This window comes from Typopeltis vanoorti, chromosome 21 (assembly GCF_054136105.1).
Source record: "Typopeltis vanoorti isolate ZY-2024b chromosome 21, IOZ_Tvanoo_1.0, whole genome shotgun sequence".
NCBI lineage: Eukaryota > Metazoa > Arthropoda > Arachnida > Uropygi > Thelyphonidae > Typopeltis > Typopeltis vanoorti.
Genome location: NC_143569.1, coordinates 12759363 through 13687556, shown reverse-complemented (window position 1 = coordinate 13687556; position 928194 = coordinate 12759363). Strand labels below are relative to the sequence as shown.

Below are 928194 nucleotides of genomic sequence, written 5' to 3'. Positions count from 1 at the left end.
TCAGAAAGTAATCAGTATCAGTGTTGCCAACTTAGTGACTTTGTTACTAGATCTAGCAACTTTTGAGCTCTCACGGCATACCTCCAAAATTTTTTACCATGTAGCCCCAAGGGGTATGCATACCACATGTTGAGAATCCCTACCATAGATTATAAAACAAAGACAATTGTGAATACTGCCAACGTGCTTCCTTTATGTTTGTTTAGTTTTTTGCTGTTGATTTTGAAATGTTCATTAATATGAATCTTCATAAATAGAGGAAAGGTAAAATGAAGCTTTCCTGTATTCTCTTACTCATTATTGTAATTCTGATAAGTACTTATCAGAATTACAAAGTACTTCTTTGAAAGTGCTTTCAAAGAATGTACAAGTTTAGTATGATGGCAATCCAAAATTAATTTTATATTATTATTCACTTCCTATAATTTTCTTCACACATTCTGTTGTTCATCAGGTTTCCCAAGTATTGCCAGATCATGTGTTTTGATTTCCTAGAGTATATCAATCCACCATCTCTCTCTAACATACCAGAAACCTAATTTGCTTTGACCATATTAGCATTGCTTATTCTGTTTATATATTTCGATGTTTAATATTTGTTACCATCCCTGAATATTGTTTGAAATAGCTGAAATAGTTTACTTCTGTAGGTTTTCTACTGAGAGTGCAGTTGGCATTTTCATTTTCCTGCCTTTCATTTTTGCATTTTATTTGTTGAATTTCATATCAAATTTATTTGGGCGTACATCATCAACTGCATAAAGTAAATTGACTGAATTAGATACCTCCAGTTTTGATATCAGGTTTACTGACACTTTCTTCATAATATCATCTCTATAGATGATGAATAAGAGTGGGGGCTAGTTGTAAATCTGGTATGTTTATAACGTACCATATATTAGTATGATGAATGAAAGCCACATAAAGCTGTTTTTTGAGGTGCTTTTCTCTTGGCACCTTATGACAATATACATAATTCCTCTTCATCATTCACAAAACCCTTGTGGTACTGTGGCCAAGTGGAGTAAAGATAATAAATATTAATGCTGCCAAAATAATTATGCCTCATTCCTCAGAAGAAATATCATGCTTAATTTTCTCTCAGTTTTGATAACATTCTACAAATTAACCAAGATCAGTTTCTTTCTTGGGCTAACATTAACCTTCCTGGCATAAGCATCATGTTCATATAGCCTCTTCAGTCTCTGAAAAAGCTTGGTATTTTTTGTTCTAAATATCACTTCATATCTGCTGTTAATACTTGATAAATCCAAGATCTATCAAGATTTAGAATAGTGTTCTCACTTCTGGAGATGGTACATTAAAAACTCATTCAGAATGATGGTATTTAAGGCTGTTTGCTTAATAGATGATTTCCCCCCCCCTTCCCTCACTCACTGACTCCATTTTTTTTTAATTATTTTTTTATAATGTAGTTACCACCCACAAAAGGTTATTACTAAAGGTTTAAGGCTAAGATTTTTTTTTTCCATTTTTGTCAATTTTATATATTTTTGGCAATTTTTTAAATTTATGTTTACATTGTAGGAAGTTTGAAGTCATTAGCCTCTCTATACAAGTAGCTCAGACGTGATATATTTCATATATATATTTCAGGCACTAAACTCTGTTTTGCTCACTTGGGAAAAGGATTAAAACGAAGTATAAAATTTCTCGGTGTCTTTAATGTATTATTTTTACATTGTCTGGAAACCCTGCATGATGTTACATCCTTAATCACAATCAGGCGGCTCGTTCTAATTTTGAATGATCAATTGTTTGTATTCTGCCTTGTAAAATACTTTTCTATCAAGCCACTGATGATAGTTTATTTTCAAACTGAAATATCTGGCAGTATAATTAGGAATAGTTGCATTAAATTTCATTTATTTAAGTTTAAAAGTTATGTTTAATGTTAATATGTACAAATACTTGTAATAAGCATAAAATAAAAAGATGACTGGAGTGAAAGAAAATGAGAAACGAAATTACAGAAGAAAATCACACATGTTTAAAAAATAAATAAAAGAATAAACAATAGCAACTTAAAGTAAGTGGGGAAAAAAATGGTAAACTTCAAAGAACTAACTCAGTTGAAATTCATAAATACAGGTTAATCCAAAAGTCGCACACATCAAAGTTAGAGCTGAACTGCATCGAAGTGTTTCAATTTTAATTCGTTTTGCCTATAGATGGCACCCTGGGACTATTGGCTAGTGTTGTGTAATCTATCCACCAGTTGGGTATTGAATGTCCATTGCATAATTTTGTTTATTAGGAAATTGAAATGGTACTTTGTTATTTTGCCAAGCAACTAGTTATTTTGCCTGTCATTCTTATGGAAATGTGGAGGTGTTTCATCAGAAGGGAAACAAGGTCAGTTGCAGATAAACAGCAGCTTGGAAGACCTTCCATTTTGACTGAGGCTAAAGTGACTGCAGTACACAACGTATTGCAGCTTTTACCTTCAAAGAGTTTTTAGAAACTGCACAGATAAGTATGTCATATGTCAGTACTTGGAGAGCCACCAAACAAAGCTTTATCCACTCTGTGTTCACTCATTTCAGGAATTGAAGCCTGGATAAGGAAAAACGTTGTGTACTGTAGGTAGTTTCAATCATTTGTCAAAGAAATTAGAGCTCATGAACTGGACAATGTTTTCTTCAATGATGAAGTGTGGTTCCACGTAAGTGGATATGATATGCTAATAGCCAAAATAACAAAATTTGGTCATTGGAAAATCGTAACGTTTTCAATGAAACTCTCTTGCATTCTCTGAAAATTGGAGTGTGATATCAGTCACGCTCTCGAATTGTCGGATTCATTTTCTATGAGATGACATTGAACAATGTGCACCGTACCAAGACATCATCACCCAGTTCAGTGTTTCTATGCATACTGCCAGGTATGGATAGAAATGTTGTTTCTACATGGCTATACAGGCCCCCATCTTGCTTTTATTTGTTTATGATACTTTCAATATTTAATTGCGCTAATATTTCGTTTTCTATAGAAATGGTCGTTTAGATTTGACTGTGTGTCTTGCTACCTTGTGTAGTGGAAGTAGTTTTTAAAAAATTTTAATTATGAGAAGCTACATTCTCCATTAGCTGTCAGCAGATATTGGAAAAATTAAATGTATTCTTCTACAGAAATATTCGGAAATATATCTATTATTGCTGCAAATATAATATATTGTTTTTTGTAAATTTTTACACTTCACGTTCACCTTCGTCTTAATTCTAAAAATGACATGCCATCTAGAATAGTGAAAAGGCCTTGAATTTCTTTCAGTATCGTAAATAGTTCTTTTAAAATTCATTCAGCTATTGCTCACGAAATACTTTACACTATCCACCATGTACTACACTATTTACCGCCCTACATACTCGTAGTTTTTTTTATTTATGTCAAAAGCACATCTTATTGGCCGATTTTGCTGTTATCTGATAACCAGATAAAGTACTCATAGACGTACATATGAAATTTTTACAATAGGTGCACTGCTAATTCAGAAATCTTGTCAGAAAGTTGAAATGAAATCAATAAAAGGAAATAAAACAATGTACAATTATTTAGAAGGATTTACCTAACAAATGTCCTTAGTAAGATTTATGAAAGCATAATTGAGAAATCACTAAGAAATCTCATTTTCAGAATAAAGGTGTGGCAGATAAACTGGATTCAGGTGAAATAAGGAGTGTAATAATCAGATTTCTCCTTTAAGACAAAAAAACTGAGTAATCAATTATATATATATATATACACGCACACACACACACACACACACACACACACACACACACAGGGCTCGCCAAATATCTTCGTCCAATTGCTCTTGGTGAATAGATTTTGTCAGCTGGCTAGTAGCTGCAGACTGGACAAAATAAAATACTTTTTTATTTCATAAAAAATAACTTTCTAAACAAAATCTTTCTTTACCTTTAAGAAAACAGAAGAATGTGTGTAATATAGAGGGCCATTCTAGTAACAAAAAAATAATGTAACAAATATTTCAAAACCAAAAATGTCAAAATGAGAAGTCATGTTCACTTCTCCTTCAGTGGTTCTCACACAAACGAAATGTTCTTCAAAACGACGATACCGCACCACTAATCACTTTATGGAATACTGCTATTGACTTATTGGAACATATCTTAAAAAACAAAGGCAATCACTTTTTTTTTTTCATGGTGAGTAGGATATAGAAAATTGCCAAGTCTCTTCAGAGCTTTTGGAGGTCTAAAGGGTCTCACACTGGGCAATAAAATTCATCTATTACCTAAAGACATTTACAAATATCCGTTCCTACTGACGGATTCCAAACAGAAGCCTGTCATTTGGTTACTATTTGTGTTAAGAGGAAGCTCTTCGAAATGCTGCAATTTATATAGTAAGTAGAATACTACATCAAGCAATGCATTGAGTATATTTGAGTTGGAAATCAATAGCTAGAAGGTCCATAAAATGTTTGATGTAAAATTATTTTGCAAACACCTCGTGGAGTCCAGACAGATGTTGGGTATAACGAGGTTCGACACTTTCTCCTCAGTCATAATTTTTATACAGATAACTGGCGATCATGAGAAGGAAAGTGGCATTAAAATAGCTGAGTTGACCAAGTGCCACTTGGTCAACTCAGCTATTTACTTTGTGCAGATGATGTTATACTCCTAACCAAATCCACTACAAGTCTTCGGGGCTCTTCAACTAAATTATTTTGTACAAGAGATGGTATAAAAGTCTGCATAAAAACAGACAGAAAAATGGAAATTATCAATTGCATTCTCGATTGAAAACGCATCGAACTAATAAAATGTTTCAGCTCTTAAGACGAAATTTTCAGTGAAACGGATTATAGAAACATAATTTGACCTTGATTGAGATATGGTGCAGGAAGAAGGGAGATTCAGGTGAGAGGGCATTATCAGTATGGACAGCGGGGTAGCGAAGAAGGAAGCTTTACTGATTCGCATAAAGCAGGAATGCGGAATATATAAAAAGCATGTACGAGGGAAACTCAATGAGTAAGCAGAACGGAAGTGAATGGTTTTTAGTATATGTCACTAGGTAGCAGTGCAGTCTATGCAGCCTAGAATGATGCCAGTACATGTAGTAGACGCACAGCTTTGTAACTCTTTTTGCGGTGCTCGAGGACCGCACAGCTGTCGAACTATTGTGTTTTTTGTGGGCATAAGGACTTCCTGAAAATGACATTCATGAAGAGATGTATCCTGCTTATGGCAAGAAATGTTTGTAGAATACAGCAGTTCCCAACTGGCTTGATACTTCGCTTTTTGATATTTTGCTGGCTTGATACTTCGTGATGAAGACCAATCTGGTCGCTCTGGTGAGATTACAACAGACTCCACTGTGAGACAGGTGGAATAGATGATCTGAGATATGACAAGTAGATAATGATAGACCGTAGCAAGTGCAATATAGGGTTGTTCTCATGATCTAGCCGTACCGACAAGAGGAGTATTGATTGCACCTTCATGACAATGCGAGACATTATACAACTATAGGAACCCTGGAGAGAAATTCAAGAACTTCACTGGGAACTGCTCCAACATCCACCCTATAGCCTAATCTTGTCCCAAGCGATATTCATCTTTTTGTTGCTGAAACAGCACCATGATGGCAAACATTTCGTTGAAAATTAGATGCAGAGTTGGCTGAGACAACAAACAAACAAAATTCTGTGCTGCTGGTTTTGCAGAACTGATAACGCGATGGGGCAAGTGTATAAATATAAATGTTGAAGGAGATTGCATAGAGAACTGTTTTTCCGAGGTTCGCATTTCGCTTGTTTTATTTTTTGTAACAATTTGTAAGCTTACTGACTTTCATTATCAAGTAAAACTGAAATGGTAAAGGAAGAAATGAGGAAAACTTAATTTGAGATTTTAGGAATTAGCGATCTTAAATGGACTGTGATGGATCGTTTGATACTGAAAATCTTAGCAATTATTACTCTGAACATGAAAGTTTTGGAAGAAACGGAGCGACATTCATAGTTAGAAGAGAGTATGAAAATATATTTTGGGATACAATCTGGTGTCAGACAGAATAATCAAATCAGAACACTGGGCAATCTAGCAAATCTAACAATTTTACAGTAGATTTCAACAACTAGTGTTGTAGTATTGACTGCTAGTTTTCAAATAAAAAAGTTTGCAAATAAAAAAAAGTATCTAAAAATCGCAAGGAAATTGACGGAAGCAACATAATAATAGGGAGATCTGTTTAAGAAGAGAAATAGGTTATACGGGAAAGTTTATCGCTATATTGTATTGGAATAGGAAACCGTAATTTATGAAAAACTGATGCAAAAAGGAAGTGAGAAAAAAACGAAAGGAGTATGTGGAGAAATTATACAGAAAAATACTGACATTGAAAGAGAATTTGTTCTGGAACCTGTGATAATGAAAATTAAGGTTATAGAAAATCAAATAGATGTCACGAAGAAAATTTTTGGTTCTTATGGAGTGACAGTAGAATTGTTGGGAGCAGCTGGAGACGAAGTAATGCATATTATAACTGAAATCTGTCAATGATGTAGAAGAAAATATACTGGCCTAGCAATTGGAGGACATCAGTATCGTTTCCAGTTTCGACAATTCTCAAGTTGTCAAATCCAAAACAATGTGAGAATTACAGAACTATTATTTTACATTCATATGAAAGTAAAGTTATGTCGTTGCTTTGAAAGTAATCCAAAGAAAAGGCTGAACCGATATGTGAATAGAGAAATGCCAGAAGAAGAATGCAAGTTTAAGAAGAAATAGAAGGGCTAAAGACCAAATAGCGAACATGAGATGAATTATGGTAGAGAACAAGACAATTTCAAAACGACCTATTCATCTCTTAATGTTTATAAGAAAGAGTTTGACTTTACTGATCACAATTATTTTTGGAATGTAATGAAAGCAATTGGAATATCTGAGCATCTAATTCTCTTAATCATATAAATGTAAAAAGACAGTGGCCTTGGCAAATTCGTAGCTAAGCGCCATTTACTGTGCGACAATTTCAAAATGGTCAGTTTCAAGAACATAAAAATGGTCAGATTGGTAAAATATCCTATTGTTGTGTCCTGAATAAACTAAGAAATGTTTTAACACGAATTATTCAGGACACAACTTTATTTAAACATGGGCAGAGAATGTGGCATGTTGGCAATAGATTAGAAAGATAACTTTATGTATATAAATCAAAATTAAGAGCGAGAAATTGTACAAAAATGTATAAAAATGTTTGTAAGACCTAACCTGTAATGCATGTGGGTCAGATATAGAAATTAATTAAAGCTGTTAATTCTATTTAAGAACCCCATTTCATGTATTATAAAGTAGCAAAGCCTGTGAGCCAGAGTTCAAGGGTCACCTTTAACCGTCCTGTGTTACGCATACCATATTTTATCTTCATAGCAGAAATAGCCGGAATTGATGCAGTGAGTTCGAAGAGCAAACATTTTTTTAGAAACCTTGTCCTTAAGCAGAGTCAGAACTTCATCTGTAGGTACATTTGTAAACAGAGACACGATGTCAAATTCACCAATCTGTCAGAGTCTATAAGATTCAAATTTTTTTATTTTTGAGATGAAATCTTCAGAGTTTTTGATGAAGGAGGAGGAATTGCCAACTAAATGTTTTAAAGAAGCTGCAAGATATTTAGACAGATTGTACGTGGTGAGTCAATACCTTTCACAATAAGTCTACTTTCCCAGGCAGGCTGAGCAGAAAGATCCCACGATAGTTACTGCAATCCTTCTGGTCTCCCTTCTTGAAGACTGGTATTATTATGTCTGTCTGCCATTGCTTTGGTGCTGGCCCAGATATCCAAGCAGCCTGACACACTCGATTCAGCCAGAGAACACCGTCTCGATTTAAGGCTTTTAGCATTTCGGGCCGAATTTCATCATCGCCAGCAGCCTTGCCCGATTTTAGCGATTTTATTGCTAAATGGACATCTTCTGCTGTGAGACTAGTCATTGCCCCGATCTGCACCTCTTGGATGTCCACAACTGCTGGGCCACCCAGGTTAAGAAGGCTCTCAAAGTATTCCCTCCATCTGTGGAAGATATCCTTCTCGGTTGTTAAAAGTGCACCATCAGAGGCCTTAATTGCCCTTGCTGTGCACGATTTCTTCCCTCGAAGGCGACGGATGCTCTGCCAGAATACTTTGTTTTCATTTGCATAGGATGAGTCTAATCTTTCTCCAAAGGATTCCCAAGCCTTCTGCTTTGCTGTCTTTACTGCCTTAGCAGCAGCTTTTCATGCCTCAGCATACCGCAAACGCATCTCAGGTGACCTGACCCTAAGCCATGTTAGGTAGGACTCCTTTTTTGCCTGGACAGTTTTTTGGACTTCTTGGTTCCACCAAGGTGTCCTTTTCTCATTGCCCGTTGCCACGCTGAGCCGCTTTCTGCCACAGCATGAGAGTGCTGTGGCAGAAAGCTCTTGACTACCTTTTCCACCACCTAATGCTATTTTTCCCCCATCCCAACAATTTCGGACATATGAGTAAGAGAACTAGTCACATGGTCTAACATCAAAAACACTTTTTAAGGCTAAAATACTTAACATAATAATGACAAATAATATAGAATACCCTTCAAGCCACAGAGAAAAGATTTGCCCTACGATGTCTCAAAGTAAGATAATCTCACATCAACATCATATCCAACAGCATGTAGAAACATGTCCGTGAATCATTTGCACGAAAGTTTCATTCTGGAAGGAACGGTCAGGGTTAAGGTCAGGTAAACAACACTATAAGGAAAAACAAACTGATTTAAAAACTCTTTTGCGTGACCAGCTATTTTGATGTAATGTAACCAAGAAACAGTGTGTAACAAAAATTTTATTCATTGAACTCTTTGGAAAACGTTAAGAGTGTAAACTAAATATTCTGAAATATTTTTAGGTAATTACATGTTTCGAATTTTTCTCTGTGAATATATTTGTAAATAGTATTTCAGAAAAATAAAATATGCATTTGTAAACTTAAATGAACAAAAATGTGTGCTTTTGTTGTTGTGTCTTTCCACAGTGAATTTTTTACTCAGTTATTCTGATTAGAAATTGATATTTAAATCCACAACTTTATACCTTAATGCAATTCTGTTTAATTATTGTAAAAAAATCACTACTGTGAAATTAATGCCAGGAACGGGGAAAAAAAAGTGTTAAAAACTGATATCCATGTAATTGATTATTTTAGAAATTGTCTAATGCTACCTATTTGAGTTATCTGACATTGTTTGAGTTTTCTGAAAACAATTCCTTCACATAATCGAAAATCCGAACTGTTAGAATTTGGTTGTTTTACAGAGAGATAGCAGATAATTAACCCAAAAACGTGACCTAAACTCTTAAAGTTTGGTATAGAAAAAATGTTTGTACTCTCCAGATTACACAAACACAAATTTTACCTTTCTCCACACAACGTAAGATAAAAACACACCAACAGTATATCCAACAGCATGCAAAAACATGTCGTTGAGTCATCTGTGCAAAAGGTTCATGTTTGAAGGAACGGTCAGGGTAGGGTATAGACAGGGTAAACAGTACTATAATAAAAAGCATAGAGTTAAGTGACTTTGGACTTAAGGTAATCTTTCATCCACTGCAGCTGCTGTATTGTGTTGTGGTGTTTTGTGTTCCGTAATGTAAAAATAATGGGTGAGACACAAAATTCTTTGAAAGTTTCTTTGTGAAAAGTTCTAATTGTTCAGAATTTTGTAACAGAAAGTTAACATAAAATATAAGATCAGAGCTAATAATCAGTGAAATAATAATAAATAACTATTTATTTGTGGTGCCAAATGAATTAATGTAAGAAGAAGAATGAAGGAAAACCAATATGCAAAATCTACAGTGGGTAAAAAATACGAATTTTCGGTTATCATTGGTGTAATTGTTGTACAATTTCTTTTGAACAGGACTTCAAATTTATTTCCTAAAGAAATTTGTATTTATGATTGAATTATTGTAAGATATGCATTGACAAAATCACCTTGTAGTTGGAAAGAATTACCTGAAAGAGTTAAAAAACAGAATTTTTGGTTAAAAAAATATAACCATCAGCTGAAGTGGGAAATTGGTTCACTATCTCTGGACAAACTAAGAAATTGGATGATAGAATCAGCATGCAAATATCAAATATTACTCGTCAAAGGAAAAGAGAAATCAAAAACATTAACGAGGTTAATAGAGAGGCCTGTTCTCGATTTAAATGAAATTGGATGCCCAAAACGTGAAAACATATCCGGTACTTAAAATTACTAATACTAAAGAAAAAATAAATAAAATAAATAAATTCCAGTTGCAAAAATGGGTTATGAGCCCAAGGAATCGAAGGTAAAATTAATAGTCATATTGGTTTAAAAAAAATAACTGTAAGCATTAATTTACTATAGTAATAATTTCCCACAGGAACCGAGTTCCAACCTAAACACACGATTTCTTACCTACATACAACAATTTGGTGACCGGATAAGAGTATCTTTAAGATAAGACTTAATGAGAAATCTACAGTGTTGGAAAATAAATTCACATACATTTTATTTATTAATTAAATTTGCTGAGTTATTCTATTACAATATGTAGTTAAACTGAATTTTAAAAGTAAAATAGAAAAAATAACCACTCAATTTGAAAAAAAAAAAAAAAATTTCACTTGTCAGAATTCCATACTCTAACAGCATACTGAATTCGAAAGAGGAAATAACACTCACCCTAAACAAAACGGCCATAGACCTTCCCACCAAGCTTGGGAAAACATAACATGAGCAACTGTGGGAAGGAATTAATACAGATAACCAATCAGATAGTGATCTAAATTATCAACTAGCTTTTCTGGTTATTTACAGAAATATCTTTCAACTCCTTTTGTGTGTTTTTGTGCTGTGAATATATGTTAGCCCCAGTAACCTATGATGAAAAAGTCAACTGCATTTTCAGACTTGTGTTTTGTTCTGTGCTGTGAATATATGTTAAAAATCAACAATTTGGAATATTCAGAAAACCTAGATAGTACCAAGACGTTCCCATTCTGGAAAGAAATGTAAGTTACTTTTTTTTTAACTTGAACATAACAATTGATAATTGTAATTTCAATAATCAATTGTTCACAATTAATCACTGCTCGTATGTTTTGGTAAGCGTAATTCTAATGCTGAATAGTTTTTTTTCCCATAAGAATAATCATAGGGTACATATTAGAGTATCAGCATGGATACATTAGCGACTTTTCATGTCTAATGTGTGTGTGTGTGTGTGGTTGAGGGACACCAGCATATAATTAAATTATTCAGAAAAGCCTAATCACTGCCGCCATCACGATCTACTCTAAGAATTCCACCCTTTAACAGGAAAGAAATACCCCAAAATGTATTGGAAAATTAGTACAGCCATCTATAGACAACCAAAGACAAAACATGACGATAATAACGGATGTGTGTCACCCTAGGAAAATTCCAAGCTATCTTATCTCAAAAACATCACCCACAATTCCATAGGCAAACCAAAACACCATGTGATATCACAGAGAGACATATGTTCCCCAGAAATTTCCAAACACATAACGTCACGATACCTTATCTCTAAATAACATCCACAATGCTACACAAGAACCCAACACACCACGTGATGTCCCTGACAGAAATTTGGAATTTCCTTGCCAGAATGTTTGGAATTTCTCTGGGGGCCAGCGAAATTCCAAACATTCCAAACTATAATAACACACATCCATGTTACGATTCCTTATCTTATCTTGATCTGGTTAAAAGTGTCCCACCAATCACGACACGATTCCTTATCCACTAATATATCTTCCTTTCCATTCAAAACAATAACGTCACTTATTTACAACTAACAAATGACGTCCGTTATCTTCATCTGATAACAACAAACATTCAAGTCACGATTCCTTATCTTATCTTGATCTGATTAAAAGTGTCCCACCAATCACGACACGATTCCTTATCTTTTCCTTATCTTTACCATCACCCATAATTCCATATGCGAACCAAAACACAAGAACTGAAACCACTGGATAAGGAAGGATATATATATTCATTTTTCTAAATTAACTGACTTAAACCCGAGAATTATAACACAATGACATTTATTTGAAAAAACGCAACATAATTCTCGGGTTTAAGTCAGTTAATTTAGAAAAATGAACATATCCCAACCCCGAGTTAATAGTACGTTTCATATATATATATATATCCTTCATTATATAAATAAATGAAAACAATACATGTATAATTTGTATATTATTATTATTATTACATGATACCTCCAGGGAGTCCAAAGACTCATCATGGGGGCACCTACTTCACAGCCCTCTGTCTCCACACTCAATCCACCAACTAACTGCAACTACACCAACGCCGTCTACCGCCAGCCGCCAGCACTAGTGTTTCCACAGACATCCATGCCCACGGCATGGATGATTTGAACCAGCAGCTTCTTGGCTGGAGAGCGAATACGCTAACCGCTTGACCAACCAGGCCGGCGTAATTGTACCTATACCTTATGTAAATATATGCATTTATAAATCACAGATTACTCATTTTCTTTTATTTAGCTTCTACCCAAATAGGTAGAAAAAATAGATAGAAAGGTGTTTTTAGGCTATAGTACATTCTCCAGGGACTAAGATTTCTTTTTAATTTTTTAATTAAATTTCTATTTTTTTCTATTTCTTATTTATTTGTTACATAGTCCAGAAACTAATCTCTAGAGACCAAACAGAACTTTTTTTAAAGTCACTTCAGGCCTCCAATAAGGAGGGCTGTGGTCTCATACCTAAATATGAAATTCATCTCCCATCTAATTTCAGAAAAATCCATGTCGGCGGCAGGATTCGAACCCGCTGCCTGTTGGCTGGAGAGCGGATATGCTAATCACCCAGTTAGGGGGGGGGGGAGTTAGCGATTATCCGGGGAAATTCATTTTTCACCCATTCCGAATGATGCTTCAATACATCGATATTTTCTAAATAATCGTATTAAAAACATTGCCAAAATGTATAAATAATTATTCTTATAGAATACCTATTATTGATTACTCCCAGTTGTTGCCCAATTACTGGTTTCGAGAAGTTAAATAATAATGATAATAATGTGAGCAATCAGCGCATGTCCGCAGTAGCTTGTCCCTCCTCCCTTTACTATCTTTTATCCTGTTTACGAAACTCAGTAATCACGATAACTGAGCTGCGTCAATAATAGAACTCAAACGACTGCTTCTCTGAGACAGAAACGAGACGTATGGAAATGTATGAGATCATAATTCAGGCAGTTCATTTCCTGGTGAAAGCAGTAATCGTATTGTTCTCTTTGCTTTTTGAAAGTGTGAAAACTGTGTTGCAAAACGTATTACTGGACCAAAAAAAATCAGTATTAGGAGAAGTCATCCTGATTACAGGTGGCGGGCACGGGCTCGGAAAACAAACTGCACTACTTTTCGCTGAACTTGGTGCCAAGGTTGTATTATGGGATATCAACCAGGTATGTAATTTAATTGTATCACGAAGTAGAATAGAATGTTAAAATGCGCCGTTTGTTTAAAAAGTGTATTTAATAGTCTTATGAGGCAGATGCGGTTGGCCGCTTTAACAAAGTTATAAATTTACTTCTGTATGTTTTAAATGCTTTAAGTAGGTAACGGTTGGACTAATTCATATGATTTAGATGAACGTTCGTAGAAATGGGTCATAGTAAGGCCAATGTACTACGATCGCGCTAATTACATAAAGCAGCAAGGCAATTTTCTTGCGAGGAACTTTGGCAAAAGCTTAATCTAAAATTATATGATTGAAAAAGTTACCCTTGCTGTAGTTTTTGGAAGGGGGGGGGGAAGACACGGAGAGTACTCTTAGTGTAACAAAGAGTTGCACTAAGAGTACTTAGACTTAGTACTGTGGGTTAAGAGGAAAGAAAATAAAAGTACGAGTAGAGGGGGGGGGGTAGGCAGGTTCTTAAAAGCGAATTTTACTTTTACTGTAATAACATTGTCTGACTGAGGATAACGAGAAAGGTCTATTTATTCATTACACGATCCTTTATATTCTTTCCTTTCTCTCCTTCCCTTCTTCCGTTAACATCTCCCATTGAAAATTGACTCCAGAACGAGGTCCAGAAGGACCTCGTTCTGGAGTCAAAAAATTTATTTGGTTATTTATATAAAAAAAATTTAAATGGTTTGTGTAAATTTAGAAATTTTTCTAAATGATATGAGAAATGACGCTGAGGGATACGATGCCCCTGTTACTTCGCATAGCGGAGATACTCGGCTTGATCATTTGCGATAAGCGTCAGTGTTCTTTACCGATCTTTACTTGACGAAGCAACTTTCAGTGATAGAATTCTTCACAGTGGAAGAAACGCAGCACATCTACATCATCATCATCATTATCTTCGGAAACTTTCTTTTCTTAGATTATCTTCTATTTCTTCTTAGGTCAATGAGGCATACTTCATCCTCATCAATTACAGACGAGGAAACTAATATCTCAGAATATCAGTTTGATCAAAATAAATGTGTCTGCCTTGTTTATAGTCTTAGTCTTTATGTTTAGATTATATAATTTTGTTTAAAGAAAGATAAAACTTAAAAAGAAATACTTAATGAATTCATGGATTCACGTGGCCTCGCTTGTTTTTATATATTTTTATTTTATTTTTCGAAATACTGCTCACGCAACTCTGAGTATGTGAAGCCATTGAATTATGACTGTTAATGTGAATGTTTTCTTCTGCAGTTTTGCCTGTTTTTAGGGTTGAAAAATCCTTTCACTATCATATGAGATCGGCTAACTCACCTTCGGCTGAAAATCCCTTATAAAAGTTCGTTTTCTTTCTGATTTTCTTTCGTTTTCTTTCGAAACTAGAACAGAATACTGAAAAATATTGTTTATATTAAAATTAAAATATTAAGCAGTGACAAAATTTCATGAATATTTTATGAATGTGATAAATGGTCTACGTTCAAGAACATGTAGAAAGAATATTTTCTTACAGGTCACTTTAGCATTTAAAGAAATTTTTCTTTTGGTTAATGGTTGTTTTTAATTTTCCTGTTAGTTGGGATCGGTTAGGCACTCAATGAAAAACATATTCTAAGTCAGTCAAACTGACAGCAAGAAAATGCTGGGTAAAGAAAAACAAAGAAAATAAGAATTAAAATATAGTTCTCGTTTTCTTTTGAAAACGAGAACTGTATTTTATGCCCTACCGGCCATAAAAATTTTGTGCCCTACTGGGCGGAGATGCCTGTTTAACGGGGAACCAAGTAGCGGGACTAGTCAAGCACAGTCCTTAGCGAACAAAACACATGAATATAGAATGCGATAATCATATTAGCATGACTGATATGTTGAGGAGCCAGCTGAATTAAATTTATATGAAACAAAAAGAAATCAGATTTAGAACAAACAAATAACAACAACAAAAAAAAAGGTGGGGGAAGGAAAGCAGTATACCTCACGTTTGTGAATAAATCTTAACACTTCAGTGTTAAGAGGTATTGAAGAATAAATTTTCTAAGTAGTATACTTAAGTTAAGAAAATTGATATCTCACTGTACTCGACCATGGCTTTAAGATAGCATAAGCGAGCGTCAAATTGTATTCATACAGGAAAATTTACATAAAATAAACGATGCACTGCTGAGAGTTTGTAGTTGTTTGGAATTATATAAACAAATTATCAATTAATAATTTCTTTAGAATCCTGATAGCAAACTCATCCAAGTATTGGCCGTCCCTCGTAAATCCATTTTTCTCTCGATCTTTTTCCACAAATCCAAAAATTCACATCCATTCATTCTACGCATTGAATCGTTTGTCATCGTAGCCTTGTCCTTAATTCACTGCTATCATTATCTCGGTAATACAGCAATCTCTCGATTAGTTAGCTTAATGCGTTCTTTAAAACAGGCCCATTAATCGAAAACGCACTAATCGAATATAATAACCTATGGGAAGAAGTATAATTCGTTCCTCAAATTTCTTTTTTGAACCTTAATTTTTTTATAAAAGAATTAAGGTATGTCTCAGGGCCTAGTTAAAGGAAAACCATGAAACTGAAAGACAATAAATTATATTCAGAATATAAATTCTATTATTCTACATCTTAACAAAGAATTGAGCTTACTTAGTTTGGCGAGCATTTTGTTTCTTTTTTTTTCATACAAACGACGGTATGTGCCCTATTGCCTCTTCTACTCTTCTGCAAATTTCACTGCTTCTCTATTCATCAGGGTCAGCCTCGAAGCATCGCTGCTTAAAAGCTTCGATTATACGAAAAATATTTTCAAATTGTTTCTCTTTTGATTGACTATCAATGGTTAAATTTTTTTCATATTCTTCGGGATCTTTCCGCTGTGCATCTAAATTTAGCAGGTCTGAATCACTCAATTCTTCAGAAGGAGATTTAATTAACACTTGGACGTTATCATTGACCAATTCGCACCTCCTTTAAATAATTTGAAGGAGGTACGAATTGGTCGCCAACACGCGAAAGCACGTAGATAAAATTTCCCAACTGTTATACAAGCAAAATAGTTACCACTTTAAAAACTATAATGATCATAAAAGAGAAGTTAATTTTCCGACGTGTAATAATAAACAACTCATCCCAGAAGACGGATTGATTACCCTATTATCGGAATGGATTCTCCTCTTTGTGACATGAAGTGTCGAAGGATCTCGAATCTCTGGGCGTGCTACAGCAGACATAAATTTTGGCGGTAAAAATTTGGAACATAGTGTAGATGGAAGTAGTGTAGTATGCCATTAAAACTAACTTTGTAAAATGTTTTAAATCGGTAACTAAATTATTTTGCTGATAAAAAATAACAAAAAAGAAATAATAAATAAAAATTAAATATGTTTCTTTTAAGAGAAAAAAACTACTTAGTTTCAAAAGATTTTAAATTTGTTTTCGTGATTTAACGCTCTTCCCCCCCCCCCCCACCACTCAACAAAACCTACGGCCTTTCCTTCAACATACTCCGTATGTTGAAGAGGATAACACAAGGTCAATAAAAAAATGACTTCGGCCGACCTTCAATTACAGCCCAAAGTCGTACACAGATGTAAGAGAAGATATGAAAAAATTGACTTCGGCAGACCTTGAATTACAGTCACGCTATTATGCCACTGTGATCCGTTAATAAGTCCCCCCCCCCCCTCCTCTAGTTAAAAAAAAATACATCGGAAATGGCCTCTAGGAATTGGTTCTACAGTTTGTCAAAGGTACACCGTGTCATATTTCCCTATTAATTAATCTATCTCCTCTGTAAATCAATCTATTTATGTTGTGCATCTAAGGATAAACATACAAAGTGCTTTGTATTGTGTACCTAATCGCATATTACTAAGAAAAATTGTCCCGCAGTATAATTAGCAAAGGGATGTGTTGCAATTTCGTAAAATCGACTCTTGAGAAGTGCTTTGACGTCGAACGATTGCTCATGTAGTTATTACTATTGTCTACATATATAGTGTTGTTTTTTATCACTCTCTCTATGAAACTTGTTATTCAAAAAATAACCCAACCCAAATTTCAACATCCTAATAACCAAGAGATGATCATAAAATGATATTACAAAATTATTTTTGTAATATCGCTTATTACACTGATGACGGGTGAAAACTGACGCAATCACACAGTGACCACACTCAACACACTTTGGTTAGGGGGAAAAATTAACTAGGTTCGTGTTCTTTTTAAAGCGCCTGGGAGGGGTGCAAGGTGGTCCTTATATTTAATTATCCTCAATTAAATTAAATTTCTTTATTTCAAAAGAAATTGCATACGAATTGTTTTGGAATTCTGATTTATACTGTTGGAATAAATCAATAGTATAATTCGTTTTTTTTTTTTTTTTTTTTTTAAATCTAAAAGAATTGATTTTTGGATATTTCTTTATTCTCAGTTTCGATCTTGAATCCAAGGTATGTCCAAATTGTATTTTTTTTTCTCGTATCATTTCCTAAAGGACATGTCAGTGTCATGATTGTAAACTTCTCGTGATTGGCGACAGTTACTCCAAAAAAAGTGGACTTCGATACTTTACAGCGATGATTTTCATTGCTTTAAAGTAGCAGTCGATTTTTATTAGATGGGAGAACCAAAGTGTAGCCCAGTGAAAGCTACGAGCAACAGTTCATCCGCTCAACTACAGAACATTGATGGCGGTGTTTTACTTATCATAGAATTGATGCACAGTTCTTGATTCTACCTTGAACTGTGACATACGAGTTGTGGCTATTAAATAACGCGATTGGTTGCAAAAATGTGATTTATTATTACAATTGTATAACTTAATTATTATCCCCTTCAACATACTCCCCTCCTCTATCTATACACCGTTGCATACGAGTTTTCCATCATGGAAGAAAGAGTGCTGCAAGTCATCAGGTGTGATCTGTAGCGCTGCCGTTTTTGCCTTTACCTCATCCACTGACTGAAAATGAGTGTCCTTCAATACGGATTTAAACTTTGCAAAAAGGTAAAAGTCGCATGGAGCTAAGTCCGGTGAGTAAGGTGAATGGTCCAACACTGGCATCTTCTTATCAGCCAGATATACTGCTTTACAGACAGTGCACTGTGGGATGGAGCGTTGTCCTAATGGAGAATCCAAGCGTTGTTCTACCACAGATCGTGTCTCTTCTTCCTCACTCGTTCTCTCAGCTTGGCCAGAACCTCAAGGTAATAATGGTTAACTGTCTGACCCTCTGGTACCCATTCAATCATTACCGCGCCATTGATATTAAAAAAAAAAAAAAAAAAAAAAAAAAACGATCAGCACAGCCTGATCGTTTTTTTTTTTTTTTTTTTTTTTTTTTTTGACCTGCTCATTCTTGCTTTTTTTTTTTTCATTCTCGGTGACGTGGAAGTTTTCCAGTGCATCGACTGTCTCTTTGTTTCTGGACTTAGCTCCATGCGATTTTTACCTGTTTCCACAGTTGAAATCCGCGTTGAAAGGCACCTATTTTCAGTCAATGGATGAGGTGAAGAAGAAAACGGCAGCGCTACAGAAGCAGATAACGCCTGATGACTTGCAGCACTGCTTCCAACAGCGGAAAATTCGAATGCAACGGTGTATGGATAGAGGGGGAGTATGTTGAAGGGGATAATAATTAAGTTCTACAATTGTAATAATAAACTGCATTTTTGCAACCAATCTCGTTATTTGATAGCCACACCTCGTATTATCTTCATTTGCATTTGTGGAACTGAAGCAATAATTGCTTCAGTTTCAGAAAACCAATTTCCCTCCCCATAGCGTACACGCGAGGACATCGGGACATTTGCCTTTGATTGGAAATATCTGGTTCGATCCCGTCCAGAACTTGAAGAACTTGTAAAATCTTTCTAAAGGAAGATTTTACAAGTGATTCGTTAGCCGATCTTTCATCCTGAAAAAAACGAAAGTTTTTTTTTTTTTTTGTGTGTGTGTTTTTGTAAACCGATAGTACATTCATACTTGGTGGGCTAAGGATTTTTTTTTCCATGTTTTAATTATTTGCATTTTTATTCATATTTTACTTGGTCCGAACACCCTGCCCTAGTGACCAAACATGAAACTTTTCCAAATCATTTCAGGCTCTATTAGGAGGGGCGGTGGTTTCACACTTTTCTGTGAAGTTCGTGTGTTTTGGTTGTACTCAATTCCAAATACATCACGTTTCTCTAGACAGTGCGTTCTGTAATATTTGTCATTCGAATTGTATTATAATTTTCAGTTTTCGCACTAAAACAGCACGTTCAATAGAGAGAGAGGGAGAGAGAGAGAGAGAGAGAGAGAGAGGGAGAGAGAGAGAGAGAGAAGGCTTCTTCATTTTACGTATAATAATTGTGATGACAATTAGTTGAAGTTTTTTAGTGCATGTATCTCGAAAATTTTGTTTAATCGAGAAGATAGTTGTTCCCCCGCCATGCAGTCTAGTTTAGGTGTAATATGAGATTTAGGATGTACACAGGATGCTATTGATGTGGTTCAAGTTTAGTTTCGATATGAGATCGTTTGTGATGTAAAAACAAGATTGTGTGTATAAGATACATAAGCAAAACTAGTCGATGGGAAGAAAAATTTCGCAATAACATTTTACAATCGCTGGATTTTTACAAAAAAATACTCCCACCATTTTGCAGAGTTCTTTGAATACTATAATTTTTTTCGGATATAATGTTAATTCTCGCAGAAACAACGAAAACGTAAATTGAACTTTGAACTATATATATATATATATATATATATATATATATATATATATATATATATATATATATATATAACTTAACACACACTAATTTTATGCTAGGTCATTGTTCTGATATAAATATCAGTGAACATCTACGAACCCTTTCATTAGGCAGTATGTCGTTACGTTCTACTTCCAGTTCAACAGTTAGTATTTTCATCCCCCCTCCCTCCGTCATTTAAGATAACACACAAAACTCCAGCTAAACAGTAAGGGATAATGACCTATAATAACTGCTTCCTGATGCTTCCTGTCAGAAAGAAGATAAGTAGATTATATAACGTTTTGTCAGTGGTGTAGCTAGAGCTTTTGCCGCCCCTCTCAATACACACCAAAAATACAAAAAGTCAAAACGACGTACAGGAAAACAAATTAAAACACTGTTTATTTTTGAAGTAAAACTTTAATTTCAACATTCTAAGATGTTATTTTTCTTGCTTTTCTGTTAGCAAAATCGATGACATTGGCGAAGTCTATTTCATAGTAATGTAGGTAATTCTTAATCTATTTTATTTGGAAAAACTCCTCTCACAACTAGCAACAGTTACAGCAATTGTGACGAAAATTCGCTGTAGTATAATAATAGTTGGAACTGAGTTCTCGAGACTGTATTTCAGAATTAACTGCAAAAGTTCAAAAAGGTTCAAAGTACCGCCCCCCTCTAGTTACGCCTCTGCGTTTTGTCATCCTTACAGACAAGCCACAGGTTCAGTTCGCAATTCCATCCTGGCTTGCATGGTTATAAGACTCTTTCAAAATAAGCTGATAACTTTGGAATTTTTTAAGATTATCGAAAAATAAAGGTAGAAGGATTGATATAAGTACAACCAACACGGCTGAGATGGCAGTTAAAACCTTGTTTAGGTCCTACACATCGGATTTCCAAGCTTGTCTAATCCTTGACCCAAATATGATATTGGCGTATCGTAACTTTTATTCTAAAACTTGTTTGGTGCTAATTTAGTCTTGAAAAAATTCCTAACAAAATTCATATATTTGTATTCTGACATGCTCTGGGTTTTTTTTTGGGGGGGGGGAGAACAGGGCGAACCAACTACTTAATTTGTAGACTTCCTTTGACACTTTGCTTACATACCTCAAGTTTATTATCTTAACTAAGCAGTTATAAATATAATGCGAACCAAAACATAATAAAAATCCGTCTGTCGATATCTGATATTTTCTGAAGTTCTGGATGTGATAACATCAGTAAGGTATTTAAGGACAAATCTTGTCGCATAGAAGAAAACTAAAAACATGACCGCGTTTTGGTTGCACAGAGCAACCAAAAGCGCTAAGACTTTATTTCTCACCATTGTAGGATGCTATGGAGAGCAGCATATTTGGCACTGCATGCAAATGTTCGTGAAAATTCGATTGGTTCATTAAATGTAAGTGAAAGTTGCAGTTTATTGTCACTTACAGAATTATGAATAGGATACGCAAAAAATGTATACACACTTTAACAGACGTCACTGTGTAGTATGATGTTCTCTCAAAAGATGTCGTTACTCACATGAATACTAGCATCAACATGTGACCTTACGCAGTAAAACAAAATGGCCGAGGCACGATTGTCGTTCGAGGAAAAGAAGGCCATTTTAAAAATAGTATTTCAAATTGAGAATGTTGTTGAAGTTCAACGACAATTTAAGCTTATGGAACAGTGAATCGGCATAATTGGGTTTACCGGGCTCCAGAAAATCCTGGCGTTCATGTGGACAATGCAGCCAATTTACCGGAGCGCGATGTCTGGTGTGGATTGTCATCTAGGGTTTAATAGGACCATTCTTCTTTGAAGGTACCGTTACTGGTCAAGTGTACACAGATATACGTATATCCATTTTACCTGCCATTCATGCACTTTATGGGAATGATCAATTTCTCTCTTAACAAGATGGCGCACTACCACATTGCCACCAAGACGTGAGAGCTTACCTCGATGAGAGTTTGCAGGAACAATGGATAGGACGAAGAGATGCAGTTGAGTTCCCCCCCCCACTTCTCTTGATTTAACACCCTTGGACTTCTGCCTATGGGGGCAGAGGCGTAGCTAGGGAGGAGCAGAGGGGCGATCCACCCCAGGCTGCACTTTGAACTCATTTCCAAATATTGTAATACTACTGCGAATTTTCTCACAGTTGTTGTAGGTGTTACTAGTTGTGAGAGGAGTTTTCTAAATAAAATAGATTAAGAATTACCTGTAGCTCAGTGTAAGTGGTGCTTCTGTCCTCTGCGCTTGGTCGCTTAAAGTCAGACTTAAGTTCAAGTCTAGTCGCAGACTAGAGGAACTTTTTCTAAGCCTTTTTTCGACCGATTCCCGAGTTAGTCGATCTCTGGCACAGGCAAGCGGGTTTTTCCTCCCAGAAACTCGGGTTTTTCATCCCGTAAACTCAAGAAAATCGACCGTAGTACCCACATTATTTCAGACAGTAACATATCTTGTTAGGGTTAGGTACCAAGAGATGGCAGCACTTGTTTGTCAGCCTCTTTATCGGCGGCTGCTAGAATTAGTGATAGACATGGGCCAGCAATCTCTGATTGGCTTGAAGATTTAACTGCCCACTCAGTCTCCAAAAGCTAAATAGGGTTAAAAGGCCTTGCCTACTCCCTGTAACGGAATAAAAGGTGTTAGCTGATTTATTTATTTTATTTATTTATTTACTATGAAATAGACTTCGCCAATATCATCGGCTATTTTGCTAACTTTGCAAGAAAAATAACATTTTAGAATGTTGAAATTAAAGTTTTACTTCAAAAATAAACATAGTGCTTTAATTTATTTTCCTATACGTCGTTTTGACTTTTTGTAGTATTTTTGGTGTGTGTGTGTGTGTTGAGAGGGGCGGCAAACTCAGGGACCTCTCCGGGCGGCAAAAGTTCTAGCTACACCATTGCTATTGGGGGAACTCTGAGAATATAGTGTATCCTAGAAAACCAGCTACACTGCTGGCCCTTCGGAAAGAAATTGAAACGCATGCGCAGCAATCCTACTGGACACTTTGTCCAGCGTTGCCCAAGTAGTAGTTCGCCGTACTAATAAGTGTCTGGACGCTAATGGTAACCACATTGAGCACCTTGTGTAATTGTAGAAGTCAAAGGTAACTTGTATTGATCCCTTGATGTCCGTATAAATTTAGTATTACAATTTTTATACAGGCTTTCTTTTGCTGAATTGCGTATACATTTTTTTTGACAGACTCTCTCTCTCTCTCTCTCTCTCTCTCTCTCTCTCTCTCTCTCTCTCTCTCTGTGTGTGTGTGGGAGAGGTAGGCACAAGAATAGCTTCATGGCATTCCTGAATTACTGGGGAGATCTGAAAAAATAACCATTTAATCTGGAGTGGAAGAGGAAGCCATTCATACTGGCAAATATGCCTCCATAGCTCACTAGAAAGAGAGAAATGTGCTCATTTGTTTGAAATACTTGAGTTTAAGTCGTGTCTTGGACAGTCTTTTCAGATAAAAACGTAACCTATTTGGTTTTAGATGATGCAGCAAGATTTTTGTCGAGGAAAATATAATTCGTCGATAAATACAAGAAATTTTAAAATTTAAAATGTTTTAAATATTTTAAAATATACTCGGCTCGTCTTACTGCCTCATCATAGCTAAGCAATTGCAAAGGATAGAAGAGATGTCTTAGGTACTACTATCGAGGTTGGGTGTTCAGTCAGCTACCTCACTAATTTTTCATTGTCAGAAAACCGTTATGAATTCCGATTCAGGGATACCGCTAGTAATAAGCACTGAATCTCTTTTAGGTAGTTAAAACAACGCAACTTGAACTTGTTTTCACCTTGGAATCAAAACAACAACAGCAACAAAAGTTCAAGGTTAAAAGACGTCACGGGAGAATGGTCATGGTGGAAAAACCAGCTCTTTTCTGTGAGCTGTTAGCTCACAAGCTCTCTTGAAACTACTTAGCACGTTTTCCTAGCGACACAAATTCCTTTTGAATGATCATCTTCACATCGAAAAATAAAATAACGAGATGTTTTTCACCCACTGTCATACTCGTCATTGAACCGTCTTCGGCCGTGCCGGAAATGGAAAATTTGGGCTGTACGGATTGTTGTTCAGCTTTAAAGCCGTAGCGATATATACATGAGTTTCTACCATACTTTGACCACCTTTTATGACCAAAAATGGAGTGAAGATATTTTAAAAGAACAAAAAATAAATCAGTGGAAGAAAAACTGAACAAAAGTAAACAAAATTAGGTAGAACGTGTAAGCTGAACAGCTAACACTCGATATTCTAAACAACCAATAAGTAAATCAAATGGGAAGAGAAAGCCACGTGAACCTCTTCAGAGGTCCGCCTGGCCTTCTCTTCGTATTTAGTATTAAATTTAGATTAAAAAAAGAGACTGAAAAGATCATAAAGTATATATCCGTATTTAGAGTCATGATGATAATGATCACCATATTTTAAATTTTATTTTATTGTTTTTTACCAGTTTTACTCAACATTTTGAGAACTATTCAGAACTTTTTTGTTCTGAATAGTTCTCAAACGCATACAGGTACAAATCTTAAACAGTTTGCACTTGTGGGCTGAATATAGTCTACTGTAATAGTCGAGGACATCTCATTCAAATATTAGCGATTCCCTCCACATTGTCAATAAATAATAATCGCTATTACTCCTCTAGAGGATAATTTCCCAAAACATTGTATTGTCTCTGGAAATTTGCTAAGAAAACCTCTATGCGAAACTTGAACTCTGCAGAGAGAGAAAGAGCGAGAGAGAGAGAGAGAGTTGTTGTTGCTTTGGAACTGTTGTAGAAGTAAGGCTATGAGACTCATGTATAACCGATGCATTGTCTTGTTTTAGTCGGTTATTCTCACAACGTTGTTTTTTTTTGGGGGGGGGGGAAACGGGAGTTTCCAGGGGGAAATATTTCGCTACCTCCTTACGACTAGAGACGAAATGGTAAATTTTCCAGCCCATTTATTTTAAACTCTTTATATCATTAAATTATATTATGTTCGCTTAGATGAACGAAAGTCTATGCCACTTCAATAGTTCAATACTTCTACATTCATTCAATTTAGAATTCAAAATTTTACACTTCCATTTCGGTTATTATTCTAAACAGCCCTATGACAATAATTATAATAAAATTATTGTCATAAAGCTGCATAAAACATGGCCATTACATGATTCATTTTGTATCATGTAATGGTCATATTTTGCTTGGGTCATCTCAAAACATTGACAGGATTTGAACTGCTTTATTTGACAAAAATATTGCTGGTCTTTTTCCTGTTATATTAAAAGTTCAAAACGTAGTAATCTCTGAAAATCTTCATGTCACTTAGAACCATATAAATCGAAAGTTTGCTAAGTATAACTTGAAGAAGGAATTTTTAAGAAATCTCAGTATAGCTTGGAGAACTGAAAAGAAAGACGATTTAAGATCTTTAAGGCTATTTTATCCAGAAGTTCAATTATGTGCATCCATAGCAGTGCAATTAGCACCAAGAGATTTGGTGGTTAGCAGTTAGCTCAAAATGGATGCTGAGCAGCTGCTACTCACGTTGCTGTAGGTTTAACTTAAATGGGGGGGGGGGGTGAAGGATGATATTTCTTTTAAAAGAAAATACAAAAGTAGCCCGTCTGTTTCCGTATTGCCTTTTCTTCAGATCCTGTAATTTTTGAAGTTTTTTGATAGCATTCATATCTTTTGCAAGGGGAAAGGCAGAATTGTGTTTTGGAAGCATTGAAGATGACTCATTGTTATTTTTCCATTGAATAACGATGTGCAGATCAGTGTTTAGAGCACTAATTATAAAAAGCCTTGAAGTTCGGAATGTTTGAGTACTTCAAGATTCTCAGAATAGAAAAAAATGAAGAATACTGTCACCAACAAGTCTATTAATAGTATGTGACTGAAGGTAATTTATGCATATTAGCAAGAGGATGAGTGATATAACAGAGCCCCGAGAAACACCCGCGTTAGTGGGGAAATTTGAAGAGAGAACACCGTCCACCATTTCGCTATCTAAAATGGTAATTTGCTAAGGCTTCTAAATTTCTAAGGAAGGCTTCTTCCTTGGAAATTTCAAGTGTTTTATAACAGGTTTGTCCAAAACTTTCCGTAGCTCGTGTCCATAGGTGAGCGATGTAGCAAAAAGATCTGCTGTTAATTCTGAGTAGAGGAATCTGTACTGGTGGGCACTAATTATTTGGCACCACTCCAGGTAATGAAGTAATTGATGCCTATTACTTTAGAAAGCACTTATCTGAGAGTAATAAGTCGATAGTTTGATGACAGACGTTCGTCTCTTTTGTTTTTTTGATTGCCTGAATATGGGCTTACTTTCATGCTATGAGGTGGATGACAGCTGATTATAATAGGGTGTCGAGGTGATAGGTATTAGTTCGGGGACAGGCGTAAGTTCGAGTGTTGATTGGTAGATATACAATCTGGAAGAGAAACTGGAGCATTTGCTGTAAACAAATACTCCAGCTTTTCTTCCATATTGGTTAGAATTGGAAAAAGGAAGCCAGATGATCACTGTTGGGGTAGGTGGGGATGTACGAAATTACTCTTTGAGGATAAGAAGTGTAAGTGGGTTCATTTATATTTCGAATTAGGGAGTAGAGACAGCAGATGAGCGAAACATAATCGGACAAGAAATCCTACGCTTGAGAAGATCACGGGAGATTCAAAATTGGTGCACTCTGGCAAGGAATATCAGACCGCAGACAAGTCTCGTCAAACCTTTCCAAGAGACAAAGAAGTTATCCGCTAAAAGGGAACCCAAATAGGAAGTAAGAACAAATTCTACACATCGTAGGTATATGCTTAATCACTTTCCACATTACTTCAGATCTCGACTATTCTTACAACTACAGTAGTGTAATCCGAGAACATGAAGAAAAGAAAACAAGGCAGCTGAAATATGCCTTTTTCTTTTTTTCTTCTTCTTGTTTTCGAAACCAGAAGTCGTTTCCTTATCAACTCAGTTGCGGATTTTTATGTTAATCTTTCTTGAATCTTATCTCCTTGAATCTTTTAAAATATTACCTAGAAGAAGTCGATACTTAATAGTAAAAGGTTTAGAGAACTCCGTTTAACATTAAATCTCATTAATATTACTTAGGCAACTCTTACTAAGAAACTTTCACAAGGTTATCTAAGATCCAGGCTCGATGGAGACGAAACAAATAGTTTCGAATATGTTTTGACAAAATAAGGTAATAACAAATGAGCTGTTTCAGTAAAATCTGAAAAGCATTGCATTTAATTAACTGCCTTGTCTTCATTGGCTAGGAAGCTTTCTCAAGGCAAGCGAGGAATTAGCATTGAAAAAACTACTCTGAAACATACGACAGCAAGCTTTTTTTTCTTGAGTGGTACCTGCTCTTGTCACGTATCTTTATGCAGAGTGGCATTTTGTAACATGATCATGGTGGATTCTGATGGGGGCAAAAAATTCCTAATAAAATATGATTTTTTTGTTTTAATAACAAAACTCATTTATATCAAACAGGTTCTTCTAATTTTTTAAATTATAATACACGTATATTTCTTTGAAACCCTAAATTGAAATGGTTAGGTTAGGTTATAATGATTTCCAACCGGTAGAGGAAAAAAGTCCTTTTTAGGACTTCCCGGGTAACAGATGGCAATGCTGTAGCCAATGAAGTTTTAACTGAGGCTCGGCTATTGCCGTTACCCAGCCATGACTAGAGCTTTTTAGCTCAACAACACTCCATCCACACAGATTTTCTTCATTCAGATGACGAGATAAAGAGTCAAGGACTCAGTCCATCGCCCAGTTCTTATAAGAATAAGGTTATTGATAACGATTTCTGATTTAATTGAGTGCAAAAGAAGTACTTTCCTTACTTTTTTCATTATAAACTAACCTAACCTAACCTAAGCTGTTATAATTTCTATTGAGAATGAAAACCTATATACAAAACCTATAAACATGTTTTTATTACATTTACCAGACTCCTCTAGGAATTATTCACTTTAACCGGTAATTATTAATAATAACCGGATTTATCACTTGAACCGTAACATATATATATAATTTTAGATTTTTATAATTTGATCTTGTCTCATAAACTTGTAATAATTAGCGCGTCCCTAGTTGTATAATGTCTTTGTTATTTGTTAGCCGAAATCAATTCTAAACAAATTTAACACTTTGGTTTATTATTTCTCTCGATCACAAAATATTCATTTGTCCACTTTTCTTGAAAGGCACGATGCTCCAAATCCACCTGTTTCTGTTTATATGGTGTAGCCATCCTAATAACAATTTTTTAGCAGTTTAGTAATTCTTTAATAATTGAACAGCGAATACAGAAAATTAACTAGCTTTCTCAATGCTGAGAATATTTACAGCTTACTGCAGATGAACAGTGCAACATATTACAAAAGTACCAAAATGCATTTGACGGCAATTTACTTCTTCAAACATGTAGTTTAAATTTTAAATTAGCTTATCCCTAACTCTGCAATGTTTACTTGTAGTAATAGAGTAAACTACATCTTTAGTTACACACACGCTGAACCACTGTTATGAGGGAGATTAGTTCCCAAGCGTCAACACGTGTAAATATGCAGAGAGTATCGGCTGAGTTGCACCATAGGACAGAATAAGTTAATTGCATGCCAGTCACCAGAGCCTCCGTAACTCAGTCGGTATAGAAGAAACACTTTGGTCAGAAAGACTGGGTTCGATTCCGGTTTATAACGTAAGGAACCTTTATCTGGTCTTTTTCGATAAAGGTGAGTTAGCTGGTCTGGGAGGGGTAGAAGGTTGTCCACCCCGAAACTCGGGTTTTTTGTCCCTCAGACCAGGCAAACCGGCCTCGTGAACACACACGGATCTAGTCATAAAAATACATACTTAATCCCTCATTAGGAGGGCTCAAACCTCCCACCACCACCACCACCCAGAGGGACAGGGAGAAAGGGAGTACCCCATACGAATATTATTATTATTCCAGTCACTCCAAGAATTAATTTTGGGATATTCTACGCAGGACACCCCTCTTTCTGCTGGCATTTTACATACGAGTTCTCCTGAGGATATTCTAAGAAAAACATTCCAATTAACTGTTGACCTAAATATCTAAGTGAAGTTTTCTGGGACATTTCTTAGAGACCTTCTGCCTTCTCTGAGATCAGTCTTATCATTCCGAGAGAACTCTCTTTTTCACCCTCTTGTCTTTCTCTTCTACTACATACTGCACTGTACTCTGGTTTTGTATCGACCACTTGATGTAATAATAATAGTAATAATATATCCTTTAATAAACGTATTCATAAACAAAAAAATAAATAAATTCAAAGAACTTGTGAAACTTTAATAATCTCATCAGGTGTATTTTTGGTTTAAACCAAAAGAGAGTACAGTTTGGTTGGCTAAGAACGGGACCAGGGCCTGATTTAAAGTAGTTGCAACTCTAAGCTTTCATTTTTAAGAAGCCTTCCAACCCCTCTACTGAGCAAATTTTATCTGAATAAAGTTATCTATATTGTGGCCGAGGCCCCTTGTAATGGGAGACCATAAGCCATAGCTTGTATTGCTTATGCGTAAATCCGATTCTAAACGGAGCGCCAGGTGAGGATGAGAATTGGGCGTTAGGTCAGAAACCTAATTGGGATCTTCACATCGCCATTCCTTAAAGGCGATATGGATATAATCTTAGATTTTAAATTATAGATTGCGATAGGTTTCAATAAATATCCTCATGAAAATAAAACGATAAATCCACTCCAAATTAATTACTTTTATCAGTCGATTATTCATTGACATTTGCCATTGAAATACACGATATACAGCAGTATATCGTGTATTTCACATTTTGCAGAGCTGGAGAATACGGGAATCACTTCACAGAAAAATGACAGTTCTATGCTAGCTTACCATGAAAGACGTTATTTTGGAGCATTGCTTACTCTAATCGTGACATAAGTACAAATTCAAGCGAATCATAGACAGCGCGCAATCGAAATGTTAAAAACAATTTAATAACAGCGAATATAATAAAAATCACAATAAATATAATTTCATGATATAAAATTTCTGACGCGCCGTTTATATGCATTTCGAAAACGACCGCTGTCCTGATTACACGCACGTTCGCGGCCATCAAGGTTACCTACTCTGCTATTCAGTATACACCTGAGTGCATTTTTATGATTGGAGCATGTGATTTGTAAGACGGTTCTTTAAGTATATAATAATAAGATATATATTAATTCGGAGTAGGAAAAAAAATAAAAAAAATATCATTTATAAAGATTTTTGAATGATGTTCATCAGTTGTTTACTACTGAGTTGCTACGTCCTCAATCCCCAAGTATCCTGGAGGGCATTTGGTAATTACATTTGACAAGAAATGATTCAATCAACTGTAATGATATGGTAAAAGTATACGTGTGGGTGTTTTTCTGAGAATGATGGATGCGAGTGGTGTAGTTTGTTAAAAAGAATTTCTCAGAAAATAATCAAATAGGAATTCAAGGTCAGTAAATAGAAAAACTTGAAAAAATTACAACTTTTAAAGACTCTGAATCATATTTAACTGTTGATATATTCAGACGGACATCGCATGGAGGTCTCCACGGACTACACGTTGGGAAACACTGTCTTAAATTTATGAAAATAGGATTGCGTTGAGTCGTTTCGTATTACGGCTATTAAGTGCGACAGTATTTCTAGCTGGCATTCCTGTTCTATGAAAATCCAAGCTTTCTGGAGAAGAAACGCTACGCAGCCGTATGAGACCGGCTAATTCACCCTCAAATGAAAATCCTTTATGGGATTTTTAATGCTCTGCACCAAAGCAGGATGTTGAGGGTTTAGAAGATTTATTTTATTTTTTCGTTCATACGTCAGGGAATGAGAAAATCCACGTGGATTATTATTATTATTATTATTATTTTTTGTATGAGTAGTTTTCTAGTTGGACTTTTCTTCTCAGTATTTTTTCTGTTTTGGATTTTTTTTTTGCATTGACGAAGTGGTTTGTAACATTTAACTAGAAGTTCACAGGTTTCGCACTGCTGTCTTTTCATATGTAAATATCTGTAAATATTACATAAATGGGTAAATGTCGCTTGAAATAGAGCTTATCAGTAGAAACTGTACGAAATTCCAAACTAGCGTATTGATAAGCTTCTTGAGAAAAGGCCAAGAAATCATAGTCACTCCACTATGTGGCGAAACACGTAGTTATAACTCAATAATGTTCATAATAATGTTGAATTACACAATGGGAAATGATACATTGTGACTGGACTTTGCTAAAGCTTTTGACAGGATATAGCATGGAATGCTGGTGCATGAGTTGAAGGATAGAGGACTGCATTATAAACTCTTAGCTTGGATTAGAGGATGACTTAATATCAAAAACTAGTGTATGGTTGGATGATAGTCTGCAAGATTTAAGATTACGTATGTACCTCATGGATCTGCCTTGGTCCATTGCTTTTCATTAATAACATAACGAAGGATTTGACAGGAAACATACAGCTGTTTGCTGATGATGCAAAGATAGTAATCAGGAATGTTGGCATGTAGCACTTGTAGATTGATTTGAATAGGCTGGAATTATGGGAAGGTGAACATGGATACTAGTTCCGTGTTAGTAAATGCCAAGTTATGTATTTGGTGCAATTTCCAATGGCGTATTGCCATTGTTGGGTTCATTGCAGAAGAAAAAACTAATCAGGATAGGGACTGGAGTTTTGATAGATAGGAAGTTCAAGTTCAGGTGCCATATAGTGAAGACTGAAGATACATCTTAGATAATTGCAAGGATGAAAATGTAAGGATAAGAAAGTCATTTTTCCACTTTGCTGGGCCTTGACAGGCTCTCACTTGGACTATTGGGCACAGATCTGGTTTCGAATGAGGATGAAGAAATTGTGGAGAGGGTGTAAAGAAGAGTTACAAAGATGATATTGGGATTCTGGAATGTAGGTTTTCAAGTCAGTTTGATTTAGACTCCAGACACTGGTGGATAGGAGGAGGGCTGATATGATAGTGACCTATTTTTTCTGCAAGGGTCATGTTGGATACCAGTAGATGTAACTTTTCAATTTTCACAGGGTGGGGAGAGGACGAGAGAGCATCTATGAAAGTTGAAAATAAAGTGACGAGAGCTGGATCTTCCTACTATGGAGTTATGCGTGTAAAAACCATCCAGTACATCAACAGTTTGTTAATTTTCATTAACAAAATGTTGATGTACCGTATGGTTTTTTAGTATATGAACAGACACTTTTTTTTTCTCTTTTACAGCAAAAAGCATACCAATTGTAGAAATGACATTAAAATGGCTGTCTAATTTAAGACAGTTGGTATTAGAATGTTATTTATTTGGCACTTTGCGCATTTTGCAAGCCAAAATAAGGTTGCGTACAAATTTTGTTGGACATAAAATGTTGTTCCCTCTTTTATGGAAATTTTATTATTTTAAAGGCAAGCAGTGAAAGTAGAGCTTAAAAAACTTCCACATTTTTTCTTGTAAAAACAAAGGATCTGAATAAAATTATCTTGTTCCATTGATGAAAAATATGTCAGCATGATGTCCATTGATGAAAATATTTTAGCAATTTGAAAAAATCAAATTCTGCGTTTGTTTTCAGTAATGAATAAATTTATTTCTAGGATTAATCCTAGATTTAGATCTAGGATTGATCCAATGTCACATTTCTGAAGTAGGCACAATTTAACACGTTCGATGCCAACAACTCGGAAATTCCAAGTAAAGTCCAAGTTAAATTTCATATTAAGTTATTAACAGTTAAGTCAGACGGTTTCAATGTCGAAACTTATTTACACTTATTCCGATAACAGCCCTACCATAAAAGGGATTAAAATCCGGGTATGCTAAATGAATAATAAAAGAGGGGAAACCACAATTGTGGTAATCCTTGGAAAATCGGGAGTTCGCTTCATATTAATGCCTGTGGGACATAACTTGGAATAAAGTCATATATACATCACGTATTAAATTGTGAATATTTATGATATTTAGACGATATATTATTACTGAAGTTTTTTTCGTGAAGTTCCACTATTTCCAATCAATATAAAATAGCACGCTTATTTTGTTTAGGAGACCTTAAGATTTAAGAACTTATAGCGTAGTCCTTAGGATCTTAAGATTTAAGAACTTGATGGTGTAGGGCTGTGACTTAATGATTAAAACTATTACGGAAATTAATTACGTTGTTATATTAAATCAACAATAGATAATGTATTTTGCAGAAAAAAAGAAAAAAGCTTGTAATTATATTGTGTAGTGGTTGAGACAGCTGTAAGTGTCCTCTCGCGATGAGTCTTCGGACTCCTTGGAGGTATCAATAATAATAATAATAATAATATTTGGGATGGAACTGCAATACTTCATTCGTTTAGCTGTTTTCATAAACCTGATAATTACATTATAAAATGAATTAAAAACGATAATCTGTAAAAGATTAAAATATAAAGGTTAATAATTAATTAAAACACCAGAAAATGATGAATAAATAAGAATGATATCTCATAATTACGAGGTGTATAAGCCATTTCGACGTGGCGTCGTCTTCGGAATTGTGGGTTTTCGATGAATTATCTTCGAAAACTGGACACCAAGTAACCTACAGTGATTCTTAGAAAAGAAGCAAAACAAGAATGTTTTTTATGTCGCGCTGAGTCCGGTTAGACAGTGAGACGGGAGAGGGAAATGGCGTAAGAGTTTTGCTATTATACACAGAACTTAGCTTTATTTCATTTTCCCCCTATGATTGTTGAGGGTTTCTGTTGATTTATTGCCTGGAGCTTTGGACTGCCTTTTTAATATCTTAAATCCGCCACAAGTAGAGATTTTTCTACTCTTCTAATAAAGAAAGGAAACGTGATGAAACTTATAAAATTAAAGCTATGACATCAATGGAAAAAAAAGTTCACACGTTTGAAAAAGACGTCATTGAACAAACTGAAAAAAGATGAACTATTTTGGAAGTGAATTTAGCATTTCTTCATTTGAATTCCGTTTTTATAATTTGAAGTTTAATTTTAATTCAATTGAAAATAGGTACATTTATCAGTGTTTATTAATTTATTTATTTATTGCGCAGGTTTCTCATTTAAGCTTTTGTTTAATTTTTTGTTTATAATAAAATTAACATTTTACATTATTAAAATGTATTTTACATACATATTTTCTCGAAGGAGCCTCCTTAGTTCAGTTGAAAAGATCTGGATTCAAATCCCGTTGAAGTAATCTTCATCAGGGCTTTTCAAAAAAAAAAAAAAAACAACAAAAAAAAACGCTATGACTCAACTAGCGATGATTTGTTACTGTTGTTCTTGTTGGAGCAAGTGGTCACTCATCGACCTCTTTCTCCTGATTCTCCGTTTACTGAAGTAGCATGCGAAAGCAATACAATGCTAACGCGACGTTTTCTTTTTTTCGTTCTCCCTTCTTCCGATACCATAGGTTGAAAATGTATTCTTTTTCTGGTAAAAAGTGTCACAAGGTGTCACAGCTGTTTCCAGCTCAATTAATGTCTCAAGGTCAAACCCCTCGACATATTGAGAATCTATCTGTGTTAATGTGTATCCACCAAAGAAGATTATATTATATGCTATCCTGCTCTCAGTATAGCGCCCTCATGAAGTTGTCAAAGTTCAATTGTTGCCACCAACTGGGCCTCTGTTAATTTCATATGTAGAAAGAACATTATACAAACACATGAAGCATACAAGGGAGATTGTGTTAAATGCTGTTGACAAGACTATTTCCTGGATAAAAACATTTAATTTTTTATTATGATCACCCTATCCACCAAAGATTGTAAAAAAATAACAACTATGGAACCAATTAGTGGTTGGCCCAAGGGTTCGACAAGACCAAACATGGCGCTTTTTTTCAAGCCACTTGAAGCGTCCAATAAGCATGACGAGGTCTTGCAACGAAACTCATCTGCACAGGTCGGAGCAATCTTGACTTTATTTTTTATTATCTCATTCTGTTTATTTTGTCAAAATAAAAATGATAATTCTTAATGTTCTTTAGAGCTAACCAAATCCGACAGTAGTGCCAAAGAAACAATTTCCTAGTTGGCTGGGGGATAATCAGACTTTTGCTACTGTACCGTACCGGTCTGTCTGCTAAGACACTTATGTTTCCATCATATAACTTAACAGAAGATTGTCCGGTTCACAAGTTTTTTAATCACGTGAAATTCAAAATGCCCTCCCCCGCCCCTCTCAGCAAAGAGCATTCACTGTCCTCTCAAAGCTGTAGGCCTCTCCCGATTTGTAAACGTCTTGTGGTTTTCGTTTAGTTAATATCAGGGTAACCACATGTCCAGTTTATTCTCCAGTTTTTCTCTAAAAAAAAAAATTGAGCGCCTACCGTCGTACTATGCGAACAAACTTACTGCAAAGAATGTCTGTGCAGGCATTTGCAAGCTGGTGGGAGATGAACGTTTCATCTCGCGCCTATTTGTATATTTTACTCACATTTTGAAACGGGATATTTATGGTATTAAGTTTTATGACTTAATTACAAAGTAAATTAAAAACGTCAAGAAATTATATTCTTGTTTAATCCTTTATCCAGCTGTAAGCACATCATGACTAGGTTGCTTGTATATAGAGGCTAATGACTTCACGTCAATTGTCATGGTATCCCATAATGCAAAGCACGCGTTCTTTCGGGTCTGTATAATGCTCTCTACAAGATGACGCTAAATCTCACTGAGTGACCATACAGGTTCACTGCTAAACTCATTACTCCAGATTCGAATCACTCCAGGACAGGAAACTAAGTGGTGGTTCTATCCAGTGAGAGGCAAAAACCGGTCATTGAATAGAACCTCTCTTCTTCCCAGGAGGTAAGCAAACCCAATGACGAGAATTAATAAAATGTCATCAGTGGCAGCCAGATCCAGAAGAGATACCGAAGTTCAATTAATGCAGAAGTTACATCTTTCTCATAAACAAGTATAAAAACGTGTATCACCTTGTTATTAAAATACTGTGGATTAGAACTACACCTTTTCATTTATGGGATATATAAAATTTCTGCATTACTTCAAAATATGCAAATATGCATATTCAAATAGAATATGCAAATCTTGATGGGGGAGATATCGCTTTCTTTAAGTGATTATTTTTTCACTTTTTAGTTTAATTAGTACAACATACTTCGGTTCAGGTGATGAGACGTATGTCAACATTAAGTTATGATATTCTTTAGAACTTAATGTTTATGTTAAGTTTACTTACTGCTTATGAGCCGAACTGTAAGACGTCAAAATTCACCAAGTGCACATTGAATCGATGACTGAAGTTATCGAAGAATTCTTCACAGTAAGAAATAAACGTCATATTTCATGGATATGTTTTGATTTAGTTCGAGTAGTGGCGGCTCGTGGCTTGAAATCGTGGGGATGCTGCGACTTTCGAAATATACATACACACTGCAAGTACAGTATATACGTGTTTGGATAAAATATCCAAATTATGGTAAAATTTAAAAAAAAAAATTAAACGTGAAAAAATATTGTTTATTATCGATAAAATTATACAATTTAGTATAATTCAAAATTACTTAAAAATAAAATCCATTATCATAACCCCAATAATGTTCTAAAATAAAAGCTATAACAAATGTTATGTCTTTAATTATAATGTCCAAATATTTAAAGAGACGGAGTAAACACGATAAGCACCACGAACACTCTACTACTGGCGCAAATTGCATATAAACAGGAACTGCGCGACGGACAGTACTAATAGCTCGCATCTCACTATGACGTGCATATGCTTGCGCGTGTAGCAATATGACACTGTGCTAAACACAGGGCTGCTAGCGTCGTTCGCCCTCCTAAGTGCTACAAGATGGATTTTTATTATTTTCTATACAAAATAAGAGAATTGTATAGGATTGTTGATGATAAAATTAAATATTACAAGCAAATATAAATAAATTAATAAATATATTTATATAGCGAGAAAAATTGGGGATGCTGCGGTTCCGCAGTGCCTATGCACGTTTGAGTGGCGTTTCTGATGTGTGAAATATCCATTGCTGTGTTTTTCAAAATGTTCTTAATATGCAGTATTAAAATAAACTTTCTTTAACAACATAAGTTTTGAAGAATTTATTTCTTAAACATTTTAACTCTCCGGTTGTTATATTCTCTATGGGATTACGAGCATACTTATGTTTGACATTTCCATTCTGTTATGACTTCAAAAAGATTATCAGGTGTGTGTGTGTGTGTGTGTGTGTATGTATGTATGTATGAGACTGAAGATTCGATGTAGAACAATATCTCTTTGTACTGAAGTGTAAGATTTCTTCAGGAAATTAAATAGCAAGTTATCGTCCACTGAAATCAAATTACATGCAGACATAAGTAAAAAGAAAATCCTTTGGCATTTTACATGAATAATATTACAGTAGTACAAAGGTATAATACCAACTAACCTGTTGATAAAACTAAGATGAACAAAATACATACGACAGTGTCTTGTTTTATGGTTTTTTTTATCACTTATTTTATTTTTTCTTCTTAGGTTAACGTTGAAGCTGTTGCTAATGAGATAAAGAAGAAAGGTGGTATAGCGCATTCTTATAAGTGTGATGTCAGGAACGAAGACGATGTGAAGTCAACAGCACAAGTGGTGAGAGAAGAAGTTGGCGATGTTACCATATTAATCAACAATGCCGGAGTTGCTAACGGGAAGTCCATGCTGGGATTAAAGAATGAACAAATAAAGAACATAGTGGGAGTAAACCTTCTTAGCCACTTCTGGGTATATTTGTTTTCTTTTTTCTTTTCTTTCTTTCTTTTTTGTTATCATAATCATGGAATTCTTATCTTCTATTTTTGTTTCATTTTAATCACCTTCTTTACTTTAGTGTAGAAATGGTTAAAGTATCGATAAGTGATGTTACCAACGCCTTAAGGATGCAGGATCACCTGACTTTATTTGCGCTGCAGACAATTTTAAAATGGATGTAGTCTGTGCTAAAACCGCATTGTTATTATTTGCTGCGAGAATCCCTCGCAGTGGAGTCTCGATACTAAACTGCAGTTGCATGAGACTTTCCAAAACCTATTAGTAACACCACCGACATTGTAAGTGGTCAGTTGCTGGCGGTTTGCAAAAAAACTCCAAGTTAGACACTTATTAGGACAATTCATGTTCATATTTTAGTTTACTTTCAATAATGAAAATAATTCGAAGTATTATAGTTCTATGTAGGCTTCTCGCTGGACAATTTTTTTATATATTTAGAAGAAATCGAATATAAGATTTGTCCTTTAGTAGCAAGCTAAACTGAAATGTTACCTAGTCACTCGATACAGAACAGGAAGATGAATTTTATCACAGATGCGAGACCTTCGTTCTGCTTATTACACGCATGAAGTGTAATAAGCAGAACGCTTAATAAACACACACACACACACACACACACACACACACACACACACACACACACACACACACACACACACACACACACACACACACACACACACACACACACACACACACACACACACACACACACACACACACCATCCGTTTCGTTTCATTAAGATCGGTAGTTTTCTTTAGTGTATTTTTTAACTATCTTTATACATCACGTATTTAAAAATAAGTTGGAATGAGTTCAGTTCGAATGCCATCTACGTCGGGAAAAATATCTATAAGAACTAGTGGATATTCAAGATGCAACATTATCTCAAAGCCGAATATATGTAGAAACTTTAGAAGTTTCGAAATTTTGCCAGGCGTCCTTATATTGACCTTTTATTAGTGCATTTGATAAAGATTATCACTGGCCTGATAGCTGTTTTGAACTGGCTGGTTCTCTTCAGAAAAACAGGTCGGAACTTGAAGAAGCTAAACTCTCATTCGATACTAAACAAATTCAATGTCAGAGGGTTGGATTTTTCATAAACTCTCGGTCGGTGAGTGACAGTAATTATCAAATAATAGTACTGGTAATCATACCCTATTTGAAGGTGAATATTCGGACGTCTTGGTAGCACTCGTGTCTTTTAATTAGTGCAAACTAAGCCAATTCCGATGTCCAGGATTCTATTCTCATAAGCTCTCTGGCCAAAATTTCGAAACTCCTGAAGTTCTACAAATATTCGGCTTTGAAATAATGTTGCAATTTAATATTCATTAGTTCTATAATTGATGTCTCCGAAATGAAGCTTATGGCTCTTTCTTTGATAATTACTTTATAAGAACTCTTCAGAGGAATTAACCAATCATGAAGATAACATACGGGTTTTCTTGTACAGTTGACAAATCGTTGACTCACGTAACTGACATAATACAGTAGCGACATAGCTACAGTTGCTTCGGCCACAATTTCAATCAAGCAAACCAAATCTATCTAACAGAATTATCTTTTAATTTTCTGAATTGCTATTACTCTTATGTGATCATCAGTATTTTCTTCTCCTGGAAAAAGAACTTCAAATTCTTGTTTAAAAATAACGAAACTCGTCGTATAATCTAGTCATTATACAAAGGTGAATGGTATTAACCAGGGGGTTCCCAAACCTATGCCCGCAGGCACCATGGCGCCCGTCGACCAATTTGTGTGTGCCCGCCGCTGTTCAACCGTGTGCCGTATAGTTTGAAATAATCACGCAACAAATCATGGCATGCTATATTACTCATGCGTTAATGACACATGACGAGTACTAAACGCATACAATGTAAAGTAGACGCGCATTCAAAGTTGTTCATTTCAGTTTAAGAACTGGAATATCATCATATTCTTCTAATTATGAAGCACTGGCCAATGAAATGCAATGCCAAAGATCACACTAACTTACATATATATATATATTTAAATTTTTATATAATGTAAACTTTTAAGTAATAAAACATTTGATTATAATGTAAACTTTGAATGTATTCATTTAACAAAAGAATTCAAAAAATTTGCTTGAAAAATAGATGGTGCCCGTCGTCCTACCCGTATTTTAGAATGTGCTCTAGGAAACAAATAGGTTGGGAACCCCTGGTATTAACGATCTCAGTATCCAAACTATCTCCCATCCTTTCTCTCTCTCTCTCTGTCTCACAGAAATTTTGTTTCCTAGTTTAAAAAAAAAAAAAATGCGCTTTTTTATATTAAAATTTGGTGCTCCTCTCATGTATATTTTTTTAAAAAAAACTTTAAAAAATCATCTTAATGTTCTTTATCAACTGTATTTTAGCTTGTTTGTGGATCTTAGCACACCTGAACAAAGTTCGGAGATTTGCTTCTGTTGTAGAGAAGATGGTCGTGAAGTTATGTTTCAAACCAGAGGTAGTATGACCATCATCGCTTGCATAAACTGTGTTCTTAAAGCGATGAAGAAACTCATATTTTGGGTATGTTTGACTTTAAAATGAAAAGAAAATAACATTTCTAAAGAGATTCCTTGATATCATTTAAAGAAGAAAAACCGCTATAAGTTAGATCCTCTACCGAGTACAAATTGTTTTCAGGCCTCATTCCAGTGGGTCTCTTAGTTAGTTGAGTTTCAATCTAGGCAAGTGGAGTTCTTTCTTTCTCCAGGAAATTCCAGTTTTTAACCTTGCAACTAGTGAAAATCGACTATAGCACTCACGCTATTTCAAACAACAATATATAGTGTTACTTAGGTACCCAGAGATAGCTCTGGTCGTCTGTCTGCTCTCCTTCCTGGATGCCCGTAAATCATTTGATATTCTTGGACCAGCTATCAGTGACGGCTAAGGACGAAGAATAGTTGCCCACCAATCTTCAAAAAAGTTAGTTTGGGCAAGAACAGCTTCTTCTACTCCCTTTTGGGGAAAAATAAAAAAGCGTTAGATGATTATAATTTTACATTTATAAACTGCACATTATAAAGGATGGCCACGTGATTGATTTCTCTTTTATCTTAAGCTAGCAGGCATAAAATGTTATCCACACTGTTCCTCCTGTCACTAAATTATAATCAAAAGGCAATGGTTTATTAGAATGTGTGGAAATCTTACAGTAGTTCACCAAACAAACATGATTAGAAACATGTTTAAAATTAATTTATGGCAAATTTTCTAATTTACCATTAAACAGTGAATATTATAACTTTATGAAGCTATATCACCGAAAAATTCAGGATTTAGTGATTTCTCTCTATATGTAAAAGAAATCGAAAACAACATTCATGCTTTAATAAAAGGCTAAGGTAAAAAAGACAAAAGGCTTGCTTGTCTCGATGTTGCTGCTGGTATACCAATACAAGGAATAATGAGTTGTCTTTAGTTGCAGTATCCTTCGACTTTTGCTGAGACATTGGCATCTACGTAACTGCGGATGAAGAGTACAAATTAGACCTAAAAAGACCGCTATTAAAGGGACCCCCTAATGTATCATATAATGAGATCCAATATACATGCGCTTTCTCAGGATTGCAACTTTTAATTCCTAAGTTGTAAATATATTTAATGAAGGCGTTTGCCGAAGATAAGAGAACTTCCAAAAACAGTTCACACGACTATTGATTAAGGAATCTCGATTCCGTATGCTGTTAGCCTGACTTTTTGCAAACGTATCTCTAATGATTGAAGACAATCCTTTAAATGATCTTATATTTGAATACAGCAATCTCTTCTGACAGTGGTTAAATACGTACAATTTCATGCAATTACGCAATGAAGAAGTCGCACGTTATTTAGTCTGGTAACTATGAGGAAGCAAATAAGTATGTGGCATTCTCTCCATCGAATTCCATCCATTGATCGAAAACCATTTAACTGAAAGATAAAGTTATAGGATGTTTTCGACATCGGCTACAGCCTACTAATAGCATTCATCTTCTCTTGTCAAAAGTATGTGGTGGATTCCTGAATTTACTGGTAAAATGTACAATAATAAGGTAAAACATTTTTCCTTTGTGCATCCTTCGATTATAGCAATACATATTGCTGACGGCTTGTGCTGAAAGCAAACAGTTTTCAAATCCATGTGCACCTTCACAACAAATTCACAACGGTGACGTTACATCTGCCTGGATGCCAGAAACCTTTATAAGGACTTTTCAACTGAAGGTAAGTTAGCCGGTTTCATATGGAGGTAGCAAGGATTTTTATCACTCCAAATAGACCAGCTGGCCGGAGAACACACAGTTAAGACGTAATCGTGTACTAGACTCAGCCTTCGTAGTTCAGTTGATGTCGACGATGCAATTTGATGTCGAAAAGTTGGATTCGAATCCAGTCTAGGACGAAGAATCTTTATAATTAGTTAGCTGATCTTATTCAGACGTCGAATGAATTTTCCTCCTGGAAACTTGGTTTTTTCCATCCAGCACAACAAGCAAACTGGGGAGAAGAAATTATCAAAACATAATACAGTGACTACGCAGTCTTTATTGCTTTTCCGGTAATCTAAAGCAGTTTGTGATTGACTTTAGACAATCACAAACATCCAGGCCCACAGGTTACGTATTCGAACCCGTAACCTGTGGTTGGAAAGCCGATTCGCTAACTACTCAACCAACTAAGCCGACAAATTACAAATCAAAAGAAATACAGAGAGAACCAAAACTAAGAATATAATTATAAATATAAAATTGTATGACCGATTACTGGACGTACAAATTTCATCTCTGCTTTTACAAAAACTTCGATAGCGTCAAAATAAAACAATCTTTTGTTGGTTGAACTGGGTTCTAAAATACCAATGTTTTAATCGCTTTCTTCTACACACGTTAATTTTAAGAAATGCTCATGCTGAAAAGTGCCATCTGTGGAATGGAGAGGAGAAGCAACCTTTATAACATTTTAGAAAGTACGAGCTCGTATTCTATTGACGTGTTTCTAAATGAGTATTCGTAACTGTGTATAAGACGCCGTATTTTTACAGCGTAATTTGTTTGCCTAAGATTAATGATTCTAAAAACAATTAACGCTTTTAACAAAAATTAATATCAGATATATATTTCACAATAACTTAATACAGTATAGCGATATGTTTCATTCCTTCAGACTATCAGAGAGTTCCTACCTCGTATGAAAGAAATGAAACACGGACACATTGTAGCAGTTTGTTCTCTAGCAGGTCTCTTCGGAACACCATTCTTGGCAGATTACTGGTAAGTTGATCCCAGATTAAACCTATAAGAATATAAAGAAGCATACAGGGCAACAAGAGATTTACAGAGTCACATAGATATGAATGTGTACAAATGCGAGATTATTTTCTTCGATTCTCGGGATCCAATTCTGTTATGTGTAAACAATCTAATAAGTAAGCCTTATTCACAAAGTTGAGAGCGGAGAAGCATCAGCTTTATTGATGTTCTCGTGAATTAGAACTTTTCTCAGTCGCTTTGAGCCGAGTTGAGGATGTGCTTCAAGTATTGATTAGTAGATATTATATTTCTCTGAATTTGAATAATCGCATCTTCTTTATAATATAGACTGGAACTAAAAACACACAGAAGAAAAATTAAACAAAAACTTGTATGTTAACAACCAATAGACGAAAACAACAAAACAATTTTGCATGCACGTACCCCTATGTTTCATTCGTTTTACCAGAAATTTTGAAACATAATGAGCCAAAATTTTGATTCGCTAATTATTATTTATTTTATGATCGTAAACATTTAAAGTGCCCATTCACAACAACTCTACACTAGTGGCCAACATTGTGGAAACCTTTTGGAAAAAGTAAATTTTTGATGTTTGATGGCGCATAACACCACTTTTCTTTGGTGCAATACCATGAAAGTAGATATCAATGGAAAGATAATCTAATAAAGAATGTAATGCAACAAAGTTTGTTCAATTATCTGTATTCTATGAAAAGTTATAGCCACATAAACAGAAAAAAGAAGCACAACTTGCTTAGGTTGATATGAAGTAGCTTTCCTTCGTTTGAATGTAGCCAACGAGCATGAGTGGTTAGAGAGCCAATCAGGTGTCATCTTATTTTGGCAATTTACCAATAAGGTCACAGTAGGATTCAGCTATTAATGTCATGTATTGGAGCTGAGAGGAGGACATTTGTCAGTGTGTTATGTGATTGCTATCAAGTTGGTTTTTTTTTGTGTGTTCTTTCATTTAGTGAGCTTGTAAAACGTAATAAAATTAAAAAAGAAGCGCAAAGAGTTGGCCGTCACCCAGAAAGTGATGTAAAATAGTACTATTAAGTAAACAAGGCTACAGTTATGAAGAAATTAATAGAAAAATTGGTGGAAACTTAACCAAAGGTGGCATTTCTAAATTCTTGAAGAGGTATAAGGAGACTCAGTCACTACAAAACCAGACTGGCAAAGGCAGGAAAAGGTGCACAACAGCAAATGATGACAGAAGAATTGAGAGACTGTTCCTACGTGACAGAATAAAATCATCTGGGTGTATACAAGATGAAATGGCACAATACAGTGTAAAGTTGAGTGCAAGGACTGCTCAGTGCAGACTGCAGGAATTTGGTCTAAATGCTAGAATTCCACTAAAAAAGCCATTTTTATCTCTCAAACAAAGGTTGAAAAGATTAAAGTGGGCTAAAAACCCATGTTAACTGGACAGCGGAACAATAGGACATTTTTTTTTGTAGTGATGAGACCAAAATCTCCCTGTTTGGTAGTGATGGCATAAAATACGTAAGGAGAAGAATCGGAGAAGATTTGCATCCTGATTGAATTACACCTACCATGAAACACCCACTTAGTGTTATGATCTGGGGTTGTATGACATCAAAAGGTGTGGGCAGAATTTGCGTGGTTAATGGGAATATAAATGCCCCAAAATACATAAATGAAATACTTGAGCCCAAACTGAAGCCTTCCACACGTGATCTTTTCCAAGATAACGAAGCATTTATATTTCAACAGGATTCAGCTTCATGTCATGTTGCTGCTGTGTGCAAAACGTGGTCTCAGGATAATCGTATTCTACTGCTGGAATGGCCTGGGAATAGCCCAGACCTTGACCCAATCGAAAATCTATGGATCCGACTAAAGAAACTTGTTAGTCAGAAGCAACCCACCAATAAAACCCAATTAATAGAAGCAATAATTCAATCTTGGTTTCACATTATAACAGTTGCAGAACTAAAAAACTTGGTTCACTCCATGGGAAGGAGTTATAAGGCCGTAAGTAACGCCAAAGGTTACCCAACTAAGTGTTAACTCACATTGTGAGAATTTTTGTATATCTCATTTTTTATATGTGTTTCACTTTTCTTTATAACTGCTGTTCTAATAAAAGAATCCTGCATGAAAGTTATTGCATTACATTATTGATTAAATTATATTTTTATTGATATATAATTTTATGGTATTTTGCTGAATTCCAAAATTGTGGAAGCCTTTCCCAAAAGGCTTCCACAATTTTGGCCACTAGTGTATGCAAAAGTAGGGCAATGAAAACCTATAATTGTAGTAAATGAGTTTCACTAATTATAATAGTAATAATAATTATAATAATCACTACTCTAGTCCTTCCCACGAAAGACTGAAATTCTACAACGCAGTACCTAGTGGATTAAGCAATCCGGGAATCCTACTCTACAAACCAAGCAGAAATCTTTTTATCGAGCCAATTTAGGACTCCAGTAAGCAGAACAGTGGTTTTCACACGGGAAATGAAAATAACCTTCCACAAAAAGACATTATATTCCCGAATATTTATCATGTTTGGGAATGGGATATCTTTATGAAACAAACACTGCCCCAAAACGGCAGCAGTAGGTATTTGAGCTAATTACCCGCTGAAACAGGGAAGAATTACGTGAATGTAATCAGGTAGCATCCGTCTTCATCAGCACAAAAGTCGTGTAGTCTTTTGTTGCACGCTGTAATAAAGAATTCAACAAGTCACTTAGGCAATTTAAGAAAGAAAACTATCCCCCACATTGTCTAAGTATAATGTGGTAGAATAAAAGTTCTTTGCATCGTACACAAGTCGAAGGCAAACCAAAAGTTAACTTTTTGAATAAGATTTTGTTATTTAGTTCTTCATACTATCTGATTCCACCCCCCACCCCCTGTCCCGTTCAAGTGCCATCTCCTATCTAGGAGGTGGTGCTTGGCCAGTAGCTAACCATTATACTCAGGGTTAACTACTGGCGTTACGACATGTGATGAGGACCCTTCTCTTCCACATATATCGTAAGTATTCATGGCTGTAAATCCATGTGTGTGTGTTCACGGGGAGGGTTTGTCTGTTCTGGGGAACGATAAACCCGAGTTGCCTGGTGAACTAACTTACCTTTAGTCGAAAGAGACCAGATAAAGGTTTCTCACGTCATAGATGGGAATCGAACCCAGGGCAATCCAAAGGGCCTCGTATATACTGACTGAGATACGGAGGTCTTGATCTTAAACCACTACATTGAATTATTTTGGTATCGTTATTGTTCTATGAATATCGACTCTTCAGATTTTTATTATTTATTATTTTTTTTTTTGCCTTTTCTCACACCGTAGAATTCAGCACAATTCCATATCTCATCAGAATTCACGAGACACCAGGGATGTAAACAAGATACATCTTTATTGACAGAAATTAGCGACTTTTTGTCCTGCGATTAGTCATAATAAAAACGGATTCAATGTCATGAAAGTTATAATAATAGTTTTTTTTTTAATTTTTTTTTTTTTACCACTTTCTGGTAGAACATTAGCGATTTTTGTCTCACTGCTCATTTAACGCCTTAAGTCTCATTAATGAAAAGAACCGTTTTGACCCTTGTCTCAATACTGCGTTCGGGTTCCCTTCTACAAATACTTTATCGGTTTCATGCCTAGGTGCTGTACACTTGTTCTGATTATTCTCTTCAAAGCAATATTTCCAGCCATTGCTTTTTAAATGAATTTTTCCGTGCTGAAGATGTGAAGATTATACCTTAAAATTTACACAATCTTAGTTTAGGAAAAATTTAGGAAAGCAGCAAATGCCGACTTTGTTGGCCGAACGGTTAGCGTATGTGCTCACCAACCAACAGATTATTTTTGAATGTCTTTAGATGGGAGTTGAATTTCATTATTCGTTGTAAATCTCTCATCCTGCTTATTACAGGTCTGAAGCGGTTTGGTTTTCAGGGTAGGCTTCTAATTAGCCAATTCCAGATTATTTAACTCTTAGGTTAGCCTACCTATGGTACTAATGTTGATGTAATGAGTTAACAACTTTCGTGGGTAGATCCCATTCGCTACCAGACGGTATCAGCCATCAGCCATACTATGAGAAAAAAAAAATCCATATTATTAGATTATCACCTCTACTCATGATTAAGCAATCAAGAATAGGTAAAATACATGACTGTTTGATAGAAAGTGCATGAGAGTGATTCTCCAATCCACAGGACTAATTTCCTGGAGTCTCGAGTCTATTAGTAGTTGACGCTGTGCATTTGTTGTTGTTAATAGAGGCTAGCAAGTTGTAATTCTTCCGTGAAATTGATGGCATGCACCTTTTTTGTGTGTCGTAGGACATGCGTGGGATTGCTTGTGTTGCTTACATCTCCAAACAAAATTTCTATGGTCAAGATGTGGTAACCAGTCTTCTCAAGAAGTGCTGGTGCCTGCCATTCAGCATTTTAGGCACAGCTGATTGTGTCTTGGACAGAGCGTACATGCAGGTTTCCATTTCCGGTTGCCAACTGTATATTTGATAATTCTTCTAGAGTGCTTTGCCGCGTATTTGCAAGGACTTTGCGACATTTATCCTGTGGTTGAAAAGATGCAGCTCGAATCTTATAAAGGACACTGGGAACGTTTATAAGGTCCCTTACAGTTTAAGATGAGTTACACAGTGTTACAGACTTGATGTGGCCCTTCCAACGAAAGGGCCACATCAAGTTGGAAAGAACATGGGTTCGAATCCAATCTTCATAATGATTTTCAAGTGAAAGTAAGTTGGTCGGTTTCATGTGGGGTGGCAAGGTTTTTTCTCCTGGGAACTAGGGTTTTTGTGCTGAGTTTGCTTTTTGAGTATTGTAAATGTTCAGTCCATTTATGAGCATTGGCAGCTGCCATGCAGTGGTATGTGTAACTACTACATATCATCATTGGTTTAGAGTGTAGACTCTTGGGTTCTTTATATTTAGCTTTGCGTTCCGGTGTTATTTACTATAATTGGGGAAGAAAAATCGTGGTGGAAGTAGGTAGTTATTTTGCTTAGTCATGTTGTGCTTTGGAGAGAGCAGTGTTATATCTATGCGGACTATTTTAGTAATGTGGTATCATCTGCATATCGATATGTTTGACTTTGTGTGGCCGAGTTCTGAAGGTTGTTTATATGTTAAACAGAGTGGACATGTGCCTATTTTTGTTACCTGTGTTCTGTCTCTGAGATAATTCTAAACCAGATATGTAGCATACTTCTTATTCCAAATGAGTGTAATTTGGTCAGCAGTATTTCAATGGTCAAGTGTGTCAAAAGCTTTGGTTAGGTCATATGCTTTTCGTTTTTTGGAAACCGTGCAACTTTTGTGAGATTATGGCATATTTATATAAGCAGATTACTAGTCCTGTGTGTAAATTTTTTCATAAAGTTAAGAGATCACTTGTAAGTTAGCTACAGGCCTGTAGTTCTGAATGTCATTTTTTTCACTGTTTGTAAATAGGTGTAATTATAGTGGTTTTTAGTTGTTTGGGAATAGTGCCGTGCCAACATGTTCACAAATTGAAATAATAATTATTATTATTAAATAATAATGATATTTTATAATAATAATAAATATAATACTGTTAACACTTTATTATCTCGCAAATAAATTGCATGCATATACAGTAAAATTTAGGTATTAGTGCTACAATTTCTTACTGTGGTTCAGTACAGAGTCAAATTAATATCATTATAATTTGCATAATGTGCAATTGATATAAATAATTCATCTATTATTATTATTAGCAATATCAAGATTAATAATTTTCCACTATAGCAAGGTAGAACCCCTGTTGCTCAGTTAGTTTAGACTGCTATTTGGTTGGAAAGATCCGGGTTCTCCCAAAAACTTGGGAGAACCCGGGACTTTCTAATCCAGGATCTCAAAACAGGCAAACGGCTAGAAGAACATACGCAATATACAGACTTAGAACACTTAGGAAATAAGGATTAACCAACATATTCTGTCAAATTTGGTTTCAAATGCCTGCATGGTGAAGTTCGGGTCTACGCGTAAGCGTATATCAGGAAGGAATCACAACGTGTGTTATATGATTGCATGCTACAGTTTGACAAAGCGTTTGTAATAAATGCTCTGTATTTAAATATAGGAAATTTAAATACGTTCAACTAAAATGTTATATTTTCTGTTTAGCATGAAAACACAGTACAAATTATATTCATTATTTAAGTAAATATACATAATACTACTACCAAAACAATAATAATAATTTATTATTATCAATAATGACAGTTTATTATCACTCAGATAAATTATGTACAATGTAATTTGCATACTTGATGCAACTGATATAAAATATTTGTGTTATTGTTATTTACAATAATCAAAGCATTAATTAACACTAATAATTTAGTTATCACATGTTTCAGTTTACCTTATGAAAATGCTATATCTTTTTAATGAATATACTTTTTTTTGACAAAGGTCATTACTATATAGATATAGTTAAAATTACAACCCTCTTCTGTTCACAAAGATCAGTATAAAGTGCCAAGGGATAACAGCAATGTTCATAACAATAACAACAATAATAGTCTTCGAACCTAAGGTTAGCTTCTGGGTGTTTGCTTTATGAAAGTAGTGGATGCTGTGTAGGGTGTTATAGTTTATCTTAAATTAAATTTTTTTTTTTTTTTGGTAGGTTAGCATGGAGTTGATATGATATTTTGCAACTGAACCCCATGAATTTTTGCAGCAGTGGCGCACCCAGAGGGAGAGGGGCCCGGCCACCCCGCAAAGAAAAAGGAAAAAAAAAACACTAGAAAATTCTCCAAAAATCTTTTCTTAATTAAAATTTATTTATTTTCGTGTCTTTTATTTCCATACTACTTATGAATTAGCAGTCGTATAAAGTGGGAATACCCTACAGCTGAGCGTAAGGAGTCGGATTGGATGTTCATAACAGCCCGTTTTATGTTCTCTTTCAAGACATGCCAGTTGGGAATGCCACCAACATACACAAACGGATTTCAAATACTCCCACAGCCAAAAGTCACATGGAGTGATGTCCGGGGATCGAGGCGGCCATGCCGTCAGAAAGTACTGACTGATAACCCTCTCATTACTGAAATGCTGGCGTAAAAGGCGCTGTACTGAACGTTCAATGTGTGGCCGTGCTCCCAATCCTGTTCCCAATCCCTTTAAGTGGAATTGGTGGCGCTGCTGACACGTGCGCACAGTAAAATTTGCATAATCTTTTTACCTGCGTTTACTGCAAATATTTGACTGCTTCTGCTTCGTCAAAATTTCCCCTATCGGCGACTTTTTGTACTAAATCTTTTTTTTTTTCTTTTTCTTTTTTTCCGTGGACTTCATCTCCCCATGCCTTCGAAAGTCTCGATATAAAATGTGGTCTCATTCCGTGTATTAGTTTTAGCTACAGATTCCTACAAAGAGGGAAAGTTAATTTATGGCCACTCTGTATATTAAAAAATAAAAAAGCGACTTTTTCTTATTGTTTATATATCAGCTTTCTAAATTAGTTTTTAATCTGCTCGTATAATCAGGTGAAATATTCCTGTTAACCTTCACCAAATACCAGAGGAATACAATAGAATCAAATGTCATCACACAGCATACAGCGTAACACGAATGAAACTTTGAAGTGGTTAGATAATCGAAGAAATTTTATTATGAAGTAATTCTCCATAATTTGAGCAGTTAAGTCTTATAATGAGAGTATAATGAAAAGTTTGTGTATAATTTGACGCAATCTCTGTTGGAAAGGATTTGAAATATCAACAGGTGGCACGATAAAAATAACATATTTACCTCCAGCGTCAGTAAAGCGTGCATTTTTCCTGGTATTGTTTCTTCATTTTTTATTCAAGTAGCCTTGAAGGATCTTAGCGTATTATTATTCGGTAATATAAAAATTAAAAATAAAATAAAACAAAAAAATCAAAGTAAAAAATATCACTTCTTGAGTGGATGAATTTCTCTGCACATTTCAATTCAGTATTCATTTCTTCTTATTATTATTTTCCATAAGCATGATATATATCTGTATATACTTGTGTATACTAAAGTCGAGGCACACGAACAGTCAAAAACATGGCCGATGCCTGGTTAGCACTAAACTGTAGCTATCGATTATCGTCCTCCGATAAGTCTTAAGCACACTTCTAGAATGATTACGTTAGACTAACCGAGAACGATATTATGTTATATCGTCCTCAGATAGCTCTAAAGTATCTGGGATAAGTCTTCAGTACACATTATCATGTACTGAATTTGACCCAGAGAAATATAATGTGAGACTACCGATCCATGCAGAGATGTGAAACTGCACAAAACGAAATTATTATCATTTATTATTATTATTGATTTTGTTTCCTTAATTTTTCTTAAATTATATTCATTTTTTCTTAATTATTAATATTACTAATTTAATTAAACAAAATAATAAATCTCACATCAAATCAATAAATGTCAATATTAAAATTTGGATAGTATGAAGGACTGGGATAAGAAGAATAGATATCAATTTAATGTGGCAAAAATGTAAAGTTATGTATTTTGGGGTGAAAAGATTAGCAGCAATATACCACATTGGTGGAACTGTACTCCAGGAGATTGACGAGGCCAGGGATTTGGGAATGTTAGTGGATACGGAGTTGAAGTTTAGGGTGCGCATTGCAAAAGTGGCTAAATCAGCTCATCAAATCACTTGGTTACTGAAGAATGCTTTGACCAGCAGAGACAAGCAAGTTATTGTTCCTCTGTATCGAGCCTTGATAAGACCCCCATCTTGACTACTGTGCCCAGATATGAGCTCCAGGGTTTCTTCTTGATGGGGAGGAGGGGGAGAGGATCCAGAGACGAGTGACCAAGATGATAGCATGTCTATGGAATGAACCCTATGAGAACAGATTGAAGATTTGTGGATTGCAGAAATTGGTTGATATGAAAAGGGGTGATATGATTGAGACATTCAAATTACTGAAGGGTTTCTATAAGATTAATTCAGAAGATATTTTTGAGAACAGGACTAGTGGTGGGAGGACTAGGGGCCATCCATGGAAACCGGGAAAGAATGTGGCTGGCAAGGGTGTTAGAGCTAGGTTTTTTACTTGGAGGGTGGTGAACAAGTGGAATAAGTATGTTAGCTGCCAGAGTCTGTTGTGGGTGCCATGACTGTGAATGAGTTCAAGGCGAAGTATGAGAGATACTGTGTGAACGTTGAATAGTTGTTCTTCACATGATGTTAGGGCCTCCCTCGATGAGTCTAAGGACTCCTTGGAGTTTCCCATAATAATAATAATAAATGAAAAAGAAACAATCATTATAGGAAATGAAATATGTATATATGCAACGCTTTGCTGTTGAATTTTGTAAAAGAATAGGTTGGAATGTCACCCAAAATGTTCATCGTATATATTATTTATAATTAAAACAGGATTAGCAATGCCAGAAAGTGTAAAATATTAGAGGTTGCTTTCCAAAAATTGCCTAATACAGTATGTAAAAGAATATTCCTTATATATAATTGGTTTCTTGAGACCAGTTTTCACTTTCGTAATCGCCAGAGGATTAATGCTATCTCTAGCTGACATGAAGAGAAACAAGGAACACGAGAATTTCGCAAGCAGCCTCCACAATCTGCTGTTCATGATCTTGACTAGTACATTATTGCGTGTATGGCTGGGGAATTTAAAACCAGTTTCCTCCTGCAGAAAAAAGAACTATTTGTGTATGTGTGTTTGAATGTTTTTTGCTTTATTTAAATTTAGCCTTTGATTTTTATTCCTGTTTTGATTATTTTCAGCGGAAAATGTTTCTCACTTATTCTCCTTCTCTCCAGCGCGTGAATGTGAGCAAAAGATGGAATAATATAGCCTTGTGATTCTTCTCTATTATCCATTTCACTTTTTTTTTTCTTACAATGTAGTCGGTACTTACTTGGTTTTGTTTTTATAGAAACTCCGACTTAAGATTAGTCTGATAAATCAGCTATTCCTATATCTACTTTGTTCTTCATATTGAATTCCTTTGTTTCGTTATTTAACTATAAATAACTTTGTAGTTAAATAAAAATTATATTATTTTGTCATGGATTATTCTCATTGAAGTAACAGCTCAAAGATTTTAAAAAATCTTATTTTTTGTACTTAACTGTATTTTTTGCGTGAATTACTCAAAGTTTTTATTTTCTTGAAAATGCGCAGTTTTTTTCAGTACCTCAAGTACGGATTTTTTACTTTAAGAAACAGGATTTATGAATTTACCGACATATTGCTTTCAAGCCGTCTCTCTCTCTCTCTCTCTCTCTCTCTCTCTCGGTTCTTCCCACTTCGTTTTAAACTTTATGATCCCAAGCTTCATTTCCCTTTGTCTTTTCTTCAAGCCCCATTTTTTTTTTTTTTTTGTATCAAACTTTTGGATTTTATAAGTAATTCCATTAATGATTAATGACAAAAGAATAAATAACTCTGTAGGTTCTATTTCATCAAGTGGAATACTTCTTATTGCTCTGCGTGTGTGGAATTAATTCTTCCCTAGTTGGGGTAAATGCCACCCTTAGGTTGAACTCGAGTTTCATATCTAAGTGGAAACACCGTAGCCCTGCTTATTGGAGGTCTAAGGTGATTGTTGACAAACTGTTTTCAGACTAGGGTCTCCAGTTTCTTTCCCCATGTCTTCACAGACGCAGTACTGGTGAGATCCTTCGTGGACATGCCTAACACATCTTAATTAACTAGAGAACCAGAATCCATTCCATTTGAGTGTACAGTATTAAAATAGCATTGCTTGATGTTGTTGTTTGAAATTATGGCCAAAGCAACTAAGGCTGTGGGTAATGTATTGTGTCTGTTAATTGTATGTGCTCTTCTTGACGGTTTTCCTGTTTTGTAGAACGAAATCCATGACATAGCCGTAGGAGATCCGTTAACTCGCTACCCCAGTAGAGAAGACCTTATATAGGTTCCTCCAGTTCCTAGAAACGATTCCAATGCATGTCTTTCTTCCTAAAGGGTATCGTCGGTAGCGACGATACCCTTTAGGAAGAAAGACATGCATTGGAATCGTTTCTAGGAACTGGAGGAACCTATATAAGGTCTTCTCTACTGGGTGGTTCCTTTGGCCGCTTAAGTTGCTGTCATTTAAGTTCACTCCCGTACAAGTTACCGAAACAGAAGTAACAAACCCAACTTGCCATGCCAAAGATCGACTGACTCGGGAACCAGTCGGAGAAGGTTTAGAAAAAGTCCCTTTAGTCGGCGACTAGAATTGAATCTATACCAGTTATTATGTGGACAGCTAACGCTATGGAGGCAAAAGCTATTTCGACAGTAGTACATTGCTGTCAATAGTTATTCCAATACAAAATCTTTATTAATGTTAAAAAAAAAATCGGGTCTTCTGTGGGGCTACTCAGTTGGGAGAATGATATAAATTTAATTCTAATAGCTTACTCTAGCAATTTCTTCTCTTCTTGTTTTTTAGCTAGTTGTATGGATTGGTCGATCTTGGTGCAGGTAAGATTTCAGTCCCAAACATTTTCCCCCACCACATTGCAAATATAAGGAGACTCAGAAAAAAAAAAACAATTCTAGAAATCTTACTATTTCAGACAACGATTCGAGTTAGGACTAAGGAATGCAAGATGGCGGCAGTCATCTGCTATACACCCTGCTGGAAGCATCAAAATCATCGGTAAGTTTACGCTCAACAATCGGTGACGACTAAAGGTGGATAGCGGCTCTCTGGTATTAAAGTATTATTATACATGTGCATGTAATGTGTGCGAGCTTCATAATTTGCAACTTATGGAAACATTGGAGAACTCATGAGAGTTTTTACGGATAAACAAACCTATGAAAAGACTTCTGTTAATTCCCTATCGATCTACGAGGCAACAAATGTAATGCTATTTTCAGCATAAGTAAAATACCTCATTAAATCTGTAAACATGTTGGTTTGGATGGGTGAATGGTCAATAAAAACAAACCTATATTTCTATTACAAGACAAGCAGCTCTCCTCTAAATAAGCTGCCGATTAAACAAACAAAAAAAAAAAAAATGCGGCTGCTTCAAATGAGAAGGGCAGCCGCAGATTATTGATCACCTTACAATAGGAAAGACAGCAAGAAATACTCCAATTCTCGTCAAGTGTATTTAAAAGCACAGTTGTCAGTACACCAAAGATTCTCTAAGCAGATAAGTGTGCAAAAATACAGGTACGAATTTCGAATTTGTCGTATGTGTTATAAGAATGAAATCTACGATCTCATAATGTGTAGAATATCTCCTTTTCCAAATTTTCGCAATTCTAAAAATCGCAAAACGTGTTTTGAATTGTAATGCACTTCACATTAAGAGTAATAATAATGGTGTTGTTCTATGGGAGACCGAACATGTCATTTGTGCAAGCTTCATACCCTGTAGTCCAAGAAAATAAGGAGAATTTATGTTCCATTCATTTCAGAACTACTCATTTTCTAGAATAACGCAACAATAATCCTTTGATGATAGATAAACGGATTTTTAAAGGAAAACGATCTTCACTTGATAGCAACTTTCCTGCAAGTTAATAATCAAAAGTCATGAGGAAGGTATCGTCATCAGTCACTCATGGACGAGTTTGATTATCTTTCAAAATTGATCTATTAAGTTCGAAGATGGCTGATTGTGCCAATTCGTGATCCAAGTGATTTTTATATTGGGGACATGTTTGTTTTTTCGAGGGTTAGTTGTTATTAGTAATTGTGGCCGAAACAAGTAAAGCCGTAGGACCAGTTCATTAAGTGTATTAACTGAGTTTATTATTCTAGCATACGCGATGGAACACTCTGCCGCTGTTAGTAGGAAATGATAATTATTCCTTGTTTAATTGATTAATCCTCGTGCAATCTGACAATCTTTTCTTGTTCTTCTCTTCTTTGCCGTTCGACAAATCAAGAACTACTAAAGCTTCTCAATAATTATGTTTTTGCTACATTTTTTCACATTTTGCCTTAAATTTATCCTTCAATTGCTTCTTTAATTTTGTTGTTGTTGTTGTTGTTGTTTTGCACTCCAGTTTCGAGAAGATAACCTGTTTTAGGAGATGCTTATCTAGTTGTAGCGTCAAAATGTTGAGATAATGCATGTTAAGGATACTTTGAAGAGAATGAATTAGTAGTTTCGTCACGTTTTTATATGCTTGCGAATTGCAGTTCAACTTTCTTAACCTTACAGCAACATTTCGACGACAATAGTTCCATAAATGAACAGTTAGGTTGCAACATAGGTAACCTGTTTATCAAATGATTGGATAGGTGATATTCCGCTTACAGATTTTCTCATAAATGCATGAATTTGCTAATAGATGGCTTCCAAAATAAGGAAAACCGTTGCTTCTTCAAGTGTTTCTCCATCAAAGTGCCATAAACTTCCTTTGAATCAACTTTTTTTTTATGCCAACAATGAAGTTCAGTTTTAGAATAAGAGTAAACGACATTTCAATATCGACAAATCGTGAACGTCGGCGACATGTTAGTTTCACGAGTACTATTTTAACTGTCTTTGTTTTTTGATGGGAGTTCTAATCATAATAATAAGCTAATGCCTTTTTATTCCCTTATAGGGACTAAGCGAGGCCTTTTAACCCTATCTAGTTTGGAGACTGAGTGGGCAGTTCAATCTCCATCAGTGCCCAATCAGAGATAGCTGGCCCATGGCTGTCACTAATTATAAGCCGCCACTGATGAAGAGACCGGCAAGCAAGTCCTCTCATCTCTTGTTACCTAACCCTAACAAAATATGTTACTGTCTGAATTAATGTTGGTTCTACGGTCAATTTTTTTGAGTTTACGGGATGAAAAACCAGAGTTTCCAGAGAAAAAACCAGCTTGCCCATGCCAAAGATCGACTAACTCGGGAACCGTCGAAGATAGGCTTAAAAAAAGTTCCTCCAGTCAGCGACTAGACTTGAACTTAAGGTCTATCTTCGGGCGGCCTAGCTCAGAAGATTCAAGCGCCACTTCCACTGAGCTACACAGGCCTAACTTGATAGGAGTTAATAAGGTTAAAACGATTTCAGTCTACTCCATTTGATTCTATCTTTTCAATCTTCAAGGCAGTTTTTCCATCAAGAAAGTGGAAAAAGACGGACACAGAGAACTTGCACAGTAATTGCAATTCCATGATCACAACGGGGATCCCATTCTGCCATCCAGGCAAGAGATATATCGATTATTTTCTACTACAATTCAGCCATTGATGTAATTTTTGCATTGCGCTTAATCTGGAATCTGCTCCTTGACTTCATTTCTCCTTTGAGATGTCCCTATCACTCCCTAAACTCGGGTTTTTCGTCCCGTAACTCAAGAAAAGTGACCGTCTACGGTCGATTTTCTTGAGTTGATCCGGTGTCATTATTATTTGAAGATATTAGAAGGGAAGTAGAGTTGGATGTCAGTGAATTTAGGAGGATGTTATCAGCACCATCTCATCCACAAACTCAGCGCTATGTGCCTCAATCAAGTGTTCGCTCCATGTATACAGAATACGGCGACAGCAGATGTGTGATGATCCGAAATTTAAGAGGGTGCAATCCGCAGTAACAGACATGGTTCCGATATCCATAAGGACTCATGCCGTGATCCTCCAGTCACCAGTTTATCCTTTTCTATTAATACTGGATTAATCAACATTTCGTCGTTTTTCGGAGTATCAGATTCTAGTGACGATGCACAAAGTTTGGTTTCTTGTTTTATGCCATCCAAGGCAAATTCGGTGTAACAAGCGCAATTTGTTTTTCGTAATACGAGCAATAGTAGCACCTAACTCTTTTATTGAATCAGAACTATTCGACCTAAATAAAAGTAGTTCTGCAGCTTTGTTCCTAATGAGACAAGACTTTCGGATTTGTCGGATAGTTGTCTGATCGATACCATCACTCGTTGACTTGAAATGAAGTCTTTACATGGAAGGGTTGGAAGTTTCCTTTTTAGTAAGGTTGGTATTCGTTTATTTTTAATCACTCATATTTTACTTAATTATTTATAATTAGTAAAGACAATTATTACTTTTATCGTACTGCGACTATATGAACATCCAATATGTCGAAAGATAGGCAACATAGCACTAAGCGTGCTATCCCATGAAAATGACTGAGAATCCCTGATTTACAATGAAAAAGAGAGAAATAAGTATTTGCTTTCTTCTTCATCTTATGAAGAATTAGGCAAAGGGCTTTATCCGCTAATTACCTACCACCAGAATTTTCTTATTTAACTAAGTTTTATTGGTGCAGGCTTCACAAACATCCATGCTTATGCGAGACACGAACCCGCAACTTGCGTGTTGTACTGGCAAGCTAGAAGGCCATTCCAACCTCAACCAACCCCCGGAATATTCTCCTAACCATTACACCACAACAGGCCAGCAGTTTTATTGGTGATTTTATGCTATTGTAAGATTATATTGTTTATTTTAAATTAGATTGTATTACTTATGGTAGATTACGTTATGTTGAATTTCGGTGAATTAGTTAGGATAAATTCATGTGTTTTTCGTTTCTTTTCTTTTCTTTTTTTTTTTTTTTTGGCGCAAAATTATTATTAGCATAATAGCAAAATTAATGTTAGGCCCACTAAATGTTATAAGTGCAAATTTATTAAAAAATTTAATGTAAACTGTTTTTCTTCCTTAACATGGCATTTTCTTTTCAAGCGCCACCAAATTTGCAGTTCTTGGATTGATGGAATCTCTTCAAGAAGAACTGAATATTCTCAAGCATGACAGCTATATTAAGTTAACGACCGTGTGTCCAACATTTTTTAAGTCGGGTCTGGAGCCATTCGTTCTTAACAGGTAAAAAAATTACATGTGGCCCAATTATTTATTTATAATATTTTAATTTTAAATAAAATATTTATGAGTTATAAATATATAATTTATTAAATATTTCTCAAATAATTTATAATATTTATAATATTTAATTATAAATAAAATGTTTCTACATTATAAATATGTTTATAAAATGTATAAATTTTAATTTTTTGCATGAATTTCGTGAACTAATATTAATTTGAATGATGAAAGAATTAACATTTTTCTAATATATAATTAACTAGACTAAGAAATCGGCTACAATGCTGGCAGAAAAATTCATTTTTGTTTAAGGCTTCACACTATTTCGATAATTCTTTCATTAATTATCTATTAAATATGCTTGCATTGGTTCAGTCAATCAGTTTGTAGTCCTGATTAATACGCACGTTCGAAAATGGCATTCGTGCTTCGTTTTTTTTTGTGTGTATATTCCAGCAGACAGTGGCGCACCGAGAGGGAGCCCTGGCCCCTCCCAAAGAAAAGGGAAAAAACACTAGAACATTTTCCAAAAATTTTTTCCTAATTAAAATTCTTTTTTTTTTATGTTTCATAGGTCGTATGCGATGCGTAGTGTGTATATTCTCAAATCGTCTACTCAACTTCCCCCCCCCCCCCCAAGATTAAATCCTGAGTGCGCTACTGACGGCAGATTACAGTATGTGGTGGCCATTGATGCAGCAGAAAATATGGTGGTCTTCTTGCAACTAATAACATGGTGCCTCTTATTTAAAAGGATCTCATAAATTATGAATAACATGCTCATTATGTACTTCTCGAGCTGAATTTATAACAATTTCAGGCATATGTATTTAATGGAGTGCTTAACCCTGAAAAAGCATCAAAAACAATTGAAAGTATGCAAAAAAACGAAATGTTTTTTAATGAGCTTTAATACTTCAGAAGAATGTATAAAATTTTATATCACGCATATCAAATATCTTAATGCCAAAAAAAAAAAAAGTCATCAAAGGTATTCATTGCTACAACTTGCCACGAGATGGGCAAAAATTGTCTGTGGTACTCTCTCTCTCTCTCTCTTTCTGAAGGAAACTTTTGTATCCTAAAAGTTTATTCATCTTTTTTTTCGAATCCATTCCACACTTTTTTTTGCTGAATATCGATTATTTTTAGCTTCAGCTGTTAATCTAAAGCCATTCGCTAATTTGAGGATACACAAAAACCTTTAATTTCTTTAATGTAAAATAATCTTCATTTTTATGTATTTTACGCACTGTCAAATTTTTTTTTTTTTTTTGCTCAGAAGAAGTGGCGTTTGCACTCTACATCACTTGGCCGCACTAAGAAAGACATGGGTTCAAATCTAGCCGCCGACTAAAGGAATATTTTCTAAGCCTTTTTTCAACCGTTCCCGAGTTAGTCAATCTCTGGCACGGGCAAGCGGGTTTTTTCTCCCGGGAATTCGGGTGTTTCGTCCTTTAAATTCAAGAAAATTGGCTGTCGAATCCACACTATTTTCAGGCATTAAAAATATTGTGTTAGGATTAGTTAGGATTAGGACCACGAGATGGCGGCACTTTTAACCTGCTTCTCTGGCATGAGATTGAACTGCCCACTCAGTCTCCAAAAAGTTAGACTGGATTAAAACGGCCTCGCATACTCCCTATGCTGGAACAAAAAAGCATTAGCTGATTTTTTTATTTTTATTATTTATTATTGTTTTGTTTTATTTTGTAGACAGCCAAGCTTCAACACTGCAGGTTGGCTATCTACAAAGTAACCAACCAAATATGAACACGATCTTGTTAAATACTAATTCCAAAAAAAAAAAAAAAAAAAAAATCAGCTAGCGCCGTTTTATTCCGGTATACGGGGAATAGGCGGGAAAAATCTTGTTATATTGCTGAAACAAGATTTCAGCAAATCTGATATGCGCCATGTTTGAATCAGACGCGATTTTAAGCAGTTTTACCCTTTTAAACTGAAACGGCTTATATATATTCTTAACAAACAGAATAAAGTGTAAAGCAGAAAGTAAACTATTCGAAAATATGATTTTATGATGCAGGAAATTCCAAGAAAAGCTATTTATCTTAAGTCATTTTCAAGGCCATAAAATTAGGATTAGTCTTTTAAGATTATTAACCAATAAAATTAACCAACATAATTAACCAATTAAAAGAGCATTACTATAAAAACAGTTTACTTTACGACAAGTAGTTTCAAGTCAACTATTTTACAGGTAATTCGTTTATAACCTTGACATAATTTATAAGTCTAATTTGCATGAAACAGGAAAATGTACATGAGGAAACAGGAAAACCGCCAGTGTCAATCTTTCAAAAATTGAAAACTATTATAGTCGGTATATGTCATCCTTTCAATCGGCTGGGAGACCCGATTAAGGCTGTTGTGAATCCTAAGCTATAACGTTTAATTCAGATTCCTCCGCTACTGAGTAATTTTTAGATAAGCTTTACTAAGACTGAGACCCCTCGAAGGTGAGATCCCGTGTGTTATAGCTTGGCTAGTTTATGCATAGGTTCGGCCTTGATAAAAGATTTGTACCTCTCGAAATGCCACCTGAAAGTAACACCTGTAGGCCCTTACTCAGAATAAAGTCCAGGGATTCTTGAAATGTTACTAAGAAAAGCCTCTTGGAAATAATTTTCGCAACCGGGGAAAATGTGTTCACAATTTAATTTTGTGGTTTAATCAGAGATTCTGATGTTTTTTTAATCCCAAGTAATTTTGAACTAATCACACACACACACACACACACACACACACACACACACACACACACACACACACACACACACACACACACACACACACACACACACACACACACACACACACACACACACACACACACACACACACACACACACACACACACACACACACACAATCTACAATAATTGTCCAGACACAAAGACACTTTGTCAATTTACAATTGACACCAGCAGGCGAATCCTAATATCGGGTATGTCCACCTTTGGCTTTGATCACCTCCTACTTTTACTGATTTTTCCCGTCGTCTGATTTTAGTTTAAATTAGACTAATATTAGTAATAAAACTTTTCGGAAAAAAAAAAGTGTTATACCAGCCACTGAATTAGAATCCTTTATGAAGATGTAGGTAAACGTCACTTACGCAGTGTATATGGAAAATACTTGGTACGTCATGAAAAAAATCAAAATACATGAAAAAAATCATGTACATCACCACGTGTTCCGGGCAACTATTTACGAATGCTCTTGGTCAGTAATCGTGAACAATGTTGATCACAATGGGAAAAACAAAGGATCTTTCGGAGGTTCGATAAAGGACTTGTTTTGGCTGCACGTCTGCCCGCGATTTTGGAAACAGCAAAAAGCCGACTGGTTTCTCTAAATGCGAGATATTACGGGTGTTTAATCAGTGGAAAAATAATTTACATTGCTTGTCTCAGAGGCGTAACTGTGGTCCTGAAACAGTCTGTAAAATATCTAGATCGCCGTCATCGTAAACGGCTTGTACGGACAAATACAACTTTATGTGTGCAGCAGATGACTGAAGCATTTAATAAAGGATGTTCCTGACCCATATCTCACCGAACTAAGAGACTTAGTATTGACAATCGCATGCCTATACGGAAACCACTGATTTCTGCGAAGAACCGGAAAGTTCGTCTACAGTGGTGTCAGGAACACAATGACTGGACACACTGCAAGACTGAAAAAGAGTCATCTGGTCCGACGAGTCACAGTATACCTTGTTCTTTAGCAATGGTAGGCAGAGGATTTGTTGGCAGCCAATGAAACAACGAACCCATCTTGCCTTGTAAACTCAACTCCAAGTTCTAGAGGTGGTTTCAGGGTGTGGGGATATTCTTTTGGTATGTAACGGGTCTATGGTATTGCTTGAAGGTCGGGTGCCCTCCAAGGAATATCTGAATATTGCTACAAATCAAGTTCCTCCTCTAATGTTGATTTTTAATCCAGCAGATAACGGTTGTTTCATGAACGACAATGCTACTCTCCATTCTTCTTCTTCTTCTTCTTTCACTCTGCCTTATCCCATGTTAAACGGGGTCGGCGCACCAATCTTTAACCTTCCCCTTACAAGTTCTCTGGTCCAGAGCAACCTTCGGACTCCATCCTTTCTCCCTAAGATCCTCTGTCATCTTATCCCTCCACCTGAGCTTGGGCCTGCCTCTTTTCCTCCTTCCCTCCAACTCCATATACTCCACTCGTTTACCAACATACTCCTCACCCTTCCTCTCAACATGTCCAAACCACCTCAGCCTACTTTCTTGTATCTTCTTGCCAATTGGTCCCACCTTAACTGTCCCTCTGATGTAGTCATTCCTTATCCTGTCCTTCTTTGTCACACCACTCATCCATATCAACATCCGCATCTCCGCTACCTCCATCTTCCTCTCCTGTGCCTTGGTTATAAGCCACGTCTCCGCATCATGGAGCATCACCGGCCTCACCACCATCTTATAGAGCTTTCCTTTCCTCTTACAACTCTCTCTTGTCGCACAGGACCCCGCTCATCTTCCTCCAATTCATCCAACCGCATGTTATTCGGTGCTGTATTTCCTCATCCAGGTCACCATTCCTCTCGACAACCGACCCAAGGTACTTGAATTTCTTCCCTGAAATTAGCCTTTCACCCTGGAGTCGTATGACGATATCCTCGTCACTCCCCGTTGACATATATTCAGTCTTCACCCGGTTAATTCTCATGCCGCTCTCCTCCAATGCCTTTCTCCACTCTTCCAGGGTATTTTCAAGCTTCTCTCGGGATGATTCGCATAGAACAATGTCATCGGCAAACAGCATGCTCCATGGTGCTTCCTTCTTGACATCCTCCACTAGTACATCCATGACCAGGTCAAAGAGGTAGGGGCTCAGAGCTGACCCTTTGTGTAGCCCTACGACAATAGGGAACCCTTCTATCATGCCGACACTAGACCTGACCTGAGTTTCTGTTCCCTCATACATCTCCTTCACCAACCTCACGTACTTCTCCGACACCCCCTTCTTCCTCATACACCTCCATACCTTCTGCCTGGCCACTCTGTCGTATGCCTTTTCTAGGTCTATAAACACCATGTGCAGATCCACTTGCATCTCTCTATATTTCTCCATCAATCGCCTTAGCGCAAATATTGTATCCATTGTCCCTCTTCCTGGCATAAATCCAAACTGCTCCTCACCAATTTTCGTTTCCTGCCGTAACCTTGCTTCAATTACTCTTTCCCATATTTTTAATGTGTGTGACATCAGCTTGATTCCTCTATAGTTGCCACAGTCTTGAACATCTCCTCTTCCTTTGTAGATTGGGACGAGAATACTTTTCCTCCATTCCTCTGGTATCTTTTCCTGTTGGGCTATTTTACACATCAGATCCCATAACATATCCACGCCCTCACTGCCCAAACTTTTCCACACTTCCCCAGGTATCTGGTCTGCTCCCACAGCCTTTCCATTCTTCATTTTTCTCAGTACCCAAACCACTTCCTCTCTACTTATGTCTTGCACCAGTCTCTCATTTACCTCTCCATCCTCGCACCTCTCTCTTGGATTCTCCTCATTTAGTAGTTTTCGGAAATATTCTTTCCATCTTCCTCTGATTTTGTCCTCGTCTTGTAATACTACTCCTGAGGCATCCTTTATCTGCTTGACTGATGTTATGTCTTTCGAGGCCTTATCTCTGGCTTTCGCTATTCTCAACAACTGAGCTTCGCCACCGTTTCTCTCCAGTTCTTCATATACCTCATCAACTGCCTTCGCTTTTGCCCTTGCTACAGCTCTCTTTGCATTTTTCTTTGCTAATCTATATGCCTCCTTGTCGGCTCTAGTTCCAGTCATGTCCCATTTTTTCTTTGCCTCTTTTTTTTCCTTGATCTCCAACTGCACCTCCTCAAATGCTACTCTCCATTGCGCAACAATTATTCAGCAAGCATGATAGCGACTTCAACCATCTTCCCTGAATGATGACATTACACAACAACCGAATATTTTATGTTGTCTCAGTTCTTCCCATACATGTTTTCTTTACAACATGTTCCTGTGTTATTTATATTTTACAAAATTTGTTATGCTGAGTAAGTTTCTAAATGAAGTCTTTAAGTGTCAATCCATCATCTATACACAGATTTCTAGCCAATCTAAGAAGACGAGTTGAGTCCCCTGATTTTTGGTTTTAAACAATTTAATGCAGTCTGATTTGCCACTCCTCTGTTGCATCTTTCTGAGGGTAAGCATACTGGATCTGTAGATAATAACTGGTAATTAATTTACGGAATTAACAACGCATATGAAGTATTTAATTAAAGATAACTTTAATGAATCACTTCTATATTTCGGCAATGTCACATTGCCATCTTCAGGAACATAAAGATATGGTACGTGCACTAAGGAACTAACAAAGCAAATGAGGAAGAATGTAAGAAACTAATTTTGTTCCTAAAGTCCTAATGGTGCCCTCTTGTGGGCTAATTTGGTAGTCTTGGCAGTTGGGCTGAAGTTCTCATAATGAAAGTCTCCCAAATTTGGGGCAGTTTCATGCACCCAAATTTGTTGAGGTTAGGAACGTTTTTTAGAGCTGCTGAAGATTCTTTGAATAATCTTTCGTATTTAAACTTGCTGCGATGGATTATTTTTGTTTTCTTCCAACGAATTTTATGGTGGGTATCTAAGGCATGGTCTGCTAACCCAGAGCGGCTGTACTGGTGAAACCGGATGTAGTCTTGGTGTTCTGAAATCCTGATATTTGTTGTTCTGCCTGTTTGGCCAAAGTAGGACAATTTGCAGCTGCAAGGGACCTGGTATACACCAGGTAGGTCTAGGGGAAGTGGTTGGTCTTTGGTAGCGCGGATAAGGGATGCCAACTTTTTATATGGTCTATAACAGGAAGTAAGGTCATATTTTTTGAGGATATTAGTTATTTTTTCAGAGGTGCCCTGGATGTAGGGGATAGTGATAGACTTGGTGTAGTCTTTATTGTGGAGGGGTGGAGGGGGTTGTGGTTTACAGGTTTTAGTATTTTTTGGATTTTTTTGGGGTTATAGCCATTGGCTAAGAAAGTGTTGAGGATGTGGTTTAGTTCCATAGTCAGGGCCTTGTCATCTGAGCAGATTAATTTTGCCCTGTTATATAGTGTTTTTATCACCCCATATTGTTGTGAGGGGGGGGGGAATTGCTGGTGAATGTATCTGCCAGTGTGGGTGGGTTTTCTGTAAACAGAGAAAACCAAAGATCCATCAAGCTGGCGGGTGATTAAAGTGTCTAGGAAGGGGAGGGTGTTGTTTTCCTCTTTTTCTAAGGTGAACTGAATTCTGGGATGTTGGTTGTTTAAGTGTGTTAGGAAGGAGTGGAGTGTGTCTGAGCCATGTGGCCAAATAGCAAACACATCATCCACATAACGAAGCCAAATAGTGGGTTTTTGTGGGGCGGAGTTTAAGGCTTTCTCTTCAAATGTCTCCATAAAGAAATTGGCCAAGGGTGGGGAAAGTAGTGAACACATGGCTGTCCCCTCTATCTGTTTGTAGAACTTTCCTTGCCAAACGAAATAGCCTGAGTTCATTGTGAACTGAAATAGGGCTGAGATATCGGGAGGAAACTTGGCTTGGATGAGCTCAAGGGTTTCTTTGAGTGGGACATTAGTGAATAGGGAGGAGACGTCAAAACTGACCATTATGTCAGTGTGTTGGAGTGTGAGGTTTTCTATACTGGCTTTAAAGTGGGCTGAGTTTTTTATGTGTGATGGTGTGTTGCCAGTGTAGTGTGTGAGCGTTTTGGCTAAATGTTTGGCTAATTTATATGTGGGGGTATTTAGAATATGTGGGGATATTTAGGTGTAGTCTTTATTGTGGAGGGGGGGAGGGGGTTGTGGTTTACAGGTTTTAGTATTTTTTGGATTTTTTTGGGGTTATAGCCATTGGCTAAGAAAGTGTTGAGGATGTGGTTTAGTTCCATAGTCAGGGCCTTGTCATCTGAGCAGATTAATTTTGCCCTGTTATATAGTGTTTTTATCACCCCATATTGTTGTGAGGGGGGGGGGAATTGCTGGTGAATGTATCTGCCAGTGTGGGTGGGTTTTCTGTAAACAGAGAAAACCAAAGATCCATCAAGCTGGCGGGTGATTAAAGTGTCTAGGAAGGGGAGGGTGTTGTTTTCCTCTTTTTCTAAGGTGAACTGAATTCTGGGATGTTGGTTGTTTAAGTGTGTTAGGAAGGAGTGGAGTGTGTCTGAGCCATGTGGCCAAATAGCAAACACATCATCCACATAACGAAGCCAAATAGTGGGTTTTTGTGGGGCGGAGTTTAAGGCTTTCTCTTCAAATGTCTCCATAAAGAAATTGGCCAAGGGTGGGGAAAGTAGTGAACACATGGCTGTCCCCTCTATCTGTTTGTAGAACTTTCCTTGCCAAACGAAATAGCCTGAGTTCATTGTGAACTGAAATAGGGCTGAGATATCGGGAGGAAACTTGGCTTGGATGAGCTCAAGGGTTTCTTTGAGTGGGACATTAGTGAATAGGGAGGAGACGTCAAAACTGACCATTATGTCAGTGTGTTGGAGTGTGAGGTTTTCTATACTGGCTTTAAAGTGGGCTGAGTTTTTTATGTGTGATGGTGTGTTGCCAGTGTAGTGTGTGAGCGTTTTGGCTAAATGTTTGGCTAATTTATATGTGGGGGAATCAATGCCATCCACTATGGGATGCAATGGCACATTTTGTTTATGTATTTTTGGGAGTCCATATAATCGGGGGGGGGGTCTAGAGTTATAAGGTTTAAGTTTGTTGGTGACTTCCACAGGCCAAGAAGTGACCCTCTTAAGGAGTCTGTGGATAGTACTAATCTGAGAGTTGGTCGGATTATATTCAATGGGGAGGTAAGTAGTACGGTCTAGTATTAAAGAATTTAGCTTACCTTTGTAGTCTTTTTGATTGAGTACCACTGTGGCGCTTCCCTTATCAGCTTTGATGATTACTATTTTTTTGTTGTTTTTTAATTCTTGTAGGGCTGTATATTCGTTTTTGGATAAGTTGGATTTCGGAGGTTTGGCTTTAGTGAGAACACCGACTACATCCAGTCTCACGTTGTTGGCGATATGGTTAGGCAGGTTGCGAATTCCACGCTCTATTTGGATCATGATTTCTTCAGCAGGTATCCTTTTTGGGGCTAGGGCGAAATTGTGACCACGTGAAAGTGCGGTGAGTGCTTCAGGCTTTAAAACTGCCGACGAGAGGTTGACTACTGTGATACCCACCATAAAATTCGTTGGAAGAAGACAAAAATAATCCATCGCAGCAAGTTTAAATACGAAAGATTATTCAAAGAATCTTCAGCAGCTCTAAAAAACGTTCCTAACCTCAACAAATTTGGGTGCATGAAACTGCCCCAAATTTGGGAGACTTTCATTATGAGAACTTCAGCCCAACTGCCAAGACTACCAAATTAGCCCGCAAGAGGGCACCATTAGGACTTTAGGAACAAAATTAGTTTCTTACATTCTTCCTCATTTGCTTTGTTAGTTCCTTAGTGCACGTACCATATCTTTATGTTCCTGAAGATGGCAATGTGACATTGCCGAAATATAGAAGTGATTCATTAAAGTTATCTTTAATTAAATACTTCATATGCGTTGTTAATTCCGTAAATTAATTACCAGTTATGTCTAACCAACGTATAAGTCTTACTACTAGAATCATGGATCTGTAGATATTTGTGTATGAGACCGGCTAACCTACTTTCAGTTGAAAAGCCGTGATAAAGGCTTTTCGCGTACTGAGAAGGGATTCGTACAAACAAAGAGCTTCGTCTATGTCTACTGATCTATAGAGACTCAAGTCTCAATACATTTCTTATCTTAATCGTCTTTCAACTTATTAAAGATTCAAATAATGTTGAAACCAGGATGTTGGTTGCTTGCTTGTCTTGTCTTTCCACTGGCAACGCACCCTGAGTTGGGCATTTATTATGTGCTGTTTCTGATTCATTCTCCGCAGAATGCATCCGAGACATATTCCAAAAGATTTTGTTATGCTAATCCATAATCTACGCTGTGTTGCACCTTCTGATAAGTTGAAAGCAATGAGCACAAATATATTAGCTTTAATAGTTTATGATGTAAGTTAATTAATAAGTTAATTAACGATGTTAAATTATCAAATGAACTGTTACTTGAAATGTTCAACGTAAACTACATTGGTAGCACGACATAATTATGACACACGACAGTTCACTGTTTGCTGTTTTAATAGCATCCAATCATTTTTGAATCGCTCTATTTTCTTGTTTTATTAACAAATGTGGTTCCAAGGAAGTTTAGAAAAGATATTCTTCTTTATGGATCTAATATTTTATTTTCCAGCAAGGGTTTAAACATAATACCTTATCTTGATATTGAAATCGTCGCTCGAGGATTAGTAGACGCCGTAAGAAAAGAACAGAATTTCGTTCTGATTCCTGGCTATTTCAGATTCATCCTTTTTGTAAAAAGGTAAGTTAAATTTCATATTACTTAGTTATATTTTAAAAAATTAAATTGCAGAATTGTTTCGTTGTTTAGAAGTCTTTTATTGCCACACGCGCGCACTCGCGCATATTCAGTTAATTTATTTAACACTCTCAGTTTTATGAGGAGTATCAGATGACTTCTACGGTGATTTCTGATTTTCATCAAGATTTATCAATGCCTTGCATACAATAAAACCTCACAAGAATAACAAGACAGAATTGTATCATTGCTTCTCATCCGGTCTTATTTGGAAACTTTTTTTATGATAAAAAGAAGTGAACTTGTTAAAATTTCTGTGTTGTGCTTCGTATGTAATTCATTCAATTTCAATTTAGTGCTCAAAAATATCAAAATATTAGTAATCTATAAAATAATCTACAGGAAGTTCAGTTTCTGTTGCCACCTGTCTTCTCCGTGAAGTGTGTGATACTCTTCAAAGCCATGACAGACATACTTAGAGACCCTTAACCTCCGTGCGATCAACTGGTGCATAATCCCGCTGCCACATACTCTGCCAGGTCGTGTCTAGAGAGGGAGTCCATGTAGTGATGTGTTGGGGACACTGTCATGGTACGGAGACTGGTTTTTCTCTGTATGGAGGATGTCATGGTTGAGAGTCTCAGTACACTTCCCCACTATATCCTTCCGTCTAATCAAACTTATGAAGACTCTCACAAACAGCATAATGACAGTGCAACAAATGCAAATCTCCCTCATAAGTAATCCATCCAAAAAACTCGCATCACAACCAGTCACATAACATACAAAACATGCGAGAATCTCTTCACTAAAATTCACTTGCTAAAATCTAAGTACAAATGGAAAAGGAAATGTTAAACTTACTGCACTAAGCATTGCAGAAAATATATCTTAATGAAATTATACACGGCAGCCTATTACTCATTACTGTTTGTACTAATATTACAAATATGACTCGTTATATTAATTATTTCATGGGGGATAGCAATATGAGCATTATGTAACATCGCCATTATGGTACCGTAAGAAAGTAAATCTTCCTACTTTTTTGCTAGGAAAATATAATTTATTTAACGACTTCTGCATAGATTAATCCCCCATCTTTCGAGCATCCTGTTATTTTTCAACTCTCTCCAACGTTCGCTGTACACTTTGACCATCGCTGGGAAAGACCCCTAAATGCTGACTTCTGAGTTTTCATGAAATGCTTGTTTCAGTTCCTCGTTGTTCTCAAAAGCGAAAGGAAGAATTGAATATGGACGAAAAAAAAATGGCGCCCTTGGAATGTATCCTTTAAAAAGACCAAACAGATGGTAATCAGAGGGTATCTGAGCTATTGGCAATATAAAGAAGATGAATACAACCAAATTTGCAGTTGCATATCTTGTATTCAAAATGATATGAGGTCACGGAGGAGAACCTCATTCATGTTTCTTGTGGGCCGAATTGATGGATGCCTTTTTTCAGTTTCTGCAACATCTCCATACTTTTCTGAATTGATCATGATGCCTCTCTCTAAAAGTCCACAAAGCTTATCTCTGACCTATTCTATTCAGTCAGACTCTTAAAGCGTCTGACTGAAAGCGTCTAACTGTGCTTATGCTAACGGTATCGTCTCCATACTCTTTCAAACAACCATTAATCCTTCTAACTCATATCTTCCACAGTAAGTAATTCTATCACTCCTCTCTGCTTCGTACTTGCATCTACCATCATTTTGAACTAATTGTGTGCTGAGCACAAGTGGCCAATCGCAGTGCCACTCACTGTGATTCAGTTATAGGCTAGTATTGTCTGCTCAGTAACTTGTAAAGCTTCCGATGGTGCTCGTAAAAAAAAAAAAAAAAAAAAAAAAAAAAAAAAAAAGAGGCATTACTTCCTTCTTTCCCCTCTAAATCACTATACAGTATTTGAATATATACCTAAAGTTGGAATGATAAATCAGATAAGAGTTAGATGGGTGAATAGATTCATTAAACAAGAGTTGCAAACTAAGTAAAAGTTGTGAAGGGATTATAAAGAAAAAAGGTGATCAGCATGCCCAATACAGCGAAATGCTGTATACAGCGAAATGAGAAAAGCTAGTTGATGAGGCCAAAATTCCATAAGGAGTTCTTTCGCTATGTGGCAAGTAAAAAAGAGGAATAACTATGGGAGGATGACTTAAAAAACGTGATGGTGAGGAGGTAACAAAACCAAGAAAAATAACTGAATTATGGAGGGAGCATTTTGCAGATGTGTACCATCTAGGTGGTGACATTGCAATTCCAAACGTGACATTGGATATTTGATAGAACAGAGATTGAAGAAATGGAGGTGCTTAAAATATTGCAAAATCTCGATAAAAACACACCCATGGGATAACATGCATATCAACCGGTGTAATACAAGAATTATCAGCTCCATTGACCAAGAAGTACAGTTTATGGTGCAGTAGTGGAAAGATGCCAATGGGGTGGAAAAAAGGCAAAATTGTCCCATAAAGGAAGCTCCAAGAAGGAAATAGCAAAGTATATACCAATCAGCATCTCAGGAATGGTGGTTAAGATATTGTAGAAATCGATGAAAAACACATTGCAGGACTAGATTGATAGGGATATGTCTCTATAAGAGAAACATAGTTTTGTGAATGGTAGGTCTTGCCTTAGTAATTTACTTGCATTTTATAATTAAGTCACAATGGAGTTAGATAAAAGAAATGGCTACTTAATGATATTTCTGGATTTTGCAAAAGTATTTAAAAATATTTCATATAGAACTCTATTGCATAAATTGGAGCAAATGGGGATGGATATGAATCTGAATATTTGGATTGGACGGTGTCTGTTGGACAGATAACAAAGAGTGATTTATGAAGGAGATGAATCCAGGAGAATGCATGTAACCAGCGGTGTACCACTTGGCTCAGTCCTCAATCCTCTGTTGTCTAATTTGTATATCATTGAAATAGGAAATGATTGACATAAATTTTTAATTGTTGGTTGACAATGCAAAACAGGGAAGGGCAATAATTAATGAAGGTGATGCACAGATCTGCAGGATGACTTAGAGTAGCAATATGAGCAAAGACAAATGACTATTGGTTTAATGTGGCCAAGCGTAAGGCGATGTACTTTAGAAAGAGAAGATCGATGGAACTGAACTGCAGGAAACTGATGTGGCCATGGACTTGGGTGTCTATTGTGTACAGGGAGTTGAAGTTTAGAGTACATGTTGTGAAGGTAAGCGAAACAGCACATCAGATTATGTAGTTGTTGGAGATTAAAAAAAAAAAAAAGTTCTGGAGAGGATCCAGAGGCAAGAGATAAAGATTGTGGCAGGTCAATGGAATGCCCCCTATGAGAATAGATTGAAGGAATGTGGGTTTCAATAATTAGCTAAGAGACTAAAAAGAGGAGACATGATAGAAGCATTAATTATTAACCTGATTTTATAGGATTGACACTGAAGACTTTATTCAGTACATGGCAAGAAAGGAGAGAACAAAGAGCCAGCCACCAGACGTCGTAGTAGGAAGTGTGTTATTATTATGTTTTTTGCTTGGATGGTGGTGAATGAGTGGAATAGGTTGCCAGAGGTGATTGTGGATGTTTCTTCAATGAATGAGTTTAAGGAGAGGTATGATAGGTATTGTGTGAATGATGGCTATTGTGGAAATTAAGGAATCTTCTGAGTGCATGGAGATACATACACACATTATATATATATATATATATTTGACAAAGTTTATTATCCTCTTCACATATACAGAATATTTACAAATATACAATTGCAGTAATACTATTACATTTTTGTTCACTACAATATTCAGTACATAATTAAGTGAATATCTTATGAATGTGTATAAATAATAACTAACAATGTATTTTACATTTTTCACGTATGTATTTACAATGATTCATTTAATGTGTTAAGAGAGAGATATTTTTCCTATTAACGATATCGGATGTTGAATAATTTTAGCATATCAGGAATCATTGTCAAGGTCTTGGAGAAATTAGTCAAGAAAAGAATACAGGATTGGATAGATGAAAATGGGATATTGTATGGGGGACAACATGGATTTGTGAAGGGTAGATCATGCCTCAGTAACTTGCTCACGTTTTATAACACAGTGACGGCTGAACTGGATAAGGGTAATGGGTTTACAGTGATACTACTGGACCTTGCCAAGGCCTTTGACAGGATACCACATGGAACCCTAATCAGTAAACTGGAGCAGATGGGGATAGATATAGGGTTGGTAAGATGGATAGGAGGGTGGTTGAAGGAGAGATACCAGAGAGTGGTTTATTCAGGAGTGGAGTCAAAAAGACGTCTTGTGACTAGTGGAGTGCCGCAGGGCTCTGTTCTTGGACCATTGCTTTTCAATTTGTTCATCAATGATATTGGAAAGGATTTGAGAGGAAGTGTTCACTTGTTTGCTGATGATGCAAAGTTGGGTAGACCAATTGTGAGTGCACAGGATGTCAAAATTTTATCAGGATGATTTGGATAGTTTGGAGGACTGGGCTAGGAAAAATAGATGTCAGTTTAATGTGGCAAAGTGTAAGGTTATGCACTTTGGGGTGAAAAGAATAGCAGCAGTATATCGCATAGGTGGAACCGTACTCCAGGAGATTGATGAGGCCAGGGATTTGGAGTGCTGGTGGATAGGGAGTTGAAGTTTAGGGGGCACATTGCAAAAGTAACTAAAACAGCTCACCAAATCACTTGGCTTATGAAAAATACTTTAACATGCAGAGAGAAGCAAGTTGTTGTTCCTCTGTATTGAGCCTTGATAAGACCCCATCTGGACTTCTGTGCCCAGTTATGGGCACCAGGGTTTCTTCGCGATGGGGAGGAAGTGGAGAGGATCCAGAGACGAGTGGCCAAGATGATAGCAGGTCTGTGGAATGAACCTTATGAGAATAGGTTGAGGATTTGTGGGTTGCAGAAATTGGACAATAGGCAAAGGAGGGGTGATATGATTGAGACATTCAAATTACTGAAGGGTTTTTATAAGATTGATCCAGAAGATATTTTTGAAAATATGACTGGTGGTGGGAGGACTAGGGGCCATGCACGGAAGCTGGGCAAGAGCGTGGTTGACAAGGGTGTTAGAGCTAGGTTTTTTACTTGGAGAGTGGTGAATGAGTGGAATAAGCTTCCAGAGTCTGTTGTGGGTGCTACGACCGTGAATGAGTTCAAGGCAAGATATGATAGATACTGCGTGAATGTTGAATAGTTGTTCCAGACATGATGTTAGTGATATTCCTGATATGCTAATCGGTCGGTAATTTACAACAGCAGTCTTGTAACCACCTTTATGCAGTGGAACTATTTTCCCCTGTTTCCACCCCCTCGAGAGTAACCCAGACCCGAGACTCAAATTAAACAATATGGTCAAGGGTACTGACAATTCTTTAGCTGCTTCTCGTACAACACGAGCTGGTATACCATCCAATCCCACAGATGTATTGACATTGAGGTTATGCAATAGACTAATCACCTCCACTTCATTCACCACAATTCCCGTATAATCTACTGGTTTATTCGTTTCTGCAATGTCACCACCTGGATGATATATTCTTGCAAAGTGCTCACTCAGTAACTCAACTATCTCAACTGATTCAGTTACCTCCCTACCAACGGCATTCTTTAAAATCAATCTACCATGTACATTTTCCCTTTTACTTGCTACATATCTAAAAAACTGTTTAGGATTCTCTTTAGCCTGCATGGCCAATGTTCTTTCATAATCCTTTTTTGCTTTTCTTACCACACTCGTCACCCTTCTGGCCTGCGCTTTATACCGTTCATGTGCCTGAAGGTCACCCTTCTCCTTAAATTCCCTCCATAGTTGTTTCTTTTTTGCAGCTCAAGCTTAATGGTGTTATTCATCCATTAACCCCTACTTGATTTATTATTCGGACACTCTAGGTATACGGTCAGCCATTGCTTCATTCAAGCACTTCTTAACTACCTCCAATGCACTATCAACTTCTATTCCTTGCAGTTGCACATGCCATGGCACTGAACCAATCAAACTCCTAAGCCTGTCATACTTTCCAGCCCGATAATTCCACATGTACCCTGTCTTAATTGAAAATTCCACCTTTAGCCACCTCCCAAGTCAAGACCCTATGATCACTCTCACCGATTGGTGGCAGTGTGGTCATATTTGTTACAGCCAAATCCTCAGATGTAATTACTAGGTCAAGCACTCTCTGACCCCTAGTATTTTCCATTACATGCTGTCGTAGATAGTTATCCCTTAATAACCGCATAAAATCCAATTCCTTCCTCTCGTGTGTCCTCTCCTCACTCCAATCAATCCGACCATAGTTGAAATCTCCCATAATAATCACTCTCCTTCCACTTATTTCTTCTATTTGCTTGTGCATACTGTCACCACCATCTTTTCCATCACCTGGTCTATAGCAGCACCCAATTGTATGTTTAGTTCTGCTAGCCACAATCTCACACCAAATGGCCTCAAATGTGCTCTTTTCTCTATCCTACAATTCAACTTCTATTCTCCTTGGCTGCAGCTCATCAGCTATCATCAACAATACTCCTCTCCCCATTTTATTCTCTCTGTCATTCCTGAACACACTATACCCATCACATTCAATCCCACTAGCTATATCATCTATAGTCAGCCATGTTTCACTAATACCAATAACCTGTGGTCTGGAAGTGCCAACCATGGCCAAAAACTCTTCCTTCTTGTTCCTAGTACTCCTAGCATTAGTGTACATGAATTTAAGACTCCCATTAGCCCAAACCCTCCCTTGATGCCTTATATTAACTATCCCACTCTGATTTGTTGTCCTTATTTGCTCTGGCATATTATATTCATTCTTATATTCAACTGCCTCCCTAAGGACTGTATGTCTACTCCCCCCCCCCTTAACAAATCTAGTTTCCCTGAATTTGCACATCCACTACATTCAGCAACACTTTCTCAAGTCTTCTTACACACCGTAACCATTCAAATGCAAGCCGTCCATCTTATATAGATCCTTTCGCCCATCAAACTCACTCCACACGTCCGCAAATTCCACACCACTTGTCATACATAACCCACGCATAAAGTTATTCGCAATTATGGCCCTCCTTTTAAACATTTCACTGTCATACCATGGCAAAAGACTAATCATTCTAACTCTCTCACTCTTTTCTTTTGCTACCTCAAACAATTCATTCAGGTCTTCTATCATTTCCATTTTATCTCCTTTCAAATCATTCGTACCTGCCACAACAATGATTTCTTTCACCCTTTCCTTTTGCTCTCTAATAGACTCAGTTACATCCTTTATGGTCGCACCAGGTTGGTACGATCTTATCAAATCCTCTACTAATACACCTCGTACTAACGAGTCTCCATACAGCACTCTATCCTTCATTTTGTTCATGTTCACATTCATACGTCTATTTTTCCTGTCATACCTTTTATTATTGGTTGGTTCATTCAGTCGACTTTTGTTCATGCACTCTAGCTGCTGTTTTGCCCTTTCTATCGCACCATTCAACAACGCGATCTCACTCAATGCATCTATCTCATCTTTTTTATTCTCTGAGAAACCATTAATACTATCATTCACACTCTCACAATTCTCATGTACAACCTTGCCATTTCTTGTCATATCCCTATTTTCTTCATTCTGAAGTTTGACAAAAATATCACACTCACGATCCGATATACACTTCAATTCCTCATTCTCCCTACATTTTCTTGGGTATTATACTCCTTGTTTTTCATTTCCTCTGCTTTTGAGTGCTGCATTAGCTGTTTCCCGCCTGCTGTTTTCTGTGTTGGCTGTTTCCCGCCTGCCTTTGAAGGCCATGTTCCTTTGTTTTCTCTAAAATGTGGACACTCATCCCGCTTCGCTTTCGATTTTCGCTGCCAAGTGGCCTCGGACAATCCCGATCATAGAAAATGCATATTTCTCTGGCAGTTCCTGCATGTTATGTAGTTTGCTTTCCCCCTTAGTCTTCCTGGCATTTATTGCACTTCATATTTCTGGTATTGGCGATCGTGCTGTGACTGCTAAAATGGCGACTTCCATTGTTCTCTGGTACACGGTGATCAACTCTCACGTAGTTGACCACCGTGTACTTCTAACTTTGAAAACTTATAACTTTCTTATTATTTAACAGATACAGTTTTTACATCAATATGTTCGACTTGAAGAACGGAATTCATTGGTAGATTTTGAATTTTAATCTACAAGAAAAACTCTACTTTGCAACTTAAAATATGGGAGCATCGAAATAGCGTTCTTGTTACCGCTTACTGCTAAATATAATAATAATAATATTTCTACAGAAACGTTTTCTAAGTCTGTCTGACTGGTTCCCAAGTTAGTCAACTTGGGAACCAGAAGGCAAGCGATTTTTTTTTTCCTCCCAGAAACTGTGGTTTTTCGTCCCTTAAATTCAAAAAAAAAAAAAAAAAGTCGACAGTATAACCCACACTATAACTGACATTAAAAATATTGTATTGTGGTTAGGGGGACACGACAGTACTGGTTAGCTGTCTCTTCACTGGATGCTGCTTAAAATTAGTGATAGTCTTGGGCCCTCTATCTCTGATTGGATACAACTGCCCAATCAGTCTTCAAAAGTTAGATAGGACATAAACGGCCTCACCTACTCCCTTAAGTGGAATAAAATGCATTAGCTGATTTATTATAATTATATTATATAATTATAATTATTATAATATAATATATATAACATACAACCTGCCTTACGATTAATCTAAGAAGCAAGTTGCCATAATGAATCGTAGAAATAATAATGTTAAACAAACTTGAAGAGACTTCTCTGTCAATGTAAAAGAGCGAGTACACATTTAATTTGTCTTGCATGCGAACACATTTGTCTTGGCATACAACCTCTGTGTAATCTGATTAAAACTTACTTCATTAATTACGTCTTTTTTTCTTTCAGAACACTGCCTGACTATATTGTTAGGAAATTTAGGAAGATTACAGAGTTCAAAAAGGTTGGTAGTCCTCAAAATAAAGGCGCTCCATGAATACTTCTACAGAAAAGATTGCAGAAATAAAAAATAAACCAACAGAGGAGAAGTGAACTATTCTTGTAGATAGAACTAATGTACTTTATGTATCTGGGATGGGAGGGAGGATGCAGAATTGTTTATTATTAATCAAGTTTATTCGTTACAAGTATTAAGCAGATGAATTTATTTTTATACGATGTATAGCATAACAAATGTTATAAACTTATTCGGTTAAAAGTCATTGACGTTAATATAACTAGATAAAAGGGAAAAGTCAATTGCTATAACATGAGACAATGTTTATTTCTTTTGTTTAAAATAAATCATGGAACAAGCACACAACACACAATTTGTGGAACAAGCACACAACATCAAGTTTTATTTTCGTTAGTGTAATCTGTAGTAAAAGTAAAGTGCAAACTGTAGACGTTTCTCTCTGAAAATCATGCATCAGCATTGCATCATCAAGTAATAGAACAATAAATGATGAAAAGGATCTATTGTGATGAGGAATTTGCATCCAATTGTGCAACTTTCAATAATTAACAGGTACATCCACATTATTTGCTAGAACTTGTCTTGCGAGATTTTCGTATGTTCTTTAAAACTAAAAAAAATCACTGAAAATGTTCCATTCTTCTGGATCTACAAGTAAATGTTCAGACTGATGGCTACACAACAGTTTATTAAAAGGAAGAAAATTTGTCCACAATTTGCCGAAAGGATAGGCCTGAAACATGACATATTATCACAACGCTTCTTTCAAACTTCGTCAGTTCCTTTCTCGCAGCCATTCCACACGGACACAGTTGCACTGACTTCAGAGCATCGTATTCCTCCGATTTAAACCTGGGTTACAATCCCGTCTAGGTGCGAAGAATCTTTATCGGGGTATTTCAGTGGGGGGTGCGTTAGCCGGTCTAATACGAGGGTGCAGGGTTTTTGTACCGCAATCAGACAACCCTGCCAGGAGAACACATGCAACTGACAGACAAAAATATGTTGTAACCAATAATTTTATATTGGTTACAACATATTATTGGTTACCTTTATTATACGCAAAGCCGCACTTGCACATTCGGAGTTCTGATAATGTAGCTTAACTAAAAGTGCTTTATCTCGTAACGATAACACGCCTCACCTTGGCAGAACGTTTAACTTCGATAATAAACGTTAAATGCTGAAAGTTTAGCTTCAGTATTCACTACATCTGAAATTTACGTACTTCACGGTTTAAATAGCGACAGGCAGCAGCTCCGGGATCGCTACAGCACCACCTATCGGTGACAAATGTAACTGTTCTGGCAATAAAAAATTTTTCGTTATTAAAAAAAATCCCATGTCTTTCTGTGCATTTCTGTGAAAACCGCATCGTGCAACTGTCTATACTTTTCGATTTATTGATTTATTACTTTTTCTGTTATTTTTGGATCACCCGGTATATGTAAACAATTCATTAAAATATAATGCTGAGGCTTTATTTCTTTTAAATCGTATTTCTTTACAAAATAAATCTTGTATAAAAGAACTCTTTTGTATGATAGAAACAAAAGCTTGCAAAGTGTTTAATTTTGATATTTATTGGTATCAAACTTGTAAAAAGGACTCGCCTCAAATTTAGTTTTATTATTTTTGTAACCTGTAAAACTTAACAAAAGAAGATATATATTGAACTTTACGACTAAGTTTTCACGCCATTAAAGAAGTCTGTTCTTGTAAACAAGAACAGACTTCTTATTGGTAATCACTTATTGCTATGTAAACATAGCAATATGTAAACATAGCAATAAGTGATTTTACTTTTGTTTCGTCCATGTTATTTGTATTTCTGGGCAGTAGTGTGCTTGCGAAAAGTTTGTCTTTTCGAATAGGAAATTGATATTGTGTGTGTGTGAAAGAGAGAGAGAGAGAGAGAGAAAGACAGACAACAACTTTGATTAAAACAGAATACGTTCTGAAAGTTGGAAGTTTGGAAGAGAAATATAGTTTAAAGGAAAGGACGTTTTGATCAAAAGAAGGAAAAGAGTATTTTGAGGAAAACAAATAGTTCCTCCAATTCTTTCAAAGAAAGGTACGATGAAGTGTAGATTAAATTGCTATGAAGAATTAAAATGGTTTATCTGGAACAAGGAGCACTTCCTTTTAAATCCACTGAGCAGCGTACTTGTTATAGTTAAATATTTTAAAAACGAAAAAATTAACGTTTTGTGCTTAAATATAAGGCAGAAGTTTCCAAAAAAAAAAAAAAAAAAAGGAGCTTAAAGTTAACTTTGTGTTTCAAGGAAACAGAAAATGAACTGATATGTTAAAGAGGACATGAAAGAAGAAATATATTCTTTGTTAAGAAATACTGTGCACAATTATGTTTTTATTGTTCTGTTTTGTTTTCAAGGAAAAAAAAAAGAAACATTTATGAATTATTTAATTAGATTTCAATGGGCGCTGTTGGAGAGGAAGAAATTGTGCTTGTTAAGTCTAAAGTTAACTGATTTTCATTATTTTTTCTCATAAAATCCTGTGATCTTGAATAGAAGAAATAGCAAGAAATCTTTGATGTTTATGTTCTTTATGTCAGATGCAAAGTGTGTTTCGCAAAAACTTGCGAAACACAAGTTTTGGCATATGCATTGCACATATCATTTTGTTCTAATTATTTTAATTTATCCATTAAAATTTTAGACATTTTGCAAAATGGATCTAAAACGTAGTACGCAAATATCGATGGTGTATGTATAATGTTGGTAAAGTCTTTAATAATGTTGACGATGTTGTTTTCGCAAAAAATCAACGTCTTTCGATGAAATGTGAAAAGGAGCTAATTGAAAATTATCATTAAATTGTTTTTTCGACGAACATGTTTATTTTAACTGCCTTTCTGTGATGGTCGGTGAATTTTCAGTAAGGATTTTCAGACTATGTAAAGCATCCATGAAAAGTAAAGCAACGTAGAATGTCGTTGGAATTAGATTTTTCGGCTTCGATGGATTTACGTCCGGAGCAATTAAAAGTATAAACTCACCACTATATTATGAATGGTAGTTGCATGTGTTCTTCGGTTGGGTTGTTTGCTTGTTTTCCGGAATGAGTTTGGGAGAAAGAAACCTCCATCACCTGCATGTGAGGCTGGCAAACTCAACTTCACCTGAAAAAAAATCCTTACAAAGAAAGATCTTCGCGTCGCTTCCTTCTTCTATTTGCACACCAGGTCTTTCCAACAAGGACATATTTTGTAAATTTTATCGTTATGTCCTCTCGACTGTGGTACAGAAGCTTTTTTTTTTTTTTTAAATGAGACTTCACAACAGTTTAGGGGGGGGGGGAATAATATAACGTTGGCTCGGAATGAACAATTAATGCAATCAGGTTTATTTCATATTTCCATTTAGACTGCTATCATTTTCATTCAATTAAATAGTATATTATTCCTACTGACAATTTTAAAATCGTTTCACACGATAACAAACACACAGACATTTCCCCTAGTTTAATAATTGCAAAACTCAAAGCGAACGTATCAAGGCTGATCTCAAAACAAACATGGCGTTTAAGCGGTGTTGACAAAAGTGACATGTAACTTTTGTGATTTTTCCTGGAATATTCTTATGTAGCCAGTGGAAACAGTAAACGGACAGAGCAATGCTTATTTGGCATTCGAGCTTCTCCTAGATTCCAATCTAAGGCTAAATTTCCGTCCAATTCATTCACCCAATTCTCGACCGTCCAAGACGAATTGAGTCTTCTGTTTATGGATTTTAGGCAATTTAATGTAGCTAACTTACCATTCTTCTTCTTCTTCTACCTCCCTCTAAGGGTGAATATTTTATGTCAGTAGATATGTGTTGTTCACGGGGCCTGTTTGCGGAATGGGAAAAAAAAAAAAAAAAAAAAAAAAAAAACTAATTTTCGCAAGGAAATCTTGTCCACTCGTTATGAGACCGGCTAACTCACCTTCAGATGAAAAGCACTGCTAAAGTTCTTTCCATCTTAGACGGGATTCAGATCCGGGCCTTTCAAACCAACGGGCTTAGCCTATTCCTAATGAGCTACCGATTACTTAAAGCTAAATTTAGTTCTAACTAAAATATTTTTTTTTTAACAAATTATATTAAAAGTATTGAAATTACGTATATGGATGTGTCCTTGGAGGTGGCGCGTAATAATTACAATAATAATAATAATAAAAATAATTACTTTTAAGAAGGTATGGATGACGTAATGTTCGGTGCCGAACTTGATTAAGCAGAAAAACGTACAGTATGTTAAGAAAAACTCAACAGTCGAAAAAGCATGAATAACTAATAGCGGAAAGATTATAAATAAAATTATAAAATTACAGGATTTTGAAGAATCAAAAGATCAAATAAAAAGGAACAAAATGGATAAAACATATACAAAACAGCACACCGTCATGTTGCTTCAATATTTCACAAACACAGACGCCATTTTTCAATATGATTTGTTCTTTTATACAAATTAAGTGGATATTGAATCCAACATTATATCAACATTATATCGAATATATAGAAACTAGAAGAATTTCCTGCCGAATATAGAAATAGAAACTGTAAAAGTATCGGCGGATCCAAGCGTAAGCAACCTTTCAGGACGGAGGCAACTCGTGGTAAAGGTGGAGTAAGTTCTGATCACTTTCCTTACTCCACCTTTGCAACGAGTTGCCTCTGTCCTGAAAGGTTGCTTACGCTTGGATCCGCCGATACTTTTATAGTTTCTATATTCGGCACGAAACTCTTGTAGTTTCTATATATTCGTCTTTGAAATAATGTTGGATTCAATATCCACTTAATTTGTATAATTTTGCATCGTCGAAGTGAAGTCTTTTGGCTCTTTATTTCAGTGATTTGTTCTTATTTACATACTAATTGTATCATTGTTTAGACTAATTTTCATTGCTATGTAATATGTTAAAAACCATAACTTGCATAATTTAATTTGAATAATCTTCTAGATACAATATACCAAACGAGTGCAAACTTTATTTATTTATTATATAAAAAAAATGTACCGTGTTCTGTAATAAAATGGCGTAAAAATAATATTGGAAAAAAAATCATTTCGAGAACATAAAATTTATTATTCCAACAATTGTGTTTTCTTGAACTTGTACCAAAAGCAATCAGTTGGGACTGAGTTCAGAATATAGACTTCAGCAAGTATGTAAGGCTACAAAGTAACGGAGCTGGCTCCACACATTAATCGTCTCAAATGACATCGAATTAAAATAAATTGCCGATAAATATTATAGGTATTTGTATTTTTATTACAAAATAAGGAAAAGTAAGATATATAAAGAATTTCGTACTGCAGAAAATTACATCAATTATCTAAGAATATATGCTGTATCAATGACATACGACAGATAATAAGGAAAATACTCTGAAATTTATTAGCCAATCAAATGCTTTCCCATCATTCAACCGCAGACGATAAATGTTTACGAGAGTCAGCTAGTCTAATTATCTGTTCAGTGTTATAGTCTTACCTTGTTGCATAGTAATATTTAAATTCACCTGAAGTAACACTTTTGAAACTACAACCGACTCTCCCTTTGTCGCTGTATTTTCGTCTTTTAAAACAGTAAGTTGCCAGTGTTGTTATTTTATACAAACTTTCGGGTATAGTTGAATGACCGTTTCGGTCGCTGTACCACGCGAACGTGTAACGTTGCTTTCTTTTTTGCCTGGAGGTTTGGTGTTGTTTGTGTATCACTATGGAACTCAGTGAGAATGTGAGATATGCAGCACTCGTAGAATATATTAAGACTACTATCGAGTTTGTTCAGCTGTGTTTAACTAGCTTTCTTGTTTTGATCAGCAGTGCGTTTCGTTTCATAAAATCTCCCAAAAAAGATGTAAAAAATGAAATCGTATTAATTACTGGAGCCGGACATGGGCTAGGAAAAGAAATAGCATTACTGTTTGCTGACTTGGGACCGAAGCTTGTATTGTTGGATATAAATAAGGTAAGGCGTTTTAATATATACGTATTGACTCGTAGGTCTATTCATTGTTTACTTAAAGCGATTTTCGGCAAGAAGAAATATTCTGAATAAGAAAAAAAAAAAAAGTAATTAATAGCCAAGTTATGTGGATTGGGTTATTTAGATATTGAAGCAGCTTAAGGTATGAAGAGGGTGTATTACGTCTTTCAGTTGCAAATCATCATCTGTTTTTTTATTATCATTATTATTATTTTATTTATTTTCAGTTCGTCTCTTAAGTTCTTCATTGGAATCAAGTCTAACCTTTTCGTCTAAACCTAAATGTGTTGTTCTTTCTCTTCGTGTCGGTACTAAAAGTTATTACCATTACTTTTATATTAGTACTTGAAGAATCCTTTTATTAAAAGTTGGCCGAAAGTGGACAACAACTTCGTATTAACTGCACGAAAACTCACACTTCATACCACTCATAATAGCCCTAACCTTTCCAATTTGGATACACCACTAACCTGGACTGATTTTAAAAGGACAGTTTGATTACGCTGGAATGGGGTAAAGCTATTCCTGAGACGTGACGATAGTAAGGTCCGAAATCTATTATTATGCATAAATTATCGCGGAAATTTTTTTTTTTTTTTGCTAGTATATTATACTTGACAAAAAATTGCAATCCTACTTAATTCTTTACCCAAGCGTAAGCAAACAAAGTTTCAACGTGAAGTAACTTCACTATAAGTCTTGTATGAAGGTTGTCTGAAAAGTTCTCGGCCTAGCAATGAAAAAACGAATTTATAATTTCAAAATTATTTTTATTTTTCAACATAATCTCCCTTAAGACTAATACATTTATTCCAGCTAAGCTCCAACCATTATCCCATCCCTGTAGTCAGTGGCGTAGCTAGAGCTGTTGCCGTTCGGGGCGATCCCTGAGTTTTCCGCCCCTCTCAATACACACCAAAAATATTACAAAAAGTCAAAACGACGTATAGGAAAACAAATTAAAACATTATGTTTATTTTTGAAGTAAAACTTTAATTTCAACATTTTAAAATGTTATTTTTCTTGCTTTTCTGTTAGCAAGATCGTCGATGACATTGGCGAAGTCTATTTCATAATGTAGGCAATTCTTAATCAAATTTTATTTAGAAAAACTCCTCTCACAACTAGCAAAACTTACAGCAATTGTGAGGAAAATTCGCAGTAGTATTACAATATTTGAAACTGAGTTATCGAGACTGTATTTTAGAATTAACTGCGAAAGTTCAAAAGGTTCAAAGTGTCGCCCAGAGCGGACAGCCCCCCCCCCCCCCCCCAGCTACGCCACTACCTGTAGTGGTTCTCAGTAAGATCTGCAAAATACTCCTCCTCTACGGCTACAATCACCTCTTGATTCGAAGAAAAACGCTTACAAGCGAGGAAGAGTTTTAGTTTTGGGAAGAGATAGAAGTCAGAGGAAGCTTAATCTGGTAAATGTGGTGGACGTTCCAACAATTCATACTGCAGATCCCTTAATATTCCCATTGCCAAAACACCTTTGTGGGCAGGTACGTTGTCCTGATGAAAGATGATTTTTCTTCTGCAAACCGGGTGTTTTCTTACGAATTTATTCGTCTAGTCTGGTTAAAAGATCGGAATAATATTCCCCGGTTATTGTTTTACCCTTTTCAAGAGAATTAATTTAAAAAAATGCCTTTAGCATCCTAAAACACCGATGCCATGACCTTTCCTGCTGATGGAACCGACTTTGTCTTCTCTGGCGCTCAACAAGCGGCTTCTGTCCACTGTTTTGACTGCTGTTTGGATTCTGGTGTGTAATGGTGAATCCAAGTCTCATCCATAGTAATAAATCGACGCACAAAATCAGTTTTATTGTTGTTAAAACGCTCCAGCACTGTTCAGAGATTTCCATGTGAGTGCGTTTTTGATCTGCTGTGAGCAAGCGCGGCACCCATCTTGCGCAAAACTTTTTAATTTGCAATTCTTCATGCAAAAATATCTCCTTCACGTTCCTTTGAAATGCCTATAGTTTCAGCAATTTCACGCACTTTGACTCGCCGGTCATCCAATACCATATCGTGCACTTGATCAATGATTTCTGGTGTTGTTACACTTTTTTGGACGTCCTTCACGTGGATCATCTTCAAGGCTGGTACAGCCACGTTTATACTCGGCAGCCTATTTTTTAATTGTCGAAAACAAAGGTGAAGAGTGCCCATAAACTTTTATGAACTTCGAATGAATTTCTTTTGGCGTTAAACCTTCTTTTACAAAGAATTTTACAACCCACGATACTCAATTTTATCCATTTCAAGGGATACAGACAACAATTTTGCTTCAGACGGCTGTATAAAACAATCTACTTGATAGAATGACTTGCAATTTCACCTGGATGCTTATGACAGATGTACCAACTTAGAAAAAAAAAATCTTCCCGATAGTGTTGCCATGTTTGGTCGATGCCGAGAACTTTTCAGCCCACCCTCGTATATAGAAGGTGATGACTTCACGTCAATCATCTCACATCCCATAATGCAAAAACATTATGGGAAGGGTTCCGGCCTCCACTGAGATTTTATCGGTCGAAGCCAGACCCAAGAAGGCACTAAGGCTATAAGACTAAAGAGTTTTGCGAATGCAAAAATCACGTATCAGCAGAATAAACCCCTGACACCACTATATAAGGTCGGCTAACTCAATTTACAAATCCTTATAAAAATTCTTCATCCGAGAAAGATAAATTTTCAACCAGAGGGTACATGTCGCAAGATTGAAAAAATGAACAGACCTGCATGATTTTCAGTAGCTGTATATTTTGCATTTATTCCAGTTTAAAAATGAATAAATAATATAACATTCGGCTGCCCGTGTAGCTTTATGGCCATGATTATATTACCATAATGCAAGACCGCCAGAAGAGAGACCAGTATAACAGTTTCATGTGGTCGACAAGAAAAATTTTCCAGGCCTTCTTTAGCCTGATCCTTTGTCAAGCGCTACTAAAGGGAAGCAGGGGGGGGGGTTCTCTGGTAATTAATAATGAAAAACAGCTTCTTTCCAATTTTCAAAGGTTATTTAGGACTAAAGAAGTTTCGCCTACTTCTTTTAGGTAATAAAAAAGCATTAGAAAAATATTATACTTCACAAGAAATTATATTCTTGTTTTAATCCTATACCCAAGCATGAGCAAACAAAGTGCATGCAAAGTATTTAAATTAATTTTATATATATATATATATATATATATATATATATTAAAATTAATTTAATGACAAAAACCGAGGTTTTGAGTAAAAAATTTATTAATACACACGACTAGTTTCGTCTGAGAACAGACTTCATCAGGTGTAAGCGAAAAGGACAAAAAATATCAGAGAAAATCATACGAGTACTTGATTTCTACACAGCAGAACGTATAAAACAACAGAGTTAACGTTTAAATGGAAAAAAGAACTCTGGGTGTAGCAACATGGCCATGCGTGCGTGGAAGGTCTCGTGCAGTGGCGAATTCTCAATGCTTGCTGCGCAAGCTCATTAATTGAGAAAGAAGTGATATTTATTTGTTAATAAATGCATGCATTTATAAGCATTCCATTTAGGCTTTTATTTTTGTAGACAGAAGACGTCTTAAGCTTGCGCGGCAATAATTGAGCTTTGCGTTGTGTATCGAAGGTCGATGCTTGCTCTAGTCCAAGCTACCTTGGCTTGCTCGGTTGTGGGAGCTTCAAGGTCCTCGCTGCGACACTGTTATTTCATGCGCGCGCATAGCCATTTCCGCTCCCTTCACGTCGTCTTAAACACAAGGCCATACGCAGTCAAAGTAGCTCTGCCAGTGAGCTTCAGCCAGCCTTTACAAGTGTGCGTGTTGCTTGGGAAAATTAAGTTACAACCAGCTTTTTATTGACCAGTTCAGAGAGAAGAACCGTAGGGTAGAATTTGTATTCAAGTAGCTAAATTGAAAAAGATAGAATATCATTTGTAAAATAAATGTTGTATTTGTATGATTAAATGTACATAAATTTCTAAATACAGGTAACCCTCGTATAACGTAGATGTTAGGTTCCACAAAAATGCCGCGTTATATAAATCGCGTTATGCGAGACTCAAATCACATAGAAAAAGTAGGGTTAGGTTCTGAAATCGTTTTTTGTTTTAAGATTATATAAACAATGACGTATTCAACAAAAAATATTTTTATTTAATTCAGGTAATTCATGTAAGTTAAGAAAACAAATAAACTATGAAACTATGTATAAATCGTACATAAACTTCATTGCACATAATACATAAATGTTTTAGGCAGAATAAAATAAAGTGTATATTTAAATGTCATCACTGTCTTCAAAACTAACATTTCGTAGACATTCTTTATTTACGAGTGACCGGACGTCGTCATCACTTGAAATCTCTTGGACATCATTGGTATAATTCTCATTGCATACTTCCGCTGGTTTAGTTATCAAGAAGTCAGTAATAAGACCTTGTTTACCACTATGCTGCAATTTTTTATTAAGTTCATAATATGGAGCTAAACGAATATCCAATTGTCTCGTGAATTTTCCGGAGCGCTCCATTGAGAGATCATTATCCATAAAATAACTTTCTTGCCAAGTCCAATCCTTCTGCTGATTTCTTGAAACTGAATTCTTTAACGGATTCATCACAATCAGAATCTTCGGCAGAACTTTCCCCTGCATTTGGTTCGACGTCATCTATTAATTGTACCAGTTCCTCCTCATTTAAATATATTTCTCCATCAATTAATTCACTAATTTCGTTTTCAACCATATCGCAAAAGCGTTTTAAATGGTCATTACTATAAATATATTTTTTTACATAAAAAAAAGCATTACCTATCGTATGTAACTCGCCAAAAAATAAAGTACTCAGCTTGAGATTAACATACTTATGATTTTTAATGCGTTTTCCTAGCAGAAAACGAAGACAATTTTCAGCAATAAATACTTTATACTGTAAACAATTGACGTACATGTGTGCTAAAGGCTATTTCCCCTAATATAAATTCGCTGCTTATAACTACATGCGCGATACGGGCAGACGCAAATTTAACGAAGATAAAATTTGATTTTTAAGTTGCGCGTTGAAAAATATTTGAAAAGATAAAGGGTACTACAGTTTGTAGACCGTCTTATATCGAAACCGCGTTGTACAAGTACCGCGTTATACGAGGGTTACCTGTACATAGTTTTAAATGGTCAGTAATTCATTATTCCGCTAATCAGACTTCAATCACACCTCTCACTCCCTGAATGATAACAAGAGCATGCGTGAATTTCATGACCAGCATTCGCCCCGTGATCTCCAGTATTGAATGGCAGAGCTGTGAGAGTCTGACAAACTATAGCTGAGGCTGCTATTGATATGGACGGGATTAAGAACGATTTCTTTAGATCTGTGAACGTTGTTAGTTAAATCCCGGCGTATTTGATGTTGTAGGCCTTCTTCAATAGAGTTTGCCGAAAATAATACGCGGCTGGACAAGGCACTGGCCCGAGTTCTGTTGTAGGAAATATTGTACTCTTTTGTGATATTCTAGCCGGAGTTCGATGGATTTTGCCCAGTACAGCTGATACACGATGCAGCGCTTCTCGGGAAACACTCTTCAAGTTCGATACAGAAAGCGCGCACGCGCGCGCGCACACACACACACACACACACACACACACACACACACACACACACGGAGAGAGAAAGAGAATAAAAACTACGGTATATTACGAAACCGCAGAGACGTACATATTTGATGGCAAGATGCCAATGATATCACCTGTAAAACGAAACATAATATTCTGTGTGCGGGGGGGGGGGTGCTAGATCACGTTCACTTGATGTAGTTACTATTCCAAGTGAACTGGTAAGATTCCACCGTGCAAAGATAAATCCACACTGTATACGTTATTTGCCGAGGCAAAGTGAAGTTATTTGCATTGACCAACTCAGTGAAATATTTTCTTCCTTATGTGTTAGTTCCTAGCGTCTGATTTTGAAAAATAAAATCGCGAGATAATTTGAATTGAAATTCTTAAATATTATGTTTCATCAAAATGAGATTCTCGAGTTGTTTCACGCGGACGGGCGGGTGCAGTTCCCTTGTGAACGCACTTAAAAATGCGCTTTCGAAAGAAAAAAATCTTGTAAAATGGAATTATTCATTATCAATTTGGAACTCTTTAGATAGGTTTCACTAAATGCACTATTCATTATCAAATTACAGCGCATAAACAACAAAATGCTTAATTAAACTTCTTAGATTCGTTTTGTTTGTTCGTATTTACGCAAGTTGTACCTTGATCAAGCTGAAAGAGTTTTAGTAAAATTCGGTATTTGGATTCTTTACAAAAATCAAATTAAAAAAAGAAACATTTCAATTTTTTTTTTCTTAATTATTTTTGTTTGGGGACAAAAAAAGGGTAACGTTTCGCAACTATAAATTGCAATATATTCGTGCCAGAAGGAATGTAATAAAATTTGGGATTTAAGATGTACACCAAAATATGTCCATGCAGTTAAATTTTAACTGTCAGTAGTATTTTTGTTTTCATGAGCAACGTGATCCGGAGTGCAGAAAAATAATGGCCCCCACTGGCTGATTATTTTGATATCATATCATAGACATGATATGATATCATTCTGCACTTTGGATCACTTTGCCCATGAAAACGAAAATATCCTACCAACATATGATATATCAATGTCTTTTATCAAGTGTCGCATGTCTCTATGGAATTAGCAAAGGGGAAAGTTGTAGCCAACCATTAAGATTATTTAATAAGAAAAAGTTCACACCCTCCTTGGTTCAACCACTGCTATCTCGGCGTATTTCAACACTCATTGGTGTTATTTAAACATTTCTATTTCACCTCACCAGAAGAATATTTCTCCTCCTCTGTCCCTCATTGCGCAATGAAAAAATAGTCTCTTCTTCTTCTGCAGCTTTTCCCACTTAAGTAGGGTCGCTGTTTGTGGTGAGTCTCCTCCACAACTTCCTGTCTTGTGCAGTAGCCACATCCAAGTTCTTCATCCTCAAGTCCTCCTCCACCATCTCCCTCATCTCTTCTTTGGCCGTCCGCGCTTCCTCTTCCCCTGCACATCCATCTACATGACCTTTCTTCCCACATACTCTTCCTCCCTCCTCATCACATGACCAAACCATCTCAACCTTGCCTCCTGTATCTTTGCTCCTAAGTTCGTAACTTTGAAAAAATAGTCTGAAATCTAGAAAAAAAACACAATTTAATAGCTACGATTAAAGTTGATACAGTATAATAAAAATACATCATGCTATAGAAAGTGTTATACAGAGAGAGGATAATTATGGTACTGTTCGTATTTATATTGTTGCTATTGTGTATGTGTGTGTGTGAAAGAGTAATTTTTTAAATGACACTCTTCAGTGAACTACGCCCAGGATGGTAAGGATTGAACCAAGGTGAGTGTAAGCTTTTTCCTTACTGAAGGAAAAATGAAGTGTTTGAGCACTCGCATTCTGTAATTTAAGAAATCTCTCTCCCTGTGTAGGTAAAATAAAATAATATTCGTAGAATTTTCGGTTAGGAATAAGAACAGCTTCTTCTTCTACTACGCGTTATTCCCGCTCCCCATGCAGGGTCCGCGTGTTACTTTTAGATGCGACTTCTTGTTAGTACTACTCCCAACCGACCCGTCGCCTGGTCTGCAGCTTGGGGGGGGGATATATTTTTGACTGTAGAGGCGTATGTTCATGGGGCCGGTTTGCCTGTTTTGGGGGATGAAAAACGCCAGATAAACTGGCGGAAAAAACCCTACTGACCGCGCCCAAGACCGGCTAACTTGGCTATGCCTGAGGAAGATCCTCAAATTCCTCACGTCTACAACGGGAATCGAACCTGGGACACTCTTTCCCCAGGCACATGGTTGTGAAGCGCAAAGCCACTAGGCTAACCACGCGGTCAGGAATAAGAACAGCAAATTAAGTATATAGCACACAGTTAACATATAGTTTATTAAACATCAGTATATTCTACAAATATATAAAAATAATTAAACGTACACGATCCGATCATTTTAATAAAATTTTATATACTAAATATGTTAAAAAGTAACAACAGGCGTAGAAAATGGAAATTTCGTTAAACAATTAAGTTTATTTGCATACTTAAGTAAACGTGTCAAAAATTATTTAATATTAGAAATTTATAAACGTATAGCATCCGTTATCATACATTAATAAAATGACAGTACCCCGCACCGTTGCTTAGTATCCCCCCAAAAGGCACTGTGTGTGTGTGGGTGTATATGCTAAAGATACCAAGATCTTCTATGCTTGGTTTTAATCCTTTTCCCAAGGAAGCAAAACAAAGTTTTGCGCGTGAAATATATTCATCTGAGCTACTTGTATATAGAGGCTAATGACTTCATATCATTTTCCTTAGTATGTATCCCATAATGCAAAGCACCCCCCTTTGGGGGCGTATAATGCAATGCATAATGGGAAGGGCCACTACCCTGACCGGTTTCGACCTTTACTGAGGTCTCATCAGTTGGAGCCAGACCAGGGAAAGATACCAAGGTGGAAGTAATGCAGAAGTCTTATATTTCTCATGTACAAGCAGACAAAAGGTGCTTGACCTTATTAATAAAAAAATCTCTGGATGAGAGAAAGATGTAGAAAGTTAATGTTCAAGAATGTTCTATCAGAATATAAGGCATTCTCTGTCAGTGTAATTTGCTTTGCAATACACGGAACTGCTAACATAAAAAAAATGAAATAAAAAAAAAACTTTTGTTTTATCTTTTTCGAATGTGAAGAAATTTTAAAAAAAGATACAGCAAAATTATGACTCGTACAGCATGCATGACACGCACTGAACCATGGAAATAAATCGCATCCATAGACGGAAATTTAAATATCGAAAAAAATTTCCTGGAAGTTGATGGAATATTACAAATACAACAGAGCAGTTGACCTTCGAAAAATATTTAACCTACCCGTCCTGTTAAACTACCATCCTTAGATAAACTGAGCACAAATTTGTGACTGCTATAAAGATAATTAGACATAAGCCACATGTAAGAGGATGCTGATTTTTCCTTGTGCATGGAATTTGCATTCATACAGCACTTCAAGTAGCTCCTTGAATATTTCAAGAAACATTTGAACTGAAAATATATATAGCGTTGTGAATATTATTTTGTCATTAAATTAACTTTATATAAACTTTATTGTAGAAAGATTTTCATTCTGGATTCCGAAGCAAACAGTTACTTATGACTAATTTATAGCAGTGTATTAACTCAACTGAGACAAAAAAGAAAGCAAAGTACTGAATATAAATTGTCATGTTTTATATAGCTCGTGACGACCATTCATACAAATTTTCTCCGTTTCTTCTTTCCAAATTTATTAAAACGAGTAGCGACAGGAAACAGTCGTATACAGTCTGCCACCAAATCCACAGACCTGGCGTCCTTTTTCCTCCTATCGCTGATGCTTTTACGGTTTTGTTAGTGCAGGGGTCGATATGACATTGTTAGGGGTCGATTCGGGCTCAGGGGTCGACAGAAATATATAAGACATCATTATATGGGTAATATTTATTTCGGTTAACTTGGATTACCTCCATGACAAAAGACATGGAGGTAATGACAATGCAATTAAGAGTGAATCATGGAATCAGTACCCCCATCTTACAGGTCCATGAATAGGACCTGTAAGATGGAGTAAGGTCATGAAAATAGCTACTGAGGCCAATCAAGTAGGCCAAAATGACGTATTTACTAATAAACGGATGTTGGTTGTTCCTGCCGGCCAGCGCAGTGGGAGCGAGATTGCAATACGTGCTTAGTTCTTATTTACTGATACAAGTATTCGATCCCAGTCTCATTTTTGCGCATCGGCATACAAGTGAGCGTTAATGTTCTAAAATTCATCAACATACATATTATAATTCAATCGTTATTCATTCACGAACTAAACTTCTCTATGTTGAAGAGTTGAGCAGGGCTGGTAGTAATACCAGTAGTTTATTAATATCACTAGTAATATCAGTGATAGTAATATAATAATATATACTATATTATACATATAATAAACACTAACTATAAAATAAACAATCTAAAAACTCACATAAGCGTCTTTTTTTGCTTGTCCTATTATAATTACGTAATAGTAAAATATAAGGGGTCGATAAAAAGTCAAGAAACACTTGAAGGGGTCGACGGGCAAAATGACTTTGCCGACCCCTGTGTTAGTGGGTTTACAATATCTCGTGTGTGTAATTTTTTTTTTTTTTTTTTTTTTTTTTTTGTTGCTTAACTGACTACATCTCTTTTTCTCTCTATTTAACTTTTTTTTCCAATGTCAAATAATAATTTATCTAAATTATTTAATAAATTATAAATCATAATTTATAAATTACGTACTTACTTATACATGCAACTTAATTATACATACAATTTATATAATACATATAATACATTTTAATATATTTATGTACAATTTAAAAGATAATACTACACTTTTTCACATATAATAATGATAATTTTATTATTATTATTATTAAAGTTATGATTGCATATTATGCTTTTACGAAACATGTTGTTCTAGTTTTTTTTTGTTTTGTTTTTTTACAGTGAATTTCATACAAATTTTTCCGTTTTTTGTATAATGTGTTATTAATAGTTACTATAGATGATAATTTATAGTTTGCAATTGGATAAGCTTACATTTTTTAACAGCATTTATAGTATAACAGGAAGTCATATATTTTATAATTTTTTTTGTTTTTAATGTATTTAACTGCTGTAACGACAGCACTTCAATGTACTAAAGAATTCTTTTTTTTTTTTTTCTTTTCTGTTGATCTCGGTTGAGATGTAATGTCTCCACTTGTATCCTCGAAGCTTTTTAATTAGCTTATCTGATCAATATATATATATATATATATATATATATATATTGTTGAAATTAGGATTTACTCGGGATGTATACATTTATAAAAATAAATTTAACTGACTAGAACCCGAGAAAGTATAACAAAAACCTTTAATACATCACAACTAGTTTCATCGGTGATCCGACTTCTTCAGGTGAGAAATAAAAACATAAGACATAAAATAACACGGTAAAAAATGAACTTTACAGCTTAATAAAAAGCAGAATAATAACAGTCATATTTGAATAGGTGACCGCGTGCTACCGTTGGCATGAGTAGAATGTGTGCGACAGCTAATTTTTGAGCGCCAGTACTGGATTACTGCGCTATGGGAATCGGGTAAATTGTAGCTAAGATTATTGTTTAAATGTGAAGGGTCCAGAACTATTTCTTTTGATTCGATGATTCTTCTTTCGAATTCATCCTTGCAAATATATAAATTAGTAGTGCGTTCCCAATCAACTTGATGTGGCTGTTCTTCAAGGTTAGAGTTTGCCGAGAAAAGGACATGACTGGAAAGGGCGCTCGCTCGTGCTCTACTGTAGGAGATGTCACGTCTATGTTCCTCAAGACGAAGTGAAACAGATTTGTCTGTCTGGCCAAAATAAGGTCGACCACAGTTGCACAAAACTTTATAAACACCAGGAAAATGCAGATGGTTGTGTTTTGGTTTTGGTCGACTCAGAAAAGAACGAAGTTTTGACTGTTATTATTCTGCTTTTTATTAAGCTGTAAAGTTCATTTTTTACCGTGTTATTTTATGTCTTATGTTTTTATTTCTCACCTGAAGAAGTCGGATCACCGATGAAACTAGTTGTGATGTATTAAAGGTTTTTGTTATACTTTCTCGGGTTCTAGTCAGTTAAATTTATTTTTATAAATATATATATATATATATATATATATATATATATGATACTTTTTTTTTTCACTGTGGCAGCCTTTCTATGTCTTCTGAGCTTTTAATTTGAATCGGCTTTGAAGTTTGTGACTTCCTCAAGAATATCTTGGCATCTCTGATCCACAAAAATTGGTAATTTTTTTCTATTTTTGCTTTCCTTGCTTGGTACAACAGATTCTGGTTGAATGGTGTTAAATATTCGGATAGGAAGATTGGTGTATTGTCTTGCAATGCGTTCAAGCCCTTGGCAACTGGTTTTTTCTGCCTGCTGGCTTTTATGAGATTGTCTCTTGTGGGCTTGCTTGCAAGACGAACCATGCAGGTCGTGGCCAGCCTTGTTTTTTGCTCTTCCTAGGAATCCGATTTACGGTCTGAATGTCGTTAAGCTGTAGGGGGATGTCAACTGCGTGGCCTAATTTTAAAACTACGTCTCTGAGGTTTTCTGTAGGTACACATCGCTTGAAATGGCTTAAACAATTTCCATATTGGATTTCTAGTGTAAGATTTCGTTTATCTAACCCAGTGGTTCTTAACCTAAAAAAAATTTGGGGAACCACCAAAACAGTAGGGTCATAAACCTAACAATAAAAGTATCCATTAACTTGCCTTTTATAAAAATTGAACTGATTTTAATGCCATACTTGAGCTTTTCGGCTTTTGCAGGTTTCAGCAACAGTATCAGGTCTACTATTTTCAGTGCTCTTGTTGAGAGAGCTGGGTATTCGGCTTGAACAAAATTTCAAAATTCCTCAAGAATTATTTCAGAGAATTTCATTTTCAGAGTACGATCCGTTGACAAGGTAGCTAATTGTTCTTCTTCTTGTAACGAAAATTCGCAACTCGTGTATTTACTGTGCCAAATGGATTTTGTATCCAATCATAATTGTGTGTATTTAAAGAAGGAAAATATCTCGAAATATTTTCTTCTAATATTGTTAAATGTTCTGTTATAACGAAATAATTCCCTCGGCATTTTTATTCAGAGTAGCCAATTACACTCAGAACGGTGAAAGGTGTCATGTGACATCTTTCACCGGCGGAAAACTTGTAATCAGTTCGCGGAACACAAGTGTTCTGGGGAACACCGGTTAAGAACTACTGATCTAATCAGTAGCCTACCAAAAACATTTTAAAATTTGCCATAGATTTGCAACATTATGTGGGTGGGATTGATATTGACAACAAAAACATAACAGTAGTTATTAACGTAATCTGTGAAATAACTAATGTGGAAAAGAGAAAAAAACATTAAAACAGTAACATCAGATCTGAATAACTAGGTGGCATTTCTTAAAAATATCTGCGAAAGAAATTTGTTACAAAGATCAGTAGTGCACAACAATGAAGCTCCGGCAGACTTACCGCTTTTTAAATCACGTATCGTTTAATTCGATTTTAATAAATCACTCGGTAAAGCTGAGTGGTCAAAAGTCCCTCAAATCAAGCTTGAACCAATCTTTCAACTATTCAAGCACTCACCTTATGCGAATATTACGCTTTTCAAGCCATTAAGCCTCCAGTAAGCAAGGTGGTAGCCTACTGGGGTAAGGGGGGGGGGGCAATAAAATTCATTTGCTTCCTGAAGACATTCACAAGCATCCATGTCATAACGGTACCCGAACTCACGGCCTGTTTGTTGGAGAGCGGCAGGATCGGCTTAACACGGTAAGCAGGCGATGCGTCGCATCGAGGCGCCTTCTTCAAAGGGGAATGAAGAGTAGCAAAAATAAAATAAAAACACGTTTTAATATTAAATAATAACACGACGCTCGCCTGGGGCGTCGTGTTACAGGATGCGCTTTACACTACCGACTTTCTTTTTCACATGCAGCGCGCATTCGCCAGTTAAGACGTGAGACACGCACGTTTATCCGGAGGTAGCAGATTTTTTCTCTCTCCGAAACTCTGGTTTTTCATCCCACATACAGATAAATCGGCCCTTCAGAACACAGCAATTTACAGAAAAATGCGTTGTGTTGGTGGTGATGGGCAGTGGATGGCGTTAATGTAGATGACTGGTAGTAGAGGTTCTGTGTAGTGGTGGTAACGGAGAGTTGTACAGTAGGTGTCCTCCCGCGATGAGTCTTCAGACTGCTTGGAAGTGTCACGAATAATAATAATAATAAAAATAATTGTTAATTTTAAGGAAAGACAACGTATACTATTATATTAATTAAATAACTTTAATTAATACTTCCAATAAATTCGATAATGTTATATTACCATCTTCAGGGAACATAAAAATTAATGAAATGTGCACGTAGGCACTAACACTCAACAAATATAGCTGAAGACAACAACTGAAGCCAGTCCTAAAGGGTGCCACCTAGTAGGCCAAACTGGGTATTAATCTTGGCTGTTGGGCTGATGTTCTAAGAATGCAAGCCTCCCATATTTGAGGCAGTTTCATGCATCCAAATTTATTGAGGTTTGGGGAGTTTCTTAAAGCTGAGGCTGATTCTAAGAATAATCTCTCATATTTAAACTTGCTGCGGTGTAGTAAGGAGGCTTTCTTCCAACGTATTTAATAGCGGATGTCCAAAGCATGGTCAGCAAGTCCCGAGTGGCTGTAATGGTGGAAATGGATATAATCCTTATGTTCAGATATCCTGATATTAGCTGTCCTGCCTGTTTGGCCGTAGTAAGACAGTTTGTAACTACAAGGGATCTGGTAAACTTCAGGTAGGTCTAGAGGAAGTGGCTAGTCCTTGGGAGAGTGGATAAGAGATGCCAAATTTTTATATGGTTTGTAACAAGTTGTCAGGTCATATTTTTTTAGGATTTTAGTTAACTTTTCAGAAGTAACCCGAATATAAGGAATAGTGATAGATTTAGAGTAGTCCCTGTTGTGGAAGGTAGGGGGGGGTTGAGGTTAACTGGTTTTAATATTTTGGGGATTTTATGGGGGGTTGTATCCATTAGCTACAAAGGTGTTGAGAATATGATTAAGTTCAGTAGTAAGGGCATTGTTATCTGAACTGATTACTTTTGCCCTGTTATATAGGGTTTTTACAATCCCATATTGTTGGGAGGGGGGGATTGCTGGTGAATGTATCTACCTGTATGTGTAGGTTTCTGTAAACTGAAAAAGCCAGGGATCCATCAGGCTGACGTGTAATCAGAGTATCTAGGAAAGGGAGATTGTTATTGTTTTCTTTTCCTAAGGTAAACTGGATCCTGGGGTGTTGATTGTTTAGGTGTGATAGGAAGTTCTGGAGCGTGTTCAGGCCATGCAGCCAAATAGCGAACACATCATCTACATAGCGTAGCCAAACAATGGGTTTAAGTGGGGAAGAGTTTAAGGTTTTTTTCTTCAAAGGTCTCCATAGAGAAGTTGGCCAGAGGTGGAGAGAGTGGAGAACCCATGGATGTCCCCTCAATTTGGTTATAGAATTTTCCTTGCCGAACGAAATAGCCTGAGTTTATGAACTGAAATAGGCCGAAGTATGAACTGAAATAGGCGGAAGCGGGCATGCGGGCGCCGCTACGATGGGGGCGCCGCCGCCAGGGAACGGTTCATAAGTTAATTTTTAAGAAACAAAATTTTTATCATAATAACAAAATAATTCTTAGAATGATCAATATTAAAATAAATGATGCGGATCATCTGATAAATTATATGAAAGAAATAACGCAATTTTTTTAAATTAGTCTAACTCTTTGGGAAGTTTGATCCCGTTATGGAAAATCATGTTGAAAGGGCCCGTGCGAAACAATAGAGTACACTGTTGAGTAAAGACAGTCAAAATGAAATATTGGAAACTTTAAGTAACGCAATCAGGGATAAAATTTTATTATCAATTCTAAAATCTAAATATTATTCCATAATTTTAGACTGCACACCTGATGCAAGTAAAACAGAACAAATGACCGTTGTTATTCGCTTTGTTTCCTGTGACAATGGAATTGTCAAGATCAGGGAAAACGCTTTATGTTTTGCAGATATATCAGATTCCACAGGACGTGGTTTATATGCAACAATAATGGAACAACTGGAAAAATGGAACATTCCCATTGAAGACATACGAGGTCAAGGGTATGACAATGGGGCAAATATGGGCTCCAAAATTTGCTTTTGAACAAAAATCCTCTAACTTTTTACGTGCCATGTGCTGCTTATACTCTAAATTTAATCATTAACGATGCAGCCAAAGTGAATGCAGATACAATTAGTTTCTTTGCAATTATTCGAGAAATATGCAATTCTTTTCATTCTCTTACAAACGTTGGGCAATCCATTTAAAGTTCGTAAAAAAAATTAACATTGAAACAGACATCAGAAACACGATGGGAAAGTAAAATTAATGCAATCCGCCCTCTACGATATCAGTTACGAGAAATTTATGATGCACTTTTTTGAAATTTTAAATAATGAAAATTTTAATAAAGAAACTCAGTGAAGCACAAACATTGTGCTAAAATAAAGGACTACAAAGTTATTTGCTCTCTTATAACTTGGTATGATTCACTTAACAGAATAAAGCCTGTGAGTAAAATGCTTCAAGACAAAAATATGAACATTACACTTGCTTTAGAATCTATCGAAATCTTAAAAATATTCTTAAAGAGTATCGATGAGGTACAGATTTTAAAGAAGTTCTAAAAACGGCAAAATAACTGAGTGAAGAGGTGGATGGAGAACAAGAATTTAAAACTGGTACGGAAGTTCGACGACGTCAGAAGACACGACAATTTGACTACGAACATCATGACGAAACGCCACAATCGCCAGAAGATAAATTTAGAGTGAACGTGTTTTATACACTTCTAGACATTGCAACGTGTTCGTTAATAGAACGTTTTGAACAACTAAGAGATATGATAATTTCAATTTCTTGTATAGATTACTACAAATTAATAACGAAGAGTTACGAAAAATTTGTGACGATTTAGAGGTTCTCTTGAAGGACGGCGACAATAAAAACGTAAATGCAATGGAACTATATGACGAGTTTTGTGCTTTCTGGGATATTTTTCGGGTGGATAATTTAAATATTCAAAAGCCCTTTCGATATTCTTAATTTTATTGTGTCAAATAAAATTGGACACAATAAAATTAAGAATTTCATTGTGTCCCAACTTTTCAATTGCTTTAAGAATACTATTAACCTTACCTGTTAGTGTAACGAGCAGTGAATGTTCCTTTTCCAAGTTGAAATTGATTAAAACCTACTTAAGAACAAGTGTGTCACAAAAAAGGCTTGTTAGTTTGGCGTTAATAGCTATTGAAAATGATATATGTGCGGAATTAGACGTTAAGACCATTATTTCTAATTTTGTGAATATAAAATCAAAAACCTTAAAATTTTAATTTAAAAAAATTCAAGTATATTTATGTAATTTAATTTATTTTCTGTTATTCTGTAAAGATATTATTTTTTGAATACTTATATTAAATGTTCTAATTATTTCGGAATTCTTTTATTATTTTCTCATCTATCTTGAGTTTCTTTTAATTTCCTAAAAGATAGTTCCACTTAAATTATTACAAGTTACTAAGAATTTAGTAACTTGTAAAATGCAAGAATTTTTTAAACTTTAGTTGAAATAAATTTTAACTTTAATTAAAATTCATTTTAATTTTGTTAGCGATTCGGATCGGTGAGAAGGCTATAATCCCTGTATCATTATATTCAACGATTAAAGTGAAGTGGATTTATCAAAATTTGCTTTAACTTTTGAGAATTTTTTGAATATTCGGTTTTTAACGATTATCCTGCCTAGTCAACACTCCCGGTTCGTTACATTTAGCGAACCAACGTGTGGCTGTTCTGTCAAAATTTATTTAAGAAATTTCAAATAATTTACATTTTTATTATCGTAAAAGAACCACACACTCCCGGATCGTTACAGGGGCGCTTAGATAGAAAATGCATGCGGGCGGCAAAGATCCCAGCGTCGGCTCTGGAAATAGTGCTGAGATATCGGGAGGAAATTTGTCTTGGATGAGGTCCAAAGTAAAAGAAAACAATACCAAAACAATTCAAAAGAAGAAGAAAAAAAAAAGAAAAGAATAACAATCTCCCTTTCCTAGATACTTGCGCAGGGGCACGAGGCGTTGTTTTTAGTATAGAATTCCTATACTGATTCATCCATTCAAACAAAGAATATTATCTCTTCATTCTAGATAACGCCACACTACTTGCAACTTAGCAGTTTAGCTCCGCAGTACTGCTCTTAGCGTTCGCTGGGGGGGGGGGGGGGGAACCAGATTCACCAGATCGAGTGGTGAATCTGAATTTTGTGACAACATTTTGAGTGTAAATCTTGCAACAGACTTCGGTAAGATTCATCGCTCCAACATACCTGTTTCAGTTGTCCAGATTCGAGTCTTTGTAGTGCATTTTAAGTACCACTTGGTACGATCACTGGGCATGAATCCTAGTCATTAGTTAGAAATCATTAGGATCTGCTCTTCGTGCCATTTCAGTTCAAATTCAATGCGGTACTTAACTACCATATTTTATATACATATTTTCATAGAAGGTCATCTACGTTGTTTGTATTGCCTCCATTTGTATACATTTTACGTCATTTGCAATACTAGGTTTCCAATATGTTTGGCAATATAATATATTTGTCCAGCATAAACATTTTTCGGACATCTTAGAGAATGATTTTCTCATCAGCATTCAAGGAGGTAGAAATAGCGTTCTTAAATAATTTATTTGTTGGATTCGGCCTTTAACAAATAAAAAATTAACAAACTACAGAGTGGTTTCGTAATCTGTCAGTTCCGTATATTTTTCTGGCCATTTTATCTGCTTTGGTCAGTCATTTGGAGTGTGGTCAATAATCTTTAAAAGAAATGGTATTAACTTTATCAACTGGAAATTAGTATTTGGTGGATGGAGCCTAACTATAAGTGTTTACGGAAAACAAAACGTACTTATGAGTATAATGCATGGCATATGGTTTCAGCTTCGTTTTCTCACAAGGAATTTTTAAATACGTAGGGAATCTGTTGGACGCCCAATCACTCTCGAGGTATGCAATAATAAAAACTTTTATAAGAGTATCAGCGTATTATGTCTGTCTGTATGTATGTTATATATGTATGTCAAGAAAATCAGCGTTATTGTGAGTCTGATAAATTATTAATGGAGTTTCCAGGTGAGTAATGCTGCGAGTGACCTCTTTTTCCTTCAAGCTCGGTAGGTTGTTACGATAGATTTAAAGGTATGCTTCACCGAATGGTAAATGTTTTATTTTGTAATTTGCGATTGAGGTGAAAGTAAACTGCGTGAGTTAAATAAAAATGTTGCCTAAACAAAAGATCGTTAAGATGGTCTCCATTTTAATGAAAGAGCTCAATGAGGTGTGAAATGACCTATAGGAAAGAAGTCATTGGCATTCTATAAATTCAACAGTTAGAGGTGCAAAAGATAGCAGAGTGATGAAAATCTCTTTACAGGTACGAAAATTAAAAATATAACTGAGTGTGAGAAAAGACTGGTGAAAGAAATAATTGTAGGTGTAGCTGTTTGAATACCGAGAGATTATTCATGCAGGAGAACATAACTATCAGCAATGCGTGAAAGAGTGAGAAAGAAACAATAGTACTCTCCGACCACGGAAGAGAGAGCCATTGCTGGCAGATTGCCGAGAAGAATCAATTCATAAGGGTAGAAAGGAATAAGACGATGTATACGAATTCGTTACCAACACGCGAAATCACGTGCTTTATCATAAAATTTTCCAACTATTGTACAAGCAAAATAGTTATCACTTTAAAAACTAGAATTTTCATAAAAGAAAAGCTAATTTTCGGACGTATAATAATAAACACTCATCCCACGAAAAGCATTGATTACCCTATTATCGGGATGGATTCGCCTTCTTCTGACATGCGCAGAAGTGTCGAGTGGTCTCTCATTTGTCTTCGCACAGTAGTTGAGTGAAAGAAGAGTGATTGCAGATTGTGCAGATAAGAGTGTATCTCAGAACAAAATATAAATGTGTAATTTTCAAATGTTTGGAACGAGTGTGAAGAAATTGAATGGTACAAGAAGGATGTTTAGCATTTGACCACTTGGAAGTCATTAAGGTTTGTTGTGAGAAAAAAAAAGTTACAAAGGAAAATGAAGTTGTCAAGGTGTTGCTGGTTGAAATACTAAATAAAAAAGAAGCCGAAATTTTAAGTTTGTTATTGTAAGTCTTCAAGCGATTTGTCCCTTCACAGGAAGAAAAATCCTGCCACCTTCATAAGAGTCAAATTATCTCATTGCCGACTAAAAAAAAAAATAATAAAGTTCCTCGTGTACTAGAAGGGATTCGAACCCGAGTATTTCCAACCGTGTTTGTTAGGGTGGAAGCATTAGGTTGAGGTCAAGGAATTGTCGTGGGGCAGACGTCTCTTGACCTCACCCGATGCTCAAGTTCATCTCCAAATGTTCAATACGGTTGAGATCAGGGCTCTGTGGAAGGTAGTCTCATGTGACGTTCATGTCCACCAACCACGCAGCAGCAGCTTTAGTGCTTTGTCTCTTTCAGCCTTGCTGAAAGAGACAGGGGCCAATTCCATAGAAATGCCATAAAGTAGGAAGCATTACATAGTCCAGAATGTTGAGATACCTCTCGAAGTTCAATGTTTATGGACCATAAAGGGAAACCCGGAAAAACAGGACCATACCATCACACCGCCACTTCGGAATTTCATAGTTGATTATGCAATCTGGTCAGAGATGTTCACCGGACATCTGCCACACCAATATGCGTCCATTTGCTTATTAGAGGGTGTAGCATGATTCTTTGCTCCATAACACAGCTTTCCAAGCTTCCAGGTCCCACTGTACACGCTCTTTGGACCACCCCACTTTGCACAGACGACGCTGCATGTTGGTTCGAGTAAAATTGTACTCTAAATGTTTTTGTGCAGATTCGTCTTCCATTCGATGTCCGGAACTCTGGATTCAACATGTCTGTCGACAAATGGTGGTTTTCACATATTATCGTTCGTAGCACTCTACAGTCATCACGTTCGGTGAGTGTGGTGGGTTGTTCACTGCGGTTAGCACTTGCAGTTGACTCCCTTCGCTTCCACTCAGTATAGTATTACTGATCATTTTACCTGGAATGGCCCAATTTCTGAACAATTTGCCGAACAGATAGGCCTGCAACTAGGCATCCTGTCACAAGGCCACTTTCAAACTCGGTCAGTTCCTTCTAGGCGTCATTTCACCCAGACACAGTTGCACCGACTTGGCAGCATCGCATTCCTTCAATTTATACCGCCCACAAACACTTGTCTCGTTGCCTGGCATGATGCGCCTTGCCCATACTGTGTGTGTGTGTTGGGGGGGGGGGTCTTCTTTCCAAGCAGTATATATTCATTGAAGAAGCAGTCGACAGTTAATCTCCGCTAACTGAGGGCCAATAGAGATTCCACAATTCTCTTCAATCTGCCTCCACATAATGTCTTCTAGCCAACATTACCAACTTCTGGACACATATATGAAGAGGTATGGAAAAGGTTACTTGAAAAAAAAAATGCAATGGGGTCTGTCATAGAGGTCTGCTTATCAGTCCACCATCTTCGTTGTTTGTTTACTGTTGATTATGGTGGATGACTTTTAAACTTCAGGTTTCCTCACCTATGCTAGAGCTTCCCAGGAGCCTGTGATATTTTCTCTATTCTTCCTAATCTATCTTGATCTTAACACTAACCCATAGTTTCGCTAATGAGAAAAACTTCATACCCTTTCTTAATTCCACAAACTTTGTAGTGCTTAAACGTTCCCAGCTTTCATAACCATTGTCTTAAATACAGATTTATTTGCCGTTTTCTAGTGAGGTGGTGAAGACATGAACTTCAATGATGCGAAAACATCCCTGTCTTATTTCTAGTAACGAGGAGCTCGCTTTATTTTTCTCCTCACTTTTGACGGTTTGGACAGATTTACACTTTTAACCCTTAGTAGAACAAACATGTCACTTTCTTCCCTTTAAACGCATTCCGCCCCCTCTTTTCTGTTCGATTCTATTCTCACCTGTACAACACGCCCCTAACACCCGAGAACCCACGGAAGATTTATAAATCTAAAGGATATATTATTCTTACGTGGCTAAGTTTATTATTTTTATTTTATTATTATTTTTTAGATTTCTTTCTTAGATATTCTGGAATCCTATGGGAAAAATAAAAATTTTCAGCTACTCCACATCTCCAAAAAAGTGGGGCTGTTGTTTCATCTACAACCCAATGATATTCATCTAAACCTAAAGACATGCCTACGCATTGATTCGAGCACACGGCCAATTGGTTGGAAAGCGGATACGCTAACAACTAATCCCACCAGCTAACTGTTTGAGTTAATGAAACTGCTGGCTGATGGAATTCCTTAAAATGGTTGATAGCATCAACCATTTTAAGGTAACAATCTAAGTGGTTCTTTCTCTAACATGATATCTCCTGAAGTGAATTTCTCATTCACTTGTAACTACCAAGATTATCTCAAATTCCAACTGCCAATGATAATTTAGTAGCTTAAATGCTTGCTTCCATAGCCGTTCTGAACTTTTTTCAGCGATAATTCTTGTCGACGTGTACAGAGCAAATCATAAGAGGATACATAACATAAACAAATACCATCATTTTGTGTCTCTAATTAATTACCATTACTCTCCAAAATCGAGTACTCGAGTTCTGTCGCCCTTTTTTTTATTCTTCTGCGTTTTAGGTTTTAACAACCAATTTTCTGGGAGGAAACAAAGGAAACAAATCTGGTAAAGCTCGGCTAACATGAAAATCAGCTACAAAGAAGAGAGAGAGAGAGAGAGAGAGAGAGAGAGAGAGCTGTAGGTTGCGTCTTCAGAGAACGAAACGAATGGCTTAATATATTCATTTTTGATTTTCAACCGTAATTTTAGTACATGTTATCTTAATTTTCAGTCATTATCTTAATATATAAAGTTTGTCACATAGTTATTTAGAAGAATCCCAAAATTCGTTTTAGATATTCGTTTTCTCTTGGAAAACGAATATCTAAAATTAGCAGAACACTTACTAATCACAGATCATTGTCTGTCGCCATCCGACAACGAGCACCTTGTCGGATGGCTGGAGCAGGTAATATTAATTACTGTACCTGTATTGAGACAACAAGATAACCACACAGTATAATCTAGTAACATCTGAAGTATGCGGACTTATGAGCAATAGCATCAATAGGAACTATAATAGTTATTTCACAGAAGAGAGTCTGCGGTTAATCGATATACCAGTATACGTCCTTGATTAATGTATGCGATAGATTACAATTGTAAACAAGTGATTTAAAGCTGAAAAATGTCTCTAGAATTAAAATTTTTAAGTTTCATCCATAGTTCGAGCTTTTTTTTTTTTTTAACGAAAAAAAAGTTGACTTTTCCTAACAATCTATTTTCATCCCACATAAAGGCAAATTGGCCTTATAATAGACAATTATCAGACAAAAATAAAATACTATTAGTGGCGGCAGATGGCTTTGTAAGTGGATAATGAATAGCGGCGCTATAATAGAGGATTAAGTGGTGCATATGGCGTATTGTGGTGGTGTTTCCTCTCACGATATATCCTTACTCTCCTTGACGGTTTCAGGTAATAATAATAATAATAATATCACGCTCTGTTCTGTGTGCAGTGTACCATCAAGCTATCGGCAATGGACCGATAGATAGCTTCACGACAAACACGAGTACTCTCAACTTCTTTATCACATGATGGAGATCCACCATTTAATCAGTGACAAGTAATATGGCTTCTACTGTTCAATATCCAATGCAAATATTCTAGCCTACACCTCACCTCTCGACATGTCCCACGGAAACACTTGAGAAACTTTAAAAATGACAGGAGCAAGATCACATGGAATTTTCAAGGCATTCAATCCGTCATCGATTATTGCTCAGCAAATGACTATTCACACTTAATAATGGGTTCTGCCTTGCATTTTCCGCAATTGGGTAGCCAGTTTCTCTCTAAACCTTCGTTTCATGTCATAGGACAGCTTACGGTTCCATGAAAATTCATCGAAAAAGAGTTAATCGAACGATAGTTTATCGAATGAAATTCATCGAAAAAGCAATTCGCCGAATAAACAATTCATCAAAACGACAATTTAACGAATCGCAATTCGTCGAAAAGGCAATTCTTCGAAAAAATAATTCTCCGAATATATTTCGACGAATTTTTTCATAATTCATCGAAATGTCATTTTTCTTGCAAACTTTTGTTTAAAAGTGTTCGGTAACAATACCTAACGTTACTCAAGATACAAACAACAAATGGAACTGGTCATTGAAACGTAATGATTATTATTATTTTTTTTTGCAATTTCTGCTTCATTGTGCGGATAGCAATTTATCTGTAGACAACAAATTTCGTTCTACCAAATTTTGTGGCACTAACACTAGTGAGACTGAAATTTAAAATTTAATACTATTATATATCTCAAAAATAAAAAATAAAAATAAAAATCAGCTAACGCCTTTTTATTCCCGTATATATAGGGAGCAGGCGAGGCCGTTTTTAGCCCAATCTAACTTTTGGAGGCTGAGTGGGCAGTTCAATCTCCGCTGGAACCCAATTAAAGATAGTTGGCCCAGGGCTATCACTAATTAAGCGGCACGCAGTGAAGAGTGACAGCTTAACAAGTGCCGCCATCTCGTGTTCCATAACCCTAACACCCGTATTTAATGTCTGAAATAATGTGGGTTCTACGGTCGATTTTCTTGAGTTCATGGGACGAAAAACTCGAGTTTCTGGGAGAAAAAACCCGCTTGTCCGTATCAGAGATCGACTAACTCGGGAACCGGTCGAAAAAAGGCTTAGAAAAATTTCCTCTAGTCGCCGACTAGATTCGAAACCATATTATATTATAATAATAATACCATATTATTATTATATGGTATCTCCATGGAGTCAGAAGACTCATTGCGGGAGACCCAAGCTATCAAAACAATATTTATCATACCTCTTCTTGAACTCATTTACAGATGAAGCACTCACAACTGAGTCAGGCAATGCATTCGAAACTAACTCTTCCTTCGTGCGGCCAAGCGCCGTGGTATGCAAACGCCATATCCACTGAGCTACACAGGCTTTACTATTATATATCTTAACTGTAAAATTTCATTAAATTTTATCCAGCCAGAGAGGAATTGCTAATATCATTTCAAAACTTCTTTACGGAAATGTTATAATAAAAGTGATCCATTTGGAACTAAAACTGAATCGTGCAGACAACTTCTTGTACAACGTCTGCGAATTCCGCTAAGTCAGAGAGTTATTGTAATACATAATTTCGACGCGTTGTTTCTTTGTAATATAGCTGAACTGAAAACTGGAATGGTCAGCATTTTTTTTTGTAAAAGTTTCAAATACCAAATCTGAGTAAAATTCATCCCATAATAATCTGTACTGACATCGCATTTTACTGTTAGTAATAATAATGATAATAATGGAGCCTGCATAGTTCAGTGGGTATAAACGAAACCCTTTAGTTAAATGACCTGGGTTGGAATCCCATGTACGACGCACATAATTTTTATCAGTCCTGTTCAACTGAAGGTAAGTTAGCAGACCTAATACGGAGTTGGCTGAGCTTTTCCTCTGGGAAACAGGCAAATCGGTCCCATGAACAGACATGAACAGTTATCGGGCAAGAAAGAAAATAAGAAACCATATTATTATTATTATTATATGGCATCTCCATGGAGTCAGAAGACTCATCGCCGGAGACCCAAGCTATCAAAACAATATCTATCATACCTCTTCTTGAATTCATTTACAGATGAAGCACTCACAACTGAGTCAGGCAATGCATTCCATTTATTCACCACTCTTCAAGCGAAAAATCTCGTTCTCACTCTCTTCCTTAATTTCCAGGGATGACCTCTTGTTCTTCCATCACTATCACACAGCTGAAATATTTCCCTTGCATCAATCTTATAAAAACCTTTAAGTCATTTAAATGTTTCTATCAGATCTCCTCTTCTCCGCCTATCAACCAACCTCTGTAATCCACAAGCTCTCAATCTATCAATCTATAAGGAGCATTTTTTACACCACTCACCGACTTAGTCACTCTCCTCTGAGCCCTCTCCACCAATTCCTCATCTCCAAAGAATTCAGGCGACCATACTTGAGTACAATAATCCAAATGTTGAAGTATCAACGCCTTATAAAGAGGAATAATAACATCTTTATCTCTGGATGTTAGTGTTCTTCAATAACCAAGTAATCCTACAATCTTGGACATCTTAGCAATGTGTCCTCTGAACTTCAATTCCCTATCCACTAATAGCCCCAAGTCCCTAGCCTCATCAATCTCTTGGAGTACCGTTCCATCAATGTGATACACAGCTGGAAATCTTTTGACCCCAAAATGCATAACTTTACACTTTTCCAGATTGAACTGACATCCATTACTCTTTGTCCATTTTACCTGCTTATTTAAATCATCCTGCAAACTCTCAACATCGGCTTGATTTTTATTGTGCTACCTAACTTTGCATCATCAGCAAACAACTGAATATATCATTTTAAGCCATTTTCTATATCATTCAAGTACAAATTAAACAACGATGGCCCAAGCACAGTCCTGTGGCACACCACTCGTCACCTGCTTTATTCTGGACTCTGCTCCTCCATACACTACTTTCTGCTATCTCTTCATAAGCCAATTTCTTATCCATAACACCAGTTAGTATCCATCCCAATTTGTTCTAATTTTCGCAACAGTATTCCATGGGGTATCCTGTCAAAAGCCTTTGCAAAATCCAGAAGTATCACTGTGTAGCAATTGCCCTTGTCCAACTCAGATGTCACTCTATTATAAAAAGTTAATAAATTGCTAAGCAGGACCGACCTTTAAAAAAATCATGTTGGCCCCTATAGAGTATCATATTCTGATCCACCCAATCCTGAATTCTGACCTTAACCAACTTTTCCAATACTTTTACCACCGAGATAGTAAGTGGTCTGTAATTTACAACCGCAGTCTTGGAGTCTCCTTTATGCAAAGGAACTATTTTGCCTTCCTTCCACTCCTTAGGGATCATACCAGAGTTCAAACTCAAGTTAAATAACCAAGTAAGAGGAGTTGACAATTCCCTTGCACATTCGCGTAAAACCCGAGTTGATATTCCATCTAAACCAAGAGCAGTGTTTGCGTTTAAATTCTGCAATATTCTAAGTACCTCTGTTTCATTAACTTGAATTCTCACATCAGTTATTGCTACAGGTACAGAGATATCCTCACTTGAGTGATAGACTTTTGAAAAGTGCTCACTCAGTAACTCTACTATTACATCTGATTTGGTCACCTCGATACCATTGGCACCCACTAAGGTTATCCTTCCAAAGTCATTCTTCCTTTTACTTGCTGCGTAGCGAAAGAACTCTTTGGAATTACCCCTGTTCCCCTTAGCTAAGGTCTTCTCATAATCGGATTTTGCTTTTCTTACTATGCTGGTAACCTTTCTAGCCTGAGCTTTGTACTGCCCATGAGTGTACTGATCTCCTTTCTCCTTGTAAATTCTCCATAACGTTTTCTTTTTTTGTAGATCAAGCCTGATACTATTACTCATCCATCTAACGCCTACCTTGTTAATCTTCCTAACTATGGGAATACATTCTGATATTGTCTCTCTCAGATACCCGCTAAATATATCCCATGCACTGCTAACATCTTTCCCCCGCAATATTTTCTTCCATGGTGGCTGTAAGCTCACTCCGAAGCTTGTTATAGTTACTAACCTGTAGTTCTGAATATACTCCTTCTTAAGAGAGAAATCCCCAAATTTTGAAACCTTCCAAGTCAATACTAAATGATCACTCTCAACAATTATATTACATCCCACTATTATATCACACCAATTATATTGTTCTATAATTATTCCCTATTAAAGTAGCATTGCTATCTCACCAATCATTAGGTTGAAGAGGATAAGGGCAAATAGCATTAATCATTATTATTATTACTACTACTGCTATTTTTTTAATTACATATGATACATACATTACATGCATTCGATTACATATGATACATACATTACATGCATTCGATTACATATGATACATACTTGATTACATATTTTTTCTTTAAAAAAAATTCAATCCTTTTTTTATTATTAAAATTATGATTAATATTTTAATCGCATATTTACAACAGGTTTAATTCTGTTATTTTTTTGTAACAATTAAATTCGTACAGATATTTTTTTCTTTCTTTCCCCTTTTTCCTGTGTAATGTATTAATAATAATAATAATAATAATACAGCATTTATTCATTTAACAATGAGTTATATATATTTACAATTTTGATTTTTTTTTTTTAGTATATTTAAGCGCTGTAACTACAGCACTGAAATGTGATATATGGGTTTGGATTTTTTTTTTTTTTTTTTTTTTTTTTAAATCTTGGATAAGATGAAATTTCTCAGCTTTCATCCTCGAAGCTTATTTGTAAGCTTAATTGAGGATGACACCAGTTAGTTATTATTTATTGGTTTGTTTGCTGTGTTGGGAAGTTACGAAATCAAACCTATGTTTAATAGGTTTGATTTCCACTTCAGCTGTTGATTAAGAAATTCGGCAAGCCACACACACACACACACACACACGCACGCACGCGCGCGCGCGCGCGCGATAATTTGGAAGGTCTTGATGCCTCGCTGAACTGGAAAGCTGAACGAATATATTGTGTTTCATTAAGTTTGTGTGGTATTTTGAGTGCGTGTTTCTTGTTCATAATATGTCCTTAGCCTGAAAAGAGCTCTATTGTAGTTTGTAAGGTTTCTATATTCAAAAGGTAATTTGTTTATCATGTCTGGAATGTAGGAGTTTCGTGTGGCCTTTCCGAAGTGATTATTGTATTTATATGTGATATGATTAGGTGTCTAAGGTCTTGTTATACGGTATGTATTTCTGACTGTCCTGTAGTTGGCATCGAAATAATGTTTTAGCAAAGCTGCATAGTGACATAAGTGTTTTGCTGTCAGTGTTTTGTGTTCTGACATTGCAGTGTATATAAAGTCGTTATTGTCTCTTTGTTCCCAAAATATCAGTTTTATCATTTTGTATTGTAACGACATTAATCTATTTAGTTTGTAGAGTGCACAGAAGCATATGTTGCTATAGCGTATCTTAGTATATTTTGGCATAGTGCTTTGTATATTAGTGTTTTTAGGTGTGTGGGAACTATGTCTTTTAACCTGTAGAGTTTGCCAGTTATTGTTCGGAGTTTGTTATGTAGTTGGTGTATGTGGCTGTTCCAGTTCATATCTTCATCGAAGTAAATTCCAAGGTATCGTATTGTTTCAACCTGGGTGAATGTAGTGGTTTTACTGTTCTGTGTATTTTTTATGTTGGAGAGTGGGTGTTGGATGGTTATATATTTGTTATCAACTGGTCGAGTCAGTGGATTTCTGAATATCATTAATTTTTGTCTTATCTGAGTTTAGGTGTATGGAGTTTTTGGTGAGCCAGTCTATGAGCAGATTTATGTCATGTTGCATATTTGCTTGGGCCATGCTTGCGTTATTATGGATGACATTATAGTGACTAATATCGTGCGTGTTGTAAATGTTGAATAGAGTTGGGGAGAGTACAGCTCCCTGTGGTACTCCACAGGTTACTGGTAGCTTTCTGCTTCGGTTTGATCCGATACGTGTGATATGCTTTCTATTTTCAAGGTAGTTTGTAAACCACCTCTGAAGAGGTCCATCTATTCCAACATACCTCAGCTTTTCTAACAAGGTTTGATGTGTGAGTGTATCGAATGCTTTAGTTAGATCAATAAAGACTACCATAGCAATTTCGTTTTTGTCTAAGGCGGTATTAATCACGTCTGTAAAGTCTTCCAAGAGAGATGTTGTTATCTTATTTTTCCGAAAACCATATTGTGTTTCGGGGATAACATGAAATTTCTCTGTATATATGCTGTGAGTTTCTTTAATACGATCCGCTCCATAATTTGATTGATATTTGGTAAGGTTGCTATGGGTCTGTAATTGCTGATTAAATTTCTTTTTTCGTGTTTATATATGGGTGTGATTATGGCGGTCTTTAGCGTACTTGGTATCTGTCCTGTTTTAAATATTTTATTTATTAATTTTAGTAGGAAAGGTCCTAAGCTAGTTGCATGTTGCTTGATATCCTTAGGTCTTATACCATCAATTCCTGGGCCTTTGTTTAGTTTGATTTGATGTATTACAGAGAAAAGTTCTGCTTCTTTTATGGTTGGGAACCATAATGTCTGTTTTGATTGTGGTCCAGTGGAGGGTCACATTTTGTGATTGGGGGAATATTTCTGTGCAGTTCTTGGATTGAGTCTGCAAAGTATTGGTTAAAGTCATTTGCTAGTTGTTGGATAGGTTTTGCGTCTTTCATGAAGCTGTTTTATGGTTTCAGAGGCGGTGGTGTTGGGAACACAATCTAGCATCTCGTTGATCAGATGCCAGGTTTGTTTCATGTTGTTTTGTGTAGAGGTTAATTTATCTCTGTAGTAGTTTCTTTTTGCATTTCTTATTTGTGTTGTAAGGCGATTCCTTGTTATCTTATGTTCAATTTTTAAAGCTGTGTTATTTGGATATCGCTTTAATTCTTTCCATAACGCATCATTTTCTGTGTATTTCTAGGTTTGAGTTTTGTGTTATCAAAGATTTTGGGTTGTTTTTGAGCGAATTCTGACTTTCTTTGCAGCTCTCTTATATATTTCCTTCAGTTTGAGTCTAATGTAGTTGTATAAGATATCTGCTGAAGCTTATGCCATGTGTTCCCAGTCGGTTTTTCTTATTTCGTGGTTGATTGTTTTCTGTCGCTTTTCTTCTGTGGGACATTGCATGGATATTGTCTTGGTGTGCAGGTTTAGAGCGGTGAAGTAATGGTCTGCTACTTTGCACTTTATGACTGATGTGGTGTAACTGTTTGGTGGTGCTCGGCAGGAAGGAAGCAGTGATAGTATGTCCGAATATTTCTTCTCTAGTACATGATGTTATTGTTGGTATTAGGTTATACATGGATAGCGTGTCTAGGTATTGTACAGCGTTGTTCTGGTTTTCGTTTGCAATATTTCTGTTTATGTCGCCGATTATCATTAGGTATTCGGTTGAGCATATTTCTTGGCATGAAAGTCAGCAATTGAGTTCGTGCAAGAATTTTATCATGTTTAAGTTTGGTGGCCTGTAAATATCATTTAGTATAATGGGATGCTGTCTATTGGCGGTATTAGTGTTTCAGCATGCTCAAACCTGAAGGGTTTCAGCATGCTCAAACTGATAGTTTCTTTTGCTATTAATTTTTGTTTGATAAATATTAATATTCCACCCCCTCTTTTTGTTTGGCTGCATGATCTGTGTTGTTGGAAGCCTGAAATTTGGAAAGCAGTCGCTTTGTCATTAGTTATGGATACTTCTGTTAGGACCAATATATCAATAACACCGGTGTAATTCCTCAGATAAGCCTGTAACAATAACCAATGTTTTCGGATGCTTCTGATGTTAATATGCAAGATGGAAAGACCTCTCGCTTGTACTGTGTGTTGTTTCCATGCATCAAGCTAGTCAAAAATACAATTGCTGATGTATTCTGGTGTAATTACATCTATCTGATGGTTCACATTCATTTTTGTTGTGTTGATGTCTTCTTTTTGAACTAATTTGGAGTCTTTTGTTTCACTCTGGCAGTCTACCTATATCTTCCGAGCTTTTTATTTGTATAGACTTGGAAGTTTATGACTTTCTCAAGAATATCTTGCCGTCTTTGATCCACAAAAATTGATAATTTTTTTTCTGTTTTTGCTCTTCTTGCTTGGTGCAACAGATTCTGATTGAACGGTGTTAAATACTCAGATTGGTCTATTTGATTGGTCTATTATCTTGCAATGCGTTTAAGTCCTTGACAGCTGATTTTTTCAGTCTGCTGGATTTTATGAGATTGTCTCTTGTGGACTTGCTTGTCAGACGAACTATGATCGTGCGGATCGTGGCAAGCCTTGTTTATTGTTCTTCCTGGGAATCCGATTTATGGTCTGAATATCATTATGCTGTAGGGGGGATGTCAATTGCATCACCTAACTTTAAAACTACGTCTCTGGGATATTCTGTGGATGCAGTTTCTGGAAGACCGTTTACGACAAGATCTTTATGTTGTTGTTGATTTAGAAGTTCGTATTGTAGTTATAGGGAATTACGTTCTTGACGGAGTTCGGATGTGTCTTTCATCAATTTGTGTTGCCTGTCACTTAGAATGTTAATGCTGATTTTAATGTATTTTACCGTTTGTAAGACTTCTTCGACTTTTTAATTATTATATTTAACAAACTCTTCATATTCGCTAATTTTTTTCGTATTTGTTTATTCTGTTTATCAAAAAGTTCTTGGACACGATCTACTAAGCTGGCTTTTATATTCTCTAAACCTTTTTCTAGTAATAAATTTACGAAATTCAAATTATAAGACTCACCGGTATTTTTTTGTCTGTTCAGTTCATCGTTCGATTGTGCCTCCGGTGTAATCAGTTGCGCCGTGGGTGTCAGCCTTTCTTTGTTCTCTCTAGAGTATGTGCTCTTCCATTCCTCTCGTTTGACATTGGATTTGTGTTGCCATGTTGTTTCTGAGGTTCCGGGACATGTAAAGTGAAGATTCCTAAGGCATTTCCTGCATGTTATATGACTTCCGTTCGACGATAAATACTTCAGGCACTTGTTGCACTTCATGACTCACCTTTCTTCTCTTGAGCAACTGTAAAGATGGCAACGTCCTTTGTTCTATGCTCATTAGTGACCACAGTGAACTCTGTTCAATTTTCAGCACACTCAATATTTGGATTCCACTTGGCCAATTTCGAATGGTTATCACTGTCTGCAGCGTGACAAGCAGAATTACTTTATGACTTTATGACACTTTTAAATTAAAAAAAGGAGTTAGAACCACTTTAAAACTATAAAACCGGGAGCCGCGATCCACCATGTAACCGTTCGTATGCCTACACAGTGCCCCAATAATAAAAAAATCAGCTAATGCCTTTTTGTTCCCATGTAGGGAGTAGGCGAGGCGTTTTTTTAGCCCTATCTAACTTTTGGAGACTGGGTGGACAGTTTAATCTCCACTGCTGGACAATCAGAGATAGCTCACCCAAGGCTATCATGAATTAATCAGCACCCAGTGAAGAAGGTGGCTAGTAAGTGCTGCCATATGGTGGTCTCTGACCCTAACACAATATATTTAATGTCTGAGAATAGTGTAAATTCGACGGCCGATTTTCTTGAGTGTCCAGGAGGAAATACCCGCTAGCCTGCACCAGAGATCGACTATCTCTGGAACCGGTCGAAAAAAAGCTTAGAAAAAGGTCCTCTGATCGGCGAATAGATTTGAACGCCTTTCGTCATGTGGTGAAGTGCTGTAGAGTGGAAACGCCACTTCTACTGAGCTACACAGGTTAATAATAATAATAACGATGGTGAGCATACTACTACTACTAATAATAATACACCTCCTGTTAAGAACAATAATAATGAAATAAATTTAAAAAATCAGCTAACGCTTTTTATTTCCTAATAGGGAATAGGCGAGGCCTTTATACCCTATCTAGCTTTTGGAGACCACACCTTCATACAACCTCCAAGAATGACCTTTTGTCTTTATTTCCTTCCTTCTTCAACCCTTTGGAAAATATCCTCACTATCTATTTGATAAGTGTCCCTTAGCAATTTATGTCTCAATCATATCTCCCCTCTTCCGCCTACTGACTAGCGTCTGTAATCTGCATTCAACCTGTCTTTATAGTAGGTATTTCACAATCCCGATATTGCTTTCTTTATTTGCTTCTGAACCTTTTCCACAGCTTGCTTCCTACCTAGGATCGCTGGTGACCAAATTGATTCGCAGCAGTCCAGATGTGCTCTAATCAAAACCTTGTACAGCAGAATGATCACATCCCTTATCTCTACTTGTCAGTGTTCTTTTTAGTATACTGGCATTTCTTTGCACTGTTTTTATTATTTTTGCAATATGTCCCTTGAAATTCAATTTTTTATCCACCAATATTCCAAGATCACACGCTTCCTTCACCTCCTGCAATTATATTTAACGTCTCCAATATGATACGCAGCTTTACTTTATTGAGATCCAAAATGCAAAATCTTACATTTACTGGTTTTAAATTGATATCCTCACTTGTCTGCCCACATAACCACTTTATTCAAATCGCTGTGAAGCACCTGTACATCTGCATCATTCCTAATGACTTTTCCCAGCTTAGCATCATCCGCAGCTGAATATCAGCTTGCATACTACTCGCAATATCATTAACAAACAAATTGAACAGCAGTGGTCCTAGAACAGAACCCTGTGGGACTCCACTGGTAACTGACACCTCTATCCACAACCGTTTGATATCGATTAGAAAGCCAGTCTGCTATCCAATCAACCAACTGATTTTCTAATCCCATTTGCCTTAACTTATATACCAGTTTATTATGTGGTAACTTGTCAAAAATACCTTTGAAAATCCAGAAGTATCACTGTATATGAATCATCTCTATCCAGAACGGTAGTCACCTTATAAAATGTAAGCAAATTTGTATAACAAGACCTCCCTTTAACGAACCCATGCTGACCTCTATAAAGAATTTTTTCCTTGTCCACCCAGTTAAAGGTGTTAAAGTGGTACTGATTACCATCGCGAGAAAGTTCTTGAAAGGGATAGCCACGGCGGTGCTGGGGTCATGGTGTGGGTAGGCATTATGTTTAATGGACGCACCGAGCTACAAGTGCAGGAAAACGGAACTATGATTTTTCAACGATATTGCAACGAAGTTCTTCAACCTTATGTTCGACTGTTTCATGGTGGTGCTGTAAAAAAAGAATTCATTTTTATGGATAACAATACCACACCACATCGTACATGAGTAGTGGCGATATTTCTGGAGACCAAAGATATCAATCGAATTGAGTGGCCAACATGCCGCTCATAGAACACGTTTGAGATGCAATAGAGAGACGAAATGCTGCTCAAAAATCTGCTCCAGAAAACAAACAAGGCCTTATTCTTGCTCTGAAGGAGGGGTGGGCCAGCTTGCCTCAAGAACTCTTGAATCACTTGGTGCTGAGCATCGTACGACGTTGTGAGAGCTGCATCGTAGTTCGGGGTAGATTCCATACTGAAATGTCTCTCCGCATAGTTTTCTGTAATGACTGTACATTAATTCCTTAACTACGTTCTTTGTGTAATATAATTTATTATTATTATGCTGGCAATAAGTTTATGTCCACATTTAGCTGTAGTCATGTTTCATATACAAGAGAAAATGTAGTTGGTCCTTAGTTTTGAACACCAGTGTACATGTTCAGAAAACAGAAGTAGCGTTCTAGAGCAAGCATTTCGTCCATCTCTCTCTCTCAATCGCAAGCATGCTGCATAAGTAGTCTCTATTTTTTGATAATCCCACTGATAAGTTGTTCATTCAATAGTAAGTGAGAAGAAAGGAAACATTAGATTTCAAGACCTACAGATTATATTCTTTAGGAAATATTTAAGGTGGCTATTGTTTCAAAAGGGATGCTTCAGGGTCAAAGCTGTATAACTAAGAGGAGACCTCTACATAGCCTTTAAAGGAATGCAGAGAACCGACCAGGACTTCTGACCTAATGCACAATCCACACCTTCTCGTGATACACCCTGTTGGGTATCTACTTGGATACTGAACGAACGAGGATGGGCTGGCAATTTTGGGATTTAGCCTACCAAATTGTATTCTTATTGATTAAATCAAAATAGAAAATGATGGTATAACATGACAAAATTTCATGCCAGCTGGGGCCTCTCTCGGTTAAACAAGGCCCCCGTTATTTTCGCCAGGGAAACCAGGGCGAACAGCAAAAAGTCAGCTACTGGAACAAATCTGAAAACACACCCCAATTCAACATCACCTGAGTTAAAGATCGGTACTATCAACATAAGATGCCTGAAGGGCAAAGAAATGGAGCTAGCTGAGGAATTAGATAAGTACCAAATAGACATAATAAGGGTGACTGAAACAAAAAAGACAAAAAATCGTGAGATCTTTTTGAGCAATAAATACAAAATGTTATATTCAGGCAATGACAATCAAGGAAAAGAAGGAGTAGCCATAGTATTTAACACAAAATACGAGGCTAATCTACTTGAATGGCAGGCAGTTTCAAGTGGAGTGATGTGGGCAAATATGAGAATGGGGAACTGGACAATGAGACTTATTTGTGCCTGTGGTCCCACAGAAGGTTCTACTAAGGTAAAAGTGGAGGAATTTTTTAATGCTTTAGAAAAAGCAACTGACACAATCAAACAGGAAAAGTTGGTCCTTGTTGAGGATCTGAATAGCAGAGTAGTAAATGATTGTCAGACACAAAAATATTTTGGGAAAATTTGGAGAAAAGGGCAAAGCTAATAATAATGGCAAATACCTGTTGGATTTCTGCTCAGGACATGGACTGGTTATTACTAACACCATGTTCCAACATAAATATGTATACAAATTCACATGGAGAGAAGAGCAAGGAATAAGAAAGTCTCATTGACTATGTTATTGTTGATAATGATGTTTTCTCCTTGGTGCAGGACACAAGAGTGTACAGAAGACTTGAAATTGGAAGCGATCACTATTTATTCTTGAGGAGGATAAAATTGAATTTCATATTGAAAAGAATAACATGTAAGAAAGTTTTAAAGCGAATGAAAGTTGAGCAGCTCTCAAATGTGAACTGTAGACTAACATACACAAAGATTATTGAAGAAAAAATGAAAGAGTTTGAGAACAGGAACCAAGCCTTGGAGATTCAGTGGCAATCCTTGAAGAAAACCCTGATTGATTCATCCACAGAGGCATGTGATGAAGTTGTCTGCAAGGATAGAAAAATCAGGACTCCATGGTGTACACAGGAAGTTAAAGAGGCAGTCAAGGAAAAGAAGAAATCATATAAAAAGTTCCTAGCAAATAAGTCAGCTTTTGCTCTTAGAGAATACAGAGACAAATGTAAGAAAGCGAAACACTGTGAAAAACTAGCTAAACAAAAGTAATCGGAGGACTTCCGCAAGAACATAGAAAATGAATATCAAGGAGGTGGTAAGATATTCTGAAGGTTGTTGAAGAAGCTTAGAAATGGAGGAAAGAGTGCTATAAAAGGAGTTAGAGATGATAAAGGTGACATGAAAATGGGGGGAAAAGATATTCTTAAAGTATGGAGTAATTGCTTCGAAAAATTGCTAAATGAAACAAGCAGTGATAGCACAGTGGTAAAAAACACTCAACAGGCATACAGTTAGGAATACATATCCATACTTGAAGTAGAAAAAGCCATCAAAGGCTTGAAATGTGGAAAGGTAGCAGGAGTAGATGATATTCGACCAGAAATGCTGAAGTATGGTGGTATAAAAGTCTTATAGTGGCTACACTGCATAGTTCAGAAAGCCTGGACAGAGGGAAGAATCCCGATGATTGGAGTAGAGCTCTCATAGTATCCATATATAAAAAGGGAAATAAAACTGAATGTGAGAATTACAGAGGTATTTCCCTAATTAGTGTTCCTGGCAAGATCTATGGAAGTGTACTTGAGAAACGGTTGAGAGGAATTGTGAAAGAAAAGCTTGGTGAAGAACAAGCTGGATTCAGGCCAAATAGAGGCTGTCAGGATTAGATCTTCATTTTACTACAAATAGTCGAGAAAGCATGGGAATAAAACAGAATTCTGTATTTAAGTTTTATCGATCTGGAAATGGCATATGACAAGGTGCCAAGAGAGAAGCTATTCAATACGCAACAATTATATGGCGTCAATGAGGCATTATATCAAGCAATACTTAGTCTGTATTTGAGTTATACGTCGGCAGTTAGAATTGTATGATGTAGAGGAAGATGGTTTTATGTTAAATCTGGTGTGAGACAAGGATGTACATTATCCCCTCTGTTATTCATTATCTATATGGATCACATTATGAACGAAAGTAATATTAAACATGATATCAGAATTGGAGATGTTAATGTCAGCCCTTCTTTGCTTTATGCGGATGATGTTATACTTTTGAATAAATCCGCTACAAGTCTGCAAGATTCTCTGACTAAATTGAATAGATGTTGTAATAGATATGGTATGAAGGTCAGCAATAAAAAGACAAAGTCAATGAAAATATGTAGAATTGTTTGAAAATGTCAACTGTGTTGTGAACGGAGAACCTGTGGAACAAATAAAATATTTCAGCTACTTAGACAAGATTTTTAGTGAAGATGGTAAATTAAATATGGAAATAGACAACATAATCAACAAAGCTGGTATGGTAGGAAGTCAATTGAATAAATTCGTATGGAATAAGAGAGAAATTAGTCGGAACACTAAATTAGCTGTATACAAGACAGTGTTCAAACCAATTTTAACTTATGGTTCTGAGAGCTGGGTCAGAAGTAAAACACTTCACCAAAGACTAGAGACCGCAGACATGAGAGTCCCGAGAAAGATTAGAGGCGTGAACAGATGGCATCAATGGCAATATCATATTAAAAACGAGGATATTAGGACAGAACTTGACAGTGTCGGCATCCAGGAATGCGTTAGCAGAGCTAACCTCAGGTGGTATGGTCACTTAAACGGAATGAGCGAGGAAAGATTAGCAAAACAAGTGTTCTCTGCCAGGTCGGCAGTAAAACGACCCAGAGGAAGACCAAGATATAGGTGGATTGATACGGTACAATGTGCCTTAGACGACAGAAATACAAGATCTAATAATGATAATATTAGCGTCTTGACAAGTAATAGACTGATTTGGAGGAAAATAATAAATAGGAAGTTAGTAATGATGTAAATTTTTATGTAGTACTATCGTATCCTGTACACCCCTTGAGGGTACATGTCAGGAATTTGATGATGATGATTGTTTCAAAATCTAACTGTAATAGGAATAAATAAAGAGGAAAGAAAATTTGTTCTCTCATTTTCGAATTAAAACTCTGAAGGGATGATGAATACCAGTGCCGAGTCTAGCAATCCTGGTGCCCCGAATCAATTTTAGGTTGAGCACCCTTACTTTTTCTTTTTTTAAATGTAGTTAAAATTTAAAGAGTTAAAATTTAAAATTCTGTAAAGGGTGAAGTTTATCCTTAGGCGAGCGGATCATAGTTTCCAGCTTGAAGGATAAACTTCACCCTTTAGCACACCCAGGAGTGTATGAAGTTCGTGTGACTGTGATTTGGCCTATTATGGGCAAACAGGAAGATCAGTGAACATCCGCCTGGAAGAACATGAAAGATACATTCGCTACTATTACTATGGCAAGTAGGGACTGGCAGACCACGCTTTGGACACTCTTCATACAGGATTAGATGGAGGAAAACGAATCTGCTATTTAGGAGTCGTTATAGATCTGAAAGATTATTTTTTGAGTCAGCAATGGCTTTGAAGAATTCTCCCAACCTTAACAAATATAGTTGCATTAATTTGCCAGAAATTTGGGAGACGGTTATCCTAAGAAAAACTCCTGGATAACTATTTTTTTTCTCGTTAGAGGGCGCCAAAAAATAGAACTTTAGATCTTTTGTCTTTTGCAATTATATTGTTTCACTCACTCACTGTCGCGTTTACATGTGCGTTGTGCTCTGATGATGCTGAGTTGAAAATCAGCGAAATATAAGCGTTAATGAAACATCTTTGTTGTTAAAACTGTTTGTGGTGTTGTTAATACCGTGAAAAATAAGTCATGAATAACCATCAACATCTAAGCTTATCTGTTAGATCATATATTTTTATGTAAAATTGTGTACTTTGAGAAATATATTAACATCACAGCATAAATTGTAAACATCCAAAAATGCACGTAGACTAGAATTATAGATAGGTAAATTGCCGATTACTGGCCCTGAGCTGTTATAACTAGATATGTACAAACTAGAAAAATTGTACAATGACAAGAATCATTACTTTTTAAATGAAAAAGAAACGTGATAAAAATGTAAATGATTTAAAATTTTACTTTTCTTGATTTTATAGAAGCAAATTCATACCAAATTTCACTTGTTTCAAGACAACCACCCATACCAATGGCGGGATTCAAACCCATAACCTGTGGTAGAAGGGGCGGATTTATCAACCATGGTAGCAAATGTCTGCAAATAGATATACAAATAATAAATATCTAGACATTTTTTATATATTATTATATAATATTTAAATTTAACATGTTATTTATTTATGAAAATAATAATAATAATTTTTTTTTCTATGGCAAAGTTTATTATTCTCATCACAAATTATTTACGAATATATAACTGAAGTATTACTATCACATTTTCTGTTTACTACAAGTATTCATTACAGAATGTTAAGTAAATAATGTTAGATAAATACTACTACTGGGTTTAATGTCTCTCTTTCTATGTCTTCAACTGCATCCTCGAAGTTTTGTAATTAGCTTATCTGAGGATGACACTGGTTTTATATATATATATATATATATTATTGATTTGGTTGCTGTGTTGGAAGGAGGCAGGCGTTTGGGAGGTCAAATGAATGATCTGAATGGTCTGATCAAAGTGAAATTGCCAATATATATCCTGTGTTGTTGCATCTCTCTTGATGGTTCACATTCTTTTTTATTGTGGGCCTCTTTTTGAGCTAATTAGGAGGCTTTTTTTTTCACTGTGGCAACCTTTCTATGTCTTCTGAGCTTTTAATTTGTATTGGCTTTGAAGTTTGTGACTTCCTTATGAATATCTTGTCATCTCTGGTCCACAAAAATTGGTAATTTTTTTCTATTTTTGCTTTCCTTGCTTGGTACAACAGATTCTGGTTGAATGGTGCTAAATATTCGGATAGGAAGATTGGTGTATTGTCTTGCTGTGCGTTCAAGTCCTTGGCAACGTTTTTTCTGCCTGCTGATTTTTATGAGATTGTCTCTTGTGGACTTGCTCGTAAGACGAATTATGAGTGGTACAGGTCTTGGCAAGCCTTGGTTTTTGCTCTTCCTAGGAATCCGATTTACGGTCTGAATGTCGTTAAGCTGTATTGGTATTGTATTTGTATTAGCTTTGTATTGGTATTAGCGTTAATTTGTATTGGCTTTGAAGTTTGTGACTTCCTTATGAATATCTTGTCATCTCTGGTCCACAAAAATTGGTAATTTTTTTCTATTTTTGCTTTCCTTGCTTGGTACAACAGATTCTGGTTGAATGGTGCTAAATGTTCGGATAGGAAGATTGGTGTATTGTCTTGCTGTGCGTTCAAGTCCTTGGCAACTGGTTTTTTCTGCCTGCTGATTTTTATGAGATTGTCTCTTGTGGACTTGCTCGTAAGACGAATTATGAGTGGTACAGGTCTTGGCAAGCCTTGGTTTTTGCTCTTCCTAGGAATCCGATTTACGGTCTGAATGTCGTTAAGCTGTAGGGGGATATCAATTGCATGGCCTAATTTTTAACCCACGTCTCTGAGGTTTTCTGTAGGTGCAGTTTCAGGGAGATCGTTTATGACAAGATCTTCTTTATGTTGTTGCTGATTTAAACTTTCAGATTGTAGTTTTAGAGAATGAAGTTCTTGATGGAGTTCGAATGTCTCTTACATCAAATTGTGTTGCCTGTCATTTAGTGCGTTAATGCTCATTTTAATGTCTTTTACCGTTTGCAACACTTTTATCACTGCTAAATTATTATGTTTGACCAAATCTTCATGTTCGCTAGATTTTTTTGTTATTTGTTCGTTCTGTTTATTAAAGTTTTTGCACAAGGTCTACTAAGCTGGCTTTTATGGTAGACCGTTTTCTATTAGTATATTTAAAGAGTTGAAATTATAGGACTCACCTGCATTCTTTTATCTGTTCATTTCGTCGTCTGATTTTGCCTGGTATAATCGGCTGCGTCTTAGGTGGCTGCTTTAGGTGCGTTTCTTTGTTCTTCCTACAGAGTATGCACTTCCATTACTTGCGTGATACATCGGATTTATATTTATGTTGCCCTGGTTGTTTCTGAAAAGCCGGCACATTTTAATTGTAGAATCCTACTGCATTTCGTACGAGTTATATTATTTCTGTCGGACGATAAATCCTCCAGGCATTTGATACACTTCATTACTCACCTTTCTCCACTCTGGCAGCTATGGTGTGATTGTAAAGATGGCGACGTCCTTTGTTCTTCGCTCGTTGTTGACCACGGTCCTCTGTTCACTTTTCAGTACTCCAAAATTTGGTTTCTTCTTAGCCGATCTCGTTGAATTTTTTATCACTGTCTTCGGCGTGATAACTAGGGTTACTTGTGAACACTTTCAACTTAAAACAGGAGTTGGAACCATTTTGTCAAAACTATTGTCAAACTATAAAAAACTGGAGCAGCGATATCACTGTGTGCCCGTTAGTATGCCTACATAATAATAATAATAATAAATAATAAATCAGCTAACGCCTTTTATTCCCTTATAGGGAGTAGGCGAGGCCTTTTAACCCTATCTAGCTTTTGGAGACTGAGTGGGAAGTTCAATCTCCACCGGTAGCCAATCAGAGATAGCTAGCCCATGTCTATCACTAATTATAGCAGCCACCGATGAAGAGGCTGGCAAACAAGTGCTGCCATCTCTTGGTACCTAACCCTAACAAGATATGTTACTGTCTGACATAATGTGGGTACTACGGTCAATTTTCTTGAGTTTACGGGATGAAAAACCCGAGTTTCCGGGAGGAATAATAATAATAAAGTTTTTGACGCATTTTCGTTTTAAGAAAATCTCTCTTTTTTCAACCGAATTCTCCCGCTTATTTTATACCTTAAATTTAAGCTCATTCGCACGAAGGTCCACTGGAAAATACCCAATGACTCAATGAAAATACCCAATACCCGATGAAAATTAAGATACCCAGTAATGAAGATATCGAATACTCAGTCACCCAATGAAAATATATACGTATATACATTACAATATTTTCGGTGTATCTAAACCTGTCACTATGTATGATGTCCTTTAGAATTTGTATTTCATTATATAATTCAGTGCAGCGGTACAAATATCCTTTTCTTTACCATCAGACAATTTGTAAATCATCACAGTGTATTCTTAAGGTATCCTCACCCACATTAGAAATTCCCTTAAAACGGAAAAAAACTGAAATATGTTAAAGTGACTTTTCAAGAGATCAAACCTTTCAGCCAAAGAATTAAAAATAGTGTAAACCAGGGCTGTCCAACCTTAGGTAATCCGAAGGCCGCATTAAAAAAAAAAAAAAATTATCCGAGGGCCACAATGCGCATCAAGTAATTTGGTGAGCAGCAGCGACACAACCTGGATAGCTGAACAAACGAATAAAACTAATCGGGCACTCGCGTTCCTCGTGAGCACGCGACTAGTGTTGAAGAACACGTGGGTATATAGTGATGTAAAAACACCAAATAAAATTACCAACATCGAGATTATCGATTAGTGATAGAATTAAAATACCTGATATGCACTCGATTCAAATTGTTATTTTGTTTTTTCGCTCGTGAAAATTAAAACCCACAGGCGGGCCGCACAAAATCGCATTGCGGGTCGCATGCGACCCGCGGGCAGTGCTTGGACAGCCCTGGTGTAAACAATTAGAAGAAAAAAATGTAACTTTAAAGTTAGATTGCGGATCAACTGGCGCTTCGTCCGAACATTCTTAACAGAACATACATTCTTTTCTTACTACGTCTGCGTAATTTACTGCTTTTGAACTCAGGAGAAATTTCTAAATCTAATGCTAACACTTTTGTCGATTCAAGTATAGCATTAAAATTTTCATCCCATCTAAATTCTTTAGTAAAGTCGATTACATTATTTAAGGCGTTTATAGATTCACTTAAATTTATGTTTGGATTCTGAAGCATTTTACTCACTATTGATCCTGCACAATATTCATACCAGATTATAAGTGAACACAAAAATCCATAATCTTTAATTTACAAAGCTAATGTTTTTGCTTCATATTTTGTACTATTGTCAATTTGAATATGATCATAAATTTCCACAAAAGAATATAAAACTTCTACAATATTATATCTAAGCGAACGAAGAGCGTCAATCCTTGCTTCCCATCTAGTAGCTGATAAAGTTTTTAATTGCAATTTTGGTGTACTTTTTCATTACATCCTATCGTTTTAGTGCTTTAACTAAAGAAATTATAAATTTCTTGTATAGTACTAAAATAAAACTTTCTGTTTCAGTATTAACTTGAGCAGCATCCACGATCACCAAATTTAATGTGTGTGCGCTGCGCACTGGACAAAGAATGCTCGAGGGTTAATATTCGATAGGTGTCTCTGAACGCCGCTATGTTTTCATCGTATGTTCGCCCGGTTGTCGTATCCTTGTCTCCGCAAATTTTTAATATCTAAATTTAAATATTTCAATTTATCTAAGACAGGGATGGCCAACCTATGGCAATTGCGACAACAGTGATGCAGTGGATGATTAGAAGTGGCGCATTAATCCCAATGATGATTTAATAAAAAAAGTAAGCCTATTTATGCAAAAAGTATTAACCCAAAACCTATTTGTAGGAAAAAGATAAAAGTTCGTAATTATTTTTAGCGATTTTACTGCTTCGTGCACATTCACTTGTTTGATCCTGAGACGGCAAGCATTAGCAACAGCAGTGCGTCGCAAGTTTTGTCAGTTAGTTTACAATTGATATTCGTGAGCTACGTAGTTGTGCTTTGTCATTTGTGCCACCTCTATACCACACATAGCGAAAAACAACTTGCAGTTTTTGCGAAATGTTTTTAAAAATGTCGCACTATTTATTACAACATATTTAATGAATATACACATTTAATAAACGCTAATATTAAAACGCGTTTGTATTTTATTTTTCTGCTCACGTCACGTCTCTTAAAGAAGGGGACCCCGATTCGACGCATCGTCTGAATGCCGTGTTAAGCCAGGTCTGTTGAATATCACTGCACATCTTTTGATAATTAAGAAGAGAGTGGAGGAATTACGGATGCTAATTCCAGTGAACAATTACCATGGAAATATTTGCAGAAAATGCAAGTAGCAAAACCGAATGACTGTGTCAAAAGAGCAGTGCAAATCGCTGCGAGACGGGTCATTAATTGCCCTCACTTTCTGTACTAAGTCAAGTTTTTAAAAAAGTGCTTATTGAATGATTGTCAACCAAGGGAAAATGTGTTCAGCCACTTGCGCTCCCTGCCGTTGCAAATGCGAAGCCAAATTGGTATTATTTTTGTGGAGTGCCTAATTTAAGATATTTAGGTATCGGGAATATACGCTATTAAACATTTAACTATATATTTAATGGTTATACATAAAAAAGTAAACCAATTATAAGGAAATTTTTTTTGGTTTTTGTTCAGGCAAAACCTTTCAATTTTTTTTCAGATTTTAAATTTCTTATTTTATCACATAGTTCGGGGTCCAATTGGATCATAGGATTAAATGCGCCTTAAATAGTTTAAAGCGCTCTGGTCACTTGTTCAGGCTGTTTGATATTCTACTTCTGTAACTTCTAAATAAGCAAAGTGGAGTCTATTTTGCGTATTTTCTAACCGAACAAGCAAATAATAATAATAATAATAATGACCGAGAGAAGACTTCCAACTTCGCTCGTATATTTGATCAAGAAAGGTATCTATAGACCTAACTAGTCTACATTGAATATTGAAAAGTTTAAAGTGAACATCCAGTGTGATCTATGAGCACACACGCACGCACACACTTATTCCTCTGGCAAATGACTATGAGTTTTCAAAATGAACATTAGAAAAAAACACCATTAGGTTTACGCTGTTGAAATTATAATTTTTTAATAACTCTACAATAGCAGATTTTTTTTCTCTTCGAAAAAAACACACACACTCTTATTCCTGTGGCAAATGACTATGAATTATATGGTCATTTGCCACAGGAATAAGATTAGGTTTACGCCGGCATACCATTAGGTTTACGCCGTTGAAATTATAATTTTTTAATAACTCTGCAATAGCAGATTTCAATTACGTAAACATTTCAATTACGATTAATTAAATTTCTAAACAGAATATGGGAAGAAGAAACATCCCACAAGGATAGAAGACAGCAATAGTCATAAACATATTAAAAAAAAGAAAACAGAAAGGATTGCGAAAACTACAGAAGCATATCCTTATTAAATACATGCTATAAAATATATCTAGATATAATTAAAAGTAAATTAACACCATGGGCCGAGGAAGTTATTGGAGAAGAACAATGCGGCTTTAAGAAAGGAAGATCCTGCACAGATCCCACATTTACATTCAGACAAATTATAGAAAAAAAGAATAGAATTTAACCTGCCAACATATAATACCTTCCTAGATTATAATAAAGCATATCATCAAATGAACAGAACAAAATAATCAGTATACTGTATGAATGAAAGCTCCATCTCAAACCACAAAAGCAATAGCAAATATAATGGAGGAAAGCTATATTAAAATTAATACTGAAACAACCGAAAAAAAATTAAAACTAATAGAGGTCTCATTCAAGGAAGTGGATTATCACCAATACTCTTCAATATACACATGAAAAAAATTTCAAGAGAATGGAGGAAAAACAAAATCATAGGAATTAAAATAGGAAATAAAGAATTAACCAGCCTTTTGTATGCTGATGATCAAGTTATTTTTGCTGAAAATGAAGACCAATTACAGAAAACTACACGTATCGAACAAAACAATAGAACAGTATGACATGAAGATCTCAATAAATAAAACGAAATCAATAGCATTTTAAGGTAAAGAAATTATAAGATGCAAACTAGACATCCATAATAAAGTAATAGAACAAGTGAACAAATTTAAATACCTAGGAAATTACATAAGACCCAATGGAGAAATCGATATTGCATATAAAAAGAAAAAATTCCTAGCAGTCACTGGAACTTTGAATAGACACTTGAACAACCCAAATAAAACTATATAAAATAATAGCCAAACCAATTATGAAATATGGCAGTGAAACATGGACTTGGGGAGAAAGAGATAAAAGACAAGTGGAAGCTGCAGGAAAGAAATAAGAAAACAGTTATCCATAATTAACATAACAGACGACATCACAAACTATAGAAAGAACTGGAAAAACCACATAGAAAGAATGAAGACAGATGGCCAAATATTGCCTGGAAATATAAACCAAAGGGACACCGATCAAGAGGAAGACCAAGGAGAAGATGGGTAGAAGACTTTTTAAGCCCTTGAAAACGTTACAGGCAAACAATTGCCTAATACGGGAAGCCAAGAAGAAGAAGAAGAAGAAAAACACACTGGCTACTGAACATACGTATTTATATCATGGCTTCAGCTGCCCTCTGAGTTAATTTCAAATAACACTGTTAATAATATTTTAATTAGTTCTGTTTGGTGAATATTGTATATAAAAATAGAGCTATAATATTAAATTCCTTGTCTTTCGTTTCGTAATGTATGACTCACGAGCGATTTGCCTACGTTTAGATACCTGACAAATAAAATCTGATATACAGCACTGCAAACTAGAAATCTGTATTTTTTTATTATTTTTTTTTTGAATGCGGAAAGTGAGCACAAAAAGGGTTTCAGAATCACCCACGGCCCCCCCCCCCCCGAAAAAAATCTAAACATGATTACTTCAGAAATTAGCTGAAGCTCTGATCACTTTTTAGACATTTTGATACGTTATCCATTTTACTACTGCATGTAAGTTAGTTTATAACTCCATTTATTGAAATAATTAGTTGTTTCACATGAATTTAAAAAAATAAAATAAGCATTGTTATAACTTTCAGAAAAATAATGAAAAAGTTTCAGAAGAAATACGTGAAAAAGGTTGTCAAGTTTATGCTTATCAGTGTGATATCAGTAGTGCAGCTCATGTTAAATCTGTTGGCGAAAAAATCCGAGAAGAAGTTGGAGATATCACAATCTTGATAAATAATGCTGGAATATTGGCAGGGAGATCTATATTAGAGCTCACAGATGATCAAATAAAAAGAACATTAGAAGTTAATACACTGGCTCACTTTTGGGTAAGTTTAAGCACATCATCTATGGAATTCAGTATTCATTCAGTGATTCGGTGCACTTCCTCTTTCGTATTTCATATTATAATTGATTCAACCTATATGTAGTTGCTTTCTTTACAAAACTGATAAAACTTGAATTGTGCGTGAATGAGCATGGGCAGGTCTATGAAATAATGATATCATTTAGTTATATCTAATATTAATTAATACGAGTATGTACGAATGTGCACTTCGTAATAAAGAAGTTTCGATCTCGACCAACAGATAAACATATTACAAAAAAGACGCCCATTTTTAATATTGTTCGATTCGTCGGAATCAACCTTATCACATAGAATGAGGATCATGTGGAGACAGTCAAGTATTAGTCTCTCGCTCTATACTTCTTGAGTTATCCACATCCAGCAAGTTGCTCAAAGTATATATTAAAGATAATGAACCTGACGCCTGTCTTAATGGAAGGAAATCCAGTTTCACCTTTTCCCCATTCCTTCACATCAAAAGAGTAGCGGTGCCACAATGATGTCTTCGAATACATCAGGAGTGCCTACTATATTACTCAAGTAATCATGTGTTAACAGCAGCCTCAACTACAAGGTAAGAATGTCGCTCAGGGTAGATGTATGTGCTTCATTTTTTCTTTGTTTGTTTTTTCGAAGTCTTTGCTACGACATCAATGTGAGATCTGCTACAGATACTACAAAACCAACTAGAATTATCATATAAATGTTTATGTTGTCAGACTTTGGATCAGGACATGAAAGCTGATTGGTGAAGATGAAACAAGAGAAAAAAGCTTACGTAGAGCGGAATGAAGAAATTGTTATAGACATGATAAGAGAAGAGGAATGGAAGGAAATATGTCAGTGTGAAAGAGCTAATGAATGATTCGAGAGTGGCAATGTATGAAGAATCTATTATTACAGATGTGAATGAGAAAGAAGCCCCCGTAACTCGGTCAGTATAGACGAAGCCCTTTGGTCGGAAAAAACCTGGATTCGATTCCCTTCCATGACGTGAGGAACCTTTATATGGTCTCTTTCGACTACAGGTGAGTTAGCCGGTCTCATAGAGATGTGGAGGACGTTTTCACCGGAAACGCGGGTTTTTCCTCCCCCCCCACACGGATCTGCATGCAGTCATGAATACTAGCCCTCAGGGGATGCAGCTAAGGAGTGAGTAGCCGGCCGCATTTCTTCGTCGTAAATCCCTCATTAACGGACTCTTCCCTTCTCTACCAGTCCTAAGGGTTGAATGAGAAGGGAAGGTAGAGAAGGAGAAAGTTTACAAGGTTTGTTTTCCTGGAGATAGAATGAGCAGAGTGACTGACACGTTAGACATGAGGAATAAACGAGCCGAACAGTTGGTTGTAATAATAGGGCCGAATGATTTGATTTGAACAAGGAAAAGGTTATATCAGATATCAGGAGGTTGTTGAGGAGAATAAAAGATAATGGTGCAGTAGGAAAGGTGATCCCTGTGTTGCCCAGGTACGACAATGATGAAGTAAGATGGTGAGTGAAGATAATGAATTCTATGCTAGCGGAGCTGTAAGAAGAGAAAGAAAAAAATTTTTTTTTTTGACTGTTCAATGAATATGAAGGAGAGATGGAACTGAGTACCAGATATGCACTGCATTTACATGATTTTGATGTGAGTTACCTTCAGAGATTGTTGCTGGTCGAAAGGGTAATGACTAGTGAACAGCAGATCTGAGAAGTTCAATGTGACACGAAAGAGCAGGAAAGCAGGGTAGGGGAGCTTTTGAATAAAGAGGTGGATGGCATGAGAGAAGGAAATGAGAGGGCAGGAACACAACAGATGGAGAAACGGTTTCATTAATAAGGCTAGATTATTAGCTTTATTAACATGAAGTTTACTTAATTCCTCATAAAGCGAATATAAACACATTTTTTATTGTAGCCACGTTAAGATTGTCTATTTGTGTTTTATTGATTTCTACAAATGTTCAAATGAATAAAACATAAACAGACACTCTTTTGTGTGGGAAAGGGTCAGGAGTAGTGATCTGTTGATATTCTTCTTGAACTGTTGGAGGTTGTAGTCCTTTGAAAATGCCACGCGGGAGTAGCAGGTTCAGTGAGTTGGATATGCAGTTCGACTGTAAAGGGATGTTTGAGCTAATGTTGCTCGACTTCCTGTAGATTTGGCAGAAATAGAAGACATAATGGTTGCTGGTTATGTTGAACAATAGCCATGGAAATATCTATAGAAAAGAGAACTGACCTTCCATGGGAAGTGGCTGAAGGGAGTCTGTAAGAGACGTGCCGTTAATCAACCGAACTGCCCTTTTCTGAACAGCATCAAGAATTTTTAGTGTTATCTTAGGATACCATGCCGAACATGACAGCAGTATTCGAAAGTTGGTCGGATTTGGGATTTATACAGAGTAACTGTTGAGTAAAGTAGTACTCTATTGAGAGGAGAATGATACCAATTTTTTTGGAAGCTGATGATGCTATAGAAGTGATATGATTATGCCAGGAATGGTTTAGAGCAGTGTTTCTCAACGTATGGCGTACGCCCTACAAAAGAGGCAATTTGAATATTTTGGGGGGCAATTAGAAAATGATGTTATATTCGTCACCTCATCACTGATATACTCAAAACACTCACCATTGTCGGTGAGTGTGGGGGGGGGGGACATCAAAATCTTTGAAGCGTTGAGGTGGGCATGATTCAAAAAACGTTGGGAAATACTGGTTTAGAGTAAGAGTCTGTCCAAGAAGAGAGATTTGATCTTGACTGTTGAGCAGAGTATTATGAAAAGTAAGCGGAGATGTGAGGCCTTTTCTGTGAGAAAACAAGCAATGCTTGTCTTCACTTTACCTAACTCTCGCGGTATCTGTTTTTCTAAGTGCAGTATTTAAAATATAATCTTGTGTAGCTGTCACACGATGTCAGTTACGAATTATAACTACTTTTGTGGAAAAGACATTAATTAGTGCAATATTTTTCAGCTTTGTGACATTTGTAACGTTTTAATGCGAGTCCTCAAATGTTACAGATTGGAATGAACTTATGAAAAGGCAAGCCCCGCCTGTTGTATTAAATAAAATATTTCCTAGTTTCTGTTTTTGTATTGGTTTATTTTTTTATATTTAGCTATATTTAAATGATAATAAGATATTATTTGATATGATATTAACTTTGTTATGCTTTTGTTTTTTCTTTATTATACATCATCATCATCATCATCATCATACGTATCAAGGATTTAGGCCTAGTATGGCCTGTTCCGGCCTTAGAAGTCATCGTTGAATCGTTTAAGAGGACGTCCTGGTTTTCTTTTTCCTAATGGCTTGTACTTTAAGGCTTGTTTTGGTAATCTTTCTGTTTTCATTCTTTGATCATGTTCCATCCATTTATGTTTATATTTTTTAATTTTTTCAATTACTGGTTCTTGGTTTCATTCTTTCATAATATCTTCGTTTCTTTTGTGATCAAATAGGGTATACTTTGCAGTTTTTCTCATAAACTTCATTTCTGCTGTTGTTAATCTTTGTTTGTCATTTTGTTTTATTGTCCAGATTTCGCTTCCATACATTAAGACCGGTAGGGCTAATGTATTGTATACTTTTAGCCTGGTTTGTTTTTGAACTAGGTTTGGTTTAAATATAGAGTTAATTACTCCTGTTATTTTTAAATATTTTGCAATTTTTATGTTTATATCTTTTTCATTTTCATAAGTGATCATACATCCTAGGTAGTTAAATGAATTCACCTGTTCTAAGATCTTGTTATCTATAATATTTTAGTTCTTGCCTGATCTTGTCCTTTAAAGGCCATAGTTTTTGATTTTTCCGTTGATATTATCATACTATAATCTTTGGATATCTCATTTAGATTTAAAATAGCTTTCTGTAAGTTATCTTCAGAATTTGTAATTATTATTTGGTTGTCTGCAAAGAGGAGAGTGTTTAAGTTAACTGTAGGTGAAAGTTTAATTCCTTGATGTAAATTTTTACTCCATTTTATTATTATTTCATTTAAGTAGATATTAAAAAGAGTTGCTGAGAGGGGACATCCCTGTCGAACCCCTTGGTTTATCTCTCTTTTATATGATAGCTCGTGATTTAATCTTATTTGTATTTGATTATTTTCATATATACTTGTGACAGCTTTTAGGATATTATTTGGTATTTGTCTTTCTTTTAATATGTTAAATAATATGTTTCTTTTAACTTTGTCAAATGCTTTTTCAAAGTCAATAAATGCAATATATGTTTCTAAATTATATTCTCTTCTTTTCTCTATTATTAATTTTAGGCAGAAGGCTGGGTCTATACATGATCGTCCTTTTCTAAATCCATTTTGTACCTCTAGAATAAAGTTTTCGGAATATTTCATTAGTTTGTTATTTAAGATTCTGCTATATATTTTGTAACATGAATTTAGTATACTGATACCTCTATAGTTTTTAGGGTCATCTCTATTACCTTTCTTAAAGATAGGAATCACAATTGCTTTTTTCCATTCTATTGGGGGGATACCAGTTGAGTAAATTTTATTTAAAAATAATAAGAGTCTTCCTTTGAATCTTGTTCCTGCGTATTTATATAGTTCTGAACCTAGCTTATCTTCTCCAGGTGATTTTCCGTTTCTTGTTTCTTTCAGGCTGATTTCTAATTCTTCTTCAGTTATTTCCTTTTCATTTTCGTTAATTGTTTGCCAGTTGTCTTTTTTAAAATATTTGTCTGTCCACAGTTCTGTGTAGTAATTTAGAAATTCTTCTAATTTCAATTCAGTGTTTAATTTTATGTTTTCTTTGGTATCTGCATTTAGGTGTTTCAAAATCTTATATACATTGGGTCTTATTTTATATAAATCATGTTCTAAATTAGAAACAAATTTATTCCATGATTCTCTATGTCTTTTTCTGACTTCTCTTTTAGCTATGGCTCTTATTCATTTATATTCTATTTCATCTTCTAATCTTTTACTGCTTAACCATTTGTGATAGGCTTCTTTTTTCTTTTTGATTATTTCTTTGATTGTATCATCCCAGATCTTCAGTTTTTTTCTTTTATTGAATTTTTTGGTCTTTCCTAAGCTTTCATTTGCTGCTGCATTTAGTATCGTTTTTATATTAAGCCATTCTATTTCTATTTCTTCATTTTGTTTTATTTTATCTAGATACTGGTTAATTCTTTGTTCATATAGCCATTGTACATATGTGTCATTCAATAGTCTACTTTTATAAACAAATGTTTCAATTTTTCTTTCTGTTCCTGTTCCTTGTAGCCATTTAGGTGGTAATCTTAATTTTATTTTAACAAGGAAGTGGTCACTGCTTATTTCATATCCTCTGTGAACTCTAACATCTAGTGAAAATTTTGATGTCTTTTCATTTAATATGAAGTAATCTAATATTGATTTCCATCCTCTTGCTGCCCAAGTATATTTATGTATGTTTTTATGTTTATAAAAGGAATTCATTATTTTTAGGTTATTATAAACTACAAAGTCAATCAATTTTTTACCATTTTTGTTTAGAGTGTGTTCTCCATGTATTCCTATATTATTATTAATTTTCATGTTTCCAATTCTTGCATTTAAGTCTCCTGCTAAAATTATGTAATCATTTTTATTTATTTTATTATATATGTTTTGTAGCTGATTATAAAAATCAATATTATCCTGTTCTCTTCCTTCTTCTGGGGCATATAAACCAATTATTGTTAAATAGCCTCTATCTATTTTTATTCCAGCTTCTATTATTCTTTCATTCCATAATTTATAATGTTTTAACTGTTTTGAAAGGGAGTTATGAATCCAAATCATGACTCCTGCTTGTGCTCTATGGTCTCTGTCGACTCCACTGTATATCACATTAAAATTTTCAGTTCTGATAGTTCCTTTTAATTTCTTTTTTGTTTCAGTGATTACTGCTATTTTAAAATTTCTTTCATTTAATAACTGGTCTATTTCTATTTCTTTATATGCTATTCCTCTTACATTCCAGTTTGCTATGTGTATTATATTTTGTCATTTCCATTTTCGTTTTCCCTTTTCCATTCCAGGGTCTTTTCCCATAGATTCAATCTGATTATGTTCTCCATGTCAGGGAACTAGCCTGACGATGGAATAGTTCAGTGGTAGGGCTGCTACCTTAAGGCTTCTGAACTCGCCTTCTTCCGAATTTAAACCCATAGGAGGAGTAGGGTATATTGAAGGGGAAAGGGTAGATTATAGAAGAAATATAGTAAGGTTTATAGAGAGGACATAGTTGTAAGGCCAGAAATGAAACGACCCCATGGCCCTCGAGTACTCTAATAGCACAAGGGTCATAAAGTAAGAAGAGTTGGCTGATAAGGCCTTATAGGAAAGATTAAAGTAAGTGGGTCTTCCTCAAAGTAGAAGAAGGAGAGGATAGATCCAGCTAGGGGTCCATGGGAGTGCTGCTTCCCTTACAATCAAGATGATTGCTCCTTATGGTCCTGTTGGTCCACGAGTCCTTATTCAGTATATTCGGACCACCCCACCATATATATATATATATATACACACACGCACGCGCATGTACACACACACACACACACACACACACACATGGTGGGCTCCCCTATCTGCCACCCAGGGGACGCGCTCTCTATACAGGGTCCCCTGGGAGTCTTTATTATACGTAATCGTAATAAGGACACATTGTGTGTGTGTGTGTGTGTGTGTGTGTGTGTGTGGCAATTTGTAGTATTAACTCAGTATTGAGATATGTTCATATTTATATATACTGACTATAACCGAGACTAGAATAACAATTAAATTTATTCAAAACACAACATGTTTCATCGGATTGTCCTACCTCTTCAGGCGTGGGAACACAGAAAGCAAATAAACATTATAAGAAACATCGTATCACTATACAAACGACTTATAAAATTCAATTAGTTTTGAACTGTAGCTACAGTGCGTGTTGAAGTTCTATTGTTAAGCAGCTGCGTGCGTCTGATTTCACGAGCACCGCATAGTCGAATCTAAGGAAATTGTTATGGACCCTCATCACATAAATAATAACCTTAGCTGTAATCTAATCTATATGTTACCGCTAAAGTGCAGAAATCAGTTATTCTGCAGATTATCTAGGTACTGTACAGATTAACTAGGGTGATCCGTTAACGTGCGGAAAATTGTTTCTTTTCTCAAATTACCTAGGTAATCTGCAAATTACCTAGATAATCTGCACATTACCTACTAGGCACTCATTAAAGTGAAAATAAGATCTTTGCTGGAACAACAGCAATGTTTCTGTACGTTTAAATTAACATAATGTTATTTATTTATTTTTCGATATCTAAAGAATCAAGTTAATACAATCAAACAATCAACAAATTAGTTGATAGAATCAATCATGAATCAATTAAAAAACTATAATACAAAGAATCAAACAGTTTAAAATATTATTACAATTAAGGAAATGAATTTGCAAAACATATGACACTGGCAAAACCAAACTAAAAGTGGAGGGTGTGTAGAGGCTTAAGTGCTGTGAGGACATCATGTTGGAGGCTTAATGGATTTTTTACAACACTCAAAAAGAATTAAAATAGACTTTAATACTTCCTATATTTCGTCCTAGTCACTAAGACATCTACGGGGATTACAAAAAAAAATTAATGTAACATATGCACAAATAACAAACAATACTAAGCCCAACCACGTGGGTGACACTAAAGTCCTATCTAGGTAGAGCGCCCTCTAAGGGCAGTAGTAGGTGGCCTGGAATGTAAGGTGGGAACTCTGGTGATGAATGTGTTTCCCAAATCTTCGGAAGCTTAATGCAACCATTTTATTGAGATTTGGTTGGTTTTTGAGAGCTGCTGCTGCTTCTAAGAAAAGTCTCTCTTTCTTGAATTTGCTGTGGTGGAGCATGGTGGTTTTCTTCCATGATACTCTGTGGGTGGTGTCCAAAACATGGTCAGCCAAGCCTGAATGGCCATAGTTGTGTTTGAAGATGTAAGACTTGTGTTCCTCTAGATGGATGGATGCTGATCTGCCTGTCTGTCCAAAGTACGCCAGCTTACAGGAACAGGGTACTTTGTAAACTCCAGGCAGAGAGAGAGGAGGGAGCTGATCTTTCGTAGAATGGAAAAGGTAGCCAGTTTGCGGTGGGGCTTATATGCTGTGTGTAGATTGTATTGTTTTAGTATCTTGGCTACTTTTTCAGATGTGCCACGGATGTAGGGTATGGTGATGGCATTTTTAACATTATCCTCCGCGATCGCACTACCTACATCCCGCTAGAACACGACCCCACAAAAACACAAGTTAAGAAACTTAAAATTTTACTCAAAAAAGTATCTTCCTGGCCCCCAGATGTCACGAAAAAACTTAAACCTTTCCGCTCCCGTCCCCCCCGAATATATGGTTTACCAAAAATCCACAAACCCAATTCCCCACTCAGGCCTATAGTAGATGCTACCAATGCACCTTGCTATAGACTATCTAAACAGCTGGCCAACTCTCTGATCCCCCTCACCGGAAGGTCCCCTTCCTATATAAAAAACTCGACCCACTTTAAAGCCCTCACAGAAAATTTAACCTTGAAGAAGACAGACATATTGGTAAGCTTTGATATCTCCTCTTTGTTTACCAATATTCCCTTAATTGACACCTTATCTCTCTTAGAAAACGTTTTTCCCTCTGACGTCTTAGATCTCTTTTCCTTTGCCATTAACTCTGGATATTTCTCGTGGAACAACAAAATCTACAAGCAGATAGAGGGAACTGCCATGGGTTCCCCCCTCTCACCCCCCCTTGCCAATTTCTATATGGAAGATTTCGAAAAACGAGCCATAGACTCAGCCCCACTCAAAACTTCTATCTGGCTAAGATATGTAGATGATGTGTTCTCTATTTGGCCTCATGGCCCAGACACGTTAGACTCCTTCCTCAGTCATCTCAATAGTCTACATCCAAGAATCCAGTTCACTATGGAAAAGGAAAAGAACAATTGTTTACCCTTCCTAGACACCTTAGTCACACGCCTGCCTAATGATACACTTACCTTCACCGTATACAGAAAACCCACACACACAGGCAGATACATTCACAAACTCTCCCACCACCACCCCTCTCAACAATATGGCATTATTAAAACTCTTACCAAGAGAGCCCACAATCTTTGTTCCAGTGGACCCGCCCTCACTAATGAGCTTAACCACATACACAGCACTTTCCTCTCCAATGGCTACAGCGATCACAGTATCAAAAAAATAATCAACTCCTCCCCCATTCCCCTTCCTTCTCATCAACAAGATTTTAAAAATGCCATCACCATACCCTACATCCGTGGCACATCTGAAAAAATAGCCAAGATACTAAAACAATACAATCTACACACAGCATATAAGCCCCACTGCAAACTGGCTACCCTTTTCCGTTCTACGAAAGATCAGCTCCCTCCTCTCTCTCTGCCTGGAGTTTACAAAGTACCCTGTTCCTGTAAGCTGGCGTACTTTGGACAGACAGGCAGATCAGCATCCATCCGTCTAGAGAAACACAAGTCTTACATCTTCAAACACAACTATGGCCATTCAGGCTTGGCTGACCATGTTTTGGACACCACCCACAGAGTATCATGGAAGAAAACCACCATGCTCCACCACAGCAAATTCAAGAAAGAGAGACTTTTCTTAGATGCAGCAGTAGCTCTCAAAAACCAACCAAATCTCAATAAATATGGTTGCATTAAGCTTCCAAAGATTTGGGAAACACTCATCACCAGAGTTCCCACCTTACATTCCAGGCCACCTACTACTGTCCTTAGAGGGCACTCTACCTAGATAGGACTTTAGTGTCACCCACGTCGTTGGACTTAGTATTGTTTGTTATTTGTGCATATGTTACATTAATTTTTTTTTTTTTTTTTTTGTAATCCCCGTAGATGTCCTAGTGACTAGGACGAAATATAGGAAGTATTAAAGTCTATTTTAATTCTTTTTGAGTGTTGTAAAAAATCCATTAAGCCTCCAACATGATAAAAGTGGAGGGAGAGGAGGGGAAGGAGTAGGGAAAGGAAATGACGAAACAAACTTTTGAACTTTAACGATACGGAAGCCGTTAATGTGTACATTACCTAGGTAAAATGCAGAAAACTCTTGATTCCGCACGTTAATGGAGCAAATCAGTTAATCTGCAGAGTAGCTAGGTAATGTGCACATTAGCGGCTTTCGAGCTTTAGCGGTAACATATATATAATCTATAACCCTAGCCGGACTCTTTCAGCTCTGCTATCCGATATTGGCACACTTGTGAAATCAGACGCACGCAGCTGCTTAACAATAGAAATTCAACACAGACTGTAGCTACAGTTCAAAACTAATTGAATTTTATAATAGTCGTTTGTATAGTGATACGATGCTTCTTATAGTGTTTATTTGCTTTCTATGTTCACACGCTTGAAGAAGTCGGACAATTCGATGAAACATGTTACGTTTTGAATACATTTAATTGTTATTCTAGTCTCGGTTATAGTCAGTATATATAAATATGAATGTATATATATATATATATATATATATATATATATATATATATATACGTATGTGTGTATGTGTATATATATATACGTATGTGTGTATGTGTATATATATGTGTGTGTGTGTGTGCAATTATGGACTTCTACTCGGTTGTCGTGATACATTTTTAAAAAATATAGATTTAATGACTTAAAAACCGAGGTAACTTATAAAGTTTTTTATGAGAATAATACAACTAGTTTCGGCTTATAACAGCCTTCATCAGGTATTCATTAAAGGAAGAGAAGAGTAATAAACATTGAAGCATCTAAAAAACTGAAAATTACAGGTAAAAATTGCAACACATAATTGAAACAAAAAAAAAAAAAACGATGTATTTTTTAAGTTGTTCTAACTGGCGCGCTATTGTTTATTGCGTGTGTGTGCGCCTGCAGACTCTCGTGAACACCAATATTGAATAACTGCAGTATGGCTTTCTGGGATGTTGTAACTCAAATTGCTGTTTAAGCGTTCAGGATTCAGAATGACTTTCCTGGATTCCACGATTTTTCTTTCGAACTCATCACCACACCGAAAAATGTTTTCTGATTTATCCCAGCAAAAGGAGTGACTTTGGAGATTATCATTAGGATTGTTTGAGAAAAGAACATGACTTGACAATGCAGTTGCACGTGATCTTTTATAGGAGATGTTTCTTATGCTCCTCGATACGTTGTTCAATAATTTGTTGGTTTGTCCAAAATAAGGGATATTGCAATCACACCATAATTTATATACACCTGGATATTTTAGGTTGTGATGAATAGGTTTTGGATGGCTGATAAGAGAACAGATTTTTATAAGTGTGGTGAAGAACGTCCTGATGTTTTATTTTTTAAGGACCTTAGCCAATTTGTTAGAGACTGTGCTAATGTATGGGATGGAGATGCTACCTTTAAAATGATTATTAGTTTCTGTGGTGCACTGTCTAGGAGGATCCAGAAGAAATTTTTTAATCGTTTTTTCGGAGTATCCATTTTGTGTAAAGATAAGAGATAGGTGATTTATTTCTTTTTGGAGTTCATCCGGTTCATTCAAAAGAGAGCGTGCTCTGTGTCCTAAGGTAGATATAGTTCCAAGTTTCTGTGGTGGGAAATGATGAGAATGGTTATGCAAACCTACTCATATCTATTGGTATGAGTAGGTTTCCTGTATATAGAGATTTTTAATCTTTCAGAGCATCGTGTAATCATTACATCCAGGAAAGGTAAGGAGTTATTTTGTTCTACATCAGCAGTAAATTTTATATTAGGATGTTGGTTGTTAAGATGATGAAGAAAATCTATGAGAGATGTGCATCCGTGACTCCATATAATGAAAATATCATCAACATAACGTTTCTAAAGTTTTGGTTTAATTGAGAAGGAAGATATAGCTTTCATTTCAAAATCTTCTAGGAAAATTATTATTATTATTATTATTCAGGCCTCCAAGGAGTCAAAAGACTCATCGAAGGATGTCCTTCCTAAGACATAAAGTCTGTCAAGACTCATCGAGGGGAGTCCCCCCCTGAGAAACACAAAGTTTATCATACCACTCCTTAAAGTCACTGACCGTTCTCGCTCCCACCACTCCATCAGGCAATGCATTCCACGGCTCAACCACCCTCCACACAAAGAAACCACTCCTTACCCTCTTGCTCACAGTTTCCTTTCGTAACTTCCAGGGATGGCCTCTTGTCATCACTCCTTCCCGCTGATCAACCAAGCAAAAGAACTCCCCAGTGTCAACCCTGTAACCACCTCTCAACAGTTTAAAAGTCTCAATCATATCACCTCTCCTTCTTCTATCCGCCAAACTCTGCAGTCCACATTCTCTCAGCCGATCCTCATAACTATCATTGTACAGTCCTGAAACCATCTTTGTCATCCGTCTTTGTATCCTTTCCACAGTTAATTTATCCCCTTCAAATCCTGGGGACCAAATCTGAGAACAATAGTCCAAGTGTGGTCTGATCAGAGACTTATACAACGGAATGATAACCCTCTTATCTCTGCAGGTCAGTGTCCTTCTCATAATAGCAGCAATCCTCTGTGTCACCTTCACCACCTTTGCAATATGTCCCCTAAACTTCAGGTTTCTATCAATCATCAACCCCAGATCTCTTGTCTCCCCTACTTCCTCCAGTATAACTCCTCCCATAGAGTATGCAGCATCCCATCGATGTTTCCCAAACCTCAAGACCTTACATTTTGCTGCATTAAACTGACACCCCCATTCATTTGCCCATCTATCTAGCTTATTTAAATCCTCTTGCAGGGCTACCACATCTGCGCTATTACTAATAATCCTTCCCAGCTTCGCATCATCCGCAAACAACTGAATATCCCCCTGCAATCCACTGGCTATGTCATTGATATAAAGGTTAAACAATATAGGTCCTAGTACTGAGCCCTGTGGGACCCCACTTGTAACCCTCTGCCTCCTGGAAACTGCTCCACCATACACAACTCTCTGATACCTATCAGACAGCCAATCCTGAATCCAGTTGACCAATCTGACATCCAGACCCATGTGCTGCAACTTAAATATCAGCTTATCATGTGGCACCCTGTCAAATGCCTTCGCCAAGTCTAAGAAAATTGCAGTATATGCCTTTCCCTCATCTAATGCTCTTGTAACTTTATTATAAAAGGCTAGCATATTGCTAAAACAAGAGCGTCCTTTCACAAATCCATGTTGATTCTCACAGATAACATTACCCTCATCTGCCCAATGCTGTACACGGTCCCTCACTACTTTCTCCAAGATCTTAACAACTACTGATGACACACAGACTGGCCTATAATTAGACACTTCCAGTCTGTTACCACCCTTATGCAATGGCACTATCTTACCTTCCTTCCATTCCCTGGGCACCTTTGCCAAAGCCAGACTTTCATTGTAAAGCCACGTTAAAGGTATTGTCAATTCGCTAGCACATTCTCTCAAAACTCGTGGCGAAATACCATCCAGTCCCACAGCTTTACTGACATCCAGAGTACTCAGTATCTGAAACACACTCTCCTCCTGTACCTCCAGACCTCGTACCAGTCCTATCCCTCTAGCATTAAAACTGACTCCTCTAGGATGAAATACTCCAATAAAGTGTTCATTGAACAATTCCACTATGTCCTCTGCATCAGTCACTCTATTCCCATTTTTATCCCACAATATCATTCTTCCACAGTCATTTCTCCTCCTACTGGCCACATAGCTAAAAAATTCCCTAGGATTTTCTTTGGATCTTAGGGCCAATCTCCTCTCATATTCCAGTTTCGCTTTCCTTACCACACGAGTCACTCTTCTGGCCTGTGTCTTATATTCTTCACCCATCCTCTCTTCACCTGTCTCCTTATATCTCTTCCATAGCCTCTTTTTCGCATGCAGTTCCTGTTTAATGTTGTTTGTCATCCACTTTAATCCAAATTGTGCCCTCTTCTTCACTCGTGGTATACAACTTACCATTGCTGATAACAAATATTCTTTCACAATTTCCCACACACTGGTGATATCCCGGCCGTCCAATTCCTCCCTCCATGAAACTTCCCGAAGTTGACGTCTAAGACTATTATAATCACCTGCCTTATAATTCCACATAAGTACCCGTCTCTTTGATACTCCTGCATGTCTATTCATTTTCCATGTCAACACCATATGGTCACTCTCTCCAACTGGTGGGAGAGACGTCAACTCAGTTATTATCAACTCTTCTGATGCTATAACCAAATCCGAAATTTTTGAACCTCTTGTTCCCTCTGTTACATGTTGCCTAAGACATTTGTCCCTCAAGAATTCTAGAAATTCCATTCCCCTATTGTTACATGCATGTTCCTCTCTCCAATTTATACTACTGAAGTTAAAATCTCCCATAACAATCATTCTTCTTGCACTTGCCAAACTTAGCTGTCTAAACATCTCCTGGTCCCCATCCTCTGTGCTCCTGGGTCTGTAGCAACACCCCACTAAATATCCTGTCTTGCCTACCTCTAGCTCACACCATACGCTCTTAAAATCATTTCTCTCACTTCCTTCCAAATTCTCCACTCTTAGAGGACATAGGTCATCACTTATCATAAGCAGCACCCCACCACCACGCTTTCCCCTCCTATCCTGACGAAAAATGCTATACCCAGCGACTTCTATTTCTGTTTTTATATCCTCTTCTGTCAACCACGTCTCAGTGATCGCAATAATTTTTGGCCAGGCTGATGCTATCTGCGCCACCAATTCCTCTCCCTTATTCCGGATACTCCTGGCATTAGTATACAGCATATAAATGCCATTGTTTCTATACCCAGCCTTATCCCTTCTAGACTCCACTGGGCTCAGTGTTACCTGACATTGTCTCCCTTCTCCCAAGTATCCATTCCCACAAGAGGCGACCCCTGCTATCATCCTCCCTGGGACACACTGACTCGTTCAGAACAGCAATCTCTCCAGATGCCTACGCCCTTCCTCATTCAAATGTAAACGGTCTCTCGCATACAACTCCTCTCTTTCCTCAAACGCACTCCAAGCATCCACATATACCAGTCCTCTCTTGTCACACATTCTCGCTATTATGCCATTCAATATCACCGCTCTTCTGCTCAGCTCATCATTATCATACCTAGGCAACACGCACACTATTTTTCCTCTCTCTGTCTTCTTCCGTACAGTCTTAAGCAAAAATCTCATATCTCTCGCTGCCCGACTTACATTACCACTCAAGTCATTTGTTCCTACCATCACAATCATCTCATCCACCCTTTCACCTCTCTTAATTGCCATAGCCACCCTTTCTATTGTTCCTCCTGGCAAACACTCCTCACGCATCCTATCTTGAACACCACGGATCATTGAGTCGCCATACATTATACCTCTTACCATTCCCTCGCTCCTATTGTTTCCATTCTCTCCTCTTCTTTCATTCCCATACCTCTCTCTTCTACTGTTTCCATTCTCTCCTCTTCTAGCACTCCCATACATCTCTCTCATTCCCTCTCTCCTACTGTTTCCATTTTCTCCACTTCTAACACTTCCATATCCCTCTCTCATTCTGTCTCTCCTACTACTGTTTCCATCCGCTCGTCTTCTAGCATTCCCATACCTCTCTCTCATTCCATCTCTCCTACCGTTTCCATTCTCTCCTCTTCTAGCACTTCCATATCTCTCTCTCATTCCGTCTCTCCTACTGTTTCCATCCTCTCATCTGCTAGCATTCCCATACCTCTCTCTCATTCCCTCTCTTCTACTGTTTCCATTCTCTCCTCTTCTAGCACCCCCATACCTCTCACTCATACTCCTTAAATTCTGTCTCTCTTCTACTCTGATTTGCCTTGCATTTATCTCTTCCATTCTCCTAATCTTATCTTTCATACTTCTGCTCTCATTCACTAGACATTCCACCTCCTCTTTCAACTCATCTATCTCCCTCTGCAGGTCAGTCACTCTTAATCTAAATTCACTCTCCCATACAAAACCATCTCCTAAACTTCCACAGTCACTCACACCTTCCACACTATCAACTATTATTTTCTCATTCGCTCCTATCATACTACTTGTCTTCCTATTCTCCGTTCCTGGAGCAACAAAGTCGGATATCGATATATCTAATGTATTTATTTCCTCCAACTGCCTGCATTTGGCGCACATACGCTCTCCACTCTCTTTAACAAGCCACATATGTAATTCCCGAGAAGCATACATGCCGCAAGTACTGCATGCCACAAAGTCCTTTATGGTATTGCTAATAATTGAGTTTTTAAATAGCGGAGGACTTGGCGTTACGCCACTTGCGACTGCTGCTGAATCCACCATCATTCCTTACTGCCGAGTAGCGTAATCTTTAATAATTATTCAATTAATAAATAAGAGGGGAAAAAAGTACAAACATCAGAACATTTAAAGTACTAAATATAATTAAATAAACGAAATATAACTAAATACAGTAACTTAGGTTCGTTTTGTCTTCCACCGTTACGCGTTCGATTCTGACGGTACCAACATATATTGTATCGCGACAGCAACTAACTTCCAAAAAAACAACCACTGAAGTACACTCGTATTCAGAGAAACAATTTAGCACTCAAAAACGTAGAAAAACGGGGGGAAAAGCGAAATGTTAGCTAGAACTGGGGACAATGGGTTGTCCATTGCCAGGCCTTGTTTTTGTTGGTAAATGGAGTCCCGATATCTAAAGTAGCCAGAATGAATTCGTTATTTTAATGAAGCAAACAATTTTTTGGATAACTTTTACTTTAGTAATGTAAGTACTTCATCTGTAGGAACGTTAGTAAATAAAGAGACAATGTCAAAACTTGCTATAATGTCATTTTCATTAATAGAAATATCTTTGATATGAGAAACAAAGTCTGTGGTGTTTTTGATGAATGATGATGATTTATTGGAGAAGCATTTCAGGTGCTTTGCTTTGCACCTATTTACAATATTTTGAAAGTTGGTGAATCAGTTCCTTCCACGATTTGGCAAAGAGGGGTGTTTTCCTTATGTATCTTAGGAACTCCATAGATACGTGGTATAAGAGGATGTAGTGAGCGTAAAGAAAGGCGAACATTATGAGGAAGTTCACTCGTAGTCTTTAACAAGTTGTTTGTATGGTTTTATAATTCTCTTGTAGGATCTTCCTGAAGAATTGAATAAGTAGTGTTGTCTTCAAGTAATTGAAGCATTTTTCTGTGATAATCTTTAGAGTTCAGGATGACCGTGGAATTGCCTTTATCTGCAGGTAAAGGCAATTCCACGGAAAAAGAAAAATAACAATGTTATTATTCTTTTTAAGTTTCTTAGGGCCTGTTTCTCAGCAGGAGAAATATTATCTGTTGGAGGTTTAGCATTATTGATAATGAAAATCGATTCAATATGGAGAAGTTTCGCTAAATGATTAGGAATAAGTGAACTTGCTTTTTCTATTTTTTGTAAGAAGAGACTCTTTACTGTTAAATTTTGGTGAGGGAATGAAATTGAGACCTTTGCTTAAAATATCTTTTTCCGCATCTGTTAAAACATGAGAATATTTGTTCACAACAACTTTGTCTGGATTAATACGGGGACTACAAGGCCTTGTTTTCTGGAGGGGAACTTCGAGCATCCCAGAAATGTTTTATGTGGAGTGTACTGGCTGCAGATTCTATTAATATCTTCAGTCTCCAGAAGAATCTCCTGTGTACAGTGTGATGTGGCATTGTCATCCATAAAAATGAATTTTTTGCCTACAGCACCATGGAACAGTTGAACGTGATGTTGAAGAACTTCATAGGAGTATCGTGCACCAGTCGTAGTTCCTTTTTCCTGCACTTGTAGCTTTTTGCATCCATTAACGCATTCGCTGCCAACTACGAGTTTACTCGTAGTTGGTAAACCAGCTACGAGTATACTCGTATGACGCTTACTGCTGGCAACGAGATTACTGTACTGGCCTTGAAGAAGTGAAAATGCTTGGCTTGTGGAGCTAGCATCTTCATAGTTCTCATAGCATCTATGAGAACTATGTATTCTCATAGATGGTATATGCTCTGCACAAGCCAACTACGAGTATACTCGTATGTGACGCTTACCGCCGTCAACGAGATTACCGTACTGACCTTGAAGAAGTGAAATTGCTCGGCATATGGAACAGACTATGCTGAAATAGCGTGGCAGCGAACGTGTTAAGCATAATGCCTCCCTGCACCATGATCCCAGCACTGCCATATCTATCCCTTTCAAGAACATTCTTGCACTGGTAATCAGTACCACTTTCACTCCAGATCAAGTGTCATTTAGAATCATATGACCTCTTGTATGTTTGTGTATGTGAGGAATTAAAGAAAACACTTCCACGTCTCTTTTGGTTGGTCATTGTTATAGGAATAGACAATCACTTAAGTTTGAAGCCTTTGAAGTCACACCTAAGAAGGTGACTTCACTGTTTGAGTAGTTTGATTTGTAGATAGTTAAGGTTCAGAGATAAATTCAAAGCAGTCGGAATGCTTATCACCATTTGGTGAACAATAAAGACAGCAGATGAAATTGAATTGGAGAGAGAAATGTTAATCTCAGGAAAGTAAAACATGGAGTCTAGATTTGGCATTCACAGAACATCAGATTGCACAAAGTCACAAGTGTTGCTCTTTGTAGCAGAAGATATCATGGTGAATGCAGTTTGGACAGTCATTTTACAGTGGTTGTTGATGATATTTGAGGTTCACTTAGAAATATTACGCCATATCTGGATGTTTTTAAGTGGTGATGTACATTATTTATATTTATGTCATGTTGGTTTGGTCACATGACCAGAATGGACACATAAAGGTTACCAACTAAGTCTTGTGTGCAATGATTGAAGGTAAAAGATCCAAAGGACAGCCCAGAATTAGACGGATAGACAAAATAAAAGAGGAAAACCAAATCACAACAAGCAACACCAAACTGGACAGAATTGTTCAGACTCCCCAGGGACAGACAGAAATGGAAAGAGTTCATTCGGCCTCATCATCATCTACATAGTAGATGATGGAAGAGAGAAGAAGAAGAAAAATGTCAAATATTAGTGGATGTTGAAATGATTTTGTATGTATTTGTTTTTAAGGGAGTTGTTTCAACTCCAATGATACTGTGATTGTTTACTACTTTCTTCATTGTTCATTTTGGTGAATAGTTGAAAGAAACTAATGCCATTTTATAGTTATTGTTTTTATGTCGTTTTGCCATAAGAATAAATAAATAGAGAGAAGAAATATACTCTTGGATAAGCTGCCCATAGAGAGAGCACCAAGTTTACCTTTGGAGAATACATGATTAACAAACATTATATACTGACCTAGTGATCATAATTTCCTCAGTATAATGCCAACCAGTCCATCCTAACTACACTACAGAGCTAGCCACCTTCTTTCCATACTGCATGACATGTTAACGTTGCTGTAATTCTTAACGAAGTTATGTGCTCTACATTTAACTGAGTCATGATGTCATCTAATCTTGTGGTCATTTGGAATATTTATTAAATTATGCAGTATAATTTTTTTTAAATAAATCATGTTTAAGTCAAGCTATGTTTCATGTACCCATAGTTGTGTTATTGTTGAGAACTAGAAAATGTCATTTTCACTAAAAATTCAGAAATAAGTTCTTGAAAAGATAATATAAAGTCACTGGACAATTTTGCATATTACTTTTTTTTGGAAACTTGTCTGCTGTATATTGATAATCTTGGAAATAATTTAATTGTTCTTTATTTAGATGATACGAGAGTTTTTACCTCAGATGCTAGAAAATTCTCATGGACATATTATTGCTATCTGTTCTATTGCTGGTCTCATAGGAAATGTTAACATGACTGATTACTGGTATGTATCTAAGCATCTTTATCTGCATTATGACATTTTGGTTAAGTGCAGTAATTTAGAATAGGTAACTATGCTCAGACAAAAATGTCAATGTGCTGTAATATTAAACATATCAACTTGTAAGTTTTCTCTTCAGCTAATATGCATTTCCCTCCTGAGATATGGCATCAGTGTCACAGGTCCTAATGTGTATTGAACTTATATCCCTGAACAGAACAGCTTTGTCTTCATTCATTAGATTCACCATAAAAATATACTTCTATTTCAAAATTGTGCTTCCTGTCCTAAAAAGCACAAAATTTTGATAGACTGACTACATGGCATTTCTAAAGATTTTGAATGGATTAATTTACAATACCCACTCCATAAACTTAAACATCATAGATTGCCTGTGCATGCTTTAAAATGTTTTGAATGGTATCTTTACATCAGAAAAGATACTGAAGATAAACAGTGATAAAGAGCCAAGAGGCTATTTTTTTTCCAGTGGAGCTTGCTTCACCTTTGCTCTGAGTTGCCCTAGTGTTGTACTACCCAGGTATTGACTTACGCTTGGACTCGCCGATAGTTCTTCGGCATGAAGCTCTTAGATTTCGATCTCCAAGTTTCATATCTGGCTTTAATATAATGAGGGATTTATTATTCCCTTAATTGAAGATCAACAATATTATTGTTATTATTATTATTATTCCTGATACCTCCAAGGAGTCCGAAGACTCATCGCGGGAGGACATCTTCAACTATCTCTACACCTTACCTCTACTACGAATCAACGCCATCTACCGCCCACCTCCAACACCACCACAACTAGTAATTTTTGTCTGTAAATTGCGTGTGTTCTGAAGGGCCGATTTGTATGTATGCGGGATGAAAAACCCGAGTTTCCGGGAGAAAAAACCCTGCTACCTCCGTATGAGATCGGCTAACTCACCATCGATTGAAATCAACCAGATAAAGATTCCTCCCGTCGCGACGAGAATCGAACTTAGGCCTATTCCAATCGAAGGGCGCAATGTACCGTCGTTCTTCCAATTGCGCTACGGAGGCGGTTATCATCTGGCCTGTATGGCTTGCTGCCCCCTGCTCAATTTTACACTAAGTTAATGACTCAATAAGATAATTATAATTAGGCAAACCTAAATTATCATCAACATATTTGAACTGATAGTTAATTAAAAATTAATGACTTTGATACAAATTCATTTTTACTCAAAAAAAATGTGTAAACTTACTGTATTTAAGCCAATCATTAATAGCTACCCTGAGCCTGATGTGATCATGCTAATTTTTCAATATCAGGTTCAATGTTCGACAAACGAAGTCTCAAGTCTCCTCTTTCACTTATTTGCAATCTATTTCACTGCTTAGCTAACAATTGCAACATGATGCTGAATCCTTTCTCGACCAAGCATGAAGAAGAAAAAGCAATGAGCAGTAATTTTAATTCTTGCCAAAGCTAAGGATATTTGAATTGCTCGTTTGGCCAGAATGTTTCATACCCATGCTCCTGAAATTGTACTTGAGCTTCAAAATCATTTTTAAGTCAATAAATTCTTTACACAAATTTGGATGAACAGAAATGGCATCAGAAAGAAATGGATTTATGACCCAATCGGGTATTTTAAGCCCATCGAAGTCTTTGACTCTGATCATCAAGTCTTCTTTCAGTATCAGAAGATGGAAACAATAACAATCCAAATCTGGAGCTAATATTAAATCGTCATCTATTATTTGCAGAGGGAACTCCAGAAAATCTCATCTTGCAATTTAGTTCAGACCAATTTTTAAATTTAGTCTTTAATTCGTGAAAGTACTCGACATTCTTTTTTGCTTATTTTGGATGCTTTGTTCTTAAATGCTCAATCATTCTTGAAGGCTTCGTTTGAGAAAGTTTTTTCACATATTAAGCACATTGGTAACTGTTCATTATTTATAGATGACGACACTTTCTTTTTTTCACTCATTTTAATGGACTTACAGCACTATAGAATATCAATGAATTGCACCACACGATACCATGGGCTAGATGTATACTCTAAACCAGGGTTGTCAGATGGGCGTTAGGAAAAGTAGCAGATAGAACTTATACAAGTAGTGGATTCTGCTAAAAATAGCCCAAATTAATTATTTTCAATGTAGAAAATTCAGACCAAAAAGCAGCCCAATTACTTAACTTTCAATATAAAAATTCTAAAAAATAAGTAGCGAATAAATTTGAACAGTATTGCTAGGCATACAATATTCTGATCAGTGTTGCCAAACATACAATATAAATAGGGATGCTAGATTAAACACGGAATTTTTTCCTTTTATTATATTAGTAGTATTATAATGATTACTGCTCACCTCAGCACCCTTAGCACTTACCCCTCACCTCGGTGTTCACAGCATCCCCCAATGGGGCACTACCATTCAGGTTAACCACTACCATAAACTAATTCAATGTGTCTGCATTCATGACACACTCAGGCAATGCACTCTACTCATCGACCACTTTCCATGCAAAGACCCTGCTCCTCTCCTCGAACTCTCCTTCTACAGTTTCCAGTGATGGCCTCTTGTTCTACCCACTCTTCCATTCTGTGAAAATTCTCTTCGATGTCAACCTGATAACAATCCTTGACTAGCTTACACTTCTCTATCATATCCCCCCCCCCCCTCTTCCTCCTATTCACAAGACTTTGCAATTTACATTCTCTCACTCTGTCCTTGTGCTCCACATTCCAAAGACCACCAACCACCTTTGTGAATCTTCTCTGGATCCTTTCCAACATATTCTTGTCACCATGAAAACCCGGCAACCAAATCTGTGCACAATAATTAATGTGAGGCCTGATCAAGCTCTTATACAATGGCATCATAACCTCTATTTCTGCATGTCAGGTACTCTGCATCATTTCTATTATTTGATATGATATCTTCACGACTTGTGCAATGTGGATCCTGAATTTCAGGTCCTTTTCCATCATCACTCCTAGATCTCTCATCTCCTCTACTTTCTTTAAAGTTTCCCCACCAAGTCTATTCTTGACATCCCATATTTGCTTACCAAATCTCAAATCCTTACAACATTGAACTGACAGTTCCACTTACTTACCCATTCATGCAGGGCCGTTTCTACATTTTGCAGGGGCTCTGTGCGAAATGGAAAAGCGGGGCCCCTGAAAGTTAGTAACATTTATGGAAATTTTAAATGGAAGAATATCTTGTTAATTAATTAAATCAAATATGAAAAATATTTATGCACATAAGTAAACAAGTATGCTCTTTAGTATCAATTTAAGTAAAAGGAAAAAATTAGTTAAAAAATAAATGTGTTTGTATGTACATGATATATTATTTTATTAGGTAAGTACACATTATCATATAAATACACCAGAACAATGATTTATTTAATAATATAAATAATAATATAAAAATATGAAAAAAATATCCATTTTTACTTATAAAGAATGAAATATATGTATAACAACTTATAAGATTTAAAAGAAATCTTAATATATTAAATTTTATTTAACCTAATGCGCTTATCAATAAAATCATTTATAACATTATCAAAATTCAAATTTTTTGCAATTTCTTGCTCTATAGATATTATTTCTAGGGACGACAAATGTTCTTGAGACATAGAAGTTCACAAATAGGTTTTTATTAATTTTAATTTGGAAAATGACCTTTCTGCTTTTGAGACCATAACTGGACTGATCAATAATATTTTAAATGTCATAGTAATATTTGGATAAATATCCGACAAATTATTTGCAATTATGAATTTTAAAATATTAATGGGTGCATCTTCTGGAACAATATTTCTAAAAATAATTAATTCATTGTAAAATTCAGATTCATCAATATCTATTTAATTTTTGATACAGCTATTTGCAGCAAAATTTTAATTCATTTTCTGTCTTTTTTCTTATTAATTTCATATCATAAAGAAATCCAAATGATTTTTGGTGAATTTCATACAATTCAAATCTTTTTTTGACAGATTGTAGAGCAGTATCTAAAATTACAAAAAAAGAAATTTATCCTAAAAATCTTTGTTATCACCTATGTGTGATTCATCAGGCGTTTCATAATCAAAAAATACTTTTCTTCGACGTATTTGACTTTCTTTAAATTTAATTTCTATTTCTAATAGATTTGACAGTTCTTTAGCAATCTCAAAACAGCTATCAAATCCTGATATTCACTGCTCTTCAAAGTGCTGCACTAACTCTTTAATGTGCTTAGTTGCTATGTCTATGGGAATTTTTGCATTTTGTAATACTTTACTTACTAAATTAACTTTTGACAAAAGCTCATTCCAAATTACAAGGCTTAGTATAAACTCAAATGAATCTATCTGTTCATATATTGAAACCACTTCTACTTTGATAGTATTATCTGATGCACTTTTAAATAATTCTTTTAGTGCATTTAAAAATTCTGGAATTTGAAAGCGTACAGCTCTAACTGATTCTATTCTACATTCCCATCTTGTATCACATAACAGTTTTGGAGTTAATTGTTTAACAAATTTCTTTAATATGTCCCAACATGAAGTTGACGTAGCAAATAATGTATATATTTTTTGTATAACATTAAAAAAATTTATTGCTATAATTGATGATTTTGCGACATCCCCTAAAATCAAATTTAAATTATGACAGGCACAAGGAGTATAAAATGCCTTTTCGTTTTCATTTAAAATGTAAGCACAGACTCCCTTATATACTCCTTTCATATTCGCTCCATTATCATACCCTTCCCCTCTACAATCTGACAATTTAAGATTTAATTTATTCAAAAGTGATTTTATATTTTCATATATATCTTTACCAGTAGTGTCATTAGTTGTTAAAAACGTCAAAAAGTGTTCACGAATTTCAATATCTGCTTCAAATATATGTAAAAATCTAAAAATTACTATAAATTTGCTCCTGACGACCAACATCAGGAGTATAATCGAGAATTACTGAATAGTACTTTGCCTGTCGTATCATATTTATAATATTTTGTTGAATTTTGGTTCCCATATCAACATTTAATTCATTTTGTACAATGGGTGATAGATACGAATTTTGTTTCTTACCTATAATTTTTTTTCCTAAACATCGCATTAAATGATCTTTTAAAAGTGGATCAAATTCTGCAATTAATTCTATGATTCCAAAAAAATTACCATTAATGGCTGTGTGCAAAGTATCAAAATTACCTCCAAAAGCTAAATTATGTTCAGATAAATAAAGAATTGCTGCAACTATTCGTCTTAAAACATTTCTTAACCATTCTGCTTCAAATTTTATGACATTTTGATTTGCCTGATCAATTGTATTGTAATTTTTTAAATTACATTCCATTTGTGTCCATGAATACATGCATTTCATGTGCACTGGATTTCGTTTGTGAGACTTTAATCTTTCACTTACATGTCACCAGTCAGAAAAGTGTTCCGTGCGGTTAGCCTAGTGGCTTTGCGCTTCGCAACCATATGCCTGGGAAAGGAGTATCCTGGTTCGGACTAAAATTCCCATCGCCAACGTGAGAAACTTAAGGATCTTCCTCAGCCATAGCCAAGTTAGCTGGTCTTGGGCGTGGACAGCAGGGTTTTTCCCACAGTTTATCTGGGGGGTTTTCATCCCGCAAGCAGGCAAACTGGCCCCGTGAACACACACGGATCTACAGCCATAAATACTTAACCCCCCCCCCCCCCATGAGGGGGCTCAACTCACTCCAATAGGGACAGGGAAGAAAAGGGAGGAAACTCCATATGAATAAATAAAAGTCAGAAAAGCCATTATTAGATAAAATATTATCATCAGAAGAAAATAATTTGCAACAAAAACAAAAAATAGAGTTAGAAGAGTTTGAATATACAAGCTATTTTCTGTTTTGCTTCTCTCCGTTTGCAATTGTCCTAACATAGCTGTGGAAAAACACCTCTTGTTGTCATCTTTTGGAAAATCATTTTCAGTCGGAGGAGACAATGGACCACTTTGTACAATTTGTGTTAGTGTTGTGTTGTTCAAAATTTTGGGCCATGTTGCTGGATCATCAATAGTAAATAGTTCACCTTCCTCTGGTGTCTCAGTTTTAGGATCTTCAATACTCATTGTTTGACCAAACGCGTCATGTTCTCCGCTTCCTTTGAGTATTTTAGAACTCTCACTATTAATTAATGTGTTGAAGCTGAAGAATTGCTTGTAATTATTTCAGAACTCCCATTATTAACTGATATATCTGAACAAATGTGTGAGTTCAACTTCATAAATTTAAACGGTGAATTTCTATGATGTTCCTCAGCTGCCTTCTTTTCTTGTTTTTGCTTTCGTTTTTCATGCCCACTTGGGTATTATCTTCCATAATAATCTCTCTCATGACTAGTAATACTCTAGAATTAAATACGATAGATTTAATTATAAAATAAGTTAATAAATTAAAACAAAATTACTTATCTGATAAATAAAATATATCTAAAATAGATAACATTAGAAAATAAATAAATCTAATATAGATTGAAAACTTCTATTGAAGAAAAATTCTGATGTCGGATAACCCTAAAACCAGTTTACAAAATATATTTTTTAAGATGTTTTGGAAATAATGTCACATAAAAAAATTGCTATGACAGTACATGTATATACTTACTTGTTCATAAAATCGTAAACTGAAATTATTTAAATTAAGGGGATATTAAATCCCACATTGTTTTAAAACCGAATATGAAACTCAGAGATTGGAATCAGAGAGTTTCATGCCGAATATAGTATAATAAACTATAAAAGTATCGGCAATTACTAGCGTGAGCTAATGCAAATAGTCCTAGTATGTAGTACAACTCGCAGCAAAGGTGATAAAGTTCTGTCGCTATTCTTGGTATTTTCCATAATGTAAAAACATTTCCTAGGAAATGTATGCTGTTTTTACATTATGGTGAGAGGTCACTACCCAGACTGTTTTCAGCCTTTATTGAGGCTTTATCAGTGAGTAGCTAGACCAAATTAATGCCAAAGGGTATAGCGAAAAGAACTTATATACTCTGCTATACGAGTTGTCAAAAAGGTGCAACCATTAAGTTACATAAATATACTTTTATAAATATTTATATTTTATATATATTTATAAACTAAAATAAAAAACTCCTTAAAATTATTAAAAACACCTCTTTTAAAATGCACTTTTCCCTATTTAACACTATGTTGTACGATATTGTTATATATCTTAGAGTAGTTTCAAATTCTAGCACTACGATCTTATTTTGCTTAGTATAACAACAATACTGTAGTTGGTTGTAAAATTATATACATATATTTTCTATATAATAATTACAATATTAATTTATATAATAATTTAAAAAAATTAATTGATTTTCTTTTTTCAATTTTTTGCACTTTGAGGGGCCCTGTGCCACCGCACAGTTCGCACACCCATGAATACGGCCTTGCATTCATGCAACGCATTCAAGTCCTGTTGTAAGGCCATAACATCTGCTTGACTCTGCATTGCTCTCCCCAATTTTGCATCATCTGCAAACAGCTGCATATCACTAGATAAACCCATTCCAATATCATTAATATATAAATTGAACAACAATGGTCCCAAAACTGACCCTTGTGGTACATCACTAATGATCTTCCTCTTTTGAGATACTGCACAACTTTCTGATACCTATCTGACAGTCAGTCACTGATCCAACTCAGAAGTCTGTTATCCAATCCCATCTATTTCACTTTATTTAACAGTTTGTCATGTGGTAGTCTATCAAAACATTTGCAAAATCCAAGTACGCCACTGCATCTGCACTGTCCAAGGTATTTGTCACCTTGTTGTAGTACATAAGTAAGTTAGTTAAACATGATCTCCCTTTAACAAACCCATGCTGATAACCACAGAGAATACTGCTGTTATCAACTCATTTCTCTATCCTACTTCTCACCAATCTCTCCAGTACCTTCATTACAACTGCAGATATGCAGATTGGTCTATAATTTTATCACCACCTGTAATCAGTAGAACAATTTTACCCTCCTTTCACTCCTTTGGAACTGTGCTGTTGTAAGACTTAAACAGGCATGCCAATGCTACTGCCAATTCCTTGGAACATTCTGTAAACGAAAACTGTTAATTTCTCTTTATTTTAAGTGTCTTTATTTTTTTTTTCTATACCTTATATACCATTATTCTTAAAATATTTATCTTTATACTTTATTCTAATTAGCTGTGCGTGCATCTTTCTCTGAATCTTACTCTGAATCTTTCTTGCTTATATTATTACGTACTATATTTATTTACCCTTCACACTACGAGTCTTATACTTAAGATACTAGAAAATTTATTTAATTTAGACTGCACCACTAATATCATTTAATTAGCATTAAACTCAATAATACGACCAGCAGATTTCTCTCTCTATAACACAAATTCCTTCAATAAAACTTTACACAAACAGTCGTGGTCTATTCCTTTACTTAACTTTATGCTTCAGCTAACTCACTTAGTTTCCCACTCACAAGTCCGATTTATTTAGAAACAGTGCAGTTGTAAATAAACAATCAGGCAGCACTCTTTTAACAAAAAAATCAAAACACATTTTATTTACATTACTATGAAATATACACAAATTTAAACATTAGGGAGATTGCTTTCTCTATCCATCTATAAAAATTCTTTAGCATAAATTAGAACCTTTTTACTTCAACATTAATTAATCTCTTTAACTCAAAAACTTATTTACTCTCTACTTACAATTTTCACATATTAAGCTCCTAATTTACTTGCAAAGAGGTTAGCTACCTCTGTTATGCAGCTGTATTTTACAAGATTTATATCAACTTCAAATATGTCAATAGATTCTCTTAATGACACTTCTTGTTACTGTTAATCTAAATCTTAAGTGTCCAACTAAAACACATTATAAGAGAAATTGTACAAAGGTATATAACTTACAAAGGCTCTGTATCGCGTATTAGGTCAAAAGTCTTTCACTAAAAGTTCTATGGCAATTCTTTCATCTCAAATCTCGAGCTTTCTCAGGAAATCTGGCATCAGCAATGTCTCATCGGGAACATAGCAGGCTGTGGACTCGTACAGCTCTAGCAAAAGATTATTCTCCCACGACGAAAAGAAAAATTCTGAGCGAAAGTGCTTTGGGTAATTTGTCTCGCCTTTTCTCGTCTGCTTGGGCTTACCGAAAATGCCTGGACGACTGCCTCCTTTTTCTTCCTCCTCCACTAACTCGAACTGCTGCCAATTGTCAATTGGGATCCCTCTCTTTAGCGTCTGGAAATCTTCTCTTCTATGGTGTTTTGGACTTCCTTTCGGCAATTCTGAGCCCTCTTTCTGGCCTGGAAGCTCTGTCTCTGCAACTCCTGGAGGGCCCCCCCCTTCTCTGATGGTGACTGAAACTGGGAAGCTCTCTGGCAACGTCTGGAACTGGGCAGCCTACTCTCTCTAGCGACTTCTGGATCCGGAAACCCCTATATGCTTGGCTCTGTCCCTTTTATTATGCCTTCTCTGAGACCTCGCACGAAGTTTGTAACCCCGAAGAATTCGGCATGATTCTTTCATCTTAAGTTTCACGTTCGGCCTGCTTTCTGTTCTCCTGCACCTTCTTTTGATTGTAAGCTGCCTGCCATTGGAAAGTTGTTTGAACTTTTCTGACTGACTTCGGAGGTGTTTATGTGCAGAGCTTGTAAGCCTTTCACATACACACAAAATTTCATAAACAACCTTTCTTATGCCGCCATGTAGATCTATTACATACAGTTCCGGCGGCAAAACATTGCCTTGTTTTTTAACACTCTGAAATATTCTTATTAAAAAGTATATACAGTTAACTTCCAAAGGGTTATTTACAAAAAATAACTAGTACAAAATATACAGAGACAAGTTATTTTTACAACATTCTCATGGGACTTGACCTCTGTAAAAAAAAATCAATCTGAAGCTGAATTTTGATATTTTTAAGCTACATCGAATTTTTACAATTCCCTTAAGATGCATGGTGATATATCATCAAATTCTATTGTCTTATTGACATCAAAGTTATTATTGCCTCAAATACCTCCTGCTCATTCAATTAAGCCATCCTCTCGTATGTTTTCTACACTTAAGTTCTTCATGATCCCACCGGGATCAGGATGAAACATCCATATAAATTGACCACTGAATACCTCAATAATGTCTTCTGCACCAGTTTCCATTGTACCATTTTTATCCATTGACATCATCTTACCATGATCATTCTACTTGCTACATATCTAAAAAAACTGTCTAGGGTTTTGCCTGATTTGCAATTTCTGCTTATACTGCTCTTTTGTTTTCCTTACTAACTGAGTAACTCTCCTGGCTTGTTCTTTATATTCTTCATGTGACTGATTACCATTATTCATAATGTACTGCCTCCAAAGTGCCTTCTTCTTCTTCCTCCAGATTTCATGCTCAAGCTCCTCATTCATCCATTTTACACCTACCTTATTCATCCTTTTGGCCTTCAGAATACATTCACACATTGATGCTGTTGTGTATTTCTTTGTTGGTTCCCAAGCAGCATTTATTTCCTTATCACTCGACTCCTCATTCCATGTTATAACTCCAAGTTGTCTCCTAAGCTTGTCATAATCACTAGCCTTATAATTCCACATATATCCTTTCCTTACAAAAGTCAGCATATGGCTAGCTGCAACCCAGGTGATCACTTCATGAGCGCTCTCACCAAATGTTGAAAAGTGAGGAACCCCACTCACAATTACATCCTCTGATGAAATTATCAGATCTATAACTCGATCCTCGCTTGTGTGGATCGAGTTTTAGATGCATGCTGCCTGAGATAGTTATCTCTCATGAATTCGAAAAATTCATATTCCTTATTCCCAGATGCTATCTCTTCATTCCAATCTATACTGTCATAATTAAAATCACCATATAATTCCTTTGTTCACTAATCCAAGTTGTTTATACATGTCTTCATCACCACCCTCCACATTTCCAGGCCTTGCATTCCCTTGGAACCTGTGCTGTTGTAAGACTCTTATTAAACAGGCATGCCAATTCCCAGGAACATTCCCTTAAGATGTGTGGTGATATTTCATCAAATTCTATCACTTTATTGACATCGAGGTTATTTATTTCCTCAAATACTTCCTATTCACTCTCCTCATATATCCTATCATATATACTTCTACATATCACCTCAAAAAAAAAAATAAATAAATAAATATATATATATATATATATATATATATATATATATATAATGTGCCCTATGTTTGCAGCTTGGTTCATTATTATTTCTTTTATTTATTAATCACATATTTCAGTATTTTCAACATACGTAAATTCTGCTTCTTGCTGATTGATATTAACGTTATATTACAGTTGGATGAACTGATGACATTCTTACTGCAGAATCATCATCATTTCCTGATAGGTATTCCTTTATTTATGTGAAACCCACATAGAAAAGGTTGCACATATAGTACATGAACATAGCATTGTGGTTGGGCTAAGGGTTAGATAATTCATAGATCCTGCTATAGAGTCCAAACATTGAACTTTCTCATGCCACTTGGATTTCTATTAAATGAGGTGCTGGTTTTGTACCAAGTGATGAATTGATCTTTCACCTAATATCTTTCACTTTTCCTGATGAAATTCAACATCCACCAGTATTATTACTCGCTTTCTATCAATAATTTTCTTCCAAATGAATCTGTCATTACAGGACTTCCACAGTCACAAGACTCATCATGGGAAGCCTATCCCAGACAATACAGTATTTTGCCATTCCTTAAACTCCTTCTATCTGTGCTCTCACTACCCTATCAAGTAATGCATTCCATGGTCCAATCACTCTACATGCAAAAAAGCAATCTCTCACCCTCTTGCCCACCAGTTCTGTTTGCAACCTTTAGGGATGGAATCTTGTCTTTGCCCCTTCTCTTTGTTCTACTGTATGAAAGACTCATCCAGTGTCATACTTGTAACTACCTCTCGACAGTTTAAATGTCTCAGTCATAAAGCTTCTCCTTTTATCTGCCTGTGCACACTTTTCCAGGTTAATTTATCCCTTCAAAAATATAGTTCATCCTTAGTTTTTCGACACCAGTGTATTTATATAGGCACTTACACCACTACCCATCCCTAAAGTGTCGTATCCCCTAAACACTTACATGCAGAGCCAGGGCTATTTGTTGAAGTGACACAGTCCTTGAAACTAAGTTCAGGTACCTTTTGCAATGTCTTTTTTTTAGTCAATGCCTAAACACCTACAAGATAGGTAAAATGCTGCTTGCACCACCTCATCCCTTCTACAACAACAAAAGTTTACAGCAAAACAAACCATTCCCATCCCTCTATATTCAGGATACATTAGAAAAGATAAATAAGGGTATCTTCATACCACTTTCAAACCTCTCATTCAGCTAGCTACCTTCATCCATTCTCCTAAGGATCAGCTTCATTTTCTTACATATCCTGGAGTATATAAAGTTTCCTGTGCTTGCAGTTTGTCCTATTTTCACAGACTGATGAATCAATTAACTTTGCCTTAAAGAACGTGAAAATTAGATCCACAATCATCTGTATGGCAAGTTGGGGACTGGTAGACCATACTCTGGATACTCCTTCACACAGGATTGAAAGGAAGAAGACATCAATAGGTCTAAATGATTATTTTTGGAATGAGCTTTGGTTACAAAGATCTAGGAGACAGTCAATCTGAGATCAAACAGTCTGACTTCTTCAAATTAATTTCATGGTTATCCAGCCTGTGAAGGACACTATGTTACGATATTAGTTTTTATTATTGCATACTCCATGGAATCAGCAGACTCATTGTGGGAGATTCATTCAACTAACAACATATTTTCACATAGAATCTTAAAATCCTTTACACTCCTTGCATTAACAACATTGACACCTCTCCATGTAAAATATCTACTCCTCGCACCCCTCTTCATCACACTTTTACATAACTTCCAGGAATGACTTCTGGTTTTTCCCGTCTCACCTTCTACTCTTTTTATAATTCCCTCTGGATTAATATGATAAAATTCTCTCACTAATTTAAATGTCTCTTAAATAACTTAAATATCATATCACCTCTCTCTTCCTCTTCCTCTCCACCAAACTCTGCAATCCACATTTCTTCAACTTCTCTCCATAGCCAGCATTTCAAAGTCCTGATATTGTCTTAATCACTTGCCTCTGAACCCTTTCCAATGTCTCCACATCACTTTGAAAACCAGGTGACCAGATATGAGCACAACAGTCCAAGTGTGGTCTATACAGTTGCCCAACGGCTTCCTTAGAATGATCAGGCAAATATTTTACTTTTAGGATACAGTTGACATCTGCTTCTGTATGCAAAATGTACCAATAGCTATTTGTACATCTTGATAATTGATAGGATATAATGGATACTCTTCCCTTGCAGAAGAAGTGATACATAAAGAAGTTTTGAGTGAACAAAGTGCATGATGCTCCCTACATGTTAGAATACTTCTTATCATAGCAGCACTTTGATGTGCAGCCTTTGCAACACTAGCAATATGCCCTCAAAACTTCAGTCTACTGCCAACCATCACTCCCAAATCTCTAATCTCATACACTTCCTGTAGTACGACACCATCGATAGAGTACGCAGCCTTATATTTCTGCGCTCAAAAATGCAACACCTTGCACTTATTGATATTAAAACTACAACCCCACTCTTTTGTCCAAGTAAAAAATCTATTCAGATCTTCCTGAAGGAAATTAACATTAGCAGTGCTACTTATAATTCTTCCCAACTTTGCATCATCAGCAAATAACTGAAGCAGATAACAGTCAGTCCACATGATGTATCATTTACAAACAAGTTAAACAGCAGGGTGCCTAAGAACAGAACTCCGTGCCATGCCACTGGTTATCATCCTTTTTTGAGACACTGCTCCATCACACACAACCTGCTGGTATCGTTCAGAGAACAAATCTCTGATCCATCTAACCATTATACTATCTATTCCGTCCTCTGCAACTTGTACACCAACTTATCATGTGATAATCTATCAAATGCTTTTGCAAAGTCTAAGAATATCACTGTATGTGATTCTCCCTTATCTAACACTTGTCACCTTATCATAAAATACAAGTAAATTACTAAAACAGGACTTACCCTTTACAAATCCATGCTGACCGTCATAAAGAATGCTATGTCCATCAACCCAATCCTGTATTCTATTCCTTACCAATTTCTCCAGCACCTTGACTACAGTTATACAGACTGACCTATAGTTGGAGACTTCTGTCTTAGAACCATGCTTGTGGAGTGAAATTATTTTGCCTTCTTTCCACTCCTTAGGAACTGTTGTGTCTCAATTTACTATTATTAGGCTTTCAACTATCCTTACATGTGAAATCCTACTTGTCTTTGTCCATATCATCTATATACAAGATATCCAAGATATCACCCAAATACAAATATTGAAGCTTCTTCTCCCCTTAGTGTCCCTAAATATTTATTTTATACTGTGCCTTTCAGGACATTTAGTTTAAGATATAAAATTCAAAAACAAGGAGCTATTACCAAAACATGTCTGAGTGTGAAACTAATATGCAGTCGTGACCTTTATCTCGTAACTTAACAAATTCCCTGCCTCCCCACGTGATCAGGTTCATATGTTGTTACAAGTGGTACATTGAGCGGCAATCTCAGACAACTCTATTTTCAATGAACAAAAGTTTATTGAACTCTTAAACATGGTACAATTCATTCTTTATCAAATAAAACTCAATTCAATACTAAGAATATATAATACAAATTTTCACCAGCTAAACACAAGTATTAGGTTAAGATCCTACATGAGAATTGCGATCATATCGCCATAACAGATTCTATACATATAAACAAGTATAATCCTAGAACTAGTTGATCCTTTGTCTAACCCCTTACTGGTTTGATCACTCTATAATTCTGTTTATTCTAGGACATATATAATCAGTTACTCTAATTTCCTCACTAAGACAATATGGATTAAAATTATCCTTTCGCTGAGCTAATACACACTTTTGACCTTTAAAACTTTCTTAATTAAAATACAGTGTACGTACATAAATCTTTAGGCACATGAATAACGTATTAATTAATAATAACAAGCTCAGTTTTATTCTAGTTTGACATGTATTAAAGTCCTAGTATAATTCTCATTAATCCTTTCAACTGTTCAGCAATTGAACAATGACTACAGTTACATATAATTTGCATTGACATGAGATTTTACAGTACCTTTTGACTTGGGTCTTCTACACTGGTCTCTACCTTTTTCCGATATTTTACCTTCCTAGGACGATCTCTTCTGTAACTTATCACTTCTAAGTTCTTTTGGCACTAAGATGGGCTTTCACAATCTTTACCTTACAATCTTCAATCAAGGACATACATAGGATCATCTATTCTATGGCTGTGAAATTCACCACATGGGCACTGACTCCTTTATAGAATTTTCTTTCTCTCGTTACGATCACTGGACGATGAAACACACTGACATTATCTTCTCTCCTTTTAACTAAACGGCGTCCCTTGTTTCTTACAATAGGAACACAGAATCGAAATCCCGCACACTGTTTCCTTATTGTGTCGGACGGAGAAAACTCCTAACCCATCACTCGGGAAAAACGTGAAGAAAAACTCTGAGAAAAAAGCCTCATGGTGGGATTCCTAACCCTTTTATACAATCTTCATTACCGGCACCTTCTTCCCTTTCTTTTCTTCCTCCCTTACTGGAGTCGATTTCACTGACCAATTAAAGTGGCGTTTTTCTGCCAAAACATCATGCGGTTCGTGTGCACGCAACTGACGTGACGAAGTCTCAATTCGGGAATTATGACCTTGAGCTTTGGCTTTTGTTTAAGCTAACCTCTATGTCATCTATACTAAAATTAATCCCCTTTCCAAAATTTTCTAAGAATTAACTCGAATCTTTAATCTCTTATTTCAAGTGTAAAAACTAGCCTCTCACATCCAACATCCTATGACTAATCTTCTTTGCTTTACTTAACCTTATTTTATCATATCACAACTGTAATAAAATTCCCTTTTTTTTTATTTTATTTAGTTCAACAAACAATTTCAGCTATATTTTTCACTTGGATGCAAGCATGTTTTTCTTTCTCTTTATATTTTTGCATTTGTTACTTTCAAATGCTCTTAACGATATCTGCTTAGGAACAAGCTTGCTTACTTAGTTATCTATACACAGTTTTTATTTCTTCTCCTGTTACATCATGATAACTGAAATTTTTACATTCTTAAGTTATCAGGGTGTAACGGAACCCTATCCATTGCAAGACCTTCATTAAATAACCAGGTCAAGGAAATAATCTACTTTGGTGCTTCCTTAATTCCTTAAGAATATGTGGTGATATGTCATCCATTCCCACAGCCTTATTCACATTAAATCCAATCAACATCTGATACATCTCTCTTTCTTTCACTTCCGGTTCTCCTATTACTTGCCTTTCTTCTGTATATTGCACTGCATCATTTACATCAGTATGATATATGCTGATAAAGTGCTCATTCAGTGATTCCACTATATCCTTTGCAGCTGTTAGACTGCTGCCATGACTATCCACCAGTGTTAATCTGCCATAATTATTCTTCCTTTTGCTTGCCATGTAGTGAAAAAATTCCCTCGAGTTAACCTTGGCCTGACCAACCAATCTCCTCTCATACTGCAGCTTTTCTTTCTTTATCATGTTCATCACCTTTCTAGCCTACACTTTATACTCTTCATGGATCCAATCACCACCAACTTCTCATATCTCCTCTATAACATTTTCTTTTCCAGCACAGCTTGTTTGATTTCGCTGTTCATCCATTTCACTCCTACTCTATTTACTCGCTTAACCCTTGGTATGCAGTTATACATTGCTTTTGTCAGATACTGCCTTGTGGGTTTCCATGCATTATCAACATGTTTTCTGCTCAGCTCATCTACCCAACCTACTGATGTTAACTGACTACAGAGCTTCCTATAATCACCTGCTTTATACTACCACATGCATCAATTTTTGGAAGCAACCTTTACTTGTTTCATCACTTCCCAAACAAGTACCTCATGATCACTCTCACCAACAGGCAGCAGTTTCAATAATTCATTAACAACTATGTCATGTGACGTTATCGCCAAATCCAAAATGTTAAAGCATCTAGTTGCTTCATTCACATGCTGCTTAAGATACTTATCTCTCAGAAATTCCACAAACTTGCTCTCCTTGTTCCCATACTCTATCTCTTCCATCCAGTCTATGTTCTTGTAATTAAAGTCTCCAATCAGGAGACTTAAATTACATTCATGTAGTCTCCCATTAGGAGACTACATGCCCAACTAATTTGCCTAAACATTTCACAATCAGTATTCTCTGTATTCTCTACCCTATAACAGCATCTTGTCAGATATACTAACCTATTTATTTCAACTTCATACCACACAGATTCAAAATCTGTGCATGCACTATCTACTCCAACACTTTGCAGACACAATTCCTATGCATTCATTAACAGTACCCCTCCCCCATATATAAAACCTATACAGGGTGTTCGGGATAAATTTGACATATTTATAATTAATTATATTTTTCCGTAAGTTACATGTATTAACACACACTTCTCTTCATTTAAAAGTTTGGACCCTTCTTCATTCATATACAAGATGTCAGAAAGGATGGATAGCTGGAACCCACCTGAATCATGGAAGAGAATAACTTGTATCATGATGATTCGTGCCCGCCATCAAAATAAGGATATTACGACTGCTGCCCAATGCTCCCTGAATACAGTAAAAACAATCAGGCATGAACTAGAGACTTGCAATGGTGACTACGAGGATGTAGCAAGAAGAAAGATCCCTAGCAGACGATCTGATTGCGTTTGTACAGCAGAATTCCTCGCAAATCTGCAGGAACAGGTGTTGAAGAACCCTGGCATTGGAATTCGGGCTTTGTTCGTGGAGTTGCTAACTGTAGTCAAGCCCTGGATAACAAGGGTAGCCAATGGTAGGCCGTATGTATGGCAGCAGGATTCGGCCCCTTGCCACACCTCTGGGAAAAGTCAAAAATGGTTGTCTGAAAATTTCTACGACTTCACCAGTCCAAATGTTTGGCCTCCAAACTCCCCAGACCTTAACCCCATGGATTATTTTGTATGGGGCGCAGTTGAAAAAGACACCAATCGCACTTCCAGTAATACAAAAGCCCAGTTAATGGATAAAATTAAAACAGTTTTTGCGGCCCTTCCCAGGGAGACTGTAGCATCAGCTTGTTCGAGGTTCCGAAGCAGAATTGAAGCTGTGATCGATGCTAATGGTGGTTATTTTGAGTAAATCTTGTTGATAGTATTGTAATTAACTCTGCCTGTAATGTTTTTTTGTCAATTCATTAAATTTAATAGATACAAAGAAGATTTTCTTTTTCCTTACGAAACTGTCAAATTTATCCCGAACACCCTGTATAACTGAATAACTTATATACCTCTATTATATTTCCTCTCTTATGCTTATTAGCTAGATTTTGGAGCCCACTGACTTTCAATCCTTCCTCATATGAAATATTCCACAAACCTGCAAACAAACTTTGTCACTCACTCTGGATCCTTGCCACCTCTTCTTCATCACCAAGGAATCCAGGAGACCAGATCTGTGCTCAGCATTACAGATGTGGCATTATTAATGTCTTATAAAGTGGAACAATAACTTTCCTATCTCTTCTTATCAGTGTATTTTTTTAACAACCATGTAATCTGTAATGTAATGTGCTGTTTTGGCAATCATTGCACTATGCCCTCCATACTTAAGTTCTCTGTCCACAATAACTCCCGAGTCCCTTGCCTCATCAATTTCTTGCAGTTCAGTTCCATTAATATAGTGCACTGCATGTAATCTCATCCTCTTGAATTGCATCACCTTACACTTAGCTACATTAAACTGGCAGCCATTTACCATTGCCTGTACCTCCAGCATATTTACGTCATCCTTCAAGATATCTATATCACCTTCGTTGACTATCGCTCTTCCCAATTTTGCATCATCAGCAAACAAGTGGATATTTCCTATCAAATTATTTGCAGCATCATTAATGTACAAACTAAACAATAGAGGACCAAGTACTGAGCCCTGAGGTACACCTCAGGTCATCTGCCTTCTTCAGGACTCATCTCCTCCATAAACTACTCTTGATATCTGTCCATCAGTCACCCTCTAATCCAAATCAGCTTTAGATCCATTCCCATTTGCTACAGTTTAGGACAGTTCCATGTAGAATCCTGTCAAACACCTTTACAAAGTCCAGCATTATCACCAAGTAATGATTTCTTTATTAAACTCCACTGTTTCTTTATTACAGAAAGTAAGTAAGTTACTAAGGTAAGACCTACCCATCACAAAACCATGTGGTCCCTTATAAATTAACATATTTCTGTCTACCCAGTCCTGAATTCTAATTTTTATTAATTTTTCCAAAACCTTAACTACCACTCCTGATATACTGATTGGCCTATAATTTGCTACGTCTGTCTCTTAGCTTGCCTTATACAGTGGAATTATTTTTCTCCTTTCCACTTTATTAGAACTTTACTAGAACTGAGGCTTAAATTAAACAGCTTGGTCAAAGGAGGTGCTCATTCTCTTGCGCATTCTTGTAACACATGGGCCAATATGCCATCTAACTCTATGTCAGTGTTAGCATTAAGGTTCTGTAATATACTAAGTACCTCTATTTCTTTTATCTCTAGGTTCTCAGTCAGTGACACATTTGGCATTACAATATCACAACCAAGATGGTACACATTTGCAAAATGATCATTAAGTAACTCAACTTTTTGATTTACTTCTGTTACTTCCCTACCATCAACAATGTTCACTTTTTAAAGTCATCCTTTCATCATATATCATAAGCCTACTCACACTGGATGCCATTTTATGCTCCATCCCTTCACAATCCTTCTGAAAAGTTAGGCATTATCCACACTCTCAAGAATTGAGCAGCCTCAATTTTAATATTACATTTAGGAATTTCATACCCAAGTTTTGTTTTATTCAAAATCATAGGCAAAAGGTATCAAAGAGTTGAAGAGTATTATTGACAAAGAAAATCACCTTGGAAAATCACGTAAGTTTAACCACGTCGCTGTCAATATGGATAAAATACATCACTCCTCTACACTTCGTATCCATCACATATTTCAATGTAATATCAATGGTATTACAATTTTAATATGCACTTCGCATCCATGATAACCTTGACATTTATAGACGTCTTGGCCGGTAGCGTGGTTAAGCACATACCAAATAATAATGCTAAACTGATTGGATGAATTATCTTGTGTTGAATCAACTTGAATAGAATAATATTTTGCTTGATAAACTTCATGACAAATTCTTTCTTTTATCATTGTTCTCTTTTATCATTGGATTAACATGTTAATAATTGTTTTATTCAGGTATGTAACAAGTCAACCACGGCCTTTACTTTGAGCCTTTCCTTGTTGTTCTAATCATTTGATTCTTTGTGTAGACTTGTTTTGTACTGCAGAAATGTGAGCTGTCATATTTTGCCATCAACTGCACTGTAGCTAAAAAATTGCCATGATTCAGAATCTCATTATCCAGAGTGTAGGCCAATTCATTTCTGTGACCTCAAAAAGAAATTGCTTGCTTGCCTAACATCTTTATGATGTAATTCTCATGACAATACTCCTCTGCTTCAACACTTCTTCTTTCTTTTTAATTAGTGAAGATTCAGAAAAATTAAGGTGCCATCATTAACCACACTGATAAATTGCTGAACATTTCTGACGTGTCGTTGTCGATTCGTGTAAAGCCAAGCTCTGGCTAATATGCCTGTAGTCACTAAAGCCACGTACAAAGGGTGATAGATTACAAGTGTTGAGAGACTCGACGCTCAAGCAGTATGAACAGTATAATCACCTATTTTCTTGGGACTGAGTCATTCATAATTTTCCTCTCATATAAATGAGCATCAAATGGCAGATCATCAAGTGGCTGAAATGGATGTTCAGCAAAAAACTGTTTCAGATTTGCTCTTGATGGATATTGGAAGATTCCAGCAGTTGATCTTTCATTTTCTTGTGTAGGTTCATTTAAAGGATGTGCTTCAGAAACCAAGTCATTTATGCCTGAAGGTATATCTAATTCCCTGTAACTAGTTGAAGCTATATGTTCAGATGTTGCAACTACAGGTAGTAAAGATACCAGAACAATGAAGCCAGAAGAAGTACTGGGCCTGGGTTGGTGATTGTTTCTTGCTTTTTAATTAATGATATATGCATGTAAACACAAGAAAGATATTTAATTAACCAAATATTTTGGTCTGGAAATAGCAGACCATCCTCAGTGGTATTACAAGACAGTTTTAAAAAATACAAGCTAGAATACTAACAATAGATTGTTAAAAATAGAACACGCCACGTGATGTTATATCACTACGTATGAAACGAAATATTTTTCATACTTAGTGATATAACATCATGCGGTGTGTTCTATTTTTAAGGATCTATTGTTAGTATTCTAGCTTGTATTTTTTAAAACTGTTCTTGTAATAGCACTGAGGATGGTCTGCTATTTCCAGACCAAAATATTTGATTAATTAAATATCTTTCTTGTGTTTACGTGCATATGTCGTTCAGTCTTATGTCACAAGTATCCTTAAAACTGCTTCTTAATTATTTGTTGTGGAACTGTACATTGATGTGGATGATGGTTGTGGTATTATAAAATCCGTAAGAAACCGGCATTGCTTGGCTGATTCCTGCTTTTCTGCTTCTTGTCGCTCTTTGTGTTTCACTGATCCAGATTTATGCTTTTTCTTTTCCATGCTGATAGGGGTAATATTCCTGAAATTAAAACTTAAAAATAATCCACGTTGGGAAAAACGAACATATACAATTACAATTACGCCACAAGAACACATCACTGGAAATGTGTTTTATAGATGCATCTATTATTAACAACAATTTTAACAGTCACAGTAATTTTAACTGTAGAGTAAATAAAAGGTATCATTATTTATTGAACTTGCATTATGCATATATATTATTATTTGAAACTGCAGCTTAAATATATTTACTATCTAGTATTTTTATTCTAATTTTACACAATGAAAGAAAATACATTATATTTAAATTAAAGGGCATTGGGCCACAGTATATAAAAAATATTAATTAAATACATACTTTTTATAAAACACAGCAAGCATGAGGTGAAGAGCTGACAAAGCATACTCAAACTGAGGTCGACTCAATAAAATATATTTGCTGTCTTTGCAATGTATGCAATAGCTTGATAAAAAAAGTTGACTCTTACTGCACGTCACAATCCCAGCCAATGAAGCTTAGCTGGGAATCCCTTAACTGGGATTCCCAGCTAAGCTTCATTGCACAGTTGCAATATTAAAGATCTGAGCCTATATAACGTATGTGTCAGCCTCACATAACCCGAATCAGAATTATTTTTTCAGAGTTATTTATTATATTCTTAAATATAACGTATCCTTGAAAAATGATTTTATTAAATTTTTTTTTATTAAAATAGTAATACAATGTAAATTTTAGTTGTATACAGTAATAATATTGGAACTTCTATTATATTTTCAAACTAAAAAGGTCATTAACATTTTTAACATATCGTCTAATGTTTAAGGGCCCACTTGCCATTGAACTAGCTAACACTCAGACCAGTCTGGCACTGGTTACAGTTACATTGATATATATAATAAATTTAGTTTAATCCTTTATCCAAGTGTAGGCAAACAAAGTTTGCACCTGAAGTATCTTCAGGACTGAGGCAACTCGTGGTAAAGGTGGAGTAAGCTCTCATCACCCCTTGTCTTAGTTATCTCCCATAATGCAAAGCACATCTCTTTGCATTTATAATGCTATGCATTAAGGGAAGGGCCACTACCCAGACTGGTTTCGACCTTTATTGAGGTCTCCTCAGTGGGAGCCAGACCCAGAGGTGGTTATACCAAGGTGGAAGCAATGGAGAAGTCATATTTACCTACATTATTATTATTATTATTATTATTAAACAAGACCTCATGGAGTCAAAGACTCATCTAGGAGGTCCTTTTATCTCACACACATCTCATCATACCACATCTTAAACACATTCAAACTTCTTGCAGACACCACACTCTCAGGCAAGGCATTCCAATCACTCACAACTTTGCACGAAAAAAACCTGCCTCTCACTCCCCTACTCACAACCTCTTTATACAGTTTCCAGGGATGACCTCTGGTTCTCCCCTGATCTCCCACTATTCTCTGTAGAACTTCTCCACTATTGATCCTATAACAACCCCTTACCAACTTGTAGGTCTCTATCATATCTCCCCTCTTCCTTCTCTCCACTAGACTCTGCAAATTACATCTTTTCAATCTTTCCTCATACTCGACATTCCAGAGGTTAGAAACTACCTTAGTCAGTCGCCTTTGGACCCTTTCCAACATCTCTTCATCCTTCTGAAAACCAGGTGACCAAATCTGGGCACAATAGTCCATGTGTGGCCTAATCAAAGCCTTATACAATGGAACAAGAATCTCCCTACTTCTACACGTCAGTGTCCTCCGCATCATTCCCAGAAGTCTTTGTGTTGTCTTCACAATTTTGGCGATGTGTTCCCTAAATTTTAGATCCTTATCCACTATCACCCCAAGATCTCTTATTTCCTCTACTTCCAACAATATATTCTCACCAAGCATAAATTCTGCATCCCATCTTTGTTTTTCAAATTTTAAAAACTTACATTTTGCAACATTGAACTCACATCCCCATTTGCTTGCCCAATCACTCAATTTATTCAAGTCTTCTTGCAAGGCCACAACATCTTCACTACTCTTTATGGTTCATCCCAACTTTGCATCATCTGCAAACAACTGAATATCTCCATCCAAATCTTCGCCAATATCATTAATATACAAGTTAAATAGTAATGACCCTAAAACAGATCCCTGAGGCACTCCACTAGTGACTTTCCTTTTCCTGGATATTGCACCCCCATACACAACTTGTTGATACCTATCGGATAGCCAGTCTCCAATCCAATGCACTAATCTAATATCCAACCCCATCTGCTCTAGTTTGACTGTCAACTTATCATGAGGTACTCTATCAAAAGCTTTTGCAAAATCCAAGTATATTACTGTGTATCCTTCTCCTCTGTCCAAGAAGCAGTCACTTTATTGTAATAAGTAAGTAGATTACTAAAACACGACCTCCCTTTAGCAAATCCATGCTGTCCATCAAAGATTATACCATTGTTGTCAACCCAACTCTGGATCCTAGTTCTCACAAGCTTCTCCAACAACTTAACCACAACACCTGACACACAGATAGGCCTATAGTTTGATGCTTGAGTTCGATCACCTCCTTTATGAAGTGGCACAATCTTGCCCTCCTTCCACTCTTTAGGGACTTGACCAAGTGCAAGACTCGTATTAAAAAAATATGTCAAGGCAGGTGTCAACTCTCTGGCACATTCCTTCAGAATATGCGTTGATATATTATCAAGTCCCACAGCCTTATTTACATCTAGTTTACTCAACTCCCCAAACACCTCTTGCTCACTTACAGTCAGTCTCTCCTCCCCATCATCAACTGCTCTTAATCTATTCATGAAGTCACATTCACAAGATTGAAAGATCTTTATGAACTGCTCATTAAGTATCTCCACCACACATTCTGCAACAGATGTCTTTATACCATTTCCTCCAATCAATGTCATCCTTCCATAATCATTCTTTCTTTTGCTGGCTACATATCGAAAGAACTCCCTAGGATTCTTTTTAGCTTCATTAGCTAACTGCTGTTCATACCACTCTTTAGCTACTCTCACCAACCAAGTCACCCTCCTTGCCTGGTCTTTGTAGACCTCATGAAATTGGTTACTTCCACTTCTCTTATGCTGCCTCCACAATGCCCTTTTTCTCTGTATTGCATGCTTAATCTCTTTATTCATCCATCTCACACCTACCTTATTTAACCTTCTCACCCATGGTATGCATTTAGACATTGCATCTACTAAATATTTCTTGAAAATCCCCCAAGCTGCATTGATCTCTTTTCCAGCTAACTCCTCATTCCATGCTACCCTTGTAAGCTGTCTCCTCAGCTCTTCATAATCATCCCCCTTGTAGTTCCACGTATACCCTTTTTTCACAGGGGTCCTTGCACTGCTGGCAACCACCCTAGTAATCACCTCATGGTCACTTTCACCAATTGGTGGATGATTTGATACCTCATTGATAATTACATACTCCAATGAGATGACCAAATCCAAGACCCTTAATCCTCTTGTGCCCTCTGTTACATACTGTCTGAGGTAGTTATCCCTCAAAAACTCAAGAAACTCATTTTCTTTACTTCCAGTTGCTATCTCTTCATTCCAGTCTATATTGTCATAATTAAAATCACCCATAATGATCACCCTTTTCTTATTTGCTTGGCTTATTTGACTATACATTTCACTATCACCACCACCATCCACATTACCAGGTCTATAAGAACATCCCACCAAGTATTTGATTCTATTCACCTCTATCTCACACCATACTGCCTCAAAACCACTGGCCCCATTTCCCTCTTGCATCTCTACCTTGTATGGACATAACTCTTTTTCTATCATCAATAGCACTTCCCCTCCCTTTTTACCCCTTCTATCCTCACGAAACACATCATACCTTTCCATCTCTATTCCTGTCAGGATGTCATCCTCATCTAACCATGTCTCACTTATTCCGACAATCTCTGGGTGCACAGACGCAATTAGTGCAACCATTTCATCCGCCCTGTTTCTTATACTTCTAGCATTGGTATACAAACACAACAACTCATTTCTGGATCTACAGCTAGTTCCACTGATACCACTCACTCGATGTGATCTCTCCATGCTGGACTGGGGCCATTTCCCTTTCTGCTTCTTCATTTTAGAACCCTTTGCAATTTCATCTGTTTCCTTTTGATCCCTGATCATCCCATTACTTTCCTGCCTACACATGCTCTCACCTCCTCTTGGAGCATCCACCTTTCTCACACTGTGTATCCCTGTCCCCTGAGCCTCCCCATTTCCCTGCTCCTCTTGCACACCCATTCTCTCATTTTCTATACTCATACCACTCACTTCCCCATTCATTTCCACTTCTTCAATCTCTCCTGCTCTTCCACATCACTCTCCTCTCGTTCTGATTCATTCTCTCTATTCACTTCTCCACTTACCAGCAGCAGGCTCTCCAAGCGACTCACACCATAACCACTCAAATGTAGTCCATCGCTCCCATACAGCTCACTTCGTCCCTCAAACTCATTCCACACATTAACAAACTGTACTCCCATCTCCTCACACATTTCAGCCAGAATATCATTCATAATCCTTGCTCTCCGCCTCATTTCACCACAATCATACCTAGGCAACACACTGACCACCCTTCCTGTAACACTATTCTCCTTTATCTTTCCAAGCAGTCTCCTGACATTCATTTTGGCATGCTCTTTGTTCTCTCTCAAATCATTTGTGCCAATTAATACAATTAACTCTTTTGCTCGTTCCCGCCTCATATTCAATGCCTCAATCACTCTACTAATTTTACTGCCTGGAAAACATACCTTGTGCATTTTATCCTGTAGCACACCTTTAATAATGCCGTCGCCATACAACGCCACTCGCTCATCTTTTGTTAACTCTTTCATGGCATCATGATTTATTTTAATAGTTTTGACCTGAATTCTCCTAATTTCATTCCGCATCCATTTCGTTTCTTGCTTCATCCAATCCAATTCACCTTCCGAACCTCGCGATACATTCTCTCTATCATTAAATCTTTCTAACTTTCTAACTCTCAACCCCCTCTTCTCACTTTCCCTCTCATTCATTCTTCTTTGTTTTCGTACTTTCGGTCCAACATACGTCCAACTTTCACTATCATTCTTCTCACTTTCACTCTCACATATCTTTCTTTGTTTCCGTACTTTCAGATTAACATGCATCCAACTTTCGCTATCATTCTTCTCACTTTTACTGTCATTCATCTTTCTTTGGTTCAGTACTTTCGTCCAACATGCGTCCAACTTTCGCCATCAGTCATTCTTTTTTCACTATCATTCATTCTTTCGATTTTTTTTACTTGCGATTTCTGCATCACGCCATTTCTACTTTCATTCGTTCTCTCAATTTCGTTTCTTTCTGCCTCACTTTCGTCCCTTTTAACATCCGTTACGGTTGTCAAATAGTTCTTTTTCTTTTTTCCTGATTTTTTAACATTTTTTCACCTGTCTTCCTCACCATCCTTCTCTTTCAAACGTGCACTCACGACACAATCGGTACTAGCACTTTCTGTCATCAACTTCATATTTGCATTCATCAATTCCTCATTCAGGTCACATTTCGCACACACCCTTCTTCCATCCGCACTAAACATCCACAAATCACTTATGTAATCGAAGGAATACATATAACAGACCTCACAATTAACGAAACGACTGAAATCCAAATTAAAATCATGGAATGACAATGCCGCCGCCATTTTTTTTTTTCTCTGCAGGTTACTAAGTCTAATATTAACGATTTCGTATTTAGTTTAAGCAAGAAAAAAAAACCCACACTAATAATATCGGTAGCGTACAACGTTTACAGCCGCTCTTACTTAAACAATTACGCATATATACTTAATTATTCCTAGTAAAACTTATCTGAATCAGGAGCTCTTCAAAACACGTCCGTACCGCTTGACCCACTAGCGCCCTCTTTTTTATGAGTTTTATATGAGTTGCCAAAAGGTGTCTCACCTTATTATTAAATTACTCTGGATTTAGAGAAAGATTGGTAGCCTACACATACATAAAAATTCATACCATCATCCAACACAAAAACTAGGAATCATCAGCACCCTCAAACACAGAGCTTTAACAGTTTGCTCTAATGAACAGGCTCTGAACCAAGAATTTGAATTTTAACTAAAGATTTGTAAAAAAAAAATGGCTACAATAAAAAAACAGTTCACAAGATCCTCCATAAAAATGTCATTTAATGCAAAAAGATTACAAAAATGCCATAGCCATACCCTGCATTAGGGACATTTCAGAAAAATTGATAGAACACTACTTAAATACAACATTAAGACAACCTTCAAATCCCTGGCAATTAATAAATTTACTTTGCTCCTCCAAGATTCTCTTCCATACTTTGTCCACCCAGGGTTTTACAAAATGCAATGTACCTGTAACCTATCTTACATAGGGGAAACAGGATGCACCATCCCAATCAGAAAAGATGAACAAACGTGACATCAAATACCTCCACTATGGTGAAACAGGCCTATCAGACAATGCACTCCAAACATGCCACAGAATTGACTGGAAAAGCACCAAGTCCCTACACTGCACCAAAACAAAAACCTGGTTTGAAAGTAAATTCAGAAGCTTGTGAAATACTGAAACATCATCCAAATCTGAACGAAAATTATGGATTAATTATTCCAAGAATGTGGAAGACCCATCTTCAACCCATATAGCAACCAGAACAAACCTAGACAGAAGAAAATCTCAATAAAAAAGGACTTTAGGAATTGTTTAATGTAGTTCCTTTTTTTTTTTCAGACAGAGGTCAGGCTAGGATAAATAATTAACTAACATTTAGATTCATCTTACTTTTGTATCGTGCAGTGCCATGTAGCTTCAATCTTGTACATATATATATATGTTTTCCTGATGATGACCTCAATACAGAGGTCGAAACATTGATTGTTACTTGCTTAATATTAAGTAAAGTAATTATTCTAACACGTGTGTTGTGTTTCCATAAATTCTTCACTATGAACACTTCTTATCCTATTCATCTGGCTCTGTGTCCAGCATTAGCTCAATTTGCTCTCATACTGGACTCTTTCAAAAATATCTTCATTCCCTTTCTAAACTGGTAATCAGATAAGCACACAATAGTCCATATGCATTTTTTTTGAAGGCTTGTACAATGATTTCTTTACTTCTACTTATTAAAGTCCATCCACTGTATTGTATTCACAGTTCTCTGTGTGGTCTTTAAATTTCAGGTCCTAGTCCACCATCATTAAAAGATTTCTTTGTTACTCTGCCTTTCAAAATACACTCACAATAGTCATGGCACCTGTGTAGTCTCTAGAAGTTTGGTACCGTAATGATAGAATGCCAGAGGAAAAATCATTATAAGTTCAATTCTAGCTGCCAACTAGATGAACTTTTTTTTAACTTTTTTTCAACATTTTCTTCTACTTTTTTTTGCATTAGACAGTCTCTTATATAGGAAAATAGGATTTTTAACTCTGTTTACAGAAAAGTCATCTGTAGAATTTTCCTATTATAGTCAGTATGAGTGTTATGTCAATATATGCTGGAGACAACTTGTCTCCTGCATATTGACATAACACTCATACTAATGCTCTACTAGGTGATAACTTTTTGTAGTTAAGAGTAAAAGAGCTCTGCCTACTCCTTTTAAGGAATAAAAATGCATTAGTGGGAAGGCACAGGGGTACACCGCCCATATGTGCAATGTTTGCAATGCACACAGGCTCCAGGATAGTGAAGGCGCCAAAGAGGAAGAAATACTTAAAAAAAAAGGTTTGCACACAGGCGTATTCACAGTTCTCTGTGTGGTCTTTAAATTTCAGGTCCTAGTCCACCATCATTAAAAGATTTCTTTGTTACTCTGCCTTTCAAAATACACTCACAATAGTCAATGGCACCTGTGTAGTCTCTAGAAGTTTGGTACCGTAATGATAGACTGCCAGAGGAAAAATCATTATAAGTTCAATTCTAGCTGCCAACTAGATGAACTTTTTTTTAACTTTTTTTCAACATTTTCTTCTACTTTTTTTTGCATTAGACAGTCTCTTATATAGGAAAATAGGATTTTTAACTCTGCTTACAGAAAAGTCATCTGTAGAATTTTCCTATTATAGTCAGTATGAGTGTTATGTCAATATATGCTGGAGACAACTTGTCTCCTGCATATTGACATAACACTCATACTAATGCTCTACTAGGTGATAACTTTTTGTAGTTAAGAGTAAAAGAGCTCTGCCTACTCCTTTTAAGGAATAAAAATGCATTAGTGGGAAGGCACAGGGGTACGCCGCCCATATGTGCAATGTTTGCAATGCACACAGGCTCCAGGATAGTGAAGGCGCCAAAGAGGAAGAAATACTTAAAAAAAAAAGGTTTGCACACAGGCGCCGGACACTACTGGCGCTGCCCCTGGGTATTCACATTCCAAATTTCAGACCTAACACTTAGCTAACACTGAATTGACAGCCCTGTCTGTGTGGGCAGATAATTATTTGCCACACAGACAATCTGTTCAAATCCTACTGGAGAACTACAACATCAGTATCCCTGTTCATAGCTCTCCCGAACTTTGAATCATCTGTGAACTTATCTTCATATATAAATTAAAATATAAACTCATATATATTATTTATTATTATTATTCAGGCCTCCATGGCGTCAAAAGACTCATCGTGGGAGGTCCTTCCTAAGAACATAAAGTCTGTCAAGACTCATCGAGGGAAGGTCCCCCCCCTAAGAAACACAAAGTCTATCATACCACTCCTTAAACTCATTGACTGTTTTTGCTCTCACTACTCCATCAGTCAATGCATTCTATGGTTCAACCACCATCCATGCAAAGAAACCACTCCACACCCTCTTGCTCACAGTTTCCTTTCATAACTTCCAGGGATGGCCTCTTATCATCACTCCTTCCCACTATTCAACCGAGTGAAAGAACTTCCCAGTGTCAACCCTGTAACCACCTCTCAACAGTTTAAAAGTCTCAATCATATCACTTCTCCTTCTTCTATCCACCAAACTCTGCAGTCCACATTCCCTCAGCCAATCCTCATAACCAAAATTGTACAGTAATGAAACCATCTTTGTCATCCATCTTTGTACCCTTTCCACAGTTAATTTATCCCTTTCAAATCCTGGAGACCAAATCTGAGAACAATAGTCTAAGTGTGGTCTGATCAGAGACTTATACAACGGAATGTTAATCCTTTTATCTCTGCAGGTCAGTATCCTCATAATTGCAGCAATCCTCTGTGTTACCTTCACCACTTTTGCAATATGTCCCCTAAATTTCAGGTTTCTATCAACCCTAGATCTCTTGTTTCCCCTACTTCCTCCAGTATAACTCCTCCCATAGAGTATGCAGCATCCCATCGATGTTTCCCAAACCTCAAGACCTTACATTTTGCTTCATTAAACCAACACCCCCCCCCCCCTATTCATTTGTCTATCTATCTAGCTTATTCAAATCCTCTTGCAGGGCAACCGCACCTGCACTATTACTAATAAACCTTCCCAGCTTCGCATCATCTGCAAACAACTGAATATCTCCTTGCAATCCACTGGCAATGTCATTGATATAAAGGTTAAACAATATAGATCCTAGTACTGAGCCCTGTGGGACTCCATTTGTAACCCTCTGCTTCCTTTTATAAAATATAAACTGAACAATAACATGGAATTCTATAATTCCCTTAGATCCCATTTTCCTTTTCTAGAATTATTACTTTTGCATACAGATCTTGATACTCACAGTCAATCTCCTAACCATGAATCTACTATATATATCTCCAAAGAATGCATTATGTACAAATCTCTACTTTAATGGCTACAGTGTCTCTGCAGTCAACAGACTACTAATGAATTTTCCTTCCATTCCATTCACCTGTCTGTTTAATAAAAGTCTAGCAACAGACAAATTCCTAGAGAAGTGGGGAGGATGGTGAAATAGTGCCATTGCATAAAAATAGTGGGAAAAAGAGATATCAGACTACAGACCAGTATGTAGTCTGATATCTCTTGAGATTGTTCTTGAGATTTTTGCAAAACTATTAGGAATTTGATATCACTTTCATGATCTATCACAAATAGTTAACATACCAACTAGTATGCTAGACAGTCCTCATATTTCAATACTCAGGATGTTTTCTTAACTAAATGCACTGTAGATGTCTACTTTTCTTGGCATCTTAGACCATATTCTTATCCATGTTCCCTTTTCTACAGATCAGTTTCCTCCTAGCCACTCTCAGCCTAATGCTCTGTAGTACTTCAATGGTACCAAATAGGATGACCTCTAGAATTTTTATGTTTTTTCCATTGTAATATTACTGTTTCTGCTCTCCTGATCACAACAACTGCTCTAACCAAATAACCAGGGGCGACTCGTGCATAGACACTGCGAACTGCAGCACCCCCAGTTTTTCTCGATATATAAATATATTTATTAATTTATTTATATTTGCTTGTAATATTTAATTTTATCATCAACAATCCTATGCAATTCTCTTATTTTGTATAAAAATCCATCTTGTAGCACTTAGGAGGGTGAAGGACGCTAGCGGCACTGTGTTTTCCAGTGTCATATTGCTGTGTGTGCAAGCATATGCACGTCATAATGAGATGCGAGCTATTAGTGAATGCGGCACTGTCCGTCATGCAGTTCTACTTTTGTTTATATGCAGTTTGCGCCAGTAGTAGAGTGTTCGTAGTGCTTATCGTGTTTACTCCGTCTCTTTAAATATTTGGACATTACAATTAAAGACATAACATTTGTTATAGTAATTTTTAAGTAATTTTGAATTATACTAAACTGTATAATTTTTATCGATAATAAACAATATTTTTTCATGTTTAATTTTTTTTAATTTTTACCATAATTTTGATATTTTATCTAGATACATATACACTGTACTTACAGTGTGTATGTATATTTCGAGTTGCAGCACCCCCCACGATTTCAAGCCATGAGCCACCACTGCAAATAACCTAAATAATCTCTACTGGAATGAAGGCCTTCATCCTCCACTCTATTGCAAAATCCCCACAACCTCTACCCAAGCCCTTGTTCTATATTAAAAAAAAAAAAATCGTATCCTTACAGTCCTTGATAAAAAAATACAGCATATATTTAAGTAGTTCATGTCAAACACTCCATCTTCTTATTCAGCATACAGCATACTAAAAAAAGTGTAAGAAAATTATTAACAAATCCCAAGTAGACTTCATAAGGGTCAAATGCAATAAGCTTACCTTTTGCTGAATTGCTAGTCAAGCAGAAGGTCTCTTGCATTTTTTCTCCATTTTTGACCTATTGTAATAATAGATTAGTGTAATACATTATAAATTATTTCAATAAATAGAACATATACACATGGAAGTGGAATATAAAATTTTGAAACTAATAAAAATCTCTCTTCTTTAGTGCTTCAAAATTTGCAGTCATGGGTCTGATGTCTGCATTATCAGAGGAACTATTTCTCCTACAGAAACATAATAGCATACATTTGACTGTTGCTTGCCCAGTTGCCATAGATACAGGACTAGCCCTTAGGCCAACTACAAGGTATTTCTGTTATTTAAAATTTCTTTTCTCTATTGTCATGAAAAGGAAAATTAAATACTATACATTCTCTTGCCTCCATTCTAATTAGACATAATTCCTCGGTTGGCTCTCTATCCTGTCATTCTCACGCAACAATATTTCCTTTAGGCAAGTGCAAGTATTTTCTAGGAAAATTGATTCAATCAGTGCCACAAATTCCTTTCCCTTTAATATAAACAAACAAACAAATAAATATAGCTTTTGAGATCTATAAACACTAATTATATTTCATTCTTCAACTACTTTTCCTTGCCTGAGACTATACTCTCATTATTGTTTCTCACTATTCTTCAAGTTCTAGATCACTTTCATTATGGTTCTACCTGGAAATCATGTGAATCCTTTTTTTTTTTGGTGTTGCTGCACCTCTACATATAGTGCCATCTCTGAGCGTTTAGTAACACCAGAAAAAAGGATTCCACACTTTTAAACAGTTCCATTTTATCTTGTATTCCTTCTCTCTCTCCCCATCTTGTTTCACATTATCTTCACATCTAAGTAACGCTTTGGAACAATGGCACATATTCTTAGGTTGGAAAGAGCTGGATTCGAATCCTGTCTAGAGCACAGTGAACACTGTGTCTTTAGACAAAGTAAGTAGCTGAGGGTAACTTGGATGGTCTCATACAGAGATGGTAATTTTCTTATCTAAAAACTCTGGTTCTTCTCTCTTCAAAACAGGCAATAGACCAGTAAATATATAAGCAGTTCATAGACAATAAATTTGCTTCAGGGTCTTACCACTACCTAAGCTAAAAATCAGTGTAAATCTAACTGAAGGCACTTGTCATCAGTTACACTCTTATTCTCCATGACTTGAACCATCAGCAAACAAGTTAATGATGATAAGCTGTCAACTCTGCATGAAATATTATTAGCACTTAAGTTGAACAGAATGTCACTGATTACTTTTCTTTCCTGTGATGTCTCCCTGTACACATGTTTTTGTAATTTTCTTATGTCCTGTGTTCTGTCCAATTCTACCTCCTTTAACCTGCCATGTATCAGTTTGTCATATGGCTTTGTAAGGCAAAAAATCGTTGTATATGAATTCCCCCTATCTTAAATATTTATCACTTTTTTATAAAATGCTAAAGCTATATGTTCCCTTTATAAATACATTCTGACCATTGTAGAGAATCCTATGCTTATCAACCTAATCCTGTATTCTAGGCCTGACCATCCTCAGTAGTACTAACAACTGGAATATATATAAAAGCACTATAATTGTAAACTCTTTCTTAGCACTACTGCTCTTCACTGATACTATTTTGCTTTCTTTCCACTCCTTTGTGACTCTTACTGTTGTAAAACTCTCATTTAAAACTCTGAAGAAATAAAATTGAGGATTTTATTGTCAAAGTCTGAACTTTTCATCTGTTACTATGAATTGGAAATCTACAGTTATTTTTAAAACTTTTGTAAGAGAAAATCTCACCAGGGGTATTTATTTTGTTGCCGGCCTGGATTGCCGAGTAGTGGTTAGCATATCTGCTCTCCAGCCAGAAGGTTGCGTGGTCAAATTCTGCCATGGGCATAGATGTTTGTGATTGTCCGTGAAAATACTAGTAGTGGTGGTGGTCGGTAGATGGCGTTGGTGTAGTTGCAGTTCGTTGGTGGATTGAGTGGTAGAAACAGAGTTGTAGAGTAGGTGATGAGGCTTTGGACTCCCTTGAGGTGTCAGGTAATAATAATAATAAGTGGTTTTCAGGATAAGGAACTGTTTTTGCCGAAGAGATAAAGAAACTGTTTCTTTCAAGATAAGTCCAGATGCAATTGAGAAACATAATATTCTTTTTTAGCTGACATGTTTTTGAGCTTAGATAAGATGTGGTTTATTTAATTATCTTTTTAGATTTTAAGATGAGTTTCTGTTGTGGTTAAAGTTCAGAATATTGTAAATTTCTAGAAGTGTGACTCAGATGACTCAATTTGCTTAATTATTGTTGAAGTTGAGACATATTACAAATATTCTTGTAATCAATCTCGAAACACTCTTATCTCTCCATCCCCTGTAGCCTTAATTAACTCTGCTGGGATTCCATCTCCACCTGGGGCCAAATTGATATTAAGCCTGTTTAACTGCTCTTTCAACCTCATGCCTAAGTGAAGGAAGTTCCAAATTGAAATTTTCCTGGTGAAATTTTGCTACCCTTACTGTCCTAGTCACCTTCCTTGTCTTTTCTTTGTATTCTTAATAGAATTCCGTAATGCTTTTTTTCTCTGCGTTGCATATTTAATGAATGCAACATAAGATGAGTGGTAATCCATTTTACACCTACCTTATTTGACCTTATGACCTTTGGAATACATCAAGAACTATCTGCTACTATAAGATAGTTCTTGAATTTCACCCAAGCAGCATCAATTGCCATTCCACCAACTCTTCATTCAGTGTTACACCTGTAAGCTGTCTCTTGAGCTTCTCATAAACACCAGCATTGTAGTTCCACATGTAGTTTCACTGAAGACCTCACATGTAAAGTCCAGCCATGTGAGGACTTTGCAGTTTCACTGAAGTCCTCACATGGCTGGAAACCACCCAGATAATCACTCCATGGTCACTCTTACTAATTGGAGGAAGATTGGAAACCTCATTTATAATAACATCCTCTCATGAGATAATCAAATCCAAGATCCCCAATCCTCGCATGCTCTCTGTTATATACTACTGGCTGAGGTAGTTGTACCTCAGAAATTCAAGAAATTAATTTTCTTTACTTTCTGTTGTACCTCATCATCCCAGTCTATATTACAATAATTAAATTCACCCATTTCCTATTTGTTTCACTAATTTGCTTATACATTTCATGATCTAAACCACAACATTACTAGATCTAATCATCATCTGACTAATTGTTTCATTCTCTTTGCCTCTCACACTACACTACCTCAAAACCACTGTCACTATTGCCCCCTTGCATCTCTCTTGTATGGACATAACTCTTTTCTATCATCAATAGCTCCACCTCCCTATTTTATATCTTCACAAAAAACATCATACCCATCCAGTTCTATTCCTGTCTGGATGTCATCCTCACACAAATATGTCTCACTTATGCCAAAACGTTTTGGGTGAACGAACTCAATCAATGCAACCATTTAATTTCCCTTGTACCGAATACTACTACCATTTGTATACAGACGAAGCAACTGATATCTGGATCTATGAAAAGTTTCACTAGTACAACTTATTAGATATGGGTTCTTTGTACCTTCCTTGGACCATTCATCTCTGTCTCTCTCTCTCTCTCTCTCTCTCATTATCCTGGTATCCTCTTCAAATCCGATAGTTTGCCTTACATTCCAGGTCATCTCATTCCTCTCTCCTGTGCACTCACACTATCACTTCCTCTTTGAGCATTGATTTTTTTTTACTGTATTCCCCTGTCCAACCTGAGTCCTCCTGTTTCTCTTGCACACTTGTTCCTGCATTCTACACTCATGCTACCTACTTATCTATTCATATTATTCATATTATTATCTGACCTCCATGGAGTCAGAGACTCATTGTGGAAGTTACACTCTATTGCACACAATGCTCATCCAACTGTGCCTTAAAGTGATTCAGTGTGTCTACATTCACAACACTCAGGTAATGGCCTGGTTGGCCAATTGGTCAACGTATCCGCTCTCCAGCCAAAAGGCTGCGTGTTCAAATCCTGCCATGGGCATGGATGTTTGTGATTGTCTCTGAAAATACTAGTGGTGATGATGGGCAGTAGATGGCATTGGTGTAGATCAGGGTTTTCCATGTGTTCTGCAGAAAGTGAATAAGTGTTCCATGAAAAATTATCAAAATTAATATGAGCCTGTAATGGTTTTAAATGCTACAACAAGTTCAAACATGTATGAAAATCAGGCACTCCTCATTTTGTGTGTAGATTGTGCTATTAAGGCCAGCATGTGCTGGCCTTAATAGCACAGCAATAGTGTTGCTTAGTCATAGTGTGCACTTAGCTTTACATTGAATATGAGACTGATGACACTCGACTCTAACCAAGGTGTTCCGTTAAAATTTCAGGATTTGTGAAGTGTTCCATCATAGGAAAAATTGGGGAAACACTGGTGTAGATAATGGTGGTAGTTGTGGTTCATTGTAGTTGGTGGATTGAATGGTGGAGATGGAAAGTTGGAGTAGGTGCCCTCCCTCGATGAGTCTTTGGACTCCTCCCTGGAGATGTTACATAATAATAATAATGCATTCCATTTACAAACCACTCTCCATGCAAAGATCCTTCTCCTCACTTCTCTACTCACACCCTCCTTATACAGTTTCCAGCTATGGCCTCTCCCATTCTATGAAAAATCTCTTCTATGCCAAACTGATAACAATCCCTGACTAGCTTATGTGTTTCAATCATATCTCTGCTCCTCCTGTTATTCACGAGGCTTTGCAATTTCATTCTCTCAATCTGTCTTTACATTCCAAAGATCACTGACCACCTTTGTGAATCTTTTCTGGGTCCTTTCTAACATATCCTTGTCACCATGAAACCCAGCGACCAAATTTGTGCACAATAATCCATATGAGGCCTGATCATATGGATTATATCATATGGCAAACTGACCTCTTTATTTCTGGAACCTGTATTAGGAGGGTGTGAGCAGAGGAGTGAGGGTAGGTTCTTTGCATGGAGAGTGATTGGTGAGTTGCATTGCCTGAGTGTGTTGTGAATATAGACTGAATCTGTTTAAGGCATGGTTGGATGAGAATTGTGTGCAATAATGTGTACCTCCCATGATCAGTCTCTGGCTTACTGGAAATCAGATGTTAATGATAATAATAAATACTCACTACAGAAATTCTTCAGTAGTTCTTTCGTGTTTTTATTTTCTCATTTTATAGACAGAACTTTGAGAGCTCTATTCCCATCATCTGAAATTCGACCTGTGACTTGCTGTCAAAATTATGCAGAATAGTCACTGTAAAACGTTTATATTTCACTTTTTCAGTATTTCTGATCGAATGTCATCTGCATTTCCACGTTTCAGTTTTTGATAGCTTTTTCTACCTTACATATTGATATGTACTCCTGAATGCACTCCTCTTGGCTATTTTGTACCACTTCTTGTTTCATTCAGTAATCTTTCATTAATTACTCCAGACATTTAGAACATCTTTATCTTTAGTTTTCATGCCAAATTTATGATCTATGATTACTTTGTGCAGTACTCTTTTGTCTATTTATAATCTTTAACAATATCCTTCAGAACATTTTACCACTTTATTATACTGATATTTTCCTTCTATATTCTTACCAAAGTCTCTCCTTGACTTTTGATTGCTAATTTTACATATTGCTTCACTTTTTTATATTTTTCTCTACATCCCCTCAGGACACATTGTGACTTACTGGGAACATTCAATAATCTTTCTTCTTTTTATGACTTCCTCTCCAATTTCCTGAGTCCACATGGGGTTCTAATTTTTCTCTTCTAGCAGCCAACTTCACGTGACGCTTCCTGGCTCAGTCAAAGAATGTTTTCTTCAGAGTCTGCCATTGAGTCTCCAAGGTTTTGATTCTTGTCTTCAAACTCTTTCACTTTTTTTGAAATAAAATTGTATATTTGAGTTTACTGTTCACCTTTGAAAGCACTCAACTTTGACACTTTTCTTTTCAATATGATATTAAATTTTATCTTGCTCAAAACTAAATGATTATTTCCTGTTTCAAATTTTCTGTATGCTCTTGCATCTTGAACCAGCCTGAAGATGCTCTGTTGTATGCAGATTTGGTTAACCAGGTTCCATTTTTATTGGGAAACTATGGAGAATATCCAGACATGTGATTTTTTAAAATTTTTGATTTTTAAGTGCATGTCACTCACAGAAGGTTATAATGTATTGTACAACATTGTGGGTAGGGGCTAAGGTTTAAATAATTTAGAAATTCTACTCTAAAAAACAATATAAAACTTTTTCAAGCCACTCCAGGACTCCAATAATATGCAGGGCAGTAGTATCCCACCAGATGATGATGAAAATCACATACCACATAAAGAGAAACATCCATGTCATAGTGCATTTGAAAACCCATACTGTTGGTTTGAGAGTAAAGACCCTATCTACACTGCCAACTAGGCTAGCACATTTCATCAGTATCAGGATTTTGGAATTAGATATAGGCAGTTGAGAAATGTTAAATGCAGAATTTAGTTGGTGGGTGGAAAAGAGGTTATGTGATCGACATATTTTTCAGTGTGATAAATACATTGCTGATTCAGTGAGATTCTGTAATGAGTATTGATTCCATGGTATGTTAGTAAATATTTTAATTTATTATTATTATTAAGAGAGACTGCAAGGGAAGCCACATACTAAATGCACCAGCTATCATACTTATTCTTGAATTCATTCACACTGCTTGCACACACAACATCCAATAGCAAACCATTCCAATCATGCACTACCCTATGAGAGAAAAATCTAGCCCTTACTCCCCCTTCTTAGCAGCATTCATTCTCAGCTTCCAAGGATGCCTTCTTGTCCCTTCCCCACCATCCATAAAATGAAAAATTCCATCAACTGAAATCCTGTATAACACTTTCAGAAGTTTGTAAGAATCAATCATATCATCCCTCTTTCTACAAATTCTCAGTCTGTTCATAATCAGTATTCCACAATTCTGATATTTTTAACACTCTCCTTTGCACTCTCTCTCTCTCTCTCTCTCTCCACTGTATCAGAATCACAATGGAAACCAGGAGACCAGACCTGTGCACAATATTCTTATCAAAGCTTTGTAAATGGGCAAACTGACATCCTTATCTTTACATGTGAAAGTTCATTTCAGCATTGCAATTATCTTTTGAGTTGTATTTGCAGTCTTTGCTTCATGGCCCTGAACTTCAACATGCCGTCTACTAACACTCCAAAATCTCTAGCCTGATCAGTTTCTTCTAGTATAATCCCACTAATATAATATGACTTGGGGTATCAAATCACGCCAAAGTGCATGCCCTTGCATTTACTGACATTTATTTTCTCATGCTCATAATGCATAGCATTATACATGTCCGCAAGGAGATGTGCTTTGCATTATGGGAGATACTAAGGCAAGTGATCAGAACTTACTCCACCTTTACCACGAGTTGCCCCAGTCCTGAAAATACTTCAGGTGCAAACTTTGTTTGTTTACACTTGGATAAAGGATTAAACCAAATATATAATTGATAGCATAACCAAGTGAAAAAACTTCCATCAACTATCGCTAATCTAGAGAATTTTAATAATAAGGTTTTGACACCCTTTGGCAACTGGTATATGGTGATATGACTTCTGCATTACTTCCACCTTATTATCACCACCTATGGTCTGGCTCCCACTGATGAGACCTCAATAAAGGTCGGAACCGGTCTGGGTAGTGGCCCTTCCCTTAATGCATAGCATTATACATGTCCGCAAGGAGATGTGCTTTGCATTATGGGAGATACTAAGTGATCAGAACTTACTCCATCTTTACTACGAGTTGTCCTAGTCCTGAAAATACTTCAGGTGCAAACTTTGTTTGCTTACACTTGGATAAAGGATTAAACCAAATATATAATTGGCTCACAATTCCAGCCTATTCAAATCATTCTGCAAGTACTTAATATATCAGCCACACTCCTGATTATCCTATCTATCTTTGTGTCATCAGCAAATAGCTGTATGTCGCCTGTCAAATCTGTTCCAATATCATTAATATACATTAAATAACAGTGGACCAAGGACCGATCCTTGTGGTACACCACTAGTTACCTCAAATCTTGCAGACTCACATTCTCCGTATCTGTCAGTCAGCCATCTTCTTATCCATGCTAATATTTTATAATCCAAACCCATATTCTCCAATTCATGCAACAGTCTTCCATGCTACATTCTGTCAAAAGCTTTAGCAAAGTCCAAAAGTATCATTGTATATCCATTCCCCTTGTCTAGTTCAGTGGGAATATTATTATAGAATGTGAGCAAGCTGCTAAAACATGACCTTCCCTTAGTAAATTCATGCTGTTCATTGCAAAGTAGAGATTCACTGTCAACCCATTTCTGAATGCAAACCCTAACCAATTTTTCCAAAATCTTCACCACCACTTCTGAGATACTGATTGGTCAATAGTTGGAAAACATTGGTTTTTTTTTTAATGTTTTAATTATAAGTTTTAAGTTTATAATAAGTTTTAATGATAAAGACATCTATTAAGACTTTCTTGTAATTACTGTCATTAAATTTCAAAATAATAACCATATATATTGTAAAAGGAAAGATACATGTGCTGTACATTTATTATTATTATATGGGTATTTCTTTGGAGTCAGAATACTCATTACAGGAGACCCACACTATTATTTGCACAGTACCTATCATACTTCTCATTACACGTTTTCACTATCAGGACACTCTCAAAATCTAGTTCTTCAGCTATAGTTTGCAACCCACAGTTGCAAAGTATAGTTGAATACCTCCAATGCTATATAATGAGCACTCCACAGACCTGACACCAGCTTGAATCCAGTAGTCATAGCCTTATAATGGGATAATAACTTCCTTATCTTTACTTGTCAGTGTTCATCATCCAAATAATCTTTCAAGCTATTTTACCAACTTTTGCAGTATGCCCTCTGAATTTCAACTCTTTCCATCATTACCCCAAATCCCTTGCAGTCCAGTGTCATCGAATGTGTAATACACAGTATGTAATCTTACCATCGCAGCATGCATAACCATACACTTTGCCACATTAAACTGACAACCATTATCATTCACACTCCCAATTTATTTAAATCATCCTGCAGAATGCCTACATCATCTTTATTAATTATTGCCCTCCTCAGTTTTGCATCATAAGCAAACAACTGAATACTCCCCTCAAATCATTCTTTGTATCATTAATATATAAATTAAACAGCAGTGGCTCTAGTACAGAGCCTTGAGCTATTTTGCTAGTCATCCTCATTCTCATAGCCTCCACTGCACCATATACTACTCTCTGGTGTCTGTCTGTGAGCCATCCCCTATCCATGCCACCAGCTTTTGCAAAGACAAGCAGTATCCTGGTGTAGCTGTTTTCCTAATCCATTTCAACTGTCACTATTATAAAATGTAAGTAAATTACTTAGGCATGCTGCTCACTATAGTGTATCATCCTATCTACCCATTCCTGAATTCTACCTTTAACTAACTTTTCCATTAACTTAACCACCACTCCTGAGATACTAATATTCTGGAATTAGTATCTCAGGAGTCTGTCCTGGAACCTCTTTTATGTATGGGACTATCTTTTCCTTCTAAGATGGAATAAACAACTAGTTTATTACAAGCTAAATATTATACACAACTTACCTAACACACAGACTGACATGCCCTCATGCCAAAACAAGCATTTTTTGCCAAGATAGCAGAAAGACCAAGATTTAGGTGCACTGATATGGTACAAAGTTCCTTAAAAGATGTAATATAAGATCTGACAATGGTGGAGTCCTGACAGATTAATTTGGAACAAAATTGTCAGTAGGAAATTAGTAATGATCTAAACTTTTCATATAGTACCATCATAATATCCTGTACATGCCTTGAGGATACATATCAGGAATTTCATGATGATGATGATAGATCCAGTAAAATAAACTAAAATTATTTGACATCGCTCTTAATCTTGGATGTTACAAACCACATATTTTCAGGATTTTTCAGATTTGTTATTTTCAATTATTACTGAATTCTTACTTAGTATATTTAATTGTGCATTTAGATTCCCTCGCGTACTTCCGATTCTCAAGACTCAAGTTGCAGCTAAGGCAGTGTTGAATTCAGTATTAAAGAATGATGACATAGTGATAATTCCTCGTCGAATAACTTTTATTGTGATGCTTTCAAGGTATGACAACTTTTAATTAGATTTTTATTTAAATTTTATTATTTTAAATATGAACTGAACTACTGTCCAAAGGATAGCAATGACAATTTGCAAAAAGATTTTAGGTGCATTACTCCAAACATGTGATTAGTATGCTTAACAATGGGCAGATTTTGGTACAAATGATTTGAGAGAGAACAAAGAGCATGTCAAAATGAATGTCAGGAGACTGCTTGGAAAGATAAAGGAGAATAGTGTGACAGGAAGGGTGGTCAGTGTGTTGCCTAGGTATGATTGTGGTGAAATGAGGCGGAGAGCAAGGATTATGAATGATATTCTGGCTGAAATGTGTGAGGAGATGGGAGTACAGTTTGTTAATGTGTGGAATGAGTTTGAGGGACGAAGTGAGCTGTATGGGAGCGATGGACTGCATTTGAGTGGTTATGGTGTGAGTCGCTTGGAGAGACTGCTGCTGGAAAGTGGAGAAGTGAATAGAGAGAATGAATCAGATCGAGAGGGGAGTGATGTAGAAGAGCAGAGGAGTAAGACAGGAGAGATTGAAGGAGTGGAAATGAATGGAGAAGTGAGTGGTACGAGTATAGAAAATGAGAGAATGGGTGTGCAAGAGGAGCAGGGAAACAGGGAGGCTCAGGGTGGACAGGGATACACAGTGTGAGAAAGGTGGATACTCCAAGAGGAGGTGAGAGCATGTGTAGGCAGGAAAGTAATGGGATCAAAAGGAAACAGATGGAATTGCAAAGGGTTCTAAAATGAAGAAGCAGAAAGGGAAATGGCCCCAGTCCAGCATGGAGAGATCACATCGAGTGAGTGGTATCAGTGGAACTAGCTGTAGATCCAGAAATGAGTTGTTGTGTTTGTATACCAATGCTAGAAGTATAAGAAACAGGGCGGATGAAATGGTTGCACTAATTGCGTCTGTGCACCCAGAGATTGTCGGAATAAGTGAGACATGGTTAGATGAGGATGACATCCTGACAGGAATAGAGATGGAAAGGTATGATGTGTTTCGTGAGGATAGAAGGAGTAAAAAGGGAGGGGGAGTGCTATTGATGATAGAGAAAGAGTTATGTCCATACAAGGTAGAGATGCAAGAGGGAAATGGGGCCAGTGGTTTTGAGGCAGTATGGTGTGAGATAGAGGTGAATAGAATCAAATACTTGGTGAGATGTTGTTATAGACCTGGTAATGTGGATGGTGGTGATAGTGAAATGTATAGTCAAATCAGCCAAGCAAATAAGAAAAGGGTGATCATTATGGGTGATTTTAATTATGGCAATATAGACTGGAATGAAGAGATAGCAACTGTAAGTAAAGAAAATGAGTTTCTTGAGTTTTTGAGGGATAACTACCTCAGACAGTATGTAACAGAGGGCACAAGAGGATTAAGGGTCTTGGATTTGGTCATCTCATCGGAGGATGTAATTATCAATGAGGTATCAAATCATCCACCAATTGGTGAAAGTGACCATGAGGTGATTACTTGGGTGGTTGCCAGCAGTGCAAGGACCCCTGTGAAAAAAGGATATATGTGGAACTACAAGGGGGGTGATTATGAAAAGCTCAGGAGACAGCTTGCAGGTGTAGCATGGAATGAGGAGTTAGCTGGAAAAGAGATCAATGCAGCTTGGAGGATTTTCAAAAAATATTTAGTGGATGCAATGTCTAAATGTATACCACGGGTGAGAAGGTTAAATAAGGTAGGTGTGAGATGGATGAATAAAGAGATTAAGCATGCAATACAGAGAAAAAGGGCATTGTGGAGGCAGCATAAGAGAAGTGGAAGTAACCAATTTCATGAGGTCTACAAAGACCAGGCAAGGAGGGTGACTTGGTTGGTGAGAGTAGCTAAAGAGAGGTATGAACAGCAGTTAGCTAATGAAGCTAAAAAGAATCCTAGGGAGTTCTTTCGATATGTAGCCAGCAAAAGAAAGAATGATTATGGAAGGATGACATTGATTGGAGGAAATGGTATAAAGACAGCTGTTGCAGAATGTGTGGTGGAGATACTTAATGAGCAGTTCATAAAGATCTTTCAATCTTGTGAATGTGACTTCATGGAGAGATTAAGAGCAGTTGATGATGGGGAGGAGAGACTGACTGTAAGTGAGCAAGAGGTGTTTGGGGAGTTGAGTAAACTAGATGTAAATAAGGCTATGGGACTTGATAATATATCACCGCGTATTCTGAAGGAATGTGCCAGAGAGTTGACACCTGCCTTGACATATTTTTTTAATACGAGTCTTGCACTTGGTCAAGTCCCTAAAGAGTGGAAGGAGGGCAAGATTGTGCCACTTCATAAAGGAGGTGATCGAACTCAAGCATCAAACTATAGGCCTATCTGTGTGTCAGGTGTTGTGGTTAAGTTGTTGGAGAAGCTTGTGAGAACTAGGATCCAGAGTTGGGTTGACAACAATGGTATAATCTTTGATGGACAGCATGGATTTGCTAAAGGAGGTTGTGTTTTAGTAATCTACTTACTTATTACAATAAAGTGACTGCTTCCTTGGACAGAGGAGATGGATACACAGTAATATACTTGGATTTCGCAAAAGCTTTTGATAGAGTACCTCATGATAAGTTGACAGTCAAACTAGAGCAGATGGGGTTGGATATTAGATTAGTGCATTGGATTGGAGACTGGCTATCTGATAGGTATCAACAAGTTGTGTATGGGGGTGCAATATCCAGGAGAAGGAAAGTCGCTAGTGGAGTGCCTCAGGGATCTGTTTTAGGGCCATTACTATTTAACTTGGATATTGGCGAAGATTTGGATGGAGATATTCAGTTGTTTGCAGATGATGCAAAGTTGGGACGAACCATAAAGAGTAGTGAAGATGTTGTGGCCTTGCAAGAAGACTTGAATAAATTGAGTGATTGGGCAAGCAAATGGGGATGTGAGTTAAATGTTGCAAAATGTAAGGTTTTAAAATTTGGAAAACAAAGATGGGATGCAGAATTTATGCTTGGTGAGAATATATTGTTGGAAGTAGAGGAAATAAGAGATCTTGGGGTGATAGTGGATAAGGATCTAAAATTTAGGGGACACATCGCCAAAATTGTGAAGATAACACAAAGACTTCTGGGAATGATGCGGAGGACACTGACGTGTAGAAGTAGGGAGATTCTTGTTCCATTGTATAAGGCTTTGATTAGGCCACACATGGACTATTGTGCCCAGATTTGGTCACCTGGTTTTCAGAAGGATGAAGAGATGTTGGAAAGGGTCCAAAGGCGACTGATTAAGGTAGTTTCTGACCTCTGGAATGTTGAGTATGAGGAAAGATTGAAAAGATGTAATTTGCCAAGTCTAGTGGAGAGAAGGAAGAGGGGAGATATGATAGAGACCTACAAGTTGGTAAGGGGTTGTTATAGGATCAATGGTGGAGAAGTTCTACAGAGAATAGTGGGAGATCAGGGGAGAACCAGAGGTCATCTCTGGAAACTGTATAAAGAGGGTGTGAGTAGGGGAGTGAGAGGCAGGTTTTTTTCATTCAGAGTTGTGAATGATTGGAATGCCTTGCCTGAGAGTGTGGTGTCTGCAAGGAGTTTGAATGTGTTTAAGATGTGGTATGATGAGATGTGTGTGAGATAAAAGGACCTCCTAGATGAGTCTTTGACTCCATGAGGTCTTGTTTAATAATAATAATAATAATAATTTGGTATTTGTATAGAGTTAGTAGCTAGGCAGTTGAAAAATAGCACTTGAGTGGAAGAGAATTCCTAGTTTTTAGATGCTGAGGAAATGATTAATGTAATATGTTTATTCCAGGAGATGCTGGAATTAAATGCTAATCCAAGCAGAGAGATCTACTTCTGTCCTATATCCATTAAAGGATGGTATGGAGATCAGTGATTAAGGTACTTGTTGAAGATGATCTTGAAGCTTGGGATGTCTGAGCACTGTATGGTGCAACAAATGAGTAGGATGAATGGAGACTACTATCATCAGCAAAGTTGTGAATAGGATTAGTGGTAATTGAGAGTAGTTCATTTATGTATAGAAGATGGATATAGGGGATAGAACAAAGTCCTGAGGCATTTGTACATTGGTGGAAAAGCTCAGAGAGAGGAGCCATCCACCATGATATGCAGTGATGAATCAAAGAGAGCTAGCTATCCAATTACAAAGGATGACAGGTAAATCAAAGGATGCCAGTTTGTTTAGTATGCCTCAGTGCCAGATGCATTCAAATGCTCTGGAAATGTCGAGAATGATAGCAAGTTTCTTCAGACCTTTCCATGGCACTTGTCCATTGCTGTTTGTTATAGTGTAAGAGGTCAGCTGTGGACTTTGAATCGTAGAACCTGTACAGGTGGACCTCAAGGCATTGGAGAAGTTGACTATTATTTTGAGATGATTTAGGTGATGTCAATTAGTTAGTAGTTAGATGGTAGACTTCTATCTCACTTTTCTTGGAAATGGCTGAATATATTATTGCTTCCATGCATTGAGATAGATGCAGTGATGAGCTATAGAAATTTTAACAAAGGGTTCGCATTGTCAAGCAAAAAAAAAAAAAAAAAAGAGGCCTAACTTAGCCCTTATAATACTTATATTGCGACTTTGTAGAGTTTCTGACAGACATGATAATTGCTGTAGGATATCAATCATTAATGCTAGATCTTTTAAAAATTCCAAATTGAGAAGTTGGTTTAAAAAGCCCTTATATTTATTGTTCGATGCAAAATGCTTGCATAAAGCTGGGTAATTTCTCCACAAAGCAAGAGCCGTTCATAAACTGCAAGCTGCCCATTGTGGTTCAAACACATGGTCGATCTTTGAAATTTCGATACCAAGGTCTTTTGCAATTGTATTTAATTCTCGTTGATATTTTGGTGATTGATGATAAAAAGCATATAATTTATCCATAAATATTTCAAAATGATTTATTTCTTTAATGTTTTTTTATCGAATCGTCTAATGCTAAGTGTAAACAATGAGCCAATGCCAAATCACAATGTTAGGAACTTTTTGTAGAAGTTTGATTGCAACCAGCGCCGCTGAGAGGGGGGTGACATCTGAGACTTTTGTCATGGACTCGCATCAAAAAAAGGGCCCGACATGTCACATAACTGTGTTTATAATGCATGGTTTTAATTCTCGTAATAATACAACAATGATAAAGGATAATGGCATATTGAGAATGATACTGTCTTTTGTTTTAGACAGACGGCTACGTTCTTTAGCTTGCTGTGAGTGTCTGGAAGACACTGATTCTCTCGGCGCAGATCGCTGTAGTTATAGCGGGTGATGACGTCAATAGGCGTTCGTGGAAGGTTGTTGCAGTTGGCTGCGCTTCGCAGTCGGTTTTATATGATTTTTTTATTAAACAAAAGTGATGCACTTTTTAAGTGGGGCCCGGACCACAGACTTGTCACGGGCCCGAAAATTTCTCTCGGTGGCCCTGATTTGTTTCCTAACATTACACTAGCTCCAACAGAACAAAATGGAATAAAATGATTTTTTATATAGTTATCAGAAAATCCATATGAATTCAGAGTAGCAATAATAGTAGCATGTATACATTCCACGGTGGTATTTTCTAATTCTACAAGATTATTAAACAAGATGAACAAGGGACTCCCAAATTTGAGAAAAATTTAACAAAGGTCTCGCGCGAGCCCCTTATAGCTCACCACTGGATAGATGGTATCTAAGTACAGAAGATTGTAAAGATGATACAGGATCTGTTAGCTCTGGAGCACAATGTTTGAATACATTTGGATTTGGCTTTTATGACAGAAGATTTTAAGTGTTTAAGTTATTTAAATATTCTCCTGATGTATTTTTGCTGAAAAATCTCTGGAAGAATATGGTACCAGAAAACTATACCTCAGAAAGTATATACTCTTAGTACCATCTGATAAGAGGTTGAGGCAGAAGACAAGTGAGCAGAAGTTATTGCAATGGCCTTTTCAAGGCATTTCCATTTGGACAGGAGGTAAGTTTTTTGCTGCTAGCATTTCTGAAGTCAGAATTAGATTTGCTGATAACTCTTTTGCATTTATTGCAGGCTTAAGTTGAATAAGGATAAAAAGAAATGGCTTGAGTTAAGCATGAAGAAGTCACATCAAATAAGTGGTATCAGTAGAACTAGCTATAGATCCAGGAATGAGCTGCTGTGTACAAATGCTAGAAGTGTAAGAAACAAGGCATATGAAATGGTTACATTAATTGAGTCTGTTCACCCAAGAATTGTTGGAATAAGTGAGGCATGGTTGGATGAGGATGACATCCTGACCGGAATAGAGATGGAGAGGGGGTGGGGTATGATGTGTTCCATGAAGATAGAAATGGTAAAAAGGGAGATGGGGGAGTGCTTTTGATGATAGCGTCATCAAAAGAGTTATGTCCATACAAAGTAGAGATGCAAGAGGGAAATAGTACCAGTGGTTTTGATGCAGTATGGTGTAAGATAGAGGTGAATAGAATGAAGTACTTTGTCAGATGTTCTAATAGACCTGGTAATGTGGTTGGTAGTGATTATGAAATGTGTAATCAAATTACCCAAACAGATAAGAAAAGGATGATCATTATGGGCGATTTTCATTATGACAATATAGACTGGGATGATGAGATAGCAACTGGAAGTAAAGAAAATTAGTTTCTTGAGTTTTTGAGAGAGAACGACCTCAGACAGTATGTAACAGGGCACACAAGGGTTGAGGATCTTGGATTTGATCATCTCATCAGAGGATGTAATTATAAACAACTCACCAACTCATTGTTGAATTGGTGAGAGTGATCATGAAGTGATTACCTGGATGGTTGCCAGCAATGTGAGGACCTCTGTGAGAAAAGGGTATATGTGGAACTACAAGGCTGGTGATTATGATGAGCTCAGGAGACAGCTTGCAGGTGTAGCTGTAGTGGTATTATCTGTGGAGTTAGCTGGAAAAGAGATCAGTGCAGCTTGAGGGGATATTCAAGAACTATCTAGTAGAAGCAATGTCTACATGTATTCCAAGGGTCAGAAGATTAAATAAAATAGGTGTGAAATGGACGAATTAATAGATTAAGCATGCAATACAGAGAAAACAGGCATTATGAGGCAGCATAAGAGAAGTGCTAATAGTTCCATGAGGGTTATAAAGAACAGGCAAGGAGGGTGAATTGGTTAGTAAGGATAGCAAAAGTGAAGTATGAGCAGCAGTCAGTTAATGAAGTCAAAAAGAATTCTAGGGAGTTCTTTCAATATGTAGCTAGAAAAAAAAAATTATTATGGAAGGATTAACAGTAATAGAAGGTAAAGTTTCTGGAAAAAGAGGAAGGGGTAGACCATCAATGAGATGGATGAATGGTGTGTGTGTGTGTGGAGTGAGTGATCTTCAGAGAGTTGAGGCCGCCAGAAAAGCAAACAACAGGACTACATGGCGAGGCCTGGTGTGGCACATCACCGAGCATCAGAGTGACCATAACGCATCTGTAGATGCCCAGTGAACATATAGATAGATGGAAGGATGACATTGATTTGAGAAAATGGTATAAGAACAACTGCTACAGAAGATAAAGTGAAGATACTTAATGAGCATCATAAGGTCTTTCATTCTTGTGAATGTGACATAATGGAGAGTTATTATTATTATTATGTGATACCTCCAGGGAGTCCAAAGACTCACGAGGGAAGGCACCTATTCGACAACTTTCCGTGTCCATCACTCTAACTACCTTCATTTACACCAACGCCATCTACTGCCAACCACCACCACCACCACTAGTATTTTCACAGAAATCGCAAACATCCATGCCCATTGTAGGATTCGAACTCACAGCCCTTTGGCTAGAGAGCAGATACGATGGGGAGAAGAGACTAACTGTAAGTGAGCAAGAGGTATATGGGGAATTGAGCAAATGATGTTAATAAAGCTGTGGGACTTGATAATATATTACCACTTATTCTAAAGAAATGTGCCAGGGAGTTGGCATCTGCCTTGACATATTTTTTTAATATGAGTCTTGTAGTGGATCAAGTTCCAAAGGAGTGGAAAGAGGGCAAGATTGGCTGCTTCTTAAGGGAGGTGATAGAACTCAAGCATCAAATTATGGACCTATCTATGTGTCAGGTGTTGGAGAAGCTGGTGAGAACTGGGATCCAGAATTGGTTTGACAACAGTGGTATTATCTTCGATGGATAGCATGAATTTGCTCAAAGGGAAATCATGTTTTAGCAATCTATTTACTTATTACAATAAGGTGATGACTTCCTTGGATAGAGGAGAGGGATACACAGCACAGTAGTATACTTAGATTCTTCAAAGGCTTTTGATAGATTACTGCATAATAAGTTGATAGTCAAACTAGAGCAGAAGGGATTGGACATGTCCAGACAATTCATTGCCGACAATTCATCACTGGGACAAATCATCCCCGGGAAAATTCATCGCGGGAACTATTGATTGCAGAAAATGTTATTTGCTAAAAAAATTGAAATGATATTGCATTGATACCAATATATGAAAAGTAAATGCAGTGCAAGATAAATTTAACAAAATATAATTTTATTATGTATCTATGTATTAGTCCATGCAGTTAGCCAAGTGGCTGGTTGCTTCACAACCATAATGTCTGGGAAAGGAGTGTCCTGGGTTCGATTTCCATCTCTGACATGAGGAGCTTAGGATTTTTCTCAGACATAGCCAAGTTAGCTGGTCTTGGGCGAGAACTGCAGGGTTTTTCTCCCCAGTTTGTGGGATTTTTCCTCCCACAAGCAGGCAAACTGGCCTTGAGAACGTAATGCTTCTGCAGACATAGGATACACTGGGAGGCATAGGCCAACCACTTTATCCTCGTATAACGGTTGCGGTTATAAGGAATAGAAACCCTCAACACCGTAAAGGTAAAAGAGGGATAGATCTATGTATTATTTATTTAGATTTTCGTATTTTTTATTCTTATACAGTGAAAGTAATATTTTATTGATTGATGAGTTTCCTAATTTCTGTTTCATCTAAAAATGGTATAAATATTCTTTCTTACTTTGATACTAGAGATTCTGTTGATGGAAAAATAATATTTACATATAACCACAACCATTATAGGTTGGCCCTATGCCTCCCATTCTATCCTATGTCTGTAGAAGCGTTATCTTCTCAGTGCCAGTTTGCTGTTTGTTTGCTTGGGAAAGGAAAAACCCTCACATAAACTGGGGAGAAAAACCCTGCATTCATCGCCCAAGACCGGCTAACTTGGCTATGTCTGAGAAAGATTGTACACTCCTCACGTCAGCGACGGGAAATGAACCCAGGACACTCTTTTCCCAGGCATATGGTTGTGAAGCAACCAGCCACTCAGCTGACTGCTCAGGCTAATACATAGATACATAATAAAATTATATTTTATGAAATTTATCTTGCATTGCATTTACTTTTTATATATCATTATCAATGCAATTCATTTCAGTTTTCTAGCGAATAATATTTTCGGCGATCAGTAGTTTGCGTGATGAATTTTTCTGTGATGAATTTTCCTCGCGATAAATTGTCCACATGATGAATTGTCCGTTTGATGAATTTTCCACGATGAATTGTCCATGAACCAGGGTTGGATATTAAATTAGTGCATTGGATCGGAGACTAGCTATCTGATAAGTATCAGCAAGTTGTGTATAGGGGAGCAATATCCCAGAAGAGGAAAGTCACTAGTGGTGTTCCTCAGGGATTTGTTTTAGGGCCATTGTTATTTAACCTGTATGTTAATGATATTGGCTAAGATTTAGATGGGAATATTCAGTTGTTCACAGATGGTGCAAAGTTGGGACAAACTATGAAGAGTGGAGAAGATGTTGTGGCCTTACAAGAAGACTTGAATAGATTGAGTAAATAGGCATGGGAATGGGGATGCAAATTCAATGTTGCAAAATGTAAGATTTTAAAATTTGGGAAACAAAGATGGGATATAGAACTTATGCTCGGTGGGGATATATTGTTGGATGTGGAGGAAATAAGAGATCTTGGGGAGATAGTGATAAGTGGATAAGGATCTGAAATTTAGGAGACACATTGCCAAAATTGTAAGTAGAAGTAAGGGGATTCTTGTTCCATTGTATAAGGCTCCAATTAGGCCAAACATCGACTACTGTGCACAGATTTGATCACCTGGTTTTCAAATGGACAAAGAGATGCTGGAAAGGGTCCAGAGGTGACTGACTAAGGTAGTTTCTAATCTCTGGAATGTCGAATATGAGGAAACGTTGAGAAGATGCAATTTGCAAAGTCTAGTGGATAGGAGGAAGAAGGGTGTTATGGTGTTATGATTTTGTTATAGGATCAGTGTTGAGAGATTTTACAGAAAATGGTGGGAGAACCAGGTCATCCCTGGAAGCTGTATAAGGAGGGTGTGAGCAAGGTAGTGAGAATCATTTTTTTTTTCATAAAGAGTTGTTTGTGAATGATTGGAATGTTTTGCTTGAGATGGGGGTGTCTGCAGAGAATTTGAGTGTGTTTAAAGGATGCAAAACATTCCAATCATTCACAAACAACTCTTCATGAAAAAAAAATGCTTCTAAGTATGTATGTAAGTAAGTATGAAGAGCTGTGTGTATGACAAAAGGACCTCCTTTTGTTGGATGAGTCTTTGACTCTATGGGGTCTTAGGATAATAATAATAATAAATGCAACTATTGCTCTTCCCAGTTTTGCATCATCAGCAAACAACTGAATATCCCTCATTAAACTTTCCCTATATCATTGATATAAAAATTAAATAGTGGCCTAGTACAGAACCCTGAGGTACTCCACTCATCATCCTCATTCTCCTAGATTCCACCCCAGCATACTACTATCTGGTGTGAGTCATTTCCCCACACCCATGCTGCTGTCTTCATATCCGTTTACTCCAATTTTTGTAACAGATGTAAGTCGGTTCAAGAAAAGAAATCTAATCATGTTTGGAGATCTGGATATTATCAAAAGTAATGGAAAATGAAACAAAATCTTTCCTGCAAAAAGAAAACTGAAGTGTATTTTGGTGCATTGAAAGATCACGTGGTTATCCTCACTACACTGAAGAACATCGCACAGATCACTGTTTGTTATGGAAAGTGAAGAAGAGGATTGTGGTATAATGTCATCAGCAAAGCTGTGGACAGGATTTCAGTTTAGTGAGAGGTCACTTATGTATAGGAAATGGGTAAAAGCACAGTGCCATGAGCTGTTCAGGCATTGCTGGGAAAATCTGAAAAGAGGAAGCCATCTTGACACATGGCAAATGGCCAGAGATTGGTGACCCAGTTGCAAAGGATATAAGGCTACAAACTTCTTAACAAACTACCTAAGATGGTAGTTTGTTAAGTAACCTGCTGAGCCAGACTTCATTAAATGCTTTTGAAAATTCAAGAGCAACCATTTGAGGTTTTTCCTTTTTTATAGCTTGTGTACATAGATGTGTATGTTGTTAGGTAGCATCTGTGGAATGAATGTTGAAATCCATACTCGTGGTTACTAATTAGGTGGTAGATCATCAAGTAATGAAGTTGGCTGTTAATGACATTCGTGTTATTTTAGGAAAACTAAAATAAGAGCATATGGACTGCAGTGTGTTGTCTGACTTCTAGAACCTTTCTGAATATTCTTGTCCTATGTTGTAGGGCAGTGTATTTCAATTTGTGTCATAGCTCAATGGTGGGTTGTGAAATTAGTTTAGCAGGTCATGACTAGCATTTTCGTTTTAATGAAATATAATAGAAAACATCAGTATACATAGGTTTCGTAGCTTTCACATGTTCCTTTCGAGCAGTGTCACATCTCGCATATTTTGCTCCTAGAGGAAACTTGCTAGATAGTATATTATGACTCTTCTGTGTTGAACAGGAATATATATATATATATATATATATATGTCTTTATTTGCTTTTGAAAATTTGCTTCACATTAATTGGCTGGTTTCTATACCCTTTGACTACATTATGAATGGATAATGACCAATTTTCTGCAACTAAAAATTTGAGAGAGTGTTATTTAGAGTGTACATAGATGTACTTGCCTGAATGTAGAACTGTGCCTGTGGGAGGAAAGATGTTTTTCATTATGAAAGGTTGTTTTCATAATGAAAAATTTTCATTATGAAAATTCCTTTTGCCTCCAATATACACTAATTGTCATTACATATAGTACATACTCTAAATGCATCAGTACCATATTTAGTGGTACAATAAGGATACTTTTTTTCATGCATCTGCAGTATGGCATCTATTCAGGAGACAGATGTTTATCACCATCCAAGGACATTATCATTGCCATCTTCTGAAAGAATAGGTGTGGTGAGAAAAAATGTTTATTCCTCTGAATAAAAATGAACACTTCTGTTTTATGGCAAGCATACCTCTCGCATTAAATAAAATATCTCCTAATTTTATTAGGAAATATATTATTTCTTTTTGATTGAGTTAATTTTTTCTGTGTTGTAGTTAAATGTTAAGAAAGTCATATTTATTAACTCTTGTTGTGGTTAGGTTTTTGTTTATGTAGTAAGTGCACATATTGTTCTGTAAAACTTATTTAGTGTATATATGTATAATTTGCATGTGTGTGTGTGTATCTAAAATGTGTGCATGTGCTGAGTTGCAATGTAAAATGCATTTTTTATTGTGAGTCTTGGCCAGAAATGTTTGAAAAATGCTGCTGTAGGGAGATGCCAGTCAAAACAGAAAAGATTGTAAAGGTGACAGAGGATAGGTGTCAATTCTGTAGCAAAGTTTTTAGCACAGTAAGAAGACACAATTCAGGATCCCTCTGATTCCTGTAGATCATCTGTGTCTTTGAGTGATGTTACAATAGTACCATCTGAATATGTGAGAGATGGAATCATGAATGGGAAAAATTGCATTTAGCTGCCTTGGCAAAGGACAAAAGCTTGGCTGTTATTTGAACAAGAGGCAGGTCTTCTGCATTTGGCCTACCTTTCATAATCAGATTTAGATTTGATTTTTTTACAGCTGTGGTGTAGCATGAGGTGCAAAGCTGGATTTATGGTTTCTAGCCACTTGGTAAATGCTGTTTTTTTTTAATATATTTATTTATTTTTCCTGGGACAGTGGTCAGGAATTTTGGGTGTAATGGAAATGAAGGCCTTCATTCTGAATTATTTCTCTTAATTGGTCAGGACAGTGGTCAGGAATTTTGGGTGTAATGGAGATGAAGGCCTTCATTCTGAATTATTTGTTTGAATTATTTCTCTTATTTGGTCGGAGCAAGTATTCAGGTCAGTCAGGAAAATGGACTCGAAGTGCAAAAGAAGAAACAGAAGTCACCTTAGAAAGTTTTTTAACTTTGGTATATTATGTATTCAAGATACCAAGTAATTTTATATAAACTTGGTTTTTAATCCTATTTCCCAAGTGAGCAAACAGACAAGTAAGTCAAGTTTGCGCCTGCACACAGTGCAAGTCTAGGCAACTTTGTGGTAAAGGTGGATTAAGATCTGATCACTTTCTTTAGTATTTTTCCCTTAATGTAAAGCACATGAGAGTGGCATTCTATGAGAGTGGCACTACAAGACCTCAGTAAAGGTCGAAACCGGTATGGGTAGTGACCACTGCCCTTAATGCATAGCATCATACATCTCCGCAAGGGGATGTGATTTACATTGAGGGAAAAATACTAAGGAAAGTGATCAGAGCTTAATCCACCTTTACCATGAGTTGCCTAGAGGTGCACTAGCATGAGTTGCCTAGACTTGCACTACGTGCAGGCGCAAACTTGACTTATTTGTCTGTTTGCTCACTTGGGAAATCGGATTAAAAACCAAGTTTATATAAAATTACTTGGTATCTTGAATACATAATATACCCAAGTTGAAAAACTTGGGTATATTAGGCAACTCATGGCGGCCTAGACTTGCACTATGTGCAGGCACAAACTTGACTTATTTGTCTGTTTGCTCACTTGGGAAATAGGATTAAAAACCAAGTTTATATAAGATTACTTGGTATCTTTAATACATAATATACCCAAGTTAAAAAACTTTCTACATCTATCTCTCATCCTGAGATTTTATTTAATAAGGTCAAAGCACCTTGTGGCAACTTGTTTAGGTAAAATTCATAAGCTCTGTATTACTTCAACCTTAGCATTGTCAGGTCTGGCTCCCACTGACAAGACCTCAATAAAGGTCGAAACCGGTATTGGTAGTGCCTTTAATGCATAGCATCATACATCTCTGCAAGGGGATGTACTTTACATTAAAGGAAAAATACCAAGGAAAGTGATCAGCGCTTAATCCACCTTTACCACGAGTTGCTAGAGTGGCACTACTATGAGTTGCCTAGACTTGCACTGCATGCAGGTGCAAACTTGACTTACCTGTCTGTTTGCTCACTTGGGAAATAGGATTAAAAACCAAGTTTATATAAAATTACTTGGTATCTTGAATAAATAGAAGTCACCTTAGTTGATGCCATTGCAGTGCCATGGCAAGGTGAAGGATATTTCTGTGTGTTAGAGAGTCCTTATAAGGACTGCAAGAGAGTCCACGTGGTGAGAACTGTTGCAGCAGAGCTCAATCATATACACTGCACTTTCTGATCTAATAGGTACAGTTCTCACAGTATCAAAAAACAAGCAAACAAAAAAACAAAATCCTTCCCACAATCCACAGTCTTCTCTTGATAAAGATTTTAGTAATGCTATCACCATCCCCTGTATCTGAGACACATCATAAAAAATAGCAGGACAACTTTGCACAATTTTCAAGCTCCACTTAAACTATAGTTACCCTTATTTGCTCCACTAAAGACAAATCCCTCCTCTCTCAGCTCCTGGTGACTATAGTTCCTTGTTGTTGCAAGTCTCTCTGATATAGACAGACAGGAAGATCAGCTACCATTCCATATTGAAGAACATAAGAAATACATCTGCAGTCATGACTATGTGTCAACTGGGCCTTGCAGACCATACTTTAGATATGGCTCATAGAATCAATTGGAAAGACCTCATGCTCCACCCCAGTAACTTTAGAAGAGAAAGACTGTTTTAAGAATCTGCTGCTGCTCTTAAAAATTAGCATAATATGTATAAATATGGTTGCATAAAACTTCCCAAAATAAACGGAACAATAATACTTAGAAATCCAAGTTGTTTGTCTACAGAGGGTACCCCACCTAGTTAGGACTCTAGTCTTTTGTCCACAAGTTTCGCTTACTTTAGTATTGCCTTTGTGCTTGCTACAAGTCTTATATTGGACTCTCTGATGATGTCTCTGTAACTGACAAAATATTAGAAGAGCTAATTATTATTTTTAATCCTTTCCCAGTGCTGTTTCTCTCCATTAAACTTCTAACATGAGAAGGGTGTTTCACAGTAAAGAAAGTTTGGATGAGATCATGATCTGAGTTACCAAGAGAAGTAAAAGTTACAGTATATATGGAAGCAGAGATTGCTAAAAAAAAAAAGTCAATTGTGTTATCTGATTGGAGAGCATTATCTTCTGTTTTTGTAAATAGATGGATTGTTACTGATAGGTTATTGAAAAACATTCTTGGCATCCATGTTAGCTTAATCTGTTGAATGTTGAATGCTTTGTTATCTAAATGTCCAGTTTTTAGTTTCCTTTCTATGTAAAGGAGAAATTTGCAAACAAACCGAACAGATTAAACCATTTGTTCAATCTGTTTGTTTGCAAATTTTCAATGCATTCCATCTCCCTCTCGTTGACTAATTTCTATATGGAACATTTAGAAACAAAGCACTCAACATACGAGGTGGTATCAAAAGGTTTCGAGCCTAGGTTTGTACAACGCCAATGGATGGCAGCACAAGGCTGCACGCACAGTCACAGGAAGCACCTACCTTCATAAGTCAGTGTGCCAAAAGACATCGTCCTGTGTACATTGGGAGCTGTGCAACTGATGCTATTCTGACCACCTCCGTTACCACATCTGCGATTTCATCATGGACAGCAAGTTAAAACAAAGAGCAAACGTGAAATTCTGCATGAAACTGGGCAAATCTGCCACAGAAACATTTGAAATGATTTGGCAAGTTTACGCAATGCTGCAATGAGTCGTTTGAGGTGTTTTGAGTGGCACGCGTGCTTCAAGAGCAGAAGAACAACACTGGAAGATGATGGGAGATCAGGAAGACCTTCAATGAGATCATTGTTGAACGGTCTTTTCTGACATTGTTGGTGTGTCATACGGGATAGTAAAGACAATCCTCACATGTGATTTGAACATGCGCCGTGTTGCTGCCAAGTTCGTCCCCAGGCTGCTGACCCAGGAGCACAAGGAACACCCATGTCGAAGTCTGCCAAGAACTCCATCAGCGTCCCATGGATGACCCGTCATTCATGTTGAGGATCATTACCGGTTACGAAACTTGGGTGTACGGGTACGACCCTAAGACGAAGCAACAGTCTTCACAGTGGAAGAGCCCATCATCTCCACGACCGAAAAAGGCGAGGCAGGTCTGCAGCTTGACCAAGTGCATGCTCATAGTCTTTTTTGACATTCGTGGCATTGTGCATTGAGAATTCGTCCTCAGGGGACAGATCGTCAATAGCGAGTTCTACTGCCAGGTTTTAAGACGTCTGAGGGAGGACATTCGGCGAAAGCGACCAGATCTGTAGCGCACAAAAAAAAAACTGGATGCTCCACGATGACAATGCACCCTGTCACCGAGCTCTCCTCACACATGAGTTTCTCACCAGAAACAACATGATCTCACTTCCGCACCCACCCTACTCGCCAGATATGGCTCCTGCAGACTTCGCACACTTCCCAAAGATGAAGATCCTGCTCAAAGGTCACCATTTTGACACCATTGCAGAGATCCAGTGAATCGCAGAAGGTGCTTGACATACTTCGAAAAGAAGACTTCCAGGACAGATTCCAGATGTGGCAAGAATGCTGGGAGCACTGTATTGATATGCAAGGACTATTTTGAAGGTGATAGTGTGTAAACGTAGATAGATAAAGTAATTTCTCGTAAACAGAGCTAGTCTCGAAACTTTTTGATATCACCTCGTAGTTACACTTAAACCTTTAGTCTGGCTTCACTACAAAGACGAGTGTGTTTGCCAATTTGGCCTATGGACCACAACATTAGATTCATTTCTAACTTATCTGAACAGCCAATATCCTTAGATCCACTTCACAGTAAAAGAATAAAATAACTGTCCTTTGTTCGCACACTAGTCACATATATTTCAAACTATTTATTATCTCTTTCTATTTAATCAAGTGGCATTAACGTAGACTTTTCAAAAATGATTCAATGTCGTGAGTGTAATAAGTATGCATGAAGGAGTGTAAGAGATGTGTTTGTGGAGAGAGAAAATGAATGTCAGAAGAGAGAAAGTATGCATTTGTAGGAAGTGCGATATATTATTAGACCATGAGGCAATGAATGCGAAACAGACTGAAAAGATAAAAGATGGTGTAAATGAAATAAATAAACAGAAATGAAACAAAAGCTAGTGAAATTGAGGGAATGAAAGAATGCAAGAAGGTGGTAGCAAAAGTTCATGATAAGGGAGCGGAAGAAAGTATGAATAAGGAAACAGAAGTGAGGTATGGCAGAATGAGAGGTAGTGAGACTGCAGCAGTGACAGAGAGTGAAATTGTTTGTGTGCCACATTTGATTAAACAGTTATTGAAAAATGAAATGAGGAGTATGCAGAGTGATGGTAGATTTTCAGTGAAAACTAATGAAAGTATGCAAGAGAATAGAATGAAAGAAAAGAGAGTAATAAATGAGGTGATGATGAGTGATTCCAGGAAAGCATATATGGATATTTCATAGTTAGAGGATTAGTTAATGAGAGAGTCCATAAGGTCTGCTATCCAGGAGGGAGAATGAGTAGAATAATTCAGGCATTACACATGAAGAAGAAACGAACAAGAGAGTTAGTGGTGACTGTGGCATCAAATGATTTAAGTGGACATAGGAGTATTATTATTATTCAGGCCTCCATGGAGTCAAAAGACCCATCATGAGAGGTCCTTCTAGGAAACACAAAGTCTATCCAACCACTCATTGACCGTTCTCACTCTCACAACTCTATTAGGCAATGCATTCCACTGTTCAACTACCCCTCCTTGCAAAGAAACCACTGTTCAACTACCCTCCATGCAAAGAAACCAATCGTCACTCTCTTGCTCACAGCTTCCTTTTGCAACTTCCAGGGTGGCCCCTTGTCATCGCTCCTTCCTGCTGCTCCACCAAGTGACAGAACTCCCCAGTTTCAACAATCAATATCCTTAGATATCGGCTTTTGGAGACTGGGGAGTAACCACCTCTCAACAGTTTAAGTCTCAATCATATCACCTCTCCTTCTTCTAACTACCAAACTCTGCAGTCCACATTCCCTCAGCTGATCCTCATCACTAACATTGTATAGACCTGAAACTATCTTTGTTATCCACCTCTACCCTTTCCACAGTTAATTTATCTCCTTCAAATCCTGGGGGCCAAATTTCAGAAAAATAGTCTAAGTATGGTCTGATCAGGGTCTTACACAATGGAACGATAACTCTTATCTCTACAGGTCGGTGTCCTTCTCAGTATTGCAGCAATTCTCTGGGTTACCTTCACCACCTTTGCAATATGTTCCCTGAATTTCAGTTTTCTATCAATCATCACACCCAGATCTCTTGTCTCCCCTACTTCTTCCGGTACAGCTCCTCCAATCTAGTATGCAGCCTCCCATCAATGTATCCCAAACTTAAAGACTTTACATTTTGCTGCATTAAACCGACATCCCCATTCATTCACCCATCTATCTAGTTTATTCAAATCCTCTTGCAGGGTTGCCACATCTGCACTGTTACTAATAACCCTTCCCAGCTTCACATCATTTGCAAACAACTGAATATCCTTGTGCAATCCATTGATAATCTCATTGATATAAAGGTTAAGCAATACAGGTCCCAATATACTGAGCCCCGTGGGACACCACTTATAACCTTCTGCCTCCTTGATACTACCCCACCATACAGAACTCACTGATACCTATCAAACAATCAATTATCAATCCACGACATCTAAACCCATGTGCTGCAAGTTCTCTGCATATCATGTGGAACCATGTCAAATGCTTTTGCAAAATCCAAAAGAATGGCAGTATATGCCTTTCCTCATCAACTGCTCTTGTCTCTTTATTATAAAATGCAACATATTACTCAAGCAAGAGTGCCCCTTAACAAATCCAATTTGACTCTCACAGGTAACATTATTCTCATCTTCCCAACACTGTATATGGTCCCTCACTAATTTCCTGAAGATTTTAATGACTACTGATGAAACACAAGCTGGCCCATACCAGGGGCGAATGCTGGTCTTGAAATTCACACTTGCTCTTGTTATCATTCAGGGAGTGAGAGGCATGATTGAATTCTGATTAGCGAAATAATGATTTATTGACCATTTAAAACTATGTATTTAGAAATTTATGTACATTTAATTATACAAATACAACATTTATTTTACAAATGATATTCTATCTTTTTCAATTTAGCTACTTGAATTCAAATTCTACCCTACGGTTCTTTATGAACTGGTCAATAACATTGTTAAAAAGTTGGTTGTAACTTAATTTTCCCAAGCAACACACACACTTGTAAAGGCTGGCTGAAGCTTACTGGCGAGAGCTACTTTCACTGCGTATGGCCTGTGTATAAGATGATGTCAAGGGAGCGGAAATGGCTATGCACGCACATGAAATCACAGTGCTGTAGCAAGGACCTGGAAGCTCCGACAGCTGAGCAAGTCAAGGTAGCTTTGACTAGACGAGCAAGCATCGGCCTTCGATAGACAATGCAAAGTTCAATGGAATTAGTAAAAGTAGAAAAATTAGAAAAAAAAGCCTGAATGGAATGCTTATAAATGCATGAATTTATTAAGAAATAAATATTACTTCTTTCTCAAGTAATGAGCTTGTGCAGCAAGCATAGCAAGCATGGAGAATTCACCACTGGCTTAGACACATCCAGTCTGTTACTGCCCTTATTCAATGGCACTGTCTTACCTTCCTTCCATTCCTTGGGTGCCCTTACAGTAGCCAGACTTTCATTGAAAAGCAAGGTCAACGGAGCTGTCAGTTCTTTAGCACTTTTTCTCAAACCCGTGGTGAAATACCATCTAATCCCACAGCTTTATTGACATCCAGAGTACTCAGTATTTGGAACACACCCTCCTCTTGCACTTGTAAACCTCGAACCTGTCCTATCCCTCTAGTATTAGAACTTACTTCTCCAGAATGAAATACTGAGTACTCTGTATTTCATCCTGGAGAAGATGAAAGACTGCAGAGGACACAGTGTTTATTGAAAAACTCCACTATGTCCTCTGCATCAGTCACTCTATTCTCATTTTTATCCCACAATGTCATTCTTCTACTATCATTTCTCCTCCTCCTGGCCACATAGCTAAAAAATTTTTTAGGATTATCTTTGGATCTTAGTGCCAATCTCTTCTCATAATCCAGTTTCACCTTACCATACTAGTCACTCTCCTGGCCTGTATCTTATATTCTTCATGCATCTCGCCCGTCTCCTTATATCTTTTCCATAGCCTCTTTTTCACATGCAGTTCCTGTTTAACATTGTTTGTCATCCACTTTACACCAAATTGTGTCCTACTCTTCACTCATAGAATACTATTTCTGCTAACAAATATTCCTTTACAATTTCCCAAGCACTAATGATATCCTGGCCTTCCAATTCTGTCCTCCATGGAATTCCCCCAAGTTGATATCTAAGACTATTATAATCACCTGCCTTATAATTCCACACACGACCATTGTCTTTGATACTCCTTCATGACTGTTCATCTTCCAAGTCAAAATCACATGGTCACTCTCTCCAACAGGGGGGGGAGGGGAATGTCATCTCCTCATCAGTTATTATCAGCTCTTCTGATGCTACAAAATCCAAAACTCTTGGACCTCTTATTCCCTCTATTACATGTTGCCTAAAACATCTATCTCTCAACAATTCGAGAAATTTCATTCCCTTATTAATACATGCATTTTCCTGTTCCCAACTTATACTGCTATAGTTAAAATCTCCCATGGCAATCATTCTTCTTGCACTTGCCAAGCTCAGCTGTCTAAACATCTCCTGCTCCTCATCCTCTGTGCTCCTTGGCTTGTAGCAACATCCCACTAAATATCCTGTCTTGCCCACCTCTACCTCACACCATATGCTTTGAAAACCATTAGTGTCACTGCCTTTCACAGCCCCCACTCTTAGAGGACATAAGTGATCACTAATCGTAAGCAGTACTCCACCACCTCATTTTCCCTTTCTATCCTGCCGAAAAATGCTGTACCTGCTACTTCTATTCCTGTTATTATATCATCTTCTGTCAACCATGTCTCAGAAATCCCAATAGTCTTTGGCAAAGCTGATGCTATCAGCACCACCAATTCCTCTCCTTTATTCCAGATACTCCTGGCATTAGTATAAAGCATAAAAATGTCACTGCTTCTATACCTATCACTATCCCCTCCAGACTCCACTGCACTCAGTGTTACCTGATGTCGTCCCTCTTCCTCCAAGCAGCAATTCCCACAAAAGGCAACCCCTGCTACCATGCACCCTGGGAATTCTAGTTTCCCTGCTTTGACGCACCGACTCATTCATAAAACAACAATCTCTCCAGATGCCTACATCTTTCCTCATTCAAATGCAAGCAGTCTCTTACATTCAATTCCTTTCTGTCCTCAAATGCCCTCCAAGAATCCACATATTCCAATTCTCTCTTCTGACACATTCTAGCTATTATGCTATTCATTATTACTGCCCTTCTGCTCAGCTCATCATTATCATACCTGGGTCACACATACACTATCTTTCTTCTCTGTGTTTTCTTTTGTACAACCTCAAGCATGAATCTCGGATCTCTCACCACCCGATTTACAATCCCTCGAGTCATTTGTGCCCACCATTACAATCATCTCATCCACCCTTTCACCCTGCTTAATTGCCATAGCCACACTTTCTATTGTTCCTCCAGGCAAACATTCCTCTGGCATCCTATCTTGCACACACCGTGGATCATTAAGACTCCATACATCATGCCTTTTACCACTCTGTTCCTTGATTGCTCACCTGCATCTCTCTCTCTCTCTCTAACCCTTTCTCTCTGTGTTCCCTACTTTCCTGCTGTCCTGGCATAACTCTATCCCTGGTTCCAGAACTCCCTTGCATTCTTCTCATTCCCTCTCTCTGACTGTTTCCATTCGCTCCTCTCTATCATTCCCATAACTCTCTCTCTCATTCCCTCTTGTCTACTGTTTCTATTCTCTCCTCTTCTATCATTCCCATAACTCTCTCTCATTCCCTGGCTTCTACTCTTTCTATTCTCTCCTCTTCTATCATTCCCATAACTCTCTCTCACTTCTACTCTGATTTGCCTAATCTCATCTTTCATACTTCTCATCTCATTCCTGAGCCATTCCACCTCCTCTTTGAACTCATCTCTCTCTCTCTCTCTCTCTCTTTGCAAGTTATCCACTCTTGCTCACCATTCATCCTCCCAATCAAAACAATCTTTGAAAACTTCACAATCATTGAAGCCTTTCACACTCTCCACTATTATTTTTTCATTCATATTCTGCTCATAATTCTCACCCTCTATCACACTACTCATCTCTCTAGGTTGAGATTTTCCTGCCCCAAATGCAGCGAGGTCATTACTGTAATATCTAACTCGCTAAGTTCCTCCCATTGCCTACATTTTATGCATATATGCATTCCTCCTTCTCTCTCACCCACCACATATCCAACTGCTGGGATGCATACATACCACAAGCGCTGCATGCCACAAAATCTTGTACAGTATTATGTTATGCAAAATAGAGTCCTTGCATGAGGGAGGACTTGGCGACACACCATTTGTAATTGGAGCTGCGGCTGCCGCCATCATTCAAATAGTGCCGAGGAACTACTACAACTAAATGCTAAATACTAAACACTCTACTATACTATGTTATACGCTCTACTGTAAGCTAATTAATTTATAATACTTGCATGATACTATAAGTATAAACTATATTTAACTATACTAAATTACTAAATTCGAAAACTTATCTACTTCTTCTCTTCCACCATAGATGCGGCTGGCTCTGACCTTGCCTTCTCGGTAACCCAAAATATAAACAATATAAACAACAACTAAACTCCAAAAGCAGCACCACTTGTATTACTGAAAAAAAGAATATAGCACAATTTGCTACAGAAGTCACACACCGTTTAAAAACACTTTTTCTAGCACAGCTCAAATCCACTACCATGTTCTTCAGCAGCTCTAGTGCCCTTTCGTGTATGTGATGATGAATATCAAGAGGTTATTGAGAAGAGTGAAAGGTAACATTGAAAGATAGGTTCGTATCTCAAACACATGCCAACACACTCATCATTGTGTTGCTGAGGTATGACAATGATGAGTTGAGATGGAGAGCCAAAATCATAAATGGTATGCTAGTGGAGCTACGTGAGGAGAAGGAAGTACAGTTTGTGGATGTATGGCTTGTGTTTTAGGGAAGAATGGAATTATACAGGCATGAAGGGTTGCATTTAAGTGGCTTTGAAGTGAGTGCACTGGAGAAAGTGTTGCTGGATTGAAACACAGTTTGTGAAGTGTGTAAGAAATGAAGTGTAAAGTCAGGAGAGTGGTATTGGAGAAATGCTTAGTAGTGAAAACAGTAGTAGTATGAGAGATGAAGAGAGAATGAGAATGAAAGAAGAACAGGGAAACTGGAGGGGGTGGACAGGGAGACGTGGCAGAGGGAGAGAGGATGTTGAAAGTGGTAGTGAATGTGTGTATGAAGATGGAGAATATTGTGATATGAGTGGGGAAGTTGAGACTGAGCAGATACATGTGGTAAATGGTGATAAAGGTGATTGGGCAAGTGTGGTGGAGAAATCACAACCAACAAGTGGCTTGGATAGGACTAATTATAGACCTAAAAATGAATTATTGTGTTTGTTTACAAATGCCAGAAGTATCAGAAATAAGAGAGATGAAAATAGTTCACTTATTCAGTTTATTTGCCCCAAAATCATTGAAATAAGTGAAACGTAGATGAACTAAAATGATATTTGCAGGCCAGAAGGGTAATGAGTGTGGTAAGAAAAGCAAAAAAGGATTACGAAAGAACATTGGCCATGTGCAGGCTAAAGAGAATCCTAAACAGTTTTTTTGATATGTTGCAAGTAAAAGAAAAAATGTACATGGCAGAATAATTTTAAAGAATGCTGATGGTAGGGAGGTAACTGAATCAGTTGATATAGTTGAGTTACTGAGTGAGCACTTGGCAAGAATATATCATCCAGTTGGTGACATTGCAGACATGAATGAACCAATAGATTATATGGGAATTGTGGTGAATGAAGTGGAGGTGAGTAGTCTATTGCATAACCTCAATGTCAATACATCTGTGGGATTGGATGGTATACCAGCTCGTGTCGTATGTGAAGCGGCTAAAGAATTGTCAGTACCCTTGACCATTTTGTTTAATTTGAGTCTCGGGTTAAGGTTAGTCCCAAGAGGGTGGAAAGAGGTGGAAAATAGTTCCACTGCATAAAGGAGGTTCCAAGACAGCTGTTCAGCCACCCTCCATGCAAAGAAACACTCCTCACCCTCTTGCTCACAGCTTCTTTTCATAACTTCCAGGGATGGCCGTTATCATCACTCCTTCCCACTATTCAACCAAGCGAAAGAACTCCCTAGTGTCAACCCTGTAACCCTCTCAACAGTTTAAAAGTCTCAATCATATCACCTCTCCTTATTCTAACTACCAAACTCTGCAGTCCACATTCCCTCAGCCGATCCTCATAACTAACATTGTACAGACCTGAAACCATCTTTGTTATTCGCCTCTGTACCCTTTCCACAGTTAATTTATCCTCTTCAAATCCTTGGGACCAAATTTGAGAACAATAGTTTAAGTGTGGTCTGATCAGGGTCTTATACAACGGAATGATAACTCTTTTATCTCTGTAGGCCAGCGTCCTAATCAGTATTGCAGAAATCCTCTGTGTTACCTTCACCACCTTTGCAATATGTTCCCTGAATTTCAGTTTTCTATCAATCATCACCCACAGATCTCTTATCTACTTCCTCCAGTACAGCTCCTCTAATAGAGTATGAAATGTATCATCGAAGTGTCCCAAACCTCAAGTCCTTAGTTTATTCAAATCCTCTTGCAAGGCTACCACATCTGCACTATTACTAATAACCTTTCCCAGCTTTGCATCATCTGCAAACAACTGAATATCCCCCTGAAATCCACTGACAATGTCATGGATATAAAGGTTAAACAATATAGGTTCCAGTACTGAGCCCTGCGGGACCCCACTTATAACCTTCTCCCTCCTTGATACTTCCCCACCATACACAACTCTCTGATGTCTATCGGACAGCCAATCCTGAATCCAGTTGACCAACCTGACATCCAAACCCATGTGCTGCAACTTAAATATCAGCTTATCATGTGGCACACTGTCAAATGCCTTTGCTAAATCCAAGAAAATTGCATTATATGCCTTTCCCTCATCAACTGCTCTTGTAACTTTATTATAAAAGGCTAGCATATTACTGAAACAAGCACACCTCTTAACAAATCCATGTTGACTTGCACAGGTAACATTGCCCTCATCTGCCCAATGCTGTATACGGTCCCTCACTAATTTCTCCAAGATCTTAATGATTACTGATGACACACAAACTGACTTATAATTAGACATTTCCAGTCTGCTGCTGCCCTTATGCAATGGCACTATCTTACCTTCCTTCCATTCCCTGGGCACCTTTTCTGTAGCGAGACTTTCATTGAAAAGTCAGGTCAAAGGACCTGTCAGTTCTTTAGCACATTCTCTCAAAACTCATGGTGAAATACCATCCAGTCCACCAGGTTTACTGACATCCAGAGTACTCAGTATTTGGAACACACTCTCCTCCTGCACCTCTAAAATTCGAACCTGCCCTATTCCTCTAGTAGTATTAAAATTTACTACTCCAGGATGAAATACTCCAATAAAGTGTTCATTGAACAACTCCACTATGTCCTCTGCATCAGTCACTCTATTCCCATTTTTATCCCACAATGTCATTATTCCATAATCATTTCTCCTCCTACTGACCACATAGCTAAAAAATTCCCTAGGGCCAATCTCTTCTCATATTCCAGTTTTGCCTTCGTTACCATACTAGTCACCCTCCTGTCCTGTGTCTTATATTCTTCATGCATCTGCTGTTCACTAGTCTCCTTATATCTTTTTCATAGACTCTTTTTCACATACAGTTCCTGTTTAATATTGTTTGTTATCCACTTTACACCAAATTGTGTCCTCTTCTTCACTTGTGGAATACTATTTCTGCTAACAAATATTTCTTCACAATTTCTCCAGCACTAATGATATCCCGGCCTTCCAGTTCCTCCCTCCATGTAACTTCCCCAAGTTGATATCTAAGACTATTATAATCATCTGCCTTATAATTCCATATACGTTCCTATCTCTTTGATACTCCTGCATATAGTTAAGGATGTAAGCGAGTCAATTAGAATGCAAAAGCAGCGGGTGAAAGAATTGATAGTAGTAGCAGGTGCAAATGATTTGAAAGAAGACAAAATGGCTATGAGAGAGGATTTGAAGAAATTGCTTGAGGTAGCAAAAGAGAAGAGTGAGAGCATTAGAATGGTGAGTCTGTTGCCACGGTATGACAGTGAAGAGTGTATAGAAGGAGGGCCATAATTGTTAATGATATTATGAGTGAATTATGCAGGAGGATTGGTGTGGAATATGTGGATGTGTGGAGTGAGTTCAATGGGCAAAAGGATTTATATAAGATGGATGGTTTACATTTGAATGAATTTGGTGTATGGAGACTTGAAAAGGTGTCGAATGTAGTGGAAGTGGATGTGCAGAATCATGGAAACTAGAGTTATTAAGGGAAAGAGGAAGTAGTAGTAGTGCAGACCTTAGGGGGACAGTTGAGTGTATGAATATGTGTAATATACCTGAGTGAGTACAAAAGACAACAAATCACAATGGGATAGTTAGTATAAGGCATCAAAATAGAGATGGGACAAATGCACTTCTGCAATTCATGTATGCTAATGCCAGAAGTATTAGGAACAAGAAGGAAGAATTTTTGGCCTTGGTTGGCACTTCCAGGCCACATGTTATTGGCATTAGTGAAAATGGCTTACAGAAGATGATATAGCTAGTGGAATTGAATGTGAGGGGTATGGTGTGTTCAGGAGTGACAGGGAGAATAAAATGGAGGGAGGAGTGTTATTGATGATAGCTGATGAGCTACAGCCATGGAGAATAAAAGCCATGGAGAATAAAAAAAAAAAAAAAAACCTATGGAGGGAATTTAAGGAGACAGGTGACCTGCAGGCACATGAATGGTATAAAGCGCAGGCCAGAAGGGTAACGAGTGTGGTAAGAAAAGAAAAAACGGATTATGAAAAAACATTAGCTATGCAGGCTAAAGGGAATCCCGAACAGTTTTTTTGATATGTTGCAAGTAAAAGGAAAAATGTATATGGCAGAATGATTTTAAAGAATGCTGATGGTAGGGAGGTAACCGAATCAGTTGATATAGTGGAATTACTGAGCGAGCACTTTGCAAGAGTATATCATCCAGGTGGTGACATTGCAAGAATGAATGAACCAATAGCTTATACAGGAATTGTGGTGAATGAAAAGGAGATAAATAGTCTGTGAGGAAGGAATTCGATTTGTTTAATTTGAGTCTCGGGTCTGGGTTAGTCCCGAGAGGGTGGAAAAAGGGGAAAATAGTTCCACTGCATAAAGGAGGTTCCAAGACTGCTGTTGTAAATTACCGACCGATTAACATATCAGGAATCGTTGTCAAGGTCTTGGAGAAATTAGTCAAGAGAAAAATATAGGATTGGATTGATGAAAATGGGATACTGTATGGGGGACAGTATAGTTTTGTGAAGGGTAGATCATGCCTCAGTAACTTGCTCACATTTTATAACACAGTGACGGCTGAACTGGATAAGGGTAATGGGTTTACAGTGATTCTACTGGACCTTGCTAAGGCCTTTGACAGGATACCACATGGAACTCTAATCAGTAAACTGGAGCAGATGGGGATAGATATAGGGTTGGTGAGATGGATAGGAGGGTGGTTGAAGGAGAGATACCAGAGAGTGGTTTATTCAGGAGTGGAGTCTAAAAGATGTCTTGTGACTAGTGGAGTGCCGCAGGGTTCTGTTCTTGGACCACTACTTTTCAATTTGTTCATTAATGATATAGGAAAGGATCTGAGAGGAAGTGTTCACTTGTTTGCTGATGATGCAAAGTTGATAGAGCAATTTTGAGTGCACAGGATGTCAAAATTTTTCAAGATGATTTGGATAGTTTGGAGGACTGGGCTAAGGAAAATGGATGTCAATTTAATGTGGCAAATTGTAAGGTTATGCATTTTAGGGTGAAAAGATTAGCAGCAGTATATCACATTGGTGGAACTGTACTCCAGGAGATTGATAAGGCCAGGGATTTGGGAGTGTTGGTGGATAGGGAGTTGAAGTTTAGGGGGCACATCGCAAAAGTGGCTAAATCATCTCATCAAATCACTTGGTTGCTGAAAAATACTTTAACGAGCAGAGAAAAACAAGTTATTATTCCTCTGTCTCGAGCTTTGATAAGACCCCCATCTAGACTACTGTGCCCAGATATGGGTGCCAGGGTTTCTTCTTGATGGGGAGGAGGTGGAGAGGATCCAGAGACGAGTGACCAAGATGATAGCAGGTCTATGGAATGAACCGTATTCATTCCATAAAGACATTTGTTCCTCAAGAATTCTAGAAATTCCATTCCCTTATTGCTGCATGCATCTTCCTCTCCCCAATTTATACTGCTGTAGTTAAAATTTCCCTTAACAATCGTTCTTCTTGCACTTGCCAAGCTGAACTGTGTGAACATCTCCTGGTCCCTTCCCTCTGTGCTCCTTGGTTTGTAGCAACACCCCACTAGACATCCTGTCTAACTCACCTCTACCTCACACCATATGCTTTCTTTCAAAATCATTAGTGTCACTGCCTTCCAAAACCCCCACTTTTAGAGGACATAAGTCGTCACTTATCATAAGCAGTACTCCACCACCATGCTTTCTCTTCCTATCCTGCCAAAAAATGCTGTACCCTGCTACTTCTATTCTTGTTATTGTATCCTCTTCTTTCAACCATGTCTCAGTGATCTCAATAATCTTTGGCAAGGCTGATGCTATCAGCATCACCAATTCCTCTCCTTTATTCCAGATACTCCTGGCATTAGGATAAAGCATAAAAATGCCACGATTTCTGTACCTAGCATTATCCCTTATAGACTCCACTGGGCTCAGCATTACCTGATGTTAACCCCCTTCTCCCAAGTACTCATTCCCACAAGAGGGCAACTCTGCTACCATCCACCCTGGGTATTCTAGTTTCCCCTGCGTTGGCACACTGACTCTTTCAGAAAACAGCAATCTCTCCAGATGCCTAAATCTTTCCTCATTCAAATGCAAGCAGTCTCTCACATTCAATTTCTTTCTGTCCTCAAATGTCCTCCAAGAATCCACATATTCCAATTCTCTCTTCTGACACATTCTATCTATTATGCTACAATATTACTGCTGTTCTGCTCATCTCGTCACTATCATACCTAGGCAACACACACACTATCTTTCCTCTCTGCATTTTCTTTTGTACAACCTGAAACAAGAATCTCATATCTCTCGCCACCCAATTTACACTGCCTCTCAAGTCATTCGTTCCTACTATCACAATCATCTCATCCACCCTTTCATCCCTCTTAATTGCCATAGTGACTCTTTCTCTTATTCCTCCAGGCAAACACTCCTCACGCATCCTCTCGCACCTGCATCCCTCACTCTCTCTTCTCTAACACTTTCTCTCTGTGTTCCCCTACTTACCTGCCTTCCTGTCATCATTCTATCCCTGGTTCCAGCACTCCCTCACATTCTTCTCATTCCCTCTCTCCTACTGTTTCCATTCTCTCCCATCATTCCCATGACTCTCTCTCTCTCTTCCACTGATCCTATTCTCCCCTCTTCTGTCATTCTCATAACTCTCTCTCATTCCCTCTCTTCTGCTGTTCCTATTCTCTCCTATTTTATTATTCCCATAACTCTCTCTCATTCCCTCTCTTCTACTGTTTCTATTCTCTTCTATTATTCCCATAACTCTCTCTTCTACTGTTCCTATTCTCTCCTCTTCTATCATTCCCATAACTCTCTCACTCCTACTCTGATTCACCTTGCATTCATCTCTTCCATTTGCCTAATCTCATCTTTCACACTTCTTGTCTCATTACCGAGGCATTCCAGCTGCTCTTTCAGCTCATCTATCTCTCTCTCTCTCTCTGCAAGTCAGCTACTAAATATCTGTTTGTTTGCCATTCATCCTCCCAATTGAGACCATCTCCGAAAACTTCACAATCACTCCTGCCTCTCTGACTCAATGAGTTGAGTTATAGTCATCTCTAACTCACCAAGTTCCTCCCATTGCCTGCATTTTGCCCATATACATATTTTCCCTTCTCTCACCTCCCACATATACAACTGCTAGGACACATACATTCCACAAGTCCCGCATGCCACAAAATCCCTTATTATGTCACGCAAAATGGAGTCAGGATAACATAAGTTTTCATTATTTAGATATTTAGTATACTTAAATATGTTTTATACTTATAGTTAACTTTTACTTTATAGTTATACCTATAGTTATACTCACTTATACTTATTTAGAGTTTAGTTGTAATAGTTCCTTGACACTATTTGAATAATGGCAGCAGCGGCAGCTCCAATTGCAAATGGCATATCACTAAGTCCTCCCCATTTACAATTGGAGCTGCTGCTGCTGCCATTATTCAAAATAGTGTCAAGGAACTATTACAACTAAACTCTAAATAAGTATGAGTGAGCATAATTATAGTTATCTAAATAACTATAAGTGAGTTATACCTATAACTCACTTATAGTTTACCCATAAGTGAGTTATAGGTATAACTATATAAGTTAACTATAAGTATAAAACATATTTAAGTATACTAAATATCTAATTAATGAAAACTTGTGTTATCTTCTTCTTTTCCACCGCTATGCATCTGATTCCGATCCCGCCTTCTCGGTAACCAAAAATACACAATATAGAGACAACAACCAACTCCAAAAACAACCACTGAAGGACACTTGTATTACAGAATAACAATGTAGCGCAAATCTTGACAGAAGTCACACTATTCACTGATTAAAAAGCGCTTTTTTCAGCACAGCTCAAATCCACTGCCACATTCTTCAGTGACACCATACTGATTTCTGCTATATATTTCATTTGATCAGTCCCACGTTCGAGATTTGGTTGTGAAATTTTCTTTCCTTTCATAATTCATTTTTTATTAGGAAAGTAATCTTAAACTATGTTTATTTGCTATAATTGGGTTCATTTCGGCAAAATAATGTAATAATTCCTTCTTGGCTTCATGAAGTTTAATGAAACTTAGGATTACTATTAAAATTAATCATTTCAGTTAGACCATTTAATGGTCTGATAATAAAATTAGGCAAAATACAACAATCTACAGGTACACACAACTCCAGGTTCAGTAATTGTGGTAATTAATGATTTTACTATCCAAGAATGCTATTATAAAACACACTTTTCTTTTAAATGATTATTACTTATATATATATATATATATATGTTACAGTTAAAGTGATAAATCCAGTTATTATTAATAATTACTGGTTAAAGTGAATAATTCCTAGATGAGTCTGGTAAATGTAATAAAAACATGTTTATAGGTTTTATATATAGATTTTCATTCTCAATAGAAATTATAACAGCTTACGTTTGGTTAGGATAGGTTAGTTTATAATGAAAAAAGTAAGGAAAGTACTTCTGCACTCAATGAAATCAGAAATCAGACATCATTATGTCTGGTCTAACCTAACCTAACCTTTATCGGTTGGAAATCATTATAATTAACCAATAAAAGTGAGGTTAGTTTATAATGAAAAAGTAAGGAAAGTACTTCTTTTGCACTCAATGAAATCAGAAATCATTATAAACTAACCTAACCTAAACTAACTTGGATGTTACATGTCGAAAACCAGAGTGTAGTCGTTGTTTGTCGTGGGCAGATTAATGGTGATGAAAGATGAACATTGTTGTGGGCCAATAAATGGGGATAACAAATAAAAATTGTTGTGGGCAGATGAATGGGGATAATAGATAAATCAGAGAGGAACTGATCAATGCTATTTCCATTGATGAGGAACACAGCAATGACGTTTATCTATTATCCCCATTCATCTACCCACAACAACTTTTATTTTTAATCCCCATTTATCTGCTCGCAATCATTAAGCTCGGCACACAACGTTTACCTTTCATCCCCATTAATCTGCCGACGACAAACTATGACTACACTCTGGTTCTACATGCGACATCCCAGTTAGGTTAGGTTAGTTTATAATGATTTCAGATTTCATTGAATGCAAAAGAAGTACTTTCCTTACTTTTTTCATTATAAACTAACCTAACCAATAAAGGTTAGGTTGGTTTAGGTTAGGTTATAATGATTTACAACCGATAAAGTTTAGGTTAGGTTAGTTTATAATAATTTCCAACCGATAAAGGTTAGGTTAGTTTATAATGATTTCTGATTTCATTGAGTGCAAAAGAAGTACTTTCCTTACTTTTTTCATTATAAACTAACCTAACCTAAACTAAGCTGTTATAATTTCTATTGAGAATGAAAACCTATATATAAAACCTATAAACATATTTTTATTACATGTACCAGACTCTTCTAGGAATTATTCACTTTAACCGGTAATTAATAATAATAACCGGATTTATCACTTTAACCGTAACACACACACACACACACACACACACATATATATCTTTCATTATTCCTAATTTCACATCTCATTCATTTAATGTAGATTTTTTTATTCTGCTCTGTATAGATATTCACTTTAAGTTATGAAGCAAGTCATTGACTTCATGCACTCTATTTTGATACAGAGAACAAAACTACCACATAATCAGAATTCAAATGAATATAGTATGTTTTCTCTTTGAATAGCATATTTCCGAAGAAGATAACCCAGATGTTTCAAGATTTTTTGAAGTATAGTAATGCTCCAAACCCACCTAGCCACCTGAATGAGTTACAAGAAAATTGTACCCAATGAAAGTAGAAGGATGAGATGGCTTTGTCTTTGGCTAATATGCTTACAAATTTAATACACTATGTAAAAATTATGAAGCCTACTACCATGGCAGAATAATAACTTTAAACAGAAAATAACTATTAGACATTTTTTACTTTAATATTAAGATCATGAATACACATATATACATGCAAGGACATAAAGTGCTTTGTGATTCACTATGTAGTTTATGTCCCTGTGTGTGTGTGTGTACAACTTATCAATGAAACATTGGTTATTGGCCTATAGTTATATACTTGTTAATTTCTATGTCTAATATCTGATTATTTTGTTATATAGGGTAAGTTGCAGATGCATCAAATTTGGTATACATCTACAGTAGCAAAGAAATTAATCCAAACACATATTTTAAAGAAAAAATTTTAATTTTGCAATAAAATAAGTACAAAATTAAACTCAAACTTTATCTAATAATTTATGTGTGCTCCTCTGTTCCTAATAAGTTCATTAATTCACTTAGACATGAATTCTACCAACATAGAACACATTTTTCTTATTTCTGCATCTCGAAACCACACTTTTATAATGGATTGTATTAAGTTATCCTTTGTAACACAATTTAATTTTCTAAGTCTCCTTTTCACTATGGCTCACATAGTGAAAAGGAGACTTTTCACTATGTGAAAAGTCTATGTGAAATTTTCTATTGGGATAATTTCTATTGGATGTTGTGATTTTTGAGGAACTCCTTCACTTTTTTTTTTTTTTTTTTGAAGTGTGGCATGGAGTGTGATCCTATTGAAAGACAAATTCTTTGTCTTTCTGGATCTGTGAGACCACTTTTTTCTCCAATATTTCTATATATATATTGGTCACTTTTCATCATACTGTCAACAGGCACAAGTGATCCTGGACCATCATGTGTGAAATAACCCCAGAACATCTTTTTAGCTGGATGTTTAGGAACTTGTTGGTTGGTGGGAGAAGTCTTCTCAGCTACTAATCAAACATAGGGTATTTGCTCTCCTCAGATAAAGAAATGGCTCTCATCTCAGAATATGACCTACATCACTTCTCAATCAAATTTTTGTACACTTTTGTCCAGTGGGACATCTCTTCCTGCATAGCTTTCATCAACAGTTGTTTCTTTTTAGGTCTGTGGGCAGTCCTCCCTGCTTCGATGACTGTCATGTTAGAAACATTAATCCCACTCACTGCCAAGTCTCTATTTAAGTCTGCAGCAGACAATCTTGGATTCATTTTGTTTTTCTTAACTAGTAAACGATCTTGAGTAAATGTAGTTTTCCTTTTTAGCCCACATTTTACTTTTCTCTCAAGAGAAAAGGTACCTGTCTTCCTAGACCTCTTTAAAATCATATTAACAGTACCCAAACTAACACCACACTTATCAGCAATTTGTTTTTGAATCATGGACTTGTGCTGAGAAAGAGTACATATTTTTGAACACTTTCTTGAAGATGTATCCATTTTATAGCTACACAAAATGAATAAAACACTACGAATGTCGACTTGTTTAAACTGTTAAAAACACATCCTATTAATAAACATAGTAGAGGCAGTTAAAACATGCAGTACTCAACCAAAATGATGAACTAAAACCAAAATCGAAAATAGTAAACCAAAATGAAAATGATTGTGAACTAAAACAGAAACCAAACCAAAACCTGACAAAAATTCAGCTTGTTCGGATTAATTTTTTCACTGCTGTAGATGTACACACAGAGAGGGGGGGAGGAGAATTCTATGTGGGTCTCAGCAAACTTTTTAATTTAGTGTAAGCCTAAACCACCTACATTCAAACACTACATTTTATACTACATTTATTGCTATTGTTTGTCACATAAATGAACCACGCACTAAATTGAAAAGTTCACTCTGCTTTTAAAATGATCTTCTTCTGCCCCTTCCCCTGCCCACCAAGGCTCACCAAATATGATGAACTTATAATTTACTCCACATAGAGGAAAGAGGATGCACAATCCCAATACAAAACACAAACAGCACATCACATTTCTTAATTATGGAAAATCAGGCCTTTCTAATTGGGCTCTTGACACATGCTGCAGAACTGATTAGAAATGCATCCATTCCTTATTTTTTTTATTATTATGTGACACTCCCAGGGAGACCAACGACTCATCGAGGGAGATTGTGCCAACAGCATCAAACGATTGATCCTTCCAACTACTAACTGTGCTCAAACTTGCTTAACTTTTTGCTGGGCCATTAGTAGCAGAAGCTCTACCAATCGACCAACCTATGCTTGCATTGCACCAAAACATGGTATGAATAAAAATTCAGAGAGGACTGAAATTCTATCTACCCCAATCTCAGCAAGAATGAAGACTTAAGTGTCTCAATGATATGGATGGCTCATCTGTAACTCACATAATAGCTGGTGACAAGAGTAATAAAAGAACAGCATTGTAGAGCAACAATTTCCAAAAAGCCTAGTGCAAAATAACAGAATACTGAATATAGAAATCAGCAAGAATAGAGGTAGATCAATAACCTGTCTTCTTTAGATTCAATAACAAGACCAAAAAATTAAGTCTCATCCCATAGCTGTCAATATAGTTCTGCTCATATACAAGTTGTATTTATTTTAATGTTTCTCATCAGAAGTCTGACTAGGGTCAATGGTTGACCAAAGTTGGGATAATGACTGTAGCGAATCATTATGTATCTTGTGTCCATGTGTGTGTGTGTGTGTGTTCCTGATGATGACGACTTTAATATAGAGGTCAGAATGTCCAGTTATTTTATTTTGAAGTTATTATGCCATAGTAGTTGTCCATAATTTTCAAATAGTGAATACTTATGACTATGTAACAATGAAGGGAAAAAAAAGTACTACATTTACCAATAAACGATTTCTAGAATATTCAGATATTACAATTAAATTATCAGTATATATTTGCATTTTGTAATGCTTAAAAAAGTTAAAAACATTGAATTTTTTTGTGTATTATGTTTATTATTATTATTATTATTACACCCTCCATGCAGTCAACAGACTCATCGTTGGAGGTTCATTCAACTGACTACATATTTATCATATAGAATCTTAAAATCCTTAACACTCCTTGTATATTATTATTATGTTTTACAGTCGAATTAGCAATTTAAGAATGGACTTCAGCAATGATGCCATACAACTTTCAAGATTTTTAAGTAATTGATAATGGACTTATTAGATGAGTTGCTGAATAGACTTCAAAAAACAGCCCTGTTTTTTTTTCTTAATAAACTTCATTAAATTTTATTTAAGTTAAGAGATATTACATCCCATATTGTTTCATAGCCGAATAAGAAACTCAAAGAGTTTCATCCTGAATATAGAAACTATATAAAGTTCGGTGATTCCAAGCGTAAGCAAATACCTGGGTAGTGCAACACAGAGGCAACTCATAGTAAGGGTGGGGCAGGCTCCAATCACTATTCTTGGTATTTACCCATAATGTGAACTTAGCTCCTAGAAGCTGTATTACTGTTCTACATTATGAGAGGTCACTACCCAGACTGGTTTCAACCTTTATTGAGGTCTCATCAGTGAGCAGGTAGACCTAGATAATACCAAGTTTGTAGCGAACAGAACTTACATACCCTACTATGAGAATTGCCAAGAAGGTGTCCTAATAAATTAATAATTATATTATTATTATGGGCAACTCCAGGGAGTCCTTAGACTTATTGAGGGAGGCCCCAAATCATGTTCATCACAACTATTTGATATTCACACAGTATCTATCATACCTTGCCTTAAACTCATTTACTGTCACAGCACACACTACAGACTCTTGCAGCTTATTCCACTGATTCAGCACTCTAAAAGTAAAGAACCCAGCTCTAACACCCTTACTAACCACACTCTTGCCTAGCTTCCATGGATGTCCCCTAGTCCTCTCACTACCAGCTCTGTTCTCAAAAATATCTTCTGAATTAATTTTATAGAAACCCTTCAGTAATTTGAATGTCTCAATCATATCTCTCCTCCTCTGCCTATCAACCAATTTCTGCAACCCACAAATCCTCAACCTGTTCTCATATTGTTCATTCCACAAACCTGCTATCATCTTGGTCACTCGCCTCTGGATCCTCTCAACCTCCTCCCCATCAAGAAGAAACCTAGGTGACCAAATCTGGGCACAGTAGTTGAGATGGGGTCTTATCAAGGCTCGATACAGAGGAACAATGACATGCTTGTCTCTGCTCGTCAAAGTATTCTTCAGCAACCAAATGATTTGATAACCTGATTTGGCCACTTTTGCAATGTGCCCCCTAAACTTCAACTCTTTATCCACCAACACTCCTAAATCTCTTGCCTCATCAATTTCCTGGAGTACCTCCACCAATGTAGTAAACTGCTGCTAATCTTTTCACCCCAAAATGTATAACCTTACATTTTGCCACATTAAATTGACATCCATTCTCCTTAGCCCAGACCTCCAATCTATCCAAATCATCCTGCAAAATTTTGACGTCATCTGCATTCACTATTGCCCTACCCAACTTCGCATCATCCGCAAACAAATGAACCGTTCCTCTCAGATCCTTTCCTATATCATTAATGAACAAAGTAAACAACAGTGGTCCAAGAACAGATCCTTGTGGCACACCACTAGTCACAGGCCGTCTTTTGCACTCTACTCCTGAATAAACCACTCTCTGATATCTCTCCATCAACCACCCTCCTATCCATCTCACCAACCCTATATCCATCCCCATATGCTGCAATTTACTGATTAGAATTCCAGGTAGTATCCTGTCAAAGGCCTTAGCAAGGTCCAGTAGAATCACTGTAAACCTATTACCCTTATCCAGTTCATCCAGTATAATACGTGAGCAAGTTACTGAGGCATGACCTACACTTCACAAAACCATGCTGTCCCCGATACAGTGTCCCATTTTCCTCTTAACTCTTTTCTCCAAGACCTTGATAACGATTCGTGTTATGCTGATTGGCTGGTAATTTTCAACAGCAGCCTTGGAACCACCTTTATGCAGTGGAACTATTTTCCCCTCTTTCCACCTCCTCGGGACTAACCCAGACTCGAGATTCAAATTAAACAAAATGGTCAAGGGCACTGACAATTCTTTAGCCACTTCACATACGACACCAGCTGGTATTCCATCCAATCCCACAGATGTATTGACATTGAGGTTATGCAATAGACTACTCACCTCCACTTCATTCACCACAATTCCTGTATAATCTATTGGTTCATTCATTTCTGCAATGTCACCACCTGGATGATATACTCTTGCAAAGTGCTTGCTCAGTAATTCCACAATATCGACTGATTTGGTTACCTCCCTACCCTTGGTATTTTTTAAAATCATTCTGCCATGAACATTTTTCCTTTTTCTTGCAACATATTGAAAAAACTGTTTGGGATTCTCTTTGGCCTGCACATGGCAAATATTCTTTCATAATCCGCTTTTGCTTTTCTTACCACCCTTGTTACCTTTCTGGCCTGAACTTTATTACTGTTCCTGCACCTGCTGGTCACCTTTCTACTTAAATTCCCTCCACAATTGTTTCTTTTTTTGCAGCTCAAGTTTAATGGTGTTATTCATCCATTCAACCCCTACTTGATTTATTATTCGGACTCTTGGTATACAGTCAAACCATTGCCTCCTGCAATCACTTCTTAACCACCTCCCATGCACTATCAACATCCAGCCCTTGCAGTTTTACATGCCATGGCACTGAGCCAAGCACACTCCTAAGCTTGTCATACTTGCACATGTACCCTGTCTTAATTGTAAATTCCACTCCTTTAGCCACCTCCCAAGTCATGACCTTATGATCACTCTCACCAATTGGTGGCAACATGGTCATGATCGTTACAGCCACATTCTCAGATGTGATTACTAGGTCAAGCACTCTCTGCCCCCTAGTATTTTCCATTACATGCTGTCGCAGATAGTTGTCCCTTAATAACCGCATAAAATCCAATTCCTTCCTCCCATGTGCCCTCTCCTCCTTCCAGTCAATGTTACCATAATTGATATCCCCCATAATAATTACCCTTCTTCCGCTCATTTCTTCTATTTGTCTATGCATACTATCCCCACCATCTATTCCATCACCTGATCTATAGCAGCACCCAATTGTATATTTTGTTCTGCTAGACTCTATCTCACACCAGATGGCCTCAAATGTGGTCTTTTCTCTATCCTACAGTTCAACTTCTATACTCCTTGGCTGCAACTCATCAGCTATCATCAATAACACTCCTCCCCCCTTTTTATTCTCCCCATCACTCCTGAAAATGCTATACCTGTCACATTCAATTCCACTAGCTTTATCATCTTCTGTCAGCCATGTTTCACTAATACCAACAACATGTGGCCTTGAAGTGCCAATCAAAGCCAAAAACTCCTCCTTCTTGTTCCTAATACTCCTGGCATTAGCGTACATGAATTGCAGAAACCTGTTAGTCCCATCCCTACTTTGATGCCTTATACTAACTATCCCATTCTAATTTGTTTTCCTTCGTACTCGCTCGGGCATATTATACTCATTCATACACTCAACTGTCTCCCTAAAGCGTGCATATCTAGTTCCCCCCCCCTTAATAAATCTAGTTTCCCTGAGTCTGTATATCCACTTCATTCATCAACACTTTTTCAAGCCTCCGTACACCAAATCCATTCAAATGTAAACCATCCATCTTATATAAATCCTTTCGCCCATCGAACTCACTCCACACATCCACAAATTCCACACCACTCTCCATGCATAACCCGTGCATAAAGTCATTGGCAATTATGGCACTCCTTCTAAACACTTCACTGTCATACCGTGGCAAAAATATGAAGAGCTAAAGGCTTTAATTCAGCTACATGAACTTATTTACGTTAAGGGATATTACATCCCATATTGTTTCATAGCAGAATTAGAAACTCAAAGAGTTTCATGCCGAATATAGAAACTATATCACCGAACTTTATATAGTTTCTATATTCGGCATGAAACTCTTTGAGTTTCTTATTCAGCTACGAAAGAATATAGGATGTAATATCCCTTAACTTAAATAACTTCATTAAATGTTATACAGTTTTACAGGATATATATTACTCCTATTGCTAACTTGAGAATGTACTCATTAATTGGAAGTTATTATTATTACAGGCAACTCCTTAGACTCATCGAGGGAATCCCTAAACATCATGAAAAGAACAACTATTCAACATTCACACAGTATCTATCATATTTGCCTTGAACTCATTCACAGTCATGGCACTGACAACAGACTCTGGCAGCTTATTCCACTCATTTACCACTCTCCAAGTAAAAAACTTAGCTCTAACACCCTTGCTAACCAAACTCTTGCCCTGTTTCTATGGATGGTCCCTAGTCCTGCCACCACCAGTCCTGTTCTCAAAAATATCCTCTGAATTAATCTTATAGACAACCTTCAGTAATTTGAATGTCTCAATCATATCACCCCTTTTCTGCCTATCAACCAATTTTTGCAACCCACAAATCTTTAACCTGTTTTCATAAGGCTCATTCCATAGACCTGCTATCATCTTGGTCACTCACCTCTGGATCCTCTCCACCTCCTCCCAATCAAGAAGAAACCCTGGCACCCAAATCTGGGCACAGTAATCAAGATGGGGTCTTATCAAAGCTCGATACAGAGGAACAATAATTTGTTTGTCTCTGCTTGTTAAAGTATTTTTCAGTAACCAAGTGATTTTATGAGCTGATTTAGCCACTTTTTCAATGTTCCCCCTAAATTTCAACTCCCTATCCACCAACACTTTATAACAGAATTATTTTATTGGGATTACCTTTGTTAAATAAAAAAGTTAATTCAGATCAGTCTCACTAAGTAAGTTACTAGTAGTATAGTTGGTATCAACAACCCAAGTTCATAGATTTTAATGCTAAGTGAACAAGAAAGTTCATGAAGTGTTATTATTTATTATTATTATTATTATTCAGACCTCCATGGAGTCAAAAGACTCATCGTGGGAGGTCCTTCCTAAGAACATAAAGTTTGTCAAGACTCATCAAGGGGAGGTTCCCCCTAAGAAACACAAACTCTATCATACCACTCCTTAAACTCATTGACCGTTCTCGCCCTCACCACTCTATCAGGCAATGCATTCCACGGCTCAACCACCCTCCATGCAAAGAAACCACTCCTCACCGTCTTGCTCACAGTTTCCTTTTGTAACTTCCAGGGATATCTTCTTGTCATCACTCCTTCCCGCTGTTCAACTAAGCGAAAGAACTCCCCAGTGTCAACCCTGTAACCACCTCTCAACAGTTTAAAAGTCTCAATCATATCACCTCTCCTTCTTCTATCCGCCAAACTCTGCAGTCCACATTTCCTCAGCCGATTCTCATAACTATCCTTGTACAGTCCTGAGACCATCTTTGTATCTTTTCCACAGTTAATTTTATCCCCTTCAAATCCTGGGGACCAAATCTGAGAACAATAATCCAAGTGTGGTCTGATCAGAGACTTATACAACGGAATGATAACCCTCTTATCTCTGCAGGTCAGTGTCCTTCTCATAATTGCAGCAATCCTCTGTGTTACCTTCACCACCTTTGCAATATGTCCCCTAAATTTCAGTTTTCAGGTTTCTATCAATCATCAATCCCAGATCTCTTGTCTCTCCTACTTCCTCCAGTATAACTCCTCCCATAGAGTATGCAGCATCCCATCGTGTTATATTGTTGTAATTATTATTACTTGGCATCCCCCTTGTAGTCCAAGGACTTACTCCCAGAAGGAAACTCTATACCATGCAACCCAAAATCATCATCATCATCATCATCATCAAATTCCTGCCATGTACCCTCAAGGGGTGTACAGGATATGACAGTACTACATGAAAAAATTACATCATTACTAACTTCCTATCTACAATTTTCCTCCAAATCAGTCTGTTACTTGTCAAGACTCCAACATTATCAGATCTTATATTTCTATCGTCTAAGGCACTTTGTACCGTATCAATCCACCTATATCTTGGTCTTCCTCTGGGGCGTTTTCCTGCCAACCTGGCAGAGAACACTTGTTTTGCTAATCTTTCCTCTCCCATTCCATTTAAGTGACCATACCATCTGAGATTAGCTCTGCTAACGCATTCCTGGATGCTGACAATGTCAAGTTCTTTCCTAATATCCTCATTTTTAATATGATATTGCCATTGATGCCATCTGTTCACGCCTCTGATCTTTCTCAGGACTCTCATATCTGCGGTCTCTAGTCTTTGGTCAAGTGTTTTACTTCTATACCAGCTCTCAGATCCATAAGTTAAAATTGGTTTGAACACAGTTTTGTATACAGCTAATTTAGTGTTCCGACTAATTTCTTTCTTATTCCATATGAATTTATTCAATTGACTTCCCACGATACCAGCTTTGCTGATTCTGTTGTCTATTTCTATATTTAGTTTACCATCTTCAGTAAAAATTGTGCCTAAGTAGCTAAAATGTTTTACTTGTTCCACAGGTTCTCCATTCACAACACAGTTGACATTTTCAATGATTCTGCCTATTTTCATTGTCTTTGTCTTTTTATTGCTGACCTTCATACCATATCTATTACAACAGCTATTCAATTTAGTCAGAGAATCTTGCAGACTTGTAGCGGATTTATTTAGAAGTATAACATCATCCGCATAAAGCAAAGAGCTGACATTAACATCTCCAATTTTGATATCAGGTTTAATACCACATTCCTTCATAATGTGATCCATATAGATAATGAATAACAGAGGGGATAATGTACATCCTTGTCTCACACCAGATTTAACATTAAACCATCTTCCTGTACTTCCTTCAATTCTAACTGCTGACTCACAACTCAAATACAGACTAAGTATTGCTTGATATAATGCCCCATTGACACCATATAACTGCAGCGTATTGAATAGCTTCTCTCTTGGCACCTTGTCATATGCCTTTTCCAAATCAACAAAACTTAAATACAGATCTTTGTTATATTCCCATGCTTTCTCGACTATTTGTCGTAAAGTGAAGATCTGATCCTGACAGCCTCTATTTGGCCTGAATCCAGCTTGTTCTTCACCAAGCTTTTCTTCCACAATTCTTCTCAACCGTTTCTCAAGTATACTTGCATAGATCTTGCCAGGAACACTCAGTAGGGAAATACCTCTGTAATTCTCACATTCAGTTTTATTTCCCTTTTTATATATGGGTACTATGAGAGCTCTACTCCAATCATCAGGAATTCGTCCCTCTGTCCAGGCTTTCTGACCTATGCAGTGCAGCCACTGTAAGACTCTTATACCACCATACTTCAGCATTTCTGGTCGAATATCATCTACTCCTGCTGCCTTTCCACATTTCAAGCCTTTGATGGCTTTTTCTACTTCAAGTATGGATATGTATTCCTGACTGCATGCCTGGTCAGTGTTTTTTATCACTGTGCTGTCATCACTGCTTGTTTCATTTAGCAGTTTTTCAAAGTAATTACTCCGTACTTCAAGGATATCTTTTTCTCCTGTTTTCATTTCACCTTTATCATCTCTAATTCCTTTTACAGCACTCTTTCCTCCATTCCTAAGCTTCTTCAACAACTGCCAGAATATTTTGCCACCTTCTTGATATTTATTTTCTATATTTTTGCCAAAGACCTCCCATGACTTTTGTTTAGCTAGTTTTACACACTGTTTAGCTTTCTTACATTTGTCTCTGTATTCTGTAAGAGTAAAAGCTGACTTATTTGCCAGGAACTTTTGATATGCTTTCTTCTTTTCCTTCACTGCCTCTTTAACTTCCTGTGTCCACCAGGGAGTTCTGATTTTTTTATCTTTGCACACAACCTCACCACATGCCTCTCTGGCAGAATCAATCAATGTTTCCTTCAGAGTTTGCCACTGAATCTGCAAGGTTTGATTCCTGTTCTCAAACTCTTTCATTTTCTTTTCAATAATATTTCTGTATTTTAGTCTACAGTTTACATCTGAGAGCTGCTCAACTTTTATTCGCTTTAAAACTTTCTTACATGTTATTCTTTTCAATATGAAATTCAATTTTATCCTGCTCAAGACTAAATAGTGATCACTTTCAATTTCAAATCCTCTGTACACTCTGGTGTCCTGCACCAGGGAGAAAACATCACTATCAACAATAACATAGTCAATGAGACTTTTCTTATTCCTAGCCTCTTCTCTCCATGTGAATTTGTGCACATTTTTATGTTGGAACATGGTGTTAGTAATAACCAGTCCATGTCCTGAGCAGAAATCCAACAGATATTTGCCATTATTATTAGCTTTGCTCTTTTCTCCAAATTTTCCCAAAATATTTTTGTATGTCTCACAATCATTTCCTACTCTACTATTTAGATCCCCAACAAGGACCAACTTTTCCTTTTTCATTGTGTCAGTTGCTTTTTCTAAAGCCTCAAAAAATTCCTCCACTTCTACCTTAGTAGAGCCTTCTGTGGGACCATAGGCACAAATAAGTCTCATTGTCCAGTTCCCCATTCTCATATTTGCCCACATTACTCTACTTGAGACTGACTGCCATTCAAGAAGATTAGCCTCGTATTTTGTGTTGAATACTATGGCTACTCCTTCTTTTCCTTGATTGTTATTGCCTGAATATAACAATTTGTATTTATTGCTCAGAAAGATCTCACCAGTTTTGGTCTTTTTTGTTTCAGTCACCCCTATTATGTCGATCTGGTACTTATCTAATTCCTCAGCTAGCTCCATTTCTTTGCCATTCAGGCTTCTTACGTTGATAGTACCGATCTTTAACTCTGGTGATGTTGAGTTGGGGTTTGTTTTCAGATTTGTTCCAGTAGCTGACTTTTCGCTGTTCGCCCTGGTTCCCTGGCAAAAACAACGGGGGCCTTGTTTAACCGGGCGACGCCCCAGCCGGCATGAAATTTTGTCATGTTGTACCATCATTTTTTATTTTGGTTTAACCAATAAGAATACAATTTGGTCGGCTAAATCCCAAATTGCCAGCCCATCCTCGTTCGTTCAGTATCAAAGTAGATACCCAACAGGGTGCACCACGAGAAGGTGAGGATTGGACATTAGGTCAGAAGCCCTGGTCGGTTCTCCGCATTCCTTTAAAGGCTATGTGGAGGTCTCCTCTCAGTTATACAGCTTTGACCCTTAAGCACCCCGCAACCCAAAATCTATACTATTTAATCCTCTATCTGTACACTATACAGTCCATACGTTATGCCAGTGGTGTTCAACCCGTTGATCATGATCGACAGGTCGATTGCGGAGTGATTTTTAGTCGATCTCTAGTTTTTTCCTCCTTACTTACTTCAAAATTCAATTAAAACTGAAAACATAATATTATATTTATCATTATTTTGTATTATTTTTTAATTCTCTTTAAGTGTATTGCTATTGTTTATTTATTTTTTGTTAAAATTGTCAAATCAGTAATTTTGTTATAAGTCCAGGTAAATGAATTAATTTGGATCAGTGGAAGTCAAACAGCCAGCCAAGTGAATACAATTATAAGCAAAGCACATCATACGCGTTTCGTTTATAATAGTGTTTACTCATAACTACATCACACACTTTCAACTACCCACTGTTAGAATTTCAGTTGCTCTAAATTTATCATTGGATTTACCATTATTTTGTTTGCTAATTGATAAGTTATAAACATTTTTTATTTTAATAAAATATTTAAAAGTTTTTTTTTAATTTGAGGATAATCATGACTGTATCAAAGAAATCGAAGTCATATCATTTTCATAAGGAATAGGAAATGGATTATTCCTTTACAATGGTAAATGGAAAGTGTTGTTGTTGTTTGATTCGTAATTCATCTGTAGCAATTCCAAAAAAGGTAATAATATTGAGAGACATTTTCGATCACTACATGCAAAATATGATGAAGATTTTCCCAAAAATTCCAAAATACGTGAATTAAAAAATTATAAATTTAAAGGCAGGACTTTCTGGGCAACAAAATATGATTTCGAAAGTAATAAATAAACCAGTATCAGCCACTATTGCATCTTTAAAAGTGTGTCATTTATTAGCAAAAGCAAAAAGCCTTTTACTGATGGAGAGTTAATAAAAGAATCATTTCTTGCATCAGCAGAATCTTTATTTTCTGATTTTAAAAATAAAAATGAAATCATTTCAAATATTAAAGATTTATTACTTTCCAGAACAACGGTTATGAGAAGAGTTGAAATTTTAAGTGCCGATCTGAATACTCAGTTAATGTCAAATATTCACCAGTATGTTGTGTTTTCATTACAATTTGATGAATCAAATGACTTCATTGATACCGCTCAGTTAATGGTATTTATTCGCATGGTATTTCAAGATTATTCAAGTAAAGAAGAACTTTTGAAAATTGTACCATTATTAGGAAGTACTAGGGGAGAAGACATTTTTTCGGCATTTGATGAATTTGTGAAACAACACAAACTTCTGCTTTTTGAACTGTATCTATTACTACTGATGGTTCTCCTGCAATGATAGGTAATAAATCAGGCTTCATTTCATTATGTAAAACAATGACAAATATCCAGATATTTTAACGTACCACTGTATTATTCACCAAAAGTACTGTGTAGTAAAAGATTAAACAGAAAAGATGTTTTGGATATTACATTTAAAATTTTAAATTCTGTTTGAGGAAATGCCCTGCAATGGCAGTGTTATTTAAATTACAGGCAGATGATGATAGGGAACTTCTGTTGTACAATAATGTTCGCTGGCTCAGCAGAAGTCAATTTTTAGAAAGATTTCTTGTATTAATTAACGATATAAATTTTTTTTGATGAAAAAGGAGATATTTATCCACAATTGAGTGATAAAAGATGGTTGTTACACTTATCATTTTTAGTAGATTTCTGTGCAAAATTAAGCAATTTAAATTTAGAATTACAAGGTAGAGATAAAAATTTAATTGACATGTTAAGTTCAATAAAAAGTTTCCAACAATACTTATTTTTATTAAAGAAAAATATAAATGACTGCAAATTCAGACATCTCCCATATTTATTAAAATTTTTTGAACAAAATCAAGAAATGCTTCACTGTGATTTAAAAGAATTTATTCGTGAAATAGAATTAGTTGAGGAAGAAATAAATTCAAGATTAAAGATTTTAATAAAACTGAAATGATTGTATCTTTTATCAATAATCCATTTTAAGAAAACTTGAATATCACAGAAATTTCAAATAAAATTAGTGGGCTGTTTGATATAGACCAAGCTGAAGTAGAACTTGAGATAATAAACATTCAGAATAGTTTACATTTAAAATCAATAAACAATGAAGTAATTTGGAAGTATTCACATAAAAAATTTCCAATATTAACTGATATTGCACGAAAAATTCTGTCAAATATGAACGTCATAAAAAATAAATTAAGAAACCAAATTACAAATGATCATTTGGATGATTGTCTGCGATTGGCCACTTCTTCATATCAACCTGACTATGAAAATATTGTGAGGTCCAAACAACGCGAAATTTCACATTAATTTTTTTTTTTAATCAACCAGCATTTCCTGTAACTTGTGAGTTTGTAATCAATCTGTTGTTTTTTTTCTAACTTTGGTTTTCCAAAATAGAGAAATAAATATTTTATTCCAATATATTTGTTTTATTTGTTGTATTAAAATAATTAAAACTGATAAATAAATTTTTAAATACACAAATAAAGTTTTTAGTTTCTTTAAAGTTTTTAGGGCTGGGAGAGTGGGTCCTCTGAAGTGAGTGAGTGCATTTAACTGCATAGTTGTGTGCAATCAGATATCAGGTTGGGGGAACGTGATCTATATAAGAGAGTAGATCGCCATAACTTAGTATGGAAAAGTAGCTTGCATAGTAAAAAAGGTTGAACACTACTGCACTATGCCATCTGCCACTGAGTAATATGTATTTTGTCTCTTAATTGTGTGTGTTCTCTGACTGATTTGCTTGGGATTAAAAATTCAAGTTTCCAAAGAAAAATCCTGAGATTAGCTAACTTAGCTTCACTCAAAAAAAAAAAAAAAAAAAAAAAAAAAAAAAAAACAGTGCTTTTCAGCAAACTTATTAGAATTACTTTATTACCTTTGTTAAATAAAAAATAGAATTTAAGTAAACATATTATGTGAAGAGATGAGCCTCTGTCTCTCAGTTGGTAGAGACAAATTCCTTTGGTCGGAAAGACGTGCATTCAATTCCTATTTATGACATGAGGAACTTTTATCTGGTCTCTTTTGACTAAAGGTGAGTTAGCCGGTGGATAAACTCTCTATAGAAGTAGAGAGTTTATCCACCTGTAAACTTGGATTTTTCATCCCTCAGAACCGACTAACTGGCCTCATGAATACACATGGATTTACAGTTATATATATTCTTAATCCCTTATCAGGAGGGTTCAACCTGTCCTCCCCACCAAAGAGATGGGGAGAAAGGGGGGGGACACAATACGAATATTATTATGAGAAGATATACTGTCTTTTCGGTTACACCTAGGGGCCAACATTGATTCTTTAAAAAATAAATAATTACGTGGAAGTACTTGTTTAGTTTATTTAACAGTTTTAATTCATAATACAAGAATAATAAGAAAATTAATATTTATTTAACTTATTTGTCACAGTGGTTAACTAATTGTTATTATTGCCGTTATGATTCTGCACCATTGTTATGGTGCTGAATCAGTAGCAGCAGCTTGAAAACAATCCCCACACCTTAACAAGTATAGCTGTATCAGTTTACCAAAAATCTGGGAGACAGTCAATTAATACTTGTTAACTTTCTCTTTATCCAAGAATAGATGATGTGAATTAGGACTTTAGTTCCTTGTGTTGTTGTTACAATTTTTAAACTGGTCCCCTATTAACTAATTGTTGCTGTTTGCATACTGTGGAAAACTGTTTTTTGTGCTCTGAAGATGCTGGATACACAACTAGCAAAATATCAGCAAATAAGTTAAACAAATATTATTTTCTCATTATTGTTGTGTTGTGAATTAAAATCATTAAATAAATTAAACACAAATTGTCAATACATATGCCAGTACTACATAAATGGTTTTAAATGGATATGATTAAATAGATATTAAATGGATATAACAGATTGAAAATAATTTACACATTGTTATTATGTTAAATATCTTATCCTGTCACAATGGAAACAACTTGTGAGTACCTACAGCAGAGAACAGAAAGAAAGGGGAGGTGGTTGGGGAAAGATGAGAGCATGGCAAAATGAACTCCACCAAGTGTGAAGATTAAGGATGCTGTTAATTGCAAAGAGGGAAAGTGAAAGAATTGACCATTTTGGCAGATATGAATAATTTGAAAGGTGAAGGTATGGTATGAGAGAAGATATAAGAGTTACTGGAAGAAGTGGAAAGAAGAGTAAGAAAATAAAGATTGTAAGTCTGCTCCCATACCTTCCAAGTGAGTCAATGCATAGGTTGTATGGGAGAAATGATGTTCAGTTAATAGATGTATGGAGCAAATTTTACGAATGGACAGAAATTATGTGTGGCTGATGGATTGCATTTGAATGAAGTCAGATTACTGAAGAAAGTGTTTTGATTTTGATTATTTTGAGTTTAGAAGTGCAAAGTCAAAGAAACTGGTTATTATCAAAAGCATTCATGATTCATTAGGTGACTGAGTGCTGAATATGAGAATGATCAAAAAATGCCAAATTTAGTTTCTCAAGTCTTGAATTTAAATAGGATAACTAATACAAGAAGCAAGGTTAGTTACAAGCTTAAGGGGGGATACTGATGTTGATGTATACTAATGTCAGAAGTATCTCGAGCAATGGGGAGACAATCCCCCTTACATTTTATTCCTATAGTAATATAGAAGCAGATATAGTATTTTTGCAGAGTATAATGACATCAGGATACAGGGCAGGGGATTTCTGACAATAACAAACAAGAGTAAGAGTTCAATATAAAGGCAGAGATGCGTGAGGCAATGCATTTGAAGATATCTGCTGTGTGAGGTGAACAGAACAAAACAGATACTTGGTTTCTGATATAGGCAAGGAGTGTGTGTGAAAGATGACTCCATGCTTCAGCAAAATTAGCATGAATACAAGTTGAATAATTATTATGGCTGATAATTATCAGATATAGACTGAAAGGAAATAATGTCATATGGAAGGAAGGAATTGGAATTTATACAGCTAATAAAAGATAATTACTTGAAAGAGCATGTGATGGAGGAGAGTGCTGGAACATAGCATCCAAGAATTTGCCTATACCAAGGTAGCCACAATGCCTCCAAATGAGGAAATTAATCATGCATCTTGGCTTGGAATATTGTCAAACGTGGAATTATGAGGCAGGTGATTATGATAAGTTTAGGAGGCAGCTTGAAGCAATATCATAGCATTGTATGAGAATCTGAAAAGGAAGGATATTAGCAGTGAATGAGAAATGGTCAAAGAATGTTTGAGATAAGTAGTATGAGACTGCATACTTAAAACTAGAAGAGAATCCGATGTGAATTAAATGGATGAGTAGCATTCTTACAAGCTGAACAGTGGCTAGAATGTGTGCAGCTGATGCTCATGATCAGCAAGCTCACAAGCAGTACTGAGCTTGCAAGAAGTGACCAAGGTCAGGAAGGCAAAAGAATACTGAGAAGAAATTAGATTTAAACACATCAAAGGAACATCCCAGGGAGTTCTTTTGCTGTGTCCTAAGTAAAAGGAAGTGACTGTGGAGACTAGAAGTTTGAGAGAGTGTTGGAGCTGGTAATAGCATCAGAAGAGCTATAACTTCAGTAGCAACCCTACAACCAATCGGGGGAAAGTGACCATGCAGTCTTGTCCTGGGAGGCTGCTCAACATGCGAAAATTTCACTCAAGAACAAGTTTATGGGTTTATGCAGAACTACAAAGTTGGTGATTATAACAGACTTAGGAGACAACTTGGAGCAGCAATATTGCATTAGAAACTACATGGAATGAATGTCATTAGTGCATGGGAAATGATCAAGGAATTGTTTCAGTAAGCAGATTTACAGTGCATATGTAGGGTCAAAAGGGGAATAAACCGATTGAGGATTGAGTTGATGGGTAGCAATATAAAGCAAGAGCTGCATTGTGGAAGGAATATAAAAAAGGTGATCAGCATGCTCAGGAGTAATACAAAACGTAAGCAAGAATGTAACTAGTATAGTAAGGAAGGCTAAATCAGAATTTGAGAGAAAATTAGAGAAATAAGAGAAAGAATGATTATGAAAAGATTACTTCACTCAGTTTTGATGGTAGAAAAATGACAGAAAAGCAAAAGTAATAGTTCAGTTACTAAATGATCATTCTGCAAAGGTATGACATCCAGATGGTGACTGCAGTTGCTGATTATTATTATTATCAACACCCGACCTCCATGAAGTCAGAAACTCATTGTGGGAGGTACTCACTATTGCATACAATCCTCATCCAACCACGTCTTAAACTGATTCAATGTGTCCATATCCACAACACACTCAGGCAATGCATTCCACTCACTAACCACCTTCCATATAAAGAACCTGCTTCTCACTCCTTCGCTCACACCCTCCTTATACAGTTTCCAGCAATGGCCTCTTGTTCTACTCCCCTCTCCAATTCTATGAAAAATCTCTTCATTCCATGTCTACCTGATAACAACCCCTGACCAGTTTATATGTCTCAATCACATCCCCCCCTCTCCTCCACCTATTCACGAGGCTCTGCAACTTACATTCTCTCAATCTGTCCTCGTACTCCACATTCCAAAGCCCACTGACTACCTTTGTGAATCTCTTTTTTTTTTGAGGTCTCCTCAGTGAGTAGCTAGAAATCTACCGTGAAATCTTCTCTGTACCCTTTCCAACCTATCCTCGTTACCATGAAAACCTGGCAACCAAATCTGTGCACAATAATCCATATGAGGCCTGATCAAGGCCTTATACAATGCAATCATAACCTCTCGATTTCTGCATGTCAGGGTTTTCCGTATCATTGCCATTATTCGGTGTGATGTCTTCACAACTTGTGCAATGTAGGCCCTGAATCTCAGGTCCTTGTCCACCATCATTCCTAGATCTCTCATCTCGTCTATTTCTGTTAAAGTTTCCCCACCAAGTATTTACTTTGCATTCCATTGCTTACCAAATCTCAAACCTTACACTTGGCAACATTGAACTGACAGTTCCACTTACCTGTCCATTCATGCAATCTATTCAAGTCCTCTTGTAAGGCATTAACATCAGCCTGACTGTGCATTGCTCTCTCCAGTTTTGCATCATCTGCAAACAGCTGGATATCACTAATTAAACCCAACCCAATATCATTAACATACAAATTGAACAACAGTGGCCCCAAAACTGACCCCTGTGGTACACTACTGGTGACCTTTCTCTTTCGAGATACTGCACCCCCATATACAACTTTCTGATACCTATCTGACAGCCAGTCACTGATCCAAATTCAGAAGTCTGTTATCCAATCCCATCCATTCAATTTATTTAAGAGTTTGTCATGTGGCAGTCTATCAAAAGCCTTTGCAAAATCCAAGTACAGCACTGTATATGCATCTCCTCTGTCAAAGGTATTTGTCACCTTGTTATAGTACATAAGTAAGTTAGTGGAACATGATCTCCACTTAACAAACCCATGCAGATAACCACAGAGAATACTGCTGTTATCAACCCATTTCTGTATCCTACTTCTCACCAATCTCTCCAGGACCTTCACAACTCCAGATATACAGACTGGCCTATAATTTGGAGCTACAGCCTTATCACCGCCTTTATTCAGTAGAACAATTTTACCCCCCTTCCATTCCCTTGGAACCTGTGTTGTTGCAAAACTCTTGTTAAACAGGCATCCCAATGCTACTGCCAGTTCCCTAGAACATTCTCTTAAGATGTGTGGTGATATTTCATCAAATCCTATTGCCTTATTAACATCAAGGTTATTTATTTCCTCAAATACCTCCCGCTCACTCACAATTAAGCTATCATCTCCTATGTCCTCTACGCTTAAGTTCCTCATGATTCCACTCTGATCAGGATGAAATACACTTATAAATTGATCACTGAATATCTCAACAATGTCTTCTGCAGCAGTTACCATTCTACCACTTTCATCCCTTAACTTCATCTTTCCATGATCATTCTTCCTTCTACTTGCCACATATCTAAAAAAAAAACTCTAGGATTTTTCTTAGCCTGATTTGCCAATTTTTGTTCATACTCTACTTTTGTTTTCCTTACTGAGTCACTCTCCTGGCTTGTTCTTTATATTCTTCATGTGACTGATTACCATTATTCATATTGTACTTCCTCCAAAGTACTTTCTTTTTCCAGATTTCATACTTAAGCTCCACATTCATCCATTTTACACCAACCTTATTCAGCCTTTTGGCCTTTGGGATACATTCGTACATTGATGCTGTTATGTATTTCTTTGTAAGTTCCCATGCAGCATTCATTTCCTTACCGCTCAACTCTTCGTTCCATGTTATAGCTCAAAGTTGTCTCCTAAGCTTGTCATAATCACCAGCCTTATAATTCCACATATATCCTTTCCTCACAAAAGCCTGCATATGACTAACCACAACACAGCTGATTACTTCATGATCACTTTCACCATGGAGGAAAATGTGAAACCCCTCTAACAATTACATTGTTTGATGAAATGATGAGATCTAGAACTCTTGATCCTTGCGTGCCTTTCTTTACATGCTGCCTGAGATAGTTATCTCTCAAGAACTCGAGAAATTCACTTTCCTTATTCCTAAATGCTATCTCTTCATTTCAATCTATACTGCCATAATTACCCTTCCTTTGTTCACTAATCCAAGTTGTTTATACATTGCTTCATCACCACATTCCCAGGCCTATAGCATCATCCAACTAAATATGTCCTCTCAACCTCCATGTTACACCACACTGCCTCATAACCATTGCCACTGTTTCCCCCTTTCACGTCTACCTTATGTGGACTTCATTCTCCTGCTATGACGCATCACTCTCCCTCCCTTCCTGCCCTTTCTATTCTCACGACAAATACTGTAGCCTTCCATTTCTATTCCCATTATGATATCATCTTCATTCAACCATGTTTCACTTATTCCAATGATTTGGGGGCAAATAAACTCAATCACTGTCTCAAATAAACTCAATCACCTCTATCAATAACACAACAGTTCATTTTTAAGTCTATAGCCAGTCCTATCCAAGCCATATGTTGGTTGTGATTTCCCCATTACACCTGCCAAATCACCTTTACCACCCCTTACCACATATACCTCCTCAGTCTCCACTTCTTCACCCACATTGTAATATACTCCCTCTTCATATACACATTCACTGCCACTTTCAACATTCACTCTCTCTACGCCATGTCCCTGTCCACCCGAGCTCCCCCCATTTCCCTGTTCCTCTTGTATTCCCATTCTCTCTTCCTCTCTCACACACCACTACTGTTTTCACTGCCAATCACTGCTGTCTCTTCAGTACCGCTCTCCTGATTTTTCTCTTCATCTCTTCCTTCTGATCTCTGGCATGCATCACACACTGTACTTCCATACACTATACTTTCATCCAGCAGCACTTTCTCCAGCACACTCACTCCAAAGCCATTTAAATGCAACCCATCATGCCTGTATAATTTCATTCTTCCCTCAAACACATGCCATACATCCACAAACTCCACTTCCTTCTCCTCACATAGCTCTGCCAACATACCTTCATGATCTCCATCACAACTCATCATCATCATACCTGGGTAACACACTGACAACCTTTCCTACTACACTGTTATCTTTCACCCTTCTCAATAGTCTCCTGATATTTGTCCTCACTTCCTCCTTATGTCCAGTTAGATCATTCGTCCCTACAATCACAACTAATTCTCTCACTCGTTTCTTCCTGATGTCCAACACCTTAATTATCGTACTTATTCTCCCACCCGAATAGCAGACCTTATGGACTCTGTCAGTAACTAGTCCCCTAATTATGGAGTCTACATATACTGTTATCCTGGAATCTCTCATCACTTCTTTTACTCTTTGTTCTTTCATTCTGTTTTCTTGCATACTTTCATTAATTTCCACTAGATGCCTAACATCACTCAACATATTCTTCATTTCATTTTTCTTTTCCAATATCTGTTTCATTAAATCTTGCATTCCGACAATTTCACTCTCTATCTCGCTACCTCTCGTTCGGCCGCACTTTACTTTGTTTTCCTCATTCATACTTTCTTTCACCCCCTTATCACTAATTTTTGCTTGCACATCTTTGTATTCTTTCACTTCTTCAGTTTCTCCAACTTTAGTTTCATTTCCGTTTTTCGCAATTATTTCCGTAACTTTCGCTTGAGGAATTCAGTATATTGAAAAATATCAATGTGAGTAGAACAGTAAGACTGGATGGTATGTCAACTCATGTGCTACAGAACTGACAGTGCCTCAGATGAAGTTGTTTAATTGAAGTCTCAGCTCTTGCATGGTTCCAAGGGAGTGGAAGGAGGATAAGTTAGTTCTACTACATAAAGGTGTCTTGGAACCACCAGACCAATTAGTATCTCTGGAGTGGTGGTTAAAGCATTATGAAATTTGGTAAAAAGTGAAGTTCAGAAATGGGTAGATGGGAATAAGATACTTTATTAGGGGAAGAATGGCTTTGTAAAAGGTGGGTCCTGCCTCCGTGGTTTATTCATATTTTATAAGGCGACAATGGAATCAGATAAAGGAAATGGCTAAACCCACCGTCATGATACTACTGGACTTTTCAAAAGCATTTGACAGTGTACCGTATGGAAAACTATTACGTAAATTGGAACAAATGGGAATGGATGTGAAGCTTCTAGCATAGATGGGAGGGGGAGCCAATAGATAGACATCGGAGAGTGGTGTATGGTGGAGTGGAATCAAAGCAAATAAGGATGACTAGACCACTGCTCTTTAATTTGTACATTAGTGATAAAGCAGTAGATTTGTGGTGAAGATAAGTGATGTAGATATCTTACAGGATGATTAAATAAATTATCAGTGTGGACAAAGGACATTGGCTATCAATTTAATGTTGTAAAATGTAAGGTAATGTCCTCTTGGATGAAAAGATTACATGTGGAAAATCATATTGATGGTATTAGTTTACAGGAAATTGATAAGGCTAGGGATCTGGGGAGGGATTATGGTGAATAGTTATTGGAAATTCATAGGACATATTTCAAGAGATGGCAAAATAGCTCAGAGGATTACTTGAATGTTAAATACCTTGACAAGTAGAGATAGTTAGGTTATTATCCCTCTTAATAAGGCTGTGATTTGCTTACATGTTAACTACTATGCACAGATTTAGTCACCCGTATTTCTTGGGGATCATAAGGTAGTGGCAAGGATTCAGAGACAAGTGACCAAGCTGGTGACAGGTCTGTGGAATGTTCCCTATGAGGATAGATTAAAGGTGTGAGTTTCAGACTTCAGCTAGCAGGTGGAAGAGAGGTGGTATGATAGAAACTAAAGTTACTGAAGGAATCCTATAAGACTGACACAAAAGAAATTTTTCAATACATGGGAAGTAGAGAGAAAACAATGGGCCACACTTGGAAGTTGTCTAAGAGTGTAATTAGTAATGGTACAGACTAGATTCTTTACTTGGAGAATGAGTGGAATGATTACCAGAGGTTGTTGTGAATGCAACAACTGTAAATAAGTTTAAGGAGATGTATGATAGATCTTGTGTTAATGGATAGCGTGGGTCACGCACAATGAGATTTTTTCCCATGGATTACCCATATAAATAATAATATTTGGCATAGAATTTAAAGGCCTATGGTATTTCCAGGGTGAATACAGCAAACAAGATTTGGTTTGGGGGGGGGGGAAGAGAAGGGTATTACTGATAATAGTAGAAGAATTACAGCCAAAAAGAGTAACAGCTGAACAGGGATCAGTGAAATGGAAAGCAGTACATATAAGGCCACTGGAGAGGCTAACAGGACGATATATACAATTGGTTACTGCTATAGGTCAGGATGAAGGATGATGCAAATGATATGCATTGGCAAATAGGCAAATAAACTCAATGAGTAGAGGCGTATAATTATTATAGGGTACTTCAACTATAGGGGCATAAACTGGAAGGAGAAAAGTCACGTGAGCAAAAGGAAATGTAGTTTTTACCTGGGAGGTGGCTAAATGTATAGATTTCTCGCTAAAGAAGGAAATTACAGAATTGGTAATAATGACAAACTCAGGAAAGTATTAGGAGAAGTGCCACGGAATGACAAACTGCAGGGAAAGGTATTAGTAATTCATAGGAAATGGTCAGGAATTGTTTGAGAGAAGCAGTATCAGACTGCATGAGTTGCTAAAAAAAAAAGGCTTATGGAGGACATGTAAAGAGAAAGGTGATCAGCAGTCTCACAAGCAGTATAAAGCAAGGTAACTGTATTTATAAGGATGGCAAAAAGAGTACAAGATGAAATTAGCTGAGTGAGCCACAGTTAATGTGAAGGAGTTCTTTCAGTATGTAACAAGTAAAAGGAAGAATTACAATGGTAGAATAATTTTGATAAATGCTGATGGCAGGCAGACAACTGAAGCAGATGAAATAGTTGAATTACTGAGTGATCGCTTTAAAAAGGTGTATCATCTAGTTAGAGATATTGCAGTAACAAATGTGATAAGGACTGCTATTGAAACAGAGTTGTAGTTATTACAGAATGCTGATGTGAATACAACTGTGGGATGAGATGGGACAGATAACATATTATAAGAATGTGCTGGAGTACTGGCAATGCCTTTTTTGAACAGACCAAGTCTCAGCTTTAGTACAGTCCAAAGGGAATGGAAAGAGGACAAAATAATTCCTTTGCATAAAGAAAGCTCTGAGGCAGAAGTAACAAATTATCAACTGATCAGCATCTCAGGAGCAGTATTCAAGATATTAGAGAAGTTGGTTAAAAGCAAGATTCACAAATGGGCATAGAAATCGATACTCTACACAGGAAAGAATCGTTTTGTGAAGGGTAGGTCATGCATCCATAATTTACTCACATTTTATAATAACGTAACAGCTGAGTTGGATAACAGGAATGATTACATGATGATACTGCAAGATTTTAGAAAAACATTTGATGGTACTGCACAGAACTCTTACATAAACTGCAGCATATGGGCTTAGATATAAAGTTGCTAAGCCAGATAAAAGGGTGGCTAATGGATGGACAACAAAGAATAGTTTATGGAGGAGTTGAGTCCATGAAAAGAGGTGACTAGTAGTATGCCACAGGTTCTGTACTCAGACCACTGCTATGTAATTTGTACATTAATGATATGAGAGATGATCTGAGGGGAAATATTCAGGTTTTTGCTGATGACGTAAAACTGGAAGGCTTATCGGGGAAGACCAAAATCAACAATCATACACACAAATCCTATCATGCCTCTCCTTGAATCCATTCACCATCAGGGAACTTGCAACCAATTGTGGCAATCAATTCTACTCACTCACCACTCTCCACACATAAACTCTTACACAACTTCCATGGATGGCTCTATTTGTCATATATTAAAAAATTTCACTTGCATCAATTTTATAAAACTCCTTTAATATCTTAAATTTTCAACGTATCTCAGGGAGTTTTCCACACACCTGTCACCATCTTGGTCACTCGTCTCTGAATCCTCTACACCACCTTGTGATAGTCTTATAAAGACGGAATAATAACTTCCTTATCTTTACTTGTTAGCACGTTTTTCAACATCCAATAATCCTTTGAGCTATTTTACCAACTTTTGCAATATGTCCCCTTAACTTCAATTCTTTGTCCACCATTATCCCCAAGACCCTAGCCTTATCAATTCCTGCAATATGATACACCATATGCAACCTTTTCAACCTGAAGTGCATACATTTTGCAAATTAAATTGACAATCATTATTCTTTGCCCACAGTGCCAATTTATTTAAATCATCCTGCAGGATATCTACATTACCTTTATCAAATATCACCTTCCCCAGTTTTGCATCATTGGCAAACAACTGAATATCTCCTCATAAATCTTTCCCTAATCCTTTGTCATTGATATACAAATAAAATAGTGGCCCTAGGACTGAACCCTGAGGTACTCCACTAATCATCATCAATCTCCTAGATTCCACTCCACTGTATACTACTCTCTGGTGTCTGTCTGTCAGCCAGCCCCCCCCCCCCCTTATCCATGCTGCTAGCTTCATATCCATTCCCATTTGCTCTAGTTTTTGTAATAGTTTTCAATGTGGTATTCTGTCAAATGCTGTGACAAAGTGAGCAGTATCATGGTATAGTCATTACCTTTATCCAATTCTGCTGTTACTTTATTATAAAATGTGAATAAGTTACTAAGACAGGACCTACCCTTTACAAAGCCATGCTGCGCACTATAGAGTATTGCATCCTTTTCCACCCACTGTTGAATTTTACCTTTCACCAGCATTTCCAATACTTTAACAACCATTACCGATATACTAATTGTTCTGTAGTTTACATCCTCTGTCTTGGAGCCATCTTTATGCAATGGTACTATTTTACCCTCTTTCCATTCCCTTGGAACCCTGCCAGAGCCGAGACTTGGACTGAACAACTTCGTCAGGAGCAATGCCAATTCTCTTGCACATTCACAGGCTGATATGCTATCCAGTCCCACTGCTGTGTTCACATTCATATTTTTTTATATGCTAAATACCTCCTGTTCATCTATCTCAATGTTGATATGCATCTCTATAACAACAGCAACTGCAAAATAAAACCACCCGGATGATACACTTTTGCAAAATGATCCCTCAGCAGCTCAACTATTTCTTATGGTTCAATCTCCTTCCTACCATGAGCACTGCCTTAAAGTCATTCTACAATAGTAATTTTTACTCTTACTTACTACATAACAAAAAAACTCCTTTGAGTTTGTTTTGGCCTGTTTGGCTATTTCTCTCATATTACTCACCCTTCTTGCTTGCACTTTGTACTGCTCATGAGTATGCTGATCACTTTTTTTCTTTATATTGGCCTGGTTGGCCGAGTGGTTAGCGTATCCGCTCTCCAGCCAAAAGGCTGTGGGTTTGAATCCTGCTATGGGCATGGATGTTTATTTCATGTAATTATCCCTTAGCAACTATAAATCCCACTTCCATCTTGCCATGCCCCCCCCCTTGCTCCCTACAGTCAATGTCACCTAGTTAACAGCTTCCATAATAATTGTTTGGCCTACACTCATTGTGCTAATCTGCCGATACATGGTATCTTCCTGTGGACACTCTGGTCTATAGCAGCACCCAACAACATATGTTGTCCTATTTATGTCTATCTCACACCAGATAGTCTCAAATGAATCATCTCTCTCAGACCTAATATCCTCTTTAACTTCTAATTTCGTTGGTTGTAATTCTGCAGCTATCATCAGTAACCCACCCACCCCTGTCCTGTTCCTTCTATCCTTCCCGAAAATACACTGCCATTTACATTTTATCCCTGTAACTGTATCATTTTTAGTCAACCTGGTCTCACCGATGCCTATAATTTTTGAAGTGGAGCTTACCAATGCCAATAACTACTCACCCTTATTCCTGATATTTCTTGCATTCATGTACATGCATTTCAACATCCCTTTGTACCCATAGTTACCCTTGTATAATGTCATTAATAACACATTCAAATTGGAGACCTGGGAAATCCCATTTGGCATTTCATAATCATTACTGTACACATGCTAATTTATCACGGGGGGGGGGGGGAAGACACATGCTTGATTTTATCCTTCCTGATATCGAGTGGGAAGTGAGTGGCATGAGTACAGAAAATGAGAGAATGGGTGTGCAAGAGGAGCAGGGAAACGGGGAGGATCAGGGTGGACAGGGGTACACAGCATGAGAAAGGTGAATGCTCTAAGAGGAGGTGAGCATGTGTAGGCAGGAAAGGAATGGGATGACCAGGGATCAAGAGGAAACAATTGGAATTGAAAAGGGTTTTAAAATGAAGAAGCAGAAAGGGAAATGGTCCCAGTCGAGCATGGAGAGATCACATCGAGTGAGTGGTATCAGTGAAACTAGCTGTAGATCCAGAAATGAACTGTTGTGTTTGTATACAAATGCTAGAAGTATAAGAAACAAGGCAGATGAAATGGTTGCACTAATTGCATCTGCTCACCCAAAGATTGTCGGAATAAGTGAGACATGGTTGGAAGAAGATGACATACTGACAGGAATAGAGATGGAAGGGTATGATGTGTTTCTTGAGGACAGAAGGGGTAAAAAGGGAGGGGGAGTGCTATTGATGATAGAGAAAGAGTTATGTCCATATATAAGGTAGAGATGCAAGAGAGAAATAGTGCCAGTGGTTTTGAGGCAGTATGGTGTGAGATAGAGGTGAATGGAATCAAATACTTGGTAGGATGTTGTTATGGATGTGGATGGGGTGATAATGAAATGTACAATCAAATTAGCCAAGTAAATAAGAAAAGGGTGATCATTATGGGTGATTTTAATTATGACAATATAGACTGGAATGATGAGATAGCAACTGGAAGTAAAGAAAATGAGTTTCTTCAGTTTTTAAGGGATAACTACCTCAGACAGTATGTAACAGAGGGCACACGAGGATTGAGGGTCTTGGATTTGGTCATCTCATCAGAGGATGTAATTATAAATGAGGTGTCAAATCATCCACCAATTGGTGAGAGGAGAGTGACCATGAGGTGATTACCTGGGTGGTTGCCAGCAGTGCAAGGACCTCTGTGAGAAAAGGTTATATGTGGAAATACAAGAGGGGGGGGGGGATGATTATGAGGAACTCAGGAGACAGCTTGCAGGTGTAGCATGGAATGAGGAGTTAGCTGGAAAAGAGATCAATGCAGCCTGGGGGATTTTCAAAAATTGTTTAGTAGATGCAATGTCTAAATGTATTAAGGTGGGTGTGAGGTGGATGAATAAAGAGATTAAGCAAGTGATACAGAGAAAAAGGGCATTGTGGAGGCAGCATAAGATAAGTGGAAATAACCAATTCCACGAGGTCTACAAAGACCAAGCAAGGAGGGTGACTTGGTTGGTGAGGGTAGCTAAAGAGAGGTATGAACAGCAGTTGACTGATGAAGCGAAAAAGAATCCTAAGGAGTTCTTTCGATATGTAGCTAGCAAAAGAAAGAATAATTATGGAAGGATGACATTCATTGGAGAAAATGGTATAAAGACCGCTGATGTAGAATGTATGGTGGAGATATGGAGATACTTAATGAGCAGTTCGTAAAGATCTTTCAATCTTGTGAATGTGACTTCATGGAGGGATTGAGAGCAGTTGATGATGGGGAGTTGAGTAAACTAGATGTTAATAAGGTTGTGGGACTTGATAATATATCACCACGTATTCTGAAAGAATGTGCCAGGGAGTTGACACCTGCCTTGACATATTTTTTTAATATGAGTCTTGCACTCGGTAAGTTCCTAAGGAGTGGAAGAAGGGCAAGATTGTGCCACTTCATAAAGGAGGTGATCGAACTCAAGCATCAAACTATAGGCCTATCTGTGTGTCATGTGTTGTGGTTAAGTTGTTGGAGAAGCTTGTGAGAACTAGGATCCAGAGTTGGGTTGATAACAATGGTATTATTCTTGATGGAGAGCATGGATAAGCTAAAGGGAGGTCATGTTTTAGTAATCTACTTACTTATTACAATAAAGTGACTGCTTCCTTGGACAGAGAAAAAGGATACACAGTAATATACATGGATTTTGCAAAGGCTTTTGATAGAGTACCTCATGATGGGTTGACAGTCAAACTAGAGCAGATGGGGTTGGATATTAGATTGATGCATTGGATTGGAAACTAGCTATCCGATAGGTATCAACAAGTTGTGTATGGGGGAGCGATATCCAGGAAAAGGAATGTCACTAGTGGAGTGCCTCAGGGGTGTGTATTAGGTCCATTACTGTTTAACTTGTATATTAATGATATAGGAGAAGATTTGGATGGATGTATTCAGTTGTTTGCAGATGATGCAAAGTTGGGATGAACCATTAAGTGTAGTGAAGATGTTGTGGCCTTACAGGAAGACTTGAATAGATTGAGTGATTGGGCATGGAAATAGGGATGTGAATTCAATTTTGCAAAATGTTAGGTTTTAAAATTTGAAAAACAAAGATGCGATGCAGAATTTATGCTTGGTGAGATTATATTGTTGGAAGTAGAGGAAATAAGAGATCTGTGGATGATAGTAGATAAGGATCTAAAATTTAGGGGACACATCACCAAAATTGTGAAGACAACACAAAGGCTTCTGGGAATGATGCGGAGGACACTGATGTGTAGAAGTAGTGAGATTCTTGTTCCGCTGTATAATTCTTTGATTAGGCCACACATGGACTATTGTGCCCAGATTTTGTCACCGGGTTTTCAGAAGGATGAAGAGATGTTGGAAAGGGTCCAAAGGAGACTGACTGAGGTAGTTTCTGACCTCTGGAATGTCGAGTATGAGGAAAGATTGAGAAGATGCAACTTGCAGAGTCTCGTGGACAGGAGGAAGAGGGGAGATATGATTGAGACCTACAAGTTATTAAGGGGTTGTTATAGGATCAATGCTGGAGAGGTTTTACAGAAAATAGTGGGAGATCGGGGGTTAACCAGAGGTCATCCTGGAAACTGTATAAAGATGGTGTGAGAGGCAGGTTTTTTTCTTGCAGAGTTGTGAATGATTGGAATGCCTTTCCTGAGAATGTGGTGTCCAATAAATTTGAATGTGTTTAAAACGCGATATGATGGGCTGTGTGTGTGTGATAAAAGAACCTCCCAGATGAGTCTTTGACTCCATGAGGTCTTGGATGGTAATAATAATAATATATAGTTTCCATGGTTTTGCATTACCAAAATCTCAATAAACAACACTTTCACCAAACATCTAACTCCAAAACCATTTAAATGTAGTCTGTCAAGCATATATAAGTCCTTTTGTCCATCAAATTCACTCTGTACATCAATAAACTGCACACATTCCTTTTGTACACTCATTTGGCAATCACGACCTGTGTTCTCTCTCCTATCATAATAAGCCAGCAGACTCACAATTTTCGTTCTCTGTCCTTTTGTACCACACGCAAATCGTTTCTCCAGTCATTAAATACTTGTTTTGTCGATTAGCAGTGATTTTGTTATAATGGAATTTGACCACCGAGAATAACAGAATACGAGGAAACGTGAGAAAATCGTATCGAAGCTAAATTCCGATATTAGCATGTCATGCAATTTGTTACCTTTCAGTGAGAATAGCGCAACTTACTAAAATTAGGGCTCTTTTCAGGTTTTGAAATTAATCCATTTCGAATATCGGACTCTTTCCTTTCAAACGGCTGGTTCTTTAACATGGTTGCCTATGGGAGACCGCAGCGGACGCATTAATGCGTGAGCGGGTACCTCGTCTTCGTTCGCTACCGGAAATGACGTTACCGGAAGGGGGATGAAGCGGAAGTTACATCAGATTGACGTCGTGGTGACGCTCGTATATCTCTCTCTCTCCGTCGCCGTCGACGGCTAGCATAGCGGTCGTGGTTACGATCGGTCGCTTGCGTGTATATGCGGCTGAGCATGTTTGCTTTTTACGGTATGTCACCATACGCGGCCAGGGTGAAAAAAGCTTGCCGCACTTGTGATTTTCGTTTCCAAAAATAAATAAAGGTACATTGCATCCCTGCTAATAAGATATTTGAAGTAGTCGAAAGAAGTAGAAAAAAAATCTTGCAGTTTTAAGCAAAAGACAAAAGCGAAGAGTCTGTGAATAAAATACCATTGGATAAATTTTTGATATTAAAAAGGCTCGCAATCGGAAACCTCGAGTAATGCAGTTTAACACCATTTATTGTTCATAAAAAAAATCGTTCCTAAAATTGAAATGTGAGACCCATATAATCTTATTTTGTAAGGAAAGAAAGCAAAATGTAATATTTATTGCAATAAATATTATTTAAAAATTACATTTGACATAATCTTTCCAATGTAAACAAACATTTTGATTATTTATTTTTGCACATGTGAAATTCGTTTTTATTTTGGGAAGAGACAACAAATTGTGCAGCAAAAAATGTCACATATCGTAGGGCAGTAAAGAAATTCCAGGTAACCCAGTGCACATAAGGACAATAATCCGTTAACGGCGGGGGGTGGGGGGAGATTGCAGTTGAACAGATAAAATACTGATGAAGTTTCAACAGCATTCTACGTTTTAATTAGGTCAAAGGGATTTTAACATAGCCAGTTTGGTTGTAAAAAGTGACTCATTTGAAGAAATATTAGCGACATAATAATAAAATAGTAAATTTCATAATGCTTCAGAATAACTTTAATACCAAAACAAGATGAGACGCATCTGTAGAAATCTATTATTAGTCCTTTTAATAGGACTAATAATAGGAATGTGAAACTAGTTTATTTAAGATATATTGGTTGTATTTATTTTTGTGTTTTTACTTAAATAAACTAGTTTCATTTTGTCATATATGGTTTTCACTTCTGGACTACCTGGACTTTTAGACTATTGTTCTTATCAGTATTACTAAATTCCAATCTCCTCTGGAAAGTTTCTCTTCGTAAATGTTTGACTTGGGTTGACCAAACACTGAGCGAATTTTTAATCCAGCATTAGCAGTTTAATCCAGAGACAACAGGTTTTTTGTGTGCTGCTGCTATTTGTATTAATTAGGCAGTTTCTATCACATAAACAGAGTATTTGAATCCCCCCCCCGAGTTACTCAAAATTAAAACTTTAAACAAATTACACTCGCTCTATGATGACTCAGGAACGACTCACTTGTCTAATAATAATATCTACAGAGCATGAAATTGCATCTACAATCAATATAGATGAAGTAATTCGAAACTGATTGAGGCTGTTTAATGCGACTTCTGAAGGAATGTGTGTGTATATATATTCAGGGCCACATTTACCATTTGGTGCATGATGCGCAAGCTGGGGCCTCACTCTCTATGGGGGGGGGGGGGCACAGAGAAAAACCTTACTCTTCACAGAGAACAATAAAAAAAAAGCATAGGACGTATATACACGTCCAGCAAACCTGGATAGTTATTATTTTTAGTTATTAGTGATTATTTTTTTAAATTTTAATATTTAAGTTTAACATCTAAGTTTTATAGCGGAACAAAATGGGATGTAATATCACTTTATTTTAATTATCATTTTATATTATAAAGTGTGTGTATATACAGGGTGTTCGGGATAAATTTGACAGTTTCGTAAGGAAAAAGAAAATCTTCTTTGTATCTATTAAATTTAATGAATTGACAAAAAAACATTACAGGCAGAGTTAATTACAATACTATCAACAAGATTTACTCAAAATAACCACCATTAGCATCGATCACAGCTTCAATTCTGCTTCGGAACCTCGAACAAGCTCATGCTACAGTCTCCCTGGGAAGGGCCGCAAAAACTGTTTTAATTTTATCCATTAACTGGGCTTTTGTATTACTGGAAGTGCGATTGGTGTCTTTTTCAACTGCGCCCCATACAAAATAATCCATGGGGTTAAGGTCTGGGGAGTTTGGAGGCCAAACATTTGGACTGGTGAAGTCGTAGAAATTTTCAGACAACCATTTTTGACTTTTCCCAGAGGTGTGGCAAGGGGCCGAATCCTGCTGCCATACATACGGCCTACCATTGGCTACCCTTGTTATCCAGGGCTTGACTACAGTTAGCAACTCCACGAACAAAGCCCGAATTCCAATGCCAGGGTTCTTCAACACCTGTTCCTGCAGATTTGCGAGGAATTCTGCTGTACGAACGCAATCAGATCGTCTGCTAGGGATCTTTCTTCTTGCTACATCCTCGTAGTCACCATTGCAAGTCTCTAGTTCATGCCTGATTGTTTTTACTGTATTCAGGGAGCATTGGGCAGCAGTCGTAATATCCTTATTTTGATGGCGGGCACGAATCATCATGATACAAGTTATTCTCTTCCATGATTCAGGTGGGTTCCAGCTATCCATCCTTTCTGACATCTTGTATATGAATGAAGAAGGGTCCAAACTTTTAAATGAAGAGAAGTGTGTGTTAATACATGTAACTTACGGAAAAATATAATTAATTATAAATATGTCAAATTTATCCCGAACACCCTGTATATATAGAAGAACGATCACAGACATATTTAATGCACGAATTCCCAATTTCAAATGTAACTATTAAATAAGCACTTCGTAGATTAAAATGTGATCTTAACAATATATCATGTTCATCGCTCTGTAAATGCTGCTATATAAATCGCCCGCGATAACGATGACCAAAAGCGCCATCTTACCACAGGTATTGTATTTACTGGCCATCTTCATCCACGTGGTGGTTTCCTGCTGCAGGGAGTTAGTTTCTGTTCGTGATATGTGCGCATTCGTTTTGTAAAAAAATCTAACTTTGTCCTCTCTTGCTTAGTATATGCTGCTTGTATTGGTTATGTTTGGATCTGTATGTATGTATTTAGGAATTGTGCATTGTATGGAACCCGACGATACCATACAAACCGAGATATCCAGCAATCGCACCGACGTTGTCCGCGTATGTATGGCGGATACCATGTTCGGCTGCATTTTCCCGCCAGTGACGGAACCCTAACAGTACCCAAAAATATGGAGTCATGATAGCGTTTGTGTGGTGATAACAAACACGAAACGAATACCCAACTCATTTTTACTTCATTTCTTGTATGCTTTATTTATATTCTCCTCAGTGCTGCTTGTGCTTGTTAAGTGTTATCGACTACTATTCAACCGACAACATTGCATCGTGCATGGGATATATTTAGTTCCGCCGCATATGCCCTTCCAGCGCCCGTAATATTACGAAAGATACGTCAGCTTCTCTAACAGGCTTCATCTGTGATGACATCCAGCAAAAGTGCTTGTTATTTGTGTTATAGCTGTTTTCTTTATATCCTAAGTAACTTCAGTTCCTCTGGTAAAGAAATGTTCGTTTCAAAATCGGCGGGCGCAATTATTCCACTAGCGAGAAGCTTTCCTCCTCTACCCATCGGCGCGTCATTGTGACGTCGCCTGATGTAACATCCGCTTCATCCCCCCTTCCGGTGACGTCACTTCCGTTCACGAACGAGGACGAGGCGCCTGCTAAAGCATCACGACGTGCACAGCGGTCGCTCATAGACTTCCATGTTAAAAAATGGACAGTTGGAAAGGAAAGAGTCCCTGTTAAAAATTGGATTAATTCAAAAATTATGGATTATCCGTTTCGGCGCTTGGTTGCGCTGTGACATTCGAAAGGTAGGGGATTGTCATATATAAGGTTTAATGCTTTTTGGAATTTTGAAAAAAGATACGTTTATTGTAAATCAGAACCATGTTGGGATAAATTTCTACAAGATTTTGGTTATATATATATATATATATATATCCATCCATCCATCTTCAATGCCCACCTTTCCTAATTAGGTTGTGGAGGCAGCAGCTGTAAGAGGGACTTCCAATGGTCATGATCCCCTGCAACCAAGCTCAGGTGTTCTGGAGCGACTCCCAGACGTGTCCACCCAAGGTTTTGGATATAATCTATCCAGTGAGTTCTTGGCCATCCACTCTGTCTTGGCAAAGAGGGCCTGCTGGGGGAGCCTCTTGTGGCATTCTGCCCAGGTGCCTGTACCATCGTAACTGTGATCTCAACACGGAGAAGCAGTGGTTGAGTATTGAGGGTTTCCCGAATGCAGAGATTCTGACCATTGAGTCTTGTCAACCCTGCAACCCCTCGAAGGAACCTCATTTCAGCCACTTGGATTCATGTTCACATCCTTTCGGTCATTACCCAGCTTTCATGAACATAGGTGAGGATGGGGACATAGACTGTATTGAAGACAGCTAGCTTTGCCTTCTGGCTTAACTCCCACTTCAATACTAACTACCGAATGGCCAAGCTCCCGCAATATTGCACTTTCTGAGCCCAATCGAGTATCTAGCTCTATGTCCCACTTTCCATCACTTGTGAATATGGACCCAAGGTATTTAAACTTCTCCACCTGCCTCACATGTAGAGTGCACTGGGATGGTTGCCTTGAGACCACAAATGTTTCCATTTGGCCCACACTGATCTTCATCCCGGCTTCTGCACAAACAGCTACAAACCTATCCAGGGTCCTCTGGAGGTCATCCGTGGCAGAGCTAAGCAGGATTAGGTCGTCTGCAAAAAGCAGATATCCAATGCTACATCTTCCAATTCTGAGACACTCACTGCCTCAGCTGTGCCTATCGATCCAGTCCATAAATATGAAAAGGAGGGGTGACAACACACCCTTGGCAGTGACCAATGGAGATTGTGAAAGGTTCAGACTTTGTGCTGTTTACCCTGACACAAAACTCCGATCAGAAGCCTTAATTGCACTTGCTCTGCACAATTTCCTCCCTCACTAATAGTTGGCCATTATTAGTTATAAAGCTTAACCCGAGGAACCCGATCATATGCCTTCTCCAAGTCCACAAAACGTGTAGACTTTCTTGGCATATTCCCAACATTTCTCAAAGATTTGCCTTAAAGTGAAGATTTGGTCAGGTATGCTTCTACCAGGATGAAAGCCACATTGTTATTCTTAGAATTTTGACTCAACTATTCTCCTGCATCTTTCCAAGCAACTAGCATATACATTCCTAGGCAGGCTGAGCAGAAAGATGCCATGATAGTTTCTGCAATCTCTCTGGTCTTCCTTCTTGAAGACTGGTATTATTATGCCTCTCTGCACTGCTTTGGTGCTTGCCCAGATATGTAAGCAGCCTGACACACTCGAGTCAGCCAGAGAACACCGTCTCGATTTAAGACTTTTAGCATTTCGGGCCAAATTTCATCTTCACCAGCAGCCCTGCCAGATTTTAGCGATTTTATTGCTAAATGGACCCCTTCTGCTGTGAGACTAGTCATGTAACCGATCTGCACTTCTTGGATGTCCACAGCTGCTGGCCCACCTGGATTAAGATGGCTCTCAAGGTATTCCCTCCATCTGTGGAGGATATCCTTCTTAGTTGTTAATACAGAATATCTTAGGTGTATGTGTGTTATAATCCATCGATTCGTTTCCAACTCCTGGCGACTCCACAAACATACACTCTCCATTCCGATCTGTCCCTGACCATGTCTTTCAGAACCTCCAAGTGCACTCCAGTTGCTTTTTTAACTCCATCTACCCATCTAATTCTTGGTCTTCCTATTTTCCTGCTTTCATCAACTTTAGTAAGCATCATCATCTTCTCCAGACTCATTTGCATGCATTATATGTCCGAAGTATGAGAATTTTTGCTTGATTATCATAGCTTCAAGGGAGCAATCTGGCTTTATTTTGTCTGTCACTGATTTATTAGTTTGCTTTGCAGTCCATGTTATTCTTAGTAACCCATAATTCAAATGCATCTATCTTTCACTTTTTCTCAGGGTCCAACTTTCACATCCATACAGCACCACAGGGAATACCATTGCTTTCATGATTCTGATTTTTGTTGTGAGGCTAATATCTTTATTTTTAAAGATCTTGCGAACCCCTTTGATGATGATGATGATGATAAACAGCCTATTTTTCTACCCACTGTAGGGTGAAAGCCTCTCCCATTGCTGGAGGTTTTTGGGTCTACTACTCCCATGGTGACCCAGTCCATATTGGAAGAGTGTATCTCTACTTGGGTGAAGGAATGTATGAAGGTGGAAGACAATCACAAACATCCATGCCTATGCGGGATTCGAACCCGCAGCCTATTGGCTAGAGAGTGGATACGCTAACCACTCGGCCAACCAGGCCAGCTGCGAACCCCTTTACCTATTGTGAAATACTCAGTTTCTCCAAGATCTGTTCAGACAGTAGCTTCTTGTTCATAATAAAGATTCCTCAGAAGGATAATGAAATGCTCTGGGACTCCCATTGTTCTTAACACATTCCACAGTTTCACATGATCTACAGGGTCAAAAGCCTTGCTATAGTCAAGGAAACAAAGGTAGACATTCCTGTGATATTCCTGTGCTCTTTCTATTATCCATCTCACATTGGCGATTTGATCTCTTGTTCCACTGCCTTTTCGAAATCCCGCCTGGTGTCATCTGGCATTTCTCTCTTCATGAATAGTTCCAGTCTTTTCTGAATGACCTTAAGTAAGACTTTACTTGTATGAGAAATCAGTACTATAGTTCTGTAATTTTCGCACTCTCTTGCATCACCTTTCTTCAATACAGTTATATGAACTGATTTTTTCCATTGCCTAGGCCATGTAGTTGTGATCCAAATTCGCTGACATACAGCTGTTAAAATTTTAACTGCCTCTTCTCCCAGGGCTTTGAGCAGCTCCTGGTGCTTTCTTACTGGATAGCTGTTGCAATGCCCACCTCACTTCACTCTCCAGTGGTACTAGCTCCTGTGTATAATCCTGCTCTTCAAATTTCTCAGTAATTTCGGAGTCCTTTCTATAAAGGGATCGTATACTCTTTCCATCTTTCTTTGATGTCTGCAGCTTCTGTAAGATATCCTTTGTGTTAACTTTTCAATATTGTCTCCTTGGCACTAAACTTCCTTGTTAGTTCTCTGATTTTTTGAAAAGATCTCTTATTTTTCCTTTCTTCTTTAGGTCTTCTATTTGTAGGCATTCCTGGTTAAATTATTTTTCCTTGTCTCTTCTGGCTTGTCATTGAAACTCTGCATTCAAATGCCTCATTTTTTTTTTGCCCAGACAGCTTTTTGGACCTCTTGGTTCCACAAAGGTGTCCTTTTCTCGCTGCCCGTCGCAATGCTGAGCCGCTTTTTCCCACAGCATGAGAGTGCAGAGGGTGTGACAGCTGTTCTGAGTAGCTCCCACTCCTCAACATCTGCAGTATGTCTGGGAATCTCGTTGAACCTGGAGGAGATTTTATCTGTAAATTTCTTCCTTACAGCCTCATTTTCCAATGCTTCCCATTTCACACGGTATAGCTGCTTAGGTCTACCAGCATTGATGGTAGCATTTGGTTTCTGTAGCTGTAGAGTGCAGACAACAGATTGGTGGACAGTTGAGAGTTCTGCCCCCCTCTCCTTACATGAAAGTCCACCACTGAAGAAAATAGGTCTACTGAGACTATCATTCAGAGACCTTTGTCCAAGTGTATCCCTGTACCAGGTATACTTATGGACTTCTTGGTGCTGGAAGAAGGTATTCATTATGGATAACCTTTTTTTACAGCAGAAGTCCAATAATTTCAACCCATTCTCATTAAAGTCATGGTCTCTGTTCCTCCCAACCACTCCCCTCCATGTCTGGTCATCTGTGCCAACATGTGCATTGAAGTCACCCATTAGCAAGACTGATTCTATGTCTGCTACCATATCAAAAGCAGCATCATAAGAAGGCACAGTATTCTGACTCCAGATTAGATGCATTGGCTTGTACCACAGCCAAGTTGTGATTTTTCATGTGGAACCTTAGCACACATACTCATTCCCCAATGGGATCCACTCAGCAGTACAGTCTGACGGCAGGGGGCTTGTGAGTATCCCCACACCTGCCAGAGCAGACATTGTTGGGCTCACACCAGAGTAGTAGAGCTTCCACTCCTCATCCAGGGGTAGACAGTTCCAGAGCCTCTTCTCTTGGTCGAAGAAAGCCTGCCTAAATCTACGTGGACTGTTCAATAAGTAATAAGACTAATTTTACTGTAGCGAAACCACTCATCACAATATTAATTTCTGTGAAATAAAGAAATGTTGCTGTATTTATTAACAAAAGAGATTGATAGATGGCGTATACGGGCTGATGTGCTAGAGTGTCCCATGACTAAACGCAAGTGCTCATCGGCGTGCCTACGAGGTGCGACCAGTCTTCGAAATGGAAAGCGTCCTTGGAACAGCGTTATGCGATTAAATTTTGTGTGCGTTTGCAAAAATCGGCATCGGACACTTTTAACATGATACGCGAAGCTTTCCACGATGAAGCTATGTCGAGGGCAAGTGTTTTACGCTGGCATAAAACTTTTTAAGGAAGGAAGGTCCAAAATATGGAAGCTCTTGAATGTGAGGGAAAACCTTCAACTTCCATCACAGAGACAATGATCAACACAGCAGCGGTTATCATCAAGCACGTCAAAGGAGGCGTCCATTGCTGAAGAATGACTTCTTATTGCATCACGATAATGCAAGGCCACATATTGCTGGTTGTGAAGTGGACGTTTTGCAGAAGAAGAACAACACAGATATCCTACCACACCCTCCATACAGTCCTGATCTCACACCGTGCGATTTCTGGCTGTTTCCTCAGCTCAAGAAACCACTAAGAGGCCGCCATTTCGAAAGCAACAAAGCATGTGTAAAAGCTGCAGAGGCGGTTTCTAAAGAACTCTCAAAAACCGGACTCTCATATGTGTTTAAGAAGTTGGGACAAATTTGTCCCAACGGTGGACGTAACGTTGGGACAAATGCATCGCGTCTCACAGTAGTTACTTCGAAAAAGACCACGTAAATGATGACGATTAAAGGTAATCTGTTTTCTGTATAAATATAGTCTTATTACTTATTGAACAGCCTACGTAATTGGTAGCGCTTGGCTTCCTCGACCAGTTCCAACTCCTTCCTTGTCAGAGAAAAGATGTTCCAGTTACCTAAAGCCATAATCTGGAGCCAGAGCAAAAGGACGGAAATGTTGCCATTTCTATCCTTTTGCAGAACCATTTCTTGGTGCTTCCCCTAACCCTAAACACCTCCCCAAACAGGTAATGGGCCAATTGATGGAGTTTGCTCTAGCAGAGTGCTGAGGAATGCTGTCTAAGGGAGACTGGAACATATTTTTATATATTCCAGTCTCCCTTATTTTTAATTATTCAAATAAATCGGTTGCATCTACATCAGATGCAAAATATCTTGTTGCCATAATACTGCTGAACGAGCCCTTATTAAGTGGCGCCGTGAGGTAGGCTGCCTCTATGCTACACCATTTCGACGGTACTGCCTATACTCGTCATTTTTTATACTGTACAGCACTCGGCTATACCGCGAATTAATCAGTTAATGACACAACGCAACCTAAAACAGAGTTGCAGAGGACCGCGGTAATTACCTTATTTCTTACCTATTGATGGAATATGCAAAATTTGACCATTAAGAGTGGATAATAAAACTTTGAAAGTTGAGAAAGAAGTATATTTCTTTCATAATCATTTCTGGATTTCTTGATTCTGATCCCATCAGAATCAAGAAATCCAGTAATGTAGTTATATGTGTGTAGACCTTAATGTTGTATTTCTCTTTCTTATGTTTCCTTATAATGACAGAAAAGAAATTATTATTACGTAACACCTCGAGGGGATCGAAACAGGATACCGGCTCTACAGCTCTCCGTCACTGAAACACACCAACTACACCACCGCCATCTACTGCCCACCACGACGATAGTATTTTCACAGGCAATCTCAAACATCCATTCTCACGGCGGGATTCGAGCCTGCAGCTTTTTCGCAGGAGAGCAGATACGCTAACAACTTGGACAACTATGCTGTTATTCTTTTTCCCTTAAAAGTGATTTAAGGATAAGTGTTAGGAGCAAAAAAGTTGCGAATAATAAGAATAAGAAAGCAGTCTGTGTAGCTCAGTGGAAGTTTTTCTACAGGCAACTCGGTTTTTTCGTCCCATAAACTCAAGAAAATCGACCGTAGAACCCATACTATTTCACACATTAAATATATTGTGTTAGAGTTAGGGACCACGAGATGGAGCACTCGTTGAGCCGTCGCTTCAATGTGGGCTGTTTGAAAAGTGATAGCCTTGCGCCAGCTATCTCTAATTGACTACTAGTGGAGACTGAACTGCCCACTCAGTCTCCAAAACTTAGATGGGGCTCAATGCCATGCCGACCCCTTATGCGGGAATATAAATGCTTTAGCTGATTTTCTTTTATTTTTTAGAATATGATATAATAAAATATACTCTTAAATTTTATTTAACACATATACTTAAAATATATGGGGTGCTTAAGGGTCAAGGGGTGCTTAAGGTTCAAAGCTGTATAACTGAGAGGAGACCTCCACATAGCCTTTAAAGGATAGCGGGGAACCGCCCAGGGCTTCTAACCTAATGTCCAATTCCTCACCTTCTAGTGGTGCACCCTGTTGGGTATCTACCTGGATACTGAACGAATGAGGAAGGGCTGGCAATTTGAAATTTAGCCGACCAAATTGTATTCTTATTGGTTAAACCAAAATAAAAAATGATTGTACAACATGACAAAATTTCATGCCGGCTGTGGCGTCGCCCGGATAACAAGGCCCCCGTTGTTTTCGCCAGGGAAACAGGGCAAACAGCGAAAAGTCAGCTACTGGAACAAATCTGAAAACAAACCACAACTCAACATCACCAGAGTTAAAGATCGGTACTATCAACGTAAGAAGCCTGAATGGCAAAGAAATGGAGCTAGCTGAGGAATTAGATAAGTACCAGATCGACATAATAGCAGTGACTGAAACAAAAAAGACCAAAACTGGTGAGATCTTTCTGAGCAATAAATACAAATTGTTATATTCAGGCAATAACAATCAAGGAAAAGAAGGAGTAGCCATAGTATTCAACACAATACGAGGCTAATCTTCTTGAATGGCAGTCAGTCTCAAGTAGAGTAATGTGGGCAAATATGAGAATGGGGAACTGGACAATGAGACTTATTTGTGCCTATGGTCCAACAGAAGGTTCTACTAAGGTAGAAGTGGAGGAATTTTTTGAGGGTTTAGAAAAAGCAACTGACACAATGAAAAAGGAAGAGTTGGTGCTTGTTGGGTATCTAAATAGCAGAGTAGGAAATGATTGTGAGACATACAAAAATATTTTGGGAAAATTTGGAGAAAAGAGCAAAGCTAATAATAATGGCAAATATCTGTTGGATTTCTGCTCAGGACATGGACTGGTTATTACTAATACCATGTTCCAACATAAAAATGTGCACAAATTCACATGAAGAGAAGAAGATAGGAATAAGAAAAGCCTCATTGACTATGTTATTGTTGATAGTGATGTTTTCTCCCTGGTGCAGGACACCATAGTGTATAGAGGATTTGAAATTGGAAGTGATCACTATTTAGTCTTGAGCAGGATAAAATTGAATTTCATATTGAAAAGAATAGCATGTAAGAAAGTTTTAAACCGAATAAAAGTTGAGCAGCTCTCAGATATAAACTGTAGACTAAAATACGGAAAGATTATTGAAAAAAAAACGAAAGAGCTTGAGAACAGGAATGAAACCTTGCAGATTCAGTGGCAAACTCTGAAGAAACATTTATTGATTCTGCCAGAGAGGCATGTGGTGAGGTTGTCTACAAGGATAAAAAAAAAATCAGAACTTCCTGGTGGACACAGGAAGTTAAAGAGGCAGTGAAGGAAAAGAAGAAAGCACATCAAAAGTTCCTGTTAAATAAGTCGGCTTGTACTCTTAGAGAATGTAGAGACAAATGCAAGAATGCTAAACACTGTGTAAAACTAGCTAAACAAAAGTCATAGGAGGACTTTGGCAAGAATATAGAAAATAAATATCAAGAAGGTGGCAAAATATTCTGGAGATTGTTGAAGAAGCTTAGGAATGGAGGAAAGAGTGCTGTAAAAGGAGTTAGAGATGATAAAGGTGACATGAAAACAGGAGAAAAAGATATCCTGCTAAATGAAACAAACAGTGATGACAGCACAGTGGTAAAAAGCACTGACCAGGCATGCAGTCAGGAATACATATCCATACTTGAAGTAGAAAAATCCATCAAAGGCTTAAAATGTGGAAAGACAGCAGGAGTAGATGATATTCGACCAGAAATGCTGAAATATGGTGGTATAAAAGTCTTAGAGTGGCTGCACTGCATAGTTCAGAAAGCCTGGAGAGCGGGACGAATTCGCAATGATTGGAATAGAGCTCTCATAGTACCTGTATATAAAAAGGGAAATAAAACTGAATGCAAGAAGGTATTTCCCTTCTGAGTGTTCCTGGCAAGATCTATGCAAGTATACTTGAGAAACGGTTGAGAAGAATTGTGGAAGAAAAGCTTGGTGAAGAACAAGCTGGATTCAGGATAAATAGAGGTTGTCAGGATCAGATCTTCACTTTGCGACAAATAGTAGAGAAAGCATGGGAATATAACAAATATTTGCATTTAAGTTTTGTCGATTTGGAAAAGGCATATGACAAGGTGCCAAGAGAGAAGCTATTCAATACACTGTAGTTATATGGTGTGAATGGGGTATTATATCAAGCAATACTTAGTGTTTATTTGAGTTGTAAGTCGGCAGTTAAAATGGAAGAAAGTACAGGAAGACAGTTTAATGTTAAATCTGGTGTGAGACAAGGATGTACATTATCCCCTCTGTTATTCATTAACTATATGGATCACATTATGAAGGAAAGTGGTATTAAACATGATATCAAAATTGGAGATGTTAATGTCAGCTCTTTGCTTTATGTGGATGATGTTATACTTCTAAATAAATCCGCTACAAGTCTGCAAGATTCTCTGACTAAATTGAATAGCTGTCGTAATATATACGGTGTGAAGGTCAGCAATAAAAAGACAAAGACAATGAAAATAAGCAGAATCATTGAAAATGTCAACTGTATTGTGAATGGAGAGCCTGTGGAACAAGTAAAGCATTTCAGCTACTTAGGCACGATTTCTAGAAAAAAAAAAATTTCAGCTAAAGCCTATTTGTTCCCGTACAGGGGGTAGGCGAGGCCGTTTACCCTATCTAATGTTTGGAGACTGAGTGGGCAGTTCAATCTCCACTGGTAGCCAATCAGAGAGATAGCTGGCTCAAAGCTATCACTGATTCATCGGTACACAGTGAAAAAGGCGGCCTGCTAGTATCGCCATCTCGTGGTCCCTAACCCTAACACAATATTTTTAATGTCTGAAAATAGTGTGAGTTCGACGGTGGATTTTCTTGAGTTTACTGGACGAAAAACCCGAGTTTCCGGGAGAAAAAACCCGCTAGCCCATGCCAGAGATCGACTAACTCGGGAACCGGTCGAAAAAAGGCTTAGAAAAATTTCCTCTAGTCGGTGACTAGATTTGAACCACCAAATCCTTTCTTCGTGCGGTCAAGCGCCGTCGAGTGCAAACGCCACTTCTACTGAGCTACACAGGCTCCACACTATTTTTAGTGAAGATGGTAAATTAAATATGTAAATAGACAACAGAATCAGCAAAGCTGGTATGGTGGGAATTCAATTGAATAAATTCATATGGAATAAGAGAGAAATTAGTCGGAACACTAAATTAGCAGTATACAAGACAGTGTTCAAACCACTTTTAACTTATGGATCTGAGAGCCGGGTCAGAAGTAAAACACTTGACCAAAGACTAGAGACCACAGTTATGAGAGTCCTGAGAAAGATTAGAGGCGTGAACAGATGGCATCAATGGCGGTATCATATTAAAAACGAGGATATTAGGAAAGAACTTGACATTGTCAGCATCCAGGAATGCGTTAGCAGAGCTAATCTTGTGGTATGGTCACTTAAATAGAATGGGAGAGAAATTAGCAAAACAAGTGTTCTCTGCAAGGTTGGCAGTAAAACGACTCAGAGGAAGACCAAGATATAGGTGGATTGATACGGTACAAAGTGCCTTAGAAGATAGAAATATAAGATCTGATAAAGTTGGAGTGTTGACAAGTAACAGACTGATTTGGAGGAAAATTATAGATAGGAAGTTATTAATGATGTAATTTTTTCATGTAGTACTATCATATCCTGTACACCCCTTGAAGGTACATGGCAGGAATTTGATGATGATGATGATGACTTAAAATTTATTTAATAAGTATCACTTATAGAATGCGTGATTTTATTCTTCCAACAAGTAGTATATGAAAATACATATGTAATTAACCCCTTAACATACAAAGACGTCTGTGACACGTCTTTTGTTTATTGCCAAAATTGATTTTGAATTTTGGTTTCACATATAAATACAACCAAATATAGATGCTAGACAATCTTGTACCTATTTCCTTTCAGCCGAGAAAAGTTGCCAACGGCGTGTATGGGCTATTTCATTTGCGTTTACACAAATTCATCATTATTTTTCAATTAATGATGAATTTTATCCAGCAAATCTCTCTCTCTCTCTCTCTCTCTCTCCCGAAAGTCGCCCAAAAATTGGCAGAAAACGACCGCTTTCTGATTTTTTAATTGATAAGTTAAGGGGTTAAAATATTTGCTTCAACATTGGTAGTAATAGAGGGTTAAAATTTCTCCTTCTTCTCCTTTATAACTCATCATATGTGGGGTGAGTTCCCTATGAATAAATCTTTCCCATCTATTTCTGTCTCTATCCATTTCTATCATCTCTCTGAACCTCGATAATTGTGACCCTTCCTTCAAAGACTGCAGCTCAGTCCTTTTGGTCTGTCTCTTGATCGTCTTCCTTCAATGACTTGAGTGAAGACTATTTCTGGTAATCTTTGAAATGACATTGTCTGTAGGTGTCCAAACCATCTTAAAATTAGATCAAAATTAGGCATGCATTAAAAAAGTTTACCTAGGAATAAACACGTGATGATATATCAGAAGACCAAGGTAGAGCAAAAAATACTACAGCACAAAAGAACTAAAAAGATTCTCCCTTGGGTGGCATACAACAGAGAAATGGCCTGCTTAAACATATTATTATCAAAAAAATCAAAATCAACTAACGCCTTTTATTTCCTAATAGGGAGTAGGCGAGGCCTTTATATCCTATCTAACTTTTGGAGACTGAGTGGGCAGTTCAATCTCCACCGGTAGCCAATCAGAGATAGCTGGCCCATGTCTATCACTAATTATAGCAGCCGCCGATGAAGAGACTGGCAAACAAGTTCTGCCATCTCTTGGTACCTAACCCTAATAAGATATGTCACTGTCTGAAATAAATAATGTGGGTACTACGGTCGATTTTCTTGAGTTTCCGGGGCGAAAAACCCGAGTTTCCGGGAGAAAAAAACCCGCTTGCCTGTGCCAGAGATCGACTAACTCGGGAACCGGTCGAAGATTGGCTTAGAAAAAGTTCCTCCAGTCAGCGACTAGACTAGAACCTAGGTCTAACTTCAAGCAGCCAAGCGCAGAGGATGCAAGCACCACGTCCACTGAGCTACACAGGCCTACAACATATAATAATAATAATAATAATAATAATAATAATAATAATAATAATAATAATAATAATAATAATAATAATAATAATAATAATAATAATAATAATAATAATAATAATAATACAGCAAGATCGTCAAACAAGAAGTATGAAGTGCTACAAATGCCAAGAAGCCCTAACGGGGGAAGAAAACTACGTAACATGTAGGAACTGCTAAAGAAACATGCATTTTTTATGTTCAGGATTGTCCGAGACTACCTGGCAGCGAAAATCAAACAAGAATCGTGACGAGTGGAAGTGTCCCCATTGCAGAGATAACAAAGGAACGTCGCCTTCGACCGCAGGCGGAAAACAACCAACGCAGAAAACAACCTCAGGCAGTAAACAGCTATCAACAACAGAGGGAATTAAAAACAAAGAAAACAACAACGGAAACCCAGGTGAGCCATCTTTAAATGCTTACTAGAAAATAGATTACAAAACCTAAAAGACTGTTTAATCGATTTTGTTGGAGAACTATTTAAAAAACATACCGCACAAATTACAGAAAAATTTAACCAATACGAGGCATTTATTAAATTTAATAATGACTCGATAGAAGATATGTTACAGACCGTTAGAGAAATTAAAAACTGCGTCAAAGAGCTAACTGAAAGACAGCATAATTTAATTAAAGAGACAACGGACCTACGGCAAGAACTAAACTCTCTAAAGCAACAGTACGAGCTCTCAAACCAACAGCAGCACAAAAATGACCTCCTCATAAATGGTCTCCCAGAAATAGCTACGGAACCTCTAAGAGACACTGTAATACAACTAAGCCAAAAACTCGGCTCCCCCATTGAACCAAGAGACATCCAGTCAGTGCATCGGTTACCACAAAAAAGGAAAAGAGAAAATAATACCCGTCCTTCTCCCGTCGTAGTGCGACTCACCAACAGCCTAACAAAAACTACACTTATAAAAGCTAGCAGGATTAAAAATCCAGTAGTAAAGGATCTGAAAGGAGACCACGACAACACCCCAATATACTTGTATGAATACCTTACTCCACACTATCAGAAAATATTCTACCAAGCAAGGAAAGTAAAAACAGAAAACAATTACCAGTTTATATGGATAAGAGACAGCAAAATATTCCTTAGAAAGACACAAGACTCAAAACCAATCGAAATAAAATCCATAGATAACCTCAACAGGCTGTCACATTGAAAGGAATATTGACAACTCGTAAAGAAGGACCAGCACCCCAACCAACATGAATGCACACCATCAAGCAGACGTAATCACCCCGGAACATGATAATTGCCAAATTCTGAAATCAATATCAGAATGGAAACAACTGACAATCCCCAAAAAAGGACTATCTATTCTCCACATCAACATCAGCATTCAAAAATACTGGCTGACCCTGCAAGCTTATCTGAAGGAAGATATAGACGAAATAGACATTTTAATACTGACTGAAGTATCTACGACAAACGAAGAGGCATCCTCCTACCAAATGCCACACTTCCAACAACACAAACACTGCAGACAAACAAAACGAGGCGGTGGTATAATAATATTTACCAAACATAGAAGTAACAGAAATAAACTATAAATTAGAATACGCAGAAAACATATGCATCGAAATTAAAAACATCAAACAAGAAAACTCCCTGATATTAAACGCAATATACAGACCACCCAACTTAAGCACCACAAAATTCCTAGAAGAACTAAACAGATGGCTTTCAGCCACGAAAGTAGGCACCTCAAAATACTTGATAATAATAGGAGACATTAATATAAACATTAGGAACATAAATAACAACACAGAACAATACCTAGACCTATTATCGGCATATAACATAACCCCATCCATACAGTCGTATACACGAGAAGAGATAATCGGAAACACAACAACCTCAACCTGCATTGATCATATAAATATAAGGGCCCCTCCAAACAGCCAAACAGCCACACAGCAGCCGTCATAACATGCAAACTAGCAGACCATTATTTCACAGCATTGCAGTTACACACTGAACCAGAACCCATAAAAATCACTGAGACTACAAAACAGTATCATAGCATTGTAAACGAAGCAATAGTGAACGATGAAATCAGAAAAACAGACTGGATGCAGATAGCATCTTTAGACTCTGCTGAAGCTGTATATAATAATCTTAAACTTGCATTTAACAAAATATACAACAAAGCATTAACAAAAATAAAAATACGCCCCCAAACGAAACAAAATCCATGGATAACAGACATCATACTAACAGACATACAAAGAAAAGATGCCCTATGGAAACAACTTAAGAAGTCACCGAACAATATCGCTTTAAAAGCTGAATACAAAAGAAAACGGAATCTCCTAACAACCCAGATTCGAACGGCAAAAAGAAACTATTACAGCAACAAATTAACAACAGCACAGAATGACATAAAGGAAACCTGGCACCTGATTAATGAAATGCTGGACAATATACACAGAACCACTGCCACAGAAACTATAAAACACAGCTTTGCCTGCGACCCCAAATCCCTTAAACAGTTGGCAAACAACTTTAATCAGCACTTCGTGAACTCTGTCCAAAAGCTACAAGAAACAACCTTTCCTCCCACATACGAACATTCTCCACTAGGTCCACGAGCAACCCAGTCGATGTGGTTCCCCACAGTAACAAAAGAAGACCTATCACTGGCAATTCAACAAATTAATCCTAACAAAGGACCGGGGATAGACGGAATCAGACCAAAAGACATCAAGAAACACTCAACCGACCTACTTCCAGTTATACAAAAACTGTTAAATAAAATCTTCGAAAGTGGACACATACCTGAAACACTGAAGACTGCACTAATCACACCCATACACAAACAGGGAAAAAGAAACATAATAAGTAATTACAGACCTATCGCCACGCTGCCTGTAATCAACCAAATCATGGAGCGCATTGTACATCAGAAACTCTCCATATACGTTGAAAAATTTCAAATCATACCCAAAACACAATATGGCTTTCAAAAAAATAAAGGAACAGCAACACTCCTGGAAGACTTCACAGATCTAATAAACGCAGCATTGGATAAAAACAGAATAACATTAGTGGTATGACCTAACAAAAGCATTTGACACACTAACACATAAAACCTTGTTAACGAAACTTACCAATATCGGAATTGGAGGTCGTCTACTCCAGTGGTTTAAAGCATACACGAAAAACAGAAAGCACATTACACGTATAGCATCAGCACACAGCAAAGAGGTTAACTTATGCAGGAAGCATGGACAAAACACAAAATATTTAAGGTGAAACACTTACGCCACTACACAGTCATGTTAAAACACTACTACAGCCCAACATATAGAGTAACCAGAACAACATATCAAATAACAAGACCACAGTCAACAAACTACATAACATATAAGTACAACAATCACTACGGCAAAGCCGTCCGAAACTTCTACGTACCTGACATGATAAACAAACTGCCGTTCGACAACAGAAACCTAGGAACATACAGAGAGCTGAAACAGGCACTATATAAATATTATAGCGAGAATGAAAATTAGAGCAATTCCTGTTTCTCTCTCCCCCACCACACATACACACACACACAAACCACGACAACCCCCCCCTCTCAAAAAACTACCACTACAAGAACAAAGAAACAAACACACCATGTCTAAATCCAACCCTATTTGCACAAAAAAAAAAAAAAAAAACTGTAATAGCAGTCAAAGTCTTTCAAACACGTACCAACAAACAGTAAAATCAACACCTGGCTTGTGACCACCATAGGAACACAACCATGAAACCACCACCCTCTGTCATCTATTATCTTCCTCAGATAAGCTCTGCTAAGCTTCGAGGAAGAAAATTACTAACTTGCAAGTATCTGTTATACACACTTGTAATGCGTTATAAATATTATATACATATAATTACTACAGCAACTATGTATGCAATTCATGTGAGACATAAAAAAAAAAAAAAAAAAAATTCTGTATAATCCTTATTGTAAATACTGTAAATATTATTATTGTATGTAACTTATACTGAGACAATAAAAAAAAAAAAAAAACTATTGTATATATGTATGTGTAAATATTTTAGCAGTGAACAAAAATATTATTTATTTAAAAAAAAAATTATTATAATTTAAAAATATTAATAACTCGCCAGTATTTGTTATTCACAATTGTAATGTATTATAAATACTATGTATATATATATATATATATATATATATATATATATATATATATATATATATATATATATATATATATATATATATATATATATATATATATATATATATATACGTGTATATAAAACCATTGTTGTATCTATGTATGTAATTTATCTGAGACAATAAAATGTTTAAAAAAAAAAAAAAAAATTATTATTATTATTATTATTATTGCACTCTCCATGGAGACACGAACTCACTGTGTGATATTCATTCAACTGACAAAACCTTTATCATACAGAATCTTAACATCTTTAACACTGCTTGCATTAACAACATATTCTACTAATGCATTCCATTCACAGACACCTCTCCATGCAAAAAACCTACTCCTCAACTCCTCTTCAGCAAACGTTTATATAACCTTTAGGGATGGCTTCTGGTTCTTCTTCTCTCGTCTTATGCACTTTTTTATAATCCCCTCTGGATTAATCCAATAAAATCCTCTTACCAATTTAAACGTCTCTACCAATCACCTCTTTCCCTCCTATCCACCAAACTTTGCAATCCACATCTCTTCAACCTCTCTCCATAGCCAGCATTTTAAAGTTCTGATTTTGTTTTAGTTTTGTACTTAATGGATCTGATCACCCACGAACTCTCTTGTACCTCTACCATAGCATTTTCATTTCAAACACAGCTTGTTTAATTTCACTGTTTTTCCGTTTCAATCCTACTCTGTTTCTTTTATATATGTTGAGCCCGTATACGAGAGGTTGGATGATCAACCTATAGTACTTTAGTACTGTTTATGGGTAGTGGGTTGGGAAAAGAGGAACTAGTTTACATTTGATTTAAATGAATGTAAATTTTATTTCTTGGGAAACACAACGGGGGGGGGGGGGAGACTGCTCCTTAATACAGCAGTGCAGGGATGAAGGAGGAAAAGAAACTTGTTCTGTTTTTTCTAGGTGTACTGTGAAGGGAGTTTGAGCAACAGCTACACGTGTTTCAACAGGCTTATTACTGAGTGGAGGAATTATTGATGTTATTTCAGATGAGCATTTCCCATGGAAATATTTGTAGAATACACATATTGCAAAAACCAAACGTGTGTGGGAAAGTGGAGGGAGTGAGTTGGTAAGAGATGAGTCATTAATAAGTCTAATTGCTCTCCTCTGTATTCATTCAAGCATTTTGAGGGAGCTTTTAGGGGCCCTATCCCCGTATGTGTGAGGTATTCAATAGCTGAGCGGATTGGACATTTGTATAACGTTAACAGGTGTTCAAGGTGAAAAAACGTCTTGAGAGAAAGAGAAATCGATTTTTTTTGAAGCTGAGGATGCAATACTTGTAATGTGTTTATGTCAGGAGAGGTTTGATGTCAGTGTAATTCCAAGAAGAGAAATTTCAAATTATCTGGAAATTTGGGTACCATCAAAAAGAATACTGGAAAAAGTGTTTTTTTTTAGGAAATAGGACAGAACTGGGTTTTATTACCATTGAAATGATGAGGTTATCCGAAGCCCATTGGAGGATGACTTGTAGACCGGAATTGAGGGTGGTGGTAGTCGTTGATTTTCTGTAGGTTGAGGTGAGTTGTGTGCAAAACTGTGTATTGGTTGGAGGTCAACTGAAGTAGGTCATTGATATAACAGGAAGAGGGTTGATGAAAGGACAGTACCTTCTAGAATCCCAGCATTAGTTGAATGGTGAGAGGATAATGAACCATCCACTATCACACTAGGTGTATGTTCAGACAGAAAGCTGGCAATCCAAATACAAAAGTCCTGGGACAGACCAAATGATGGTAGTTTACTTAGTAATCCTTTGTTCGAGACCCAGTCAAAAGCTTTGGATATATCAAGTTCAACTACTTGAGATTCACCAAACGTCTCCATGGAATTTGTCCATAGATGGGTGTATTATGTGAGCAGATCTCCTGTTGATCGGCAACGACGGAATCCATACTGACCGTCTTTTATTAGGTGGGTGCCTTCAAGGTGGTGTAGGTGTTTGAAATTGATGATTTTATTCCATTTCTTTAATTAGAACTCAGGTAAGCGGTAGTTTGATGGCACTGACTTGTTACCATTCTTGGGAATGGGTTGAATATAGGCCAATTTCCAGTTGAGTAAGAGATAGATTCCAGTGGAGTAAGAGAGTTTATATAGGTAACATAGGACAGGAATCAATTCTGGTACACAAACTTTCAGGACAATTTGGGGAATGCCATCAGGGCCAGGAGACTTTTTTGTGTCTTTTTCTGATCTCATTGTCGCAAAATGATATAGGGAACTTTGTATGTTGAGTGTCTGGAATATTTGGAGGATATTTACCATTGTCAGTTATGCATGCATTGGAAGCAAAGTGTGAAGCCAGAAGATTGGCTTTCACTGTGGGCGATGATGAAATAGAGTCCTCACGGCATGACAAGGGTGGGAATAGTGTTGGGCAGAAGTAACGGCCAATTGCTTTGGCTTGAGACCAAACGGCTCAGCTGCCATTTGGTCAGGGTGCTAATTTCCTCGTTTTTGCTCTTTCTAACTCTGTTTTGGAAACACTGATTTCCAAAATCAGTGCTTCCAAATTTCGAGCTTCTGTATAAGCTCTGACGGACGATGGGTTCTTGATTTCAGCCAGTTACGGTATGTCTGGTTTTTCATCTGCAGCATTGGCACATCATTTGGAGAACCAGGGTTTAGTTAGGGAATAGCAGTTAAGAGTAGTGTGTGGAATGTATGTTTCCATGCCAGCTAGGATTACCTTGGTGATAGGTTCGTGGCATATGTTTGGGTTTGGAAGGCTGAAAGCAATAGTTCGACCATTAGCATGTGGCATAGAAGTTATTATTATTATTATTAAAAAAAAAAAAAATCAGCTAACGCCTTTTTATTCCCGTAAACGGGAGTAGGCGAGGCCATTTAGCCCTATCTAACTTTTGGAGACTGAGTGGGCAGTTCAATCTCCACTGGTACCCAATCAGAGACAGATGGCACAAGGCTATCACTAATTAAGCGGTACGCAGTGAAGAGAGACGGCTCAAATGTGCCGCCATCTCGTGGTCCCTAACCCTAACACAATATATTTAATGTCTGAAATAATGTGGGTTCTACGGTCGATTTTCTTGAGTTTACAGGACGAAAAACCCGAGTTTCCGGGAGGAAAAACCTGCTTGCCCGTGCCAGAGATCGACTAACTCGGGAACCGGTCGAAAAAAGGCTTAGAAAAATTTCCTCTAGTCGCCGACTAGACTCGAAACCAACCCTTCCTTCGTGCGGCCGTGATGATGATGATGATGATGATGATGATGTCGGGCAACTCCAATGAGTCGACAGACTCATCGAGGGAGGCCCTAACACCATGTCAAGAACAACTATTCGACATTCACGTAGTATCTATCATACCTCGCTTTGAACTCATTCACAGTCATAGCACTCACAACAGACTCTGGCAGCTTATTCCAATCATTCACTACTCTCCAAGTAAAAAACCTAGCCCTAACACCCCTGCTGACCACATTCTTGCCCAGCTTCCATGTATGGCCCTAGTCCTTCCAGCACCTGTCCTATTCTCAAAAATATCTTCTGGATTAATCCTACAGAAACCCTTCAGTAATTTGAATGTCTCAATCATATCACCCCTTTTCCGCCTATCAACCAATTTTTGCAACCCACAAATCTTCAACCTGTTCTCATAAATTCATTCAACAGACCTGCTATCATCGTAGTCACTCGTCTCTGGATCCTGTCCACCTCCTCCCCATCAAGAAGAAACCCTGGCAGCCATATCTGGTCACAGTAGTCTAGTGTCAAACTACTCTGGTATGTGAGTGTCCGTGTAAGTGTTGTTACATGGGGAGGATGAGCACTAGATTGTGGTGAGAATTACATAGCGCCCACTACTTTCACTGTGTATTTGAAGAGGTCATTGGTGAAGAAACGATTTAGGGTGTTTTTGGGGAGTGGTTCAGGTTATCTGGTATTCTGGTTGGCATCTGAACATAATTCGTGCGGTCGTTAGTGACGGCAAATGTTTCAGCATCTCTGCCTGCAAGATCTGTACAACTGGAGAAGGGAAGCCAGCTGTTGTTGTGGGTATTAAAATCTCCTAGAACGATAATTTCGCTGCTAGGAAAGTGGGATTGTAGAAAATCAATTTTTAAGGAGAGAAAATTGAAGAGCCAGAGTGGTTGGTTGCATTGGGAGAGTGATAGAGACAGCAAATGAATTTGACTGAGTGGGAAAGGAATATTTTCAACCAAAGAAGATCAAAGTTGGGTGATTCTAGGTTGGGTGCTCACTTTGGAAGTAGTTTGGAAGGATGAGCTAAATAGTGCTGGGGGAGGTGAGATTTGAGTTTCTGTCAGAAAGAGTAGGTAGGGTTTGGTAGACTGAAGGTGGTAGTGGACATTGTTAAGGTTGTAGCTTAGGCCACAGATGTTGGTGAAGTGAATATGCAATGGTCTGTGAGGCATATATTCACTGCATGGATCTTGCACATTTCCTATGGAGTGCTTACATACAGGTTTCCATGGTGGCTGCTAGTGCTTGATTTTTCCCCCGTTTGAATTTCTTGTAGTCTATGATCCAACTGGTGCCTCCATTTTGATGGTTTTCTTCAAATTCTTTTTGAAGCTGGTGTCCTTGTTCCCTGTGTGCAAACTTTAGGTCTGGTCGAGCACGTATGCGCGATTGAGGGCAAGTGCCTTTGAATTTGTTGTTGATCGCTGATATTAATTTAACTCTGCTTGTCGGACTGTCACAAGTCACTTTTACGATGCGTGGAAAGTACGTTCGATCCTTCCTTTTATTTATGGACCCGAAACGATGGCAGCTGACGATGTTTTTAGAATTGATGATATTGAAATAAATTTAATTGATTTAGAATTGCATTCTTCAGCTGGTTTGTTGATGTCCTCTTTTAATGATTTCCCGTTTTCCGTCGGAAAGTTCAAAACAACGCCGTTGATTTTTTGTTTTTGGCGTTCATCGGGTACTATGTCATTGATACTATTAGTTCGCTACGCTGGTTGTCAATTTGTTCAAGGCCTAGCTTCCAATGCACGTGTTTTGGAGGAAAAACTTTCGTTCATAGCACTTGTGCTGTTCGAGGTTTTCGACACATTTACCTATGTTCAGGAGTTGTTTTATCGAAGGGAAGCACAGCGAACAGAAAATCGGCTGTAATAAATTTAGTTTAATCCTTTATTCAAGTGTGAGCAAACCAAGTTTGCGCCTGAAAGTATCTTCATGACTTGGGTAAGGTAGTACAACACCGGCAACTTTCAACATCGGCTGGTTGAGTTCGATAAATAGCTTTTGCGCCGATTTGTCGCGCATGTAACGTGCAGCCAGTGGCAACACAATTCGCAGAATATTCCCTTTTTTTATCCGTGATACCAGTTTTACAGCTGCGGCACATAGTGGATTGTTGGCGGCGATCCGCGATACTGTGCAGGCGAGACACGGGGTGTTCTGCTCGTTATCTTTTGTAGCCGCCATCTTTGCTGCGTACGGGGCATAGTGAGTGCTTACACGTGGCTGATTTAGAATCGGAAAGATAGCTGATTTAATGCAAAATAAGTACTTACAGGAGAGGCTGTGTAGCTTACTGGATGTGGCGTTTGCACACCACGGCGCTTGTTTCCACGAAGGTAGACTTGGTTTCAAATTTAGTTGGGGACTAGAGGAAATTTTCTAATCCTTTTTTCGACCGGTTCCCGACTTAGTCGATCTCTGGTACGTGTAAGCGGGCTTTATCTCCCGGAAACTCAGGTTTTTCCTCCCTTAAACTCAAGAAAATCGACCGTAGAAGCCACACTATTTCAAATATTAAATACATTGTGTAAGGGTAAGGGACTACGATATGGCCGTACCTTTTCAGCCGTCTCTTCATTGCGTGCCGCTAGTGATAGCCTTGGGCCAGCTATCTCTGATTGGCTACCAGTGGAGGTTGAACTGTCCCCTCGGTCTGCGAAACTTAGATAGGGCTAAAACGGCCATGCCGATTCTTTATACGGAAATAAAAAGGCGTTATCTGATTTTTTTTCTAAATACAGCTCCTCAGTACCCGCTGTTAAGATTTCCGTTTGATGATTAATTTCGAAGAAAAACACTCACAATAATGATAAAAATGAAACACAAGTTTAATGTAGCTTTTTCTCCGACTCAACCTCGTTTATCCCTTGGTATGTAGTTATACATTGTTTGTGTTAGATACTGCCTTATTAATTTACATGCACTGTCATCATCTTTTCTGCTCAGCTCATCAACCCAATGTAGGGATGCTAGTTGACTACAAAGCTTCTCTTAATAACCCACTTTATACTTCCACATATATTAATTTTTGGCAGTAATATTTTCTTGTTTCACCACTTTCCAAACAAGTATCTCATAATCACTATCACCGAGCAGTGGCAGTGTCAATAGCTCATTAACAACTAGGTCTTGTGAAGATATCACCAGATCTAAAACATTGACTCCTCTAGTTGATTCAGTCACATGCTACTATAGATATGTATCTCTCAGAAATTCAAAAAACTCACTCTCCTTGTTCTGTACTGGAATACACTATCTTTTCCTTCCATTCTAATTCTATATTCCTCTAAATAAAGTCTACTATCAGATCATAATAAGGCTCATAATCAGTATTCTCTACATTCCCTGTCCTATAACAGCATCCTATCAGATATACTAGCCTGTTAATTTCAACTTCTCACCACACAGATTCAAAGTCTGTGCATGTACTATCAATTTCCATACTTTATTGACACAATTCCTATGCAACCATTGACAGTACATCCCCATCCCTTGCTCCTCGTTTCACATTCCTATCCTTCTGGAAAATTATATATCTTTCCATTTCTATTCACGACTTCACATACTCCTCATACATCTACGTTCTCTTATTCCAATAATCTTTCGGCACACTGATTCAATGCAACAAACTCATCTCTCTCTTGTTTTTAATACTCTACATTTGTGTATAAATATAACAATCCCTGTGTCTTTGCTGCCATTATACTAGCGTCAACATTCTCTATTCTGTCTGCTATACTACACTCCCTATTCACTCTGATCACTCCTGTTTCCCAGATCTTGACTCTGATTTCCATACATACCTTTCTCATCCTCACCTTTACGTATCATCTTCCTCCTGTCCTATAATCCGTTTAGCTGTGCTATCCTGTTTCACAGGTAGACTCTGATCATTTACTACATTAACTTCTTGACTCTGTGCCGTCTCAGAATACAATACCATTTCTTAATGCCAAACAAAAAACTCATTCAAATACAATAAATCAAATTTAAACCATTCTAACTCTTCTTCAAATTCACTGCACACATTTACAAACTTAACTACCTTTTCTCAGACAGCTCAGATCTTACTATTCGTTACCTCTGCTCTCCTTCTCACGTCGCTATTGTCATATCTGGGAAACACGTTAACCACTTTTACAACAACACTATTATCCTTTACCTACCGCAACAACTTCCTCAAGTCTCTCTCGGCATTCTTTTTTTTCTCCAACTAAGTCATTTTTGTCCATGACTACCACTAATATTGACTCAGAATTGGGATATGTTTATATTATATATACTGACTTAGATCCGAGAACTAGAAAAAAAAACAATTACATTTATTCAAAACACAATATGTTTCATCGGATTGTCCGACTTCTTCAGGCGTGGGAACATACAAAGCAAATAAAAAACACTATAAGACACATTGTATCACTATAAAAACGACTATTATAAAATTCAGTTAGCTTTGAAAAGTCGAAGTCGAATCTCAGGAAATTGTTATGGACCCTCATCATATAAATAATAACCTTAGCTATAATCTACCGGACTCTTTCAGTGCTCTGCTATCCGATATTGGCACACTTGTGAAGTCAGACGCACGCAGATGCCCAACAATAGAACTTCAACACGAACTGTAGCTACACTTCAAAGCTAACTGAATTTTATAATAGTCATTTTTGTAGTGATACAATGTTTCTTATAGTGTTTTTTATTTGCTTCTATGTTCCCACGCCTGAAGAAGTCGGACAATCCGATGAAACATGTTGCGTTTTGAAAATGTAATTGTTTTTTCTAGTTCTCGGATCTAAGTCAGCATATATATAAATATGAACATATCCCAATTCCGAGTTAATATTACAGATCGTTATCATATCCCTTCTGACGGGTATAATTTCCAACCTACGAAAGCTTATGACAAGACACTTAAGAGTATTGGACTCGCCATCAACAGACTTATCTTCCCGAAACGTTGTAAGTTCTCTTCTATTATTCCTAAATGCTTACAATTTAGAGAACCTATTCCCAGTGAAAAAGCACACAGAATCTACCAAAAAGCAAAAATAGAACTTTTAGCAGAGAGGATTAACGATACCAAACGTAATTTAGCTCTTCTCTTTTCTGAAAAATCATCTTTAGAAAACCATTTAGCGACTCCCTTAGACTGCGTGTCATGGAATCATGTTCAAGAAATAAGTACACGTCTGGCATTTAGATCTCAAAACTTAAACAAACATAAGCTTATTAGAAAGTTTAATTCGCTAAAGAGGACACAAGAACAACTAACCCCTAATAATCTTCACGGAAGAACTAAAAAATTAGTGATGAACCAATCGTCATATGTTCTAAATCATGACGAAGAACAAATTCTCGAAAAAGGTCTTAATTTTGTCCTTGCGCCTAAAACTATTCCCAAGGAAATGTTCTTAACTAAGAGGGAGAAAGCTGCGTCACTACTTCCTGCCGCAGACGCCAGTTTACTTCGCATGGAAGCAATACTTGTGATTAACAATGCAAGACCTCGATCTGACAACATCTTCCTTGGCGAAAGGCCGGCTATAAAAAGTCTTAAGAATAACAAAGACATCGTTATCATACAAGCTGATAAGGGCAACGCAACTGTAGTGCTAAATGAAACAGATTACCATAAAAAAATCTTGGCGTTATTACAGTCAGATACATACTTGGAAATTGAGAGAAATCCAAAGGGAGATAAATAACAAAGCAAACAACCTCTTATAAAAAGCCACGGAACTTCCATGAAACATACACCTTGTGGCTCGCTCTTTACATCCACTCATCCCAAGGTTATATGGTCTCCCGAAAATACCCAAAGAAAACTGCCCACTGAGACCTATCGTGGATAGAATTGACTTGCCTTCCTACAGCTTATCTAAGTTTCTGGCTTCATCCTTAAAAGGTTTTACAGGACATTCTTCTTCTTATATAAAACACTCAACAGATTTCATCTCGAAAATCAAAAATTTAAAACTCCAGCCTTCAGATATCATGGTGAGCTTTGACGTGGTGGCTCTCTTTACAAACGTTCCAACTCAAGAGGTTTTCGATATTTTAAAGAACAAGATTTCAAAAAAGATGTTTTCCTTGCTATCACATTGCGTTCATTCCGGCTACTTTCAATATGAGAAAAAAGTCTACAAACAAAATAAGGGATCGGCAATGTAGGAGGCTAATTGGATAATATAGGAGGCATCCCCCCTGTCACTTATATCAGCTAACATATTTTTTGAAGATTTCGAACAAAAGGCAATCTTTTCAGCTACTCTTAAAGGAAAAATTTGGCTGAGATTTGTAGATGACACATTTTTTGGAAACACGGCACCGATAACATTCAGTCTTTTTTAAATCATTTAAACAACTTTTACCAAGACATCAAATTAACAGTGGAGGTTGAAGAAAATGGAGTTCTTTCTTTCCTGGACGTAAGACTTACTAAGACATCTGATTCTATAAAAATCTCAATCTTTAGAAAATCTACACACACAGATAGATACCTACATGGAAAGTGGGTATCATCTCAACTCTAGCACATCGTGCTAGATCTGTACTGTCAGATGATGAAGGGCTAAAAAATGAACTACAACATCTACAAAGAATCTTTACAGGTAATGGCTACTCGTCGAAAACTATTAATAAGCATCTATACCGCCGCCATCAAAACAACTCAGAAACACAAGACAACCCTAATGGTTATATCTCCTTACCATACATCAGCTCGCTCTCCACGAAACTAAGAAGAATTTTAAGAAAGTTCAACATAAAAACCTGCTTCTCTACTCTTCCTAAAGTAAGATCGATTTTAAGCAAATACAAACAAGCTCACAACCATCTACAATTCCCAGGAGTGTACAAAATCACGTGTGACTGCGGGAAAGAATACTATGCCCAAACTGAAAAATCCATCCTCCTATGTCTGGAAGAACACCGGAGAGACATTGCCTACAAAAGAACTAGAGCAAGTGCCCTGTCAAGCCATGTACTGTTTTCAGTAAACACAAATGATGAAGGCCGTCAACATGAGATAAACTGGTCAACAACTTCAGACATTCATATATGCCATGACGAGGTAGAACGTCGCATATTCGAATCTAAGGAAATTGTTATGGACCTTCATCATATAAATAATAACCTTAGTTATAATCTACCGGACCCTTTCAGCTCTGCTATCCGATATTGGCAAACTTGTGAAGTCAGACGCACGCAGATGCCCAACAATAGAACTTCAACACGGACTGTAGCTACAGTTCAAAGCTAACTGAATTTTATAATAGTCGTTTCTAGTGATACAATGTTTCTTATAGTGTTTACTTGCTTTCTATGTTCCCATGCCTGAAGAAGTCGGACAATCCGATGAAACATGTTGCATTTTGAAAATGTAATTGTTTTTTTCTAGTTCTCGGATCTAATCAGTATATATAAATATGAATATATCCCAATTCCGAGTTAATATTAAAGATCGTTATATAATATTAAAGATCGTTATATATATATATATATACACACACAGAGCCTTATCAACTTGACCTATATAAGTTGCTACAAGGTGCTTTTACTTTGAATAAGAAACTCTGGATGAGATAAAGATGTGAAAAGCTTTTTACCTTGGGGATAATATATATTAAGGATAACAAGTAATTTTATAAACTTGTTTTTTTTTACTCCTCCCAAGTAAGCAAAACATTTAAGTCTGCACCTGAACGTAGTTCAAGTCTAAAGGTAGTGCAACATCAGGCAACTCATTGTAATGGTGGATAAAGCTCTGATCACTATTCTTAGTATTTCCCATAATGTAAAACACAGAGATGTATACTGTTATACATTATGGGTGGGGGGAAATATTAAGAATTGTGATCAGAGCTTTACCCACCTTTACAACAAATTGCGCTGGTGTTGCACTACCTTTAGATTTCAACTACGTTCAGGCGTAAACTTAACTGTTTTGCTTACTTGGGAGAAGGAGTAAAAAAACTACAGTAAGTTTATAAAATTACTTGGTATCCTTAATATATAAAATTACTTGGTATTCTTGATATATATCCTTATATACTTGGTATCCTTAATATATAAAATTACTTGGTATTCTTGATATATATCCTTAATATATAAAATTACTTGGTATCCTTAATATATATATATATATATATATATATATATAAATCAGTTAATGCCTTTTATATATTAATATCCTCTTCTCTGAAAACTACTGATACCCTGTCTTGCATATAATATATAGAACCGTCTATTATTATTATTATTATTATTATTATTATTATTATTATTATTATTATTATTATTATTATTTTAGTCATTTAAATTAAGGGGATATTAAATCCCACATTGTTTTAAAACCGAATAAGAAACTCAAAGATTGGAATCAGAGAGTTTCATGCCGAATAGTAAACTACAAAAGTATCGACGATTACTAGCGTGAGCTAATGCAAGTAGTCCTAGTACGTAGTACAATACCGGGCAACTCGTAGCAATGGTGGTAAAGTTCTGATCGCTATTCTTGGTATTTTCCATAATGTTCTTGGTATTTTCCAAATATTCCATTAGCTCACGCTAGTAATCGCCGATACTTTTATAGTTTACTATATTCGGCATGAAACTCTCTGATTCCAATCTTTGCGTATCTTATTCGGTTTTAAAACAATGTGGGATTCAATATCCCCTTAATTTAAATGATCTTTATATCGCCGAAATGAAGCCTATTGGCTCTTTATATTTAAGTAACTTAATGGGTGCACCTGTTTGACAACTCGTATAGCAAAGTATATAAGTTCTTTTCGCTATACCCTTTGATATTAATTTGGTCTAGCTACTCACTGATGAAGCCTCAAAAAAGGCTGAAACCAGTGAGGGCTCCATGAGGCTCTGTTTGGAGTTAGGTTTTTGCCTGTCTCTGAGTTGGGCGATCGTTGAGGTGAGCCTGCCACTGGGTAGAGCCAATACTGAGAAGTTCTTCTCGGTGATGGGGTGAGCCTGTCATTGAGTAGAACAACGCAGAGTTGGGCGATCTTTCGTGATCGTCTTTTTTTAGAGCCCGTTTCACTTTTACATTAAAAAAAAAAGGCTGAAACCGGTCTGGGTAGTGACCTCCTGCCATAATGTAATAACAGCATACATTTCCTAGGAAATGTGTTTTTACATTATGGAAAATACCAAGAATAGCGATCAGAACTTTACCACCTTTGCTACGAGTTGCCCGGTATTGTACTACGTACTAGGACTACTTGCATTAGCTCACGCTAGTAATCGCCGATACTTTTATAGTTTACTAGATTCGGCATGAAACTCTCTGATTCCAATCTTTGCGTTTCTTATTCAGTTTTAAAACAATGTGGGATTTAATATCCCCTTAATTTAAATGATGTTTATATCGCCGAAATGAAGCCTATTGGCTTTAATTATTTAAGTTTAATTTGAGAGAAGCGGGAGTCAGGACAGATTTATTAAAAATGCAGTACAGTCTCTCTCTATTTTTTTGTTACTGACAATCTTTTGAAAATTTTACTGTCTTGTTTCTGAAAAATAAATTTTGAGTCATATGGCACGAGTATGTTCAATATATTAGTTGTTTTATTTTAAAACGATTTTTTTTTTTTTTTTTTTGCCACAGGTATGCGATATATTCGCCCAGTTACACTAATCCTCGCTCTTTTAACTTTAGTGATTGCCCTCTATCGATAAAGATGCAAAGCTGAAAATTTTATCATATTTTGGTTATGTTTCGTTTGCTACAAGTTTTGAAAAAATAAAAAAATAAATAAATGTTTAGACTTACGGTTTTTCACCACCACTTGCCATATGAGTTTTTATATTCATTGCGTTTCTGAAAATTATTATACCACTGTTATACTATATTTTACCATATTAAATGGAGAAATTTGTTAGAAATGTTTAGTAGGGATGTATCGAGAAGTTTAGACGCCATGTTTGATAAATTTTCCAGAGAATCCACAAACCGTTCTATTCAGTCCAGTTTATTGGACAGTTTCATTAGTCACGAGGTACTTTCTTATTTTGATTAGAATAGAAATTCAAGATACTCATGATGAAAACAAAATTATCCAGGTAGGTGTGACAACACATGCAAGGCACTGCTCATTTCAGATTATTCAATGAGCACCATTCAAAGATGTCATAAATTGGATGATATCTGAAGAGAACACCATTGTTCATGTGTTTAAATAAAAATAAATCTTACGCAGATGTTACAGGTTCATTGTAAATGCTGAAACTATCGCCATACTCGTACTACTAACACTAAATTCAAATATAAGTGAATCAGAAGTTCACATTTACAGTTAGAATAAAATTGCACGCATAATCGATCGATCTCAGTTTTGGGGGTTATAATGCGTATATAAATAATGGAATGATATTTTTTGCTATTTATTTAGCTCATCAAATGATATGTGGTAATTAATAATCAGAATACCAATGGCAAATTCGCTGAGTTTGTTTCGTAAGTTATCCTCGGAAGAATTCTGTTTAATGGAATGGATGGCACAAACAAACAGAAGCATGAAATAGCATAGGTTTTTAATTATTCTTAACCGAGAAATATCATTTGTAAAGATGTAGAAGGTTTATATGGTTTAACGCCCATACTCATGGTAAATTCCCGCAGATGGAAAGGGCCAAATTTTCATGCCTTATAATGCCTTTAGTAATATGAAGTTTAATAGTTACAAAAAAACGTTTCGTTAAACGGAAAAATAAGAGATAAGCATCATTAGTTTTGCAGAGTGACAACCCATTGCAGGTAGGCTGGTGTCATTGATATAGATAGACATCTGTGTACCCTCCAGTACTGTTATATGTTGCAGTGTCTACACGATTTTATAATCAGATTACCTGTTTCATGAGACTTATAAAAATCAACTTTTAAATATAAGAGGATTATGAAACATCATCATTATAATTACTGATTTCCTAAAGGAAGCAAAACATGCCTTTTGAAATCATGGTGAGCATTGCCTCTTCCCCCCTATTTTGTGCTTGTGTTATTTTGAATTAGTGTAAATCTGGTAGAATAACTCAGATTTATGTGCTGTGAATTATGAACAGTGATAAAATTTTCAACTCTGTCTTACAGAGTTGAAAACAAACAACACACACACACAAAGAAGATTATACCAAAGTTAAGTTGCTGTCTTTGTAGGCATATATTGTAGTGGTAGAGTATTGTGCCCTTCCATGATGAGGTCTTAGGAAGAGCTTTTCATGAGAGGGCATATTTGAATACTGAATTTCCTCTTGCTCTTCTTTTCAGTATATATTAAATAAGTGTTGGTGAAGAAGAGTGCGAGGAGTAGATTTTGTACACAGTGAGTTGTTAATGGAATGCATTGCCTGAGTACAGGTAGTGTAAATAACTTCAAAACTCATTATGATAGGCATGTTGCTAATTGAGTGAGCCTCCAGTGATGAGTCTGTTGACTCCAGGGAGGTTACCAAATAATAATAATAAATAATGAAAAAAAAAATTAAGTGGGGAACTAGTCATCTTTACTTTTGACACTTCCTGGTTTAAAATCATGTGCATGTATGGTTTAAAATTAGGAATAATAGGAATAGTAATAATAGAAGAAAGCATTTGCTGAGACTGGTTACTCTGAATGAACTAGTGATAGAAGATACCATTGGCAATGGAGTGAGGTAGGATATTAAAGTAATTATCAAAAGTGGTTCATAGCCATGACTTATTCAAGCAGCCACTTTTTTTTTTTTACTTTTCTCCATTCATCAAGGCTCTCTCACTGCTTTCATTTCAGCTATTTCCTGTAAATTCAGTCTGCATAGTATTTTGTTGATGCCAGGCTATAAATATTTAGTACATATTATTAGAAAATGTGTTTTTGTAATAATTTTAACTATTATTTATAAATTTTTTCACAAACTAATTGAAATTTATATTAATTATATTTGAAGGTCTGATTTTATTTTATTTTGAGTTTACAGTATAATTAATTTTGTTGTAGACATCCATCTACTATCCATGAATGAACAAAGTATAGGAATGTAATATGTTTCCTTATTTTCCTTTTCATCTCCCCCCCCCTTTTCCCCTCCTTCACCACCAAGTGTGAGCAAATAGTATATTGATCTAGTGTTGTCCCTTTCTTTTAAGAGATGACTTTCAATTGATAGTTGGTCTGAAAAATAAAACCATGTTTGGTCTCTAGAGCAGAGGAAATAAATAATCTGATCATTAGCTCACCCATGATTCCAAATGTGTTAATGGGTTTATTCAGATAGGAATGGTATATTTATAGATATTGTAAATATAGGAATTTACATGCTCTATCCCTTTTTGGATAGTGTAGTAGCATTTAAATTAAAAGCTACTGGTTGCATTTTCCACTTACAATTAAATATTTTAAAATCTATTTATTTATTTATTTTTAAGTGGCTTTATATTTATCTTCTTGATCCTAATATAAGGAATGTGTTTGACTCACATCATACTTACATAGAACTCCAAAATTTAATTAAAAATTTGAGGAATGTAATGATTATTACTTTCTGCTAATTTTTGGTAATTAGGTAATTTTACCACCTTACCACTTTTTGCATCATTCTAATACTGTCAGATACTAATTCATTGTTTTATATCAAATCATCCTTATATTGCTATGCCAGTACTGTTTCAAGATATGCTGATAGCCTAATTTTGAAATGTGTAGAAAAAAAATTAGCACCTTTGCTTGCTTTTTTCTGTGTCTCAATTTTTCATAGTAAACTTAGGCATCTTTTTCATTTTCAGAATTGTTTGATGAGATCTGTTTTGAATCATACTATTTTAGTGTCACTTAACTCCTTTCTATTTCATCTGTCACATATTGTTTGTTTTTAAAGTTGTTGGTATCATTTCATTTATTACCCTCTGAAGTCTTCATGATGTTTTTCGCCTATTTACAGTGATTCCTTTCCATTCCTCATCTTCTACTTCCTTTGAATTGAAAGTGGTATACAGATTTCAAGAATTTTTTATTAAGTTCAATATTTATTTTTTTTTAATTCTATGATTTAGTTTTACTGGGATATAGAAGTCTTTACAAATGAGTCAGTTATGAGATTTTTAAAATTTTTTTTAAAGCCTGATATCTTTAGGCTGATTTTATTTACCATCTGTTTCGATATGTGTAATTCAAGAAGTGTTCTTATTTATATACTTGTAAGTACTAAATTTTCATTTCTCTCTAAATGGTATCTAGTCCAGGTACCGTAAATCTTCAGAACAATGCAGTGAAAGTACATTTTCAGGGTAAACTGTGAATTGACTCAATTGAATACACAAACAACAGAAAAAAGTCACCTCTTTGAATGTTTTATTTATTTTAAATGATGTGAAATATATTGCTAATTTTCATGTAATAAATTGAATAATTTTTTGTTTATTATTTGTTATTAAAAGGCACAATTTCTTTTACCCTTTTGAAAAAAAAATACACCGTAAAATATGCATGATAGTTTTATCTATCTCATACTCATCACGTATAAAAATAAGGATTGAAAAAAGTGATGTATGAATTGAGAGTTAAATGCACGATGAGGATAATTACAGTGATCTCTCAATTATCTCACCTTCCAATGATGGAACCTTCAAATAAACTACCTTTGAATGGATTAATTAATATCTTATACAGTGTAACTCTGCATTCAGTTATTAGATCCATCAGTGCACTGATGGATCTGATAACTTTCTCTCTATGCTTGAGATAGTTGAGAGATTACTGTATTCAGTATTATATAATTGTCTAAATTAAGAGGCTACATATTTTTTTTACATAATCTACAGTGGAAGTGGCATTTGCATTCCATGGCACTTGATTGTCCGAAGGAACACCTAGGTTCAAATATAGTTACCAATTAGAAGAACATTTTCTATGCTTTTCTTTGACCGGTTTCTGAGTTAGTTGGTCGCTGGCATGGACAAGTGAGTTTTTTCTACCAGAAACTCGAGTTTTTCATCCTGTAAACTCAAGAAAATTGACTGTAGAACCCACACCATCTCAGACAGTAAATGTATAGTGTTAGGATCAGAGACCACGAGATGGTGGCACTTGTCATCTGCCTCTCTTCACCAGATGCCGGATATTGTTAGTGATAGTCTTGGGCCAGCTATCTCTAATTGGCCATCAGGTTTTTTATTCTGTAAACTAAAGAAAATTGACCATAGAACCCACTATTTCAAACAGTAAATGTGTATGGTGTTAGGATTAGGGACCATGAGATGATGGCACTTGTCAGCTGCCTCTCTTCACCAGATGCCAGACATTGTCAGTGATAATCTTGTGCCAGCTATCTCTAATAGGCCATCAGTGGAGATTGAACTACCCCTTCAGTCTCCAAAAAGTTAGATAGGGCTAAAATGACCTTGCTTACTCCCTGTAAGGGAATCAAAAGCGTTAGTGTATTATTATTTATTTATTATTTTTTATTTATTAAAGGCTTGTATAGTAATAGCTGCTATCAGTTTCAGGGAGAAGATTTAGTGTTAGTTTTCAATGTGGCTGCCAAACAGTAGGTCGTATTCCCACAGTTGGAAGATTATATAATATTCAAATCTAGGAGTTGGTAAAATGCCTTTTTTTTTAATTTGCAGTTTACCTACAATTTTATCAATGATTTATTTGTTAAGTGACTTATTACAGTTAAGTGACATAATAACTTTTCTTTTATTCAGTCACATTGAGAAGTTGATTTGCCATTGTCAGGTAGCTGAGAGTATAGTTAACTAAATGTATAGGTAATGCTATCAGGAGTCAGCTGATGTGTTCACCATTCAAAGACTTGTTAACTGAAGTTTTGGCTATATGAGGATCATTTATTTGGGAAATCACTATATTTCTTTTAAATGTGAATTATTCATGTTAGCATGAAAGTATCTCTCCAGCAGAATGTTGCATTTTGAGTTGCACATTGGAGAGACTCATACAGAATGTTAGAGCAACCAAGCATTCTGTACAATGTAAGATGAGTGAACTCAAATGTTTATGAAGAACTGATGGTCTTCCTTAGCAGTACAACATGAAAGGAAATAATGGTATACATAATTATTATAAAGAACAGAAATGTTTCATAACTAACATTATTAGGTAAGAGAAGAGTGTGAACCTGAAAGATTGATGATAAAGGTTCAGATGAAGGCTAAAGTTAATGATAAGTTGTCAGTAAATGGAAGTGATATTTAGTAGGATAATACTAGCATATAATGAGGAGAAGAAATTTAGTGCACCAAGGTTATAAAAAAAATTATTTCTGTAAACGTTTTCCAGTCCAGAAAAAGGGCTTCTGCAGCACAATAAAAAAGAACAACCATACCATTTTGCTTTGGAAAGACAATTCTTATATAGGATTCAAGGAACTTTTATAAAAAATCTTTTCACCTGAACTAGCTGATCTCACATAAAGGTGGCAAGGTTTTTTCTTCCTTCACAAACACATTTAAACTAATCAGAGAGTGCATGCAGTTATCAATAGGATATATTTACCTCTTGGCCTCAGTTGATTTTGTCACAAGCCTAAACAGTAACGGTGTGATGAAGTTTCTTTTTTGAATATAATGAAGTGATTAGAGGGTTGTCTTATAGGTAGGTGAAGGAGGAGTTGAGTGTTGAAATTGGGTACAGGTTGGTTAGCCACCCACTTTATTGCTGAATTTGACCCAAAAGTTATTCCAAAACAGTAATCAGTTTTATATCCATGCATATTCAATGTGCAATACTGAGAGATATACAGTTGTTTGCTGATGGTTTAAAGTTTAGGAAGCATCTAAGGTGCACTTTTTCAAATATTGCAGAAACAGTGCTTGATTTGAATCAGTTAAGTATCTCGACCAATCAGTGGAAATGTATCTTTAATGTAGCTGAATGTAAAATTCTTTTTATTTTTTTCTGAATATACCTTCAGAGTCAACAGTCTCATATTAATGGAAAATGATTGAAGGAGTTTAGATGTGAAGGTGTTGGACTAAAGTACAAGTACGAGTCACATGATGGAGATTGTTAAACATTTCAGCAGGATTATTGTTAGATGCTGATCAGCACAGTTAATGAGATGGTCATCCTTCTGTGTGGAATATTGTTTGTCATCGTTTGGTTTATTTTACTGAGATCCAAACTGGTCACTTTTGAACTGACAGAGTGTGAGAGTATATATTGGAATATTTTCAAAAAATATACTATAATTGTGGACTACATTTTAGAAACCGAGCCAGAGGGAGTTTGGCTTGCAGCATTTAAGCTACAGATGTGTATGAGGCGATGATTTGATTGAGGTATACAAGATACTCGAGTGGAATTATCATACTTGCATTTCTTTTTAGGTATGGTTTGCAAATACACAAGCACCTGTTTGATTTGTTTTGCTCATTTGTCTTTCTTTCCATCCATGTAATGATTCTGTTCTGATTGTTTAAATTTTTTCAATATGTTCCTTTGAGGTTGTGCATCAGGCAGGAATTTGTTTCTATATCATTTCCATCTGCATCAGGTGGGCACATTTCTGCATTTTCATCAGTATATATAGTATACCAGTTTCAATTTTTATTGGTAAAATTTTTGTGTAAAACTAGTATTTATGAATCACTTTAATTGTAAAGAAAATCTCAAATGTAATTCTGTAATGTGACATTTCACATATATTTCTATATCAAATAAAGTTTCTGACATATCAGCAAGTTTTGATATATGTCATCGTTTGGTTGACAAACTGTCATGAAATGTAGACAGCTTTTTATTATGATACTTCAAAAAAATTTATTATAACTCAAATAAGAGAAATGAAACTGTCATTATGGGTCAAGTGGATTTTAGCAGAAAAATGAGTAGTCCTCTCAAAGACATCTCTGCATTTTTGATTATAGATTGGGAACCTAACAAATCTCAAAAGAAAAGGTCATGTAAATTATATAAAAAAAGTTACCAACTTGACCCAAAGAAATTACCATAAAAAAGCTATAATCTTATCATGTCAAACCATCCTAGATATATTTGGCCCCTAAAATTCACGAAGCTAATAACCCCTTCCTCTTTCCTCCGTTATTCAGCAGTTGACACCATAGACAGCTATAAACTAGCCACATTTATTGAATCACTTTCTCCCTTCATAGGCAACTCTCCTGCATTTACTGAAAATTCTTTTCACTTGAAAACATTAATAAAAAAACAACAACTAATCCTGACAGAATCTGACATCATGCGAGCTTTGAAATTACTTCATTGTTTACTTATGTTCTTTTGATAGAAACCCTTGACCTTATTAAGCCATGTTTCCATATTTGAATTATTCAAATTCACCATTTATTCAGGTTATTTTTCATGGAAAGGAAAAGTATATTCCAAAAGCTAGATGGTATGCTGTGATGGTCTTCCCCCCCCCCCTGCACTAGACAGTTTATTCAAGATTTTGATAACTTACCACTCAATGTATTTGCATATAATCTATATATTTTTTTAAATGGCTTCACACATGTAAGAATAAACTAAATATAATTTATTACTCCTATATATTTCGCTCAGTGTGGCATGAACTTCTTTCAGGGAGGAAGCAAAAAAACTGGTAACAACATTTAAATTCTGAAAGTACAATCATACAGCATGCATATAATATGACATCTTGGTCACAGCTGTTCAGTAGGAGGAAACACTGTTAGAGTTCAGAGACATGCAGATGACAGCACATTGCACTCCTCCCTTTCATTTGACAAATCTTACTCTACACAACTCACTTCAACCTACAGAACATCAACCACCACTGCCATCAGTTCTGACCTCCAAGCCATCCTCTAATGGGGCTCAGATAACCTCGTCAACTTCGATACAGTAAAACCTAGTTCTGTCTTATTTCTTACAAAAAATAAACATTTTCCCCCAGTATTATTTTTGATAACACTCAAATTTACAGATAGGATGAGATTTCTCTTCGTATACAAATCACAAATCTGCCCAGCTGTCGAATACTGCCTTCACATTTGGAGTGTGGCTCCTAAAAGCTTCCTGAAAATGCTTGACTCAATACAGAAGAGAACAATTAGGTTGATAAATGACCCATCTCTAACCAACTCATTCTCCTCACTTTCACATAGACATTTGGTCTCTGCAATTTGTGTATTCTATAAATATTTCCATGGCAAATGTTCATCTGAAATAGCATCAATAATCCCCCTACTCAATACTAAGCCCATTGGAACACGTACAGCTACCTCCCAACATCCTTTCATAATACACCTTGAAACCCACAGAACAAGTTTCTTTTCCTCCTCCTTCATCCCTGCTACTTTTGTACTGTGGAACAGTCTTCTGTGTTTGATCAGGCATTTTATTTCTAAATTAACTCGCAGACGAATTTTGGTTGAAAAACATTCTTGTATTCTGCTTGTTTAATTTTTGGCTAATTTCTTTCTTATTAATAAATCATGCAAACTTTGCTTATTCTGTTGTCTATTTTTGTAGCTCAGTGGATGTGGCGTTTGCACTCCACGGCGCTTGGCCACATGAAGGAAGATTTGATTTCGAGTCTAGTCGGCGACTAGAGGAAATTTTTCTAAGCCTTTTTTTGACCGGTTCCCGAGTTAGTCGATCTCTGGCACGGGCAAGCGGGTTTTTCCTCCCAGAAACTCGGGTTTTTCATCCCGTAAACTCAAGAAAATCAACTGTAGAACCCACATTTTTTCAGACATTAAATATGTACCGCTGTGTACCGCTTAATTAGTGATAGCCTTGGGCCATCTATCTCTGATTGGTACCAGTGAAGATTGAACTGCCCGCTCAGTCTCCAAAAGTTAGATAGGGCTAAATGGCCTCGCCTACTCCCCGTATACGGGAATAAAAAGGTGTTAACGGATTTTTTTTTTTTTTTGCAATCTTATTTTACTTGCTCTCTAGGTTTAGCATTTATTCAGTTTAGTTACAGAACGCTAGATTTGTTTAGGAGTACAATATCTGCATAAAATAAAGAACTAAGTTTGATATCTTGGATTCTGATATCAGTTTTAATGCCACTCCATAATGTGATCCATATAGATGATGAGTAAGAGTGGAAAGAGTACATTCTTGTCTCACACCCTGATTTTACATCAGACCACCTTCCTGTACTTCATTCAATAACATAGAGTACAATTGTGTTGTATAATGTTCCATTTATCCCATATAATTGTAGTGTTCTGAACAACTTTTCTCTTAGCACCTTATCATATGGTTTTTTCTTTCTTTTTTCTTTTTTTTCCTTCTTTTTTTAGCTCTACAAAATTTTCCTTTTTTCTTTAGAACATTTTTCCATCTTTCTGATATTTATCTTCTATATATTTTCCAAAGACTTCCCATGAGTTTTGTTTAGCTACTTTTATATATACGAGGTGGGGGGCTCTTGAATGTTCTGATAAATGCATAAACAAAATGATATTAAAGCAACTAATATAACCACAAGTAAGAACCTACTACTAGCAGAGTTATGAAGGTAACTTCATATATTCTTATATCATCATATGTTCTTTCTTGTGGTTACATCAGTTGTTTTAATATTTTAGTTTTAGGTGCTTACAGATCTTTCCAGACCCCCCCCCCCCCCCCATTGGTTAGCTTTCTTGTATTTTTCTCTGTATTCTAAATGATCTACATGTAAACACAAGGAAAAGTATTATTTATTAAATATATTGCCAAATTACAACAATTACATGAATTACAACATAGAATGCAAATAATTGATTTATTCAAAATAGTACAAGCCACGTGATGTTAAATCGCTCATAGCATCATTCTTTCACTGAAGAAAAGGTTAATCATAAAAGTGTAAAATAAATTGCATAAATAATTATATAATTTATATTATCATACAAAAACTTAATTTATAATATCATACTAAACAGATCATTAGATAGATGTAGTATCCAGATGGTTTTTAGGTACTTCTGTCTTAGTAAATATTGTTATTGGCCTTAATTAAAAAAAAAAGTGTTATTCGGATCAAACTTTCCCATATTTTTGACAAGGATAGGCAGTCATTCCGATTCAAGTTAGGGTGGTGAAGTAAGGCCTCAGCACTCTCTTTAAATAGGCATTTGAATTTATACCAACATCTGTATAGAAGGCAAGTTTTAGTCCAGAGAATGTTGTGGTCTGCCTCTCTTCCATGTTGCGAAAATCCAGACTTATCGGATTTGTTGTGAAGAATATAAGATTGATGTTCTTGTATTCTTTTTTCTATTGAACATCCTGTTTGTCGAAAGTAGGAAAGCTGGCAGTCACATGGAACACGGTATACACCAGGAAGAGCCATAGTTGAGCGTTTATCTTTAGATGATAGGAAATGTGTGGATAGTTTATTAATGGGAATATAAGTAGCTACTAAATCACATTTCCTCAAATTCTTGAAATAGGCTCTGAGATGCATGGGATTGGAACTTTGACATATTGATTCTTTGTTGTTTTGGTTGGGTTTGTAGGAGTCAAGCAGATGTTGTGTTGTTCTTTCGGAGAAGCAATTTAATTTCATAAATTGTTTGAGTAGAGAGTTTTTAGTAGAGCGTGTAAATGATGGAGAGTTGAACAATTAGTTCTAGCTTGTCAAATTAAACATTCTATGATTCCTGTCTTTTCAGAAGGATGACGTGTAGATTGTTGGGGAATGTATTGTCCGGTAAGAGTGGGTTTACTATAAATGATGTTGTTAAATTACCTGATGGTTGAGCAGATGAGAATAATGTCTAAAAAGGATAATTTGTCGTCTCTTTCAATGTCCATAGTGAATTTGATACGAGAGTGTAACGTATTGATTTTAGCTTAAAAAGTAGGTAAGGAATCTAGATTGTGAGGCCACATGGCAAAAATGTCGTCTATATATCTAACCCAAAATGAAGGTTGAGGGTATATAGATGAAAAAAATATGTCTTCTAAATGCTCTAAATAAAAGTTGGCTAAAGCAGTGGAGAGAGTGGACTTCCCATAGCAGTTCCTTTTACTTGGTTGTAGAAATTATTTCAACACAAGAAATATCCAGGATGCATCATTCGAAAAGTTCGAAATTTGAACAGTTTTACTATATCTTGTGGGAAAATATCAGTAAGTAGTTGTAAACACAAGATATAGTAAAACTTCCAATTTCAAATTCTCTGTATACTGTAATATCCTGATCTAGTGTGAAGATATCATTATCAACAATAACATAGTCAAAGTGACTTTTCTTATTTCTTGTGTTTTCTCACCATGTGAACTTATGAATTTGAATGTGAATTGGAACTACTGAAAATTGGACACTTCAGACTGAAGTTCTCAATTTTCAGTAGCTTTAACTAAGGGATTAATTTTCAATTTTAACTAAGGGAACAAATCATAATAACTTTGTCAGGGAATAAAGTTACTACGATTTGTTCCTTGTTAAAATGAAGGTACGTCTTCGGATGTGAATATTTTTCTCACAAGCAGTTATATCATGTGAAGCATAGAGATTCATTCCATGCAGACAGTGCATTTAGAAATGTTGCTCTTAACATAAAATTTCCTGGTTACAGTGTGCAAATAAGGTATTCATAGGATTGGTGATTATATATATTGATGGAATTGATTTTTCCCTCAACTCTCATAGTTATGATTGTGAATATACTACCATTGCTCTATAGTTATTATTTCTCAACTTCCATGGAGTCACAAGACTCATTGTGCGAGATCAACATTAGTCAGCCCAAAGTATATCGTACACCTCCTTAAACTCATTGATCACTTGCGCTTTTACCACCCTCTCAGGCAGTGCATTTCACGCTCCTACCACTCTCCATGCTACTTATCCTTTTACTCACTACTTCCTTTTGTGACTTCCAGGGATGGCCCTTCATTTTCTACCATATGAAAAATCTCCCCAATGTTAATTCTATAATAACCCTTCAATAGCTGCAGTGTGCATATCCTCAGTATCCTCATAACTAACATTGTACAGTTCTGATATCATTATTGTTATCTATTGCTCTACTCTCTACAAGGTTACTTTATCTCCTTCAAATTGCAGTGACCAGGTCTGAGCACAGAAATCCAGATGTTGTCTGATCAAAGCTTTATACAATGTCCACCATCACCCTTTTCTTTCTTGTGGTCAATGCCTTCCTCAGTATTGCAGCAATTCTTTGAGATGGCTTCACAATTTTTGCAGTATGTCCATTGTACTTCAAATTTTTATCTACAATTACTCCAATATCTGTGCTTCCACCACTTTTTCCAGTATAATTCCACAAAGTTAGAATAAAGTTCCAATCTGTGAATCCCAAATTTCAAACCTTATATTTATTTGCATTACACTGATATTGCCATTCATTTACCCACCTTTCCAGCTTATTCAAATCCTTTTGAAGACCCAAAACATTGTTACTAATAACCCTTCTAAGCTTCACACCACCTGCAAACAACTGAATCTTCCTCTAGTCTAGTGATAATATCATTAACATAAAGACAAGAGTAGTGGCCCCAGTACTAAACCTGTGGAGCTTCACTTGTAACCTTTCTACTCTTTGATACTGCTTCCCCATATTCGACTCTCTGATATCTACCAATTGCAAATCACCAATCCAGTAAATTCACTGACCTGATATCCAAACCTATATATTGCAACTTAAAAACCAACTTGTCATTTGCTACTCTGTCAAATGCTTCCAAATTCCAAACTAAATACAACTCAGCCTTGATCACTGTGCAACTACAAAATCTGCTAAGGACTTTTTATATTCATTTTTTTGTGAAGGTGAATATTTTAGTTTAGGTGAATCCCACCCAAGAATGTCGTAAATTTCTTGTACATTAGTACTGTGGGCAGGCTAAGTGTTAGATAATCTGAAAACCCCATTCTAGGAACCATTTCAACCACGAAACATTTTCAAGCCACTATAAGCCTCCAATAAGCTGGTTGATGGTCTCACCAGGTAATGAAATTCAAACTCCACATAAATACATTCAAAAACATCCATGTCTGCCAAGGGATTAAGACCTACAGTCCATTTAAGAACAGTGCTCTCTATTCATCCAGTCAGACAGGCGAGTCAGCTTGGTAAATTTCTTCAAAGAGACTAAGTAGATGCCCTGAATGTTTAAATAACTAATGTTTGCAATATGTATTTTTTTGTTGTAGGTGAACTTCTAGTTTGTGTAAATCTTTACATTTATATCTGCCTACACACATGATCTGTTAAGTCCATCTAGAAAACTACATTAGCTTTGCTTTTCAAATTTCAAGCATTTACAAATGACTGCATATTCTTCTCCTCATTTATCCTCTCCTTTTCCTAATATCATTGTTATATAACAATGAATTATAGTGGATATACAATAAAACATTGTGACACACCACTGGTCACTGTCTTTTGGATGCACCCTCCCCCATCCTCCACTACTCAACTTGGCACATCTTTTTTTTTATGCAATTCCTGTGAGTGTGTAATTTTTTTTCTGTTATATTTTTATTAATTTTATATATATATATATATATATATATATATATATATATATATATTGAATTTTTTAAAGTTATTTTTTACATGGTCTGGTAACTGCTGTAGAGACAGAACATGGAATTTTCCAAGTCACTTCAGGTCTCCAATAAGCAGAGCCGTGCTTTCACAATAGGTGATGAAATTCATCTCCCAACTAGAGACAATTGCAAACATTCTTGTCCACTGCAGGATTTGGAACTGTGACCTGTTGGTTGTAGAGCAGATACACTAACTACTCGGCCAACTAGGCTGACACATGTTAATTTTATCATCATTAATCTGTTGTTCTTATTATCATTATTGACATACCTCCTTAGAGTTGAACATCTCATTGCAAGAGGTCCCCACTCTCACCCACTGTAATCATCAAACCATGCATTAAACTCATTCACTCCATGCTTGCAGGCCATATATTCCACTCACCATTTATCCCCTTGCTCACATTCTATTTATATAGTTTTCAGGGATGACTCTTGTTCTACTCCTGTTCCCCTCTATTCTGCAAAAAAAATTCTCCATATTAATCCATTAACAACCTCTCCCTTCAACTTATATATCAATCATATCTTTGCCTCCATATTATTTACAAGGCTATTATGCAAATGTCATTCTCTGTCTCTCTTCATATTGAGGGGGATGTCATTTGCAGTCAGTCTTCAAGGCTATCATCATCATCATCTTGAAAACTAGACATCCTGATCTTCAATTCTGAATCCTATCCCTCCAATCACTACAACACCTAAACTATAGCTCTAGACATGCAGATCATTCTGTAATTTGTAATCTCAGTCTTTATTACCCCTTTGTGAACTGGAACAGTTTCACTCCTACTCCATTCCTTTGGGACCAATTCTGTTGCAAGACTCTTGCAACATAGCAATTGCATCTGCTGCAGTATAAATGTATCAGTTATTTAAATTGAGGGGATATTAAATCCCACATTATTTCAAAGCTGAATAAGAAATTCAAAGATAGGAATCAAAGAGTTTCATGCCGAATATAGCAAACTATAAAAGTTTGGGCAAATTGTAGTGTAAGCTAAAGCACATAGTTCAACACTAGGGCAACTCATTGCAAAGGTGGAGAAAGTTCTGATCACTATTCTTAGTATTTCCCATAATGTAAAACACATCTATTGAAGCCTATTGGCTTTTTATTTTAAGTAAATATATCAGTTTGTTACAGTTAGTGAAAGGCTGTTGCAAAATCTTGATGTAGTACTATTTTTGCATTCTCATCTCCTCTTGTCGTACATTAGTACCCTGTTATAATGCATTATAATGCATAATGATGTGGTCATAACATAATCTGACTTTAATATAAACCCATGCTGATCCAATAAAGAATCTGTTCCTATCAACTCAGTTCTGGATATCAAACCAGTAGTACATTTTATTAGGATGAGTGGGCTAGTTAATCTGGAAACCTTGCTGTCCAGATGTATGCAAACTAGCCAGTAACTTGAAGCATCAGTTTTGTGCCTACTCAATTCTTTGGATCCTCCCTGTTGTGAGGCTCTTAATTATCAAATAAGTATGCCCTCTCTGAAAACTTCTTACCTAATGCTTATTCGCATGAAGTTTACTCAGTACCTTCTAGTTGTTTATTATTAGTCCCAGTCATGTTGTTATGTGATATTATTATTATGTGACACCTCCAGGAGTCCAAAGAAATCATCGAGGGAGGGATGGCACCTACTGTACAACTCTCCGTCTCCGCCAACTACAACGAACCGCAACTACACTAACGGCATCTACTGCCCACCACCACTAGTATTTTCACAGACAATCACGAACATCCATGACTACGGCGGGATGATATCTCAAGCTTTGTGTGAAATTTCCAACATGAAATACCTTAGTGTAGTAGTATGCAGATTTTTGTGATTGTGCACTTCTCTACCAGTAACACACTAAGTAGAATACACCCCACAGTAAATATAATACAACCAATGTTCATTCATTATTTTATAAGTTATGTATACATGATTTACAGATGAATTATGAAAAATAATGCATATTTGTATGTAAAAGATTTATTAATATTCCATGCATAGACAAAAATATTAATAATATCAAATAAAGGGATGTGAAAAAAGACAAAAAAAAATAAATACAATAACGACTCACTCTGCTCACATTTAATGCAACACTGTGACTGAATGTTTTTCATTGCTTGTGAATAAAGCAGTTTGATATTTTAGGTAATGGCAGTTCCCTGATCTGGTTCCAAGATTAGCTTATTTAAATACTTCATTTTAATTGCTGTCATAACTGAAAAAGCAGGTTCACAGTAACAGATGGAACCAAATGGAAGAAGTACTTCAATTGCCACACTTACCAAGTGGATATTCAGTTTTCAATCAGTGTCCAAATTGAGTTTTTCAGAATGATCTCATTTGATTGGGCTTATTCATAACAAATCAGATAATCTTTTGTTCCCTCCCATCCTTCCCCAAATGACCACAAATATCAAGAAAATTCTGGCCTGGTTGGCCGAGTGGTTAGTGTATCCACTCTCCAGCCAGAAGGCTCTGGGTTCGAATCCCACCGTGGGCATACATGTTTGTGATTGTTTGTGAAAATACTAGTGGTGGTGGGCTGTAGATGGCATTGGTGTAGATGATGATAGTTGGGATTGAGTGGTGGAGACGGAGAGTTGTGGAGTAGGTGTAACATAATAATAATAATAATAATAATTAATGGACTGATTCCTTATTGTTGTTTCTAACAGATTTCTAAGAATCAGTCCCAAAGGAATGGAGTAGGAGTAAAACTGTTCCATTTCACAAAGGAGTAATAAAGACTTAATGGAAACCAGGAACATAACACTGATTGATATTATGCAACAATGTACAGCACTTTCCTCAAAATGAACTACAAAATGAAAAGCTTACTGGTTACCATTTTAAAGGGAAAAAAATTGTATAATACTGTTGTGTGTATATATACGTTACGGTTAAAGTGATAAATCCGGTTATTATTAATAATTACCAGTTAAAGTGAATAATTAGAATTAATCACTTTAACCGGTTAAAGTGAATAATTCCTAGAGGAGTCTGGTAAATGTAATAAAAACATGTTTACAGGTTTTATATATAGGTTTTCATTAAATTTCTTTGCCTAGGGGCATCAATAATCTTGGACCGGCCCTATAGATAACCATAATTGACAAGCCTTGGAAGAAATACTGATTACTACGTTAATAGGAGAGGTTGCTTTTTTTCTTATTTACATCAGTCGCTACTAAGTGTGTACATTTCTCCACGTTTTCATTGATTTTATGTACCATACGCATAATGGGAGATTTAGAAATAATGAGAACAGGATTTAACGACCAAGTTAATATGTTGAGATCGAAAAAAGGGACAAATAATCAGTTATTTACAAGAGAAGAGTATTATTCGTTTTTAGCAAAAGTTAAAAATAACTCAAGATTATCAATGGTTATCAAGATTTGATGTCGTAAAAATTGGAAATGTTAAAAATGAAAGAGATCCGATTATGTATTACGCTTTCTTGGAGGAAAATTTTCAGTTAATTCATGACACTCATATTGCCATCGGCCATGGAGGACGAAACAGAATGATGAAAGAGCTTGAAGAGAAGTATAAGAACATCACAGTTGAAATTGTTATGATATATTTGAATCTTTGTGAACCCTGCCAAAAGAAATTGAGCATTCCAAAAAAAAAAGGGCTCATTGTTAAACCAATTAAAAGCAGTGAATTTAATTCTCGATGTCAGATTGATTTAATTGATATGCAGTCACATGCTAATGGCAATTATAAATTTATAATGGTTTATCAAGACCATCTTAGAGCTTTGAAAACAAAACGAGCTGCAGAAGTTGCACATAATCTATTGGATGTATTCACAATATTTGGAGCCGCATGCATCTTGCAAAGTGACAATGGCCAGGAATTCATGAATAAAATTATTGAAGAAGTCTGCAGAAGTTTGAATGAGCTTAAGATTGTTCATGGGAAACCACAGCTAAGTCAATCACAAGGCTTGGTTGAAAGATCAAACCAAGACATTGAAAAAATGTTATCCGCATGGCTTGAAACAAATAAAACAACAAAATGATCAGAAGGGATAAAATTTATTCAGTTTATGAAAAACAGAGCACATCACTCTGGAATAGATTGCAGTCCCTATGAAGCTATGTTTGGCTGTAAAGCTAAGGTAGGTTTGAGAACATACTTAGCAGTCGATATCTTGTCAGAAATCACGAGTGAAGAAGATTTCGAGATGTTATTAAAAGATCAAATTAATAAGGATGTTGAATGTGAGAAGATAATCTCAGAGAGGGAAAGCAGTATTAGGACAGAAAACAGTGACATTGTGGAAGTGGAAATAGATGATACGAGTGATGACTTATCTGTTGGAGATCATAAAAACAGAAATAAGAGTGTTAGCCAAATCGAAAGAAAACAACATTTTTCTGAAACAGGAACAATCAACAAGGAAAATAACAAAATAAAAAATATGACTAATGTTGAATTAGAAAATAATGAAAAAAGTAAGGAAAGTATTCTTTTGCACTCAATGAAATCACAGAAAAAATTCAAGAATCTTGAAACTCTGCGAAGCAGTCACTTAAGAAGCAAGCTGAAAAAATGTTAAGGCTTTCAATGACTAAGTTTCCAATTGCAAATGTAGGAGAAAATGTTCGGATAAGAATTCCAGATAACCGGTTATCTGTAATCTAAGACCGATAACCGGAATATAGCTATAGCTGTTATAATTTTTATTGAGAATGAAAATCTATATAAATTAGGTACAACATATGGTATTTTAAACCAACTGTATTTGAGGAACAAATTTACCGTTTGTAAGGAAACTTTTATTTCAGTTAATGAAGTTCCTGATATTAAGATAAGTCTAAGAGAATGTGCCTGCAAGAATTCTAATTTAGGTGGTCAAGGTTTCCAATATTGCAATTGTACAGCCCATTGTAACTCAAATCACTGCAAATGTAAAAAGTCAGAAATCCTTTGTAATTCCAAGTGCCATAGAGGTCTTTCCTGTAAAAATAAGTAATTTGTTTTTTACCGGACAACAATATAATCATATAATAATGTATTTATCTCCTTTTCTCTCTGCTATTAAATGAAATATTTTTTATAAAACATATTTTTATTACATTTACCAGACTCCTCTAGGAATTATTCACTTTAATCGGTTAAAGTGATTAATTCTAATTATTCACTTTAAGCAGTAATTATTAATAATAACTGGTAATTATTAATAATAACCGGATTTAGCACTTTAACCATAACACACACGCACATATATACAGGGTGTTCGGGATAAATTTGACAGTTTCGTAAGGAAAAAGAAAATCTTCTTTGTATCTATTAAATTTAATGAATTGACAAAAAAACATTACAGGCAGAGTTAATTACAATACTATCAACAAGATTTACTCAAAATAACCACCATTAGCATCGATCACAGCTTCAATTCTGCTTCGGAACCTCGAACAAGCTGATGCTACAGTCTCCCTGGGAAGGGCCGCAAAAACTGTTTTAATTTTATCCATTAACTGGGCTTTTGTATTACTGGAAGTGCGATTGGTGTCTTTTTCAACTGCACCCCATACAAAATAATCCATGGGGTTAAGGTCTGGGGAGTTTGGAGGCCAAACATTTGGACTGGTGAAGTCGTAGAAATTTTCAGACAACCATTTTTGACTTTTCCCAGAGGTGTGGCAAGGGGCCGAATCCTGCTGCCATACATACGGCCTACCATTGGCTACCCTTGTTATCCAGGGCTTGACTACAGTTAGCAACTCCACAAACAAAGCCCGAATTCCAATGCCAGGGTTCTTCAACACCTGTTCCTGCAGATTTGCGAGGAATTCTGCTGTACGAACGCAATCAGATCGTCTGCTAGGGATCTTTCTTCTTGCTACATCCTCGTAGTCACCATTGCAAGTCTCTAGTTCATGCCTGATTGTTTTTACTGTATTCAGGGAGCATTGGGCAGCAGTCGTAATATCCTTATTTTGATGGCGGGCACGAATCATCATGATACAAGTTATTCTCTTCCATGATTCAGGTGGGTTCCAGCTATCCATCCTTTCTGACATCTTGTATATGAATGAAGAAGGGTCCAAACTTTTAAATGAAGAGAAGTGTGTGTTAATACATGTAACTTACGGAAAAATATAATTAATTATAAATATGTCAAATTTATCCCGAACACCCTGTATATTAATATGCAATAATAGCAAGATAAGCCTATAACACAAACTGAATTTTTCATATGAATATTTGCACAAATCAAGTAGCTCGAATTATTTTTAATAATATGTTTTTTTTTAAGATTTTAAATATAGTGTGTCCTAAAAAGAAATATTAATATATTTTTTTTTTAATTGAAGATTCTAGAAGTAAATACTAAATAACCAGCAAAAGATGTAAGTTTAATCCTTTATAAACACTAGTAAAGCTCTATATGTTTTCCATTATACAACAGTCAATCTAATTCCACATTCAAATTCTTCAATGCATGCTCCATTATAGATGGGAGTCAGTGTGATGGCTTCTGAATATGCTTTTTTCACTTCTGCAATGTTCCTCAGTTTTATTGGTAAACTTTAGATCCATAGATAAAAATTTAAAAGTGTTACAGTGTTAAAACTGTGTTGCTGTTTAGAAATGAAATGTCTAGTTTTGAAGTGAAGATTTAGGTTTTGTAAACAATTATGATGTACCAACTTGCATCTTCACTTGAATTTTTACTGTTTACTTCCTGGACCTTCAATAAAAAATTATTAATTTTTCTTTTTGGGACACCCTGTATAGTTAGTTAGGTGGATAGATTTTGTGTACCTTTATGAATCATCTTGCACACTCCACCCTGAAGACCACTTCCTTAGTGTAATGTTCATTAAATATTCAACTGTATCCTCTACACTGATGATCTGACTACTATTTCTTCTTAACCTACTTATTATACTCCTCATGTAACTAATAATTTCCTTCCACTTTATGCTGGCTCTTTAATACATTTCCAATCCAGAGGTCTTGCTTAATCTGGCTGGATATCTATGTTACATATACTCATTTATTCTTTAACTTATAAGTTATACAGTCTGAATGTATATCAGACTGTATAACTCTTGTTATAGAGTTAGCTAATCTTCTGTTGTTTCAGCTTTTTCTAATCACCTATTCTCTAGTTCTTTCTAAAAGCCCTTTATAGTCACTTTCATCCTATTAGAAGCAGATTTGGCATTTTTTTGCAGTAACATCTTCTGATGTTATAATCAGATCTAAGATTCTTGATTCCTGTGCGCCTTTTGTTATTTTAATGTCTAAAGTAGCTGTACACTCACTGCATTCATTTTTCTTAGATGCTCCCTCTTCATTCCAGTCTATTTCCAAAATTAAAATTGACCAGAGTGGTCACTCCTTTCTTTTGCTACCAGTTAATTTTAACAATTCACTGTCATTACTCTTCACTTTTCTTTACAACCTAGTAAGAACATCCCACGAAATATCTTATCCTGTTTACTTTATCTCCACACTATGTACTATATAAACACAAAGATAAAGATGGAGATCTTTATGCCAGCTGCAATCCATTTACTTAACTGCCTAGAAGGGAAACAATATCCTTAGAATATTTTGAAAGGCATTAGTGAAAAAGAGTGTTTGGAAATTGGGTAAGGATGCTGGTATTCTGATAGACACGTGGAACAGTTTGTGTGAGATTATTTGTGAGAGCAAATATTTCAATATTTCTACCTGCTAGTTCAGTGTAGTTTGAACGATAAAACTTACTTGTCATAGCTGACATTAAAATCTCCAAGGAAAATTGCTTTGCTACAGTGATCTACAGTTTATCTGACCCTACATTATCAGAACAATGAGTTCATATAATTGAAGAGTCCGATAATTAAAGTACTATTATATGGTACTCTACAGAGAAGTTGGTTGACATGCAAGGGTTGGTTAATTGAAAGATCATTGTTTTGAAGGTTGGATAAATGGTCTTGTCTTAGGTGTCCTCGCACTCCAGGAGATCGACTGCCATGTATCTCCACCATGTCCTGTGCTGTGCCTCTCTGCTGCATTCCGCATATGAGAGATAGGTCCATTCTTCTATCTTTCTCATCCACTCCAGTCTTTGTCTTCCTCTCCTTTTCTTTCCCTCAACAGTTCCTTCAAGAAGTGTCCCATGTAGGCAATTGTGTCTAAGAATATGTCTGAAATAGCTGACTTTTGTCTTTTTAATTTATTTTATACTCCAGTTTCAATGCTATCCTCATAATTTTTCACAGCATCCACATTTCGAATACTTTCAGTTTTTTCACACTCAGATTGGAAAGTATCCATGTCTCTACTCCATGTGGTAATGTGGACCATATGTAACATTTGAAGATTCTTAGTCTTGTTTTCAAATTTAGTTCTCTAGGTGGCAGTAGGCTTTTCATATTCATATTTCACATATTATGAAACTATATTTCATATATTTTCATATTATTTCATATTTCATATTGTATATTTGCTTTTATATTTTATATTTGGGTTTTTTCTTTAACTTCTTTCTTTTAAGATTACATGGTTGTCACCATTCATAGTGAAAAATTTATGGAGACACAACACGTGTTAAAATAATTACATCTATAAGAATCTTGAAGTTTGACCTTGCAATTTTAATCCTTCTAATTTCTTCTTGGGGGAGACCACACTCCTATCAGGCACGTCCCCCAGGTGGTGGATGGGGGAAACCCAAATGGATTGCTCTGAATAAAGAGCCGTGGACTAAAGGATGTAGCAGAGGCATTGCAAGGTGGCTACATTATTATGCCAGTAACTTCCATGAGCCGGAGAAAGTCTACAAACCGAGATAGTGCTGCTGCATATGGGACAGCTGACGTGCCTACTCGAAGACCACATAGAGTAGGTGAGAAATCAGCAATATGGTCAGCCAAGGACGTGAAACACGTAGCTACTCTCAACATAAGATCATTATACTGACCTGGAAAATTGCAATTAGTCCAGGAAAATTTAAAAAGACTGAAATGGAATAGTTTAGGTTTATCAGAGACACATTGGTGTGGAGATCGATTCATGGATTTACCAGAAGGAAAACTATACTTCTCAGGAAGAAAAGATAACATACACTGAGAAGGAGTTGCATTATTAATTGAGAAGAAACTTACATACTCAGTAATTGAAATAAAACCAGTGATTCCTAGAATAATCACAGCCAAACTTCAAGCAAAAGAAAAAGATCAAACAATTAAAATAATCCACATATATTCACTAGACAGAAACCATTCAGAGGAAGAAATAGAAAATTTCTATGAAGAACTACAACAGGAAATAGATAATTCCACAAATAGAGAACTCATGATAGTGATGGGAGATTTTAACACTAAAATAGGACAGTTCACAGCAGACAAAAAAAGATGTGATGGGGAAATTTGGATACAGAGAGTTTAATGACAGAGGAGAACAATTACTCCACTTCTGTAAAGCAAACGATCTAATGATTGCAAGCACATTGTTCTATCAACACCCTAATAATACATGGACATCCCCAGATGTTAATATAAAGAACTGCATAGACTATATCATCATAAACAAACAATGGAAAATATCAGTAAATAATGTATGAACATTAAGATGCTTTGATTTCGACACTGACCACGAAATATTAACTGCCAAAGTCAACAGAAAAAACAATATCAGAAAAGAAGAAAACATCAACCTATCAAAACTAAAAGAAAGCTCAAGCAGAAGTCAATTTTTAGAAGAACAGGTGTGCTTGAAATTAAAACTCTCCACCTTCTAGAACAGCAGAAAATACTGGGAAGAAGGAAAAAAACAGTGTTATTAATCAAAAGACACACTAGGTACCAAACCCAAAATAAACAAACAGTGGATAACCCAAGAAATCTTAGCTATAATAGAAGAAAAAAGAGAGGCCAAGATACTTGTAGACCAACAAACAATGAAGAGAATAGAGAAAAATACTGAGCACTAAAAATAAAGTTGATAACCTGTGCAAAAAAGCCAAAGAAAAATGGTTAGGAGAAAAAGCTAAGAAATGCAAAGAAGCATACAACAAAACAACCTAAAAGTCTTCCATGACACTGTAAGAGAAATTACAAAGGAATTCTCAGTAAAAGCAGTAACAATGATAAACAACAAGATGACTGGAACTGGGAATATTGAAGATATAAGAAAAATCTGGTCAAACCATTTTAAGACTATCTTCCACCAAGGAAACAAAACTACAATGCCAACAATAGAAGAAAATAATGATCACCCAAAAATTTTACAAGAAAAAGTTAGATACGCAATAAAACAGATGAAAAACAATAAAGCACCAGGCATTGATACTATCCCTACTGAACTGTGGTCATATGGAGGCAGCATATCAATAGAATATTTAACAACCCTATTCAATAAAATACTACAAACAGGAGAGATCCCAGATGACTGGAGAACTGGAAAAATCATCCCAGTATACAAGAAAGGAGACAAAAGAGAATGCAGAAATTACAGACCAATCAATTTACTCCCTCACACCTATAAAATGTTCATAAGAATTATACAAAATAGATTAACAAACACCTACGAAGAAATGATAGGCATAGAACAAGCTGGTTTCCGAGGAAACTATTCAACAATAGACCAAATTTTCACATTGCATCAACTAGAAGAGCTCAGCTGGGAAGACCATAAAGAACTATATTGTTGTTTTGTGGACTTTAAACAAGCTTTCGATAACATCAACAGAGAAATCCTTCTTAAAATTCTACTAGAAAAAGCCATAGACAAATATATAATACAGTTTCTGATAAAATATTACTCTAAGACAAATGCAATAATTAAAAAGGACACACTCACAACAGAACCCATAGAGATCCAAAAAGGAGTAATGCAAGGATGCCCATTATCCCCATGCCTATTCAACATATATCTAGAAGAAGTTGTAAAGAAAGCAATAGACAATGAGCCTGGAATCAATGTCAACGGTTTAAACATAAATAATATCAAATATGCAGATGATCTCGTCCCTCTTGCAAGAACCCCAAATGAACTACAAAAGTTGATCAACAAGCTAAACGAAACATGTAAAACATATGACATGACAATAAATATACAAAAGACAAAAGTGATGAAAATAGGGAGAAACAGAACTACCATCTCAGCCACCCTAAACGGAGAACAAATAGAACAAGTAGACAACTTCATATACCTTGGATCAAAACTAACAGAAACAATAGATGAACTCAAAACAATCAAACACAGAATAGCGATAGGATAGACCACCATGGGAAAATTACAGAAAATCTGGAAAACAAACAAGATATCTAAACAAGCCAAAATCAAATTATATGAAGCAATAATTATATCAACAGTCATCTAGGGAGTAGAAACGTGGACAGTTAAAAAAAGAGAGGAGAAAAAACTGCTGGCATTTGAAATGAAATGCTTAAGAAAAATAAATAGAACAAGTTGGATAGAAAAGAAAACAAACATCACAGTCAGACAAGAACTATTGTATAAAAAGACAATAATAGAAAAAATTAGAAAACAACAACTGAGATGGTTTGGACACACTGTACACATGGATGCAGACAGACTTCCTAACGTCCTAATCAATACTTTTCCAACTGAAAAAAAGAAGACCTGGAAGACCAAGAATTACCTGGCTGAAATTAATAAAGAATATCTCAGGATGCAGAACATATAAGGAACTTTTTCAAACAGCAAGGAATAGAGAAGACTGGAAGATCCTGCTCAAGAGAAGACTCAATCCGTCTTAGATGGAAGAGAAGAAGAAGAAGAAGAAAAATCTGGTCAAACCATTTTAAGACTATCTTTCACCAAGGAAACAAAACTACAATGCCAACAATAGAAAAAAATAACGACCACCCAAAAATTTTACAAAAAGTTAGATATGCAATAAAACAGATGAAAAACAATAAAGCACCAGGCATTGATACTATCCTTACTGAACTGTGGTCATATGGAGACAGCACATCAATAGAATATTTAACAACCCTATTCAATAAAATACTACAAACAGGAGAGATCCCAGATGACTGGAGAACTGGAAAGATCATCCCAATATACAAGAAAGGAGACAAAAGAGACTGCAGAAATTGCAGACCAATCAATTTACTCTCCCACACCTATAAAATATTCATAAGAATTATACAAAATAGATTAAAAAACACCTATGAAGAACTGATAGGCATAGAACAAGCTGGTTTTCGAGGAAATTATTTAACAATAGACCAGATTTTCACATTGCACCAACCAGCAGAGCTCAGCTGGGAAGACCATAAAGAATTACATTGTTGCTTTGTGGATTTTAAACAAGCTTTTGATAGCATCAATAGAGAAATCGTTCTTAAAGTTCTACTAGAAAAAGCAATAGATAAATATATAATACAGCTTCTGATAAAATATTACTATAAGACAAATCATTATTATTATCATTTGTCACTTCCAGGGAGTACAAAGACTCGTCAAGGGAGGGCATCTCCTCTACAACTCTGCTTCCACCACTCACAATCCACCAATTGACCACAACTACACCAACGCCATCTACTGCCACTAGTATTTCCACAGATAATCACAAACATCCATGCCCATGGTGGGATTCGAACCCACAGCCCCTTGACTGGTTAGCGTGTAAAATGCAGTAATTAAAAATGACACACTCACAACAGAACCCACAGAGATCCAAAAAGGAGTAATGCAAGGATGCCTATTATCTCCATGCCTATTCAACATATATCTAGATGAAGTTGCAAAGAAGGCAAATGAGCCTGGAATCAATGTCAATGGTTAAACATAAATAATATCAAATATGCGGATGATCTCATCCTTATTGCAAGAACCCTAAATGAACTACAAAGGTTGATAAACAAGCTAAACGAAACCTGTAAAGCATATGACATGACAATAAATATACAAAAGACAAAAGTGATGAAAATAGGGAGGAACAGAACTACCATCTCAGCCACCCTAAATGGAGAACAAATAGAACAAGTAGACAACTTCATATATCTTGGATCAAAAACTAACAGAAACAATAGATGAACTTGAAACAATCAAACACAGAATAACGATAGGATGGACCACAATGGGAAAATTACAGAAAATCTGGAAAACAAACAAGATATCTGAGCAAGCCAAAATCAAATTATATGAATCAATAATTATACCAACACTCATCTATGGAGCAGAAGCATGGACAGTTAAGAAAAGAGAGGAGAAAAAACTGCTGGAATTTGAAATGAAATGCTTAAGAAAAATAAATAGAACAAGTTGGATAAAAAAAGAAAACAAACAGCACAGTCAGACAAGAATTATTGTATTAAAAGACAATAATAGAAAAAATTAGAAAACAACAACTGAGATGGGTTTGGCCATGCTGTACGCACGGAGGCAGACAGACTTCCTAACATCCTAATCAATACTTTTCCAACTGAAAAAAGAAGACCGGACAGACCAAGAATACCGGGCTGAAATTAATAAAGAACATTTCTGGATGCAGAACATATAAGGAACTTTTTCGAACATCAAGGAATAGAGAAGACTGGAAGATCCTGTTCAAGGGAAGACTCAACTTCTTCTCTTCCATCTTAGACGGAAGATAAGAAGAAGAATTTCATCTTCTGTCCTTCCATTTTTCTGTGATCAAGTGTCCAAGATATATATATCTTAGATATGTTTGCACTTGTTCTAGTTTATTTTCTTTTATGATAGATTTAGTTTAATCCTTTATCCCAGTGAGAGCAAACAAAGTTTGCGCCTGAAAATATCTTCAGGACTAAATATAGTGTTGTACTATCTTATCCAGTAAGTAGTGCAACACCAAGGCAACTCGTGGCAAAGGTGGAGCAAGCTACCAGGCACTTCTAACCCAGTATCTCCCATAATGCAAAACACATTTCCTATGTGGATATGTATACTGTTATGCATTAAAGGGATTGGCCATCTACCCAGACTAGTTTCGACCTTTATTGAGGTCTCTTCAGTGGGAGCCAGGCCCAGAGCTGGAGATACCAGGCAGAAGCAGTAGCAAGTCATCTGTGCCTATGGGAGTTGCCAAAAGGTTTATCACCTTTTTTAAAAATTACTCTGGATTTAGAGAAAGATGTTGAAAATTTATTTATCACTAGGTTAGACTATGATAGATTTAGTTTAATCCTTTATCCCAGTGAGAGCAATTTTCTTTTATATTGATGTATATTTTTGGTATTTCCTTTTCTCTTGAAATTATCATGATTTTTGTCTTTTTAAAGTTGAAATTGAGGCCATACTGTTCACTGTACTTGAGGGTTTCATGTATAAGAATCTTGAGGTGATATTTATTTTCAGCTAGTACTGTGTATCTTAGGTTATTAATATTTCTGCCTCTACATTGATTCCTTTGAGGTTACTAATTTTATTAAATATTTCTTCTGTGGTAGGTTAAAGAGAATTGGAGACAAATACAGCCTTGTCTTACACCCTTCTGAACTGGGAATTCTTCTGAGGTCTCTCCATTTATTTTCAAAGATGCAGTCTGTTCCTGGTAAAGATTAGTTATTAGTATAATCTTTTCCATCCATGCCTATTTTTGAAAGAATTTTGATTAATTGCTCATGTTGAACATTGTTGAATGTCTTTTTGAAATCTATGAAACAGAGATACACATCTTTTTGTTTTTGTAAATACAGCAATCTCTTGATTAATGCACCTAATGTGTTCTTTAAAACAGGCACATTAATCGAAAATGCACTAATCGAATATAATAACCTATCAGAAAAAGTATAATTCATTCCTCAGATTTCTTTCTTGACCCTTAATTTTTTTTATAAAAGAATTAGTGTATGTCTAAGGGCCTACTTAAAGGAAAACCATGAAGCTGAAAATCAATCAACCATTCAGAATATAAATGTATTATTCTTCTTCTTAACAAAGAATTGAGCTAACGTAGTTTGGCAGGCATTCCGTTTCTTTTTTTTTTTTTTTACAACTGACTGTATGGCTCTATTGCCTCTTCTGCAAATTTTACTGGTTCTCACTTTACCAGGGTCAGTCTCTAAGCATTGCTGCTTAAAAACTTCGATTGTATGAAAACTATTTTCAAATTGTTTCTGTGAAACCTCTTTGGGCTTGTCAGTGATTAAATTTTCTTCATATCCTTCAGGATCTTCCCGCTGTGCATCTAAATTTAGCAGGGCGGAATCCCTCAACTTCTCACAATGAGATTTGATTAACTTAGATTCATTTGAAAAGCCTCAAACAGCTTCTTCCACATTGTACAAATGTGGAAGAATGTGTTTCCAAACAGCTCGCATATTGCTAGCAGTAATTTCATTCGACTTTGCGATTTTATAACCATGCTGAGATTTCTCTGATTTGGCTAGAAAAGTCTTGGAAGGCATTCACTTCCAAAAAAAAGGCCACTTTCATCGACATTAAATATTTGTTGATCACAATAGTCCCCTTACACAATTTTCTTCAAAATCTGGATATCTCCTTATCTGCACTTGCAGCTTCGCCTGTGATTAGAACATTATGTAGGCTATTTCTCTTTTTGAAACGCTCAAATCGCCCAGCACTAACGTGGAATTCTTCTTTTCCATCATTGATGGCCCTTTCTTTCCAGGTTACAAAGAGACAGTGCTTTTGATTTAATGAGGCCAGTGTTTAGAAAGATCTGTTTTTAGTTACTCTCTTTGATCCATGTAAAAAGAAGTCTCTCTAATTCAATCATTATAATACAGTCATACCCTGAGTTATGCAAATCCAGAGTTACCCGGTTTCATATATGTACATCTTCCCAATGCTTCCCGTCCTGCCTCACCACTAGTCATATCTTTCCGGTGCCGGCCGCATTCGCCAGTGTCTCACATGCTGTAAACAAGCACTGATGTGTTTCGTGCAGTCTCCATTCATACACGATTTTAATAGTCTACAAACCTTGTGATTGTTTAATATTATGTTCTTGATAAAAATTTTATCACATAAAAAATAATAATGTAGTCCAAAGGAAGCAAGTCTGATTCTTCTACAGCTAGCAAGAAAAGAAAAACATTGACTTTAGAAACAAAACTCAACATTATTAAAGATTTTGAAGGTGGAATGAAAATTTGTGAGCTTGCAAAGAAGTTTGATCTACAGGAATCCACAGTAAGAACAATCATAAAAGAAAGGCTTACAGATTTTGGAGGACATTGATTCTAACGAGGAACGAATTGTAGCCACAAGGTAAGGAATAAAAAAATCATTAGCTTGCTATGAAGAAATTTTGCATGACAAGAAAAAGACATTATGTCGTCAGACGAATCTATTAGATTTTATGAAATCATTGACATTGAAATAACTTCCTTTTTTTTATGTACGAAAAACTACAATTATGATTATATTTCTTAAAAAATATGAGTGTTTTTGTAAACCTTTGGTCCCAATTAACTAATATTTTGTATGTTTGTATGCAAAATTATACCCGAGTTACGCGAATTCGACTTGCGCACTTTTTGTTGGTCCCACCTACCACGTAACTTCGGGGTACTACTGTACTTTGATTTCGAGTGCATGCATGATGAACTTGAAGCAGCCTTACCTTTCTCTTTGTATTCAGCAGTTGATTCACCGATTTTTGTGTTCTTGTCCTTTTTTGCTCTGGACTCGCCTTGTTCATTTTTCTTTATTATTTCCAAGTTTTTCTTCCAATGAGATTACTTTTCAAATCACACTTCTATTTTTTGCTCACTGATTTTTTTACTCATGATTAAAGGTTAGGAAAATAATTTAAAATAAAAAAGTAAGGAAAACAATTGCACGAGATATGATCAGCAAAATGCTATGTAAAGCAGATGACATAAATTTTGGCAGTAAATTTGGAACATAGTGTGCAACAAAATAGTGTAGTATGCCATTAAAAATTAACGTTGCAAAATGTTTCAAATCGGTAACTAAATTATTTCATCCTGGTGAGTGATTTTTTAAAATGGTTAGCCATAAAAAATGTATAGATCGAAAATTTTTAAAATCTGTAATATTTATTTTTAAGATGTATATAGGCGCACTAATTGAATTTGGGTATTGGAAAAAAAATGACGCACCAATCGAAAACGCACTAATCGGGGACACATTAATCGAGGGATTGTTGTATCGTTCTATGATGTTCCAATGTTGAAAATACCTTCTCTTGTACCTACATTTTCATTAAAGCCACTTTGTGTATCATTTATTTCTATATTTATTTTTCGTTTATTTCTTTCAAGAATAACATATAAGAGAACTTTTGATACTTGACTGATGAGGCTAATTGTCTTAAACTCTTCACATCTTGTAGCTTTTGTTTATTTGGGGTTGCGAAAACAAGTGACTAGCGGTGTGCCAAAAGGCTCAGTGCTGGGACCATTGCTGTTTAATTTGTACATAAATGATATGGGAAATAACTTGAAGGGATATATTTGGTTGTTTGCTGATGATGTGAAGTTAGATAGAGTAATAGTTAATCAAGGTGATGTGGAGAGCTTGCAGGATAATTTAAATAGCCTGTTATGGTTAGTTTAATGTCGAGAAATGGAAAGTTATGCATTTTGGGATAAATAAATTAGCCGTGTATCACATTGATGGCACTGTACTCCAGGAAATAGATGAAGCTAGAGATTTAGGGGTAGTGGTAGACAGAGAGTTAAAGTTTAGAGGACACATTGCTAAGGCAGCCCATAAGATTACTTGGCTAGTCAAGAACACATTAACAAGTAGAGATAAGGAGGTTGTAATTCCTCTTTATAAGGCATTTATACACCCACATCTGGATTACTGTGCTCAAGTAATCGCTCCACTGCTTCCTCATCCCAAGAAACCCTGGTCCCCCAGGGTTTCTTGGGATGAGGAAGCAGTGGAGCAAATTCAGAGGTAAGTGACCAAGATAGTGAGTGGCCTATGGAATGTTCCCTATGAGAATAGATTGAAGGCGTGCGGATTGCAGAAGTTGGTTGATAGGAGAAAAAGAGGGGATATGATAGAAACATTTAATGAATAGATTGGCTCTCCCGCGATGAGTCTTCGGACTTCATGGAGGTCCCCGTATAATCATCATCATCATTATCATCATCAAATTCCTGCCATGTACCCTCAAGGGGTGTACAGGATATGATCTTTGCATAAAAATCCAGTCTCATATATCTTGTTGCATAATTTTGTTAGGAATTTCAGTCTTTCTTCATCTAGAGCCCTCAACCATTCTGCCAAGATATTATCTATTCTGCGACTTTATGCGGTTTTAGTTTTCTGATGGCATTTTCAACTTTGCAAAGTAAAATGGATGGTTCTTTTAAATCTGTCTGTTCAGGAATATTATTTCTTTGTTGTTAATATAATTTCCTTGGTATATTCAACCCATCTTTCTATTATTTCTTTTTTTATCAATTAGTATATTATCTATTGAATCTCTAATGACACTTGCTTAATTTACTTTATTTGTCCTATTTGTCATTACTTTGATCTGTTAATGCATTTCTCTGATTCTGTTCTTTCTATCAAGGTTTTTTATGTCTGCACATTTATTCCTAATCCATTCCTCCTTGGTTTTTCTGCATTTTTTTTTAGTTCTTTATTCTTGCTTTTATATTTTATATTTGGGATTTTAATTTAACTTCTTTCTTTTAAGGTTACATGGTGGTCAGCATTCATAGTGAAGAATTTATGGAGACACAACACACGTGTTAGAATAATTACTTTACTTAACATTTAACTTAGCAAGTGAAAATTGATGTTTCAAACTCTGTATTGAGGTCATCATCAGGAAAACATACATATGTACGAGCTACATGCTACTGCACTATACAAAAGTAAAATGAATCTAAATGTTTGTTAATCATTTATCCTAGCCTGACCTGGTGAGAAAAAAAAAAATGGAATTACATTAAACAATTTCTACAGTCCTTTCGTATTGAGATTTTCTTCTGTCTGGGATTGTTCTGGTTGCTAGATGGGTCCTCCACATTCTTGAAATAATTAATCCACCATTTTTGTTCAGATTTAGATGGTGTTTCAGCATTTCACAAACTTCTTTGAATTTTCTTTCAAACCAGGTTTTGGTGCAGCGTAGAGACTTAGTGCCTTTCCAGTCAGTTGTGTGGGATGTTTGGAGTGCATGGTCTGATAGGCCTGTTTTACCATAATGGAGGTGTGGCATTTGTGTTCATCTTTTCTGATTGGGATGGTGTGTCCTGTTTCCCCTATGTAAGATAGGTTACAGGTACACTGAATTTTGTAAACCTCTAGGTAGGCAAGGTATGGAAGAGGAGCTAAGTAAATTTCTTAATTTTGCCAGGAGTTTGAAGGTTGTCTTGATGTTGTATTTTAAGTAGTGTTCTATCTATTTTTTCTGAAATGCCCCCTAATGTAGGATATGGCTATGGCATTCTTTATATGGAAGCATATTTTTCACTGCTTTGTTAATGCTATTTTTGAATGTTTGCCAGTTCATGTTAATTTAATCAATCATTCTATTTTCTATGTAAGTTGTGGTGTCATACTTGTTAAAGAACTTTGTAAATTATTTTATAAAGCAGTCTTTAACTTTTCGATTGTTAAGTGAGTCTGAGTTATATGTTTCTCTTATGAATGGTTGGTTTGGTATCTTGAGTTTTATTTTGATTTTTGCAATCACTGAGTCATGGTCAGATCCTATGCCTGCTCCAGGATATGTTTTGTTTGTGTTATCACATTTCGGATTTATAGTCAATTTGATTTCTTTAGATTTCTCAAGGGCTTTTCCATGTTTATAGTCTTCTTTGAAGATGGTTAAATAATGTGTTTGCATCTGTAAAGTCATTGGTTTCACAGAACTGGATCAATCTTTCACCTCTTTCATTTCTAATTTCAAGCCCTTGATTACCCATGCAGAATGAGATTTTTTCTGAACACACTTTTGTATTTAAGTCACACATCATCATAATAATATTGTCTCACTTAGCACTAGAGATTGCAGTTTGCATGTCTTCATAAAACTGTTCCAACTCTTCATCTGGGTAATCTTGAGTTGGTGTATATGCTTGGATAATATATGAGTTAAATGGTTGTGCAGTTATTTTGGCTGTTATGATTCTGTCATTGAGCCTTTGTAGCTCAGTACAGACAAAGCCCTTTGGTCAGAAAGATCTGGGTTTGATTCCCATCAGTGATGTGAGGAACCTTATCTGGTCTCTTTCTACTAAATTTTAGTTAGTCAGTCTCACATGGAGGTAGAGGGTTTTTCATCCCTCAAAACAGACAAACTGGCCAGTAGTACACACGCAATTTACAGACAAGAATACTTAGGCATAAGGGTAATCATCTTATCCTCATATTGCAGTTTGGGAAGTCTAAGGATACTTGGAAGGCCATGGATGCTTAAGTGCCTGTTAAAAGCCACTGATGATGATGGTTTTATTGTTTACGGGCCAATATTGATGTTGGAAGTTTATTTTCCAGTTGGCTTGACTATAATAAATTTAGTTTAATCCTTTATCCAAGTATAAGCAAACAAAGTTTGCACCTGAAGTATCGTCATGACTGAGGCAACTCGTAGTAAAGGTGGACCAAGCTCTCACTCCTTGTCTCAGTATCTCCCATAATGCAAAGCACATCTCCTTGCTTCCCTTAATGCATAGCATTATGTATAATGCTATGCATTAAGGGAAGGGCCACTATCCAGACCGGTTTCGACCTTTATTGAGGTCTCATCAGTGAGAGCCACACCCAGAAGTGGTGATACTAAGGCAGAAGCAATGGAGAGGTCATATTTACTTATATGAGTTGGCAAAAGGTGTAGCACCTTATTATTAAATTACTCTGGATTTAGAGAAAGATGTTACAAGTTTATTTTCTACTTGGTTAGACTATAATGAATTTAGTTTATCCTTTATCCAATATCCATATCCATACACCTCAGTCCTGAAGATACTTCAGGCGCAAACTTTGTTTGCTTACACTTGGATAAGGGATTAAACTAAATTTATTACAGGCCAATATCCTTGGAGAGATTTTGTGATTCTATTACTTAGAATGAGTACTCTTTTAAGATGTAAATCACTGCCAGAGTAAGTTATATATGAATTTTCTTCTTATTATGCCTGTATTTGTCTACCTCACTTCACTGATACCTGCAATATCTGCCTTCATCACTTCTAATTCCTGGATTAAGTTGTCTAATTTGCCTGTCTTATAGAGTCCTGACGTTGCATGTTACTGTTTTCAAGCGATTGCTCCTGGGTTTCAGACAAAGGGCATCTGAGAATATCCTCCCCAGATGGTTTGGAATATCATCTTCATATATTACCCTGGTAGTTCCTGTCTTACAGGTCTTGGTTACAGGCTCATCTCCCCTGTAGCTATAAGAGCTGATGATTGCAGGGTGGGGTCAACCACCTTTCTAACTTTGTGTTGGCACATGGTGTGTTTCATGGTTTACTATGGATAAGTATGTGGTGAGGTTCCAATCTCTTCCACGGCAGCTGGCCACTTAGATGTCAGGAGCATGCCTTTGATGTGCCACACATCTTGCTGTCATGCCCTTGGTGTTCGTTGATCATTTTGTGTTGATTCTTCTGCCACCTTGGCCATTCCAGACTCCGTGCACATAAAGGTTGACATTCCCTATTTACAGCATTCTATATTGCTGATACCCTCACTTAGTTTAGCCCACCAGCTGAGGCAATTTACTGGCGTATAGCTGTTTGTGTGCACTACCAACTTCTTGAAGCCATAAGTAAGAGTTGAGTATACGTGAGAACCAGAGCCCGGTAACCTAACCCTGAGATCAGTGGCTGACATCAATACTAAGGTGCTACCTCTCCATACACCCAGATAAATGATAAGTTACTGCATTAGGATAGTGGAACTGTGGAAAAATCAATATTTCAAGAAACCAAAAAAGTTCAGAATGGTTAGAAGTACCATTAGAATAGCTATAATGCAAGAGCAAACAAATTTGATCCAAATTTGTTGAATCAGCTGGAAATCAGCATATGAATTTAGTATAAAGGAATGATTTTGTATCATTTTGAGACACAGAGATATTATGGCTTCACATGCAGAGCCAGAAGAGGCATGTCTCCAAAGTATCCTCTGCTATCAAACTCTAGAGCTGTAGAATCAAGAAGTCATTCTATGTTAAGTTTGCCACACCACCACCACCAGGATGTCCCTGTAAGGCATGTAAATATCTTGAAATTATCCCAAGTGAGTCCAAAGCATACATAGTAAGACCATATAATTTTGCTGACATCTCTAAATGATACAGTTCCAGAAGTAAATTTTTGTATGATTTTTTTTTTTTTTTTTTTTTTTTTTTGAAGCAGACTCAACAAACCAGGGATGTGCAAAAACTAGTAGTATGGAACTTTCTCACAATTGAGAACAATGAGTGGTCAAGTAGTTCAGTAAATTTTCAAAACATAGCAGAGAGGAAAGCTTCTAGACAATTACAATAGACAGTGCTTTAGGTATAGGGAGACATTGTTATAGGCTTTCTGAAGGTTGTTCAGGACACCATAAAGAAGCTGAAGTAGGTATCAGGATTCAGACAGAAGAGAGGAAAGAATAAAGGTATATTCAGTATCTGCAGGCTGAAGACCCTTTGCCTGAAATCATGCTGAATGTATGACTGAAGATGCTCAGCTATAGCACCTTAGATTAGTACTGTGGGTGAACTAAGGGTTAGATAATCTGGAACTCCTTAACTAGAAATAAAATATTGAAACCACCTCATGCTTTCAATAAGCAGGATGATGGTGGTCTTACACCAGATGATGAAATTCATCTATCATCTAACGACATCCAAAAACACCCATGCTCACAGTGAGATTTGAATCAATACTTCTCTCAGCCAACCAAACATCAGAGAGGTTGTAACTAAGACCATAAGTAAGATTAGAACTATGTTGAAATTCTTGGAAATTCCAACATAAGGACCACCTAACTAATTCTGAAATACTTTGTTAAATCTGCAATTCTTGACTAATTCTGTTCCATGTATTTTTTTATACACTTCTTCAGGAGAATTTGTTAGATAAGTTAATGGATAAGAAACCTTTACTTTATATATGCTAACTGATGTAGAATCGACCACTGAAAATGGCAAATGGCAAGAGAATTGAATGAGATAATTGCTGAGGAGCAATTATCTCATTTAAAATGATTTGCAGTGTATCTGAGTTTTTCATGTGTCAGATTTTTGTTGAATATTGACCAGATATAGGCTGATTCTTGGTTTTATTGCATTAACTAGCTTTGTACAACATTTATGAAGCTTTCTTGATTCTGACGAAATAGTTATGTGGCATACTGGAAATTTTGTGTTTTGCCACAGCACAGGATGACCCTTGTTAGTAGTGTGATAGACTATACTGAATTTCTGCATGTCAGAACATCTTTAACATGCAGTCTCTCTGGACCTTCCTGTTTATCCTTCAATAAGCATAATAAATTTAGTTTAATCCTTTATCCAAGTGTGAGCAAACAAAGTTTGCACCTGAAAATATCTTCAGGACTGAGGAAAGGTAGTGCAACACCAGGCAACTTGGGGCAAAGGTGAACCAAGCTATCATCACGCCTATCTCAGTATCTACCATAATGCAAAACACATCTCCTTGCAGATATGTATAATGTTATGCATTAAGGGAAGGACCACTACCCAGACCGGTTTCGACCTTTATCGAGGTCTCGTCAGTGGGAGCCAGGCCCAGAGGTGGAGATACCAAAGCAGAAGTAATGGAGAGGTCATCTTTACCTATAGGAGTTGCCAAAAGGTGTGCCACCTTATTATTAAATTACTCTGGATTTAGAGAAAGGTGTTGAAAGTTTATTTTGCACTTGGTTAGACTATAATAAATTTAGTTTACTCCTTTATCCAATTTCAGCTGCAAACAAAGTTTGCACCTGGAAGTGGCCTTTCCCTTAATGCATAACATTATACATATCCACAAGGAGATGTGTTTTCCATTATGGAAGATTGAGATAGGAGTGATGATAGCTTGGTTCACCTTTGCTTCAAGTTGCCTGGTGTTGCACTACCTTTCTTCAGTCCTGAAGATATTTTTAGGCACAAGAACTTTGTTTGCTCACACTTGGATAAAAGATTAAACTAAGTTTATTATAGTCTAACCAAGTGCAAAATAAACTTTCAACATCTTTCTCTAAATCCAGAGTAATTTAATAATAAGGTGGCACACCTTTTGGCAGCTCCTATAGGTAAAGATGACCTCTCCATTGCTTCTGCCTTGGTATCTCCACCTCTGGGCCTGGCTCCCACTGACGAGACCTCAATAAAGGTCAAAACCGGTCTGGGTAGTGGCCCTTCTCTTAATGCATAACATTATACATATCCGCAAGGAGATGTGTTTTGCATTATGGGAGTTACTGAGATAGGAGTAATGATAGCTTGGTTCACCTTTGCTCTGAGTTGCCTCATGTTGCACTACCTTTCCTCAGTCCTGAAGATATTTTCAGGTGCAAACTTTGTTTGCTCACACTTGGATAAAGGATTAGACTAAATTTATTATAGTCTAACCAAGTGCAAAATAAACTTTCAACTTCAATAAGCATATACTGAATTTTGCACATCCTTGGTTTTTGTAAAACCAGGGATGTGCAAAAACTAGCAGTGTTAGTTATATGTTGTATTATATGCAGATATATGGTTTTAATTAGATTTAGGTTTGTTTTGTCTTAAATGCAAGGTGTGTGCAGAAAAAAAAGACTGAACTTTTTAAATAGCCTGCCAACTGGCCCAGAGCGTGCTGCGGCTACTGAGTGCACCTAATGGTTTTGACAACAAACTGTCATTTGTCCCATTATGCTATGAGCATTAGTCATTGAGTTACATCTGCTGAAGTCAGCACGTGCACAAGCTGTTCATCAGATTAGTGATAAAGTGACAATGAAAGAGCTTGAAGAACAATGTGTGTGTGAAATTTTGCTGCAAACGTGGTAAAAAGTTTACAGAGACATTTCAATTGTTTAACCAAGCATACGGGGAAGACTGTATGAGCCGAATGCAATGCTATGAGTGGTTTAAGTGTTTTAAAAAGGGCCGAACATCCCAGGGAAGATCCCAGCCCTGGACGATCTTCCACATGAACAGATGATGACCATGTTGAGAGAGTTTGTTCTGTGATTCGTGGAAATCATCGTGTAACGGTCTGAGAAGTTACTGATGAAGTGGGCATCAGCATAGGTTCTTTTGATCAAAATTTGACTGAAAAACTTCAGATGGGTCGCTTCCATGCAAAATTTGTGCCCCGTTTGTTGACTGACGATCAGAAAGAGATCCATGATGAAATCAGTCAGGAACTGCTTTCTAATTCAAATGGTAATGAAAACTTTCTTAAGAACATCATAACAGGAGATGAGACATGGGTTTATGTCTATGATGTTGAAACCAAGATGCAAGCGTCGCAGTGGTTGGGGAAAGGGTCTCCTCGACCAAAAAAGCACGGATGAGTCAGTTAAAGATCAAGATGATGTTAGTTATGTTTTTGATTGGAAAGGCATTGTCCATTATGAATATCTACTACATGGTCAGATGATAAACAAATAGTTGTACTAGGAAGTTTTAACACATTTGAGGGATGCTTTGCACAGGAAGAGGCCTGAATTGTGGGAAAACCAGACTTGGATGTTACACTACGACAATGTGCCGGCTCACACGTTTCTCCTCATCCGCAGTTATATGACAAAACATCAGACATCTGTTATGCCACATCCACCCTGTTCTCCAGACTTAACCCCAGCAGACTTTTTCCTGTTTCCCAAACTTAAAACCACTTTGAAAGGACATCATTTCCAAACCATACAGGGAGATTCAGGAAAATGTGATAAGAGAACTGCATGCCATCACAGAAAGTGTGTTCCAGGAAGCATTCCAACAATGGAAGAAATGTTGGGAATGATGTATCGCCAGTAAAGGTGACTACTTTGAAAGGGACAATATACTTAAAATGTAAAATGAGCAATAAAATTTTTGTAGCAAAAGTTTGGTTGTTTTTTTAACATGCCTTGTATATATATATATATATATATATATATATATATATATATATATATATATATATATATATATATATATATATATATATATATATATTAGGGGGCTCTGCCCTGATGCTGCCCTACTCCCCCCCCCCCCCCCCCGTGTTCTGGACTGGTAGGACGGTTCTTCTTGAATTCCAATGACTCGAATTTTGAAGACTCGACACTCAGGGTAGCTCCTGAGTTTCAAAATGTTTCAAATAACTTGACAAAAACGTTACAGTCTACATCCGTTTCAAGCAGACGTCACATCCGTTTCCAAATTTCAGCTTATCATTTTATAGTACAGAGTAGATATACACACACACATACAATATATATATATATAAGGTATGTATATATATACATAATATATATATAAAAAAAAAATATATATATATATATATGTATTATTTACACACCTGAAGAAGTCGGCGTTCCAACGAAACCAGTTGTGTTTGATTAAAGTTTTTATCATACCTTTCTTGATGTTCCTAGTCAGTATAATTATTATTTTAAAAAAATATATATATAAAAAATATATATATATATATATGTAAAAAAGAATTTAAATGACTCTGTACTGAGAAAGAAAAGTTTAATGTTAAGATACGACTAGTTTCGTTGAAAATTCAGCGAAACTAGTCGTATCTTACCATTAAACTTTTCTTTCTCAGTATAGAGTTATTTAAATTCTTTTTTACATACATTTTCTACCGAGTAAAATTATGAACAATAATATATATATATATATATATATATATATATATATATATTTGTTTACAGTACATTTCATAGCATGGCATGTGGTATAAAGGCAGACTAGACCAATAATGCCCAAGACATTCATCCTGAAGGGGCTTTATACGGCATAATGGCCGCAAAATGTGTTCTTTACCGAAAGTGAGTGGCTGCTGATTTGAAAGTGAGTGCCAGAAGTGTATGTTGGATTGAGAGGATGAAGATATAACATAACAGGAAATAGGTATGAAAATGTAAATGATGGAGAGATGTAGGGTAAGACTAACAAATCAGAAAGGGATAGTTAATATAATTAAAAGAAACACACGTATAAACCACAGTGAAAATTATTTAATTGTAAATATTTCATCCTAAGTATCTTAGGACATCATCAGTCAGTATTTAAACAATAATAGGAATAACATACAGTTAGGGTGCATGATTACAATAGAATCTCATGAAGCATGCATAACATGCTAAAGTAGTACAAAAAAAAAAAAAAAATAGTTAATATAAGCCAGTACAATAATGCCAAAAGTATTTGGGAAATAACCTTCTTGGCTGAAGGTTATTTGCATTAGCGAGACATGGCTGACAGAAGATATATTTATTGGAATAGAATGTGAGGGGTATGGTATTTTCAGCAAGAATATAAAGTATGGAGGAGAGGTATTGCTGATGATAGTTGATTAACTGCAGCCAAAAAGATGTTCAGTTGGAGGTCAGAGAAAGTTGTGCATTCAAGTCTATTTGTTGTGTGAGATGCCAATAGGACAAAATATACAGTTTGTTACTGCTGTATACCAGGGCATGCTAAGGATGATGTGCATTGGCAGATAAGTTCAGTGAGTGGAGTGCAAATAATTATTATGGTAACTGTGGAAATATAGATTGGAAGAAGGAAAGGACACGTGATTGGAAGAAAATAGAATTTATGCAGTTACTAAGCAATTATTACCTGAGGCATGTGTTGTAAGGTGCCAAGGATTTGAGAGTGCAAGTTCTAGTAATCACATCAAGGAATTTGTTTGTAACCAAGATGACCAGATTGCTGCCAATCAGTGAAAGCGAGCATGTGGTCTTTGACCTGGGAGGTGGGTAAATGTCTGGAATTTTCAGTTAAGAAGGGAATATATGTAGAATTACAGACTGGTAATTGTGAAAAACTCAGGCAGCTGCTTGGAGTAGTGCAAATAAATTGAAGATATACCAAGAAATTATATTATATACTGGTTTGATCCTTTATCCAAGTGTAAGCAAACAATTTGTGCCTGAACTATTTTCAGGACTGGGGCAATTTGTACATTGAAGCTTATAATTTCTATGTACAAGTCCCATAAAGCTTAGTATTCCATAAGGGATACTAAAGCTTCCACAATCACATATCCTTAAGGGTATGTATAATGCTATGCATTATGGGAAGGGTCACTACCCAGACCAGTTTTGACCTTTATTGAGGTCTCGTTAGGGAGCCAGAGATGATACCAAGGTTAAAGTAATGCAGAAGTCATATTTTCATATACAAGTTGCCAAAAGGTGTCACACCTTATTATTAAAATACTCTGGATTAGAGATAGTTGTTGGAAGTTTTCCCACTTGGTTATACTATAAATTAAAATACCAAGAAATTATATACTTGGTTTAATCCTTTATTCAAGTGCAAGCAAACAAGTTTGCACCTGAACTATTTTCAGGATTGGGGCAACTCGTATATAGATGCCTATAACTTCACATTACTTGCCTAAGTATTCCATAATGCAAAGCACATATATCTTTATGGGTATGTATAATGCTATTCATTATGGGAGGGTTCACTACCCAGACTAATATTGTCCATGATAGAATAATATTGTCAAATGCCAGTGATAGGGAGATAACTGAAGTAGATGAAATGACGAATTATTGAGTGATTACTTTGCAAAGATATTATCATCCAGTTACTACAGCTACTGTAGTAACAACAGAAGCAAGGGGTTATATGGAAATAGAGATCAATGAGCTGGAGGTGCATAGGATATTATAGAATTTTGATGTGAATACAGCTATGGGATTGGATGGTACAACAGGTCGAGTATTACAAGAGACTGCAAGGGAATTAACATTGCTTTTGACTGTTAATTTAAGTTTCAGCTAGGGGATGGAAATAGGAGAAAATAATTCCATGGCATAAAGGAGGCTCCAAGACTGAGGTAGCAAATTATCGACCATTCGGTATCTTGACCACTTTATGCAGTTACTGTCTCCCACCATTTTGACATAGATCCTGGAAGAAAAAAGGAAACGGGAGGAAGAACTAAACTAATTTGGCAAATGATGGAAAATGAAAGAACACTGGCTTGTTGGGAGAAGTGGAGAGCAGCAGAATTATTTGTACAGCATATACAAATAATTCCAAATATACAAATAATACAAGTAATGGACACAAAAATAATAAGTAAGTAAGGTCATGTCTCAGTAATCTCTTCGCTTTTATAATAAAGTAATAGTTGAATTGGAAAGGACTGTGAATGATAAAGGTAATGACTACATGGTGATACTGTTGGAATTTGTGACAGGATATTGTATGAAATTCTGTTACATAAATTGCAGCGCATGAGGATGGCTATGATGTTGGTGATATTCATAAGAGAGTTGCTGATGATGAGATATAGGACCTTAGTTTATTCAGAGGTCAAATCCATTAGATGGCTCATGACTTATGGCATGTAGGGCTCTGTTCTTGGGCCACTGCTGTTTAATTTGTACATTAACAATAATATGAGATGATCTGAAGGGAAATATTCAGTTGTGTGCTGATGATGTAAGTAAGTCAAAAATGTTGCAGTAGTCAATAAAGATAATGCAATGTTGCAGGATGATTTACATAGACTGACAATATGGGTTAAGGAGAATCGCAGTCAGTTTAATGTGCATGGGATGAAAACATTACCAGCTGTATTACATTAATGGAATAGTACTCCACAAAATTAATGACACTAGAGATTTGGGAATGTTTATGGATAAGGAGTTGAGGTTCAGAAGGCATAGTGCAAAAGTGGCTAAAATAGTTCATAGGATTACCTCATTGTAGAACACTCTGACAAGCAGAGATAAGGAAGTTATTATACCTTGTTATAAGACTTGTATATTAATAATATTGGCAAAGATTTGGATGGAGATATTCAGTTTTTTGCAGATGATGCAAAGTTGGGACAAACCATAAAGAATAGTGAAGATGTTGTGGCCTTGCAAGAAGACTTGAATAAATTGAGTGATTGGGCACAGAAATGGGGATGTGAGTTCAATGTTACAAAATGTAAGGTTTTAAAATTTGGAAAACAAAGATGGGATGCAGAATTTATGCTTGGTGAAAATATATTGTTGGAGGTAGAGGAAATAAGAGACCTGAGGGCGATAGTGGATAAGGATCTAAAATTTAGGAGACTCCTCGTCAAAATTGTGAAGACAACACAAAGACTTCTGGGAATGATGCAGAGGATACTGACGTGTAGAAGTAGGGAGATTCTTGTTCCATTGTATAAGGCTTTGATTAGGCCACACATGGACTGTTGTGCCCAGATTTGGTCACCAGGTTTTCAAAAGGATGAAGAGATGTTGGAGATGGTCCAAAGGTGACTGACTAAGGTAGTTTCTGACCTCTGGAATGTTGAGTATGAGGAAAGATTGAGAAGATGTAATTTGTAGAGTCTGGTGGAGAGAAGGAAGAGGAGAGATATGATAGAGACCTACAAGTTGGTAAGGGGTTGTTATAAGATGAATGGTGGAGAAGTTCTACAGAGAATAGTGGGAGATCAGGGGAGAACCAGAGGTCATCCCTGGAAACTGTATAAAGAGGGTGTGAGTAGGGGAGTGAGAGGCAGGTTTTTTTTGTGCAGAGTTGTGAATGATTGGAATGCCTTGCCTGAGAGTGTGGTATCTGCAAGGAGTTTGAGTGTGTTTAAGGCACGGTATGATGAGATGTGTGTGTGTGATTAAGGGCCTCCCAGATGAGTCTTTGACTCCATGAGGTCTTGGGTAATAATAATAATAATAATAATATAATAATAAGACCTCGATAATGCCCCATTATCAAGGTCTTATAACAAGGGTTTCTTGCAAATGAAGAAGAGGTGGAAAGGATCCAGAGGCAAGTGGCCAAGATGGTGGCAGGCCTGTGGAATGCTCTTTATAAGGATAGTTTGAAGATTTGTGGGGTACAGAAATTGGTTGAAAGGTGGAAAATGGGTGATATCTTACAGACATACAAATTACTTAGTTTTATTTGTATTGATAAAAAAGAAGTATTTCAGTATAGGACTGGTGGAGAGATAACTAGGATGGCCCTTGGAAATTGAGTAAAAGTGTGGTTAGCAGTGATACTAGATTCTTTTACTTGGGGAGTGGTGAATGAGAGGAAGGGGATAGGTTGCCAGAGTATGATGTGGATACCATGTCCATGAATGAATGAGTTCAAAGCGGAGTATAACACATTGTGTGAATGTTGGTTAATACTTTGCATCATGTTTACGGTGAGTATACAGATTCTATGGTATTTTTAATTGCATATTTGCCATTATCTGTTTGCGGGAGCAGGGGGGGGACAGGATATTGTTAACTATTGTCTGATTTTTTGGCAGAAAGTGGCTTAGGTATTTAAAAGTTCTTGATTAGTCTTCTATGTGTTATTAGAGGTTGTATGTGCTACCTCTTAGTATGGTAATTATTCCTCTGTTTCGTGTGAGGTGGTGTGAAGTAACATCGAGGCTGTACACAATATATTTTCCTTGAATACAATAGTATTTTCTTTGAAGCGGGAATTTTTTTTTTTTTTTTTTTTTTTCAAAGCTTGAACAGAGGAATGGTGTCCAGTGAGAAAAGATTTTTTCTCTGGGGACATTTACATTCCATAAAGCAGTGCTTTAGAGAAATGAAGCTATGACAAACTTAATAGGCCTGTTAAGTAAGTTTCCAGTCATGTGGTATGTCATCTTATTTATTGGAAGCCTGAAGTGGCTTGAAAATGTTCCATGTTTGGTCTCTAGAGTAGGGTTTCTGGATTATGTAAAAAATAAATAAAAATACCAAAGAATATATAAAACTAATAAATTAGAAAAACACCCACAGTACAAATGCACTAGGTTTACAAAAAATAAAAAAAAATAATAAAAAAAACAAGAAAAATAACTTGTGGACAGGAACCAGATTAAAAAAAAAAATTGTAAGAGGCCATCCCACGAAACAGTGTAAGGTGGATGTGAGCAAGGGAGCAGGAGCTTTGCATGAAGAGTGGTTGGTGAGTGCAATGCTTTGCCTGGCAATGTGGTGAATGCAGACACATTATTATTATTACCACCTCAACACCTCATGGAGTCAAAGACTCATCTGGGAGGTTCTTTTATCACACATACAGCTCATCATACCATGTCTTAAACACACTCAAACTCCTTGCAGATACCACACTCTCAGGCAAGGCATTCCAATCATTCACAACTCTGCACGAAAAAAAACCTGCCTCTCACACCCCTACTCACACCCTCTTTATACAGTTTCCAGGGATGACCTCTGGTTCTCCCCTGATCTCCCACTATTCTTATAACAACCCCTTACTAACTTGTAGGTCTCTATCATATCTCTCCTCTTCCTTCTCTCCACCAGACTCTGCAAATTACATCTTCTCAATCTTTCCTCATACTCGACATTCCAGAGGTCAGAAACTACCTTGGTCCAGTCTCCTTTGGACCTTTTCCAATATCTCTTCATCCTTCTGGAAACCCGGCAAACAAATCTGGGCACAGTAGTCCATGTGTGGCCTAATCAAAGCCTTATACAATGGAACAAGAATCTCCCTACTTCTACACGTCAGTGTCCTCCGCATCATTCCCAGAAGCCTTTGTGTTGTCTTCACAATTTTGGCGATGTGTCCCCTAAATTTTAGATCCTTATCCACTATCATCCCCAGATCTCTTATTTCCTCTCCTTCCAACAATATATTCTCACCAAACATAACTTCTGCATCCCATCTTTGTTTTCCAAATTTTAAAACCTTACATTTTGCAACATTGAATTCACATCCCCATTTCCGTATTCAATCTATTCAAGTCTTCCTGTAAAGCCACAATATCTTCACTAACTTCATGTAGTGAAGATGTTGCGTCCCAACTTTGCATCATCTGCAAACAACTGAATACCTCCATCCAAATCTTCACCTATATCATTAATATACAAGTTAAACAGTAATGGACCTAACACAGACCCCTGAGGCACTCCACTAGTGACATTCCTTTTCCTGGATATTGCTCCCCCATACACAACTTGTTGATACCTATCAGATAGCTAGTCTCTAATCCAATGCATCAATCTAATATCCAACCCCATCTGCTCTAGCTTGACTGTCAACCTATCATGAGGTACTCTATCAAAAGCCTTTGCAAAATCCATCTATATTACTGTGTATCCTTTTCCTCTGTCCAAGGAAGCAGTCACTTTATTGTAATAAGTAAGTAGATTACTAAAACATGACCTCCCTTTAGCTTATCCATGCTCTCAGTCAAGGATAATACCATTGTTATCAACCCAACTCTGGATCCTAGTTCTCACAAGCTTCTCCAACAACTTAACCACAACACCTGACACACAGATAGGCCTATAGTTTGATGCTTGAGTTCGATCACCTCCTTTATGAAGTGGCACAATCTTGCCCTCCTTCCACTCCTTAGGAACTTACCGAGTGCAAGACTCATATTAAAAAAATATGTCAAGGCAGGTGTCAACTCCCCGGCACATTCTTTCAGAATACGTGGTGATATTTTATCAAGTCCCACAGCCTTATTAACATCTAGTTTACTCAACTCCCCATACACCTCTTGCTCACCTACAGTCAGTCTCCCCTCCCCATCATGAACTGCTCTCAATCCCTCCATGAAGTCACATTCACAAGATTGAAAGATCTTTACGAACTGCTCATTAAGTATCTCCACCATACATTCTACATTAGCTGTCTTTATACCATTTTCTCCAATTGAATGAGAAACCCATTGAATGAGTTTAAAATACAGTTTGATAAAATTTGTGTGTAACAATCTGTACCTCCTGTGATGAGTCTTTGGACTCTGTGGAGGTCTGGTGTTAATAATAAATATAGCCTCCAGAACATCTGAAATTTAGATTTTCTGTTTCACTTGCTGCATTACTTTACCTCTGAACAGTATAATACTATAGAACTCTATAGAAGTCACAGAGCCACCTTTCAGAATCCCCTGAAAATACTTGATTCAGTATGGAAAAGAGCAGTTAGATTGATTAATCACCCATCTTTCACTGATTCACTCTACCCTCTCTTTTGTATAGACATTTAATTTCTGTTTGCATTTTCCAGAAATATTTTCATGGACACTGTCTCCCACCCATTTAAATCTGTTAAAATTCATTCAGCAGGTATTCAACACTTCACAGTTACACTCCAGACTAACAAGGAACAAAATTTTCCTCATCTTTATTTATTTTTTCTGTTACTGTTTTTTGGAACAATCATTCTTCTTCAAGTCTTTCCTATACAATATAATATGTAGTTTCTTCTTTCTTCTTGTCCAACCAGATTGAAAAACCTCTTATGGATGGGATTACCATGAAGAATAAAGTATACAGTGTGCCACAGCTCTGCAGAATGTAACAATGCCAATTCAGAATATAGTGTAAATGTGGCGAGTTGAATAGAACCGAATTTTGGATTATTCACATCTAGTTATGGAAAAGTGTTCTTTGTGAAGAGCTGTTTCCATTTTGGTAGTTTGTGTGTGTTTTTTCAAGAATGTAACTTATATTTAAGCCTTAAAAACTTAGGCATACCGCTATTGTCCGTGCAGCTGATGAGAAAAGTATGCCTTTTTATAAACTTTTTCCCTCATGAATATGTAAATCTGGCATATTACCTTACCTTTATTATTTTGGTCCCACAATTCCTAAGCTGAATATATATGACAACTTATACCTAATTATTCAATATTATGCAACACCAGATATCAGTAAAGGATAAGTGATGAAGGCCTCACTGGCCTCTTTAAACCTGTATTTATACCTGGAATTAATATATAATATTTGGGTAACTTTCTAATCAGTCCTTCACAAAGTTTCCAAAGACTAATTGACTAAAAGATATACGAGGGTGGTTCCGTAATACGAGGGTGGTTCCATCCCCAGTGATAGGAAGAAAACAACTGTGTCACTTTTCAACATAATCTCCCTTTACTTGAACACACTTTTCACATCTTTGAATTAAAAATAGTCTGTACTTTTGTATGCAAAATGGCCTAAAACTGCATCTTTCACCTCATTGTCATCTGCAAATTTTCTTCTTCGAAGAAAATTTGCAGATGACAATGATGACTTCATCTCCAGTGACTAATCTTGAAAGGTAGTACAGTGACTACTACCTCAGTATTTCTCGTTTCTTCTCCTTTATGGTTGCACAGTTTGTGCAGAAGTGAAGCATAAAATTCTGCATTCCCAGTGGTATTCCTTTCTTCAAAGTCAATCAAGAGAATTCTTCGACAATTCCAAAAAAATGTTGCCATGATCTTCTTGGTGAACTGAGTGACCTTGGCTTTTCTCAGTGGTGCTTCGCCTGGTTTGCGCCACTCCATGGATTCCCTTTTGGAAAGAGGATCATAATAAAGGGCCATGGTTTCATCCCCAGTGACAATTGATTTCAGCACTTCACTGATTCTTTTGGCAAAGCTCTAAAAACTTACTGGAACAGGTCACATGATACTCCTGAATTGAAGAGAGAAGTCAGGGCATCCACCTTGCACTGACCTTTATCATGTGAAGCTTCTCATGAAGGATGTGAAAGATGATTGTTGTAGAAAGCCCCCATTTTGCTGAGATTTCTTTGAGCTTTAGCCATCTGTCATTGAGCAGTACCTTCTCAACAAGAGACATTTTCCTCAGTCATCACTTCTGCAGGCTGACCATCATGAGGATCATCTTCGATGCTCTCTCTTTCTGTGAGAAACTGTTTAGCCCATTCTTCCCAGTGGAATATGAAGGAGAAACTTTACATAAACACCATCCAAACACTGTTTGATAGCACTTGGAGAAAGCCCTTCTTTGGTGAAAAACTTTATCACAGTACTCAATTTTTAACATTACAACCACTTAGCTTGCCATGTGTTAGTCAAATGATACAGGTAGAGTTGAAACTGGTGCACTAAGTTCCTATAGATGGAGATATCTGTCTTGGATGGCATTTTAAAATTGGCACATGAATTTTGTATGTCAGGTCAGAAACTTTTGGAACCTACCTCGTACCATGAGGAAAAATCTAATTTGAACTCTTTTCCTTTCCTCAAGTGTTACACAGTGATCAGCATTCATTTCAGACAAATTATGGAGACTACAACCACCTTCAAAGTTCATTATCTGGAGCACACACACACACACACACACACACACACACACACACACACACACACACACACACATATATATATATATATACACACAGAGACAAGCTATATTACATTTCAAACAGTATGCCAAAGAGACAATGATTTGATCAACCATTATTCTACTGGCCTGACCTCTAGTGAAAAAAAAAACTACATTCTAAAAAAAAGCTATATTCTATTTATACCATCATCAGATATATGTGTATGTGTTGTTTCGCATGAAAGCTAAGTTGCATCTCAACTTATTTATTACACTTTTAGTGAGTTGAGAGAATAGCAGATCTTTCAAGGAGCCAGATAAATTTCGAAGTTTTAGGAATGTTTAATTTTGAGGTTTTGTTAGAGGATTATTTGCCTGTTTTTCCCTGATAAACGTTTTTCATATGGGATGGTCATATAATCATTATTATTGTTTAGTGCAATTTTCTGTTAAGATCGGTAACCATTTTATGAAGGTTTGCTGGTTTTCTAGTCAAGTTTTTTTGAGAGCCTTCTGAAAAGCTCTTGAAAACAATACGATGTATATATGTGTAAAGTATGTAATAAGCCATTCATAGATCATAGAGAGAGAGAGAAAGATTATCTGATGGTAGATGAGAAGTAAGTATACCACTGTAGGGAAGATTATTCTGTTTCTCACAGTTGTTTCTAAAGTTGGCTGAAAAAGGCTTGCTAATGATTTGATGGCCATTTGAAAGAATGTGCATCATTTGTAGATGTGTTTTACTGAGCACATCCATATGCTAATATTTATGAGAAATCTTATACAGCAAACAAAATCTGATGCAGATCTATTCAAAACTGGCTGAATTTAACATAAAATCCTTTTTTTTTCTTTTTCATCAACAGCACCAGTTTTATAAATTAAACACAAATAAATTATTTTGTATTAATATAAATGACACATTTTATAACTTTTTTTTTTCAATTGGTTTGCAAAACAGTTTACTAATTCTTTCAAGGCAAAAATCTCTTTTGATCATTTATTCTTTATTTTTTCTTAGTTCTTCCCATTATTGATATTCTAAAGCAGAACAAAAGAAGTCTCTAGCAAAAACTGATTGTTTCTAGGAAATAATAGGGGCGAAAAATGTAATCTCTGCATACAGGTGGGAAATATCATGCTCTGTGGTTGACATATTGGCTGTAGCATAAAGTTTCTCATTCTGCATGATGGGAATATGTCTCTTATCAGTGTGAGTATTTTATTTATAAATCAATGCTTTCTATAATCAATTACTAATATATATATATATATAGCAAATTGTTAATGAAGGTAATTTGTAAAAGGAAAAACTGAAAGATTTCTGAAAGATTCTTGCTACGGTATTATATCATATTTTTATTGATTTTGATATTAACTGTTACTGCAAGAGAAAGTAATGACTGAAGTGAATGGAAGACCTGAGGAAGATCTGAAGAAATCAGTCTCTTCTTCTCTTTTCCATTATCTATTGGATAATGATGAGGCTGAATGAACTCTTTCCACTTCTGTCTGTCCCTGGAATGTCTGAACAATTCTGTCCAATTTGGTGTCGCTTTGTTTGCACACACTTGGATGTGTGTGCAAATCTTCAGGACTGGGCTTTTTCAGGTGCAAACTTTGTTTTCACACACTTGGATAAAGGATTAAACTAAATTTATTATAGTCTGACCAAGTGAAAAATAAAATTTCAACATCTTTCTCTAAATCCAGAGTAATTTAATATAAAGGTGGCACACCGTTTGGCAGCTCCTATAGGAGGAGGAGATGATCTTGCTAATGCTTCTGCCTTGGTATCTCCACTTGGGCCTGGCTCCCACTGAAGAGACCTCAATAAAGGTCGAAACTAGTTTGGGTAGTGTCCCTTCCCTTAATGCATAAATAACATTATACATATCTGCAAGGAGATGTGTTTTGCATTATGGGAGATACTGAGATAGGAGTGTTTGTAGCTTGCTCCACTTTTGCAAGGAGTCGCCCGGTGTTGTACCACTTTACCCCAGTCCTGAAGATATTTTCAGGCGCAAACTTTGTTTGCACACACTTGGATAAAGGATTAAACTAAATTTATTATAGTCTGACCAAGTGAAAAATAAACTTTCAATATATATGGCTTAATTTTTTTGGAATACTTTCGTAAAAACCTTACTTGGAATACTGAGGAGGCTAATGCCTTCGTAATTATTGCATTCTGTTTTATCTCCTTTTTTTGTATATAGAAGTTATAACTGATATGGTCCAATCGATAGGTATTGCTTCATTTTTGTAGATCATTTCAAATAATGTTTTTAATGGTTCCAGAAGTTGTTCCTTTCTTGCTTGTAAGAATTCTGCGTATATCTGATCAATACAGGTTGTAAGTTTATCTGTGCTGTGTTCTGTTGTTTCTTTGATAAAGATATTTGTTTCCTCTTCCATTTCAGTGGCTGGAATAATAATATCCTGAGGAGAGCTGTTTTTATTATACACCGTATTTTTTTTGTGTATAAGATGCCCCCATGTATAAGACGAACCCTACTTTTTCGAACCCAAAATTAAGAAATCAGTATTTTAAATGTAAACAGAACACACTTGATATTTTTTTAAATATTCAGAGTATATTTAGTAATTAGGTAATATTTTTAAGATACATACTAAGATGCATTTAAGATGCATTTTCTGGGCTAACTTGGTTTGTGTTCTCATGGCCAACCCTTCTCTCCTCATGAAGTTGAAGCACCATTTTGCCTTTCCTGTGAAATCATCAATGTTCATTTCTCTTGCAAACCTTTTTGTCTCATATTGAATAAGCTAGGTTGGCACACACATCTCACTCTGGTGCTGTTCCATAATCCAAGTCTTAAGCCTCTGCTCCAAGTTTGGCCATTTTGCTGGTTTTCCCCTTAAGGCCCTCTTCTTTTTTGGCATCTTGAGTAGTTGTTCTTCCTGTTTCTTCACTGTCTAATCATATTCAGTTGGAGGAGGAGGTCCAAACTCTCTCTCTCTGAAGCTTTATTTCCATGCTCTTTTGCAAAATTGATGACTTTTAACCTCCCAACTGGCCAGGACGTCTATAGACGTCCAGCTAAATCTGGATACGATGCATGTTATCTGTTGTGCAATTCAGCCAACATGTCCATCAGAAGGTGTGATAATCCCTCACGCTGAAGAGAGCACTTAATCAGATTATCTCAGGCTCATAGCTGTGACTCAGTTACCTATAGCAAGAAATGCAGTTCCTTGATCTATGCTGGGTAACTGAATTTTAGTTATATTGGATAAACTAAAAAATATAGAAATTATTTTTATTTTCTCTTTTTATTGTACAATACAATTTTAATGCCTGGACAAAATAAAGACCTGTCTAATTTCTTCACTTAATATTGCGTTACCTTCCAGAACCAATTTAATTTTTAATTTTTTTGCTAATTTTTTCTAATCGCTTACTCCACAAAACATTTTCTTTGTTCTCAAAGAAATTTATTCACGATAATTATTTGAAATATTATTTAAAAAACCGGCTGCCGATGTTCGAGATTATGTTATATTTTTGTTCAAAATCATGATTCAAAGAATACTTCAGATTTCCTGAAGGACCTGCTTGAGCAACTTTGCTTTATAGAGAATAATGAAATTCTTTAAACATGTCACTAAATTTTTTTTTCTTTATATTGTAATCTACTGTTCTTTGCTTTTACCTTCTTGGTTTCCCTGTATAATTGGTCATTACAAAATAAAATTAACGGTTATGATTTAAATTGATATGTATATATTTTCTGCTAGTTCAGATATTATGCTCCAATTTTATAATAAGTAATACTTTTGCTTATATATATATATATATATTTAAATTACAAAGTTTGGTATTAAAAATTTCCACTACAAAAGTTAGTGGAAATTTTTAATACCAAAAGTGTGGGAGGAAAACGGTAAAATGCCACTCTTGTAATTGTATCAGATGTTATAATGGCAAAACTAGCAAGAAAAAAAATGCATTTGTACTTTCTTTTCAAAACACAAAGAGAGAATATTGTAAATTCACCCAATGAAAAAGAAAATACTCCATATTTTTCTTGTGTTATCTGATTTTTTTCTTGTAGTGCAAAGAAGAAATCACTGCGCATAAGATGGTAGAATACAAGAAGGCAAAAATCTGTAGATTGATTACATTATAACTGATAGAGAATTCATGCCAGAAAAATTATTTATGTAAGAGTTCTAACATCAGCAGATATAACGACATTTTCTTCTAGTTTAGATACGTGGCATTATTGAAGTAGCAAAACCTTTGCTACTATTTACACTAAAATGAATGGGCATGTTCCCCAAGTGATTTATGTTCATAACAGTTGTCTTGCAAATGATTTATAAAATAAATTCTCTGAAATATCTGCAAATTGAATAAGTCTTCAATATAACCTTCCTGCTCTCCCAAAAAAATAAGATTATGTGAAGTATATGCTCCTTTTCTTTTAAAATAATTAAGTCCTCTTTTTCAAGATAATTATATGAAATAACTTATAATTTTTCGATAATAAAAATGAAACTGATCATTATAAATTAAGAACTTATTTCACCATAAATACTGTATCAGCCTGTAAAAGAAACGTCTGTAATTTTTTCTATGTTAGGATATCTACTAATCAACAATTGAAAACGAAACACGACATTCTTGATGTATCTCTTAATTTTCTTCCTCAATAGCACTGAGAGTAATCTAAGCCTTTACCTTTCCCTCCAGCTAAGAGGATTACTACAAGTATTTCTAAGACGTAGATTACTTCCAAAATAGCAACCAGTAGCATAAGTAGAAGTAAAAATATTTAGATTATTTTAAGAAAGAAACTAAAATAATACTACTGAACTTTTTTTTTGTGTTTTATGCATATAAACAATTTTATGTGGTGAAAATATAGGATAGTGTTTCTAAAATTTCAAATCATTTCAGCAGACAGTAGAACAGCTGGTTTTAGATTGCAAAGAAATAGTACAGAATTAGAAGCTCCAGGGTACAACAATATTATTGTCTTATAAAATTAAGACTTATTGTCTTAAGTAATAAAATGAAGTAATAGATTTTGAATACTGTCTGGAAACGTTTTCGAAGCTGTACAAATTTAGAGTGGTTATGTAATTGAATTCTAGGAGAGGATAAGGATGGGGGAGGGGTAAGCATTAGCAAATCTTCAAAATGAGCATAAATTTTGAATTATTCTGTATATGATAACCTTCGTATTATATTTTCAACATATCTTGGTGGTTATGCACTGGATATTATAGTAATGTGCATCCTACAAAAAAAAAAAAAAAAAAAAAAAAAAAAAAAAAGAAAAGGCGAAGAATCCCTGCTAAAACATCATTGGATATAAATTTTCGATACTAAAAAGATTCACAATCGGAAACAGAGAGTTATGCAATATAACATCGTTTGTTGTTCATAAAACAAAAAAAAAAAAAAATATTGTTTCTAGAACTGAAATGTGATAATCTATATAATGGTATTTTGCTAGGAAAGAAAGCAAAAGGTCATATTTATTTCAATAAATATTATTTAAAAATATAAATATGTGACATAATATGTTCAATGCAAACATCTGAAAATTCGCGAAAAAAGTTGTTTCTATATTGGAACAACCAGTGCAACTGTTCCATTACAGTGATTTGAAGATTTATAAATTTATAATACAGCAAATTTGCTACTACTAAATAGATTCATTGCAAAGGCTGATCGATGGTCATATCAGGATTGATTATTTTCGCACATGTGAAATTCGTTTCAATTTTTGGGAAGAAACACAATAAATCATTTTAGAGGCAAAAAAGTCAAATATTTTAGGACAGTAAAGAAAATTCCAAGTAAAAACAGTGTGTGTAAAGACAGGTGACACAAACTGTTAGTCAGGCACTAACAGTTAATCCACGAATGGCTTTAAATAGCCGTAAAGGGATTAACGGCAGAGGGAGGTAATGGCATGATGAAAGGTACAATGACGATGAAGTTTTGATCCATGCAGAATGCTATGGTGGGCTGGATATTTCATCCACCTCAGCTGGTAGGAAGGTTAACATGAATTTTGAAGAATATGACATTTTTGGACATTTTTATGGGCTAGTGCTCAAAATATTGTTAATGCATTAACTTACCCCACCAACAAGTTGCAGATGTATGAATGCTTTCAGAATTCTGATTGGTTTATTCAGAATCAGCCATTAATTACGTCAATCGACAGAGTTAACAAATGCTAGTGATTGGCAGAGGCCTGTTCGTGGAGACAAGGTACCGGCAGTTTCACCATGGCAACCGCGGGTCTCTCAACCGGTTACTCCAGTGTATAAAACAACTCCTAATATTTAGTCTAAAAATTTTAGAAAAAGTGTCGTCTTATACATGGAAAAATACGGTAAGTCTCTAAAGTATTCTTCCCATCTGGCCATTCATTTTGTTTTACTTTCAATTAGTTGTCCCTCTTTGTTTTTGATCATTATCATTTTTATTGTCTCTGTCTTACTAATTTGATCTATTTGTTTATATAATCCATGGAGGGATTTTCTTTTGATATTTAATGGCTTCTCTGCCATTTTGCATTTTTCTTCTAACCAGTTATTCTTGTATCTTTTAACTAGCTTTCTAATTTCTCTGGTTAATCTATTATATTCATTTCTGTTATAGTTCTGTTTTAATTTCATTCTTTTCCTTTGGTCACTTAATCTTTTTATTTCATTTGAGATCCAATCCTTTTTACTTTATCTTTCTGTGTAACCTGTTGTATTTTCTGCCAATTTTAATATTATTTCCTTTAATTTGCACCAATGTTCTTCGATGTTTATATTCTGTTTTGGTAGTTCCTTCAGGTTTTTATCTAGTTCTAGTTGATATTATTATTATTATTATTATTATTATTATTATTAAGAGAGACCTCCAGGCAGTCAGAGACTCATCAACATACTACACCCACACACACACACCAGCTATCATACTTATTCTTGAATTCATTCACACTGCTTGTACTCATAACATCCAAAGGCAGTCCATTCCAATCACGCACCACCCTATAAGAGAAATATCTAGCCCTCACACCCTTCGGCGGCCTTCATTCTCAGTTTCCAAGGATGCCCTCTCGTCCTTTCCCCACCTTCCATAATTGAAAAATTCCATCAGTTGAAATCCTGTATAACCTTTTCAGAAGTTTGTAAGTCTCAATCATATCATCCCTCTTTCTCCTGTTTGCCTAGTGTCTGCAGTCGACAAATTTTCAATCTGTCTTCATAATGAGTATTCACAATCCTGATATCATTTTTAACACTCTCCTTTGTACTCTCTCTTCAGTATATCAGAATCACAACGGAAACCAGGAGACCAGACCTGCGTATAATAGCAAAAGTGAGGTCTTATCAAGGCCTTGTAAAGAGATAAAATAACATCCTTATCCTTACATGTGAACTTTTGTTTCAGCATTGCAATTATCTTTTGAGTTGTATTTGCAATCTTTGCCACATTGCCCCTAAACTTCAACTTCCTATCTATTAACACTCCAAGATCCCTAGCCTCATCAATTTCTTCTAGCCTAATCCCACCAATATAATACGACATTGGATATCTAACCATGCCGAAGTGAATGACTTTACATTTACTGACATTGAACTGACACCCATTTTCCCATGCCCACAATTCCAGCCTATTCAAATCATTCTGCAAAGACTGCATCATCAGCAAATAACTGTATATCACTTGTCAAATCCTTCTCAATATCATTAATGTACAGATTGAATAACAGTGGACCAAGCACTGATCCTTGTGGTACACCACTTGTTACCTTAAACCATGCAGACTCAGATTCCTGTGTACCACTTTTTGATATCTGTCATTCAGCCATCCTGTTATCCATGCTAATATTTTATAACCCAAACCCATTTTCTCTAATTTATGCAACAGTCTACCATGCTGTATTCTGTCAAAAGCCTTAGCAAAATCCAAAAGTATCATAGTATATATCCATTCCCCTTGTCTAGTTCAGTGGTAACTTTGTTATAGAATGTTAGCAAGTTGCTAAAACATGACCTTCCCTTAGTAAACCCATGTTGTTCATTGCAAAATACAGATTCACTGTCAACCCATTTCTGAATGTGAGCCATAACCAATTTTTCCAAAATATTCACCACCACTCCTGAGATATTAATTGGTCAATAGTTGGATACATCAGTCTTTGCACCATCCTTATGCAATGGAATTATCATACATTCCTTCCATTCTTGCAGAATCTTCCCTGTTCTGAGACTCATATTTTCTTAGAATATTATTGTCTTGTAGTTTATTTACATTCAATTTCCTTTTGACTCTACAAGTGCTTTCAGATTTTAACTTTATTCTTAGGTTTGCTAGTACTAGATTATGGTCTGATCCACAGTCTGCAGCAAAGGATCTGCAATTTAGGATACTTGATTTCCATCTTGGTTTACAACAATATAGTCGATCATATTCTTGGTTTGTCTGTCTGGTGATGTCCATGTCCATTTTCTTTGGGATTTGGTTGTTTAAAGAGGGTGTTGGTTATTGTTAGTCTATTATTTGATCAGAAGTTTAGCATTCTTTTGCCACATTCATTGCTTTTAAATCTTGCTTTAATTATCCTAGGTGAGATAACATTGTAAGACAATAGTGAGTTTTGAACCTTTAGTTTTAATATAGTGCTACTCCCTCCTGGTGTTTGTTGTCTTCCCTGAAGTTACAATTTTGTACTGAAATTCTTTTCCAGTCCCTCTGGTTTTGTAGGGTCCAATCACTTCCCATCTGTAGTTGTCTTCCCTATCTTGGTTCCCTAATAGTGGGCACAACCTTGTTTGACCAGGCGACAGTCAAGCTGGCATGCATCTTTAGGTTGCTTTGAGTTCATTCAGTTTCAATGTTTAAGTTTCATCAAGTGTCAACCACCACTCCTTGACCTGAATTCAGCCACTCCTAACATGAAGTACAGATGTTGTTTGCAGCTGATTCACTGAATACAATCACTGCTTGAGATCACTATATCTGGCTACCCTTACTTTAGCCTGTGGGTCTACACAGTTTACTGGAGTGTGGCCACTACCAGTTTACAGTAACTTCTTGGAACCATAAGTGAGAGTTGGGTGTCCAGTGAGAACTAACCGAACCACAATTATGAGCAACTGTCCAAGTGGAGAGATACTATCTCTCCTCGACACCCCATACACCCATAAATAAGTAAATAATATTTATTTATTTTAAGCCATATATTTCAACCTGAATACTGAATATATTACATGCCATCATCAGTGGCAATATTAGTTAATTACAAGGTAGAATGCAAACATTAGATTGATTTGAAACAGTTAGAGCTGTGTGGTGTTCTCCATAAAACAACATAAAGGTATAACTGAGGAAACATTGTATTATTGATTATTCATTAATTGTATTAAAAAAAACCTTTGATGTGTGATTAAAATAAAATTCTCCCATATTTTACATAGGGAGAATCAGTTGTTCTGATTTAATTTTGAACAGTGAAGTGAGACCTCAGTGCTCTCCTTAAACAAACGTTCAAATTTATAATGACACAGCTGAAGTAAGCGTGTTCTTAAATTGTAATGATTTCCTCTCACTGTCTAAGATATAAATGCAGTTAATGATTAACTAATAATACAATGCTTCTTCAGTTATAACTTTGCATGGTTTTGTGTCTAACATCATGCAGTTCTCACTGTTTCACATCAATCTATTCTTTGTGTTGTACCTGTAATTAACTATTGTTGCCACTGATGATAGTCTGTAATATTCAGGCAGAGATACATAGCTTTAAATAAATCAACATTATTTACTTATTTCTTTGTGTTTTCCTGTGAATTAAAGAAACCTTGAGCCTCCATAGCTCAGTCAGTATAGACAAAGCCCTTTGGTCAGAAAGACCTGGGTTCGATTCCCATCAGTGACATGAGGAACCTTTATCTGGTCTCTTTCAACAGAAGGTGAGTTAGTTGGTCTCATACAGAGGTAGTGACAAAACAAAAAAGGACTGGTGAGCCTGATGTGGGCTTACTAGTCCCCCACCCACATTTCAAACTTCTTGATGGAAACTTTCAAGAAGAAAGCTCTTGAATCCACAAATTTAAAACCAAATTGGCTTAGATTTATTATTATTATTATTATTATTACCCCAAGACCTCATGGAGTCAAAGACTCATCTGGGAGGTCCTTTTATCACACACACATCTCATCATGCCATGTCTTAAACACACTCAAACTCCTTGCAGACATACTCTCAGGCAAGGCATTCCAATCATTCACAACTCTGCACAAAAAAACCTGCCTCTCACTCCCCTACTCACACCATCTTTATACAGTTTCCAGGGATGACCTCTGGTTCTCCCCTGATCTCCCACTATTCTCTGTAGAACTTCTCCACCATTGATCTTATAACAACCCCTTACCAACTTATAGGTCTCTATTATATCTCTCCTCTTCCTCCTGTCCACCAGACTCTGCAAATTACATCTTCTCAATCTTTCCTCATACTCGACATTCCAGAGGTCAGAAACTACCTTGGTCCAGTCTCCTTTGGACCCTTTCCAACATCTCTTCATCCTTCTGAAAACCCGGCAAACAAATCTGGGCACAATAGTCCATGTGTGGCCTAATCTAAGTGTTATACAGCGGAACAAGAATCTCCCTACTTCTACACATCAGTGTCCTCTGCATTATTCCCAGAAGCCTTTGTGTTGTCTTCATAATTTTGGCGATGTGTCCCTTAAATTTTAGATCCTTATCCACTATCACCCCCAGATCTCTTATTTCCTCTACCTCCAACAATATATTCTCACCAAGCATAAATTCTGCATCCCATCTTTGTTTTCCAAATTTTAAAACCTTACATTTTGCAACATTGAACTCATATCCCCATTTCTGTGCCCAATCACTAAATTTATTCGAGTCTTCTTGTACGGCCACAACATCTTCACTACTCTTTATGGTTCGTTCCAACTTTGCATCATCTGCAAACAACTGAATATCTCCATCCAACTCTTCGCCAATATCATTAATATACAAGTTAAATAGTAATGGCCCTAAAACAGAAAACAGATATGTTGATGATGCATTCATAAATTGGCCATAAAGTTACCAAACTTTGAATGCTTTCCTCAGCCAGTTAAACAAACAACATAGGTACATGAAATCCATGATAGAAATAAGAAAAATAAAATTCCTTACTGTTCTGGGATACTCTTGTAACTTGCTTTCCATTGGGCTGACAGAGAGAAATAAAAAAGAAAGAAGGTCAAGAAGTATGTGAAACAACCAGATTTAAGCAAAATAAAGTGCTAAAATTCCTGGTTTTGGACAGCATGTATACATCCATGATGAAAAGCAATCCTCAAATTGCTTAAAGTACCTCACATAAGTGATGCTGATCTTCACAACAAAAAAATTAACATCATATAATAGGAAACATAAAAGTAAAAATAACTTCAAAAGCCAACAAGAAATACTAGCATCCTATCCCTCTCTTTCTTTTTTTAATATGCAGTATATATATATATATATATATATATATATATATATATATATATATATATATATATACACTTGGTTTTAATCCTTTTTCCCAAATAAGCAAAACAAAGTTTTGCACGTGAAATATATTCACGCATGAGCTACTTGTATATAGAGGCTAATGACTTCATATCACTTGCCTTAGTATGTATCCCATAATGCAAAGCACACCCCCTTTCAGGCATGTATAATGCAATGCATAATGGGAAGGGCTACTACCCAAACTGGTTTCGTCCTTTATTAAAGTCTTTTCAGTGGGAGCCAGACCCAGGAGAGATAGCAAGGTTGAAGTAATGCAGAAGTCATATCTATCTCATATACAAGTGGACAAAAGGTGCTTGACCTTCTTAATAAAAATCTCTGGATGAAAGAAAGATCCTTTTTCCCAAGTAAGCAAAACAAAGTTTTGCACGTGAAATATATTCACGTCTGAGCTACTTGTATATGTTAAGAAGGTCGAAGACCTTTTGTCTACTTGTATATGAAATATATATGACTTCTGCATTACTTCAACCTTGGTATCTCTCCCAGGTCTGGCTCCCACTGAAGAAACCTCAATAAAGGTCAAAACTGGTCTGGGTATGTGGCCCTTCCCATTATGCATTGTATTATACATGCCTGAAAGGGGGTAGGCTTTGCATTATGAGATACATACTAAGGCAATTTAGATGCAGTCCATCAGCATTATACAAATCCTTCCTTCCTTCCATCAAACACAGACCACAGATCCATAAATCCTACATCATTTCTTCTGCACAACCCAACACCCTGTTCCTCAGTTCACCTCTATCATAGTGTGGTAGAAGACGTACAATCTCAATCTTCAGTTTTGCCTCCTCTTCTAAGAACTCTTTTCAGTCCTCCCTTATAGGTTACTTCTTGCCTCTCAAATCATTTATACCAACCAAGAGAGCCGATTCTTTTGCCTTACTTTTTTGTAACCAGACGTCATGAGTAATATCGTGAATTTTTGAATGAGGGAAACACAACTTTGTCACACTTTCATTAATTACTCCCTTAATCATTGAGTCTCCGTACATAATTTTCTCCTTAACTTGTTTTTCTTGTTTGTTCGCTCAGCATTTATTATTACTTTAGAACCATCTGCTTCTTTCTCTTTTCAGCCATGCTAATCTCTTGCTGTTTCTGCATTTCAGTATTGAGCTTTGTCATGTGAAGGATAATAATATTCAAGCACACTATTTCTTTATTAATGTCCATTTAATTCTCCTCTATTTTCACAGCCGCACATTCGACATTAATTCCGATATTTTCCATCCTACTGTCGACACTGTCCAGTCTACTACAACATGGACTTTGCCGCAGTTCTACAAAACACTGGCACCATACTGACAATATCATATATAAACAAAAGAAATACAAGGTTTACTTATAAACTAAATAACTCAGTCAATCACATTCCCATTTGAAACAAAATTGACAATAAATTAATATTATCAACTAAAATACGAAAAAGTTACTTTTCCTTATAACCGCTTTACACATACAATATGCCATCTACACAATAAAAAAAAAAGTAACTGCCCAAACAGGGACCAAAACTCTGGATCCTTAGGTTAAAAGCCTAATGCTCTACTAACTGAGCCAACTGATTAAACTGATAGCCATTTTCCTTTGCCCAAATTTCCAGCCTATTCAAATCATTCTGTAAGTGTTGGACATCAGTAGTATCCCTAATTGCCCTGCCTGTCTTGGCTTCATTGGCAAACAATTCCACATCTATTAGACCCTTCCTAATGTCATTAATGTATAGATTAACAATGGCTCAAGGACTGATCCGTGAGGTACACCAGATGCAGCTTAGGTATAAGGATTGAGAATAGGTTTGTTATGATCTTGGATATAAGGATTGAGAATAGCAAGATTGAATTACACCATGGATATAAGGATTGAGAGTAAATTTGTTATGATCTTGTGTTTGTCAGGTGAGGAAGGCTGATGGAAGATATAGTGTTTGTCTACTTTGTTGGGATTATCATTATTGATTAAAAAAAAGTGTGGTCAAAATAAGTCATCATCATCAAATTCCTGCCATGTACCCTCAAGAGGGTGTACAGGATATGATAGTACTACATGAAAAATTTACATCATTACTAACTTCCTATCTACAATTTTCCTCCAAATCAGTCTGTTACTTGTCAAGACTCCACCATTACCACATCTTATATTTCTATCGTCTAAGGCACTTTGTACCGTATCAATCCACCTATATCTTGGTCTTCCTCTGGGTCATTTTCGTGCCAACTTGGCAGAGACCACTTCTTTTGCTAATCTTTCCTCGCCCATTCTGTTTAAGTGACCATACCACCTGAGCAGGTGGTATGGTAAGTGACCATACCACCTGCTAATGTATTTCTGGATTCTGACAATGTCAAGTTCATTCCTAATATTCTCGTTTTTAATATGATATTGCCATTGATGCCATCTCTTCATGCCTCTAATCTTTCTCAGGACTCTCATATCTGCGGTCTCTAGTCTTTGGTCAAGTGTTTTACTTCTGAGCCAGCTCTCAGATCCATAAGTTAAAATTGGTTTGAACATGGTCTTGTATACAGTAATTTAGTGTTCTGATTAATTTGTCTCTTATTCCATATGAATTTATTCAATTGACTTCCTACCATATACCGGCTTTGTTGATTCTGTTGTTTATTTCCATACCATCTTCACTAAAAATCATGCCTAAGTAGCTGAAATGTTTTACTTGTTTCACAGGTTCTACATTCACAACACAGTTGACATTTTCAATGATTCTGCCTATTTTTATTGTTTTTGTCTTTTTATTGCTGACTTTCATACCATATCTATTACAACAGTTATTCAATTTAGTCAGAGAATCTTGCAGACTTGTAGCAGATTTATTTAGAAGTATAACATCGTCTGCATAAAGCAAAGAGCTGACATTAACATCTCCAATTTTGATATCATGTTTAATACCACTTTTCTTCATAATGTGATCCATATAGATAATGAATAACAGAGGCGATAATGTGCATCCTTGTGTCACACCAGATTTAACATTAAACTGTCTTCCTGTACTTCCTTTGATTCTAACTGCTGACTTACAACTCGAATAAAGACTAAGTATTGCTTGATATAATGCCCCTTTGACACCATTTAACTGCATCGTATTGAATAGCTTCTCTCTTGGCACCTTGTCATATGCCTTTTCCAAATCGACAAAACTTAAATACAGATCTTTGTTATATTCTCATGATTTCTCCACTATTTGTCGTAAAGTGAAGATCTGATCCTGACAGCCTCTATTTGACCTGAATCCAGCTTGTTCTTCACCAAGCTTTTCTTTCACAATTCTTCTCAACCGTTTCTCAAGTATACTTGCGTAGATCTTGCCAGGAACACTCAGTAGGGAAATACCTCTGTAATTCTCACATTCAGTTTTATTTCCCTTTTTATATATGTCCATTTTTCTACTTCAAGTATGGATATGTATTCCTGACTGCATGCCTGGTAGGTGTTTTTTATCACTATGCTGTCATCGCTGCTTGTTTCATTTAGCAAATTTTCAAAGTAATTACTCCATACTTCAAGGATATCTTTTTCTTCCGTTTTCATGTCACCTTTATCATCTCTAACTCCTTTTACAGCACTCTTTCCTCCATTCTTAAGCTTCTTCAACAACCTCCAGAATATTTTCCCACCTTCTTGATATTTATTTTCTGTGTTCTTGCCAAAGTCCTCCCATGACTTTTTTTTAGATAGTTTTACACAGTGTTTAGCTTTCTTACATTTGTCTCTGTATTCTCTAAGAGCACAAGCTGACTTATTTGCCAGGAGCTTTTGATATGCTTTCTTCTTTTCCTTCACTGCCTCTTTAACTTCCTGTGTCAACCATGGAGTTCTAATTTTTCTCTCCTTGAAGACAACTTCAAAACATGTCTCTCTAGCTGAATCAATCAGGGTTTTCTTCAAGGCTTGCCACTGAATCTCCAAGGTTTGGTTCCTGTTCTCAAACTCTTTCATTTTCTTTTCAATAATATTTGTGTATTTTCGTCTACAGTTCACATCTGAGAGCTCTCAACTTTTATTTGCTTTAAAACTTTCTTACATGTTATTCTTTTCAATATGAAATTCAATTTTATCCTGCTCAAGACTAAATAGTGATCACTTCCAATTTCAGATCCTCTGTACACTCTGGTGTCCTGCAGCAGGGAGAAAACATCACTGTCCACAATAACATTTTCAATGTGACTTTTCTTATTCCTTGCCTCTTCTCTCCATGTGAATTTGTGCACATTTTTATGTTGGAACATGGTGTTAGTAATAACCAGTCCATGTCCTGAGCAGAAATCCAACAGATATTTGCCATCATTATTAACTTTGCTCTTTTCTCCAAATTTTCTCAAAACATTTTTGTATGTCTGACAATCACTTCCTACTCTGCTATGTAGATCCCCAACAAGGACCAACTTTTTCTTTTTCATTGTGTCAGTAGGTTTCTCTATAGCCTCAAAAAATTCCTCCACTTCTACCTTAGTAGAACCTTCTGTGGGACCATAGGCACAAATAAGTCTCATTGTCCAGTTCCCTATTCTGATATTTGCCCAAATCACTCTACTTGACACTGCCTGCCATTCAAGAAGATGAGCCTCGTATTTTGTGTTGAATACTATGGTTACTCCTTCTTTTCCTCGATTGTCATTGCCTGAATATAACATTTTGTATTTATTGCTCAGAAAGATCTCACCAGTTTTTGTCTTTTTTGTTTCAGTCACCTCTATTATGTCGATCTGGTACTTATCTAATTCCTCAGCTAGCTCCATTTCTTTGCCATTCAGGCTTCTTATGTACCGATCTTTAACTCTGGTGATATTGAGTTGGGGTGTGTTTTCAGATTTGTTCCAGTAGCTGACTTTTCGCTGTTTGCCCTGGTCCCCCGTTGGAAAACAACTGGGGCCTTGTTTAAACGGGCAATGTCCCAGCCGGCATGAAATTTTGTCATGTTGTACCATCGTTTTTTATTTTGGTTTAACCAATAAGAATACAATTTGGTCGGCTAAATCCCAAATTGCCAGCCCATCCTCGTTCGTTCAGTATCCAAGTAGATACCCAACAGGGTGCACCACGAGAAGGTGAGGATTGGACATTAGGTCAGAAGCCCTGGTCGGTTCTGCGCATTCCTTTAGAGGCTATGTGGAGGTCTCCTCTCAGTTATACAACTTTGACCCTTAAGCACCCCCAAAATAAATTTGGTCAAAAAATTGGTCAAAATAAGTTCTGTGACAAAAGCTGTGTCATTTGAACAGATAGCACTCACTCTGTCTGTATTATATGGGTTCTGTACTGTTCATGATTGATAGTGTGGCTACCAAAGTGTGTAGGTTTCTTATAAACAGAAAAAGATTATGAAACATTTGGAAAACATATACATGTATCCCTTGCCTAATGCAGTTTTACTTAATGGGAATTTGATTATCGTTTTGAAATTAATTGTGGCAATCCCTTGATATACGCGGCAAGAGTTTTGATTAACGCGCCTTTAAATTTACCACGCAAAATCATGCTCACACCACGAGGCTGCTAGCCTCATGGTCATCCAAATATTCTTAATGATCTGTATGAGAATGTGAAAGTTTTATTTTTCCCACCAAATATGACATTGCTACATCCCATGGATATGGGCATCATTGCAACTTTCAAAGCCTATTTTCTTCAAAAGTCATTCTCAAAGACAGTAGAAACAACAATGAGAGAAAATGCAATTATGCTCCACGAATTTTGGAAAAAATTTAACATTAAACACACAATTGAGAACATTCATGACTCATGGAGGCAAGTGTCTTCTGGTTGCATGAAAGCTGTTTGGAAAAACCTTCTGCCAGAATGCGTAATGACTTAGATTGTTTTCAAAATCCTGTGAACAACGTGGTCAAAGAAATCATTGCAATTGGCGAAGACCTTAGTTTTGATGGTGTTGATGCAGAAGATAAAGAATTATTGGATTCAAATTCAAAAGATTTCAGTGACAACGATCTTCTTGAAATTGAACAACGCTCATATGAAGACAACGAACAAATGGAATGCGAAGACAAGGTTCCAAAGGAAATAACATTCAAAGAACTGGATGGAATATTTCACAGTTTAGAATCGCTTAAACAGCAAGTAATGGATATGGATCCAGATGTTAATCAAAGAATGCTTGTTTGCCGAGGTCTGGAGAGTTCATTTTGCTTGTTATCGTAGAATTTATGCCGATAAGAAAAAACTAAAACTTCAAATGACTCTTTATAACTTTTTTTAATTAAAAAAAATTGCAGTAACTAATGTAGGTACAAGTATTTATATAAAATGAACTATTAGTACAGTAATCGATCAGGGATGAATTGTACTTTTTACCATTGATTGTTAGATTTGATTAATGTGATTTTGATATACGCGGTGACATCGAGGGATTAATTAACGACATTAATCGAGGGATACCTGTACTAGTGTGTGTCTAGGAAGATAAGACAGCTTTTTGTTTCATTTTTTCTTGTGAAGTGCATTTTTAAATATTGGACGTTTTAAATGCACTAACAATTATCCACTTTTTTGAATGGTTTTACCTTTTTTAAATTTAAAAAGAAATTCTTAAACATTTGAAAAACAATTAAACTTTTAAAAGTTCATTTAAATTTAGTTCAGTTTGGATTAATTTTAAATTAATTTTTTTTAAAACTCTTTAAAAGTATCTTTTTCCATTTGTATTGTTTCTGCAACTACAGTGGATTCTGATTATTTTGACTTATTAGAAATTGCATAAGCCAGTGGTTCCCAAACTTTTTCTATTTTCGGCGCCCCTGCTGAATCCAGGATTTCCCAAGGTGCCCTATGTCAAATTCTAACAAGTACACTTTGCGAAATAGCGAATAATTTTTTTTAAATTAAAGGGTTAGGTAAAAATAAATAAAATGTATTTAAGATCACAAAAAAAAGTAATTGAACAAATTCAATAATTATCATTAGTGGGATGGATGAGCCTGTTGATCACTGCATGGTTTATCATATCTTGGAATCAAACTGGACACAGCCATCCTCATTTCCTTCTCCACATTGATTTTTGCACAATACTTAGTTTTTATCACAGTGACCGCCGAAAATCCAGCTTCACACAAATAAGAAGTCACAAATGGAATTTAAATTCTCTGAGCTTTTTCACTCAGAAGGGGATATTCATCTTTTACTGATATCCAAAATTCAGTTAATTCCATGCTGCTAAATTTTGTTTTCAACGTATTGTTGCAAGACAACTCAGTAAGATTCTTTTCTTCTGCAGGAGTAAATTCAGATGGAGTACTGCATTAAATGGATCTTGAGTTTATGCAAATTTATCGATATTATCATTTTGAGCATATTTCTCAAACGAGGTGATAATCTGTGATAAGTGTTCTTCAAAAATGGATTTCATACCTCGAGAGAGGTCCACTCCATTGGAGGTCAAAAACTATTGCAACAAGGGGAAACATTCTTTGCCTCCGTCTTCATTCATTTTTCATTTCCATAGTTTTAGTTTTTTTATAAAAGCTGAAATTTTCTCAATCGACTTTAAAAGGTGCATGTTGCATCCCTGCAGAGAGAGAGATTCAGTATATTTATCTTTTCAAAAATATCACGAGTGTGCTAGTGTTACCAAAAAATCTTCATTCACAAAATTTTCGTTATACTTGTGGTCTTCCTCTTTCCTGTTGCAGTTCAAATGTACGAGACAAAACATTACCACCACGAGTGAGCCATCGCAAAGTGCTGTAGTACAACAAAGACGTGTGCTTGGATTCCATATCTTCACATAGTTTTTTTGAAAAACCTTGCCTTCAACAACCGAGTTTTTATAAAGTTTATTACATTCACTACATATTCTAAGACCTGGTTCAATGTAGGACTAGGATATTGTGAGTGCTTCCCTGTGAATAATGCCATGGGTCCACAGTGCATCAGGGGCTTTGCATTGAATAAGTGCCTGCAATCCTGCATAACAGCCAAACATAGAACGAGCACCATCAGTACAGACACCAGCTTAGTCCACTTCAAATTATTTTCGGATATAAAAGTATCAAAGATCTTGAACAAGTCTTGAGCCTTAGCACCAACAATGATACTTTTACAAAAGAGAAGGTCTTCTACAATGTTATTACCATCTATAAACCATACATAGCAAATCAAGTGAGCATCATTATTATTATCTGTGGCCTCATCCAGCTGCAACCCAAATTCCTTCCCTTTTATTTTTTCAATTAATTGATCATTGAGGTCCTACACTATGTGCTGTATTCTGCGACTGATGTTATTGGACAAAGGCACTTTTGAAAGCATCTTCCCAGCAGACTCACCGATCATAATGTTCACCATATCTACAGCAGCCGGTAGAATGAGTTCTCCTGCGATGGTTTGTTCTTATATTTTGCGATTCTGTGTGCACCTTGTAAGATGCTAGCAAAGCGTTGCTTAGTATTGATGCCTGCTTATAAAAACTACCTTTTTTATTGCTTTAACTTTTTTAACTTTCTGGTAAAGTAGTCACGAGATGTACTAACCATGCTGGGATGATTGGTTTCTAAATTGCATTTCAGCTTATTTGGCAGCATGCACTCTGGTGCCAAAACTGTCATACACAGTACACACTGAAGCCTCCCTTCACCATTGACTTCTGACGACGTAAAAACCAAAGTCCAAATAACTGTCATCATATTTTCGATATTTACGCTTCTTCACACTCTTGCTACTATTTGAAGGTGTGCCCTCTTTATTTTCTCTCTCACAATGCTTATAACTGTTTAGTAAAAACCAATCTATTTTTAAAAATATATACGAGAAGAAATACTTCAAAATGTTCACTTGACTAAATCACAACAATATTTAGTTGATACAATCTCCGAAAACTAATTCAACACTAAGACCGTGCGAAACCAACAGCTATTTATATACAAACACAAAGCATCGAGAAAGTTCGAGAAACTACTAAAACAATCGAGGAACTTAATTATTGTAGAGCGCCATCTAATAACCATTTGTAGAGGCTTCTGCAAACAGTTATTACTAAGTGAGTTACTGGTTTGCACCAGGTCCGCTAGATGTTGCGTCCTATCACATTGAATTGAAAATGGAAATAAAATTATGAAAATTTTGTAATTGCGGAGCCCCTGTGAGGAAGCCACGGCTCCCCAGGGCACCACAGCGCACACGTGGTGAACCACTGGCATAAGCAGAATAGCATAATAATGCCACATGAAAAACTAGCAATTAAATTGGAACAGATGGGATTGCATAGCAGATTAGTGCATTGGATTGGAGATTGGCTGTCTAATAGGTATCAATGTTGTGTATGGGGAAGTGATATCCCAGAAGAGGAAAATTACTAGTGGTGTGTCCCAGGGATCTGTTTTGGGGCAATTATTGTTTAATTTGTATGTAAATTACATTGGAGAGGACTTAAATGGTGATATACAGTTGTTTGCAAATAATGGAAAGTTGGGAAAAGTTATGGGAAGTAGTGCAGATGTTGTAGTGTTGCAGGAGGACCTAAATATACTATCTGAATAGAGGAGGGGGATGTCAGTTTAATGTTGCAAAGTGCAAGGTTTTAAAATTTTGGAAACAACAATGGGATGCAGAGTATAGGATTGGTGGGAATATTTTGGAGGTGGAGGAAATGAAGGATTTGGGGGTTTGTGGTGGATAGGGACTTGAAATTTCATGGACATTTTGCTAAAATTGTGAAGATTTTAGCAATAAAGTGGAGAACACTGGCATGTAGAAGTAACAATGTCTTGATTCCATTGTACAAGACTTTGGTCAAGCCACATGTGGATAATTGTGTACAGATTTGGTCCCAGGTTTAAGTTGGTTTCTGATCTCTGGAAGGAAGAGGGAGAGTGATGATTGAGACATATAAGTTGGTAAGGGATAATTACCAAATTGGCATGGATGAGAATTTTCATAGAATATCTGGAGACAGGAGAACAAGAGGCCCTGGAAGCTGTATAAGGTGAGAGTGAGCAATGTGCTGAGGAGTAGATTTTTTGCATTGAGAGTGGTGGGTGATTAAAATGCATTGCCTGAGAGTGTGGTGATTGCAGGGACAGTGAATGCATTTAAGTCGAAGTACAAGGAGCTGTGCATGTGAGAGACCTCACATGATGAGTCTCTTGACTCCATGGAGGTCTGTTGATTATAATAATAATTTGGCCTAGTTAATTGGCAGTCCCAATTACACGAAGTTGCAGTTGAATTTAAAAATGCTTATGTACATAAGGCAAAATACAAGTTTAGACAAGTTTTTCTTATCATTAGTTGGAAAATTACTGACTTTTTGATAAACATTTGGTGTTAATTAAATAAAATATTTGTCATAAAAATAATTGAATTTATTGCTATTATTATTATCATACCACCATGGAGTCAAGAAACTCTGTGGGAGATCTCACTCTCGCATGCACAGCTCATTATACCTTGACTTAAATAAATTCACTATCTCTCCACTCACTACACTTTCAGGCAGTGCATTCCAGCTATCCACTACTCTCCATGCAAGAAATCTACTCCTCACCCCCCCCCTTCTCACACTCCTTATACAGCTTCTCGGGATGGACTCTTGTTGTTCCCTCATCTCCAGACATTCTACGAAAAATGTAATTAACCTGGTAATTATCGCTCACCAACTTATGTCTCAATCATGTATCCCCCTCTATCCACTAGGCTCTGCAGTTTGCATTCTCTCAATCTTTCCTCATACTCCACATTCCAGAGACCAGAAGCTGACTTAGTCAATCATCTCCAAACTCTCTCAGACAACTCATCATCATTTTAAAAACCAGACAACCAAATCTGTGTACTCTAATCCATATGTGGCTTGATCAAAGTCCTGTATAGTGGAATCATAACATCCTTACTTCTACATGTCAGCGTTCTCTAAGGTTCATATATTTTTGTAAAAAAAATACGGGACACTTTCGGTTTGAATAAACCAACAAAATTTTATTGCTTTTCTTACTTACGAACATCAGCAAAGGGAAAAGAATTTAATTAATTATAGCAATCTTAAAATTGAACTTTAAACAATACTAAATCATTGATTTTTGCCTGTGATATACTTCTCAGATGACTGTATTTTCTCAAGTAAAGAATGATTATGTTTTACCAAGTCATGAAATTCCACACAGTCCTTATTGAAAAACACTTTAACAATGAGCATAGCTTTCACAGTTTCGACAGGTAACGTATTCTTTTCGTTTGTCCATAAGGAGTTCATCCAGGAAAACAGTCTTTCAATACTAGCATTTGTGCCAGGAATGCAGCAGAAGAACTCAACAGTCTTCTTCAAATTTATTAATTCATTTACTCCAACACTGTTGAATAATTCATACCAAATTTCTCCTGTAGATTTTGCTTTAATTTCTTCTTTCTTCTCTATAATTGCCTTTTTCAAGATCATCACCTCATAAAACAGTTCAGTTTCATTGATTTTTGTGTTTGGGCAGACCTCTTCAATAGTTGTTACACTTTTCTGCACACTTTTCCAACTGAGACTGGCTTCTGGATTCTTCAATAAAATCCAAGACAAAGTTTCAAAAGTAAGAGTGTCAGAAGACCATTCTTGGATGTATTCTATACAGGTGTTATAAAATTCATTTTTATAATTACCATAATTCTTCTCAGTAATGAGTCCATCTTCAATTAATGCCTTCAGTAATGCAAAATCATTATCTCGTCTTTGCTGAAGTTTCTCTAAGAGGCTTTCAGTAATGGATTTTGCTTCAGCAAGAGTGACTTTCTCACTTTCAATTGCACAAATTGTTGCATGAAACATTTCAGATTGGCATTCTAGAAATATTAGCTCTGAAACTGGATTACTAAAGAAATTTTTTAGAAGCAGTGGTTGTTTATCAAGTGAAAGAACATATGATTTGAGAATTTTGTACACCTCATTCATCCTTTTGAAAGCAGGGTACAGAGACAAACATCGTGTTTTTGAGTGCCCTAACACTGTCTTGTACTCAGTATTTAAAAAATCACAAAAACTTTTGAGTGTATGCACTCTAACAGTATAGATATAAAAATGTTGATATAATTTTTCAATGACAGCTTGAATGTCCATGGACAATGTATCAGCTACACATTGTATAGCATTATTTATGATATGGTATGAACAACCAACCAACTCCTATCAGTGTACAATTTGATCAAAGTCCTGTACAGTGGAATCATAACATCCTTACTTCTACATGTCAGGGTTCATATATTTTGGAGAAAAAAAATACGAGACACTTTCGGTTTGAATAAACCAACAAAATTTTATTGCTTTTCTTACTTACGAGCATCAGCAAAGGGAAAATAATTTAATTAATTATATTTATTAATGAAAAATTATTTATGAAAAACATTGTTCTTTCCTCTTCTGGAACTTCCTTTTCAATATTCCACTTTGTCACTAGTTGCCAAACATATTCTGTAAGTTGGTCTGCAGTTTCACACGGTAAATCTAAAAACTCTAGAACCATAGTTTTGATGGCCTCTTCTGGTATGAAGTATCGAACTAGAACTGGAACTATTTTCAAAGCACCGTGGTTAGAACTGTCTATCATTATTGACACATAATTAGCTTTCTAATGTTCGTTTCTGAAAACAGTAATTGCATAAGGTGCTAATATACTCACAATTATAGCTTGAGTCTTCTTTTGACCACAAGCGAACTTTTTGTCACATAGTTTCCAGATTATTTTCAACGTGCAGTCCATCAAACTGAAACTCTGGTTGTGCATGCATACATGATATGCAAATGTAGCCTCATCAGCTGCAAGATTTCTTTCCATTTCACCCATTGTTTTTTTAGAAAAATAATCTGACACTTTATACTACTTACACTTGCATTTTCTGCTAATTTGTGTCTCTTCATAGCGATGTGCTGCCTGATGTCTGACTGACTGCCCTGTTGTATGCTGAATATTGCATACAATTACATGGTATAATAAAAGGGTATTCAGTCCTTAGCTTTTTTGTGAGAACACACTTTTTCTTCGGCATTTTAAAGGCATATAAAATAATAAAACTAATTACGTTTCATAATCGATCTGTGTCATATCAAATAAGCCGTGCTTAGTTATTACAACGTCCGCTAGTTGCACTATTCTCACAACATGTCAGTATTGTCAATTGATAAGACAATTTTATAATTGATAACTAATATCAATTTCTTGGCAATTACATGTTTTATGTTTAAGAATGGGAATGTTAAACACAAATCCACAAATTACGGGACAATTCTGCATCCCGAAGAGTTTTATTGGGATGCCAGGACACAAACTCGTAATAAGGGATAATCCCGTAAAATACAGGATGTATATGAACCCTAGTGTTCTCTGACTTGTAGAGGTCTTGCCATAATCCACTGTATTGCTCTCACAATTTTAGCAAGATGTCCATAAAATTTCAAGTATCCACCAGTATCCCCAGATCATTCATCTCCTCCACCTCCTCTAAGATATCAACACTAATCCTATACTCTGCAGTCCATCTTTACTTCCCAAATTTTAAAATCTTACACTTTGCTACATTAAACTGATATTCTCATACACCCGCTCATTTAAACAGTCTATTCAAGTCCTCTTGCAAGGTTACAATACCTGTCCTATTTTTGAAGCCCTGCTGATACCTATCATCTGCAAACAACTGCCTATCACCATTTCAGCCCCTTCCAGTGTCATTTACATACAAATTAAACAATAATGGTAAAAACAACAAACTCCTGGTGCACACCACTAGTGACTTTTCTCTTCTGAGATATCACCTCCCCCCCTCCCCATACACAACCTGCTGATACCTATCAGACAGCTAGTTACAAATCAAATGCACTAATCTCTTATCCAACCCCCAGCCTGCTCCAGTTTAACTATTAGCTTGTCATGGCAGTCTATTGAAAGCCTTAACAAAATCTAAATATACTCCTGTATATGCATTCCCTTGTCCAGTGTATTTTTCATCTTCTTATAATAAGTAAGCTTGCTAAAAGACAATCTTGCATTAGCAAACCCATGCTATCCATTAAAGAGAATTCTGCAACTGTCAACCCATTTCTGAATCCTTGACCACAACTCCTAACAAGCAGATTTGCATATAATTTGAAGCCCTGGTCTTATCACCCCCCCCCCCTATAAAGCAGAACAATTTTGTTCTCTTTCCACTCCTTTGGAATTTGCCAATCTAAGACTCATTAAAAAGGTAAGTTGAAGCTGTTGTTCATTCCCTGGAACATTCCGTCAAGACAAACAGTGACATACCATCAAGTCTCATGGCCTTGTTGACATCAAGTTTACTCAATTCCTCCCCATTCCCATTGCTCTCAAGTTCTGCATTATGTTACAATGACAAGGATGGAATACTTTAATGAACTGATCATTCAACATCTCTACTATATTTTTTAAAAAAAGTCTTTCCTTTGTTGCACAAACCAGTCCTCAGCTACAGATATGACTTCATCATCTGTGGTAAATTTATTCCTATTTTTAAATTTGGGAATAGGAAATAGTTCGATGGGGCCAGGTCTGGTGAATAGGGTGGGTGAGGCAGACATTGAAAGCCCAAGTTGTGTATTGTATGTTGGGTTTCATGAGCAGTGTGAGCAGGTGCATTGTCCTGCAAAAGCAGCATGCCTCTGCTCGGTTTCCCATGGCGTTTTTCCTTCAGTACCTCCTTCAGAGCTGTTGAATAAATTGCTGCTGCTGTGAAAGTTTCACCTTTTTTGAGGTACTTGATAAGAATTACACCATCCATGTCCCAAAAGATAATGGCAAGAACCTTCTCCACTCCATTGACTGTTGTTTGGTCTCTGGGTCATAGTGATGAAGCCATGTTTCATCAACAGTCACAAAAAACGAGCTAAAAAATTTGCACCTGATTTCTCAAAATGCCCCCAAATCCCTTGAGATGATAGCACACATTCTCTCTTTTGGTCAGCATTCAAACATTTGCTGACCCACTTTGCTGAGAGTTTCTACATGTCCAGATGCTGGTGGATAATGGCCCCAACTCTCATTCTCTCGAAAACCTCCAGAATCTTTGCAATGTTTTTGACTGGTATTTGTCTACCATCAAGGATCATGACATGCACTGCATCGATGTTTTCAAGTGTGATTGCTGTGGATGGCCTTCCTGACCTAGGGGGGTATCTGTTGCATTAGGATGTCCAGTTTTAAACTTTGCCATCCATCTGGCAACTGTTGGATATGCTGGAGCACAGTCCCATAAAGTTTCATACAAAGTTTGGTAAATCTCAGTTGCTGACTTTTCTTGCAGCATGAAAAACTTAATGATCGACTACATCTCTGTATCTTCAAATTTCTTCAAAACCTCTGACATGTCTTCTTGTATATCCTAAAAAGAAAAAAAAAATATTACAATTTGATGAAACATGGGGGTTAAAAGATTTTAAGGTATGTTTTTTTTTTGTGAGCTCCCTCCCATCCCTTGTAGATGGAAAGAGTATTTTGGGAAATTAATGAATTAAATAAATAGGGATATGCAAAAGGATGGAAGAGATCTGGTCATGAGGACAATTCCTAACATAACAAGAATTCAAGTGGAGGAAGCACTGAGAAAGATGAAAAATGGGAAGGCATTTAGATCTGATAACATCCCCATAGAAATATGGAAATGTTTAGGTGCATTGGGCATGGCTCTGCTAATGGATGCCTTTAGCAGAATCATTCTGCTAAAGGCGTCCTGCTGGTGGAATGGAGAGTATACTGTTTCCAGAACAAAGGTGATATCCAGTCCTGGAGCAGCTACAGAGGAATTAAACTTATGAGTCACACTATAAAGGTATGAGGAAGGGTGATTGAGAAGAGATTGTGAGACTTGGTGTCCATCAGAAAGAGCAATTTGTGGATGTCTGTGTGGACGATGATGAGGCCAAATGAACTCTTTCACTTCTGTCTGTCCCGGAAGAGTCTGAACAATTCTGTCCAGTTTGGTGTCGCTTGTTGTGATTTGGTTTTCAGGTCCTCTTTTATTTTGTCTGTCTGTCTAATTCTGGGCTCTCCTTTGGATCTTTTACCTTCCATTGTTGTATTCAGGGCTTCTAGATGGTAGTCTTTCTGTTCCCATTCTGGTCACATGGCCACACCATCGCAATCTGCTTTCTTGGATTTTGTCTATTATTGTTATTTCTTGTTTTAGTCGTTTCCTTATGTCTTCGTTTCTTAGTCGATCCAGCAGAGATATGCCAAGTAATCTTCTTAGCCACCCCATTTCAGTAACTAATAATTTTTTCTCTTCAGCCTTTTTGAGATTCCAGCATTCACTTCCATGGAGGAGTTTTGGGAGGACCATTGTTTCATAGATTCTTACTTTTGTTACTTGTTTTTGATGTCTCTTGACTTCCATATTTTATTAAGTCGCCCAAAAGTTTGGGATGCTTGACTGATTTGTCTGTTTATATCTTTTATTATTTCACCATTGTACTCAATAACTCCTCCAAGGAAGGTGAAGTTTTCTACCTGCTTTAGATTCTTACTATCAGTTTCAATTTTCAGATTGGTGTGTCTTTTTCCTATTTGCATAATTTTTGTTTTGTCTATATTTATGTTTAATCCAGATTTTATACACTCCTCCTTTATTTTATCAGAAATTCGCTGTAGATTTTCTTCTGTGCTTGTAAGTAATGCAATGTCATCTGCAAATTTTAAATTTGTCACATTTTTCCCATATACCGGGTGATTATAAAATAACGTCAAGCGTTCAGAGCCCTCTAGTGAGTAATGTATTGGACGAAACACACCAATATTCGGTAGACGTACACAGTGGAACATGGGGATTCGATTTAACGAAAAAAAAAAAATGTACCAAAAGTCGCCAACAGGAAAAATTTTGACGCTGCCAAATTAATTTTAGTAGGTGTGACTAATGAATAACTAAATGGCAAATGAGAGACAGCACAGATCAGTTTAATGACGTCTATTGTTAATTACAAATGAGGTTCAATATGCCCACCATTCTGATGTTCCAGGAACTGCATACGGTGCACGACATTTTCCACAGTGGCTCGTAACATATCGGAATTGGTTTGTCTTACGTGTAACGTTATTCGATCTCTCAAAGTTGGAATATCGGGTACATGTCCTTGATACACAATGCTTTTAAGAAATCCCCACTAAAAGTCACAAGGATTGAGATCAGGCGATCTCGGTGGCCATGGCGTGGGAAATGCACGACTAATGATTCTTCTGTCAGAGAATGTTGTCGCAAAACACGCTGTACCTGAAGTCCAATGTGGGGTGGTGCACAACGCTGCATGAAGATGGTCAAATTGCTTTCTCACCTAGTTTTCTTGACAACAATGGTTAGAATGCATTTCTGCTCTCTTTTTCAGTGTGATAAATGATGTCAAAAGTGGATTTAGAGGATGAGATAATGCAAAATTAAGGCCTCTGCTTAATAAGGATTGTTCTTTGAGAGTTGAGAAATGTTAATCACATGGTGATTGGTGGCTCTTAGTTTGCAGTGTTTGATTCATTCAAATTTTTCTATGAGGCTGGCTTTATTCCTATTGAAAATATGGTTGACTGAATTGTTAGCCAACATTGCATTTGGTTACATTCCAGTATATTCCAAAATATGGGGGTTAGCAGTTTGAAGAATACATTTCTTCCAAAATTTCATTTTGTATCATAAATTACATTATCTTTAATTTTTTTTTTTTTTAAATAGTATACTCATTATGTACATGAATGGATGTGCTGCACTTTCTTTGAAGTAAATTTGTTCTTTCATTCTGTTCTGTTGGAAATTATTTTGCTGTTTTTGTAATGCTTCAGGAATGATAACCATTAGATAAATTACAATTTTTACTTTTCAGTTTACTGGATTTATTGATTAATTATGAATAGTAAAAATGAACATTTTCTCTCGAAATGTTAGATAATGTACAGCATTTTTTGTAAAAGACTTATGGATTATTACCATTTAGATCAGGGGTTCCCAAACTTTTTCATTTGTACCACAACTTGTGGGGGGTTAATGTTTAACCATGGTCATTTGACATCTTAAAGGTTTATGGACATAGAGATGGCAGTTGTCAATTTTCTCTTACTTATATGTTGCATCTGCATTAAGAGAATATTGGCAGTTTATTTTGAGTAGTTATTTGAGTTGATTGGCAACTTCATTGTGTGTTCATTGTTCGTGTTACGGTGATGTTTTATCGGATATTCATTAATGTATAAATAGCATTGAAAATAAATGAATAACTTGGACTGTCGTATTGTCTTATTTTTGTACGTTACATATTATATTTTCTTTCAACTGACTGCATACTACTGAGCATTAGCTCATGTACCATCTGTGGTATGTGCACTGTACTTTGAGAGCCCCCTGATCTAGAGAATAAATATTTTTGTACAGTAATAAATCAGCTATCAGCTAACGCCTTTTTATTCCCATATATGGGAATAGGCGAGGCCATTTAGCCCTATCTAACTTATGGAGACTGAGTGGGCAGTTCAATCTCCACTGGTACCAATCAGAGATAGATGGCCCAAGGCTATCACAAATTAAGCAGTACGCAGCGAAGAGAGATGGCTCAAATGTGCCACCATCTCGTGGTCGCTTACAGTAATAAATTATTATTTTAATTATAAGACTATTACACTTTTTTATATAATCTTTATCAAGTAGCTTTATTTTATCCTTCTACATGTTTTGCCAATCTGTTTCTATTGGCATCCTCAGGGAATACAAACTAGTAAGCTAAAATGAAGGTTACAGACTAGGTTATAACCGATGGTTCTAAATCATACAAAAAATTGGTATTGTGCGTGACAATGTGCGTGTCTCGTTAACGTGATTTATTCGTAATGGCTCATGACGTAATTGTTATGAAAGTTCATTTCTTTGATGTTTAATGATCTGATAAAAGTTTTCCAAATTTCTGGTAAAATTAGACCTTGATTCTTGTTTAGGTTTTCAGTTTTACTGACGACTGTAGCTGCTTCTTTAAAGGTTCTTGAATGGTAGTTATCTTCTATGTATGGCATCAGGCTCTTATCCCACTCAATGTGATGGTTAGTAGAGGCAAAGTGGCATGAAAGGCCTGAAATGTCTTGTCTGTTATTTCTGACATATCCTATGTGTTCTTTCTTTTTCGTTTCAAAGCTTCTAGATGTCTGACCTATGTTGAGTGGGATAACAGCCTGATGCCATACATAGAAGATAACTACCATTCAAGAACCTTTAAAGAAGCAGCTACAGTCGTCCGTAAAACTGAAAACCTAAACAAGAATCAAGGTCTAATTTTACCAGAAATTTGGAAAACTTTTATCAGATCATTAAACATCAAAGAAATGAACTTTCATAACAATTACGTCATGAGCCATTACGTATAAATCACGTTAACGAGACACGCACATTGTCACGCACAATACCAATTTTTTGTATGATTTAGAACCATCGGTTATAACCTAGTCCGTAACCTTCATTTTAGCTTACTAGTTTGTATTCCCCGAGGATGCCAATAGAAACAGATTGGCGAAACATGTAGAAGGATAAAATAAAGCTACTTGATAAAGATTATATAAAAAAGTGTAATAGTCATGAATAATTGTCAAGAAAAAATTCAACATAATATTATTTTAATTGTTTCTGCCTTTTTGTTGAGCTCTTTTTCAGGAGTATATGTACAGTATATACAATCACAAAATAAAAAAAAAAGTGACCATTATACTCACCCATCATTTGTTCTTTTCAGTTCTTCAACTTACCACCTTAAGTTTATTCTCATCCACTGCATTGGAATTTTAAATCCATCAGGGGAATCACTTGACAGTTAAGCCAACAATTTTCAGAGAATGCTAGGATTCAGTATTACTCAGGAATGTGTTCAGGATCTTGACCACTGAAAGCAGGTTCTTCAAACTAATTTAGGATTCTAGATTATTTAATTTATATAGGGTGGGTTAATTATGTTTAAAAACCATTTCTTGTGTGAGTGATTTTTCATTGAGATAATGAAAAATGATCATTCACTCTGTATATGAATTTTTTTTTATTTATTTCATTTTTATTTATTTATCATGTATTCGTACTAGGAGGCAGATCCATCCAGCAGTTAAAGCATTCTTGCAGTTTACTGTTCATGTTGTTATAATCTTGTGTGATTTTGTATACTATGTATATGGTCCTGAAGACAGCCTCAATGTGAGGGTTGAAATGCCCTGAGCATAATAATTTATTACTTTTAATAAATCTTTATTCTCTAGACAGCAGCAATTTAATTTACCATGAATATTGTATGCTGTTTTAAAATAATAGCATTTTAAAATAATAATATTTTAAAATAATATGAAGTTAAATTTACTAAATTTAACAATTGAATCCACAATACCCATTCATAGTAAAAGTTTTGATATGATTGATTTAATTGATAATATATTTATATTTCAGGTATTTGCACTAAAGGAGATACATAATTATGTTCTATGCTCATTTTGTCCTAGCCAAAAAAGGCCCATTAGCAAGAATATGGTTAGCAGCTCATTGGGATAAGAAATTAACAAAAGCACACATTTTTGAAACTAATATTGAAACTAGCGTGGAAGGTATTTTACAACCTAAAGTAAGTTTTTTTTTAATGAAGGTTTATTTTCTTGATCCTGAGAATTAGTAATAATATTTTTGGTTTACAGATCAAGTGTTGATCAATTTTATTAACTTAACCAACTAGTTTTGCCAAACTTTAACTGTTGGTGTCTTCAGGGCACGTACATATAGGCTGAAACAATCTCACAATTATGTGTAACTATAAAACTGACAAGAATAACTGTAAAAAACTGACTAGAATAATTACAAATAAAATAGTATCGAACGTGCTTGAAACATGTATCGCGTGTGCAAGATTAGCTAGCTGTTGCTAAGGAACTTTCTGTAGCTTGTATTAAAGTTCATTTCTTTTGTTTTTAAAGATTTCATTAGGGTTTTCCATATCTTTGGGAGTATTGGGCCTTGATTTCTGTTAAGGTTGACAGTAGAAGGCAACTGTGGCTGCTTCTTTGTTAAGTTTGTTAAAGTTTGGCGAAACTAGTTGGTTAAGTTAATAAAATTGATCAACTCTTGATCTATAAACCAAAAATATTATTACTAAGTTTTTTTTTTCATGTATATGTAATTAATGATGTACGTAAATTATTTTCCCCTTCGGTTTATTTTGCTATTTTACTCATCCTCTAAACATTTTTTTCTCATCTTTTGTTTATTGTGAACTTTATTTATTTATTCATGTGGGGTTCCTCCATTCCTTGACCATCCCTTAGGACTGATTGAGCCCTCCTAGTAAGGGATTAAGTATGTATTTTATGACTGTAGATCTGTGTTATATTCATATATCTCAAATCTGAGCTACTTTATGCTTGACTATTTATAGATATTGGATCAAAGCAGAAAGTCGACAAGTTTTTAATGGCATTTCTGACATAGTAATGATTATTAGAAACACAAAAAATAAAATTATTATTTTCCCCAATGATTCTAAATATTATTATAAATATTTAGGATCATTTGAAGACAATAACGACTTCAGTTTGTGTCTCATCAGAGATTTCTTTCAGATTTTTCATTGTGAGTTTTTGTGTGCTCTTTGCTTATACAGGTTCGGATGCGACTTCTTTGTCGATGTTCAGGATGTCATCTTCAATGAGATTTCTTTGTAATGAGACTGGAAAAGCTCCTCTACATATTTGAATATTCACCTTGAGGCTGAGATTTGTTCCAAGTTATTCTTTTGTTGATGTTTAGTGGGTTCAGATGCAAATTCTTTTTTTGGCGTTTAGTATGTTTTCTTCAATGAGATATCTTCAGAATGAGACTGGACAAGCGCTTCTGTATCTGATGTTTGCCTTAAGGCTGAAATTTGCTCCAAGCCACATTTTTGTTGTTGTTTAGTGAGTTTGAATACTTCAAAATGAAATAATTTGAGGCCAAAACGTTTTCTATTTTACTGTCATTATGTTGGAGGATTAATGGATTTTTTACAACACTCAAAAAGAATTAAAATACAATTTAATACTTCCTATATTTCGTCCTAGTCACTAGGACATCTACGGGGATTACAAAACAATTAATGTAACATGCACACAAAAACTTACAATACTCAGCCCAACCACGTGGGTGACACTAAAGTCCTATCTAGGTGGAGCGCCGTCTAAGGGCAGTAGTAGGTGGCCTGGAATGTAAGGTGGGACCTCTGGTGATGAGTGTTTCCCAAATCTTCAGAAGCTTAATGCAACCGTATTTATTAAGATTTGGTTGGTTTCTGAGAGCTACTGCTGCGTCTAAGAAAAGTCTCTCTTTCTTGAATCTGCTGTGGTGGAGCATGGTGGTTTTCTTCCATGATACTCTGCGGGTGGTGTCCAAAACATGGTCAGCCAAGCCTGAATGGCCATAGTTGTGTTTAACGATGTACGACTTGTGTTCCTCCAGGCAGATGGATGCTGAGCTGCCTGTCTGTCCAAGGTGCGCAAGCTTACAGGAACAGGGTACTTTGTAAACTCCAGGCAGAGAGAGAGGAGGGAGCTGATCTTTCGTAGAACGGATAAGGGTAGCAAGTTTGCGGTAGGGCTTATATGTTGTGTGTAGGTTATACTTTTTTAGTATCTTGGCTATTTTTTCCGAAGTGCCACGGATGTAGGGTATGGTGATGGCATTTTTAAAATCTTGTTGACGAGAGGGACGGGGAATGGGGGAGGAATTGATTATTTTTTTGATTGATTATACGGTTCCACTGGAACAAAGATTGTGGGCTCTCTTGGTAAGAGTTTTAATGATGCCATATTGTTGCGAGGGGTGGTGGTGGGAGAGTTTGTGAATGTATCTGCCTGTGTGTGTGGGTTTTCTGTATACAGTGAAGGCAAGTGTATCATTAGGCAGGCATGTGACTAAGGTGTCTAGGAAGGGTAAATAATTGTTCTTTTCCTTTTCCATAGTAAACTGGATTCTTGGATGTAGGCTATTAAGATGACTGAGGAAGGAGTCTAACATGTCTGGGCCATGAGGCCAAATAGAGAATGTAGATGATGTGTTCTCTATTTGGCCTCATGGCCCAGACATGTTAGACTTCTTCCTCAGTCATCTCAATAGCCTACATCCAAGAATCCAGTTTACTATGGAAAAGGAAAAGAACAATTGTTTACCCTTCCAAGACACCTTAGTCACACGCCTGCCTAATGATACACTTGCCTTCACTGTATACAGAAAACCCACACACACAGGCAGATACATTCACAAACTTTCCCACCACCACCCCTCGCAACAATATGGCATCATTAAAACTCTTACCAAGAGAGCCCACAATCTTTGTGAACCGCCCTCACTACTGAGCTTATCCATATACACAGAACTTTCCTCTCCAATGGCTACAGCGAACACAGTATAATCAATCAAAAAAATAATCAATTCCTCCCCCATTCCCCCGTCCCTCTCGTCAACAAGATTTTAAAAATGCCATCACCATACCCTACATCCGTGGCACTTCGGAAAAAATAGCCAAGATACTAAAAAAGTATAACCTACACACAGTATATAAGCCCTACCGCAAACTTGCTACCCTTATCTGTTCTACGAAAGATCAGCTCCCTCCTCTCTCTCTGCCTGGAGTTTACAAAGTACCCTGTTCCTGTAAGCTTGCGTACTTTGGACAGACAGGCAGCTCAGCATCCATCTGCCTGGAGGAACACAAGTCGTACATCGTTAAACACAACTATGGCCATTCAGGCTTGGCTGACCATGTTTTGGACACCACCCACAGAGTATCATGGAAGAAAACCACCATGCTCCACCACAGCAAATTCAAGAAAGAGAGACTTTTCTTAGAAGCAGCAGCAGCTCTCAGAAACCAACCAAATCTTAATAAATACGGTTGCATTAAGCTTCCGAAGATTTGGGAAACACTCATCACCAGAGGTCCCACCTTACATTCCAGGCCACCTACTACTGCCCTTAGACGGTGCTCCACCTAGATAGGACTTTAGTGTCACCCATGTGGTTGGGCTTAGTATTGTAAGTTTTTGTGTGCATGTTACATTAATTGTTTTGTAATCTCCTTAGATGTCCTAGTAACTAGGACGAAATATAGGAAGTATTAAATTCTATTTTAATTCTTTTTGAGTGTTGTAAAAAATCCATTAATCCTCCAACCTAATGTCCTCACAGCACTTAAGCCTCTACACAAGTATTTTACTGTCAAGGACTCACAGCTCATGTTTTCTCATGATTCACCAGTGTTATATATACCAGTTCTGATGTTATTAGGCTTCAAAAATTATTTTAATGTCAGGTTGCCATTGCCATGAAACATTATTCCAATTTGAGCTCATCTTCATTGTAAAGTTGAATGCTCAATTACTGAGGTTTTGTTTGGGGAAAATGCCACTTTTATGAATCCTGGGGGTTCATAAAGCTTAGAACTTGAATATTTATAAATATTCAAGTTCTAACTAATTAATATTCAAATTATTTAATTAATGAAGTTCTAATTAATATACAAATAGGCAAGCTCTCTTTGCTGAGTTCTTGTTCTAAAGCTGTTGCTTGCATGCTCTACTGTTGGTGTAAAATAATTCATAACCTTATTTTAAAAAATATCACAAGTCACTTACACAACTTTTAGTTGTTACTCGAAAAGTCACTAGAAGTCAAGATTAATTACATTCTTTAATGCTCTTGAGTTCTGGGAATGATAAATAAGCAGCTCATTTTATTATTATTAACATCTGACCTCTGTGGAATCAGAGACTCATCGTGGAAGGTACACACTATTGCACACAATACTCATCCAACCATGCCTTAAAATGATTCAAGATATCTACATTTACAACACACTCAGGCAATGCATTCCACTCATCAACCACTCTCCGTGCAAAGAACTTTCTCCTCACTTTAAATTTGTGCACAATAATCCATATGAGACCTGATCAAGACCTTATACAATGGCATCATAACCTCTTTATTTCTGCATGTCAAGGTCCTTTGATGTGATGTCTTCACAACTTGTGCAATGTGGTCCCTGAATTTCAGGTCCTTGTCCACCATCACTCCTAGATCTCTCATCTTCTCTACTTCTTTTAAAATTTTCTCACCAAGTGTATGCTTGCCATCCCATCATTGTTTACCAAATCTCAAAACCTTACACTTTGCAACATTGAACTGACAGTTCCACTTACCTGTCCAATCTGTTCAAGTCCTCCTGTAAGGCCATCATGTCCACTTGACTCTTCACTGTTCTCCCCAGTTTTGCAGCATCTCCAAACAGCTGCATATCACTAGTTAAACCCATGCCAATATCATTAACATATAAATTGAACAACAATGGTACCAAAACTGACCCTTGTGGTACACCACTAGTGTCCTTCCTCTTTTCCTTTCTTCAGGATACTGCACCCCCAATCAGCCAGTCACTGATCCAACTCAGAAATCTGTTATCCAATCCCAATTGTTTCAAATTATTTAACAGCTTGTCGTGTGGCAGTCTATCAAAAGCTTTTGCAAAATCCAAGTGCACCACTGTATATGCATCTCCTCTGTCGAAGGTATTTGTCAGTGATCTCCCTTTAAAAAAACCCATGCTGATAACTACAGAGAATACTGCTGTTTATCAACTCATTTCTGTATCCTACCTCTCACTGATCTCTCCAGTAGCTTCACCACAACTCCAGATATATAGATCGGCCTATAATTTGAAGCTATAGCCTTATCACCACCTTTATGCAGTGGAATAATTTTATGCTCCTTCCACGCTCTTGGAATTTGTATTCTCCTGAAGGGCAATCTCAACATCACTGGTAGATATGATATTTCATGCCTTATGTCCTGTCAGCTTATGTTCATCATTTATAAATAATACTCCAGAAGAGATCAGTTTTATCAATGTTCCACACTTAGAAAGATGAATAATCTTGGACATTCTTCAAAAATTTCTCATGAATTTGTTAGCTGCAGTGTTGTTGCATTTCATTTTTATCCTTAAAATGTCTAAACCACTCTTAATGTACTATAAATCCAAATGTTCAACTTGGATCTTCATTCAAACTCAGAAAATATGGTATGCACCTTACAATAATTTCTGCCAACATATTATGTTTCTTATGTCTTTCTACAAACAGCTTCAGTAGTTTCTTTTTGAAAATCAGTAAGATTGCCTCCCTTGGGTTAATCGCTTTTATAAAGCCTTGTGCCAGTCCTGCAATCTCACATATTGGTCCTAACAGACGATAATGTCCTTCACAGTTGACCACAGCCACACTGTTGTATCCTTTAGCTTGTTCAGTAATGTGAAGTTTCGTTTTCAAATCCATAAACTTCTTAGGTATGCTAGTTTTGCTTTTGTTTGAAAAAGATTCACTAGCATAACCTTTTCTTTTAACTAGGTAAACTGTTCTCCAATTCGAAAAATTATAATTGAATCACTAAAACTTATTTTAATAATAAAAATTGTTCAGCTGTTCTGAAAGCCTAAAACACGTCTGATCGTCTATGAGAGACACCTCTTGACTATCATGTGCAACATGACAGTCAAATATTTTATTCTATTTTCACAGACGATTTCTCCTAACACATCTGTATCTTTTTCATGTGCAAATAATTTTGCACATGAAAAAGCATTGCTTCTTCAGCCAAACCACTTTTTTGGAGTCTTATGCATGCTTTCAAAGTTAATAATAATACCTTTCATAGTAGACTGTGAGGTTGCACTGAGAGAATACAAAAGCAACATGTTCTCTGTGTATTCCCATAATGCAACATCATGATAGGGTGTTATTTGCAATACATAACCCATAATTTTTTTTTTTTTTTTATTTCTTGTGACTCTTTATGCTTTGCTGCTAACTACACTATATGTCTTGTTATATTGCATGGGATCAGATGAAAATACGAAGATTTGTTCTTTCTTTATTTATAACTGAAAGCAAACACAAATCTCTATACAAGAACAAAAAAGATGGTCAAAATTTGATTTTATCAAAAAATGCATTGAGTGCATGTTTCTGTTTAATATTGATTTTATGGTGTATTTTATCTCATGGGTTCAGTGCGTTACTCTTCTTATTTCTTTTGTTGTTACACTGGGATTAGTATTTATTATGTGAAATTTAGGGAGACAGCTATCCTGTTGGTGTACTTAATATGCTTTAATTAAAACAAACAAGATGCAGGTGTGCAAGCTGCATAATAGTTGACTGTAGTATGCTACATAATTCCTAGTCTGGTCAATCCTTGATTTTGTCTTGACCTCTAGTGAGAGAAAAAGAAAAGATAAAAAGCATAAAACTAATTAACCAACTAAATAAATAAATACAACGTATGTAAATGGAACTGCAGCAAAAGATATTGGTTAAGGCTTAATTCTCTACAGACCTGCTATTTTTAAGCTGTTTTTGGTCTAAAGGCTAATGATTGAGTATGGGTCTATATTTCTGTCCTTTCCTGTTTCTGTATCCAAACAAGCACTAAATTTACTTTAATTTAAAATAAACTAACACGATGTTTCCACCTTAAGTTTATCACCAGGAAGTCTTGGCTTTTGGGAATTGCTGGAGTTCTACAGTTCTGTTTTTTTATCTTTTTAACAGATGTTGCATGGGTTGCAGATAGGCATTCTTGGAACTTTTAGACCATCATTGTTGTGTTTAGGATAATGGGTTAACATCTCACAGGCTTTTGAATTTTTCTTTGTACCAGGTTTTGGTATGATATAAGGACTAGGTATGCCTTTCCATCAATTCTGTGGTATGTTTTGAGTGCGTGCTGTAAGGCCTGGTTTTTCATATTTAAGGAATTTGATGTGTTGTTTACGTTCTTCTTTTCATATTAGAGTATAGATCTGGTTTGCCTATCCAGTGTAAAAGTTGCAGGTGGATCGGATTTGGTATACTCCTGGGTAAACAAGGAGAGGGAAAAGGGGAGTCCTTAGAGGAGCTGATTAACCTTTTTAAATATCGCAGATGGTTTAAATATAGCCTTCATGTTGTAGGTTTGTAGTATTTTCTCTATTCTTAGATATTTTCCTACTTAAAGGCTATGACTTTGGCATCGTTATAATTTTTAATTAGTAAGTCAGTTTCTGTTCCATTTGAGGTTACAGCATTAAAACAGTTTTTTAGCAGGCTGGTGCCAGATAGTGCATGGGATTGAACTTGATGGTAAAGAATCTGTTGGAGGCCTCCTGATCAGCTGGTGAATAATTCTGTTGCTATTTACCTTGCCAAGTCATGCCTGGAGGGAAAGCGGGTCAATGGTATGCAGGAGGCACTGTCCGACTTGGACTAGAGTCTGGGCACTCCCTTTGTGTGAGTTATGTACACAAGCCCCTCACTCAGGCTGCATGCTTCTACTCTTTGTTTTCTACATCAACCACCCTACACATGAAAGTCAGCCTTAAAAATACTACAGTTTTGACTGCAGATACAAAAAAATCTCCCATACAAAATAATTTTTTTTTTAATATGAAAAATATAACAAAGAACATTGGAACAAATAATAAAAATGTGCCCCAACCCACCCGAAATAACATCAAAAACTCTTTATAATAAGAAACATTTCCATATTCATTTCACCAGCATTCAAGGCATTAATGCAAACATTCATGACATACATCACCACTTACAGGCATCAAAACCTGGTCTCTTTTTCCTAACAGAACCTCAGTTGGCATATTCCATGACCATAGTCCACCTCAACTATCTCAGCTACATCCTACATGATGTATTTTGCTAAAAAGAGTGGAACATGTGCATTTGTGGAATCTGATATCCCCTTGTCAAAGGCTATCCAACTTAGAATCCCTCATTTTCAATCCGCTCTGGCTTAACATTTCCTTACCTCACTTTACAGCCTTCATTTGCTGTCTTTACTGCTCTTCTATGCCTGCTGCCCTTTTTGAGTGGTGGAGTCAGTTTGTGTTATGGACTTGAATGTCCATAATACAAACTGACTCCACTACTCCAATTTCACAGATAAAGCTGGTAGGAAAGCTGAATCATTTGCTATCAGTCATGACCTAACACAAATAGTCAATTTACCAATATCAGACAATCCTCATCATTCTACCAATGTTCTTGACCTTTTCTTAACCAACTCTCCCTTCAAATATACTATCAACTCTCCCCTCGGCAACTCTGACCATAATCTCATTCAAGTCTCCTTCTCTACAGTTCATCCTCCACCCAGCCAACTCAGCCCCCCCCCACCTTATGGTACTATAATTGTGAAAACTGAGATGCCCTCCAGAATTTTTATGCTGCTTTTCCATGGTCTGATTACTGCTTCTGCTCTCATGATCCAAATACGTGCACTGAACTAGTAACCAAAATAATCTTCACTGGAATGAGAGCCTTTATTCTCCACTCCACTGCAAACCTACAACCTGTATCCAAGCACTGGTTCTCAAAAAAATGTACCTCTGCCATCCATGATAAAAATACAGCTTATGTTCAATGGCTTAAGTTAAAAACTCCAGCTTTTCATTCAGCTTACACAACAGCAAGAAACGCATAAAAAAGTTAGCAATGATTTCAAAGCAGATTTCGTAAGAATTAAATGCAATAAACTCACCTCCTGCTCAACTGGCAGTCAAAACTTCTGGTCCCTTGCTACTAAGGCTGTTTGGGCACAACTGCTGTCCTTCAATGTTGCCACTTCTCTTGCATCTTGTCCAAGAAAAAGGCAGACCTTTTGGCATCATTTTTTTTTCTTCAACTCCTGCCTGAATGACCAAAGCAAATCGCCTTCCATACTTCCACAAACTGTGCAGTGTATGCCTCCTCCGAACTTTCGGCAAAAGGACTTCAGAAAAACTCTCATTAATCTTGATACTAACAAGGCTCCTTGTCCAGATGGTATTCCTCCAGTTGTGCTCCAGAATTGATGCCCCATCCTGTATTGTCTATATAAACTTTTATATTCTACTGACATCTACCTAACAGCATGGAAAAAAGCCTACATCCAGTCTATACCTAAAAAGGGAGACAAAAGTCAGCTATCTAACTATTGTCCCATTGCTGTCACCTTTGTACTTTCAACAGTGATAGAAAAAGTTATCTACAATCAGCTTCTTTGTTATCTAGAGACTCATCAGTTAATTAGCGATCACTAATATGTATTCGACTATCCTTGTTCTACAGCTGAACTCCTAGCCAATCTCACCTACCTTTGGACTCAAAGCCATGGAAAGATTTGAAGAAACTCATGTTATCACTCTTGATATTTCTAAGGCATTTGATCTTGTCTGGCACTAAGGCTTCCTCTTATCAGTGCTCTCACCCACACGCTTCCCCCTTTACATCAATGATTTACTTTTTATAACTTCAAATTCTATTCACAATTACACCATGAATGAATTGATGGCAAAGCTGTGAATTCCTCTTCATCATTTGATAAACCATGTGGTAGCCTAGATGCCTCAAGATCTTCCATAACTAGTGACTTGAACAATGATCTCCTTAACATCCTGAAATGGGGTAAAGACAACTTAGTAAATTGCCCAAAAAATTCGAGCCTGCCTTATTACCCACAAGAAAAATCCTACCTCATCCCCTCTCATATTTGTTAATGTTTCAGTTTTCTTTCAAGATCAACTTTCTCTCCTTGGGTTGACTCACATCCAGTTTATCCTGGAAATATACTCACATACCCTCCTTAGCCTCTAAAAAGCTTGGTGTTATTTTCTTCTAAACATTACTTCTCTTCCTCTCAGTTCCTAACACACTATAAGTCTCAGACCATCCAACCATCCAACTTGGAGGCGGAGCACCCAAGACCTCTCTAAGAATTCTTGATGATATACAGAAGAGGGCAATCCACTTAATAGATGATCCTTCCCTCACAGACTTCCTTCAGTCACTTTATTGTAGGAGCTTTGTTTCAGCTCTGTGCCTTTTCTATAGGTACTTTCATGGACATTACTCATTTAAATTGGCTGATACCATTCCTCCGCTTTCTTCCAGAAGAACTAAGGCAGCCACTGGCCAACACCCATATGCTGTCCAGCTTTGAACACACCAAACTAACTTCTCATCAGCCTCTTTCATTCCATCCATGTCTTTGGAACAATCTCTTCCATACTGTTTTTCCCCACTGAGTAGAACTTCCTACTTTTTAAGAAACATATCATATACTTTTTATTTTACACACTTATATTTCTCCTTAATCACTTGCCCACACATGGTACTATGGTGTTATAGGGATCAACATAAAAAAAAAAAAAAAATGCACTTGTGTTCTTGTAAAGAATTCTGTTGATTGTTTTCCTGCTGTACCCATTATTTACATAAGTTTTGCTTATTATTTGGAATTCAATTTTTAAAGCCTAATCATCAAAGTAATTAAAATTTTATTTTTGATGGTGCTAATGGCACCTAGTTGTTGTTGTGTCAGATGGTGGTATGAGTCTTTATATATATTATGCAGTGTGTGTATAGGTAGGTTGATGGTAGATAATGAAGGAAAGACAGCCTTAAGGAAGGCATGTGATTACTGTATCCAAAAAAGAAGAGTGTTATGGTTTTCAATTTTTATATTGAATGGAACATATCTGTGTTGTCCAGGTGGCTTAGGAAGTGTTTAAAATTTGGCTGCTGTTGGGCCAAATAGCAAATATATTGTCAATATATCTGTTTTAAACGTTTGGATTTCAGTGTCACTGAATGTATGGTATATTGTATGTTGTTCAAAGTGTTACATGTAAAATTAGCTAAAGTGGGAGAAAGTGTTGAGCCCATAAATGTACCTTCCTTTTCTAGATAGAAGTTATTTTTCCACATGAAATAACCAGAACAAAGCTTGTGGTCAAAGAAGGTCATGATATTGAGTAGACATTTGTGAAAATGGCAGGTACATCAGAAGTACCTAATCATTCTGTGTTATTGAATGGGACAACATTTTAATTTTGTTAATTTTTGATTTAATTGTTCATTTTATTATTATTATTATTATTCGTGACACCTCCAAGGAGTCCAAAGACTCATTGTGGGAGGACACCTGTTGTACAACTCTCCCTCTCCACCACTACACTGATCCTCTACATCAGCGACATCTTATTTATTATTAATTTTGTTGTGTGGTTTTTTATATAAGAAGGAAATGACCTACTAACTCCTTGAGCATTGATGTCTTGGCTAAGTGATAATTATGGCTATTATAAGAAACTGGGGTTATTTAGTTGTTAAAACAATAAACAACATACAAAGGAAAAAAAAAACGTGAGAAGTTTCACCATAAGGAATTTGTAGCTTCTTTGAGGTGAAATATACACATAAAGATAAGTGAAAAATACAGATTAATATAAAAGCTAAAAGAAGCTATGTGGTATAAATAATTAAAATGCAAGGAAACAATGAAGTATGGCATGAATCATCCATTTTCTAGCATTGTTTGGAAATGATTAGCATGAAAATTGAGGTCAGGTATGTGTAGCACTCTGATCATCGATTTCCAAATGTCACTTAGGATGAGTCCTTGGTTTTTGTTGAGTTAGCTGTATGAAAAAATAATGATGCTGGATTCTGTATTCCCACAAGACAGTTATCATTTAGATATGGCATAGAGGCTTTGTTGCAATTGATATCATGTGTTATGAAAGTGTTAAGCCAGCCATACCTGAACTTTTCTTGGTTATAAGCTAAATTGCCAAGGTGTTCATTCTGTCTGAAATTTTTGGAGGTCTGACCTTTATAGGGAAGACCACATGAAGGAGGAATTCTGTAGAACCCCCACGGATGTTTTTAGAAAGGATTACTATCCTTAAGAGAATGAAGGAGACTGCATATGATGAGAGTAGGTTTGGAGGCTATTCTGAGTTGTAAATAGATTGACAATTTTGATGGACAGATTATTAAAGAAATTGAAGTAGAATCTCTGTGACAGATTTCACTGGCAGAGACCTCTGATATTGTTGTGAGGATTTGAATTAGTTGTTTTTACCTGTGGACAAATGAATGGGGGATACCAGTTCAGATTTGCCCAAGTGTAGAGTAATGCACAGTGGCCACAATGAGATATTTATGAAACTTCACTCCAAGAGGTTGAGAAAGGAAGGGATCTGGGGATATTGGGAGATATGGAGTTGAAGTTCAGGGAATGATTTTCAAAAGCTGTAAATGTTAATCAAAAAATCAAAAAAAAAAATAATGAGGTGATAATACCATTTTCAGATAAAATCTTTATTTCTGTGTACAAGTTTGGCTACATGAATGTCTGGTGATAAGGAAGCATTAGTGAGTGTTCAGAGGCGAATGACCAAGACAATTTTGTAGACTGTGGAATATTGAATTTTTGGACAGATTTGAGAGAGCTTTGCAGTAAGAGGTGATAGAAGGACATAAATTGGTGACAGGAGCCTATCAGATAGATGTAGGGAAAATGTTGAATAAGATGCATAAAGTGGTCAGAGAATAAGAGCTTTTCCCTGGATGCTGGGTAAGGTTGACATGAGCAAGAGAGTGAAATGATTTTATGCATGGAGATTGATAAAATAAGCTGATTGCACTGTTGAGTGGGTAGTAAGTACATTAATGCTAAATTTGTTCAAGGCAACTTATGATAGGTATGTGATAGTATTAATCTTTTGAAGGCCTAGAAAATTATACTATAATACTACTAAATATAAGTGGTGCTTTAGTGATATTCAACTCAGAAGTTTCAGAAAAAAAAATGTATGTGACACTTCTCTACAAAAGGTTGAAACCTGCAGTGTATGTGTATAGCTAAGGTGGACTAGAGACCAAATAGAAAACTTTTTCAAGACACTTCAGGCCTCTAGTAAGTGGGGTGATGGGTCACACTAGGTGATGAAATTCATTTCTCACTTAACCACATTCACAAGCACATCTATTCCCATGTTGAGAATCAAGTTGAAGTTGGCTAATTCTTGTAATAAGAGTAAATTAATGATTTGGTTTAAAAAGCATTGTTGTTGTTCACATTGTTATTTTTTACTAATTATATAAAAATTGAGAAAATAAAATGAAACATAATGGTAAAAACTATACAAAACTATGAGTGATGATATCACAGCTTTACCAACCAACTTCCTCTGTATTGTTGTGGAAAAATCAACGTGCCCTTTGTTTGAAAACACCTGCATACAAATCCCATTGTATAAGAACAGTTTTTAAAATTTATTTATTATTATTTTTTTATTTTTCCTCCTTGCTTGATGTAACTCATCGATCCAATCAACTTTGACATATATGTAGATGTAGATTTGACTGGAAATTGTTTTCTAAATTTATTTATATATATATTTTTTTTAGGTAAAAATGGCGTTACGAACTTCTGGGCATTTGCTTTTGGGAGTTGTGCGCATATATTCTCGAAAGGCAAAATATTTACTGGCTGACTGCAATGAAGCTTTCATCAAAATAAAGATGGCATTCCGTCCTGGTATTGTGGATCTTCCTGAAGAAAACCGTGAGGCTGCTGTCGCTACTATAACACTTCCAGAAGTCTTCCATGATTTTGATACACCTATACCAGAAATAAAGTATTTTTACAGTCAATTCCTAATTACTGTTTTTTTTTTGTTTTTTTTTGTTATATATATATATTATTTCCTCGGGGGCTCACTTTAGTGAGTATGGGTGTGGCAAACCCGAGGTACCTGGACCATGCCTTACTTCATGTAATATACATCTGTTATATTATCTGTAGACTGGTCCCTCCTCTTCCTCCCTTGCTTCTTTCTTTCTTCTCTTCTTGCTCCTTTCCCCGAATGCTATTAGAGTATTCAAGGGGAATCTTTCCTATTTTTCTGTGTCATTTTGTCTTGTGCTAACAGGACATTATCAAACACTGTAACATGATCAGGCCATCAAAAAATTTTCATACCACATCGTCTGTCGCGGGGGTTACCAAGGGACGCGTTCGGGTTTTAGGCAGAGGGACCCGTTTGAAAAATATGTTACAGTCTCCCTTAGACATCATTCCTCAACACTCTGCTAGAGGAAGCTTCATCAATGGGCCCGCTACCCATTTGGGGGAGGTGTTTAGAGGCAGCGCAAAGAAATGGTTCTGTAAAAGGACGGAAATGGCAACGGCACCAGACTATGGCTTTAGGCAACTGGAACATCTTCTCTCTGACAGGGAAGGAGTTCGAACTGGTTGAGGAAGCCAAGCGCTACCGGCTAGACTTAGTCGGGGCTTTCTTCAACCAAGAGAAGAGGCTCTGGATAAGGGATGGAAGCTCTACTACTCTGGTGTGAGCCTGACAATGTCTGCTAAGGCAGGTGTGGGAATACTCACAAGCCCCCAGCTGTCAGACTGTGTTGCTGAGTGGATCCCATTGGGGGGACAGGTATGTGTGTTAAGGCTTCAGATGAAAAACCATGATTTGGCTGTGGTGCAAGCCTATGCACCTAATCTGGAGTCAGAATACTCTGCCCTCCTAGAGGAAGTGGATGCTGCTTTTGACAGGGTGGTAGACTTGGAATCAGTCCTGCTAATGGGTGACTTCAATGCACATGTTGGAACAGATGACCAGACATGGAGGGGTGTGGTTGGGAGGAACGGTGCCCCTGACCTTAACGCGAATGGGTTGAAATTATTGGATTTCTGCTGTACTAACAGCTTGTCCATAATGAATACCTTCTTCCAGCACTGAGAAGTCCATAAGTATACCTGGTACAGGGATACACTAGAACAAAGGTCTCTGATTGACTTCTTTATAGTCTCAGCAGACCTCTTTTCCTCAGTGTTGGACGTTCGTGTGAGAAGAGGGGCAGAACTGTCAACTGACCACCACCTTGTTGTGTGCACTCTATGGCTTCAGAAACCAGATGCTACCATCAATGCTGGTAGGCCTAAGCAGCTATATCGCGTGAAATGGGAGACATTGGAAAATGAGGTTGTGAGGAAGAATTTTGCAGATGACATTTCCTCCAGGTTCAAAGAGATTCCCAAACATATACTGCAGATGTTGAGGAGGAATGGAAGCTGTTCAGAACAGCTGTCACTGCCTCTGCACTTTCATGGTGTGGTAGAAAGCGGCTCGATGTGGCAACGGGCAGTGAGAAAAGGACACCTTGGTGGGACCAAGAAGTCCGAAAAACTGTCCGGGCAAAAAAGGAGTCCTACCTAACATGGCTTAGAGTCAGGTCACCTGAGATGCGTTTGCGGTATGCTGAGGCACGAAAAGCTGCTGCTAAGGCAGTAAAGACAGCAAAGCAGAAGGCTTGGGAATCCTTTGGAGAAAGATTAGACTCATCCTATGCAAATGCAAACAAAGTATTCTGGCCGACCATCTGCCACCTTCGATGGAGGAAATCGTGCACAGCAAGGGCAATTAAGACCTCTGATGGTGCACTTTTAACAACCGAGAAGGATATCCTCCACAGGTGGAGGGAATACTTTGAGAGCCTTCTTAACCCGGGTGGCCCAGCAGTTGTTGACATCCAAGAGGTGCAGATTGGGGCAATGACTAGTCTCACAGCAGAAGAGGTCCATTTAGCAATAAAATCGCTAAAATCGGGCAAGGCTGCTGGCGATGATGATATTCGGCCTGAAATGCCAAAAGCCTTAAATCGAGACGGTGTTCTCTGGCTGACTCGAGTGTGTCAGGCTGCTTGGATATCTGGGCGAGCACCAAAGCAATGGCAGCAGGCATTATAATACCAGTCTTTATGAAGGGAGACCAGAAGTATTGCAGTAACTATCGTGGCATCTCTCTATCTGCTCAGCCTGCCTGGGAAAGTGTATGCTAAGTGCTTGGAAAGATGGTGCAGGAGCATAGTTGAGTCAAAGTTCCAGGAAGAACAATGTGGCTTTCGTCCTGGTAGAAGCACAACTGACCAGATCTTCACTTTAAGGCAAGTCTTTGAGAAATCTTGGGAATATGCCAAGAATGTCTACACATGTTTTGTGGACTTGGAGAAGGCATATGACTGGGTTTCTCGGGATAAGCTTTGACAAGTAGTACAGGAGTATGGAGTGGATGGTCAACTATTAGCTGCCATCAAGTCCCTGTATGAATGCCCAGAGTTTTGTGTCAGGGTAAACAGCACAAAGTCTGAACCTTTCACAGTCTCCATTGGCCTCTGCCAAGGGTGGGTTCTGTCACCCCCTCCTTTTCATAATATTTATGAACTGGATTGATAGGCACAGCTGAGGCAGTGAGTGTGTCAGAATTGGAAAATGTAGCATTGGACGTCTGCTTCTTGCAGATAACCTAGTTCTGCTTAGCTCTTCCACAGATGACCTTCAGTGGACCCTGGATTTTGTGCACACTCCGGAATGAAGATCAGCATAGCAAAAACTGAAACATTTGTGGTCTCAAGACAACCATCCCACTGCACTCTAAATGTAAGTGGAGTCCCAATGAGGCAGGTGGAGAAGTTTAAATACCTTGGGTCCATATTCACGAATGATGGAAAATGGGACGTAGAGCCAGATACTCGAATTGGCTTAGCAAGCTCAATATTGCGGGAGCTTGGCCATTCGGTAGTATTGAAGCGGGAGTTAAGCCAGAAGGCAAAGCTGGCTGTCTTCAATACAGCCTATGTCCCCATCCTCACCTATGGTCATGAGAGTTGGGTAATGACCGAAAGAATGCAGACATGAATCCAAGCAGCTGAAATGAGGTTCCTTCGAGTGGTTGCAGAGCTGACAACTCGACAGTCAGAAGCTCTGCAATTCGGTAAACCCTCAATACTCAACCACTGCTTCTCCATGTTAAGAGATCACAGTTACGTTGGTATGGGCACCTGGTCAGAATGCCACAAGAGAGGCTCCCTCAGGAGGCCCTCCTTGCCAAGCCAGAGGGTGGGAGGCCACGTTGAAGGCCAAGGACTCGCTGGATAGATTATATCCAAAACCTTGGGTGGACATGTTTGGGAATCCCACCAGAACACCTGAGCTTGGTGGCAGAGGATCGAGACCATGAAGTTCCTCTTGCAGCTGTTGCCCCCCCCCCCCCCCCCCACACACACAACCCAATTAGGAAGAGTGGTCCTTGAAGATGTATGTATGTATGTATCATTTTAAAGCAGTCATGCTAGAGGATTTTTAATTTATGTTTATACGTTATTGAGTATTTTTAATAATACTGTATTGATAATGCAGTGATCAACTGAATTAATAAAATATATGCATTTTCTTACCTGAAATTAATGATACACTCACAGTTTTAAAAAGTTGTGTAATCATAAATTGTTTGTATTGTAGCACTTACTAGCTTATCCGTGGTCTGTCTCTTCCCCCTCCCTTCCCTTAAACATCCATATATGTTCATTTCTTATGTTTTTTTTATTTTTATAGATATCGAATTTATGGGACACTTGTTCATGGTAAAGTGGACTTTCCTTTTCATTTTTCATCCATTTCTATTCTTTTCTTTCCATATTCTTCCCTCTATTTTTCCTGAATCTTTTTTTTTTCTTTTTTTTTTTTTTCTGTTTTTCAGACCTCCATCACTGGGATCCCACATCTTGTTTATCATGCATTGAGATTCTGGTGGTCATGCATTACTTTTACATTACTTTTACCCTTGCTTGAGATAGATGGTCCTGGATGGCATTTTTAGGATCAGTTGGTTAGTGAAGTTGCTTGCAGGGGCATCTGTGTTATAAGTATTCTTTCTTATGGTTTGAAGACAGGACTGAAGGCTTGTGATACTGCTATAATGGCATCCTGGAGTTCTGCTTCTTAATTGATTTATTGCTTTCTGGATAGTTGATGTGCGCATGTGTGTGTGTGTGTGTGTGTGTGTGGAGGAGGGATATTAGAATTGGAGCTCCTTGATGTTTTCCAGATGAGCTAATATGTTCAAAGCTTAAAGACCAAGGAGTGACAATTATCAAGTGCTTTGTGATATGTCAGACTGTTGGTCTGGTTGCATCAGTCAATCATACACAACACCCCAGGAGCTGTTGCATCATTGACTGATGTAATTCAGTTGGGTCATGACATCACTGTCATAAGGTGATGCAGTCATTAGTATAAAGTGAAGTCTTGTAGGGTGTTTGTGCGACTTCTTGGGATACACTCCCATTTACTCCTGCATCATAAGTACTACACAAATGATCCCTGCAATGTTAATTCACAGTAGTGATGCCCCATACTTGTATTAATAGTGCAAATAACTTTTGTTACATTTACAGGGAAGCAACATTTGCAAGCCAGAAAAGGCCATCACTTCATTAGTGAAAATGGCATATCAGCTTTATTTGGGATGTAACAACTGGGGACCAAGACAAGGCCTAGGCCCCACACATATAATGTGGTACGTGCGCTAGAAATCTTCCGAAGTGACTGAAAGGTGATAAAGTGTCAATGCTGTTTGCTGCTCCTAAGGTTTTGGAAGGAGCCAAGCAATCATGCAAATGATTGCTACTTCTGCATGGTACCACCTGTTTCTGGAGGCATCACAAGGAAAAAGAAGTGGACAATAGCATACCTGAATATACCATCTGCTCTCTGACCAGTTCTGCACAGCAAAGGACTCTCGTTCCCAAACCTCTTAAAGAATTTTCCTTTGATTCAGAGGATGATGAGGATGAAGGCAAACCGATGTTGAGTTCTCCTGAGCCTTTGGCATCTAATGATGATCCATATGTCAGCCATGGTTCATCTGTACCACACATTCTCAGACAAGAAGAACTGAACGATCTTGTTCACGATCTGGAGTTGTCCAAGGCCAACACAGAGTTACTGGAATCAAGACTTTTACATTGGAATATTCTCAAAGAAAATGTCTGAGTAACTTTGTTTTGCACTTGTTATGAGCAGTTTGTGCCTTACTTCCAAAAGGAAAATGACTTTGTCTTCTGCTATGATTACCTGATGAATGCCCTTCAAATCAAACATGACCCACATGAATGCTGACTGTTCATAGACTCATCAAAATTGAGTCTCAAGTCAGTGTTGCTGCATAATGGAAACTGGTTTCCATCCATTCCAGTTGGACATGCTACTTACATGAAAGAAACCTATGACAACCTAAAACAGCTGTTGGACTGTCTTCCATACAGCAAGTACAGCTGGCATCCCTGTGGCGACTTGAAGATAGTGTCTGTGTTGATAGGTAGGTCTGCAGCTGGGATATACAAAGTACTGCTGTTTTTTTTTTTGGTGTGAATGGGATAGCCAAGCAAGGACTTTGCACTATGTGAAAAGAGACTGGCCTGCAAGGAAATCTCTGAAGGTCAGAGAGCAGATGTGCAACACCCAGCACTGGCAGAAACACACAGAATTCTACTACTGCCCCTACATATCAAACTCAGTCTGGTAAAAAAAAAAATAAAATTAAATTAAATTAAAAAAAAAAAAAACTCTGTAAAAGCCATGGACTGGTCTGGATCAGCTTTCGAATACCTGGCTGACAAATTCCCTCGACTCAGCAAAGCAAACAGTAAAGATGGAGATTTTGTGGATCCTCAGATCCGAGAACTCTTCATTGATGAGATTCATTTTACACAAATTATGGACTCTACAACCGTGTTATTTAATAAGATTTTAATTTAATTTTAATTAGTAGAAATGTATTCCAAGGGTGAGAAGGTTAAATAAGGTAGGTGTGAGATGGATGAATAAAGAGATTAAGCATGTGATATGCAGAAAAAAAGGGCATTGTGGAGACAGCATAAGAGAAGTGGAAGTAAACAATTTCATGAGGTCTACGAAGACCAGGCGAGGAGGGTGACTTGGTTGGTGAGTAGCTAAAGAGAGGTATGAACAGCAGTTAGCTAATGAAGTCAAAAAGAATCCTAGGGAGTTCTTTCGATATGTAGCCAGCAAAAGAAAGAATGATTATGGAAGGATGACATTGATTGGAGGAAATGGTATAAAGACAACTGTTGCAGAATGTGTGGTAGAGATACTTAATGAGCAGTTCATAAAGATCTTTCAATCTTGTGAATGTGACTTCATGGAAAGCTTGAGAGCAGTTGATGATGGGGAGGGGAGACTGACTGTAAGTGAGCAAGAGGTCTATGGGGAGTTGAGTAAACTAGATGTAAATAAGGCTGTGGGACTTGATAATATATCACCATGTATTCTGAAGGAATGTGCCAGAGAGTTGACACCTGCCTTGACATATTTTTTTTTAATACGAGTCTTGCACTTGGTCAAGTTAATAAAGAGTGGAAGGGGGCAAGATTGTGCCACTTCATAAAGGAGGTGATCAAACTCAAGCATCAAACTATAGGTCTGTCTCTGTGAAAGGTGTTGTGGTTAAGTTGTTGGAGAAGCTTGTGAGAACTAGGATCCAGAGTTGGGTTGACAACAATGGTATAATCTTTGATGGACAGCATGGATTTGCTAAAGGGAGGTCATGTTTTAGTAATCTACTTACTTATTACAATAAAGTGACTGCTTCCTTGGACAGAGGAGAAGGATACACAGTAATATACTTGGATTTTGCAGAATCTTTTGATAGAGTACCTCATGATAAGTTGACAGTCAAACTAGAGCGATGGGGTTGGATATTAGATTAGTGCATTGGATTGGAGACTGGCTATCTGATAGGTATCAACAAGTTGTGTATGGGGGTGCGATATCCAGGAAAAGGAAAGTCACTAGTGGAGTGCCTCAGGGGTCTGTTTTAGGGCCATTACTATTTAACTTGTATATTAATGATATTGGCGAAGATTTGGATGGAGATATTCAGTTGTTTGCAGATGATGCAAAGTTGGGACAAACCATAAAGAGTAGTGAAGATGTTGTGGCCTTGCAAGAAAACTTGAATAAATTGAGTGATTGGGCAAGCAAATGGGGATGTGAGTTCAATGTTGCAAAATGTAAGGTTTTAAAATTTGGAAAACAAAGATGGGATGCAGAATTTATGCTTGGTGAGAATATATTGTTGGAGGTAGAGGAAATAAGAGATCTGGGGGTGATAGTGGATAATGATCTAAAATTTAGGGGACACATCGCCAAAATTGTGAAGACAACACAAAGACTTCTGGGAATGATGCGAGGACACTGACGTGTAGAAGTAGGGAGATTCTTGTTCCATTGTACAAGGCTTTGATTAGGTCACACATTGACTATTGTGCCCAGTTTTGGTCACCGGGTTATTAGAAGGATGAAGAGATGTTGGAAAGGGTCCAAAGGCGACTGACTAAGGTAGTTTCTGACCTCTGGAATGTTAAGTATGAGGAAATCTTGAGAAGATGTAATTTGCAGAGTCTGGTGGAGAGAAGGAAGAGGAGAGATATGATAGAGACCTACAAGTTGGTAAGGGGTTGTTATAAGATGAATGGTGGAGAAGTTCTACAGAGAATAGTGGGAGATCAGGGGAGAACCAGAGGTCATCCCTGGAAACTGTATAAAGAGGGTGTGAGTAGGGGAGTGAGAGGCAGGTTTTTTTCATGCTGAGTTGTGATTGATTGGAATGCCTTGCCTGAGAGTGTGGTGTCTGCAAGGAGTTTGAGTGTGTTTAAGACACGGTATGATGAGATGAGTCTTTGACTCCATGAGGTCTTGGGTAATAATAATAATTTCCCAATGTTTTGACTTTCATATTAAGGTCATCATCTGAAGTATATACAGAGACAAGCTAAATACATTTCATATAGTATGCATGGTACTAGATGCTGGACCATGCCTTACTTCATGTAATATATATCTGTTATATTATTCTGTAGACTGGTCCCTCCTCTTCTTTCTTTGCTTCGTTCTCCTCTCCTTGCTCCTTCTCCCTGATGCTATTAGAGTATTCAAGGGCTAGCGGGGTGAGTCTTTCCTATCTTGCTAAGTCATTTTGTCTTATGCAGCCACCGAATGAGGCAAGCTAGCTTCAATAGGTGCTGGTCCCAAGCCCGGATAAATGTGAGGAGTGATGTCAGGAAGGGCATCTGGTCGGAAAACTTCAATGCCAGCTCAGACTATGATATGAGGCAAAGAGAAAATGATATAAGGGCTAGGGCGTACCCCTTAAGCGATGTGCAGCCACATTGCCCTACAGGTGCGAGAAGTGGACGAGGGCTACCGCATCAAGCGCGGGCGCAGTTAAAGAAGCGAGCCCAGCAGGTGGAGAGGATGTTGCGAGTGGGAACACTGAATGTTGGAAGCATGACTAGAAGGGGAAGAGAGGTGGCAGATATGATGAGGAAGAGGAAGTTGGACATTTTATGTGTGCAAGAGACAAGGTGGAAGGGTGAAACGGCAAAGGAACTGGGAGATGGATATAAATTGTTCTATTCTGGAGTGAATAACGAGGGAAGAAATGATGTAGGAATAGTGGTGTGTGGCAGAATGAAGGGTGAAGTACTGGAAGTGGGTAGAAGGAACGACAGGATCATGCGAATGAAATTGGGTCTTGGAGAAGAGCGGCTGGTCGTAATATGTGTATATGCCCCGCAAGTTGGTTGTACAGCAGAGGAGAAAGATGAGTTCTGGAACATGTTAGATGAAGAAATGAGGGAATTGGAAGAAAATGAGATGGTGATTGTCGGAGGAGACTTGAACGGACACATAGGAAGACAATAGGAACTGTGAAAGGGTGCATGGTGGTTACGGAGTGGGAATGATGATCCAGGAAGGAGAGAGGGTTGTGGACTTTGCAGTAGCGTTTGATTTGGCAATTGTGAACTCGTTTTTCTACAAGTGGGAAGAACATTTGATAACAATTAGGAGTGGTAACAGCAGTTCACAAATTGACTACATTTTGACTAGAAGAAAACATCTTAAGGATGTAACAAATTGTAAAGTAATTCCAACAGATCAAGTAGCACAGCAACACCTACTGCTGTGTGCAGACTTTAAAATGAGATCGAAGATAAGAACCTCTGGATGCCATGCGATGAAGACAATTAAGTGGTTTCGCTTAAAAGAGGAGTGTGTGAGGAATCGTTTTAGGGAGAGGGTGTTAGAGAGGATTTCGGATGGACTGGAAAGTGTACAAGATTGGTGGAAACATAATTCAAAAGTAATCCTGAGCTGTGCAATCGAGGTGCTTGGTGAGACATCTGGAAAGATTAGAGAGCAGAAGGAGAGTTGGTGGTGGAATAATAATGTACACATGGCAGTGACAGCTGCCACTTGTACATTATTATTCCACCACCTAAGAGGAAGGCAAAGCAGAAGTGGGATGAGTCAAGAGTGGAAGAGAACAGAGAGGTGTACAGAGAGAGAAAGCAAGAAGCCAAGAGAGTTGTGGCACAGGCGAAGGCCATGGCATATCAAGATCTGTATGATCAGTTAGAAACAAAGGAAGGACAGAGAAAAATTTACCAACTAGCGAAATGTAGAAATAAAGCAGGAGGCAGATCAAAGACACTGAAGGAAGAGTATTATGGAGGGATGTGGACATAAGAAACAGATGGAAAATATACTTTGAGGGACTTTTGAATGAGGAAAATGCAAGGACTCACAGAGGAGATGGGCAGCCTTCTGAGGGGATGGTGCAGAACATCAGTAGAGTGTAAGTGACAGAGGCCATGAAGAGGATGAGGAATGGAAAATTGGTGGGTCTAGACAGAATTCCAGTGGAGGCATGGAAGGCACTGGGGGAAGAGGGAATTGACCTGCTGTGGGACCTGTTCATGAAAGTTTGTCAACAGGAAAATATACCCGAGGAATGGAGGGAGAGTACTCTTGTCCCCATCTACAAGGGTAAAGGGGATGCACAAGACTGTAAAAATTACAGAGGAATAAAGTTGATGTCCCACACAATGAAAATCCTAGAAAGGGTTCTTGATGGTAGATTGAGTAAGGAGGTGGAGATTGCAAAGGAACAATTTGGCTTCATGCCTGGTAGATCAACAACAGATGCTATCTTTGGGTTATGGCAGATGATGGAAAAGTATCGAGAGAAACAAAGGGAGCTACATCTGGCATTTATTGATCTGGAGAAAGCATACGTTAGAGTGCCAAGGCAAGAAGTCTGGAGGTGTCTGAGGGAGAAGAAGGTGCCGGAAAAATATGTCAGGTTGTTGTGGGAAATGTACAGAAATGTGAAGACAAGTGTTCGGACCTGTTTGGGACAGACAGAAAGTTTTGAAGTAACAGTTGGCTTGCATCAAGGGTCAGCATTAAGTCCGTTTCTGTTTAATATTGTGATGGAGGTGGTAACAGAGGAGGTGAGAGAAGATGCGCCTTGGACAATGTTGTATGCAGATGACATCTTGCTGTGTGCAGATTCAAGAGAAGAAGCTGGAACTAAACTGGAAAGATGGAGAAAATTACTGGAAGAGAGAGAGGTATGAGACTGAGCAGAAGTAAGACAGAGTATATGTGTTGCACAGTGGGCGGCAGACAGTAGACAGATCTGGAGCTGGAAGGAAATGTCATCAGGAAGGTGAGAGACTTTAGATACTTAGGTTCAACAGTGGAAGAAGATGGAGGAGCTGAGAAGGAAGTGGGATGCAGGATACAAGCGTGTTGGAGGAACTGGAGGGAGATGGCTGGAGTATTATGCTATAAGAGGGTGCCGATCAATCTTTTGTCTTTCAGATTGATTGACAATCTAAAGGACAGTAGTGAGGCCAGCTATGCCATATGCTATAGAAACTGTGGCCCTGAAGAAAAATAACATCAGCAGGATGGAAGTAGCAGAGATGAGAATGCTTAGGTGGATGTGCGGTGTGACCAGAAAGGATCGTCTGAGAAATGACTATGTCAGGGGAACAGTGAAAGTTACGAACTTAGGAGCGAAAATACAGGAGGCAAGGTTGAGATGGTTTGGTCATGTGATGAGGAGGGAGGATGAATATGTGGGTAGAAGGGTCATGCAGATGGATGTGCAAGGAAAGTGGAAGCGTGGATAGCCAAAGAAGAGATGGTGGGAGCTGGTAGAAGAGGACTTGAGGATGAAGAACTTGGATGTGGTGACAGCTCAAGACAGGAAGGTGTGGAGGAGACTCATTATAAACAGTGACCCCACTTAAGTGGGAGAAACTGCAGAAGAAGAAGAAGAAGATATAGTATGCTGAAGAGACAATGATTTGATCAACAGTTATTCTACTGGCCTGACCTCTAGTGAAGATAAAATAAAATTACAATAAATAAATGAAATACACTAAACTATAAAATAAAATAAATTAACTTCATCAATGCTATATTCTATTTAAGACAACATCAGAGAAACATTCTTTCATATAGATAGTTTTGTTACAGTAAAAATGATGTCCTAATTTAACATGACAATTGCTATATTAGATTTAGGATCCTGGATTACGTATGGTTCTATTTAAAATTAACTCTTAGGGAGAAAGATTAAATGGGCAGAACATGTTGCTTCCATATGTTTGGGATTTTTAGACCATCATTATTGTTGGTCTAAAAATGGTGATGACTGATAAGAATATCACAGGCCTCCTTAAATTTACGTTCATACCATGTTCTGGTGTGATGTAAACAACAGTGCTTTTCCAGTCAATTCTGTGTAAAGTGTTCAGGGCATGATCAGAAAAACCAGCTTGCCCATAGTGATTATATTTAATGTCATTTATGTTCCTTTTTTTCTGATAGGAATTGTGTATCCTGTTTCCCTTATATAAGGCAAATTACATGTGCAATGACTACGGTATACCCCAGGGTGGGCCAGTGGAGGGAGTGGATCCTTGGATGTGTTGAGTAGTTCTTTAATTTTAATTTTATATTAGATTTAGGATCCTGGATTACCATAGGATCCTAAATCTAATATAACAATTGTCATGCTAAATTAGGACATCATTTTCACTGTAACAAAACTAACTATATGAAAGAATGTTTCTCTGATGTTGTCTTAAATAGAATATAGCTTTGATGTAGTTATTTTATTATATTTTATTTCGTTTATTTATTGTAATTTTATTTTATTTTCGCTATAGGTCAGGCCAGTGGAATAACCATTGATCAAATCATTGTCTCTTCAGCATACTATATGAAATATAATTTAGCTTGTCTCTGTATATATATGTGTATACTCCAGATGATGACCTTAATATGAAAGCCAAAACGTTGGGAAATTAAATAATTATTTATGACATGGTTATAGAGTCCATAATTTGTGTAAAATGAATGCTGATCACTGTGTAACACTAAAGGAAAGGATCATTGATGAGATGTTTGACAACCTACTACAGGGTGATGAGAAAAAAAGCTTGGGACACATTTTATCTGGTGTCAACTAACTTCCTTGGAAATGCCAGGGCAGAAAACTACAAGGAACTGGTTGAGGATTTGCTGTCTCTGTATCACAAACCTGGCTGCAATATGTTCTTAAAAATACACTTGCTCCATTCCCACTTGGAATTTTTCCCCGGCATCCCAACAACTGTAGCATGGTTAACGAAGAGCAACAGTGAACGTTTCTATCAAGAAATTGCAATGATGGAGAAACGATACCAGGAAAAGTGGTCCACTTCCATGTTGTCCACTACTGTTGGATGCTTGCCAGAGATGATCCTGAGCAGCTATACAAGCGGCAGGCAAAGTAACATTTGGATGTAGTAGTGGACATTTACTGGTATATCTGATAAGTATGTATTACTCTATTATGTAAGAAACTATTATGGATCTCTCACAAACCATAGCCAATTTTGCATTTTCATTGTCATGTTCATGTTCAGCATCTCGAAATCTATAAGATATGACTAAATTAATTCTTGGGGGCATGACTTTGGTAAAATTTTGTTGTTTAGTGTAATATAAACACTTTTCCAGAGGAAGATAGACACTGCTTTCCATGCTTCCCAAATTCAAATGACAATCACAAGTCAGATAAAGATAAGCTCTCAACTTCTTGGAAATCAACAGAACTAAAGGTAAAGGGAAATTCTTGCTGTGGAACTGCCGATTTTGCCAAAATATTGATTTGGGTCTCTCTGAAGGAAGATAAAATCTATCAGTTTTTATTTGCAGGTGATATATTTGAAAACTAGTGAGGACCACATCTTAGGATATTTCACTTATTTTTAATGGCAGAACTAGAGATGAACCTACTCACTGAGGAATCACTATTCTTCTGAGTAACTGTACTTCTTTTCAGCATATTCAACTTAACACTGTTATTTATTTATTTATCATCATTTTTCATCTCTATTCCAGTTATTTAACAAAAAAAAAAAAAAAAATCTGCCAGCTGTACCATTTATGCTATATCTCTGTAAGGGATTGTTTTACACTGAGTATTAAGTAATTACACAAGAGTTCATGCCAATTGGGCAGTGACTTTCAACTCTATTTCTTTTAGAATCAGGAAAATTATTTGCTCGAGTACCAAGTAAAAAAAAATATACGCATTTAATAAACCTAAAACATTATAGACATTTAAATAAAATTACATAAATAACTACGAAATTAATTGGATCCAAGGCCTTTGAAATAAGTGTAACACTTTACAGATCTCCTTATCCTAAAAAATAAAATCATTCATTCTCTGACTCATTCTATTACTGAGTTGTTTAATATATATACTTAATCATGTCTACTAGACTAAACACCTAGTTTTCACAACAACAAAATGTTCATCAGAGTCAGTTTGTTTGTTAGGCCCTTTTTGAAAATATAAAATTTATTTCTTCTTTGCAGTGGGATCCTTTATCTTCCCAATTTAGCATACACCTGCTCCAGTCATCCTCTCTGCCTCACTGGAGTACAAATATTATTATTGTGAGAGGTAATATTATTACCTCTCACAATTCAATATGATGCAAAATCACCAATTCTTTAAAAGAGAAAAAACAGTTTGTTTACTATTTTATAAATAACATATCTAAGTAGAGCTCTTCATGTTAAGTAACTTTACAATTTCAGGTTTTACTAATTCTGTCTCTTTTTTCCAGTATAATAAGAAATAGATCCAGTGTCGTTAAGACAAAAGATGAAACCTTTTATTCAGCATTTCCTTGAACATTGAATTAGAACATCGCCTCCAATATCTTCTTTTATTTACTAAACACTTATTGACAGTCTTAACTTTTTCAGTTTAAAGATTTGCAATGCTAAAATTCCTTTTCGGAATCTTCTGTTAATATTCTCCCAACTGTCACATTTTATTAAAAACTTCCTAAGATTGAAATTCTCTGGTTTCCATTCTCACATTTCCATTCTCACATTTCCATTCTCTCTCTTTCTCTCTTCTTGTTTTCCTCATTACTTGGATACCGAATGCTCTTTCTATCAGCTGTCAATCACCCATCAATCTCCTCAGAGAGCATGTGCACTTCATGTAAATGGCAAGCGAGAAGTTATGTAGTAATGGCTGACACGTTGTTGTTGTTAGCAAAAAGAAAATGTCTTGTCTTCACAAAGAATGACAACGCTTAACAATTGTGAACCACAAAGAAGATTATAATAACTTATACTTGTACTTATAATTATAAGTACAAAGTATCAGAATCTAGTAAGTACATCAATTTCGAATGCTTTACATTTCATTTTTACAAATCGCTGATGGGCACATTGCAAGTGCCAATCATACATTTTACGAAAGTAAAGCTAATAATATACTAACATAAACAATTGCAAAAATATTCATAATTATAAATTATGATTATTTTTACGACACCTCGTAGTCGTCCACTTTCTTATTATAATATATTCCACTTATTTACCACTGAGTTCCAAGTTAAATCACACCAACCTTATTAATCTTATATTACAACTGCCTTGCACAAACGTGTTATGGGTGACTAATGCATGAATAGCAGGGTTGGATTGTTGAGCATATATGCTTGATGATAGCAACTCTCTCCCCCCTTTTCTTCTTAATAATGAACACAATATTTCTTTCATATGCCCATCGGTTCATATTCTGGAGTAGATCTTACAATCTGCTCTCTGCCATTCTTTCATTGTTTATGCAAGTTATTGAAAAGAACATAAATGAAAGCGACCACTTTCCAGTATGTCTTCACAGGAACCAATCTTCTTTATGAACATCCATATGGAAAATTGGCCAGAATGACTGGAATACCTTTTCACATCCTGAAACAGTCAACCAAACACAAAGTAGTGATATATGTAGTAGATTATATTCTCCAGGCAGTGACAACTGTTATTTTGAAGACTTCATTTTAGTTTCCTCTCTATCCAAAACCATGGTGTAACCCTGAGTGCCAAGCAACCAAAAATGTCTAGATAGAGCATAAGGTATTTTTGAGATACTTTGCTACATCATATCTCACAGTTTTTAAAAAGGCTTCTGCCAAAACATGTTGCATTAGGTATCAGGGTTAGAAACAATCATGAATCCAGTTTACATCATGTATCAATCATGCAATTAGTGCACATGTAATATGGGAGAAAATCTAGAAAATTAAGGGTAGATAAAAAACACAATATTCATCTACCCTGGAACATATTGGATTGTTCAGAAACATAAGTTGCTAACCCCAAAACTGCTGCATACACACACACACTAGATAAGAGCTGTTGCTGGAATCATAGTAACAGCCTCTTATCCTTCTGAATTTTTGATATTCAAAGAATGACAAGAGATAGAGTAGCTAACTTCTCTTCAAATGAAGTAGAGCTATATAGTCAGACATTCATTAAGGAGGAACTGAAAAGAGTAAATTTACTTACCCATGCCAGTGTTGTATTGTCCGATGACATCCATTACTAGGTGATGAAACATCTCCCACCATCTTTCATGGATCTCCTCTTACTCTATAATAGAATGCATACAGAGGAACATTTTCTGGATCCATGGAATAAGGTAATCATTACCTTCCCAAAAGCCAGGAAAAGATCCAAAACTAAACAATTACTATCCTTTCACACCAAGTAGTTGTTTTTTGTGAGATCTTGGACAAAATGGTTGATACACAACTCTAGTAGTATTTAGAAAACACTGTCTCATGGGCATCTTCTTTTTATTAGAAACTTTCTGCCTGAATCTTTAAAGTCCTAGTGAGAAGCACACCTTCCATCCATACTGCTATGAGATGATATTCCTTAAGGCTCTTGTTTTAAGTGTAACTTTTTTGCTGCCAAAATAAACTGAATAGATTCTTCCACTGTAAGCAATGTTTGTGTGTTAATGTATATTAATGTCGTTCCTGTAATGAGGGTCATTGAAAGGTGACTTCAACAAGCAGTTATTCATATATCTTCAGAGGCGCTTAATAATGGGTTAAGGTTTCCAGCAGAGAAGAGTGTGTGTGTGTGTGTGTACTTTTTGCCAGAAATGCAATCTTCACCTAGAGCATTAAGAATAGGACAATCTATCAATCTAGCATCATCAAAAGTCAAGTAGTCCTTAGGACTCATTTTTCACAAAAAGCTTTTATTTCTTGTATACATCTCAGCTCAGAGAAAAGTGCAAGAGAGCATTGGATATCCTCCATTATTTGCTTTCTAGAAATAGAATGCTGATCAGTATATTATTTTCCTAAGACCTTAGGGAGTCACAGACTGATCTAGGAGGTCCCTTTTATCATACACATAGCTCATCATACTGTGTTCTAAAACTATTCAAATTCTTTGCAGACACCATGCTCTCAGGCAATGCATTCCAATCATTCACAACTCTCCAAATGCAAAATAAACCTGCTTTTCACTCCCTTGCTCACCTTCATACATTTCCTGACTTCCGAGGATGACCTCTTGTTCTCCTCACTCCCCCACCATTTCGTGAAAAACCTCTTCAACATTAATCCTATAATAATCATTTAATAACTTTTACAACTTTATCATATCATCCCTCTTCCTCCTATCCATTAGACTAGCGCTTCCCAAACTGTGGGCCGTGTGGCCCCTTGGGGGACCGTTAGTTCTGTTGAGGGAGGCCGTGAAATAATGAAAACAAATTTAAAATGTTTTAAGACATAAAAGAAACATATTTAATTTTTATTTTTTATTATTTCTTTTTTGTTATTTAATATATTTTAATGGAAAAAATCACACATTGGTGTTGGTTCACAAATTTTGCTTCCTGCATATTTCGGCACTTAATGAATATTAGTAAATATATGCTTATTCATATCAGTTTCATTTCAAAGGTATTGATAAGAAGCACAAAAAAGCTTACAAATGCAAAATCTTGCACTCATTTAAAATGGCCAAGTTTATATATCTATAACAATATATCTATCGATATAAAAATATAAGATAATGTGCCATGTCAAATGTGTTATGTAAGATGCTACAAATGTAATATTTGCATTTGATTTTTGCAATATTCCCTGTGTATGTTTTGTATTGAATATAAATACAATAAATGTTATAATAATATATGTCTGTATTACGATTTTTTTTTCGATGGGGGCCATGAAATATTTTAATTATTCCAAAGAGGCCTTTACATCCATAAGTTTGGGAAGCGCTGCACTTGACAGCAAATTGCATTGTCTCAACCTTTCTTCATATTCAACATTCCAGAGATCAAAAATTATTTTGGTCAATTGCCTCTGGACCCCTCTCAAACATCTCTTAATCCTTTTGAAAACCAGGCGATGAAATCTCTGCACAGTAGTCCATATGTGGCCTAATCAGAACCATATACAATGGAATCTGACTATTCTTACTTCTACAAGTCAGTATCCTCTGCATCATACCCAGAATTCATCATCACCATCATCATCAAATTCCTGCCATGTACCCTCAAGGGGTGTACAGGTTATGATAGTACTACATTGAAAAAAAATTACATCATTACTAACTTCCTATCTACAATTTTCCTCCAAATCAGTCGGTTACTTGTCAAGACTGCAACATTATCAGATCTTATATTTCTGTCGTCTAAGGCACTTTGTACCGTATCAATCCACCTATATCTTGGTCTTCCTCTGGTTCATTTTGCTGCCAACCTGGCAGAGAACACTTGTTTTGTTAATCTTTCTTCGCCCATTCTGTTTAAGTGACATTACCACCTAAGATTAGCTCTGCTAATGCATTCCTGGATGCTGACAATGTCAAGTTCTTTCCTAATATCCTTGTTTTTAATATGATATTGTCATTGATGCCATCTGTTCATGCCTATAATATTTCTCAGGGCTCTCATATCTGCGGTCTCTAGTCTTTGGTCAAGTGTTTTACTTCTGACCCAGCTCTCAGATCCATAAGTTAAAACTGGTTTGAACACTGTCTACAGCTAATTTTGTGTTCCGACTAATTTCTCTCTTATTCCATATGAATTTATTCAATTGACTTCCCACCATACCAGCTTTGCTGATTCTGTTGTCTATTTTTATATTTAATTTACCATCTTCACTAAAAACCGTGCCTAAGTAGCTGAAATGTTTTACTTCTTCCACAGGTTTCCCGTTCACAACACAGTTGACATTTTCAATGATTCTGCCTATCTTCATTGTCGTTGTCTTTTTATTGCTGACCTTCATACCATATCTATTACAACAGTTATTCAATTTAGTCAGAGAAACTTGTAGCGGATTTATTTAGAAGTATAACATCATCCGCATAAAGCAAAGAGCTGACATTAACATCTCCAATTTTGATATCATGTTTAATGCCACTTTCCTTCATAATGTGATCCATATAGATAATGAATAACAGAGGGGATAATGTACATCCTTGTCTACACCAGATTTAACATTAAACTGTCTTCCTGTACTTCCTTCAATTCTAACTGCTGACTTACAACTCAAATAAAGACTAAATATTGCTTGATATAATGCCCCATTGACACTATAACTGTAGCGTATTGAATAGCTTCTCTCTTGGTACCTTGTCATATGCCTTTTCCAGTCGACAAAACTTAAATACAGATCATTGTTATATTCCCATGATTTTTCCGCTATTTGTCGTAAAGTGAAGATCTGATCCTGACAGCTTCTATTTGACCTGAATCCAGCTTGTTCTTCACCAAGCTTTTCTTTCACAATTCTTCTCAACCGTTTCTCAAGTATACTTTCATAGATCTTGCCAGGAACACTCAGTAGGGAAATACCTCTGTAATTCTCACATTCAGTTTTATTTCCCTTTTTTATATATGAGTACTATGAGAGCTCTACTCCAATCATTGGGAATTCGTCCCTCTGTCCAGGCATTCTGAACTATGAAGCGCAGCCACTATAAGACTTTTATACCACCATACTTCAGCATTTCTGGTTGAATATTTACGCCTTTCCACATTCCAAGCCTTTGATGGCTTTTTCTACTTCAAGTATGGATATGTATTCCTGACTGCATGCCTGGTCAGTGTTTTTTACCACTGTACTGTCATCATTGTTTGTTTCATTTAACAGTTGTTTGAAGTAATTACTCTATACTTCAAAGATATCTTTTTCTCCCGTTTTCATGTCACCTGTATCATCTCTCACTCCTTTTACAGCACTTTTTCCTCCATTCCTAAGCTTCTTCAACATCCTCCAAAATATTTTGCCACTCCTTGATATTTATTTTCTATATTCTTGCCAATGTCCTCCCATGACTTTCTTTTAGCTAGTTTTACACACTGTTTAGCATTCTTGCATTTGTCTCTGTATTCTCTAAGAGCATGAGCTGACTTATTTGCCAGAAACTTTTGATATGCTTTCTTATTTTTCTTTACTGCCTCTTTAACTTTCTGTGTCCACCATGGAGTTCTAATTTTTCTATCCTTGCAGACAACTTCACCATGCCTCTCTAGCTGAATCAATCGGGGCTTTCTTCAAGGCTTGCCACTGAATCTCCAAGGTTTGGTTCCTGCTCTCAAACTTTTCTATTTTTTCTTTAATATATTTTTGTATTTTAGTCTGCAGTTCACATCTGAGGTCTGCTCAACTTTTATTTGCTTTAAAACTTTCTTGCATGTTATTCTTTTCAATATGAAATTCAATTTTATCCTGCTCAAGACTAAATAGTGATCGCTTCCAATTTCAAATCCTCTGTACACTCTTGTGTCTTGCACCAGGGAGAAAACATCACTGTCAACAATAACATAGTCAATGAGCCTTTTCTTATTCCTTGCCTCTTCTCTCCATGTGAATTTGTGCACATTTTTATGTTGGATCATTGTGTTAGTAATAACCAGTCCATGTCCTGAGCAGAAATCCAACAGATATTTGCCATTATTATTAGCTTTGCTCTTTTCTCCAAATTTTCCCAAAATATTTTTGTATGTCTCACAATCATTTCCTATTCTGCTATATAGATACCCAACAAGTACCAACTTTTCCTTTTTCATTGTGTCAGTTGCTTTTTCTAAAGCCTCAAAAAATTCCTCCACTTCTGCCTTAGTAGACCCTTCTGTGGGACCATACTCACAAATAAGTCTCATTGTCCAGTTCCCCATTCTCATATATGCCCGCATTACTCTACTTGAGACTGACTGCCATTCAAGAAGATTACCCTCATATTTTGTGTTGAATACTATGGCTGCTCCTTCTTTTCCTTGATTGTCATTGCCTGAATATAACATTTTGTATTTATTGCTCAGAAAGATCTCACCAGTTTTTGTCTTTTTTGTTTCAGTCACCCCTATAATGTCGATCTGGTACTTATCTAATTCCTCAGCTAGCTCCATTTCTTTGCCATTCAGGCTTCTTATGTTGATAGTACCAATCTTTAACTCCGGTGATGTTGAGTTGGGGTGTGTTTTCAAATTTGTCCCAGTAGCTGACTTTTTGCTGTTTGCCGTGGTTCCTGGCAAAAACAATGGGGTCCTTGTTTAATGGGGCGATGCCCCAACCAGCATGAAATTTTGTCATGTTGTACCATCATTTTTTATTTTGGTTTAACCATTAAGAATACAATTTGGTCGGCTAAATCCCAAATTGCCAGCCCATCCTCGTTCGTTCAGTATCCAAGTAGATACCCAACCGGGTGCACCATGAGAAGGTGAGGATTGTACATTAGGTCAGAAGCCTTGGTCAGTTCTGCGCATTCCTTTAAAGGCTATGTAGAGGTCTCCTCTCAGTTATACAGCTTTGACCCTTAAGCACCCCACCCAGAATTCATTGTCCTTACAATTTTGGCAATATGTCTTCTAAATTTCAGATCCTTATTCACAGTCACCCAGAGACCTTTATTACCTCCACCTCCAACAATACATCCCCACCAAGAGTAAATTCTACATCCCATCTTTGTTTTCCAAATTTTAAAACTATATATTTTGTAACATTGAACTATCATCCCAATTCCCATGCTCATTAACTCAATCTATTCAGGTTTTCTTGTGGCCACAACATCTCCTCTACTCCTCATAGTTGGTCCCAACTTTGCATTATCTGCAAACAGCTGTATCCACATTCAAATCTTCCCCAATATCATTAACATACAGGTTAAACAGCAGTGGCCTTAAAACAGACCTCTGAGGTGCACCACTAGTGACTTTCCTCTTCTGCGATATTGCTTCCCCATACACAGCTTGTGTCAGACAACCAATCTCCAATCCAATGCACTAGTGGAATATCCAACCCCATTTGCTCTAGTTTGACTATCAACTTATTCAATAATCTATCAAAAGCCTTTGCAAAGTCTAAGTGTACTACTTCGTATCCATCTCCCACATCCAATGCTGTTGTCACCTTATTGTAATAAGTAAGTCATCATCATCATATTCCTGACATGTACCCTCAAGGGATGTACAGGATATGATAGTACTACATGAAAAATTTACATCATTACTAACTTCCTATCCACAATTTTCCACCAAATCAGTCTGTTACTTGTCAAGAGTCCAATATTATCATTATCAGATCTTATATTTCTATCGTCTAAGGCACTTTGTACCGTATCAATCCACCTATATCTTGGTCTTCCTCTTGGTCGTTTTTCTGCCAACCAGGCAGAGAACAGTTGTTTTGCTAATCCTTCCTTGCCCATTCTGTTTAACTCACCTGAGATTAGCTCTGCTAACGCATTCCTGGCTGCCGACAATGTCAAGTTCTTCCTAATATCCTCTTTTTTAATATGATATTGCCATTGATGCCATCTGTTCATGCCGCTAATCTTTCTCAGAGCTCTCATATCTGTGGTCTCTACTCTTTGGTAAAGTGTTTTACTTCTGACCCAGCTCTCAGATCCATAAGTTAAAACTGGTTTGAACCTGTCTTGTATACGAATTGTCAAGTTCGAAAATTAGTCGTAACACTAATTTAATGTTCTGACTAATTTCTCTCTTATTCCATATGAATTTATTCATTTGACTTCCTATCATACCAGCTTTGTTGATTCTGTTGTCTATTTCTATATTTAATTTACCATCTTCATTAAAAATCGTGCCTAAGTAGCTGAAATGTTTTACTTGTTCCACAGGTTCCCTGTTCACAACACAGTTGACATTTTCAACAATTCTACCTATTTTCATTGTCTTTGTCTTTTTAATGCTGACCTTCATACCATATCTATTACAACAGCTATTCAATTTAGTCAGAGAAACTTGTAGCGGATTTATTTAGAAGTATAACATCATCCGCATAAAGCAAAGAGCTGACATTAACATCTCCAATTTTGATATCATGTTTAATGCCACTTTCCTTCATAATGTGATCCATATAGATAATGAATAACAGAGGGGATAATGTACATCCTTGTCTGTACCAGATTTAACATTAAACCATCTTCCTGTACTTTCTTCCATTTTAACTACCGACTTACAACTCAAATACAGACTAAGTATTGCTTGAGATAATGCCCCATTGACACCATATAACTGTAGCGTATTGAATAGCTTCTCTCTTGGCACCTTGTCATATGCCTTTTCCAGTCGACAAAACTTAAATACATATCTTTGTTATATTCCCATGCTTTCTCAACTATTTGTCGTAAAGTGAAGATCTGATCCTGACGTCCTCTATTTGGCCTGAATCCAGCTTGTTCTTCACCAAGCTTTTCTTCCATAATTCTTCTCAACCGTTTCTCAAGTATACTTGCATAGATCTTGCCAGGAACATCAGTAGGGAAATACCTCTGTAATTCTCACATTCAGTTTTATTTCCCTTTTTATATATGAGTACTATGAGAGTTCTACTCCAATCATCTGGAATTCGTCCCTCTGTGCAGGCTTTCCGAACTATGCAGTGCAGCCACTGTAAAACTTTTATACCACCATACTTCAGCATTTCTGGTCGAATACCATCTACTCCTGCTGCCTTTCCACATTTCAAGCCTTTGATGGCTTTTTCTACTTCAAGTATGGATATGTATTCCTGACTGCATGCCTGGTCAGTGTTTTTTATCACTGTGCTGTCATCACTGCTTGTTTCATTTAGCAGTTTTTCAAAGTAATTACTCCATACTTCAAGGATATCTTTTTCTCCTGTTTTCATTTTACCTTTATCATCTCTAATTCCTTTTACAGCACTCTTTCCTCCATTCCTAAGCTTCTTCAACAACCTCCAGAATATTTTGCCACCTTCTTGATATTTATTTTCTATGTTCTTGTTAAAATCCTCCCATGGCTTTTGTTTAGCTAGTTTTACACAGTGTTTAGCTTTCTTACATTTTTCTCTGTATTCTCTAAGAGCACAAGCTGACTTATTTGCCAGGAGCTTTTGATATGCTTTCTTCTTTTCCTTCACTGCCTCTTTAACTTCCCGTGTCCACCATGGAGTTCTAATTTTTCTATCCTTGCAGACAACTTCAAAACATGTCTCTCTAGCTGAATCAATCAGCGTTTTCTTCAAGGCTTGCCACTGAATCTCCAAGGTTTGGTTCCTGTTCTCAAACTCTTTCATTTTCTTTTCAATAATATTTGTGTATTTTAGTCTACAGTTCGCATCTGAGAATTGCTCAACTTTTATTCGCTTTAAAACTTTCTTGCATGTTATTCTTTTCAGTATGAAATTCAATTTTATCCTGCTCAAAACTAAATAGTGATCGCCTCCAATTTCAAATCCTCTGTACACTCTGGTGTCCTGCCCCAGGGAGAAAACATCACTATCCACAATAACATAGTCAATGAGACTTTTCTTATTCCTTGCCTCTTCTCTCCATGTGAATTTGTGCACATTTTTATGTTGGAACATGGTGTTAGTAATAACCTGTCCATAAAATATTTTTGTATGTCTGACAATCATTTCCCGCTCTGCTATTTAGATCCCGAACAAGGACCAACTTTTTCTTTTTCATTGTGTCAGTTGCTTTCTCTAAAGCCTCAAAAAATTCCTCCACTTCTACCTTAGTAGAACCTTCTGTGGGACCATAAGCACAAATAAGTCTCATTGTCCAAGTAAGTAGAATACTAAAACATGACCTCCCTTTAGCAAATCTATACTCTCCTTCAAAGATAATACTATTGTTGTCAATCCAATTCTGGATCCTAATTCTCACCAATCTTTCCAACACTTTAACCACAACACCTGACAAACAAATTGGCATATAATTTGATGTTTGAGTTCTGTCACCTCCTATACTAAATGGTACAATCTTGCCTTCCTTCCACTCCTTTGGAACTTGACACAGTATAAGACTCATATTAAACAAACATGTCAAGGCAGATGTCAATTCCCTGGCACATTCCTTCAAAATATGTAGTGATATATATTCAAGTCACATAGCCTTATTAATATCAAGTTTTGCTTAATTATCCATATACCTCTTCCACACTGATAGGTTGTCTCTCCTTCTCCTCTTCCTCTGCCATCAAACTCTTTCATGATGTCACTTTCACAAGGATGAAAGATCTTCATGAACTGCCTATTAAATATCTCAACTGTATCCTTTGCAGCAGTTGTCATACCATTTTCTCTAATCATTGCCATCCTACCATAATCATTCTTATTTTTGCTAGCTACATATCAAAAGAACTCCCTGGAATTTTGTTTTTTTTGGGGGTTCATTAGATAATTGCTGCTCATTCTTCACTTTTTCTACCCTAACTGAGTCACACTCCTTGCCTGTTCTTTGTTTTCCTTGTGGAATTGATTATTGCCACTCCTCTTATGTTGCCTCCGTAATGCTATTTTTCTCTGTATTGGATGCTTAATCTCATTGGTCATACATTTGACACCTACCTCAAATAATGTTTTGACCTTTGGAATACATTTAGACATTGCTTCTACTAGATAGTTCTTGAATATCACCCTAGCAGCATTGGTCTCCTTTCTAGCCAAATCCTCATTGCATGCTACACCTGCAAGCTGTCTCCTGAGCATCTCATAATCATTAGCCTTGTAGTTCCACATATACCCTTTCCTCATAGAAGTCCTCACATGGCTAGCACCCACCCAGGTGATCACTTCATGGTCACTCTCACCAACTGGAGGAATTCCATTCATTTATAACAACATCCTCTAATGAGATGATCAAATCCAACACTATCAATCCTTGTTACATATTGCCTAAGGTTAGATGTTCTAGTTAGATCCATCTAGTTAGATGTTCCTGTTTTTCTTGGATCTATAACAAGTTTCAACACCTTACTGTTAATTTAAACTTCCCAGATGACATAATAGATACAATCATTAAGCATCAACTGAGATGGTTTGGTCACATCCAGAGAATGGCACCTCATAGACTACCATATTTAGCTCTGAATGGATAGGAAGTAAAAGACCTAGAGGCAGACCAAGAAGTACTTGGATAAAGTTGCTGAAAGAACATTCCCATCTGCCCAGCTATAGTCATGAGTGAGATGGCTAAAGATCGCGATAAGTGGAGAACCTTTCTTCTTAGTGGACTCAACCCGTTATCAAGCGGATGAGATGATGATGATGAATTATCCATCAAAAATTCAAGAAATTTTCTTTACTTCCAGTTGCTCTCTTGTCATCTCAATCTGTATTGTTGTAATTAAAATCACCCATGATGATCACCCTTTTCCCATTTGCTTGCCTAACTTGATTATACATTTCCTGGTCACTACCCTCCACATTACCCGTCTATATACTAGCGTACAACAAAATATTTCATTCTATGTATCTTTATCTCACACCTCAAAACCATTACTACTATTTCCTCCTTGTATCTCTTTACTTGTATGGATGTAATAACTCTTTTTCTATCATTAATAGCACTCACCCTCCCTTTTTACACTTTCTATTTTCACAAAATACATCATACCTTTCCATATCTATTCCTGTCAGGATGTCATCTTCATCCAACCATGTCTCACTTATTCGAACAATTTTTGGGTGAAAAAACTTAATCAATGCAACCATTTCATTTCCCTTGTTTCAGATACTTCCAGCAATCATACACAAACAGAACAGCCTATTCCTGGATCTGTAATGTTTCACCGATACCACTTTTAGATGTAACTTCTCCATACTTTCCTTGAGCAATTTGTTTTTTTCCTTACTCATCCCAGAACCATCTTCAAATCCAATTGTTTTTCCTGCATCCCAGGTCATCCGTCCCCTTCCTTTCATCAACCTTTCTCAAGCTATGTTTCCCTTTCCACTCCCCTGAGTCTCCTTTCCCTGTTTGTCTTGCACACTTGTACTCTTATTCTCTACACTCATGTCATCCACTTCTTCATTCATAAGCACCACATCAATCTCTCCTTTCTTACTCTCCTGCTTTTTACATCACTTCTTACTTGCTCATTCATTCTGCACTTATTACTCTCCCTTCCAGGAGCAGTCTCTCCAAATAACTCGCACTCGAACCATTCAAATTTTATCATTCAAATGCAGTCCATCACTCTTATACAGTTCATTTCTTCTTTCAAATTCATTCCACACTTTAACAAACTGCACTCCTTTCTTTTCACATATTTCTGCTAACATATCATTCATAATTCTTGCTCTCGACCTCCTCTCATCACTCTCATACCTTGGCAACACAATGACTACCTTTCCTATCACACTGTTATCTTTTATCCTTCTCAACAGTCTCCTGATATCCAATCGTACATTCTCCATGTTACCAGTCAAATCATTTGTCACTACCAACTTCTTTACCAGCTTACTTCTCATATCCAGCACTCTCGTTACTCTATTCATTTTACCTCCCAGGAAACAAACCTTGTACATCTTCTCGTTTACCATACTTGTAATAATTGAATCACCATACAATGTCCCTCGCGAGTCTTTCAATACTTTTTTTCATACCGACATCATTTATTTTTGTCTTCTTCACTCTTCCATACATATCTACAATTCTTTTCATTTCACTCTGCATCTGCCTCATCTTCACCAATTAAGTTTTCAAATCTTGCATCCTTTTTCTACTATCATTCACTCTTGCTGTTTTATCACCAGTCCCACACTTATTCACCATCAACTTTGCTCAACACCTTACTGTTAATTGCACTCTGTTTTTCAACATCATTATTGCTCACTTTATCATTAATTTCACTCTGTTTTTTAATGTCATTATCACCCATTTTATCATCAACTGAACATTTTACCTATCACTTGGTAAAATGTTCTTACTTACTCATTCATTTTGCACTTATTACTCTCCCTTCCAGGAGCAGTCTCTCCAAATAACTCACACCCGAACTATTCAAATTTTATCATTCAAATGCAGTCCAAGTGATAGGTAAAATGTCTTCAACTTCAATATTAGTTATGATGCCATGTTCTCTACTCATATTTAAACTATTTAAACTCATATTTAAGCAAGCCTCATGGTCCATCAGAATATCGCATTTCCTACATACAAATTTTTCTTTTCTTTTATTCAGCCTCTCTACATAAATACCCACGACATCTCCCCCCCCGCGCATAAATACTGCATTCATGGCACCTTACCATTTTTGAGAAATCTACTCCATTTACTTTATTTGTCTTCTGTGTGGACTTACACAATCATTTGCCTTTCACTGCCATATTGCAACATTGTGCTTACAAAAAAAATGAATTTATGATAATATCAGCTAAGAAAGTTTTTCAAGCATTGCATTCCACACTCTGATATCTCACAGTAATAATTAATCTACAATTTAGACAATATTGCCACACATTTAAATATAAAATTTACTTATCTTGCTGCAGGTCATACGACGAATGATGTCTGACTCACATCATCTAGTGCAAGTTTAGTTAAAAGTTTTTGATGCTTATGTTTAGGTCTATGCCACATCATGCTGCTTTTCGAAACCAGATCCAGTATAAAATAGAGCGGTTAATCTTTATATCCTTAGTCTCATATGTCTGTCTAATGTTGCATGTATTCCTCTGTCTGATATACTTGTTTTATTAGATGGAAATAAAACCCTGTTTCCAGGAGAAAAAACCCTGTCATCTCCATATGAGACTGACGAATTCACCTTCAAATGAAAAAAAAAAAAAAAAAACTGAAGGTTTTTTTACATTCTATATAAGATTTGAACCCAGCTTTTTTGACCAAAGAGCATTATCAAAATTGATGAAGCTCTGAATGTTCTCAAGAATTGTCTTAGAATACCAAAGTGAAGAAACTGACAATATTGGATTTCAGATAGATTAATTTGGAGGAAAACTCTTGACAGGAAGTTAGTAACGATGTAAGGTTATTGTTTTTTTATATTGTATGATCATAACCTCCTATACACCACTTGATACATCTCAAATTGACAAATTAGCTGGGATTTAACTATAAATAAATGCATTTTTTAAAATAAATATCTGACCCTCACACGAAAGTTCACTAGACCTAGCACATTAGTCCTGTGTATGTATGTGTAGGCAAGTGGAATAGAAGCAAGGAGGAATCTGTTCACATTTTGCTTGAACAGCTGAAAGTCATAATCTTTGGGAAAGGTAGAGTGGGGAAGACTGTTTTAAAGAACAGAAGTAAATGGAATGAAAGAGGAAACAGTGAAATTGGTTCAGTGAGTTTTCAAGGTGGACACTCTTATTATATGTAAAAGGGTGTTGGTTAGCCATGGCTCATGTTTTAATGACTTTGAAAGAGAGTGGCAAAATAATAGTTGCCAATTCAGCAAAGCACTTCATGTTGGAGTGGGCTTAATGGATTTTTTACAACACTCAAAAAGAATTAAAATAGACTTTAATACTTCCTATATTTCGTCCTAGTCACTAGGACATCTACGGGGATTACAAAAAAATTAATGTAACATATGCACAAATAACAAACAATACTAAGCCCAACCACGTGGGTGACACTAAAGTCCTATCTAGGTAGAGCGCCTCTAAGGGCAGTAGTAGGTGGCCTGGAATGTAAGGTGGGAACTCTGGTGATGAGTGTTTCCCAAATCTTCGGAAGCTTAATGCAACCATATTTATTGAGATTTGGTTGGTTTTTGAGAGCTGCTGCTGCTTCTAAGAAAAGTCTCTCTTTCTTGAATTTGCTGTGGTGGAGCATGGTGGTTTTCTTCCATGATACTCTGTGGGTGGTGTCCAAAACATGGTCAGCCAAGCCTGAATGGCCATAGTTGTGTTTGAAGATGTAAGACTTGTGTTCCTCTAGACGGATGGATGCTGATCTGCCTGTCTGTCCAAAGTACGCCAGCTTACAGGAACAGGGTACTTTGTAAACTCCAGGCAGAGAGAGAGGAGGGGGCTGATCTTTCGTAGAACGGATAAGGGTAGCCAGTTTGCGGTGGGGCTTATATGCTGTGTGTAGATTGTATTGTTTTAGTATCTTGGCTATTTTTTCAGATGTGCCACGGATGTAGGGTATGGTGATGGCATTTTTAAAATCTTGTTGACGAGAAGGAAGGGGAATGGGGGAGGAGTTGATTATTTTTTTGATACTGTGATCGCTGTAGCCATTGGAGAGGAAAGTGCTGTGTATGTGGTTAAGCTCATTAGTGAGGGCGGTTCCACTGGAACAAAGATTGTGGGCTCTCTTGGTAAGAGTTTTAATAATGCCATATTGTTGAGAGGGGTGGTGGTGGGAGAGTTTGTGAATGTATCTGCCTGTGTGTGTGGGTTTTCTGTATACGGTGAAGGTAAGTGTATCATTAGGCAGGCGTGTGACTAAGGTGTCTAGGAAGGGTAAACAATTATTCTTTTCCTTTTCCATAGTGAACTGGATTCTTGGATGTAGACTATTGAGATGACTGAGGAAGGAGTCTAACGTGTCTGGGCCATGAGGCCAAATAGAGAACACATCTACATATCTTAGCCAGATAGAAGGTTTGAGTGGGGCTGAGTCTATGGCTCGTTTTTCGAAATCTTCCATATAGAAATTGGCAAGGGGGGGGGTGAGAGGGGGGAACCCATGGCAGTTCCCTCTATCAGCTTGTAGATTTTGTTGTTCCACGAGAAATATCCAGAGTTAATGGCAAAGGAAAAGAGATCTAAGATGTCAGAGGGAAAAACGTTTTCTAAGAGAGATAAGGTGTCAATTAAGGGAATATTGGTAAACAAAGAGGAGATATCAAAGCTTACCAATATGTCTGTCTTCTTCAAGGTTAAATTTTCTGTGAGGGCTTTAAAGTGGGTCGAGTTTTTTATATAGGAAGGGGACCTTCCGGTGAGGGGGATCAGAGAGTTGGCCAGCTGTTTAGATAGTCTATAGCAAGGTGCATGGTAGCATCTACTATAGGCCTGAGTGGGGAATTGGGTTTGTGGATTTTTGGTAAACCGTATATTCGGGGGGGGGGGGACGGGAGCGGAAAGGTTTAAGTTTTTTCGTGACATCTGGGGGCCAGGAAGATACTTTTTTGAGTAAAATTTTAAGTTTCTTAACTTGTGTTTTTGTGGGGTCGTGTTTTAGTGGGATGTAGCACTTAAGCCTCTACACATGTAGTCAGCAAAGCACTGTCAATGAAAGTATCTGTAGAAGAGGAACAAGACAGATACTGAACATCTGAGAGAGAGAGAGGAATCATTAATTAGCTACATTGCCCTCTTCTGGATAGAATTGAGAAATCATAGAGAAGATTTTGGTACACCATCCCAAATTTGGAAGCAATATTCCATTGCTTTCACAACAAACTTTTCAGTTTTCTTGTGAAAGATGCATGTGACATGCTTGGTGAAATTTTTGAAGTCAAAGTTTTGTATATAACTTTACATTAACTAACAGAAGATGATATTGTTATGGAATATGAGGAATATAGTCTTTTCAGAAATGATGTAGAGAGAATAAGAGAACAGGATGATCAGAGGAGTATTACTAATGATCACATATGAACTGCAGCCATGGAATTTCAACAAGAGGTCAGAGAAATAGAAGACAATGAGACCATCTGGTGCAAAACAGGACAAAATATATATAGTTAGTTGCTGATATAGTCCAGCGAATGCAAATTACCATCCAATTGCTCTCGTGTCTGTTCTCTCTAAAATTATGAGAGAGAACAGAAGTGAGAGCAATTGGATGATAAAGGTCATCATAAAGCAACTCTTGAATGACCTAGAGTCATACCAATTAATCAGTGACCAACAGTATGGAATCCAACACTTGCAATCTACAGCTGATTTTCTTGCTTTCACTACTCACCTCTGGACTCAAGCCATGGCGAAATTTGGAGAAAATCACGTGGTTGCCTTCGATATTTCAAAGGCATTTGATCGGGTTTGGCACAGGGCCTACTTAACAAACTACCATCCTATATTTTCACCTTCCTCACTCTGCAACTGGATTGCCAACTTTCTCACTACGTGTCATGGTAGACAGTTTACTCTCCTCAGATTTTCCCTGCAGTGCAGGAGTACCCCAGGGTTTTGTTCTTTCACCCACTCACTTCCTTGTGTATATAAATTACCTATGCTCTCAGATTTCAAATCCTATCCATAGCTTTGCTGATGACAGTACACTCAATTCCTCCTTTTAATTTGAAAGAATTTGGAGTTTGCAAGTATTATAAACCTCAAGATCTACCATGACCAGCAATCTGAACTCAGATCTCCTACCTATATTCCAGTACGGGAAGGACAACCTTGCAAACTTCAATGCCACCGAAAGAAGTCACATCCCTCCTCCTTACATTCAGTAATACTGAGATATCTGAACACAATCAGATTTCTTTATTCTGGCTGACCTGCACTTCTGATCTTTCCTGGCACAACCACATTTCAACTATAGCTTCTGAAACCACCAAAAAAATATGGTGTACTTTTTTTGCACAAGACACTACTTCATGCTTTCATAGCTGCTAACTCTATACAAGCCCAAATCTGCCCAACCATGGAATATTACTCCCTTGTTTGGGGGTGAGCACCAAAATCTTCTCTAAGATTGTTCGATTCTATTCAAAAGAGGGCAACCGAGCTAAGTAATGATCTCCCTCTCACATATCCACTTCATTCCCTTTCTCTCACAGTAATACTGAGATATCTGAACACAATCAGATTTCTTTATTCTGGCTGACCTGCACTTCTGATCTTTCCTGGCACAACCACATTTCAACTATAGCTTCTGAAACCACCAAAAAAATATGGTGTACTTTTTTTGCACAAGACACTACTTCATGCTTTCATAGCTGCTAACTCTATACAAGCCCAAATCTGCCCAACCATGGAATATTACTCCCTTGTTTGGGGATGAGCACCAAAATCTTCTCTAAGATTGTTCGATTCTATTCAAAAGAGGGCAACCGAGCTAAGTAATGATCTCCCTCTCACATATCCACTTCATTCCATTTCTCTCACAGATGTTCAGTTTCTGCCTTGTGCCTCTTCTACGGATGCTTTTGCATACAGTGCTGCGCTGAATTGGCCAATATTATTCCTCCACTCTCCTTCAAAATCATTAAATCAAGAGCCATTGCTAGCCAACATTTCTTTATAGTCTATCTTGAAACTCAATGAACCAACTTGACTGCCTCCTCTTTCATCCCATCTACTTCTGTCATTTAGAACAGTCTTCCCCAAAGATTACAACCCTCAGATGTTCAAGTAAAATGTAAACAGATGGTATGCTTCAACAAATAATCTAAGTAGAGTGAGGGTGAATAATTATTATGGCAGACATCAAGTATAGGGACTTAGATTGGAAGGAAATGAAATTCATGCAAGAATGAGGGAATAATAATCTGAGGCATCTATGATGCCATGGGTTAAAGAGCACTCTGATGGTCATTGCTTCAGAGGATTTGCAATATAATCAGTAGCCAAATTGTTGCTTATTGGTGAGAACAATCACTTCTTGATTCAGCTGGTAACTAAATATATGAAATTTTCAGAGTTAAGAATGCAAATATATGGAATTCATATCTGGTAATTAATGACGAACTCGTGAGAGTGCTTGGAGTAGTACATGGCATAAGAAACTGCAGTGGAAGGATATTGACAGTTTGGAATTGGGCAAGGGGTGTATGAAAGAAGTGGTGGTAGACTCAGTTCATCCTCCTGGTTCTAGGTATTCACATAGAGCCAGGAGGATGAATTGAGTAGGAATTAAATAGATGAAAAATCATCAAGCAGGAAATGCAAGAAAAAAAAAAAAGAAATGCACAGACAATTTTTAAAGTGAAAAGCAATCAAAAAACAGTACAGAGTACAGCCTGGAGTGTGAATTGTAAGGGAGGCATAATCAGAGTACAAGAGTTGAGTAAGAGAGCCAAATTTAATCCCAGAGAGTTATTTTGGTATGTGTCAACTAAAAGGAAAAATGACTGTGATAGAATAATTTTGATGAATGTTAATGATAGGAATGTGGCTAAAGCAGACAAACAAGTTGAATTACTCTGTGATCACTTTGCAAAGGTTCCATGAAAATTCATCAAAAAAATAATTAATTGAAAGACAATTCATCAAAAAGGCAATTCATTGAACAACAATTCGTTGGAAATGCAATTCATCAAAAAAACAATTCATCGAAAATTTTAACTGAAATTTCATTAAATTGATTGCCAAAGCGGAATTGCTAATATCATTTTGAAACATTTTTTCAAAAATGTTATGATCCATTTAGAACAAAAACTGAACCATGCAGACAGCTTCTTGTACCAACAACTTCTACTAATTCCCCTAAGTCAGAGAGTTATTGTAATACATTATTTGGACATGTTATTTCTTTGTTGCTCTGAATATATCTGAACTGAAAACTGGAATGGTTCTACATTTTCTTGTAAAAGTTTCAAACAGCAAATCTGAATCAGATTCGCTATTTGAAACTTTTATTCATCCCATAATAATTGCTGTATTGAAGTCGCATATTACTACTAGTAACAATAATAATAATGGAGCCTGTGTAGGCTGGACTTTTCTTCTCGGAAACAGGCAAATCAGTCCCATGAACAGAATGAAACAGTTATCGGACAAGAAAGACAATAAGAAACCATATTGTTCTGTAATTATTATTTATTAAAATAGCAATGCTTTCTCACTCTGCACTGTTCAGTGTTTGTTCTAAATGGATCCCTTTTATCATAACATTTTCGAAAAGTTAAAATTTTTGGCGAATTATTTTTTCTATGAATTGCATTTTTGACGAATTGTTCATTCAATTAATTGCCTTTTCAATGAAGTGTCTTTTGATTAATTGCCTTTTCGGTGAACTCTCTGGATACCCTTTGCAAAGGTGTCATCCAGGTGGAGATATTGCAGTAATATGATAAAAAGTTGATATGGAAATTGAGGTGGATGAAGTAGAGATGCATAAGATATTACAGAAAATTGATGTGAATTCGGCTGTGAGATTAGATGAGATATCAGCACAGCAACTGAATTGTTGCTGTGCAGCTGCTGGTGGGCATAGTCATTTGTTTTCTATTTATATTACAAGCTTGTTCAAGTGCCATGCAGTTGTCTGCTCTTGCAAAAGAGCAGACAACTGTAAGACAAAAGTGTTGTGTATGTGCTCAAGACAAAAGCTTGAGCACATACACAACACTTTCAACGAATACTGTGATTTTTAAAATTTTTTTTTAATACTGTGATCGCTGTAACCAATGGTTACAGCGATCACAGTATTAAAAAAAATCAGTCCCCCCCATTCCCCGGTCTTCTCTTCAGAAAGAGTTCAGAAATGCCATCACCATACCCTACATCCATGGCACATCTTAAAATATAGCCAAGAATTTAAAAAAGTACAACCTACACACAGCATTTAAGCCCCACTGCAAACTTGCTACCCTTATCTGTTCTACAAAAGATCAGCTCCCTCCTCTCTCAGTGTCTGGAGTTTATAAAGTACCCTGTTCCTGTAAGCAGGCATACTTTGGACAGATATCTCAGATCAGCAACCATCTGCCAAGAGGAACACAAGTCATACATCTGCAATCAGGACTATGATCAGTCAGGCCTTGCTGACCATGTCTTGGATACAACCCACAGGATCTCATGGAAAAAAACCACCATGATCCACCACAACAAATTCAAAAAAAAGAGAGAGACTATTTTTAGAATCAACAGCAGCACTCCGAAATCAATCAAATCTTAATAAATATGGTTGCATTAAGCTTCCTAAGATTTGGGAAACACTTATCATTAGAGATCCCACCTTACATTCCAGGCCACCTACAACCGCCATTAGAGAGCACTCCACCTAGATAGGACTTTGGTGTCACCCACGTGGTTGGGCTTAGTATTGTGTGGTATTTGTGTATATGTTACATTAGTTTTTTTTTTTTTTTTGTAATCCCTGAAGATGTCTCAGTGACTGAGACAAAATATAGGAAGTATTGAATTCTGTTTTAATCCTTTCTAAGTGTTTTATACAATCCATTAAGCCTCCAACATGAGGAATAAGATACTATATGTGGGCAGCGTGTTTTTTTTTTTTTTTTAAGGCTAGGTCATGCCTAATGTTACCTCTAGGCTGTTGTTACATCGTTGTTTTCTTAAATATTTTACCTCTATTCTTCTCCTTGTGCCTACTGAGATCTGGCTTCTAAACTGACTTTTTGGGGCCGTTTCTCTCTTCGAGCTCTGACGAAATTTATTTGTTTATGCTGCACCAGTCAGAACTCTAGGATAGAAACTCTTATCCGAAGAAACTTTCCCAGAATTCAAGTAATACCTTATATAGATTAAGTAGTTATGTAGAATGAGTTCTCAGTATACAGTCATGGCCTTGCCAATCTTAAATTCCCCTTTTTCCTCTAAACATAGGTTTGATTTCGTGAGTGGTAAAATTCAATCTCTTACTCAGACAAACTCAGGTATACATGGGAAAACATATTTATTAATTATCTAAGAACATTACAATATGAACAACACATATAATCAAGCAAATCAAGGTTAATACTAAAATACAAGTAAAGCAAGGTAAAATTAATTAAACAGACAGGCTATTCAAACACACTCATGAGAATCTTATGTTTATTTATATATCACAAACATAGATGTCGGTATTAAACTAGATTACTGCTACTAACGACCCATACACATTAAACTTGGTCTAGACAAGTTATGAACGTAGACTACCAGTCCAATTCAATTTTTACATAACACAGGAAACTGTCTCAAAATTCTCTCTCTCTCTTCCTTTTTAAACTCTGTCCATTTTACATCTTCATCACCAATAGATAATACATAAAAAGGAAGATTTGTACATTACCACCTTGTTAGATGATTTCTCGATCTTTCCGTCTGATCTTTGTTATAGATTGTCCCTCTGTACAATGGACTGCTGCCATGTGGGAGTCACGTGCTCATTCCAAATTCACCTCTTGTTTTCTCTGGGCTTATGAACTTTTTGCGTTGCTGCTTCTAACATGATTTACCTTCAAAGGAATCCTTTGCTGCTTTCTAATCAGTTAGATCCACACCGATGGTCTAAAACTCGAACACTGCCGTCATCTCGTACTATATTTTCTTTGATTCGTGTTGCTCAGCAATGGGAAACACACTGCCGCTTTGCCATCTTCACATGTCTTGTGGGGTATCAGGCATGCTGATTTGCTCAGGAACTTCGAGCAGGAGACCCATGGGGAACACCACAGGAACCAGGAGAAAATGTAAAAAGAAGCAAAGAAAAAGGAGTCCTCTCTCAATGATGTGAATCTGTTTTAAACCCCATTATAGCACCCTCTTTCCACACTCCAAACTTGTCTACGACGCTCTCCCATTTGCTGTCACCGAGTGATGTCACCTCCTTGCTGTACGTACATTGCTTTTTTCGGGGAACACGAATTTCTTGCACCTTCCACAAATGCCTACTCATCGCTTGTTACGTCATCTTTGGTGGTCAAACTGCAACCTTTGAACTTTCGTTCATATGATGATACACAACTTTATACATGGCATATTTTAACATTGATGTTTTTGACAAATTAAGATTCCATCTATTTTAGACAATAACCTTAAACATAGTACAATTTAATATTTATTTCCTCCTTCGATTTCATTTTAATTTAAGATTCAACCTCTTCTTTTATATTTTAATTCCTTTTTAAGCAAAGTTAATATCTGCCTCCTCACATATTATGTCTGTTTTGCCAAGAGTACAGGTGTGCTTTTGCTTGATATTGTTCTCTTGTTAAATCTCGAATGGAGTGGTTCTATTATTGATAGCGCCATCATTTAAGATCTAACACTGTGCATGGGCACACCATTTAAAAAATGGGAAAACACATGCCTAATAACTGCACACCCAAAATTTTTGCTTTCAAATTTTCTTATTTACGGTCAGTAATTTTTTAACATACTATAAAAATGAATTATATGATAAATGATAGTTGTCACTTATTTTATTTAGCAATTTCTCCATTGTCTCTACCCCAATATTACTCTAGCCTATTCCAACTTAATGCATTGTGATTAGTTACTTTAATCAGTGCTGTGTGGACAAACTGATATCACCAGCTGCAGAGGCGCATTTGTTTAGTGTCTACTGGGTAAACAGTACAGGCACTTGAACTCTTGCAAAAGTTGATTGATATAAATATGCAGATTTAAGTGGATTAATTTAGTGTTCACAATTTTACAGTTTATAGCAAGACGAAAAACGTGCAACATTAATAAGAGAAAATGTCACTGTTGAAATTAAAGGGGAAAAGAACTTCCAGTTTGTTTAAATTTGAGTGGCTGGACAAATGTGTTGAAATGGCAACTCAGCCAGTGTCATAAAATTGAGTTTCTGTCTTTGACGTTTGCCATTGTGATCACAGGTTATCACATACATCGAGTCCGAGACTTGAAACTTGCACACAGAATGTTTTTCATGGACACTTGCCAGCAAAAAGTAGAGGGAATATTGATCATGCCTCAGTAAGTTCATAATTTTTTATGGTAAAATGACAACTAATCAGGGATACCTATAGGATTGATGAAATGAGTGGAAGGAGGGTAATTATTATGGGGGATTTCAACTATGGTAACATTGATTGGAAGGAGGAGAGGACACATATGAGGAAGGAAAAGGATTTTATTCACTTATTAAGGGATAACTATCTGAGACAGCATGTAATTGAAAATACTAGGGGTGTGAGAGTGCTTGACCTGGTAATAGCATCTCACAATTTGACTGTAATGAATATGACCATGTTGCCACCTATTGGTGAGAGTGATCATAAGGTCTTGACCTGGGAAGTGGCTAAAGGTATGGAATTTTCGATTAAGACAGGGTATATGTGGAATTACCGTGCTGGCAAGTATGACAAGCTTAGGAGATTGCTTGGATCAGTGCCATGGCATGTACAACTGCAAGGGCTGGAAGCGATAGAGCATGGGAAGTGGTCAAGGAGCATTTACAGGAGGTAATGGCTGATTGTATACCTAGGGTCCGAATAGTAAAACAAGTAGGGGTTAAATGGATGAATAACACCATTAAGCTTGAGCTGCAAAAAAAAGAAACAACTGTGGAGGGAATTTAAAGAAAGGGGTGACCTGCAGGCACACGAACGGTATAAAGTGCAGGCCAGAAAGGTAACGAGTGTGATAAAAAAAGCAAAAGTGGATTATGAAAGGAAACTAGCTTTGCAAGCAAAAGAGAATCCCAAACAGTTCTTTCAATATGCTGCAAGCAAGAAAAAAACTGTACACGGCAAAATGATTTTAAGGAATGACGATGGTAAGGAGGTCACTGAATCAGTCGATATAGTGGAGTTACTGAGTGCGCACTTTGCAAAAGCATATCATCCAGGTGGTGACATTGAAAAAATGAAGGAACCATTAGTTTATACGGGAATAGTGATGAATGAAGTGGAGGTGACTAGTATATTACAGAACCTTAATGTGAACACATCTGTGGGATTGGATGGTATACCGGCACGGGTCTTGCGTGAAGCGGCTAAAGAATTATCAGTGCCCTTGACCATGTTGTTTAATCTGAGTCTCAGGTCTGGTTTAGTCCCGAAGGTGTGGAAAGAGGGGAAAATAGTTTCACTGCATAAAGGAGGATCCAAGACTACGGTTGCAAATTACCGACCGATCAGCATATCAGGAGTCGTTGTCAAGGTCTTAAAGAAAGTAGTCAAGGGAAAAATACAGGAATGGATTGATGAAAATGAGATACTGTACAGGGGACAGCATGGCTTTGTGAAGGGTAGATCATGCTTCAGTAACTTGCTCAAGTTTTATAACAAGGTAACGGCTGAACTGGATAAGGGAAATGGGTTTACAGTGATACTGCTGGACCTGGCAAAGGCATTTGACAGGATACCACATGGAATACTAATCCGTAAACTACAACATATGGGAATGGATATAAGATTGGTGAGATGGATAGGTGGTTGGTTGATGGAGAGATATCAAAGAGTAGTTTATTCAGGAGTAGAGTCCAAAAGACGGCCTGTGACTAGTGGTGTGCTGCAGGGTTCTGTTCTTGGACCACTGCTGTTTAATCTGTTCATTAACGATATAGGAAAGGATCTAAGTGGAACAATTCATTTGTTCGCTGATGATGCAAAGTTGGGTAGGGCAATAGCGAATGCAGAAGATGTCAAAGTCTTGCAGGATGACTTAGATAGATTGGAGTTCTGGGCTAAGGAGAATGGATGTCAATTTAATGTGACAAAATGTAAGGTTATGCATTTTGGGGTGAAAAGATTAGCAGCAGTATACCACATTGGTGGAACTGTACTCCAAGAGATTGATGAGGCCAGGGACTTGGGAGTGTTGGTGGATAGGGAGATGAAGTTTAGTGGGCACATTGCAAAAGTAGCTAAATCAGCTCATCAACTCACTTGGTTGTTGAAAAATACCTTGATGAGCAGAGACAAGCAAGTTATTGTACCTCTGTACCGAGCCTTGATAAGACCTCATCTCGACTACTGTGTCCAGATTTGGTCACCTCGGTTCCTTCTTGATGGGGAGGAGGTGGAGAGGATCCAGAGGCGAGTGACTAAGATGATAACAGGTCTATGGAATGAACCATATGAGAACAGGTTGAAGATTTGTGGGTTGCAGAAACTAGTTAATAGGCGGAGGAGGGGAGATATGATTGAGACATTCAAATTGCTAAAGGGATTCTATAGGATTAATTCAGAGGATATTTTTGAGATCAGGACTGGTGGTGGGAGAACTAGGGGACACCTATGGAAACTGGGCAAGAGTGTGGTTAGCAGGGGTGTTAGAGCTGGGTTCTTTACTTTTAGAGTGGCAAATGAGTGGAATAAGCTGCCAGAGTCTTTTGTGGGTGCTATGACGGTGAACGAGTTCAAGACAAGGTATGATAGATACTGAGAATGTAATCGCATATTGTGTGGACATGATGTTTAGGGCCTCCCTCGATGAGTCTAAGGACTCCTGGAGTCACCCGAAATAATAATAATAATAATAATGATTCTGCTAGACTTTATAAAGGTATTTAACAGAGTACCACGTGGAACGGCCACATAAATTGAAGCAATTGAAGTAGGTATAAGAAGGTAACTGATGAATAGATATCAGAGAGTAGTTTATGGAGGAGTAGAATTCCAGGAAAAAAAATGGTGAAGATCTGTAGGATATTTGCAGTATGCCGCAGGGTTTTGTGCTTGGATCACTGCTGTTTAATTTATATTCATGATATTGGAAATGATTGAGGGAAACATCCAATTGTTTGCTGATGCAAACTGTGTAGAGCAATAGTCAATAAAGATGATATGATGATGTAGAGAGTACATCATTTTTATTAACTTGTTAACATTTATTAACATGATGTAAATATGATTTAAATAGACTGATTTACATAATCTTTCAGAATAATGCCAGCCTAGTTGGCCAAGTGGTTAGCGTATCCATTATCCAGCCAAGAGGCTGTGGATTTGAATCTTGCCATGGGCATAGATGTTTGTGAGTGTTCTACTAACTCTGTGTAGAAAGGACATCTGTGACCAAACCACTTCTGCTAGCAGAAGGCTTCACTCCCAAAACGCAGTGAGGTACAGGAGTGACAATATGGCATCTACAAACGTCAAATGTGAATTTTTATTTCTATTTTTATTTTTTTTCTTCAGGGTAACGTAAACAGACTGTGACAATATAGGGGAAGAGGAGAATGGCTGTCAGTTTAATGTGGCAAAGTGTAAGAGAATAGATAGAAGATTTGCATGTTGCAGGAGTTAGTTGATAGATATTAAAAGGGAGGATGTGATGGATACATAAATTAGTTAAAAGGTTTTTAGGATTGATACAGTGGAAATTTTCATTACATGACTGGAGAGGAGAGAACTAGGATAATCTCTGAAGATTGATTAAGAGTGTGGTCAGCAAGGACGCGAGGACCAGATTTTTTTGTTTGGATGAGAAGAATGAGTTGTCAGTTGTGCTTTTTCACTGAAGGAATTTAAAGCAATGCATGAATGGTATTGTAATTACAGTAATAATTTTGTTTTGATAAATTATGGAGTCTACTATTATGTTAAGAATAATTACTTTAATTTCCTGATATTTTGACATTCATATTAAGGTCATTATCTGGAGTATACACATATATACAGAGACAAGATACATCACAATTCAAATAGTATGTCAAAGTGACAATTTATTCTACTTGCCTGGCCTCTAGTGAAAAAAAAAAAATTATATTTTTATTATCTGGTCCCATTGCTGCTAGACTTTTACCTCAGACACCTGAAAAACAACACAAATGCATGCATTTCACAACTGACTCAGAGGACACTTCCATTTCTGGATACGCTTTTCACATGTCTTCCTTCTGGCAGTCTTTCCTTCACTGTTTACTGTAAGCCTACTCTACTGACCAATATATTCAATCTACTGATCGATATATTAAATCAACAGAGTTATAGGGGTTAGGGACTTAACCGTAATAAGTATACTGTTATATTAATTTTTAAGCCTTATAAAACTGTACTGTACTAAGCATACTGCCACTATAAAAGAGGAGAATAATCACCGAAATCTTCCTCCACAATCATATCTTCATTACTTTCCCTATGTGAAGGACCAGTCTGCGGCTCTTCTGGTGTAACTTTTGTTTTTTTTGATGAAAATTTCCAATGTGCTTTGCTTTTTCCTCTTTTTCTTTTCATCATAGATTTGTTTATAGCAAGCAAACACATCATGTACTTTCCTTTCTACTAATAAGTAGTGTTCAACATTGGGGTCCATGTCTTCAGCCATTTTGAGAACATCGCTAACTGCAGAAACATTTCTGCAAGACCCTTCACTGTGAATTGTTTAACTACCTCTTCTTGTTTCTCTTCTCCCTCTTCCTTTTTTCATTCTTCCTCTTCTGCTCCTATGAGTTGAACTAAGTTGCCATTATTCACTTCAAGATTCAGATTGTTTGCTGAGTCGACTATTTCTTCACTCAATTTACAAAGGTTTTTTTTTTTTTTTCAAAACTTCCAAAATTGTGCACAAATCTTTTTAATGTCTTTTTTCCATATGCCACTCATACATTGAGAAGTCACTTCATCCCAAGCCACAGCAATATTTTTTAATAGCATATTAAATATTGAATGCTTTCCAGAATTACATGAGAGTCTGATCATTTTCTTCAGTGGCAGAAATGGCTTGTGAAAAAGAGTTGTCCATAGATAATAAGCCTTAAACACTGCAAGAACTCCGTGATCCATAGGTTGGATCAATGAAGTAGTGTTTGGAGGGAGAAACATGGCCTTGATCTCAGGGTGAAGATCACTGATGTAAGGTGAATGACCTGAAGCATTATCTAGAATTAATAAAATTTTAAATTCTACATTTACTTTCACACAATAACTTTCCAATTTACTCGCATAAGTTGATTAAAGCAGTCTTAAACAATTTTTGAGTCATCCACAGCTTCATTATTGCTCTGATAATGAACTGGAAGAGTATGCTTCATAATGCGTTTAGAGGCTCATGGATTCTCACTGTACCATATCACAAATGGTTTCAGTTTATATCCAGCCACATTACCCCCCAACAGAATTGTAATACTGTCTTTAAGAGCTTGAAACCAGGTATAGATTTTAGTGGATGAATGTCTGCTTGGGCATTTTTTTCCAAAACAAGGAGGTCTCATTCATATTAAATATTTGCTGTGGCAAATAATTTTCCTCCGTAATAATTGCATCCAATTTCTCCACAAACTTCTTGGCAGCCTTCTCATTGGCTGGCAGCTTCACCGTACATTTTCACATTATGCAGTGCAAAACACTGCTTGAATCTCATGAACCAACCGGAAGAAGCATAGAATTCGTAGTCATAATTGGGCCCTACTTTCTCCTTCAACATGTTGAAGTTAGACTTAATGCCTTAGCGATAATGGTCCTAGTGCTAAGGGTATGCACTTTTGGTTCAGGTCTTCTATCCATGATGGAAGTAGCTTTTCCATATCACCGATAGGACCTGTTGTTGCTTTGTCACTATTGTCGATTTAGTGAAAGCAGATCCTTTCACAGCTTCTTCACGTACAAACTTCATGTTGCTTTATAACTTGCAACAACTTCATTTCAAGATCAATTGCTCACCTCTTTTTCTGTGATTCTTCACTAGGTTTTTTGATTGGCCGTCTAGGAGCCATGTTGTACAAGATATCGCAAAATATTGAATGATATTTCAATATTTCGTGAATTATTGAAATATCATTCAATATTTTGCAAAATAATAGACGATAAATACACAAATAACATTTTTCAAACACAAAATCAACAGAGGAACTGTTGAAGGTGTGCCAATTGCTGACTGTCAATGAACGTTGCAACTCTTTTTAATATCTACTTAAATGAAATAATAATAAAATGGAATAAAAATTTACATCAAGGAATTAAACTTTCTCCTACAGTAAACTTAAACACTCTCCTGTTTGCCGACGACCAAATAATAATTACAAATTCTGAAGATAAACTACAGAAAGCTATTTTAGATCTAAATGAGATATCCAAAGATTATGGTATGATAATATCAGCAGAAAAATCAAAAACTATGGCCTTTAGAGGACAAGATCCAGCAAGAACTAAAATAGTAATAGATAACAAGATCTTAGAACAGGTGAATTCATTTAACTACCTAGGATGTATGATCACATATGAAAATGAAAAGATATAAACATAAAAATTGCAAAATATTTAAAAATGACAGGTGTAAACTTAAATTGTACATATTTGGTCTAATGTATTACATCTGACTGAAGCTTTCGAACACATGCACGCCTTCAAACAGAATGATCAAATGTAACGGCCTAACAGTTACTAAAGTGTATGTTTTTGAAATGTAACTCAATGCATTTGTTTTCAATGCACCAGTTCAGCCTTGAAAATGCTAGACAGTGGCTAGTGAAACTTGTTGGCTCTTTGTATATTTTATCATTTATCTTCTGGTCTTTTAATAATAAAAGTTATTTAATGACAGGTGTAATTAACTCTATATTTAAACCAAACCTAGTTCAAAAACAAACCAGACTAAAAGTATACAATACATTAGTCCTACCAGTCTTAATGTATATGAAAGCGAAATCTGGACAATAAAACCAAAAGACAAACAAAGATTAGTAATAGCAGAAATGGAGAAAAACTGCAAACTATATACCCTATTTGATCACAAAAGAAATGAAGAAATTATGAAAGAATTAAACCATGAACCAGTAATAGAAAAAATTAAAAAATATAAACATAAATGGATGTTTATTTCTGTTTCATTCTTTGAAAACGTTCAAAGAATGAAAACAGAAAGATTACCAAAACAAGCCTTAAAGTACAAGCCATTAGGAAAAAGAAAACCAGGACGTCGTCTTAAACAATTCAACGATGACTTCTAAGGCCTGAACAGGCCATGCTAGGCCTAAATCCTTGATATGCATGATGGTGATTAATGATACTGGAGTTTGTATGGATAGTAATATACAATTACTTGCCAATAATGCAGAGTTGAGAAGAAATATAGGACATTTCTAGTACAGAATCCTTGTAGGTTTATCTGAACAAACTGGTTGTATGAAAAAATAAGAAGAAATATCATGACCAAAATGCATGTAGGTTGTGCATTTTTGAACTGAGGATATTGCAGGCAAATATTTATATAATGGTAATTTATAAGTAATCTCTGAAGCTAGATACTTGGGATTACAGTAGATGGACAGAGTGGCTACACTGCTAAAGTGGCTAAGACATCACATTCAAATAGCTTACTGTTGAAGTGAACACTTGTAAGAATAACAAAGTTATTCATCCATTGTACACTGGTGTCCAAAACTTAAGGAAGAACACTATTTCTTAAGATTACAACCACAAATTCAGATGAATCTGCTTGTGACAATTTATATAACTGATGATTTTGAGTAGAAAGCAAGTTTTTTTTTCTTTGCACATGATTCGAAAATTCAAATTTTCGAATCATGGCAGCATTCAACAGGATAAAAGGCTGTATTAAGAGAATTGTGTTTGAAGGAAGCTCTTTTTTGTGAAGAAATAAAGTTTCAAACTTGGGGGTCTTGTAATGTCTCAAAGACATTGTCTAGATGATTTCATGCAGGGAAGAATTATTGGAAAGCTTGAAGAAGGCTGCAGAATTACTGATATTGCCAGAGAGTTTGAAATCTCACATAGCGTTGTATCCAGGCTCTGGGCAGGGGTTTCCAGTGGTATGTGTTCTAGATGTTCTAAGAGATTGCCCTCAGTCTGCCATGGAGCATGAAGGATTTTTGGTTATAACAGCAAAACATAATTGACACGCAATGGCAGGTCAACTTGCAAGTCAGCTTATTCAAGCACCGGTACACAAATATCTCAACAAACTGTGGCAAGATGTCTGTGACAAGTAGATCTGAATGCCTGTAGTGTATGTCCCTTTATCCACAGTTCATCATAGAGCACATTTTCATTGCAGCTGTATTCATAAATATTGGACAAGGCATAGATGGGCTAATGCACTCTTTACGCACGCACACACACACACACACAGAGAGAGAGAGAGAGCCATTTTAGTCTTTTCTCTGATTCTACACGACACTTGGTCTAGCATGAAAGTGGTACTGCCTACTATTGCAAGAATGTTCTTGAAAGGAATAGATATGGCACTTGGTCTAGCATGAAAGTGGTACTGCCTACTATTGCAAGAATGTTCTTGAAAGGAATAGATATGGCACTTGGTCTAGCATGAAAGTGGTACTGCCTACTATTGCAAGAATGTTCTTGAAAGGAATAGATATGGCACTCTGCTGGGGTCATTGGTGTGGGGATACATTATGCCTAATGGAAGCACTGAGCTACAAGTGCTGGAAAAAGGAACTGTGACTGATGAATGGTATTGCAATGAAGTTCTTCAGAACAACTTTGTGTTGCTGTAGGCAAAGAATTCATTTTTAAGGAGGACAATGCCACACCACATTGTACACAAGCAGCAGAGATACTTCTGGAGACTGAGGATATTAATCGAATCAAGTGGCCAGCACGATCCCTAGATCTTAACCTCATAGAATACGTTTGGGATGCAACAGGGAGACACATTGCTGCTTGAAATTCCCCTCCAGATAACCAGAAAACAAACAAGGCTTTTCCTTGCTCTGAAGGAGGAGTGGACCAGTTTGCCTCAAGAACTCCTGAATCAGTCGATGCTAAGCATGGAGCAACTTTGTGAGAGCATCATTGTAGTTAAGGGTGGACATATTCCATACTGAAATATCTCTCTGCATAGTTTTCTATAAGCACTGTACATTAATTCCTTAACTACATCCTTAGGAAATTTGTAACTCTTTTCAAAAATGTATTGCAGTTTAATTTGTATGAAATTTATAACACATTTTTTCTGTAATATATTTATTAGTATTCTGGCAATAAATTTATGTCCACATTTGACTGTTGTCATGAAAATATTTATATACAGGTAAAAATGTAGTTCGGTCTTAGCTTTTGGACACCAGTGTATAAGGCTATGATAAGATTACATCTTGAATACCATGCTCGCATTTGGTCATCTGGGTTCAGAGGAGATGGGAGAGGGAGTTGAAAATATCCAGTGACAGATAATCAAGATGGTAACTGGCTTATGGAATTTTTCATTTCTGAATAGATTGAAGGAATGTGGTTTTTAAAGTTTGAATTATAGATGGAAGAGAGGAAATATGACAGAAAATATTTAAGTTTGTCAGACAATCCTACACAATACAAATGAAATGTTATAGCTTATGACTAGAGTTAAGGGAGAATACATGATAATCCCTAGAAAACTGATTAATGATATGTGAGTTCCAAGTTTTTCTCATGTGTGTTGAATGAATGGATTATCAGTGGCTGTTTTAGAGAAAGATATAATATGCATTTCTTATTATTATTATATAACACTTCCAGGGAGTCCAAAGACTCATTGAGGGAGGGTACCTACTCTACAACTCTCCTTCTCCACCAATCAACCAACCTCAACCACCTTCATCATCTATACCAATGCCATCTACCACCTACCACTACCACTAGTATTTTTACAGACAAACATTGATGCCCACGGCAGGATTCGAACCCACAGCCTTTTGGCTAGAGAGCGGATACACTAACTACTCAGCCAACCAGACCGGCATTTATTTTAAGCATTGTGTGGCAATCTGGAAAAAGCCCACCATATTGAATCCTTGACTATAGAGGACATGGGAATTCTAATATTTTGTGATTATTATTAAAATAATTATTATTTATCATTACTATACAGCAGGGGCGAATTCTCCACGCTTGCTATGCTTACTGCACAAGCTCATTAATTGAGAAAGAAGTAATACTTATTTGTTAATAAATGCATGCATTTATAAGCATTTCATTTAGGCTTTTATTTTTGTAGACAGAAGCTGTCTTAAGCTTGTGCGGCAATAATTGAGCTTTGTGTCATGTATCAAAGGTCTATGCTTGCTTGTCTAGTCAAAGCTACCTTGGCTTGCTCAGTTGTAGGAGCTTCCAGGTCCTCGCAGCAGCACTGTGATTTCATGCACGCACATAGCCATTTCACGTCATCTCACTCTGTTGCTTAAACACAGGCTATACACAGTCAACGTAGCTCTAACCAGTGAGCTTCAGCCAGCCTTTACAAGTGTGCGTGTTGCTTGGGAAAATTAAGTTACAACCAACTTTTTATTGACCAGTTCATAAAGAAGAACCATAGGGTAGAATTTGTATTCAAGTAGCTAAATTGAAAAAGATAGAATATCATTTGTAAAATAAATGTTGTATTTGTATGATTAAATGTACATAAATGTCTAAATATATAGTTTTAAATGGTTAGTAATTCATTATTCCGCCAATCAGACTTCAATCATACCTCTCACTCCCTGAATGATAACTAGAGCAAGCGTGAATTTCAAGGCCAGCATTCGTCCCTGCTATACAGACTGTAATAATAATAATAGTCTGTATAGTAATGATAAATAATAATTTTCCAGACTATTATAAAAAAACAATAATTAGTTATTTTAGTTCGAATTTCTGTGATTCTTTTTATTTTTTTTTCTCCCACAAATAGTTTGAAAAATTGAAAAATGCAATGATATGAAAGTCTGGCCAAGAGTGAACAAAATAATAAAATGAGAGTACCAAAACTTGGTTGAAATAGCTTGGATGAGAGCTCATGAAAATTATGAGTGAAATCAATAATTGATATTTGATAATCAATACTTGAGTGAAATCAAGTATGTCAGAGGTGATTTCAAGAGGTGATTTGTTGACTTGAATTGGAAAGTTAGTTTGGTGGAAGGCTGTGATAAAAGATGATTGAGTGACTTTGTGCACGTGATCAAATATTAGAGGTGCAGGGAAATAAATAGTTTGTTGAACAGCACATTTTGCTGATGCTGCGATGAGAAGAATAACTTAGGTTTTGTATGGAGTAAATGTATGAGCATCAGAGTTAGTGGTAGATTCTACAGGTATACCACTGCTAGCAGGTTTTGATTTATAAGGGTAAATATTCAGTTGTTTGCTGACCATGCAAACTAGAGAGCTTTTAGTGTAATTTAAATAAGCAGACAATATGATAGGCAAATAATAATCGGTGCCAATTTAATGTGGAAAAGTGCACTATGCATTTCTGGATGAAAAAATTATTAAAGCTTACTACATTGATGAACTGTATTCCAGGAAATTGATGAAACTAGGAATTTGATGATATTGATGGATAGGGAGTTGAAGTGTCAAGGGCATATTGCTAAGGTGGCTTATAGGATTATTTGAAGAACATGCTAACAAGCAGAGATAAGGAAGTTATCGTTCCTCTTTATAAGGTCTTGATACATCCAAATTTGGATTACTGTGATTAGGTCTGGTCACCTGAATTTCTTGGGGGATGAGGAAGTGGTGAAGAAGCAAGTTACCAAGATGGTTAGTGGTGTGTGAAATGCTCTCAATGACAATAGATCAAAGGATTGATTGCAGAAGTTGGTTGATAGATAGAAAAAGAGGAAATATGATAGAAACAGTTACTTTGTGTCCCTAAATTTATAAATATGAATACTGATCACCGTGTAACCTTAAAAGAAAAAAAGAGAAAAAAAAAAGAAAGTTACTTAAAGGATTTTATTATTATTATTATTACATAACACCTCCAAGGAGTCCAAAGACTCATCGAGGGAGGGCATCTACTCTACAACTCTCTCCACCAACTACAGTGAACTGCAACTACACTAATATCATCATCTATACCAATTCTGTCTACTGCCTACCACCACTAGTGTTTTCACAGACAATCACAAACATCCATGCCCACAGTGGGATTCGAACCGACAGCCTTTTGGCTGGAGAGCGGATATGCTAACTGCTCAGCCAACCAGGTCGGCTTTATGGGCTTTATTGGTTTTATGAGCTTGATTTAGAGGAAATATTTCAGGACATGGCTAGTAGGTGCATAAGGAGTCATCTCTAGAAATTGAGTAAGAGGTCATCACCAGGGGTGCAAGGACTAGATTTTTTGCATTAAGAGGTGAATGAGTGGAATGAGTTACCAGAATCTGTTACAAGTACTTTGTCGGTCAATGCGTTCAAGAAAAGGCATGATAGATATCCCCCATGATGTGTCTTATGACTCCATGTAGATTTCTTGTACAATAATAATAATAACTCATATCTACCAAAATTATGAACACTCACTTTTAATCTTTGCATTTTACCAATGTCACTCTTTTTCTCATCAAGCACACCTGAGATAATAGAATCACCATACAGTTTTGTCTTTATTCCCTTCTTACTTTTCCCTCACACCTCTTTCTTCTTCTTTTCTCTGCTTCCATTCACCAAATTTATTTCTTACTTGAGTTAGTGTTTAGTCCTCTGAAGGAGTTCATATAAATGCTCTAATAATACTTATGAACTGAAATGTATGGAGATAAAAAGTACAAGGTGATATGGATAAGAGAGAGTGTGCATATGACTGATATGAAAACCTGTTGTATGTAAGAGACAGTTGCTGAGTATGAAGGTACCAGTTATGTAACTCAGAACTGTTGACGTTAGCTTGTCTGTTAGTAATCTTGAGGGATGGATGGTCTGTCGAGTGATATCCAGTTATTTACTAGTGATACCAAGTTTCTAAGTATGATGAGGAATGCATCTGAAATGAATCTTGGTATGATAATTGGAAGTGACTAGTGGAATTGACAATGATTATAAAGTTCATCATTCTTGCCAAGTCCGAGTTTATTTTGAATTGAAGAGATTGCAAGTTGAGAATTATATTAATGGATATCCACTATAAGAAATCATTATTATTATTATTAGCACCAGATCTCCATGGAGTCAAAATACTCATCGTAGGAAGTCCCATTGTCACACACAAAGTTAATCAAATTGCACCTTCAAACTCATTCATCATCTATGCACTCACCATGCCCTTGGCCAACCTGCTCCTCTTACTCTTCTTATGCAGTTTCCAGAGATGGCTTCTTGTTATATTCCCATCTTTCTCCATTCTATGAAAAATCTCTTTTGCACTAACCTGGTAACAATCTCTTATCAACTTATAAGTGCTAGTTGTGTTTACTCCTCCTCCACCTTTTAATGTATCTGTGTAAATGACACTCTCTCAGTCTTTCTTCATACTCCACATACTGACTGAAAACCACCTTAGTCAATCTCTCTCTGGATCCTTTACAGGATATCCTCATCCCCATGAAAACCGGGTAATATGTGTGCATAATAATCCAGAAGGCCTGATTAATTCGTAATCAATAAGATAGCTAGATTAAGACTTAACAATGTAATCATAACCTGTGTACTTCAGCATGTCAAAGTCCTTCTCATCATTGCCATAATCTGGTGTGATAATTTCACAACTTAAGCCGTGTAATCCCTAAACTTCAAGTCTCTATTCACCACTATTCCTAGCTTTCTCATCTCCTTTATCTTCTTCAAAATTTCCTCACCACATTTATACTTTGCATCCTATCATTTCTTATGAAATTTCAAATCTTACACATTCCTGCATTGAGCTGGATGCTTCACTCGCCCATTCATACAGTCTATTCAGATCCTCCTGTAGCACAACATCTGCTTGATTCTTCATTGTTCTCTATAACTGCATCATCTGCAAACAACTGTATATCATTAAACCCCATTCCAATGTCATTAATATACTAGTTAAACAATGATAGCTCAAAACATCCCTGTGGCACACTGCTAGTGACTTCTCTCTTTTGGGATACTACCTTCCCATACACAACTTGCTGATACCTGACAGCCAATAACCCATCCGACTCCTAATCTAGTATCTAACCCATCTGTTTCAATTTAGCTAATAATTTGTCTCTTGCATCTAACCCCATCTTTCTGTTTTGTTATAAACTTGTCTTGTGATAATCTGTCAAAGGCCTTTGCAAAATCTAAATATACCACTGTATGTGCAACACTCTTGTTCAATCCATTTGTCACCTGAGTCTGTGTCTTAGCTTTTATTAACCTTTCCAACACCTTAACTACAACTTACCATAGATTGACTTATAATTGGCCAATAAGAGGAACATTTTACCCTCTTTCCACTCCTTTGGAACTTGCCCTTTGCAAGACTGTTGTTAATCTAGTTTACTAAGGCCACTGTTAATATCCTTAAGAGTTAGTGATATTGTCATCAAATCCTATTTTCATAGCATTAACAGATAAAAATGCCATTTTCATCTGTTAATATAATTTTACCATAGTCATTCTTACTTCTACTTGCCACATATTGAAAGAATTCTTTAAGTTTTTTTTTTGGCCTGAATGGCTACTGCTCATATTGCATTGTTTCTATCTTGCCAACCAATAAACTTCTTGGCCTGCTCTTTGTATTCTTTGTAACTGATTATTACTAATCAGTTACAAAGAGTAACTGATTATTACTAATAACTGCCTCCACAGCCTTCTTACACTCCCCACTAACTTCTGCTACTTGTTTAACTTCCTTCTCTACACTATCTGCAGAAAGTGCAAAATATTGCACTTTCTGCAGATCCACACCTTCTCGCTTCTCTTGTTCCATCTCTTCGCAAATGCATCCTTCTTTTCCCCAGTCATCTGTACCACACTCTTGACAAGAAACCACCTTCAAAAAAAACCATACTCTTAATTATACATGATTTTCATACTGCATGGCATAGTGTCATTATTCATATCAGCATTTTATTCTTGTTCACTTAGGCTACAAATTACATGAAAAATCGTAACCATGATCCATAGAGTTTCACAAGCACTATGCAGTCATGCTAAACTATCAAAAATAAACAAATTTTGCTGAAATGCAAACATTACCTACCATTAATTATTACACCAAGCAACACTTATCTTTACTTGAGCTGTTTCACAACACTTTTTTTACAGTTTGCTCACTCTGGAGACTTTATTGGTGGTTATTGAAATTGATGACCAAGAAATCTAGAAGTGATAATGGAAAAGAGTTTCAAAGCCTACTGCTAAGGTAGTAATGGCTGATTTCAACACAATAGATAACTGATTCTGAAAAAAAAAAAAAAAACAACAACTGAAGAATTACTGACAAAAGAAGGTAATTTCTTTTTTATATGTCTTTAGGTGTTTGTGTAAGAATGTAAACGTCCAAGTTGGATATATATAGACTAGAATTGATAAGGGGATTTTTTACTATAAATGCAGGGGATATTTTTCATTACATGAGAGATGGAAGAGAATAAGGAATTATCTCTAGAATTTGAGTAAAAGTGTGTAACTAATGGTATGGGGGCTAGGTTTTCTCATTGCATGTGGTGTATGAGATGAATAGATTTCCAGTGAGTCAGTGAATATTCATTTGTAATAGGTGATTTTTGACTAAAAAGGGATCACTCCATTCAGCTGTCTGAAACATAGAGCCTCCACAATCTCATTATTTTATGGGCCCTATCATTAATAATGATACACGCGTGCGCGCGTTCACACACACACACTCTCTCTCTCTCTTCAGTTTCGAAATAAAGTTTTATTATAAAGCAAAATTACAATCGTTTTTTTCCACTGAAACATAAAAAATTTTGCCACATAGTTGTTAGCCATGCATATGACAGTAAAAATATTTAGGTGTTTTCAAACAGGCAAAAAAAAAAAAAAAAGTAATACATCATCATCATCAAATTCCTGCCATGTACCCTCAAGGGGTGTACAGGATATGACAGTACTACATGAAAAATTTACATCATTACTAACTTCCTATCTACAATTTTCCTCCAAATCAGTCTGTTACTTGTCAAGGCTCCAACATTATCGGATCTTATATTTCTATCGTCTAAGGCACTTTGTACCATATCAATCCACCTATATCTTGGTCTTCCTCTTGGTCGTTTTCCTGCCAACCTGGCAGAGAACACTTGTTTTGCTAATCTTTCCTCTCCCATTCTATTTAAGTGACCATACCACAGAGATTAGCTCTACTAATGCATTCCTGGATGCTGACAATGTCAAGTTCTTTCCTAATATCCTTGTTTTTAATATGATATTGTCATTGATGCCATCTGTTCATGCCTATAATATTTCTCAGGGCTCTCATATCTGCGGTGTCTAGTCTTTGGTCAAGTGTTTTACTTCTGACCCAGCTCTCAGATCCATAAGTTAAAACTGGTTTGAACACTGTCTACAGCTAATTTTGTGTTCCGACTAATTTCTCTCTTATTCCATATGAATTTATTCAATTGACTTCCCACCATACCAGCTTTGCTGATTCTGTTGTCTATTTTTATATTTAATTTACCATCTTCACTAAAAACCGTGCCTAAGAAGCTGAAATGTTTTACTTCTTCCACAGGTTCCCCGTTCACAACACAGTTGACATTTTCAATGATTCTGCCTATCTTCATTGTCGTTGTCTTTTTATTGCTGACCTTCATACCATATCTATTACAACAGTTATTCAATTTAGTCAGAGAAACTTGTAGCGGATTTATTTAGAAGTATAACATCATCCGCATAAAGCAAAGAGCTGACATTAACATCTCCAATTTTGATATCATGTTTAATGCCACTTTCCTTCATAATGTGATCCATATAGATAATGAATAACAGAGGGGATAATGTACATCCTTGTCTACACCAGATTTAACATTAAACTGTCTTCCTGTACTTCCTTCAATTCTAACTGCTGACTTACAACTCAAATAAAGACTAAATATTGCTTGATATAATGCCCCATTGACACTATAACTGTAGCGTATTGAATAGCTTCTCTCTTGGTACCTTGTCATATGCCTTTTCCAGTCGACAAAACTTAAATACAGATCATTGTTATATTCCCATGATTTCTCGACTATTTGTCGTAAAGTAAAGATCTGATCCTGTCAGCCTCTATTTGGCTTGAATCCAGCTTGTTCTTCACCAAGCTTTTCTTCCACAATTCTTCTCAACTGTTTCTCAAGTATACTTGCATAGATCTTTGCCAGGAACACTCAGTAGGGAAATACCTCTGTAATTCTCACATGCAGTTTTATTTCCCTTTTTATATATGGGTACTATGAGAGCTCTACTCCAATCATCGGGAATTCGTCCCTCAGTCCAGGTTTTCTGAACTATGCAGTGCAGCCACTGTAAGACTTTTATCGAACCATACTTCAGCATTTCTGGTCGAATATCATCTACTCCTGCTGCCTTTCCACATTTCAAGCCTTTGATGGCTTTTTCTACTTCAAGTATGGATATGTATTCCTGACTGCATGCCTGGTCAGTGTTTTTTATCACTGTGCTGTTATCACTGCTTGTTTCATTTAGCAGTTTTTCAAAGTAATTACTCCATACTTCAAGGATATCTTTTTCTCCTGTTTTCATGTCACCTTTATCATCTGTCACTCCTTTTACAGCACTCTTTCCTCCATTCCTAAACTTCTTCAACAACCTCCAGAATATTTTGCCACCTTCTTGATATTTATTTTCTATATTCTTGCCAAAGTCCTCACATGACTTTTGTTTAGCTAGTTTTACACAGTGTTTAGCTTTCTTACATTTGTCTCTGTATTCTGTAAGAGTAAAAGCTGACTTTATTTGCCAGGAACTTTTGATATGCTTTCTTCTTTTCCTTCACTGCCTCTTTAACTTCCTGTGTCCACCACGGAGTTCTGATTATTTTTATCCTTGCACACAACCTCACCACATGTCTCTCTGGCAGAATCAATCAATGTTTTCTTCAGAGTTTGCCACTGAATCTCCAAGGTTTGGTTTCTGTTCTCAAACTCCTTCATTTTCTTTTCAATAATCTTTCTGTATTTTAGTCTACAGTTCACATCTGAGAGCTGCTCAACTTTTATTCGCTTTAAAACTTTCTTACATGTTATTCTTTTCAATATGAAATTCAATTTTATCCTGCTGAAGACTAAATAGTGATCACTTCCAATTTCAAATCCTCTGTACACTCTGGTGTCCTGCACCAGGGAGAAAACATCACTATCAACAATAACATAGTCAACGAGACTTTTCTTATTCCTAGCCTCTTCTCTCCATGTGAATTTGTGCACATTTTTATGTTGGAACATGGTGTTAGTAATAACCAGTCCATGTCCTGAGCAGAAACCCAACAGATATTTGCCATTATTATTAGCTTTGCTCTTTTCTCCAAATTTTCCCAAAATATTTTTATATGCCTCACAATCATTTCCTACTCTGTTATTTAGATCCCCAACAAGGACCAACTTTTCCTTTTTCATTGTGTCAGTTGCTTTTTCTAAAGCGTCAAAAAATTCCTGCACTTCTACCTTAGTAGAACCTTTTGTGGGACCATAGGCACAAATAAGTCTCATATTCCAGTTCCCCATTCTCATATTTGCCTACATTACTCTACTTGAGACTGACTGCCATTCAAGAAGATTAGCCTCATATTTTGTGTTGAATACTATGGCTACTCCTTTTTTTCCTTGATTGTCATTGCCTGAATATAACATTTTGTATTTATTGCTCAGAAAGATCTCACCAGTTTTTGTCTTTTTTGTTTCAGTCACCCCTATAATGTCGATCTGGTACTTATCTAATTCTTCAGCTAGCTCATTTCTTTGCCATTCAGGCTTCTTACGTTGATAGTACCGATCTTTAACTCTGGTGATGTTGAGTTGGGGTTCGTTTTCAGATTTGTTCCAGTAGCTGACTTTTCGCTGTTCGCCCTGGTTCCCTGGCGAAAACAACGGGGGCCTTGTTTAACCGGGCGACGCCCCAGCCGGCATGAAATTTTGTCATGTTGTACCATCATTTTTTATTTTGGTTTAACCAATAAGAATACAATTTGGTCTGCTAAATCCCAAATTGCCAGCCCATCCTCGTTCGTTCAGTATCAAAGTAGATACCCAACAGGGTGCACCACGAGAAGGTGAGGATTGGACATTAGGTCTGAAGCCCTGGTCGGTTCTCCGCATTCCTTTAAAGGCTATGTGGAGGTCTTCTCTCAATTATACAGCTTTGATCCTTAAGCACACCTTAAGAAAAAGTAATACAAAAAATATAAAAACCAAAGCATTGGAGAAGCAGGTTTTTTAATATATTTTTAATGTCTTATCTAGGCTGCACAATTTAATGGATGAGACATTGTCGAGAGACCAAAAAACAACTTGAATATTTGGGTTTATTTTTTTGTCAGATATCACAAACAAAAAAAGTCAATGCAACTAAATTGAACTAGCACTAAGTTATATGCTATAATCACCACTGCTGAAAGAAAATTGAAAGAAATCAGAAAAGTTGATACGAATACACTCTTAAGATGTATCTGTGATGGTCTCAATAATAAGTGTTGTGTATTCAAAAGATAGTTCAAAATGAAATTTTTATAGCATTTTTATGACACAGTTATTTGAATTGGAATTTTCTTAAGGAAATGTTTGCCATTTAGATGATGGTTGTAATTTTAACATTGGTATGTTGGGGTGATTCCAAGAGGAATGTGGAATCTCAGCTTGGGGAGGGTGTATGTCTCTTTTCTGAAAAAATTATCAATTATAATCGTCAATATCCATCTGTGTGGAGTCTTCATGCTCACTGCAGGAGTTCTCACACTAACTAGCCTGGTTGGCAGAATGGCAACTACCAGGCTGCAGGTTCAAATCCTGCCATGGTATGGATGTTTGTGATTGTCTTTAGGGCAAAGATGAATTTCATTACCTGGTGTTAGACCAACTGCCTTGCTCATTGGAAGCTGAATCAGCTTGAAAAAATGTTCCATGTTTGTTCTCTGCAGGGTTTCTGGACTAGTTAAAAAAAAATAAAAATACAAAAAAAAGTATATATATAAAACTAATTAAAAAAAATAGAAAAAACCTTAGCTCATTCATGGTACTACAGATTTAGAAATAAACCTTTCATGGGTGAGAGGCACATAAAAAAAATTATTCATAATTCTCTTCTCATCAAAATAATTCACTGACAATGCAACAACAATTACCTCTGGCAATTCTATTCATTCATTACTCTCTTGTCAAGCAAAAAATTTAGCCCTCACAATCCTGTCAACTACACTTTGACTTTACTTCTGTGAGTGACCTTTCTCCACTAACTATCGAAATATTTCTCCATCTGCTCTATATAACGCCTTCACCACCTCCGATTTCTATCATATATACCCTCTTTTCTACCTGTCATTCAGTTTTTATAACTCCCAAGTTGTCATTTATCCTCATAGGAGGCACTTCACAGACTTGACACGATCTTGTTACCTACCTAGATTCCCAAAAACCCCGATGACCAAATTTGAACTTGCCAGAGGTAATTGTTGCATTGTCAGTGAATTATTTTGATGAGAAGAGAATTATGAATAATTTTTTTTTATGTGCCTCTCACCCATGAAAGGTTTATTTCTAAATCTGTAGTACCATGAATGAGCTAAGGTTTTTTCCAATTTTTTTAAATTAGTGGTCTGTATGTGGATGTATCAGAACCTTAATAAAAAAAAGGAAGTAACTTCTTTATCTCTACTCATTAGCATATTTTTCAACATCCAGAATGATCTTTTGAACAGTTTTGCCTACTTTTGCATTATTTCCTCTGCATACATACTCCTGTCTGCTGGTACCACCAAATCTCTAGCCGCACAAATTCCTTGCAGTGCAGTCCTCTCAGTATAATACACAACTTAAAATTCATCACTGTAATACATAGCTTGCAACTCTAATTTTTCATCCCAAACCTTATAGTTTTCAACATCAAACTGCTAACAATTATCCTTTGCACTCACTGTCAGCCTGATCAAATCCTTCTGAAGTAACACCACATAGCTATTATTTACTATTGTCCTCATTAGTTTAACATCATCAGCAAACAACTGGATAATTCCCCTCCACACATACAAAAATCATCCTGATTATTTTTAACATACAAATTAAGTAGTGGCAGTAATCTGTATATAGAGATCTGTGGCATACCGCTGGTCATACACCTACTTTCCTGATTCTGCTCCAGTTCATGTAATCAGTTTCTATATGGTATTGTGCTAGATGCTTTCACAGAATCCAGCAGTATCATGGTTAATTTCCTTTATTGAACTAATTTGTCACTTTATTATAAAAAAAAAATGAGTACATTACATTATAGGTAAGGCTTTTCCTTGACAGTGCTATATTCTATCCACTTCCATGTATCAAATTAAAATGTTATTCCTATTGTTACACTTCTGAATACTGGCCTGGTTGGCCGAGTGGTTAGTGTATCTGCTCTCCAGACAAAAGGCTGTGGGTTTGAATCCCGCTGTGGACATGGATGTTTGTGATTTTCTGTGAAAATACTAATGGGTGGTAGATGGCGTTTGTGTACATGATGATAGTAGTTGCAGTTTGTTGTAATGGGTAGATTGAGTCATGGAGACAGAGAGTTGTAGAGTAGGTATCCTCCCTCGATGAATCTTTGGACTTCCTGGAGGTGTTAATAATAATAATAATACTGTTCTTAACCAGCTTTTCCAATACTTTAATTACCACTCCTGAGACACTGATTGTTTTTTTTGTTTTTTTTTAAATTTACTGTCATATATACATATCTTATCTTACTCTACTCTCATTCCACTCCCTTGGATCTCAGCTAATGCTGAGATTTAGACATCCTGGCCATACTGCCAGTGTCAAAATTATCACTATAATATTGTTAAGTTTTTTTTAATGATATTGAAGTTTAGTTACTGATAGATAGCATATTAGTAGATGATAAGAGAACAATTTACTTTACATCCCTAATATATATTTCTAAAGTATATATACACCAAATTATGGCATCTAATCCCTTCAGCACCATGGGGCGTGTAGCATGATTATGTGTCAGAATGGAGTATGCAACATTCAGTAAGACCAAATAACCTACATCAGAACAATCAGTTTTTGGGCATTAGTCATGGTTGAATGCTTGAATAACAGACATCAGAAGGATGCCTGTTATTTGGATTTTTAGATGTTAAGTAGGAGTTTGGGAAGATTAGATGACTGAAAGGTAAGATGTTTGGATGCTATATGAATCCTTTTTCAGATTTTGTACATTTTTATGTTGATTTATTTTGCTGAATCATATAGTTTATACAGTGAATACAGAAATGCACTGAAGTAGGTGTGTTTCTCTGGATGATGTACCTATTTATATATTTATTTATTTATTTTCTTTTCAATCAAGTATTGATATGGAAGCTCCAGCACTTAATCAAAGTCGGGCAGAAGACATTACACTAAAGGAGGATTATGGTAGCCTCAGTTTAATCACAGATGATGGCTTTGGTATGTTTTTTCCCTTATTTTTGAAATATTTCATTTTTATAGAATCATATTAAGATTAAACATATAAAGCAGCCTTTAACATGTCCAGTATGCACAAAAAAACGTGAGCTAGAAAGCAGGAATATGCATAACATCGTGTGACTTTTGAAATGAAATGTCATAACTTGTCTGTATTGTATTGATTTTGGTCATGTACATATCTTATTGTGTATCATTTTGATAGATGGATGAGCATGATTTACTAATAACTGCTCAGCAAAAAGTATTTGTTGTAGGTAATAATTACATTTGAAATTAGCATAATTTTGACCTGGCTTGAATATGACAATATGTAACCTTTGGAAGGGATCAATAGAACAGTACTTTATTTTTATTATGTGACACCTCCAAAGAATCCAAAGACTCATTGAGGGAGGGCACCTACTCCACAACCCTCTGTCTCCACCACTCAATCCACTAACTATAGTGAACTGCATCATCTGCACCAATGCCATCTACTGCCCACCACCACCACTAATATTTTCACAGACAATCACAAACATCCATACCCACAACAGGATTCAAATCTGCGGTCTTTTGACTGGAGAGCAGATGCTCTAACCACTTGGCCAACCAGACCAGCAGTATTTAATAGATCTTAATAATAAGTACTTAAATAGATCTAGAATTTCTCAAACTCTTCTGCAAAAAATATTATTAGATTCTTTATTAATAAGGCAAATGTGAACAAAAAGTGTTCAGTGAGGAATGCTTAAAATCCTTCAGAGAACCAGATTGTACTCAAAGTAAGAATTATTTTCATCTAAAATGCAGATTAAATTTAGGCAAAAATGAAATAAAAACCAAATTTGAAAATATAACATTGTCAAGTCCAAAAAATGTAAAAAGAAATATCTAAACATATAATGCCAGAAAAGAATGAAGCAGAGAAAACCTGGGAAGAAATAAGAACAAATACAATCAGCACTGCATATAATTGCTAAGGATAAATAACTAAGCCAAATAAATCGTAGTGAATAGATAAATAACTAGTGAAGTTTTGAAACTTGAACAAGAAAAAAGAAAGGCTAAGTTAAATATGCTTAAATACAATAGTTGCCAAAGTAAAGCTAATTTTAGAAATTTTCTCATGCTTCTTGACTGTGAGAAAGCCACATTCAGGTGACTAGCACATAAACAGAAATATGCATAGAAACATACGCTAAGCCCTTCGTATATTAGCAAGCATATGCCTAAGAAATAATGATCTTTGTACCAGCATGAATCAAAGCTGTATAACTGAGAGGAGACCTCTGCAGAGCCTTTAAAGGAATGTGGAGAGCTGACCAGGGCTTTTGACCTAATGTCCAAACCTCACCTCGTGGTGCACCCCTGTTAGGTACCTGCTCAGATACTTATCAAACAAGGATGGGCTGGCAATTTGAGATCTAACTGACCAAATTATATTCTTATTGGCTTAAACCACAATCTAATATGATGGTACAACATGACAGAATTTCATGCCTGCTGGGGCATCGCCTGGTTGCAAAAACAAGACCCCCATTGTTTTTGCCAGGGAACCAGGGTGAATAGCGAAAATTCGGCTACAGGAACATATCCTAAAACATACCCAACTCAACATCACCAGAGTTCAAGATTGATACTATCAACATAAGAAGCCTGAATAGCAAAGAAATGGAGCTAACTGAGGAAATGGATAAGTACCAGATTGACATAATAGAGATGACTGAAAGAAAAAAAGACAACAACTGGTGAGATCTTTCCGAGCAATAAATGCAAAATGTTATATTCAGGCAATGACAATCAAGGAAAAGAAGGAGTAGTCATAGTATTCAACACTATAAACAAGGCTAATATTCTTGATTGGCAGGCAATTTCAAGTGGATTGATGTGGGCAAATATCAGAATGGGGAACTGGACAGTGAGACTTATTTGTGCCTATGATCCCACAGAAGGTTCTACTAAGGTAGAAGTGGAGGAATTTTTTGAGGCTTTAGAGAAAGCAACTGACGCAATGAAAAAGGAAAAGGTTGGTCCTTGTTGGGGATTTAAATAGCAGAGTAGGAAATGATTGTGAGACATACAAAAATATTTTGGGAAAATTTGGAGAAAAGAGCAAAGCCAATAATAATGTCAAATACTTGTTGGATTTCTGCTCAGGACATGAACTGGTTATTACTAACCAGTGGTGGAGACAGAGAGTTGTAGAGCAGGTGCCCTCCCTCGATGAGTCTGTGGACTTCCCTATAGGTGTTATATAATTATCATAATAATGTGCACAAATTCACATGGAGAGAAGAGGCAAGGAATAACAAAAGTTTCAATTACTATGTTATTGTCAGTTGTGATGTTTTCTCACTAGTGCAGGACACTACAGTGTACAGAGGATTTGAAATTGGAAGTCATCACCATTTAGTCTTGACCAGGATAAAATTTAATTTCATATTGAAAAGAAGAACATGTAGGAAAGTTTTAAAGCGAATTAAAGTTGAGCAGCTCTCGGATGTGAACTGTAGACTAAATACACAAAGTTTATTGAAGGAAAAATGAAAGAATTTGAGAACAGGAACCAAACCTTGGAGATTCAGTGGCAAGCCTTGAAGAAAACCCTGATTGATTCAGCCAGAGAAGAATGTGGTGAGGTTGTCTGCAAGGATAGAAAAATCAGAACTCCCTGGTGGACACAGGAAGTTATAGAGGCAGTGAAGGAAAAGAAGAAAGAATATCAAAAGTTATTGGCAATAAGTCAACTTGTGCTCTTAGAGAATACAGAAACAAATGTAAGAAAGCTAAACACTATGTAAAACTAGCTAAACCAAATGTCATGGGAAGACTTTGGTAAGAACATAGAAAATAAATATCAAGAAGGTGGCAAGATATTCTGGAGGTTGTTGAAGAAGCTCAGAAATGGAGGAAAGAGTGCTGTAAAAGGAATTAGAGATGATAAAGGTGACATGAAAACTGGAGAAAAAGATATCCTTGAAGTATGGAGTAATTCAAAAAATTGCTAAATGAAACAATCATTGACAGCACAGTGGTAAAAAACACTCAACTGGAATGCAATCAGGAATACATATCCATACTTGAAGTAGAAAATGCCATCTAAAGCCTGAAATGTGGAAGGCAGCCGGAGTATATAATATTTGACCAGAAATGCTCAAGTATGGAGGTATAAAAATCTTACAGTGGCTGCACTGCATAGTTCAGAAGGCCTGAACAAAGGGACGAATTCCAGATGATTGGAGTAGAGCTATCATAGTACCAATATATAAAAAGGGGAAATAAAACCAAATGTGAAAATTACAGAGATATTTCACTACTGAGTGTTCCTGGTAAGATTTATGCAAGTGTACTTGAGAAAATGTTGAGAGAAAGATTATGGAAGAGATAGTGAAGAACAAGCTGGATTCAGGCCAAATATAGGCTGTCAGGATCAGATTTTCACTTTTCAACAAATGGATGAAAAATCATGGGAATATAACAAAGTTCTGTATTTAAGTTTTGTAGAGCTGAAAAAGGCATATAACAAAGTGCCAAGAGAGAAGCTATTCAAAATGCTACAGTTGTATGGTGTCAATGGGGCATTATATGAAGTAGTACTTAGTCAGTTGTAAGTCAGCAGTTAGAATTGAAGGAAGTACAGGAAGATTGTTTAATGTTAAATCTGGTGTCAGACAAGGATGTACATTATCCCCTCTGTTATTGAGATGTCTATATGGATCACGTTATGAAGGAAAGTGGTAATAAACCTGATATCGAAATTGGAGGTGTTAATCTCTGCTTTTTGCGGATGATATTATTTTTCTAAATAAATCCACTACAAGTCTGCAAGATTCCCTGACTAAATTGAATAACTGTTGTAATAGATATGGTATGAAGAACAGCAATAACAAGACAAATACAATGAAAATAGGCAGAAGCATTGAAAATATCAACTGCATTGTGAATGGAGAACCTATAGAACAAGTGAAACATTTCAGTTATGCATGATTTTTAATGAAAATGGTAAATTAAATATGGAAATCGACAACAAAATCGACAAAGCTGGTATGGTATGAAGTCAGCTAAATAAATTTATATGGAATAAGAGAGAATTTAGTCAAAACACTAAATTAGCTGTATACAAGGCAGTATTCAAACCAATTTTAACTTATGGATCTGAGAGCTGGGTTAGAAATAAAACATTTCACTAAAGACTAGAGATTGCAGATATGAGATGTCCTGAGAAAGATTAGGGCATGAACAGATGGCAGCAGTGGCAATATCATATTAAAAATGAGGATATTAGGAAAGAACCTGAACATTGTTAGCATTCAGAACTAATCTCAGGTGGTATGGTCACTTAAACAGAATGGGAGAGGAAAGATTAGCAAAAAACAAGTGTTTTTTGCAGGTTGGCAGGATAAAGACCCAGAGGAAGACCAAGATATTATTATTATTATTATTATTTCGGTCAACTCCAAGGAGTCGACAAACTTATCGAGGGAGGGCCTAACATCATGTCAAGAACAACTATTCGACATTGACACAGTATCTATCCTACCTCGCCTTCAGCTCATTTCCGTTCATAGCGCCCACAACAGGCAGCTCATTTCACTCATTTACCACTTTTCAAGTAAAAAACCTAGCTCTAACACCCTTGTTAACCACATTCTTGCCCAACTTCCATGTATGGCTCCTAGTCCTCCCACCACCAGTCCTATTCTCAAAAATATCTTCTGTATTAATCTTATAGAAACCCTTCAGTAATTTGAATGTCTCAATCATATCACCCCTTTTCTTCCTATCAACCAATTTTTGCAACCAAAATATCTTCAATCTGTTCTCATAAGGTTCATTCCACAGACCTGCCACCATCTTGGTCACTCGTCTCTGGGTGCTCTCCATCTCCTCCCCATCAAGAAGAAACCCTGGCCCCAATATCTGGGCACAGTAGTCCAGATGGGGTCTTATCAGGGCTCGATATAAAGGAACAATAATTTGTTTATCTCTGTTTGTTAAAGTATTTTTCAGTAACCAAGTGATTTTATGAGCTGATTTAGCCACTTTTGCAATGTGCCCCCTAAACTTCAACTCCCTATCCACCAACACTCCCAAATCCCTGGCCTCATCAATTTCCTGGAGTATGGTTCCACCAGTGTGATGCTCTGCTGCTAATCTTTTCACTCCAAAATGCATAACCTTACATTTTGCCACATTAAATTGACATCCATTTTCCCTAGCCCAGTCTCCAGACTATCCAAATCATCCTGCAAAATTTTGACATCCTGTGTACTCACAATTGCTCTACCCAACTTTGCATCATCAGCAAACAAGTGAACACTTCCTCTCAGATCCTTTCCTATATCATTGATGAACAAATTGAAAAGTAGTGGTCCAAGAACAGAATGCTGCGGCACACCACTGGTCACAAGCCGTCTTTTGGACTCCACTCCAAAATAAACCACTCTCTGGTATCTCTCCATCAACCACCCCCCTATCCATCTCACCAACCTTATATCCATCCCCACATGCTGCAGTTTACTGATTAGAATTCCATGTGGTATCCTATCAAATGCCTTGGCAAGGTCCAGTAGAATCACTGAAAACCCATTACCCTTATCCAGTTCAGTCGTTATTGTGTTATAAAACGTGAGCAAATTAGTGAGGCATGATCTCCCCTTCAGAAAACCATGTTGTTCCCCATACAGTATCCCATTTTCATCTATCCAATCCTGTATTCTTCTCTTGACTAGTTTCTCCAAGCCCTTGACAACGATTCCTGATATGCTAATCGGTCGGTAATTTACAACAGCAGTCTTGGAACCACCTTTATGCAGTGGAACTATTTTCCCCTCTTTCCACTCCCTCGGGACTAACCAAGACCCGAGACTCAGAGTAAGCAGAATGGTCAAAGGTACTGACAATTCTTTAGCTGCTTCACGTACGACACGAGCTGGTATACCATCCAATCCCACAGATGTATTGACATTGGGTTTTGTAAAAGACTACTCACCTCCACCTCATTCACCACAATTCCCGTATAAACTTTTGGTTCATTCATTTCTGCAGTGTCACCACCTGGATGATATACTCTTGCAAAGTGCTCGCTCAGTAATTCAGCTATATCAACTGATTCAGTTACCTCCCTACCATCGGCATTCTTTAAAATCATTCTGCCATATACATTTTTTCTTCTACTTCCAACATATCGAAAGAACTGTTTCGGATTGTCTTTAGCCTGCACGGCCAATGTTCTTTCATAATCCTTTTTTGCTTTTCTTACCACACTCGTTACCCTTCTGGCCTGGGTTTTATACTGTTCATGTGTCTGCCGGTCACCTTTCTCCTTAAATTCCCTCCATAGTTGTTTCTTTTTTTGCAGCTCAAGCTTAATGGTGTTATTCATCCATTTAACTCAATCTAACTTGATTTATTATTCGGACTCTAGGTATGCAGTCAGCCATTGCTTCATGCAAACATTTCTTAACCACCTCCCATGCACTGTCAACTTCTAGCCTTTGTGGTTTTACATGCCATGGCACTATACCAATCAATCTCCCAAGTTTGTCATATTTACCAGCTTGATAATTCCACATGTACCCTGTCTTAATCGTAAATTCCACACCTTTAGCCACCTCCCAAGTCAAGACCCCATGATTGCTCTCAACAATTGGTGGCAATGTGGTCATATTCGTTACAGCCAGATTCTCAGATGCAATTACCAGGTTAAGCCCTCTCTGACCTCTAGTATTTTCCTATTACATGCTGTTGCAGATAGTTATCCCTTAATAACCGCTTAAAATCCAATTCCTTCCTCGCATGTGTCCTCTCCTCCTTCCAATCAATGTTACCAATCAATGTTGAAATCTCCCATAATAATTACCTTCCACTCATTTCTTCTATTTGCTTATGCATACTATCACCACCATCTATTTCATCATCTGGTCTATAGCAGCACCCAACAGTTTATTTTTGTTCTGCTAGTTTCAGTCTCACACCAAATAGCTTCAAATGTGCTCTTTTCTCTATCTTGCAGTTCCACTTCTATTCTCCTTGGCTGTAGCTCATCTGCTATCATCAATAACACACCTCCCCCATTTTATTCTCCCTGTCTCTCCTGAACACACCATACCCCTCACATTCAATCCCACCAGCTGTGTCATCTTCTGTCAGCCATGTTTCACTAACTTCATAGGTGGATTGATACAGTAAAATGTGCCTTAGAAGATAGAAATATAAGATCTAATAATGTTGAAATCTTGACATAATTTGTAGGAAAATTGTAGATAGGAAGTTAGTAATGATGTAAATTATTATTTATACAGCGATTTTAGCCTGTTTCTGTTTAGGAGTATCCCTTATTTTTACTCAAGAATTTTTTAGGGCATTATAAGTTTATTTTAGAGGTAAATATATGCAGACTAATAGAGGACTAAATTTTACATATACCTTGTTTGGACGTTAGGATGTCTTTGTTCTCTATACTTCTGCTGTTAGGATGATAAAGAGGTAGAAAATGTGGGGGTGGGGGGTTTGAGGCAAGGTGGGAAGATTAAATTAGATAACCCTGGTTTTTTTTTAAAATAATATATATATACATATATACAGGGTGTCCCAAAATTCACGCAAGAAGTAATTTTGATAGACAACACAGGTTTTTAATTAAAAATTGTAATTTCTTATTGATTCATAAAGTATACAGTATAGGGTTATGCATGGAATAGCATATCGGGTAAATGGCCTCCACGGCTTTGCTGGCACATACGCACTCTTTTGTCGAAATATTCCATGACCGTTTTGCATAAATGTGGCTGAATTATGTTGATACAGCGCTCAATTTCCTCCTTCAAGGCGGGGGTGGTCGTGGGGCTTGTTGGCATAAACCTTAGACTTCAAAAAACCCAAAAGAAGAAAGTCCAATGGCAGTAAGTCACATGATCTGGGTGGCCAATTCTGATCACCAAAATGGAAAATTACACGACCAGGAAATGACTCATGCAGTAATTGAATTGTTTCTCGGGCTGTATGGCATGTGGCACCGTCTTGTTGAAACCACATGCCGTCCACATCCATATGTTGCAATTCAGGCACAAAAAACTGGATTATCATGTGGCGATAGCGAGCGCCATTAACTGTTATTGCCTTACCAGCCACATTTTCGAAGAATAATGGACCGATGATGCCTCCAGCCCAAAATCTGCACCAAACACGTGGATGCATTTGTTTCTCAACAAATCACTCGTGGATTTTCTGAACCCCAAATGCGACAATTTTATCGTTAACAAAGCCATCAAGATGAAAATGAACCTCATCACTGAAGATGATTTTGTTCGAAAAATAAGCATCCACTTGTTGTTGTTCCATAATCCATTCAACGAACTCTCTTCGCTGTGTGTGGTCAGTAGGCTTCAGTTCTTGAGTCAATTGAACTTTGTAAGCACAAAGATGCAAATCTTTTGTGAGAATATGCTGTAGAGAGCTTCTCAAAATGCCCAATTCAAGACCACGATGCCGAATTGATGTTCCTGGACTCTCAGCAACACTCTCACGAACTGCTTCGATGTTTTCTGTTGAACGACTTGTTGAAGGACAGCCAGAGTGTATAAGATCACTAATTGATCCAGTTTCCTTGAATTTTTTAATTAATCTTTTCACAGTTGATGAAGTTAAATCACCATTCCGACCATATTTTGTACGAAAATTGCGAACTGTAGCCGCCAAACCTTCATTATTTTTAAAATATTGCTCAACAATGAAAATGCATTGTTCTTTCGTGTACCGCTCCATTTTTAATAACCCTGAACTGTCAGCTGTCACGCTGTCTTTTTTTTCTCGTTGGCAACACTTTACCGCACAAATAGTGCTAAACTTAAATCTTGTGTGAATTTTGGGACACCCTATATATATATTATTATTATATTTAAGGGCGCTTCATTGGGAAAAGGAAGGGATTTATGGAAAACAGGGCCTTGGGAGAGCGTTAATGGGGTGCGAGCTGTTTCGATCGTGTATCATCATTGGAACGTTTCGGGAAAAGTGTAGCACTATGTCATGTCGGCTTGGTGTATCTGCTTTAGAAGGACTTTTGTTTTTTCGCTTATTGGTTGTAGTTGTGACCTAATTTTTATGTTGTGGAGCTTCCAACACTCGGAAATTAGGTAGGGTCAGTGGACGTTGATTGAGTTTTCGTCACATATTATGGCTATTGTTTCTGATATTCTAAGCATTATTTCATTGTCTTATTTGTCTAGTATTATTGGCCTTCTCACTTTGCAGGGTATGTTTCTGTTCAAGGGCGTGAACTGCTATTTCTGTCTTCCCTGTACTCTGTATTCTATTTTTCTTTTTGATATTGCGTTTTTTTTTGTGTTTAAATGTTAAAACATCCTTATTCCAGAACATTTAAACACAAAAAAATCGTCGTGTCATTCTAATATATAAAAAAAAAAGAAAAGAAATATTTCGTGTATTATTATATAAATCAAGTGGATATTAAATCCACATTATTTGAAAGCTGAATATAGAAACTATGAAAGTTTCATATGAAATTTGACCAGAGAGCTTATGGGAATACACTTGCTGGCTTTTACAAGTCGCCCTAGCACAGACCTTATAGAAGACATGCACTGACCACCGACTGAGAGTTTGCTTACAAAAAATACACCTCTCCGACACTTCAAGTTCCTTAGTACTGAACAAGAGTTTTATTCTCTTAAGGTTTCTGCTTAATCTAAGGAGAACCAACTAGTTCTAAACAGCTGGCAGGCCAGTGAAACCTTATCAAAATGAACCAATAAAAGGCAAAGATATGGATGCTAGGGCAGCAATCATGTCTTCTATAATGTCTGTGCCAGGGTGACTCGTAAATGCTGGCGAGTGTATTCCTGTAAGCTCTCTGGTCAAATTTCATATGAAACTTTCAAAGTTTCTACATTTGGCTTTGAAATAATGCTGGATTTAATATCCACTTGATTTATATAATTTTGCCGAACTGTAGCCTTTTGGTGTAGTAAAAAAAAAATATTTATTACTTCAATTATATTTAGCATTCTGAAATTTTTATTCCGTATAAAGTTATTAATATTCTTTCTTACTTAGATACTACAGGCTCTGCAGATGGAATATTAATTTTAGAAGAACTGGGATAGGGTGGTTAGGGAGAAAGGGCACCATATTTAAGAATAATTTAGGGGTAATAGTTATTTCCAACTTATATTTATAGTTAACTATTTACCTATTCCTATTAACTATTCTAACTATTAATAGTTAGAATAGTTATTAGGAAGATTAAAATATTTAAGAATAGTTAGGGAGAAAGGGCACATATTGCCAGTCTGCTGGCCGAGTGGTCAATGTATCCGCTCTCCAGCCAAAAGGCTGTGGGTTCGAATCCTGCTGTGGGCATGGATGTCTGTGGAAATACTAGTGGTCGTAGTCGGCAGTAGATGGCATTGGTGTAGTTGCAGTCAGTTGGTGGATTGAATAGTGGAGACAGAGTTGTAGGACAGGTGCCCTCCCTCAATGAGTCCTTGGACTCCCTGGAGGCATCAAATATTAATAATAATAATTTAAGAATATTTATTCATCTAACTATTAATTATTTTTCTGTTCTGTGCATTTAGACATCCATCCAGGTGTGATATATATTTTTATCTGAACTAATTCAGAAGGTAACATGTTTTAGTTATTGAATACATTTGTAAACCACTGCACTTTTCCTGCATAGTAAAGACATCTTGTATGCTGCCATTGTTTACAGAACTAGTTTAAGATCATATGTGCACTTTTGAGTAATTATATTAAAGAAAATGATAATTAAATTGATTAAATACTATAATCATTATGTAAATCAGTATAAGCTGCATTTCCATCTGCAGCTTCAATACTAGTCTTTACTTTTCTTCCAATACTAGTATTTTATGACAATAAGAAATTTTAAAATTTATATTTAGTCTTCTTTACTGAAAAAAAAATCTATATAGTTGCATGCTCCCAAAGTGAAATACATAATTAATTACTTCTTTTGTGAACTGTTCAAAAATAAACTGTAATCAGAAATATCATGTCACTAACAACCAACTGGATAGCGTACCCTCTTCCACCAATGAGCTGTGGATTCGAAACTCACAGTGGGCCTGGATGTTTGTAATTGTTTTTAGGTGAGAGATGAATTTCATCATCTGAAAATACTTGTATTGGAGGAAATGGTAAAGACTAGTATTGCAGCCACAGTTGGTAATTTAGTTTATGCTGATATACATCATTATGATAGCATTTACGTAATTTTATTATCATTTTCTTAATATATTTACTCAAAAGTTCGCCTGTGATCTTAAACTAACTCTGTAAACGATAACAGAAGGAAACATATCTTTCCTATGCAGGAAAAGTGGAGTCATTTTCAAAATACACATGCATTCAATAATGCATGTGTATCAGCCAAAAGCCTGCATGTGTAATACACAGGCAATGGAGCAAGCTGCCTTTGCAACCACCTTTGCAACTACCTTTGCAACGAGTTGCCCTGGTGTTGTACCACCTTACCCCAGTCCTGAAGATACTTTCAGGCGCAAACTTTGTTTGCTCACACTTGGATAAAGGATTAAACTAAATTTATTATACTCTAACCAAGTGAAAAATAAACTTTCAACATCTTTCTCTAAATCCAGAGTAATTTATTAAAAAAGGGTGGCACACCATTTGGCAAATCCTATAGGTAGAGATGACCTGCGAATGCTTCTGCCTGGTATCTCAGCTTGGGCCTAGCTCCCACTGACGAGACCTCAATATTTGCAGCATTATTTGCCAAGACGTGAAAGAGAGCTCCAGTTCGAAGAAGAAAGAACCTGTGCCTACCAGTCCAAAAGAGGATCCAGTTCCCACGGCCCGAAGAGAGAGAGCTCCATGCTCACTTTCTACAGAAGTACCGCGGCGTTGGTAAGACTTTTTTTCTTATTATTGGCTCTTTTACCCATTCCTTCTGGTATCTCTTTGCTTGTTGTAAGAGACACCGGGCGTTCCCCGACTTCGCCCTCCTTTACCTCCCCCCCTTCTACAGCCAGTAGTTAGGTCTTCCCCCCAACAATGCCATTATTCTTACCCAGAACTAGGACGCTTGGTATCGAAGTCAAGCGGCTCCCAGATGAGCGGACGTTAGTGAAAGCTCTGATTGATACAGTAGGGGCAGAAAACATATACGGGGGTCACACTGTACTCAAAAGAAAGATTCCAAATTGTAGTCAAAAATGACCAAACAAGAAGCAAATTATTAGAGGGTTTCCCCTGTGCGGGACAAACGATCAAACCTTATTTAATAGGGAGTTTATGGAAAACGTTAAGAATAACTAGATTTCCCTTGGAATACCTGGAGAATGAAGACAACGTCAAGAAATTTTTTAGCCAATGGGGCGATATTATTAGTATCAAAGCATTTGAACATGCTGATTACAAAGGCTGGAAAACAGGCAACGTTGAAATACAGATGGATATGAAAAAGGAAGTTCCCAACTTCATTTTAGTGGGCCAAACAAGGGTCATGGTTAACTACCCAGTTGTTAAAAGATTGTGTTTCCAATGTGACTCTGATGGTCACCTAGGGGCAGAATGCCCAAAACTACAGTGCAGAAATTGCAAATCAACAGAGCACAAAATAGTAAACTGCACAGAAGCTTCTTAAATGTGGGGACTTGACCCATAAAGTGGACATGTGCTCGCACAGAACACTCTCAGAAGCAGCTGGAGGGACCATAATACCGATCAGGGCTATACCCCTCAGTAAACCTGAGGTATCATCAGGGAGCGATTTTCCAGAGCTTCGGCAACAGACCGAAAAAGAAACACTAGCAGAAAACACAACCTCCATGAAACCTGTAACGAGTAAGACACCCAGGGCAACCCGCCACATCAAGGAAATAACAGCCAACTTCGAAACCCGCAGCAAAGAGGAAGAAGTTGTAACAACCAGCGCCCCAATAAAGCGCACAAGAGAGGCAGAAACAGAAGAGGCAAAAAAGGCTAAACAAAGCAGCCTACTCTCGTCAGAAGATGAAATGGACAACATCCAAACTACAAGCCAATGCGAAGGCACCCAGCCCCTTGAGGAGGCGGTAACAAAGACAGGAAACCTATCCCCAGTAGTGGACCAACCTGCAGAACCTCATTCACATATCTACAGCACGGACATTTATAGCATCACAGAAATGGAATTTCAAAACAAATCACAGGTGGAACATGTAGAGCAACAAACAGACAACACCCCTCCCCCTCCCTCCAAATACCAACATGGATTTTAAAATTGCCACTTTAAACACCAACGGTTTACGCAACCCCTTCGCACAAAGCACTGTCTGGAAGCTAATGTTAAGGTACAAAATTAATATCCTCCTGATTCAAGAAACCCATTTTTATAAGCATTGGGACGTGGAGAACTTCTCGAGAAGCTACCCAGTCACCAGCTACTGGTGCTTTGGGGATGCTCACTCGCGAGGGGTGGGGATACTAATTCGCCCCCCAATCGCGGGGGGGTTCTTCAACGTCCAGAAGGACGCCATGGGACGTCTAATAACGGTGGACTGGAAGTATGGTGGCCGTACCATCTGGCTTGTTGCAGTATACGCCCCAAACAGCCCATACCACAGAAGCAGTTTCTTCGCTGCCCTTGAAAACTACCTCTTGGGAGCAGAATACCTAATAGTAGCCAGGGACTGGAATTGTGTGGAAGACACATGTTTGGACAAAGTAGGCGGGAACGCAAACTCCGGAACCGGCGGAACCGCCGCTCTAAAAAGATGCTGTGTAAATTTTGATCTCGTCGATGTCTGGAGGAAGAATAACCCATCGAAGGTAGAAACAACGTGGTGCCGCGGCCAGATATCGACTAGACTAGATAGGGTGTACCTGTCCCAAAACTTGGAACAGTATGTTCAAAGGACACGTCACACCACAGCACACAACATGTCAACAGACCACAAATTGGTCATTTTAAAAATTACACTCCCAGAGGTTATGGAAACAGCCAGAGGTCCTTGGAGGCTTCCTCCTACCTTTCCCAGTCTTTTTAGCGACCAGCTACAGAAACTCTGTGATGAATGGACAAACATCAACTAGGGCTGGGAAAACTGGCTGCACTTTAAGTGGCAGGCTAAGGAACTGTTTCAAAAATGTGGGTGTGAAAGGGTCTACCAACAACGTAAACGGCTGAGGGATCTTTACAGGGAACTCAGCTGGTACCGGTCAAGCGAACGGAGCGGAGTTGGAGTTCCCTGCAGACATCTTATCAGACAGGTAGAAATAGAGCTGCAGCAAGAGCGGCAGAGTAGAGTTGATGACCTCGACTTTCGCACAAGACTCTTTCTCAGAAATTTGGAAACACCCTCTGCCGCATTCTACAATCAACAACGGGTGGCAGCAAACGAAGAAAGAACGATTTACCAGATCACGGAGAAAGGCCAGATTCTAAATTCAACCCATGAAATACTCCGTCACTTTCACCAGCAGTATCTCGGCATCTTCGCTGACCAGCAGGGCACAGATGACTTCAGTGAGTGGGACGTCAAACGTTTTCCCGAGCATCTTAGTGCCCTGCATGACAGGCCGATAACTGCAGCTGAAATAAAAGCCACGTGCAAAACGATGAAGACAAAAAAGACCCCAGGGCTAGATGGACTGGGGATAGAATTCTATAGATCTATCTGGGACCTTGTACTGCCAGCACTAGTAAAGATCTTTAACGAATTCCTCACTTCGGGAAACATCCCCGAGGAATTCGCTAAGAGCTATACAATCTTTATCCCCAAAAAAGACCGCGATCGGACCTTGTCAAATAACTGGTGTCCCATCTCCTTAACTAACTTAGACTATAAACTTTTCGCAAAAATTATCTGTACACGCATTAAGGGTGGAATAGAAAACATAATAACAAGTTCACAGGTCTATGGAATCCCAGGTAGATCTATGGAATTTAATCTCTTCCTGCTAAGAGACCTAATCAGACTGGCCAAGGAAAAAAAATATCCCCTGGCACTTCTCTCCACCGACCCAGAAAGAGCGTTCGACAGCGTCAGCCACACGTATTTACAGGACACCCTAAAAAAAGTAGGCATAGGCCCGAGATTTCGGCGTATAATTAAACATGTACGCGGAGGCCTCGACACAACTGTCTATTAACAGGTTTCTGACAGAACCAATCCGTATAAAGAGAGGGGTTAGGCAAGGCTGCCCACTAAGCCCCCTTCTCTTTTCCCTAGCATTAGAACCCCTCATCAAAAGAATAGAGAACACCCCTGCAATTAATGGTATTCCACTGCCCCAAGTCTCCAAACAGTGCAAAATAGTAGCATATGCAGATGATGTCTACACTCAGAGACTCTGAGTCTTTGACATACTGCAAAACTTCAGCATAGTCAGTGGTCTCCGAGTTAATGCACAAAAAACCAAAATCAAAAATTTTGGAAATTTCCATAACACCGGACTTCCCTACGGTTTATCGCTGCATACGCAGCCACTAACAATACTAGGAGTTCCCTTTTCTGAGTCGCTAGCTTTACCAGTTAAAAAATTACAGGAAATAAGTACAGAAAAGATAAGTCTATTCAAACCGACATTTTTCTCCTTTTATGGCAGAGCCACAGTGATAAAAACAATCATTACCCCAATGCTGATGCACACAGTCAATATCACAGGCATCACACTGCTACAAGAAAACCAATTATCCAAAAAACTCATAGATTTCTTTTGGAATGAAAAAAAACATGAGGTTAAAAAACAATACCTGCCACTAAAACATGAAGAAGGGGGGTACGCTCTGCCTGATCTCAAAAGCTTGCTTTATGCAAATACATTTAAAACCGTACGGAAGGCCTTAAACTCAAACCATATTTCAGGCCTCCTAATTAGATATTTTATAGGTCTTTTCCTCCCCCTCTTTGGAACCACGGACTATGCTGGACCCCGTGCAAGGGTTGTGCCCAAGTGGTACCGCACACTAGTAAAATCACTCACAGTTCTTAGAGACAAAGGAACAGAAATCCTCACACACAAACCCAAAGCAGTATACTGGGATTTCTTCCAACTCTCCAGGCGTGATACACCAAACTTCGGGACAAACAATGAAATTCTCTTTAAAAAACATCAAGAATAGCTGGGGACAGCCTTTTCATTGGGATCTGGCCTGGCGAATAGCTTATGGGCGGCTCCTGGTGAAACAGGTTAAATCTAGGTACGTACCCAGTCCGTGCGATCCCTTTTGTGATGTCTGCCGGGGCGTGGAAACGGTGGAGCATTTCTTTTATTTTTGCCCACTAGCCCAACGCCTCTGGCAAAGACTGAGCACAGCACTGGGAATCCTGATGCTATCACTAGAAGAGGTCATACACTTGCAATTCCCACCACCAGTCAACAAGACCCAAAAATTCGCCATTTTTTTAATTAACGTCTTAAAGTATCACATCTGGAAGGTACAGAAAAAATCCCAGGTACGGGACGCAAATTTAATGTACGCAGGAATAAGGAAAGGTTTCTTTTTTTATCTTCCTAAATTTCTTGCGCAAGAGAGACATCTGCTAGGCGACTTTAAATTTGTGAACAAATACTGCAAACCACCGAAAATATGCTTTCTTATACAGGGACGCATCAAGCCTTGTATATTTCTTTAGTATCTCCAAAATTCCACTTAACTCTCCCTAGGAAAAGTAACAACCACTCTGTTCTTCCTCGCCACAAAGCTTTCGCTGGCACGGTTTCCTTTACTCCAAATAAGGGGGGTAGATCTGAGAACCCGGGCTGCGAAGGCTTACTGCGAGGCGGTGCTGCTCTTTGTGAGTGGCATCTCCCGGGCCAGTCTTCTACCCCATTTTAAGTCCCAGTGGTACCAGGTCTGTAAGTTCATTATTTTGTTCGCTTTCAGTTCAATGGACCGGACCTTAAGTCCTTTAATTTTTATGTAATTTAAAAAAAAAAAAAAAAAATGTTCTAACTGAAAATACTGTTTTCAAAACAGGTCAATGGATCTCCTTCATAGATAACTGACAAAATTATTAAGGATAAATTTATAAGTGAACTTTAGTCAAAGTTTTTATGGTTAAATTTTTTTTTTTTTTGAACAGATAAATTGAGAATATGTGTCACAGACCAATTAGCCATATAAGGCTAAACAGGTTGACTGAGGCCTCTTTTACCTCCTACTATCCTACTCTATCTTTCATTATTCTCCTCTCTTACTGTTTGCTGACCCTCAGCATGCTTTGTTTTCCAAATACCTATGATGAGAGACATGAACTCCTATTCGACCTCAATAAAGGTCGAAACTAGTCTGGGTAGTGGCCCTTCCCTTAATGCATAAGGTATGTTTTCCAGGCGGTAAAATAAGTAGAGTGATTGAGGCATTGGATATGAGGCGGGAGCGAGCAAAAGAGTTAATTGTATTAATTGGTACAAATGATTTGAGAGAGAACAAAGAGCATGTCAAAATGAATGTCAAGAGACTGCTTGGAAAGATAAAAGAGAATAGTGTGACAGGAAGGGTGGTCAGTGTGTTGCCTAGGTATGATTGTGTTGAAATGAGGCGGAGAGCAAGGATTATGAATGGTATTCTGGCTGAAATGTGTGAGGAGATGGGTGTACAGTTTGTTAATGTGTGGAATGAGTTTGAGGGACGAAGATTAGCTGTATGGGAGCGATGGACTGCATTTGAGTGGTTATGGTGTAAGTCGCTTGGAGAGACTGCTGCTGGAAGGTAGAGAAGTGAATAGAGAAAATGAATCGGATCGAGAGGGAAGTGATGTGGAAGAGCAGGAGAGTAAGACAGGAGAGATTGAAGAAGTGGAAATGAATGGAGAGGTGAGTGGTATGAGTATAGAAAATGAGAGAATGGGTGTGCAAGAGGAGCAGGGAAACGGGGAGGCCCAGGGTGGACAGGGATACACAGCGTGAGAAAGGTGGATGCTCCAAGAGGAGGTGAGAGCATGTGTAGGCAGGAAAGTAATGGGATGACCAGGGATCAAGAAGAAACAGATGTTGTTGCAAAGGGTTCTAAAATGAAGAAGCAGAAAGAGAAATGGCCCCAGTCCAGCATGGAGAGAGCACATCGAGTGAATGGTATCAGTGGAACTAGCTGTAGATCCAGAAATGAGTTGTTGTGTTTGTATACCAATGCTAGAAGCATAAGAAACAAGGCGGATGAAATGGTTGCACTAATTGTGTCTGTGTACCCAGAGATTGTTGGAATAAGTGAGACATGGTTAGATGAGGACGACATCCTGACAGGAATAGAGATGGAAAGGTATGATGTGTTTCATGAGGATAGAAGGGATAAAAAGGGAGGGGGAGTGCTATTGATGATAGAGAAAGAGTTATGTCCATACAAGGTAGAGATGCAAGAGGGAAATAGGGCCAGTGGTTTTGAGGCAGTATGGTGTGAGATAGAGGTGAATAGAATCAAATACTTGGTGGGATGTTGTTATAGACCTGGTAATGTGGATGGTGGTGATAGTGAAATGTATAGTCAAATAAGCCAAGCAAATAAGAAAAGGGTGATCATTATGGGTGATTTTAATTATGGCAATATAGACTGGATTGAAGAGATAGCGACTGGAAGTAAAGAAAATGAGTTTCTTGAGTTTTTGAGGGATAACTACCTCAGACAGTATGTAACAGAGGGCACACGAGGATTAAGGGTCTTGGATTTGGTCATCTCATCGGAGGATGTAATTATAAATGAGGTGTCAAATCATCCACCAATTGGTGAAAGTGACCATGAGGTGATTACCTGGGTGGTTGCGAGCAGTGCAAGGACCCCAGTGAAAAAAGGGTATATGTGGAACTACAAGGGGGGTGATTATGAAGACCTCAGGAGACAGCTTGCAGATGTAGCATGGAATGAGGAGTTAGCTGGAAAAGAGATCAATGCAGCTTGGGGGATTTTCAAAAACTATTTAGTAGATGCAATGTCTAAATGTATACCACGGGTGAGAAGGTTAAATAAGGTAGGTGTGAGATGGATGAATAAAGAGATTAAGCATGCAATACAGAAAAAAAAGGCATTGTGGAAACAGCATAAGAGAAGTGGAAGTAACCAATTTCATTAGGTCTACAAAGACCAGGCAAGGAGGGTGACTTGGTTGGTGAGAGTAGCTAAAGAGAGGTATGAACAGCAGTTAGCTAATGAAGCCAAAAAGAATCCTAGGGAGTTCTTTCGATATGTAGCCAGCAAAAGAAAGAATGATTATGGAAGGATGACATTGATTGGAGGAAATGGTATAAAGACAGCTGTTGCAGAATGTGTTGTGGAGATACTTAATGAGCAATTCATAAAGATCTTTCAATCTTGTGAATGTGACTTCATGGAGAGATTAAGAGCAGTTGATGATGGGGAGGAGAGACTGACTGTAAGTGAGCAAGAGGTGTTTGGGGAGTTGAGTAAACTAGATGTAAATAAGGCTGTGGGACTTGATAATATATCACCACGTATTCTGAAGGAGTGTGCCAGAGAGTTGACACCTGCCTTGACATATTTTTTTAATACGAGTCTTGCACATGGTCAAGTTCCTAAAGAGTGGAAGGAGGGCAAGATTGTGCCACTTCATAAAGGAGGTGATCGAACTCAAGCATCAAACTATAGGCCTATTTGTGTGTCAGGTGTTGTGGTTAAGTTGTTGGAGAAGCTTGTGAGAACTAGGATCCAGAGTTGGGTTGACAACAATGGTATAATCTTTGATGGACAGAATGGATTTGCTAAAGGGAGGTCATGTTTTAGTAATCTACTTACTTATTACAATAAAGTGACTGCTTCCTTGGACAGAGGAGAAGGATACACAGTAATATACTTGGATTTCGCAAAGGCTTTTGATAGAGTACCTCATGATAAGTTGACAGTCAAACTAGAGCAGATGGGGTTGGATATTAGATTAGTGCATTGGATTGGAGACTGGCTATCTGATAGGTATCAACAAGTTGTGTATGGGGGTGCAATATCCAGGAAAAGGAAAGTCACTAGTGGAGTGCCTCAGGGGTCTGTTTTAGGGCCATTACTATTTAACTTATATATTAATGATATTGGTGAAGATTTGGATGGAGATATTCAGTTGTTTGCAGATGATGCAAAGTTGGGACGAACCATAAAGAGTAGTGAAGATGTTGTGGCATTGCAAGAAGACTTGAATAAATTGAGTGATTGGGCAAGCAAATGGGGATGTGAGTTCAATGTTGCAAAATGTAAAGTTTTAAAATTTGGAAAACAAAGATGGGATGCAGAATTTATGCTTGGTGAGAATATATTGTTGGAAGTAGAGGAAATAAGAGATCTGGGGGTGATAGTGGATAAGGATCTAAAATTTAGGGGACACATCGCCAAAATTGTGAGGACAACACAAAGACTTCTGGGAATGATGCGGAGGACACTGACATGTAGAAGTAGGGAGATACTTGTTCCAATGTATAAGGCTTTGATTAGGCCACACTTGGACTATTGTGCCCAGATTTGGTCACCGGGTTTTCAGAAGGATGAAGAGATGTTAGAAAGGGTCCAAAGGCGACTGACTAAGGTAGTTTCTGACCTCTGGAATGTTGAGTATGAGGAAAGATTGAAAAGATGTAATTTGCAGAGTCTCGTGGAGAGAAGGAAGAGGGGAGATATGATAGAGACCTACAAGTTGGTAAGGGGTTGTTATAGGATCAATGGTGGAGAAGTTCTACAGAGAATAGTGGGAGATCAGGGGAGAACCAGAGGTCATCCCTGGAAACTGTATAAGGAGGGTGTGAGTAAGGGAGTGAGAGGCAGGTTTTTTTCGTGCAGAGTTGTGAGTGATTGGAATGCCTTGCCTGAGAGCGTGGTGTCTGCAAGTAGTTTGAATGTGTTTAAGACACGGTATGATGAGATGTGTGTGCAAGATAAAAGGACCTCCTAGATGAGTCTTTGACTCCATGAGGTCTTGTTTAATAATAATAATAATAATAATAATAATATATCTGCAAGGAGATGTGTTTTGCATTATAGGAGATACTGAGACAGGAGGAGTGTTGGTAGCTTGTTCCACCTTTGCAACGAGTTTTCCTGGTGTTGTACCACCTTACCCCAGTCCTGAAGATACTTTCAGGTGCAAACTTTGTTTGCTCACACTCGGATAAAGGATTAAACTAAATTTATTATACCGTGAACCATAAAAGTTCAACTTTTATGGTTCACGGTTTTATGGTTTGAACTTCCCAGATGTAACACCATGTGAACTCCAAAAAACTGCACTTTTAGGGACATCTAACATTTTATCCAATATCTGGTCGATTCGTAGGCCTTTGGATAAGATCCAAATTAGACTCGTTTGCCAGTCAAAGAGTTTGTTATTCTATTTCATATTTCTTGTTACTCTTTGACTGTGAACTCTGCTAATTGAATATAATAATAATAATTTGAATGAATTCCTTTATTTATTTATTTCGACTATAGCAGCTTTGCATATTCTGATATCTATTCCTTACTTATTTATACTTGCCACCTTCACTAAAAATTATACCTAAGTAGCAATAATACTTGTTCTCTGTGTTCATTCAGAATGGTTCTGATAGTTTTACCATTCTTGATTGTATTCATAGTCTTTGTCTGTTTATTGCTGATTTACATGCCAAATTTGTTACAGCAGTTAGCTCAGTGGAAGTGATGCTTGCATCCTGTGTGCTAGGCTGTCTGAAGATACACCTCAGTTCAAGTCTAGTTGCTGACTGAAGGAACTTTTTTGTAAGCCTGTCTTCAACCACTTTTTGAGTTAGTTGATCTCTGGCATGGGCAAGTATGTTTTTTTCTCCTGGAAACTTGGATTTTTCTTCCTGTAAACTCAAGAAAATTGACTAGAACCCACATTATTTCAGACAGTAACATATCCTGTTAATGTTAGCTATTAAGAGATGGCAGCACTTGTTTGCCCATCTCTTCATTGGTTGCTGCTTATAATTAGTGATAGTCATGAGTCAGCTATCTCTGATTGGCTACCAGTGGAGATTGAACTGCCCACCACTCAGTCTCCAAAAGCTAGATAGGATTAAAAGGCCTCACATACTTCCTGTAAGGGAAGAAAAGGTGTTGACTTATTATTATTATAGTTATTCAGCTGTTTAATTAAGGAATCTATAGACTCTTAGCAGAATTATTTAATGGAATAACATCATCTGTATAAAAACCTGAGATGAACATCTCCAATTTTGATATCATGTTTAATGTCAATTTTCTTCAGTAATGTGATCCATATAGATGATGATGAATAATGGAGACAATGTGCACCTTTATCTCACACTTGATTTTACATCAAATTGTCTTCCTGTGCCTTTAGTTCTAACTGCAGATTTACATCTTAAATATAGACCATGCATTAATGTACATTAATGCATAGCCATTAACGAACAAAATGTCTCATGTAAATCTGATCTTGACAACTCCTATTTGAACTAAATCCAGTCTGTTGTTCTCCAAGTTTCTCATCTGTATTTTTTTATTAGATTCTTCCCAGATATTCTTATCTTATCTTACCTAGATTACTTAGGATGGAAATTTCTGTGCAATTTTCACATTCACCTTTATTTTCCTTTTTTTATAGTTGGGTATTGTCCACACACACACACACACAGCATTAGATACTCTAGGCCATTCTTCCCTTCATGTGTGGAAGTACTATAAAAAAAAAAAATTTAAAAATTATGCAAACGTTACTTCTGGAATTTGACCTTCTGACAGTGGTCTCTGAGCCATGCACTGCAGCCACTGTCAAATTTTTGTACATATTTAACCTGCCGTTAGTAAGGTGGGGTGTCACAGACCCCAAAGATATAGAAAGAAATAACTGACACAGCCACCTTACTAATGCCAGGTTAAGCATTTCTATTTGAATGTCATCTATTTCAGCTGCCTTTCCATAGTTTTTTTGATATCTTTTGATACCTTTCGCTTGGATATCTTCTCTTGACTATGTTCTTCTTAGATACTTATTGCCACCATTCTGTTACTTCTTGTTTTATTTAACAGTCTTTCATAGTTATTACTCCATATATATATATATATATATATATATATATATATATATATATATATATATATATATATATATATATATATTATTATTATTATTATTATTATTATTATTAGCAAGCAGATTGACTTGGTTTCTAGATATGTCAACCCTCAGCCCATGTCAGTGGGACTTTTTGTCCAGCCGAAAACTATTGGTTGTAATATCTTTTAGGATCAGACAGGTAGCACCATTTGTGATAGCAGTAAAAAAAACTTTATGCCGAGCACTACAATGTAGGCTGGTAGTCCGTTAGTTTCGGTTTGTCCTTTCAGATGTAAAGAGGTCTCGAAGTTGCTGAAGGACAAAAAAGTCCCACCGACATGAGCAATGGGTGTCAAATGAAATACCGAGTTTGTGCTCTTCTTCATTTTTTTACTGTGTCTGATATTTTTGTGCAAAAATTACTAAGAAGGGTGAGTAAGTGTTAAAAAAAATTTTTAGAAGAATTTTAGCCAAAAAAAAAAAAAGTTTTTGAGAAATGCTAATTTTTTGAAATTTTTATCTCCAAAAATGGCTTTATCTTTACAATTCTTATGTTCTTATTTATTTATCTTCACAATTCAAATGAGATTGTTTATTCTCTCTGCAAGCATGAGCCCATTAATTATGTCGAGAGCAAGGCGTCCAAAGAAGAAGATAAAGTAGAAGATGAACACTTAGAAACAGAAGGTGATAATTTTTCCACCGACGAAGAAGACAAAGAGAACTTTGAGTTACTCCAACGGTGGGACAAAGACCTTATATTCGAGGTAGAAACGGTCACAAGTGGTCATCAAATACTCTGGAAACACTGGTCGGCGATCATTGGATATTCGAATGTATTTTCTGTCTCCATCATGAGATGCATTAAATATTCGGTGTCCATTAGACACATGAAGCTTGCTTATAATGGACGATGTTTTGAACATTGTTTTGCATACTAATCAAAACATTCGATCTGTTGCAAATGACGTAAACAATGCATTTTGGATGAATATTTTATTAAATAAATCATGTAAATAAAAAAAATCATGCATTTATAGCATTTTTTTACCTTTTTACGATTGCTGTAAAATTAGCAACTTTCACTTGCAAAAATAATTATTGTAATTTAAAGATATGATTTTGTCATTAATTTTGTGTTAATGTCCATACAATTACCTACAAAACTACAAAAAAAAACAAGGATTTTGGCCTATACAAGCGGAGATATGAATTTTTAAAATTTTTCAGTCTTTTTCGCGCTTTTCCCACGCTTATTTGTTTAAACAATTATTTAAATAATTTTTTTGCTATTATTATTTTATTGCTATTGTACCATGCTTTGGAATGTATTAACAATGTGCTCTGTGAATGGCAGCTTAATTATTCAATAAAAACATCATTTAATAAGTCCCAGACACAAAAGTCACACTGACATGGTTTGCATTGAACGAAAACAGCAATATGTGCTGAGGGTTAACTATTATCTAATGACTGAACTCCGAGATTATAAGGAAACAAGTAACTTTAATATATCCACACAACTAGTTTCATTGGGATGCCAACTTCTTCAAGTGTGATAACATAAAAAGCAAATAAAAGACCATAATAAAACATTGCTCCATTACAACAACAGAGCATTAAAAACTGTAGTTAAGTTTGAATTGGAGTCTGAGCTACAGTTCTATTGTTAAGTACATGCGAGCATATAACTTCACAAGTTTGTCAGTACCGAATAGCAGAGTTATGCGAGTCCGGCAGACTATAACTGAGATTGCTGTTCATGTGGGAAGAGTCAAGGATTATTTCTTTTGATTCCAGGATACGACATTCTAATTCATCATAACATTTATGGATGTTGGATTCCAATCTATTTGATGTTGGCAGCCTTCATCATTGGAGTTAACCGAGAACAAGACATGGCTGGAGAGAGTGCTGACACTGGTTCTATTTTATGAGATGTCTCGCTGGTGTTTTTCGAGATGTAGATAGATAGACTTTTCAGTTTGGCCGTAATATGGCTTCCCACAATTGCATATAATTCTGTAGACACCTGGAAACGGAAACTGGTGATGATTTTCTTTGGGGTGGCTTAGGATTGACTGGAGTTTTGGTAAAGTGGAGAAACATGTTTTGATATTGAACCTCTTCAAAATTCTTTCCTATTTAGGGGAGAGGGAACTGATGTATGGTAAGGAGATGTAGGCTCTGGGGTTAGTAGAAACCTCCTGTTTCAGATCCATTGTATAGAAATAGCATATCAAGGAGTAGTATAGCAAACCTCTTCCATCCATCTATCTGTTCACTGGGCATCTGTGGATGCCCAGTGAACAGATGGATGGAAGGGATTATAAACTACTAAAGAGGAAAGACAGAAATATGATGAGCTGGACCAGGAATCTCTCCATATGGATAGTGACTACCTCTTAGAATGGTGAAGAATGGAATCCCTTGAATTGTGCTCAAAACTTATGCTCCAGAATTAACATCCATTGCAGTCTTTCCTACTCATCTGTCATTTGTTTTACAATATGGAAGCAAGCTTATATTCAGCCAGTTCCAAATGAAAAGCATAATGCCATTCAGCCATAAAACTATCTTCTCTAATTGCTTTGACTTCAGTTCTACTTCTTTCAGAAATCATGGGGAGGGTCATCAATAGTCAACTCAACTTTTTTTACCACCTAGAGGTCCACAAAGTAATTATTGACCAACAGTATGGATTTTGCCACTTTTTGATCCATAGATAATCTCCTAGCCAGTATTACTCATCTGTGAAAACAACCCATGTAAGGTTTAGAGAGAGATGCATTGGTCACTCTTGGCATTTCCAAGATATTGCATTGGATTTTGTACTCACCAAACTACTCTCTTATGATCTGCCTTCTGCCCTTTTTTTTTTTTTTTTGCATTTAGTTTTCCAACTGCCTGCTTGGCTGCTCACTACCTCATGATAAATGGCTTCCTCTTTTGTCATATCTCCTACTAAAATCGAAGTATTCCAGGGCTATGTACATTCACCCACTCCACTTTCTTTCTCCTCCTGTACATAATTCTTCTGTGTCAATCTTATGAAACTCTTTTAATAACTTATATGTCCCTATTATATTCCTCTTTTCCACCTATCAATCTCTCCTCATAGAGCACATTCCATAAACCTGTCATAATCCTGGTCACTTGTCTCTGGATCCTCTTCATCATCTCCAATCCCCTCTGAAACCAGATAACCAGATCTATAATCTAAATGTGGCCATATTGAGGCCTTATAAAGAGGAATAACTTCCCTATTCCTGCTTCTCAATGTGTTCTTATGTAATATGATGAATTGTTTTGGCCAACTTTGAAATACTCTGTGAACTTCAACTCCCTATCCACAATCATGTCCAAATCTCTGGCTTCATCAGTTTCTTGTGGCCCAGTTACGTCAATGTAGCATGCAACTTGTGATTTTTTCCTTCAAAATTGCATTACCTCTCACTCTGCTACATTAAACTGGCAGCCATTACTTTTGCCCATACCACCTACATATTTAAAATCATCCTGCAGGATCTTTGTATCAGCTTTGTTAACTGTCTCTCTCTTCACAGTTTTGTGTCATCAGTAAACAATTGGATATTTTCCCTTATATCATTTTCTGTATCATTGGTGTACAACTTAAAAGCAACAGCCCAACTACAGAGCCCAGCAGTACACTCCTAGTAATCTATCTTCTCCTGGATTCATTCTATGTCCATCAGCTACTATCTTATCCACATCATCATCTTCTCATCAAGCCCCATTTGTTCCAATTTATATAACAGAGTTCCATGTGGTATCCTGTCAAAAACCTTATCAAAGTCCAGCAGTACCATTGAGTGTCCTTTCCTTTATCCGAATCTATTGGTACTTTATTATAAAAAGTGAATAAAATAATAAGCAGGACCTACCTATTACAATTCCATGCTGCCCTCATAGAGTACCATATTTCTGTCCACTCATTCCTGAATTTTGCCTTTTCCAACTTCTCCAATTTCTTAACTGTCACTTCCAGGATATTGATTGGTCTGTAATTTGCTTTCTCTGTCTTGATGCCTCTTTTATGCAGTGAAACTATTTTGTCCTCTTTCTACTTCCCTAGAGCTGAGACTTAACACAGCTTGGTCAGTGGCACAGCCAATTCCTTTGCACATTTACAAACTCTACAGCCCAGTATCTCATCTAATCCCATGGCTGTATTTGCATTAAGGTTATGCAATATCACAAGTACCTTTAGTAAATTTTGCCATTTGGTATACACGTGCCAAATGATTGCTGAATAACTCAACTATCTCATTTGTTTCTGTTAGCTCTCGCCATTGGCACTTGTTCTTTCTTTGACTCACCATATAACAAAATAAGTCTGGGATTTTCTTTATTCTGCTCTGTTAGCATCCTCTTATAATCAGGCTTTTCTTTCCCTACCATACCATACTGGCTGCTCTTCTGGCTTGTGCCCTGAACTGCTTATTAGTTTGCTGCTTGCCTTTCTCTTTTTATAACCTCCATAATTTTTTCTTGTTCAGCAGTTCCACTAATTGAAGTTATTCATGCATCTAGCTTCTAACCACAGATCCAAAAGCCTAATCTGGCAACTTGCCAAGAAGAGTCAATTCATGCTGAAGGGGAAAACGTAATAAAGGATGTACGAATTGGTCACCAACACATGAAATCACATGCTTTATATGTGAAATTTTCCAACTGTTATACAAGCAAAATAGTTACCACTTTACAAACTACAATGTGCATAAAAGAAAAGTTAATATTCCAAAATGTAATAATATACAACTCTGATCCCACAAGATGGATTGATTACCCTATTATCGGAAGGGATTCTCCTTTTTTTGACATGCACAGACGTGTCGAAGGGTCTCGCATCTGTAGGTGTACAGTAACTTCTTTATCCTCTTGACTCTGGATGTACAGCCCAATAGTTCTTTCTTCAAACCTCTTGATATCCCTCATACACTGTTGACATCTTTATCCTCCAGATTCTTATGCCATGGAATTGCCCCAATCTAACTCCTCAATTTGTCGTAATTGTTTGCTTTGTAGTTCCACATATACCTTTTTTAATTTAAAATTTCACATGACTGACAATCTCCCAAATCAGGACCTCATTATTGCTCTCCATCTGTGATATACACACATTTGTGCATATCACAGACACTACTTTGCGAAATCACCTAGTAGGATTCCGAAATTAGATATTATAGCCAGCGTAGGAAAAAAGCCATCAAAGAGTTCCTAGAGACAGTGCAGATTTTCTTATTATCCAAACAGCCTCTGTAATTCTACAAGCAAAACCACCTATTAATAACATTATAAAAATTAAATTAAATTAAACAAGATAAGAACATCTTTGTGCTGAAAGCTGACAAAGACATCTCAATAGTAGTGCTAAATTCCATAGAATACATTGAAAAAAATGTACTTCTGAACAATAAGTGTTAGGCATGAAAAACTGGATCACAACCTCATGGGATTTCCATGATAAGACCAATAATTTGTTAAAAAAAACTTGCTGAACTTGTCTGAGGACACAAACAAAAAAAAAATGTCTTGAGTCAAGATATCCTCTAGTTCCAAGAATATATGGGATCCCTAAGGTACTTAAACAGTACTTGCCATTGAAATCTATTGTTGATGAAAGTTATTCTCCAACTTCATTGCTGTCCAAATATCTAGCAACCCTGCTAATCCCCCCCTCCCCAAATCAGCAAAACATCTTCTTTTATAAAGAATAGAGCACACTTCATAGAAGGGCACCAAAGACATTACAATAGATCCTACTGATCTACTTATTCAACTATTACAAGACTTCTTTCCACCAGACACAAAGATCTCTTTAAACATTGCAGTAATAGCACATTCTTCAAATTCCAGTAGTTATCAGTAGTATATAGCAGTCAACAAGCCAGCAAACAACATCATAGCAAATGTGCACTTTTCATTGTTTTTCATGTTCAAATATTTTTGCTATGTATGTTAACTGGTATTCCCTGTTTTATGGTTTATTCACTTAATTCTTCTGATGAAGTGAAGCAAAATATTTTCATGAAACTATTCGACTAATCAATAAAAATAGTTTCTGTCCCATATCATTCTTTAATTATGAAGTAATACTGGCAAAAATACTGGCATTCCTAACATGTCCTCTCTCCACAGAAGCCTATTCAGGGAGAATTAGCTATATTTTACAAAATATTTGATATGTTCATATTATAACTGTGGTATTAGATATTAACAATTTTTATACTCTACTGTATAAATGAAATAGAACTATTTTATAAAACATAATGCAATCTTTATCATTTAGGAGACATGGGCTTTGATGATCCTGAAATGGCTCGTGATGCCACAAATATTGATGAAGGATTTGATCATGCTGGCCTTCTACTTGGTGAAGAAAATTCAGAAAATAAACCTGATGATACATTGCTGCAACCTGAAGATAATGTCACACAGTCTGCTAAAGAAAACATCTCTATAGATGTGCCTCTCAGAGATGATGGATTTGGTGAAGCAGTAGGAGAGGTTCTCTTAGGTAAATAAATATATTTTAATTAATTTTTATTTTTATTTTATTCTAACAACGAACAGTATTCAGCTAAATATTTTATAATTAACCGTCAATCATATTAGTTTACAAAATGAAATAAATTATTTTTAAAATATAATCAAATGTTTTCTTCCTTCAGATTGTCTGCTTAAAATAATAACATCATCAGTTTCTTGATATGTACCCTCAAGGGATGTTCAGGCTACTATGAGAGCACTACATGATTAAGTTTATATTATTATTATTATTATTAATCTCCTATCCACAATTTTCCTACAAATTAGTCTATTACTTGCCAGTACTCCAGTATTGTTATATATAACATTTTGTGCTTCTTAAGGCACTTCTGACTGAATCAGCCTACCTAGACCTTGGTCTTCCTCTGGATCTCTTTCTCACCATCTTGGCATCAAACATCTGTTTTGCTAACCTTTCCTCACCATTCTATTTAAGTGGTCATACAACCTTAGATTAGCTCTGCTGACACATTCTTGAATGCTAATAGTGTCAAGTTCCTATCTAATACCTTCATTTTTAATATGATTCTGCCATTGATACCATCGATGCACTCCCCTAATTTTTCTCACAATCCTCATATCTGATCAATGCTTTAATTCTAATCTTACTCTCAGATCCATAACTTAAAACTGGTTTGATCACTCTCTTGTATACTGCTAGTTTGGTGTTTTGGCTAATTTGTTTCGTATTCCATATAAATTTATTCAGCTGGTTACCCACCATACCAGCTTTGTTTATTCTGTTGTCTATTTCCAGATTTAACCTGCCATCTTCACTGAAGACTGTGCCTAAATAGCTGAAATATTTTACTTGTTCTATAGGATCTCCATTCAGAATGCAGCTGAAGTGCTGTATGGTCCTGCCTATTTTCATAGTTTTGGTCTTTTTATTGCTGATTTTCATGCATATTTGCAACAGCTGCTATTCAATTTAGTTAGAGGATTCTGGAGACTTGCAAGTGTTTAGAAGTACATCATATGCATAAAGCCAAGAGCTGAGTTTGACATCTCCAGTTCTCATGTCAGGCTGAATATCATTTTCTTTCAGAATGTGATCCATATAGATGATGAATAAGAGTGGAGACAATCTACATCCTTGTCATACCTTTGATTTTATATCAAATCATCTTCCTGTATTTCCTTAATTCTGACTGCTGACTTACAATTTAATTATAGGCTATGTATTGCTATGTATAATGTTCCATTTACCCCATATAATTGTAGTGTTTTGAAAAGCTTTTCTCTGGTCACCTTGTCATATGCCTTTTCCATAGCTATAAAACTTAAGTACAGATCCTTGTCATATTCCCTTGATTTCTCAACTATTTTTTGTAAAGTGAAAATCTGATCCTTACAACCTCTATTTGGCTTGAAAACCCAGCTTGTTCTTCTCCAAGTTTCTCTTCCACAACTGTTCTCAACATCTTTTCAAGTATTACCTGTGACACTTAGTAGAGAAATTCCTCTATAGAAAGTTTATTTTTCACTTGGTTAGAGTATAATAATAATAAAATTAGTTTAATCCTTTATCTGAGTGTGAGCAAACAAAGTTTGCACCTGAAAGTATCTTCAGGACTGGGGTAAGGTGGTACAACACCAGGGAAACTCGTTGCAAAGGTGGAGCAAGCTACCAACACTCCTATCTTAGTATCTCCTATAATGCAAAACACATCTCCTTGCGGGAGCTTGCTCCACCTTTTCAACGAGTTGCCCTAGTGTTGTACCACCTTACCCCAGTCCTGAAGATACTTTCAGGCGCAAACTTTGTTTGCTCACACTTGGATAAAGGATTAAACTAATTTTATTATACTCTAACCAAGTGAAAAATAAACTTTCAACATCTTTCTCTAAATCCAGAGTAATTTATTAAAAAAGGGTGGCACACCATTTGGCAACTCCTATAGGTAGAGATGACCTGCTAATGCTTCTGCCTGGTATCTCCACTTGGGCCTGGCTCCCACTGAAGAGACCTCAATAAAGGTCAAAACTAGTCTGGGTAGTGGCCCTTCCCTTAATGCATAACATTAGACATATCCGCAAGGAGATGTGTTTTGCATTATAGGAGATAATAAGATAGGAGTGTTGGTAGCTTGCTCCACCTTTGCAACGAGTTGCCCTAGTGTTGTACCACCTTACACCAGTCCTGAAGATGCTCCACCTTTGCAACGAGTTGCCCTGGTGTTGTACCACCTTACACCAGTCCTGAAGATACTTTCAGGCGCAAACTTTGTTTGCTCACACTTGGATAAAGGATTAAACTAATTTTATTAAATTCCTCTGTAATTCTCACATTCAGCTTTTTATAGATGGGACCTAGAATTAGACTTTATTAAATTAGACTTTCTCACCAGGCCCTCTGAATTGTGCAAAACTTTTATTTTATACCTCCATACTTAACCATTTCTAGTCCAATATCATCTACTGTAGCTGCCTTTCCAATTTTCAAGTTTTTGATAGCTTTCTACCTGAAATATTGATATGTACTCCTCTTTTCATTCCTCTTGAAAATATTCTGGTATGGTTCTGTCACTGCTTGTTTCATTTAACAGTCTTTCAAAGTAATTACTCCATGCAATTAGGATATCTTTATCTTCCATTTTTTTGTCACCTTTAACATTTTTGATACTTTTTATAGTACTCTCTTTACTCCATTTCTAAGTTTTTTCAGTAGCCTCTAGATTCCACCTTCCTAAATAATAACATGACCTACAAATTGAAACTTTTGAATAAAACACAACAGAATATTACAATCATATGAAGGATCTTGATATGTAGAAGTAAAGAAGTTATAGTCACTATCAAAGACCATGATCAGGTCACATACAGAGTGTGCTTATACCTAATTTATTTACATGACAATATTTTGAAGGGGGGGGCCAAAAGAAGAGTATAGTGGCTCTTGGGTCTCCAGAATGTTGGATATGAAGACATACTGCAGAAATTCTGCCAAATTTTGTGCATAGGAGGGAGAAGAACAGAGGTTATGTCAAGCGTTGCCAAAGTTATTTGCCCGTCGACTCCTTCAAGAGTTTCTTGACGTTATCGACCCCCTATATTTTACTATTATGTAATTATAATAGGACAAGCAAAAAAAGATGCTTATGTGAGTTTTTAGATTGTTTATTTTATAGTTACAGTGTATTGTATTATTGTATGTATAATATAGTATATATTATTATATTACTATTACTACTACTATTACTATCACTAGTAATATCACCAGTATTACTAGTGATAGTAATAGTAGTAGTAATAGTAATAAACTACTAATATTAATATTAGTAGTGATATTAATAAACTACTGGTATTAATATCACTGGTATTACTACCAGCGCTGCTCAACTCTTCAACATAGAGAAGTTTAGTTCATGAATGAATAACGATTGAATTATAATATGTATGTTGATGAATTTTAGAACATTAACGCTCACTAGTATGTTGATGCGCAAAAATGAGACTGGGATCGAATACTTGTAAGTATCAGTAAATAAGAACCACGCATGTGTTGCAATCTTGCTCCCACTGCGCTGGCCAGCAGAAACCACCAACATCCGTTTATTGGTAAATACGTCAGTTTGGCCTATTTGATTGGCCTCAGTAACTATCAGATCCTCAGATCCTATTCATGGACCTGTAAGATGGAGGTACTAATTCCACGATTCACTCTTAATTGCGTTGTCATTACCTCCATGTCTTTTGTCATGGAGGTAATCCAAGTTAACCAAATTAAATATTACCCATACAATGATGTCTTATATTTTTCTGTCGACCCCCAATTGACCCCTGAACCCGAATCAACCCCTAACAATGTCATATCGACCCCTTTGGCGACCACTGGGTTATGTAATCGAGACCTATAAATTAGGTGTGAAGAGTATATCAGATTAATGCAAAAGAGATTTTTTGTATGTAGAGAAGAGACCATCTGTGTAAGTTGGTGGTAGAGGATAGCAAACACATAAAGAAATAGGTGAGTAACTTTTTGCTTGGCAGATGGTTGCTGGGTGGAATGCATTACCCAAAAGTGTGCTGTAGAGGGTAAATGAGTTTAAGTAATGGCTTGAAGAGCATCGTGTATGACAGTATGGAATGCAGATTTCTCTCCTTGGCAATTGTCTATTTTTTTTTTTTTTTAACTAAGTACTAAATATTAGTTCTACTTTTTATTTACAAAGAAAACATGCCATTTTTATTTGTTTCAGTAATGACATATCATAAGTTGGCATATTGAAAAGAATTATGAAACCGGAGGAAAACTAACTTAAAAAGGTTTATTAATGTAGAATGTTTGCCTAAATGTCATAGGCATCATCAGTACAAGATCACAGAATGCTAATTAAATATTAACAGAAATTATAAAAACAAAATGTCCAACTAAGTAGTTATTGTAAGATAACTAAAAAAGGTCAATGATATCCTAACTTATTTAAATATATATATATATATATATATATATATATATTGAGAGAAAATAAAGTCATGAAAGATTAACTGATTTTAAAAGTCTCATATTAAATGCCATGAGCCTGAACAGTCTGGACTTACAGAGTAGGCTATTGACACTAAACATGTTGTTCATTGGAACAAGACAGGTTCTTCATAAAAGTTATTTCCTCATAGAATGGTTTTATAAAGAAACGTGTGAAACTTTACTTCACTGTCCAAACTTAAGCACATCCAGTGGTCTACATCTGTCTCTTTCGTTGGCAATAGTACTTTTTAAATCAGCTAATCTTACCTAACTTTATTTTGTATAAATAAAGCAATATAAAAAGATGAAACTAGTTGTGCAATTTATTTAAATTAAAATATTGTTTCTATTTTTTATCTTTTGTCTTATAGTCATTAAATCTGTTTCAAAAATAAATAAATAAATAAATATATATATATATATATATATATATATCATCATCATCATCATCAAATTCCTGCCATGTACCCTCAAGGGGTGTACAGGATATGACAGTACTACATGAAAAAATTACATTATTACTAACTTCCCATCTACAATTTTCCTCCAAATCAGTCTGTTACTTGTCAAGACCGCAACATTATCAGATATTATTTTTCTAACATCTAAGGCACTTTGTACCGTATCAATCCACCTATATCGTGGTCTTCCTCTGGGTCGTTTTCCTGCCAACCTGGCAGAGAACACTTGTTTTGGTAATCTTTCCTCTCCCATTCTATTTAAGTGACCATACCATCTGAGATTAGCACTGCTAACGCATTCCTGGATGCTGACAATGTCAAGTTCTTTCCTAATATCCTCATTTTTAATATGATATTGTCATTGATGCCATCTGTTCACGCCTCTAATCTTTCTCAGGACTCTCATATCTGCAGTCTCTAGTCTTTGGTCAAGTGTTTTACTTCTCACCCAGCTCTCAGATCCATAAGTTAAAACTGGTTTGAACACTGTCTTGTATACAGCTAATTTAGTGTTCTGACTAATTTCTCTTATTCCATATGAATTTATTCAATTGACTTCCCACCATATCAGCTTTGCTGATTCTGTTGTCTATTTCTATATTTAATTTACCATCTTCAGTAAAAATCGTGCCTAAGTAGCTGAAATATTTTACTTGTTCCACAGGTTCTCCATTCACAACACAGTTGACATTTTCAATGATTCTGCCTATTTTCATTGTCTTTGTCTTTTTATTGCTGACCTTCATACCATATCTATTACAACAGCTATTCAATTTAGTCAGAGAATCTTGCAGACTTGTAGTGGATTTATTTAGCAGTATAACATCATCCGCCTAAAGCAAAGAGCTGACATTAACATCTCCAATTTTGATATCAGGTTTAATACCACTTTCCTTCATAATGTGATCCATATAGTTATTGAATAACAGAGGGGATAATTTACATCCTTGTCTCACACCAGATTTAACATTAAACTGTCTTCCTGTACTTCCTTCAATTCTAACTGCTGACTTACAACTCAAATAAAGACTACGTATTGCTTGATATAATGCCCCATTGACACCATATAACTGCAGCGTATTGAATAGCTTCTCTCTCTTGGCACCTTGTCATATGCCTTTTCCAAATCGACAAAACTTAAATACAAATCTTTGTTATATTCCCATGCTTTCTCGACTATTTGTCGTAAAGTGAAGATCTGATCCTGACAGCCTCTATTTGGCCTGAATCATCCAGCTTGTTCTTCACCAAGCTTTTCTTCCACAATTCTTCTCAACCGTTTCTCAAGTATACTTGCATAGATCTTGCCAGGAACACTAAGTAGGGAAATACCTCTGTAATTCCCACATTCAGTTTTATTTCCCTTTTTATATATGGGTACTATGAGAGCTCTACTCCAATCATCGGGAATTTGTCCCTCTGTCCAGGCTTTCTGAACTATGCAGTGCAGCCACTGTAAGACTTTTATACCACCATACTTCAGCATTTCTGGTCGAATATCATCTACTCCTGCTGCCTTTCCACATTTCAAGCCTTTGATAGCTTTTTCTACTTCAAGTATGGATATGTATTCCTGACTGCATGCCTGGTCAGTGTTTTTTATCACTGTGCTATTATCACTGCTTGTTTCATTTAGCAGTTTTTCAAAGTAATTACTCCATACTTCAAGGATATCTTTTTCTCCTGTTTTTGTGTCACCTTTATCATCTGTCACTCCTTTTACAGCACTCTTTCCTCCATTCCTAAGCTTCTTCAACAACCTCCAGAATATTTTGCCACCTTCTTGATATTTATTTTCTATATTCTTGCCAAAGTCCTCCCATGACTTTTTTTAGCTAGTTTTACACACTGTTTAGCTTTCTTACATTTGTCTCTGTATTCTGTAAGAGTAAAAGCTGACTTATTTGCCAGGAACTTTTGATTTGCTTTCTTCTTTTCCTTCACTGCCTCTTTAACTTCCTGTGTCCACCAGGGAGTTCTGATTATTTTTATCCTTGCACACAACCTCACCACATGCCTCTCTGGCAGAATCAATCAATGTTTTCTTCAGAATTTGCCACTGAATCTCCAAGGTTTGATTCCTATTCTCAAACTCTTTCATTTTCTTTTCAATAATCTTTCTGTATTTTAGTCTACAGTTCACATCAGAGAGCTGCTCAACTTTTATTCGCTTTAAAACTTTCTTACTTGTTATTATTTTCAATATGAAATTCAATTTTATCCTGCTCAAGACTAAATAGTGATCACTTCCAATTTCAAATCCTCTGTACACTCTGGTGTCCTGCACCAGGGAGAAAACATCACTATCAACAATAACATAGTCAATGAGACTTTTCTTATTCCTAGTCTCTTCTCTCCATGTGAATTTGTGCACATTTTTATGTTGGAACATGGTGTTAGTAATAACCAGTCCATGTCCTGAGCAGAAATCCAACAGATATTTGCCATTATTATTAGCTTTGCTCTTTTCTCCAAATTTTCCCAAAATATTTTTGTATGTCTCACAATCATTTCCTACTCTGCTATTTAGATCCCCAACAAGGACCAACTTTTCCTTTTTTCATTGTGTCAGTTGCTTTTTCTAAAGCATCAAAAAATTCCTCCACTTCTACCTTAGTAGAACCTTCTGTGGGACCATAGGCACAAATTAGTCTCATTGTCCAGTTCCCCATTCTCATATTTTCCAACATTACTCTACTTGAGACTGACTGCCATTCAAGAAGATTAGCCTCGTATTTTGTGTTGAATACTATGGCTACTCCTTGTTTTCCTTGATTGTCATTGCCTGAATATAACATTTTGTATTTATTGCTCAGAAACATCTCACCAGTTTTGGTCTTTTTTGTTTCAGTCACCCCTATTATGTCGATCTGGTACTTATCTAATTCCTCACCTAGCCCCATTTCTTTGCCATTCAGGCTTCTTACGTTGATAGTACCGATCTTTAACTCTGGTGATGTTGAGTTGGGGTTTGTTTTCAGATTTGTTCCAGTAGCTGACTTTTCGCTGTTTGCCCAGGTTCCCTGGCAAAAACAACGGGAGCCTTGTTTAACCAGGCGACGCCCCAGCCGGCATGAAATTTTGTCATGTTGTACCATCATTTTTTATTTTGGTTTAACCAATACGAATACAATTTGGTCGGCTAAATCCCAAATTGCCAGCCCATCCTCTTTCGTTCAGTATCCAAGTAGATACCCAACAGGGTGCACCACGAGAAGGTGAGGATTGGACATTAGGTCAGAAGCCCTAGTTGGTTCTCCGCATTCCTTTAAAGGGTATGTGGAGGTCTCCTCTCAGTTATACAGCTTTGACCCTTAAGCACCCCATATATATATATATATATATATATTACATTAGCTACTTAGGTGGTTCTTTTTAAAATTGCCTAATAATGTTTAATTGTGATTTACCATTCTGTGATCTTGTACTGACAATGCCTATAATACTTAGGTGAAAATTCTATGTTAAGAAAGCTTTTTACGTGAATTTTCCTTCGGTTTTATAATTCTTTTGAATGGCATTTTTATGTAATCAAATTTCTGTTCCTAAAAGTTTGTTCAGAGAATATTCAAATCTCCACAAATTAACTATGCCTATTCTTTATGTTTCAATTTTTCAAGGAGAAGCTTAAGAATTTCATATGTCTCTTTAAGTGACTAGAATGAACAAAAGCTGGAAAGAAATTTTGGATGAGTTAGTGAGCGACCTGTTTGAAACATTCAGAAATATTGCTGCACTACATTAGTGAAGTTGACAACATAGACTAAATAATAACTAGAAATTTTAATTATTACTTCCTACATTTTGACAAAGTTAAATTCATCTTTAGGGATTAATACAATGGTATCACAGACATATACATTGGTGGTACACTTCAGTAACAAAACTAGAACAGGAGAGATACTTCTGGCTTAAAGTCTTTAGTTGGTTAGAGCTACAGCAGATTAGCAGACCATGCTCCGGGCATCCAGGATGTAGTCTGCTAATCCTGAGAGGCCATAGTGGTGGAATCAGATGTAGTCCTGTTGTTCTGATATATAGATATTGGTTGTACCTGGTACAAATTTGAGAGGCTTTTCCTCAAATCTACTGCAGCTGTGACCAACTATCCCAACCTAAACAAGTATGGTTGTATCAAACTACCTTTCATTTAGTTAAACTACTTGAAATTTTTAGTTATTATTTAGTCTGCATTGTCAATTTTTTGAACTAACATGATGATCAAGGTATAAGCTAAAAACCTTAGGATCACTACATCAGTGAATGTAGTGTAGTGATCTGGTATGAATTTGTTCTTAGACCATATGTATTAAGATAATAAAGTTCCTGGATCACATGAATTCATGGATTAAATCTCAGTCACTTACTAGATTATTTAATTCATTTTGTGTAAATTATTGTGGCCTACTTTCAGTTTTCAAACTGGCTTTCATTACTTACATCAACATACATTCCAAATGGATGAAACCATTGCATTTCTATTATTTTGGAGCAGTGCCCTGCCATGAAAAATATGTTAAGCATTGTAATCAGGAGAATGTTAAAGGAAAGTAGTTTAAGGAAAACCAGGAGCTATGAGAGAAAGAGAGAATATTGAAGAAGGAATACAAAAGTGATCAACAGGCTCATGATTAGTACGAAGCACAGACCAGCATGTTAAGGAAGACAAAATCAAATTATGAAAGCATATTAGCTAAGAAAATTGAAGTAAATCCCAAACAGTTCCTACCTTATGTGGCAAATTAAAGGAAGGATGATTATGGATGGTAACAAGGTAAGAGAAGCAGAAGACATAGTTGAGTTATTGAGTGATCACTTTGTATGTGGAAAATGCTAAAGGAAGAATTTGGGAGGATAGAAAGAAATGGAGAGATTTGATCTGCCTTGCCTTACAGGTTCTTTCCAAATGGTTATTGCTAAAGAAAAGAAGAATTAGCTCAGGAGTGGTCATTAAGATATTGAAAAGTTGATTAAAGATAGAATTCAGGAATCTATCAATTCCTGAATTCTATCTTTAATCAACTTTATTAAAGAAGATATGTAATTTACATATCTTCTTTAATAAAGTGAGAGTCAAGTTAAATAAAGGAAATGGCTTCACCATGATACTGTTGACTTTTGTAAGAAGCATTTAACATGATACTGCAAGATACCCATTATGTAAATTGGAGCAAATGTGGATGGGTGTGAAGCTGGGGAATAGACATTAAAGATTAGTATATGCCAGAGTAGAATCCAGAAGAATGCAGGTAGCCAGTGAAGTGCTGGAAGTCTCTGGCCTGGAGGTATGCCTGTTTAATTTGTATTTTAATGTTATTGATGGTAATACAAAGCTGGGGAGGACAGTTGTTAATATGTTCATGGCAGGAATGTGTTTTGTGCTGTACTACAACAACATAAGAGAATTGATGATAGTAGAATTTAGAAGTGACTGTGAATTGGAGTTGATGTTTTAGAGAGAATATTGCAAAAGTGTCCAAAAAAGTTTAGGGATCACTTAGATGTTATAGAACACGTTGACAGGAAGAAATAAGAAGGTATTTATTGAGAGAAGATATGAAATAGTTATTGAAAGAAGCAAAAAAAGAAGAGGGAGAATGTAAAGATTATATTTCTGCTGCCATGGTATGATAGAGGCAAGTTGAGAGAAAGTCCATGATTGCAATGTATAGGTTGTACAGGAGGAATGGAGTGAATTTTTTTGACTTGTGGACTGAATTTGATTGATGGAGGAACTTATATAAGGTTGATGGATGGCACTTAAATGGAATTGGAGTTAGGTGTTGAAAGCATTGTTCACTAAGAGTGTCAAGTGCAAATCAGGGATACCGATGAAGTTGCGGGTAGGTGGGTTTGTGTGTGTATGCAGGCACCAATGAGTCGAGAGAGAGAGTGAACAAAAAAATGCGGATCCATTCTCGCAGGTAACGAAATTAAATGAGATAATTAGTACAAAGTATAAAAGTAGTGGGCTCAAAATGATACTGTAGTTTGTGTATATTAAGTCCAGAAGCATCAGAATAAGAGGAAGGAAATTTTGTCACTTGCTGGTGCAACATTGCTAGATATTGCACCAACAAGTGACATCTTTGCACTTGTTGGTGCAATATTTACAACATCTTTTCTTTCTTCTTTTCACCCTTTTGATAGCCATTTCTGACTATAGATGTCTCCCAATTACCATATCCTGTTCATTTATTGTCAACCAAGTCTGACTAATGTCTCTATTACAAGGAGGACAGAGAGAAAGAGAAAATATGATGTGGAAGGAGTACTGCTGATGATAGACAAAAAGAGTAGGAGATTATCAAGAAGACAGAGTTATGGAAGGCAGTTCATTTTGAGCCAACTTAGTACAAGATAGAAGTCAACTGGATGCAGTATACAGCTTGTTACTGCTGAAGGCAAAGAGGATAAGTGAAGATGTGTAAGATATGCATCAGCAAATTAATGTGATGAGTATAGGGTTGAGTGATTATCATGGGGTGGCTTCAACTATGGAGAAATAGATTGGAAGGAGAAAAGACCAGAAATGATAAGAAGTGGAATTTATCACATACTAAGAGAAAACTTATTTGAAACAGCATGTGGTAAATGTCACTTTGGGTTTCAGAGTGATAGATTTCATTAGGATCAGATCTATGTATAACCAAAGTAGTAACATTGCCTCCAGCGGGCGGGGAGGGGGTTGAAGAATGACTATGCAGCTTTGACTTGCCAAAGGTGGGTTAAAAATGGGAAAATTTCCATTATGAATGCATATATCACAGTTTTTGGAATACCAGGTGGTGGTGGTGGTTTGCTGGCAGGCTTGTGCAAGGATATTCCAGATTCAGATAAGTTTTTTGCTACTTAGTTGTGGATTTTTATATTTTTATGTATATAAGTTGACGTAGAAGTTTTGCTCTTGCAGTGTTTATGATGTTTGAGTTGTGCAGGAGGAATGGATTGTATTTTTTTTTTGTTTGTTTGTTTGGTGCTGGACACCAAATTTGGTCTTCATTCTTGTAAAATCTCACATTTACATAGTTTGACTATGATATGCATCACATTGTACAATGGGACAACATCAATGTACACCTGCTTTCATATGTTCATTGTTTGTTTCACTTTCCACCTATTGTGTTCTTGTCTTGTTTACTGTGATATGTTTTATATCTTTAGCTATTTACTCTTATATAAAATAAGCATGCTCTTGATAAAATGTACCTGTTGTCAGACAAACTAGTCTAGCTTTTTTTTTTTTTTAGGTTTAATCATTTTTTTTTTAATACCAAATCTCATCATACAGTTCATATTGACAATTTGAAGGAACATCTCTCATTTTCTAGCCAGTAGTTCTATGACTGCCAGATGGTTTATTATCCTTTTCTTAATAAAATTATAAAGACACAGAATGACACATATGCTAGGAAAAAATTATTTAATACTTGTAGAATGTCTGGCTAGGTTTCATAGCCATTGTCAGTACAGTTGAAAAGAGATTAACATGATAAGAACAACACTTAAATTGTAAGTGAATGACAATATACGAGGGGATGACCAAAATAACTGGAATCTGAACTTGGTGCGCACGCATTTTCTAGTTACGGGTGATGCTGCTAGGCATTGTGAGTGTGAAGTTTTCTGCACCAATCTGGCGATTGACGTCCTGTGTGAACTAGTTCATTGTTTTGGCTGCTTTTTGTTGGTGCTTTCAAACAAGTTTGATGATTTTGTGATGGCTGACTACAAGGAACAGAAAGTGTGTGTGAAATTTTGTTTCCTTTTGGGTAAAACTACACCTGAAATTATTGTTATGCTTTGGCAAGCCTTTAAGGATGCTGTAGGTTTGCCAGGCAATCAGTGAAGATCTTCAAAAGACCATTAAGCAAGTTTCTGAAGCAACAAATTTGTCATGAACTTCATTCCAGTGAATATTAATAAAAGATTTGAACAAATTTAGTGGACGCATGTTTTGAAATGTGTGTCCGCTAAATTTGTACCTCATTTGTTCACAGAGGATCAAAAAAAAAAATCGCGTGAATGTTTGCCACGATTTGAGGAAGCAATTCCTAATGTTCAGAACTTTCTTTCAGAACAGAAGTTGTGACCAGAGATAAGTTTTGGCTATGGTTATGATCCAGAAGCAAAACATGCATCAAGCCAATGGAAACGTGCAAATTCACCAAGATCCAAGAAGGCATATCAAGTTCAATCAAATGTCAAGACAAGGTTGATTTGTTTTTTTTATGTGAATGGAATTGTGTGCAAATTCTTTGTGCACAATTCCATTTGTTCCTCCTGGACAGACAATGAACCAACATTTTTATCTCAACATTTTGAGAAGACTGCATGATAGTGTGCGATGAAAATGGCCAGAAATGTGAAGTGGAGATTTGTTGCTGCACCACGACAATACCCCAGCCCACATGACCTTATCTGTCCAAAAGTTCTTGATGAAAAACAACATGACAGTTGTTCCCACTCCTTACTCACCCGATCTCTCTCTCTCTCTCTCTCTCTCTCTCTCTCTCTCTCTCTCTCTCTCTGCATGTGACTTTTTTTATTCCCACAATAAAGAAAACCATGAAAGGGTAGCGATTCGTTGATCTGGTTGGAGTGAAAGAAAAGTTGCTGGAGGCCATAAACAGTATTCCAACTGTTTCCAGCAGTGTAAAAAAGCATTGGGACAAGTGCATTGACTCACATGGAGAGTACTCTGAAGGAGACTAGAATATGGTATTATAAACTTAAATTAAAATTTTTTAGCAAAAAAAAAAAAATATTATGTGACACCTCCAAGGAGTCCAAGTACTCATCGAGGGAGGGCACCTACTCTACAGCTCTCCACCACTCAATCCACCAACTACAATGAACCACATCACCTACACCAACACTATCTACTGCCCACCATCCCCCACTAGTATTTCCACAGATAATATCACATTAAGACTTCACTAATTTCACTGCCTACAACACAGCCCCCCCCACACACACGATCACAAGCCATGCCCACTAAAACTATCATTGTCAGCACCAGCTTATACAATTACTGATTCTCAACCACAGTTCCTCTGCGATCCTTGCCGATCCAAAATGTCTTTAATCCCTGACTTAAATCTAGCATTAAAATTACCATTTAAATTCTTAAATATATTTACTAACCATAAACATTAAACTTATGTTTTAATCCCATGGACTCTCATTTTATACCCATTAAATAATTATGAAGCTTAAAATTTTTTTTAATTATCTGTTATATTAATTGTGATGCAAAAAGGAGCTCAGCCAACATATTTCTGCGAGCCACACATATGTAAAAGAGCTGCGTATTGATTACAAGTTGTGGCTTGGCCACCCCTGTCCTATATTAATGTCATTATATATCAGCCATTTAACATAAAATATTATTCTAATGATGATATAATTTAAATTATTCATTATGCACAAAAAGTGCTGTTATTTTTATTTTTATATTCTCAAGTGGAGATAATTGTCCTCTTGTCTTGCCCAATATATTCTATATTAACATTTCTTTAATCTCTGTCCTCTTTTAAGAATTTTGCTGTGGTAATCAGTTATCTTATGCTTTTTTTTTAGATAGTGGAGAAGGAGGAGGAGGAGATGAAGGAGAAGGAAGGACATTGTTTGAAGCAACAGGACTTTTTGATGATGCACCATTAAGCCATGTTGCCATAGACAGCAGTTCAGCAGAACAGCTACATGAAGTATCTGAAATAACCAGTGAACACATTCAAGATGAAGAACATGTTAATGATCATCAGCAGCTACTACAACAGCAGCAACAATTACAACATCAAGAGCAATCACTTCATGAGGAATGTGACACAAGAGAAGATATCCTGTCTGAAGATGATTATGGTTATATATATATATTTATATATATGTATATATACACACACACACATATATATATATATATATATACATATACCGTTTTTTTGATAGATAAAGGCCGCATTATCTGTACAAAAAAGTCTAAATTTGTTAAAAATGAACATGTGCAGTATACATTTGAAAGATATGAGAGGTAAATCTAATGTAATAACAAAACTAAGGTAGAAGTGTTACTTAATATTTAGTGAACATTATTGAAAGAATCAGTTGTGTTAAAAATTTCGTTTGGTATTTCTTCAGCTTCATAATCATTGTCACCAGACACCACTGCATTCCGTTGTGCTTTGATGAAACCATTTCTAACACAGTTTTCACTTATGGCATCCCAACTTTCTACAATTAAACGTAAATATATCTTTATATGACATTTTTTTCATCTGCCCTGTTTTGTTATATTCATCCCACCTAGCCTGCAAATTGTCTTTGAATGGTTTATTTACTGCAAGATCAAGGGGTTGGAGTTTTTTTTGTTAAACCACATGGAATGATGGCCAATTTGGAATACTTACAATTATTTTAACTTCTTCTGGTGTGCCCTACACGAATCCAACACTAACGAAGATTTCGGGTTGAAAAATGCCATTTTTTTCTTTCGCCACACATTCTCCAACCAAAATTTCATAACCTCGGAATTTATCCAAACTTTATCATTAGCAGTGACAACCTCGGAATTTATCCAAACTTTATCATTAGTTGTGCTTTGATGAAACCATTTCTAACACAGTTTTCACTTATGGCATCCCAACTTTCTACAATTAAATGTAAATATATCTTTATATGACATTTTTTTCATCTGCCCTGTTTTGTTATATTCATCCCACTTAGCCTGCAAATTGTCTTTGAATGGTTTATTTACTGCAAGATCAAGGGGTTGGAGTTTTTTTTGTTAAACCACATGGAATGATGGCCAATTTGGAATACTTACAATTGTTTTAACTTTTTCTGGTGTGCCCTACACGAATCCAACACTAACGAAGATTTCGGGTTGAAAAATGCCATTTTTTTCTTTCGCCACACATTTTCCAACCAAAATTTCATAACCTCGGAATTTATCCAAACTTTATCATTAGCAGTGACAATAACATCTTTGGAATCACAACCTTTTGGAACAGTCTTTCTTTTGAAAATCACGATCAGTGGCAGTTTTGAACCATCTGCAGTTTCGCAGAGAATCACAGTAAAGTTAGACCTTTCGTGCCCTGTTGTAGCAACTGAAACCTCTTTTGCTCCCTTCAGATTCACAGTGCTAGAACTAGGCATGTCAAAACTTACAGGAACCTCAGGACTGTTTCAGTCTTTTGCCATTCACGAATACTACTTTCTCCAACACTGAACAAACTACCAGCTTCACGATTCCCTTTTTCCTTTGCTACCTTCTACCACTTCAAGCTTGAACTGCACTGTGTAGGATTTTCTCTGAGAAGTACTTCTGTCTTCCATGAGTAATTCAGATCTAATAACAAAATATAAACAAATAATGATTTACTTTATGAAATATTTTAAAACAGGGTGTACGGAATAATGTAACTTCATAAAATACAAAAAATGTACACCTACCTTTCAATTGTTGATGCAACTAGTTACAAGAGAATGATGCAGCCCACTCAAGTTATCTTTCGGGTCACACAAAGAAGTCGTAGTAATGTCACAGTGCTCCCCAGTAATGTGAAAACTAAAATTTTGAATTAAAAAAATTGACCACTGCTACTAGCAAAGCACTTGCTTTTAAAGAATTCCTTCATCCTGTGTTTGTACTTCCTAACTCTACCGCTAGTTGGCGCATGCATGTTATCTATACAGCAAAAGGAGTGATGAAAATGTTGGGGGGGGGTGCGTGTTATACATTAGGGACGCGTTATCTATCAAAAAATATGATAAATTGAATATGTATTATGACATACTTTACAGGTTTTTTCCCCCCATAATTTGTTTATGTAGCTTGAACTTTCATTAGTTCAAAAAACTTATCACATGTGCTGCATTCCAGAAAGCAATGGAATTCAAAGAGAAATTCAGATGGCTCGGTATATGCAGATTTTTAATATGTGCATATACCGAGTCATATGTCTGAATTTCTCTGGTATAGGCCCATTTGTGGCCTTAAATACAAAGTGTGCTCTATAGATTGAATATACCAATTTGGAATATTTCTTTCTTTCTTAATCTTTCCCTCTTTTACCTTTACAGTGTCGAGGGTTTCTTTTTCCTTATAACCGCAGCTGTTATACAAGGATAAGGTGGTTGGCCGTATGCCTCCCGGTGTATCCTATGTCTGTAGAGGCATTATGTTCTCAATGCTGGTTTACCTACTTATGGGATGAAAAACCCCAGATAAACTGGAGAGAAAAAACCTGCAGTCCACGCCCAAGACCGGCTATGTCTGAGAAAGATCCTAAGCTTCTCACTTCAGTGATGGGAATTGAAAACCCAGGACACTCCTTTCCCAGGCATATGGTTGCAAAGCGTTTAGCCACTCAGCTATACACGTGGACCCAATCAGAATATACTGTCTAATAAATAATAAATACTCTGGCATTCTCATACAGAATATTTTAATGCATCCACAGAAATGATCTCTGCAATTTTCTTTTGGGTCACAAATGTTCATTTAAATTAAGATCAGGACTTCATTGGTACTGCATTTATGTTTTCAAACAAAGTGCTGATAGATTTAAATTTGTGACAAGGAAGAAAGATTTTTCACTTAGATTTTTAGGACCTTTTCTGTAGAATTGTATCACAGTACTGGAACCTGTATTGTTCAACCTTTATATCAATGATATTGTCAATGAATTGCAAAGGGACATTCAGTTGTTTGCAGATGATGTGAATCTGGGAAGGGTTATCAGTAATAGTGCTGATGTTGGCAGCCCTGCAAGAGGATTTGAATAAACTAGACAGATGGGCAAATGAATGGTGGTGTTGGTTCAATGCAGCAAATTTTAAAGTCTTTAAGTTTGGGATCCATCGATGGGAGGATGCATACTCGATTGGAGGAGCTGTACTGGAGGAGGTAGGGGAGACAAGATCTGGGGAGAAAACTGAAATTCAGGGAGCATATTGCAAAGGTGGTGAGGGTAACTCAGAGGGATTGCAGCAATACTGAGAAAGATGCTGACCTGCAGAGATAAAAGAGTTATCATTCTGTTGTATAAGATCCTGATCAGACCACACTTAGACTATTGTTCTCAGATTTGGTCCCCAGGATTTGAAGGGGATAAATTGACTGTGGAAAGGGTACAGAGACGGATAACAAAGATGGTTTCAAGACTGTACAATATGAGTTATGAGGATTGACTGAGGGAATGTGGACTGCTGCAGAGTTTGGTGGATAGAAGGAGGAGAGCTGATATGATCGAGACTTTTAAACTGTTGAGAGGCAGTTACAGGGTAAACATTGGAGAGTTCTTTCACTTGGTGGAATGGTGGGAATCCCTGGAAGTTACGAAAGGAGGCTGTGTGCAAGAGGGTGAGGAGTGGTTTCTTTGCATGGAGGGTGGTTGAACCTTGGAATGCATTGCCTGGTTGGAGCAGGAACAGTCAGTGGGTTCAAAGCGTGGTATGATAAACTTTGTGTTTCCTAAAAACGACCTCCCACAATGAGTCATTTGACTCCATGGACTCCTGGATAATAATAATAATAATAATGATAATAATAATCACTACCACCACCACAAGTAATGCTGTAATACCTACCAATCTGAGCTCTTGCAGTATGGTGTGGTTAAGGTATTGGAAAATTTGTTAATACCCAAGTTCTAGAATGGAATGACATGAATAATGATATCCTGTAAATCAAGTAAAGAGCCACTAACCTTGATTGTTAAATGTCTGGTTGGACAATTCTCAGTCAGTGAAGAAGTGACATTTCCTTCACATATTTTTTTAATTAAGTTCATAGCTTGTGCATATTAGTTGCAGGTGGTTTTACATATTTTTATTAGTAAGTGAGCTCCTATATTTTGACTTGGTGAATGTTAATGAGTTGAAATATTGTATTGAGGAATAAGTGGATTTCTTACATTAAGTGAATTATAAAATGACTATACTGGCAACCATGTAACAGGTCTCAGCGGTACATTTTTTATAAAACACTAATAGCTGGTACAGATTCTGTGCTTGCAGGAAAAAATTGAAAATTAAAAGGATGTGAAAAAAAATCAAAATATATTTCCTGATATTTTTACTTAATACTGTGATTATGTTTTTAGAATAACAACAGATAATTAAGTATACAGTACATAGTTTATTAAGAATAAATTTTTAGATATATGAAGAGCCAAAGGCGTCAATTCAGCGACATATGACTTGTTTAAGTTAAGGAATATAACATCTCATATCATTTCTTAGCCGAATAAGAAACTCAAAGAGTTTCATGCCAAATATAGTAGAAACTATATAAAGTTCGGCGATTCCAAGCGTAAGCAAATACCTGCATACTGCAGCAACTGACCCTTAAGGTCGTGCAAGCTGAGGCAACTCATGTCAAAGGTGGAGCAAGCTCCGAAAACTATTCTTGATATTTACCCATAATGTGAACTTAGCCCCTAGGAGCTGTATTACTGTTCTACATTATGAGAGAAGGTCATTACCCAGACCGGTTGCAACCTTTATTGAGGTCTCATCAGTGAGTAGGTAGACCTAGTTAAAATATCAAGTTTGTAGCGAACAGAACTTACAACCCTTCTATGAGTATTGCCAAGAGGTGTCCTAATAAATTATTAGTTATATGAAGAGCCAAAGGCTTCAATTTGGCGACATATGACTTGTTTAAGTTAAGGGATATTACATCCCATATCATTTCTTAGCCGAATAAGAAACTCAAAGAGTTTCATGCCAAATATAGTAGAAACTATATAAAGTTCAGCGATTCCAAGCGTAAGTAAATACCTGGATACTGCAGCAACTGACCCTCAAGGTAGTGCAAGCTGAGGCAACTCATGTCAAAGGTGGAGCAAACTCCGATCATTATTCTTGATATTTCCCTCACATATCTTTTTAATTAAGTTCATAGCTTCTATATTCGGCATGAAACTCTTTGAGTTTCTTATTCGGCTAAGAAACAATATGGGATGTAATATCCCTTAACTTAAACAAGTCATATGTCGCCGAATTGAAACCTTTGGCTTTTCATATATCTAATAATTTATTAGGACACCTCTCAGCAATACTCATAGAAGGGTTGTAAGTTCTGTTCGCTACAAACTTGATATTTTAACTAGGTCTACCTACTCACTGATGTTTTAACTAGGTCTACCTACTCACTCCGAAACCGGTCTGGGTAATGACCTTCTCTCATAATGTAGAACAGTAATACAGCTCCTAGGAGCTAAGTTCACATTATGGGTAAATGTCAAGAATAGTTTTCGGAGCTTGCTCCACCTTTGACATGAGTTGCCTCAGCTTGCACTACCTTAAGGGTCAGTTGCTGCAGTATCCAGGTATATTTGCTTACGCTTGGAATCGCCGAACTTTATATAATTTCTACTATATTTGGCATGAAACTCTTTGAGTTTCTTATTCAGCTAAGAAACGATATGGAATGTAGTATCCCTTAACTTAAACAAGAATAAATTTATTGTTGAAGTATTGTCATCATCATAATACTAAATACTGATTTAGACCTTATAATCTATTCTGGTATCATATTTAGTATAATTATTTAGTACCCTCTTTTGAGGTCTACCCAGTCTTCTCTTCCCATTCGGTTTACATTTTATTAATTCTTTAGGATATCAGATACTGGCCATTTGGTTTACATGTTCTATCCAATTTTGTTTATATTTGTTTAGTCTTTCTGAGTAAATTAGGCCTATAACCTGTTAACATTTTGAAGTTTTTAATTTGATCTGTTCATTTATTGATCATTCATTTATCTGTTCTATTATTTTATTATCAATAACTTATTTATTTACATATTTATTTATTATATTTGTTATATATTTATTTAGAATTAATTATTTATTAATAACTATTTAATTATTATAAACAGTGTATTGCAAACCACTGAGCCTAGTTGGCTGAGTGGTTTGCATATCCACTTGCCAGCCAAAAGACTACGGGTTCAAATCCCACTTAGAGCATTGATGTTAGTTATTGTCTTTCACCTTCATGCAATCATTCATACAAATATTTTTTATGTATACACTTTCACAATATGGAGTTGGTCACCATGGAAGAAGTAGACCCAACTCTACTGCAATGAGAGAGGTCTTCACCCAGCATTGGAAAAGATACAGGCTGAATATCATCATCATCGATAACTGTTTTATAATAAATTTAGTTTAATCGATAACTGTTTTACTTCTGACTGGAGTTTGTCAGAAGTTTTTTTAATTTTATCAGTAGATATTTTCATTCTAAACTGTTTTGTTATAATGTATAAATTATATATATTGCTTTTTGGAAATTGTCTTTCTTATGTGATATTATTACCTGATCAGCTGCAAATAATAACATATTTATTTTATTATTCCTTAAAATTTCTATACCTGGTTTATTTAATGTGTTCCACTGTATTAGTATTTCATTGATATAAATATTAAAAAGTTGGAAATCGAAGGCATCCCTGTCTTACACCTTGATTTATAGATTGTTTTTCAGACATTTCTGTATTTATTTTTATTTCATTATCTTTGAATCTATTCAGTCTTGCCTGTAATAAAATACAGAAAATGGAGAAAGTGGCATGTGAGCGAGTAGGAAGTATATAAGGAAATAAATAAGTTTGATGTCAATAAGCCAATAGGATTTGATGACATATCTCACCCATGACTCTTAAGGACATATTCCAGGGAGTTGGTAGTAGCATTGAAATGCCTGTTTATCAAGTCTTAAAACAGCTCAGCTCCCAAGAGAGTGGGAAGAAGGTAAAATTTTTCCACTGCATAAAGGTGGTGATAAAGGTCTGGCAACAAATTATAGGCCAATCTAAATATATGAAGATTGGCCTAGCTAAGGTACTGGCATACCTTAACCACAATCTAAATGTTGTGGTTAAGGTATATGGAGAGATTAGTGAGAATTAGGATACAGAAATTGATCGATAACAGCAGTATGCTCTGTGGTTGTCAGCTGGGTTTGTTAAAGGGAGATCATTAACTTTTACCAACTTGCTTTTGTACTATAACAATAATATATGTGATAAGTATTGTACGAGGGAAATGCATAGAAAGTGATATACTTAGATTTTGCAAAATTGTTTGGTAGGCTTCCACACAGCATGCTGTTAAATAAATTGAAATAGATGGGATTAGAAGTTTAATGAGTATCTGAAAGTTGTATATGGGGTGCAGTATGTTGAAAGTGAAAAGTCGCTCGTTGTGTGCCACAGGGGTCTGTATTGTGACCATTGTTGTCAATTTGTATGTTAATGATAGTGGGATGGTTTTAACTGGTGATAGGCAACTATTTGCAGATGATTCAAAATTGGGAAGAGCAATGAGGAGCCCAAGCAGATGTTATGGCCTTACAGGAGGACTTGAATACTGTATTTATTCGAGTATAACTTGCACCCCGATTTTACTTTTTAAAAAAAAGAAATTAAAAAATTTCACATAAAGTTTAAAACTTTAAGAAATAGATAGTGAATATTATTATGGCAGTTTCAGATATTTTGGAATTCGGATAAAGAGAATCAGCATTTCAACTCAACAATCGTTGGCTTGTCTTCGTTGTTGAGTTGTGCGATCATTTATTAATACCACACCAATCATGTGCATAGATGGAAGCAACCAGTGGAGGAAATATAGGAATGAGAGCATTGACTTCTACTCGATCTTGGATTGTGTGAGGGTAAAGTGGTGACTGAGGTGAGGTTTATTTCGACGCCTGCTCTCCTTGTGTGGGATAATTTCTGCAGACACTCAGACCTGAAATAGGAAAACAACTTTCGGATGTGAAAACTGATTTGGCCATTATTCCAGGTGGTCTTAAACCTTGTCTACAGTCGTTGGATGTAGACAAGGTTTAAGACAAGACAACATGAAATTGATACATGAAAGAAATGTTGTTTGTTCAATATGGGAAAAATATAGTGTGGAATCTATTATTACTGCAAAGTACTTTGCAGATTGCCTCATTGCCTCTCAAGCAAAATCTGTTATTTCACAAGATTCAAGCATTCTGTATTAAATTCCTTTTTTGAGTGAGAGGACAGATGATGAACTTAAAGCCACTTACTCCTTTTCTGTGACTCCTCTACACTTAGCACATGTTCCTGAAGGATCAGGTCTCATCTGGAGACCAGTGAAAAGTGAATCCTAAAAAGTTTCCATTGTTTGAATCACCAATTTGATGGGTGGAACCAGTAAATGCTAGAACACATTGTACTAAGAAGAGTACAACATCGATGATGTGCTTTAAAAGGTTGTACCATTTCACAGTTTCAGTTTTGATTTACACTTCTAAGATAATGTCAACTCCTATCCCAGACAACAGGCACCTTTCTAGTTCTTGCCAATCTAGGTAACATTCTCTGTGACTATTACCTTTTTCATGTTTCTGGGATCCTGTAGGAAAGTTTTCACCCACTTCTCATTATAATTCCAACCTTCAGCAACCAGTGCAGACTTAGATACACAAGTCTGCACTGGTTGCTGATACACAAGACAAGTCAAGTGCTACTCTTGACTATCTTGTGCCAAAATCGATTTCTGTTGACTCCAGACAAGCTAGGAACAGCAAACAGTTTTGACACTTTACTGCCTTTCAGCCACTTCAGAAGATTTCTAGCACATGTACTAGCATATGTGTGTGGGGCCCAGACCTTGTCCTGTTCCCTGCTCTTATATCTGAAATAAAGCTGATATGCATTTTTCACTAACATAGTGATGGCCTTTTTCTGGCTTGCAAATGTCACTTCCCTGTTAATGTAACAAAAGTTATATGCACCATTAACACAAGTATGAGGCATCACTACTGCCTCGTACTTGGTTCTCTATTAGTGCTTTGATTCAGTATGCTTTCTTGGAAAACTTGTTTGCCGATGTCTGTTAGGAATGTTTTAGGCAGATGGATGTGAGTATTCATATCATACTTTTCTATTTCCTTTTGAGATGGAAACTCGGTTGTGATACATCCAATGCCAAGGCCTATATTATGATTACTCCTCTCATCTTCAAAATTCACTTCCACATGCATTTATATGTCTGTTTCTTTCTGTTATCCATTTCCATTTATTGAATCTGCTCTTTTATCAAATTACTGTGCACAATTACCCAAATCAGCTGTTACTTGTTTGGGGATGAGGTTTCCAACAGTTTCTTCTTACACAATTCTGTAGGTGAGTTCAGTTAAAAAAATTTTTGAAGCTGGATTTAATCCACATTGAAAGAGCGTTTGATGACCTTTTTTTCCCCTTCATTTTCTTTTTGTTCTTTCTTGTCTTTACTTTTCTGAGCTCCTGATTTGTGAGAACACATTTTGGAGAGATGATTCATAATTTATACTTTTATATCCTCGATGAGTCTGACTCTTTGGAGTTGCCCATAATAATATCTTAAAAAAAAAAAAAAGACAATAAGATCAAAATGTTATATACTTTATGAGAACACTGGACAAAATGCAGTTCGTCTCTGAAATAAAAATAGTGATTTTTTGTTAATTTTGATGTGCTGAACACGAAATGATAATAAAATAATTTGATTGGTTCTTGTTTAGGAAAGACTCAATCCACATTGCATACATAGGTAGCATTTGGCAATGCTATATTTCAATTTCCTGATTACAACATATCGCATCAGCAAATCATACCCCCCCCCCCGAGCTATTGCAACATTGGTTGATGCAATGAAGTTGAGTCATGATATTGCTGTCGTAAGATCTTTCAATCATTAGTATAAAGTGAAGTCTTGTAGGGTGAGCAAGTGTTTGTGCGACTTCCTGGACTACACTCCCATTTACTCCTGTGTAATAAGTATTACACAAGCAATCCCTGCAGTATAAATCCAGCAGTAGTGATGCCTCATACTTGTGCTAATGGTGCAAATAACTTTTGTTACATTAACAGGGAAGCGATGTTTGCAAGCCAGAAAAAGGCCATCACGATGTTAGTGAAAAAGGTGTATCAGCTTTATTTCAGATATAAGATTGGGGAACAGGACAAGGGTCTAGGCCTCACACATATGCTGCAGTACATGTGCTAGAAATCTTCTGAAGTGGCTGAAAGTGTCGAAACCATTTGCTGTTCCTATGGTTTGGAGGGAGCAAATTAGAATTATATTTTTTCAGTAGAATTTGAACCCAAGATTTGGTACTATTAAATTGTATTATGACTATTTCTGTACTTTAGTTGTCAAAATTGTATCAAATCTAGTACATTAGTCCCATATGTGACAATGTTTAAGACTCTCTAATAAAATAGTACTGATGCAGTTGCCATAGTGATATAAAAAATGGGAAAAGTGATGGATTAAATATGACCCCACTTATCCATTTAAGGATTATGTCACACTTAATCCTTAGATGATGAAAGTAAATAATATTATTCATTATTTCTCTACATTTCCCAACCCTAGATAATATTATGATGAATTACAATATGTAAAGCTGTGTAGGCTTACACAAAATGTGAATGCTAGTCTTCACACAATACATGCAAATATTTTTTGAGATCCTAGAAAATTTCCATCTCCCCTCCTTTGTCTCCCAGGCCTAGGTAAGATGTATCCCCTAACTATTACTAATAACCCTCCCAAACTTCACATCATCTGCAAAGAACTGAACATAGTCCTGTGACAATATCATTCATATCCCATACATAAAGATTGAACAGCAGTTGTCCCAGGACTGAATCCTGTGGAACTCCACTTGTAACCTTCTTACATCCTGATGCTGCTCCCCCCATATACAACTCTGATATCTGTCAGAGAGCCAATCACCAATCCAATCCACTAACCTAATATCCAAATCAATATGATGGGGCACCCTGTCAGAGCCTTGGAAAAATAAAAAAAAATGACAGGGTATACCTTACCTTCATCCACTGCTCTTGTTACTTTATAGTAAAAGATACCCAGATTACTAAAAAAAAGAGTGCCCTTTAACAAATCCATGCTAGCCTGCATAAATTATATTATCCTCATCTGCCCAATTCTGTATATGAGTTCTTACCAATTTCTCCAAAATCTTAACAACTACAGAAGAAATACAAACAGGCCTATAGTTTGATACCTTCATTCTATCACCACCCTTATGCAGTGGTACTGTCTTATCCTCTTTCCACTCTCCAGAAACCTGCCCCATTGGAAGACTTTCATTAAACATGCAAGTTAATGGCACAATCAGTTCCATAGCACATTGCCTTAAAATACGTGGTGAAATTCCATCTAGTCTCCCTTTCTACCTTATTGACATTTAGTGTACTCAGTATTCAGAATATCAAATGCTTCATCACTCATCTTCCTAGGAATAGAACCTGTAGTACCAGTGAGGATGGAGCATTCTAATAACGTGATCAGTGAATATCTCTACTATATTATCTGATTTGGTCACCCGATTCCCATTTCCATCCAGCAAGATAATGCATCTACTATAATATTTTCCCCTGCTTGCCATATAGAAAAAAAAAACAGCTTGGTATAATCCTCTGCAGTGCCAGTCTCCACGCATATTCTAATTTTTCTCTCTTTACAATACTAATCACTTTTTTAGCCTGAGCCTTATATTATATTCCTCATACAACTGTTCTCCACCTCTTTCTTTATATGCCATCCATAATCTCTTTTTCTTCTCAAATTCCCCTTTTATTCCTTTTATCATTCAGTTGACTCCAATTTGCTTTATCTTCTTCACTTAACTTCCTTCTGTTTTGATACCTCCACATGGCTATTTATCCTCCAGCAGGGAGCATGTATGTCATCTCATTCACAATCGGATCCAGTGATGCTGTGACCACATCCTTAACTCTTGATCCTCATATTCCCTCAAACCACATGCTGCCTAAGACAGTTGTCCCTCAAGAAATCCAAAAATCCAGTTTCCTCATTTCTGCATGCCCCTTTGCACAGTTTATATCACTATAGTTGAAGTCTCCTATAATGATCACTTGCTTTGCATTTGCCAAACTAATTTGCTTAAACATTTCCTGCTCATGACCAACCATATCTGGTCTATAGCAGCATCCCACTAAATATCTTGTCCTATAAACATCCATCTCACACCATATACTCTCAAAGCTATTAGTGTTTCATGAGTAACACTCCACCACCAAATTTACTTTCCCTATCCTGCCAATCTATGCTATATCCTTCAATTTCTATCACTGTTAGAACATCCTCTTCAGTTAACCAGGTGTCACCGATATACCAACAACCTTTGGCGAGACTGAGTCAATCAGTGTCTCAAACATATTCCTTTTATTCCTAATGTTCCTAGTATTTGTATAAAGAAAAAGCAGTGTATTGCCAATATTCTTATAGCCATTATTACTCCCCTCATACACCACCTGGGTAAATGTGCACCTCCCCTTCTTTTCTCAAGCCACTCTCCCCACATGAGGCCATCCCTGCAGCATTCCACCTTCGTAAACCATAGCTTAAACTTTCCCATTCTAATTGATTTAGGATGGATTTTAATTCCTGTTTGTTTGTTGCTATTATCACTGTGTCATCTGCCTATCATAGGTTAATATTTGTTTGACCACCTAATTTAATGTCTCCATTCCACTTTACTAGAGATCTTTTCATTATAGTTTCACCGTAAAGGTTGAATAGTAATGGTGAGAGTATGCATCCTTGTCTTGATCCTTTTTCAAATTGGAATGCAGGGGACACTGAGTTTTCAATTCTTACTGTTGCTTGATTTCCTTGATATAAGTTCTTTGTGAGGGTTACTAGATGATTTGGTATTCTTGATTCTTGCATGAAATCCTATAAAAATATCCCTCCTCATACAGTCAAAGGCCTTGGAGTAATCTATAAAGCAAAGGCATAGACTTACTGAATCCTGCTTGTTCTTTTGAGATCTGATGGTCTATAAAACTTTGTAATCTTTCCTTAATAATGTGTACTAAAATCTTGTTAGTATGTGAGATAAGGATAATGGTGCAGTAGTTTTCACATTTGTTGTGCTAGCCTTTTTTTTAGATTGGAATAATGATGGAATTAGTCTAGTCATTCGGCCATCCTCCAGATTTTGTTGCATAAATCATGTATCCAGTTGACTGCATTCTTTCCAATGTTTTTGCATTTCAGCCAGTATTGAATCAAGACCTGGGACTTTGTTAATCCTTAATTTTTTGATTGCTTGTTCTACTTCACTTTTGAGGCTCTCCAGTTTCATTTCCATGTTTTCCACAGCTCCGTCATCTTCTTGTTGAATAGCTGGGTCCTTGTAAAGCTTGGCTCAATACTCTTTTCCATCTTCTAGCTATGTGACTAGTGTCATTTAAGATCTTGCCATTTTCCTCTGCAATTATATTAAGTTTTGGTTTGAATCTGTTGTTTCATTAGAGTTGGAGTGTCTTTCTATTTCTTTACAGATGTTTTGGATATAGCTATTTTTATCTTTTTGACAATATTTCTTAAGCTTTATTCAGGTTCAGGTAATTTGGGTTTTGCTAATCTGTTGTTTTAATTTGTTTCCTTTTTTTAATTAGTTCTAGGGTTTCTTTTGTAATCCATGGACTATCATTCTTCTTTTTAATTGGAATGTTTTTGGCTGTAGACTTTGCAGTGGTTTGTTTTAGGTGTCCAATATGATTCAATGCTTTGTTCCTGAGGTATGCTTTTTCATTTCTTAAGCTCTGATTCAATGTCCATTGCAAATTTGTTGTCCATTTGTGAAAAGTTATATCTTTTGTTGCTGTTATTCTTTTGAATAAGTAAATAAATAAATGAATAAAACTGTTGAATAACTGCATGCAAATTCCCACGTTGAAATGGTTTGGACATGTAATGAGAATGAATTCAGAAACAGTACCAAGAAGAATGTATGAAATTTAAATTAATGGCAAAAGGCAAGAAAAGGACTGTGAAAAAGCTATAGAGACCATATACAGAAGATTTAATGAAAAGAAAAGAAACTCGAGCTGAACAAGTGTTTAAAGAAAGAATATGTGAAGATGGAAAGTAATGGAGAGCTTTGATCTATTTGACCTGTCCTCTGTTTCTTTTGGAGCAGTTATTGATGATGATGAGAAGGAGGAAGGGTTACCAAGTCCAAATTTTTGTCTTGTAACAAATTATCAAGATGGCATGAGAGTACAATTATTAAATTATATAAGGATGTTTATTTCAGTTTTGTGGATCTCAAGAAAAAAATCCTGTAAGATGCAATGGCAAAACTGTTTCAAACACCATATCTGCATGGTGTAAATGGAACCTGATACAGACTGAATGATATATAGAAAGATAGTTTCATGTTAAATCAGGTATAAGGCAGGGTTGTGAAATGCCTCTTCTGTTATTTAGAATCTGTATGGGTTATACTATTAAGGAAAGTAATATTCAAATAGGAGATACAGCAATCCCTCGATTAATGCGTCCCCAATTAGTGTGTCATTTTTTTTTATACCCAAATTCAATTAGTGCGCCTATATACATCTTAAAAATAAATGTTACAGATTTTAAAAATTTTCGATCTATACATTTTTTATGGCTAACTATTTTAAAAAATCACTCACCAGGATTAAATAAATTAGTTACCGATTTAATTTTGAAGAAAATTGTGTAAGAAGGGGACTATTGTGATCAACAAATATTTAATGTCGATGAAACCAGCCTTTTTTTGGAAGCGATTGCCTTCCAAGACTTTTTTAGCCTAATTACTGCTAGCAATATTATGCGAGCTGTTTGGAAGCACATTCTTCCACATTGTGCAAATGATTTTAGAGGCTTTTCAAATGAATCTAAGTTAATTAAATCTCATTCTGAGAAGTTGAGTGATTCTGACTTGCTAAATTTAGATGCACAGCAGGAAGATCCTGAAGGATATGAAGAAAATTTAATCACTGACAAGCCCAAAGGGGTTTCACAGAAACAATTTCAAAATAGTTTTCATACAATCGATGTTTTTAAGCAGCAATGCTTAGAAACATCGATTGTGAATCCCTTGTGAAGAAAGAACATTTTACAAAGTTATTTTTTAATGGCATACTACACTATTTCCATGTACACTATGTTCCAAATTTACTCCCAAAATTTATATCATCTGCTTTACAGAGCATTTTGCTGATCATATCTTGTGCAATTGTTTTCCTTTCTTTTTTATTTTAAATTATTTTCCTAACCTTTAATCATGAGTAAAAGAATTAGTGAGCAAAAAATAGAAGCGTGAAAATGATTCGAAAAGTTATCTGATTGGAAGAAAAACTTGAAATAATAAAGAAAAATGAACAAGGCAAGTTCAAAGCAAAGATAGGACAAGAACACAAAAATGTGTTAATGTGTAAAATGTGTAAAAACTGCTGAATACAAAGAGAAAGGTAAAGGCTGCTTCAAGTTCATCATGCATGCACTCAAAATCAAAGTATTATAATGATTGAATTAGAGAGACTTCTTTTTACATGGATCGAAGATTGTAACGAAAAATGGATCCCGCTAAACAGTGGCCTTATTAAATCAAAAGCATTGTCTCTTTTTAACCTGGAAAGAAAGGGCTATCAATGATGGAAAAGAAGAAAAATTCCATGTTAGTGCTGGGTGATTTGAGCGTTTCAAAAAGAGAAATAGCTTACATAATGTTCTAATCAGAGGCAAAGCTGCAAGTACAAATAAGGAGATATCCAGAGATTTTGAAGAAAATTGTGTAAGAAGGGGACTATTGTGATCAACGAATATTTAATGTCGATGACCAGCCTGTTTTTGGAAGCGATTGCCTTCCAAGACTTTTCTAGCCTAATTACTGCTAGTAATATGCGAGCTGTTTGGAAGCACATTCTTCCACATTGTGCAAATGATTTTAGAGGCTTTTCAAATGAATTTAAGTTAATCAAATCTCATTTTGAGAAGTTGAGCGATTCCGACGTGCTAAATTTAGATGCACAGCAGGAAGATCCTGAAGGATATGAAGAAAATTTAATCATTTCACAGAAACAATTTCAAAATAGTTTTCATACAATCGATGTTTTTAAGCAGCAATGCTTAGAGACTGACCCTTGTGAAGAGAGAACCAGTAAAATTTGCAAAAGAGGCAATAGGGCCATACCGTCAGTTGTATAGGAAAAAAAACAGAATGTGCGCCAAACTACGTTAGCTCAATTCTTTGTTAAGAAGAATAATAATAAATTTGTATTCTGAAATATGTTTTATTGTCTTTCAGCTTCATGGTTTTCCTTTAACTAGGTCCTGAGACATACCCTAATTCTTTTATAAACAAAATTAAGGGTATGTCAAAAAAGAAATCTGAGGAACGAATTATACATTTTCCCATAGGTTATTATATTCGATTAGTGCGTTTTCGATTAATGCACCTGTTTTAAAGAATGCATTAGATGCATTAATCGAGGGATTGTTGTATTAAGATTAGTTCTTTTCTCTATGTAAAGGAAATTACTCTCTTAAATAAATCTTCTAGAAATTTCCAAGTCTTTAACCACATTAAATAACTAATGTGTGCAATGGTATGGAAATCAGCACACATGTTTTAGTAATTTGGTACAATTTTAAGTGAAGATAACAAATTAAATATGGAAATGGTAATGGAATAAGTAAGGCTACTATGATTATAAACAGCCATTCGAATAAAATTATATGAAACAAGAGAAAAAGTCAATCAAAAGACCATGTTTATAGTATAAATACATCATTCAAACCAATTTGAACTTATGGATCCAGATTTGAGTTATAAATAAAACTTTTGATCAAAGATTGGAGATTATAAGAATAACAGTTCTGAGGAAATATAGAGAAGTGAACAGATAGCCATCAGTGGCAGAACCACATTAAAAACAAAGATATCAGAAAATAAAGTTAGCATTATTAATATTCTTCAATGATGTGTAAGAAGAGTCAAAAATAGACTATTTAGGAAGTAAGTTAGTAATGGAAAACTAGTCATGAAATATTGTCATCTGTTGTTATAATACTGTTGTCTCTCATTATAGTAAACTTGTAGGGGCTACAGGAGTTAGTTTGCCATAGTGAAATGCTGTAGCAAAATTGTATGGAGATTGGTCAGGACTTTTTAGTAGTGTCTTATATTGTGTGAGTTTGTTATAGCAGTGTTTGCTATACTAATTTATTTTTTTCTCTTCATTCGACATTATTCAAAAACTCATGGAATTTGCTGCATTTTAACTGACATTTATGAACTTTTACAATTCACTACTCAGTAACTTTTGTTTATTCCTATTTCTTTGTTCCAGATTATGTATACTCATATAGAAACCATTGGAATCAAGCTGAAAAAGCAAAACATACCACTATTTCACTCCTGTTTTGCAAAAATTCATCACTTACCTCCTTCTTTAATACAGTTGATATTTCTTTTTATACCAATTTTGGTACTGTTCAAAGCATGTAGAAATCTTTTTTTTTTTTTTTTTTTTTAATCTCTCACTTATGAGAGGTCACAAAACATATAACACTGCAGCAGTGCTGTGTGTGTGGACAAGTAGTTATGGAGGGGAAAAAAACTTTATTAATGAATTTCATAAATAGCTAGAGCATGTACTCTTTGGCAAGGACATTATGGGAAAGGCTATTCCAAAGAACAAAGGTAGATGGAATGAAGGAAGAATACGACAAGTTGATTTGATACATTTGCAGTTGTACCATGTATGGTTGTCAACCAATGTCTGCTTGGGTGCAACAACAACAAATAAATAAATAATTAGCCCACTCACTGTACTATAGGAAGTTAATGTTCTATAGGTTTATAGCCTTTCATCAGTAGGTGCCACACAGAAGAAAAACAAAAAACAATAAATTACTTTTAAAAAAATATAATGCAGAAATAAATAGCTTGTGAGAAAGTGACCAGAGGGACTGAGTGAGAGAGGAGCTACCTAGTAAGCATATTGCACTCTTCTGTATACATGAAGAATTCTTATGGAGGTTTTGGTGTGCCATCCAAATACGAGAACAATGTACTAAAGTTGGTCAGATTTCAGATTTATAAAGTGTTAAAAGTTGCACACGAAAGAAGGACCACTTTGAACAAAAAAGAATACCAAGTGTTTTTGGAGGCCGAGGAGATTATGGATGCGATATGTCTATGTTAGAATAAGCTAGATGTGAAATTCCCAGAAGAGAAAACTCGTCTTGACTGGAAATATAACATTATCAAAATTGATAGGGAGTGATATAGGATGTTTTGTGAGTAACAATTTTGTGTTTCGATAACATTGAAATTCAATAGATTATCTTTGCTGCACTTGAGAATGATGAAGAGATCAATGCTGAAGACATCGGTTATGAAAGATCATATGGATACCAAGGCTTGGTATCTCCACTTGGGCCTGGCTCCCATTGAAGAGACCTCAATAAAGGTCAAAACTAGTCTGGGTAGTGGCCCTTCCCTTAATGCATAACATTATACATATCTGCAAGGAGATGTGTTTTGCATTATGGGAGATACTGAGATAGGAGTGTTGGTATCTCGCTCCACCTTTGCAAGGAGTCGCCCGGTGTTGTACCACTTTACCCCAGTCCTGAAGATACTTTCAGGCGCAAACTTTGTTTGCACACACTTGGATAAAGGATTAAACTAAATTTATGATATACAATATTATTATATATTTTAGATCCAAGACAGTTGTGGAAAATTTTACCACTGGGTTATAAAATATATTATGATTGATAAGAAATTATATTCTTGTTTTATTAATTTACTCAAGTGTATCTCAAATTATCTCTATCTTGAACCAGTGTATTTATTTATTTTTATTTATTTTATATATATATATATATATATATATATATATATAAAATATTATTTAATGACTTAATTCGGAGATAATAGAGAAACAAGTAAATTTAATATAACCACACAACTAGTTTCATCGGAACGTCGACTTCGTCAGCTATGATAATATAAAAAGCAAATAAAAGACCATAAAAAAACATTGCACCATTACAACAACAGAGCATTAAAAACTGCAGTTAAGTTTGAATTGAAGTCTGAGCTACAGTTCTGTTGTTAAGTACATGCGAGCATATAACTTCACGAGTTCATCAGTACCGAATAGCAGAGCTATGCGAGTCTGACAGACTATAACTGAGATTGCTGTTCATGTGGGAAGAGTCAAGGATTATTTCTTTTGATTCCAGGATACGACATTCTAATTCATTGTAACATTTATGAATGTTGGATGTTGAATTCCAATCTATTTGATGTTGGTGGCCTTCATCATTGGAGTTAACTGAGAACAAGACGTGGCTGGAGAGGACGCTGGCTCTGGTTCTATTGTATGAGATTTCGCTGGTGTTCTTCGAGATGTAGATAGATAGACTTTTCAGTTTGGCCATAATATGGTTTCCCACAATCACATATGATTCTGTAGACACCTGAAAACTGAAGATGGTGATGATTTTCTTTGGGGTGGCTTAGAATTGACCGGAGTTTATGTGGAGTGGAGAAACACATTTTTATATTGAACTTCTTCAAAATTCTTGCCTGTTTATGGGCAAGAGAAGTGATGTAAGCTAAGGAGATGTAAACTCTGGGGTTGGTCAAAATCCTCAACAGTGTTTTGCTAACAGTAGTATAGTAGAGTCAATCTGCTTACCAATATATATATATATATATATCATCATCATCATCATCAAGGATGATGGAACAGGCCTAGAGTGGCCTGTTCTGCCTTAGAAGTCATCATTGAATTTCTTAAGAGGATGTCCTGGTTTTCTTTTTTCCTAATGGTTTGTAATTTAATACTTGTTTTGGTAATCTTTCTGTTTTCATTCTCTCAACGTATTCTATCCATTTATGTTTATATTTAAGAATTTTTTTCTATGATTCCTGGTTTAATTCTTGCATAATTTCTTCATTTCTTTTGTGATCGAATAGACTATACTTTGCAGTTTTCTCATTAATTTCATTTCAGCTATTACTAATCTTCGTTTGTCTTTTTGTTTTTTGTCCAGATTTCACTTCCATACAATAGGACTGGTAGGGCTAATGTATTGTATACTTTTAGTCTGGTTTGTTTTGTACTAGGTTAGGTTTAAATATAGGGTTAATTATATCTGTTATTTTTAAATATTTTGCAATTTTTAGGTTTATATCTTTTTCATTTTCATATGTAATCATACATCCTAGGTAGCTAAATGAATTCACCTGTTCTAAAATCTTGTTATTTATTACTATTTTAGTTCTTATTGGATCTTTTCCTTTAAAAGGCCATCATTTTTGATTTTTCTGTTGATATTATCATTTCATAATCTTTGGCTATTTCATTTAAATTTAAAATATCTTTCTTTCTGTAAGTTATCTCCAGAATTTGTAATTATTATTTGGTCATTGGCAAAAAGGAGCGTTTAAGTTCACAGTAGGAGAAAGTTTAATACCTTGATGGAAATTTTTATTCCATTTTATTATTTTATCATTTAGATAAATATTAAAAAGAGTTGCTGAAAGTGGACATCCTTGTCAGACCCCTTGGTTTATCTCTCTAGTATATGATAGCTCATTATTTAATCTTATTTGTATTTGATTATTTTCATATACACTCATGATAGGTTTTAGAATATTATTTGATATTTGTCTCTTTTATATGTTAAATAAAATGCTTCTTTTAACTTTGTCAAATGCTTTTTCAAAGGCAATAAATGTAATATGTGTTTCTAAATTCTCTTCTTTTCTTTATTGTTAATTTTAAGCAAAAAGGCTTGGTCTATACATGATCATCCTTTTCTAAATCCATTCTGTACTTCTAAAATAAAGTTTACAGAATATTTTAGTAGTTTGTTTTTAAAATTCTGTTATATATTTTGTAACAGGAATTAGTATACTTATACCTCTATAATTTTTAGGATCATCTCTACTACCCTTTTTTTTTTTAAAGATAGGGATCACAATTGGTTTTTCCATTCTGTTGTTGGTTACTAGTTGAATAGATTTTATTTAAAAATAATAGCAGTCTTTCATTGAACCTTATTCCTACATATTTATATAATTCTGAACGTAACTTATCTTCTCCAGGATTTTCCATTCCTTGTTTCTTTCAGGCTGATTTATAATTCTTCTTTAGTTATTTCCTTATCAGACAGGATATTTAATGGGGTGTTGCTACAAACCAAGGAGCTCAGAGGGTGGGAAGCAGGAGATGTTTAGGCAGTTGAGCTTGGCAGATGCAAAAAGAATGATTGTTATTGAAGATTTTAACTACAGCAGTATAAGCTGGGACGAGGAAAATGCATGTTAGTAATAAGGGAATGGAATTTCTAGAATTCTTGAGGGACAAATGTCTTAGGTAACATGTAATAGAGGGAACAAGAAGTCCAAAAGTTTTGGATTTGTTCATAGCATCAGAAGAGCTGATAATAAATGTCTGCATGTCTATTCATCTTCCATGTTGGAGAGAGACTATGTGGATTTGACTTGCTAGATGAATAGACATGCAAGAGTATCAAAGAGATGGGAACATATGTCTTAGATATCAACTTGGGGCAGTTCCATGGAGGGCAGAATTGAAAGACCAGGATATCATTTAGTGCTTGGGAAATTGTGAAGGATATTTGATAGCAGCGATAGTAAGCTCTATTCCATGAGTGAAGATGCAGACATAATTTGATGTAAAATGGATGACAAACATTATCAAAGAGGAACTGCAGGTGAAAAAGAGATTATGGAGGAGATATAAGGAGAGGGATGGAAAGCAGATGCATGAAGAATATAAGACACAGGCCAGGTGAGTGACTAGTATGGTGAGGAAGGCAAAACTGGAATATGAGAAGAGATTGACACTAAGATCCAAAGAAAATCATAGGGAATTTTTTTAACTAGCCAGTAGGAGGAGAAATGATTGTGGAAGAATGACATTGCGGGATAAAAATGGGAATAGAGTGAATGATGCAGAGGACATAGTGGAGTTGTTCAGTGAGCACTTTATTGGAATATTTCATCCTGGAGAAGGTTTTAATACTAGAGGGATAGGGCATGTTTATAGTTGCAAGAGGAGAGTGTGTTCCAAATACTGAGTACTCTGGATGTCAGTAAAGCTGTGGAACTGGATGGTATTTCACCTCAGGTTTTGAGAGAATATGCTAAAGAACTGACAGCTCCATTAACCTGGCTCTTCAATAAAAGTCTGGCTGCGGGAAAGGTACCCAAGGAATGGAAGGAAGGTAAGATAGTGCCATTGTATAAGGGTGGTAGCAGACTGGAAGTGTCTAATTATAGGCTAGTTTGTGTGTCATCAGTAATTGTTCAGGCCTTGGAGAAATTAGTGAGGGACTATATACAGTGTTGGGCAGATGATGGTAATATTATCTGTGAGAATCAACATGGATTTGTTAAGGGGCACTCTTGCTTTAGTAATATAATTGCCTTTTATAATAAAGTGACAAGAGCAGTTGATGAGGGAAAGACATATACTGCCTTTTTTTTTTTTTTTTTTGCAAAGGCATTTGACAGTGCCACGTGATAAGCTGATATTTAAGTTGCAGCAGCACATGGGTTTAAATGTCGGGTTAGTCAACTGAATTCAGGATTGGCTGTCTGATAGGTATCAGAGAGTTGTGTATGATGGGGCAATATCAAGGAAGCAGAAGGTCGCAAGTGGGGTTCCACAGGGCTCAGTACTGGGACCTGTATTGTTCAAGCTTTATATCGATGCCATTGTCAATGATTGCAAGGGGATATTCAGTTGTTTGCAGATGATGTGAAGCTGGGAAGGGTTATCAGCTGAGTAGTAGTACAGATATGGCAGCCCTGCAAGAGGATTTTAATAAACTAGACAGATGAGCAAATTAATAGGGGTGTCGGTTTAATGCAGCAAAATGTATAGTCTTGAAGTTTGGGATCCATCGATGGGATGCTGCATCCTTGATTGGAGGAGCTGTACTGGAGATAGTAGGAGAGACAAGAGATCTGGGATTGATGATTGATAGAAAACTGAAATTAAGGGAGCATATTCCAAAGGTGGTGAAGGTAACCTAGAGGATTGCTGCAATACTGGGAAGGACGCTGGCTGCAAAGATAAAAGAGTTTTCATTCCGTTGTACAAGACCCTGATCAGACCACACTTAGACTATTGTTCTCAAATTTGGTCCCCAGGATTTGAAGTGGATAAATTAACTGTGGAAAGGGTACAGAGGCTTATAACAAAGATGGTTTCAGGACTGTACAGTGTTAGTTATGAGGATCGGCTGAGGGAATGTGGACTGCAGAGTTTGGTGAATAGAAGAAGGAACAGTGATATGATTGAGACTTTTAAAGTGTTGAGAGGCAGTTACAGGGTGGACATTGGAGAGTTCTTTCGCTTGGTGGAATATTGGGAATGAGCAATGACAAGGGGCCATTCCTGCAAGTTACGAAAGGAAGCTGTGAGTAATAGGGTGAGGAGCAGTTCTTTGTGTGAGGTGGTTTGAACCGTGGAATGCATTGCCTGATAGAGTGGTGAGAGCAAGAACAGTCATTGAGTTCAAGGAGTGGTATAATAGACTTTGTGTTTTTTAAGGCGGCCCTCTCACAATGAGTCTCTTGACTCCGTGGAGGATATATAATAATAATAATTTTCATTAAATGTTTACCCATTATCTTTTTTTACAGATAATGGGTAAACATTTATCCATCCACAATTTTGTATAGAAATTTAGAAATTCTAATTTCAAATCGGTGTTTAGTTTTATGTTTTCTGTAGTATCTGTACTTCAATGTTTCATAATTGTATATACATCGAGTCTTATTTTATATAAATCACGTTCTAAATTAGAAACAAATTTGTTCCATAATTGTCTTTTTGTGACTTTTTTTTTAGCTATGGCTCTTATTCTTTTATATTCTATTTCATCTTCTAATCTTTTACTGCTTAACCATTTATGATAGGCTTCTCTTTTTTTTCATTTTGATTATTTCTTTGTGTCATCCCATAAAGCTTTGAAAAGTATATACTGCCATTTTCTTGGACTTAGCGAAGGCATTTGACAAGGTGCTACAGGATAAACTGATATTTAAGTTGTAGCACATGGGTTTGGATGTCAGGTTGGTCAACTGGATTCAGGATTGGCTGTCTGATAGGTATCAGAGAGTTGTGTATGGTAGGGCAGTTTCGAGGAGGCAGAGGGTTACAAGTGTGGTTCCACAGGGCTCAATACTGGGACCTATATTGTTTAACCTTTATATCAATGACATTTTCAGTGGATTGCAGGGGGGGGGGTACTCAGTTGTCTGCAGATGATGTGAAGCTGGGAAGGGTTATTAGTAATAGTGCAGATGTGGTAGCCCTGCAAGAGGATTTGAATAAGCTAGACAGATGGGCAAATGACTGGGGGTGTTGGTTTAATGCAGCAAAATGTAAGGTCTTGAGGTTTTGGGACACATGAAATGATGCTGCATAATCTACTGGAGGAAGTAGGGGAGATAAGAGATCTGGGATTGATGATTGATAGAAACCTGAAATTCAGGGGACATATTGCAAAGGTGGTGAAGGTAACACAGACAGAGGATTACTGCAATAGAGTTATCATTCCGTTGTATAAGACATGTGATCAGACCACACTTAGACTATTGTTCTCAGATTTGGTCCCCAGGATTTGAAGGGAATAAATTAACTGTGGAAAGAGTGCAAAGGCGAATAACAAAGATGGTTTCAGGACTATATAGTGTTAATTATGAGGATCGGCTGAGGGAATGTGGACTGCAGAGTTTGGTGGATAGAAGAAGTAGAGGTGATATGATTGAGACTTTTAAACTGTTGAGAGGTGGTTACTGGGTTGACACTGGGGAGTTCTTTCGCTTATTTGAACAACAGGAAGGAGCGATAAACAGTGGCCATCCCTGGAAGTTACAGAATGAAACTGTGAGCAAGAGGGTGAGGAGTGGTTTCTTTGCATGGATGTCTGTGGTAAATGGCAGAGGAATTTTATTGCCCAGTATAAGGCTACCATTCTGCTTATTTGTAGTCCAGAAGTGTGATATGTTTGGTCTCTAGTGCACTAGAGACCAAGACCATCTTTATATATATATATATATATATATATAAAGATTCTTTGATCAACACATTTTTGTTTACGTAATTAACAGAAGTATTACATGGAGGGAATCCAAGAATCTTTTTGTTATCTGCACTATCTGTCTTATCAGAAGTTTATTGTATATGCTCACTAGGTTTCTGCTGCATCCTTATAAACTTCTTAAAAGTGCTACCTTAATTCCTTTAGCAGTTAAGAAAAATCACACTGTGATCAGAAACATTTTGTCATTTGCCTTCTTTAGTGTGTCTGTTCTGATAGAAAAATGTATGAATTGTTTTATCTTATTTAAGTGTTTCTTTAGTTGCTTGATGCTACAGTATTTTCTTTTGTATTTCTGGTTTTATTTAAATCATATAATAATTGGATGTGTTAATGAATATATTATTCCAGCTAAATCATTATAATTATCTTTAGTTACAGCTGTAGTACTTAATACAATGATAATATTTTTTAAAAATTAATAGCTGCTCTTATTCCTACATTGGGTGAGATGTTCAATATAACATAAATGAAATTTGTAAAGTATTAACAAGTTATGCTCATGCTACCTGGCATAGCTGTACAGCAGAGAACTAATCATAGATAGGAACTAATATATAGTACTTATAGGATTCTACTTTAGGCTTTCAGTCTAATCTTTTCCACTTAGTGTTTGTGCAAATTTGTGTGTGTTTTTGCAATTTTAATATTGAGAGTGCAGACCTCTCATGTTGAGTCTTTTGACTCCATGGAGGTATAATAATAATAATTGCACAAATGTCTCATGACTGGTACAGCTAAGAACAGAAAAAAAAGAGAAAGGAATGCTCCAGCTAGAGAGGAAAAGTAAGAAGAGTCTGAGTATGGTGATTCCATGATAAGAGGAGTGCTTGATGAGAGTATGTCAAAATTGCTTCCTTGTTTCAAAGTGAAAGAATTGATTATTTTGACAGATGAAAATAATTTGAAGGATGACAAGAATGGTACGAGAGAAGATGTGAAAGAGTTAATGAAAATGGCAAAAAGAAGAGAGAGAGAGAGAGAGTAATGATAGTGCCTCTCTTGCCATGGTGTGGTAGAAATTAGTTGAGAAAGAGGACCATCATTACAAACAAGTCAATGCATTGGTTATTCAGGAGAAATGTGGAATTTATAGATGGATGTGTAGAGTGATTTCGATGGATGAAGGGACTTATATAAGGCAGATCGGATTGCCAATTTGGATTGCTAGTTTCTCTCAGATCAATCCCTGCATGTAATGGTCGATGATGTTCTCTCTTCAGATTTTCCTATTAATGCTGGTGTCTCTCAAGACTCTGTCATCTCAATAACCCTCTTCCTGATTTATATAAACAACTTGCTCTCATTGATTAGTTTTGCTGATGATAGCACTCTCCACTCATCCTAACTCATAAGGCAAACCTTGCACTGCACAAACATTCATGTTTCAAGATCATCTTGTAATAATGCCCTGAACATTGATCTCTGCAGTATCTTTGTGGTTAAAACAACCTAGTCACCTTCAGTGCTCCCAAAACACAGATTTGCTGTTTTTTTCCACAAAAAAGATGATCTCAGATCTTCTCCACTTGATAATGCTTAGCTCAAAACTCAAGACCAAATCACTCATCTCAGACTGACTCTTACATCAAACCTTTCCTGGCATAATCATATCACTTTTATAGTATCCTCAACTTCTAAAAAACTCGGCATCCTTTTACAATCAAGATGGCACTTCTCTTCTGACCGATTACTTACTTACTATATATAAATCCCAAATTAGACTGTCCTTGGAAGACTGATCTTGGGAAAAAGATAAAAATAAAAAGATAAAAAGATAACATTTTTTCCCAATGTGTTCAGATGACGACCGAGAAGAGTCGAAACGGACCGCACCCCATCAACCCTCTTTCCCCTTCCCCCTCCCTATATAAAAAATCAACCCTTTCACCTTTCCCCCACCCTATATAATATAGTAATATAATATATATGTTTATATATATATTACTGGGAAAAAAAACCCGGGTTTTTCTAATTTAATTCTCCCAAATTGCCTGCTCCCCCCACACACACTCAGTAGTTTTCGGACATCGCATAAAGAAGAAAAGCCACAACACCCAGAAAAAGTATGTGTAAATATCTCTTCTTTATGCTACATATACTTTTTGGTAAATTTACATCTACAGTGCCCTAAGAATCCGTGAGTAAATAGCCAATGACATTTAAACAGGGGCACTCCTAAACTGAAACAGGCAAAATAGCTGTAATTATAATAATAACCTTGAAATGATTATTTCAACGTCAAAGAAGACCAAATCGGTTCCATCAGTAGGAAAGGCCATGGCATCGATGTTTTGGGATGCTGAAGGCATTTTGTTTATTAATTATCTTGAAAAGGATAAAACAATAACTGGGGAATATTATTCCGATCTTTTAGCCAGACTAGACAAAAAACATGAGAAAAGACCCTGTTTGCAGGAGAAAAAAATCATCTTTCATCAGCACAATGCATCTTCCCATAAAGGTGTTTTGGCAATAGGAAAATTAAGGGATCTGCACTATGAATTATTGGAACATCTGCCCTAATCCCCAGATTTGGCTTCCTCTGACTTCTATCTCTTCCCAAAACTAAAACTCTTCCTCGCTGGTCACCATTTTTCTTTGAATCAAGAGGTGATTGCAGCTTTTATGAGAACCACTACAGGGATGGGATAATGGTGCTGGAGCGTCACTGGAATAAATGTTTTAGTCTTAAGGGAGATTATGTTGAAAAATAAAAATAATTTTGAAATTATAAGTTTGTTTTATCATTGTTAGGCTGACAACTTTTCAGACCACCCTCGTGTAGTTATAGTTGCTTTTGGTAGAAATATGTTTTGGATTATTATGTTCAGTTGTTGAGTATTTTGTCTCATTTACTATTTTATTTTAATGAAAATATGTTTTGGAGTATTATGTTTTTTCATTGTAATATGGTTTCATTGCATGTACTGTTTTATTTTAATAAATTTTCATTTTTATTCATGTTTATAGATGTTAATTACTACACATTAGATTTTCTGTAACTTAAAAAACAAGGTTTATTACTATATAATGCATATAATTTATAATAAATATTCCATTATCATTTCTTAATATAACAGTGTTGGACCACCCATCTGATATTTTTAAATTTGTTTTTATATTTGCAGTTTAATAGCAAAGTGTTGCAGTAATTACAATTTTTCATGATATTGTTCTACAAAACACAGAAATACATATCTTTTTTTCATTTGACTTCAGGATAGAATCTTAAATTATATAACTCCATATTATTACCTATGGTTTTTACAAATACTTTAGGAATTTTATTATTATTTTTTATATAATATGTATATAAATACCATCTAACTGTCATTATTTATAACTTAATTAAAAAAAAAAAAGGAATTATGCAGCCACCAGCTAAATCTCATGGATTTTTGTGGCAACCAGGAAATAAACTTGAGCACCACTGATTTAGAATTACTGTACTTTATGTATACCATGATGGAAGCAAAAAGTTGTTGCAATATTAGTGAGACTTTTTTTTTGTGTTTGCGGTTCCCACCCACGAAAGGTTATTATAAGCCTATAGTATATTTGTACCATGGGTGGGCTAAGGTGTTTTTTTTTTTTTTTTTTGCTATTTTTATAAATTATATATATATATGTTGTAATTTTTTATTTATTTTTACATAGTTTGAAAACCTTACTCTAGGGACCAAACATGAAACTTTTTCACTCTACTTCAGCCCTTCAATAAGCAGGGCGGTGGTCTCTCACACTGGGCAATGAAATTCATCTCACACCTAAAGGCAATAATAAACATCCATGCCCACAGTGGGATTCGAACTCACAATAAAATTCTGTTAGTTGGAGAATGAGTATGCTAAGCACTCAGCCAACCAGGCCGGCAACCATAGCTCTTGGAAATTAATATAGTTTGTGGGTATAGTGTTTTCAGGGGGAAAATACTATAGAATGGAGAGTTATCGCTGATGAACTCCAGCCAATAACAGTAAGAGTTCAGTTGGAGGTAAGGGAAGGTCGTGATAGGACAAAATATACATTTGGTTCCCTATAGGGCCAGGGGAAGTAAAGTACAATGTGTATGGTTTGCATACAGAAATCAGTTCAGTGAGTAGAGGGCAATTAATTATTATGGGGGGGGTTTCATCTATGAGGACAATACACATGGGCAAAAGAAAAAAAAAAAAGTAATTTGTGCAGTTGTCAAGGAATAATTACTTAAGATGTGAGCTAGAAGCCAATAGGACAAAATATACAATTGGTTCTCTGTAGGCCAGAGGGATGCGAAGTGCAGGTGTACGGTTTTCATCCAGAAATCAGTTCAGTGAGTAGAGGGCAAGTAATTATTATGGGGGGGTTCAACTATGAGGATAACGTGATAAAAAGTACCAGTTGTTTGAGAGTGCCAGATAACAGTAATTTCATCAGAGGATTTGTCTGTAATCAAGATGACTGCATTACTGCTGATTGGTTAGCATCATTATGTGGTCCTGACAGGTAGCTAATTGTGTGGAATTTTTAGTTAAAAAGGGGATACATGTGGAATTATAACAAACTCCAAAGACTGCTCAGGCAGTGCCATGGCATAAAATATTGCAATGGTTGGATATTTATAGGGCATGAGAAATTGGAAAGGGATTTGAAGAAAATAATAGCAGACTACATACCTAGAGTCAGGAGGAAGAATCTAATGGGAGTTAAATGGACAAATAGCATCATTAAGTGGGAACCAAAAAAGGAAAAAAATTGTGGAAGAAAAGGTGATCAGTAAGCACATGAGCAGTACAAATCACTGGCCAGCATGGTAAACAACACAAAATGAAAGTATGAGAGGAGATTTGCTGCACTAGCCCAAGGTAATCCCAAAGAACTTTTTTCAGTATGTGGCAAGCAAAAGAAAGAATGATTACAGTAAAATAATTTTGACAAATGCTGATGGTAGAGTTGTAACTGAAGCAGAAGAAATAGTTGAATTACTGAGTGATCACCTTGCAAAATCATCTCATCCAAGTTAAGATATTACAGTAACAAGAGTGACAGGGGTTGATGTGGAAGTAGAGGTAATGAATTGGAGATGCTTAGGATATTATTAAACGTTACTGTAAATTTAGTTGTGGGATTAAATGGTATATCAGCTTGTATATGATGAGATTGTGATAGGGAATTGGCAGTGCCTTTGACTAGATTGTTTAAGTCCTGGCTCTAGATGGCTCCCAATGGAGTGGAAAGAAGGGAAAATTGTTTTATTGCATAAAGGTGGCTCAAAGTTGAGGTAGGAAATTATTGAACAATCAATATATCAGGAGTCATGGTCAAGTTATTGTAGAATTGGTGAAGAGAAACATCCAGGAATAAGTGGATAGGAATGAGATACTTACTCTACAGGTTATGGCATGGGCTAATGATAGCATTAAAAATGGTAGCAGGTCTGTGGAATGCTCAGAAAAGGGGCAATATCATAGATAGAAATCTGCAAATTACTTACCAGGTTTTATAGGATATATAGAAGAAATTATTCAGTATAAAATGTGTGGATAGGGAGAGAACTAGCTATCATCTCTGGAAATTAAGCAAGAGTATAATTTGCAGGCATATGAGAACTAAATTTTTTATCTTAGAGCAGGGGTTCCCAACCTTTTTTGCTCCCTGTACCCCACTTGGCTTTTAGTAAATTATCCAGTACCCCCTATTCATTATAATAAGAAATAAATTCTTAAATTTACTATACAGATTCAAAGAATATAAGAAATAAACAGTAATTAAGTTTTCATAAAAGCTTTATTCAGTAAATAAATCAATTACATTATCATAAAATTGTAAAATCTTTATTAAGCTGCAGTAAAATCAACTAGTGAGACTCTTGATTCTGTTTCTTATCCGCCAACAGTTTTATTCTTGGTACAGTTTTGAAATAGATACCCGCATATCATGTTCACACTCATTTGTTTCTTGTTTTGGACTTGATTGAAAACAGAACTGAGAATCCTGATTCACATAGATAAGTTGTTATAAATGGAATTATAGCCATGTAAGCATGTTTAGTGATAATGGGATATGTTTCTCCAAGTGTACACCAAAAATTTTGTAACTTCATTGATTGGAATTCAATTCAGAGTTTCTTGTTATTGTGGAGATCAATTAGCTCACCTTTCACTGGTCGTTGTCACTGATTTTTTCTAAATTCTAAGATTCTTTCTAATGAAAGATTTAGAAAGAATCAATCAAGAAAAGTCAGGAGGAATTATTCTTGCAAGTGCCTCTTTCAAAGTTTTTAAATGCAATATAATGCTATCACAAACTTCTTGTTTTAGTTCATATGCCAGATCTGAAGTGATTTCATCAAGAGATTTGAAATTGGCAAAGTTATCTAACTTCACCCTTCTTCCCCAGAGAGTCAATTTTTCTTGAAACGATTGTATCTTTTCTTCAGCCTCTGCGAGAATGACATCTGTACCTTGCAGTGAAATGTTCACGGAATTAAGAATTCCAAATACATCAGAAAGATAAGCCAGAGAAATCTCAAAGTTTGGATCTTTGAAATATGAAGGAAAAGCAGATTCTTTTTTGACTAAAAAAATTTCAATTAAATTTCTAAGTTCAAAAACCCTTCCTAAAACGTTTCCTCTGGATAACCATCGTACTTCTGTATGAAGCAGCAGTACGATATGATCTGCTCCAACCTCTTCACACAAAGATTTAAACACACGGTATATTCAATGCTTTTGCTTTGATAAAATTCACAACTTGAACAACAACATCCAAAATGGCTTTGGTGAAGGATGCAATGGCTTGTAAAAATATTTGGGTTGATTTCTTTAACTAAAGCTGTGAAACCTGATTTTTTCCCCAACATAGCAGGAGAACCGTCAGTACAAATAGATTCTACTAATTCCCATGAAAGGCCGTTTGAATCAAAAAAAAATCATTCATGAAATTCATAATGTCCACTGCCTTTGTTGTTTCTTTCAAGGGTTTACAAAAAAGAAATTCCTCTTTTATTTCATTCTGATGTATATATCTAGTAAAAACAAGAAGCTATGTGCAGTTAGAGACATCAGTTGATTCATCCAACTGTAAACTAATTCTTGCCAGACTTTTCTTGATTTCCTCTCCACTACCTGTACACGTATGTCTTCTAAAATTTCTTGAATCCGATCACAAATTGTATTATTTGATAATGGTATTTGTGCAATTTTCTCTTTTGCTTCTTTACCACACATCAACTCGACCATGTCCATAGCACACGGCTTCACTAATGTCTCAACAATTGAATGTGGTTTCTTTTCTTTGGTGACCCTCAATGTGACGTGATAACTGGCCTCCAGTGCTGGCTTCTTCTGGGTAATAAATCCATGGTCATGAAGTGTGATATTCTTACCAAATTGTGCTCGTTTTATTCTAAATGAGGACTCTTGACTCGTTAGAATGTTCGGAATGAACATTCTAAAGATGCTCTCTCAATTTTGATGGCTTCATACTGCCATTGCTGAATATCTTGGAGCAAATGAAGCACTGCAGCTTTTGCACACTTTTTTTGTCAAGCACAAAAGTAAAACCATATTGCACATATGAATCTTGGTAACGTTTCTTTGGCATGGTCATTCCTTGGGTCTGCAAATATAATATTTTTTTTGTATATAAATCTTGATCTAACCTTTCATTTTAAAAATAAGCTAAAAATTAAATATTATTTTAATATATTTAAATCTTGATCTATCCTTTCTTTTTTAGAATAGGCTAAAATTAAACTATAAGCTACTTACGATTAGATTAAAATTTAGTCAGCAAAAGTAATTTAGCTAACCTATGTTTATCACTAAAACGTGTGTACTGTGAGCATGTCGAAATGAAGCACTTGGAGTGTGTACTATACAGTACGTCATGCGCATGCGCAGGAGGTGCAGATACTGCGGAGGCGAGCCTCGAGGGAGCACTGATTTGGCAATTTCACTAGCTATCTTGAATCTTAACCGGGCATTTTGAGTTATCAGACCCTGCAGTGAGAAAAAAGTCTGTGCAACCTCACTGTGCCCATGTCCGAAAAGAGACCTGAAATGTTTGCTGGTGTGGCTGACAGACAGTACCAACATGGAATAGCCTGAAATGTTGATAACATAACTATTTTTGGAATATATTAATAGCATAATATACTTGTTTACCTGCTATTCACCATACCCTCTGGACAAGCTTCCCATACCGCCAGGTTGAGAACCTCTACCTTAGAGGGCAATGAATGAGTGGAATTGGTTGCCAGAGTTTGTTGTGAGTGCGTTGTTGGTGAGTTCAAAGTGAAGTATGATAGATATGGTTTGTTGAGTGTTGGTTAATGCTTAGCCTCTCCCCTTGATGTGTCTGCAGTCTCTGTGGAGTTTCTCATTTAAGAATAAGAAGAACCATCTTCATCCCAGAGGTGTGAGAACTTTGTGACAGTTGCACTTCTGTTGGAAAGACCCATGTTTGAACATCATCTAGGGCAGGAGGAACCTTTATTAAGGTTTTTTACATGATGATGAGTTAGCAAGTTCTATATCTCAGCAATGGGATTGGCCAGGATTTTCATTCTGAAAATTCAAGTTTTTCACCTTCCAAAACAGGCAGACCAGCCAGCACACAGTCGACTGACATCATATACTTGGTCCCATGGCTGCATTTACATAGTTAACTTGGTGCTTAACAACATTTAACTGATAATTGCACATATCTGTAAGCATCACTAGATGGGTCCTTCTTCCTCTGGCAATTGATTTAGAACCAAGGCAAATAAGGTCCTAAATAAATGAACCTTGAAGCTGGTATTAGCTCATCCTATATCTGAGATTCATCCAATCAGCTATATAGAGAAAATATATTGCATATTTTATGCCCATTATCTATGTTATTTCAATAGTATTCAAATGCAGTTTCATTAGACACTATCCATCCATGTTTCTATTGATGTAGCTACGTCATGACTGGCACAGTGATCTGCATCTAAATATTTATAACACTCATTTTCTTATTTTGTAGAATAGTTTGTATTTAAGATTTGGTATTACATAGTATGCTATCCTTTTTTTTTTTTTTTTTTTTATTTTAATAGTCCTGAACTTTCCCAAATGTTATAAATATTTCCACCATTACTTTTTTAATTTATTTTTTAAAATTTCTATCTTTAGATGATTTAGGTCCTGCATCTGTTGGAGCCCTTTCAGTGCCTTCTAGTCCTGAATCTATAGCTAATATTCAAAATCATATCCCTGAAGATCCATTGATCAGTGAAGGAGGATCTGTATTAATGCCTCCTCCACCTCCTCCTACTTCCCAGTTAACACCATCCCCATTAATGCCACCACCCCCACCCCCTCCACCCCTTCCACCACAAGCATCATTACCTCTTTTACCACCACAGCCATCACCTGCACAATTAATTCAGAATCTTCACCACATGGAAACTGTCCGTGATTCAAGTTTCATTCAACCAGAAGCATTTGCATTGGCTCCATTGGACACTTCAGTCATTCCTGGTAAGAATTTATAATATTTCAAAATATGGAATTGTATTTCATATATATAGATAACAAAACATTTTACATGTTATGTGTATGGAAAATATATACTTTTATACATTTCTTTTATTTAGCAAAATGAATGATAATGTTTATATATATATATAGGAATAATATTGTTCCTAAAGTCCTAATGGTGCCCTCTGGCAGGCTAATTTGGTAGTCTTGGCAGTTGGGCTGAAGTTCTCATAATGTAAGTCTCCCAAATTTGGGGTAGTTTCATGCACCCAAATTTGTTGAGGTTAGGAACGTTTTTTAGAGCTGCTGAAGATTCTTTGAATAATCTTTCGTATTTAAACTTGCTGCGATGAATTATTTTTGTTTTCTTCCAACGAATTTTATGGTGGGTATCTAAGGCATGATCTGCCAGTCCAGAGCGGCTGTACTGGTGAAACCGGATGTAGTCTTTGTGTTCTGAAATCAGATATTTATTGTTCTGCCTGTTTGGCCAAAGTAGGACAATTTGCAGCTGCAAGGGACCTGGTATACACCAGGTAGGTCTAGGGGAAGTGGTTGGTCTTTGGTAGAGCGGATAAGGGATGCCAACTTTTTATATGGTGTGTAACAGGAAGTAAGGTCATATTTTTTGAGGATATTGGTTATTTTCTCAGAGGTGCCCTGGATGTAGGGGATGGTGATAGACTTGGTGTAATCTTTATTGTGGAGGGGGGAGGGGAGGGGAGGTTTACTGGTTTTAGTATTTTTTGGATTTTTTTGGCATTATAGCCATTGGCTAAGAAAGTGTTGTGGATGTGGTTTAGTTCAGTAGTTAGGGCCTTGTCATCTGAGCAGATTAATTTTGCCCTGTTATATAGTGTTTTTATAACCCCATATTGCTGTGAGGGGGGGGGGACTGCTGGTGAATGTATCTGCCAGTATGGGTGGGCTTTCTGTGAACAGAGAAAACCAAAGATCCATCAAGCTGGCGGGTGATTATAGTGTCTAGGAAGGGGAGGGTGTTGTTTTCCTCTTTTTTTAAGGTGAACTGGACTCGGGTGTTGGTTGTTTAAGTGTGTTAGGAAGGAGTGGAGTGTGTCTGAGCCATGTGGCCAAATAGCAAACACATCATCCACATAATGAAGCCAAATAGTGGGTTTTTGTGGGGCGGATTTTTAGGCTTTCTCTTCAAATGTCTCCATAAAGAAATTTGCCAAGGGTGGGGAAAGCGGTGAACCCATGACTGTCCCCTCTATCTGTTTATAGAACTTTCCTTGCCAAACGAAATAGCCTGAGTTCATTGTGAACTGAAATAGCGCTGAGATATCGGGAGGAAACTTGGCTTGGATGAGCTCTAGGGTTTCTTTGAGTGGGACATTAGTGAATAGGGAGGAGACGTCAAAACTGACCATTATGTCAGTGTGTTGGAGTGTGAGGTTTTCTATACTGGCTTTAAAGTGGGCTGAGTTTTTTATGTGTGATGGTGTGTTGCCAGTGTAGTGTGTGAGTGTTTTGGCTAAATGTTTGGCTAATTTATATGTGGGGGAATCAATGCCATCCACTATGGGACGCAATGGCACATTTTGTTTATGTATTTTTGGGAGACCATATAATTTGGGGGGTCTAGAGTTATAAGGTTTTAGTTTGTTGGTGACTTCCACAGGCCAAGAAGTGACCTTCTTAAGGAGTCTGTGGAGAGTTCTAATCTGAGAGCTGGTCGGATTATATTCAATGGGGAGGTAAGTTATACGGTCTAGTACTAAAGCAGTTAGCTTACCTTTGTAGTCTTTTTGATTGAGCACCACAGTGGCGTTTCCCTTATCCGCCTTGGTGATTACTATTTTTTTGTTGTTTTTCAATTCTTGTAGGGCAGCATACTTTATATGCATTGTTAATTCCGTAAACTAATCACCAATCATGTCTGACCAACGTATAAGCCTTGCTACCTTTGACTGCGATCAGGTCAGCAATCCTACTGGGTATATTTTCCACAAGTGTATGATAGCGATCAATGGGAAATTTGAACCATTCCTCCTGTAGGCATGTAATGAGGTCCTGGTCTGTTGTGTGGCAGATGTCCCTTGACCTTACCTGGCACTCCAGTTCATCCCACAGATGTTCAATTGGGTTAAGATCAGGGTTCTATGGAAGCCAGTCAAGTGTGGTGACGTTCATGTCCACAAACCACACAGTTAAAGCAGCAGCCTTATGACACAGTGCATTATTTTGCTGAAAGAGGCAATGGTCAGTTCTGTAGAAACATCACAAAGTGGGAAATATTGCATTGCCCAAAATGTTCAGATACTTCTCGAAGTTTAATGTTCGTGGCACCTCAAAAACAGAGACCAGGAAAATCAGGACCATAACATCACACTGCCACCTTGGAATTTCATAGTTGGGGTTATGCACTCTGTTAAGAGACATCAGGCATCCATCTGCTCGATAGTGGGACTTGGGAACTTTCCAAACTTCCACAATGACTGCACATGCTCTTTGCATCATGAAGACGACACTGTATTTTTGTTTGGGTAATGTGGGGCTTACATATTGCAGTCCTACCATGGAAACCCATGTTGTGAACCTTGGTTCTGAATGTTTTTGTGCAGATTCGTGCAGATTCATGTTCCAGTTGATGCCAGGGGCTCCACATTCAATGTGTCCACCTACAAATGGTGGGTTTTACATGTTATTCTTTGTTGCACCCTATGGTCATGTTCAGTGAGTGTGGTGGATCATCATCTCTGATCCACCACACTCACTGTGGTAGATCAACTTCAAGTGCTATCCGCTTGAAGTCAACTTCAAGTGGATAGTGCTTGAAGTTGACTCCCTACATTTCCATCTCAGTATGGTATCACTTATTGTTGAAATGGAATAGCCAAATTTTTCAACAATTTTCTGAACAAATAGGCCTATAGCATGGCATTCTATCATAACACCTCTTTTGAACTCTGGCAGTTCCCTTCTCACAGCCATTTCACCTGGACATAGTTGCATTGATATGGGAATTCCTCCAATTTATACTAGCTACAAACACGTGACTCATTACATGGCATGATTCACCCTACCCATTGGGGTGTCGGTTGACTTCTTTTCAAGCAGCATATATATACTTTCAGCATTCATTATGGTGTATACAACTGCTTTGTTAAAGTAATAGCAATTACCTGATGTTTCAATCTTTGTATTAAGGTCATTATCTGGAGCAGTTGTTTCTTGAATTTTTTTTTTTTTTTTTTTTTTTGAGACTACAGTAACCCTGCATAAAAATATTCTCTGTTGCAGAACCCCCTATGAAAATTTTCATATAAAAAGTATTGTTAAGGAAATTATGACAAGGGACAGTTACATCAATAGATTGCAACATTACAAATAATTAAATAACATAAGAATTCTAGAATTGAGTTACTTTAATAAAAATATTGAATCACTAAATGAATGCATAAACCTTAATGATAAATATGCATTTGCATCAAATGTGATTAATTATGAAATTTGGTGATGTTTGTTAGAGATTGTTTGAAGTAGGTATCAAATTCACCTATTTTAATGTTTCTTTGGGGTTGCAGCAACTGTTGAGAATGCACTTTTGCATAAGTACGCTCAAAGAAAACTGGAGTGGGATCTTAAATGCTTTTTCACTTAAAGGCCCATGTTTGTTATACAGTTTTACCCAAAATTCATCATGTGATAAATTGTTTTTCAAATTTTTCAGTTTTATGTCTTAGTAAAGCTCTACCAACATATCTTTTTCATTTATAGATAGAATATTTGTTATACTTTTGAAATCGAATGTATCTAAAATCCACAAAAAAAAAAAAAAAATGTTTTAAACTTTGGAGGAAATGTGATATTAACATACCTTTGAAAAGTTGAACTTTCATGGTTATATAAATCTTAGGTGGCTTATGTTTTTCCACGTTTTCAGCTGAAGTAGTTACTCATAATTAAATGAATAACTGAAAAAAAAAAGTTCAATACTCGTCATGACGATGGGAATCCTTATATGGGCTTTTTCAGTTGAAGGTAGTTAGCCAATTTCATACGGTGGTAGAAGGGTTTTTTCTCCTGGAAACTCAGGTTTTTTTCATTCTGCGTACAGACAAATCAGCCTTCAGAACATGTGCAATTTACAGACAAAAAATCCTGTTGTCGGTGAGGATGGGCAATAGATGGCGTTGATGGTAGTAGTAGTGTCATAGTTGGAGAATTAAGTAGTAGTGGATAGGATGAGATATATTTAGCGAAGTAGAGTAGTGTGCCTCCCGCGATGAGTAAACATCACGGGAGGCACACTACTCTACTTTTATGTGACACCTCCTTGGACTCCCTGGAGGTGTCACATAATAATAATAAATCACTCATTGATGGTGTATGCTCTTTGACAGTGTTAGTAGTATTTCCATTTATTTCTTTTATTATAAAAAAAGAAATCCTTATGCAGAAATCCGTACCCATATTGATATATGAATTTAATAAATAAGTACAGTAACATGATTATGCCTTCAGTGAGCCTTAATAACTGGTGAGTCATAATCCCTAGCAAAGATGGAGAAACCATCTCTACACAGTTTTTCCTGCTAATATTTTCTTCACTCACTGGAGGATTTTTTTTCAATAATTATATTTAATGCAAATTAAGTTAGGATTTCATAGAACATAGTTTAAGAAACAACGATGTAGAGTACTATATATACACAGTAAAACTCCTTTTTTACATTTTTCAGGGGACTGATAGAAAAAAGTGTAAATAGCAGGAATGTAAAAAAATATTAAAAAAAGGCTAAAAGATGACTTACTGCTAGTATGTGAGTCTACATACTGTACCTATATATATATAAAAAAGGAAATTAAATTATACCGAGAATGACAAGTTTATTGTTAAGATACAACTAGTTTTGTTGAAATACAACTTCTTCAGGTATCATTGGCAAAGAATAAAATAAAAAATAACAGACACATGAAAAAATACATTAACAGATCTAGTATAAAACAAGTACATTTAAATGGAATGCATGCTAGAGTTCCAACTGAAGTTGACTACGTGCATGAGCTGGTATTAGTGCGCCAGTATTGGAGAGTGGCATTGTGCGCATCAGAAATATTATAGCTAAGGCTGTTATTAATATGAAACGAATCAAGTGATATTTCTTTAGATTCAATTATTCTTCTTTCCAGTTCATCATAGCACACATGGATATTAGAGGTTTTTTGCCAATCAACGACGTGCTGGTGGCCATCATCTGCATTGATGGAGAAGAGAACATGGCTAGAGAGAGCACTGGCTCTGGTTCTGTTGTAAGAAATGTCTCTTTAGTGTTCCTTCATGCATAAAAGGATAGATTTAGCTGTTTGGCCGTAATATGGCTTGCCACAATCACACAAAATTTTATAGACTCCTGGATACTGAGTAGGAAGATGTTTCATTTTAGGTCTACTTAGTATGGAGCGAAGTTTAGGGAACGTAGTGAAGCAAGTTCTTATGTTGAATTTCTGAAGCATTTTTGCCAGTTTCAGGGAGAGAGAGAGCTGATGTATGGTAACGAAATAAAACCTCTTGGTGGAGAAGAATCTTCAAGAACAGTTGAGTGGTGGACAGAGAGAAATTTATTAATCTTTTTAAGAGAGAATCCATTGTTAATGAAAGACTTTTTAAGAAAATTGAGTTCATATTCAATTTCTGTTTCATCTGTTAATAAAGATCTGGCACGATGTGCCAGGGTTGAAATAATACCAGACTTTTGTGGAGGGTAGTGATGGGAAGAAGCATGAAGGTATCTGTCCGTGTGAGTGGGTTTTCTAAAAATGGAGATTTTGATGTTCTCAGCGCATCTCATAAGTTTTAAGTCCAGAAAGGGAAGAACTTCGCTCCATACTAAGTAGACCTAAAATGAAACATCTTCCTACTCATCTTCCAGGAGTCTATAAAATTTTGTGTGATTGTGGCAAGCCATATTACAGCCAAACAGCTAAATCTATCCTTTTATGCATGAAGGAACACTAAAGAGACATTTCTTACAACAGAACCAGAGCCAGTGCTCTCTCTAGCCATGTTCTCTTCTCCATCAATGCAGATGATGGCCACCAGCACGTCGTTGATTGGCAAAAAACCTCTAATATCCATGTGTGCTATGATGAACTGGAAAGAAGAATAATTGAATCTAAAGAAATATCACTTGATTCGTTTCATATTAATAACAGCCTTAGCTATAATATTTCTGATGCGCACAATGCCACTCTCCAATACTGGCGCACTAATACCAGCTCATGCACGTAGTCAACTTCAGTTGGAACTCTAGCATGCATTCCATTTAAATGTACTTGTTTTATACTAGATCTGTTAATGTATTTTTTCATGTGTCTGTTATTTTTTATTTTATTCTTTGCCAATGATACCTGAAGAAGTTGTATTTCAATGAAACTAGTTGTATCTTAACAATAAACTTGTCATTCTCGGTATAAAGTCATTTAATTTCCTTTTTTTTTATATATACAGTTCTACCGAGTAAATAATGAATATTAATATATATATATATACATACACACATATACAGTAAAACCCCTTTTTTACACTTTTCAGGAGACTGATGGAAAAAAGTGTAAATAGCAGGAAATGTAAAAAAAGGCTAAAAGCTGACTTACTGTTAGTATGTGAGTCTACATACCCGATTACAAAATTTATTATTAACTGAAAATAAATGAATTTACAATTACTTACATTTATCTATTTTAAAAAATCTTTATTTTTATTTTTTTTTTTTTTTACATAGAGCCAGATTGATTTGCATTGAGTTCAATGCTTCACCTGTTTTTTATTATCGTGTTCAAAGTGGACACGGAGAGGTCCAAGATCTTTTGCTGAATGCACACATATTCCAGCATGCCAATCTAAATGTCGCAGAATTGCCATCCTTTCTTCTACCGAAATATATTTTCTGTCTTTTTTCTCCATGTTAGTAACATGGATAATCCACCCACTGCAACTTGAAAGCAATCTTCACACACTAAATTACGTAGCAGGATTTCTGCAATATCAATTTGTACTGTGATTGAAAAATCACGGTATTGCTCATCACTACATTACTGCTGTAAGCATGCAGGTCACTGTGATGGCGGAAGCGAAACTACAGCCAAAAGCAATGCCATCTGGGAACAGAAATGCACAGATTTCTGCAGAAATAGATTCAAAAATCAGTATTGCCACCCGAGAAAAAAACGGAAATCACAGGAAATAACATCCACATCAAGTTGTTAATGGCGGGAAAATAATATATTGTAAAAATAGGCCTTAAGACGGGACCAACGGAAAATGACATAAATGGCAGGAAAATGTAAATTGTGGGAACGTAAAAATGGGGTTTTACTGTATATATATATATACATACTAGGGGGCTCTGCACCCCTGGTGCCTATGGAGCCCAACCCCCCCTGAGTTCCGGGCTGGTAAGACAAAAAACATGACATAAAAACGTTTCAAATTTTGGCTTATCTTTTCATATATAGAGATTATATATATATATATATTGTTTCAAATGGACTAAAAACTCATTATCATACTTTTTTCTAATATAAGTCCAAAATATTATGCTAAAATAATAGATGTAAATATTATTCAGGAAAACTAAACAAAAATACCTGGATTTAGTATTTACTAAATTATGGAGAGAACCACTACTGTATAGAATAATAACTTTAATTTAATGTAAATCTAGATACTCTTTGCATAATATATTTACATCTATTATTTTAATAATTTTTTGGACTTATATTAGAAACAAGTATGGTAATGAGTTATAATAGCAGCTAGTATATTCTGTTTTTGTTTAGGAGTGGCTTCAATGATGTCTTTTTTTGGTACATATTTAGGGGATATTGCGAAGTTAAGTCCTTTGTTTAGGATGGTGATTTCTTCGGGTGTGAGGATGTGGTGTGACAGATTTTTGATGGAGTTGTCATGTGTGGGTCGTGAGGTGGTGCTGTCTGAAGGATCAGGAACAGTATGTGTTGTGTATTTTACCATTACATTTAACATATAATACCATTTTTTTGTGTGTCGAGCTTCAATTAACAGCATGTAGTCATTGATGTGTGTTTGGGTTTCTTTTAGAGAAAACTGCCCATTCTTTTGGGGTCATTAAGGTTTTCAATCTACATTTTGTATTGTGGATGTATGAATAAGCTTGATTTTTCTTTCTGAATCTGTCATGTATGGCCTGTTTTATGAGTGCGCATGATGCTCGGTAGCAAATTTTTTTATTCCCGGGAATGGAGCACTCCTAAACAAAAACAGGCTATAATAGCCTGTTTTTGTTTAGCATTCACATGCTACTCCTCTTAAACACTGATAATGGTGTTTAAGAGGAGTAGCATGTGAATTTTCCCAGAAACTATACCTAATGGTAATGAGTTTTTAGTCCATTTGAAACAATAAGCTGATCGATACCTCTGCAGCTGATGTGAAACTATCAGCTGCAGAGGTATCGAAAAGAGAGATTGAATATCCCATCTGTGAAAAAGAGATTTAATCCCATCTGTGGCAGAAGAGATTTTATTATTTTATAATAATTATTATTATTATTGTTTACACACTCAGGCATTCATTCCACTCACCAGCTACTCTCCATGCAAAGAAAACCTTCTGCTCACACCCTCTTTATACAGATTTTTCCAGTGATGGACTCTTGTTCTATCCCCGCTCTCATTTTATAAAAAATCTCTTCCATTTCAACCTGATAATAATCCCTGGCTAGCTATTATATCTCATTCCCCACCTCTTTATTTATATAAAGACTAGAAAAGGCATGGCTGAATGTTTATTTATTTTTTTATTTTCTTTAACGTAAATCTGACCCACAAAAAGTGTAAACATATAGTACATTAGTGCTAAGGGCTGGCTAAGAATTAGATAATCTGGAAATCCTGTTTCTGAAACCAAACATGGAACTTATTTTTTTCATGCAGTTCTAGGCCTCTATTATTAATGAAAATGTTGGAACTCAGATAGTTCATCTCTAACATTGTATCATCTGAATGAGAGAAGAAGAAAAGAATAAGAGGCCACTGCCTCTTATTCTATCCCTCTTGGGGATAGTTTTGAGAAATACTGTAAATGTAGTTGGCTCCATGAGGCCTGCAATCAGATAGATTGTAATGTAATGTATTTGTTTAGTGGATATGTGTTGGGGGGTGGGGGATAGAATCTAGGGCTAAGATTCCAGGAGCACATTGCAACAGCTACTGCTAACAAGGAGAATACTGACAAGTCGAGAAATGGAAGTTATTGTATTTAGAGTGCAGTGATCATACCATATCTGGAATGCTGTGTACAGATTTAGTTACCTGCTTATTAGGTAATGAAGAGAGATTCATCACAAAGTTAATATTATTTTATAATACAGGATCTCCATGGAATCTGGAGACTCATTGCTGAAGACCCAACTAACTTTATATGCACAAAACTTTCACACTTCTTAAACTCATTCACTGTCAAGACAATTAAACCTGGCAGTTCAGTCCACTCATTCACCACTCTCCACACAAAAATCTAGTCCACACATCTTTACTGACCTCATTCTTACACAACTTCTATGGATGATCCCTAGTTATCTCTCTGTTTGTCACATATTGAAAAATTTCCTTTGTGTAAATGTTATAAAAAACCCCTTTAATGTATTCTAAGTTTCTATTTAGACATCTAAACAAAAGATTATTATTATTATTAACATTCAGGCCTCCATGGAGCCAAAAGACTCATCGTGGGAGGGCGTTCCTAAGAACATAATGTCTGTCAAGACTCATCAAGGAGAGGTCCCCCCCCCCCCCCCAAGAAACACAAACTCTATCATACCACTCCTTAAACTCATTGACCGTTCTCGCTCTCACTACTCCATCAGGCAATGCATTCCACCGTTCAACCACCCTCCACGCAAAGAAACCACTCTTCACCCTCTTGCTCACAGTTTCCTTTCGTAACTTCCAGGGGTGGCCTCTTGTCATCACTCCTTCCCGCTGTTCAACCAAGCGAAATAACTCCCCAGTGTCAACCCTGTAACCACCTCTCAACAGTTTAAAAGTCTCAATCATATTACCTCTCCTTCTTCTATCCACCAAACTCTGCAGTCCATATTCCCTCAGCCTATCCTCATAACCAAAATTGTACAGTAATGAAATTATCTTTGTACCCTTTCTACAGTTAATTTATCCCCTTCAAATCCTGGGGACCAAATCTGAGAACAATAGTCTAAGTGTGGTCTGATCAGAGACTTATACAACGGAATGATAACCCTCTTATCTCTGCAGGTCAGTGTCCTTCTCATAATAGCAGCAATCCTCTGTGTTACCTTCACCATCTTTGCAATATATCCCATAAACTTCAGGTTTCTATCAATCATCAACCCCAGATCTCTTGTCTCCCCTACTTCCTGCAGTATAACTCCTCCCATAGAGTATGCAGCATCCCATCGATGTTTCCCAAACCTCAAGACCTTACATTTTGCTGCATTAAACTGACACCCCCCCATTCATTTGCCCATCTATCTAGCTTATTCAAATCCTCTTGCAAGGCTACCACATCTGCACTATTACTAATAATCCTTCCCAGCTTCGCATCATCCACAAACAACTGAATATCCCCTTGAAATCCACTGATGATGTCATTGATATAAAGGTTAAACAATATAGGTCCTAATACCGAGCCCTGTGGGACCCCACTTGTAACCCTCTGCCTCCTTGAAACTGCTCCACCATACACAACTCTCTGATACCTATCAGACAGCCAATCCTGAATCCAGTTAACCAATCTGACATCCAGATCCATGTGCTGCAACTTAAATATCAGCTTATCATGTGGCACCCTGTCAAATACCTTCGCTAAGACTAAGAAAATTGCAGTATATGCCTTTCCCTCATCTAATGTTCTTGTAACTTTATTATAAAAGGCTAGCATATTGCTAAAACAAGAGCGCCCTTTCACAAATTCATGTTGACTCTCACAGATAACATTACCCTCATTTGCCCAATGCTGTATACGGTCCCTCACTACTTTCTCCTAGATTGTAACAACTACTGATGACACACAGACTGGCCTATAATTAGGCCAGTTTCCTTCCATTCTCTAGGCACCTTTGCCGAAGCCAGACTTTCATTGAAAAGCCAGGTTAAAGGCACTGTCAGTTGCCTAGCACATTCTCTCAAAACTCATGGTGAAATACCATCCAGTCCCAAAGCTTTACTGACATCCAGAGTACTCAGTATCTGAAACACACTCTCCTCCTGTGCCTCTAAACTTTGAACCAGCCCTATCCCTCTAGCATTAAAACTGACTCTTCTAGGATGAAATACTCCAATAAAGTGTTCATTGAACAATTCCACTATGTCCTCTGCATCAGTCACTCTATTCCCATTTTTATCCCACAATATCATTCTTCCACAGTCATTTCTCCTTCTACTGGCCACATAGCTAAAAAATTCTCTAGGATTTTCTTTGGATCTTAGGGCCAATCTCCTCTCATATTCCAGTTTCACTTTCCTTACTGCACTAGTCACTCTTCTGGCCTGTGTCTTATATTCTTCATGCATCTTCTCTTCAGCTGTCTCCGTATATCTCTTTCATAGCCTCTTTTTCGCATGCAATTCCTATTTAATATTGTTTGTTATCCACTTTACTCCAAATTGTGTCCTCTTCTTCACTCGTGGTACACAACTTACCATTGCTGCTAACAAATATTCTTTCACAATTTCTCACGCACTAATGATATTCCGGCCTTCCAATTCCTCCCTCCATGAAACTTCCCGAAGTTGACGTCTAAGACTATTATAATCACCTGCATTATAATTCCACATAAGTTCCCGTCCCTTTGATACTCCTGCATGTTTATTCATTTTCCAAGTCAAAACCATATGGTCACTCTCTCCAACTGGTGGCAGAGATGTCAACAAAAATGCAAGGGGAAAAAAAAATGCAAGGAGGAAATTAAAGAAAGTATCATTACAGGGTGAATAAGAGATCTCTTTAGAAAGAAAATTAAGTTACCAGAAAGTTTATCCCTAGATTAGGAGTTATAAAATGTAATTCGGGAAAAGTAATATGGAAGAAGTGAAAAAAAAAAAAAAAAGATGGAAAGAGTATATAAGAAAATTTGCTTACTAAATACACACACACAGTTATTTTTAAGATCAGCTACCAAAAGGAAAAGCTCCTGTAACTGGTGAAGTATCAGTAGAATTATTGAGAGCAACTGAGGATGAAGTGCTGATTATATTAACTGAAATTTGCCATCAGGTTTGGAAAAAAAATATACTGGCCTAGAGATTGCAGAATACCAATATTCAACACCAATTCCATTAAAATCAAATCCCAGAAATTCTTGACAATTACAGAACCATTGCCTTAATTTCATATAAACGTAAAGTTATCTAACAAAGGTTAGAGTCATATGTAAATAGAGAAATGCCAGAAGAGGCAGGTAGGCTTTAGGAGAGTTAGAGGAACTAGAGACCAGATAACTGTCAGATTTTAAGGAAAGCCAATGTACACTAGAATATTAATTAAAAAACTTTAATTAATACTGCCTATATTTTGGTAATATTACATTACCATCTTCAGGGAACATAAAAATAATATGTGCATGCAGGCACTAACATTAAACAAATATGGCTGAAGAAAACAACTGAAGTCGGTCCTAGAGTCCTAATGGTGCCCCCTCCCTAGTGGGCTAAATTGGGTTGTCTTGGCTGTAGGGCTAATGTTCTTAGAATGCAAGCTTCCTATATTTGGAGCAGTCTCATGCATCCAAATTTGGTTTGGGGAGTTTTTTAGAGTTGAGGCTGATTACAGGAATAATCTCTCATATTTATACTTGCTGCTGTATTTATACTAGTAAAGCGGCTTTCTTCCAGCGTATTTTGTAGCGGGTGTCCAAAGCATGGTCAGCAAGTTCTGAGTGGCTGTATTGGTGAAACTGGATATAGTCCTTATGTTTAGATATCCTGATATTAGCTGTCCTGCCTGTTTAGCTGTAGTAGAACAGTTTGCAAATACAAGGGACCTGGTATATTCCAGGTAGGTCTAGGGGAAGTGGCTGGTCTTTGGAGTGGATAAGAGATGGCCAATTTTTATATGGTTTATAGCAAGTTGTCAGGTCATATTTTGCTAGGATTTTTGTTAGCTTTTCAGAAGTACCCTCGATATAATGAACGGTGATAGATTTAGAGTAATCTCTGTTATGGAGGGTGAGGGCTGGCTGTGGTTAATTGGTTTTAATATTTTTTTGAATTTTTTAGGGGTTGTAGCCATTGACTACGAAGGTGTTAAGAATATTGTTCCAGTGTAGCAACCTGGCTAGCTTGGTTGGCCGAGTGGTTAGTGTATCCGCTCTCCAGCCAAAGGGCTGTGGGGTTCGAATCCCGCCATGGATGTTTGTGATTGTCTGTGGCAATAGTAGTGGTGGTGGTCGGCGATAGATGCCATTGGTGTAGTTGCACTCAGTTGGTGGATTGAGTGGTGGAGACAGTTGTAGAGCAGGTGCCCTTCCTCGATGAGTCTTTGGACTCCCTGGAGGTGTCAAATAATAATAATAATGGTTAAGTTCAGTAGTTAGGGCATTGTTATCTGAACAGATTAATTTTGCCCTGTTATATATGTTTTTATAATCCCGTATTGTTGGGGGGGGCAATTGCTGGTGAATGTATCGACCTGTATGTGTAGGTTTCTGTAAATAGAGAAAGCCAGGGATCCATCAGGCTAGCATGTGATCAGAGTGTCTAGGAAAGGGAGATTGTTATTGTTTTACTTTTCCAAGGTAAATTGGATTCTATGGGGGTGTTGATTGTTTAACTGTGTTAAGAAGTTGTAGAGTGTGTGCAAGCGATGCGGCCAAATAGTGAACACATCATCTACATAGCGTAGCCAAACAGTAGGTTTAAGTGGAACCTGAGTTTAAGGCTTTTTTTATATATAAAAAATTCAGCCCACTTTAAAGCCAGTTTAAAGCTCTCACTCCAACACACTGACATAATGGTTAGTTCTGATGTCTCCTCCTTATTCACCAATGTCTCACTCAAAGATACCTTGGACCTCATCTAAGCCAAATTTTCTCCCGATATCTCAGCCCTATTTCAGTTCACCATGTACTCGTTATTTTGTTTGGCAAGGACAATTCTACAAATAGATAGAGGGAACAACCATGGGTTCTCCACCCCTATTCAACCTTATGGTGACCTTTGGAGAAAAAGCCTTAAACTTGGCTCCACTTAAACCTACTGTTTGACTATGCTATATAGATGATGTGTTTGCTATTTGGCTGCATGGCTTGGACACACTCCACAACTTCTTAGCACAGTTAAACAGTCAACAACTCCAGGATCCAGTTTACCTTGGAAAAGTAAAAAAATAACAATCTCCCTTTCCTAGACACTCTGATTACATGACAGCCTGATGGATCCCTGACTTTCTCTGTTTACAGAAAACCTACACATACAGGTACATACATTCACCAGAAATCCCCCCCCCACACACAACAATATGGAATTATAAAAACCCTATATAACAGGGCAAAATGAATCTGTTCAGATAACAATACCCTAACTACTGAACTTAACCATATTCCTAACACCTCCATAGTCGATGGCTACAACCCCCCAAAAAATCCAAAAAAAAATTGAAGCCAATTAACCATAACCACCCTCCCCCCCCTCCATAACAGAGATTACTCTAAATCTATCACCATTCATTATGTCCAGGGTACTTCTTAAGTGATAACAAAAATCCTAAAAAAATGACCTGACAACTTGTTACAAGCCATATAAAAAAATGGCATCTCTTATCTGCTCCACCAAAGACCAGCCACTTCCCCTAGACCTACCTGGAGTATACCAGGTCCCTTGCAGTTGCAAACTGTTCTACTACGGCTAAACAGGCAGGACAGCTAATATCAAGATATCTGAACATAAGGACTATATCCAGTTCCATCAATACAGCCACTCAGAACTTGGCTGACCATGCTTTGGACACCCGCCACAAAATACGCTGGAAGAAAGCCACTTTACTACACTGCAGCAAGTATAAATATGAGAGATTATTCCTGTAATCAGCCTCAACTCTAAAAAACCCCCCAAACCAAATTTGGATTCATGAGACTGCTCCAAATATAAGAAGCTTGCATTCTTAGAACATCAGCCCTACAGCCAAGACAACCCAGTTTAGCCCACTAGGGAGGGGACACCATTAGGACTCTAGGACTGGCTTCAGTTGTTTTCTTCAGCCATATTTGTTTTGTGTTAGTGCCTGCATGCACATATTATTTTAATGTTCCCTGGAGATGGTAATGTAACATTATGGAAATATAGGAAGTATTAATTCAAGTTTTTTAATTAATATTCTAGTATACATTGCCTTTCCCTAAAAATGACAGTTATGTATTACCAACATATAATTTTGTCTACAAGTAGAGACCAGATAACAAATATAAGATGAATTATGGAAAGAACAAAGAATTTCTGAAGGAAGTATTCATCTGTTTTAAAGCTTTTGATTATGTAGATCACAACAGAAATGTAATGAGATCAGTAGGAAATGTAATGTGATCTGGTGCTAGTGTCCTTGGTGAATATGGCAGTCGTGTTTAATTAGACTAGAAAACGTGTTCTTAAATTTAAATATAGTGTGGCTTTTTGTCTCAAATTGTGCTGCAGTTGTGCATCAGTTAGATACAAGTGTCCTTCAGTGGTGTTATTGTTTGGAACTGTGTTGTATATATTGTGTTTTTGCTGCTGTTTGTTTCACTACTTCAATGTGTAAAGATGGCGTCCAACAAGCAACATACATCAGTGGCATGCAGGACTACTTCTTCTACACGAAAGGCTGGCTCAGCATTAGATTTTTTGCAATGGATGCATTGCAGAAACTGCTACATGTATGCACCGAAGAATGTTAAGGATCTGTGGTCAGTCTGGCTGAATGAGAAGAAAAATGTCGACGTATGTGAGAAGTGTCGAGATAAGCTGGAGCTTTTAGGAATGGAAGCTGACATCGGGACCGTAGCAGAAGAACTTCGGCGGGAGGCTCAGTAAGGAGATACTGGAAGAAACTGAGTTTAATATGTTAAACAGAGAAATTAGGACTATAGAGATTACTTTAGCTGAAGTAACTAGAACAGGATTACCTATAGGTGAGTCTTTGGTGAATGATGCAGTAATAAATAGAATGGGAGTCAACAAAATAAAACCACATGAGGTCTAGAAGAAACGAGATGTCGTGAGAGTGGGGGGCTAAGTAAAAGAGCGTTGAGTAATGAAATTGGGAGAGTCATGCTGAATAGCGTAGAGAATGAGTCGTTGAGTGACGCTTGTGTGAACTTGAATGAAGATAAGAGGGTAAGATATATGCTGATTCTATGATTAAGGGTAGGGAGAGTGGTATGCCTGAGGAGTGCTTGGCTGGTGGGACAATAGAAAGAGTGGCTTTAGCAATAAAGAGAGGGTATGAAGCAGACAAGATGATAGTTATGGTGGGTACAAATGACCTGAGTGGTGGTATAAATCGGGTAGCAAAAGATTTAAGAACATTGTTAGATATTGTGAAGAGGGAAAGTGTCAATGGGAGGATAGTGTGTGCTGCCTCGTTTTGATAATTACGAGTTAAGTAGACGAGTGATGATAATGAATGATATGATTGCAAGAATGTACAAAAAAAGCGGTCTGGAATTTGTTAATGTTTGGAGTGTGTTTGAAGGAAAAAGACAGTTGTATTCCTTAGAGATGACGAGGCTGTGGAGAGGGTCCAGAGAAGAGTGACTGAGTTGGTGAGTCATGTAAAAAATGTTCCCTACATTGATAGATTGAGAGCTTGTGGATTGCAGAGGTTGGTTGATAGGCAGAGAAGAGGGGATATGATAGAAACATTTAAATTACTGAAAGATTTTTATAGGATTGATGCCAGGGAAATGTTTCAGCTGTGTGATAGTGATGGAAGAACAAGAGGTCATCCCTGGAAATTAAAGAAGAGTGTGGTTAACAAGGGTGTCAGAACAAGGTTTTTTGCCTGGAGGGTGGTGAATGAGTGGAATTCATTGCCTGAGTTAGAAATCTTCTCAAAAAAATTAGATGCCTGAGCATCTAATTTTCTTGAGAAGAGAGCTATACGACAACCAAGAAGCTTCAGTCACAACATTCTTTGGAGAAACAGATGGTGATTGAGTGGGAAAATGGGTGTGGCGGGGTTGTATAATGTTGCCCTATCTTTTTAGTATTTATATGAAATGTATAATGAAAATGGCTCTTTGGCAAAGATCCTGATTGAATTAAGATTGGTGGCAGAAAAATAAATAATTTAAGATATGCAGATGACACAACCCTCAAAGCAGAAACTAAGAAATATCTGCAGTAGTTGATTCTATTTGATAAGAGGGAAAGCAACAAAGATTAATTTAAACATTAGCAAACCAAAAATACTGTACCCCCACAGATGCAAGACCCCTCTTCTTCTGCACATGTCAGAAGAAGGAGAATCCATTCCGATAATAGGGTAATCAATCCATCTTGTGGGATAATTTGTTTATTGTTACACGTCGGAAAATCAACTTTTCTTTTTATGAACATTGTAATTTTTAAAGTGATAAGTATTTTGCTTGTATAACAGTTGGAAAATTTTATGTATAAAGCACGTGATTTCAAGTGTTGATGACCAGTTCGTACATCCTTTATTTCTTTCTCCTCTTCAGCATGAATTGACTCTTCTTGGCACGTTGCCAGACTAGGGTCTCAGATATGTGGTTGGACAGTAATGACTTCTTAATTTATATGAATTTATGATAGAGAGAGATAAAATAGAGATCATTGAAAGTTATGATTTTCTGGCATCTAGAATAAGAAATGATAGTAAATGTGAGGATGAAATTAAAAGAAAATAGGAGAAAAAAATGGGATAAAAACCAAAAAAAAAAAAAAAAAACACCACTAAACTTGACAAATATTATGAGATAGAGGTGTGAGTGAGGCTATGAAAGTTAGAATTGCCAAAGCAATGTATTTCCAGTGGTGACGTATGGATGTGAAACCTGGATTATTAAGAAGAAAGACAGAAAGTGAATTGGTTTGCTTGAATTATGGGCGTGGAGGAGATTCTTAAGAATCACACTGACTTCAAGAATGACCATTAAGAAGTGGTTTTGGTGAGTGCAAAGACAGAAGGCTTCTTGGAGGCAATGATTACTAAAGAGAAGTTAATGTACATTGGACGCATGTGGACAGACGAAATTGGAAAAGGCAGTTATATTGGAGAAGATTCAGGAAATGAGAAGGAGAGGAAGACTGCCAAACAGTTGATGGAACTTACCAACTTGAACTTACAACTGCCGAAAGAAAAGACAAGTGGCCAAGCGAGATGGAAAGTCTTTGGTCACGAGGTCATCAAGGATTGAAAATGACTGGATAGTATATAACAACAACAACAAGTTTCTGTTATGTTCCCTCTTTTCTGCCTGTTGACTAAACTTTGCAACACACATTACCTTTGACCTCTTCTTATAGGGAGCATTTCACAGACCTGTCAAGTTTGGTTAGTCGTCTCTGAATCCTCTCTACTACTTCCTGATCTCCTAGAAACCCAGGTGACCAAATCTGTGAACATTAATCAAAATGCAGCTGAATCATAACCTTATAAACATTGATAAGAACTACCATATCTTTACTTGTTAGCATGTTTTTCAACATCCAACTAATCCTTTGAGCTATTTTACCAACTTTTTCAAACGTCCTCTGAACTTCAACTCTTTGTCTGCCATCATCCCCATGTCCCTAGCCTCTTCAGTTTCATGCAGTACAGTACCATCAGTGTGATCACAGTACGTAACCTTTTCAACTTGAAGTGCATACTGTTATCACATTGATGGTACTGGACTGCATGAAATTGAAGAGGCTAGAGACTTGAGGATAATACTTGACAAAGAGTCGAAGTTCAGGGGACATTTGAAAAAGTGGCTAAAATAGCTCAAACGATTAGTTGGATGTTGAAAAATATGCTAACAAGTAAAGATATGATAGTTTTTATCTTTGTTTACATTTTGCAACATGAAATTGACAGTCATTATATTTCCTCTAATACAACAGTTAAGATAATAGCTATACTCTAGATTTTCTTTCTTGTAAGCGATAACTATTACAATTATTTATTGTAGTTATTATGATTAGCATCACTATAAAGTTTTCTTTCTTCCAACTACTTCACAGAAAATTGCGATTACTGAAGCACTGATATGCCGTAATTTAATGGGCGGCATTATATATCGCTATTATTACTAACACTATTACTACCACTATTCTGGACCTCCATGTTGTCACAAGGCTTGTTATGGAAGTTCATCTTAGACAACACAGTTTATCTTATTCCTAAAATTCATCATCTACCCATTCGCCACCCTATCATGCAATGAATTCCATAGTCCAACCATTCTCCACACAAATAAACATGATAGTTTATTTGAATGATATCATTACTAACTTCCTGTTGATAATTTTCCTCCAGATTAACCTACCTGTCAAGTCTCCAATATTATCAGATCTTATATTTCTGTCTTCTAAGGCACTTTTTACTGCATCAGTTTTTCTAGGTCTTGATCTTCCTCTGGATCTTTTTCCTGCCATTCTGGTAAAGAACACTTGTTTTGCTGACCTTCCCTCTCCTATTAAGTGGTCAAACCACCTGAGATTAGTTTTGCTAACACATTCCTGAATGCTAATAATGTCGAGTTCTCTTCTAATATCCTTAGCATTGATTCATTCATTTCATATGGTGATTCAACGGCTGTGAGCCTCTTTTACAGGGAGATATGGCACCACTTAGCATCGATGCCATCTGTTGACTCTCCTAATCTTCAGAACTTCCATATCTATAGTATCCAGTTTTTGATCATGGGTTTTATTTCTAGCTCTCAGATCCATAGGTCAGAAATGGTTTGAACTTGTTGTGTATACTAGTTTAATGTTTTGACTAATTTCTCTCTTATTCCATATAAATTTATTCAGTTTACTACCTACCATACCATCTTTGCTAATTCTGCAATCCCTTACCAAATCTAATTTGCCATTTTCACTAAAATTTGTGCCTAAATAGCTGAAATGTTTTACTTGTCCTGTAGGTGTTCCATTCAAGATGCAGTTGATGTTTTCAATGTTTCTGCTTATTTTCATTGTTATCTATATCTTTTTATTTTGTTGATTTTCATACATAATTTATTACAGCAGTTATTCAATTTAGTCAGGGAATCCAACTGACTTGTACTCTATGAGAGCTCTATTCCAATCATCTGAAATTCAATCCTCTGGCCAGGCATTCTGAATTATGCACTGTAGTTACTGTAAAACTTATATTTCCATATTTGAGCATTTTTGGTCGAATGCCATCTACTCCAGCTGATTTTACACAAATGTGTCTGTTTTGCCACATTTTTGATAGCTTTTTCTACTTCAATTATTGATGTATTCCTGATTGCATTCCTGTGGAGTGTTTTCCACCACTCTGCTGTCACTGCTTCTTTCATTTAATCTTCTTCTTCTTTGAGTGCCATCTCCTATCGGAGGTTGGTGACCACCTTAGCAAATTTTGAGCGATCCTCAGCCAGTCTGAACAGTCCCTCAGAGATCATACCAGTACACTGTCTGATGTCTACCAGCCAAGATTTTCTTTGTCTTCCTTGTCCTCTTCCTCCATTTATCTTCCATTTTATAATCAATTTAAGCATCTTATATTTTTCATGATGAAGTAGGTGACCAAGATATGCAGTTTTACTTCTTTTTATGGATCTAAAAGTTCATGTGATTTCCTCATTTGTTCTGGTACTTGCAGTACCAGAATCCAATCAAGAACTACCGGTGCCAGTACTTCTTGATTGGATGTTTTTGCTGTCCACAGGATTTTAAACATTTGTCTGTATTATAACCACATCTTAAAGGCTTTAAGTTTTTTTTTTATCAATGTTCTCTTCAAGGTCCAAGTTTATGCACCCATACATAGCATTTAACCATGCGTACTCTAAGGTCTAAATTTAAATTGCCATTACACAGAGTTGATTTCATCAGGAAAAATTTTTTTCTTGCCATTTCATTTCTAACTTTTATTTCCATTTCTGGATTGCGTTCTTCATTTAACCAGCATCTGAGATATTTAAATTTTATCACTCTTTCTATTTGTTTCCTGTTTAAAGAAAGTGCTGAATTAAGAATTGGTTTCTTTCTTATGACCATGAATGTACTTTTGGTGGTTTATTTTTGATCCTATTTTTTCACTGTCTTTGTTCACTAGTTCGAGAAGATTTTGAAGGTCCTGAATATTGTCAGCCAGGAGAGCAGTGGCATCAGCATATCAGATGTTATTGATGATTTCACCATTTACATTAATCCCTTCCTCTCTTCCTTTTAAGATGTTTTGAAATATGGCTTGTTGCACACATCAGTGCCTTACTCCTCGTTTGATGTTAATGGAGTCTGTAATAATGATCAACTTAAACAGATACCTTTTGGTTCCAATACAAGTTTTTGATGATCCTGATGTCTTTACCATCTAATCTAATTCTTTTTAATAATTCATTTTAGTATGTTGGACTTTGTCAAATGTTTTCTGGAAGTCGATGGAGCAAGTGAATACTTCCTTGTTTTTGATCACTTCATTTTTGGAATAAGATTTGAGAACAGAAAAGAGTCTCTCATTCCCAAACCATTTCTAAACCCGATTTGGGTATCACTGATGGTGTCGTAACATTTTTCTGTATAATCTTTTTTGAATTATTTTCAGAAACATTTTGAGAGCATGATTTACTAGACTGATCATTTTATAGTCATTACAAGTTTTTGCATTTGCGTTTTTAGGTAGCATGATGAAAGTTGACTCTAACCAGTCTCCAGGGATTATGCCTGTATCGTAGAGCTTATTAAATAGCTTTAATAATTTAGTAATGTTGTCACCTTCTAAGAGCTTTATTATTTCTGCAGGTATTGTATCAGGGCCTAAGGCTTTACATTTTTAGCAGAGTTCAGTGCATATTCTACCTCTGATTTTAGAATGCATGGTCCTTCCATCTGTTCATAAGTATATTCTGGGTTTTGTCTGTTATCGGTAAACAGTTCTATATATTTCATCCATTCTTGTACTTTATCATCCTTTTCAGATATTATTTCTCCCTCTTTGTTTTGAAGGATACATAGTTGTTTTTTCTTAAATATGCCTAAGGTCTCTTTCAGCTTTTTGTGTATATTAAAACCATTATGCTTTTCCTGTAGAAATTCTATTTCTTCACATTTTTCATTCATCTAGATTTCTTTTGCTTCTTTGATCTTGTCTGTAATAATTTTCTGAACCTCTTTATATTTTGTTGGACTATGATTTTTATATGATCTGCATTGATCCATTAGAGAAAGAATTTTGTCAGTTATCCAATCTTTCTTTTTTACTTCTCTATCAGGACACAAAGTATTGGCACATTTTTCTATGAAGACAGATTTTAATTTGACCCCTGATTCATCAATCCTCATGATGTCATCATTCTTGATAAGTGCTATCTCTTGGCTCAGTTTTGTTCTTATCTCTGGGTTTTTTATAGATTAAACCTTTTTTGTTGATGATTCTAAAGTATAGCTTTCATCCTAAGTTTTAACTGGCACCAGTAGATTATGATCAGAAGCAATATCTGTACTAGGATAGGCATTTGTATTCTTTATGGAACTTCGAAATCATTGATTAATTAGTTAGCAAGTAATCAATTTGGTTTCTGACTATGTTTGTATTATTATTCTGTGCTGATCACCAAGTATATTGCCTTCAGGATTGTAGCTTAAACCATGTGTTTGTGATTGTTAGTTCCTCTTCTTGGCAGAATTGAACAAGACAGTATCCTTTCTCATTTCTTGTTCCCGGTCCATGTTTGCCAACTATATCTCCACTTCTACCTTTCCCAACTTTAGCATTGAAATCACCAATGATGATTTTAATATCATGTTTCTTTGTATTTTTCATTAGTTCTTTTAATTTAATTTATAATAAAACTCTTTTATCTCGGTATCATTCTTTTCAGCAGTAGGGGCACAGACCTGTATAAGATTGATATCTAGTGGTTGACCTTTCAGTTTTAATAACATCATCCTATCTGAATAGGGAATGAAGGTCAACAGTGACTTATTGGCATCTGGTTTAATAGTATTCCAACTCCATTTTGATGATTGTTTTCACTACTTCCAGAGTGGTTACAATGTCATGTCATCAACTTGAGTTTTGCTTGATCCTGGCCTTCTAACTTTACTCATTCCTAAAATCCCAGTTCCAATCTTTTCATTTCCTGGATAGTGTTCTTAGCTTACCTGCTTCATACAGGATTCTAACATTTCATTTAATAATGTTTCCAAATAATTACTCCAGACATCTAGAATATCTTAATATTCAGTTTTCATGTCATCTTTATCATATCTGATTCCTTTTACAGTACTCTTTCCTCCATTTCTGACTTTTCAATAGCCTCTGGAATATTTTATCACGTTCGTGATATTTATTTTGTCCATTCTTACCAATGTTTTTCCATGAGTTTTGCTTAGCATTTTACACAATATTTTATTTTCTTCAATTTTTGTCTGTATTCTCTAAGAGCACAAGCTAACCTATCTTGCCAGTAACTTTTGATATGCTTTCTTCTTTCCTAGACTGCCTACTCTTTTAACTTCCTGAATCCACTATGGAGTTAAGATTTTTATATCCTTGCAGAGTACCTCATTGTATGCCACCCTGACTGGACTAATCAGAATATTTTCTTCAAGGTTTGCCACTGAATTGTTTTGAAACTCTTTAATCTTCTTGGATAATGTTTGTGTATTTGAGTCTACACCTCTGAAAGTTGCTCAACTTTGATTCATCTTAAAACTTTCTTGCACACCCTTCTTTTCATTATGAAATTTAATTTTATCCTGCTCAACACTAAATAGTGATCACTTTCAATTTCAAATCATCTGTATACTCTTGTGTCCTGAACCAGTGTGTGTGTGTGGGGGGGGGACATCACTATTGATGATAAGACAGTCAGTGAGACTTTTTCTTATTTCTTATTATTACCCCAAGACCTCATGGAGTCAAAGACTCATCTGGGAGGTCCTTTTATCACACACACACACATCTCACCATACCATATCTTAAACACACTCAAACTCCTTGCAGACACCACACTCCCAGGCAAGGCATTCCAATCATTTACAACTCTGCACAAAAAAAACCTGCTTCTCGCTCCCCTACTCACACTCTCTTTATACAGTTTCCAGGGATGACCTCTGGTTCTCCTCCGATCTCTCACTATTTTCTGTAGAACTTCTCCAGCATTGATCCTGTAACAACCTCTTACTAACTTGTATGTCTCTATCATATCTCCCATCTTCTTCCTGTCCACCAGACTCTGCAAATTACATCTTCTCAATCTTTCCTCATACTTGACATTCCAGAAACTGCCTTAGACTAAGGTAGAAACTACCTTAGTCAGTTGCATTTGGACCATTTCCAACATCTCTTCGTTCTTCTGAAAACCAGGTGACCAAATTTGGGCACAATAGTCCATGTGTGGCCTAATCAAAGCCTTATACAACGGAACAAGAATCTCCCTACTTCTACAAGTCAGTGTCCTCCGCATTATTCCCAGAAGTTTGTGTTGTCTTCACAATTTTGGCTGTGTGTCCAATAAATTTCAGATCCTTATCCACTATCATCCCTAGATCTCTTATTTCCTCTACTTCCAACAATATATTCTCACCAAGCATAAATTCTGCATCCCATCTTTGTTTTCCAAATTTTGAAACCTTACATTTTGCAACATTGAACTCACATCCCCATTTCCGTGCCCAATCACTCAATTTATTCAATTGTTCTTGTAAGGCCACAACATCTTCTTTACTCTTCATGGTTCATCCCAACTTTGAATCATATGCAAACAACTGAATATCTCCATCCAAATCCTCACCAATATCATTAATAGACAAGTTAAACAGTAATGCCCTAAAACAAACCCCTGAGGCACTCCACTAGTGACTTTCCTTTTCCTGGATATTGCCCCCATACACAACTTGTTGATACCTATCAGATAGCCAGTCTCCAATCCAATGCACTTATCTAATATCCAACCCCATCTGCTCTAGTTTGACTGTCAACTTATCATGAGGTAATCTATCAAAAGCCTTTGCAAAATCCAAATATATTACTGTGTTATCCTTCTCCTCTGTCCATGGAAGCAGTCACTTTATTGTAATAAGTAAGTAGATTACTAAAACATGACCTCCCTTTAGCAAATCCATGCTGTCCATCAAAGATAATACCATTGTTGTCAACTCAATTCTGGATCCTAGTTCTCACAAGCTCTCCAACTGTCTGCGCAGTTAGCCTAGTGGCCCTACGCTTTTCAACCATATGCCTGGGGAAGGAGTGTCCTGGGTTCGATTCCCGTCACCGACGTGAGGAGCTTAAGGAGCTTTCTCAGCCATAGCCAAAGTTAGCCGGTCTTGGGCATGGACAGCAAGGTCCCCCCCAAGTTTATCTGGAATTTTTCATCCTGCAAGCAGGCAAACCGGCCCTGTGAACACATACGGATCTATAGTCATAAATACTTAACCCCCATGAGGGGGCTCAACTTTCCCCAATAGGGACGGGGGGGGAGGAAACTCCATATGAATAAATAAATAAATCTCCAACATCTTAACCACAACACCTGACACACAGATAGGCCTATAATTTGATGCTTGCGTTCGATCACCTTGACGAAGTTGCACAATCTTGCCCTCCTTCCACTCCTTAGGAACTTGACTGAGTGCAAGACTCGGATTAAAAAAATATGTCAAGCAGGTGTCAACTCCCTGGCACATTCCTTCAGAATACGTGGTGATATATTATCAAGTTCCACAACCTTATTAACATCTAGTTTGCTCAACTCCCCATACACTTCTTGCTCACTTACAGTCAGTCCCTCCTCACCATCATCAACTGCTCTCAATCTCTCCATGAAGTCACATTCACAAGATTGCATGACCTTTATGAACTGCTCATTAAGTATCTCCACCACACATTTTGCAACAGCTATCTTTATACCATTTTCTCCAATCAATGTCATCCTTCCATAATCATTCTTTCTTTCTTTTACTGGCTACATATCGAAAGAACTCCTTAGGATTCTTTTTGGCTTCATTAGCTAACTGCTGTTCATACCTCACTTTAGCTAGCCTCACCAACCAAGTCACCCACCTTGCCTGGTCTTTGTAAACCTCATGGAATTGGTTATTTCCACTTCTTGTGCTGCCTCCATAATGCCCTTTTTCTCTGTATTGCATGCTTAAGCTCATTATTCATCCATCTGACACCTACCTTATTTAACTGTCTCACCCATGGAATACATTTCGACATTGCATCTACTAGATAGATTTTGAAAATCCCCCAAGCTGCATTGAACTCTTTTCTATCTAACTTCTCATTCCATGCTACACCTGCAAGCTGTCTCCTGAGCTCTTCATAATCTCCCCCCCCCCCATTGTAGTTCCACATATACCCTTTTCTCACAGAGGTCCTCACACTGCTGGCAAACACCCAGGTAATCACCTCATGGCCACTCTCACCAATTGGTGGATGATTTGACACCTAATTTATAATTACTTCCTCTGATGTGATGACCAAATCCAAAGCCCTCAATCCTTGCCTGCCCTCTGTTTCACACTGTCTGAGGAGTTATCCCTCAAAACTCAAGAAATTCATTTTCTTTACTTCCAGTTGCTATATCATCATTCCAGTCTATATTGCCATAATTAAAATCGCCCATAATGATCACCCTTTTCTTATTTGCTTGGCTAATTTGATAATACATTTCATTATCACTACCATCCATAGTGATAATGAAATTATCATTGTTGTTATAGACCTTACCTGGTCTATAACAACATCCAACCAAGTATTTAATTCCATTCACCTCTATCTCACACCATACTGCCTCAAAACCACTGGCACTGTTTCCCTCTTGCATCTCTACAAAGTAGAGATGCAAGAAGGAAATAGGGAAATGCAACTCATCATCCTTTTAAAAACCAGGCAATTCAAATTTGTGCACAGTAATCACCTGATGAAAGCTCTACAATGAAACCATAACATTCTCACTTCAATATATTAGTTCTCTGAGAATATTCTCCCATAATCTGATGTGTTGTCCTAAAAATTTTAGTAAATTGTCCACAAAACAAGTCCCTATCCACAATCACAATTGAATTCCTCTAACTTATCCACCATCAATCCTATACTCTGCATCCCATCTTTGCTTCCCAAATTTTAAAATCTTGCACTGTCTACATTAAACTGACATCCCCACACACTCACCCGTTCAGACAATCTATTTAAGTCCTCTTGCAAGGTTTATGGAAAAGTGGCCCCTCGCATTTTGCCCCCTGTAGATAATGAGTAGGTTACAAAAATATAAATACAGTCAACTCTCGATAACTCAAATTTTTATTGAAGTCCCAGTCCCTTTAGATTCAATGTTAAACTCTCTCCATTACTCGAACTGAACTTCCGATAACTAACTTTCCCAAACAAATTTTTAAAATTACATTTGTTTACAAATTGTCATGCAGCTTTTAAACTAATTTCTCCCCACATCCAGTGCAATATCTGCATATTATTTTTGCATCTTGATTGATTAATCCTGTGTGTACAATGGCAAAAAGTGTTTCCATCAATAAGAGGCAAAAGAAAATTGGTAGATGATGACAACCACATAGTAGTGAGGGTGGTTCCACTGGAACAAAAATTGTGGGCTCTCTTGGTAAGAGTTTTAATGATGCCATATTGTTGCGAGGGGTGGTGGGAGAGTTTGTGAATGTATCTGCCTGTGTGCATTGGCTTTCTGTATACAGTAAAGGAAAGTGTACCATTAGGAAGGAGTGTAACTAAGGTGTCTAGGAAGCGTGAACTATTGTTCTTTTCCTTTTCCATAGTAAATTGGATTCTTGGATGTAGGCTGTATAGGTGACTGAGGAAGGAGTCTAATGTGTCTGTGCCATGAGGCCAAATACATCATCTACATATCTTAGCCAGATAAAAGGTTTGAGAGGGGCTGAGTCCATGGCTCATTTTTCAAAATTTTCCAATTGGCAATGGGGGGTGAGAGGGGGGGGGATCCATGCTGTTCACTCTATCTGCTTGTAGATTTTGTTCTTCCAAGAAAAATAACCAGAATTGATGGCAAAGGAAAATAGATCTAAGATGTCAGAAGGAAAAACGTTTTCTAAGAGTGTTATGGTATCAATTAAGAGAATATTGGTAAACAGTGAGGAGATGTCAAAGCTTACCAATATGTCTGTCTTCTTCAAGGTTAAATTTTCTATTAGGGTTTTAAAATGGGTAGAGTTTTTTTTTATATAGGATGTGGAAAGTCCAGTGAGGAGTGGGGGTCAGAGAGTTAGCCAGCTGTTTTGACAGTTTGTAGCAAGGTGTGTTAGTGCCATCTACAATAGGTCTTAGTGGGGAATTAGGTTTGTGGATTTTTGTAAACCATATATTCAGGGGTGGGTGGACAGAAATGTTTGAGTTTTTTTGTAATGTCCAGAGGCCAGGAAGATACTTTTTTAAGTAAGTTTTTTAATTTTTGACCTTGTGTTTTTGTGGGATCATGTTCTAATGGGATGTAGTTAGAGTGATCTCAGAGGATAATCTCCATTTTATGATTGTATTCCGTGGCATTACCTTTATCCTTTCTAGTGATGACGATACTCCGTAATTTCCTGAGAGCAGTATGTTGGCCAGATGATAAATTACTTTTTGGAGGAGAAGACTGGGCGAGGATGCTGGTGACGTCAAGTCTGATGTTATTTGCTATCTCCTGCACTGAGCGACAGATTCCGTGTTTGATATTATACATTACATCTAGCTGTCACTTCTTTAGGTGCGACTGCGAAATTGTGGCCGAAGATACTGTCTGGAGCGGTTGATCCATGTGTAAATCCAATACGCAACCTCAAATTCAACTGCTGAAGACAGTAGTTAATCTATCTTCCAAAAGGCTCAACGACGATGCCATCAGTGCCCTAAGCCTCAGCCACAATTTCGCAGTTGCACTGAAAGAAGTAATGTATAATATCGAATGCGGGATCTGTCGCCTAGTGCCAGAGATAGCAAATAACATCAGACTTGATGTCGCTAACATCCTTGCCCAGTCTTCTCTTCCAAAAAGTAATTTATCTTCCAGCCAACGCACTGCTCTCAGGGAATTATGGAAAGACAAAAGTATCATCATCACCAGAGCAGATAAGGGTAATGCCAGAGTCATCCTTAATGCCACAGAATAGAATCATAAAATGGAGATTATCCTCCGAGAATGCTCTACCTACATCCCACTAGAACACGATCCCACAAAAACACAAGTTAAAAAAATTAAAAAACTTACTTGAAAAAGTATCTTCCTGGCCTCTGGACATTACAAAAAAACTCAAACCTTTTTGTCCCCCCCATATGGTTTACTGAAAATCTGACTTGAATAATGGAAATGACTACACAGTGATACTACTGGATTTTGTAAAGGCGTATGACATGATATCACATGGAACTCTTATGCAATCTCCAACAAATATGGATGGATATGAAACTGGTGACATGAGTAAAAGGTTGGCCGATGATCAGATAATAAAAAGTAGCTTAAATATAAAGAGCCAATAGGCTTCATTTCGGCGATATAAACATTATTTAAATTAAGCATTATGCATTAAGCATTTTTACATTATGGAAAATACCAAGAATAGCGATCAGAACTTTACCACCTTTGCTGCAAGTTGCCCAAGTTTGTACTACGTACTTGGACTACTTGCATTAGCTCACGCTAGTAGTCGCCGATGCTTTTATAGTTTATTATACTATATTCGGCATGAAACTCTCTCCGATTCCAATCTTTGAGTTTCTTATTCGGTTTTAAAACAATGTGGGATTTAATATCCCCTTAATTTAAATAATAAAAAGTAGTATATTAAATAATAAAGAAACGCATAAAAACCTTAGTGATATCTTTAATTAGTAAAAGGACATATATTTTGTACTAAAATTAATAGTACATCTTCAGTATCTGTTACAGTAATACGAATGGAATACAAGCAAAACGTTTGGTGGATCACCTATTAAAATACAATTGTTGCCGCGTGCTAGGAAATAATAGTAAATAACTAATTTAATCTATTAAGATAAATGGTTTTTTACATAAGATAAAGTGGGATGTAGGTAAAGCGATCTCAGAGGATAATCTCCATTTTACGATTATATTCCATGGCATTAAAGACGACTGTGGCATTACCTTTATCCTCTCTGGTGGTGATGATACTTTTGTCTTTCCAAAATCTTACAACAAGAACTTTCCATCATTAAAAGTTAATGGAATCAAATGATTACAACTCTAATCAAATCCAGCAGATACTGACTCTTATGTTCCAATGCATATAGTTTCTTCAACAGTCTGCAGAGTTCCTATTCCAGGATTCTCAGAACCTATAGGTAGAATTCTGAAAAAGTATCAATTGATTCCAACATATATTCCTATCAACAAAATTTCTTCTTTATTACCTTCTACAAAGGATAAACTCTCTTCTCTATCTTTGGTTGGCATTTACCAAATACCTTGTGAATGCGATGTCTCTTATTTTGGACAAACTGGCCATTCTTTGGAAAAAAGAATAAAAGAACATCAATATTATATTGATTATAACAGACCTCTGAAGTCTGGTCTGGCACAGCACAGTATTGATTCTACTCATAGTGTCCAGTGGGATAAAGCTGTTCTCCTCCATAGATGCAGATTCAAATATGAACGCTTCTTCAAAGAAAGTTGTGAAACGATCTTACACCGACCGAATTTAAATAGAAATGACTGTCTTTTTTTCTCAGAGATCTGGGAGACTTTTATCTTATGTTAAAAACCATTTATCTTAATAGATTAAATTTGTTATTTTCTATTATTTCCTAGCATGCAGCAACAATTGTATTTTAATAGGTGATCTAACAGATAAGCTTAGGTGTTGATGGTTATTCATGACTTATTTTCCACGGTATTAACAACACTACAAACACTTTTATCAACAAAGATGTTTTATTAACACTTATATTTCGCTGATTTTCAACTCAGCATCACATCATCAGAGCACAACACACATGTAAACGCGACAGTCAGTGAGTGAAACAATATAATTGCAAAAGACAAAAGATCTAAAGTCCTATTTTTGGTGCCCTCTAACGAAAAAAAAAAAAAAAAACAGCAGTTATCCAGGAGTTTTTCTTAGGATAACCGTCTCCCAAATTTTTGGCAAATTAATGCAACCTTATTTGTTAAGGTTGGGAGAATTCTTCGAAGCCATTGCTGACTCAAAAAAATAATCTTTCAGATCTATAACGACTCCTAAATAACACATTCGTTTTCCTCCATCTAATCCTGTGTGAAGGAGTGTCCAAAGCGTGGTTTGCCAGTCCCGACTTGTAATAGTACTGAATGTATCTTTCATGTTCTTCCAGGCGGATGTTCATTGATCTTCCTGTTTCCCCATAATAGGCCAAGTCACAGTCACATGGAACTTCATACACTCCTGGGTGTGCTAAAGGGTGAAGAGGCGAGCGGATCAGAGTTGCCAGCTTGACATGAGGTTTGAAGGTGGTGCGAAGGCCATGTTTCAACAATACTTCGGCTATCTTTTCAGATGTACCTCTGATATAGGGAATACAATTGGTCATGTTGTATTCTTGTGTATTAGGGGAGGGCAGAGTAATGAGCCTATGTAGTATTTTATCTATTTTGTAGGGATTGTAGCCATTGGCTAAGAACGTATGGCGCAGGTACTGGAGTTCAGTGGTCAGAGCTGTATCGTTAGAACAAATGGCTCTGGCTCTGTGTGTAAGTGTTTTTAAAATGCCGTACTGTTGGACTGGATGATGATGCCTACACACACAGGAAGATACCTACATTTATGTAGGTATCTTCCTGTGTGTGTAGGCTTTCTGTAAATAGAAAAAGATAGTGATCCATCTGAAAGGTGGGTGACTAATGTGTCAAGAAATGGTAAACAGTTATTTGATTCTTTTCCTACTGTGAAGTGAATTTTTGGGTGTTGGCTGTTTAGGGAGGTGACAAACGCATCCAAAGTGTCTTGTCCATGGGGCCAGATGGCAAACACATCATCTACATAGCAAATACCACACTTGTGGCTTGTATGTAGCTGTGGTAAGTACTTTGTTTTCAAAGTGTTCCATGTAAAAATTTGCTAACGGGGGAGAGAGGGGGGGAACCCATAGCAGTACCATTAATCTGTTTGTAGAATTCCTCACTCCTCATGTTAAGTAACCTGCATTCATGGTAAATTGAAGTAAATTGAAATTGTCCAGAAAATTGAACAGGTTAGCCTTCCTTAAACGCTGGCACGACAACAATATTATTCCATCTTTTCTGAAATTCAAAGAAAAGTTGCAACCAGTAAAGGCAGTTCGTATTTATCGACGGGCGAGTTTAGCGCTTCTTCGAGAACAAATCGCCGCTACTCGCATAGAGCTTAGTAAGCTAAACAGCTCTATCACAGCTCTACAACAAGAACTAATAAACTTGTTAAATCCTGAAATATGGACTGTCCTACAGCACATCTCCAAAGTTGCAGCAAAAAAATAATTCACAAAAGTAAAAAGCAAACACCTAAAGAAATTTGAACTCCTACAACAGTGCCAACATACGAAGTCCCGACCGCAACTTCGACGAGACCACGTGGTCGTAAACCTATCGTCGGAAATACTCACTGAAGAAGTCAAGAATGCTCTCAGTCTAGGACATAACTTTGTCGTCACGCCCAAACAAATTCCTAAACTAGAAGTTATGATGAAAGTAGAATGGGGTATCCACGATCTTCCGCCAGCAATGGCCAATAACGTACGACTAGATATAGCAAGTATTATAAACAAGGCTAAGCATCCAAAAAGCAATATGCCACGTAAGCAAATAACTGCCCTAAAAAGTTATATAATGATAAAAATATTATTATTACAAAAGCCGATAAAGGAAATGCAACAGTTATCATGAATAAACAAGGGTATAGCAGAAAAATGCAAGATCTCATATGTGACAGTTCCACATATCAAATTATACATCGAGACCCTATGATGTTGCAAAAGAAAAAAGTCCGAAAATTACTGCAAAAAAAGTGACATCATGGCCCAAAGAAATCATCAGGAAAATAAAACCAATTCATGTTAAAACACCCCGTATTTATGGATTACCAAAAATCCACAAAACTAATATTCCCCTATGCCCCATAGTTGATAGCATAGATAGGCCCACATATAAACTGGCCCGGCATTTAGCTAAGTCGCTTGCCCCTCTGACTGGCAACTCCTCTACTTTTGTAAAAAATTCAATCCATTTCAAAACACTGGTCAAAAATCTAATCCTAAAAGATTCAGACATAATGGTTAGTTTCGATGTCACCTCCTTATTTACCAATGTACCACTTACAGACACTCTTGATTTAATCAAGTCTAAATTTCCCCGATATTTTTGAATTATTTCACTTTACCATGAATGCAGGTTACTTTACATGGGGGGGGGAATTCTACAAACTGATTAATGGTACTGCTATGGGTTCCCCCCCCCTCTCTTCCCTGTTAGCATATTTTTACATGGAACACTTTGAAAACAAAGTACTTACCACAGCTACATACAAGCCACAAGTGTGGTATTTGCTATGTAGATGATATGTTTGCCATCTGGCCCCATGGACAAGACACTTTGGATGCTTTTGTCACCTCCCTAAACAGCCAACACCCCAAAATTCACTTCACAGTAGAAAAAGAATCAAATAACTGTTTACCATTTCTTGACACATTAGTCACCTGCCTTTCAGATGGACCACTATCTTTTTCTATTTACAGAAAGCCTACACACACAGGAAGATACCTACATAAACAATCGCATCATCATCCAGTCCTACAGTACGGCATTTTAAAAACACTTACACACAGTGCCAGAGCATTTGTTCTAACGATACAGCTCTGACCACTGAACTCTAGTACCTGTGCCATACGTTCTTAGCCAATGGCTGCAATCCCTACAAAATACTACATAGGCTCATTACTCTGCCCTCCCCTAATACACAAGAATACAACATGACCATTTCTATTCCCTATATAAGAGGTACATTGGAAAAGATAGCCAAAGTATTGTTGAAACATGGCCTTCACACCACCTTCAAACCTCATGTCAAGTTGGCAACTCTGATCTGCTACCCTCTTCACCCTTTAGCACACCCAGGAGTGTATGAAGTTCCATGTGACTGTGACTTGGCCTATTATGGGGAAACAGGAAGATCAATGAACATCCGCCTGGAAGAACATGAAAGATACATTCGGTACTATTACAAGTCGGGACTGGCAGACCACACTTTGGACACTCCTTCACACAGGATTAGATGGAGGAAAACGAATGTGCTATTTAGGAGTCGTTATAGATCTGAAAGATTATTTTTTTGAGTCAGCAATGGCTTTGAAGAATTCTCCCAACCTTAACAAATATGTTTGCATAAATTTGCCAAAAATTTGGGAGATGGTTATCCTAAGAAAAACTCCTGGATAACTGCTGTTTTTTTTTTTTCGTTAGAGGGCGCCAAAAATAGGACTTTAGATCTTTTGTCTTTTGCAATTATATTGTTTCACTCACTCACTGTCGCGTTTACATGTGTGTTGTGCTCTGATGATGCTGAGTTGAAAATCAGTGAAATATAAGCGTTAATAAAACATCTTTGTTGATAAAAGTGTTTGTGGTGTTGTTAATACCGAGGAAAATAAGTCATTAATAGGTGATCCACCGAATGTTTTGCTTGTATTCCATTCCTATTACTGTAACATACACTGAAGATGTACTATTAATTTTAGTACGAAATATATGTTCTTTTACTAATTAAAGATATTACTTTGGTTTTTACGTATTTCTTTATTATTTAATTTACTATGCCACAGGTTCTCTAAAAATCAAAAAGTAGTATATGGAAGAGCAGAATTAAGGTGAGGGCAGGTGACTACTGGTTTGGCACAGAGCTTTGTTCTTGGACCTTATAGGATATAATTTGAAGGGAAATATTCAGTTTGTTGATGATAAAGTTAGATAAGGTAATAGTTAATCAAGGGTGATGTAAAGGCTTGCAGGATAATTTAAGTATGTTGGCAGTATGGGCAAACATAATGGATGTCAGTTGAATGTTGAAAAGTGTAAGGTTATGCATTTTGGGGTGAAAAGATTACCAGCTGCATACTGCATTGAGGGAACTATACTCCAAGAAATTGATGAAGCCAAGGATTTAGCGATATTTCTCAAGTAGCTTGGGCAGCACACAGGTTTACTTGGTTATTGAAAAACACTAACAAGCAGAAATAAGAGAATTATTATTCCCGTTTATAAAGCTTTCATATGATCACATCTGGATTGCTGTGGTCTGGTCTGGTCAGCTGGGTTTCTTTGGGATGAGGAAGTAGTGGAGAGGATCCAAAAGTGAGTTACCAGGAGATATTGAGTGGCTTGTGGAATGCTCCATATGAGTAGAGATTGAGAGTTTGAGTTGCAAATGTTGGTTGATAGGTAGCAGAAGGGGGGGGGGGATCTGATAGAATCATATAAGTTCCTTAAAGGATTTTATAGGATTAATACAAAGGAAATATTTCAGCTCTAGGTTACGGGGAAGGACATGGGATCATCCCTAGAAGTTGGATAAAAACGTGGTTATGTTGTTGTGAGGGCTAGATTTTTTGCTTAGAGTGTTGTGCGCAAATGGAATGGGCTGTATGTTTGTTGTCTGTTAATGGTTTCAAGGAATGCTACAATAGATATTTTGATTGTGTTCATGGTTTGGCTATCCTATGAGGTTTAGGACTCCGTGCACATGCAATAATAATAACAATGATAACTTTTTAAATTATAGAAGAAGTTTTGCTGAACAAGATCAAGAACTGTATCTCATGGAAGTGGTGTTTGCACTCCTCAGTACTAGGCTGTCCAAAGAATGAACTAGGTTCAATTCTAGTCACTGACTAGAGGAACTTGTAATAATTCTTTCTTTGACCAGTTCCAAGTTAATTAATTTCTGGAACATGCAAGTGTTTTTTTTTTTTTTTTTCTTCCCAGAAACTCGTTTTTTTTGTCTCTTAAACCTAAGAAAAATCCACCATAGAACCCACATTATTTCAGACATGAAAAATATTTTGTTGGAACCTCAGAATAGCACTAGATGCCACTTAAAATGTAGAATGCTCCCCATGAAGATAGTAATAATTAGTAATAATCTTGGACCAGCTATCTCTGATTGAGCTGCCCACTCAGTTTAAGCCTTATAAAAGTTCTATAGGGCTTAAACAGCCTCACCTACTCCTTATAAAGGAATGAAAGGTATTCACAGGTGATTGATTTTGATAGATTTACATTAGATGTGTTGCAGGCCGAGCTAACATCCCATAATGAATTTGTGGACACTAAGGAGTAGGGAGACAAACTTTAGTAGAAATTCAAAAGCCAAGACATTATTTTCTTGCTATATCTTTGTGTGTTGGGGAGAACGCATGGGTAGTCATTTCGATCTAATCAGAATTGTTTGTCATTTAATAATGTGTGATAATTTGGCTCAAACCTTTGATAGGATACCACATGAAATGGGAATGTGTCTTTTTTTTACAGTTATCAACTCTTGAGGAATAAAGATCTTTTTCCTTCCTATAAAAGTCATGAATTTTTCCAAATGGTTTCCCAAGTTTTGTCCTCAGCATCTTCATTCTTCATCTTTGCTGTTCCCTTCTTTCTGGCTTGTTGGTGAGATGACAGGATATAATAAAACATGCTATAGATGAGAGATTATAACATGGAGTTTTCCTGGGGTGAAAATTAAAAATATAATGCAAGTAATTCAAAAACAGAAAAAAAAAGTAAACGAAATCATAGTTGTAGTAAGTATGAACGATTTAACTGGCGATAATCTCAGTAGGAGAGTGGACATGAAAGGGTTGCTGGAAGAGGTAAGAGTGAGAAAGTGGAAATCGTTAATATTTTACCTCACTATGATAAAAATGAATTAAAAAGAAGGGCTATGATGGTAAATGATTCCATGCGTAGCCTATGTTGAAGGAATGGATGTGAGTTTTTGGATGTGTGGAGTGAGTTTGAGGGAAGATTGGATTTGTATAAGAGGGATGGCCTAATGGCCTACACCTGAATGCGTTTGGTATCAGGATTCTGGAAAAACTAATAACTGGTATGAGACCTAACACAGAGAGTCAGGGAAACTAAATTATAAAGGAAGGAATGGTGTGAATGTGAGTGTAAGAGCACGACAATGGTATATAACTGTATTAAAGACAGGAATGGGCTTTGTCATGGAAATGTTGACGAGGTGAGGATGATTTCGGATTTGTGTTCTTCCGGTTTGGACCCATCATATGTGTGCAAAGACGTCTGCATGTGTAAGGCATTAGAGAAGAATAGGGATCTGCAAGATGTCCAACTGTGTCAGGCAGACTGCAAACAAGAGTATACAAAAGAACATGCAGGTAGATTATTATGTCTGTACACGAATGCTCGGAGTATCAGAAACAAAGGGATAAAGTTTGTTGCCTTAGTCAATATGTTGTGACCTCAGATTGTAGGAATTAGTGAGACCTGGCTATAAGAATCAGGCCTACTAATTGGTATCGAGTGTCATGGATACAGTATTTTTAGAACGGATAGAGTGGATAGCAGAGGAGGGGGTGTGCTGCTAATGATATTGAATGACTTAAATCCAGTTAGAGTTGAGACCTATGAATGTAGTCATACTACTAACAATATTTTATGTGGCAGTGAGTTTGAAGCCATCTGGTATAAGGTGGAATCTAACAAGACAAATTACATAATGGGGTGTTATTACAGACCTGGTGGATCGGTTGCTGGTGATGAAGAAATGTATCACCAAATAGAAAAGGTTATCATAATGGGAGACTTTAATTATCCAAATATTGGTTGGGTAGCAGTAGAATCTCATGAGAAGAATGAAAATGCATTAATTGAGCTGTTGCAGGACAACTTCCTAAAGCAGCATGTGACAGAACGAACTCGAGCTCAAAGAATGTTAGATTTTATTATAGTGTCAGAGGGCATTTCATTTAAAGATGTAACTATTCTGCCTCCAGTTGGTGAAAGTGATCACACGGTACTCACTTGGGAAATGACTAAAGTTTATGAATGTTCCATTCAGAAAAGGTTACATGCTGGACTACAAAGCAGGAAATTATAACCAACTGAGGAGTATACTGAGTTCAGTGGAACGGGATCGGTTGCTGGATGGAAAGAATACCGACAGTGCATGGGAAGCATTTAAACAATACTTAAATAATGCGATAGCAGAATGTGTTCTGAGAGTTCAAAGAATAAATAGAGTAGGAGTCAAATTGATGTGTAATCTCATTAGGCAAGAGATTCATAAGAAAAGGACGATGTGAAAGGAATACCACTTGCATAAGGATGATGTCTGTTATGAACGTTATAAGCAGTAGGTTACAATAGTCACAACTGTTGTACGACAGAAAACAAAGTCTGATTATGAAAAGAAACTGGCTCTGCATGCTAAAGACAACCCACAAGAATTCTATCGATATACTGCAAGTAAAAGAAAGAATGAATACGAAAGAATAACTCTTCTAAATCCAGATGGCGTGAGGGTAACACATGCAGAAGAGGTTGTTCAGTTAATGAGTGCCCATTTTGTTAAAAGCTATCAACCTAGTGAACGCAACATCGAGCTCACTGTTACCTCCTCACTAGATGAAGAAATGCAGGTATGTGAAGCCGAGGTATTAGAGCTGTTGCACAAACTGAATAAGAATTCATCAATAGGGACTGATGGAATATCAGCACGTGTGCTAAAAGAGTGTTCAGCTGAACTGGCCATTCCTTTGACCAGGATATTTAATATGAGTCTCAGAACAGGGAAGATTCTGCAGGAATGGAAGGAATGTATAGTAATTCTAATGCACAAGGGTGCACAAATACGATGTATCTAACTATCGACCAATTAGTATCTCAGGGGTGGTGGTGAAGATTTTGGAAAAATTGGTTAGGGCCCACATTCAGAAATGGCTTGACAGTGAATATCTACTTTGCAATGCACAACATGGGTTTACTAAGGGAAGGTCATGTTTTAGCAACTTGCACACATTCTATAACAATGTTACCATTGAACTACACAAGGGGAATGGATACACCATGATACTTTTGGGTTTTGCAAAGGCTTCTGACAGAATATTTTTTTTTTGACATCGGTGTCGAGGCTAGCTGGTGAACGGACGTGCTATCGGAGAGCTCCTGAGAGATTTGTGTTTTTTGTTGATTTATTGGTGTTTTGGATTCAATTTAATGGACTAAAGTGTTTAATTTTGGTATATTATTGGATCTTTATTAGCGTGGTTAGTGTACTAAAGTGTTTTATAACATAATCTATGTCGGGAAGTCGCCGCTAGATGAATTCGTAATGAGTAGTGTTCGTGCAAGCTCCAGATAAGATAAGTATCATTTTCAGTTATCGATACAAATTACTTAATATTGTGTAGTTTTGTTTTGTTTGCCTTGCGTATTTTAGTGCGTCTATTTTTGGTGTGTTATAACGTATAATTTGACAAAACACGTTACAGATAAGTATGGCACCTGTGCGAAGGAAAATGGCGGCCAGTAACGAAGGTTCGCCATCGTTATCAAAGAACGGTAGCATAAAAGAAATGAGTCAGTGTACTAGCTGTGAAATGTACGCTTTGCGGAGTGCGGTCGGAGTGTGGTTAGATGATAATAAAGGATTGAATGTGTGTAGAAAATGTAGGGAGAATGCGGAATTGAAGTGTATTTCGGATCGTGAGTGTGATATTTTTGTCAACCTTCAGAATGAAGGAAATAGGGATATGACAAGAAACGGCAAGGTTTTACATGAAAATTGTGAGAGTGTGAATGATAGTATAAATGGTTTCTCAGAGAACAAAAAAGATGAGATAGATGCATTGAGTGAGATCGCGTTGTTGAATAGTGCGATAGAAAGAGCAAAACAGCAGCTAGAGTGCATGAACAAAAGTAGACTGAATGAACCAACCAATAATAAAAGGTGTGACAGGAAAAATAGACGTATGAATGTGAACATGAACAAAATGAAGGATAGAGTGCTGTATGGAGACTCGTTAGTACGAGGTGTGTTAGTAGAGGATTTGACAAAATCGTACCAACCTGGTGCGACCATAAAGGACATAACTGCGTCTATTAGAGAGCAAAAGGAAAGGGTGAAAGAAATGATTGTTGTGGCAGGTACGAATGATTTGAAAGGAGATAAAATAGAAATGATAGAAGACCTGAATGAATTGTTTGAGGTAGCAAAAGAAAAGAGTGAGAGAGTTAGAATGATTAGTCTTTTGCCACGGTATGACAGTGAAATGTTTAAAAGGAGGGCTATAATTGCAAATGACTTTATGCGTGGGTTATGTATGATGAGTGGTGTGGAATTTGTGGATGGAGTTTGATGGGCGAAAGGATCTATATAAGATGGATGGCTTGCATTTGAATGGTTACGGTGTAAGAAGACTTGAGAAAGTGTTGCTGAATGTAGTGGATGTGCAAATTCAGGGAAACTAGATTTGTTAAGGGGGGAGGGAGTAGAGATACAGTCGGTGTTGAATATGGGAATACTTCCTATGAAAATATACTACAGCAGTACTGTCTATCTGAGGTTTTAGAATATATACAATGATTCTGTGAAACATACTCAATGAGCCCAACACTAATCTGACCATTAACCTCCAAAGTGCTTCAAATACATGAACCACCTTAATGATATCTCGAAGATAAAAACATTCTTATTCACATTTTATTTCATTTGTTCACAAGAAATATAAAATTTCACCTGTGAAAATAAAATAAATTATATCTATTTCAAAATATGAGATCAATCTTACCAATACATTCATTTATTATTGGCAATATTTGCTATCTTTTATTATTATTATTATTTATTCTTTCAATCAGCATAATGAACGAAGTATTTCATTCAGGTTCTTTAATTTTGCTGAAAATATTGCAGAAATTTTTTGTGCTGTTTTCAAATGCTTACACAGAAAATAATTACCATAAATATATATGAAAAACATGATGATTTAAATAACATTTCTTGAAATGGGAACTATTTTATATTTCCTTGCGAAATTTCACTGTGCCTTCTCATTATGCTTACAGTTAGATATGTTATTGTTAATCCCAACAATACAATCAAAATTTGTATGCTCTTTTTTTTTCCCTTGCTTTTTATGTAACGAACAGATTTTTGCATTTCCTATTTACTGACTGAAAAGTTTAAACCAGCAAGCTGTTGTATGTCTAACTACTATCCTACCTTCCATTTTCTTCAACCAAGTGTTCTTTTCTTTCTTTATCCAGGTGTAAGCAAACAAAGTTTGCTTACACTTGGATAAAGGATTAAACCAAATTTATTATAGTCTAACCAAGTGCAAAATAAACTTCCAACATCTTTCTCTAAATCCAGAGTAATTCAATAATAAGTTGGTACACCTATTGGCAACTTGTATGAGTAAATATGACCTCTCCTATTGCTTTTGCCTTAGTATCTCCAAGTTTGGGTCTGCCTCCCACTGACGAGACCTCAATAAAGGTCGAAACAGGTCTGGGTAGTGGCCCTTCCTTTAATGCATAGCAGTATAAATGTTCGCAAGGAGATGTGCTTTGCATTATGGGAGATACTGAGACTAGGAATGATGAGAGCTTGGTCCACCTTTGCCTGGAGTTGTCTGGTGTTGCACCACCTTACCTCAGTCCTGAAGATATTTTCAGGCAAACTTTGTTTGCTTACACTTGGATAAAGGATTAAACTAAATTTATTATTTTCTTCAACCATTAATAACAATACACAGCACAGCAGAGATTACTACTCATTCTGAATCATTCCTACAGTTGCTAGATTAGATGATCCGAGTGTGGAATACACATCATATTATTACTTCATAGGATTCATGGAGAGAAAATGTTTCAGCACTTGACTAGACAGAACAGAAGAATAGGTCATCCCTGGAAGTTGGGTAGGAGTGTGGTTAGGAAAGGCATGAGGACTATATTTGTCACTTGGAAAGAGGTGAATGAATGGAATGGGTTGCCTGAGTCAATTGTAAGTGCGTTGTCTTCTAACGGTTTTAGGAAATGCTATGATAGATATTTTGTTGCACCTCCATGGAGTCCTAAAACTCATCATAGGAAACCCAAGATGAGTTTTAGGACTCCATGGACAGTGCCCATGCAATAATAATAATAATAATAATAATAATAATAATAATAATAATAATAATAATAATAATAATAAAAGAAACTATTATTATTATATTATAATATTTTTATATTATATAATAATAAATTTAGTTTAATCCTTTATCCAAGTGTAAGCAAACAAAGTTTGCATCTGAAGTATCTCCTTAGTATCGCTACTTCTGGGTCTGGCTCCCACTGACGAGACCTCAATAAAGGTCGAAACCGGTCTGGGTAATGGCCCTTCCCTTAATACATAGCATTATACAGCAAAGAGATATGCTTTGCACTGAGACAAGGAGTGATGAGAGCTTGGTCCTCCTTTACCATGAGTTGCCTCAGTCCTGAAGATACTTTAGGCGCAAACTTTGTTTGCTTACACTTGGATAAAGGATTAAACTAAATTTATTATAATCTAATCAAGTGGAAAATAAACTTCCAACATCTTTCTCTAAATCCAGAGTAATTTAATAATAAGGTGGTACACCTTTTGGCAAACTCGTATAGGTAAATATGACCTCTCCATTGCTTCTGCCTTAGTATCACCACCTCTGGGTCTGGCTCCCACTGACGAGACCTCAATAATGGTCAAAACCAGTCTGGGTAGTGGCCCTTTCCATAATGCATAGCATTATACATGTCTGCAAGGAGATGTGCTTTGCATTATGGGAGATACTGAGACAAGGAGTGATGAGAACTTGGTCCACCTTTACCACAAGTTGCCTCAGTCCTGAAGATACTTCAGTTTTGCAAACTTTGTTTGCTTACACTTGGATAAAGGATTAAACTAAATTTATTACAGTCTAACCAAGTTGAAAATAAACTTCCAATATTATTATTATACTAATATGTATATCTTCTATGTTTTATTCTTTGTTTCTTATGTATTTCAGTAATGTCACAATTTTATTGTATAAAATTAACATTTTTATTCTAACATATTAATGAGTATTTTGCATTAATGTTTTAATTAATGAAATGAAAGTATTTGTCATGTTATTGAAAAATGTATATCAAGTAGAACCAAGATGCTTTCAAATTATTTTACATCTGTAATTTATATTGAAGCTACAGTGCAACTGATGTTTATTGTTGTTTTTCAGAGAAAGATGGTGTTGGGGTGGGGATGAATAAGTGTAAACAGAATTGGAAGAGTTCATTCTGTATGCTTAAAGTTATTAGCAACAAATGTTTCCCATCCCCTCATTTATATATATTACCTAAACACCATTTATTATGTGAAATGTGTCAATTTCAACCCAGATGCTATTCGTGACAAATAAGGTATGAGAATACTGTCATGAGTTAAATTAGTTATGATGGAAATCCTGTTATTCTGTTAGAATATTTTTAAATATCTACAGTAATGCATTTTTAATGCTTTAATTTGCCATTTTATTTCTATAAAAACAAACAGTACTAATTTCTGGTTGTTACTAAAAATCTGTGTTTAAAAATCTGTGAGTAAAATGGTTTCAAGCTAGAACTTCATATTGTAATAAAGACTGAGAACTCCCTTCTGGATAGTGTTTATTTCTTGAATATTTATACAAGTAAAATATACACATTGTCTTAATTTACATTAGACCATATTTAAGTAAACGTACATAATTCTGCTAAACTGTCATCCATGCTAGAATTATTATTAATAATAATAAACTAATTCTTAAATGAAATAATTTTAATCTGCAAATGTCTTTTTGCATTATTTTATTGTAATAGTGTACAATATATTATTGTATAATTAAATGGCCAATAACATAAAAGCCAGGAAATGAATTTCCTTACTAAAAGCAATGTGTGTGACTTATTAAATTCAGTCACTTCATGTACATTCTAGCAAAGCAATTCCAAAACCAAAAGTTAATGATCAGTCCTGGAAAAAAAATGTTTTGTTTGCAAGTATTTTAAAAATAACCATTTTAAAAAATATCTGTGCTAAGAAAGAGGATTTTTTTTTCAGTTCTGTGGTACACAAATGACAGAAATCAGCAGTAATTGTTATATTATTATTCTTATCATCTGACCTCCATGAACACAGAGACTCATCATGGGTGAATAAACACTATTGCCCACAATGCTCATCCAACAGCAGTGCTTTAAACTGATTTAATGTGTCTACATTCACAACACACTCAGGCAATACATTTCACTCACCAGCCACTCTCACTTCTCAGTGCACACCTTCCTTATACAATTTTCAGAGATGGCCTCTTGTTCAATCCCCCCCTCCCATTCTATGAAAAACCTCTTCCACATCAACCTGATAACAACTACTGACTAGCTTATATTTCTCAATCATATCCCCTCCCCCTCTTCCTCCTATTCATGAGGCTTTGAAACTTACATTCTCTCAATCTGTCCTCGTACTCCACATTCCAAAGACCACTCGCCATCTTTGTGAATTTTCTGGACACCCTTTCAAACATATCTTTGTCACCATGAAAACCCAGTGAACAAATCTGTGCACAATAATCTTTATGAGGCCAATCAAAGCCTTATATAATGGCATCATAACCTCTCTATTTCTGCATGTCAGGGTCCTCTGCAACATTGCCATTATCTGAGGTTATGTCTCACAACTTGTGCAATGTGACCCCTGAATGTCAGGTCCATGTTCACAATTACTACTAGATCTCATCTTCTCTTCCTTTAAAGTTTCCCCACCAAGTGTATAATTTGCATCCATTCGTTGCTTTCCAATTTTCAAAAAACCTTACACTTTTACGATGTTTAACTGATAGTTTTACTTATCTTCCCAATCGTGCAGTCTATTAACGTCCTCCTGTAAGGCCTTAACATCCACATGACTCTACATTGCTCTCCCCAATTTTGCATCATCATCTGCAGACAGCTGCTAATCATTAGTTAAACCCAGCACAATATCATTAAAATACAAATTGAACAACACTGGTCCCAAAACTGACCTCTGTAGTACACTACTAGTGACCTTCCTCTTTCAGGATACTGCACCCCCATATATACAACTTTCTGATACCTATCTGACAACCAGTCACTAATCCATCTTAGAAGTCTGTTATCCAATCTCATCTGTTTCAATTTATTTAACAGTTTGTTTTGTGGCAGTCTATCAAAAACTTTTGCAAAACACAAGTACACCACTTTATATACAGCTCTCCTGTCCAGAGTATTTTTCATCTTGTTATAATACACAAATAAGTTAATAAAACCTGATCTCATTTAAACAAACTCATGCTGATGACCACAGAGTATACCGCTGTTATCAACCCATTCCTGTATCATACTTCTCATTAATATCTCCAGTACCTTCACCACAACTCCAGATATTTAGATTGACCTATAATTTGAAGTTACAGCCTTATCACCACCTTTATGCAGTGGAACAATTTTACCCTACTTCCACTCTCTTGGAACCTGTGCTGTCATAAGACTCTTATTAAACAGGCATGCCAATGCTACTGCCAATTCACAGGAACATTCTCTTAAGAGGTGTGGTGATATGTCATCAAATCCAATTGTCTTATTGACATCAAGGTTATTTATTTCCTCAGATATCTCCTGCTCACTCACAATTAAGCCATCATCTCCTATGTCTTCTACACTTAAGTTCCCTGTGATTCCACCCTGATCAGAATGAAACGCCCTTATACATTGATCACTGAATACCCGAACAATGTCTTCTGCAGCAGTTACCATTATACCATTTTCATCCATTAACATCATCTCACCATGATCATTCTTTCTTCTTGCACTGAAACCTCCAGAATACCTAAAATATTCTGGGGGTTTTCTTCACATAATTTGCCAATTTCTGCTCATACTGCACTTTTGTTTTCCTTACTAACTGAGTCTCTCCTGGCTGGTTGTTTATACTCTCCATGTAGCTGATTATTTTCCCCTCTTTCCACCCACTTGGGACAGGGGGTGGAAAGAGGGGAAAATAGTTCCACTGCACAAAGGTGGTTCCAAGGCTGCTGTTGAAAATTACCGGCCAATCAGCATAACAGGAATCATTATCAAGGTCTTAGAGAAAATAGTCAAGAGGAAAATACAAGATTGGATAGAAGAAAATGGGATACTGTATCGGGGACAGCATGGTTTTGTGAAGGGTAGGTCATGCCTCAGTAACTTGCTCACGTATTATAACACAGTGACGGCTGAACTGGATAAGGGTAATGGGTTTACATTGATTCTGCTGGACCTTGCTAAGGCCTTTGACAGGATACCACATGGAATTCTAATCAGTAAATTGCAGCATATGGGAATGAACATAGAGTTGGTGAGATGGATAGGAGGGTGGTTGACAGAGAGATATCAGAGAGTGGTTTACTCAGGAGTAGAGTCCACAAGACGGCCTGTGACTAGTGGTGTACCACAAGGATCTGTTCTTGGACCACTGCTGTTTAATTTGTTCATAAATGATATAGGAAAGGATCTGAGAGGAACAGTTCATTTGTTTGCGGATGATGCGAAGTTGGGTAGGGCAATAGTGAATGCAGATGACGTCAAAATTTTGCAGGATGATTTGGATAGATTGGAGGTCTGGGCTAGGGAGAATGGATGTCAATTTAATGTGGCAAAATGTAAGGTTATGCATTTTGGGGTGAAAAGATGGGAGGCAGTTTACTGCATTGGTGGAACCGTGCTCCAGGAAATTGATGAAGCACGAGATTTAGGAGTGTTGGTGGATAAGGAATTGAAATTTAGGGGACACATTGCAAAAGTGACCAAATCAGCTCATCAAATCACTTGGTTGCTGAAGAATACGTTGACAAGCAGAGACAAGCAGGTTATTGTTCCTCTGTATCGAGCCTTGATAAGACCCCATCTGGACTACTGGACTCAGATTTGGTCACCTAGGTTTCTTCTTGATGGGCAGGAGGTGGAGAGGATCCAGAGGCGAGTGACCAAGATGATAGCAGGTCTGTGGAATGAACCGTATGAGAACAGGTTGAGGATTTGTGGGTTGCAAAAATTGGTTGAAAAGCGGAAGAGGGGAGATATGATTGAGACATTCAAATTATTGAAGGGTTTCTATAAAATTAATTCATAAGATATTTTTGAGAACAGGGCTGGTTGTGGGAGGACTAGGGGACATCCATGGAAACTGGGCAAAAGTGTGGTTAGTAAAGGTGTTAGAGCTGGGTTCTTTACTTTTAGAGTAGTGAATGAGTGGAATGCGCTCCCTGAGTCTGTGGTGGATGCTGTGACAGTGAATGAGTTTAAGGCGAGGTATGATAGATACTGTACGAATGTCAAATAGTTGTGATGAATATGATTTGGGGCCTCCCTCGATGAGTCTAATGACTCCCTGGAGTTGCCCGTAATAATAGTAATAGTAATAGTAATTATTGCTATTATTCATCTTGTTTTTACAGAGTACCTTCTTCTTCCGGATTTCATGCTTCAACTCCTGATTCATCAATTTTACACCTACCATGTTTAGTCTTTTGACCTTCAGAATTCATTCACATGCTGATTCTGTTATGTATTTCTTTGTCAGTTCCCAAGCAGCATTTATTTTCTTACCACTCAACTCCTCATTCCATGCTGCAGCTCCAAGCTGTCTCCTAAGCTTGTCATAATCACCAGCATTATAGTTCCACATATATCCTTTCCTCACAGAAGTCTGCATATGTCTAGCTACAACCCATGTGATGACTTCATGATCACTCTCACCAACCTGAGGAAGGTGTGAAACCCCACTCACAATTAAATCCTTAAATGAAATGATGAGTTCTGAAAATTTCCATCCACACATGCCTTCCGTTACATGCTGCATGCTGTAGTTATCTCTCAAGAATTCGAGAAATTCATTTTCCTTATTTCCAAATGCTGTTTCTCCATTCTAATATATATCACCATAATTAAAATCACTCATAATAATTACTCTCCTTTGTTCGCTAATCCAAGTTGTATATACATTTCTTCATCACCACCCCGACATTTCCTGCTCTATAGCAACATCCAACTAAATATGTCTCCCTGTCAACTTCCACATTTCACCACTCTGCCTCATAACCATTGTCACTATTTCCCTCTTTCATGTCTACCTTATGTGGATGTACTTCTCCTGCTATCATCGGCAGCACTCTCCCCCCCCCCCCCCTTCCTGTCCTTTCTCTCATTGCTAAAAATACTGTATCCTTCCAACTATATTCCTGTTAGAATATCATCTTCATTCCACCATGTTTCACTTTCCAATGATTCTGGAGCAAATAAACTCAATCAGTGATACCATTTTATCTCCCTTATTTCTGATACTTCTAGATTTGTAAACAAACACAGTAATTCATTTTTAAGTCTATAACCAGTCCTATCAAAGCCACTTGTTGGTTGTGATTTCTCCACCACTCCTATCCAATTGTCTTTATCTCTACTTACCACATATATCTGCTCAGTCTCAACTTTCCCACCCATATCGCAATATACTTAATCTTCATACACACATTCACTGCCAGTTTCAACATCCATTCTCCCTATGCCATGACTCCCTCTCCAACCAGGTTCCCCTCATTTCTCTGTTCCTACTGGCATTCCCATTCTCTCTTCATCTCTAACACTACTACTACTACTGCTTTCACTGCCAAGCACTTCTGTCTCTTCAATAACACTCATCTGATTTTTCCCTTCATCTCTTTGTTCTGATCTCTTGCATGCATCACTCACTATACTTCCATCCAGCAACACTTTCTCTAGTGCACTCACTCCAAAGCCATTCATATGTAACCCATTGTGCCTGTATAATTTGATTCTTCCCTCAAACACATGCCATACATCCACAAATTCCCTTCTCGCATATCTCTGCTAGCATACCATTCATGATTTTGGCTCTCCGTCGCAGCTCATCTTCATATCTAGGCAACACACTGACAACACTTTCTACTACACTGTTATCTTTTACTCTTCTCAATAGCCTCCTGATATTCGCCGTCACATCCTCTTTATATTCAATTAGATGATTTGTGCCCAAAATCACGACTAACTCTTTCTCTTGCTCGTTTCTTCCTCGTGTCTAATGCCTTAATTATCCTACTCATTCTTCCTCTTGGATAGAACACCTTATGGACTCTCTCAATAACTAGCCCTCTTACTATGGTATCTCCATATACTGCTATCCTGGAATCATTCGTCACCTCTTTTACTCTTTTTTCATTCATTGTATTCTCTTGCACACTTTTAATAGTTTCCACTCGTCTGATATCACTTTGTATATTATTATTATTATTATGTCGGCGACTCCAGGAGTCCTTAGACTCATCGAGGGAGGCCCTAAACATCATGTCCACACAACTATGCGATTTCATTCTCACAGTATCTATCATACCTTGCCTTGAACTCGTTCAAGTCATAGCACCCACAGCAGACTCTGGCAGCTTATTCCACTCATTTACCACTCTAAAAGTAAAGAAGCAGGGGTGTTAGACACACTCTTGCCCAGCTTCCATAGGTGTCCCCTAGTTCTCCCACCACCAGTCCTGATCTCAAAAATATCCTCTGAATTAATCCTATAGAATCCCTTTAGCAATTTGAATGTCACAATCATATCTCCCCTCCTCTGCCTATCAACTAGTTTCTGCAACCCACAAATCTTCAACGGTTTCAACCTTTTTTGAGGTCTCATCAGTGAGTAGGTAGACCTGGAACCTTTATGGCATTCGTATAGTGAAGGTATGTAAGTTCTTTTCACTTAAACCTTGTTATCTTCCAGATCTGGGTAGTGACCTCTCCTCATAATGTAATTACAGTATTACATCCCCTACGGGCTGTGTTTTTACATTTATGAGAAAATATCAAGGATAGTGAGGGAGCTTGCTCCACCTTTGACACAAGTTGCCTTGGTGTTGTACTATCAAGTGGTTACTTACACTTGGATTTGCCGATAGTTTTTCGGTATGAAACTCATAGATCTTAGTCCTAGTTCTTAGAGTTTCGCCTACTGGCAGATAAACATCAAAGGATTTGTATCCTCTTCATTACAAAATAAACACATTTAATATAACAAAAACAATATGTATACACTTCAAACAACTTTACATAACTATAACTAACTATAGAATTAATTGGATCCAAGGCCTTTTAAAAATAAACTTACACTTAAGACCAGACTAAACACTTTGTTTGCACAATGACAAAATGTTCATAGCCAGTTTCTCTCTCTCTCTCTGTCAAGGCCCTTTTCCAAAGATATATGACTTTATTCTTCATTTTCATAGGATCCTCTCTCATCACTCATGTAGCACACATTAATTCTTCCTAACTCAATTCTGTTTCCTTTCCAGTAGACATAATAATTAGATTCGGCGTCCTTAAGACAGATGAAACTTCCTAATCAGCGTTTCTTCGAACATTCCTTTAGAACGTAAATAACAATTTCTTCTTTTATTCACTAATGCTTATTGACAGTCTTAACTCTTCTACTTTAAAAAAAATCTTACAATTCTATGATTCCCTTTTCGGAATCTACTACTAATCTTCCAATAAGTGTTTCCTCAAATATTCCTTTTAAAACATCTATAGCAATATTTTCTTTTATTTATCATTACTTATTCCACTTTGAAAGTTCATAGTTCCGTGATTCCTTATTCAGAATATACTATTAATTTTCTTCTAACTGTCACATAAAAAAACTAAAATTCCTCCGAATCTAAATATCTGCCGGCTTGTATTCTAAATTCCTTCCAAACACTCTTGTTGTTTATTTCTCCATTACTATGATACCGAACGCTTTCTGTCAGCTGTCAATCACACATCAACCTTCTCGACGAGCATGTGCACTTCATGAAAATGGCAAGCGAGAAACTAAATATAATGACTGACACGTTATCTCTGTTAGTGACAAGAGAATGTCTTTATAAACACAAAACTTAATATTTTAAATTACAATAAATTTGTTTAAAGTAACACAACTATTCAAATCCAGTAAGTACATAAATTTTTAACTGCTTTACATATCATTTTTGACAAAACCATTTCAATAACGGACACATCGCAAGTGTCGACAATGCGTGTTATGAAACTAAAACTAATAAACCTTCTAACATAAACAATTCGTAAAAATATTCAGAATTTATAATTTTGATTATTTTTACAAAGCCAACAATAAAAAATAATAATTTCAATACAATAATAATCATATTGAAATTTTCATTTATCCAAACTGTCTCAGATCCTCATTATGGTGTCAGGTAATCTATGAGTCAGGAAGGTTGGTCGATTGGTAGAACCTCTGCTACTAATGGCTCAGTTAAGTAAGTTTGAGCAGGGTTAGTAGTTGGAAGGGGACCAATCGTTCGATGCTGTTGGCATACTCTCCCTCGATGAGTCTTTGGACTCCCTGGAGGTGTCAAATAATAATAATAATAATAATAAAAATTATGTCTTGTATGCATCACAATATTAAGTACAGTAAGTTTTTTTAACAAATTACTTTGTAGGTCTAACATTTATTACATCATTTAGTTACAGGATTTGACAAAGCAAAACAGAGGAGGAAACGGAAACTTATTATCGATGAAGTCAAAAATATATCTGGAGAAGAAATGAAAGCTCAACTCTCAGATACTAGTGATATTGTCACAACCCTTGATTTGGCTCCTCCAACAAAAAGGCTTATGCACTGGAAAGAAACTGGTGGAGTAGAAAAGTTATTTGCTCTTCCAGGTCATCCAATTCTTTCTAGAACACTTTCAAGAGTAAGGGATATATTATCAGCTTATTTTATTATTTTAAGTAGTTACAAACGTATATAAATTTCTTTGTAGAAATTGAAGTTGTTAAATATTCACTTCTCTGTAGAAATCATGTTACAGTGGATGACAAGCCACAAGTTTCTGTAAAACACACAAAGTTATTTGATGAGTCATATTTATTGTATAGTCAAGGCTTTAATCAATCTACCACCTTAAAAATAAAAAAATAAAAAATTTCAAATTTTGATTAGACATAAATGTTCATGAATCAACTCAATGCAGCTGTTGGCTATCCCAAAAGAAATACAATATTATTAAATCCATTTAGCAAATATTATTATTACCATCAGCCCTCCACAGAGTCTGAAGACTCATCTTGGAAGGTCCCACTGTAACTGATGCAACTCATCATGCCTCACCCTCACCCTAAATATATTCTCCATCTCTCTACACTTGCAGGCAGTGCATCTCAATTACCTGCTACTCCACTTGCAAAAAGTCTACTTCTCGACTACAACTCGCATTCTCCTTATACAGCTTCCAGGGATGAACTTTTGTTTTCTCTCTCTCTCTCCTAGTCCCCCTATTCCATGAAAAGCCTCCTCCATATTAATCTTCAAATAACCCTTTACTAACTTACATCAATCATACTTTCCTCCTACTATACATCAGACTGTATAACTTGCATTCCCTCAACATGTCTTCACACTCAACATCACAGAGACCAGTACTGCCCTAATCAATCATCTCTGGACCCTTCCCATTATTTTTTCATCCTTTTGAAAATCAGGTGATCAAATCTGATCACAATAATCCAGTATACTCCAGCCAGCCTGGTTAGCTGAATGGTTAGTGTATTTGCTCTCCAGCCAAAAGGCTGCGGGTTCGAATCTCGCCACGAGCATGGATGTTTGTGATTGTCTGCAAAAACATTGGTGGTAGTGGGCGGTAGATGATGATGGTAGTTACGGTTCATTGTAGTTGGTGGATTGAGTGGTGGAGACAGCTGTAGAGTAGGTGCTTTCCCTTGATGAGTCTTTGGGCCCTCTGGAGGTGTCACGTAATAATAATAATAATGATCAAAGACTTGTACAATTGATTCCTTACTTGTATATGTTAATGTCATCCTCTGGATCATTGCCACAATCCTCTATGCTTGCTCACAGTTTTAGCAATGTGTTTTTGGAATTTTAGGTTTTCTCTACCATCAACTCCAGATCTTTCATATACTCAGCATCCCATCTCTGCTTCCCAAATTTTAAAACCTTACACTTTACAGCATTGAACTATTAAACCTACTCAGTTGCTTATTCGCCAAGTCTGTTTAAGCCTTCTTGCAAAGTTGCATTTGCTGTACTCCTTATTGTTCCTCCCAGCTTTGCATCAAACTGCATATCACCATTCAAATTATTCCCAGTATCATCAATATGTAAATTACCAGCAGTGTCCAAAACAGACCCTTGGACCACATCATTAATGACTTTCTTCTTTGAACAATTGCCCCCCCCCCCATATACAACTTGTACAGTCCTTGCAGAAACTATGCAGAGAGAGAGAGAGAGAGGGACATTACAGTATGGAATGTTTCAACGCTGAACTGTGATGCTGCTCATACAATGTTATGCGATAATTATCATCAAGTGATTCAAGAGTTCTTGAGGCAAACTGGCCCACTGCCCATTTCTCCTTCAGATTGAGGGTAAGGCCTTGTTTCAGACAGCAATGCATCTCCCTGTCGCATCCTAAATGTATTATTATTATTATTGTTGTTCCAAGGAGTCTACAGACTCATCGAGGGAGGCCCTAACATCATGTCAAGAACAACTATTCGACATTCACACAGTATCTATCATACCTTGCCTTGAACTCATTCACAGTCGTAGCACCCACAACAGACTCTAGAAGCTTATTCCACTCATTCACTACTCTCCAAGTAAAAAACCTAGCTCTAACACCCTTGTCAACCACGCTCTTACCCAGCTTCCATTCATGGCCCCTAGTCCTCCCACCACCAGTCATATTTTAAAAAATATCTTCTCGATCAATCTTATAGAAACCCTTCAGTAATTTGAATGTCTCAATCATATCACCCCTCCTTCGCCTGTCGACCAATTTCTGCAACACACAAATCTTCAACCTATTCTCATAAGGTTCATTCCACAGACCTGCTATCATCTTGGTCACTCGTCTCTGGATCCTCTCCACCTCCTCCCCATTAAGAAGAAATCCTGGTGCCCATAACTGGGCACAGTAGTCCAGATGGGGTCTTATCAAGGCTTGATACAAAGGAACAACAACTTGTTTGTCTCTGAATGTTAAAGTATTTTTCAGAAGCCAAGTGATTTGGTGAGCTGTTTTAGTCACTTTTGCATTGTGCCCCCTAAACTTCAATTCCCTATCCACCAACACTCCCAAATCCCTGCCTCATCAATCTCCTGGAGTACGGTTTCACCAATGTGATATACTGCTGCTATTCTTTTCACCCCAAACCTTACACTTTGGCACATTAAATTGACATCTATTTTTCCTAGCCCAGTTCTCCAAACTATCCAAATCATCCTGTAAAATTTTGACATCCTGTGCACTCATAATTGCTCTACCCAACTTTGCATCATCAGCAAACAAGTGAACACTTCCTCTCAAATCCTTTCCTATATCATTGATGAACAAATTGAAAAGCAGTGATCCAAGAACAGAGCCCTGTGGCACTCCACTAGTCACAAGCCATCTTTTAGACTCCACTCCTGAATAAACCACTCTCTGGTATCTCTCCTTCAACCACCCTCCTATCCATCTCACCAGCCCTATATCTATCCCCATCTGCTCCAGTTTACTGATTAGGGTTCTATGTGGTATCCTATCAAAAGCCTTGGCAAGGTCCAGTAGTATTACTGTAAACCCATTACCCTATCCAGTTCAGCCATCACTGTGTTATAAAACGTGAGCAAGTTACTGAGGCATGATCTACCCTTCACAAAACCATGTTGTCCCCCATACAATATCCCATTTTCATCTATCCAATCCTGTATTCTTTTCTTGACTAATTTCTCTAAGACCTTGACAATGATTCCTGATATGCTAATCGGTCGGTAATTTACAACAGCAGTCTTGGAACCCCCTTTATGCAGTGGAACTATTTTCCCCTCTTTCTACCCCCTCGGGACTAAGCTAGACCCGAGACTCAAATTAAACAAAATTGTCAAGGATACTGACAATTCTTTAGCTACTTCTCGTACAACACGAGCTGGTATACCATCCAATCCTACAGATGTATTGACATTGAGGTTATGCAATAGACTACTCACCTCCGCTTCATTCACCACAATTCCCATATAATCTACTGGTACATTCGTTTCTGCAATGTCACCACCTGGATGATATATTCTTGCAAAGTGCTCACTCAGTAACTCAACTATATCAACTGATTCAGTTACCTCCCTACCATTGGCATTCTTTAAAATCATTCTGCCATGTACATTTTTCCTTTTACTTGCTACATATCTAAAAAACTGTTTAGGATTCTCTTTAGCAATGCATGGCCAATGTTCTTTCATAATCCTTTTTTGCTTTTCTTACCACACTCGTTACCCTTCAGGCCTGCGCTTTATACCATTCGTGTGCCTGCCGGTCACCTTTCTCCTTAAATTCCCTCCATGGTTGTTTCTTTTTTTGCAGCTCAAGCTTAATGGTGTTATTCATCCATTTAACCCCTAGTTGATTTATTATTCGGACTCTAGGTATACAGTCAGCCATTGCTTCATGCAAACACTTCTTAACTACCTCCCATGCACTATCGACTTCTAGTCCTTGCAGTTGTATTATAGTATTCTGTGGGGTTGAGATCTGGGGAGCATGCTGGCTACTTGATTCAATTAATATCCTTGGTCTCCAGAAGTTTTGCTACATAACATTGAAGAACTTTGTTGCAATATCATTCATAGTCTTTTTCCATCACTTGAAGCTCAGTGCATCCATTAAGCATAATGACTGCAGCACTGCCGTATCTATCCCTTTTAAGAATATTCTTGTAATGGCAAGCAGTACTACTTTCACACTAGATCAAGACTAAAATGACTCTCATCTGTAAAGAATACATTAACCAATGGGTTAATGTACTCTACAGAGATTTTTATCAATTCAATACCGCTGAAAACATGCTCTACGATGAGCTGTGGATGATGGGACACAAGACTACAGGCTTTCAGACGTATAGGTCTACTTGTCACAGACACAGGTATGAGAATATCTTGCCACAGTTTGCAAGATATCTGCATACCTGTCCTTGAATGGAACAGACTTGCAAGCTGACCTGCCATGGTATGTTGATTACATTTTGTTGTTATAATCAAAAATCTGCCTGATAGAGTGAGGGCAACCTTTTAGCAAATGTCTGGAACACATTCCATTGGTCTGAAGTGCTGCCCAGAACCTGGATACAATGCTATGTGAGATTCCAAACTCTGTGGGAATATCAGTAATTCTGCAGCCTTCTTCAAGCTTTCCAGTAATTCTTCCCAGCATAAAATCATCTAGATGATGTCTTTGAGACATTACATGACATCCAAGTTTGTAACTTTATTCCTTCATGAAAAGAGCTTCCTTCAAACACAATTCACTCAGCCTTTTGCCTTTTATCCCTTTGAGTACTACTACTATGTGATCCCTTTGTGCTCAATTCAAAAATTTGAATGTGTACCCACTTTCTGCTCGAAATCATCAGTTACATAAATTACCACAAGCTGATTCATCTGAACTTGTGGTTGTAATCTTCAGAAATAGTGTTTTCCTTATGTTTTAGACAACAATGTATAAACATATCCAACTGGCAAAACTCATTACAGGATGTGAAAGTGTATGTAAAGAAAAATTCACTAAAATAAAATAAAAATTAACTTATAGCATTTGTATAAAGATTGCATATTACACACATATACAATCAACGGGTTATTTGTGTAGTTTGGATATAAAAATTGAATGTAAAGAAAATAATAATAATAAATAAATAACCAACCAACCTATTAATACATGTGTATATGTGTGTGTGTGTGTGTGTGTATGTGTGTATATGTGTATATATATATATATAGAGAGAGAGAGAGAGAGAGAGAGAAAGAGAGCCCCTGTAGCTCAGTCAGTATAGACAAAGTCCTTTGGTCAGAAAGACCAGGGTTTGATTTCTGTCCATGACGTGAGGAACCGTCATTGGGTCTCTTTTGACGAAAGGTGAGTTCGCCAGTCATATGGATGTGTGTGGTGGGGGGGGGGGTTCACTTGGAAACTCAAGTTTTTCATTCCCTACAACAGGCAAACCGGCCCCATGGATTATAATCAGGAATACAAAATCCAGCCATAGGCCTGATTCGTCAGCTATGCCAGTCCCAAGCCTGGATAAAAATTGGAGGAATTGAGATGGTGTGGTATCCATAAAAGGAGCTCACGGCCATTGTATTATAATATGCTAAAATATATATATATATATATAAACATCAGAATAAATATTTGGCAAAACTATTAGGCAAAAGAGTTGAATGTTTAACTCTCGCTGATAGTCTAATATTGAAGTCACTATTTCCCAGACTTCTCACATTTTTAGACCATCATTACAATTTAGGTTAGCCTATGAAGCTCTTCACAATCATCCTAAAATAAATCACAAGAATTGTCTAAAAATTCAAAATTCTGGGAAATAATGGCCTTTTAACTCTCACTAATAATCCAATGTTTATTCCTACAATGCTCTTCCCCCCCCCCCTCTCTATTTCTAAAACCATTTGGTTTGCATTTTATCATCTTTCTGGGGGATCCTTTCAAATTACATTTGTTCTAGGTGTTCTTTCCATTTAATTATGTATCTTTCTATTATTTTTGTTATTGTTATTTGTTTTAGTACAACCTGCTAATCTTCTCATAGGGTGAGGGCAACCTTTTAGCAAATGTCTGGAACACATTCCATTGGTCTGAAAATATTTTATTTCTGCTGCAGTGATTCTTTTCTTATGTTCTTTAATGTCCATGCTTATAATAATGTTGGTTTTGATAAAATATTATACATTCTTAGTCTTCTTTATTTTTTTTAGTGACTGTTGTTGGTCTTAATGTTTTGTTTATTATTGTTATTATTCTCATCATCCTCCATGGAATTAAAAGGCCTCAACTCTGCATTATCTTATCTGGACAGTATGCTCACTAGCTTCCCTCTCTCACTTTTTCTTACTGCTCAATCTCTTGCTACCTCTCAGGTCACTAATCATTGCTGTCGTCTCATCTGTATTTTCACTTCTTTTCATTGCCGTAGTCACTCTCTATTGTTTCTCCAGCAATCACTCCTTACTCACCTGCATTCCTTTCTCTCTCCTCCACACTCCCTATTTGTTTTCTCATTTATCTGCCTTCCTCTCATAGTAAACAAATAGAAAAAAAAGTTTCTTCACAATGATGTTAATGCATATTAATTGGCAGTGTGAGAATTAATTGCAGCAAAGCATCTTTAATTTATAGTATAACCAAGTGGGGAAACTTATGATATAAATAAAAACATTAGTTTAACATGCTGTTTTTAGCATGTTACTAATGGAAAGCAGGCACTTTTCTGAACCTGTTTATTGCTTGCTTCCTTTCAATTAAATGGAGAATTCTAAGCCCTGAAAAATGTTTGTACCTAAATGGCCTGGTTGGCCAAGTGGTTAGCGTATCTGCTCTCCAACTAAAAAGCTGCAGGTTCAAATCCCGCTGTGGCCATGCATGTTTATGATTGTCCGTAAAAATACTAGTGGTGGTGGTGGTCACAGCACATTTCGGTGGTGTAGATGATGAAGGTAGTTGCAGTTGGTGGAGTGGTAGAGACGGAGAGTTAGAGTAGGTGCCCTCCCTCGATGAGTCTTTGGACTCTCTGGAGATGTTATGTAATGAGAATAATAAATTCAATTACAATCTCTGAATCATACGATTATCCAAAAGTTAAGTAAGAACTACTTTTTGAAAAATAAATAAATAAATAATAAAAAAAAGCTTTCTTTGACAGCAAATTCCTCTAGTCATCAGCTTTTTTAAAATTTTATTTTATTTATTTATTTTTTTTTTTTAGTGGTCATGTTTTAAGTTCTTCACATCAAGCAAGCATTCGCTTCATAAAATCACTATGTCACTTTCATTTGGAAAAACCAAACTTCCCTTATAATAGCTATTCTTTTCTCTGAAATATCATGCTGCCTTAAATTAATGTTTTCTGCTATTTCTTAAATGCTATTTTTATAATATTGTCATCATCATCATCAAATTCCTGCCATGTACCCTCAAGGGGTGTACAGGATATGATAGTACTACATAAAAAAAAATTACATCATTATTAATTTCCTATCTACAATTTTCCTCCAAATCAGTCTGTTACTTGTCAAGACTCCAACATTATCAGATCTTATATTTCTATCGTCTAAAGCATTTTGTACCGTATCAATCCACCTATATCTTGGTCTTCCTCTGGGTCGTTTTGCTGCCAACCTGGCAGAGAACACTTGTTTTGTTAATCTTTCCTCGCCCATTCTGTTTAAGTGACCATACCACCTAAGATTAGCTCTGCTAACGCATTCCTGGATGCTGACAATGTCAAGTTCTTTCCTAATATCCTCGTTTTTTAACATGATATTGCCATTGATGCCATCTGTTCATGCCTATAATCTTTCTCAGGACTCTCATATCTGTGGTCTCTAGTCTTTGGTCAAGTGTTTTACTTCTGACCCAGCTCTCAGATCCATAAGTTAAAACTGGTTTGAACACTGTCTTGTATAGCTAATTTAGTGTTCTGACTGATTTCTCTCTTATTCCATATGAATTTATTCAATTGACTTCCCACCATACCAGCTTTGCTGATTCTGTTGTCTATTTCTATATTTAATTTACCATCTTCAGTAAAAATCGTGCCTAAATAGCTGAAATGTTTTACTTGTTCCACAGGTTCTCCATTCACAACACAGTTGACATTTTCAATGATTCTGCCTATTTTCATTGTCTTTGTCTTTTTATTGCTGACCTTCATACCATATCTATTACAACAGCTATTCAATTTAGTCAGAGAATCTTGCAGACTTGTAGCAGATTTATTTAGAAGTATAACATCATCTGCATAAAGCAAAGAGCTGACATTAACATCTCCAATTTTGATATCATGTTTAATACCACTTTCCTTCATAATGTGATCCATATAGATAATGAATAACATTATATATTAATGTTATAACATAACATTATATTATAATGAATAACATTATAATAACATTATATAACATGAATAAAATTATAATATTGTTCTTAATAATAATCAGCGGTGCACAGATTAACTGTATGCATGTATACATAATAGGCCAGTAACTACAAAATACATTAACAGCTAAGAATTTAGTATTTTTTTTATTATTATTTGTGATGTTTATTATTATTACACTGACACCTTCATCGAATCTTACGATTTAGCAGGTGAAATCACTTTTGCACTCTGCATAACAGTATATGATCAACGTATACTACACACTACAATTTGCTTACACCATCTCCTGCACTGCATAGTGCTTTTGTCTGTTAATGGTATGTTTGCTAGTATATCTATTTTAAGGAAAAACACATTCTTTACATACGGGATTGTCTAACCAGCTTGAAATCAGATAATTTCCGATCTAATTTGTGAATTTGTGTTCTTTCATATGTAATATCGTGAGGAAACCTTGAGTGTTCTGCTATAAATATTTTTCCATCTAGACTAAGATATATTTTATGTACTTCTTTCTAAAATATTTCATAATTATCATCAGTATCAAATTCCCGATAAGTACTCTCAGGGTGGGGAGGGTATAGTATATTATGAATACAACATGAAAAGTTTACATCATTGGTAACTTCATATGAACAAATTAATATGTTATCAGTTTTTGCTGCAAAATCTCTAACATTATCGTAAGATCTCTTGCTACCTCTCAGGTCACTCATGCTATTATTGCTGTAATCTCATCTGCATTTTCACTTCTCTATATTGCCATAGTCACTCTCTGTTGTTTCTCCAGCAATTCTCCTGTGGCAAATCCTTTCATCTCCCATTCTGTGTTAAGTGACCATACCACCTGAAATCAGTGATACAACATCAAATTCCTGAAATCAAGATAATGCTGACAGAAAGAACTCCACCATGATAGCAAAACTATAAACAGGAACATTATAGAGGAATGAAGATCAATACAGATAATATGAGAACATATAGAAACTTCAACAACTGTCCTAATACTGAACTGACACCCACTCACATTTTTACCTGTCCAGCAATTACAGCAGCCTTGCAAGCAGTATACCCTAATCCTGAACAACATCTCTATACAAACACAATCATTGACATAGCCAAAGCAGTTCAATTAGCACATGGAAACATCAAAGGACAAGATAACAACAACATCAGTTGGGAATCCTTACTGTATTAATCTACCTAGATCTTGGTCTACCTCCTGTGGCAAATCCTTTCATCTCCCATTCTGTTTAAGTGACCATACCACCTGCAATTAGATCTGTTCACGCATTACTGAATGCTAACAATATCCACTCCCTTCCTAATATCTTTGTTTTTAATATGATTCTGATTTTGATACCATCTATTCAGTCAGGGCTGCCCCTAGGAATTTTGCTACCCATGCAGTAGCATATTTTCTGCCTCTTCCTCCTTATTTTTGGTATAGTTTATGCCAATTTTGCTGCCCCAAAAAAACTTGTCACCCCATGCAAATACATGTCTTGCACCATTGGTAGATCTGGCCCTGTATTCACTTCCCTAATCTTTCTCAGAATCAGCTTCAGCTTTGCTAATTCTGTTGTCTATTTCTGTGTTGAATTTGCTATCTTCACTAAAAAAAAAAATGCCTCAAAGAAAAAATGTTTTACTTGTTCTTTGGGTTTCCTATTCAGGATGTAGCTGATCTTTTCAATATTCCTACCTATATTCATAGTCTGTCTTTTCATTGCTGATTTTCATACTAAATTTATTACAACACTTATAAAAATTTTGGTAGGAATCCTACAAATTTGTACTGGATTCATTTAGGAGTATAACATCATCTGCTTATAGTAAAGAGCTAAGATTAACATCTCCAAATATGATATAAAGTTTAAGGCCATTTTCTCCATAATATGATCCATATAGAAGATGAATAACAGTGGATACAACGTACACACTCTTGTCTTACACTTGATTTAACATCACACCGCCTTCCTGCATCTCCTCCAATTCTATGTTCTGACTTAATAACTCAGTTATAGACTATACATTACTTGAATATAATGTCCCATTTATGACATATGATTGTAGTGTTGGAAGTTGTTTTTTTTTTTCAATTTGTTTTTTTACACTTGGATAAAGGATTAAACTAAATTTATTAGGGGAAAAACTTCCAACATCTTTCTCTAATCCAGAGTAATTTAATAATAAGGTGATACATCTTTTGGCAACTTGTATAGGTAAATATGGCTTCTCCATTACTTCCACCTTAGTATCACCACCTCAGGGTCTGGCTCCCACTGATGAGACCTCAATAAAGGTCGAAACCAGTCTGGGTAGTGGCCCTTCCCTTAATGCATAGCATTATACATGTCCACAAGGAGATGTGCTTTGCATTATGGGAGATACTAAGACAAGGGATGAGAGCTTAGTTCACCTTTATCACAGGTTGCTTCAGTCCTGGAGATACTTTAGGTGCAAACTTTGTTTGCTTACACTTGGATAAAGCATTAAACTAAATTTATTATGATTGTAGTGTTTTGAACAGTTTTCTCTCTCTCTCTCTGAATCTTGTCATATGCATTTTCCAGATCTATCTACAAAACTTAATACAGATCCTTGTATTATTCCTATGATTTCTCAACTATTTACCATAAAGTGAAAATCTGATCCTGACAACATCTGTTTCACCTGAATTCAACTTGTTCTTCACCAAGCTTTCTTTCTGCGAATTTGCTTAGCTGATTTGCATAAATCTTTCCAAGAACACTCAACAGAGAAATTCCTCTGTAATTCTCATGTTCAGTTTTATCTCCCTTTATAGATAGGTACGATGAGAGCTCTACTCCAGTCATCTGGAATTCAACCCCCTGAGCAGACTTTAAGAATTATGCAGTGAAGCCACTGTGACACATTTATGCCTCCATATTTGAGCATTTCTGGTCAAATACTAGCTAACTTTCCACTTGTTGATTGGATTTTAACAGTAGTATAGATGTGAGCACAGATTGATCACATCCAGGAGTCTATGAAGTGCCCTGTTCATGTCATCAAGCCTACTATGGACAGACAGGAAGAACTGTGGACATCCACCTCAGTGAACACAAAAAATATATCCGGCATTTTGGCTATGGCAAGTCGGGTCTAGCAGACCATGCTTTGGATACCCTGCACACAGGATCAATTTGAAAAAAAAACAAAAGTACTGCACAGAGGCTTTTACAAGTCAGAGAGGTTGTTCCTGGAATCAACAGAAACCTTGAAACATACTCCAACAAACCTCAAGAAGTATGGCTTTATAAATCTATCAAAGATTTAGGAGACAGTCATCCTAAGACCAAATTAATATATATATATATATATATATATATATATTTTAAACTTAGATGGTGCCTAATTAGGACTTTAGTCTTTGTGTTGCACACTACAATTACTCGTACTAGTCCCACTGTTACACCGGATTGCAGTTGTCTCACTACTGTAACAAACTTTGTATGTGTGCTTTGAAGATGCTGGATATAATTCCAGCGAAATATTAGCATTTAAGTTAATAAATAGTTATTTTCTTATCAATCTGTGTTTGCATCTATACCGTTAAATCCCATTCAACACGTGCGACGAACACATAAACCTTTCCACGCAGTTAACTTTCCACATTTTAGGTTTTTGATGGCTTTTCTACCTCTAGTATTTACCACCGTTGTCACTACTTATTTCAATTATCAATCTTTCAAAGTAATTACTCCAGACATCTAGAATATTTTCATGTCAACTTCATCATCACTGATTCTTTTTAAGTGTTTTCAATAGCTTCCAGAATATTATTATTATTACATGACATCTCCAGATAGTCCAAGGACTCATCATGGGAGGGCACACTACTCTGCTTCACTAAATACATCTCTTCCTCTCCACTACTACTTAATTCTCCAGCTGCAACACTACTACCATCAATGCCATCTATCGCCCATCATCACCAACAACGATATTTTTTGTCTGTAAATTGTGTGTGTGTCCTGAAGACCGATTTGTCTATACATGGGATGAAAAACCTGCATTTTAAGGGAAAAAAAACTCTCTGACCATTATTATTATTATTGCATTAACCTCCACAGATTCAATAGCCTTATCGTGGGGCACCCAATCAACCAGCATCATTTCTAATCATAATGAATTTTGAAATTATTTACAATTCCTGCATTCACAGTGCATTCCAGCAATGCATTCCACTCACCAACAACTCTCCATGTAAAAATTCAACTCCTCACACCCTTCTTTGCCACATCTTTATACAACTTCCAGGAATGGCCTCCCGTTCTTCCCATCTTAATGTCCACTCTATTTATAATTCCTTCTGTATTAATCTGGTAGAATCCCTTAACTAACGTGAAGGTCTCTGTCATATCTCCTCTTTTCCTCCTATCCACCACTCCACATACGAGTGACTAGTTCAGTGGTTGGTCACAAATGGCAACAAATTATTCTTAGCTCACTTTGCTTATATTCAACCTGATTTTGAATATAAGCAAAGTAAGCTTATATTCAAAACTTTCAATTTATATTTAACTCTCATTTTTCTCTCATTTAACACTAGCTAGGGTTTCTATGCAAGGGCTGGTTCTCAGTGGTGATGATAATGGTGTAATTCATATGCACCAGCCCATATTCACTTACAGTGTATCATATTAATACATTTCATTTAATCACTTAATTTACATTTGATGTCTGCATGGTTAGCAGAGTGGTTACATGCTCTATGACCATATGCCTGGGAAAGGAGTGTCCTGCGTTCGATTCTTTGCTGATATGAGGAGCTAAGGATCTTTCTCACACATAGCCAAGTTGGTCGGTCTTGGGTGTGGACTGCAGGGTTTTTCTTCCCATTTTATCTGTGGTTTTCGCTCCCGCAAAGCAGGCAAACCAGTCTTAAGAACACAACGTTTTACAGACAATTATAGATGCTTGAGCATGGGAGTAATGATCCTACCTCGTAGTGAGTTATGAAACCCAAAAATGGGTGGCCAAGGCCTTACATGGGGCTGTAAGGCCTTAGTGTTGAAGAAGAAGAAGAATTTACATTCGATATTTAAGTTTCTAGTAGTCCATAGTGTTTTAGAGACATGCAGGAGCTTTAATTCATGGGTCAGAAGTGTACTGATGAATTATTGTTATTTGACCTCTGTTCATTCAGCAAAGCAGCTAATTTGGCAAGGCTCTGGAACCAGGAGTACAAGAAAATCTGGTATACCTGTAGTAAAAAATTAGTATATTTTACCACCTTTCTAATATTTATTATTGTTATTATTATTATTATTATTATTAACATCTGTACACAAAAACAGTTAATTATAGCAAATACACTATTTCAAGTTCCAAAAGGAAGAAGACACACCTGGAAAGCACCTGGGGATTCAAATAGATATCAAATAGTTTATATATTGGTCAAGAAAAGATACAGAAACCAAATAAAAAATTGCAAAAGCTATCCAGGTGCCGACATTAGTAGTGACCATAACCTTATATTAATGAAAACAGAACTGAAACATTGAAAACAAATCCAAAGATACAAACCAATAAGATGGAACCTTGAAAAATTAAAGAGTAAAGAAGTAAAGAGAGGATACCAAGAGACAACTGATCATAACATTCCAGAAACATAAATAGTCAGAATAATATTGAAAACCAATGTAATATGATTAAAGAGTTAATTACAAATTCATCAAATGAATTATTGAAAAATGCAGAAAAAGAGAAAAAGAAAACATTGGATAACAGATGAAATACTTGGCCTTATGGATGAAAGAAGAAAATATAAAAATGCTGTTAAAGAAGAAGATGTGACCAAATACGAATATCTTAAAAATCAAATTACAAGAAAATGTAGACCAGCCAAAAAAGAATACCTAGAAGAGCAGTGTAATAACATAGATGAATTATTTAAAAAATAAAACATAGAGAAAGCCTATAAAGAAATTAACAAACTGACTTTCAAATTTAATAAGAACAGCAAAAACAATGCCATCAAAGATGAAAATGGAAAATTACTAATAGAATCTGATGATATATTAATGGAATGGAAGAATTATCTTGAAAATCTCTATAATGGTGACGAATTTGATGTTGATATCAGCATAGAAAATAAAAATGAAGATAATGTAGTATAATAATGCGAGAAGAATTTGATAAAACACTATCTGAAATGAATAAGGGAAAAAGTCTAGGTGTAGACAATATTCCTATAGAACTGCTACAAAATCTAGGTGATGAGACAAAAACCTTACTCTATCAATTAATAGCCCAAATCTATGATAGAGAAGAAATACCAAAGGAGTTTATGAAATCAACCATAATACCAATACCAAAAAAGAATAATGCAAACAAATGCAGCCAATTTAGAACAATAGCTTTAATCCCACATGTTAGCAAAATTTGGCTAAAAATTATTCAAAATAGAATTTATTCAAAAATAGATTGCCTATTGGATGAAGACCAATTTGGATTCAGAAAGAATAAAGGAACAAGAGAGGCAATACTCTGTTTAAGAACAATAATAGAGAGAAGATTAGACCTTAGTCAAAATACTTACATTTGCTTCCTTGATTTAGAGAAAGTGTTTGATAAAGTAAACCAGCAAATACTCCTAAATTGTCTAACTGATATCGGCATAGATTTGAGGGATAGGAAAATAATTTATCAAATTTACAAAAATCAAAATGGACAGATTAAAATCAATGATAAGGAGAAAATAATAAATATAAGAAGTGGAGTAAGACAAAGATGTATACTTTCACCACTTTTATTTAATTTATATATTGAAAAGGCCATTCAGGAAACTAAAGATAAAATAAATAGTGGCATAAAGATAAATGGTGAGCAAGTCATGTGTATAAGATTTGCTGATGACATAGCCCTTGTAGAAAACAGAATAACGTTAAAAACTATGCTAGAATTACTAAATAATAACTTTGAAAAATCTAAAATGAAAATCAACACATATAAGACTAAAATCATTGTTACAGGCAAAATCCCTATCAATATAGAGCATATAGACATCTGCAGGAAACAAATAAAACAAGTGAAAGCTTTAAATATTTAGGAAGCCTAATAACAGAAGATGACAGAACAAGAGAAGACATAAGATCAAGAATAAACAATGCAAAAGCCCAATTCTCTAAGATGAAAAGCATTTTAACAGGAAACCTCAACTTACAATTGAAAAAAAAAATTAGTAAAGACATGGATATGGAGCATTGCACTGTATGGATGTGAAACCTGGATTTTAGGCAGAGAAGATGTAAGAAGATTGGAGGCTTTTGAAATGTGGTGCTGGTGCCACATGAATAAAATAAAATAGACAGAAAAAAAATCAAACCACAAGTCCTGAGAGAGATAAACGAAACAAGAACTCTAGTTAAATTGATCAAAATTAGAAGGGATAGGTGGTTTGGACATATACTTTGACATGATGGACTTGTGAAAAGAATAACTGAAGGCAAAATAGAGGGGAAAAGAAGAGGCAGACCAAGGAAAAGCTTTCTTGACCAAGTCAAAGCCAGCATGGGTTTGAGGAGTTACTAGGAGGTTAAGAAGAAAGCCAATGACAGAGTGGAATGGAGGAAATTGCTGCTGAGCTACCAGTCCCAAGACTGATGCAACTGATGATGATTAACATCTGACCCCCATGGAGTCAGAGACTCATCATGGGAGGTACAAATTATCACACACAAAGCTCATCCACCGTGCCTTAAACTGATTCAATATGTCTGCATTCACCACAATATCAGGTAATGTATTCCACTCAACAACAACCACTCTCCATGTAAAGAACCTGCTCCTCACTTCCCTGATCACACCCTCCTTATACAGTTTCCAGGGATGGCCTCTCTCTCTCATTCTATGAACAGTTTCTTCTGTATCACCCTGATAACAACCCCTGACTAGCTTATGTCTCAATCATATCTCCTCCTCCTGTTCATGAGGCTTTGCGATTTACATTCTCTCAACTTGTCCTCATACTCCGCATTCCAAAGATCACTGACTGCCTTTGTTAATCTTCTCTGGACCCTTTCTAACATATCCTTGTCACTATGAAAACTCTGTGAGAAAATCTGTGCACAATAATCCATATGAGGCCTGATCAAGGCCTTATACAATGGCATCTGCAGTACTTTCTCTTTTTTGCAGCTCATACTTTATGTTGCCCCTCATTATTATTACTAACATCTGTCCTCCATGGAGTCAAAGGACTCATCATGAGAGGGCTATACTCATGCAAAAAGATCATCAAACCATGCCTTAAACCACTGATAGTTTCTGCATGCACCACACTTTTAGGCAATGCATTCTGCTTATCAATTATTCTGCATACAAGAACCCTCTTCTCACTCCCATGCTCACAACCTCACACAGCTCCCAGGATTGGCCTCTTGTTCTTTGCTGGTCTCTCTCTCTACTGTATGAAAAATCTCCTCTACATTAACTACTAACAACTCCTCATCAATTTATATAATCATACTCCTTTTCCTTCTTTTATTAACAAAGCTCTTCAAGTTACATTCTTACAATCTCTCTCTCTATGTATCTGGTATTCCATAGACCTGACATTCACTTAGGGAATCTTTCCTGAACCCTCTCCAAATACATCTTCGATATATCTTTGTCCCCCATCATCATCATCATCAAATTCCTGCCATGTACCCTCAAGAGGTGTACAGGATATGATAGTACTACATGAAAAAAATTACATCATTATTAATTTCCTATCTACAATTTTCCTCCAAATCAGTCTGTTGCTTGTCAAGACTCCAACATTATCAGATCTTATATTTCTATCGTCTAAGGCACTTTGTACCGTATCAATCCACCTATATCTTGGTCTTCCTCTGGGTCATTTTGCTGCCAACCTGGCAGAGAACACTTGTTTTGCTAATCTTTCCTCGCCCATTCTGTTTAAGTGACCATACCACCTGAGATTAGCTCTGCTAACGCATTCCTGGATGCTGAAAATGTCAAGTTCTTTCCTAATATCCTCGTTTTTAATATGATATTGCCATTGATGCCATCTGTTCACGCCTATAATCTTTCTCAGGACTCTCATATCTGTGGTCTCTAGTCTTTGGTCAAGTGTTTTACTTCTGACCCAGCTCTCAGATCCATAAGTTAAAACTGGTTTGAACACTGTCTTGTATACAGCTAATTTAGTGTTCCAACTAATTTCTCTCTTATTCCATATGAATTTATTCAATTGACTTCCCACCATACCAGCTTTGCTGATTCTGTTGTCTATTTCTATATTTAATTTACCATCTTCAGTAAAAATTGTGCCTAAATAGCTGAAATGTTTTACTTGTTCTACAGGTTCTCCATTCACACACAGTTGACATTTTCAATAATTCTGCCTATTTTCATTGTCTTTGTCTTTTTATTGCTGACCTTCATATCATATCTATTACAACAGCTATTCAATTTAGTCAGAGAATCTTGCAGACTTGTAGCAGATTTATTTAGAAGTATAACATCATCTGCATAAAGCAAAGAGCTGACATTAACATCTCCAATTTTGATATCATGTTTAATACCACTTTCCTTCATAATGTGATCCATATAGATAATGAATAACAGAGGAGATAATGTACATCCTTGTCTCACACCAGATTTAACATTAAACCATCTTCCTGTATTTCCTTCAATTCTAACTGCTGACTTACAACTCAAATAAAGACTAAGTATTGCTTGATATAATGCCCCATTGACACCATATAACTGCAGCGTATTGAATAGCTTCTCTCTTGGCACCTTGTCATATGCCTTTTCCAGATCGACAAAACTTAAATACAGATCTTTGTTATATTCCCATGCTTTCTCGATTTGTCGTAAAGTGAAGATCTGATCCTGACAGCTTCTATTTGGCCTGAATCCAGCTTGTTCTTCACCAAGCTTTTCTTCCACAATTCTTCTCAACCGTTTCTCAAGTATACTTGCATAGATCTTGCCAGGAACACTCAGTAGGGAAATACCTCTGTAATTCTCACATGCAGTTTTATTTCCCTTTTTATATATGGGTACTATGAGAGCTCTACTCCAATCATCGGGAATTCTTCCCTCTGTCCAGGCTTTCTGAACTATACAGTGCAGCCACTGTAAGACTCTTATACCACCATACTTCAGCATTTCTGGTCGAATATCATCTACTCCTGCTGCCTTTCCACATTTCAAGCCTTTGGTGGCTTTTTCTACTTCAAGTATGGATATGTATTCCTGACTGCATGCCTGGTCAGTGTTTTTTACCACTGTGTGTCATCACAGTGGTAATTACTCCATACTTCAAGGATATCTTTTTCCCCCGTTTTCATGTCACCTTTATCATCTCTAATTCCTTTTACAGCACTCTTTCCTCCATTCTTAAGCTTCTTCAACAACCTCCAGAATATTTTGCCACCTTCTTGATATTTATTTTCTATACTCTTGCCAAAGTCCTCCCATGACTTTTCTTTAGCTAGTTTTACACAATGTTTAGCGTTCTTGCATTTGTCTCTATATTCTCTAAGAGCACAAGCTGACTTATTTGACAGGAACTTTTGATATGCTTTCTTCTTTTCCTTCACTGCCTCTTTAACTTCCTGTGTCAACCAGGGAGTTCTGATTTTTTTATCCTTGCACACAATCTCACCACATGCCTCTCTGGCAGAATCAATCAATGTTTTCTTCAGAGTTTGCCACTGAATCTCCAAGGCTTGATTCCTGTTCTCAAACTCTTTCATTTTCTTTTCAATAATCTTTCTGTATTTTAGTCTACAGTTCACATCTGAGAGCTGATCAACTTTTATTCGCTTTAAAACTTTCTTACATGTCTTTGTCCCCTTGGTGATCAAATCTCACAGTAGTTCCATATGTGGCTAGATCGAAGCCCCTTTTTTTCAATATGTTGAATATCTCCATTTCATTTACCTCAATTTTCACATCAGCCTCTGTCACATCACTGCTAAGTCTCCACCTAGATAATACACCCTTGCATTATGGTTTTCTTATGTGGTTTCCATCCTGCTTTATCCCTTTCCCCCTCCAATCTATATCCCCATAGTTGAAGTCTCCCATGATAATTGCTCGGCCTGCATTCATTGTGCTAATCTATCAATGTCTAATCTGATAATCTGGCAATCACATGCTCCTCTAGACCCACAGGTCCATAGCAGATCAACAATATATTTTATCCTGTTGGCCTTGATCTCATACCATATAGCTTCAAATAAGCTTTCTCACTCAGATCTACAATTCCCTTTAACTTTTATTTTTGCTGGCTGAATTTCTTCAGCTATTATTAATAATACCACTCCTCCTGCACAATTTCTTCTTTTTCTCTGAAAATACAATATTCTCTACATTCTATCCTTGTAACTACATCATTCTCTGTCAACTAGGTCTTGCAGATTCCAATAATTTTTGTCCAAGTCAACCCACCATTGCCAAAAACTTCTCTCTTTTATTTCTGATACTTCGGGCATTCATGCATTTCTTCTTCTTGAGTATTCTGCAATTGAGCAGGTTCTTCTCTTAGTAGCAAAAAATTTTTCTTCCACTCTCTTCTGTTCTGAGCCTTCTCTTTCAAGGTTGTGTACCTATCTCCATTCGGCATGTCATCTAGCATTGTTTCCTTACTCTTCCTCTGGGTCTTTTTCCGTCTGTTTTTCCTTTGATGGCATCTCTGATGATTCCATCAGAGATGCCATCAAAGTATGAATATGTCTGATCCAGTTTCCCTTTCTTCTTTTTATCCTACTTAACAGACTTCTTTCTTCTACTCTTTTTAAGACCTCTTCATTAGTTATTTCATCTGTCCATTTGATTTTTTTCCATCCTTCTCCAAATCCACATCTCAAAGCTTTCCAAAATTAAGATTTTGGAAAGCTTTGAGATGTGGATTTGGATGTCCAAGTTTCAGCTGCGTAGAGGGCAACACTCCACACACACATAGCATTCATGTACATGCATTTCAAAATCCCCTTGCGCCCACAGTTACTCTTGCATAATGTCATTAACAGCCTATTCAGATTTCAAACTTGTGAAACTGCACCCAGCCATTCACTGCCATTCCTACACTCACACTCATTTATTCCAGGATTGGCTGTTTCCACATGGTCATTCCTGCACTCTCACTCACATGTCACAGGGATGGCCAGACACATGCTTGATTCCATCCCCAATAATATCTCTAGTTTTTGTGATTTCTCATTTCCAAATTCTCACTAAAAAATTCTTTCTCCCAACATCTAACTCAAAAAGCATTCAAACTGTAGTCCATCAGGCATATATAAGTCCTTTCGTCCATCAAATTCATCCCCATACATCTATGAACTGCACAGGATTTTCATTGACTCATTAGCAATCATTGCCTTCTCAATTCTGTCCTATCATACTGAGGCAGCAGGTGCACAATCTTTACTTTCCTGTACTCTTTTTGGTTTTCAACAACCCTTTCATATCCTTTCTCATTATGTATTTCTCACCTTCAAGGTATACATTTTTGGTCGTTTTTATAGATAGAAATACACTTTTATTAATACAGACCAGTATTTTACAAATAAACATTTATTAAAACCTACCAGTTTCGCCAGCAAACTGTCTGGCTTTTTCAAGGTATTACGGAGATATGAAAGTAAATGCAAATTAAAAGGAACATAAAAAACGTTGTAAACCAAACTAGTATCTATGGTTACACGTTTCGCGTGACAGAGATGGCTTATTGTTCTTATTCATTATCACGCATGCGCGTTTGTTGTAGACTTGCAATGTGATTATTGGCCAGCTGCAGTTCAGATTGACTGAGAGAGAGGATCAAGTTTTTCCACGAACTGTTGAGAATTATACCCTGATTTCTGTTGAGGTTTCCGCCGGTTATTAGTACTATTGTGGCTTCCTTAAAAACACGATGCCTGTAGTCGTCATCGAGATATGGCATGGAGCTGTTTTGCCAATCTATCGTGTGGTTAGACGTGCAGAAATGATGTGCTAAGCCGGAAGAAATGCTTCTGTTGTGGTTTACGTATTGTATTTCTCACCTTTCAAATCATTTGTGCCTGCAGAAACAATTAACTCTTTCACTTCTTCCTTCTGCAAACTAACAACTTCACTGAAGCCGTTAGTTTTTCACTTTCTCTTTCACTTTTTCTTTCATTCTCCCTCATGCTGTACCACACACACACACACACTAATCATTTCTCTAGTCACTCAAGCTCATGTTTTGTCCTGTGAAGGAGTCAATTTAAGTATGCCATTTCTCTCTGCAGAGTCACCTCATCATACACATTATTTCTTTTGTCCACTTCCTTCATACTCTCGTTCATATTTCATACACTGCCATTTTCTTCTTCCACTACATTCTCAGTGGCACTTATATTTTCTGCTTCCACATTCTGCTTTATATCCATATCAGCATGACATGCATTTCTTGTACTCTCTCTACTCTGGCTCTCTTACCACAATTTCTTTAGTTGTTCCTTTTCCTAGGCACTAACAATGAACCTAAACATCCTTTCTTGTTAAAATCTGGTCTTGCTAGCATTTATGACGTCTTACAAATTTTTCATGAAGTGAAATGTCATGAATAAATTTTTCATGGCCCAAAATTCATGAAATTAATTTTTCATAGCAGTAAGTCTTCCTAGGGCATAATATACCTTGATCTTGGGGTTGTTAAGGGATGTACAATATCATGGCAAATATACTGTATAAACATTTTTCTTACATAGGAGTTCAGCTGTGGAGTGAGCTGAACAGTTGTCCAGAATGAAAGAAATTTTGCAATGTTCTGGTAAGCTTACAGATGTAGTGTGCTCAAGCACAGAAACCATTCTAACATAATTTCAGTGGTAATCAAACTGGTTTTATTTGCATGGAGTATTATGAAGTAAATTTTAAAAACTTTCTCAAAGTCCCAAATGTTTACTTTTTCCATCATTAGTGGCTTATCTGTATATCTGCTGCTTTTCAGCACCCTAGAATAGTAACTCTATCCTTAGATTAGATGAATGAAAAAAGTACACAAATGAACGATCTGTGGGCTGTTGTTCATCCTCCACTCTTAACATCCTTTGAAGTGTGCATTGCCAGTACATTGCAATTTCATTAGCATTATACACTTCAGGCACTCATTAGCCACAGGTATAGCAAATTTATCCACATGCTTGGTAATTCCTTTCATGGTTTATGGGCATTTTCACCACACACTTTATGGATGGAAATTCTATGATGTGCTTCTTAAACCTTTCCCTTTCAAACCTGCAAAGAATTTCAACATTTTGTCCCTTTGCTCCTTTATTTCATAAATATAACTTATTTTAACAGTATTACAACACCAAACCAACTAAATCATAAACTAAATAAAGATGTTTAATAACTGGCTTATATTTTGCTGGATTTCAAACCAGCATCTTCACAGCACATTACAAGTGTCATTTAACATTCAACAATGAGTAAGTGAAACAATTCAACTTGTAATGGACAAAAGATCATCATCAAATACAGTATTCCTGACATTTACCCTCAAGGGGTAAATGTCAGGAATACTGTACAAGGATAATGTACATCCTTGTCTGACACCAAATTTAACATTATTCCATCTTCCTGTACTTCCTTCAATTCTAACTGCTGACTAACAACTCAAATAAAGATTAAGTATTGCTTGATATAATGCCCAACTGACACCATACAACTGTAGCATTTTGAACTGTACACCATAAAACTGAACACCATACAACTGTAGCTTTTCTCTCTTGGCACCTTGTCATATACTTTTTGCAGGTCTACTAAACTTAAATACAGATCTTCGCTATATTCCCATGATTTTTCAACTATTTGTCGTAAAGTGAAAATCTGATCCTGACAGCCTCTATTTGGCCTGAATGCAGCTTGTTCTTCACCAAGCTTCCCCTTCTACAATCCTTCTCAAATATTTCTCAACTCATAAATCATACCAGGGACACTCAGTAGGGAAATACCTCTGTAATTCTCACATTCAGTTTTATTTCCCTTTTTGTATATGGGTACTATGAGAGCTCTACTCCAATCATCTGGAATTTGTTCCTCTGCTCAGGCCCTCTGAACTATGCAGTGCAGCCACTGTAAGGCTTTTATACCTCCATACGTGAGCATTTCTGGTCGAATATCATCTACTCCAGCTGCCTTTCCACATTTCAGACTTTTGATGACTTTTTCTACTTTAAGTATGGATATGTATTCCTGATTGCATGCCTGGTCAGTGTATTTTATCACTGTGCTGTCATCACTGCTAGTTTCATTTAGCAATTTTTCAAAGTAATTACGCCATACTTCAAGGATATCTTATTCTCCAGTTTTCACCTTTATCATATCTAATTCCTTTTACAGCACTCTTTCCTCCATTTCTGAACTTCTTCAACCACCTCCAGAATATCTTGCCACCTTCTGGACAAAAGATCTTAAGTCCTATTTTGGTGCCCTCTAGTGTTGTAAAAAAGAAGTATTACAGCTATGTAGGAGTTGATCTTAAGATAACAGTCTTCCAAATTTTTGGCAAATCAATTCAACCATACCTGTTCAGGTTAGGAGGATGCTTCATTGCTATGGCTGAACTCTAAAAATAATCTTTCTGACCTGTAAAAACTTATATAAAGCACACTGGTTTTCTTCCATGTAATCCTGTGTGAAGGAGTTTTCAAAGAGTGGTCTTCAAGTCTAGACTTGCCATAATAATGGTAGCGAATGTATTTTTGATGTCCTCTAAGGTGTATGTTAGCAGATCCTCCTGTCTGTCCATAGTAGGCCATAATGTTTTCATAAACATATAAACAAGGCATTATCCTTCCTCTGATGGAGAAGTGGGCCAGTTTGCTTCAAAGAACTCCTTAATCATTTGGTGATAAGCATGGCACAATGTTGTGAGTGCTGCATCATAGTTCAGGTGGACATATTTCATATTGAACTTCATCATCATTATCAATTTCCTGATATGTACTCCCATGGGGGTGTTCAAGTTACTATGACAGTACAATAATGCTCACATTATTATTAATCCCCTGTCAACAATTTTTGCTCCAAATCAGCCTATTACGTTTGAGCACTCCAATATTGTCATAGCTAACATTTCGTGCTTCTAAGGTACTTCTGACCGAATCACTATACCTAGACTTTGGTCTTCCTCTGGATATTTTTCCTGCCATTTTGGCATCAAACACTCGTTTTGCTAACCTTTCTTCACCCATTCTATTTAAGTGGCCATTACACCTTAGATTAGCTCTGTTGACACATCCTTGAATTCTAATAATGTCAAGTTCCTTTCTAATATTTTCATTTTTAATATGATTCTGCCATTGATACCATTGGTTCACTGTCCTAAATTTTTCAGAACCCTCATGTCTGTGGTCTCTAATCTTTATCAAGTTCTTTATTTCTTACCCAGCTCTCAGATCCATAACTTAAAACTGGATGAAACACTGTCTTATATACTGCTAGTTTGGTGTTTTGTGATAATATTTGTTACAGGCAATGTGATTATGTTTATTGTAATTTTTGCACCACATTCAATTACCAGATCGAGCACTCTAGAACCGCTAGTATATTTCATCACATGCTGTCTCAGGTAATTATCCCTTAGTAACTGCATAGTTAATAGTTTGAAATCTGGCTGGTAGTATGTCAAGCTGTTCTAAGAAGCTCAGTGAAGTGGCTATTAGTGAAGATAGCACAATGTTTTGATTTGATAAATTTCATTGCAGAGAAGAAAGATTCACAAGCAGTAAGTTGTCCCCAAAACAGAGAGTATTTGGAAGCCAGTTCTCTTAAAATTGGGATAATTGGCTTATGGGATTTGTTTCCAAAAGTCATTTACAGATGAGCTTTTATGTACTAGCTTCAAACCCCGCATCTTCCTGCAGCTCAGTAAGCTCTGTTTCTATTGAAGAAACATCTGCCGTAAAAGGTGCAACAACAGGACATCCATTGTTGTTTTGTATTTCCGTTTTATACTATACTGTTGGTCAGTCGTTTGAAACAAGGGGTTTATAACTTTTGCTAAAATCAATTTTAAGCAATTATTAATCAGAAAAGTACTTATCTACACTATACTACACTACTTATATTCCGCTACCACCACAAGCCCGTAACTTGTGTGTACTGCATAAAGAGTGATGACGCAGAGTCCAGGCAACGGAGTCGAAAAATATTCTAATATTGCTAGATATATTATACTATAACTTTAACAACTTTATTTTACTATAACTTTATGACTTTCACTAAAATCAATCTTATGCAATTATTAATCAGAAAAGTACTTATATCTACACTATACTACACTAGTTATGTTCCGTTACCACAAGCCCGTAACTTGTGTGTACTGCATAAGAGTGATGCAACGGAGGCAAAAAATATACTAATATTGCTAGTATGCTATACTACTATAGATTATTAATATAAAAGTTTAGGAAAAATGGCAATAAAAACCAGTATTGTCTCGGGAGCTGCATGTGGCTTGATAGCCGCAGTCTGCCCACCGTTGGGCTATATCCCTCACATTCTATCTCGTTAACTATATCATCTCCTGTTAGCCATGTCTCACTAATGCTAATAAACTTTGGCCAGGATGAGCCAACCAGTGCCAAAAATTCCTCCTACTTGTTCTGAATGCTTCTGGCATTAGTGTACATAAAGTGCAAAAGCCTCTTATGCCCACTGCTATCCTGATGCTTTATTCTAACTATCCCATTCTGGTTTGTTACCAGTGGTACTAACTTTGGCATATTATACATATTCTTAAACTCAACTGCCTCACTGATGTCTGCATATCCACTCAACAGCTTACCCTTCCCCTAAAAGCTCTAGTTTCTCTGATTCTGCACAACCACTTTCACTTCATTTAACAACACTTTTTCCAGTCCAATAACACCAAATTCATTCAAATGCGAACCATCCTTGTATAAGTCCTTTGTCCTGTCAAATTCACTCCACACATTCACAATCTCCACATCACTCTTACTGCATAACCTACACATCAAATCATTCACTATTATGGTCCTTCTTCTCAGCTCTACTCTGTCATATACCATGGCAACAGACTCGCTATCTTAACTCTCTCACTCTTTTCTCTACTTCCAGTAAAGCTTCCATGAGGAGGGGACTTCTTAAGTTCATTTACATCTTACATCTCCACTTCTAGCTCTAACTGCCTTGTGATCTCTACAATGTTGTTAATTACTTCAGGTATATAGGGTTTTTTAAGCCTTCAAAATCATCTTGCAACTGTGGACAACCTCCAATGCACTTGGGGGGGGGGGTGGGGGGGGGGGGGGGTGGGGGGGGGGGGGGGTGGGGGGGGGGGGGGGTGGGGGGGGGGGGGGGTGGGGGGGGGGGGGGGTGGGGGGGGGGGGGGGTGGGGGGGGGGGGGGGTGGGGGGGGGGGGGGGTGGGGGGGGGGGGGGGTGGGGGGGGGGGGGGGTGGGGGGGGGGGGGGGTGGGGGGGGGGGGGGGTGGGGGGGGGGGGGGGTGGGGGGGGGGGGGGGTGGGGGGGGGGGGGGGTGGGGGGGGGGGGGGGTGGGGGGGGGGGGGGGTGGGGGGGGGGGGGGGTGGGGGGGGGGGGGGGTGGGGGGGGGGGGGGGTGGGGGGGGGGGGGGGTGGGGGGGGGGGGGGGTGGGGGGGGGGGGGGGTGGGGGGGGGGGGGGGTGGGGGGGGGGGGGGGTGGGGGGGGGGGGGGGTGGGGGGGGGGGGGGGTGGGGGGGGGGGGGGGTGGGGGGGGGGGGGGGTGGGGGGGGGGGGGGGTGGGGGGGATTCATCACTAAGTTTAATCATTTTAATCTTCGAATCTAATGTGTGAGCCTTAGGACTTTTCTTTTGATTTTTATCTTATATTAAGTTTAATCACAACAAAAATAATAGAAATAAAGTTAAAAACAGTTTAATATTCATGCAATTACAGAATGCAACACAACACAAAGATGTGACACGAAATGTCTGACTGTACACTGATGATAGCAACACCTTTCACATGGTAGTGTTTTGGAGCTAATGAGCCATAACTCTGATGCAAGTGATGTAACTTCGGGATAAGTGACAATTCAAAAATGTCCATAAGTGTGAAGCACTGTAAGTCAGGGTATGCCTCTACTCTTGCATCCTGAACCAGCGTGAAGATATCACCATCAACAATAACATAGTCAGCATGACTTTTTGTTTTTATTGTGTCTTCTCTCCCTTTGAATATGTGGACATCTTTTTTGTTGAAATGTGGTACTAGTGATGACTAGTCATGTGCTGAACAGACATCGATCATCTAGCATTATTATTGTTAGCTTTGCCTTTTTTTCCAAATTTTGCCAAAGTATTTTTCCATCCTTGAGATTCATATCTTACCATGCTGTTTTGATCTTCAAAATGGACCAGATTTTCCATTTTCTTTTTTTATGTCTTCCTCTGATGACTCAAAAAATTCCTTCACTTATGTGAGTCCATAAGCACAAATATATAGGGTATTTCAAAATTATGTATACACACCTTTAAAAATTTATCTTTTATGAACAATTTACACAATTTAAATTTTTCTCTGTCTAACAATTTAAAGCTAAGTGCTAGACAATTTTATCACAATGAAGTAATTTTGTCAATCTACCTGGGATCATTTTGTGGATGGACCATCTCTTTATGTTGAATAATTGGACCTTATCATTTTAATGGGCACTATTAATTGCAAAAATTATCAGGAAATGTTAAAAGATTATGCTACCAAATATTAGAAATATGTTTAGAGATACATTGGTGTTCTTTCAACAAGATGGTGCACCCTCATATTATTATACAGCAGTGGAAGATTTATATTGACAGTGAATTTCCTGATCATTGGATAGGTCACCTACGGAGAGCTTTTGAATACTCTCCAAAATCTCCAGATCTCGTCCCTTTGGATTTTTTCTGCATTGGGATACTTGAAAAATCATGTTTACAGTTGCAGACTACAAACCTTAAAGGGTATGTGAATGAAATTACAACAGGAAGCCAAAAAAATAATTGATTTCATCTGCCTTATGCCTTTTAGTTTGTAGACCAGTTCGTGAGAAATATCACTTATGTATTCTAAACTAAATTTAAACTAAATTTATGTTTTTGTGAAAAAATTGCCTATCTCTTACCTTAAAATGTAATAAAGAAAATTAAAATTGTGTATGTTGTTCGTGACATAAATTTTTAAAGTATATGCATAAATTTGAAACCACCCTATTTCATTGCCTAGTTCCCCATTTTGAAATTTTTCCACATAACTCTATTTAAAATTGCTTGCCGATCAAGAAGTTATCTTAATGTTTAGTGTTAAATGCTACTTCTAGCCCTTCCTTTGCTTTCCTTGATCACTGCTATCTGAATATAATATCTATATTTATTATTTAGTAGAATCCAACCTGTGTTAGTCTTCTTTGTCTCAGTAACACCAATATATCTATATAGTACTTCTCTAGTTCTTCTGCCAGTTAGACATCTTTTCCGTTGATGGTACCTGTCTTCATATCTGCTGAACTTTGAGTTTGTTCCACTATTCACTCTAGTTTTCCCTGACAAAAAAGAGCAAGGAGCCTTGTTTAACCAGGTGATGCCCCAACTAGGATGAATTTTCATCATGTTGTGCGATTATGTTAGTTTCTGGTTTAAGTCAGTACAGAATATAATTTGTTTGGCTAAGTCTCAAACTGCTTCATTCATTAAATTTCCAGTGGATGCCTATTAAATGAGCACACCATGTGAAGGTAAGATCAGTTATTAAGTCAGAAGCTATAGTCATTTCTCCATATTCATTAAAGGTAATATATAGGTCTCCTTCCATTATCTAGCTTTGATCTTTAAGCAACTTTTTCAAAGTTGGCCTTGCATTTTAAAAGTCTTATTCTGGAAAAGTCCAGAAAGGAAAACCCATTATCAGCTTGTGAGCTGCATTCATTTCTCTAAAAAATAAAATAAATAAATAAAAAAATAAAAAAAACAGAAGCTGTTATTTAAATTAAACTTCCATGGCATGAATTATCCAGTATAATGCATCTTGTATAAACCACGAAAGGGAAAAGACAATTGCTCATGCTACATAACAAACATCATTAGGAATAAAATATAGAAGAGAAAAAATTTGGATTAACAGATTGATTTCTAATGCAACAACTGCTGAAACATGCTCCATTCTTAGTTTCAAAATATGAAATAAGGATTTTGTGTTATTTCTTTAAAAAAAAAAAAAAAAAAAAGGAAATATTAATTCCTTGAGCTAATGATTTTCACGGTTTTTAAATATGATCTGCAATTTTTTAATTCCTAATTCTTTCTGTTCATTCAGATCTTCACATTGAAATCATAAATACTTTCATCTAATGGCATTCACTTCTTATCTATGCTGGATATAGAATATACTTTATATTTTATATTTAGATTATGAAGCAAACGCTTTTGTTATGACCTCATTTCATCTACAGTCTTTTCATTCTCTCTCTATCTCTTCTCTTGTAAAAAAAAGAAAAAAAAAAAAAAAAATCTGGGTATGAGTTGGTACTTAATATCTTGCAGTTGGTGTGGCAGATACTGAAAGAGCTAAAGAGTGAGGCACTGGTCTTATGATAGATTTTAAGTTAGAATAGTATACAGTATCAAATGTGTTTTTCATAGAAAATCTAGATAAATTAGATAAATATATTAGGTAAATAAATAAATTATCCAGATAAATCTAGATAAAATTGCTTCTTCTGTTTAGAAGTAGCAATTTGTTACATGATATTTTTGTTCTCTTCAAATTATTGACACCCTAAAAAGTCATGCAATTTTTAATTTTTTCTCTAAATTCATTCAGTCAGACTACTCAAAGTGGAGTATGTGGTTCTTATTGTGCAAGTGATATGTCACTGTTTAATATTTATGTATGAACCACATTTTACAAAAGCAGTCAGTAATTTTTCATGCTCCCCCCCCCAAATTGTATATGTAGCATAAATTAATTAAATGAAAGATTCAAACAACTCTTCTGAGATTGAGTGTGTTTTGCAGTATACTGATATAAGACAGATTCAAGCATGTCCAAATCATAAACTCATTTATTTTATCTTAGGGCCAGTGCTGTTTAACCTGTATATTAATGATATTGGGGAAGATTTGAATGTGGATATTCAGTTGTTTGCAGATGATGTAAAGATGACTTGAATTGACCTAGTAAATGGGCATTGGAATGGGGATGCCAGTTTAGTATTGCAAAATGTAAGGTTTTAAAATTTGGTAAACAAAGATGTACAATTTACACTTGGTGGGGATATATTGTTGGAGGTGCAGGAAATAAGTGATCTTGGAGTGATGCTGGATAAGGATCTCAAATTTAGAGGAAACATTGCGAAATTTGTGAGGACAACGCAGCAAATTCTGGCCGTGATGCAGAGGATGCTGAATTGTAGAAGTAAGGAGATTCTGGTTCCATTTTATAAGACCTTGATTAGGTCACATATGGGCTATTATGTGCAGATTTCATCATGTTGTTTTCAAAAGGATGAAAAGATATTGGAAACAGTCCAGAGGCAATTGACTAAGGTAATTTCTGGTCTCTGGAATGTTGAGTAGGAAGAAAGGTTGAGATCATACAATTTGCAGAGTGTAGCGGATAGGAGTACGAGGGGTGCTATGATATAGTCATACAAGTTGGTAAGGGATCGTTATAGGATTAACATTGAAGAGGTTTTTCATAAAACGATGGGAGATGGGTGGGATGAAACTAGAGGTCATCTCTGGAAGTTATATAATGAGGGTGTGAACAAGAGAGTGAGAAGCAGGTTTTTTGCATGGAGAGTTGTGAATAATTGGAATGCATTACCTAACAGTGGTGTCTACAGAGAATGTGAATGTATTTAAGGCATAGTATGATATGATGCGTGTGTATGACATTGGGACTTCCTGCAGTGAGTCTTCAACTCCATGGGGGGCTTTGGATAATAATAATATTTGCTTTGTGAGTCACAAGTACAACAGAGAGCCTTTATAAAAACATGTATATGTTAAAAAACCTTATGTGAATGAAATTTTCAGTTTTTCATAAAATGGCGGGAGATGGGATGTAACTAGAGGTCATCCCTGGAAGTTGTATAATGAGGGTGTGAGCAAGAAAGTGAGAAGCAGGTTTTTTGCATGGAGAGTTGTGAATGATTGGAATGCATTGCCTGAGAGTGTAGTATCTACAGAGAATGTGAATGTATTAAAGGCATGGTATGATGAATGTATGACATTGGGACCTTCTGCAATGAGACTTTGACTCCATCAAGATCTTTGGATAACAACAATAATATTTTCCATATACTAGTACATGCCTTGTGAATCACAAGAACAACAGAGAGCCTTTTGAAAAATATATATGTATCTGTTAAAAAAAAACTTATGCAATTTATAACGGTGATTTTAACGGGTAGTTTTAACTGTTGACCAAATTAGTGTAACTTTAGCATACCATGTAGATTGTAGTGCATCTTGTTTCTTTGTATATCTGTGTATACTCCAGATGATGACTTTAATGTGAATGTTGAAACATCAAATGATTATTTTGGTTTATATTAAACTGAAGGTTTTACTTTAACACAGTAGTTATTTTCCTTAATTTGTATAATTGGAGGTGGCGCTAGAGTCACTGGAGAACATGCCAGGGGATTTGAGCTGTGCTGAAAAAAGTGCATTTTTAATCGGTGAATAGTGCGACTTCTGTCGAGATTTGTCCTAGTCCTATACTCACTTATACTTATTTAGAGTTTAGTTGAAATAGTTCCTCGACGCTATTTTGAATAATGGCGGCAGTGGCAGCTAAAATTGCAAATGGCGTATCACCAAGTCCTCCCCCATTTAAGGACTCCATTTTGCATGATATAATAAGGGATGTTGTATCATTCGGGACTTGTGGAATGTATGCATCCCGGCAGTTGTATATGTGGCAGGTGAGAAAAGGGGAAATACGTACATGCGCAAAATGCAAGCAATGGGAGGAACTTGGTGAGTTAGAGATGACTATAACTGACCTTTGAGTCAGAGGCAGGAAATTCTCCAATTAGAGAGATGAGCGGTATGATAGAGGGCAAGAATAGCGAAAGAAACATGAATAAAATAATGAGAGCGGGGAGTGTGGAAAGGTTGAACGATTGTGAAGTTTTGGGAGATGGTCTCAATTGGGAGGATGAATGGCAATTAAGAGTGGCTGACTTGCAGAGAGAGAGATGAGGTAAAGAGCAAGTGGAATGAGATGAGAAGTGTGAAAGATGAGATTAGGCGAATGGAAGAGATGAATGCAAGGCAAATCAGGGCAGGAGTGAGAGAGAGTTATGGGAATGATAGAAGAGGAACAGTAGAAGAGAGGGAATGAGAGAGAGAGTTGTGGGAATAATAGAAGAGGAGAGAATGGAAACAGTAGGAGAGAGGGAATGAGAAGAATGCGAGGGAGCACTGGAACCAGGGATAGAGTGATGTCAGGAAGGCAGATAAGTAGGGGAACACAGAGAGAAAGTGTTAGAGGAGAGAGAGAGTGTGTGAGGAATGCAGGTGAATAATTGAGGAACAGGGTGGTAAGAGGTGTAAAGTATGGGGACTCAATGATCTGTGGTGTGCAAGATAGGATGCATGAGGAGTGTTTGCCTGGAGGAACGATGGAAAGTGTGGCTATGGCAATTTAGAGTGGTGAAAGGGTGGATGAGATTGTGATGGTAGGAATGAATGATTTGTGAGGCAATGTAAATTGGGCAGTGAGAAATATGAGATTGTTGCTTGAGGTTGTATGAAAGAAGACAGAGAAGAAAGATAGTATGTGTGTTGCCTAGGTATTATAGTGACGAGCTGAGCAGAAAAGCAGTAATATTTAATAACATAATAGCTAGAATGTGTCAGAAGAGAGGACTGTAATCCATGGATGCTTGGAGGACAGGAAGGAATTGTATGCAAGTGACCGCTAACATTTGAATGAGGAAGGACATAGGCATCTGGAGAGAGAGTGCTGTTCTGACCAAGTCGGTGTGTCAATACAGAGAAACTAGAATATCCAGGATGGATGGTAGCAGGGGTGGCCTCTGGTGGGAATGGGTACTTGGGAGAAGTACCCATTCCCAAGGACCTGATGTCATCCCGCCTTCTCCCAAGTACTTGAGGATGACATCAGGTAACGCTGAGCCCGGTGGAGTCTAGAGGGGATAATGCTAGGTATAGAAACAGTGACATTTTTATGGTTTATATTAATGCCAGGAGTATCCAGAATAAAGGAGATGAATTGGTGGCACTGATAGCATCAACCTGGCCAAAGATTATTGGGATCACTGAGACATGGTTGACAGAAGAAGATATAATAACAGGAATAGAAGTAGCAGGACACAGCATTTTTCAGCAGGATAGGAAAGGAAAGCTTGGTGGTGGAGTACTGCTTATGATATGTGACGACTTATGTCCTCTAAGAGTGGAGGTTTTGGACGGCTGTGACACTAATGATTTTGAAAGCATATGGTGTGAGGTACAGATGGGCAACACAGGATATTTAGTGGAGTGTTGCTACAAACCAAGGCGTACAGAGGGTAGGGACCAGGAGATGTTTAGACAGTTGAGCTTGGCAAGTGCAAGAAGAATGATTGTTATGGGAGATTTTAACTACAGCAGTATAAATTGGGGAGAGGAAGATGCATGTAGCAATAAGGGAATGGAATTTCTGGAATTCTTGAGGGACAAATGGCTAAGCCAACATGTAATAGAGAGAAGTTCTATTCAACTTCAGTTCAAGAGTTTTGGATTTGGTCATAGCATCAGAAGAGTTGATAATAACTGAGATGACATCTCTCCCACCAGTTAGAGAGCACCATGTGGTTTTGACTTGGAAGATGAATACACATGTCGGAGTATCAAAGAGACTGGAACGTATGTGAATTATAAGGCAAGTGATTATAATAGTCTTAGATATCAACTTGGGGAAGTTTCATGGAGGGAGGAATTGGAAGGCCGGGATATCATTAGTGCTTGGAAAATTGTGAAGGAATATTTGTTAGCAGCGTTAGCAAGCTGTATTCCATATTGCCATAGTGAATTGCATAAGGGTGGTAGCAGACTGGAAGTGTCTAATTATAGGCCAGTTTGTGTGTCATCAGTAGTTGTTAACATCTTGGAGAAATTAGTGAGGGACCGTATACAGCATTGGGCAGATGAGGGTAATGTTATCTGTTAGAATCAACATGGATTTGTTAAGGGGTGCTTTTGTTTTAGTAATATGCTAGCCTTTTATAATAAAGTTACAAGAGCAGTAGATGAGGGAAAGGCATATACTGCTATTTTCTTGGACTTAGCGAAGGCATTTGACAGGGTGCCACAGGATAAACTGATATTTAAGTTGTAGCACATGGGATGTCAGGTTGGTCAACTGGATTCAGGATTGGCTATCTGATAGATATCAAAGAGTTGTGTATGGTGGGGAAATTTCAAGGAGGCAGAAGGTTACAAGTGGGGTCCCACAGGGCTCAGTACTGGGACCTATATTGTTTAACCTTTATATCAATGACATTGTCAGTGGATTGCAATGGGATATTCAGTTGTTTGCAGATGATGTGAAGCTGGAAAGGGTTATTAGTAATAGTGCAGATATGTTAGCCCTGCAAGAGGATTTGAGTAGGCTAAACAGATGGGCAAATGAATGGAGGTGTCGGTTTAATGCAGCAAAATGTAAAGTCTTGAGGTTTGGAAACCATCGATGGGGATGCTGCATACTCTATTGGAGGTGCTATACTGGAGGAAGTAAGGGAGACAAGAGATCTTGGGTTGATGATTGATAGAAACCTGAAATTTAAGGGACATATTGCAAAGGTGGTGAAGGTGACACAGAGGATTCCTGCAATAATGAGAAGGACACTGACCTGCAGAGATAAAAGAGTTATCATTCTGTTATATAAGACCCTGATCAGACCACGCTTAGCCTATTGCTCTCAGATTTGATTCACAAGATTTGAAGGGGATAAATTAACTGTGGAAAGGTTACAGAAGCAGATAACAAAGATGGTTTCAGGACTGTACAATGTTAGTTATGAGGATCAGTTGAGGGAATGTGGAGTGTAGAGTTTGGTAGATAGAATATGATTGAGACTGTTAAACTGTTGAGAGGCGGTTACAGGGTTGACATTGGGAAGTTCTTTTGCTTGGTTGAACAACAACAAGGAGTGATGACAAGGGGCCATCCCTGGAAGTTACGAAAGGACGCTGTGAGCAAGAGGGTGAGGAGTGGTTTCTTTGTATGGACAGTGGTTGAACCGTGGAATGCATTGCCTGATAGAGCGGTGTGAGTGAGAACGGTGAATGAGTTTAAGGAGTGGTATGATAGACTTTGTGTTTCCTAGGAAGGACCTACCGTGATGAGTCTTTTGACTCCATGGAGGCCTGAATAATAATAATAATGATGATGGAAATTTTTTTTTTATATCATTATTATGGAAAAAAAGATTTATGTATTGACCAGTGTTATTAAACAATAGCATATGCTAGATGTAGCTGTTAAATTTAGCAAATAAAATTCACCACAATAACAAATTGTCATTTAATGATATATTCTGAGCAGCTACATTGTTTTGCTTGATATAGTTATATCAGCGGCATTTAACAACTAGAGGAGTGGAAAATGAAGATTTTGGATTGGAAGATGATAGAATGGTTCTTGATGAACAACTAGAGCAACAAAAAGATGAAGAAAATTCAGGTAATGTTTTAAATATGGATAACACATCTTTGTTATTCTAAAGTGATGAAATATAAAATATTAACAAGTATAGATTGATTCAGTAGACTCATTGCAGGAGTCTTCAGTCATCCAGTACTATATCATTCATTCTGAACTTTCAGCATATATTTTATATATATATATATATATATATATATATATATATATATATATATATATATATATATATATATTATTTATTTATTATTTTATGAAGTCAAGAACTTTCACCTTTTTCGCTTAAAAGAAGCACTTTACGGTTTCTCTTTGGCATATCCAAATTGCCAGAATCACTGCCCTTGCGCTTTGGGACCATTATTAAGTAAAATAATGGTTACTTGAACACAAGCACTGCAATACCAGGACTGTCAATCTGATAACAGAGGACTACTCAGACCAGCGTGCAGTTTAAAACTTATGAATTAGACTTGACATGTATATACATCTGTAATTACATAGATGCAAAGTGTCCTTTGAAGTTCATTATAACCTTTAGACATTATTGAATTAATATAAATATGAAGCATGTATTTTTGAGATATCTCTATGGTATCACTTAGGTGGTTAATACAAAAGATAAAGGGATAATATTCAAACACAAGAATATACACTAAAACCCTGTTTTTACGTTCTTGCAATATGACATACCCTGCCATTTACAACATTTTCCATTGGTCCCATCTTAAGGCCTATTATTATGATGTATTGTTTTCCCACCATTAACAACTTGATGTGGATGTTATTTCCCGTGATTTGCGTTTTTTTCTCGGGTGGCTGATTTTCGAATCGATTTCCTCTCATTCAAATCGATTTCTGTGGAAATCTGGGCATTTCTGTTCCCAGATGGCATTGCTTTCGACTGTAGTTTTGTTTCTGTCATCATGGGAACTTATACGCTTGCAGCAGTGATGAGCGATACTGTGATTTTTCAATCACAGTACGAATTGATACCATGAAGTTTTCATATCAGTAATTTTAAACTGTCAGTAGCTCATGGCACCCATAACGTGTTGTAATGTGATTTCACATTGACAGTGCTGTATCGAAATCATGAACAAGGATTATACACAAATTGTGAAATCACATTCACACTTCTACCAAGTAACAGTTGTTACTCGTGAATATTAGATATCAGTGAATAAACCACAGTTCGTGAAATATCGCTTCACTAGCTTGCGGTGTTGGTGTTCGTAGTCTCAATTATTCTGAAGCATGTGGTATATTGCAGAAATTCTGCTACGTAATTTAGCATGTGATAGTTGCTTTCAAGTTGCAGTGGTAGATGATCCATGGAGAAAAAAGACAGAAAATGTATTTCGGTAGAAGAAAAGATGGCAATTCTGCAACGTGTAGATTGGCATGCCGGAACACGTGTGCAATTAGCAAAAGATCTTGGACTCTCCATGTCCACTTTGAACATGACAGTAAAAAACAGGGCAAGCATTGAACTCAATGCAAAGCAATCTGGCGCTATGTCAAAAAAACAAAAATATATCCAGACATCGACATACGATGAATTGGATAAACTTGTGGTGGAGTGGTTTGTTTCTACCAGCGCGTCAGTTATTCCAGTCGATGGTACTATACTCTGAGCGAAAGCTCTTGAATTTGCTGCGAGGTTGGGGATTAATGGTTTTACTGCATCAAATGGATGGATTGATCATTTCAAGACTCGTCACAATATTGTGTATAATAAAGTGTGTGGAGAAAGTAATAGTGTTGCATGGGAAACTGTAAACCAGTGGAAATATGAACTAAAAACTATTATTCAGGACTATGAACCGAAAAATATTTTCAATGTTGATGAAACTGGGCTCTTTTATAATATTCTGCCAAGTAAAACATTGTGTTTTAAAGGAGAGAAGTGTCACGGTGGAAAACTCAGCAAGCAGAGGGTAACTATTTTGCTTGTGGTCAATGCTGATAGATCAGAAAAATTACCTCCACTGGTAATTGGTAAATTTAAAAAGCCGAGGTGTTTTAAGAACGTGAAAAATCTGCCTACTAAGAGTACAATGCCAACAGCACAGCATGGATGACCAACAGCATCCTCACATCCACCATGCATGCTCTGGATACTAAAATGGGGGCAAATCACTGCAAAGAAGATCTGGAGCTCAGAAACATCAGATTAGTGTTCTTTCCCCCTAATTGTACAGGTGAGCTTCAGCCATTAGATCTCGGCATCATCCATGGATTTAAATGGAAATATAAAAAAATTCTACCTGCACCACAAGTCGAAAAAGCTGTGTTTATGAATGATAATGGTGTGGACCCAAAACAAATGACCATATCAATCCTTGATGCCATGCATTATGTGGCCAAAGCATGGTTGCATGTTACTCCTGAAACCATATCCAACTGTTTCCTGAAGGCAGGAGTTACGTTTGTGGAAGAAGAAGAAGAAGAAGCCGGCAAAGGTTGGTCGATTGGTAGAGCCTCTGCTACTAATGGCTCAGTTAAGTAAGTTTGAGCACGGTTAGTAGTTGAAAGGGGGACCAATCGTTCGATGCTGTTGGCACACTCTCCCTCGATGAGTCTTTGGACTCCCTGGAGGTATCAAATAATAATAATAATAATAATAATATGTCAGAGCCCAACAACTGGTATGTGATGGATGAGTCTTCCTCATTTCAAGACTATGTTGATGTGATCTCATCAATGGTACCAAGTGTAGAAGACATCCTTTCCAACCACCTTGATGAAGAAGAAGAGGAAGAAGTAGTGGAAGAAGACTGTGATCAAGAACCTACATTCCCTACGAGTAAAGAAGCAATGGAAGCTATCTCTGTCTTGAGGGGGCATATTGCAAGTGCATCAGTAGACGATGGGGAATTTAATGCTTTACACACTGTGGAGAGCCAGGTGGAACTTATAAGAGTGCAGAAAAAGCAGAAACAATCAACAATTAAAGATTTTTTTAAATAGATAAATGTAAGTAATTGTAAATTCATTTATTTTCAGTTATTAAATTTTGTAATCTAGTATGTAGAGTCACATACTGCAGTAAGTCATCTTTTAGCCTTTTTTTAATGTTTATTACATTTCCTGCTATTTACACTTTTTTCCATCAGTCCCCTGGAAAGTGTAAAAAACGGGTTTTACTGTATACAAGGTGTCCCTGAATTCATGGTCCAAATTTGAGGGGATGGCAGTACACACCAAAACCACCAATATTTGTCATAGAATATGCGGCCGCAAATGCAGCCCAATGTTGGTAGGGGGTGCAGACGAGGCAGCACACTTAAAAACGCTGGTTTGGCCAAACCCCAGCATTCTCAGCGTCAACTGGACACGAAATGGAGCAGTTTACGAATGCAGAGAAAGCTGATATGCACCTGATGTACGGCATAGCCGAGGGCAATGGTAGAGAGGCACAAAGACTGTACCGTGAGCGATATCCTATGCGGCATGTGCCCGATCATAAAATGTTTGCCCAACTGCACCATCAGCTGTGTGAGACAGACACATTCCATGTCAGTCGACATGATGTCAGACAAGCATGGATGGTCATAACACCAGCTATGAGCGAGGACATCTTGTGTATGGTGACGGATAACCCAGGTGCAAGCACGCAATCCACCGCCTGGAGCCTGGTTGTGCATCGGAACAGTGTCTAGCGAGTACTGCATGAAGAAGGGCTACACCCCCTATCACTTGCAGCGAGTGCAGGTATTGACAGCTGTTGATTATCCCCTGCATATGGATTTCGCCCAGTAGTTCCTGCAGCAAAGTGTCGTACAGTCCAATTTCCCCGCTCATGTGCTCTTTATGGATGAATCAACTTTCTCATATGGAGGTATAGTCAATGTCCATAATGCACATTTGTGGGTGGCCCAGAACTCCCATGGTGCACATCTGCAGTCGAACCAGCAACAGTTCGCCATCAATGTCTGTGCGGAGATCATGCATGACTAGTTAATTGGACCCTACCTACTGCTGGACCGCCTCGATGGGCGAACGTACCATATTTTTTGCAACAGGTTTTGCCGGAATTGCATCAGGATGTTCAAGTCGCCATCTGCTCCCATATGTGGTTCCAGCACAATGGGACACCCACCCATTTCAGCATGGATGTGAGTCAGCATCTTAATGCTACATTTGGAAACCGATGGATTGGGCGCAGTGGTCACATCCCATGGCCCCTCCCAGATTGCCCGATCTTTCTTGTCTCGATTTCTTTCTGTGGGGATATTTGAAGAGTGTTGTGTACGAGATGCCCATGCAGTTCGCAGCGGATCTGGTAGCCCGACTGTCCTTCGCAGCTGGCAAAGTGTGTGACAAGCCCAGTGTTTACGAGGAGGTATGCCAATCACTACTCTGTCATTGTGTCACGAGTTTCAACATTGGTGGGCAGACGTTTGAGCATTTGTTGTAATGATCTCCAATAAATGTCACTCTGGAAACCTGTGTCTGTCCGTTCTTCATTTCCGACTCCTCACTACGTTTGTGGCTGCATATTCTGTGACGAATATTGGTGGTTTCGTTGTGTACTACCATCCCCTCACGTCTGGGCCATGAATTCAGGGACACCCTGTATATATATAACCAAGCTTATAAAATTACTTGGTATCCTTAATATATATATATATATGCATATATATATTTTTTTTTTTTTTTCAGAATTCATTTTTACTTGGTTGGAATATTATGAAAAAGCTTTAATGACTGATACCGAGAGATAAAAAGATGACATGATATATTTGAAAAGATACTACTAGTACGCTAGTTTCGTTGAATTGATCAACATCTTCAGGTATCGCAATCAAAGAAGTATATAAAAAATTACAGAGACTTAAAATTGTAATAACAGAACAAGCACAAAAAGACAGTAGCATGTTTGAAAACAAAATGCGAGCTTGAGTTCCAAACAAATGTATACTACATGCTATTGTGAGTGCACCAGTACTGAACAGAGGCAACTTGTGCATCAGAAAGATTGAAACTCAGGCTGTTGTTGATATGAGAGGAATCTAGAGAAATTTCCCTAGATTCGACAATCTTTCTCTCGAGATCATAGCACACATGGATGTTAGAAGTTTGAAGTTTAGAAGTTTATATATATATATATAAACAATACATTTATTATTATTATGAAATCCTTAAATCTGACAAGTCTGCCAAGAAGCAGCTGGGTATTTGTAGAGTAGTGCCATTTCAGTATGAGGTGAATTAAACATGCATATCAAATTTTCGTGATCTTGCTAAACCAGAGATGTCCTGGTCTTTTGTAATTTTTTTTGTTGTAATTTTAACTGTAATTTTTAACTTATTGTAAGTTTTTTTTTTTTTTTTTTTTATAAATTATGAAACATCTCTGGAATTCAGAGATACATAGCAAAAACCATACTGTTACTTCTAAATGCAGTTTTAGTTTTCATACTCTGTTAACAGGCTATCAGAAAATGAAGAAACAAGAAGAAATGATAGAAGAGCCATCAATAATAACAAATGAAACAAATCAATCAAATGAAAGATGCACTATGCCTTCTAAAGAATCTGGAATTCAGTTAAGGGTAGAATCATGTGAAGCTGAAGTTCTATCTCCACCACAAGATCAAATTACAGTAAGACTTTGCTTTCACTTTTTAAGTAATGCATATGAAAATTTTTGGAGAAAGTTGCCAGCTTGGCATTTATTGGTGTTGCTGAACATAACTTACGGTGTTAATTGTATATTTTGTTATTATTGTAATATTATATTATTAATTAAAATGTATGCATTCATTTTATTGATAGTACTCTTTTGTTATTTTATTTTTTATGTCATTTCACCCAAGAAACATTGTAAACCTATTGTTATATTACATTATTAATCATAATGTAATATAATGTGAGGAAACAGTAAACAAATTTACACTAACTTACACTAACAAATTTTTACTAACAGACTAACTAATCTTCATATTAGTTAGCCTGTTATTACTTTTGATATATTCCCCAGCCAACAGGCCAGTGTTTCTGAAACTTTTTGAGACTGCAGAACCAGACATAATTTTTTTTTTTATAAACTCATATGAAAAGTTTCATAAAAAATTTTCATGATGGAATTATGACAATAAATTATTATTTGCAAAATGTTTTAATCAAAAAACATATGGTGCATAATATTACAAATAATAAAGTAACATAGCTGTTCTAGAAGTAAGTCTGTTTAATAGAAATTATTATTTTTGCCATCTGCTGAAAATGTTTTTCCAGAAACTACATCTGATACAAATTATAAATGCCTATATGCTCTGGAGAACTTCTATACCTTTGCAGAATCCTAGGCTTACATGGAACACAATTTGAGAAACACTGCATTAGATCGTGAGACTGAAAGAAAATATCTTAAAGTAAACTACTCTAGTTAAGGGTCAAGATGTGTGGTAAATCTTGACCAGACTGGAAAGCGGAAGGTTTCCTAGTCCCAGTTACAGTTACATTTTATACTGTCCTGCTTCAAATATCTGTCCTGCAGCCTGGAAATTATCTGCTATTTATCTCTTTGCTTTAAAAGCATGGAATCTCTCCAAACAATTTATCATCCAGTTTCTCTCACTTCAGTTCTTTCTAAAGTACTGAAGGAAAAAAATAATAAAAAATAAAAAAAATCATTTTCATCCAGCTTATCTACTTGGTACTGTCTTGAAGTCTCTAAATTAATAAATGATTGCCAGTAAGCAGTCTGCCATTGTTAATCAACAGAGGATCTACTTATGTCACCTACTTTTGGACAAATGCTATGGAAAGTCTGGGGGGAATGTCAAGTGGTTTCTCTTGATATCTCCAAGAAATTTGATTAGCTTTGGCACAGAGGTCTATTAAGTATGATCTCATCATATGATATCTGCAACTCAAATGCCAAGTTTCTACATGTCATTGGATGAACCAAATAGTTAGGAGGTCATGGGTGATTAAGTGCCTGTTAGTACTATTGATGGTGATGATGATGAATATTGGATGGACCTTTTATCCTCAAACTTTAAAATAAATGTGCAACTCAAAAAGTACAACTAATGCTAGTGTTTCATAAGGCTCTGTTCTTTCACATACTCTAGGGTTTCTGTATAACAGTGACATCTAGTTGATTGCAAATCTTATACACAGTTTTGCTGATGATATTATATGGTACTCCTCTTTGTCATTTGACAAATCTTGCACTTTGCAGATCACCAAAACTTCAAGACTATCAACTTTCTACAGCCCAGAATGCTGTTATTCAAACCTTTCTCTAGTGATGTGCTACATTTAAGCTTGTTAATTTCATTGCTAGTAAAATGCAAACTTTGTCTTATTATTTTCAGTCTTACTTTTGAAAACAACCAAATCTCTAGAAAAGATGAGATTTCCTTATCATTTCCCTACTTGAGAAGTTACTCTAACCTCTGATCTCTCTCTCTCTCTCTCTCTCTCTCTCTCTCTGTTAACATAAATATTGCCTCCTCAGAGAATTTTTTTTTTAATACTCAGAGTGTTACTAATGATTAATGAGTCATTTCTTACCAGTTCACTCTCCTCTCTCTCACACAGTTTCTGTGACTTGCATTGTCTACAAATATTTCCATGGTGACTTCATCTGAATTGATATAAATCTGTTAAAATATGTGCAAAAACAGTTTAACATTCTAAATTAAAGATGCCAAGAAATTATATTATTGGTTTCATCCTTTATACAAGTGTAAGCAAACAAAATTTGCATGTGAAGTAACATCATGACTGGGTTGCTTGTATATAGAGGATAATGACTTCACATCAATTGTCTTAGTATCCCATAATGCAAGGCACATATCCTTATGGACATGTCTAATGGTATGCATCATGGAATGGGAAAAAACTTTCGACATCTATCTCTAATCCAGAGTATTTTAGTAATAAGGTGTGACATCTTTTCACTACTTGTATACAGATGATATATGACTTCTACATTATTTCAACCTTAGTATCTCTTCTGGGTCTGGCTCCCACTGATGAAACCTCAATAAAGGTCGAAACTGGTCTGGAAAGTGGCCTTCCCCATAATGCATAGCATTATACATGTCCGTAAGGATATGTGCATTGCATTATGGGATACTTCGTCAATTGATTTTGATTTGGAGTCATTAGCCTCTATATACAAGTAGCCCAGTCATGAAGTTACTTCATGCACAAACTTTACTTTCACTTGGATAAAGGATGAAACCAAGAATATAATTTCTTGGCATCTTTAATTTATAGTATAACTAAGTGAAAAAACTTTATAGTTCAACACTCATTCACAGTTCAAGCCCAAGCTCAACAAAATAACTAAGTGAAAAAACTTTATAGTTCAACACTCATTCACGGTTCAAGCCCAAGCTCAACAAAATTTCGTCTTCATTCGTTCCTTCTACTTCTGTCTCTGGAATATCTTCCCTCTTATGTATTTCATAAAGAGTGCAATCTATAGCTCTTCTATAGATTGCACTCTTTTGAAGAAGTAATTCTTCAGAAAGTTTAGAAGAAGCACGTTTCTTCTTTCTCCTCAACTTTCTGATTGTGTTCGCCTTGCATTTATCTCTTCCATTCTCCTAATCTTATCTTTTATACTTCTGCTCTCATTCACAAGACATTCCACCTCCTCTTTCAACTCATCTATCTCCCTCTGCAGGTCAGTCACTCTTAATCTAAATTCACAATGTTACGTAATCATTTTTATTTATTTTATTCTATACATTTTGCAATTGATTAAAAAATTCAATATTATCATCTTCTCTTCCTTCTTCTTGGGCATATAAATCAATTATTATTAAATATCCTCTATCTGTTTTCATTCTAGCTTCTATTATTTGTTCATTCCATAATTTATTATGTTTTAACTGTTTTGAAAGAGAATTATGAATCCAAATCATAACACCTGCTTATGCTCTTTGGTCTCTGTTGACTCCACTATATGAGTACATTACATTCAAATTTTCAGTTCTCCTGGTTGCTATTAATTTCTTTTTTGTTCCAGTGATTACGGCTATTTGAAAATTTCTTTCATTTAATATTTGATACAATTCTATTTCTTTATATGCTATTCCTCTTACATTCCAGTTTGCTCTATGTATTATATTTTGTTGTTTCCATTTTTTGTTTTACATTTTCCATTCCAGAGTTGTTTTCCATAGATTCTTTTCAATTACCTTTCTCTGTTGGTTGGCTTAAAAGTAGATTAATGTTCTCCATGTCAGGTTACTAGCCTGGCGATGATATAGTACAGTGGTAGTTCTGCTACCCTCAGTCTTCTGAACAAGCCTTCCAAATTTAAACCTGTAGGAGGAATAGTGTATATTGAATAGATATAAAAAGTCAACAGTGAAAGTTGTATAAAAAGATGATTAACTTTTATTTTTAACTGTGAAAATGCCTAGGTAGGCAAGTGAGAATCAAAAATTAAAAACATAAAAATGAATTGAAAGTATGATGATTACAAAAACCTCCTATTATAAATCATTTGCTTACTTTGAATTTTTGTGTTAAGGCAATAAATTAAAGATGATAAGAAATTATATTCTTGGCTTAATCCTTTATCCAAGGGTAAGCAAACAAGTTTTTGCCTGAACTATTTTTTTGACTGGGGCAACTGCATTAAGAAGGTAATAACTTCATATCACTTTATTATTATTATTATTCAGGCTTCCATGGAGTCAAAAGACTCATCGTGGGAGGTCCTTTCTAAGAAACACCAGCTATCAAGACTCATCAAGGGAGGTCCCTCCTAGGAAACACAAAGTCTATCATACCACTCCTTAAACGCATTGACCGTTCTTGCTCACACCACTCCATCAGGCATGCCTTACTTGCCTTAATATCCCATACTGCAAAGCACATCTCCTTGTGGACATGTATAATGCTATGCATTATGGGATGGGTCACTACCCAGACCAGTTTTGACCTTTATTGAGGTGTCATCATTGAGAGCCAGATCCAAATGTGATACTAACGTTGAAGTAATGCAGAAGTCATATTTTCATATACAAGTAGCCAAAAGGTGTCACGCCTTATTATTAAAATACTGTCTGCGCGGTTAGCCTAGTGGCTTTGCACTTCACAACTATATGCCTGGGGAAGGAGTGTCCTAGGTTCGATTCCCATTGCCAACGTGGGGAGCTTAAGGATTTTCCTCAGCCATAGCCAAGTTGGACAGCAAGGTTTTACCCCCCCCCCCAGTTTATCAGGGGTTTTTCATCCCGCAAGCAGGCAAACCAGCGGTGTGAACACACACGGATCTACAGCCATAAATACTTAACTCCCCATGACGGGACTCAACTTGCCCCAATAGGGATGGTGGGAAAAGGAAGGAAACTCCATATGAATAAATAAATTAAAATACTCTGGATTAGAGAAAGTAGTTGGAAGTTTTTCCACTTGGTTTAATCCTTTATCCAAGTGTAAGGATAAACTTTGTTGGAAGTTTTTACTTGGTTATACTATAAATTAAAGATACCAAGAAATTATATACTTAGTTTAATCCTTTATCCCAGTGTAAGCAAACAAGTTTGCGCCTAAACTATTTTCAGGATGGGACAACTGTATAAAGAAGCTAATGACTTCACATCACTTGCCTTAGAATCTCATAATGCAAAGCACATCTCCTTGCCAAGTGAAAAAACTTCCAACAACTTTCTCTAATCCTGAATATTTTAATAATAAGGTGCACCACCTTTTGGCTACTTGTATATGAAAATATGACTTCTGCATTACTTCATCCTTAGTATCACATCTGGGTATGGCTCCCACCGATGAGACCTCAATAGAGGTCGAAATAGGTCTAAGTAGTGACTCTTCCCATAATGCATAGCATTATACATGTCTGTAAGGATATGTGTTTTGCATTATGGGATACTAAGGCAAATCATTAGCTTCTTTATACGAGTTGCCTCAGTCCTGAAAATACTTCAGGAGCACTGTTTGCTTACACTGGGATAAAGGATTAAACCAAGTATATAATTTCTTGGTATCTTTAATTTATAGCAGTGGTTCTCAAACTTTTTTGTCTGGTGGCACACTAAAATCAATAAATAAATTTCATGGCACCCGTAGTATTATTTGCTTTTTATAGAGAGTAAAGTGCCGACTAATTGATTCTGAAAGACTCGCATACATAACCCATAAATAAATTGATATTACAGATATTAAAGATATGAAGGAAAGCATGTTTAATTAAAAGAAAACAGATTTTATTTAAACTAAATTGGTTTATTTTCAAACAACCCAAAAATATACAAAACAAAATCTATTATAAAGGTTCAGATAATAAAATATGAACTTAATGTGAAATATGTACCTGGTATTGTTTGCATATTTCTTTGATATTAGGCCTTGTTTTTAAGAGTCATATTCTCATCTCATTTTCAAGGGCCTTTAGCCTTCCTCTCTTCGTTGTTAATATTTACAGGTGCAGAAAAACCCAGTTCACACAAATAAGATGTAGAAAATTGCAATAAGCTGTTAAGTGCTTTGAATCCTATATTGGGGTACTCCTTCATAATTGTTATCCAAAATGAATTCAGACACATTTCTGAATGCTTCAGTATCAACATACGATCGTTACTTATATCAATTAATTCTTCGGCTTCTATAAGACTTAACTCACTCATTGCTGATGTTGACTCTACAAATGGACTTTGAATCCAATCGTATAAATTAACTGAAATGTCTGGAAAATAATGGTTAATTTTTTCTTCTAATGATGTTAAATGACTGTAAATAAGCTTTTGCAGATCAGTGTTCTTACATTTTCTGGAGGCAACTTTAAGGAACATTTCTACATTGTTGGTGCTTAATTTTATCTTCCACATTTTTATTTTATCTTTAAAAGCTTTAATTTTATCTGTAGATGTCAAAATATTCTCATTTCTTCCTTGCATGTTGGAGTTCAGCTTGTTCAGATGATCGAATATGTCTGTTAAATAGGCTAGTTTGGAACACCAAAAATCATCTTGTAATAATTTATAGAATTCTGGTTTGCCTTCATTTTGGAAAAACATTAATATTTCTTCTTTAAGTTCAAAAAAAACGATCCAATACGCGACCTTTTGAAAGCCATCTTACTTTGGTATGAAGAAGAAGATTCTTGTAATGAGATTGCATCTCTTCACATAGTCCTGCAAATATTCTAGATTTTAATGGTCTGGCCTTGATATAATTAACCATCTGAATGATTTCTTCTAATACACTTTTTAATTCCAAGCCTATTGTCTTTGCCACCAGTGATTCATGATGAATGAAGCAATGAGTCATTATAATGTTCTCATTTTCTTTTCTAGCAAAGGAAACAAACCCTTTTGTAATTCCAAATATAGAAGGTGCACCATCTGTACATATACCCACACAAGTTTTCCAAGATAGACCATTTGTATTAAAATATGTTTTCATTATATCAAAACCATCTTTTCCTGTCGTAGTTTTTTTCGGATTCCTTGCAGCATAGAAATTCTTCGATAATTTTATCATCTTGAATGAATTGAATAAAAAAAGTAAGTGTACTTTACCACCGATATCAGTTGACTCATCTAACTGCAAACTGAAAAATTTTGATTGATTATTTTGGTTATAACTGACTTTTCAATATCGACTGACAGATCATTAATACATCTACTCATAGTATCATTTGATAATGGAATCTTCTTTATTTCTTCTTCTGCCTCAGTACCAAAAATTGTTCTCACAATTGCTGAACAGGCCGGACAAATCAAGGTTTCGCAGATAGTATGAGGCTTCATTTCCTTCGCAATTATTTCAGCGACTAAATAACTTGCTTCTTGAACTCGGTCGGAAATTGTAAACTTTCTTACAAAACTTTTACTTTGTTTTTCTTGTAATCTTATTAACTCTTTGAAATATTCAGGATTTTTATTCGACAAGTTGTCATGTTTTGTGGAGAAATGTTGCAATAATTTGCTAGGAATCATAGTCTCATTTGATAGACCCAAACCACACAAAATACTTAGGTCTGGGAATTAATTTATCACCACACCACGTAAATCCCATTTTTAGATAGCTCTCTTGATATAAATGAGTTTTTACATTCTTTTTCATTGTTCCCTTTTTACATGAAGTTGTTCTTTCTGTTTTTCTATTGTTTCATTAGTGCTTTTTTGTTGCTGAACATTAAAAATAGTCAATTCATTAATGCAAGTATCAGTTTTTGATAATTTATTAGTGCGAATTGGTTCATTAGCTTTGCTACAAGTAGACATTTCTTGATCGTCTTCACTTCTTCTTTTTTTAAGAAAAAAATTATTCATGATTTTGAAGGGCATATGTAACTTTAATATTTTATTTTAAAATTTATTTCAAGTAAATCATTTTTTTTCTGGATGAAAAAAGGAAAAACATTTGTTTACGATGTCTCTCGTTATAGTTGGAATATATAACAATAAGCAAAACCTCTATTCACTGAATTTAACGACTTTAATATCGTACTTCATTTATTCTCACCGATGACAAAAGACTCATGATTTTTGTTTAGGGGAAATGATCATGTATAATACTTGTCACACTGAACAGAGAAATACTAACACAGACAGCAGGACAACTAACCATTCGTTAGTTCATTTTCCCCAGTATTTATGTGCTGTCACATATCTAGTTACTACGACACGCGATGATCTAATGAAATCCCAGGATATAATATAAGAGTGATACAAAAAATTATAATTTTTATATATGCTTCATCCATTAAAATCAAAATATATAATTTTTTTGTTTTTGATTTAGTTATTTGTGGCAATTGAATATTTTGCTTTTTTCAAATAAACGATTCAAAATTTCGCAGCACCCTTGTGGCATACTTGCGGCACCCAGTTTGAGAACCACTGATTTATAGTATAACCACGTGGAAAAACTTCCAACAAAGTTTATGCATGAAGACTTCACATGACTTCTAATGACTTCACATCACTTGCCTTAGTATCCCATAATGCAAAGCACATATCCTTACTGACATGTATAGTGCTATGCATTATGCATTGTTTGCTTACACTTTGATAAAGGATTAAACCAAGAATATAATTTTTGGTATCTTTAATTTATAGTATAACCAAGTGGAAAAACCGTCAACAGCTATTAGTGCTATGGCATTGCCTGCTTCGGTGGGTAACATTTTCATTTATAGTTATTCTAAAAATTTTGTTTTTCAATAATTTTCTCTTCTCTTATTTCCATATTTTCTTTATTTATAGAAATTTATACATTGAAATTTTTTCATATTTTCATTTGATTTCAGTTGCAACCTGAATCAGCAACAGCAATAACTCAGCCCGTACCATTTATTGATGATCTTCCTCCACCACCAACACCACCACCACCACTTCCACCACCAACACCATCACCACCACAATCTGATCCAAATAAGTTTGCACTAGAAGTAAAGAGTTGTCATCATCAGCAACAAGACTTGCCAGATGTTCCTGTTAATAGTTCTAGATGCATTGATGATGTAGAAGAAAACAACCCTCTAGAGAACAAAAATATTCAAGAAAGTTGTGATCAAGATGAAAAACTGACAGAGCATTATTCAAATTGTAAACTCATAGAAGAAGAGGATGACTATACAGCTCCTGCAAGCATGGGTCCAGTAAGTTGTGAGAATGCTGTACTTTGTTTTTATTTTCTGATTTGTTTCTTTGCAAAATAATGAATTAAATGAAGCTTAATTGCACTCTATACATAGAAAATGATAGAATAATTAAAGTTATGAATTATGTTTTCAAAAGATTCTGTTTCTAAAAGAAGATGACAATAACCTCATATATTTTACTGCAGTGTATTTACATAAGTTACAAGTTAAGCATGCAGAATTTGTCCAGAGTTAGAAGTTAATGGCCTAGGACTGAAGGTGGTAAGGAATTAGATTTGTGTATTGTAAATAAAACTTCAATAGTAACATGGTATTCAAGCTGTCTGGGAATAATAAATTCTGGATAACAAGTTTTTTCACTTACATTTATTCCATACTGTAACTAGATTTTAGCCACTGATATCAATGCTTATTTGGTTAAAAGCAATTGCTGGCATAATTATGATTTTCAAAAAATTGAAATTTGAATTTATATCATATTTTTTTCTTTTTATTTCATAATTCATAATTGTCCTTAATCATATAAATCATATTTTTAAGGCAATTTAAATATCTTTGTGCATATCTTGGGTATGTTTATAGTCACTTTTTTTTTTAGTCATAACCGATCAAAAAAAAAGTGATTATTATTATTACATAACACCTCCAGGGAGTTAAAAGACTCATCGAGGGAGTCTTTTAACCACCACTCAATCCATCAACTATAACTACATTCATCATCTACACCAACGCCATCTACTGCCGATCACCACCACTAATATTTTCACAGACAATCACAAACATCCATGCCCACGGCGGGATTCAAACCAGCAGCCTTTTGGCTGGTGAGCGGATATGCTAACCACTCAGCCAGCCAGGCCGACAATTTTTTACTTATTTTTAGAGCACCGAACAAGTAACATGTTGCACTTTTTTTTTTTTTTTCATTATAAGAAGGCAAGTTAAAGGAGTATATGTTCAGCAGATAAAAATGTTATCCTACTCCGATGTGGATTAGAAGCTGAAATTTGTATGGATATTTTCATTCAGAACTAGCTGAAAAAAAAAAAAAATCAGAAAACAAATTATTTAAAAAAAAAGCACAATGGATTTTAATAATTTAAAAATCTTCTTGTGAGATTAGGACATCAGCTTCTCAGTACACAGAAACACTTTTACATGGAAATAGTATTTGGAGTGTGCTACTAATTCAAAAAAAATCTGTACACAGGAAATTTTGAGTTTAAGTTTAAGATATCAAAAATTTTAATGCACCTACATCTTGAACCACTTTTGCTGCAAGTTATTTTGATATGCACATGTCAAGGCAAAGGTGGCTGGTGCCAAATATGCTGGTGCAAGCAATCCTTGGGCACAGATTAAAATATTTTCCTTCATCAGTCTGAAAGTGGGATTTTATGTGTGATAATTGACTGTGTGGTTTTATGTGTGGTAGCTATTGTAGAAGCGTGTAGCATTTATGTGTGCTTGCTTGTTTCACTTTTCTTCCAAACTCTTTAAAGGAAGTGCAACATACACTGATAGGCATCAAAAGCAAGATGGCAGATGCTTTGTCTGTTAGTGAATTAAAATTTGATTATTGTCAGTTAAATATTCCAAGACATTTATTTTTGTTTAATCCTTTATTCAGGTGTAAGCAAGCAAAGTTTGTGTATGGAGTATCTTCAGTATATAGGCTAGTGATTTCACATTAATTGCCTTTGTATCCCATAATGCAAAGCGCACCTCCTTTCAGATGCGTACAATGCTATGCATTATGGGAAGAGCCACTAGTGGTTTTGACCTATGTATAAGTAAAGGGTCTTCTCCAAAAACTAGGCAGTCCTTCAGATACTCTAACTTCATTGAGTAATCCAAAGGCTCTTATAACCCATTACACTCCATTAGTCTCATTGGTGGTTCCACTGAGACTAATGAAGTGCTTCCACTAAACCTACAGAAGCTTCAGCTCCCCCCAGTTGCAGGCAAAAATCCACCACTAATCCAAGCATCCACCTCCACTGGCCACCAGCCAAAACTGTTCATTTTCCAGTGCAGGGCATCCACCAAAGGCCATGTCAATTTACTAAATTAGCTATATGTAAGGTATTCAAACCAAGTTTAACTTATGGATCTGAGAGCTGGGTTAGAAATGAAACACTTGACCAAAGACTAGGGACCGCAGATATGAGAGACCCGAGAAAGATTAGGGGAACGAACAGATGGTGTTAAATCTGGAATTAAAGGTTTAATTTATTATTAGGCATTTCATTCGGAATTTAACTAAGATGCAAAATTCCCCAAGAGAAATGCTTGTACATAGGTGTAAATGATTTTGTAAATAATGTAATAATACTTTCTTAATGAAATTTTGTACATGTTCTATTGTAAACTGTCCTGTAAATAACAGACAAGAATCATAAAAGTCTTTGTAAAGGTTACATTGGAACAAGAAAGTTAGAGCACAGTTCACATTGCTTTAATCGGCTTATAGACATGACCCCAAGCAGCCGCGATGCGAAGTCCGAGGTACGTGCAAGGCACCCATTGCAATATATAACAGTATCGCAATGATCGACACAGGAGTGATTCGTGAACGTGATCACAAGTTAGCAAAATCGGAGGATAACAGGTAGCAGATCGAGGAAATTAGCCGAGAGGAGTAAGCAAAGATTGATCGAGAGGAAATTCCTGCTTAGTCCACTTGGTCGGTAATGTAAACCTTTTATTTGTCCATTGAACTGTGAACAGAGCTAGGAAGAGTTAATGTGCTAATGTAATAAGTGATAGGACTTGCTAATATATGACAGGACTCAAGTACTTTAACCTCTGGTAAATTGTCGTAATTCTAGAAGTATATTGTAACAGATATTGTCCTTGAATCATTTTTGGTGTGTTATAATCTAATCTTTGGATATTGAGTAGTTATTCACTTGCATAGCTGTGATAAGTGAACGAGAATAGGACAGTTTGATTTGCTGATGTCTTTTAGCGTAACGCTTTAATTGTGATTAGATCTTGTCTGATAGATTGGTGTTACCTGCAGGAACAAAATTTTTATTTATGTCTATAATAACTTTATTACTATGTACAATACCTTAGGTATTGTACATAGCATGGGGGGGGACTGGTTACGACTGCTAATTGAAGAAAGTAATTTAAGGACTTGTTAATTACTAGATTCCAAGATCGTGTAACAGTCTGTGTGTTAACTGTCTGACAAGGAGATTTCTCTTGTATAAGAATTAAGATGGCGCAGCTTCAAAAAATAAATTTTTCTTATTTCTGAAAAGGAGTTAACTCCAGAATTGCAACCAAGGAAAATTGGCCCTAGCGTAAGGCATTCTCTTTGTTTGTAGGATTTGCACACATGATCTATTGGAATGATAGGCCACTGAAGGAATAGGTTTTAGCTATGATACAATACTAAGTAAAGGGATGAGAGATAATATCATAACAAGTGTATAACAAGATAGTAATTAAGATAATAAAACATAAAATAAATAAATAGGTTTTAGCTAAGATACTTAAGAGAAAGAAAATATATAACGATGGTGCAGTTGGCAGGATGTTGATTTACTAGGTTGAATGATAAGGAATTTAAGTTTTGTAAATCAAGGTGAGCAAGTTTTGGTTTGAGATCAGGCAGTTTTGGGGCAAGAATTTAGATTAGCAGTATTTGTGTGATATTGGAAAATATTTGTAAGCTTGTATACAAGTATGAATCAGCCATCAAGCTCACGGATGGATGATTGTGAGTTTTTTCAGGAGCATCAATCCTCAACAAGGTTTTCCACAGTTCTCTGGGGAGGAAAATGGCAACGTTTTAGCTTTCTTTAGCTACATCAAAGAATTAAGGAAGGCAGGCAGGTGGACTGATTTCCAACCCGTCATCCTCCTGCGCAGCAAACTAGTGGGGAAAGCAAAGAACTTCCTCTACTCCTCTCCCATCCTGAAAGAGACTTTAGACTATGCCAAATTCAAGGAAGTACTAATTTCCGAATTCTCCCGTGAAAAGGGTCCCGTCTTTACAGGTGCGTGCAGGGTAAAGAGGAAAGTGTGACAATTATTTGAACAGATTGCTCTCCATCACTTGATCTATGAGAGTCTCCATGGAGGAAAGTTCTCACCTTGAATGGATAGCTTTCCAGCAATTCAGATCAGGTATATGTGATGAGTTACGTGAAGTAATATAAGAAATGAGCAAATAACTTAGATGGGTGTTTTAAATTAGCTAAGGATATTTTTCAAAGCTGGACCTGAACTCAGGCTACTTTCAAATCCCCCTTAGGAAGGAGGACAGGAAGTACTTTGCCTTCGCTACAAGATGGCAAAAGTATCAACTGTGTCGACTTCCTCAGGGAGCCAGAAATTCAGCCATGAGTTTCCAGTGTCTAATGAATTCCATCCTCTCAGACATGTTGGGAAGGGGAGTTATATGCTTCCAAGATGACCTGTTGATCTACTCATCTGATTTAATGAGGCACAAGGAAATTCTTTTGGCTATCTTGGACAGACTGAGCAAAGCCAGACTCTCTCTCTGAAGTATTCCAAGTGCAAATTTTTTTTTGAGGGAAGTAGGGTACCTGGGGCACATTGTGAGTGAGACTGGGATAATCCCAACTCAAGATAACATAACAGCCATATTGAAGGCTAGAGTCCCCACCACTAGGCAAGTTCAGAAATACCTAGGAATGATAAATTTCTACAGGAAATTCATTCCTGAGTGCTCCAGACTGATGGAACCCATCGCGAGGCTAACAAAAAAAAAGGGGTGAAGTTCACGTGGGGGGAAGAACAACAAAATGCCCATCAATCCCTCAATCTGGCCTTGAGCAGATCACCTGTTTTCACTTACCCAAAACTCGGATAAACCTTTTTCCTCTCACCTGATGCCTCAAATGACAATCGCCTCAGTGGTAGAACAAAAGGAAAGGGAAGATTTTAGGCCCATTGCCTGTATTAGCAGGAAGCTCTCCTCTTCTGAAAAAAATTACTCTGTGATAGAGAAGGAGGCATTGGCCATTGTCGATGCTCTTAGAAAATTTAGGTACATGTTACTGGGGCAGTAGATCATCCTACAGTCAGATCATTAATTTCATCCATGAAGGATAAGAACCAGAGGATTATCCGCTGGATCACCCTAGAGATGCAGGAGTTCAATATAGAAGTAAAGTATATCCCGGGGAAGGCAAATGTGGTAGCAGATTACTTGTCTAGATCATTAGGTTCTGAACCAGAGGAGAATTCCTGTCCAGAGGAGGAACTTGTCAACTCCATACATAAGGCTGAAGGGTTAGAAGAAAACAAGAACATGCCCCCCCCCCCTTCAAATCTGGGAGAAATCTCTCATCATAGAGGTTCAGAAAGTGATCCGTATGTGGTGAGGGGGTGTATACCAAAAGCTAATGAAGGGAGAGAAACCTTCATTAGCTTTTGGTATACACCCCCTAAGACGTTGCAGATAGACAAGGACATTCTGTTATCTCAATAGGACATCACTGGAAGGTGGAGGGACAAGATTCTGGTCCTGAAGGTCATGATTCCTTGGGTACCCCACATGTTTCATGATTCGGACTTAGCAGGTCATCAGGGGTTCCATAGGACATGGAAAAGAGTGAAGGACAGGTACTTATGGAAAGGCATGAGAGAGGATGTTGAGTCTTATGTGTCCTCTTGCCATCTATGCCAGAGAAAATCTAGTATCAGAGGAAAGGCCCCTCTCCAGCCTTTTCCAATCCTCACACATCCCTTTCAAGCTGTGGCTATGGATATTATTGGCCCACTTCCCACCACCTTGAAGGGTAACAAATATATCCTGGTGATTATAGACATGTTCTCTAGATTCCCAGAAGCCACAGCGATGAAGGATCAAACAGCAAAGACCGTGGCAGATAAATTGTTTAAGCTTGTCATCTCTAGTTTTGGCTCTCTTCTCAGATCAAGGCTCCAACTTTACGGCTGAAGTCATGTTACAGCTGTACAAATTGCTAAATATACGGAAACTATTCACTACCTCCTATCATCCCCAAGGAAACGGAATGTGTGAGAGATTGAATAGGACATTGAAACACACCCTTGCTAAACTGGCAGACAGGCAGATATCAGACTGGGATGCCTATCTATCCTATACCCTGTTTGCTTGCAGAACCGCACTCCATGCTGCTATTAAAGAAGCCCCTGTGGTCATACTGTATGGGTTTGAGCCTCTATTTCCCAATGACTTTAAAAGCTCACGGGTCAATACAGGATTTCCTTGATATTGATGAGTATCTAAACAATCTGATAATGGAAAACAGAGTGGCCCATGAATTAGTAGCTGAATCCAGCAACAATAGCTCACAGCGAGCAAGAACATATGCAAATACATTAAGAAGGTATAAGGACCTGAGACCAGGAAATCTTATCCTCCTGGAACAAGTCTCTAACAATAAGAAAGGAGGAAAATTCAGAAGGAGTGCTGCTTGACCTTATGAAATCTTTGAGAAATTGTCATCCATGACTTTCAAAATAAGAGAAAGGAAGAGCAGGGGAAGAACATTGACTGTACACTCAAACAGTCAATGTCCGATCTATTCTTGTCTAATCTCAGCCTGTTTGAGGCTGAGATTATACAAGAATAGATCGGACAGACTGTAAAGGTTACATTGAAACAAAAAAGTTAGAGCAAAGTTCACATTAGTTTAATCAGCTTATAGACATGACCCCAGGCAGCCACGATGCGAAGTCCGAGGCACGTGCAAGGCACCCACATGAGACATATTGGAGAGAAGATAGCACGGAGTGCAAAAGGCTTAGGTACCGTCAGCAATCGGTGACGTAGTAGGGAGAGCAGCCACGAAGGATATAAAAGATTTGGATGCATGAGCTCAGGGATTTTTTCTTGGTTAATGCCTCTCTCTCCCCTTGGTTTCGGGTTTCAGTAGAAGTCGTTCATGCAGACAGTAAGAACGATGGTCAATGATGGCCATGCAGTCAGGTAGCGGTCCAGTCCAGGCACAGCTAAACAGTCAGTGAAGACTGCAGCTTTATGCAGAACCATGCGCACCCATCCGGAAGAGTAGTATTGCAATCATCGGCACAGGAGTGATTCGTGAACATGAACACTTGTTGGCAAAATCGGAGGACAACAGGTAGCAGATCGAGGAAACTAGCCGAGAGGAGTCAGCAAAGATTGATGGAGAGGAAATTCCTGCTTAGTCCACTTGGTCGGTAACGTAAAACCTTTTATTTGTCCATTGAACTGTGAACAGAGCTAGGAAGAGTTAATGTGCTAATGTAATAAGTGATAGGAGTTGCTAATATATGACAGGACTCTAGTTCTTTAACCTCTGGTAAATTGTTGTAATTCTAGAAGTATATTGTAACAGATATTGTCCTTGAATCATTTTTGGTGTGTTATAATCTAATCTTTGGATATTGAGTAGTTATTCACTTGCATAGCTGTGATAAGTGAATGAGAATAGGACAGTTTGATTTGCTGATGTCTTTTAGTGTAATGCTTTAATTGTGATTAGATCTTGTCTGATAGATGGTGTTACCTGCAGGAACAAAATTTTTATGTTTAGAATAACTTTGATTACTATGTACAATACCTTTGAATAAATAAACATTCTTGTTTTCTTTTATTTAAATTCAGGGGATATTAAATCCCACATTGTTTTAAAACCAAATAAGAAACTCAAAGATTGGAATCAGAGAGTTTCTTGCTGAATATAGTAAACTATAAAGTATCGGCGACCACTAGCGTGAGCTAATGCAAGTGACCCTAGTACGTAGTACAATACCGGATAACTCGTAGCAAAGGTGGTGAAGTTCTGATCACTATTCTTGTTCTGGCCCCTCCAACCAAGTGCAGAAACATTTTCCCCTGCATCAATCCAGTAAAAGAGATCAATGCAGCTTGGGGTTTTTCAAAAACTATCTAGTAGATGCAATGTCTAAATGTATTTTAAGGGTGAGAAGGTTAAATAAGGTAGGTGTGAGATGGATGAATAAAGAGATTAAGCATGTGATATGCAGAGAAAAAGGGCATTGTGGAGACAGCATAAGAGAAGTGGAAGTAAACAATTTCATGAGGTCTACGAAGACCAGGCGAGGAGGGTGACTTGGTTGGTGAGAGTAGCTAAAGAGAGGTATGAACAGCAGTTAGCTAATGAAGTCAAAAAGAATCCGAGGGAGTTCTTTCGATATGTAGCCAGCAAAAGAAAGAATGATTATGGAAGGATGACATTGATTGGAGGAAATGGTATAAAGACAGCTGTTGCAGAATGTGTGGTAGAGATACTTAATGAGCAGTTGATAAAGATCTTTCAATCTTGTGAATGTGACTTCATGGAGCGATTGAGAGCAACTGATGATGGGGAGGAGAGACTGACTGTAAGTGAGCAAGAAGTGTTTGGGGAGTTGAGTAAGCTAGATGTAAATAAGACTGTGGGACTTGATAATATATCACCGCGTATTCTGAAGGAATGTGCCAGAGAGTTGACACCTGTCATGACATATTTTTTTAATAAGAGTCTTGCACTTGGTCAAGTTCCTAAAGAGTGGAAGGAGGGCAAGATTGTGCCACTTCATAAGAGAGGTGATCGAACTCGAGCATCAAACTATAGGCCTATCTCTGTGTCAGGTGTTGTAGTTAAGTTGTTGGAGAAGCTTGTGAGAACTAGGATCCAGAGTTGGGTTGACAACAATGGTATAATCTTTGATGGAAAGCATGGATTTACTAAAGGGAGGTCATGTTTTAGTAATCTACTTATTTATTACATTAAAGTGACTGCTTTCTTGGACAGAGGACAGGGATACACAGTAATATACTTAGATTTCGCAAAAGCTTTTGATTTGGGTACCTCATGATAAGTTGACAGTCAAACTAGAGCAGATGGGGTTGGATATTAGATTAGTATATTGGATTGGAGACTAGCTATCTGATAGGTATCAATAAGTTGTGTATGGATGTGCGATATCCAGGAAAAGGAAAGGCACTAGTGGAGTGCCTCAGGAGTCTGTTTTAGGGCCATTACTATTTATCTTGTATATTAATGATATTGGCGAAGATTTGGATGGAGATATTCAGTTGTTTGCAGATGATGCAAAGTTGGGACAAACCATAAAGAGTAGTGAAGATGTTGTGGCCTTGCAAGAAGACTTGAATAAATTGAGTGATTGGGCAAGCAAATGGGGATGTGAGTTCAATGTTGCAAAATGTAAGGTTTTAAAATTTGGAAAACAAAGATGGGATGCAGAATTTATGCTTGGTGAGAATATATTGTTGGAGGTAGAAGAAATAGATCTGGGGGTGATAGTGGATAAGGATCTAAAATTTAGGGGACACATCGCCAAAATTGTGATGACAACACAAAGACTTCTGGGGATGATGCAGAGGACACTGACATGTAGAAGTAGGGAGATTCTTGTTCCATTGTATAAGGCTTTGATTAGGCCACACTTGGACTATTGTGCTCAGATTTGGTCACCGGGTTTTCAGAAGGATGAAGAGAAGTTGGAAAGGGTCCAAAGGCAACTGACTAAGTTAGTTTCTGACCTCTGGAATGCTGAGTATGAGGAAAGATTGAGATGTAATTTGCAGAGATAGGCCTATAGTTTGATGCTCGAGTTCGATCACCTCCCTTATGAAGTGGCACAATCTTGCCCTCCTTCCACTCTTTAGGAACTTGACCAAGACTCTTATTAAAAAAATATGTCAAGACCAGGTGTCAACTCTCTGGCACATTCCTTCAGAATACGCGGTGATATATTATCAAGTCCCACAGTCTTATTTACAGGGGAGATATGATAGAGATCTACAAGTTGGTAAGGGGTGGATAAGTTCTACAGCGAATAGTGGGAGATCAGGGGAGAACCAGAGGTCATCCCTGGAAACTGTATAAAGAGGGTGTGAGTAGGGGAGTGAGAGGCAGGTTTTTTTTTGTGCAGAGTTGTGAATGATTGGAATGCCCTGCCTGAGATTGTGGTGTCTGCAAGGAGTTTGAGTATGTTTAAGACACAGTATATGATGAGATGTGTGTGTGATAAAAGAACCTCCCAGATGAGTCTTTGACTCCATGAGTTTTTGGGTAATAATAATAATAATAAAAACCCTTTAAGCAACTTAAATGTTTCTATCATATCCCCTCTTTTTTCTCCTATCAACAAACTTGTGCAATCCACACATCCTCAATCTATCTTCGTAGGGAACTTTCTACAGCCCACTTGCCAACCTGGTCACTCACTTCTGAATCTTTTTTCCCCACTTCCTCATCCAAGAAACCTAGGAGACCAGGTCTTGAGCACAGCCAGATGGATTACTGTGCTCAAGTAATCAAGACTTTATAAAGAAGAATATAAAACTTCCTTATCTCTACTTGTTAATGTGTTCTTCAATAGCCAGGTAGTCTTATTGGCTAAAACATTTTCCCTGCATCAATCCAGTAAAACCCTTTAAGCAATTTAAATGTTTCTATCATGTCCTTCTTTTTCTCCTATCAACCAACTTGTGCAATCCACACATCCTCAGTCTATCTTCATAGGGAACATTCTACAGCCCACTCACCAACTTGGTCACAGATAACAGGTAACAGATTGATTGCAATATGTCTTGTAAACTTTAACTCTCTGTCTACCACCACTCCTAAATCTCTAGCTTCATCTGTTTCCTGGAGTACAGTGCCATCAGTGTGATAAGCAGCTTGTAATCTATTTATCCCAAAATGCTTAACTTTATATTTCTCCACATTAAACTGATTGCCATTATATTTTGACTATATGACTGCCTGTTTAAATCATGGTGCAAGTTCTCCACATCACCTTGATTAACTATTACTCTGTCTAATTTCACATCATCAGCAAATAACTGAAATATTTCTTTCAGGTTATTTCCTATATATCATTTATGTACAAATTAAACAGCAGTGGTCTCGACACTGAGCCTTGCAGCACATTACTAGTCACCTATTTTTGCCTCTATTCTGTCCTTCCATATACCACTGTTTGATATCTCTCAGCAGCCACCCTCTTATCCACTTAACCAGTATCATATTCATCCCTGTTTGTTCTAATTTGCATAACAAAGTTCCATGTTCTCTTCATTTCCACCAATCTCTTCATTTGGAGAGGAGATTGGTGGTTGAACATGTAAGAAAGAAGATGCTATTGATAAATTGATAAAGAAGTCAGAGGTAAATGATTGCACTGGAATGGCAGTAAGCAGTCTTAATTTCTACTAATTTCTGTGGTGGAAGATGTGAAAATGGAGCAAGTGGCGAAAGTATGAGAGGTACAGGTGTCAAAAGTATACTAGAGAGGAGCAATGAGAAGAAGAGAGGCTGTGGAGAGGAGAGGACATACAAAAGAGTTCATTCTGCTGGTAGGAACATATAATTTGTGAAGAAATGTAAATGATGTAACATGGTATTTGCAAGTGTTGCTACAGACACTTAATCAACAGATTCTGTGGGTGTGTAGCAAGGATTGTTGGTGTTTTGCTAGGTATGATTTTAAGCTCTTATAGAATGTGTATGAACAGTGGGTTTGAGTATGTAAATGTATGGAATAAATAGAACTCTTTGCCACACATGGTCTGCATTTGATGGAGAGCAACAGTACAGAGCTGTGTGGATTGTTGATTAGAGGAGGAGAGTGTGTGGCCAGTCAGGGAAATTAAAACTAAATAGTGATACTTGAACATAAACTATCAGGATAAAACCATATCATTAGTCAAAGGACTTGAATGATATGATGAGGAGTTGTGTAAAGGATAGGAGGACCGGGAGGAAAGCTACTATGCTTATACACAATGCAAGGAATTTAGAATAAAGGGTGCAGAGTCTTGATACAATTAGTCAGTCTAAAAATCATTGGTGCAGTGAGATGTAGTTAACAGAGAATGATGTACTTACTGGAATAGATATGTTGGTTATAACAAGCTTTGAAAATATAGAAAAGATAAAGCAGGTAGTTTGGTATTATTGACGATCTCAGAGAAATTGTGTTCCCCCATGTGGAACTTGAAAAAAAAGTAGTGGTGATGGCTTTGAGGTGGTGCTTGTTGTGAGATCGAAGTGAGCATGAATTTTAGATATTTAATGGGGGGGGGGTTGCTATAGGGCAGGAAATGGTGATGATTCTGAAATGATTAGGCAGGTGAGACTGCTGAGTGACAGCAGTCTCATCAGATGATAATGATGGGTGACTTTAACTATGGAAGCACTGCATCAAAGCAGGAAATAATGTGTGAATAAGGAGATTGAATTCCTTGAGCTGCTTAGGCAACTACTGTATAGCATGTTATGTTATGTTTCCATTGTATAAGGCTTTGATCAGACCACACAATGAGTGATGTATTTACTGGAATAGATATGTTGGTTATAGCAAACTTTGAAAAGATAGAAAAGATAAAAGACCAGGTGACCAAACAGATTTGGTCACCGTTAACAAAAAGATGAAGAGAGTTCATAAACATTTGATTAAGAAGGCTGAAGAGTATATTGGCAGTGACTAGTTTGGATTCAGGAAACAACAGAGAACAAGAGAAGCAATCCTAGCTCTAATAACACTTATCAAAAGAAGATTTGAGAAGAATCAAAATACTCTGATAGTCTTTCTTGACTTGGAGAAAGCCCTTCGATAGCATTGACTGGAACCAAATGTTTTATGTCTTAAAAACAATAAAGGTAGATTGGAGAGATAGAAGACTCATATTTAATCTTTACAAGCACCAAGAAGCCCTAATAGAAAAATTCAGCAATAAAACAAAAACTGCAATAGCAAGAATACATAGAGGTGTAAGACAGAGTTGCTCTCTTTCATCCATACTATTTAATCTCTACATTGAAGATGCATTAAATAAATTGAAAGTACTAATAGAAACAGGAATTAAGATAAATGGAATTAAAATTAACTGTCTACGGTTTGTGGATGACGTAGCAGTTAAAGCTGATAACAAACATAAACTGAAATCCACCCTGGATTTCAGTTTATGTTTGTTATCAGCTTTATATAAAATGGAGCATTTTATATGGTTGTGAGGCCTGGATTCTAACAAAACAAGATATCAAAAAGTTGGATGCATTTGAACTTTGATGCTGGAGAAAGATGATAAAAATGAAAATTAGTTGGACAGAAAGAAAAAGTAATGAAGAAGTTCTAAATATAGTTCATGAAAATCACTCACTAATGAACCACATCAATAAGAGAAGAAAAAGCCTAATTGGACACTATCTGAGGCATAGGGGACTGATTACAGAAATAATGGAGGGGACGGACTGTAGAAGGAAAGAGGCCATGGGGCAGACCAGGAATTTCATATATAAATACCGTAATGATGCTAACTACCACTAAGAGTGATGAAGAGATAAAAAGGAGGTCACAAGACAGGATGTTATGATGTGCTGCTATAACTAACCAATCTTTGAATTGATGCACAAGAGAAGAAGAAGGCTTTGATCAAACGCACAGATTTGGTCACCTGGTTTACAAAAGGATGAAGAGGGTTCAGAAACATTTGATTAAGATAGTCTCTAGAATGTTGAGTATGAAGACAAGATTGAGGGAATTCAAATTTCAGAGCTTAGTAGAGAGAGAAGGAGGAGGAGTACGTAATTGAGACACAAGTTTATAAGGAGTAATTGCCAGATTAAGGTGGATGAGATTTTTCATAGAATGGGTGGAAACAGGGGGGAAACAAGAAGGATCCCTGGAGGCTGTATAGGGAAAGCATGAACACAGCAATGAGGAGATTTTTTTCATGGAGAGAGTGGTTGGTTGTTGGAAAGCATATGCCTGAAAGGATAATGAGTGTGAAACAGTGAATGCGTTTAAATCATGGTATGAAAAGCTGTGTGAGTGAGAGTGGGACCTCCTGTGATGAGTCTCTTGACTCCACAAAGGTCTGATGGTGATAATAATAATAGTAATTATTACTATTACAGAGCAGGGGACTATGATAAATTAAGGAACCAGATTGGTTATGTGCCCTGGCATCAGTTGAAGGAGAGAAATCAGCACAACCTGGGACTTGGTCCAAAATCAGTTACATATGGTAATGTCTGATTGATTCCTAAGCTTAGTAGGATAAATAAAGTAGGGCTGAAATGGATGAAGTATGTAATTATTCAGGAGCTTCTGAAAAAGAGAATGTTATGGATGAAATATAAAACATAGGATATCCCTTGGAAGCACAAAGAATATAAAGCACAGGCAAAGAGGAAGATGATGAGTATAGTGAGGAAGGAGAAATTGGCACATGAAGGGAGATTGGCCTCAGTAACAAAGTAAATCCATGGAGAATTCTACAAGTATATTGCAAGTATCAGAAAGGGTGCATATGGAAGACTGACTTTAGTTGTTTGCTGGAGATGAACATGGGCCACAGCTATGGAAACTTCAGTGGAGATGTTCAGTGAGTATTTTGTTAATGTATTTCATGTGATGAAATGCCAGATAACTGACAGTTCAAAAACTTGATGTGCTTAGAATTGTAAGTAACCTTGATGTTAATAAAGGTGTGGAACTAGATTGAATATTACTATCTATATTAAGGAAATCTGCAAACCAGTTGGCAGTACTCTTGACTTGGTTGTTCAAAAAGAAGTCTGGGAACAGAAACAATCCCAAAAGATTGAAAAGAAGAAAAATTACACCACTGCATGAGGGAAAATCCAGGTCAATGATGTCCAAATGTAAGTTAATGAGTATACCACATGTAGATGAATAGAGAGGAGTAGAGACAGAATGCAAATCTAGATTCAAGACTCTGGAAATTTTTCAAGAAAGCAGCATGGGTTAGTTAATAGGAGGTCTTGCTTCAGTAACTTGATTACATCTTATAATGATAGGATTATTGTGCTGAACAGAGAAGATGCTTATATATTGATTTTTCTGGATTTTGCTAAAGCATATAGAGTACCACATGATCAACTACTATTAAAATCAAGCAGGATATGAATGGATAGTTAGTTCATACCTTGGTTACAGGGATGTTGGACTCTGATAGGAGCCAGCAAGTTGTGTATGGGATGCAGTGTCCCAATAAAGAAGGTGACAAGTACAGTACCACAGGGTTCTGTTCTAGAACCATTGTTGTTTAATTTATATATCAATGATATGGTTCAAAGTTTGAGAGGAGATATTGATTTGTTTCCTGAAGACACTGAATTAAGAAGAGAAATGTCAAGAGGTTCTAATGTGATGTTAGTATTTAAAGAAAGCACTCTAGCTTCACCATCTGAATTTAAATCGGAATGACTGCCTCTAACTAAGATATGGGAGAGTCTTATTGTAAAGACAAATCCTTAAAGTTTTTTTTAATTGCTAATAATGAAATGTTTCCTCAAAGGTATACCTTTCCATTGCTTTATATATATAACACCATGTGACTTACTGTGTCAAATCAATCCATGTTCTCATTTTACCTTGTAATTAACTAATGTTGCCATTGATGATGGCCTGGAATATTCAGGCTGAAATATATGGAACAGTGATCTTCACCAATATCATTAACATACAAGTTAAACAGCAATGGCCCTATAACAGACTCCTGAAGCACACCGCTTAGTGACTTTACTCTTCTTGGAAATTGCTCCCTGATACACAACTTGCTGATATCTATCAGATAGCCAGTCTTCAATTAAATGCACTAATCTAATATCCAACACCATCAGCTCTGGTTTGACTATCAACTTATTGTGTGGTAGTCTATCAAAACCCTTTGCAAAATCCAGTATACTACTGTATCCCTCTTCTCTGTCCAAGGAAGCAGTCACCTTATTGTAATAAGTAAGTAGATTACTAAAACATGACCTCCCTTTAGCAAATCCATGCTGTCCATCAAAGATAATACCATTGTTGTCAACTTAATTCTGGGTTCTATTTCTTCTCCAACACCTTAACCACAACATCTGACACACAGATAGGTCTAATAATTTGATGCTTGAGTTCTTATCACCTCCCTTATGAAGTGACACAATCTTGTCCTCCTTCAACTCCTTTGGAACTCGACCCAGTGCAAGACTCATATTAAAAAAATATGTCAAGGCAAATGCCAACTCCCTGGCACATTCCTTCAAAATATGATGATATATTATCAAGTCCTACAGCCTTATTAACATCAAGTTTGCTCAATTCCCCCTAGACCTCTTGCTCACTTACAGTCAGTCTCTCCTCCTCATCATCAGCTGCTCTCAAACTTTCCATGATGTCACATTCACAAGAATGAAAGACCTTTATGAACTGATCATTAAGTATCTCCACTATATCTTCCGCAGCAGTTGTTCTTATACAATTTTCTCTAGTCAATGTCATCCTTCCATAATCATTGTTTGTTTTTTTTGCTGGCTACATATCAAAAGAATTCCATAGGATTCTTTTTGTCTTCATTAGCTAACTGCTGCTCATGCCTCGCTTTTGCTACCCTTACCAACCAAGTCAGCCTCCTTGCTTGGTCTTTGTAATCCTCATGGAATTGATTATTACCACTACTTCTCTTATGTTTCCTCCATAATGCCTTTTTTCTTGGTATCGCATGCTTAATCAATTCATTCATCCATTTCACACCTACCTTGTTTAACCTTCTGGCCCTTGGAATACATTTAGACATTTCTTCTACTAGACAGTTCTTGAATATCCCATAAGCTGTGATCTCCTTTCCAGCTAACTCCTCATTCCATGCTACAGCTGCAAGCTGTCTCCTGAGCTCTTCATAATCACCAGCCTTGTAGTCCACATGTCACATCCATAATTCAGCATGGACCATACACTGAATTTTATTATTCTTATATTAGTCTGTTTATTTATTCCAAAAGTGATTAGCAATTTATTATTCCAGAATTCTTCTTTTGCCTTAGCTATTCTTGATTTTATTTCCATAACTGTTGTTCCATCATCTTTTTGAATGAATTTTATTATTATTATTATTACGGGTATCTCCATGGAGTCAGTAGACTCATCGTGGAAGACCCAAACTAGCAAAACAATATCTGTCATATCTCTTCATGAATTCATTTACAGACGAAGAGCTCACAACTAAGTCAGGCAATGAATTCCACTCATTCATCACCCTCTAGGTGAAAAACCTAGTTCTTACACCCTTGTTAACCACACTTTTCCTTAATTTCCAGGGATGATCTCTTGTTCTTCTATCACTATCACACAGCTTAAACATTTCCCCTGCATCAATCCTATAAAAACCCTTCAGTAATTTAAATGTTTCTATCATATCCACCCTTTTCCGCCTATCAACCAACCTCTGCAATCCACAAGCTCTCAATCTATCAATGTAGGGAGCATTTTTTACATCACTCACCAACTTAGTCATTCTTCTCTGAACCCTCTCCACAGCCTCCTCATCTCCAAGGAATCCAGGTGACCAGACCTCAGCACAGTAATCCAAATGTGGAAGTATCAACGCTTTATAAAGGGGAATAATAATCTCTTTATCTCTGGATGTCAGTGTGTTCCTCAACAACCAAGTAATCCTATGTGCAATATTGGACACCTTAGCAATGTATCCCCTAAACTTCATCTCTCTATCTTCCAACACTACTAAGTCCCCAGCCTCATCTATCTCTTGGAGTACTGTTCCATCAATGTAGTACACAGCTGGTAATCTTTTAATCCCAAAATGCATGACTTTACACTTTTCCACATTGAACTGACATCCATTACCTTTTGCCCATTCTACCAGCTTATTTAAATCATCCTGCAAACTTTCAACATCAGCTTGATTTTTTATTGCGCTACTCAACTTTGCATCATCAGCAAACAACCGAATATCTCCCTTTAAGCCATTTCCTATATCATTTATATACAAATTAAACAACAATGGCCCAAACACAGAGCCCTGAAGCACACCAGTGGTCACCTGCCTCATCCTGGAATCGGCTCTTGAGCCATTCTCCTATCCATATCACCAATTTAGTATCCATTCCTATCTGCTCCAATTTGCATAACAGTGTTCCATAGGGTATCCTGTCAAAAGATTTAGCAAAATCCAGAAGTACCACTGTGTAGCCCATTCCTTTGTCCAACTCAGATATCATTCTATTATGAAAAGTTAATAGATTGTTAAGCAGGATCTACCTTTAACAAAACCATGTTGGCCTCTATAGAGTATCATATCCTGATCCACCCATTCTTGAATTTTGTCTGTAACCAACTTTTCCAATAGTTTTACCACTAATCCTGAGATGATGATCAGTCTGTAATTAACTACCGCAGTTTTAGAGCCACCCTATGGAACACTGTTATGGGATTACCCTTGATCTTATTGGCTAAGGTCTTCTCATAATCTCATTTAGCTTTTCTTACTATGCTGGTAACCTTCCTAGCTTGAGCCTTGTGTTGCTCATGGATGTACCGATTGCATTTCTCCTTGTATATTTTCCATAACATTTTCTTTTTTTGGAGATCAAGCTTGATACTACTGCTCATCCATATAACACCTACCTTGTTTGTCTTCCTGACCATGGGGACACAATCTGATTTTATCCCATGCACTGCTAACATCTTTCTCCTGCAATATGTTCTGTCATGGGATGGCTGCAAGCTCACCCCGAAGCTTGTTATAATTGCCTAACCTGTAGGTTAAATCCACAGATTTTCAACGTCCCAAGTCAATACCACATGATCGCGTTCACTAATTCAAGGTAACGAGGACACCTTACTTATGCATATATCCCCTGAACCAATAACCAGGTCCAACACTCTCACACCACGTGTCCCTTCAGTTATGTGCTGTTTCAAGTAATTATCTTGTAGAAGATGTATGAACTCCATTTCCTTTTCTACGTGATATTTCCTCCTTCCAATTGATATCACCATAATTAAAATTCCCCATAATAATCACTAAACCTGCACTCATTGCACTAATTTGCTGATGCATGAATTCAATATCTCCCCCTGTACCCCCTGGTCTATAGCAGCATCCAACTGTATATTTGGTTGTGTTGGTCACTATTTTACACCAGACTACCTCAAATGAACTCTCATTTCATGTCTATCATCTTGATATACTACTTTCTTTGGCTGCAACACATTAGCTATCATCAACAGTACTCCTACCCCTGTTCTATCTTCTCTATCCTCCCTGAAAATACCGCACCCATCACATTCAATTCCAGTGACCACATCTTTTGCTGACAGCCAAGTTTCACTAATGCCTACAACTTTTGGTGAGATTGCACTGACTAATGCCAAAAATTCTTCTCTCTTATTTCAAATGCTTCTTGCATTGGTATACAAAAATTGCAGATTCCCTCTAGTTCTTGTATCGGTTTTAGAACTGATATACAAGTCTCTAATTTCAGTAGTCCCATGCCGATTTCTATCCCCTATCTTCTACAATTTATTCTGCGAATAAGGATCAATAAATATACAATCACTGCTAAAGTTTCTCTCTCTTACACTCAACCTTTTCAATATTAGTTTCCCTGCCCAATTACTTCAACTTGTTCAGAAAACAGTAACTTCTTCAATCGCTTATGTCTTTCCATGTTCAGATGCAACCCTCTTTTTTTGCACATTCTTGCAATCATGTCATTCATTATCATATCTCGTCTACTTAACTCGTTTTGATACTCTTGATACTCTTAAATTTGTGTTTTGTTGCTTTTTATTGTTTATTCCATATACTACTTAGTTTTATCTGTATTTAATACTAAGCCATAATTCTGACTCTTTTTGATTACTATTTCAACCATATTTTGTAACTATGTTTGATTTTGCTGTGAACACGAAATATTGTTAATTCTAATGCCATTTATTTTTTATTCTCATTTCAATTTCTTCATATTCTTTCATTATCATTTCACTGTATCTATTGAAAAGTATAGGGGATATTATACACCCTTGTCTCACTTCTCTTTTGATATTTATTGTTTCATTATTAATGTCTTCTGATTCAGTATAATTCTATTATTATTCTGAGGTCCTTTGTACCAATTTGAATGTCTTTTAACATTTCTATTAACTTTTCATGGCTTACTGTGTCAAATGCTTTTTGAAAGTCTATAGAGCAGAGATATATGTTATTATTTATTTCTATGGATCTTTCAATAATAGTTTTTAATTCATAAATGGCATTAATTTTACTTTTCTCTGGCTTTAATCCTTTTTGTTGTTCATGGCATTTAATTCTAGAAAACATTTTGTTTTTTATAATTTTCTATACTATTTTTGAATCAAGAGTGCTCTTCATTCTAAAATTTGGTTCTAAAATCTTTATATTCTACTGCATTATTCTTTTTTGCAGCAGAATATATTGGAATATTAGAATATTGTTATTGGAATGCAAATAGATTTTATAAAGTCTTCTGGTAATATGGTTTTATCATATATATTTTGTATTCTTTCTATTAAAAAATCTCTTCCTTTTTTCCATTATCTCTTTTATTAACTTAGCTGATATTCCATCACATCCGGTCATTTTGCCATTAGATAGCTCTTTTATTGCACTTTCTATTTCTTCTTTAAGTATACCTGGATGTTTTGAATGAACACTGATCGTAGGTTTGCCAAGTGTGTGGTCATTATACAGTTCTGCTAGGCATTCTTTTCATCTTTGTATCTTATATACGAATAAGAATGTTATAAATCTTTTGGACTTATAACATTCTTATTCGTATCTTTTAACTGTTGGCTGGTTATTTTAAAGATTTCCAGGGGTCTTCTTTTATCAATTAGTTCCAGTATCTCTTCAGTGGCTCATGTTTTTTTTAAATTTACTCTTGGTTTTCCAAGTAGATCGTGTTGGTTTAGATCAGTGGGTCTTAACCTTTTTAGTGATCGGCATCCCCTTGAATCTAAAAATAAGTTCTTGCACCCCCTTGAAAAATGTGTTTCTATTTCTTTATTTAGGAAATTACATCTATTGCAAGATAATTTATTTATTGAAAAATAAACACATACATTTACATATATATTCAGAACAATATCTCAATTTTTAATGGCTATGTTGTTGTTGTTTATTCATAATAATACTTTTCAAGCGAGGCGGCTTCTTTTTTGAAAGAGCCATGTGTAAGTCATCATTTGCATTTAAGCAATTCCTGGCTTTTGTTTTTATGTGCAAAAGTGATGAAAATCCCATTTCACACAGATAGGTGGTGGCAAATGGTAAGAGTGTCTGCAATGCTGCTTTTGCCAGCTGTGGATAAGGTTCTAACTGTGTACACCAGAATTGTTCAAAGTCCAGTTTTTCAAATTCCATTTGAATATGTGCATTGGCTCATATTTCAATAAGATCGTCTTTTATTAAATAGCTGTCATCCATCGAATCTGTGTCAAAATTTAGTAACTTCTCTCGCACCCCTGGAAATGCTTTCTTGCACCCCCAAGTTAAGAACCACTGGTTTAGATGATGAAGGTAGTTGTGGTTGTGGAGTAGGTGACCCCTCTTGATGAGTCTTCTGGAGCTGTCACGTAATAATAATTATTATTATTATTTTCTTCTTTTGGTTATTTAGAAATTTTATTTTTTAATGCAACTCTACAATTTTATTTTCTTTATCTAATTTCTCTACTTCTAAGCAGCTATTATTGATCCATGTATATTTTTCTTCTTTACATTTGTTTTTCATTTGTCTGTCTGATCTTTCATATTTTTCATTTTGTGGAATTATTTTTCCAGGTTCTTCTTTTATCCATTAGTTCTAGTATCTCTTCAGTCATCCATGTTTTTTTTTTTTAATTTACTCTTGTTTTGTGGTCTTCTTTCTTTTCAATATAGTGTGCTATATTATTCTGAAATAAAGTCTTGCCTTTATTGTTATTTAGTTTATCTGTATTCCACTTGAATGTTCTAAATCTGTTATCTTTTTTTAACTTTATTGTAATTCTCACAAGTCTGTGGTCTGACCCACAATCAGTACTTGGCATTTTTTTATCCTGTTTCTTATATCTCTGATTGATCATAATAAAATATATTTAATTAGTATATGTATGATCAGGAGATCTCCAAGTATATGTTGCTTTTTCTTTTTGTTCATAAAAATTGTTTGCAGTTATCAATTTATGTTTTAAACAAAATTCAATACATCTATCACCTCTATCATTTCTTATGCCATATCCATATGGACCTACAACAGAACTTATTATTTCCTTTCCTATTTTGGCATTCCAATCATTCATAAAAGAGCCTCTGTAGCTCAGTTAGTATAGACAAAGCCCTTTGGTTGGAAAGACCTGGGTTCGATTCCCATCAGCGACGTGAGGAACCTTTATCTGGTCTCTTTTGACTAAAGGTGAGTTAGCCAGTCTCATACGGAGGTGGTGGTCGTGGGGGGGGTCACCCAAAAACTCAGGTTTTTCATCCCCCAGAACAGGCAAACTGTCCCCATGAACAGTCATGAATATGTCACAACCATATGCCAGTCCCAAGCCCAGATAAAACTGGGGAGGGGGGGGGGGAAGCAATGGTGAACTACCCTGTAAAAAAATCTCACCACGAATACTTTGTAGGCGTCGCCTACAAAGTCACCTACGGTCCGAAACGACTGAAAGGGAAAATCAGTTAATCACCCATAATGATTAACACCTTGTTTTTCACTCCTCCAATATTTTGAATAGTTTCCTCTATTTTTTCATAAAATTATTCAATTTCTTCATCATTTTCAGATGTGGTGGGTGCATAAATTTGTATAATCATCAGTAGTTTTGGTTCTGTCTCTATTAAAATGATATTATTCTTTCAGATTTCTTATTAAAATTAATAGTTTCTTTAATTTAATTTGTTTATTAATCTCTATTTTATTCTCCTCTATTTCCACCACAGCTGCACGTTCAACATTCCCCATCCTACCATTGATACTGTTCAGTCTACTAACATATGCTGTGTTTTGCTCTTGCCAATTTAGCATCATCTGCAAACTGAATATTTCCTGTCAGGTCATTTCCTATATCATTGATATACAAATTAAACTACAGAGAACCAAGTACCGAGTCCGGTGGTACACCACCTGATCACTTACTTCTTCTGGACTCAACTCCTCCATTAACCACTCTTTAATATTTGTCCATTAGCCATCCTCTAATACAAATCACCAGATTCATATCATCTGGTTTCCGATTTGCTCCAATTTATGCAATAGAGTTCTCTGTGGTGATATTTTAGCAATATCATTGAGTAGCCCTTACCCTAATCTAACTCCATTGTCACTTTATTATAAAATGTAATCAAATTACTAAGGACCTACCTTTCACAAAACCATGTTGTCCCTTAGAGGGACAACATGGATTTTTCCCTTTTTTGATTATTTGGTCCTCTTTCCATTCAATTAGCACCTTCCCAGTACTGAAGCTTATATTTAACAGCTTGGTTAGAGGAGCTGATCACTCCCTTGAACATTCTCATAATACATAGGCCGATATACCATCTAATCCGATGGCTGTGTTCATATTGAGGTTCTGTAATATTTTAAGCACCTCTTCTCTCCTATCATTTAATGTCTGGCATTGCAGTGTCACCAACTAGATGGTATACCTCTGCAAAATGCTCACTCAGTAATTCAACTGTTTGGTTTGGTTGTGTTATCTCCCCACCATCAGCACTTTTTAAGTTATCCTTCCATAATCATTCCTGCTTTTACTTGCCACATAGCAAAAGAACTCTATCGATTTCTTTTGGCAACATTAGCTAGCTTTCTCTCATAATTAGTTTTAGCCCTAATTACCATACCAGTTATCCTTCTTGTCTGCACCTTATACTGCTCATGGGTATGTGCTGATCAGCTTTTTCTTTTTAATCCCTCCCCAGCATTTTCTTTGTGTGCAATTCCTGCTTAATGAAGCTTTCATCCAGCTAACTCCCTAACTGATTTATCCTTCTGACTTTAGATATACATTTAGATACTGCTTTCTTCAAACACCCCTTGACCACCTCCCATGCACCACCATCTTCCCTCCCTCCCAAATTCTTATGTCATGACACTACTGAAAGTTGACTCCTCAGCTTGTCATAATCATCTACTTTGTAATTCCACACACACACACACACACACACACACACACACACACATATATATATATATATATATTCCTTCTTAATATAGAAAATTCTGCATATTGTCTGGCATTCTCCTAGGTCAAGACTATATGATCACTTTCTCCAAGTGGAGTTAGTGTAGATAGATTGGTTAGTTACATTCTCTGATGCATTGATCAGATCCAGTATTCTTTAACCCCATGTGCCTCTCCATTACATGTTGCCCACAGGTAATTATCTCTAAGCAGTTGTATAAATTCCATTTTCTTCCCTGCCAGTGACCATTCCTCCTCCCATAGTTGAAATTCCAATAATAATGATTCGACCTGTATCATCATGCTAATTTGCAAATGCCTGTCATCTGCATTCTGCCTTATACTTCCTGGATTATAGTTAATATATGCAATCTGGCCAAAACTGCATAACTACACCAGGTTGGTGTAGTTATGCAGTTTTGGCTAGATTGTACTAACCAATGTCAAAAACTACTCGCCCTTATTATGATCATTAACATATATAAACTGCAATATCCCCCAACCTACCTTTCACCTTTTTTTATTTATTATTATTATTATGTGACACCTCCAGGGAGTCCAAAGACTCATCTAGGAAGAGTGTGCCAACAGCATCGAACGATTTATTCCCTTCCAACTACTACTAACTGGGCTCAAACTTGCTTAACTTTTTGCTGAACCATTAGTAGCAGAGGCTCTACCAATTGACCAACCTGGGGTGCTACATTTGGCATCATGTAATCACTCTCCCACTTACTATCTTCTAAGTTACCTGAACCCATACTCACTTGCATTATACTCTAAACATTCTAGTTTCCTTTACACTACACTTCTGACCTCTCACTGAACAACACTTTCTCAAGACTCCTGACACCAAATCCATTCAGATGCAAGTGATCAACCTTATATAAATCCTTCCTTCCATCAAACTCACTCCATACATCCACAAACTCCACACCATTCCTCTTGCACAACCTGCACACTAACTCATTTGTGATCACAGCTCTCCCTCTCAGCTTGCCTCTATCATGCCATGGCAATAGACTTGTAACTTTTACTTTCTTACTCTTTTTTTTTTTCACATGCACTAGCAACTCTTTCATGTCTTCTTGCATAGCACAATTGTCACCTGCTAAATCATTTGTACCAGCCATAATAAATATCTCTTTCACCTTAACTCTCTACATCCTTAATCTTAGCACCAGGAAAACACAATTTCATCACACTCTCCTCAAGGACTTATCAGTGAATCACCCATAATCTGATCCTTATTGTCACGCTTTCACTCTTTCATACTCTGCCTTCTCTCCCTTTCTTTTGTCTCTGTGTCATACAATTTTGTTTTAGGAAGTTTTTGGAAAAATTGACAGTTGGAATAGAGGAAAACTTATTATTATAATAATAAAATAATAATAATAATAAGTTTTTGGAAAACTTGACAGTTGGAATATATTAATAGAGGATTTCAAAAAGAGAATCTTAGCAAGGTGAATCCTTTGACTGGAACTCTCAACAAATGAATAGTAAATAAAAGGAGATATTAAGTAGATATTCTGTTTCAGTATTTGAAGAAAAGCAAAATGGAAAACTTTGTGTTCTCTCTCAAGGACACCAGTGATATCAATTATTTAAAAGGAATAAGTGATAAAATTAGAGAAATCTGAAACTGTAAAGCAGCTTTAATGAAGTGCTCTCTCTACCTTAATACATTTGGGTTATAAAGTAATAAATGAACTGTTTTTCTCTGGTGAAGACGTTACGATATGTGCTTCTTGTAATTAAATGACCTGTGGTAGAATATATATATATATACATATACATAAGCACACATTCAGTGAAACAGTGAGGGTGAAACAATGTATGCTAAATAAGAAGACACTGCATTAACTCCATGGGATTATATTTTTAGGATAATAAAGAACTGACTCTATTTAATATGTATGTGATGTGGGGGGGGGAGTAGATGTATTTTTGTTTACTCCCTCTGCATTACTAGTGGTTTAAAAATAAAAAAAACACCAAAACCCTATGCTCTAAATCTAACTTGCACAGGGATTCATATCCCAGGATATCTGATATATAACTTAATCTCTTAAATTCCTATTAATCTATTAGGCTCATTAAGAGACTGAGTCCTCAAACACTTTTAAACCAAAATGAAAGTCACCAGATGTAAGTCATTATGGCATCCTCTATCCTGCCTAGTGGAAAATTTTGGAACCATTATGTGAAAGAAGTGAAACTGTTATGCAGATAATTTTTTTTTAAATTTTAATGGGCTATTTGGCTGGTCATTTGCTTTTCTTAAGTGGAGTTTCTTTAAGCAACTTAGTTGTAAGATTGTCTTTAGCATGCTCTTCTTTGTGATTGTTGTTTTATTTATTTCTGATCTTGTTATATTAGGAATTGCTGTTAATTTTTTTATGATGAATATGGCATGAGGAGGTCATGTGTGTTGGCATTTTGTAGGAGAAGTGTGTATTTTAGAGTATATTATGTATATTATGACGGGAAGGTTGTTTTTAAGGTGGTTGGTATATCTTTTGGAGGTGGAAAATGGTAGGTTTTTTTTTTTTTTTTTTTTTTTTTGACAGCAAGTGTTTTGTTGTTGAGTTGGGGCAAAGTGACTCACACCTGCTAACAAAGTGTTTCTTTGTTGGCAGGTGTGTTTTTTAAGGTGAGTATTTTTGAGTTGGAAATGATGGATGGGTGTGATGAGGTGGGTGGGGAATGCACAGTGGTGTGCCGTTGCCAAGTGGTGGGTTGATATTTTTAGGTGGTGCGCAGCTTGACTTAGGCTCCAAGGACCACTGGTTTTTGATATTTGTTGGCTGAGTTTCTGGTATTAGTTTCTTCATGTTTTTTTTTTGTCTATGTGGAAGTGATGATGATTTGTTCATTTCGGTGACTTTAAATGTTTTTAAAACTAATTTAAATGACTTTAAATTAGTTTGTGGTTGTGAATTAGTTTGGATTAGTTTTGTAGTTGTGAAACCACTATCAGTTTTAGTGGACCAACATCTGTATAAGCTGAAATGTATCTGCACAGCTTTTTACCCACTGTGGTAAAATAATTTGTTATTTAGTTTAATTTGGAAGAAATAACAGCTGATATTTCCATATCAAGGGAAATTTCACATTGCATATTGAAATAAATTGGATGTTAAGTTTCATTACTGGAGGTGAAGAGATACTACCAGTGACATCTTCATCAATGACTGTATTTAGGTTAATAGTCACTGTAACAGAAGAATATACAGTATGCAATATATCTTATTTATTTTCACCTGGATAATGATAAATTTTTCAACTTCAACTTTCAATTTGCATTATGTAAACAATGCCAAGTGTAGCGGAAATAAACTTAGAGAACTTGTAATTTCTTTGCTACAACAAAAAAAATAGACAAAAAATTGTATACTTATTCAAAGTTAATGAATAATTGATCATCGTTTGAAGAAGGAAAAGAAATGCTAATATATAACATTTATATTCTTTGAAAAACTAATGGCTGCGGGTTCGAATCCTGCCATAGGCATGAATGTTTGTGATGCTCTGCGAAAATACTAGTGGTGGTGGTAGTGGACAGTAGATGGCATTGGTGTAGATGATGCGGTTGATGGATGATGGGTGGATGAGGTTGAGTGGTGGAGACAGAGAGTTGTAAAGTAGGTGCCCTCCCTCGGTGAGTCTTTGGACTCCCTGGAGGTGTCAAATAATAATCACAAATAATTAAGGTGAAACTGCTGTGAACAAATAAAAGCATCATAGAAAGGTTTTTCTTTTGTTGAGATGTTTGTAGTGATTATGTGGCATTTTTACTGGATGTTACTTGGCTTGTTTCCTTTTTTGAAATTGAATTTCCAAATTTGCTGCAGAATGATTTATGTTCTTCGATTGTCATGTGGCATCACTTCTGGTAATGTTGAATCGCATTGCCCACTGGGTCACATGATTTTGTTTATGTAGCGTGTGTCGGAGAGCAAGCTATCATGTAGTATCCCTGTTTAAGGCCTTGTGGGGTGCCATCCATTGATCCAAATGCTATGAAACTTTGCAGGAATACATCGAGCATAATGCCAAAGCGATATCTGGAAAAAAAATAAAAGTTCCAAAATTTACTACAAAGGGGCACTGATGTACCGAATGTAGCTGTACTAATTTTTCTATATGTGAAAAGAGAAAAGCGACATGAGCATAAATAACACATTTTTATTCACTCCCATTTTTCATTCATGGGTTGTACTGTTCACTATGCTCCTTCCCCTCCCCCTTTGCACAGTGTGTTCAATGACAGAATGCAGCTAGTCAAGACTGATGTTGCACGCATGCTGAGTTATGCTGTCTTTCAGTGCTGACATGTTATCAGGATGATCCCGATAAACCCTGTCTTTGATAAATTCCCAGAACTAAAAGTCACAAGTGGTCAGATCAGGTTAACGAGGCAGCCATACAGTGGGAAATGCATGGCTGATCACTCTGGCTCCCATGAAACTTTTTTGAAGAACCTCCTGTACAGATCCACCAATTTGTGGAGGTACATTCTTGCATGAAAATGACTGAATCCATGCACAGGCACTGCTATAACTGTGGCACAAAACAGAATTGTTTATCATATCACAATACCTCTTGGCAGTAACTAAGCAGGCCACATGACCTGACTGGCAAATGTCCTTAAAGAAGAATGGTCTAATGATAAATGAAGCTGTAAACCTTCACTAGACTGTAACTTTGGGCAAATGCAAAGGAATTTGTTGGATTGCATGTGGATTTTGCATAGCTCATACCTAGCAAGTGTGGGTATTCACAGTTCCTGAACAGAACTGTGAATACCTCATCTCCACACAAAATCATCCATGGCCATGCAGTGTCCAACTCCACTAGAGCAAGGAATGTTAAAGAGAATGCCAGTCAACTTTGCAAGTCCTGCAGATGCAACTCCTGTGTCAGGGTTAACTTGAATGGCTAGAAATGCAGAATCTTCCATAGAATTTTCCAGACAGTTGTGCAAGGCACATCTATGTGCCTTGATACAGCATGTGCACTACAGGAACAAACACTATTATTCATGGCCTGCTCCATGACAGTAATAACTTCATTCGCTTGTTTCATTCATTCACTTCAAAACAACTAATCATTCATTGCACAGCATATAGAGATAGTGGACCTAGTCTACATTTATTCAGTCACTGAAATTCAAGGAGTGCAGCAACAGCATCACAATTGTTTAGGTAGTACAGCTTCATGAGCAAAACATGTTGAGACAAGGTTAGTACCATCACTATGGGTGGTATTAACAACCAGAATGAAGGAAAAATCCCGTGTCTATATTTTCAAACCTTCCTGCCACTGCAGAGTTGCATGGGATGCAGATTCCATTCATTTGGTGCTTACACCACTCCTTGGTGGTGAAGCTTGGAACTTTTTTCTCAGATATCGCAATGTATTCCTGCAAAGTCTTGCAACATTTAGTTCACTGGATGGTGCGCCACAAGACCTTAAACTGGGATACTCTAATTTTGATCAGATTCCACTTTCTATCTTCCTTTCTGAAATATATTTCATAGCAGCCATTATTAAGGTCTAAATTTGAAAATACTTTAGCACCATAATAAATTTAGTTTAATCCTTTATCTGTGAGCAAACAAAGTTTGCACCTGAAAGTATACTTTCAGGCACAAACTTTGTTTGCTCACACTTGGATAAAGGATTAAACTAAATTTATTATACTCTAACCAAGTGAAAAATAAACTTTCAACTTTAGCACCATGTAAAATGACCAAAAGTTCTTCATTGTTACAAAGTGGAAAATTGTCTTAGTCACTTTGTTCACAGCTCTCAATTTAAGAACAAATCTAAGGTCTCCCTTAGGTTTCTCTAGTAAAACTTATGGAGAGCTTCATAATGACTGAGAATGCTGAATAATACCAGCCTTCAAATATTGCTGAAGTAAGCTTTTTAAGCCCTTTCAGGTGTCTGGTACCACATCTATATAAGACAATCCAAGTATGCATTCAATAAATGTATCAGAGAATTTTTTTTCTGCTTATGGTCATCTCAGAGTATCAAAACATTTTATTAGTATTCTTAGTATTTTCTGTCAACAAACAAGCCTCTTGGACTTCTTTACTCAAATAAACGCTGAAAAAGTTCAGCAAAAAATTTGTAAGGTGGCTTAAGAAAGTTAATCTCATGCAAAGAAATAACTCCAGATGAATAACCATGAATTTCTAAAACTTTTTCACCTGAAACAACCTGAAATAAATTATTAGAATTGCTTGGGAGACAAGTAACTCATTTGAAACAATAATAAGAAAATCATAGCAGAATATTTCCACTGTGATTTTCTGTACAGTAGGTAATGCCAGGTTAAAAAATACCTCTTAATTTTATCTCATCATTCAAACACTGAATATCATCCTCTAACTATTCCCTTAAAAATGTGAAAAATTTCTAAGTTATCAGTGAAGTGTGCGCTCCAGTATCAAAAAATACTTTACAAAATAGCCCTGCAATCTTGTGATCCATCAAATTTAAAGGTTCTAAATCTGCTAGATCCAGAGTTGTTCAAGTTTTATAACAAGACTGAGAATTCTTCACTTCTCTTCTAGGCATATTCTGCATTTAAAGACTGAGAATCTGTATACTTGCTTCGAAAGAAGTCAACAGACATCCACATTGTGCCATACAATGAGTTGTGTTTCTAGCCAGTATGAATTGGAAGAATATGATGCTTTCAAGTCAGTGCAACTGTGTCCAGGAGAAATGGCTGCGAGAAGGGAATTGATGAAGTTTGAAAGAGGCATTGGGATAGGATGCCATGTTGCAGGCCTATCTGTTCAGCAAATTGTTGACAAATTGGGTCATCCTAGGTCAACTGTCAGTGATACTATACTGAGATGGAAGAGCAGGGCATCAACTGCAGGCGCTACCCACAGCAAATGACCAACCACACACTGAATGTAACCATAGGGTGCTACAAAGGATAATATGTTGTAATCAATATTCCTCAATCCTAATATCATTTTTCACACACTCTCCAGTGTATCAGAATCACAATGGAAACCAGATCTGTGCACAATAGTCTAAGTGAAGCCATATCAAGGCCTTGTAAAGAGGCAAAATGTTCATGTGAAAGTTTCATTTCAGCATTGCAATTATCTTTTAAGTTGTATTTGCAATCTTTCCTACATGGCCCTTGAACTTCAACTTCCTATCTACTAACACTTTGAGATTCATAGCCTGATCAGTTTCTTCTGGAATAATCCCACCAATATAATATGACATTGTATGTCTAATCACACCAAAGTGCATGACTTTGCATTTACTGACATTAAACTGACATCCATTTTCTCATGCCCGCAATTCAAATCATTCTGCAAGTTCTGCATATCAGCAGCATTCCTGATTACCCTACCTATCTTTGCATCAACAGCAAATAGCTGTATGTTGCCTGTCAAATTCTTCCCAATATCATTAATGTACAGATTGAATAACAGTGGACCAAGGACTGATCCTTGTAATACATCACTAGTTATATTTTAATTGAAAAAAAATCTTCGTACTGAAATGCAGTGCTACATGCTATGGTCTACCAGAGCAAAGGTAGACCATATACATCAAAACCAAAATACATCAAGATCTATCCCACACCAGTATGAGGTTTTCCAGAAGTCATTTGTGGGTGATGACGCCAAGCCACCAGTGTGCCTCACAAAGCTCTAGGTGACAAGATCTTAATGTCTGCTGAAGTAATGTCTACAGAAGTCAAGGCCTTGACAACAGGTTTGTGCCCAGTACCCACTATCTGTGCATCAGTAACCCAAACTCTTTCATCCATCTTTTCAGTTAAATTAGGCTTTCTAATACCAACTATAGTTCTATAGTGTGGTTCAACCGCAGTCTCTCAGGTTTTGTTTTCAACCGGTTATTAATTATGGAGACCACAGCATCATGCTGCTTCACCTAAATACCATGAGAAAGGGCAATATGAGAAAGAGTTTCACTGTAGTGACAACCTGCCCTACAACTTCTGTCACCTCTGCTGCTGCAGGATGTGCAGGCCCTCATGGGCAGGGCATTGATCCTAGTCCTGATTAAGTCAATAAATTCGTAACCAGGTAGAAGTATAGTACCTTCCCATTCCCATCGATGTTGGGGAGGCACTAGATTAGATTCATAAAGTGATGCACCATCAACAGAGCTATATAGCTGTGTAGCTCATTTCTTATGCTCTGCCGATGCAGTCTCTATCAGTTGACCTTGACACTTGGTCCACCCTGTAGTATGCCGAAAGTCTCTCTGGATAACAGGACAATGAAATTCGTCTCTGCAAATTTGAGAAGTGGATTTTTCTAATTTTTTAATTCTATTATAACAGAAGCGTGGGATAAGCCAGCAGAGGGAAGGGATACCGAGTCAGCCGTCCTTCACCTTGGCATGAAAATAAGCAACAGGAGTATCTAAAGGAAGCCTAAGCCAGGAACGAATGGCAGAGCAAATAGCCCTATCCATACGGGACACTACTGAGACATAGGTACGCCCAAGTATCAACTTATGATAGTACCTAGGGAACAAATAATTTGAAAAGAGGAAAAGGCTTTTCTAGGGTTTGAGAGAGCTTTTCTTAAAGATGACAAAGTATTTTCTAAAGAGAAGGAAATAAAAGACTGTCCTTTTGATGTAAATAAGATACCAAGGGTATTTTCATTCCTCCAGGATAGTAAGGCAATGCAATGGCCTATTGTTGGATCCTACTTCTTAATCTGTACCTTGGATCCGACATGTTAGTCACTACGATGTTCTTAACCAAAAAAATAGTAGCTAGTTGATTTCTAATTCAAATATAGAGAAAATTTATATTTAAAGACTGCGCCACTGTATATCTGAATTAGTTCAAGAATTGAAGAAAAATCAACCTTCGATTATTTCTCCTTAAAATATATACTGGCCGAGTATATTTGACTTACTTAATTTACCCGCTTTGGTTCGAATATTTTATGAATGGTGCAGTAAAAGAGATTCAGGCAAAATACAACTTTTGATTAACAAAAACAAACATTTAATTTTAAAGTCACAAATTTTACACTTAAGATCAAATCACTAATTAAGATATTATAAACACTTCAGCCTTTCTGATAATACTGTCATACAAACTCAGACAATGGTAAATTTGTTATCTCTAATACAGTCTTCTCACAGTTCCTTAAGTTCCAAATACAATAAAATCAGAGTAACAGCTCCTTACAAGCAAACACTTTTAAAATTATACTTCAGTTAATCTTCACAATAGTTACTGTTAACATAAGGAAATTCTAGGATGAAACACACTCACATCTCAGCATAGGAATATTAATGGTTGGAATGTTCTTACCGATAATCTTTTTTCTTCATTTACTTATACATAAACACTTTTTATAACTGTAAGCACTTTAATCAGTAAACGGCACTCATTAAATAAATTCTTCTAAGCAATAACTGAATTAATCATCCGTCACAATACACATAAACAAACGTTGTTGCATAAAGTACTACTGATCACATATGAAATAAGGCAATACACAATAATTCCTTAACTTTAGGTTTTATATGCACAGTTGTTCATTCCTCCGGCATTCGATTAATTGTTTAGGCACTATAATTCTAAGCACAGCTAACGGTAAACTTCAATTTTTACAGCCTCTTCCACTCTAGTAACTCCGTGCTTTATTTCAAGATTCTGTGTGTCCTTGACAGGTCGGTCCTGAAAGTAAATCTCAACTCAAATATCGCTAGTCTATTTAGTAGTCACTCAGCTGTCTTCCGTAGCTATAATTGTTATTCTACAACTTATTAGCTAACCGCCTCTCGACTAGTAGAGCTTATTTAGCTGCTTGAGTGACTTGCCGACTCGCTATTAATGTACTGTGTTTTCCGAATGCCCCGATTCCAACCTAATGCCACTCTCTCTTTTATAAATCTCTAATCATCCCCTTTTTCCAGCATTCCTTGCTTTTTATATCAGTTTTTCCTGCCTAAATTCTTCTCGTGATCTCTTTAACTAATTCCTTTTTAGTAAACTTTCAGCTTTCTCCCCACGTTCTGTTCCAAAAACGTGCTCGTTCACTTACATACGTTTCCATGACAACCAAACAAAATATAATAAAATTGAGGTATTGCATAACGCTAAACTTCTACAAATAGGAATAAATAAGGAATATTTACATTTCAATTAATGCGCAGTTAAATTATCAAATACGAGTTCTTATAATATTAACATAGTAATAATTAAAATAGCTTAATAATATTTAATACAGTCTTATCACTATTAATACATATATCTTTGAATAAATAATTAAATATTAGACAAAATTAAGGTAGTAATATGAATATTAAATTGTAAAATAAGTTGTTTACATTAAATAATATTTACAAGTCTAGTCTTTGTGATGGAAGATCATGTTGGATTCTGAAGCAAATAATAATTACTTTAATCTCTACATAATCAGAATCCAACACTATCATGCAGGAAAAACTCAAGATTTTCGACCTTTAGCTTCTTGTCATGCCCTGAAGGGACAAGTGCTAATGAGCAAGAGTTCTCCACATTTATGGTAATTTATGCCCAGTCAAGGAGTTCCCGCAGGCCTACCTTAGTGGAGGCCATGAGAATAAGGTCATCCACAAAAGCCGTATATCATTAAAAGAAGAAGCATAAAGAGAGTAACCAATATGATTAGGTAGAGAACAAAGAAACTCATCAATGATGCAGTTCAAGAAAAGAGGGTATAGATGATTGCCTTGGCAAACACCCTGAACTGCGGGAATAGAAGTCGCACAGGCCCCTATATTAATAGTTAGAGAATTATTATAGAAAGAAAAGAATCTGGATAGCCTGCAATAAATAGTGCTCTTAAAATAGCAGGAAGAGAAACACTATCAAAGGCTTTCTGAAGGTCCAGGGAAGCCATAAACAAAGGCTTAAGACATCACGGGAATCAGAAACGAGTGCGGAAAGAATATAGATGTTCTCAGCACAGCCATCTGAAGGGACAAATTCTGCTAAATGTCATGTTGAATATACTTTTGCAGTCTCTTGACTAACACTTTATGATAAAGTCGAAGAAGATAGAAACTGTAATAGGCCTCTAATCTGCAGATCTACTAACAGTGTATCCTTCTTTGGGATAAATATAGTTTTTGAGTTCTGTAAATAAGGTGGAATAACTTTAGTTAATAGAAAAATGTTCAAAAGATCTTGAAGGATCTGAATGGGAACTTTCCTTAAATGTGACACTGAAAAGCCATCTGGGGCAGAAGCTGAATTACTAGGGGGTAAAGCTGATACAATTTCTTCATGCAATATGGGAGAATAAATGGCTGATTCAGGGACAGATCCAAGCACAAGGCTGGTCTTGATCAGGTAAATGCAGTGGTGGAGAGGAGAAAACAGTACTCCAAAACTCCACAAAATATTTGTGCTGTTCTTCGGAAGGAGGTGGAGATGCCTAATTTAGTGGTCTTTGCCCAGATCTAATAATTCTTCCTATATAAGGCTTGCATTTCTACATAAGCCCTCTTCCTCAATCACCTATGAACTTTGAGGCTGGGGGATGTCTTAGTTGTCAAGGCTGCTGCTGCTTGGAAAATAGATTTTGAAGATAATCCTGAAGAACAGTAACCTTTAGTTCTTCAAGAAACACATCAACAGGCACTTCTTTCTTCTGTCTCATTCGTCTCCTTCACACACGACATTACTGTGCTATCTCTTGTGCAGGATTTGATATATATATATATATATATGTAAATAAAATAAACATACTTGGTCTGTTTTTGTGCTTTTACTTTCTAGTGTATTCCAGTTATAGTTGATTGATGTTTCTGTTTGTATTTACTTTTTTTATCATAGCAATCTCAGTGTATACCCTAGAAGTGAAATTTTAATTAAATTGTAACTTTTCACTCCTGCTTTGTCATGTTCTCTGTTCGTATTCATGTAAAAATATTAAAATGTTCCTTCTTCATGATCATCCAAGAATAATGTATTTATGGCTCTTATGTGGTGTCATTTTACATCTGCAAATGATTTATTTTAGGCTGAAGAGCAAATGGCTGATGAAAGTTATGAGCAATTTGAAGAACGGATTTTAACAAAGAGAACAGCTCATATGTTGCATGTGATACGTCATGCCCTTATTTGTGGTGGAAAAATTCCTTTCAGCATTGTTGCAAGGAGTAACACTCGAAAACAGGTAAGATTTATTTATTTTCATACGCTGTTTCTCATCATAATCTCTTCTCAGTAATTTTCTACACTGCTTAACAAATCTTTCCGAGTCATCCTAATAAAACATACGGATCCTAACAAAACCTTTCAGCTTGTTTTTGGAACCATTTTTTCACCTCTACTTTGATGCGTTCATCATTTTCAAAATGAATACTCTTAATATGTATCTTCAGTTTAGGAAATAACCAATACTCCAATGGATCCAGTCTACAGCTATAGGGAGATGTTCCTCAGTTTCAAATCTGATCTCTTTGAAAGCCATTAAAGTGAATGCACTTGTATGTTGCTTCATGTTACAGAAGATGTTCTATTTCTCAGCAAAAACACAATTTGCTGTTTCAGCTTTCTCAAGGTCTTCACATAGTTCTGCAAATTTATTTTTGTCACTTTCACCATTCATTCCTAGCAAATGACACCTTTGCTGTCCCAGAAGACAGTCATCATGCTCTTTTCATGAGTTCTGACCTTTTTGACTCTTACTGAGATAAGGAGGCAATATTTCTTAGATTTAATTTTAATTTGAAGATCATAATAATGAACCTGACTTTTATTCCAAGTCATAATTTTGTGAAGAAAAGAAAAGCAGTGCCATCCCTTTGGTAACCTTGAAGCAGTTGGTGACAAACTTCCATTCTTGTCTGTTTTATTTTGCTAGTCACCTGACATAGCACCTAATTTTTGCACATTTTATTGTAAGCTACTTCTGTAACAGTTTGACTTACAGAACTTGCTAATCAAATGTTCAGTTTCAGTGGCTAATGATCTCTAACACTTATTTTATGATTTTCTCTGATTGACTGCTTGACTTGACTTTTTTTTTGGAAATTATCATTTGCAATACAGTGGTATCTCGCTAATCCGAACTAACAAAAACCGTGCTCGTTCGGATTAGCGAATTTCACCCCTAGAGACAAAAACTAGCGGTTAAGACAAAAATAATCAGATTCTAATGGTACATCAATTCTCATCTCATCTCATCTTCTTTATACCCTCTTTTACCTTGCGGTGTCAAGGGTTCATTGGTCATCGGACCTCAATCCGTTTACAGGATAAGGTGGTCAGCCCTATGCTCCGGTATATCCTATGGCCTGTAGTGTTAAGTTCTCTAGGCCAGTTTGCCTGCTTTGCGGGATGAAAAACCCCAGAATAAACTGAGGAAAAAACCCTGCTGTCCATGCCCAAGACTGGCTAACTTGGCTATGGCTGAGGAAGATCCTTCAGCTCCTCACGTCACCAACGGGAATCGAACCTAGGACACTCCTTCCCTAGGCATATGGTTGTGAAGTACATAGCCACTAGGCTAACCGCGTGGACTGGTACATCAATTTAATTCTATAAATAAATGAAGTAACTGATAGGAAAAAGCTACTGTACTGTAATGTGAAATTTAAAAAAATAATACAGTACACAAATTTATTTTAGTAAAACATTTAGCTTGTAGGTGGCTGCATTGTTGAGGATTCTGATTTAATAAAATTGCATAGTTCAGTACATAACTTAATTTGAGTAAAAAATATCACTTTCTTGTACACAACACACACAAAAAAAGTTTTCCAAAATAATACAAAAAAAAGATTTCTTTTACAAAAAAAAAGATTGATTTTCTTTTGCTTCTTGGAAGCTAATTTTTTTTCGAATGCTTCTTCTTGGAGCTGTATTAGCAATAAAATTTTTGAAATGGCATATCATTCTGCTTAGCCCATTCTATACACATATTAAAACTGTCAACTGCCTCTTCACGTTTTACTTTTTTTTCTTCGAGTTCTTTATCGTCATCATTGTCTTCTAATTCATTCTGTAGCGTCATATTTATAATTTCAGCATCTGATTTGATTTCGAATTCGGTGATTCATGCCTACAATACAGTACAGTATAAAAAAAGCAAATGGGAACACCCACATTAAATCAAAATAGGCATACAATATAACTGTCCAATCGACAGTATGAAAAAAAAAAAAGACTGTACTGTAATAATAATAAAATAAATAAAAATAGTTAAAATAATAATTATTAAATAAAAATAATAGTGCACAAAATAATAATATGAAACTTTTTTTTCTTTCAAACCGCAGTTCGGACTGAAGAGGTTCAGATTAGCAAGATACCACTGTATTTAATGTCCACTGTATGATCAGTCATTAATGTCAATTCTGCCATCACCGCTTCTTGTTCTTCATTTTCAATGATATACAGTACTTATGTCTACAGTTGCTTTGCTATAAAAACTGTATTTGACAATAAATTTCAGTAACACTCACATTCATCATAAATTCTATTCTAGTCTATTTGCTATTTTACATGCTTTGTCAAAACTTGTAAAATAGCATAAGCTTCTAAAAAGGCTTATTTCTTATGCATACAATAACATGAGCAATAGAACTTTGATCATGCCCCACTGTATACTAAATTGTAACAGAGGGATGAAGGAACAAAATAAGACCAGATGCATGTCAGATCAGTCATATTCCAATCACTGTGCATATTCAGGCATTATAAGAATATAACAAAGAGGTTATATGTAGGGCATCATTGAACCATGGTAGTTAAATGCTTTATTACCTAAAAATCATACATACATTTGTGGGTGTGTAGTTTTCAAGTGAATACAAAAATTGTATCAAAATTTAGTATACTCAGCACAGCATATCATCAATGAATAAAACAAGTACTGAAACATATTGTTATGTTGAAGTACCATTTAAATGTTTGATGAACAGTGGTGATGGCAGTAGAACCTTTTCCGTGAGTTACAAATGATTTGTCAGATGTAGTACAGTATATGTATTCTTTAAGCAATGTAAAAATGTTTATGGATGTCAGTGTTATGTATAGAGCATGTGAGAGAAGAGGAACTGAATGGTATGAATGAAAGCAAATGCAGAAGTCAAGTATGGCTTAGCAGTGAAAAGTAAGTGTATTTGTGGGTGCATGACTGTAATTAGCAGTGAAAAAAAGAAAGCTAATATTAACAATGGAAATGAGGATAAAGGAACAGAACAGACTGTTTGTTACCATGGTTGTGCAAAAGGAATGGCGTGTGGTAATTAGATGTTTAGAATGAGTTTGAAAACAATTGCATTGACAGGATGAATTGCATTCAAACTCATTTAGGATTAAGCATCTAAAGAGAAATGACTGCGTACATCTCAAATGTATGCAGTCATTTGAGATGGCCATGTATAGTATGATTTGTCTGAGTGCTTGAATTGTGATGAGTCAGGGAAGGAATCAGTATGAGGGTAAGGGTATGAAAAGTGGATAAGGCACAGTTGATTTAAGAAGTGATATATTGGAGAATACAGAGGATCACAGGTGTAATAGGGAATGATCCTATACAAGGGTTGTTCGATAAGTCCATGCAAAAATGAAGAAAACATAATTTTTTTGTGACAAACATTTTTTATTTTTCAACATAGTCTCCTTTGAGGTCTATACACTTAGTCCAACGATGCTCAAGTTTTTTGATCCCATCCATATAGTATGATTTGTTCAACTTTTCAAAATAGGCAGTTGTTTCGGCAATCACCTCATCATTTTATGAAATTCTCTTTCCTATCAGCCATTTTTTCATGTTTGGAAACAGATAGTAGTCCGAGGAGCCAAATCTGGAGAGTAGGGAAGATGCAAAAGGACTTCGTAGTGTAAAATGAACAATTTTGGTCATGATTGCAGAAGAGTGAGTGGGTGCGTTGTCATGGTGAAAAAGAATCTTCTTTTTTGCCTGGTGTGATCGTTTTTCCTTTATTTCGTTATTTAAATGATCCAGCAAAGACACATAATACACTCCGGTAATTGTTTTGCCCTTTTCCAAGAAGTCTATGAAGATTACGCCACGAGCATCCCACAAGACGGTGACCATAACCTTTCCTGCTGAAGGAACAGTTTTCGCTTTCTTTGGTGCTCACAACCCATTGTTTTGACTGTTCCTTGGTCTCAGGCTGGTAGTGATGAATCCATGTTTTGTCCGCTGTTATGAAATGACACAAAAATTCCTCTGGATTCCATTAAAATAGCTTCATACTGTCCTTGCAACAGCTCACACGTTGGCGCTTTTGATCCAGTGTGAGCAAACGTGGCACCCATCTTGCGGATAGTTTTCTCATATATAAATGTTCATGTAAAATATTATGTAAGCAGTCATTTGAGATGGCCACAGCCTTAGCAATTTCACGCACCTTCACTCTTCTATCATCCATCACCATATCATAGATTTTTTTCAATAATTTCTGGAGTAGTGACCTCAACAGGGTGTCCAGAACGTTCAGCTTCACTTGTGCTCATATGGCAAATTCAAAAGTTACTAAACCACTTATAAACCATTCTAATCGAAAGTGCAGACTCACCATAAAGTTTATCAAGCTTAGCTTTGGTTTCCTGATGCGTTTTGCCTTTCAAAAAGTAATGTTTAATCACTACACGAAATTCTTTCTCATCCATATTTCACAAATCACGGTACTTGGTTGATTCAAATGAACGCCAAACACAGAATAATAGATCTATCTGACTGAAACTTAGTGTGATCCTCCAACAGTTGCCAGCAACTAAAAATAACCTCGATACGTACTGGTGGCGCCATCTCTTAGACTTTGCACGGACTTATCAAACATCCCTCGTACAGCAAGAATCAAGAATAGGAATAAAAAGTTTTTGATGTTGGTTCAATTAACTTGGCTAAGAATTATAGACAGTTAGTGAGATTTTGATAGAGGAGGATAGGGTCATGAGAAGAAAGTATAAGGTATTTTATATTCAAAGAGGGCAAAGAAAACAGGATGGGAAGAGGATATTGCTGATGGTACTGGAATATCACTCAATAAAGTAGAAGCTCGGCAGGAAAACAGCAGTAGGATTATGAGGTTATCTGATGTGAGATAGAAGTAAATCGAACAAAATATGTAGTTGGTTGCTGTTAATGGACAGAAGGAGAGTGTGCAGGAAAACATAGATGAAATATATTGACAAATTAATTCATGAGAGCAGGTCAAGATTTAAATTTCATCATGGAAGATTTAAAGTTTTGGGGCCTTTTACAAATGGAAAAGGGCACATGGGAAGGGAAAATGGAATCTAAATCTGTGAAGCTACTTAAGGCATTATGGAGTGAATGATTCACTGCAGAGGTTTTGCAAAAGGAATTGCATGTAATGTAGATATATAGAATGAGCTGAAAGTAAAGAAATTGTAACAGTAGGATAGGAATTGCATTCAAACTAATTTGGAGAGAATTGGAATGTGTCTAATGAATCACGGAAACAAAATATGTTAGGGTTAAAGCATGAATAGGAGACTGTAGATAGACAAGTTAATGTCACTAGGTGGTACACATTGGAGAATGACACTGTTCAGAGAGACTGTAGGAATGACCTGATATGTGGTGAAATGAGGTATACAGGTAGAAATAGCAATGAAAGAGATATGAGGAAGAATATAGTATATTAGGTTATTAGGTATATTAGGTATTAGGTTATTAATTGGAATGGGAAAATAGTTAAAAGATACAAGTACTTGTGTGTTCCCATGCCCTCATCTAAGGGCTAATACAAATTGTGTATACAAATGTCAAAATCATTAAGAATAAGAGGAAGGAGTTTTGAGGATTTCAGTCCATTGAACTTGGCCAAAAAAATATAAGCATTAGTGAGACTTGTTAATAGACAAAGACAATATGGTCAAGGGAGGAGAATGTAGCATATATTCAGGGAGGTAGGATTATAGGTGTGAGGATATTGGAATATGCTTGATATTGGAAGAATCATACAATAGCAGGATCATGATAGGAAATATATTTGTGGCAAGTGTAAGATGAAAGACAAGAGGATAAATTATATAATCTGTTTCTATTAACGGATAGGGAGATGAAACATATTGAAAAATTAGATCAACAAGCATCAGCTAAGTAATGATTATTCCCCCCCCCCCCTCCCCATCCGTGAGTTTGCTTTCTGTGATCAATCCTGGTCCGAAAATATTAAATGGAAAATTCCAAAAATAAACAATCTGTAAATTTTAAATTGCGTGCCATTCTGAGTAATTTGATGAAATCTCACAGCGTCCCACCGAGGATGTGAATCACTCACAGGTACACTGGACTTTGTCCAATGTACCCATGCTGTACCATATATGCTACCCACCCACCCATTAGTCACTGTCTGAAAATATTAAATGGAAAATTCTAGAAATCAGTATTTCATAAGTTTTAAATTCTGCGCAATTCTGAGTAGTTCTCGGTTTTATGTTCAAGTAACCCTTATTTTACTTAATAATGGCCCCAAAGCACAAGAGTAGTGATACTGGCAATTTGGATATGCCAAAGAGAAGCTGTAAAGTGCTTCCTTTTAAGTGAAAATATACATCAACTTTATAAAATAATAAATAATAATAAAGTGTGCCAAGGTTGCTAAGATTCCATTCACATAACTTTTATTGCAGTATACTGTTATAATTGTTCTATTTTATTATTGTAGTTATTGTTGTTAATCTCTTACTGTGCCTGTATAGGAAAAAAACATAGTGTATATAGGGTTCGGTACTATCTGCAATTTCAGGTATCTGCAGAGGGAAAGGGGTCTTTGAACATATCACTTGCAGATAAGGGAGGACTACTGTATGTAGATTTTAATTATGAAGACACAGACTGGAAGCAAAAAGGTGCATATGATGGTAAGAAAACATTATTTATGGAGCTACTGAAGTATATTACCTTGCTGTAGGGGATTCAATGTATGGACTTAGGATTTTCTCATAACCTTGTCCCCAATTGGAGATAATGATTATTTGGTATTAACAAAGGTGGCCAACATGTAATTCTCATTTAAAAAAGGATTATATGTGCACATACAAATAAGTAATTATGATAACCTTAAGCAATGGTTTGCAATGATACCATATCATTACTTTCTTAAGAAACCTCTTTCCTTTTCTTATATTTCTTCTTATATTGCTTTATCAAGCAAAACAAAAGAGTAAGTGGTGAAGATGATCAATGCAAAAGACATCCAAAAAAGTGTAACAACACCAGAAATCATTGATCAAGTGCACAATATGGTATTGGATGACCGGCGAGTCAAAGTGCGTGAAATTGCTGAGACTATAGGCATTTCAAAATAACGTTTAGGATATATTTTGCATGAAGAATTGCAAATGAAAAAGCTTTGCGCAAGATGCGTGCCTCGCTTGCTCACAGCAGATCAAAAATGCACTCATGTAAAAATCTCTGAACATGCTTGGAGTTTTAACAAGAATAAAACTGATTTTGTGTGTCGATTTATTACTGTGGATGAGACTTGGATTCACCATTACACACCAGTCAAAACAGTAGACAGAAGCCAGTTGTTCAACGCCAAGGAAGACAAAGTCAGTTCCATCGGGTGTTTTGGGAAGCTAAAAGCATTTTGTTTATTAATTATCTTGAAAAGGGTAAAACAATAACCGGGAATATTATTCTGATCTTTTAACCAGACTAGATGAAAAAATTTATGAGAAAAGACCAGATTTGCAGAAGAAAAAAATCATCTTTCATCAGGATAATGCATCTGCTCACACTGGAGTTTTGGGAATGAAAAAATTAGGGATCTATTATTATTATTATTATCATTCGTGACACCTCCAGGGAGTCTGAAGACTCATCGCGGGAGGACACCTACTATACAACACTCTGTCTCCACTACTACACCGAACTTCTACTACCAATCACCTACATCAACGCCATCTAGTGCCCACAACCACCACCACAGCTAGTATTTTTGTCTGTAAATTGTGTGTGTGTGTGTTCTAAAGGGCCAATTTGTCTGTATGTGGGATGAAAAACCCGAGTTTCCATGAGAAAAAACCCTGCTACTCCCGTATGAGATCAGCCAACTCGCCTTCAATTGAAAAAGTCCATATAAAGATTCCTCCCGTCATGACGGGAATCGAACTTAGGCCTTTTCTAATCAAAGGGCGCGACATACCATCGTTCTTCCAGTTGGCTACGGAGGTGCTTATGAATTGATATATATCTGCACTATGAATTGTTGATCCAACCTATTGCCCAAATTTGGCTCCCCCTGACTTCTCTCTCTTCCTAAAACTAAAACTCTTCCTCGCTGGTCACTTTTTTTTTTTTTTTTCAAATCAAGAGGTGATTGCAGCTGTACAGGGGTATTTTGCAGATCTTACTGAGAACCACTACAGGGACAGATAATGGCGCTGGAGCTGAAATAAATGTATTAGTCTTAAGGGAGATTATGTTGAAAAATAAAAATAATTTTGAAATTATAAATTCGTTTTTTCTTTTATTTTTAGGCCAAAAACTTTTCAGACCACCCTCGTAGATGGCAATATCAGTAAGTTATGACCTATGAGGTATCCTCTGCAATCTATTTTACCAAAATAACTGATCATCACTCAACTGGAAGAAAATAGATAGCGTTGTATGAGGACTTGATGATTAAGAGGTTATACTTAATGAGAAAGTAACAAAAGCATGCTTTCCAGGTTTAAAGATAAAGGATGTTAGTGAAACTGTAAGCTCACAGAAAAAAGAAGAGAGCAAGTTAATAGTTTTGGCAAGTACAAATGATTTGAGACGTGAGAAATATGCAATGAGAGAAGATATGAGAGTTGTTAGAAGAAGAAAAAATTAAGAGTAAGAAAGTAAAAATTGTGAGTCTGGTGCCTTGGTAAAGAATTGAGAAGGGCTATGATTGCCTATGCTAATGAGATGATTCTGCAGGATGAATAGTGTGGAGTGAATTTGATGAACGCAAGGATCCATGTATGCCTGATGGACTTCATTTAAATGGTTTTGGATTGAGATGCTTGGAAAAGAGGTTGTTGGAAGTTTTTCCACTTGGTTATACTATAAATTAAAGATGCCAAGAAACTATATACGTTGGTTTAATCCTTTATCCAAGTGCAAGGTCACCTACCCAGACCTGTTTTGACCTTTATTGAGGTCTCATCAGTGGGAGCCAGACCCAGAGGTCTAAGGTTGATGTAATGCAAAAGTCATATTTTCATATACAAGTAGCCAAAAGGTGTCACACCTTATTATTAAAATACTCTGGATTAGAGATAGTTGTTGGAAATTTTTCCACTTGATTATACTATAAATTAAAGATACCAAGAAATTATATACTTAGTTTAATCCTTTATCCATGTGTAAGCAAACAAAGTTTGTGCCTGAAGTATTTTCAAGACTACAGCAACTGGGATATAGAAGTTATATATGAGAAGCGATATATTTGCTTCACCCATCCACCCAGTAGCGTTGTGCATAGTGTCACTTCTGGGTCTGTTTCCCACTGATGAGACCTCAATAAAGGTTGAAACCAGTCTGGGTAATGACACTTCCCATAATGTATGCATTATACATAGCATTATACATGTCTGCAAGGATATGTGCTTTACATTATGGGATACTAAGGCAAGAGATGTGAGGTCATTGACTTCTATATACAAGTTGCTCCACTCCTGAAAATATTTCGGGCTCACACTTTGTTTGCTTATTCTTGAATATATAATTTCTTGGTATCTTTAATTTATAGTATAACCCAGTGGAAAAACTTCCAACAACACTCTCTAATCCAGAGTATTTTAATAATCAGGTGTGATACCTTTTGGCCACTCGCATATGAAAATGACTTCTGCATTACTTCATCCTTAGTATCACCGAAGTATTCATTCATAATTGAGATTATTTTGATGATTGACGTGTTCAGCTTTTGTTCTTGATATTTGTTGGATTTGAGTGAAATTACTGCATTCAACTAGGTTTTACTTCCAAAGGTGTTTCGTGATTCTCTCATTGCACTGGTGCTGACACAACTTGAAACCTACTGTGTCCCCCTCTGCACGAAAAGTGCACGAGATCAAATGGCCATGTAGGCCCCACCTGAAATGAAGACCATTGGTGGTTATTTGGTTTCTTAGGGAGGTAGGATTTTGAGTTGTGGCAAAGCAAGTACATGACACTCCATCCCCAAATACTAGGTCTTTTTGGATATACACTTGCTAGTAGATTCTCGCAAGAGTCTACTGGATTATTGGAGAAGTCTCCCACAAATTCTCGTAAGACCGGAAACAGCTCCAACCGGCTGTTGCCAGATGTTCATCATGGAAAACATAATTGATTTAATTAAGAACTTGAACAGGGAGCCAGCGGTAGACCTGTTCAAGAAACTAGTAAAGAAGTTTGAGTCTGAGTGGCCAGGATTTTTAAACCTGTATGCACAGACTAATGACCTAGATGATGAGGATGAAGGTCACAGCTGTTCAGCCATCAAAGACTCCCAGGAGGAACACACAAATAAAAGGCACAGAACAGCAGATGATCGAGGACTCGCCAACACAAGTAGTCCTGGGTAACAAGGAAAAGGTCTCCCCTGTCATATTACTGGACAAGGAAAAGTGGATCTCTGTCTCACAAACCCTCAGGAAACAAAACATCACATACTCCTGGACTAAAAATACGGATGAGGGGGTGAAAATCCAACCTGCCACTGTCTCAGATTTTAGGAAGATGATAAAATTGATGGACAACACAAAGCTTCCCTACCATACCTTCACTTTACCCAGCGAAAGAAATCTGAAGGGGGTGCTCCGTGCGGTTTCTGTGGGCATCACTCCTGAAGAAATAAATGCAGACCTCGTCAATCAGGGTATGACCCCAATTAAAGCGAGCAGGATGCTCAGATCCGACAAAAGACCAATGCCACTTGTACTGGTCAAAATTACCAGTACTCAGAAGATCTATAAGTTGACAACTATCTGCGGTCTTAGAATTACAACAGAGCCACTCAGAAAGAAGACATCAACAGGGCAGTGCCATAGATGCCAAAAGTTTAGCCATGCCCAAAATATATGTAAAGCAGATTACAGATGTCTGAAGCCGTCAGACCATCACTTGCACCAAGCCAAAATCCATACCAGCTAGATGCACTAACTGTGGAGGACTTCATCCCACCAATTACAAGGGGTGCATTATCCATCCAAAAAACCATAGGTCATTAAAAACTCCCCCCCTCCCCCCTGCAATGATGCTTGAAGCAACCAAGAACTCTCCAGCTCAAATAAATTCAACTCTGATAACTCAGGAAAGAAAGCAACCTGCAACCATAACCAAAACATATGTTGAAGCTGTATGAACAAAGATTACTGCATCTCAAGGGCAAGCAAGCCCCAACCTAACATCAATATTAACTGCCTCTCTAGCTACCATGTAACAGGAATTCAGTAAAACCAGTCCTCGCCATCGTCCATAAAATTCCTTCAAGAAACCCAATCAATTCTAACAGCCCTCAGTCATGAATAGAAGCAAATTCAAACAGAACTCCCTCATGATCATAGCCTGAAATGCCAATGGTCTGTCCAACAAGATACTGGAACTACAAGAGTTTACACACAGATATAATCCAGACATTATTTTAATCAATGAAACACACCTCAGACCAGCTAACGATTCAAAACTATTCAATGTACAGAACTGACAGACTTAGCTCAAGTGGAGGAGGCACAGCCATATGCATCAAAAACTATCTAAGCCATAATGCCATAACCAACCCACAAACCATGAACCTAGAGATAACCAGCATAGAAATTCACACTAACAATGCCAACAGAATCAAAATTTATGCAGCATACAATCCACCAAGCATCCTCATACTTACATCTGATCTGGATTCCATCCTTGGTTCCACAGACTCCATTATCATAGCCGGAGATCTAAATGCCAAGCAGCATACAGCTTGGTTTAGCTCCATTAACAAAATGGCCGCACTTTACACAATTATACAACACTCAACTCTGCAGTTGTAGCTGGACCCATCGAGCCCACCCATTACAATCCATCAGGGAGTTCAGATGTACTAGACATCATCGTTCTCAGAAACATCAGATATCAACATCAACTGGAAACAATAAACAAGCTATCATCAGATCACAACCCCATCCAGCATAAACTAGGTATGCAAGATCAACTCTTCCCCCAGCATCCTTTATAGCATGGGATAAGCTCTCCGAAATTCTCCTGGAGCACATTGGCCCTTCACCAGTCATCCACAAAAAAGATGAGATAGACAAAGCCATGAATAACTTAAAAGCCAAATCAACAAAGCAATAGCATCAGTCACTAAATCCACCTGACCAGTCAGATTCCTGAGGAAATCATGGGCCTAATCAGAACAAAAAACAAAGCCAGAAAGAGATACCACAACAACAAAAGAGCCCCACAGAACAAAACGATTTAAACAAGCAAGTTAGAAATGCTCTTCAGAAACACTGTAATCATGAATGAGAATCCAAACTATTAATCCAGAGGATCACTCAATCTGGAAATTCTTAAGAATCCTTTGCACCAAAAGACAACCCCCTATCCCCCAGGAAGACCTAGCATGGAACTGCACATACTGACAAAGAAAAAGCAGAAGCTCTAATTGATAACCTGGAAGAACAATGCAGTCTATGTATGAAAACTTAAATATTAACCTCATCTACAAAGTTCACCAACAGGTCAAAAAAACCTTACGATATCCTATGGATAACTCAGAACTCATCATCTCTACTACTCCAGCAGAAATAATCAACATCATAATTCATTTGCACAACAAAAAGGCTCCAGGCACAGATGGCATCACCAATAGAATAATTAAGTTACTTCCAAGAAAGGCCATAGTTCATCTAGTTAATATAACAAACGCACTTTTAAGATACCAGCACTTTCCCATATCTTGGAAAACTGCTGTCATACCTCTCAAAAAGCCAGGAATTAACCCCCAACTTCCTCAAAGTTACAGCCCTATTAGCTTTCTATCCAGCCTTGAAAAAGTCATCCTCTCAAGACTACAAGCAACAACAGATAAGCTTGGAATAATCCCAGATGAACAATTCGGATTCCATAAAGATCACAGCACAGTGCAACAAATACACAGATTGGTTGAACACAACACAAATGGCTTTAATTGGAACATACACACAACCACAGTATTTGTTGATGTGGCAAAAGCATTCGACAAGGTCTGGCACCAGGGCCTTCTCTATAAACTTATAGTAACTAATATGCCAATAAAATTAAGCAAAGCATACCTCAATGATAGATATGAAATTAAATGGAATGGCTTCATCCAGGCATAAAATCCTAGAAGGTGTGCCACAGGCTGCCTTTTGACCCCTCTTCTATTCTCAATCTATATAGCAGACATCTCACAAAACCCAAGAACAACCATCACAGCCCTGTGTGTAAAGGATACAGCAATACTAGCTAGATCTCTCAGCCCCAGTCTGGCAATTCAAGGCAGTATCAATACACTGGAGAAATGGTTGGCAAATTGGAAGATCCGAGTAAACCCACACAAAAGCAGCTCAGCCATACTATTCTCCAGAAGGAAGGTTCCCAGCACAGATAACATTCACCTATTCGGAGAAAAGATTCCATGACAGACAGAAGCCAAATATCTCTGAGTGCAGCTAGATAAAAAAAAAATTCCAATTCAACACTCACATCAAACTCATAGGTTCAAAGACATCCAAAGTAATAGCTCAACTCTACTCCATGATCAACCACAGCAGCAAACTAGACACTCAAAATAAGTTGCTGATCTATCAGATGGTTATCACTTATGCTTTTCCAGCATGCAGCCATACTTCACAACAGGCATTTTAAAAATGCAAAGAATCAGAACAAGTGCTTGCAGATGATTTTGGATGTCCCATAGTTTATTAGAAATGCCCAGATCTATAGAGAAGTCAGCATTCCATATATCTCTTCCCTTCTCCATGATCTAGCAAAAAAGTTCTTTACCAAGACAAGCAATCACCCAAACTCGCTGATCAAACAAGTTGCCAACTACAATGAAGCAGAGTATACTGCAAATACAAAAGACCCAAGTTAATTCGTTAATTCTATTCCCAGCTGAACACGCAGCTAAACTCACTGCCTCCATAGGGCAAGCGTAAAGCTCAATAATACCCCATCCACAAAATTTCTTTTACAGACAAAGGGGAATATGAAAAGCATGTTTGCTTCACCCATCCAGCCAGTAGCATTGTGATTGTATTACCTGGGTCTGGCTCCCAATGATGAGACCTAAATAAAGGTCGAAACAGGTCCTGGTAGTGACCTTTCCCATAATGCATAGCATTATACATGTCTGTATGGATATGTGCTGTGTTATTATGGGATACTAAGGCAAGTGATGTGAAGTCATTAGCTTCTTTATACAAGTTGCCTCAGTCTTGAAAATACTTCTTCAGGTGCAAACTGTTTGCTTACACTTGGATAAAAGATTAAACTAAATATATAATTTCTTGGTATCTTTAATTTATAGTATAACCAAGTAGAAAAACTTCCAACTTTTACAATTGTTCCTTTGTCTAATAGTGTAATCCTGGCCGACACATGAGCAAGTAAGCATGCTACATGATTCGTTCTTATGATTCATTTTAAATGTAGTTATCAGTGTTATTCCATGTTGCCTTTAATGAAATATCGGAGTTTTCGAATAAAATTCGATATTCTTTCTACATGTGTAAATCTGTAAATATGTCTAGTACACATGTTCCCTTAAAACAGTTGAATGTACATATAGATTCCTACCACTACCACCCAATGCAAAGACTAGGGATAATAAATATCCTAAAAAAAAAAAAAAAGAGCAATAACAATTAGGCTCAAATGATGATGATTTCAAAAAAGAACTGCAGTGGATTAGAACCACCATTGTTAAAAACAGTGTAACAAAAAATAATATTGACAATGTGCTGGATAAAACTGAACTTGCCAAGAAATTATGTTTTCGTTTAATTTTAGCCACTGAAGTATCTTCAAGACTAAGCTACTGGTATGTAGAGGCTGATGACTTCCTATCAGTTGCCTTAGTAATCTCATAATGAAAAAAGAATGCTTCCTTTATGAAGTGTATATTGCTAAGGGCCCACTACCCAGATTAGTTTTGATCTTTATTGAGGACTTTAGTCAGATCCTGAAGAGCCAAAAAAGAAATACCAAAGTTAATGCTGAAGTCATATATTTCCCATACTATTAACCATGCTACCAGGACATAATATATATATACATCCAAGTTTCCATGGATGCAAAGTGCATATTAAAATTGTAATACCATTGATATTACATTGAAATATGTGATGGATACGAAGCATATGCGGATGCGTTTTTGATCCATAATGGACGGTAAAGTGGTTAAAATACTCTGGATTAGAGAGAGAGTTGTAGAAAGTTTTTCCACTTGTGAAAGACTCTACCAAAAAATAATACATAAAAACAAAAGTAATTTCAGCAAATATCCATCTCTTATATATTATTAAAGGTCTATCATAAAAAAATAAATGGAAATCTAAAGAGATACAACATAAAAAGCTACCATTTAACCTCTGAGGAAACTAACATTTATTCACCACATCTAAAGACTCCCTCTATGTCCTAGAGAATACTGGATTAAATGTACTTGCAACTGTTCATGCATTGGCAAAACTGGACAAGTTCAGGAGAAAAAAAACAAAGCATATCTGCCTAATTCAGCATGGAGACATTCCATAGGATTGATTAGAAAGGAACTCAACTTTTGCATCACACAAGAACATGGTATGAAAGAAAATTTAAACAGACACATGAGAGATTCATAAAACAACCAAAATAAACAAAAATGTTGGGCTAAAAATCTCCAACATATATACAGCCATGATAACAATGCACATCCTCAGATTGCCTGGAGTACCACTTCACTTAGGATGATACTGATCTCTTCAACAAAAGAAATAATTAAAATCAATACCAGATAATGGCAACTTAAAAGGGGGGAGCCAACAAAAGATCCTGTTGTTTACTCCCTCCCCATATTACATATATAAAAAGGATGCTAGGCTAAATACCAGATCAAACCAATGAATGAATACAGCAATATAAAGACAAAGTAAGGTTTAAGACCTAGATATCATAAATAAGAATATTCTAATGGCTAATGTAATTAATTATTTATTAATCTTAATTGGATTTTGTTAATTTTGTTATTTATTCTGTTTAATTTTATTCATTTATTATATTTTTTATTAATTACTATGGCATGTTGCTGTAATGTAGGGTGTATATGTTCATGAAGATGACCATAATGTAAAGGTAGAATTTTAATATTATTCAAGTTTTTGTTTTAATCTCAAATAGTAGTCAGCTCCATAAGTATAGTATAACAAGTGCTGTTCACTATTTAGTTTCATGCATGAAGAAACTGATGTGTCTGCCACACTGTGAGGAAGTCCTGTTGAGATTTATCAATATTTTAAGGAACATTTTTTTGTTCTATCGAGCAAAACATTTCTTTACATCTTAATAGTTGCTTTCTATAGAAGAAAATTGTATACAGTGGGAATCAAACCATGATATTAAAACAGTCAAAAGCATTTGTGGATTATAGAATAAAATGTAATGATTTTATGACTAGTGGTAATATTAGGCTATAGGTTAAAGATGTACTGTGAAAATTGATAAAACTCATCTTTTTAAAGATAAATCATGTTCTGTTGAAAGTTTTTTCCATTTGGTTATACTATAAATTAAAGATGCCAAGGAATGCTTGGCTTAATCCTTTATCCTGGTGTAAGCCAACAAAGTTTGCACGTGAAGTACCTTCACAAGTGGATAACTCGTATATAGAAGCTAACTTCAACATCTCTCTCTAATACATGTCTGTAAGGATATGTGTTTTGCATTATGGGATACTAAGGCAAGTAATGTGAAGTAATTAGCCTATATATACCAGTTATCTACTCGTGAAGTTACTTCACACGTAAGCTTTGTTTCCTTACACTTGGATAAAAGATTAAACTAAGAAAGGGGACACATAACCAAAATTCTGAAGGCAACATAAAGGCTTCTGGGAATGATGCAAAGCACACTGACTTGTAGAAGTAGGGAGATTCTTGTTCCATTGTATAAGGCTTTGATTAGGCCACACATGGACTATTGTGCCCAGATTTGGTCACCTGGTTTTCAAAAGGATGAAGAGATGTTGGAAAGGGTCTAGAGGTGACTGACTAATTTCTAACCTCTGGAATGTCGAGCATGAGGAAAGATTGAGAAGATGCAACTTGTAGAGTCTGGTGGACAGGAGGAAGAGGGGAGATATGATAGAGACCTACAAGTTAGTAAGGAGTTGTTATAGGATCAATGATGGAGAGGTTCTACAGAAAATAGTGGGAGATCAGGGGAGAACGAGAGGTCATCCCTGGAAACTGTATAAAGAGGGTGTGAGAAGCAGGTTTTTTTCATGCAGAGTTGTGACTGATTGGAATGCCTTGCATGAAAGTGTGGTATCTGCAGAGAATTGGAGTGTGTTTAAAGCACAGTATGATGAACTGTGGGTATGATAAAAGGACCTCCTAGATGAATCTTTGACTCCATGGGGGTCTTGGGTAATAGTAATAATAATATAATTTCTTGCATGTTCCAGGGACATTGTTATTATGACTGATGGATGGCAAGGCTATAATAAAATGTATGACAGTTATAAATGCAGATAATGTGCTGTTATGTAAAGACTACTTTGTCAATCCTGATAAGAACATAATACATACAGAGGCCCCTTTACTTTTGGTGTCTGTGTCTTTTCACCTCACCCTGCACAGTCCTGCACCCATATAATATACAGGGTGTTCGGGATAAATTTGACAGTTTCGTAAGGAAAAAGAAAATCTTCTTTGTATCTATTAAATTTAATGAATTGACAAAAAAACATTACAGGCAGAGTTAATTACAATACTATCAACAAGATTTACTCAAAATAACCACCATTAGCATCGATCACAGCTTCAATTCTGCTTCGGAACCTCGAACAAGCTGATGCTACAGTCTCCCTGGGAAGGGCCGCAAAAACTGTTTTAATTTTATCCATTAACTGGGCTTTTGTATTACTGGAAGTGCGATTGGTGTCTTTTTCAACTGCGCCCCATACAAAATAATCCATGGGGTTAAGGTCTGGGGAGTTTGGAGGCCAAACATTTGGACTGGTGAAGTCGTAGAAATTTTCAGACAACCATTTTTGACTTTTCCCAGAGGTGTGGCAAGGGGCCGAATCCTGTTGCCATACATACGGCCTACCATTGGCTACCCTTGTTATCCAGGGCTTGAGTAGTTAGCAACTCCACGAACAAAGCCCGAATTCCAATGCCAGGGTTCTTCAACACCTGTTCCTGCAGATTTGCGAGGAATTCTGCTGTACGAACGCAATCAGATCGTCTGCTAGGGATCTTTCTTCTTGCTACATCCTCGTAGTCACCATTGCAAGTCTCTAGTTCATGCCTGATTGTTTTTACTGTATTCAGGGAGCATTGGGCAGCAGTCGTAATATCCTTATTTTGATGGCGGGCACGAATCATCATGATACAAGTTATTCTCTTCCATGATTCAGGTGGGTTCCAGCTATCCATCCTTTCTGACATCTTGTATATGAATGAAGAAGGGTCCAAACTTTTAAATGAAGAGAAGTGTGTGTTAATACATGTAACTTACGGAAAAATATAATTAATTATAAATATGTCAAATTTATCCCGAACACCCTGTAATTCTTTCATTATAACTCTCATATGCCTGGCTACCTCCCAGGCAGTGTAATCACATCCTCTGTTATAAGTAGTGTATGACGTGGAAGTTGAAATAGACCAAGATGGTCATGTGGGAAAAAAAAAGTAGGGATGAATGAATGAACTTCATCTGGAGGTTCCTAATCCATGTGATTATGGCCAGTATCTCTTCTGTAAGGCACTGGGTGTCACAAACTCTTAACGAGTATGATCTTTCTATCTCATACTGAGGTAGTAATTTCCCCCAGAAGTTTTTGTTTTAAATCTGTATATGTTGTGAATTTTTAAAATTATTTTTCATTTTTTAAGAATTAAATTCCATAATGATTTCCCATAATTACTTGCTAAGCTAGCTTTCCTAAATATTTCAGTCAACACTGTTCAATTCCTAGGCTTTTAGCAACGTTTCAGCAACTAAATATTGTATCCCATTTCATCTGTCTCATGTTTATTCTTGACTCAAAAACATTGTACAGTATTGGTTTTTAAATTAGCACTGTAGTGTATAAAAGTGTCCAAAAATCTATAAATGATCTGATATACTGATGTGTATTGTATTTTTTTTTTAGGTAGCACAGAAATTTTATACCTTCCTAGTCCTGAAGAAGCAACAGGCTGTAGAGCTGACTCAAGATGAGCCATATGGAGAATTGTATATTACAAGGGGACCAAGTTTTAGTTCTGTTTGTTAACTTTGTAGGTTGTAAATTATTTTTTGGCATGATATAAAATTATAGATTATATCTGTTATATTTATAAGTTACTACATTCCATTTCAGCAGTTAATTATTAATGTGTCAGTACTTCATTTTCCTGTATCAGGAAAATGCAGACACATTTTTATTTATTTATTTATTTATTTATGTACATATCTATCAGTAATTATAATGTATGAAATTATAAGTTGATCAGGAAATTTCTGTATCTCCTAGTCAGATAAATACTATTAAATATAATCAAAACTTTTTACTATATTATTTATGTAAATTATTATTAATAGAAACCAAAGATATGAGTTGGAGATGTACATAATTTAGGAATTAATAATTCATTCAGTATAACAAAAAATAGTATTTTAAATATGTAATTTTGGTTAGGAAAACATGAGATTTAAGAATATTCTTCAAAGTTATTAATTATTGATCAAACTTCAGCAATCCATTAAATTTCTGATGTGAATCCTATTTTGTAGGATATCAGGAATTTAAATTTAAGATATGCGTGTCTGTTCCTTCGATTTATTATGAGTTATAACTTAAAATCTGATATTGAAATGTAACAAAATAATAATTATAGAGGATTAAATGAAGTAAAATATTAAAATATCCAGGTTTTCTATAATTAGATGTTCATTTGGCATTGTTGAATAAAAAAAAACTGTTGCAGGTAACAACTTTCCTCCCTTTAATTTCCCCCATTCTACAAAATTTTATTTATTTTTATATTAACATTTAACAAAGAATCCACTAATTAAGGTATAATAAGTAATTAATGATATATAGATTACAAGGATGTCAAATGCTTTAGCAGTATCTAACCCTAGAACTAGAACACTGTCATAAAAACTGATGTCAGGTCGGCTAATATTTTTCAGTACTTGGTTTGTTGAAATTCTTATCATCTCCAAGTGGCGTCTAGTTATTGTGCTCAACGGTCATTTTGTTTGTTTTCTAGTGCCTTATAGAGTGCTTATTTAATTTATGTGTCTACTACAACTGATGAGCCCTATTTATTAATGTTGAGTATTTCATACATCTGAATGCGTCAGACACTGATAAACAAGTAAACAAAACCAATGTACCAATTTTGATGATATTCTTGAATATCTTGGCCATTACTGCATCAAGTACAACCATTCTATATAGTGTAGATAAAACAAAGGCAAATTTATGCATTGAATGTCAAAAAAAAAGTCATAACAAGGTAGGTTTATAAACTGTACTCAAAACAAAATAGTAAATGGAGAATTTTGAAAGAAAAAAAAACTAGGATGTTCTTTTAAATAAAACTTTCTAGCAGTGATGCTAATGAATAATGTTCTGGCATTCATGTTCTAGGGTTAAGAATGATAAAATGTAAATATTTGTATATATATATATATATATATATATATACACATTTTTGGTTTTCACTTAATATATTTCTGTTAGGTGTAAATACACATCTATATATATATACACACACACACACATTTTGTTTTCACTTAATATATTTCTGTTAGCTGTAAATATAAGATATCTGCAATATGTTTAAGTTAATGTGGGGAAAAAAAATATATTTTTTGGTTTGTTTTTTTTTTTCACTTAAAATATATTTCTGTTAGGTGTAAATATATCTGGTATATGTTTAAGTCAGCACGGGAAAAAAAAATTATATATGTTGTTCAGTTACAGAATTTGACCATTTGTTATATGAAAGAACAAATTAAAAGATGAAATCTTTATGCTTTATTATCTTCTTAGAAGTGCAATATAAAGTATTCATTCAGAAATATATTTGTGTCTAGGTTTTATTCACAGGTTATCATCAGTCATTATATTCCTAAAATACATATGTACATGCATACACTCCTTTAGAATGTCACTTTTGCTTTGTAACAGCTATTGGGGGGGGGGGGGGGGGCATAGACTCAAATTTATAAATAAATTTGAGTGTCTATGCATGAAGTACAGTCTCACATATAAGTGAAGTCCTACCTGTTACATATGAATGTCTTGATAAGCAATTTATTCTATTCAGTATAGATGATTTTTAATGCTGTAATAAGTCTTGGAAATAATACTATAACTTTGGGCAACCTTGAATTTGTTTATACCTGTTTTGGAAAGGAAGTAAATCCTTGTCAGTATAAAGAAATGGGCACTCGTTTTTAAAACACAACAATCTTCATTAAAAACATTGAAATAAGTTTTTGTTAAATATATGCACATTAACAACTGAAAAGTTTAAGTTAATGAGCTCTCTTGGAATTGTTATACATGTGCTACGTATATGTACTTGTTTCACAAACAGGAAATTGTGTTTAGGTAGTCTTTAAGAATACAGATCATTAAACATAAGTATTACATATATATAAAGGTAATCTTAGTTTACGTGGATTCAGTTCTTGATGTCATTATGCACTATATTATTAGAAAAGTTTCAAAAGGTTTTTAATTCATTCTTGAGTCTTCATGCTTATGTTGTTTATATGATAAGTGCATAAACAACACAAACTTTGAAGATTTACATGTCTCCAAAATATTACTTTTTTTTTGAATATTCAGGAACTTGCTGTAAGAACAATGCATTTCATTTTCCTTACAAAATATTATACTATAAACAGTCTCTCTGCTGTACTGGTCACTCAGCAACAAGCTAAATGACAGATTAGAATAGGTTAATGTTAAGTGGTCAGATATTTGTGGAATATCGGGCTTAGAAGTTTGATTGGTTCAGTGCCATGGCATGTAAAACTGCAAGGGCTGGATGTTGATAGTGCATGGGAGGCGGTAAGAAGTGTTTGCAGGAGGCAAACTGACTCTAGGTATATAGTCAGAGTCCGAATAATAAATCAAGTAGGGGTTAAATGGATGAATAACACCATTAAGCTTCAGCTGCAAAAAGAGAAACAACTGTGGAGGGAATTTAAGGAGAAAGGTGAAGGGCAGGCACATGAACGGTATAAAGTACAGGCCAGAAGAGTAACGAGTATGGATAGAAAAGCAAAAGTGGATTATAAAAGAACATTAGCCATGCAGGCTAAAGAGAATCCCAAACAGTTTTTTTCAATATGTTGCAAGTAAAAAGAAAAAATGTATACTGCAGAATGATTTTAAAGAATGCCAATGGTAGGGAGGTAACCAAATCAGTTGATATAGTGGAATTACTGACCGAGCACTTTGCAAGAGTATATCATCCAGGTGGTGACATTGCAGGAATGAAAAAACCAACAGCTTATACGGGAATTGTGGTGAATGAAGTGGAGGTGAATAGTCTATTACAAAACCCCAATATCAATACATCTGTGGGATTGGATGGTATACCAGCTCGTGTCTTACGGAAAGCGGCTAAAGAATCGTCAGTGCCCTTGACCATTTTTTTAAATTTGAGTCTTGGGTCTGGAAAGAGAGGAAAATAGTTCCACTGCATGAAGGAGGTTCCAAGACTGCTCTTGTAAATTCCCGACCGATCAGCATATCAGGAATCGTTGCCAACAGGAAAATACAGGATTGGATAGATGGAAATGGGATACTGTATGGGGGACAGCATGGTTTTGTGAAGGTAGATCATGCCTCAGTAAATTGCTCATGTTTTATAACAACACAGTGATGGCTGAACTAGATAAGGGTAATGGATTTACAGTGATTCTACTGGACCTTGCTAAGGCCTTTGACAGGATAACACATGGAATTCTAATCAGTAAACTGCAGCATATGGGGATGGATATAGGGAGGGTGGTTGATGGAGAGATATCAGAGAGTCCTTTATTCAGGAGTAGAGTCCAAAAGACGGCCTGTGACTAGTGGTGTGCTGCAGGGTTCTGTTCTTGGACCACTACTGTTTAATTTGTTCATTAACTATAGGAAATATAGAAAGGATCTGAGAGGAACTGTTCATTTGTTTGCTGATGATGCAAAGTTGGGTAGAGCAATAGTAAATGCACAGGATGTCAACATTTTGCAGGAGTTGGATAGTTTGGAGGACTGGGCTAAGGAGAATGGATGTCAATTTAATGTGGCAAAATGTAAGGTTATGCATTTTGGGGTGAAAAGATTAGCAGCGGTATATGACATTGGTGGAACTGTACTCCAGGAGATTGACGAGGCCAGGGATTTAGGAGTGTTGGTGGATAGGGAGTTGAAGTTTAGGGGGCACATCACAAAAGTGGTTAAATCAGCTCATCAAATCACTTGGTTTCTGGAAAATACTTTAACAAGCAGAGACAAACAGGTTATTGTTCCTCTGTATCGAGCCTTGATAAGACCCTATCTCGACTACTGTGCCAAGATTTGGTCACCTAGGTTTCTTATGGATGGGGAGGAGGTGGAGAGGATCCAGAGATGAGTGACCAAGATGATAATAGGTTGAAGATTTATGGGTTGCAGAAATTGGTTGATAGGTGGAAAAGGGGGTGATATGATTGAGAATAGAACTAGGGGCCATACATGGAAGTTGGGTGAGAGTGTGGTTAGCAAGTTTGTTAGAGCTAGGTTTTTTACTTGGAGGGTGGTGAATGAGCGGAATAAGCTGCCAGAATCTGTTGTGGGTGTTCATGACTGTAAATGAGTTTAAGGCGAAGTATGATAGATACTGTGTGAATGTCGAATAGTTGACATGATATTAGGGCCTCCCTTGATGAGTCTATAGACTCCTTGGAGTTGCTTGTAATAATAATAATAATATTCTGTAGGTTACTGTAATATGCAGAGGAAGTCCTCTACCACTATTTTCATGGAGGATTCAATCCCCCAAACAGTTAGCTACTTTGTTCCTCTTCTTGTGCAGTATATAGTTAATGATTATGTAAACTAGTTTTCAAGACAGACAATCATTTGGAAAATTGCAATGGGAATTACTATGTGGTGCAACGTTGAATGTGATTACTAGAAACTTAACAATATAACATTTTGGGCATTCTTTACCAATAAATAAATAAATATATATATATCACAAGTTCATCCTGTTTATATGTCATATTTGGCATCTCCATCTCTATCAAAAAATTATCACCTGTGTTTCACTTCAGTACATCATGAATGGCTTGGTCTTCAAATTTAGAGTATATTAGATTCACACCTTTTGCTTTATGAAAATTAGCCTTGTAGTAACTTTTTTCCTAGCAAAAGTTCATTACATTGTTTTTGTCTGCTTTAATTGTGTGGTGTACTGGCTTCGGAAATTGTGTAGCTATTGACATCCTGAATATGTGGCTATTTACATCTAAATTGCAAATTGATTTCATTTTTAATGTAGGATATAATATTTGTGCTGTAAATTATAACAGAGGAGAAATTATTTTTTTTACCATGCATAAGCAAACAAAGTTAACTTCATGACTGTTTTACTTGTATATAGAGACTGCTGATTTCACATCACTTGGCTCATGTGAAATCAACAGCCTTTTTATACACAGGTAGACTAGATTATTGACTATTATAGTTTACTTTATCAAGAAAAAAGCTTTTGCAACTCTCTCTAACACTGTTTTACTATTTGTATGTGAAAATATATAATGTCTGTATTGATTTAACTTCAGTCTTTCTTACTCTAGTTCCCACTTGGGTGAAAGAATCTAATTTCTCTGTTATAATTTACATTGCAACCAACCAAGTGGAAAACTTTCTACATGTTCACTCTCTCATAACACTAAAACTGATTTGATTCATCTTTCCCAAAGAGTTACAGCTTAACATGTTCATGTTCAGCAGTAGCTCTTTACTGATGTAACATATCAATAAAGCATATTCACATATAAGTAGCACACATAGATTTTATGCCTAATATCCATCCTCGTGTAATACAATGGCAATATATTTAACGTTCTAATGGCCAAAGCCCATACACTCTTCTGAAGAATGTAATGTATGATACTTTGGATGCTTTCTTAAATGTTTATGTTTTACATAAGAAACAAAAACTCAGAGACTGCTAGTAAAATCTTTGTAAATTATTCAAGCCTGATTTTTTATTACTTGTACATATTACTTTTGCATGCACACATTTATGTGGTTGTATTTACATGCTTTCATTGTCTTAGGCGATAAGCTTGTGTATGATTGATCAGTATTTTAATTTAATAAGATAGTAAAACCTTAAAGATAAACACCTGAAATGCAAAGTAAAAGATAGCTTTGAATATTATATATTCTATTTATGGAGTACACTGTCTCCTTATATATCAATCATTTTATATATATATATGTATGTTAAGATACCAAGCTATTTTAAACCTGGTTTAAAATAGCTTGGTATCTTTAACATATATTATACCCAGGGTAAAAAACTTTCTATGTATATTGTACACTTATTCTTATAAGCTTAAAAAAAAATTACATGCATGAATGATCTAGAATTAAACAGACATGGCATTTCTTGTTAATAATTCATAAATATAATGTAATGACATTTCGGAATTTGTAGGTCATATTATAGGTATATGGGAAAGATTCAGTACATATCATATACTTGCACAAACTGATGCATGGTAGATTGTTGTATAAATTGGAGAATATGGGTTATACAATATTAGCATGGATAGGAGGATCACTGATATGATAGGTAATGTACAGGGTTTCTAAGTCTTGGATATTTGTCTGTTCCCAGAACTTGAGCCAAAGAATTTTGCTCATGAAAATTTTTTAACAAAATGTGTGAACTGCTAAATGAATGGCACAGTGTAATTTATAATGAGCTTTTGCATCCATTTGCATGCGAAGCATTTAAACAATACTAAAATGATGTAATATCAGAATGCCCAAGAGTTTGAAGAATAAATAGGGTAGGAGTCAAATGGATGCATAATCTTATTAAGCAAGAGATTTGTAAGAAAATGATGATATAGAAGGAATACTATGTGCATAACGATGATATCCATTATGAAAATTATAAGCAGCAGGCTAGAATAGTCACAACTGTCATATGGAAAGCAAAGTCTGAGTGTGAAAAGAAACTGGCTCTGCATGTTAAAGACAACCCACAAGATTCTAGTGATATGCTGCAAGTAAAAGAAAGAATGAATATGAAAGAATAACTCTTCTAAATGCAGATGGCATGAGGTTACAGATGCAGAAGAGAGATTGTTCAACTAATGAGTGCCCATTTTGTTAAAAGCAATCAACCTGGTGTACACAACATTGAGCTCACTGCTACCTCTTCACTGGATGAAGAAACTCAGGTGTATGAGGACAAAGTATTAGAGCTGTTGCACAAATTGAATAAGAATTTAGCAATAGAGACTGATGGGATATCAGCACGTGTGTGCTAAAAGAGTGTTCAGCTGACTTGACAATTCCTTTGACCAGGCTGTTTAATATGAATCTCAGAACAGAGAAGATTGTGCGGGAATGGAAAGAATGTATGGTAATTCCATTGCACAGCAGTGGTGCAAAGACTGATGTATCCAACTATCGACCAATTAGTATCTCGGGAATGGTGGTGAAGATTTTGGAAAAATTGGTTAGGTCTCACATTCAGAAATGGGTTGACAGTGAATCTCTACTTTGCAATGAGCAACATGTATGTTTACTAAAGGAAGGTCAGTTGTGGTTCAGGGGCAAAGACTGCAAATACAACTCAAAAGATAATTGCAATGCTGAAATGAACATTCATATGTAAAGATAAGGATGTCATTTTGGCTTTTTATAAGACCTTGCTTGGACTATTGTGTGCAGGTCTGGTCTCCGTTGTGATTCTGATATAGTGGAGAGAGTGTTAAAAATAATATCAAGATTGTGGAATACTGATTATGAAGACAGATTGAGAATTTGTAGACTGCAGACAGACAGACACTAGCAAACAGGAGGTGATATGTTGGAGACTTACAAACTTCTGAAAGGGTCATGCAGGATTTCAGTTGATGGAATTTTTCAATTTATGGAAAGTGGGAAAAGGACAGGAAGGCATCCTTGGAATCTGAGAATGAATGCCACTAAGAAGGAGGTCAGGGCTAGATTTTTCTCTCATAGGGTCATGTGTGATGTTCTGAGTGGCAGTGTGAATGAATTCAAAAATAAGTATGATAGCTAGTGCATGTAGTATGTGGCCTCTCTCAATTAGTCCCTGACTCCCTGGAGGTCTCTCTTAATAGTAATAATTTCTACTTTCATTATAGCCACATTTTGAATATCAACTTATCAACATTTTCCAAGTATATGAACTAATTCTAAAATTAAACATTTTTGCATCAGCTGAATGAACAATACTGAAATATCTTTTATGTCCAATACTAGTACACACATCCAAAGTATGACTAAAACAGTCACCTAATTCTGTTAATTCTTTTTGAGATTTCCTCTTAAGATATCTAACTGGTTCTTTGGTAATATATATTTTTGCCTTGAAATTGATGTATAAAAGAACTACTGGCAAATGTGAATTGAAATTCCATCTATCTAGATATGAGCTTACTTAATTTTCTTATTTTCCAAAAGTTTAAAATTGACTCATCAACAATAATTCTTTCTGAATGTTCCATATTTTCTTTACTCCTTCTTTTAAAATGTGATTCAGGTGTGCATTCTAATTGCCTTATCAGTCCACTTTGTGTTTAATTCCTTACTGAATTCTGCTTTGGACAATAACTGCACTGAGCTGCTTCCTGAATTTTACATTTCTTAAAGCTTTCCAAACCTTGGATTGATTTACTTTCATTTTGAAGCTAAAGTGAAAATATTAAAATTACAAATTAAGAAAAATTAAAATTATAAAATATTTTTTTCACCAACAAGTTATCAAATGTATCCCAAATTTAAAAATAAAAATGAAAAATAAAAACTTCACCATACATTAATGTGAAAGTCCATTTACCTTCTTCTGCAGCTTCTCCCACTTTAGTGGGGTCACTGTTGACGATGAGTCTCCTCCACATCCTCAAGTCCTCCTCTACCAGCTCCCTCCATCTCTTCTTTGGCTGTCCACACTTCCTCCTTCCTTGCACATCCATCTGCATGACCCTTCTTCCCACATATTCGCCCTCCCTCCTCATCACATGACCAAACAATCTCAACCTTACCTCATTTATTTTTGCTCCTAAGTTCGTAACTTTCACTGTTCCCCCTCACATGGTCATTTCTCAGACGATCCTTTCTGGTCACACTGCACATCCACCTAAGCATTCTCATCTCTGCTACTTCCATCCTGCTGATGTTATTTTTCCTCAGGGCCACAGTTTCTATAGCATACGTCATAGCTGGCCTCACTACTGTCCTATAGATTTTGCCTTTCAGATTGATCGGCACCCTCTTATCGCATAACACTCCAGCCATCTCTCGCTCTCTTTCCAGTTCCTTCAACCCGCTTGTATCCTGCATCCCACTTCCTTCTCAGCTCCTCCATCTTTCCAGTTTAGTTCCTGCTTCTTCTCTTGAATCTGCACACAACATTGTCCAAGGCACCTCCTCTGTCACCACCTCCATCACAATATTAAACAAATGGACTTGATGCTGACCCTTGATGCAAGCCAACTGTTACTTAAAAACTTTCTGTCTGTCCCAGGCAGGTCTGAACACTTGTCTACACATTTCTGTTCATCTCCTGCACCAACCTGACATATTTCTCCAGAACCTTTTTCTCCCTCAGACACCTCCAGATCAGTAAATGCCAGATGTAGCTCCCGTTGTTTCTCTCGAAACTTTTCCATCATCTGCCGTAATAAACCAACGATAGCATTTGTTGTTGATCTACCAGGCATGAAACCAAATTGTTCCTTTGCAATCTCCACCTCCTTCCTCAATCTTCCATCAAGAACCCATACTAGGATTTTCATTGTGTTGGACATCAACTTTATTCCTCTGTAATTTTTACAGTCTTGTGCATCCCCTTTACCCTTGTAAATGGAGACAAGAGTACTCTCCCTCCTTGGGTATATTTTCCTGTTGGCAAACTTTCGTGAACAGGTCCCACAACAGCAGGTCAATTCCCTCTTCCCCCAGTGCCTTCCGTGTCTCCACTGGAATCCTGTCAGGGCCCACCGATTTTCCATTCCTCATCCTCTTCATGGCCTCCGTCACTTCCACTCTATTGATGTTCTGCACCATCCCTTCAGAAGGCTGTCCATCTTCTCTGTGAGTCCTTGCATTTTCCTCATTCAAAAGTCCCTCAAAGTATATTCTCCATCTGTTTCTTATGTCCACATCCCTCCATAATACTCTTCCTTCAGTGTCTTTGATCTGCCTCACATGTAAGATGTCCTTTGCTGCTTTATTTCTACATTTTGCTAGTTGGTAAATTTTTCTCTGTCCTTCCTTTGTTTTTAATTGATCATACAGATCTTGATGTGCCATGGCCTTCACCTGTTCCACAACTCTCTTGGCTTCTTGCTTTCTCTCTCTCTGTACACCTCTCTGTAGTCTTCCACTCTTGACTCATCCCAGAATTTAGCTGTCACTGCCACTTGTACATTATTATTCCAGTATCAACCCTCCATTTACCATTAGTGAAAAAAAAAAAAAACATTTTTTTTTCCCTCATTAAACTAATGAATCACGAAAAATCTTTCGACAACAGACCTTTCTTCGTCCTCAGATGGATTGCCAGAATTCTAAATGTAACAGATGTAATTTTGCACACTAACCAACTCAAAGTGGCTAAGTGTAAGAAAAATGTCCATTACGTGAGTGGCTGTTTCACTGCATGCGATTTATAGATGCAGCAGTCATATAACGATATTATTGCATTATATTTAAGAGAAACACAAATCAATGTATAAAATAACGAATTTACAAATGTATATACATATATACACACACACACACACGAAGTGGTATCAAAAGCTTTCGAGACTAGTTTTGTAACAAGGCTGCATGCACAGTCACAGGGAGCACCAACCTTTATAAGTCAGTGTGCCAAAAGACATCGTCCTGTGTACATTGGGAGCTGTGCAACTGTTGCTATTCCATCATGGACAGCAAGTCAGAACAAAGAGCGAATGTGAAATTCTGCTGAAACTGGCCAAATCGCCACAGAGACATTTCACATGATTCGGCAAGTTTATGCCGATGCTGCAATGAGTCGTTCAAGGTGTTTTGAGTGGCATGCACACTTCAAGAACAGAAGAACAGCACTGGAAGATGATGAGAGATCAGGAAGACCTTCAACGAGCTCAACCCCCGAAATTTTCGAAACCATTCAGCAACTTGTGCATAAGGATCATCGGAGAACACTCCACAACATTGCTGCCATTGTCGGTGTGTCATATGAAAGTCCAGGCAATCCTCATGTATGATTTGAACATGTGCCATGTTGCTGCCAAGTTTGTCCCCAGGAGCAGAAAGAACACCACGTCGAAGTCTGCCAAGAACTCTGTCAGCGTGCTGTGGATGACCCATCCTTCATGTTGAGGATCATTACCAGTGACAAAACTTGGGTGTACGGATACGACTCTGAGATGAAGCAAGTCTTCACAGTGGAAGAGCTCATCATCTCCACGACCAAAAAAAGGCGAGGCAAGTCCACAGCTCGACCAAGTGCATGCTCATCATCTTTTTCGACATTTACGGCATTGTACATAGAGAATTCATCACTAGGGGGCAGACCGTCAGTAGCGAGTTCTACTGCCCGGTTTTAAGGTGTCTGAGGGAGGACATTCAGTGAAAGCGATCAGATCTGTGGCGCACAAAAAAATGGATGTTCCACGACGACAATGCACCCTGTCACCGAGCTCTCCTCACATGTGAGTTTCTCGTAGGAAACAACATTATCTCACTTCTGCACCCAGCCTACTCACGAGATTTGGCTCCTGCAAACTTCGCCCTCTTCCCAAAGATGAAGATCCAGCGCAAATCACAGGTGCTTGTTGCTTCGAAAAGAAGACTGGCAGGAACGCTGGGAGTGTTGTATTGTTATGCAAGGGCACTATTTTGAAGGTGATAGTGTGTAAACATAGATAAATAAAGTAATTTCTCGTAAACAGAGTTAGTCTTGAAACTTTTTTGATAACACCTCATATATATATTGTAGCATTAAACCTTAATAAAATTTTAATCATTGTCCATAATTTATAAGATTACAATACTAAAATAAAAATGTTAAAAATATAATAAATTAGATGCCTTTCTGTTTCAAACTGGTAAATTTAACCACGCTACTGGCCAAGATGTCCATAGATGTCAAGGTTATCATGGATGCGAAGTGCATATTAAAATTATAATACACTAAGTTAAATTGTTCATATTTGGTCTAATCTATTAAAACTAAGAACTTTTATTGTGAAAAGACCATAAGATTTAATGATTAAAAATATAAAAAGCCAACAAGTTTCACTAGCCACTGTCTAGCATTTTCAAGGCTGTACTGGTGTGAAAACAAATGTATCAAGTTACATGAAAACATACACTTTAGTAACTGCTAGGCCGTTACATTTGATAATTCGTGTTTGATGGCGTGCATGCGTTCGAATGCTTCAGTCAGAATCCGGTACATGACCATGTGTTGTGTAGTTTTTTGCATATTGTAGTTCTGTTAAGCTGAGAGAATTGATGAGATATTTCCGTATGTCTTTAAGAATAGCACCTTGATTTCTATTTAAATTATTGCCTGTGCGTAGCACCACTACTGCTTCTTTGAAAGTTCTGTGTCTGTAGTCATTCTTGATGTAAGGCATAGAACTGTTTTTCCAATCTATAACGTGATTTAATGTTGAGAAATGATGAGCTAAACCAGATGTGATGATTCTATTGTGATTGACATCCCCCACATGTTCCTTCTTTATTTCAAAACTTCTAGAGGTCTGTCCAATGTAAGAAAGGCCACAAGTGCATGGAATTTTATATACCCCAGGAATGAAGAAAGGTACCTCATCTTTGTTGAAAGTTTGTTTTTTCACTTGGTTAGAGTATAGTAAAATTAGTTTAATCCTTTATCCGAGTGTGAGCAAACAAAGTTTGCGCCTGAAGTATCTTCAGGACTAGGGTAAAGTGATACAACACCAGGGCAACTCGTTGCAAAGGTGGAGAAAGCTACCAACACTCCTAACTCAGTATCTCCTATAATGCAAAACACATCTCCTTGCGGATATGTCTAATGTTATGCATTAAAGGAAGGGCCACTACCCAGACTAGTTTCGACCTTTATTGAGGTCTCTTCAGTGGGAGCCAGGCCCTAGTGGAAATACGAGGCAGAAGCATTAGCAGGTCATCTCTACCTATAGGATTTGCCAAATGGTGTGCCACCCTTTTTTAATAAATTACTCTGGATTTAGAGAAAGATGTTGAAAGTTTGTTTTTTCACTTGGTTAGAGTATAGTAAAATTAGTTTAATCCTTTATCCAAGTGTGAGCAAACAAAGTTTGCGCCTGAAGTATCTTCAGGACTAGGGTAAAGTGATACAACACCAGGGCAACTCGTTGCAAAGGTGGAGAAAGGTACCAACACTCCTAACTCAGTATCTCCTATAATGCAAAACACATCTCCTTGCGGATATGTCTAATGTTATGCATTAAAGGAAGGGCCACTACCCAGACTAGTTTCGACCTTTATTGAGGTCTCTTCAGGATTAAACTAATTTTACTATACTCTAACCAAGTGAAAAAACAAACTTTCAACATCTTTCTCTAAATCCAGAGTAATTTATTAAAAAAGGGTGGCACACCATTTGGCAAATCCTATAGGTAGAGATGACCTGCTAATGCTTCTGCCTGGTATTTCCACTAGGGCCTGGCTCCCACTGAAGAGACCTCAATAAAGGTCGAAACTAGTCTGGGTAGTGGCCCTTCCTTTAATGCATAACATTAGACATATCCGCAAGGAGATGTGTTTTGCATTATAGGAGATACTGAGTTAGGAGTGTTGGTAGCTTTCTCCACCTTTGCAACGAGTTGCCCTGGTGTTGTATCACTTTACCCTAGTCCTGAAGATACTTCAGGCGCAAACTTTGTTTGCTCACACTTGGATAAAGGATTAAACTAATTTTACTATACTCTAACCAAGTGAAAAAACAAACTTTCAACATCTTTCTCTAAAAAAGGGTGGCACACCATTTGGCAAATCCTATAGGTAGAGATGACCTGCTAATGCTTCTGCCTGGTATTTCCACTAGGGCCTGGCTCCCACTGAAGAGACCTCAATAAAGGTCGAAACTAGTCTGGGTAGTGGCCCTTCCTTTAATGCATAACATTAGACATATCCGCAAGGAGATGTGTTTTGCATTATAGGAGATACTGAGTTAGGAGTGTTGGTAGCTTTCTCCACCTTTGCAACGAGTTGCCTTGGTGTTGTATCACTTTACCCTAGTCCTGAAGATACTTCAGGCGCAAACTTTGTTTGCTCACACTTGGATAAAGGATTAAACTAATTTTACTATACCTCATCTTTGGGTGATCTTAAGACTTGTCTGATCATGGTAGTTAGTTTAAAAACCACTCTGATGTTATGAGCTTTTAACATTCTTGCCAATTTTGTGGATACTGAATTAATATATGGAATGACAGCTGTGGACACATATTGGGACTCCGTTCCACGTTGTTGGTGGTTGTCTTTAAAAAGCAGTTTGTTTAAAATGTTAGACGGGTATCCATTCAGAGACAGAGTGTTAGCTATTTGTGACAGTTCTCTCTGTACATCTACTTCTTTCGAAATAGACCTTAAGGCTCTATTACAGAGCATATGAATGATGCTGTGTTTTAGTAATCTATGATGGTTAGACGAATAATATAGATATCTACCTGTATCTGTGGGTTTCTTGTAAATGGACAGTTTGACATTGTTATCTTCTCTCCTCACCAGTATGTCAAGAAAGGGTAGTTCTTTGTTCTTCTCCAGTTCCATAGTGAATTTGATCTTATTATGTAGTGAGTTGATTTTATTAAGAAACACGAGAAGGTTTTCCATGGTATCCTTCCAGATGATGAACACGTCATTGACATATCTCCACCAAATCAACGGTTTAGGTGAAATGGTGGAAAATTATTCACTAATGTACCAGTCGTAGAGGTGGTCAACATTCTAAAAGATCTCTTTCCTTAAGACATCACCTAGTTGTTTCATCATTGCCTGAAATCAAATTTCTTCAAAGTAAATAACATAGTATACATACAAACAATCGGAAGGTCTAGCCATGGATAGCTCCCTGTTACCACCATACGCAGACCTATTTATGGAAAAACTTGAGAAGGATATTTTTTCCACCATTTCACCTAAACCGTCGATTTGGTGGAGATATGTCAATGACGTGTTCATTATCTGGAAGGATACCATGGCAAACCTCGTGTTTCTTAATAAAATCAACTCACTACATAATAAGATCAAATTCACTATGGAACCGGAGAAGAACAAAGAACTATCCTTTCTTGACATACTGGTGAGGAGAGAAGATAACAATGTCCAACTGTCCATTTACAAGAAACCCACAGATACAGGTAGATATCTACATTATTCGTCTAACCATCAGATATCACTAAAACACAGCATCATTCATATTCTCCATAATAGAGCGTTAAAGCTCTATTATGGAGAATATGAATGATGTTGTACAGAGTTGATGAATGATGCAGATGTACAGAGAGAACTGTCACAAATAGCTAACACTCTATCTCTGAATGGATACCCTTCTAACATTTTAAACAAATTGCTTTTTAAAGACAACCTCCAACAACATGGAACGGAGTCCCAATATGTGTCCACAGCTGTCATTCCATATATTAATTCAGTATCCACAAAATTGGCAAGAATGTTAAAAGCTCATAACATCAGAGTGGTTTTTAAACCAACTACCACAATCAGATAAGTCTTAAGATCACCCAAAGATGAGGTACCTTTCTTCAGATTTCCTGGAGTATATAAAATTCCATGCGCTTGTGGCCTTTCTTACATTGGACAGACCTCTAGAAGTTTTGAAATAAGACAGAAGGCACATGTGGGGGATGTCAATCACAACAGAATCATCACATCTGGTTTAGCTCATCATTTCTCAACATCAAATCATGTTATAGATTGGAAAAACAGTTCTATGCCTTACATCAAGAATGACTACAGACACAGAACTTTCAAAGAAGCAGTAGTGGTGCTACGCACAGTTAAAGGCATATGGAAATATCTCATCAATTCTCTCAGCTTAACAGAACTACAATATACGAAAAACTACACAACATGTGGTCATGTACCAAATTCTGACTGAAGCATTCAAACGCATGCATGCCATCAAACATGAATTATCAAATGTAACAGCCAAGCAGTTACTAAAGCATATGTTTTCATGTAACTTGATGTATTTGTTTTCACACCAGAACAGCCTTGAAAATGCTAGACAGTGGCTAGTGAAACATTGGCTCATTGTATTTTTAATCATTAAATCTTATGGTCCGTTAACAATAAAAGTTCTTAATTGTAATACACTGATATTACATTTAAATATATGATAGATACGAAGCATATGATCCATAATGACCGATAAGGTGGTTAAAATTATGGAAGGTTTTGAGATGTTCCTCCTGGGACTTGAAACTAAAGCGATTAGAAAAATTCCCAGAAATCCTAGTAATGTATCAATTAACAATTAACTAAATTAATAATATCTCACATGCTGTTGTCATGGAAACAAAGGGCAGAGTTACTAGTTATTATTTCATAGCCAGAACATAAAATGCTATAAAATCTTTGGAGACATGAATGATTCTATCTTGAAATCCTTGTTACAGTAATCTATCATTTATCTGTCCTTCCAATTATCAGAATTAACCATTCTGATAATTAAAGGGTCATTTAATTGAAGGGGAGATAAATGATACATGTATTAAACTGTAATCAAAATATTTTTAATTTCTTAAGTGTTGTGCATTATGTGGAATAGCGTTTGGAAATACAAGCTAGTTAAAACATACAATACTAAAACATTACAACCATGACATGATTCTGTAATTTCATATAAATAATATAAAAATCACTGCCATTTAGATCCTGAAATACTTCTTATTTAGTATATACATATATTGTACATATTTGTCAACTACTGCTGAAATGGAAAATTAACATTATTTATTCTGCATTATGATTGTACCTTTGAGATGTTTAAAAAGGACTAATAATATTGTTATAGTAAACATTTTTTAATCAGTAACTTTATTGTAACTGCCATTTTTTAATATTAGCTAGTTTTACTTTGACTTTTAATTTCAGTTTTGAAATATCTCTTTTTGCAAGGATGTTGAAAATATACTGAAATCTGAGCTTTGAAAGAAATTGGATTAGAAATTTTGTTCTCAGATATCGTAGCTTTAACTGCTGTGAATTATTCTCTATCAGCTTACTGCACTTCAGTGTTCGATTTCAAGATTATCATTAAAATATATCTATTTTTCTATATGGTCCAGTTTAAAATCACAATATTTAATTGGTATAAATTATATTTAAAGCTATTTATACCAATCATTATGGTAAATAATGGAGAAAACTACTGTGTTGGAGTAATAATGTTAATTTACTGTAAACCAAGATAATTACCTAACATCTGGAGTAGACATATATCTTCTTCTTCAACCCATCTGTCCCTCAGGATGGATAGAGTCCCCTGATTAGGGGGTTATGAAAAATTAATGCTGTTGACACATCACTCTTCTGTGCATCCCCTAAAGACCAGGATTTTATGGCTATAGATCTGTGTTCATGGGTCGGTTTACCTGTTCTGAAGGACAAAAAAAAAACAAGTTTCCAGAAGGAAGAAACCCTCAACCTCCGTATGAAACTGACTAACTCACCATTTGATTGAAATGACCTTTTTTATATATATATATATACCAAGATAATTACCTGACATCTGGAGTAGACACACTACATTACAATCCACACAGTATGCCAAAAGGGTCACAAATTCCTTCAACCATTCTACTAGTCTTACTTCTAGGGAGGGGAAAAAACAAACAAACCTAAAGACATGTTATCTGGATCACTAAATAATTATCTGAAATAGCTTGTGTAGCCCTTTGGAAATGGCATTTGCATCGATAGCACTAAGCCACCCAAAGAAAGACTATTCTCAGTTCTAGTTGCTAATTACAGGAACTTTTCAATGGGACCAAAGAGGAAGCTGGCAACCTAGTTGAAAACCATGGGGTGGTAGTTTGCTAAGCAGACCTCTGTGCCAGACCCAATCAAATTACTTAGAGATAGTATTTGATTGGGTCTGGAGAATGTTAGAGATCAACAGTAAGTCGAGAGTGGCAGAATCCACGTTGTTGTTGTTCACTAATTAGCTGATAGGGATCCAGGCGATGTAGTTTGGCTGTTGTTGATCTAACTGACAACCACAGGTTTTGAGAGAATGGAAATGTAAGTAATTTGATAGCAGTTTACTGGCTGAATTTTATCACCTTTCTTTGGTATTGGATTAAATGTAGACTGTGGTTGTCTCCATAAATTACCATAATGAATACTGTTCACCATGTAATAACTATGAAAAAAAAAATATTTAAAGCAAGATAGGAAGATTAACTAATATGTGTTTTCTACAGAGGTGAATTCTTATCTCTGAACATTTCACTTATCATGTTTATGTAATAAATGTGAACAGGAAAATAAACGTAAATTTTAATTTTAAAACTGCAGATTATAGTGCATAATTTGAATAAGCAGAAATTAATAAATTCCCATACTGCTTAACATAATCTGAACCTTTATAATTCAAAGAAATTATGTATTAAATAATGCTATTCTTAATTACTGTGTAATAATAACAAATATTTAACATGTCATATGTATTAAATTGTTATTTTTATTATTCATAATATTCCTAGTTGAATAAACTTGGTTGAATATAATAAGGAAAACCATCTACTGTGAATTATTTTCATTTTGATCATTAGCTCGGCAAGATGAAAGAAATTATTTTTCATGCCTTTCAGAGGATTGCCAGAGATTGATCATTCTATACAAGATTAAAATAATGTCAGGAAAAATTACCTACCCAAAATACTTTGGTAGACAATGAATATATTAGCAATGTTTCGATGCACATGTCATTTCAAAGGATGCCAAACTTTTATTTATATATATATATATATATATATATATAACTAAAATAAAGAGCATAAAAGGATTCATTCTGGCAAAAGTAAATTATTTACATAAAGGATTAGATCCATTTAAAGTTCACATCCAGATTAAAAGTTTTTTGAGAGCTTATAAGATCTAGCCTAGTTGGCTGAGCAGATATATCTCTGTTCTCCAATCAATAGGAGATGGGTTTGAATCCCATCATATTGATGGTGTATGATGTTTAGGTGGTAGATGAATTTCATGTCAGTGTGAAATCACTACCATGCTTACCAGAGCCTGAAATAGCTTGAAAAAGTTCCACGCTAGGTCTGTAAGGCAGGGTTTCTGAATTTTCCAACCTTTAGTCCATCCACTGTACTAATGCTAATTAATATTTATGGTCTTTGTGGAGTTCACATTAAAAGTAAAGAGAGAGAGAGAGATTTGCTATTTATTGGGCAGGATGGTGATGGGAAGTATCATCATCCTGCCCCCCAAAATTGGAATTTTCAAAACTTTAGCTTCCAGGGCAGAGCAAATTTTTTAGAACAAGCATTGCTTCTGGAACAAGGGCTCAACTTACACTTTTTGAATGGAACAGTTAGAACAAAAAAAAATCCTCACTAAAAGAAAAAAAAAATCCCCATCTCCCAACCAGACTATATATATACCATATCCTTACCTTATATCAAAGGTAAAATAAATAAACTGGACTCACTCCTGAAACAACACAAAATCAGAACATTTCCCAAACCTCTGGACAAAGTCTCCAATTTTCTTAAGGACTACCAATATCCTCTCTGCTGTTTAACTGTTTATTGATATTTCATGTGGATTGACTGGGGAATTCAATTGTTTGCTGATATATTGAGGAAAATTATAAGGAACACTGCTGATGTTAATTCCTTGCAGGAAGATCTGAATAGACTTTTGCCATGAACAAATGAGTGCCATTATAGTTTTACTAATAATGCAAGGTGTAGCATTTTGGAGTGCAGAAATATAAGGCTATGTACTATACTGATGGCACTACACTGCAGAAAGTGGATGAGAGTAGAGATCTGGGAGTGATGATGGTTGACAATAGAAATTTAGAGGATGTGTTGCAAACATTGCACATCACATTGTTGCTATGATAAGAAGTACACTAACATCTAGGGATAAGGATGTGACTGTACCACTGTATAAAGCACTAGTCAGAACACGTTTGGACTATTGTGCTCAATAGCCCAAGCGTATTCTGACCCCTAGGATAAATTAGCATGTGAACAAAAATGATTATGCAATGCTGAATGCAATTTCACAAGTTTCAGATTCAAATGAATTGGTAATGACATTACACAAGGGGATGTTAAAATGAATGTACATAAATACCAGAAGTATCAGAAATAAAGGGAGGAGTTTTTGGCATTGGTCGACTCAACTTTGCCAAAAATTACAGGTATCAGTGAGTCCTCATTGAAAGAAAATGATATACAGTCATTCCTTGACTTACGTCTGGGTTTCGTTCCATCCGGTAGGACATAAGTCGATACATTAAATCAACAGAGTTTTAGGGGTTAGGGACTTAACCGTAATAAGTATATTGTAATTTTAATTTTTAAACCTTATTATAAAACTGTACTGTGTATTAGTGCCACTATAAAACAGAATAATAATCACCCAGATTTTCTTTCTCAAGCACATTTGATTACCTTCCCTGTGCGAACGATCAAGCTGTGGCTCTTCTGGTGTAACTTTTCTTTTTTTTGATGAAAATGTCCAATGTGCTTTGCTTATTCCTCCTCTTCTTCTTTTCATCATAAATATGTTCATAGCAAGAAACAGCATCATGCACTTTCGTTTCTATTATTAAGTAGCGTTCAGCAATTTTGAGAACATTGCTAACTGCAAAGAACATTTCTGCAAGATCCTTCATTGTAAATTGTATAATTACCTCTCCTGTTTCTCTTTTCCCTCTTCCTTTTCTTGTTTTTCCTCTTCTGCAACACGTGTTCCTCGAGTTCAACCAATTCTTCGTCGGTCAGCTCTTCAGGGGAACTTTCTATGAGTTGAATTATGTCATCGTCGTCATTCACTTCGAGATTCAGATTGTTTTTGATCATGCGCAAACAATCTGAATCAAATGTCGAATCATGCACAAACCTTTTTAATGTATTTTTCCATATACCACTCATACATTGAGAGGTCACTTCATCCCAAGCCACAGCAATATTTTTAATAGCATGATAAATATTTAATGTTTTCCAGAATTGCATGAGAGTCTGGTCATTTCCTTCAGTAGCAGAAATGGCCTGTGAAAAAGTTCTCCTTAGATAATAAGCACTGCAAGAACTCCCTGATCTATCGTTTGGATTACTGAAGTAGTGTTTGGTGGGAGAAACATGACCTTGAACTTGGAAGATCACTGGTATAAGATGGATGACCTGGAGTATTATCTAGAATTAATAAAATTTTGAATTCTACATTTTTCTTTCACACAACAGCTTTTTATTTCACTCGCATAACAGTTGACTAAGACATCCTCAAACAATTTTTGAGTCATCCACAACTTATTGCTCTGATAATGAACGGGGAGTATGCTTCCTAATGTTTTTGAAGATTCGTCAATTCTCACTGTGCCATATCACAAATGGTTTCAGTTTATATCCAGCCACATTACCTGTAACAGAATCGTAACACGGGGATTAAGAGTTTTGAAACTAGGTATAGATTTTAGCTCTTTTGTGAATGAATGTCTGCTCAGTAATTTTTTTCCGAAACAAGGACGTCTCATCCATATTAAATATTTGCTGTGGCAAATAATTTTCTTCCGTAATAATTTTATCCAATTTTTCCACAAACTCCTTGGCAGCCTTCTCAGCACTTGCAGATTCCCATACATTTTCATATTATCAGCACAAAACGCTGCTTGAATCTCATGAACCAAACGGAAGAAGAGCTGAATTCATAGTCATAATTGGCTTTTGCTATCTCCTACATCATATTGAAGAGACTTAGTGTCTTAGTGGTTATGGTCACAGTGCTAAGGGGGTATGCGCTTTTGGTTCAGGTCCTCTATCCATAATGCAAGTAGCATTTCCATATCGCCGATAGGACCTTGTCGTTGCTTCGTCACTATCGTTGAACTTGCAACTTCGTTTCAAGATCAGTTGTTTGCCTCTTTTTCTATGATTCTTCACTAGGTTTTTTGATTGTGCGTATAGGGACCATGTTACACAAAACATCGTCAAATATTTAACGATAAATACACAACCTATTTCTCAAACACAAAATCAACAAAGGAACTGTTGAAGATATGTGCCAACTGCTGAGGGAGTTGCCACTGAAGGCGCTGTTGCCACTGTGCATGCTTTACCTTACGTTCGCTTGCATCTTGCTCGAAAGTATAGCCAAAAATGTTATTTATTCCCTTATGGGATCATGGACGTATCTTCAAAAGGATGTAACTCGAATGGACGTAAGTCGAGGGATGACTGTAGTTACAGGGATATAATGTAAAAGGTATTGTATTTTCAGGGAGGATAGAGGAAATAGGACAGGAGGTGAAGTATTGGATAAAACACATTGCTGCTATAGATCTTGGGGTTCAGAGCAAGATGTAGACACCATGCATCAGCAGATTAGCACAATGAGTACAGACTGAGCAATTATTATGAGAGACTCAACTATGAAGATATAGATTTGAGGCAGGAAAGGGGGATAATAGGATGGAAGTGGAATTCATAAGGGATAATTACCTGAAACAACATGTAACAGAGGGGACCAGGAGTTTGAGTGCAGGATCTAGTAAAAGCATCACAAGATATATCCATAGCCAAGGCAGGCACTCAGCTTCCAATTGGGAAGTGACCAATGCAGTCTTGTTTTGGGAAGTTGTGATTAACATAGCCAATAAGCAGTACAAAGTGCAAGCACGAAGAATGATTAGTATGCTAAGAAAGACCAAATCAAAATTTGAGAGAAAATTATCTAAGCAAGCCAAAGTAACATCCAGAAGAGTTTTTTCATTATGTAGCAAATAAGAGGAAAAATTACTATTATAGGATGAACTTAATCAGTGATGGAGTCAAACAAAATAGTTGGTTGCTGAGTGATCATTTTGCAAAGATGTATCATCAAGGTGAAGATTTTGCAGTGGCTGATGTGACAGATAGGCATTTGATTCAATCCGTAGAAGAAAACTATGGAAGAATTTGGATATCCCAACAAAACCATAAGAATAATAAAGAATCTGTATGAGAAATCTGAAAGTGCAGTACGAATGGAGGACACCTTAACCAACTGGTTCCACACAGAGAGCGAAGTAAGACAGAGATGCGATCTGTCACCAGACCTGTTCAATCTTACACTGGAAGAAGCAACCAATAAGGCCTTAAACAATGAAGACTCCAGAATCAAAATATATGGGAAAAATGTGACAAATTTAAAATTTGCAGATGACATTGCATTACTTGCAAGCACAGAAGAAAATCTACAGCGAATTTCTGATAAAATAAAGGAGGAGTGTATAAAATCCAGGTTAAACATAAATATAGACAAAACAAAAATTATGCAAATAGGAAAAAGAAGCACCAATCTGAAAATTGAAATTGATAATAAAAATCTAGAGCAGGTAGAAAACTTCACCTACCTTGGAGGAGTTATTGAGTACAATGGTGAAATTATAAAAGATATAAACAGACGAATCAGTCAAGCATCCCAAACTTTTGTATGACTTAAGTAAGAATCTATGAAACAATGGTCCTCCCAATACTCCTCTATGGAAGTGAATGCTGGAATCTCAAAAAGGCTGAAGAGAAAAAAATATTAGTTACTGAAATGGGTTGGCTAAGAAGATTACTTGGAGTATCTCTGCTGGATTGACTAAGAAACAAAGACATAAGGAAACGACTAAAACAAGAAATAACAATAATAGACAAAATCCAAGAAAGAAGACTGTGATGGTTTGGCCATGTGACCAGAATGGGAACAGAACGACTACCATCTAAAGCCCTGAATACAATGATGGAAGGTAAAAGATCCAAAGGCCCCGAATTAGATGGATAGACAAAATAAAAGAGGACCTGAAAACAAAATCACAACAAGCGACACCAAACTGGACAGAATTATTCAGACTCTCCCAGGACAGACAGAAGTGGAAAGAGTTTATTCGGCCTCATCATCATCCACATAGATGATGGAAGAGAGAAGAAGATATGACAGACGTGTCAAAACTGAGGTAGATGAACAGGAGTTCACAGATTGAAAAATATCAATGTTTTTTTATTATTTTATTTTTTATGGCAGAAAGACATCAAGGAACATAACGCACCATGACACAGGTCACACCAGTACATATGGTAAGGTTAGTAGGACAATCACAAACATCCATGCCCTTGGCTGGAGAACAGATATGAAAACCACTTGGTCAACCAAGCCAGCAAATATCAATGTGATTACAGCAGTGGAACTGGATGATATGTCATCCCTTGTGCTATATGAATGTGCAAGAGAACTGGTATTGCAACTGACGAAATTGTTCAATCTAAGTCACCTCTGACAAGGTTCTAAGAGTGGAAAGAGGGTAAGATAGTTCCATTACATAAAATTGGCTTCAAGACAGATGTAGCAAATTAGAGACCAATTAATATATCAGGAATGGTTGTTAAAGTATTGGAAAAGTTGGATAAAGGCAAAAGCCAACTGTGGGTGAATAGGGATACCATACTCTATAGTGGGCAGCATGGTTTTGTAAAGAACAGGTCTTATCTTAGTATTCACATTTTATAATAGTGACAACAGAATTAGATAAAGGAAATGAGTACATCAAATTACTGCTAAACGTTCCTAAGGCATTTAGCAGAATATAACAGAAAATTATTACAAGTTGAGCAAATGGGAATGGACATGAAGCTGGTAGCATGGATAAAGAGGTAGCTAACAGACAGGTCAACATCAAAGTAGTATATGGTGGAATGGAATCTAGTAGGAGAATGAAAGTGACTAGTGAGTACTTCAGGATTCTTTACTAGGGGCCACTATTCTTTAATTTATATAACAATGATATAGGGAAAGATTTAGGGAGAGAAGATGATATCTAGTTGTTTGCTGATGCTGTAAAACTGGGAAGGGCAATAGTTGATAAAGGTGATGCAGATACACTGCTTGGAAAGAAGTGAATGGACACAATTGTGTAAGGAGTAAACAGAGCCCAAGCAGTAATCCTATGGGACATTCTTTCCATAAGCGTACGATAGCAACTAATGGGAATTTTGGACCTCCTGTAGGCATGTAATGAGATTCTGGACCATTGTGGGACAAATGTCCCTTGACCTCACTCAATGCTCCAGTTCATCCCACAGATGTTCAGCAGGGTTGAGATAGGGGTTCTTCAGCATACTTGACTGGCCTTCCCTGTGAAGGCCAGTCAAGTGTGCTGAAGTTCATGTCCACAAACCAGCAGGTACAGCAGCTTTATGACAGCATTATCTTGCTGAAAGAGACAATGGTTAGTTCTGTAGAAACATTACAAAGTATGAAGCATTACATTGTCCAGAATGTTCAGTGTGCATGGCACCATAAACAGAGGTCCGAGGCCAAAGCAGGAAAAACAGGACTATACCATCACCTACTGCCACCTCCAAATTTCATTGTTAGGGATTACGCACTTTGGTAAGAAATGTTCACCAGGCAAATGCCTGGTGAACACCTACACTGCTACATCATGATACACCCTGTCCATCTGCTTGGTAGAGGGTGATTTGCTCCATAGCACACGCTTTCCAAACTTCCACATCCTGCTCTAAGTGCTCTTTGCACCACTGAAGGCAATGCTACATGTTTGTTTGGATAATGTGGGGCTTGCATATTGCGGTCCTAACATGGAAACCCATATTGTGAGCCTCGGTTTTGAATATTTTTCCGTACATTCATGTTCCGGTCGATACCCAAACTCTGCATTCAGTGTATGGCAGTTTTTACATATTAGCACCCTATAATCATGACTGCTGAGTGTGGTCATCTACTGCAGGCAGCACTTGTAGTTGACTCCCTACACTTCCATCTCAGTATGGTATTCCTGACTGTTGACCTGAGATGGCCCAATTTTTCAACAATTTACCAAACAGATAGGCCTGCAACATGGCATCCTATCACAAACTCCGTCAATTCTCGTCTCACAGCAATTTTGCCTGGAAGCATCATATTCCTCCAATTTACACCAGACACAAATCCTTGACTCATTATTTGGCATTATGCACCTTGCCCATTGGGGGGGGGGGGTGTCCATTGACTTTTCCAATGATTTGGCAATGTAGGAAAAGGATAATGATTGTCAATTTAATATTGCAAAATCTAAATAATTGCAGGCCTAAAGTTATGAACTTTGGGTTGGAAAGGTTACATACTGTGTATCACAGTAATGGTACTAGATTGCAAGAAATTGATGGGGCTAGGGACTTGGGGATAATGGTGGACAAAGAGTTGAAGTTCAGAGAGCATATTGCAAAAGTTGGTAAAATAGCTTGGAGGATTAGTTGGATGTTGAAAAACACACAAGTAAAAATAGGGAAGTTATTATCCCTCTTTATAAGGCTATGATTTGGCCACATCTTGACACTACTGTGCACAGATTTGGTAACCTGGGTTTCTTGGGATCAGAAGGTGGTGAAGTGCAAGCTGTTACAAAGTGTTTTGTTGATAGACAAAAAACAAGGGAGATAGAAACATAAGATATTAAAATTGGTTTTATAGAATTGACACTAATGAAATTTTTCAATATATGACAAATAGAGAACTAGGGGTCATCTGTGGAAGTTGTGTAGTAGTGTAGTTAGTAAGGGTGTGTGTGTGTGTGGTCTAGATTTTTTGTGTGAAGAATGAGTGGAATGGTTTGCCAGATTTCTTTGTAGTGCCCTGACAGTGAATGAATTTAAGGAAAGGTATGATAGATTTTGTGTGTACAAAAGTTAGTGAGGGTCTCCAACCATAAGTCTCCAGACTCCATGGAGATACTATAATAATAATATTTAGTATGGACAACCAAAAAATGGAATAGCCTGTTGGGCTATTCCATTTTTTAAGCAAGGTTCTATGTAAAACACAGACTATTCCTAGAAGCAGCTCATGCACAAACTGAACTGTAACAGAAATGATGATGTACTTTGGCACATCATCAGCAATACTCACAAAATATCACTGTAAAAAATGCCACTGTTGCTTTCCATGCCCATAACTGTCCTTGTTTTGGAAGTCATTATTATTGTTATTTGACACCTCCAGGGAGTCCATAGACTCATCGAGGGAGGGCACCTGCTCTACAATTTCGACTCCACCAACTGACCGCAATTACACCAACGCCATCTACCACCACTGGTATTTCCACAATCACAAACAGCCATGCCCATGACGGGATTCGAACCCACAGTCTTTTGGCTGGAGAGTGAATACGCTAACCACTCGGCCAGCCAGGCTGGCAACTAATGACCGAACAGGGACGTTATGCCATTGACAATGCTAGATTGAGCTACCAAAACATCAGGTTGTAAATACTTAATTCAGTTATTAGATTGGTTATTTCATTTCTGCCTCTATGTAGTTTATTTCAGTTTCAACATAAGTGCAGAAATATCTGAATATGAGAGTGCCCTGGGGCACTCCATCAGTCACCCACATTCGCACCATAAAATACATCCTTTGATGTCTGTCTGTCGGCCATCCTCATATCTATTCTCATTTGCTTAGAGTTTTCCATAATTCCACATGGTGTTCTGAAGTATCATGGTATAGCCATTTCCCTTATCTAATTCTACTATCACTCTATTATAAAACATTTGTAATTTACTAAGGCAGGACTTACCTCTTCCCTATTCCAATCCACCCATTCCTAAATTTTACCTTTAACCAGTACACCAAAGATCAATTCCTAACCACTTTCCATGCATTATTCTTTGTAGTTTATTATGTCATTGCACTTCTCCAAGCTGCCACTTAAGTCTGTCATAATCACCAGCTTTGTAGTTCCACATAAACCTTTTCTTAACTGAGAAATCAAAATATTCAGCAAACTCCCAGAACAAGACTGCATGGTTATTTCCCCAATTGGAGGTAGAGATGCTATTGTAGTTATAGGTAGATCTCTGAGGCTATTACTAGATCCAACATATTATTATATGTTGGATCAAACTCCTAGGGATTGTTATGTTTATACACAAATGTAAGGCGTATTTAAGACAAGAGAGCTGAGTTTATTGCATTGATTGAGATTGTATGCTCAAAAATAATTGGAATAAATGAAACTTGGTTGTCTGAGAAGGATGTGATGTTGGGAATAGAATTAGAGGGATACATAATTTTCTGGAAGGATAGAAATGTGAAAAGAGGAGGGCGATTGCTATTAATGACTGCAGAGGAATTGTGTCTGTAAAGCGTGGAAGTTGATAGTTCATGCACAGATTTTGAATCTGTGTGGTGTGAAGTAAAAATAAACAGTTAGTATATCTCTTAGGATGCTGCTATAGGCCAGGAAATGCAGAGAATACTGATTGTGAAATGTTTAGGCAAATTAGTAGGGCATGTAAAAAGAAAATTATCCTGATGGGAGACTTTAATTACAGGAATATAGACTGAAAGGAGAGCAAGTTTGTGGAATTTTTGAGGGATACGTATCTTAAGCAGAATGTGATTGAAGCAACTAGAGGCTTTAATGTTTTGGATTTGGTGATAACTTCACAAGATGTAGTTGTTAATGAAGTGTTGACAATGCTGCCAGTTTGCAAGAGAGTGATCATGATATACTTGTTTGGGAAGAGATGAAAGAAGAAAAGATTACTGCCAAAAATGGATAGATGTGGAGGTATAAAGCAGGTGATGATAGCAAGCTCTGTAGTCAGCTAGCATCAATAAATATGTTGGGCAGATGAGCTGAGTGGAAAAGATGTTGGCAACGCTTGGAAACTCACAAGGCAGTATCTGACAAAAGCAATGTATAATTACAAAGCAAGGCTAAGAGAGTAAACAGAGTATGAGTGAATGGATGAACACTGAAATCATGCAAGTTGTGCTGGAAAAGCAAATGTTATGGAGGAGTTACAAGACAGTTGGTGGTGATCGAATCCATGAAGAGTATAAAGTGCAGGCTAGAAAGGTGATAAGCATAGTAAAGAAAGAAAAGGTGAAGTATGAGAGGAGATTGGCTGGTCAAGCTAAGGTTAACTCAAGGGAACTTTTTTGCTACATGGCAAGCAAGAGGAAGAATAATTATGGCAGATTAACATTGGTGGATAGTCATGGCAGCAGATTAACAGCAATGGATATAGTGGAATTACTGAATGAGCACTTTATCAGCATACTGATGTAAATGATGCCATGCAATATATATATATATATATATATATATATATATATATAGAAGAGAGACAAGTATTAGGAGAATTGGAAGTGAAAGAAACAGAGGTATATCAGATATTGGTTGGGTTAAATGTGAATAAGGCTATGGGAATGGATGACATATCTCTATGTATTCATAAGTAATGTGCACAGTTGGCTATTCCCTTGACCTGGTTATTTAATGAAAGTCTTGCAGCGGGTAGGTTTCCTAAGGAGTGGAAAGAAGGCAAAATAGTACCACTCCACAAACATGGTTCAAAGACAGAAGTCTCCCACTGTAGGCCAGTCTGTATAACTGCAGTTGTAGTCAAGGTGTTGGAGAGATTGGTAAGGAATAGAATACAGGTTTGGGTTGATGGACATAGTATTCTTTATGATGGTCAGCATGGATTTGTAAAGGGAATGGATGACATATCTCTATAAGCCCTGTTTTAGTAATTTACTTGCATTTTATGATATAATGTGACAAATGTGTTACATAAGGGAGAATCACATACAGTGATATTCTTAGACTTTGCAAAAGCATTTGATAAATTACCACATAAGTTGGTGTACAAGCTACAGAGGATGGGAATAGGTTGTGTATGATGGAGCAATGTCTCAAAAAAAAAGGAGGGTAACCAGTGGTGTGCCCCAGGGTTCTATTCTTGGGCCTCTGCTGTTTAACTTATTTGTAAAAGATATATCATGTGGACTGACTGGGGATCTTCAGTTATTTGCTAATGATGCAAAGTTTGGAAGAATTATAAGTAGCACTGCTGATGTTAATTCCCTTCAGAAAGATTGGAATAGACTTTTTTTTTTACTTAAACAAAAGAGTAGGGTTGTAGTTTTAATATCAATAAGTGCAAGGTGTTGCATTTTGGAGTGCAGAAATATAATGCTGCGTACAATATCAAGGATGCCAAACTGCAAGAAGTGGATGAGATTAGAGATTTGGGAGTGATGGTTGACAGTAGACTGAAGTTTAGAGGCATATTGCTAGTTGCAAAGGCTACACATCATAGTGCTGCTATAATAAGAAATACTCTAACATGTAGGGATAAGGAAGTGGTGGTGCTGTATAAGGTACTGGGGCAGGCTAAACTTGGACTGTTGTGCTCAGATCTGGTTACCTGGTTTTTCAGTGTGATGTGGAGCATTGGAGAGGGTCCAGAAGCGAGTGACTAAGATAGTATCGGGACTATGGAATGGCTATGGAAAGGAGTTGAAGAAATGTGGATTGCAAAGTTTGGTGGATAGGAGGAAGAGAGGTTATATGATAGAGACATTTAATTTAGTGAGAGGATTTTATCAGATTAATCCAGAGGGGAAGAGCCAGAGGTCATCCCTGGAAGTTATATAAAAGCATGGTGAAGAGGGGTGTGAGGAGTAGATTTTTTACATGGAGAATTGTCAGTGGATGGAATGCATTACCAGAATGTGTTGTTAATGCAAGGAGTGTTAAGGATTTTAAGATTCTATATGATAAATATGTTGTCAGTTGAATGAACCTTCCACATTCTGGTAATGCGTTCCATTCACTGCCAAAGGGGAGCTAGTGTGAAATAAAGATATTGAAATCACCAAGGAAGATTATCTTGCAGTTTGGGAAATTAGTATTTGATCAGTTTTCAGAGAAAAATAATCAAATAGGAATTAGGAGAACAGTAAAGGTATCAAATGAAGGCAATTAAACATAGCAAGGAAATCTGAGCAAAAGCATATCATATAAAGATTTCAGGTCCGATAACCTTTGACATAAGATATCAGACATGCACGTCTCACCTTCTTACTGAAGGAAGTATACATGATGTAACATGGAAAGTTGAGGTGAGATGTAGTTGTAGAGGATGCCAATTAAGATTTAGTGATGAACAACATAAATTGTAGGCATCACTGGAAAAAATATATAGATACATTTTTTTTTATAACTATATATAAATTGATATATATATACATTTTTTTCTTCTTGGATATCATATTTATGTACTTTTTTTTTATATTTTTTAGTCCGGAAACTCTGCTCAAGACACCAGACATGGAACTTTTTCAATCTACTTCAGGCCTCCAAAGAGCGAGGCAGTGGACTCACACAGGGCTATGAAATTCATCTCCCACCTAAAGACAAAAATAAATATTAATACCTACAGCAGGATTCAGCCTGTTGGATAGACAGTGGGTATGCTAACCACTTAGCCAACCAGGCCAGCAAAGGAATGTCTTTATGTTAATGAAAATAATTTCTGAAACTTTCAGCACAGGTGTTTGGATTAGAAAAGTCAAAGATAGTCTTACCATGGAAAAGAAAGAGTAATGATCAATGACAAAATGAAGAGTGATTGTGGGATCATTCTCTGAGAACCCAAACTTGCATAACTTATATATGTTCTGAATTATCAGGAGCAGAAGTGACCTCTATATCTGGAAGGAGGCTAATTCAGAAATATCAAGGGTATTAGAAGAGAATTATCATTTAATTCAATCAGTTTTAGAACATTGCTTATAGTTAGGTCAATGGAATCAGAAATTGGAGTTATGAACATTTCAGAATCTTGCATGAACAAATCAAGCAAAGCACATTATTCACTAATCGTGATATCTCTTGTGATTTTCCAAGGCATGTGACTGTTGTTTCATTGAAACAACAGTCACATGTTGAAAATACTGAAATTAGAAAGAGAGAGAGAAAGGGAAAAAAGTATCAACATGCATACTTTTGGATATAAACATGCAAAAGTATGCATGTGTTTATGGTGGGTTCAAGGCTACATCATGACTGGTCAGTGAATTTAGAGCTCATAAAATTGATGACTTATCTGTTTTGTTTTTCCCTTGGAAAATTAGTGATTTTTGGTATATTAGTGTAGATTTTCATGTATAACATATTTTAATAATAAATATAGTTCAAAAGGATGCAAAAAAACAGAAGAAACATAACACTAAGAAGAGCAGTGAAGTCTAGAATAAGAAGACTTGCCCAGCTAAGGAGGTTATTGAAAATGAATTAATCTCCAAATTAGCTAAATTACAGCAGGTTATTAGAGAGACAACGGGAGAACTCCAGAAAGTCGAGAGGCATTTCAATGAAGACAGAGAGGAAAAGAAAATTAAGCAACAAAATAAAAATTAAAAAAAAGCATGGAATCAGATAAGTCAAGTAAGTAACGAAAATCAGGTACATAACGTTGTTTGTAAAAAGAAGGATGTTATTTGGTATCGTGACTCGATCATAAAAACTTGCCATTGATAAGTGGGTTATAGCTTCAAGTTTTCCTGGAGCAAAAATTAAAAATATATATAACACAAGCAATTCAAAAACAAAAAAGTAAATATGACTTTAATTGTAGTAGGTATTAATGACAAGTTCCATATGAGAAAGGACATGAAAGGGTTGTTGGAAGAGGGAAGAGGTTCAGTGATGAACATAACAGATTGATGATGTACGGAAAGCTAAGTCTGAGTGTGAAAAGAAACTCGCTCTGCTATCAGAAAGTGAAAATAGTGAGTATATTACTTTAATGTGATAAAAATGAATTAAGAAGGGCTATGATAGCAAATGATTTGATGTAGGTTGTGTAGAATGAATGGATGCAAGTTTTTGGATGTGTGGGGCGAGTTTGAGGGAAGATTAAAGTTATATAATAGGGACAGCCTACACATGAATACATTTGGTATCAGGAGCATTGAAAAATTAGTAATTGATATGAGACCTAACACAGTCAGGGAAACTAAATTATAATGGGAGGAATGGCGAGAATATCACTGTAAAAGCGACAGTGTTATATAATTGTGCTAAATGACAGGAATGAGCATTATCATTGAAATTATTATGAGGAGAGAATTTCAACTTTCTGTTCATCTGGTTCAAACCCATCAAACATGTACAAAGATGTCTACATGTATAAGACACTAGAGAAGAATGGATATCTGCAAGTTGTCCAACTGTGTCATGCAGAATGTAGACAAGAGCATACAAAAGAACATGCAGATAGATTATTAGGTCTATATACAAATGCTAGGAGTATAAGAAACAAATACTAGTGTTGCCTTGGTCAATATGTTGAGACCTCATATTGCAGGCAGTAGTGAGAACTGGCTATCAGAATCAGACATACTAAATGGAAATTGTACAGGGTACAGTATCTTTTGGAAGGACAGACAGGATAGGAGAAGAGGGGATGTGCTGCTAATGATATAGGATGATTTGAATCCAGTTAATATTGAGACCTATGATTGTAGTACTAGTAACAGTATTTCATGTGGCAGTGAATTTGAAGTCATCTGGTGTGAGGTGGACTCTAACCAGATTCCACAGTAGGTGTTGTTTACAGACCTGGTGGATTGGTTGCAAGTAATGAAGAAATGCATCAACAAATAGAGACAATGGGTTCGAAAAGAGTAATCATAATGGGCAACTTTAATTATCAAAATATTAATTGGATAGAAGGAAAATCTCATGAGAAGAATGAAACTGAATTTATAAAGCTGTTGCAAGACAACTTCTTCAAGCAGCATGTAGCAGAAAGAACTCAAGGTCAAAGAGTGTTAGATTTGATTATAATTAGAGGGTGTATCGGTTAAAGATGTACCTTTTCTGCCTCCGGTTGGTGACAATGATCATGTAGTACTCACTTGGGAATTGTTGTTTAATTTTGATGGTATATATCAGAACACAGAATTATAAGTAAATAATTATTTATTGACTTATTGCTGATATTTCGCTGGTGTTATAACCAGCATCTTCAGAGCACAAAAATGCAGTTTGTCACAGTAAGCAAGACTATAATATGGTGTAACAAAGAGACTAGTTTAACAAAATTGTAGCAACAACACAAAGAGCCTACTAGGGTCAAACAGGAAGAACTGTGGACATCCGCATCAGTGAACATAAAAGATACATCCGGTACTATCACTATGGCAAGTCGGGCCTAGAAGACCATGCTTTAGATACCCCTATACACAGGATCAACCGGAAGAAAACAAGAGTACTGCGCAGAAGCTTTTACAAGCCAGAGAGATTGTTCTTCCCATTCCTGTGGAATTTTCCCTGTTCCGAGACTCAAAGGAATAGCCAGTTCAGCTGAACGCTCTTTTAGCACCTGCTGATATTCCATCAGTCTCAATTGCTGAATTCTTATTCACTTTGTCTCAGAACAGGGAAAATTCCACAGGAATGGGAAGAACGTATCGTAATTCCATTACACAAAGGTGATGCAAAGATGATGTATCCAACTATCAACCAATCAGTATCTCAGGAATGGTAGTGAATATTTTGGAAAATTTGTATATGCATTGCATTCAGAAATGGGTTGATAGTGAATCTCTACTTTACAATGAACAGGGTGTTTACTAAAGGAAGGTCATGATGTAGCAACTTGCTCACATTCTGTAATTATATTACCATTGAACTAGACAAGGGGAATGGACACACCATGATACTTTTGGAGTTTGCTAAGACTTTTGACAGAATAGAACATGGAATGCTGTTGCATAAATTGGAGAATGTGGGTTTAGATCATAAAATATTAGCATTCACAAAAGGATGGCTGACTGACATATGGGGAATGCAAGTCTGAAAGTTTTAAGGTAACTAGCAGCGTACCACAAGGATCGGTCCTTAGTCAGTGTTATTCAGTCTGTACATTAATGATATTGAGAAGAATTTGACAGGTGACATACAGCTAATTGCTAATTATGGAAGGATAGTTAGGGTAATCAGGAATGCTGCTGATATGCAGTACTTGCAGAATGATTTGAATAGGCTGGAATTGTGGACATAGGAAAATAGATATCAGTTCAGTCGGTAAATGCAAAGTTATGCATTTTGGCATGATTAGATATCCAATGTCGTATTATATTGGTGCGCTAGACTAAACTAATCAGGCTAGGGATCTCGGAGTGTTAGTAGATAGTAAGTGGCCATGTGGCAAGATTGCAAATATAACTAAAAAATAATTGCAATGCTGAAATGAACTTTCACATGCAAAGGTGAGGATGTCATTTTGCCTCTTTACAATGCCTTGATAAGACTATTATATGAAGGTCTGGTTTTCGATATGATTCTGATACAGTGGAAAGAATGCAAAGCACAGTGTTTAAAATGATATCAGGATTGTGGAGTACTGATTATGAAGACAGATTGAGAATTTGTAGACAACAGCAAACAGGAGTGATATGATTAAGACTTACAAACTTCTGAAATGGTCATACAGGATTTCAATTGATGGAACTTTTCATTTTATGGAGTGGGGAAAGGAGAGGAGGACGTCCTCAGAAGCTGAGAATGAATGCCGCTAAGAAGTCAGTGAGGACTTTTCTCTCATAAGGTGGTGCGTCATTGCAATGGATTGACATGTTGAATACAAGAATAAGTATGACAGCTGGTGAGTGTAGTATATGGTCTCCCTCGACAAGTCCCTGACTCCGTGGGGGATTCTTTTAATAATAATATTTTGTCTATTTTGGAACATTTGAACAATTTTTATTATTAAAAGTGATTTTTGGGAATCCTATCCTTTAATATTACATGGTGGTCAGCATCCATTTCTGTAAATTATGGAGACTATAATCATGTTAAGAATAATTACTTTAATTTCCCAACATTTCAATCTTCATATTAAGGTCAACATCTGCACAGATGTTGGAATGCACAGAGCCTCTGTAGCCCATGTCGATATAGACATGGTTAGAAAGACTTCGGTTCGATTCCCATCCATGATGCGAGGTACCTGTATCTGGTCTTTTTTGACTAAAGGTGAGTTAGCAAGTCTCATATGGAGGTAGGAGTTTTTTTTAACCCAGAAAGTCTGGTTTTTTTGTCCCCCAGAACAGGTAAACCAGCCTGTGAACACAGGTCTACAGACATAAGGCTAACATAACAACCTTATCCTTGATACGGTAGTGGTTAAACGAATAGAAAATCCTCGACATCTCAAGGTAAAAGAGGGGGAAGGAATAATAATAATAATAATAATAATCAGAATATATATATATATATATATATACACACACAGAAATATATACACAGAAAGACAAGCTATATGACATTTCAAAACAGTATGCTGAAGTGACAATGATTTGATCAACTGTTATTCTACTGGCCTGACCTCTAATGAAAAAAAAAAAAAAAAAAAAACACTACATCAAAGCTATGTCCTATTTATTACATTATCAGAGAACAAATTATTATTATCGTACAGGCACCTCCATGGAGTCTGAAGACTCACCACGGGAGACCAAAACTGTCCACAATCTATCAACCTCTACTTGAACTTGCTTCAACCCCCTCCTGGTCATTCACAATCTCCAAGAAAAAAATCTAGTCCTCACACCCCTACTAACCACACATTTATTCAACTTTCAGGAATGGTTCCACAAGCAAGTACTGAAACATTTCTCCTGCATCAATCCTATAAAACCCTTTAAGTAACCTAAATGTTTCTATCATATCCCCTTTTTTTTTTCCCCTATCAACCAAATTCTGCACTCCACACACCATCAATCTATCCTCATAGGGAACACAGATCACTTACCATCTTGGTCACTTGCCTCTGAATCTTCTCCACTCATCCCCTTCCCCCTCCCCAGAAACCCAGATCTGAGCACAGCATTCCAGGTGTTGATGTATTAAGGCCTAACAACTTCATTATCTTGTTAATATACTTGCTAGTGTGTTCTTCAATAGCCAAGTAATCTTATAGGCTATCTTAGCAATATGTCCTCTAAACTTTAACTCTATGTCTACCATCACCTCCTATATCTCTGGCTTCATCAAATTCCTGGAGTACAGTTGCATCAATGTCATACATGTTTGTAATCTATTTTTCACATTAAACTGATGCCCATTATCTTTTGTCTATACTAACAGCCTATTTAAATTGTACTGCAAGCTCTCCACATCACCTTGATTAATTATTACTCTAATTTTACATCATCAGTAAATAACTGAATATTTCCTATATCTTTTATGTATAAATTAAACAGTACTGGTCTCAGCAGTGAACCTTGAAGCACACTACTAATCACCAGTTTTTTCCTTGATTCTGCTCCTCCATATACCACTTTCTAATATCTGGTCAGCAGCCACCCTCTTATCCACATATCCATTCCCATTTGTTCTAATTTACATAATAGAGTTCCATGTAGTATTCTGTCAAATGCCTTTGTAAAATCACTGTGTAGCCATTTCCTTTATCCAACTCAGCTGTTACCCTATTATAAAAAAAAATAAAGTTTGTAAATTACTAAGGCATGACCTACTCTTCACAAAGGCATGTTGCCCCTCATATAGTATCGTATCTTTATCCCCCTATTCTTCAATTTTCTTTTTGACCAATTTTTCCAGTACTTTTACCACCATGCCCGAGATACTGATTGGTCTATAATTTGCTACTGCAGTCTTAGAACCTCCCATATGCAAGGGAATTATTTTGCCCTCTTTCCTCTCCCTTCAAACTCTAACAGAGCTGAGACTTAAATTAAAGAGCCCAGTCAGAGGCATTCCAGTTCCATTGCACATCCTCACAAAACCTGAGTTGATATCCCATCTAATCCCACAGCTGCATTTACATTGAGTCTACTGTTGTGTCCTGAATAAACCAAGAAAAAGAATTACCATTTAATTATTCAGGAACAACTCTCTTTGAAAATAGGCAGAGAATGTGGTGTATTGACTATATACTGGAAATGTAATTATATGTATATAACACTAAAATAGGAGTAAGAAATTATATCACAAATGAAAGAAAATTGTAAGACCTAACCTGTTATAAGGGTCAGATAAAGAAATTATTTAAAATATTGAATTAATTTAAGAACCCCATTTCATGTGTCATAAGATATCAAAATCTCTAAGCCAGAGTCCAAGGGTCACCTTTTGACCATCCAGTGCTACGTGTGCCGAGGGGGGGGAGATATTGTCAGAAAGAGAAACTAGAGCGCTTTCAAAGAAAACACTCCAAGCGCATGCGCAATGTAGTGGAGGAAGCTGGACGCCGTGACGAAAACCCATGTGGCCGCGTTGGTGGGCATCGTGATATACGAGAAACGCCGGGAAGAGCACGAAAACAAAAAGGTCAAGCAACCCCCACTCGAGGCTTTTTTTGGTTCCTGACATCTCAGACATTGGTCCAGTCCGCACCGACGGAGAAGTTCAGGCTGGCTGTGGAAGGTATGGTTCGTCTGCCGCAGCGTATGGAATAGGGCTAGCTATTTCCTTGGACTAGAATAGCTAAGCAATGTCGTGCGATGGAAGAACCAAGTAGAAGCCGTCCATTCTGGCTAAGCTCCCGAGCCATATCGCCCCTCCCGTTGAGAATCTGGCCATATAGATGTCGAAGGTGACCAGACGAGTAGCAGACTGAGAAGAAGCCTTGATGCCCAGACAAAGTAGAAGAAAGGAACGAGTGTCATTTCAGAGACGGTAATGTAGACTCTTGTATTATATATTCATGGTTGAGGAATTGTGTGTTTTCCAAAGAACATTTTGTGTATTCATGACTTATTTTATACAGTATTAGCAACACCACAAACACTTTTATCAACAAAGATGTTTTATTAATGCTTATATTTTGCTGATTTTCAACTCAGATCATCAGAGCACAACACACTTGTAAATGCGACAGTAAGTGAGTGAAACAATATAATTGTAAAAGACAAAAGATCTAAAGTCCTATTTTTTGGCGCCCTCTAATGGAAAAAAAAAAAAAAAGCAGTTATCCAGGAGTTTTTCTTAGGATAACCGTCTCCCAAATTTTTGACAAATTAATGCAACCATATTTGTTAAGGTTGGGAGAATTCTTCAAAGCCATTGCTGACTCAAAAAATAATCTTTCAGATCTATAACAACTCCTAAATAGCACATTCGTTTTCCTCCATCTAATCCTGTGTGAAGGAGTGTCCAAAGCGTGGTCTGCCAGTCCCGACTTGCCATAGTAATAGTAGCGAATGTATCTTTCATGTTCTTCCAGGCGGATGTTCACTGATCTTCCTGTTTGCCCATAATAGGCCAAGTCACAGTCACACGGAACTTCATACACTCCTGGGTGTGTTAAAGGGTGAAGTTTATCCTTAGGCGAGCAGATCAGAGTTGCCAGCTTGACATGAGGTTTGAAAATGGTGCGAAGGCCATGTTTCAACAATACTTTGGCTATCTTTTCCGATGTACCTCTGATATAGGGAATAGAAATGGTCATGTTGTATTCTTGTGTATTAGGGGGAGGGCAGAGTAATGGGCCTATGTAGTATTTTATCTATTTTGTGGGGATTGTAGCCGTTGGCTTAGAACGTATGGCACAGGTATTGGAGTTCAGTGGTCAGAGCTGTATCGTTAGAACAAATGGCTCTGGCTCTGTGTGTAAGTGTTTTTAAAATGCCGTACTGTTGGACTGAATGATGATGTGATTGTTTATGTAGTATCTTCCTGTGTGTGTAGGCTTTCTGTAAATAGAAAAAGATAGTGATCCATCTGAAAGGCGGGTGACTAATGTTTCAAGAAATGGTAAACAATTATTTGATTCTTTTTCTACTGTGAAGTGAATTTTGGGGTGTTGGCTGTTTAGGTAGGTGACAAAAGCATCCAAAGTGTCATATCCATGGGGCCAGATGGCAAACACATCATCTACATAGCAAATACCACACTTGTGGCTTGTATGTAGCTGTGGTAAGTACTTTGTTTTCAAAGTGTTCCATGTAAAAATTTGCTAACGGGGGTGAGAGAGGGGGAACCTATAGCAGTACCATTAATCTGTTTGTAGAATTCCCCCCCCCCATGTAAAGTAACCTGCATTCATGGTAAATTGAAATAATTGAAATAACTCTCTCCCCCGTTAGCAAATTTTTACATGGAACACTTTGAAAACAAAGTACTTACCACAGCTACATACAAGCCACAAGTGTGGTTATGCTATGTAGATGATGTGTTTGCCATCTGGCCCCACAGAAAAGGCAAGACGCTTTGGATGCTTTTCTCACCTACCTAAACAGCCAACACCCCAAAATTCACTTCACAGTAGAAAAAGAATCAAATAACTGTTTACCATTTCTTGAAACATTAGTCAGATGGATCACTATCTTTTTCTATTTACAGAAAGCCTACACACACACAGGAAGATACCTACATAAACAATCACATCATCATCCAGTCCAACAGTAAGGCATTTTAAAAACACTTACATACAGAGCCATTTGTTCTAACGATACAGCTCTGACCACTGAACTCCAATACCTGTGCCATACATTCTAAGCCAATGGCTACAATCCCTACAAAATAGATAAAATACTAAATAGGCCCATTACTCTGCCCTCCCCTAATACACAAGAATACAACATGACCATTTCTATTCCCTATATCAGAAGTACATCGGAAAAGATAGCCAAAGTATTGTTGAAACATGGCCTTCGCACCACTTTCAAACCTCATGTCAAGCTGGCAACTCTGATCTGCTCGCTTAAGGATAAACTTCACCCTTTAACACACCCAGGAGTGTATGAAGTTCCAAGTGACTGTGACTTGGCCTATTATGGGCAAACAGGAAGATCAGTGAACATCTGCCTGGAAGAACATGAAAGATACATTCGCTACTATTACTATGGCAAGTCGGGACTGGCAGACCATACTTTGGACACTCCTTCACACAGGATTAGATGGAGGAAAACGAATGTGCTATTTAGGAGTCGTTATAGATCTGAAAGATTATTTTTTGAGTCAGCAATGGCTTTGAAGAATTCTCCCAACCTTAACAAATATGGTTGCATTAATTTGCCAAAAATTTGGGAGACAGTTATCCTAAGAAAAACTCCTGGATAACTGCTGTTTTTTTTTTTTTTTTTTCGTTAGAGGGCACCAAAAAATAGAACTTTAAATCTTTTGCAATTATATTGTTTCACTCACTCACTGTCACATTTACAAGTGTGTTGTGCTCTGATGATGCTGAGTTGAAAATCAGCGAAATATAAGCGTTAATAAAACATCTTTGTTGATAAAAGTGTTTGTGGTGTTGTTAATACCGTGAAAAATAAGTCATGAATAACCATCAACACCTAAGCTTATCTGTTAGATTGAACATTTTGTGTAGTGGACTTAATATATGGAACTTTAGGAACTGTCTGCCTAAAAAGGGCTCTATTTACTTTTTAAGAATTAATTGTGTTGTGTTAAGTGATATAACTAGTGACCACGTGAGTGTAGAATGCATGATAACTTGTGATAAGATAATGTTAAGTTACATATATATAGAGGTGGCCCAAGCAAAATTTGTTCTTGTATTTCATTAGTAGTAACGAACCAGAGATCTTACTTAAAGTTGATTCAGATTACCTAGTAATAAGACTTTCATGTATCTTTACTTTAATTAATAAATATGTTTCTTAGTACCTGCTTAATCTGGTTTAGTATATGAATTCAGACAGCCACTCACAAAAATATTATCGAATTAAGCGGGAAGAACCCATGTGCATAATTTAATAAAGCGGACCATGACTGCATGCAAGAATATAGTGAACTGAAGTTAGATATTTATTGTAGTTTAGTTACTGTGTATCACTCTGAGAGAGCCATTCTGGATAAGAGTCTCATCTATCCTCGGTATTGGCTGGTGCAGTTAAAAAATAAATTTGTCAATGCTTATCAGGTGGACTGTCTCAGAAGGTATGCTAATGGCTGCATCTCATTCTAGGACAAAGCCCTAATCATTTAGTATCCTCCACGTGATTAAACTTAAGAGTGGCCAAGGATTTTGTTTGTTTAAAAAGGGGAAAGATTTAAGAGAACAATGAAATAAGTATAGACGAACCATAATAAAATAAAAGGAGAAATTATATAGAAAGAGTATATAACAAAATGGCGCAGCCGGTAGGATTTATTTAAAGAGATAGCATAAAACATGACATAATACTACAACATCGTAAGAACCTCCAATTCAACTACTTCAGTTCTACACATTAGTGTGTCACATGTTACAGCAGTATTCTCACTTGTATGATATAACTATGCAAAGTGGTCACTCAGTAACTCAATTGTTTTATCTGCTTCTGTCATCTCATGACCATCAACTCGTTAAGGTTAATCTTCCATGGTCATTCTTTCTCTTACTTGCCACGCAACAAAAGAACTCTTTGGGATTTCCTTTCACCTGTTCCGCTAAATTATTCTTGTAAATTGATTTTGCCTTCCTTGCCATGCTTGTCCCTTTCTTGCCTGAGTCTTGTACTGTTCATGAGTTTGTCGATCAGTCACCTTACTTCTTATATACTCTCCACATCATTTTGTTTTTCTGTAGCTAACACTTAATGATATTACTCATCCATCTAACTCCTACCTAATTAACCCTCCTGACCTTAGGTATACAAAATAATATTTCTTCCTCTAGTTACTTTTAACTATCTCCCATACACTACTACCATCCTCACCCTGCAGTGTTTTATGCCATCACACAGATTTAAGCATCCTCATAAGTTGTCATAATCACATGCTTTGTATTTCCACATATACTTCTTCTTGACAGAAAATTCCTCATGTTTTACTGTAATGAATGAAGTCTAATGTATTAATGTAACAGTTACTGTTTGCCTATTTGTAATATCTTCTTTATTCTTTATAGCAGTGCTTTCATGACCTTTCTTACTTATTCTATTGCGTACTATGTTTATCCACCTTTCGTATTTACTAGTCGTATACCTACGAACAGTGGAAAATTTATTTGTTAAGACTGCGCTACCAGCATTTCTATATCGGCATAACACTCAGTAAAACGTCCGGTAGATCTCTCTCTCTCTCTCTCTCTTACTGACATAAATTCCTTCAATAAAGTTTACATAAACAGTCGTGGTTCTGAAGTACCTAAACTACACTTTTAATGCCTTAGTTGTTTCCCACTCATAGATCTGAGTTTATTTAGGAACAGTGCATTGGAAAATAAAAGATCAGGCAGCACTCTATTGACATATAATTAAAACACATTTATTTACACTAATAACAAAGTACATTAATTAAACGATAGGGAGATTATTCTCTCTACCTATCTGCTAGACTTTTAGCATAAAGAAACAAACTCTTTCCCTTTTCAATACTAAATGACTATACAATGATTACTCAATTACTTCTCTGCTTATTAAATCAAATTACTGAAACTAATTTATTCACAAAGAGGTTAGCTAGCTATGTCAAGTTATCTCACAAATTACATTCCAATTAATAAAAAATCAGAGGACTCTCTTATAGATACTTCTTATTACTATATCTTATCAGTCCATCTAAAACGTATCTCCTAGATTACAAAAGGAATGTATAATAAAAGATGGAACAAACTTACAGAGGCTCTGTGTCGCACGCTCAACCAAAGGTCCTGCACTAAAGTCCCTATGCTTTTCCTTTCATTTCGGGCCTTAGGCTTCCGTTTGGAGAGTCTTGCTTCAGGGGGTGTTTCGTCTGGATATTGGCAGGCTTTGGACTGCAATTTTTCCAGCACTCGAAAAGCTCAGGCAAGAGGTTTCAGCATACGGGCTTGAAGATCGCTCTGCAGCTTTTGGCTTCGGTTGACCTCCCTCGGCAAAAGGACATCTGACCAACACTGCCTCGGGTATTTACATCAGCTGTTCTCTCGTCATTCCCATTCTTCTCCTCTGGTGTGGGTTCGCCATAACGTCCGGTCCTCTGAATCCTACTTCTGGAACTTCTACCTCTAACTGCCGATATTTCTGCCTTAAACTGCTGACTCCGATAACTCTAACTGCCGACTTACTGGTTCTCTGCAAGCCCACGATGTTCGGCTCAGTCCCTTTTTATTTCACATTCTCACCTTGCACGAAGGGTTGTAACTCCCGAAGAATTCGGCACGACTCCTTGATCTTCTGTTAAGACCAACCCGTTCTTTCTTCTCCTCTGTGCACTCCTTTAATCCTATCTTGTCGGGCAGCAGAAACTTGTCTGAATGTTGCCAATCTCTTTTACACTGACTTTGAAGGTGTTTATATGCAGAGCTCGCAAACAACTTTCGCATACACTGAAATTGTAAACAACTTTCTTGTGCCCTTATACATAGCTATTATACAAAGTTCCGGTGGCAAAGCATTCCCTTTGTTTTTTTTTTACATTCTAGAAATTTTTGTTAAAGCAGTAAGTACAGTCAATTCCCATAGGGTCATTTACATTAAGATTTTGCATTAAATACATAGAGACGTACAAGGTTATTTTTGTAACAATCTTATGATTGTTACAAAAATAAATTGATGTGAAGTGCTGTAAATTGATGTAAAAATAAAAATTGATGTAAAGTGCTTTGGTATTTCCAAGCTACATCGAGTTTTACATTACAATCTCCCAAGCCAAGACTGCATGGTCACTTTTGCCAATTGGTAACAATGTGGCTACCTTGCTACCAATTTGTAATCTTTTTGAATACTCTCCAGAACATTTTCTTTGTTATGGATAGCGCTTTAATTCCTATGACCAGGTCCAATACTCTCACTCCCCTAGTCCCTCTTAATCATGTGCTGCCTCAAGAAATTATCTCTCAGTAGTGGTCTCAGTAGTCCCACTATAAGCTAGTGACCAAAATTGTGGAAACCTTTTGGGAAAAAGTGTATTTCTGAGGTTTGATGGCTCATAACACCACTTTTTTTTTGGAGTAATACCATAAAATTATATATCAATGGAAAGATAATTTAATCAAGAATGTAATGCAATAACTTTTATGAAGGAATTTTTATTAGAACAGCAGTTATAAAGAAGAAAAGTGAAACACATAGAAAAAATGAGATATACAAAAATTCTCACAATGCGAGTTAATACTTAGTTCGATAACCTTTAGTGTTAATTATGGCCTTACAACGCCTTCCCATGGAGTGAACCAAATTTTTTTGGTTCTGCAGCTGTTATAATGTGAAACCAAGATTAAATTATTGCTTCTATTAATTGGGTTTTATTGGTGGGTTGCTTCTGACTAACAAGTTTCTTTAGTCGGCTCCATAGATGTTCGATTGGGTTAAGGTCTGGGCTATTCCCAGGCCATTCTACTGCTTTGGCCTCAAGTATTTCATTCATGTATTTTTGGTCATTTATATTCCCATTAATCATGCAAATTCTGCCCATACCTTTTGATGTCGTACAACCTCAGATCATAACACTAAGTGGGTGTTTTTACGGTAGGTATAATGCAATCAGGATGCAAATCTTCTCCGATTCTTCTCCTTATGTATTTTGGTGGAATGGCCTAGGAATATGATTATCTTGAAACCACTTTTTGCACACAGTAGCAACATGACATGGAGCTGAATCCTGTTGAAATATAAATGCTTCATTATCTTGGAAAAGATCACGTGCAGAAGGCTTCAGTTTGGCCTCAAGTATTTCATTTATGTATTTTTAGTCATTTATATTCTCATTAATCATGCAAATTCTGCCTACACCTTTTGATGTCATACAACCTCATTTCATAACACTAAGTGAGTGTTTTTACAGTAGGCATAATGCAATCAGGATGCAAATCTTCTCCGATTCTTCTCCTTACGTATTTTATACCATCACTAACAAAACAAGGAGATTTTGGTCTCATCGCTCCAAATAACACTGTCCTATTGTTCTGCTGTCCAGTTAACATGGGTTTTAGCCCAGTTTAATCTTTTCAATCTTTGTTTGAGAGATAAAATGGCTTTTTTCATGGAATTCTAGCATTTAGACCAAATTCCTGCAGTCTGCATCGAACAGTTCTTGCACTCACCTTTACATCATATTGTGCCATTTCATCTTGTATACACCCAGATGATTTTCTTCTGTCACGTAGGCACAGTCTCCCAATTCTTCTATCATCACTTGCTGTTGTGCACCTTTTCCTGCCTTTACCAGTCTGGTTTTGTAGTGACTGAGTCTCCTTATACCTCTTCAAAAATTTAGAAATTTTTGAAATTTAGAAACTTTGGTTAAGTTTCCACCAATTTTTATTGATTTCTTCATAACTGTAGCCTTGTTCACTTAATAGTACTATTTTACATCTCTTTCTGGGTGACCACTCTTTGCACCATTTTATTATGTTTTACAAGCTCACTAAATGAAAGAACACAAAACCAACCAACTTGATAGCAATCACATAACACACACTGACAAATATCCTCCTCTCAGCTCCATTACATGACATCAATAGCTGAATCCTACTGTGACCTTATTGGCTTATTGCCAAAACAAGATGACACCTGATTGGCTCTCTAAACACTCATGCTCATTGGCTCCATTCAAATGAAGGAAAGCTATTTCATATCAATCTAAGCAAGTTGTGCTTCTTTTTTCTGGTTATTTGGCTATAACTTTTCATAGAATACAGATAATTGAACAAACTTTGTTGTTACATTCTTGATTAAATTGTCTTTCCATTCATATATAATTTTATGGGATTACACAAAAAAAAAAGTGGTGTTATAAGCCATCAAATCTCAAAAATACACTTTTTCCAAAAGGTTTCCACAATTTTGGCCACTAGTATTAATTCCATTTCCTTCTTACCATGTGATCTTTCTTCCCTCCAGTCTATATCTCCATAGTTGAAATCCCCATAATAATCACTTGACCTGTACTCATTGTACTAATTTGCTGATGCATGTCTTCCAGGTTACCTGTGAAACTCCCTGGCCTACAGCAACAATCAACTGTATATGCTGTCTTACTGCCTTGATCTCAAACCAGACTGCTTTAAATGAACAGCCACACCCCCACCTAACTCTTATTCTTTTTGGCTGCAATTCATCTGCTATCATCAGCAGTACCCCTCTCCCATCCTATCTTCTCTATCTTCCCTGAAAATACTAAATCCTTCACATTCTATCTGTGTAACTACATGATCTGCTGTTAGCCAAGTCTCACTAATGCCTATAACTTTTGGCGAGGTTGCATTAACAAATGTCAAAAACTCCATTTTGTTCCTGATACTTCTGGCATTTGTATATAATAAAATTCATAATAATATTCATATTAATACTTTTAATACAACAAAATTCGTGGCCTAATCAATAATTTAACATAATTTTTTTTTGTTATATTAAAGCTAAGATCCTAGATTAGTACAGTTTTAATTATACTTAACTCTTAGGCCAAAAGGTTATGTGAGTAGAAGATGTGCCATACATATTCTTGCCGTTCTTGGGATTTTTAGACCACCATTATCGTTAAGGTTAGTTGATAAGAATTTCACAAGCCTCTTTAAATTTGCGCTGATACCACGTTTTGGTGTGATGTAAAGAACAGGTGCCTTTCCGGTCAATTTTATGTAGAGTATTTGGGACATGATCAGAAAGGCCAGTTTTATCATAGTGTCTTCTTCTTTTCAGCCATTTTCTGTCCACTGCTGGACGAAGGCCCCCTCCAGTTCTTTCCACCTTTCTCTGTTCTTGGCAATGGTTGAGCAATTTTCCACAATAAACTCTGACAGCTCATCACTCCACCTTCTTTTAGGACATCCTTGGCTTCATTTCTCTTCTTTAGAAATCCATTTCGTAAGTATGGTGGTCCATCGCTCATCTTCTCTTCTGGATAAATGTCCAGCCCATTTCCATTTTAGTCGCTTATGGTGAAGAATTATGTCAGTAATGCGAGTCTGGCTTCTTATCCAGGTGTTTCACTTTTTATCTTTTAATGTGATGCCTAGCATCAACCTCTCCATTTTTCCTTGAGTTGTTAATTTATTTGCCAGTGCTCTTGTTAGCGACCAAGTTTCGCAACCATATGAGATGACTGGAAGTATACACTGGTTAAATGTCTTCCTTTTTAAACAGAGTGGGACATCGTCGTTTTGAAAAATGTTTTTAAATTTTCTGAATGCACTCCAGGCAAGTTGAACTCTCCTATTTATTTCCTTTTGGAGTCCACAGTTTAGGTCAATGAGATGACCTAGTATGTATATGAAGAGACTCTTTCCAAAAATTGTTTTCTATTATTGTTTTTGGTGTTACTAAATGATTAAACATGATTTTAGTTTTTCCTCTGTTTATCTTTAGACCGACATTTCTGCTTTCATGATATAGGTCTTCTATCATTATATTAAGGTCTTCTGGAGTGTTTGCAAAAATTATATCATCTGCATATCTTAGATGTGTTAAGTTTCTGTTATTAATTTTTATACCAAGGTTTGTCCAGTTTATATTATTAAATATTTCTTGAAGGACTGCTGTAAAGATATTGGGTGATAGAGAGTCTCCTTGCCAGACCCTCTATCACAAGTAGCAATAAAATATCTATCTTGATATTTTATTGCTACTTGTGTGAAGTTGGATTGTTGCTGTCGCAGTGAGGTATATTGCCTGGAGGAGGTCCATATATTCTCCAGGAACTCCCTGATTCTGGAGTGCATTGATTATTGCATTAGTTTTGATGGAATCAAATGCTTTTTCATAATCAACGAAGGCTAAACAGAGAAGAAATTGGTTTTCTTCTGCTTTTTCTATTATTTGTTTTACTGCATGAATATGATCAGCTGTGTTGAAGCCTTTACGGAATCCTGCTTGTTCTAATAGTTGATTTGAGTCTAGAAGAGGTGTTAACCTGTTTGTTATTATTTTTGTGAGAATTTTGTACAGATTAGAGAGAATATTAATTGGTCTATAGTTCTTTACTTCTTCATTGTCCCGTTTTTTAAATAAAAGTATCAGAGTAGCATTTCTCCAATTTTCCGGTATCTTCTCCTCTTCTAGGCATAAATTTAGTAAGTTTGTGACATGGTGAATTATATTGTTTCCTTCCCATTTAATTAATTCTATGTGAATTAGATCTTCATGAGGACATTTTCCATTTGTTTTAATGCTTGTTTTATTTCATCTGAGGTGAATGGGGGGATGAATTCCATGTGCGATGGAAAGGAGTTATTTATATTTGATTTTTGGGTGCTTAAGGGTCAAAGCTGTATAACTGAGAGGAGACCTCCACATAGCCTTTAAAGGAATGCGGAGAACCGACCAGGGCTTCTGACCTAATGTCCAATCCTCACCTTCTCGTGGTGCACCCTGTTGGGTATCTACTTTGATACTGAACGAACGAGGATGGGCTGGCAATTTGGGATTTAGCCGACCAAATTGTATTCTTATTGGTTAAACCAAAATTAAAAAATGATGGTACAACATGACAAAATTTCATGCCGGCTGGGGCGTCGCCCGGTTAAACAAGGTCCCCGTTGTTTTCACCAGGGAACCAGGGCGAACAGCGAAAAGTCAGCTACTGGAACAAATCTGAAAACAAACCTCAACACAACATCACCAGAGTTAAAGATCGGTACTATCAACGTAAGAAGCCTGAATGGCAAAGAAATGCAGCTAGCTGAGGAATTAGATAAGTACCAGATCGACATAATAGGGGTGACTGAAACAAAAAAGACCAAAACTGGTGAGATCTTTCTGAGCAATAAATACAAAATGTTATATTCAGGCAATGACAATCAAGGAAAAGAAGGAGTAGCCATAGTATTCAACACAAAATACGAGGCTAATCTTCTTGAATGGCAGTCAGTCTCAAGTAGAGTAATGTGGGCAAATATGAGAATGGGGAACTGGACAATGAGACTTATTTGTGCCTATGGTCCCACAGAAGGTTCTACTAAGGTAGAAGTGGAGGAATTTTTTGAGGCTTTAGAAAAAGCAACTGACACAATGAAAAAGGAAAAGTTGGTCCTTGTTGGGGATCTAAATAGTAGAGTAGGAAATGATTGTGAGACATACAAAAATATTTTGGGAAAATTTGGAGAAAAGAGCAAAGCTAATAATAATGGCAAATATCTGTTGGATTTCTGCTCAGGACATGGACTGGTTATTACTAACACCATGTTCCAACATAAAAATGTACACAAATTCACATGGAGAGAAGAGGCTAGGAATAAGAAAAGTCTCATTGACTATGTTATTGTTGATAGTGATGTTTTCTCCCTGGTGCAGGACACCAGAGTGTACAGAGGATTTGAAATTAGAACTGATCACTATTTAGTCTTGAGCAGGATAAAATTGAATTTCATATTGAAAAGAATAACATGTAAGAAAGTTTTAAAGCGAATAAAAGTTGAGCAGCTCTCAGAAGTGAACTGTAGACTAAAATACAGAAATATTATTGAAAAGAAAATGAAAGAGTTTGAGAACAGGAATCAAACCTTGGAGATTCAGTGGCAAACTCTGAAGGAAACATTGATTGATTCTGCCAGAGAGGCATGTGGTGAGGTTGTGTGCAAGGATAAAAAAATCAGAACTCCCTGGTGGACACAGGAAGTTAAAGAGGCAGTGAAGGAAAAGAAGAAAGCATATCAAAAGTTCCTGGGAAATAAGTCAGCTTTTACTCTTACAGAATACAGAGACATATGTAAGAAAGCTAAACAGTGTGTAAAACTAGCTAAACAAAAGTCATGGGAGGACTTTGGCAAGAATATAGAAAATAAATATCAAGAAGGTGGCAAAATATTCTGGAGGTTGTTGAAGAAGCTTAGGAATGGAGGAAAGAGTGCTGTAAAAGGAATTAGAGATGATAAAGGTGAAATGAAAACAGGAGAAAAAGATATCCTTGAAGTATGGAGTAATTACTTTGAAAAACTGCTAAATGAAACAAGCAGTGATGACAGCACAGTGATAAAAAAACACTGACCAGGCATGCAGTCAGGAATACATATCCATACTTGAAGTAGAAAAAGCCATCAAAGGCTTGAAATGTGGAAAGGCAGCAGGAGTAGATGATATTCGACCAGAAATGCTGAAGTATGGTGGTAAAAATATGATATGATAAAAAAACACTGACCAGGCATGCAGTCAGGAATACATATCCATACTTGAAGTAGAAAAAGCCATCAAAGGCTTGAAATGTGGAAAGGCAGCAGGAGTAGATGATATTCGACCAGAAATGCTGAAGTATGGTGGTATAAGAGTCTTACAGTGGCTGCACTGCATAGTTCAGAAAGCCTGGACAGAGGGACGAATTCCCGATGATTGGAGTAGAGCTCTCATAGTACCCATATATAAAAAGGGAAATAAAACTGAATGTGAGAATTACAGAGGTATTTCCCTACTGAGTGTTCCTGGCAAGATCTATGCAAGTATACTTGAGAAACGGTTGAGAAGAATTGTGGAAGAAAAGCTTGGTGAAGAACAAGCTGGATTCAGGCCAAATAGAGGCTGTCAGGATCAGATCTTCACTTTACGACAAATAGTCGAGAAAGCATGGGAATATAACAAAGATCTGTATTTAAGTTTTGTCGATTTGGAAAAGGCATATGACAAGGTGCCAAGAGAGAAGCTATTCAATACGCTGCAGTTATATGGTGTCAATGGGGCATTATATCAAGCAATACTTAGTCTTTATTTGAGTCGTAAGTCAGCAGTTAGAACTGAAGGAAGTACAGAAAGATAGTTTAATGTTAAATCTGGTGTCAGACATGGATGTACATTATCCCCTCTGTTATTCATTATCTATATGGATCACATTATAAAGGAAAGTGGTATTAAACATGATATCAAAATTGGAGATGTTAATGTCTGCCCATTGCTTTATGCGGATGATTTTATACCTCTAAATAAATCCGCTACAAGTCTGCAAGATTCTCTGACTAAATTGAATAGCTGTTGTAATAGATATGGTATGAAGGTCAGCAATAAAAGGACAAAGACAATGAAAATAGGCAGAATCATTGAAAATGTCAACTGTGTTGTGAATGGAGAACCTGTGGAACAAGTAAAACATTTCAGCTACTTAGGCACAATTTTTACTGAAGATGGTAAACTAAATATAGAAATAGACAACAGAATCAGCAAAGCTGGTATCGTGGGAAGTCAATTGAATAAATTCATATGGAATAAGAAAGAAATTAGTCGGAACACTAAATTAGCTGTATACAAGACTGTGTTTTCAAACCAATCTTAACTTATGGATCTGAGAGCTGGGTCAGAAGTAAAACACTTGACCAAAGACTAGAGACCGCAGATATGAGAGTTCTGAGAAAGATTAGAGGCGTGAACAGATGGCATCAATGGCAATATCATATTAAAAATGAGGATATTAGGAAAGAACTTGACATTGTCAGCATCCAGGAATGCATTAGCAGAGCTAATCTCAGATGGTATGGTCACTTAAATAGAATGGGAGAGGAAAGATTACCAAAACAAGTGTTCTCTGCCAGGTTGGTAGGAAAACGACCCAGAGGAAGACCACGATATAGGTGGATTGATACGGTACAAAGTGCCTTAGACGATAGAAATATAAGATCTGATAATGTTGGAGTCTTGACAAGTAACAGACTGATTTGGAGGAAAATTGTAGATAGGAAGTTAGTAATGATGTAATTTTTTCATGTAGTACTGTCATATCCTGTACACCCCTTGAGGGTACATGGCAGGAATTTGATGATGATGATGATTTTTATCTGTTGAAGGATCACTATAGAGTTCTTTATAAAATTCTTCTAGTCTGCATAGGATTTGTTCTTGGTACCTTATGGTAGTTCCATTCTTATCTTTTATTGCAGTTGACTTTTGCCAGATGATAAATATTTTCTTAGTATTTTTATTGTTTTCGATTGTTTCTTTTATTTTTTTAGTGGTTGATCTTATTTCATTTCTCATCTTTTTCCTTATTGTTTTGCATAGTTCTGCATATTCTATTTTAGAAATTAAGTTTTTGTCTTGTTTCATATTTCATCTCTTTTTTAGTAGTTGTAGGGTTTCCTCTGAAAGTTTTGGAATAGTACTTTGGAATGGAATGACATTCCAATTTTGGAATGATACTTCTGGCATTAGTATATAATAAAATTCATATTAATACTTTTAATACAACAAAATTCGTGGCCTAATTAATAATTTAACATTTTTTTTTTGTTATATTAAAGCCTAGATTAGTACAGTTCTAATTAAAATTAACTCTTAGGCCAAAAGGTTATGTGAGTAGAAGATGTGCCATACATATTCTTGCCATTCTCGGGATTTTTAGACTACCATTATTGTTAAGATTAGTTGATAAGAATTTCACAAGCCTCTTTAAATTTGCGCTGATACCACGTTTTGGTGTGCTGTAAAGAACAGGTGCCTTTCCAGTCAATTTTATGTAGAGTATTCGGGACATTATCAGAAAGGCCAGCTTTACCATAATGTATTAAATTTAATATGCTGTTTGCTCCTTTTCATTGATAGGAATTGCATTCTGTTTCAGCTATATAGGGCAAACTACAGGTGCAATCAATATGTTATACTCCAGGATGGATCAGTAAAGAAAGTGAATCCTTGGATGAGTTGAATAAGTTCTTTAATTTTGCAGTAGGTTTAAAGGTGGCATTAAGGTTGTATTTCTGTATTTAAACCTTTGGTAAAGGCCATGTTCTGCCACTGGTGAAGAGAAATTACTGTTTCAGGTGATACAGAGTTGTTTAATGATCATTTAATTGGCATATTTCATCTGATGAACAAATTTTATTCATAAAGAAGATGGGGAGCACTAAAGAAATGAAGTGGACACATTTAGAATACAAAGTACTCTGGACTTCAAAATGTTATACTCAATATACTGGAGAATATGCTGGGAAACTAACAATGCCCTTGACCTGGATATTCAGTGATAAAAGTCTTACAAATAGAAAAACCTCTAAACAGTAAAAAAATATAACATAGTGAAGCTACCTTAAGATGATGGTAAAATGAAAGCATTTTAAGGGCATTGTTAGTTTCCCAGCATATTCTCCAGTATATTGAGTATAACATATTGAAGTCCAGAGTACTTTGTATTCTAAATGTGTCCACTTCATTTCTTTAGTGCTCCCCATCTTCTTTATGAATAAAATTTGTTCATCAGATGAAATATGCCAATTAAATGATCATTAAACAACTCTGTATCACCTGAAACACCAATGGCAGAACATGGCCTTTACCAAAGGTTTAAATACAGAAATACAACCTTAATGCCACCTTTAAACCTACTGCAAAATTAAAGAACTTATTCAACTCATATGAAGATTTTTCATATAACTCATTAATAATAGGTAAGTAGTGAGGATAATAGGATTTATGGTCATCGTGGATTTGTTAAGGGTACTCATCAATTTCCTAATAAGTATCCTCAAGGGGTGTTCACACTACCATCACAGCACTACATTATTAACGTCCTATCAACAATTTTCCTACATTAGTCTATTACTTGTGGGCATGTCACTATTGTTCATGCCTAACATTTTGTGTTTCTAAGGTACTTCTGATTGAATCAATCTACCTAGACCTTGGTCTTCCTCTGAATTACTTTGCTGCCATTTTGGCATCAAGCACCTGTTTGGCTAACCTTTCCTCGCCCATTCTATTTAAGTAACTGCCTTATATTAGTTCTGCTTACATAGTGAAATAACATAACATTCTTGAATGCTAACAATGTCAACTTCCTTTCTAATATCTTCATTTGTAATATGATTCTCCCACTGATGCCATCTGTTCACTCCCCTTATTTTTCTTAAAACCCTCATATCTGTGGTCTCCAGTCTTTGATCAAGTGCTTTATTTCTAACCTAACTCTCAGATCTATTAATTAAAACTGGTTTGAACACAGTCTTATACACTGCTAGTTTGGTGTTTTGCCTAATTTCTTGTTATTCAATATAAATTTATTCAGCAGGCCACTCACCATACCAGCTTTGCTTATTCTGTTGAGTATTTCCAGATTTAACTTGCCGTCTTGACTCAAAACTGTGTCTAAATTGTTGAAATAGCAGAAATATTTTACTTTTTCTATAGCCTTTCTATTCAGAACAGAAGTTTTTACAGGTATTTTTTCTGGGAAAAAATTACTCTTAAACATGTTACTCGTCTTAAAAACTATTATTTTTATGGCTATTTTGCATGCTTTTGTTTAGGAGTGTCCCTTTTTAATGTCATTGACTTTTTACTCAAGAATTCTTAGGGCATTGCAGATATATTTTAGAGACAAATATATGTAACATAATAGAAGAAAATTTGCACATACCTTTTATTGGATATTGTTGCCTGTCTTCTTTCTGTGGTGTGCATACTTCTGCTGTTATGGTATTGAAAGGTGAGTAGGTAGGGGGGCTTAGGCAATATGGGAGTATTAATTTGAAAAAAAAAAAACCAGTTTTTTTATATAATATATACATATATTATTTTTAAGGGTGGGCAGAGCGCTTTTTTTTGTAGGGCAGGAAAAAGATGAAAAAGGGGGCTGAAATTAGAAACTGTTTTTTAGAGGAAGAGGAAGGGTTTATGGGAAAAGGGGGCCTTAGAGAGAGAGGGTTGACAGGGATGCCAGCTGTTTCAACTGTGTGGGTCATCGTCTGAACTCATGGAGGAAGTGGATGCTATGTCATGTTGGCTTGGTGTTACTGCCTTTGAAGTGTTTGTGTTATCGCCTATTGGTCGGAGTTGTGACCTAATTTTTATGTTGTGGAGATTCCAACACTCGGAGGTTATGTAGGGTTGGTGGACATTGAGTTCTTGTCACATTTTATGGCTATCGTTTCCGATATTCTAAGCATTGTTTCATTGTCTTGTCTATTATGATGACCTTGTCGATTTGCAGTGTTTCTGTTCAAGGGCATGAACTGCTATTTCTGTTTTCCCTATACTTTGTATTCTATTTTTCTTTTTGATGTTGCATTTATTTTAGTATTTAAATGTTCTGGAATAGGGATGTTACAGTTTCTTGTAGTCTTGCCCATAAAGACCTGGTGGTAGAACATGTGCAGGTGATATCAGTCTTTTTGGCAGGGAAATTTGTAGACTACTTTTGGTGTTCTAATATTTCTTTGTGTGTGAGATTTTATGGATGTTAGAAGTAGAAAGTATTTTTAACTTGGGTATAATTATGTTAAAGATACCAGGCAATTTTAAACCTGGTTTTACTCCATTTTTCCCAAGTGAGCAAACAGACAAAATGTCAATTTTTTTGTTTGCACCTGCAATTGATGCAAGACTAGATGATCCCACAGGTAGTGCACTTGACATTTTGTCTGTTTGCTCACTTGGGAAAAATGGAGTAAAACCAGGTTTAAAATTGCCTGGTATCTTTAACATAATTATACCCAAGTTAAAAATACTTTCTACATTTAGATCTCCTCCTGAGATTTTTATTTAATAAGGTTAAAACACCTTATGGTAACTTGTTTTGGTAAAATACTTATAAGCTCTGCATTGTCGCCGCTAGAGGGCCAGGTGAACAGTCGTGTTTTCAGGGAGCTCCCGAAAGCTAAGTACAATTTTGAATGGAAATTAGAATATATGTTAAAATCATAACGTAATATTGTCTAAATTTGGTAGCTTGTTGTGTCTGTGTGATTTTGGTGTAAATTCCGTTAATTAATTCAGTATTTAACAATACGTTTCATAGATTTGAATATGGCGCAATGCGACGTAAGATAATGGCGTCCAAAAATACGACGCCATTGTTCAAAAACTATAACGTGAGAGAATTTCTCCAATGTGATGTGTGTGGGATGTATGTATTCCCGAATGAGGCTGGAGTTTGGATTGAAAGTGATAGTGGTGGGAGAATGTGTAGAAAGTGTATGCAAAGTGAGGAGTCGAAGTATGTGTCAGGTTGTGAGACAGTTATGGTTGAAGAAAGCCAGAATGCGAGTGAAAATAGTGGCATGATAGGGAATTGTGGTGTACAAGATGGCAATGTGAGCGGTGATCTAAGAAAGAGTTAGAGCAATTATACAGAAAGAGAAAATGGTTTGAATGATAAAAAAAATGAGGAATTATTTGTAGGAAGTGAGATCGCTATGTTGCGCGCAGTGATACAAAATGCGCAGTGGCAATTAGAGCACCTGTCCAGAGTGATTCGGCTAACGTAAATAAACAGCGTGGGAGAGTTTCCGAAATGAAGGAAAGAATGTTGTATGGTGACTCGTTATTAAGAGGAGTAATAGATGGGAGTGTAACTAAATCGTACTTACTGGGTGCGAAATTTAAGGATGTAAGTGAGAGTATTAGAGTGCAAAAACAAAGGGTGAAAGAATTAATAATTGTGGCGGGTACGAATGAATTGAAAGGTGATAAATTTTTTATGAGAGAGGACTTGAAAGTATTGTTAAAGGTAGCGAAAGAAAAGAGTGACAGAGTTATAATGGTGAGTCTGTTACCGCAGTATGACAGAGAGGAGTTTAGAAGGAGGGCCATAATCGCAAATGACATTATGCGCAGGTTGTGCGGACGGTGTGGTGTGGAATTCGTGGACGTGTGGAATGAGTTTGATGGGCGAAAGGACTTGTACAAGATGGATGGCCTGCATTTGAATGGACTTGGTGTGCAGAGACTGGAAAAAGTGTTGCTGAATGAAGTGAAAATGGATGTGCAGAACCAGGGAAACTAGAACTACCGAGGACGGGGGGGAAGTGGATATCCAGACATCAGTGAGACAGTTGAGTGTAAAAATGTATATAATGTACCTGAGCCAGCACTAAGGACAAAAAATGGGAATGGGACATTTAGAATAACGCATCAAGATAGGGGTGGGACAAAGGGATCGCTGCAATTCATGTATACTAATGCCAGGAGTATTAGGAACAAGAAGGAAGAATTTTTGGCCTTGATTGGCTCTTCCTGGCCACAGGTTATTGGCATTAGTGAAACATGGCTGACGGAAGATGATATAGTTAGTGGGATAGAATGTGTAGGTTACAGTATGTTTAGGAGGGACAGAGAGAATAAAATTGGGGGAGGGGTGTTATTGATGATAGCTGATGAACTGCAGCCAAGGAGAATTGAAGTATTACAGGATAGTGAAAGGAGCTCATTTGAGGCTATTTGGTGTGAGATTGACACTGGCAGAATAAAATATACAGTTGGGTGCTGCTATAGACCAGGTGATGGAATAGATGGTGGAGATGGTATGCATAAACAAATTGATGAAATGAGTGGAAGGAGGGTAATTATTATGGGGGATTTCAACTATGGTAACATTGATTGGAAGGAGGAGAGGACACATGTGAGGAAGGAAAAGGATTTTATTCAATTATTAAGGGATAACTATCTGAAACAGCATGTAATTGAAAATACTAGGGGTGTGAGAGTGCTTGACCTAGTAATTGCATCTCAAAATTTGACTGTAATGAATATGACCATGTTGCCACCTATTGGTGAGAGTGATCATAAGGTCTTGACCTGGGAGGTGGCTAAAGGTGTGCAATTTGTGATTAAGACAGGGTATATGTGGAATTACCGTGCTGGCAAGTATGACAAGCTTAGGAGATTGCTTGGATCAGTGCCATGGCATGTACAACTGCAAGGGCTGAACGTCGATAGAGCATGGGAAGTGGTCAAAGAGCATTTACAGGAGGTTATGGCTGATTGTATACCTAAGGTCCGAATAGTGAAACAAGTAGGGGTTAAATGGATGAATAACACCATTAAGCTTGAGCTGCAAAAAAAGAAACAACTATGGAGGGAATTTAAAGAAAGGGGTGACCTGCAGGCATACGAACGGTATAAAGTACAGGCCAGAAGGGTAACGAGTGTGGTAAAAACAGCAAAAGCCGATTATGAAAGGAAACTAGCTATGCAAGCAAAAGAGAATCCGAAACAGTTCTTTCAATATGCTGCAAGCAAGAAAAAAACTGTACATGGCAAAATGATTTTAAGGAATGACGATGGTAAAGAGTTCACTGAACCAGTCGATATAGTGGAGTCACTGAGCGCGCACTTTCCAAAAGTATATCATCCAAGTGGTGACGTTGAAAAAATGAAGGAACCATTAGTTTATACAAGAATTGTGATGAATGAAGTGGAGGTGAATAGTCTATTACAGAACCTTAATGTGATTACATTTGTGGGATTGGATGGTATACCGGCACGGGTCTTGCATGAAGCGGCTAAGGAATTATCATGCCCTTGACCATGTTGTTTAATCTGAGTCTCGGGTCTGGCCTAGTCCCGAAGGCGTGGAAAGAGGGGAAAATAGTTTCACTGCATAAAGGAGGATCCAAGACTATGGTTGCAAATTACCGACCGATCAACATATCAGGAGTCACTGTCAAGGTCTTGGAGAAAGTAGTCAAGGGAAAAATACAGGAATGGATTGATGAAAATGAGATACTGTACAGAGGACAGCATGGCTTTGTGAAGGGTAGATCATGCCTCAGTAACTTGCTCAAGTTTTATAACAAGGTGACGGCTGAACTGGATAAGGGAAATGGGTTTACAGTGATACTGCTGGACCTGGCAAAGGCATCTGACAGGATACCACATGGAATTCTAATCTGTAAACTACAACATATGGGAATGGATATAGGGTTGGTGAGATGGATAGCTGGGTGGTTGATGGAGAGATATCAAAGAGTAGTTTATTCAGGAGTAGAGTCCAAAAGACGGCCTGTGACTAGTGGTGTGCCACAGGGTTCTGTTCTTGGACCACTGCTGTTTAATCTGTTCATTAACGATATAGGGAAGGGTCTCAGTGGGACAGTTCATTTGTTCGCTGATGATGCAAAGTTGGGTAGGGCGATAGTGAATGAAGAAGATGTCAAAGTCTTGCAAGATGACTTAGATCGATTGGAGTTCTGGACTAAGGAGAATGGATGTCAATTTAATGTGACAAAATGTAAGGTTATGCATTTCGGAGTGAAAAGATTAGCAGCAGTATACCACATTGGTCGAACTGTACTCCAAGAGATTGATGAGGCCAGTGACTTGGGAGTGTTGGTGGATAGGGAGATGAAGTTTAGCAGGCACATTGCGAAAGTAGCTAAATCAGCTCATCAACTCACTTGGTTGTTGAAAAATACCTTGACAAGCAGAGACAACAAGTTATTGTACCTCTATACCGAGCCCTGATAAGACCTCATCTCGACTACTGTGCCCAGATTTGGTCACCTCGGTTCCTTTTCTTGATGGGGAGGAGGTGGAGAGGATCCAGAGGCGAGTGACTAAGATGATAGCAGGTCTATGGAATGAACCATATGAGAACAGGTTGAAGATTTGTGGGTTGCAGAAACTAGTTGATAGGCGGAAAAGGGGAGATATGATTGAGACATTCAAATTGCTAAAAGGATTCTATAGGATTAATTCAGAGGATATTTTTGAGATCAGGACTGGTGGTGGGAGAACTAGGGGACACCCATGGAATCTGGCCAAGAGCATGGTTAGCAGGGGTGTTAGAGCTGGGTTCTTTACTTTTAGAGTGGTAAATGAGTGGAATAAGCTGCCAGAGTCTGTTGTGGGTGCCATGACAGTGAGCAAGTTCAAGGCAAGGTATGATAGATACTGTGAGAATGTTGAACAGTTGTGTGAACATGATGTTTAGGGCCTCCCTCGATGAGTCTAAGGACTCCCTGGAGTAGCCCGTAGTAATAATAATAATAATAATAATTACTAAATCTTGGTATTTCTAGCCTGGCTCCCACTGATGAGACCTCAATAAAGGTCGAAACTGGTCTGGGTAGTGGCCCCTTGCCTTTAATACAAAACATCATCCATCCCCTTCTTGGAGATGTGTTTTGGCATTAAGGGTAAATATTAAGATTAGTGATCAGAACTTGCTCCACCTTTACGAGTTGCTTTGGTCTTGCACTACCTGTGGGATCAGCTAGTCTTGCATCAATTGCAGGCGCAAACTTGACATTTTGTCTGTTTGCTCACTTGGGAAAAATGGAGTAAAACCAGTTTTAAAATTGTCTGGATTTTAGAAGGTTTTGCCAATTTTTGGTTTGTGGCGAATACTAGTTTGTAGTCAGTATGTTTGAAAATGTATTTGTAGGCTTTGTATGTGTTCTGGATGTATGGCAGTTTGATAACGTTTTGTGTTCGGAAGTTTGTTTTGGTTGTTGGGTTGTTTTGACAAGTTTTTGCTGTCCTGTTTGCATAATTTATTATTTGTGTGGGATAGTTGCAATTTTTAAAAATCTGTGTTAGTTTTTTTATTTCTGTGTTGAGATAATAGGCATTGTTTCGTTGTCTTGTCTCTTTTGATAACTAATTATGATTAGTTGAAAACTTGTAAGCATTTATGAATTGTGATAGGATGACCGATTTTTTAACAGCATATGGATGATATGAGTAGAAATGGAGGTAGTTTCCAAAATGCATGAGTTTGTGGTATATTTTATTATTATTATTATTTGACACCTCCAGGGAGTCTATAGACTCATCGAGGGAGGGCACCTGCTCTACAACGCTGTCTCTGCCACTCAATCCACCAAATGACTGCAACTACCACTTACCACCACCACTAGTTTTTCCACAGACAATTACAAACATCTATGCCCACAGCAGGATTTGAACCTGCAGCCTTTTGGCTGGAGAGCGAATACACTAACCACTCAGCTAGCCAGGCTGGCCGAGTGGTTAACGTATCCACTCTCCAGCCAAAAGGGCTGTGGGTATATTTTTGTGGCTATTTTTGTTGTTATTTCTGATTAATGTCAAGTTTAAGAAATTGATGGATTTGTTCTGTTTGGTTTCTATGGTAAATTTTAGTCTGCTGCTGTAACTGTTAAGGGATGCTTGTAAGGTGGTGATGTGTGTTGGTTCTCCAATGCACAGAATATCGTCCACATACGTAGCATGCTGAAGTAGTTCAAGAACATGACAGCGAGTTTCTTTTACTTCAGTGACTAGTCACAAGAGACCTCAACCTAATAAGAACATCTGAGATGAGGTGGAACAAGTAGTTCGCAGCAGCAAAGTGCACCATCCAATCTGCAACAATTGGACGATGCCATTGTGACATCGTCGACAAACATTTTAGACAATGAGTTGAATTAATGCCACAGAGAATACAGTCCATTCTTAAGGCAAAAGGGTGTGAGTCTCACTCATTATTAAATGCTGTTCCTTAGTGGCTAGTCAGTGCATAATCAATAACTGATTTTTATCCTTGAGTTGAACACATACAGAAATACCCTTTATGACGATCCACTAATATGATGCTTTTTAACTATAACCAATGCTGCATCCACTCATACAACAATTTTAGCAACATGATGTTCCCATGAACTGTTTGTTTATAACACTATTGCTCACTGTATCTCTCTGTGTATTATAAACTGTTTATAATTATCATTTTTACTGTTGTTCATAATAGTAGATAAAATTCAAAGTAATTTTTCTAAAAATCGAGATGTAAGAGAAAGAAAATGCTTTCAACTGAATTCTTCTCTTTTTTGTGTTTTCCTATAATTGCATTGATAATGGCTATGAAACTTAGCTGAAAATTTTACAAATAAAGATATTTGAATTAAACGCAAGTGATTCCGGTAATAATATTTTATGATAAAATTCAAAACAAGAGTGCTGCTTCTTCCAGTGAAAAGAAGAAACACATAAACCTGTTATATTAGATACTAAGATTAAACTGATATACTTGGAATTTACCACACGCTACTGTTGTTACAAAATAAGACAAAGTGAAAAATGCTACCCTAGTTAATAGTACAGTTAGCCATTAAAGTGATTTAATAATTTTATGGATAACTTATTGCCAAAATGGAAAAACTTTTAATGATGTAGACTGATGATCAAACTGGATCATCAGTCTACATCATTAAGCCAAACTATTCAAGAATAACTTTATCTTTTGTACAACTGAGGTAAAAATGTAAAAAATTAATGCAAAGAGGATGTTGGGAGAATTACAACTGACAGAGAAACAAATGAAAATCGGTCTTGTTATAATTGCAAGTCATTCTATCAAGTAGTTTATTTTATACAGCTGTCTGAAGCAAAAGTGTTGTCTGTATACCTTGAAATGGAGAAAATTGAGTATCGTGCTGTTATAAAATTCTTTGTAAAAGAAGATTTAACGCCAAAAGAAATTCATTCAAAGTTCATGGGCACTCTTCTTCTTCATTTTCAATAATGAAGAAATGGGCTGCCAAATTTAAATGTAGCCATACCAGCCTTGAAGATGATCCACGTGAAGGATGTCCAAAAATTGTAACAACACCAGAAATCGTTGAAAGTTTTTTTCCACTTGATTAGACTATAATAAATTTAGTTTAATCCTTTATCCAAGTGTAAGCAAACAAAGTTTGCGCCTGAAGTATCTTCAGGACTGAGGCAACTCATGGTAAAGGTGGACCAAGCTCTCATTACTCCTTGTCTTAGTATCTCCTATAATGCAAAGCACATCTCCTTGCGGACACGTATAATGCTATGCATTAAGGGAAGGGCCACCACCCAGACCAGTTTCGACCTTTATTGAGGTCTCGTCAGTGGGAGCCAGACCCAGAGGTGGTGATACCAGGGGGGAAGTAATGGAGAAGTCATCTTTACCTATACGAGTTTCCAAAAGGTGTCTCACCTTAATATTAAATTACTCTAGATTTAGAGAAAGATGTTGGAAGTTTTTTCCCACTTGGTTAGACTATAATAAATTTAGTTTAATCCTTTAACTTCAACTTTAATTTTTTAGGCTTCCACTGACAACACATCAATAAAGGTCGAAACTGGTCTGGGTGGTGGCCCTTCCCTTAATGCATAGCATTATACATGTCCAAGGAGATGTGTTTTGCATTATGGGAGATACTAAGACAAGAAGTGATGAGAGCTTGGTCCACCTTTACCACGAGTTGCCTCAGTCCTGAAGATATTTCTGGCTCAAACTTTGTTTGCTTACACTTGGATAAATGATTAAACTAAATTTATTATAACACCAGAAATCATTGATCAAGAGCACGACATGGTATTGGATGACCGGCGAGTCAAAGTGCATGAAATTGTCGAGAGTATAGGCATTTCAAATGAACGTGTAGGATATATTTTGCATGAAGAATTGCAAATGAAAAAATTTTGCACAAGATGGGTGCCATGCTTGCTCACAGCAGATCAAAAATACACTCACATGAAAATCTCTGAACACCGCTTGGAGCATTTTAATAAGAATAAAACTGATTTTGTGAGTTGATTTATTACTATGGATGAGACTTGGATTCACCATTACACACCAGAATCCAAACAGTGTCAAAATAGTGACAGAAGCCGCTTGTTCGGTGCCTAAGAAGACCAGTTCCAGCAGAAAGGTCATGGCATCAGTGTTTTGGGATGCTAAAAGCATTTTGTTTATTAATTATCTTGAAAAGGGTAAAAACAGTAACTGGGGAATATTATTCCGATCTTTTAACCAGACCAGACAAAAAAATTCATGAGAAAAGACCCAGTTTGCAGAAGAAAAAAATCATCTTTCATCAGGACAATGCACCTGCCCACAAAGGTGTTTTGGCAATGGGAAAATTAAGGGATCTGCATTATGAATTGTTGGAACTTCCACCCAATTCTCCATATTTGGCTCCCTCTGCCTTCTATCTCTCCTTAAAGCTAAAACTCTTCCTCACTGGTCAGCCTTTTTCTTGAAATCAAGAGGTGATCGCAGCTGTAGAGGGGTATTTCGCAGATCTTACTGAGAACCACTACAGGGACGGGATAATGACGTAAGCATTGCTGGAAGAAATGTATTAGTCTCAAGGGAGATTATGTTGAAAAATAAAAATAATTTTCAAATTATAAATTTGGTTTTTTGTTGTTAGGTCAAGAAATTTTCAGACCGCACTCATACTTTGCTGCTGTTTCTGAAATGTGAAGTGATTCCTGTCTATGACAACTAAAACCTATCCTGCATTTGCAGATTAATTTTGAAAAGAAGCTTACATCAATACTATGTTATAACTGAAAGTCAACTTAAGGGTTTGGAGAGGATGGGAGAATTACAGTTTGGATTTCGTCACCCAGTGTGAGACCACACCCTACTTATTGGGGGTAGTGGTCTCGAACTGGGGAGCTTTCTCAAGCCACTTGAAAAAGCTCCATGTTTCATCTGTAGATCAGGGTTCCCAGACTATGTAACAAATAAATAAATAAAATGCAAAAAATTATTAAAAAAAAGCCTTAGCTCACTTACTGTACCATTGCATTATATTCTTATAACATTTCTTGAGTCTGAACAACAACAACAACAAAAAATAAATAAAAATGAATAAAAAAAATCGATTTACTAGGCTACATGGCATAATTGATACGCTAACCACTCAGCTCTTAGAAACTTAAATGACTAAAAGCTAAGAGATAACAAAATATAAAAACTATATTAATTAAATGCACAACTAGTTTCCTCTTCTTAGAAGATGTCATTGGGTGCACATAACATGAAAAGAGTAAATAAAAATATACATTACAAAAGAGCAACTTTAAATTAAGCTAAAAACTAATTGTCATCAACGTTTCTTCTGAAAGAAAAGAAAAAAAATGAGCGAGTGGTCAAAATTAAAGAATGACATGCGAGATCTTAAATTATTGCACATAATCTGAATTTGGTTATTTTAAATTCTATTAGAGATATTCTCTTTGTTGCTGAAACTGAAATGGTTTAACATATATGTAACTTTTACTATAATTCATACGATGTGCAAGCAAAATTTTTATTTTGTGAAAAGTAGATTTGAGAGCAAGAGTGTGTGTGTGTGTGTGGATTTTATAGCTCTACTTCAATAATCCAGAATTCACCCTCCTGAGCAAACCTAAATTGTGTAGTGTAACCACTGTAAAAAAATTTTATACATATATATTTGAGCATTTTTGGTTGAATATTATCTACTCCAGCTACTTTTCCATAATTTATATTTAATTACTTTTTCTACCACTGATTATCTCATTTAACAATCTCTTTCTCTTTCTAAGTAATTTCTTCACATCCAGAATGTCTTCTATTCTTATGTCTCCTTTCATTCATCCGTGATTCGGTCTACAGCATTCTTTCCTTCACTTGTATGTTTTTTCAATTTCAGTTTTAACAACTTTCCATCTTCCTGCTATTATTCTATATTTTTACCAAAACCTTCCGAAACAAAACTTTTGTAAATCATTTTGTTAGGTAGCTAAACAAAACGACTTTATTTTAGCTACCTGTCTTACATTTTTCTCTATGTATTCTTTAAGATCAGTTTTTGACTTGTTTGCTAGGAAATTTTGATACACTTTCTTCTTTTACATAACTGCCTCTTTAAATTCCTGAGTCCACCCCATGGAGTTGATTTTTCTGTCCTTGCAGAACAACTTTATCACATGCCTTCCTGGATGAATCAATCAACATTTACTTAAGAATTTGCCACTGTGTTTCCAAGGTTTGTTTCGGCAGCTTACTTTTCGCTATTCATCATGGTTCCTTGACAAAAATAGCAAGGCCTTGTAAATAGCCAGCAAAAGTTGGTCGATTGGTAGCGCCTCTGCTACTAATGGCTTACAAAAAGTTAAGCAAGTTTGAGCGTGGTTAGTAGTTGGAGGGGATTCAATCGTTCAATGCTGTTGGCACACTCTCTCTCGATGAGTCTTTGGACTCCCTGGATGTGTCACATAATAATATATTCAAAAAGGGGTTGCTAGGTTGCTTATATCAATCCTATTTATATTTTTCTTATATGTTCTCTCTATGTGAATATGCCATTTTTATGCTGGAACTTAATGTTTTGAATGCCTCGTTCATGTCCTGAAGAAAAATTCATTAAATACTTACCATTATTATTAATCCGGCCCTTTTCTCCAAATTTTCCAAAACATTTCTGCACATGGCTGGCATTTATTTCTACTCTGCTGTGTAGATCTTCATTAATCGTGTGGAAAGGCTTATGTGTTCATCACACATGTTGAATTGGATTTTAACGGTATTGATGCGAACACAGATTGATAAGAAAACTATTTATTAACTTAAAAGGCACATCTGAAAAGATATCTAGGGTGCTTAACAAACACCAACTATGCATCGTATTTAAACCTTTTGTGAAATTGGCAACTCTCATCCATTCACCTAAGGACAGATTCACTCCTTTATCACATCCAGGAGTCTATGAAGTGCCCTGTTCATGTCATCGAGCTTACTATGGACAGACAGGAAGAACTGTGCACATCCACCTCAGTGAACACAAAAAATATATCTGGCACTTTTACTATGGCAAGTTGGATCTGGCAGACCATGTTTTGGATTCCCCTGCACACAAGCTTTTACAAGTAAGAGAGGTTGTTCCTGGAATCAACAGAAGCCTTAAAATAAATCTACCAAAGATTTGGGAGATAGTCATCCTAAGACCAAATTAATTTTTTTTTTTTCAAAACTTCGGACTACTTTTTTTTTTTTTTAAAAAAAAACTTAGATGGCACCTAATTAGGACTTTAGTCTTGTGTTGCATGCTGCAATTACTTATACTAGTCCCACTGTTATACCGGATTGTGGTTGTCTCACTGTTGTAACAAACTTTGTTTGTGTGCTCTGAAGATGCTGGATATAATACCAGCGAAATATTAGCTTTTAAGTTAATAAATAGTTATTTTCTTATCAATCTGTGTTCGCATCAATACCATTAAAATCCAATTCAAGATCTTCATTAAGAACAAGCTCTTCATTTCACTTTATTGTCAACTGCCCACTCCAATGATTTAAAATCTTTTCTACTTCCTTAGGTCCGATCCTAAGGAAAAATAAGTCTCACTGTCTAATTTCCGCTTTTAAATGGCTTGCCAATCAAGAATACTTTCCTTGATCACTATTGCTTGAATATAACATCTTACAGTCATTATTAAATAATTTTATAGCTATTTTGTCTCTTTTTCTTTAGGAGTATCCCTTTTTTTTATGTTTAAGTGTTTTTAATATAATGTTTTTTTTTATAATGTTATAAAGTTTTATAATGTCATTGGCTTTTTTACTCAGTTTTTAGAGCATTATTGATATTTTAAAGACATAGATACATGAGATGCATGTCCAAAATTATTCCTTTCTTATATTCTTCATGTATCTTATGTCTTTAAAGTATCAATAATGCCTTAAAAAATTGAGTAAAAAGTCAATGAGATCATAAAAAAGGGGTACACCTAAAGAAAAATAGGCAAAATAGCCATAAAAATTAATGTTTAGAGGACTAACATGGAAAATTTTCCAGAAATAATATTGCTTATAGTCATTATTTTGCTGTATCTCACCTACTTTAGTTTTGGTAATCTATCTCACCTACTTTTGTTTTGGTAATACCAATTATGGTAACATGGTGCCTCTCTAATACTTCTTTGTAACTTATTTTAATGATATTACAACATCAAACCAACTAAATTATAAAAAAGATGTTTATTAACTGTCTTATATTTTGATAGATTTCAAACCACCATCTTCAGAGCACATTACATGCTACAGTTAACAAGCAACAATGAATAAGTGAAAGAATTTAAATTGCCTCACTTACTCGTTGTGTGATAACGGTAACATGTAATGCACTCTAACTGAGTGCATTACACTGACGGGAGCATCATATTCCTTCGATTTATACCAGTTACACACATCTGACTTGTTACATATTACACCTTGCCCATTGGGGGTGTCTGCTAACTTCTTTCCAGGCAGTGTATACTTTGGTTCACTAAGTCCTAAACTGCCAATATCAGGCTACTATTACTAACTACAAGTACTCCACCAATCTAATAACAGTGAGATAAGAGGAAATCTCTCTCTCTCTCTCTCTCTCTCTCCTGTACAAGAGCTTCATTACAATCAAGTTAGCAAGAATTCTTTAAGAATTTCTAAGTAAAAACTATAGCTTTTGCTTTAATCAGTGAAATTAAAACATAGTCCCTGAACTATTCAGGTGTAAGTTTGCTACTTTTGTTGTGACTGCAATATGCCACATTATGGAAAAAAAAAAAAAAAAAAAAAAAAATTATTATTACACCCTCCAATGGAATCAGCAGACTCATTGTGGAAGGTTCATTCAACTGACAACATATTTATACTGAATCTTAAAATCCTCAACACTCCCTGCACATATTCCAGTAATGCATTCCATTCACCTACAATTCTCCATGTAAAAAAAATCTACTACTTACACTCCTCTTCACCACACTCTTGCATAACTTCTAGGGTTGGTCTCTGGTTCTTCCCCTCTCAGTGTCTCTTTTGCTGATAAAATCGCTTCACTAACTTAAATGTCTCTGTCATATCACCGCTTTTCCTCCTATCCACAAAATCTGCAATTCACATTTCTTCAACTTCTCTTCATAGACATTCCACAGTCCTGATATTTCTTAGTCACTCATCTTTGGACCCTCTCCAATGTTTCCAAATCACTTAAAACCAGGTGACCAAATCTGAGCACAATAGTCTAAATATGGTCTGATATGTTTGGTATGGTCAGTGCTTTATACAGTGGCCAACCACTTCCAGCACAATGTGCAGTCTTTACAACACTTGCAATATCCCCTCAAAACTTCAGTCTACTGTCATAACTCCCAAATCTCATCTATTTCCACAGCATCATCAATATAGTACACAGCCTTACATTTCTGCACTCCAAAATGTAACACCATGCACTTATTAATATTAAAACTACAAACCCACTCTTTTGTCCAAGTAAAAAGTCTACTCAAATCTTCCTGAAGTGAATTAACATCAACAGTGTTACTTATAATTTTCCCCAACTTTATATAATCAACAAATAACTGAAGATGCCCAGTCAGTCAACATGATATATCATTTACAAACAAGTTAAATAGCAAAGGAAAAAGAACAGAACCCTGAAGCACACCACTGGCTACCCTCCTATTTTGAGACACTGCTCACACACAACCTGCTGGTAATGTTCAGAGTGCTAATCACCAATCCATTTAACCATTATACTATCTATTTCTATCCTCTAGCTTGTACACCAACTTATCATGTGGTAATCTATCAAATGACTTTGCAAAGTTCAAGAATATCACTAAATGATTCTCCCTTATCTTATCATAAAAGGCAAGTAAAATTGAAAAAACAAGATGTACCATTTACAAATCCATGCTGATCATCATAAATTGTTCTAAAAATTAAAACATGAGAGGAAGAATTGATCATAAAATATTATTACCAAAATTACTTACATTTTATTTAAATGTCTTTATTTGTAAAATTTTCAGCTAAGTTTCATAGCCATTATCAATACAATTATAAGAAAACACAAAAAAAAAAGATCAGTAATTCAACTGAAAGTGCCTCATATGTGCACTATCAGCTGCAGGAGAATAGCTCTATCTGCATTAATAGATTTCCAAACTAAATTACAATAAAATAATTTAAATAATAAATTATCTTTAAATATAAACAAAAATTTAATTACAAATTAAGGAACACACATGAACAGTGAGTATTAAAAGCTCATAGGCAGTATAACTTCCCAAAATAGAGAACGTTTTAGGCAATTGTTTTTGTTCGGGTTTGGGTTGTGAATGTGTCCTTCACAGTTTTCTTGTATAGTCTTTCCAGAAAAAAAAAACAACTTTTGTGTAAGACTTTGGTTTTGTTACACTGAATCCTGTGCTTTGTACATAAAGTGCAGCTTACTAAATCAGATTTGTTAGGTTCTTTAAGTGAAATATATTCCTGATGTTCTTGAAGATGAATTTGTGAAGAACAGCCAGTTTGTCCATAATAGCATAAGCCGTAAGAACAGGGGATTTTGTACGTTCTACTTTGAGATCATTCTACATTACAGAAGTAATGATAGAGACCCAACTCAATCACAAATCAATAAACTTAACAGCCTCATAGATGAAGTTTATTCTTGTGATGAAGAAACAGTAACGTGCATCATGCTTTTGCTCCAAGACTGTGTGGTCTTCCTAAAGTACAAAAAGGAAATGTGCTGTTAAGACCTATTTGTGAACTGCATAAGATGTCCGATGTATAAAGTCTCAAAATACCCATCTAATCTTCTTTCTGAATTTGTGGAAACTGCTTCCTTCATAAAAAATTCAATATATTTAAGAATAATCCTTACAGATCTTGTAGTAAGTTTTGATGTAGTCTCACTCTTTACAAATCTCACTCTGACAGATACGATCGAATTATTTCATAATGATTTTCCTCCTGATATTTAAAATTATTTGATTTTGTCATTAATTCAGGATATTTTAGCTGCCAAAACAAACTGTACAAACAGATAAAGGGAACTATAGGGTCTCCCCTTTCCCCAAACCTCTTCTTAATTACTTTATGGAACATTTGGTACAACATATTCTGAACATTTTTTCACTTAAACCATCAATCTGGTACAGATACATTGAGGATGTGTTTGCTGAATGAAACTCCTCCTTGTCTGATCTTCATGAATTTCTTGAAAAAAATAATTCAATAAACCCAAGAATCAAATTTACCATGGAAGAAAAACACATCAATTGTCTTCCTTTTCTGGATGTTCTCATTCTATGTCAACCAAAGGGAAGTCTACGTTCTCAGTATATAAAAAACTAACTCATAATGGTAAACATTGATTCTAACTCATATCATCATCCTTGTCATAAATATAGTGACAGAGTTCATAATATATGTTCTACAGATTCTCTTCTAAACAAATAATTGTTTATTATCAGAACTACCTTTAATGGTTATAATGCAAAAACTAACAAAATAATAATCAATAATTATGGCTATTACCAGAATTTGAATTCCATATGGTAAAGGATTTTCAGAAAAAAAATAGCAAGACTACTTTGACAGATTAATCTGCAGGTCTTTTTCCATAGCAAACTTAATACCTTCCTTATCTCACCTAAAGATGAATATCCTCCTCTTTCTTATTCTGGAGTTTACAGAATCCCATGTTCTTGCAGCTTATGTTATTATGGACAACCTGGCTGTTCATCTTGAAGAACATGAGGAATACATGTATGTTGAATTTTTTCTTGACAATTATTCATAAGACTATTAAACTTTTTTATAAAATCTTTATCAAGTAGCTTTATTTTTATCCTCCTACATGTTTCACCAATCTGTTTCTATTGGCATCCTCAGGGAATACAAATCAGTAAGCACAAAATGAAGGTTACAGACTAGGTTATAACCAATGGTTCTAAATCATACAAAAATTGGTATTGTGCGTGACAATGTGCGTGTCTCGTTAACGTGATTTATTCGTGATGACTCATGACGTAATTGTTATGAAAGTTCATTTCTTTGATATTTAATGATCTGATAAAAGTTTTCCAAATTTCTGGTAAAATTAGACCTTGATTCTTGTTTAGGTTTTCAGTTTTACAGACGACTGTAGCTGCTTCTTTAAAGGTTCTTGAATGGTAGTTATCTTCTATGTATGGCATAAGGCTCTTATCCCACTCAATGTGATGGTTAGTAGAGGCAAAGTGGCATGAAAGGCCTGAAATGTCTTGTCTGTTATTTCTGACATATCCTATGTGTTCTTTCTTTCTCGTTTCGAAGCTTCTAGATGTCTGACCTACGTAACTAATACCACATGAGCAAGGAATATTATATACTCCAGAGTATTTGTAGAATGGGTGAGGATCTTTCGGTGATCTTAAAAATTTCCGAATAGTATTGATTGGTTTGAATGCCACTCTGATCTTGTATGGTTTTAAAAGGTTAGCTAATTTTTTGGAAAGGTTGTTGACAAAAGGAATTGTAATTGTACTGATGTATTGGACGTCATCACGTTGTCGACGTGGTATATCAGTAAATAGAATCTTGTTATAGAGTATTTTAGGGTAACCATTTAAAGAAAGTTCTCTGGATATTGTGGTTAATTCCGTTAGTAGGTCATCCTTGTCTGTCGTATACTGTATAGCTCTTTTCTTGAGACTATGGATAATGCTAAGTTTCTGAGCTATGTGATGAGCCGAGTTGAAATGGAGGAAACGTCCAGTATTTGTAGGTTTTCTGTATACAGATAGGTTGATACTATTATTGGATTGTTTCTTTATTAAAATGTCAAGGAATGGCAGTTTTTTTATCTTTTTTCATTTCTAATGTGAATTTGATGGTATTGTGGAAACTATTGATTTGGTTGAGGTAATTCATTAGTTCTTCTTTTGTATGATCCCAAATGATAAAGATGTCATCTACATATCTGTACCAAATTTTCGGTTTTGGAAAGATCTGGGTTAAGATTTTTTTCTGTAGATCTTCCATGAATAAGTCAGCACAAGGAGGTGAGAGGGAGCTACCCATAGCTAATCCAGTGAGTTGTTTGTAGATCGTTTCTTGCCAAATGAAATAGTTAGAAGTTAAACAGTGATTGAACAAAGTAGTGATGTTTCTTAGGAACAATTTGTCTAAGATGTTGATGACTTCAACCACTGGAATGTTAGTAAACAGAGATGTGATGTCCAGGCTTGCTAGTATATCCTCTTCAAAAATAGGGATGTTTTTTATTTTATCTATAAAATGTTTTGAGTTTTTAATATAAGTATCCGAGACGTGAATGTGTTGTTGTAAAATCTTCGCAAGATACTTGGATAGTTGGTAAGTGGGAGAATAGATTCCATTAACTATTGGACGTAATGGTATACCTTCTTTGTGAATTTTTGGATGGCCATACAATCTAGGAGTAAGTGGGTGCATAGATTTTAATTTTTTTATAATTTCTATAGGCCAATTATTCATTCCACGTAATAATTCATTGGTGTCATTATGAGATTTTTAGTGGTAGGATCTCTGCACCTAACAAGTCCTTTGAGAAAATGATGAAACTTACATCACCACTAAAGTTATAATTAACTCTGTTCTAGGTACTTTTGGCATTTATTAGCTATATAAATTAAAAAAAAAAAAGTCATGTTCAAACTGCTGAGAAAATGTGTATCAACATGCATGTACAATGCTGACTGACTTAAAGATGAAAATGTTTACTTTCCATGGGGGAGAGGAAGCTAAAATTTTGCATGAAGGCAGTTTCTGTTGTGTAATAGCTCGTATAGTTGGCTGAGAGAGTACCACATCCCTTCTCCAGCCAACAAACTATAAGCTTAAATCCCTCTTCTGTGGCTATGAATGTCTCTCCTAGTGTGAGACTACAACCCTGCTTAATGGGAACATGAAACTAGTTTCAAAAAACTTTCATAGATACTAACATACTACAAGTTTAGAACTTCTCTTATGTGGATTCAGATTAAAAATAAAAAATAAATGAAAAATGTATAAGTATCCTCCCTAAAAAAAGTCTGAAAATTCATGTTTCATTTCAGTTTAACAGTTTGCTGTGTGAAATCTGTTACATAGTATAATTTTTTTTTTCTTTCTACGACTATGTAACATTCCTAGACTGTTATGTGTGAAAAGATACATGGCAGGCAACAATTAGGAAAAACAAAAGAAGACAAGTAGCTTTAGAGAAATTGTTTATATACTGCTCTGAAATTTTCCTTAAATTAGTAAATATTTAGTATACTATAAATACGGGGGGGGGGGAGGGGGTCTGGAAAGTTCTGGAAACACCTAGAACAAAAATATTAAAACAACTAATATAACCACAAGAAAGAACATACTAGTAGCAGAGTTATGAAGGTAACTTATATTCTTATATGTTCTTTCTTGTGGTTATATCAGTTGCTTTAATATCATTTTTGTTCTAGGTGTTTATCAGAACTTGCCAGACCCCCCCCCATATATATAGATATATATATATATATATATATTACACTTTCTGCTTTTCATAAATCCTTTTCTCTCTATGTTCATTTGCTGAATTTCTCAAAGTTTGAAATTACTACTAAAAGTTATCACTCAACTATTCATATATCCAAATGCTTCTATACAAGTTTCTGAAAATAAACTAATGTCTCATAAAGTATATTTCATATGAATCTACCAAGTACAACACTACAATTTTTAGACTATAGGATTTCTTAACTTTTAAATATGTTACAACCTCAATGTTATATATCTATATAACATGCACTCTGATTAGTATGCGAGTTACCAAAGCACTTGGAGTTGGTAGCTAAATGAATCTGTTGATTCTCTGTAGGCTTTATTAATAAAAAGACCTCCATAGTATATTAACAGTATTTTAACAAAGATATTAGTCACATCAGTAAATGACGCTGTTGGTAGAACAATAATAGCTATGGCCAAGCCTTAAAGGAACTGCATGAAAAGGAAATGAACACACACACACACACGAGGTTTCAAACTTACAGCATATGAGTGCTGCCATGAGCAGCTGGTTAAGAAGAAAGAAGGAACCTATCAGTATGTTTTTTTGAGCACCTGGAGCTCATTTTTCCAAAGAACAGAAGCAAATGGAATGAAATAGATGGATGATAAGCACCACAATACAAAATTCCCCCTCAAACACCATTATAGTGAATTTATTCAATATAATAAGCTGTTGAAAAGTTAACTTTTTAATGCTGTTCTATCTAAAGGAAATTCACTATAAAAAAAACATTCCACTCTTGTCAACTATTTTTTTTGGTACATCCAGATATAGATGCTATAGTGAGAATTGACTGCAATGCAAATTGTTAAAGAATTATTTTAATGAGTACTGAAAAAATTCAATTTCATGTGTTTGAAAGTGAATGTCTTAAGTATTCCAATAGCATACGGAAGATATTAAAAGTTGCAGTTACAAGGTGCTGTCAGACATCAGTTGACACATTAATCCATTCATGGGTTGGTTAACTGCAGGTTTCACATCATGATAGTCAACATGCACCAAAAAGGATTTTTTTTTTTTCATTAAGTGATGTAAAATGTCACTGCTTAGTCCTTCATTATACAAATAATTATATGAATTTGGTGATTACATTTTATTCAACAGTAATGCGAAACAGCATTCATTAATTGGAACAGGATTGTTTCCTGTAAGTAGAAAGCATATACAAACTACTTTTTTTATGTGTTTGTTAAATAATGAAGATATGTGTTTATCTTGTAGTTGGGAAAATCCACAAGAATATCATCAACCTGCAATAATTCATTATTTAAATAATTAAATTAAACAAAGTATTATTCAAATAATTTTAACACATAAAAGGAGAGCAAAGAAGAAGGCAAGCATCAGGTAACAAAAGACTTGATATTAGGTAGTGTGAGTAGAGATATGAAAGATCTGAAAGATGGTGCCAGTTGTATCAAAGCATCTCGAGTGATGATAGGATATTTAGAGGGGAAGATAGAACCCCCCATATGTGGGTTCACTTTCCATGGTTTCAGTTACCTGCAGTCAACCCAGTCTGAAAATATTAAATAGAAAATTCCAGAAATAAACAATTCATAACTTTTAAATTGCCCACCATTCTGAGTAACATGCCAAAATCCCATGCCGTCCTGCTTGTGTTGTGAATCATCCCTTTATCAAGCGTATCCATGCTGTACTGTATACACTACCTGCCCTTTAGTCACTTGGTAGCCTTCTCAGTTATCAGATCCACTGTTGTGGTAGAACAGTGCTTGTGTTTAAGTAACCCTTATTTTACTTAATAATGGCCCCAAAACACAAGAGCAGTGAAGCAATTCGAATATTATTATTATTGTTACGTGACACCTCCGGTGAGTCCAAAGACTCATCGAGGGAGAGTGTGCCAACAGCATCGAACGATTGAACCCCTTCCAACTACTAACCACGCGCAAACTTGCTTAACTTTTTGCTTGAGCCACTAGTAGCAGAGGCTCTACCAATCAACGAACCTTTGCTGACTAAAGAGAAGCCGTAAAGTGCTTCTTTTAAGTGAAAAGGTAAAAGTTCTCGACTTCATAAGGAAAGAAAAAAAATCATATGCTGAAGTTACTTAAGATTCTATTCACATAACTTTTAATACATACAGCATATTATTATAATTATTCTCTTATTATTAGTTATTAAATCACTTAAGGAATTTAACAACGTAGATACGAATATAAATTAAATTACACTTTAATAAACATTTCCAGGGATGCTTAAGGGTCAAAGCTGTATAACTGTGAGGAGACCTCCACAAAGCCTTTAAAGGAATGCAGAGAACCGACCAGGGCTTCTGACCTAATGTCCAATCCTCACCTTCTCGTGGTGCACCCTGTTGGGTATCTACTTGGATACTGAACGAATGAGGATGGGCTGGCAATTTGGGATTTAGCCGACCAAATTGTATTCTTATTGGTTAAACCAAAATAAAAAATGATGGTACGACATAACAAAGGTTCAGGCCAGCTGGGGAATCGCCCAGTTAAACAAGGCACTCATTGTTTTCGCCAGGGAACCAGGGCGAACAGCGAAAAGTCAGCTACTGGAACAAATCTGAAAACAAACCCAAGCTCAACATCACCAGAGTTAAAGATCGGTACTATCAACATAAGAAGCCTGAATGGCAAAGAAATGGAGCTAGCTGAGGAATTAGATAAGTACCAGATCGACATAATAGGGGTGACTAAAACAAAAAAAGACAAAAACTGGTGAGATCTTTCTGAGCAATAAATACAAAATGTTATATTCAGGCAATGACAATCAAGGAAAAGAAGGAGTAACCATAGTATGCAACACAAAATACGAGGCTAATCTACTTGAATGGCAGGCAGTATCAAGTAGAGTAATGTGGGCAAATATGAGAATGGGGGAACTGGACAATGAGACTTATTTGTGCCTATGGTCCCACAGAAGGTTCTACTAAGGTAGAAGTGGAGGAATTTTTAGAGGCTTTAGAGAAAGCAAATGACACAATGAAAAATGAAAAGTTGGTCCTTGTTGGGGATCTAAATAGCAGAGTAGGAAATGATTGTCAGACATACAAAAATATTTTGGGAAAATTTGAAGAAAAGAGCAAAGCTAATAATAATGGCAAATATCTGTTGGATTTCTGCTCAGGACATGGACTGGTTATTACTAACACCATGTTACAACATAAAAATGTGCACAAATTCACATGGAGAGAAGAGGCAAGGAATAAGAAAAGTCTCATTGACTATGTTATTGTTGATAGTGATGTTTTCTCCCTGGTGCAGCACACCAGAGTGTACAGAGGATTTGAAATTGGAAGCGATCACTATTTAGTCTTGAGCAGGATAAAATTGAATTTCATACTGAAAAGAATAACATGTAAGAAAGTTTTAAAGCGAATAAAAGTTGAGCAGCTCTCAGATGTGAACTGTAGACTAAAATACACAATGATTATTGAAGAAAAAATGAAAGAGTTTGAGAACAGGAATCAGACCTTGGAGATTCAGTGGCAAACTCTGAAGAAAACATTGATTGATTCTGCCAGAGAGGCATGTGGTGAGGTTGTCTGTAAGGATAAAAAAATCAGAACTCCCTGGTGGACACAGGAAGTTAAAGAGGCAGTGAAGGAAAAGAAGAAAGCATATCAAAAGTTCCGGTCAAATAAGTCAGCTTGTGCTCTTAGAGAATATAGAGACAAATGCAAGAATGCTAAACACTGTGTAAAACTAGCTAAACAAAAGTCATGGGAGGACTTTGGTAAGAATATAGAAAATAAATATCAAGACGGCGGCAAAATATTCAGGAGGTTGTTGAAGAAGCTTAGGAATGGAGGAAAGAGTGCTGTAAAAGGAATTAGAGATGATAAAGGTGACATGAAAACGGGAGACAAAGATATCCTTGAAGTATGGGGTAATTACTTTGAAAAACTGCTAAATGAAGCAAGCAGTGATGACAGCACAGTGGTAAAAATCACTGACCAGGCATGCAGTCAGGAATACATATCCATACTTGAAGTATAAAAAGCCATCAAAAGCTTGAAATGTGGAAAGGCAGCAGGAGTAGATGATATTCGACCAGAAATGCTATAGTATGGTGGTATAAGAGTCTTACAGTGGCTGCACTGCATAGTTCAGAAAGCCTGGATAGAACGACAAATTCCCGATGATTGGAGTAGAGCTCTCATAGTACCCCATATATAAAAAGGGAAATAAAACTGCATGTGAGAATTACAGAGGTATTTCCCTACTGAGTGTTCCTGGCAAGATCTATGCAAGTATACTCGAGAAACGGTTGAGAAGAAAAGCTTGGTGAAGAACAAGCTGGATTCAGGCCAAACAGAGGCTGTCAGGATCAGATCTTCACTTTAACGACAAATAATCGAGAAAGCATGGGAATATAACAAAGATCTGTATTTAAGTTTTGTTGATTTGGAAAAGGCATATGACAAGGTGCCAAGAGAGAAGCTATTCAATACGCTGCAGTTATATGGTATCAACTGGGCATTATATCAAGCAATACTTAGTCTTTATTTGAGTCGTAAGTCAGCAGTTAGAACTGAAGGAAGTACAGAAAGATAGTTTAATGTTAAATCTGGTGTCAGACATGGATGTACATTATCCCCTCTGTTATTCATTATCTATATGGATCACATTATAAAGGAAAGTGGTATTAAACATGATATCAAAATTGGAGATGTTAATGTCTGCCCATTGCTTTATGCGGATGATGTTATACCTCTAAATAAATCCGCTACAAGTCTGCAAGATTCTCTGACTAAATTGAATAGCTGTTGTAATAGATATGGTAGAAGGTCAGCAATAAAAGGACAAAGACAATGAAAATAGGCAGAATCATTGAAAATGTCAACTGTGTTGTGAATGGAGAACCTGTGAAGCAAGTAAAACATTTCAGCTACTTAGGCACGATTTTTAGTGAAGATGGTAAATTAAATATAGAAATAGACAACAGAATCAGCAAAGCTGGTATGGTGGGAAGTCAATTGAATAAATTCATATGGAATAAGAGAGAAATTAGTCGGAACACTAAATTAGCTGTATACAAGACAGTGTTCAAACCAGTTTTAACTTATGGATCTGAGAGTTGGGTCAGAAGAAAAACACTTGACCAAAGACTAGAGACCGCAGATATGAGAGTCCTGAGAAAGATTATAGGTGGGAACAGATGGCATCAATGGCAATATCATATTAAAAAAAAGGATATTAGGAAAGAACTTGACATTGTCAGCATCCAGGAATGCATTAGCAGAGCTAATCTCAGGTGGTATGGTCACTTAAACAGAATGGACGAGGAAAGATTAGCAAAACAAGTGTTCTCTGCCAGATTGGCAGCAAAACGACCCAGAGGAAGACCAAGATATAGGTGGATTGATACGGTACAAAATGCCTTAGATGATAGAAATATAAGATCTGATAATGTTGGGGTCTTGACAAGTAACAGTCTGATTTGGAGGAAAATTGTAGATAGGAAATTAATAATGATGTAATTTTTTTCATGTAGTACTATCATATCCTGTACATCCCTTGAGGGTACATGGCAGGAATTTGATGATGATAAACATTTCTGATATTTCGGCAACATCACGTTGCCATCTTCAAAAGGAACTTACAGAAAAAGGCACGTGCACATAGGCACTACAACACAGTAACTGAGAATGAAACTATTGTTTCATTTCTTGGCTGTTGGGCTGACGGTCTGCTGATGTAAGCCTCCCAAATTTGGGGCAGTCATATACAACCAAATTTGTTGAGGTTTGGAGAGTTTCTTAGGGCTGAGGGTGATTCCATAAATAGTCTTTCGAATTTGTATTTGCTACGGTGTATTACTGTAGCTTTCTTCCACTGTATTCTGTGGCATGTATCCAGAGCATGGTCTGCTAGATCAGAATGGCTGTACTTGGGAAAACAGATGTAGTCCTTGTGTTCAGAAATTCTGATATTCGCTGTCCTGCCTGTTTAGCCAAAGTAAGACAGTTTACAGCTGCAAGGGACCTGTATACACCAGGTAGGTCTAGGGGAAGTGGTTGGTCTTTAGTGGAGCGGATAAGGGATGCCAATTTTCTGTATGGCCTGTAACAGGAAGTCAGGTCATTTTTTTTTTAAGATTTTGCTAATTTTTTCCGAGGTGCCTCGGATGTAGGGAATGCTGATGGATTTAGAGCAATCCGGTTGTGGAAGGGGGGGGGGGGGTTGTGGATTGTAGGTTTTAATATTTTTTGGATTTTTTTTTGGAGGGGGGGGATAGCCATTGGCTGTGAAAGTGTTGAGGATGTGATTTAGTTCAGTGTTTAGGGCCATGTCGTTAGAACAGATTAGTTTAGTCCTGTTGTATAGTGTTTTCACCACTCCATATTGTTGTGAAGGGAAGGGATTATTGGTGAAATGTATCTGCCTGTATGGGTAGGTTTTCTATAAACTGAGAAAACCAAGGTTCCATCAGCCTGGCGGGTGACTAGTGTGTCTAGGAAAGGGAGGCTGTTGTTTTCCTCTTTTTCCAGGGTGAACTTGATTCTGGGGTGTTGGTTGTTTAAGTGTTAAGAAGGAGAAGAGTGTTTCAGAGCCATGTGGCCAAATAGCAAACACATCATCAATGTAGCGAAGCCATATGGTTGGTTTTTGTGGGGCAGAGGCTAAGGCTTTTTCTTAAAAGGTCTCCATAAAGAAATTAGCCAAGGGTGGAGAGAGTGGTGAGCCCATGGCTGTTCCCTCTTTTTTTTTGTAGAATTTTCCCTGCCAAACGAAATAGCCTGAGTTCATTGTGAACTGAAATAGGGCTGAGATATCGGAAGAAAATTTAGCTTGGATTATCTCTAAAGTTTCCTTGAGTGGGACATTTGTGAATAAGGAGGAGACGTCAAAGCTGACCGTTATGTCAGTATGTTGGAGTGTAAGGTTTTCTATGCTGGCTTTGAAGTGGGCTGAGTTTTTTTTATGTGTAATGATGTGTTGCCAGTATAGTGTGTGAGCTCTTTGGCCAAATGTTTAGCTAATTTGTATGTGGGGGAATCAATGCCATCCACTATGGGACGTAATGGCACATTTTCTTTATGTATTTTTGGGAGTCCGTAAATATGGAGGGGGGGGGGGATATAGAGTTAAACGCCTTTAATCTGTAGATTTCTACAGGCCAAGAAGTGACTTTCTTAAGGAGCCTGTGTAGTTTTCTAATTTGTGAGTTGGTGGGATTGTATTCGATAGGGAGGTAAGTAGCCCGATCTAATAGAAGAGCATTAAGCTTACCTGTATAGTCCTTTTGGTTAAGTACTACAGTTGCATTTCCCTTATCCGCTTTGGTGATAACTAATTCTTTATTATTCCTCATTTCCTGCAGATCTTTATATTCCTTATTGGATATGTTGGTTTTTGGTGGTCTTGCTTTGGAGACGACACAAGCTACATCCAGTCTTACATTGTTGGCGATTTGATGTGGAAGGAGGTGGATTCCACGCTTTATCTGGATCATAATATCCTCACTAGGTATTTTTCTGGGAGCAATGGTGAAGTTGTGGCCACGTGAAAGCACATTGAGTGCTTCAGGGTGACTAAAGAAAGGTTGATTACAGTGTTGGTAGGAAGTTTTGGATTGATGGTAGAGTTCTTTTTTAATTTTTCGAATTTTTTTTTATCTGTCGGCCTCGTATTTTTTCAAATTCTTTGTCTGCAGTGGTACATGAGACGTCATAAAGCTCGTGATTTAAAGGACACGAATGCTCTTCTTCGAAGGCACGAATAGCTTCATTAATGTCCGCCAAGAGAAACCACGTGGCAATGATTTGTTCATGAAGCAATGCATAGCTGGCGCGGTTATATATACGGAGAGCTTTTTTGTGAAACAAAACGGTGCTTGAATTTTACACAGTTTGGGATTACCTGATTATCCCAGCAGAGTTTTAGGTTTAACTCTATCCGGCAAGACGGATCCGTAACCTCGGGACAAGGATTGGTTCTGAGGACTGGGATCCGAAGCGGGTATGGCACTGCACCGGGACTGGGCGAAACTGTCCAGTGATGGAACGGTTGAGCCTGGACCAGCGTCAGGGCCTTCTCGTGGAATGCCTCAGCTGCGCGCATACCGGATGGCCCATCTGGCGCGACCGTTTCGGCCGGCAACTAACAGCCGACTCAGAACTGGCACGGACCAGGGGAATCCGACTGTCTAATTAAAACAAAGCATATTGCGAAATGGTTGTTGAGAGGTGTCGACGCAATGTGATTTCTACCCAGTGCTCTGAATGTTTAAGTGAAAGAATATCAATTAAGATCGTGGGTGATCGATGAGAGTAAATATGACTCTCATTGAGGTGGACATTTAATTATTGAATGTGAGTAATTTGCATGAATAAATAACAGGATAATATTTGAATAAAGTTTACCTAGCCAAATTTTAGGTAATTATTGTGAGATTTGAGAGTGCAAAATGCACAGATGCTATAGAGGATTATCTTCTGAGAGGTAGATTTGTCTCCTCTGTATAGGACACTAAATGATTGAAGTGAGATAATATATATCTCTCTTATTTTTGTTTGATTGAAGATGGTGATGGTTTGATGGAATATGGAAATATATTTTCCTAGAGAGGGTTAAGGGGAACTTAGTTACTAGTTTTTAGTTAGTATGTAAGTTAGTTTTAAGGTAGGTTAAGGATCTGAACATACTTTTCTTAATCGAAGCAGGATTTAATTCACAGTCTCTCAGAGTTCTCTATATATTCATTTTGGAGTTATTCATAATTTTTCAGACCAAATTCTAGTGGTCTAGCCATCGCTGGTATGTCTATTGACGAGAGTGAGAGCATGAACTACACAGGTCTGTAGATTTATTAATAGTGGCAAGTATTAAGGCCTTTAGGTCCTTAAAGCAAGAAGGGAACACATTGCCAAGAGAGTCTGAACCGATTATTTAGCAGGTGGAGTTGGGGTGATGAACCTCAAGGTTGATGCAATTGTATACTGTAAGAGAACATCAGAGTGAGCACTAGTGGAACTCAATAGTGATGCAGTTGTGTAATGAAAAGAGAGTACTAGTCTGGGGTATGACCCTCAAGGTGGATGCAATTGTATACTGTAAGAGAACACTAGAGTGAGCACTAGTGGAAATCAGTATTGATGCAGTTATGTATTGTAAGAGAGTACTAGTCTGGGGTATGAACCTCAAGGTTGATGCAATTGTATACTATAAGAGGGCACTAGAGTGAGCACTAGTGAAACTGAAAAGTGATGGAAAGAGAGTATTGTTGTGGGTGTTGAACCTCAAGGTTGATGCAATTGTATACTATAAGAGAGCACTAGTGTGAGTAATGAAACTCAATTGCATAAGGTAGGGAGAATAACCTGTTGAAAAAGATGACAGGTGAGGTTTACCCTACTGATGACTAGTTGTTGCGATAGTAATCCTGCTCAGTACGAGAGGAACCGCAGGTTCGGACACTTGGTACATGTGCTTGGTCGAGTGACCAGTGGTGCGAAGCTACCATCCGTGGGATTATGACTGAACACCTCTAAGTCAGAATCCCATCTAGCCACTGCAACGATACCGTTCATGCCTCGCATGTTAAAAGGCAGCGCTAGCCGGAGTTGCTTTCGTACCGTCACGGTGCGATCGCTCTGGCGAAGAGGCCACTAGAACGGAAGCATCAAGGCAGCCGTTGAGACTATGTGGCAGCTGCTTCCTATGCTGCACCATTCAGGTGTGACGTGCGGGCACCAAATCGTCTGCAGACAACCTAGGTACTGGTCTGGGTGTCGTGCTTAGAAGAGCAGCCACCATACTGCGATCTATTGAGACTCATCCGATTAGCAATGATTTGTTCATGAAACAATGCATAGCTGGCGCGGTTATATATACGGAGAGCTTTTTTGTGAAACAAAACGGTGCTTGAATTTTACACAGTTTGGGATTACCTGATTATCCCAGCAGAGTTTTAGGTTTAACTCTACCCCCCCCCCTCGTATTTACAGACTCCCAAAAATACATAAAGAGAATGTGCCATTACGTCCCATAGTGGATGGCATTGATTCCCCCACATACAAATTAGCTAAACATTTGGCCAAAGAGCTCATACACTATACTGGCAAAAGGATTGTCTAAATCCATCACCATTCCCTACATCCAAGGCACCTTGGAAAAAATTACCAAAATCTTAAAAAAACATGACCTGACCAGCTATTACAGGCCATTCAGAAAACTGGCATCCCTTATCCGCTCCACTAAAGACCAACCACTTCCCCTAGGCCTACCTGGTGTATACCAGGTCCCTTGCAGCTGTAAACTGTCTTACTTTGGCCAAACAGGCAGGACAGCGAATATCAGAATTTCTTAACACAAGGACTACATCCGTTTTCACAAGGAAAGCCATTCTGGTCTTGCAGACCATGCCCTGGATACATGCCACAGAATACGGTGGAAGAAAGCTACAGTAATACACCATGGCAAATAGAAATTTGAAAGACTATTTATGGAATCAGCCTCAGCCCTAAGAAACTCTCCAAACCTCAACAAATTTGATTGTATGTGACTGCCCCAAATTTGGGAGGCTTACATCAGTAGACCTACTTAGCCCGCTAGAGGGCACCATCAGGACTTTTAGGAGAACAATAGCTCATTCTCAGTTACTGTGTTGTAGTGTCTATGTGCATGTGCCTTTTTTTGTAAGTTCCTTTTGAAGATGGCAACGTGACATTGCCAAAATATCAAAAATATTTATTAACGTGTAATTTAATTTATATTTGTATCTGTGTTATTCAATTCCTTAAGTGATTTAATAATGCATAACCAATGTATAAACCTGTCTACAGGACTTATTATTAGTTATTGTTGTTAATCTCTTACCATGCCTAATTTATAAATTAAACTTTAACATAGGTATACTTAGCCTGATAGAGGGCACCATCAGGACTTTTAGGAGAACAATAGCTTCATCTCTTCATTCTCAGTTGCTGTGTTGTAGTGCCTACGTGCACATGCCTTTTTTTGTAAGTTCCTTTTGAAGATGGCAACGTGACGTTGCCGAAATATCGGAAATATATATTAAAGTGTAATTTAATTTATATTCGTATCTATGTTGTTCAATTCCTTAAGTGATTTAATAATGCATAACCAATGTATAAGCCTGTCTACGAGACTTATTATTAGTTATTGTTGTTAATCTCTTACCATGCCTAATTTATAAATTAAACTTTAACATAGGTATGTATGTATACGAAAAAAACATAGTATATATATATATATATATAAATATATATATATATATAGGTAGATAGGGCTCTGTCCTATCCATGGTTTCAGGTATCCACTGAGGATCTTGGAACATATTCCCTCGGGGGGGGGGGGGGGGGGATAACAAATGAGAGATAACAAAGCAAAGAAAGGCAGATAAGTGGGAGAGCAAGGAGGGAGAATGTTGAATGAGAGAGAATGAGGGATATAGGTGAGAAAGGGAGGAATATATTTGTGAGGGGAAGTCATGAAGATTCTATGATTTGTGGTGTGCAGAATAGAATGTTAGAGGAGAGCATGTCTGGAGAAACAACAGAACATGTGTGTATGTGGCAATTAAACAAGGCAAGAATGTAAGTGATATGACAGTGATGGCTGTACAAATGGTCTGAGAGACAGTATGATTAGGGTGGCAAGAGATTTGAAGTTACTGTTAGGAAATGTGCAGCAGAAACATGTAAAAGGGAAGATAATATTTTTCACCCAGATATGATAATGCTGAATTGAAGAGGAGAGCAGCAATTATGAATGGCATTATAGCAAGGACATGTTGAAAGAGAGGTCTGGAATATGTAGATGCTTGGAATGCATTTCAGGATAGGAGAGAGCTGTATGCAAGAGATGGACTGCATGTGAACATGAAAGGGTGTAGGCATCTGGAGAGAGTGCTGTTCTCAAGGCAAATGGAGTTGATTCTTGTGGAGATAGTCACTTGAGAGAGAGAGAGAGAGAGAGAGAGAGAGATGAGAGAATGTATGGTATATTGCAGAAATAAGTGGAGTCTAGAGGGAATAATAACAGGTACCAAAATGATGACAATACACTGTTGTTTATTTATACAAATACCAGGAGTATCAAGAATAAAGGGAGTGAATTGGTGGCATTGATAGCCTCAGGGTGTCCTAAGATTATTGGTTTCAGTGAAATATCATTGACTGAATATGTTGTCCTAAAAGGAATAGAAGAAGAGTAGAGAATATTTCAGCAAGATAGGAAAAGAAAATGGGGTGGTGGAGTATTTACCTATAATAAGTGATGAGTCCTCTTAGACTGGAAAATTTGGAAGAAAATTGTGCTAATAGTTCTGATGAGGTGGAGGTGAGTAGGATAAGATATTTAGTGGGATGTTGATATAAACCAGGGAACACAGAGGGTGTGACAAGTAGGAAACGTTTAGAAAAATCAGTTGGCAAATGCAAAGAAGTGGTCATTATGGACGATTTTAACTAAAGCATTATAAATTGGGCATACAGCAATAGAATGGAATTTCAGGAAAACATCAGTGAGTTTTGGATTTGGTCATTGCATCACAGGATCTGATTATAGCTGAGATGTCAGTCTTGCCCCATTGGCGAAAGTAATCATGCAGTCTTGACATAGAAGCTGAATAGACATGCAGAAGTATCAAAGATAAAGGAATATAGGTGATTATAAGGCAGGATTATAATAAAGTGATTATAATAATCTTCAAAATCAGCTTGGGAGTTTGATGAATGGAAGAATTGCAAGGAAGAGATAACACTGCATGGGAATCTACAGAACAACAATAGTAAATTGCATTCCTTAAGTAAAAAACAGATAACACAATTTGATGTGTAAAGTGTATGACTAATAAAGTTAAACAGGAACTGCAGATGAAAAAACATAAAAGGAGAGAGAGGTGGAAAGTATTTGCATGAGGAAGATGTGATTCATGTCAAGAAAATGACTAAAGACAAAATATGAGATCAGTCAAATGAAAATCCTGAGCAATTCTTTCATTATTTGGCCAGTAAGAGGAGAACGGATTATGGACGAATGAGCCTATTAGATGGAAAACAAGGCACAGTGACAAGTGCAGATGATATAGTGGAGCTGTTTAATGATCAGTTCATTGGAGCATTTCATCCTGGAAAAGAAGGCTTTATTCCTGCAGGAATGGAAGGATTGAAGGCACAGAAATGCATGAGGAGAATGTGCTTCTTCTGTAGTTGTTAAGATTTTGGAGAAATTATTAAGGGATGATATACAAAAAGTAGGCACAGGATAATATCATCTGTGAAATCAGTTTCATTTTGTTAAAAGATGCTCCTGTTTCAGTAATTTGCTTGCCTTTTATAATAAAGTTACAAGAGCAGTTGATTAAAGAAAGGCATACACTACCAATTTTTTTGGATTTTGCGAAGGCATTTGACAGGATGCCACGCAATAAGTTGATATTTAAGTTGCAGCACATGTGGTTAGATATCAGATTAGTGAAGTGGATTTGAAATTAGCTGTCTAAAAGTTATCAAAGGGTTGTCTATTTGATAACTGTATGAAGGAAGTTTCCACAGGAATCAGTACTGGGACCTTTACTTTTTAACCTTTATGTCAGCGATAGATGGCGTTGATGGTAGTAGTGTCGTAGTTGGAGAATTAAGTAGTAGTAGTAGTAGTGGAGAGGATGAGATGTATTTAGCGAAATAGAGTAGTATGCCCTCCCATGATGAGGTCCTTGAACTCCCTGGGGGTGTCACGTAATAATAATAATAATAATAATAATATTGTCACTGGGTTGCAAGGAGATATTCAGCTATTTACTGATGATGTGAAACTCAGGAGGGTTATTAGTAATAGTGCTAATGTTTTAGCTCTTCAAGAGAATCTGAATAAGCTAGAAAGGTGGCAAATGAATGGGGATGACAGTGTAATGCAGCTAAATGTAAGGTCTTCAAATTGGGAATCCACAGATGAGAGGCTGAATCTATTGGTTGGTCTGTACCAGAGGAAGTGAATGAGGCAAGAGAGAATGATTGTCGATAAATATCTGAAGTTTAGGGTCCATATTGCAAGGGTGGCAAAGGCAACCCAGAAGACTTGCAATATTAAGATGAACTTTGACCAGTCAAGATAAAAGAGTGATGATTGCATTGGTGATTGGCGATTTATGCCTCTGTTGTGCAGTTGGAAGAGCAACTTAAGAGTAACCTAGGAATTAGTACTAGGACCTTTGCTTTTTAACCTTTATGTCAATATTGTCACTGGGTTGCAAGGAGATATTTAGCTATTTATTGATGATATGAAACTTCAATTCAATTGGAAAAGACCTGAGTTTGGTTCTCAGCATGATGAGAGGAATCTTTATATTGGCTTTTTCAATTGAAGGCGAGTTAGCTGATCTCATATGGAGGTAACAGGGATTTTTCTCCTGGAAATTTGGGTTTTTCATCCCATGTACAGACAAATAGACAATGAAAACACACATAATTTACAGACAAAAAATAATGCAGTTGTTGATGGTAGATAAAAGATGGTATTGATGGTAGTAGTGTCATTGCGTGTAGTTAGAGAAATAAGTAGTAAGGAAGACAGTGAGATGTGTGCATAGTGGAGCAGAGGAGAGTGCTCTCCTGTGATAAGTCCTTGGACTTCTTGGAGGTGTCACATAATAAAAATAATTGGATAAAGACTAATCAGACCACATCTGAACTACTGCACCCAGATCTAGTCACTAGAATTTGAAGAGGATAAATTAACCCTGCAAAGGGTACACAGATGGATAACCAAAATTATATCAGGACTTTACAATGTTAGTTATGAGGATAAACTGAAGTCATGCAAACTAGAGTTTGGTGAATAGAAGATGAAGGGGTGATATGACTGAGACATTTATATTGTTGAGAGGTATTTAAAGATTGACATGGGGAGGGGGGGGTTGATATAGTGGAATAGAACAAGAGACCATCCCCAAAAGATACAAAAAGAAGTCATGAGTAGGAAAGTGAAAAGTGGCTTTTTTTGCATGGAAAGTAGTTGGACTACGGAATTCATTGCCTGAGAGATGTTGAATGGGTTTAAAGAGTGGTGTAATAGACTTTATGCTGTCTAAGATGGGACTCCAGTGATGAGTCTAATGACTCCATGGAGATCTGAATAATAATAAAATTGTGTGTGTGTTTGTAAAATTATTCATTGAATATTTTACATGTAATTAAACATCATTCACACAAATTATACAATGGTAATCATATTGATTTAAGTATACTTATTTTTTAAAAATAAGTTTCTGTAGGATGAACCTCATTTCTCAATAACCCATATATGGGTTATTGATTACTTCTTTATCTGTATATATACACACACATGACCTATTTCTGTAATTTTCTATAAAATAAGAAATAAAAACTAAAGTACTTATTCAAATTTTCATGTTTGAAGTTGATCAACCTATAGTATGCTTGTAGTGTGGATGGACAAGAAGGAACTTGTTCACATTTATCTTGAAATTTGGGAACTGCATTCCATGGAAAACATAAGATGGCTGACTGCTCCACAGTGCAGCAGTGGAAGGGATGAATGAGAAGGAGGAGAAATTTGTTCTGTGAGTTTGGAGATGCACTGTGAGGGAATGTTGGTTAGTTACTGCACACGTTTGAACTGATCTGACAGAGAGTGGAGGGTATTACTGATGCTAATTCCAATGAACAGCAGCTGTAGAAGTATTTGTAGGACATGAAAACAGCAGAAATTGAGTGCCTGTGTGAAAGTGAGTGACGTGCATCAGTGAGTAAGGGGATCATTGTTTAGTCTGATTGCCCTTTCCTGTACAGAGTCTAGTATCTTTAGGGAGCTCTTTGGGGCACCACCCCCAGATATGGGAGCAATATTGAATGGTTGGATGGATTTGTGATTTGTATAAAGTTAGGGGTTGCTTGTAGTTAAACACAGATCGACAATTCAACAATCTCTTTATAACTGATCAACACTGAAAACCATGTCTCTTTAATTTTTCTAGATTAAATAATAAAAAATTTAACTTTATAACATCATTCTGATGCATCATCTTTGACAAATGTTGCTAAGTAGATAAATAAACTCTTTATACAAAGTTGCGATAACAACAAGTACTATGTACAATCTCATGTATGACTCAATATTCTTTGTAAACTTTCTACATTATATATTTTAAATAAATATTAACATCCAATGTGCCATTCTGGACCATGAAACTATTAAAAAACATGTTTTTAAAATGTTACTGACATATACATAATTAAGATTTTTCTTTCACAGAATGTTATATGGAAGAAAAAAATTGTGAAAAAACTATACCAACCATTTATCTAAATATTTTATCAGCAGTTAATATATATATATATATATATATATATATTAACTGCGGTACTCATCCACCAAATAGCAATATCACAGTGATATTATATTTTTGCATCTATTCCTATTAAAGATTCGCCTAATTGTTTCCAGACTTGGCATGATTCCTAAAAATAAACACAATATACTAATGCTTCATGAAGAGGACACTTTTCAATTCATAAACATTGCATCACATTTGTGTTAATAGTCCTGGTGTGCGTTCAAAATACATACCCCTTTGAAAAGATATACAGATGGTGCAGCGGGTCAAATTCTTGGCATTCTAGTAGTTTTAAACCACTCAGAAGGAGAGTCAGGTGACCTCTGAGACAATAGCACCTAGAGGCTGTGATTAGTGATTGTATCAACCAACATTTGCTGAGTTGCTGTTTTTGTTTTCTGAGTTTCATCTGTTTTGCATACGTGAAGTGTGAACTGGTGTGGTAGGCAAGTTTTTATATATTATATGAACAAGTTTTAATATATAATTTTGGATAAATTTATAACTTTTTTGTTGATATTTACAATGGGAAACAGTATTGTTGTTGAAGGAGGTAAGCCTCATCCTCCTCTTCCAAATTTTACATCTTTGAGCAAATCAAATATACTAACCAAATATAGCATTCTCCTTCATTATTGTTTTCTAATATACAGTATCTTAAAACACATTGTCCCCCCCCCCATTCTGTGCAAATTTCATTACAATTAATTGATAAATTAAAGTATTCAACGTTATCCTAGAATTAATTGCATTAAACTAATTAAGATCAGCACTGATGTGCTACACACTCTTAAAACTTTCATACATCGATAAAAATGCAATCACACAGTCAAACTGACATGAATTTTGTAGTGCAGGTTGCATGAACCATGATAGCACACCTAACCAAAATGGGCATGCAACACCACTGATACATATATATTGAAGTTACTGAGGTTATATGTTAAATACACCAAGAAATAATATACTTTGTTTTAATCCTTTTTCCTTGGTCATCTTTTCAACTATGGTTGAAAAGATGATCAACACACCATATACCAGCTCAGCATTAAATTCACTCATAAGTCTTTATATATGCATCTGTCCTTCCATATACAGAGTAAAGGGAGATAGAAGAGTAAACAAGCAGCAGCAAGTTTTAGACTAGGAGGTTAAAATTTGCTCCTGAATCTCTACATTGTCCACCATCTCTTCAAGATAAGCTAGCATCAATGGAGTCTTCCTGTTCACAATCATTTATTGATTATATCCATTCATTTGCTGTATGTCTCTTACTCAACTTTTGCTAAATGTGCTTAAAACTTGCTCCACAACCTGAAGCATGGAAAGAAATCTATATTTGCTCCATCCCAAAGAAAGAAGGAAAAGCCAAATATAAAACTACCACTCACCTCCATCCTATCAAAATCAATGGAGAAAATCAACAGTCAACTCTCTCACTACTTGAGAGCTCACCATTTTAATTAGAAACACTAATGTTGATAGTGGAAATTTTTTTTTCCACTTGATTAGACTATAATAAATTTAGTTTAATCCTTTATCCAAGTGTAAGCAAACAAAGTTTGCACCTGAAGTAACAATAGGACTGAGGCAATTCGTGGTAAAGGTGGACCAAGCTCTCATCACTCCTTGTCTTAGTATCTCCCATAATGCAAAGCACATCTTCTTACAGACATGTATAATGCTATGCATTAAGGGAAGAGCCACTAACCAGACCGGTTTTGAACTTTATTGAATGTTCAAGTACAGGTCAAACTCCAAAAACTCGGCGTTGCTCCCCTCAGTAACAGGCTCACCCTGCCACTGAGAAGAACTCTCAGCATTGGGCTCTACCCCACCACCAAGCAGAGCCACTCATATGTCATCTGAGGAGGGGGGGGGGGGGGTAACAGCAACAGCCGTGCCTCAGTTAACTTCATGGGCTACAGCATTGCGATTCATTACCCTCCCACCCAGGACCTCGATGACAGCAACAACCGAGCTTTAGTTAAAACTTTATGGGCTACAGCATTGCCATTCATCACCCAAGCTTCCAACCGGTTTCGACCTTTATTGAGGTCTCATCAGTGGGAGCCAGACCCAAAGATTGAGGTCTCATCATTGGGAACCAGACCCAGAGGTGGTAATACTAAGGCAGAAGCAATGGAGAAGTCATATTTACCTATACGAGTTGCCAAAAGGTGTACCACCTTATTATTAAATTACTCTAGATTTAGAGAAAGATATTAGAAGTTTTTATCCCACTTGGTTAGACTATAATAAATTTAGTTTAATCCTTCATCCAACTGTAAGCAAACAAAGTTTGCGCCTGAAGTAACTTCAGAACTGAGGCAACTCGTGGTAAAGGTGGACCAAGCTCTCATCATTCCTTGTCTTAGTATCTCCCATAATGTAAAACACATCTCCTTGTAGACATGTATAATGCTATACATTAAGGGAAGGGCCACTACCCAGACCGGTTTCAACCTTTATTGAGGTCTTGTCAGTAGGAGCCAGACCCAGAGGTGGTAATACTAAGGCAGAAGCAATGCTTCTACCTTAGTATCAGTGTCCTCTGCATCATCCCCAGAATTCTTTGTGTTGCCCTCACAATTTTTGTGCCCAGATTTGGTCACCTGGTTTTCAGAAGGATGAAGAGATACTGGAAAGGGTCAAAAGGTGACTGACTAAGATAGTTTCTACCCTCTGGAATGTCGAGTATAAGGAAAGATTGAGAAGATGTAATTTGCAGAGTCTGGTGGACAGGAGGAAGAGGGGAGATATGATAGAAGCCTACAAGTTAGTAAAGGGTTGTTATAGGATCAATGCTGGAGAAGTTCTACAGAAAATAGTGGGAGATCAGAGTAGAACCAGAGGTCATCCCTGGAAACTGTATAAAGAGGATGTGAGTAAGGGAGTAAGAAGCAAGTTTTTTTCATGCAAAGTTGTAAATGATTAGAATGCCTTGCCTGAGAGTATGGTGTCTGCAAGGAGTTTGAGTGTGTTTAAGACACACTATGAGGAGCTGTGTGTGCGATAAAAGGACCTCCCAGATGAGTCTTTGACTCCATGAGGTATTGTGGTAATAATAATGATAATAAGACCGAGTAAAGTTCATGCTAATGCGTTCTCTTCATTATGATCTTCAATCTGGATGTGGCCAGATTTTGTTTGAATAAAATCACATAACCCATATGGAACAAGACATTCTATAAATTCTGAAGTATAACAATGGATCAAGTTACTGGCCTGGTTGGCTGAGTGGTTAGCATATCCCCTCTCCAACCAACTGGCCACAGGTTCAAATCTCACTGTGAGCATGGATTAGACTTGATTTCCCCCCCCCCTTTGAGAAAGAAAGCTAACTTCTAGATTATACAAAATGCTACATGATGGGTAAATTTACAAAAGATGCCTTACTTTTTTGATCATTCATTCTTATACAACGTAACAGTGGTTTAGTTTTAAGTTTTGGAAGGAGAGAGAAGAAATGAATACAGGTTGTTGCAACATTAATGACTTCTTTTCATCACATTCAACACTATCATAACCTTGATGCACAGTGTTCATTCCTTGTGTTCTACATAGAGCCAGCTTCATAGGTGTGCAACCTGTGCATCTGCACAGTGACATGTACTTAAAGGGGCTCATGTTTCGAACAACATATAAATAAAATAATTTTAAGAAAATCATGAATTCCATTGTTTAAATCAAGTAATTTTTAAGTTTTAAACAACGAAAGGGCTAACCATTTTCAAATCCTGGAATTTTTAAAAGTGCTGAAGGACCCATTGAAACAATTTCTGACAATAGCTATAGAATCACAAGTGTACTACAGTAAAAATTAAATTTATTATGCAGATATTAAGACATCAGTGCGAAGAGTAAACAACAGTAAGGAATTTGAATAAAGAAACAGTAGAGCACATGCATTAAATTGGAATACCACTCTGTATACAGTTTCTGACAATACAGGAAAACCTCACTTAACGCAAAATTGACATGCGCAATAATCAGTTAGTGCTATTGAGTGAAATGATACTATTTCCTACTTTAAAGTGATTAATTAGTTAACGTGAATTTTTTACGTTATGCAAAAATTGTATTACCAGCACCACATGAAAGTGGCACTAGTAATACAATGATTGTGCGAGACCTGGGATACAGCGAATCTACAGTTTGGACTGTAGATTCGCTGTATCCCAGCGAATATTAAATAAGAGCAAAGAATACAAAGAACAAGGAAAAGTTGCTACTGCTTCTTTAAGCATGCAAATCACCCGAAATAGAAACCATTTAATGATCGAGATGGAGCGTCTTCTATCACTTTGGATTGAGGATTATAACCAAAAAAGAATACCTCTTAGTACAGGCAAAAATTCAGAATATTCAGGCAAAAGTTCTCAAAATTTTTACCTCATTGAAAGAGACCAAATTTCAAGAGAAATGTGAAAGCTTTACTGCGAGTTTAGGATTTGTTTGACCGTTTTAAAAATCGAACTGGACTGCATAATGTAAGAATAACTGGGGAATCTGCTAGTGCTGATAAAGATTCTGTGGCCAAATTTCCTGAAGGATAATTCAGGAGGGTGATTATGACAATGGCAAATATCCAACATCAACGAAATTGGTCTCTTTCGAAGCTTATGCCAACAAAAACTATCCTAGCTAAAACTGCAGAATCTCAACCAGGATACAAAGTATCTAAAGATCATCTTACACTTTAATTAGGAGGCAATGCAGAAGGCAACTTCTGCATTGCCTCCTGCAAGCCTATGTTAGTTTATGGTATCCAAGATTACTGAAGAAACCAGCACAATCTGGAAAACTTGGGTTTAATAAACTGGATAATGAAGATGTGAGAAACTTGCTCGATTCCCATTCAGAACATTTAAGTGAGAATGATCTCCTTCAACTAGAAGAACAGCATGCATATGAAGAAGAAAGAATGCAAACAAGAAGAGAATGTTATGACTAGGAAGTTAACTGCAAAAGAACTTGAGCTAGTTTTCAATCACACTGAATATGCTAAGGAAATTTTCTTTGATGTTGATCCTGATATGGAACAAAGCTTTGAAGTCTGCCGAAATCTTGATAAAGCAATTGCCAGCTATCAAATTTCATGACAAGATGAAAAAGTTGAACATGATTCAAACAGCTTTACTTAATTTTTTTTGTAAAAAAGTAGATCAATCAAAATGTTTAGATGATTACTAACGCTAAGCAAACTGCCATCATTTGGTCTGACCAGGACTTCTGTAGTTGGATTGCCAGCTTTCTGTCTGGACGCATGCTTGTGTGTAATGGTGGATGGCTCCCTTTCCTCTCACCATTCAATTAATCCTGGGGTTCCACAAGGTTCTGTCCTCTCACCAACCCTCTTCCTGCTATATATCATTGACCTGAACTAATGTATTTGACAATACCTTCAGTTGACCTCCAACCCAATACACGGTTTTGCAGATGACAGCAAATTACACTCTTTGCTTTCAATCGATAAACCTTACCCTATACAACTCACCTCAATCTACAGAACATCAACCACCACCATCTTCAATTCCAATCTCAAGCCATCCTACAATGGGGTTTGGATAACCTCATCAATTTCAATGCTAATAAAACCCAGTTCTGTCTTATTTCCCATAAAAAAGAACCATTTCTTCACAGTATTCTTTTTGACAATACTCAAATTTCCAGCCAGTTTGAGATCTCTCTTCCTGGAATTACCCTCACATCAAACCTCTCCTGCATAAACACATCACAACCATTGCATCCTCAGCTTCAAAAAAAAAACTAGGATTTCTCTTTCGCTGAAGACATTAATAAATTTAGTTTAATCCTTTATCCAAGTGAGAGCAAACAAAGTTTGCACCTGAAAATATCTTCAGGACTGAATATGGTGTTGTACTATCTTACCTGGGTAAGTAGTACAACACCAGGCAACTCATAGCAAAGGTGGAGTAAGCTACCAGCACTCCTATCCCAGTATCTCCCATAATGCAAAACACATCTCCTTGCAGATATGTATAATGTTATGCATTAAGGGATTGGCCACTACCCAGACTAGTTTCGACCTTTATTGAGGTCTCTTCAGTGGGAGCCAGGTCATCTTTACCTATAAGAGTTGCCAAAAGGTTTGCCACCTTTTTTTATTAAATTACTCTGGCAACTCCTATAGGTAAAGATGACTTTGCTATTGCTTCTGCCTGGTATCTCCAACTGTGTTTTCACTTGTGGTCACTTGCAATTTCTGATATAGGAAAATGAAATAGCTAAAAATTTAAATTTCAAGGACATAATAGCTGATTTTGCCAAAAAATGAGTAAGACCAAATAAAACTGTTTATCTTAACTCTGCAATTTGTAACATGTAAAAGATTTAATATTTTTCATCTATAAATTATTTTTATTTTTCTATTTCTATACATACTAAGAAGAAAATGTGGATATTTTCAGTCCAAATTCCTCCCCCCCCCCATCCTCAATTAAATTTAAGTTAAGAACCCACATTTATATCTTGCATAGGGTTATATAACATATGGAATTTGGTACTGGTTCTACAGATGCCTTACTAAAACAATTAGTTACAATCAAAAACTTTTTTTTTTCTTAATAGAAAACAACAGTAAATTCATTCTTAAAAAATCACTGATGAGCATAGACCTTGCCTTCCATCAAAGAGAGAATTACTCACATTCTCTTGTATTGGCAAGACATCATTTAACAGATTGCAAGCTTTTTTGATAAAATCAACTCTTTGCCCAGTGTGAAAGTCAGCTTCCTTTACTCAAGTCAGAATTGACTTCTTATCATATGTCAGCATTTACTGAATGCTTGTCCATATAACTTTTGTAATCTGTTTTCCAGTTGAAAGATAAAGTAAGTTGTGAAGCCCCCCCCCCCCCCATAAATCAAGTCTTAACAGAAAAAATGGCCACACTTTTATCTTTTTCCCAATTCTGATAATCTCTATAGCTAAATTTTCCTCATTACATTTATTATTTTTTTTAAGCTATACAACACAATACAAAGTGCTGCTTTCTCCTTCCAAAGACTAATAACAATGAAATACATAGTTCTCTTTCAAGAACACACAGCTGAAGAAAATAACTTCTTGTCAAGTGTAATATATATATATATTTCTCATAAATTTTACACAGAAGATGGCTATATTTCAAAGTTAAACAAATTTTGGGACTAAATAAAGATATTTATGATCATATAAATTCAAGACTACTTTTATTTTTAATGTGCTTAATTATCCTAGTGTTGCAATAAGATTAACTTAATGAGTGACAAAATATTTTACTTGGTGAATGCTGTAATCCAGTACTTAATGAAAAACAAATGTTTTTCATGTGTGCAAAGGGTTTTTTTGAAAGTATTAATCATATGGGGAAAAAAAAAGAAGAAAAAAAAAGAAATATACACCTGAATGCCAATATCTCATTATTTATCTCCTCTACAGTTATTTTCCAAGTTCCTTTGCCCTCCTTGTGGCAGCTTCAATGGCATTCATCAAAGCCCCTCTTAATCCACTTGTTTCCAGAGCATGTACTCCATAAATTGTTGTACCCCCTGGTGAACAAACTTCATCTCTTAGTGCTTCTGGATGTTTTCCAGTTTCCAAAACCATCTTAGCAGATCCCTGCAAAATTTCAACCATATGTATAAAACAGAAAAAAAATCTTCATTTAAAATCTTTAAAAAATTTTTTAAGAATATGTAACTGTTCAACATACACAATTAAGGTTTTAAAACAATGCAAGATACATTCTGAGCTGGCATGGGTGGTGTAATGTAGGACAAATTTAGCTACAATTACAAAAATTGTAGCTAAAACTACAAAGTAGTTTTAGCTACAATAGCTAAAATGATCTGCATTTTAGCTATTGTAGCTAAAACAATGGTTTCCTGACTTCCCAGTACAACATGACATGTTGCGAGGTAATCTCATGTAAGCATGGATGTTTGTAAAGCTTGTACCAGTGTACCGAATTAGTGAAACCTGCACTCCTTCCAGAGTGCAGGTGCCTTTTTTTAAGGGCTGGAGGTTGATAGTGCATAGGAAGTGGTAAAGGAATATTTGAGGGAACTAATGGCAGACTGCATACCTAGAGTCAGGAGAGTAAATCAATGATTATCATTATTAAGCTGGAGCTGCAAAAAAATAAAAAAATTGTGGAGGAAATTCAATGAGAAAGGTGACCAGCAGGCATGAGTAGTACAAAACACATGCCAGAAGGGTAAAGACTGTGGTAAGAAAGGCAAAAGCAAAGTATGAAAGGGAAATCAGCAGTGAAGGCCAAAGATAATCCCAAACAGCTCTTTTGATATACTGCAAGTAAAAGAAAGAATGTTTATGGCACAATGATTTTATGAATGCCAATGGTATTAATATATATTATGTATTATATGTATTACATGTACATATGTATTATATACGTTTTATATATATATATATATATATATATATATATGTTAATTATACCAAGCAATTTTAAACCTGGTTTTACTCCATTTCCCAAGTAAGCAAACAGACAAACAAGTCAAGTTTCCGTCTGCAAGTGTTGCAAGTCTAGCTGACCCTGCACGTAGTACAAGACCAAGGCAACTCATGGTAAAAATAGAATAAGCTGTGATCACTAATCTTAATATTTATCCTTAATGCAAAGCACATCTCCTAGAGGAGATGTATGATGCTTTGTATTAAAAGCAAAGGGCCACTACCCAGACCGGTTTCGACCTTTATTGAGGTCTCATCAGTGGGAGCCAGGCTAGAAATGCACTCTGTGCAGGGTCAACTAGACTTGCAACACTTGCAGGTGCAAACTTGACTTGTTTGTCTATTTGCTTACTTGAGAAATGGTGTAAAACCAGGTTTAAAATTGCTTAGTATCTTTAACATTTATTATACCCAAAGTAAAATACGTTCTTCTACATTTATATCTCCTTCTGAGATTTTTATTTAATAAGGTTAAAACACCTTATGGTAACTTGTTTTGGTAAAATACTTATAAGCTCTGTATTACTAAAATCTTGGTATTTCTAGCCTGGCTCCCACTGATGAGACCTCAATAAAGGTTGAAACCGGTCTGGGTAGTGGCCTCCTTGCCTTTAATACAAAGCATCATACATCTCCTCCAGGAGATGTGCTTTGCAGTAAGGGTAAATATTAAGATTAGTGATCAGAGCTTATTCTATTTTTACCATGAGTTGCTTTGGTCTTGCACTATGTGCAGGGTCAGCTAGACTTGCAACACTTGCAGGTGCAAACTTGACTTGTCCGTTTTGCCTGTTTGCCTACTTTGGAAATGGAGTAAAACCAGGTTTAAAATTGCTTAGTATCTTTAACATTTATTATACCCAAGGTAAAATACTTTCTACACACACACACACACACACATATAATAAAGTGCTAAAAGATGCAACAGGCCTCCTCGTAAATGCACTGATAATGAAGGAAAATCAAGAATCTCCATCTCCTACACAACAAATGAATTTATGAATAATTCTTCCCCTTGCTCTTTGTCATCCTGAGCAACTTGAATACAAAGATGATTTTTGATCCCAATGATGTCTCTCCAGTTTTTATCAAAGCTGATGCATCAGAGCTATTTTCCTCTCCCCCACTGCTTCTCTATATTCTCCACTGATCCATTTAGCTTGAAAATTAACTTAAATTCATCCTATCTTAAAAGAGAGAGGATACCTGTTGATTTCAACATTAATCTTTCCCAAGATAATAGAAACACCCATCACTGTTACAGTTAATGAAAACCTTCCACCTAATCAGCAACTATTAGTATGAATTCCACAACACCTTGCATTATGATAGAACCTAACTAAGTAATTTCTCTAGATATCTCCAGAGCATATGATTGGACTTGGGACAAAGTTTATGGAGCAAGCAACCATCCTACATACTCCTCCATCATATAAAAACAGGTCCAGTTTCCTCTCTAGCTACTTAAAGCATGTAATGATGTGTGACATTTTATACTTTAACTTCTTTCCTGATCCAGAATAATCCAAATGATGTATATTCACATGCTGTTTGCATTATATTGCAATAACTTTCACAAACCCAATTTATTGCTATCATGATGATGCTTGACCCATGAGATAGTATGCTATGGATAGACATCTATAGACATCTATGGATAGATGCTTGACCCATGGATAGACATCTATCCCATTCTCCAATGGGGAAAAAGATAACCAAAGTTAAATTTTTAATCTCTCCAAAACTCAAAGTTGCATCAATTCTCAAAAAAGGTTATACCCACATTGTGCATCATCCTGCTAGATTTAACTGTTACCAAAAAGATTAATTGTAATTGCTACCAAACAAATTAATTTTCAAGCTGTAACATCCAAATGTTCCTACAATGGTATATGGAGAGCTAATATGCCAAGAAAGGACTTTGGATGCAGAGTTATGACCTTGTGCCTTGAGACTTTTAAATAAGGTAACTTGCTATTCTGTAACTAATTTTTTTATAAACAATTAAGAATTTATATTAAAAAAGCAGGAAAATTAAGGAAAAAGGATCAATATGAAAACAGCAAGAAGCATGCAGACTACTCTTTGCAAAGCCGATCGGCTATCACCTACTCTGTATAATGCTTTGATAATCAAGGTAACATCAGAATTGTGTTGAGGATAAAGGATGAGATTACATTAAAGAAATGTGAGTTGCTTTAATAAACAAGCAAAGACGAAGGATACACAAAAGATTGTAGTATGTTAGTACCATGGATGGGCAAGAAGGAGCTTGTTCATCTTTAGTTTAAAGAGCTGTGGATTGTATCTCTTGTGAAAGATAAAATAAGAGATTGTTCCAGAGAGCAGCAGTAGAAAGGATGAATGAAGAAAAGGAAAAATTTGTCCTGTAGGCTTGGAGCTGAACTGTGAATGAGTGTTCGTAGTTGCCACATATGTTTGAATGGATTTAACAGAGGGTGAAGAAAATATTAATGCCAGTTCAGACAAACATTGGCTGTTGAATTATCTGTAGATGTAGCAGAAACTGAATTCCAGTATGAGAGTGGATGGAGTGAATTGATGAATATGCCATGAGAGGTTTCATGATACAGTAATCTTAAGAAGAGAGATCTCAGCCTGAAATTTTAACATTGTCAGAGGTAAGACCAAAAGAAAATAGTTTTTTTTTTTTTCTTCTGTGTGATAAGGCAGAACTGCAGAATATAAACCCACAGGAAGAAAAGAGACTGTGGACATCCAAGATTAACTTCATCTGCAGAGTAGGAACAGGACATAAAAAGCCTATATCTAAATTTGTTTAGACGATGATGACGACGAAGGCAGAACTGCATTTTGTTAGCACTGAAACCTGCAAGGTAATCTGAATACCATCAAATATCTTGGAAAATATCTTGGATATTTTCCAAAATATACCATCGAATATCTTGGAAATGTCTTGGATATCAGAATCACATCATCTGGAACAGCAACTGAGGTTGTGATGATTATGTAATACAATGTTTGTCAAATGATGCGTGTAGTGTGCCATCATAAGCAAAGCTAGAGCTTCCATAGCTCAGTCAGCATAGATGATGCCCTTTGGTCAGAAAAACCTGGGTTTGATTCCCGTCTATGATGTGAGGAACCTGTATCCGGTCTCTTTCGACTAAAAATGAGTTAGTCAGTCTTATACAGAGGTAGAGGGCATTTTTCACCTGGAAACTCGGGTTTTTGTACCTCAGAACAGGAAAACTGGCCTCATAGCTCACCACATATTTTTATTACTCTAATAGAGTAATAAAAATATGTGGTGAGCTATAAGGGGCTCGCAGGGGCCCTTTGTTAAATTTCCTCAAATTTGTGAGCTCCTTGTTCTTCTTGTTTACTTTTTTCTTTTTTTCAAAAAAAAAAAAAAAATGTTTTTATTGAAACATATTAAGCGACAAACTCATATGGTAACCTAACAAAAATTAGTCTATTCGGCAGTGTATAGATTATTTGGAATTATTGTTTCAACTCCTCTATAACGAATGCGCCCAAGTTTGAAAATAAAATAAATGCATGTGCTATATTTACCCTTCTGGTAGCCAATCGAGGCAAAATTTGACCAATCGTATGGTAAAATCAGTACCCAATCACATGCTTTATAAAAGATTATAAAATATTTCATTCTTATTATATTTTGATAGTTAAAAAATGTTTTTCTTATGTAAGATAAATTAACACAGTTGATTGCGTGCAATCAACTGTGTATTCAATATTAATATTCATTTTTAAACATATTTCATTTTTAAACAAATATTATCAATATTTGTTTAAAAATGATAGCCTTTAGAGGTTGATTGTCCTCTCATACTTTTTGATTGGAATTTGTACACAAGCTGTATTAATAAAAGTTTTTGGGTGAAATATGGCTTTTTTTTTTTTTCTCGACGATGCGAGCCCTTTGTTAAAATTTCCATAGCTCACCACTGTATATACCTAATCCCTCCCCATAAAGGGATGGCAGAACCTCCTATAAATAAATAAATAAATCAACAAAGCTACACTCCAGGTGGCAGTCAACTAGAGTAGGTCAGGAAGGAGTTAATGAGAGAACAGAGTTCGTGGAATCCCAACATTAGTTAGAAGATACAGAATCCCCACCTATCACTGTGGAGTGCATCCAGTCAAAAAGCTATCAGACTAGTTGCAGCAGTCATGGGGCAGATTCATGTGCCAAATATGTACTTAACAGACTCATGTGACATGTGCTGAGAGATGCCAAATTTTTTCATGGTATTTATCAGAAATGGGTGGCACAGATAAGGCAAATCTTCTGTTGATCAAAGTAGTGGAACTTATACTGGCAATCATTTATTAGTTGAGTGCCTTCAACTAATAAATGACAGCATAGGAGTTGAATGTTAATGGTTCTCTCTAATATGCCTGGATACTTTCGAGAGAACTGACATGAGAAATTCCACAAATAGTCTGACTGATCTATTAACCTTCTTAGAAATGGGTTGAGTGTAAGCTAATTTCCTTGCTGTAGGATGAATTTCAGTGGAATATGAAAACCATCAAAAAGACAACACAGAATGCAGTTAACTCTGTTTGCACACACCTAACAGAACAACCAGAGAAATGCTATTGAGACCAGGAGACTTTTTAGCATATAATTTTAACAATATTCTTCTAACAAAAGGTCAAAGATGACATCATGCACTAAGTGTTTGGAATGATTGGATGGGACATTTGTCAGGGTTAACTATACAGGAATTAGAGAAGTAAGAAGCCAGGAGATTGGTTTTTATTTTATGGATAATGATAGAATAGAACCATCTGAGTGTAACAGTGGTGAGAGCAATGTTGGACAGAAGTTAAATTCAATGGCTTTGGCAAGAAATCAGATGGCATGACTATCATTTGGACAGGATGCAGTTTCTTGCTTTTAGCTCTTTCAAGTAAGATCCATTCTGGATGAGCTGATAGTTTTCTAGAGCACTGGGATCACAGATACAGCAAGAATATTTTATAACATATGAAAAATATCAAGGGAACCATTCCTGGAAGCTGAATAACAGCATCATGAAAAAGGGAGTGACTAGCAGATTTGTCTCATGATAGCAGTGAGTGATAAAAATGTGTTAATAGGAATAAATTCAAGGATAAATTATAATAAGCACTGAGCCAACTAGAGCGACTCTCGCACAATAAAACAAGTCCTGAGACATTAAGGCTTCTGAATAATAATAAAGTTGTCATGTCATACTCAGTAGCTAAAGAATTCTGAAATAAAGCATTCTTATAAACATTTTACCAAGACTTCATAATATTTTTGAAAATCCAGCAATATAAATTAAATCTTGAAGTTTAATACCATGGAGGTGTGATGGCAATCATAAGTTGTTAATAATAGTAAAAATTATTGGATGGGGGATACTATTCATTAAATAATAATTAGAGGTTAGCTGATCAGTTGGCAGCTTGTTGAAAAGCATCTAGTAGACAGATGTGTATTTCTTAAAAACCTATGTTCAAGTAAAATACACAATGCTATATAAAGAAATTATATTTCTTTGTAATACAATTCTGGTAAAAAAATTGGCATCCCTTATCCACTCCACCAAAGACCAGCCATACCCATAACCCTGCTAGGTGTTTACCAAGTTCCTTGAAGTTGTTAACTGTTCTATTATGGTCAAACAGGCAGGACAGCCAATATCCGAATTGCAGAACACAAGGGCTACATCAAGTTCCACCACTACAGTCACTCACGACTTGCTGACCATGCATTAAACACCCACCACAAAATAATTTGGAAGAAAGCCACTCTACTCATCACAACAAACATAAGTAAGAAAGATTATCCTTAGAATTTGCCTCAGCCTAGGAAGCTATCCAAATCTCAATACGTTTGGTTGCATTAATGAAGCTGCCTCAAATTTGAGAAGCACTTGTCCTTCAACCTACAGCCCAAGAGCCAAGACCTTCCATTGGCCCACTTGTGCCAACTAAGGAGGCACCATTTAGGACTTTAACTACTTTATGCTCAACTTTGGTTGCCATGCTTCAGCCTCATTTACCCATTGTTAGTACCTGTGTACACATATCATACTGTGCTGTGTTCCCTGATTACAGCAATTTAACTTTGCCAAATTATTATTATTATTATTATTCAGGCCTCCATGGAGTCAAAAGACTCATTGCACGAGGTCATTCCTAGGAAACACAAAGTCTATCATACCACTCCTTAAACTCATTGACCATTCTCGCTCTCACCACTCTATAAGGCAATGCATTCCATGGTTCAACCACCTTACAAGAAAGCAAAGAAACCACTCTTCCTCTTGCACACAGTTTCCTTTCATAACTTCCAGGGATGGCCCCTTGTCATCACTCCTTCCCACTGTTCAACCAAGTGAAAGAACTCCCCAGTGTCAACCCTGTAACCACCTCTCAACAGTTTTAAAGTCTCAATCATATCACCTCTCCTTCTTCTATCCACCAAACTCTGCAGTCCACATTCCCTCAGCCAATCCTCATAATTAACATTGTACAGTCCTGAAACCATCTTTGTCATCTGCCTCTGTACCCTTTCCATAGTTAATTTATCCCCTTCAAATCCTGGGGAGAAAATTTGAGAACAATAGTCTAAGTGTGGTCTGATCAGTGTCTTATATGACAGAATGATAACTCTTTTATTTCTGCAGGTCAGCATCCTTCTCATTATTGCAGCAATCCTCTGTGTTACCTTCACCATCTTTGCAATATGTCCCCTAAATTTCAGGTTTCTATCATCATCAACCCCAGATCTCTTGTCTCCCCCTGCTTCTCAAGTATAGCTCCTCCAATAGAGTACGCAGGGTCTCAAACCTCAAGACATTACATTTTGCTGCATTAAACCGACACCCCCATTCATTTGCCCATCTGTCTGGCTTATTCAAATCCTCTTGCAGGGCTACCACATCTGCACTATTAATAATAACCCTTCCCTGCTTCAAATCATCTGCAATCCACTGACAATGTCATTGATATAAAGGTTAAACAATATAGGTCCCAGTACTGAGCCCTGTGGGACCCCCACTTGTAAACCTCTGCCTCCTTGAAACTGCCCCACCATACACAACTCTCTGATACCTATCAGAAAGCCAATCCTGAATCCAGTTGACCAACCTGACATCCAAACCCATGTGCTGCAACTTAAATATCAGCTTATCATGTGGCACCCTGTCAAATGCCTTCACTAAATCCAAGAAAATGGCAGTATATGCCTTTCATTCATCTACTGCTCTTGTAACTTTATTATAAAAGGTTAGCATATTACTAAAACAAGAGCATCCCCTCACAAATACATGTTGACTCTCACAGATAACATTACCCTCATCTGCTCAATGCTGTATACAGTCCCTCACTAATTTCTCCAAGACCTTAACAACTACTGATGATACACAAACTAGCCAATAATTAGACACTTCCAGTCTGCTTCTGCTCTTATGCAATAGCACTATCGTACCTTCCTTCCATTCCCTGGGCACCTTTCCCATAGCCAGACTTTCACTGAAAAGCTAGATAAAAGGAGCTGTCAGTTCTTAAGCATATTCTCTCATAACTCGTGGTGAAACACCACCTAATCCCACAGCTTTAATGACATCCAGAGTACTGTATTAGGAACACACTCTCCTCTTGCACCTCTTAACCTCGAACCTGCCCTATCCCTCTAGTATTAAAATTTACTCCTCCAAGATGAAATACTCCAATAAAGTGACTGATGCAGAGGACATAGTGGAATTGTTCATTGAACAATTCCACTATGTCCTCTGCATCAGTCACTCTATTCCCATTTTTATCCCACAATGTCATTCTTCCACAATCATTTCTCCTCCTACTGGCCACATAGCTAAAAAATTCCCTAGGATTTTCTTTGGATCTTAGGGCCAATCTCTTCTCATATTCTATCGCCTTCCTTACCATACTAGTCACTCTCCTGGCCTGTGTCTTATATTCTTCATGCATCTGCTCTTCACCTGTCTCCTTTTATCTCTTCCATAACCTCTTCGCATGCAGTTCCTGTTTAATATTGTTTGTCATCCACTTTACTCCAAATTGTGTCCTCTTCTTCAATTGTGAAATACAGCTTACTATTGTTGCTAATAAATATTTCTTCACAGTTTCCCAAGCACTAATGATAATTCGGCCTTCCAATTCCTTCCTCCATGAAACTTCCCCAAGTTGATGTCTAAGACTATTATAATCACCTGCCTTATAATTCCACATACGTTTCTGTCTCTTTGATACTCCTGCATGTCTATTCATCTTCCAAGTCAAAACCACATGGTCACTCTCTCCAACTGGTGGGAGAGATGTCATCTCGGTTATTACCAACTCTTCTGATGCTATGACCAAATCTAAAACTCTTGTTCCCTCTATTACATGTTGCCTAAGACATTTGTTCCTCAAGAATTCTAGAAATTCCATTCCCTTATTGCTACATGCATCTTCCTCTCCCCAATTTATACTGCTGTAGTTAAAATCTCCCATAACAATCATTCTTCTTGCACTTGCCAAGCTCAACTGTTTAAACATCTCCTAGTCCCCACTCTCTGTGCTCCTTGGTTTGTAGCAACACCCCACTAAATATCCTGTCTTTCCCACCTCTACTTCACACCATATGCTTTCAAAATCATTAGTGTCACTGAATTCTAAAGCCTCCACTCTCGGAGGACATAAGTCTTCACTTATCATAAGCAGTACTCCACCACGCTTTCCCTTCCTATCCTGCTGAAAAATGCTGTACCCTGCTACTTCTATTCCTGTTATTATATTCTTTTCTGTCAAATACATCTCAGTGATCCCAATAATCTTTTGCCACGCTGATACTATCAGAGCCACCAATTCCTCTCCTTTATTCCTGATACTCTGGCATTAGTATAAAGCATAAAGATGCCACTGTTTCCATACCAAGCATTATCCCCTCTAGACTCCACTGGGCTCAAAGTTACCTGATGTCGTCCCTCCTTCTCCCAAGTACCCATTCCCATAAGAGGCCACCCCCCCTGCTATCATCTACCCTGGGCATTCTAGTTTCCCTGCAATGATACTGACTTGCTCAGAACAGCAATCTCTCCAGATGCCAATGTCCTTCCTCATTCAAATGCAAGCAGCCTATCGCATACAATTCCTTTCTCTCCTATCAGAAGTATTAATTACATTTATTATATTTAATAAGAACTCTAGTTTGTAATTTCATTAGAAAATACACTGACTTTGTAATGTATATTTGTATTGTGAAATATAATATGAAAGTGACCATGAACAGATTTAAGTGGAAATTACATAAGAGTGTTACAGTGTTCATGACTGCTGTTAGAACTTATCATTGTTAACATTGCAGCAAAGCAATTCAGAATAATTTCTTTAGTGCAAAGAGGAATCTTAGATGCATGGCACAAGATGGTACAACATGACAAAATTTCATGCCGGCTGGGGCGTCGCCCGGTTAAACAAGGCCCCCGTTGTTTTCGCCAGGGAACTAGGAAGAACAGTGAAAAGTCAGCTACTGGAACAAATCTGAAAACAAACCCCAACTCAACATCACCAGAGTTAAAGATCGGTACTATCAACATAAGAAGCCTGAATGGCAAAGAAATGGAGCTAGCTGAGGAATTAGATAAGTACCAGATCGACATAATAGGGGTGACTGAAACAAAAAAGACAAAACTGGTGAGATCTTTCTGAGCAATAAATACAAAATGTTATATTCAGGCAATGACAATCAAGGAAAAGAAGGAGTAGCCATAGTATTCAACACAAAATACGAGGCTAATCTTCTTGAATGGCAGTCAGTCTCAAGTAGAGTAATGTGGGCAAATATGAGAATGGGGAACTGGACAATGAGACTTATTTGTGCCTATGGTCCCACAGAAGGCTCTACTAAAGTAGAAGTGGAAGAATTTTTTGAGGCCTTAGAAAAAGAAACTGACACAATGAAAAATGAAAAGATGATCCTTGTTAGGGATCTAAATAGCAGAGTAGGAAATGATTGTGAGACATTTCCTACAAAAATCCCAAAAATATTTTGGGAAAATTTGGAGAAAAGAGCAAAGCTAATCATAATGGCAAATATCTGTTGGATTTCTGCTCAGGACATGGACTGGTTATTACTAACACCATGTTACAACATAAAAATGTGCACAAATTCACATGGAGAGAAGAGGCTAGGAATAAGAAAAGTCTCATTGACTATGTTATTGTTGATAGTGATGTTTTCTCCCTGGTGCAGGACACCAGAGTGTACAGAGGATTTGAAATTGGAAGTGATCACTATTTAGTCTTGAGTAGGATAAAATTGAATTTCATATTGAAAAGAAGAACATGTAAGAAAGTTTTAAAGTGAATAAAAGTTGAGCAGCTCTCAGATGTGAACTATAGACTAAAATACACAAAGATTATTGAAGAAAAAATGAAAGAGTTTGAGAACAAGAATCAAACCTTGGAGATTCAGTGGCAAACTCTGAAGAAAACATTGATTGATTCTGCCAGAGAGGCATGTGGTGAGGTTGTCTGCAAGGATAAAAAAAATCAGAACTTCCTGGTGGACACCGGAAGTTAAAGAGGCAGTGAAGGAAAAGAAGTAAAAGCATATCAAAAGTTCCTGTCAAATAAGTCAGCTTGTGCTCTTAGAGAATATTGAGACAAATGCAAGAACGCTAAACACTGTGTAAAATTAGCTAAACGAAAGTCATGGGAGGACTTTGGCAAGAATATAGAAAATAAATATCAAGAAGGTGGCAGAATATTTTGGAGGTTGTTGAAGAAGCTTAGGAATGGAGGTAAGAGTACTGTAAAAGGAGTTTGGGATGATAAAGGTGACATGAAAACGGTAGAAAAAGATATCCTTGAAGTATGGAGTAATTACTTTGAAAAACTGCTAAATGAAGCAAGCAGTGATGACAGCACAGTGGTAAAAAACACTGACCAGGCATGCAGTCAGGAATACATATCCATACTTGAAGTAGAAAAAGCAATCAAAGCCTTGAAATATGGAAAGGCAGCAGGAGTAGATGATATTCAACCAGAAATGCTGAAGTATGGTGGTATAAAAGTCTTACAGAGGCTGCACTGCATAGTTCAGAAAGCCTGGACAGAGGAACGAATTCCCGATGATTGGAGTAGAGCTCTAATAGTACCCATATATAAAAGGGAAATAAAATGAATGTGAGAATTACAAAGGTATTTCCCTACTGAGTGTTCCTGGCAAGATCTATGCAAGTATACTTGAGAAACAGTTGAGAAGAATTGTGGAAGAAAAGCTTGGTGAAGAACAAGCTGGATTCAGGCCAAATAGAGGCTATCAGGCTCAAATCTTCACTTTACAACAAATAGTCGAGAAAGCATGGGAATATAACAAAGATCTGTATTTAAGTTTTGTCGATTTGGAAAAGGCATATGACAAGGTGCCAAGAGAGAAGCTATTCAATATACTGCAGTTATATGGTGTCAATGGGGCATTATATCAAGCAATACTTAGTCTTTATTTGAGGTGTAAGTCAACAGTTAGAATTGAAGGAAGTATAGGAAGATGGTTTAATGTTAAATCTGGTCTGAGATAAGGATGTACATTATCCCCTCTGTTATTCATTATCTATATGGATCACATTATGAAGGAAAGTAGTATTAAACATGTTATCAAAATTGGAGATGTTAATGTCAGCTCTTTGCTTTATGCGGATGATGTTATACATAAATCCGCTAAATAAATCCGCTACAAGTCTGCAAGATTCTCTGACTAAATTGAATAGCTGTTGCAATAGATATGGTATGAAGGTCAGCAATAAAAAGACAAAGACAATGAAAATAGGCAGAATCATTGAAAATGTCCACTGTGTTGTGAATGGAGAACCTGTGGAACAAGTAAAACATTTCAGCTACTTAGGCACGATTTTTACTGAAGATGGTAAATTAAATATAGAAATAGACAACAGAATCAGTAAAGCTGGTATGGTGGGAAGTCAATTGAATAAATTCATATGGAATAAGAGAAAAATTTGTCGGAACACTAAATTAGTTGTATAGAAGACAGTGTTCAAACCAGTTTTAACTTATGGATCTGAGAGCTGGGTCAGAAATTAAACACTTGACCAAAGACTAGAGACCGCAGATATGAGAGTCCTGAGAAAAATTATAGGTGTGAACAGATGGCATCAATGGCAATATCATATTAAAAACGAGGATATTAGGAAAGAACTTGACATTGTCAGCATCCAGGAATGCGTTAGCAGAGCTAATCTCAGGTGGTATGGTCTTAAATAGAATGGGTGAGGAAAGATTAGCAAAACAAGTGTTCTCTGCCAGGTTAGCAGCAAAACGACCCAGAGGAAGACCAAGATATAGGTGGATTGATACGGTACAAAGTGCCTTAGATGATAGAAATATAAGATCTGATAATGTTGGAGTCTAGACAAGTAACAGACTGATTTGGAGGAAAATTGTAGATAGGAAGTTAGTAATAATGTTTTTTTTTTTTTTTTTCCATGTAGTACTATCATATCCTGTACACCTCTTGAGGGTACATGGCAGGAATTTGATGATGATTTACTTCTGAACAAAGGCAGATATTGACAGTGATATTGTCAAGCATATGAGTAAAGAACTTATATATAACTGATGCAATCTGAATGGCATCACACAGTGTTTGCTGGAATGGGTGGAGAACACTAGTAAATAACAGTTGGAAGCATAGAGAGAGAGAGAGAGAGAGAGAGAGAGAGAGAGAGAGAGAGAGAGAGAGAGAGAGAGAAGTGGTAGAAAATTTGAATGTTTTGGAATAATATGGATTCTGACTTTCCATACAGTTAAGAAATAAAACAGAAGTTTTAAGAAGAGCATGGACATACAGTCTGTTAAAAGCAATTGATATGATGCAGTGACATGTGTTTCTTAGAGGATTTGTTTTAATTGAAGAAGTCAAAGCTTATATTTCCTTTCACTGGCAATTGAAAGTGAAGAAACTAAATTAATATAATGATTCCATTATGCTATGCAAGAACTCTAATTCTTCATATGACATGAAAGTAGTAAGCGTGTTTGTTTTTAATCATTATTACTGGAAGGTAGGCCTATTTTGTTTTTTCTGTTAAATTCTCTCTCTCTCTTGTTAAAGAAAGGGATGACGAGAAACCCTGAATTTCAGTACCAAGAGAATGTCCAAGAATATCACTGTATATGATTTTCCCTTATTCAACACATTCGTCATCTTATCATAAACCTAAGCACAAGACCTGCCCTTCACAAACCCATGCTGATCATCACACACAATTTTATGTTTGTCAACCCAATCCTGTATTCTATTTTTAACCAATTTTTTCAATACTTAGATCACAATTGCAGACACACAGACCGGTCTATAATCGGAAACTTCTGGTCTCGAACCATATTTGTGGAAAGGTATTATTTTGCCTTCTTTCCACGCCTTAGGAACTTAACCCACTGCAAGACTCTCATTAAATAACCAGGACAAGGGCTTGGCTAACTCTTTTGCACAATCTTTAAAAATACATAGTGATATGTAATCCATTCCCACAGTCTTATTAACATCTAATGCAAGCAACACTTGATATACCTCATTCTTTAAACTTTAATTCTCCTAATTCTTGCTTCCCTTCTACATGTTGCACAGCATTATTATTATTATTATTATTATTATTATTCAGACCTCCAAGGAGTCAAAAGACTCATCGAGGGAGGTCCTTCCTAAGACATAAAGTCTATCAAGACTCATCGAGGGGAGGCCCCCCCTGAGAAACACAAAGTCTATCATACCACTCATTAAACTCACTGACCGTTCTCGCTCCCACCACTCCATCAGGCAATGCATTCCACGGCTCACCCACCCTCCACACAAAGAAACTACTCCTTACCCTCTTGCTCACAGTTTCCTTTCGTAACTTCCAGGGATGGCCTCTTGTCATCACTCCTTCCCGCTGTTCAACCAAGCGAAAGAACTCCCCAGTGTCAACCCTGTAACCACCTCTCAACAGTTTAAAAGTCTCAATCATATCACCTCTCCTTCTATCCACCAAACTCTGCAGTCCACATTCTCTCAGCCAATCCTCATAACTATCCTTGTACAGTCCTGAAACCATCTTTGTCATCAGTCTTTGTATCCTTTATACAGTTAATTTATCCCCTTCAAATCCTGGGGACCAAATCTGAGAACAATAGTCCAAGTGTGGTCTGATCAGAGACTTATACAACGGAATGATAACCCTCTTATCTCTGCAGGTCAGTGTCCTTCTCATAATAGCAGCAATCCTCTGTGTTACCTTCACCACTTTTGCAATATGTCCCCTAAACTTCAGGTTTCTATCAATCATCAACCCCAGATCTCTTGTCTCCCCTACTTCCTCCAGTATAACTCCTCCCATAGAGTATGCAGCATCCCATCGATGTTTCCCAAACCTCAAGACCTTACATTCTGCTGCATTAAACTGACACCCCATTCATTTGCCCATCTATCTAGCTTATTTAAATCCTCTTGCAGGGCTACCACATCTGCACTATTACTAATAATCCTTCCCAGCTTCGCATCATCTGCAAACAACTGAATATCCCCCTGCAATCCACTGGCTATGTCATTGATATAAAGGTTAAACAATATAGGTCCTAGTACTGAGCCCTGTGGGACCCCACTTGTAACCCTCTGCCTCCTGGAAACTGCTCCACCATACACAACTCTCTGATACCTATCAGACAGCCAATCCTGAATCCAGTTGACCAATCTGACATCCAGACGCATGTGCTGCAACTTAAATATCAGCTTATCATGTGGCACCCTGTCAAATGCCTTCGCCAATCTAAGAAAATTGCAGTATATGCCTTTCCCTCATCTAATGTTCTTGTAACTTTATTATAAAAGGCTAGCATATTGCTAAAACAAGAGCGTCCTTTCACAAATCCATGTTGATTCTCACAGATAACATTACCCTCATCTGCCCAATGCTGTATACGGTCCTTCACTACTTTCTCCAAGATCTTAACAACTACTGATGACACACAGACTGGCCTATAATTAGACACTTCCAGTCTGTTACCACCCTTATGCAAAGGCACTATCTTACCTTCCTTCCATTCCCTGGGCACCTTTGCCAAAGCCAGACTTTCATTGAAAAGCCATGTTAAAGGCACTGTCAATTCCCTAGCACATTCTCTCAAAACTCGTGGTGAAATACCATCCAGTCCCACAGCTTTACTGACATCCAGAGTACTCAGTATCTGAAACACACTCTCCTCCTGTACCTCCAGACCTCGAACCAGTCCTATCCCTCTAGCATTAATTCTGACTCCTCTAGGATGAAATACTCCAATAAAGTGTTCATTGAACAATTCCACTATGTCCTCTGCATCAGTCACTCTATTCCCATTTTTATCCCACAATATCATTCTTCCACAGTCATTTCTCCTCCTACTGGCCACATGGCTAAAAAATTCCCTAGGATTTTCTTTGGATCTTAGGGCCAATCTCCTCTCATATTCCAGTTTCGCTTTCCTTACCACACTAGTCACTCTTCTGGCCTGTGTCATATTCCTCATGCATCTCTTCACCTGTCTCCTTATATCTCTTCCATAGCCTCTTTTTCGCATGCAATTCCTGTTTAATATTGTTTGTCATCCACTTTACTCCAAATTGCGTCCTCTTCTTCACTCGTGGTATACAACTTACCATTGCTGATAATAAATATTCTTTCACAATTTTCCATGCACTAGTGATATCCCGGCCTTCCAATTCCTCCCTCCATGAAACTTCCCGAAGTTGACGTCTAAGACTATTATAATCACCTGCCTTATAATTCCACATAAGTTCCCATCTCTTTGATACTCCTGCATGTCTATTCATTTTCCAAGTCAACACAATATGGTCACTCTCTCCAACTGGTGGGAGAGACGTCAACTCAGTTATTATCAACTCTTCAGATGCTATAACCAAATCCAAAACTTCTGAACCTCTTGTTCCCTCTGTTACATGTTGCCTAAGACATTTGTCCCCTCAAGAATTCTAGAAATTCCATTCCCCTATTGCTACATGCATATTCCTCTCTCCAATTTATACTACTGAAGTTAAAATCTCCCATAACAATCATTCTTCTTGCATTTGCCAAACTTAGCTGTCTAAACATCTCCTGGTCCCCATCCTCTGTGCTCCTGGGTCTGTAGCAACACCCCACTAAATATCCTGTCTTGCCTACCTCTACCTCACACCATATGCTCTCAAAAACATTTGTCTCACTTCCTTTCAAATTCTCCACTCTTAGAGGACAGATGTCATCACTTATCATAAGCAATACCCCACCACCACGCTTTCCCCTCCTATCCTGACGAAAAATGCTATACCCAGCGACTTCTATTCCGGTTGTTATATCCCCTTCTGTCAACCACGTCTCAGTGATCACAATAATTTTTGGCCAGGCTGATGCTATCTGCGCCACCAATTCCTCTCCCTTATTCCGGATACTCCTGGCATTAGTATAAAGCATATAAATGCCATTGTTTCTATACCCAGCATCATCCCGTCTAGACTCCACTGGGCTCAGTGTTACCTGACATTGTCTCCCTTCTCCCAAGTATCCATTCTCACAAGAGGCCACCCCTGCTATCATCCTCCCTGGGACACACTGACTTGTTCAGAACAGCAATCTCTCCAGATGCCTACGTCCTTCCTCATTCAAATGTAAACGGTCTCTCGCATACAATTCCTCTCTTTGCTCAAACGCACTCCAAGTATCCACATATACCAGTCCTCTCTTGTCGCACATTCTCGCTATTATGCTATTCAATATCACCGCTCTTCTGCTCAACTCATCATTATCATACCTAGGCAACACGCACACTATTTTTCCTCTCTCTGTCTTCTTCCGTACAGTCTCAAGCAAAAATCTCATATTTCTCGCTGCCCGACTTACATTACCACTCAAGTCATTCGTTCCTACCATCACAATCATCTCATCCACCCTTTCACCTCTCTTAATTGCCATAGCCACCCTTTCTATTGTTCCTCCTGGCAAACACTCCTCACGCATCCTATCTTGAACACCACGGATCATTGAGTCGCCATACATTATACCTCTTACCATTCCCTCGCTCCTATTGTTTCCATTCTCTCCTCTTCTTTCATTCCCATACCTCTCTTTTCTACTGTTTCCATTCTCTCCTCTTCTAGCACTCCCATACATCTCTGTCATTCCCTCTCTCTCCTACTGTTTCCATTTTCTCCACTTCTAGCACTTCCATATCCCTCTCTCATTCTGTCTCTCCTACTACTGTTTCCATCCTCTCATCTTCTAGCATTCCCATACCTCTCTCTCATTCCATCTCTCCTACTGTTTCCATTCTCTCCTCTTCTAGCACTTCCATATCTCTCTCTCATTCTGTCTCTCCTACTGTTTCCATCCTCTCGTCTGCTAGCATTCCCATACCTCTCTCTCATTCCCTCTCTTCTACTGTTTCCATTCTCTCCTCTTCTAGCACCCCCATACCTCTCACTCATACTCCCTAAATTCTCTCTCTCTCCTACTCTGATTTGCCTTGCATTTATCTCTTCCATTTTCCTAATCTTATCTTTCATACTTCTGCTCTCATTCACAAGACATTCCACCTCCTCTTTCAACTCATCTATCTCCCTCTGCAGGTCAGTCACTCTTAATCTAAATTCACTCTCCCAAACAAACCCATCTTCTAAACTTTCACAGTCATTCACACCTTCCACACTATCAACTATTATTTTCTCATTCTCTTCTATCACACTACTTGTCTTCCTACATTCATTCCCCGTTCCTGGAGCAACAAAGTCGGATATCGATATATCTAATGTACTTATTTCCTCCAATTGCCTGCATTTTGCGAACAAACGCTCTCCACTCTGTTTAACAAGCCACATATGTAATTCCTGAGACGCATACATGCTGCAAGTACTGCATGCCACAAAGTCCCTTATGATATTGCTAATAATTGAGTTCTTAAATGGCGGAGGACTTGGCGTTACGCCACTTGTGACTGCTGCTGAATCCACCATCATTCCTTTCTGCCGAGTAGCGTAATCTTTAATAATTATTCAATTAATAAATAAGAGGGAAAAAAAAAGTACAAACATCAGAACATTTAAGTACAAAATATAATTAAATAAAATGAAATATAACTAAATACAGTAACTTAGCTTCGTTTTGTCTTCCACTGTTACGCGTTCGATTCCAACGGTACCAAAATATATTATATCGCGACAGCAACTAACTTCCAAAAAACCACCACTGAAGTACACTCGTATTCAGAGAAACAATTTAGCACTCAAAAATGTAGAAAAATGGGGAAAAAAGCGGACTATTCACCGATCAAAAAAGGCTTAGAAAAATTTCCACTAGTCAGCGACTAGATTTGAACCACCAAATCCTTTCTTCGTGCAGTCAACCGCCATATAGTACAAATGTCACTTCTACTGAGCTACACAGGCCCTCTCAAAAGAAATAAAGCCAGCAGCACCCAGGTTTCCAAGATGGGCACCCTACCAAGTACTAATTGGGCTCAGGTTTGCTTAACTTCAGTGATCAAACGAGAACTGGTGCTTTCAAACCGATGTGGCTGCTGACAATGTGGCCAGCATCATTCACACCACTATGATATACACTGATGAAGTGTTCATTAAATAATTCAACTATATCATTTGCTATGGTTACTCTGCTACCATAACTATTTGTCAGCATCAACCTGCCATAACTATTTTTCCTCATGATTGCCATATAGCAAAAAAAAAATCCCTCAAGATTAGCTTTGAACTGACTGGCCAACATCTTTTCTACACAATTCATCAACCCAGTGTATTGATGCTAGTCAACTATGGAGCTTCTGATAATCACCCGCCTTATAGTTCCACACATAGACCTTCTTGATAACTTTTTCCTGTTTGACTACCATCCAAACCAATACCTCATGATCACTTTCACCAACAGGAGGCAGTGTTGATACCTAATTCACAACCGCATCCTGTAAGGATATCGGCAAATCTAACACCGATAAACCTCGTATTGCTTCCATCATATGCTGCTTCAGATAGTTATCCTGTAGAAACTCAACAAATTCACACTCTCCTTGTTACTATATGCTATCTCTTCTTTCCAATCCACATTCCTATATTATAGCATGATGAACGCAATGACTGTTCCTACTGCCACCTGAATTTATTTATTTTTTATTCTTTTATTTTTTTAAAAACACAGGCACATGTCAGTGAATCACTGACATTTAAAACAAATGCCAATCTTTTTAATTTTCATTACTCACTGAACCAGAGGTATGACAAATGCCTTTTAAAATCAATCGATAGGTCTATCTAGCTAATTTCCAAAATGGGGAAATAATAAAAATGGCTGAAATAGTGAACACCCCTTTAAAAAATTCTATTCTATACATATATGTGTATATGTTTACTAAACTGTAATTAATTACTGCAAATAATATTTGACTGATTAAATTATTAATCTTTGATAAACTTAGAGTAATTACTGACTTCAGCTTTAATAAATAAACATAAGGTTCTTTGAATCGAGATAAATACTGGAGCGTGAGATCAGTAATAGCATTTCCTAAGGAGATAATCTGGTTAGTGTTTCGGAATTTAAACTAGATAAATACAAATATTTTTTTAAAAAAAGTTACTATCATCATCAATTACACAGGGTCATACATTCAAATTCACACCACTATCTAAAATTTTGCTATCAAGTAAGTAAATGGATCAACAGTTTACTCTTCAGGTCTCTTAAGTGAGACAGACTCAACCTTGATGAAATTAGCTCACTTAGAATATCCTTCAAAACTTTCATGTTCTCACATAAAAACAAATACCTTATACAAATTGCAGACAGATAACACAATTATTATTATGATGTTTTTCCAAGTAATATCAAGTTACCATGAGAACACCATCTAGAATAAAACCGCTGAAGGTAGTAAATCTAACTGATGATATATACAAATATTTTCACTAACAAAAAAAAGCTTTGTTTCCTATCATTTATGCCTTTACCATTTGAAATCAATTTTTCTTTTTTTCTAGTGAACAAACACCAAGTTATCTAGGGATGCACACATCTCTGTTATTAATGCAAATACATTAATTATGCAACTATTTTCCTTACCATAACAGTTTGAGCAGCAAACTTAATTGCGAGGGAACGTGGAAGCCCCATTTTCACAGCTCCATCAGCCATGGCTTGAATTACAGTATAAACCTAAAATTAAATATAATACTGAAGATAAAAAAAATTCAAAAATATTTATAATTAAGAGCATATGCATCAAACGCATTACTAAAATCTTCAGGAAAAACAAATTGTTATTAATGTGCATAATCAACTTAACTTATTGTATGGAATTAAATATAAATGTAAATTTACAGAGCATTTGATCAGCAAATTGTCATCATTTGGTCTACTTTCTAGTTTGCCAAAAAAGCTGTAGCCAGTTTTCTCTATAGTTCATCACTGTATGGCATGGTGAATGTCTTCCCTGTTGTGAAAGAAGAAGCAATTCAACATATTGTACTGACCAATAATTGTATACATAGTTTTTTTGATGACAGTAACATTCCTCCTATCCAATAGACAAATTTCGTCTTAACCACAAACCTGCTGCCAGTCTTCAATGGGATGAGGACAACTAATCACTGTAGTGCTAGCAAAACACAGTGTTGACTTCTCACAAATATTCCTATATGAATGAAAAAAAGGATTAACCTTCCCTTCACTGACCCTTGATAGCACAAATTACTAGACAGAATAAGAACTCTATTCTTGGACTGGTGTTTACTACTAGCCTTTCCTGGCATAAACATATCACATCAACTGCTTCCTCAACCTCTTAAAAACTTGACATCCTTTTCTGCTCAAGATGCTAGTTTTCATCTATCCCATTATTAATTCTTGTAGAGAATATATTCAGAAGAGAGACATGTGAGAATGTTGTTACAATTGTATATAAATAATTTACCTTATTATAGCATCTATATATTTTGCTAAACAATATATATATATATATATATAAACACAACCCATAAATGATGTGTATATAATTTGTAATAATGCAGTTAATCACATAGTATTGAATGCTACTCATTAACAACTTAGTATTTGGCTCAAACTACAAACCTTTCACCTATGCTAGCTTATCAGTATAATAAACTGCAAAGATGAAGGATTTATAGGAGCTGAATATGAAGCTGCATTAACATCTTCAACGAGTGGCCAGATACCAACTGATTTAATGTATAATAGGTTGATATTATTATTATTAGACACCTCCAGGGAGTCCAAAGACTCATCGAGGGAGAGTACCTGCTCTACAACTCTGTCTCCATTCAATCCACCAACTGACCGCAACTACATCAATGGCATTTACCGCTGACCACCACTAGTATTTCCAAAGACAATCACAAACATCCATGCCCACAGCGGATTCGAACCTGCAGCCTTTTGGCTGGAGAGCAGATATGCTAACCACTAAGCCAGCCAGGCTGGCAAAAATTTCTCCAACAACTCACTAACAACTCATCTATCCCACTGTTAATTCGTATGAACCCTACGAATACAACACCATGTGTAATCAATTATTGTCATTAATTAATCAACTAATTATTGTCATCCATTCAGATGATACAGAATAATCTCCTAGTTTTTATTACATTGAGTATGAATAACATTCTAGAAGTTTTTTTTAATTTTCTAGTCAAAAATATTCTGGTGCTTCCAAACAAGTGAAAATCTTCCAAGTACTTGACAATATTCATAAATGAATATTGTCAAGAAATATTGGAAGGCTATTGGAAGCACCAATAAATTCGAAGCTTCCAAGAGGGTGAAGGCTACTTTTATGTTCGGTTGTCAAAGTATCAGCAATATTTTGTCCATTGCATGCTGGATATATGGAAGGATTACTGCAACTTTGTAGTGTTGGCTTCATGGCTTTCCAAACTACCCAAATAAAACTCTTCCAGTTGCTTTGTGGATCTTGGCTAAATGAAGATGCCATTCACATAGCATAGCCATATTTTCTGTTTTTGACTATATCCAGAGCTTGCTTTTCAGAAAACTCCACAAATAAATTTATTAGGAGAGAAGAAAATAGTAAGCCCATTGCTAAATGTTCTTTCTGTGCATAACCATCTTTCTTTCCAGTTAATAGTTGTTTTTTTAAAAAAAAAAATTACACTCATTAAGAAAAGCAAAAAACAAAAATGGGAATTATTGAGGGCATCACCAGACCATCTAGCCATCTTAGATGTCATAAATCATTGCTGGCTTGGTTGACCGAGTGGTTAGTGTATCTGCTCTCCAGCCAAAAGGCTGCAGGTTCGAATCCAACTGTGGGCATGGATGTTTGTGATTGTCTGTAAAAACATTAGTGGTGGTGGACAATAGATGGCGTTGATGTAGATGATGCAGTTCGCTGTGGATATAGGAGTGGAGATGGAGAGCTGTAGAGTAGAGTAGGCCCTCCCTCGATGAGTCTTTGGACTTCTTGGCGGTATCACATAATAATAATAATATAATATAATATAAATGTACTCAGAGAAGAAGCCATTGATTAGCTGCCTAAATGGCTTCTGCCAGACACCATCTTGTATTCAAACCCTGAGTAGAAAACAAAATTTTCCAATTTCAAGAAAAATATTATGAAAAGAAAAAGAACTTTGAAATGGGCTCAATACTTCCTCCTCTATTAATAATTTTTTTATAAACTCTTTGGCAAAGTGAATCATAGATAGCTATCATCTAAAACCTCAAGAGAAAAACAATATCACCATAATGTGAACACTACAGAAGACCTAGCATAGTTATCCAAATATCGAAAATGCCTCTCAGAATAATGCAAACCAGAACATCCTTCAAAAAAAAAAAATAAAAAAAATAAAAATAAATAAATAAATAAATAAAATATATATATATATATATATATATATTAGCCAACAGCAAAATAGCAGTATATTTGAGAAAAGAGCTACTAATACTATACTTGAACACCAAATTTTAAAAGAAAGAACATTAAAATTAATCCGAATGTGTATACTTGACTAACAAATCAAGAAAGCTCCAACCAAACTCCCATGAGCACAACACACTATAATAAACTATTCCTGATGTAATATTTCACTTGAAGAAAAAAAAATAAAAATCGTGTTTATCCTTTACTAAAGCATAAACTAAATAACAGAAGTTACTTCCTTACACTAATAGGAAAATGGCAGTATCACAATTTTATTAAAATACTCTAGATGAGAGTTGAAGCAATTTTTTTTTGTTGTTGTTAAAAAAGTAAAATTATATCCGAGTTATATTCTTAGATTTATTCTTTATCTAAGTATGAACAAAGAAATGACTGTATGTGAATAACTTCGTGTCTAGGTTAAATGTATATAGAGGTACATCAAATTGTCCTAGAATCCCATAATACACCATTCTACTGATTTAATTCTCAGCATCTCCACAAGTCTTATTCCTAATGATGAAACCTAAATAAAGGTCTAAACTAATTAAAAGAATTATAAAAACAGAGGAAAGTAAAAAAACTCACATTTTTTAGGTGAGTTTTCCTTCATTTTTATATCTCTTTTAATTATGCCAACTCACAGCATTTCATTATTAAAACAAATGTTCAAACTGATCTAGATAGCAATCCTAGATCAGTTTATACCTTTGGGAAAGGAACAATTAATACCATACTATACTAGAACATTGCATTTTAAAAGAAAGAACATTAAAATTAAAAATCCAAATCTCACCACAGCAAAGAGTGATAGCAAACTACCAAGAAGACCCCAACCAAAAACTCATGAGCATACCCATAATACATAACAATTCTTGTAGATACTTCTAATTTTTTAGGAAATAACAACATAAAGTAAATTATTAATTATAAAAACTTTAATTAATAACCACCTATAATTTGGCAATGTTACATTGCCATCTTTGGGAATCACAAAACAATGATATGTGCAGCAGGCACTCACAAGAAGCAAATGAGGCTGAAGAAAGCAACGAAATTGATCCTAGAGTCATAAAAGGTGTCCCCTAGCAGGCTAAATTTGGTTGTCTTGGATGTTGGACTGACAATCTTAGAATGTAAGCTTCCCAAATTTCAGGCAGTCTCATGCACCCAAATTTGTTGAGGTTTAGGAAATTTTTCAGAGCAGAGGCTGATTCAAGGAATAATCTTTCGTACTTGTACTTGCTATGATGTAATAAAGTGGCCTTCTTCCAGCATATTGTGGTGGGTATCCAATGAATGGTCAGCAAGTCCTGAGTGACTGTACTGGTGGAACCAGGTGTAGTCCTGGTGTTTGGATATATTAATATTGCCTGTAGTAGGACAGTTTGCAACTGCAAGGGATCTGGTATACTCCTGGTAGGTCTAGTGGAAGTGGCTGGTCTTTGGTGGAGCAGATAACAGATGCCAATTTCTTATGTGGTTTGAAACTAGTTGTGAGGTAATATTTTCTTAGGATTTTTGTAAGTTTTTTGGATGCACCCCGAATATATGGATGGTGATGGATTTAGAGTAATCTCTGCTATAAAGGGAGGAGGGGTGGTGGTTAACTGGTTTTAATATTTTTTGGAATTTTTGGAGAGATAGTAGCCATTGGCTAAGAAGGTCTTTCGGATATGGTTAAGTTCAGTAGTTAGGGCATTGTGTCTGAACTGATTAATTTTGCCCTATTACGTAGGGTTTTTGTAATCCCATATTCTATGGGAAGGGACTGCTGATGCTATCTACCTGTATGTGTAGGTTTTCTGTAAACAGAGGGAGCCAGAGATCCATCAGGCTGGCGTATAATCAGAGTGTCTAGGAAACGGAGACTGTTGTTGTTTTCCTTTTCGAAGGTAAACTGAATCCTGGGGTGTTGTTTAAGGGTGTTGAAAAACTGTGGAGTGTATCAAGGCCATGCGGCCATATGGCGAACACATCACCCACATAGCATAGCCAAAGAGTGGGTTTATGTGGGGCAGAGTTTAAGGCATTTTCTTCAAGGTCTCCACAGAAAAGTTGGCTAGGGGTGGAGGGAGAGAGAGAGGGAGGGAGGGAGGGAGGGAGAGAGAGAGAGAGAGAGAGAGAGAGAGAGAGAGAGAGAGAGACAATATTCATTTACAACATTCATTTACATTTCTTTGTTCTTCTGCGGGATCAGATTTCCACCACCCACCCACAATCTCTTTGCCAGCACAAACGAAGCTATTCATCTGCTAGAAGTAGAGCTTACCGCTATGCTGAATGTTGACCTTTGAACGATCCTTTCTGATGTCTCAAACAGTTCAGCAGAAAAAGAATTTCAAAGAATGCAATGTCGGCACATTAAAAATTTCAAAGTTTACAAAAGAACTCAGTTTCCAAACCTCAACTACCACTCAACATGATAATAAACCTATCATCCCTACCCTGAAGACTGAAGCAATCAGTGCACTCACACTTGGCCACAACTTTGCTAGAGCACCTAAAAAGATCCTTGCAGAAGAAATAATTACACAGGTAGAATGAGGTATATGCAACCTTCCTAATCATCATTTAAATTAAGGGGATATTAAATCCCACATTGTTTTAAAACCGAATATGAAACTCAAAGATTGGAATCAGAGAGTTTCATGCCGAATATAGTAAACTATAAAAGTATCGGCGATTACTAGCGTGAGCTAATACAAGTAGTCCTAGTACGTAGTACAATACCAGGCAACTCGCAGCAAAGGTGGTAAAGTTCTGATCGCTATTCTTGGTATTTTCCATAATGTAAAAACACATTTCCTAGGAAATGTATGCTGTTATTACATTATGGCGGGAGGTCACTACCAAGACCAGTTTCAGTTTTTTTTGAGGCTTCATCAGTGAGTAGCTAGACCAAATTAATACCAAAGGGTATAGCGAAAAGAACCTATATACTCTGCTATACAAGTTGTCAAACAGGTGCACCCATTAAGTTACTTAAATATAAAGAGCCAATAGACTTCATTTCGGTGATATAAACATCATTTAAATTAATGGGATATTAAATCCCACATTGTTTTAAAACCAAATACAAAACTCAAAGATTGGAATCAGAGTTTCATGCTGAATATAGTAAACTATAAAAGTATGTGATTACTAGCGTGAGCTATTGCAAGTAGTCCTAGTACGTAGTATAATACCAGGCAACTCACAGCAAAGGTGTTCTGATTGCTATTCTTGGTATTTTCCATAATGTAAAAACACATTTCCTAGGAAATGTGTGCTGTTATTACATTATGGCAGGATACCAATTTTCGCTATACCCTTTGATATTAATTTGGTCTAGCTACTCACTGATGAAGCCTCAAAAAAGGCTGAAACCGGTCTGGGTAGTGACCTCCCGCCATAATGTAATAACAGCACACATTTCCTAGGAAATGTGTTTTTACATTATGGAAAATACCAAGAATAGCAATCAGAACTTTACCATTTCTGCTGCGAGTTGCCTGTTATTGTACTACGTACTAGGACTACTTGCATTAGCTCATGCTAGTAATCGCCGCTACTTTTATAGTTTACCATATTCGGCATGAAACTCTGATTCCAATCGTTGAGTTTCGTATTCGGTTTTAAAACAATGTGGGATTTAATATCCCCTTAATTTAAATGATGTTTATATTGCCGAAATGAAGCCGATTGGCTCTTTATATTTAAGTAAAAAAAAAAGCTTCCTAATCATATTGCCAACGATATCAGACTGGATGTAGCCAGTGTTCTTACCCAGGCAAACCACCAAAAAGCAACCTATCAAAAGAAGAATTCCAAGCTCTGCAATAAATGAAAAGCACCAGAAAAACAGTAATTACTAAAGTGGATAAGGGAAATTCCACTGTGGTTATAAACCAATCAGATTACACTTTACTTTTAGATCATTCTACTGCATGCCCACAGATATGAAAGCCTTCGACACTTCTGCGCATGTCATAAGAAGGAGAATCTTCCAATAAAAGGATAATCAGAAAATTAACTTTTCTTTTATGAACACTGTAGTTTTTAAAGTGGTAAATATTGTGCTTGTATAATCAATTCATACATCAGCTTATTTCCTTTTCCCCTTCAACATGAATTGACTCTTCTTGGCAAACTGACAGACTAGGGTCTCAGATCTGTGGTCTGACAGTACCTACCTCCCTACAGAATATGTTCCACCAGCACGCATATCAGAACACTCCATAGGCTCCTTAAGAAGGTTGACTCTTGTCCTGTTGAAGTGAATAAGAGACTAAAATCTTTTAACTCTAGATCCCCCCCCTCCCCCGCAGATATATGGACTACCAAAAAGCCATCAGCAAAATCTACCATTACTTCTCATTGTAGATGGCACTGATTCTCCCACATACAAATTAGCTAAACATTAAGCCAAAGTGCTCACACTTTGATGTCTCCTCCTACCAATGTCCCACTCAAAGATACTTCAGACCTCATCCAAACCAAAATTTATACCAATATCTTACCCCTATTTCAGATCACCATGAACTCAAGCTATTTCGTTTGGCAAGGAAAATTCCACAAACAAATAGAGGGGACAGCCATTGGTTCGGGGTGCTTAGGGTCAAAGCTGTATAACTGAGAGGAGACCTCCACATAGCCTTTAAAGGAATGCAGAGAACCAACCAGGGCTTCTCACCTAATGTCCAATCCTCACCTTCTTGTGGTGCACCCTGATAGGTATCTACCTGGATACTGAACAAATGAGGATGGGCAGGCAATTTGGGATTTAGCCGACCAAATTATATTCTTATTGGTTAAACCAAAATAAAAATGATGATACAACATGACAAAATTTCATGCCAGCTCAGGCATCGCCCAGTTAAACAAGGCACCCATTGTTTTCACCAGGGAACCGGGGCGAACAGCGAAAAGTCAGCTACTGGCACAAATCTGAAAGCACACCCCCAACTCAACATCATCAGAGTTAAAGATCAGTACTATTAACATAAAAAGCTTGGATGGCAAAGAAATGGAGCTAGCTGAGGAATTACATGAGTACCAGATCGACATAATAGGGGTGACTGAAATAAAAAAGACAAAAACTGGTGAGATCTTTCTGAGCAATAAATACAAAATGTTATATTCAGGCAATGACAATCAAGGAAAAGAAGGAGTAGCCATAGTATTCAACACAAAATACGAGGCTAATCTTCTTGAATGGCAGTCAGTCTCAAGTAGAGTAATGTGGGCAAATATGAGAATGGGGAACTGGACAATGAGACTTATTTGTACTTATGGTCCCACAGAAGGTTCTACCTTAGTAGAACCTTCTGTGGGACCAACTGACACAATGAAAAAGGAAAAGTTGGTCCTTGATGGGGTTCTAAATAGCAGAGTAGGAAGTGATTGTCAGACATACAAAAATATTTTGGGAAAATCTGAAGAAAAGAGCAAAGCTAATAATAATGGCAAATATCTGTTAGATTTCTGCTCAGGACATGGGCTGGTTATTACTAACACCATGTTCCAACATAAAAATGTGCACAAATTCACATGGAGAGAAGAGGCAAGGAATAAGAAAAGTCTCATTGACTATGTTATTGTTGATAGTGATGTTTTCTCCCTGGTGCAGGACACCAGAGTGTACAGAGGATTTGAAATTGGAAGTGATCACTATTTAGTCTTCAGCAGGATAAAATCAAATTTCATATTGAAAATAATAACATGTAAGAAAGTTTTCAAGTGAATAAAAGTTGAGCAGCTCTCAGATGTGAACTGTAGACTAAAATACACAAAGATTATTGAAGAAAAAATGAAAGAGTTTAAGAACAGGAACCAAACCTTGGTGATTCAATGGCAAGCCTTGAAGAAACCCCTGATTGATTCAGCTAGAGAGGCATGTGGTGAAGTTGTCTGCAAGGATAGAAAAATTAGAACTCCATGGTAGACACAGTAAGTTAAAGAGGTAGTGAAGGAAAAGAAGAAAGCATATCAAAAGTTCCTGTCAAATAAGTCAGCTTTTACTCTTAGAGAATACAGAGATAAATGTAAGAAAGCTAAACACTGTGTAAAACTAGCTAAACAAAAGTCATGGGAGGACTTTGGGAGGAGCATAGAAAATAAATATCAAGAATGTGGTAAGTTATTCCTTGAAGAAGCTTAGAAATGGAGGAAAGAGTTTTGTAAAAGAGTTAGAGATAATAAAGGTGACATGAAAACAGGAGAAAAAGAAATCCTTGAAGTATGGAGTAATTACTTTGAAAAATAGCTAAATGAAACAAGCAGTGATGACAGCACAGCAGTAAAAAAACACTGACCAGACATACAGTCAGAAATACATATCCATACTTGAAGTAGAAAAAGCCATCAAAGGCTGGAAATGTGGAAAGGCAGCAGGAGTAGATGATATTTGACCAGAAACGCTGAAGTATGGTGGTATAAAAGTCTCACAGTGGGTGCACTACACAGTTCAGAATGCCTGGATAGAGGGACAAATTCACGATGATTGGAGTGGAGCTCTCATAATATGCATATGTAAAAAATGGAAATAAAACTGAATGTGAGAATTATAGAGATATTTCCCTACTGAGTGTTCCTGGTAAGATATATGCAAGTATACTTAAGAAACGGTTGAGAAGAATTGTGGAAGAAAAGCTTGGTGAAGAACAAGCTGGATTCAGGTCAAATAGAGGCTGTCAGGATCAGATCTTCACTTTACGACAAATAGTGGAGAAATCATGGGAATATAACAAATATCTGTATTTAAGTTTTGTTGATTTGGAAAAGGCATATGACAAGGTACCAAGAGAGAAGCTATTCAATACACTACAGTTACATGGTGTCAATGGGGCATTATATCAAGCAATACTTAGTCTTTATTTGAGTCATAAGTCAGCAGTTAGAATTGGAGGAAGTACAGGAAGGTGGTTTGTTAAATCTGGTGTGAGACAAGGATGTACATTATCCCCTCTGGTTATTCATTAGCTATATGGATCAAATTATGAAGGAAAGTGGTATTAAACATGATATCAGAATTGGAGATGTTAATGTCAGCTGTTTGCTTTATGCGGACAATGTTATAATTCTAAATAAATCAGCTAGAAGTTTGCAAGATTCCCTGACTAAATTGAATAACTGTTGTAATAGATATGGCATGAAGGTCAGCAATAAAAAGACAAAGACAATGAAATTAGGCAGAATCATTGATAATATCAACTGTGTTGTGAATGGAGAATTCACAACACAGTGAATTCTCCTGGAACCTGTGGAACAAGTAAAACATTTTGGCTATTTAGGCACGATTTTTAGTGAAGATGGTAAATTAAATATAGAAATAGACAACAGAATCAACAAAGCTGGTATGGTAGGAAGTCAATTTAATAAATTCATATGGAATATGAGAGAAATTAGTCGGAACGCTAAATTAGCTGTATACAAGACAGTGTTCAAACCAGTTTTAACTTATGGATCTGAGAGCTGGGTCAGAAGTAAAACACTTGACCAAAGACTAGAGACCGCAGATATGAGAGTCCTGAGAAAGATTAGAGGCTTGAACAGATGGCATCAATGGCAATATCATATTAAAAATGAGGATATTAGGAAAGAACTTGACATTGTCGGCATCCAGGAATGCGTTAGCAGAGCTAATCTCTGGTGGTATAGTCACTTAAACAGAGTGGGCGAGGAAAGATTAGCAAAACAAGTGTTCTCTGCCAGGTTGGCAGCAAAATGACCCAGAAGAAGACCAAGATATAGGTGGATTGATACGGCACAAAGTGCCTTAGACGATAGAAATATAAGATCTGATAATGTTGGAATCTTGACAAGTAACAGTCTGATTTGGAGGAAAATTGTAGATGGGAAGTTAGTAATGATATAAATTTTTTGTGTAGTACTATCATATCCTGTACACCCCTTGAGGGTACATGGCAGGAATTTGATGATGATGATGATGAGCCATTGGTTCTCCACTCTCTCCACCCCTGGCCAACTCCTTTATGGAGACCTTTGAAGAAAAACGTCTTAAACTCTGTCTCACATAAACCCACTGCTCGGCTAAGCTAGGTGGATGATGTGTTCACCATTTGGCCACATGGCCTGATAAACTCCACAATTTCTCAACAGACTTAAACGACTCACACCCCAGAATCCAGTTGACCTTGGAAAAGGAAAATAATAACAGTCTCTGTTTCCTAGACACTGATTATATACCAGCCTAATGGATCTTGGACTTTCCCTGTTTACAGAAAACCTACACATACAGGTAGATACATTCACAAGCAGTCACCTTCCCTCCCAATAATATGTGATTATAAAAACCCTATATAACAGGACAAAATTAATCTGTTCAGATAACAATACCCTAACTAATGAACTTAACTATATCCTTAGCACCTTCTTAGCCAATGGCTACAACCCACAAAAAATACTAAAACCAAAAGACATATTTTGGTGATTACACCACATTTTTTATTATTCAGTTATACAACATACTGAAATAATAGTTACTGACAAGTTTCGTAAATCGTAATATTTACATCTTCAGGGGTAAATAGTATAACTTAAAGTTTAAACAAGAGAAATTAATAAATACAAATCATAACCGTCTGGCTATTCATAAACTCAAATAACAGAATGCAGATATAAAACGTTATTGACGTTTAACAATACTGGACGATGTCACGTGGTCTTGTTCTCAGTCATATAGTCCGAGCTCAGATTGAGGTAGATTTTTTTATTAGAGCTGACGACACCCGATGGAGAATTAAATCTTGATTTTTATTGCATTAGGTTGGGTTTTTCAGCATATTAGAAGCTTCTTTAAATTTTCTTATGTAGCAGTTGTTTTATATGTATGACATCGTAGTTTTTTGCCAGAGTACATCGTGTCCAGTGGAAGTGGTATGGTAAGCAAGACCAGTTTTTTGTTCTCTTTTGTATTGTATGTCTTTTTGGTGTTCAGCGATGCGTATTTCTCCAGCTCTTCCCGTCTGTCCTACATAGCAAATCCTGCAAGAGCAATGGATTTTGTAGACTTCTGGTTTTTTAAGAGGATGATGAGGTGGTTTTGGTGGACGTAGAAATCTTGAGATTTTTTCCATAGGAAGGAAGGAAGGCTACTTTTACGTTGTGTTTGTTCAATAATTTGTCTAGCTTATCTGTAACATTTTTGATATAGGGAAGCGAGATTGCGTTTTTGTAATCCTGTTTTATTGTGTTGTTAGTTGGAGGCATTTTAAGGATTCTCTTGATGATTTTTGTTTCATACCCATTCTGTTGGAGGATTTGTGTTAAGTATTTTAGTTCTTCATTACATCTTTCTTGTGTGCTGGAGATATTGTATGCTCTGTCTCGAAGAGTTTTAATTAAGCTTATTTTTTGTGCAGGATGGTGGTGTGAGGCTGCATTTAGAAATCTTCTTGTGTGTTGGTCAGCTTCCTATATACTGAGAAGGAGAGTTTATTTTCTTCATTAACTTCTAATAGATTTCTAATAGAATTTTTATTTTTATAAATGATGAATTAAAATATCATCATTTATAAAAAACATCACTTTGAAAACCAGCAATACGACATACAAATTCTTTACAATATTGTATTATGGAAATTTTCCATAACACAATACTGTTCAGTCTGACAATTTTTATAATTAGAAAGAAGCATTCTAGGAAACACCAAATTTTTGGCTAGGTGGTAGACAACCCGCATTATGCAATAATCACCATAAAGAGAAAGTATTGTCTATTTTTATTAGAGATTTTTCACATCATTCTATCCTCTTAGTTCACTGTGGTTTTATGGTCAACTTTAGGGATGACCAGAGAGCAACCCCAAACAGAAAAGGACAACTCAAGGCATAGATAAGGGTAACCAGCTGGGCACCAGTTATTTCTGGGTTTCAGATTCAATTGGTATTTTCATTGTTCAGCTGCAATGAGTGCGATGAAAAAAAGAAGAAAGATAGCGTTTGGCTACATTATGATATAAAGCTGAGCCCTTTTTTCTGTCTATCCCACTACTCATCTGCCTTTTCTTTCTCCTAATACTATCAGGCTATCTTGCACCTCTGTACTACTCTAGGCCTATGATGAACACCCCTTTACTTTTTCACAAGGTTTAAACTGGTTTGGGTAGTGACCATCCCATAATGCATAACAATATACATGTCTGAAAAGATGTGTCTTGCATTACGAGATACTAAAGCAATTGATGTGAAGTCAAATACGCAAGTAATCTAGTCATGAAGCTACTTCATAGGCAAACTTTGTTTGCCTACACTTGGATAAAGGATAAAACAAAAATATAACTTCTTGTCAAGTTAATTTACTTTCACACCAAGTGAAAAAAAAAGAAAATTATTTTTTTCACTTGGTGAAAAAAAAAATTTTTTTCCTTAATTCTTCACCAAAAGTGAAGAAATAAAGAAATATATTAACTGAAGGTCTGCAGGGTTAGCCTAGTGGCTAGGCACTTCGCAACCATATGCCTGGGGAAGGAGTGTTCTAGGTTCGATCCCATCACCGATGTGAGGAGCTTAAGGATCTTCCTAAGACATAGCCAGTCTTGGGCATGGATGGCAGAGTTTTTTCCCACCAGTTTATCTGGGGTTTTTCATCCTGCAAGCAGGCAAACCGGCCCCGTGAACCCCCAGGCCACAGTCATAGGATAGTATGGCAAGGAAGGCAACGGGAAACCACCTTGCTCATAATCATTTCCCTAGTATGGTAGCATATAGCTACCCCTTACCAGCCGTATGGCTGAGGGAATAGAATAGAATAGAATTAACTGAAGAAAAGATTCCACAGCAATAGAATAAATCAATTATTATCTTATTAATATATAATAAGATAATCACTGATGAATTAACCACAGCATGATTTATAAAAAGGACAGCAGCGATATCAATTTTTTTATATCCATTATTTTAAATAATATCAGAAGATTTTTGGCTGGTGCACAGCCACATGAACACGCAGGCTTCAGATCAAGATTCTCTACACAGATCATATCCAAACTATAATCCAAGTAAGAGCAACTGCCAGTATAAAATTAGAACATCAGGGAAAAGAGTTCAACACTAAGAGTAGAGTGGAGTGGGGCATGGAGATCCAATATTACCCTTTTTTCATGGAAAAACTATGGAATTAATATCAGTGGAAGAAGTCTAAATGATTTGCATTTTGCAGACAACAATCTTCTGTTAGCAACAAATAAATGAGAAACTCAGAAACGTTAAGCAACTTTGACAGAGAAAGCAGGGGGAAAAAATGGTTTAAAGATTAACATAATTAAAATAAAATTATGATACATTCTAATCAAACTGAATTAAAATTAGCTAATTAATCCTATTGAAATTATGGATGACTATATTTATCTTGCATAACTATTTAGCTTAAAGTAAAAGCTAAATAACTATGATATATATATATATATATATATATATATATATAGAAGAATCACACTAGGAAACAAAGCATTTCAAGTGCATAAAGATTATCTGTTGAAGAATCTACCTATTTAATACATTCATTATTCCATTGTGGGAAAAAACTAAAAAACAGGAAGACAGACTGCATGTAGCCCAAATAGCTTTAGAGTAAAGAATGCTCACATAACAAAAAAGGGAGAAAATTAGAAATAGTAGAATGACTATTTTGCTTCTAGTGATGTCTTTTGATTCCATGGAGGTCTGGTATTAATAACAAATAATGACCAGTGGATATTGTGAAGTATTGTAAAATAAGTAAATGGAAATGGGCTCGAACTTATTAGAAGATTAACACACCATTACGAGATGGTCAGAATTATGCACTGATTGGATACCAAGAGAAATATCATCAAAGAACGATATGGAGAGATGATCTGCAAAGTTTGACATATGATTGTGGACATCAGCTGCAGAGGAAAATAACTGGGAATTTATGGGGAAGGTCTATATCACAGGATAAAGAAGAACACAGGATAAAGAAGAACTTGCATAACAACCATATACAGTTAACTCTTGCTATAGCAAACTTGCAAGGTCAGGAGATAAAAGACTAGATAAGAAACTTCAAGAGAAGTTTCTTATAATGAATACTTTGTTATAGTTAATATTTTTAATAGTACACTATTTATGCTGCAATGAGTGGACCTTTTCAAGTTCGTAAGAGTGAGTGAGTTAGTTACAGCAGTGTTTGTTATAGTGAGAGAATCAACTGCACAACAGAGCTAAATCGACAGGAAAATATTTATTCACTGAACAATATACAATGCAATATTACTAATAACCAAGTATTTATTTCAATAGAAGAAGAAAGACTGTCAACAGTCACCATGCTTCATGAGCATTATTTCAAGAAACATATTTCCTCCACCTCTAACTGGAGGAAATAAGAGATCGTGTGTGTGTGTGTGCGCGCGATGTGGAGGCGGGGGGGGGACAAGAACCTAAAATTTGGAGGACACATTGTTAAAATTGTCAGAACAACATGCGAGATTCTGGCAATGATGCAGAGGACATCGACTTGTAGAATGTAAGGGGCATTATGGTTCTAGCATATAAGGCCCTGATTAGGCCACATATGGACTACTGCAGACAGATTTGTTTACCTGGTTTTCAAAAGAATGAAGAGATATTGAAAAGGGTTCAGAGGCAATCAACTAAGGAGGTTTCAGGAATAATGAAATTTGAAAAACTGGAATTTGCAGTCTAGTGGACAGGAGGAGAAGGAATGATAGAGAAACATAGGTTAGTAAGAGGTTTTATCAGATTAATGTGGAAAAGGTTTCTCATATAATGGCTAGAGATGGGAGAGAGAACAAGAGGTCATCCTTGGAAGCTGTATAAGGAGCATGTCAGCAAGGGAGTGAAAAGCTGTTTTTTTTGCATGGAGAGTGGTAAATGAATGAAATGCACTGCCTGAGAGTGTGGTGATTGCAGAGAATGTGAATACATTTAAAGCACAGTATGATGAGCTGTGGGTATGACAAAGGAACCTCCTATGATGAGTCTAACTCCATAGAGGTCTGATAATAATAATAATAATATAATTTTATAGTAACACAAGTCCTTATGTGATAATGCAATTAACACATAAGGACTATCTCTTTATGTCTTCCATAATCTCTTATCCGCAATACCTATTTAATGTTCCTTGTAATCCATTTGACTACAAATCACTTTATCTTCTTCACTCAAAATATACAATCTGCCATTACTGTCAATATTTTTTTTAAGTATCTCCCATGCACTGAAGCAAGCTAGCTTTTAAGTCTGACAGTTGCTGATGATATAATTCCACATAAATCCCTTCTGCCCTGATATCTTTACATGCCTATTCATCCTCCAAGTGAGGGCTACATGATTACTCTGACCAACTGGAGGCAGGAATGACATCTCAGTCACAATCAGATTCTCTGATGCTGTTACCAAATCCAAAATAGAGGGACCAGAACAAGGGGTCATCGATGGAAGTTGAATGAAAGTGTAGTTGGTGTGAGTACTAGATATTTTGCTTGAAAAGTTGTGAACGAGTGGAATTGGTTGCCAGTGTCAGTTGTGAGTGCTTTATCTATTAATGGATTCAAGGAGAGGTATGATAGATTGTGTGGATAGATTGGATCTCTCACAATGAGTCTTTTGACTCCATGGAGGTGCCAGTATAATAATAATAGGCAGAAATTCTAAAGTTTTCCGGAACACTTATACATTCATGAACCTTTTGTGAAATGCAAGCAACCAACACCATGATAAGACATGCAGCCCCAGATCATCTGATTGGTTGGAATTTGACTGTTGACATCAAACAGTTAGGGTTGAATTTTTCCCCCTGATCATCTTTGAACTGCCTCTGTCTGCTGTCATCACCCTGCAAGTTAAACTTTTTCTCGTCAGCAAAAATTAATCTTTTGCAGTGATCAGGAGTCCATTTGGCATGCTCTTTGCACCAGTTTAACTGAGTCAATCTCATTTTTTTGATTAACAAGGACTTTTTTTTTTAGGGCTGGCTATCAGTTCTTTTCAAATGAGTCTTCCCCTGAGAGTTACAAAACTTGCCACAACTCTCATTTGTTCTTCCCTGTCTCATTTCAGTATTCCAGATGATGTACAGTGATTTCTGAGGCAGAGCTACTTTAGAACTCGATCTTGGAATGGTGTAGACAGTGGATTTCTTCCTGTCCCTTCTTCTTTTCAGCAGATCCAGTTTCCTTCACTATATTTGAAAGGATAATTATTATTCACGTTTCCTCTCCCTACTATCCACTGGACTTTTTTAATTCATGGTATAGTATAAAAAAAAAGTAATAATTAATTCCTATTTCAATGGAATTTAATGAATTGGGTAATATTATTATAATAATATTGCCAGCCTGGTTGGCCGAGCGATTAGGGTATCAGCTCTCCAGCCAAAAGGCTGCGGGTTCGAATCCCATTGTGGGCATGGATGTTTGTGATTGTCTGTGAAAATACTAGTGGTGGTGGGTGGTAGATGGCATTGGTGTAGATGATGATTGTAGTTGGTGAATTGAGTGGTGGAGGCAGAGAGTTGTAGGAGTAGGTACCCTCCCCCCCCCCCCTCAATGAGACATTGGGCTCCCTAGAGGTATGCAATAATAATAATTATTATTACATGATATCTTCAAAAAGTCCAAGGACTCATCAAGGGAGGGTGCTGATAAAATTTGTCATTTCAGTTTCACCATTATAAGAACACAATTAGATAAAACTGTCTACTCGGTGTGGATGCATGCAGTTTGGTAGATAGAAAACAAAAGGGGCAGAATATGATTGAGACATTTAAGATGTTGAAAAGTTGATATCAGATTCAAACTGAGGAAATTTTTCATATCGTAGAACAAGGGGAAGGAAAAAGGTCAGAGGCCATCCCTGGAAGTTGCAAAAGGAAGCAGTGAGTAAAAGAATAAGATGTAAGTTTTTTGCATAGAGAGTGGTAGGAACATTGAATGCACTGCCTGAGAGAGAGTGGTAAAAGTGCAAATAATAGATGAGTTTAAAGAGTGGTATGACAGACTTTGTACTTGCTATTGCTGACCTTTCACAATAAATCTTGTAACTCCATGGAGGTTAAGAAAATAACAGCAAAAACAATGCCAAGAGGAAAAAAGTATTTATCATCATCATCATCAAATTCCTGCCATGTACCCTCAAGGGGTGTACAGGATATGACAGTACTACATGAAAAAATTACATCATTACTAACTTCCTATCTACACTTTTCCTCCAAATCAGTCTGTTACTTGTCAAGACTCCAACATTATCAGATCTTATATTTCTATCATCTAAGGCACTTTGTACACTATCAATCCACCTATATCTTGGTCTTCCTCTGGGTCGTTTTCCTGCCAACCTGGCAGAGAACACTTGTTTTGCTAATCTTTCCTCTCCCATTTTATTTAAGTGACCATACCATCTGAGATTAGCTCTGCTAATGCATTCCTGGATGCTGACAATGTCAAGTTCTTTCCTAATATCCTCATTTTTAATATGATATTGCCATTGATTTCATCTGTTCACGCCTCTAATCTTTCTCAGGACTCTCATATCTGCGGTCTCTAGTCTTTGGTCAAGTGTTTTACTTCTGACCCAGCTCTCAGATCCATAAGTTAAAATTGATTTGAACGCTGTCATGTATACAGCTAATTTAGTGTTCCGACTAATTTCTTTCTTATTCCATATGAATTTATTCAATTGACTTCCCACGATACCAGCTTTGCTGATTCTGTTGTCTATTTCTATATTTAGTTTACCATCTTCAGTAAAAATTGTGCCTAAGTAGCTGAAATGTTTTACTTGTTCCACAGGTTCTCCATTCACAACACAGTTGACATTTTCAATGATTCTGCCTATTTTCATTGTCTTTGTCTTTTTATTGCTGAACTTCATACCATATCTATTACAACAGCTATTCAATTTAGTCAGAGAATCTTGCAGACTTGTAGCGGATTTATTTAGAAGTATAACATCATCTGCATAAAGCAAAGAGCTAACATTAACATCTCCAATTTTGATATCAGGTTTAATACCACATTCCTTCATAATGTGATCCACATAGATAATGAATAACAGAGGGGATAATGTACATCCTTGTGTCACACCAGATTTAACATTAAACCATCTTCCTGTACTTCCTTCAATTCTAACTGCTGACTCACAACTCAAATAAAGACTAAGTATTGCTTGATATAATGCCCCATTGACACCATATAACTGCAGCGTATTGAATAGCTTCTCTCTTGGCACCTTGTCATATGCCTTTTCCAAATCGACAAAACTTAAATACAGATCTTTGTTATATTCCCATGCTTTCTCGACTATTTGTCGTAAAGTGAAGATCTGATCCTGACAGCCTCTATTTGGCCTGAATCCAGCTTGTTCTTCACCAAGCTTTTCTTCCACAATTCTTCTCAACCGTTTCTCAAGTATACTTGCATAGATCTTGCCAGGAACACTCAGTAGGGAAATACCTCTGTAATTCTCACATTCAGTTTTATTTCCCTTTTTATATATGGGTACTATGAGAGCTCTACTCCAATCATCGGGAATTCGTCCCTCTGCCCAGGCTTTCTGAACTATGCAGTGCAGCCACTGTAAGACTCTTATACCACCATACTTCAGCATTTCTGGTCGAATATCATCTACTCTTGCTGCCTTTCCACATTTCAAGCCTTTGATGGCTTTTTCTACTTCAAGTATGGATATGTATTCCTGACTGCATGCCTGGTCAGTGTTTTTTTATCACTGTGCTGTCATCACTGCTTGTTTCATTTAGCAGTTTTTCAAAGTAATTACTCCATACTTCAAGGATATCTTTTTCTCCTGTTTTCATTTCATCTTTATCATCTCTAATTCCTTTTACAGCACTCTTTCCTCCATTCCTAAGCTTCTTCAACAACCTCCAGAATATTTTGCCACCTTCTTGATATTTATTTTCTATATTCTTTCCAAAGTCCTCCCATGACTTTTGTTTAGCTAGTTTTACACACTGTTTAGCTTTCTTACATTTGTCTCTGTATTCTGTAAGAGTAAAAGCTGACTTATTTGCCAGGAACTTTTGATATGCTTTCTTCTTTTCCTTCACTGCCTCTTTAACTCTTCCTGTGTCCACCACGGAGTTCTGATTTTTTTTATCCTTGCACACAACCTCACCACATGCCTCTCTGGCAGAATCAATCAATGTTTCCTTCAGAGTTTGCCACTGAATCTCCAAGGTTTGATTCCTGTTCTCAAACTCTTTCATTTTCTTTTCAATAATATTTCTGTATTTTAGTCTACAGTTCACATCTGAGAGCTGCTCAACTTTTATTCGCTTTAAAACTTTCTTACATGTTATTCTTTTCAATATGAAATTCAATTTTTGTCCTGCTCAAGACTAAATAGTGATCACTTCCAATTTCAAATCCTCTGTACACTCTGGTGTCCTGCACCAGGGAGAAAACATCACTATCAACAATAACATAGTCAATGAGACTTTTCTTATTCCTAGCCTCTTCTCTCCATGTGAATTTGTGCACATTTTTATGTTGGAACATGGTGTTAGTAATAACCAGTCCATGTCCTGAGCAGAAATCCAACAGATATTTGCCATTATTATTAGCTTTGCTCTTTTCTCCAAATTTTCCCAAAATATTTTTGTATGTCTCACAATCATTTCCTACTCTGCTATTTAGATCCCCAACAAGGACCAACTTTTCCTTTTTCATTGTGTCAGTTGCTTTTTCTAAAGCCTCAAAAAATTCCTCCACTTCTACCTTAGTAGAACCTTCTGTGGGACCATAGGCACAAATAAGTCTCATTGTCCAGTTCCCCATTCTCATATTTGCCCACATTACTCTACTTGAGACTTACTGCCATTCAAGAAGATTAGCCTCGTATTTTGTGTTGAATACTATGGCTACTCCTTCTTTTCCTTGATTGTCATTGCCTGAATATAACATTTTGTATTTATTGCTCAGAAAGATCTCACCAGTTTTGTTCTTTTTTGTTTCAGTCACCCCTATTATGTCGAGCTGGTACTTATCTAATTCCTCAGCAAGCTCCATTTCTTTGCCATTCAGGCTTCTTACGTTGATAGTACCGATCTTTAACTCTGGTGATGTTGAGTTGGAGTTTCTTTTCAGATTTGTTCCAGTAGCTGACTTTTCGCTGTTCGCCCTGGTTCCCTGGCAAAAACAATGGGGGCCTTGTTTAACCGGGCGACGCCCCAGCCGGCATGAAATTTTGTCATGTTGTACCATCATTTTTTATTTTGGTTTAACCAATAAGAATACAATTTGGTCGGCTAAATCCCAAATTGCCAAAAAAAAAAATGTTGCTGGTTTTCTACCCAGCATTATCAGAGCACAACATTAACTGTGAAAGGCACACCATACTTAACTAGGTAATTGTAGAAAAAATTTAAATTGTAACTGACACCTAATGTCCTGACATAGTGTTTTCTATGGATGAGATAATTACAAATCCCAGATCTTTTGTAAATTTAATGCAACCATACTTGTTGCGGTTGGGAGAGTACTTCAAAGCTGATGTGGATTCTAAGAATAGCCTCTCAGACCTATAACAACTTCTATGTAATATAGATGTTTTTCTCCATCTGATCCTATGTGAAGGAGTATCCAGAGCATGGTCTGCCAATCCAGATGATTTCGATTATAATGTTTGTGTTCTTCAAGGCAGATGTTAACTGATCCGCTAGTCTGTCCAAAGTAAGCTAAACTGCACGCACAAGGAACTTTATACACTCCAGGATATTTTAGAGGATGTAGTCGATGTTTAGGAGACCATATGAAAGTGGACAGCTGAATGAAAGGTTTGAAAGTAGTTTGGAGATCATATTTGCAAAGAACTTTGGCTAATTTTTCTGATATATCCTTAACACATGGGATAGGAATAGTTTAGCTGTGATCCTGTGTGTTGGGTGTAGGGGGGAGGGTGCATGTAATGTTTTATCTATTTTATGTGGGCTGGAGTTATTGGCTAAAAAGGTGTTGAGAAGGTCTCTAAGCTCAGTTTCAAGGGATGTGTCATTTGAACAAATATTCCTGACTTGGTCAGTAAATGTTCTGAGGATGCCATAATGTTGGGAAGGGTGGGGGGTGATTGTTTATGTAAATAAACTTCCAGTATGAGCTTTTCTGTAGATGGAGAAGGATAGTGAACCATTAGGAAGTCATGTCACTAGTGTATCCAAAAAGGGGAGAATATTATTAATTTTGTTTTCTATGGTGAAGTTTATTTTAGGATGTTGGCTGTTAAGATACACCAAAAATGTATCTAATATATCTGGACCATGAGGACAAACAGCAACCACATCATCAACATAGCACAATATGGCTGAGTTGAGTGCTTGGTTTTCAAAATGCTCCATATAGAAGTTTTGCTAGAGTGGGAAAAATTGGGGAACCCATAGCAGTCCCATCTAGCTGTTTGTATGATTTTCCTTTCCATAGGATATATGCATATATGGTGAATCTGAATAATTCAGTTATGTCAGGGGGAAAATGTGGCTCAAGGGTCTCTGTCAAAAGTACATTAGTGAAAAGTGAGGTCATATCAAAACCGATCGAGATGCTCTAAGGAGGGAAAGTGATTTTGATAAATGTTTAAATAGCCTATAGGTGGGGCTGTCTACATTATCTACTACTGGATGGGTGGGGGCGGGAAGAGTAATAGGTGTGTGAATTTAATTCCATCTAGTTGTTTGTTCCCTCTTGCCCTCTCTAGCAAACTTCTATATGGAACATTCTGAAAACCAAGCACTTAACATGGCCACACTAAAACTAACAGTTTGTTTGCACTGTGCTGATGACGTTTTTGCTGTTTAGCCTCATGGTCTTGACACTAGATACATTTTTGGTGCATCTTAACAGTCAATATTCTGAAATAAACTTCACACTATAGAAAAAAAAGTAATAATAGTCTTCCTTTTTAGATACACTAGTGACACAACTTCTTAATAGCTCATTAATCTTCTCCTTCTACAGAAAATCCACTCATAATGGAAGGTATTTACATAAACAATTACACCACCACCCTTCCTAATGGTATGAGAAGGGATGTAGAAGGAATGGATGTGTGGATAGAGTCTGAGGGAAGATTGGATTTTGTAGTGTAGGCTGTCCTTCTTAAAAAGAAGGACAGCCTACACTTGAGTGCATTTGGCATCAGGGGGTCTTGAAAAATTATTAATTGATATGAGACCTAACACAGAGTCAGAATTCTGATGGAAGGAATCATGAGAATTGTGTGTAAAAGCAGCAGTGTTAGGTAACTGTGTTAATGATGAGAATGGTTATTATTATGGAAATGATTATGAAGAGAGAACAATTTTATGTTCATCTGGCTTGTAACTATCAGGCATGTGTAAAGAAGTCTGCTAACTAGATAAGAACAGAGATTAGCAAGTTGTCGAATTCTGTCATGCAGACCACAGACAAGAGCATACAAAAGAGAATGCAGATAACTTATTATGTCTACTTGAATGCTAGGAGTATCAGAAATAAAGGAGTAGGAAACACAATTTGTTTCCCCAGTTAATATATTGAGACCTCATATTATAGGCAATAGTGAGATCTGACAATCAGAAGCAAACATACTAACTGGTATTGAGTGCAAAGGGTAAATATTTTTAGGAAGGATATATCAGATAGGAGAATAGGGGATGTGCTGCTAATGATATCAGATGACTTGAATTCAGTTAGAGTTGTGACCTACAGCTGCAATACTAGTAACAATTTTTCATGTCACAGCAAGTTTCAAGCCATTTGGTGTGAGGTGGAGTCTAACAAGATTAAACAGATAGTGGAGTGTTGTCACAGACCTGGTGAATCAGTTGCTAGTGATGAAGAATTGCATCACCAAATAAATAATGGGTGCAAAAAGAGTAATCATAATGGACTTTAATTATCCAAACATTGATTGGGTAGCTGTGAAATCTCATGAGAAGAATGAAACAATTTATTGAGCTGTTGTGAGACAACTTCCTTACGCAGCTGTGACAGAAGGAATTCATGGACAAGAGTGATAGATCTGATAATTGTGTCAGAGGGGGTTTCATTGAAGATATAACTATTCTGCCTCCAGTTGGTGATAGTGATCATGTAGTGCTCAATTTAGAATTGGCTAAGTTTATGAATGTTCCATTCAGAAAGGTTACATGTTAAACTAAAAAGCAGGAAATTATGATCACCTGAGGAGTATGCTGAGTTCTTCTCCATGGTATCAGTTTTTGAATAGGAAGATTAACAACAAATGTGGGAAGTGTTAAAATAATAATTAAATGATGCAATATCAGAATGTGTCCCTAGAGTTCGAAGAACAGAGTAGGAGTGAAAAGAATGTGTACTCTAATTAAGCAAGAGTTTCATAAGAAAAAGATGATGTGGAAAGAATGCTGCTTGCATAAGGATGACATCAGTTATGATGATTATAAGCAGCAGGCCAGAAAGCCACAAGTGTTGTATGGAAAACTAAGTCTTAGTATGAAAAGAAACAACCTCTGCAAGTTAAAGACAACCTAAAAGAAATCTATCATTATGCTGCAAGTAAAAGAAAGAATGAATTTGAAAAAATACCTCTACTGATTGTAGATTGTGGGTGACTGATGCAAAAGATACTGTTTAACTAATGAGGGGCCATTTTGTTAAAAGTTATCAATCTGTTGTATGTAACACTGAGCTCACCGTTACCTGCTCACTGTATGAGGAAGAACTAGAGCTTTTGCACAATGTGAATAAGAATTCTGCAATAGGAACTGATGGGATCTCAGCAGGATGCTAAAGGAGTTTTTATTCCTTTAGTTTATTCCTTTGACCAGACTACATAATTTGAGTCTCAGAACAGAGTAGATTCCACAGGGGTGGAAAGAATGTATGGAAATCCTGTTATACAAGAGTGGTGCAAAGACCGATGTATCCCACTATTGACCAATCAGTATCTCAGAAGTGTTTGTGAAGATTTTGGAAAAGTCAGTTAGGGCTTGCATTCAGAAATGGGTTGACAGAGAATCTGTACTTTGCAACAAACAGAATCGGCTTACTAAGAGAAGGTCATGTTTTAGCAACATGTTTTACACCATGATATTTTTTTGAATTTGCTAAGGCTTTTGGCAGGAAACAGCATGGAAGACTGTTGCATAAATTGGAGAATACAGGATAGGATTATAAACCATTGGCATGGATAAGAGGATGGCTGACTGACAGATATCAAAAAGTCGTACAATGGGAGGGGTGAATCTGCAAGATTCAAGACAACCAGTAGTGTGTCTCAAGGATCAATCCTCAGTTCATTGTTATTGAGTCTGTACATTAATGACATTGGGAAGGATTTGACATGTAACATACAGCCATTTGCTGATGATGCAAAGATATACAGGGTAATCAGGAGTGCTGCTGACATGCAGTACTTGCAGAATGATTTGAATATGCCAGAATTGTAAGCATGTGAAAACGGCTGTCATTTCAATGTTAATAAATGTAAGGTGTGATTAGATATCTAATGGTGTGATATCTAATCACTAGATATCTAATCACTTTGGTGTGATTAGATATCTAATGTTGTATTATATTGATGGGATTATGCTAGAAGAAACTGATAAGGCTAGGGATCTTGGAATTTTAGTAGACAGGAAGTAGAAGTTCAAGGGTCATATAGCAAAAATTGTAAATACAACTCAGAGGCTGATTGGAATGCTGAAACAAATATCGACATGGAAAGATAAGGAAGTCATTTTATCTTGTTACAAGGTCTTGATAAGACTTCACTTGGATTATTTCATGCAGGTCTAGTCTCCTGGTTTCTGTGGTGATTCTAACACAGTGAAGAAAGAGAGAGAGTACAAAGGAGAGTGTCAAAAATAATATCAGAATTGTGGAATACTGATATGAAGACAGATTGAGAATTTGTAGGCTGCAGACACTAGCAAACAGGAGAAAGAGGGGTGATATTATTGAGCATTGCTAACTTCTAAAACAGTTATACAGAATTTTAGTAAATGGAATTTTTTATTTTCTGGAGGGTGGGGAAAAGACACAAGGGCATCCTTGAAAATTGAGAATGAATGCTGTCAAGAAGGGAGTGAGGGCTAGATTTTCCTCTCTCTCATAGAGTAGTGTATGATTGGAATGGATTGCCATTGAATGTTTTGTGTACAAGTAGCATGAATGAATTCGATAACAGATATGACAGCTGGTGCAAACAGTATGGTCTACTTGATGAGTTTCTGATTCTCTGGAGGTCTCTCTTAATAATAATAATATTAGTATGGCATCCTCGAAATACTTACTCACCGAGCCAGGGCTATTTGTTCAAATAACAACTTGTTGTTAGTTATACTATTAAGCATTATTATGAATAATGAATGACTGCTAAGCCTTTATATACACTCCCTGAAATTATTCACTCTATATTCTAGATTATAGGCCATTTGTAGGAAAGAGTCCTCTGCTCTCCTCAATTTCATTTATGTCAGTTATTGATTCAGTCCAACACAAAGCTGTTAAATAATTCTTGTATATTTATCATATAGTTTAATATCTATTAAATTTACAACATGGAATAATTATATAATCAGAGGAAAATTATGAAATTATCTTACAATAGCATAAAAAAAGTTTTAAAGCATTGCTTACATAAGCTGGTCCACTACCACTAAGACCACAAATAACATCTATCATTCCTTCTGGTACCTCTTCACACAATGATACACTTTTTAACAACTGAGCAACTAAAATACCATCTTCAGGAGTCGCATGTATTCCTCTTGCATATACAATCACTCCAGCTTGTACCATTGAAGGAGTATTTGGAATTGCTCTAATAACATGACAATATGGAGGAAGAAGCTGAAAATGAAATAAATGTTCATGAGGAAAATATTGTTCTGCTTGGAGTAGCACTATACTTTTTTAGTTGACTCTCAACAATGAAAGGTTGTAAACTTATAGTACATTTAATACCGGGAGTTGGCTATGAATTTTTAAATGACTTATTTTTATTTTTACATAATCTGGAAACCCTCCTCTAGAGAGCAAACATGAAACTTTTTCATGCCACTTCAGGCCTCCAAATAAGCAGGGTGACAGTTTCACACCAGGCAATGAAATTCATCTCCTACCTCAGGTGGAAGATGTATTTCAATTTTGGACTTTGACAGGATAGAGTCCAGAGCCTGTTGGCTGAATATGCTAACTACTAAGGCTTAGTAGTAAGAGTATTAAGGCTTAGGTGCTGGTTTAAGCACATAATTAGGTTTAATGGAATGAATACAACACAGAGAAATAATTAAACACATTTAATCAATCTGATATTTCATCTCTATCACAAAGACATCTTCTGGAAAACAATATAAAAATTTGAATAACACACACAAAACAATGAGTAGAAGTTACACTAGAAGCTGTGAGGGGGAACCTCTATGGGCTGTTGGCTGACCTTGGATGCTGGGCAGCGGTCTAACACAATCATATTTATTTAGACTAAGTAAAGTTTTTAAATCTGCTGCTGATTCTAAAAAAAGTCATTCATGTTTGAACTTGCTGCAGTGCATTCATTATATTCATTTATTTGTCTATTTTATTATTTGTCAACAAATCAGTGTTAGCATGCTAAACTTTGTGTATTACAAGTCCAATATTGTACTCCCTGAAAATGTATCTATGAGTGAGATGAAATATTGAAAGAATTAAATATTATCTTAATCTTTTCGCAGTGCTGTTTTATTCCATTAAACTTCTAACATGAGTATAAATTAAAGATACCAATAAATTATATACCTGGTTTAATCCTTTATCTAAATGTAAGCACACAAAGTTTGCACCTGAAGTATTTTTCAGGATTGGAGCAACTCGTACATAGAGGCTTATGACTTCACATCACTTGCCTTAGTATCCCATAATGTAAAGCACATATCCTTGCAGACACGTTTAATACTCTGTATTATGGAAAGGGTCACACCCTAGACTGGTTTCGACCTTTACTGAGGTCTTATCAGTAGGAGCCAGACCCAGAGATGATACTAAGGTTGAAGTAAACCTGAAGTTCAATTTATAGTATAACCAAATGGAAAAGCTTCCAGCATTCTAACATGAGTTTTCCAGAAAGAGTTCCATGAAATGGTATGAAGCAGATGTTAAGTTAAGAAGTGTGGAAGAGACAAATATACCTACTAGATTAGATTTTCATGTGGATAGCATCTCTATCCATTAACCAACAGGCTGTGGCAAAGATGTTTGTTAATATATTTGACTGGTATATAATTTTCATTACTTAGTGTGAAACCTATCTCACTTCCTAGAGGCCTGAGAAAGTTCCATGCTTGACCTCCATAATGGAAAAAAACCATAAAGGATTTCAGGTGAACTACATGTCTGTCTACTATCAAAAATTACAGCCTCCATACCTCAGTCAATATAGATGAAGCCCCTTTGGTTGGAAAGACCTGCGTTCAAATCCCATTCAGGATGCGAAAAACTTTTACCAGGGCTTTTCAAATGAAGATGAGTTAGCTGTCTCACACAGAAGGTTTTTTCTCCCAGAAACTTGGGTTTTTCATCCCTCAAAACAAGCAAACTGGTCTCATGAACACCCATCTACAGACATAAATAACTTACTCTAGGACAAGGAAGGCAATGAGAAACCACCTTGTTCCTTAATCATTATTCTCCGGTAATGTAGGATATTACTATCCCACCAACCATAAGGTTGAGAGAAGAAGATCAAAAACTGCAGCTTTCTTCCTCCTAAAGTAATGTATTTCAGTCACATTTATGTTTTATAGAAACAGTGAATCCTCAAAAAAAGTCCTACTAGCTGCCTCAATGATACACAGAATGTGCAAAGTACATCAGGAGCATCAGCTTCTGATAGAGTCATCTTAGACATGAAAACCAATCTACCAGCTGAAGGCAAATGCTGCAGAGAAGTGGCAGGCCAGCTGCATCAAAATGGCCAGAACTCCTATGGACAAAGAAATATTGCAGTCAAAATAATGATACTGTCTGGAAAGCTGACGGACTGTTTATGGATCACAGAAAACAGTTGATAAATATGCTTTGTGGGCAGTTCAAAAATATCTCACCTTCTAACCTGTAATATAAGGTCATCATTTTTGTCTTTCCTAATTTAAAAATCAGGAAAGACAAAAGTGATGAAAAAAGCTAGAGAGGATCGAGTGGGACATAGTTGGTATTGCCGAAACACACTGGCCAGGAATATGAGTAATAAACCTGCCTAAATAATGGAAGATTATTTTACTCAGGAAATGGTAAAAACATCCACAGAAAGGAGTTGAAATATTACTCAATAATAACTTACAAAACTCCATCTTAGGAACAGAACCTCATGGTCCAAGAATGATAATAGAAAAAAGGAAAAGAAAATTGATTTTTTTTTTTTTTAATTGTCTCCAAATAGTATGCTCTGGCTCAATCCCACGAAGATGAAGAATTAGACATTTTCTACCTACAGAGCCTTATTGACAAAACAAATGAAAAGGATATCCTAATAGGGAATGAGAGACTTCAATCCTACGACTGGGAGATTTGCAAACATGAAAGTGGTAATTTATTTTTAGGTTCTTTTATGTATATATTTCCCTCTATGTTTTACAGTTTCTTTTCCCCTGTGTGTGTGTGTGTGTGTGTGTGTGTGTGTGTGTACACACACACACACACACACACACACACACACACACACACACACACTGCTTGGAAAGAAGTCAACAGACACTCCCACAAGCAAGGCACATCGTACCATGTAACGAGTCCCACATTTATAGCCAGTAAAAATTGGAGGAATATAATACTCCTAAGTCAGCGCAACTGTCCAAGTGAAATGGCTATGAGAAGAGAACTGACAGAGTTTGAAAGAGGAGGTGTAATAGGATGCCATGTTGCAGGCCAACCTGTTCAGCAAACTGTTGACAAACTGGGCTATTCCAAGTCAACAATCAGCGATACCTTACTGAGATGGAAGCACAGCAAGTCAAGTGCAACTACTACCCACACTGGATGCACTCAATGAACATGACCATAGGGTGGTATGAAGGATAATATGTAAAAACTGCCATTCATCAGTCGACATGTTGAATGCGAAGTTACAGGCATCAACTGGAACATGAATCCACACAAGAACAATCGGGACCAAGGCTCACAACATGGGTTTCCATGGTAGGACCACAATATGCAAGCCCCACATTACCCACACCAACATGCAGCATCGTCTTCAGCAGCACAAAGAGCATGTACAGTGGAATGTGGAAGCTTGGAAAGCTGTGTTATGGAGCGATGAATCACACTACACCTTCTATCAAGCAGATGGACAGGTGTGGTGGATGCCCTGTGAACGTCTCATACCAGAGTGTGTAACCTCAGCTATGAAACTGAGAGATAGTGGTGTGATGGTATAGTCCTGTTTTCCTGCTTTGGCCATGAACATTAAACTCCTAGAGGTATCTTAACATTCTGGACAATACAATGCTTTCTATTTTGCAGCATTTCTATGGAACTGACCAATGTCTCTTTCAGCAAGACAATGAACCATGACATAAGGCTGCTGCTGCAACTGGTTGGTTTGTGGACATGAACATCCCCACACTTTACTGGCATCCACAGAGGCCTGATCTCGATCCTTTGGAACATCTGTGGGATGAAATGGATTGTCAGATAAGGTCAAGGAAAGCCAGGACCTCATTACATATGCCTACAGGAAGAATGGTCCAAAATTCCCATTGATTATTTTCGTATGCTTGTGGAAAGTATGCCCCATAGGATTGCTGCAGTCATCGCAGCAAAAGGAGATCCTACATCTTATTAAGGTGGGAGCCATGGCTGTTTGTTCCTGACACTATGGTGTCCATTGACGTCTAGCAATGTATATGTAAACACAACATAAAAAAAATTTTTTTTTAATTGTATGTTAAAACAATAGTGACCATTTTACTTACACATACATTCATAACATTAAAATATTTGATCCTCTGGCATTAAATACACGATATCTGCAAAGGCAGAAGTTAACATATCTTAGAGACTCGGATATTTGCAGAAAAACTGCAATCAATCAATCCTAAATTCATTATGGGAAACAGCAACAATAAATTTTCTTGGACACAATCACACAAGAAAATGACAACTTATAATTGTGTATTCAAATACATGTCTTATTTCTAGCATATTCAATTACTACTTAAAACAAATACCCAAAACATTTAACAGTTTACTTAATAAAACACACCTATCAAGGACTAAAGAAGAAGACAACATATATGAAACATTCCAAGAGTTTTTCCTGACAACTGTCAGTTCCACACAAACAAAGAATAGCTTTTCATCTAATCTTCACTCAAAAAAAAAATAATAATAATAAAATAAAAATAAATAAATAAATAAATAACAATAAATTACAACAGTGAAGATATGTAAACTTTGAAATAGGAACTTGAATATAAGGAATCCATAAAATACAGCAATTCATTCCTTATATTTTCCCTTATTTCTTAAAGAGAATTATTTCCAACTTTCCCTTATATTCTGCTATCCATTCCATTATTTCTGTCTCTCTCTTTCTCTCTCATGTACATCAGCTGTTCGTTTTCATATTGTAGACAAGTATATACTGTATTATCTTGATTGCAACCACATGAAATGCCAGTCTGGTTGGCTGAGTGGTTATCATATCCACTCTCCAGCCAAAAGGTGGTGGGTTCGAATCCTACTATGAGCATGAATATTCGTGATTTCTGTGAAAATACTAGTTGTGGTGGTGGGAGATAGATGGTGTTGGTGCTACGTGTTACTGAATATCTCTGTGTAATGCTGTGACAATATCATTCACAGAAAGACTGAACATTAATGGTCCCAGTATACTGAACCTTATGGAACTCCATTTGTAATTTCCCTACTCTCAGATACTGCTTCCCCATATACAACTCTCTGATATATAACAGAAAGCCAGTCACCAATTAAACCAACTAACCTGAAATCCAATATCACAGCTTAGAAACCAACTTGTCATGGGGCACACAGTCAAATGCCTTGGAAAAATCCAAATAAAAAAAAAAAATGATAGTCTGTGCCTTACCCTCATCCACTACTTTTGTTACTCACTGTAAATTGATAACCAGACAATTAAAAAAAGAGCACCTCTTAACAAATCCATACTGACTTGCATAAATAATATTATCCTCATATTAATTTATTTTTAATGGTATTAATGGGAACACAGACTAAGAAAATAAGGAAAATAAGTATCATGATATATATTACAAATGTCCAGATGACACAATTTTACACTGTGACAAACTATTATATACTGATATTTCGCTGGTATTACATCCAGCAACTTCAGAGCACATAAACAGTTTGTCTTAGTGTAAAATTGTGAGGCATCTGCACATTTGTAATATATATCGTGATACTTATTTTCCTTAAGTTTAGATTCTATACTTTGTTCGAAATATATACTTATTTATCTTGTTTATTTCAACTCACTTAACTTATTATACTTAACAGTCATGACTCCATTGTTCTTAATCCATAGCTTGATTTAGTCTACTACAGTTAATCCTTTCCTTCAATTAGACCCCCTCCCCACCTCTATTCTCAATGTTGTAACTATGCTTAATCACTTGCATGAAATTCTAAAACATAGGAATTTCCTCTGGCTGAAGTCAATCCCTTTTCTAAACAGTAAGCGTTTTTCTATATTAATTTCTGATATTTTATATATATAAAATAAATAAATTTTCTGAAAAATTTATTTATTTATTATGACTACACCATCAGAAATCGCAGAAAAGACTTATCCTTCCATTAAAAAAAAAACACTCAGCAAGGCACAGAAATATCTCTTGCACTTTTCACTATATCAAGCAACACAATACTCTATTCTTCAGTCAGTTTTTCTATATTAATTTCTGATATTTTATATATATAAAATAAATAAATTTTCTGAAAAATTTATTTATTTATTACGACTAGGCCATCAGAAATCGCAGAAAAGACTTATCTTTCCATTAAAAAAAAACACTCAGCAAGGCACAGAAATATCTCTTGCATTTTTCACTATATCAAGCAACACAATACTATATTCTTCAGTCGTGGCTACTTATCTCCCTAGGTCACACAGGTTCGGTCTTTTTATTAGAAGTGCATTGGTATATAGGAATCAGGCAAGTTATTTGACAAACAAAACAATTTATTCGTGCTAATTAGAGTACAACAAAGTTAACACTAAGCATATCCTTCCATTAAAAAAAAAACACTCAGCAAGGCACAGAAATATCTCTTGCATTTTTCACTATATCAAGCAACACAATACTCTATTCTTCAGTCGTGGCTACTTATCTCCCTAGGTCACACAGGTTCGGTCTTTTTATTAGAAGTGCATTGGTATATAGGAATCAGGCAAGTTATTTGACAAACAAAACAATTTATTCGTGCTAATTAGAGTACAACAAAGTTAACACTAAGCATATCCTTCCATTAAAAAAAAAAACACTCAGCAAGGCACAGAAATATCTCTTGCATTTTTCACTATATCAAGCAACACAATACTCTATTCTTCAGTCGTGGCTACTTATCTCCCTAGGTCACACAGGTTCGGTCTTTTTATTTGAAGTGCATTGGTATATAGGAATCAGGCAAGTTATTTGATAAACAAAACAATTTATTCGTGCTAATTAGAGTACAATAAAGTTAACACTAAGCATATAATCTTTTTCCCCTGACTCTATACTTTTCTGCAATATTAACTTAGATCTTAAATTATCCAATCTAATTCAACAATTCTCCTTTAAGAAAACAGGCTAAGATAATATTTGTGCCTATACTTAAGTCATACAACATAACAGACCTACACATACTATACCACAGGCAAGCTTAGACAATAAATAACATCACGCACATTAACTTTCACCTTGTAACAATACTATCCTTTTTCACACAACTAAGCAAGCTATTTCTCAATGGTTAGCTAATTGCTTTCAGTCCTGAAGTAATACTAAAAAAACAGCTAGAGCACTCTCTGCTACAATTTCTGCCTCTAGTTAAATCACACATAATAGACCTTACTTGGTATTTAGTCATCTTGTCCAAGTTGGGAGTATCATTACTCCTGGTAGGGCCTCCCAAGGCATGAAGGCCATCCCACTATGCCCAGCTAAATGCTAGCAGGCAAAGACAGAAAAGGAGATTGGCACCATCTGTCTTAATTTACTGTCCATTAGACATTCATGGCAAAGGACTTAACACAGCACACCATACCGGCTCGGACGTCGCCCGGTTCAACAAGGTCCATGTTGCCATTTGGTAGCAGCTCCAGAGTGTGGCAATGAGAAATTAGCGACTGGCGCTACAATCACCACTATTACTAACAAAAAAAAATAATGGAAAAACTGGATCTAGATTCAGAATCTGCAACCATTTAATGACCGGAACAATCAGGCCAACTCAAATTACTATAGCATGAACTAAAAAGATACGAATGGACTGTTATGGGACTTTGTGAAATTCGATGGACCAAAACAGGAGAGCTAATAACAGATGAAGGACATTTGCTTCTTTACTCTGGATGTGACTGCAGCAGTAAAGAAGGTGTCGGGTTCTTGATACACAAATCATCACGAAATTCTGTCATGGAATTCATTTTCGCATAAGAGGAAAACCACTCAGTATCACCTTCGTACAGGTCTATGCCCCAACCACAGGTCATGAGGACTCAGAAGTAGAAGAGTTTTATGATCAACTTAATGCAACAATCACCAGAGTGAATAGAAAAGACCTTTTGATTGTACAGGGCGATTGGAATGCCAAAATTGAAACAAACATTGGCAAGGATTATCTCCCATTTGTTGGACCATATGGCTATGGGGAGACAAACGAAAGAGGTTTTGAACTGATCAATTTTGCCTCACAAAATGAACTCACCATTACAAACACTCTATTTCTCCATAATAAATTTAGTTTAATCCTTTATCCAAGTGTGAGCAAACAAAGTTTGCACCTGAAAGTATCTTCAGGACTGGGGTAAGGTAGTACAACACCAGGAAACTCATTGCAAAGGTGGAGCAAGCTAACATCACTCCTATCTCAGTATCTCCCATAATGCAAAACACATCTCCTTGTGGATATGTATAATGTTATGCATTAAGGGAAGGGCCACTACCCAAACTAGTTTCGACCTTTATTGAGGTCTCTTCAGTGGGAGCCAGACTCAAGTGGAGATACCAGGCAGAAGCATTAGCAAGGTCATCTCTACCTAGAGGAGTTGCCAAACAGTGTGCCACCTTTTTATTAAATTACTCTGAATTTAGAGAAAGATGTTGAAAGTTAGCTTGCTCCACCTTTGCAACGAGTTGCCTGGTGTTGTACTACCTTACCCAAGTCCTGAAGATACTTTCAGGCACAAACTTTGTTTGCTCACACTTAGATAAAGGATTAAACTAAATTTATTATAGTCTAACCAAGGGAAAAATAAACTTTCAACTCTATTTCCCCATAAACTGTCCAGAAGATGGACATGGACTTCTCCTGATGGTAAATCACACAACCAAATTGACTTTATCCTTGTAAGCACAAGATTTAAAAACTCTATCAACATCACTTCCTGGAACCGACATTGGCAGTGACCACAACATGGTCATCACAACTGTGAATGTGAAAATGAGAGAAATATTATCTACAAAATCCACTCGTAAAACATATAATATAGAAAAATTAAAAGATCCCCAAATAAGTATACTATATAAACACAAATTAAAAACAGATTTTTGACACAAGCTTCAAGAAATATAATAATATCGAATCTAAAACCAAATAATTCTCACAAAAGATAACTGAGACAGCTGAAGAAATCCTTAGATACAAAAGGAAAATAAATAAACCATGAATAACAAAAAATATTTTGGACCTATGTGACGAAAGAAGATATTTGAAATCTCATATTAATAGTGGTGATAATAGAGAACAGTATAAAAATATTACTATGATTATTAAAAAATAAATCAAACATGCTAGAAGCTACTTATGGATATTGGATGAATGCAAAAATATAGAAGAGAACTTAAATAAAAATAATTCTAAAAGTGCTTTTCAAATTATTAATAAGTTAATCAAACCTTTTACTGCAATTAATTGGAGCACAGAAGATGAAGATGGAACTCCTATTACACCAGAAAATACTTGATAGATGGAAATGTTATGCAACCAAGCTTTTTCAAAAGGACCCTCAACTGACTGATGATATTTTGGACGGAATTTTGCCAAGGAAGTTTGGAGGAAGGAGATTACCCAATATTAAAAGAAGAAGTCATTGCAGCAGTTAGCTCCTCAAAAATAGGAAAATCACTAGGAATTGATGGTGTTACAATGGAACTGATATGCGAAGGAGGTGACATCATCATAGACACCTTGATTAAATTTATTTCAGGATGTATGGAACACAGAGACTTGGACTCCTGATTGGCAGACTTCTGTCCTTGTACCTATTCCTAAAATGGGAAACAGCAATAAATGTAGTAACTACAGAACAATAAGCCTTATTAGTCATCCAAGCAAAATCCTGTTAAAAATACTATTGTCAAGAATTGAAAAGAAAATAGAAAGCAGACTATCAGATGAACAAGCGGGGTTTTCGGAAGTTTAGAAGTACAATCGACCATATTTTTACAATATACATACTAGGCGAAAAATACATAGAACATAACAAAATAATCTGGTACAACTTTTTTTTAGACCTTCAAAAAGCTTTTGACTCAATATGGCATGAGGCATTATAGAAAATTTTAGAACATTATGGTATTGACAACAAAATCATTAGGATTATTAAATCTCTTTATTCCTCATCTAATATGAGAACTGAAATTAAAAATTATAGCAGTGAACCATTCTGGGCAGAGCGGGGAGTAAGACACAGACGCATTGTCCCCTCTTCTTTTTAATTGTTTTCTGGAATATGTCATAGATGAAGCTCTTCATGAATATGACACTGGAATAGTAGTTGGTGGACTAAGAATAAATAACTTACATTTTGCAGACGATATCGATCTTCTGGCAGAAAGTGAAGAAGCATTACAAGAGATAACCAGCCGTGTTTTCGGAACATGGCTGGTTATCAGACATTGAATTCTTAAAGATACAAATCGGCAATATAAACAAGTTCGCTTATCTAGGAAGCACGTTGAATCTAGATGGTCGTTCAAAAGCCGACATTAAATACCGAATTGCTAAGGCAACCATGGCCCTACAGAAGTTAAAACCATTGCGGAGAGATAACAGAACAGCAATCACAACCAGACTAATTCTATCCTCTTGTATGGTTGTGAGGCCTGGACTTTATAGAGGGAAGATGAGAGGAGATTCCTGTCTTTTGAAATGAAAACTTACAGAAGACTTTTGAGAATTCCCTATACTGCTCACGAAACCAATGAAAATGACTGAAAACTGATTGATTCAATAGATGGGAGAAGAAGGGAAAATATTCTGACAGTCATCAGAAGAAGAAAGATGAAATGGTTCAGACATGTGGAGAGGGCTAATGGCATTCCAAAGCAAACACTAGAAGGAATTGTTCCGGCACCAAGGGTTGGGGGGCTGACCTCAATTAAAATGGACTGATAACATCAAAAAATGGACAAATTCCTCTCTTTCTCAACTGACATCAAGAACAAGAGACTGTGATGATTGGAGGAGGCTAACAAAAAATATCACCTATCAGCCATGAATGACCCCAACGGTCCGTTTGGAACTACGGAAGAAAAGAAGTCCACATCAATACTCTTGAGATCATTATCATCTTCTTCCTTCTAATATTGCTTACACACACTGAGATCATCAGGAACCTTAGCGGCTGGAAATTTGGAACTTACTTCCTACACTGCATAAATGACCCATCTAGCATTTTCAGGCATCTGTTGGCTGGAACAGGGTCCCTTGACCTATAATCGGCAGGACATACTCGAACTGGGAGCTGGAACAGAAACTGGGCAAACATGAACTTATCCAGCAACGACCATCAAAACGACCTCTCCTCCTCGGCAGTCTTCTAGCTAACTCGACTCACCTTCTCCGAAATGAATCATCTTCATGACGACTGACCTTCCTGTGTTCGTCTCTCCCACTCTCTCAATGTCTCCTCCTTTTATGCTGCTCAAATGACCTTGGTTCTTGCTACTTTTTTATTCCCCTGGGTATATTCCCATAGAGAGCTTCCCCCCACACACACACACTTTTTAGGTCACTGAGTTAAGGAGGGGAAACCCCATACATTCTTGACTTTCGTGTGTGCGATGGCCTTAGGTCTTATTCTTAATCCCGTCTGGGATATTTTTTTTTGTCTTAACAATCTATTGTTATTACTCATTCAGACAATTTTTTCTTTGTCCAATGTTGTTGTACAGCAAGTCATTAGTTAAATTACCAAAATTACAAGTATGTTAAATTAAATTGAATTCCTAAGTAAAATCGGTATAGAAAGAATCTAATTTAAAAATTCTGTCTATAGAAGATTTTACATTGATTGTAAAATCGTGAGTCGTCTGCGCCTTTGTAATATATATCATGATACTTATTTTTCTTAAGTTTAGATTCTATACTTTGTTTGAAATATATACTTATTTATCTTGTTTATTTCAACTCACTTAACTTATTATACTTAACAGTCATGACCCCTTCATTCTTAATCCATTGCTTGATTTAATCTACTACAGTTAATCCCTTCCTTCAATTAGACCCCCCCCCCCATTCTAAAGGTCATAACTATGCTTAATCATGTACACGAAATTCTAAAACATAGGAATTGCCTCTGGCTGGAGTCAATCCCTTTGTCTAAACAGTAAGAATTTTTCTATATTAATTAACAAAAATTTATTTATTTATTACGACTCCACCATCAGAAATCACAGAAAAGACTTAAATATCCTTCCATTAAAAAAAAACGCTCAGTAAGGCACGGAAATATCGCTTACACTTTTCACTATATCAATCTAATTCAACAATTCTCCTTTAAGTATACAGGCTAAGGTAATATTTGTGCCTATACTTAAGTCATACATCAATATCATAATCAATACTTTATTCTTCACTCATGGCTACTTATCTCCCTAGGTCACACAGGTTCAATCTTTTTATTAGAAGTGCATTGGTATATAGGAATCAGGCAAGTTATTTGACAAACAAAATTTATTCATGCAAATTAGAGTACAACAAAGTTAACACTAAGCACACAATCTTTTTTCCCGACTCTATACTTCTCTGCAATATTAACTTAAATCTTAAATTATCCAATCTAGTTCAACAATACTCCTTTAAGTAAACAGGCTAAGGTAATATTTGTGCCTATACTTAAGTCAGTGTTTCTCAATGTGGGGCAATTTGAAAATGTACATGTACATATTTATACATATTTATATTACTTTTTCAGAACTTGGCTGACTATTATGATGGGGGGGGGCATCAAAATCTTTCAGACGTTGAGGTGGGACATGATCCAAAAAACGTCGAGAAACACTGTCTTAAGTCATACAACATAACAGACACCTACACATACTATACCACAGACAAGCTTAGACAATAAATAACATCACACACATTAACTTTCACCTTGTAACAACACTATCCTTTTTCACACAACTAAGCAAGTTATTTCTCAATGGTTAGCTAATTGCTTTCAGTCCTGAAGTAATACTAAAAAAACAGCTAGTGCACTCTCTGCTACAATTTCTGCCTCTAGTTAAATCACATATAATAGACCTTACTTGGAATTTAGTCATCTAGTCTACATCAGTAGACTCTTCAGATCATTATCATCTTCTTCCTTCTGATATTGCTTACACACATGGGCACCGTTTTCTGACATCGATGAGGGCACTTCCGCAGGCAGAGATCATCAGGAACCTTGGCAGCTGGAAATCCAGAACTTACTTTCTACACCGCATAAACAACCCATCTAGCATCTTCGGGCGTCTGTTGGCTGGAACGGGGTCCCTTGACCTAGAATCGGCTGGAACATCTTCTCTCTGACAGGGAAGGAGAAAGAACTAGTCAAGGAAGCAAACTACCAACTAGATTTAGTTGGGCTTTCTTCGAGCAAGAGGAGAGGCTCTGGAACTGTCGACCTGGATGAGGGGTGGAAGCTCTATTACTCTGGTGTGAGCCTGACAATGCTCAGGCAGGTGTGCGGATACCCATAAGTCCCCGGCTGTCAGACTGTGTTGCTGAGTGGATTCCATTGGGGGGACGGGTATGTGTGTTAAGGCTCCAGATGAAAAACCATGACTTGGCTGTGGTGCAAGCTTATGCACCTAATCTGGAGTCAGAATACTCTGCCTTCCTAGAGGAAGTGAAAACTGCTTTTGACAAATCCTGCTAATGGATGACTTCAATACATATGTCGGAATGGATGACAGACAAAGGTCTCTGATTGACTTCTTTATAGTCTCAGCAGACCTATTTTCCTCAGTGCTGGACGTTCGTGTGAGGAGAGGGGGCATAACTGTCAACTGACTACCACCTTGCTGTCTGCACTCTACGGCTTCAGAAACCAGACACTACCATCAACATTGGTAACCCTAAGCAGGTATACTGCATGAAATGGGAGGCACTGGAAAATGAGGCTGTGAGGAAGAATTTTGCAGATGACATTTCCTCCAGATTCAAAGAGATTCCCCGGCATACTGCAGATGTTGAGGAGGAGTGGGAGCTTTTCAGAATAGCTGTCACTGCCTCTGTACTCTCATGCTGTGGCAGAAAGCGGCTCAGCATGGTGGTGGGCAGTGAGAAAAGGACACCTTAGTGGAACCAAGAGGTTCGAAAGCTGTCTGGGCAAAAAAGGAGGCCTACCTAACATGGCTTAGGGTCAGGTCACGTGAGATGCGTTTCGAGTACGCTGAGGCACGAAAAGCTGCTGCTGGGACAGTAAGTAGAAGGCTTGGGAATCCTTTGGAGAAAGATTAGACTCATCATATGCAAATGCAAACAAAGTATTCCGGCAGATCATCCAGCACCTTCGAGCAAGGATAACGTGCACAGCAATTAAGGCCTCTGATTGTGCACTTTTAACAACTGAGAAGGATATCCTCCACAGATGGAGGGAATACTTTGAGAGCCTTCTTAACCCAGGTGGCCTGGCCCAGCAGTTGTGGCATCCAAGAGGTGCAGATAGGGGAAATGACTGGTCTCGCAGCAGAAGAGGTCCATTTAGCAATAAAATCGCTAAAATCAGGCAAGGCTACTGGTGATGATGAAATTCGGCCCGAAATGCTAAAAGTCTTAAATCGAGATGAGGGTTCTCTGGCTGACTCGAGTGTGTCAGGCTGCTTGGATATCTGGGCTAGCACCAAAGCAATGGCAGACAGGCATACTAATAATACAAGTCTTCAAGAAGGGAGACCAGAGAAAGAGATTACAGCAACTATCATGGCATCTCTCTCTCAGCCTGCCTGGGAAAGTATATGCTAGGTGCTTGGAAAGAAGGTGCAGGAGCATAGTTGAGTCAAATTTCCAGGAAGAACAACGTGGTTTTCATCCTGGTAGAAGCACAACTGACCAAAGACTTGCCTTCACTTTAAGGCAAGTCTTTGAGAAATCTTGGGAATATGCCAAGACTGTCGACACATGCTTTGTGGACTTGGAGAAGGCATATGACCGGGTTCCTCAGGATAAGCTTTGGCAAGTATCACAGAGTATGGAGTGGATAGCCAACTATTAGCTGCCATCCACTTCATACCTGTATGAATGCCCGGAGTTTTGTGTCAGGGTAAACAGCACAAAGTCTGAACCTTTCACAGTCTCTGTTGGCCTCCACCAAGGGTGTGTTCTGTCACTCCTCCTTTTCATAATATTTATGGACTGAATTGATAGGCACAGCCGAGGCAGTGAGTGTGTCAGAATTGGAAGATGTAGCATTGGATGTCCGCTTTTTGCAGATGACCTAGTTCTGCTTAGCTCTTCCACAGATGACCTCCAGCGGACCCTGGATAGGTTTGTAGCTGTTTGTGCAGAAGCCGGAATGAAGATCAGTGTGGCCAAAACTGAAACATTTGTGGTCTCATGACAACCATCGCTGTGCACTGCATGTGAGTAGAGTCCCACTAAGGCAGGTAGAGAAGTTTAAATACCTTGGGTCCATATTCATGAGTGATGGAAAGTGAGACGAAGAGCTAGATACTCGGATTGTCTCAGCAAGCGTAATATTGCGGGAGCTTGGCCGTTCGGCAAAAATGAAGCGGAGTTAAGCCAGAAGGCAAAAATGGTTGTCTTCAATACAGTATGTCCCCATCCTCACCTATGATCATGAGAGTTGGGTAATGAACGAAAGAATGCAGACACGAATCCAAGTGGCTGAAATGAGGTTCCTTCGAGGGGTTGCGAGGCTGACAAAACTCAACAGAATCAGAAGCTCTGCAATTCAGGAAACCATGAATACTCAACCACTGCTTCTCCGTGTCGAGGGATCACAGTTACGTTGGTACGGGCACCTAGTCAGAATGCCACAAGAGAGGCTATCCCAGCAGGCCCTCTTTGCCAAGCCAGAGGGTGGGAGGCCACATGGAACTCACTGGATAGATTATATCCAAAAGGTGGACACGTTTGGGAGTCCCACCAGAACACCTGAGTTTGGTGGAGGATCGTGACCATCGGAAGTTCCTCTTGTAGCTGCTGGCCCCACAACCCAATTAGGAAAGGTGAGCCTTGAAGATGAATGAATGAATATTATAGGAGTAAGTGAAACAAGATGGAAAGATGAAGGAGTTTCAAAGCAGAGTAATTGAATACAGAGTAATTCATACAGGCAGTGCAAAAATGGACAGGGCAGACTAGCATTTTTAATGGATAACAGGCTACCAAAGTGATAATGGAAGTAGAAGTAATCAGCAAAAGGTGCATGATGGCAAGATAATCAGCCAAACCAGTGGATCTGGTAATAATACAAGCATTATATGCCAACATCGGGACACAATGAAGATGAAGTGGAAGAAATCCATGCTCAAATCAAAGAACTATTGAGAAAGGCAAAAACAAAAGAAAATGTAGTGATAATGGGAGACTGGAATGCCTCAGTTGGAGAAGAAGAAACAAAAGAGGACAAAAACTAATAGACTTCTGTAAACAAGAAAACATTATTATCACTAACACCTGGTTTGAAACTCCCAAGAGGGGAAGATACACTTGGAAGAGTCTAGGAGAACAAAAAATATTTCAAATTGACTACATCATTGTAAAATAGTGATACCAGAACCAAGTTAAGAAAGCTATGGCTTTTTCCAGGAGCAGATATAGGATCTGACTACAACTAGTAATGATGAAAATCCAACTAAAATGGAAACCCCCCCACAAAAATCCCAAGCTTAGAAGAAATGGGATGCAGAAATTTTAAAAGAAAAGGAAATGAAACAATGATCAGATATTGCATCAACAAAAGATAAAGAAGTTTAAACAAGCAAAAGAACTGGGAACTACAGATACTGACACACTCTGGAAAGACATCAAAACAGTAATAAATAGAGCAGAAGACTGCATAGGAATAAAACCACAAGAACCAAAAAAGCCATGGATCACTACTGAAATACTAAGTAAAATGGAAGAAAGAAGAAAATGGAAAAATATTAACATAGCAGAAGGACAAATGATATATAAAAAACTCAAAAATGAAGTAGATAGAGAATGCAGAAGCTAAAGAAAACTGGTGGAATCAACAATGCAAGGAAATAGAATAGAGAAACTAGGAAGAAGTGGTCGAACCTAGAGAAAGATAAAGAATATTACAAACAAACACAGAAATATAACCACTTTTGTGCTAAATGATAAACAGGGAAACCCAATAACAGATCCTGAGATAAAGAAGAAAAGATGGCAAGAATATGTGCAAGAACTGTGTAAAGAAAACTACTCCTGCAATTGCCAGAAAGGAGAGATAAACATAAATAATACAATGCAAATTACTCATGACAAATTCGACAATGCACTCACAACTATTGCAAAAACTAAGGCACGGCATAGATGGAATGCCAAATGAACTAATTAAGGAAGCAAGTAAACAAGTAAAAGATAAGGTATACCAACAGATCGCTGATATTTTTGGAAAATGAATATGGCCAGATGACTTTTTACACTCTCTGATGGTACCCATCCCTAAAATGACTAAATCAAGAGAATGTACCCACTACAGGATAATAAGCTTAGTAAGTCATATGTCAAAAATACTCTTAAAAATAATAAAAGATCAACTGGAATCAAAATCTGAAACCTATCTTGAAGAAAACTAATTTGGTTTCAGAAAAGAACAAGGAACCCAGGATGCAATTCTGGCCTTAAGACATCTCAGTGAACATGGGATAGAACAAGGAGAACACCTATATATATATATATATATATATATATATATATATATATATATATATATAGGTGTTCCCACTGTAAAGAGAGAGAGATTGGAGTAGAAGAACAAATAATAAAATTGATCTGGCAACTGTATAAGCATCAAACTGCAGTGTGTCTGTGCCAAGAGGATTGGTCAGAACCAGTTAAAATTGAGAGAGGTGTAAGACAAGGATACCTACTCTCCCCAATCCTTTTTAACATTGTTGCAGGCAAAATGATGCCGGAAGCTTTAATTAAACAAAGAGTACAAAATTGTGATAAATGGCAAAAGAGTATATATTATTAAATTTGCAGATGACCAAGTAATAATAGCAGGTTGCTCTAATGGACCGGAGAAAATGCTGAAAATAATAAATAGCAAAACATTTTAAGTTTAAGGAGGGGTTCACAGTAACATACTGTGAACCCCCCCCCTTAAACAAGTAACTTCCTTCCAATACTTGAGACAATTGATCACAGAAGATGCATATTGCACAAAAGAAGTGAAATCAAGAATTGCAGATGCAAAGAAAGCATTTTATGATAAATATCACATACTCACATTAAAGCAAATTGACATCAAACTAAGAAAAACACTAGTAAAGCCTTTGTCTGGCCAGTCACATTATATGTGTCGGAAACCTAGACACTCCTTAAACAAGATCAAAAATACCTAGAGTCCTTTGAAATATGGTGCTGGAGGCAATTAATGAAAGTGAGTTGGAAAGAAAGGAAGCAACGACAAAGTTCTCAAAGAAGTTGGTGAAGAAAGAAGTATCCTGGAGACCATAAAGAAGAGACGACTGAAGTGGATAGGACACCTACTAAGGCATAAACAATTCCTCGAAAAAGTAATAGAAGGAAAATTCCTGGGTAAAAGAACAAAGGGAAGACCAAGAATGAACTTCATCAAACAACTATGGGAAGATTCGGAAACAAGAAGATATGGAGAAATAAATAGAACTGCTGAAGATCAAAACAAATGGCAGGAACAGTGTGCTGCAGCCAACCAGCCCATGTACTCAAGGATCACACAACGATGAATATTATGAGAACGACAGGCGAGAAAAGAAGAGGATATATTATTAAAACAAACAAGGAAATAACATAAACAATAATAAAAATAAAATAGAAAGATGGGCAGAAGATTGTTGAAAGTTTTTCCACTTGGTTAAAGATACCAAGAAATTGTATACTTAGGTTAATCCTTCATCCAAGTGTAAGCAAACAAAGTTTGTACCTGAAGTATTTTCAGGACTGGGGCAACTCGTGGTAAAGGCAGTAGGACTTCAAATCACTTGCTTAGTATCCCATAATGCAAAGCACATCTCCTTGCGGACATGTATAATGCTATGCATTATGGGAAGGGTCACTACCCAGACCAATTTCGATCCAAGTGGAAAAACTTTCAACAACTATCTATCTCTAATCCAGAGTATTATAACAATAAGGTATTACACCTTTTAGCAACTCGTATAGAAAAATATGAGCTCTGCATTACTTGAACTTTGGTATCACCTCTGGGTCTGGCTTCCACTGATGAGACCTGAATAAAGATTAAAACCGGTCTGGGTGGTAACCCTTCCCATAATGCACAGCATTATACATGTCTGCAAGGAGATGTGCTTTGCATTATGGGATACTAAGGCAAGTGATGTGAAGTCATAAGCCTCTATGTACGAGTTGCCCCAATCCTGAAAAATACTTCAGGTGCAAACTTTGTTTGCTTACACTTGGATAAAGGATTAAACCAAGTATATAATTTCTTGGTATCTTTAATTTATGGGTAGAAGACTTCAAAGAGATAATAAGTAGAGAAAAACCTGAAAAAGAAACTCAAATACCAGAGAGGAAAGAAAAAAATATTAAAAAATAGACACCAAAGAAATTTTGAAAAAAGTGAGATACGAAAAGTACTAAAAGAAAGTAAAAATGGAAAAACAGCTAGTATAGGTGAGATACCAAATAACAGTGAATATACTCTACCCATTTCTTAACCAATATGGCTGCAAGAAGAATGGCCAGCTGAATGAAATATTGGATTAGTAATCAAAATTTGAAAAACAAGGAGATTTAACTGATTGCAGTAATTTGAGAGGAATAGCATTATTATTAAATATGAGTAAAATACTAACAAGAATAATATTATAAAGAATAAAAAAGAAATAGACCAAAAGGTGAGGAAAACAGAAGCAGGACTTAAAATCAACAAGTCAAAAATAGATCAAATAGCAACCCTAAGAATAATAATACAACATCAACAGAATGGCTGTCAAATCTTTATATCAACTTAGTTCATTTTATAAATGCTTTCAACAGCATGGACAGAGAAGTAATATGGAAATTAACGTATTATGGCATACCATGTAAAATTATCAGCATAGTTATGAAAATTAATGAAAAATATAAAGTACAAATCATACACAATGGAGAACTTTTAGAAAAGCTTGAAATTAAGACAGGAGTTAGAGGGAGTTCAATTCTCTTTCCCAAGAATATATATTGTTGTTGTAGACTGGGTTATGAGAAATCCCGTGACAAGCACAAAAGGAATACATTGGAATCTGCTCTCTTCTGCTTTCTACTGTGCAGGAAAGCAGTGATATCTTAATATTAGTTTAATAATAGCAATAATGTGCATTATGGCTCTATGTGGTAGACATTTGATGATTTTGTTAGAAATTGCATTGTGTGGTATTGGCATCTGGCTCTGTTCTTTTCACGCATCAGGTTTTTAATCCCAGTAACATTCTTTGTATGTGTAACAAAAATAGTTATCTGGATTGGTAATTAAAAATCATCTGAATGCATAAAAATCAAATAAACATTAAAATACTGACCACATACCAGTCCTGATGTTTATGACACAAATCCAAAAGCTTTCTCTCTCGCTCTCAAAACTTCTTGAAACTGATTGCTTGCAACCATACAAAAAGAAGTGATTTTGGTTACTGAAAAAGTTGGTTTAAAATACTCTAATTTGTAGCAGATTATTATTATTTAGTGACACCTCCAAGGACTCATCGAGGGAGGGCACCTACTCTACACATCTCCACCATTCAATCCACCAACTACAACTAACAACAAGTACCACCATCATCTACACCAATGCCATCTACCGCCCACCACCACCACTAGTATTTTCTTCGCAGACAATCACAAACATCCATGCCCACAGCTGGATTTGAACCCACAGCCTTTTGGCTGGAGAGTGGATACGCTAACCACTCGCCCAACCAGGCCAGCACCTGGTTATATAAACATACAGACACAGTGATGCTGATTTTGATAAGGATGTTCCTTTGGAACTACAATTATGAAATGAATTGAAACAATTCTTCATTCTTTCTTCCATTAAAAATGAAAATCTTTCTTGCCAAAACAGTGAGTGTCTACTTACCAGAGTTATCTGAGACCAAAAAAGTTGTGATAGGAGAATTTCATGATCAACAAGCAATGGGAAGAATTTTTTTTTTGCTCCCCAAAGACAGTGTTCCAATAAGGAATATGTAACTAAAATGCTCTTGTGACCTTTCCATATTACTAAAATGTGAATTACACTTTGATTAAAAAAAAAAAAAAAAAAAAAAACATGAAAATATTAACAAAAAATGTCAATGAAAAATATCTTTTTCAAAGAACCGTGAATAATAATGAATGAATAATAACAAAACACAAACACAACTCATTATATGATTACACACATAAATTACATAAGGTAAAAACAATGAATTTACCACAAACTTCTCAGATTGTGGTAAATATCTTATCACATCATCAGACTGAATACATGAGGCTAGGCTACAAGATTATAAAGAAATGAACACAAGTTAGAATGCTTCTGTTCTGCCACTCTCCAGCCAGTCTCGTGGGAATTGAGAACATAGTCTTTAACACAGTAATAAACAAACATCTCCAAATTTTTACTTTTAAGGTTACATGGTGGTCAGTATTCATTGTGAAGAATTTATGGAGACAAACATATGCTAGAGTAATAATTTTTCTTCAAATGATGAAAATAACACTCGATGTTTCAACTTTTGTATTGAGATCATCTTCAGGAAAACATATACAGTTGACCCTTGGTAGACCGAACAAGGCACCATTCACAGTTGAGAGAAATGTAAACAAAGGTAAAAATCATTAAATCATAAATGCATAAAACTAACTGTTATTAATTTAATTAAATAATTAGCATAAAATAAAAATTTTATAACGATTCATTCATTAGTGTATAATATTGCTGCTGCTTCATTATCAATGCATGAATCGATACACCTGTAAATAAAGATGAATTTCTTTTTCACATTATCTTTTCATTTTTGATGGCCAGTGTTAGTAATACATATAATGTCTACAGTATTTTGTATCATATAAGACAATATTGATGTAGGTACTGACAGACAGACGAATCATCTTGTAAACCGGCGACATAAACTTACAGTACTGATAAATAAAGTGCAGTACTCATATTTATGAATTTAGGGACACAAAACACATGTGTTAAAAAGATTATTTTACTGATTAATAATAAAATAATAACTTGACGTTTCGACCCCTGTATTGAGGTCATCATCAGAAGGATACATGTGTATAAGTACCAAGCTACATGCTGTTGCACTCTATACAGATAAATTACATCTACGTTGTTAACTAATCTTTTTTTTTTAGCCTGCCCTCTAAATTAAGACATCTACTCAGTTCTTCCAAAGATCCTCTGCCACACCTAGCCAACCCAGGGTTTTACAAAATACAATGCACATGTAACATATCATACATAGGGGAAACAGGGCGAACTATCCCAATCAGGAAGGATGAACACAAACGACACATAAAATACCTCCATTTTGGAAAAACCGGCCTTTCTGACCACGCACTCCAAACATACCACAGAATTGATTGGAAAGGTTCCAAGTCCCTACACTGCACCAAAACCTGGTTCACGCAAAAATTCAAGGAAGCATGTTAAATGCTCAAACATGATCTGAATCTGAATAAAAATGATGGTCTAACCATTCCAAGAATGTGGAGGATCCATCTGCAACCTTCATAGCAACCACAAAGAAAAATCTCAATACAAGAAGACTTGGTGAAGTGTTTTTTTTTTGTTTGTTTGTTTTTTTTTTTCCTGAACATTCGATAGCAACCTGTACTGTACAAATCCAGAAGATAATCGTAATATAACAATGTGAACTGTATCATTCCAGAAAAATCCTAGTACGTGAGGACTTTAGCAGACTTTATTGTAGTTTTTATTGCTAATATCTTTTTTTTTTTTTTTTATCACTAGCGGGCAGGCTAAGAAAAAAGATTAGTTAACAACGTAGATGTAATTTACCTGTATAGAGTGTAACAGCATGTAGCTTGGTTCTTATACACATGTATCCTTCTGATGATGACCTCAATACAGGGGTCGAAACGTCAAGTTATTATTTTATTATTAACCAGCAAAATAATCTTTTCAACATGTGTGTTTTGTGTCCCTAAATTCATAAATATGAATGCTGATCACCTTAAAGGAAAAAGTACAGTACTGTAAGCGTATTTTCTCTTCCTTGTGATTTTCTTAATAACATTTTCTTTTCTTTAGCTTACTTCATTGTAAAATTACAGTATATAATATATATATAACATGCAAAATATATGTTAATTGACTGTTTATATCATCGGTAAGACTTCCAGTCAAAAGTAGACGATTAGTAGTTAAGTTTTTGGGGGAGTTAAAAGTTAAATGCGTGTTTTCAACTGTGTATGTGGGGGGGGGGGGGGTCGGCACCCCTAATCCCTGCGTTGTTCAAGGGTCAACTGTATATTTGAAGATTTTCTGACACACTTGTGGTACAAATAAAATTAATGTATTTGCTGGAGGAATCATTTTCTATAATTATGTACTTCTGTCCCTCTAAACCAATATATATGTACTCACTGATTCTAAAAACTTTAATGTAATTCCAGCAGCAACTGACACAATTACTTGACTGTTTTTCCATGGTTCTTCATAATTCAGATCACCAAGAACTTCAGAAATCTTGTAAGGTTTCACACACAAAAACACAACATCAGACTGCTGCACAACCTCCTTGTTATAATGAGTACAATGACAACTTAGTTTCTGAAAAAAAATCAAAAAGAAAAAAGTATACACTTCGAATGGAGTAAAAATCAGTAAAAGTAATGTTGCAGACATATGACTTAACAATTGCAATAAACAGTAACAAATTTAAATTTAGTAAAACTACAGCAAAGATTCTCTATCATTCTTTTATTATGAACATATTCTGGTAATGAAAGCACCAATAGTGGTAGTTGAAAGTTTATTTTTCACTTGGTTAGACTATAATAAATTTAGTTTATTCCTTTATCCAAGTGTGAGCAAACCAAGTTTGCAGCTGAAAATATCTTCAGGACTGAGGTAAGGTAGTACGACACCGGGCAACTCGCAGCAAAGGTGGATCAAGCGCTCAACTCCTGGTCTCAGTATCTCCCGTAATGCACAGAACATCTCCTTGTCAGTGGGAGCCAGGCCCAGAGTGGAGATACTAAGACAGAAGCAATAGGAGAGGTCATCCTTACCTATAGGAGTTGCCAAAAGGTGCGCCATCTTATTATTAAATTACTCAGGATTTAGAGAAAGATGTTGAAAGTTTATTTTTCACTTGGTTAGACTATAATAAATTTAGTTTAATCCTTTAAACAAGTGTGAGCAAACAAAGTTTGCGCCTGAAAATATCTTCAGGACTGAGGCAAGGTAGTACAACACCGGGCAACTCACAGCAAAGGAGTTGAGAGCTTGATCCAAGTTTGCTGCGAGTTTCCCAGTGTTGTACTACCTTACCTCTGTCCTGAAGATATTTTCAGGTGCAAACTTTGTTTGCTCACACTTGGATAAAGGATTAAACTAAATCAATTATAGTCTAACCAAGTGAAAATAAACTTTCAACATCTTTCTCTAAATCCAGAGAAATTTAATAATAAGGTGGTACACCTTTTGGCAACTCCTCTAGGTAAGGATGACCTCTCCTATTGCTTCTGTCTTAGTATCTCCACTCTGGGCCTGGCTCCCACTGACGAGACCTCAATAAAGGTCGAAACCGGTATGGGTAGTGGTCCCTCCCTTAATGCATAGCAGTATACATGTCTGCAAGGATATGTGCTGTGCATTATGGGAGATACTGAGACAAGGAGTTGAGAGTTTGATCCACCTTTGCTGCAAGTTGCCCAGTGTTGTACTATCTTACCTCAGTCCTGAAGATATTTTCAGGCGCAAATTTTGTCTGCTGACACTTGGATAAAGGATTAAACTAAATTTATTATACCAATAGCGGTAGTGAAAGTAACAAGAACTATTCCAATTCTACCCTCTAAATGACGAAGATTATGTTGTTTTTTTGTAGTTTTTTTTATATTTATTTTTACCTAGTCTGGAAAGTGATTATTGAACAGCCAAAATCATCTCATCCGAGTCAATTCAGCGAGTTCAGTTATATTTTCTCCACATTTACAAGTTCGTGGATGTGCTTCTAGATTAGCAAAATATCGATACTGTCACATGTTTATTTTCTATCTGTTAAATAGCAATATAAATGGGAAATATTTTAACTTCACTTGAAAATATGGTGTTTACTTCCCAAACAATATTGCTACACTCTTCACCTTCAGAAATTAACAATCAAGGTACTACTATTTAGTAATAGTGGATCTCAAGAGCATCCCACACATAAGTGCTTTTGTGGGAGGGAGCAACTTATGGCACATGCCTTATATTGACTGAAAACATCGAGAGAAAATTGATGATTTGCTATTATCGATGGTTTGCTTATCGTCTGGTATAGCTATTAGGGGAGATGCATAGTAATGTTCAAAATAATAATAATAATTTGTTTACATGTACTTCTTTAACAGAAATGTACATGAAGAAAAAATAATTTTAAGATTTAATTTTCCTCTTAGTCATAAAATGTAAAACTTAATTTGAAGTTTTCAAGTAGTTCCCCAGTCAACTCCCTCCATGATATCCCCCACAATTGGTGGGGATATCACGGAGGGAGTGGACTGGGATGACATCCCATCTTTGCTTCCTGCAGCTTTGCTACTCAAATTTACACTATGCAACACTGAACTGGCAAACTCCACTAACTTGCCAATTCACTCTGCCTATTTAAGTCCTCTTGCAAAATACATATCCTCTACTCATCACAGTTCTTTCCAGTTTTGCATCATTTGTGAAAAACTGCATATCGTCATTCAAAATTGGTATCGTCCTTAGTTCAGGACACTACTTCTCTCCAGCTCAAATCCTAACACTTCATAAATTACAAATTTGACCATCTTAGAATACTGTTCTCACATTTTTAGTAGTGCAGTCAAAACCAGCCCTTTTCTCTGATCATGTGAGAACATAAGCACATGTCAACATACATATACAATTCAATTCCATATCAAATGAACAACTCATCTCTTCTTCCTTCATTATACTAACCCCTGTTCTTTGGAACAGATCTTCCCAAAAATACAAACAAAAACATATTGTTCCCCAAAGTCCCTAGATTTTCGAGAAACTTGTTAAAAGATTCCTTCCTTCTCCTTAACTACTTGTCCAGACACAGCTGTTATGTAATAAGTTTTGTGACTTCTCAGGTGTGGGATTAATACAAGTGTATGTATGTGTGGGGAGGGGGGGGGGCAGTGAAGTATACAAAAAATACATAAATAAATAAATAAAATAATATATATATATATACCATATTTTTCCGTGTATAAGACGATACTTTTTTCTAAAAAAGTATCATCCCCCAATTTTTAGATCAAGAATTGGGGGTCGTCTTATACACGGGGGTTAACCGGTTGAGAGTTGTGTTTCGCAGTCGCTGTGTGAAACTGCTGGTACCTTGTCTCTGCGAACAGGCTTCCGCCAATCACTAGCCTTTGTTAACTATGTCGATTGGCATCATTAACGGCTGATTCTGAATAAACCAATCAGAACTCTGAAAGCATTCATACATCTGCAACTCGTTGGTGGGGTAAGTTAATGCATTAACAATATTTTGAGCACTAGCCCATAAAAATGTCTGCAAATAAAAAACGATTGTCACATTCTTCAAAATTCAAGTATCTTAACCCCCCCCCCCAACCAGCCACAATGTTTTAGAGCTTCGTATCCAGATTTATCTGGATATGAAGCTCTAAAACCCACTGAATAACATGGATAAGAAGTGCAATTTGGGTCACTATTTCATCCAAATTGGCCAGTAGGGAGGTTAATACATACAAGTATGTATCTTAAAAATATTACCTAATTACTAAATATACTTTGAATATTAAAAAAAAATAGCAAATATGTTCTGTTTTATGTTTAAAATATTGATTTCTAAATTTTGAGTTCAAAAAAGTAGGGTTCGTCTTATACATGGGGCGTCTTATACACAGAAAAATACGATGTATATATATATAAACACTTCCAGTAACTATGTTTTATCTTAACAAAATAACAATTATCCTCTAGCATAAATTTTCCTTTACTCACATGTCTTAGTTTCACAAATAGCAAAATGAAAGCACTAGTTCTTTAATTATGCAAAAAATAGATATACGAGGTGTGACAATTTAATTCCTTGAACGGCCGTGCAATATCGCCCGTGTGGTGATTTGGTTGGAGTCACATGAGTAATCATCTTTGTGCATCTTTTAACTAATGCATGTATAAACCTCAAGCTGATTGAGGTTTATACATGCATTAACATTTGTTATTTGGCTATTGCAAAAACAATAAAGATCTGCATGTAAACTTTGGCATAAAAATGTGTGATCAAAATTTGGAGTATCATGTTAACATCAAATTTTGTGTGAAAATCAGCAAAACTGCTACTAAAACGTTGGAGCTGTTGAAAGTGGCATATGGTGTGGATACTCTGAAAAAGTAAAGTGTCTTTGAGTGCCATAAGGGATTCAAAGGTTGGCGAGATGTGAACGATGACCCAGAAGCAGGCAGCCAAAACAAAAATGATGGATGCACGTGTGAACAGAGTGCAAGATTTGGTATGGTCTGACAGACGATTAAGTGTGCGATTAATGGCTGATGAATTGCAAATGAATTAAGAAACAGTTAGGGTAATTTTAACTGAAGAATTAGGTGTGCGAAAGATTTCTATGAAGTTCGTGCATCAGATCTTGATGGACAAACAGAAGCAGCAGCAGCTTCAAGTTGCGACTGATCTTTCTGCAAATAAGCACTCATTTCTGAGAGTAATTATGGGTGACAAAACCTGGTGCTTCCAGTACGATCTCAAAAAAAAAATGCCAGAGCATGCATTGGAAAATCCCATGTTCAGTACATCTGAAAAAAGTACACATATCACCTTCACATTCAAGACCATGCTGGTGTGTTTCTTTGATCACAAGGGAATATTCCTTTGAATTCATTGAACAGGCACAAACAGTCAACCAACAATGCTATTTAGAGGTGCTGTAAAGATTACGAGATTCTGTTTAGAGAAAAAGACCTATGTCTTACAAGTGGATCTGAGATCACGACGATGAGCCAATCCACTCTCTCACGATGAGCGCACAACGGTGCGCTCATCATGAGAGAGTTTCTGACCAAAAAAAAATCTATTACCGAATTAGGTCTTACTTATTCACTCGACTTAGCATCCTATGTTTTCTGGCTGTTTCCAAAATTAAAGACTGGGCTAAAAGGGAAAAGATTTTCTGACATCACAGATATCCAGCATAATGTGATAAAGAAATTCCAGAGTATTCCAGAAAAAGAGTTCCAGGACTGTTTCCAAAAAATGGGAACACTGTCTAAACCAGTGTATAAATGCACAAGGGGACTACTTTGAAGACAACAGTAGCCACCAATGTATAGTTCCGAATGTAGGATTTTTACAGGTGCATTCCGGGAATTAAATTGTCACATTTCATATATGCATTTGTTTGCATAGAATTAAAAAAAAAAAAAAAAAAAAAAGGTGACATTTCCCCACTTTTGCATAAATCTATCATCAAATTTACCTTCAAACTCATCTTCAGTATCTTATCTTAGTTAAATTTATGTCAAACTTATCTTCAAATTTAAAAACATCAAGTTCAAAATTTTACAAACAAAAATCTCCTTTGTTAAACTTTTCAAGCATTTATAAATCTAAGTTTCATCAATACACATTCATAGATATGTCATAGAGATGTATAATTCATGTATACAAGCACAAAACATCACACGTGCACGAGTGAACACACACACACACACACACACACACACACACACACACACACACACACACACACACACACACACACACACACACACAAAAACTCAACTTTAGATGGCAATTTAATTAAATGGTAATATCTCACTTAGACCCAATAATTTTTAATACTTCATTCACAGAAAAATAAGGCCTATGAATTAAAGAAAAATCTCAGTGCAGCTGATTTTCAAGCTTCTTTCACTTCCTAAATTTAATTTAAAATCCAACGAAGTAGAGCAGTTTTTATAGCTTTTTTCCCTTAAACATGACAAAAAGAATATTGTTTAATTTTTTTTTTTGTTAAAGAAAAAAAATAATTGCATCCACGCAGACTTAAGAATGAATGTCTAAACAAAAGTTGTTTTCATATAATTCTATGTTAAATTTATAGTATTCTTTACACAAGTGGAGAAATAATAATATTCCTGAAAAAGTAAGTCACAGAACATAGGCAACTAGTTGATTAAATTGCTTTTACTTTTATAGTTATTATTATTTGACACCTCCAGGGAGTCCAAAGACTCATCGAGGGAGAGTGTGCCAACAGCATCGAACGATTGGTCCCCTTCCAACTACTAAATGCGCTCAAACTTACTTAACTGAGCCATTAGTAGCAAAGGCTCTACCAATTGACCAACCTTTGCTGGCAATCAGGGTGGTAATGTCAGAATTCAGTGAATTAAAAACAACAACAAAACAGAAGTGTGATGGTTGTAGTAGTTGTGGATTTTAACTGTACTGTTTTTTTTTTGTGATTGTGATTAGGTGTGCGAGATTTTTTCCCACAGTGTTTTTGTATTTTTGAACAACATCTTTCAAAAATCATAATTTTAGAAAGTTAATCACAGAGCAAAGGCTTGTATTGTAATTAGCTTTCTGAAGTCATTAATAATCAAAGACACAATTATTATTATTATTGTACGGGCACCTCCAAGGAGTCCGAGAACTCATCGCAGGAGACTCAAACTATCCACACAATCTATCATACCTCTCCTTGAACCCATTAACACACAAAGAACTAACAAGTGACTCTGGCAATCCATTTCATTCATTCACAACTCTCCACAGAAAAAAAAAATCTAGTCCTCACACTCTTACAAACCACACTTTTTCTCAACTTCCAAGGATGACCTCTTGTTGTGCCTTCTAGCCAAGTGCTGAACCATTTCTCCTGTATCAATCCTATAAAACTCTTTAAGAAATTTAAATGTTTTTATCATATAACCACTTTATTGCCTACATACCAACTTCTGCAATCAACACACCCTCAAATTATCCTCATAGGGAACGTTCTACAAACCACTCACCATCTTCGTCAGTCACCTCTGAACCTCTCCACCACTTCTTCATCTCTAAAAAATTCAACAGACTAGACTCTGGATGTGGACATATCAAGGCTTTATAAAGAGGAATAACAAACTTTATTATCTCTACTTGTTAATGTGCTCTTCAATAGCCAAGTAATCTTATCAGCTACCTTAGCAATATGTCCGCTGAACTCCAACTGTCTACCATCACTCCCCCCCCTTAATCCCTAGCTTCATCCATATCCTGGAGTATAGTTTCATCAATGTGGTACACAGCTTGCAATCTATTTATCCCTAAATACATAAATTGCCTTGATTCACTATCACTATGTTAAACCTAATTTTGCAGGGTGCTTAAGGGTCAACGGTATATAACTAAGAAGAGACTTCTACATGGCTTTTAAAGAAATTTAGAGAACTGACCAGGGCTTCTGACCTAATGTCCAATCCTCACCTTCTCGTGGTGCACCCTGTTGGGTATCTACCTGGATACTGAACGAACGAGGAAGAGCTGGCAATTTGGGATTCAGCTGACCAAATTGTATTCTTATTGGCTTAAACCAATATAGAAAATGATGGTAAAACATGACAAAATTTCATGCCGGCTAGAAATGGCGTCGCCCGGTTAAACAAGGCTCTGATCCCATTGTTTTCGCCAGGGAGCCAGGGTGAACAATAAAAAGTCAGCTAGTGGAACAAATCCCGAAACACATCTCAACTCAACATCACCAGAGTTCAAGAATTCAACATAAGAAGCCTGAATGGCAAAGAAATGGAGCTAGCTGAGGAATTAGATAAGTACTAGATCAACATAATAGGGGTGACTGAAACAAAAAAGACAAAAACTGGTGAGATCTTTCTGAGCAATAAATGCAAATGTTATATTCAGGGAATGACAGTCAAGGAAAAGAAGGTATAGCCATAGTATTCAACACTAAATACGAGGCTAATCTTCTTGAATGGCAGGCAGTCTCAAGTAGAGTGATTGATGTGAGCAAATATAAGAATGGGGAACTGTACAATGAGACCCCACAGAAGGCTCTACTAAGGTAGACGTGGAGGAATTTTTGAGGCTCTAGAGAAAGCTACTGACACAATGAAAAAGGAAAAGTTGGTCCTTGTTGGGGACCTAAATAGTAGAATCGGAAATGATTGTCAGACATACAAAATATTTTGGGAAAATTTGGAGAAAGAGCAAAGCTAATAATAATGGCAAATACCAGTTAGATTTCTGCTCAGGACATGGACTGGTTATTACTAACACAATGTTCTAACATAAAAATGTGCACAAATTCACATGGAGAGAAGAGGCAAGGAATAAGAAAAGTCTCACTGACTATGTTATTGTTGATAGTGATGTTTTCTCACTAGTGCAGGACACTACAGTGTACAGAGGATTTGAAATTGGAAGTGAGTACCATTTAGTCTTGAGCAGGATAAAATTAAATTTCATATTGAAAAGAAAAACATGTAAGAAAGTTTTAAAGCAAATAAAAGCAGCTCTCAGATGTGAACTGTAGATTAAAAAAAACTGTAGACTAAAGAATTTGAGAAGGAACCAAACCGTGGAGATTCAGAGGAAAATCAAAAAGAAAACATTGACTGATGCATCTGGTGAGAATTGTCTGCAAGGATAGAAAAATCAGAAAAAGAAGTTAAAGAAGCAATGAAGGAAAAGAAGAAAGCATATTGAAAGCTCATGGCAAATAGTCAGTTTGTGCTCTTAGAGAATATAGAGACAACTGTAAGAAAGCTAAACACCATGTAAAACTAGCTAAACAAAAGTCATGGGAAGACTCTGGTAAGAACATAGAAAATAAATATCAGGAAGTTTGCAAGATATTCTGGGGACTGTTGAAAAAGCTCAAAAATGGAGGAAAGAGTGCTATAAAAGGAATTAGAAATGATAAAGGTGACATAAAAACTGAAGAAAAAGATATCCTTGGTGTATGAGGTAATTACTTTGAAAAATTCCTAAATGAAACAATCAGAGATACCACTGTGGTAAACACTCAACAAGCATGCAATCAGGAATACATATCCAAACTTGAAGAAAAAGCTATCAAAAGCCTGAAATGTGGAAAGGCAGCTAGATAGATCATATTCGACCAGAAATGCTGAAATATGGTGGCATAAAAGTCTTACAGTGGCTGCACTGTATAGTTCAGAAGGCCTGGACAGAGGAATGAATTCCAGATGATTGAAGTAGAGCTTTCATAGTACCCATATATAAAAAGGGAAATATAACTGAATGTCAGAATTACAGAAGTATTTCTCTACTGAGTGTTCCTGGTAAGCTTTATGCAAGTATACTTGAGAAACAGTTGAGAAGGATTGTGGAAGAGAAGCTTGGTGAAGAACAAACTCGATTCAACCAAAATAGAGGCTGTCAGCATCAGATTATCACTTTATGACAAACAGTTAAGAAATCATGGGAATATAACAAAGATCTATATTTAAGTTTGTAGATCTGGAAAAGCCATATGAAAAGTTGCCAAGAGAAAAGCTATTCAATATACTGCAGTTATATGGTGTCAATGGGGCATTATATCAAGCAACACTTAGTCTTTGAGTTGTAAGGCAACAATTAGAATTAAAGGAAGTACAAAAAGATGTTTTTATGTTAACTCTGGTTTCAGACAAAGATGTACATTATCCCCTCTGTTATTTATTATCTATATGGATCACATTATGAAGGAATGTGGTTTTAAATCTGATATCAAAATTGAAGATGTTAATCTCAGCTCTTTACTTTATGCAGAGGATAAAGGATGTTATATTTCTAAATAAATCCAGTACAAATCTGCAAGATTCCCTGACTAAATCGAATAACTACTGTGGTATGAAAGTCGGCAATAACAAGACGAAGACAATGAAAATAGGCAGAAGCATTGAAAATATCACTTGCATTGTGAATGAAGAACCTATAGAACAAGTAAAACATTTCAGCTAACTAGACATAATTTATAATGAACATGATAAATTAAATATGGAAATAGACAACAGAATCAACAAAGCTGGTATGGTAGGAAGTGAATAAAATGATGAATAAATTTATATGGAATAAGAGAGAAATTAGTCAAAACACTAAATTAGCTGTATTCAAGACAGCATTCAAACCAATTTTAATTATGGATCTGAGAGCTGGATTAGAAATAAAAACACTTGACCAAAGACTAGAGACCACAGATATGAGAGTCCTGAGAAAGATTAGAGGCATGAACAGATGGCATCAATGGCAATATCATATTAAAAATGAGGATATTAGGAAAGAACTTGATATTGTCACTTAACAGAATGGGAGAGAAAAGATTAGCAAAACAAGTGTTTTTTTTTCTGCCAGGTTGGCAGAAAAAATACCCAAAGGAAGACCAAAATATAGGTAGATTGATATAAAAAGTGCCTTAGAAGGCACAAATATAAGATCTTATAATGTTGGAGTCTTGACAGGTAACAGATAAATATGGAGGAAAATTGTAGATCAGAAGTTAATAATGATGTAAGTTTTTCATGTAGTACCCCCCCCCCCCCTTGAGGATACATGTCAGGAATTTCATGATGATGATAATGAACTATGCATCATTATCAAATACTGAATATTTCCATTCAGGTTATTTCCTATATCTTTTTGTACAAATTAGACAGAAGTGGTCAAAGCATTGAACCTTGTGACAAACCACTTTTTACCTTGACTCTGTGCCTATGTATACTTTTTGATTATTGGAGATACTGAGATAGGAGTGATGTTAGCTTGCTCCACCTTTGCAACGAGTTGCCTGGTGTTGTACTACCTCACCCCAGTCCTGAAGATACTTTCAGGTGCAAACTTTGTTTGCTCACACTTGGATAAAGGATTAAACTAAATTTATCATATAGTATCATATTCTAATCTGCCCATTTTTGAATTCTCATTTTGAACCAATTTTTCCAGTACTTTTACAACCACTCCTGAGATGATTGGTCAATAATTTGCTCTGCAGTCTTAAAACTTCCCTTATGGAAGAGAATTATTTTGCCTTCTTTGCACTCCCTTTGAACTCTACTGAGCTGACTGAAATTAAAGAGCCAATTCAGAGGGACTGCCAGTTCCTGTGCACATTCTTACAAAATGCAACCAGATATCCCAGCTAATCCCACAGCAGTATTTACATTCAGATTCTGCAATGCCCTAAGAACCTCCAATTCATCGACCTCTGTTCCTACATAAGTCTCTATCACATGTCACAAAATTAACCTTGCTTGGATGATAAACCCTTACAAAGTGGTCACTCAGTAACATGACTATTTTATCTGCTTCTGTCACCTCGTGCTCATATTCATCACTCATTAAAGTTATTCTCGCATAGTTATTTTTCTTCCTGTTTGCCACATAAGGAAAGAACTCTTTGGAGCTCCCTTTGGTCTGCTTGTCTAGTTTCTTCTCGTCTTCTGATTTTGCCTAGCTCATCATACTAGCTAAGTTTCTTGCACGAGCCCTGTACTGTTCATGAGTTTGCTAGTCACCTTTCTCCTTATATATCCTCTACAGCATTTTCTTTTTCTGCAGCTCATGCTTAATGACATTATTAATTTGTCGCTCCTTACCTTAAATAGACAATTTAATACAGCTTCCTCTAGATGCCCTTTAACCATCTACTAAGTACTATGAACATCCTTTCCATGCTGGTTTTATGCCATGGTACAGCTTGAAGCATCCTCCTAAGCTTGTCATAATCATCTGCCTTGTAATTCCACATATACCCATTCTTGAGAGAAGGCGTATATGTGGAATTCTTCTTCTTCACAATATCCCAAGTCAAGACTGCACGATCACTTTCACAAATCAGAGGTAATGTGGCCACCTTGGTTATGGATGGCTCTTCTGATCCTATGACTGGATCCAATGCTCTTGCACTCCCCTCCATCACATGCTGCTACAAAAAATTATCTCTCAGTAAATGTACAAATTCCATTTTGTTCTAGCCACGTGATCTCTCTCCCTTCCGATCTATATCTCCACAGTTTAATCCCCCCTCCCATAATAATCACTTGACTTGCACTCATTGTACTAATTTGCCAATGCATGTCCTCCAGATCATTCTTAAAACCTACCGCATATATAGCAACCAACCAACAAACCTTATATTTTGTCTTATGGCCTTCATCTAATACCAGAATGTCTCAAATGAGCAACTGCCCTCCTGCCATTTTGTCTGGAATTCATCTGCTATCATAAGCAGTACTCTTCTCCACATATTATCTTCTCTACCTTCACTGAAAATACTAAACCCTTCACATTTTATCCCCGTAATTACTTCAATGATAGAAGAGGAGGGAATGGAAACAGTAGGAGAGAGGGAATGGTAAGAGTTGTAATGTATGGTGACTCAATGATCCGTAGTGTGCAAGATAGGATGTGTGAGGAATGTTTGCCTGGAGAAACAACAGAAACTGTGGTTATGGTAATTAAGAGGGGTGAAAGGGTGGATGAGATGATTGTGATGGTAGGAACAAATGACTTGAGAGGTAATGTAAATTGGGCAGCGATAGATATGAGATTCTTGCTTAAGGCAGTACGAAAGAAGACGCAGAGAGGAAAGATAGTGTGCGTGTTGCCTAGGTATGACTGCGACGAGCTGAGCAGAAGAGCGGTAATATTGAATGACATAATAGCTAGAATGTGTCAGAAGAGAGGATTGGAATATGTGGATGCTTGGAGGGCATTTGAGGATAGACAGGAATTGTATGCAAGAGACTGCTTGCATTCGAATGAGGAAGGACATAGGCATCTAGAGAGATTGCTGTTCTGAACAAGTCGGTGTGTCAATGCAGGGAAACTAGAATGCCCAAGGTGGATGGTAGCAGGGGTGACCTCTTGTGGGAAAGGGTACTTGGGAGAAAGGGGAAAACATCAGGTAGCATTGAGCCCAGTGGAGTCTAGAGGGGATAATGCTGGGTATAGAAATAGTGGCATTTTTATGCTAACACCAGGAGTATCCGGAATAGAATAAAGGAGAGGAATTCGTGGTGCTGATGGCATCAGTCTGGCCAAAGATTATTGGGATCACCGAGACGTGGTTGACAGAAGAAGATATAATAACAGGAAAAGAAGTGGTAGGGTACAGCATTTTTCGGCAGGATAGAAATGGAAAGCGTGGTGGTGGAGTACTGCTTATAAGTGACTTATGTCCTCTAAGAGTGGAAGCTTTGGAAGGCAGTGACACTAATGATTTTGAAAGCATATGGCGTGAGGTAGAAATAGGCAAGACAGGATATTTAGTGGGTGCTGCTACAAACCAAGGAGCACAGAGGGGTGAGGACCAGGAGATGTTTAGACAGTTGAGCTTGGCAAGTGCAAGAAGAATGATTGTTATGGAAGATTTTAACCACAGCAGTATAAATTGGGGAGAGGAAGATGCATGTAGCAATAAGGGAATAGAAGTTCTAAAATTTCTGAGGGACAAATATCTAAGGCAATATGTAATAGAGGGAATAAGAGGTTCAGGAGTTTTGGATTTGGTCATAGCATCAGAAGAGTTAGTAATAACCGAGATGACATCTCTCCCACCAGTTGGAGAGAGTGACCATGTGGTTTTGACTTGGAAGATGAATAGACATGCAGGAGCATCAAAGAGGCAGGAATCTATGTGGAATTATAAGGTAGGTGATTATAATAGTCTTAGACATCAACTTGGGGAAGTTTCATGGAGGGAGGAATTGGAAGGTCAGGATATCATTAGTGCCTGGGGAATTGTGAAGTAATATTTGTTAGTGGCGATAGTAAGCTGTATTCCACAAATAAAGAAAATAATGAAAAGGACAATTTGGTTTGTAATCCAAGATCCAATTTGGATCTTGGATGACAAACAATATTAAACAGGAGCTACATGTTAAAAAAGAGGCTATGGAAGAGATATAAGGAGACAGGTGAAGAGCAGATGCATTAAGAATATAAGATACAGGCCAGGAGAGTGACTAGTATGGTAAGGAAGGTGAAACTGGAATATGAGAAGAGACTGGCCCTAAGATCCAAAGAAAATCCTAGGTAATTTTTTAGCTATGTGGCCAGTAGGAGGAGAAATGATTGTGGAAGAATGACATTGTGGGATAAAATGGAAATAGAGTGACTGATGCAGAGTACATAGTGGAATTATTCAATGAACACTTTATTGGTGTATTTCATCCTGGAGGAGTAAATTTTAATACTAGAGGGATAGGGGAGGTTCGCGGTGCAGGAGGAGAATGTGTTCCAAAAACTGAATACTCTGAATGTCAGTAAAGCTGTGGGAGTGAATGGTATTTCACCACGAGTTTCGAGAGAATGTGCTAAGGAACTGACAGCTGCTTTGAACTGGCTTTTCAATGAAAGCCTGGCTATGGGAAAGGTGCCCAGGGAATGGAAGGAAGGTATGATAGTGCTATTGCATAAGGGCGGAAGCAGACTGGAAGTGTCTAATTATTGGCCAGTTTGTGTGTCATCAGTAGTTGTTAAGATCTTGGAGAAATTAGTGAGGGACTGTATACAGCATTGAGCAGATGAGGGTAATGTTATCTGTGAGAGTCAACATCGATTTGTATGGGGGTGCTCTTGTTTTAGTAATATGCCAGCCTTTTATAATAAAGTTACAAGAGCAGTAGATGAAGAAAGGCATATACTGCCATTTTCTTGGATTTAGTGAAGGCATTTGACAGGACGCCACATGATAAGCTGACATTTAAGTTGAAGCACATAGGTTTGGATGTCATACACAACTCTCTGATACCTATCGGTCAACTGGATTCAGGATTGGCTGTCCGATAGGTATCAGAGAGTTGTGTATGGTGGAGCAGTTTCAAGGAGGCAGAGTGTTACAAATGGGGACCCACAGGGCCCTATATATATATATTATACAATATAGGTCCCACTGGGACCTATATTGTTTAACCTTTATATCAATGACATTGTCAGTGGATTGCAGGTAGATATTCAGTTGTTTGCAGATGATGTGAAGCTGGGAAGGGTTATTAGTAATACTGCAGATGTGGTACTGATATAAGGTCTTGAGGTTTGGGACACATCGATGGGATGCTGCATACTCTATTGGAGGAGATATACTGGAGGAAGTAGGGGAGAGAAGAGATCTAGAGTTGATGATTGATAGAAACATGAAATTCAAGGGACATATTGCAAAGGTGATGAAGGTAACACAGAGGATTGCTGCAATAATGAGAAGGATGTTGACCTACAGAGATAAAAGAGTTATCATTCCATTGTATAAAACTCTGATCAGACCACATTTGGACTATTGTTCTCAGATTTGGTCACCAGGATTTAAAGGGGATAAATTAAGTGTGGAAAGGGTACAGAGGCGGATAACAAAGACAGTTTCAAGACTGTACAATGTTAGTTATGAGGATCGGTTGAAAGAAAGACTGCAGAGTTTGGTGGATAGAAGAAGGAAAGGTTGATTGAGACTTTTAAACTGTTGAGAGGTTGTTACAGGGTTGACACTGGGAGTTCTTTTGCTTGGTTGAAAAGCTGGAAGGAGTGATGACGAAGGGCCATCCCTGGAAGTTACGAAAGGAAACTGTGAGCAAGAGGGTGAAGAGTGGTTTCTTTGAATGGAGGGTGGTTGAACCGTGGAATGCATTGCCTGATAGAGTGGTAAGAGCGAGAACGGTCAATGAGTTTAAGGAGTGGTATGATAGACTTTGTGTTTTCTAGGAGGGACCTCCCACAATGAGTCTTGATAGACTTGTGTTTCCTAGGAAGGACCTCCTGCAATGAGTCTTTTGACTTCTTGGAGTCCTAAATAATAATAATAATCTGTTGGTACATAAGTATCACTGATGTGTCTAACTTTTGGCAAGTTGGTATTAGCCAATGCCAAAAACTCCTACCTCTTATTCTTACATTAGTATATAGAAACTGAAGCATTCCTATAGGAGCCAAATCCCACTTACTTCCTGAATTGACTACTCTATACAATATTTTTACTAGAGAGACTAGGCACTTGGTCATTTCACACTCACTCCCCTCACGAGCGCATTCATACAAACTCACCTGCTCTCACCTTAAGTTTTCCTGAATTTGCACTGCAGCATGGTCAGTAAATAAAGTTCTCTCTCTCTCTCTCTCTCTAGACACCTAACACCAAAACCATTTAGAACGCAGTCCATCAGCATTCCACAAATCCTTTTTTCTCAAACATGGACCACAGGTACATAAATCTCACATTCCTTTTCCTCAACCTGTGTATTGATCCATTTGCTATACGTCCTCCTCCTCAATTCACCTCTATCATAGTGTGGCAGGAGACTTGCAATCTTCATCTTCTTGTTCTTCATTTTTGCTTCATCCACCACCTGCTTCAGAAAAAAGTGAAACAGTACTTGATTTCTGGAACCTTGGGTGAAAAGCCTAATGCTTTACCAAATTATGTTACCATCATTATGAGAAGAGTCACTATTCAACATGTTTTGACCTTTACCGGGATTAAAATGACTCTTCCTATAATGCTTGACAATATACACATCTGAAAGGGGGATATACCGTTGCACACTTCCTTTCAGATGTGGTCACATGCTTTGAGATGTAAATCAGTTCTGCTGTTTATGTAAGGGTCAAAGCTGTATAACTAAGAGGAGACCGCCACATAGCCTTTAAAGGAATGTGAAGACGAGACCAGGGCTTCGGACCTAATGTCCAATCCTCACCTTCTCGTGGTGCACCCTGTTGGGTATCTACCTGGATACTGAACAAATGAGGAAGGGCTGGCAATTTGGGATTTAGCCGACCAAATTGTATTCTTATTGGCTTAGACCAATATAGAAAATGATGGTAAAACATGACAAAATTTCATGCCAGCTGGGGCGTCGCACGGTTAAACAAGGCCCCGTTGCTTTCACCAGGGAACTAGGGCAAACAACGAAAAGTCAGCTACTGGAACAAATCTGAAAGCACACCCCAACTCAACATCACCAGAGTTGAAGATTGGTGTACGACCAACATAAGAAGCCTGAATGGCAAAGAAATGGAGCTAGCTGAGGAATTAGATAAGTACCAGATCGACATAATAGGGGTGACTGAACACAAAATACGAGGCTAATCTCCTTGAATGACAGGCAGTCTCAAGTAGAGTGATGTGGGCAAATATCAGAGTGGGAATTGGACAATGAGACTTATTTGTGCCTATGGTCCCACAGAAGGTTCTACTAAGGTAGAATTGGAGGAATTTTTTGAGGCTTTAGAAAAAGCAACTGACACAATGAAAAAGGAAAAGTTGGTCCTTGTTGGGGATCTAAATAGCAGAGTAGGAAATGATTGTCAGACATACAAAATTCTTTTGGGAAAATTTGGAGAAAAGAGCAAAGCTAATAATAATGACAAATATCTGTTAGATTTCTGCTCAGGTCATGGACTGGTTATTACTAACACCATGTTCCAACATAAAAATGTGCACAAATTCACATGGAGAGAAGAGGCAAGGAATAAGAAAAGTCTCATTGACTATGTTATTGTTGATAGTGATGTTTTCTCCCTGGTGCAGGACACCAGAGTGTACAGAGGATTTGAAATTGGAAGCGATCACTATTTAGTCTTGAGCAGGATAAAATTGAATTTCATATTGAAAAGAATAACATGTAAGAAAGTTTTAAAGCGAATAAAAGTTGAGCAGCTCTCAGATGTGAACTGTAGACTAAAATACAGAAATATTATTGAAAAGAAAATGAAAGAGTTTGAGAACAGGAATCAAACCTTGGAGATTCAGTGGCAAACTCTGAAGGAAACATTGATTGATTCTGCCAGAGAGGCATGTGGTGAGGTTGTGTGCAAGGATAAAAAAAATCAGAACTCCGTGGTGGACACAGGAAGAGTTAAAGAGGCAGTGAAGGAAAAGAAGAAAGCATATCAAAAGTTCCTGGCAAATAAGTCAGCTTTTACTCTTACAGAATACAGAGACAAATGTAAGAAAGCTAAACAATGTGTAAAACTAGCTAAACAAAAGTCATGGGAGGACTTTGGTAAGAATATAGAAAATAAATATCAAGAAGGTGTTAAGATATTCTGGAGGTTGTTGAAGAAGCTTAGAAATGGAGAAAAGAGAGCTGTAAAAGGAGTTAGGGATGATAAAGGTTACATGAAAACAGGAGAAAAATATATTCTTGAAGTATGGAGTAATTACTTCGAAAAATTGCTAAGTGAAACAAGCAGTGCTTGTACAGTGGTAAAAAACACACAACAGGCATACAGTCAGGAATACATATCCATTCCATACTTGAAGTAGAAAAAGCCATCAAAGGCTTGAAATGTGGAAAGGGAGCAGGAGTCGATGATATTCGACCAGAAATGCTGAAATATGGTGGTATAAAAGTCTTACAGTGGCTGCACTGCATAGTTCAGAAAGTCTGGACAGAGGGAAGAATTCCCGATGATTGGAGTAGAGCTCTCATAGTACCCATATATAAAAAGGGAAATAAAACTGAAGGTGAGAATTACAGAGGTATTTCCCTACTGAGTGTTCCTGGCAAGATCTATGCAAGCATACTTGAGAAACGGTGGAGAAGAATTGTGGAAGAAAAGCTTGGTGAAGAACAAGCTGGATTCAGGCCAAATAGAGGCTATCAGGCTCAAATCTTCACTTTACAACAAATAGTTGAGAAATCATGGGAATATAACAAAGATCTGTATTTAAGTTTTGTCGATTTGTAAAAGGCATATGACAAGGTGCCAAGAGAGAAGCTATTCAATATGCTACAGTTATATGGTGTCAATGGGGTATTATACGAAGCAATACTTAGTCTGTATTTGAGTTGTAAATCGGCAGTTAGAATTGAAGGAAGTACAGGAAGATGGTTTAATGTTAAATCGGTGTGAGACAAGGATGTACATTATCCCCTCTGTTATTCATTATCTATATGTATTATATTATGAAGGAAAGTGGTATTAAACATGATATCAGGATTGGAGATGTTAATGTCAGCTCTTTTCTTTATGCAGACGATGTTATACTTCTAAATAAATCTGCTACAAGTTTGCAAGAGTCCCTGAATAACTGCTGTAATAGATATGGTATGAAGGTGAGCAATAAAAAGACATAGATAATGAAAATAGGTAGAATTGTTGAAAATGTCAACTGTGTTGTGAACGGGGAACCTGTGGAACGAGTAAAACATTTCAGCTACTTAGGCACGATTTTTACTGAAGATGGTAAATTAAATATGGAAATAGACAACAGAATCAACAACGCTGCTATGGTAGGAAGTCAATTAAATAAATTCATATGGAATAAAAGAGAAATTAGTCAGAACACTAAATTAGCTGTATACAAGATAGTGTTCAAACCAGTTTTAACTGATGGATCTGAGAGCTGGGTAAGAAGTAAAACACTTGACCAAAGACTAGAGACTGCAGATATAAGAGTCCTGAGAAAGATTAGAGGTGTGAATAGATGCCATCAATGGCAATATCATATTAAAAACAAGGATATTAGGAAAGAACTTGACACTTCGGCATCCAGGAATGCATTAGCAGAGCTAATCTCAGATGGTATGGTCACTTAAATAGAATGGGCGAGGAAAGAATAGCAAAACATGTATTCACTGCCAGGTTGACAGGAAAACGACCCAAAGGAAGACCAAGATATAGGTGGATTGATACGCTACAATGTGCCTTAGATGATAAAAATATAAGATCTGATAATGATAATATTGGAGTCTTGACAAGTGGCAAACTGATTTGGAGGAAAATTATTGATAGGAAGTTAGTAATGATGTAAATTTTTCATGTAGTACTATCATATCCTGTACACTCTTTGAGGGTACATGTCAGGAATTTGATGATTATGATGATGATGAAGTATTTTCAGAAGTAATCTGATGTGAAGTCAGCAGCTATAACATAAAAGTAACCCTATCGTGAAGATATTTAACATGTAAACTTTTGTTTGCTGATGCTTGTGTAAAGGATTAAAACAAGAATATTTTCTTGTTTTAGGTTTTGTCTCGAAGAAAAATTGCAGATTTTAGAAAGTCTCTTATTTAGGGATGTAAATTAGATGTGCAACTTATGAAAAACAACTCATGTTGGGTTTTAGCATTAAGTTTTGAAAGGATATAAAAGATAAATCAGTTGCTAATTTAAACAAGTATTCTCCATTTGAATCAATAAAGTTCTTCTAATGTTGAGAAAGTTTCATACTGCCATTTCTATAGAATGCAGGAGGTTTGAAGTCAAAGAAGTTAGAAAGGCTCAATTTCAGTGTCTCTAATGTACTGTATTGTTTTTCATTAACGAAATGCCGCAAACTTCAAAATACAGGTAACCCTCGTATAAAGTGGATGTTAGCTTTCATAGAAATGCTGAGTTATATAAATCGTGTTATGCGAGACTCAGATCACATAGAAGAAGTAGGGTTATCTTCCAAAATCTTCTTTTTTTTAAAATTATATAAACTACAATGAAATATCCAACAAAAATATATTTTTATTTAATTCAGGTAATTCATTTAATTTAAGAAAACATATAAACTAGGCAACAAATACATAGTATAAATTTATAAAATTTACAAATTGTACGTAAACTTCATTGCACATAATGCAAGGCAAAATAAAATAAGCTGCATATTTTAATCGTCATCATTGTCTTCAAAAATAACATTTCGTACATGTTCTTTATTTAAGAGTGGCCGGAAATCATCATCACTTGAAATCTCTTGAACAGCATTTGTATAATTCTCATTGCATACTTCGGCTGGTTTAGTTATACATTAAACAAATAAGAACTTGCTTACCGGTTCTTATTTGTTTACCAGTATGCTCCAATTTTTTTTAAGTTCATAATATGGAGCTAAACAAATATCCAATTGTCTCGTGAATTTTCTGAAGTGCTCCTTTGAGGGATCATTATCTGTAACAATCAGCATCTTCGGCAGAACTTTCCTGCCATTTGGTTCGCCGTCATCTATTAATTGTACCAGTTCCTCCTCATTTAAATCTATTTCCCCATCAATTAATTCACTAATTTCGTTTTCAACCATATTGCAAAAACCCTCTAAGTGGTCATTACTATAAAAATAAATTTTTTACATAGAAAAAGCATTACATATTGTATGTAACTCACCAGAAAATGAAGTGCTCAGCTTGAGATTAACACACTTAAGATTTTTAATGCACTCTCCTGGCAGAAATCGAAGACAATTTTCAAAATAAACACTTTACGGTAAACAACTGACGTACATGTGTGCTAAAGTGTATTTCCCCTAATATAAATTCGCTACTTATAACTACATGAGCGATATGGCAGAAGCAAATTTAACAAAGATAAAATTTGATTTTTAAGTTTGCACAGTGAAAAATATATGAAAAGATAAAGGGTTACTACAATTTGTATACTGCATTATATCAAAACCACATTGTATAAGTACTGCGTTACATGAGGGTTACCTGTAAATGATAATCTTAAGGTGCAAGATCAGGAGAATATGGAGGATGTGGAAGATTTTACCAGCTGAGTTCCTCAATCTTGATACAGGTGATTCTTGCACTATGAGAGCATGTGTTATCATAGTGAAAAACAACACACTTTTGATTGACCAGAGAACACCTCTTTTGTTTCAGTTTTCATTCAACTGATTCAATCGATCAAGTTATTCACAGTATACTTCACTGTAATTGTTTGGTTTTGTGGCAAGAGTTCAAAGTGTAGAATACCAGCCATATCCCACCAAACGCTTAACAAAACCTTCTGAGGGTGAAGGTCTGTTTTGGCTGAAGTTTAGCCTGTTCCCCTGAATGAACTCACTGCCTATGGCACTTAATATTCTTATGAAGTATCCACTTCACAAGAATATTAAGATTGAAGATTGAACTTATTGAGAATGAAGAGCGGTGCAGATGTTGACTCACTCTCTTCGATTGTTGTTTGTCAGTTTGTGAGGAATCCACTTGCTGAGCTTAGACACCATTCCAAGTTCTTGCAAATGGCAATGGATTGTCAATGACAATTGCATTGGCATTTCTTGCAATAGCGGCTTCCAGCATATCATTATCGAGATAGATAGGGTATCCAGAGCGACTGAAGTTTTTCAAGCTAAAGTCCTTGTCAAAATTTTAGGAACCATCACTGGTACTTTTTGCACATTGAAAACAATATCGCCATACACTTCTTGCACATTTTTTCAGTGTTAGCAGCATTGTTGCCTGTTTTGAACCCATAAAGTATGATGTGCTCTTCAGTGACCTCCATAGTAATAAAGGATTATGTAAACAATAACTTATGTATGATGTTCTTGCAAGGTAGAATTCCTTAGAATTAGGGCTGCCTCAGCTATGTTTCATCAAATTGTAATAATTTTTTCTTTTAGGATATATAAGAAGACATGTAGGTTTTGAAGAAATTTGAAGACACAGAGGTGAGGGCCATCATCAAATTTTTCGTGCTGCAAGAAAAGTCCATAATTGAGATTCACTAAACTTTGTGTAAGACTTTAGGGAACTGTGCCCCAGCACATGTGCACAGTGATCACACCTGAAAATATCAATGTAGTGTATGCCATGATCCTTGATGATAAATGAATACCAGCCAAAAAGATTGCAAATACTCTGGGGATATCCAGTGAACAAGTTGGGGTCATTATCCACCAACATCTAGACATGTAGAAGCTCTCAGTGAAGAGGGTCACCAAATCCAAATGTCTGAATGCTCACTAAAAGGAAAATGCTGTGAGAAGCTGAACAGCGGCGTGTTGTTTTGCAGGACAATGCACTTACTCACACTGCTCATGAAACCCAACAGACAATACACATTTTCAGGTTTCAATGTCTGCTCACCCACCCTGGCCTCATCTGACTAATTCCTATTCCCAAATTTAAAGAAACTTAAAAGGAACAAAATTTACCATGGATGATGAAGTGATATCTGCAGCTGAGGACTGGTTTGTGCAACAAGAGAAAGACTTTTTTTTCCTCAGAAGATTGCAATGATTCAGCAGCATTGTAAGAAGTGTTTAACACTTCATGGGGAAGATGTAAAATAATGTGCAAGTTACATGGTTCTACTTCAATTCCTTCATGGTGATTATCACTTTTCAGCACACCCATGTACTTCCCAACTCTTATGAGGAGGGTTGTGGTCTCACGTGAAGTAACAGAAATCATCTACAACGTAAATACACCAAAGCATACATGCCTACAGTGGGATCTAAACCCACAGCATGTTGTTGGTTGGAGAGTAGGTGATTGCATTTAAGTTCTGGCTTTTTTTTTTTTTTTGAAGAAAGGAATTATTCTTAAAGAAGTAAATAATTACTTTCATATTTCCAGTTTAAAAAGTTGACTCTTTTTTTCTACTTCACCAATGGCAAGATCTGCTTATGAATGTCCTCTTGAAGTCTACAGGAATGGATCTGCAGACTGAAGACTTGGGACTTGATAATAAAGTGAAATGGTTGCTACAGTTTAATAGGATCACTTTAACTGATTCTATTATGTTGTAATTCAAATTTGGATGTTTGCTTAATCTTAAGAGATGAATGTCATGTATTATAGAGTATCTGGTGAGTAAATATGCCACATTATGTTTCAACAGTTAACTTACATTCAAAATTAAATTATTTTAAATTGGATAAATTGAATAAGATTAGTAAGATCTAAAAGATAAACTTAGGTGTTGACAGTTATTCACAACTTATTTTTAACATTATTAACAACACCAATCGAACTATTTTATAAAAAGATGTTTTATTAACTTGCTTATATTTCACAGAATTTCAAATCAGCATCATCAGAGCAAATACGGCATGTATACGTGACATTGAGTAAGTGAAACAATTGGAACAAAGTGGAACTCATTGAGTAAGTGAAACAATACAATTTTACCAGACAAAAGATCGAAAGTCCTATTTTAGCACCCACTAATGTTGTAAAAAAAAAATTACAGCTTTGTGGGAGTTGCTCTTAAGATAAGTCTCCCAAATTTTTGGCAAATTAATGCAACCATATTTGTTCAGGTTTGGAAAATTCTTCATAGCCATGCTTGACTCAAAAAATAATCTTCTGGTTCTGTAACAACTTCTAAATAGCACATTAGTTTTCTTTCATCTAATCCTGTGTGAAGAAGTTTCCAAAGTGTCTTTCTGCCAGTCATAATGGTAGTGAATGTATTTTTTAGGTTCTTACAGGTGGATGTTAACAGATCTTCCTGTCTACCCATAATGGGCAAAGTCAGAGTCACAAGGAACTTCATACATTCTAGGGTGTGCTAGAAGGTGAAGTTTATCCTTAGGCAAGCAGATCAGAGTTGCTAATTTAACATGAGGTTTGAATGTGGTGCAAAGGCCATGTTTCATTAGTACTTTGGCTATCTTTTCTGATGTACCTCTGACACAGGGAATAGAAATGGTACTGTTGTGCTCCTGTATATTAGAGGAGGGAGAAGTAATGGGGCTATGTAGTCTTTTATCTATTTGGTAGGAATTGTAGCCACTGGCCAAGAAGTATGGTGCAGATATTTGATTTCTGTGGACAGAGCTGCATCATTAGACCAAATGGCTCTAGTTCTGTGTATAAGTGTTTTTAAAATGCCATACTGTTGGACTGGATGATGATGTGATTTTTTATGTAGATATCTTCCTGTGTTTATAATGAAATGCAGCAAACTTCAAAATACAGATAACCCTCGTATAAACTTGCCCAACAGTTAGCCAAGTCTCTTGTCCCCTTTACTGAAAACTCCTCTACTTTTGTAAAAAATTCAGTCCATTTCAAATCACTAGTTGAAAATCATGTTCTTAAAAATTCAGACATAATGGTTAGTTTTAAAGTGGATGTTAGCTTTATAATATCCACATACATCCTATCGACTATAGGACGTAGGTGGATATTAGATTTGTGGATTTTTGGTAATCCATAAATGCAGGGTGGTGTAATATGAATCGATTTTATTTTTTTGATGATTTCTTTTGGCCAGGAAGTCACTTTTTTCAATAATTTGCTGACTTTTTTTTTATTTCGACATCCCTTCACACAGGATTAGATGGAAGAAAACTAATGTACTATTTAGAAGTTGTTACAGATCTGAAATATTATTTTTGATTCAGCCATGGCTACGAAGAATTCTCCACACCTGAACAAATATGGTTGCATTAATTTACCAAAAATTTGGGAGACTGTTATCTTAAGAGCAACTCCCACACAGCTGACAATTCATAATTTACATAAAATTATAATTTTTTTTTACATTAGAGGGTGCTAAAATAGGACTTTCAATTATTTGTCCAATAAAATTGTATTGTTTCACTTACTCACTGTTGGGTATAAATGCTGTGTTGTGCTCTGATGATCCTGATTAGAAATTTAGTGAAATGTAAGTTAATAAAACATCTTTTTTATGAAATAGTTAAAAATAAATTATGAAGATTACAAGATATAATCTAATATACTGTTTTTTTTTTATCAACAGCAAATACTGTAATAATGTTTTATTTATATTATATTAATAGTCTGTTATGAATTTTTAGTTTCTCATGTAAAAAATAAATTTACTTTGTAAAAAAGGGGATATATTTATGTGAAAGCCTTTCATATTTACTATTTTTTTTTGTTTGTTTATTTGTAAGATTTAGAGTACATTTTTAGGTTTTTGTTAAGTAACCCTTATTAGTTATGTTTATATTATAAACTATCACCAAAATTCAATGATTTCATAATGGTGATAGGTCCCTAATGCCTGGATTTAGTACTGTAATTCATGAATTACATTTACTACATTTTAACAGTTTAAAGAATTTGACATTCGTTTCTTTAGCATTGAGAATTAAGAAAGTTAAGGTAGAGACTGGAAAATTTATCTAAATGAGTTTCTTCTGATGGTGAATGACTACTAGAAAACAGAAATTTTAAAGAAGGCTTCTTTGAACACTGTTTTGCAAGTTAAAACTATAATACAGTTTGGTGAAAGTTTAAGATTTTTTGATGTGTCTACAGTTATTAATAAGAGTGAAAAATTATACTTCTTTTTAACAGTGTTGTTTGTGTGATTTTTGCACACTTAACAGCACATCTACTAATGGTATCTGGATGGGTTATGATTTCCAAAATTTTCAAATTTGTGAAAAAAGTGACTCTATACTTTCACTGATAATCCTACTGTTAATTAATTATCATGTCAGCTGTACCAGTTATGTTAAAATTCTTATCCTGATACCGAACTCTCTCTCTCTCTCTGTCAGGTGTCAATCACCCATCAATCTCCTCAGTGAGCATGCACACTAGTTCAACTAAGCAGTAAGTAAGAAGTTAATAATGGCTGATGTCATCAGTATCGAAAAGAGAATGTCTTTACAATGAACAATAGATATCACCATAACTTAGTGAATTACAATGGAGAACATTCAAATTATTACAAATATCTGACACACAGTAAGTACAATAAATCTCATATACTTTAGATTTCATTTTAACAAAAATATCAATATCAGAAACATCGCAAGTGCTGATTACATGTGGTTAAAAAACGAAAATGAATAAAATGCTAACATAGAGAAACAACTGTAAAAAGATTCATACTTGTGAATTATGATTATTTTTACACTGCCTTCAAATTGCAATATCTATCTGTCATAAATACACAAAAAGTGTTTATCATCATCATTATTATATAGCCATATATATATATATATATATAATATAATATATAATATACATACAATATATATATATATACATTATATATATACAATACAATGTATGTATAGTTATACATGCAATGTGGGTGGAAAGTTGAAACTGAGCAGATATATGTGGTAAGTGGTGATAAAGGTGATTGGGCAGGTGTGTGTGTGGGGGGGGGGGGGGGGAATCACAACCAACATGGCATGGAGAGGACTAGCTATACACCTAAAAATGAACTGCTATGTTTGTTTACAAATGCCAGAAGTATCAGAAATAAGGGGAATGAAATGGTTTCAGTGATCGAGTTTATTCAACCCAAAATCACTGGAATAAATGAAACATGGTTGAATGAAGATGATATCTTAATAGGAATAGAAACGGGAAGATCATTTTGAGTCTCTGGGGAGGGTGTTCTCCAGCACGGTCCGTGAGGGGCAATGTCGGTGGATGCTTGTCTCTGGAACATGAGCAGTGCTACTTAGTGGTGGGGTGCCCATCACTGAGCGGAACCAACGTGTTGAGTTGGACAGTTTATCGGCCACTCGTAGGGGTTGGTCTGGGAGATATTGTATATATATTATATATTGTATTATATATATATATATATATATATGACTATATAATAATAATAATGAACACTTTTTGTGTACTTATGACAGAACAGTATTTTTCGAGAGGATAGAGAGAGCAAGGGGGGGGGGGGTGCTGCTGATGACAGCAGGAGAATTAATTCCACATAAGGTAGACATGAAAGGGAGGAAATAGTGACAATGGTTATGAGGTGGTGTGGTGTAACGTGGAGGTTGAGAGGAAGACATATTTAGTTGGATGTTGCTATAGGCCTGGGAAGGAATGTGGAGGTGGTGATGAAGAAATGTATAAACAACTTGGATTAGTGAACAAAGGAAAGGTAATTATTATTGGTGATTTTAATTATGGCAGTGTAGACTGAAATGAAGAGATAGCATTTGGGAATACTGTTGGGTATAAATGCTGTGTTGTGCTCTGATGATCCTGATTAGAAATTTAGTGAAATGTAAGTTAATAAAACATCTTTTTTATGAAATAGTTAAAAATAAATTATGAAGATTACAAGATATAATCTAATATACTGTTTTTTTTTTATCAACAGCAAATACTGTAATAATGTTTTATTTATATTATATTAATAGTCTGTTATGAATTTTTAGTTTCTCATGTAAAAAATAAATTTACTTTGTAAAAAAGGGGATATATTTATGTGAAAGCCTTTCATATTTACTATTTTTTTTTGTTTGTTTATTTGTAAGATTTAGAGTACATTTTTAGGTTTTTGTTAAGTAACCCTTATTAGTTATGTTTATATTATAAACTATCACCAAAATTCAATGATTTCATAATGGTGATAGGTCCCTAATGCCTGGATTTAGTACTGTAATTCATGAATTACATTTACTACATTTTAACAGTTTAAAGAATTTGACATTCGTTTCTTTAGCATTGAGAATTAAGAAAGTTAAGGTAGAGACTGGAAAATTTATCTAAATGAGTTTCTTCTGATGGTGAATGACTACTAGAAAACAGAAATTTTAAAGAAGGCTTCTTTGAACACTGTTTTGCAAGTTAAAACTATAATACAGTTTGGTGAAAGTTTAAGATTTTTTGATGTGTCTACAGTTATTAATAAGAGTGAAAAATTATACTTCTTTTTAACAGTGTTGTTTGTGTGATTTTTGCACACTTAACAGCACATCTACTAATGGTATCTGGATGGGTTATGATTTCCAAAATTTTCAAATTTGTGAAAAAAGTGACTCTATACTTTCACTGATAATCCTACTGTTAATTAATTATCATGTCAGCTGTACCAGTTATGTTAAAATTCTTATCCTGATACCGAACTCTCTCTCTCTCTCTGTCAGGTGTCAATCACCCATCAATCTCCTCAGTGAGCATGCACACTAGTTCAACTAAGCAGTAAGTAAGAAGTTAATAATGGCTGATGTCATCAGTATCGAAAAGAGAATGTCTTTACAATGAACAATAGATATCACCATAACTTAGTAAATTACAATGGAGAACATTCAAATTATTACAAATATCTGACACACAGTAAGTACAATAAATCTCATATACTTTAGATTTCATTTTAACAAAAATATCAATATCAGAAACATCGCAAGTGCTGATTACATGTGGTTAAAAAACGAAAATGAATAAAATGCTAACATAGAGAAACAACTGTAAAAAGATTCATACTTGTGAATTATGATTATTTTTACACTGCCTTCAAATTGCAATATCTATCTGTCATAAATACACAAAAAGTGTTTATCATCATCATTATTATATAGCCATATATATATATATATATATATAATATAATATATAATATACATACAATATATATATATATACATTATATATATACAATACAATGTATGTATAGTTATACATGCAATGTGGGTGGAAAGTTGAAACTGAGCAGATATATGTGGTAAGTGGTGATAAAGGTGATTGGGCAGGTGTGTGTGTGGGGGGGGGGGGGGGGGGGAATCACAACCAACATGGCATGGAGAGGACTAGCTATACACCTAAAAATGAACTGCTATGTTTGTTTACAAATGCCAGAAGTATCAGAAATAAGGGGAATGAAATGGTTTCAGTGATCGAGTTTATTCAACCCAAAATCACTGGAATAAATGAAACATGGTTGAATGAAGATGATATCTTAATAGGAATAGAAACGGGAAGATCATTTTGAGTCTCTGGGGAGGGTGTTCTCCAGCACGGTCCGTGAGGGGCAATGTCGGTGGATGCTTGTCTCTGGAACATGAGCAGTGCTACTTAGTGGTGGGGTGCCCATCACTGAGCGGAACCAACGTGTTGAGTTGGACAGTTTATCGGCCACTCGTAGGGGTTGGTCTGGGAGATATTGTATATATATTATATATTGTATTATATATATATATATATATATATGACTATATAATAATAATAATGAACACTTTTTGTGTACTTATGACAGAACAGTATTTTTCGAGAGGATAGAGAGAGCAAGGGGGGGGGGGTGCTGCTGATGACAGCAGGAGAATTAATTCCACATAAGGTAGACATGAAAGGGAGGAAATAGTGACAATGGTTATGAGGTGGTGTGGTGTAACGTGGAGGTTGAGAGGAAGACATATTTAGTTGGATGTTGCTATAGGCCTGGGAAGGAATGTGGAGGTGGTGATGAAGAAATGTATAAACAACTTGGATTAGTGAACAAAGGAAAGGTAATTATTATTGGTGATTTTAATTATGGCAGTGTAGACTGAAATGAAGAGATAGCATTTGGGAATAAGGAAAATGAATTTCTTGAGAGATAGCTATCTCAGGCAGCAAGTAAAGGAGGGCACGTGAGGATTGAGGAACGAGAGTTCTAGATCTGATCATTTCATTATAGGATGTAATTGTGAGGGGGGGGTTTCACACTTTCCTCCAGTTGGCGAAAGTGATGCGTCATGGCTAGTCATATGCAGACTTTTGTGAGGAAAGGACATATGTGGAATTATAAATCTGGTGATTATGACAAGCTTAGGAGACAGTCTGGACCTATAACATGGAACGAAGAGTTGAGCAGTAAGGAAATAAAAGCTTCTTAGGAACTCACAAAGAAATACATAAACAGCATCAATGTGTGAATGTATTCCGAAGACCAAAAGGCTGAATAAGGTGGGTGTAAAATATATAAAAGTGCAGCATAAGCATGAAATCTGGAAAAAGAAAGTACTTTGGAGGAAGTACAAGAATAATGGTAATAATCAGTCACATGAAGAGTATAAAGAACAAACCAGGAAAATGACTCAGTTAGTAAGAAAAACAAAAGTAGTGCATGAGCAGAAATTGGCAAATCAGGCAAAGAAAAACCATAGAGAATTTTTTAGATATGTGCAAGTAGAAGGAAGAATGATCATTGTTATTATTACAGGCGACTCCAGGGAGTCCTTAGACTCATCAAGGGAGGCCCTAAACATCATGTCCACGCCATTCGTCATTCTCACAGTATCTATCATACCTTGCCTTGAACTCATTCATTGTCATAGCACCCACAACAGACTCTGGCAGCTTATTCCACTCATTTACCACTCTAAAAGTAAAGAACCCAGCTCTAACACCTTTGCTAACCACACTCTTGCCCAGCTTCCATAGATGTCCCCCTAGTTCTCCCACCACCAGTCCTTATCTCAAAAATATCCTCTGAATTAATCCTATAGAAACCCTTCAGCAATTTGAATGTCTCAATCATATCTCCCCTTTTCTGCCTATCAACCAATTTCTGCAACCCACAAATCTTCAACCTGTTCTCATAAGGTTCATTCCATAGACCTGCTATCAATTTGGTCACTCGCCTCTGGATCCTCTCCACCTCCTCCCCATCAAGAAGAAACCTAGGTGACCAAATTTGAGTACAGTAGTCGAGATGAGGTCTTATCAAGGCTCGGTACAGAGGAACAATAACTTTCTTGTCTCTGCTCGTCAAAGTATTTTTCAGCAACCAAGTGATTTGATGAGCTGATTTAGCCACTTTTGCAATGTGTCCCCTAAACTTCATTTCCCTATCCACCAACACTTCCAAGTCCCTGGCCTCATCAATCTCCTGGAGTACAGTTCCACCAATGTGGTATACTGCTGCTAATCTATTCACCCCAAAATGCATAACCTTACATTTTGTCACATTAAATTGACATCCATTCTCCTTAGCCCAAAACTCCAATCTATCCAAATCATCCTGCAAGATTTTGACATCTTCTATATTCACTATTGCCCTACTCAACTTTGCATCATCAGCGAACAAATGAACCATTCCTTTTAGATCCTTCCCTATATCATTAATGAACAATACTGAAGTAACATGAAGTTAATGGATGAAAGTGGTAGAATGGTAACTGCTGCAGAAGACATTGTCGAGGTATTCAGTGATCAATTTATAAGGGTGTTTCATCCTGATCAGGGTGAAATCATGAGAAACTCAAGTGTAGAGGACATAGGAGAGGGTGGCTTAACTTTGAGTGTAAGAATGTAAATTGTAAAGCCTTGTGAATAGGAGGAAGAGTGGGGACATGATTGAGATATATAAGCTAGTCAGGGATTGTTATCAGGTTGACATTTAAGAGATTTTTCATAGAATGGGATGGGGTGGTAGAACAAGAGGCCATCCCTTGAAAATGTATAAGGAGGGTGTGAGCAGAGGAGTGAGGAGAAGGTTCTTTGCATGTAGAGTAGAGTGTGTTGGGAATATAGCCACAATGAATCAAATTAAAGTACAGTTTAATGAGTTCTGTGTATGATAGTGTGCATCTCCCACAATGAGTCTCCAACTCCATGGAGGTCAGATATTATTATTAACAATAATAATATACAGATATTCCCATGTTCATGCACACAAACAATTGTTTTTTTTTTTATATACAGGGTGTTCGGGATAAATTTGACAGTTTCGTAAGGAAAAAGAAAATCTTCTTTGTATCTATTAAATTTAATGAATTGACAAAAAAACATTACAGGCAGAGTTAATTACAATACTATCAACAAGATTTACTCAAAATAACCACCATTAGCATCGATCACAGCTTCAATTCTGCTTCGGAACCTCGAACAAGCTGATGCTACAGTCTCCCTGGGAAGGGCCGCAAAAACTGTTTTAATTTTATCCATTAACTGGGCTTTTGTATTACTGGAAGTGCGATTGGTGTCTTTTTCGACTGCGCCCCATACAAAATAATCCATGGGGTTAAGGTCTGGGGAGTTTGGAGGCCAAACATTTGGACTGGTGAAGTCGTAGAAATTTTCAGACAACCATTTTTGACTTTTCCCAGAGGTGTGGCAAGGGGCCGAATCCTGCTGCCATACATACGGCCTACCATTGCCTACCCTTGTTATCCAGGGCTTGACTACAGTTAGCAACTCCACGAACAAAGCCCGAATTCCAATGCCAGGGTTCTTCAACACCTGTTCCTGCAGATTTGCGAGGAATTCTGCTGTACGAACGCAATCAGATCGTCTGCTAGGGATCTTTCTTCTTGCCACATCCTCGTAGTCACCATTGCAAGTCTCTAGTTCATGCCTGATTGTTTTTACTGTATTCAGGGAGCATTGGGCAGCAGTCGTAATATCCTTATTTTGATGGCGGGCACGAATCATCATGATACAAGTTATTCTCTTCCATGATTCAGGTGGGTTCCAGCTATCCATCCTTTCTGACATCTTGTATATGAATGAAGAAGGGTCCAAACTTTTAAATGAAGAGAAGTGTGTGTTAATACATGTAACTTACGGAAAAATATAATTAATTATAAATATGTCAAATTTATCCCGAACACCCTGTATATGACACCTTATGATAGTCAAGATACAAATATCTTAATTTAACATTAGTAATAAAATTAAACTTAGTAATTTTATTGTTAAAACTGTTCTATACCATACACCTTATCTTGAAAGTACTTTACACTCCTTTACCTTTTGGCTATATTTGATTACAATTGTTAATGACTTAAGTATTATGTTCCCATGGTCTTAATAGTACCCTCGTGACTGGATGGAGACTGGCAGAATAGAAACAATTTGTAACTTGGTCTAGTTCTTTCTTCCTTCACGTAACTTCAGTAGTTGGCTGTGTTTCACTTTGATGATGCGAGACATTGCAAAATATTTGCAAGCTATATTAAATTGTTTATTTCATTGGATAATTTATGTATACAGTTAATTATGAAACGCTATTTTCTTCACCTAGCACTCTTGTGGAGATAATCACTTGGGAGATGGGAGAATGTATGATACATCACAGAGTGAAATGGAGTCTGAAGGAAACAATAACAGGCATAAAAAGTGATAGCACATTAATCTTTCTTTATACAAATACCACATCAGGAATAAAGAAAGTAAATTGGTGGCAATGATAGCCTCAGATTGTCCAAAGAGTATTTGGAATCAGTGAAATGTGGTTGACAGAAGATGATCCTGGCAGGAATAGAAGTAAATGAACAAATCTTATTTGGACAGGATAGGAAGGGCAAATGGGGCGATGAAAGTGTTACTTATGCTAAGTGATGAGTTGAGTCCTCTTGGAGTAGAGAATTTGGAAGGAAATGGCACAAATAGTTTTGAAAGTGTATAGTATGAAATGGAGGTGAATAGGACAAGATATTATTATTATTATTACTCACACCCTCTTTATACAGTTCCCAGGGATGACCTCTGGTTCTCCCCCTTGTTGTTGTTATAGGATTAACTTCTCCAGCATTAATCCTATAACAACCCGCTTACCAACTTGTAGGTCTCTATCATATCTCCCCTCTTCCTCCTATCCACCAGCCTCTGCAAATTACATCTTCTCAATATTTCCTCATACTCGACATTCCAGAGGTAAACTACCTTTGTCAGTCACCTTTGGACCCTTTCCAACATCTGGGCACAATAGTCCATGTGTGGCCTAATCAAAGCCTTATACAACGGAACAAGAATCTCCCTACTTCTACACGTCAGTGTCCTCCGCATCATTCCCAGAAGCCTTTATGTTGTCTTCACAATTTTGGCTATGTGTCCCCTAAATTTCAGATCCTTATCCACTATCACCCCCAGATCTCTTATTTCCTCCATCTCCAACAATATATCCTCATCAAGTATAAACTCTGCATCCCATCTTTGTTTTCCAAATTTTAAAACCTTACATTTTGCAACATTGAACTTGCATCCCCATTTCCGTGCCGAATCACTCAATTTATTCAAGTCTCCTTGTAAGGCTACAACATCTTCACTACTCTTCATGGTTTGTCCCAACTTTGCATCATCTGCAAACAACTGAATATCTCCATCCAAATCTTCACCAATATCATTAATATACAAGTTAAACAGTAATGGCCCTAAAACAGACCCCTGAGGCACTCCACTAGTGACTTTCCTTTTCCTGGATATCACTCCCCCATATAGAACTTGTTGATACCTATCAGATAGCTAGTCTCCAATCCAATGCACTAGTCTAATATCCAACCCCATCTGTTCTAGTTTGACTGTCAACTTATCATGTATACTCTATCAAAAGCCTTTTTGCAAAATCCAAGTATATTACTGTATATCCTTCTCCTCTGTCCAAGTAAGCAATCATTTTATTGTAATAAGTAAGTAGATTAAAACATGACTCCTTTTAGCAAATCCATGCTGTCCATCAAAGATAATACCATTGTTGTCAACCCAACTCAGGATCCTAGTTCTCACAAGCTTCATCAACAACTTAACCACAACACCTGACACACAGATAGGCCTATAGTTTGATGCTTGAGTTCGATCACCTCCTTTATGAAGTAGCACAATCTTGCCCTCTTTAGGAACATGACCAAGTGCAAGACGCGTATTAAAAAATGTGTCAAGGCAGGTGTCAACTCGCAGGCTCATTCCTTCAGAATACATGATGATATATTATCAAGTCCCAAAGCCTTATTAACATCTAGTTTACTCAACCCCCCATACACCTCTTGCTCACTTACAGTCAGTCTCTCCTCCCCATCATCAACTGCTCTCAATCTCTCCATGAAGTCACATTCACAAGATTGAAAGACCTTTATGAACTGCTCATTAAGTATCTCCACTGCACATTCTGCAACAGCTGTCTTTATATCATTTTCTCCAATCAGTGTCATCCTTCCATAATCATTCTTTCTTTTGCTGGCTATATATCGAAAGAACTCCTTAGGATTATTTTTGGCATAATTTGCTAACTGCTGTTCATACCTCTCTTTAGCTACCCTCACCAACCAAGTCACCCTCCTTGCCTGGTCTTTGTAGACCTCATGGAATTGGTTATTTCCACTTCTCTTATGCTGCCTATTTAGTGGGGGTGTTGCTATTGGTCAGAGAACAAAGAGGCTGACTTGTCAAGTGCACTTGGCAAGTGATCATTATGGGAGATTTTAACTATAGTGGTATAAAATGAGCAGAGAAAAGAACAGCAGTAAGGGAATGGAATTTCAGGAATTCATGAGAGATAAATATCAGGCAACATGCAGTAAAGAGAACACAAGGATCAAGAAAATTTTGGTGCTCCCAAATCAGTGTAAGTGAAGGATTGACTGTGAGGAAATAGCCACTTCAGGGATAAATGAGTATGAGTGCAAGAATGATTGTGAAGAGCTGGGTAGAGTTTCCCAGGTTCTGAAACTAAATGAATAAGTAATGACATTACATAAGGGTAAATGTGGACCCAAGGGGATTGAAATGCATGTCTAACTAATGACCAAAGTATCAGAAATAAAAGAGAGAAATTTTTGGCACTGGTCAGCTCGATTTGGCCAAAAATCATTGGCATCATTGAGACCTGTCTGTCAAAGAATGATGTAATTACAGGAATAGAATGTAACAGATATTGTATTCAGAGAAGATAGAGAAATAGGGCAGGAGGAGGGGTATTATTAATGATAGCTAAAGAACTTCAACCAACAAAAACAGAAGTTAAGGAAGATTATAGATCTCAGGAAAACAGTTCATTTGAGGATGTCTGTTGTCAGATATATGCCAATAGAACAAAATATATTGGTAGTTGCTGCTATAGACCTGGAGATCCACAAGAAGAAGACGTAGATTACATGAATCAGCAGACTAACATAATGAGTGCAAGCCAAGCAATTATCATGGGACACTTCAACTATAAGGGATATAGATTGGAAGGAGAAAAGGACACATGGCAAAATGGAAATGGAATTTATAGTTACTATGGGATAATTACTTGATGGAGGAGATTAGAGGATAAGAGTGTTGGATCTGGTAATGGCATCATAACATCTATTTATACAGTAACAACTCTACCTCCAATCGGAGAAAAGGGGTCCATGCAATCTTGTCCTGGGAGGCTGCTCAGTATGGGGACTTTTCAGTAAAGAAAGGATTCATGTGAAACTACAAAGCTGGCATTCATGACAAAGGAGGCCACTTGGGGCAGTGTCATGGCATAAGAAACTAAATGGAGTGAATGTCATTAGTGAATGATAAGTGGTCAGGAAGGATTGTTTGAGCGCAGCAGTATCAGAGTACATACCCGGGATCAGGAGGATAAACCAAATAGGGATTAAGTGAATGACTAGTAATGTAAAGCAGGAGATGCAAAAAAAAAAAAAAAAAAAAGAAAGCACTGTAGAAGAAATATAAACAAAAAGATCTGTATTCTCATGAGCAATATAAAGCACAAGCAAAGAGGATAAAGTATGGTAAGGAAGGCTAAGTCAGATTTTGACAGGAAATTAGCTAAGCAGCTCAAAGTAAATCCAAGAGTTTTTTTATTGTTTTTGCTATGTAGCAAATAAGAGAAAGAATGATTATGGAAAGATAACTTTACTAAGTGTTGATGTTAAGAAAGAAGCAGAAAAATAGTTCAGTTACTAAGGGATCACTTTGTAAGGGTATATCATCCAGATGATGACTTTGCAGTTAGTGAAGTGACAGAGACTGATATCAGCATCGAGGTAGATAAACTGTGGGTACTCAGTATATTGAAAAATATCAATGTGCATACAGCAGTGGGCCTTGAAAGTATGTCAGCTCACGTGCTACAAGAAAGTGCATGTGAATTCTCACTGCTTCTGACCTCTGTAAGATAGTTCCACTACATAAAGGTGGCTCCAAGACAAAAGTAGCAAATTGCAGACCAACTGGATCTCTGGAGTAGTGGTTAAAGTATTCAAAAGTTAGTTAAAAGTACTCAATAAAAATATGACAGGGGACAGCATGGCTTTGTAAAAGAGAGGTCCTGACTCAGTAATTTATTCACATTTGTTAAATAAGTGACAGTAGAACTGGATAAAGGAAATGGCTATACCATGATACTGCTGGACTTTGCACCTTCAAATGCCTTTGCACTTTGCAAAGACATTTGACAGAATACCATATGCAAAATTATTGCAATAAGTTGGAGCAAACTTGAATGGATATGAGGTTGGTAGTATGGATGGGGGAATGGCTGACAGCCATCAGAGGGTGGTGTATGGTGAAGGGGAATCAAGGCAAAATGAGGGTGCCTGGTAGAGTGCCCCAGGGCTCTGTACTTGGACAGTGGTGAATGAGCAGAATGAACTGCCAGATGGGGCTTTGAGTGCCCCAACAGTAAATAAGTTTAAGGAGATGTATTGTGAGAGCCTCCGTAGCTCAGTCAGTATAGATGAAGCCCTTTGGTCAAAAAGACGTGGGTTCAATTCCCATCAGTGACGTGAGGAACCTTTACCTGGTCTCTTTCGACTAAAGGTGAGTTAGCCGGTCTCATATAGAGGTAGGTGGTTTTTTCATCCAGAAACTCAGGTTTTTCATCCCCCAGAACAGGCAAACTGTCCCGTGAACACACATGGATTACAGTCATGAATACGTCCCAGCCATATGCCAGTCCCTAGCCCGGATAAAATTAGGGGGGGGGGGGAGCAATAGTGAACTACCCTACAAAAATCTGACCAGGAATACTTTGTGGACAATGCCTACAAAGTCACTTATGATCGGAAACAACTGAAAGGGAAGATCAGGATCAGATGTATTGTGTTAATGTCTCCTATGATTTCTGACTCCATGGAGTAACTGAATAAATAATAATATGAGAAAAAATTAGAACTTCAGTCCAAGGAAAATGCTAACAAATTCTCTTATATGTGGAGAGTAGAGGAGAATAAATGATTATGAAGAAATGACTTGTTAGATGGAAAATGGAATCAATGAGCAATGTAGCTGATACACTAAAACTGTTTAATGATCACTTAAAGGAAAAGTGAGCATGTGTTTAAATTGTAGTTGAAATGTAAACATTAATGGTGTTAGACTCAATGGGAAAGATATGAATATCACTGAAAACTTCAAATATCTGGAAAATATACTTTCTAGTGATGGAAGTTTAGACCAGGATATGATGATGATGATGAGGATTTCACTAGGCCAAACTTTTTTTAATAATGTAAGTAGTCTACTTTGAGACAGTGAGGTTCCACTGAAGTGCAAGCTTTTGATTAACAAAAATTAATTTTTTCACATTTTGATTTTTGCAGCAGAGACATGGAGACTAACTAAAAGAGACAAAAATAAAATACAAGCAAACATTTTAGGGGCAATGCTGGCAAAAACAAGAAAAGACAGAATAAGAAATGTAGATGTTAGAAATAGTTTAGGACTATTGAGAATGAATTTAGAAAGAATACCACAAATGAATGTATAAAATGAAATTTGAGAGGATGATGATGGAAAAGGTGGAGAGACCAGATGAGAAAAGATCCTGAACTGGGATAGTGATCATGAAGAAAGAATTTGGGATGATAGAGGAAAAAAAAAAGAGAGATTTAATTCGCCTGACCTGACAGTTTGAAACGGCTGTTACTAAAGAAAGAAGAAGAATATGAGAAATGTGCAAATGTTTAGTCTGTTTACCAGTTATACTTTATATGACCCAGTCAGTGCAGCATTTACCAAATCAAATTTCTCTGCATTAAGAACCTGAAACTCTGGCTCTCATCTTATAAGACGGAAGCAAAATGAACTGTCTTAGTTTTAAAAGAATTCATTATTTAACTGCAGTTATTAATGATTCTTATATGTTGTTTTTATTTTTAATATTATATTATGAGCATTTCTGAATATACAGAATATGGAAGGATAATTTATTTTGAGTGCCTACACAGCCATGGGTCATGTCCATGGAAGACAAATATAGGTCCAATTCTAGTCACCAACTAAAATTGAACCTTTTTCTAGGCCTCTTTCAGCCAATTCCTAAGGAACGTTTTTTGAGGTACGTTTTCACCTCTTAGATGTAATAACTCAGATGATATACACATAATAATGATAACTAGGATTAGGAACATAAAATGGCAGGAATCGCACTAATCTTATGATAAAGATGGAGAATAAGCTACCAACCAACCTCCAAAAGGTAGGACTAAGGAGCGCTACTAAATGACTTTGGGGAATAAAACAGCATAAAGAATGTTATGATCATAGCCAATATGAGGGTTACACAATAGCAGTTATTCCTCTCTTCCTAAGCATGAAACCATTAATTGTTTGATAATTTACTGCACTATTACTGAAAAACTGCGAGAATCCAGCAACCAGAAGCTGTTAGGTGTGTAGCATTTCAGATTTGCTCACATTAATTTTCATAACTATTTAATGAGCCAGATAGAGATTTTGAATGTGCAAGTGGGCTTGCTGCTGTCTGGGCATTTGTTTTCTGTTGTGATGGTGCTAATTCTAATATTCAGCTAGATGAAGAAAAGAAAAATAATAACACAATTACCAGAAACCTCCCAAGGTTGGTATCAGTAGGTGCACTGGCCCAAATGCGGTCAGCCTGTACAAGTCCTAAATATTAAAAATATAAAACTGAATATTATATTACAATAAACATCAAAATTTTAAAAAAAATTACATTAAAAAAAAAACTTAAATTATAGTTTTGACTTTGTAAACATATTTTAAATCTAAAAATGAAATGTAACAAATTGTGCTATTATTATTATTGAAAACTTAGAAGTATTTTACACTGCTTCCAGAGCAATTTGGAACTCCAAAGATATCAAATTGCTCTTCAATCTAATTTATTCCTTCTTCAAAGAAGAAGAATCCTATTACTCCAGCAACACAGAAGTAAAAAAAAAAAAAAAAAAAAAGGAAAGAAACTTAAGTACTGTAATGTCAAATATTGTCACCTCAAAAGCATTTCTTTCATAGTTGGAGAAAACGTCAACTGGGCAGATAGTATGCGACTAGAAAGGGCCAGTGTAACACCACCACCAGCTCAACGAGCATATGAAGTGGTCTACTACTCTTTTTTTTCCCCCTCCAGTGTAAGGTATCTATCTCTGTCCTCTTCCTTTCTTTTCACATGCAATGCAGGTGATGGCCATGATATGCATGCTCTCCACACTAATTAATTAAAGAACTGGCAACTCCTTCATTTGAGAATACAACAGTAAAGTGGTTTCCACAGGTAGAGCACCAGGTAGTACAAGAGACTGAACCTGATAGTAATGCTTCCCAATTAGTTGGAAAATAATTCTATTGCTATATATGCTACTTACTCTATCAAGATGTGCCTGGAGAGAATCTGCATATATAGAGGTTGTGGGGGGTAAGGAAGAAGACACTTTGAGTACTCCTGATGAAGTCATGCAAACAAGTTCATTCCTACTGCATGCCTGCTGTATAAATTTTCTCAAGATTCCACATTCATAAAAAGACAGCATAACAAATTATTATTATTATTATTATTATTACATCACACCTCCAGGGAGTCCAAAGACTCATCGAGGGAGGGCACCTACTCCACCTCTTTATGTAACAGGTCATCATCTACACCAACGGCATCTAACGCCCACCATCACCACTAGTATTTTCACAGACAATTACAAACATCCATGCCCACGGCAGGATTCAAAACTGCAGCCTTTTGGCTGGAGAGCGGATACACTAACCACTCAGCCAGCCAAGCTGGCAGATTATAACCTCACTGTTAAAATAATATGCCACACAAACTAACAAAAAAAAAAAAAAATTAATGTCAAAAATGGAACAAAAATAATTGCAAATATATACATATATACATACATACAGGGTGGTTCAAAATTCAATGTACAAACTTTGAGGGGAGGTAGAGAACATCAAAATCAACCATTATTTAAATTAAGGGGATATTAAATCCCATGTTGTTTTAAAACCGAATAAGAATATTTAAGTAACTTAATGGTTTTGCACCTGTTTGAAACTCGTATAACAGAGTATATAAGTTCTTTTCGCTATACACTTTGGTATTAATTTGGTCTAGCTACTCACTGATGAAGCCTCAAAAAAGGCTGAAACCAGTCTGGGTAGTGACCTCCCACCATAATGTAATAACAGCATACATTTCTTGGAAATGTGTTTTTACATTATGGAAAAAACCTAAGAATAGCGATCAAAACTTTACTGACTTTGCTGCGAGTTCTCCGGTATTGTACTAGGGTCACTTGCATTAGCTCACGCTAGTGGTTGCCGATACTTTATAGTTTACTATATTTGGCATGAAACTCTCTGATTCCAATCTTTGAGTTTCTTATTCGGTTTTAAAACAATGTGGGATTTAATATCCCCTTAATTTAAATAATGTTTATATTGCCGAAATGAAGCTTATTAGCTATTTATATTTAAGTAAGTCAAAATCAACCATATTCACATAGCAAAGCATGACCAGAAATGCCACCCGAAGATGAGATAGGTGGTGCTGTTCGCCAGCGCTCCAGGTGAGCAACTGGGACTGGGGCTTCCTCATTCAAGTTTTCGACGTAGTACAAAGAACATGCATCATTTTACGAATGCCGAGATGGCAGACATGCACCTCGTTTACCATATTATGTATCTAACTACTATTGAACTGTTCAGTTATGCCTAATAAAGTTTTTTTACACCAATTACTGCCTTGTGTTATTTCTGTATCTTTGTGTCCCTGTTACTACCTTCCGGTGGCGTTTCCGGTCAGGCTTTCCTATGTGAATATGGTTGATTTTGATGTTCTCTACCTCCCCTCAAAGTCTATACATGGAATTTTGAAACGCCACCATTTTGAACCCCCCCCCCCCGTATGTATGTATGTATATATATATATATATATATATATATACCCAAAAAAAATTCAGCAAAACTTCCATGTAAAAAATTTAAAAAAAATAAAAATACCTTCAACATCAATTTTACCAATATTTGGGATCTCAATGTTAACTTCAATGATTCAATATGCATACTGTTACTTCCATACATCCAAATCCAATATGTTATTCATTAGTGAACCTCAAATGACATCCACAATGACAACAGCTCATTAACTTTCCATATTACATCATTCATGATGCCTTACATAAGAAGAATAGAACACATACTTTTGCCAAATCTGATCATGCCAAAGGTTATCAAGACCTAAAATCTTGAGCTTTGGCTCAAGATTCCTTTGCTTTGATTTGTTGCCTCCACTTGCTGCTGTACTGCTCTCCTAATTCTGATGATTATACTGACCATTTTTAATTATTTACATCTGAAAGTTGATCACATACACTAATTACCAAACAGTATCCTTTCTTTGAGATTTCATCTATTTGCTTTCTCTAACTTTACATAACAGGGGTAGCCAACTACACGTCCTTTCGGAGCCAAAATAATTTCAGTAAGACTTAGAAGAGCAGCAACATTTGACCGATGCAATGCCACAGGAGTGAGTGTGCATATGGCTAGCTTGTAAGAACTGCTTTGACTAATTACACACCTAATTTTTAAAGAGCTTATTAAAAAATGGATACAAGGAGGGCCTCTTCTAGTAAATAAGTAACTAAAATTATTGTATTTCGACTTTAAAATTATTCTAATTGTTCAAAGTAAACTTCATTTAATGTGTTTCGAATTAAACTTTTTTATTGCAGTAATTTTTATTAACACTGCTTTATTCTCTCTCTTTTCTCTTTTTTTTTTTATTTTTTTCCTCTTTTTTGTTATCTACTCTTCTCTTTTTGTTTATTTTCTCCTAGTAGATCGTGAAGAGCTGCATGATGCATCGACGTGAGCCGCATGCGACTCGTGAGCCACATTGTGGCCACCCCTGTTATATAGCAAGCTGGAAGAAAAATTTAATTATTTATTGTCAGTAACTAACTTAATCTGTCCACCAACCCACCAAGAATACTAGATAATCTTTGTCATTCTTCCAACACCCTGGATTTTTTTTAACCAGCCATCCTTCCAAATATAATTCTGATGTTAGCTTTCCTCTTGGCAAGTCAGACCATACCCTTGCCCATGTTTCTTTTTGTACAGATTGTCATTCACCCAACCAATCTCAGTCTCATATCCTATGGAACTACAATGCTGCCAAGTGAGATGACTATGCCTGCCTTCCCCCCCCACACACACACACAATGTCTAATTGTTCCTTCCACTCTCGTTATTCAAGCATTTGCTGCTATAAAATAACCAAAATTATTCTCTCATGTTAGAAACTTAATGGACTGAAACGGCACTGAGAAAGGATTAAAATATAATTAAATGTTTTTAATATTATAGGATTAAAAATAGCATTTAATTCTTCCAATATTTTATCTCAGTCACTGAGACATCATCAGAGACTACAATATATGAAGCTTGTAAAACACACACACACACACAAAGGGAACACCAAACTAAGTGAAACACGTCAACAAAAGACTAGTCTAACTAGGTGGGATGACCTCCTATGGACACCTGTCGGCAGCCCAGGATGTAAACTGGAATCTTGAAGTATTAGTGTTTCCCATATTTTGGGAAGCTTTATGCAACCATATTCATTTAAATTAGGCTGATTTCTGAGAGCTATTATAGCTTCTAAAAATACTCTTTCTCTTCTAAATTTACTGATGGAGCATGGTGGTCTTTTTCCAACTGATTGTATTGTATGAACTGTATCTAAAGCATGGTCTGCAAGGCCAGATTGACCACAATCATGACTGCAGATGTTTTTTGTGTTCATTCATACAGATGTTGGCTGATCTTCTTGTCTGTGCATAGTAGGCCAACTTGCAGGAAGTTCAGGCACAGAGAGGGGAGGGAGCTGATCTTTACTGAAATATTTAAGGTTAGCAAACTTTTGGTGGGGCTTGAAAGACATGCAGAGACTGTATTTCTTTAAGGCTGGTATTTTTATTATTATTATTATTATTATTCAGGCCTCCAAGGAGTCAAAAGACTCTCCGAGGGAGGTCCTTCCTAAGACATAAAGTCTGTCAAGACTCATCAAGGGGAGGTCTCCCCCCTGAGAAACACAAAGTCTATCATACCACTCTTTAAACTCACTGACCGTTCTCGCTCCCATCACTCCATCAGGCAATGCATTCCACGGCTCAACCACCCTCCACACAAAGAAACCACTCCTTACCCTCTTGCTCACAGTTTCCTTTCGTAACTTCCAGGGATGGCCTCTTGTCATCACTCCTTCCCGCTATTCAAAAAAGCGAAAGAACTCCCCAGTGTCAACCCTGTAACCACCTCTCAACAGTTTAAAAGTCTCAATCATATCACCTCTCTTTCTTCTATCCACCAAACTCTGCAGTCCACATTCTCTCAGCCAATCCTCATAACTATCCTTGTACAGTCCTGAAACCATCTTTGTCATCCATCTTTGTATCCTTTCCACAGTTAATTTATCCCCTTCAAATCCTGGGGACCAAATCTGAGAACAATAGTCCAAGTGTGGTCTGATCAGAGACTTATACAACGGAATGATAACCCTCTTATCTCTGCAGGTCAGTGTCCTTCTCATAATAGCAGCAATCCTCTGTGTTACCTTCACCACCTTTGCAATATGTCCCCTAAACTTCAGGTTTCTATCAATCATCAACCCCAGATCTCTTGTCTCCCCTACTTCCTCCAGTATAACTCCTCCCATAGAGTATGCAGCATCCCATCGATGTTTCCCAAACCTCAAGACCTTACATTCTGCTGCATTAAACTGACACCCCATTCATTTGCAGATCTATCTAGCTTATTTAAATCCTCTTGCAGGGCTACCACATCTGCACTATTACTAATAATCCTTCCCAGCTTCGCATCATCTGCAAACAACTGAATATCCCCCTGCAATCCACTGGCTATGTCATTGATATAAAGGATAAACAATATAGGTCCTAGTACTGAGCCCTGTGGGACCCCACTTGTAACCCTCTGCCTCCTGGAAACTGCTCCACCATACACAACTCTCTGATACCTATCAGACAGCCAATCCTGAATCCAGTTGACCAATCTGACATCCAGACCCATGTGCTGCAACTTAAATATCAGCTTATCATGTGGCACCCTGTCAAATGCCTTTGCCAAGTCTAAGAAAATTGCAGTATATGCCTTTCCCTCATCTAATGTTCTTGTAACTTTATTATAAAAGGCTAGCATATTGCTAAAACAAGAGCGTCCTTTCACAAATCCATGTTGATTCTCACAGATCACATTACCCTCATCTGCCCAATGCTGTATACGGTCCCTCACTACTTTCTCCAAGATCTTAACAACTACTGATGACACACAGACTGGCCTATAATTAGACACTTCCAGTCTGTTACCACCCTTATGCAATGGCACTATCTTACCTTCCTTCCATTCCCTGGGCACCTTTGCCAAAGCCAGACTTCCACTGAAAAACCATGTTAAAGGCACTGTCAATTCCCTAGCACATTCTCTCAAAACTCGTGGTGAAATACCATCCAGTCCCACAGCTTTACTGACATCCAGAGTACTCAGTATCTGAAACACACTCTCCTCCTGTACCTCCAGATCTCGAACCACTCCTATCTCTAGCATTAAAACTGACTCCTCTAGGATGAAATACTCCAATAAAGTGTTCATTGAACAATTCCACTATGTCCTCTGCATCAGTCACTCTATTCCCATTTTTATCCCACAATATTATTCTTCCACAGTCATTTCTCCTCCTACTGGCCACATAGCTAAAAAATTCCCTAGGATTTTCTTTGGATCTTAGGGCCAATCTCTCTTATATTCCAGTTTCGCTTTCCTTACCACATTAGTCACTCTTCTGGCCTGTGTCTTATATTCCTCATGCATCTCTTCACCTGTCTCCTTATATCTCTTCCATAGCCTCTTTTTCGCATGCAATTCCTGTTTAATATTGTTTGTCATCCACTTTACTCCAAATTGCGTCCTCTTCTTCACTCGTGGTATACAACTTACCATTGCTGATAACAAATATTCTTTCACAATTTTCCACGCACTAGTGATATCCCGGCCTTCCAATTCCTCCCTCCATGAAACTTCCCGAAGTTGACGTCTAAGACTATTATAATCACCTGCCTTATAATTCCACATAAGTTCCCGTCTCTTTGATACTCCTGCATGTCTATTCATTTTCCAAGTCAACACCATATGGTCACTCTCTCCAACTGGTGGGAGAGACGTCAACTCAGTTATTATCAACTCTTCTGATGCTATAACCAAATCCAAAACTTTTGAACCTCTTGTTCCCTCTGTTACATGTTGCTTAAGACATTTGTCCCTCAAGAATTCTAGAAATTCCATTCCCCTATTGCTACATGCATTTTCCTCTCTCCAATTTATACTACTGAAGTTAAAATCTCCCATAACAATCATTCTTCTTGCATTTGCCAAACTTAGCTGTCTAAACATCTCCTTGTCCCCATCCTCTGTGCTCCTGGGTCTGTAGCAACACCCCACTAAATATCCTGTCTTGCCTACCTCTACCTCACACCATACGCTCTCAAAATCATTTGTCTCACTTCCTTCCAAATTCTCCATTCTTAGAGGACATAGGTCATCACTTATAATAAGCAGTACCCCACTACCACGCTTTCCCCTCCTATCCTGACGAAAAATGCTATACCCAGCGACTTCTATTCCGGTTGTTATATCCCCTTCTGTCAACCACATCTCAGTGATCGCAATAATTTTTGGCCAGGCTGATGCTATCTGTGCCACCAATTCCTCCCCCTTTTTTCTAAAGAGAAAAAATTGCCTTGGAGATAGGGGATGATGATAGCATTACTGAAATTTTTCTGAAAGAAGGAAGGTCGAAGATTGGGGAAAGGAATGATTATTTTTTGATACTGTGGGAACTGTAGCCATTAGATAAGAAGTGTGGTGTGTATAATTAAGTGTGTGCAAATGAGGACTCACTGAAACAAAGGTTATGCACTCCATTGTTTAGTGTTTTAATGATTGCTGAGAGGTGTGTGTGGGGGAGGGGGGTGATGGGAAAATATGAGGGGAATATACTGTATAAGGGTCAGCATGGCTTTGTGAAGAGTCGGTCATGCCTTAGTAATTTACTAACTTTTTATAATAGAGTAACAGCCGAGGTCGATAAAGGAAATGGCTATACAATGATTTTGCTAGATTTTGCAAAGGCATTTGACAGAATACCAACCACATGGAACTCTGTTACACAGATTAGAACAAATGGGGATAGACATGACACTGGTTAAGTGGATAAGAAGATGGCTGCTGGACAGATAAAAGGTGGTATATATGGAGGGACAGAATCGAGGTGAAAACATGTGATTAGTGGTGTGCCACAAAGTTCAGTGCTGGGACCATTGCTGTTTAATTTGTACATAAATGATATAGGAAATAACCTGAAAAGAAATATTCAGTTAATTGCTGATGATGCAAAATTAGGTAGAGTAATAATAATCAAGGCAATGTGGAGAACTTGTAAAGAGGACGATTTAAATAGGCTGTCAGTATGGGCAAAAGTTAATGAGTGACAGTTTAATTTTGAGAAATATAAAGTTATGCACTTCATCTACTTAAGGGGGGAATTGGGTTTATGTATTTTAGGTAATCTATATATCAGGAGGTGGGGGGGGGGACTAAAGGGTTTGAATTTTTGAGTTTCGGGAGGCCAGGAAGAAACTTTTTTTTTAGCAGATTTTTCAATTTTTTTATCTGAGATTTGGTGGGATTGTAATCTAAAGGTCTATAGATGAAGCAGTCTCTAAGAATGGTGTCCATTTATCTATTGTATTCCCTGGTATTAAGAATAACAGTAACACTTCCCTTACCAGCTCTGGTGATACCCATACTAATATGTCTGCATAGTTTCTTGAGGGCACTGACTTGGCAAGAAGACAGTTTTCTTTTAGGAGCTTTCTTTTAAGTTTCTAACATGAGTTTCTCCGAGCATTTTTTAAGTTTTAAGCTTAAAATTCTTTAAAATTTCTTTTAGGCTTCTAATGCAAGTTTCTACCAGCAACTAAGTATTAACACATGAACCAAAATTATTCTTTCTAAAATGAGTGCGTTTATTTCCTATTCCACTCAAAACTCAACATAGTTCTCCAATGAATGTGCCCAAACTGTCCAAGATAAAAACTCAATACATTCAATCGCTCAAGTTAAAAACTTCAACTTCTCACTCATCTTACCCTGCAGCTCATAGCAACTGTAAAAAATGTATCAACAAATCCAAAACAGACTTTTTTTAAACTGCAGCTGAGCCTTCTGGTCCCTCACCAAGCTGTTGGGCAAAATTTCTGCTAGTGTGTTTCCATCTTTCTTTCTTCCTGGTGGCAATGGTAATTTCGCTAAAAAATAAAGCAGATCTCTTGGCATCAAACTTTTCCTCCAACTTTTGTTTAGATGACCAAGCTAAAGCTCCCCCATTCACTATTACTATTCCATAAACTACTCTCAATATGCCTCCTCTGATCTCTTGACAAGACATTAGAAAAATACCTAAAAGCCTTGAAAATAATGTCCTATGGCACAGATGATATCCCTCCAGATATACCAAGAGCATGTTCTCCAGAATTAATATCCATTCTGTATTGCATTTACAAGCATCACACTCCTCTACCATCTATATATCTAACAGCTTAGAAGCAAGTTTTTAACCAGCCTGTTCCTAAAAGATAAATTTTTTTTTAAAAATGCATAAAAGTCAGCCATTGAAGTATCACTCTACTACTTTCATTCCAATATTCCCAAAAATAATTGAAAAGGTCATTAACAGCCAACTATTTAGAGACTCATCAATTAATTAGTGATCAACAATCTAGATTATGCCACTCTTTTTCCACAGCAGATCTCCTAGTTAACCACACTAACCTTTAGATAAAAGCCAAGGAAAGTTCAGAGAAACTCTTGTGGTCACTCTTGATAATTCAAGGTATTTGACTAAGTCTGTACTGCAGCCTTCTTACACAGCTACCATCTCATAGTCTCTCTCTCTCCTACTCTTTGTAAGTGAACTGACCATTTCTTCTCTGGTTGTTCACTGTTGTCATGGTAGATGGTTTTCTTCAATGAGATTTTTCCATCAGTGCTGGAGTACCACAGAGCTCTGCTTTCACCTACACTATTCCTGCTATACATCAGTGATGTTCTCTCATTAACATCTGATCTTATTCATAACTGATGGTAGTACACTGCATTCCTCTTCTTCATATATGCACAAAATCTTGGCACAAAGGACTTAAGATCTTCTATAACTAATGCCTCAAACACTCATCTCCTTGCGATTTTCAAATGGGGTGAAGATAACCTAGAGAATGTTAATACTACCAAAACACAATTTCATTCTTTCTTTCTTCCCAGAAGAACCATGCTTCACTCTCCCTCAATTCTGATAACATTCCACTCACCAATAAGATTGTTTTTCTTAGGATCCTTTCACAACCGACTGCTTCTGACACAAACACCTCACATTTATAGCCTCCAAAAAAGATTGGTATTCTTTTCTGTTCTGGCTAGCTTATTCAAAGTCTCCTGAAGGAGAAGAGAACCACTAATAACATTTTCCAGCTTCATGTCATCTGCAAACAACTGAATATCCTTCCCCCACAATCCTCTATGATGTCACCGACATAAAGGCTAAACAAGAGAGGTTCCGGTGCTGAGCCTCTGCTTCTTTGACAGCACTAACTGGTACACAACTCTGGTATCTATCAGATAGCCAATCTCCAATCCAGTTAACTAACCTGATATCTAAATCCTTATGCTATAACCTGAATATATTAACTTATCATATGGAACATTGTCAAATGCCTTTGTAAAATCAAAAAAAATAAAAATAAAAAAAATAGCATGCCTTTATCTCATCAACCCCTCTTTTTACTTTATTATAAAAAAGCAATGAGATTCTGAAATAAAAGGGTCACCTTAACAAATCCATGCTGACCTTCACAGATCACATTATCTTAATCTGTCCAATAATAAAACAATTTTTTTCACTAAAGTTTCTAAAATCTTAACAACTAGGAGAAATTAAAGCTGGTCTATATTATGACACCTCCATTTTACCACCGCCCTAATGCAATGGTACTATTTAACCCTCCTTCAAGTCCTTTCTGTAGCCAGACTTTCATTGAAAAGCCAGGTCAATGGAACTTTCAGTCCCTTAGCATATTACTTTAAAACATGGAGAAACCATTCAGTACTACTGGCTTATTGGTATCAAGAGTACTCAGTATTTGAAACACATTTCCTTGTGCATTTTTAAACCTTGAACTATCTCCCCATCCCTCTAGTATTAAAAGCTTACTTCTCCAGGATGAAAAATTCCAATAAAGTGATTATTGAACACCCCCACTATGCCATCTGCACTGGTCACTGAACTCACATTTTCATCTAACAATACATCCCAAATTATTTAAGTTCCTACTGACTACATAACAAAAGAAGTCCTCAGGAATTTCTTTGGATCACAAGACTAATCTTGTCATGTCTTCTTTACTATTCTAATCACTTTCATGGCCTGACTCATATTCCTCATTAAACTGCTCTCCACCTAGCACTTTATACTTTTTCTATAACCTCTTTTCATATGCAGTTATTGCTTGTTTTCATTAGTCATCCACTTTATACCACAATGTGTTATCTATTTCACTTGAGGTATACAACCTGCCATTGCTGCTAATAAATATTTTTTTCACTAGTATCCATACATTGGTGATATTTCTCACTTCCAAGTCTTTGCATCCATGAAACTGCCTAAGCTGATTTCTAAGATAATTATAATCATCTGCCTTATAAATTCACATGAACGTCTTTCTCCTTCATACTCTGTGTGTTTGTTCATCCTCCAAGTCAAAATCACATGTCCACTCTCTGAATTTGAAGACAAGGATAACATCTCAATTACAATCAGATCCTCTTATGTTAGGACCAAACCCAAAACTCTTGAACCTCAAGTTTGCTTTACTGCATGCTGCATAAGACATTTGTCCCTGAAGAATTCCAAAAATTCCATTCCCTTGACACTATATGCCATTTCTCCTTCCAAATGTATTTCCTTCCATTTCTCCTTGTATCCCTCGCTTTAGCTCTCTCGGCAGCTGGATCTCGCCTCCCCTCTGTCAGTAACTGGACCTCGCCTCCTCTCAACTACCTCTGGTTCTCTGCCGGAACCTAGACAGGACTTTATTGTCACCCACGTGGTTGAGCTTAGTATTGTAAGTTTTTGTGTGCATGTTACATTAATTGTCTTTGTAATCCCCGTAGATGTCCTAGTGACTAGGACGAAATATAGGAAGTATTAAAGTCTATTTTAATTCTTTTTGAGTGTTGTAAAAAATCCATTAAACCTCCAACATAACTACCATTTCTCCTCCCACCAAAATTGTGAAGACAACACAAAGACTTCTGGGAATGATGCGGAGGACACTGACATGTAGAAGTAGGGAGATTCTTGTTCCATTGTATAAGGCTTTGATTAGGCCACACATGGACTATTGTGCCCAGATTTGGCCACCGGGTTTTCAGAAGGATGAAGAGATGTTGGAAAGGGTCCAAAGGCGACTAACAAAGGTGGTTTCTGACCTCTGGAATGTTGAGTATGAGGAAAGATTGAGAAGATGTAATTTGCAGAGTCTGGTAGACAGGAGGAAGAGGGGAGATATGATAGAGACCTACAAGTTGGTAAGGGGTTGTTATAAGATCAATGGTGGAGAAGTTCTACAGAGAATAGTGGGAGATCAGGGGAGAACCAGAGGTCATCCCTGGAAACTGTATAAAGAGGGTGTGAGTAGGGGAGTGAGGGGCAGGTTTTTTTCGTGCAGAGTTGTGAATGATTGGAATGCCTTGCCTGAGAGTGTGGTGTCTGGAGACAGTATTATGAGATGTGTGTGTGTGTAAAAGGACCTCCCAAATGAGTCTTTGACTCCATGAGGTCTTGGGTAATAATAATAATAATAATAAATGTATACTGCCATAGTTAAAATCTTGCATAATGTTCACTTGTTTTGCACTTGCCAAACTTAGCTACCTAAACATCTCCTGCTCTTCACCTTGATGTTCCCTAGCCTATAGCATCTCATTAAACATCCAGTCCTACCTGCCTCTGCCTCATACCATACACTCTCAAAACCATTAGCACCATTTCTCTCCAAATTCTTCACTCTAAGAAGATGCAATTCATCATGTATCATAAGTAATACTCCATCATTCTGTTTAGGCTGTTAGACATGCAGTACATCATTAGTATTAGTATCATGAGGGAGCTAAGAGTTACATACTCTGGAAACCCTGTTTTAGAGAACCAGACAAAATGTTTTTAACCTGAAGACAATTCATAAAATATTCCATGGTGGGATTTGAACCCATGGCATAGCCCAGTGATGGCGAACCTATGACACGCATGTCAGCACTGACACACTTGAGGGTTTCAGATGACACACCTTGGATGTTGAAAAATATTGGTATTCTGATGAAAAAACTGCGATAAATCGTGTAAAATTGCTCTCAGTTAGGGCAAAGGTAGGTTTGTTCATTGAAAGAACTTTCTACCAGCACTCAGCAACAGAAAAGTCATTAAATGCAATGTAAGTTTGTAATTTCAGTTTATTAAATTAATTGTATAATATGAATTCATAGATTTTATATTAATGTCCTATTAAATAAATAGCCTAATATGATATGTATAAGTCACCATCTATGATTATGTAGTTACATTTATAATGCATATATGCAAGTGGCACATCAACAATGTCAATATTTTTAAAAAAAAAAAGTTTGACACACCTGGGTAAGTCATCACTGGCATAGCCTGTCTGTTGAAAAGCAAATATGCTAACAACTAAGCCAAATACAGTAGTCAGAAAAAAGCAGTGAAATGATATTTAGAACGTCAGGTCAAGAGGAAGCGACAGCTGAGAGGATATTTTGGAGAAACGTGCACAGAATTCTTAAAACAATTTAGCACAATTTCCTAATAGGACTGATGTCATGGCTCTTCAGGAGGATTTGAATAAGCTGCAAGGTGGAAAATGAATGGGATGTCATGTTGATAGTTTAATGGAATGAAACAGCACTAGGAAATGATTGAAAGAAGTATTCAATGCTTCCAATATTTTCTCTCAGTTAGTTAGAAAATGATTAAAAGAAGTATTTAATGCTTCCAATATTTTGTCTCAGTTACAGAAACATCATCAGGGAGTATAAGATGGACAGGGAGAGTATTTTGTCTCAGTTACAGAAACAACATCAGGGAGTACAAAATGAGACTTGTAATACACACACACAAGGCGGTACAAAACTAACTGAAACATGTGGAAGAAAGTCTAGAGTCCTGATTAGGTAGGGATGTCCTCTACAAACACCAGTTGGCGGCCTAGGATAAACTGAGATCTCAAAGTATTAGTAATTCCCAAATTTCGTGAAGTTTCATGCAACCATATTTATTTAAATTAGGCTGATTTTTAAGAGCAGCAGCAGACTAAAAGCAGTCTTTCTCTTCTAAATTTATTGTGATAGCACAGTGGTCTTTTTCCAATGGATTCTGAGAGCTGCAAAGCGAGATTGACCACAATTGGGATGTAGATATATTTTTTTGTGTTCTTCTATTCAGATGGCAGCTGATCTTCCTGTATGTCCATAGTAGGCCAACTTGCAGGAGCAAGGAATCTATAATACATCTGGAACTGAAACGAGGGATAGGGAATTTGTCTTTAGTGGAGTGGATAAGGGTAGCTAGTTTTAAGTGGGGCTTAAAAGTGATGCAAAGATTGTATTTCTTTAAGATTCTGGATATTTTTTCTGACATGCCTTGGACATAAGGAATAGTGATAGCATTACTGAAATCTTTCTGAAGAGAAGATCATGGATTGGGGGAATGATTGATTATTATTATTTTTTTTTTTTTTTTGATATTGTGGGAACTGTAACCATTAGACAGAAAAGTATGGTGTATATGATTGAGTTCTGTTGCAAGAGAGGTCTTATTTGAACAAAGGTTATAAGCTCTATGGGTAAGTGTTTTTATGATACCATATTGCTGAGAGTGGGAAGATGGGAAAGTTTGTGAATCTATCTGCCTGTATGAGTGGATTTCCTATGTAATGAAAAGGACCAAGGTGTCTAGAAAGGCCAGACTAGTGAATGTTAGTGAGCAATGAGACGATGTCAAAACTCACTTGGATATCAGTATCATTAAGAATTATATTATCAATGGAGTTTTTAAAATGGGAAGAATTTTTTATATATGATGTGATATAACCAGTAAAGGAGACAAAAAATTTTATTAATTGCTTGGATAATTTACAGTAGGCAGAATATAGTGGTGATGGGGGGAATTGGGTTTAAGAATCTCAGGCAAGACATATCCAAGGGGGCATGCCAACCAAAGGGTTTGAGTTTTTTGTGATACCAGGAGGCCAGAAAAAAACTTTCTTGAGTAGACTTTTTAGATTCTTGATTTGTAGGATCATAATCTAAAGGTTTGTATGTGGCGTGGTCTATGAGAATAATATCCATTTTCTTATTGTATTCACTGGCATCAATGATAACAGCAGTACTTCCCTTGTCAGACCTAGTATGACTATGCTGTTGTCATTACGTAGTTTATTAAGGGCACCGAGCTGGCAGAGAGATTCCTTTTGGGAGGAGAAGATCTAGAAAGTGAACTAGTGAGTCAATCCTAATGTTATTAGCTCTCTCAGGAGCTAAGTTACTGATGTTGAACATTAGATCTAATAAAGGTACTTGTCGAGGTGCAACAACAAGCGAGGTGTGTGCATGTGTGAAATATTAAAATATAAATATAATAGGTATAGAAACAATGACAATGCATTGATTTTTCTTTATACTAATGCCAGGGGTATCCGGAATAAAGGAGTTGAACTGGTGGTAGAGATAGCCTCAGCCTTTCCAACAATTATTGGGATCAATGAGACATGATTGACAGATGATATACTGACAGGAATAAAAGCAGCAGGGTATAGCACTTTCAGCAAGATGGGGGGGGGGGGAAATGCAGTGGTGAAGTATTAATAGTTTTGAGGACATATGATGCGAGATGGAGATGGACAAAACACTGAGTGGGGTACTGATGTAAGGCAGGGAGCACAGAGAGTGGACAAGGAGATGTCTGGCCAGTTGAGTTTGGCAAGTGCAAAAAGAATGATCATTATAGGAGATTTTAACTACAGCAGTATAAATTTGGAAAAGGAAACAGCATGTAGTAGTAAATGAAATGGAATTTCTGAAATTCTTGAGGCATAATTGTGTTAGTCAACATGCAGTAAAAGCAACATGAGGGTCAAGAGTTTTAGATTTGGCCACAGCATCAGATCTGATTGTTACTGTGATGGCATCCCTGACCCAGTTGGAGAGAGAGAGAGAGTGACCATGTGGTTCTAACTTGGAGGATGAATAGACATGCAGGAGAATCAAAGAGAAAGGAATTTACGTGGAATCATAAGGCAGGTGATAATAATATCTTAGAAATCAGCCTAGGGCAGTTTCAAAGATTGAGGAATTGGAAGGGTGAAATATCATTAGCGCATGGGAACTGGTGAGGAAATATTTATTAACGACAATGGCAAGATTGTACCTTGAGCAAAAACGAGAACACAATTTTGTGTGCAATGGATAACAACAATATCAAACTGCAAGTGAAAATGAGTTTACAGAAGAGATATAAGGAGAGAGGTGAAGAGCAGATGCACGAAGAATATAAGACTCAGGCAAGGAGAGAGAGAGACCAGTATGGTAATGAAGGTTAAACTTGAATATAAGAAGAGACTAGCCCTGAGATACAAGGAAAATCCAAAATGAATTCTTTCATTATGTGGCCAGTAGGATGAGGAGGAATGGTTGTAGAAGAATGATATTTTTATGTTAAAATTGTTTAATGTTTAATTTTATATTTAATTGTTTAATGATCACTTTATTGGGATATTTTATCCTGGAAAAGTGGGGTTTTTTTAATACCAAAGGAATGGGGAGGGATTCAAGGTCTAGAACTGCAAGAAGATGAGGAGGAGAGTGTGTTTGAAATACTGAGCTCTGGATGTAATTAAAATAATGGGACTGGATGAGATATATTGCCATAGGTTTTGAGGAAATGCATTCAAGAACTGACAGTTAACTTAGATTTTTAATCAGAACCTGGTTATGGACACCTTTTCCATACGACTTGAACAGAAGTTAAAATTTTTTAACTTCTGCTTTTACTGTGTCTACATCATTACTTTTTTTAAAGAACTTTCATGGGTGCTACTGCACTGAATTGGTAACTCCCTCTAATTGTGTAAGAATTAGTGCAGCCACTGATCAACATCTGTACACATGATCTTCCTTCATTTTACATCTGTTCTTTGGAAGAGCATACTATTTTTGAGTACAAACCCTGACTTTCCAACTTGCAATAGATTACTTCTTTCTCCTTAAATGCTTGCCCACACATGGCACTGTTTTCTTATAAGTCTTGTGACCTCTCATGTGCAATCACCATACATTATTAAATATATATATTGTATATATATATATATTTATTTATTTGTATACATACATATATATGCATGTGTGTGTGTGTGTGCATTTTTCTTGCATTTGTCAACATTGTTACTACTATTAGTAGTATTTCTTCACTTATTGGTGTTTTTTTTAATCCTCCTTTCTATTAATGTGTGTTGAGATTCCTCTCGATGTCAGTGGTACTGCTAGTATTTCACTTTTGGATTTATTTTCCCTTCTGTATTCTCATGAGATTTTACTTATCTCAGCAGAAAACAAATATCCTGAAACTCTGTTCATTGTTCTTTCTTCATTTTACAAGGATGTGTGGTGTTATTTGTTGTTATTTACTGATACAAATGTGATCTGTTTTATTATTTTTTTTTGTTTATTATGGTGATTATTTTGCTAATTCTATTATATTAATATTACTGCTGCTTTCTTTTTTCTGTGTGTAAAAGGATATGTTTTTTTTTTTTTTATCTGACAAAGTGCAGTGTAACTCCATTGATAACTGAATGTCATCACATAACAAACATCCAGTGGTTAGGTCACTTATGTCATGGGATGTCCTTTAAGAGAAAGAGAGAGAAAAGTAGTTAAATCTGGAAGAGGCCATTTCCCAGCAGCCAGATTCTACAATGGGATTCATCAACATTGTCATATGACTGAAGTCGTTGGAAATGACCACTGTAACTTCCACCAACATCATGTGATTTTGTGATTTTATTGGAGAGAAGCTGCCGTTCAATACATGAACCCAGTGCAGGATTTAAAGTTGTGGCCCCCTAAACTCAACTTTTAACAGAGCCCACTTCAACTGCATCAATTTTCAGTTATTAATACTGAGGCGCCAGCCACTTGTAATGTGAAGGGGCTGGCGCCTTAGTATTAATAACCGAAAATTTATGCAGTTGAAGTACGCTCTGTTAAAAGTTAAGGGCGAACTACAGCTGAAGTCTTCAGCTGTAGCTTGTCCAGCTTTTGAGTAAATCAGGACGTGCTAGCACCGGATAGTATTTATTGTGTTTTTTTATTTTATTTTTTTTTCCTTCTCTGTTATCGGATATTAGTAGCTGTGGTATAATATACCAAAAATGGACAAGAACCCTTGGCAACAAGTCATCATATTACATTATAATAACAATAAAGTAGAAATACGTTTTCCATATACACACCTGATTTTATCATTCCTAATCCTAGAGCATAAGCCATGTTTCCAGCACCGATAAATCCGACTACCAAATTCCTTGCATCATTACTGCTTTCCTTGCAAGACATGACAGAATAACTAAGAGTGTCTGAAATTCTAAATTCATTCAACTTGAAGGCTTTCACAAAGATAATGCTCAGAATGAAACGTAATTTAAAAATAATTAAAAAAAAAAGAAAACGAAAGGAAGAGAAAAGAATAATACACCACTTTTGGGCGAAAGTAGTAAACAAACGCAATACCGAAACCTAGTTAAGCCGACCGCAAGTGCTTCAGCGCCACATAAAAATCGAAACGCACTCACGGTTTGCTACTATCATATGGAACAACATGTGTCAACAGAATCATATAAAAATATCTCCAACTGCAAAAGCTTCGTGCTCAGTAACTGTAAGAAGATCTACGATAAAATACTTAATTTTTAAAAATGATGAGACAAACACCTCACTAAAAAAGGTGAACGGTGTAGAACACTATTACGCAGTCCAAACAGTACGTTGAATTATTATTATTATTATAGAGCCTCTGCTGCCTAGAGCCTGTGTAGCTCAGTGGTAGTGGTATAATACGCCCACACTTTAAAGAGCTTCGCTTGGAGACTTGCCAAGAATAGTCGATTCATGCTGAAAGGGAGAAAGAAATGAAGGACGTACGAATTGGTCACCAACACGCGAAATAACGTGCTTTATAGGTAAAATTTTCCAACTGTTATACAAGCAACATAGTTAACACTTTTAAAACTACAATAATCATAAAAGAGAAGTTAATTTTCTGGACGTGTAATAATAAACAATTCATCCCACAATACGGATTGATTATCCTATTATCAGAATGGATTCTCCTTCTGTTGACATGGCAGAAGTGTCAAAGAATCTCGAATCTGTGGGCATACTATATTTGCACTCCATAGCGCTAAACCGCCCGAACAAGTCTAGTCCAGGATTAGAGGAACTTTTATTAAGCTTTTTCAACCGGTTACAGAGTTAATCGATCTCTGGCACGGGTAAGCGGGTTTTATCTCCGGTAACTCGGGTTTTTCATCCCGTAAACTCAAGAAAATCTACCGTAGAACCCACACTGTTTCAGACACTTAAAAAATGTATTGGGTTAGGGACCACGAGATGGCGGCACTTGTTGAGCCGTCTCACTGCTTACCAATTCAATTAGTGAAAGCCTTAAGCCAGCTATCTCTGATTGGTGCCCATCAGTCTCCAAAAGTTAGAAAGGGCTAAAACAGCCTCGCCTGCTCCCTATATGGGAATATAAAGGCGTTAGTTGAATATTATTATTATTATTACTACTTATTACTTATTCACATAATCCAGACAGCTAATACTACAAATATCATTTACAGCAATATGACTAGTAATACAGGTGTACTACCCAAGATCTAAGCTAGTCTGTCATAACATAGGGACATATGTAAAATATGTATTATTATTGCAAGCGCCTGTTTAACTCAGATGAAAGGTATGTGCATTCCTGGCACTATACTCACCAAAGAAAGAACGTCGTAAGTTCTATTCTAATCACCAACAAGAGGTATTCTTACTATGACTTTTTTCAAGAGTTCCCGAGTTAATTGATCTCTAGCAGGGCATTCCCCCTCCCCCCGAAACTTGAATTTTCGTCCCGTAAACTTAATAAAATCGATCGCAGATCCCACACTGTTTTCAGACAGTAAAACATAATGTTAGGATTAAGGACCATGAGACGGCTGCAATTCTGAGCTCCCTCTCCTCACTGTGTGCCATGTATAATTAGTGATAGTCTTGAGCTAGCTACCTTTGACTACCAGTGGATAGGCCTGCTCCATAATAAAAGGCATTAGCTGATTATTATTATTGATAGTAGTGATAGTAGTAGTAGAAGTAGACCTTTACAGAATCAATGACTCATCACTGAAGGTCCTCCAACACACCACACAGCTCATCATGCCATAACTTGAATTCATTCGTTTCCCCACTCACTACACTTTCAGGCAATCCATTTCAACCACCAACAACACTCCATGCAAAACTCCTACTCCTCACTACTTTCAAACACCTTGCTTATACAGCTTCTAAGAATGGCTTCTTGTTCTTCACCTGTCTCCACCCATTCTATGAAAAGCCTGATCCACATTAATCCAATTACCAACTAATATGTCTCGATCATGTTCCCTTTCTCGTCCTTCTATTCACTAGAATCAGCAATTTGCATTCCCTCAATGTGCCTTCATATTCGATATTTCAGACACCAGAAACCATCTTAGTCAATCACACATATGAACTCCATTTGACATCTCTTCATCCTTCTGATGAAAACCTTGCATCAAAGACTTATACAAAGGAATCATAACAGTCGTATGCCTAAATGCCAGTGTTTTCCACATCATTCTCTTGATGCATTATACTGTCCTCACAATTTTAGCAAAATCTCCCTGAAATTTCAGGTCATTATCCATGAACACTCGCAGAGCCTCATGTCTTTCACATCCTCTAAGATATTCCCACCAATATTATACCTTGCATCCAAACCCCCTTGCAAGGCTACATTCAAACCCTTCCAAGTTAAACAGCAATGGACCAAAGTAGACCCATGGGGTGCACCATTAATTTCAGGTCATTATCCATGAACACTCGCAGAGCCTCATGTATTTCACATCCTCTAAGATATTCCCACCAATATTATACCTTGCATCCAAACCCCCTTGCAAGGCTACATTCAAACCCTTCCAAGTTAAACAGCAATGGACCAAAGTAGACCCATGGGGTGCACCATTAATTTCAGGTCATTATCCATGAACACTCGCAGAGCCTCATGTATTTCACATCCTCTAAGATATTCCCACCAATATTATACCTTGCATCCAAACCCCCTTGCAAGGCTACATTCAAACCCTTCCAAGTTAAACAGCAATGGACCAAAGTAGACCCATGGGGTGCACCATTAATTTCAGGTCATTATCCATGAACACTCGCAGAGCCTCATGTATTTCACATCCTCTAAGATATTCCCACCAATATTATACCTTGCATCCAAACCCCCTTGCAAGGCTACATTCAAACCCTTCCAAGTTAAACAGCAATGGACCAAAGTAGACCCATGGGGTGCACCATTAATTTCAGGTCATTATCCATGAACACTCGCAGAGCCTCATGTATTTCACATCCTCTAAGATATTCCCACCAATATTATACCTTGCATCCAAACCCCCTTGCAAGGCTACATTCAAACCCTTCCAAGTTAAACAGCAATGGACCAAAGTAGACCCATGGGGTGCACCATTAATGACCTTTCTCTCTTCCCCATGCACAATTTGCTGATACCTATCAGCCAGCAATCTACAATCCAGTGTACTAATCTTCCATCCAATCCCATCTGTTCCAGTTTAATTACCAGCTTATGTTTCAATCTATCAAAAGCTTTAGCAAAATCGAAATATATTAAGCATAGACTCTTACACGGATGGCTTCTGTTCTTCCCTGTCTCCGCCTAAAAACAAAATCAGCTAACACCATTTATTCCCCTATTGGGAGTAGGTAAGGACGTTTTAATTCTATGTAACTTTTAGAAACTGAGTGGGAGGGATTTGAATGTCCACTAGCAGCCAATCAGGGAACACTGGCTTCAGACTATCATTCGTTATACACGGCATCCGATCAAGAGAGGTCTGACAAGTGCTACTATCTCGTAGTTCATAATCCGAGCACAATGTTTACTATCTGAAATAGTGTTGGTTTTACGGTCAATTTTCTTGAGTTTACAGGACAGAAAAACTCGAATTTCCAGGAGAAAAAACTTGTGATTACCAGTGGGCATCTAAAGAGGCAACTGATCAGAAAAAAAGCTTAGTAAAAGTTCTTTTAGTCTGTGACTTGAAATGAACTTATGATGCTCTTTCTTCAGGTGGTCTAGTGGAATAGGCGTGTGCTGCTTCCATTGAGCTACACAGGCGAAATTCTATGAAAAATCAGATCCACATTACTCTGGTAATATCATGTCTCCCATCGTAGTGATGTAAAACTTGGACTGTTCGAAGTAATGCAGTTTTTGATGTTTAATTCTTTTAAATAGTTAGATAGTTTTTTGAAAATTCATCAAGTGTAACAAAACAATTTGGATTATCTTGGCACAACTTATCCATACTTTTAACCACCCAACCAATCAAGACTAGATATACATCCAGGTTACCATGGATGCGAAGTGCATAAAAAAAGCAAAAAATCAGCTAACGCCTTTTATTCCCTTATAGGGAGTAGGCAAAGTGCATATTAAAATTTTAATACCATTGATATTACATTGAAATATATGATGGTTACGAAGCGTAGAGGAGTAATGTATTTTATCCATAGTGACGGTGACGTGGGACACAACTGGTCAATTTTGATTTCGAAATCTTAACCTTTAGTAATTTTTTCAAGTTCTATCTTGATGATGTTGTTTTCACTGGGTGCTGCGATATAAATAAACCAAAAAATCCCAGCTAACGCTTGTTATACCCTTGTATGGAGTAGGTGAAGTTTATGTATCTTTTGGGGATAAAGGTGGCGATTCAATTTCTACCAGTAGTTCATTAAAAATAGATGGCCCAAGGCTATGGAAAGTAATTATAAGCGGCAACCGATTAAGAGATGACTGACAAGTGTCGTCATCTCTTGTTCCCTAACCCAACATAATATGTTATTGTCTGAAATAGTGGGCTCTATGGTCGCTTTTCTTCCGTTTCTGGGACGAAAAATCTGAGTTTCTGGGAGAAAAAACAATCGGCAACGTATTCTTCAGTAACCAATTGATCTGATGAGCTGATTTAGCCACTTTTGTAATATATATTCACCAATACATCCAAATCTCTCGCTTTGTCAACCTCCTGGAGTACAGTTCCACCAATGTGATATACTGCAGCTGATTTTTTTCATCCCAAAATGGATAACCTTACACTTTGCTACATTAAACTGACATCCATTCTCATTAGCCCAGACTGCCAATCTATTCAAATCATCCCTGCAAAATACTGACATCATGCGCATTCACTATTGCTCTACCCAACTTTGCATCATCATCAGCAAACAAGCGAAAACTTTCTCTCAGATCCTTTCCTATATCGTTAATGAACAAATGAAACAGCAGTGGTCCAAGAACAGAACCCTGTGCCACACCACTAGTAACAGGCCTTCTTTTGGACTCCACTCCTGAATAAACTATCTCTCCATCCACCACCCTCCTATCCATCTCACCAACCCTATATCCATCCCGATGTGCTGCAGAATACTGATTAGAAGTCTACGTGGTATCCTGTCAAACGTCTTAGCAAAGTCCAGCAGTATCACTGTAAATCCATTACCCTTATCCGGTTCAGCCTCACTGTATTATAAAACGTGAGCAAGTTACTGAAGCATGATCTACCCTTCACAAAACCATGCTGTCCCCTATACAGTATCCCATTTTCATCTTTCCATTCCTGTATTTTGCTATTGACTAATATCTCCAATACCTTGAGAATGATTCCTGATATGCTGATTGCTTGGAAATTTGCAACAGCAGTCTTGGAACCTCCTTTATGCAATGGAACTATTTTACCCCTCTTTCCACCCCCCTCAGGACTAACCCAGAGCTGAGACTTAAATTAAACAATATGGTGAAGGGGACTGACAATTCATTTGCCACTTCACGTAAGACTCGATCTGGTATACCATCCAATCCCACATATGTATTTACATTAAGGTTCTGTAATACTATTCACCTCCATTTCAATCACTTCAATTCCTGTATCAGCCATTCGTTCTCTCATTCCTGCAATATCACACCCTGGATGATATACTCTTGCAAATTGTTCGCTTAGTAATTCTACTATTTCAGCTCATTCAGTTACTCCCCCCCTGCCATCAGCATTCCTTAGAATGATTTTCCCGTATACATTTTTGCTTTTACTTGCAGCATATCGAAAGAACTGTTTGGGATTTACTTTAGCTTGCATTACTAATTTCCTTTCATAATCTGCTTTTGCTTATCTTACCACACTAGTTACCCTTCTGGCCTGTGCTGTTCAGGTGCCTGCAAGTCACCTTTCTCCTTAAATTTCATCCACAATTGTTTCTTTTTTTGCAGCTCAAGCTTAATGGTGTTATTCATCCATTTAACTCCCACTTGATTTACTCTTGACTTATATAATTCTTGATTATTATTACAAATCATAATCAGCTTATGCCTTTTATTCCCTTATAGGAAGTAGTCGAGGCCTTTTAACCCTATCTGGCTTTTGCAGACTAAATGGGCAATTCAATCTCCACTAGTAGCCAATGAGATATATGGCCCTTGACTATCCTTAACTACAGGCGGCAACCGATGAAGAGACGGGATCCAATTACTGCCATCTATTGGTACCTAATCATAACAGAATGTGTTATTGTCTGAAATCAGGTGGATTCTAAGGTCGATTTTCTTGAGTTTCCGGGCGAAAAATCAAGTTTCTGTGAGGAAAAAACGGCTTGCCCATGCCAGAGATCGATTATTATTACAATAACGTTACATACAATTACAAACATATACAACGACAGGCTAGTGTCATCCTCAAATAAGCTTAATAGAAAAGCTTAGAGGATGCACGCTAAGAAAGTACATCTCGAGCAAGATCGACAAAAAGGAAAAAACCATATACTGTATTACATTGAAGTGCTATAGTTTACAGCGCTTAAATATATTAAATCAAAAATTGTAAATTTATATATCTCATTTATTGCATAAATGTTGTAAAAATGCAATGTTATTTAACTGCTGGTATAAATCACCAATACTGTACAATAACTATTATTAATACATTACACAAAAAAAAAGGAAAATTTGTATGAATTTCATTGTTACAAAAAAAAAAATTATGTGTTATATAAATATGTAATTATAATTTTAATAAAAAATTATTTTTATTAAATAATAATATACAGAGCCTGTGTAGCTCAGTGGATGTAGCGTTTGCACACCACCGCGCTAGGCCGCACGAAGGAAGTCTTGGTTTCGAGTCTAGTCGGCGACTAGAGGAAATTTTTCTAAGCCTTTTTTCGACCGGTTCCCGAGTTAGTCGATCTCTGGCACGGGCAAGCAGGTTTTTCCTCCCGGAAACTCGGGTTTTTCGTCCTGTAAACTCAAGAAAATCGACCGTAGAACCCACATTATTTCAGACATTAAATATATTGTGTTAGGGTTAGAGACCACGAGATGGCGGCAAATTTGAGCCGTCTCTCTTCACTGCGTACCGCTTAATTAGTGACAGCCTTGGGCCATCTGTCTCTGATTGGGTACCAGTGGAGATTGAACTGCCCACTCAATCTCCAAAAGTTAGATAGAGCTAAATGGCCTCGCCTACTCCCGTATATACGGGAATAAAAAGGCGTTAGCTGATTTTTTTTTTTTTTGATTTTTTTGAATAATAATATACAATGGTACATTGGTTTGCGAGCATAATTCGTTCCAGAAACGTGCTTGTAATCCAAAGCACCCGTATATCAAAGCGAATTTCCCCATAAGAAATAATGAAAACTCAGATGATTCGTTCCAAAACTCAAAAATATTCATATATAAAAATGATTAATACAAAATACATATACCTTCGTATGCCTTATACTGTATATGTATATCTTTTTATATTTTTATTATTTAAATGTAATAAACATAAAGTAATTGAATTTTTTAATTACATTACTATTACATATTACAGTAATTGTATTGGGTAGGACAACTTCCATTGTCACTAACAGAATCACTGCTATCTGTTGACTTTTTTCTTTTTGTGCGACTTTAACAAGGAACTTATCCAACGACACTTGCTTTTGCCTCCTTTTGAGGATTTCATGGAAATATGACATTGCATCGTCGTTAAACAGATTCATCGCTCGCACTGCCCCAGCCTTACTCGGGGTGGTGCTTTTCTACAAAATTTTGCAGTTTCCCACATTTTACACACCTCCTTAATCGCATTTGAAGAGAGGAATGTGTCTGTCTTTTTCTCCTCCTCCTCAAACGAGATCTCCCTCTTGCTGTTGCTCGCGATGCAGATCCATCAGTTCGTCGGCGGTAAACTCCTGACCATATTCCTCCACCAGCTCTTGAATGTCGTCCTCATTCACTTCCAGTCCCATGGTCTTCCCCAAGGACAAAATTTCATCAACAACTGGCAGCTCCTGTTCATGAGCAAACCCCTCAATGCAATCAGACCACAGTTCTCTCCAAGGAGAATTAAGGGTTCTCTTGGTGACCCCATCCCAGACTTTTACGATATGGAAATGATTTTTCCAAAACTCTCGGAGGGTAAGGTTAGTTCCTTCGGTCACCTCGAAGCATCGCTGAAATAGTGCCTTGGTGTAAAGCTTTTTAAAGTTCGAAATGACCTGCTGATCCATGGGCTGGAGTAATGGAGTAGTGTTGGGAGGAAGGAACGTGAACTTAACTCGAATTGTTCCAGTAAGTTGTCTTCAAGGCCTGGAGGATGAGCAGGAGCATTATCCATAACCAAGGCTTTTAGTGGCAATTTTTTCTAAAAGGTATTTCTTCACTGCAGGACCGAAGACCTCGTTAATCCACTCAATGAACAAGATATGAGTGACCCAAGCCGTGCTGTTGGACCTCCACAGAACGTTTAACTGGCTCTTCTGCACCTTGCATTTCTTGAAGGCTCGTGGATTCTCAGAATGATACACGAGTAGGGGCTTGACTTTGAAATCACCGCTTGCATTAGCACACAGCAAGAGGGTGAGACGGTCTTTCATGGGCTTGTGACCGAGCATTGCATTCTCTTCTGCTGTAATGTAGGTCCTCTGGCATCTTTTTCCAAAAAAGCCCAGTCTCATCGCAATTAAAAAATTGCTGCGGCAGGTCACACTCAGAAACCGAGCTTCTGGAACTCGGCAACAAACGCCTCAGCTGCCTTTACGTCCAAACTCGCAGCCTCTCCGTGCCTCACAACACTGTGGATGCCACTTCTCCTCTTAAAGTTATCAAACCATCCTCTGCTCGCCTTGAAGCCTTCTTTGTTTTCTCTAGACGTACCCGGAAGTTTACTTACGAGGTCGGCGTACAAGGCCTTTGCCTTCTCACATATCAAGTTCTCGGTCACGGTATCACTTACTAGTTGCTTCTCGTTTATCCACACCAAATGCAATACATCTTCCTGAATACGTGGCCGTTGCTTTGATACTCTCGTGACTCCTTTTGGTGACATCTAGCCCCCTTAGTTCTTCTTTAATACTGTGCAAATCGTTGACGTCGACTTCTTATAAAATCTTGCGATGGCGGCCACTTGCATACCTTGTTCGTGCTTCCCGATGATTTCCTTCTTAACTTCCACCGTAATCATATCCTTCTTTTTACCGCCTTCCTTTTCAGCCCCTTTCTTCATTGGGGTCATTGTCGAAGTACAGTTAATAATAAAGAACAGTCACTACATTTGGACAAAAACTGCTTTACGCACACACACGTGGTCACACCGCTAGCACGAATGTTGACTATACGAATGAGGTATGCCGAATAAGACCGAGCGTGCGAGACGATTACCCACAATCCCGAGCGGCTTGTGATCACGTGACGCTCGGCAGACAAAGCGTATAGGTAATACTATTGCAAGACCTCGCTCGTTTATCCAAGTTAAAATTTATTAAAAATGTTTGCTCGTCTTGCAAAACACTCGCAGACCAAGTTATTCACAATCCAAGGTACCACAGTGTGTGTGTGTGTGTGTGTGTGTGTGTGTGTATATATATATATATATAGCGGGGTGGCGAGTTAGGAAAAGTCCCTGGACTAAAACCGTATTTACAATGCTCTTTCTTTGGGCGGCTTAGTGCTATGAATGGAAACGGTAATTCCACAGGTTTCCTACGATTTCTATTACAGTTCAGATATATGAACATCTCTGTTGTTCAATTGCGTTTTTTTTTTTTTTGTTTTTTTGCTCCGGAAAACTCAATGTCATAACAAGGAACATCAATGTGATGTTTTATGAGAAAATCGCTATACAACATAACATCCTATTATATTGGAGTTTAATTACCCGATTTTCATTACTTCTTTTCTGTGCATGTTGTGTCGCTTTTTGCTGCTTAATTTTCTATTCCTCTCTACCCTTCTAGTGTAGTCTGTCATACTCTTTTTACAGGTTGCTGTTTAAGATCATTGATAATTTGGCCAGATCTAAAATCCCCTGCTCTCTTTGGGGAATAAAAGGCATCAGCAGATTTTTTTTATTTCAAAAATTATAGTTCTTGTTAGTGGTGCACTCAGGATTTCATTTTTTCGGGGGGGGGGGGGCTGAGTTGAGTAGACGATTTGAGAATACACACTACATATAGCATACGACCTATGACAGCATCTGCAGTGATCGCCAATACATGATACACGTGATCTTCTCCGGCCCGGCCGGGGCAAGCGAAGTAGCATTCGGTTCTCCCGAGCAGTGGTGCACCCAGAGGGGGAAACAAGGGGCCATGTCCCCCCCAAAGAAAAAGAAAAAAAAACACTAGAAAACTTTCCAAAACTCTTTTCCTAATTAAAATTGATTTTTTATGCCGTGTTCGTCATGTGTTCTATACTTTATGAATTGGCGATCATTGCAGATGCTCAGTCATAGGTCGTATGCTATGCGTAGTGTGTATTCTCAAATCGTCTGCTCAACTCGCTAGCCCCCCCCCCTCCCCCCAAAGATTAAATCCTCAGTGCGCTACTGCGCCCGAGCACTACTTCGTTCGCGGTGCATTCACAGTCGCCGTGATTCCCGAAAGGAATAAGGCATTCCTACCTTATGTGACCGTTAATTCATTAGTATAGAGATAGAAGAGACGACACAACATGAATAAAAAAAAGGAATTTTAATTAGGAAAAGATTTTTTGGAAATTTTTCTAGGACTTTTTTCTTTTTGGGGGAGGCCACTGGTTCTTGAAGGTACAAAGTAACATCTCTTGAATTTTTGCAATCACCACTTCGTCTCTCTAATAATGTTATTTAATCTAGAGATTTTTGAAAGTAATTCATCTTCAATATCCTGTTGTTTCTCTTCAGCAGAACATGCCTACTTGTTCACAAGTTCAGTTTACATTATCATTCCGTTTTGTTGCTGCTGTTTTCTTGTGCGTTTTGGCTCCATTATTCTGCACTACGTATTATAGTGCAGAACTATTGCTCTATCTCAATACAGTATCTGATATTGAAATATAATAAAAACATTTAAATCAGCAGTAATGTACTATTAAACACGACTTTTTTTGTTCTAAGAATGAACCCAATAAAACTGATTAATAGTTTTATCGCTTGGCAAAAACTTCAAGCGTTCACTGATATTGAGCTCAATTTATGAATGAATCGAAGTATTTTTTTCAGGGGACGGAGGGAGAGAGCATCAGACAACTCCAACCATTTCGTGGCCATAAACCCTAACACTCGCATTTTTGTATGTAGGCTTACAACATTTCATAAAGGAAGTGTGGACCAAGACGTTCTGGAAAAATGAGGGACAACACAGAAAATAACTACTACTATCTAATGTTCTTAGTTCTATCATGCATTACTGGATAGTATTCACACAGTGATGCGAGTTCGACAGTGGATTTTTGAGTTGTAGAGGCGAAATTTCTAATTTCAATACCATGGATACAAATTTCATTGTTTTTTTTTGCAAAAGAAACCAGTATAATTCACTGCCTAATTTCAAATCAGTCTGAAAAAAAAGTTTCTATACTCGATGACTAAGAAAATCTACAGTTTCTTTTCTCACTATTAAACATCATCGATGTTACAATGAGATCAGCAGCCACTTAAATTATTACAAACACATTGTTCATCTCGTAGGAGTTAAAGAACTAACATATCACACAAAATACCTTCAAAATAAATAACTCATCAAATCCTTTTACTCTGCAAAGGGAGTAAGTGAAGCCGTTTCACTCTAACTTTTGAGGAAAACAGAGGCAGCCAATCGCCACATTAGCATACAGACAGCTAGCCCAAGATTATCAATAAGTTTAATATGATTCCGTGGAGAGTAGAACAGACAACTGCACCATCCAATACATGTCACGTTTGCAAGAGTCAAGCTCGACGGTCGATTTTCTTGGTGTGAAATTAAAATGTCCAGTTTGTGCAAGGGAATACCTTACTTGCCCGTGAAGAGATCAAGGAAATCCTTAGAAAAAGTTCTTTTAGTCGATTACTAGAAACAAACTAATGACGATGTTTTTTTCGGTATAGCACTATTGACACAAATGCCATTTCCAGAGGGTACAAAGGCGTTCTTGGGTAACTGAAAGATCATTACTGCTATCTTGTCTCTGATGATAAACTACAAGGATAAAGATCATTACAAGTGTGATTTTGGTTGTGAACTAGAGGAAACTTTTTCAGGTCTATTTTCCCGGACTGGTTCACTGAATATTGATTGTCAAGAAGCTTCTATTTTTCTCTCTAAAACTCAGGTTGTTAATTCCCAACTGACAAATATTCAACATCTATTCCACACATTAATATAGAATTTAGGGATGTGACTGAAAACAGCTGTTTACTGCACTCTCACAACCTGTCTTCAAACAATGCTACGAACTATCCATTATGACTAAGAAAGAAAAAAAAAATATATATATATATCGTCTAATGCCTTCATTCCCATAGGGATTAGGAGATCCTTTATTCCATCTAACTAAACTTTCTGAAGATGTAGCCAAATCTCCATCCTTCAAGGCAGAGGTTATCATTGAATAACTACATTCAGTGGAGGGATTATGACATTCAAATTGTGATTCAAATCTACATTTCGTGGTCCTACAGTGAATTATTTGAGCATGTATGTGGGGGTGGGGGGGGCGAGATTATAAACCCAAAGGTTTGAAATTCCGTATTTGCCTGTGCTAAATATTGGCTAACTCAGGCTAAAGAAAGGCCTAAGGAAGGAGTTAACTAATCATTTCAAAAAGTAGGTTGGGAATAAAAATTGAAAATTTTGAGCGACAGTGGCTTATCTACTCCCTGTAGGGAAACAGATGATGTTAGAAATTGTTTTTGCATATAAAATCAGGTTGGATCATAATGGCACTGTTAATTTCCATAAGTACTACAAAATCGAAAGCTTTTCGAACTAAACCAGAATATATTGTGTAATGCAGTTACAAAGTTTTTACTAATTATATGAAGAGCCTAAGGCTTCAATTCGGCGACATAATTTATTTAAGTTAAAGGGATATTACATCCCATATTGTTTCTTAGCTAAATAAGAAAGTTTCATGCCGAATATAGAAACTATATAAAGTTCGGCGATTCCAAGCATAAGCAAATACCTGGATACTGCAGCAACTGACCCTTTAGGTAGTGCAAGCTGAGGCAACTCATATCAAAGGTGGAGCAAGCCCCGATCACCATTCTTGATATTTACCCATAATGTGAACTTAGCTCCTAGGAGCTGTATTATTGTTCTACATTATGAGAGAAGGTCACTACCCAGACCGGTTTCAACCTTTATTGAGGTGTATTTATCCCTATATCAAGGACAAATATAGGGGTTCTGGACCTCATCTCAAACATAGGATTCTGGACCTCATCACGAACAGTATTCGTGGTTCAGGTTGGTCCATTCATAGAGGAATGTGGTCATCCTCACACAGCAACATGGTGCTTATAACAATGTTTCATACTGTTTATAATGGTGTCCTGCAAAGTCCTTCAAGGTTTTAGGAAGGGATAAGGGGAGTGAGATCAGCAACATATCCACCTAGAAAATCGCAGGCGTACTTAATAGGATGCAGGCAGGTAAACCTGAAGGCCAGGGGTCTTCTCATTTTAATGAGCAAACAATCACGTTAAGATGAGGAGACCTGGCTGTGTTGTTCAAAGAAAGGCTTTGAAAATGTTTCTATAGTTGACAATTTTAATCAAAATTAAAAGTGTTTCTTTGGGGGTCTAGCACTAAGAAAATACC

At 36.7% G+C, this 928194-nt stretch overlaps 6 protein-coding genes and 1 pseudogene across 8 annotated transcripts; 5 read left to right on the top strand and 2 right to left on the bottom strand.

The window, feature by feature from the left end:
- Nucleotides 1–13294: 13294 nt before the first annotated feature.
- LOC150094633 (estradiol 17-beta-dehydrogenase 11-like) lies at nucleotides 13295–79281 on the top strand. The gene is made up of 6 exons (XM_090411612.1): nucleotides 13295–13528; nucleotides 37856–38095; nucleotides 43313–43419; nucleotides 59125–59265; nucleotides 69619–69747; nucleotides 78685–79281. The coding sequence occupies exons 1-6, from the start codon at nucleotides 13295–13297 to the stop codon at nucleotides 78770–78772; spliced, it is 939 nt and encodes a 312-aa protein (XP_090267738.1). The 3' UTR covers nucleotides 78773–79281.
- A 5204-nt stretch (nucleotides 79282–84485) lies between these two features.
- On the top strand, nucleotides 84486–231859 carry LOC150094632 (epidermal retinol dehydrogenase 2-like). The gene is made up of 6 exons (XM_090411611.1): nucleotides 84486–84737; nucleotides 132302–132541; nucleotides 152281–152387; nucleotides 185667–185807; nucleotides 195582–195707; nucleotides 228785–231859. Exons 1-6 carry the CDS (start codon nucleotides 84486–84488, stop codon nucleotides 228891–228893), a joined length of 975 nt encoding a protein of 324 aa, XP_090267737.1. The 3' UTR covers nucleotides 228894–231859.
- A 53112-nt stretch (nucleotides 231860–284971) lies between these two features.
- On the top strand, nucleotides 284972–289167 carry LOC150094631 (uncharacterized). Its single transcript, XM_090411610.1, has 2 exons — nucleotides 284972–285047; nucleotides 288311–289167. The coding sequence occupies exons 1-2, from the start codon at nucleotides 284972–284974 to the stop codon at nucleotides 289165–289167; spliced, it is 933 nt and encodes a 310-aa protein (XP_090267736.1).
- A 21283-nt stretch (nucleotides 289168–310450) lies between these two features.
- LOC150094630 (KRAB domain-containing protein 2-like) lies at nucleotides 310451–311035 on the top strand. The gene has a single exon (XM_090411609.1). It carries the CDS (start codon nucleotides 310451–310453, stop codon nucleotides 311033–311035), a length of 585 nt encoding a protein of 194 aa, XP_090267735.1.
- Nucleotides 311036–344220: 33185 nt separating this feature from the next.
- On the top strand, nucleotides 344221–686809 carry LOC150094629 (double-strand-break repair protein rad21 homolog). Its single transcript, XM_090411608.1, has 14 exons — nucleotides 344221–344356; nucleotides 375128–375299; nucleotides 388981–389210; nucleotides 394690–394692; nucleotides 449634–449734; nucleotides 479060–479287; nucleotides 493834–494115; nucleotides 528416–528763; nucleotides 580540–580766; nucleotides 616614–616728; nucleotides 622144–622316; nucleotides 630965–631315; nucleotides 667360–667515; nucleotides 686687–686809. The coding sequence occupies exons 2-14, from the start codon at nucleotides 375156–375158 to the stop codon at nucleotides 686807–686809; spliced, it is 2481 nt and encodes an 826-aa protein (XP_090267734.1). The 5' UTR covers nucleotides 344221–344356; nucleotides 375128–375155.
- Nucleotides 686810–692751: 5942 nt separating this feature from the next.
- On the bottom strand, nucleotides 692752–914756 carry LOC150094627 (pyrroline-5-carboxylate reductase 3-like). Of its 3 annotated transcripts, XR_016550124.1 has the most exons (8): nucleotides 914232–914745; nucleotides 896099–896163; nucleotides 856564–856749; nucleotides 832914–833126; nucleotides 806466–806558; nucleotides 785244–785460; nucleotides 704249–704429; nucleotides 692752–695475 (listed from the first exon to the last, which is right to left on the bottom strand). XR_016550124.1 is itself a non-coding variant. In XM_090411091.1 (7 exons), the coding sequence occupies exons 1-6, from the start codon at nucleotides 914332–914334 to the stop codon at nucleotides 785281–785283; spliced, it is 840 nt and encodes a 279-aa protein (XP_090267217.1). In that variant the 5' UTR covers nucleotides 914335–914744; the 3' UTR covers nucleotides 692752–695475; nucleotides 785244–785280. The 3 variants fall into 3 exon arrangements, 2 of the variants coding, with proteins under 2 accessions (XP_090267217.1, XP_090267218.1); XM_090411091.1 differs by lacking the exon at nucleotides 704249–704429 and having other exon boundaries at nucleotides 914232–914744; XM_090411092.1 differs by lacking the exons at nucleotides 704249–704429; nucleotides 856564–856749 and having other exon boundaries at nucleotides 914232–914756.
- Nucleotides 804799–804917, bottom strand: LOC150094628 (5S ribosomal RNA; annotated as a pseudogene).
- Nucleotides 914757–928194: the final 13438 nt, after the last annotated feature.

Excerpts from the sequence above, each read along its gene's own strand:
- LOC150094633 (XM_090411612.1), top strand. The coding sequence starts at position 13,295 with ATGTATGAGATCATAATTCAGGCAGTTCATTTCCTGGTGAAAGCAGTA. Across the intron at positions 59,266-69,618 it reads GAGCCATTCGTTCTTAACAG|CAAGGGTTTAAACATAATAC; the intron begins GTAAAAAAATTA and ends TTTATTTTCCAG. Across the intron at positions 69,748-78,684 it reads TTCATCCTTTTTGTAAAAAG|AACACTGCCTGACTATATTG; the intron begins GTAAGTTAAATT and ends TTTTTCTTTCAG.
- LOC150094632 (XM_090411611.1), top strand. The coding sequence starts at position 84,486 with ATGGAACTCAGTGAGAATGTGAGATATGCAGCACTCGTAGAATATATT. Across the intron at positions 84,738-132,301 it reads TATTGTTGGATATAAATAAG|AAAAATAATGAAAAAGTTTC; the intron begins GTAAGGCGTTTT and ends TATAACTTTCAG. Across the intron at positions 195,708-228,784 it reads TTTATTGTGATGCTTTCAAG|CATATTTCCGAAGAAGATAA; the intron begins GTATGACAACTT and ends CTCTTTGAATAG.
- LOC150094631 (XM_090411610.1), top strand. The coding sequence starts at position 284,972 with ATGGCAGCTGACGATGTTTTTAGAATTGATGATATTGAAATAAATTTA. Across the intron at positions 285,048-288,310 it reads AGAATTGCATTCTTCAGCTG|ATCGTTATCATATCCCTTCT; the intron begins GTTTGTTGATGT and ends TTAATATTACAG.
- LOC150094630 (XM_090411609.1), top strand. The coding sequence starts at position 310,451 with ATGTATTACGCTTTCTTGGAGGAAAATTTTCAGTTAATTCATGACACT.
- LOC150094629 (XM_090411608.1), top strand. The coding sequence starts at position 375,156 with ATGTTCTATGCTCATTTTGTCCTAGCCAAAAAAGGCCCATTAGCAAGA. Across the intron at positions 479,288-493,833 it reads AGTAGGAGAGGTTCTCTTAG|ATAGTGGAGAAGGAGGAGGA; the intron begins GTAAATAAATAT and ends CTTTTTTTTTAG. Across the intron at positions 616,729-622,143 it reads AAAAGATGAAGAAAATTCAG|GCTATCAGAAAATGAAGAAA; the intron begins GTAATGTTTTAA and ends CTCTGTTAACAG.
- LOC150094627 (XM_090411091.1), bottom strand. The coding sequence starts at position 914,334 with ATGTCTTGCAAGGAAAGCAGTAATGATGCAAGGAATTTGGTAGTCGGA. Across the intron at positions 896,164-914,231 it reads ATTAGGAATGATAAAATCAG|GACTTGTACAGGCTGACCGC; the intron begins GTGTGTATATGG and ends TTTAATATTTAG. Across the intron at positions 856,750-896,098 it reads CCAACCTTGGGAGGTTTCTG|AAACTAAGTTGTCATTGTAC; the intron begins GTAATTGTGTTA and ends ATTTTTTTTCAG.